Below are 1,035,109 nucleotides of genomic sequence, written 5' to 3' on the forward strand. Positions count from 1 at the left end.
TTTTATTGAATTTTTAGGGAATTATTATTTAAGACTTTTGATACTTTTTGTTAAAAAGTAGAAAAAAAAAGTAGAAAAAAAAACGCTCTATAGTCAGATTTATCCAATTTTTAATGTTACAGTTTATTTTATTAATTAAACAAAATAAAATAATGATAAATTAAGAAAAAACCAACAATTACATTGCAATTTCTTTTTAATCCTTAATTATTTTGTTCAGTTATCTTTGGCTTTCGTTTTCTTATTCGGATCTTTAATGAACAATTTTTCATCTTTGTTATTAATAAAATGAAATTTTCTATAAACCATTGCAGTGAGATGATTCCAATTTTAACCAATGTTAATATACTTGCGCCAAGAAATAATCCTATTGCACCACCAACTGATACTGTAATTGAAAATTTATTTTAAATTAATTTCATTATAATGCCACTCTTCCTGAATAGTTAAATAAATTGTAGTTTTAAACTGCAATTCATTTAGTTGCTGACAATCAGTATTTATTTAATATTGTTCATGTTACAACTCATATTGCAGGCATTTCAGAGTACCTAATTGGAAAATTTTTTTTTTGTTGATCTTATTGAACATACTGTGTGGTATATGAGCAATATTTTAGTGCTAGTATAGTTTTAGTTTTCATTATTTTGTATATAATCTATCTATAATATTAATTATATTTTGTAATTTATTCATTATTTTTTATAAAAAGAGTTGGTGCGGTTTATTTTCTAAAAAAAAACACTAAATCAATATTATCTTACGTTATCGTAAATCTTTAATTTGTGTATGAACAGCATTTAAAATGTTTATTAAAAATTCAATTATTTCTCAATTTATGTATATTCAAAATTTCTACAATATCTCACCATTAAAAAATTTTCCCTGAAATCAAAATCTTTTCAAATGAATGACAAATGAATTAATCAATTAATATATTAAAAAGTTATTTTAGATTTAATTCAAAAATTATAAATTCCTTTTATATCGTCTTATTATTTTAAATTTTATGCAAACATAATAGATAATTATCGATATTTGATTAATTTATTTTAAAATTTTGAGGGAGAATCCAAATAGATTTATTTATTGTGTATTTTATATTATCCTTTTTTAGAATTTATTTTACAAATATATCTAATTATGTTATAATTATTAAAATATGTAGGTTTAATTTTGAATTGAAACAATCAATTAATTAAATAATATTTAAAAATCAAATAATAATTATTTAATAAAATTATATTGTGTCATCGAAATTTAATAAATACACAAATTATATATACAAAGGAAGAGGGAAAATATGTACATAATTCAGGATATAAATAAAGGATATAAATATTTATTAAATTTGTAATAACAAAAACCAAAACAAAAATCAAGAAAATTAATAACATTTTTTTTTTTTTCATTTACAAATAAAATAAAATCAATATTATTATAATGATGATTACATAAATTAGATATTTTAATAATATTCCCGTTCGAAATATATACACACATAATTACATATAATTTTAATATAAGGATATTATAGTAAAAATATAATGTGAATGAAAGGTTACAAATGTGTTAGTGCTTTTATTTTTATTTTCGATTGCAATTTGTTGTTTGCATTGGTGTAATTATGTAATATTTTTGATCGTAAAACAATTTTTTTTGTTATTGTTTTTATTACTCATAAAAATTAAGATAGGAGGAAAAATTTAATTTTATTTTGATCTCCTTATCATCCTTATATAAAACAGCACCCTTGTTAAGCTTACTTATATACAAGAATCAAGGAGAATTGGTAACAATAATTGTATATATTTGTATATATGTATATATATGTTCGATTTGGTTTCCTTTCTTTAGTGTAAAACAAATCAAATATTTTAATTAAGGTATTAATATTCTTAAATGGTATGATAAAGGGAAGTAGGAAAATAAAACATTATAATTTTTGTTTTTAAATTTTTGATAAAATTTATTTTGAAGTCGCGATATGGTATTAGAAATTTGTTTTTCTACATGTAAAAGAAATAATAAAAGAATAACAATAAAACAGAAATTATACCGGTAGTAAATTATTCGGCATAAATTTCATTTGGTTTTAACGGTAGAGAAAACTGTTATATTATAAGCATAGATTTCATTCAATTATATGTAACTAAGGATTTCCCTATCTAAGTAGAAATAGAAGAGACGAATGATAAAGAAGAGTTGAACACAAGGCGTATTGAGTTGTTATCGTTGCACATTATAACATTTTAACACTTTCATTTAAGTTGTCTAATTCTTGGGTGTGAATTTATATCAATCTTATTTTTATAAGTACAAACTGTATAACAGTAAAAATAATTTAGAACGGAACAAGACAGTCAGCTACTTAGATTGTTTGCTTGTCATTGAATAGGGTTCAAGAATTTGTTCAAGAATACTTAGTTTAAACCTATTATGAATCTGTTACGTAACATTAAAAGAGATTTATGAACTTCAATTTTTTCTCTTCTCTTTTGAAATTCGTTCCATTTAAATAGATTTCGAATGCCTTAAAATATTTTGGGATTAAAAAATTTTTTTTGTTGTTTTACAATTTTTTAATGTCAATAAAATTTTATAGCTTTTCAAGCTTTGACGTTAATTATTAAAATAACGTTCAAAGTATTGTTAAATATTTCGTTTACATTTTATGTACTTATATAACAGAAAAACGGAAACAATCGATAATAAAATAAATGTATATAACAATATTATTATATTGGAGTAAAGGAATAGGAAATTTGGATGCTATGTACATATATGTATGTATAAGGTTTACGTTTTGGTCAAGGTCATAAATTTTTTCCTATATATACATTGTTTTCTCTTTACATCTTGTATTTTCTCTTATTGTAATATTAAAAATACGAGTATTTATTATTTTAACTGAATTATAATAATTTTTTTACTTGGTGGTGGTTGTTCTACATAAAATTTTACAATGAAAAATTATTAAAAAATTTAAAAGATATTCACACCATTGCAGGAAAGGACGAACAAAAATACGGTATGAAATCTTTAAATTTATTACTCTTATAAATTATTCACAAAATTTAAATAATACTGATAATGGGAGGTTGATTAAAATTCTGTTGAAGGTTGAGAAAATTATAATAAAAAGATTTGGTTTCCCATTGTTGTTTCGGGTGGAAAAATTAAAATTAATTTGTATACACACACCTACATATATAATACACCTAAAATTCTTTTTATAGTTTCTTTGTTTGTAATTATTCTACCTGATTTTATATTCTGTTATATAAGATTAGATGAATTATAAATAATTTGCGATTTTAATCATCTAATTTATATTAAAATAAAGATAAGTTTTCATTTCAAAATTTTCAAAAGATTTTAGAGTGCAAATCTCATGACTTTTTTGTTATAAATTTATACAGAATTTTTTAATTAGATTAATTAAACAATGAGTTCGTGTGGTGTATTAAATTTAATTGGTAGTAGGGTTTTCACTTTTATAAAAACAAAATTAATTTCCTTTTTTATAAAATAATAAAATATTTAAATTTTGGTTTTTATTACCTAATAAATCCTCAAAACTGAATACAACATCACGTCTCATACGAACTTTTGGTGGTACAATATCCCATCTAAAGCTTGATGATATTTTAGAATTTTCAGTTGTTGTTCCACTCCTAAAAATATTGAATAATCGGTGTATTTTGTCAAATAACAATATTTGTAATAATTTGCTTTACGTTGTACCGATAACAAATGTAATATGTTAAGTTAGGGACGTTAATTTCAAGTTGTCTCAGATATAAAATTTTATTTTCCAAATTTTCTAAAACATTTTTCATGTCTTCTCCAAGAAAATCATAAGCTTTAATCGCCAGCCGTATTAATCTTAATTTTGCTCTAAACCCCGTATTTTTGATACCCATAAGGCTAGTAGGTGCTGCCCTCAAACATAAAAATAAATTTTACATGACTTTGTCATCATTTGAAAAGGAAAAATTCTAGTTATTCACTTTTTATCTCCGTGCGTATGTCAATTGAAGGCCAAAAAACCCAATCCCACTCCATATGTTAAGTTTTTCTAAGAAAACAAAATGCTAGTAAAAGAATAATGATTTGGAAAACCAAAGGCGTATCTGTTAGAAATATTTACGATATTTGACATAAACTTGCTTCGAATCTCCGATATTGTCCCTTAATTTATATAAGGTAAAAGACTACTCTTTGTTATTACTCAAAAAAAAGCTTTTTAGTTAACTTACCAAGGATTTGTTTTTATTGAATGAACTGAATAAACATGTTCCGTACATGTGCTTGGGCATTTACAAATATGAAGTGCCCAAATTGGCCATTTAAAATCTAATAAACATTCAAATCCTGCAGGATTGCATCTTATTCCATCTAATTTTAAAAAAGTTGAATTTTAAATTAAATATATTTGATAATTCGAGAAGAAAGAACAAAATTATTACCCACAAAAGGATAGAAAAATGGTACACAATTACACATTTCAAGTGCCATAACTGCACGGCAACGCGCCAAGCACAATGTTTTACTATAAATCTAAATTTGTAAGTTTTTAAAAGAATTTCATCTAAAAATAAAATTTATTACATTCAATCCTGATGTTGGTTCATCAAAGAAAACACATTTTCTTTGTTCAGGATCTAAGTCTCTAAGGGTTTCACTTGCACTATTTTTTTAAAAAAATATTTTTATATATGCCCAAAGATTTTATGTTTTAATAATATAAGGCACTCACAATGTTTCTGTAACTTTATAGGATGCATAGATTTCATTTGCTTTTATCATTTCGATTGCACCTACTCCAGCATCGCTAGCTGAAACTTCGTATGGGGAATGAACTTCAATCTACAAAAAGAAAAGATTTTTTATTTCTATGAATCCAGGTAGACTAGTTGGAAATTTAAAATAATTTTACTGTTCCAACACTGTCAAAAATATCCATTTTTATAAAGCACTGATGTTTCCCATATTCACATAGTATTGACTTTTCAATGTTCTGAATATTTTTATTGCTGAAGATGAAAAAAAAATTTTTTTTTGAAAGAATTTGGAAAATAAAATTTCAAAAAAAAATTTCTGACAAAATATTCAAATAATACTTATGTGTGTATTTGAAAATTTATTAAAATTTTTGAAAATTAAAACTAGCTATTAAGAAAACTTACTTTTCTGACAACATTTTTGCCATCGGAGCATTTATTGCATAACACATTCCTCGTTCTGTCATCACCCTTATTACATGAACTTTAACATTATTTCGAAATGTTGTTAGATCCTGAAGAAATGATCGATCAATTAATTTTACAATCTCATATAAATTAATATCATCGAAACGTTCATCTTCAGCAAATTTTACTAAATCACCATAATTATATGCTGTAGAATTAACAACAGCATATAAAAATTCTAAGAAATAAGAATAATCATTATCATTAGGTGTTATATTCCATTTCTCTTGTATATAGTCATCAGCTTTCGATATATCCATTTTATCATGATAACATAATGTTAAACCAGGTAAAGTTCCATTCCATGCTCTATAATCACGATCTAAACTCATTACTGTTGGATTATTATAGAAACGATTAATTTGATTTGTAATCATTATATAGGTTGTAACAATAGATCCCATTACTGTTAATAACCAGAAAATTCTGTAAAAAAAATTTAGTGAAATTTTATTTGAGTTAAAATTAATTTTTAGTAGATAGAAAATTTTTTTGTTGTATTTTGAACTTTTATATTTTAAGATATCCTTTTTTTATAATTTTAATTAATAATTTAATTTCCCCCTTGCAGGCGTTTCAAATTTTCAATGATGCGATTGAATATTGTTTTATATTATGCTTCGGAATTTCGCGAGTTAAGTGAAATGATCATTCATTTGCCAAAAAGGGGTTGTTTTACTATATAAGTTACGGTTAGACTGTGGAACTTATTCCTATAATATACAAACCTTTCAAACAAATGCAATTTTTTTTCAAATATTAATTTGATCGATGTAATTTCCGATGCATTTGCAATTATTCGACAAAATTCTAAGATTTTTTCAAAGAAACTTTTAAAAAATGAAAAATTGCTTTTTTTAAATTTATTCATCGTGCTGAAAAAGAGAAATTATTTTTTTAACTAAAGAGACACAATTTTTTAAACTAAATTTTGGATTTAATTTCAAATCAGTTATAGTCTTAAAAATATTTTAATAAACAAAGAAAATTAAAGGAAAAACAAGACCAAAAAACGAAAAAAGAGAAAATTTTGTTAAAATTGATTTCCCATCAAATCATGTGTTTTAGATAAAGATCGCTAAAAGCATTTTTCAAAATAATACAAAAGAGCAAAATATAGAAAGAAAAACAAAAAGAAAAATGTTAAAAGTCTCCCTATTGTTCTGTCCTAATTTAATTTCAATACAATATTCAATAAATTGAATATCCTTGAATATCCTTTGTCAAAAAATTTAAGCTTTTTGTTTTTATTTTTAGAAATCGTACTGTCGTAATCGTATATGGATAAATCTTTCGATTCAGTTTACTTTCTCTATTTTTTTAAGCTTAGAACGGAAAGAAATACGATAAAGAATTTCAGGATTTAAAAAAAAAACAGTATTTTATGCATTGTGAATTTATTCATGAATAAAGTAATAATAAATTCAATTATGGTGTAGCGGATTTATATAGCCGTAATAAACACTAAAATTAATAAAAAACGAGTTTAACTCAATTCGAACTCCAACGTAGTTTTTATTATGAATGTTAAATTTATTATGATTTTTTACTATTGCTTCCAATTTTATCAAACAATCTTTATTAAAAAAAACAATAAAATTTGAATTTTATGAATTTATGACAAATGATATGTGCGATGTACATCTGATATAATTTAATAAAGGATACTCTGAATTTTTAGAAACATTCTAGAACTCTGACTTAACTTGTATAGAATAGTATATGTTGTATTGTGTGCTCCGTATAAAGTGATATGTTTTAGTAAAGTTCACCGTCCTAAATAAAAATAGTAGATTTAGTGCAAACCACTCTAAAAATTTTTATTTAAAGCAATATTTCAAATATTTAAGCTGTATCGTACATAAATTCATAAAAAACAGATGATCATAATCGGGTTAATAGGATTTCCTCTGAAAATTGGATAAAATATAGTCTTTATAACGCTTTTAGTCGGCTTTAATAATATGCTTGAATAACAGAATTTAAACGTTCAAATGTAATGTTTGAACAACAATATTAGGTCTTTCCTCATTACAACTCATTAGCTCATTTACCCGATTATAGCTCATTACCTCACCTAAAACTTTAATATTTATAACTGTACAAACGTACGTTCGCACAAATTTAAAAATAATATATAAATTTGCAACTCTGTTTGTAACCGTTAGACATAACGGTTTAAGAAATATAACTCAAGTGTGGTTTTTGATCAGTGTCAAATTTTGAGTCGATCTACAGCCATAATCCGTCTGAAAGAACTATTTAAGTTCTGTTTACCAAATTTAGGCAAATGAGTTATTCTTGTAGATACCAAAACCTTATCTGAATAGTACGGGTATCAGATTGTTGACACGGTTAGCTTTACCTATATTTTCGTTTTTATTTCGATTTTAATATAGCCAAAGTATAGTAACAGTTTAGATTTGTATACGATAAATATTCAACATATTTAAGTTTACTATTTATTGTTTCTTGTGGAAACTTTTCAAAACTTTTATTACACTAAGGACATAATTCAATTAGACTTATTAATTAGAATTATCTGTTTGGATTGCAAGGTGATCCCATAAACAAAAATAACTTTAATTTTTTCAACCATAGTTAATATTGTTTTATATTATAAATCATGAGCAGTTCAACTATAAATGTAGGTACATAAGTTTAAAACATAGGTTTTAGGGATATAAAGTAGACGTTCTTTGCACATTTCACTACACTTGGTATCTTTCCAATTACTGAAGTTATGTTTACTTTATAATAAATTTCATTTATTTAACAAATAAATTTATTCAGCATTAAGTACAGAATATATTTTCTGATTTGTTTTTTTTTTACCAAATTATTTACCTTACATTAAATTTTAATTAAAAGTTTATTATTTAATATCAGAGAAAAATACAAAAATTCGTATAAATACCAATACACCAAAATATTTATGTACTGTATGTATACACATATACATACATATATGCATAAATATTTTCCCTTGAGACCATATTCAAGGTCATAAAACTAGAAATATTCAATTTAATCTTTTATAATCTAATTTAACCGTTTTCCTAATTTCGGCCAATTAAGAAAATTCTTTTAATAATAATTTTTCACCCCATTACATAATAGGGTGAAAAAAACATTTATATTCTGAAAACACTGAAAATAACACAAATGAATGGTACATTTACCTTATGGTTATTAAAAAGGTAAGAAAAAATAATAAAGAATATTATGAAAAAGTGAAAAAAGAGAAAATAGTGGTGTGAGAGTTGTTAACCTAATAAAAATTATCACATCTTTTAGAGCATATGCTGTAAATTTGTATCGAATTTTTCCTATTTTATTTTTATTTTCGATTTCAGTCTTAATTTTTCCCTCATTTTCATTTTTTCTCTTTTAATTTTTTTTTTTTTTTTTGGAAACTGTTCAACAATAACATCCCTACACAAATACAATTTACAATAGATCTAATGGGAATTTGTGGAATTTTTTTCCTCTCTTTCTCTGGTTATTTTTTTTTTCATTTGTGCTTTACCTCTCTTCTCTTTTCTGGTTTTTTTTTCTTGTTTTTATTAAGTATTTGTAATATGTGTTTACAAGATAAACAAGAATTCACAATAAATTTATTAATATTTACATACATACATACAAATAACATAAAATGCATACACATTTACATTCAATATATTAGTGTACAGAGAGTTAAGGTTTTTGGGTAAAGTCCTTGGGGCAAAATTTGTGATAAACATATTGAAAAAATCAAAAACAAAAAGTAACATAATTGCAAAAAGGAAACAAGAAAAAAAAAATAAATAAAGAAGAAAAAAAAGGGAAATAAAAACTTAATTTCAAAGAATTCATTAAATAGTGGATATAAAAATTGTAATACGCTAATAATATCAATGCCGCCAATATATAACAACAAAAATGTTAAAAAAAAAGAGAGATGAATAAAAGGACAAGTAAACAAAAGAATTTAGGGAAAAAACCATTAACGCTTTTATTAAAGAAACAATCAACTGACTTTCTACTTCTTCAAATATAACAAGGATATGAAAAAAATTTTTTTTTTAATAATAATAAACATTACTTATATACGGTGTAAATTTCGATAAAAAGTTTTTGGGGAGTGAAATACATATACAATATAATTATATATACATATACGAATACACCAAAGAATTTTACGTATTTTGGTGAAAAAAGTAAGGAATATAAAAATTGATAAGCTATATGTAAATGCGGTCTTATTTGATATTTGCTTGTGTATCACTCAAAAGCAAAAATATTGGAATTTTATATTTGAGAAATAATTAAAAGAAAAGGATATAAAAGGGCCGGTAAAATATTTTTATACAGTATACACGCAATCACAGTATTGCCTTAAGAATTTGTAAGTGTTTTCCCAGCCGTACAGCCCTGTTGAAAAATTATCAATAATCGTTATTAATGAAAAATTATGAAAACTTTTATAAAATTTCTTCTATTGCATAAGTTTCTAAAGTGCTGACCAGATAAAAAATTTTTCGAAATTTATAAAGTCTTAGCGAAGTATATAAATGGCGTAGATCTTCTGAATTATTTACAGTACATTCTTGAATATAAATTACATGCTTGAAATTATTCTAAGATTTGATTTTGTTCTTAAAAGCAAAGAAATGTCAAAATAAACGATTGTCGATTTAATTACTGAGATAAAAGATTTTTGTCAAATTAGTCAAATTTATGTAGACGTAAGTTACTGTTCATTGCGTGTTACAATATTACTTGAATAATTAAAACTCGTGGAAGCTTGGCAATATATGAAATCTAATACTCTTTCAGAATATAGAATAGTTAACCAGTGCAATTAACAATTGTTTCAGCACTTCAATATTAAACACTAGATATTCCACTTATTGTAGCAAAGTATGTGTTGTTAATTTCTCGATATACGCTACATTACAAATTTGGATGAAAATTTCTATACAAACCTCCATAAAATAGATTTTCCTTTAATAAAAAATCAAAAGCAGAATTTTTGTATAGAATTAAAAAGTGAACATACAAAATCTCTAACCAAAAATTTTTTTTGGTAAAAATTCAAAAAGTTTTTATAAAAATATTTTTTTTTTGTGTTACCTGGATAATGGCCAGCGCTCCAACAATAATTGAAGTACTGTACGTGCTTATATTCTTGAAAATAATTTTTCTTTTTTGTAAATTCGACAAGGGTGGAAAAATGTTACATTTTCTTGTACTATTGATTGAGTGAGGGTTTAACAAACTTTTGAATTTTTATTTTATTTTTTTTATTTTTTTTTATTATCGTTTTTACTGTAATTCTATAGTGTTTTTTCCCCTTATATATAAGATGAACGATCCTTTCGATAATGAGTTTTTCCTCTTTTTTATGATAGTTACATATTTATGCTTTTATTAATAAAAATTGTGCTATAATTTTAGCACATCCTCTTTAACTGTAAAAAAGTTAAACAGTTTGTGTGCTAATTAATTTATTAGAACATCAGAGACCTCTAAATAAATACGGTAACAAAATAAAATAAAATATCGTATATTTAATACTGTGCAAATAGATACAAACATACTAGCACAAATGTTATCGATATATTTTTTTATACGTTCTCTTTATCCTCATTCGCTTCTTTGATTTTTTTCGTCACTTTTAAAGTAGAAATGTTTGGAATATTCAAACTTGAAGTGTGCAGTAATACGATGTTTATACATAATTCAGGTTATGAGTTGAAGTTATTGAGTGGTGCTATAAATATTATAGTATTACTTCAACTTTAAACTTGTGAATTATTATGGACCTACTAAATTTTTTATAATGGCAATAATTGAGCTTTAAAAATATGCGATGCCAAATTAAATACTAACTGGATTTTTTTAGCAACACAATCTCAATTGCTGAATAAAATTCATTTTGGAAAGCAAAAACCTCCAGTGAATCAAAAAAAAATTTAAAGTTTGTACAACATTCTCTGTTTTAAAACGGAAGTTGCATAAATAAATCAGTTTATGATTTGTAATTGCTGAATTGTTAGCATGTTAAAGGAAAATGATTGATTTTCGTAATTTGCAGCAAACGTCCAAATTTCTTGATCAAATAAAATTAATTTACGATAACGCTTCATATTCTTGATTTTTACGTATACAAAATGGTTTAATTATGACACAATGTGATCTAACTTAAATTACGATAATTAAAATTATTCGAAGCTCAGAACTTATAAATAACTTAAGAACGGACAGCATACGAAAAAGTATTTGAAGTCATTCTACAAAATAGATAGTAAACTCTCATTTTAGAATTTCTTTAATTTTGTTTTTCTATTAAAATTTTGATAATTTATTTTCATTGGGTAGCCATAGAAAACCAACGGTAAAAAGAAAAATACTTCCTTATATAAAGTGAAAAACCAAAAACTTTTATACTAACACACCCATTTTTTATATTGTTTGAAAAGAAAGCGTTTACGATAAAAGAAATATGTGAACTTATGCAAAGCCAAATAGAAACACTGAACAAAAAATTAAATTTTCCAAAGAAATTCTTTACAAATAACAAAAATAATAAAAAAAACCGAAAAATAAAAAGTTCCGTTATAACTTTTAGCGAAAAGGAATTCATTTGTTACCATCAATCAAATAAAACGGCACACCATCAAAGTAAAAGTGCGAACGTTAAGGAAAAAAAAAAAACAAAATCGTAAAATACTTTAGAAATAAAAAAAAAATTTTTTGTTTCATTTTGTTTCTTTAAAACTTAAAATGGGGTTGTAATTTTGTAAGAATTTTTTTATAAGGACTCAAGTTTAAAATTAAAATATTTTTCAAGTTTAAGTACGTAGAGTAAGAAAATTTTAAGAAGAAAAGTTTTTAGCTTTTTTATTTTAATGTTCTAAAGTTATAAGCAATAAAATTTTTTTGGTCATGTAAAGGTGAACGAAAGCCATGTCTGGTTGTTGGCATAATCTTTAGGAATGGCCGAATTAAATCACCCCTTTCAGCTGCTATTTTATAATAATTTTCAATTTATGTTATTTATTAATAGCTTTGCTGTACTAATAGAGCAGATTAATTGCAAGATACCTGAGCGTAACCAATATGTACAAAAGGAGTTGGCAATCTGTGTGACAAAAATATGTAATTGTATTATAACCATAATTTTAGACAACATTTGTACTGTATCTTTTAATCGCAAGGTTGTATAAATGTAATTAATTGGTAAACGTATAAATCTTCATTACTGTTGGCAAATCAATTATTGATCAAAATAATGCGATAGATTTTTGTAAATTTCAAAAATTGTACCAAACTCTTCATAAAAAAATTATTCAGACTACCTGTAGTAAACAGGATGTCGTAAACTTCAAACTTTAATAAAATTTTCTGCTGAGTATAACAGCTCGGTCAATATTAAAATTAATATAGCTATATCAGTAAAATTTCCTTGAACAAAACAAGTTTTAAAAATTCGAGAAGTAAGCTCCTACTGTTGTTACTATTATTGAAATTGCGCTGTATGCTTATTGTGTTTATATCTCAAGTATGGATTCTTCTATAGCTTATTTTCTATAGAGATTATAATAATTGTATTTAGGTTCGTAAGATGTTAATAATTATAGTATAAAAAATTTTTCACGTACACATACTTTTCAGTTCTTCTCCCAAAATAATATATTTTGGTTGAAAAATCTTCATCATATCGAGAAAATGACACAAACATGGTTAATATTATTGTTCATTTTTATTTCAATATTATTGTTATGATATTTCAAAAGTTTTATTTTTGGTTTTATAATGCGTACGAATAGATACAGAACTTGTTATTACCCTACATACATACTTCTTCCGTGTTATCTAAACATAAATATTTATTACGAGTAATGACACCTCCTCATTTCCACTTGTTTTCCTTTTGAAATTAAATTAAAACCTATGGTACAAAAACGATTTTTTTTTGTATTTTATTATTCAAAATTGGAAAATTCATGTTAATTTTATAGGGGGCGTAATAGATCCAATTAAAAGTATACAAAACTTATGAAATTAAAATGAGAGGAGAATATGAGCGTATTAAATAGTAGGTGTAGGTATACAAAACGTGTTCTTGAAGATTTATATTCTTCTTTTTTCTTGTACTTTATTAAATTATAAGATAAAATTAAAATTAGAAATAATGAAATTCAATCCATTGTGTAATTTAAAACTGAGATTTTCTTTTTTTTTTTAATGATGAAAGAAAAGTTTTTATAAATTTATGCTCCTTATTAGCACTTTTTACTTTTCAAACCATAAGCATTTTTCAAGTTTTGTGAATGCATGAAAATGGTGGCCGGCTTCTTCTACCGCGATATACCGTATTTTTCAAAATTTTGATATCGTGTTTCTTGTAGACCCCAGGTTGTAGGAGTCTGAAATTTGAGCAGCTTTTAGACACTAATAAATAGTTCATTTTGTTAAAAAGAATTTTTTTCCACCACCACCAGCTCTCAAATTATCGCCTCACGAAATTTGAAAAATTCGATTTTTTGGCATCTTATATTTCGGGAATCGCAAGCTTTTCAAAAATTGCATAAATGCAGAAAGTTAACGGTAAATTCCATGTCATCAAAAACTATAATTATTTTTCTTAACTCACGCAATAAATTCTTAAATTTTAGCATATTTTTGACGAGACTTTAAAATTTTTTTTTGTTTTATTTCAAACATTGAATACAGTGCTAATCCTAAATGTATGCAATTTTTGAAATTCTTTGGTATATGAATGAAAGTAATTTTAATAGTCTGGAAGGTATACATAGATTGTTTTTAAACGAAATATTTTCACTTTTTGAAAGGAAAATTGCTTCCTTATAAACCATTGGTTTGATCCAACTTTATTTTTTATTGTATTTTCTCCAGATATTGTATTTGGTTTGAAAATATGCGATTTCTGAAAGTTTCCAATAAGAAAATAAAGTTTTAATGCTTTTGATTACTTTCACAATTAACGCTTTGAGAAATAATTTCGATTATATGACCTAATTTTTCTTCTATATTTATCTTTAAGATTACACAATGAAAAAAAAAATGTTCAAATTAGTTAAAAAAATATTGTTTTTTTTTTTTTCGTTTTTTAAATAAAAGTAGAATTTTTTTTTTCGGCGAATTTTTTAATTAAAGTTATATATTTTGATTGAAGTTTTCCAATTATTTTTATTGATGATGATTCAAGTAAATTTAAAAAAAAAAAGTTACAAGGATTATAGGTGAAGTTAAAAAATAAGATAAAAATTCCCTGTAGCAACGTGAAAATTACATATTTGCACCAATTTTGCTGTATTTGTAACTTTGTTTTAAAAAGGCTTTAAAAAATATTGTAAATTCATAATAAGAGTCGATAACACCAAGTTTTATGAACAAATTAGAGTTATTAAATGCGTTTTTGTGTAGAATGAGGTATGAAATTGTGTTAATGAGCACAATATGAGTAGAACCATTATTTTTAATAAAAGGTGGCATCAATATTTCGTTATTGTAAATATTATCGTACATTTTATATTACTATGGTTCAATAAGGCCTGAAAGTTTAAAGTAATCTGTTGAACTGACTATTTGAGTTTTGTGTTTTAGTTAAAGAAAGATCAACTATTTTTTCCCATAGAGAATGAGATTTGCAAAATATGCAATCAAAATATTATTATATTCGTTATGAATTTGAATCAGTATTGAATATGAAGAATTCAACATTTTTACGAATTTACCAATATTGTCTTATTGCTATATACACAACCGGATTTAGATACGAACATTTTTTGTTACATTTTATGTTACAATAATAAAATCTCAGTCCCAACAATTGTAATTGTGTTCTCAAAACTATGATTTCAAAAAAATTCAATTAAATTTTCGAAGTATCATGTCTTGATTTCCAAAATTATGAGAATATCGAACATTAATTTTTTTAATTAAAATTTAGTAAATACTTTATGTAAAAAAATTTTAATGTTAAATTACATGTAAATCTTATAGCGATCGCTAATGTGTGCATTCTTTTTCATTTTTTTAGGTTTTTTATTTTTACCTATAATTTAAAAAATGCAATCCTCGTTGTATGGGCAAATTTGTGGAAAAATTCAAGAATAATAGACTTAAAAAGTTGTAAGATTTCACAAATGAAGTCTCAAGGACTTTTTTCACAAAATCAAAAAATAATACTTTATTCTAAGAATGGAAAGTTCAAAAATTCACAAAAAAAAATTAAAGTCTACGGTATCAAATTTTCTTTCGCAGAAATTTTTTCCTAGTATTTCCAATATAAAGTGAAACAAAAGCGACAGAAATAAGAAAAACAAGAAATATAACTGTAATAAAATGAAAATAAATGTTTTTTTTTTCTACTACCATGCTTTGATTGTTTTTCTTTTGCGGTTTAATATTTTTGCAAAATAATAGAAAAAGTTATAATCGCTTTCATATCATAACAAAACTTAAATTGTTTAAAGAACAAAAAATTCAAATTTACTCTAATAGAAAGAAAAAAATTAAAAAACCTGTAAAATTTATGATTCTATTTGCCATTTTAATTTGAAATTTTGGACAAAGTCGTCAGGAATACAGTCAAATTTGATTATAATAAAAAATTTTTTTTGTCTTATTCAAAAATTTTTAATGTAGATTTTATAGTTGAACTTATTGGGTAAGGATTGTTATGTAAAAATATTAAAGAGAACGAATATGTTGGCGTTGTGTATACTTTTTATTTATTTTCACGTCTCTACTGACCATGTCGTTGGATATAAGAGATTTTGGGCATTTTGTTTTTCTTTCAGTCGGCAAATGTGTTTAAAAGTTTAAAATAGACTGTGAATGATAAAAATTTTTTCAAATTCTTACAATATTTTTTATCTAACCCTACTATTAACCTAATTTATTTAATTTTCTCGAATATGAATGAGAAAAGAAGTATTTTTTTCCAATGCAATCATTGATTTTTTCTTATAATCCTCCTAAATGTTTGCAATTAGATTTACTTATAAATAAAGTTTTATATCAAAAAAAATTTTTTTTCAACGTTTAAAATTTTAAAGTTCTAAAATCGTCAGTTTTCCACTCACAACTTATTAAAATAAAATGAACTACCACTTTACAAAGCAATTGGTTTGTTTATCTGTCTGTATATTTTTAATACAGCAACAGGAAATTGTGCAATATTTTAAGGATTAGCTATTAAGTGTGAATTATAATTAAGTGAATATGAAAAATGAAAGAGTGATTTAACACTTTATAATAAATTTTGCGATAAATGAACTTCTGAATAAAAAAAAAATGCAAATTTTAAAATAAAATGAAAATTAATTTAAATTTTTTTTTTTTTTTGGTGCAACATAAAGAATCGCAGCACAAAAAAAAAACTTTTTTTGATGTGATTTAATGCTTTCGAATTTCAAACTGCAAAATAAATTTATTAAAATTTATTTTTAATGGTGGCTTTTTTCATATTTTTATGCTTTTTCATGAAAAATAATAAATATTTAAATTTTTATTTTTAATATAACAAATTTATGTGATGCCATTATTCACAGAATCATAAGCAAAACATTATTAGAATTTCACGTTATAGCAATTTTTTTTTGTGTAATTTAAATGCCAATATGAAAAACTAACATGTAGATATTTAGATTTGTCCGTGGATCTTATTGATTAAAAAAACTTCATTTATAAAGTTTTTGAAATTGCCAATTACTGATTTAAAGGGCTTAAAAATGAAGTGAATAAAGTTTTGAATATTTATTTTAAAATTAAAAGTTTTTACAATATATTGTACTGGATTAATTTTATATAGAATTGTGCATGTGATGTGAAGAATGGGAACATGAATGAAAATTTACATGTATATAAGAAAACCTAATTGATTTTTCAACAAAAATTTCATGACTCAATTACAGTATACTTTGTCATCAATTACTTATTTATAATTGTCCAGAATTAACCAAAAATCAATGAGCTTTTTCTTTTTGAAACGAATAATTACAACATTTTTTTAATTTGTTAAAGCCATCATAACAAAATTTTTTTATAATAATAATCATTCGTATAATAATTATTAATAATTGTTCAAAAAACTGCCCTCACAAATAACTTTAATTTTTAAATTATTCTTTTATTAAATTTATAATAAACTTAATTAGATTTTCTTCCGGTTCTATCTAAAAACACTATTTATGTCTCAAACAATAACATTAACATATTTAGCTTTGAATACATTCACCAAATTATATTATTATCATAAACTAAAGGATATTGAAAGAATATTTCTTAAAAAACGACAAACTCATTTATGTTATTGTATATTTGAAATAAAGGGAGGACTTGAAAATTTTGATATTATTTTAATGAGGCAATTATGAATAAAATACATACCTTGTGAAAATGATGACCCCTAAGAAATAATTTAATTTTTCTTTGTAAGTTTGTCTGACTCCATCCATATTGTTTTCTATAAGTACACTTTTGTTTCTCATTAATACAATCTTGAATATAATCAATTATTTATAAAAACGTAATAGGGAGGAGTTTAGATTAATAATAGAAAGCGGATACATAATATACACAATGAAAATTTTAATGAAAAGGATAATTATAGTTACAAAAGAAATCAAATTTCATATAAAATATTATGAAAGAAAAGGAAGCTATAATTTTAGAAGCAATAAGCAGAAATATTAAATTCTTTCCCCTTAAAGTGAAATTTTTTGGAATGGGGACTGAGGGTAAAAGTGAGAATTTACAAAAAAATTAAAAATTTAAAAAGTTTTGTTAAGATTCAAAACTTTAGTGGTTTTTCAAATAATTATTTTAATATTGTATTAGAAAGTGAAAATTAGAAAATGTTCTAAAACATTTTTAATAATATTTTAGTGCAAAAGTTAAAAAATTAAATGAATTTTTTATTTGATCAATATTGTATATAAATATATATTGTTTGGCAATAAAATAATTGCGGATTAAATCAAGATGCTACATACTTTTAATCCTTAATAAAAGGACTCTTGCGTATTATTTGAATAAGAGGAAAACTTTTGTAAGCAAAATTATTTAAGGAAATCAGAGTGCGTGAAAATCATAGGTGTGATGTTATATATAAGAGCCTTAAGTAGTTAGATCGAAGCCTAGGGTTTTCTAGTTTCAACTCTGAACTTTTTTTCCGATGAATTTTTCAACTTTTTAAAGCTTTTCAGAGCAATAGTTTTATCTCATTTTCGTAAAAATATTATATATGCTTGAATGTGTAATTTAAACATCGGGAGGAGGTTTTATACCATTTGTTTAAATTGTTTATTTTAAAAGAATTGGACTGGCAGAAAATTTACTTTGGTAAAACTTTGTAATATGCGATATAATAAAAATTTTTAAATTTTAATTATAACCATTATATTTTATGATAGCAATAATAACTTTTTTGAAAAATATAATTTTAATATTGAAATTTACAGATTAAAAAATTAAGATTTCTTAAGATTTTATGAAACTTTAAGAAAAATTTTTAATTTTTATCATATCAGAATATTAAGTTATTAAGAAACAATATTTCTGACAATTTTATATTCTGTACCGGAAGTATTCTGATTTGGTATTATTTTTAGTGAAAAACCATGTTTTAAAAAAACCACGCTTCTCATAATTGTTATTAAAATATATTTTTGCCACTGATATTTGAACTTTCGTTACCTGCTGTTGTATAAACTGCCTCATGTCAATATAATGCCAGATGAGGTAGTCGTAAAAACGATTTTCAAAGATATCCCAATTGGTAGAAGAAATCTTGGACGCCCGAGAAAGAGATGGTTAAACTCCGTTGAAAAAAATTTATTAAAAATAGGAGTGGCTCAAAACACACGGGACGCTCATAACAAATCCGATTCGCATCGTATTGTACTCATACAAAATTTTGAATGAGTGTATATGAATACTTCACCCATATAAAAAATTTACAAAATACAAAGTAATATTTTGGAACTTATTTAATTTTTCATTCAAAATATTCTTTTTTGAGTTTTAATTAAGTTTAAAGTTAAATTCTTACATAAGTTTCAGAATTTATAGCTTCTGTTTGATTTTCATTCCAAAGTAGAAAGTTGATGTTTCAAATAAATGTGAAATTAAATAGAGAAACTTTTGCAATTGTTTTTATTCAAATTCCAAAAAGTTAGTAAAAATTTCTATCTTTAATAATTGAATAATAACTGATACAATCTTTGGTAACCTCTGGAGGCTCTTGACGTAATACAAGGGTCACTATTTATATTTCGGGTCCTGGCAATACTAGTGCTGCCAGGTGCAATCTGACACTTCCATTGGAAAGTTTGACATTTTTTAGGACAACTTCACTCAGAACGTTTTGTCATTCGAGCGCGAATTGTTTTGTTTACAGTGACTTGAAAAATTTATCTCGGTCAAAAAATGGAATTGTCCCGCGAAAATTTTCGTGCGATGATTTTTTACGATTTTCGGCGCGGATTATCGAGACAAGAGTGTCTCGATCAACTTGTTTCGACTTTTGGTGATGAAGCACCATCAAAAACCACTGTAAATCGCTGGTGCCAAGAGTTTGGTTTCGGACGCCGTTCGCTCCAGGATGAATTTCGTGAAGGTCGGCCAATTTCGGTCGTTTTGCCGGAAACCATCGATGCTGTGCGCGAAATGATAATGATGGACCGGCATGTGACATACTGTGAGATTGAGGCATCCTTGGGCATTAGTTCCACCAGCGTACATAAGATATTGCATGAACATCTTGCCGTGAAAAGGGTGTGTTGTCGATGGATCCCAAAAAATTTGACGATTGCACAAAAGAAGGCTCGTGTCGATTGGAGCAAAGAAATGTTGAAAAAATTCAATCGCGGTGCGTCAAAAGACGTTTATAAGATAGTCACAGGTGATGAATCATGGATCTATGCATATGAGCTCGAAACGAAACAGCAATCGACCGTATGGGTGTTCCAAGACGAGCCAAATCCAACAAAAGTTGTTCGTGGAAGAAGCACATCGAAGCAAATGATCGCGTTTTTTTTTTGGTATAACCGGTCATGTGGCCACAGTACCTTTAGTGGAACGTAGGACGGTCAATTCTGAATGGTACACCACCATCTGTTTGCCGAAAGTTTTCGAAGAAATAAGGAAAACAAACAAGCGCCGGCGAATCATTCTTCATCATGACAATGCAAGCTCTCACAAATCAGCTGAAACAATGGACTATTTGAGCACTCAAAATGTCGAATTGATGGGTCATCCGCCGTACAGTCCTGATTTAGCACCCAATGACTTCTTCTTATTCCCTCACATCAAAAAAAAAATGCGTGGACAACGATTTTCAACACCTGAAGAAGCAGTCGATGCGTTCAAAAACCATGTTTTGAAGGTGTCTTAATCGGAGTGGAAAAAGTGTTACGAAAATTGGTTTCAGCGCATGCAAAAGTGTATTGATCTTCATGGGGAATATTTTGAAAAACAATAAAACCATTTCGAATGATAAATGTTTGTTTTTTATTGCTAGACCCGAAATATAAATAGTCACCCTCGTATCATAAAAATTTTTGATAACATACTGAAACATGCACATATCGAATGATGGATTTTAATTGTATTTAAAAATTCTAAAAATATTTATTATTATAAATTCTGAAAAAATATTTTCTTGAGCAATTTCCTTTGGCCTTGAATCAAGTTTTTTGAACTTGAATATTTAGATATTAAAGTATCGTAAACGTCATAATAATGACATCTTATAATTTTCAAAGATTATGACAGCGAAATTGAAATCAAATTTTTCCACAATTTTCCGAAATATTTTCTCATTTATAAATCAAATTAGTTTTTTCATTCAATCCAGCACATTTTTCCTAACAACATTTTATTATTTACGATAAAGAGAAAAGGATTTCTAAAGGATATTTAAGTAGTTAAGCTTATTATGATGAGGCAATAATGAATTTATAAATTATTCAGTTTTATATATTTTTAAAAATAAAATGAAAATTATTGTGAATTGCATTTTGAATATGGTATGCTTTAAAATTATTCACTTTTATTTTTAATTCTTTTGAACGGGGGAAAACTAAAAGAAAGAAAAAGACAATTTAAATATTATAAATTTTTATAAAAAACAGGGGAGCCGCAGATGTTTAATATTATTTCTATTTTAGTACTCGTATAATTAAAATTTTTGTTATTTTATTATCTCTGCATACACTTAACTTTTCTATCAAAAGGCTGATTTAATGATACGAAAACATCCGGAAGAATAAACATTTCACTATTACCAATGTAAATGACAGGTGAGTAATGGCTTTTTCTATAATACAGAATAAATACTTAATATATCCAGTTTTTATAAAGAAAAGGACTATAATTTCTACATACATTGTTAGTTATTCTTTATTTAACACGATATAATATTTTCTTTTCTATATTTTATCAGTTTCATTCAGAATATTTTATTACACATACACACATACATGTGTACGTATAATACAATCTTTTAAACATTATAATTTTAGTTCTTTGTATGGAGGAAAAATGGAAAATGCATTTTATCCTATAGTATGTTTTTATAAATATTAAATGATGTCAGTTTTTTTTTCTCCTTTAGCTTGCAGCTTTATAACACGTTTTGCTATATTTTATTTCTTTACTATCTCTTATAGTGTGTTTATTTATTTTATGAGAGCAATGAAAGAATAGTCCTAACAAAAGGATATATGAAAAGTACATTCTATGCTGCTGCAGAATTTCTACCAACTGTGAATATTAGTTTTATTCAAATTCATTCAGGTTTTGATCAATATTTTCTTTTTTATTTCAATTTTTGTTCTTTATTTTTATTTCCGATTAACTATATGAAATTATCTGATAATAACATATCCTGATGGTGAGAAAAAATTAAAATATATAATAACGTATTCCATTTGAATATAAAATAAAAATTAATTGAAAAAAAATTCACTGAAATTGACTGGGTTGCATATTGCAAAATATTCCACTTAAAAAAAATGATATACAAATGCATTTACTGACTATGACTGAGGAAGTAGAGAACTGAATTTAGCTTCTAATAAAATTGGTATACCAGCTAGTCTAGATGAATTTTATTGAAAAAAATTCTTATAAATAAAAGGCGTAAAGGACGAATAATTTCTAGTCTTTTTTCGAAAATTGTGGTGTTATGGGATAAATTTTTAAACAAGTCACTGTATAAAAGTTGTATGGCTTTTGGCACAGGTTTTTTTTTGTGTCTACTGCAGTCTTTTCAGTATGAGTAATTTTAAGGAAAAAACTTCAATAATAATTCAACAAAAGTTGCCGAAATTTAAGACATATTCTCATTGCTATGTTGCTGCCATGTTATAGGTTAATTTTATGAAGGTTTGTTTCAAAACGAATTCCGGAATTCATATAGATTTTCGAAACACTTTTACTGATATACCCCAATGGCCATAATTGTTCAATATTTTAAAAGCCCTTTTCCGGGGTGTTTTAATGAAAAAAAAAATGCTATAGGAAAATTTTTTTATTAAATATTAATTTAAACTAAAGCTATTAAATTGCAACAAAACATCATTGCGACCCACTACGATTATTCTTTTACTGTCATATTAGTTCCTAATAGAAAAGCTCCTGATTGCTATCTACACAATATATACATACGAGTATTCTCATAAATCGTTCAAAGTATTCTAATTTGTCTTTTTAAATTTAATTCAATTTTTATTATTCGTACGTGTTAATTACAATTTAATTTAATAAAATATTTTATTCAAATGTGCATTATGAGCGCTCAAATGTGTCTGTTTTTGTTATACTAGAACAACTTTTACAAAGGATATGAATGAACATAAAGGATTTTTATTTGGTAGTGTTCTATTACTAATATAGATTTATGAACAAAAAAAAAAATTTGAATATAGTTATCGATGCAATATGAATTCACAACGGATTTGTTTTATACGAGTATTTAATTAGCGAAACTGTAAAATTTAGAAAACTATGAATGCGTACATCCAAAATGCCATCCCATTAAAATTTAAATATAGATTCTAATACCATATTAATCTCAATTCAAAATGAAGTTCTCTTTATATGTGTGACTTGCTTATATTGTTGCAAATTTTTATAGTCAGAGTCACAGTAAAAAGCATGGAAATTTATTAAATTTATTAGTAATTTAGATTTTATTTCAAAAAAAATTTTTTCTTATTGTTTTTGGGCATATATTGGGCAGATCTTGCTAAATACTTTGAAAAATTTATAGGAAGAATTGAACTCTATTATCACATTTTGATAATTTCATCAACCTTTAGAACTTTTAACTAGAATGTTATCATTAACAAGATGGTAAACTATAGAATTTTGATAGAGATTTTGATGCCTAGGCTATAAAAACAAAATCGATAATCTGTCATTTTAGAAAATGGGTCGTTGAAAGAATATTTCTTTTCATTCCTTACTAGTTGTATTCCATGTCCAGCCCTTTCTTTGTAACTTATTATTATTTTATTACTTTATATATTCAAAAGTTCACATTTAGTACTTCACGTCCATTCCTTATTGCTAATACCATACTGCATTGCAATTAGAACATTCTACAAAATTTGTTTATTTAAAAAAAAATGGACATAATTTACGATTTCCTTCAAAATCTCTAATTCAATTTTAATTATAATAAACATTAAAAAAATCAATTTTAAAATTATATTTTAAGTATAAAAAACAGAAACGCTAAAATATTTTATAAAAGTCTAAAAATGTATAATGAAATTCACAAAAATATTTCGACAATTGAATTTTTAAATGCTTTTGAACGTGTTTTGAATAGGAATTCAAAAAAAATAAGGAATGTGAAATGTGAAAAACGCTAATTTGAGAAAAAATTCAAAAAAACTATTTTGAAATTCACATGAACGCGTTCAAAACTTATAATTTAATTTTATATTTAAAATTTTTATTCACATGCCATTTTTTAATTCTTTATAGAAATAGAAAAATATAAAAACATTAAAAATGAATTTGTTTTGAAGGTGAACATTTAGTTAGTTAGTTGTTAGAGAGGGGAGGTAGGACGCTAAACACTGCCAACCAGCACTAGGCCAATTAAAGATGGGCCTTCATCACTCCACAATACACTCTCACAAAGGCGAACATTTAAGGTTTTTACTCTATTACGAGTATAAAGTTCAATTTTAATTGTTTTTTTATTACTATAGCTGAAACAAATTTAAATACAAATTTTAGAGACTTATAAAATATTGCAATTACACAGAAATAAAGATTAACTTGAAGCTTATTTTGATTACATTGAGAATATTAAGGTAAAAAGTCAAGTTTAGTAATAATCTGTTTATATCAATTCCGTGATATCAGGACGAATAGCTGAAAATTGTTGTGAACACCGCCATACCGCCAGAAGGATTTATACTAGAGGTGCCCAACTTTCAGTTTTATAAAGAATTTTTTTTTCTCTCGATAAATCTGCCCGAATTCGGCCATGATTTCAAATAATAAAAAAGAATTTTTTCGATCCGTAGAATAAAAATTATTTTACTAAACAAAAATCATCAACAAAGTGTGTGAGTACAACGTTATATAAAATTTCATTTCCGTCCGAAATAAGAATTGTATAATTAATCGAAAACTATGCGATTTAGAATTTGTAAATTTGCAATGAACAGTTGATGTTGAGCTTTAAAGGAAACAATGATTACCTATGTTAATAAATAATAAGGGGATTAGACAATTAATAAGAAGTATTTTATACACTTTTCATCATTATTTTTTAAATTGAACCTTAAACTGGTATATAAGACAACTTCATACCACTTATAGTTTGGGGTTACTTTAGATGCTTTTATGAATGTTCGTTCAATATTCAAAGTAAATTTTTTTTGAGCAGTTTATGCTGATTTAGAAAATTAAATATTAAAGTGTCTAAAATATATTCAAAGTTTATGGCCAAATTATAAGATTTAATCTTTGATTTATATTTGATTTGATTTCTTTCGAAGTCAGTAACACTTTAAAAAACTTTTTGAATTTTATTACTTTCGAATTTTTCATCAAAATCTTGTTTTTGACCTGATTCTGTTCATTTTGATTAAATCGGGTTGCTTTATGAGTTCATTGATCTTTTAAAATTTATTTAAAAAGAATAGAATAAAATGTTATGAAAACTACAAGGACGAAATAACTGTAAAAGAAAAAGAAACTATATGAATATTCCAATTTAATTTAGAAGGTATGGGAACACGTTTTGAATTTTAAGTTGTTTTCCAAATTGAGATGAATATACATATATGTAGAATACTACAATATACGAGTACATATTATACGTTAAAACTTATTATGGAACATTAAATCAGAAACTTTAAAAGAACTCATAAATGAGATTTTCTTTGTTATTAAAGATAAAATGGTGTTAATAACACCCTTTTTCTCCAAAATTTTGAAAATAGTTTGATGAATAATATTGAATTAAGGATGGGTATATTAAAATAACACATAATGTGTAGGATGTGGTTTCCAAATATTATTAAATCTTGTCATTGTTCGTAAAACCTTTATACATATACATATACATACGTGTATTTTGAGCATTTCAAATATAATAAATAATAAGAACAGAAAAGAAAATACCTTTATTAGCGAAAACTTAGACAGCGTTAATTGAATTTATAAATTTATTTAATAAAAATTGTTTTAAAATATTTTCAACTTAAATGTAATAGATGTGGGTCTACATGAAAGTGATAAAGGTTCACACATCAAAGTTAGGTTAAATAACGATTTTTTTTTGGGTACTCATCACCTGAGAGGAGTCAACACGAAGTCCAAACGAAAATATTTTTAGAGTTTAGAGTCAATACTTATGATATTTCTAGAAGAAATATGCGCTTGAAATTATCAAGATCATGTCTATAATAAAAGAGGATAAAATATTAAGAGTCTTGTACCTAACTCTTATGTTCGATTGTAGTAACTTTCATGTTAATTTCAATACGAACCAAATTTTGGGTATACGTGTAAGATACTAAAATAGTGGCTTCATGTCTTTTCAGAAAATTTAATAACTTTTGCAACAATGCAAATCTCTTTGGCATGGGGATAATTTTTTTTTTTAAAAGTAATCATTTATTGGTTATACACAAATTCTTATAAAATTGGAAAATTAAAGGAAATTTTAAAATATTTTGTGTTGGTAATCTTTTACTCGCAGAATATAAAATGTGAAACTACAACAAAGACTATAGATGGGGGAAGACAATATTTAACTATCGTTTACATTTTTACCGGGAGCATAACAAAAACGCTATACAGCGAAAGTAGATAAAGGATAATTTTTTTCTTTATTTAAATAACATTCTATATTTTGTATAAATGCTTTTGATAGTATACTATTGTTATAACAGTAAATATAGCACTTGATGACAATGAATAAACAGTTATTCTTCTTATTTATTATTTTTAGTATTTATATATAGATACTGTGATAGTAATATATAAAATGTCATTATCAGAGAAGTAAAAATTCTATAGCTCTTTATTGAAATATTGAAGAAATATTTCTCAAGTTATTGTATTGTTAAAGTAGAAAAGAAACGGTTACTTCTTATTATAATGGGGATTAGAAAGTATAGTAAAGCAAAGAAATGCTGTTAATTTGCTAAAGGAAAAAAGTATTATATTGTAATAATAAGAGTATATAAATATATGAAGAAAAAAATATTCAGGACATTGACATCATAATTTTTAATCCCCTTTTGAATAAGAAATGATGATTTTTTAAGGGTTAAAAAAATTGAATGCAATTTAATAGTAAACGATAATGATGATAAAGAAGTGTGGTATTATGGTTATAGTATGCTTGATTCCCAAATTATAAAAAGTAATATTGTTGCTTCTTTACTTTAAAATATTTCGTTATAATATTGGGAATTATTATAGTTGAATAAGAAGAGTCAAGTGAAACTGTCATTGCTATACTGTCTGAATAATTAATGGCGAGGCAGCTGAATTCATTAATTTCGGTTAAATGAGTTAAGTGAAAATATAAATTTTAAATTAATTTAAAAAAATTCAATTTATCATAACTTATTTTATTAATTTCCAAGTCTTATAATTTTCTGCATTCATCGAATTTTTGAAATCTGTAATTATATGACAGAATTCCTTAAGTTACAAAAATCTGAGTTATTATATTTTTGTAGATCAGGAGTAGTTGTGGTTTTATATTATAACAGTGTCTTGTTTAGAAAACTCATTGTGTGAAGTGACAAAAATTATGAGCACAATTTCCAACCTGTTAGAATTATTTTGAAATGTATATTTTTAATTAAATTGAAATTTTTTGGAATTTTGTAACCAGATTTCTAACTACTTATTTAGTATTATATAAGTTAAAATTTTTTACTCAATAATAATCTGGTTATAGATTATTAATTAATATTTTCTATAAAGTTAGAGATAGTCTCATAAAATTTATAAAAAATATTATTTTATAGTTTGAACTGTTAATTAAAATATTTTTAATTATAGATAAAAGAAACAAAATAAAATTTTATTTTAAAATTAAGTGCGTATTAAAAATAGGGGGAAAATAACCAAATAAAAATGATACAATACTGAAAATAATTAATCACCCCTTGTTTGCTTTTCTAAATATGTCCTTTCATTTTATTCATGTGTACATATTTATGATTTTCTAATATTTATGGATAGTATATGAAAGTTTTTCTATTAAAATCCCAAGAAAGGGGGAATATTTCAAGCAAAAATTACTCCTGAACGCAATAAATATGGAAATGTAGTTAAATTATATTTTAAATACCCGTATTTGCGTATAAAGCTTGGGCGTGTGTTATTAAATTTCTATTCTTTTTAGATACAATTTACAGCAGTTTTGTAACAAATTTAAAATGAAGGCTAAATATTTTTTAAAACAGGCGATGGAAACGGTATAATTGTTTCTATTCTGATTTCGGTTTGGAAAATTGTTATTGTTTTTATTCATCTTAATTAAAAGATGCACGTACAGTGGAAAATTTTTTAATATTGTGAGTGATGGTTTGAAATTTTGTTTTTAAAGTAAATTAAGGAATAATTTTAGGGGGAATTGAAATTTAAACATGTCTTAATTGAAGGGGCTTTACTTCAAAAATTAAAATTGCAAAGTTGGTATTGCAATTTGTATTGGAATTTTAGGCGTATTTCTAATTTTCAAGGCAGCCAATTGAGTAAAATTCTATGCGAAAACAAGTTGTTATTGGAATAAACTCAGAGATCTTGCAGGAGAGGTGTGATTTACTAAAAAATGTAAGAGAACGAGTTTCCCTTTAATAATACAAATATACAAACAAGGTATCTTGTGTGTTAAATATTCAATTTTCCTGTTCAAAAATATTTATTATGAATATTTAAAATTACTCTTGAAAATATTTTAATGTTAGCCTCACATTCTACGAGTATATAACTGCTATTTAAATATAAACTAATATCAACAATTTTGAAAAAGGAAAAATAAAATAACATAAAACTTTTTCATAGCCTAAATTAAAATTCAATAATTTTAAAATCAGAAATAAAATATAAAGGATATAAAAAGTAAGAATATTATTTTTCAATAAATATAATTTTCTTTTTTATTATACCTTTTTTTTTTTTAGTGTTGGTGCAACCTTTTAAATAAATCGATTATTATTATTGTTATTTTTATATATATTTAAAATGGTCCTCCAAAATTTTTTTTTATATCACGCCCAAGGATACATTTAATATTATCCTAAAAGTTTTTGGATTTTAATTTGAAATTGTAAAATATAAAAAGAAAATTTAGAAAAAACAACAAAAAATTTTCTTTTTTCATATATGTACGTATACGAATTAAGGATTAGGATTGAATGTGGCATTCAAATACGTTGTAGCGATCCGATTTTTATCCTTATTTTTGTTTCATCGTCGTCATCATTATACCAATATTAAAAGTAACCGTATAACTTTTTGTTTGTATTTTATTTTTATGCCATTATCAACGGTATATGGTGACACATGTAGATATGTATAAGAAAAACAACAACAAAAAAAGAAAATATTCTCTATTGGGATTCTTTTTTTTTTGGAAAATATAAGGAAAATTTCTCAAATATTAAAAGATTTAAGAATTTTATTTTACTACTTTTATTTCATTTATTTAGGATTTCAAAAAAAAAAATGGAGAAATGTTTAGAAAGGAAGTGAATGGAAAAGAAAATTTTTATAGCCATATAAGAAAAATCAGAATAAAATCATAGAAATCTGTGTGAAATGAAAAGGATAGAAATCAGGACAAAATATATGACGTGTGTATTTTATTTTTTATCTCTTTGCAAGTATATAATGGATACATAATGGATTTTATATGTACATATATCTTATAAACATACATACATATTTGCAACACAAAATGACTACATAATGAAGTACATATATGAATGTACGAATGTGTATGCGAATGATTTATACTCTTCATTAAAATAAGTTTCACAAATTAAATTGTTTAAAGTATTCTTAGCCTTCATAGATCTAGAATGTGAAAAACACAATATTATTCAAAACAAAATTTATTTTATATTAAGATTCTAATTTTTTTTTGTGTCCTTAATTCTCTCATGCCTTGTTTCTGTTCGCTTTTATTTTTTTTTTGTACTGTTTTGTTCTTCTTTTAAGTCCTTTCTATAATATGTGCGTTTAATTGTGTGTATTTGATCATGTACAGTTTTATTTTAAACGAAAAGAACAGGGAAAAAATATTAAAGAAAAATCCCAAAAGGTCAGCAAATAAATTTTTAAACAGAATACTGGAATTAGAATTCTAGGTCCATTTAAAAAAAAGTTATTTTTTCTTTTACATATTTTGAATTTATTTGACAGTGATAGTTAAAGATTTACGATTCGCCATTTTTGGGAATTAGAAAAGAATTCGCTGGTTAAATAGCCCAATTTTTGTAATTCAATCTGCTCTTTGATATTTTTGGGTTTCATTACCAAGATTCGAATAATATGAGCTTTTAGCTTTATTGAATTTTTTCTTCGATTTTTTGGCGCTAAAATAGTTTTAAATTGTGGGATTAAAAATTATTTTTTCTGAAAAGAGAATCATGGTTTGACAGTGAACATTTTCGTAAATTTCTTAAAAACTTTGTTATAGATTCAAATCATATTTATGAAACGGTTTGTGTTTATACTCCATCACAATTATATTAACACAAAATTTTTAAAGTGAATTCGGAGTCATAAAATAAAAAATTTCTACATAATCTATGCAAACGACAATGACCGTGATATGATGATCACCTATATAATATATGATAAAACTGTTAGATTTTGTCATAACACTTGACAGCATTCAACCTGAATTTAATTATGATGACTGTAAACTCAATGATACATAGCGAGCAATCATTGTAGATTAAAATTCTAAATTATTTTGTATAAAACTGTGCACAACAGAACAACACTGATTTTTATCACTTCTATATATTTCTACTTCTTGTACCGATGAGAACTATTTTCATGCAGTATTATAACGTTGTAATTTCCTTTGTAACTGAAAGCTACGGCAGGCTAGTTACTTGATATGACACAATATCTATGACACAATGAAATTAGCATATCTATGATAGCATGCACTAGCCCTATTCTACTTCTAGGAGTAAACAAAGGAAAAAAACATTCCTTTGAAACACTTAGAAATGATAATATTCAAACATGTATGTATAAATTTATTCTTACTCAACGTGAAATTCTGAAGCAATTTTAACAAGTCCAAGTGTTCGTTTATTCGAATATCCGTCTTTCTGTCTGCATGTAGTAAATTCATCACAACGATAACCCCAAAAATAGAATTCATATAAGAGCACTAATTTGTCATATTTAGTTTATGATAAAAATCTATATAATTTGAAAGTTATCGTGACACAGGGGTCTTAGAAACTGCAATAAAATTTTGTGAAAGGGTAAATTTACTACTTTTCAAAAATTACACAAGTTACAATACAAATGTCTCGCACAATAAGTGAAATGACAATTTTAATCAAAAAGAATTGACATTGAACGAATTAGTCAGTGCGTAGTGGCTTGTGTAACTTAAAAAACCATTTCAAAATCTCTTATAAATCGTTTGCCTATAATGTAGTGGTTAAATTTAACTAAAAATGTTTTAATAGTACTATTTAAGAAAAAAAGTAGCTAAAAATATACGAATCACTAGTGCATCTCTTATATGACTTCCGAAACCATTCGTATGGGTATCATAGAGTTGACACGGTTAATGTTTACTATTCTGGGAAGATTTTCTGTGCATTTTTAATGTTGTTTTCGTAACAAAAAATCACGTATCTGTTTTTGTTTTTTATCTTTTAGTATGGACACAAACATGTGTAACTACTATCGATTCTATAATGAATATTTAGTTACTCCTCTATACGGACACACATAATCAAACACATAAACGTTTTTAAATTTTTTTTTTGGAATCAGAACATCTCTACAAATACTTTTAATCATAAAACACACGTTATCAATCAATTTGTCAAATGTTGTTATTTAAGCAGCAAAATAAAATCTCATCTCAAAATTGAAAAAAAAAAAAAATGGGAAAAAAAGAAACAATAATGAAAAAAACCCCAATAACAAAAAGGTTGAGTCTTCTATCTTTACGATACACTCATTTATTTTTGGAATTCCAACATCATTCCCATGTCTTTAAACGTAGAGAATTACGTATAGTGTAGAAAAAAGTAAGGGCCAGAAAAAAAAGGTCAGAAAGTAAATAAACTTGACAAGGAAAAAAATGTTTTTCTTTTTTTGTACCCTCCTTACATGTAAGTACGTATGCATAAACATTTACATGAGACATACAAAATTATGTTGGCCTAACTCAATTTTCATGACTTTGTTAAATTGTTATTCAAATTGTTATTATAGAAATTCTATTTTTTTTATTTTTTTCGATGAAGAATGGAAATATTTTCTAATTTATGGAAAGGACGAATTTAAGAAGAAGAAGAATGGAATTTTCATAATAGAATAGGATGGAATCATTTTTTCGTATTATGGATATTTATATTATATAAGTAAATGTATAGCCAATTATATCAAGCAAAGGGAAATAAATTCCCTTTTTTTCGGTTTTATTTTTTTGAAAATTGTTTTTCAGTTCAAAAAATCTGTAGATATATATAACGATGCATAGGATATTATAGTTAGAATTCAGAAAATAAAGGGATGTATGAGGTATAGCCTTGAATATTTTATGAAAGTATAAAATAAAAGTTAAAAATAAAAGTCATTTTGAGTAACATGCGGTAATATTTATAGCCAAATATCTTAAAAATTTGCTGATGATGCTGATGTGGTCATGTGTTCAGTAACACATTATTTTCTTGATTTTTTGTTTTCATTTTGGTGCATGCCTAATGCCAACCATTATTTAGAGTTTTCTTAAAGCAGCCGCGCCCAAATTATATTTTATTTTAAAGATGCGAAATATAAACGGAAGTGAAGGAATGGAAATAAGGAGATAAAAGCTTTGTTGAAACGTCAAATTGAAAAAAAAATTACGAAGATTTCTTTCTATTTTTTTTTTATAATTCATTCCTGCTTTTAAAAGTTAATAAACTGTAGTTTTACTTTTATAATAAAATAATATAAAACTTAAAAACTTTTAGCTATAGATTTTGTTAAAAGAAATTTCAAGGAGTTTAAGGGAAAAATTTTTAAATTTTTGAATCAAATTTTTTTGATATAAAATTTTTAGATCACATGTACAAAGGTTTTTGTTAATGAAAATTGACCCAACTTTTTAGATTCATTGATAGATTAATTATAGAATAAAGTTGGGTCAAACCAATGGTTTGTTTTGTAGCACTTTTCCCTTCAACAAAAGAAAATACTGTTTTTAACCTCGAAGTACTCCTCACAGGCACTGCCAAACTTTGGCGTTGTACTCGAAGTGTGCCTCTCAGGCACCACCAATAATATGCTGCACTAAATTTCAAACTGTTTGAATTCACAGTTAAACTTTAGTTGCAAGTGGTCCGCAGATAAATATGAACATTACAAAATGTTCATATTGTGACAATAATAAAAAAGTTTTAAAAATATATTGCCATTTTCAATTTTATGTAGTTTTTACCTTTAAATAACTGATATATTACATAAGTATATAAAGCCCAAAAGTACAAGCTGCAAAAATCTTTAGCCGAAATAAAGTTCGAGTGTAAAAGGTTAAAAACAATCTACGTATACCTACTACACTATTAACCTTTAGCGCTCCGTCATTTGTACCGTAACTCTGTTTTTACGTGCGTTTCTCATTTTTACGTGCGTTTGCGCAAAAATGTAACGCAAAACCAAAAATTTTTAAAAAATGAATTTCTCGAAAGATTTTGAGAATTTTGAATATTTAAGAACCGCAAAGTACATTGCGCTTCAGTTATTCGCAAATGCGTTGATTTTGGATGGAAACTAGTGAAGAGCGGAATATAAATTGACAAGCGTAATAAAACATTGTCAAAATATTCATTTAATATTTTTTTATAAGAATAAAAAAATTTGCCCCGAAATATATGCAATGTAAAATTTTTTAACTTAAAATATGAAAAATTGTTACATAACTAAACCAAAAACCAATTGAGGATTAGCTCAATTCTAGTTTGATATTTTCAGTTTTATATGCAACATCATAGTTGAATAACATTTATTACTACATTCAATTTTAAGGTTACTTATATAATAAAAGGATATTTATAGCTTGTTTTTTCCATATTTGTTTCATAATTAGCTATCACTTTTCCATATTGAATTTATTTATAGAATAATATAATATTCTATATCACTTTATTATTAGCAATATCAAAATCTTTTACATAAAACAAAATAAATAGAATTTTAGAGTGGAAGCAGATTTACATTATTATTTTAAACTTTAACAAGTAAAAACGTTTCAGTCGGTATGAACCGATTGAATTATACCCTGCACCTTTCATTGTTGTATAGCAATTACTCAAACCTGTGAAACCATTCTATAGAAACTTCACGGATATGTCTGACCTATAGTTGGACACACAACTGCCAAGTTTCATGAATCTAACTTTATTATTTTTCCAAATATCTAAAATTAGCTTTTGCATTTGTATGGGAGCCACTCGAACCTGCCAAGCAATTCCACTAAAACTTCAGAAATATATTTGACCTATAATTGGACACATGACTGCCAAGTTTCATGAATCTGACTTTATTATTTTTCCGAATATAAAAAATTTGCTCTTGGGGTTGTATGGCAGCCACCCGAACCGGTGCAGCTATCCCATTTTAATTTTTAGAGCATGTGTAGAATTTAATTGGACACATGTATACAAAATTTTAAATTTATAACTTTATTAGTTTTCGAAATATTTAAAGTAAACTCTTTGAGTTGTATGGCAGCTACCCGAACCCGTTGTCCGAATTGGTCCAATAACAATAGGGTTCGTCCTTGGCACAAAAGAAGCAACTTGTGAAAGTTTGGTGTCGATTGCATTATTCATTTTTGAGTTATCGTGCGATCGGACGGACGGACGGACAGACAGACGGACATGTCTAAATCAACGCAGAATTTTACGCTGAGCAAGAATATATATATATGTCCATACCGCAGGTGACTCCTTCAAGTAGTTACAAACTCCATACCAAAGTTAATATACCCTTCACGAAGTGCAGGGTATAAAAAATCAATAAATCGAGCACTGTTAGAATATAATACATAATATAGCTACAAATCTATTTTATAAATGTGTAAACGTCATAGTATTAAATAATATAATTACACAATTATGCTTCGTGATAAATAATACGACTAGCTAGTTTTATAAAATTTTAGAATTTCCTTGTTTAAGATTCCAAAGCTTAAATTAAAATTGAGCAAATTTATTAATTAATACATTTACAGAGTTATTTAGCGTCATGTTAATAGAAGTGTGTTTTTGAATTGAACTAATTGTTTTGGGATTTATTGGTTCGTCTTCATTGAAATATTAAGTGAAATTTAGGATAAAATTTCAACTTATTCTTAGTCTAAGATTCATATAGAGAATAACTAATATCTATATATGTATCCAAGTAGCAATAAAATTTTATAGTTATTCATTCTAAAAATTATAGTAGAGGAGAATTTATTTGATTTTGTGACCTCAGCATCACCAAAATATTTTTTCAGCATGACGAAATCGCGAAAAATTTGCCAAATTTCCCATATTTCGACTAAATTTTTGCTAGATATATAGCTAATTTTATTCAGTTATTTCGAATTGTTAAACAATTTATTTTTGTTTTTAAATTTGTAATACTAAAAATACAATATATGTGAGTATATATTACTCATTATTCACTTATATAGTTATAAAAAATTAATAAAATTCAAATATTATTCATCAATCAAATTTCGAAGAGAATTCGAAAACTTAAAACTCTTTTTCTGTTCTGTGTAATATTTTTGACAAACAGATTTCAATATTCATTAAGCCTTCGGGTTAAATTTCAGAAATAAATTTTTGAATTGGTTTACATTTCATTTCATTTCATTCTGTTATCATTGTTTGTTATTTTCGATTACTATTTTAAATGAACGTGAAGGAATTTTATTTTGCAAATATCATAAGTAAAATATTGTTTCCGTCTGTGTCAAGATTTTCAATATACGTTCGTTTTAATGCTAAAATGATTAATTTTATGGTAAAACATTCTGCTTTTTAAAATCCATATGTGCGACGGCATCATATATAGTAATAGCATGTATTTTGGATATGTTTCAGTCATTGGATATTTTGTTGTTACAAAATCGTCATAGATGCAATTGGCACGAAATTTGAGGTTTATGAAGAAACATATACAGTGCAATAATATGCGTAGTGCTTAGACGTAAAATAAGCAATATTTTCAGCAAAAAGGGAATTAAATTACGAAAAATTTTTAATATGCATTAGTATAGCTTTGCTTAAAAATTTACCAAACTTTAATATGGTTTTCACAATTTCATAATATAGATTCTATAGTACTCCGATTAATTTATATCAAGAAGGTTTTAATAAGGAAATACAAAATCATTATTGGCTGATTATTTAAAATGAATCAACATATTGTTAGATATTATTACGAAAAGATAGCCAACAATTTTATATGACTAATTTAGTGTAAGACGATATAATGAAGGTGTCCGGATTACTCAGACTCATGACTCCATAAAATTTAAGTGGAGAACCTAATGGAAGAAGTATTTCAATTATATTATTGACTAGAACTCATGAAAAAATACCATATTTTAAAGAGAACGTCTTCCAAAATATAAAATAAGTTGTTTTGAAATACTTTCCAACGTATTTTAAGTCATGCCCCTGCCCTTATTGTAATGGCCAATCGCAGATTTAATTAAATTATTAATGTTTCCTTTTATAAAATTCATCAAGCCTTATAGTTATCTGGAAAATTTTTTTATTTCATAATTTTCATCTTTATTATCTTTAGATCTCAATATGAATTCAGGCCTAATGTTTACATTACGTAAATAAATATACACTAATGCACGCAGGCAACATACACATAACTTTTTTTTTTATATAATATATACCTTTGGATATTAACATTACAATGGATTCTTATGTTTTTGAATTCAGTGACACAATGACGTTGACATCCATAAGAAACACATTGAACGTGTCCATAAAGGATTTTTATCAATAAAACCTAAAATAAATGTACGTGATCAGAGTCCTGATTTTTCGTTCACATTTTTTTCCCCATCACTATTTCATTTTTATATATCTCTTATTATTCCCGCTATGTTTAGTGAAATGAAATATATGGAATGCATAATGTTGACTGTGGAGTTATAATACTGAAAATGAAAAAAAAAATAGTCTTAATATACCCTCAACTCCATTTAAATATGTAGTTGTATCGTTATCACCTCTAAGCCATGGCAAAAAATTAATTTTTAAAATTTTAAAAGTACATAAAACAATGTTGCACTTCTTGGAATTGCACCACTTTACTGGAATTTTAAAAATTATTAATATTTAATTTTAATATTGATTATTAATAATTAATTGAAAATAATTTCAACCTCTAATTTTGGCCATTTTTGCTATTATTTCAGATCTTATTGCAGAAGAATGAGCACATCACAGAATTATTGTAGTTTTATCGTAATTTTTGGTTTGGTTTTCATAAAAAAATATTAATTCTTAAAGAAATATAAGTTCTGGATTACAAGAGGTTGTAATCACATTTCAAGTTGGTCAAACGAGTCGGGAAAGTTGCGTTTATGCTACTTTTTTATATTTATTTATTTGAGTGAAAAGGTACTGATGTAATGTACATATTTGAAATTTAATAAATATTTTTATTTTTTTAGTTTCGTTGTGACTACATGAATGTGTGCAGGACATTCATGTAGTCACAGAAAAAATTGTTTTTTTTTTTTTTGTTTTATTTATTTTCCTTATATTTATATTAATTTTTATCCTATTTGTATTTTTATGAAAAAAAAGTGGAACAAATACATTTCATTTATTTTAGTTTTTAAAAGCCTCTCACATTTTTAGAGCACACATTTTTGTATCAATTTTAATATAATACAAAAGAGACGGTCAAGTGTATAAATGAAAAAGTAAAATCTATACGCAAGGTAGTAAAGATAATAACTGATTTAGAAGAGTCCATATTTGGCTAGTAAATTAGAAGAGTTAAATAAGTATTAAAGCTACGTAAGTTATCCCGAGGTTAATAAAAAAGCTGCCAGTAAAGTTTAAAGTTTCCTTGTTCACAATATAGCTCAAAGTTTATTTTATGATTGCTTTATATTACTGCTTTAAATTTCAAAAATTCTGTGAAAAGAAAAATTTAAATAGAATCTAAAAGATCTACAAATAAGCAAAACATCATGAAAACTACGTCAAATTTCGTCTCAGAACAGGTACCAAATTGCTTCTACATTCACGAATATTAATCTTGCTTTAAGCGAACATCTTTTGTGATTTTTGGGGAATTGGCATCTAAGACTTCAGAATAGTAAGTAAATTATTAAACTTGTAAAATTTTCCTTTTCCAAAAAGGGAGGTTTCTATTGTCAAAAGTAAAATTTCTAAATCATTTTTTTATATAACGGACAAACTAATTTGTCGATAACAAAAATATTATTTTTTGCTAAAAATTTTCTTTGATAGAAAAGAACAATTGGAAGAGAGATGCTTTGTAGGCAACAGCCATTTCAGGCACGTAAATTTGTTTACGTTTATATTTCTAATTTTATAACTCATAGTTATAGGTATATGTTTTTATTTTGTTGCTTTTTGGTTTAATATAAATGTTAAAAGGACTAGTATTAACTATGATTTCCCCTTCCTCTTTAATACCCAAACTGTCCATTTTGCTTTTCTTTTTTTGTGTAGAAATGATAGAACCATTCATATTTTTACTTTTCTAAATTTAATTTTTGCTTTCATAAAAAAAAGAAAAAAATGTGGCTTGAGATAAAAAATTTTTTACTAATAAATTTGTGATTTTCTAAATTTAGGGTACATTCAGACATAACACAAACATCTACACGTATAAAACATTCGTGTTGTTTGCATAACAAAACTTTTCTGACTTTTCAGTAACGTTTTTATCAATAAAATGTCTACCACAAAAATAAATTTTCAGAAAATTATTGGAAAATAGAAAATTTTATTTTTAGTACAGGAAACATCGTAATCGAAATTGTTGCATTCTACACGTACTACTATAATAAAAAGTCTCATGTACGATAAAATTTCTGTACAGCGAAGCAAATAGTACTGTAAAAACTTCTACAAGAAAAAAAAAATTTAGCATTAAAAATTCTTAAATTTCTAGTTTAAATTTTGTTGAATTTTTTACATCATTTCATCTAACAAACAATTCTTATCACTTGAGCCACACATTATATTGGACACTTTAATTAAGTAGCTCGGTTTGTTGTTTTAAAACCTTTCTACAATGTGCTGAAAATTACATTTGGTTTTATAATAATTCTGACTTTTCAACATTGAAATGATTTATAACATTCGAAGCAATTTTTAAGGAACTAATGAAATTTCAATTACACTTTCGAACCTGGCGTCTGTGAATAAATGCATTAATGCTTTCTAAATAAATAAAGCCAAAACGCCTTAATTGGGCTTAGTAATGAGTTAACGAATAATTTCGGTTGTCGTTCTCTTGTTCTTTTCTTATTGTAAACGTGTGTAACTACTAAATTGGATTGGCTACTTCATACGCATTAACTAGAGACTTAATTTTATAATCTAGTTTTTGGAAACTTTTTAAATTTTTAAAATTTATTTTTATTTAATATATTTTAAAATTTAAAATATCTTTAAATTATTTTATTGATTTCTTATTTTATTCTATTACAGTGCTATATAGTAATTTTGAACTTTACTTTGACCTTTCATTATCTCTTCTTTCATTTTCTCATCTTATTTCTACACAATAATAAAACTGTTTATTCCTTTTTTTTTCTCTTATATTTATCGATTGTATTGCATAAAATATGGGGGGACTTGTAATCGTACCAAATTCTAGAATTTTCAATGGGAATGAAAATTTGTAATGATTTTAATGGGTAGAATTTTCCATGGGACTGAATTTAGTTAAAAACGTAAATATATTTCAGTCTGGCCATTTATCTATATGCTAACCTGCTAGTGTATCGGTCTTATGCTTTAATACTCTGCAATCAAATTTTATTTGAACCGATTTTGATAATTATTTATGCCTGATTTAACTCTGGAGAAGTGATGAATTTATTTACCTTAAGAGTATGGTATAGAGCGCATGGTACCAGTTAAAATATAAGAACTTTTTCAGAATCTTGTGGGATCATTTTGGTTAACTAATAAGAACAGATTTATATTATTGATATTCTTGTAAAAATACACAATATATTGCAGTCGATTATGTGCTGGTCGCATCAAATATTCTATTATGTTTTTGACATGAAAATTTTTAAGATAATTTCAACTTTTAAGTTTTCATTTATTTTTATTTCTTTTACTTTTTATCTTTTCAATTTTGTGTCCTTTAATAAGGATCGTTAACAATTTTATGTATATAGAGTGTTATACACTTTTTTTTTTGAGCAATTAAATAAAACTTTTTTGATTTCTTTTTCATAGTTCTTTTCTACTCTTATTCTATCCCACTGTCTTTTAATTACAAGTCCTAATAATTTAACATTATACACACATACAAACAAGTAAAGGGGATAAAATAATAATACTATACTATTCTGAGTATTTCAATCACTATTACTGTAAGTGAGTTGAATTTCAATTTAATTAAGCTACTTTCAAAAACTACTTTTAACGGTACTTTCAAAGTATATGATAGTTAAGTTTATTTCGACAGTTTCAGAGGCTGCAACAAATAAAATTGAACTAAGAACTAAAAATAGAAAGAAAATTAAATTCAATAAAATGAAGACAAACTTGTTGTCATTAACTATCAATGTACCCAACATCACTTTGCCATAATGATTCTCTAATGAATGTTTCGAAAGTATTATAGAAGATGGAAAAAAATAGATAGAGAAAAAAAAAAGAGAAATAAGTGAAACGAAAAGTTGGAAAAAGGAAATTAAGTGAATTATAGAAAAAGAATTGAGAACATTAAAAACGAAAAATTAAATAAAGAAAAAAAAAAATTTTTTTTTTTATAAATTTCATTTTCAATTGGAAAATTTGAATAAATTTGTCATTGAATCGAATTAAATAGGCCAATAAGTTTTCAATGATTTTAGATATTTTATTTTTGTTTCGTTGTAATTATATAGTGTTCCCTTTATGGTGCCAAGTTCAAAAATTTTACCTTTAAATTTTGCCAAGAATAATTTCATTTTCATTTCTATTAAGTTTTTTCGATAATATTTGGAAAACATTTAAATTTTCATGGAAAATAGATTTAAGAAGTAGAAAAGTGAAAAAAATTTAAATTCAATCAAAATAAGAAATCTGAGAAAAGAAACTTTTTGTTAGTACTTTATAATTTGATTCTAAAGAAATTCTAGTTAAAATTTTGACTTTTTGAATATTTAATGCAAGACTGCGAAGAAATTTTTTATTATTTAGAAGAAATCATTCGCAGTTCTTAATAAAATTTGACGGCTTTGTAAATTTTATTGTTTAATTTTAATTCCAGCTGTTTTTGTTTAAATTCTATGAAGTTAAAAATTCAGATATAAAAAATGAAAATTATTTTTTGTTTTAAATTGTTTGTTGTAATAACAAGAGCTTAGTTTTCTAATTTAAAATTAAGTTTTGATATTTTCGCTAAAATTCAAAAATTCTGAAAAGATAAAAATTCGCTTGAAATTTGAAACGGATAGCAGTAGGCTTTATAGAATCTTTTATATGAATGTATCAATTTTTTCTATTACATTTTAACACATTGTTAAAGAAGAAGTAATCTATGAAGGGATTTTTTGTTTTACGTAACATTGTTTAGCTTTTAAAATTATTTTAATACCTTCAATTAATTGAATACTTTACCAGAAACAAGATGTCCATTCGTAAAATTATTTGGTATAAAGAAAAAATAGAAAAAAAAGAAATTAGTTCTTATTTATTAACGTAAGTTTTGAGTTATAGGTTTTGATTTAATAACAATATCATAAGCGATTATGGCTCGTACAGCTTCTGGTACATCAAATAACGTTTGTCTACTACGACATTACCTAAACATATCATTTTGAAAAATAATTTTGGCGAGTCTAGAAAATTGCTTAGTTGTTTTGTTGTGGTATAATACAACAAATTGGTAACATAGTAACGATAATTACAAAATGATTTCGTATTTTTCAAAAAAAGAGTAGCTCCTTTTTTTGTCGCAAAGCTGCCTAGTCAAACATTACACTGACCGTTAAAATTGTAACCGTAATCAAGAAATTCTTTTTATTCAAGATTGTAACATAGTTTTTTACTTAGATCATTTATGAGTCTGAAGTTCTAGCAATGTTTATACAATAGTAAATTATTTGATTTGTTAGAAGAAAATATTTCCACCTTTTCTCCTTCTCAAGTTATCGCCCACAAATTTCTTAAAATTTCAATTTTGTTCACATCACACATTTCCGAAACTGCAACCTTTACAAAATTACGTTAAAACTATAAAAAAATGGTAAATGTCTTGCCATTAAAAGTGATCTTTATTTATTTCAACTCAATCAATTCAATCTCACTAACGCTTTTTTTTTTAATATTTTTATTCTTACCCCGAAAAATATGCAATATTCTTTAATATAGTTTATTTGAAAGAAGTTTCATATTAATTTGCGTGAGAGTATTTAAGTAACAAATTGTTTTTTTTTAAGAAAGTTTTTTCGTTTGTTTTGATCCTTTATTATCGTAATACGTGAAAATATTAATCAAAGTAAGGCCTCTTTGTTTCTCTCAAGTAAAGTACTCACATGACTTTATATGTAATAATTTATGTACTTCTATATGTATATATGTTTATCTTTTATATATTACAATATTATGTTAGAAATTTTTGAAATCATAAAACTAGTAAATAATATTCTATCGAATTACTTCTTCAATAATAATCATGCAATTCACTCAAATATATGACAAAAAAAAAAGAACGAACGATCACAACGAATATTAAAAAAAAAAATAAAGGAAAAGCGGAAAAAAATTTTTTCAATAACCAACGAATAGAAAATATAAAATTAATCAATGAATAAAATAAAGTTGGGTCAAACCAATGGTTTGTATTGTAGCACTTTTCCATTCAACAAGTGAAAATTCTGTAACAGTCTACGAGTATGTATACCTATCACACTATTAAAATTATTTTCATTCATATACAAAACTATTTCTAGGATTGCATATATTTAGGATGATGCATACATGCAGTCTTTGAAATAAAGCAAAAATTAATATAAAGTGGGGTTAACATAATGCTCGATTTTAAGGATTAATTGTGTGAGTTAAGAAAAATAATTATATTTTTTAATTTCATGGAATTTACCGTTAGCTTTTCGTGTTTATAGAAATTTGAAAACGTTTGCGGTTTCGGAAATATAAGGCGCCAAAAATTCAAATTTTACAAATTTCAAGAGGCGATAACTTGAGAGGGGGTGGAGATGGAAAAAAATTTTCTTCTAACGAAATAAACTATTTGTTAATGTCTATAAGCCACTAAAATTTCAAGCTTCTACAGGCTGGGGTCTAGAAGAAAAATGACATCAAAAATTTGGAAAAAAAGGACTTTAGATAACGGTAAATTTGAACGGCCATTTTGTTTTTCTAAATTTTGACTATAGCATACCGCGCTAGGGGAAGTAAGCCACTGCCTTTCTGCGTTTGCAAAATTTCAAAAATGCTTATGGTTTCATTGCAACAAATAGTTGAAATAGGCCATTTTTGTGGCTTTGGGGGGGTATAACTTCTAAAGGGGGGGAGATAGGTAAAAATTTTGTTCTACAAAAATAAGTTTCTAGTAAAAATCTATGTACGTACAAAATTTCAGCTTTCTATCTTCAAGGGTGTAGAAGTTTTGTAAACAGACACACGGACGGACGGACGGACGGACGGACGGACGGACAGAGTGAAACTAATAAGCACTTTTTTTCAAAATTTTTTTGGAAAAGTGCTAAAAAGGAATAGAATTAAATAGAAAAATAAAAAAAATCAATTTCTTATTTCTTGAACAGGCACATTAATCTATTAACATATTTCTAGCGGCAACTTACAGCATATGCAAACATAAAAATCCAAAAATAAAAACCAAAGACAAACAAAATAAGGAAAGAAAAAAAAAACTATTCATTCTAATAATAAAGTGATTTCATGAAAAAAAAAAAACAAAATAAAAAAAAAAACAAAAATTGAAATAAATAAAAAATTCATTTTCTTTCCTTTTTCAATTTATTTTTACTTTTCTATCAATTTCTTTTCTTCACCTCTCTGTCTCTCTCTCTCTCTCTCTCTCTCAATTATTTCATCTGATAAAATGAAAAATAAAGGAATCAATAAAAAATTTGCTTTTACCATCAGTTTTCAATGAACTTCTTAGAATTATTTTTTTTTGCTCTTTATGTTGTTTTTTTATCTTACTTATTTCATAACATTACAACTCTCACCTCACTTCATCTTTCCTTTAAAAGTACTCAACTTTTATTTCAATATTCTTTCTCTCTCTCTTCATTTATTTCTATTATTTCCAATACCTACCTATCTACAATAATAAAAAGAAATAGAATATAAAAAAAAATTGTGCAGATTTACTATGTTACAGGGTTTTTATTAGAAACCCACCATATTCGAACAGATGTCGCTATTTGAACATCATTGAACATGAATCTTTTATGAGTATTTTATATTTCTTCTTCTTTTCTTAATTTTGTTTTATTCATGATGATGATTATTTTCGCTTCGTGTTTTATAACCGCAAAAATTTATTTTACTTATACAGAAAATAGAACTGTTATGCAATTAATAGAATAACGTGTGAAAAGAAAATATTGAGAGTATTGAGAAATTGGTATGAGTATAAAGTTAATAATGGACGTTAATAAAAATCCTTGTGATGAAAAATATTCTTTGTGAACACATTATTAAAATGGCAATGATTGTTAAAAATAAAAACAAAATTTAGTCATATTTTTAGATCTCTTGACTTTGCGTATTTTGTAACTATATAATTTGGATGTAGATTTAATTAAAACTTATGGTAAAATTGATTTTGAACAATTTGTGTATCAAAGCCTTCCAAATCTCTTCATCCGCATTTCATTAATATAGTTTCTACTCTCAGTGAGAGATTTAGTAAAGTAAAAAGTAAACTATAATTAAATTATTCTAATTTAAAAAAATATGAAAAAAATTGCATACTTTTAGGGCATGTATGACTTGAACACATTATTATTATTATTATTATAAAATTACCTTTACTTTAATATTAAAATTAATAATACTATATCGCCCTCATACATTTCTCAATATCCTTTTACAATTTTATCATATATCATACTTTTAAATTTGAATTTAAAATTATTCAGAAGTAGCTCGTTTTTATCAATTTACATAAAAAATTGAAAATTCTTTAAAATTCTGTACAACCGTGAAAATTACCTCACATTAAATATATATTTTTTAGTATTTAATTATTAGTACTTATGAGAGATATTTTTAAGTAATATTTACCATGCTTACCTTCATTTTATCTGCATAACATATTGTTCTTAATATATTCAAAAAATCGACCAAAATTTTTTGAATGACACTGAACGAAAAGTATATCCATAATATTGCACTCTCAGATCTTCATCTATACATCTAATTTTTTGTTTGAGGATTTATTTATAAAAACTGAAACCTATATATCACGTATATTATAAACTTTTTATAAAAAATTTCATCTTTAATTTTTCGATTTTATCAAGTCCTTATTCTTCTTTTCATTTAAAACAATATGAATCCTTTAAAACCAAAACAAAAAAAACACTACAAAATACATTTTACTAAATTTCATGGGGAAAAAGAAATCTTCTGCCAATCTTATTTTTTCGTTCTTAGACACGAATAGCATCTTTTCTTATAATAAAACAAAATAAACAAATAAAAGAAGAAAAAAAAAACATATTTTCATTTTTCTTATGGAATTGTTTCATTCACATACACATATACATTTTTTTCAATATATATAAACATCTTATGTTACAACTGCTTCTATATAGAAATGTCTCTAAAGATAGTGGAAAAGAACAAAATTATTACGTCTAGAATGTGCAAAAAAATAATAAAAGAATATGGCAAACAGAACAAAAATGAAAAAAAAAAAATGAAATAAAATCACCAAATAAACTTGGCTAAAGTATTAAAAGAGCTGTTCACAACCTTGTCATTGAAATCCTTTTCTCTTATTTTTTCCTTTTGTTTTAGTATCCTTTTTGTTTTAAACATTGTATTTAAAGCCGGAAAGATCTTTTACATTTAATACCACAGCCACCCACTATTTTACATCTATATTTGTATACTTGTATAAATTTTTCAATAAAGGAACTATAGTATACTTGTATATTGAATAAAGGGTAAATATATATACGTATGTATGCAGTCATCATTGAAATATAATATAAATTTAGTCAATATGTCCACCATATTAGCATACCAAAATAAATGAATATATTATCGTATATTTTAAGGAAATAAAGAAGAATAGTATTGCCAGTATTCTTCCTCTTTAATTTTAAAATTTTATTTAAGGAATTCAAATTTTAGCAACCATTATATTTGCGTTTCATAGCTTTTTTGTGTCTGCTGAAGAATTTCTTAAATACTTCATAGTTTTTCTTTACTTTGAAATAGTTCTATGAATTTTCAATTTGTTTAAAGAAAGATCTTAATTGTGTTGACCTCAACAACAAACTAATATTTTACAATAAATTACAATTCAGTAGATTTTTGTCTACTGATATCTGTATAAACGTTATTTTTATATTTAAAATTGTAAAAGGGTTTGCAAGATTAAAATAGACTTGTAGTACTATACTTTTAGTTCACAGTCAGCGTTCTTACTTAATTGAACTGGAAATATTTCAGAAAGAAATAGATTTAATTTTAAGAAATCTACGGCAATAATTCCAATTTTCTGTATTCACGTGCTCCACCCTAACCATTGCCATACATTTGGGATTTGTAGAGATCCAAATAATAGAAGTAACATTTTCCTAACAGAAAAACCATTCTTATATTTCCAAACAATTTAACTTGTGGTTTCTGGTTTACTAGTACAGCAACAAAAAATATGAGAACAGCTTGTAGTTGCAGTATTTTAAATCCTCAAAAACAAGTCTATTACTTTGCAAAAATTAATTTGTTAAACTTTTTCTTTTCAAAAAAAAAAAATTGTAAAACTTTTTTATTTTAATTGTAAATTTTCTCTTTTATACTTTGATATTCAATTGGTAACACGACTATAAGTTATTCTCAATTAAGTTTTCCCTTTTACACAATTTCCAATAATGAAACAAAAAAAAAAAAACCAAAAAAAAAAAACAATAAATTTTGTAAAAATGAACAATAAAAACTTAAAAGCTCAAGTTGTATGGTAGCCTCAATTTATGGTGAATTAACAAAAAATGAATAGGAAATATTTTATGTAAGGATGGAAAGAGAAAGAATTACAAAAATCGTCCAATTGAAAACATTAAGGAACTTAAATAAGAATGTTGTAAAAATTGTTCATTATAAGAATTAATCTCAATGAGAAAGAAAACAAAAGCAAAAAAATAAAGGAAAATGAGAAAAGGGCAAACAGAGACTGAAGAGTTATAAGAGAACAAGGGAAAAAAAACGCATTGAGTTGAAAATAGAAGTTCGAATTGTTGAAAATAATCTCAGCGATAATTTTATTTTTTTCTTGTTTTTTTAGTTTGCGTTTCATTTACTGTTATATGAGCTTTTATTTTATGTTTTGTATTTTATTGGTAACATTATTATTGTTATTATTGTTATTACCACATCAAGGACATAAAACGGAGGGATAAAAGGCTAATGTATTATTTAATTGTATAAAACAAGAAGTTTTTTTTTTCTTTACTCTACACCGCATTCCTTTATTTTTCTAGAGCCTTTTATTATGGGATTCGTGCATTATCTTTTAGTAGAAGTATTAAAAATCTATTCAGTGTTGAATATAGTTATAAGAATTAGAAAAGGGAGAAATTAGCTGGTTTATAGATGGTTGGTATAGATTACATAGATAAATTAATAGAAAATTGTAGAAATAACAACAAAAAATTAGAAAAAAAATATAGAAATGGAATGAGAAAAAGGAAACTACACTTTAATAGTAATAAGTTTTCAACGTTCCTCTATAAAGTGTTAGCGTTGAAAATTCAACAAAGTATGATCACTTCATTGGTGTTATATGTATATGCATTTATTTTATATATTAAAACTGTAATACAGTAATGAACAATTAAAGGATAAAAAATAAAAAAGTAAATGTCTATGATCCTTTTTCCTTTTGCTGTTTTTTTTATATGTACAAGTGGTGCCTTTTGTTCTCAATTTACATGTTTTTTTTTTTTTTTTCTGTATCAAATAAATTATTTTTTAATTGATGTTTGCTAATAATTAAAGTAAATGAATCTAAAAGAAATACGAATAATTGAATTTGTGTTTTAAGATAGTATTTCATCTGTTAGGGTATTTAATTGTATGAATTAGAATTGTGGACGTTGGTTAAGTATTTAAACCTGTAAACCATCATTCCGATCATCATCATAATCATGTCATCAATAATTAAATTACAATTATAATCTTAAGCATTAAAGAAAAATTTTATATTAAATTCATTAAATAAAATTCTGAAAAACTTCAATTTCTATAATTTTCTTTATTCCATTCTATTATTGATTGTAAAACTTTAATTTGGAGAACAAAGAAAAAAGTTTAAATGTTTGTGAAGTTTTATTTAAATGGAAATGATGGAAAAAGGAAATTAATAACAGAAATTTTCTATATTCTTAAATGAGTTCAATTAAAGCCGAATTAAAAACTAATAAATTTGGAATTTGTAAAAGAGCACTTTTCCTGGTGACAAAAAAAAAATATGTTCTTTGTTACAACATTGTTCATTTAATTTCATATTATATAGTATATTAGAAATATTGCATACTTTTGGGATACAGAAACAAAATTAAAAGAAGCCGTCACAAATCGACTGAATTATACGTCCAATAGGGTGTTTTAAAATACTTTATTATATTTTCTGATGTTTACTGTTACTTATTATGGAAATTTGATAAAAATTTTCGTTACTTAAGAATTGTTGACAGAAAAAAACTTTCTTTTAACAAAATGAATCTAAAATCTGCTAACATTTCAGAATCGTGAAGCTGAATACGATATAGAAGGAACAAGTTGACGTTTGTTCGAGTTTGCAAAATTTGACTTTTTAAGACCACAATTTTTAAACGGACAGCTTTGGTTTGCGATAACTTTTTTCTAGAAAAATGAATTTGCACAGAATTTTCATCTTGTTTCTTAAAAGGTGGACGTAAAGAGTTAAAGCAGTTCATTCTTTTTTTCTTTTTTGAATTAGTATAAAGCAAAATATTTTGTATGCATGTTGTTAGATTTTTTTTTAACAATTATTGAGATTCTCTGCTTTTAAATTTCAATAGCATAATTCTTTTCATTTTATTATGGCTTTCAGTTGCAAAAATTTTATGTTAACAGCAATGTTGAATGATAACTCAAATTAAAAGAAAAAAAGTTTTCAATATGAGTTTTTATTCAAAAAAGTTTGAGTTTTTATTCAACTTTGCTACTATTTTATTATTAAAGAATTTAATTTTTTTAACAAATTATTACTTTGTGGTCATCGTTAATACAAACAAAAAAAAAAATATGAAGTAAGAAAAATTAAATTTAATTTACTTTTTATTTTAAGTTGTTACTCGACTTTCAAATATTTTTCTTTTGAAAAAAGTTTTAAATATTTGTATCGAAAACGTATTTAGTAATTAGAATTTTTTATTTTCCTGAAAACTGACTCAAAATAATGAATAATGAATATTGAAATACGAGTTTCTCTAAGTTAAAGAAACGAGACGGTAATGCACTATGACTCAATTTAAGTGGTTTTCTATATTCACTGAATCACTGATGAAAATGGGAACTAATGTTTGTAAAATATAATTTGAATTTAATAGGTAATTTTGTTTAAGAATTAGATACGAGGAAATTGTAATCGTAATATAATCAAACTGTTATCAATGTTATTACCAATTAATTATAATTTAATCTGAAACTCACTCTATTTGACTAGTTAATATACCATTCAGTTATATTATTTCTTATTCTCATTAATTACAAATATTGAACTTCTATTATCTTAATAATATTATTATTCATCTTAATAATATTAAAATGAATTTTTTAATGAGACTTGGCAAGAATTCCCCACATTACGCGTTTTCGAAAACACTTATTTCTAATTTTTTCATACATTTTAAAATAATTATTCATATTTTACATTCTCTAATTTTAAAATTTAGGAGTCTAATTATCTAAATAATTTAAGTAATTCATTGATCATAATTAATTATACACAGAATAGGAAGAACCCAAGTAAAGCTATAAAAGTTATAACATAAAATGCTAAAGAATCTATATTATAATTTCACAAAATTTTAATAAACCACATTTAACACATTTATTAGATTAATTTAATTTTTTGAAACTAAAATAATTTCCAAATAAATTTTATGCCAAATATGTGGCTCACTTTCTTTCAAATATGATTTTTATTGTTCTTTATATAATTTCGAGAATAGATTTTAACCACATAAATTATATAATAATTTTATATAATAATCTAAAACATTTAAATATGAAAGTTATAAAAGTAATTTGTTAAATAAAATTTTTGTAAAATATCTTTAATCCATTTAATATTTCATATTAATTTACTATTTTATTATATTTTTTTGTTGTTCTCATTAAATTATCGTATGCAATGCATTTAATAAATGGTGTTATTTTGGAAAAATATGTTATACATAACAACTAAACATATAATATATAATAATAATATTTGTATTCGCATTAACACATTAATTTTCTCAAAAAAAAGAGCAAAAATTATTCACACAAAGCGAACAAATTTGTTCTTCCTTTTTGTAATAAAATTTTTGCTCCATGTGTATAAATGTAATATGATTGTTATAATTTTACTTTTAAAATATTATACAATTCTATTATCCTTGTGTTAAATATATACCAGTATATATAATAAAAATGTGTTCTAGTGAATGACTATGAACAAAAAACTAGGGTATAGAAATAGAAAAAAAGAAAAAGTTTAAACTGAGTAAAACGGTCTGACCACAATTTCATAGGATCAAAGATTTGAATTTCATGTTTATCACGCAGATTACTCTATACAATTAATCTAAAAATTATGGTTAATTTAAATTTCTAAAATTGTTTTATAAATTGATTATTAGCTGTTGTAAAAGTATCATACTACAATATATTCGGAAAATATGTCCACATATTGTATGCAGACGTTTTTGGGCTCTTTTAGTGGCTCATATGAAAATATTCTGAAACACAACTACGCAATCATTACATAATGAAGGTTTAGTTCTAATAATTTTCTCTTGTTCTCTAATAAAAATTTTAAAAATTTTATTAATATAAAAATTTATTCGATTTTTAAGCCGTGTATGAGAGATTTTTGAGTGGAATTTGCTTTATTGAAATCAGAAATTTTCAACCATCAACCCTGTATTTTGAAATGTATCAAAACTCATCAAAATTTTTCGAGGCGAATTGCCTGCCAACTACCGAAAAAAATTAACGATAAATATTTCTTTTGAAATTATAATCGGCTTGAGAAATTTTGAATATTCTTTTTTAGCCACCGCATATTTTTGTATATAAATATATACAAAATGGAAGCAATTATCTATCCTTTTATACACTCATTATATATTGTTTGCCTTTTTTTTAACTCTTTTATAAAAAATTGTGTACTTGAATTTTTGTATACTAGAAAAAGAATAATAATTTATAATATTTTCTGCAAGGATAACAAAATACAATGAAATAAACAGCTAGAGATGAGTGAATCTCTTTATAGTTTCTAACTATAAAAAAAAATTTTACTCTTTTTTATTGTTGTTTTTCTTTTTTTTGTGCTGTTCATTTTCACGATTTACAAGATAAAAACCTTTACACTATTTTAATATTTGTTTTTTTTTATTTCTGGTTTATTTGCCATTTCATAAACAGAGTACAGCCGTAATGTATTTCTCTCTTATATTATGAAGATGTAGAAAAGGAAAATTTTAAAAAGGATAAATTCAACAGCAAGGATAAAATAAATTATAGTTAAAAAAAATCTATTTTTGTAAAATGACTGTAATTGTAATCACCTCCAGATGTTTTTATTTTTAAAAACGTTACCTAAAAAAAAAGAGGAACAGAAAAATAAGTGGGATTTGATATAAAATGAATAGTTTTAATAATGGTCGTATTTTCTACATAGAGTAACGAAAACACTGTAAATAAGCAGTGGTACAAAAACATTTTAAGATATTGTTAAACGTTCTATGCTATTGTTACTTAGAATCCTCAATTGTAGGTCAATTCATTACTGGTTTTTTTTTCACTTTCAAATATTTATGAGAGCAAAACGGTATTTCTTAAACTTAATTTTAGTTCCAAATATTTACGGTTAATTTTATATCATTACTGAAGCTTATTTAGATTTTCTTAAAGAATATTTCGCCATTTTAAATTAAATTGCTGATGTTATTCGAATTGCATAGCAAAAGGGTGCCCAATTTCAAATATTTGCCTGTTTTCTCAATTTTTTGCTATCAAATCGGGATGAAAATCTTATTAGTGGAAAATAATTGAAATCGGGGTAAAGCACACAATTGCAACAAACTTCCCTTATTTGTGGTAGTTTTACTAAAGTAACATTTAATTATAAAACTATTCAATTTAACTATTAAAAATTCCTTGTTTTCTCTTTATTTCGTTTTTCTTAATTGATTAAAGTATTCACTTTTGTAACAAACTAATTTTTATATTCCCTTGCAACAGAGTGTTTCGCATAAGGTGGCAAGGTATCAAATTTTTTCCTACATACAAATAAATGCTTATAATTTCGGAACTATGTGACATAGAGTAACCAAAGGGGGCTTTTTTCTCAGGCGATTGATTGCTCTTTAATATAAGTCTGAAAATCAATTTGATGTGACACATAGTTTTTAAGATAAAGATCGTCAAAATCAGAAGTTTTTCTTTTTTTTTATTTAAAAACTAAAAATTTTCGGAAATGAGATCTAAAATGTACACCATATAACATTTTCCTCTATCTCTTATAGTTTTGCCAGTAAAATGTGTTAAATGTGGAAAAAAACATGCAAAAAATGCATATTACATTTCATAAAAAGATCAAGAATCAACTCTGAATTATTTGCCACCTTGAGCGAGACTCCCTGTATATAAACTTCTGAATCTATACAATCATTAATGATTAAAATTATTATGAAACATTTGCAAAATACGAGTATAAACTCATTTGCAATAATGATTTTATATAAATGTATTTTTCATCCTTTACTTTCTATACCAAAATCCATCTAGTGTTAAATTAGACTATACTGAAAATTCAACTATTAACTTCAATTGTCAGAAAAAAAAGTAAAACCAAATAATGACCAGAAAGGAAAACTTGTTTACTAAATGATTTTTTAAAACGATTTTAATAGTTATTCTCTTCAAAACTACAACAATTATAATTAGTTGAGTTGTTCACACTAATAGTAGGATCTTCAGGAAGAGACTGTAAGTTAAAAGGGAGATTATTATAATGAGTGAATAAGTAAGTGTAATTAGGGGTGATAAAGTGTATTAATAGCATTAATTATTTAAAAAAATTAGGATTGAAAATTTCCCAGAACATTTTAGTATGCAGATTAAATATTTAAAACTTGGAGAGTTTGCAAAAAAAAATCTGAAAATACTTGAATCGAAATAGATCGAAGAAGATTTTCAATTTTAATGAATCAAGAATTCTTCTTGAAAATAGAAAATCATGACATATACAAGGAAATTTCACAAAGGTGTTCTGTAAATGGCATAGGCAATTATTTCTTTGTTTTCATACTAAATGTAACTACACTAACAACTTTGGTTCTAAACACTAACTGAACACTTGAATTTGCAATGGATATTTATCTTTTATCGTAAACTTTATATTATCTGGTTTTCAATAAAAAATCAATGAATTGTAAATTTTCTAAGTATAGCTCAAATTCACAATACCCAATTATAAAACGATATTTTCAATTTTTATTGTAAAAACCGAAACAAATAACCAAATTATATATATATATATATATACATATATATATTTATATTTTTTGTTATAAAATATTTAAATTGCAAGTAATTTATGGCAGCCTCAGCTTTTTATATACAATTTATAACAATTAAAATCATTGAAATGTAAAAACAGGAAACATGAATACCACTATTATATCTAGATTTTGTTAAAAAATAATAAACCATTTACTACTTATATATAATAAATTTAAATGTAACCAGTTTTTATTGTGGCCTGATAATGATCCAATACATGATACCAGGAAATTTTTAGTTTCTATGTTTACCATTTTTATTCTATATGGTAAGAACGTTATATATACAGGAACGCTAATTTGATTTTGTTTTACCAATAAAATAACAAAGAGACAATCCTGTTATTGGTGTTCGTTGGGTCATCATTTTATAGAAAATTATCTATCATAATATCAATTAATTAAGGTTGCCATACTGTGTTTTTTTTTTAATGAAATGGTATAATAAATATTGTGGATTCAGAAACTAATAACCTGAACTTTTTTGAACTGAACTTTGTATAATCGAGAACTACAAAATTATATTAAAATTGCAATTAAAATTTTTAATTTTCTTACCGAAAATTTTTGAAAATAAAATTCACTAAGATAAAAACTAAGTCCATAGTCAATAATTGGGGAAGTTATGCTTAATTTTCGATACCCGTTTGCTCAAAGAGTATTTTAAATTTGATGTTCCCATCGGAACTTGATTATATTATATTCTTGCTCAGCGTGGAATTCTGAGCTGGTTTAACGATGTCTGCCCATTCGCTTATAAAAACAATTATTCAAAATTAAATACCTCAAATTTTTATAAATGGTTTTGAATGAAAATGTCAAATTCCTTTTCAATTGTGTGTGATTACTGATTGGGCCTACTGTTTGGTTACCTGCAATATAACACTTATTATACTATATTATAATTTCGCATAAACAAGTAAAATAATAGCGCCAATATTTTCGTTACTTCAATAAAATATTAAATCACCCCGCAACTCTTTGAATTATTCTTTCGTGTAGATAATATTACAGAGTTGACATAATCAGCTATACCTTCAATCGTAATGATATTAAGAAGAGAACTATATTAATTTGAGAACTTTTATAATATTTTAAAATAGTTAAAATTTAAATGGCAAATATCTTCCTTAAATTCGCTCAAATTTTCCTAAATTTGCCGCATATCAGTGAAAATCTTACGGTTTTCTTTAAAAATTACCTGACTTTTTTTTCGCTAAATCGGTTCATCTGGTAAGTCTTAATATTTTTGATAATAATAAATTTTTGCAATATTTTTTTTATGTGCTATGCGACTTTTTAATTTATTTTCCATTCATTATGTAATATGCAAATTACGTAGTTTTGTTTGTTAAAATGTTGTTAGACAATTTTGGTTTTACGTTAAAAATATCTATGTATGTATATACCAAATACATCAATACTAATATGCATAAATATAAGCATAAATAAAATTATATAAGTTTATTCACAATAAAAATTGATAGATACTGAAAAGTTTTATTGTACAATGTACATACATATTCATGTATGCAATATCTATATATACATGTACGTACATTACTGCGATAAGGACTTTTATCTCATCATCATTGAATGAAAACTCTATATATAATGAAAATTCTGATGTTGTTTAATGTATTCAAAATAATTTTCAATAGTTAAAATTATTACTAACTTTTGTAATTTGTAAAGAACACAAAACATAAATAAATAATTATATGTATACATATATATACAGTGTGTAAATGAATTATGTATTACATACTATATGTATAAGTACTATGCGCCTTTGTATTTTTGTTGTTTGTAAGGTGAAAAGTTTTCTATGAACTTTGAATGTATGATGTTCCCGCAGTAATTACATTAGAAATAAGAAAAAAACAATAATTTATTTCAGAAAACTTTCAATAGCTTTAACAATATAGAAAGTTCTTCTTTCGTATAGGTAGACGCCATATTATGACTCTGTGTTAGATATGATGGTATTTTTTATAACTTGTGAAATTATAACCGATTACTATAGAAACAAAAAGTATGTATTTTAAATGAGTGTAAATGAGGAGAGAAGAAGAATGTTTATTTTTAGAAAAAAATTTTTCTTTACAGAATTTTAAATTAAAATTTTTTGAAAATTTTGAAAATTTTTCGGAATGTGTGTATAGAATAGAGTAAAAATTATGGTTATTTTAAATAAAATATGCTTAGTCGGTAAATTATGTTGCGTGTAAATTAAGATGAAAGTTTAGATTTATTGTTTTTCGCTTCAGAATTAAATCTCATCTCACACCAGTACAATCTGAATTTTTCGAAAAAGGAAATTCTTTGGTTTCAAACGTATTGAAATGATTTCAAATCCAATCAAATTATTTCAATTTGATTTCAATTTCCAATCAAATGAGACAATGTAAAATTGCTTCTATCACATATTTTTCGTGTGCGTTGGGTTAGCGTCGTTACAATATATTATATTTTCGATATGAGAATACTTTTATTATTGGCAATGAGATTCCTTTAAATATGGAACGTAATATGCTGCTATTGAAGGTTGCATTGAAAAATGTTTTCTATTTCCATTTATTTCGCGGATAGAAAGCTAACCCATGATCTATTTAAAGATTGGGTAAAGAGAATGAGAGGAAAAAATCAGGAAGATTTATGAATTTTTAGTTCATTAAGTTTCAGTAGGTAAGATTAAAAAGTACAAAACTCATTTTAAGTAATTTCAAAAATTTTCAATTCTATTTTATTTGGTAGCTACTATAATATTATAGTTTTATTTATTTTGGCACTCAAGTAACCCATCCATTATATAAATATTAATTATAATTTTAAACAATTTAAAAAAATTTACAGGTTCCATGTAAGACTGAACGTTTTAAATTAGCTCAGAATAAATTATGCACTGTTTATTCTGAAAAATCTCGAAATATCGAAAAATAAAACCGCATAATGCAAAAACACATTATAAAATGCATAAATTATTGTTTGTACTTTTTTAAAATGACATACACATAAAAAAATAAAATCTTGAGAATTTCCGACACTCTCAAATCTTTAGATCCCTAATACATCTCATTATAATAATAATACCCAATAATGTAATAACTGTTCAAAATTCCATTAAAAGAAAATCAGTGTAAAGAAAAATGCATGGATTTTTCTCTTCTTACTGAAACTTCTTATTTTTTTTAATTTTTCTATTTTTTCTACGTTTTTCTTTATTTTTCAATCACGACAGTGCTATAAAAATATTCTATTTTCATTGCATAGACACGTAAAATGCTATTTGCATTACAAAATTTTATTCTAAATAAGACCATAGTATATAATAGCATTAAAAAAAAATGAGTGTCTTTTAATGCCATAAAATCATGTTAAGTGCGATTTTTATTCATGGATAAAAATCTTGAATAAAAGTAATAAAAAATTTAAAAATGTATGTAATTTTTATTTTATTTCATTTGGAAAACAAAATTTACAATTCACAATATCAGCCCTTAAAATCTAAGTAAAAAAAATATCCCTAAATAAATAAAAAAAACCACAGGAGGGTTTCTTTTTCATCAGGTATATGAATACGAATGATAGTTCCGTTCAGTATGTATATTTCGAACCAACATTTAAGGTGATTTTAATGAGAACGATCTAAATTTTAAAATAATTATATTAGAGCGATATTCTGATTTATATAAAATGTAGATATCGAACTAAAATATAGATTTAAGAATTTTAATTGAGTACCTATTCAGAACTAGGCTAAAAAATTACTAACCGCCTGCAAAGCAGGTGAACTCTAGTAATTAAAATTTAAAGTTTCAGAACAACTTTTCTCACTACAACTGTTCAAAGTATAGAGAAATTTTTATTTGTTATTAGGTTTTTTTAAAGAATCTTTTAGGCATATTTAAGCTATGGGATTTTTTTGTAGTAAACTAAGGTTGGAAGACACATTCGAGAATTCGTTATATAAATTAAAATTTACATACCCATTTTCATTAATTTACCAATAATGAGCAGCTCTTCATTCAGTATTTCTCTTGAAACATGACAATTTTCCGATATTGTCCTACTTTTTCTATTTCCATTTTAAAATATTTGGGATTACATCCATTGACAAATTTAAATTTTTCCTTCATATCTGGATACAATGAATTTATTTATTTTTACTGATTTTACATAAAATATATGTATATAGGTATAATACAGAGTACATATAAATAAGAGCAGGAAAAATATCAAATCCCTTGCAACACCAGCCAGTATCAACAAAAATCGATCTCTTCATTGTTGTTCGTTTTCCTTTGGTATTTTCATATTTTTTATTTTTATTTTTTATATAAACAACAACACTCCTTTTCGCCACCCATCTTTTTGTAAATTTCACCCCATTTAACCCATTGAAAAGCAGAAAAAAAAAAATAACAAACAAATTTTTATTTTAAAGAAAAGTGTCAATCAACAATACGATGAAATTGTAGTTTAATAAAGAAAATAAAATAAGAACAACAACAATCCTTGTGCTCAAATACCTAAAAATCCTTTTTCTCACATATTTATTTAAATAATTTTTTTTTTATCTTTGTTCTCTTTCTTTTTTATTGTTATCATTTTTACTTTTTTATTGTAGATTTTAAAGCAGATCCTATGTAAATATTTGCCTACGGATGTATCGTTCACATTACACAGATGTGGGCGACTGTGATTTAAAAAGGTTTGATGTTGGTTTTTTGGTTTTTGTGTGCATGTGTGATTATTTTTTTTTTTATTGTTATCATTTTTTCTTTTTTGTGTTTGTTATTGTTATTGTTTCCTCTTTCAATTCGTTATTTTATTTTAATTTGAAGAGTAAAATAAAATCAAAAAGGACAAATAATAAAATGATACACACAAAAAGGATAACAAAACATAAATAAAAAAACAATAATAGAATAAAAGTAAAAAAAAAAGCAAAAGCAAAAATAACAATAAAAGAATAGGTGAAAAACTCATTTTTATGTGTCAAAAATACCCTGATTTGTTATTTTTTCGGGACTAAACATAAACAAATTCCTTAATGCTAATAGAAATTTAAAACAAAAAAAAATCATAGGGTCTCATAAAAACAAATGGCGATTTTTGATTGTTTGTTTTTTTTTTGTTTCTTAATTTTTAATTTAAATAAATTTTTCATGATTATCTTGTGGAAAATTTTTAAGTCTCACACTGCGTTAAAAAAAATCAAATTAGAAAAATTTGTACAAACAACAAAGTATGGTAAGAGTACTTGTAAAATATTGCGGTAGGGTAAAATTGAAAAGGAACATTTTATTAGAAATTTCTACGAGCACCTGTTCCGCTTACGCTTCACTGCAATCTATGAGTAGCTGCAAGTATTCAAAAATATTTGTAACCTGGTAGCACAACCTTTACAATTTTTGATTTCATGTAGCATTTCAATCGTGTGAGACATCATATTTATTTCTACCAGATAATTTTCGTTCTATGGGACACGCATTATTCTATTAATCGCATAAATTAGTTGCATTCTCAAAGCAATTTTAGGTATGAAATTTTATGAAGGCCATTTCAAATTAAACTGAGATAGAAAGACTCACCAAGGCACTCATATTGAAAAGGTACATAGACTGATAGACTGACATTCCACTAAAAACAATTTTCTTTGCTAATATGGAAAAGCCCATTATATTTAAAAATTTGAGATGCGTGAAATTTGATATGACCATAATCTTCTCTTTATTTTAAATGAAATGTTTATAGAATTCCCTTTTTGCTCATTTTAAACTTTACAACTTAAAAACTATAATAAAAATAAAATTATCGATTTCTAAGAATTTTCTCTAAGAATAAAACAAAGAAAATTGATTATAAAAATAATTAATTAGAAAATAATTGAATTTTAATAAGAAAAAGCAATTATTAATTTCTTTATATAAGAAATTTCAACTTATTCTCATTGTATAATTAATTTTCAATTAAGTCTTTAGATATTTTAATCAGCTAATTTATATCCTATTACAGTGTATACATACATAATTTATATAATTGTTATTTTCAGAGCAAATGTTTCAAGGGCTTTTTATAAAATACTTACATAATAATATTCGAATATATTTTCACTATACAATTATATTCTATTGCATATTCGCAATCACTTTCAATGTTCAAGGAAAACCATTAATGTTAAAATGGAATTAAATTACCATTAAAGGAAAATTCCTTTAATTTAAGATAATAATGAATTGGCTAATAATAATATGTAATTGTGAAACGGATTTTCTTTTACACTTTAAATCCGATATAAGTATACGAAGCTGAATATATGCACATATATATATAGTTTTTAAACAATAATTGCTTCAACTCCTTACACATATGAGAATCTTATGCATAATTTATTTACATGGTTGGTTGATTGGTATTATGAATTATTTCTAAGCGTATATAATTAATGCTTCAATTATTCCACTCTAATACATAATTGACTAAACTTTTAAAATTTTCTTTTTGATATTATTTATATTAGATGTGTAGAGCCAAACAAAGTTCTTTATAAAGTAAATTTTAACTTTTAAATACCATGTGTCTAGGAATAAATAAAAAAGGAAATTATTATGATCGTTTTAATCTTATGTTTATTTATCGGAATGAAAAATTTAATTAATTTCCAAGATGATTTAAAATATTTTTTTGATTTAATAAACCTATGCTTCTTAATACTAATAAATTCGGATCGAACCATTGGTTTACAAAATGGCACACTTTCTCTTAACGAAACCAAAAAAAAATCTACTGTGAAAATAATTTTAATGATGTAATGGCTAATATTATAGAGAATGCAAGCGCCATAAAATCTTCATTAACAATATTGCATACATCTAGGAAAAAAATGAATTAAAAAATTCACGTTTTAATAAATGTTTTAGAAGAAATTTAATTAAGCTGGTAGTCTGAATAAAAGTAGTTGCTTAAATTAAGTTCTATAATTTTTGAGATATCCTCTCTTAATTTTAAAAGCAAATTAGAAAATTTTGGGTTGTTAAGTTAAATAAATTAGGAGAAGAAGAGGTAGAAAAATTCTTCGCTCCAACAAAAGAAACCAATAAAAGCTGTCAAAATATGAGGCGTCTACATAATTACTGCTTGACAAAAATTCAATATTAAAAACTTGCGGTCGATCAAAATGAAAGTTATTTTCAGCGACCAACTTTTATATTGTGACAACTTTTTAGGTTATGATTGTATAAGCAAAAGCTTACCGCACCAACTTTTTTTCCCTCGCTTTTATTTAATTAATAAAAAAATTTGGAAACTTTCATTCACATGAAGAATCCAAATACGAAAGAACTATAGACTGGTAAGTGAAATAGGACGCAGTTCAGTGTTATTAGCACAATTGTCTGAAAAGACAAAGACTTTTTTTCAAGCATGAAAAATTTCTTCTTAGGAAATAAATTTCTCGCCAAAATTAATTTTTATAACAAATTTTAGTTCTTTAATTTAAAAGCTGTATAAAGTTTTTTAAACGAATGGACGACGGACAAAAGGTCATAGTGAAGCAAAATTTCTTTCAATTAGAACTCAATCATATTAATATTGAATGAGATTGTAGGAGATTACTTTTATCCCAGTTTGTTTCATAATTATACATAATTCACATTTCCTTACATATGTCCTTAAAAGTTTCATAAAAATTTTCCTATGTTTAATATGGAAACGTTTATTTCTTTTGTAATGCTCAAATTCTTTGCTATTAATTTTTAAATAATTTTTATACTTAAAAAAGAAATGATTTTTGGAACACATTTAATTTCTAATGAAAATTTTTAAATTGCACAATAATTTATAAATTTGCATACTTTTAGGGATTTCAATTTGCACCTTTTTAAAATTTTAGTTTTAAAAAATTTCTCAATTAAGATTTTTCATATTGCCCCATTTTTTTTTAAGATAATATAAAAATTAAATGTTGAGAAGTTACAATTTGAATCGCAAAATAATGGGGGAGTTTTATAGCCCGATAAAGCACAATGTATTGACATTTTCAAATTGGCTGCTTTTGTTGAAAAATAAGTTTTGTTTTACACACGAGTATAATAGCTTTTTGATATTGCACTAAAGATAAATTGATTTAGGGGCAATATCCTTCACCATTAGAATCATTGAATTCAAAGAATCTGTTTTTGTTTCATTTTATTACAAATTTTGACTAGTTTCTCGTTTAATATGATTATTTCTATACGATATTCATATAATCTTTATTCAAAATTTCAAGATATGCGATTTGCAATACCTTTTTAAAAAACCGAACCAATATTTTTTTATATTAAAATCATTTGCTCAGACTTAAACAGTTAAGTGCATATCAAATTCAATTAAAAACACAAAATTTGTACACACATTTCTTTTCATATAAATTCATTATATACTCGTAGCACATAGAAAAAATTTTCGTTTGGTTTTTATTGTATTTATGAAAGTGAGTAGATTATGGGTGCATGTCAGTGTGAAAATTCTTAGTTTTTCTTTAATATACTCGTATATATAGCTTTATATGTTACAATAATCTATATATATATACGCAAATAAATTTTGAGAAAATTACTTCATAAAATCCTTTCATTATGCATTATATTCATGTAAAAGGATAATTCCAAAGTAATATAGTAAAAAAAAAAAATTAAAGAGAAAAAGAGAGAAATTTTTTTTTCTTCCATCTCTTTTAATCCCTGACAGTAGAATGATAATAATATAAAATGAAGAGATAAATTTGCATAATCTAATGCAGCACTCTATTCTATGTTATGAATGGGCCATATAGTAAGCACTATATTATACTACAATAACACCAGCACACCAGTAAAATACTAAAGTTTGGGTATATGTGTGCATATACAATTTTCAAATGTGTTGTTTTTAATATTTTGTTTTGTTTTGTTTTTTTTTAAAGAAGGATTTTTATTCTTTATCCTTTTTTTTAGCCAAAACAATAGAATGTGTGCCGTCTTTATTATTCTTTTTGGTGAAAAAAAATTTTCTCTTTCTTATTTGTACTGTGTGCACTTTCCATTTAAGAGTGAATCATGTTTTTTGTAAAGTTTTTTATTTTTCATTTTGTTATCCTTAGTTTTTATTTTGTTTTTTGTTGTTTTTTGTTATTACAATAGTTTAGATCGCATTCAATTTATTCCAGTATGATATGAATTGCATCATCATTACCATTAATTCTTAGAGAAACGTCATCAACATTCAAGTTGTGTGTGCTCCACACACAACTTGAATGTTGATGACGATACAAAGTATTTTAATTTTTTTTTGTTTTTGATTTTTTTGTTTTTCTTTTTTGAAAATCAGAATTTATTTATTTTTAAAACAGGGAGTTGAAAGAAAAATATATAAAAAATTGGGTTAATGCTTTTAACATGTTCACTTTCTAAAAAAGAGCTCTTACCAAAAAAAAACAGAAACAAAAAAGAAAATAAAAAATTGAAATGCAAAAAAAAATGAGAGTGAAATTTTTGAAATAAATGGAAAAATATTTTCAATTTGTTTTTTAGGGAAATTTTCGACAGAATTTGTTTTTTTTTTTTTTTTTTTCGGTACTCTTAATATCGTGGCAACTACATAGAACATTTTATTTTTTTTGTTCTTTTTACAAAAAAGAGCTTAGTCTATGTGTCTATTGGCATATAATGGATATTATTATAAGAATATAGAATTGAAATTTTTAATATTTAAAATAAATATGGTTTCTGGAAATCTACATATGTATATATAAAATTTGACATAGAATATACTGATAATGTCTTTGTTATTCTTGAAATTATTGTTAAAGAATTGTAAATATTTATGTTATGTAACAGAATACGAATAAATATTGATATTGTAATTTAAATATTTTTATGGTTTGAAATTATAGTTTCCATTATAATGTAGTATGGAATAAGAAGTTTTTCAGTTTAGATAATTTCTGATTCAAATTGTGCATTATTATTTCAGTTAATCAATTATTAGGGAAGTGAAAGTGATTTCGAATATTTTGCATGGATTACAAAATAATAGTTCCGGAAATATTTAATATAGGTCTATGAGTTTCTAAAATAGAATTGAAACTTGTTTAAAATAACAAGTTGTGTTCTTGTTATAATTTCAACTAGAATTTAAAAATATTTAGTGCTTAAGTTTAATTTTTTAGAACCACCTATAATATTCAATACAAATTTGAATTTATACCAATTCTTCACTGTATATAATATTATATAATAAGATCTTTCATATCTTCATTAATCCGGAACCGACAAATATCCGTTTACCAAGTGTACTTTCAAAATATTCAACGAAATTTTGATATCAATTGGATTTAAAGAACCAGAAACACTCTTCTGTATTTGTTTTTTTAAAATTAAAAAATTCCGAAGAATTTTAAAATATTTTTATATACACACTTAAATAAATAATTATTTTTAAAAGTTTAAAGTTCTAAAATATTAAGGAATTGAAAAATTAAATATTCAGTTTCGATTTTTCTTTACTTTTTCTTTTATTTTTGTTTTAAATATGCGATACGCCTTTGAAATTTAGGTTAAAATTCCCATAAATTTTATTTGCATTTTAAAGTACAAAAATCTTTTTACAAAAAAATTTTAATAGTTAAATCAGATTATCTTAATTATGAATAATTTAGTTAAAAAAAAAAAAACTTTTAATTAGAAACTGAAAAGTATAAACCAATATTTTGAAAAATTATCAACAAACAAAAATTATAATAAGTATTTGAGATAGAAAAGAGTTTAAATATTTTTTTGGTGTTAATTAAATAAAAGGGCTTAAAACTAATTATATAAGCATAAGAATAGAAAATAAAATTGGATCAAAGTTTTAAAGTTAAAAGTTTTAAATGAAATTCTATGTGAAAAAGAATGTGATAAGTTATGACATAAAATTATCAGAAATGAAACAGTAAAATTTAGTATCCTTTATGTTAAAGTATATAAATTGAATATAGTATCGAATCTACTATATATGCAAAATAAATATTTGGAATGGGCGGCGGAAAACAGGGGTACCATTTGAAGCTTAAAAAATAAATCAAATTATAAAATATAAAAATTCTTTCCAATTTTTCCATTACGTGTATTCAAAAAAAAAAAAGTAAGCTAACTTAATAGCATGTACCTTTACATATGTATTTGACATTACTTGAAATTTTTTCATACTGTAAGACAAAAAGCTGAAAATTTAAATCCAGAATTTAATTCTATGACTAGTCTTGCAGTCAGCATGATAAAGTTACAAGAAAGTGATTTATTATGCGTAATGTGCAATTAAATGATAATATTAATTGCTTTGATTGGGCACTGAACAAGTCAGAACCGGGCCTTGTTTAATAACAACATTCTAAAAGAAAATATTTTAAATTAATATTAATTACATCTCGATTATTTTACAATTCTGTCAAGATTTTTTTCCTATTCTAAATTATCATTCAAATAATATTTAACAGAAATTTATTTGTAGTTTCAGTACTACGCCGACATATTTCAATTTGATCGTTGTTCACAATTTCAATTATTTAATAAAATTGATGCATTAGAACACTTAGATTAGAAGACGACAAGTTAGTTTCTTCAAGTTAAAAAACTCATTCCTCTGTATACAATAAATAAAGTTTAAATTGTGTTATTCAATTTTCTCGTTATTCTATGTTAATCATTGTTAAAAATTTATGTACATATATATACATATATACAAGTACATATATATATGAAAACCAATATACTAATAAACACACGCATTTCTTAGTTAAAGTTTCTAAACTTTTTATCCTTATTGGTTTGAGGACATACATAAAAAAATCACAGTGGGAAAATGGACTTTTACGAAACAGAGTATAAATTTTTGTTCCCGTTTAAAATTTAATAAATCCCCAAATCCCCTAACGTAAAACACAATAATGTAAATTAAAAAAAAAATTTTTTTTCATGAAAAATAATTGCTGCCGTTATTAAACTACACAATACTGAAGAGAAGATCTTTTTATTTTTAAAATTGATATTTATACCATTGCAATTTAGCCCTATGCATTTAAACTGAATTAAGAAGAAATAACTTACAACTACGAGTATAGCTGTGTATAAATATTAAAAATAAAGACAATATCCTGTTATTCTTTTGGAATAATAAATAAAATGGAATGAATAAACAAAGGATATTGTTTCGTATTTGTGATCAATACATAAGCCACCTGTTAATAATAGATTTTCATTTTGAAATCATTTCAATTGTTGACCAAGAAGATATAGATTCTGTTGCAATGGTAAAATTCAATCCAATAATATATACAAGTTTGTTGATTTAAGAAAATTAAATTAAAATTAATAAATTTCGTTTAGATTCTAAAAATAAATTTGTTTTGATAAGAAGCTTATATATAGAGAAGCAACTATTTTATTTCTAAGGTTTGTATTTGTTTCATTACTGCAATTACTCACAATATAGATATTAATGTAACTTTAGAACAGTTTATTACTGTTTGTAAAATTTAGTTATATTTAGATTTTTATTTGTAAAAATATTGTAACGAATTGAGACATATTGTCTGTATTTTTCATTATAATATTTGTATTACATATTTATAGCAATAAACGAAAATAGATGCTCGTACAAAAGAATGATTTTAAGTCCTGTATGTTAATCGCCACACTATTCCACACGAATTTCTGCTTCTTATTCGTTTATGGTATATTTCGGCACTGGAATTTCAATAGTTTCCTTAATATACAACCAAGTGACTTGTGAAATTGTTTTGCAGCCGCAATTCGGTATTACCACAAGGAGTCGAAAAATTTTAAGGAATTTTAACACAGCTTTCTTTTGAAGTTATAGGGCAGCTACTGATAAACCACTATCTCAATCACATCCAATTTAAATAAGGTTCCGATATATAATATTATAAAGCATTTGTGGAAATTTGGTCAACTCAGTTCAATTAGTTTTTGAGTTATCGCCGGGACGGACGGATTGACAGATATGGTTAAATCGACTCCGAATTCGACGTTCGAATCAAATATATAAACTTATGTCTATATTACACTACCTAAAACCATTATTTCTTAGCATGACGAATAGTAAGCCAAATTTATAATCCCCTTCGAACATATGTTCGTACAGGTATTAAAATCCAACAGAATTTTCAAGTGAACTGAATTTCTCTTCAATGGAATTTTAAGTTTAGTGATGAAAAAAGTTACTATAGAAATGAATTTCTGATCTAAATTTACGTTATATTGTAATATGTGAATAAGACAATGTCATTGTTTTCAATAGAAAAAAAATATTTAAAACTAAAACAAAAATTGAAAATTGTTGTTAACAATATTGTCAAAATTGAAAATTAACAAAAATTGAAAATTACTTTGGTAAACTTTACACTAACATAAGCAACATATTCTGAAATTTTCATATTTATGAAGGGCATTCAGCTTTTTAAGCAAGTTCAAAGGAACTACAATAAAGAGATTATTAAGAAAAGATTTGAATATAAATTTGCGCATTAATCATTGCAAATTTGGAAGTAAAAAAGCATGAAACAGAAGTCTTCAAATAAATTAACGATCATAAAATCGAGAATTATTAAAATTATTAAAGTATAATATTATTAACAAGAGTATTTCTTAAAAATTTTTAAAATTTTAGTCTTGTTCTTGGACTCTTGTAATAGTAAAATAATTTTTCTCGTCCCTCGCTGCTGTTGTGCTGTGTACATTCAAAAATTTTTTTTATAAAAATTAAAGAAAAAAAAAACACAATATTTTAACTACATTGAAAATTCTTTTAAGATTCCGTTCATGACACTTTCACCCAAGAGATTTTTTTTTTCCTCTTTCAAATTGCATGTTAACAATTTATATGAGTACACAAACATAAAATAATTTTTTACAATTAAAACAAGAATTTTTTTTTCTTTTTTATTTACGTGTAATTTAATTTTCACAATGTAGTCTGCATTATTATATTATTGCAATATAATAAAAAGTCATTTATTCCAGCATAGAATAATTTTCCTTCCGCATTCAGCTATTAACATTACCTTATATATAGTGATATTGTAACCCATTATACAATTTAATGTCGAAAAGAAAGAAATGCTATGGCAGAAACGTACAAGTATATGTACAAAACAGAAAGAAAAAGATAAAATATAATTTTTTTTGCCTTAATAACAAAAATCCTCATTTAATGCAGCAAAAAAACGAAAACAAAAAAGTTCAAAATGAACGCGAATAACAACCAGAATTTCAGTCAGAATGCAATGCAAAAAATAAAAGAGAAAGCATAATTTATAGCTTCAATGATACCAGGAGCATATTTAGCTTCAAGGATAACATAGCAGGAAAATTCACAGTATCAAAAGTAAGTAAGAAACTATGTTAAAAATTTTCTCAAGCAGTTCAAGTATTATAATGAAATTGGTCAAAAGATCACAGCATTTTCCTAATTAAAGAATGTACAAGTCCTACACATATATTTGAAAGATCAGAACAAAATTATTCACAACATTGTGTTTGGCCCGTGCTTTTAATATTAGAGTTCTTAATTTCTACAAGAATTTCTTATGATTTTACAAAGAAAAAATTTCTTAGATTTCTCTGTTATTTGATATGAACTTAGTTATATGTTGTGTACAAAGTATAAGAGATTTCTTGATCGAGTAACGTAAAATATCGGAAAAATGAGTAAACGACCAGTTCCTTTCCCGTTAGTACGCAAAATTTATCAAAATATACAAAGTACGAATTAATGATTTTATGAAACACAAAACATAAGAAAGGTGAAATTCTTGTTTGCGTCTGAATAGCAAATTATATGAAAAGTGTTCAAAATGTGAATTCTTGACAGTGTTAAACGTAAAATACATGAAAGATTCGAATGCTAAGTTTTGGGAATAAAATCTGTACAATTTTTTTCTTCAGCCGTATCATAATCAAATAAATATTGAGAAATTCTAGAATCTGGTGAAATTGATGCTTTATATAAAATGGTGATGACGAAATGGTAAAGTCAACTTTTCCTATTTTATGTAGTTATAAAATGATGCATCCTCATTCCAAATTTTAAGATGAACAAAAATAATCCTTTTTTTTCCTGACACTTTAACATTTACAAAATATCGCGGTGTATTCTTTTTTCTTTTTTAACATTTAATGCAAATTTAGGTCATCATTTTATCTGATCGCATAAACATATAAAAAATAAAGATAACATTCATAAAAAAAAAAAGAAGCGGGTAAAAAATATTGTTAAAGTGAAAAACTGAAAATGTAAGTTATTGTGTTTTTCATTATTTCCCGTTATTGTTTCATTTTTTTCTTTCATACATTCATATATACGGGCAGGCTATTCACTCTTTGTGATTAAATCAAATAATTTATGATTCAAAAAAAAAGTAAAAACAGTGTATATAATGTATGTATGTATGTGACTATATTTACAGTGTGTGTAAAAGGATATAAAAACGCAATATTTAAATTTTTTAAACATAAATAAATTTAGTATGATGTTAAAATGCCGAATTTTGTAAATGTTTGTAAAATTTATTAATAAAACATGCTTTTACAGTCGATATAAATTAATTTAGAATATTTTGTAAAGAAAAATTTCAGATTTGAAATGTTATTTTGCGAAATTTTTTAATTTGAAGCCAGAGAATCCCAATTATGCATTAAATTCTGCTATTGCAATTCATATTTAATCTCCTACTTCATAATAATTCCCATGCCCATTACAATTACCAACACAATGTGTAGTTGTTTGTAATTTTTAAATATAAGGATAACTTTTGAAAATTTCTTCATACAACTGTAGAACAGGTGGATGACGTAATCAAAGGTACGAGTCAAGGCAAAAAAATTTATTCAAAAATTTTTTCTCTGTAATAAATGCAATAACCATTTTTTTTGTTCTTATGATTGTGTGTTTCAAATAGAAGATTGCATGTAGCATCTCAAGTAAACAACACTTAGTAATCGTATTATATAGATTACAGTATAAAGAAATTGGAAGAACAATTCACCGGCAATTTCTTCTTACCTCTGTAGTTGAATTGGTAGAGCGTCTAGAAAGCAGTAAGTCACTGTTTCGAGTCCAAATTGAGGAAGGAAAGTTTTTAATAAATTTTTCTGCTTTGACTCGTTTCTTTGATTAGGTTGTATGTAATTCCCACGCAATCAACAATAATCCTACATCATATTATTATAATAAATTTACAAATTTCATACGTTTCTTGAATTTAATAGAATTTGAATATTTCTAAAAGGTGTAAAATTAGGAGTTATCATTAAAGTATGAGGAAAATTAATTCAAAAGATCTAACTTATCAGATAAATCTTTGCTTAATATGAATTTTCAGAATATAATGATGTTAGATTATTAGCTTAATAGCTATGTATAGCATAAGTTCAAAATAAAAATCTTTATTAAAAACTAAGGTGCTAAGACAAATTTCATAATTACAATCCGAGTGATATTGATAAAAATTCACTATTAATGTAGAATTTACTATGTATAACATCTTACAACAATTTGAAATATATGTATATGTATGTATAATGTACACATAACCCATTACATGTGTTTAACGAATATAGTAATTAATACACGCTATAATATTCAATGTGCATTATAAGATTCAGCACGAATACGTGTTTTTGACGGTTTTCTTTTTTCATAAATTAAATTGCAGCCATCATTATCATCATAATACTATGATGTTACATTAAAAATTTACAATATGTTTTTATTTTCTGGTTTTTCTTATACATATAATTTTTGATTACAACATACAATCCTGAGTATCTGAGGCGGAAAAGTATCTTGATATTATATAACGTTAAAAATAAAAATGGTAAAATTCGTTTTGCCCATACAACTGCAATGAGAAAAAAAAATTCATTTTGTTGCATTTTTCTTTTAGTATAAATAATTTTTTATTTAGTAGTTTTAAAAATCTGATGGGAGTGAAAAACAGAATAAAAAAAAAATTAATTATTAAAAAAATATGTAAAATAAGTTCGCTTGACATCAGGGGCAACTTTTGTAATGCTCTGGACGCTCTTTAATTGTATATGCATTTATATTTTAAACTTATTAATTAATTAATTTTATTTTTATCGTATATTCAAAAAGAAAGGCAGTTTTGTTTTTATATTAAGGCATCTTTATGCAGTTCGTAAATTTTTTAATTGATCACAGCACAAAATCAATTTATTGTGCCAAAAATAACATCTTGGTTGGCTTAATGAAGCACGTGAACATAATGCACTCGAATATTTTTAATAATCATTATTTTATGAAAATTTACTTTTATTGTTCAATTAATTGTAAATTATGTTTTTAAGCATATTTCAAAAATAGAGACAAATTTTTTATTCTTTCCGTCAGTGCTCGTTCATTTATAAAAGTTTTAAATTTTTCTATTAAGATAGAAAACCGAAATTTTATACACAAACGGAGAATGATTAAATAGTGGAAAGAAAATGGTAAAATAGGAGATTACCCTATATTTTAAACGTATTGGTTTAAAATTTTAAGCATGATATTTCTCTTATGGTGTAAGCTTCAAAAGTGCAAAATTTTACAAGCTTTCACACATTTAAAAATTATTTATTATGTTATGGAAGGTTATGTTTTCTATATCCTCCGCACTAAATTATTGCACCTCAAAATTGAAATATTGCGACAATTTCTTTAAAACTGTGCATAAGGTTTATTGAATATAAAAGCCAACACGTATATTCTGTAAGAGCAAATTGTTAATAATGAAAAATTTTAAATGATCCAATTAATCGTATAATTCTCTCAATTCCTTACTGCTTTTACTGCTCCTACTTTTGTAGCCTAATCGTATAAAGAATTTTTCGTTTTTCTAATGGATTAGGTTACTAATTTTTTTCAATTGGATTCAATTATTGCATTTTTTTTTGATTTATCGACTTAACGTCTCACCTTCATAAAACAATCGAAAATTTTATTATACAAATATAAGATATACGATCAGGCTTTATATTTTTTTTTTTCATCCCAAAAATATGCAATATTTATTGTAAAAGGGTAGTCTTGTGATTCCAAATTGCAGTTATAATTTATGTGCCAAAATTATATTCGAAGATTTCGTCATAATAACTAATTTAATATGAATTTTTTTTTTGATGAATTAATTTCAGATATGAGTGCTCCACTCTGTTGAATTATTATAATACACTTAAATATTTTTACACTATAGTGGATTTACGCCACATGATTAGTGTATAGCAGAAATTTTATTAAAAAGAGAATAGAGAAATTACAGTTTTTAGTAGCTTATAGCCTTACAAAATAAATTTAAACAAAAGTTTATCTAATGTAACTACAAAATATAGAATATTATAAAATAATCAATTGATTTACATAATACAACAATGTCGCCTATATATTTAAATAATTGCTTTAAGTTTTATTTTGTATTTTATTTACCATTATAACTGCATTTTAATGTTTATTAATGATTTCTTTATAAACTAAAATAATTTTTATTTCAAATAATATTCATTCTATATATATTTATTTTTTTTATATTCCATTTATTCACATGTCTGTTAACAATTTAGTTTTTATTTTATATACTCTTCATTTTATATACTCACAATAATTTATGTATTTCAATATATACAAAATATGTGTATTTTTGAAATATGTATATATATATATGTGCATGCTGATTATTATATGCTTGTAAGTTATTTATTTACATTAAGGATATTATATGATGTGGAACAAAACCGGAAAATATTATGTTTTTCATCAAGTAACAAAATAAAAATACATATTTAATATATTATAGATATAATTAGTTGAGTCAACTCAAGGATATTTAAATTGTAAGAATAGTCTTTAATTATGAAAACGCCATAGTTAATTTGATAATTTTGGAATTCAAAAAGTAACAAGATATTTGGGAATAAGAAATGGAAATTTCTTCATAAAACTGCGGAAAACAGATGGATAACGTAATCAAAAGAACGAGTGAAGGTAGAGAAATTAAAAAAATGTTCTCCTCGAATTGAACTCGAACCGGTGACATACCATTTTCTAAAGCGTCCACCTATATGTTATACATATGTTTTTTGCAGTTCTATACAAGAAATTTCCATTAGTTATTCTTATAAGAATTACTTTTAATAATAAATATAAACACCTACACGTTATGTATTTGTAATTATTTGTAAAATATTTGGGACTGTTGAACTAAAATTTTTCAATTTGATTATTCATATTTATGTAAAATTAATTATTGACTAATGAAAATCCTTGGACTTACTAAAGGTACTAATTTCAATCTCCTGAATATTACAAGCTAAAATAATTTCATGGTTTACATATACTCGTAAAACTCTCATTCAATTGTTTCTGTTAGAACTTACAAACTCATATTGGACGAATGTATTACATAAATATTACATTATATGTAATTCTATCTTGAGTATTACAAAACGTAAGATAAATTTATAACACTCATATGAAAAAACTACACAATTTATATTTAACAAACTTACATATTATTCGAAAACGGATCATACAAAATACAATATTACATCAGAAGACTACATAAAACTTATTAGACTAGAATTCCTGATAACAAATATCTACATTAATATACATATACATACATATATTAAGGAAGATGTAGTATTTTATTATACGATATCATATAGAAAGAAATGAAAATGAAAATTTATTCTTAAGGAATGAAAATTTATTCGTGTCTTCATCTACAGCTCACAAAATATAATATAATTAAGTATGTATATAAAACGTTCTGTTTAGATTTGAATATATGTATATATATACAGTATCTACATGAAATGGTTTGTATTACTTGTATGTAATATTGTGTCTATAATCTATCAATGTCAACACAAATTAATTGTAGGCCTTATACTAATGCCAAGATATTAATATCCTGTTTGTAAAAAGTTTTTTTTTTCTTCAATAGTTCCTTAAGGTTTTAATTTTTTGTTTTTTTTATTTTTTGTCACAAAATATTTACAGAAATAAAGTACTATAATATAAAAAGCAGAAATACGAAAAAAAAAAACAAAATTTAATTGGGTTTATTTGTGTTTATAACAATATTCAATCTATATACACAAGGATATTACAAAAACACACAAATAGCTATAAATTAAATCTTTTATACAATAAAGAACTTGTAAGGAAATTATGTAAGGAATATTATAGCTAGTGAGTCGTTTTGTTAATGAGTGAGTGACTGATTGTACTAAAAATTATTTTCTTATATTCAATTCAATTTGACTGATGATGTTGTTTATTGTAATAGAAAAAAATAAAAAAACATTTGAGGATTAAAAATTTCAAGGTTCCTTTTTTATGTACAAAACATAAGGCTTGTAATCGCTTACCATTTGCCTTTTTGAAGAAATTTTTCCTTACATAAAAGAAACAAAAAGATAAAAATATTATTAGTTGTTATAATGATTTGTCAATAAAATTATAAAAATATAAAAAAAAATTTTAGTTCTCAGTAGTGTGCCTTTTTCTGAAACATGAAATATTTTTTACGCACTAGTTGAATTGAAAAAAATTGAATAATTTTTTTGAAAAATGGAAAGCCTTGAGAAATAACCGATTTCTCAAGGCTTTCCATTTTTTCCTCAGTGGTTTAGAAATACGGAATAAGGTGGGTAATTGTAGAAAGCAACAATTGTTTTTTATGGCCATGACGACCAAAATCACCAAATTTAATTACTTAATTACGGAAGTTTTTCTGTACGCACAAATTGTCTTAGCACAATATATTTTCAAGCAATGCTGTGATGCCTCATTACTTTACTATTGAAAAATCTAAGATATTTGAAAAATAAATAACCTTCATCATAGTGTACTTTGTGAGCGGTATTTAATATAAACTAAGATTATGTTCTCTTTAGTTAAACGAAAGAGTTGCGAGATAATTTGGAAGAGTGTTTTGCATGTAAATTTTATTTTTCAAAGAAATTAGTAAACTTCTGGGCAGACGTATACTTTCAGGCATTCTATTTATCCTGAAAATAATTAGACACTAAATAGAGAGAACCTTGAATAAATTTTTATTGTAATTTAAATTTTTTTTGTCAAATTTACTAAAGTTGAAAAATTTTAAGATTTTCAATTAATTTCTTTTCTTTAAAAATTTGAATAATTTTCCTCACCTAAATATTATCTTTTGTATATGAAACACCTTGTATTTTATTTAAACTTTAGATTCCAACATAAAGTATTTTATAATTTTTAAGTTATCCATCACTCAAATGAATCAAAAATAAATGAAAAATTTTGTAATCGATATTTATTCAGACAACTTGAATTCTATATTTATATGTACATGTTAAAATTACAAAGGTATTACTATAAACAATAAAACTATATGAAATAATATTTTTAATATGAAAAGGATATTCAAGGATTCTATACTATTTACTCTATATGGAACATAAAATACTAAACGGCTCTAAGGACATATTATTTCTTTTAACAGTTACTTTATTAGATGTATGTATAAGTATGTTATTCTAGTTATATAAATATGAAAAGAACAAACAGATTAAATTTATTTAGATAGAGTTAAAAATGATTTATTTAAGAAAACACATGGGCACTTATTCAATATTTAACTTGTAAAAATCTTCTTAAAAATGACATTTTGTGATTACCAGTGTTTATAGAAAGTGAGAAAATGTTATATTTTGCCTTTCATACATTTATATTCGAATTAAGATTTGTTAGGCAATTTAATAAAGGATAATATATTATTACAAGGATAAACAAAAAAATTTAATAGTGAGGGGAAAAAAACCAATTTGCATCAATTAAAATTAATTTCTTATCAAGTTGAGGCAAACATTTTGGATCAATAAAAATTAAAATCATTTAGCCAATTCAAACAACATAGAGGAATTCACAAATTCCGACAACTAAGCCAAATTTTGTTGAATTTATTCTAAGTAACGGAATTTCTTGTTTGTTGTCTTACAGAACTCAAAACTACTATTTTACATAAAAGAGATTGAAGTGTAATTTTGTCGATAAGTCATTACAGATCAGTATCTTGACTAAAGCGTTCAGGAAAAAATTTAGTAGGACTATTATTTGAAACAATGATTTAAGAAAATGTTCGTGTTATTGATGATTTTTGAGAGGTGCAACACAAAATCAAAATTGTTCCCCAGAAATTATAGCTGTTTCAGAGGTCGTACGGGTAATTGTCTTATTGGCGAACAATCCAGAAGGATGGGCCGCCCTACCAATAATCTCTACTTGTGTTGCTGTAACGAAATGGTGGTAAATCTCCTCTGCTTATATATGGCTTTGGCAGGAAAAAGGCGGCAATACCGTGGGCCATTTTTCTTTTTACCGACTAAGGATTTGGTGAATGTAAATTCCAGGTTCCTTAGCTGGATTCGGAAAAGCTCGGGTTGGTTCTTGTTATGGTGAGGAATTTTGTGAATCCTGCGGTATCACAACGGGCCTTATTGACATATGAGTGCCTCACGATAGGCGAGTCAAACTTTTTTTTTTTTTTTTTAATGTTTTATTTATTTTTTTCTTTTTTTTATAATAGTACAATTCAAAACAAAACTAAAGAATATTTTTTTTATAATTATTAATTTAAATGTGCAATGGCCCAAGAGGCTCTCCCATTTATAAAAATATGTTTTTAAAAGCTAATAATTCATTTTTTGTTAATATATTTAATTTACAAATTTTATGTACAAAATGTTAGAATTCATTGAATTCAGATATTATTTATTTAGTGTTGCTAAAAAGTTTTTATAAAAAAAGCAACTTTTATAATACAGTAGAAACCTGCTCTAGTGAACGCCCGATTTTATGAACTTCCCAGTCGAGTGAACACAAAAATTTTAGCATTGACTGCCTTACACTGTGAACAAAAATTTTTATAAGTGCCCAGTATAGTGAACAAATTTTACAAAACTGTTTTTTTTTTATATTATTCTTTTTATTTTTCTCATTGTAACGGGATTTTTCAAGTTGAATTACAAAAGAGAACATTATTTTGTTTACTTAACATATAAGTCATACATTGTGTTAGGTAATGGCATTCAATAAAAGTGTAATTTCGAGAAAATAAAAGTGTTCAAGTTTTTTTTAAAATGCCAAAAACAAATATTAAAAGAAAACATTTGAATTTAAATGAAAAAATTAAAATTATAAAATCTTTAGAGTCAGGAGTAAGTGTTACAACATTATCTAAGAAATTTGGTATAGCTAAATCAACCGTGTGCGCGATTAATAGCAGAAAACTGAAGTTAAAGAGCCAAATTGGGAAAATGTTCGTTATTAATAAAAGGCAAACTATGAAAAAAGGTGAACTTCCACGGACAGAGGAAAGACTTTACAAGTGGTTAGAGAAACAAAGATCCAAACACATTCCAATTACTGGCTTTATGATCAAAACAAAAGCAAAACAGATTAATTTAAAAATCAGAGAAAAAGATTTAGATTTTAATTTCAGTGATGGATGGTTAAGAAATTTTAAAAAACGTTTTGGAATACGTTTGCTTAAAATTGTAGGTGAAAAACTTTCCAGTCAAATAGAATTAGTGAAACCTTTTAAAAAGATGTTGCTTGAAAAAATGGAAAAAGAAGAACTAACTAAGGATCAGTTATATAATGTTGACGAAACAGGTCTATTTTATAAAAATTTGCCTGAAAAAACTTACGTTTTAAGCTCTGAAAAAAATGCGCCTGGAATTAAAAGTTATAAACAAAGAATAACTGTTCTTCTAGGAACAAATGCGACAGGTTCGCACAAGTTAAAACCTTTAATTATCGGAAAAGCGGCAAATCCAAGGTGTTTTAAAAATTTCCAATTGCCCTTGGAATATAATCATTCAAAAAATGCGTGGATGACGACTGATATTTTTAAAAAATGGTTCCATCATTCGTTTGTTCCACAAGTAAGTAAAATTTTTAAATTGATCTATTGTAGGTAAAATTTCTAAAAATTTATTTTTATAGGTGAAGAAATTTTTAGCTAGTAAGAACATAGCTCAAAAAGCAATTCTTTTATTAGATAACGCTCCTTCACATCCACCAGCAGAGCAGCTTATCAGCGAAGATGGAAAAATATTTGTTTTGTACATGCCACCTAATGTAACACCTCTTATACAGCCCATGGATCAAAACGTGATTAGAATCACTAAACTCAATTACAGAGCTTGTTTGTTAAGTTCTATTTTGTCAACAACAAATAACAGCGATATTATTACCGCAATAAAAAATATTAATCTCAAAGAAGTTGTCATAAATCTTACTGCAGCTTGGAATAAAATTGATAAAGAAATGATACTGAAGTGCTGGAAAAATATTTTAAAGGAAGATGAATTTGATGATGAAGACGAGATTCCTTTGAGTATTTTAATGAGAGATGATTTGGATATTAATGTACGAACTAAAGAATTAGCACTTTTGCTGAATACGGCTGATACGAATGTAAGAAAAATGAATTTATTTAGCCATACATATTTAAAATTTTAATTTTCAATTGCAGGAATATAGTCTTGAAGATATTCAGCGTTGGAATAGAGATGAAATTACCGATAATGAAAACTATTCAGTCTCTTCTGAAGATACTAATTTAACCGAAAATGTGATAGAAACAGTTGAAGCAAAAATTTCTGATTATGAAGCCCTTGAAGCGCTAAATAAGACTATACAATGGGCTGCAGACAACGATATCTTGTTAACCGACCAAGTCACACTTAGAAATATAAGAGAAAATATTGTTTTAAAAATTTCAAATAAAAAAAAAATTCAAAAAAAAGTAACTGAATACTTTTCGAAACAATAAAGCTTTAAAAACTACTTTTTAGTTTAATTTATTTGACATTTAATACAGTGAACAGGTTCAATAGAACGAACAGCCTGTGTTTTTATTATGTTCACTCGAGCAGATTTCTACTGTATAATGTTTAATAATTAAAATAAACTTACCCTAAACTTACATATACTAGAATAAAATTATCTTATACCTAACTTACTCTAATTTCTCCAAAAATATGTTTTATTATAATTAATAAGTTTGTTTAAATTTGGAATATATTTGTCATATTTAAAATATTCATTATTTTCTAAGCTAAGGTTATTTAAATCTAAAGGTATTTTTTTATTTGCTGCATTTCTAATGTAATGGTAAAGTATTGGAATATAATTAGAGCAATTTTCTAAATAATTATTTTCATCTAAAAACAAGAAAGCCTCTGGTGGAATGAAACCAGAACCCAATGTAGATCTTATGTAATCCACGTCAGGAAACCATGCATGGTTTATTAGTGAGTTGTTTGTTATCTGAGTACTTCTTAGAATGTGGTTACGTATCAGTTGTAAGATAAAATTATCTATTCTTATAATATTTGCACTATCATAAAGAGTTTTGTTGGAGTAGTATTGAATATAATTTGACTCAGGCGTTCTGTTCAGACCCGTGCAAGCTCTTAAACAGTTACGCTCAAACAATCTAAATTTTTCCATTGTTGAAGCACTTATGTTAAACCAAATTGGGCAACCATATGTAAGAATAGGTCTAATAAAGCTCATGTAGCAAATAATTTTCACTCTATTACAGAGAACCTTTGAATAGAACAACTTAGCTAAACTCATAAATGCCTTACTAGCTTTAGATAATTGATTCTGACAATGCGTATTAAACTTGTATAAATAGTGGTAATTAACCCCTAAGTATTTGAAGGATTTACAATTTTTTATATAAGTATTATCTGGAGCCTTTAAGAAAACGTTTTTCCAATTCCTTCTAATTTTGTAGTTTGCCTTGTTTGTAGTATTTCTAAAAAGAACGGTTACACACTTATTGTAATTGATTTTTAATTTCCAGTCATTGCAGTATGAGACAACTTTGTCAAACAGTTTTTGCAGCATATATCGTGCAACATTTGGATCGTGATTCACTGAGTAAATTGCTAGGTCATCCGCGAAAGCTATACTGTGATTTAGCCCTAAACTGTTGTTTAGGGAATCCAGTAGTCCGCATGAAAATATATTAAATAAAATGGGTGAGTTTACAGTGCCCTGCTGGAGACCGCTTAAAACTGCAAACTCTTTTGAGTACTTTCCTCTACTGGAAACTACTCTAAAAGTTTTATTGCGAATCATATTGTTTATTAATATGATCAGGTATAAGGGAAAACCATATCTTATTAATTTATATATTAGGCCATCCAACCAAACCGTGTCGAAGGCTTTTTCCAGGTCCACGAAACATGCCGCTACGCATTTCTGATCGTTAATATGCCAACAAATATCAGAAGACAATTTAGTCATTGCATGGATTGTACTATGTCTGTTTCTGAAGCCGAATTGATTCATAGGTATTACATTCCTTCTTTCAGATTCCTCAGTTAGGTATTTATTTATTATTACTTCAAAAACCTTACTTATATTAGGTAAGAGACTTATTGGTCTGAAACTACTAGGATCGGTAGAAATTTTACCCGGTTTCTTTATTGTTACAACCTTTGCTTTTTTCCATATTTCAGGGAAATAACTGAGATTCAGACAGTTGTTAAAAATAATACAATATTTCTCAATTATTGAATCAAGCAGGTTTTTTAATACCAAATTAGGTATTCCGTCAATTCCCGAAGAGATTTTGCCTTTCAGACCAGAAAATATTGATTTTAAGTCCTCTAAAGTTGTGAAGTAATTGTCTTTGTTTTGCAAACTGGAAATTTCATTTGATTTTAATTCGTTATTGAATTCGACTAGTGATATTTCATTGCATTCGTACTCCTGCGTTATTGTATTGAAATTAGAAATCGCAGAGCCAACTTTATTAGCAATCGTAGAATTTCTATAGGCAGTTTCGCGATGTACTAATGACAAATGTGATGCCATAGTATTTAATAAATCATCAGTATTTTCAATTATAAAATTACCACTATGTTTTTCCAATAAATTCAGATTAACACCAGCATTAACTAATATATTAGTATTATCGTTAGGGATAATTAATTTTTTTAAGTTTTCACAATTATATTTTTTATAAATTTTTCTAATTTCAGGAAACATACTTTTACTGTTACTGCTTTTAATATTTTTTATTCTGTTTTTCCAGTAATTACTAATCGACATTTTCAAATTTTCTTTAATCAAAATACTAACATTTTTAAGAAGTGCTTTAGTTCTTATAATTGCTTGATGATTTCTATCTGGAAGATTTTTAAGTAAGGCATATTTTGCAGATAGCAATTGACTTTTATATTTTCTTAATCTACACAAAATGGCATTGGAGTACAAATCGGTACCGTTATTTCCCGGATTGAAAACAGGAATCTCAATTCGAATGGCATTTTGAATTATTTGCTCTATTTTGTTTAAAAACATATCTATTTCGGATTTTGTTAAATTTTTGTTATTAGGTAATTCCCTAATATCATTGTTTAGTAGTACTTGTTTATCTATATTTTTTTTGAATTTGTGCCAATTCACCCTATTGTATAGATAATGATTATGAACTTCTGGAAGTTCAAACAAGAATTTCTCAAAATCTTCGTAGGAGATTTCAGTGTTTATAGCCAAGTGGTCGCTGTCATAAATTAGCGTTTCTAATTTCCCCATAGTAGATGTTTTTAAGTTAAGTCTAGCATCAGCCAGTATCAAGTCCAAAAATGAATTACTTTTAGGAAAAGAAGGTAAATCTGAAGCATATAAAGCCATTCTATATAAAATTTTTTTTTCGTCGAGAAATTTTTTTAAGAATTTTCCACGGGCATTATGTTGTAAATTACCCCAATCTTGATGTTTTGCATTAATATCTCCACAAATCACATAATAATTATTATATTTGTCAAAACCTAAAATTTCAAGCATTCTGCAAAATTCATTTTGAAAAGTTTCGGTATTTCTAAGAGATGCATAAACTGATACAATAAATAGAAAATTATTGTTTTGTATAGGTATTTTTATTGCACAAACCTCCAGACATTGGAACGACGTAAAATTAGAATTATCAATTTGCTCAAATCTTATGTTTTTTTTAACAAGTAAAGCAGTACCACCTCCTATATTAACTGTTGGTCTATCATGTCTAACTATTTCGTAATTTCTTAAAGATAAACGTATATTGGCATCAAGTTTGGTTTCACATAAAGCAACAACATCTGGATTATTTTTAGAAAGAAAGTCAATCAACGAAAATTGTTTTGCAAGCGATCGACATGAATTTACGTTAATAGAATTTAACTTAATATTATGTTTATTTGGAGTTGTTTTAGTCATGGATATTCTCCATAAGAAAATCTACTCTCTCAGAAATTCCATTAACCTTTTTATCTAATTGATTAAAGCGTTCACATAAAGTGGTGAAATTTTGATTTAAACCTGTTAAAATTAACATAACACTCTGTAATGTAATTTCTGGGTTCATTCCAGTAGTAGAGGCAACATTTGTAAATAAATTGCTATTCGTATTATTATTACTTAGATTATTAATATTATTTTTATTATTTGCAGCAACTACATTAGCAAATGATAAATTTGAGTTAACATAGTTCTGTATATTATTTACCTTATTTACAGCTTTTGTAATTTTGTTTTTATGTTGTGTTTGCATTCTCTCCTCTCTTTGAACATAGTTTTGACATTGACGATAAGAAGCAGGGTGACCATATTTATTACATAAAATGCAGAATAATTTATCAGCTGGACTATTCTTAGATAAACTGCAATTAACTGCCAAGTGATTTTGCCCACATTTAACACATCTAGGCTCCATATTACAATTGTAGGCTGAATGGTTAAAACGCTGACATCTAGTGCACTGAGCGATTGGTTTCTTTTTTAATTTTTCCCATTTTACTATTTGATTTTCAAGATGTTTTATGGCAAATATACTTGACACATTGCTGTCGTGTCCCGCTTGCACGATGTATATTGGCAACTTTTTATTTTCAAGAGTTGCTTTTTTTGTGTTCAAACGGAGAACTTTCTTAAAAGTGACATTATCAATTTTTAATTCATTAAGTAATTTTAGTATATCGTCAGGTGCGTAGTCATTATGTAAACCTTTCAGTGTTAGATTAATAGGTTTTTCAGATTTTAGTGTATAAGAAAAACACTCGACGTTAGCTTGTTTTAAAAATTCAAAAATAGTTTTAAAAGTTTCAATATCTTGTGTATATATCGTGTGTCTTCCTTTATTTGTTGATTTTATCAAAAAATTATTTATTTTTAATTGGCCTTTGATTAGTTTTTTTATTGTAGGTAAATCTTCCGATTCAACAATTATAGGTGGAATATTTTTGTTTCTTTTGTTGTTGTTGTTTACATTGTTGCTGGTGTTATTGCTGCTAATGTTGCTGGAATTTGATGTACCTGCTATGTTTTGACAAATTGAATTCGTAAGTGTAGAATTGTTTTCATTATTTCCGGATGTTTTGGTTTGGTTTTTTTTTTTTTCTTTATTTTTCTTTCGTAGGACTTCAACAAAATCCACTTCATTTTCAATGGATAGTTTATCCGAACATAAATTATTTTCACCAAAATCAAGATCCATATCACCAACGCTAGGAACATAGGAGCTGGATGCCTTTTGATTAATATTTTCGTCAGAATTATTCTTTGAAATTAATTCATCAACCTGTTTTTGTAATTTTTGCAACTGCTTTTTTAAAGATGAATTATCTTGCAACAGTTTTTTATTAGCTTGTGCTAATTTTTTCGTTGCATTTTTGGCTGACATTGCGCTCTTAAGGGATGATTTTCTGCTTGTTTTAATACAATCCTTTATATTATTTGGATCATCGTTTTTTTGTGCTGAAACCATGTGGTAAATTACCACCAGCACTACAGAACAACCGATTTTTTATAGTATATAGGAATTTTACACTTATAATGTGCAATCTACAGTGCAAATTATATCAAAGATAGTTCAATTTATTAAGTAACACAATAGTGAATAGTTATTTATTGAATATGACAACTTTTCAATAATAGTAAATGTAATCAAAAATTACACGACTTTCTTCGGTGAGATACCGATCGCGAATCCAGGCGAGTCAAACTAATCTAACCTAATCGATTCAAAAATGATCCTTTAAATTATTCTTCTAATACTAACTAGGAAATTGCAGCTACTAAAATTGTTTTATTATACGTATTCATTGCTATTTTTATGAACTTACCGTCACATCTGCTTTGAAATTTTTCCTATTAAAGCCAGAAAAAATTTTATTCTTGCTACTAAATCTTTGCTAACTATTTGAAAAATTAAATTAAATTTCAATTTAAAACCCATCAACTTAAAAATTTTGGACAATTTCATATGGTTGATACTTACTTACGTGGTTAGTTTTTTTTTTAAATTGAAAAGGAAATCTTCTTTTTTTCACATCTCAGACAACTACATTGAGTAATCCTTTAACATGAAAATAAAAAAAAATTTAATTTAATAAAAAATAATTTTTTTTTGTGTATTTTTAATTTTATTATGTCTGGAATCTTTAAAAGGATTCCAGAAATATCAAACTAACAAATTTTTGTTCTGCAAAAATGCCTCAGACTTATTTTAATCCATGCCATTTTTTTTTTTCTGATTTTTTTTTTCTTTTTATAGTTTTTCTTTATTTACTTTTTCAAATTCACTATCAAATTGTAAAAATTTTTTTTTTCATCTTTAACAGCATTATTATTAACCATGACTCTTTGAAGTTAAAAATGGTAATCCTTAAAAAAAACTTTTAAACAAAAAAAAAAAAATTATTTTTAGAAGCATCATTAAGTAACTTAATGTTCAAAAGGAATCAAAAAAATATAAGTAATCCGATGAAATTAAAAAAATAAAAAGAAAAATGAATGAAAACTGAAAAAGATCACGTTTTAAATGATTTTCTCTGCACAACGCGATTAAAAGCATGTTGGTTAATTTAGAAAACGGGTAAAAATGCAAGGCTTTAGTAGAAATTTTTTCTATTTCACGATTGTGAATTAAAAAAAAATGGTTAATTAACGTGTCCTTCCGGAATGAATTCTCTGACTGATTCCACTGTTTAGAGGATGTTACTAGTAACTAACTAGTAACTAGTTGTGTGATTGATTACCAAGCGAAATGACAAATATGACTAATACAAGTTATTGAAGCTTATTGGAACTGCAAAATTATTTTAAATTTTTGTATATGTATGAATGGTTTTGACATGATTAATATCGCAAAATTCCATTCCGTAGAAGTTCACTGTATTTGACACTGATGTTACATAAAAATTTCTACGCTTTATGGGAAAGTATTAATTACTGTTACTATATTATTAAATTTTGTATGTAATATGACAATGTTACATGCGTCTTTTAAGTAAAAAGCAATAAAATTGCCTATCTTATGGGGCCGGAATCAAATAATTTAACAGACATTTTCTAATTAATGCTAAATATAAAATATGAATGAAATATCCAATGGAAGCTAAGAGAAAACGTTTGAGGGAATCGTGAGTATCCTCGAAAATTCCCGGAAATGTTTTGTAATTGAATTAATTATTTTATGTACTAAAATAATTTTTTTTTGAAATTCCAAAAAATTATAATTTGACACATCAAAAATTAAATGCATCACCTTCCCTGTGTTCATTGAAAATTCAAAATTCGTTTAAATTTAAGAACTAAAATCACTGCTTTGTCAGGTGGGTTCTGTTTGTCAACATACTTATATTTTGAGCTGTTCTTTACTCTTAATTGAACTATTCAAGTAATGCAGTAGCTTTACGCGAATTTTTGTAAAATTATAGTTCGATAGAAAACTTTTTTTTTTTTCAAATATTTTAATAGTTTTTCATCCACGCTCACAACTCATATGAATTATGTTAAAAAATATAAGAATTAAATAATTTTTATGAATGATTCACTTTGCATGTCTGTTAATCATTATTATATACATAACTTTATCATATATATACCTTCATTGCAACATTAATCCTCTTATGATCCCAACGGAGAAAAAATGATTTCTTATGATAAAATCATAATGTCTACTTCTAAAGAACATAAGAATTTTTTTTTTGTTGTGTTTCATTCGCTTAAAATCCATATGCAACCATAAATGCTAATATATACGACGTAACTATATGTGTGTAGGTATATGAGGATGATGTAGAGAAAAAAATAAAAGAAAACGTTACAGTGAACTTTTATAAATGATGAGTTTAAAGTTTTTATTAAAAAGGAAACATTCAACCCAAAACCGGAACATTTTATATAAATTCTGTTTTTTTAAAGTATTTGTCACGGTTGGGAGAAAATATGAATTTTTTTCTTGATAAATTGCACTAATACTAACTGCTTTCTATAAGTAGTTTTCTAGAAAAAAAGCATGTTAGTGTTTTACCCTGTCCTTCCATCCGGCCGTGTGTGTATGTGTTTGCAAAATTTCTGCACCCTTTAAAGTAGAATACCGAAATAGAACAGCATTCTATTTTAAAGGGCTTAGAAATTTTTTTTTTATTGGCTTGTTAAAAATTGAAATGACGAAATGGCCGTTGAAAGTAGGCATCATTTACAAAACCAGCTTTTTCATTCAAATTTGGGTATTGCTTTTCTTATCGACGTTAATTTGGATAAGTTTGAAATTTTAGCAACTTATAGGCACTAAGAAATAATTATCAAATTAAAGTTATAGCCTCATATATTTTTGAAATTGCAAGTTTTTTTCCAAAGTTCTATAAAAGCAAAAAGCTAACTGAAAATACAATGCCTTTTTTATTGGACCATAGTGCTAATATTTTCTTTATATTTTATTTTTCGTCCTAAAAGTATGCAATAATTTTAAAGATTTTTGCATTTTCAAAAAAAGAAACCAGATGTTTTTTTTAACTTTAACTTATTCTCACTTTTTCAAGGGAAAAGAGCTACTTTACAAACCATTGGTTTAATCTCAATTTATTGCTATTAATGTATGTATGTAATTTAAAAAAAAATTTCACTATAGTTGTAATTGCCATATCTACTTTAAAATACGATTTTATGTGAGTATATGTGATGGTTGCATTCATTTTGAAGATATAGAAGAAAAATATGGTTGACTTCAATATTTCCGTTATTATTCTTGACAGATTTCCTAATGTATTTTTTGTGTTTGAAAATATTGTCGTATATGGCATATATTCGTGGTCTTACCCTATTTAAAGGTAAAGAAGGGGTAAAAAAAATATATACATATATGACATTTTCCCCCCTTTTTGAATATTTTAAATATATAATTATGTTTTTTATTTAAATGCATGTTTAATTTAGTTAAAGAAAAACTGACAATATACTTTGATATTAAAAAAAAATACAAATAACAAAGTTTGAGGGTTGTGAAAGGGAAAGAGGAACTTTTTCTTTTGACTATTAAACGGGATGCTATAACAATATAATATTGGTGGAAAAATACTGAAAATTTTGTGGAAACGCATAATTTTATTGAAAATTTAAACCTTATTTTCTTTCAATTAACGAAGAATAAGATAGCAAGCCCAATTTAAAATTAATCTCTGAGTCATAAGACCTAAAAATTAAAATAATGTCTATTGATTCGAAAGTATACACAAAAATTTCCAATTAAAACTTACATAATTTTCAATTTGATTGAAGAACAATTCAATTAATCATAAAATTATAAAATATTTTCTACTCAAATTAATTTTAGACTAGTTAAATCTTGTGAAATAATTAATTTTCTATTTAATTTTCTCTATTCAATTTAAATATTTCATTTAAGATGACGTGTCGTAATTATTTTCTATATTGTATTATAATGAAGACTAGACAAAGAATTATTCAACTGTTTGGAACAGATTTGCCCCATAGTCTGTAAACTGTGAAAGAGAAATCAAGATTCCTTTTTAATACCCAAATTCGTCTCTACGAAATAAAATAAGAAAAAAATAGAAGAAAACATCATAATTTTAGTTGCTTTTTGCTTTTAAACTTTCTATTCTAATCTTTTTTTTTTGATGTGATAGTAAATTACTCGTACTATTACTTGGCAATGGTAATTAGAGCGCAAAAAAAAAAAACCTTAATGATTCTCTAAGGATACAAAGTAATATAATGAGTTCAATTTATATTTATAACCATATACAAGAAATAAAATATAAAGCTATTATTTAGACGCAAAGCTCTAAGGATTTAATATAAAAAAAAAACCAAAATATTATGCCTATATAAATTTATATGTGCCTATACATTTTAATGTATTTTTATATTTATACAGTTATATCTTGATAAGAAGTATCTGGATAACATGGAAATGTTTATTTTTAAAACTCTTTTCATGTTTCCGTGAATTTTCTATTAATAATTCCCCACTAGTGAAGTTTGTCTGGATTAAAGAAGTAAGGAAAAGAAATTTTTAATATATCAGAACAGATAGATAACGTCAGCCGAAAGCAAGAGTTAATGCTTAAAGATTTAAGAGTTAATGCTTAAACCACTGATCGTTGGCTGTCTAGCTTGAGCTTAGTTTTAAGTGCAATCTATTCGACAACATTAATTGTTAATTAAACAATTTCAATTTTAGAACATTACCCATATCACTTCAAATATTTTACAATTATCTCATTCCTTCAAATGTTTTCGTCTTATGGAATTCCACTTGTTCCTATACAACTACTGTATATAATTTAATTAGATTTTATATAAATATTTTACATTAAAATATTAAATAATATGAGTGTGCATTTGAAATTATAACTTGAGAAATGTTTGTTTTTGCATATCTTCACATTTTCATTTCATTAAACAGAACTAAACAATTAAAAACGCCAATATAATATTACACATAAAAAAAGATCTCACTCTACATATAAAATACAGTATAACCTGTACAGCTTTCTTCAACAAAATTTGATGACTCTCTTTTAAAATTTCAATGTTTTATAAGAGTAAAACCAAATAAAATCAATTGTAGACAATAAGTTATTTGAGTTGTGGATACTGTCTACGCATTTATTCAAAAGAGAAACGCAATATTTCAAAAGGTTTTCTGAATAAATAAAAAGGTCAGATCCAACCGACTCACCTTTGCTTTGGCCATGGAAAGTATGAATATGTCAATCGCCTTGTGTTCGCCTGTTATTTTGAAATAATGTTGCGTTTTATATTGGACATGACTGTATTTTACACATTTATTATATAGTCAATAAATTCTAATGAAACGTATACATAAACCATTTATTCAATTAACTTATGCATACATGTATATACACATATTTTATTAATTTGTATAAAAATATTCATATTGCTTAAGTTTTAAATTGCTCATCTTATGGCTTGATATAATTAATAGGCATAAAATGGTTAATGTCTTTTATGCCACATATTATACTTTATATTATAACTATTTATATGCAGGGTGAGTCAGAAAGATATACAACAACATTTATGTATAGTATTGGATAGAGGGTCGAAAATGGGTAAAACTTTTGTTCCGGACTGGGTGCAAAAATTCAAGGGTTTCCGAGTTTCAGGGATTTAACCAAATGCTCACGAAAGTTTTACTTATCCAAGTTTTCTTGATTATATCTTTATATAAAAGATAGGAACTTTAAATGAACAATTTCTGAAAATAAAGAGCTTATAATAAACATGCTCCTTGGTTCTGTATTTTATGTGCCTTCGGAATACCAAACATTCGAACTTTAGGGATAATCAATTTTTTTCCTTGCTTTATTTTTTAAGAAATTTTTTTTTGTAGAATTTTGGCCAGCTGCTAACGCTCTAATTTAAGTTCTCAAGAATTAAAAATTTTTTATGGTACAGAAAATTTAGCACTAAATCTGTTTCTATTTAAAGTCCCAATTTTCCACTATTTTCGATTTTTCTTATTTTAAACGCTGCAATTATCAATTATTTTGTAAAAAATCTGATTTTATTGTTTTTATTGAAATTTAACAAATAATAACAAAATTGAAACGAAAATGTTATACAAACTTTTTAATTGAAGAACAAAAATTGATTTAAAAAAATTTGAAATTTTTGAAAAGAAAAAACAGAATTTTGTATTAGGAAAAACAAAAAAAAATCTAGTAATCAAAAATTTTTTTTCGAAACTTTTCTTGGTAAAGAAAATTAATAGGTTTTTAATTTTTGCCAATTTTTATAAGAAATGGTACCTATATGGTTTGGAATTTTTAAATGCATTTTTCTCAGATTGAGTGCAATTTAAAAATTTGCAAAAAATATTTTCGAAATCTAGACACCATTTGGCATCTGAAGTTATTAAAATTAACCAGCTGGAGCGAATTTTTAAAGACATGCCATACAAATTTTGACATTTATTATAATGGAAAAAAATTTTTTTAATAGGAAAATTTAATTTTTTTTACACAAAATGGAGTTTGTAAATGATATAGCATTAAAATTATGAAGCTAATAAATAATAAATAAATAATTTAATGGGACTATTAAATTTCCAACATATTCCGAAATTTTTATGAGGTTTATGCAACTAAATAGGAATTCAATTAATTTAAGAGAGTAAAGCAATTAATTTGAAATATCCGATTGAATAGAAATAGATTTAAATGAAGAAAAACATAAATTTTTTCAGAATTTAGGTGAATTTTATAGGAAAAGTTGGTGTTTGTTTTGAGAAATTTGTAAAATTTTTGGACAGAGAATTCGTATTTTTACAACTTTTTTGATAAAGGATTATTAAACTGAATTTAATTTTAGTTTTATCAACATCAGGTTTAAATTTAATTGAATTTGTAGCTCATTATATTTGTGATTTTTGTGTTATGTCTTCTGCACCATAAAAAATTTTTAATGTTTGAGGATTTAAATTAAAATTTAAGCACCTGAAAAAAATTCAATAAACAGAAATCTCAAGGATTTAATAAATTTCAAACGAAATTATTCTAGTTAGAAAAAATTGAAAAAATAAAACAAGGGAAAAATTTGATTATCCCTAAAGTTAGAATGCTTAAATTCCGAAAGTACATAAAATGCATAATCTAAAAACATGTTTATTTTAAAATCCTTACTAGCTATTTTAGAAACTGTTTGTTTGAAGCCTCTATTTTTTTTCGGAACGGAAGTTATAATCAAAAAAACTTGAATAAGTAGAAATTTCGTGAAAATTCGTCAAAATTCCTAGAACTCGGAAATTCTTGAGATTTGGCTCCCAGTCCGAAGCAAATGTTTTATCCATTTTCGATCCTCTAACCAATAGTATATGTTTTTGTTTACCTTTCTGAATCACCGTGTAAAATAATTATTTAGTATATAATAACTATTTATGCATGAAATGTATATGATTAATACGAGTACATACATATATGGTTAGACGTATTTGAAATTTTATAGGTTTTCTTAAAAAGAGTGAATTGAAATTAAAAGCATTTATATTGGCTCTTCCTATTACTTTTAATTAAAATATAAATATATGTATGTAAATTTAAAATGAAATAAACGGGATTGTATTTCAAAAGGATATTTTAGTAATTTTATCGTTATATAAGTTATTTGACATATCCACTTTCTCACTCCATATTTTAGAAAAACTTAATGTTAATTATACTTTCAGAATCATTATAAAATTTACTGCTAAGAAGGATCATCAGATAAAAAAATAAAATTTAAATTGTTATACATAAAATGTAACAATATTATTATTTGCTGGATATACCAAATGAATATTTAAATGTAAAATTGAACACGGGGTCTAAACTTTAATTTAAATTAATTAAGAGTTAGGACACCATACAAAATATTGACGTATTTTTAAAAAGTACGTATTTTTTACTGAACCGTATCTATAGTAAACCTTCTTTGCTATTTATGAGTATTAAGAACTACATTTGATTTATTATAAAAAAAAAGTATTGCTAGTCTTATACCAAAATTATTGATGTCTTCTTTTAAAAAATGATTTCATTTTCAATACTGGATTTTATTGTCCCAAAAATTAGAATCTCTTAAAAAATGAATAATAAACAAAATCTCTTTAATATTGGCTGTGTCTGATTTTTTAATTTGTTTATGCACTTGCCTAAGATACATACAATTCAGATTACTCTAATTTAGTGTCTAAAACCATTGATTTTCACATACGTACTTCAGTTTGAAAAACGCAAAATTAAATTTTAAAACTTATGTAATATGATTATGTTGATTTTAATATAAATTTCTAAGACCATCATAAGATTTTAAAAAAACCATTAAATTTTATTACTTTATTTGTGTTTCGATATGTCTTAAATGTTTGCATAAATTTGGTTGAACCCAAAGATCTAAGAAATGTTTACGTTCAGGGCAATAAACAACAATTATAGTAATTTTTTATTGAACTTTAAACTAATAAAATAACCACTTCCAAAATTATTTTATCATTTTATACAAAGTTAATATTTAAGTGTAAAATATAAATTATTTAAGTAAATGTAAAGGAGCAGGTTTCATAAAGAATTCAGTTTAATTAAATTTTAAAGCTCATATTTTACCATGCATGTGCCTCTTTTTTAATTAATTCAGGAATTAAATGAATCAGTGAAAAATCTACCTAAGAAAAATTTTAAAATTTTTGTAATTAGCAGAAAAAAATCTATCAACGTTACTAAAGCTCTTGCAGAGAGCCGGTGATGAAAAAAGAAGAATAAAGAATGTAAAATTAGTTCCTAATAAGACTAGGTTAATTATGAGGCAATATTTTGGGAAATAAGGTATCTTGCTTTGAATTTGTAATCCAAATACTTATTTGTAATCTGTAAGTAGTAAAATGTTAATTTCGAATTTTTCGTATAAAAATTTTTAATATGTGTGATAAAGGGTTTTTGTAATAAGCCCTCGGAATATTCTTGTTGAGCCTTACATATTTAAATCGAAATTATTTTGGGCAACACAATCCAAGAGTACAAGAACATTTTCAATATCAAATTAATTTTAATTTATTATTGAACTTGAGTTATTAAACAATTTTTTTGACCCCGCACATATTCAATTCTAGGATCTGCTTAACAGTCTAATATACTCGCATCTAGAAATTTATTTGAGGTAAGATAAATTTTAACCGAAGAATTCAACACAAAACAACATTCAATTTTAATTCATATAAATATCCCATAGATCATATCCATATTATTGCCATTTTTAAATTTAAACTGTAAGTAAGTCATAGGTTCTGTGTATTAAAATTAACTTCTTAATTTAATTGAATTGAAGAAATTTTAACAATAATTCGATTGATATAAATAGAGGCAAAGTTATTCTATTTCTTCAAATTCCATTCAGAGGTTTCAAACTAAGTTTCATAAGGATTCTTTTCAAAATCAATTTACGCCGCTAATCATTCTATAGAAATCAATCAGGTTAAATTTTTTTCTTAAAGCTCTTTTCTCTTCTTTATTTTAAATTTCCAATTTTAATATCAAATTCATAAGATCAAAAGAAATAAAACTTTTATCGGAAAGAAAGTGAATTTTTCTTTCTGTAAGCCTACAATGTCTATTACTTATTTACTCTTTTTCCTTCAAAAAAAATTGATTGGAAAAAAACTTACAGTGGAAATTGTTTTTTTAACAAACGAGAAACCTCGATTTAAAAATTATCATTTCCGTAGAATTTGAATCGTTTCACAGGATTTTCTTATTTTTTTTTTTATCTGAACTTATCCTTTCTCTTTCCTTCTATTTAACATCATAACAATTTATTTCTACGTTCAGTGTCGAAAATATGAAGCACAAACCAAATCGTTTATTTATTTTTTATTCTATTTTCTTTAAAAAAAATATTGCATAAAAGTTTAAAATTTAAAGAAAAAACTTACGGAGTTTCTCATGTAAACGAAGGGAAAATACAAAAAAAAAAATTTTGTATAAAAAGTAGAACCGGAAGATATTAAAAATTTTCTTGAAATTTCTTTAAAGAAAAGAGCAATTTGGAATGAAAAATATTTTTAAGAACTTTATAAAAATTAAATAGGGAAACCGGACATTATAACAGCACTTTTAACCTCAAATGGTTGCTTTCATTGCCAAAAAAAAATGAAGAAGAAGTAAATTTTTTTTTTCTTTTCTTTTTTTGTGAAAAATTACTCTATTTACCCTCTGATGCACATTTGTAAAATTTCAACACAAATGAAAAAAAAATATGGTAGTCACCAGCAAAATAGTTTATGTGCATCCTCGGCGTGTATAAGGATGTCTTATAAATTTAAGAAAAAAAAATTTCTAAAATTTATAATAACAATACAAATAAAAAAAATTTTTGTAGGAGTTACAAAGTTCCCCCGCTCCCCTCTTCACATAATTTCTCTTAGGGCTCATAATTCTGTTTCTAAGTAATGCGAAAATACATAAAAATTCTTAAAGCGAAAAAGATGCAAAGTTTTCTGAAGGAATTTATTCTATTTCATTTTCTTATCGTTTTTTCCGGAAAATTTGTAATTTTCTTCAGAAAAAATGCAAAAAAAAAAAATATTGAAGTTCAGAAAAATTTTCTTTAATTTTGTTTCGCAAATTTAAAAACTAAATATAAATTTTATAAAAAATTATTTGAGAATTACATAAAAACTTAATGATATTGGGCGAGATTTAATATTTCGGGATAATTATAAGCAATTCCAAAATTATTGGAAGGTTCACATTACACTTAAATAATTGATTAGTATTGAAAAACGAGACACTTGTTACTTGATTTGTTTCATTAGAACTTAAAATTGTCATTGTAGTGAATGAAAACGCTTTAACAAATAGAAACCTTCACTTACTTTAATCATAGGTGAAAGTTATATTTTGACATGAAAACTATCTTGAATGTTCATTCAAAAAGTTTTTTAATTAAGATTTGTTAAGAGTTTTCTTAAGAAGTTTAACTCAAATATTGTAATAAGAAAGCTACCGGTAGTTCTGAGTTATATTCAAAGTTTCAAATTTTTAAAATTTTCTATACATATACTTCTGCAAGGCATGGTGACTCACAATTCTTGAAATGGTAATAAAATGTTTAACATTCCTAATTTTTGGAAAAAATGTTTATCAACTTTATTATGTTTACAATCCACTTTCAAACACTTTTCATTACGCAATGTAGAAACACGAAATTTTCTGCGCAATAAAATAAGATTAAAAGGAAAATATAATTTCCAATTTCAAATTTTTTTCCTCAGCCTCTTTATCTTGAAGTTCTCTAAATTTGTTCAAAAGTAAGCTTGTTGTCATGTCAGTAATATGTTCATAGGAAATTTGAATTGATTTTTTAAATTAAGTGGTATCTTTAAATCGGATTTTTTTAATTTTCGTAGTAATTTTGCTCCTACCCGGAAACTGGAATGTGTCTCGAATATAAGCAATTTTCCAAATTGTACCCTTTACACCAACTACTATAAAAGCAAAAACTGTACCGAGTGTTAGCAATAATATTCTTTCCATATCAAAAAATTTACTTTAACTACATCTTAATTTCCAATGTAATTCCAAATTTAAACTTGCTCCAAACGTTTTTAAGAAGTTCACAGCTTAAAATTTCCCCTTAATTTATGCAAAATTTATTAATTCAGTTTACATCACATATAAGTCTTACCCTCTTTCGTACAAAATTATCGCCTTATTTAATTACAAATTTTGGTTTTATACAAGCGGGTTGAAAACAATTAATTTTTGGAGATTTAAACTTGCAAAATAAATATTGTACGTATAGATTGGAAAGGGTTAAAATAAATTTTTTAATTAATTAAAATTTCATCCCGTTTATTAATTTTAATCAAAGAGAAGAGCAAGGAAATGCATTCATATTGAATTTATGTATGTAAATCAAAAAAATTAATTCAATTTTATAAAAAAATTTAATGTAAAACGATATTATAATGCAAAAGTATGGTAAAATTCAAGGCAAGCTTCGAATTCCATTAAAATAAATTTATTTGTCTTTTTTATTTTAATAACAAATTTAAACATCATTTGATTCTCTAACACATTCCAAATATTTCCCTTTATTTTTTTTTTAAATATCAACAGAGAAATAAAAGACAAGAAAGAGGAAATAAGGAAAACAAGGAGCAACAAGGAACAAAACAAAAAATTTAAACAGGAAAAATATTTTTTATTAAATGTTTTGAAAAACACTCATACTTGGTGTATAAGTACTTACTCACTTCTAAATGTAAAGAAAATGACAGTCGGCCCCAAAAACTATAAACAAGAGTTCTACATTCTCTTTGATGTAAAAATTTCATTATACTTCAGTTGTTTTTTTTGTCCTCTTTTGTTTTGTTTTGCCTGTTTTGTCAAAGTACATACCAATTTTCTTTTATATTTGAAATGAAATAAGAAGGGGTTAAAATATTTTGTTTTGCTGGGTAATAAATTTTTGTGCTTGATTAAAAAGATTTACGCACATCTTTGTGCGTTACGCACATTTTTGTATAAAATTGTACATATTTCTTTTTACAAATACATATACAATAATGTATAACATAATATGGTTAAATGCAACATCATTTTTATAAATTATTACAAAAAAATTCATTGTATCTTCTGCACAAACTTACACAGTAATATTCAACATTCAATTCCTGCTCATACCAATATAAAATATTGAGAGCATAACATGCGAAGTTGCGAGTACATACTTATACAATATAAAATTTGTTGTTTGCCCTCTGGCGGCAATATATGAAAATATGTTAAAGAGTAAGTATAAAAATAAAAATTATAATAATAAAGTATTTTAGAATAAAGTTGATTTGCTGCTTTTTTTTTCTTCAACAATTTTCTTTTATATTTATTTTCAAAATAAATATGAAAAAGCAAAAATAAAATAAAATGTAAATTTTAATAATAAAAATAAATAAAGAGAGAAAAAAAGTTTTGAAAAAGAAAAGTTTCCATCCTTTTATTTTTTTTGCTTTTGCAATACGACGCTCGTATACTTGCTCTTGTATATCTTGTTTAAATAGACAATAAATTTCGCTTATCTTTACCCTATATCAACACATCTCAAAATTAAATAAAAAATAAAAAAAATAAAAATAAATAATTGAAGTGACTTCATACATACTTGTTAGCATTAAAAAGACAATGAAAAATTATAATCGGTCTAAATGATTTCAAAATTTTATTTGAAATTTATTTTTATATTACTAAACAACTCAAATTATTGACTGGTCATTATGCGTAATAAATATTTAGGGGGCTATATTTCCATATTTTTAGGGATTTTTAGTTTTACTCTGTCCGCCCGTGTCTGCGTTTTGGTTAATGGTCAAAAATATTTTAATTTCTAAATTTTGCAACCACGAAAAATTATCGAAAACAGTTTTATTTAACGTTGCAAGGACAAACTGCCCGTTAAAATTTACTGTTATTTAAAACTCGTTTTTCTCAAATTTTTGATATCTTTTTCCTCTTCGAATGTAAGTTGTTAAAATCTGAAATTTTAGCCAATTTTATATGTACTAATAAATTTTTTATCTCGTTAAAATAATTTTTTTTCTACTTTTCACTCTGACTCTTAAGGTTATCGCTATCACGAAAATAGTAACATTTTTGTAAATCCTAGACGTATGCAATAATTTGATATAATTGGTATAAAAAAATTTAAATAAAAGGTGCTTTTTGTTTTAGTTAGAGGACTCTCACTTGTTCCAGAGAAAAAAGCTACTTTCTTCACAAATTGGTTTGATCCGAATTTATTGTGTTTACAAATATAACGCCATCCTGCTGTAATTCCCATTTGATTTGAATAATTTAATAACTGGAGAGAAAATTTTAGAAGTTAATTATTTTAATATATTCAAGGCTAGGTATATTTAATTAGGTGTACTACAATTAATGTTTGGAAATTGCCTTAACTCTGATCGTTTTCAAAAATTTGTTATTTTTTTCTCTTATTATTTAAAGGAGAACTTAAATCTTAAGTTATTTCAAAGAAATTTTAAAAATATTTCCCAAATGTAAATGAAAATGAGTACATATTGTTCATCTTTATAAAATGACAACAACAAAGTAGCTGATATTTTGTAATTTTAAATTTTAAACCTGATTTAAAATTAAAACCAAATGATTTGTGAAATTGGTTCTTAAATTATAACTAAAACTTTGAATTACAGCTAGGAAGCAGCAGACCTGAGCCTAATAATCTCAGAATTTGACATTGCGGAGGATATCCTTATATTTCTACACCTAAGACCCTTATATCTTCATAAATTCATATTTTACACAAAATGGTAGAATATTTGTATAGAAATAAATTATTCTAATTTATTATATCTTGAGGATTGCTTAAAAGACCGAAAATAAATTCTACCATATTTTAAAAACACATAAAATTGAAATCAAAATGAAAAGAAGGTATAGATGGGTAGATAGATGCAATTTTTACTTTTTAATACGATATAAATTAGAAAAATATGGAAAATAGGGAAAAAATAAAACTTTTCCTATGCATAAATAAACTCTATATTTACAATTTTTTCCCGTTATTTTCTAAAATTTTCTCTCATTTTCTTTTTATTTTCTGTTTTGTTTTTTTTTTTTTTTTGAAAATTTTACATATTATTTTTAAGGTAAAACGGATGGTAATAAAATAATAAATTTTTATTACGATTATTAGATTTTTCAATATTTTTTATGTAGTCTAGACAGTGAAAAATTTACCACTTTTTCGGTTATTTTTCCCCTCTAATATATAACATTGTCGTATATGAATGTGTAAAATTTATAATGTATGTTTAAATATAAGTTTTTTTTTTGAAGGTCTATTAGAGATATTTTTCCACTTAAAATAATTGTAATTTATGATGTTCACATAAATATTTACAAAAAAAAATGAATAGTTTATGAACACATAAAGTTTTGTGCAATTGCACGTATAATGTAGAAAATGATTTTTATTACATGCAATTTTAATGTTTCCTTAACACATGTGTAAAAAATAAATTTTGTTAAAATGGATTTTTAAAATAGTTGTGTAAACTATGTGATGTTACGATAATATAAAAATAAAATTTTATGCAATCAACTATAACAAAAGATGAATTATTAAAAATATTATGTGTTGTAATTTTCAAAAGAGTTTGCTCTTTGATGAAATCATTAAGTTTGTTATACCTATTCCTTTTGGTATATGATTAAACTGAAAACATAACTAATTACGTTTCCTATATTGCGTTTCCTATATATAGGATTCATAACTCATTGACTTTGAGCTCTGTTATTACCTGCATTTACCTCCAATTGCATTTACTCTTAAATACATTTTGAAGTTAACTTATAAATATATAGAGCTTTGAACTGTACCCAAATTTTATTTAATTTTGCATATACACATTATTTTTTGTCATAATTTTAGGATAATTTTATTAGTCCTCATACAATAATCTAGAAATTAATATTTTGCAATAATTACCGTAAAATGTCCTTTTCAAAAATTTCGCTATTACGCCGCTGAACAAATCTGTACTAAAATGAAATTATATTTACTTTACGTCCTTACCGAATGAATTGCGTATTTAAAAATTTAAAAATTATATTAATTTCCAAATAATCATAAATAACATACGAATAGTTTTCTGGGTGAATTTCAATTAGCTTTGGAATGAATTTCATAATGAAAGTAAATAATAATTGTTTAAATTATAATTCATAAAGGAAATTTTAAATAGAGATCATACGTTAAATAAAATTTTAATAGAAACTATAAATATTGCTTTCTCACATAATTCAAAATTGTGATTTTTAAGAGAAAAGTAATAGAATAAGTTTCAAATATAAGATTATTCTTAATTATTATTAATAAAATGTAATCATGAATATGTAAACCAAGATATTGATTTCTAAGAAAGAACTATAATGATATTAGTTTCCACGTGTAATAATAATCATTGTTTTATTGAAAACCTTCAATTATTTAACGAGAAACTGGAATCGTGTATGAAAATTTGAAACGGCCATATTCCAAAAATTTTAAATTTATTTGTAGTAATGTAATTTTATATTTAAATAGAACATATAAAATATTGCATTTATATTTTTCATTAAAAACTAAAAACTAAAATTATGTAGAAAAATTAATTTCGTATACCATGGTAATTATACCAACTTTACTATAAATATAAAGCTATTCCAATACAAAATTTAAAACCCAAAGAGAGAAGAAAAAAAGATTTTTAAACTTTGTTTTACCTTTAGCCGAACTAATTAAAATTTACTGCACACAACAAATCATTATAAGAGGATGAAGTTTTCCATTTTTGTTTGCTTCCTTTTAATTCTTAACTTTAAGAAAATTTTTCTCAAATATCCTTCAATTTACTGCATGTGCTTTTTTTTTTACAATACGTAATAAATTTAAATATGAAAAAAACTTTTCATAATATAAAATTATATTTTCAACATTTTATACATGTGTATAAAAAGGATATGAAAATTTAAAATAAGTAAAACATTGAATAAAAATTTCATAAACTTTACACTTTACGTTCTCATATAGATGACGCGCATTCTCCTCTAACACCATCATTATTACATTTATATTTTATGCTTACATAATAAACATTGAACTTATATTAAACAAATTTCCTTCAACGTCAAAATGTCAAAACTTATTTTTACCATTAATTCGATTAAACACCAAAAATATAAGAGTGTAGGGAAGAGGGAAAATCAAAATTCAAAATTATATTTTAAAGAGGAACAGAAAAGAAAAATTTAAAATCAAATTTTAGTTTTCATTTCTCACATTCTTAATATTTTTTAAGTTCTCTCGAACACTGTGTGGAAACATATTTTCAAAATAAGAAGGTGCAAAAATCTTTTATTCCCTTCTATTAATTTCATTTCGCACTTAAAAACGAAAATCTGGGAATTTTAAAATTGTCAATTTCAATTTTAATCAAACTAATAGTTGGTAAAGCTGTTCTTTACCTTTGAACAAGTGTTATACAAAAAAGTGATGTTGTGCAAAAACAAAATTGCATACTTTTAGGAAATAAAAAAATTATAATAGTTGCATTCAGCAGTTGAAATGGTGAGTTAGAATAAATAATTTCAAGTTTTGATCAAAAAAATTTACCTCTAGTATTTTTCGCTCTGCCTGCAATTAAGATTCCCGCAATAAGATCTTCATTAGAAGTTGAAGAAAGAACAAAGTAAAATTAATAAATATTTTTTTACCAATTTTGTTGGAAAAGTCCTAAAAAGTCTTAAAACCTTAAGGGGAATAAATGAAAAATTGTTTTCAAAAATTTTTTAAAATTGTTACACACATCGTTTAAACTTGAGTTTAGTGTAATGTCAGCAACTTTCATTTATTGTGTGCTCGTTAAATGCGTACAATCAGCGAAGTCAAACTCTTTTTAAACTTGGTTAAAAGGAACAAATAATGCAATGAATGATTCATTCAATCAATGAAAAGAGAGAAATAATAAGCAATGAAAAATAATGATCTCCGCATAAAACTTGTATTAGTGAATTTTAAGAGATTATTGATAATTTTTGGTGAAGAACAATACAATGAAACTGTAATATGTATACATGAATTATTCAATAGAAAATTTTCATTTCGTTTAAATAAACAATTTATATTACAAGATTTTCCAAAGTGATTTAGTGGCAGATGGCAATGAAATATTGTTTGCTGTAGCACATTGAAAGTTACAATGAGATTTAAGATAATTTCTCGAGAATTCTCAAAATTTCAATTTTTCAATTAGAATCTCTAATAGTTCAATACACTTTTAAGTGTTATATGTTCAGAGGATTTTATACACACAAATTACATGAAAATGACTCTAAAGACTTACGAAATAATTACCGGGTCTAAAATTCATTTATAATTTTTTTCTATTTTCTTATTATTGCCAGCTTAATATTCCACTTTTTTATTTAATAAAATTAGTGTTTATTAGTGTTTATCTATGTAAAAAAGATCTGTTTGTAACAATTTGCATTTTGAATTTTCAAAATAACTTGTTTCGGACATTTTTTTACAACTCATAAATTACGAGTATACAGAAACCATTAATAAAATGCGACATACTTGTATTTATATGAGATTTTTCGTACCCAAATTATACATAAGAGGAGAAGAAATATTGCTTCCTTTTGACTTCTAAAATTTCAATAAAAGTTTAAGCTGACTTAAATTACAAAAAAGAATGGTACAAAAGAAGTTGTGACAGCATAGGAACCAAAAAAAAAATTAATAGCAAAAAACTTTACTTTTTATTTTTATTTTTTGTGTTTCTCCTTTTCACTTTATTTACAGTCTTTCAATATTTTAGAAGTAAACTTGGAAATTGATTTCGCCGTTATAATAATATACAAAATCCTGTACTGTATGTTTACGTATGTATGTATGTATTGTACTAGTATATAATGACTCCTGAATCACCTTTACCTATAATATTACCATACACATTATTCAAATTTTTGAGGTTTTTAAGTGGAAACTTTATTTATTTTGGTGAAATCCATTTAAGTTTTTTTTGTAAAGGAAACAGATTTTTGATATGGGATGCGGAAAACAAAAATTTTTATTTTTCTTTTCGGTTTGGAAAAAAATTTATTCACGCCAACTTAACTTAGACTTTTTTTGGGGGAAAAAAATATTAGGTGTAAGAATACCTTTTATAGCTTTTCCATTCTAAAATAACAAAAAATAGCAATCTTTTATAATGTTGAGTGAAACTAGAGTAGAATTATTATAAAATTAAAGTTTTTGTTACAAAAAAATAAAATAAAATTTTGTTTTAAAATTTTTTAGATTTTTTTTTACTCTAAAACAAAATTTCTTAAAGACCTTATTGTTGAACAAGTGGGTAAAATATTAAGAACAACGATAAATAAATTATTTCGTAAACAAAACTAAATTGAATAATATTTTTGTCTAAAATAAATCTACTATCTATTCTCTATAGTGTGCTTGTACAGAATGTGATACTTTTTTAAGAACAACACATTATTTGCAACGCAATTTTCTAAATGAGCATGAGAAATAAATTTAAATATCAGTAAAATAAATTGTCTACTTCTCAAATTTTATAGAAAGGATTTATTTTATAGGATTAGAATAGACATGCTTATTACCTGTATTATTTAATTCAAGAGGACTAATTTATTATTAATTGTAAACCCTATTTTTGCCCTACATGCATTTTCAATGATATACTCAATTACTTTGCGTATTTTATTAATAATTTGAATAATTTCCGAAAAATTTCAAAAGTTTTTCATTTTTATTACAAATAAAATTATTAATTAATTTAAATTTCCATATTCAAAAACGAAAGCGAGATTTTCTTCAAGTTGCAGAAATTCTAAATTGCTTTTTGGGTAGATCAGAAAACATTCAATCCAAAGTTAACGGAAAGGTTGTTATTATTTTGTAATTGAACGCATTTTCATTTCTTCTAAACTCTAAATAAATCTAATAGGAAGTAAGTCTAAAGAAAATCCCTTTGAAAATTTTATTTAATTCTAAAGTGGTTCCAAAAAATTTTTTTTAAAAACTTATTTAAAATAAACAAATATTTACAAATAACAAATTTTTTTCCTTGTCAGATTTAAAAAAAAAAAAAAACTTCAATTAAATCAAAATCGCTTTGCGTATACACGCACCTGAGGTATGACTGTTATGAAAAACAAACAACTTTTCGTATTACCTAAAATTATTTAACCGATCAAAATATACGGGAAGAACGAACCCATAATAAAAACAGAAAATCCAATTTAATTACACTCTTTTCAATTATTGGATACAACACGGAAATGAAAAATAAAATAAAGGATAAAACAATAAAATCGAATGCAGATTTTCGTGAATAAAACACCTGGTCCGCATTAAATTAGAAAAAGTTACAAGTTGATATTTTAATTGAGTTTTTTGTTTTTTGTTCTCGTTACACACTTTTTTTTTCCTTTCACTCCAAATTTTTTTAAATCGGAACAATTTTGTACATACTTGTATATTCATAATGTAGGTACAACGCGCATTTTATAGAATAATGTAAATATTATGAAAAATTTTATTTAAAAAGAACAAAAAAGGAAAAAAATCATAACGTTATTTTATTTTTTACGCTGTTCAAACTGTCAGAATTTTAAATTATTTTTTCTGATTTTTTTTTATATTGTAAATTTATTCTTTTGTTTCGAAATTCATTTATTTATTGTTTTTTTTTTATTTCTGAGAGAGTTTTGGAACAGTGAAATTTAAATATGAATTTCTAGAGCGTAATTGATTTTAAGTTTAAATTTTTTCTCTCCCTATCTCCTCCATTATAGCACCATTATTGTAAAATCAATTTTTGTGTTTTTTATTATTCATACAGTGAGGTGAGGCATACCTAAATATGTTATACATTATACATTTAACAGAAAACAGAAAAAATTTTTTAAAATTATAAATGAAGACAATTTTTCTTTGTTATTCTTACGAATACACATTGAGAGTATACAAGGTTTTATATATATGTACAAGAGATTTATATAAAAATTTATATTCATTTGTGAAAAAAAAGTGATGAGTTTATTTTTTAACAATAAATATTAATTTTATTAAATTACTGTCATGTTTTATACCAAACATATGTGGCGCAATTTTATAACCACTACTTTACTCTATATAAAAAAAGCAATATAATGTTTTGATAACAGCATTCCACCACTAACAGACAATATAATACCATAATTATTAAGCGTATTTATAAAAGGAAAAGTAAGAATAAATTTATTAAAATTAAAATTATAAATTACAATATAAAATTGATTTCAAAATTTAAAAAAAAAAAATAGGACCCAAAAGATTTATTTATTGTTCAAAATCTAGACATAAAAATTTAATTATAACATGTTTTAATAATTTTGCTACAGTAATTGAAATTTGGAAAAAAAAATTATATTTCCAAGTTTCTCCATGTATCTGATAATTTGGATATGGCAAATTGGAAATTATAAACCAAATTTGAATTATTAATTACTTGTTCTCAAATATTTTGATACTGGAAGGTCAAGGTGGGAAGCATGGAATTTCAAATAATTGACATTAATTGGAAATGTGCACATTTAATTCTAACATAAATCGTGAATTAAAAGTTAAATATATCCAAAATTTTAAAAATTTTTTTATTGAAATTGAAATTGTCGTCATAAATTAATTAAGGGATAAATTAGCTATATTTACTAAAATATTAAATTTTTACAGCATGTGAATGATTAATTTCCAAAGAACAACAAGTAATGTAGAAATTCAATTTCAATAATAACATGTTGCATATTTTTAGGGGAAAATATTATTATAATTAAAAATAGAATTTGTAATATTAAGTTGGTCTTATGCTGGGTTCATTACTGGTAGAAAGGAACTTCTATTTGAATAGGTATAAAAGAAAGAAACACGATTTTCCAGGAATTCTATTCAGAGTGTTTAATAACTTTGTTAATATTTAAATATTATTGTAAAGTAACGTGTTGTGTTTGTAATAAAACTAGTAAACAAAATTTGCAAATTAAGATTATCTTTTCTCAAAATCAAATAACTTGGCTGTTATCCTATTCTTAACTTTTTTATATGCACATAGCTATATACAAATTACTATAACAATATTATAAAAAATTGCATACTTTCAGGTGTACAATCACTGAAGCAAAATAATAATCATATTGTTTGAAAATAAAACGAGAATAACTTTAAGAATTTCAAACTTTTCAATTACTTTTCTTGTTTAATGAAAATTTTTACTTATTATTATGACCATTATGAAAAAATAATATTATAAATTTTTTTTATAACAATTATTTTTAATTATTTGATTTAACCTTAACGCACCATTTCCGAATTTATTATAAAATATTTCCTGTATAATTTTAATTCTCCTTAAATTCCTCAATTTTCTTTTTCTCTATTATTCTCCAAGAGAAAAAAAGAAAATTCAATTTCTCCGTAATGCCTTACGTATTCAACCACATTCACATACAGAATCCAAAATAAAAAAAAATAATTTTCGTTTTAATGTCCTCATTTTTTTTTCTTCTTCAAATTATACGTTTGCTGTTACCATAGTTCAGTTTCAGATCCTTGTGGTTAAAAGGTATACTATTAAAAAGTCTCTTTTTGTTATTGTAACAAAGAATGTAGGAAAAGAAAAAATAGAAGAATAGTTAAAAAATTAAAACGAATAAAAAAACTTTCATATGGAAATTTTTTTCTTTTAAAAAAAGAATTTTTATTTTTTTTTTTTTGTAGATTTTTTTATTTTACAAAGAGCAAAAAAATTTAAAAGAGAAAAGAAAAAAGATTGCAAACAATAGTAGAAAATTGTAAAATTCAAAATCACTGACCTGAACTTAAATACTTTTGGGTTAAAATGAGAATGTTGACAAACTTGTAATAATGTTACGCACATACACACATCATGTTATTTAAAAAATTATTAAAACAATTATAGATGAAACTATGTACAAGTAGCATTCAAAATAAAACGATTACATTTTCTTTTTACTCATAGTTTATATGTTATTAAGTCAGTAGGAAAACTATGCTATTTTTACTTATGTTTTAAGTTCGTAAATTGCAATGAAATAAAGTTATATACATGTAGGATCTTATATGGATACTAGAAGAAGTAGAAAGTAAATTATGTACGTATGTTTGAAAAAAAAGTTTTCGCTTACATTTAAAATGATTAAACAATTAAAATAGAAATTTCTGTGATGTTTTTTATGTGAAAGGTTTTTTTAGTCTATTATAAAAAAGTATTTAATTGAAGATAATATATCTACATATTGCTGCATGCAAATCAGTCTACATCGGAAGGAAGAAAAGTTAAGAAATGAATTAAATTGTTATGAACTAAATCTAAAATAATATCTAAAAAATTCTTAATAAAAGAAGTGGTGAATTAAGAAAACGAAAAAAATTTTGGGTAAGGGGCTAAAAATATTCTCACGCTCAATGGTTATTTACAACTATCCTATAATTATATTTGAATAAATGGTGAACGATGGCTTTTGTAAATTAAACGTACCTCCATATCCAAAAATTTCTTCACACTTAATTTATTTAATTAGTTTACGTACTAACTTCACAAATTACGATGCACAGCAGAAAGATTTGAGAAATAAATGATTTATGAGGTAGCACTTTTTTCTTGAATAATTGAAAACAGGTATAAAAAATTTGATGATTTGAAAAATGCGTTTTAGATAATGTGATATAAAACATTAATGATGGTAATGTTTCCATATCTGTTTTTTTCTGAAGCCGCACATTGTCCTCAAAATTAAACAAAATTAATTTGTCCCCCCCCCCCCCTCTCCGTCATATCGGTAAAATCGCAAGAAATTATTTCCTGAGATATCTCAAGAGGTTTGTTGAAATCTCTCGGGGTACAATGAAATCTCCAGAACCAACCTGCATAATTCATTAATAATTCATAAATATAATTCATAAATATGAATGAAATTTCATGTATAATTTGGTGCGATTTCAGAAAAACTCCTACCACTTATATAATTCCGGAAGTTCGTGTATTAAACATTGTGTTCAAATCGTATTAGTTAGGCTATTTAATGTGCATTTGTCATTTTGTATAATTAACTTTATATGCAATGTGCAATTACTATATGCTGGAATTTACCATACTAAATTTTTACATTGTTCCTATAAGAATTCTTAGTTCATGTATGAATGAAAATTGTAAAAGTATTACGTAATCTATAATGTTTAAATTAATATACTCCTAAATTTATTTACGATTACAACAAACTTGTGCTAAATTTCTTATTTAACACAAAATATTTATTTTTAAACTATCCCTATACCAAATTAGAATAGCTTTCAGTTAGCAGTTTAGCACAGCAATCTTTTAATTATAGATATCGTATGCATTTTGCTATTTTATTAACGAAATTGTTAAAATGCTTATAAAACGATTAAATTAAATTTTCTCCAGTAAAAAAAATTGTAATTTAATTTTGTCCAACAAATAATTAGAAAACCACATCTGATTCAATTTTCATAACCACACTATACTTTAGTATTTATACCTATAATTATAACATTTTAATAAAGAACGAGCTTCAGTCTTTGATGAAGAAAAAATATTTATATGTGGGAATACTTCTACATATGTATGCGATATAGTTCTTTTTTATTAAATGTAGTAAAAAATATAAAAAAATATGGGGGAGCAACGTGGATAGCTTCTGCACATTGTTCTTCTCTTTTTTCACTTATTTCTATTTTTACATTTTTAACATTTTAACATATTTTATAGACAAAGGTCATAAGGCTATCAACAGAGTAACTTTAAAAAAAAAACACAAACTAATGATAATAAAAGAAGACGAAAATAAAAACAAAAAGAAAATTAAAAGCCTTATATAAAAATAGAAATGAAATATTTAGAATAAATTTCCACTATTCTATAGCAATTGTAAGATATTGCAGTCTAAGTAGCTTCTTAAACAAATACCATATACGGAAAATATTACGAATTTTCTAAGAAGAAAATGAGGTTACGAGTACAATTAACAACAAATTTAGTTTTATAGAAATTGAAGTTTTATAGAAGGTTCAGTTAAAAAAAAAATGTTTAAGACCGAGAAAATCGCGAGGATTAAACAAATATTTTAGAATTTTAATTTGTTTCGGGTACAATGGCAATGAGATTGTCCTTGAAAATACCAGAATTTGAAAATTAGGAATGATATGAAATCAAGCCCATTAACAAATTTCTTACGAAAACATAAAATTGAGTCACATGGGAATTGAATTTTCTTCCTTTGTTTCTGTTCCATAACCTGAAAATTTTTTAATTAAATTCCCTTTTTAATAGCTACAGAAGGCTCACATTACGATTTTTGTCCAAATATTTTTAACTATTGTATAAATTTGTTATTTTAGTGTTATCTAAACTTCTCCTAGATCTATTATGATCTAAACATCAACTTTACAATCCCAACACCTTTTTTAAAAACGAAACTATTCTAAAATATTATAATTATTATTATTATTACAGAGAAGAATTTGTGGAAAAATATTTTATTAAAATTGTATGGTATTAGAACTTTATTAACCCCCCATTGTTGCTCAAATTGACATTTTTACGAGAATATTTTCTATGGAAATGTTAAAATAAGAAAATTTCTTCACACAACACAACCGTATAAATAGTCTGCGTATGTACCCAAATGTAAGTTATACTGTTATACATATATACTGTTATACATTATACAAATAGTACAATGTGTACACACACATACTATTTCGTGTAATAATATTGTAAAAATATTTTTTTAATAGAATACACAAATAGTACGAAGCAGTAAAATATTGTAGGTAAGAAGAAAACTCGGACAAAGCAAAATATTTTGAAATGAAAAACTATATAAAGATCAACAGAGAAAAATTTCTCTGGCCCTGTTTTTTTTTATTTTTATATTTTGTTAAGGAAAAACACAAAAAAGGACAAAATAAGCGCTGGGACGTAAGAACTTTTTATTCATTTAAATTTTTTAGTTTTTAATTTTTTTTCATAATTTTTTTTTTGTTTCCATCTACATAAACATTTTGTTTTCTCCTATTACAAGCTGAAAAAATCCTGATATTGTAAATTTAATAAAAAGTTTGTAAGTCATAATTGAAAATAAATCAAAAATATATTGAAAATTTGATGTATAGGGAAAGAGAATGACTTAGGAACACAAATTATTCGCGAAGGATTCGGTATTTTACTTAATAACAGTATAAGATGACCGATTTAATAATGGCAAGCAAATATATGGCCTAAAGAACCTCTTATTTTTTGTAAAAGAAAAACAACATTGATGGTACGCTTTGTCATTTGTTCAATTAGAGAAGAACTGATTTTTGATATTTTAAAATTTGATTAGGGAAAATCTTACCATTCGTCCGAATTCTGTTCGACTTCTCAAATGTCTGAGCAAAATTTGAGAAATTTGATCACATTTGATGTAATTTTCACGAAAAAAAATTACAAGCAAAAACTTGATCTTATATTTTAAAATATTGTTTGAACATTAAATATAAATCAAGATTTTAGTTAGAGTCTGTTCGCAAACACTCTTCAAGATTGCATTATTTTCATTATATGTCAAATTTCAAATGGATTTTCATTATATAAGCGAAAGTAACAAATACCCATTCAACTTATTGCTTTGTGCTCAGATTAATGTTCTAAATTTCTAAATTTTTAATGTGAAACATAATATTTAACACTTACTCAAATAACAATTTGCGATTATTGAATCCGATTCACAGTCGATTAAAACTAAAACTTCATAGTCACACAAAAATCGAATTAAAATCAACTGTTTAATAACAATTTTCTGTATTTAAGTGTAAAAATTTAGTCATTTGTTTTCATTATAAATATTTTAATATACATAAATCAAATAACTAAGTACAATTAGGTCAATACCTTTGGGAGTAATGTGAGTTTGGTTGAACTCACTTTAACACTCTTATATATGAAAGGATTTGCTGCTAAATAAGAAACATTTGCTATTTTCATTTCACTTTTGAAATTCGTCCTTTTATTTTCAACTCTATATGTATTTATCTCTATTTGCTCTGATGGAATAGACAAAAAACAAAACAAGAGAGAAAAGCAATTCAAAAACAAAAGGAATGTTTTAATATTAAAATTTCTATGCGCATTTTATAGTTTATACATCAGATCGTAAAAGGATCCTTATGTACCTTCCTCCTTCCACTATATTCCATGCATCTTTTATAGTAAAAAAAAAAAACAATAAAGTTTTTTTTTCTGTAATATTGTTTAACTAATGACACAATTTTTAAGTTTAAATCCATCCTGTTTTACTGTTTTTTTTGTTTTTGGTTTTGCTTTTACTATGCTAAATGCAATCATGCCCCCTATTTACATGTCCTTTTTTTTATTCTTCTTCTTTTTTATCTTTTTTGATGTAAACTGGGTGTAGATTTAAGCGTTGATTAAATTTGTGTTTTTTTTTTTTTGTTATGTTTATTAGGACATAAAATTAAAACAAAGAATAAATATATATGAAAAAAAAAGTGTAAAATTTAATATATGCGAACAAATAACATTGTTTTAAACTGGCGACAAAATAAATTACGTACCCAAACGCATACATATGTACATACAATCTTAATTATATAATATAGGGTTGTATGTATATTTGCATTGATTGTATAATATGAGAATATAAAAAAAAGGACATTTGTTACATTAACATTTTAATGAGTTTTTGTATGCGTTATAAAATAAGAGCAAAAAAAAAAACTATATCTTACACTTTTTATTTTTAATCTGTAATAAACGTGGGTATGACACAAAGATTCTTAGATCATACTCGTATCATATAGAGACCGCCAATATAACAAAATAAAATTATATGAGAGCATTTATTTTATTTTATCATCACAAATATTTTTAATAAAAATTCAGGAACGGGAAGCTTTTGTACGTTGCCATGAATGTAGGGTATTAAAGATTTTCATTTTCATATTTAATATACACCGTTAACAATAATAACAAACTGAAATATAGTAAGAATATTGAATTTAATTATCGGTATATTTATTGATTGTCACTGACAATTGAAAAAAATTTAAATTGCCATGTTTTCTTTCCACATAATTTCAGTCAATAAAATCTCAACGACCTTCCGGTGCAATATTGAATTTTTTTATGAAAGAACAAATTTTATTTTGCCGACTTCATTCCCATTCAAACCACTAAACCACTAAACACCCTACCTTTCTTGCGTTTTGTATGAAATGTTTTTCGGTGTGTCAATCTGTCTGTGCAGATCAGTATATTTAATTCGACTGAAAAGATTTTCACCCAAATTGGGGATAAGACCGGTTGATTAATTTTTGGAATATGTCAGATCCCGGGAACTTGATCTTTACTACGGGTCGATTTTACACTTTGACTAGTTTTAAGAAAATAATCAGTGGCAATTCCTGAAATTTTATATATGCGTTTTGTTTGACAGTAAAAGAGACCAACACAATTTTGGAAGAACTCGGGTGTGAACAATTGGAGTTTCACGATCCTTTTCTATTCCTTTGAAATATAATATTTAAATTCGGGATGTTAATATTTAAATTAATTTCAGGCTTCGTAAACTGAACTAGATCTTCGGATAAAATAAAATGAGTCTCTACTAAGAGCCAAACTTACGTTTTTCTAGGTATGTTAACTATAAGCTTCTAGTGTCCTTAAAATTTGGAAAAAGTATTTAATTTCACTTTTCGATGCTTTATAATTTAAAAAACCTCATTGAATTTCCACATTTTTACGCAAAAAATGAATGGAACAACTAAAAAAATTAAAAATTTTTTTTTCTACCCAAATTAGTTTTAGCGCAGTAAAAAAGATTATAAAATGAAAATAATTAAAAAAAAAATAAAAAATATTGCAAGTTAAATACGGGTGCCCCGATTATTATCAACAAAAATCCTCATTAAATTAATATACGAGTAGTAATTACACTAATATTAGAGGATAACATTAAAATATTATATGAGACTTTCAATTATTCTAAAGGTTTACCATTTTGAACTCAACATATTTAAGCAGAAAATTGTTATAATACGAGTATTTTTAATATGGTCATGCATTGCATAATAAATTGTTATTTTAGTAAAATTTTCAAAAATTTTACTTACAAAAAAGTTCAGTTGCATAGGAAATTCTTTAATTTTTAAAATAAATTGGGTAATGCTTGTAAAATGTTAATGCGTGTGTATAGCAAAAATATTTGGTTCAGAAGAACAATATTAAATTAGCTTTTATACTACAAGTGCAGGCTTTGTTTTATAAATTTTAAAAATTATAATGTTAAAATATTTTGTTTTAGAGTTTTGGTTGCATATTTTATAGAAGACAACAGCATAGCAACTACAATCATAGTATTGTATGAAGATTTATCCTTTAATGAATTCAAAATTATTAGATTTATTTTAAACGAGAAAAAAATAGAGTTGACCTTGTCAACTCTGTGATACCCGTACGAATTTGTTATCCTATGTGCGAATAAAGATGCCATAACTGACTATGGGACAGACGATGACTTTAAGTGGCTGTATATTAATTTATGCAAAATTTCAGTACAATGTGTTTTTCAAAATACTGTGTGTGCTAAACTACTGTTGAAGTTGTATGGCAGCTACCAGAAAGAGCCAAGAAATTTTAACCAATTTTATCAAGCACATCGGCCCTACTAATATATTTACTTATGTGAAATTTCAATACCACAGCTTTTATAGTTTCTGAGATATAGCCAAATAACTTTGGAAGTTGTATGACAGCTACCAGAAGGAGCCAAGCAATTTCAACGACTTTTGTCAAACACATTGGCCCTACGAATATATTCGTTTGTGTGAAATTTCAATACCATAGCTTTTATAGTTTTTGAGATATAGCCAAATAACTTTTGAAGTTGTATGGCAGGTACCAGAAGGAGCCAAGCAATTTCAACGACTTTTATGAAATATATTGGCCCTACTAATTTATTCGTTTGTGTGAAATTTCAATACCATAGCTTTTATAGTTTCTGAGTTATAGTCAAATAACTTTTGAACTTGTATGGCAGGTACCAGAAGGAGCCAAGTAATTTCAACGACTTTTATGAGATACATTGGCCCTACTAATATATTCGTTTGTGTGAAATTTCACTACCACAGCTTTTATAGTTTCCGAGATATAGGCAAATAAATTTTGAAGTTGTATGGCAGCTACCCGAACCGGTACCCCGATCATGCCCAATTTAAATAGGGTTCTGGCACTTACTACAATGAATCATTTGTGAAAATTTGGTGAACTTAGCTCAATTAGTTTTTGAGTTATCGTTGGGACGGACGGACGTCAACTCAGAAAATATCGTTGGGAAAGCTAAATCAACTCAGAATTTGACGCTGATCAAAAACATACACTTGAGTCTATATCTAAGACCGTTATTTCTTAGCGTTACAAACGGTAAGGCAAATTTAGTATACCCTTCGAACATACGTTCGTACTTGTATAAAAAGCTGTAGAAGAAATTTCGACTCACCGCTTAAAAGCAAGAGTCTATAAACCGCTGCATAATTATTTGAATCAAATTTTTTACTTTCAAGTGATAAAATTGAAAAAGCCATTACTCTTACCTCACGAAGGAATTTGTAAGAAGTATTAATTAATGCGAAATATAATATTCATTATAGTACTGTAGTACTACTAATTGACACAAAAACTAATTTTCTCTTATAACCTTTCTTTATTTCCATTTAAAAACTTCAAAATTGAAGAGTTAAGCAAAATTTAATCAGAATTCATAGTCACTTCTTAGAGCTATAGAAATTTAACGTGAAATATTTAAAAAACAAAATTGTTGTTCCTTCCTTCCAAACAGTTACATGTAGAATATTTAATATTTTTATTCCACAAATATAATCAATTAATTTTATATAAAATTTTGGTCTCAAATATTTCAATCACTTAATTGATTCCCTTTCTTTCAGTATACGTATATATATATATATTACATATTATATGCAAAACCAAATTTTCATGATAGAATGCGTTAGGGTAATACCTTCTTTCAAAATATTATGATGTAAGTATTTTGTAACAAAAAAAAAAATTTCATTTCAAATTAACTCCCATTTATTTAATTTTGTCAATTCCTCTATAATGACTATATACTTGTATTTGTATATCGCCTGTGACAACTTATATTTCTTATAAATTTTCTCTAAATAGAGTAGATTTCCAAAATTAAGACCATTTTTGCCTCCCTTAGACCATTATGTAAACATACAAATACTTTCAAAATTTTCTTTTTCATTTCCCACCATTCCTTCGATTATTAATATTTTCCAATTCAATTAATCTACATATATAGAACAACATGAATATGTTTATGTTATGTTATATAAATGTTAATGTTAAGGTCTACGTAAAATATATTTGTAATTTGACAACACTATGGTACTCACACACTCATTTTTTTTCTTGTATATGAATTATTATCACTCCTTTTCTGTGTTACTTGCTATACATTAACACTCACTTACCAATCATAGGATTTTTTTTTATTTTTGTTTTTTCTTGGTAAACCTGAAAACTCCCTATATATTTTCTTTGAAAATTTCTTTACAAAATGAAATATTAAAAACAGATGTAACCAAAAAGAGTAATAAATTTTCTTTGAAAACTCTTCTCATTAATTACAATTTTTTCCTTGTTTATTGTGAATATTATTCAAAGTTAGAAGGGGAGAAAATTTTATTTTGTAATTTAATTACATACACAAATATTTCTTTTTATATTATTATGTTTATAATTTAAATACCTATAACACAAGCACGAAAATTTTCATTAATAGAAAACTGTGTGTATACAAATATTACAATGAGATTAAATTCGCGTGATTTCTTAATATTAATTTTGTTTTAAAGGCAAAAAACATAGTGAGTACAATACTAAATTCCTTTTCTCCTTTTATTTTTCCTTTAATCCTTATTGATACACATAAATCTTTGTAATATCGTCTAATATTTTTAGGAATTATTGTTATAGACGAATTATTTGTAAATATTTTATTCACATCATTGTTAACTCCCCTTCCTTTCAAAATATTTTCTAAGAAAATAAAAGAGGCTTTCTTTGAAATATTTATAGTTATATAGATGCCTTGTGAAAGTCGCCTTTTTAACTAAAAAGGGATAAAAAGTTACCAAAAACAAAACCAATTTATTAATAAAAATCAACTATACGATTGCTTTTTAAAGAATTAATGGACATGCAAAAATAATAATACCAAAATACATTTACATACACATAAAAAATTTAACAAAAAAAGAAGAAAATCATTCAATAACATAACAATAAAGTCGTAAAGAAAGAAGTTAATCAAATTGGTACTACTTAAATCGAAAAATACTTTTGAGAATATTGAGAATATAAGGTTAAGTATAATAAAATTGGGTAAAACTAATGGTTTGTAAAGAAGCACTTTTCTCTTCAACAGGTGAAATTATTGCTTTTAAAAAAAAATCCCGTACTACATTATTAAAATATTACTTTCACTCTTATACCAAAGACTTTCAAAGATTGCATATATTCAGGGTTTCAAAATAAAATTTTTTAAGAGGCGTTATGCTCGAATTTAAGGGTTAATTTCGTAAATTACGAAAAATAACTATAGTTTTTATAGAAATTTAGAAAAGTTTACTTACGGCTTCGGAGGTGAAGGTGCCGAAAATTCAAATTTCGAGAGGTACAAATAATTTTCGTCCAAAAAAGTATTTCAGGCTTCTACATATCGCCGTCCAGAGCAAAAGCGATATCAAAATTTTGAAAAAAACTAAAGTTCAACTATTCTATGCCAAGGTAGAAGAAACTAACCACTGCTTTTTTGCGTTTGCAATATTTAAATAGTTTTACAGTGGTGTCGTTACAATAAATAGACATTTAGAAGAGAGATATGTAAACATTTTTTTCTACGGGGATAAAGTTTTGCTAAAAATCTATTTGTGTATAAAATTTCAGCTTTCTATCTTAAAGAGTGTAGCTGTTTTGTTAACATGACGGACGGACAGAGTGAAAATAATAAGCACTTTCTTCAATTTTTTTTTTTTGGAAAAGTGCTAAAAAGAATGAAGAAGAATAGAAAGAAAGAGGATAATAAAGTAACATTGGGGTGGGATTTATTACAATTTTGGTCAAGAAAATTTTATGAACAGCTTGTTCAATACAGCAATACCAATGAGAAGTTTATTTTGATAAAAAGAATTAACACATAAACACATACGAAGTGTATTAATTCATTTATATAATAAGCTTTATTCATATGTACTGTAAAATTACAGTTGTTTCAGTAACAGTCCAACTCTAATAAAGTTCAATTCATATCAGTAAAAATTGATTTCATTTTACTTTATTGTTAAAAGACTTTCTCTTGGACCAAAAAATTGTTGATTTTTAAAGATTCAACCTAATGTTTTCACTTCATATACATTTTATATAAGGTTTTTCTTACATTTATTCATATTTGGTAAAAGATTGAAGGCCAAAGCAGCAGTTTTTACTTTGCATAAGGTACTCCACTGAAAAGTTAAGGGAAAGCTTAAAAAAGAGCACGAAAGCTTAAAAAAGAGCACGATAAATCATACACTACCGTTTTTTAATGCAAATTTTACAATGATTCCTACAATGACTATAATCGCTTTTGAATTAATAAAAATAAATTTGCGGAAGATCAATATATGAATCATTTTCCTATATTATAATTAAAATGTGCTATAATCCAGAAGGAAAAATTATAATAACTTCAAATCTTCAATTATAATCAAATTGATCAAAGAATCTGTACTATTCAACTCGCAATCTTACTGTAACAATAAATAATTCAAAATTAAATAAAAAGTCCTAAAACAAATGAATTTTTAGAAGAAAAAAAAATTCTATGAACTTAAATTGGGTGTGCCAAGAATGCATGATTTCTTCTTATTACAAAATATTAAAATAAATATAAATTCTGAATATTTCCAAATATTTGTGCTCAAATTTTTATAAATGGAACCCTAAAATAAGAATTAGGATTAAAAGGAAAAAAAAGTGTTCTTATTCTTCTAAATTTTGCTCTTGGATAAATTGTTATTTTAAAGTTATTCTTAGTAATAATCCTCATATGATCTGAAATAGTTTCAAATATTTTATTGATAGAGAAAAAATTTTTTTTTATTAAAGTAAAGTTGTCTGCATTTTTGCTTTCTGCACATGTTATATGCACTGGTCTTAAAATATAAATAGTAAGTAGATGTAACCTATTTGGAAATTTATTCGAATTGTAGTCGAAACCTTAAAAAAAAATCGAAAAGTTGATCAAACAAATTATTGGTCTGTAAAATGTTTATTACTCTTTAACAATTTACAAGTCTAGAACTTATATAGCTTTAAGTTCAAAAAATGAAAACTATGGAAAAATTTACAGTTGTAATTTTTTTAGTTTGACATAATTTTGCATAAATTTGGGAGTAACCTTTTAATAATTTCAAAACAAAGTCTAATTGTCTACTTCAAAATTTTTTTAATAATTATTCAGCTAAAGAATAAGGGTATATTTTGGTGAAAGACACAATTGCAGTTACATTCCGTTTTTATTGAAGATCTGCGGAGGATTTAATGCCGGATGAAAAAATTATATTTTCCAAATTTTCATGCATAATGAAATGCTCGGGAGAGAAAGAAAATACAAAAAAAAATTATTTTAGTAAAATAAAACATTTACAGAATCTTATTAACTATTAAAATTTGAGACACTTTAGACATTGCCATGTAAAAATTATTTTAAAAATAACAAAATTATTTTACAAATTAAACAACAAGCTCATGATTAGGGAATCCGAATCCGAATTTCAGAATTCATTGAATTTGTGTTGTTTCACTAAAACTCTGAATAAAATTGAATTTTATTTATTTCAAAATATTTTAAATTTCTTTGCAATAATTTCGGAATCATGTATCAAAATTCCGAATTTCATTTCATATAATTTCGAAAATTCCGGAATTTATGTTATGACAAAAACTGATTTTCCTACTCATGATTAAGATTGATGCCCTAAAGATCATTTTATACAAGAATTGTAATGTTTGGTATTTTTAAACTTGTACAAGTTTATTTGCAATAAAATGTAAATGGGGGTTAAGTCACTCCGATTCTGAAATATGTTACTTCAAATAAAAAATTCAACACAAATATAAAAGGTGTTTAAAATCACATTTAATCATATTTAAAATCTATTTAATTTTAAATACAAAGTTTCCTCCATTTTAATCTTCTACACTAAGCTTACGCCTTACCTTTGAAAAAATGTCGCACTTCAAATATCAAGAATAATTGTATTTTAAATTATGGGAAAATAGAATTTCAATCAAAAGAGCAATAGACCTACAAAATACATAATCACAATTTTTAAATTATTTTTTATTAAATTTAAAGGGAAAGAGGAATTAAAATTGTTTATTAAAAAATAATTTATTTCAAAAATAAAAAAATAATGTTAATTAAATATTTTGTTAAATTGATTTTCAACCACCCCTCAAAATAAAAATTCAAATCTATTGAAATCACAAAGATTCTTAAAAAACGCTTCTATAATTTAATTTTAATGAATCCTTATGTCTATTAATTTAATCATGTTAAAAAAAAATATCATCACTCAAATATCTATTAATTCGAATTAAAAAAAAATGAATAAAAAATCAATAAAAGAGTGAGTGAAAATAAATTTCAACTTACAACACTTTTCTAATTTAAGACATCCTGTTTTATTCCAATTAATTTCAAGTATCATCATAAAGAGTATAAAAAAAATGTGAAAATATTTTCAATTCATAAGTGACTAAGGAGAAAATATAGTCGGTCTGTCACACACCTTCTATAGCAATGAATGCTTAGAGTCTACAATATATTTTCTGCAAGTTGACATCTTCAAATTAGTAAATTTATAAGAAATAATTTAAATGAGGATCTATCTTTGATCTATCTATGATTATCATAATCAAGAGCATATAGGCTTCTGCATGCTAACCCAAAAGAGCAAGCATTCTCTTCTGGATAATTCTAATTCGAATTATCCAGATGAATTAAATCAGAAAAATATGTTCTTTGTTGTGGCAAAAAATCATACAAATCCAGAATATAGTTTAGAAATTAAAGAGAATGATCCCATTGCACTAATTGATTAGTTTTACAATTTTACGATTTTTTCAAATTGAATTTACTCAAAATACGCTTTCCTGACTTAATGCTTTATCTGCTTTTTAACCGACGATATTATCTACATAAACATATTTTAATTATAAATTTTCGGAATGGCTGAAAATATAAAGTAAGCGAACAATATTGAAGTATGTAATTATTATAGTCTATAAAGGATAATTTGAATTTACACTAATTTAAATCCGCTGGAAATTTCAACTATAATAAATTTCAATTTCAAAAACAATTTAATTAACAATACTTAAATATTCATTGTATATTATCGATTAATATTTTTAATAAAAATCAAAAATAAATTTCTTAAAAAACAAATTGACAAATTTTAATTTTTCCTTACAGCACTCCACAATTTTCGCTTCTCCTAAATTTCAACCCTACTAAATATCACTTGAAATAAAAATTTCTTTTTTTTTCAAATAAGTGAAATTCTTACTCTCTTATATACAAATTGCTTTTTTTTTTATGAAATTAATATACGAAATATTAAATAAAATGGCTCTAACACCTGAACTTATAAAATACACAGAACTGCAAATAACAAAAATTTATTCCATCTATATACAGGTACATATATGAATGAAAATTTCCGTACATAAACATAAACTTATATTTGTTATATAAAAACGACAATAATAAAAAAAGCAACAAAATGTTTTAAAATTTTTATAAAATAGAAAAGGAAAACATGAATTAGAGCATGTTAAAGAGTGTACTTTAAAAAGGATATGGCCCCTACAATCATTATTAATACAATAACTTTTATATTATGTACTCGTATACACAAACATTACAAACATATATACATAGTATATTTTATTCATACATAATATTATTTTTTATTTTGTTGCACAAAAATTGTGTATATATTAAAAAAGAAGAAGAAAAAAAGAAAAAAAATTTACACAAAAGAGAAAGCGAACAAGGAAAAATAATGAATAGTTTTTCATTTTTAAATTCTTTTCGAATACAATTTTCCATCAAAATTTTTCATTTATTCCGTTAAGTTACAAACACATGTACGTATACACGAAGCATTAAAATAAGCATCGCTTAAAGGTGAATATTGTTAAAGGTAGGAACGTAGGTGAGCAAAAGTATGTGTACAAACTGAAAAAGTAAACGTAAAATTTAAATGAATTTTTTCGTTTTTATTTTTGTTTGTTTTTTTTTTTTTTGTAAAAATAAAACAGCAACAAAATTGTTAAAAAAAAATGAAATTTAAACCAGAAAAACCACTTGAATTTTTTATTATATTGTTTGTTTTTGTTTTCGTTTTTTTATTTTTATCTGAAATCCTTTTATATATACAAAATTCATCTATGCATGTATGTATGTATAATAAGTACATTAAGAAAAAATGCTGTCTTAATACTGACACAACCATTTTCAAATACTGTTCCCACATATAACATCCTTGCCTCTGCTATCATCAAAAACTAAAAATTGTTTACATTTCACAGGATAAGGAAAAATGTGGCGATCAATTCAGCCGTTAGACTTAAGTTGTGTCGTAGTATTTGTAGTATTTATAAAATTATTTCTCTAAAAAAATTCTTCCCACCCTCTGGAAGAAAATTTTTATCTTCCCACGTCCTTTCAAAATTTAAGGCTCTTCAAAATTCCGGAAATGCCAATTATTGGCAATTTCTTGTTTCGACCACTTCTTTTTTACTCAGCTTCAGAAACGCTTCTTTAAACGACTTTCATTATGCTCTGCGGAAACGTATTACTTTACAACCCAATGATTTGGTCTGAATTCATTACCATAAAAAACCTTTCCGCATGCTATCAATTAAATACTCAGAATGAACCCGACCGATGTTTGTATTATTTTCTAACTTCAATATGAAAACTTTAGTATGTTTTTTCCCAGCAATTTTGCGGTATGGCATGCATTTACACAAAAATACCATTAAAAATACGTAATTAAAAATAATTTTTTAAAACTTTAGAAGATAATTAATCTTAAAATTGTTTGGAACAACTATAAATTTTTATTTGTTTTTGTTTTCTCTCATAAAACTTTTAAGAAGAAGTAAAATATGTTACAAAAATTAGGTAGATGATAGGGTAACACTCTTGATGAAGGTAATAAAGAGAAAAAACTTAAAGCAACATAATAAAGAAAAAGAAAAATAAAAAAAAAAACGGTTAAGAAATGACAAAATATTTGTAAAATTCCTTATTGATGATGACGGTAATGGTGGCGGTGATGGTGCTGAAGATGAGGATGATGTTAGTGTTAATGATCAAAATGATGAATATTCAAAAGGTGCTAAAATATTTCATAAGAACAGAAATTAAGAAAAAAAAAAGCCGCCATTTTTTTTTTCGTCAGCTATACTGGTATACTTATTTTGTACGACTAGATAAAAGATGAACCGAGTTTGATTAATGGCGTTTAAGAAAATTTTTTCACCCTTAAAGAGTAAAGAAAAGAATTCTTAAAGTAAAAATTTAAATTTTTATGCAAATTGTAAAATAATTTTAAAAATTAAATTCGATTTGGTTAATTTTATATTTTTTGTGTTTACTGAGTTTATTTCAACTAATTTCATGAATAAATGGCTGTGTACATATACTCGTACTTATACTTTATATGAGGGTTTTTATTGGTATAAAGATGGTAATAAACACATACTGCGAATGCAAATAATTTTATTTAATATGCTTACTGGAGGTAAAAGTAAAGGTAATGCAAAATTATTTGACAATTTTGGAAAATTATTTTAGTTTGAAAATAATATTCAATTGATATTTTATAAGAATTTCTGATTGTATTACCAAGAGATTTGAAAATCAACTCCAACTGTAGCACTCTCTCGGTTGTAGTGTTTCAAATAATACTTTGACAAATTTATACGACAGGTTGAAAATCAACTCTACCATTAGTACCCTCGGAATTTAGCATTAGTACTCTCGCTTTTTCGAGTTTTACTTTCGCAAGTTCAGATGACTGCGTAGATGGTAATTTTAATTTTTCGCTTAAAACTTTAAAATTTTATAATAATGGCTACAATTTTTCTCAAATTTTATTTATTTAAATATTTATTTTTAATATATTTTAACAAAATTTCGTTCTTTATATTTTACAAACAATTTATTTTATATATGTAACACATTAAATCGATTTTTTATAATTATTTTTATTTATTTTTTAATACTAAAAAAAAAGCAAAGATTCTACTGTATTTTATGTTCTAATTTTTTTAATTGTTTTTCATGTAAAAAAATAGATATAAATTTGTTTTCTGTTTTGTGTTATGATGACGCTGTTCTACATTTTGTTTTCTACAAATGGGTACACAAAATTATCCCGACAAACAATTTTCGATATTGTAATAATAATTTGGATATTGTGTATGTGTGTTAATGGAAGAAATGTGGTCACTTTCATGTTGTATAAAAACAGTTGTTTTAATTTGAGCTTTTTAAATTTTTTTACTAGATTGTCAAAATAATGTTTAAATAATGTTTAAGTATGTAACAAGCAGAGAGTTTATTAAATTTTACATTCAGTGGCATGACCGTCTAAATAAAATTTATAAAAAGCATTCGGAAATTTTGCGAAACACATTAACTTTTTTCTGCCTATTAGAAACGATTTCCAAACAATTTGTAACTTACTACATCTTCGAAAGCTTTTAAAATATAGAATATTGAACATGAAACATTGCAGCGAAAACGTTTTTTTACAATACATGGAGACCAAGGAAGCTCATAAATGTCATTGAAATTTAATAAATAAAATTTTTGAGTTAAACTCACTTTAACAGTCACTCAAATAAAATTCATTTACGATTTTCTCTATTAAGGAGAATTGCTTAATTTGTAAGACTTATAGAATCGATAGCCGTCTTATGTTTATAATTTTATTAATTTACTATATAGAGTAAATTACTATATTTATGATTTTTAATTCTATTTTCACTTAATTGACTCTCATTTCTTGCATTTTTAATTTGCTAAGCAATGTCATCTTAACTCTAATCATTTTATATTAAAATTCACTTTTACATATTATAAGATTTCTTTTGTAATTCCAAGGCCTAAAACAGTTTTTCTTCTATGCCCAAATGGCATTAGGTTTGCTTAGGTTAGGTTAACGTCGCTCCCCCCTCCCTCGAAACGTACACATAAGCCACCCGTTGTACAAAAATGTACCGCAAGATCTCCCCCTTTCCACCCCCTATTCGAAACACCCCGAACTCCTCAACAAATTTCAAAGGATTGGCAAATAATATTAGCAGTATTATATAACATACATAATAATATTTTAAAAAATTCTCTAATAAAATTATAAAATACAAAAATGTTATCCGGGAAATATTACAATAAATTTTAACATTTTAATCCTTTTTCGGGTTCTTTATTTTTCCTTTTGTTTTTTCAACATTTTTATTATAATATATATATGTATATAGAACAGAGTCTGTTACCGATTTCTAGGAAAACTTTTTTAAGTGTTAAACATTTTCTATCTATTTATATGTGTAATTTTATATATAAATGAAAACAAGAGAAAACCTGTGTTGAGCACAGTTGTATTCTTATATTCTTTTTTACATTAAAAACCTTAGGTAATTAGCAAGATTTCCTTAACTTTGATGTAAACTAAGATCCTTATTTTAAAGTTGTTTTCGTTTCTTTTTTCTTTTTTGTTGTTTTTTACCTTAACAATATTTCATGTTCTTCTTACCTCTTTTTTTTTTGTTATCCCTTAATTGTTGTTTTCTTGTACATTTTTTAAATCTTCTAGAAAACATTGTGTATTACTTCATCTACTCCTTGTAAGGACATAATGTTGTTTTTTTTTCTCATTTTATATTTTGCAAGGTTTTTTTTTTGTTTCAGTACTATAACAAAGTGTAAAAAACGATAACAACAACAAATTACAAATATTTTTTTTTGTACGAAAAATTGTAGTATATAAATGTTATGTGTTTATATGTATGCGTATACCTATGTATAAGTTAATATATTACTATAAAATTTTATGTATGAAAGTTTTGTTGTGAAAAGGATGTAAACTATACTAACTTAAAACATTCACACCAACACCATATTTTAATACGGAAAGTGAAAATGATTCGGAAAAAAATATTTTCATTATGACGTGTACAAAGGAGAAAATATAAGGATGTTACAAAAAAAAGGATGACAACAAAAATATTGGTTACACATTTTGTTCTAACGTGATAGAAACAGAGTCCCAGTTACAAATAAAAAAAAAATTTATATTAATTAAATAAGAATGAAAAGAAGCATAGCTGGAAGTAAGAGCAAAGTATTGAAAATGTTAAAGAAACTATGTTAAATTGTTTGAATATTATTTCTAAAACAATAAGGTGCAAATTAACATGATATCACCTTAAAAATAATAAGTTGTGATAATATTTTTAAAGTAAAATTAGTAGCTCATTTTTAAAAAAGTTACTTAAATGAACTGGAAGAGAGATTGAATGGATTAGAAGATCAATTTCAGTGGACGATTTAAAACTAATGATGCAAAGTGAACATTCTTAGTACTCAGTTTTAATAACGTTCATAGTGCATTTAATTTTTTTGTACATAGATTTTAAATTGCGAAGTAGGGGTGACAGTGCACTGTAACCAGCTTAAGAGATAAATTGTGCCCCTCAACTAAGTGTGGGACAAGGCTATATAACACCCCCAAAAGAGATGTGTTTGCCCCCATCGTCACCAACGCTTTGGCGACCTCGTTTCCTTCCACATCCATACGTCCAGGCACCCAGCAAAGTGTGACTAGGCTGCATCTACCCCGGAGCACATTGAGATAGAATTCAGCGCATTCTGACTTTCCGATATGATCAATATTTCTTAATTTTGATTTGTCCTATTTAATTTCAAAGTTGTATCCTAATAACAATCGGTAAATATATATATTTATCAAAAAAGTCAAATAGCATTGTTAAGTTCAAAACTATTTCTTAGTACGTTAAGATTTAGTAAGCATTAATTGCAGACTAATGCGTTAAAGGAACAAATTCAAATTTAATAAAGAATCTCTAAAAATATTCTCTAAATCTTATTAAAAATTCAATGTGCGGTAACAACTAATTAAAAAACAGCGGGCCCAATGTAAATAACCAATAATTATTTCATATGTTGCTGCAATTTTTCAAATACTGCCAAGATTAGGTATTATAAACGGGGATTTTATAATTTAAACAAAAAACGCATCAATTACAATTTTTCGTAGCTCAGTTAATTTTTAAACTGAATAAAGTGTTTTAAGTAAATAAAAACTTTATTTTAATTAGTATACTATAAAATTGAAAAATCTACTAAAAAAAAATTATTTATCTTTTTAGCACTTTTCCAAAAATTTTTTGAAAAAAAGTGCTTATTAGTTTCACTCTGTCCGTCCGTCCGTCCGACCGTCCGTCCGTCCGTCCGTCCGTCCGTCCGTCCGTCCGTCCGTCCGTCCGTCCGTCCGTCCGTCCGTCCGTCCGTCCGTCCGTCTGTCCGTGTGTCTGTTTACAAAACTTCTACATTCTTAAAGATAGAAAGCTGAAATTTAATACGTGCATAGATCTTTACTAGAAACTTATTTTCGTAGAACAAAATTTTTACCTATCTCCCCCCCTCTAGAAGTTATACCCCCCCCAAAGCCACAAAAATGGCCCATTTTAACTATTTGTTGCAATGAAACCATAAGCATTTTTGAAATTTTGCAAACGCAGAAAGGCAGCGGCTGGCTTTCCCTAGCGCGGTATACTATAGTTAAACCTTAGAAAAACAAAATGGCTGCTCAAATTTACCGTTATCTAAAGTCCTTTTTTTCCAAATTTTTGATGTCGTTTTTCTCCTATACCCTAGCCTGCAGAAGCTTGAAATTTTAGGAGCTTTTAGACATTAACAAATAGTTTATTTCGTTAGAAGAAAATTTTTTTCCATCTCTACCCCCTCTCAAGTTATCGCCTCTTGAAATTCGTAAAATTTGAATTTTTGACACCTTATATTTCCGAAACCGCAAGCTTTTTCAAATTTCTATAAACGCAAAAAGCTAACGGTAAATTCCATGACATTAAAAAATATAATTATTTTTCTTAAATCACACAATTAACCCTTAAAATCGAGCATTATGTTAACCCCTCTTTATATTAATTTTTATCTATTTCAAAGACTGCATAAATGGTTCATCCTAAATATATGCAATCCTAGAAATAGTTTCGTTTATGAATGAAAATAATTTTAATAGTGTGGTGGATATACATAGATTTTTAAAAGCAGTATTTTCACTTGTTGAAGGGAAAAGTGCTACAATACAAACCATTGGTTTGACCCAACTTTATTTATAACAAATTTAATTTATACCAAACTCAAAAAAAAAAAGACTTTGTAGGTCAACGAGACTTTACCAAATTAAATTTTTCAAATTTCTATACTTTTCATATCCTTTTTATATTATATTAAAAATTTGTTCTTTTACGAAAATATTTTTAGGTCAAGATTTTTGAACTTTAATTTTACTTTCGTACACAGCTATATAAAATAACTTTTCATATTGCCTTTTAAATACTCGTACTATATATGTGTGTATAAAACTATATGTGAAATTCAAAGGAAAAACTTTTGAATGAAAACTTGTTAAAATAAATAGCCATGGTTTTTGTCTTTTGTCTTTCCTTGTATTCTACTTAAACGCCTACAAACAAATAAAATAATATTCTAAAAAATAATGAAAATAAGAAAAAAAAATATTTAAATGTGTATGCGTGTATGCTTAAGTAACTATGAAGTTTCAAAATGTACTAGAAATGAACAAGCAATATTATATCGTTACTAACAATAGATGTACGTGAAAATAAAATAGAATGAATGCAATGAATGAACACAATGATGAAAACCAGAATTCAAATATGCTTAAAACACTCTAAGTAAGTTATTATATGTAGAGCACATATGAGCATACTGATTTCTCATATACATATACATATTTGGTATTTGAGACGGATATTGTTAGAATAATAAGAAATTTCTGTTGGATTCATATTCCAATTTAATAAATGACTAGTACTTTAAGTAGTAAAAATTATTATAATAAAATGGCAAATAAGTAAATGTGAAAGATGGTATATACGGTGTCGGACTTTCTATAATTTGTAATTATTCTATTCTTTGTTATACAATATTTAAGGAAGAATATACAGACTAAAATCCTGTAGATAAAAATGCAGACTACAACAATTGTAGAGGATTTTTCACAGATTTGACTGAAACTCTCAATTTGGCTGAAAAATTTACGATATTTTGTCGTGTAAAAAAAACAATCATAAAGATCATTTTTGTAAAATCTATTTGTTTACAATTTCTTATAATATCTGAAGAATTCTATTAAAAAGAGGTTAATAATTGATCAAGAAAAAATTTTATTAATAATCGAAATTCTAAATAAGAATAAAATTTAAAATCTCCTTTAATCTAAAGGAACTGTTATACTAATATAACAGGCAATAGCAAATACGAAATATTATGAATAGAAGCGCCAAGATTTATTCAATAAATTACAAATCGTTCTTTTAACATCACAAATACTTTGTTTTAAATTTTTCCTTAAATTTTAATTTAAAATTTAATCTACATACTTATCAGGCCTTAAGATACTAGTTAACTATATTAATATTTTCGTTGTTATAAATTTATGTATAACATTAACAACATATTTTAAAGTTTTCAATTAAAATAAACTTCTAATTATTGCCGCTAACTATGTTGTAATAGAAATTAGGAAGGGCTGTTCTAAATTAACTAATAATAGTCTACAATATATAAGCTGATTATATAAGTAGTTGATTGTCTTAAATATACATAATATGTATTTTACGATATACAAGTATATATTAAAAAACAATTATTATTTTACAGGCAACATTCAAAAAAGTATTTAATGTTCTCAAGATCCCTAAAGAAAAAACCTCGCAATCTTAGAAAACTACATCTTGAAATTGATATTTTGAAATATAAAACCATTATAATTGGGTATAAACCTTAATTGTTTTCTAAAATAAATTTTCAATTTGTAAGACGTTTCGTGAAATATGATAAATTTTTCAATGCTATATGAAAAGAAATCAAATTTGGAACAAATGAATGATTAGGGGTGGAACAGCACATTTTCAATTAAAAACCCTGTTTTTATCAAAGATAAGATTCTGTTTCGTATTATTTTATTGGAATCGTACTAATATGTAATAAATTGTTGCGTATTGGTACCGTTGCGTTGTTTAAAAGGTTTAATTATGAAGAGTACTGATTTGCGTCCACACATGTAAAATTTGATAAAGATTGTAACCTTAAAGATATGAGTTGCAGGAAATTGAAAATTTATTGATTCTAAAAGAAAACAATTTCGGACGGGAAAAATTAAAAATAACGTTTTCTTTTTACAAAATGAATCATTTATTACAATGCTCGAACTTGCTAATATTTAAGACACTTACAGCTTACTATAAGTGAAAAACTACATTAAAAATTTGTTTACACCTTCAGTGTTTTGCAATAGAGGAACAGGTAAAAGGAAGTAGGAATTTTTCTATGTTCGTGATTTCCGTACAATAAGTAATCTAAAATTCGCATTTTCGGGATTTGGCGACTTCATATCTCTTAGAGAAGGTGATATAGGTAACAAATTTTTTCTTAAGAAATAGATATCTCACCATGATAGCTAAATACGTTTATTAAAAGCCACATAGATTTTGCAAAGAAATGGAGAAGTGGACGGATGCACGACCCAGTTTCATAACTTTGTTGGTAACGAGCTAAAAATACATTTAATTTTAAAAATCAAACTAAAAATATTGAGCGATTTAATGATATCAACATTAGGCAAAGTCAAAATCTATCCCCTTTTTTCGAATTTCCTCTGCATCATCTAAGAAGAGAAATCATCATATTTTCATATCACATCTTTTATTTCATTAAGAACTATTCAATTTTCTTATATAATTGCAATAAAAATGTTGAAAAATAACTCAATTTCAAGGCTTAAATAAAATCATTTCACTAATTTGAAAGACAACTGCACTTAATTAAAGAAAATATTGCATAAACAAAAATCTTTCATGTTATATAAAAAAACATTCTAGATTATAATTTGAATTGAGCACCTTGTATGAAATGAAAGTAATATAAATATAAATGACTCACTCATCAAAATATTTCTTGTTCTTCTTCAACATGCACACACAATTCATACATTATACTTTGCAATATTAATAGAAACAAATTTTCTCTTTATACAAAACGTTAAGGAAAAAGTTTATATCGAATTTTTATGGCAGTTCCATTTTTGCAATAAAGTTATACAACATGTGGAATTTATGAGAATGGAAAAGGATTTAATACTTGTTAAGCAATATTTTCTATTTCCTTGTTACAAAAACGAAAATAAAAAAGAAAAGAAATTAAGGAATGAAGAAAAAGAAGAAATAGAAAAGAAGGAAAAAAAAATTTTTTTTTTGTTGATAATAGAAAATTACAGATATAAAAAATATGTGTGACAGGATAATAAAAAAGGATACGAAAAAAAAAAGTATTTATAACTGTATTTCTCTGGTATTTAAGAATTCGTACATATGTAACGAATGCTTTTTCAAATAATTTTCATTTTCCCAAGAAAGGTGACCTTTTTCTTCGAAAATTCCAAAGACAAGAGAATGAAACAAATAAAAAAAAAACAAACGTCAAAGAACTGAAGAAGAAAAAAATTAATTAAAAAAAAAATTTTTTTTTGTGGTCGTGATTTTTGCAATTTTATGTTGTGCTTAACTTTATGTTTCGTAAAACTAAATATTAGAATAAATAGAATGCTTGCTTATTTTGCACACACATATCTGAGTTTGAGCACATTGTAATAGTATGAGAGCAGCTTCTCGTATCACTCACGTATGTTAAGAGAATGGGACGTTATTCTTCTATTTTCTTATCTAAAATTTCAATGAATTGATTTGCTATAAGCATCTCTAGTCTAGTGTCTATTTATTTCAAGAAATTAAATGATGTTTTCAATTTAATTAATTTAAATTTACTTACTTTAAGAGGAGGATAGAAAATAAGAGTCAAAAAGATTGAATTATAAATCATATTTCTCTTCATCTGTAAATAAAACATTTAACCACACCATTTTTGAATAGTTATTAAAGGGATTTTCTGTATCAGACCATTCAAATCTTTTTCAAAAATTTATAAAAACTTTAAACATTGATTTTGTACATGAATTTGCTCTCAATTTCTTTAATAATTGAATTGAGAATATTGTAGAAGTTTTCCAGAATGTAGATTAGGAATAAGAAAGCAAAAAGAAGGAATGAGAAGGATTGTTAAACTGAAAACGAAAGATGAAATTAATTAAACCACGATTGTACCAATTGCAAAGAATTACACTTGTACTATTAAAAATTTTTAAACAAATTTTTTATTCTGTAACTATTAATATTCTGTGCTTTTTTATAAATATATTTAACTTATAGTTATTCACAAATATTAATATATAATATTAACTTTCCCCTATACTGTTAACTTACAACTTCGAAATGACAAAATACATACATGTCTACTTATAAGAACAACTAATGGAAATTTTTTCATACAGTGGCAGAACAGATGAATGACGTAAACAAAGGAACATGTTAAGACAGAAAAATTTATTGAAAAATGTTTCTCCTCGAACTGGACTCGAACGAATGGCATACCGTTTTCTAGACAGAAGCTCTACCAACTGGGCTACAGAGGCATAAAAAAATTACCGACAAATTGTTTTTCACATTGCTTTATACTATTGTGCAGTTGCATGAAGAAATTTCCATTAGTTATTCTTATAAGAATTAATAATAAAGATAAACAACTACACATTGTATTTGTAATTAGTAGTAATATGTGTCTGCTCCTTATATAATATTCATTTCAAGATTACTGCCAAATTATACATAAATTAAATACCCTCCAGCCATTAAGAAAATTTTTACATATTATTTTCATATATTGTACAAAATATTCTTAAAAAAATCCTTCTTTAAACAGATAATATGAAAGGAAATTAGTAGAATTTAAATTTATAATACTAAAGGATAATCATAAAATAAATAAAATGTAAAAGAAAAACAATTCAAATTCATTATCTCCTCATATACATACCCATACATACGAGTACATGACATTTTTCTTAAAAATAAAAAATCCTTCTACACGAAAAACAAGAAACAAAAGTTGATCTACTCGTTAAACAACAAGAAAACAAAACCAAAAAAAAAAATATCAGGAAAATTTTTTTCTACTTTTGATTAAAAAATTTTCTTTTTTTTTTACATCTTTATACACTTATTTACTTTTAACTCCCATTCGGGTCTTATCTAATGTCATGTGTCTTATAATTATTTGCATTATTCTTTAATAAAAATTCACCTAAGTATGTATATGTACAAAAATATTATTAAGGATATTAAAAAGAAAAATTTTTCCTGTTTTTAAGAATTTTCTGTATGTAAAATAGCTAATTTTCTTGGCTTAATATTCATATTGGTATGAGTTTAAAAAAAAAAAACCAAAAACAACAAACAAAAAAAAATCAAAAAAATACGTGTAGAAAAAGAAAGGATTAAGTAATGTGAATCATAAAATTTATTACATATTTTTTGTACACATTAAAAGGATTACGAGAAAAACAACAACAAAATCAAAAATAAACAAAGAACAAAATAAGAAAAAAAAAAGCAAAAAAAGGATATGAAAAAATAATGAAATTTCCTGTATGACAATTAGCAATTTTTAAACTCATACTAAAGAATTTTTTGGAATTTTCTTTTACAATATTTGGAAAGGAAAAGTTTTTCATATTTTCCCTTGTTTTTTTTTCTGTTGCTCAATTGAAAAGGATTCAAAAGAGCAAAACATTCCTTTTAAATATATAAAAAGTGGTAAATAGAAAATATAAATGTACGTATGTATGAATGTAGATTACTATTAAAATATTGATAATACCAGCTATATATTGTAATATATGTAATATATTTTAAGGATATAATTTTCTCTATTATCCTTTAATTTTAATTTTAATATTCAGCCATATATTAAATTCAACATAATATTAAATGTCTAGCCTGAAAAATGTTAATGACATTTTAATTTCCATTAGATGTAATTTTGTTCATTTAGAATTATTTTTATATAGAGAATCCTTTTTTATATTATTTAAAATAAATTATAAATGTAGAAGAATATATGTGTCTATGTGTATGAAGAACAAAAGTAGTTAACAATAATTTTCAAATATTATTTTACAAAAATGACAATTTAAATTATATATGTGTACATGTGCTTATATACATGATTGTATAACAATTTTCTAATTATTTTTTGAAATACCCATAAAATAATGTTGTGGTCATTAATCAATTTAATTTTTAGTTTACAATATATTTTGATAATTTATTTATTATGATTTTGTTTAAATTAGATAAAGTGAAAAGTGTCTTTTTGATTGTTATCATATTTAGAAAGTTTTACAATTTTATTTTTTCACTTGGTTTTATAACAATATTCATTGGAAGTTAAAAATGTTAAAATAAAATTAAAATATCTAATATTTCATATAAGATATTTTGACTTAAATGTAAAGTTCGTAAAGATTAGAGTGTATAAAACCTTGAGTTGAGAAATTGTAGTGCTTGACGAGCTAGAAGCTTGGCTCTTTCCATTAATGTATGGTAAATTTTTGATGGTGCAAGTCTTATAGTCTCGTCTTGAAAACCTTTTACAGGAAAATATTTTTAATGGGACAAAACTTAAATTATTTAAAATTATTAATTTCGGAAATTTCAAGTTATTCTAATTTTATTACACAAACATGTTATGTAGATAGAACATGTATTTTAAAACAGTAATCTTCTCCAAATGTTTATAAAAGCAAGAAACTAATATAAATAAACTGAATATTAATCTTTGATAGCATCCTAAAAGTATAATTATTAAAAGTATTAGCAATATAATTATTATTTGTTACGGACCACCATAATTACAGATGTTGAATTTTCGATGTGAACGCACTTCTACATAGTAGGAACGCCTAAAAAAATATTTCTGGAGAAGTGCCGGTTTTTAGGTTCGTGTGTGCATATGTGTATCTCAAACTCAGCTAGACTGATTTTGAAGGAATTTTATGTGTAAATTTATATGGTTTGCGCCACGGATTGATTAAGTTTTTAGGTATATCAGGCTTTGACTACTAGATCTTTGTATGGACTGAATTTACATTTTTCCGCATATAATTAAGAATATTCAAACAAATTCCTTGAAATTTAATACTTAAATTCGAGGGGTGCTTTAAAGCAATAAACCCATAATATTTTTGGCTAGTGCCGGGCTTATGACTGATTTTACATTTTCCACTATTTTGTGTTTGACGGAAATTCTTGAAATTTAATATCGGAATTTTGTGTATTAAGGAAAATAACTGCTAAACTTTTCAAAATAACAAGAATTCGGGTAGCGCAAAACGAAACTCTACCAATAGACGAATTCACATTTTTCTGGTATACCAACTCACAGCTTATTAGTGTCCTTAAAATTTGAAAAAATTTAGAAGGAAATTTCATAAATTGCTGTAACACATATAAATGCCAAATTTCTCAAATTATTCATGAGTTTTAATGTCAGTTATTCTCATTTTTCTCTTCTAATATTCTCAAATAAAGCTTTGTGTTATACTTAGCAATTTTTATTTTTAAATTCAACAATTACTCTATGTAATTACTGTTATAACAATTGAATACAAAATATAAATTCAAATTAAATAATAAATCAAATATTTAACAATAAAACGAAAAAAAATGTTTAACAATTCTGAGTACAACTGAAGTGCAGGACGTTGAACCTTAATGGTAAAAAGTATAATTGTAAATAAAATTCAATTTAATTTTTTGATATGCGTAAATATAAGTCAATATATTTTCAAATTTTAATTTTATCAAGATTTTTTTTTTTTTACTTTTTTTTTTCAAATTATTATAATTTCAATTTTATTACATTTTAAAACATTTTCTTTTATTACATTTTTTTTTTTGTGTTGGTTTTTATTTTTTTACATCACATTTTTGATTTAAAATTTATTTTCAATTTATTTTTATTATGTGTCTTGTTTTTTCTTTTTTAATATGCTTTTTTTATTTCGTTTTTCTTTTTTACTATTATATTTTTTTTTTAAATTTTCATTATTATTACTATTAATATTTAAACTGAAAAATATACTACAATTACTGTAAGAGCAAAATATATAATATTCAAATAAAAGGTAAATTTTTTATTAATTTTAAATTAAATACTGTTATACAATTATATTGTAAAACATTGAAATGTAATACATAATTTTCATATATAGCTAGAGAGTAAGAGAATATTTTTTAATGAAAATTTACAAAATAATTACAACTTGCATATTTTGAAATATCAGTTGAATTTTTTTCTTTAAATAAAAGCTGGAGAAGGGACGGGGGAGTGAAATATGGAAATATGAAAATTATTTTGGACCCATATAATATTCTTTCATATTAATTTATAAAATATAAAAAAATTTAAAATCTTTTAAATAAATTTAATTTTTACAAAATTTCTCTTTGGGAAACTCAGGTCAATTTTAAAAATAATTTCTTAGAAGCAATTGGAATTTTCGGCAAATCAAATATTGTGAAAAGAGGCCTAAAAGCATGCAGCATTATTGATCATTTCATTGAAATAATGCTGCATACGAAAGTTTCATTGCCATGTAAACACGTAAAACATTTTAATAATTATGTTTAAATTTATGTTGCTTCTATTAAAAGTTTTAAAAATCCAAGACAAATGAAGAAGATAAAATTCACTAAATTCAAAATTTCTTTTCTATTTCAATTCTCCTATTAAAACTCAACTTGTTATATTTGTGTTATATTTATAATACTTAAGAAAATAATCTCTTTGAAAATATTATGTAGCAATATTTTCAGAAATTGAAATAAGTTACATAAATTACACTCAAAAATTAATTTTAATTTTCAAATACGAAATTTAAGAAACGGTTGGAAACCCCGCCGTGGTATTATAATACAAAAATTAAAAGCGATATCACGAAAATTTTAAATATAACAAATATTGTAAGTACTTAAAAAAAAAAAATCTGATGTGGTCAGCACATAACCGACCGCATTGTGTATTGTCTAGTTAAATGAAAGTGTTACAGAATATTATAAAAATGGCTGTTAAATACTTCTTTCCAATTTTTAGGACATTAGTAAGCTTATAGTTAACATACTTAGAAAAATGTAAATTTGGCTCTTAGTAGAGTTTCGCTTTGTGCTACCCGAATTCCCTGAAATGCTCGCCAGTTAGTTTCGGTAACAACCAGAACTCAAATATCAAATTTCAAGAAATTCCATCAATTTGTTCTGTGGATATGGTGAAAAATGTAAAATCGGCCCGCAAATCAGTTCTCGAGCCCTGATCTTTCCAAAAAATTTACATGTTCATTGTTTTAATACGGGGAATTCACATATTAAATTTCAATGAAATCGGTTGATTATTTCTCTTTATATACACAAAAATGTATATTTGGCCCGTAGTAAACGTCTAGTTGCCGATGCCTGATTTCTTCCAAAACATACGAATTTTTGCGGACGGTCGAGCTGAGCTTATATATAAAATTTCAAGTAAATCGGTTGAATATTTTCTTCAAAATGTTCCAAAATGTAAAACAGGCCCGCTAAAAAGTGCAGTTCCCGAGGCCTGATATATACCAAAAGTTGATCGATCCGTGCCATAGTGGAAACAAACTTACATATAAAATTTCATCAAAATCGGTTCAGCCGAACTTGAGATACACGCGTGCACACACAGACCGACAGACCGACAGACCGACAGACCGACAGACCGACAGACCGACAGACCGACAGGTTGCTAAAAATAGTTTATTTACACTTCCCTACTATGGAGAAGTACGTTCCCACCGAAAACTCGATATGCAAAATTTGTTGCCATCACATAACCTACCTATTGTTTACACAATACGGTCGGTAAAAATGTAATTATCTAGCCATTTAATAATTTTCTATTAAATTTATAATAATTTTATTTTCATTTTAAATTTTAAATTTTTTTTATTATTAATTTTTGAAAACCTTCATTTTTTTTTCATTTTTATATATTATATTTAATAGGAAAAATTACTTTGACAAAAATTCATTTTATATTGTATACGAATTCCCATGTAATTATGCTTTCATCATTATAGAATTGCAAGGCCTCAAAATTTTCATGCTAATGTTACTATATCGTAACAATTATTAATGAATAAATGTCATAGATTTTTTCCCTTAATGTACATAAATGCATATATATATATATATATATATATATATATATATATATATATATATAGTTATCTAAATGTGTGTATATAATATATATTTATATATAACTGTTTTGTATAATTGTAGTATATTAATGCATAAATATGCATACTTATATACATAATTATATTGTAATATTACACACATACATAATTATAATATTTTAATATCTACATTAACTTTTTTTTTTGAATTTTTTTATTTTGTTTCAAAAAAAAAAAAAATCTCTTCGCCCTTACTTTTGAATTTATTTTTATTTTATTATATTTTTTTTTAACATATTTTTAATAATTATTAATAAATTTTATTTTACAAACATCATCATTAATTATTATTATTATTGGGTCGTTTTTTTTTTATAATATTATTTTGAATTTATTTTTTGAATTACATTTTAATCCTTTTTTTTTTTAATATTTAAAAATTTACAACAAAGTTAAGATATCGCTAATACAGTTTCCATATTATATTTCATAAATTTTTTATAAATTACAATTTTTATGAACTTTATTTTTTTTTTTAATTAATTTATTTACTTATGTTAATAATATTATATATATATATATATATATATACGTTAATTATTACAAGTTTTACATAGTCATAATATTATAAAGAAGATTATTTTAAAGAAAGATATTTTTATTTAAGTTTATTATTATATATTTTATTTTTATATTTAATTCCTAAATTTTATATATAATTACAAAAATTAATGAAAATATTTTTAGATATTATATAACAATATATACGTTTTTATTTTGTTACTGCATTTTTTCTTAAATATACACAAAAACAAAAGGGATTATTTTTTATTTGTTTGCTTAAATATTTCTTCTATTTATTTATAATAAATTTTAAATATTTTATTTATAATTTTGTTATATTCTATAATGTACACGTAATATTTAAATATAATGAGTTACAACTAATTTCTGGAGGTGTTAAAATTACCACTTTTAAAGATAATCGAGTAAGATTGAGAAGATAATTTCCACGAAATAATTATCTTCCGACGTTGAATGAAGGGAAGCGTTTCTAAGTACCTTAATTTATATATATATAATCATAAATTATAGAACTGCAATTTTTTATAATTAATATTATAATTTTTTGATATATTCGTGCAAGAAGTAAAATTGCAAATCATAAAATACATTTTCCTTCAGTATTAGTAATATTAATTATTACAAAATTTTAAATTTTTCTCTACATTCTGTATATTCAGCTTATATAATACACACATGCACGTTGAAGTAAGAAAATTTTAAAACACAAATTATAAAATTAATTCTTTCATCAATTAATTTTCCAAAGGAGAATAAATTTTCGACATTAAAAATGTTTGTTGGGAAAAAAAACTTTATTTATATCGAGAGTTAAGAGTATCGCGAGTTTGAAATTTATATAATAATTTGTTCGAATAAATTTCGAAAATTACAATAAATAATTTGTTTGAATCAAAATTTTTATTTTGATTTGATAAAATTCTTTGAATTTTCCCATTAATGTTCATATTTCTCTAATTTAATATCCTAAAATTTCCCATAAAATTCCTTAATTTCCCATAAATTTCCCATAAAATTTTGTTCCTATAACTGTGTACAAAAAAAAGAGCAACTAATTCAAAAATTCAAGAACTAATTCAAAATTTCAATCGAGGCATAACATGATTTTTTTTATAAATTAGTACGAAAATATACATTTTAAGAATTTGAAAACAATTACGAGTAATAGAAAATCTTCAATTTCCAATTAAAACAAGCTTTTGAAACATACTCTTATTATTGTAGTTCATCTTGAAAACATTATAAAATCTCTTAAATTTTATTCAATATTCTATTTTCTGGTTTCATTGTAAAAAATTTGTTTTCTCAAAATATTCTTGTCATTGTTACAATCTTAATATTTTAGTTAAATACATATGTATATTAGAAATACAATCACACATCAATATATATATTTTTTTTATATTTAAATACATTTTGTGCATATTTCCTTATTTTGTTATTCACCATATAGTAAAAGAAACAAAACAACTCATGTATATTAGTTTGAGTGTCTTCTCATTTAACAACAAAATATCAAGAATTTTCATTGGCATTCAAAAATAGTAGAGTAGCGTGAGATTTAATTAAAATTTTTTTTTTTCAAATTTCTATTTTTGTATTGTATTTAATATGAGAGATAAATGTTGAAGAGAAGACAGAAGACACTCGAAAACTGAAGAAATAAAACAATAGCAAGTATTTCAATTTTTATTTTTTTTTGCTTTTTGGTTGTTTTTTGTTTTTCGCTTATAAAACAAATGAATGTTACATTTCAATTAAGTTTTCAATTAAATTCCTTGAGAAAGGGTGAAATAAGAATATTTTTAAAGAGAAATATTTTTTTTACTTCTTAAACTTTGTAAGTATGGAAGTATGCATGTATGTGTGTATGTTTCTGAGTTAAGATTTTGCTTTATTTCTCGAATTTACTAAAGCCTAATTCACATTCTTAATGTGAAATTTTTTTTGGATATTTGAAATAATTATAAAAATTTAAATGTAATATCTAGTAAGCATGTGGGCATTATTATCGCTCTATATATAACGCATACGAAGTTTTCTCACCATCTTAATGATTACATCATCTACGAATCTCATCAAATATTTTCATTTCCTTTTAAGTGTAGTTGTGTTGTTCCTCATCCACTATTTATAATATCATTTTTAATGTCATTTATAGTTTACTAAAAATATGCTAGTATAGCAATAACACTTCATTTATGGCACTATGTTTTGTAAATATTTCAAATTACACACTCTATTTTAATCATCCAAATGGATTTCTCATTGTTCGATTCTCAATCTTAATTTTTTTTATAATATCACAAATGTATTTTCGACTTTATCATTCATACTCGTATTCTTTTTGATTTGCATTCTTATACACATTTTATGAAAAGGATTATAAGGATTCGTTTGTATGTATGTGTTTATTTTGTTTATTTATTTTGATTTTCATTTTCGTTTTTTGAATTGTTTATTATGCAACTGTTTATATAAAATAGAACAAAATTAAAACAAAAAAATGTATAAATTTAATTTTCTTGTTTTTCTTTCCAATTCTTTTTTTATTTTAAAATTTTTAAATTAAAGTCAAGATCATTTTAAAGACTCTAAAGAAATGAAGAATAAAATAAAAACCAAATGAATTAAATCTTATAAATCTAGACAATGAATCTTATATTTTTAAATTATATTGAAAATATACAAAAAAGTTTCATAATAATTAAAATGAAAGAAAAATAAATAAATATAAAAATAAAAATAATTTCCTGAAGGCCTTACAAAAATTTTACTGTAGAAATCAAATATTATACTCAAAGTGTACAAGAATTTTTCTTGAAAATGAAATTGTAGCATGATAACTTGTAATTTTTATATTGGTTTAAAAATTTTGTATTGCATTTCTTTTGAAATTTTAGATATGCTTAAAAAATACAATTTCGAACATTTGTTCTTAGTTTTAAAACACTACCAATTCAAAATTTCTTATTATTTAATTATATTCAACATTTATTTCAACATTGGATGTTGCTATCATGTTAACATGGGACAGTGCCTAAAATATCATTGAATTCTAGATGAAATTCAAGCTTCAGCTTCACAACAAAATTTTATAAATTCCTTTTTGTGCTTTTACATTTAGTTATAATTAAAGATTATAGTGATACTAAAAAAACAATAATTATATATAATTGACACGAAGAATCGAAAAGCGAATTAAACACTTTCTTATATTGCTTAACATCGTACTCACAGTGCTCACAATGACAGTGCTACACAATGTACCACAATGAACCACTTTTGTCGAAATTCTTTGAAATTATTTATGCCTACCCAATTATAACAATAATTACGTGCTATAGGCATCCTGTGAAAGTATTTCTACTTTTAAAAGCAAAAATATAAATTAAATGATTTGATTTTTATATTAATTTCAAAATAATAATAGCGGACACCTTTTAAATTAGCACAACAATCTATAAAACTTAAATGAAAGTAAATTAATTCGGTATACATTTAATGTATTCCTTTTGCACACGACACCCAAAATCATAAAAATTTTTTAGCCTAGAAATTTCTTTCTAAAATTTGTATGATTCAATAATAATGGTAAATTTCAAATTATATAACTATGATGTGAATTTTAATTTGCCTTACAAATGCAACATGTTGAAAATTGATTAAAAATATATAATTAATGGAATTTTCGTATCCTTTTCAAATATTCATTAAATGCAAATCAAATAAAATTTCAACTACACGTTATATACAAATAAATAAATTCATTTATATGAATTTTAAAATTTAGAATGCTCAACACTATATTAACCACAAACATTCCTGAAATTGCTACTTTAAAATTCAAAAATTTTCAATTTATATTAAACGATGTAAGCAATAATTTTGTTGTGTTTAGTTACCACGATTTCCATTTATACAATGATGGCTTTATAAACCTATTTCTATAAAAGAAAATGTAATAAGGTTATTGAAATGTGAAAATTACATACATAACATTTATTGGCATCCCATATATTATACGTACGTTTTCTTTGATATTCGAGAAATCAAAATAAAATTTGAAAAGCAATAAAATTGCATGGTTTTCGTACAATCGCACTCTCTTAATCGTTTTATTGTTTTATCAATATAATAAAGTGCGTAAATTGTTTATGCTCGAAATAGTGTTGAAGGGAATATTTTTGAGTTAAAATATAATTTAAAACAACAAAATTTAATTTATGAACTGAGCATACCAATAGAGTGTTAAATGAGATTTTTTGTGCTCATTTTGGCAGTACTTGCATGAAGAACAACAATTAGAGTAAATAAATAATAATTACTCTCTTTAATTCCGCAAAGAATTTGACATATTTGAAGGAGTTAAACGTTTTACGTTCAATACAAAGTGGAATAAAAGCACATATGTATATGAATCTTATTCTTCTTTCAACAAAATTTTTATTGTAATTGATAATTAATTCGGACTGAATATCAATGTGGGTACTTATTTATTACAAATAAATAAGTACCCAATACTTATTTATTACAAATTTCAAGCAAGCAAATTTTTTTTGTTGGAAATGAACTGAAAATAAAAGTACTGGGATCTGTTATATGAATTTGTTATTTGACTTGAAGTCGTTTTGAGCTTGTTGTTTGAATTTAATTTCACGTGTGGTAATAGCCCTACAGACCACAGTTAAAAATTATGTTAATTTCATTTAACATTTTTAAATGAACATTATTTAGCTTTTCAAAAATTTCTGGCAATAATTCAAAGTAGCAGAGTTAATGCATTTGGGGATTTTCCCAGAATTAAATCTTTTCTTAATTCTTATGACTATCAATTCATTAATAATAACAAAATACACAAGCTTGAATCCAAGATTAATTGTCATGATCGAAGAATCCATTAAAATAAATTACCATAATAGTTTGCTTAGAATAATTTAAATGTGTGAAATTCATTTTTTAAATTTTTGAAATCCCTTCCACAGAATAATTTTTCCTTTTCATTTATTTGCACAGAAAGGATGTAACAAATTTTCCAAATTATAATTGTAACTCATAAATTTTGAATATTTTCTTATTAATTATATTTTTTATTATTGATTCAATTATTTATTATTTTGTGTATATTTTGAAAAATTTAAGAGAAATTTATAGTAAAATATTGTTAAGAAAAAACTACAGAAAAAGAAAATTTAATTATGTTTCCTTTCTTCTCTATCCCTTTGAATCCTTTCTGTTCAATAACATTCAAAACATGTTCTTCAATTTTTATTTTTCCATATTTCTTCACATTATTTTCATTTTTTTTTTACATTATTTAGAAAGATTTCTTTAATATTATCGTAATTAAATATAAATTTTAAATAATTTCTAAATTTTTATATTCAAAAGAATATTAAATTTTTGTTTTCCGTTTCGAATTTTTCTTTTGTCCTTTTAATATTTTTCATCAATCTCTTTTAATTTTTAACTTGATTTTAAAATCTTTCATTTTCATTTTTTATTTTTTGACTGTCCAATTATATCACTTTAATAACTAAAACGACTTTGGTTTTTTTTTATCTTTTAAATCTTAGTTTAAGAGTCAATATTACTTTAGATATTAAATGTTAAGGAAGTGTGTATGTATGTAATTTAAACCTCTTCTATTTTGACTTACTTGTTTCTGTTTCTTTCATTGGATTTTTACAGGCCGCCAACATCAGGCTCTCTTATTATAGTTTCTCGTGTTTTTTTTTTTATATATTAACTGTTTGATTTTTTGTATTAATTAATTGTCCGTCAGAGCGGCCCTTTAAAAGCTATACTTCTTCATAACTTCGACATTGTGGAACTGGTCCAGACCAATTACCATCAGGTAAACATCTTGGACGTTCTGGTGGACCAGATGAACTATATTCAACAAAACCAGGCCGGCATTGTACCGATAGAAAATCTCCAGGATCATAATGGAATTTTAATGGTGCTATTAAACCGTTTGGTGGATCACCTGGATATGGACACTGTGATTTACCTATATTTTTTTTAAATAAATAAAAGAATTTATAAATTTACATTGTGTGTATGAAAATTTTTTATGAAATAAATTTATAAAAGTTTTGAATTAAAAATATCAATATAACTTTTAATCCTTTTATTTGCCTAATCAAATAAGGTCAGATTACAGGGTATTTTACCTTAATATTGAAATAGGCGTAAATGAAGATCACATATAGAAAGCATGTAAATGCTTAAATTGAACTTAATTCCAATGTATTTTCTATTGATTATTGGTCTTCCTTTTCTTTTTATTAAAAATTTATAATATAGACAAAGTTTAATACGGGAAATATTTAAAAATGACTTTTTTTATACTCTAAACGAGTGAGTGATTTTGAACTGAATTTTTCTCTTAAATAAATGAGGCAATTACCAACAAAAGAAGGAACAAAAATTACATCCTCACAAATTCCCTTATAAAGAGTCAATAGTATCAAAGAGTACTAGATGAAAAGGTGAGTTCTGAAATAAATCAAAATTAGACAAATTTTCGTGGACTTTTCTTCTACAAATGATGTATACCCTGCCCTTCCTGCACATTTTTCCCTTTAAACCCTTTTCAATAAATGCTCTTTCATATTGGCTAACGTATTTACGATTATTATAAGATTTATTTATTTTTTTATCATTGATTTATAAAAAATAATTTAAATTGTCAATTAAATTTCAAGCAGCAACAAAAATTTTATGTCATAACACAAAAAAAAATTAAATGTGTAAAAACAAATATTTTCAAGTCACAGAAAATCCGGCCCAAAACTATTTTAAACCACAATAAATAATAAAACAAAAATATTTTCTTTTCAATTTTCACATCTTTTCAAATATTAAAAAATAAAATGAAAAAAGAAAAATGAACGAAAAAGTCCTTTATTTTGTAACATTACATTTCTTTCTCCCCCTACATTTATTTTTTTTTTAACAATTTTAACAAGTGACTGGTTTTGTCATCAAAAGGATAACAATGAAGAGAATTCGAATCATTCAAAAATGACCAATCATATAAATCAAAAACAACACAAAAAAAAAAAAAAAATAAAAAAAATTCTTCTTTATTTTTCAATTTCAATCAGCATCAATAACAGGCTCGTGACTAAGTCAATATCAAAAAATAAATAATATAAACGAATTTATTTTATTTTAACACAATGAAAATATTTTTTTTTTTTGAAACGTACAATATAATATTATGTACCTATATACTTACAAAATGGTGGTGGATGAGACCAGAACCCAGTTTCTGTACAAACAATACTTGCTTCACCCACTAATAGATGGCCCTCTGTACAACTGAATGTTACTAAAGCACCAACAGCATAACGACGATGACTTGATGAACCACTTGTACCATCAATACGTCCATTAATCGGTATCAAAGGTTGTGGACATTGAATTGCTTCATTTCATAAGAGAATTTTTTTTTTTTAAAAACAAAAAAGGATAATAATCAATAAATTATGTATTTATATGCGAATATGCGTAAATTTGTATAATATGTATGTTATAAATATAAATGTTAATGATATAAAACAACAAAACTTGAATGTGAACAACACAATGTCGGACTGCATTTATGCATTTCTCAAACTAATTTAATATCTGTTGCATTACTCTCCAGATATAATTATCACAAAAATTTTTTAAATTTCAATATCGTTAGAACATGATATTCTTCGACCTAATTAGGTAGGATAAAGTAAAGCCTTCGACCAGGCTCAGTTTCTAAAACTCGCTCATATGTTTTTAATTCATTTTTCTATAAATAAGCAAAAAGAGTTGGGATGCAAAATTTAAAAATATTTGGTAATTGCTACTTTGCAAAGAGTCAAAAACATAAATGAGGTTCGCAATTTTATGCCAGATTTTTCTAAAATAAAAATCTTTGGTTCCTTTTTTCATCATGTTAATGAATCTTTTGTATGAAATATCTGTCAAAACCCTGTACTTTTATGTTAAATATGGAAAAATTAGAATATTTGTCTCAGCCTATTGAAAGAGTGGATCGAATGGCTAAATTAACAAACTAAACTAAGGTATAAGATTTTGTATAATTGATAATCCGAAGAAACAAGAGCTAAACCAATCGCTTAGATAAACCTACATAATTTCTCTAAAAATAATTTCTTTTTGTTTCTGCGAAAATGAAAAATCCATGTCCAATGAAAAATTTAACTATAAAATTCGATATTACCACAATACCTTCATTATTGTAGGAAGTAGGGCAATGAAAAAGCATTAATGTTAACGGAGTGCAAATGAAAACCACTATGAAATAAAATAATTTCAAATTTATTTATTATAATCAAAAACGGCATTGATCATTGTACTTCAATACTAAAGAGGAAAAAACTGACAAAATATCAAAATCAATTTCGAAAAACGTACATATAAATAAATTTTATCTGGTGATTGAAAAATAATTTTTTTTTCCATAACATTTAAAAGAAAATCAGAAAAATAAAATTGATTCATTGAATAAAGATTAGCAGATAATTCGTTAATTATTAGCAACAAGGTTAAAACTATTAAGTAATTTTAATGCCTTTTTATTTTAAATAAACCCTCAAATTACTAAAAATAAATTTTACGTTACAAAAATCAATTTTAAGCAAACTCTTGTTTATAAATAAAACCCCTTCACCGTTTATAATTGACAAAATAAGGCAATATCATTTGAACTAGGCTTACTGATACAAAAATTTAGAGATCTTCACTTTTAATTTCAGGAATATTTTATTAATAGGACAGATTTTCTTATTATTTCAACGTGAAATTTTAAGAACCAATCAGATTAAATTCCAAAAAATAAAATCATTCCTCTCAAATCAAAATATTCCCTTCCGTTTCCCATTGTCATATTTCACCTTTTGATTTATTAAATTTTAAAGAATTTTAAAAAATAAAGTACCCTGTACTCTGTTGGTTAATTAAAGATTTTTTTTATTCGTCCCCTAAAAATATGCAAAAAATTTTAAATTCTATTTTAAATTCGTGACAAATCCCAAGTGATTTTTTTGTATTTCATAGCATTTTCATTATTTTAATTTAAATAAAATTCATAACAATATTTAAAATTAATTCATAATATTCAGAATTACGTACATATTTAAAATATTCAACTAAATTAGTTTCCATATTTAAGAAAGGAATAAATACAAAATATACAAAATAATCAAAATACTGAAAGATTTAATAAATTCAAAAAAGAAATTTACAAAATGAAAAGCTGATAAAAGCTGAAATTTCCTTGACTTGAAATCATTCTTAATTTTTCTGTATTGAGTTCTTCAGTTTTCATTTTTTGACTCTATCAATATTTTCTTTGAATATCTACTCATAAAAACATAATTGTTTCTGTGATTAGAATTTTGACTATGATTTTAATTATTAAAAACAAAGACTAAAACCAGTAATTTTCATTACTAAAAACAAGGATTAGGTCAATAATAATGGCGTTGCAAGAATTGTAGTAAACTTTCTTAAAATTAAAACAAAGACCAAAGGCATTATAAATTTGTCTTCAAATTTCATTATTGTATTTTTGTTAGCTAATAATAAAAATCATGCTTAAATACGAAATATCAATTGTATAACACCAACCGCATTTTAATATTCAAAATTCTATATTAAACCTTCAATAAATTTTAATATTTCTTTGTTCAGTAATGGAACATTTCTGACTTCGTTAAAAAAAACTAAAATTTTTTTTTTTGTACAACCATTTTTGAATATTAAATGAATGAAAACATTAAAATATTGAAAAGTTACCAAGAGACAAATGAATAAACAGATCTAGAATGAAAAACACAAAATTTGAAATTATTTGAAAAATTTGAATTTAAAATATAAAAAAAAGAGAACAAGGAAAAAAATAACAACAATTTTATTCTTTTCTTCGGTTTTTTTTAAATATTTCAAGGACTCCGGAATTAAAAAATTCAAATAAAAAAGAGAACTTTGTCTACATAATAATATCGAAGGGATTTGAAGCACATTTGTTCAAAATTTAAAACAAAAACCACAAATTCAGACTTTTATTTTTCTACTATTTTCTTTTTTTTTTCTGATTTTCTTGTTTTTCTTCTTTTTTGCCAAATTTTCAATCATTGAAATACTCAAATTCATTTTGTTTGAATGAGTATGTGTAATATGGCCACCAATATTTAAAACACATTCTTTTCTGTTTCCTTTTTTTTCTTTAATGAAATTTTGACTTCATATATCACTACAGTTTCGATTTCACTTTTTATAAACTCTGCAATAATAGAATTTTAAATTGACTTTAATATTTTAGTTAGATGTTTGCGTACTTAAATTGAGAATTTGAGTAATATGTTCAATATGGTTCTTTGAAATTATTTTTTATAAAGCAGTGTCAGACTCTCAATAGCTGAATTATGGCAGATTATTGTTATCGCATGGCGATCATAACAGCCTTAAAAGGTAGCTTAAGCAGAACTCACGTAAATATTCAGGAAAACATTTTTAATGGTTTGATTATTCTTTTCTAAGATTGCACTGACCTGAACAACGGTACAATGGTTATTGCACTATTATCCTTTAATGAAAGGGTCTCGGGTTCAAAACCTAGTAAACATTGAACTTACTAGTAGACTTGTCACCTATCTAGTAAACTTAATGACCCGAAACATGAACTGGTTCATGTTCTACGATATTATGCACTAGAATTATGCTTCTCCCGGTAGCGAAATAGGACAAAAATATAAAAGTATAAAATTACATACACTCGTAATTATTGCAAAAAATTTTAATTCATAAAAAAAAGTTCAATTTCCATAAAAATTTTAAATACTCGTAAAATAAATTTTATTATAATTTATGGGTCGCTCTTAGTCTCAAAATTGAAATATCAATGAACAACCCCCAAACCAATAATTTCTCTCTAATAAGTGTAAAACAAAAAGAACCAAGTTCGATTTTCGCCTAATTGGAAAAACCTTAACCAATTTTATATTCTTCCTTGTCGGCCAATCCTGATTATAATTTTTTTTTTCTAGCTTTTATGTTCAATTCCATTTATTGTTTCATTCTCTTTAATATAAAAAAAAATTGATTTCAATTTGCGGAGAAAAAAACAGGAATATAAAAAGAACCAGCGCATTTTTTTTATTCCAGAACTATACAAAAAATCGACATGAAAATTAGAAAGTTTTCCACAATTTTTCTTTGTTTTCTTTCGGGTTTTTTTTTCATTTCTTTTCATTATTATGTTCTCCTGCTGAGGGCCTTTGTTTTTGTTGATTTTGTCAGAAGTCTAGACAACTGAAATGAAAAAAAAGTGAAAAGGATACCAGCAAAAAACAAAAAGTATAAAAGATGCAAAGTTTTACTTCGTTTGCAGATTGTTTTGGTTTCTGAATTTTTTGAATTCTTATTTTTTCCCGTTTCTCTGTATAGATTCTGGGAGATTTTTTTAAGTCAACATTAACTTCATAATGAAAACAAAATGTAAAAGAAAATTAAAATAAAGAGGAAAAAAACGGAAACCGAATTTCATTATGAGCTTTTATGCAGGACTTTTGTTTGTCTTTTCATTTTAACTGTTTATGCATAAAGTAAGAAATCCTTTTTCTTTTTATAATTTTTTTTTTTTCAGTCATGTAAATTTGAAATGCAAAATTTTTCTCATTTAGAACAAAATGCAAGAAAAACCGAAATTTTTGCATAGAAATTCTTAGTATCCTGTATTGATTGTGGCATTCCGCACTTTTTAAAAGAAACTACAAAATTTTTTATTTATTTTAAATTTAAATGTAATACTGGCGCAAGTGACTTAATTAAAACGAATACGAAAAATTTAAATTATTCAAATGCTTTACTAAATATTTATTGTTAGCCGTTTTGCCATTGTTTGTTTCCGGTGATGTTTTAAAATGAAGGTTTTGCTATTTTGAAAATGATTATTCCAATAAATTTCAATTAACAGTAAGTTGTACAATATAAACCTCGTCGACTTATGGAATTTACAATAAGTAACCGCTTAAATATGATATTTGACAAATAAACTTTAATGGATTTGATAATAGAATTTTATTGAACACAAAAATGCCAAGTGCAAGGAAATTTGTTCGCGAAAAATATTTTTTATTAAAAACAAATTTAAGCAGAGCGCAATAGATAGTTTACGTCAAAGCGCATTGTCGTATCCCAATAATCAATCAACAATGAATTTACAAAGTAAAAGGTATAATTATATTTGTAGCAAAGCTTTTTCTTATACTACAAATTCGATCTTATTAACATTAAACTAGAGACACATTATAATTTAGAATGACGCCTTATTTGGATGTGACATTTCATTTGACTTATTAAAAAATGCTTTTGAGTTTTTAAGATTTGACCATAAATATTATTCTTGAAATTGTATAGCAGGTACACGAATCATTGCAATTCAACCACATCCACTTTAAACAGGGTTCTAATATTTACTGTACCACAAACTATTTATAAGAATTCGGTAAACTTAATTCCATTATTTTGAATTAATGTTGTGACAGATAAGCGAATATAAGGAAACGAAAAATCAACTGACAATTCAACACCAAGAAGAATAATATGCGAAAATGTTACATAAAATTATGCAATTGACTGTTAAATTCTTTCAAATTTTATGCACACTAATAAGCTTTTAGTTACTTAGAAAAATGGTAATTTCGCTCTTAGTAGAGTTTCACTTTAAGCCGTCCGAATTCTCTGAATAGTTTGTCGGTAACTTTCGATAACTCAAAACTGAACTCAAATATTAAATTTCATAGCTCCTTAGATATGGCAAAAAATGTTAAATCGACACATGTAGTTCACTCATACCGACAGACTGGCAAACCGAAATCTTGCTAAATATAATTTATTTACGCTTCTTCGCCATGGAGAAGCCTGTTTCTATCAAAAACTCAATATTCAAAATTTCATGTGCAATGGGATACAATGCAATTTTAACAAGAGCTAAGGATAAAATACTTTATTTTGGTCTGAAATTAATTTAATTCCCCGCCCAAAAATTTATTGATCTTTAAATCGGAAAAAAAATCCATAAACTCTTTACACCAACAATTTTATTACATACACAAATGATATTAATTTCTCTAAAAATCTTCTAAATTTTTAAAATTTAATCCTTTTTTGCATCCAAACTTTTAGAACACCTAAACTATTAATACGTATACATATAATTATTATTCAAATACATAGAAGAAAAAAAGAGATCCTGAAGAGCAAGTAAATTGAAATTCATACAAGCTAAACTTTTACTTTAACTTCATTTAAACACCTGTATATAATAAGTTATTTTATAAATAGTTTTAAAGAATATGATAAGGATATTCAAAGTTTTTTTCTAAAAACAAAACAAAAAAATTTTCAAGGATTTTTTTTTATTATTCTCTGACTACATTTTCGAAGATTATTTTAAAAGTAAATTTTGTCTCAGGGAAAAAGAGAGAAGAAAACTTGTTATTTTGCTTGTAATTTACAATTTTACATTTTTCACATTATTTTCATCCTTTCATCACATCAGATTGGTCATAATTTGTACTTAAGAAAATAATTATTAAAATCTGATTCCAGTACTTAAGTTAAATTTTGTTGGGATCTTTATGTAAATTAGGTTTGTTGTTCTTATTTTTAAGCCAAAAGGTAAATAGATTTAAAATTCCCCCATAGTTAAGTTTCTATAAAAATCTAGATTTGTTCTAATACTTAGCCAAATTTAATTTTACATAAGAAAACAAATTATAGTGTGATTAGAATTATTAATATAGAAGATATTTATGGGATTAGCGTGTTAAGTCTCTAGGTTTTAGTTGTACTCAAATTCAAAGTGATGTTAAACTAACTATCCTGATATTCTGAATTCGATAGACACTTAATTTTCTATTTTCCGACAATAACAATTTTTCTTCTTTGACCCAATCTACATACAAGCATTCTCTCATGTTCCTTAAAATCAAATTAATTCCTTTTTAGCTTTCTAGTTTACTTTTAAATCCATATTATAAAGAAAATATTGCCTAAAGGAATGACAACTTCATTATCAAATCCAAATCAAAAGCATTAAAAATAAATAATAAAAATAATTCAAATAAATTGAAGAGAAAAAAAATTTTTTTTATTGTTGTTGCAAATCCTGTAGAAAAATGTATTTGATTACAGGATTATTTGAGAAAAAAAGTTAGAAATTTCAATTCGGTTACTTTAAGTATTAAAAAGATGGAAAATAGAAAATTAAATTTTCAAAATGAAATTTAAGAGGTAGTTTGTGTATGTGAGGGTGGACAAAATTTTTCAAATTGATTACGAATTCTCTATGTCCATTTGGTATTTTCTTTCATGCAATCACATACAATGAACAAATTTTATTTTATATAAAAAAAAAATTAAAGTTTCAGAAAAGTTTCTGAACAACAATAAAAACTTTCCTTCTTTCTGGAAAGAAATTGAGATATTTAAACTTTTTTTTTTGAACAAATTTTTCTTTTCCCTGTTTTCATTATTGTTATTATTATGGGAAAAAAACAAAATGGAATAATAAAATAAAAAATATTTACCTCTACATCTTGGTACTGGACCGCTCCATATACCAGATGGTTCACATTCTAAACCAGGTGGACCACTTAATTTAAATCCCCATTGACATTTGAAAACTGCCCGGCCCCATGCTGATGTATTTAATTCAGTTAAACTTAAATGCGGATCTTCTAAATATAATGGTGGACATTGTACTGATTGACATGTTGGTGGCGGTGATGACCAATTTCCTGATGCAAGACATGTTGAATTAACAGTTCCTTCAATTCTAAAACCAAGTGGACATCTATATAATGCACGCTGACCCAATTTATTCCCTTCTAAACGTAAATTTAATGGTGGAACTGGTTCTGGTAATGGTGGACATTGTGATGTTGTTACAACAATTGGTATACTATTTGTTAATCCACGCGGTGATGCACATGTAAATGTACCAGAATCTTGATTTTGTATATCCTTAATTGTTAAACGATATTTTGTGCCTTTCTCTTCTGGCACTGTTGACCATCCTATAAGCAGTAAAGCGAAAATTAGATTATTTTTTTTATAATTTCATTTTCTCTTTTAAGAATATTATGAATAGGAATTTTTTTTTTTTTAAATTCAGGACGATGAACTCTTATATATTGTTACTTTTATGTAAATTAAATGAACATGTAAGAATAAAAGGATTTTAATTAAAATGAATATGTTTATGCCAATATGGTTAATGTTGAATAGAAAAAACAACGATAATTAGAATTGGATTATTACATATTCTCTGATGACTGCAGAAATAAATAGAGCATCAATAAATGGAAGATGGAATGGTAGAAAAACTTTAATTAAAATTGCCCTATTTTCATTCATATACTTATAGTAATACTAAGCACAATAATCATATATGAATAGAACAAATCTTAATTCATGATATCAAATGCATTCAATAACAAAAATTGTGCTATATGAAAATTTAACCAATAAACCGTCATCAAAAATGCTTATTGAATTATAGAAGGAGTATTGTCCTTTTGGCCTATATAATTTTTCTCAAATTGGATATATTGTATTCATAAATTTTGAAAATTAAAAAAAATTATTAAACTTACCAAAATTATATTGTTTAAACCATCCAGTCCATGTCCATTCTGGAGTACCACGTCTTCTTGGATACATACAATCTAAATGTATTGTACTACCGGGTAAAACAGCTAAAACACCAGATGGCTCAAATGCACCAGATCCTGTACCAATTTTTATTCTTATCGATGGTGGACTATCATCTGAGAAATTTGTTAATAATGTTGTGGGTACACATGATGGCATCCTTGGTGCCCATAATCCATTTGAGCATAATACACGTGATTCACCAAGTAATTTATATAAACCTAAATCTTTACAACGTGCTTGTAATGAATGACCATGTGGTAGATCCCAGCCAACGTTCTACATATACATATATATACATATATAGATGTATATATATATACGAGTATATATACATATTATGCATAAAAAAGAAGAAAAAAGAGAGAAAACAAACCAAAACGGATATCGAAAACGGAAAACTTGTTTTTTTTTTTAGGATATAAAAAATTTTTAAAGAAAATGGAATTTATGAGAGAAACAAGAACAAAAACACAATAAAATGAAAAAAAAAATTAATAATAAAAAAAAATTTTTTTGTTTTCTTGTTGAAGAATGAAAATGGAAGTGCATGTTATTTTTTCTTACTGACTTGTTTTTTTTTTTTTTTCAAAATTTGTCTTTTTTAAAAACTATATGAAATACAAAAATTTAATAAAAGAAAAAAAAGTCAAACCTAAATATTATTTAAAAAGTAAGAAAGAGAGAAAAAATGAAAAAATTGTTTTACTTTCGAACTGAAAAAAACAAAAGTTCCAACTCTACATAAACAATAAATTTTCACTTAACGAACGTAACTGGTTATAAAAAATATGAGAGAGAGAGAGAAAATGAAACGGAATATTTATGATGATGATAAGTAAAATAAAAAAGATATATAATAAGTGTCAGAGAAAGAGAATAATGGGAGATAAAATAGAATGACAGTAAGATCTCGTGAAAAATGCGATGGATTTATGATTCATTTCGTACACTCACATACACACAGAGAAGATCATAAAAGAGTTTTCGTTGAATATTTGACATGATGAAAATTATTAGTAATTTTATTTAATTGCTTGTATTCGTTAACAAAATTTGTATTGTATTACCGATTCGTTTATTTCATATTAAAATGAAATAGAGATCTAATTTCTTTTCAAAAACATTATCCATGTATAACAGTTTCCATATATTATACTATTTGGAATTCAGGAAACAAATTTGGAATTCAGCCTATTTTAAAAACATTGTAAAATCGCACTTTGCTTACAAAACAAATAGCGCAGAACCGATAAATTTTGTATAGAAAAATTATCGTTACAGACTTATCACTTTAATTTGTCATATAATTTCACTTGATATTGTAGTCCTTTCCGTATAATCTACAAATTCTAGTTTTGTTCAATTCCTAAGCTATAGTGATTTAAATCGACAAGTTGTTTAATTAAAATTTCTACTTCAATTTTCATTCCAACATTTTTATTTCAAAACATTCAAGCATTTGCAACAAGGTTCCCTCCTAAACGATAATAATTACCTACAACTTGCTTATAATAGACTGAATATATAGATTTTGGAATGTTTCTTGAAATATTTCAAAATTTAAGACAAATACAAGGTAGTGGAAGACTGTTATGTTTGCTAAATGAAAATATTTTAAATTTAATTGAAAATTTTAAATGAAAATCATTGAAAAAATAATCAGTTTTAATTTAAATACGAAATTAATTTTAATTAAAATATTCTTGGGAACACACTTGCCGTAATTTCCTCATGTATAGTTATTAAATGAATAATATCAAAATTTAAATTTAAAATATAGATCGTTTAAGCTTCCAATATATTTTTCATTTTCAATTAAAGGAAATTTTCTGAGAATGCGTTCATTAATTTATTTTAATGGGATTTCCAACTTTATATAGCAATTTAAGTGCAATTTCATAATATGCTAACGATATTTTACTGTGTAAATATACAAAATAATAATATCATGGGAATCAAGTGATTTTCATACTATTTTTTTTTACGAATACAATGATAGCAGAATTTTTTTTTGTGAAGGATCAAGGATGTTTCTTTTATATACAATTCTTATTTTACAGCTTTTATATGAATTTTTCTGTTTTAAATAAAATTAATTTTCTTGTGCTCAGATCAAATGAGATGCTAGTGTTATGATGAAGATGATATGCTTTAAATCAGTAAATATAGTATTTTTAAAACGGAAAATGGAAAATGGAAAAAAAAGGATAAAGGACACTAGAGTTTCGTTTCATTCATTTTAAAATTATTAATTTTTTCTTTCTTTTTTTTTTTTGTGGTTGGTTAGTTGGTTGGCTTGGTTGGTCTGTGTTATGTGGATTTTTATTTATACAATATTGTACATATATTTTTCTATTGATATAATGTTATAACATGTATGTATGTATGTATGTATTAATGTTAAAAAATTGTTCAAGGCTATTCCCACAGGCCTGCTGTGCGATAATAAATAAAATATAAAAAGGAAAAATAGCATAATCAGAAAGAAAAAAGAAAAAATACGTAAAATAAAACAAAAATTAAAATAAAGAAAAAGAAAAACAAAAAATGGGAATGGAATTAGCGAAAAGCTTTTTAATGTCAAAATGCAGAATGAACGAAAATGAGGATTAAATGAAAAAGCATCAGGTTTAAATTCTACTGTTGTCTTATATACTTCATCACCACGAATTTTATCATCAATTCCATTACCCCTTGACTTAGTGCTCATTGTATTTTCTAATACTTTTTTAAGTCACTATGGAGTTGAGTTACTGTGAAAATATAAAAAGAACGAAAAATTGTTCGAAGTTCTCTATGTTCATCCCAGATGGAAGATTTTTATTTTTTTTTTGATTTTCCGTTTCTTTTTTTTACGTCAGAATATTTAAAGAATTTAATTTAAAATTTTTGTAAGAAAAATGGAAGGAAAATTTTGTTTTTGCTGTTAAATAATTTTGGACACAGTAAACGACAGGGACTTTGGGTTTCCAACTTTTAATTTATAGATTAATTAATATTCACTGTCAATATTAGGTTAAAATACACAGTGGATTTAAAATTCTTCAATAGTAATTTTTTTTAGAATAGCTTACTTTCTTTAATTTTAATAGTCAATTAAAAAAAAAATATATTTACTAAACATTTTAGAACTAGTTACTTTCACTCCTAGAACTCTTACTGTTACTCTCATAATTAATCAAATGGCTTTAAACTATTTAAAAATTAGTATTGCATTCAGTGTAAAAGACTTTCATATATTGAATATCGCGCATGTTGTACTGAACCGTAACGATTAATATGTATACAAGTTCAAATTGTAATTTGTGAATTTCAAGGAAATAGTGTCCGTGATTTGAAAATTACAGTAATACCGTATTGCTAAACAATTTAATAATTGCAACTAATAAGCAAAATTCGGTATTAATATTAAGATATTAAGCATTAAAATAATTTTGAAGTTAGTGTTGATATACATAAGAGGAACTGAATACCAAACGCTATTAGTATAAGAAGGCCTTTACAACTCTTTAGAAGTTGTAAAATAAAAATTAACTTTTATTCCACATAGTGTTAAAGTTTGAATTAATAATTTCTTCTATTTGAATTAATCATATATAAAAGAATTTTTCCTATTTTCTAGTTATTCTAAAAATTTCAAAAATATTCAAATAGTATTTAAAAAAAAAAAAAACAAATATTCACGAACAAAGCCCCGTTCCTTCACATTCTCTTTAGCGTAATATAAATTTTTCAAAAGAAAAGATTCTCTTCATTGCGTCGGATACAAATCTTTTTAACACTAAAGAGATATTAGAAAATAAATGGAAAAAAGAAAGGCAATGAATATGAGCAGTACAATATAAAACAAAAACAAAATATGTAACATTGCCGCCCGATTCTGAATTGGGATCTGTACTTAATGTGAATTACTGTCACGGGAACAGTTTTAGGTATTTAACTTGTCAAAATACAAAAAAGAAAAGTACAAAATCAGAGAAAAAAAATTTCGAAATTGTTTTTTTTTTTTTCTTTCATATTCATCTGTCGACTTGTCTGTACCCTCTTGCTACATACATATTTTTCCTCCTTTATTTATTTATTTTGATGTTTTCCTATTCACTTTTGGGCAATAATTTTTCTTCGTGATTTCTTTTCAACGTATTCATTACTTGTTTCGTGGAAAAACAAGTTACATGAGAATAAAAAAAAATGGAAAATTAAATATAGACTTTGATTACTGTAAAAGAAAAAAAAAACAATTTTTACGCCATCAAGTTTTCATGTAGGTATGTGCCTATGTACCTATTTCATAAAATTATTTAGATTTCATGAAATACTTAAGCAAAGTGTAAAATGTAACGCTTACGATAAAATGAAAGCAATGGGAATTCATTTAAGCAAAAAAAAATATTAATTTTTCCCTTCTATTTGGAACTTTTCATATGAAACGTACGTATTTCATAGATGATTGCACCTTGCTACTTACACATTGTAGATATATAAGTGTATAAATACAATGTGTGTGTGTTAAACATTGAAAAGAATTGTAAGGCTTTTAATTAGTTTTAAATAAGCCATAATCAATCTCGTGGAGATTTAAAAACTTTCAAAATTTTTTGAATTTTTTGAAATTATCGCAAAAGATCTTAATTATTTTATTTTTGGAAACAAAATTATTTTGAATAAATTTTAAAATAAAAATTTCCAGAAAGAAAAGACATCGCCACTTTTGAATTAATAAAATTGTACTTGAATATCATTGAACTCATTCACTTAGTTTTATAAGAGTTTTAAATATATTTAAGTATTTGAAAGAAGAGCTAAGCGGAATGAATTCCAATGTATTCCAATTTATTGTGATCTATTACCTTATACTCTTTAACAAATCATCAAAAAATTTACCGACAAATCTGCTATTTTGGAAAAAAATTTTTAGTGCTAACGCTTTCATTTACTGTAAATTTAAAATTATTAATATTCTCGAGAGTTCATGGAGAATTTCTTTTATAAAAAGTATATCGTTCTCTTCCATTATAATTTTAATTGTTCTGCCAGGATATATAAAAATTGCTATGCCGACAAACGACCTTCGTCAACGAAATAGCAATAATAACAATATAAATAAAACAAACACAGAAATTTTCCACCAAATTTAATGGATCCTTGTTGGAAGGAATGAAATTAAAATATAAGTTGAAAAAGAAAAAATCACAAAAAAAAAACAAGAAACAAAAAAGAACTCTTTATTTTCACTTTCCTTCACATTTTTTTTTCTTTTTGTTCTTGTTTTCTTCCTTCCTACCATTGTTTAGTCCTCATTGTTTTATATATATATATATTTTTTATTCTGTATCATTTATCCTGACAGGACTTCTCGTGTTTTACTACTTATGACTTTGATAAAAAAAAAAAGAAAATATGAAAAATAAAAAATCCTTTATTTTTTTCTCCTTCTATATAGTTGTCCTTTATGCTTTTAAGAGCATAAAGTTTAATGATTTTTGCTGTTATTTTTATAATTCATAATATTTTTTTGTTAAATCCCCGATATAAGAGATGTAAAACATTAAAGAAAATTAAATATTTTAAAAATTTTCGATAAGTCAAGAGGTGTAATGCAATTGAAAAAAAAATATCAAAAAATATCCAAGCTTTGTTTAAAAACTTATAAACTAAATTTTCATCTTTTAAAGGAGAAAATTGTTAATATCTAATTGTCTGTTCTAAATTGTTAACCATACAAAGCTCTACATTCTCTGCTTTCGAGAATTCCAAGGAAAATTCAAATATTATATCGTCTTCGCTTTAATGTATTAGGAACTCGACACCTATATTTTTTAGTTGGAATTATTGTTCACAGCAATAATTAATATATGTATCTATATAGATATTATAATATAGTTTATGTATGTATGTAATTTAATGTAAATGTACAAGCGAATATGATATTTCGCTAACAATAACATTTAAATTAAAATCTCAATTAAATTTAAGATTTCTCTTTCAAATTTGTATCTCTATATTAATGTTAAATTTCTCAAAAAGAATTGATATTTTTTTGAGCATATGAAATGAGCATTCAAACGGGAAAATTAATGTTATTCGTAATGTTATTATATACTATTACTTTCGCTTCTCTCTCTCCATGTTGGTGATGGGTTCAAAAAAGAATAAATTTCTTCATATACATGTTTATGAGTTAAAATTCATAAAAAAAAAAACAAAAATGTTTTGAGAGGGCGAGAAAGAGACAAATGAGCTCTATAATACTCTAGCGTAAAGCAAGATGAGTTGAATTAAATATTAGACTACAGAAGCAAAACAGTAAGATATTAAATGTAGGTGAAACAGTTCTTTTCTATATATAAAAATGTCTACTAATGTAGGGCAACAAAATAAAAAGGCAAAAAAAAAAAATAAAAATTATAATAGAAATAAGGGAACAAAAGAAAGAAAAAAACAAAAAAAAAATAAGAGCAAACAAATGCTGCTTTAAACTGAAAAAAAAATAATACAAATAAGCTTTTTTCTCGTTCTTTTTATTTTTCTCTCTTAACTCTCCCATATACAACAGCACGATTTTTTTTTTCTTAACGGTAGAATTAGCTTAGAGATTTAATATTAAATATTTTAACGATTTTATTATATTCTTTATTATAATGGTGGTATACTCGCTTATTCACTGTTTTATTATTAAATATTGAATTTTGTTTTTATACAAAGGTGGGTTTAAAAATTTTTTTTTACAAAAAGGAAAAACTTTCTTGTTTCCACTAATTAAATATTTAAATATCCCGGATAATATTTATAAATTCAACATAAAACAGAAAAGAAAAAAAAGTAAAAAGAATTTAAAAAAAAAGGAAAGTTTATTTTTTCCTTTCATAAATATTTAAAAAATATTTATGAATTATTACCTAATTAAATGTTAAAGGGGTTTTTAATATTTAAAATATTTTAATGGTAATTCAAAAATAAGTTAAAAGTTCTTGAAAGATAATGAAATATTAAGTGAACGCTACACGTTAGCGTAACATTTAGAAGGAATTGTAAGAAATCGACGAAAAATTAAAATTTGTCAAATACCGTACAAATAAGCCACAGCAGTAGCCACACGAAATCTTTCTCAAAACTCTTAATTATGATATTGTGGCTTAATAAAGACCGTTAATGAGATAGTAGCTATGCAGCAAGAATGTAGTCAAGATTTATTAACGAGTTTCACTATAATTTTTAAATTACAACTATTTTAATAGAACAAAATCTGATATTTTCGTGTAACTGCTGTCTTTAGTTGATGAAAACTCACTACTATACAATAACAGTTTTTAAAACTTCAATGCAACCTTCGTACATAAAATCTGAAGTCTAATAAGAACGTAATATGATAATTTGTGAACAAATTATTATGAGCTTGAAAGCATTTTAACTTTAATGATAAAAAATTACTGCAAATAACGACATAAGCGGTGATTTACGATTTAAAGTTTTCGTTTTTTTTTTGTATTGCGGCACTGTCATAAAAGTTAAATGATATAAGATTTCATTAATTTTTTTTCTTCTTCTCCAAGAAAGAAAAATAGAAGAGAGAAAAAGAGCAACAAAAATTTTAAATTCAAAAAAAAAAAAATAGAGAAAAGAAATAAAAACAACAAAAAACTGACAAGAATAAATTGAGGTTTTAAACGTTTTCATTTAATGGATGTCTTGTTGCATTAGCGATGCAAAAATTTTCTCACTAATAAAATTTACATAATGGACTGCTTTCTACTAAAAAAAAGCTTACTATAAAAGCTTAATAATATTTGTTGCGCTATTTTGTTTTCTGATCTTAATTGGTAGCGATTTTTTTTTTTTTTTGATATTATGATTTTAAAACGAATATTTTAAACGCTAAAAAAAAAACTAAAATTTGAAATTTATGAAAAAAATTAAATTTTAATAGAGCAAAAGTAAAATGGTAAATAAATTTTTAAAATTGAATTTTGATTAATCGAAAAGAATGTTTGAGCTTCTCTATGTCCTTTTTTTATATGTGTATAATATTATTTTCTATTTATACGTACGACATGAATTTGATTATATTCCAAATATTTTTATATTCCAAAATTATAATTTGTTATTACGAAAATAACAACACTATAGCTGCACAATCAAAATAATTTTAAATAATATTTAAAAGAAATTCATTACATGAAATATAGTCCAAAGTAATATTCGATGCGCCGTATTTTATGCAATATTTATTAAAAGGAAAATTTTTTTTTTATAAATTTTATTAATATTAGCTAGCTATAAAACAATTGAAAAAATTTATTACATTTGTTATTAAGCAAGATTGATCCGTTTCTGAACAGAAAATTCTAATTAAATTATTATACGGAACATAATAATCTTATATTTTTTCTTTAAAGAGATTTGAAGGGTAAGTACCCACATTTTAATTATTTATATTTTATTACTTTAATTATTGTTATTTATTCAAGTATGTTTTTAATATTTACAATGTCATTTTATATTGGCAAAATCAATATTAATAGATTTTAAATTAAATACTAAAAAGTAATTAATTCTTGAAGTGAATTCTAATACCCACAACATCAAACATTTTGTGATAATTAATTTCAATTGCTTGTTTCCAAGAAATATTTTACAGCTGTGGTAATTTAATTAATTCCTGTTTACACATTTTCAATTCGATTCGATTCTAATTCGATTCGAAAATCGCAAATCTATTCTATTTAAACCAAACAAATGCAATTTAATCTAATAGACTGACATTTTCTATATTACTGAAAGTTTTACTAGAATTTTAAGAGGCATTTAAGGCATTAAGGCGAGAAAACAGCTTCACTGAATCAGGAATATAATCATTATCATGAATACAATTTTTACTATAGATAAAAAAAAAAGGAAATAGAAAAATGCTCTTATGATAAATATTTAAAAGAAAATTAAAATAAAGGAAAGCTAACAAATTTCAATAAGAATCAAAAAAACCAAATTTACAAAAAAAAAAAAAAAAAAAACTTTACAATAATTTTGCAAAGAGTATAAACAAATTTTCATAAATTTTTTCTAGACAGGATGAATTTCAAATTTCAATTTTTTTTTTTTTTTTTTTTTTTTTTTGGTCAAAATTAACAATAATAATAGCTCACAATTGGCATAACGTTGGCCTGTATTTTTTTTCTCGTGAATTTTCTCTTGTATGGAACCCATAGTGTGTATAGGGAAACAATATAGAATTAAAAGTTTTTTTTTGGTAGAAATCATAAAAAAAAAATATTTTAAAAAATATTAAAATTTTTTTTTGTTTTTTTTTTTTTTTGCAAAACAAAAATTATAGTAAAGTATAATTATACATACATTATTTTATTTTAATATATTTTGTTTTTTTTTTTTATAATAAAATATTGAAATATTTAAAAAAAGAAAATATTTTTGTATTTTTTTGTATATATATATAAATCATTAAAAATCAAATATATATTTACATATATATGTACATATAAATGTGAATATTATATAATTCATATAATAATTAAATTAATTAAAAAAATTTTTAATTTTTTTTTTTTTTCGTTTCATTTTCAAAAAAAAAAAAGAGAAAACATAAAAATAGAAAAAAAATAAGAAGAAAAATTTTACAATTTATCCTTACCACTGATATATTTCTGTAACTGAGTAGTAGATGCGGTGGTATACGATTAACATGACAACTCTTATACAATGGTTGAAATCGGATATTTCCGTGTTCATCTAGAGCGAAAATAGAAGAAAATATATTAAAAAAGAATGCGAAAAAAGAGTATATAAAAAGAAATTAAACTGACAAGGCACAAAAAAAGAAAAAAAAATTTTTTTTTTATACAACTCTTTTTAATTGATATTTTGTCCTTGGTATAACTATTATAAAAAAAAAAAAGAATTAAAAAACAAAAAATACAATAATGTTACGAGAAAAGTAAATTATGAGATTAATTAGTAAAATAATTACTCCTATTATATAATGACATAATTGCCGTATGAAATGTGAATTATTAAAAAATATGGAGGAATTTTTTTTTTTTTTTCATAATTTTTATGTCACTGCTGTAAAATGTGTAGTCGAATTAAATGAAGGTTTATTACAATGAAATAAATTTATTTTTTTGGCAAATATTTGCAATTATTTTTTTTTTTTTGCATAAAATGAATAGAGCAATTTGCCATACATTTATTTACCTATATAATGAAAAATAATCATTAATTTTTACACTTACACTTGATTTACGAATTCATCGCCTTAATATTATACGAGTATATAATATGAATAAATATATGTATTAAAACTTTTATTCTTAAAATTATATAATACAATTTAATATGCTTGTATTTAAAACGTAGCAGAATAATAAATGGTTCTTTTTTTTTTAAAATTTAATGTAGTTTATAAATAAATTCTGATTTTTGTAATGAATATTTCTGATATAATATTTTTTTTGTTTTGAGATTTTGAGTGAAATATGATTAAATGGAATCGTAAATGCATATAATATATGATATCAAGTGTAATGGAGGCGCTTTTATTTAATTAATTATTAATAAATGAGATTCCATATAATTTATTAATTTCTTTTATTATATTTATATAATAATTTATAAAATAATTACTTACATATTACAGCCATTGAAATTTATTTTATTTTATATATTTTTTTTTTTTTTTGAAAAACGAATATTAAAATTAATAAGCTAAAAAAATGTACTAATAAACTTAATCATAAAATATTTCTAAAATGTAAGTATATAATTATAAACCTATATCATAAATAATTATATATAATAGAAGAAAATTTGAAAATAATTTAATTTTTATTATACATATATGATTTGAATTGCTTTAAAGCTGCCCTTGAGTCAAGATATATATTGTAAATATTTAAATATATATAAAATAAAAATATAAAGTTTACATGGACTATAAAGCAAATATTATTAATTCAGATGATCTCGTATAACTTTAAAATATTTAATGAAATTTAATAAAATTATATTTAATTTCAATTAAATATTATTTTTAAAAGAATTTAAAGTCAAAAATAAAACAAAATTTATAATTAATTAAAAGCATAAAAATTTAAAATGGAAAATCATTAAAAAAATTATTTTTTTTCCTTGTACATATATAAAAATTATGATTTATGTAAGTTAATTGGAATTAATTAGAGCATAATTTTTGCATTTTCAATGCATTAATGCATTAAAATAAATAAATTATTGAAATAATTTTATAAAATAAATTACAGATTATTAAAAATTTAAAAAAAAAAATTATTGAAAATATTAATAAAAAAGAAAAAAGAAATTCTGAAACTTGAACTTTCAGAAAAATATGAAATTTTTATTTAAATTTATTTTTTAAATTTTTAATAGTATATTTTGTCCTTATAGTTCTTATGCATAATATTTTATAATATCTCAGAAGAAATTAAATGGAGGAGAGAATATATTTTTATGGTGTAAATTAAAATATATCTTGAACTTTTTATGAACAAAATATAAGTATAAAAGAAAATATAAAATAAAAATTTACAAAAAGAAATTGCAAAAGATTTCAAGGAAAAATTAAGATCATTTAATTGAAATTAAATTCGCATTGGTTTATGTTGTTGCTCTATAACGTATAAATTTGTCGAACCGGTTCTTGATTTTAATTTTATTGGGTGAAAATTACGAGTTATAAAATCGTCATTATTGCAATTTAAATGAAACAAATTATAAAAGTGTAACATTTTGATATTTTTAATAGGCAAACAAATTCTAAAGTGATTTTTTGAAAAATTTATAACATTTTCATTATAGCGGACCAGAGCTCTTTAAGAAGTTCACTATTCCGTCATAATAAAAACTTTTAAAATTTTCAATAGAAAATAAAAAATTACTAAATAGATCTTACTATTCTTACAAATTATAAACATTAATTTAAAAAAAAAAAAAAATTTAATTTTAATTTTTGAACTTTCAAACTGTACCTAGAACCCATAATAAATCATTTGCATTTTAATATAATGAAGAAAAAAAATTAAAAAAAAAAAAATAATATAAAAAAAAAAACCCCAGAATTCATTTCTATAATTCCCTTTGCAATTATAGTCCTTATAAACTTTTCAAAAAAAAACAAAATAAAACAAAAAAAAAAGAGCAAATATACCCGAGGCTTTGATTTATCACATAAAAGCATTAAAGAAATTAAATTTACCCACATTCATTTTTTTTATGTGATTTTTGAAATAAAATTAATAGACGAGAGAGAAAATAACAAAAAAAAAAAAAAGAAATACAACTCTTCTTAAAAAAATTTATTGACTATTTTTTTAAATATTTTATTATTCAATATTTAAAATGAATATATATATATATGTATATACTCATACTTACATATATGCATACATATACATACCCTCTTCATTTGTAGCACATAATGGTCCAACCCATTTTCCTTTAACACATCTTAATTTACATAATCTTCTATCACCTAGTGGTCCAACTTCACCGGGGAATCGAATTTCAGATACTTCTTGGAAACGTGATTCTTCATCACTTTCTTCTTCATCTTCTTCTTCTTCCGATTCCTCTTCTGGTGTATACTGCCCGAAACCACCATCGCCATCACCATCGTGACCTTTATCTAAAGAACGAAGTGAAAAATTACATAAAAAAAAAAAAAATTAAAATTCAAAAGTTTAAAAGGCAATTTAAAAAATAAGAATTTTATAAATTTTTTTATGTACATGTAAAGTAAATACTTGTTATATATACATATATACAATTATTTATTTTGAATTTTGAAAACGATAAAATGGAAAATATGCCAAAACCAATACAAAAAATTATAAAATCAATTTTATAGAAAATACGAAAGAATTAAATAAATTTTTTGTATCTTCGTTTAATGTACACGTATTTTTTTTTGGAAACACAGTAAAGTCTTTATAATACGAACTTTTGTAATCGCCTTTGTTATGCTTATTGCATGGAATACCTTACACTCAGATTAATACAGATTAGTTGTAACTAAATAATCCGCCAGAATAAGTAAAACTGAACAAGCTAACTCACGGTTGTAGTTGTTATAAAAAATTACTTGTATACGTTACGGTTAGTAAATTTACTTGTATGAAATTTTGACATTGAAGTTTATTTGAAAAACGTCAACGTTTTTCAAGAAATTAGACAAAATAAAATTACATGAGAATTTTCAACTTTATTTCATTTAAATTACAAAATTTTCCGGAGCAATTTAATTATTTGGTGTGCATGTCTTAATAATATAAGAATTCTTATTTCTTTAAATGAAAATCAACATATTATACATTATGTCACTGTACGCAAAAATTCTAGAATTTTTTACAACTCACCAAAAAGTATAATTAGTTCAAATACTCAAATTTTAACTCACAAGTCACAACCACAAATGTTCCATTGTATTTCTTTGTAGTAAACAAGAACAAATATTTTAATATTGGAAGGGAATATACAAAAATTGGCAATCGTACATGAATTTAATTCAAGGACACTTTAGTAAAACCACATAACTGAATTATAACGAAATGAGAAAAAATCATTTATGTTTCCTTATTGCCGTTTTTTGCTTGCTTAACCTCGATACATTTCTTCAATGAATTGCAGAAATTTTCTTAAATTTTTACAGAAATTGAAATTTTCAATGAAATATCAAATCGCGTGCCTATAAGATTTCTGTTATTAGACTATGAATAAATTGGTTTTTAAAAATTTAATTTTTTTTTAATATTTTGAATTTAAAATGAAATTATTTACCAATTTTTTGTCAATAATACACGCATTATACAAAATTTTTCTTCCTTGTATTGATTAATATTAAAAAAAAATATTAACATACTTTCTTGAAAAATAGCGTCATGTGTCCAAAATTATTTAAAAGTTTTTATTAACATATTGTATAAAAAATTTTTTTATAAGACCATTCGTTAAAAGCTCGTTGGTAATCCAAAAATAATTACGTTGCAGTTTTTATAATATAGATGAAATGGAAGATTATAATATTTAAAATTTCTTGCAAATGAATGTTGATAGGATTTGGCCAGCGCAGCTACGCATAACCTATTGGATTTCATAATCACGATATCCAAGGTTTCAAGATGTACTATGATTATATACTTTAGCACATTAGACAATCATTTCTGAATACTAAAAACGTAAACCGATATGATTTACCTCTTCATTTACGATAAATCATCTATACGATCTGGTAGGTAGTGCTTAGCAGTCAAAAAGATGTGTTTGGTGGTCTTGTCACTGGCCCTACCTTGAAAACAAATTTCATCATAAAAGCTTATTTAGGTTACCTTTTAGCCTCCTGATTAAAAATCAATAAAGACTGCTGTAATAGAATTGAACGGAGTAAATCTGGAGAATGTTTTCGGCGTACCTATTCATTCCAGTTCGAAAATATGCTCCTAAATAAGTTGTTTTTTAAAGAAACATTTTTTTTTATTTTTAAAAATTTAAATGTTTTATGCAAAATAAACGAAACCGGCGGACTCTTATTCTTGTTACAAACCAATAATTTATTCCGAATTTCAGTATTTCTCGGCTTGAGGAATTGTTTTAAAAATCGCGACCGTTTAGTTCTATACATCATGATAGATCCGCAAATAAAATTTTAAATTAACCCCAAATCTTTTTTCATCTAATTTAAATTATAACACGAGATCAAATCTTTAATATCTTTTTCTTTAGGTATACAAATGCCAAAAAAGATGGATGGACACTAAAAAAACAAAAATTAAGTCACAAAATTTTTCTTTTTTAATCCTCGAAACTTTTCTTTTCTTGAAAGTTTTCCAAAAAAAAAAAAAAAAAACAAAAATAGGACATAAAATATTATAAAATTTTAAATTTATCAATCAATTTGTCATTTGATCAGATTAAAACTAGGCTAGCAAAATAAAGAACGTATAAGAAAATCGAAATAAAAATTGGTAAAGGATAAAGTATAAATATTCATGTGCACATGAGAATACGTGTTTGTATGGATATATGCGGATATATTATCGGAACTTGTATAAAATACTAAAATTTCGAAACTTTTCCAAACAAAAAGAAAGATGTGATTTAAAATTTTCCATTAGAAAAAAAAATTTTTTTTTAGAAAAATTTATTGAATTTCTTGTAACTTATTTATTATAAATTGTATAAAAAGAGAACCTTAACACCCCGAACGAACATAAAGTAGATTTGCAATTATCCAAAATAGATTTTGGTGCAACTCTAGTTTCGCTTGACCTGAAAAACCCTTAATACTACTCGTTTTTGGGTCATACTGTTTGAAAATCTTGAAATTGCATTTAAAAAATAACGTTAAGATCCTAATTTTTGGTTAATACTGTTTATAACTTTAACAGTATGTAACAGTAGTGATCGTGTAAATTTTGTGAAATAGTAAAATTATTTTTGAAGCTGTTTTGGTGTAGTTCCGCAATTTTAACTTCTTTTACAGATAATAAAATATTGCATATATCTAGGCTTACTAAAAGATCTTCGAATTAAATTATGGCAATTATTGGAAGGAAACTTATCTATCTTATAAAAATTTAAATCAAAATATATTCAAATATTACTCGATGAGGAAATTTTGAGGAGATTCTCGATGTCATTCATATTCATCTATACATATAACGTATATATGTAACTGAACAACAACATTACAACATTAGCAATTTTAAAATTTTCATTTTACATTGCTTTCATTTATATTCTACGGCCCTAAATAACCAATTTATTTAAACATATCCCTGAATAATTTACGAATTTATTAAAAAAATATTTTGTATTCCGATCTTTTCGGTTATAATAAATGTAGGTAATAATATAAAAGAGAAAATTTTCTTGTAAAAAAAAAATTAAATGAAATTTTAAAATTAAAATCCAATGCAAAGCATTTACTTGAACTACAAAAAATATGGTGTCTACATACATATAAAAATTTACATTCGTTTTAAAATTCATATTCATCAGCTAATGTTATTTAATAGATGAAAATTCAGGTTCAAACCCTCTAAATATTTTCACATTAATCCGATTCAGTTGTTGATCCGATCAAAAAGGATTTTGCTTTAAAATGTTCCTTTTTTCTTGCTTCTTTTTTGTTTTCATTATTAAATTTTTCTAAAAATTAGTTGATGAAATTAAAATAATAATAACTGTGGTTATTTTAACATTTTCGAAAATTTACTTCCAACAAATAAACATGGGATTATTAAATAATATATTAAAAAAAGGCCTCTAAAAGTGACCTCATTAATAGCTTTCTATAAGAGACTCTTATAAATAAAAAATTTACAAGAATTTTGGGCAGGGCAGGATTTTTCCAATTTAACAAAACCCTGAAAGCAAAATTGAAACATTCAAACGAAAATTATTGTACACAAGAAGGTCGCTGCAAATTTTCCAAAATTACCAAATTTACACTACAATAAATTAGCATGAAATTTTTAAATTACCTTTTCGAAATTAAAGGATTCCGAAATGAAAATATTTTGTAAATTTTCAAGTCAGTAATACACAAATATGGTTCTAAAAATTCTAAAAAAATTTCAGAATATCTTGCGTTTATATTCTGAAATTTTTTTAACTACATACAATACGATTTGAAATACATCCAAAAATTTCAATGACATGACTGCACTGCTCAGTCAATGCCATATAACAGCTGCCATGTAACTCCACAAGCTTATTTTAGATATTCGGAAAAATAATAAAGTTAGGTTCATAAGATTTGGCAGTCATGTGTCCAATTATAGGTAATATATGTCCTTGCAGTTGACAGGTTCAAGTAACTGTCATACAACCATGAAAGCTAATTCTAAATATTTGAAAAACAAATTTTTATACTCAGATTATTAATGTTTTTACTTGTTTTAATTTTATTCCAATGGCTTTTATGAAATAAGTTTACGAAAATATACGAAAGCGGATAAAGCACTGAGTAATGCTCTTAAAATAAGAGTATTTTTATATATGCTATCATTTAATTTTATTGTGAAAGTAAATTTCGGAATACAGTAAAGTGAGGATGAAATGAAATTTTTCTATTTGAAAGGTTTGATTTTACAAATCAAAGCATAATTTCTTTTAATTTTCTAATATTTTACATACCTACTTGAATAAAGCAAATTTAAAAGTGGAAAATAAATATCTGAAACTCTCGTATACCAATATACTGTTTACGTATTACAAGACCTCTTAATAATAAAACTGTTTGTTATAGTTTATACATAAATAATTCTGTTATATAAAATTCTACACAGAATCACTTTAATATTATGCAAAATTTTTTAATAAATTTGCATATATACTTAAAATATCATTTAAATCGTATAAAATTTCAAAATTTTGTTTTCCAATGAAACAATTATAACAGATCAATTTTCATTTCTTATGTAATATATTCATTATTGTGTCCTTCATCGTCCATTTATATCCAATATGCAAATTTCGATAAATCCTTTTAAGTATCATTGATTTCGATTTTCATTTTCAAATGATATAGGCTATTATTTATTAATATATATATATATATATATATTTATATATATTTATATAAGTATATAATACGAAAATTCATTCTACATAATACAGAGATATTACCAAAAAAAATTGTATTATTGATTGCAGAAAATTGTACTGGCCATGTATAGCATTTTTATAATATTCAGCTACAAATAAATCATATGGAATAAATCTTAGGCAAAAATCGAGTCGCAGTTGTTCTTCAATAAATACCTCACATAATTTACATTCTATGTCTTATAAACTCTACATTAGAAATACTTAAATAAAATAGAAGAGGATGGTTTCACATATTAAAATTTTTTTAGAGAAACTGCAACATTTTAGTTACAAAATTTAAAATAACTACAACTCTTAATTACTAAGTTGGAATATATATGCCTCAGTTTTCGAATATTTAGTGTTAAAAATGGAAAAGAATTGCAAACATTCATTAATTCGAGTGTTTGTTTGAAGGGCATTATAACGCTAAAAAATATCGTGTGAGACATAGATATATAAGGACATATATTTGATTAGTGCCGAATTTTGACATGATTTTGCTATGTTTGTCCGTCCGTTCAACTGTCCTCTTCGGAAATATCTCAAAAACCATTGAACTACACCCTACAGACTAAACAAATTTGCGCAAATAGTCGAAATATAGTAGTTGTGGTATGAATGATAACGAATAATTTCGTTATGTATCGGAAATAACAAAGTTTATCATCTCTTGGAGTTAGGTTCAACTCATGGAATACTGGTACGGGTATCAGAAACTGTATTCTTTCTCGTTTTTATATAAAATACTATGAATGAGTACGTATCTTTTCATTATTTATTAATAAATTACAATATCTAAGCAGCGGGAAACAAAAATTCGCATTAATCGCAAAATGGAACGCAATGGCAAAAACTAGTTGAATTCAATTATAAAACCGAAAAAGATATGATTCGAAAAAATCATTTTACTGTTAAGTGTTAAGTGTTACCCACATAATTTTATTACAAACGGATCAATTCAAATGATAATAGAATTTTATTTACAAAATATGAAATCGATTTCGTATGCGTATACCAAAACAAGTGTATACTAATAGGGATCGCCAATTATATAAATTGATTTTATCTATTTGTTTAAATGATTATCTCAAAGGTATTTCTTTAGACCTATTTAATTATTTACTACTAAACCTCTCAAAAAACAATTTGATCAATTCTAGAATATTTTCATTTTCAATTTAAATGTTTTCTTTCCGTTTTATTTAATAAAAATTTTCGATTCTTTGTTTTTTTTTTATTTTAATAAAATAAATAGTGCCCAAAGGTTTCGAATGAAAAATAATGTTATTTTACTTGAATTAAATTCTCCTAAATCCAATTAACTTATAATATATGAAGTACCCACAAATTTTTTATTAATTTGATAATGGAAATTCGAATTAAAAAAAAATATCTGTACTTCAATTTTATTTTAATATTTATGAATAGTGTAATTTTCAAAGATTTAAGTGATTGGTATGTTTTTTGCCTTTGTATTTTTTAAATAATTGGGTAGAACAGCATTGCGTATAGTAAGGCATTGAGAATTTCCTACGTAATGCATTCATTAGTAGAATTCATAAATTTATAAAGAAAAACAATATTGTTTTTTAGGCAATTAATTTACAATTTGAGCAATTTAATTGTAGAACTCGAGTTAGAACTAAGGTTGCAGCTTTTGTTGCTTATTACAACATTTAACTTAAGTTACATTACAGGTTAAGTTAAGATTGGTTCAAGAACCCATTTTCAATTTTAATTTTTTTGCAAATAAAATTTTAGTATTTTAGATTTTGAGCAGCTTGAAACAATGCTTTAAAATTTTTTTTGGTTACAAATGTGGGGCTGGTACGTATACAAAAAAATTCCGAGAATTATGTTACTTAGTCTTAACTAGTTTTCAAATTCAATACTACTTTATTGAAATTAGTGTAAAATACCTAAATACTTTTATTATTTTATTTTAAATATACTTACAAATATTTGACAACTGATCATTTACTGCAACACTGACATAACTCAAAATTATCAAATTTGAGAAAATTGATAAATTGCCACTTATAATAAAATATAAAATATAGTATTATTTTATATTTTATTATAAGTGGCAATTTTCAAGCTTAAAAAATGGCTTTTTTTGCAAATAAAAATAAATTTTTTAAACGCTTATTTCTGTACAAGTAACTCTGAACTTACACTTATTTAATTAAGACACTGTTTACCGTAAATGAGCGAAATATTTTGCAATTTTACGGTAAACAGCTGTGCAATTTTTCGTCATAGCAAGAAAAATTAAAATTACTTTGAAAATATCAAAACTAATAGTGTTCGCAAATGTTTTTTCTGAAAAATTTTCATTTTTACGTATATTGATAGTTTAAGAGTTGCGACAGTTACATACAAGTTGACTTTGAAATACTGTTTGTCAATAATGACTTAAAATATCATAGTATTTAGGTACGGTATCTGTTCATATATAAAATATAACAGTTCATATATGCCAGTTAAAAATACCTACATATTTTATAATACAGAAATGAAATGAAATTCACATAAACAATATGATTTTATAAATTTCAGTCTAAAATTTCAAAAATTATTGGAGCAAATTAATTAAAATTTTGAAATTGGAAAACAACTGTTACACATAATGTACGTATATATACATATACAATATAGAAATTATTATTTTCATTGATTTTACAATATTCGTATAATAATCTTGTATAATAACAAGTTAATAAATATTGTTTTGTTCAAAAATAAGCTATTGTAAAGTATTTTAATAAATATATTCAAAAGGATTCAAAATTAATTAATAAGCGTACTTATATTTCAATTATTCTATAGAAATATTCACATTTCAAATAAGTGCATTTTAATATTTTGAAGTTTACATGTTTGAATTTTGAAAAATAAAATAATCAAAAACTACAGATTTTATATACGCGTATATAAAATTTTTTTCAATGGAAATATTCAACATATAATTAATCATTTTTATGATGATTTTATAAAATTTAGAATTTTCAAAGGAATACATACATATATATGAGAACCCAAACCAATTCATAAATTTATAGCTAATTCAAATGCAATTCCCGACAATTTTATATTTCATTGAAAAAATTTTTTGTGAAATATTTTATATTGCGAGTATACATATTATGCATTATATAATATCATATCAGTATACTTCATGGACTCCGATAATATGCCCTTATATATGCCAGCGAAACTAAACAAAATGATTTGTCTTTATAACAAACGAGTACAATTGAACCCACTATAAATAAAGTTTTATTGATTTTATCGTGAAAACGCACAATAAAGGAGCATTAACAATCAAATGATTTAAGTTCAACAAGAGTTTACAAATACGAAATCAATGGATTATTAAAAAAAAAATTTCACTATTTTATTTTGATTTTTACAATTGATGTGGGCTTCATTTGTTCATTAATTTGTACTAATAATGAAAATAATATTTAAAGTTTAAAAAAGTGGCTATAAATTAATATTGGAAATATTCCTTAGCAATGCAAGTTCTACAAGAAATTCCAGAAAGTTTTATTCCTTTTTGATATATTTGCCATAAAGTTTTTGAAAAAACTAGCTATAAACATTTAGAAAAGCCTAATTTTGCATTTGCCCTAATGTCAAAACTGATTGTCAATAAATTTTCTCGAAATTATTTGGAGTTTTCATCATTTTCGCAAAATTAATACTATAATCTATATAAATAATTGAAATAATTGCAATTTCAGTGATTTTGACATTTAGCTCCATGCAATGAATGACATTTTCATATTTTAAATGACCTCCCAATTATAATTGGCGCAGTCAATATTCTACAAAGAAAGCAAATCAAAATAAAATAGAATTATTCATATGAAAGCTCCTGTTCTTTAACGAACTCAGAACTCTAAGAATTCATTCATAATCATTATAAGAGAAATTTATTATTCATACAAAATACGAATTCAACAATCTTCCCAACTTCATACATTACTCAATTCTGCATACAATCATATATACATAGATTCGTTATTACATTAAAATGCTGTTTTTAAGGTTTTCCAAACTATTATTGTAACTTTGAACCACAAATTTTTTTCAAGGCAACATTTAACCTCAACCACTAATAATTACAGTATCCATTTAAAAAAAAATTGCCGCATAAACACATAGTTATATACAAAAATTAAAAAAAAAATCCATTAAAAACTTTTAAAAAAGTAAAAATTAACTTTTGTTTTACAACAAATATTAGGAATTTTTATGCTCAAAAAAATGTTTGTAACATTAAAAAACCAAAAAAAACAAAAACAATAACAAAACACTAATTATATTTTTGGAAACCGCATTATACCTATCTACTACAGTAACACATTTAACAAAACAAAATATATCAAAAAAATTAAATTTGTTAAAGCATGTGCAAAAAACATGAAACTTAAATTATTTACAAGCAAGTGTCACAAAAACATTCTTATTTCATAGCAATAGAAAAAAAACAAGGATAAAAAAACTAAAATAGGACAAGTTTTTGCTATATCATCCTTAATATTTCAAACGAAAGCTACAATCGAGCATACATATAAAAAAAGTAGATTGTGTTCAAAATTAAATAAACATTTAAAGCCTAAATCCTAGGTGAGCTACTTTAATTAAACAGCAATTTCCACTGCCAAGTTCAATATTCCTGGATTGCATGATTTTCCTAGACATTTCGGTTTTGTCACAAAGTGGAAACAAGTTTACAATTTTAATAAACTTAATCGGATAATACACGTAAACTGGACTACATATGACAGTGCAAACGCTACTGGAAATAAAAAATTTGAAAAGCAAAATTTGTTTTAAACAACTGCATATAAAAATCTCTAATTAATAGATTTCCTTGTTAGACACAAATTTCTATTAATAAGAATTAAAACTAAATCACACGGAGATTAGTTACTTGAGTGTAACAAAATTTTACAGAACAATGAAAGCAAATAAATAACACACTAGGGGCCCCTGTGGTTTGCTTATAAGCAGCATTGTCTGTTGTAAAAACAGGATTGTGGCAATCAATTTTAAAATAAGTTTAGAAAAATTTGTACATATTATGGCATACATATGCAGGTATATACTTGTATATGCATAAATATCATATTGGTTTGAATACTAATGATAAATAAAAGTAATGGAAATATTTTTAATTTAATAAATTTTAAGATGTAATATGTGTCACTGTTAATTACATAGATATGATTAAAATTCAAATTAAGAATTAGTTAACAATTAAGAACGAAAAATTTCCTTCTAAACAACGTTATCTAGATAAGTACGTAACGTAACGTTATTCGTGTTCTTATATCTCTCACAATTTTTAGTTTTATTTTTTTTAATTCCATTCCATGTTAAATACAACAGCAAAAAATTATTTTACTCTTACTTAACTCATTTAAAATATTTCGCTTCCTTTTGCTTTTTATTTTTGTTTAAGGTAGTAAAGCAAAAAAACAAAAAAAATATTACTACTCTTTTTAGCACTTTTCCAAAAATTTTTTGAAAAAAAGTGCTTATTAGTTTCACTCTGTCCGTCCGTCCGTCCGTCCGTCCGTCCGTCCGTCCGTCCGTCCGTCCGTCCGTCCGTCCGTCTGTCCGTCCGTCCGTCCGTCCGTCCGTCCGTCCGTCCGTCCGTCCGTCCGTCCGTCCGTGTGTCTGTTTACAAAACTTCTACATTCTTAAAGATAGAAAGCTGAAATTTAATACGTACATAGATCTTTACTAGAAACTTATTTTCGTAGAACAAAATTTTTACCTATCTCCCCCCCTCTAGAAGTTATACCCCCCCAAAGCACTAAAAATGGCCTATTTTAACTATTTGTTGCAATGAAACCACAAGCATTTTTGAAATTTTGCAAACGCAGAAAGGCAGTGGCTTGCTTCCCCTATCGCGGTATACTATAGTTAAACTTTAGAAAAACAAAATGGCCGTTCAAATTTACCGTTATCTAAAGTCCTTTTTTTCCAAATTTTTGATGTCGTTTTTCTTCTAGACCCCAGCCTGTAGAAGCCTGAAATTTTAGGGGCTTTTAGACATTAACAAGTAGTTCATTTCGTTAGAAGAAAATTTTTTTCCATCTCCACCCCCTCTCAAGTTATGGCCTCTTGAAATTTGTAAAATTTGCATTTTTGACGCCTTATATTTCTGAAACCGCAAGTTTTTTCAAATTTCTATAAACGCAAAAAGTTAACGGTAAATTCTATGACATTAAAAAATATAATTATTTTTCTTAACTCACACAATTAACCCTTAAAATCGAGGATTATGTTAACCCCTGTTTATATTAAATTTTGCTTTATTTCAAAGACTGCATAAATGGTTCATCCTAAATATATGCAATCCTAGAAATAGTTTCGTTTATAAATGAAAATAATTTTAATAGTGTGGTGGATATACATAGACTGTTTTTAAAAGCAGTACTTTCACCTGTTAAAGGGAAAAGTGCTGCAATACAAACCATTGGTTTGACCCAACTTTATTTTTTATATTTTTTATTTTATTTATTTGAAAAATAATTACATACAAAAATGTTCTAAAAAATTTTATATAGGGTACCAAGTATGAAAACAGAAACTGTAATGTCCTGCTGTGATACCAAAAAAACAAAAACATGGAAAGTATAAAATCATAATAAAAATTTTCTCAGGTATTAAAATTCAATGTCATTTATATTGTTTCCTTGTGTAGTCATCTATATGTATTTACACAATACATACATATATATCCATATATTTAAAATATATCCTTTCATATTGAGTCCTTATTTTGATAATTTTTTAATAGACTTCCGTTTCTCGTTAATGAATCGCCTTTTGTTTCAATATAAAAGCAATATAAAATTGATTATCTAGCTTTTATTTTTAATTTGCTAGAACCTTTTTATTTTTCAATAATTTCAAAAAGAGAATTATATTCCTGGCAGGAATTTTAACGCCCCTATCATTTTTAGCACTTTTCCAAAAAATTTTTGAAAAAAAGTGCTTATTAGTTTCACTCTGTCCGTCCGTCCGTCCGTCCGTCCGTCCGTCCGTCCGTCCGTCCGTCCGTCCGTCCGTCCGTCCGTCTGTCCGTATGTCTGTTTACAAAACTTCTACACCCTTGAAGATAGAAAGCTGAAATTTTGTATGTACATAGAGTTTTACTAGAAACTTATTTTCGTAGAACAAAATTTTTATCTATCTCCCCCCCTTTAGAAATTATACCCCCCCGAAACCCTAAAAATGCCATTCTTTAACTATTTAGTGCAATGAAACCATAAAGATTTTTCAAATTTTGCAAACGCAGAAAGGCAGCGGCTTGCTTCCCCTAGCGGGGTATACTAAAGGTTAACTTTAGAAAAACAAAATGGCCGCTCAAATTTACCGTTATCTAAAGTCCGTTTTTTCCAAATTTTTGATGTCGTTTATTTTCTAGACCCCAACTTGTAGAAGCTTGAAATTTTATGGGCTTTTAGACATTAATAAATAGTTCATTTCGTTGGAAGAAATTTTTTTTCCATCTCCACCCCCTCTCAAGTTATGGCCTCTTGAAATTTGTAAAATTTGCATTTTTGACGCCTTATATTTCTGAAACCGCAAGTTTTTTCAAATTTCTATAAACGCAAAAAGTTAACGGTAAATTCTATGACATTAAAAAATATAATTATTTTTCTTAACTCACACAATTAACCCTTAAAATCGAGGATTATGTTAACCCCTGTTTATATTAAATTTTGCTTTATTTCAAAGACTGCATAAATGGTTCATCCTAAATATATGCAATCCTAGAAATAGTTTCGTTTATAAATGAAAATAATTTTAATAGTGTGGTGGATATACATAGACTGTTTTTAAAAGCAGTACTTTCACCTGTTAAAGGGAAAAGTGCTGCAATACAAACCATTGGTTTGACCCAACTTTATTTTTTATATTTTTTATTTTATTTATTTGAAAAATAATTACATACAAAAATGTTCTAAAAAATTTTATATAGGGTACCAAGTATGAAAACAGAAACTGTAATGTCCTGCTGTGATACCAAAAAAACAAAAACATGGAAAGTATAAAATCATAATAAAAATTTTCTCAGGTATTAAAATTCAATGTCATTTATATTGTTTCCTTGTGTAGTCATCTATATGTATTTACACAATACATACATATATATCCATATATTTAAAATATATCCTTTCATATTGAGTCCTTATTTTGATAATTTTTTAATAGACTTCCGTTTCTCGTTAATGAATCGCCTTTTGTTTCAATATAAAAGCAATATAAAATTGATTATCTAGCTTTTATTTTTAATTTGCTAGAACCTTTTTATTTTTCAATAATTTCAAAAAGAGAATTATATTCCTGGCAGGAATTTTAACGCCCCTATCATTTTTAGCACTTTTCCAAAAAATTTTTGAAAAAAAGTGCTTATTAGTTTCACTCTGTCCGTCCGTCCGTCCGTCCGTCCGTCCGTCCGTCCGTCCGTCCGTCCGTCCGTCCGTCCGTCCGTCTGTCCGTGTGTCTGTTTACAAAACTTCTACACCCTTGAAGATAGAAAGCTGAAATTTTGTATGTACATAGAGTTTTACTAGAAACTTATTTTCGTAGAACAAAATTTTTATCTATCTCCCCCCCTTTAGAAATTATACCCCCCCGAAACCCTAAAAATGCCATTCTTTAACTATTTAGTGCAATGAAACCATAAAGATTTTTCAAATTTTGCAAACGCAGAAAGGCAGTGGCTTGCTTCCCCTAGCGGGGTATACTAAAGGTTAACTTTAGAAAAACAAAATGGCCGCTCAAATTTACCGTTATCTAAAGTCCGTTTTTTCCAAATTTTTGATGTCGTTTATTTTCTAGACCCCAACTTGTAGAAGCTTGAAATTTTATGGGCTTTTAGACATTAACAAATAGTTCATTTCGTTGGAAGAAATTTTTTTTCCATCTCCTTCCCCTCTCAAGTTATTGCCTCTTGAAATTTATAAAATTTGAATTTTTGACACCTTATATTTCCGAAACCGCAAGCTCTTTCAAATTTCTATAAACACAAAAAGCTAACGGTAAATTCCATGACATTAAAAAATATAATTATTTTTCTTAACTCACATAATTAAACCTTAAAATCGAGCATTATGTTAACCCCACTTTATATTAATTTTTGCTTTATTTCAAAGACTGCATAAATCGTTGATCCTAAATATATGCAATCCTAGAAAGAGTTTTGTATATGAATGAAAATAATTCTTAGAATGTGTGATAGGTATACATAGACTGTATTTAAAAGCAGAATTTTCACTTGCTGAAGGGAAAAGTGCTACAATACAAACCATTGGTTTGACCCAACTTTATTTTACTCTCTTTCGCTTTTCGCTTTTCATTTTTTGTTTTTGTTTTACAGTATGTATAATCAATTGAGTAATGTATGTACCCAGTATTCTCTTTTGCTATTTTCATTTCTTTGTTTTTGTTATTTATTAGATTATATGTATACCTGTTCATGAACTGGAAAAATCTTGTAAAATATAATATAGATTGCTAGAATTGACTCGTAAACTATAGATTATCGACTCTCTTTTGTAGAAAAATGCCTTATTGTGTAACATAAAAAAAAAAGGATTTTATACTTGAATAAAATCCTAAAATTTTAAATTATTCTACTGTATAAAACTTAATCCGATTGATATTTGCAAATTTTAAGCACAGTACTAAATTTAAATGTTAATTTAAAGGATATGAACGTTGCTTCATTTCATTTTAAACACAATTTCTATAATAAACAGAGCGGGGTCTTATCGTTTAAAATTTAATAAAAAATTATTTCAATCTCAGCTTTTCTTTTATTAGCACTTTTCCAAAAAATTTTTGAAAAAAAAGTGCTTATTAGTTTCACTCTGTCCGTCCGTCCGTCCGTCCGTCCGTCCGTCCGTCCGTCCGTCCGTCCGTGTGTCTGTTTACAAAACTTCTACACCCTTGAAGATAGAAAGCTGAAATTTTGTACGTACATAGATTTTTACTAGAAACTTATTTTCGTGGAACAAAATTTTTACCTATCTCCCCCCCTTTAGAAGTTATACCCCCACAAAACCCTAAAAATGCCATTCTTTAACTATTTAGTGCAATGAAACCATAAGGATTTTTCAAATTTTGCAAACGCAGAAAGGCAGTGGCTTACTTCCCCTAGCGGGGTATACTAAAGGTTAACTTTAGAAAAACAAAATGGCCGCTCAAATTTACCGTTATCTAAAGTCCGTTTTTTCCAAATTTTTGATGTCGTTTATTTTCTAGACCCCAGCCTGTAGAAGCTTGAAATTTTATGGGCTTTTAGACATTAACAAATAGTTCATTTCGTTAGAAGAAAATTTTTTTCCATCTCCTTCCCCTCTCAAGTTATGGCCTCTTGAAATTTGTAAAATTTGAATTTTTGACACCTTATATTTCCGAAACCGCAAGCTTTTTCAAATTTCTATAAACATAAAAAGCTAACGGTAAATTCCATGAAATTAAAAAATATAATTATTTTTCTTAACTCACATAATTAAACCTTAAAATCGAGCATTATGTTAACCCCTTTTTATATTAATTTTTGCTTTATTTCAAACACTGCATATATGCGTCATCCTAAATATATGCAATTCTAGAAATAGTTTTGTATATGAATGAAAATAATTTTAATAGTTTGATAGGTATACATAGACTGTATTTAAAAGCAGAATTTTCACTTGCTGAAGGGAAAAGTGCTACAATACAAACCATTGGTTTGACCCAACTTTATTTTTGTTAAAATTCTTTGCCAAAAATTAAAATTTCTGCAAGAAGATAATTAATGACATTAGGTGCCATTTTGTTCTTTTATTTTTTTTAATATTAAATTTATAATGAAAAATGGCCCTTATATAGTATTATAAATTTCTAGATTAGTTCAATTATTTTTTCTTTATCATAAGATTTTCATTAAATTTTAAGTCAATTTCAACAAAAATAGCTCATTAGATAATAATTGTATTCGTCATCTTCTACCAATTTCCTGTCATATAAAACGTAAAAAATAACGAAATTGTCTTTTAATTTTCTCAATTATTGTTACACATCATCAGATTTTCCAATAGCATTTCTTCCTCAACTTTATTTTTCATAAAATCTAAAATCTGAAATTGACTTTAATTTTGGCATTTTGATTAAAAAAAGAAATTTCCAAGGTTAACAACAAAATTTTAAGAAAGGAAAGAGAAAATGAAATGAAAAAATTTACAAATAAATAAACAAGAAGCAATAACAATAATAAAACGCCATTAAACTCACAAAAAACCAAAGAAAAATAAACATTATCCTTGTGATTAAAATTTATCCTTAAAGCTGCTCATCAGCAAAATGAACAAAATTTAAACTTAAAATTATTTATAAAGAAAAACAAAAAACAAGAAAATAAAATGTCTCATGAGATAAATCACACTCTTCTATAGCTGGACCGTTTACAGATCAACAATTTATCTATATAAAATACAACAAATACAATATTTTAACAATAACATAAAGTGCCACCCTTATGAATAAAACAAAATACAAAAAACAAAAACTTTTTGTGTTTCTTTCTCTTTTTTTTTTCCTAATAAAAAGCAATAAGAAAACTACCCTTAAGGGTAGTTATAAGCGAGGCGAGAGTGAAAAAAAAGCAAAATGATGGCTTTAACAAACAATCCAATGAATAGAATAGATAAAAAAAAGTGGCATTTAGTCAAATGAATGGAAAAATATTAAGACTGTAGAGATCAGAATGAACAAGCAAAACAATGGGACAGACAACAAGACAAAAAATATAGTAATTTAACGGTATTAAAGCACCGAATTTCTCATTCATAGAAAAAGAAGGCGAATATTAAATTGTATAGATTTCGTCCTACTTTTCATAAGGCACAAGATTATTGTTCCCGAAAATTATATTGTTGTTGTTCATCATGCCGACTCTACACATCATATCACAACTCTTTGCTCGGAGTTCAAAAAGGGTTTAAGAAATTTCATTAGAATGAGGATATCAATTAAAACAAAAACCCGTTTCAGTTGCAATCGTTCACTTTACTGCATAAAAGATAAGAATTACGTACAAACGAGGCCTTTGAGACTTGACCAATTCCTGTCAGTTTGCATAAATCAGCTTTAATGTTAAATATTGTGCCATATACCTCACAGATTTGAATCCAAAAATTTCTTTTTTTCTGTGCAATTTGAATAAATTCTCATCCGCAAAATTTCAAATTTTGTTTATAATATGAGAGCAATAAAATTCCGTACTTTTTTCTTAAACCTAACAGCATTTGGAAAACTTTATTATATTACGAACGTTAAAGCATGTGCATATTAGTAAGGATGAAGGATGACCCAATATTAAATAAAAAAATTAACACGCAGATAAATTTAGTCAAGTCAATTCATACAAAACACAACAACAAATTAACAGTTATGTTCAACATAAAATAAATTCTCCTTTCACTCTCCTTTTTTCGCATTTAAAGATTGTTTCTTTTTCGTAATTTTCCCTTTTTCCTCTTCTTTTTCATTACTCTTATATTTTCTGCGTTCTAACTTCGTCCCTTTTTATTCGTTATTTCTTTACTTGAAGTCTGTAAGTTTCTAACAAGATGAAATTATTGTCATTCATCACTTCAATGAATCGTTATCAAAGAACCAAAAACAACAGGCATACAAGCAAAAGAAAAAAATGATTTTAAGGAGGTGATGATGTAAAAAAAATTGGAAAAAAAAACATTTTATCTTCTTACAAATCTAATGATGTCTAAATAACAAAACGGAAGATTATACAAAAACTTACTCAGAATAAATTACATTCAATTTTATTTCTGTCAACTTAATAATAACATTGACCAATAAGAGTAAGCCAAAACGATTGAATAAAAGTACTCATTTAATATGCAACTGGAAAACAATAGAATAGACGTAGGCATTTCTTTATGACATGTAAATTAATACGTTACACAATAATGAGTAAAAACGTTTCGAATTATACAACAAGTAAAAACGTTTCGAATTATACACTCCACCTTCTCAATCTGAATTTAAAATTTATTTTTGAAATATCTAGAATTCGCTCTAATTGTTGTTTACAAAGTATTCGAACCAGACAAACCACTCTATAGAAACTGCATAGATATGTCTGACCTATAATTGGACACGCAACGGCCAAGTTTCATGAATATAACTTCATTATTTTCTCAAATAATTAAAATTTGCTTTTGGAGTTGTATGGCAGCTACCCTAACCAGTGCAGCCATTCCATTAAAATTTTTCAGAACATATGTAAAGTGTAATTGGAGACATCTGTGCAAAATTTGATATTAATATCTTTATTACTTTTAGAAATATTTAAAAAAATCCTTTGAGTTGTATGGCACCTACTCGAGCCCGTTCTCCGAATTGGTCCAATTATAATAGCAGCCGTCGTTTGCACAAAAGAAACAAACGGACGGACACACGGACATGGCCTAATCAACGCAGAATTTTACGCTGAGCTAGAATATATATATATATATATATATGTCCATATCGGAGAATACTCCTTATCAAAGGTTACAAACTCCATATCAAAGTTAATACACCCTTCACGAAGGTGCAGGGTATAAAAGTAATAGATTTTTTTGGAAATTGAAGAGCGCGACCATATCTGGGAAAATTTTAATAACAAACGCTTTATACATAGAATCTTCTGTACCATTCTTTATCTTTTATCAAAAACTTGGTAAAGGTACTTGAGCGAATAATATTTCTGTAAGTAAAATCATCTATTCTTTTCGATATCAATTAAATACTGTTCCATGCAGTCTTACAGTTAAAAATTTACAATCAGCAGTTCGTAAGAGTAAAATAATTAAAGTAGATTTAAAACATGAAAAATTCCTACTATTACAAAATTGTAACAAAATAAAAAGAAATCCAAACAAATGAGGAAATTATTAAAAATCAATTAAAATGATTGTATTTCCCGTTAATCAAATTAACATTAATTTAAAAACGACCCTTTGAAATATTGCAATTAATTCTTGTTAAAAAAACGAACAAACAAACACAGATACATACAAAGTTTAAGAGACAATTTTCAATTTGAAGTTTGAATTGAATTACAATATTTACTCTACTCTACTCTACATTCACAAATATGCGGTAAATAAAAGAAAAGGAAAAACGAACCGCAGACATACATATAAAATTTTATTACATATTTTTTTGCGATTAATCTGCAATGCACAAATTTTATAATATCCTTAATAATATATTCTTGATATATGAAGGGTGTATAAATCCTTTTTGTATACATAAAGCATTCAAAATTAAATTGAGATTATGGTAAATTTACTTTTAAAAAAATAATTTTTCATAACATGCTATTAAATTCTGCGACGGTTAAATAAATAAATTGCAATTTTAATTAGTTTTTTGAATTAAAGACAAAAATACTTTTGACAAAATTATTTATTGTAGATGGTAACACTCAAAATGTTGTTATAACATTGATTTCTGTGTAAATTCATGATTTCAGCAATTATTTCTGATTTAAGACCCCAAATTCGAATATAATTTGAATTGGTTTTTCCTATAGAATTTTAATTTATCAGGTCAAGTCAAAATTATTTATTTGCTGATGGATTCTTCATTTTCGAATTATAATAAATAATTCTCTTTAAATGGAAAAATTTAAAATTAAATTACACAAAATTTATTCCTATTTATTGCAATTAATAACACTTTAGTATGGGGAAAAAACCAATTCTAAGGATTTACTTGTTTGTTTAAGAACTATTATGGAGAGTATTATATTTAATTTTACATTTCCAAAATTCTTCATTAAATATTTCCTCTAATCAATGTAGATTTATAAAATTCAAATATTCTTTGGATGATTGATACATTCTTTATATTGAAATTATTCTTGGAAAATTCATTCCTCGTATTAAAATATGTTGGTATAATGTGGGTATAAACCACAGAATTGTACACTTGCTGACACTTTTAGAAAATTGCATATTTGCACAGAAAAAAATTCAGTTGAAACTTATACAAACTTTGAAATAAGTCAGATAAAAATCTGTGACCATCGTCTTTGCACATTAAACAAATTAAAATTTGTGCAGCTCTTTCAATTTCAATGAAACGTTACTAAAATTCATACACCAACTTCCACTGATTTATTGTTCAAAATACTTCTGAAAAAAATCTGTCCAATAAATCAAATACATAAAAGAAATTACATTGAAAATTAATTCACCTTTCAATAAATTGTGAGTAAATTTGTGGATAATGAATCCGTATACAAGAAAAAAAAAGTAAAATTCAATTTAATAATAATTTACCAATTATGTTATGCACAGACATTTACATTTTACATAGTATGAATTTAAATATGAATCAATTAAAATAAAATAAATACATAAAAAATAAGTTCGGACCAACCCGATGTTTTAGAAATTAGCACATTTCTCCTTGAGCTAATGAAAGCTCTTTGATTTAAAAAAAAAAAAGAAAACAAGATGTTTTGTTTTTATTTTTCACATTTTCTTTTCACCTTTTCTCTCTTTGTATACTTTGAATTAAAATGAGCTTTAACGTATAGTTGAATTTGACGGTAATTTTGTGAGTTGTACAAAGGGGCATCAATCTAAATTGTCTTATTTCAGCGACTATTTTGTTGAAGGCAAGATTTTTTTATGTCATTTTGGAGCACAAAAAATTGAAGATATAAGTCTCTTTTTTTAAAGTTTATGGAATTCAAATACTGTTTGGGATTCCGGTCTTAAATATTTTATTAAAATATTTTATTAACAGGCGCATAGAAGGGCGAAATGAAATTAATTAGCAAATTTTTTGGTAAATTTTTTTGAAAATATTCTAAAGAGCGACCCAATTCAACAAATTTTTTTTTAAAAAAGGATAAAAATTCAGATTTTTTTTTCATGTTTACAACATCCAAACGGTTGTCAATTATTTTCATAATTATGAACATTATAAACGATACACTTTTGTAATTAACTTGCAAAATAAAATTTAAAAATATAATCAATCGAATTAATGACTTATAAAGTAGCACTTTTCCTTTACAAATTTAAGTTTAGATGTTTAATTTATTATATTACTTAGTTATAAATAATAAAAATAATCTTCTGAAATAATTCTCTTAAGATTATATAAATTTGCATAAATTTGGGGGAAATCTCAAAATTTTCAAATCAAAAATTGGATTGATTGTATTCTTGCGGTAAAAGGATGTTGTCGCTTTTATAGAAGTTTGATGAAGCATACAATTTCTATGAAATGGAAAATTGACACTTTGTAAAATTAAGACTCGGTTCAAATGAAAATAACTTTGAAAATTTGTGAAAAATCAATTTGAGATAAAAATTGTTTTTAGTTTGAAAACTGTGCCTTGTTCAAAATTTTAATTTGTTACTTCAATTATAACCAAAAACTTCATTCCCCAAAGTTGAAAAACGTAGAAATTTTATGAATCGATGGACTGATAGAGTTGCTTTTCAAGTTAATAATTTTTTTCGATCTTTTGGAAAATGTACCAAGAAATAAATTCGTTATTCTATGTTTGGATAATGCAATCGAAACTTAATACCTCAAGGCAACTCTTCATCATAAAATTAATTGATGTGACATTTTGTTTTATATTTTGAAATTCGTGGAAAATATCCATAAATTTTATGATTTATTATATACAATAAAAAATTATTATTCAAAAATGAAAAGACCTTAGCATACTATAGGCTACTTATAGCATATCAGTTGTTCACAAATGTGAACTATCACAGCCAATTTTAAATTTTGGTATTTCAAAATTTCATGTATTTCAGATACTGAAGTATGAATACTTTTAGCAATAATACAATTACTCTAAGGTTTACAAATTCCAGTTGTTTAACTTCGACTGCCTCAATCTTAGTAAAGACTTTTCACATTAACAAGTCAAAATATAGTAAAAAGACTTCTTTTATCTGAAAAATTTGATTTTTCCTGCCCTTTTCAAAATTTTATCTTTTTACTAGTTTAAAAAATAATTTAATGAATGAATTCATTTAATCGTGCGTATATAACAGATTATCATAAAACATAATAAACATAATAATCATAAATTTTTCATTTTTATTGTAAAAATTTAAATAAAAGTTACCAATAAAAAAAGAACATCCCTAATTCTTAAATAAATCTGCCCTGGCATTTGACATTTTTATAAAAATAAATTATTTATTATACTCGTAATTTTAAGCTTATTTTTTTATAGATCTGTGAGATTAATGAATCAAAATATTTCATTGACCTGGTATTCTACATAATTACGTTTTATAGCATTTATGGCAATTTTTATGAAACAAATACACTGAATAATTTAATAATCCATTTGTAATGTTGAGTCTGTCTGTCTCTCAGAGCGATAACGCAAACACTAATAGAATTATAGAACCTTTGTGTTGACACCCAAATTGATATATTTATTTCGTATAACCGACATAGGCGAACAGGAATGAATGCTCTTTAAGAAAATAAATAGGAATCACTTTTATGTGAAAATGTACCAGATGCGTCCCTATCTGACGCAATGAGTTTATTTCGTAAGTCTATTTGCGATTTCAGTTTATAACTCAACATACTTTCAATGTATTTCTGCAAGGTTTCGAAGAAATATACAAGGGACTTCTGTTTTCCTAGCAATGATTTTACTTTTGGGAATTAAAAATCAGAATACCGAACTATAATGATGAAGGAAGATTTAAAATTAAATTTTCGGACGTTAAATATTTTTTATAAAATGTACATACATATTAAAAATATTAAAAAAAAAATTAACTTGATTAATGGTAGTAAGTGGAAACTGCAGAAATATTTCTATCATACTAATAAAAATTGCTAAATTTATTATTTATTAAGGTTGTGTCTAATAATACTGTTGCGAAAAGCTTAATACAGAATTGCAAAACAACATTTTGTAATTAATTCCATTGAAATTTGCTGCAGTTTTACAAATTAAATAGAATATTTTTGAATTGTATGGAAACATTTGTTTTTCGTATGAATTTAAAATTGAGATATTCAATTACCAACTGAAAATAATTCCAATTCCCAGTGAGGTATTTATCTTAAGTTTCTAATTCCTTGAGAGGTTGCAGTTAAGTTTCAAGACGTCCTATGTAGATACTATATTTAAACGGCCCACTTTTGATAAAATTTCGTCCAGAAAACAACACTCTAGTTGAAAACTTGGAAAAATTCTGATTTTTTGATTGAACTTTTTTTTGTTTAAAATTTCCCTTCATTCAAAGTTGTTATAGCATTCATTAATTTGGTAATTCTGAACAAAATTAGAATTTATTCCTTCAGTTTAATTCTGTATTCTTTCTAATACAAATTCTTTTTCTCTATCTGAATAAATTAAATCACATAAAAACAAAAAATTTCAAAATTTTAAAGGATCCAGATGACAAGCCACTAGTCTCAACCCTCGCGATTAAATTTCAATTCAAAAAATCAAAATCGGAAAAATTTTTTTAAAACCTTAATCTAATTTGATAACCAGTTCGCTCCTCACACAACTTTCTCTACTACTTCCAAATTTTTCATTTGGAACTTCATAAATTTTGGTCACATAAATTCTACTACTTCTCTACTCCCAAATTTAATATGAACAAATTTCGAATATAAACCATCAAATTTTAGTATACATACATACATACAATGTATATTCAAAAAAATTTTAATTTATAAATATTTACGAGCATTAAAACTTTTTTTCATATTTCATGAAAATTAAAAATTGCTATCAATTCGAAATCAAAATATTGTCAAAATTTTTTTTTCAATCAGAGTAACATTATGAATAGAAAAATGTAGAAAGAATTAGAATTCAATTAAAATTACAAAATTAATAACAAAATTTTTTGAAAATGAATTAAGTAACGTGAGAAATTTGAAGGAAATTAGCTTAATAACAATCAACTTATGCAAGAAATAAGGAAGAAGTGAAAATTATAAAAGAAATTCGAACTATTTTGATGAATTTGTTAATTGTGAAATGAAACGTACAAACGTACACGAATTCCCAAAAAATGTGGAATTATTTTAGGTTAATACAGAGGATTTTAAATGTTTTTAAAAATTTCAGTTTTGGATAACATGAAATCAATTTGAGAGAACGAATTTGTTGCGAAACGGGCAGAATTTAAACCGAAATTAAAAAAAAATTGGAATAGTATTGATAATTTCAAAAAGATTCAAAGTCAAGAATAATAAATAGGAGCAGTTTCGTCAAAATTTTACAAGACTAGGTGAGACAATTTTGTAAAAATATTAAATTCGTGTTCTTTGAATATCGCCTCTTTGAATTTTTTTTTGTTCTATATAAAAGACTGCATTACATTGATCATCCTAAACGTATGCAATTTTTATAATGTAGTGCATTATTAAAATCTGTAGTGCAGTAGCTAGATTATGTTTTTAGCACTTTTCCAAAAAAATTTTTGAAAAAAGTGCTTATTAGTTTTACTCTGTCCGTCCGTCCGTCCGTCCGTGGACACTTTTTTTGTTTACAAAAGTTCTACACCCTTGAAGATAGAAAGCTGAAATTTCATACGTACATAGATCTTTACTAGAAACTTATTTCCGTAGAACAAAATTTTTACCTATCTCCCCCCCTCTAGAAGTTATACCCCCCCCCAAAACCCTAAAAATGGCCTTTTTTAAATATTTGTTGCAATGAAACCATAAGCATTTTTGAAATTTTTCAAACGCAGAAAGGTAGCGACTTGCTTCCCCTAGCGCGGTATACTATAGTTAAACTTTAGAAAAACAAAATGGCCGTTCAAATTTACTGTTATCTAAAGTTCTTTTTTTCCAAATTTTTGACCTCGTTTTTCTTCTAGACCCCATAATGTAGAACTTCGAAATTTCAGGAGCATTAACAAATAGTTCATTTCGTTAGAAGAAAATTTTTTTCCATCTCCACCCCCTCTCTAGTTATCGCCTCTTGAAATTTGTAAAATTTGAATTTTTGACATCTTATATTTCCGAAACCGCAAGTTTTTTCAAATTTTTATAAACGCAAAAAGCTAACAGTAAATTCCATGAAACTAAAAAATATAATTATTTTTCTTAACTCACAAAATTAACCCTTAAAATCGAGCATTATGTTAACCCCTTTTTATATTAATTTTTGCTTTATTTCAAAGACTGCATATATGCGTCATCCTAAATATAGGCAATCCTAGAAATAGTTTTATATATGAATGAAAATAATTTTAATAGTGTGGTAGATATCCATAGACTGTATTTAAAAGCAGAATTTTCACTTGTTGAAGGGAAAAGTGCTACAATTCAAACCATTGGTTTGACCCAACTTTATTAAAAACATAATTCTCACTTGTTGAAAGAAAAAGCGCTACATTACAAACCATTGCTTTGACCCAACTTTATTAGAATTACTTTCTGCGTTCAATCATATTTCTTCTAGAATTCCATATAAAAAGTATGAAATGCTTACTTGGGTATATTGGGTATACGAAATTAGTTGTATACAAATCAAATCTCTTAAAATGAATCAAGTATGAAGTGTATTTATATGTATATAAATTTTTTTTTTAAATATACATATTACTCAATATTTAGGAGACTAGTGAACATTTCAGATTACTTGAACTTCTGAAAGATATTAAAATTAAACGTTAAAATCGAAAAACTTACTCTAAGAGGGTGTCAACAGAACTAACCTTTCATAAATGAATTAAAATAGATAATACTAGAACCCTATTCATTTAAAACTTAGCGATTTTAAGTAACTTATAATATTTTCTCTTGTATAATTGTGACCATCAAAATAAAAGAAGCGGCTATAAAATTTCATTATCAAAATTACTCATAAATTTTCAAAACCAACATTGAATAATAAATATGTTATTATTCTTGATACTTCACGGTCTTATTCATTTAAAATAACCAAAATTAAATCCAAAAACAAAGAATTTCCAGTTCCATAGTTGAATTAGTTTAACAAACGATAGAAAAAATTAATGAACTCTCGCAAATAAATGACATTATTATTTTCATTTAAACTTGTTCATGAATTCAAAAAACCGTCTAATATGAAGATAAAGGAAACCAAGTTGAAAATTTCTATATAATAAACTTCTATATGTTAACTGTTCCTTGTCTATTTAAACATAACTTTATATAAAGATACTTATATCGCTGTTATATGAAAAAAAAACTTTTCAAACTCGTTAATTATCATCTTGATAACTTTTCAAAGCTTACACTTGTACAAACATCAATTACTATTTTATATTTAAATGAAAAAGAATTCTTCAAAAGTCATTACCATATAAATTTCCAAGTTTAACTTTTCCTTTACTATATTTTCAATTATAATCGTGTATACATTCTATATATAAACAGATGCTGCAATCATAATATCAAGTTTAATTAAAAGGTCAGACATCTTCCTTTTTAATAGTTATATATATCCTTATTATTTTTAAAATAACAAAAGAACCTTGACATTTTCTATTTAAATTCATGATAAAAATGATTTCATTTTGAATAGAAAAAATATTCATTTCGTCTAAAATTCATTTCAATTTTCTGTGGTTATTTGTTTCTTAAATGAAAACCATTCAAATTTTTCATAAAAAAAACAAAATAAAAATTTCAAATCAAAAAACCATATTTACAGAATCATTTCATTTTCTTATTCTTTCGCTTTAGAAATAAAAGGTTTTTCATTTCAAAATCCTTAAGGTAACAAAAGGAAGAAAATAAAATATGCAGCAAAAAATTCAAAATATACTTTATATATTTTGTAATATTATAAAAACTTACCTTTATCACCCTTACGACTAGTACTCTTAGATCCTGAATCACCACCACCTTTCGGCCTACTTAAAGCACCAGTTGTTTTACCAGATTTTCTTTTTACTCTTTGTAAGATTTCTTGTTGCTGTTCATCTGTTAAATTTCCATATAAAATTCCTTCATCATGTTGTCCACCACTACCAACACCATTATCATTACTATTAATACTATTTACCATTTTACCATTACCATCAATATTACTACCATTCATTGTGTCACCATTAATATTACCTTCTGATGTTGTTGTTTGATTAACAACATTTACATCGTTTTCATTTTCAACCGTCATCAATTTACCAACAACGCTGCTACTACCACCACCAATGTTACCATTATTATTTGTTTCATTTATATTACTATTGTATTTTTCAACCACAACAATTTCAGCATCTGCAGGATTAATATAAATATCCTTTTTACCTGAATGAAATTCATTCATTTCCCTTAGGTGTATTTTATCTTTTGATTTTTTCTTATGTTTTTTACCATGATGGTGTTCATGTTTATTATGTTTATTATAATAGTTACTATATTTATCTTGTGGCTCCTCTTCAGCAAATTCAACAGCAGCTTCTTGTTCTGAAATTATTTTATATTGTACATCATCATCATTTGTAACTGCAGCTGTAGCAGCTAAAATAAGTGATGTATCAACACCAGCATTTAATGTTCCAAATGATAATGGCATTTTTTCTATACCAATAATTTGTTGTTGCTGTTCTTGTTGTTGCTGTTCCTGTTCCAATTGTCTATTTTTATAATTTTTTTGTTTGATAATGTCTGCATTGCTGTCAATATAACCATGTCTTTCATTTTTAGTTAATTTATGCAATTTTTTACGAACTTTTTCAGTTAATAATGCTTTATCATTTAATAAATCAGAAATTTCAACATAATAGACTTCTCCAGTTGCTGGTACAAGTTGTTTTTCTAATTCGTAGCTACCGTTACCATTATATTCATCATCGTTATTTATATTGTTACTGCTGGTACTATTACTATTATTATTGTTGTTATTATTGTTATTGTTATTTAATTTTTCTTCAGCATCAATTGTATCACGTTTACTTAATACATGTCTAGAACCTCTCATTTGTCTACTATTTTCATTTTCAATACGACGTCGTCTACCTTTTGAACGACGTTCTTTTCTCTGGCGATCTTCTCTTGCCGTCGATAATGTTGATTCGGATTTAGAGTGCTCTTCTTCATCGTCACCATGATACGGTCCATGTAAACCTGTTGGAGATAATCCACCACCAGGTGGCTCATCAGATTTATATGGATTTGTACCAATATATTTTTCACTAACAGCAGATGAACCTTTATCTGATGCCGTACCGACATTAGATAAATCTATGTCAATTTTTTCAACAGTTTCATCTTCATCGGGTGTTGAAAGATCATTTGGTGAGGTGTTTTGTGTAGTCTCGGGCTGTGAAACAACTTCAGTTGTTGATTCTAATACACGAGGACGGGTGAATCGAATAGCTGGAGCTGGACAACCAGGTGCGGCATCTATGATTTACGGTAAAAAGAAAAAAAAATAAGTAACATATTAATATAAATTTATATTTTAATTTTCTTGTAAAATTTTCTTGTTAAAAATTTTATCAGTAAGCAATTAGTTTAAACTTTTATTGAATTTTATTCAAATACATTCAAAAAGGCTTGCCTTATCTTAAGTTGAAAAGTAAGCAATTTTACTATTGTATAAATAAAATTTATTGCAGACCTCAAAAATACTTATATACAATTTTCTCACAAAAAAGAAACGTTCGTTCATGTGAAAAGTTAAGGTATGACAAAAATATTCCTTAACTTTCTTACGTTGCACAGCATAACTATCTTACAATATCATCTACATAATATTATTTTAAGGATATTTTCACCATTATTAAAATTTATTTTTATTATCCTTTGCAATGGAAATTTGTCACAGAAAACCTCATAATAATTATTTATTCAAAAAGTTTACACTTTATGGAGGATTTTAAGATTTATGATTGTCATTTAATTTTGGTTCATCAAGAGTAGAAAATGTGTTGTCAATATAAAATATTAATACAAAAATTTTAAAATCTATTCTGGTAATGTATGTGTATAGGAATAGGAACAGAAACTTTATGTTTTCTATCATTCGAAAAATTTAATGTCAAAGTTAATTTTTGTTTTTCTTTACTCTATACGATAATAAATTTCAAATTCATTTATAATCATATTACATAATATTTTATAAGTGAATATAAATATGTATATACATTATATACATACATACCATTACAACATAGAAATAAAGCATGAATATGAAAATTTAAATAAAAATTTTCTCTGGTTTTGACATTACCCTGTAAGCAAGTTTTCTTAACATCTGCAATACTATATACGTCATTATGTTTGGATATATCAGTAACATTTTGTAAATACAGTCAGACATTATTTTCGTTGCTTATCCAAATTTTTTTTTTTTTAAAACGAATTCAGTTAAAAGAAGAAATTTTTGATTCTAAATGAGTTTTCTACTGATGAACGTAGTATGACAACAAATTCCGAGTGAAAAAGTGAAAACATCATATAAAACCATGTGTACGGTTGATGAAGAAATTTTGGGTTTCATATATCTTTTATATGGGTTTCTTATATCCGAATCTGACTGTATATACAGAAATAAATAAAATTTTTATTACAATATTACACACTATGCTATATTTTTCGACTTAACTTCTTTATAAAGGATAACACAAATTTTTTTTTTTGCATTTTAGACATTATAACAGTTTCCATGAGAACAATTTACGATATCTGTTTATGGTTAATTTTAAAATAACTTTATTAAGTTAGATAAAAATAATTATATTAAGAATTTGAAGGACAATTTAATTATAAGAATTTGTTATGATATAACGGAAAGAAAGGTAGTAATAATTGTAAATTTTACCGAGAGAGAGTACAATTTTACAGAGAGAGAGTACAATGAATTTATTATGAAATATATTAGGTGAAATCTATTTGAGGTCAGAAATTTCTTATGTAATTTTTCTACCCATATATTATGAAAAATAAGAAAATTAATGTTTCTTGGTAAAACATTAGGCAATGGCTTCCTTTTCAAAATTTTTCTATTTAAATATACGTACAGTTCTTTTGTAAATTCATTTCAAGCGACATTTTATTTTAATTTAAAATAAATTCATAAATTTCTAGAAATAATATATTTTATAAATTCTAAAGAAAAAATTTTAATAAAATTTCTTTCGAAGAATATTCAAAATTTTTTCATGAGAATTCAAAAAATTATTTAGGTGTCTGTACACAATTTTCATATTCATATATATATACTTAAAGGTTATAAAGTCAATTTTGTAAAAATTAGTCATTTTTGCCATTTTAAAAAATTTATTATTCAATTTTTACACATACGTGTACATATATATGGAATCTGTATTTATGTCCTTCCCCGCCCCCCTTTTCTAAAATTATACTATTATATTAAATATATTGTGTATATTTTTTTTATTAATATAAATGTGTTTGTCACATTGTATGTATACATTAATCAAATTTATATGATAATTTGATGTCTAAATAAATTTCAATTAAACTTTATTATACCCTTAGAATATTTACAAATTTATTTACATTTATACATGTATTTAAGTATGTTATGTTGAATTTGAATTTATGTACAATTATGTTTTTGACATTTTCATTTTAATTTGATCATCCTCAATCATATATATATAGCAAGTATATATAGGCATAGATATCATGATATATAAAATATTAGTATCTGAACATAAGTGTATTCATATTTTAAATACATATATAATATATAAATATTAAATGTAGTAATTTATTAAAATTAGAACTGAAAAATACATGTATAAGTATACAAACTATTTCATTATATATATATGCACATATATACAGCAATTTAGTTGAAATTTGAAATTGAATTTAAATATTTATTCATGACAGTTTTTTTTTTTTGGTATATACGATAAAGACAACATATGCATACACATATAACAATTTTTCTATTATTATTATTTTAATTTCCCAAATGCAGTAACATAAAGGGCAAAAAAAAACAGCATCAGAATAGAACAACAGTAAAAACAAAAAAACAAAAAAAAACAGTGATATAAAAGAAAATCCCGTAAAAAAGGATGAACCGTTTTATGATTTATAATTGAATTGTCGCGACTTTTTTTATTTACCTCTATTTATATATGTATGTACAAGCATTTATATCGCATAATTTTAAAATTTGTAATATAAATGTAAATATGTGCAATATTATTTGCATAAATTCTTTTGTCAGCAATAACAACAATAATTGTTTTATTGTAGGTATAAGTTTGTATGCATGTATACCTTGTCTATTTAAATTTATTATATAGTTATTTTATCTAACAAATTGGAATTTACAATATTAGCAGCATAAAATGTTATTTTACAGTAAAAATCCTATTATAAGTAAAATAAAAGATTTTATTATTATTTTAACTTTATTTTACTTTTGTTATACAATAAATTTTTTGTATTTAATTTCAATAAAATATAATAATAGCGAAGCCCGAACACTAATATACTAGAATATAAATGGTGGAAAATATAGAAACTATGCTTTTTGAAATCAAAACAAATAAATAAATTTTGAGTGAATGGTAACTGATTTAATTATACCCTACCACCTTGACAATCTGATTATAAAAATTAGTTTTTGAATTATATAAAATTTACTTTTAGAGTTGTATGTTTTAGACTAGATATTCGAACCAGTATACAGCCATTTTATTACACCTTTGAGGATATTTAAGTATGTTGTAATTAGGAACACTTTCACAAAAAAATTCATTGTTAATATCCTTAATATAAGTTTCGAAATACTCAAAATGATTTCTTTAAATTGTATGGCGGCTATTAGAACTCATTGGTCAATTTTGTCTAATTACAATGGCGGCCGTCCTTGGAACGGAAAATTAGAAAACAAAAAAAGATTTTGAAAGATGTTCAGTGTTTTTTTTTCATTTTAGAGAATTTCGTAAGATTGGAAGAATAGGGAATATATATACATGTTCAGACAGCAGGCGATTCCTTTATGTTTATTTAATATCTTGTTGAACAAGAACTCGTGTAATGAAATTGGAATTCCAAAAAAAATTACTTACATTTTCCTCCTAATTATGAAACAAATTCAATAAAATATCACAAAAAGGAAAATCTCATAAGTACCATAAATAAAAATTGTCACACATTGTTTATTCGATCCATTCCGCACCAACAAAATCTTTGCCATTATACCCACCATTCCCTTACATAATTTTCGCACAAATTGATCACTATCCTAAACTATTACTTAATTAAAACAATATTTTGACTATTTTTCAATTGAAATAATACCTAAAAATTTCCAAATTTTCACTAAAATTTGATATACTTATGCATAATCATTAATATCCTAGATTATTAGATAGATTATAATATAATTTTGTTATACAATAATTTGTATAAAATTGTTTTGTTGATTAAAATTGAAAAATAAAATTCGTTTCTCTTTAGATTTTTGGGTCCTTTTATTAAATTATTGTCTTTCGTAGACATTAATATAGACTTTTCTCCCTATATACGTATATATAACATGTATATATAATATTTGTGTACGAGTTCATCCGTTTTATTTGCAAATTACCACAAAATTGTTATTTACTTTTATGTCTGCGTGGATTTTTTCAATTGTCAGAATCAAAAATACAAAATTAAATCAATAGACTGAAAATAACTGGTCACATAAAAATGTTTAATTAAAATTTTATTTACATTCAGTATATAAATAAATAAAAATTTATATACTAAATTTTTATGTTTATTTAATAAATTAATTGTAGGTATATATTTTATTTTTATTTTTTTACTGTGTATACAAGATGATTCAGAAAGTTAAAATCGGTTAGAGGATCAAAGAAAAATAAATCTTCCGTTGTGGAGTGTGTGCCAAATCACAACGGTTTCTGGAGGCTTACACGCATTTTGAGAATATTTAATTAATTAATTAATTAATTTTTATAATTTTCATTCCAAAAAAGTATATATTGTTGCAAACCTTCCTGAATCACACTCTATATATTTTTTTGCTTCTTCCTAAATTTGCCTTACCGTTTGTAACGCTAAGAAATAATGGTCTCAGATATAGATTCAAGTGTATGTTTTTGATCAGCATTGAATTCTGAGTCGATTTAGCTTTGTCAGTCTGTCCGTCCGTCCGTTCATCCGTCCATCCCAATGATAACTCAAAAAATAATTCTGCTAAGTTCACCAAAATTTCACAAATGATTTGTTATTTAAAGTGCCAGAACGCTATTTAAATTGGATATGATCGGGGTACTGGTTCGGGTAGCGGTATATAACATCAATAGTAGTTTGGCAAACACAGCACTGAAATTTTGCATAAATTAATATGGTAATATGGCAACTTAATGTCATACTCTGTCCCATAGTCAACTATGGCATTTTTATTCGCACATAGAATAACAAATTCGAAGTTTAATTTATATTTGAAAATTGCATATATTAACCAAACTAACTAATTCAAAAACTATTAAAATTAAAATATTCGGTGTTGATTCGGTTTTGATGATCTGAAAAGTTCTCGATGTCTACGTCGTCATAATCCGTATTTCCAGATGACAGGTAAAATAAATATTTTAAAATTCATTCCACTTGAAATTCGAATTCATTCCATTCTGAAGTTGATGAAATCGTTCAATTGTCTGTTTAGACATTATGATACTATCTCCTGTTGAATACTACCTAATATTATCCAAAGTAAGGAGATGTTCGCTACAAATTATATAAAACTGATTGTATATTTAGAATTTTTGGGCAATTATAAGAGAAACTAATTAAATTTTATTAAGCTCAGTCTTGACAATTAAATTTTTTTTTATAAGACAGTTTTCTACTAATCTACTACTTTCGCACATATAAAATTTAATCAAACTTCTATTAAAACGGATTTTACCTTAAATAAATACTTATCACCCCTTTTATAATTAAAATTGTTAAATGAAATTATGTATGTATATTTATGACCTCGATATATTACAATTTATTTTTCATATATACCTCAATATATTAAGTTGAGGTTTGTATTTTATACCACAATTTATGCTTCGATTTTAACTATTAATTAAACATTTTTAATTTATAGAATTTAATATAAATTAATTAATAATTTTAATTTATTGAAATAAATTAAATATTAATTAAAAAAAAATCACGTTTTGATTTACTAAAACAAATTACAATAAAAAGTTCTAACATGTAATATCATTTAATTATTAAAGAATTAGCGATTACGGTGTGGCATTAATTATAAATAATTTATAATCGCATCCAGTCCAACACCATTTTATTTTTTCAATATAAATAATTTTTTTTAAGTGCAATATAAATAATTTTTTTTTGCACAATTTCAAATGACTCTGGTAGCCACAATAGGGTTATCACAGCTACAACTATCAAACATCTAATTTTTGTTACTTAACATTTGCAGTTAAAAATTTACAGAATATTTTTTATTTACAGACCTTACAGCATCGCATACTTTAAGGAAGGTTTGGTAATGGCAAAAAATTTTGGGAAATGTCCATCTCTTGTTATGTTGACCCGTCCGTCTGCTGGCCTGTCGGTCTGTGTGTGTAGGCATGTTTCTAAAGTGCGGCTGAACCGATTTTGATGAAATTTTATATGTGAGTTTGTTTTGACTGTTACCGAAACCTAACCTGTACTTGTCATCGAAAACCACTTTTCATGGAATTCGAATGACACAAAGCAAAATTCTACTACAAGCCAAATTTACACTTTTGTAGTTATGTTAACTAAAAGCTTTCTAACTCCCTTAAAGTTGGAAAATGTGTTTAAAAGGCATTTTCATAATCGTCTATAACACTTTCGCTTAACTAGATATTGTTTTTTCACATTGCAGTTCTTTATGCAATGATCACAACAGATTTTTTTATTACAATTTCCATCGGATGCCTTGACAAGGTGAAATATAGATTACAACAAAGCCTATCCTACTTTCGAATACATTGATTTTGTAAATTTTGTCTGTGTTTTATTTCTACTTACTAAAAACTTCATATATTTTAAACAGATTTTCTTGAATCAAAAGTCAAATATTATTTAGACCGTAAATCTCATAAAATCTTTAATCATATAACCATCATTTCAATTATTTTTCAAAAATTTATTATGAACTTTTCAAAAAACTATAAATATATTCTTATATATACATTAAGAAATTAATATTATTGGCACGTGAGTTCCCATTATTATTTAAGACTATTTGGAGAACGAAATAATCTAAATTTACTAACCGAAAAATTAAATGATTTCCTTATAAGTTATAATTTATTTCTTTTATGACAATTTTTGTTCATTTCTTTTTATTTTACATTTCGAGTTTTATAACCTATATTATTTACTTATTTCAAAAACTACATAATATTTTGAGTGGTGAAAATAACACTCATCTAACAAAATAAAAAAAAAAGAGAAAAAAATGAAAATTCTTAATTTCTTTTTAATACAAAAATAATTCCAAACTTTCATTTCAGCAATAATTTCAAAAAACTTAGATTTTTCTTAAGAAAAAAAAATAAAATTAAGAAAATCTGTGACTACTTTTCATATACAACTTCCAACTATGTTTTAATTTTTTCCTGTTTTTTTTTTTATTCAAAACTTATCCTTGTTTCATTTTCGCTTAATAAACTCATTTCTTTTGAGTTGAAAAATTGTACAAAAAGAGGAAAAAAAACCCTTACTTAAAAAGAAAGAAATGTGAATGGAAAAAGAAAATAATTAATCTTTGAAACTTTTTCATTAATTTATATACATAGTTAAACATACACTAAATACATACACTATACATATTCGCAGTATACTTGTATGCTCTATATAATATTATAACATTATAATATAAGTTTTATAAGCTTTAAATACTAGAATTTTCAACAGAGCATATTCTAGCCGCTATTCAGTTTTACCATTAATGTGTAAACGTAATTAAAAGCCTGGAAAATGTGTGAAAATTTATTAAAACAAGAAAAAAAAAGAGAAAAAATGGCATAATTTGCATGGAATGAATAGAAGTAAAAAAGAACCCTTCATTTTGTAGGTCATCAAAATCAAAAACTATAATTTTTGTTCGAGCAAAAGAAAATACATTTTTTTTTTCATGTAAAAAAAGAATTTTAGTACATTTCTTTCAAAAAAAAAAATATTTTCAATTAAACAATTTTTTTGAATTTATACAGCCGGCAGTCTAATTTAATACCACTAAGCAAATAGTGTTTAAGTACAGCTATACTGTACTATTTTTACACCAATGGAAATTTTTTCTAGAAAAGTGAAAATTTTCATTGAAAATATGGAAAAATTTTTAAAATTTTTCTTTATTTTAATTAACTGAGTTGCTGAATGTATATAATACATTTTTTTATAAAATGGAGCAAACCAATGAAGCAATTCAGAAAGTGCCATTTAACAAATAATTTTCGAAACAATACCGTCTTGTGTGCTAAGATGCACAATTTCACTCTGTCTCTTTGATTTTTAATTGAGTTCCCTGGCCCTAAAGTATGATCTTATGAAAACATTATTGAAGTTAATCAATACCATTAATATGGGAATCGTTCAATTATATCACAGCTTTTATTTCAATAAAAATAAAATCTTTCATAATTCATTTCGAATAATTTCCTTAATTTTGCTTTTTTAATCACATTTTAACTTAGACATAAATTATAAATTTTAAATCATTGTAAAAGATGGTGCTAATTTATAACATTCATTATTTAAATAAACTATACATATTTAATTACTAATGGTTAAACTGAAAAGATTTTAATTCTGACAGTGTTTAAATCATCGAATCCCCCAAAAGTATGCAATTTTCAAATATTAATTAATTTTTCACAATATCAAATTTATTGCCCAAGTTTTTAAAAAATATTCTTTTCCAATACCTTTTATTAACTACTAACACGTTTTCGAACATTATTTTGCAAATATATTATACAAATATACACCAAAGTTATTCATAATATTTAATCTAGTAATATGTAGGTTATCATGTATAAAGTATATAATACAAGAAGTAAATGAATAGGCTAATGGACTTAGAGGTGCTTTACTTGTAACAAAAAAAAAATAAAATAATAAAAGAAATGTATAACATATTTATTAACACTTCAATTAATAAATAGCAAAAAAAAAATTAAAATTATATGAAATATATCTACAAAAACTATAAACATGCAAACACACATAATGTAAATACATATAAGACTTTTAATAAAAGGCAATATATGATGTCAACAAACTTTCAAGTACATAATACAATGATATGTGAATCAAATATCATCTTTGATGCGTAAGTGATGGGTTCCTCCTTTTTTTTCCTCTTTTTGTTTGTTTTTTTTTTATTGTTCTACTTGTTCAGAAAAATGTAACATATACACGATAAGAAAGTTTGATATGTTCGTATATATTTATTTTATTCCAATATAATAAGTATTTACATATGAGTATATGTAAAATGTGTTATACGTTATACAAACATACATTTCCATATAAACACAGATATTTAAACATGTTGGGAATTCTGAAACAAATTATAAATGCTCCAGTAATTTAAATAAATATATGAATAAATTGAAAAAAAAAGGGAAGGAATAAATTTAGTTTTAAAAATAAGATGAGGAAAAAGATGTCTTTCAAAAAAAAATGGAATTTATATGACGGCTTATATTATGATTTTTGATTTGAAATGATATTTGAATAAGAGAAAAAATTCCATGTTAAGGATGTTATAAAACAATCAAGAATGATATTTATATTTCATTATTTTAAATAATTAAAATTTAATATCATATTATTGAGAATTTTCAAATTAAATATTTATATGGCTTTATACGAGTTCACAATGAGTGGCTACTTATGCATGTTTGACATAAATATTGTTTTCCCTCATGTTTTGAAAAGTAGGTTGAAATTGAACAAAATAATTAAACGGAGTATGTACCCATCTAAAATGGTATAAGACAAGGGGACAGGTTAAGTCTAATTTTATTTAACGTATAATATTAAATAAGATCATAGAGAGAGTCAAAGAGACAAATGCCTAATACGAATGGCACACACAAAATAAAAATAATCTGTTACGCAGATGACGTGAATATTATGGGGGAAAATGAAGACAATGCCCAGAGATTCCAATTTGCCTTCCTCAACGCAGCTCAGCCTTATGATATGCAGATTGCTACGGAAAAACAGAATATCTGACAGCGTCTAAAACACCATTAAGGTGCAACTGGTAGTCCATGACAAACCGATTTAGAAAGTAATGTGCTTCAAGTATCTTGGTGTCAATATGAGGTCATACAGAGATTTAAGGTCTGAAATCAGACCTTAAATCTCTGACAGACAAACAAAGTCAGACATAGTTAGTTTCTAAGTGCTTACTTGACACCATTTGGAAAAATTAATATAGATGTGTGACTTTAATGAAGATCTTACGTTTTTTTAAATATAAAGTAAACTATATAAATATAAAGTAGACTAAAATAGGAACCTAAATCAGACTAGAAACCAAATACCGATTTCATCATTTATAACGGTAAAGTAAGCTTCGGTAAGCTTAAGGCGAATCTCAAAAATTGTGTATTCTATTTTCCTAATATGCTTTCGATTCATTTTAGAATTTTTAAAATTCTTTAGATTTATTAAATATTTTTTGTAATAAACATTTTATATCTATCAGTAATTTAATAGCGTGTAATTTCCTAATAACTCATCACCTTTAGCAGTAAAAGCTATTTTAGACAGCTTTTCCATTTATTTTCCTCAAATTGATTTGATCTTTAATGAAAAATAGCTTTCAAAAGAAAACCAACTTAAGTTGGCAAACAATTTCATAAATGGGCAATATTTTCTTTGATCAATTTCGAGAAAAAATTTGTATGGTTATACTTACTTTCGAGTTACAGCCTGTTGGAAAACAGGTATCAGATATTTCCAGCATGTAAATACACGGATGTAACTTCTGAATCACGCAATATATAGTTAGGGAGTCAAATTCTCAAAATATCTTGTGAAATGTTTGGCAATTTTAATTTGAGATAAAATTTGTTTTATTTCTATTGGAAATAATGGAAATATTATTATATATACTTCTTTTCAAAGTTTTAGTATTGTATTGTATTGTAGCTTTAATGTAGTTTCTGAGTTACGATAAAATAATTTTTAAAGGCATGTGGCTGCTGTAAAAACTCGTTAGCGGTATCACATTCAATTCAATATAATTCTAGCATTTATTAAAATCATTTATCATTAAAACCAATTTTTAAGATTTATTAAACTTAGACCAATCAGTTTTTTAGTTATTGCAGGAACAAAAGATAAGATGAGCGAAGAAATAAACCTAAATCGACTTAGAATTAAATGGTGTCAGCCGGAACACAATATTAGTTATCTTAAACCATTTATCTCTCAACGTTACATCTCGTATATTGAATCAAAAACTCGCTCGTATGCTGAAGAGTTTATAAGATCAAATCCAATTTTTTTTTCCATTTTTTCACGGAATCTCTAATTAAGTTAAAGATGAAAAAAAAATTAAAGGATCACGCTTATTCTTTTATAGTCAATAAAAAAATCATTTAATTACACAATGTAATTACATAAGAATATCATTAATATTTTATTATCTATTTATTAAATATTTATTACATTATATGTATATATATATATATATATATTTAATTTAATATAGTAGATGAAAAGAAAACTTCTTACCTGGTTCAACAGTAGTTACTGTATCTGATGTTGTTGTATCACATAAATGTGTTTCTAGGAATGCAATAACATAAAAAATACTTAAAACTAAATTAACTTGTGTACCCATTTCACTTGAATCCTTCTATTAAATATATGTATATATTTAAGTATTAGGTATATATATATATATATATATATATATATATATATATATATATATATATATGTGTGTATATTGGTGTATATTATTCTTAATTTTTTTTTTCTATATGCTTCACTCTATTTTTATAACCTTCTTAATAACGCTCTTTTCTTTTATATTACTTCTATAATATAATATTATTCCTTATTCTTTACACTTCTTTACACTTCTATCATATGTACACTTATTTTCTCCTTTTCTCTTCTTCTTTTTCTTTCTTCAATTATAATATTTTCTATTATTTTCAATTTTTCACTCAATATATATGTACAATATCTATATTGCATATATAATATTTTTGTTATACAAAAAAATAATAATTTTTTCTAATATACACACTTAATCACACGTTTTAGTGCGTTCTATATATGATTTGTTTGTATTATATTAAATTAAATACATATATACCTATTATATATAATATATATAACGGTGTTATATACATTTATACAAATATAATATCATAATTAGTTCATTTGTTTTCTCATCTGTAAAACTTTCATTTTTAGATTATTTTATTCACCAAAGAGCATGAATATAAGTGGCTGTATTTAATATTATATACAAGTAGGTACTCTTTTATAAGGTGCTCCTGGAAATCGACAATCATTTATTCATATACGAGTATATAGGAACTTTAGATTATAATATAGTGAAATAATTTAATTAATACGAGTATTACCAATTTTTTTATAACTAATTTAACAAACAAGAGCTACAGTTTTCTCAAAAAATCGCTTTTTACCACGATTTTTTGTAAAACTATTTTCATATTTTAAAAAAAATTCAAAAGTTAAATTAGATCACCAAAAAAATTAAAAATATTTTCACTCTATCTTATTAATTTCTTATGAAGAAAATCATCATATATTAGGAGCACCTTATATTGTTGTAAAACTACAAATTTATGACGTTGCTAAGAAAAGAAGTTATGAGAAAAAAAACTGTCCTTTTCGTTTATTTGTTTATTTTTTTCTTTCTTTTCCTTTTCGAGATTCCCTTTTCTGTCTTTTTTTGATATTTTTGAGATTTTTTCAGGATATATATCATAATACATAATATTATCTCTTCATTCTTATATTTTGAAACTTTTCATAATATGCAAGTATAAAAATATATACTGTAGTTCAGTTAGAGATTAACTTTTGCTTTTCATATGATTTTTCTAAACTAAACTAATACAAGTACAACGCCATATAACTAAAATCATATAGAGCAAGAACAATGATATAGCAACTAAAGTAGCATCAGTTTGAAGAATAGTAACAAGCATATAGTAATAAAACAAAAAAAAATTTATGGCGATTATATATATAGGAATGGAAGGATGAAAATTATGAAATATAGAGAGAAAAGAAAACTATCTAGCTATATAGTTAAATAAAAATGTAAGGAAATGAAACGAAGCATAATAAAAATTAAAGGAAAAAATAAAGAGAAAAATGTAAAAATTATAAAATAGAATATGGGTGGAAAAAGGACAAAAAAATTGGAGTAAAAGATAAAGAAACAATAAGTCAAGTATGCCATATAGAGAGCGTTCACAATATTAAAACAAGAGACCCAGTTTGATAACAAAATATAGAAAGTTAAAAATAAAAAAAAAAAAACATGAACAAAATATTAAAAAAAATTTTTATATTGTATACAAATACGTGAGTATGTTCGACATTCAAAAATATTGTAAAGCAAATTTCGCAGAGTTTTTCAACATTTTGAAAAATGAAACAATTTTTTTTTTTTGGCATATATTAATTAATAATGTTTCAATATGAAATAATTAGAAATTTTTGTATCTCAAAAAATTTTAATTGTTTATAATATAATTTATTTTTTGAATAAAGATTTTAATTTGCGGCGTCAAGTGGTAGCTAATCTTCATTAGGTATAACATAACTGAATAATAACTGAAAAATCATAGATCCAAGATAGATCTTAAATTTTATTAAATCTATTTCAAATTAATTAATATAAAAAATAAAGATTTTATTACTTTAAAATTTTCATTAATAACAAACTTAATACCGATATCTTGTTCATATCAAGAGATTCAAACGATTTTTAAACAATTATGCAACTGTACAACAAAAAAAAATATTCTTATATATAAAGAATAGAGAATTTTACTTTGACTTGAACTCTATATAAAAATAAATTATTTTGCTAAATATAGATTTTTTTAATCTGAGATTTTCAAACGAAATTTATCTTGTACCGATTTCTTAAAATATGGCTTTGTACACCGTATAATGTTGTAACGAAATATTCATATTCTGCACGCATTTTTACTAACATTAATACATTTTCTAAAACGAAATTTTATAATCCTTTAAAGGTATCTTATTAATTCTTTATAAATCACCCTGTATTTATAGATATTTTTTATATATTATGAAAATCTTTCATAATATTTTTGTTTTTATTGCTTTTTCTATCCCAACGATTTTTCTTTTTTAGTTTTTTTTTTTTTCTTTTTTCAAATGTATTGTGAAGTGATCGCAATCCTTACTTTTATTATTTCTTTCTCCTATTGCTTTTATTTTTTCTGTTTTAAGAAAGGATATTTTCCTTCTTTAAAATTCTTTTTCCCTTTAATTTTTCTTATTTTTAACTTCAATTTCATTACAAATTCAAGTCATATCGTTTCGGTATTATGTGAATGTAAAATCAATAAATAAAATATCCTTTATTTTTACATTACATCTATTGTTATTTTTAATATATAGGATAATACTCACATAGATAGATAAATACATATATGTATATGTATATTTCTATTCTTTGAAATTTTCATACTTTTTAACTTTCTAAATTTAGCATATAAATTTGATACTTAAATATTATTCTATACGGGCCATGTTCTATATATATACATATATTTATGGCTGTAGTGCTGATAAAATATACCTACATTATTGTATATATGTATGTACGTAAATATGTTTATGATATTATAATTTATGAGTGGAGCAACATGTAATTTATTAATCATTCCTTGTATATCCCCATAATATATTTATAATGTGAACGTTTTCCAGTATAAAGGATATATGTACGTGAATTTGTATATGTATATATCATTTAAAATAAATGTTAAATCGAATACAAAATACACATATAGTTATGTATATATACAAAAATTATTAAAAAAATAAAAATTTAAATTTTTTTTTTTGTATTTTTCATGTATATAGCAATAATATTCATTCAAAAAAATTTGTAATGTCTTACATATTATGTGGTACCATAATATTACACCTACACATATAAACCATATATAATTAGATATATATATATATATATAGGGTAAAACGAGAATAAAGAGGATATGGATAATAATTGGTGCTGTTTCTTCAAAATGTAAAATAAAATGTAGAAATATTCGAATGCAAAAGGATAAGAAAAAAATTATAAAAAAAATTTTCATTTTTATTTTTGGTCCTAGCTCTTATAATATAAAATTTGTACATCACAGTCAAGGTTCGTTTAAATGTTCCACTAGAAATTTCATTAAATTGTTTTAAGAAATTTATGATCAAAATGTATAGTTAAACTCATTTAATATTAAAAATTATTATCAAGTATATAGAATTGAATTTTACCAAGTAATTACTAAAAATATATTAGAAAATAAAAGTATTGTTCTAACTTTTTTAAATATTCAAGAAATTTCTTAACTCTTCAACTTTAAATGTACATATAAATTGCAAGAAATTACAAAGGAGTAATTTAAGAACAGCATGAACTTAGCATTTACGCCTGCTTATTTCTAAACGACTTCACTGTAATAAATGAGATTCCACTGGAATTAAATTTGAGTAGTTATACGAGTGTAAACTACACAAGCCAAAAAAAAACTACAAAAATTTGTGTTGAGTAAACTAAAACATAACAAAATTGAAAATTTCCCTGTAAATCGAACGCAATTTAAAGTAATGATATTAAGGAACACAAAAATTACATAATTACAAAAATGAATTCAGCGTAGAATTATAAAATTTAAATATTCGTGAAATTTAGTCCATTATTGCGGGACATAAATTAATCTAAATCAGTTGAAATTAATAACAAATAAATATGACAATAATTTCTTAGAACTAAAACTATTTACAAATGAAATACGAGTCCCTATTGTAAATTTTTGCATATAATCATAAAAAATTGCTCTCAAAATATATCAGCTTAAATCTCAAAAATTTTGTGAATATATGCAATCATTTCTTAGAATATAATATCTAGATGTAGATAACGGTACATATATGTACTCTTTTATTATTATTTACTTGTTTTTATTTATTTTCTCTTAATATTTATCCAAGATATTTTTATATATTAAATGTAAATATAATATATGCACGCTTATTTATTTTCTTTATTTTTACTTTTATATATGTACACTTGTATATCTACATGTTCACATATTATAAATATATATATATTATGTAATAATAAACAGAAGATGTGTGAAAATTATGATGTTATGTAAGTCATGACTTTCATCTTTCTTTACGTTTCTTTTTTTTTTTTTGCTTTTACTGTGCTTATAATTCTGTGATATGTTATACTGCTGTGAAGATTAGCGAGATTATCTGTGAAACATGATTCGAGTAAAAATGCCATTTAAATATCACACTGTTGTATTATTATTATTGTTATTATTATTATTTTTTTTTCCTGTTCTTATTTTTTGTTTCGTCCTTTCTTTGCACTTTATTTCTTTAAATATACATGTTATATGTATAATAAGGCTCAGTCATTATATAAAGTTTGATATATCAAAATATGTATGTATGTATGTATGTAGCTATATATAAAAATAAATTTCTAGATAAATTTTTGATAAATATAATTTTTTCCTTATTTTCATTTTTGTTTTATTTTTTTTTTTTTTTTGATAATAAAAAAATGAAAGATATATACATACATATGTATATATACATATGCAAGTATATTTAAACATGTGTGTACAATTGAATGAAGTGAGATAAAATTAAATAAAAAGTTTTACGGTGTTATCGTAGGTTCTGAATGACAAAAAAAAAGGAAACAGAAAAGTACACATGTTAAAATATAAAAGACAAATTCGACCATACGGTTTGCAAAATATCACATTTCTCTTTAACAATGTCAAATTCTAAAATTTTTATTTGTATATAGAATATGACGCTAAAGGTTTAAGAATTGGAAATAATCTATTGTAATTCTATGAGGTTTATAGACCGAAAACTTATATTTTGAAATCATAGTACAAAAAGAACTTCGTCCTAAAGGAAAACGAAATATTTATCGATATCTATTTAATATAGCCTATTAAAATTTAAGATTTGATTCGATTTCTTTTTATAGGAAAAAAATTAATGTGAAGCCATTATGAAAATAACACTTAAATAAAAGAATTAATTTGGTAAAAATTGTTTTGCTTGTAGTTTTTTATTGGTAGAAGTTTTCTGGCCTTTTACAATTTACAAAATTTTTATGTGATTTGCAAGTACAATAGCTTTACAAAATATAATTTGCATATTTGCATTTTCACAACTAAACTTATAATTTGTAAAAACAGAAAATTATCAAGAGTTTTATTTTGGAAAAAATATATTTTCACTTAGATCCATAAATGGGTCCATACATAGACTTACAAAATTTCATTTTGCTATGTAAAGTGAAGTAAGAGTTCTCAAAAAAACAATTACAGACGGACAGATAGGGCGAAACTTATAAGCAAACATTTTTTCTTTAGAAGAAAATTGTCACATTTTTAGAATGAAAAGAATAAGAAAAATCTCTTAGTATCGCATGATGAACAAATTGAGGAGGTTAAGCAAAATGAAAAAGAAAAGAAAAAAATTTTTAAAATCTGCAAAGATCATTAATGAAAATCATTTTAAAGAGAAAAACGTTTATTTCCACTTATTTTTTTTTTTTGTTTTTTTTTTTTTTATGAAATAAATCCTTGAAATTAAGGATTTAAGTATAATTTGATTTAAAAAGGTATTCAAGTAAAAGGAAAACAATTTTATTTTACAAATCGAAATTGTTTATTGACAAAAATGTAAACAATTTTTTTATTTAAATTTTGCAATTGAATTTAATAAAAAATTCATTAGGTTACCCGAAGAAACAATTTAATGAAATAAAATTAAATTCCTTTTTTTTTGTTAATTGGAAAACTCAAATTGAATGTAATTTAAAATTAATTTTGATGTAGTCACAGTAGCTAATCGAAAAATAATGAAAATAATTTTGCATCTGATAAGAAGTTTTTTGTACACGTGAACCCACCTAGTAATTATTCCTAGTAATTATTGTAAAAATTTTAAATGCCTAAAAGGAAACTTTATTGAATAAATTGATTTTTATTTTGCAAATACTCTTGATTTGGCACACAATGTCTCAGGTGTTTCTGTTTAGTTTACTGATAAAACAATTAATTTACTGATAAAATTTATAAAAATATTGCATATTTTTATGTGATTTAAAATTCAATAATTCAACTAACATCTAAGCTAATAAATTAAGGTGCACCACAAAAATCTGAATTAGATTTTGAAAGTCACAATAAATATTGTGGAATTAATGTATTTCTATGGTGTAACTTGATATATGGAGTGTGAGATTTTTGACGAAAAGATCCAACAGTAATAAAACGGGCTGAAATTCGAGATCGCCTTAAACTAAAGATTTAAAGTACTGTATTATAATTTAATGAACTTTTAAATATTTTCTTATACTTAAGAAAAACTCCAATTCCAATTTAATTTTCACTATTTGGTTTTGAATGATAGTCAAAATAATTTAGTTTAACAATTCCATTCTTATAATATTTTCCATTGAATATTTCGTACATAAAAAATAATTAATAAAAAAAAATCTGACAAGAGTATTTTCTAAGGTCAGTGTTGGAAATCATATTTTGTAGCTAAAGAACCAAAACATATCAAATTCATATTTTTAATTTTTCTATTAGGCGATAAAAATGTTTTCCAAAATGAATAACAGTGAGCAAAAATTATTACATAATTAGCTATTCAATCGACATTTTTTAAATCTATTTCATATTTACTTCAAATTCATAAATATGTTGAACGTTTTTTCAAACCGAGAAATAAATATCAGTTCATCGTAAATTTTGTTCCGGAAAACACTAATGAAATAATTGCATACTTTTAGGGAAATCATTTTTAAAATTTTAATATGCAGCTACGTATGCTTAAATAGCTACTTTTACCTAATTATTCAATTAAAACATGATCGTTCAAATATTTTTAAACGCTTATGTAATTTAAAATTAACTGTTAGTTGCTGATTGAAAAGGAAAACATCTATTCTCAAATTGTTCTAAAAACAACAAAATTATTTTATTTAAAAAATTATTTTTCCTTTAAATTTCTTATGTATATGAAATTCACAATTGTATACGATTAATTTATTATAAAATTTTCAAAAGAAAAAAAAAATATTTTCTGTTTAAAGAAAAAAAAAAAATTCTCTATAATATTTTTTTTTATCAAAGAAAATTATATGGAAAAATTAAAATGAATATTGCTCAAATAATAACGAAAAAATAATTTTTTTTTTTAATTAATTTCCATTTAAAAGCTTCTTATGTCATAGTGTTTCCTTTTTGTTTCCTGTTAATAATTTTTCCTCTTTTCCATATTAAAATTTAATATAATTTTAAAAGATTTTTAGCGTATTTCAAAAATTTAAAATAAAATGGATGTGAATAAAATAACCTTGACATACTGTTATTAAGAACCTCAATTTTTTGTTAAGGTACTTTTCACCTTTAATCTATTAAGATGTATATTTCATATAAATATGAATGTATGTACATGAAATGTTGTAGTAGTAGATAACAGGTGTATATTGTTTTCATGTATTCTATATCTTAATATTTTTGTATACGAGTACCTTTTGTGAAATTTATTCATATATTTTTATTTATTTTAATATTGAGAAATGAAATCATAGGTTTTTCTATCATAATTTATGAATATCTTATATTTTGATTCAATTTTATTATTTCAGGTGATTTTCAATTGAAATTCTAATAAATTTGTATAAAATTCAATTGAAAATAATTTTATATACATATAAATGTATAAATTAAATTTTCTTAGAATTTTCACATGTTCATAATCTTTTCATTTTATTTGCAAAAAAATTTTCTTTCAGTGCGTTTACATTCAAGAATTTTTCTGATTTAGGAAATAAGGTAATATTTGTAAGTAGTTCGATAAACGAGAATTTAACAATTTCAAAATAAAAATTCATTTCATGATTCTTTATTTTAATGAAATTTTTATAGGTCTTGCTAGCACATTATTTCTTAAAATAAAGGATAACAAAATAACAAAACAATTTTCTGTATTTTTATTTTTCTCTTTACCTAATTCTTTGTTTTATAAATTGATTCTTAAGTGTATTAAAAGCAAGAGCCATTTTAAATTTAAAAAGTTGCTTGATTTTTAATTGTCATCTTTAAATTTATGAATACTTAAGGAAAAAAATATTAAACCATACGTTCACCATAATTTCAATTTATGTCAACTAATATTACACGCTCATTTTGTCAAATCTACTTTAGTACCTTTTTAGTTTTCTTCAAAAATGAAATATTTTTACATTCTCTTACATTTAAGTTTCTCTTTAATTAATTTATTTATTTTACAATTTTTTTTAACATTTCTTTGTAACATTTCATAAACCAAGGACTCTCCGGTTCATATATGGAGCAAACTTAAAAAGTTTAGGAAATAATTTAAAAATTCAATGAAAGTAAGTATTTTATACAAAGAATAAACAAAACAAGCAAAAAAAAAAACAAAAAAGAAACGACGATGAAACGGTGCATGCTTATGATTTTTTTCCTGTATATACAATAATATATTTTCAAGGACTTCCAGCATACACAAGTTTAAGAGAAATAAAATAAAAAAAAAATAAAATCTTATGAATAAAATTTCTATACATACACGAATAAGTACCTAATTATCCACTTCCTTTTTATAAAAGCATAGACCAAAATATGTGTACATATATTTGTACATTTAGATTTTATGTGTGCTATTTAAAAATTTTCCTCCTTTGTTGCTCACATGTTTTCTTCTATATCTTTATTTTTAGAACAAAAAAAAAACAAAAACCATTTTCGTAAGCAATTAAATTTTATAATTATATAAAACAAAAAAAAATTGTAAAGGTACACAATTTTATAAACTTATAATCATAATAATTTTATATGTTGCCCTCAGCTTAGATTGAATAACTAATTCACTAGTTACTGTGCAAGTAGATTTAATTAAAAATATTATAATATTAAGTTAATATAAAATTCAATTTCAAACGCATGTAATATTAAATATTCTAATATTGAGTTCGTTTACACCAGAAAACTCAGGAAAATTTTTGTTATAGCAAATGTAACACCTTCATATTATGAAAAAATTTAAGAAATTTTGTAAAGAATATTGGAAACAATATGTGCAATGAACTTATCTGAAACTTATTCTTTAATTTCTACACTAAGCCCGTTTACAACAGCTTAGAATATAATATAGAAAACTGATGAAGAGTGATGACTAAATCATATGATTAAAAATCTTAATATTCTTATTAAGAAATGCATCTGTCATCTACTCTTATGGTTATTAAATAACACAAATTTCATTCAATAGAAATTTGCACAGGCTTTCTAAAGTCTTTGATGTACTGGAACCCGAAGTCATTTATTAATTTTTGTTTGAAAATTCAAATCCAAAATTCAATCTCTTTAACAAATAATTTTTTTAAGTCTTTACCGTAAAAAAATATCGTGAACAAAACCATACTTTAACTAAAATGTTCTTTTTTAAATATTTTTTGATTTATTTTTTAATGTAGTTTTAATAAAATTTTCTTTTGAATGTCAAAAGTTAAAAACAATGAAATTGCAAAATGATCTTGAAATAAATTTAATAACATAAGAGAGAATAAAAAAAGAAAAAACAGAAAACTAAATCTTTATGAAGAATTCTTTAAAATCAAGCAAAGAATTAATTTTTCAATTTTCTTTTGCCAAATAACACAAAATATTTAACTAATTATTATACAAGGAAGGTATAAAAGATTTCAAAGAAGGAAAAAGCATCAAACGTTTCTACTTCTTGTTAAATAATGATGAATTCTAATTACCTAAAATTTATGCATTCATTCTGCCGCTTCAAATTAATTAAATTGAGTTTGTAAATTTTTCTCTTTTCTTCTTATTGCAATTTTAACCGATTTTCACCGAATAACTCGGTATTCGAGGTTATTACTTATCGGAATTATAATTTTTCGTGATGTTAAGGATCATTATATTGGAAAATTCATTATACGTAACATAAAAGCTTGTTCTTCCAAAATGAATCGCATTTTAATTATAGCTAAAATTTGATTAATAAAATTAAATTCTATTTTATTTTAGGTTCAGAATACTTTAATATTCTTTAAACTTATTATGAAAGCAATTTTAATTGAACAAATTCTCAAACAAAAATAAACCTATACAAAAATTGTCAAATTGAATTTCTTATACACTGTATAGAGAATGATGCGCATTCATTATATAAATTATGAAATATAAAATTTTCTTTTCATAAAAATTATATTGAAAAAGTTTCACATAACTTTATAATTTTTAACTGAATTAAAATAAATTATTTAAGAAAAAAAATAAACACTATTTACTTATTTAATTGCACATTCATTCAAATTCAAATAGAAAAATCTAAATTAATATCAAGCGAAAATTTCTAAAATATTATGATTTTTCCTTATTTTTTTCATATAATTTTTGCAATATTATATGAAAAAGTTTTTCAGCACGTGATTAAAATATATTCAAAATTTATGAAAAGCAAATATTTTTTATGAAAATTAGAAAATTATTCAGTAAATTATACATTCGTATGAAATTTTCAAAAAATAAAAAAAAAATAAGAGAGGAAAGTCATTTTTCTTTCCTGATTATTTCTTTTGATGCATAATTGCAGCAGGAAGAACTCGGAGTACAAGAGGTTATACACTAAAATTATCTTGTTATAAATAAATAATAAAATTTATTATATCGTAGTTTTATGGAGTTTGTTATACACAATATCAGATTTATAATTTTAACTTCAGAAACCGATTAACACGGGAAACATTTATATATTTTTACTACAATTGAGAGTGCAAGGACTTTTTTTGGCTTCTCGGGCAATGTTCATCTCACCGAGAGGCTCTTTTAATAGGATGGAAAGAGTATCATCTACATACGCACCATTTGGAAATGAAAAATTGGTGATAAATAAATTTCTAGAAATTAATTTGTCAACTGGACTCCAAAATTGCATTCAAATTTGCACCTCTTATTTCTCTATTATGTACTTCCCATTTCTTTGTGTATACGTGAAATCTCTGATTTATGCCTATAAACTTCTATTATTCACGACATTAGTGACTTATGATAAGCGGTTCCCGAAAAACAGTCCAGAAATTGAATACCTAACACGCCAGAATGCGGTTCTCAAGGAACAGACACAAGTCTTAAAAAACCTTTTTAAAAAATATTAACAGCACATTATATGTGGCTCTCTAAATTTTAATGCTTTTTTATTATTTTTTAACGAAATTTTAAGTTGTAACAAACATAGAAAGACACACACTTTAGTTTAAATAATGTCAATAACAAAAAGAGAGAAAATATGTGCACATTTTTTTTTAACAAATTTTAGTTTCTTAAATTTTCTTTAATTTATCTTTTTAATTTATCTTTTTAATTATCTCTCATACTTTATTATTATAACTTATGTATTTGAAAAATTTTGTATTTTTTTCTTCTTTTTCTCAAATATGAACTTTTCTCAATATTATTCAAATTTATGCCAAATTTATATAAGTAAAATTACGCCTTACGGGTATGCAATTTTTTTTAAATATACAAAAACAAAATTTTGATTAATGTTTTTTTATAAATTTTGAACAAATTAATTTAATAATATTTCCAAATATTTTCTTTGAGTTCTTTTATGCATTTAATATTTTTCTAAAATATCTGCAATTATATAATCCATGTATGTATAGAAAAACTTTAAAAATCATATTTTAAATTCATTTATTTTAATTTCCTTCTTTCAAAAAAAAAAAAGAACAACAAATTTTAACTAAAATTGCATATTATCGAATTTTATTTTTTTTTTATTATAAAATAGAATTATAAATGAATTCTTAATATTTTCATAAAATTTGCAATTTTAATATGTTTGTCTTAAATTCGTTTTTCCTTTTACAAGTCACAATTATCAAATATAGAAAAAATCTTAAAAATTTTTATGCATGAAATAAGAAATTTAAAAAATCAAAAAAAAAATTAATTTATCAATTTGATTTAATAAAAATAAATTCTTGCTTAAAATTATATTTTAAGAAGAAAATTAAAAAAAATATTTTTCTTTTGATATTTTCCAATAAATTGCTTGGCAATAAAGATTTTCTTTACACATATTATTTATGTATAGGAATTTCATTTAAAAAAAAAATAAGATTTTTTTTAATTTATAAATAATAATAGCATAATATTATATTTTAATAATTTTTGGAATTTTAAAACTAACATTTCTTTTTTGAATTTATAATAAAGCAGACATTTACCAACAACAACCAAAATGCATATATCGACATACAATTTTATGTATTTACACAATATTTGTAATAACAATGTTAATTATAGGAAAAATATTAAATAATAGGCAGTGAAAATGTTCAATACTTTAAATTTATTTCACATATGAACAATAAACACCTAAATAAAATATGGAAAAAAGAGACAAATGGAAAAAAAATTGTAAAATATTTTTTCACATATATGTACAAAATATGACAGATTATTCCTATATATGTACATATAAAAAATTAGTACCTATCAAAATTAAAGAAAAGAGAATTTTTTAACAGAAGCAAGCACTTTTGAGAAAAATATTTTGCCGGAAATGACACCCAGATTTAAAATACACATAATAAAACTAACACACGCTTACCAATATAAATTTTTAACTTTTTAATTCATGAAATACATACGAAAAATAAGTCCAATAAAAAAAAATTTGAAATTCCTCCGATTTATCGCGTACGATATAAGCAATTATAAATGCTAATGAAAGCCAGTTTAACGTAGTGATCAATTGCAATTGGTTCAATAGGCTATCTATGACGTTTATCGCAAGTGTTCGACTTAGAAATAATTAACTTATTATAATTTTAAATTTGCTAACCTTTCAAATTATTTACAATTTTATTGAGACGCAGTAAGTTCTTTAAAATATTTCATTTTCAGGGCTATAACGAAATATAATTAGTATTGCTCATCACAAGATCATGTTTTTTAACTTTCTTACTAAAAGTATATATAAGATTTTCAAATTGCCAAGACATCTGGACGAAATAGCGGAATAGCTAGAACAAAATTATAAAAAGCACATTTTTCTAAAATTTTCTGTAAATATCTTTAAAAGTTATTTGCAGTAACTAATTTAAAATGAATTATAAATCGACCTGGAACGTAGTAAAACAAAATGCTCAGACTTCCTAAGCCTAGAATGATTACTCTTAAAAAAATTGACTTTTAAATTTTAAATGAATTGCAATTCCAGTTTTTTCCCTGTTTTAAAATTTTCAAATTAATTTTGGTAAAAGTTCTAAATGTTTTTAACATATGAATAACATTTAGCATATAAGTATACAACAGGAAATAACAAGAGAAAAACTTATTCAAAAATTGACCATTTCATTACTAATTAATTTTAAAATTTTCCATATTAATTTGAAAAAGCAAACTTATTATATTAATTTAAATTAGAAGCATTAAAAAACAAAAACAAACATTACCATAATGTTTTATAATATAATTCTTAAATTGATCGCTAACCGCCCATTAGTTTTAATATTATTGAAAAAGAACAACAGGAAAAAATCATAACAATTTTCTATAAATTCATTTTAAGGATTTGTTATTATTTTTTTTTTGTTTTTCTTATATAATTTCACAAAATCATATAATAGAAATTTCCTTTATGTTCATTTCTCTTCCTTTATCTTTTTCCTCGTGTCTAAAGATAACATCATGAGTATAACATTTATTTATAATCATTATCATCAAGATAACAACATACTATATAATTTTATTATTTCTATATGCCTATGTGTATATTCCTATATATATGAATGTGTACGTCCACGTATGTATGTAAGAATTAATTTAATATACATAAACATCATATAAATTGCGTCGCACCGGAATCCAACCAGAATTTTTACTTTTTTTTTTCATTTAAGAAATGATGGTTGTTAAACAACAGCATTTTTATTTGAATTTCATTATTAATTTTATTAATACTTTTTATACTCTTCAACATTTTGAATAACAACGTAAACAATTTAAATGTTGTCTTAGTATAAAATATAAACAGCGTTGCCCAAATTTACTGCAGTAATTCAGGGTACCGGAAATCGTATAACGTTATCCAAATAAATTATTGAGTTCAAATATCAGAATCCAAATCAAAAAAAAATCAAAAAAAGCTTGTTATTGTCAAGACTTACAAATCAAACATTATTCATGAAATTTGATGAGAATTGAATGGCCTTCAATTTTCTTCGTCAAAGGAAATTCACAGGCTTTTGCATCCAAAGTTTATCGAATTGCAAAATCTATGAGCAATGTGAAAATCAATTAAAATATTCCTATGATCAGCTCCAACTGTAATTCACTTTTCATAATTCCAATCAAAAAGCATTTTTTTTATGTTGAAACTTCCCACAGTTACTCTTCATTCAGACAAATTATCAACATTATCACAATTTTTTTAGATTTCATACTTTATAATGTAATTATTTAGTTGTTACAATTATAAATTCGCCTAATACTTTTATTAGCCGTGTTACAGAATAACGTTATGTTTTGGACTGCATTGCAATGTACAAATGAAATAACAGACCAATTCAATTGCTGTAAATTATAATTTTATTATACACATTTCTTTCTGCTTAGAATTTTTGTTAAATTTTTTTCCCCCCTTCTTCACTCCTAGAAGGAGCATAGGGCTAGTGCATGATATCATGCCCAAGTTTCATAGCATGATAGAGTTAACTAGGTAGGTGACTAGCCTGCCGTTTGTTAAGAAATAGTTTCGGCAAATTTGTACCAATTTCTAATTATCACTTTATAACTTGAGTTCAAAAGTCTATACCAGAATACGTTCACAGATTTTAATCTAATCGTATATGCCAAATTTGAAAATTAAATTAAATATTCGGTGGATATAGAAAATCTGAGAATACATTTTAAAAGAGATTTGAATTAAATTTCTATAGTACCATAAAATTAGTTATGTTAAAATTTCTAACAGGGAAAGGCATGGCATGCTTTTAACTATTTCTTTATGATATTTTATGTTTTATTATTTTTTATATGTTTTTATATATGTATATGCGTATATACTTAATTGTATGCGTTAATTTTATCTATATATTTACATAATATATATATAAAATTATTTCAACAGTCCATTAAATTAGAAATTCAATCCTATTAACAATCAAGCTATTCCAGGAACCTCTATCAAATCTCCCCAACAACTCCTATCCTTTTCTAATACATTTTTATTATGTATTTAGTTTTACTTTTTTTTTCTTTTTTTTTTTTTTTGTTAAGAGTCCATTAAATATAAATGACCTATGACACGACATCTTTTATTTATTCCATCTCAAACAATAAAAACAAGTAGAAGAAAAAGAAATTCAAAAAATATATTTTTGTGTATAAAACAGGTTATAATAATGTTAAAGTAGAAATGAGACGAAAGAAAAAATACAAAGAAAGCAGCAACAAGAAACAGAAGAACAAAAATATCAAAACTAAAAATAAAAGTTTCACTCAACTAAAACGGAGGACGACCAAAAGAATTGAGTATAAAACCATTAAATATATGGTGTATAATAATAAAAACAATAAAAAAAGAAAAAAAAAAACAAAAGCGCCCTTTTAATTTTAACATCCTGAAGAATCACAGAGAGAATATCACATTTCATCATATCACAGTTTTGAATGGTTTTCCCTTTCCACTTTCCTTTTTTTTCATTCTTTTGTTTAGGCATTTTCATTTTTATTAATGTTATTTTAATATAATTTTCACTAAAAATAAGCCGGGGTATTCCGCACTTAACCAATATTTTAAATATTGAAATGTTTAAAAAAAAATTGTTTGGAAATTGAAATTTTATTCATAAGTAAAATCGAATCTTGTAACGACCTTTATAATTTCCAATTCATTTGTTTCCGCCTGGCTATGGGCTTAAGTATTGTACATTTTAGGCTTTAAATTTTGTTTGGAAAACAGTTTCCTTATATGGTGCGCAGCTTTTTTATTTACCCACATGCAAAAGTGTTACCCAAACTAATCCGAGAAATTTCATCATCATTGAATAGTAAGTCAGTGAACTTCTTTTGCCGTCAGTACTTCATTAATTCTTGTTTTAGATTTTTAATATAAAGAACGCTTTAAAACACAAATTTGTGCTGAATAGAATTAGAGCCATAGTATGGTGCTAGAATTAGAGCCTTACATGGTCCCAGATCTAGAAGTGTGACAATTGAAAATTATCAGAAAGGAGGTTACTCTATTATATGATTAAAGCTACGCATACTGCTGAAAATCGGTACATTTTTAGTACACTCATCAACCCCCAGTCGATCAGAATTGAAAAGTAAATATTATCAACAGAAAATTATTGTAAAAGTTCTTAGTTTTACAATAATTTTTTTTTTGTTACTCGTATTCTGATGGTGAAAAAACAAATCTTCACAAAATACAATATAGGTTGTTGAAATAAATCGCGATTATTTTTGGATAAACTGTAAATTACTTCAATTTTCTGAATGCGTGGTTCAAAACTGTACTATAGCCGTATTTTTCATCAAATGGGTTAGAATCTTCTTAATTCAATTTTATTCATTTACTCATTTATTGTTCATTTACTTTTTAAATGATTCTCAACATCATCAACTTATATTGACCACATTTATTCAAATATTTAATAAATTCAAAACTTCCAATAAATTCAAAACTTTTACTCAAATATTTTTTTTCAAATAACCCAATTTTATTGGTCTTTAATAAAAATTGTTAACTTTACATGGAATTCCTGTATAAAAATATTGTCAAATAATTTTAGTTCTGTTTAAAAACATATACACATTTTAATTATGTACATATGATTATGTTTAATATTTTGTTGACATGTCATTTAACTCAGTCCCATTTACTTTTCATAATATTAAACAAAAATAATATTATAATAAAAAACGATATAATAATAATAATATACTTTTAAAAATACTGTTGAAAACTTTTAAGAATGAAAATTATTTTTAACAAACTGACATCATTTATTAAAACAAATATATTTTTATATACATACAAACATACATATGTTTTAATTTATTTCATCAAATTCCAGGACATAAGCTGAATCGAGTTTTTAATAACCATCTTACTGTTATAAGAGCTGTTAATATTTTAAATTAATTAAATGAAAACAAGCTACATTCAAAACAGAATATTAATATCGACAAAATTGCAATTTTATAAAATTGGATGAAAATCGACCATGAACATCAAACGGTTCTGGACTTTATATAATACTTATATACAGTATGAATAACAAAAGAAAATTCTTAACCCTTTCGAACCGCTTTTCAAATACTGTAATTAGCACATGTTTCACATGTTAAATCTAAAATCTTTATATGTGATGAAAAAAATCGCGTTAAAATTTAGTGTGGCGAATCATGTAAAAACGAAATGGTACAACAGAGAATCGATTTTAGGGATATTTGGACTTTACTAGGCGCATATGTGTACCAGCCGTGTGCAAAACGGTTGAAGAATTACTATTGAGCTAAAAATTCAAAATTAAATTAATGAATTTTCATAGTTTGACATGTTGCTAAAATTTGAAGTGCTATACAAAATTTAACCTATTTAATTCGTAAAATTTATATTTTATACGCTGAAATGAGGAAAATATGAAAAACTTCTGTCTTCTAAGCTGATTTTAGATAAAGGGCTTGATTATGGATATCATTTTTTTTACTCGTGAAAAAAGTTATTTCGTTCCTATAACGTAATTTTCAAGCGAAAAGAATTTTTTCGTATTGAACATCTTCTGTTTTTACTCAAATCTATAAAAAATCTAGTCAACATTCATTCACTTTGTTTATGAATTCAATTGGTAAAATATTTTGATGAAAACAGGGTAAAATTTAGTTGAAAAAATTAGTAATCATATTTGAAGAATGAAATATTCAATTAAAAGAACCAAAATTCCAAATTGAAAGTAAATAAGAAAGGTGACTGACTGTAAAGGCGAGATACCCAATTAGGCTGCAACTCAATAGTTTTCAAAGATTATCAACATCATCCAGGAAATGAGATTTTTTTTTTCATTCAATTTGACATTGTAAATTCATTATTAATTTTTAATGCCTATATGTTGTTCCTAATTTTAATAATTTTCGAGAATAAAATTTTAAGTATACAAAAATTGTAACCTTAACATTTTCCTTCATATTGCTGTAAAAAATTCAAAATAATTATTCAAAAAGAATTTAACATAAAAATGAAACCAATATAATTTCCTTTTTCGAAAAAATTTCTTCTAAAACAAAAAAAAAATGAATAGAGGACCTTTTTTCTAATTCGTCTTTTCAAAATGAAACGTAAAAAATATTTTTTTTTTTTTGTAATAAAAATATATTTTAATTCATTTTCATTTTTTTCTAATTTTCTTTTTTATAATTCTTTTATTTAGAATTTTCAAATAATTCTATCATATACACATACATACACACAACTAAGGGAGAGAATTTTTATAAATAAATAAATGAAAAAAAAGAAAGCATCACGTAAACTGTAACTTCCGGCCGGTATGTTATTTTTTTTGTTGTTGTTGTTTTTTTTCATTTTCCATCCCAATATTTTAACAAAAAATTTTATATACAAATAAACACACACACGTATCGTATTAAAATATAGAATCGTATTAAAACTCTTATGAAAATAAAACAAATGATGAAAATTTTGAACGCAACATCAAAATTAAATTTTGTTTTTCATCCCCATTTTCCATTCAATGCTACTTCCCTTCTTTCCCTTCCCATACACTTCCCATTTTCCCCATTTAAATTTAAAACATCTGCTCATCTGATTCTGTTCGTTTGCAAAATTCTGTTCTTCTTGTAAATTCTTTTTTTTGTAAGTTGAAATTACATTTTCTCTTTATTTCTAGTACTTTTACTCTGTTTTTATTTTTCTCGTTTATAAAATATATAAAAATATTTTAACGCAATACTGCCGTTTTTATACTTTAAAATTATCGATTTATTACAAAAAATTTTGTTGTCTCTTTAATTTGCTTTTTTGTTTTTTGTGAGTGTTTGTTTTTTATATTTTTCCTCTTTTGTTTACTCTATACATTTTCAACAAAAAAAAAATAAAATAAAAATTCCAAAAATTTACCAAACTCTCAAAGCATGTATTGCAATTTATCAGGGTCGGGCAACAAATAAGGATGCTGGAGTAAAAATATTTGAACAAGAAAAATGTGTGACAAAAAATTTAGTAATAAACAGAAAATTTTGAAAAGAGGGTAATATGAAAAGTCAAGGAAAATACACATACACATGGACATGCTATTAAAATTTAAATATATTAGGAAAGGATATTTTCTAAAATCATAAATTCAATTGATATCATAAATCATAAAATTGAATTGAAATTTTTTTGCTTGAATGTCAGCTTAACCAACGTTAATTCACACAAAGGATTTAATAAAATGTTACGATTATTAATAAAAAACGGCTATGAAAATCTCTTAAGGATTTTGCTTCGCACAGATAGAAAGCATCACAATATCTACAATGTTACGTTGCAAGTTTTGTATATTCGTTGACTCTTTCATTATTCATACAACATTATGTTTTATTACGCACAAGTTACATAGCTAGTTAAATAGCAAATTTTTCAAAATGCATTTTTTTACATCGATACTAATTTCGAATTACCCTCTTTCGCTAGTATGGGTTGCAGTGACATACGTGCATTAGTTTTCGAAATTAGCGTGGTTAAAATGAGGTCGAAATGAACAAAGAAAGGCTTAGTGCTTTCTTAGAGTGTTTATATTACAAAAATTGACATAGGGGTGAAACACAGTTGGTATTAGCAATTTTAACAATATTGCCCATTTTATACTAAGTGCACGACATTTTGTACAAATTTTATTATTTTTGTTATGTAATAAAAAATTAACTGACCTTTTTTCCCAAATTTTCAAACTTTCAAAACGCTCCCTTGCAAAATTTTAAATTTACTACTGAGTATATCTGTGCCCTTCACAATCGATATGTGAAAATGATTTCTATGCTTCTATAATTTAAAATCTCTTAAATTTTGTTTTGTTCCAACATTATTAATTCCATTTTATAATCATAATCATAATTTACTTGCGTAGTCCTTTCGATCTTTAAAATCGAAAACTAATTTTAAATATCAATTTGAAAATATTTCAAGATTTTTAGTTTATCTTGCTGTCCCTCTATACAAAAAATAACTCGAAACTTCTACAACTAATCGACTTACTCTAACTTACTCCTCAAAACTATTACTATGAATTACTAATAGCACCATATTTGTACCAATTAGGAATAGTAGATTCTTCCCTATCATTTTATAAAATAGAATATTCTCTGTTTAATAAAAACAAAAAATTAATATATAAGTAAAAAATGTATGATCAATTTTTTTTTTGTTAACATTATTTTTTTAGTCTCCCCCATATACTTGTAAAACGTTCTAAGAAAAGAAATAACAGTAATAACAGAATATATTTAGAAAGCAATATTTATTGTACTTAATATCCTTTTTACTGTATTGCTTTTTTACTTTTTCTTTGAACAACAAAAAAAGAAACAAATACAACTGTGGAACCAAAAGCAGTTACGACAGAAATAAAAATCCAACAGGCAAAAAAAACAAAAAAAATAATAAGAAAAAAGAAAATTTAAGGAATTTTTACCTTTAAACTAGTATAAAATTTATTGCCCAGGGAATAAAATGTAATGTACGAGTTATACGTGTGTATATTCTATAAGTACACATAAGTGGTTGATGCATAACCATTTAGACAACATTTTATATAACTAGTTATTATTTTAAAATATATATATATGTAAGTAAATTTCTATGCTTATTACATACAAATACCTGCACATGTGCTTTAAAAGTAAAATACGCTTCATAGCCAAACATTCTATATTACCTTATTTTATATTTTTGAATATGTGTATAAGAAAAATATATATGTACTTGTAAAATAAATTTTGAAAATGATATAAAAGATAGAAAATAGTTTTAAAATTACCTAAAAAGAAATAAAAAAAGGAAGAATCCTTTTTAACAGAAAAACACTAGAACGAGCATATCAACTAAAAGCAAAACTATTTCAAGATTTTATCTATCAAAATTTTTTCCTCTTATTTTATTTTTGTTTTCTACTTCGTTTTTTTTTAAGTGAATTTTATGTTTATCCCAAATATATATATATTATTTGTTTCAAAGGTATGAAAATGCCATTTATATACAAACACAACACCCATTAAATCATGGGACTAATATAAACTTAGAATTTTAGAATTATAAATATAAATTGTAAAATAATTCCGTAAAATAGATTTACTTTTAATAATGTTAAATTTAGGTATACATAATGTTACTCTTGAAGTCCAAATCCTTTATATATAAAATTGATTATTCTGTTATATTAAAATTAAAATGAAAAATGAAGCAAATCATCTAAATTATTTTACATCTTGTATGCAGTATTTCCGAATATAAAGATAATTAAATATAAAATTTCCTGGAATAATTTATCATTTATAAAATGAAAAATTAATATTGGTACAATAGTAAAAATATTAATTCTTGATATTATTTATTCAGCTCAGAGTGTCCTTGCCAGTTGAGAATATGGTTGAATATATTATAAACAATATAAAAAATTTTTATCGGTTCAATGTAATATTAATGAACTTCTAAAATATTTTAACAGAAAATATTAATTTTTGGTCTTTGTTAGTAGCTTTGCAGTTAGGGTTCTAAAATTTCTTAATGAAAAATTGTTTGTATGAGTGTTTGAGTGTCGTTTCTTAGATTATTAACTTTTGATGGATAAGAAAGTAGCTTTAATTTTTGTAATTATAGATTTGAAAAAAATTTGTCTATAAATAAGAAAGGTGACTTAATTTGATCAGTATTAGTTATTGATAAAAATTATAATAAATTATTATAAGATATATAGAATAAAACCCACTGGAAGTCGAATAGAGTGTCTTTCATCTAAATGATCTCTATTCAATTAATAAATGAATTTTGTAGGATATGTTAGAAGTTATTACAGAATTCGACAACATAAATAATTTTTCTAGTACTAAATTCCAAAATTGAACGCTTTAATAAAATATAAAATTTTATTAAACATTTGTCAGTCACGTCCTGCACGTCTTTTTATAGTATTTCTTAGCATTTTGAAATTAATAAACTAAATCAAAATAAGCTTAAAAATATTCTAATATAATTTTTTCTTTTTGTCTATTTCCTTAAAATTTAAATTTAAGTAAAATTAATTTATTTTTCAAGATTAGTGAGTGTAAATGAATAAGTGAAATGACCTATAATTTAATGAAATTTTTAGTCAATATACAAAATGCTTATAAGATTTTTTGTTATACGCAAAGAAATATTAAAATTTTCTTATACAAATTCAAGAAAAAATTTTTTTGAGCAAAATTCCTTGATAAAATAGTTTTATTTCTCAAGAAAGTTTTATTTTTATTTCTTTTTTAGGTGTATTAAAATATTTTTTAAGAATGAAGCGAATATTTTAGCATTTATTCAAATATTCAAGAAGTACATGCAATATAAAATGAAATACTTGTATTAAGGTATAATTATTATACTTATGCACTGTTAAGTAAAGGTTCTTATTTCCTTTTATAAAAGGAGCAAGAATTTATAATAAAGAAATTATTAATTTTTTAGTCAAACAAAACAAAAAAAAAATGTATTTAAAAAAAATGTAAATAAATAATTAAATTCCATTATCAATTAAATTCCATTATAAACAATTGCAAGCTGTTTCCAAACTTTAAAATTCTAAACATTATTTAGATTCAATTGTTTTAATTGAACCGGTCCCAAATACAAATGAATTTTTCATGACGTCTAAATAAATTTTGCTAAAAACGGAAATGCCGTCATTTCATAATAATTAAAATTTAATTTTTCATAAATAATTAAAATTTAAAGGAATTCTGACATCCGAATTTATCCCTATTTTACATACAATATATACATATACTACAATTCTATACCACCATAACAATATCCGTTGTACAATAAAAACCTTGGACGTAAATTTTTCAATGTTAAAAATTCCTCTCGTACGCATAATAATTTTATTTTATTATACAAAAATTTTTGTCATACCAAAATCCTGCAATAGAATATGCAAATATTACTTCCAAGCTACATTACATATACATATATAAACACAGAAGCACGTAAACATGATAATAAAATTTACGCAAAACATACGGAAAACATTGGTTTTTATTTTCTCTTTATGCAAAATTCATAATTTATTAAAAAAAATTTTTATATCTCACATCATTATTATATCTTGATATAATACAATCAAAAATGTAAATTAAAATTTTCAATATAAATATTTAGACCTATGCAAATTAATATTCTAATTTTTTGTTTCATTTTACATATACGATAAATGTTTTAATGTTAATTTACACCAATATGCATTGAATTATGCGAAATTAGAGGATTTTAAATAGAAATCTAAGTTGTCCTTAAAATAAAAATGTTATTTCTAATTTATTTTATTATTTAATAATTCTATAAAAAAAATTTTAAATAAAATTTAATATTATTCGTGATATTATTTTTATTCTATGATTTTAATTTAAAACTCATATTGCTATAACAACCTTTACTCTTTAATATCACAGTTCACTCTTTAAATTTAAGAAAAACCATGACAAAATTGTTGAAAGAGGAATATTCTCTCTCCCTGCATTATCAAGTTCAAGTAAGATAAAAAATAAAAATCACGCAATTATTAAAAAAAATATATTAATTTAGAAAAATTGCATACTTTTAGGCATTTAAAAATAATTTTCTCCAACAAAAGAATACTTTGAAATGGCAAGAAAATTTTAATAATAAAAATTTATTTCAATAAAAAGAAAAAAACAAAATCCAATGAAATATTTTGAAATAAAAAAAGATAAAAATGAAAATACCGAAAGGTTGAATAGGAAGACAATAACAATAACAAAAAAAAAAAAAATAATGAAAAATTGAAAAGGACGAATACTGAAAAATTTAAATTGAAACCTTTTACATTTTTGTATAACTTGTTGTTGTTGCCGTAAAGTGCCGCGAGACTAAAAACGAAAAGAAAATCAGAAAAAAAAATATTTTTTTCTCATCCTCTTCTTTTCTCATACTCTTTGAGTTCAATGGTTTTTATTTTATTTTTTTATTATTATTGTTATTATTATTATCATCATTCCTTACTTTTTTATTTCTTTTTTTTTTTTATATTAGATTTCTTTTCATTTTTTTTCCTCTACTTTTGCTATAGCTTTTATTTTATATCCTCTAAATTTTAAGGATTCAATAAATATTTATTTATTTTTTTTTTCTGAAAATGATTTTCACATTTTTTTTATTCTTTATGACAAAATAATAAAAAAATAAATAAATTTCACTTTCTTTTTAATTATTTTTTTTTTGTTTTTCTTTTTTTTATTGATGTTTTCTTTCTACCTTCAATTTATTTATTGTGTTTTCTATTTTAATTTTCTTTTCACATCCGTGTATTTAAAATTTTAATGTATTGAACACTATAGGAATGCGGAGTGTTGCAATTTTTTATTAGAAAGAAAAACAAAAAACAAAAACAATGTTGTACACAAGTTTTATTTTGTTTTCTTCTTTTTCTTATTAATTTTCAATATGCAAAAGAAAACATTTTCTCTCCTATTTTAGCACACATTAAATTTAAGTTGAATTTTTTTTTTTTCACATTTATTTTACCATTTTCCTTTAGAGATCTTAATACCTTAAAAGACCGGCGATAACTGGAACTCTCTGCAGATGATGAACCATATTTATATGCGGAAAATTTATTTTGTTATATTTTTGTTTTTTTATATTTTGTTTAATTTCCTTATTTTGATTTTTCTTAAAATGATTCTTTCTATTCTGTTTTATGTTTTACTGCATGCAAGTATGTGGAGATGAAAATGATAAAAACAAGAGAAACATAATTTTTTTTTATATTCAATAGACAAATGAAGAGAGAGAGAGAGAGAGAGCGAGAGAAAGATTTGAAGAGTATAAAAGAGATTTTATAAGGATAGCGCATGTCTATTTATTTATAACAGTTTCTTTTTTACACTAAAGTACTATAAGGTCCTCATTTTTTAATATTTAATAAATTTTTGTTGTGAATTCTTTAAATATTTTCTACTTTTGTTATTATACTCTTAATATTATTATACTTTGTTTTGTTTTTTTTTTTTTTAAATTAATGCAACTTTGTTGATAGTTTTTCACATATTTCTTTTGTGGTTTCTTTTAATTTTCGACGTTTTCTCAAATTTACTATTCTTTTTGGTACAGAAAAAATGTTCCTTATTTTATTTAATTAAAATTTAATAATTTTCTGTTTTGTTAATAATAAGTAATCGCATTTAGTTTTTGAGAATTCCTTATTATATTCTTATATATTTGTATTTTAAGAGAAAATGGCACATTATAGTAAATTCAAAGTGAAATATACCTTTGTCATAGTTTAGATCACACGTGTCGTTCCATTAGATTTTCGCAAATCCATGTTTTAAAAGTTCAACGTTCGTTAATAAAAAGTCTTAGTATTTTCAAAGGAACTTATTGAAAATAAATGAATTGCAATTGATTATGCGAATGATGCGTGCATAGTTTCAACAAATATTTTTCACGTGTAGAACGTAAAATATATTTTGCATTATGACATTCTAGCTTCAATTTATTATGATTATTATGAAATGCTCGTCATGATGTCTGTTGATTCACAAAATATAAAAAAATACTTAATCGTATTTTTCACAATTTTTCAAGTGTCATTTAGGTTTTTTTCAAAAATATTTACAAATTACATTGGTTTCACTCGATTTTTCCATGACTGTAATTATTATGAACACAAACAAAATAGAATTAAAGAATTATTTCTATATAATTTTCTCTCTCAAAACAGGATAACAAGTAAAAATTCTCTTAAAATAATTATCATATTAAAACAAAAAGAAAAATGATTTCCCTGTATGAGAATTTTGAGAAATTCTTTGCATAGACGGATAAATGGCAATAATATCTAAGATTAAAAAAATGTTTTGTTTATAGAAAAATTGAAAACACAGTAAATTTATGTCCTTTTTTGAGCATTATTGATATTCAAATAATATTGCTGCACCATTCAAGTTAATTATTAAAAAATTATTGGTTTAGCACATGAAAATATTATGGATGAATAAAATGACAATAATACGGATTTTGGAACAGTTTATTTATGTTATAAAATATTTTACTTAATTTTATTAATCCTGTTAAAATTTACACTATATTCTCTTGTAAAAAAGTGAGATATAAAGATTAATTTTTATAATGTACAATTTGTTCCAAACAAATGTAAATGCAAGTCAAAAGTCGAAAACAATAATGTCCTGATTAAAAATATTATTCGTAATATTATTAAACATCAAGTTTATGGAATAAAGTGATTCAAATCTCAATTTTGGACAGGATAATCTGTACTATACGTCAGATTGTAATTTCAATGCAAATGTTTTACATTGAGCACATCCTCGATCATTGATTTAAATTATATTATGAATAATGAAAGAAAAAGGAAAAACATGTAAATTTTTAAAATTTAATTTTCATTATTGACAAAATATTATTTTTAAAACCAATAATCAGTCTTCTATATATTATGCAAATTACTTAATAATTTAAAATTAACTTACTAATTATAAAATTAATAGTCTATAATCGAGATTCGCAAATTAATCAATCTATGAATAGAACTTGAATGAAAATTTCATGAAAACTAGTTTTGTTATTCATAGTCCTCCATAAATTTGCGAGATTTAATTGAAATATTCAAAAAAATCATTAAAATTTGTAAAGCACAGGGCATAAGAGAGGGCTCAGAAACAATGTTGTCTAACCCTCATTTCTAAAATTTTTGCTTTTTAGAAATGTATATAAAATTAGAACCCAAATTTAATTTTATCGACAAAAAATTGAAATTTTTCTTATATTTCGTATTTTTTTTTTGTCTTAAACCTAAAATTTAATTTTTTCCAGTGTGAAAGTGCCCTTACCCAGATATTGTGGGCAAAAATTTTGCGAGTGAGGGTTAAGTCACTTTGCTTCTGAGCACTTCGAATAAATAATACTGAAGAGCAAGCTCTAAATTAAAATATGATAAATTAATGATTTCTAATATTTTTTACGATATTTGAATATTCTATTAATAGTACATAGTATTTTCTTCATACCACAGAATGAATACTTTTACAAAAATACCATTTAAATTTTAAAAGTAACTACATTGAATATACATATATACACATACATAATTATTTTAAAAATAATGTTCTTTTAATGATATATATATATACAAATATTATAGTATTTTTATATGACTTTCGTAAATTACCCTCATTACAAGAACACTCTTATAAATGACCATCATTTGACAGATATTATTTTATTAAATGGTACTTATATTATAAATATAAAAAAATCCTAATATATTTTATGTATTACTTACGTATATATAAGTATTTACAAACAAATATTCGATATCCGTAAAGGAATAGTTTCCTTAAATAATAAAATGTTAAAAAGGAATTGCCAAAAGATTTTTATATAAAATAAAAAAATAAATATATGAAAAAACAAAGTGAAAATATTTTTATATTCTGAAGACAATGTCATGTGTTCTATTTGAAAAAGTAGAAAAATAAAAATAAAAATAAATAAAAAATAACTTGTAAATGCATTTTATAAAATAAAGTAAAACAGAAATTACTTCAGGTCATTTATCAGCTCAAAAAATACACTTATATTATAACAGTAAGTAAGAATAAGAAAATAAAGAAATTTCTCCTCTATAATGTATAACATTTAAAGCATCACCATAAATTTATAATAATGTGTATTTTATAGTAGCAGCAACAGGATTGAAAGAATAAACGAACCAGATTTCTATAAGTATTTTTCATTGACAGCATACTGAATGCAATTTATACCGGAAGGTATTCTAGAATGTTTTTTATTGCTTATTTTTGTTTTTTTTGCAAAATTTTATAATCTTAAAGTTATTTTGACTGCGGGCGATCTGTTTTTAGAATTTATATAAATTTTTTTTTATGACTCTTATATTTTTTTGTATAAACGTAAAAAAAGGAAATTAATATATAAAACTTTCACAGTTTACTTACAGGATATAGGATGCAGTTTATTTTATTTTATTTGAAAATTTTATTTTTTTTCTTTTCTAAATTCTTCTACCCGTATTTACACATACATACATATTATAGTCATAAAATTTGTGTACATTTTTAGAAATATGATTTTATATGAAATTTTTCAAAAAAAAAAAAAACCCCAGAATACAAAACACTATAAAAGCCATATTTTAAGCGATAAATAAATAAAGGATAGTTGTAATTTTAAGGATTTTTCTCCTATTTTATCTGTTTTTTTATCTTCTACATTTTTTTTTGTTCTTCGTTGTTTTTGTTTTGGATTCCTATGATGTGTTATTTCTATAGAAATTGTGAAAAATATTATTTAAGATTTAGCTATACTTATATAACTTAAATATTATTTACAAAAGGATTTATATGAAAAGTCAAAAAAATTGATGAAATTTTAAATAAAGGATATGCAATAGTTATAGAAAAAGGATTAAAAACATTTAAAATGAATTCTAGTATGTAAACCGCTTAAAATTTTAATTAATATTTTGTTTAAACAAAAAGAATCGCCATTTCTTTTTTTTTCTGAAAAGTAGAAAAAAAAATTTTTTTAAGCACATAATACGAGAACATTAAATATGAAAATCATAAAGTTTTTAAGATATTTAGGAAACCGTTCTATATTTGCAAATATGGAAAAGGTTTTGTTTCTGACACAATATTTAAAAGAATAGATGCGAATAAAATCTAGATATTTCAACTTACTTACTTACTAGTAGAAAACATAAACTGTTACTTAATAAATAGAATGGGGTTCGATCTAAGTACGGTATAAACACGATAAATTGTCTTTCAGAATTATTAAAAAATGTACTCAAATTAGCTGAGATCCCGTTCAAAAATATAATATTATTATAAGAACTATTAAAAAAGTTTTTATTTTTTCGTTTTAGAAAATTTGAATGAATTGTAAAAATTATAAAACAAGGGAAATTATGTGATGGTATGAAATTTTACATGCGAAGTTTTCGGCGGAAATGCATTTTTTCATGCTATATAAACTATTTTTAGAGATGGACGATTTTTATATGGTTTTTATATGATCAAAATGTCTCATCTTAATTAAAATGCAATCTTCTATAAATTAAACAACTACACGTTGTATTAGTAATTCAGTATACTAGTGTAATAGGCACAATACCTATATTTATATAATATATGTTCGTGTGATTGTATGTTTCAAATAGAAGTTTACATGTAGCATCTCAATGTAAACAATACTTAGTAATCATGTGGATTACAGTATAAAGCAATGTAAAGAGCAATTCGTCGGCAACTTCTTCATAGCGGTAGGTCACTAGTTCGAAGTTTCTTAGAAAGCGGTAGGTCACTAGATCGAGTCCAGTTCGAGGAGAAAAATTTTTCAATTTTTCTGCATTTAATTACGTTCCTTTGATTACGTCATCCATCTCTTCTGCACATGTTTGAAGAAATTTCCATTGAGTTAATATTACTAGCATCCCTAAAATTTGAAAAAAGTGACAGTTTGATATTATCTTGTGCAACATTTTTGGTAAACTAGACAATACACCTTGTGATCTATATTAGCTGTTGATCGTTATTTTTTAATATAAAATTTAGATTTTATATTAAAAAGTTAGATTTTTTTAATATAAAATTGTTGGCTTAAAAAAAATCTCCTTGACCTTGAAATTCATATTCAAACTAGCAGTTCTTTTTAAATTATAGGCATTATTTTTGAAACTTTCAGGGGAAATTTAAAATAATGTTGTACTTCATTTGCGAAATTGAGATTCAAAGAAATTCCATGCGTAGTTTAATTGAAAACAAATATTTTTATGTGATACTTTCATTCATTCTGAGACATTACGTTGAAATTAATATTCGTTTTCTAACCCCAATTACTCTAAATACGCATTTTTTCTAATATTAATTTTTATTACCACCGATTTAACATCAAACACAAAATAAAATTTAATTCATCATAATTAGATTTATTTTAATATCATAATTTATAAATACATAATAAATATTATTATCTTATCTTATATTTAATATCTCAATTTCTAGCCTCAAGTTACCAAAAATATACAAACATACAAATATATAAACATTCATACACAGCATTTTTTCATATACATAAAAAGGACAATAAGGATAAAAATACTTAAAAAAAAAATTAAAGAAAAATCTGAAAAGGAAAAATATCAAACCGGGGGCATTAATAAATAGACCATATAATTAATATTTTGCTTAATCATTTTTTATTGAAAAAGATTGATAGTTAAAGTGTCTCTATTATTTTGAAAGATATATAGGATGGGCCAGTTAGAATTATTAATTATTATGAAACCTTTCAATTTAAAAATATTAAAATAATCAAGCAATAAGGAATGGTAAGAGAAAAAAGTTTATTAATTTTTATTTTATATATTGAAACTTTTATTTTTTCCTAGATGATTTAAATTGAAATTATGATATTTTCAGTTCCCAAACCATTGTTTTGTAAAAAATTTCAAAAAACTTTTAATGTTATTTTTCATAACACCAAATTAATTTAATTCAACTTTATTACAAAAAAAAAATCCTTAAGGATTAAAAATCATGTAGGAGAGATAAATTGAAAAAAAAAAATTAATTCAGTTCAAATTAAAGGTTTTTAAAGAAGCATTTTTCCTTTAAGCAAGTTAAAAGACAAAACTTTTTTTCAATGGATAACGTAATCAAATGAAAGAAACAAAGCAGAAAAATTAAAAAAATTTTCTCTTCGAACTGGATTCGGACGAAGTTACTTACAGTTTTCTAGACGGACACTCTACCAACTGAGCTACAGAGATATGAAGAAATTACCACGATATTGCTGTCCACATCGCTTAACAGTAATCTACATGATTATTAAATATTTGCTTACAAGAAATTGCTACAATTCGAGATGCACAATCACCATTAACCTTATAAGAATCAAAACTATTTTCATTAATACATATACAAAAAATTATTGCATACACTTGAATCAAAATTCAGGATGAAAACATGGAAATAAAAATTAAAAGAAGCTTTATTATAATAAGCGAAATCGATTTCTAATTAGACAAGTTACGACTCACATAATTATATTTTGCGACGACAAAATTTTTACTGTTAGCTTTTTGCTTTAATAGAAATTTCGCACATAGAGTGAAACTAAGTTGGAATTAAGTTAATTTTATTGGAAAAGTGGAAATTATTCTTGGTATTTCTTAAATTTAATTTCTATTGAAGCTTCTATTTCATTATCAAACTAGACTCCACGGTTTTACACGATTTAAAATACTTGTTAATTACTAATGTCATACAATTTTTCTACTCTTTGGTTTAAAAATATAATTTTATATAACTTTTCTCTTTTCTATTTGAGAAAATATCTTGATCTAACCAGATGTGTTCTTATGTCAACACAATCTCCAAAATTTAATGTTAAATTTAATATTGGTCCACTCTTTTTCTATTTTCATACGAAAACAAAATTTTTAGAAAAACTTATTACCTTTGCGATAATTAATCATAAGCGTTATCTTTATTAAAAATCTATAATCTTATGAAATACAATACTTTTGTTATATAACATAAACAATAAAAATATCTTGCAAGGATATTAGATTTCATAGACTGTAATAATGATAATCAGAAATTTATTGAAATGAAAATAATAATTTTAAACGATTACAGGAAATTATGAACGAAAAAAATTACATGTTTATTTCGCATGTATAAGAATTTATTAGTGATAACATATGAAGCAGTATAACACTTACAAGAGAGTTTCTTATACAAAATCAATTTTCTAATATCTATTATTGTAGCAAATGAACGGAAATAACAATGGTCAAAAAAAAATATACTCTCCTGCTGAGAGGTGTAAACACATCTCAATTTTTATGATTTTTTTTTTTTATTTCTCTTATATTTTCAAAAATTACGAGATTGATTTAAAAGATTTTTACAACCGAATTTTGTTAACAATACATTAACGATATTTAGCTGTTCTGGAAGAAGATGCCAACGAAGTATGTTCAATTTAAAAAATTTTATAGCAATTGGGATATTATAGAAGTAGGAAATGGCATGCCTACTTTCCTTCTTGCCTACACCACTCGTATTACCGTCTATGTATTTCTTAATAACAATGGAATATTTTAAACAAACGAAAACTTTGGTTTTGGAAGAGTCGAACCTTTTTCTTAAATAGATATTCTTTGATCATAACTAAATTTCGAAATTAACCCAAAAACTGATGATTTTTAATTTTTTCAAAGCAGGTGTTGTGTAACATTTTCATACAAATATTTAAAAAAAAAAATAATTTTTTTTTGATTAAACCTCGTATTTAGAGTGCACTGACCCCAAAATAAATTTTCCAAAACTCTTACTCTTACCAAATATTTCTGCTATTTTGATTCACTCGTTTATTGTTATTTTTTTATTAATGCTAAGAAAAGGTAAAAATTTATCAATACTTTAGAAAAAATAGATCGAAAAAAAAATTAGGTATAGGTAGTGGGTGCATTAAGAATAGAAGGTATATAAGTACAATAAAGATGGAATGAGTCCCACTACCATATGATGAACTGAAGCATTATGAAGTAAATCAACGTGAAAATAAAAATTATACTTGAAGGGAACTCAAACTTATTCTTTAAAAATAAATTGTTTATACAATGAAGGAAAATAAAAAAAAAGGAATGTTTTGGGGAAAGAAAAACAAATTTTCGTTCAATAAAGAGAAATAAAAATTATTTTTCTTGTAATCGCTTTAAAAATAAATCAGCAAGCATCATGTGAAGTATTTCTCTTACTTTTTCTAAATTGTATTACCAAAATTACGAAGGAAAATTAAGTTTTCCTTTAAAAATTTTAACGAAAATTGTTGAAAATGGAAAAAAACACAAAAGAATGCGCCCCCAAGAACATGTTTTTATTGCACATTTGATTTAAGAAAACCTTGAATCCAGCATTTAACAAATTGTTTTGTGTTCCGACTGTATCGCAGTTATTTTAAAGTTTTTGTCTTATGTCTTATGACAAATTGAATTTCGTGTTAATTTTTTTTTAACAATACAAACGTCTAAAAAATTGAATTATTTTCATTGCAAATATTTTTAAAGGATTTGTCTTTTTGATTCTCTTAGTTTCTTAGCAACTCATCGTTTCGATAAAAAATTAATAGAAATAGAATTAAGGATGTGTCACAAACAGTAGTAGAGATATTTTAGTATTTCAAACCTATACTCATACTTTATTAGTAAAGTTGAGAAATAAATAATGTATGCAAAGGTTTTATTGCTCACCACTAAATTCTTTAGGTAAAGCTGTGCATCCTTCTGCTTTAATAAAAACTCAAACACCATGCATAGCATACTTTCACAAATAGTTTTAAGTAACTGCTAAGCTGACACCATTCATTACAATGCGATTTGATAAATTATTATTGCCCAAAAGAAAATTTCTCATATCTGGGAAAACTTATAAAGACTATATACGATGTTCAAATTGTGTATCAAACAAATTGATTTCATTTATGGTATCTGTATAAATTTTTAAAAGTAGAAAATTGGGATGATTAACTTAAATCTTCTATATCTTAATAATTTGCATCCTTCCTTATATTTTTACGGTAATGTTAAATTATTATCATAATCAGCCAAATCAAATCCCATTTAAACGCAATTTTTATTTGCTGTATATACTATCTTAAGATAGAATTGCAAAGAGAATAAATGCAAAACATTGTTAAATTTTTTTTAAAATATCTAATATTTCCATGTTCTTATTATTATACTATTAATATACTTTTTCATAAAGAGTATTAGTAGTAATAGTACATAGATATGTGCCAATGAAACCCATATAGTTTATATATATTATAAATATAAGACGATCTTAAGCAAATTTTCCTCATGTCCTTGAGAAAATTCAATGAATTAACCATTTACTGTAAATTAACCTTTTTTGAATCTTGATTAATTTATAAATAAAATTGCTTATTTTATAAATTGTGTGGTCATTCTAATGAAACAAGATTGTTATAATATACTGGGTCGGTTTGGATTTGCTCGCCCGCCCGGATTTCAAAGCAATTAACAATACGCAAAAAACATTGTACATTGCGAATAATAAATCATATTCTTGTATCTTTATCACACTGAACGCAAAACTAGTTATAGAATTAAAACCTAGGATTAAACTTTCAGCTTTTGTTTTGCAATGTTTGTATACAGGTTCAAGTTAGCAAGATTATGTAAATAAAAATAAAATATTTTTTCGTAATGGAAAAAAATTTTTATTTTTTAAAATTTAGGGTACTTTTTTGTACGAGTTCTCAATGGCGCCTCTGTTCTCCAGCGCTTATTGCTAATGCTTACACTTAATATATGGTAGATCCGGCACTGATAGTATAAAGTGGTATACAAAATAGGTCGTAAATTCTTAGAAGAAATACTGCTTTACGTCCTGCATATTATGAAAATATTGTAATAAAATTTAAAAAAAAAAAACCGACAATAATTTATATAAATTAAAAATTTTATTAAAATTTAAAAGTAATGAATAGAAACCAGAAAAATTTTAACTTTCAAAAAAAAAAAAATATAAAAATAAAAAATCCATTTCATATTTTTATTTATTCATTTAAATTAACAAAATAATTATTTAATGAAATTAATATGAAAAAAAAAATAATGTGCAAGCTTATAACTTTTAAATCAGAGATTATGGATCTTTTATATTCATTAAAAATTACCAAGCTGATATTTTAATTTTACCACTTTTACTATTTTATTTTTTTTTTCATTCTATACAAACCAATCAAATTTTAAAATAGAAAATAAATAAGTTTTATTTTAAATATTAAATAAATATTCTAATTCTATGTACGTATGCATGTACATACGTATGTACGTATATGAAATTGTAATACAAAAAATAAATAAAAAAAATATATATGTATATCAAATTCAGGTCATCCAAAATACCAATGAACAACAAAAACAAAAAAAAAAGTTATTTAAAAAAAAAATTGTTATTTTCCTTGTTTTTTCAACATTATTATTAATTTTATATATCCTTAAATAAATAAATAAATTGAAAATTCCAACACATATGAGCTATTGTTATACAACTAACACATGCTTCTATGCATATATGAATATGAAAAACCCATTATCAACAGTTCCATTATCACACATTCCCTTCCTGTTTTGACCCTTTTACTCTATAGGCATTTTACTCTTGTTAGTTTTTTTTCCATTTTATTTTTTTGTTATTTAATTTTAGACCATTTAATTAAAAACTTTTTTATTGTTAGGATTAACAAAAATAAAAAAAAAGGAGAGAATTGAAGAACTTTTTTTTTTCCTGTTTTTGTTCTTTTTTATTGTAAATACGAACTTTTGTTTTATAATAATTTCATTTTAAATTAAAAAATAATCCCTAATAAATGATTAGCTTTACAAAAAAAAAAAAAAAAAACAAATAATATGTGAAAGAATTCCGGAACTGAGACAGAAGGGCGAATTTCTCTGACTGTCCATATTAAAAATGGAAATGGAATTTCGTTCTGTTTGATTTTATTGCCGATTTTTCATACTATTTTTCGTATTACCAGAAATTGAAGTGATTTGATTACCGAAAGTATTTTAGTTTGCAACTTACTTGTCTTGTACAAAGAATTTGAACAGACCCCTTACACAATAATACGGTTCTCTTAAAATATTATGTTAGCAACCATAAATTCACACATGTAGTTCAATATGTATTTTTTACAGGTTCTAATAAATGTATGTTATCAGGGGCTCTACTATATGTAATTCAATTTTCGTATTTACGAAAATGGAAAGATAGTACCATACAAATTAAATTACAAACGTAACGCTTACCTAATTACATATAGTAAGGTCTCAGATCTTTTAAAAATTAAAATGAAATTACATACTAAACATATTTAATTTTTAAATACATTCAATAATTACGTAAAACGGACTGATTGGACGAATTTATTTGGATGCAAGACGGACTTCATTTTGATTGAGATAATTTTAATTAAAATAACTTACACAATTTAAATTTCAGTTTTCAATCACGAAGTTCTTAGCAGCATTATTCAATTAACTTCAGAGTCAACGACAAAAAGTATAATAACGTAGCTCGCCGAATAATGTTCCAATTATATATTGTATACAATATATAATGTGGTTGTGGGAAGTATACTTCCCACAACCACATATTCTTGCTATTGCTGCTAAAAATTTTAAAATTAAAGTCGAAAGAGTTTCTAACTGCAATTCTAACTAAATTCAAAAATTTTATTCAAAAAATTTGGAATTTTGTAAATTTTTTAACTTACATAATATTATGTATGTGTGCAGCTAGTCTATTACAAAAAATTGTCAATTTGATTAACGATTTCATTATTCTTCTTATAAAACAATGATAATTGTAACATCCAAAATTAGAAATTAAATTGGATGCAAAATAACAAAAACAAAAAATGGGGGTATAAACCTTTTTAATTTTAATTTTATGAAAAAAAAAAGAAGTTGAAAGGTTTAATTTGAACATACTTAAATGGACTTTTGTACACATATGTGTCTAAATATTTGCTTATAAAACAACACACATACATACACTACTTATATTATATGGACTCTTATACATATTATATAATAATAAGCACCTAAAAAAGTTTTTAATTAAAAATTTGGCACTTCATTATCACATCATATAATTAAAAATTTACAATTTTCCTGGGATTATTATATTAAAACTTAACAGTAGCAAATCAAAAGGGAAATTAAAATTTTTAAATACCAGGGCAAAAAAAAAAATAAAAACAAAACTTTCAATGTTTGCGGTTTCACTATTAATCGTCCATATTTATTTTCCCCGGTTTTGAGAAAAAAAACTCATATCATATGAAAAATTATCACAAATAAGTGTACATACTACATATATAAAATACTTCATATGCATGTTCAAAAAGGACATTTTTATGCCATTCAAAAAACCCCAAAAATATGAGAATGAAGTACCATGGAATTAACACTGCATACCGTAAATTTTATAACAGTTGAAAATCGTTCTACAATTTTGTAATATTGAAACCAAATTTTTGCTAAATAGCTTCAATTTTCTTATCAATTTTGAAGAAGGAAGTTAAAATTTTAAAATATAAGTAGAAACTTATTTAAATGTATGCTGAAATATCAACAAATATTCAAAAATTTCCAATTCATCCCATTTGGTTTCATAATATTTAAAAGGAATGAATTCAAATTAAAAACCTCAATCGGGAGAGTAACAACCTAAATAAAAATTCCTATTTGAAATTGTTGGCTTTTCATGAAATAAATGCAAGAATTTTAATTGGTTTGGTCAACACTAAAAAAAAAAAAGGGAACAATCTAAATTCCAATTGAATTTTTACGGAATTCCTTTAATATTTTTGGTCTTCTAAAAATATTCTTTACGTATTCTTAAGAAATAGGAATATTTTTAGAAAATTCTCGTATATTAGTTTAATTTTTTTTTTTCATTTTCATTTCAATTTTCTTTGTTTTTGGAATATTTTGTGCATTTTTCTTTATTATTTTTATTATTATTAATATTGTTCATATAAGAACTAAAATTTAAAGAAAAAATTCATAAAATATTCCAATTTCACTTCCTTTTACTCTTTTTTTCTCACTAAAATTCTTGTTATTATGGTTTTTTTTTTGTTTTAACCTTAGAATGATCAGACTTTTTTGAACCACTTTAATCTCTTGTGGGTTTCTTATGAACCCCACACACTTTTGTTTAAAAAGTTTGAGTCACTCAGTCAAACGGAATTTTGTAAGTAATAAAATATTCCAAAAGTAAAAAAGCGGCTGCAAATGGAAACGAAATTCTATACATTTTAGGTATAAGCACAACGTAAAAATTAGAGCGGTTCAATAGAATCTCAAGACAATTCTAGAATTAATAATGATATCTAATATTCTTATTCTTTTCATTTTTTGCAATAATATAAAATTAAAATAGACTATTAGCATTTTCAAGCGGTATTTATTATTAACTTCGGAAAGAAATTTGATCAAAAACGAAAAAATTAAAATAAATGTTTAAAAATTGGAAAAAGTCATATGAACGCCATATGCTGATAATACCTATTTAGAAATTTTAATAGCAATAACCATATTTACGAAAGTAAACCATATCTATAAAACTCTATACAAAAATTAAGAATTTTTTCAATGAAATGAAAACTCAGTAACCGCTTGTGGCGGAAAATTTTGACTACATCTAAAAAATTCGAACTTTCTTGCAATTTAGCATTTGAATTTTGTCAATCAACAATTAATTTTTTCAGTAAATAATCCAATGACTTGTTCAAGAATACTGAAATGGGAGAAATTCATTAAAATTCTTAAATATTATTCTTAAAATGCACTGTCCCGACGATTATGGAATTTGCACATCCAATTCGTTGTACATATTTCCGGTTTTTGGTACGTATCTAAGTGGGTATGTACTAGTTATCAAATTATAGATTAGATTTAAATATTTGATTAATTTTTGTTATCTTTTCAATTTAAATTTTTTAAATCAATTGATAAAATTAAAATTTATCAAACATATTAAAACAAAATTAATAACTTTGTTAACTATATTTTGAAAATCACACCTGCTTCCTGTGCAGAGGGTTATCATCAGTGAACACTTATTAATAACACATTGAATGCTTAATATGCAAAAGATTTGCTGGAAGTACAGTTCTTTAAAATTATAATATACAAAGCAATATTTCTGTAGGCTAATGAGCATTAAAACGTTGATGAATAAATTTAACTATATTTTCATAATTTAAAATTCAGAGAAAATCCAATTTTGTTCAATAAAATATTTTCTTTATAAAACTGTATATGATCACCTTTCCTATGGTTTTCACACTTTGAAATTTATAAATAAATTTCATATTTTGATAAATTAATAAGAGAATAAATAATAATATGTTCTTAAATCATTTATAATAAAATTGAAACGAAATCTTAAAATTTTCAGTTTAAAAAAAAATTAAAAATTAAAATAAAAGCAAATTCTCATATCAAATTTCCATGATCATATAAAAGTGCATACATAAATAAAATTATAATTGAATTTTCCCAATGCAATATTATTTGGCAAATATTCTGGTACAGTCAGCATTAATATAAGAAATAAAAATTACAATAAAGAAAACTTAAAACTTTAAAATTGCCAAAATTTTTTTAATGTTCAAATTTTGTTAGAATTTGTGATGAAAGTTTCATATCATCTGTCTCTGAAAAACTAAATTTAATAGACTTGGGAAATATGCTGACACCATTTTGGGTGAAAACTCTTATGGATGGCAACCATAGTGACTTCAATATTCAAAATAACATTGATTTTAACATTTACTTGCGAATTTCCTGTTTATATTATTGATTATAATTCCAATATCAAGTTCTGCCATATAGAAAATGTGAAATGAAAATTTTACCAAAAATTACCAGTTATTGAGATGCAAATATAAGACTGCCATATGTCAATTATTATGCGAAAAGTATAAGGTGTAGTGATATTCTCATTATTTACGTAAAGGAGTTCTTAATATACTTAATCACTGCCTAATTTTTGCAAATAATTTCAATTTATATAAGTTAACACCAAAAATGCAAACATTCCATAACTCACGTTGCACTGCCACGTGATCACGCGTAACAAACAAAACATTCCAAAATATTTTCCCACAATAATGTTCACAAGAATGTTGCAATAGGCAAATATGCTTATTTAGCATATTTACGTTATAAATATTAGCACTTAAGATTTAAACATTGTTAATCGTCAGTTAATCGTCAGTTAATCGTCAGTTAATCGTCTGTTAATCATAAAGTAATAACAGTCAGCATAACACCTGCTTATTCTGTTATATAGTGTAATTTAAATACAGAAAAAATAAAAATAAATTAGTATTAAAATTAAATTTGTGTTTTTTTTTATAAAATAACACAGTAATAATATTAATTGGCGCCCAACAAAAGGGGCTCAAGTGTGAAAAGTGAATTTTAAAAAGTTCCTGAAAACAGAAACTATAAATTAAGAAATTAATAAATTAAAATAATAAAACAGTAATTTAAATTACGATAAAAATATAATAAAATTTTTGTATAAAAATAAAATCGTAGTGACCAGAACTTTATAAAAGTTAAACCTACGTAAATTAAAATAAAATTCTAAAGTAATATAAACAAAAATAAAATTAATATAATAATAAACACAATTAAACAAAACTAAACCTACGTAAAACTAAAATAAAAACAAAAAGAAAATTAATAATAATAAATAATAATAAAAATAAGAAAAAAATATTAACAAATCATAAATAAAAAAGTGAGACTAAGTAAGGACAAGAAAAAGCAGCTTTTCACAAGGTGTAAAACTGAAGCAGATAAACGTCGAAGGAACGAGGTCCCGAAGTAGCTCCAGCACAGGAGAGGAAACGGAGTTCTTATACAACATTGATTTGTAACAAGTTCAGCCGCCTTCGCAGCCGAGGTAAACACCAACTTGATGTCACCCACACGATTAACCAATTACACTATATTGTTACTGTAAGTAACCAAATTTTAATTTTTTAGTTATAAGAAAAAAATTAAAAAGAAGTTTTAGAGAAAAAATAAATAAAAGAAATATAAAAAGAAATTTACAAATATAAAAATTTTTATAAAAAATAAAATTTTTTTTCTCATCAATAAAAACGAAGGAGTTAATAAAAATTAAACAAATAAGCTCAAATAAAATTTAGTTTCAAAAAAAAAAAAATTTTAGAAAATTTAGTTCCGAAAAATTTTTATAATAATTAAATCAGAATTTTTAAAATAAGATATTCCAATATAAGCGAAAAAGTGTTACTAAATAAAATCTTTTTGAATATATAAAATTTTCAAAAAAAAAAGAAATGAAAATTATTAAACAAAATCTTTTTCATTAATTAAAATTAAATTAATTAATTAAAATAAAAAAAGAAAAAGAGGAAAAGAAAAAGCAATAAAGTTTATTAAATAAAATATTTTTCATTATATAAAAATTGTTTTTAAAAATAAAATTTATTAAATAAAATCTTTTTATAAAATAAAATTTTTATAAAATATTTATAATATAATTATCGTTATAAAAAAAATTTTTCTATAAACAAACTACAAATAATCTTGTAAACAAGAATAGTTGAGAAAGACCAAAATAGTTTTTAAACAAAAATATTTACATAACCTTTTAATTAAACGGAAATTAAGAAAAATTTAAAATTTACCTTTGCATTACCAAGCTTTGTTTCCTTAGAAAAAATATTTAATTTTTAAAACAAAATGCCAGACGACATAATTCGACCAGCTGTCCTAAACGGAAACGCTGGAAGCACAAATAACTCAAATAACCTAGCAGACCAAATTACGGAGTTAATTTCAAACTATTTTAAATCACAAGACTGCCGACAGATAATACAAGGAATAGTGAATCCTGCACCTGACTCCTATGAGGAGGGTGACCAACCAATAATAGTGGAAAATAACAAAAGCTTTAATTTTCGTGAATTGGACTCTATACCAGACATAGTTAAAACATTAAGAGAATTTTCGGGTAACCCTGGAGAGTTCAGCTCCTGGAAGAAAGGAGTTGATAGAATCTTGACACTTTATGAACCAATACGGGGTTCGCCCAAATACTACGGTATTTTGAGCACAATAAGGAATAAGATTATTGGACAGGCCGACATAATTTTAGAATCATACAACACACCCCTCAATTGGACTAAAATTTCGAAGTGTTTAGCACTTCATTATGCCGACAAACGGGACATAGGTACGCTAGAGTACCAAATGACGACCCTCATACAAGGGAACCAAACGGTCCCTGAATTCTACCAGACCGTATACAAACATTTATCCCTAATACTTAACAAGTTGGCGTGTATGGAAATGTCAGACGATTCCCTTTACAACATGACTAAAGCCTATCGCGAAAAAGCCCTAGACACTTTTGTTAGAGGACTTCGTGGAGATCTCCCAAGGCTTCTTAGTATCAGAGAACCTGCCGATCTTCCACAGGCTTTGCACCTGTGCCTAAAGCTTCAAAATGTGGACTTTAGAACACAGTATGCCAATAACAACCAACAAACGCCTCGTAGGTCAGCTCATCAACCCCATTCCCACCAACCGCATCCAAAAAGATATTTTAATAATAATACACAACAAAGACCATTTTACCCACAACTACTGAATAACCCCCGTCCACAGAATCCTGTGAACAGACAACCTTTTAGTATCCCTAATCCAAAACCGTTTTACCAATACAGGGGCCCGGCGCCAAACTTTCAAAACTTTGGCCCAGGGCCGGTGCCTAAGCCCGCACCGATGGAGGTGGACCCAAGTATCCATACCAGACAGGTTAATTACTCCAATATCCCAGCAGCCCAAAGAAACGCATTCAAAAGGCCATTTCACAATTCCCAACAGACCCATAATCCTCACAAAACACAAAGAATCTATAACACCGAACCGATGATACACGGAGGGCTGAGTCAGCATAATGATTCAACCATAAATGAAGACATAGAACAAACTAACAATCCCAACTTGAATAGTCACAATCTAGATCCTCAACCTAGTACGTCATACGTAAATGAGAATTATGACCAAAATGAGACACAACAATTAGACGATATATATTTTTTAGACTGAAGCGCTCTTCGCTGCCTTATTTCGAATATAAAATTGGCAACGGAGAGACTCTTAAATTCCTAATAGACACCGGATCCAACAAAAATTACATCCAAACTAAACATGTCCGCAACCCAATTCCCAATGAAAAACCATTCCTCGCGAACTCTGTAGGAGGAAGCGTTCAAATTTCCCGCCATTCCTACATCAATATTTTCGGTGACGGAACTGGCAAATTAAAATTCTACATACTTCCCAGCTTGACGACCTTTAACGGTATCGTAGGGAATGACAGTCTGAGGGAACTCAAGGCCGTCATACATACTAACAAAGGCTACATGACAATAAAATCAGGCAAAAAGATTCCACTGCGCGAGCACCTCACGGAGAATGTCAACAATATCAATATCAGGACTTCTCACTTAGACGAAAGCGAGAAAAACAAATTAAACAAGATAATATACGAATGCCCAAATCTTTTTTCGGACCCTGACAGAAGGTTGACCTATACCACCACGGTCAAAGGAGAAATTAGAACAACCTCTGACACACCCGTCTACTCAAGAGCCTACCCATATCCCATGGCCTTGAAGGAAGAAGTCGAGAGACAGGTACAGGAATTACTTGATGAGGGAATCATAAGACCATCAAAATCCCCTTATAATTCGCCGGTTTGGATCGTTCCTAAGAAGGATGACGCCTCTGGTAAGAAGAAGTACAGAATGGTGATAGACTATCGAAAACTCAATTCTATCACAGTACCTGACAAATATCCTATACCCGAAGTTAACGAAGTTCTCTCAAACCTGGGAAAAAACAAATACTTCGCAACTATCGACCTGAAGAGTGGTTTCCACCAAATCCCCCTCAAGTCCTCTGATATAGAAAAAACAGCTTTCTCTATCAACAACGGGAAATTCGAGTTCGTTCGCTTACCCTTTGGACTAAAGAACGCCCCATCGATCTTCCAAAGAGCGCTCGATGATATCTTAAGGGAACACATCGGGAAGCGTTGTTATGTCTACATCGACGACATAATAATCTTTGGTAGGACTCTGGAAGAGCATCTGGACAACTTGAGACTTGTGTTCAAAACTTTGGAAACCGCAAATATGAAGGTCCAATTGGACAAGTGTGAGTTTCTGCAGCCAGAAGTCGAATTCTTGGGTTTCATAGTTGGAACTGAGGGATTACGTCCTAACCCGAAAAAAATTGAAGCAATTACGAATCTGCCTCCGCCTAAAACTCTCAAAGATCTGAGATCCTTTTTAGGTATGTCAGGCTATTATAGGAGATTTATTATGGACTACGCCAAACTCGCAAAACCCCTGACATCCCTTTTACGTGGGGAGGAGGGACGCGTGCCCAAAAACGCCTCAAAAAATTTGCGTATTTATCTTGACAAAAACGCCCTAAATGCTTTCGAGAAATTAAAAAACGCGCTTGTATCGAAAGGAGTCATACTGACACATCCGGATTTTGAAAAACCGTTCGAGTTAACCACCGACGCATCAGACTATGCTATAGGAGCCGTACTGATGCAAAATAATAGGCCCATCACTTTTATATCTCGTACGCTCAATAAAACGGAAGAAAATTACGCGACGAATGAAAAGGAGATGTTAGCCATTATTTGGGCTCTCAACTCGCTAAGAAACTTCTTATACGGTTCAAGATGTGTAAAAATCTACACCGATCACCAGCCTTTAACCTACGCGCTTAGTAGCAAAAACACCAATAGTAAAATGAAGCGCTGGAAAGCAGCATTGGAAGAATACAACTACGAGCTTAAGTATAAGCCCGGAAGGTCCAATGTCGTAGCTGACTCACTTTCGAGATTACCGACCAAAACAGAATTAAACTCCCTTACACCCACAGAACATAGTGCTCATAGCTCCCCCCATAACCTGATCCCTTCCGTCGAAACACCTATAAACGTTTTCAAAAATCAACTAATTTTTAAAATCGGAAATGAAGATTCCTACCAGTTCAAACCACTTTTCTCCTCTCAATATAGAAGACATATCCTCATAAAACCGTCTTATAACGATAGGGAACTTGTAAGAATCCTTAAGAGATACTTAAGCCCTCAAGCAGTTAACGGAATACTTGCCCCCGAAGAAATAATGGGTAAAATACAAAACATCTATCCCCAGCATTTTCGAAGTTATAAGGTTCGATTTAGCTCCACTTTAGTAGAAGACATAGAGATTGAAGAAGAACAGACTGAAACGATCTTCAGAGTTCATAGGAGAGCACATCGAAATGCTTCTGAAAATCGGTTACAAATTATTCGCAAATATTTTTTCCCCAGAATGTCAGCAAAAATCAGGGATATGATAAAACGTTGTTCCATCTGTAAAGAAAATAAATACGAACGCCACCCGAACAAGCAAGAACTTTTCCCTACTCCTATCCCAAATTATCCCGGTCATATCATACACATCGATATTTTTTCGACAGAAAAACATTTAGTTCTTACTGCAATCGACAAGTTTACGAAATTTGCCCAGGCAAAAATAATTCAATCACGTGCGATGGAACACATTAAACGACCCTTACAAGACATACTTTTTTATTTCTGCGTCCCCGAGATAGTTGTCATTGACAACGAAAAATCGCTAAACTCTGCATCCATTACTTCTATGTTAGAAGACGAGTTATTCATAAAAATTTATAAAACGCCGTCCTATAAAAGCGAGGTCAACGGTCAAGTCGAGCGATTTCATTCGACCTTGTCAGAAATTATGAGATGCCTTAAGGCAGAAGGACCGAGACGAACATTCGAGGAATTGCTCGAAAGAGCAGTGAACGAATACAATTATACCATACATTCGACAACCCAAAAGAAACCTATTGAACTTTTCCTTGGACGTACCCCATGCCTTAATCCACAACAGTACGAAGAAGTCCGACGCAACACAATTAACAAGCTTAGAGACAAACAATCTAAAGACCTAAAATACCATAATACAAATAAGAAACGACCTAGGCACTATCAACCTGGTGAAATTATCTACGTAAAACATAATAAAAGAATAGGTTCGAAACTTAGCGCTAGATACGTTAAAGAAACCGTTCAGGAGAATCATAACACTACAGTAACTACTGTATCCGGGAAAACTATCCATAAAACAAATATTCGGAACTAGTAACTTAATTAACGATATCCATTTCAGGTACACCTTTCAATCTGTCTTCTCAGATATTCAGCTCCTAGACTTCACTAACTCGTTATTAGTACCTATCATCACGGGAAAGGCTAAGATACAGACAGGCACGTACAAAATAATACATCTCATAGAACTGGACAGTTACGAAAAAATACTAACCGAAATAGAGTACGTTTACAATACAGACACTGACAGACAGCACTACTTACACCCTTATATTTCCTACGAAATTGACCAAATAAAGAATTTAATCGACAACCTTAAACCACGACAGAACAAAAGATCTTTAGACTTCCTGGGCAGCGCTTGGAAATGGATCGCTGGAGGCCCAGATCACGAGGACCTAATAACAATAAAGGAAACAATGAACAATGTGCTTGAAAATAATAACAAGCAAGTCGTTATAAATAACATTATGACCCAAAGACTAAATAACCTTACTCAGATAAATAATGACATTAGGAAAATATTAAACTCGGAATCAAATATTGGTAATGAAATTATTCTTAGTATAAAATATAAACTTAAAATTTTAAAAGAAGATTTACGTAACATTAATTATGCCATTCATTGGGCAAAACTCGGATTAATAAATTGTTTAATATTATCTCGAAATGAAATAGCAAATATAATTAAAACTTTAAATAAAGAAAACCTGCCCTTTTCAACCGTGGAAGAAGCATTGAACTTCTCCGATATAAAAATTATAACCAATAGCTCAACTATCCTTTACATTATTAATGTTCCTGTAACGTATCAGGAAAATTATGATAAAATTTTGTTAAAACCAATAAAAAGGGACAATAAAAGTATTGTAATCCCATATAATTTTATAATCAAAAATGAAAATAATATTTATGCAATTAAAGAAAACTGTAAAAACGATATTAATAACTTTTCAATTTGTAAAGAAAAAAATTTAATCAATTTATCAAATAATACTTGTATACAAAAAATTTTAAAAAGCCTATTAGCTGATTGCAACATTAGCAATAATCAACACATTAAAACAATAGATGAAATAGCATCGGGAATTATTTTGCTAAATAACTTTAAAGGGAACATTTCAATAAATTCTATTTCTCAAGAACTTAATGGTACTTTTCTGTTAAAATTTCATAACACTGAAATAATAATAGAAGGAAGATCATTCTCTGCCTTCGAAATTTCCAATTTCCATACTCTTCCTGCAGTTTTACAACCCTTACCAAAAGAGAAACAATTAACCAAAGTTTTATCTTTAGAGATGTTAGACGAAATCCATATTAACAACACAAAGTCGTTAAATATTTTAAAAATGGAATCCACTACCAATCGAATAACAATCATGGTCATTCATGGTCAATCATGGTCATCATAGCCATAGGCACAATTGTTCTAATTTTATTAGCAAAGACCCTCTTTTCACGAACCTCCAAAATTGTTATTCAAACAACTCCACCTAAACAAGAACTCGAATCTAAATCTGAAATTGTCGAGGATCATAAAAATGTTCTAGAAACTAAGAAATCAAAATCCACTAAATTTAACGATATTCCCTATTTCTGATGATTGGGGACAATCATATTTAAGCAGGGAGGAGTTAACACCAAAAATGCAAACATTCCATAACTCACGTTGCACTGCCACGTGATCACGCGTAACAAACAAAACATTCCAAAATATTTTCCCACAATAATGTTCACAAGAATGTTGCAATAGGCAAATATGCTTATTTAGCATATTTACGTTATAAATATTAGCACTTAAGATTTAAACATTGTTAATCGTCAGTTAATCGTCAGTTAATCGTCAGTTAATCGTCTGTTAATCATAAAGTAATAACAGTCAGCATAACACCTGCTTATTCTGTTATATAGTGTAATTTAAATACAGAAAAAATAAAAATAAATTAGTATTAAAATTAAATTTGTGTTTTTTTTATAAAATAACACAGTAATAATATTAATTTATATTTTGTAAAATATACAGCACAACACAACACATAACAACTTTCTACTTTACATTATATGGAACAAAATTTATTCTATTCAAAATGTTAATTAAAAATCATTGAGTATTTTGAAGCAGCACAATCATAAGTTTATGTATATGAAAAAATCATCATACAGAACCTGATACAAAACCCTATATACAAAAGAGGAAAAAATTTTTTCATTACTTGAATATTAAAATGAAAATTATAAACTCGTAAATTATAATAGAAAAAAAGAAAGAATATATTATTTAAATTCAAATATAATTTTCTAATATTTTCAAATATTTTGACCTAATTTTATGCTTAAAATGAATTGAATACAGATCAATTTCTAAAATTTTTGAATAATGTAAGCAACATATACATAAATAAATTAATTTAAAACTAACAAGATGCATGATATATATAATATGTATGTTACAAGGATATAAACACCTTAAGAATTTGGTACCTTTAAACGAGCTTGATATATACACGCCCAATATTATTTATGTAGTACGAATATATACTATTGTATTTGTCCTTAAATGTATGTAATATCATTTTTGATATCCTATATAGATCTTCTTAAAATCTACTCCTTTTTCTACATAAAATATAACTTGTATAATAAAAACATTATTTAACTTATATAACAGTTTTCTGAATTAGAAAAATATTTTTCATTTGTTGAGTATAGAACATCAATTTTTATATTTTTATGTATGTATTTTAAGTTACTAGAGACTTACAATCATTAACATTTAAAAAAAGAAAAATAAGGATAAAAATAAGGAAATTTTCATATTATTTTTGTTAGGTCACTGGAGAGTAAAATCATATAATAAATTAAAATTAAATTTCTTTAAATTATTTGTATTTCAAAGCATATAGAATATTGTAAAACTTAAATATTTCAAAATTAAATTTTAACACGATATCAACCGATAACTTTTTACTGTTATTGCATTGCATTCTATTAGGAAACTATTTGCTTTAATCGCAACCGAAATATATTGAGTTTACAGAAGAAATGAATGGATAAAAGCAGTTGAATTAATTTTAGCAAGGTACCGGTTAATTGACTCGTCCATCTTCCAATTCATGGCTGAAACGGTTCTAAACTAATTTTAAATTGAAATTTACGCCTGAATTCGCTTCTCGAATACAATATGAATTAACCAACTTTTACAATAAAATTGATTTTTTTATAGGGTCGTGCATGTTTTATATTTTTTACCTGATCTAATAATGTAATTAACAGATTTTTATAGTTTTATTTCAATTCTGTTTTTTAAAATAAAGATCCATTATTCAGAAAAATTTTTCCCAATTTTAATATTACTTTTTAGTAGACAGAAATGAGATAAGTAAGGTGAGATAATCTCGGTCTTCTATATGTGTTTATACAGTTTTCCAATGACAAAACAGATGGCACATAATTCGAATATATTATAACAGAATTCAGGAATGAACTTAAAAAGCTGATAATACAAATAAACAAATGATAATACCGAGAAAACCAGCTAAGTGCATAAATCAGCTACATTATGTAATTAATATAAATCAATAAGTTTTAATATTTGTATTAGATATTTAATAATATTCATGTCATTGCAAATACATCAAGATTTTAAATAAATCAAGATTTTCCTACACGCCTAATAATTTCAACAATCTTAGTTCCTCAAAGAGTTAAAATATTCTTCATTTTGCTAGATTTCATTAATGAAAGTCATTTTAAAATTATAAAATTATTAAAAAAAAATCATTTATTCTTTCTATAAATTCAATACACACTATTAAATTATAAATTTAATTTTAGATTATCCTAAATTTACTTTTCATTTTTAAAACATCAAAATACCAACAAAGGATATTCGAGTGCACTTCAGAAATGTAATCCCAAAAAAGAAAAAGGAAATCATCATTTTACGTGTTAAAATTTTTTGGTTATATTGAGAATAGAGCGTACACAAATATATATATACATACATATAGATACACAAATCATCTAACCTTAATGTTGAGAAAAATAAAACATGATTTTGTTTTATGAGAGGCGCATTTGCAACTTTGTGTTTTTGAAAATCAAATTAAAATAAATAAAAAACTGTAAAGAAATGGGAATTAAAATTGAGAAATAAAATGTGGTGGTATGCGTACCACTTTCATTATTAAAAGTAATAAAAATTGTGAAGTTCTTGAAAGACTGTACCCAAAAATAAAATAAGGAAATCAAAAAAAAAATTATTATTTTTTTTATAATTCAAAACAGAAGTTTTTCCAAAATATCCTTAATACTCTCTCTCTCTCTCACAAAATATTTTCCTTCAAATATTTTCCCTTTTTTTTTCTTTTAATTCTTATTTTTATTTTTTTTTTTATTATATATTTTAAGGAAAACGACATTGAAAATGAAATTTATTCATAAAAATTAATTCAAAAAATTTCATTCAGTCTGAAATTTTTTTCTATACCCCTGAATTTATTTATTTATTATAGGAAGGAATTCCTTTTATTACAAAAATCACTCATCCACATAATTTTCTAATATGAACACCATTCGCACCTTCCTTCCAAAAAATACAAAAAAAAATCCTTTTGAAATAATTTTAATAGACGTGTAAAAACTATATAAAAATTTTTTTCCTTGTATAAATAAAATTTTGCCTTTAAGAATAATTTTTTTTTAACATTTAAATTGAATTTAATTTTCTTTTTTATTATTGAATTTTTTCACATTGAAAACATGAAAATTTTTGTAAAATTCTATTCCAAAAAATTATATAATAATTATCTATGATTTTTACATAATTTTACAATAATTCTCAAAATGTTACGTCACATTACGCCTACGTCAATTTTTTATAAAATTCTTGAATTTCCTGCAATTGATTTGATAATTTTCTGAATTATTTTAAAGATTTTATGAATTTTTAGAATACAATTTTTGTTTTTTGTTTTTTTGGAAAATTTTAAATTCAAAGAATGTTTTCTGAAAATTTTTCAATATTTTAAGCAAATATTTCTTTCGGAAGGATACTGGTATTCTATTCAATGAGATATAGGATTTAAGTCACATACAAAATTAATATAAATAGAATAAAATATAGATAGAATCTTCTGTTATTTCTCTAATTTAGAATCGGCGAATTTGCTATCACGGTATATCATCTGTTTGAATACTTTTAATTATAAAATTTCTTGTTTTTTGAAAATTTCCATATAATTTTCGTTTTCGAAGCAATTATCACATTTTTTATATATGGTTCTTACCTTTTAGGTATTTCCTACAGGAATTTGTTAATTTTACAATGATTTCTGTTGCGTCGATCATTTTATCATAAAAAGTTTTAGAGTCCAACTTCAGAACAAATGCCTTCAGAAATTCAACAATTCTCATTAATCATTAGACCTACCCGAAAATATATTGCGAGTACATGTATCTCTTAAGAAATTTCTCAGAATTTTGCATTCCAAAATTAAATGAATTGTATCACTGTAATATTATTATGTAATATGGGATAAAATCGTAAAATGTACAATACCACATAATCATTAATGATTAAGATTTAATAAATAAAACATCCATTTAAAATAAAGAAATTGGTAGCGCTTCATGTAAACAATCCCCCTTTCTTAGCTGCGAATAAATTACGTTTTTCTGCGCCTCTTAAAAAATATGCCTAATGCTTAATCTAACCAATAGTTGCCTGGTATATTAATTTGGTTTTTAAAATCGGATTTGGTTTAAAAAATTTTGAGCATTTCTGATTTATTTTATACTTTTTTTAAATATTTATGATGAATCTCAATTTAATTTCCCCAAGTTAATTAATTTTCGAGCATGTTATATAAAAGGAATTCAATGGTTTTGTTATTAAAATCAAAGTGATAATTTAACGCTTATTCTCTACCCGACAATTCTCTAAGAATTCAAAACAAAAAGAAAATTTTTCCTACTTTTAATTTTAAAATTTTATTATTATTTTAAATATTTATCCATAAATTTTATCTAATTAATGAGCTCATTTTAAAGACAACATTAATATTTAAATATCAAAAGTTAAATATTGCCAACTTAAAAATCTTTATTTTATTAAAATGAATAAAGAATACAAAACTCGAAAATAAGAAAATAAGAGAAGAAAAGTAAAAAAATAAAATTTAAAATTGAAGGTATTCAAGGATTTAAGGATATTTTGTATAAAATTTTCTTCACTTAATAGAAATAAATCATAAAAATGAGAACATGTTAATATATTGAATATAGCTATATAATAAAAAAGGACATCATTATTATATGACAAAATATATCTTAAGGGCTTAATAATCCCCATCCTATTCTATTTTTATTTTATCTTATCTCATATCGCAATCTTTTCTCCATTCTATCCGGTCTGACTTCCTTTCTCTCTCTCTCTTTTGTTTGAAATATCTATTTTTCTTTTATTTTTGTTTTGCATTCTTGTTTTCGGTTTTCTTTTTGATTTTTTGTTTGAGAATTTGTTTCATGGTATTTTGATTTTTGGCGGAACCCTTAAAGTTTTGTCTAAATAAATTTTTTAAGGGACCAATATGGAAATTAAAATAATGGAAAGGGATGAGGTTAACCTAAGGAATATATTTTATTTTTGGTTTATTTATATTTTTTGTTATTTTTGTGTTTTCTTAAAATTTTTTAAGAGTGAGAAGGAACTACCAAAATGGATTTTATCTCATTTCTATTCTATTATTTTTTGTTAAATTTTAAAATTTTCTAGATTCAGCCTTTTATATCTATGATGAGTTTAACTTCAAAAATAATTTTATAAGTATCGGTTTTCTCTACAGGATTTTAATATTCTAATTTAAGACAATAGAAATTGAAATTTCAAGAAAAAAAAAAGACAAAATGAGAAATAAATCACAAACTCAGAGCTACTACGAGTGATTTTTAAAAGAAAATGAATTTGTAATATGCGGAAAAGTATATCAGTTTGAGAGAGAGTATTTAAATACAGAGACAAGAATATAAGAAGAGAAGGTTGTGTATAAGATTAAAAAATAAAAATAAACATGAAAAGAGAAACTTCACTTTGGAAATTGGTGAAAAATTTGAAGGTCGATAATGTAGTTCACAAGCATTTGAGCTTTCATAGCATATTTACAGGGGAAGTATTACTTTGTTCAAATAATAATTTTTAAATAAAATTTAATTTTTAATGTCTCTCAGTTCTTATTACAAATAGCCATTTACTAAACTTACATGAGAATTACCAAGTAGAACAAATTCCAGATTCCTTGAAATTAAGGCGCAGTAAAAACAGTATATTTAACACCCGTGAGGAAACAGTTTTCAAGTCTGTTATAATTGAAAGAATTCTCATCAAAACATTAGGAAATTAAGGAAAAATCCGTTTTTTCACACGATTTGAACATTTTTAAATTTTCTTCAATTACTCATTTGTGAAAATAGGAAAATTATCTCGTGGTTTCTATTGACGGCTTGCAACCAGTGAAAGCGATTTTGAATATATATATATATTTTAGATATACCCATATAAAGACCAAGGACGCTATATTAATTAGATATTCAAAGGGGTACAAATGAAATTTTTGTAGTCCTTTTTTTCTCTCTTTAGTCCATAAATTATAAAATGAGAAAAATAAATGTTTACTTCAAGTTATTTGAGATAAATTGGACAGATATGCTAAACAAAAGGATGAAAATATTTTTTAATTTATTTTATGGAGAAATTTTGCTTTTCATTTAATTTCATAATTTATTATTTAATATATAAAATCACTTAATTATTTCATATATATTTGATTGATGTACAGATGAGTCGTTTTAAGAATTCAATTCTCATTTTTTTTTTCTCAATAATAGAGAGGACATAGTGATTATTTTTCGATAGATTCAGTAGATTCTATTAAATATTTTATTTAGAGTATGTTTTTTTATATTGAAAAATGATTTAAACAACACTATACACGAAAAGGCAATAAAATTATCATTACTTAGGTATTTTGAATTTCAGAATTTGTACTTTGAATAAATCTGAAACCTTCAAGACGGTTTTCACTAATAGAAATAATATTTTACTTCAGATATTTCAGAAATAATGGAATTCCAAAAATTTTAATAATTATTATTTCGTTGTACACCCAAACAATTATTCTAGACTCAATGTTGTTATAGATAGCAAACAAATAAATTAATCCAATCTTAAATATTTGGCTACTAAATTTTCTAAAATATTAAATTTATTAAAAGAAAACTCATACAATCATGTAACCGGTCAATCAGGTACGTGTCCAGATTTTGGTAAGTTTTAAGACAAATTATTTAATTTTTCCACAATCTTCCTCGAAATTCTTAAAAATATTTTCAAAAAATACCCAAAATTCACTAAAATATTTTCATAATTTTTTTTAACAAATATTTTCAACAAAATTCTTAAATTTAATTAGGATTGAATAAATCAAATTTTATATTAAACCATTAAATGAAGTTTGAAATAAATGTCGCTGATATTTTACACGATAGAAATGCAAAAGGACATCGAAATCAGAATTATAATTTATATATACTTGTAAATACCTATATAAATATCCTGAAAGACATTATATAAACGTACACGTTTGAGTGTCATATGGCCCTAGAAATATCATCAAAAAGTACTTAAAAACGAAATTGTATATTTTCCCTAGATTATTTCAAAATTTAATTTATACGGCATTTTCTCATCTTAACTTGTATATTTTCGCGCCTAAATTCGTATACAATCATCCACAGGTCATATGTACATGCCTACAAATATTTATTATAAACACAAAATAAATATATAAATATATATATCTGTGGTCAAAAGCCAAAACGACATAACTCGAGATATGTTCAAAATGAGTTATTACCACCATGCTCTTCTCCATATGCAAATCCATATTGTGTCAAATTTTGGTGAAAATCGGTTAAAAAATAAAAGAGATATAAGGCATGGAATTTTAGCACAACTCATTTTGTTGCTTTTTTACAATTGGAATAACCACACAACTCATTAATTTTTTTACATGTTCTTTTATTCCAAATTGAAATTTGACTGGATTTTAATTTTTGTTCAAAAAGAATAACAAGATATCTGACTTATGGATTTATTCCGCGATAGAAGCCCGTTTTGTTCATTACATAATTCGATTTATGTCTTTATTCCAAAATGTGAACTGAGTTTTTTTAAAGCATAGGTTGAGTTGTGTTTTTTTGGCAAAATTAAAAACTATAAATTACGGAACATTACTGTACATATTCGTTTATTCCGAGAGAACTTAAAAAATTTTGAGAAAATTATGTCGACATGTGCATTTATGTCGAATGTAAACAGGTTTCACAGTTGTAAATAAGTTCTTGTGTAAGTAAGTTTGTCAATAAAAAGTGCTTAGTAAATTTGATTTTTACACTTAAATTAACTGAAAAATTTCAATAAAAAAAGGTCATTTTATTATATTAATATTATATATCATCATATCATTAATATTATATATATCATATCATTTTATTATATTATTATATATCAAGTTATATACTGTATTTAAAAAATTGTGTTTAAAATGATTACAAGAGCTCAAAGACTTGTCGAAATGGCTAAGCTAATAGTTAGCAAGGAAAGAATAGGTAAATATAAATAATAGTCTTAATCAATATTTTGATGTTTTTAAAACTTACTCATAGTAAAAAATTTCATTCAATTTGGCTGATAAAAGTACATATGTATGTATGTACGTATTTGTTGTTTTATTTTAACTATAAATAATTGAATTTAATATTCACATTTAATATGCGATTGGTTTGTATCAGAAACTGTTGATTTGTTTACTGTAAACGCTATAAAAATAAGTGAATTTATAATTTAACATGGTGAATATTTGATTAAAATTTTTTGAAAGCTCTATAAAATGCCATAAACTTCTACCATAAAAAATTAAACCAAATACAGTTATCTACCTTCGCAAAAAACAACAGATACGTTATATGTATATGTGCATAATGCTTTTTGAATTATATTATATTATTGAATATTACCATTATATATTAGTTCTTATTAAATTATATGTGCATCTTCTTATTTCAAACTAATTACATTCATAAATACTACCATCAGGAATGTCCAACCAAGAAAATAAAATACATACAAATGATTTAAATGAAGAACTCAAATCAGATTTTAGTTCCGATAATGAAATAGCTGACCCAAACTTTGAAATGCCGTCCGTTTCATCAGATGATAGTTTAAGTTATATGGGTGCGCAAATTGAAAATTCTGTGCAACAGGAGGATAGTTTTCAATTAACCGATACAACAATAAAAAATACGGATGCGCTAAAACCTAATTCAAAAAAAGAAATAAAAAGAAAACGAAATTCTGGAAAGTCCTATATTTCTAAAAAGGGAAAATTAGTTAGTTATCGCAAATTTTTGCCCTTGAGTATTTGCAAAAAACTTTGCATGAAGAGAATTACTCATGATGAACAGAAAAGTTTGTTCGACAAATACTGGGCGTTGAACTCGTATGAAAAGAGAGTTTTGTACATTTCAGGAAATATTGAATTAGCAAGAAAACTATCACAGAAGCTAAACAAATCAGAAGTAAACCCTAAAAACCGAGAAAATACAATTTACTATCATGTTGAAATAAACGGTAATAAAATAAATGTTTGCAAAATATGTTTTATGAAATGTTTTGGAGAATCACCAGGATTTTTAAGAAGTGTAACCAAAAAGAAACTAACTTCAAACTTTACTGAGGGGCGTGGAAAAGCTGTTCCAAAAAATAAACTTGATGAAAATAAAATTAAGAGTATTAAAAATCACATTCTAAGCTTTCCAGCGTACGAAAGTCATTACTCCCGGCGAGATACTGCAAAAAAATATTTAAGCTCAGATTTGTCAATAGCCAAAATGTTTCAACTTTATTGTTCGAACGATGCGAACCCCAAAATTAGCATTACAAAATATGCAGAAATTTTTCATTCCCAAAATTTAAAATTTAAGTCGCCAAAAATAGATACATGCAACAAATGTGATATTTTGAAAGCGAAACTTGATTTTACTGAAAAAAATCTACCTGAATACGAAGTACTTAAACTACAACAAACAGAACACCATATAGAAGCCGATTTAGCGTATAAAACTAAAGAAATAGATAAAAATTTATCTAAATCAAATATAAGTATGAAAACATTTACATTTGATTTACAACAGTGTCTTCCAACACCGTACCTAAACGCAAACGTTTCATATTATAAAAGAAAACTTTTTACATATAACTTAACTATACATGATTGCGAAACAAACGAAGCATTTAACCATATGTGGCATGAGGCGGAAGGTAAAAGGGGAGCAAATGAAATTTCATCCTGTTTATTTTTTAAATTAAATTCTTTAGCTGCAAATGTTAAAATAGACACGTTGATTTTGTATAGTGATTCCTGCGCTGGACAAAACAAAAATTCGTACGTTAGTGCAATGTTTATTTTACTTTTACAAATACATTCACATATCAAAACAATAGAACATAAATTCCTAGTTCCAGGACATAGCCATATGGAAAGTGATGTAGATCATGCAATAATTGAACGAAGAAAGAAAAAGTATTCTGCTCCAATTCATCATCCAAATGAATGGTATCTATTTGTTAGAACTTGTGGTGGCAAAAATCAGTTTCATGTTACTGAAATGGCAGATAAATTTTTTGACTTTGGTAGCTTTTCAAAAAACAAATTTACTTGGAGAAAATTTAATGAAAGTGGTGAAAAATTTGTTTGGCAAAATATTAAGTGGCTTAAATATAGTCAAACAGATCCTTTTAAAATACAATACAAAAATTCCTTAGATGCACTTTTACCTTTCAAAACATTAAATATTTATAAACGTGGTACTAAAAATCTTAGTGTTAATGACATAACACAAGTTACTGAAAGACCAGTTATATCAAATGAAAAAAAAAAAGATTTAGTTTCGTTATTGGACTTAATAGCACCATGTTACCATGACTTTTACAAAAATTTAACAGATGATACTATACCAAATTTGGATCCCGATATAACAGATGACGATGTTTTTCTGGATGAAAACGGAATTGAAAATTAAAAATATTATCATAATAAAATTTGATTATATTGCTAAAATAATGAATTTATTTTTATTAATGTATGTGAAATTACAACTTAATTTTATATAAAGTATGTTATGTTTCCTAAATGAATTGATTAAATATGTTTTTAAGTTCTTTAAATAAAAGATAGTATTTGGAAATTGTTATTTTATGTCTTAAAGTTAAATTTTTTCTAATTTTGATTTTTAATTATTTAATACATAAGACCGGATTACACATACCTGTTATTTTGGAAAAAAAGAATAAGTTTATTTGTATATTTTGAAAATATACATGGCGATTTGGAATAACGACATAACTTAACATGTGTTGGTAAGTTAGATAAAAAGCATTTGGGAAAAATTACATATGTAAAGTTATGTTTAACTTTATCAGCGATTGAAATAAGGGAAGAATTACACAAATTTGTTTTTAGTTCATAACTTCCTTAATATTCAACTTTCAGTCAAGATTTGAGAACTAAAAGATGCCAGGTTATGAGTACTTTTATTGATAAAAGAATTATAACAATAAGTTCATTAACTTTTTTCAGAGTTCAATTCAAAGTTAAAAATTGCTCTACTGAAAAGTAACAAAAAACCACTTATGTCGTTTTTCCTTTTTACCACAGATATATATATATATATATATATTCTTTTCCGCGTCATAATATATATTTGATATTTTAGGCACATACATTTTTAAATACACAAATGTGATGGATATACATAGAATAAGTATTTAATCCATAGAATCTAAGAAAGGTCATGAATTAATCACGCATACAACTAACATCATTATCATTGAAATAACTATTTTTGAACATATTTAAAGTTAAGTTAACCATAACCGGTAAACCATAAACCACAAAATTTTTTTTTACCTTCTTTTAAAATATACTGCTTTCTCTCTCTCTCTCTCTCTCTCTCTCTCTCTCTCTCTCTCTCTCTCTATTTAATATCTAGTATTTTAAGGTATTTATGAACGCAGCAGAAAATGATGGTTAAAGTTATTTTGAGAAAGTTAATGTTTAAAATTTAGTTTATAATGGAAAAATTCTTATAAATACAAAATTCATTGAAAATTCATATTATAACTCCTTATATTATGTACAAAATTTAAAATGAAAGGAGCCTTAAAAAATTCTGTGGTTGAATTTTTATTACACTGGGCATTCATGGTACTCTAAAATATGACAAAAATTGGTTTAAACAGTTTCTTTCCAAGTATAAAAATAGCTTGAAATTTTCTGAAAATCTATCTTTCCTAAGTAGTTCATCAAAAATTTAAAAAAAAAAATTGCTTGGTATGGATTCAGAAATGACCCTGTTATAAAAATCTTTAATACTCGTATTAATTAAGAATGATTCCACGCAATTTAATTTGCACGTAGCAGAAAATTTTAAGAAAAATTTCAAGAAGTAGGCGCGATGTGTTATAAAAAAAATTTTGCCACAGCACTTTGCTCAATATATTTAATATGAGATTTTCATTATCTAATTTTTAAGTACTTTTCTATACCAGTCATAATATTGTAAAGATTTGCCCTACAGCCCTCAGATATTTAAAGTAGCATCAATAAAGAAAAACATTAGTTATTCAACTGTCCTAAGCCTTGTTTAAGAAATATTTTAAAAGAAAAAATTCGAAAATTTTTACATGAATCAAAAACTTTGTCATTAAAACCTAAAAGTGGAATTAGTCCAAGAGAGCTGTGAATATTAATATACACTTAAACATTTACTCGTAAAATACTTGCTTAGTAATATTTTAATAATAGATTAGCTTTGTAATTTTAAGAATTTCAAGAGCATTTCCCGATATTCCAAAATTCAAAATTAAATTATAAAGATGAGTTAAAAGTTAATTAATTGAAATGATAATTGAATTTCAAATTAATATTAAAAATTCGTGATATTTCGAATCGAAATTTCACAAAAGTCTTGAATACCAAAAAATTAAAATTGATAATAAAAATCATAAAAATGAAGAAATTTTTAACCTAAATTTTAGTAAATGAAAAAAAATATTATTATTATTTTTAATAATAAAACAAACATAAAAGTTCTTTTTTCATTTCAAAATTTCTTTTATACTGCATTGACCTATATATATGTACTTTAATGTATCAGTTCCTATTTAAACGATTAAACTCTATAATAGACTTCAACCACATTATGAAATATTTCATTTTCAATTTATCATTTTCATTTTACAGTATTTTTTTCTTCTTATTTTTCCTTCAGTTTTTGCCCTTATTTTAAAATTCTATTATTATTTCATTTTCCTATACCAATGTACATATATATAAAATTTGTACGCTTAAAACAACAAAACAATAAAAGAAGGAAAAAAAACATAATACACGGTTCACAATCTTCATCATTTTCATCATCATGTTCCCTCTCCAATATCATACCACCAATAATATCATTACAAAGTATAGTACTCGTATATAAGGATATTATAAAAAAAATCATGATTTTAATTCATCAACCAGCAACACAATAAACCATAATCACAAAATCCATCATTTTCTTAGAGCCCACCATTGATGATATTCCATTTCCTCTTATTTCCAGTTTCATTTCAATGCTTTTAACCAATGATCAGAGAAGAGAACCCAAAAATACTAGAATAAAGAAACAAAAACAACGAATGTAAAAGGAAACATAAAAAAAATAAAACAAAAGAGAAACATAAGGAAAAACAAGGATAGATGTGTTTTTATGCTTCACATTAACATAATAATTTGTAGATAAATTGAGCTTCGTTGTAAAAAATCATTTTTTTTCCATTATTTAAAAAAAAAAAACAAGGAAATTTTTATAACATTTTCTTTTTTGTTCCTCTTATTTTTTTTTTAAAACAAAGCGCTATGTTAGCACAACATTTATTAAATTTTATTATGGGAGAGCATGAAAAATAATAATAAAATACGATATAAGAAAGAAAGAAACAAAACAAAATCAAAAAAAAAAACCAAAGAGAAAATGATGAAAATTGTAACATAAAAAAGGAAAATTATGATGAGACAAAAAGATAAAATTCAAAATTTATTTAAAAAATTAAGTTGCAAATGAACATGAGTGAGCTTACAATACAAAATGTAAGAGTAAATTGAATGGCACCTGAGAATGATACAGAAACTACCAGTAATTTAATTTATACACAACTAAAACAACGTACTCCAATAGTTTTAAAGTGTATATTGTATTTAGTGTTGCCACTTTGGTTCAAATAAGACAAAGATGACCCATTTTTCTTGTTTAAAATCATTTTGGCTCCATGGCCCATTTCTTTTTGTAATATAAGTTGTATTTGGCCCATTTTCGAAATCTTAATAATTTTTTTCTTTTTTAAAAGTTTTTTATTTTATATTTGATTACAAAAATGTGAGAAACCTTTGAATTTAATTAAAAATTATGTATAATGCTTTTAGTATTATGGAAATTTAATATTACTATATAGGCTATGCCCATTTTAGATTTTGGTTTTACTCGTGAAATACCGAAAATGTGGCAGAAGTCTTCATGTCAACGTTATGTTTTGATTTCTGGTGTAATTTGTATATATAATATGCATGTTTTGTTTAAGACTTCACTTTAAATTTTATGCGAATCCTAAAAGATTTCCAGTCTTTTATAACGTAACCAAGTGTTAAAATTTATTTCATATTTAATATGAAATAGAAGCAAAAATTTGAATTAAATTTGAAGTTAGACTACAAATTTTTTATATTACTTCTAAAACTAAGTGTATTATAAATTTTTGCCCTTTTTGATGAATTTGGCCAATTTTCTTTGAAAATTTCGCCCATAAACTTTTTCGTGAGTGGCAACGCTGTTTGTAATATTTGGGGTTTTATAAGTGGAACGTTATAGAAAATTTTTGAGTCGAATGGCTGTTTAACACCATATTTAAATATGTAAAAACTTATACCCTCTTTGTGTGAGTTCATAAGAAACATTTTCAAGAATTTTCAGATTTTTCTCTAAAAGTTTCAGCTAAACTTGTCACATTCAAAAACGTAAAGTAAATAAAATGTATGACTAACTTTTGTATAAGCGTTTTGGGAAAAACAAGATATACAATATAAAAAAAAACCATTCTCACTCATAAATTACACAAATTTATGATATTCAGTCACCTTCTTCTCACTCGGCGAGTAAAAAACAATTCCCATGGTTAAAGGTCGATTTTCCATTAATTGCCATATTAAAAATACAAAAACCATGTAGATAATAAAGAATTTATATTTCGAATAGTTGATAATTGAAAATTGAAATTCAACCCATTATGCACACAATGCGAGAGGAGCTGCAGACTTTTCTTTTTAAACGACACAATTCATATACTTGCATATACAAAAAAGAAGCCGTAACATGTTTGTTTCAAGAATTATAATCCACATAAATAGTACACACTCGTACCTATTTAAAAAAGTGAAAAAAAATTTTGAATACTGTAAAATCTAGAGTCTAGTACAAAATTTTAATATATAAATAGTATAGGGTAAGGAGGGTATTAAATAAGTAGATTTTATATAGCCGACAAATTCAATCATCAGCATAATAAAATCAACCACTATCCCAAAATTTTTCTCTTTGTTTTTTGCCAGATAAAGGAAAACGAAAAAAAAAAATTTGCCATTTCCATCAAAATTTTCACAGTTTTTCTTTTTTTGCTATTTTATTTAAATAAAAAAAAATTATATAAGATCAAGGTGAGGATATTACCAGGATATACTAAGGATTTTTATTCTTAAAAAACAAAATATTTGAGACGTATTTTCGCAAAACAGAATAAAGAAAACAAAAACGCGGAAATTCTGCGGAAAAAATATTAATGTTTTTTTCTCATTGTCATATAAAATACATGTTATATTTACATTTGTATATGCATATACATTCAATTACAACATATAGGAAGTGCTTGTATAAGGAACATGTATAAGAACTCAAATATTTTCTTATTTATTTTTCATACAACTCATATGAATTTTCTTATAAATATGACACTTGCATACACGCGCATAAGATATAAGAATAAAATAACCGAATGTAATGAAATTTTTACAGAACATTCTTCATCTGAAATATTAAAGTAATTAAAATAGCGTATTCGACTAAAATTAGCCGCAATATCAAACGAGGAACTGTAATTGCATATTTTTATGGTAAAAATTGCAAATATAATAACAAATAATTAAATTCTACACTATGTGAGGATTTAAATTTATCTACCGAATTAATAATAAGGACACTTTTTTTAGAATATTTTTTGATATTACATAAAAATTCGGATTTTCCCAGCTATATTTAAATAGAAAAAATCAAAAATCACAAACTAAAACAATTCCAAGAAATTGTACTATTAATCAGCCTAGTATATGCTAATTTAAAATATTTCCACAATACAAGAAAAATTGAAAAAGTTCCTGCTTTATAAAATTATATTGGTTGTAAGCTAAATAAAAACCAATTTCTCAACACCGAGTTGAACTCGCAAATATATGCTAAAAGCGCATTAAACTACAAAAGAATTTGATTCAAAATTTTTGTGTTTTAAAATAAAATTTTGAAACTTATTTAATTTTTTATGCTTAATGAATAAACTCACCACAATGTCAATTCAGAAAAGAGAAAGCTCATTAGAACAACAAATCTATAAAATTTATCTAAATATTTACACCCTTTCCAATCCAAGCAGTAGGCCAACACATGCAGTCAAATTTAATAAGAAAATTCAGTAATTCTGGCCAGTTTTGGAGGTATCATGTTTGAAAACTATTCCATATACAAAATAAAGTAAAAATTATGTTTAATATTCGCCATTATTTAAAAATTGATGAATTTTTCTCTTTATTATAACTTTCTTTTGTTGTTGCTTTTCCTTTTTTCAATATTTTCATTATATTTTTTTAAGTTCTGTTTTCCTGTTTTTCATTGTTTTTATTGAAACTTCAACTCTCTTTACATATATGTACGAAAAATGTATTTATTGAGATTATTATTCGTATATGTACATACAAAAAAGGATATATAACCATATACAGACACACATAAATGTACAAGGATCTCAATGTATGTACGGAAATATTTATTTTCATGTTTATTGTATTTATTTACAAAAAAAAATTCGTTTACAATCGTCTAAGGTGGAATGTGAACTTCAAGTGGAAATTTTTACCTTCTCATCCTTCTTATTGTAAAGTTTCACGAAAAAAAACTGTATACATAGACGGATCGGATCGCAAGGAAAAAGAAAATGTTTATTTTTTTTTCCTTTAATCCAAAAAATTGAGTGATTCTTTATAAGCCCTATAAGTAGAAAACAACATTTCTTTGGGTGGGAAAAGACGTTCCATAAATATGAGAAAATGAGAAAATAAAACAAAAAAAAAAAGGAAAAATGTTTAAAAATGGTGGAAAAAATGCAAATTTTTTAATTTTTCTTTTTTCCGCTTATTTAAGCGAATTTTGTTTTTCCTCGTTTTTTTTTGTTTTTTTTTTTTGGTGTATACTTGAAAAATTTCGTTTTCGCCGTTTCTTATTTTCTTTTTTGTTGTTTTTGTTGCTTTTCTATTGAATTAGAAATATTTATTTATAAAATTTTCTTTTTCTTTTTTTTTTGCTCTTATAATGCATTGGGAAATATTGAATTTTATAATATTAGATTAAATTTTAAATGAATCAATTTATTATTGAAATTATTTCGGAGAAAATTCAGTTGAAAAAGCGAGAAAGAAAAAGAGAAAATTTTTTTATGGAAAATTTGTTTTTAATAAATTTGCAAAAAACAAAAAAAAAATAATTTCGATAAAATAAATTGTGTATTGTAATTGATTTGAGGTGTTTAAGAAAAGTTTTTGTTCCGTTGAAATACAGAAACCTGTGCAGCTATATCCGATTATTGTTCAAATTTGCAATTATGAGTTTATAATTAAAATTCTTGCAAAGCCTCCATACTATTATACGTATAATTAGTACTTTTATTTATTAATGAATACTATAGATAAATTTTCAATTAATTTCAAGCCATTTTCTTACGCTAAGTAAAAAATTTCTCACATCTTAGTCTTCTTGGTTTTGTTTTACCATGCGTTTATAATTTGACTTTGTAAGAGGAAATCTTACTCTTACTTTCGTCTATATTGTGACAACTTAATTCAGTAGGCTTTGTTACTCTTTACATTATAAATAGTAGATTTAATTAGTTTTATAGTATTCAAAACTATCCAAAACGAACTATCCTCACATATGAAATTCCGAATTTTATTTTTACATTTTCTTATAATATTTCCACACATGTTAATATTAAAATAATGCCACCTGTAATTAATTCTATATTTCTACATTTTAAATTTGCGTTAGCTATATCTTTGATTGGCACGCAAATTATATATGAATTAATAATAGGCATAAATTAAGGCATTTAAAGATCTTAACATTTTACCGAAAAACCATAAAAAGATTGCAAAGATCCGGATCTCAAAATCGAAATTTTGAATATTTTAAACATTGAAGTAGAATTTAAATGTAAATTTTCTTCCTCTTTTAAATAACGAATTTCCAAGAAGAGGTACGAGTACAAGTAAAATTTCAGTTAATACGACGTTTAAATTAGTTCTGTGCAAGACTATTTCGATTTATGTAGAATCTATTTCACATCAACTTTTCTATATTAGCTTTTTACAATTCAAATTTTTTTTTTTATTCTACGAACCTATTAAATCTAATTTTAACTAAATTTTTACCGACCGTATTGTGTAAACAATAGGTAGGTTATGTGATGGCAACAAATTTTGCATATCGAGTTTTCGGTGGGAACGTACTTCTCCATAGTAGGGAAGTGTAAATAAGCTATTTTTAGCAACCTGTCGGTCTGTCGGTCTGTCGGTCTGTCGGTCTGTGTGTGCGCGCGTGTATCTCAAGTTCGGCTGAACCGATTTTGATGAAATTTTATATGTAAGTTTGTTTCCACCATGGCACGGATCGATCAACTTTTGGTATATATCAGGCCTCGGGAACTGCACTTTTTAGCGGGCCTGTTTTACATTTTTGAACATTTTGAAGAAAATATTCAACCGATTTACTTGAAATTTTATATATAAGCTCAGTTCGACCGTCCGCAAAAATTCGTATGTTTTGGAAGAAATCAGGCATCGGCAACTAGACGTTTACTACGGGCCAAATATACATTTTTGTGTATATAAAGAGAAAAAATCAACCGATTTCATTGAAATTTAATATATGAACTCCTCGTATTAAAACAATGAACATATAAATTTTTTGGAAAGATCAGGGCTCGAAAACGGATTTGCGGGCCGATTTTACATTTTTTACCATTTTGAAGAAAGTATTCCACCGATTTACTTGAAATTTCATATATAAGCTTTGCTCGATCATACGCAAAAATTCCTAACTTTTGGAAGAAATCAGGCATCAGCAACTGGGCGTTTACTACGGGCCAAATATACATTTTTGTGTATATAAAGAGAAATAATCAACCGATTTCATTGAAATTTAATATATGAATTCCCCGTATTAAAACAATGAACATATAACTTTTTTGGAAAGATCAGGGCTCGAGAACTGATTTGTGGGCCGATTTTACATTTTTCACCATATCCACAGAACAAATTGATGGAATTTCTTGAAATTTGATATTTGAGTTCTGGTTGTTACCGAAACTAACTGGCGAGCATTTCAGGGAATTCGGGTAGCACAAAGCGAAACTCTACTAAGAGCCAAATTTACATTTTTCTAAGTATGTTAACTATAAGCTTACTAATGTCCTAAAAATTGGAAAGAAGTATTTAACAGACATTTTTATAATATTCTGTAACACTTTCACTTAACTAGGCAATATACAATGCGGTCGGTTATGTGCTGACCACATCAGATTTTTTTCTTTGATTACATTTTTTCCTGCCAAGGGACAATTTTTTTTTTACTTCCCCTGGGAAGCATAGGGCTTCCCCATTTTCTTCCCTATATCCCATTGAACTTTCTCTGTTTTAAGCAAGTCACTCGATTTTTAATCATGCTTTATCGATTTGCTCACAAAATGCTCATATTATTGTTTCGTCTCAGATTGTGGCCTATTCATTTCCATGTTCTTTTTGTTATTTAGGCCCATATATTTTGTTCTTGCCGTGTTGTTATCCATAACTTAAGAATAAATAAAAACTTAAAAATGGTTAAGATTTTAAGTAATTCCAAAAGTAGTTTTATAAATTATTTTCAGACATTGTATGCCAAAGAGAACTGTGGAAAACCACATTAGATTTATCTGAAAATTAAATGCGGATAAAACATTAGCTTTAATCCTTACATTTAAGCTAACCGGAAACGTTGTTTTTTAATGCTACAAAGTGATATTTTATGCCGCGTATGCATTTTTTTCAATAAAATCCTCTTTTAAAAAAAAAAAAAACTATTCAAAAAATAATTTCGAAAATTTCTTTTCATTCATTTTTTATTTTTTTAATAAATATTTAAGCTATAAACAAAAGTCATCTGCAAATGTACTCATAAGTGTTTTTCAAATTTTTTTTTTCTGCAGTAAAATTTTTCCTTCTTTACCTCTTGAGTTTTCATTTTCAAAAATTTCATATAGTATTTGGTTTATTTGGCGTACATATAGATTTGCATACCAATAAATCTACATACAAGCATGTGTGCAATAAACGATTTACATATTTTCAAACACTTATTTAAATTTTGTTGCCAATATTTTGTAGCCTACTTAATATGTTGCCATCTCTTATATAATATTAAGTCTACTAAATATACTACTGAATGTTTTATACCTATGCATTTTATACTATACTATCTACCTTATGTATGGTTCAAGAGATCAAAAAAAAAAAAAAACTCGAAGAAAAATAATAATAAAAGCATATTCCTTATACTACACCGGAGCCTTGTATAGCACAAGTACTAATCGTACATACACATACAAATTTTAATATATTTCGAGTAAAAGAAGCCTAATATTTAACCTCGTATAGAATATGATAGTGAACAAAATGAAAATATGAGAAAGAGGATAATTTTTAAGGGTCTGGAAGCAATAAACAATTTGTATTTTCAAAATAAGTAGATTTTATGCAAGTATACGTAGTTGTACGTACTTTCTGTACTCGTTGTAAACCCACAAAAAAAAATTAAACCTATTTCTTATTAGAAAATCAAATTTTTCATTTCTAAAGTGATTTTTTTTATTGTTTTAAATTGCTTAATTATTCCAAAGATTTTATGAAAGTTTTCATCACTGTCATTGTTTTCATAAAGTCATTAATAAAATTGCAGTATCATTTTGAAAATTCTTATTATAATGCAAAATATTATTGGTTTCTGATCTTGATAGCCTCTTGTTTAAATTATGCTAGTATCTTAGGATCTAAATAAAATTAATTTTCGTTTATAACAATAATTTAAATATTTGTAATTTGGCCCTCTTTATATGGAAATAATAAGAATGACATTCTAGCGTTTTTTTTAATAATAGGGGATAAAGAGTTTGAAATGCGATTCCATAAAGAGACTTAAATTTTACAATTTACAAAAAAAAAGTCCTTTATTTTCAGAAAATTTTAATTAACAACTCAAAAATTCAAATGTTTTCCCAATTTTTTTAATAATTTTTTCAAATTGTTCTCGAGTCATATTTTCGAGGGGATCAATATGAACCCAAAAAGTATGTCACAATTAAAATAATATAATAATTTCAGTATTAATTACAATAACTAAATAGGTCTTGAAAATAACACAGAATTAAAGCATAAAAAATCACATTCCTTTAATTTGAATAGAAAATCTTTTAACTCATAATTTATGTAAAACATTCTAAATGATGAATAAAGTTTCGAATTTCTATAACGCCTTGTGTTACAAAATTTTAAAAATTATGCAATTTTTCAGCATATTCATTTAACATTTCAACTTTTCCATCCTAAATCGGTTACAATCAATTTACAATAAGTTTTTTACTTATTACCAATTCTCAAAACATTTACACGAAAATTATATGGAAAACCCTTATAACTACCGTACTATACACAATATTGTGCTTGTAATACCGAAATGTTCTAAATTCACTATACAATTTTTATTTATCATGCATATTTGTAATTACATATGTATGTGTAACATGTACATTGTAAGTATATCTAAATTTCAAAACAAAAAAAAAAAAAAATTCTCTTCACATGAACAATTTATTTTGAAAACTTTTTCGAAAACTTTTCTTTACACCAAAACTTATTGAATAAAGGAGGAGGAGGATATAATGGCAAAGAAAATCATTTAATATTTCTACAAAGTAATTAAGATAAAGTATAACTATTTTGTTAAGAATTTTTGTTCATTATATAATATGTATATCTGTACCTAAAAATCTATGATACTTACACATTAACTTTATAATTTAGAACAACTTGTATACAAGAATAAACTTTTAATGCAATACAATGCAATTGAAGACTAAATTTATACAATCTCATTGCAATATTGCAAAATTTTTCAATAGAAAAAAAATTTAAAATAGTTTTTTTTTTAACAAAAGAAAATTTATTTCTTTTCATCAACAATTTCAACACTTTCTTCAACCTTTTGATCTTAGAACAAAAGAAGTTTCATATTATGTGAATAAAATCGATAGTTTAAGTGTTTTAGTATTCTAGTTAAGTTTATCAAGGTTACAAATATAGTATATAGTAAAAAATATGGTAAATTTTTAAGATTATACCTGCAGTGTTATAACATATACAAAAATATTATTATGACACAAAAGGATCTTTAAAGGTTAATTAAAGTCATCCAATATTTACCGTATTTTCGATAATTATCATTCGAATTTATGATTATATTGTTTTAGGTAAAATGTGTGCCATAATTTCTGAATATTCAAATATTATGGCATACACATTTCATAAAAAAATTCATTCTCCTGCATATCGAAAATTACAAATTAATGTTCCAATTTTTATAATTGATGATTTTAATAAAATAGCAATAAATTTTTTAATGTTCTAATTTAAAATTTTCCCAAATGTTTAATATTTTTTTTAAATTGAATTATAAAGCAATTAATTAAATTTTTTTTCTGTACTTTTTGTCATAAATTTTTTTAATATAAAATATTATGACACTCAGCTATTTATGCTTTAAATTAGATTCGCTTCAATTATAATTTATATATTAGAATATTAACAGTAAATGAACTGTAACTTAAATAATTTAGGAGGGTCTTAAGATTTAATACGACAGTTTCCATATTCGATTGGGAAATTTACTATAATGGTGCGCTTGTAGCAAGTAAGACCAGTTAAAAAAGCACTCTTCGTATACATATCAGTAATTTAGATGAGTACCATAAAATTAATACAGTCGAAAACTACGTGTATTCCCGTGTATACTAAGTTTCTTCAAAAATGAGTTTAATTTTAATTGTTCAAAATTAACCATTAATATAAATTGAATACTTAAATTAAATTTAATGCATAAATTAAATTTATTATATTATTATATAATGACTTAATAGTTTTTACATTATTTAAACATGACTTAAATTTTTATAATATTTCCCATTGTTTAATAATTAATTCTTTAATTTATAATCGAGCACGAATTCCTGCACAACTTATAACATAATTCTCTCAGTAAAATAGAATCATTAAAACCGTACGAACGTACGTTCTATTTGTTTACTAAATTTGCTTTACCGTTTATAACGCCAAAAAATAATGGTTTGAAATATTATAGACATAAGTGTATTATTTTAATCAACGTCGAATTCTGAGTCGCTTTGACCATGTCTGTCCGTCCGTCCAAGCGATAACACAAAAACTAATTGGGCTAAGCTTACCAAATTTTCATAAATGATTTACAGTAGTAAATATCAAAACCGTATATTTAAATTTTATATGATCGAGGCACTGCTTCGAGTTGCTGCCATACAACTTCAAAATTTATTTAACTATATCTCATCAAATTATCAAAGCTATGGTATTGAAATTGGGCTCAAGCAAATATATTATCGTTAAAATTTCTTGGCTCCCTCTGGTAGCTTCCATACAACTTGAAAAGTTATTTGGTCTTATCTCCGAAATTATTCAGCGCATAGTTTTGAAAATTTACACAAGCTAATATATTTTTAGAGTGGTAATGTTTGATAAAAGTTATTGAAATTTCTCGACTGCCATACAACTTCAAAAGCTGTTTCTTCATAGTCCAGAAACTATATTAAGGCTACAAGGCTGAAATGTTGAACAAAGGAATTTTCTCAATGTAACCATCATTTTCAGTAGAACTCTTTTAGATGTTATGGGTTTATATGGTAGCTACCATTTTTAAATCATTTATTTGCAAGGGTACCATAAAGTTGACACAGTCAACTATATCTACTCTCGTTTTAATTTATGTTTTTGAATTTACGAAAAATAAATTAAAATATTATTTTTATATAAATATTTTTTTTGTAATTTAATATATTTTTCATGTTTAATATTTAAATTTTCCACTATAACATTAATAAATAAATATTTTGTCCTACTATAATTTATAAATTCATAAAATAAATAACCACATTTTCATTTATAAATTTATTTCTCTTGTACTTTCAAACAGAATACAGGCCAAATTCATAATTTATTCTTATATATTTAAAAAATTTTTTTTTATTCCCCAGTGCTATATATCAAGGTCAAATAAGAAAATTTTCCTTTACTATTATTATATGCATGTTATGTACATGAGTTAATAATATTATTAGGTTCTTAAATCACAATTTAAAAATGGAATTATTTATGTTGTATATTAAATGTGAAATTACTCTTTTATTATTAAATTTTACGTAGATATATTTGAAAAATATTTAATTTAAAAATAAGTTGGAAGTAATGGAAACATGGGAAACAACATCAATTCAATATTTATGACCCAAAAAATGGTCAACAATTTTAGTTCATTAAAATAAGAAAAACAAAAATTTCATAAAAAATTCTCTGGTTCACTATATTACGAGGGGGTACTATTTGTAATATATTGCCCAGTAATAAAATTGAAAATATAGACCAATAGTATGAAAACAAAAAAAAAGAGAAAAAAAATATCCTTAATATTGCGTAACAACCTACTTTTTCTGTTTTAAAACCTAGAGATAACCATGTGAAAGAATTAAAGAGAGTAAGACAAAAAATAGACAATATAAAATTCTACAGGATATTTCAAACAGATTGAATAGATTGAATATAGATGAATCTCCATCATCATTATTAGCGTCACAGTCCCAGGTAAGCCTTAGCTTGATTAACAACTCGTCTCCATTGCTCTCAAAAAACCGTTATGTCTTGCCAATCATCTATGCCCATTTTTTTTAAATCGCTTATCACATCATGCCTCCATCTTAACCTCGGCCTTCCAACTTGCCTCTGAGTAAATGGTCTAGCTTCAAAAATTCCTTTTGGACCCCTTGTCAAATCTATACGATGCCGATGTCCCAGCCATCTCAACCTTTGTGATTTAAAATAGTTGACCACATTCTCGTTTTGAATTATGTCCATCAACCCTTGGTTTGATCGTATTTCACACTCATTTTTTTCATTCAATCTCTGATCAAAAATTCTTATTAATATTTTCTTTTCAAAAACTTATTTTTTATTTATCATGTCATACTGTGTTAATGTTCTAGTTTCAGAACTCTAGCTCAATATAGGCCTTAAGATCGTTTTATAAAGCTTAAGGTTACATGATATGCTCTATTTGTAGTTAAAATTTTTTACTTCATATCGTTGTGCATGATATTCCTTTTGAGTTGACTTGTGCGCCAAGGTATAAAAAATTCTCTAACTTTTCGAAATTATAGATCTGTAGTGTAAAGTTTTCTGGACCACTTCTCGATGTCCGGTATCTAGATGTTAACATATATTTTCATAAAAATTGGAGAGCTCCAAAACTAAATAGATTCCAAAAATGTTATATGTTATAGTATTTTAAAAAAAGATATTGTCAACACACCCTGTATTATTCAAAGTAAAAATGTTTTATTTCAGTTTTTTGCATATATATGTACATGCATGTATATATGTAATAAAATCATTATTGAATTTATTAGATCCTTTTAGGAAATTTATTGCAATCCAATAATCCTCTACAGAAGTCATAATGGAAAATTTCTCTTTGCGAATTTTCATCATTTCATTCTATTCTATTTTGCATATTGAAAAATCATTCTGGAATTTTTAGTATATCCGTAAATGAAACTTCAATTCTCAGTTGCATGATGACTAGTGACTATAGTCTATTTTCGTGTACGGAAAAAAAAACTTTGAAAACTTCATTACTATAGAGATCATTCCTATAGAGAGATAAGTTTTTATGGTTTGAAATTGTCACTCATATCGTTCGTTGAGTTCGAATATTCACGACTTGTAAGCTTTACCAATTTAATTTCATAGATGATAAGACCAGGACGCACGCATAACCATTTTGTATGATATAAAAGTTGCAGGCATTATTAATTATTCCATAAAAACCTTTAATTCAAGGAAAAGCTAATTAATAAACGAACAATGCTAATAATTCAAAAAAAACCAAGAGCATATATTCGCCGTACGTCCTACATTGTGATTTTTTATTGGACCAAAATTATGGCATATTAATTTACATAAATTTTTGTGTTGCATAAATTTTTAATTAACTTCGCGGCGAAATAATAATAATTCAAAAACTCACCCAAATCCTGAATAAAAAAACATTAAAAACTATCTAAATATAACTGTGCCATAATTAGCAAATTTATCTTTTATTCATATATCCATACACAGAAAAAAAAACTTTTTAAATACTTTTTTTTTTATTTTATTGAAAAAAGAAAAACTGAAAAAGAGAGGAACAACAACATTCACAAAAACCATTATCCTTATACAGGATCATATTTTAATGGTTTTTAAAGGTAAATTTAACAAATCGAAATTAAGTTGAGTAAATTTACATGTTTCTGAACAACTTATGTTTAACAAGGCCTAATTCCAAGAGAATAACATGAAAATAAGTTAAGTATAAAAATGGGTTTATCATTGGCGTAAAAATTATGTTGATTTTCTCTTGTATAGGAATGAACAACAAAAAAAAATACATTTAAAGGAAAACAAGATAACATTATAAGGTTTTATTCCATGGTACTAAAAGATACATAATTAGAACATAGCCTGAAGCTCTTGACCTAATTTTTGCAATTATAAGGTGTTTTAATTAATCTCAATGGTTTTCTACCAAATGTGTTACGAAAATTGAAAACCATAAACAACTGGGCACAGACTGGGATAGTAAATAACTGAACTTCTCATCAACCCTGGTCTATGGTGAATGACACATCATCTTGTTATACATCACCAACATTTCTGGTCTATAGCTGAAATTTATAATCGAAATTAATGCCCCAACATCAGTCGCCATTTTATAATTAAGATATACATATGATATATCCCTCTAGGTTGTAGTCTTCTTGTCCAATTCAACTTATCATATTCACTCGATTTCTAACACACTCCAAGATACACTACACTTGAAAAAATAATTTATTGAACGCCCCAGCTGAACGCACTTTCAAATAAATACAAATTTATTGTTAGATCAAGATTATTAATTTAAATTATTTGAAAATCTTAAATTTTTGAAAGTAAATTAAAATTTAATGACTTGCATTGTTTTAGACAAGGCAAAAATCTTACCGAATAGCTTATATGTTGAAATAAAAGCAACAAATTTTAATTGTTCAATATTTAAAACAAAAGCTCATGTCTATATAAAGCATTGAACATAAGTATTAGAACAAAGATATTAGAAAATAGAAGAACAGTTCGAAAAATTTGAGAATTCTATGTTAACAAAAGTTGTCCTAAATAAAAAAAAAAGTTTTATTACGGCCGAAATACAGCTTTTGTAACATCTTCTTGAATAAACTTAACTTATTTTATTCCAAACGTATGACAGATAGAAATTCGATATTCGCCCGTAATGAAACTTAATCAAAATACCTAGATCTATTCATTTATAATGAGTTTATAACTCAATTTCATTACATTTTAACAAATCTAAATCTTTCAGGTTCATCTATTCTAAATTATCCTGCCACTTTTAAATACTCTACTAAGTAACTCATATTACTAAGAACTACAAGCTAAGTATCATAAGCTGTTATTTTACCAATAATATTATTCTTTCACACAAGGGAATAACGAGATTCATCATACACCAACCTACATTTCACTTGTATATGTAAAATGTACAAAAATAATCCGTGTGAAGAAAAAATCATGACTATGAATTAAAGGCAACAATGTATGAAAAAAAAATACAAACAAAAAAAAAACAAAAAACAAAGCATACGTATAGGCGCTTTGTGAATTAACCGTGTTCCTTTATTCACATTTTTGGTTAATTTTTTTTTATTGTGTTGGGATTAGGTGGTTTGTTATGATGTTATTTAAATTGTATCTTATGGTTTGACTTTCTTTTTTCTTCATTCTAATTTTTTTTTTGTATTTTAATTTTTCTCTTCCATTTTTTCTCTGGTCTGTTTTATTGTTTATACTACATATATAGAGAACATGCAATAATAAAGACAATAATATGTTCTTTTTCACATATTTATCCTTTTGAATTAAAATTGGGTCCTTTATGAAATGTTTTCTTTTGTCTTGATCCTCTTCTACATTTTGTTCAAATTTCTGTATAGATAAAAGTTTATGTTTTTTTTTTCTAATTGTAATGTAAATTTCAAATTTCCTTTTATATGAATTTGTGTACATCAATATTCACACATACACATACAATATCAATTTAAAACAATAATCCTTTGACAATATAAAGCATGAACAAATTTTTATTCAAAACATAAATAAGCTTTTCGATCGAATAATAGAAATTATATTAAAAAATAAATAAAACCTTAAATAACCGAAATTTACAAGGAATAAAAACAATAAATCTTTTATTCATCCTTTTTCAAAGATTCAAAAGATATTTTATTTTTAATGAGTAGAAATGGTTAAAGTCAAAAGAAAAGTTTCATAACAATATTCTTTTCAATTTGTATTGTAAATATTAATTTTCGGAACAAACATAAATTTTTAAGGAAATAGGACATCCTTTAAACTGAACCAAGATCTAGTAGATGCAAGAAATAATTATAGAATGTATAAGTGTTTGTTTTATATTATGAAAGCTAGATCCAGGTTGAGCATATCTACAGCTTTTGCTTACATTACTCATATTTGTTAATTAGTCAATAATATTTGAAAGAGGAAATCAATATAAATAATATTAATAAAGCTTTCATTCTGAACCCTGTACACCCTACTGAAGGGTATATTTTAACTTTAATATAAAGTCTGTAACCAATTGAAACAGTTGTACACTACGGTATGAATACGTATATATGGGTAAAATTAAGACATGTCCGTCCATCCAATCGCACTATATCTCAAAAACGAATAAACCAAACACCTCCAAACTTTCTGAAATTCTCTTTTGCAAAAAATGTCTGCTGTTGTAATTGAGTCAATTTAAACAGCGGGTACTATCCTAAAAACTTACTTTAAATATTTCAAAAATTAGGTTTTATAATCAGATTGTTAAAGTGTAGGGTATATTAATTTATTTAGTTAAAATTGACTGTAATGTTTTTACTTGAACATATTTTGATTTAAATAAGCTCAAAGCTCTTATAGATTATATTTTTTTCACATATGTATGTATAAGAAAATCAGTCGAATTTTAGTCAGACTTATTATTCAGTGAAAGCGACAATAGTTATTTCTTTCCAAACCATCTCCAAGTAAATCTTTTTCCAAATTTTATCACCATATTTTAATTGTTCTTCTATATATAATGACCTAAAATTTTTCTAATAAAATTCACTTGCTTTTAGAAAATCTGGTGGTCGGGTATTTTATACCCTAAGCCTACCTATTCCAATACAATCTATTGCAGAAGAATTCTTTAACTGGTATTTTTATAATGAAAATTATGAAACCATATTTTGAACTGCAAAAAAAAATTTTTATCCTAAATTCCCTCCTCTTAATATCAAAAAACATTTTTGCCTTTTCCTTTTGTGAACCACAAGCATAATATTTTTGTTTGTCGAATCCTTTATTACCAATGAACCTACATGCATGAAAATAAACAACTAGACTCAAAAATTATTTTAACCTTTTTGAATTCAAAAGCTCACCAAAGAATAGACTTTATTTATAGACTATATTATTATGCTTATACTAAAATCTCAATGAATACTTTGTTTTTTTTTTCTTACAGGTCATCTGTTTTTCATAAAAGACTGGCTAGACATTGTTCTGTTCTACAACAAAAATAACAAAAAGGAAAAAAGGAACGCATATATAACAAAAGACAAAAAGAAACAATTTTTATTCGCTTGAAAAAATAAAGTATTCAAACTACAAGTACAATTTTTTTTAAAAAGTTCAGAATTTTAATATTATATTTTTATTTCAAAAAAAAAAAAATTAATATAAATTCAATATGAAAAAACTGAAAACAAATCGCCTTTTGTTCAACATAATTGCAAAAATAAACTGATAAATAAGTTTAACTTTAAACTTTTATAATTAAGATGAAAAAATTTTCTCCATTAATTTGTACATTTGCAGTATATGCAGGATAAAAATGTTGGTTCAAAGGAATTAAAACAATATTATAAATTTTATAACAAAAGATAAAATAACTAATTTCTGTATTTTGTAATCATGGCCCGCAATTTAAAATTTATTGTATTATTAAAATTATTTTTTCATAAGAGGGGACCTTCTCACCTCGACCCATATGATTTTTTTATGATTAGCGTTCCAGCTACATGAGCATTATTTCCGGGCACTTGTGAAGCTAAGTATTACGTCTACTTGAAGTCGTAAATCCTCCGAAAGTGTCACAGAGCCTCACCTAAAGTACTTGATCCTTATGCAGGCCACAGCTTCATACTCGCATAGCAAATGCTCTGCAATCTCATCCTCTTCCAAGCAGAGAAAACACTACTCACTCTCCACCTCGCCTATCATTTTCAGATGAACTATGGCGAGACAATATCCAGCGAGAGCTACAACCCTCAGCTTCAAGTCTGGACGCTCCCTGAGGGCCCCACAGATTTCTTGGAACTTGCCGTTTCCCGGCATCGACACTACAAGTCGCTCTTAGCCCCACTAATCCTACCATCAATAATCCGTAGAGCTATCGTCTTCGGCACACAAAAACATGATTCTGACCAAGCGTTAATTACTCAAAAATTGTTGTTGTACCAATGAGAACAAATAATATAATATTCTTTAAATATTTTATTATTAATTATAAATTTAGTAAAAAATATATAAGTGTGTCATTACTCAAATACTGAAGATCTTGATAAATTCACAAGGAATAAATTTTAAAATTTCACATTCTATTGTCATAATTTTATATACTTAGATATTTATCTGCTCAATTTGAGAACGTCATAGCATTTTATTTTGATAAGACTTTAAAAATTATTTTTAAATGAACTAGTTTTCAGTATAGATTTGGATTTTAAAACCATATCACAACGACAATATGGAACTGAAGATTTTCTGAACAGAATTTCTAATACATATTATGTCAAATTGAAGACTTAAAGGATGATTATTGCTAAGAACATTGCTATATTTTTAAAAATAACAGCAATATTTGAAACGGAAGCCTCATTAAAATTTCCAAGCACTGATATCGCGAAACTGCAGTAACATTTGTTAAAGTAATTTGCAATTATCTTGAATTTTAGAGTTTGAAAATTACAACCCGATCTCAAAGATCATTTTTATTAAAATTGATTTCAGTTTTCAACCATAAGAACTTCCATTATAAAATTTTTAACCAAATTGCTATAAAATTAAAAATATTGAATAAATAAATTTTAAATATTCAAGATTTGAAATATAAACTTAAGAAAAATTTTTAAACTACAAAATTTCCCAATAAATTTCCTTCTGCATTCAACCTACTCCAATCATTTTTCAATGCATCAATAGTTGAAATAAGTATTCATTTCATAAAATATTCATTAAATCTATAAAAATTCCAATTTCATATATTTGAATTTCGTTTCTTTCATATATTTTCACTTTATATATGGCATATATAATTTTATTTTTCAATATTTCCATTAATTTTCAATTTAAATTATATATATAAAAAAAAGAGAAAATATCTGAAAGTAGTAAAAATGGTTTCTTTCTGACTGATTTTAACTTGTTTATTTTTTATTTTAGTTTTTTTTATGTTGCACCGCAAAACATGCAATTTTCATCCTTTTATAGATATTATTTTCAATCCATCATACTTTTGATTCTACATTCATATTTCCTTTTTTTAACATTAGCTATACTTGTTTATTAGCTGTACACACATACAGATAAGTACCTATACAGATATTAAAATACCACAAACACAGTACAAATATAGCAAAATAACACTTTACTTTTGAAATGAAAGAGAAAAAAAAAATAAGAAAAATAGAATTTTAAAGCGGAAAATAAATAACTTGCCGCATGATACCGGAATGCAATTGATACAATAATTTATTATTTAAGAAAAATGTAAAACAAACAAAAAAAATAAAAAGTAAAGGGAAAAATTGAAATGAAATAAAAATGAGCAATAAAATATCGTCGTATACATTGTAAAAGGAAAGCTAAAAATAAAACCGGAAATGTTGAAAAAGAAAACTAAGAAAAAAGGAAATAATAAAATGTAAAAAAGAAAATTCAAAAATTTAAAAGAGGAAAGGCATTGCTTTAGTAATAATTGCAAAATAAAAAAAAATACAAAAAAAAAATGAAAACTATGAAGAAATTTCCACCTCAAATCACACTGCAGTCTCTACTCTAAATTTTCTCTTTTATATTATTGATGATGTCTTTTTGGATCATCACCTAAAATCAGTATGCAGAAAAATTTAATAAATAAAAATTGAGTACAAAAACAATTCTTAAAGTGTGTTGAAACTATGAGCGAAAATTTATACGATCTATAATTGAATTTATACGATCTATGATTGAACATAACTTGATAATAAAACAAGTTATAAACAACTTTAAAATGTGATCATTTTAGAGAAAGTTGTAAATTAAAAGATTGGCCTGGTATTCATATGTATTGGAAAAGCTGAATATAATTTAATGTGGTCTCACCAATTTGGCATGTAAAATTAAAAACTTAATATTTAAGAAAATGCAAAATGCACAGATTTATTTCGTAACAAATTTTTCCCCCGACAAGCCCAATTTGCCTACATAGAAATGAAATCTTCTGGAAAAGCTTTTAGTCTTTAACTACTGTGCCTGCAATAGGCGGTGTAGGAATTCCTTTGCTGATCCTAGTATTTCATATAACTATTTAATATAGCTACTGTCATATTAAAATATTAAAATTGTAATTAAAACTAACTATTAAATAATTATACAGATATTCTGTTATTAAACGAGATGACAAATTAATTTAACATTCAAAAATCAAATTTTGTTTATTTTTCTTCAAATTATTTTGGTATAGACTACACATATACAAAAGTCTGTCATGTCACATGAAAAACTTATTAAAACCCATTAAAAGTAGAAATTTCTCATGACCTATTAAAATATTTTCATTTATTTTTTCAATTTCTCAACTTTATGAAAAAAAAATTTTTTTCCAAAAAATCAAAAAAATACAAAAACAAGCTAGCTATAGATACAAAAATATAATTAAAAAAACACAACCATTTTTTTTTCAAACCACATTCGGATATTGTAAAATATTGCACAAAAAACAATGGAAACAGGATATTAAATATTTTTTATCTTTCCAGTGATCGTAAAATTATACACATAAATATATATAAATTTTCATGTTATACAGCAAATGTAACTTTGTATTATCAATACAGAACAGTGACGGACACAAATTTTATCATAATGGTTGATTTTTTTATTAAGTATTGCATAATTTTAGGGACAGATAGTAGGATGAATACCAAGTACAACATGAAAAATATTTCATAAAAACTGAGAGTAGCAGTGAAATTGCGGCAAAATGGGATACTCTTCCTAAAATATTATAGAATTTTGTTGTCATTTAGCCGCAATTGTGAAAAAGCTAGAAAGAAATCAATGATAAGAAATAAAAGTTAAAAATTTATTTTTTTGTAATTGCATCCCGAATGTGGTTTAAGTGTGTTTATTGAAAATTCTTTTGCCTATATTTAAAAAAAGTGGTGTATAATTTTTTCCAAGTAGAAAGTGAGATTTACTCTCAAAGGCTGACCGGTGTTCTTTATCTCAACTCAAAATGTTTCTGAGTAAAATTAAAATACACGCCTTTTCTTTTGAGTTTACAGCATTGAGTTGACCAAAACAAATAATTTCAGTAAATATGCTTAATTTTAGTAAAATTATTTAAAAACGTTCTAAAAATTTTAATTTTTAAATGACTTTACATTAATTTCTACAAATCAGGCAATTCCTATATATAGATCTGGCAATATTCTAATTGAAAATTTACTAATGAAAGCCAAATAATGCAAGTAATTTTTTTTTGTGCTTAATACTCCTTCTTGTGTCGTCAAATTCACACTGGATTCTAAATCTTTATAAAAAATTAAAATTCATATTCTATTCTTTGGTTAAAAGTTTCGTTTCACTTTCAATATTAAACACGATAACTCACCACTGTATTTAATTTCATCCATAATTCAATAATTACACCATGTGTACATGCACATATCTGCGGTTTAAAGTATTATTGGAATATAGAGATTATATGTACGCGATTACTACATATAGAGATTTAGCTTTCTGTTTCACAAGTATATTGTCTATATACAAGATATTGAGGTGCGTCTATAGTAAATATTGTTATCGAATATACGAACTTTTCGCAAAATCATTTTAACGTCGCACAAAATGTGGTTACATTGTTTTTGTTGGGTTCATATTTTGTATATACATTTTACATACTTATATGTAAGTATAGTTTTTTTTGTGGTTAAATAAATGAACAAAAAAATAAATTTTAAAAATATGTACACGAAAATAATCGATTTAAAATTTTACAAACAAAAAAAAATATTTACTTAATTTTAATTTAAATGAAACCATAGAAAAATTTCTTAATCAAGTGAAATTTTCAGTTTTTTGTTATTGTTATGGATAATGTGATGCATTATGTAAGCTGCAGTAGTATTAATTAGGTAAATAATTGGAAATTCATTAAAAAATTTCTTTTAAAAATTACGCCTTGTAAAACAAACAAAAAATTTAAAGTACTCGTAGTTTTTTTCAATATTTAGATTTATAAAACAGTTTTTAAGCGCTTAAAAAATAAGAAAAAAGCAATTACGTACAATTTCCAATTAAAATTTTAAAGAAAACCAACAAGGTCTGCAATAGATTTTTAACAAATTAATACATGCCAAATACATTGATTAAAAATATTTTTAATTCATAAATAAGTATTCAAAAGTTTCACATTTTAAAAATTAATTCAAGAGCTAATTTTTATTATGGACTTGAAATATTCTTTACTGTTTTTAAAATAAAATACTTATAGGGCCTGATCGTCTACCTCGCTATTTTACTCTGCAAATGAGAGGAAAGTGTGTAACTGTTATACATTTGTAATTTTCGAGTGAGAAGAATTATTCGGTATTGCGTATCTTATTTTTTTTCTAAAATGCATACAAAATTAATTCACTTTGTTTTTGAAAGTGAGACGACCAGTCAATAATTTGAAAAAAAATACGGAAACTCAATTGAAAAAAATAGGAATCTTATTGCAAAAATTGAAATATCCATTAGAAAAACAAAGCATTCTGATTTGAAAGTTAATAAAAAGTGAGTAAAAAAGTGAGAATACACTTTAATAATTTTGTGAAATATACATGCAATTTCAAGAAAATATAGAGAAGACTTGTTATCCATTAATGAGCACCAAAAACAAAAATTTTAAAAAATTTCTCATTAAAAATGTTTACAACAGGAAATTAGAGAAACTACAGAAATTCAATAAACCATCAAATTTAATATTTCGTTAAACTCAAATGGCAATGTGAACCAAATGACAGACCTACAATTTCTTGTATTATAAGGCCTATTACGGAATCTTAAAAAAATTGCTCTTTAGTATTATTACTATCAAATTAACAATAGTCGAGCCTACCAGATGGGACCATATTTAATATTTTATTACTTATAATTTGATAGCAACGTGTTTCCATAATCTTCCATTAGAAATTTACTTATCCCATTTTACAATAAAAATTTTAGTACCAGTGATCTAATACGCCACGTTGTGTTTTAATGAAGCACTGGATTTTTATTTCCTTGCAAAATATCTAGTAGGTTTGTATTACTTAACAGAGTATATTAAATTATATATATATGTATACATACTTTCACAATTTTAAATTCGTAACAAAACGTTATAAAAATAATGGTTAGGGTAAGTGGTGATAAGATTTTTTTTAATGGTTTTATAACAGTGATTGATGTTATTCGGTTTATATTGACATATATATATAACCTTGAAAATGCTCGCATTGGGATTTTAATAATGACATAATAGTTCTCTTTCTTTTCTATATAATCGTCTTTTTATAATAAATCCTCCCTTTTTATCGACCCCCTAATTGCCTATCGTACACTCCCTTAAAAAAAAAAATGTATTGTAGTTTGAATAGAAAATTTTGTTTTTGTTCTTTTTTATTGGTTTTTTTTATCTTTTGTTAAAGCGATAACAAAGCAAATCGATAAAATTTCTATTTATCTTAAGTAATTTTAGTGAAATTTGAAGATCATGTAATAATATGTAGCTAAATATAGCATTATAAGAAGAAGGATGAATTAAGGAGGATAAAATTGGCTCCTTTTTATAAATGTAGCTTTATATGTAATATACAAGATGGGCATAGAGAAAATATTTTTATTGTTAGCAGCAACCTATACATATTACATTATTTAATATTTGTATGTATTAAAGATTTCGAAGAAATTTTAAATTTCTTCACCACCATACATATATAATTTTAGTATGAGATGGTCGTATTTAGAGATGATAACAAATGAAGCCGTCGTCACGAAATTGTTATACGACATTCTTCTTAGTATTGTTTATTTTTTCGAAATGAACAACAGGTACTAGTATAACATAATTCAAACTATAAATTCATTGATATTGATATTTTAAAATCTATCAGAAATAGAACATTTTTCAATTGGTAATAGAGAAAGAGCGAAATTAAGAGAACATTTTTTGCCAAACAAAAAATTTTCTTAGAAGGATTTTTTCGCTTGTGAATTTTTAAATTTTGTAATTGGATCACCAAAGGAATGAGGGCCGAACGGGTAATTAATAGGCACATGGGCAGAGTGCAATTGATAAGCACATTTTATCAAACTTTTTTTTAATGGAAATATGCTAAAAATTAATTTTTATGATCTTCATAATAGAAACTCTCAGATCAAAAAGCAATGTCGTAAATATTAAGACAAATTACAAAACTCAAAGAACATAAGTAATCATTAAGAAGGTGAACATAAGTAGATGTGAAACAAAGTTTAGTTGAACTCTTTTTTTAACTGTAAAACTGCGATTAAACTTGCTTAACAAAATATGCTAAATACGGGAAAAATTGAAGTGAAGCACCTCTAAATTAAATCAATCGATTAGCATGAATTTCACCTCAATTATAAAAGGAAGGGTTTTTAAATTTGAAATAAACCAATTTAGTCCTTATATTAATAAAAATAAATTGAATGTGACAAAAATCAATACAAATTTTAAAACATAGTAAACTTTTACTTCAGAAATTATTATTAAATTTCACATTTAAAAAATTTTTGAGGTTCAAATGTAGTTTTCAAATTCAAGGAAAATTTTTAAATCTAAAATAAATTTTTCATTATGAGAAAATTTCTCATAAAAGCCACATTTACCTGGACTTTATTTACAAATCTATTTCTTCTTGCAACCGCCGTAGATGAAAAATTTCAAGAAAAATCTGAATTAAAACCACAAAGAATAAAACTGATTACAGATGAAAATTGGAAAAAAATTTTAAAAGGAGAATGGTTACTAGAATTTTATTCTCCAATGTGCAAAAAATGTAAACTATTTGATAATATTTTAATAAAATTACCACAAAACTTTTTCCCAAATCAAATTAATTTTGGAAAAGTTGAAGCAACAAAGTCTATCAAATTACTCGGAAGATTTTTTATTAGAAAAATACCAAAATTATACCATATTAATAATGGTGAATTTCGTTTATATGAGAAAGAATTTAAATATGATGCAATTTTAAAATATTTGCAATTAAAAGAATGGAAAAAAGATAAAACTATTATTGGAATTTTAAATCCTAATTCATTTTTTATGACAATTATTTCATATTTTTTTAATATTTCACATTTTCTTAAAGGGATTCATTTAGAGTTACAAAGAAAATATAATTTACCGTTATGGATTCCATATGTGTATGCAACAATTTTTAGTATAATTTCGTCATGGATTTTAACAAATCTTATTGATTACATATATTACTGGAAAAGTCGAAATTTAAATAATAAATTGAATAAACCTAAAGTTTCGGAATCTAATAATATAAAAGAAGTACCAGTGAAAGAAAAGAATTTAAATGAAATCTTTAAAGAAAATCCCGATAAAATAGAAAGTATTGAACAAAACGATCAGGAAATCGAAGTCTTATATTTGAATGATTTTTTTAATATGATTAATTGCGATATTGAAAATTTAAACGATTCTGAAAATAATGAAAGTAAAGCTTAGTTTCTATAAAAAAAAATTGCTGCTTAGTTTAAGATATGGAAGTAAAATTTAAGAATTTATTTAAACTCACTTTTTTTCAATTTAAACCTAAAGGCGTTTTGTTAAAATCTATAGCATTAAATTACAGAAGAGTAATTGAATAATTTTTTCATTTCAAATTTTAATTTTAGAATAATTACTTAAAATAATAGTCAATCATTTTCGATTATTCAATTCTCTAACAAATTATTAATATAAAACTTGTTCGATATAAATCAAAACTGAAAACTTAAAAAAGGTATAACATATTCGGCCATTAATTTCTGCTAAAAATGAAGCATATGCGAAAATTGCAGCTGTAAACTCTAAAAATACTTTAAAAATATTTTATGTTAGAAAATTATCATAATATCATAAAAAAATGTCTTGCGAACCCGCAAAGGTAACTAGTTTTAAATTTAATTTTGAATTCCAAGTGTATATTTGAATTACCGAAAATCACCTACTATTTACAATGTAACATGATTCGAGCAAATTAGATCATACACTAATGTTAATCTTTATATCTGTACGAACGTATGTTCGAAGGGTATATTAAATTTGCCTTACCGTTTGTAACGCTAAGAAATGACGGTCTTAGATATAGGCTCAAGTGTATGATTTTGATCAGCGTCGAATTCTAAGTTGATTTAGCTTTGTCTGTCCGTCTCTCCGTCCGTCCCAACGATAATTAAAAAAGTAATTGAGCTAAGTTCACCAAATTTTCACAAATGATTTATTGTAGTAAGTGCCAGAATCCTATTTAAATTGGTCATGATCGGGGTACCGGTTCGGGTAGCTGCCATACATTTTCAAAATTTATTTGGCTATATCTCAGAAACTGTAAAAGCTTTGGTATTGAAATTTCAACAAGTGAATATATTAGTATGGCCGATGTGCTTGACAAAAGTCGTTAAAATTGCTTGGCTCCTTCTGGTACCAGCCATACAACTTCAAAAGATATTTGGCTATATCTGAGAAACTATAAAAACTGTGGTATTGAAATTTCACATCACAAGCGAATATATTAGTAGGGCCGATGTGCTTGATAAAATTAATTAAAATTTCTTTGCTCTTTCTGGTAGCTACCATACAACTTCAATAGTAGTTTGGCACACACAGTATTTGGAAGAACACAGTACTGAAATTTTGCATAAATTAATATGGTAATATGGCAACTTAAAGTAATAGTCTGTTCCATAGTATAACAAATTCGTCCGGGTATCCCAGATTTGACGAGGTCAACTCTATTTTTTCTCGTTTATTCTAAATTTAATTAGATTTTAAATGGTTTTTGAAAAAAAGAATAATTTTTGCACCTTAAATGAATTCAATTGATTTAAGTTGAACTCATCAACTCAAATTCATTTTTTTCAAAGTTTCTCAATCATGAAGTAATCAAATGATTTATAAATCATAAAAATTTAAATTAAATTTTCCAAAAATTCTAAATTTGAAAAAAATAATGGAATTTCTTAAAATTTTTAATTTATTTTTCAACATCATAAAGTTTCCACATCAAACTTCAATTACGAATACAAATTTAATTTTCTGCTACAATTTTTAGAGTTAGGTACGTCTTCAGAATGCAATCATGCTTTAAATGATTTTATTTTTTGCCACTATGTACAAAAGACAAAAAATGCTAAAATTTTTAGAAGAAATATATGCAAAATTTAAAAATTTTCAGTAAAAATGAAACAAAAATCATTCAAATTTAAATTAAATTTAAAGAAAATTTAATTCTCATTTTTTTTTTGCACAAATAAAAAGACCAAAATGTCAATGCGAAACGTTTTAAATTTTTAAGCTATAATTTTCTCTTCAAAGATCACACCATAAAATTTAATAATAGTTTCTTAGTGTTTCTCTTTTTTTGAAATTTTTAGTTTTTTTTTTTCATTTTAAAATTTTTCCAATTTTTTAACAATTTTTTGCTTTTTTCATTCTATTTATTATTTTTTTATGTGCTCACGCAAAATATGTGTCCCACTTATAAATAACCATGAATTTAATACCCCCAAAGAGAAATATAGAGAAGAAAAAAAAACAAAAATTTTACACAAAAGTAACAAAAATAAGTAAAAAAATTTCTATTTAGTTTTTTATTATATTTTGTTTCTATTCTTGTTGTTTTTCTTTGATTCAAGGACTTGTCTCCTCTCGTTTTTTTTTAACAATTTCATTCACAAATATTCCATAAACGTTTAGTATCCCGAAAAGAAAGTGTTCATACAAGACTTAAGTGTATAGTATGTATGAATATTTATGTAGATAAATATATTATATTTGTATAAGTGTTGTATGGAGAAGGAATACAGGATCACTTTTCAAAACACAAATCCTAAATATAATATTACAGAGTTGACTGAAGATTAATCAATATACCTGTGATTTGTGAATCTTGTAGAGATCATGAAAATTGGAGAAATTGTGAGAAATTTTTTTTTATTTGATACTTATTGAATTTTGTACGTACTGTGACTTTAATAATTTTTATATTTCAGTTAAATACTTGTATTTTCAATCTGAATTACATTAGTAAATCATTTGTATGTTCGTCAAGATCAATTTGCCTCCAAATTTTAATTTCCATAAATTGATATTTGAGTTCATCATAATGTCTCAACTATTTATAATTATTGTGATGACGATCTTAATTAATCAGAACATAAATCGAAATTTCCAATTCCTCGACATAAATAATGTATGGTGGTGAAGCGATGATTACGATAAAACAACACTTTTCAGCGATAAAAAAACATTAGTTTTAATTCTTGGCATTATTATAGACAATTTGGTATAGTGGTGTTCAAATGTGAGTGCAATGATAAAGTGGACGAAGCCAAGAGAAAAATTCGCCATACGAGTCGAGTATCAAATCATATTCAGAATGATCAATGTACATTTATCATTTATGTTATTATAAATTTTATGAAGATTTTCATGTACAGTGCTAGATTTTCATGCCTAAATTATTGTGGTTACACAATAAGTATAAGACCTTAATTTACTGGTGCGATCATTCTAATGTAAAAGAAATTTGAATTACCAATAACTCGGAATTTGTTATTATCAAAACTATGGAATTTTATTTTGTAATGCAAGGATAGTAAAACCGAAAAAAATCTTTCCAGTTCTATAAGATACACTATACATGTACATATATCAAGATTCATTACAATGAAATTTATATGTTTCAAAACCAAAAAAAAAATTGAACCGGAAAAAATGAACTTTTTACAATGGAATTACAAATTTTAAATAAACTATGAACATAGATTCGATTAAAAATGAATTCGCTCTATGAACACCATTTAAAATTGTACTTATACACATCTGCACATACACGAGAAATATTTTATAGTATACTATGTATATATGTATGTATAGCATGTATTTATGTATTTACTTTTCTGATAAAAAAAAGAAACACAATTTTAAAACTATTGAGAATTCACCGCATTATTATTGACGTATCTGAACATGAACAAGGATTATCTTTTCTGAATCTTGATAGGTCTTTATACAATTCCAAACCTGATATCACTGATTTTGATAGTTTTATCCATATATAAAATATATACACATTCAAGTTAAAAAACAAGTAAAATGCTATAGATTGCAAAATTTAATTTTTAAACACATTCAAAAAAATTGGATTCATACACACATTACATATAAATGCTTACGCAAATTCATTAATTTGAATTTAGATAAAGGGGGATATAACAGTTGCAAGAAATTTCCGTTGCAACTTGAGTGCTTTTGTGATATTAATTAATTTGATAAAAATGAAACCCTTTAAATACCTTTTAATTTTAATTGAAAATCAAATTAAAAAAAACTCAGATGTGATCACTTGATCTGAATGTATTACTTAATTACTGAATGCACTACTTATTTTCCGAATAATATTATTCAGAAAGCACAATAAATCTATTTTAATAATTCTTCACTAAACTAGAAGCAGTGAGTTAGCTTCGACACCAAACAAAATTCAAATATTAAATTTTAAAAAATTTTTTTGATTATTTCCTCAGGTATGGCCCAAAAATTTAAAATGCGACAATTCAGTTTTCCTTTACAATATTTTTATAATAATATATTGTATAAACTTTTACCTTTGTAAATTTTTAATTATTCTACTCGGATTTCAGCGAAAATATTGTTTATTTAATATATTGGCAGACACAAGTATTAAACTTCAAGAATATTATTTGACAAATACAAATTACAGTCGCATAAATGATGGTCGCTTAAGATTTTTGGCAATAGGCCAAGACATTTATCATTATTACTTTTCTTTGACCTTAAATTTAATTTAGATTACTTTTACAATGTAGGTTCTTTAGTAATAAGCCAATTTTTCTCCTTTTTCATTGGCTATTTTAAGAGACAATAAGATCTTTGTCACTTAAACTTTAAAAATTTTCAATTTATCTTTCAAACTCTATATTTGAATATTATACTTGAATATTAATTTTTCTAAATACAAATTCTTAATGTTGAACAATATTATATAAATGCCAATACATACATACATACACACATGTATATGTTTTTTTAAAGAATTTTTCTTCCAAGCGATTTTTTCACTATGGTTCAATTTTAAACTATGTATGTATATTATTATTTTTTCATAACGCTCTTACATAAATATAAAATTTACTAAAATTTTATACTAAATTTGAAAATTTCATTTTAAATATAAACATAACATAAAACAACAAGAAAATATACTTACAAGCACACATATATACATACACACATATTTATTTTTAGTTTTCGTCTTACCTTCAAGTCTAATAACATTTTATTCAGAGCACGTTTCTTTTCTCGAAATTCAATGCTATGTGCTATCTATACACAAGCTAATACAAATAATTACTTAGCTCTACAAGGAAAATTTTTAAAGGAAAATCAAGTCAAATAAAAAGAAAAACAAAAGGCAAAAATTGCAGCAGCATTTTAAGTTGAGTTGAAGAATGAGAAAATAAAAACGAAAATTAAAGGATAAGTGCATCGAAAACGATTTAAAAAAATCTTATGTGTATGTGTGTGTGTGTATTTATGTGATATTGCACATGTTTATAGCAGAAAAGAATTCTAAAAGAATCTTGAAGTAAAAATGGCAACAGCAAGCATATCTCATAAAATGAAAACGAAATTAATAGCATTTTACAATAGAATTGATAACAATAGAATTATTAAAATATTATTTTTCTTTTCTACAATATTTTTGTAAAATTTGCAGTTACCATGTCAAAGAATTGCCAAGCGAATGGAATAGAATTTGCCACCGTATATTTATAATACAAAACAAATACAAAAACCCAAAAAAACAAACACACATACGATCATTTTGTAAAAATTGTTTTATAGACGCGTTTTTAAAAAAAAGAAAAGTAGTTAAAAATGTGAATGAGTTCTTGCACGTCTTGAAATAGAATTCGTGAAAATGCTGTTCCACTATATAAATTTTTTAAAAAAAAAAATTTCTTTCCAAATACTAAAAAAAAAATTTTTTTTTGGAAAATTGTGCAATTTAAAAATTTTATTGAATAACTTTTTTCTATTCTTCATGTTGAATTTTCTATATACACTAATGAATTGAATTATATTTCATTAAATTCGTTAGCGTATAGAACAGAAAACTCAAAATACACAAACGTGCGAATTTGAAAATATTAAATACCTTTTATCCTTTATAAACACACATACATATACATAATATATATATATATATATGGAAGATATTCTTGTTCTAAATTTCTAATTTAACCTATATTTTTGTCATAATAAAGAATTCCTATTCGTTTGCACATTAAATCTTACACAGGTTCTTACTCTTACCTATATAAAATTCTTTAAACACGGAAGTAAAATAAATTAAAAATTTAATTCGATATTAAACTTTAAAAATTTGTAGCATGGAAATGTGTTGACAATTCCGTACCTACAACCAAAACGTCTTAATCACTAAATTTAAACTGATTAATTAATCCAAAAGATTAAGTTTTAAATGATCTTAGCTCTCACATAAAATAGTGAGAGCTAGAAAATCCTCTTGAACCTTTTCGATTTTTTTATTATTTTGATAGGCTTCATCAATTAAACGTTTTATCCATTATCTCAAATGACTGTTAACCCTTTCTTTATATTTTTAAGAGTAAAATTCGAAGAATAGCCCCACAGTTCTTTATTAATTCTTATTGAAATCTTAAGATAATATTGACTTTGATTATAAACACAACAAAATAAAACAAAATATGAATTTTACGAATTCGCCTGCCTTTATAAATATTTGCTTACTTCTTTTTTAAATTTGCCACAAAGAATTTTTAAGAGTAACAACCCTGAATATTGTGTTGAATAGAAGCTGATTCTCCTAACTATAGGCAATATATCAATTAACATTGTGTTGAAAACTACTTATCCAACTTTTGCAATCCGTAATACCAAACCAAATATTAATTTTAAGAAAATTAAAGGAAATTCTTAATTAAGATAAAATAATTGGAACTTTTATTCGCAAAGATTTAAAAAGCCATTCTAACACGATATTTAACTTAAGGCTGAATGCAAACCTTATACATATATGTAATTTTTTTATGGAATATTAGTAATATTTAATTATATGAATACATAAAACAAGAACCTCAATTATAATTTGTTTTTATGAAAAAATGTGTAAAGTTTATCGTTAAAATTTGACGTAAACAATTGAAAAAATGTACAATTACAATAAATTATACTTGTACATACCAGCGTTAATTTTCCTTTGTTAAAACCATTATTTAAAAATTATTTTAAATATTTACATTTGCATATTAAATTAAGAAACGTTAAATAATGCATGAATATAACACATAATTAACACTTTTTACAAAATATATTATTAAATACAAAACTAATTTTAACATTCACTTCTGTTTCAACTCAAAATTTAAAAAGTACTCACAAATTCTTGTTATTATAATTGAAAATAACTCATCTGCTTTATGACGTTCAATATTAATATTACACTCATACTCAAATTGAAGTTTCAAAAAATGACAAGACAAGACAGTATAAATACTTGATTTTATAATTTGGAATAATAAAAATGTGCTGCCAGATGCGAAATTTAAACAAAAAATTTTTGACAAAAATTATAGAGAATTATTTTAAAAGTATTTTTTTATGGTGAAATTAAATTTTTACAGTAAACTAAATTTAATGACAGTAAAATAAATTTTTCAATACTTTTTCACCTCTCTGTTCGTAAATTTAAAATTTTGCATTAAAATTTAAATTGTTCAAATTCTAAAATTCTGGAATACGAATATTCAACATCTTTGCTTTCAACTTTGAAAAACAAACTGAAAATGCTGCCATTGTACAATTTTTTTTTTTTTAAATTAAATACAATGAGTGTTGTCATTTTTTTTGACATTACGTTGAATTGTATGGCGGCCGTCATATTGACAATCAATTCTACCAACATTGTAGAATCAAAAAGGAAAAAAGAAGAAAAATTTTAATAATCATGCTATACTCTTCTATCTTCCGTTGTAGTATTACAAAAGCCAGTTTTTGTTGGCCGTCTATTCTTCCAAGAATCACAAAATAATTTCGTCTATTTTTGTGTCTTAAAATAAATTTTTTTTTTTAATTTTTACGTAAAATATAATTTAATTATTGCTCAAATTTAATAAATAAAAGTTAAGTTTTTAAATTTTACTATTAAAAATTAGTCAATAAATTGTTTATACATGAAATATTAATAACGAAAATTTCGTGAGGAAAAAAAAAAAGATCAAAATTCATCAACTCATAAGAAAAAGAAAAAAGTAACAAAAAAAAAAATTCATATTTCATTCTAATTCAGCCAATGACTTGTGCCAAATGCTTTGGATTTTAATATAAAAAAAAACAAAAACGAAAAGAAAATTAAAAACAAAAACGTGAACTTAATATGAACGTGTTGGGTGTTTAAAATTTCTGTTTTTTGTTTTTCTTTTTTTGGAATGTGGAGCTGTTGTTGGAGCCGCTAACCTCTTTTTTTTCCTACATACTTACATACATATACTTATTGTGTTTCTGTGTTTATAGAAAAAAAGAATATTTTTTTAAAGAATCTAAATAATTTCTATGGCATCTTTAAAAAAAAATGAAATATTTTTGAATTCATAAAATGTTTCAAAATTTTATGAAATTAAATAAAATCATGAATAATATTTAAGATTTGTCAAGTGTAAATTGAAAAATTTTCTAATCATTTATGTTTGAATTTCAAAATAAAAAGAATTTTGATTAAAATTTAATTCCAAATTAAGCCACCATGTTCCAAATATTAAAGTTTTAAAGCAATTTTGCTCAAATGATTTCTGAACTTGTGAATATTAAAAAATTTTCATATGTTGTCTACCATAATTTGATTTAAATTTAAAATTAACGTGAATAAATAAATTATAAGTGTACATACGTCCAAGAAAAAATCAAAAATTGAGATAAAAAACAAACAAAAAAGGAAATTGGAAATTTGCGAAATCTTTTTTTAAAAAAATCATTTTTAATTTTTATTAAATTCAAATTTTAATGTGAATAATCTAAAAATAATCTTTAAAATTAAAAGCAATAAAAATAAAACGAAAAGTCATGAATAAGCAATTTTACGAAAAAAAAAATAAAAATATTTCATGTGTGTTTCATTTATGAATTTAAATAAATTAAGAAAAAAATAAATATATATGTATATATGTGTGTATATACACATGCATGTAGCCGCATAAAATTCTATATATGTAATCTTATAATCCAAAAATAGAATTAAACTCGAGAAAATAAGCGAAGGAAAAAAAATTAATTATACAAAATATCCAAGTAGTTTTTTTTTAAAGTAAGTGAGTGAGTGCATAAATTTAAGGAAATAAAAAAAGAAGAAAAATACCCACGATAATTGAATAAGTACTTAATTGAAAATTATTTTTGTTTTGAATTTGTGTACCTACCTAAGTATACAAATGTATGTACACCCTCTCGATCCTCATTTTTATAGATGTATCTTATCTTAATAAGTAAATGTTATAAGTAGATAGGCAACTATTTACATGATCGTAAATGATTTTATTACTTATACAAAAAGATTTATCGGCAGGCACGGTCTGTTCATAAGATCTGATTTAAATGCAAAAACGCGCATATTAATGCCGATGATTAAAGTAAATAGGTACCTACCTAGGTATATTTGGTTTTCCCAATTAAATTCTTAATGAATATTTTATTTCTTAATATAAAATGTGTTGACAGGTGCATATATGTATTGACTTACATTAAAAAATCAGTAATTTCCAGTTAAGATTTATCCCTTATTCTTTCATAATGTTTAAATAGGTCTGTAAAATCACATATTCTCCATCGTTATTATTGATTCATAAATTTGTTTATAAAATATTCTTGTACTTTCTTAACAAGGAATATTATTGCAAATGTTTAAGTAAATGTACCAATTTCGGAATTAATAAAAAAAAGAAAATTAGCCATATACCTACCATACTAGATTATACCAATAGACCCTACCTAAATCAACTGATCATAATTTTTATCATTTATTAAAATTTAATAATAATTTTTTTTATCAATATCTTATAGCTATTTTAATATCAAAAACAGTGTTTACGTCAGTTCTTATTCATTTGAAATCAAACAAAAAAATAAATAAAACATAAATAATACGATATCTACGATATTATTTTAAACGGAAAATTTGTTTTAAGAAAAAACATAAGAAACGAATTTTTAGTGAGATTCTCTGTAATATTTTGTTGGAATTCCTATTACTTACAAATTTTTTTTTTGGTTTTCAACTTGTTCAGCTAACAACTAAGTCTAGCAAAGAGCTTAAACATTTTAAAGTAAAAAAAAAAAAATAATAATAATAATAATAATAATAATAAGTAACTAAATAACAAAGAAATACAAAATTAAGTATAGCTAAGCTACTATACACAATTGTTGATCTGCTGTTCTGCTGTTCTGCTTTGCTCATTTTATTCTTCACTCAACCTCAACCTCCAAGATTGCAAAATGGCGGATTCCTATTACCAGGTATGTGTATTTTAATATTTAAATAATATATTCATATAAAAATTATATAAATAAGTATGTATATTTATTAAAGAAAAAATATATATATGTATGTATGAAGCTAGGTTGGTATACCTACATATGTACATATGTATAAAAAAATTTAAAAAGATAATTTTCTTATAAAAAGTTTTTAAGTTGTTGTTGTTATTTTCTCGTCATTATTCCAATATTATTTTTGTATTTTTTTTACATAATTTTTCCGTTCTTATGGATCTTGTATTGAATTTCCTGTTTAAGAAAGAAAAGAAGAAAAAAAAAAGACTCAATTTTTATTTTTTTCAATTCTATTGCCGTCAATTCAGCTTCACTAATTTTAGTGTTTCATTTTATACTTTTAACTAAGTTTAGTAAAGCAAGAGTTTTTGTAATTTTTTTTTCTTAAGACTTACTTAAATTGCTTATTATTAGATTGTACTGCTGACTGATCTTTTATTTCAGTTATACTTGAGCATTTTATATATTAATATATGTGTATGTATACCTATTATATTATCTACTTGTAAGTATTGTTGTAACAAGTAGAAAATGAATTTGAATAAAAAAAGAAGAAGCCAAAACAAAAAGAAAAAAAAATAAAACAGAATCTTAGGTGCACCTGTTATTTTTGCCTTTTTAGAAAATGGGCTAATGTAAAATATCTTTTTATGTAGGTATGTACACACGTATATATATATTGAAGAGAAAAAAACTGTTTCTTATTTTTGTTTTTCTCTGTTTACATTTTATTTAATTTAATTCGAGAATTACAACAAATCTACTTACTTATTGCAATTTGCAGTAGTTATGCTTAAAAAATTTTCTCATCTTAAACTTATGTTATGTAAGTATGTAAGTAGATTTCACTTGATTCTGTTTTATTTTTTTGTATTTTACCCTTCATTTAATTTTCATTTATGAATGCTAGAGAATTAAATTAAGAGTACTGGTATAGGTGCAAGTCTTACATTTACTTATACTATGAAAGTAATAGTTTAAGAAGTTTTTGATTTAAAAAAAAATTATGAATTAGAAAATGCAAAAAACAAAAAACCGTAAATGTAAAATGTAAGATAAAAATATTTTTTTAATTTTAATAAGGTTATCAAAGTTCATGTTAATGATTTTAATTTAAAAATTTAGAAAATATAAGAATTTTGATCTAGATTTTAAAATAAGAATATTGTAATTGCATTTTAATATATTAAGTAGGTAGTTAGGTTTACATGAGTGGTGAAGGAGATAACCAGTAGGTACGCCTAGATAAGTAGGATATGTGGCTATGGGGTGCATACAGGGTGATTTACCAAAAAGTCAGGAACCATATACCTTCGGGCAGAAGTGGAAAATGAGTAAAATTTTTGTTCGGAACATAGGGTCAAATCGGAACCGTTTTTTTTTGCTTATAACTTCCGCCTCAAAAAAGGTACAACTGGCTTTAAATAAAAAATAGATGTTATAATTTTACATGTAGAAACGTATTTAATATACATTACCTTTAAGTGATATTTTTCATAAAATTAATTAAATTAAAATTTAATTTTTACCTTATCTACGTAAGAAAATTTTATTTGCAAAATGTAATTATAATTAGCCAGGAGCATATCAAATCGTTTGAGGGTTTTAAGCCAACTAATCTTAACACTAATTTGCAGAATCAGTGAATTGATATAACTTCATGTTAACTCTTAAATTACTCTCAATAGTTTCTTTCATGCTAGTTGCATATTTTCTTAAATTAAAAATTGATTTTAAAATGACCCAAGTGATTGTTACAAAATTATTGCAATTTAAAAATTATTGAAATTTATAATAAAAGTTGCACAACAGTTTTAATAAGTATGACACATAATTAAGTAGTACCTACCAGTTTTGTGTTTTGTACAAAATCGCTCTATTCCAAAATATTTACGTAATATCTAAGTAAGTAAGTAAGTATTAGTAATAAAATGAAAGAAATGGAGAATTATGACGTCTTTATAGAATATTTTAAGAATAAATTTGTATTTCTGTTGAAATAATTCAATTAAATTCAAATTATAGTAATTAAATCAATTTACAAATGTTTTTCTAATTAAAATAAATAAATTCCGATGTTGACATTTAATTATTTTGACTTCTAAGATTGTGTTAATATGTATTAAGTTTTTTTAAGTATTTAGTCATAAGTAACACTTAGACTTTCAGATGAGTAATTTCGTAAGCATACAAGTCCGAAAGAGAAGCGAAAACTATAGCAAATTAAAGAAACTAAAATCAGTAATCATAATACTTTTCTATAAATAAATTTTTCCTCTAAAATCAAATAAAATTTGCCAGAAAAAATAAGATTCTACTTAATTCTTATAACAATTAACTTAAAAATCTCCGTCAGTCGCGAAACATTTTAAATAATAAATTGTCACTTAAATTAACTGTATAGAATTATTATCCAACAAAGACAACAATCATAGCATAAAAGAAGAAAGATAAGCAATTTACTTAACTTAAAATCTTTTTTTAGTCACATGCTGGCTTTATCGCAGCGGTTTTATTACACTTAATTGACAAAAAAGAAAACAAATAAAATAAGTATACTTACGGAGTGAAATTTCTAGTCAATCATGAATACTATAGGTTTCATTTTATAGATAAATAATTGGACTTTTTGTTTTAAATAATGAATTTTCGGGATTTAACGTGTTTGAATTGGCTTGCTCAATTGAAACAGTAATTACAATTTACGCTACTTCTTTTATAATATCATGAAAATTTTAATTAATTTTGGCTTACCTAACAAACAATTATGTTTTTAAGATGTTTAAGAATTTCAAATATTTACTTACTAATTAATTAACATTTTTTATTCAACATTATAAACGGAATTTCAAATTTAACATATCCTTTATTCATACTAATAGCATCATGATGTTTTAATTTGGAAGAAAATCAAATAAGTAATTGTATGTACAATATTTAAGAGTACAAAAATCATAGTTCTTCCTCATTCAAGTATATTCTATACATACTTATTAAAATGAATTACTGCAGTACATATTTAAATGACTAAGTGCTTTTTTAATATTTGTACATAAACTGTCTATGAAGTTGCATGTAAACTACAATTGAATTTTAAGCAATTTAAGTACAAAATTAGTATAAAATTAAGTATAAAATTAGTTATTAAGAAAATAATGTTGCCCATACTGGACAAGAAATATAGTAGTATTAAAAATATAAAGCAATATTAAGGCAGACATTGTTTTTATATGCTTAAAACGATTTATTGAACGCCTAAGTTACAATTTAATTTAAAATAAACTTAACATACTTAAATGATTGCTGTAACATAAATTTAATTTCAAACTATAAAACAAATATGTAAAGAACTGAAGAATTTGATAATGCAAGTAATTGTTTTTAATTACTTACCCAGCAAATTTTTTGGTCAAGCAATTAAATGCTTGCACAGTTATTAACTATTTGACAATGTTCTAATCTATTTCAAAATTCTTTTATTTTAATGTAGTTTCAATTTATTTTATTATGTTCTAAAGATTTTAAGTATTGAAATTCCAATTCTAAGAACATTTCATAAATTCCTTATTCGAATTTTATAATAATTTGATCATAATTTAATATTAGAAATAATTTAAGTTTCTAATGTCAAAGACAAAAATAAAAAATTTATTCAAATAAATTTTTGTTATCTAAAAAATACATAAGGTATGTGTGTGCAAATGTTTACTTATTAAATAATTAAAAAATAATTAACATTACGTTGAATAACTAAAAATATAAATTCTGTATTACTTAACTAATATTTGTTTTATTCTATGAGAATAACTTGACTTTATTGCTAGCAAAGATTTACTCAGTATTTATCTAATTTTTGTTTTACGTCAAAGACTAGTTTATCTTTTTGAAAATTCCTAAGTAATTATTAATAAAAATAAGTAAAATTACTATAAAGAAAAATGTACCGAAGATATAAAAATTGTAAGATTTCTAACTACAAAATATTTCTAAACAGTTCTGTGGCAAGTACCCATTCGAAATTTGAAATAAACAATTTCCAATTAATAAGCATAGATTTTTTAAATCGTGACCTAGTTCATGTGAAATTTGACTTTTGTCTAAATAAAATTTTATTCGAATGTCAGTTTTTCCATTGGTCGATATAAAAGGCTTTTTTACATTTAAATATTTGTTTAACTTATTAAAATATGGTTAATTTATCATTGTTTAGTATAAGTAGCTCAAGTTCCTGCAATTGAACCCTAATAATGATAGTTAAAGCAATGAACTAAGAAATTTTCTGAAAATACAGAGACAGAAAGTGAGTGATTTTGAAATATGGAAAGATTTTTCATTTTAGAGCATATGTTATGAATTACATTACTAATAAACTTACTTACAATACTGAAGTAAGTACATTCCTTAAGATTTAATATTTGAATTCTAATTAGCCTATAACGGGGTTCGCCAAATTATAGGCTAACATTTATTTAGATCTATATCTAAATTATAGGTAACATTTTATTTAGATCTCTTTCAATATATCATCATCGTTGCTATATTCATTAAGTTGTCTATAATGACAATAAAATAGCCAGAAGCTTTTCTAATTATCATTGCCAATTTGTGTATATATACAAACAAACATATGCTAAACAAGTACTTACTTACAATTTAGAATATACTTACTTATATTTATATTGATTTATGTAAGTATATACATACATATATTTATATATGAACATATAAGATATGTATAAGTAAGTATATCAAATATACACATATTATGTACTTATACATATTCTATTTATTCTCTTTAACACGAGAAAAAATTCTTGTTTTCTTAAGTATAATGGGAAAATAAGAGCTTTCCTATTGTTCCAATATTAGTATATATTTTGGGATCATATTTAATTAATCAAAGAAATTCTGGTTTGACACATTTTTATATTATTGTCTGTTTGTTGTGCATAACAAAGTATATATTTAAATACGTACATATTTTATAGCTATGTACATTATAGTAAGAACATATAAGAATTAAAAGGTAGTTGACATTTTTCTTCTGAATTTTTATCATCTTTACTTTCTTATGGGTTTAGATATGTAATATTTCTAGATTCTTTAATATTTAAACAAGTACTTATATAAATTTCTGTTAATTATTTTTTCTATTATCATTATTGTTTGATAATTGATAGTACAGCTATGAGTAGAGATAAGTACTTAGACAGTATTGTTAAATAGAATATTTAAATAAGTATGTAAATGTACCGTCATATACATTCACATTGGTATGACTGGTATGCCTTATTATTATTATAATTTAAACAAACTTCTTTAATAAAAAAAAAAAACAAAAAATGCAAAAATGAGTTTGCAAAAGAATTTTCGCTTTTTTTTTTTTTTTTTTGTAACCAGAAGCTTTATTTTTAGGTGACTTTTTTACCAGGAATTTTGATAAATTAATTAATTAACTATTTGATTAGAGAACTTGTACAGTAATTATTAACGGTTATGCATAACTAATTTTCTATTAATTTGTATTAGATATTTAAGCAAATATTCTTCTATGAATTAAGATTAAATATATTTAAGTGTCATGTTGTTTGCTTTTATGTCAAGTTAAAAATATTGAACAAGTTATTTTGGAAATGAAAAAAAAATTCAGATAAGAGTAAACATAACTAATTAAAAAGTAGTTATACATCAATAATAAACAATATAATAAAGCTGTTGTTCGTTTTTGGTAAAATTATAAAAGAACGAAATTTTCGTACATTAAGTTAAAATTAATTTTCTTATTAATTATTTTACATATATTGTTATGTAAACAAAAGCTGAATAAGTATCTGATCAATATGGGAGAAGCGGGCCAAAGTTGAACACTAGGATAGTTGCCTATCCCTGTCGCACTCTAGGAAATTTGTGCCTCTCCTGGGACTGACCATGCTCAGTCATCCAAATTTGAGGACATTAATGGGCGCTCTCGCTGGACACTGCCTTTCGAGTGGCCACCTGAAAAGGATGGGCAGGGTGGCGGATGAAGTCTGCCGTTTATGCCTGGAGGAGGACGAAACCATGGAGCACTTACTGTGCGTGAGTGCGTGGCGGTTGCTCGCCTGCGACTGAGATGCTTCAAGGGGGCTTTGTGACCCCGGGGAGGATCTCGCAGCTTGATGTGGTTGCCATACTGTGGTTTGTCAGGGGCCTAGGTATAGAGCTAATGTAAGGGGGATGGAAATTACAAAAGATCCTATAGGTCAACGTGAGGGGGCCCTAAGAGCCTCGGTCCCCGAAAAAAAAAAAAAAATTTATCAATATCAAAATGGTAATTTTTCGAGAAAAATAAATGGGGGATTACAATTGAACCGAAACAATTCGAACGAACCGAATTCGAGCTAAAATAAATTCTAAAATCTATTTCATATTATATAAATTGTTTTTTATATATTAAAATAGAATTTGAGTGTAAACCATATTCTACTAAACCGCACCCATATGATTTTGATTAAGTATATAAGTAAGATAATTTTGATTTTGAACAAATAAAAGAATTTTTTAAAAATATTTACAAAAAAAATTTAAGAAATTTTTACTTAATTAATCATATATCAAATATTTACCATAATCAAATTCAGCAAAATCCGAATAAAATTTTTGTAAGTAGTCGTCATATTATTTATGTATGTGTTTTTGGAATTCTCAATTGAATATGTTAATTCCAATAAATAAAGTTTTCGATAATGATAAAATTAGGTTTTTTTTTTTTATTTTAAATTTATTTAAAAAATTTTATGGGTTCTTTAGTATGGCAACATTAAATATATGGCAATATCTCACATATATAAAAACCAGTACAAAATCAAATATTAATTTTCAAATAAAGAAAGTATCCCAACAGACAATTTTGAAATTGAGAAATTACTTAATTATAAAACAACAATTATGCCCTAAACACAATGAGAAGAAAAGCCAGCACTTCAAGCTGCAAAATGTGACAGCTGCAAAAAGTGTAGCTCTTTGGTTATTAAATTGAATCACACAATGAAATTGTTACTTTTTTTAAATTTTGCAGTTGCTACCTGTCACATATTTCACTGATTTTGATAGTATCATTTATTTTAGTTTTTGTTCGAAATTTGAAAAACATAATTTTTTTTAAATGTATCGTGGAATTTTTTTTACGATATAAATAATTGAAATAATAAAAAACAATTCTCTTGATTTTATTTTGAATTTTCATCTTGGTTACTCATAAGTTTATTATTGTATTGTTTGCAGTTGTTGAATTTTGCAGTTTTGAAGTACGGTCCTATTGTGTTTAGGGCATGAATTACGTATAGTAACTTAATAGGGCTGTTAATCTATGTATTAGTACACATAATTTTGTGAATTAATAATTACAAAGAAAAAAATAGTTGGGATTTTGATAAGGGCTAAATGCAAGCGCAAATCCAAAAAATCTAAATCCATTTTTTGAATTGCAAAATAGGCGTGATTATGCCTATATTTATTAGGAAGTTAGAACACGGTTAATCATATAACCAAAAAGTCAAATATTGTATTGAGATTTAATAGAAAGGAATATAAACTTTAATTATAAATCCCAGATTCAGTTACTCACAAATTTTCGGAATGGAAATACTTATAACTTGAAGATATTTTGTGTAAACCCTTTATTCTTGTACTTATTGTTTATTACTGAAGAAATAGAACAAGAAATAAACAATAAGAAAAAACAAACAATAATTCAACTACGTAATTTTTTATTAAATTGAAATTTTTTTTTTACTTTTTTAGGTCAAGTATTGATTTAGAAAAAATTTTGGATTTATACAAGTTTCTACTTATATTAAGATTTCGGATTAAAATAGTTCTTATGTTCTCTTATGAAATTCTAACAAGCGAAATAAATGTTGGTTTATTTTTTGTTCTGATTTTTTAAGAAATTTTCATTTGAATTTTTCAATTACTTGCCTCAAATTTCTATTTAAATAGTTGTCCCAAATCGCTTTTAATTTACATTTAAGTACCGCTCTTAATTTATATTCAAGTAACTAGCATATTATTTTTAGCCATTCCTTTAACATTATCTTATTATTACATAAGAAAGTAGATGACAATATTATTTTATAACCCAATTACATACTAGGTAACTTTCTTATATTTAAAAGATTAAATTTCTTTTATTTTTTTTATAAAACCACATTACAATTTTTACATTATTCATATGCTACCGCTTTTTATCTCTTGGCATGGTAAAAAATAAGAGTGTTTTTGTTGTAATTTATTGCATAATTTTTGATTAAAAGTAAGACATATAAAAACAATGTTGACAGCAAAGTACTCGTACTTAAGTGTAAAATATTGTAACAATTTCTTGTAATCAAATTTTTTTTCCCCCAATTATACCTACGTAAGTACTTATATCTTGTGTGTTTACACAAACTAATTATAATAATATTAGAAAATATAAGAAAGAAAAACGTGTGAACTTAATTTAAGAAAAATCAATACAAATTGAGGATTAATTAATTTTCTTTTTACATTTAAGCATATTTTATTGATTTTATTATTCGAGTTCAGTCTAGAAATTTAATACTTAAGCATACTTAATGGTATTACATAATAAAATAATTAATTTGATAAAGATATTGCACTAAAAAGAAAAAAATAAAATAACCACGGGTAAATAATTAGTAAGTAAGTATTTATTGATTTTTTCAAAATTATTTTTTATAGGCCCTTATGTACATATATTCTCTGTTATCATGTTTACTTAATAAGTTCTATTAACAAAATTAGCATGTAACCGACTCGATATTTTTTTAATATATTCTGAGGCCCTACTATGTAATTCGATTTTGTGAAACGATTTTCGTATTCGGAAAAATGATAAGGTAGCAAGAATCAATTTGTATGGTACTACTTATCTTTCCATTTCTGAACATACGAAAATCAAATGACATAGTAAGACTCCTGTTCTATTAAAATCAGCGTTATAAATCTACCCTTGTTGATCTAAATTTGCGTCATTTAAAAATGTGACTTTACAAAATTGACTAGTTATATCTTGCAAGTACTTTCAATTTCATTTCTTTATTTAATTGCAACATAATTGTAAAATAATAGTACATAAACTGTAGTATAACAGTACAATTCATTTATAGAAGAATAAAAATCAACACACATCTCATTCATAATTCATGATGGAATTGTTAAAAAATTTGAAAAGATTCAACGTTATTGTTATCATTGTTTTAACATAAAACGGAGTGAAAAAAAAATTCCAATACTTAGTAGTTCATGATTAAAAAACTAGATGGTGTTGTATTGTAACAATTGTACTTTTTGCTCTCTCTTTTATTTTCATGTATTCATTTTATTTGTTTAACATTTTTCAAAGAAAAAATTATCATAAAAATTGGACTTTTAATTATATTTTTAACCTAATAGTCCGTAGTTCTAGTCTGTTTAAGTGTATCTAGTTTGTTTAAGTACATAAAATAGAAACCGGTTACTTTTTAATCTCTTTTCGGAGTTGTTTATGAGTATATAAGAAAATGTTTTCTGTCACACATGGCGAAATTGAGTAAGTTATGAATTATGTCAAAAAATTAGGTATAGAATTTTTAGTTGTGACTTTACAAATGAAAAGCAGTTGAAAAATTTGTGACTTATAATTTTGTTTTGTCATTAAAATTCTCACATTCACAATAATCATGACTACTCTTAAAATTTCATACTTGAGTGTAATATTTTTAAAAGAAGTTGTGATAATTTTTAAACAAATTGAGAATCAAAGAGCTAGAGAGATTTAAACAAAGAAGATTGAGAATCATGAGCTAGTCCATTGCAAAATGTGCTTGTTAGCAAGTCTTTTTTTTATTAAACCTTTACTTTTTTTGTTTTCTTTTTGATGTGGACTTAATTTAAAAAAAATTTTTTTAAAACAAGAAAAGATGGGAAAAAAATTTTATTTTGCTTTTTCCCCCCGCAGGAATAGGGTTTTCTATTTTATTAGAAATTTATTTAAGTAGAGAAATGTAGATTAAAAAGCAAAAAGTAAAAAAAAAACAAAAGACGAGTTGTTCTTTAAAACTTAGAGTAACCATCTTTTTCATTTTAAATCATTTATGTACTTATGTAGTTGGAAATTTTTTCGAATAACAAGCTCCCAAAAATCCTACATTTATATTGAAAATAATTTAATATTAAAAAATTTTAAGTTCTTCTAAATTTAGTTTACAACAAAGTGGGATGTGCAATATATGCAATATGTAGTTTACTTTTATGAAATAGAATATTTTCAAAAAGCAAATCTAATGTTATTGAGCTATGTCTGCTTTCGCTTTAATTTTAGTATAGCCAAACATGTATGTGTACTTTAATTTTTGAATTTAAAGCGGCAACACGAATACTATTAAATATTTACTCACATCAAATAAGTATATTGTCCAAGTGTATATACGTATAATTGTATATAAAAACTTTAGAAAAAAAGCACATAATAAATTAGAAAATAAAAATACTTAATGAATAATTACTAAGGTTTCTAAGCACTTTTCTTTTTGTTGGCGCTGTCTGAACAACAATTTTTACAATATAACACATCTATGTAAATAATACAAATATATAAGTAATAGGAGTATAGTGGCAGTAAAAAAATATTTTTAAATTAGTTAATGAAAAATTAATTATGTACCGTTAGTTACGCGTTACCTTACAGTTTTACAATATTTGTTACATAATGTGGAGAATGGATTAAATATGTGTTTTATTTCACTTTTTCCCTCTATCTTCTTAAAAGTATAAGTTTTTATGTAATAAAATATAAAATGGTATATACTATAAAATTAAAATAGTAGATTAAAGGAATGAAGAATGATTAATTTGTAAATAAAAGTAAAAACTATGTAACTGTTATAGCGATCAAATAAAAATGTAATTACATACATTTGTATACATATTTATTTTTATTCAGTTATAGATGTTCTAAGAAAGTATCTGAAATTTAAAATAAGGGCAAATATGGTTGTTTTGTAAAAATGTAGTTAAGGTAAAAATTTAATTGAATTGTGAAACACACAGAAATTTTAATGTCTGTAAGTTTATTTTCTCATAGAATTTAGAGCTAAAATTTAATGCGAAGCAGAGCAAATAGCTATTATAAGTTCTTTTATGAAATTTGATTGTGAAAGTAAATTATTACAGTCGAAAATATTGTTATTACTTGTACTAGTACATTTTGTGTGTACATATATTTATATATGTGAATACATATATAAATATATGTATTCACATATTTTATTATGTAGGACATATTCTTATCTTATCCATTTTATGAAAAAAATAAATGAACAATTAGTTGGATTTGAGTTTTCTCGAACTAGACAAGATAAATTTCATTTATAGTTTCGATTTTAACTTACAAACATTTTCCTTAATTACGACAATTTTATTAATATTAAATTTTAAATTCGTTTTACAATATTGTTAAAGAATTAATATATGTATGAGTAAGTGGCATTATTGGTATTCTTTTTATATTTCCCAGATATAATATCAAAATAACTGCTACATCTCACGAAAGTCAGACAATTTCTCATTTGTATAAAATAAAAAAATGAATAATTTTTGTTAGGAAACTATTATAAAATTTTAATATAATTTTTGTTAATTTATTTTAAATTAAAATAACTATAAAATGTGAATTTTAAATACATTTCCGCTTAATTTCCTGTACAACAAATATTGAAGTTATAGGTGCTAAATACTTAAAAAAAAAAAACATAAAGTTAATATTAACTAATAAGCACTTAAAAATGTATTAAAAATCACAGTTAATGGGTGGTCAAATATTCCAACAAATTACATAACTGCAATGCCTTATCATCACCTTATAATTTGAATTTATTTTTATAAGCAACAACAATAGTAAAAAAAATTTCTATTAGTTTTCATCCAAATATTAATTGTGCTTCATTTGAATAATTGGCATCAAAATTAAGGAAAACAAAAATTCAAAATTCACAATTTAGTTAACGTGTCTATTGTATCTTTATAAATATATTATTATATATGTAAGTGTAAGTGTTAAAATTAATATTTCCCATTACTTCATTAGTTTTATTATGTATTTAAATATTTTGCATGCTATGCATCAATAATTTATTGAGGAAATTCACTCTATTCAGTCTTTTGTGCCTGTGAATTTTAATAATAGTTAATTTCATAAACAAAGAAAAAATAAAATCATTAAAATTTTTGAATCGTTTATAAATTACAACATTAACAGTAACAATTCTTTGTGTTAATGTTGTTTTCACAGCCAAATTGGATAAGATTTAATGTAGTACTTAGACTATATAATATAGAGCAACTATACATATTATGTTAAATCAGAGTTCCATATTTAAATTGAATATGATGAGGAGATTTACCGTCAAGAGACCTATCTTCTTCATGTTCATCAGAAATAGTTTTGGTTCCTGTTCAAATTTACCAATCTATCCGGAGATACTTTCATTATAATTAATTGATATTTGAAGAATTATCAATATTTTTGTTAAATATAAGTACAAATCATAAAATACTGAAAATATTTTAAAATAACTAAATTTTAATTTCTATATTAATGCACGAACATTAACGACAATATTAAATTCAGAAATAGAACGAAAATTCATCTACATACGGAACGACAACACGAAATTGGGTAACATTTTTGGGGAATAACAAATTCTTTGAACTTCTGAATAAATTTAATTCAATTATAAGTTTTGAAATTGATTTGAACTATGTTAAAATATAAAATATGTTTTAATGCTAAAATACTTACAATGCTATCTTTTAAAAAATTTAATGGTTATTTGTCTATTTTTTTCCCCACACAAAGTTGTAAACGAAAAACAACGAAACCTTATTATAAAAGGGTGTGTTTACATTCCACTTATCAGGTAATTTTCACCTTTAATTACAAAAATAGAAAAAATATTTCTTTTCTTTTGAAAAAGATAAAAATAGTAAATAAAGATAAAGTTCTTATCATTCTTATCAAGTTGCGATAAGAATGATAAGAACGAATTTAAGACAAACGATTCACCTGAATAAGTTAAAAAATCAAGTTGTTTTTTGAAATATTTAAAATTGATTATAATAAAATGTGGTTTTCATATATTATAATCAAGGAGTTGACCTTTTCAGAAACTATTTTGCAAAATTGAGAAAGAGCTTATAGAAAAAAATATTATCAGTACATAACCGACCGAAATAACGTATATATTGTCTAGTTTATTGAAAGTGTTACAGAAGACTGTGAAAATGCATTTTAAATACTTTTTTCCAATGTTAATGAAACTAGTAAGCTTTAGTATAGAGTTTCGCTTTGACCCATTCGGATTCCCTAACTTTAGATGCACTGCTGCACACCCAGACGGACAGTGAAACAAACATCGTTCAAACCAAAAATAGTTTATTTACGCTCGATATCCGAAATTTGCTACCATAACATGGCCCACCTTACTTCAATTTCATTTTTCAAGTTAAATTTTTCTGTTAAAAATTATTTTTCAAGTTTAAAATTTCGTTATATTTTTTAGGACGTCCACAATTAAAATTAAATGAAACTCCATTAATAGTCCGCCATGTAAGTCAGAGTTCTAGTGTTCAAAGTGTTGCGTTAAAAATTAATTGTGTGAGAACAATTTTTATATTTCAAAATTCTTACAATAATTTAATAATATTACATACTTATATTAATTATCACATACCTACAAATAATTCCATGCTTTAATTACAAATTATTTTTTAAATCTAAGATCCAATTCCCATACTTACTTAAAGATTATTTTAAATTTAATACAAAAAGCGAACGTATACTTATTTTACTAAAAATAATTTCATTATTATGGCATTACAGTGAATATTAAAATGGTGATTATGTCAACAACATCATCCATAAAACACGCTATGGAATATGTTATTATTATTATATCATAATTCATAATTAATTTATTTACACAACCATCATGAAAAATTTCTTAAATATGATATCACCTCGTTATTCCAAGCAACATAGTGTACATTGTAAAATTACGAGATCATCACTTTATCAGATGACAGGAGAATAATAACAATTTAATATAGGTTCCTCTTTTGTTTTATTATTTTTATTTTTCATTTTTTGTTTTTGTGTAAAAGAATATTTAAAAAAATAAATTTGTCACCTAGTTTGTTTTTATGTAGTTGGTCTTCTCTCGTTATAAAACGAAATATGTATTAGATAACTAATCCAGTAAAGAAAAAGTGTCAAGTAGCAAATAATTTAATTTGGTCAGAAATTTTCCATTCCAGAATGCCATATAGATGCTCTTTAGTTCCATCCATTAAGATTTAATTTTTTTTTTTTCTTATTTAATGTCTTCTTATGTTTTATGTTATTTTTCAATTATTTATTACTTATTTTCGTTCTTATTCTATTGTTCATTTAATAACGTAAAACATAGAAACCTTCAAATACATTATGAATTTACTTAAGTGAATTAAACTTGAAAATTAAGTGTATGTACTTAATATTTTATTTTTAAATAAAATATAACATTTTCACAAATTTCATTTATTTATTGCAATTGATTAAGTTTAGTTAAAAAGTTCAAAATCAAGACTTCCTCTGTACAAAATACTTATGTACTTATTCTCAATTTATTTTTTAAAACATAATCAAATACTTGCACTTATTATAAAATTTGTATATATATATATATATATATATGTACATATACATACTTGAACTTAAGTAAGTACTTGCTAAAGAAAAAATACAGAAATCTGAATGTGAATAAATTTTTGTTTGTTTTTAAAATATTTTGATTTTCTTATAAATTTTATAAAATTCTAATGTGAACAACATATAGCCGATGACATTATTTATTTTCTTTAAAAATAATAATAGACAACAAAATGGTGAAAATTTCATTTATTTACAAAAATGTGAATTTTGTCCAATTTTCCTGAAAAATTTTGTAATTATAGGATTTAAATTTGATTGATTACCTTTTTAGAATTTATTTATGATAGAAACTATAAGATCTACCTCGCGTAAAAATTTACTATTGTAAGCCCCGGTTGATTGGTTTGTTGGTTGACGTAGCCGATGTAGCAAATTCACCGCAACCCAAATAACTCAAATGTGGCCTTTCTAAACCGCCCGAAGGAATCTATCTAAAGTCCGATGTTAATTTTCGATATCTCGTCCTCTTGCGTCTCGAATGTGGGCAAGGTTTTTCGAATCCCCTTAAAATATTTTTGGGTTTCGCTTTTTTTTCGACTACAATTGTGTTATTTCGGAAGAATACAATACCTCTGTTTATTACATTTAATGTAAAAGCTTTAGGAAAAATACAATTGTTTTTATTATTAAATTGTTTTTAAGTCTTACATATAATTTACATTTCCAAACAGTTATATAACAATGGTTAAATAATTGAAATTGGTAAGATAAGTAAACTACGTTTATAATTTGTCCAATTTTCGTCAGTTTTTTGGAAATGTTATTCGGCATGATAACTAATTAAAACAATTTGGATTTGAATTTTTATATTAAGCAAAAATTTAAACTGCATCACTGATAATTTAATAAAATTGACATTTTATTCCTGAACGTTAAAAACTCCTTAGGCCGGGGCTAGTTCAATTTACGTTATGAATTAATATTCTTGAACTAATACTTATTTGTATATTATATTAACTTACAATTTCGCTACACTGCAATCAAATTTATTAATTTCTACAATTTGGAATATTATTGGCAATTATTTGTCGGGGAATTAGCTTACTTTGTTTAAGTTTTTTAAATTAAATTACTACAAATTTTCACATACATTTTATTTTAAAATTAGATTTAACATTTGTTAATTGAAATTACAGTATAACTTAGAAACTCGTCATTTAGCTAATTTCGGCATGGGCAACGCTTAATAAAAATAAAATTAAAATAACATTGAAATATTTTCGCATTTAAGCAATTCGTTTTATATAAGCTGACAATTTTTATATTTGCATGCGTATCGACAGGGTGTTTAACAAAGTAGTGACAAAGTAGAGAGTAAGTAATTTTGTCATATTATTCCAAAATCTATTTACGATATAAATCACACAATTAACACGAACATTTAAAGTAATAGGTTCACCAATCTTAAGATTTCATTTTGTGCACTGTGAATAAGCTATTTGTCATTATGTAATGGAGCTTCTTGGAAACATTCGTTTTAGTATCACAGAGTTGATACGGTCAACTTTATCTTCTCTGGTTACTTTTTTTCATATGTATCGTATTTTATGTACACAAATTATACCAACTAATATGATTATTATATATTTATATTTGTAGATATATGGAAGTGGTCAAGTGGGTAGTAAGAATAAATATGGCAATAAGCAAAATACGAAAAGTTTATATAAAATACTTATAAGTATGTAAAAATAAGAGCAACGAAAATACAAATTAATAAAAATGATAAAAACCAGACATTGTATATGAAAAAAAAAAAACAAAATTGTAAGCATTTTTCTGCGTTCTAATTAAGTTTTTCATTTAAATTTATTTTTGTTTATATTTATTTTTTGGATTTAAAGTTATTTTAATAGGCAAGAATTATGACATTTTGTATTCGTGGGAGAAAGAAAGCTTTAGATGTATATATAAATAAATTTAACACCAACCAACTGTGTTCCATTACTAAAATGATTTTATTATAATTTTAAAATAGCAAAAAAAAATATTTTTTTTAGATATCAAATTTTCGGTTGATTAAAATTTTTGTTTGGAGCTTAACACTCTAAAGTATTCAAATTATGATTAATAAGTAACTGTGATAAATTAAGAATTTCAAGTTTGGCTTAATGTTACAAGTACTAAATTAATTTTGTTTTCCTTTCTTTTTTAATTTGATTCATATGCCCATTTTTGGAAATTATCTTGATAATTTGTTGAATTGTCATATTCGACGACAATTTCAATGAATTTAACTTTTTCCATGTTTTAAAATAAAATGTGTTGGAATTTCTTATAAAATAAAACAGAAATTAAATTTGTAAGCTTAAGTCAAAAAATTTCACATACAGTGCAAGACTAATTTTAGATTTATAGAAAATTTATATAAGACCAGTCGTCAAATTTTAATTCAGTTTAATAATTTTTGTCAGTTTATCGGGCTAATTCCGGTAATATTTAAATCAAAAATTAATTAAATTAATTAAACCTTAGTACTAAATTTTCATAAAAGTAAAAAGGGGTCCAAACGAATGCAGGAAAGGGTGCGGGGTAAGTTTGGGAAATATATGACCGTGTCGTTGAAATTATGCCGAAACTAGTTTGGAAATTGAGTCATAAATGTCAGAGTTTCAAAGTTAATTGATTATATAAGTATTTCAAATTTAATATTTATGCAAGATTTCTTCAATTTTCTATATTTTTTTGAGAGAATTGAATATTCTTAACTCTTACAATAATTCATTAAAAATTTAACCAGGCCAACCCTATAACCTATTGTAATTTGCATTAAAACTCTTTTTTTATTTGACATTACAAGGAATAAATTTTTTTTAACTACTTAATTAAGAACTTATCATCAATTAATTACCAATTTCTCACTGATTAATCAGCAGTTTTTCGAATTGCCAAGCTTACCCACATCAGCGTTGTCAGCGTTTTCCCGAATTTTTTTTACATTTTTGGGTAATTTATTACGATTATTTCAATTAGAATTAAGAAAGCAGATACAAAATTAGTTCTTTCGCTTCTACTTAATTTTAATCTATATATTCACCATTAAAATCAATTTAAAATTAAATAATTTACAATTTATTAAAAATTAATAATTTTCTTACCAAACATATTTTTTTTTAATAAGATAAATTTTATTTGATTTATCATTAAGTACTTACTAAATAGAAAATGGCAATTTTATATTAAATGTTATAGAGCCACATAAAGATTTCTTAAATTTGGCAGAAATATTCGATTTTGTAAATAAATTTTCGTACTTATAAATAAAATATAACCAATTTAATTGTAATCTGAATTTGAAATTAGTTTATGTCATTTTAGACATAATTTATTGAAATTCTATTTCATTTAAGGGAATTTCTATTCATTCAACACAAAATTAATATTGTGGTACAATAAATTTTTAAAATATAATCTTAAAATATTTTAATAAATTAAATTTTTTAATAGATTTTATATAACATAATCGTTTTTAATTAAATAATATAAAAATCCTGCCAATTTCTTCTTAAAATAGTTTACAAAAATCATAAATTCTTAAAAAATAAAAATATTAATTCTTTTAATTGACCTAAATACGAATAAGGCAATCCTATTGTACCAATACTTGTAAAATATGAAATTCAAATAACTCATCTTAGACCATTTTTAGCAATAAAATCTTATGAACTATAACTATACTTAAGTATGCTAAATCAGACGTCTTATTTAAGTAGTTATATTTGGAGAAATAGTAACTCCTTTACTTTATGTGAAAAATTTGAAAAGAACCAAACCTACATATTTTTTATGAAATATACATTTGTTATCTATATTTGTATATAAGATTAAAAAGTGTATGAATGTGTGTAGTAAAATATTCGTCAAAACAAAATTGATTTATTTTTTCAATTCAGTCTGAAAGGTATTTGACATGATTTTGAACTTAAAAATGTCGCGGAATTTAATTCGTCTACAATTTATTAGAGTACAAAAAAAAAAAAGCAAAACTTTTATTTTGTTAATTTTTGGTTTTTTTTTTTGTTCTCGCAAATACAATTGGAATTAAAAGTTTTAATGAATTTTGAATAAGAAGATTTGCATAAATTCACACAAATTTATTGAACTTTAAATTTTCTGAAATATTTTTATTATTGATGTTTTAGGTTTTAGATAGTATATTTTATATTAGAATCTTGTACAGTGAAACTTGTTTAAGTTGACCATCGATAGTTCCAAGCAAAACTGGTCAACATAGGTTATCTTGGAAGGAGGTAAAACTTTTGTGTGATTTTTTTAAAATGTAGGAGTTTTTTGGAATAAAAAATATTTTCATGCCGAATTTATCTAAATTTATTCATGAAAATAAGTATGTATCTAAAATTGGCCACCATAAACAGGTTATTTGTACGAATCTTGTATAGAAATATTTTCGTGCAATCAAAATTTGTGGCAACTTAAACGAGTGGTCTACTTAGAAGCATGGTCAATTTGACAGATATCACTGTATACTTCTTCTTCGCCTCAATATTTCTTATTCACAAAATACAAGATTTATAGCGTGTAGAGATTTTAAAGCTTGAAATGAGAAAAAGAATTAATTTATTTAAATATGGGTTATTTAAATAAGAAAATTAATTCTTATTGGTTTAAAAAGTTTATTGTTTTTTTTTTCTTTTTATATGGTTTTTATGAAATTCTTTAGTTTATATTAGTTATGAATTTTTATATGATTGGTTATTAATTAGGTATTCGAAAAATAAAACATAAATTCTAAGTTTATATAAAAGAGAAGAATTTTAAGTATTCTAAAAATTCTATATGTAAATTTACTTATTGTTTTTTAGAATAATTATCACAGTAAGGGGTGTATTATATTAAATTTTTCTTTTTTTGAATTTTTTATTTATGAATCTTAAATATTTAATTTGAGTGAATCATATTTTATTATACAAATATAAGAAATATAAATTATTGTTCTATTAAAGACAATTGCTATCGTTGTTAGATATAATATAATTTGGAATTAAAGTGTTATACACATAATTTTGTAATAAAAGAAAACAATCGATTTGTTATTACATAATTAAGTATTCAATATTTTTGTATTAGAATTGTCAAATTTAATTAACATAAATTTTCTACCGAGGCTCAAAAATTCTTATAGGAATACAGGAGATCACTTGAAAGAGAATATAAAAGTCACGTACAAGTGTAATAAGACCAATTTTAATTTTGTTGATTTGCTAGTAGTAACATCCCTTAATTTCTTTAAATATATACTCCTTAAGTATATATTTAAGTACAGTCGAGCACGAATATAACCAACACGCCTAAAAGCATGTAAAAATGTAGCACCATTTTTTTCGTTATATATTTCCGTATTATTTTAAAGTATAAAAGCTACGCAGATTGACATGCATAGAAGTAACCATTTCTAATGACACCAAATGAAAGCTTGTTTAAAATTTACTTAATTTCTCACATATTGTGAGAAATTAAATATTTCTTTTTCTAAAAATTAATTCAATTTTTCTATTTGACGCATTTCTACAATATTCTAACAAGTTGACATATGTCAAATCCTCAGTTGGTTTTGCAGATTAAGCGAGAAGAAATAACAACAATTTAGAAAACAAGCCAATAATTTGAGTAATCTTAAGTTCTTTATGTAAAGCTGTAATGAAATACAAGTAAAATAATTTTAAATTCGAGTTTAATTTTAATATAACAATATTCATTTGATTTATAAAAGAATTGTTTAAAGTGAAGTGAGTTGGTCTTCTTCACTTTCTTTTTTAAATCTTCAAAATTTAGTATCGCTTTATAAAAATATAATTAAAGTGAGTCACTGATTTTATGAGCTTTAATGAGCATTAAATAGTTTAAAAATAAATTGTTTTCCAGAATTAAGAGGTTGAATGGAACCAGCATACTAATTAAAATTGTTTTTCTATAGTTTGCACGTCAACACTTTTAAACTCAGCTCAAATACTAACTATTTTATTTTCTTATTTTTTTTTCCTCCAAATTATCTTAACCTCTGTTTAAATTTAATTTTTATGTAAGCATTAAACATTTACTTTGTCATTTAATTTAGTTATGTAGATTTTATTCAAAAATTATATCCGCTTAATTAATTAAATTCGATTCGAAATGCTTAGTTTTATATCGAAAAAAATACTTATTGGTATTCACACCTTATTGTTTACACTCTATTTATTTAATGTATGTGTAATTTTTTTTTTATTTTTGACCACTTAAATGCACGCCAACGCATTTTTAATTTTTAAATTTTAAACTTTAAATATAACAAACTTACATCCAATATGTATGTATTAAATGAACTAGTTTATTCAAAAAGAAAATTTACTTATTTAAATTCTTGGAAACTCCCTTATTTAATCAGTGATTTTCAATAATAAAATTTTTTAATTAAGATACCAAATTTAAGTCATTTTACTTTAGTCATGTCTTAATTTCCTTATATTCTAATATGAAATTTGGAAGATATCATTTTGTTTTCATAAAGCAGTTCACTGTTCTTTCATATATTATACTAAATTATATAAAGGAACATTTAGTTATAAACTAAGTATGTATTTTTAAAGATGTTTTCGTGTAAACTTGTTAATCCCTCATTCTGCTGTTGGTCATAAATCTGAGTTCGGTTTGTATATAGAATAATCTTTCCTGAGAAGCTTCTGGGTGTCGAATTTAAGAAATTCTGCTTAATTTTACAGAAATCATGGTTTAAAATTATGCAAAATTGTGCTTTAACTCTTGCATTTGTACTTTAAACTTTTTTTCGTTTTTAACGCAAACTAATCTTTGGTTTGCATTTTAAATTTATCTTTAAAAGTAAAAGCACAGTAACTGTACTTATAGCAAAAGATTCTTATGCAAAGGGTTTTTTACAAACTAATTTAAGACTTTGATGTCGTTCACTGTCTAGATTTATAAGTAAATGTTGAAAAACACTGCAATTTCGAAATTATTATGCGTAATTTATGAAAAGTTTTTCTCAACACAAAAAAAAACTCCATTTTAAGTCTTTATTACATTATTTATGCTTCAATTTCAATTCTATATAAATAACTTAAATAATATTAGTAATAGTAAAATCTAAATATGTAAAAATAAATTTAAATAAAAAACAAAGAAAAATAAAATACATACTTACATTTTATGCATACAATTTTGCGTTTTATTTACAAGTTTTTAAAAAAAAAAGTCATCCTACAGTTTTGTTGTCAATATTTCGTTTTTCTATAAATTTTTATAATAAAATTAAAAACTTTATTTTTTATTTACATTTCCTATACTTATTTTGTAGTAGATAAATCTTCTATACATACATATTACAATAACACTTTGTTTGTTTACGAAATGTAAACAAACTGGTTTAAAAATAATAGTATAAAATTTTGAATTGACATATGGACTTACTTCATATAATTTGTGACGTATGAAAAATGCAGTGTGTATTGAAAGTTTTATATAACAGTGTAAACTTACTCAGAAATTCTGTTATTGGACTATACGGAATTCATGAAACCAAAGTACATGTTAGAATAAGTGTCCTTACAGTTGTTAATTTACTAGTAACGTGTTTAAAACAAATCCGAAAAAATTTAATAAAATATTATTTAAAGTAATTAGAATGCATCTAGCATCTGGTGCCGATATAAAATAATTTTTTTCAGCAATTTTATATATCTATAAACATTTCGAACAAAAGTTAGATGAAGTCGAGGGACGAAAAAAATTGGATTCCATCATCCAATGCAGGTAGTCAACCCACCTACCCCCCATGTGGTCTTGAAATGTCTTAAGATCCCTATCAGCCTACTGAGACGATATATTTAACCTATCATGATATTGCTTAAAAATATCCAACAGCTGCGAGTAATCTGTAGGAAGACGCTCATCCTCTATGAAAACTTGAAAAACTTGACGCTCATCCTCTGTAAAAACAACCGCATTGTGCTAATTGAGAAGTTTTACATTGTCATAAACCGCTTTTCCTAAAGCAAGATTTATTATGGCAAACTTATATTTAATATGACAGAAAAGTTTTCCGATATCTTATTTTCTGCAAATTAGAATGGTAAACCTTTAAAATCAAATTTGCTAACTTAAGAAATATCAAATATAGCTGTGTGCAATTCAAATCTGTGCAATTGAAACTTTCAGAATTAAAATACTTCACAATTTCAATTTCAACACACGATGTAAAACAATTTCAACGCTTATTTAATAAAAAAAAACACAAACGTTATGGCGAATAAAATGATTTTCAATGTTTTCTAACATTACTTAATTTTTAGTAGTTTACAATAACCGTATAAGTTTGTAATTGTTATGTATGAAGTGTTTTTAATTTAATAATGGTTATAACATTTGCATTAAAAAAAATAGTTTAGGTGAGCATCATTAATGACCTTTAAAAATTCATTTCAAAACTAAAATTCAAAACAAAGTGTTGTGGTGTGTTAGATTTTAAAAATAAAAAATTTTTTTTTAATATTTGTAATATTGTTTTTGTATTACGTGTAATATTAGTAATAATTAAGAATGAACTTACCTTGAAAAATGGTTTTTTTATTTAATGTAAAAGTAAATATTTGTTATGCAAATAATTAAATTAATTAAATTACTCTGTGTACTGATATACTCAATATTGTAGTGTTAATGAAATCCTAATTTTACGTTATTGAAAAATTCATTTACATTAGCTGTTGTTCCTATGTGTACAAGAATATTAAGTGCAAAAATCATAAATTTATGCATATTAAAATGATAAAATACAAATTATTAATTAAATAAACAATTTGCATTAATTATGTATACAATTCCTCTAATTCAAAGTTTATAATAAATTTCTGTTTCCTAAAAAAACAAAATTAATTATTTTTCAGTCACACTAGATTTTCTTTAACTTTGGGGTTCGAAGTACTTTTGTAATAATTTAAACATTCATTAAACTCAATAGAGCTAAACTAAAATCAATAGAGTTAGTATCTAGAATTTAAAGTTTAGCTCAATAAAGCTCAATAGAGCTAAACTTTAAACTTAGAATTTAAAGTTTAGCTCAATAAAGCTCAATAGATCTAAACTTTAAATTGTAGATACTAGAAATAGTTAATCTAGTTTTTATGCCATTATGCATCACATAAATTTTGTGTATTCTGCAAACTTATATAAGAAAATTGCATTAAATGTGACCTTAATTTGAAATGTAAATTACAAGTATACCATAATTCAACAAAATCCAACTCGTCTGTTTTTTAAAACGAAAAAAGTTTTAGTAAAAATTAACATTTACTTACTTTCTTTTACATTTCCTTTTTTTAATATTAAAAAAATTACATTTCTTTAAATTTCTTTTGTGTTCAAATATACCTTAAATTACAGTAACATAAACGCTAATTAAAGCATAAAATGTGTAAGTATACATACTTACCTTTTTATAAATCTTCTTAACTATTTTTCTGTTCCCATATATTTATAACTATTTAATTAAAGTTTTTCGTATTAATTACATACTTATATACTATAGTTGATGTTACTTGAAAAATATCCTTGAAAATCTTAAACAACTATGTAAATAATTAAAAAATATTATCGGTCTTATTAATAATTAGAAAATCACAGTTTGACTTTATGTATTTGAATAGGTAGTCAAAAAATGTTCTATTTTATACATATGAATCGTCACCATTTAACACCAATGTGGCTGAGCTATTTGAACAATCACTTAAATGCTAATTGAGTTAAATTTTGCGGTTGAAATTGAAGTTTGAACGGAATAACGAAAAGAATATGATTAGGAATTTCCTTATTGAAAAAAAGAAAGAAGTACTTAAACTGTTTGTGAAAAAATTATTGGAAAATAATAGAGTCAATTCAGTTAGCAATATGATGACAAAACAGAAAATCTAATATTCTATCAATATGCCGAAATATTAAAATTAAAGCTTAATACTGCATAAGGATAATTGATTAATAATAAGAGTACAACAACACACTACAATAAAATATTAGTAAAACACTTCCGCTTTCCGGTTCATGTTATTAAAATGATAAAAAAACACCACCCACCAATTCTTCGAATATTGAAGCGTCCTCCTATTCGCATTACTCTTTCAATTTGAATTCTGGCAGTAAAACTAAATCACAAACATTTGATTAAAAATAGTTTGCTAATTGAGAAATGGTGGGTAGTGTGCACTAAAATTAAAAATGCATCCAAGGCATATTTTACCCCACTTATTTTTTATTCTTTTACACAGTAGTAAAATTTTAAGTTTCTTTTACCATTTGGCATTTGTTTTTTTCAAATTTTCTTTTTGAATCTGTTCATAAAATCATAATAATTAAGTTCTCATTAAGGATTATTTTTCATTTGTTTTTTAACATTTTTTTAACAGAAAATTTATGAAAATTCATTTTTCATTTTTTTATTTTTTTTTTAAGAATTGCCGACTTGAAAAGGAAATATTTATAGTGAGAGCTTATAAAATCACTTTTATATTATAAAGTGGTTTTTACGCCCTGTTTAATAATTTATAAATTTTGTTTAAATATTTTTTCAATAACAAGAACAGTTGGTTGTTTTTACTTTTACCCTTTAAAATAAGGGAGATATGCTCAATTTATTTTTAAAGTATATTTTATAATTACATTAAAGTTTAGTATAAGGTTCTCTTTTTCCTATGTTTATTGGATTAAGTATGCAATTATTTTATGAATTCTCTCTTTTTATAATTACTTTGGAGTTTGATACATTTATATACATACATACTATGCAATCATTGAAAACAAGAGCAATTTTTGAACTAATTTTGCATTTACAAACTTAATTCTTTAATTTCCTCTTCTTTACGTATAATTATTTTTTCTTAATTTTTAATCATAAAATATTAAAAATTTTTTTTTAAATTTCTATTTTATGTTTTTTTTTTTGCAAGTAATCAAATAAATTTTTTACAAATTATCGTAGAGATGAATTGCATTAAATTTTTATTACTTATTCAAATTTATTACAATCATTTGAAGTCAATTAACGATTGTGTGGTTGGAAAGAAAGTATAGCTTCCGTTAGGATAGCAAAAAAAGAAATGCTTCACAAATATTGTCAGTTATTGAAATTTAGTTTTAAATTTCTTGAGATCTTGGATATTATATTTTTGGTTTTTAGTTTAGTCTTTAGCGAAATTCAAATGAGCCTCATTTAATTTTTAATCAGTTTACTATTTTTCTACAGTATACTATTTTGGGACAACTAATTACTAGTTGAGTTTTGAACGAATACTATACTTAAATAAAATTGTTGCTTTGACTGATCGATACTGTTTTCTATGACCTTTTTATTCATTATGGGTACACATATAATATTAAATTTCATTAAAGTATTGAATTATTTTATTTAAAATCAATTTCTTAGTTTAGTAATAGTCTAGAAGGGTATTATAACAGAATACTTTCTACACTCGGCCAAATTATTTAGAATCCTCTTAATAAATTTTATTCCAAAGCTATAATAAGTCAGAAATGACCGCGGTGGCTCGAGTGGTTCACCTACCCCACTTGGTTCCTTTAAAATCTACAATTGTAATCCAAATTTAACGAAAATAAGAGGTATTAAGTCTAAAATCTATATAAATTTTGAAATTATTAAATTAAAAAGTTCAATTTGCAACGTGTTTGATTTCGTTTGATTTCCTATGTGTAACCGTATATTTTGTATGATGTTGCGAGTCAATGTATATATGCAAGAAATTCGAAATTAATATTCTTAATTAAATTATTTATTCATGAAATAACACTGTACTTTTCATTCCATTTCATTTCTTTTATCTTTATCTCAATTGTTATGCAAAATTTATTAAAAAGTAAATAATATAAAGCTATAAGTTTTTATTTTTAGTTTCTAAGCAATGTGCAACCTATGTATATCAGAAAATGTGTACAATAATACATACAATTTTGATTAGCATTTTTTTCCATCAGAATTGCAATATTTAATATAACACGGCCAATGCTTTTATGATAATTGCCTTTTTTTCCCCAAGATAGAATTTCTGCAATTCATTTTCTATACATATTTTTTTTTATTGCATGCCTCGTGTTAAGATTATTTATATATTAAATTACTTATATAATTTCTCTGCAAATACACGATAAGCGATAGTAAAAAGAAAGAATAAAAACCAAATTAAATGGAAACGTCTTGATAAAATTGAAAATGCAGGAAAAAAAATTACTTATAATACTTATTGTTTTTTTTTTTTGCTATTTGAAGAAATTCAAGAAACAATGATTATAATATGTAGATGGCGCCAAAAGAATCCGTTCTTATTTATTCTTATAATTTCTATACTTAAGTATAGTGCATTTTAAAGAATAAAGTTACTAGTATTTTCAGATTTGCAAGAAATGGGGAGGGAAAAGAACCCCGTCTATATTCTACATGTTTGAATAAGAAATCATAATTTTCAAACAACTATGGTTGCATTTGCAATTGCATTTCTATTGGAAAAATATTAAAATTTAATAATAAATTTTTTAATGGTAAAATTAACGTTTACTTAAAAAACAATTTTTATAATTAAAATTGCATTTGCTTTTCTTATGATTGAAATACTTTTTCGTTATAGTAAGATTATATATACATACATACATTAGTAAGTAGCTCTATGCATTGGTATTAATTTGAACGCTATACAATTAGTAGATTTGATTTCTTTTTATAATTAATTGAACGTAATAAGTACTCAAATGTAAATATAAAACTTCATAGATTTTAATTACTTGGTTAGATTTCATTATAAGCAATATTTGAAAGCCATTTTCGAATCATTCAATTGAAGTTTTATTAAATTTTATAAAAAATTCATTAAATATTGAAATGTTTTTGATTTTCACAGAATTTTATAAGGATTAGTATTCTAGAACAAATAGTTAAACAATATGAGAATGCACGATATTCAATAATATAAAGGGGTTTAGTATGTCAATTTCAAAATAGTGGTAATTGCGAAAATACTTTTAATTTTATTAATAATCAAATAATTAACATAACTTTTATTAATATTAATTTAATAGATCACGTTATATTTGAATCAATTGAATTATTTAGGAAAATTATTGAAGTTGCTACCAAATTATTCTTATTTCATTTATTTTTTTTTTTTTTAAATTAAAAAAAAAAGGATTATTAGTACTTTAAATTGAGATTAATTAAGATTAATATGAACAATTTAGGTTATTGAAATATTGAAATAGAATGTGCCATCGCAGTAAATTGTACAAACTTTATTTGTGAAAGTAAAAGTACACAGAAAAAAAAGAGTAGAACATTTAGCTAAAACAATAGTATAAATCACCTAATGAAATGCTTGATTTTCAGCCTCCTAAACTATTTAGCTACATTGCCTAATTTAAATTAGCTGAATTTACTTTTTAATAATTAGGAAAATTAACCAAATAAATTTGCTGATTTATCTACAATACTAGCTAAAATACCTAAAAATTGGTGATTAGAACTAAGCAAATAGTCGGTTCACCTAATCATTTAGTTGATTTATTTTAAAACCTTTTTGAAATTTAACTAAAGAAATAGGAATTTCACCTAAATAAATAGTTAAAAAATATTCTCAACAATAGATAATATACCTAATTATTTAGTTAGAAAATAGAAAATATAACTATTTTTTAGTTAATTATAATAGGGTTTTTACCTATTATATTAGAAAAAGTATCTAAATAAATTAGGCTCGTTTCTAAATTTATTTAGGTTTAATCCTGAAAATAAAAAGGTACTATAAATTAAAAATTAAGTTTTGTTTCGTTTAATTTTATTTTATCCAATATTTTTTCAGTTAATGTCACATTATGTTAAATGTAAAAACACGAAAGTTTTTCTAAGCAATACTCAACAACAATGATGATGGGTTTTGTATTTTTAAAATTATTGACAAGTTAATATTCCTCCTTTATAACATTGAGTTGTAATTTGATGAACGATGTGTGCTTAAAATATTTTATAAATTTTAATATCGTTAATAAAAATAATATAGAGTAAAAAAAAATTCAAAGTATTGTAATACCGTAAGGTGTAATGCAAAACATCTAAATTTGAAGGTTTCCATTATTTTTTTCGCCACATGTAAGACTTTATGGTTTGTGATTTCAAATATATAATTATTATCTATTTTCAATCTATAAATTAAAAATAATAATTCTTCTAAAAATTTTGAAAAATAAGCGAAAATTTATTTTCAAATTACCTTCATGAATATCTTGTTTTAATAGTAAAAAAAGTAATGAATTTTTCATTGGAAATGATTTCTCGAAGTCCAGTTCAATCTACAATTCAATTGCATATTTTTTGTTGGGAAAAAAATAAAATTAATTGATCATATAAAAACTTACCAAAGAAGCTCCAAAATTGTGTTATTAAAAATTTCTTTCCAATTTCCTAGTGTTAAAAAGCCTTTTCTGCGTATATCAAAAGTCAAGTTCCACTTTTTAATTACGATTTATTCAGGATTAATATTATTTTTGAGCCAAATTACATTGCTTTAAGTTTCAGTCTCCTTTTTCTTAAACTGGGAATTAAAACTTGAAATTAATATTAAAGTTATAATAATTATTATAAAATTTATATAAAATTAAAATTACCTTCAGGCTGCAAATGTAATGATTGACTTTTCAAAACTTCTACATCATACTAGAACTATATCTTCGAAAGTAAGAAGCTGTTTTTATTACTATTAACACGATTATCACTTTTTTTATTTAGTCCCATATGTAAATTTTTTGAATATTATTTTTAATTTTTTTTTAAATAATAATAATTATTTTTAAGTTAATTTCAATCACGAAAAATTTATTTTACAATAATAAAACTATGCTTATTTACTACGCCAATATTCAACATGTACTAATTTCTGTTCAAAAACTTCAAAAATTAGAATACAAAAAAAGTAGCGGTATTTTGAATTTTTTCTTGATAAAACAAGTGTTTTTTTCTAAATTTAGCTAATTTTTTCGATATTTCAACTAGTGTTTTAGTTAATTATTTTTTTAGTAAAATAAAGTGGCTGAATTAACTAAGGTAATAGTTAAAATATCTAGAAAAGTAGTCATTGAAGAAAAAAGTAACGGTATTTATTTCTAAGTAAAACATTTGATCTTTTGATAACTCAACCAATGTTTTCAGTGGTTCAACTAATGTTTTAGTCAATTTTTTGCAATAAAATGAAATAGCTGAATCAACTAAAGTTGTAGTCAAAATATTTAAAAATGTAGTCATTGATTAGGAATTTACATAAAAACTGTAAACTTATTTTTTTGTTTTCTTTTCTAAAATAACTAAATGTTTAGATGAAATATCTAATTAAATTAGTTGAACTTTTTCAACTATTTATTTTAGATAATACATCTAAATGAGTAGACAAATCACCTAATCTTTTAAATATTGCATTCAACTAATTCCAAATAGTTGAGCCAGCTAATAATGAATTTTAAAACAGCTAAAGAAGTTGTCAATACTTCTAATTGTTTATATAAAACACCTAATTTGAAACCAGCTAATTACGATTAGTTGAAAAATCTAATTCATTTTTTTCTGTGTAGTTTTAATTTCTACTTGTGTACGCACTTACGGAAACCTTAATCTTTTAAATATTTTAGTGGTCGTATACTCAATTACCTTATTTCTAAATTTGGTACACATTCTGTAAAAGTTAAAAATAATTAAAATTGATTGCTAATATAAAAATTTCGAAAATTCTTCAATTTCTTTAACTGTACTTGTATTCAAATTGGTGTGTGCACGCAGTCATATTTTCCTTTTAAATTCCTTTTCCTTTTAAATCTGAAATATATGTATAAGATGAACATGTATTCATGCATAAATAGTTAGGCACATATGTATATGAAAAATATAAAAATTTAATTTATATTCAGAAAAATTTAGCCTTTCTAATTATTTCATGATTGTTGTTTCGTCTTCTTCAAAAATTCAATTTCCCAGACTTTTTATTAATTTTTTTTTTTTGAAATTTATTACAACTTTAAAATATTTTTTGAGAAAAATATAAAAAATTCAAATTATTTTTGATTATTTTTTAAAAAATTACAAAATTATGGCATGCATAATATATTTTATTACAAATAGTACCTATTTAATTTATAAGTAGATACTTAGGTACTTGCCATTCATTGATTTCTCTAAATAAAAACAACAAATAAACTCAAGAGATTATTTGCATCTGCAATCTAAGTACCAATTATTTAACATTAAATAAGTATTAAGTATTTGTTGTTTCTTTAAATTTATTATTTATTCTTATTGTAGGTAATTATTATAATTTAGCATAACAATTATTGTTTAAAAAAACAAAAATTAATGGTAGGACAATAAACATAAAAATCTACATTATTTATTAAAATTATTTTATTTTTTTACTCTGTACGGTTTATAGCTATTAATGCTTTCACTATCATTAAAATAATTTATTTTTGTTGTGTGTAAGGTGGAAAAGTAGTTAAAATCATTTATAAAAAATACCTGGTAACAATAATTATTATTGTCCTTTTCTATTTTTAAGTTTATTTTTTGTCATTTAACTCATATCTTAAATAAAAGATTTAATACTTTACTTTCCATTTTGTTTGTTATTTTAATTGTAAAATTAAAATAAATGGGAAATAAAAGTGAAAACAAATGATTTTTGTCTACATTTTGTATATAAGTAAGCAGTAATTTAAAATTTGCTGTGACAGTAATATATTTAAACATTCGTTTCTATATTAAAAGTAACTGTTTTTAGTAACAATAACGAGTGTACTTCGTGTTTCCACCACATTTCATTTACGTATTTAAGTGTAATGAAATTTCATTGACATATTGTATGGAATTGCCAATATTCTTGTAATATCATTGTGGGAAAAAGTCAATTTGTATTAGGGAAATAATAAAAATTATAGTATGTGATTACTGTCATTATTAATTTACTATTGATTATTTTATATGTTGTTTATTGATCATTTTATATGTTTACTTTAGAATTTTTGATTGTAAGTTAGAAAGCTAAGTATGCAAAAATTAATTAACCAATTAAATTAAAAATTAAATAATTTAATTTTGATTTTTTTCATTTACATTTTTCTTTTATTTCTTAAATCAGTTCACAATTTCTTATCATAGTTAATATTTAAATTAATTTATTTTTTGTAAATATTTTAAATATTATTTATAAAACTCCACATGATGCTTAAATTATGTTACCATACGTAATTTACATAAAATCGGTGACGTGGTTTTTATTTACTAACTTGTTTCGGGAAACGCCGTTTTTTTTGTAGCACGCGTCTTCTAGGGAGAATTCGGAGGTCGGTGAAACTTTTCGATGTTCGTCATCACAATACGAATTATGATACAAATGAAACGATTACTAGGATGTTGCGCGCTTCCAATTGTTACTCTAGTTATTCTGATCTTAGTATTGGTAAGGCTGCTCTGAGGTCTTTATTTCCTAGAAATTTAAATTGAGTTTAGAACAATAGGTTAGATCGCAGTAGTATCGTAGTTCAACTCTTTTTTGCTTTTGCAATTTTTCTTTTTCTTTTTTTTTTATTATTTTTCTTTTCCCTTAAAATTAAAGCAAAATTGTTGTGTCTCTACACAAAATAAACTAATGATAGACTAGATGTCACTACACAAACTATACTAATAAACTCTAGCCCTTACTAACTCTCCACTATTTCATTTTCCGTTCTCAGCAAATTATGACAATTTTGATAGGCAATCTGATAGTTCCATTTTGTACATCTAAACAATGATTGTTTTATCTCTTTCGCGCAATATTAATTTAAATTGATGCTTTGTCTAAGCAATTCGTGTGATATATAAAAAATTTTGAGGCATAAATATCTTTACTATAAAAACACTTGAACTTTTCAAATCAACAGCTTGAATAAAAAAACCTTTCGCAAAAAAAGTGCAAAATTTAGAACACAACCTTGCTATTTAAAGTTTAAAAAATGCTTAAAATAAGTACCTATAAAAATTCTTTTATATTGATTAACTACACAAAAATTTATTCATGTCACCAATAATGACATAAATTTGCATAATTACTATCTTACTTGCGTATCCAAAGTACATCACGACAACAAAATTTGTTTTTATAATAATTATTTGAAATAATCTTTTTAATAATCATGACAAGGTTCAGTGATTTAAGAAGTGAAAACTTTCGTTATTATCAAAAGTCATTGATCATTATGACAATAAATATGATGATAATGATTGATTGCAATACAGATGTTAATAGTAAAAAAAAATTTTTTAAATCATTGAAAAAAAAAAAAATAATTTTTATGTAAAACAATTTTTTTCTTCAATTCCCCTAAATTATTATTAAAATTACGAGAGACAGTGATAGAGAGAGAGAGTCAGATTAGAAAGGGATTATAATTATATTCCGTTTGATATTTTGTTAATGACGGAATATAAAACATTTATTTGGCATTAAATATAAAATAATAATTATTGTTATTAGTTTGTAACGCAAGTCTCTACAAAAACTCTATTTTATTGGTCTCACAGAGAGTTTTTTTTTTTTATTTTATAAATTTTCATTAATGATTTTAAATTAGTAATTTCTAAATGTCTGATTTTGTTTTATATTAAGTTTACATGAAGTATTTTTTAAATTTCAATTTGAATTAAACTCAACTCAATTTGAATTACAAGAAAAAAAATATTCGATTCCGACTATTAAAATTTGAAAAATTTGTTTAACGAAAATTATAAGAGCTGAGTCATAGATAACGTAGATATACATAATCGCTTGTACCATATTTATCACAATAAAACAAATCAGTTGAAATTGAAATTTCTTATTGTATTGAAAAATGTAAAAAAATTGGACGGCACATACTAATTACTAACATAGTACTTGTTTGCCCATATAACCCACAAAAATTTCCGGACAGTTGGCTTACAACTTCACATTCACCCAAATATTTGATTTGCATTTCATGAATTTTTCATGTAAACTTAATACTAAATCTTGTATAATCAAAACAAATGGCAATAGTGTTCATATAATACAGAAAAAAACAAAAATAAAGGGTTAAAATTGAAGAATCACTTATAACGTTATTTGTTATTGTTTTTATTATCGTCACAGTAAATTAACAAATTTTATATATGTGTGTATAGAGATGAAAATATAAGTATATTTTGAAGTTTTATTACCAGTTTATATTAACAGTTAATTGTTATTGAGAAGCTGTTTTTTTTTTTTTTTCTTTTTATATTTTTTTTAATTGAAATGATTAGTGTAATATTGGAATGGATTGTCGGATTTTTTTTAATTTTTTACTTTTCTTTCTTTTAATTTAAAAGCAAATTCAAAATTAATAAAACGAGAAAAAGAAAATGCCAAAGCAAACGCAGAATATTGCATAAGTCATGAATTTCTTTAATATGGTATAATAATTTCAATTTTAAATAATTTTATTTCTTCTTCTTCCTCTCTCTTGCTGCGTATTTTTAAAGTTAAATAAGCAGATGATGATGACGAGGAAAATAATTACATTTTTATTATCAAAATGAAGTAATATTCCTAAATAATAAGTATGTGTATTGTTTCTTATTATTATTATTTTTTTTTTTTTGATTAATAATAATAGTCTGAATTAGTTGAATGACTCTTTATATGGATGTACATGCACATATAATTTATATTATATAATTAAGTCATATTGTCTATACAAGTAGGTTATTAAGATATTATTATGTATTTGGAAAGAAACGTGATGTTCCATTCTTAAATTCAAAAATTTTATTGTATTTTATTCTGTGTAATTTGTTGTTTTAATTTTTAACATTTAAAAAAAATATTGAAAGTGCAAGTAAAAATTTGAAGAAAAATAAGTACATATACCTATTACTAATTGAAAAGGGGGTTAACTAACATTTTGACCAAAAATTGAGCTGCTCGGATTGAACATCATTAAAATTCATACATTTTCAACAGTGATTGCTCTTATAGCTAAAAACTTAATAGAAGATGAGATTGACATCCTATGTGCACTACATAGGAGTTAAGTAACAAAAAAATTAATATTTTTACAATTTGTTAATGAAAAACAGTGTTAATATGTAAATGTAAAACCCTATCTGTCTACTTACTGCTTCAATTATATTTGATAATTTTGTTGTAATATGTTCTTTTTGAATTTACAACAAGTTTGATATCAAGCACAGTAAAAATAATAATAAGCTATTTTTTAAAGCCCGATTAATTGTGTTGAACTGTGAATGTTTAAATCGATTGTAATGGAGAGAATTTTAAAAATTTTGACTGATACGACAATAATAGTACAAGTATATCAAAATTAAAATGTAATCATTTGGGTTTTGAATAATTTTGCATGATTGAAAAAAAAAATTGAACTGTTTGGATAATTTGGCTAAATATTAATTTTATTAATTAATTCTAATACAATTTTCAAAAAAAAATTTTGTCCACAAACTTACCTGTGTCAAGGTTCCAACAACATTTTTTGTTTGACTATATTTAATCGTATGCTGCTCTGTTCAATTAAAACTCCACAAAATCAAGGACTATAAAACATGTTTTACTCTTCAAATTTCTAAGTCATGCAAATTTTTTTTTAATAGTATAATAAAATTATATTTTATGCCGCATTAAAATAAAAAATTATATTTCGTTGATAATTTTAATTTTATGTTACTGATTTCCAAAAAAAAATCAACAAAATATTAGATCGGCCTCTTCATTAAAGTCATAAAAATTTTAAACATGTAGCATAAATTTAAAATTTAACATAAAATTTGAAATTTATGTTAAATAAGTTTTTCCACCTACATAATTTATTTCGATATAAAATAAATTTTTTGCTTCATTTCAACGAGCACCTTGTTTATTGTATTTGAATGCTGGGCATTTCATAACTTTAAACAGCTCAAATGTCATATTATTAAGCAATGTTTTTTCTTCAACACAATTTCATTTTGAATAATGGCAATAAAACTTAATATTAAATTTTGTCAAATGCAAACATTCATTGATTAAATTTTGTAATTTTAAATACTTAAATAAGTAGTTAAAATTACTTAAAAACTTATTTAATTAATTTGCAATAGAACACCGAACTTGTAATTTCATCACGCATTTAGTGAAAATTGTTATGATGAGGTTATCTCTGAAACTTTTAATTTAAACTCTTGAATTTTTATTTATCCTTGTAAAATAAATAACTCAAATATTTCCAAATATGTAAGTATGTATTTCTACTAACATGCATATATACATATGTACATATATACGTACGTATTTTCAGTAATGACACCACGAAACGAATGTTGAACGAAAAATATTAATATTTTTTATTATCAAAGTGCAGCCACCTCATTTTTTATTCTCAAAATTATTTATATAATATGCTCATATGTATATATGTATATACAACAAATATAAATAAAATTAAACGTAAACAAATGAATCATGATTGTTACAAACTACTTACTTACCTCAAGCACATACATACCTCAATAACAACAATATCATTTTGAATCCACCATCACCTTTTTGAATCCTACTTGAAATAATCTTTTTGTTTTCCTTCTTATATAAAATATTTAAAGTGTTATACAAACTCATGTGTATGTATTTACCTATTATTTTAATATGTTACCCATCAATATTTACAATATCATATAAAATGGTTTTATATTTGTAATAATTTCCAATGTCAATGTCCGGAAAATTTTTTATTTATATCCCTAACGTAATATGAACATGAACGCATATTTTATGTTATACATAAACACAAAATTTTTTATTGTAGCATGTATGTGCATTTCTATGTATGTGTATAAAATAAATAGCATATTATGGTAATGTCTAACTTATAAAGTAAAATAAGTAAAAGAAAAATGAAATAGAGGAAAAAAGGAAAAGCAAATTTTTTAAGATATGAAAATTTACATAAAAAAAAACATGATCTCAGACCGCTGCTGCTTGCTGCTGCTTTATATTTCAATTCATAAATAAATCTGAGGGAGTGATAACTATTGAACACGAATAATAAAAAATTAAAACAATATATTTGTATAATATGTATAATTATATGTATTCGAATTTTGTACCCCTAAAAGTATACTAATATACTTTGGAAATTGTTTTTTTTTTGCTTTCAAAATTATTCTGAAAAATTAATCATTAAAATGAAAAAATGAATTAACAAATTTGGACCAAAAGTGGTTTTTCTCTGAACCTATTCTAAAATATTGTTCTAACCTACTGATCGTAATTCAATGTTAAACTTTATGTCACTACTTACCATTCTATTGACTTTGCAATTATTACCGATGTAAAGGTGTCAATAATTTCTATTGCAAATGTAAAGGTGTCTTTTACTTGTTTTAGAAAAAAATATCCTAATTGAAATAAAACATAATTTGAAGATAAATAAACATAAATGTAGATGTATAATACATCAATTAAAGGGTGCGATTAATTTGAAATCAAAAATATAAGAACTGCGACAAAACAACATCAGCAGCAAAAGTATCAGTAATAAACAATGGTATGTACTCGTAGTTGTAAAAAAATATGTCGAAAGTGTCTTGAGCGACATCAAATGGCTATACATATACATACATAATATACTTATATTTACATATTTGTATACGTATATACATATACTTGGGTGCTTGTCTCTTTATAGTACCTTTAATATAATTGATGTCAGATATTGAAGTGGTTTTACACTCAATAAACTTTGACTTTCATTATTATTATTTTTATTTTTCTTGTTAATTCTTTATATTATATTATTTTTCCGTTTTGTTACAAAATTTCATTTAAAATTTTGATTTTAATTTTTTGGAATAAATGCTAAAAAAAACAATTTGGAATTAATTAGTTAACATGTATAGCTAGAAAAACGAAACTTTGGCTTTTAGTAGAGTTTCGCTTTGAAAGATCCGAATTCCTTCAAAAGTTGGTTTTGTTAATAATTAGAACTCAAATACTAAATTTGAAGAAATTCCATTAATTATTTCCGTAGATATGGTAAAATTTGTGAAATGAGCCCCTAGTTCGTGTTCCGAGCCCTGATCTTTTCGAAAAAATTTTTAAGTTCGTTGGTTCAACACCCCGAATTTAGATGTTAAATTTCAGGGAAATTGATTGATTATTTTTCTTTATATGCGCAGAAATGTTAAATCGGCCCGTAAAAATGTCCAGCTCCCAAGGCCTGAAAAGTTAATGAAACCATATTATCCTCAAGGTAAACTCATATATAAAATTTCATCAAAATCGCTTCAACCGAGCTTCAGTTAAACGCGTCCACACACAGATCAACAGACCGACAGACAGACCAACCGACTGAATAATATTCTACAATATTTATAGAATGGTAAATTGAAAACTGTAAAATCGCGTTATAAATTTTCCCTCTATCTTTTCAAATATTTGACAGAATTTTTAAAAATTTCAAATGTGCTTAATTAGTTAAACAAAATATAAATTACGCCCTCATATGTTATACAATATTTTTTAAAATGAATATAACTGTAATGCCAAGCTTTTGAAAGTTTTATAGTAGAAACTATATAGTCTTGTTTGCAATTTTTCGTTTTTAAACTGAAGGCATTTTTATCCTTTACAAGTTTACACCGTTTTCGAATCATATGTCTTGTAAGTCAATGAACGTTCTCATAAAAATGCATAGTATTTTAATCATTCATATATACATATATATGTATGTACATTATGTAAAATTATCGTATATATGCATTTACGGAAAACTATGTAATTTGGTTTCAAAAATATCATTTAATGTATAATAAAGTTGCTTGCCCACTTGTTCTATTATGTAGCATCAGCATAATTATCATTACTACTATAACAGTATCTCGACAGTATTTTATCTTATTTCAATAATACATAGTAATAATTTATAATAACACTTAGAAAGTAATAATAACAGTAATAATCATTGATCTAATCGTATCGTCGTAACGTAATACATCATTTCTGATCAAATAAAATGTTTAAAGTATAGAGAGAGAGAGAGAGAAGTGAACAAAATTCAATACAACTATAGACGCATGCGTTGTTCTTCGCTCGGTCATTTCTCTCTTATTATTACCGACCGTATTGTGTAAACAATAGGTAGGTTATGTGATGGCAACAAATTTTGCATATCGAGTTTTCGGTGGGAATGCACTTCTCCATAGTAGGGAAGTGTAAGTAAACTATTTTTAGCAACCTGTCGGTCCGTCGGTCTGTCGGTCTGTGTGTGCACGCGTGTATCTCAAGTTCTGCTGAACCGATTTTGATGAAATTTTATATGTAAGTTTATTTCCACCATTGCACGGATTGATCAACTTTTGGGATATATCAGGCCTCGGGAACTGCACTTTTTAGCGGGCCTGTTTTACATTTTTGAACATTTTGAAGAAAGTATTCAACCGATTTACTTGAAATTTTATATATTAGCTTTGCTCCATCGTCCGCGAAAATTCCTATGTTTTGGAAGAAATCAGGCATCGGCAACTAGGCGTTTACTACGGGCCAAATATTCATTTTTGTGTATAAAAAGAGAAATAACCAACCGATTTCATTGAAATTTAATATATGAATTCCTCGTATCAAAACAATGAACATATCAATTTTTTGGAAAGATCAGGGCTCGAAAACTGATTTGCGGGCCGATTTTACTTTTTTAACCATATCTACGGAACGAATTGATGGGATTTCATGAAATTTGATATTTGAGTTCTGGGCATTACCAAAACTAACTGGTGGGCATTTCAGGGAATTCGGATAGCACAAAACGAAACTGTACTAAGAGCCAAATTTACATTTTTCTAGATATGTTAACTATAAGCTTACAAATGTCCTTAAACTTGGAAAGAAGTACTTAACAGACATTTTTTTAATATTCTGTAACACTTTCACTCAACTAGACAATACACAATGCGGTCGGTTATGTGCTGACCACATCAGATTTTTTTTTTTTTTTGCTGTTGATGTGATTTGCATTCTACGCGGTATTTAATGTACGTGATGAATGAATGTAAGTATTAACGGTTATTCGCGTTTTTTTTTCTTTATTAATTTTCTTTTAGTGTTAGAAAAACGTTAGATATATTTAATAATAAAAAAAAAAATAAAATTATAATAATCAGGAAAAAGTGAATAATTCGATTTGTTTTGAAACCAAGCTGTTATTTTTTTGCATTCTGTAATCTGTCTCTATACATATACATACATACGAGTATTATGTATGTAGCTATATTTTGTTTTTCTTACTTTATTAATCTTAATGATTTTAGTTTAGTTGTGTATTGTAGTGTTTATATTCCTTCTTTCTTTTTTCAATTAATAATATGGTTTTTACATCAATTACGGTGATTGATGTAATTTTCAATTTAATCTTTTTTAATTTGTTTTTGATTTTTTTTTTTGATATTTACTAGGCAACAGACATTTCTTCATGTGTTTTTATTTTCAAAGTTATTAGATAAGTGAATTTTTTCAGGCTTCACCTATTATCTTTGCTCTTATTAGCATTTTTTTCTTGTATATACTTATATATATATATGTATATACATATGTATATATGTATAGTGAAAAATGGAAGGTAAAATTAACTGTTTTTATAAATTATAATATTGTGAAGTTAAATCAAATGACCAAATGATCATAATATGAAATTGAAGAATTAAAAACGAGGAATATTAAATAAGAAATTATTTTCAAAATTTAAATAATAAAATCAAATCGAATTTATGAAAATGAGAACTAACAAAAGCCAGCGAGCATGACATAATTGACATTAATATTTTAATATTTACAACGTTATGGGTTAATTTTTACTCCAACTGAACAAAATGATAGCGTTCTACTTAAAAATATGTAAGAACACAACTCACCCCATTCTCTAAATTAACAATAGTAAAGTATACATATTATATTCAAATTTTAAATCTCCATACTCTGAAATGGCGAATCTGAATTCTAGAATGGAGTTTTTGAACATAAAATGTAGACACAAGCACGAAAAGTGTTTCGATACAGTTCTGTTGTTTTAATTTCAAAATACTGTTAAAAACATTTCGATTTTTTTTATGAAAATATTAGCAAAGTACTATTAGGTATTACAAATTATCAATACAACGTGTAGTTGTTTATAATTTGAAGAATGCCAGTTGGTAAAACGAGCTTAAGGAAAAAAAAATTCATTAAATTTTTTCTGTCTTGAATTGTTCCTTTGATCGGTTATTTTTATATTTAGTATTCTCATAAGTCATAGCATATTTTCATTTAGTACGTAGTAGACAAAGTTCGTATGTACTCTGAGTATTGGATGATTTAATAATAAACACATAATCATTAGTATTAAGTAAGAAATCATCATATTAACGAGCCAATAGTAAGCGAATTTGGGTTCCGTATAACAAATAAAATGTTGTTTCCGTAAAACAATTTCTGCAATATGTAAAGGGATATTTAAAAAATTTAATAATAATTTGATGATTTTTCAAAACTACCTCGTACTTTGCACTTATCGTATGAAAAACAAAGATATACTACATAATGTTATATATACTAAGTTAAGAGTATAGATTCATTAATGACTAAAAGATCTATAAAACAAAAACTATATATATATATATATATATATATATATATATATATATATATATGTATATACATACTTATAAATATAGGAAAACAAAATAAATACATAAATAAAACTGACAAACAGAAAATTTAATTTATGGTGAAACAGGCTGGAAAATTGATTTCGCATTTTTCTTCCACATTGGTTATGTTTGATATCAAAGTTAATGTATCAAATTAAGGGTATTATAGAGCTGGTTTTTCTTTTAAAACATACTCATATTCAAAAGAAAAAATTAGAATGAGTTTCCATGAGTTTTCGATTCATAAAAAATTACTAATGAATTTGAGTAAAATTTATAAATGGCTAAAATTCTAAAAATGCCTTAAATGGCGTTTTAATTTTAAAAAAATCAAAATAAAATTTAGAAAAATGTCAAAATTCTGATGTATACTAAAATTTAAAATTGAACAGTTCGATTGAAAATTGTAAGTTTAACAATATTTTCAACTCAAATGTTCAGATTACAAATGAATTCAAGGTTTCATTTGGGTATTAGAAATAATAATGCCTTAATGTTATACCGAAACAACTAGTTTCATGGCATTTAATGTTTTGGTTTTTTGTTTTATTTTGTTATTTTCTATATAACCAAAGTGGCCATGTTTTCGTTAATAGGTGTATAAATGTACATGTAATGTTTAAGGAAAATAATAGCAAAAAAACAAACAGTATAATAGTTATAATAGTATATAACAATATTTGTAACTTCTGGTTTGATTGGACATTTAGTGAAAGTGAAAATGATTTTCATTACTTTTCATTATAGAAAGATGTATAGAAAAAATTTTGTACTTAAATCTATTAAAATTTTCTTTTATCATATAAAAATTGTCTAAAATATATACAAAATCTCTATAAATGACTGACTAATAATGATAGTAAATTTAATTTTATTATAATTTATTAATAGCCATGCTTATGCTTAGTTTAAACCCTATTGTAAATTTTTATAATTAAGTTCATTCCATATTTGAAAGTCCAAACAGTTCACTAATGTTTTTGAAATTTAGAAGGAAGGTTATAAAGTGTACCTCCAAAAACTATGTACTTATTTTGATTGTGAATAAAGTATAACAGTTTTTTTGCATGTCAATGTGTACATGCAATGTTTCAAGCAAAATTTACAAATTTCACACTATTATATCTTTTATTTTCGAGAGTATCTTTTACTTTATCCTCAGTAATTAAAGTATCCAATTTAAAATTTGACCACCAACTTAGATATAATCAATTTTAATAAAATTAAAATTTATTTTCATTTATAAGACTTTAATCTTTTCGGATTATAAAAGATTACCGTATGAATCCCAAATGGCTTTAAAGAGTTAAAAAAATTTATATTTTTATTTAATTGAATAGTAATTAAAAGCCAAATTGCCATTTATTTAATTGCAATACAAAAAAAAAAAAATAATAAATTTGCAATTAAAAAAAATTATTGTTGAAAAATTGAAAACATTGAAATTAACTTTGTGAAATGTGAAAATCTTTTTGCAATTTTAAAGATTTTCATTTTCCTCTTTCAAAACCACGTTGGCGCTCTTAAACGATTTGATTTCCTTTTCATTCTGTCTCTTTCATTCTTTCCTCTTTTCTGTTTCAATTATTTTGAATTGAAGATCAAAGTTTCTATGTAATTACACTAACATTGTAATGGAAGAAAATTTTCATGTATAATTTTAAATTCATTTTGAAATTTCAATTATTTAGGATTAATTTAAGTTTTATGAAAATAAAAAAATTAAAAATTTTTAATTAATTTATATTTTTTTTCTGTTTTATTTTACAGGTATGTGGAAACTTCTTTTTTAATTTCTCTATAACTAAATTGGACAGTAAGTATAAGAGTGTTATTTTAATATTGTAATATAAAAAATATTTTTATACTAGGTATGTATGGTTGAAATAATTATAATATGAAAATCTAAGGGTTTTTAGAGCGTTAATTAAAATTAAATTGAATTAAGCGTAATTAATAGATTTTTAAATGGCCAAAAAAAACAGCATAAACAATTATGCAAATAGTAAATTACTTCTTAAATGTATAGTAACAGTCTTAAGCTACAAAATTTGAATCGATTGTCATTGTGAATCGATTAAATATTGTGTCAGGGTAAATTGCGATTTCTTTCAATAATTTAAAAGTATTTAACAAAGTCAGTATTTTTCTAATTAACTGCTACATTCCCCCTTCTAAACGTACACAATAACAATGCATAATAGTAAAAATTTCAGTTAAATATCAATTTTTATTATAAACAAAGGAAATGTGCTCTTTTACCAGCCATTAATTTGATCGAAGTTTATTAATTGAACAAAACAATTCCTTTTGTTTTAGAATAAAAATTTAGAATACTTAAATGATTTAAAATTTTTATTAAAAATATTTAAGGAAAAACAAAGTCTATGACCTAAATTTCCTTTAAATTGCTTATGTGCAGAAACGAAAACTGACATATCTAGGCTACAATAATATTGTATTCTTAACATTAAAATTTTAAATATTTGCAATAATTCTAAGAAATTTGTATATAAAAAATAACAACTATAAATTCTTCACTTAATATTCCAATCATTAAAAAAAGAAAAAAAGAATTCGAAATATACCAGTTTACGAGTACACAATAGAATTTCAAACTTGTTAAATATTTAATTATATAGAGTATTGTTATTTAACATACATAAATTTTATAAAATAATAATAATAGTGTGGCACTAAAATTAGTGTTGTCAATGAAAATAAAAGCAGAATTCATTAATAGTGCACATATATGCTGCTGCATAATTAACTGTGCACGAGGCAACGAAGTTTTTTTAATCGAATGGAATGAAATATATTTTTAAGAAATTTAAAAAACTTCCTGAAATTATTTTAAAATTGAAATTAAGTAGTTGATTTAAAAGAATGTGTGTTTGGCGGTTCTTCATAAAGAACATTTAAAGTGAAACTTTCATATAACGAACCATCTAAAACTGAATATTTTATACGTAATATAGAAATCGTTCCCTTAATTGAAAATTAAATTGCAAAATTGTTGATATCACCACAATTGTTGCAATTAAATAAAGATATTCGCTTGGGAGTTTCCCTATATAAAATTTTTACTGATTTTGAATTTTTTAAATTTTTGCATGAGCTAATTGTAATGAGAAAGATTAAATTAAAAAATTAAAAGAATTCAGTTTTCATATTTTAAAAAAAAGTAAAATTTTAGAGTCCAAATCAACTAGGAACTAGGTTCGGACCCCTTAATTATTGAAATTTTTATCATTTAGCTTTTTTAATCGAGAAAATAAAATTAAAAAATTTACATAAAGATTAAAAAATTAATTTACTGTTTAACCAATTACATAGAACAATTATACAGTAAATAAAAATTACAGGTTTTAAAATGAAAGAAAATAAATAAAATACTTCGTCCTAATTTTCTTAAATAGTAGTTTTGAAATTATTTTGCGAATTACAGGGTTAAAGTTTAAATTTAAACGATTCTTCTCTCAAATTATATCAATTTTATCTGAGTAGGTCAGAAGCACCTTTCAACTTTTCTCCTCCTATATTTTTTTTTTATCTTTTATGTTAAAGATTTAGGTAAATTCTAATATAAATATCCAAATAAATAACCAACAAAACAAAAAAAAAGACATAGTGTATAATTTTTAAGTATTTTGTCATGCCTTTATTTAAAATTATAATCTCTTATTTAATTCAACCTAAATTTTTTTTTCCTTAATTTTGTGTTACTATTTTAATAATTTGAACAAATAAATCAGAGATTTAAAGAAGATCTCTTAATTATTTAAAATAGAAAACAAAACAAAAAATATTTTACCCATTCATTTCTTAATTTTTTCATTTCTTAGTTTTTTTTGTGCTTCATCTTTTGTTGATCATCTTAATTTTCTTACTCATAGTTACAAAAAAAAAGAAAAAAATGTGATAAAAAATTTTCTCAGATTTGTTTTACAACTACTATAATTTATTAAAAAACTCACAAAAAAATAGAATTGTCTACTTAAATACTTGTACACCAGTTAAAATTATAGCAGGGGAAAATACGACATTTTTATTATTTAAGAGTTGAAAATTACAAAATATCAAGTCGAAAAACAATACAAAGTTTCCAAAGTTGTTAAAATCGAAAACAATCACTATAAAATAAATAATAGTCTTACATTCCGAATGATTTTTTTTTTTTTTTTCAAATTTTATTTTTGTGTTCAAAAGAAAAATTCTTTTAGTTAAATCAGTGGCCAGAAATTATATGAAAAGGATGAAGTTGTTCCAAATGAGAAATTAAATTACATTTCCGTTACCTGGAATTGAATTTTTCAAACAATTTCGAAAATGGAAAAAATTCCAAATTTTTCTCACGGAGATTATGAAAAATTAATAGCATATCTTGATGTCTGAATTAATAAGCATTTTTTAATATGTAAAATATTGGAAAATTTCTAACCATTTTTAGCAACACTGGTCCATTTTCATTTTAAAATCAAACAATTTATGTGATTTCATTAGTTCTATCTCGAATATCTCTTCAATTCTCCCGAGAACATAATTAAACTTCACGAAATTGCATACTTTAAATTAATGGTTACTTGCATTATTGTGCTAACGCAATGAGACTTTAATGCATGCCATTGCAATTCTTCTCAACTTTTAAAATAGTTCAGTAGAAAAGTAAAACAGAAGAGTGAATTATGAAATTCAATAATTAAAATTATCTTAGAATTTTAAGCAGAATTAAAAAAAATTTAAAAATATTACTTTACAAGATTCGGTGTGTCTATTCGTTTATTTAGAAAACATCAAAATCATTCGAAATAGAAAAATACAAGTTTGAAGAAGATTTCAATGAAAGTGAATTTTTTTAACTAAAAATTCATAATTGTATAAACATCTGAAACTATACAAGAATAATGGGATGAATTTAAATTTTAGTTAGCTTAAATGCTATCTGTTCGACACTACGTTATATATGCCGCATCGAATAAGAAATACAATTAAGTGTTATTATAAATTTTTTAAAATCATATCTGACATCTCCTAAATTTATACTAAATTACATTGTGGTTTGTTACAACTATTATTTGGAGAGTTTAAACTGTAAAGGTTCTCGATTTAAATTGTTAAGCGGAAATGTGTTGTTTTACAAAGCAACAGCAGAATTTCTGATTTTATATTTTGAATATTAAAATAAACATGGTTTACAAAACTGAAATGAAAACAATTATAACGACTGTAAAAAAACCAAAAATTATAACAAAATTTATTCATCGTTTCTAGTCAGTCCTACCTGATATTATTTATGACTCACACTCTCCACTCTCCAATCCAACTAATCTCCCTTCTATACTGTTATAATTTCTTTATTTTATTTTTCTTTCTTTTTCTAGCTTTCTTCTTCTTTCTTATCTTTAAAACTGTTATTTGTCCTAAAATATCGAGCGATCTATTTCAAATTAAGCTAAAAAAACAACAAAAATGAAAAATTATACTTAAAAATGAAATAAAATTTTTTTTTTGATTTAGGAAAAGATATCTATTGTAAATCTAAGATACAAATAAAAAAAAAAAAGAAATTTAGAAAAAAAAACTGAGAAAAACCACTAAGAATTGACAGCTAACTGCCAGCCAAATCAACCTGCTTTTTTTCTACTTTACAATTATTTTTTTCTTTTTATTCTTTTTTAATTCTTTTCTGTTTTTTTTTGTTTTTTGTGTTAAATATAGAAGAATTGAATAATGAATGCTTAATATAAATGAATTTCATTTTTTTAAATATTTTTTCTATCAAAAAATCAAACTCATTTCATCTATCGTACATTTATTATCTTTGATTGTGAAACCATTTTGGTTGTCGGTTCGTTATTAAAAATGCCACTGTCAGAACAAAACAAAAAAAAAAACGATAGAGCAAAGACAGACTGAGCATATAAAGAAAGCAAAGTAAAAAAAAATTTAGCAAGTAAAATCGTACGAGTGTACGAATTCGGGCAGAATTACAAGCCGATATTAATAAAAAATTTCAGAAACGTACAAATATTTGTGCGTTAATGTTTTGCATATGTAATGCATCTACATATATATAAGAGCACAGAATGGAGACAAATATTTAATATTCCAAATTTAGATAAACTGAACTGGCATCGAAATTTTCTTTCTATGAATTTCCTATTGCCATTTAGGAAGAAACTTACTTGAAGACGAATTAAACTTTCGCTCAGAAGCTATTTAGAGGTGACGTCATGCTAAGGTGTTTCTGTCATTCAATTCATTATCTAACTAAGAATCACCTGCTGGGGAAAATCTATCTAGATTTTCTGGGAGTATCGATAACATTGTAACAAACATTTTTCTGAATAAGGCACCTTAAAAATTTTAGTACGGCTTTTTCACAATTGAAAAATCGCTCAATATAGATAGAAATTTAAAATATGTACAGAGTTTTCTTCGCTCCAATTTGGCCTGGAACATGTTTAAAGTACTTGTTTACAAGCACAAGTACCACCTTGACTTCTGTTTATTTAAAATCGTTTTCAAAATTACTGCATCAAGCTTATATGTGCATATATGTACATATGTATGTATATAATTTGCAATTTTGAAATTTTTGAACTTTTAAACTTGAACGTCCGATTTTTTCGAAGTATTTTTATTTATATTGCAATGGCTATATTCTTTATGATTTATCAATTCAAACTAGCTACGATTTTAGAACAGAAATGCAATAAAAAAGACGGAAATATTTCCGGAAGTATTAAATTTTAAAGTTGCTTTGAAAAATGTGTATGTACGTACAATAAGAATCTAAGAAAAGTTTTTATGCTACACATTTCTATACTACTGTTATAAACTTCCACATTTTAAAAAATTTTTAATTGTATTAGAAAACTTCAAAGAGTAGAAATTATTTTTCTTGATTTTTATCACTAGGTGTCGAATATCCCAGGGGATTTCTTTATTCTCTGTTTTTTTTTATTAAAATTTAACTGTATATCTGAACAAATCTATAATTTAGCTTTTTTTGTTGTGTTCTATTCTATGTGGATCACTCATTCACACCATAATAATTTTAAAATGATGTTTTGTTTTTGTATTTCGTGCAGATCCAAATGAAATTTAATTGCGATATGATACGCCATTGTGTATGTGTTTGATGCCTTAAAAAAAGTTAATCAGTATGCCGTTATATGGATAGGATTTTTTTTTTCTTTTTTTCTTTGTCATTTTCTTTTATACTTTTCAACATTTTCTAGTCTTTTCTTTTTCTATCTTAATTTTTATAATCGAAACATTCGAAGCAAAAATATCATTGAATAACACAAGATAAGAGAAACGAGGAAAGACATTGTATTTTGTCTCTCTTGTGTATGTTAGGTTTGCGTCTTCGTTTTCGCACATGCATTTGTTGTCTCTTTTTCTCTATCAAATTATGTTTTTTCTTCTATCTTTTGAAGAACTTTCGCTATATAATTTTTGTTTTTTTTTTTTTTAATTGTTTTAACAGAATTTTTATTATGAAGCACACAACGCGCACAGTATGAATGGAAACATTTTTTTACGGTCAAATTTGTTTATAAAATTTTGTTTATAATCAAAATTTAAGATCTGATTCTTTTTCTAAACAAAAAAAAATATTAGTATAAATAGATTTACATACATACATATATACGTACTTCTACATTTTCTGGCTTGATTTTATCGGCACAGACCAAAACAATAATGGGAAAAAGTCCCGAATACTTATGATGTTCTTAACAAAGTAGCTGCTATTACTGTTGTAAATTTTAAAGCAACATTTTAAAAGTTTATACAAACTTAAGATAAACATTAAATACCGTTGCGATGCGATATTTAATATAAGAAACTCATGAGTTGTTTGTACTCATGAACGGTTTCTTTTAACTCCCTAAATTTCTCGTCTGGTGTTCGACGACCTTTTATATGAAAACTAAAATTCTATAAATTTTTGTTCACATACTTAAAAGATGTAATTTTTTATTCTTTTCTACAAAATTCAGTCGATTTAAGATGTTGCAACTCGGTAAGCACTAGAGAAATTAACAATATGATATTATATGAGAAATTAACAATAAGAAGTTCCGACATTTTTTCGACATTTAGAAATTATTGCTTTGAATTGCAAATTTTGTTGTTTTACGTAATTTTGAACAGTATTGTTACTTGTTCGTAGTTTTTAAGTCGATGTTCGTCAAATTAAGGAGAAAAAGATTATTTCATTATTTAAAACGACAACACTTACTTTACTGAAACTGCAAAAAAATTTTGCCAAGGTGTAATTAGTTATTACCAAAGTTCTTTAACAATTTGATAATATTTCAGAATTTTTAAGAAAAAATTACTTAATCAACGGTAAAAAAAAAAACAATTTCTATACTGTTCCGATTTGAATCAGCCCTAGTGGACTAACATTCAATTAAAATATGAATATCGGTTAAAACAACAATTAAATTCGAAATATTTATTGCAATAGTACAAAAAAATTATACGCATACAAACATACATACATATATACATAATTAAAAAATCGTACATTTTATACAAAGTCAGGTACATACATACATTTTTGTTATAAATGTAGCACATAATTTAAATTATTCAATCCTAACAAAGTACTCCTATGTTTGTACATACTTATGAAAATTTCTAAACGAAAATAAAAACAACAAGCGTTGGTTTCCTAAAAATTTCCATTTCATTATTTGCATATACATACATACATACATATGTTATATACAATATACATACTTACTTAAATTTTCAGAATAGTTTTATATATATGTGTACATACATTATATATATATGTAGTAATTGCACAATATTATTTTCCCTATATACATACATACTTATATACATAAATATAGCAAAACTTCGTTTTCGTAGCACATTCACTTGGTATTTTACTTTCTGCCATTTATCCAGTTCATTTTTCCTTTTCACTAATCTAAAAATATGTTCAAACTTTTCTTCATTTGGGTATGGAACTCTTTAAAAGTTGAGCCCATAATATAATATTGTACATTATGTACATGAACCATATGTGTACATGAATTTGCTTCCCTTTAAACATTAAAAGCAAAAACAAAAAAAAATTTGTTTTATAATGAAAACGCGACACGCGACTGCAGTCCAAAATGAATAAAGAAAGAAAATAAGCGGAAAAAAAACCAAACGGATTTTTTTGTTGTAAATTAAAATATTCGTACATAGTGAAGCGAGAATGGCGCAATTTTAACAGTAATAAAATGTTAAAAGAAGAAAAAATAATTACAATCAAAATAAGTATAGAAATTTTTTCCAACTTGCATTGGTTACACTCTGTGTGTGTATGATTATGTATTCTGAATGTTTAAATATCGCTGTTTATGGTATTTGCATACATACGGCACTATTCTTATACATTAACATAATGTACACGTAACGAAAAACTTTTATATTACGTAGGTATACAAGAAATTAACTACATATAGCAGTACTTAATAGTCTCTGGTATGTTTTTCAAATGAAAACTCAAATAATAATGCACAATCGCGTTAAAAAGCGAGAAAAAAACATCGATAGAAATAAAGTTTTAAAGCAAAACAACAAGAAACAAAATAGTAATAAGAATTGTAACTAAACTGTAAAAAAAAAATGCAAGTATAAGAAATAAAAGAAAACCTAAAGGAATTGAAAGCGAAAATGTGATTTGAAAGCACACATAATTGTACTCGAGTATGTGCAGTTGCAAACTGGAAAAGGAAAATTTAAGAAAATAAATGTTTTACTTTTAATTTAACTACAAAGTTCCTACTAAGTATGTTCACGCAATAGTATGATTTTCCACGATTGAGTTTTCCGAAAAACTTTCTTTGAAAATTAAAAGTTTTTATTTTCTTTTTAAGTTGTTTTAACTGCAATAGAACTATTTTTTGAAATTAAATTCCATAAAGGTTTATCAGAAGAAAACTTAATTTTTGTTTTAGTTGCTAAGAAAACTTTAATAATTCGTAAAGGTCAATTAGTTTTTAAAATAATTTTGAAATTAAATTAGGAATAGTTTTTTTCGTATTTGTATGTGCTTCTTATTTTATTTGTGGTTAATGAAAAGTTTAAACTCTCAAATGCGTTTTTCATTTTTAGAAAATATTCTTAAAATATTAAAAAAGAATTTATTTTTTAGTTTTAGTCTGCCTGTTCTTTCGTCTATGTGATCGAGCGCCTACAATTGGAATAGAAAGCTACAATTTTACACATTCAAAGCCTAAATACCTTTTAAAAAAACCCTTTTTCTTTAAACGAAAATTTTTAACCTCCTACCCTCTAACTAAAAAGTATGGTATTTTAAGAATTATAAAATTCGTGGGACAGGAACTGCAAAAAAAATATTAACTCTGTAAACATATTATTATATAGCGACTTGTATTATTTTTTTCACAGTGCACCAATATAAGCCAATGTTACAATGATAAAATGACGGTTAAAATTAACTTTTATTTTACAAATTTTTTAATTAGCATAAAGGCAACATAAAGACTTCTGCATAAAGGCATTAATTAATAATTTATTTCTTTATAAGAAAATTTTTTAATACCATCTTTCCCTTCCAAGCTAACTGCTTCTTAAAATTCGCAAAACTTAAATTTTTTCGAAATTTTAAGTGACTCCACATTTCTAAAGCGTCAAAAATTAGCTATAAATGCTTATTTTACTATACTTTAATCAAAAAATATAATCCTTACCTAATTATCAATTTAATTCGATCATTAAGTCAAAATACATCTTTTGATAATTTTTCTCCTCATCCTTAAAGTATGCAATACTTAATTATTTTCGTATATTAATGATAAAAGCTAAAATTATATTTTAATATTTTAATTAATTTTAATAAAAGAGTAAATAAGAATAATAAATAGTTACTTGAATGGCAAATATTAAATGCCGGTGAATTTATTTAAATATTGATTCAGATATAAATGGTATTATTATAAGCATTATAAATTCAAAAACGTAAATTGGAAAATTTTACAAATAAAAATGTAAATTCCGGATTTAAAAAATCAATAAAATATTATTATTTACTTATCATCATTAAAAGTTATGAAAATTTCTGTTTATTTAGATTTATTGACCTTAATACCATGTAATAATTTTTATTAAATTCTTTGATAAAACAAAATAGTCCATTATTTTATTGTAAATCGTATTTAATATTAAATTTTCTATTATTGAGTAGGTAATTATATTGCTTAAACAAATAAGCTGTCATTCGTATTTAATTCATTTTTAATATGTAAAATAAAAATCAGTGAAAATTATGAGGTTATAACTCTAGGTTAATAACTAAATTTTACTATAATAAATAAGCAATAATTTTTGTGTTTTAAAAGGCTCTAATCATGTAGGTTATTTGTTTACATTTAGAGTTCATTTCACTTTTATATGCTATGAATGCTGAATAGAATGATAAATTACATTTAAATTGCTATCTAAATAAAAATTTTAATACTTGATATGAGATTCTACAAAATTTCTATGAAATATTTGATATTTACATGAACAGTTAAATTTAGTTTTTCATTTAATGAAACAAAATATGGTATGTAAAATTTAAGCATAAAATAACAATTTTTAGCACTTTTTTTAAAGACTTTAATTTAAATTATTGTGAACCGGCAATTGTGAATTATTCGCTTTGTCTAATTTCTGGTGTTAAACCCGTACACAACAACTTTCGATAATTTTTTTAAACACGGGAAAACTCAAATTGTTAAACTGCAATTAATTTTCGAACTCGGTTTGCGATTTAATTTAGCTATAAAAGTTTTCTGACCTCTTAACCCTTTACTAGTGTATATACTGCAATAATATTATTTTAGATTAGAACATAATTAATTCTATACGTTATACCACTTTGCTGTATATGCGTTGGAAAAAATTATTTACATGGGAGATTACATTTCTTTGCCTATAATCTCTTGGATATAAAAAAAGTTTCTTCTACCTTGTTAGTTTGTATGTGTTTAAAGCAAACACAGTATCCCAGTTTTAACAATAAAATTTTTGAATTATCACACTTATTACACTCACAATTAACATTAAGAATAGTTGTTTCTATAGCTTTTAAAGTGGTAGTGAATTCTTGCGCCCTTATTAAATTTTTAAAAATATTTTAATTCATTTCTAGGATTTCAGTAGAACCGCTTTTAATAAATAGAAATATTAAACGAGAATAACATAAAATTTTTTTTTTAATTTAAAAGCAAAACTGTTTATCTAAATTATTTTCCGCTTTCATTAAAATCACTTGGGTATATTAAAAATCGTAATCGTAAATTGGGGTAATGGTGTATTGACTAATCTTTTTATATATTGATACAAAATAACATCATTAAAATGAAATTTTTCTATATCTAAATTATATTTTTAGCTTCCGATTATAATCTATAAATATAGTTAAGAAATCTATAAGTATTGCCGCTGTGTAGCGAAAGAAAGAGGCATAGTTAATATTCCATGTTTTTTTTTTTTTTTTGCGTCAAAAATAGATTTTGCTTTTTCTTTCTGGTGTTATGATTTTTTTTTCTTGTTTTATTTATTTTATTTTTCTCCATCTTTATTTAATTTTATTTCTCCTTTCTTATAATTTTTAATATCATTCATTTGGATTTTTGTCTTGAATATAAAATTAATATGAATTCGAGAAAAAGTGGAAATTGGATGCTATCGTTGAATAATTTTGACCAAAATAAAAAAAAGAAGAAATTGTTGAGATTTTTCTTGTTTGTTTTTCTTCTCTTTTTTTTTTGTAGATAAAATGATTTTGTATAGAAATTAAAGTAAATAAAAAATTCAAGGCGAATATTCATTCAATAATGAACACACACATACACAAATGTTCACGTAAATGTATAAATACATGCAAACATACAAAGTGATTATCACATTATTGGTTAATTGAACAATAAAGAATGTCATTTGAAGATAGTTTGACAACTTGTGTTGAAAAATGGCTCGGATTTATGAAAATCATGTAAAAAGTTAAATCAAAAAATTAGAATTAAGTACCTAAATTCCATTCGAAACTTTTGTAACAAATTATATCCGAATCATATCCGAATTTATATTCCCATCAAGTGTAAAAATTTATGTGATATCCAAATTTTACTTGAATTTTCAGAGACATTTTTATATCGTAACCACTCTGTATAACCAATTTTAATTCAAAAATTCCTTATATTCATTTTATTTATTTCCAAAATTATTTAGTTTCGTCTCTATATTTTCAGTATGCATTTAATGTATATATATGTATATGTATGTATATACATATTAATCATGTATACCAATATCTATTTGGATGAGTATTGAATTCAAATTTTCCAAATAAAATCAAAAAAAAGGAAAGAAAAATACAAGGAAAAAAGTTCATTTTTCTTTTAAATTTTAGAAGCGTGAAAATTTCCATTTTGAAGTGTTAAATGTACCTTTTCAAGATAAAAAAAAGGAACAAGAAAAAAAAAAAATTAAAAAATTTTCCAAGTTTTTCTTTGAAATTTTTTATCTGCATGTATGTGAATTATATAGCCATGGCTACATGTATGGTAGATTGAGTGTCTGGGGAATGACAAAAATTTACATAAACGTTGTCACAGTTGACAAGGTAAAATACCTTTAATTTCATAGAAATTGACAATTTAATAAAAGTAAAAAAAAAATTTTTGGAATTCAATTTCGATTTTTTTTCTCTTTTGTATTTTTGTGTTTTTTTTTGCGAATATTTTGGTTTTTTTTTTTATATCTATAGAAATAATAAATTATCTTCATTTATATTGCCATTTTTCTTTAGTAACCTAGTAAAAACAATATTAAGGATAGTTACTAGATTGTAGATTTAACTATATGAAATTTTTGCTTGTATATTTGAGGATGTGTTTTAATTTGCAAAAATTTTGTTAAGGACTTCTATGTAAATGAGAATTTTTTAGTAAGTTGCATTGAATGTGCCACGATAAATTATTTTGTAAAAATAAATACTTAAGTAATTAAGTGGTTGGGTTTTGTTCCACTTATTAAAGAACTTGTTAAGGATTTTTATTTTTCGGAAAAAGATATACATAAATTCATGCGCCAGAATGTATAGAGATTCATAAAGCAATCGGAATGAAGATATGAAATATTTTTTGTGCAGGGATAAGAAGTGTAATCGTTTGCCTAGTAAAATTTTAATTTAAAACAAATAAATTTCTAAATGTTATACTGATAATTAAAAATTTTAATTTCAAATATGTCCGACTCTATAGGTTTAAATTTCTGGTTTTGTTCTTCCAATGGGTGAGCAAACAAATGAAATTTTTACAGTTAACTATCTAGTCATTTTACTGTCTTAAATGAATTAATTTTGCAAGTATTTCTCAAAATTTATTCAGTTCGCAATTAATGCATGCAAAGTTGCTCTATATAAGGATACTTAATTATGCCTATTGAATAATCATTGAATTTTAATAATAACCGAATAATTGCATTATAAGTTTTACTATAAACTGTTTTGAGACTCTTTATAAATAAATTATGTTCTTCAATAGCCAGGAAATCGATTATTTCAACTTTTAGCTGTATAAGCGATATTTGCTTGCCAAAGTTTGCGTTACTCATATGACTTAAAATTTTATGCTATTATTCAAAATTTTAAGTTCCTCGCATTTACATTTCCTTTAATATAATTAAAGTTCATATTTAATGGAAAAAGAAAGGCAAAACAAAAAATATTTAGACAAAATCATTATCGTACCAATTAAATCAAAAAAATTAAAATGAAAAATAATAATGATCATTGCAACTTTCTTCTACATACTTAGGTACTTTGGATTTTTTTCTGTTTTCGAAAACATAAAATAAAATACTTTCCCCGAAAAATCCTGAAATAAAAATTTTATGAATATTTTGTTACTTTTCCTTATAAGAAAGAAAAAAATTTGCATTATTTATTCATTTTCCATTTTAATATTTGCATAAAAAATTTGTTAGCAATTGTGGAAATGAAACAAAAAAGAAAAAAGAAAAGTGATAAAACATAAATGAACTGATAAAAAAAGCAAACAAATTACAAAGAAAATAATAGAATCTAGCTTCATTAAATTAAGCATGGGAATGAATGGAAGCATTATGATGAAATGTTATATTGTGTGTGTGTGGTCTCTTAATTCATAATTTAATACACAAAAATTATATTTTACCTAGATTCACACTATTATATTAATTCTTATAAGCACTTTTCCAAAAAAAAAAATTTGAAAAAAGTGCTTGGTAGTTTCACTCAATCTGTCTGTCCATTCGTCCGTAGACATATTTAAACTTCCCGTTGAAGATATAAAGCTGAGTTTCATATGTAAACATAGATCTCGCGAAATTTGTAGAATTTGATTTTGGACCCCTTATATTTCTGAAACAACAAACTTTACCAAATTTCTACAAATGCAGAATCTAACGCCATCATTAACCCTTGAATTTGAGCATTATCTTAACACATCCTTCAATTTTTTTTCCCCTCATCATAAATGTATGCAATATTTCAAACATTTTGGTAAATGAATGAAAGTAGTTTTAATGATTTCGTACATGGATCGTTTTTAAAACCAGTATTTTCACTTGTTAAAAGGGAAAAGTGCTACTTTACAGATTTTGCTTACATTGGCTTGCGCCAACCTTATTTTTTTTAACAATAGCGACGACTACTTTAGCATTGTCCATTCAGAAATTTTTAGTGTTATCAATACCGACTTTTAAAAAAATACTTCATGATTATATGAAAATTCAGTTCTTCTTAACTAGGTTGTTTACCACTGTTGTGAGATTAGTTTTTTATTTCGATTATTATTATTGTTCTGTTAATATTTTTTACTGTTTTTATTAAGCACTTTTATGCAGATAATTTACTGCTTTTTAATAATGTTCATTTTTTAATTCTCCATTTATTTTTCATTTTCATTTCAATTTCATTTTTCCGAAAATCCAAAACTCAAATATCTTTTTTGTTATTTTTTCTATTCGTTTAGTGTGACACTTTTCTATTCAATTTTTTCTAATTTCTGCATATTTATTTTTCACTTTATCTTCTCTTTCTCCTTAATCACCATGATCATCATTAATAACATTCGCTTTTGTGGATTATTTATTACATGTTAAGTTTTTGTTCGAACTTAATTATTTCAGTGCTTTTCTTCATTTATTAATTTTTTGTCTTACACTTCTATTTATTCCGAATGCTGCTCTATTATATTTTCTTGTGTTAACATTTTTTTTTAAATGGAAAACACAAAACTAAAACAGTACTTGCTATATTGTCAATTGGATTAAGGTAATGTCAGAAAAACAAAAAAAAAAATGAAAAAATGTTTCACTTTTCTCCTATAAAATACTTCAATTTTTTTAAACACTTACATTATAACTAAATGCTATTTAACATGTTTTCCATTTTAACAACAATAAATAAGAACATAACAATAACAATAAATTTAACCATAACATAACACTAACAGCAGTGAAAATAATCATAATAATATAAAAATAGAAGAAGAAATATAAAACAAACGAAAAAAACATTTTCTGTTCATTTCTTTTTTCTTTTGTTTTTTGGTTTCAATTCCAAATAACAATAACATAACAGAAGCATTAAGTAAAATAAGTCAGCTAATAAACTAACAATGATTAATGCCACTGCTATACAAAATTAAAATGTTAATTCTTAATAAATTATAACAGTACATAAAAAGAAAAAATGAAAACAAAAATAAAAAGAGAAACAAAATGCGAGCGAACAAACTAAAAAAATTTTGAAACAAAACGCATTTGACTTGACAGTAAAACTTGTCTTGTCAATTATTTGTTTTTTTTTTAATTTTCTTTCGCTCTCATTTTGATGCATGGCAGCTACTGTTATTTGCGTTTGCTACTACTATAATATTTATGTTACTGTCATGGATTATATTACTGTTATGAAAAATAGAAGTTTACGAGAAATTTATTGGCAAATTATTAAATACTACAAGACATCATCGTATTTTATTGTTGATTCTTATGTATATTATGTGTATGGAAGTAATTTGTAGCAATATTAATATTTAATATGATGCTTTCAATATATTAACTGCTATAAATATTCTAAAATTTGAAATTGTAATAATAATAAACAGAAAATAAAATTGAACTTTAAAAAAAATACCCTCCTATCGTAAGCAGCATTATATTTTTCGTTTATCTTGTGCCAATTCAAGAATTAGAGCTCCACCAATTTGTTACCGTTTCAAATAAGGAACTTAAATTTTATCACTTGAGTGACTATTACCAGGCATCCATTTAAATTTAACAGTTATATAAGCAAGTGTATATAATATACATTAATTTTTTTAAATAAATAGTAATACTTACAAATACTTATATACAATAAAATTCTATTGTGTGTCAAAATCGTGCTCCGGAAAACGTCACGGAAAAATTGCATTGTCACTCAAAACCGGCAAACAAGGAATCCATCTTAAAAACCATGAGTTGGAATAACATTACTCAGGTGGCCTCCAATTTTCAAAAATTTTTAAGAGTATTTGTATACTACTCCAACAACAAAATTTTTTGAAGAAAAATGAATAAAGTAATATGGCAATTAGTAATCGTAAAAGCTATGATTAATTATTACAACTGGCAACATTATACTATGAAAATGTCTAAATGATTAAAGAAAACAGGAATCAAAGATAAAAAGATTTGTTGATAAGAAGAAAAAAAAATGATAATAAAAAACAAAAGAGAATGTAAAACAATAATAAAAAAATTTTCACCGATTGCGGCGGGGTTTTACCCTTTTTGTCTAATCTTAAGCTTAACCGTATTAAATGACAAGAGTTATAATGTGCACCATACCATTATCAAGTTAGTAATTGAAATAAAAATGCGAAATAATTTATTTACATTGTTTTGGTTTTTGTATGTTGCTGTCATAGTAGTGTCATGCCAACTCTCAATTTAAATTTTATATATTTATTTTCCTTCCCTTTTTCTTTTCTTCAGTTTTTTTTTGCTTTGTTTTGTCTTTTCTCTCTGTTTCTCTGCTACATTTTTCTTTTCTTTTTATTATGCTGTTATTGTTGTTGTTATTTTATATGTTGTTTATTTTTATTGAGTTGTTTTTATTTTTATTTTTAATTTTTCTCATCAGTCAGTTTTATTAGTCGTGACTGTTCACTAGCGTTTCGTAGCGAGTTTTTAATAAATAAGAAAATTTATAGAAAAAAAATTAATTTTTTTTTCAAGTTGAAGTTTTTTTTTTTTTCTTTTATATTCAATCCGCGGCGCCTAAATACAAGCTTTTCAAAAATTTTGTCAAATGGAAATATAATTAAATTTATATTTTGCGTGGATTTTATTATACTTAAATTTTAATATTCGATTTTATTGTAAAATTTTTATGGTATAAAAGTGAATTTACATATGTTTTTAATATTTTTAATTTAATGTACCCATATTGTATGTTTACATACATGCATACATACATACAAAATTGAGTTAATTTATATTTTATGAATTAAATATTAAAATTTACGACAAAAGCAACAACAACAACAACAAAAAATTAAAATGTGGAAATAAAAAAAAAATAAATTCAGTTAAAAAAATTAAAATTCTTGGCAAAGATGGCAAATGTGAATTTATTACGGAATGAAGTAGTGAAAAAAAGAAGAGTAAAATTAAAATAAATTCACATAAGAAAAAAAAATGGAATTTGTGTCGTGTTACAAATATATCAGCACAGTGTCGTTATCGTGTCAAAATCTTGCAAACTCAAAATAAAAACCAAAAATTGTTTTATTTTAAAAACACACAATTTTTCTTTTAATAAATAAATGCCTTCCTTGCAAATAGGTATAAAAAAAAAATATATTTTTTTTTAAAAAGTACTTGTATTTTTGTTTTGCACGCAAATTAAATATGCGCGTAATGCTATGATTTTAAATTGAGTGCCAAATTTTTACGGTATAGATAATAAAAGAAAAAAAAATTAATTTTTTCTCTTTTTTTTTTATTTTAAATCAAATAAAATATTTCATACAAATTTTGTATACAATATTGAAAAAATATTTTTAAAAGCAAAAAAAATTTCGAAATTTATTTTCGAAATTATTGTGTTATTATTCTTTATTTAAATAAAATGTGGTGAAAATTATTAAGCAAATAAAATACACAATAAGGTTTATTGGAAAGAATTATGTGGTGAATTTAAACAAAAAAATTTTTTTTAAAAATAATAAAATATTAAAATTTATTCTATGGTGAATATTTTTTAAATTCTTTATAAAAATTTTGATTTCACTTTAATACGCGATTGTTATATTTTTCTTTATTAAATATTTTGATAGTTAAATACTCATGGATTTTCGAATTTTTTTTAGAGGTTACTAAATATTTAATTTTTTGTTTACTTATCACAATATGAGTATATAAATATTCTTATATTATTTTGTAAACAATGGCAAAGATTTCTATTTTAAGCTATTGACTTATTCAAAAAATTATTATTTATGTTTTTTGTTTTCTTATTAAGTTTAATCAATAGAATTTTAATATTTTGATTATGATTTTAAATTTTGACTAAAATCAAAATAAATAATAATCGAAATTTGTATAAAAAAAAAAAACGATTTAAAAAGAATTCAGTTAGGTCATCAATAATTTATTCTATTGACTTTGTTTTCGTTTTCGAATTTCTGTATTAAATTCCCTGTTTTAAGTATTGATAAAAAATGAGTATGAAGACGTAAATGAGAAGAAGTATTGAAAATTGTAGGTCTTGTGTAGAGTCATATTTGTAAGAATTTAAAAAAGAAATAACTTTCTTTTGATTGCAAAAGTAATGTAAAGCCGGAAAATATGTCAAATTTCACTTGCGATTTTAATCAGAAAGTAAATAATCTACATGGCAATAACTATATTGTAAACTGAAGTATATAATACTGTATTACGATTTCAAAATCATTTTATATAGAAAAAATCGGAACATCAATTTGGGAAACGGAAATACGCGATTAAATGGTCGAAATTAAATTTTATAACAAAATAGCTTTAAATTTATTCAGTTTACTTGGTCGAATTCTTATTTTCAAATACTTATTTTTGAAAATTTGCAAGAAAAGAGTTTTAGTAATTGATTTTGTGACTGATGTAGAACTTTAATAACTCACTTGAATAACAGAATTTTTAGATATATTTCAAAGCGTTATGTTGGGAAAAAGTTTATTATTTAAGCCACTTTTAAATTGGATAACATTTCTTAGAAAAAATTTTCTAGTATTTATTATTAATTTTTTGAAATATTCTGATTTCTTATAATTTTATTCGTTTTTCGTCTTGTTAAACTTAGAAAAGGGCATATAGGCATAAGGTAAGTGTCCCTATTACTGACATACTTCGCAACAAATTCAACTTTGGCATGAGATATTTTATATGTGGGATACAATAAATGATCGTGTTTTCGATTTTTTGAATAATTTGGATAATTGAGAATAATGTTTTTTATAAAATTATTTAATCAAAATATTTTTTAATTCATAATTTTTCGATTAAAAATGAAAAGCAAAAATGTTCCTAATATTGACATAACCGCAAATGTTTGTGTCTATTACTGACAGTTTGTGTTCCTAATACTGACAATGTAATTTCATATGCTGTAATCTATATTCTATATATGAATAATGGTTAAAATGGTTAAAATGATAATATTAAATAAAAATGGAATAATATTTTAGATTTCTACGGATATTTCATCTTATTTCAAAAAAAATTAAAAATGAATAAAAATATAATTCAAACAAAAATAAAAAACATATTTTTTATTGAATTAAAGGTAAAAATATGTGAAATTCAGCTGATTTGAATTTATTATTACTGTAGAATGTACTTTTGCTAGTAGTCTTAATATGCAACAATGAATAAATAAAAATTTTTAAAAGATATGAAAATCTAATTCGAAATTACATAATGTTTTATAAAGTATTATAAGTAATATTTGCTACAATTGTATTCCTATAAATAATACCTAAAATATGATGTACAATATCACACGAAATTATAAGAAATCAGGTCAATATATTCTAAAGCTGCTAATAAGCCTATTCTAAAGCTGCTTTTTGCTTTAACAAAGACTATTTATGTATTAAGTACGTAACGAAAGCAACCCATTCTCAATTTTTAGAACAACATTTTGGGTTATTAAAAAGGACTACTTTTCTTATTTAAAGAGAACCATTTCCGTTGTGATATTTGTTATGACGTTAACGTTTACAGTAATTTTAAAGCATTTTTTTAGAAACCGAATTGTACTGTTTTATTGACAGTATTGTATACAATATTGATACACAATTTATTAGACGAATATCACTATTAAAAAGGTAAAAAGGTCGTTGTCAGATATAGGTTTTCACAAATGTAATAGATTTTCATTTGACTGAAATAGTTTAAACAATTTTAAAGTATAAAGAATTTATTTTAATTAATTAAAATGAATATCAAAATTAAAACTTTATACTGACATAATTTTGTACATAATATTGACCCTCTTTAGATCGTATTACTGACACCAGTTTTTAAAGGTAAAAAACTCCCAACCTGTAGTAAATTCTTAGTGTCAGAATTCGGACATTAGAAAGAAAATTCAAATTCGATTTTAATTAAATAAATACGAAAATAAAAATTTAAATATTTTAAAAATGACGTAATTTATAAAAATACGGATTTTTGACGTATTACTGACACATATGTCAGTAATAGAAGCATGGTCGAATTTTAGATGTTTCTAATACTGACAGAAATTATTTGTTAAAATTCTTATTTATTTAATGTTTTTACTCCGAATTACTTATAAAATAAGATAAAAAATAATCAAAATATTTAATTTAATATAAATACATATATTTTTAACCCTTGCTTTTTGACTTAAAAGCAATAAAAACAAAATCGGAAAAATTAAGCAAAAAGTATAAGAAATTCTCCAATTCAACCCACCATTGCTATGTCTATGGAAACAAAACTGATTTATGTTCAATATTTTGGAGTTATTTCAAAACTAAATAAAAGGAAGTATTGCGATAATTTGAATTAATCTAGAAATAAAAAAATATATATATGTTGTATAGAGAAAATCTCTTAATAATTATAAAAAACCTCATATATGTCAGTATTACCGCCACTGTCAGTATTAGCTACACTTACCTTATTACAAAAGAAATTACTATAAAAAATTTTGAAGAACTTTACATTTAAAATTCATGTTAAATTTCTTTAAGTGTTCATGCGCACATAAGTAAATTATCTGATTGTACAGTTCGGTACTTGTGCTTAAGATAATTACATTGAAGTAGATTACAAATTTAAAAATTAAAATTAAATTATAAAAATTCGATTGAAAAAATATAGGTATATATGCATGCATTACACTTATAAGTACAATTTTATATAAGTAATTAAACAAAAAAAAACATAATGAACGCTTCAGTACTCAAAACTCAATGCAAATCGTTATAATTATGGACAATTTTGCACTATATCTTTTAAACCTGCTAACTATCTTTTAAACCTGTAGTTATAAGTAATTTGAATATTGTGCAATTTGAATGCTTAAGTATGTCAAAAGTATCGAAATTTGTATTTGATCAATACTTAAGTCTATTGCCATTAGTCTTACTGCATAAGTAATTTAATTTTATTTTATATCTGCTTATATGCTCATACTCACAGATTATATTGTTGATATACACAATTATACACAGGCAAACATAATAAAAAATTCACATACAAATTTAAAATTGTTCTAATTTTTTCCTTTTAATGTCATATTATTTTTTAATTAAACTCCTTATTGCCTTTATACAATTCAAGAATCAAGATATATCTAATATCCGTTCGTTTCGAATAAAACAAAAAAAAACTAATTAAATAAAATTAGTTAAGAAAAAAAAAATTAATTTTTTTAATTTATGTGATTATTTTTTTTTTTATTGATTACATATTTACAATTTTAAGAAACAGTTAATTTATTATACAAAAGTTATTATTATACAAATCCACAAAATTGTAACATGAAGTTCAGAGTCCAGTCCGATAATACTAATCAGAAAAAAAAAAGAGCGAAATATACATACAAGAAAAAAATCAATTTCCGTTGATGTTTTAAAATTTTGTGTTTTTTTTCTGTTTTATGCTTTCGTCTTAATTTAGTACTTATACTTTGTTATACACTCTTTTTTTCATTCAAAGCATAAGCATATTATTAATATTAATGTACATGATCTTAACAAAAACTGGTTGGTTATAAATATACGTATATACATACTACATAAACAGCAGAATATTAAATATATATACTTATAAAAAAATAAAAGGAATATTAGCGAATATATAATTTTAAATGTTTAACGTATATAAACTAAACCATATGTTAAAAAAAAGCAGTATGAAGTTTAAAGACCGGTAGATTTTAATCGAATCTCTGTTCAACCTTTTTTTTTTCTTGTTCTTGTACTTATTGTGATTGTTCTTTTCCTTTTATTATATTTTATAGCATTATTATTATTTCTTCTATATAAGTATATAATATACAAGTAAATGTGGATGCAAAATCAAAATAATTATTATATACACACATCCATATTGAATACATTTATTTACACTAGTTGTCTTGGTCAGTTATTGCTGTTCTTTTACACTATTATAAATAACCGTGTATTTTTCAACAGGAAAATTATATATATGTATATATACATATATATTTGCATGTACACACTGTTCATACCAAACACCTGATATTAAATCTCATGTACATTTACTGTATACTTTGATATATAATAATTATTTTACTATTATTAATGTTTAAATGACTCTATATTCTAATTGATAACTGATTTAATTATAATATGGGTATAGTAAAGCTATGAACAGAGGTATTATTGTGCTCATATGAATATGTATTAGTTTTGTCCGGTTGCATGTAGGTACTTATAAATTGCATAATTTTAATCGGAGTAATAAAAATTTTTCTTATATTAATTGTAAATCTTTATTTGTTATATAGACAATTTTACTTATTTTGATAGTTTATAAATTAAATAAATAATTTGAATTAATTAATTTAATATAAAAATTCTTAATAATATCCTATAATTAGATTAATTCAAATAATTGCTTTTATTTTTAAAAAAATCTATATTATGAATTAGATTTTCATTTTTTTATGCGCGGCATGAACTTCACTGGCGTCGAACTTTGCCTGAACACTCTGTGATGAATGTTACAATAATCGACTCTATTATTTATTAATAAATAATTTTTTTTTGTGAAAACTAATACTAAATTTTTGCAGCTAGTATGCACAATATTGCCAGTTCTGAAAAGACTTTTTAGTAATTTTAAAAATATTAAAATAATAGAACATTTTAATAACATAACTTCTTAGAATCTTTTAAATATGAGAAGTTCTCCTTTTTATATTTTAAATGTTACGAATTATGAAGATGAATTAAAGATGAAATTTAGAAGAAATTCCTCTCAATTTTGATTCTAGATTGAGGCAATGATACACGGCGATCTAAAAGGTACCTCATCTTGATTTAAATGTTTCTTAGGATTCACATTAAATTCTACATCAAATTTGTGAACAAAAATTTTAGTTCAAAACTTTAATACAAAAAACAATTTAAATATTCTGTACGATTACATTTCGATAATATCCTGACTTCCATACAGCAGATTGAGTTTAGAGGAAACTAAATAAAAAAAAATAACAAATAGCTATTTAGTTTCTTTTCTGTAAGTAATTGATTTAAATAATTCAAGGAATGCTAAGCAATTAAACAAACAGTTTCAATATATCAAAAAAAATTTCTTTGAGTATTTTACTATACAAAAATCTTATCAACATAAAAAATTTATTAAATTACTTACATTTTATTTTATGATTATAAAAATTAATCTTCCTAGTTATGTTTAACAACAATTTTACAATCATGGTTTTTACAACATGCACATATATGTATGTATGTATATTCATAAATATCTGATTGATTAAATTTTTACTCTATATTTTAAGAATAAATCTAGAATCTAAAAGATTTTACTTGTTATTAAAGAATTAAATAATTGATTGGGAATTGTCACTTGTTTTGTATGCTGCTGCAATATTGATGTATATTAAGAAGGATGAAATTAAAAAAAAAAAAAAGAAAAATATTTTCATAAGAATTTTCTGATATTTTTTTCATTTCAGAAGAGAAGAAAAATCAGTGCATTTATAACAAGTACTTAAAGAAACAACAAAAAAAAAAGTCATTTTATAGCAAAACGCGGGATAAAATAAGAACCAGATTACTACGTTATTTGTATAGTTTTATGATGTCTAGTTAACGTGTTTTTCTCTTGTCTTTATTTTTTTTTTCTTCTTTACTTATATTGAATTTTTCCCGCATTTAATACTGTAATATTTGCTATGTGGAAACAAGTTTTGTCACAAAACCTATTTAATATATGTGCAAAAACAAAAAACAACGTAAACGTACGTATGTAAGTAAATGCACTATTAAAGTACATGAGTAGTGGAAAAATTCCAAAAGAATAAGAATAAAACAAAAAAATCCCGGTCTTTATTTTATAACGAACTATTCGCTATATTTTTTTTTACGCTGATACTTTTTTGCTTTTGTTTCTTAAATTTGTTTTTAGACTTGTTTTTATATTGTAGTTGACAATTAGTTTATTGTAAAATTAATTTAATAAATTATTTATATTCAGTGGAAAAACAATTTCCTATGCATTTTAAAATAGGTTAAAAATAAATTTTATTCCAGAATTTTTTTTTGAATTCTATAATAACAAGAAAAGCATAAAAGAATAAAGAGCAAATAAGTTAAAAATTTTATAAGAAGAATTTTAAAAGCACATTTTATTTTTTTTTAATGATAATTGAATTTGGCAACACTACAGTGAATTTATTTTTTGAATTGAATTTCATTTAAATGCGAAACTACACTTTGTTATTGCTTAGAATCGAATGTTGTCTTATTATATAACATGTACAACAAATTGTTGTTTAGTTACAGGAGAAAATGAACAATTTTAACAAAATTATGATTTAATTTTAATAATTTTTCTTTTGTATTATACTAATTAATTGCTAGTGATTTAATATTGTTGATTACATATTTTTTAAATAAAAACATCTATAAATTAAGAAATCAAACATCTCTGTACATTAGAACCTAGTTTACCGACAATAGAATTCTGAATCTTAAAAATGCAATTTCGACATTCAGGAAAACATTAAACTTTTTTTAAGGATCAATTCGAAATTGCAACTGTTTGATATCGCACGTTTAGAAATCGCTTAGTAACAACATGAATTTAATTTTAAAATTTTTTAGTGAGAAATTAAATTTAATTCTTTGTACTTATTTCAAATAAAAAAAAAAAATTTAAATTTCAAAATTTATGTACATATATAAGTACTAAGATGTATGTAGCCTATATCTAATTACAAAATTTCAAAAAATTTCAACACTATTACAAATTACAAGCAATTTTTATAAAAAAAATTCTTGGCTAAACAAGTATTTTATCTACATATATAGCTAACGTGTACTAAAAAATTGCTTTAATTTTCTAACCTTGAACTGGCTCTTTTATTTTTTATTATCGTAAACATATATTGTTAATGTCAAATGAAAATCAAATTGATACAAAATTTATACTTATTACAAAATGCTGTTAAAATTAGATTTTTCTCAAATTAAATATAGTTCAATATTATTTGATAAAAATTTTGATAATTTTAACAGAAAATAGATAAAGCGGGACAGCCGCTTTTATAATTGTGAAAACTAATAAACAAAAGAACAAATTGTCGAGAAAACAAAGAAAGAAAAAAAATAAATAAATTATTCAACAGATGATTAATTTACAAAAATAACTGGTTTTTTTTTTATACATTTATTTTGTTTATAAACAAATCTTACAGGACATGCACTCTAAGTAACTTACAAACAAACTTAAATACATACAATATGTACAGGATTTTTATTTTTAGAATTCAGAAAAACGATTAATTAAAGTAAAGCTCGAAAAAAGGCAACTTTTTTTTATTACAAAATGTTTTTATATTTTAATACATACACACTTACTTAATAAATATCTCTGTTAATTAAAATAACATTGGCACTTACATCAGTTATAAATTACCATTTTATTTTTGCTCGTTCGTATCTTAGGTGTTCTTATGAGTTTTGTTTAGACCTTATGGTGGGGTTTTTATCTTATCTTAAAAATTGTTTGCTCTTTAATTATTTTTTTTTGTATTTTTTTACAATTTTTTTAATTTATTTGATTTTTTTTTAATTTTTTGTTACAATGTTGTAAAACGTTTTTTTGGCTAATTTCTTTTATCTATATTTACTTGCTTGCTAACATGATGTAATTGAACATTTATTAGCGTGCAGATGTTAATTTAGATGTTTTAAAAATAAATTTTTCAATTTTTCTATTCTTGTATTTTTTTTTTGTGTTCACTAAAATTATTTTTAGAAAAATATTTATTTAGTTTTTTTTATTTTAAACAAAACTAAAAATAAAATTAAAATACAAAGAACAATTTCATTCTTTCAATATTTTTTTTCTTCTAATTTTTGTTTTTACTTTATTTCCATTTAAAAATTTGTTAATGAAAATAATAATATCGAATTTCTTTTTGGTTTTAATTTAACAAATAAATATTTTCATGTAAAAAAAGGGTGAATTTTTTAATAGAAACAACTTCTAGCAAAAAGAAATCTGTCAAATGCGATAACGTTACCTAATTTCCCCATTTAATTTTGATCAAAAATTTGAGTACCTAAGTGCTTAAATCGAAAATTGAAACAAAATATTATTAATATAATTGAAATTATAAAAAAAAAATCTAATGTGGTCAGCACAAATCCGACTGCAAAGTACATGTTTTGTCTGTAGCAAAAAAGGTTTCACAATATTATGACAATGGCCTTTAAACACTTTTTGTAATTTCAAAAACTGTAGATTCATTGTTACACAGCCAAATAAAATTCACCCAAAAATTGGTCCAGCCGAATTTAAGATGAACGGATGTACGCACAGATCGACAGGCTGAGAGACAGATAGACCGACATCTCACTAAAAATAGTTTATTTAACATTTCCCTACTATGGAGAAGTGCGTTCTCACCAAAAACTCGACTCCCGAAATTTGGTGCCATCACAACCTTCCTTATTGTATGCAATGCCGGTAAAGAAATAGAAATCACAAATTAAAAATTTCTAATTAAATAATCAAAAGAAATACTAACATATAAATGCTTGTTAAGTAAAAGTGTTGACTCTTTCAATAATTTATGAGCCAAATTTAAAAAAAAAAACCAAATCTTTTTAATCCAAAGTTCGTAGCTCATAGTTAAAACAGGACCGAATACAAGCAAATTAAAAAAAATAAATCATGCAGCCAACATAACATTTAAAAATTTAATTCAAAATTCTCTCATTTAGACCAAAATATTTTTAACTAATCAATCATATTATTTTTGATTTTTTACTATTTAAAGTTCTTAAATGTATTCTTTATGTTTATTATAGTGCATTTTTAATACTAAAATTAGCCTCAAAAATAGGACCGCATTTTCATTTTAAATTTCAAGAATAAAATATCAGTGTTAAAATAAATACTCATAATGCGTTTCGAAAATAATTTCATAATGCACTTCAAATGGTTTGATAATAATTGACAAGTTTTAGATATACTTGTAAATTTTACCCTTTTACACGAAGGGACTAAATTTTACACTTATTCACAAATACACACCCACATTTCCGTAATCATTAATGTTCACATATTTTTTTAACCATCAACTTACTCAAGAATTCTATTAAGAAATTTATGTTAAAAAACATGGACATAAGCAATTCTCATTGACACGTACATATACACAATACGCGCAACATTTCTTATTAAAAACAAAATTGGAACTATACTCGTACCATAAGCCACTTTAATTTTTACTTCTTCTTCTTCTTTTTTATTTTAAAGAAAAAAAAATACTTATTTAGTAAACAAAATTTTTTGTAATTTAATCATTTTTTCACTTTATTTTGTTACATAACACACTTATATACTTACCTATACATATTAACATATAACTAAGTATGTAGGTTTACGTATACGCATAAATAACAAAATATATAAATAATAAAATATTTATTAACCCTTTGATTTTTCAATACAATTTTCATTTTTTTAATTAATTTTTGCTTCTTTTTTTGTAATTAAATCCAAAAACGAAAACATAAAAACAAAAATATTTTTAATTTTAATTTAACAATTTTTAAGTCTTTTACGTTTAACTCTGTACAGACAGGTTTTCGGTATACTTACTATAAGGGTGGCCCGAATTTCATTGAACTTTTATTGTTCTAAAAATATACTTTTAAGTTTTAAATTAAGAAATTATAATAAAAACAATAAGTAAGTAAATTTTATAATAAAAGATTCAATCAACAACAGATTTCAGAATTTTAATTTCATTTAACATAATTTTATATTATTTTATTTATTGTATGTAATACGAGTATAAGTATATTATGTGTATTACATTATATAATTCTGTTATACGCCAAAACATAATTAATTTATGTTTAATATGAAAAACTTCATAATTATTTCTACAGATTTTTATTGCGAATGTAAAAAATAAAAACAATAAAATTAAACCTTAATCATTTCGTCCGTTGAACTGGACATGAAATTAATTAGGTTATTTAAGTTTTTTTGAGGTTAGGTTTGTTTTGTTTTTTTTTATTTATATTTTAACTTTTCATTTTGAAATAAATAAAAAATAAAATGAAAGAGATGAAATTCTTAAAATTTTTTTGAAATAAGATGAAAATGAAATAATACGAACAATTTGTTAAAGTAAAACAAAAAAAAAAACAAGAAAATTTAATAACAGTAAAGTTCGAGAGGTTAGGTTTTCAGTTTGACAATTATTATTGCATTAATTATGTGTATATTGCGGTAGTTAGGTACTTTATATGAAAATAAAATAAGAGATGCGATAAGAAACTTGTTTTTATATATTTTCGTATTAATAAATTACTTGAGTATAACGGTTTGTGAAGATTTATGACACAAAATACCATGATAATTTGTAGTTAAAAGCATATTATATAGTGCATAATATAACAATAATTTGTTGGGGTTAAATGAGTGACATTTATTAAATGTATAATTTTTTTTACTATAAAAATTAATTATAATTGCACTTATTGTGTTTAAATTTTAGAAAATTAATTGTAAGTTAAAAAAAAATGCGTATAGCTTATTTAAATTATATTTTTAAAATGTAAACTATTAAGTATGAATCTATATCAAATTTCAGGTCTCATCACTTTTCATTTGTTGATCACTTTAGCTACCAGACAGCCATGTTTCGCTTATTTAGTTTCCAGTAAAGACTTATTTAAATTAAAAATTTTTTCACATTTATTTTTTGTTTTTAAAGATTTTTCAATGATTTAAAAAAAAAAATTCAATTTAAAGAAAAAATAGAATCACTTTTAAGACAAAATATTTCACCCACTATTTTTATGAATCATTAGTAAAGTTCCTTGAATTATTTTAGGAAAAAATGCTTTTAGTTATTTTTTAAAATTTTTGTGTTCTATTATTAAATGTGATAAATAGTTTTAACGCAAACATGTTTTAGCTATTAATTAAAATACGACATAACTATAAGGCATAAAATATTTATTTCGAACACTCTGAACATATTCACTAAATAAATGGTATGGTTCCGTGCCAATCTATAAAACTTTATTTCGCGCATTAAAATTCATTAACTTTAACATTACAACATACTAAAATTCTTCCAAATACATAGTAATTAAAAAGTTCATGTGTACGTAAACACGTTTGTGCGTACTTCTGCCTAAGTATAAGTATAAGCGTGTTACTAGAAATAAATAAAATTATTTCTTCATATTCCGTCTCGGCATTTTCTTATTAATTTTTTTTTTTATTCATATGCTATTAAAAGGATTCGCGTGATTTTTTTTCTTTTCGGAATTATTCCGACATTAAAAAGAAATTTTTGAGAAGATTTTATGATGCCACCTGACATGTTATATTTTTTTAACGTAAATTTATAATATTAAAAGTATTAATTTTTTTTGGCAAATCGAAAACATAATCACTATGATTTGTGAATCGATCGAAATCAAGAATATTTTGCGAAAATATAAAAATATTTTTTTTTCCTAATCAACAAACATTTAAACTGAAAACTATTATTATCAATCAATCAATAATCATTATTCAGAATTTTTATTGAACAGGCATTTTTTTGCGTTGGTAGCGTCGAAAACATCATGTAGCATAGTGTTTAATTGAAATATTGCAATACGCCGTATAAAATTAATGACGCAGAAATTTTTGGCATAAATGTCTAAGTTTACTTATTTTTTTTTTCTTATACACTTGTCCTTCTGTATATTATACAATTATGTATTTAAATTAATATGTATGTAAATATGTAAATTAAAATTATCAACTTACATATACATTAATTTAATGAAATCAAATAAATTATTTTGATTCAAATTTGGGAATGGCAAAACATAAATTCGAATTCACTTGATGCTTTGTAAGGTAGCACATTTCAAGCCTAAATCACTGTTTTTTAAAAATTGGGTTCTATATTTACATAATGTGCATATTATATATATATACAAATACATACATTCATCTTTTAATAATAGCTATCTCATATTATCATAATATGTCATTATCATTACATACAATTAGGATGAGCGAAAAAATTAAAAGAAACTTTGAAAAATTACTCAGAACTCTATTTGAGTCTCTAACTCTATTCGTTTAAGTTTTATTTAGATTTTATTCGGAACAGCGAGTTTAAGACAATTGTGATGGTAATGTTTAATTGTGCTGTTTCGCAGTAGTAGAAACAAGTAGCTATTTTTTTGCATATATTTACGAAATTTAAAATAAGTATGTTTCTGATTTCGTTAAAATAAATTGCCAAAAACTGGCATTATTAAGAATTTGTGGAACAATTACTTTTAGAGTAGGTGAACCAATTAAGAAATAATGTACATAAAATTTCAGATTTTTTTTTTCTTAAAATGTGTAGAAATTTAGTAAAGAGACAAACGAATGGGCAGAGTGAAACTAATAAGAAAATTTTTTAAATTGTGTTAAAATCAAATTGATAACTATATTCAATGGAAAAATTTTATTCTCTTGTAAAATAAATAATTTATTTCAACAACTAAATTTAAACAAATAACTTATTTTAATCACAAATTTTTAATTTTAAAACCGAAGAAACCACAGAGAAAATCGGTTTAAAATTTTCAATTTTTGTAGATTAAAAACCCAAAAAATATTTGTTGAAGCACCACATACATACATATGTACATACAATAATATTTATCTTGTAACTACAATACATGCAAAATTTTTCAAAATTTTTTTATATAATTGCTTTATAATCTTTATTTTTAATTAAAATCTCTAAATATAATCAAATTTACGTACATAAATATCTGCATAGAAGCTATTTTAATCTTTAAATTTAGAAAACTTTGAACTTGAAGCTAATAATTTGTGAAAATACAAAAAGCAAAGAAAGAAGAATTTTTTTCCAATATTCTAATTCAATGTTCTTTTTTGTGAATATGAATGTGTTTGCATACTTATACATACATACATATACATAATATTTTTTATAATTTAGAAGATGTACAATTAAATTTGCAAGTTCTATATATTATTCGTTTTCAAATAGAGATTTTATATTATTCGTTTCCATAGAGATTTTTGAGAAAAATTTTTCAAAATTTTCCAAAAAAAAAATTAATTATTATGTTATGTGTATGCAAGAGTTACCATCGTTTTAATATTAAAGAAAATATTTTTTTCATAAAATTTATGCTGATGGATCGCCAATTTATAGATAAATTGTGTTTCTCAATTCTACATATACAGAAAGTATCTAAACTAAGCGATTTCGTAAGCCCAAATTAGTGTTCTGGAACTCCTCACATTTAAAAAAAGTTTTGCAGTAATTATTTCAAAGAGTTATTTAATAAATTTATAAATTTACATTGTAATTATATTCTTTATTTAAAAATTGGCGAGAAGTTGGACCTTAATTAAAATTTTTGGTGCAGTCATGTGACTATGCGAGTGTTGTGAAATAAAATTTTCCCGAAAAACAATTTTTAGGTATCATTATTAGTGTTTATTTATTCATTCCTTGTGTTTTTCATAACAGTCCTATATATTTTGAATTTAGAATTTACAATAGCAGGTTTTTTTCCAGGCGGTCAAAATCTCAATTTTGTTCTTCTATTTATTGATAATAATTTTTTCTTTGAGTTTGGTTGGCAATTCTATTACACAAACACATATTTTGTATTACAAACACATATACAAAAAATAGCTATCTATAAAAATTATTCGTAAATATTGAATTTTCAATGTTAAGGTTTTGACGACAATTAATAGCTACACACACTTACCACACAAAATAATTTTTTTTTTCTTTACAATTTTAAAATCGAAAATAATTTTTGATTTTCTAATTTAAGATTTACTTAAACAGTCTATTTATATTTGTGATGATGATTTTTTGATGATAATGATGATGATGATGATCATATTGATAGTGTTTAATTGTATGTAGCTTTTGATGAGTTTAAGTAAATTTTTCATTCAAAAAAAATTTTTTACATATTTTTGAAAAAATTTTAGTAAATTCGTTTTGAATTGATTGAATATTTATTTTTTAATAATGAATATTTATTTATTTATTTTTTCCAATAAATTTGTTTGAAAAATTGATTATTTTGAAATTTTTAGCAATTAAGAAGTGATAATCGAATAAAAATTTGAAATAAACAATTTTTTTTTACTTTATTTCTTTTGTTCAATTGTAGTAGCCTTTGATGAAAATTTTATTGTTTATTTATAAAATTTTTGAAATTTACATTTTTAATGTCAAATTTTTAATTTTAATTTTTATGAGAATTTAATTTTATTAACAAACAAAATAACGAATGCAATTATATTGAATTTTTTTTTCTTTTTATATACACCTACTATCGAATAAATTTATTGATGAAATAAAAGTAATTTTTTTGTTATGAATGAGGTGGTGTTGCCAATATTTTGTAAGAGATCACAAGCAATTTAATTATTCAGTATATTCATATGTACGTATGTATGTATGTATGTAGAATGAAGGGTAATTAAGCATTTAAACTGGGAAATGTTTGTTCAGAATTGAATGCTTTACTGATTCGAAAGTAAAGTAAAGTATTATAAAAAATTTGCTTTGTTGAGGTACTTACTGCCAGTGAAATCAGTTCCAAACAAATATAATAAGTAATATTAATTTTCTTAGAGTGTTTCTCGCAAATTCTCAATTGGAATAGTTTTAAACTTTATTTTGTTTCAATGTGTTTCTGATTTCAAAATCTTTTACATACCCTTCCATTGTGATTTTTTAGGAACTTCCATATTTCATAATAGAGCTTCCGATCATAAAATGCAAGACTATGCAAAAAGCTCTTGAAATTTTTATAAGAAATTCAATTTACTTAACCAAATTAATTTTTCTTTGTCATCATATTTCTAAATTTATGCTGTTAAAATTAAAATTATGGCAGTTTCCCAAAAAAAAAAAAAATTGGAAAAAAAAACTGGAAAGTGTAAAATTACTTTTGAATTCTTGCAAAAATTCTTACAATTTAGTCGTTTTCTTGTTTCTGAATTTTTTTTTTTTCGAAAAAAAAAAATTATTCTAAAATGTCATTTGTAATAAATTTCAATTTTAAATATCATGTGTCAAAATTTTATTAGAAAATATTCAACTAAATAATTTTTTTTTGAAAAACTTGAATAATTTGTCAAAATATTAATTTTTTTGTTGTTGAAAATATGGCAATCGGTAGATTAAACTTTCATTTGTTTAACGGCAAGTAAATATAATTTAACAGATTAAAAAAAAATTGTTAAGGACAAAAAAATTAAATAAAATTTTAATTCAGGAATAAAAAATAATCCAAAAATTTAAAACAGAAAACATTTATCATCTAACTTTCATTATAAAACTGTTGACGCCATCTATCAAAATAATTGAAATTAGTCTTGCACGGTTGGGAGCAATAAGTCAGTGAAGAAGTTCACTCACAAATACTCCAAATTCAAAATAAATTCTTGCTTAAATTATGTATTTACTCAAAGAAACCTTATAGGAATTCCTCCAGCCTTTATCAATTTCTACGGAGAATATCTGTAATAGTGGAAGAATATAGCAGTGTTAAGAGTATAACTTTAAAAATAACGCAATCTTCATTGAAATTCCCAAAATATTCAATTACCATTTCAAATTTTAATACAATTCTAAACCGTTTCTAAAGCAATACACTAAAATAATGCTACAAATAACGATGTTATGTTGCATTATCACTGAGAAAAAAAAAATATTTCAAATATCAAATTTCCATCATTTAACACTATAGATAATTCATTAATTCACAAGCACAGCTAAGCGAGTATGTAGTAAGGGTCATTTTATTCGATATAATACCTTGTTTTTTTTTGTTTTAAATATTTCGCGCCAACAAAATAATACTCGTGTATAAGTATTTCAAAATTCTAAGTCAGTTCAAATTGCACAAAAATTGCAAAGCAAAAATATTGAAATCAGAGTAAATACAAAAAGTAAAAAAAAATTTAAAAAAAAAAAGGTGTTTTATTCATGAAATGCAAATCTATGCAAATTTATCGTCATCTCATCATTTATAAATATAGGCAATTTCCATAAACAACGCAATTTTGCTTTTTTTTTTTTAATTTCATTAAATGTGAAAAAAAAAGATTTTCAAATGATGTTTCCAGTGTTTTATTTGGTAAAAAATATCGCCAACACTTCATTCGATCATTATACAATATTTTGTGATTGAACGAGTGTTATATAATTTGTAGCTTTAAAATGTTGAAATGTTATTTAATCAATGAGTGGAATTACTTTATTAATTCACATTTCAATATTCCTAATTTGTAATTTTATAAAGTTATAAATGAAAATTTATGTTCCCACTCCAAAATTGTATTTAATATTTTATACATCTAAAAATAAAAATCACTTAAAATTCAAAGTTTACACAAGTATGATGTGCACAAATTGTTCAAAACTAATTTAGATCAACTTTAATCGATATTTCATATATATACTTTTAAAGCGAATATTATTTCACCTTCTTTCAATCACACTTCTGTTTTCATCTTGAAATATTAAAGCATATAAAAATATTTTTATTAAATTTCTGAACAGTTCAATAAGATTTTTGTTTTTAATCAGTAAACAATAAATGTTAGTAGAAATATGAAGCTAAAGGTTAATATTAAATGAAATGAAATGTATACAACTAATGTAAAATAAGGTTGATTTTAAAAACCTAATCAACACAAGGAGTAAGAATCTTTTACAAAACATTCGCAATACACCATCTTAAAAAGAAACGATGTAACCATACAATTAACAATTAAGAGTATGGTTTAATAATGTAAATTAGTTTCCAAATATTTAGAAGCGAACAAATAGCGAGAAGAATTTCATCGATTTCGAATTACTCGTCGTATTTTCCCATAGAATTTGCTAATGCAACAGGGGAATATTAATGATTCCATACTACAAATTTATAAATATGTAAATATTCCACTAGTTATAACCGTTTCTAATTTCAAAGAGCGCAACTTTATTAAGAGTAGCTTACCCTTATAGACCCGTACGAACACGATACCTGAACTATGTCAATTTAAGACACAACAACTTTAGTCGTACATATTACATTATATAAATTATACTCTTACCCATCTAACAAGGAAACGTAAATTATAATTCTGCAAACTAAGTGTTGTAATTATTCCAATTTTTGTTTAATAATTGGTAGATCGTCCGCCTAGAAAACGGTGATCACTGGTTCGAGTCCAGTTCGAAGAGAACAATTTTTTTAATAATTCTGCCTTGATTCATTCCTTTGATTACATCATCCATCTGTTCTGCAGTTGTATGAAGAAATTTTCATTAGTTATTCTTATAAGAATCAAAAATAAAAATTAAAAATAATCAGACGTTTTATAGGTAATTAGTAAAGAATTAGCAATTAAAAATAAAACAGGTAGCTGGACAAACCAAGTTCCTCTATTCAATAAAAGTAGTCTAACCAACTGTAATACTATAGTATATTAGTCTCGAAAACAAAAGTAATGAACACATTTTTAAAATGTTTTAATTGTACAAATGTACTAAAAGATTTAGCACAATTTTTATGAGGCAGAAATCGCAAAAAATAAACTCTTCGTTCTGTAAAATATTTTTCAAAATATTTAAAATTTTTGAAAGAAAGAATGAAATTGCAATAATTTATAACAATAATTATAAGCAATTCCCAATACGTTATAAAATTTATTTATATAACAGTTAAAATTTATTTCTGTTACTGTTATTTTTTATTATTGCTGTTCAAATTGCGGAAAATTTAACTGTTTATTTTATTGATAATATTTTTATGAAATACTGGCGTTTTATTGTAACTTTCTTCAAATATAAGCACATGAAAACCTCACAGTTTTTTTTTGTTTTCTGCTGACTTTGGGATTAATTTATTCAATTTAGAATTCTTTTTTTTTTTTTTTGTAATTTATTCATTGGTATAAAAATGTTCAATTTTTCTTTTATCCATTGTAATAAATTTGATTTAAAATCTAGTAAAATATTAATAAAAAAAAAATAAAGCAAATTATTTCAAATTTTTTTTTTATTTCTATTTCATTAAAATTTTATTTTTTTTTTATGTTTGTTTGTTTGTTTTCTATTTTTTTTTGCACTTCATTTGCATAAAATTTTAAATTTCCTTTATTTTTTCAATTTGAATAAAAAAAAAAATGAATATTTTGTGATTGTTGTAGATGTTTTGAAAATATTTTCACCTCACTAAACTCAATATATTGGCTGTAATTTTCATTCATCCATCCATCTATCCAAGCAGCCAGTTGTGAATATTAACCAAGAAACAAACAAATGCTATTCTACATTATGTAGGCAAAGAAAACAACAAAACAAATTAGTTTTTTTTTTAATAGTATTAAATGATGGGAATCTTTGTATATAATATAATCTAGGTGAAATTAATTGAAAAGAATTGTGGCGTTTCAAGTATAATACAAACAGAAGTAGCTAGTAAACTTTTCGTTATTTACTTAAACAATTGTTTTTGTCCATCACCCTTCTCATTTGGTAATTGATTTTATATGCAAAGTGTTGGTAGTTTAGTAATTTTTTCCACGTTGCATTGCGCACAAATATGAAAATATGTTTTGATTCTGTAGATTTGATTACGTGAAGTCACAGAGGGTAAATGAAAACACAATCTATAAAACGCAACCGGTTAACACCCAAAATATGGTTTATCTTTAATAACGGTACTGCATCTTTTAAAAATTCGTCGTCTAGAGATGAATTATTAGCATACATTATTGGTTCTGTTGTGATTCTTAATATTAATTTAAGAAAAATCAAAATTTTTAATTCAGTTTTGGAGCCCTTTATTCTTTGAAATATTTATCAAATTTGGATGAATAATCGCCAAGTACTTGATTTTAAAATTACATCAATTAATACGTTTTCATTTAGACTCTAAGTTTTGAATAATTTCAACCTATTTTACTTATATCAAAATTTTAAATGAAAATTATTTTAAGTAATCAAAATATTATATTTAAAAAATATAAATTTATATAAAAAATATTTCTTTATTGAAAATAATTACAGGGTGGCATAAAAAGATTACACTATTTAATTCCGTTTTATTAATTTATTCCACTTAATTTTCATTTTCCAAATTTTTATGTTGATACGAACTACATGTATTTCACTTAAATATTTTACGTGTAATAAAATAAAGGCGTATTAATTTAAAAAAATTTAATTTTCTGCCATCTTGTTTTAAAGTTGTATACGAATCTAAAATAAAAAAAAAAACAAAATTGTTGTACACAATCTGCAATTCATGTTTTTTAATTTTTCAAATTTGATGTCACATATTAATTTCGCTATTAAAAAAATAGATAAATATACCAATTTCATATATGTATGTGTATGTATGTAATATGATTGTACACATTCGAATGTACACGTGAATAAATAAACAAAATTTATAAAGTATGTTGCATTCATTTTTTTTTACACTTTTATTTGTTTATGTACTTCAGTTTGTCTGCATATTATTTAAAAAAAAAAAATAAATGTGTCAGTCAGTCAGTATTCAAACTTTTTTTTTTATACTCTTATTCTTTTTAGTCACATTTGAGTATTCCAACATTTTATTTTGATGTTTACATAAATCGCACACTCAGAATAAAAATGCATATAAAACCGGGATTTAGACGATGATAACGTTAAATTATGTAGACCGCCTTCTACCGACAATTTTAATAAATATGCTAAAAATTTTTTAACTCTGCTGTTCACTTAATTGCGGCCGAATACTGTAAATATCCTAATTAATGTGAGCTTGAATGAAGACTCAATCTAACTCTCTTCAGTATACCGTTATTTCTGAAGGTACGGTGTGAAAGAAATTTTTGGAAAATTTAGAAAAAGAAACAACTTGATTTTTGGAATTAAACAATGTCATCTAAATTCACGTTTTCTTGTTCCATAAAAAAATATTAAGTACTAAAATATTGAAATCAAAAATTTTTAAATTTAAAATTCTAAAATATGTTATTCTGGGGGTGCGATATATGTATACGTCACATTCATTATTTTTTAACGGCTTTGCGATGAATAAAATTTTTTTTTACATTTTTTATTTAATTTTAATTAATTTAGAATTGAATAAATAATCTGATTTGAAAATAATAGTTATGTATGAAGGAGGAAAAAAAAACTGTAAGTATTTAGCATAAATTAAACCGTTATAGAAAAGTGAAAATTGGAATGAAAAAAAATTTTTTTGTTCCTAAGTATTTTTACTTCTGATAAAAGGAATTATTTTATACACTCTTAATCTTAGATATTTTTTTAATAACCAAGTTTGTTTCTTAACAAAAACAAATAATTCACCCAAAATTTCCAAAAACCACAATTGAATCAAAATGTTATATAAATCCTTAAATAAAAATTATTTAATTTTAATAAAGTTTAAAATTAATGGAGAAAAATTTTTAATAAGCGCTTTGAAATTACTTAGGGAACTCTCCAGTCACCTTATCTTGATTTATGCATCTTATTTATAAATATCTATAGAATATGTATACTTGCATATAACCACACATACTGTTTACCTAAATTCAAATATTTCATAAAACAATTGAATTTGCAAAGCACATGGGAATCTATGCGAATATTAATGAATTACGAGAAAAAACAAAGTATTGCCAGATACAAATTGAAAAAAAAATTAATTTTGCTAAAAAAAAAACAAAAATTATGAAAAAAAAATCACATTACTTTTTATATATGTATGAAATTTAAATTTTACATGTCATTGACATTAATTTAACCGGTAAAAGTTGACTAAAACTATACACATTCATATACATATTAGCATATGTATATATATATGTGTATATTGTGTACATGAACTCTTAATTAATTCGATTTATTCAATTTGAAATCAATTTAAAAATAAATTTGAATAATCGATTCTAGTGATTTGATTATGTACAATTTAATAGTTCATTATCATTTTTATAATAATGTATTTGACAATGAACAAAATTTTTATAACGAGAATTTTAAGTTCTGAGAAATTTAAAGCATTGTTAAATATTTAACAGAAAATTTATGTATTAAATGATTCATTGCACAAAGTTTTTTTTAAGTGTAAATTTTGACTTTTTCAAAAAACGCACATGACAGTATTGTAAATTGAAATTTCGAATAAATAAAATGAAATTTTAATCTTTTATTGTGATAGCTTTGCTAATGTAATAATTATGTACTTACACTGAACGAAATCTTTAGTACAATTTCAAAATTTCATATGTATCTACCTATTCTCATATTAATTACAAATTTTTTATTGAAATTGCTAGCAACTTTTAATTTGGTTTTAAGAAAAACTATTTTGTAAAATATAATTTTCAGAATGCAATGAGAGGAATAATTTAATATTATTTTATTTAAGTAAACCATTCAAGTTCATAAAAGTTGAAATCTAATTTTGTTTATTCTGATACTCAGTTTAAATTACATAATATAAAAACAACATCGAAAGAGAGGGAGGTATATACATACATACATAAATCAAGCTTGAAACGAAAATTACAGCATGTTTTTAAACTCGACTGTGGCAATTGTTTTACTAACCACCAAAATTAGTAAATGCGATATGAAAAAACAATTTTCTAGAATATCTCTGAAATTAAATATGACAAATAACAACAAACACAAAACTCACATATTTATTAATATAAAAAAAAATTTGAAGACGTCAATCACCTACGTGATACAGAAAAAACTTCAAACGAATTCGTTGCAAACGTGACAATATTTGGATTAAAAATTAAATAATAAATTGATTTCACATGTTTAAACAAAAAATTTTTGCAAAAAAAAAAAATAAATTAAAAATAAAAAAAAAATTTTTTTATTAACCACAAAAATTTTAAATTCTATTAACCTACATTTTTTTTTTCTCTACATTTTGATTGAAAGCAGAAGTATAACACATTCTTTTGACGAATGTTTTTTTTTTATTATAGTGTTTTAGCGGTATTAAATGAGTTATAGAGAAAAATTTCTCCTATTTAAATATTTTTTTTATATTACTAAAAATTGTATTTTTAATTTTTACGATTCACTCACTCACTAGTCACTATACTCACTACCGGTTTCTCATTTCTTTTGGAAATCTCTTTTCTTGTTTTTTTGTTTTACGAGTATTAACATTTAAGAATGTCACAATATTTAGAGGTCAGCAATTATTATGTTAATTTTATTACATTGTCGACATTTTGATGAAGTAGAAAAAACAACAACGAAATTTAAAACAAAAAAAAAATAATAAGTAATCAAAAATAAAATGAAAAAATTGTTAAATTTGTAGGTTTGCATAAAAGGTTCATGTAAGTTAATCAAATAAAATTATAAATAGTAGTTATATAAAAAAAAACATGTCAAATTTTTGAAATGTCAAAATGCTTAATGTTATGTAGAAATTTAACAAATGTATTATAAAATTAATTGAGTGTTTTAAATGCACACATGCACAATTATTATATTTGTATTTTAACCTCTTATGTACCCTTTTTGTTGCCCTATATAATAGGTTTTAATACTTTATGTTTTGACGAACAGTGTTATGTCATACCAGTAATAGTGATAGATTTTATATAATGTTATACTGTATTATGGTATGTTATGTCATTTCAATTTTATGTAATTTGTTATTAGAAATGACATTTATTATTCCTGAAACTAAACTTTACCTAATCGACGTACAGTTCACACTTCATTCCACATCCTCTTTCCCATAAAATTTTTCTCTCCCTTTTTTATACCCTGCACTTCGTGAAGCGTATATTAACTTTGGTATGGAGTTTGTAACTACTTGAAGGAGTCATCTGGGGTATGGACATATATATATATTCTTGCTCAGCGTAAAATTCTGCGTTGATTTAGACATGTCCGTCCGTCCGTCCGTCCGTCCGATCGCACGATAACTCAAAAACGAACAATGCAATCGACACCAAACTTTCACAAGTTGCTTCTTTTGTGCCAAGGACGAACCCTATTGTTATTGGACCAATTCGGACAACGGGTTCGGGTAGCTGCCATACAACTCAAAGAGTTTATTTTAATTATTTCAAAAACTAATAAAGGTACAAATATAGAATTTTGTATACATGTGTCCAATTATATTCTACATATGCTCTAAAAATTTTAATGAGATAGCTGCACCGGTACGGGTGGCTGCCATACAACTCCAAAAGCAAATTTTTTATATTCGGCAAAATAATAAAGTCAGATTAATGAAACTTGGCAGTTGTGTGTCCAATTATAGGTCAAAGATATTTCTGAAGTTTTGGTGGAATTGCTTGACAGGTTCGAGTGGCTCCCATACAAGTCCAAAAGCTTATTTTAAATATTTGGAAAAGTAATAAAGACAGATTCATGAAACTTGGCAGTTGTGTGTCCAATTATAGGTCAAAAATATTTCTGAAGTTTTGGTGGAATTGCATGACAGGTTCGAGTGGCTCCCATACAAATCCAAAAGCTTATTTTAAATATTCGGCAAAATAATAAAGTCAGATTAATGAAACTTGGCAGTTGTGTGTCCAATTATAGGTCAAAGATATTTCTGAAGTTTTGGTGGAATTGCTTGACAGGTTCGAGTGGCTCCCATACAAGTCCAAAAGCTTATTTTAAATATTTGGAAAAGTAATAAAGACAGATTCATGAAACTTGGCAGTTGTGTGTCCAATTATAGGTCAAAGATATTTCTGAAGTTTTGGTGGAATTGCTTGACAGGTTCGAGTGGCTCCCATACAAGTCCAAAAGCTTATTTTAAATATTTGGAAAAGTAATAAAGTTAGATTCATGAAACTTAGCAGTTGTGTGTCCAATTATAGATCAGATATATTAGCGAAGTTTTAGTGGAATTGCTTGGCAGGTTCGGGTACCTGCCATACAACTCCAAAAGCTAATTTTAAATATTTGGAAAAATAATAAAGTCAGATTCACGAAACTTGGTAGTTGTGTGTTCAGTTATAGATCAGACATATCCGTGAAGTTTCTATAGAATGGTTTCACAGGTTTGAGTAATTGCTATACAACAATGAAAGGTGCAGGGTATAATTCAATCGGTTCATACCGACTGAAACGTTTTTACTTGTTTCTATTTGAATTTATATTTTGTTATCGTAAATAGTAATTTGCATAGATATAAAATAAAATTTTGAAATGAAGTGCAAGGTAAAAGAAAAGGAGCATATCCACTAACAGGTCCTTTAAATTCTGTCCATTTGAAATGAACTTTAGAATCTGTTCTTTATATAGACCTAAAATATATTTTTCTTACAATATTATGTACACAAATTAAAAAACTTTTTCCCCATATTTATATTACTTAGAAAATTTTTGTATACTTTTGTTTCTCAAGCATAATTTTGCCGAATTCTTCCTTTGTTGTTGATGCTACTTTTATTTCAATATTAATATTAACAATTTTTTATTGCCGTTCCACTATTTTTATATGCTTAATATTATTAAAAATTTAAATCAAATAGAATATATTTTATTGTAAACATTCCGATATTAATTTCAAAAGACACAATTAATCTACAATTTAGTAGATCTCAGATAATACTCACATAAACTTGTTAAAAAACTATCGCCTATGAAAACAAATAAGCTTAATTTAAATAATATTTTAATTATAATGGGCACATGGCGCATTTTCACTAATATTAAACACATAAACGGCACTTCTGATCTTTTATAATAAATTCAAAATGTGCAACATAAGCATTTCAAATATTTTATTGTAATATCAATTTCACGTTAATAAAAAAAAAATTTTTTTTTATTTGATATTTTTATTATTTTTTAATAAGAAACAAAAGTTAAAAATTATTACAAAACACCACCATGAATTTCAAAAGAATTAATAAAAAAAATGAATAAAAGGGAAAACGCATTTCATTTCTTAAACATTTTTTCTTTAAAAAGAAAATTCCAAATCATTTTAGATTTTATCTATACTTAGGGATTATAGTATAAGTAATTTGAATATGAGAAGTCAAATACATATGTACAATAAAATGTTAAGAAAGATACAAAAGCCAGAATATGTGATTTCCCCATAAAATTTTCAATTTTCTTTAATATTTTTTTTTTTTGGATTATTTTGTGTTCAGAACATGCTAATTATGCTCGATTTATAATTAATAATTAAGGTTATTAGGACAGAATGTATAAAGATTTAATTACCAATTTTAATATTATATGCTATCAATTTTAAATGGATTCTATGTAAAAAAAAATTTAATATGATTTTCTATTTTATTCTTAAACTCATATATGCGTTTAAAGATGAATTTTGATATTTCTAAATTAGAAATAATTTTTTTTGTTTGCATATTATTCTTCTTTCAAAAGAAATTAATCTTCCGGAGGCATATTTGTGTAAATTAAAATGAAAGGGAGGCGTTCTCAATTAATTCTAGAATTCATTATAATTATTCATAGAATTTTTATATTTTCTGTTTTGTATTTGGTATAAAAATTCAATCAAGATTCAAATATTTTATTAGTCATTAAATTCTAATAATAGTTTGGCACACTTATAAGTTCTATTTGTCTATGATTTTCCCTCTTTTTTAAAAGAAACTATAAAATAAAAAAAAAACATTTTAAAATCATATGCAATTATTTAGAAATTATGTAGAATATTTGATTCAGAATGATTTGAAAAAAAAAATTTATATCCCATTTTTATGTAACATTGCAAGATAAATCAAATGATTTGTGGTTTCGAAATTTCACTGGCGTTCTTAAGTTATTGCTAAATAATACGTTGTTAAATTGTGCAGATACAATTCTTGATCAAGCTATAGTAAAATAAAACGATCTATTGGAATTTTGTAATTGGACATTTTAAGTATTTTCCAAAATTTCTGTTAATTAAAAGTAAATTTTAAATGGAAAAATTGTTTACTTGATTTAGATTTAAAATTGATCAATCTTTTATGCTGTTTGCAAATTATTACAGAAGTTGGATGAAATTATTAGAGTAGTTGGTTTATGAATTTTAAAAATTTGTGTTTCATTCAGAAGACTGTAAAACTTTTCTCGAAAGCAAATGAAATACAATAGAAACTCAAGAAAAATTCGAAAATACTTCCACGCACTTAAATTATAAGTAGCTGCTATGTATGTAAAACATTAATAAATTAGTTTTTGCCAAAATTGTCTATAAAATATTAAAAGAATAATTAAAAAAATTTTTGTGATATTTTTAGTCAAATCTATTTTTGGATCTAATTTTAATATTTTTAAACTTCCCAAATATTTCTTAAGATAATACAATAATGTCATTAGCACATTAGCAAAATACTGGTTTTTTATTCTGTGTTTTTTGTAAATTAAAGCTTCAATCTTAACCTATTTTAAAAATTTTCTTAAAAAAAATTATAATATACTTAAAACTTAAAGAGAGAAAAAAGTTTGCATTTTTGTTTTTAAATTTTTTGTCTTCTATACAGTCGAACTTCGGTTAAATTTTACTATATAACAAAACTAAATAAGTACTAGGATATTCACGATATTCGCAATGGTATAATAACAGAATTTAATAAATTGTTATAATTGCCCAAAAATATTAAGTGTTTAATTTTATTAAGGTTCAAATTAAATTTAATTTAAATCCTTATTCCGACTGGAAGTTTTATAAATTTAATATTTTGTTAATTTAAAGGTCAAGATGATTCATATAGTTTATAAATTTTGTCTAAATGAATACACTTTTCTGGAAATTTTTATAGAATATTATGTACTCTGTTCCTTTTTTTTTAAATTTTCAAAATTGACAAAAAGAAAAAGCGTGATAGACTCGGTTGCAAAATTTTAAAAGGATAAGCCTTTTAAGTTCAAATTACAACTATTTTGCTTATATTATTTAAACTAATCTTCTAATTTATAGTTGAAAAGACAACGTTTGATATATTTTTTAGGATTCCTGATTAACAATTAAAAAGTTACAGAAATATTTTAGTGTAAATTGAAGTGATAAATATGTTATACAAAATCATGTAATATTAAACTTCAGTTAAAACATGCGACACTGTGCAATCAAAAATTTTTCTCAAAATGTATTAGGCGGGATCATTTTGAAAATCCATAAAAAAAATATTTAATAAAGAAAAAATGTAATGGTTTAGTATATCTAGACTCAACTGTTTAATGTTATTTTTAATTTTTTTTTAATTTTAGATTTTTTTTTCATTATTGTTCCTACAGAAAACAAGACAAAAATAAATTAAAAAAAAAATCAAGAAATCTGTCAAACCACATTAAAGAAAATATCAACCTTAACAATGAACTTGCATTTACATAAAATATTTAAAAACAAAAAAATTTAAACAACATTTTAAATTGAACAAAAAACTCTACGTATTCATTAATGGAACACATTTTTAACATAAAACGCAAAGACCAGAAAAAAGTTGTGCAATATTTAAAATCAAAGAAAAAGAAAAAAATAAACAAATTAAAAAATTAAAATATTTAAAACAAAAAAAAAATAAAGAAAGAGAGACAACGGCTGTAAACGATTGATCATTTTTTTTAAATATTCGTGAATATATATATATATATATATATGTATATATATGTATATATAAGCATAAAATGAGCGCCCACGCTCACAAAATCATTGACATCCAAAATGAAAAGAAAACATTTGTTTTTTTTTTTTTTGGATAGTAAAAGTTAATGAAAAATCATAACAACAGCAATAACAGCAACGCAATACACAGCAAACATCGTCAATTTTATATTATAAAGAGTTGAGATAACAATAAATGGCGCAATAATAAAAAAAATAATAAAAAAAATTAAAAATTTTTTTTTTCTTGCTGTGACGCTTTAACCTATTAAATCCCGGCAAAAAAAAAATCATAAATTTAAAAAAGAAAAAACAAAGAAATTATAAATATTTATAACGGTAAAAATTATTCAATATTAATATTTTTTTCAATTTTTTAATTGCAACATATAAAACATACACACAAATATACACATATTCGTGGCAATATTCAACCCGCATAGCAATATTGCTTAATATCAAAAATTTAATTATATTTTTATATACGTGTACACATTATATACATAGTTGTATGTTCAACACCTACAAAAAAATAATTCCCAACATTTTACTAGCACGACATAAAAATAAAAAAAAAATACAAAAATAATCATTTACCTTTATATGGATTTGACAATAATAACAATAATAATAACAATAACAAGAATAATAAGAATAAAAATATGAATTTTATCATGCAATTCTTATTTTGACATTAATGTTATATGTTATGTTATATTTGAATAGTGTAGAGAGACAGATCTGTGCAACTGTGTATATACATACGAGGATATGTATAGTATTTATTTTATTCATTTTATTGATTGTATGATCTGGCGCTCTTTCTCTTTCATTATATTTTTATGTAAATAAAAAGATGATGAGAAAAAAAATCAAAATTTATGGAATTATTTTTAAATATTATTTGTAATTATAATTATATAAGTATTTCGTATATCTATATTATTAAATTTAATACATTTTGAATTTAATAATATTATATATATACTATCTATACATACATAAGTAAAAATAATTATAATTTACATATTTCACTGTTTTTATTGTCATTTTAATTCGAAAAAAAGAATCTACAATATTTACTTATACGTATACATAAATGTGTACACAATAGTAATTATTTTGTTGCATCAAAATGATATTTTATAAATTTCACATTTTGATTGACATTTAAATAATAGTGTTTGTACTTTTATGTGATTATTTTGTGTATTTATATATTGATGCAATTATATATTGCCTTTATGGCAGCAATTTCTTAATAATAAAAATACGAGAGTAAATTGTATAGGTAGACGGGAAAAAAAATTTTTTTTAATAATGATGAATGTTGATCATCTCATAATAAAGTGATGTGCAATAAACCGGAATAATGAAATTTTAATAAAATAATTGAAAATAAAATCAAATATAATTAAAAATCATAATAATAGAAAAAATAAATAAATAATAAAAAGAAAAATAACTGTTTTTTTTCTATAAAAAAAAAAGAAATCATCATGACATCAGTGGCTATGAATATGGTCTTTTTTAAGGATCTTAAAACAAAAATAAAAGGATATATTTTTCATGTATGTATTAATAAAATAAAAATTCATTTTAATAAAATATTTTCATTTATTTTACTTAATTTAAATTAATTACTTTGATGCTAGTAAGTATATAATGTGTATATTAAAATGAAATAAACATAACAGTGCCATGGGCAGTTTCACTTATATATGAAAATTAATTTTATATGTCATTCAAAAGATTTTTACTCTTAAATTAATAAAAATTGAATACTTGTGTTCATAGTTTTTAAAGAAATACTAAAAAAAAAAAAATTGTTTAATTATTACAATATTTTGGAAATAATCCAGTAGGTAATAAAAGTATGATGAGCTTTACGTAACGTACATACTTATATGAACAGTAATTATTATTACTTACGTTAAAATCGGGTATAGTTGTTTATTACATTCGTTGTTATATTGATATGCTGAGTTCAATATTTTTAATTTGCAAATATTCATTACAAAAATTTAATATTTATGTTATTTTACAGGATGTGATACAATTATTATAACAATGTATGTTTTAAGCTCAGTGTAATCAGTGCTTAGTGTAAGCTCAATTATAAAACATATTTATTTTAATATTCTAAATGTTTTATAAGAATACTAACTAGAAATTCTCTGTTTTAAGCGAAAAAATATAACTTAGAAATGAATGCATTATTGAGATAAAGTAGATGAGATAAAGTAGCTAAGATTCCAAAGAATTTTAATATTATTCCACATAATTTCAGGGGTTTTACCTGCGTACTGCATAATACTGATTTGCATGAATAATAATTATTTTATAATATTCAAAAATTTCGCAAAATTTTAAAATATTGGGACTTATTTTGTGAACCGAATGATTAAGTATATATGATATTTATCATAAAAATTTCCAACATTTTATTATGGACACAAATCCTTCAAATTTGAATTGGTTTATGTTTACAACAGTAACAATATTACATATTGGGCTGTGAATAGTGAACTTTTTGCGATAAAGAGCTTGTAGTCATGCACTTGTCTATCATTCTCTACTTATTTCGTTCCTCCGAATAAACCCCCTATTATAACAGTAAACATATTTTACTTATATGAATTTTATTTTATTTTTTTAATGCAAAAACGAAAATTTTATCGTACATAAAAATTTTTTTTTTCTTTGCTGACTCAATTTTATATATTGGTTTATCGGTTTATGAATATTTTCCAATTAATGTATTAAACTAACCATATTCAAAAAAAAGAAAAAATTAAATCTTGTTATTTTATAACAGTCACATACATATTTATTTATATTAACTTATATTATACAAAATATGCAAATGTGTATAAATGTATGAATAAATATAAAAATTAAAACATTTTTATTAAAAAAAAATTCTTTTATTTCTTCATTTTTTATTTGATTTTTCTTTATTTTTATTGAAAATTAATATTTTTCGGATTCATTGGAATTCATTAAAATTAAAAATGTGAATTGAAATTGCTTTTTCATTATAAAAAAAAATCGAAGAAATATTTTTTTCCATTGTAAATTCAAAGAATATAAATTTCATGTCACTAATTTGCAAACTGGAAAATAGTGAAATTAACAGAAATTGAATTTTATGATAAAATCCATTTTGCGTATTTTTATAGTAATTTAATTAATATTAAGTTTTTTAATTGATTGAATTTTAATGGCTATATATAAAAAAATTGTATTTTTTTTTTATTATATGAAGAAGATTTTTTTTTTTTAAAAAAGAAAGTGTAATATGAAGAACTCAATGAATATTTATTTGCTAAAAGCCAATTACAATTTATTATTAAAAAATTGCAATTAATAATTTATCGTAAATTTGGTTTGATTATCTGGTTAAGTTAACTTATTATTATTTAATTTATAACTTTATAATTTAGATTATGACACATCATATATGAATATATGTATGTAGTTGAGATTACAAATATTATAACATTAATAATTCAAATATAACAGGCCAAAAATTTTTAAATAGAATTTAAATTTTCAAATGTATGTACTTAATTTTAAACAAAATGTCAGAGTAATATTGCTTCATCCTTAACTCAAAATGTTCGGAAACAAAAAATTAGATTTTATTTGTTATATGTTTGGTTAAAAAAAAGAGTGTCAAATTTGACGCATGTCTAAAATATTCACATGAACATATAGAACAATTATTCAAAAAAATTAAATTGTTTTACACTTCGGCCCAATTTTTCTTTACAATTAGTTGATCATTTCAGGATCATTAATCACGTCAGGAAACTAAATTATTCTTAACTTTCCTAAATACTTGCTTAAGAATAAAATCTCTGTATCCTCTTTTAAGTTGTTTTTTCTAGTCAAGAATGTTTAATTATCTAAATTTCACTACATATATTCATAAGTACAAAATGTAAATCATGTTATAGTCATTAATGAATCAAACAGAATGTGTTACACCTTCGTCAATATTTTAAACATTAAGAATACGAAGTAATATTTATAAATCGTTAATTAAATTTTATTTAATTTTTGCAAACTGTTAACACACAGTTTTTACACATGATTTGAAGAACTTCATTCTTTGTGGGAATGGTTTCAAAGAACACATATCAAATTTCATTCCCGGCACCTTTAGTCTCTTAAAAAAGTTTTGAAATAAAAATATGTATAATATTTGTTCAATTAACTTCAACAACTTCGAAAATTAAAGCATTCACAAAAAAGGGTATCAGTTAGTTCCTTAAATATGGTAAAAAATATAAAATCGGCCCCATTAATTCATTGTTTTAACACCCTGCATTTATATATTAAATTTCAAGAAAACAGGTTGATTATTTCTCTTTATATGCGCAAAAATGTATATTTGACACGTATTAAACGTTCAGTTGCTGGCACCTGATTTCTTCCAAAAGTTAGGGAAGCATTTATATAAAATTTCATAAGTTAATCTGTTGAATATTTTCTTCAAAATTAAAAACGGCCGACAAGCAACGACATCTTACTAAAAATAGTTTATTTGCGCTTCTCTATCGTGGAGAAGTGTGTTTTGCATCGAAAATTCAATATGTAAAATTTGGTGTAATCCCATAACCTCCCTTATTATATGCAATGCGTTCGGAAAAAAATAGTTTAGCATTTACTAATGATGTAAAAAACTAGACATTAACTAAAAAAGTGAACCTTATAGAGCAAAAAAATTTTAAATTTTGCTCAAATTAACTGTTTTGTTTCACTCTTCTCCTCTCTTTCTCATTGCTTTTTTTTCTCTGTTTCTGTTATTTAATATTTACTTTTCCTCGTTACAACAAAATTAATGAGAGATTTTTTTCAATCCGGAAATTATTAAACTTTCAACTGATATTTAAAATGGATAATCGCACATAACTACATATATTTACAATTTTATATACACAATCACATAACTCTCTATATTCTTTTTTAAGTAGTTGGTGTTACCATAAATTACATTTAACAGAAAATAACAAAGGTTATTTATAGTTCATGTAATCGTTTATCCATCCACAAATAAAAAAAGATAAATTTAATATTGCAATCGAAGCAAAAAATAAAAACAAAACAAAAAAAACAATAATTATTGTCCAGAGACCACTAATATTTGAGATAAAGTGAAAAAAAAACCAATAACAAAAATTTGAGAAAAACTACAAAAAAAAAAAAAACTATAATTCTTCACTCATCAATCCTAACCGAGAGCATTAAGACTTTTAACACAGCATCAAGCATCTCCCGCAGGTGTTATCTAATATTGTAGTTAAAAAGGTACACAGGTGAATATTTGTGTAAATTATGTGGGTATGTGTTTTTCTTTTACCTTATTTTTTCGTCATTTAATCATTAATTTTTGTATAAGTATTTTTCTTTATCGCATTGTTTTTGTTTTGTTGTATAGGATATGCACTAAGAGTAAACTTGCAGATTATAAATCAATAGAGTAGCACATTTACCTTAAACATTTTCTGCCATTCAAACACTTCTTTTATTTTAAAGTATACGTAGTTAATGGTAAATAAATTGTATTATTCTCTTAAGATATTTCTCTCAATAAAATTTATCCTCCTTTTGCATACATTTAGGATGAAAACTTAAATCTTAAGAAGCATTAGTAATTGTAATGATAGAAGTCATCGATTTGTTAGATTAGTTAAGATAAAAAGCGAGATTGTCTTATAAAAGTCATTAAACATCTTTACATTGAGGGGGGTGAGAGGGAAATAAATAAAAACACTCTTCTGAAGAAAGAATATTTTCTTTAAGATTAACTATTGCTCTTATGATGAAAACCGACATATAGATGATGAAAATTGTTAGAAATGCGCTTAAAAACTAAAAGTAATTTTTAAAACGAAAGATAATTTTTTTATTTTTGCTCAGGAATTTTATTTGAAAATTGCTTTATTTCAAGATAAATTTCTTCAAATACTTAATTATCCTGAGTTCAATATTGAATATGAATGTCACTTTTTGTGGTATGTCTACACCATCAGGGTCATTACAAAAAAAAAAATTAAAAAATTGTAAAATTTGAGTGAAAATTACGCACAAGTCCAGTAACTATCCCAATCAAATTTGGTCTCGATTAATTAATTAATTCAAATTTAATGCTTAAATAAAATTTTTCAAATTCTTGTAAGCCGAAATGCAGATTGAAAATTAGATGCTAGCTTTGAGTAGCTTTGGTGCAAAAAATATAATTTTTGTTTCTTAAATTTTTCTTGAAATTTTAAACTTTATAATATTGTTAATTTGGCTAATGAAACTAGTAGATATCTTCAAAAAATATTGATATTTTGTAAAAAAACTTGACTTTACAAATAAAGCTCCTGTCATGTCATACTTTATAGTTAATTCGTATACGTCCCTGACAATACCGTAAAAATACTGTTTTTATAACCGGCTTTTTGTTTAATTTTTGTTTTTATTTCTAATGATTTCTATTTTTCCGATTTTGTAACTTAAAAAAAAAAACCAAAAAAAAAATTAATTGAACCTGCAAAACTTTTTTTTTCACTCATTTCTTTATCTCTTTGGTTATAAATTAACAAGTAGAAAAACAGTTTTTTTTTTGTTTTTTCTTCTACATCTAATCCTGCATTCAATATTGTTTTTGTTGATTTATAGGTAATGAAGCAAAATCATATACATACATATAAAACAACAGCGAGTAAAACAAATTAAAAACAAAGCAAAAAAAAAATTATATAGAAACAAAAGCCCCAACAGGCTAGACACTGTAATTCAGTAAAAAACTTTCTCTTTATTGCAATAAAAACCTAAAAATCATGACTTCTTTTTTTTATGTTGTTGTTGTCGCTGATATTTTTTTTCTGTTTTCCTTTTTTCCCATTAATTTTCTTTATAATCATTTAAGCGATATCAGCATAGCAGCAGCAATGAAAAAAAAATAAAACAAAAATCAACTCCTGTAGCATGCCAGATGAATAATTCATTAAGGAATACAATAGAATTGTAATAAAACTTCTAAAAGAATAAGCATTAAAAGTTTTAATTGTTTGGACAAAGCACTTTGCTAACTTTGCAACCTTACGAAATATCAAATTTTATTGTCTAATAATATTATGTGTATAAAGTTTTTGATTGAACTTTACATTTGAATAGATTATTACATTAGAATAGAAGCCGCAAATTCATTGCGCAGAAAAATTGAGCAGAACATTCTACCCCAAATTATTTTAAATTAAATATTGAGTACAATGTTTAAATTTAATATTGAGTACGACTCTTATTGAGTACAATGTTTGTTTGAATATTATACTCAACTTTACTCTTGAATCTTCTTTTTATCTTTGTTATGTATGAATCTTCAAAAGCTCTGCATAACATATTTTGAACAATATAACAATATTAATTGCTTTATCCTATTTATTAATAAGCTCATGCAAACACATTCATCTTAAATGTAATTAAAATAATGGACTTCTGTAAACATTTGAAGATTTGTCGAACAACTTATTTTCGATGAAGCAGTGAATCCAGATCTATTATTAGACAATTGATTTTGTATCCAAGTTTAAATATGTAGCTTATGCATATTTATCTGAAGTTTTGCTTAAACATATATATTTTTTCCCGAAATTTCAAAAATGTTATTTATTATTAATTTCCACCACCTAAAATAAAAAAAAAATTTTTTTGAACAGTTTAAATCTTAAAATTACAATTAAAATATGTTGAATGGCAACGTAGTACAGTTTTTGTTTGAATAGAAAAGAAAAGACCTTTTAAATAAAAAAAGCGGTTATCTGCCGGTTTTTGAAGGTTATATGTAATATACACGAGTACAACAAAATGTGGTAGTCGAATTACAGAAAAAGAAAATAATAATGAAAATAAAAACAAAAAACGAATAGTCAAAAATTGAGTTATAAATGAATGTGGAATTGAAAATCGAATTCGGAATTGAACTATTGAAAAATCAAGAATGAATAGGATTTTGCTGCTGTTGACTGTGTGATCGCTTTTATTATTTCCAATAATTGGAATTTTTTTTTTTGTTTTTGCCCCTTTTGTTGTTTTTATCGCTTATTCTTTTCACCACGTCCGTACAATATGTAATCCTCTCTTTAACCTTTAATATTTTTTTTTTCCTAGTGTTATTTTCAATACAAAAATGAAAAATATTTGGATGCATTGTACTTATACAATGTGGTCAGCTATTGTTGAGTATTAAAAATTACAAAAGAATTCCAAAGCGAGTTTACAATTACAATACAAGTTCAATAAAACAACAAAAGCATTCAAAAATACCAAATATCACACAGTAAAATACCGTTTCAATATAAATTAGTTTTTTTTTTTAATTTAACTGCAATTTATCTGTTTCCAAAAACAAAAAATTAAAAAATAAAATGGAACAATGCGATTTTATTAAATTCATGAAGCAAAATCAATTTATTATTAATTTAGTTATAAAATTGTAAATGAAATGAAAGTAACCGCGAGTAAGCACATTAATTTCTTTATACTATTTTAAGTTTACTATTTTACTATTACCTTTATTATAGCCAATTTTGAGTGAATCTAGCATACATATTTATCTCGTAATGCGGCTAAGCTTTTAATATAGACATCTGGGTATAAGTATTCACATAACTATTCCAAGCAAGCATTCCAATAATTATGCTATACAAATTTTTTGTATTAATTTGTATTTAAATTTCTTTACTTCTCTATCGATAATTGTAATGGACAATACAAAGATCTTTACCCTTTATGCTTAATTTTCGAATTGGGAGTGTACAAATGACTGTTATACTTAGTATATCTTTATGTAACCTTAAATAATTAAAAAATTACATAATTTAAACTCAATTCAAATAAATTATTTTTAAATCAATAATATTTTAGAACACGAAATTAGAATGTATGTATTTGATTACGTACGGCTAAAGCTATGCAATATTTAAACAATGATGTCATTTGAACATCATTTGAGATTTTCTATGAATAGCATTTCGTCATAACACCAAAATGGCGTTATAGAAATATTGTCAAAAAGAATATTACTTGTTGAGTTCCTCATTAATTATTTCAATAATCCAAAAAAGAAAAGCTTAAAAATATTATCTAAACTATATGTAGGTAATATGTAGCAGCATATGGTTACTTATTTTTATATTTTTCGCAAATGGTTAGCAACTAATTAAGGGATTTGCAAAAAAAAAGCAAAAAAAAATGCTTACTAAATTAATTTTTTTATTCTTTTTCTTTAAAAAGTAAAAGCCAACGTAAATTTTCATATCTGAAACGTCGTCGCGTGTAAAAAGAAAATATCTAAATCAATCGCGATTTATTTTTTGCTTGTCTACCTTAAATTTAGTTCCTAAATTTTTTTTTTTGCTGTTTTTTATTGCTTTTTTCCTTATCGTGCATTTTGTTAATTTTATTTTTTTGTTTTATTTTTAATTTATTAATTTTTTTTAATGTGTGTGTCTAGTAAGCTCTTTAATTATTGCTTGAAAATCAAATTTATTAAATAAAATAAAAAACTAAGTACTTTTTTTTTTATTTTCCTTTAGTATTACGGTTATAAAAAGGTAAGCAACAAAAAAAAAATAAATTTTGGTCGATTTGACGAAAAACTATAAATGTGAAAATTTCGATTCAAATAATTTTCAAACCTAATTTTGTTGCCATATTGAAAAATGTAAAGTTCAATGAACTTTTTAATTGTTGTACTCAATAATGAATTTTTTTTTCCTACTTTATGTATGTATGTAAATAGAAATACATATGTATGTACATATGTATGACTAGCTCCTAAAATCAATACTTAACCTACCTTTTCTTATTAATTTACCTGTATTTTTTTTTTCTCTCTTTTCTTTAAAATTTTTTGGCTTTGCTCTGACTTTTCCCTTCCTTTTATACCATTTTAATAACTCTTTTTTTTTTTTAAGAGAATTTTTTTCTTTGAGTGAATTTTTTTTTTTCATACAGAGAGTGAGAGACAATGATGTATTGTAACTCGTAAGTAGGTGAATATTTTACACATGTGGTCTTTAATTACTTTTATTGATTTTTATTGTAATATAACAGAGTAATCAGTAGTTATATATTTAACCAAAGTTACGTATAAAAGAGTTATACAGTTTAACATTTAAAAGTATATGTAAACGTTTTCACCAGTGCAATGTAAAAACGTGTAATAATGTACGTATGTGAAATAATGACGGATGTTAAAAATTCAACAAAAAATTTTAATTTTAATCTGCAAATTGAAAGTAAAAGTAAAAAAAATTTTTTTTCTGTTATACATAGAAGTGTTCGTAACTTGTTTTTTTTTTCTGCTTTTGATTTTTAATGTAATTTTTTTTTTTATTTTTTAATTGAGTGTTATAATGCAATTTTTTTTCTTTTTAAAAATTTTTTATATAAATTTTAAATAACTGTAATAAAATTAATTAAAATATAATTACAAAAAAAATATATAAAAAATTTTGTGGGAATTTTTGATATTTCCCTTACTTCTTTAATATTTTTTTCCTTTTTTTTTTTGAATTTTAAATTTTGGTATAAAAAATTTGTGAAAAATTGGCAAATAAAAAAAATCTAAATAATTTTAATAGTTGGATACACGCTTAGCTCTCAAGTATTAATGCCAAGATTTGGGTAAATCATTACGGTATACTGTCAATAGGTGGTTTTGTACCGAGTACTGAAATAATGTGACATTAAGTAATGATGTTTGAGGTTAAATTAAAAATTAACTTTAGAATTTGTGATTCGATATTCACCGATTTGACTTCGATTATTTTTCATTATATAGACATAAGTAAAACCTGAGTATTTTTGTCGCTTGTCTGTAAAACAAGTAATCAGTCGGTTAAAAGGTGAACTTTCTATACGTAATAACTTTGTTTTGAATTTTTAAGAACGCAATTTAAATTTTAGACATATTGTTCGAATTCAATTTTCCAATTAATGAATTAGTTTAAATAAAAATACATTAAAAAAGTATTAATATAAATATTCTGAGCCATAAATTCAAATTCAATTTTAATATTTTCTATTCACAGAGCTCATATTATAAAAAAATTTCTTTAATTATTACAAGAATTTCAAGGATAAATTAAATTTTATCAAAAAAAAATCTGTAATAATAAAATACAGGAGCAAGGGATTTGAATTTTAATTACGAATTTCTCCCTATTTCGTTTTTACAGGATGATTATTAAGTCCAGGGTGACTTTCAGTTATCAGTTATAATTGCTACAATTATGAATTTAAAGCCAATTCTTTAAGCCTACTCTTTGTATGGTATAAGATTTCTAATTTTTCATTAATTCATAATATTCTCTAAGTCCAAGAGGTATTTATCTACATTCTTCGCTTTATACTTTTCAATACCTACGATACGTTTATTTATTAGCTTGGAATTTATACGCTTTCTTTGTAGTTCTGCTTAACAAAAAAAGGTCAGCGCCGTCTTATCATGTTTGTAAAAATTTATTTGAAAATTATTGAGTTTATAGTTAAAGTCGCTTAATTGACTTGTTTTTTGTTGTCACCTGATAATTTTTAAAAAGGATTTCAAACCTAATTGAATGTATTGATTATACAAAATGAAAAGGATCAATTACAAAAGTTTGCATTTTTTTTTCACAAGTTTCCGGTTTTCCTGCCGAACAATTTTTTTTTGTTTCTATCTCACATTTGAATCGTTTTTTGTAATAGGATATGAAGTTACCGTTTGAAAGGTATGTAAATATTTTTTGTTAATGTGATTTTTTTTTAAATATCGCGGTATATGTATATTTGTTTTAATTTCCGCCCTTAATCAATGTGAAGAAAAAAAAACAATCTACTAAAAGAATAAAAAAAAAGACAGGAATTTTATATCAACTTTTGACTTATCACGCAGTATACAAGAAAAAAGTCTGTGAACACTGAATATTTTTACGCATAAAATTTACAGGGCAACAAATTTTTTCAAGAGCTCAAATTGAAATTCTGAAAAAAAAAAAAACAAATAATTTAAATGCTTTCATATTTCAGGAAAAAAATTTTTTTTTACAAGAAAATAATTTTTTTCAAGATAAAAAAAAAATTAAAACAAAAGAAGGGACAAAAGAAATAAAATTGTAACTTTTAAAAAAAAATATCAAAACTAAGACTCTTGAGGGTAAATACTCGTACTGATAAGTTCAAAGAACATATGTTAGGTCATGTTGTAACATAAAAAAAAAATTTTTTTTAACCTTGAAATAAAAATTTTGATAAGAATTTTATGCTTGTTTTTTTCGTTATAATTTTATCTAAGTAGGAATTTTTGTATATTTGAAATTTGTCTTTAATGTGATTTACAACGACTGAGTCGTTTGAAAATACTTATGGCAGAAATATTCCAACAATACTTTTAGATATGTTGAAAAATATTCATATAATTTAAATAAAACAGAGAGAAACCTTATTAGTGAAAAGCAATTTGCTATTTCCTTCAAACGAATGAATCATTTATGAGGCATAAAGTTTATACAGAGAACAAAATTTTCGAAGGGCATTTATTGAACGTTCGACAAATTTATATTTGATATTTTGAAGACCATACATAATATGTAGCTCTCCGATTTCGAAGATCTCTGTTACTGCCTTGTTCTAACCAATTTATACCTTCAGATAATGTAATGATCTTGGATTAGTTTTCTAAAAAATTTTTGCTATTGTTAGTATGCAAATCAAATGCATACTAACTATAAATTTATATTCCTAAATACTTAATTCAATAAAATTAGAATTATTTCAATACGAGTTTTGAGTTGATAAAAGAATTTTTCAATTAAGACATTTAAAAAATTTTGTATAATTAAGTAATGTGCATTAATGACTAAAAAGTCTATAAGACGTACAATATTATTTAAAATTTTCATTTTGTGTTCACTGACTCTTGGGCTCATTCGACACTGGTTCTGTTTTTGTCATTATAAATTTGTTGTATACTTGCTATGTAAGGATGCCGTTCAACTTGTAGTAAAATTCTAATATTGTAGTTACATTAATTGAATTTAAGGTTCCGTCTTTCATGGTTTTGATTTCCAAGCTTTCAAATTTTCACTCTATTTGATGTTTTTTATTTTATATTTTTTTTTATTATAAATTTTCTTTTTTATTAATTAAATTACAAAATTACAAAAAATTATAGATTTCCTAAGGTCAAATAGAAAACTAATAAATTCAAATAGATAGGCCCTACTATAGCAACTGTGCATGTTCAAATGACTCATAAAAAAATTGTTCAATGGCTGTAATAATTTACATCGTATGTATATGTATAAATTGCCATACATATTGTTACGTGAACAATATTATTTGTTACTTGATTATAGTTTACAGTTGAAAATCAAATTTGCTGTAAGAATGATGTTCTCAAATATATTTTTGTTCTTCTAAGTTAAAATGTTTTAAGTTGACTAAAAAGGAAATTGAGAAATTACAGTTTTTTTTGTGAATATATATGTGTCAGTTGCTCTAATTCTAATGATATTTACTCTTGCCCCCTAAACTGATAATTGGAACTACATTTTTTATTCTCTTTAACTACTTCTTCAAAATTTTCTTACTGAAAACAAAAATTTCACTTTTTATTAAATTTTTTATTAAAAGCTAAACAACCATTCTACAAATATTTGACGTCAATATAAACAACTATATGTTAATTACTTTGTTAAAAAATTATTATAGATCCAAAGTAACCTTACTCATCTCCAATGGCTAAATTGGTTTTTACTAGTAACTGTTACAGGATATTAGAATACTATCCTCTTATCTTGTTATTGAATTATGTGTATTGAAGTTCAGGCAGCTTTTACTATGTGTAAACAAATAAAAATTTTAATTATTATTTTAACAATAATTAAAATTTTACACATTAAACACCCTGTTTGTAAATTACAACTTTAAAATTTTTTTGTAATTGTATTAGGTACTTATTTGTTTGGTTAATTAATTGATAGAAAAATTTTTACTTTCCTATTGTTACTGTAATTATATACGTATGTACGTGTATACGTACACATTTTACTTTATACAAAAATGTTCAATGAATCATTTTAGTGATTTTATGTTTTCCACTCACAATACTACTGTAATTAGAAGAAAGTGAAATCAATTGTTATTAGACTGCCTTCTCTCTCACTAGATGATTTTATTATGAGACTAGAAGGAAAAAAATAAAATGTTACGTGATAGCATGTAATATTTTCAATTGTTATTGAACATTTTGTTGTCTTCAACAATGTTATAAAGAGTGTATAACAATTAGTTAGAGAAAAATGAGAAGAAAAAAATGCATATATACACATACTACTTAAAGACTTACTTATTTGTTTTATTGCTTCAAGAATTTATTAAAAACAAAAAGATAAAACAAGTTTTTATTGTTTTCAATGCTTGACCACATTTGAATAGCTTTTCATTGAAAATGTTAATATTTGACTTACATTTATAAATTACATGTGTTTCTTTCTATTTTAATATTTATGAGCTTTAAATATTTTATTAATATGTAATTGAAATTGTAAATTAAGTGACTCGATTTCAATATACAAGTACACACTTAAATTTATTTAAAATTTTTTATGTTAATACTTACAAGTACTTGTAATGCTATATGTAGAAATGTCTGCATATATGTCAAGTTTTCAATTAAAATTTCAATTCAATCTTTGATTGTAAACTTGTTTAAGCTGGTAATGAAATGATTAATATATTTATGTAGGAAATGCTATATACATTTAATAATTTTTCGAAACCATACAGTAAAGACTTTAAATATTATAATACACATATGGACTTGTTTCAGCTGAGATGGCTTGCTTAAATTAAAGTAACATTGATTAGTATAAAATTTTTATTAATTTTTAAATAAAAATTTCAATATTGAATTTCTATATTACCAAAATATTTAATTTTATTATTTTCTTTTTCTTTCCAGGTAAGTGTCGTCCACAAAATGTTCAAATTACAAAATAATAGATAATTAATTGATAGAAAACTTCAATTCATAATTAAATTCAGGTAATATCTAATTAAATTTAGAAACAATCAACATTATAAGAAATCATGAATTGGCTGGACTCCGTTGAGGTTATATTATAACTTTTATTTTCACCAAACTGTTTTATGATATCATCTTAAACATCAACGTATTGTAAAACAATAGATTTAATTGCAAATATTTGTTCGCCATGAATAAGATGTTATAAAGTACATTAGGTATTTGCAAATAGAACAAAGATCATTTACAGTTTGAAAAATTTCTCTATCTTAATCTGTAATCGTATACTCGTACCTTTCTTTAAATGTACATACAATACTTAATGTGATTGTTATATTAAGAAAATTATACTTATCCCAAGTCTCACATATTTTCAAGTCACGCATGTGAGTTATTTTAAATGAACGACTTTTTTGTTATCTCCATTATAACTCTCCTAAAATGGGAAAATTATTGAATTTTAAATGTCAGAAATCAATCTTAAACTTTTTGACGAGAAAAAACAGTGTTGATCATGTCAACTCTGCGTGATACCGGTATAAAGTTGTTATCCAATTGGTAGATTTATAATACGCTTCGACAATAAATTCGGTCATAAATAATACGTATACATGCCACATTACTGTAAATTTAACAGTTTCTAAGATATAAAAAAAAAATTATTAAAGTTTTTAGCAGCTATCACTCCGAATCAAGAAATTTTAACTATTTTTTTACTATTGCACATGGTAGTTCCAATAATATATACTTGTTTGTACGAAACATTTGTTTTATAACTTCAATCATTTCTGAGATAATGCCAAATAACTTTTAAAGTTGTAGTCCAGCAGCCAAACCACTGCCTCGGTCAATTACAATTTAAATATAATTTCAGTTTTTTCTATTTAAACTCTTTACTGAAAATTTAGTGAACTTAGCTTAATTAGTTTCTGAGTTATCGTTGGGACGGACAGATGAGCAGACGGACAGTCATGTTTTGAAATTGAATTTATACTGATCAAAAATATACACTTATGTATAGATATAATACTAATATAGGTGTTGTGAACAATAACATATCATAGAATTTGTGTTGGGTAAGTGGTAACACGTCTTACGCAAACTGCTTTATTATACAAATCAAAGTACAACTTTGATTTGTCATTGATTCATTTTGATTCATTTCAAGTCATTGAAAAAATTATTTTGCTAAAATAAAATTTAATATTGAAGATCTAAGATTCTTTTGAAAGTAGAATAATTGAATTGTCCATTATTTCTTGATTTATAGCGTTCATATAAATTTTTTTTTGTGAAAATTTTTCAGATTTTTCAATATTTTCGCATATTGATTGTGCGTGTGCATAACATTTTGAAATAGTTTCAAATTGTAGTGCAATTATTTCAAGATTATTTAAAAATAAAAATTAAATGTTATGTTTTAGTTATCAAACAATTTAATTACCTATACTTTCTTGGGTACATTAAAATAAATGAAATTTTTTAAAATTTTTCATGTTCTTTTCGAAAAGAAAATTTCTTTTTACAATTACATACTAGCTATACGATAAAAAATTTTCGCAATAACATAAAAACCGTGAAAGTATTTTGTAAAAATTTGCATTCAAAATAATTACACTTCAGAAAAAACTTGAGTGTTTTCATTTAAAACATTTATTTTTTCTATAATTACAAGTTTTACTAAAAATTTTATTTGAATTAAATTTTTTAATTATGGTTTTTGTTTTTTCAAGTAATAAAATAATTTTGCTTAAGCAATAAATTTTTTTTAGCCATCTTTATATTGACGTTAAATATGAGCTCTAATTAATTTATTACAGTGGTGAATATTTCGTAATTTCAACAGCAACTTTGAGTTTAAAATGTAATTAATGAAAAAAGAAAAATGTACTCAAAATGTACTTTTTAATTTTTCATATTTCTTTGTGTTATTCAAATTTGCACGTTTGACTATGCAAATTTGTAAGTTTGACTATGCAAATTTTATTCAGCACCTATAATATTTTTATTTTAATTATTATAATTTTTACAAGAAATTTTTTTCTTTTATTTTGAAAAAAAAAATTAAATAAAATAAAAACCACAAAATATAATCGCACAATAAACTTACGCACACATTAATAAAGAAATAAACAACAAAAAGCACAACTGTAATGTGAGTAGCGCTATCATGTCATGATGCAACTTTGTATTGAAAAATAATAATGTACATAATAAACTTATGAGTAATTACTCAAAAAAAAAATAAAAAAAAAATTCACTCATGTGGTTTAACAATAATTTTCTTACAATTACTTTGCAATTTTCTTTATACATAATTCTAATTATCTTAAATTATTAAATAATTTATAATTTAAATTTTTATTCAATTCACATCTACAATATATTGAATCTTTTAACTTAATTATTTGTTATGAAACAGTGTGGTCTCGAAAAAAACTGTTTGTGAGAACACACAATAGAAGAACCTAAAGTAAATTTTTAAATGGAATGATACGTTTTGAATTTAAATGATTTTTTGGGAATATTCGTGCTCTTTGGTTCTGAGGAAAAACTGATAAAAATGTTCGAACTGCATGGCAACTAGAGCCAATTTCATTGCCGTTCTCAGAAAATCTGCATAGGAGAGAACTAGAATATGCCCTGTTTATGCAGACGGTATTTGAAATTTTAATGAAATTGTGAGATTTTTGTATACATACGTTATATAATTTTGTCAGAGTGAGAGAGTATTGTAAGCACGATTTTAATTAATCTCAATTTCATTGCTATTTTATCAGTACTTGTTTTAATACTCCAAACGTCCATGCACAATATATCGTTTACAAAATTCAATATACAATAATTCGTCGTTTTACTGTACCTACATTACACAAATTTTTATTTCAAATTAATAATTTACTTGTGTATATTTCACTTGTTATAAGTATAAAAATAAAAGAAAAAAATTAATCAGTTTAATGCTGGGAAAATTTTTTTCTGTGAATGAAATGTTATTATTAATCCGATTGATTAAATCCACATTTCATTTTCAATTAATTTTAAATTCGAATCAGTGAATCAAGTTACAAATCAATAAATATTTATGAAATGCCATTATTAATCATGGTATACAACACATAATATTAGTGGCAGTTCGGAGTTCCTTAATAATGCCATTTGTGTTTATTATGAATATTTAAATATAAAATTTAAGAAAGTTATGGAATTTTTAAGAAAATAACAGAAAAATTATATTGTTTACTATAAATATTCAATTTTACGTAAAGTCTTCATTCAAAACGAGTATAGAGTTTTATTTTCTAAATAAAAATTTTAAATGAGAATTAAAGACAGATTTTATAGAGCCAATTATACGATACTTGTGCGAAAGCTTACAAAAGTTATATACAAAAAGGGAATTCATTTAGGTATTAATAAGTGCCTGAACTTCTTCGAAGTTGCTTTATCTAAATTAGAGCGTAGCACATAATTACATAAGCTGTTGGAGCAAAATGTAATAAGTTTTTTTTTTAAATTTTTAAAATAAAATTGTATTTAATTTTTTATTTATTTTCTGTTTATTATACCTAATCGCTCACGGCTTCTCCTAAATAAAGTCTTATTATTCGCCATTTTCCCAATTATCTTTGAAGATTACCGAGTTAAATTGGTTTCAAATCAAATATTCTTATTTGAAGTTGTTTGATTCTCTTAAAGGTGTCTTATAATTAAAAAGAAGCAAAAGATACCTAAAGAATATCATATGGAGCCTTGAAAGCTGGAAGTCACGGGTTTGCTTTAGAAATGTTTATATTATCTTAATTGATTTTAGTACTTGTGTATATAGTTTATGTTATAAAACATAAACTATATACTTTTATGTAGCTATATAATGTAATAAATCTTGTTATTAAAACCAAGTTACATAAATTTACAACCTTTTCTGTATAATAATTTCCAAAAGAAATTTTCACATTACAATTTTCTACTTCAAAATTATTATGTATAAATTGTATTTAATTAAAACTGATCACGTTTATTCACTTTAATGAACCTTATAATAATTTCATTAATAATTTCTATTAATTTTATTTCTGATATTTTGTAAGTAACCTCGAAAACTGAATGTTATGGATGTACGATATTTTAACACATTCAATAAATCTTTTTATAGGTTGGCGAAATTTTAAGCCTCTCAAAAATTTTTCTTATACAAATACCTTTACAAATATTATAAGCATGAAAAAAATCAGTTAACTTGGAAAAAATATGTATGAATTCGCATGAGATTAGAAATTAATATTATGCACAAAAAATGTTACATACTCATTGTAATTACTTATACAAAAAAAAACTAACTACCGGATTAATTTTTATTGTGAACAGTAAAAGCCAAAAAATGTTCTAAAAATGGAAGTTTTCAATATAAAATAAATCTCTACTGAAAACAAACGTAGCAACTAAAAAAAAAAAAATTAAAGTAAGTAACACTGACCTCTTGCGCCATTTCTCTTTACCATTAATTAATTATAAAATAATAATATCCGCTTATTGGCGTAACATACAAAAATTTTAAAAATTTTTTCAGATAATCGTCTTCAAAGTCATTCCACCCACCACCTACACATCATTTATATGTACGAGTATATAGATAGTTGATAGTGTCTTGTGTTAATGCGTACACCTTAATTTTTATTTTTTATTATTTTTATCGAATTTTAATATTTACCTTCACCTATACATAGGTGAGTCATTCACTGATGCGGCAGTATATTATCGTATTGTTTTTACTCTTAAGTTAAGTACTTATTCGATAATAGTGAAAGCTGATAATAAAATGAAAATTATATTTGTATTTACATTAAAAAAAAAATTGTATTCTTTTTCGAGAACATGCGGTTTCCTAGGTTGGTGGTAGGTTGATGTCGTTGTAAAAGTCGTCATTATATTGGCGACGGTGACAGTCATTATAAATTGGATTAAAATCACCTTTGAGGTTTTATTATTTTTGTTTTTCTTGTCTTTCAATACTTATTGTTTTTGTATTTTTGTATTTAATTTTAATTTGATTGTGAAAGTAAATAAAAAGGAATAAGTAAGTAAAAAGAATCTTAAAAAGGCAAAGGAAAAAGAATAAAATTTTAAAAGCAATCAACATGAGGTAAATTTTTCCTTATTGACGAGTTCTCCTACAGCTTGCAGGAAATACGAAATATCAACGGCTTATTATTACATTATTAAATAAATTTATTGCCTTATTAGATATGGTAAATTTACCAGTAAATTGCATTCACCAGTAAATTTTCAGCCCGCGAGTTCTTTAGTATTTGATGTTACATATGATGAATGAATTTATTTGTCAATATTTTCGTCAATTACAATATTGTCAATTACAATATTTTCATGTGAACTGCCACAATAAAATTCTACGCCACACTATATTTTCATTTGTCAGATTTTTTGTCGAATACGCCCGTTAATAAAATTCAAAGTTTTTTTGATTAAAAAACTGTAATTGCGTTATTTTGTTTGACGAAAAATTCTGCAAATCTCTGGAATCCACTCGAAACTCATGCGTAAAAAGTATTTAAATTTTCTGCAACCTCACTTATCCCAGTTAGACCTTCTTATTTGAACATTCCCAAATTATCGAGAAAATCAAATTGAAAGGTGAATAGAAAAGCAATTTCAAATGTGCAATTTTAAATTATACTATTCATTAGATGAACATATAGCTATTATAGCAATCGCTTACGCAAATATCTCAACTAACTCAAATATCTGAACAAATAAATAAAATTGTATGCATATATGTACGTAATATTAAATATATATTTAGAATTTTCATTATTTTCGATCAGGTACCAAATACAAGCATTTAAAGAAATAATTGACTTAAAGAAAAAATCTTCATTAAGTTCTTAACTTAATGTGGAATACGCGCAAATAAAATAAATTTTGTAAATTTCTTTAAAAAGCAGCACACCCGTACTTAATTTATTGTATTGTTATATATTAAAGGAAAAAAATATCGGTAATAAGAAGCGAAATATAATTTATTTAATCTTATTAAGATAATCAGTTTATAATTAAATATCAAAACGTTTAATTTGACAACTTAAATTACTAGCACAATTGCAAATATGGTTGTGATGTAATTCTTCATGTATCCATTTTTAAATTAAATTTACCAAATAATTTTTTATACAATTGATTTTATATTATTTTTATCCAATTCGGTTTAATTAAGTATGTAGATGATACAGTAATTACAATATTCACGTTGTAACGCTCTTGTGCCAATATTCAAAATGTGCCATATTCAAAAATGTTAAATGTGCCAATGTCCAATTCCATATTCATTGGGAAATTGATATGTCGAAATTTTCTTTTATAATCAAAATATTCTGATTAATATTTGATTGAACTAAATTTGATATAAAGAAAAAACATAAATTTTTAAAGGATGTATTGGTTAGAAAAAGGACACCAATCAAATTTGTATCCAGTAATTAATTGATTTCAAATATTTCTTACCGTTATTATATTTTTTCATATAAAATATTTCAACAGAAATTATACTAAGCTTAATTTGTGTAAAACATAAATCATAAATTTCGTCAATAAACTTTTCGAAAAAAAAAATATCAAAGTTTCTACTCAAGGATAATTGAAAATTTTTTATATAGAAACAAACACCAACATTATTAAAAGTAATGAAACAAAAAATTTCAATAATTCAAAAATTTTTTTTATTGCTTTTTCTCCGTATTAAGCGTTTTGTTTTTTCTTCTATAATCACTATAAGGTGTGAAAATTTTAGAAATATATATACAGTTGGGGACCGAATTTTTCTAAACAATTGCTAGATTTTCATAATTTTATAAAGTATGTTCAGTTTTTTGATTAGTGGAAATCAAATTAGCCTCTTCACTAACAATAGTTTCTTAGAATAAAAATTTAAACACCTTCAACACTTACGTTAAATAATTTCATAGAAAGATCGTTGTTAAACTGGAAAATGTGTAATATATTAGTGTTACGAGTATATTAGACTACTATGTATAATTAAAATTATTCTTTAAAAATTTGAAAATATTATTTACCTTGCAATGAAAAAGCGGTTTGTATATTAATAGTGTTACCACAATAAATGCTAATACACATGTGTTTTGCAAATATTACTTAAAATCTTCTTCAATATTGTAAAATTGAGACTGAGATTAATAAAGCGATTTTTTCATTTCTTATTATTCCCCTAGGGCAATGTAAGTCTTCAACATAACCTCTGTAACTTTCTCGGTTTTTTGCCAGTCTCTTTATTACTGCCCGTGTTTTATTGCTTAACTCTAATCCTTTCTCCTCTCTTCTTCTCCATTTTGGTCTCCCCAAATTTCTTCGCCCATGGGGATTCCATTCCAGGGTTTGACTGATGTTACTGGGTGCCTTAGCATGTCACTAATAAAAGGATTAAATGACAATTATAGAATTTTTTAAAAATTCTTGCCGTAATCAAATTTCACAGCAAACCAATTGTATTAAACATTTTTCTTTGCCTCTTAACTTCAAGTGCCACAGTATATTGTACAAGTAATAAACATGTCTGTAACGATATAAGTTGGTTTACAAAAATTTCATGTTAACAAATTAATCAAAAAACTTACATAGTTTATTCTTTTTTAACTATTTGAGTGGGTGTGTATATAATAATTATTAAAATAATTCGATAAAATATAAAAAAGAAGAATAAAAAATTAAATTATATCAGCTAATAAAAAGAAAAAACAAAAATGAAACACAGTTGATGTTTTGTAAACGATTAAAACAACAACAACAACAAAATTTTAACTGGATGATAAATTACTTTTTAACTTTAACGAACTTATGGTAACAAAATATATACCGTTAATGGCAAGTGAATAATTTTAAGGTAGGTAAGGTCTGTTTCACTCACTTTATCATCAGACCAAATAAAGAAGAGGCAATACGAACGCAGAAACGAAAAGAAAAGTAGCAAAAATTAAAAAAAACTTTTTATTTCTTTCTATTTTTCACAATTTGTGAAAGGCGGCAGCAAATAGAATAGGCTTATAAAAATTCCGAAATATACGTTCAAGGACGAACCAAAAATAAGCTATACTTATATACCTACTTCTTTCTTATAATTTTTACGCTATTATAGCATTTTTATATTTTATAGAAGTAGAGTGAATTTTTTATTATCGAAAATGGAGAAAACACCATTTCGATTTAATTATTCTTTTGCATGAAAGCGAATTCCTACATATGTACATGCAAACATACATACAGTTCATATGTCTTTTTTTAGAAAATATTACAAATGTTTGTTATATAACTGCTATTTCCATATTATTTACAAGAATTAGGTATGTATGTTGGTAGGTCTGTGATATAATTTTATGAAAAATAAAATATTAAAATTATTTTCTCGTAATATCAAACACAAATTACCATTGGTTAACTGAAATTGGTAAAACAATAGCTATCGTTGATTTACAAGGCTTTAAAATTGCTTTTTGTTAATATTTCAGAAGTGAGAATAATTCATAATTTTCTTATAAGCTCAAGTATAGAATAGAGAAAGAACTCATCAAAAATTCATTGACCGCACTCCACCTTTCGAAACGATAGAACCAATCAGTGATTAAAATATAATGTTCAACATTGTCAGTAATTAGTTTAGAAAAGTTTTCTTACTCACATTTCACAATTCTGTGCAGTAGCATTACCAACCAACTCACAACCAAAAATTGCATTAAATTTATTTGACATGCACATTTCAAATTGAAATTCTCTTTAATTTAATTCATACGTTCTGTCAAATTTTTTCAATGTGTCAACCGAAATGTGGGCCAATTAACGATATACATGTATATCTTGATAAAGAAACTTTAACTTCCGAAATTTTAATAAGCAAATATCGTAAACAAAAATATCGTAGAATTTTGAAATCATCTTCTTAAATTTTTGAATCCTTGGATTTATTCTCAATTTTAAAGTGATCCTAGTTAAAATTAGTGTCGGTCTTCTTATGAATATTTCACTTAAATTCAATTGCTAATATAAACTTCGTTGCATGCATACTAAAAATTTCCGGAATTATTTTGTATAACAATTTCACACCAGCATCTTAAAATTCCTTATTCTTTCTATTTTGCCAATATTTGTTTTTGTTTATAGCATAACGTATTTTATGACTGTTTTTTAGCATTTTTAACTTAAATTTGTCTTTAGACAGCAATAGACTGAAAACTTTTGTAATTTCAGCATTTTATGTATACATATAAATTTTTCTCTGTAGTTTTCTTATTTATATTTATATTTCTTGTTTTTGTTTTTATCGAAAATGTAATAAAATACTTAGAAAAACAGAAAGAAACACTAAGTAGCAAAAAAATATGTCCTTTGCTATGAACTATGTAAATGTATGTAAATTGACAAGATTCTCTGCCAAATGAAATTATAATAAGCAAAAAAAATTGCAAATATCTATATATGTATAAGAATAATTTATGAAGAAGGAGTAATATTTTATTTACAATTTGTAGGAAATAAAAATACAAGCACATTTTAAAGAAAAACTTTAAGATGAAGAATTAATGACGTATACTGAAAATTTTTTGTTTTTACAAACTAACAACTTTGCTAACATGGCTATAAAAGCTTTATTTTTCACGTTATTTTATTCAATGACGGTTTAAATGTAGGGTTTTTTTGTTTTTTTCAGTATCACTGATTCATCTTTAATTTGTTTCAACATTTGTGGTATTTCATAAACATTTTGAAATTAGTGTGATTCGAATTTTTATGAAACTAAATTCAATTTTAGAAGAAGTAATGAACTACTTACTTCAATAGTTTTATCAGTTATATGACAAACACAGTAAATTTCAATAATGTAATAAAAAAATTTATGCAGTTAAAAATTTCTATTTTTCAAATTTCATCAATATGAGCAATAAAAATTTTGAAAAGGAGTAGTACATTTGAAATTCCAAAATATTCTATATGGGGCATAAGAGAATATTTTTTCAACTTTTTTCATAAGTTTAAAATTGAAACCTTTCCAAATGTACTGAAATAAATCACTAGAAATGAATTTTAATTAAGTACTTGCTACTAATTGAATATTTTTTCTCGAAAATTGCATACTTTTAGGGCTTTTTTTTATAATTGTAAACTAAAGTGAATATTTACTTTTATAAAGTGATAATAATTTTTTTTTTGTTTTAAGGCATAAATTTCTTTTTTTTTTATTTAATTAATAAATGATAATAATGTGAAGTTTCGCATGAAACAACAGACATTGTCTGTGATTTTAAAACTTTCTTTAAAAGTTTCTAACATAAATATTAATTTCAAATTGTTTTAATATTTATAATTTAATTTTTCAATATTATTTTGTTTAAAATTAAAACATACATTTTGAATCAACCTAATATCATACTCGTGCTATATCAATAATCATAATAAGAAAAAAAAAATAGATAAAATTTGTTTATCAATTTTACTCATTTCATTAGCACTATCATCGTTATATGTATACGACATTAATTGTGTTAACTTGCTACTATTATAGTACAAAAGGTACATACATACAGTGGGTGACAAGAAAAATACGACAACATACCACATTTACCCAAGAAACTACTGTACATGTACTTGCATATGAGTGTATGTGAAATATTTGATTGATATTCGCTCTTTTACATGAAATTATTACATATATTTTTTGTTAATAATGATGGTAAAACATTTTCTTACTATGGACTTTTGAAATTTGCAAAAAAAATTTACAAGAATCTCAACATACATACAAAATTTCTGCACTTCAACAAATTATTTACTAACTAATGTGACATAAATATATGAGGTGATTAATACACTCATTCAGACAGGAAAGTGTCACAAAAGTTTCTGTGTACAACTTCGTCATAGTTGGTCTTAATTACTCTTAAGCAAAAATTCAAAGATATTCGATAAAATGAAAAAAAGGAGTGTAAAATTGATTATATTTTTTTCTCGAACGCATTGCATACAATAAAGCAGGTTCTGTGATGACACCAACTAATTTTAGTTGTCGATCTGTTGGTCTACCTTTCTGTCAATCTATTTGTCTATCGCTCTATGTGTTTACGCATGTATTTCAAGTTCGACTCAACCGATTTTGATGAAATTTTATATGTGAGTTTATTTCGGCTATGTCACGGATTGATCAATTTTAATGATATGTCAGACATGGGGAATTCGGATGTTTTTGGCGGTCGATTTTACATTTTTGCGCATATTGTAAAGAGAAATAATCAACCGATTTCTTTAAATTTTATATTTAAATTCTTCTTATTAAAACAATGAACATATAAATTTTTTGGAAAGATCAGTGCTTGAAAATTGATCTGCGGGCCGATTTTACATTTTTTATCATATCAACGGAATGAATTGATGGAATTTCTTGAAATTTGATATTTGAGTTCTGATTGTTACCAAAACTAAATAGCCAACATTTCAGGGTATTCGGGTAGCACAAAGCGAAACTCTACTAATAGCCAAATTTACATTTTTTTTAGATATGTTAACTATAAGTTTACTAATGTCCTAAAAATTGTAAAGAAATATTTAAACGCTTTTTTCGAAATCTTTTCTAACACTTTGCGGTCGATTATGTGCTGCTCACATCAAATTTTGTGCTTTATTGCTTACTACAATATTCTTGTTTAGCATTTTGTCATATATAAAAATATGTGCTAGGTATTCATAAAACTTTTGAATTTCCGCAACCCTTTTTAAAACTTTTCTTTTCTTGTGTGCTACCATTCAAATATGTTAAACACGAATATGTATATATTCGCAAAATTGTACAAAATATATATGTATATTTATATATTTCATATATAGAGCAAAAATAAACACACAATATGTATGCATGTGTATTGTCGCGTATAGCGTTATTATTATTATGATTTTGCTACTATTATATTTTCTCTTCTCTTTTTCTTTTTATAAATTTTTTGTCATATTTTTTTTTTTTTGTTTTTTTTAATTCCCATAAAGTATATATTGGCTGGCACACTCATCATATAATATAAAAATATGAATATATTACGTATACATTAATACATACTTACATATATGTATGTATATAAAAATTTTAACTATTATCTTTCTTTCTAAGTAAATATACATTTTTATGTATGTTTGTCACAAAATTTCTGCACATATGTTTATACATACGTATTTATATTTATTATTAATACTTATATATTTGTATAGCAAACAAAAATAGCAAAACGAAAAAAAAAATGCTAGTTATTATCTAAAATAAAAAAAAAAAAATCGATAATAATAATAGCATTTAGTCAGTCATCAGTTTTGGTTTTAAATTTCGCGATTGCGGTCGCTTTTAACTAAATACGCTCTCCGTTTTCTTAATACATTTTTACAATTTTTAACTACTTACAAAAAAAAAAAAATAAAATAAAAAAAATCATCTTTATTCCGGGAGAAAAAAATCTCGTTACATTAATAAAAATGTCGATAACATTAAAATCGCAAAATAGTTTTTCGTTATAATAAAAACAATAGATTACCGATAATACGCCGCTGCCATTGTCGCCGCCACCATCGCTGTCGTTCCGCGGCGTGTATGCGAATATCGTAACTTGCCTAGCGGTTGAAAGTTCGAAATTAAAGTAAAAGTTTTTTTAATTTTAATTTGCAAAAAAAAAACAAAATAAAAAAGTTTTTGCAAATTGTGTAAAAATTAATAAGAATAACAAAAAAAAAAACCGTTAAACAATATTAATATGTGCATACATACATATGCATATTGCTATGTATGTATATTTAATTTGATTTCATTCATAAAAATACACTTAAACAATACAACCCAAACCACAATTGATTAGCACAATTATTATTATATATTTTATAATGCTGTGTAAATTATTCAAAAAATTTAATAATGCTCCGGCACGTTTTGTAAATACATGCATACTTAACTGTTAAAATACGAAAATTTTCTTAAAAATTTTTAATTAATATTCGATATTACCCAATTATCAAGTAATCTTACATCACTTTCAAAATAAAAACTTTACATTTAATATATTTAAGCCGCGAAAAGGCAAATTTTTACTGTTTCCAAACCAAAAGAAATTTTAAAGTTTTGCCTTCTATTATAATAAAATTTTTAAAAAATATTTGTCAGGCTGTTAAAATAATATTAAACGTTTGTTTTCCGAATGACCTACCTTTCAAAATTTGCCAAACATAATTTTTCGTTACTGTATTCCTTAGACACTATAAGCTCCATGGAACTTCTATAAACGTATCTCTTATGTCATTAATAAGCAATATTTCTCCTAAATATATGCAAAATTATATGACATAATAAGAAAATAGAACACTTTCATTACATACTAATACATTAGTAGATACATTTTTAGGTATACATCTATGTACTTACAAATTAAAGCCTTAGGCTGAAGCTATTAAATAGTTTAATTAATTGAACTTTCTGTAATTTCAATATACAATATATTTGAGGATAGCTAATTTTATTTTAAACAAAAAACTTTACGATTTTGTTAATTTATTAAAATAAAAGGAATTTTAATATGTGAAATTTTATGGCAAAAATACTTTTAGCACTACGATTAAAGAATGGTTGGGACGTGTTTAAACAAAAAAAAATAAATATTTAAATAAAGAGAACCATTCTTTTTTGGAAAACGACTCCATTTTATGCTCTTCCATATAAAGTAAAGTAAAAATTATTGTTGATCACAATATTTTAGTGTCAGTTTTACATTTTGTTTCTCTTGTTATAATTAGAAATTTTTAGTTTTCATTTGTTTTAGCAAATGACCGTGATAAAATTTCGATTCTTAAATATTTTATCGTTGAAATATTTTTTTTTTTATAATAATCGATCAATGCTGGGTATAAAATCGATATATGTACTTATGTATAAATAGCACCACATAATAGAAAAAAACTTGAAAAATTTGCGATAACAAAATAGAAAGAAAGAAAAGTAGAAATATAACAGAATTAATAAGTATAACAAAATTTATAAAGTATACAAATTATATTTGTTAATATTTATTAACATTGATATATAGAAGTATGTACATGTATAACACTTTCGTGCGAGTTCTTCTACCATTATACATATACGACATATAAAAATAAATAGTTAAAAAAAATTAAAGAAAATTTTTTTCTTTTCCAATTTTGTCACATTTTTTTAACAGTTGTTCAATTAAAACAATAAATAATGCTTATGTATATATTTGATATAATTTTTATATTCATACATACATACGTATATGCATGACATAAAGACATTTAATATGTAGATTAAAAGTAAATACATATACGTATGTAGGTACCATTATATGGAGTGTTATATAAATAAAAAATGTTACAGTGAAATTCGTTTAGAATGACCTTATCTAAGAAAAATTCAAAGGTAATCAATATTATATAATGCAACTTCGAAGCAGTGTTATCAGAATTTTTTTCTTAAAAACACTTAAATCTCTATCTTAAAATTAAGTTAAAGTAAGTAAAAGTTTTTATGGAAAATAATTTCATGTTTAGAAACAATAAAATTTAAGCAATGCTAATCATAAAGCAAAAATTAAAAGCTTTTAGCTGTTTTTCTTTGAAATGTTATAGAAATTGATATGGTCATAAACGAAAATTAGAATTCCAATTATTCCAAACTTCGCCATAAATTTTGTTAAATAACCAATTTTAAAAATTAACATCTATTATATATGCAACGTAATATTCAAAAATATATAGTAGTTTCCTAAAAATATTAAATATATATGCATATTATATATACAATATATACAATATATATTGATATGAATTAAGACAGTGTTATATTTTATAAGTTTACAAAAATACTTCAAATCTTTTATAAAACTCTTTCTTTTAACTAAAAAAATAAGTATAATAGCATTAAATATAACAGTTGAAATGAAAACAAAAAAATATTTTGAAATAAACAATACCGTATAACAGTTAATTAAGAGTGATGCATGTACATAATGTATATCAATTTTGACAATGATAGTGAATGTGACATCAGTAATACTTTTTTTTATTGTTAGCTACGTCATTTCGACGATGAAAACTGTTCCTGTTTTACATTTACATTCATACATATATACGTAGAAACTGTTATACATATTGCAATTTAAAATATTGTAATATGTATAACAATTATTTATTATTATTTTTAAGTTACAATTTATAAAAAGAATTCAGATCATTCGGTTTCATAGTTTTTTTTTCTGTTATTATTATCATTAATTAATCAGTTTAAAAGGTTGTCGACAAAAAAAAAACAGTACTAGTAGTATACGCCACAGTATGAATAATACGCTACAATTAAAGCGTATGAATTGTATTTTGTATTTAATTTTTTATTTTATTATTATTTTTTTAATACGGTCAACCTAAAACGTTTTTTCATAAAAAATTACATACATATTTAGTTACAATTAATAATAGTGATTGTATCGTCATTGTTAGCGGTTCGATGAAAAACAAATTTTATACGAAATTATTATACTCGAGTATTTTAAGTATTATATTATATAAGTATACACATGTAAATGGTTACTGCCGGAAATAAATTTTAATTAATTAATAAATTAAATAAATTTGAAATAAAATAAAAGAAAATTTGATGATATTTTTTTATAAAAGCAACTACTTATAAAATAATTAAAAAAATATTAAATTTTTTATAAAATTTTTATACTATGACTTTTCATATTTTCTATTTTCGTAAAATTTTTAATGGTTTTTAAAATAGTTTTATAACAGTTTCAATAGTTTCTTTTTTAATTTTTTTAAATTAAATATTTAAATATTATAAATAAAGTTTTACTAATTTCTTATAAAGTGCTATAATTTATTAATATTGGTTCATATGATGAAATTTATTATAGATGTGTTTAAAAAATATTGTATACACAACACATACAAAAGTTATTATCTTTAAAGTTATTTGAGAACTGATAATAGTGTGATAACACAACATTAAAAATTTATGTAAGAAATGAGAAGAGAATAAAAGAGAAAAAAGCGTGTGTCATAAAATATGTTATATTATGTATAGTAGAACTATTATATTATGTTGCTATATACGAGTACTATAGCAATTTTATTGATAACATTTTTAATAACTATTAATAACACCAATAACATTTTTATAATAATTTTGCAATTTAATGATGAAAAATTGTGTTAGAATTTTTTAAGTGCTTAGCTAATTTGTAATTTAATTGGAGATTTTGTATTGGAGTTGTTTTCTTAACCATTTCGTTTTTAGTTTTTAAATTAGTAGTTAGTTAAAATAAATAATATTTGTACAGCAGATTGCAAAACTTCGTATTGTTTTTGATATTGCCGAATTTCAGTTATACATATGTAGAAAAGCCAAATAAGATTCTCGATAAATATTTCTTTATTTCGAAAATGCGCGGTTGCAGCTATAAATTTATGTCATAGAGACACGTAATATTTGGTTCATTTACAATTTTTGCATTCTTTAATTAAAACAATAGAATAATTTTTATTTTGTTTTTAATAAATATTTCCAAATGTTGATAAATTTGTACACATTAAAATTATGCGTTTCATACAAAAGCAAAGCTATACTATTAAGTACTAATTCAAAATTCGAACTTGTCAAATGTTATTTTATTAATGAATGCACTTGTATAAGCATTTTTTTTCCAAGAAGAAAAAAATGTAATAAATTTCTTATCTTATGGAGGCGAGATTAAATGTCAAATGGTTACATACACTTTGATTGTTATCAAAAAATTAGAATACCTTAATTATCATTAAAAATAGCTTATGTTTTTATACAAGGAAATAAATCAAATTTCTATAGTATTATAAAAAAGTTCGCCATAACTGATTATTAATATTTATAGAGGGAAATTAAGTAAATATTTGCATTAACAAATAAAAGAAAAGATTATTACTTATTCAAGTTTATTTTAATTGAAAACTTATGGATTTAATAACACATGTAAATTTAAAATTATTGCACCATATAATTGGTATATAATGGTATTTGTACAAAATTTATGTCAAATTCTGTAATTTTTATAGTTTTAAAATCAGCTGCAATTTTAAATGTATTCGATTTACTAAATTTTAATACTTTAAATCAAATGCCATATAGAATGAGCTTCGATTCTGTTTAAATAAAAAAGTCATTTTTATTCATATGCCTTGTATTTTAACTTAACTCGAATATGCTGTGTTCTTTCAAGTTCTCTTTTACTCCCAATGTTACAATATTAATAACTTTAACAAAAATTCAGGACAGTTTGTGCTTCAATATATATATGTATATACTTGTAGCTATTTGGTACTTCTACTTGTTATTATTTGGCTGATGTTACTCTGCAATTATAAATTATTTTGTCTAATATTAGATTCTTAATAATTTTTCCAAATCAATTAAATTTACAAAAATTATTAAACAAATTTTATTGTTTTATTCCGTAGTTCATTTTAGTTTTGTTGCCACAAATGACAACTTTTTGTTATAATGTGGGTGTTATTTCTATATATGTATACAATAATTGTTAGTCGGTAAATAATCTTTAATCTTTTTTTGGAAAACTTCTTAAAATTCTTTCATAAACCAAAAAATGTAAGGAAAAACAAAATAATAAATTAAAAATGTTTATTTAAATTATCATCAAAATAATTAAATTAAATTGTCAATCTTCAAATCTTTAATCTTTTTAAAATAATTTTGAAGAATTGTCATAAATGTCCACTTATGAATCATAGAGCGTCATCAGCATAATAATAGTACTTTATTATTATAAACAAAATTTTATTTGAAAATTATTATAGGTTTTTAAAAAAAAAATTTATTTTTGATGATTAATTGAATAATAGTAAGGTTATCGTCAATTCATAAGCTCTTATTGTCATAAAATTTTAAATGCAAATTAAAAAAAAAAATTTAAATGAGCAATATTTTGAAGTATATGTACATTTATTTCTGTATATATGTGTATAAATAATTTATGAAACTGAAATGCTTGTAATGAAGTTATATCTACATAGTTTTTCCGGGTGTAGGGGTTTCAGTTCCAAGTGAAATTTTAGTTAAGGATTTATTTTAAGAAAAGTTTTTAACAGGAAATATAACTACTCGTAAATTATTGCACTTATCCTAAAATAAGCGAAGATTTCAAAGTCATTTAATTAATAATAGTCAACTCCTGCAATTTTGGCAGGCTTACATTAAGGTTTAACTGCTCAATCAATTAGCTTATAGTTAATAAAGTGAAGTTATTCGTTCATTGGTCGTGTAAATTCTAATTGTATACATATTATAGCTGCTTTTGGTTTGGAACAATTTTGCAAAAAAATTGTTGCTATATATTTTATTTAATAGTAAACTTCTAGTAATTTATTCATTAAGTAAATTTCCATTATTTTTACTATAAATTATTAATATTTACATACAAAACTTCCAAAATTGACCATTATAAAAAAATTTGGAACATTATTGTTAGCACAAAAGATATCTTAAAAATTATCGCCCTACTTAACCAAAAACAAATTAAAATTTGTGGCATATTTTCGATATTTCTAGCATACCTTAAAAAACTGAGTATATTCTACATGACAACACAAAATATAATATTGTTGCGTTTATTTAAACATGTATACATGTATGCACATACACATATGTATTTTTGTAAAATGTTATAGCACATTCACTTAATATTGTTTTAACCCAATAAATCTGTTTCTTTTTTTTTCAAGAATAGTGTCAATTAAATTTAAAAAAATTGTGTTTTTAATTGAATACGAAAAGAAAACCATAATAAAAATATTAGTTTACTATTGAATCCTGTCAAATTTTATTTTTTATTAATTTAAATAGAAATTTATTAGAAAATTGTATACATATGTATGTATGTATATACAATGTGCAAAAATGTGTTAGAATATGTATGAGAAATCAAAAAAAATATAAAGTGTCAAGTATATAGTTTAATTAATTCACAATATTTCATTGATTCACAATTCTTACATAAGAAATAAATACAAAAATAAAAAATATTGAAAAATTTAAATGGTTGTGTAAATTGTGAAGTATCGAAATCGATTTCGATTTATTTTCGATTTTCGATTTATATTTTCATAATTTTGCATTTTAAAAATCTTAAAAATCGTGAATGAATTCCTGAAAATTCATCGCTTTTTATGGATTGATTGTAAATAAAAATATACCTATAAAAAAATAAATGTAAATAAAAAATAATTTCAAATGAAAGAAAAGATAAAAAATAATAATAAATTTAAAGGTTAAAGAAAATGTTCTTGAAAATTTATTTTAGATTCTCTTTATAGTTTTATTTTTCCTTTTCGCATTTTCCACAATTTAAATATGTTTGTGATAAATATCAATCAATAAATAAGTGCTTTATTAGTTGTTTATATTAATAGAAAATCATTTAAAAATATTGTTAAATAAAAAAAAAATACCTTGCAATGGAATTAAGACGTACAAAATCATTGAAATCTTTACGTATTCGTAAGGTATCAAAAAGTTGTAACGCAAATTTTTTAAGTCGTCGTCGTACAATTTGTTTAAATTGTGTGCATGCAGCTGATTTCATTATACAGGTAAAAAACCAATGAAATTTTATATACATATGTACGTAATAAAATAACTTCTAAATATATATAACTACATACATACAAACGTATACGCAATAGAAAATAAAGAAATAGGAAAGTAGGGTAACACGTTCAGTTATAGTGATATTTTTGAATTTTAAATGAAAACGAAGAAAAATTTATCCAATTTAGAAATTAAAATTCATTTCCTAATGAACACTGTCACAGTGGCTTAAATCATTAATAATTGCAAATCATTAAATAAATGATTAACAATTATTTTGAATATTTTAACACCTAAATAACTTTTCAGGATCATTAATTTACCTTTCAAAATTCAAGTTATTTTAAATATGACGTCTTCCACTTTCGAATAGTATGAAAATTATATAAACACGATATGTTAAAATTGAATGGGTGAACCTAAAAAATCAATTTGTAAAGATTATATGTACTTTATTTGCATATATACAACTATTAAAACATGCACAATGCTTATAATTCATTTTTATGCTTCTCTATTGATTAAAAAGCATAAAATTTCGAAAAGTGTAAGAAAAATTTTTAATTTATTAAAAAGGATACCGAATTTTATTTATCCTTGTTTTATATTATTTATTTGGTAATTAATATTTCAAATACATATAATATATATATATATATATATATATATATAGATGTTGTTATAGAAAACTCGAAAAGAAAAAGGTTAACAAATTGAGAAAAAAAGCCTCTGTTTTAGTACGATGTTTTAAATTTTATTTATTGTTTGTTTTTTCTAAATACAGGAAATTTTCATTTATACAACATGTTTTATAAATTTGAAAAAGGGTGGCGTGTCCAAAGATAAAATTCATAAATAAAAAATTTAATAAAGCATTCACTTGAAAGTTTGATAAAAAAACAGATTGTATAATGTTCATGATGAAAAAGATGGAAGGTACCATATAGGTGGTATTATGAACTTTATTACAACACGATGTACAAAACCAAAAGAAAAACATTTGCGACTCCATAAACTGTATAATTACAAATTCTCACTGAAAATCTAATTCTAGTTGTACCTAGCAAATGTCCTTTCGTTTATTCGTCTGTTTTTAAATTACCAGTTTTTGAAAGGGTTTGATAGTTGAAAAATTGATAGTCAGATCGTATAGATAATCGATAGTCAGACAAAAAAAAATCCAAACAATACGATCATGTGGTACGCCATTAAGAAGCTCTCGAAAATCTTTTGCTGTCACTTTTGTTCCATGAAAAGGTCTCAAAGATCTGTTGAAATTTCGTTCATTGGCTTTTCTAAAAGTTGTTCTTGTAAGAGATGCCAAACTAGGTTCTGGTGAAGAACTTGAGAATGGCATTAAAAAGTACAACTTAATATGCTTTTCTGATATGTTTTAGAAATGATTTGCCGTCAGACAATACGTTTTCTGAAAGTTTCCTGAGAATTACTTAGATTCATTCAAAATTCAATAATTCATAATAAAAATGAAAAACTAAAATCAATTTAATTTTGATTTCTGATTTCATAAAAATTTTTATTTTTGATTTTCATAAAAAACGAGAATTTGGATAAAATAAGTCTATTGCAAATATCAGTAGCACTCCAAATAAATTTATTATTTAAATATTGAATTTATATTCATGCATTTTGTATTTTCATATTCATACATATAAAAAATTTTCGCCACATTTTATTTTTAATTGTTTAAATATTTCATTTTCGATATTGTGTAGGAAACAAAATTGAATTGTATTTATATTTGAATTGCATTTGCAAATTCGTTATTAGAATTTTGAAATTTTTATATTAAAATATTTTATATATTAAATTCCTAAATCTCAAGTGGCACAGAAAATATCGTTAAGTGGAGTTTTGTTTTACTAAGGTGAACTACATACGTTATGCACATCAAGCCTAAGTGATTCGAATTGAATTAAATAAAATTCAGTTCAACATTTATTGAAGTTCCGCAGTACCTACGAATAGTTTATGTGTTTGACGCAGCTACTTGTGTTAAACCTGTTATATTTAAGTAAAAGCTGATGTATAAAATTATTGGTACTATTAAGGGGTCGACATTATTTTTCTATTAAAAAAAATTTATATAAAACCATCTTCTTATTTCACATCAAATTTGGGCAAACTATGTACAACTTACTTTAATAAAATAATTTTAGAAATTTATTGTGGAGAATGTGTAACATGAGAGCGTATATTTCATTATTTAATAAGTGAATAATATTACCCTCTAGTTACTCGGATTCAACATTTCCCCTAAAATGCATTTTTTTTAAATAAACTTTATTTGTCTTATTTTTTTCCTGAAAATTTATTTTAATATAAAAATTTTATTCCTCTATTGTTTTACGAAATGGGACAAAAGAAGAACGTAAAAATTTGCTGTGTGATTTAAACAAATATTTTGTGTGTGACATGAAGTGAGATTTGGGAATTATTTAAAATGGCAGCAATATTTATTTGTTTTTTAATTTATATTCTAGTCTATGGCAATAAAAATAGAAAATCCGTACCATATTTATGTGTGCATTAATTTATTGTCAAGCTTTAGCTTATGAAAATATTTTAATAAATACGCATAAAAAATTCTATTTTATTAGATTAGAACGAAATTATTAAAAATCACAAATCAAATAAAAAAAAAATTTTTTTGAAAATATTCACGCGTTTAGTATATTGAATTTGTTGTGTGCATCTCGAAAGCAAAAATAAAAAGTTTTCGAGTTCTTTATATTTTTTAAGTTCATATTTCATATTTTTCACGGACTTTACCTATAATGCTGTAAGGATTTTTGAATATTCATTAACATGTCATCTAAAAAAATAGCGACTTGTAGAATAATTTAAAAAATTTTACTACTTCCAGCTTCAAAAAATACACTTGCTTGTTTCAGCTTCAACTCTTCAAAGCCACATATTTTTTTTAAATATTTCGAAATTACTTGCACAAATACTTTTATCATTTCATACTTTTATTCATCCTGAATAAATAGCAACTCTTGAATAATCTACAATGTATTAATAACTTGCTATTAGCTACTCACTCTCATTTACTATTTTATCTTTAAATCGAAAAAAAAACCTACTCAGTAAATCATTTCACTTTTCGAAAAGGGAAATTTTTTAAAGTCGTAAATGAATTTAGAAAATTGTCATCTCTATGAAAAAGCATAAACACAGCAAAAACAAAAATATAAAAACAGTTATAATTAGACTTCATTAACATAATTTGATTTCTCCGCCATCATTTGTGTATAAAATATTATTAATAGCAAAATTCAAAGAAATGAAGAAAACTTTATTTAAGATTGTATTTGATAATTTTTATTTTCACTATTATAACGGTAATTACTTGCTCACAACACAATAAATGCAAGCGATAGACCATTTCATTTTTAATTGTACCGTTTTTAATTTTTTCTTTGTTTTGTTTTTGTTACTAATTTTTTTTTTGTCGTTTTTTCTTTGATTTCTGCTAATAAGTGTATGAACTTAAGTATTTTTCTGTCGCTAAAATTTTTCATACTTATGTATACTACATTTAAAAAGATAATAATTAAACTATGTTTGTATGTATGTATGAATTTTTACATTACTTATGTACGTGCACATGCTTATGTACGTGTAATAAATAATACACGATAAAGTACTCATAAAATACTCATATGTATATGTAAGTAGTTAAGTACACTTTGATTAACCTATATGAATGCATGCATCTATGAACATGATGTACAGATGAGAATGGAGAAATTAATGGCTTAATTAAACCAGAATAAATTCTAGCTAACAAATATCCATAAAAGTTCCGAAGCTAAGCAAGTTAAAGCAATGCGGTGTGTGCAACTTTTTTCTCAATTAATATAGACCTATACATAACGGAAATGTATTAGGCTGATGTCAGAATTACCATTTTTCAATAACTGCTGAAAACAAAATGAAAATTTTTCAAAAAATGTAATCATTAAAATAATTCAGAATTTTTTATCCTCCAATACGTGGTCATACATAATTTTCATGTCACAAGTATATTTTGTCAAAGTTTCAGGCAAATCAGTTCAAAGGCTATTGTTTTCTAATCAATTGTACGATTTTCTTGCTCAATTGAGATTGCGATTACTTGAAGCGAAAGTCCCGTTTTGTGATTCAATACTCATTAAAAATTAAGATATTGTGATTGAATACTCATAAATTTTTAAGGGCCTAAGAATATTACTTAACGAATGTTGTATGTAAGTCGGTTAAAAGTTAAAAAAGACTTATTAATCAAAGGTTGTAACGATGAAAGAGTTAGAAAAGTTGTTATAATTAGATAAATAAATCTGTTGCAAAAACTCTTAACAAACTTGCATATGTATCAGTTTTATTCTGAACAACAGCTCATACAGTTCACACACAAATTATCGCAGAACTATAAACAATAATTCTATTATTAAACCCATATTCTCCCAAGAAATTTGAAACTATTCAATTTTTCTCTAATGTAGAACTTGATATTTTATGTGATGACGCGCGTTTGCACATGTTATGTCTCTATTGTTTTCGTGCAAATTTACTATTAACTTATGAAGCTGTAATTTTTCTTTAAATCAAAAATATAACAGTTTATCTAAAAGTTAATAGGTTTAATAATATTGTAACGATGTACTGGGGCATATATGTAAATACATAAATATACAAACACATTCGTAAGACTACTTGGAATATCGACTTTTTATTCTGTAATTTTAATGGTTGCACATAATACATGAACTAACTACATGTGCATAAGTGAAAAAAAAGCAACAATTCAACCAACGCGTTGTTCACTTTTCGAATTGTTTTAATAAAAAGAAAATTCTCTTATAAAAAATTTACCATAGTAATTTTTTCTTTTTTATAAAATTTTCATAAATTTTATAATCGTAGTCGTCTTTTTTATTTTTTCAGTTTAGTTATCTTTCAGAAAAAACAAAATAAGTACAAAAATTATATTTATAAAAAATTAAATGATGTCTCTGCATAAAAATTCGCCTACAATCAGTTTTAATCGACTTGAAAGCGGCAACTTTTACTTCACACACCGAAACCGAACATTCTTTCAAGTTTTTCACATTTTCAGCTTAATTTTATTATTTTTATTATTTGCTCTGAATTTTTTCTATAATATTAATGTTTTGTTTTTTTTTTCTTTTTATATTTGTAGGGCGATTATATAAAACACCCAGTGTTATATGAATTAAGTCACAAATATGGTTTCACAGATAATTTACCAGAGAGTGCATTACCAAATCGTTTAGAAGAAATTAAAGAAGCTATAAGACGTGAAATACGTAAAGAATTAAAAATAAAAGAAGGAGCTGAAAAATTACGTGAAGTAGCAAAAGATCGTCGTTCATTATCAGATGTTGCATCAATTGTTAAAAAAAGTAATACCAAATTAGCTGAATTAAAGTCTGAATTACATGAATTGGAAAGTCAAATTTTATTAACACAAGGAAATACTGTTACAAGTAATAATGGACCTGGTAAGTAATTTATATTGTATATGAATATTTTTTTATATCCTTTTCTTTATTCTTATTGTTTCTCTTAATTATTCAATAATTAAAATTTGGGTGTGTTACAATAAAAAAATTGTTTTAAAAGAAAGTATAAAATGAATATATGAGCATGTATAGCAACATATAGTAGAAAAGAAATCGAAATCTCTTAATGTTTTAGAATTTTGGTAAATCTGATAATTTTTAGCCATAGTATTGATGAGAATTATACTTTTTGTTTAAAATATCTGAATTTTAATTTAAATTTAATTATTAGATTTCGAAAAAAATCATAAAATTTATACGCCTGCTGTACATGTAAGAAAAATTTCAATAATTCAAACTAAACTCGTCTTAATCGAAAATTTGAACGAATTGAGCTCTTGAATTGTATAAGAATTTCACTTTTTTCACTGTAATAATATAACACTTCTTCAATTGCGTTCACATAATTTTGCAATATAACAATTTTAATTGATTTTCAAGGAAAAATGCATGAAAATCATGATATAACAAAAGAATGTATCTATAATTTCCGGAATTAAAAAAAAACAAAATTCCCATTAAACTCAATTAAAAATTATTTATGATATATATTAACATTTAAACATTCTTATCTATTTATACACTTTACATACATTTTATATGACATTTATTACATTTAAAATGCGTATATTTAAACATTTATGCATTTATAAGCTCTAGTTTTTAAGATGTATAACTAAATTTATATCTGATTTTTAAGTTTGAATTCTAAGTTGGAATGGAATTCAAGTTTCTCGGTTAATATAGAAACTGTTTACGGAAATAAAATCGAAACAGAGCTTTGTATACAATTAAATACCATAAAAATATATACACATACATATGTGTTATATACAAAATGATTTGTAAATAAACTAATTTATTTAAAATTTATGCTGACTACTTTGAACATTATGTGTTAACGCAGTGGAGAAACATCTGTATTAAAAAATATTCTGATTATCTTAAATATATTCCACAAATTAATTTAGAATATTTATTTTAAAGACTTTAGAATTTTAATGTATTGATTACTTTTCATGTGTCTCAATTTAATTTGAAACTATTAATTAGACAATAGTAATATTGTCTTCTATCATACAATATTTGTTTCATACATGTATGAGAAACAAGATCTATCAACTATATTTAGAATATTTTTCACATGTTTGTTTTGAGAATTTGAAATATATCATATAGGATCACCAATTACGGTGAAAATGTTAGTGATTACGGAACTAAAATTTGTCCTGAAATTTGGCTAGATGTGCCAGATGTTTTGAACTAGTAATTAAAATTCATTATCATTCTCACGATCAAATTTTCAATTAATATTAAATATAATTTAATAAGTGAAATTTAATCAAAATATTTCCCCACATTGTTATCATTCATGTATATATTTGCTTTCTTTTTAATTAATATTGAGCTAGTTTTTATAAACTTAAAAATAAATATAACATTATAATATATACTTATATTATATGTATATAGAGAATAGGTAGCGCTTCAAGTTTATTATAATTTTGTGTTGGCGTATTTATAATTTCCATATAAAATGTTTGATTGCATTTAAATATTCATGAAGTAATTCATGAAAGATCGAATTGAACATCAATATGAGAGAATATTTCCTGTTTACTCTGTACATACTTATTTAAATATTATAATTAAAACTGTTATATTAAAATATTTAACTCTAGTTTTTTTTCTGCTCACTCATTGTATTTATGTATGTATATGTTGTGAGTGAATAGCAAATATTTATAATTTCGAAAAGTTCTCCCACAATTAATTAAAAGTGAAAATAGATGAACATAATCGAAAAATTCTCATCATTTTTAATTTTTTTGTTTTTAGTTTTACTTTCACCGATTTCAGAAAAAATAATTACATTACCTAATTAACATTAAAATAAAAAGTGAAGTAATTATACCAAAAAATTTTAAATAATTAGAATATAATTTTATTTACTATAAGCAATTATAATTTTATTCTTGAGTTGAACGACATTATTAAAATATTTTCAAGTTTATTTTTATTAGCATTCAAATAGATTCAAAACTATATAAAAGTAATTCTAATAACAATATTGTAACAGTAGCGAAATCTATCATAATTAAGTGATTCATCTTTACTCCAATTTGTACTGACAAATTAAATTTTATTTTCTTTTTAGAAAATTTTTCAAAATTAATCTGATCTAAAAAGTTTAAATATGTGCTGAAATATAATGTACATTAGTTTGTGTGTGCCCTGTGAGTCTTAGATAAAAAAAATAGAGTCAAAGCATCTATGTATGTATATTTACAAATGGGTATCAGATTTTGTTTACCCAACTATGTAGAACAGTAACATTGTAATATCAAAAAATAATTATCATTCAGTTTTCCCTTCTCTTCAACACAATAACAACAACAACAACAATTAAAAACAAATATAGTAGGTGAAAGAAAAGAAATGAAAAGTTTGGAATATGAAATTAATGAATTTTTGATTTTCTTTTTTTTTAAATAATAATAATGATGACAGTACAGTAGTTGTGATGGCATAGCGCTAATGATGATAACAAGTAGGTTTTTTTTTTACATTCACTCGTAATTTTCTTGCTTTATACCTTGAGAATTTTCTAAGTCTCAGTAACTTTACTTTTGCTTTTATTTTTTTATATTGTCTAATTAGTAATTATTATTTAAAGAAAATAATAATAAAAATAAACTTTCTTCTTTTCTTTTCTTAATTTTATATGGGCACAGAATTTGTTTTGACTGATACTGACACTTTATTATAATAGTATTGTAAGAAGATGTGGTACTTTCAGAGTGCATGAATTATTTTACTGATTTCTCGAGTGTTTTATGTTTTATCTATCATTCTTATTATTTGTAATAATATGTAAGCAATTCAGTCCGTCATAAAAGCATATGTGGTTTGGACGTCGAACTCTACTACATGTTTATTAATACACAAATATTTTGAGAAAGAAGAGTATAGTGTCCCCGGAAAATGTAATTTTAACTTATTAAAACAAATTTGTTAAGAATTGTTCTCCTGCGAAAATACATATTATATGTTAATTACTGGCGCCCTTGAGAGAAGTCAAAGCAAAATGACAGTTTTGTTTCTTTGCTGTGTTACTTTTCGTTTGGTCATTAAGTTCACTTAAACTGCATTTTCTAATTCAAGACGTAAACTAGTTAAATCAGTTTTGTCAAACAAAAAACTCATGTTCCTTTCCAAATTTTTTTGAATTATTGCCATCTTATAGGTAAATTAGCTCGAATTATTATTAATGTATTATCAAAATTGTTAGCCGTGATACACAGCAGTAGTTATTTAATTAAATTCATATTTGACTGTGGGTCAATTTTGTAAGCGTACTAAAATTTCAATATTTTGTGATTTCTTTTTTCTCTTATTAAAAACGGATGTAAAATAATATAGAAATATTTGTATACAAGTATATTTTTGAGGATACATAACGTATATATGTATATGTCAAGTGGATACATGTATAAAAGTTATGTCAAGTGTTATCCAAATAAATACTACCTGTTATCATAATTTTTTTCCTTTTCTTTTTTAAGTTATTTTTTTACATTCACCTCTTATATTTAACTTTTTACTTAGTTACCTGTATAAATACCTGTATGATAAAGATATTAGTGAAATTATTATCATGTTTACATTATAATTTTCTTTTTATTTTACTTCTTTCTCTTCAAATCATTTTAATATCATCCTCTTATTCTAATTCTGTTTGTATTTTTCCTTTACATTTTTACACTTTATTAATGAGTGAACTTTTCGTAAGATGTTCTTCTGTTCTACTACTCTCATCATCACTTTACATGATTTGATTTTTATTTTTTCTCTTTTCTGTTTTGCTTATCATTAAGTACACTACATCAGTACATGCTTCCAATAATTTCAGTTTCACTTGCATATACATAAACATGTATGTGTGAATGTAAAATGATGAAAGTGATGTTAAAGTTAATTATCTCACAAAATAATTTAATCACTTTATGTATATATATATTTACACTGTATTTTACTACATAACAGCATTTATACTTCATTTCAACTTTGCTCTTCTTCTAACGTATATTTACTCTCATTCGACTGCTGTTACTTTAAGCTTCTGCTATACCATATACATATGTATTAAGAAAAAAGTGAAAGAACTCATAAGACTCCTAAAAAAGATGAAAACATTTTTGAAAATTCGTTACATTTTTTTTGTTGTATACTTAACTTCTTTCTTTAGTTAGTAACTACCGTGTTTGTTGTTTTTCTCATGATACATCGTGATGATATTTTTAGTATATAGAAAAGAAAAACAACTGAAAACTTTGAAGATAGAAAAATGAAAATCAGTTATTCAAATGAATTTCCCATGTTTATCTGATTTTGTATTTATTTTCATGTTTGACTCTTTTTTCATTTTTCCAAAAATTTTGTTTTAAATATTTAAAATTTTTAATTTCTTAAGAAAACTAAGGGTCGTTATGAGAAATGATTCCTATGTAAAACAGGGTCGAAGAAAATTATTTAAATAATTTATGGGATCTTATTGTCACAAATTTTTTTTTCTAATTTTATTATTTAGCGGGCATATGCATAAAATAGAATCTAAATAGGTTAGTTAGTGGTCATAAAGTAGTATTGAATTATTAAAGAAACCATTATCACTGTAACCCAATAGTAGGGGGTTAGTTGGATAAACGTATAACTTGAAAACGGTTTGAAATTTTTGGAAAACTTCATCAGCAAGTACCCCTGAAGAAATTTTTCATTATCGCGAATTTGAATATCTTTAGCAACTAAATTTAAATTTAATTTTCACGATTCTTTTTGAAGTTATAGCTCTTTTCGTATTAAAAGACATGTTTTTTTTGTAATTTATTAGAGAGCGATAAATTACATCGGCGAAATACTGCGAATATGATTCTTTTTTGAAATTATGTTAGCATAATTTTCTTTTATTCTAAATACAGTGCTTTGTATTTGAGTTTTTATTGCAACTCAAATAAATTGTTCAATAATAAAAAGATTCTTTCCCAACTTTTTGTAATTACGTTCCTCCTCAATAAAATTCAATTGTTTTAAACTGAACCGATCTTAATTTCAGAAAATAAAGCATAGTTCTAGTAACATTTAAAAAGTTCTAAGAGAAATTAAATGTCTACGTTTAAATTGTAATAGTTTGGAGTAAGCAAACTGTTTGCTTGTAACATGGTTATTCTCGCCACAATTATAAGTGTTGCATTTTCTTGCAAATGTATAAAATAAAGTTAATAATATTAGATTTTTGGAATTATTTTCATAAAGTCCTTTTTTTTTGTTAATTTTCTTTTAGGAACATTTTCATTTATACAAAAACGCGGTATTAAACAGTATTCTCTCTGTTATACTACCATGAAATCAAATGTATTCTATAATTAAAAATTATTGTGTTGCAATGATTTTTCTCTATTAACGAGCGCCCGTTTATTTAGAATTTGCGTTAATATTAAATAATAGATTAAATTCGCGTTTGTAGTTCTAACAAAGGTTTGCAATAGCAGTTCGTTTTTCGTAGTTTGTAGTAAGTAGAACTGCAAAAGATCTTGTGACAAATCGGCAGCATACAATTTTTTTCTGCTCAGATAATATTCATAATCTCAATTAGCAGAGTACAGAAACATTATTGAGATTACACTAGCGTTTTTTTGTCGGCAGCGCTATTGTAAATCAACCCTCTAAAAATTTATTTAATAACCTCTTCATTGTTTTCGGTTCTGTGCATAATTTTGTCTTTAATTTATTAGTTCATATAAATTCGAATTTGCTGTAAATAATTTTTCCACGATTTATTTTGCATATCAGAAAAAAAAACACAAAATTCTTGTTCACCTGTAAAGTATATAGAGATACTTTTAACAAACAAATAAAGGGCAAAAAAAAAACTTTTACTTATATTTTATCATTGCTACCGACACTAATCCATTTTTCCGTTTCACCTTGTTTTTAAGAGATAATCTATCTTAGTTAGTAAATGGAAACATTGTATGCAAGCTTAAATAGAAGTTTACATTTTACTCTTTTTTTTTTGTTTTGTTTTGTTTCTTCATTAATTTGGTAGTTTGTAGTTGGTTTGCGAGTACAAGAAGATAGTGAAAACTTTTATGGAAATTTTTAGGTCTTTTTTTTTTCTTCCTTCAAATAATTCAAAGTTACATTTTATGAATAAAACTACAAATAAGTTATTCTTTTCGTGTAGCATGATGAAGAAGATGATGATGAACTAAAAAAATAGTTCCCACGTAGTTATGTAAAAATTGTAGAGGTTTTTGTTTATTTCTTTTTTTAGTTGGTTTAAAACTTTACCCTTTTTTTTCTATTTACAATGAATAAAGTATTGAAATAAAAAAGTTTCATACTTTTTTTAATAGGCGATATGAAGGTGGTTGGTGTAACGTCGTGTATGTAAAGAAATTTTTTTTCTCCTTTAAATAAAACTTTGCTACAATTAGTAAAGTTTGGAGTATTATTGTTTTTTACGTGTTAAAAAATTTTTCTCTCTTTTACATTTTTTTAACTACAGATTTTTCTTTACCAATTTGAAATTTATTAAGTTTACTATTGCACTCTTAAAAGTTTCTGAGCAATTTATATCTTCGCTATTCCAATTTTTTACTTAATAATAATGTTGAAGTAGAAAGGAATTCATTAATCATAAGAGATAAATAAATGAGAAAGAAAGTTTGTGTTTTTAAAAATACGTCAAAAATTAGATCATTTTCAAAAACAAGTACAATTAGTCGAATAGCTGCTTTTAATAGTCACTGTTATTAAAATAAAAAAATTGCAAGGACTATTCTATTATACTTAATTCAAATCAATTCTTCAAATTTGTAAAAATATTTTGCATTTAATAATAATCTAAGATCTCCCAAAAGTATGCAAATTTTAGTATTTCAACAACAATATTGTTAAATACAAGTGAATTATTTAAAAATTATAATTTTGTAATTAAATTTTATTAAATTGAATATTATAGAATTATAGCTATAATATTCTTGCATAATTATTTACTTTGATTAAAAAATCAATAAATTGAATTGAAGATGCTTGCTTTGAAATTAAATTAAAAAAAAAAAAAAATGAATGACCAAATTTCAAATGAAAAATTTCAACTGAGAAAAATGAAATGAGAAAAATTTCCATTTGAAAATTTCAATTTTTTTTTAAATTTCGAGTGTTTGTTTAAATTAAATATGCAATCGTAATCAATTTTAATCATAAATAATATTATTGGTAAATTTTGAAAAGAATAGATTCATTTTTTCATATTTTTTTTGTAATTAATAATTAAAAATTAATAAATTAATTCAAATAATTCTCAAATATGTTCACAAAAGTGCTTCTCAATTACCAAATGAGGTATTTTCAAATAAATTAATTGATTTTTTTTAATGAACTTTACCTATTATACAATAATAATAAAAATTATATTTTTTAATTATGTATTCTATTATACTGCTAATTTCGAAATTAAAAACTTAATACACAGGGTGATTCACCAACAAGTTAGGCGCGGTATACAACCGGGTAGAAGGTCAAAAATGAGTTAAATTTTTGTTCGGAACATGATGTTAAAGCGAAACCGTAAATTTTAAGAACATTTGGCGAAATTTTAACATTAGAAGTGTTTTTGCCTATATATTTTACCCTCTACCCGATAATATATAGCACGTAACTTGTTAGTAAATCTCCCTGTACGGTTGAACTCTATTAATGCATAGATTTCTAAGATCTATGGATTAATTAAAATAGGAAATTATTAATAATGTTATGTGGAGAATTTTGGTGCTTACATTTTATTGTTTTGTAGCTATTTCACTCTCATATTAACTTAACTAACATAAAGTAATATGTTTAATGTGTTATAGCAATAAAATGATACACCCGGTATAAATATGAGAATTCTCTTGTTATCTAACGGTATAATATCATATTCACCACATTAAGGCATCATTTCTCTCGATTATAAAAATTATGTTAGATTTCAAAAATTTACTCAAAGAGTAAAGACTTAAATAAAATTATTGCTTTTTAATGATTTGCTGCTAAGGATACCTACACATATGTTCTTTTACACGTTGAAATTAATTTAAAATGCAATATTTCAGTCATATGATGACTAATAAGTATATCATGCAATATATTGCATGATTTTCATTGCTATAGCAGAATACGAGTATAGCAAATTTTACAGAAAATAAAGAATGTTTTTAAGATTAAAATTAAAAATTCAGAATTGAATAATTTTTCATAGAAAATTTCTAGAATAAAATAAAATGAATGAATAATATTAAATATAATTGTATCAAATAATATCAAGGTATACAATTTAATTTATGGAGAAATAATAATTAATTGTACGAGTAATAATATTCTATTACTTTTATAGGAAATTAATATTTTAATCGTATTATTCAAGAATATTAATTATCAAATAGTCATAATTAATTTTACAATAAATTCATTTTACTATAATTATCATTTTATAATGTTTCGGACTTCTATAAAAGCAAATGAGATATTTTGTAAATTGATTGAATATTTTCACTTAAATTTTTTCAATAGAAAAATTATAATTTTTATGCTCAGTTAATTTTAAATTTATATTTTGTTGCCATAGAACCAAGAAATTTAATATCTTTTTTTAATATCAAACAAATCCGATTATATACAATTTAATATGTACATGAAAATCTTTAAAATTCTTGTATATTAAATTAAATTCGAATTAAAATTTTATAATATTGTGTAAATGTGCATATTATTTAATTTTGAATTTTAATAAATAGTTAACAATTTCTTCCTCATATTTCATATGACACTTGGAATTTATTAAGAAATTCATCATTTCTATATTCTTATTTTATCATATAAGAAATTATCATTTACATACTTTATCTTTTATATCATATGTTCGTAATTGTAGTATTAAACTGATAGGTTTATCGTTTAGAACAGCATTCATTGTGTGCTACTGAAATTGAGAATTTTTAATATTTCAAGAAAGTGTTATACTTATATGATAAAACAATAAATAGATGTAGATATAATATGAATCCTATAATGAGTTTTAGTTTTCGATCAAATAAAATAAAATGAGGCCTCATATTACAGAACTTATCCGGTTTCATAAACGAATTTTGTAAATTTAATTCGGTTTGAGTCCAAAATTAAAATTGAAAGTTAGAGTATTTAAAATTTTAACATTCGACTTACACCATTCTAAGGAAAATGAGTATAAATTGTTTCTTAAACACATTCTTAAACTTATTAACAATGCAATATTTAAATAATTTAAATGAAATGGTTGTTGTTACTAAATGCAGAAGGACGTATACAATATCGAAATTTGATATTCAAAAAAAATTGTGGAAATTTTGTTTAAATTGAATATTAAAAAATTCGAGGCTGAAATTACTTATGCATACAAAAAATTGAATCAATTTTAAAGTTTGAAATCTTTTACTAATTGTTTGATTTATCCTGTTATACAAAATCGCTGTTTACCTATTTATTATATATATATACCGACTAAGAGCACTAAATTATTAAACTACTTAAAGTTCTTTGTACTCTTTCTTTGTACTCTTAGGTATATTCAAATCACTTGTGAAACAATTACTTAAATAATTACTAAATTTTCATTCAAGAAATCGATTTTCACATTTTCAAAATAAAATCAAATTGCCTTCCTTTTTCAAATAATGATGACAAAATTTTTTTAGATAAAAACCTTCTTAAATTTCATACATATATAAATCAGATATTAATCTTACGATTATTACATGTTCCAATGTCTTAACAACTCATTCTCTAACCAATATTCAAATCTTTTAAGTTCATGACATCTAATATGCAAGAATAGAAGAAAAAACTCAATATACTCGATTTATTTTTTTGTTTTTTTTAAATAATCAAACCATGACACATTGATTTCGATTAAAAAAAATATGAACATACAAACGAATTTTGTATGTTAATAAATTTTCATTTTTTTTTTTATTTCCAAGTTAAATCGACTGGAAAATTAAAGAAAGAAAAATACAAACAAAAAAAATAAAGCAAGTCAAAATCCAACAAATCATAGGAAAAATATCGCATTAGATCGCATTTATTTTTTATATTTTATTTCTTGCCTCCTCTTTTGATCCTACTCAAATAATAATATGCTTATATACACTTGTTTAAGTAAATATGTATATATCTTTGTTAAAATTATAATATGTTACGCATAACAAAACAGACAAAATATGCTCTTAAATACGGTATTAAATCAAAATTTAAAATCGCGAAATTTTTAAATTATCTACTTTAATATTAAAAGCGTTGTAAAACAGAAAAGTAAATGTCAGGAGAGACAGAACGAGAAAGAAATAATAAAAACTGAAGATGGGGAGGACGAGAACAACAAGAAATAAAAAACCAAATAAAATAAAATTTTCACGATAAAATTCAAAATAAACATGACCTTGACGTGGAATTAAATAAAATTTACGGATGCATATTTAATGGATATTTGAATAAAATCTGAATTGAAAATTTTTCCAACGTACGAGTATACCTACACAGACAAACACATTTAGCGCTGATGAAAAAGAAAATTAAATTTTTTTTTCGTGTATTTAATTTATTTATATTTTTAAGGCACTTAAAGCGCATCAGCTAACGTAAAAACACGTAAATTGCTTTAGTTAGATCAATAATGGTTTAGCTGTAATATAATTTATATTTTAAATAGATTTATTGTGGTGAATTATAAAATGAAAATGTCGATAATTTCTAGGAATTTCATTAAAACTGCAATGTGGTTTGGCGAGTCTGTTCATAAAAAATTTCCTGCTAGATTAGGCCACTTTACAATTTGAATATATTCAGTGCAATTATTAAATTATATTTAGAGTTGTATACTAGATATTTGAAAAACTGGATCTCGAAGCCAAATTTAAATACGATGCTTCGACACGACCATTTAAAAAAAATCGGAATAAATACGGTAGGTTTTTGAAATATCGATCACTGGTTCAGAATTGCGCAAATTCAAACGAACAAGCTGTACGAGTCATGTATAAAAAATTCAATTTATGCAAGCCCTAAATAACTGATGCAAGCCCTAAATTTAAAAAAAACTATGCATGTAATGAAAGATGCTATATAAATATTCCTTTTTTTTTTTCTTGGGCAAAAATTAAATTTACCTTTTTACGTTACTTAGTCATTGACTTTAAAAAAAATATTTAATATTTTAAAAAGGTCCGCCGGTGAAATTTTAAGTTTTAAAAAATTCTACAGTCAATAACTTGAATTGACCAAAAATTGGAGTTGAATAGTTTTTGCCATACACTGCAATATTTTAATTTATGCACTTACTAGTTTTACATATGTGCGTATGTATAATGTATTTATTATTTGCTTGTGTATATTAAATTCGTTAAATAACAGTTAATGTCAAAATAAATTGTGTTTATTATGCAATTTATTATTGCACTATTGTATAACAGTTTTTATACGATCATAAAATATAATTGAGGTTGAAGTTAAGGCAATTTCTAATTATGGAATTGAATAAAAATTAATTTCAATATTCTTTCAGTGGCACACGTTTCTATTGTTTTTCTATATAGTTATTTGACCAGAATAAAAATAAAAATAAAATTAAAATAAATCAAAAGCAATTTTAATTTCTGATGAATTTCAAATTTTCAATGAAATTTTTTCAAAAACTTTATTCAATATAGAGAAAAATGAATATTGAAAATAATTTTTAAATGATTAATTCTTTTGGAAGTGTGCTTGAATATTTGTGCATAAAAATGTTTATTCAATTGTCTCTCAAGTGTGGTATGTATTTATAAATAAAATTAAAAGTATGAAAAACGAAAAAAAAACTTCAAGATTTTCAATTGAAGCTTTTATTTTTTCTTTTTAATTCTCTGAACCCACAAAAGCCATATTTCTATTATTGTTTTTGTTTTCCGTCTCACTTTTACCTCTTTCTCATTCTCTTTAATTTATACAGTATAACAAATTTTGAATTTTTCATTTTAAACTTTTTAAGTTGAAATATTAAGATTAATGGGGTGAGGTTGATTTAGATATGCTCATAAATTTATATTATTTTTGACATGCGGTCAAAATATATCGCGTAAACAGAACCTCTTATGTTTTTGTACATTTTTAGTTTTTGCATAAAATCTATTGAAATAGATGTGTAGTATGTAGTACTATATGTACATAAGTATATGTATGGTATTTAGTCATAGGACACTTGAAAATTTGCAAAATTTTATTTTGAAACGTAAAATAATTACAGAATAAACTCATTTTATAAAATATGGACTTTGTTTTTGCATATGAATAAAACACATTTGGAGCGAATTTCCTAAGTACATAACTAAAATATGTATATTTTTGTGATATATGTATATATCACAAAAACTTAAGGTGTAGCTAATGACATTTTCAAAATTATTTTTATAGATTTGAAAATCAATTTTTATAGAAGAGAATTGAAATAAGAAAATTAGTGCACCGTTTATATTCTGTAATCGAGCATATCACATAAAGGTCTAAACTGTGCGACATAATCACAATGTTAAATTATATTATTCACATTACAATGTTACATTATATTTTACACCATTGATTGCAAAAAAAAAAAACAAAATGTTAATATCAGTGTTTAGATTATTATGAGCCCGGAATAATCCTTCGAATAAGGCTTGGAATACTAATAAATAGGGCATGAATTAGAAAATAATGTACCTTAGACGTGCTACCTAATTTATTTTTCCTTCATTAACAAAGTAAATAGCTTTCTATAAAAATTTTTTATTGCACCTCATCCCACTTGACGGAGCGAACAACTCTTTCAAAAAATCTCAAAATACTCAGTATATTTCCTCGATTTTGGGACTATTAAAAAAACATCTATCTGAAATATATTCGAAAAAAATAAAATTAGATTAAACGAGAAAAAAAATAGAGTTGACCTTGTCAACTCTGTGATACCCGTACGAATTTGTTATCCTATGTGCGAATAACTAATGTGCCATAATTAACTATGGGGCAGACTATGACTTTAAGTTGCCGTATTACCATATTAATTTATGCAAAATTTCAGTACTATGTGTTTTTCAAAATACTGGTTGTGCCAAACTACTATTGAAGTTGTATGGCAGCTACCAGAAAGAGCCAAGAAATTTTAGCGAATTTTATCAAGCACATCGGCCCTACTAATATATTCACTTGTGTGAAATCTCAATATCACAGCTTTTATAGTTTCTGAGATATAGTCAAATAACTTTTGAAGTTGTGTGGCAGGTACCAGAAGGAGCCAAGTAATTTCAACGACTTTTATGAGACACATTGGCCCTACTAATATATTCGTTTGTGTGAAATTTCAATACCATAGCTTTAATAGTTTCTGAAATATAGTCAAATAACTTTTGAAGTTGTATGGCAGGTACCAGAAGGAGCCAAGTAATTTCAACGACTTTTACGAGACACATCGGCCCTACTAATTTATTCACTTGTGTGAAATCTCAATATCACAGCTTTTATAGTTTCTGAGATATAGCCAAATAACTTTTGAAGTTGTATGGCAGGTACCAGAAGGAGCCAAGTAATTTCAACGACTTTTACGAGACACATCGGCCCTACTAATATATTCGTTTGTGTGAAATTTCAATACCATAGCTTTAATAGTTTCTGAAATATAGCCAAATAATTTTGGAAGTTGTATGGCAGGTACCAAAAGGAGCCAAGTAATTTCAACGACTTTTATGTAACACATTGGCCCTGCTAATATATTCGTTTGTGTGAAATTTCAATACCATAACTTTTATAGTTTCTGAGATATACCCAAATAAATTTTGAAGTTGTATGGCAGCTACCCGAACCGGTACCCCGATCATGTCCAATTTAAATAGGGTTCTGGCACTTACTACAATAAATCATTAGTGAAAATTTGGTGAACTTAGCTCAATTAGTTTTTGAGTTATCGTTCGGACGGACGGACGGACGGACAGACAAAGCTAAATCAACTCAGAATTTGACGCTGATCAAAAACATACACTTGAGTCTATATCTAAGACCGTTATTTCTTAGCGTTACAAACGGTAAGGCAAATTTAGTATACCCTTCGAACATACGTTCGTACGGGTATAAATAGCACTCTTACTACCTATCAAAACCTGAATATTTTAGTAAATTCTAAAATTAATGCTATGTCAAAACATATACTTTACTAAATCTCAAACAATTTAGTAATTTTAATTCAAAAGATTCATAAAATAGTTTTTTGTTCTCATTTTACAATTCACAATAGTATCATAAAATTATCACTTAATTTATAGTGTGTAATTTATATTTTAACATACAATGTACATACTTATTTTCATACTAAGTATACTAATAAATAAAATATAATATTCTAATTACGACATCATACAAAACAAATGAAACTACTGACCCTTTTTTGTTTTACTGTTTTTTTTTTTTTAATTGTGAATCAAAATTGCTAATGAATGTATAACACTTTTAATGTTTAATTCACACGCATAACATTTTTGCAATTTACTATGAGACAGTAACTATGTATATCAGGTTTAGAATAATATACAGTAAATTTCGTTTATTAGACACACTCAAGAGATAGGAAATAATCATTAAACCTGGTTTTCGTTATTACCGGTAATGTAATAAAAATTGTGTATCATTTTCAAGTTAAACATTTGATTATTATTTTGCTCTAGTTTTTGAAAATATTTTAGATGTTAGCTTATTCTTAGAGTTTTAAAATATCCGTTTTCTTTAAAGCAGTAATAGGTTTTCTAATTAAAGAAGCAATAACTATTAAAAATTTTTTATATAGATATTCACTTTAATTTTTTTATGATAATTTACATATCATTAATGTAAAAATAACCTAAATATGTAAATATAAATTATTTAAACAAAAACGCTGATTATTTCCGAATTTCTACTGTACTTATAAACATAAAGAACCAAACAAGAAATAAAAAGTAAATTATATGCCCTTTACTGGGAATTTAATTAACGCATCAGCATTAAATCATTGTGAACTAGAAAAACAAAATACTGTTTTGCAAATGCAAAGTATGTAGGTAAAGTACGTAAATCATTAACTTTTATTACCTTTGTATAATTGGTTAATTAAATTTTTTATTAAATGAAATTATAAAATCTATTATACCAAATCAAATACATAAGATATGAATGCGTTTGAGTATAACAATATTGTAACAATAATTGTTATAGTAACGACAGTAACTATTCAGTAGCTGTCGGTAACATTTGAAATTCTAATAATAGTACATGAAATTTGAAATATTTTTCATTAGTAGGGGAACAGGGAAATAGATCTCCGTTGGGATTTTTCTTATATTATGTTTATGGTACTATAGATTATGATTATATAATTTAAAATGCAATTGATTCAGATATTTTCGTATGATGATTAAAATAGTATTTGAGTTCGTATCATGAGATTTACACACAAAATACAATTATAAATGATGTTCTGCTTAAACATAAATTAAAAGTTATGACAATGTTACAGTCTTTATTGTGTGCAGATTTTAAATATGTGTGTTTAGATGAATTTTAATTTGAAATTGTTTTATTCTTATTTTATTTTAATTATGAGTTCGGTCGAATTAAAAATCATTAAATGAGTGAATTGGAATATCGCTATGCAATCAGAATATCACTATATCAATGCCAGGTGATATGTCGATATTTTTAATTGACTCTCTTTTAATGTTTTATTTTAAGTTTTCTTTAAGTTTTTCAAAAAAGGAAAGCAATTCAATATTGATTAGTATAGTGATTTAATGCAATTTTTACAAAAACAAGCCTAACAGTCTTATATCAGACTATAGAAATTCTGGAATATTTGATTCGCAGGGGATTTAAATTTAAAATCAATTCGAAAACTAAACTGAAAATTATTCGAATCTTTCTTTAATTTTATAAGAATTTTTCTGTATTGGAACTTGAAAAAACAATCCATAATTATTAAATAAATCTTACATTGAAAGTTTAAAAGTAACATAAAGTATCTGTAATCCCATGATGAAAAATAAAACTGAAATTTGCAAAAGTATGTTGTATACTTAAATATTAAATGTTAAAAGCACGAAAAATTGTAATTAATGGCATATTTTTGGGCGTTAAATTATTAATGCTTTTTAAATGAAAATTACACTTGCACATGATAGTAAACAAACATTCCACAATGTTACACTAAACATAAACTTAATTATAAGATGAAGGCTATAATTATACTTACTCTACATGTATATATGCATTCTAGCTTTTAGTATTATTGCGAGTCTGTAAATTGAATTTATTGTTGCTCGTGTATTTCTTGTTTTTTACTGTACGTATGTGTCCTAATAAATATAATTGTGAGAATGACTGAGCATTAATTTTTTTCTTGTTTTTGTTCTCATATCAATTTTCTCATACAATATTGTTGCAATTTAAAAAAAAGTTACTGACATAATACATGAAATTTTTGGATGTTTCAATTTTTTTTTAACTTCATTATTATATTGTTGTAATTTTGAATGAGTCGGGTTTGTTGTATGTACTTATATACAAATAATAATATTATACATACTTATTATGTTTTTTAAGTAAATTGTGTGTGAAAATAAAATAAAAATGACAGTAATTTTATAATAATTGAAAGATGAAATTAAAAAAAAATATTTTTTTTGAGTTGAGTATTGTAATTTTATAAAGTATTTAATTGTTCATTGTGTACTTCACATATATTAATGTAGTTATTGTGTTGTACATGTTAATTATTTGTTTTCTTTATTAAATTTAGTTGAAAAATATAAAAGTTAACAGACAATGTGTGTACATCTATACAGATATTTAAGTAATTCATTCATATATTTGCATATTTACTTGCCAGTTAAGTTAATTGATTTATTTTTTTGAAAATTTTTGTGTTCTATTTGCTGGAATATAACCCTTTAGGTGTATAACATTCACACTCAGCTATACTAGTTTGCGCAATGGAAATTTGCAATATTTAAATATATGAGTTTTAGTCTTGTATACACCTCAATAGTGTTCCATTTACAAATAATATTCTAGCAGAAGTTTGTAGTGCAATATCCCCTTAAAAAGGCCTTGCATTATGACGTTCTTATTCGATTAACTAATAAAACAATTATTATCAGAAATATGGGTATTATCAGCAATTTTAAAATTGTAGTCTTGTTTATAATTATATCTTGTAAAATTTAAATGATCACTTATTAAGTTTAGTATTAATTGTAGACGACGCATTAACATTTTATAGCATCATAGTTAAAGGATTTTAGAATTAATAAAATAACGTGGACTATTAAGAATACACACAATATTATGAAAAATATATTGACTCACTTATCTACAACTGTTAAACACTAACACTAATAACTGTACTAAAAGTATAAGAATTAATAAACTCTGATCTTGTAATGCAAAGTTCAATAATATTAATAATTTTAACAAAGATAGTGAAAACATAAGAAAAACTCAAACGGATACTAAAAAATAATTTTTTTTTATCTCTTTTAGAGAAAGCATTCGTGGGCGTTTTATATTTAGTAATTGGCGGCAATATTTGCTCATGTCTAATATAATGCAAGCAAATTATACTTCATTAGCTTTATGTATTTTTTTATTCAATTTAATTTAAATTATACGAGTTCTTTAGAAATTATTCCTTTGAAATTGCATTGTTTGCATATACAATTGGTCTTACATAATATATACTATTAATATATACTATGATTATATAAAGTAGGGTGAGGGACAACAGAAAAAACAAAAGTTAACATAAAAATTTTTAAGTTGCCGACCAAATTTTATTTATTTTCCCTTTTCTTTTGACATTTTTTTGCAAAACTGCGTAATTGCCAAATTTCTTTTTAAGGACAAATCAGTAATAAATCTTTTAGGGTTGAACATTTGTGATACATTGATTATTATGTCATAAGTTTGCCACCGCTGGGGACTAATAATCATAAAGTTGCTATTTTAAAATTCATTAAATAATTTTTATTTAGTGTCTTATTATAAATAGTCATCAATTTTGGAATTATCATAGTTTGCACTCAGTATATAACAAATTCAATTTTGAATTAAATGGACATCTTCCCTACAATTTTTCATAAAATTCTAAATTTTCAAATTTTGACAATCATTTAAAAACAAACGATTATAAAAAACCGCTCTTTTATATCGTAAAAATTACAAAGGACTAAATTGAAAATCTAGTCTTCTAAAATCTTAAATTTAAAAGCATCTTCTCAAGATACGAGTATAATTTGCGTTAAATTACCTTGCACTAGATGCAAGTATAAAAAATATTATTTTGTACCATAAAACTGCTCATTCATTCATACAGAAACTCATACATATATATACGTTGTGTAGAAAAAAGAGATAAGTACTATATGGGAATGTAATTGTTGAATCTTTTAAATATTGTGACGCTTTATATATTCATTCATTTATTCGTTCATTCGTGTAATAAAAGCTACCAAGTAATTTAGTTAACCAGCTTATTATGTTACTTAACAACATAGATGCTTATCACGTATACATACCTTTGTTTGCACTTTAAATATTATAAGTTAATAAGTAGAGATATTTGTAAAGAATATACCGATAGCACTTGTTTCTGCATCTTATAAAAATAATAATAATACACCAATTACACCTTCATATATTCTATGCAAAATGAGAATTACATACAATATTGTGTTGAGGTTTCATTTCACTCCTTCATTTTCAGAAATACTTTGTATTTTTAAACTTTGTTTACATTTTTTACGCTCATATTCATGCACATATGATTGTGGTTGTAATTATGCTGTTGGCTATAGTGGTAACTGAAATCTCTGCGAAATTTACATATTGGCTGGCTATCAAAAAAAAAAAGATTTTTTGTTTTCATATTTTTTTTTAGTTTTTCTTTTTATTTTTATCTTTTAATTCTCATCTTTAATATTTTTTATATTGTTATTTTTAGTTTTCACTTTATTCTGGTAATCATTGTTGTATTTTTATTAGTGTCGAATTTCGCTTTTCTCCTCCCGCATATTTCCACTCTGAAGTCTATTTGGAAATATTTTGTGATGTCTGTGATTTTTTATAATCAGGTGCTTGTTTTTTTTTTATTGCATTTTATAATTTTTCTTTTATAGTAAGTACAAGCCTTGTTCTTATTCTATTGGTGTTTTAAGCATCAGACACTTGTCGTGTGGCAAGAAATAGCATAAAAGCATCATAAAAGTATTGCATAAAAGATAATTGTTATAGAATAAAAGAGGTAGAAGAGCAAAAAAAAAAAACACAAAATCTGGAAAATCTTAAGACACTTGAAACTTAATTCAGGAAGATTTTTATCTTGTGTACACAAATTTAAATTGCGTGAGCAAGATGAACAGAATCCAGAGTGTTAAAGAAAACAACCAGAAGATGTCCAAAAATATCACATGTTTTTTTTTCATAAAAAAATATGCATTAAAAATTTCATAAAATCTATAAAATTTTATGAGATTTTCTGAAAAAATTCTTTTATCTCGTATACGAAAGAAGAAGAATTCAAGAATTTTTTGAAGAATAATTTACATAATAAATTACAATCACAATCGTCAATAATCAATGACTTCTGTTATTTGCTGCAATTTCTGAAACTATTTCCAATTGATTTTTAGAATTCTATTCATCTGCAGTTCTTAAAATTAAACACAAAGATCTTAAGCGTAGGCAATCAATAACCTTATGTTATTTTCATAGAAATTTAAAAGTTTTCGGTATTCCGTTACATATTCCGAATTCAAAATTTTTCATAATCTACACAGATTCGGTATTTTGTAATCCACCGGACAACAAAGTAGGATCAACAAAACCATCACATTTTTTGATTGATTGATGAAAGGCAGTGTACCTACATTTTGCCATCATTAGTACTGTAAGTAATGATAATACGTAAAGAGACCATGTAATCTAAAATATCATCTTTTCATTGAAACATCTTTTGACGCACTCTGTATACTCGCCATATCCCAGTAACTAAGGTAAGATATCAGCTGTCTTTCCTTTGTTTGGCCATTCTTTTTTTCTTGTTCTAGTTTTTGTTTTTTATTATTCAAAAATTTAAGACATTTTTATGTGAGACGACAAATACTATGATGAAGCAATAGAATTTTTGCAAACTTTTGCAAAAAAAAACAACAAAAACAGAAAAATATGAATAAATAAAAGTGGTTATGATGATGAAAGATGTCTCTTGAACCTGATGCTGCTTCTAGCACTGTTCCACTATTTTGTTGTTGTTAATATTTTTATTATTATTGTTGCTGCTGCTGCTACTGCTACCACTACCTGAAATGTTGACATAAAATTATTATTTGCTTACTTACTGTCTTCTTCTGTTTTGTTGCTGTTGTCATTTTTTTTTCCATTTGTTTTGTTTCCTTTTGTACTCGCTGCTATATTTGCTTTTAAAACTGAATTACCTCTTTTAAGTATGATAATAAAAAATGACTGTGTTTTTTTTTGTTATTTTGTACAAGGATGATGGGTTGAAAAAAAAAACACAAACAAAATAACAATAAGAAAATTTTTAGAATAGCTTAAGTTTTGTTGTTATGCTTTTTATTTTGTAACGCTTATGAGCTGAATTAATACTAGTTTAGTAATAATTTTTTTTTTTACAACTTAATAATAGTTAAGTAAATTAAAATAATAATGAGTAACAAGTTATGACAATTGTAACATTGTTTTTTTTGTAACTGTTTAAACGAAAATTATAACGGGAAAGAATCTGCATTAAAAAAAAACAAAAGAGGTGAATGTCTTGATAAGCCACAATATTGTAAATGCAGAATTTAATTTGGTTCAGTAAATAGAATATAACGGAAATTATTAATTAAAAATGTTATAAATACAGTTTTAATAATTAAAAAATATACCGTTATGCTATTGTAAAATTAAATGAATCAAAGTTTTTGTGTTCGTGTTTACGCATAATGTTTTGGAAATAATTTTATAATTAATACTTACTCATTCATATAATGACACAATCTTTTGTAAAGTGTGATTAAAGTGGTTGTTATCAGAAGCACTCGCATGCATACACTTTACATTGACGAACATTATGACAGACAATATTTATTTTCCACGAAATCAATATGATTTAAATTAAAAGTTTGGTTCGTCGTAAGTGTGAATTGAATTTGGAGGGGATTAAAACTTTTATTTGAAATATGACGGTTGATATCTTTAACATGTTGGTGTTCAATTGATTTTTTGAATTGGCAGCTACGAGAAGCGCAATTTAAGCAAATGCTCTTAAATGTAAATGAAGTAAAACGGGTGGGTTATTAAAACATTTTGCAAGTTCACAAAACTCCAAATGACACGAATTGCTGTAATTAACGTCAGTATGGGCTTATTATGCTAAAAACTTTTATTCTTAAACTTTACAATTAGCTATCAATAATAATAGGTATGTAGCAATGTATGTCTATTCTTTTGAATGAATTTCCATAATAATTAAGAATTACGTATATATACGTGTACTTCTTTTGTAGATTAAAATCTAAACTAAAACATTCTTTTGTAGATTAAATAAGAATATCGTATTTACATTTGTATATCGTACATTAAAACCTGAATTTTATTTTATTACAAAATTATAACTCTATTTCTATTATTCAAAATTTAATATTTTCTACTTAGAACTAGTTCAATCGGGAAAAACACAAATTAAGAATAGAAATAATTCGATATTTTCTAAACTATTCATTTCAAATTTTTTTAGAGAATGTGCAAATTAATTTATTAAAAATATTAGCAAACTTTGAAATTTTTTTTTTTATAAATTAGATTCGAAGTTTGTATTAATTATTAGAAATAATAAAGTATATTAGGCCAAGTGTATTTTAAAATGCTCGAATTAAAAAAAAAAATTTTAAGTTTGTTTCTTGTTCTGCCAACTGCAAAACAATTACAAAAGCACTCATTAAATTTAACTCGTACAAAACATCAACGAAGGCTTAATTTTCTTCTCACATCATTAGACTTTATACTAAGTGTTGTGAAGATTATAAAACAACAATATCTCTATGGATAAATTCTTAAAATAATTCAAAAATTTTAAAGTAATGAACGCAGTAAACACAATAACTCTTTTGCTCTTCACCTCATTTAGCTGACAAAGTGCTTTCTTGCTTAACAGGTACCAGCTGTATACCGTATATTATAGCTTAAATCGTATAACAAGTGTGTTTTACTTACAAAAAGAAGAAATTTGAAAAAAAATAAATCAGTTTTTTGTTTAATTTTTTATTGAGTCATTAAAGAACGTACACAAACATTTATTAAAATTTTACAGATCTAAAAGGTAATAAATGTATTTTAAGTTACTGCAAGAACGTTAAAATAACACAAATTAAATTTATACATTGTTTGTAAGTATGTATGTTATGATCAAATATCGAAGTCTTATTAATGCCAAATAATTTCTTGTTTGATTAAATTATTTGCTAGAAATTAATGTTAGACTGTAGGTATCTACCGAAATTCTGATCTAACATGAACTTGACTTGTTCAGCAATGGAATTTTATTTGCTAAATAAGTTAAACTGGCGTTATATCTGCATTTTTGCAGACACCATTACGTTTTGAATTATGTAGCGCTTTTAAAAATTATAAAATCAAAATTCATATATGTAGATGGAAACCGTTAAGTAATTGCTGCTAAATACCTGAGTTTCTTAAGGTTTCTAGTGTGATAACATAACTAGACATTTCAATTTAATATTTCGATATTTATTTAAGCATCAATTTAATTCGAATTTTAACTCGATCTTTTTCCAAGGCATTAGTGAAAATACAAATTGCTATCTGCTTAACTATCTTAATTTTTAACTTAATATATTTTAGGCAAAAATGTATTGAATTTAACATAATTAAACATAATTTTTCAAAATTTTTATTAAAAATTGTCAATATTTTATAATTAATACTTTCGGTTTTCGACCTTAGCAAGAAAATTTTCCGTCTAATTAAGCAATTTATGTTCATACTATGTTGTACAAATCCACAATTTCAACACACATGAATATTTTAAAATTATTTGAATTCTTCATGAATTTTCAGTAACAAAATCTAATGATACAACAACGACTACTTAATAATTTGTTGTTAGTTGTTATGAATTTCGAGTTAAAAATTTTTAAGTACATAAATTTTCTTTATATTTCAATAGAAAATTTTGTTTAAAGATATGAAAACAAAAAAAAAAGCAAATTAAAATTTTCTTTAGAAAATTTTACTTGCAAAATAATTTACAGAGTAATCAGATTATCGGTAATATATAATTAATTAATTTTTATTGTATAAACAAAATTTATTTTTAAAAACATTCAATAATTGCAGTCATATAGTGTACTTATATGAAATCGTGGTAATTTTAAAAAGTGATAAATAGAAAATTTTAATTTCTCTCAAAATTTTTCTGTCCAAATTGCAATTTTGTTATCATTTTAAGCAGCTTGGCCTTAAAATTCAGTAATTTGTCATTAATTAAAAAAAAAAATGAAGTATTCAAGCATATTGTTAAAGTGTTCGCCATGAGTTTAAAAAATATATTTATTAAACACATGTTATTTCAGTCTTCCACCTTCAGTTACAGCATAATTTTAAAATTTAATTAATTTTTAGTGCACAGGAATTGTACTCTTGTTACTAAAAATCTCTCTGACATAAATTGTGGCAATATTGTGTTATTAACCATATTGAATAAGCGTATTTATATTTTATTAAATAAGTAGTAAGAAAAAGTGGCAGAAATTCAGAAATCAGCAGACCAATCTGATTTTCTTTTCTAAACTAATCTCAAATTTTTAAAGAATTAAAACTTGGCAAAATGATGAAATTGTTTGTGTGATGTTTGGGTTATTTGTGTTCATTAATATAATTGTTTCTTCAGCAACACACCCTCCAAGGTAATCAAAAAATTTTTTTAAAAATATTTACTTACAACAATTTAGTATTCTTCTTAATTCAATTAGATCTCCAATACATTTTTCTTAGGAATTATCGATTTTTATATTTTGATAATTATTCGCTATTAAAATCATATCCGAAATTAATTATTGCATAGCCTGTCTTATGTGTTTATAACAATTCATTTTTTTCTGGTTTGTTTTTCATCCGAAACATTGTAATTACAAAAGTTTCTTTCGAAAATCAATTTCAATACATTTTTCACCTTAACAAATTCAATTCCCTCTCTTCACTCTTTTATAATTGTTCCTTCCTAAATCCTTTATACGAGTATTTCCGTTTCGGACGGAAACTTAAATAAAAATTTTTGAAATGATTTTTGTTTTAATAATCGTGCCATTTAATTTTTCTTTTGCTTTTATTTTTGTTTCTGGGGGGTTCTTTTCTGATTTTGTTTTTGATTTTGATTTTTTTTTGTGTTTAGAAAGGAAGTACTTAATTTTCGTTCTTATTAATCTTTGCGGTAGATTAGTTTCTCTCATTAACTCGTTCAGTATTGTAGATTATTCTTTGATTGTCTCGTAATTAAAATAAAGAAATCCTTACAATATAGTGAGTTCTATAATATCGTTTATATTATTTTATTAAGAATCGGAGTTTTCGAAGTAGAAAATGTTCTAACGTTCCTGGTTTCTTTAAAAAATTTCTTATAACGTAATTATTAAGTTTGGATGTATTTTTCAAGTGATTGACAATTAAAATATTTAAATACATTGTCCACGATTTTAGTTATGAATTTGTGAGTGATATTTATTAGTGATGAAGTCTGAAAATTCTCTAAAGATTTCTTTAAAAGTTCATTAACATTTCTTTTGTCAAAATCATAATACTTTTAAAAATAAGAAAAAAATACAAAAAAAAATAAATTTTATTGCTGTGATGATTTTTTTTTGAATTCTAAATTCATTGTGACAATTTTTTATATTTTTAATAATTTTGGAAATTTAATGACCTGATCCAATAATTTTTTTTATTTGGAAGACGAAATTTATTAATTTAACAAAATTTTGGATTTTTATTTATTCAAATATGGCCATTATAAATAACTTAACTTTTCTTTATTGAATTTTATGAACCAGTTTTGATTGTTTCACATTAAAATTTGTGGTACTAAGTAATAATTGTATAAAAAGAAATATTTTAATTAAAAATAAATGTAAATTGATTATCAGGTGAGTTGTAAGCTGTGTCCATTTATTAATTGTACATTTTTTGTTAGCCATTTTTGAAATTTGAATGCATTTAAAGTTAGTGAACGGTATAGTTTTCCATTTAATAGATAGCAGAATACAATTCACAGCAGAAAACAGAATTATTGAGTTACACAAAATCAGAAACTAAAAAAAATTTGTTGATGTTAGTATGATTTTTTGGTTAATAACATGAAAGGATTAGACATATAGCTGTAAAATATCGAAGATTTTTCTATTTATAACAAGTTATAACAAATTATATAATCATAATCAAATTGTAGACAATGCATTCAAATATAATTCATAAACCAAATTGGTTAAGTTAGAGTTTTCTTATTTTAGTATAGTTATTTGCAATATGGAAGTCAGCTTTACATTTATTTTTACATGAATGTATTATAGAGAATTGTTGCTATAAGCACATTTAAAAGCGTTTACCCTAAATTTTACTACCTAATATTAGTTCAACAAATTTTTATCGTTTATTTCTAAAGGTCTATTTGATTTAATTGGATTATTTAAAGATCTACATAATAATCTTAAAGTAAAACAAAATGAAATTGTAAGCAATTTGCAATAGAACTGTCCTTTCGTTTCAAGTCATTGTTTTTCACTCCTTTAACTGGTGAATCACAATTCACTAATTGACTTATCGGATTGGCTAACTGGCTTAGTCTTTCTATTTTCTTTATGTTTCAAATATAAATTCATAAAAATATAATATTATTACAATTAAGCATTCAATTATACTTATACTATACTCAATTCCTTAACAATAAAATATATAATTATTTTAAATCAGCATGATATCACTTTCAAGTTTTAAAAATTCAATACCATATAAAGGGCTCTAATCTATACTCAAAATATGCATTTACACAATATTTAAACTTTAATTTCCTCATGTTATACAATTAAAGGAAAATAAAAAAAAAATAATGTGCAACTATACAGTAAATTTCCATGTCTTCTTTTTATTTTACTTGCAACGACAATAATCAACTAACTGTTTCGTAGCTGCTCAATGTTATTATTAAATTCTTTTGACACATATATAAATATCACCGCAAAATTACAAACCAACAAAAACTTCTAAACACTGTCAACGCACATTGAAAACATTATTTTCATATAAAAACGTAGTTAATTTACCATAAATAGTATTACCACATCATATTAAAAAAAAAAAACATAGTTTATAACCAAAAATGAAGAAAATAAACGTAATAACAATAAAAGCAACGAGAAAATTCATTAACCATAAAAAGTATTTTTATAATTTAAAATGCAATTTTATTTTTATTATTCGCAACTTAGTAAGTTCAATAATTTCTATAAACATTTCTTTTCCGCATCAAATGATTTTCCACGGAATTTTTTTTTTGCTTTTTGCATTTCTTATTATGTTTTTTTCTCAGAGTTAATATAGACAACTTATATGTATATGCTCAACACATACAAAGAAAATTATGCCAATTACTAATGTTGATGTTTATATTGTCTTATAAAAATTGCAAAAAAAAAAAACAAGAAGAAAAAGGAAAGAAGGAAAAAAAAACTGTCATCATGGAATTTTTCTTACAATTTCACTTTTCCTTTCTTGTCGCTCAGAAAATTAGAAAACAAAAATTAAAAGACTGCATTCAATTTTTAAGTTCGTTGTTCCACATAACTTTAGAGTATTTTTGTTAAATTCACATCAAAACAAAACGTTATTAAAGATTTCTGTATTTTCAATTATTTCTGAAATGGAGAGGAATTTTTAATTGAAAATGTCAATTAATTTTAGCTTAAAAAGATTTGATCGTCCGATTCAAATCAAATCGAAGAGCAGCTATGAAAATCGGCATTGTATCGGCTTTAAGTTACGCACGTGTAGGTATACCCAATTTCATGGTGCCAGTTATGATCTAGTGTCCACATATGTACATTTATGCATAATAACTTTGATTGTGTTCTAAATTTCGATAAAAAACAATCCAATTATTCGGTCAAAACTTTCAAGCTGCTGTTTTATTGAAAAGTTTTCCAAAAATTTGAATGATTTCTTTAGGTCAGTATGCATAATTCCAGAAAAAAATTCCTAGAACTCTACAAAAATTTGTAGAAATTAAATTAAAAAACACATTTAAATGAAATCTTGTTGAAACTTATAGTTTTTAAAATTTTGGTGGAAATAACAACTTCGTACCACAATTCCTATAAAAATATAGAATCAACGAACAACAATATGAAATGAGTACTTTCTTAAATACTTTTACAAATGTACTTTTTTTTAAGAATGTACCGCAAAAATTCATCCCAATCAATTTGCAATTTTCATTCGGATCTACAGCTTATTGCTTGAGTAACTAGAAAATGTGTAACACAAAACTATGTACAGTTGCCGTATCAATCCATAGCCATAGCAATTGAAATTATTCTTCTTATATAATGGTTTTGAGTCACCTGAACAAAATTTAAAATATAACAATACTTTAATTTTAAATAATTCTTTTCTGATATTATAACCAATTTTACAATTTTATTATACTTTCCAAACGAATACATTTTCATAATAATTGATTTTAATCACAATTCCTCCTCTGCCTTAAAGTAATAAACTCGTTCTACTAGTTATTAACAATATTCCTTATCAATTCAATTTTAATCTTAAATAGTCATAAGACAAAATAAAATGTAAAGTATAAGCATTAAAGAGACACTATAAAACAACAGTAAAATAAAATATTTAAAATAATATTTAAATACGTTTGTATATACAATTTCATAGTTGTATTTTCAGTATATGTATAGTAATATTAATATACTTTTATATATGTATGTATAGAAAAATTGCCTTATTGAACCAAAAATTACGCGAAAACAAAATAATTTTAAAAACATCAATATAACGTACAGACAAGCGACGAGACAATCAATTCTACTCAACCAAGACGATATTAATCTCAATATAATTTAAAAAGAGATTTGTTAAGAGATAAGACTCGAGACTCGAGTTTCTACGAGTATATTGTTTTTTTTTGTTTTTCTTTCTAAATTAAATATATTTGTACGTACAAGTACATTGTACTATGGAAGTAATAAGGTTACCAAATTAATTGAAAAAAAAAAAGAATTTGAAAGTTAGACGCTTATTTAAAGGTTTTTATTTTTTACATGAATTTATTTCTGATCTTGAAAGCCGTTTATTTTCTTCTAAGAATTTGATTGAAAACGTCTTTTTCATTCTAAAACTCTCTTGAGTATGTGTATGAATAAATGCGGATAAGAATGCCCAACTTGAGAGCTTTCGTTTAAAATTTCTTCAAGTTTTTTTAAGAGTTTTTCACTGCTCATATTTTTTAAGGTGAATAACAAGCCTGCAAAAGTATTTTGATTTTTCTGATGCCAATATTCTTAGAACTATACTAAATTTTTTATAGTAGTATCATGTTTATGAATTTTACTGCACCGTAATTAAACTTTAATATGGTGTTATGTGCTACGCAATATCTAGGTTTTTTTTAGGTAAAAGTAATAATGAAATAGTTAATTAAGTATTAATTTTTTTTTCAAGATTCTCTTGCCAACCTCTTTACTGTTATTTAAAAGATTTTCACAAATGCAATACTCCAAAAACTTAATATGATAAAATATATTTTTAACACAATTCTCTTATATCTAAACAATTCACATGATTTAAATGTGCTATACTCAAAACAATTTATCTAAATTGCGAAAATTTAACAAATAAGATTGGCAACAATAAATACAACGCAGTTTTCAATATATATCGCGATGTATGTGAGTATATGTGTTTATGAAATGGTCTATAATTTTAACATTAAAACAATTTAATAAAACGACTTATTAAAAATTTTAAAACAGTTGGTAACCTTTTTACATAATATTTTACCTAGTTGATATTTTATTTTCCGATTTCATTTTTTAAACGGAGGGAAATAGTACTTGGATCTATTAAAATATTTTTTGTTTTTATTTTACCGCCTAGTAAGTTTTTACTGGTCATCTTATTCTCATATTTTTTCTTTTTTCAAGTGCAGTAATTTTACTCTATAGCAGCAACTTATTTACAAAAAAGAAAAAAAAGGAAAACTCTTAATTGTCTATCGCTTGAACAATTCAATAAATACATTTTTTTTCTACTGTTTTATCTGTAAATTTTCTTATTATACAATGGAATCAAGGAAAAACAAATCAAAAATGGAAAGAAACTCCTTATTAGGTACTCTCAAGAGAGTTTTATTTTATTGTTAATGCACTGTCTATCGTCCATTTTTTTTATTTCTATAAAAAAATTAAAAAAGTACACAAACATTTATAATAAGAAAAAGAAAATACTTATGTAACGTATATGTTTTGTTTGAAGCTTTTGTATGTGTTATACTACAATCAAACATTATTTTTGAACTTTGCATTTATGCCATTTAAATACATTCACTCATTCATTCACTCATTTATTCATTCATTCAATAACACTTTCATGCTATTCACTTTATAAAATTATTCTATATACATATGGTATAATTGCAATTTCCTATACTTGTGTACTAACTGTTATACGAAGTAGCTTTCATTATATTCAAGGTGGCCAAAAATACTTACTCAATTTAGTTCTTTATCTTCTAATTCTATATTACTAATATATTATTTTACGTAAATACTGTTACAGGTATTTTACGTATTTGCAGGGTAAATATTGTTACTGCTATTTATTTTAAATATATGAAAAATCAAAATAATAGTTCTAAAATAACTCTTTATAACAAATAAAATTTAGAATTAAAATTTTAAATGAATTAATGGTGTAGAAATGAACACTTCCTCTACTTGTATACATAGAGCCCATCGAAGAGTTAAACTGTTGAATCAACACAAAAAATTGTGGTGCTCTTATTTCAAAACTCGCTTATCGGAAAAAAGTATGAATGTGTTTTTAAATAAATAAGTTAATTAAGTGTAAATTGGCTACTCAAAATTTTTTAAGAAAAAATATAATTAATTAAAAATACAAAAATTGTTAAAATTTTTCAAATTCTGAATAGTTTAATCCATTTATCGCTTTCTTAACATTCATCTGCTTTCTATAATAAAAGAGCTGGCAACCCTTCTACATTAATAAAAAATAATAATAATTTTTATTTATTCGTTATTTTTCTTGTTCAATTTTTCCTCTCATTCTTTTTTTTTGCAAATTTTTTATTTTTGATGTAGTCACTTAGGAAATTGCTTGTATTTCTCGCGGTTTGTAGGTGGATAATAAACTACAGAAATGCCACCGACATAGTCATTCTTTAACACTAACTTTTAATATTGAATCTATTTGATTTTAGTGTTGTTTTTATTTCACGTTTATTATTTTTTTTTGTTACTGTTGGGGTTTTAGGTTGATTGGCAGGATATTTTGTACGGCGAGCTATAAAAACTGTATGTGTAGAAATATTCATGTTGTATAGCATATAAATAGCTTTTATATAGTACATTTACCTTGAATGTGAAAGTATCTAATTATTGTGAAATAAAAAAGAAAAAATTTTTTTACTAGATTTTATAAGAGGGTGGTATATTTTAAAGCCTTTTAATTAAATTCGTCATATAATATGAAAATGACATTGAATAATCTAATTTAATATGAAAAATTATTTGATAATGTCGAAAAAATTGCAAAATTTTATTATTTTGTAAATTCAATTTATGGTATTTAAATTGAAGATTGTAATTGTGTTTATTTGGATTTGTTAGAGGTTTGAAACAACGAGGCGTTATTATAATTTGAGAGCTTTTTTTTATAATTGGTAGAAAACGAAATTAATTTTGTATTTGACGTCATTTGTGATTTAAAATATTATATTATTTTCTCGTATGTGTTATACAATATGTACATATTGTATATTTTTGTCACACAGGGTGAGATACAGGGATTTTAAGTAATTTTCACAAAATTTCTACATTCAAAGAAATTTCTCCTTTTTAAAATTGCTACGTTTTTTATGAAAGAGAAAATAGAAAATTCGTGAAAATTCGTTAAAATCCTTGTATTTCGGATACTGTTGTGGTTTGAAACCTAGTTCTGAACAAAAAATTTATTCTAGCACTAATTACTGGATCACCCTGTATGTAATTCAATAATACCATAATGTGCATAATAATATTTTAAATTATTAAGTATTTAATAACAATTATTGCATGAATTTAGAAAGTTTAGCACAAATTTTATCAAACAAAGCTGTAAATATGATATTGAAAGCTCTCTAGTATTTATTTGGATCATGATCAATTAAGTTGATCAAGTTGCGGTTTTCGAACTAATTAGAATCTTAAAGAAACACAGTAAAAATCATTGACTCTATTTTGTTTTTGAAACTTACGTTAAAACTTGGACTTAAAGGTAAAATATTGTTTAATTTTGTTTAATTTTTTCTCTCATATTCCATGCGGAATTTCTGGTCACGATTGCATGTTTTGAAAAAGGTACTATTTTTCAGTTGTTGCTAAAATTTCTCATCATTATTCATTAAATTTGATTTTAATCAAAAATAGTGTTAAATAAATGATGCTAATGAAAGTTTGTTGTTTTCAGAATTGTTTTTTTCTGTGTAAAAATGTTTAGGATGTTTTAATTGAAATGCCATAAATTTTTTATTTAAACACATTTTTTACGCTTTTCCAATATTTTAAACTAAATTATTTATTAATATTTAGACGAACATACTTGAATTTCTATTTAATATATTTATTCAAAAAGTGCCTGAATATTAAAATTAATTTCCTATTTGTTTATTTGTTTTTTTTTTTAGATAACTTATCATCCTCCTTGACAACATCGAATAATCCTGAATCAACAACAAATGATAAATTATTAATGTCATTAGAAAAACAATTAAATATTGAAATGAAAGTTAAAAATGGTGCAGAAAATATGATTCAATCGATATCAAGTGGTCATCACGGACGTGATAAAAAATTATTAGCTGAAGCTCAACAAATGTTAGCTGATTCAAAAGCAAAAATTGAATTTTTACGTTTACGAATATTAAAAGTTAAACAAAATAAAGATCAAATGCATCGTTTATCAGCAGCTGGATCTGATGAAAATGGCGGTGATAATAATCGTCCAGAAAGATTAGAAACATCATTAGAGGATCGTATTGAAGAATTACGGCATAGATTAAGAATTGAAGCAGCTGTTGTTGATGGAGCTAAAAATGTGATAAGAACTTTACAAAGTAATAAAGTTCCTGATAAAAAGGCTCTACAAGAGGTGAGTTTTGTAATTTTTTTTTCTTTAATTTTTTTCATTTAAAAATTTTTAAATTGAATTTTGCTCAATTTTGTTTTTAATCAATGGAAATTTTCGTTTAATTTTATATCGTCGGTTTAAAGTCGTACAAGGAAATCATTGTAAAAGTGAGTGGAAATATTAGTGAATACGAGTAATTTTATAAAATGATGTGATAAACTAGTGAATATATTATTTTGAATCATAGATATGTATAATTCATGAGTAGTGTCTTTACAAAAATAATGTGTAATAAAATAACAAATATAAAGAATGTGCAACTATAAAATCACTTGCTCTTTCTGAAATACTCTAAAACAATAATCTTTGAGATATTATAGGAATGAAATTGTCAAATGTTAAGGTAAAATACTTCTCATAAAACCAAATTTTAACAGGCTGGATGAAACTCAAAATTATACTTAAAAAGCTTATTAAGTGTTCTTAAAATTTCATTGAAAGACCGATGCAAAAGAAATAGATACAAATTTATTGAAAATATAATAATGTATACAATCTTTATACTCATTTACAACCATTAAAAAAAAAAAAACTGTAAAACTTATCAATTACAATTTTCAACTAATTATTTTTTGTCTTGCTGTATAAAATGTAAGAAAAGATAGCAAAGTAGGTACTCGAACTTATTGAAAATGAAAAATTAAAGAAATTTATTTAAAATTTTTGTGAGATCATAATGGGAAAATTTTTGATACTTTATAAAATTTAAGCTTAATTTAAATCACTTAGTCATTACAATCTATTAGATTAAAGTTCCGTTTTCTATTTGTGTACTGTATTACAAAAATTAACAACACTAGCAAAATGGTTTCATCCTTCCTCAGAAACGACAATAAATTTTAATTATAAATTAATTTAGACTAATTTGAACATTTTTAATTTTTCATTCCCCATTCTTTTAAAAATTTTTTATCTGACGATATTTTACTTGATTTCAATTGATCCCAAAAAGTATAAATTTGTCTTAAAGAATAATATATATATGTATATTTGTAGAACCCCGAAAAATAATTTACATTTAATCCATTTCAATTTTTCTTAATCCAACCACTTTTTTATAGGCTGATTTGATTTGAAATCTACACGATCTATATAAAATAAACCATAATTTAATAACAAACTTCATAAAAAGAGAAAAAGAAAATTATCTACGACATACATATGTAAATTTCATGTTCTGGATCAAAAGCAGTCAATGAGTCATAGGAATAAAATTATATTCTATTAAATTATCTAATGAACCTAGAAGATTTGTGAAATTATATAAAATTTTTAGATGTAATAATTTCTCTTTTATTCTAGATCTAGACCAAAATTATTTCTGAATATTTTATAGTGACAATAGAGTAAAAATTCATAATAACTCTTGTAATAAATTTGTTAAATTTATGGGTATTCCGATGAAGACATACAACTGACTGTCAAATAAATTTTAATAGAAAAATTTAATGGAATACTCCACCATGGTTATAAATTTTTTCTAAATAAATTATAAGACAAAAATTTTAAATATTAAGCATTTCAAATTATGGGTACAATTTTTTTATTTTTTTAAATCTATCTACGTAACATATAAGAGACAATTTTTTATTTGAACCCTTTCTAAATTTTATTTCAATAAATCTAATTAAAATTGATAAAACCCACATTTTTTATTTCTGATAATATTCATTATTTATATTTATATAAATATCGAAATTAACTCACCTGTGGTATAATTTGTCTATCGTTTATTCTAAAAATAAATTCATTTGCTCCCATTATTCAGATATTGTATACATAAATATATGTATATAAGTAAGTAATGTATATATAGTAAAATAAATAAAAGAATAATAACCTAATGTGATGATTAGTACCTACATGTTCCTTATGATAAAGTTCGAAAAAATTGCTAACAGTAGACTGCTTGGTACATTTATATTAATATTTATGATAAATTTTAATAAGAGCATACATATTGTATGTTATAAAATATGGTATATATGTTATATATGTACGTAAATAAGCATATAATACAAGAGTATGTGAGTGATGTGAAAAAAAAAATTTTATTTTTAGATCACATTTTTTTTTTTTGCTATAATAATTTTATCTGTTCTATATTGTCGATTGCATACATACTCGTGTAGAATGTTTGCATATATTTGCTAGATGTACTTGTACCTATACATTATATTTAGAACTCATTTATGAGAAGGAGTATTATGAATTTGTAAATTTTATTATTAATAATGGGTGAAAAAAGGATTGAAATGTTTACATAGTAATTGAAAAAATTTTTATTTTTATTTCATAATTAATTAACAGTTTGATTATGTTTTTCACCTTTTTCACTCGTGTTCGTATCAGCATTCTCATTTTTTGAATTAGATATGTCATCTTTTCAATAAAACTACTCATTTTTTCTCAAAATATCAATTGGTTTCAAAAATAAAGTGAATTAATTGCGAAAAAAAAACAAGATACGAAAAAATTATTCTCACTTGAAAATTATATTGTACTCACTCGTTTTCTTCTCACTCGTCGAGAATAACCTACTAAAATAATAATTAATTTATTTGAGCCCTTGCTTAATCAGTTCAACTTTAAGCATAAATTAACAAATTCAATATTTACAACAATTATTGAATAGATTAAACTTATTCAGTAAGACTCAACATAATATTACTAAATTTCTAGTATATAGGTGACGGTTAGACTAAATAATTTTAGGAAATTTTTATTGAACCGCTAACTTTGAACCGCATAATAGAATGAAAAGAGTGACATTTCATAAAATACTGGTGGCTATATGTTACCAAGTAAAATGGTAAACTTAAAACTTATTTTCGAATTAAAACTTAAAAATATAAAAATATCTTATAGTCTGGGCCTCTATTAATGACATGTGCATACTCGTATCATATAAAATAATTTTAGAAGTTTAATAATATTTTTTTATCCTCATTTTTTTTTTCCTTGTCTTTTTATTTTGATTTAATGCGCTCTAATTTCATTCAAGCGTATGATAAATAATAAATTTTTTCAAAATTTTATTTTAAAGACAATTATTGTAAATTTTTATTATGTGTCAGGTGTGTTTTCTGTTTTACTTAAAAATTACAATATATAACATTTTTGTTATTTATAAATACAAACATATGTACATTGTAACTACTAAATTATTCTATATTTTGTATGAAATTTTTCTATCATTAATTCTCAAACTTTAATTTTCAAAAATAATGAAAGAATTGGATTGAATCAAGATAAAATTTAATTTGTACTTAATTTCACTTTCTTAAATCTAGTCAATTTTGCCTTAAATTCGTAAAACATTAAAAGTAATTGACAATTTTTTACTAATATACACCGCCATCCATATTTTAAAAAAGTCAATTCAAAGCTTTTCAAAAGTAATTTATATTTAAAAATTCAATGCTTGACATTAGATCCAACTGGAAGCTCTACTTCAGAACTCAATGGCATTAAGATTAAAAACTAAATTCAAAGGTTAAAATTCATTAACTTTTAATTAATTGTGATCAATTACATGATTCTTTATTCGTTACTAAATCTCTCCGCCAGTGACATCAGCTTTACCTGAATTTGATGTCTTTGATTCTTTAGTGAAGAATTTGGACTGGTGATTTGTCGAATTTCAACTTAAATATTTTTCTTTCGCCTGCGTATATGCAATATTTTTCGATTATAAATTGTATTTATTTTATTCATAATATGTTTGTACATATTTATTAAGATTCCTCCTTGCTTTAAAATGCAAAAAACTAAATCTAAATTTTCCACACAGAAATTAATTATTTTAGTGCAAAAGAATCTTCACTCGCAAAATGACTATTGAGAATCTTTAAAATTTAATTGCAAATTAAAAATATTTTGCCAACGATTAATCGCAACAATTATTTTTTTTTTTTATTTAACAATATTGTGCCGGCAGCGGAATATTCTTTGTTTTCGTAAATTTATAAACAGTGGAAAATGAAAATAAAATTAAAAAAAAAAAAAACAAAAGAAAGAAAAATATTTGATTTTTTGACCTAATTTATTATAGAAAACGTTTCCAAGTTTTTCTTTTTGTTTGTTCTAGCATAGTGATGCTTTGTTTTTCATTCTTCTTATTTGAAAAAATTCACTTTTTATTGCGCGTAACAACAGAATTCCTATATGCACATTACACATTCACACACATATTAGGTCTACATTATAAAAAAATAAATATTAAATAGCTTTATTTGAATTTCTTTTTATTATTATTTTTTTTTTAAATTTATTTTTATACAAATCCCCTTTACAAATTACAAATGAATAATAAAATTTTAAGTGAGTAATGGAATCTATGTCGAAGTTGCTTGCAATTTTAAAACTTTTTTATTAGGTACATATTTTAATTTTTAAATATAGAATTCAAAATTTATGGTTATATGATTACACATATTATATTTTATTGGGGTGACTCCCGCGACCACAAACTATTTTATAATTCAACAATTTTTAGAATTTATTTATAGAATTTTGATCGTAAATTTTAATTAAATATTGTAAAATATTAAAGTTGTTAAAAAAACTATACGGAAATTTTGAATATTTCAAATTAGATTATTGGGTGCTATACTATGGTGTATGTAGAAAATAAGAAAAATGAAATTTCTAGAATAAAATTTACCATGTTTTTTATGTATTTAATATATGAGTTTAGAATTAAGACAGAACAGAAAAAATTGCAGATTATTCTGAGCTTATTTTATTCTATATTAAAATTTTATTTCTTAATTTATTTCGACTATACAGTTACTGTTGAGTGCTATGAGTTCAAAATTTTAAATGTTTAACTAAACTCATCAAATATTTGTATTATAATTTCCTCTTACGTCTAAGTAACTATATGACCCCAAAAATTTCTTAAATTTTCTTATAAATCAAAACTGAAGAAATATGATGCCATTTGCTAGATTCAATAAATGGAAAATAATTTTTCTTGCAAAACCGCAAGATCATATTGCGGTAATTTTATTCAGATGTTTTCCAGGATCTTTTACAGGGTCTGGGATCTAACGGTGGGAACTAAAATATTTTGACCTTTATAACACTTTAATGTTTGTTATTTATATTTAGTAACTTTTTTTAAATTTCTTTTAGAGCTTGTTCTTGGATCAAATGCCTGATAGAGTTAATTTCTAAAAATTTGCTCAAACAAATTTGATGCTCATTATATTTTTGTTAATTTTTTTAGGGATTTCAAATGTTTTCAAAACATAATACCTCACAGGGTTGTTATTTAAATGAAATTACTGAACAAAATTGAAAGAACTCATTAATGGCCAACTCATCTTTCAGATCAAAGATTCCTTAGAGAAAACATAACAAACCCTAAAAGTTCCAATCCGAAAATTCTTTAAGTTAATTCCATAAGCTTTATTAAAATTAAACATAGATTTTTATTCGTACTATATGTATTTATTCATACATATATTTCTATAGGAAATACATAAATTAAAAAATTTCGATACTCGATCTTTTAAACATTATAATATGCATGTATGTAGGGTATTATCCGAAAATCATCTCATTTATTCGTTTCATTTATTTTATTGATCATCGGTGGTATTTTTAAAAAAAGCTTTCAAAATTAATTCAATTCTCTAAAATATAAATTTTTCGTAAAGTTGGCTAAAATCCAATAAAAATAAAATTTCCAACAAAGATTACAAAATCTAAGTAAATAATAAAAAAAAAAAAAACAATAATAAAAATCTTAATAAAGTTCGAAAGAAAAAGAAAACTTCCCAAAGTTATTAACCAAGAATTTCAAAAATAAACTTTTCACAATAATATAGTGGCGAATTCGAACATTTTAAAAGATTTTCAAAAAAAAAAAGAGAAATTGGAGATTTCATGACTATTTTTTTCTTTAGCTTTTATTTTCAAATTTACGTTTAGTTTACAAAAGTTTCTACGTATGTACATATGTATTTTTGCATTAAAAGTGTTTTTTAAGAGTACAATTTTCTAAAACTCAACACACATATGAACGAAATGCTGGACGTGTATAATAAATTAATTTGTACAATGCAAATATGTTGAAAATTTTAAAAATGAAAATAAATAAAAAATAATTTCCTTATTGTGAAACAAGGGGAAATCTTTTTTTAAATACGTGAATATTGTGCTTGTTTTGGAGACTTTTTTTTCAAAAGTTTTCCTTGTTCTTTTTGTATTTGTTAAAGTTGTTTGGTATATGAAAATAAAAAATTGATTGCTCCAATTCTCTCAAGGAATTTGTGAGAAAAAATTTATTGTACTTGTATTGTATATATTTTGTTTCAGCCTAAAAATTGTTGATAAGGCATGGAGAATGAAAATCTCTCCAAAAAAAAAAAATGGTATAAAATAAAATTATACACGATTAAAAGTTTTTGAAAAAATCTTTAATTACCTAGTAAATAACGCAATATAAAATTTTTTCATTTAATTTTGGAGATTTCCTTTAAAAAAAAAACTTTTTAATGACGTAGATAATAAGTTTTTAACAAACAAAAATAAAAATAAATATTTTTTCTCAATTTTGACACAAAAAAAAAAAACAAACTATTTTTTTATTCTTAGTACGGTTTTTCTAAAATTTTTTCAAAATTTTGAGAACAAACGAATAAAAGCCATAAACGAGAGCAGTTGTTTTCGTCGTCGCCGAAACAATTGCTTGTGTGACAACGACCCGACAAATAAATTCGGTCAGTTTTTAATTTTCCTTTACTTAAAACTTATTTAAAATTTATTTGAAAAAAAAAAAATTAATTTTGTTTTTTTCGTAATTGTTGTTGTTTTTTAAATTTTCTAAAAAGAAATTTTTTTTAATTTTTCCTTCAAAAATACAAAAAAAAAAATGTTTATTTTTCATTTTATCAGTCTTTTGTTCTGATGATTTTTTGTTTTTAATTGATCGCGCATACTTCCGAGAAATTTTGTTTTTTTGTTGAGTGCTGCCACTCTAGTACCTTTTGAATAAAATAAGAAATTTGTTTTTTTTTGTTTTTGTTTTGGGTAGGCAATTTTTATTATTTAAAATATTTTAGTGTAGTTTGTGCAATAGTCGGGAAATATGTGAGAAAGCCGCTTTATTATAATTTTCTTGAAAAAACAAAAAAAAATATACAAATCAATAAGAATTTGAATTCAAATAAATTAAAAAAATATAAAAAAAAATGTAAAAGAAAGAAAGGAAATTGTAAAATATTTTGTAATAATTCTTAAATAAATAAAAAAGAAAAACCAATAAGATATAAGAAATTTTAAATTTGTGAAAAAAAGAAAATGGAAAATGAAAGTTTGATCTTTTTCTTGTCTTTTTTGTTTGACGAGTCTTGGAATTGTGAAAAATTGAAATATTTTATGTGAAAATTGCCTCTTGCGTAATTTTTTATTATTATAACGGTGAAAATTTTAAAATTTTTATTTCTATATCTTAAGTGTCATAATATACGCTAAATATTGTTTGAATTTCAACTGGAATAATTTACGGAAAAAGGAAAATTCTTACATTATATTAAAAAATAAAAGGATAATCCGACATTTCTAATCTACACATCTAATTAATATTGCATTTTAAATAGTTTACTTTAAAATTAAATAAAAAAAAAATTTAATTTATTTAAAAAAAATATTTCAAAATTTAAAAAATAAAATTGTTTCATAATTTTTGGATATTTATCAAAAATTATTTCCAAGTATACAACACTATACTGTTATAGTATTCGTATAAATATATTTAGATGTATATACATACATATGTTATATATACATTTAATGTATACTCAATTTGACTATATTTATACATACATACCTATAAATATGTATATATAAATGCGTAATACTTTTCTTTTCGCCGTAATAAACAATTTAATATTTTAATTTATCAAAAGATAAAAATAAAAACTATAATGGTGACAATTTAAAAGAAAATTGTGTTTTAAAAATATTTTAACATACACGCTTATATATACGTATATGTACATATATAAAAAAGCATAAAATTATCAAAATTCAAATTATTAATTAAAAAGTGATTTGTAATAAAATTATTATTTTTAATAAATTTTTGAAAAAAAAAATAATTCTTGTGGACAAAAGCAAATATGTGTGTGTGTGCGTGTTTATGATATAAAGTAGAACTCATTTAATATTAATAAATAATTAAATAAAATTTTATTAAAAACAAAAAAATATCTATGTAAAAGTATGAATGTATTGTGAATGAATAGAAGAGAAAATATCGCAGGTGTAAAAATAGAAATATAGTCGCAAAAAAAAAAAAAAATTAAGTAAAATGAAAACAGAAAAATAAAATTTTATTCAAAATGGACAGTCATTTTGATTTTTCCCTTTTAACTTAGTAAAATGAAATTTGGAAAAAATTAAAATATAAAGGAATAAAATTTCATTTAAAATTTTTAAAAATTTTATTAGAATTAAATTGACATTTTGTTACAAAATATAAAATTATTTATTATTACAGTCAAATTTTTTGTTTTAAAAGATTAAAAGAAGTTTTAAATATTTTCTTTTAATTTAATGCTTCTATACAGGCATTCAAATACAATTACAAATAATAATTATTTTTTCTCCAATAATGGGAACAAAATAATTTTTATTACAACGTCATAATTACCTTTGCAATACGTGAGTCAAATGAGCTTTCTTGGTATTGTGTACATCTTATATAGGATTATACAGGATATTATATTAATTTCAACACTAAAAAAAAAAATAAATTAGATCTAAGGAAATTTCAATATTCCTCAATAACATAAGCAATACTTAATCCTATATAATTCGGTATACACTTCTACATTCTGCCGTGCAAGAGAAAAATGAAATTGACGATAAATTGAACCTGTTTAATTTAAGTACTGTCATACTAATCATGTACCTTATTTGTTATTTGTTATTTCTTGTGACAATTCTTAAAAAACTCCAAATTTCATTGTATATATTTGGTGATCAAGTAAAATTATACTAACTGTATCTACAATGCAATCACCGTATAACATTCAATTTAAATATCAATTAAAAATTTTTTAAATTAGAACTGCGAAATATACTTAAGTTTTTATAAAATTTTAAAAATTTTAATCTCAAGTTGTTTTATTGCTATTAAGAAATTAACTGGAGTTTAATGGTATTTATATATACATACTTATATACATTATGTATTTATGTATGAATATATATAATTTCAAGAAAATGTTTCTAAAGTCTAAAAACTTTTGGTATTCAATAAAATTGTAAACAAATTAAAAAAAAAAAATTTTTTTTATCGCATTCTTGTTTAAAAACTCATCATTTTATTTACAAATTTCAAAAATTCCTTATAAATTCTTAATTTCCCTATATTTTTTAATTCCATAAACCACTTTCATAAATTTATGTGCACATACACACCTAAATTTTTTTATTAAATAATTGAATTTTTATTTAAAATTGTTTGCAAAATGAAAAAAGAAAAAAATACTTAATAAAAGAACATTTGGTGTAAACAACACCTAAATGTATTGTTAAACGATAGGGTTATTTATTATTACCGAGGTAAATTTTTAAAATTTCCAATTCGAAATTATACACGATATGTGTGTGTGTACATAACATATTATACGTTACATAGATAAAATACAAATGAAAAATGAACGTACACACATATTTGTATTTGTACGGATTGGTTTTTTATAGGAAAATAAAAATTTCTAAGAAAAAACAATTAATCTAACAATTTGTTGATATACATACACAATCAAATACATATATATGTGCATACTTAAATGCATCTAGAAACATAAACATACTTAACACTTTCATTCATAGTAAAATTAATAAAAAATTATGTATGAATGTTACGCATTATGTTCTTAGCATTTTGCGGATATTTTTTTTGAGATCTGTGTCTTCTAGGATTCTGAAATTTGGCAAAACTATTCGAATTGTTTTATAAGTCATTGTAATGTGTTTCTAAACTAGATACTAAATTTTAGTTTTGTAAATAATTTGACCTAGGGCCGATTTATTAAAATTTTCTAATAACTTTTTTAATTTTACAAATTAGTATATTTATATTTAAGTAGTGTAACGCTAATATTTTAATTATGTATGTGACGTGAAATATGTTTTGTCGCATTGTCACCTATTTAATTATCCTATGCCTTGGATACGAAATTGAATGCTGGGAAATAGCAGATTACTTATTATCTTTCATTCTTGCCTTAATTTCATTTATTTATTTTTTCTGCTTAAAATTCTGTTACTATTTTCCGAGCTCATACCTTTGTTTTTGAACAAACAAGAATCGCAAGATAAAGAACTGTCACACTTTAAAGCATGACTCCAATTGTGAATCAAAATATGCAATTAAGCATTAATAATTGTGAATTACTGATAATGTATTTATATTTGAAAGAATTCAAGTATGACATAATTTTTTTGGTTTATTTAACACATACCACATTTAATAAATAGGCGTAACTGCAATTTTCTCAAATTTGAAATATTATTTATGTCAAATGCATTTCCATTTAACGCACATTCTCAGAAAGACATATATTTATTATCTTTAACAAAATTATGAATAAAAATCAAATAGCAGCAACACGTTTAACTATATACACATTATTGTCAGTCAATGAAATAACCAAAAAAAGGCATCACTTGACTGTATATGTCTTAATATTACTAAACAACAAAATGAAAAAATATGAACATTTTTTGAGTCAAATTTGAAAAATGTATTTTTCTCGAAAATGGTATTTTGTGGTTACGCCTATTTGTCAGAAGAGGGACGATATATGGTTAAAATAAGATCTAACTTAATAGTGATTTTTTTAAAAAAACTATTAAATTTTGTATTTTAAATTTTATAGAAATGTAGGAACCAAATAAAATTTTTAAATTAAAATTGTCCTTTTATCAGAAGGGCTATTCCAATGAATTACTTTGTATTCATTTATTAAAATTCTATTCTACTTTCTAAAATATTTGTTACTTATGCGTAATTTTCTAAAATGAAAATATTTTCCTTTATTTTCTTTTATTTTCCTTTTGATTTTCCTTAAATCACCACAATTTATTTTCATTTTTATTTATTTGCTCTAAATTAAATAGCTATGGTACACACATATAAAATTTTTATTTCCTACTTGAAATATTCATTAAAATTAAAATTTATTAACAACCAAATAATTAATTTTTTTCTTTTTGTAAACTGTTCTAAATTATACTCAAAAATTATATATAGTAAAGATAGAAATTTTTAACATTAAAATTATAGTATAGGAATACTTTTACAACTCAATTGAGAAATTGTTGATATTTTCATTTTTAAAAATATTTAATTGTAAAAAATTAATTTAATAATAACGTATTAAATGTGTAAAAATATAATTAAATTAGTATAAAAATACAATGTTTATTAAAAGTGAAAAAATTTTAATTAAATATTTATTTTAAAATTTTAAAAAGAAATTGAAAATCTGGGAATTTTTAGAATTTTATTATTTGAGTTTCTTTTCTCTTTTCTTTTGTTGTGTGTGGTATTTCAGTTTCAATTTGTTATTTTTAGTTTAGTAACAACTTAATTTTTTTCTTCTTGTTGCCTATTAATATGAAAATTTGTTATGACGTGGGTAATTCTGTTTTGATATTCTTTATAAAAACTTGATAGCCATTTCGAAACTTAATAGCAAAATTTTTATTTTAGAGTGGAAATTAAATTCAAAGAAAACAAATAGCTAAAACAACTTGAATAAATGAAATTTTGATTTGAAATTAGTAAACTGAAAATTAGTTAATAGATTAAGTGTAAATTTTGTAAATCATTTAGAATAGCACAGTCGTCCCAATAATAAGTTGTTTGTAGTTACGACCACTGCTTTTGAACAATTTCCAAGCATGTACCTTTAGGACAAAACATTCTTGTCAAAAAAAAATCCTATTTAATTTTGATTCGATTAAAATGCCGATTTGAGTAGGTGTCGCATGTCATACATAAATCTACTCGTAATAATAATTTGCTCATATCTTGGAAAATTTAAAAACACAAAATTATTAACTGTTTTAATAACCAGACCGCTACTCTGATAAAATTTCATTATGTTTCTATGTAATTGCAATAATTGACATATAATCACAAATATAATATTCTTGCATCCCAAAACAGATCCAAACTTCATCAAAAATTATTGGAAAAGGAACTTAATGAATCCTTTTGTAAGTTGTCATATAACTTTTGGAAAACATTTGTAGGCGTATGAAAAAGTTGACCTGATTAACTGTACTTTTTCTTGTTGTTCACCAAAATTAATTTTCGTCAATTCGAATATTGCAAGCACCTTAATATGCTAAAATATTTCACGGCTTAAAATTTTATTTAATTGCAACTAATAAAAATATAAGAGCTTAGATAATTATTTTAAATAGCAGGAGGGGGTATATTATTTTTTTTTTATTCGAAATGTAAGCATTATACAATCGTGTTTAACCTTAAATAAATTGTTAAAAAGACCAAAAAAAAAAAATTCTTCATTTAAATAAATGACGTTTTTTATAGTTTGGCATAAACTAAATATACATAGGTCCACATGTACAGTACAATTAATTATATTATTTTTGGGTGGAAGAAAAAATATTTTTGTTCAGAAATAAACTTAGAAAATAATAAATTATTAATTTTCCTTATTCTTGTTTTTATTTATTTCCTTTTCCATTTTCTTTTCTTTATTGTTTTTTTTTTTTTTGAATTTTACAATTTAATAACGAGGATGACCTTACGTACAATGACCGCAGTTGCTGTTGAAAAATAAAATCACTTTTTTTTTTTTTTGCTAAGAATAAATGAAGGAAACAAAGTAGTCAAGTAAGCCAACATGCAAACAAATAAAAGTGTTTAAACCACATGATTTTCGACAGTTAATTTTAAATTGAATTATTTGACGTATTGTACATATTTTGATATTTATTGTTTTCTTTGTTAAATGTACATACATATTTGTATGTATGTTTATAAATTGAACACATTTCATTTTTCGCACTTTTGATTTTCGGGCGATAATTTGAAATGGGAAATCATAAAGTTGGGCTAGTTGTTAAAGAAGCACTTTTCCCTTTAACAAGTGAATGTCGCTTACATTTTTAATTGTACACAATCGCTTAGATTTTTTAATATATATTTTGCCGCAAATTCAAATTTTACCAATTTTGAGCGGTGATGGCTTGAGATGGTATGGGTTGAAAAAAAAATCCCACGAAATAAACTATTTATTAATATATAAAGGCGTTAAAATTTCAGACCCCTAAAACTTATGGTCTAGAGCGAAAACTATATCAAAAATTTGAAAAAAATGCGTTTCAGATACCGACTAATTTCAACTGTCATTTTGCCATTCCCATTTTAAAGTATGCTATGGCGCAGTGGAAAAATGTCACGTACTGCCATTCTGCACTTACAAAATTCAAAAAACATTTATAGTTTCGTTACTATGAATAATCCAAAAGTGGCATTTTTAAGAATTTGAGGGACATAGATAAATTAGGGGTAGAGATAGGTAAAAATTTTGTTCTACGAAAATAGGTTTCTAGTAAAGATCTATTTGTATGTAATTTCAGCTGTCTAAGATTAAAATGTGTAGAAGTTTTCGAAACAGGCCCACGAACGGACGGACAGAGTGATGCTAATAAGCATTTTGTTTTTGAAAAATTTTTTGGAAAAAGGCTAAAAATATGTGCGTACTGTGAATTTTGTGATGAGTCAGTTTGAATTTCGAACTCTTATTATATTTTTGAAAAAAAAAAAATCCAAATCGAATTTTTACGAAAGCGTATTTGAACTTTTAAGAGCATTTTTCTTCTATTTCAAATTTTTTTCTGTCTCCTATAACATTGTTATTGAAATTTGATTTTAGTTTTTACGAATTTTTCGAAAATGAAGGTAATATTTAGTAAATATTAAATAAAACTTCATATTATTGCAATTGATTGATCAAAATTAAAAATTGATGATATTGTTGGTGTAATTAAAATTGCTGATACATGCACATGTAGTTAATTTTACAGTATTTTTTAGAGTATACAAACTATGTGGTTAATGTTTATAAAAAATAATATAAATTTATGTGAAATGTGTAGGCATTGGAAGGTGAAATAATAGTAGGAGTTGATCGGAGAAATGAATTATTTAAATTGTGATTGACATTCACTTTTGTAAATAAAAATGTTCTACAACAATGCGTAGGAATTAAAAAATAAAATCTTGTTTTTCTAAAAAATTAGAAATATTAAAAAAAAATATATGCGAATTTATTTCAAAAAATTTTTTTAAGAAATTTGAAATAGTTTTAATATTTTTTTTTTGTGTATGAAATCAAAATTTTAATTATAAAGCGTGTTAAATTTTAAATTATTGCAAAGTTTTAAAAAAAGATGTACTTGAACTTTTTAAAAAAAAAAATGTCTACAATAGATTCTTGAAATATTTTAAATATAAATTAATCCGAATTCATTGCCATTAGTCATTGTTTCTTGTGTTCGATGACTTTGATCAATAAAAATATTGTGAATTTTCAAAGACAATGTCAATAAGAACTGTCAATATATTTTGTGAATATAGATTGGCATTTAATCAATATTGGACAATTTAAAAAAAATATTTAGAATTGTATTGAAATTTGTTAAAATTAATAAAATATTGTGTGAAAGATTAATAAATACTGAAGTAATATTAAACTTTAACTGTTATCAGAATTATCCTTAAATTAGTGCTAGTTATGTTACACTTTTTACTTTATTAAATAGACATATCGGGCTAATATTTTTGTCCTTTTATGTCCCAGATTCCTGGGTCCTTAAAATTGAGAAAATTATGTGATATTTCGGACATTTATTTACACCAAAATTTAATTTCTAAAGTTATTTTAATTTTTAATAGTTCATAATTTAGGGAAACTTCTACTCTATAGTTTTATAATGCAGATTATTGAAGATAAAGGTAACCAAAGGAACTCCTTCTCTCCGACCACCATGGCCAGTTGTGGCTTATTGTAGCCGTTCCATATCTCATTTATACAAACCCCGCTCCCAAGTTATTACCCGGAGATATCCATTAGGCAGGACGTTCCCGCACTCACACAAACCGTCTGCGTCTCCTGATTACCAGAGAAGGGCAGTCATATAGAATATGTATGGCCGTCTCCTCATCGTCCCTATACACAAAAGAATCTACACAAAAGAGAATCCAATTTACCCAGTTTGTGAAGGAGATATTTTACCGGACAATGCCCAGTTAAGAAAACTTCTGAATCTTGCTCAAAGAACTTCATTAGTTATACGCCTTAATTTTTTCACTTAACTCCTAATTTGTATTTTGAGAAGAATAGTTTGAAGATTACCAACTTACCTAATTTAATAATTTAAAAATTTATGAACTTATTATTCAAAACAACTGTTTTTATAACAACGTGCTTGAACAACATAATTACTTATACTGTTTTGATTGTCTACGTATATATATATGTATATACATAATTATTCACAAGAGTACCTATAACCTCCTTCGTTTGCTTAGCTAAGACAATAAAATTAGTGCATAATATTAAGTTCTATGGTAATTTAATTATGCATTCTAAAGTCAATCAGAATTAATTTTAAATCAATTAATAATTTCGATTTTGTCCAATACTCGTATAAAAATTTTCCACATTCCACAAAAAATTTTAGAACATTTTTTTTTTATTATAAAAAATGCATTTTAAATTTATGTAAAATATTTCAATTTTACATAGCTATTACAAATATATTTTAGTTTACATTAATAAAAATGTTATAAATTTATATTGGAACATTATAAAAAATTTATTGATATTAAAAAAATATTTTGTGAAGGAAAAAGTTATAAAAAAAAATTTTTATGTTTTCTTGTTTAAAATATTTTGATATTAAACGAAAAAATATAAAATTTGTACGCGCCGCGAGTAGTACAAATTTCATCATTTTGTCGAAAATCTTATTTAAAAAACGAAACATTTTAATTTTTCGTATGATTGTATCAAAACTAAGTGCCCACCAACAATTGATGACTAATTTATTAAACATATTAAAATGCACAGAAATTTGAAATGAAATATTTTTATTGAAATTATTTTTTCTTTTATTACTTTCTATGTAATAAAGAGTAAAACACTTAAGAAAAATCCTTTGCTTGTTTTTTTTGTAAGAATAGTGGCTTTTTGTTTTTCTTTAAAAAATGTGGCAAGAATTTTCAATTAATGTAATTTAAAATTAAAAAAAAATTATTCATAAAATTTTAAACAATTCAAATTGCCTTGAAGTTATTCAGGAGAGATATTTTTCAATAAATTCCTTTTAATTATATGGGTATGAGTTCAAGATGAAATTTGCAGTTTGTGGCTATTATTTTTATATATGTATTTGTGAAAAAAACGCATATGCAGAAACAAGAAATCAGGCAAGATTAATAACCATTACACTTTCTGATGTTAAAGAGAAAGTTTACGAAATGTAAAAGCAACTTCTTATTAGGAAGATGAAGTTTCTGTATTTTGAATTAAGAGGTGATGATTGCTATTAGAAATTTCAGCTTTTTGAAAAAAAGATACAATAGTACTTTCAATAATTAATAAATTTCGCATTCTACTTAATTCCACTAATTTAGACTCAATTCTAATTCTTCAATTTGTGATAATCAATTATAACAATCTACAATTTTAAAATATAAAAATATTTTTGCCCATATTGAAAGTTGAAACTGCTGAGTAATTCTTTTATGTAAAAATATACTTAAATAATTTTAAATTAAAAAGCGTACTATGCGTATGTTTTCATAATTATTGTAATAAATCTTTAGAGCTCAATATGTTCAAAATATGAGTGCGTACATTCCAATATGTACAACATAAATTCCAATCATTAATTGAACAACTTTGTTCATTTATAAATTATTGTCATGTCAAAAACAAAAAAAAAATTAATTTATTTTCATATTTTAGAAATTTATTGCTTCTTTTTTTATTTCATTTATCTTTGAATTAAATAAATAAAATTAAATTATTAAGTGACTAAGAGATAAATAATTTGATTTTGAAAAAAAAAATTATGAATTATTCGATTAACATCTTTCTTTTCATTAAATATGAAAATAATTCTTATTTACTTGTTTTATTAAAAAATTAATGTTTCTTATAAATTTGCTATCTTCATTATTTAATAATTTCAAGTATAGAAGCAAATGTTATTGGTAAAAATGAGGTATGAGTTAGAATCTATTTATAACTAAAAAATTTATTGATAAATTTTTGTAATTTTGAATGAATAGTGAAATTTATATTTTAGCAAATTCACTTATTTTTGTACTCATTTAATAATTTTTATTACTCAAATAAAAAAATCTAAAATTTTGCTCTAAATTTCAAATCTTATAGTAAACAAAGTCTTTTGTATACATTGTGTTCTTTCAGGATTATTGTTTATTCTCGTTTTATGTTTCTGTCACATTATCCCCGATATAAACAAATATTTAGTTTATTTTATTTAATAAAACTTCCAATTTATATCAGACATTTACCTCACATTTTTCAATGTAAATAATTTTTAAACGCACTTTATTTCACTCTCTTTAAAGTTTAAAGAATAAACAAGTGTGTATAATTTTGCATATATATAGAAGCTTTATTTTAATTAAAGAGTAAACGGAAATTTTGAAAAGAGAATGTGAAGTGTGTAAAACCACGTTGAAATTGAAAAGTGTATACACAAATATAAATTATTTTTTAAACGCAGAAAAAAAAAATTTTTCAACTCTTACCTTAAGTTTTATAGTAAAAAATAATTTTCAAAATTAAAACTAAGTTTTTCAAAATTTCAATTTCAAAAATTTATTGCAAAATTTTTTATTATTAGTAATGTTTTCCACGCACATATAGTTTTCCATATATTCAGCAGTATTTGGCATTATGTTTGAAATATCATAAATAAAACATTACGAAAACCTCTGAAAAAAGCGTATTGTCAGAGGCCTGACAAAATCATACGTTTTCATTTGTAATTAAATTAACAACTTATACCTGTAGCTTGATATTTTTTTTCTTTGTAGCAAATAAACAAAAGTTTTCGATCATTTTGACATATGATTTTTTATTCGAATACGCCCACTCTGCGAAATATTTCTTATTTTTAATTACTTTTTATATAGGGCAAAAAATTTACACATTTTTTTTTTATGATTTTTATTCTAATTGTCTACTTTTTGAAAAATTTTATAACTCTTACACATTAAAATGTTTAGTTTTCCAACATCGGCCGCTAGGTATTATTGTAAACACTTAAAAATATGTTTAGTTTTTCAACAATGCTAAGCAACCGAATCGCTTATTAATATCTACTTCAAATTATGAGTTTTTTGCATACAATGTTGCGAATAATTAATCATCTGCCAACATCCATTTTGTCAAATTTATTGTGAAATGTCACAATACACTTTTGCATTTTGACAAAAAAAACATATTTTCCTGTAATATTTTCTTCTCATACTCTCTTATTCTTAATTGTTAATTAATATTTTTTAATAAATTAGAAAATTAATAAAAATTTTGAAAAATTTTGTAACAAAATGTTTCTGTATGTGTGTTTTTTTTTATTTTAAATAATTAATAGATTAAAAGATTCCTGAATAAAAAACCAAACAAAGAAGTACGATTATAATAGGATAAGGTAAAATACAAAAAATCCTAATAAAAAAAAAAACAGAAATAAAAACAGACACCTCAAGAATTACTGTAGGTCTTTTTAAAATATATAATTTTATATTTTTTTTTTCTATTTTTAAAATTATATTCCAACAAAACTGTAAAGAAATAAAAAATTATCTTAAACAAAAAAAAAACAAAAAAATCCAATTAGATAATTAAAAATGTGATTAATTAATTTTGAAAACTAAAGTGAAATGAAAATAAAAAAATTATAATAATGGCTAAATTTAATCATTAAGATTATTTAAAACATAAAAACAATAAAATCAACCATCAAAATCATTCCTTATAGTCGGCAAATTTAACCTATATCAACATTTTAAATATATAAAAAAATAAAATAAAAAAAAAAAAAATTTTTAATTTAAATGATCAAAAAAACAAAAACAAACGTATAAAAATACATAAAAAAAATATTTAAAATAAATAGTCTGAAATTATAACGCAACTACATACAAAATAAGAGCACCCTACGCCTAAATTAAAACGTATGGAAATTACATACGCATTCACATATACCAACCAGCAAAATATTTAAAATTAGATCAGATATCATACACAGTTTTGAAAAAAAAAAATTTTTTTTTGGCTAAACAATAATAACAATATGCCTATAAGAAATATTTTCGTATAAAAAATAGAAAAATTTCGTCAGGGAAATCATTTTATTGAGAAAATTAAAATTTTTCAAAAGAAAAAAAAACAAAAAATTAAAAAAAACTCATTGAACCACTTCATTGAATCAAACAAACAGAAATATAATAAGGAAAACTCATCATTACGATCTGACGTACATACATGCACATATATTTTATATTTTGCTGCTATCGTTATACAATGGCAATACACATTCATCTACTAAAAAAATTTTCTCACATTGAGACTTGAGTATGTTTAAAAAAAGAGAAAATCGAAAAGAAAACGAAATATCCCATAACCAAATTTATTATTTGCAGACATAACCAACGGCAATACAAAAAGAAAATTAATGAAAAAATTTGTTGAAAAATAATGGAAATTATATAGAGACTATAGAGAATACAAGTGTAGGTGTTCAAGAGAAAAAAATATCATTTTGGAGACTTTTTGGAGACTTCACATATTATTCGAATGTTTTAGAAAAAAAAAAAAATTTGTTGTTCATCTTAAATTTTTTGAATAAATTATTAAAATTTTCTACATATGAACCAAGATTCTTAATATCGAAGTGTTGATCAGATGAAAATATTACAAGATATTTCCACAATATTATCACCATTTTTTAATATTCATACTTATTACTGATTAAAATAAGTCTGCATGAAAATTTCAAATACTATAAAAATATGACAAATTGTTTGAGCATCATAAACATTATGTTCAGACATTCTTAAATTTCTATTCATTTTTATAAATTTTTTAATTCAACTTAATTATCTATAATAAATTAAATATAAAAAAATAATTCATAATGAGTAATCAAGAAAGTGGTAATGATTCTGATATTGATAATACTGTAGTTGAAAAATTAATTATTAAAAATGATGATGGTAATGATGATGGTGATGATACAAAATCAATACAAATTGAAAGTGATACACAAACAATTGGTTCAACATCAACTGGTATAACACCAATTCCAATAATATCAAATGAAGGTGATGATAATAATAATGATGATAATGATGATAATTTAAGTAGCAACGGTAGTGGTAATGATGGCAGCAATAGTAGTAATAATAGTGGTTCACCAAAATTAACAGCTGAATGGACTGTACATGCTCAATTAACATTTAGAAATAGAAAACCAGGTGAAAAAATTACAAATGTAACAAATAGTACAACAACAACAACAGAGAATAATAATAATAATAATCAAAATAATCCAATAAAAGTTTTTTATAAATGGAGTTCAAATGAATCAAAAGATAATGAAAATCAAGATGATAATTTTGAAAATAGAGAAGATTTAAAGACATCAGAAAATGTATTAAAAGCTACTATAACGGCAATACCAACTGTAACATCAACCGGTTCAACAATAAAAAATACAACTTCAAAAATACCATTATTGGCATCAAAAGATAAAAAACGTCATGGTTCCATAGGAAAGGTACTATATTTTATTTTTATACTTAATTTGAGAAATAAATTTCATTTCACTCGGTTCGAATTCTAAAATAAATGAAATTCCATTCAACATTATTTTGTTTCCAGCAACACAATTGTTGCATATTGAATACGTGCTACAATATTTCTATAATAACAGTGATTCATCGATCCAAATAGATTTATGCTCTGTACACTTGCTATCATAATTTTAATTTTGCATTTTCATTTTCGTTAAAGCTCGTGGCATATGAAAAATTATTTTTATCTTGACACATTTTTCCAATTAATTTTATATATTTTTTTTATATATTATTAAGTCTTTATTGTTATTTTCGGGTGGTCATCTGGAAATATTATTATGAATTAATTTCTTAGACATTTTGACGTCAAAAAGAACTTTACACTCAATTTAATAAAATTAATTTTGTTATCAAGTTTATTTACAAAAACCTCTTCACGGTTAAATAAAATAATTTCATTTTAATCATATTTAATTTCTAGTTAATCCTTTGATGTGCCTTATGTCACATTATTGAAACATAAATTTAGTTGTTAAAGATTTAATTTAAAAAGAAACGCATAGGCACATAATATTTAAAAATAACAACGCGTTTTAAATACAAAAGAGAAAAAGTGACTAATACTATGTTCCTTTTTCGAACTCATAAAAAATTTTATTTAATAATTTTCCGGCCATTTTTAATTTAGGGACAGTCAGAAAGTTTTCGTTCGACAACTACAACAGTCGACTCTGGAAATTGTTCAAATCAATCACCTAGAAAAGCTCCAAAATATGGAACACGATGTAAAAGTACGTGTAACATAATATTATCAGCTGTAGCTGATTTTATACCAACTAAAAATGGTAAAATACCATCAGACTCCGAGCCATTAACATTTAATACTACTACTACATATACTGTATCCCCAGAGCAGGTAATAAAAAATTTGAAATTTATAAAATATTTCATATTCAATTATTATTATAAACTATAATTTAATAATTTAAGGAGGCAAGGGGACCACCTTCGAAAAAACCATCACCACATGAATTTTCATTTAGTAAAATTTGTTCCTTACGTGATGCTTTTTCCCAAACTAGTGATACTGAAACAAAATATTTTCAATCAATTCCATTCCAAACTTATGGCGAAGAGGTAGGAATTGATCCAAATGATAATATTGATGGAAAGAGAAAAAAACAACAGCCATATCAACAGAGACGACATACAGATTCTGTAATGTCGTCACCTAATCATCGCAAAACTTCATCGTTACCTGTCGAGGGGGGAAGCTCGTTTATGGTAATTATTATTATTATTTTTCCCGTTCTATAAAACAAAACATTCTAATTTAATTTTTATTTTTAGCCCTCTTCATTTATATCACCACCACAAACTCATAAATCTCCTTCGCTACCTAAAATTCCTCCATTACCCGCACAAATGCTCCAGAATTTAGCTAATCAAAATGCTTTTGGTTCAGCATTTGAATCTGGAGCAGGATCATCATCAAAATCCGATACCAAGAAACCGCCAAGAACTGTTCATATTGATGTTTATTGTACTGGTTCGGATGAAGAAGAAGATGAAGATGATTTAGATCTATCAATATCATCAGATGAAAATAAACATGATATGGAATCTAATTCCACACCACAAACTGTATTAGACACAGAACAAATGTTACTTAAACATCAACGAGCTGGAAAAACAGATTTACCAAGAAAATTTTTAAATCAACAACAACAATTAAAACAACAGCAAGAAGAGTTGGTTAAACAAAAATCGCCTGGTTTACAGCGAGGAAGAAGTGCAAGTAAAATTAGACCACCACAATTTTTTGCAAATCCTCAAACAGATCCTAAAAATGAAATGTTAATGAATGTTGGACATGCGATAACTAAATCAACTACAGCAGAAGAAGTCAGTGAATCTAAACAATTGTTATTCAAAAAACATATTGGGGATCAAAAAAATAATAAATTAACAGTTCGTAATAATAAACACGTTCATAGGGATCCCAGTGATGATGCTATCAGCTCAAATTATCCAAACTCGTCGCGATCAACAATGCGTGATATGACTTGTAGTAGTATTTCTAGTAAAGCAATGTCTTCTCTTGATATGGAATCATCTTGGAAGGAAACTGAAATTAGCGTAGCTCGTACTGACAGTTTTGATTATGACAATGCTAGTGATCGTATGAGAATTCGAAATATGGAAAAATTATGGAGTGGATCAAGTAATGAACAATCATTTTATCAGCCTGATTTTTATCCCGAAGAATATCACCGTCTAAATTATCGTAGTGTTCAACCATCCCCAGAAACGCCCCCATTTAGAAATATTTCACCACAAAAATCTTTTCTTAGTCCAGCTCGAAGCCCTGATACATCGTTTAGAATTCAAACAAATCAAAAATATAATTTAAGTCCTCAAAGTCATCTATACACTTCTCCACAAAGTCATTCTTATGCGACACCACCACAACAACCATATCCATCACCTGGAGGTCAATTATATACCCAAAATTTACCTAATTATAATGCATCACCACAACCTTATTTAGGACCTATACACCCACCAATTCATACACAACGTCCCATTTCACCTCATCAAACAAGAATTCAACAATTTTTACATGGTTATTCACAACAAACTAATGAACCAATGCAATATGCATGGCAACAACGACAACATTCGATAACACCAGAATATGAATTATTCCCAGAATCTAACACACCAACTAAATATTATGGATTTTCAAATCAAACTATTCCTGAAAGAGATGAACCTATTAACAATAACAATAATAATAATAATGCAAGTACTAAAAACACTAGCCCTAATTTTAAACAATCATCACCAAATCAACAATCATCAGAACAAAAATTCACAACAATGCCACAATATCTTTCACATCAACTTGCTCGAGCTCAACGTTATGGTAGTGAAGATCGTAATCCATTTGATTTTCCAGATAGAAGAGCACGTGTTATGTTTACAGCTGACTATAATAAAAGTGGCAGTGAATCTTCAACTTTACAATCTAATCTATCAGGTTATACAACAGAATATTTGGCAAGAGCAAGACGTTTTGGTAGTGTTGTAACACAAATGCGTAAACCTGGTCATCATGTTGGACCAGCTAAAAATCCTGATTGTGAATGTGAACATTGTAGACGTTGGTTCAATGAACGTTCAGGGTTTCAAAAATCGGGTGAAGGTCGTGGCAGAGCATATTCAATGGGTGACACACCCAAAGGTATCTTTTGGTTGAGAAAAAATCAAAGTTAATTAGAAATTTGCAGAGAGAGACAAAAAAAAATTTGCATTTAAGTGAAAAATAGTAAAAAAAAAAAATGTGTCAGAAAATATGTAGGTCGTTATCACATTTAAAGTAGTAAATAATATTTTTTAAATAGTTAGAAATATGAAAAGGGCGTTAATTTTTTAAATAAAACTCGAAAATATTACAATTAAATTTTTTAAATTTTGAATAATACTAGTAATTGTAAATTCTCTGTGTTTAATTGATTTTTTATGCAATTTATTTTAATGCTTTTAAACAAAAAAAAAACTAACAAGCTGCATTTTTTTTATTTCAAATTTTTGAAGACAAAGAGAAGAATTTTTCCTGTTAAAAAGATTTTTTCTTTTTTGATTTTTGTAGAAGGATTTGTAAAAATGTTAAATGTTTAGATTTTGTATAAAATGTTAATATTTACAATATTTGTAAATTTAGTGTATAAAAAATTCAAATGCTTTTGGAAAATAAAACAAAAAAAAATAAATTAAACTTAAACATGATTTTCAATTTAATTTGGTTTCACATTGCAAAGCCTGGAAACGGAACTGCAACATCAGTTTCCTTTATTATTACAAAAAATTACAGTTTATATGAATAATATGGTTTTATGGGATCTGTTGAATTTGTTCCAAAGACTGTAGAGCATTAAACGAGCCTGACAATAACTGTTTCATATTTACATTGTTGTAAAAGAAGGTAAAGAAATTTGTGCATCTATGAATCTGTGGAGATCAACAAAAATATAAACCCTTTCATATTTGTAGAAGATCTAAATCTATAATCTAAGATTTGATTTAAATCCATTGTAAGTAACTAAAAATGAATTGAGCAAAATTCAATTGAGTAATTATTTAAAATTATCATTATAATTATATTTTTATTATTCAATTAAATAAAATTTTCAATTTGAAAAAAAAATAATATTTAATTTAATTTAAATTAATTACAGGCTCAAAGTAGACTTTCAGAATCATCACGAAAACTTGATTTGTTACGTTTATCATTAGAATTACGTCGTCAAGAATTACCACATGATTCACCAGCAGCTCAACAATTAAAATCAGAATTACAAAGTGTTCAAGCATCATCACCAATACCAGTTACATATACATCATTGCAACCATTTCAAGGTGGTTTCGGTGGTAAACCATATCAAGCTGTATCATCGCTGGGTCGTTGTGCATCTGTTACCGGTAAATTAGAAGTACGTTTAATGGGATGTCAAGATCTATTAGAAGATGTACCTGGACGTTCTAGACGTGATAAAGATAATAATTCATCACCATCCGGTGATTTAAGAAGTTTCGTTAAAGGTGTAACAAGTCGCAGCTCATCAAAAAGTTATAATGTTAAAGATGAAATATCATCAGAAATAATGGCTGTAATTAAATTGGATAATATTACAGTTGCTCAAACATCATGGAAACCATGTTCACAACAGGCATGGGATCAACGTTTTTCAATTGATCTAGATCGATCACGTGAATTAGAAATTGGTGTTTATTGGCGGGATTGGCGTGAATTATGTGCGGTAAAATTTTTACGTTTAGAAGAATTTATTGATGATGTACGACATGGTATGGCATTACAATTAGAACCTCAAGGATTATTATTTGCTGAAATTAAATTTTTAAATCCAATGATATCACAGAAACCAAAATTACAACGTCAACGTATGATATTTAATAAACAGCAAGTAAAGAATATACCAAGAGCTAAACAAATGAATATAAATATAGCAACATGGGGTCGTTTATTAAAGCGTAGTACACCACAACAAAATCAAAATCAAACGCAAATATCAAGAACACCATCATCTGGTGGTACATCAGATACAGAACCTTATACACCAGGTCCAACACCAGTTATATTAAATTTCAGTCAAGGTGATATTGATACTGAAAATACAGAAACACCAGGTGAAAACCCTGATCTCACAACAATGGGTTTAGGTGGTGCTAGACCACTTAGTTTACAAGGTATTACAGCTTTACCACCAGAAACACCACCATCATCTCATTTAAATAAACAAAATAATAATCAACAACAACAACAGCAGCAACAGCAACAACTGCAACAGCAATTACCATCCCCAGTACAAAATGAAAGACAAATATTTGCTGGGCAAAAACCACAAAAGAAAACACCAATGCCATCACCACCTCCGCCACCAGTGATTCCACCACCACAACAACAAATACCTAAAACTGTTCAAGATCAGGAGGTAAGTGAAAATCGATTGCAGTATTTTGGCTTTTATTTTGTTGTTTAATTCTTTTTTTACCGATTTTTTAAAAGAAACATCGCTAATATTTAAAAAAAAAAAATAAAAATCGCGTAATTTGATTGTAGTCGAAAAAATAAGCATTAAAACAAAAACTGCTGATCTCGTGTTTATTTATAATTATTACTTGTTTTTTTTTTTTTTTTTTTGCTATTTAACACTTTGGTTGTGGAAATTTTAATAAAATATTTTTAATGATTTAGGAAACAAATAAAATCAAATAAAATCAAATAAATTAAAATCAAAATTTCATCCATAAAATTCTCAAAAATTTTGGTAGCATGTAGCCTTTATCTGGTATAATTTTTTTTCTAGCTTAAATTGTATTTATTTGATTTCATTGTTTCGTTTAACATTAAAAATATTATTTTTTAATAATAATAGTGTTTTCTAAAAATAAAATATTCATTTTGATTAAAATATTTTAAGATTAACATGTTTAAGGCCTATTGTTCCTCAATAACTTTTGAAATTATTTCACATTCTTACAATATTGAATGCATTTTAAAAATAAAGAGGATTTACCAGAACCTAAATACCAAAAGAAATGCTAATAATGCTCGTATAGTTCTTTAAATTATTACAATTAATCGCGATCATTTAAATTTGTGGATACGGTAACATTAGTCCGGACATGTTAAATTTTAACTTGAAAGATCAAAAAATGAAAAATTATACACCCATTGCACCTTGTTTATTAAGCACGCTTGTATGAAACAAAAAGAAAATTTATTTTTTAAAAATTTTTAAGAATGTAAATTTTTGAAAACATATGTATATGTGTATGTGATTATATAATATGCGCATACACATATACGCATGTATTTTTCATCCTTCTCTAAATGTTCATACATATACATATTTCTTATTCTTTCTTTCTTTCTTTATTATACTTTTAATTTTGCCCAATTCCCTTTTGTTTTTTTTTTTACCGGTGTCCTTACTTGTTCAATGTACGTCGTATGTACTCTTTTATTTTTTTGTATATTTTTTTTTTGTTTTGTTTTTGATTTTGTTTTATTTTTATATGTTATTACCATAAATTAATCGCAGTTACAGAATGCTTTGAGAGAGTTTGATTTTCTTAATCAAATGGATCAAACAACTTTACATTATAATCATTCTTTATCGTCATCGAAATCACAGTTTCAACAACAATTTCAACAACAACAGCAACCATATTCACATCATTTATCTTTTCATCAGCCAAAGTCAACATCAGCAATTTACCAAAATCAATTACAACAGAAGTCACAATTTCAATATCAACCAAAATATGGTGATCATAATTTACAACCACAACAGTCATTTATATATCAACAACAACAAAGGCAACAACAGTTGTATCAACAACAGCAACAACAACAACAGCAGCAACAATTATATTCACCACAGGAACAGATATATGCGAATAGTGATGTAAGTAATATAGGTTATAGAGGATTATATCAACAACATCAACAACAAATACACCAACAACAACAATTACAGCAACAGCAACAACAACAACGTCCAATGTTAACAATACCAATAAATCCTGGTCCTGTTGTATTTCATAGTGGTTCTAATAATATAACACCTAGTCCTATTATTGAAATGCCACCATCACCGTCACCAAGTTTATCACAAATGGTCAATTATCCTGATTATGATGATGATGATGATAATGATGAATGCAATGATGATCGTATTAGTGTTGGTGGCGTTAAAATAATTGATGTTAGTTTGTGTGGTGTAGAGGTCAGATTTAGTGATTGATTTTCTTTGTTTTTTTTTTTGTTTTGTTGAATTTCTGTTTTTTTTTTTTTTAATTTAGTTTTTTTTTTGTCTATATTTTTTCTGTCTCTCGTTTTTTAAATTTCATTATTATGCCTTTTTAATATATATTTGTAAAGCGCTGCAAATTTGTTGTTTATTTTCCTTCCGTTTTGTCGTTTTTTTTTTTTTTTTTTTTTTTTACTAGTCTTATTGACAGGAAAATTCTTTTCTTCATTTTTCCTAAACTCTTAAAATCAAAGGGAAAATTCTTTAATAAATCTTGTTTATTTATATATAAATATATGTATACGTGCGTATACTCGTATGTATGCATATAATATATGTATGTATGTATTTCTAAATCTTTGTAAATATAAAAATTTAATAAAATATGTAAATGTACAGATAACACTTTTCTTGTGAAAAATTTTTCTCTCTTTTTGTTTTTTTTTTTGTTTTAATAAATAATTTTCACAAAATCACCAATTTCTTGCACTAATGACATAACATAATAATTAAGTAAATATTTATGAATTATTATAAAAATGTAAAATATGCAAAAATTGTAAAATAATTGTTCAATTAAAAATTTTTTTTGTTTATAATTCATTTTTCATCCGATTTTCAATGCTTTTGCACTAAAAAACTAAAAATTGCATGTAAACACAAATATAAAATATTTTTATTAAATTTATTTTTTTTTTATGATTTCTAAATAGCTACTTGCAAAATTTAATTATTTAAATCCGAAAATTTTTGAAAAATTTTAGTAGTAACAAACGATGATTTGGTAATTGTAATTAATTTTTGAGGATCATTGACGATCTACGTATGTATAAGAATAAATTGCCCAAGCTATTTTCAAATGTCACAATTATAATTTGTAATTAAAATTACATATTACTCGTATGTTTCATCCTTACAATGGCTTGGAACTTACAATTCCAATTTATAATTCATATTTATAAAAATATGTGAATTTGAATGTCGTCTTGTTTATTGCAATAATTTCATATAATTTCAACTGTTTCTATATACATACATATTAAATTTACAAATAAATTTTACAAATCTTGTTATCTAGATTTTATTGCCTTAAATAATATGTTATTTTATGTTCAATATCAATGGTTAAATAATAATATGTTTAATAAATTTGCAATACAAGCCAATTTCATACATTAATTTTCTTACTTACTATTGAAAAGAATTATTAAAATGTATAGGTAAAAATTCTTTTACCAGTTTGACTTTTATAATTCAAGTAAATCAAGTAGATCCGTTTATTTATTGAGAGAATCTAGTGTATTATTTAGAAAGAAACTGAAAAACCAAAGATTTATTTGAGGTTCCTTTATTCAAAATTTGAAAGCATTACTTTTTTTCTTTTAAACTAAACAAAGAAGACCTAATACAAATTATGTACCTATTTTCTGTTAGGAGGCAACTTATATTCTGTTTTCTAACAAATAATTCATACTTTTAGCTATAAACCTTAAATTTATAATTTGTTATATTGAAAATACTTTAGTAGAAACAAATTTATATTGTTATTATGTTAAAGAAAATAAAATAGAAACAAAACAATTATGTGATCCTTAAAATTAAAGAAGATTTTCATAAAATTTCTATTTTTCCTACTATACGTTATAGTTAAATTTAAGATATTGTTCAAAAATTTCGCAGCCTTAAGTATGAAACAAATTTCTAAAATTTGAAATTATCATGTCTCAGAGAATATAGGAGATAATATATTAACACTTACAAGTTTATGTTTAAAACTGTTTCTTATTGTTGTAAGTAAATTAAAATAATAAAGCAAACTAACTCTTAAATAATTCAATTTAGTACAAGGGTTTGAAAATTATGTTTTTACGTAACCATTTCCGACTCAAATACTCAAATAACAATTTTAATTAGATTTTCAAATTTAAATTCATATTTTCCATTATTTTTTGTGCAAGTTGAGAGTAACAATTTAAATAACAACTTAAAACTCATAATGTGTTAAAATTCTCCCTTTCTTTTTTTACTAAAATTCGTAAACAGTTTCTGAATCAAATGAAAAAAAAATTTTTTTTTTAAACTTTATTATTGTTAACATTTTAGTATTGTTGTATGCAAAGCTTCTATATACACACATGCTTTGAATTTGGTGTTGGTTATATTTTGCTGATGTTCTTGAATGCAATGTCATAATAATTATTTTATACACAATAAAAATTTACACATATTTATGCAGTTGTATAAACATACACATATAAAATTTATACTTCAAAATGGATATAAAAAAAATACTTGTATCGAATATCCTTTTTAAAATAATTATGTATTTAAATGATCTGCAAAGGAAAAAATTCTACCGTGTTGCTTAAAAATTTTATGTTTTATTTAAAAAAAAAAAAAAAAATTTATAAAAAAAAATTGGTTTTCTAATCAAAATTTTAATTTTCAAATTTGTAAAAAATAAAACTCCAAAATTTCTTTTTTGAAATATTTACTAATTTATTTTTTAATAAAATTTTTATATTTTATCAATCAATGTTTTAATAAATATAGATAATATCACAATTTGGAAATTTGGCTGTTAATAATAATCAACAACAGCAACAACAACAACAACAATATGTACCAACATCTCCTATAATACAAGATTCATCTATACCACAACAGTATCAACAACAACAACAACAACCACCATTTACACCGCAACCAATGCAAAGGCAACATATTCCTAATGCAGTTATTCAACAACAACAACAACAGCACCAACAACAACAACAACCAATTTATCAAAATCAATTTGAATTGGTTAATAATTCTGTTGGTTTAATACAACCAAATATTATTCAACAACAGCAGGCACATCAACAACAACAGCAACAACAACAACAACCATTACCAGCTAATCGTAGAGTTGTACAACGTTTACAATATCGTGATTCTGCATATGAATCAAGACGACAATCACAATCAACTGGTAATCTATCAATTGATAATTTCCGTTTATTAAGTGTATTGGGACGTGGTCATTTTGGTAAAGTTATATTATCACAATTAAAAACAAGCAATGAATATTATGCAATAAAAGCATTAAAGAAAGGTGACATTATATCTAGAGATGAAGTTGAATCATTATTAAGTGAAAAAAGAATATTTGAAGTTGCTAACGCAATGAGACATCCATTTTTAGTTAATTTGTATGCATGCTTTCAAACTGAGGTAAGTTAATATATAACATTAAGTATGAATATTATAATTAATAATATATTATACATTAAGTATAATATTATCTAGATGCTTTGATGCAAATGGTCTAGTTTTATTAATGTTAGAAAAGACAAACTTACCTGTTAAATATTTTTGTGTAAAGTGACAAATCTAATTATTTTCTTTTAGGTTGACAATAGGCGATACATTTTGACTATGTTCATCTCAAAAAGGTGTAAAATTCCAAAATTACCAATCCTTTAAACTGAGACAATTAATTTCATCTGAAAATTTGAATTCTTATTTGGAAAAACATAGTTTTAAATTAGTTACTGTAATTCAAAATTGAGCTTGTCAACAATATAAAAAAAATTTAGTTAAATTTCTGTATTACACTAATATAAATGTACTAATTTCAATTACAGGACTACATTTTAAAATTATTTAAAAGTTATTAAATTATAGAATAGTTAACCAATTGAATTTCATGCATATGTATATACTTATACAGAAAAAGATTACATTGGTGCAATTTTCAATCAATATTGCAAATTACATACGAATTCTGTTATACATATTTTTTTTCATATTTTACTACTGCATTATAATTATAGTGAATCATTGAAATCCTTACCGATTCAATAAGAAAATTCATTTTTACATGTCAAGGATAATATTTTCAATTATTTAGATTTTGTATAAGCCTAAGAATACCCATGTAGATACTTTCGATTTTCCATCCTAAATTATTTAGCAAAAACTAAAAAAAAAAAATATTTTAAAGACCTACTCTGCCAACAATTTATATGTATATTGAATTTTCACTCAACCTTCCAATTTCTTGAAAATTTCGGAAACCATCCAATATCTGAAATTGGATTGTCATTTTAAATCGAAATACTTTATTTTTAGAAAATTTTTGAAAAGAAGTAAAATTCAAGTAAACAAGAGAAAATTTTCTATATTCAACATTATTGTTAGCCAAGTTATTGTTTTTTTTAGATACTTTTTTACTTTATTTTGTAACCTTTTGCAATTTTTAAAAATTTTTTAATTTAATCTTCTTGACTCCTTCTTTTTAAAATTTTTACTTATCTTGTAATGTGTGATAGGACCCTTTTGAAATTTTTTTATCTTCACTTGATAACTATTTTCTTGATTTTAAATGCTATTTTGTTATTGTTTTCATCAATTTTACTATTTCAAGCTCCTATCTTATTACAAATGTAATAAATTTCATATCCTTAACTTCTTTAGAAAAAAAATGATTTTAAATATAATAAAACAAAACCGTTTCCGATAATAAGCTCTGCTTGTGAAGCCAGACGCTATCTCTTCAAATAAAATTAGATTTTAATATTTTCTTGTTTACTTTTTTAACAGTACACAGAAATTTTTATTTAGTTAAATTCAATTATTAATAAAAATTAATATTAAATATATATTTTTTTTTATAATTTTAGCAACATGTTTGTTTTGTAATGGAATATGCCGCTGGTGGTGATCTAATGATGCACATCCATACAGATGTATTCTCAGAGCCACGTGCTGTGTTTTATGCTGCATGTGTTGTTTTAGGTTTACAATATTTGCATGAAAACAAAATTATTTATCGTGACTTGAAATTAGATAATCTGTTATTAGATACAGAAGGTAAGAAGGAATCGAAATGAGTTTATTAATTTATTAATTTCTAATTAAAGAGAAAAAAATTTATTGGAGGTAGAGGAGTTTACAGAGGGGAGTTACAGTTCATACAATTTTTATAGGGCAAAATAATATATTGATCTTAAAAATTGTTTATAATTAGATTTAAAATTTTCTAATAATTAAAAAATTTCCAATTAATTATAATATACTATTCGAATAGTCAATCTTTTAACTACTATAAAAATACTGTTCCAACCTTAGAAAATCAATGTATTCAATTACTACAAGTACTTTGCCTAATATTCATTTTGCTCTCATTTAGACTGAAAGGTTGCACAAACTGGTCCAAACAATGCTCTAATGAAACAGTTTCTACTTATTTTTTCGTTCTTTGCTTCCTCTAGAAGCTCGTCACCTCAACTTATTATTTGTTTTTGTTGTGCTAAAGAAATTTACATTAAAAAATAAAATCGTTATATGATTAAAGAAACTCTAATACTAAATTGTTAAATTTCTATAATTAGCAATTTATTTTATGAATTTAAAAAAAATATATAGGAAATGTATATGTCAACGTTGAAATTGAAAACATATTAATAATAAGATGACTCTTCGAAATTTCCAAATCGTAAAAGAAACTGAAAATTTTCTCCAAGATAACGAAACTTTTTATTCTTACATACGAGTACTAATTTAATTTTTCATTTATTTATTTTAGGTTATGTAAAAATCGCTGATTTTGGTTTATGTAAAGAAGGTATGGGCTTTGGTGATCGTACTGGAACATTTTGTGGTACACCAGAATTTTTAGCACCAGAAGTTTTAACTGAAACATCATACACAAGAGCTGTAGATTGGTGGGGATTAGGAGTTTTAATATTTGAAATGCTTGTTGGAGAGGTTAGTTTTTTTTTATTTTTTTTTCTGCATTCTAGATATTTTTGTGCAAAATGGAAAGTATATTAAGAGCATTTTATTTTATAATGTTGACAAAATAATTTCAATCACTTAATTTAATAATATTATTAACTTAATAATTTTTTAATTTTGTGTTTATTTTAGTCTCCATTCCCAGGGGATGATGAAGAAGAAGTTTTTGATTCAATTGTTAATGATGAAGTTAGATATCCAAGATTTTTATCATTAGAAGCAATTGCTATTATGCGAAGGGTAAAATTTTAATAAATTATAAAATAGTCAAATATTATTTGTGATCTTAATTTTTTTAGCTTTTACGAAAAAATCCCGAAAGACGACTTGGTTCATCTGAACGTGATGCAGAAGATGTTAAAAAACAAGCATTCTTTAGAACTATTGCATGGGATGATTTATTATTGCGGAAGGTCCGACCACCATTTGTGCCAACAATTGTAAGTTAACAATAAAATTTAAAATTAATTTCACAAAAATTCAGTAGACTATCATAGTCGCGTAAGTTTTTTAGAACCCTTTTTTTAAAAATCTTATTTCACTGAAGAAATTTTCCTAATTGATGAAAATATTTTTTTTTACCAAACCCAAACATAATTTTTTCAACTATAGAGAAATTTATATTTCGCGTTTTATTATTCACATTCATTATTATTTGTAATTCTAATAAACTTAATCAAGTTATTAAATAAATTTTTATTTCGCAAAAATTTTACTTTGCATTATACAAATCTTTTTTTTATCCAGAATTGTTAGCATTAAAATACCGTAAATAAATCCATCTCTGCTATAATACACTTGTTATATTGTCTATTGTAGTTTTAACATTATTACTCCCAAACTACATACTAGCTTTTTGTTATTATTCCCAAACACATGTTTTATTTTAAGAGAAAGAAAATTATTAATATAATTTCCAATTTCTTCTATGATTTTTAAAATTTTTATTAATAAATTTTTATTTTTATTTTAGCGACATCTTGAGGATGTATCAAATTTCGATGAAGAATTTACCTCTGAAAAACCAGCATTAACACCACCAAAAGAACCGAGACATTTGACTGAAGAAGAGCATATGTTCTTTGCAGATTTTACATATACAGCTGATTGGTGTTGATGTTAATTTATTAGATTATAAAATTTTATTATTAAAATATTGTTTAATTAAATGAATAAAACTACTAAAACCTAAAAGAAATAAAATAAAAAATTCAAACAACTTAAATTCATATTAAAATTACTATTTTTTTTTTTTTTTTTGTGAACTAAATTATATATATTTATAAATAAAAAGAAAGAAAAATAAAAAATTAATATTAAAATTTTTATATTTTAATAAAATATTCACTCATATATAGAATGTATAAAATATAAAAGTTAAAGTAAAAGTTAAGTTAAATTAAATAACTGAGCATTATTATGTAACTGAAACAGCAATTTTCCTATTAATAAAATTTACAAAGAAAAATAATTTGAAACTTAAAACATCAACTGTTTTTTTTTATATGTATATTAAAAGTTAATATATTTATATACGCATATATAAATACATGAATAAAACAAAAAAAAAAACAATTTTTTTCTAAAAAATTAAAAAATTTTTCTAAAATATTTAAAAAAAAAACATTTTATAAACTATTATAAAAAATGAAATTAAATTTAAAAAAATAAAATAAAAACAATTATTATAAAATATTACAAAACTTTTATAAATTAATAAGCAAAAATTTGTTTATATTAAATTTTAAGATATGAAATAATAAATTAAAAATTTTAATATCCTTCTAATTATTATTATTATTATTAATATAATTATTAAAAATAAAAGAAAAATTAAAAAAAAAATTAAAATATTAATTGAAATGTTTTTTAAAAATAGAAAAGAAGTGGGAATGTTAAGAATATATTGAAATTGTTAGAGTTTAAAAAATAACAAAATATGAAGAATGAACTAAAAACAAAAAGTAAAGAAAAATAAAAGAAAAAGAAAATTAATTAATTATTAATTATTATTACCATTTATTATTAAAATATTATAATTAATTTAGTAGAAGAAAAAGAAAAATTTTTATTATATTATTGATTAAAATTTAAACACAGATAAACTACATATTATACACTTTATAAATATATATATATATATATAATATTTATACATTTTCAAAATCTATATATATATATATATATACATGCATAAAATATCGACATAATTATATATATAATACAAATTTATTGTTTTTTTTTTTTTTTTGAGTAGTCTATCTATAGTTAATGTTTTTCATTTTTTTTTTTAAATTGATTTAAAAATGAAATCAATTTACAATTATTAAAAAAAAACAAAAACAAAATAATTAATTATTATTATTAATTTTATATATAACAGCATGCCGTTTTTATTCAAATAAAACTTTATTATTATTATTATTATTATGAACAAATAAATAAAAAAAATTAAATAGTGTTTTATTTTATATACATATTTATAATATCTATTTATATAATATATACATATATCTTACAAATTAATAAAAAATAAAAATCTTAAATTTTTACGTAAATTTTAGGATTAAGCTTAGTCTTCAAAATTTTTTGTACAATTGCAATCACTCCTTTTTTTTTTAATAAATGTCTTACCCTTAGTAGAATGTAGAGAATGTTTTTTATTACCTGCAATGGAATTTATATATGTACATATTATGTATATATGTATGTATTTCAAAGCGCAATAAGCAATTAAAAATAAAATATTACATTTTCTGCTCTTAGAACTGTACGTGAACTAGTAACTTATCTGAATGAAAATTTCTTACAATGTTATAGTTTGAAAAAATAAATAAAATTTTAAGAAAGTTTGTAATTTTTGGCGTATGTGTACAATTAAATGTTTTCTAAACCAAATATATTTAGCTTGGTTTTTTGATTCTTGAAAGTTATTTCACCTGACGGAGTCAACGGAAATTTCTGATAGCAATGGAAACTTATGTTTGGAAATCTCGACAGAGCATTAATTAGCATTATATTGAGCGTTATTTGCCAATTTCATTGATTATTAGCATTTTGAGCATTCAAAATAAAGTTTAGAAAATAAAACAAAAATTTATATCCGCCTATTCATACTCGTATTACCGACCGCATTGCATATAATAAGGGAAATTAAGTGATGGCAATAAATTTTGCACTTCTCTATAGTAGGGAAGTGTAAATAAACTATTTTTAGAGAGAGGTGTCGGTCTGTCTGTGTGTGCACGCGTGTATATCAAGTTCGGCTGAAATGATTTTACTGAAATTTTATATATGTATAAGTTTATTTCCACTACGGCACGGACTGATCAACTTTGGAATATATCAGACCTCGGGAACTGGGCCTTTTAACGAGCCTGTTTTACATTTTTGATCATTTTGAAGAAAATATTCAACTGATTTACTTAAATTTTCATATACATATTAGCTTAATTCGACCGTACGCAAAACCTCCTAACCTTTGGAAGAAATTAGCAACAGGACAGGCCAAATATACATTTTTGCGTATATAAAAAAAAATAATCAAACGAGATCATTGGAATTTAACATTAAAATTCGAGGTGGTAAAACAATGAATTCATAAATTAATTGGATCAGGGCTCGAAAACTGATCTAAAGGCCGATTTAACATTTTTTACCATATCTATGGAACGAATTTATGGAATTTCTTCAAATTTAATAATTTGAGTTCTGGTTATTACAGAAACTAACATTTCAGGGAATTTGGGTAGCACAAAGCGAAACTCTACTAAGAGCCAAATTCACATTTTTATAGGTATATTAACAAAAAACTTATTAGTGTCCTTAAAATTCTGAAAAAGTGTTAAAAACGCATTTTCATAATCTTCTGTAACACTTTCACTCAACTAGGCAATATACATTGCGCCCGGTTACGTGCTGATCATATCAGATTTTTTTTTTAAATTGTAAATTCGAAGGTAATACTAAAACACGTCGTTCTTAACAAACACTTGTATTGAAAATTAAAATGTGAACTCAATTTGGGTAGTTATCTCTACTTTTTCTTCAAACCGAAGAAGTAGTCAAAACTTTGCTTACCATAATCCAAAATTTTTCTTTTATTTCCTCTATTGCTCCTTTCAGATAATATATTGCATTTTATTTATTTGATCAATATAGAATATAAGTTCTAATCGCTGAGTATGTTGTTCAATCATATCAAGAGTTAATCATAATTCATTTTTGAAGACATTTTTATAATAGTTCCGATAATACAAACTCTAAATAATAAAAAACTATGAAAATTATAATGTCAGCTGATAACTTTAGTTAATTGTTTTTATTAGTAACGATTTATAAAATTAAAATTTTGACCTAAAATTTTTTGTTATAATTATTTTATGTGCAAAATTACAAATTTTTATAATGATGGAATTTTGTATTAGAAAATTAGTATTTTGCAATATTTATTAGTATGTTACAAAGATTTACAATCATGATTTTTCTTTTGAGATTAATTTCCTGTGGCCGTAATTAAAAAATGATTTTTATCTGTTTTGTAATACTATAATAATTATAATATTGAACCTTAATTTTATAAGATCAAAAGTACGTAGATAATTTTCTCCTAATCTTATATATTTTACTATATTTTTTTTACAAAATATCTAGTCCGCGACTGTTTCCTCAGCCTTTTTCTCTTCTTTATCTATCCATTTATTTGTTAATTTGTAATACAATACAGTAGAATCAGGGTCACAAATTCCTAAAATGAAACTAAAGAAAGAATTGAAAATTGAATTGAAATTGAAAAATTCTTAAACCAACGAGAAGAAAACTCAATTTCAGACCTTTTTGTATCATCATTACAAAATGTTTCTTGTAATTTTTCGATTTTTAACAAATCAATGGTATCGAAACTTGAAATCGGTAAGTAAATTTCCCATTTATTTCCTACCGGAACAGAAAAGTAAATTTCATCAAAATTTGCATCGTATATTCTTTCAATATTTTCATACTTGCAAACTGGAAATATGTAATATTAAATACTATAACTATATTTTAATTATAATACAATTAAAAGATATATTTACATCATGTAGATATTATTGTAAATTTTTTTGTACCAAATAGGCACCTTATGTACCTACGTACATTTGTTCGTAAACCCACCTACCTTCCTTTAGATTAACAAACAGTCTATATGCTATAGCACATTTCTTTTCGTCACCGCATCCCAGACCATTGAATTCTCTTAACTAAAAAGAAAATTTATGTTGTTATAAAAGTTCTTAAAGAACATGTAAAAGTTAAAACTTAACAAAACTGAAGAAATAAACAAACTTCCAAACTTAGGCTACTTATCACGTATTTATTATAAAACGGAAAATGATTTGGAAAATTTTCACTCACCAATTCTATTGCTTCCATTAGGTTTCTTAATAGCAAAAATTATTACTTTCTATTATGAAAGCATTTTTAAAAATTTAAAAATTTAAAATAAAGTTACAAAATTTGTACTTGTAAACAATAACAAGATGCAAATTTGACATATCTAATCAACTACTGGTTGGTATGGTATGGCTGTAAATGACGTTATCCGAGTGCAATATAAATGACACTAATATAAAACACTCAAATGTCAAAATATTTACTCAATTGTCTTAGTAAGAATCGCGTGGTTTACACTTAATCAGAGTTGGTATGGACAAATTAATTCTAAAAATTTTTTCGCCAGGTAAACAGAAAATGCTGAAATATTTTATCGAATTAGTAATATTTTTGTGTGTATTAAAACTCTCTTGACATTAACTTGCTTATATCGGAGCCGTCAATTTCCATCTGCACTGTAACATTCAGATTTTAAAACTAATTTAAAAGAATGGAATTTTCCGCCTACACTTTCCCATTACAAAGTTTAAAAAATTTCGTCAAGTAAATAATTTGTGAAATTCCGTCAATTAAAATTTTGAAATTTCATTTTATGTAAAAAATTGTATTATGTACTGCAAAATAGACCTTATTTTGATAATATTTATGTTTCATTTTCGACTGTTATCAATCTGCTGTAACTTTTCCATTAGAAATACTTTTCTGATTACGAACAATTTGAAAGTTACTGAATCAAAGCTACGGTTGTCTTGCTTGTTTCATGAGAAGAATATTGTTGTTTAATACAATCATAAATAATATATAAACATAGATTATCAACTGAAATGAATTTATGCGGTCGCCGCGATTTAAAATTATCTGTAAAACTATGTTCAAACTGTAACAAACAACATGATATTCTCACTAAAACACTTTTTATTACGTATATTTGCTATAGTGTGAACCTGGTTTTGCAGATTAAAAACTTTACATGAAAAAAATAATATGTCAAAGCAGAATCTGTTTTAAGGATAACTGACACCTTATACCCAATTCACACTACAATGAATAACATATTATGATAGTGTTTTATATGGAATTTTATATGGAAAGAATTTGTCAAAGTTTAACATGTTTTCCTATTGTGAATGGATAAAATTTTGTATGTTTTCCTCAAATCAAAAAAGGAAATTTTTTAAGGAACTTCAAAAAATTTTTAAAAAAATTTAAATTCATAATAATATTTAGTAAATTGAAATCCAAAAATATTTCACTCGGGTAAAAATATAATATGAATACAAAGTACAAAAACATATTTCTAAAATTTTTAAATAAACAAAATGTCAACCAAAACAAGTTTACTGTCAAATGAAAGCGAAAAAAGTATGTAGTGTGAATCCAATTTTCATGGTAAACGAATTCTCCTGTCGCCTGATTGGAATATTACATGTGAATGATTTTTTTTGGGAATTATTTTCAAATCAAATTTTTTTTTTTTTCAGATATTTGACTTGACTTCAAAAATTGACAACTGTCACTGAGTTATTTCTCAAAATAATTTTTAAAGAAAATGCAAAAATGTGAAATTTTAATAAAAAAAAATGAGTCGCGATAGTAATTTCGCTTAATTCTGGGCGGCCTTCATTGAATTAATTATGTGAGTTGTATTTTATATGAATTCTGCCAATTCACCGCGGAAAATCGCTTTTCTAAGTCCTAGTTTGAACATGGTGTGAAAGAAACTAAAATTAAGTCATAGGCACTTGGTTTTTTTAATTATATGTAGGAAATTTAAATAATTATATATTAACAATTTTATGCAATATCTTATTTATAAAAACAATTTAATAATTCCCGAACAAAGAAAAATATCTTGAAAATAAGATTAACAGAATATTAGATTTATGACTGAAAGAGCAGATAAAGTGTGAATTAATCATAATGAAATTTTTAACTAAATTTAAATAGTGACATACATTACATACACACATATTAGTAATTTGTGTTTCTAAGTATAGACTTGCTATTATAAAACTATGCAGTTCCAAATCACCAATCATGACTAGTTGATTACCAAATACCATGAAGTAATCAGGACATTTTTACCATTTAAATTGTTTCAAAACAAAACCAGCTTATGCATGCATGAACATATGAATGTATGTATGTATGTAATTGCGGTTTAAAAAAACTTCTTGTTTATTTGTTTTAGATTCATTTTCTTCTCTTGAGTTTCTTTTGAAAAAACTGTTAAATTTTGAAGTAAAGAAGCATGAGTCATTCATCCAGTTTGATCATGTACATATGCTATACAGAATACGCAGGTCATATTAATTAAGAGATTCAATATATTTTCCATGTAATCAATGAAGTTTTTTATGTAAGATGACTTAAGTATATTGTTTGACCTAATAAAAACAATAAGGTTCTCAAAATACGCTTAGTTTCATTTTCTAAACATTATTGTAAACAATGTCTTCTACTGAACCGGTAAGCTCCTTTCTCTTTGACATTGATTGATATACTTCCATAAATGAAAAGAAACAATTTACCCGAAAATAAAGTAGAGTTAGGTATTTGTTCATTACCTTCTCTTTAACATATAAAATAAAACTCAAATAAATAGATAAATTCAGAGCAAATTAATGGTTTGTAAAGCAGCACTTTTCGTTTAAATGGTAGTAGGTTTTTTAAAAAATAACCCATACTTACTAAATCCATCCATATTAGGCAATAATATGAATGTGCATATATGTATACGTACATACATCCATGTAGGTGAGGTAGGTATGCGTAAAGCAGGTGTAATTACCGTTATTGGAATATCTTATTGCAATTTTAAATTTAAAAGTTGTAATTTTAACTGTACAGGTACAGGTAATTTTAACTTGTTGCTATTAACATTGATTTGATTTATAAAATAAATTTTTTAAATAACATAGGAACCATAAAAATCAATAAAAAAATATAATTAATAAAAAAAAATATTGGCTATAATTATTTGAAAAATTTCGGTCTTTTCGCTTGTTTGAAATTTTTTTAAAAAAGTTTTAAATTATAATTTATAGTTCAAAAAGAAGAAAAATTACAAAAAAAATGTCATGTGAAAATCTGTTTTATTTTTTTCCATGCATTCTAAATTTACCAAGGGAAAAGCCAGATTATTGTAAGTAGTCTTCATACATAGATAAAATACCATATATCATGTAAGTACACGTACGTACGTTACAATTTCTAATAAAAGTGAAATTAATTATTTTTAGATAATAAATCAAGATATAAAACACCTAAGGAAATATCAGCTGCTAAGAAAGAATCAGAATGCACAAAAAAATTTGTTAGAGAAATTATTTTTAACAAAATTCGGCAAATGAGAATCAATGCAATCCGACGATCAATGATAGAAAGACAAACGTTTCTTGCATCATCAAAGGATTCCGCCGAAATACCAAAAATTCAGGGATCAATGAATTTCAGGAATAATGAAAAATTTACAGAAATTGAGACTAAAAAATTTGAATTAGACAAAAGAGATAGTGAACATTCAAACGGGTAAATTTCAAATATTTTAATAATTTTTGAATGATAGAGCTCATACAAATAGAGTTGTTCTCTTAAGTTACAAGTTAAAACTTGTTTTACAAGTTTACTAAATTTTGTATGTTAAGAAATAAGAATGATCTGAAATCTGAAGTCGAAACTTTACACCTAGAATGCTATAATTTTCTTGCTTAAAAAAAAATTTTTCCTTCGAAAAATACAATTTTTTTAAGAATTTTATTTAGGCTGTGTCGTGTACTGTAAAGTTTCATGTGTGTTACGCAAATTTTATGTAATTTTAGTTTAAATATTTTCTCATTTATTAAACGTAATTGCGTATGTGTACAAAAATCAGTTAAAGAACTCTCTAGACCTTGTTGAGCTACATACTATTCCTTGCTTTAATTTAAATAAATAAAATAAAATATTTATATATAAGTATGTATATATGTACATTTATAAAAAAAATTCGCATTATCCAATATAATAAATTCACTCATTGTATACATCTACATATACAACACATCCATAAATATATATATTTGTAAAATAAAAAAAATTCAATTACTATAGCTTTCATTTCAATAGGTTAATTCGCATGGAAAAATGAATAATGGGAAGCGTGTTGATCTAAATAAAATAAAATGATGAATTTATAGTTAAGTTACACAACTGTAGGATAAGAGTATAGAATAACTTGATAATGTCATTAAAAATTGTACATACTTAAATGCAAGTCATACTAAAAATGATCACTACCTTATAAAAAATAAATAAAAAAGGCAAAGAAACGATGATACTAGGGAGTTTATGTTTCCGGGTTTATGCTTTAATCCCTTTTAATCTGTAAAAAGACAAAATATCGAAAAAAGACTGTTTCAAAAAAATGTAATATTAGTTCTTTATTTGTTTACCGTTTCAATTCATATCAGAAGAAATGGTACTTCTATGGCAGCTTTTCAAATCATTTGTGAAAGAATAGCCAAAATACCAAGAATATATGAGCGGTTGTTTCAATCTTTCATATATGTATTCGGTAAAAAAATGAGATAGGCATAATATTATGAATAAATTGAACTTTACAGACATACGCAATAACATTTAGAAATATACAAATATATTATTTAATAGACAAGTCTGTGATAATAAACTCCTTTAACTAAATCATTATAATCACAATTCATACACAATATTACTGGTCAAGAACTAATGAATAATATATTTTCAATATTATAAATTAATTGTCAAAATTATTATACAATAGCATAAATCTAATGAAGTTACAATTTATAAGTATACTCATTTAATAATAAAAATTTGCAATGACATTGCCATAAAATATTACTCATTGTTTGTATTACAATAATTTTGATAAAATAGCCTTGCTACAACCATATTACTTACTTCACATATTATAACTTCATATTGAGCCCTATTGTTATCATCAAAAAAGGGGAAATAAAAAATAAAAATAAAAATTACATAGTAAAAATAAAATATAATTGTTATCAGAACCAAAATATGTAAAATTTCATACTTTCATTTACTAAGCATGTGTAATCCAAATGGTGTTGCAGTGTAAATTAATGATTTTTTAAAGTCAGTCAACGAATTAAAATTAAAGTTAAAAGGTGGAAAAATAAAAATAAAAATTAATATTTAACTTTATTAATAAATTGATATTTTTGGAATAGTTATTTACTTTTTTTTTTTGGTGCAGTTCAATAAGTTATCAAAATTAAATTTTAAAGGAGATGTTTTGGTTGTGAGTTAATTATTAAAATTATGATGAACAATGAACATTTTTTGAATGAAATTACGTATATTTTGAAATTTAGATATTGTGCACTTGTGAACGCAAAATATATTAACAACTGAATTAATAATAAAATAAATTAATAAAACAAAGTTCAAATGTAATTTGGAAGATACTGAAAAGAGGATCGATATTACAAAAAAGAGAAATTACAAAATCTCCTGAAACCGATTATTAATTTTATTGAATTTAAAATTTTTTGGATATTTTGCTACAATGATCTTATTATAGATAATTTGCACGTATTCGCACATATTCACATTGTCTTCTTAAAAAAAAAATATCTGTGACTTTAAAAACAATTATTTGGTAATGACGAAAGGTTAAACAAAAAATATTTTCCAAAAATGGAATAGTGCAGGTTAATTGAATTTTAATTATTGTATGCGGTATTCTTCAGTTTAATTAAAGGTTTTCTTATACATACATAATTGTCGTTCTTTTTGTTAAAATTCTTGAGTCATTTAAAAGTAAAATAAAATAAGATGCAACCTATTCAAACTTTATTTTTACCAACAATTGAACACTTGTTGACCTTTCGAACTATTTTAATGTAAGCCACAGTGATATTATTTATAAAAATTGTGATCTTTTTGTCTTGAAATTTGCATGTTAGATTGTTTTTGATTCGTTTTTCATTTATATTAAGATTGTTTCCAGATTACTTAAGAGATAGGAACAATATTCCCTAATTTTCATTATATGAGCATGTATAAGCGGATTTCAAATAATATCGTTTTTTTTTATTTAAATTCATACGTGTAGTTGAAAAGTATTCAAAAATAATTTTTTTTACATAATTTTAAATACATAGCTAAATTTTTAATTTTATATATTTGCATATTCAAACCGCTAACTGTAGTAAAACATGTAATAACAATACAATGAACTTCAAGAATTTTCTTTTCCGAAACCTCAATTGTATTTCCAACATAGCTCAACATACATGTATGCAATTGGTTTATTAATATTTTTGAATATTTGTAAACTTTTCCAATGAAATTTTTAATATTTAATTTTTATTAGTCATTAAATGACAATATAGTCGCACATACATGTATAAATATTTTGAAATTCTGTGAACTTTTACAATATAATTAAAACCTTTATGATTCCGATTTGAAAGTAATTAATAAATCAGTCAATATTATTATGTAAGCTAATAAATGAATTCTTAATTTAAAAGAAAATTAAATTCTTTAATATGCCCAAGTTATCTTAATTAGCTAAGGAAATAATCACTAAGTTATATTTATTACCGAAGTACGGTAGGAATGTGTATGTTATCAACATCTTAAATTTTTTGGCAAAAGTAACATCTTAAAATTTAAATCTATTAAAAAATAATTGAACAATACTTTGGAAATTACATTTTTATAAATTAATTATCATTTTGGTAAAATATATGATTAAAATCATTCATGATGATTTTCATCTCATATCCCTAAACCTAAAAATGTTGTTTTTAATATGGTGCAATGAATCAAAATTATTCGAATTTTGAATTTAAGAAATATTAAATTTAATTGTAAAATTTTTCTTTTTTCACATTTTAGCAGCAGAAAATCAGCTTCATCGGGAGGCTATGTAACGACAACAACAACAACCAAAATTGTAACTAGAGTTATACAAGAAGCTTACGAAGAACCTAATATTCATGAAGTTCATGAGGTACACCGTATTCATCAAAATTCTCCAAGCGTTTCAAAAAATGAATTTAGTCATATTACAGGTAATTTGATAATTACAAATACTACATATTTTTAAACTAATAAATAATAATTGATTAAATTTATATATATACATATTACAAATTATATAGATCAAACTGAATTTAAAAGAAAATTTCTAGAAGAAACTAACAAATATAGAAGTAAACATGATGCTCCACCTTTAATTATGAGCAATGAACTTTGTAGTTTTGCTCAAGAATGGGCTAATGTAAATTTTCAATTTTTTTTTTTTTAACTAAAATCCTTTTTTTAAATCTCTATTTTTATATTTGTTGAATATAGCACTTGGCTTATAATGTTAAAGGACTTCAACATCGACCACGATGCCAATATGGTGAAAATTTGTATGCATCTAAAGGTTATCAGGTAGATGGTGGTACAGCAGTTAAAAGTTGGTATGATGAAATCAATAATTATAATTTCAATAAGCCTGGTTTTTCTTCAAAAACTGGACATTTTACACAACTTGTATGGAAAAATACAAAACAAGTTGGTGTTGGAATGGCTACAAAGTGAGTTAAATTAAAATAATATGAAAACTTTTAATTAAATTTATAATAGTTTAACGGTAATGTAATTTTAAATATCTTAAATCCCTTTAGGGATGAAGAAATTTTTATTGTTGCATATTTTGATCCAATTGGTAATAATGAAAATGAATTTAATGAAAATGTTACCAATGCTAATTTCATTGACCTATAGTGTGAAAACAAGAAAAAAAAATATTTTAAATTTTAATTTTAAAATTTTTTTTCTAAATTATTTGTATATATTTTTAATGGATGTGTAATATTTTTTCTTAAATAAATTAATATTGTAGATAAAATTATAATATAAAATTCAATTTTAGCTGGCAAGACTATATTATATATATATAATGATTTCACCTTAAAATACTTCGCCCGAATATATGCAAGATTATCGCAGTAATCATGATACGAAATGTCAATAAAATGTTACTACAAAATATTTTTTATTTTAAGAATATTTGTTAAGGGCTATTTTATTGAAATTTTTATAATAATTTTTCTTATAATTTTAGGAATGGATGGATTTACATTGCTGCAAATTATAGTCCGCCTGGAAATGTTCTTGGTCAATTTCCAGTAAATGTTTTAAGAAAAAGGAACTAATTTAAATAAAATTTCTCGATATTTATCCGTCGCAGTGACAATAGACGGACTTCATTATAATATATATTTAAAATTAGAGATTTTAAATAATAAACTTTTGCTTTATTCATACTTTATATTCCTTAAATACCAAAGTTTTAAATTTTGTAAATTATTTTTTGTATTGTGATAAATAAAATTTTTGTATTTATTTTTATTTTATGCAAGTTTTATATTGCTATTCATTAGTTATATAATTATTTAGAATTAAAATATTGTAATATTGAATGTATACAATGTTATAAAGTATTATTTTTGCAAGTATATATGCATTCCATAATAAAATAAATATTATTATTGAATATCTTTAATATTATTAAGGTCATATTAAATTAGAATTTGTATTGTGAATAATTTGGTTAAAAAACAAACGCCAAACGTATTTGTTTGTAAATTTTATTATTTTTATTTTACCCTCACGAATAACTTCTAAACATAAAGTTTTCCTCACAATCGTGCAGAAATTTTAAAAGAAATACTAAATATCAGTACACAATTAATTTTCTTTCAAATATTAATATTAAAAATATTTCAATCTTTCTCCTATTTAAATTAATTTTTTAATGAATTATTTAAATTAATTCGGTAGAACCAGAGGAAATTATATCACTGCTTTAAGATAGAAATGTCTTATTTTAATTTCTATATTTACGAAATTTTAAGTTAAGTTCGTTTTCTACAAAATAAAATTTATATGGATTTATGAACTACCAAAATTATCACAAAAGGAAAACTCTGAAAATTAAAACAAATTATTAATGTATGTGTATGTATATTTAATTAAAAATATTTTTATAATATTAAAATAAAATGTTAAAGAATAATATTTTAAAATTATTGAAAAAAACAAAATAATCTTGTTGGCGAATGTTTTGGTTTCGGTACATTTTCATTATATTGTCCGATAAAATTTCCTGGTGGATCATAGTTAACAACAACAAAAATATTCGAATTCCTAAAAATATAAAGGAAAAAAGCAATAGTATTATAATAATGAAATGATATTTTTACTTAGGGCTTATTAATACTTAGCCATAAGTTAAATATTTTCTAAAAGTAGAATATTCGACTAATCAAAATTTCAAATGAAGGGTTTGAAATTCTGATTAGTATTTCAAAGAAGTATATCGAAGGACAGACACATTTATAAATCATTATTGTTTTTTATTAATGGTAAATAATTGACTATGGTAAATAATTTACCAATCTATAATATTCTAAATCTATATTAATATAAGTTATAGATATATTAAATTCATACATACACACCTTTGTACATAACCAATACCAATTTCTCTACTATTTTTCCATATCATTTGTGTAAAATGACCACATCCTGATGAAAAACCATCACTACGATCATAATTATATTTTTTGATTTCATTATACCATGTTTGAACAATTGATTTTGGATTGATTTTTGTATCCGTTAATACTAATACATTTTGTCCATATTTAACATTTTTTTGATATTGTAAAATATTTTTTCGTGCTAAATGTTGAGCCCATTCTTGTGCCAATTCACTTAATTTATTATTAATTCTTAGTGGTGGACAATCATGTATATCTCGAAGACGATTATGTTCATCTAAAAATTCTTTTTCAACTAAATTCATTATAGAAATTCGAAAAATATATATATTTTTTTTTTTAGAAAAAAATCTTATTAAAATTAGAAAAAAATTATTTTTAAAATTAATGGTTTGACTTCAAAAACTTGTCTAAAAAAAAAGAACTTTGAACAAATTCAATATTAATTAGATAATAAATATATTTTTTTCTTTCTATTTCTCTATTCCTTATCTAATAAACTTATATAGATAAGGTATAAGAGAGCTTTGAAAATTCAAGTCAATAACATTAGAAATCGCAAAAATTGATAAAAAAATAAATGGGTTTGTTCGTATAGGTACCGAGTAGGTTAAGTTTAAAAAGATTGAAAATGTATAAAATGTGCGTTTGAATTCTACACCTTTTGAGCAACTATTTTTTTTATTTTTATTTTTGAAATTCATATCTCAAAGAAATAAGTTTAGGTATAATGGTAATAGATAACTAATTATCATCAAAAGTGTGCATACGTACACATTATGTATATGTGTATAAAAATATGTGATGTTTATTTAATAGTAAAATTTTTAGCGCAATATCAAAGGGAAATTATGGTATCAATGAATAATAAAAAATAAACGGTTGCGATCAAGGTCAAGTTCTTATGAAAAGAAAATCAAAATTATAATGAAGAAAACTAAAGAGAAAGATGATTTGTTTTGTTTAGCCTGGAAACCAAATTAAAATTGTAACAATGGACAGTAAATATAAGATTGCTTCAATTTTGTTACCCTTTTACATATGCATAATTTTTAGTATTTTAGTAAAAATACTAAAATACTAAAAAATTTCCCAAATCTCTATGAGAAGATATATGATATTTATATTTCAATGATTAAAGTATGCATTCAATTTTCTAACTAGAATATTTAATTCTAAAATTCCTCATTCCAATTCATACCAAATGGCCCGAACATAGTAATATAAACACTTGAAGGGATTATGTTGGAGTCTCTTACATGTCTCTTAATAGCCTTCTCGCACAATTTATATTGAAATTAAAGTACTAGAGAATAGTAATTTCAATTCAAATTCAAATGGTCCACGAAAATGAAGGGGTGAGGCTGTTTTCCTTTATTGTTTTTTTATGAATAAACTCTTTAATGGTACAAAAAGTAAAAAAGAAATTTTGCTCTTGGTTCTGTATTTCTGTTTATTTTCGATGTATGAATCGATGAGTTGGATTTTCTCAAAAAATTTGTAAATTTTAAAAAATTTTTATTCGGAAGATTTGTAAAAGTAGGTTTTAGACAATTTTTATATTGCTAAAGATTATTTTCAAATTTTAAGTTAACTTGACAATTACATCGGACCTTGAAAGCTTAAACCATTTTTAGATTAAACAAAATTCAATAAATTTTCGGTTTTAGAGGATTTTATGTATTCGATTTAAAATTGAAAAATTGCAGTATAGCTTTACTATGCAAGACTAATTTTTTAATAATTACCATAGAGTTTAGGCCCAAAATAGCTTTTAAACCATCATTAATTTTTAATTACACATTGTATAATTTTTTTATCTTCAGTTTACTTTTTATAATCTATATAATTTACAATTTATTACAAGCAAAGGTTTAATTTATTACCTCTATACTATTTACAGATTAAAAAATTTAATCCTTATATAATCAAAGATATTTTATAATATTGTGCTCGCACACAAACAAAAAGATTTTTTTAAGTGCTTTACAATTTTTTATCACTTTCAAATATTTTATCACTTTAATGTATAGGCTATTATTATTAATTCATAAAATTTTGAACCCCGAAATTTTGGAGAATTTTATTTTTAGACCAAATTAATCAGGCTAGGCTACATACACATGTGAATGATGAGATATCGCCAGGAGCCTTTATGATGCTTAATTTTCACTAAAATCATAGCTATGATTTTAACAGTCAAGATATTTTTAAAAATCATTCATACAAATAAAAAATCCCACTATAATTTTCACGATTCATTTCTTATAAGCAACGAATCTTAAACTCGTCAAAGTCTAATAAATTATAACTTGCTATTCGTATATATTTTGCAAATAAAAAATTGTAAATTTTTATTTCTCTTTACAGTCATTATTAAATGATTCATAAAAGGGTTAAGTTTTACAATTGTGTACTTATAGTTTCTTAAACTTTACCAAAAGTATATTAATTAATAAAAAATGGAACGGCTCCTTTGATATCTTTTCTAACAAAAAATATTTACAATAAGTAATAGTGATTGCAAGATGATAAAATTATTTAATGTTGAATCATAAGAATCATAAGGGTGTATTAAATTAGTGATGAGCCATGCATTAATTTTCTAGAACTCAACAAAAAAAAAGTTAGATGTATGTAGTAAACATAATAGAAGCGGTTGTTTTTGTAAAACTTATTAACCAAAAAAGAATTATTAAAATTAACAAAAATTAATTTTGTTAGAGCAAATTTTTTGTTATAATTGATTATTGTATAAGAGAAAAGTATAGTTATGTGTAATTTTGATAAAGCTCGGAAATAAATCAAATAGTATAGTATCGGGTAGCAAAATTCTCCATCATATTAATTAAGTCAGCAATTTTTATAGCAAATATAATTATTTCTTTTACATAATCATTTAATTTCGCAAAACAAAATATATATATACAACTACATAAAATTTATATACATACATGTTATTGTTCCTGCAGAATCCCGTGTGCATATAAAACCTCATGAGAATACAAAATTGTATACACACAAGTGTTTACAGCTCAATAGGTTTCATGTTATAGGAACTACAAGTAAAATCTTGACTCATATTTCTATTTTTAAAATTTTGAATATTTTTAAAAATGTCAAATTTTTTATGTGACAAAACATTGCAGCTTTCCCTAATTTTATTACAGCTAGCGATCCAGTTAACTTAGCTTTAATTTGCTGTATCAGTCATCTTTTTTTCTGAAATTATTTAGGAGTTTTTAAGAAAAACAAAGTACTGCATACAAATCTCTCATTTTTTTCTCAATGACTTAAAAAAATTTACTAAAACTATTTAAAATATTGTGTCTTTCTACTGTTATGCAAATATTCAACTTAGACAAACCAATTTTCTCTTACATTTTTAAATATTAATGATCCGAAGAATTTAATCCGGAGAATATACAGTATAATGTGAGTATTAAAAAGTAGTGAATTTTTCACAGACTATAAATTGTCTATATGTATTCTAAAATTTCGGAATCTGGATATTATTTTTCGAACTAATATAAAAGATTTTTATATTATATTTTCAAAACACCAGTCCATGTTTTTCATGTAATTTATAGTAGCACAATGAAAATATTTTTTTCTCTTACATAGTTATAAATTGTCCATTCATTTTACTTACTGAGTACATACCTGTTTCTTCAGAACAAAATATAATAAAGTTCTAACTAAACACTTAAGTTTCTTATTAGACAGTAATTGATAAGGATTTGTGGTGTTGTAAACAATAACATTGTTAAACATAGTAATAAAGGTGTACTCATATTTAAAAATCATTATTATATTTTAAAAATAGTTTTTGTAATCAAGGAAAAAGAAAAATAAAAAAATAAAAACGTAATGATTTTAGTTCAGAAGCCTTAAAATGTAAGTTAAGATTAGAGAACCCTTGTATAAATAAAAATGTTCAAAAAGGAAAAATATTTTTTAGTCGTTTTTAAAACTTTAAAGTTTATATAAGCATTACAAATTAATTTTAATTACATTTATATTTTTAATAATTAATTGAGAAAGAAATAAAATCTCCAAAATGAATAATTTTGAACAAGAATGTCTTAATGAACATAATAAATATAGAGTTTTACATGGTTGTCCTCCAGTTACTCTAAATAGAGATCTTTGTAATTTTGCAAGTGAATGGGCGCATGTTAGTTGATAATACTGTTGATATTTTATAAAATAAAATTTTTAATAAAATAAATTTTTATTTAAATTTTTTAATTTACAAAAAATTTATTTTTTATTTTTATTTAGTATTTAGCAAGAAATAACATCTTACAACATAGATCAAATTTAGAATATGGTGAAAATATTTATATGTCATCTGGTAGTACAATAAATGGAAAAATACCAGTTGAATATTGGTATAGTGAATCAAAACAATATGCATATGGTGGTAGTAATGGATTTAATTCAAATTGTGGACATTTCACACAAGTTGTATGGAAAAGATGTGAAGAAATTGGAGTTGGTTTTGCAATAAAGTGAGTAATTGTTGGTATTATTTACTAGTAAGATATTAATTAATTTATATTTTTATAGTGGTCCAAGTACTTTTGTTGTAGTAAATTATAATCCACCTGGAAATTTTAGAGGAGAATATTTAGAAAATGTTCCACCACCAGTTGCAGGTGGTAGTGCATGAAAATTTTGTGGAAGTATTTTTTGTGTTTAAATTCGTTTAATTTTTTTTATCTATTAATAAGTTTTTTTTTTAATAAACGCCAAAGAATGCAATCAATTGTATATAATAAATAAAATGTTTTTAAATAAAAATTTAGAGTTTTTGTTAAAATTGTAATTGTACAAAATATTTATATATGTTTACAGTTATAAAAACTTAATAAATAATCTAAAACTGTGGTGAATTAAAATTATTCAAAATAATAAATCTGCATTTCCTTGTCTAAGCTGTTAAATAATATTTAAACGCTTAATAATTTTAATTAATCGGTGCTTAGAGCACAATATCAACCTTAAAATCTAACCAAAAATTTTGCTTACCATTGTATTTCATTAATTTATAAAGTAAAATACGTGAATATTGCTTTTGACCAGCCTAAACATATGCAATTGTAATTTAATATCCACAAAACAGTTTGAAACGCTTTTGTATTTGTGCCAACATCAATTTTTTTTTTTTTAATTTTGTTATAATTTTATACTTTTTTTTAACGTTATACGAAATATATAAATTTGAGTAAGATGGTATGATGTAGTTGCATTCTTAGACTTTAAAATCTAATATATTTGTGTTTAAATTACAATGAGGAGTTGTTATAGGTCATGATTAAACTTATGGGAAGAAACATAAAAGATCCTATATGGATTGTTGTGATACGGAGTAGCATATGTTTCCAAGACTCTCATACCTGAAAAGGTCTTCTTTCAAATACTTATTTCGAACATTCATGTATGTATATGAGCCAAATCCTTGGAAACATAATTATTGATTGCGCGTGCATATAAAAATAATTTTATTGGGGAATTTTTAATATTAATCCAAGTAATTTTGTTTTTCCTCCTTCATTCCTAGGAGGAGCATAGAGCTAGTGCATGATATCATTGCCATGCCTTAGTTTCATTGTGTTATAAAGTTTTAACTAGGTAGGTAGTAAACTAGCCTGCCGTAGTTTTTTTTTCTTTTTAAATTAATTATTTAAGGTTATTAATATTTATTGTTTATTTTTCTTAGTTTTTAATATTGAATATAATTTTGACCTGACCGGGGTTTGAACATGAGAAAGGATCGGTGCCATAACCATCAATGGTCAGATGATAAAGTAAATTAATAATTTGTAAATCCTTCTAAGATTTAGATATTAATTTGATCAAATTCCTTGACTTCAAAAACGCCGTGAAAAGGTAAAACTTACAATGTATCATGTTCCCTTTCATTTACAAGTAGTATAATAATTGCCTGCGGATCCGTATTATAGGTAATCCTCCCGCTATAACGTTTCCACAACTATGATATTTCACTTAAATTATTTTTATTTTTTCATACTGCTTCCTCACTTAACATAGCTTTGTCTTTTCATATTTTTTTTTTGATGCTTATGTCTGGTATTGTGTCACAGAATATAAAAACATTTACGAGAAAAATAACATATCTATACCAAGATTTATAGAGGATCGTTTTTTATCTAAAAGAACGAATGTACCGACAAGATTATGTAATATGTATAATGTACGGGATGTCTCATAATAAAGTGCACTGCTATATGCCATTTCATAGACCCTCCCGAGTGGACAAAACTTGTGTATAGAGACGATGTTCAGGTTCGGTTTCGATTTTTTTTACTTTTTGAAATGTCAAGTTTAGTTTTTAATTAAAAGTCGAAATTTTAAGTGTAAGGCAGGCGCACTAATAAATACAATTTGGAAACCTCAGAGTAAAGGCTTTCTTATGAATATCTACATTAGTTGTAATCTGTTCAAATTTCGGATTCACATGACTTCAAAATTCGAAAAATTTGAAATTTTAATTTTTCATTTTTAAAAAATTTTAATTTTCTAGGTGACGTAACATTGGAGCTTTCCCCAACTTTAGTACAAATGGCAACAATGTCAACTGAATTTCAATTTGGTATATGAGTCATTACGCTATCTGATATAGTTTAGGAGTTATTGAGAAAAAATGAGTATTGTAAATGCTATTTTTTGCCAAATTTTTTTCTTCAATGACTTAGAAAAATATACAACAATCGTTCAAAATGGTGTCTCGGTTCTGTTATGCAAATGTTCAACTTAACAACCGAGTTGCCATTACATTTGCTAAAGACTCAGAGAATATCATATATGGCATCTCTAATTGATATAGCCTTATAAGTTAGTTTTGATATATATACTCATGTATAGTCATTCAATTCTTTGCTATTCAAACTTATTTTATATTATGAAACATCTCACTTACATGGTAAAATGCTACTTTTTTATTTAATTGTAGGGTTTTTTTTTCAAACGACTTTTAACGTAATTATCACTTAATGTAGAAAATTTTCGATCACAAAATATACGTTATATAGGAGAGATTACTGTATAATTCCTTAACTTGTACTCTTTGATTCATATTATAATTTTAATTCTTACAAATTTAGATATTAATATATAAGTATGTGTGTATTTAATTATTTATTTTAAAATTATCAATGAATATTTTCTATTTTTTCATAATATATTAATTATCAAATGGTGAAATACCAGGAATACCTGTAAAATAAAATCCTTATCTATAATATTATAAGGAAATAATCAATAAAATAATTTAATGATAACATTATTTAGCTTTTGTTATAGCACCTATAACACAATATTCCATGTATCGTGTTTATTCATTAACAGAATAGAAAATAATTTTATTAGTAACGATATGAGCTTGCGGTTAAATTGGTTCTCTTAATTTCTTTTTAATTTAATATTAATAATTTTAATAATAATTTAAATTTTAAATAATATTAATTAAAAATTTTTATATAAAAATGAATTTATGGTAAGTTTCTTAATTATTTATTGTGATTTAAAATTAAGAAAAATTTTATAATTATTATGTAGCCTTAATATTGTTCTATAATTATATAAGTGTGTTTGAATTGCATACGACTGTAAATGTACATATAGAATTTATGGAAGATAATTATGTGTTCTACAACTGTATTATGTATCAGACTTTTTTATGATGTCATGCATCAGTTCTATGCTCTCAATTGGGGGGTGAAAAGGACAAATGAGTTATGTGAATTTTTAAGTACTTTAAATAAGTTTTGATTTTAATTGATTTATAGTGGCGGGAGGACTACGTCCAAAAAACGGGAGTAAATTTAAAAGAATTCATATTAAATTTTAATTGATTTACAAATATTTTATATAAATTTATTTTGATAAAAAGTGAAAAATTTTCGAATAATTGTTTTTTCTTAAATAAAATAACAAAATCAAGTGACTTTAATAAAAATTAATATAAAATCAAATAATATAAAAAAAAATTATAAATTTTTAATTCGAATACGTCGAAAGTATTAAATTAAAATATTATTAGTTAAATAATTTAATTATCTTTGCTGCTATTGCTATAAACGTAATAAACTAAAGATAAAATTTTATTAGCAATCATTTATAACTTCTTACTTTAATTTCAACTTTAATTTTTAAAAATTTAAAAAAAAATTTGAAAAAATATTTATAAGATGGCCATAAATTGCTATAAAATAACAACAAAAAAAAATAAATAATAATTCTAAATAATAAATAGCTGGAGGTCTGAAATGTAGAAATGTACATGTGTATATTATATATACATATGTATAGTTTTGGTCAATGTCTTCACCGGCCCGTCCTTTTCAGTGACTGGTAATTCAAAAACGGATTAAATAAAAATTTCACAAATATACAAAAGCTTATCTTATTCAATTTGGAATCCAATAGAAACAATGGTTCGAATGGCTGCCATATACAATTTACCCTACATTACATTTCATATAGTATTATAAAATAACATAAGGTATTATAAAAAAGTAATTCTATTAATTGATTTTTTACATAAAAGCGTTTTAAACACAAAATACTTAAGAATTGATTATGTTATCAAAAATTCTAATGAATTTGTTATTTTTTTTTTGTTTTAATAATCTTAAAGTTTATAATATATGTACGTACATATTAAAAAAATTTCGATATATGTACGTACATATGTATGTATGTATTAATAATAATATTTTATTCCAATAAAGTTTATCGGTACGAGATAATTAAATTTCATGAAAATTTTAAATTATATTTTAAATTATTATGTTTTTGTTTTTTTTTTGTAGCGGTATTTGTTGCTGTTGCAAATCTAAAGATGAAAATCTTGAATCACAATTACCAGATTCAAGAAGAAATTCTGATATAAACAATAAATCACCAAGAGCAACTAATATTACTAGACCAGATATTTTTGTTGATCCAAATGATAGAAATAAACCAATATTTGTTATTAAACCAGACTCAAATTTATCTCATGACAAATCGATCATACAACAGCCGATCATACAAGAACCAATTAAACAACAACCGATCACAGAACAACCGATCATACAACAGCCGATCATACAAGAACCAATTACACAGCAACCAATCACACAACAGCCGATTATTCAGCAACCAATTATTCCGCAACCAATCGAACAACATGCAGTCATACAACAACCGTTCGAACAACAGTCAATCATACAACAAACTAACGTAGAACAGCCAACAAAGAACAATACTTATTTTAGTTCAATAAACAATGAAAGTATTCTTAATGTATCAAGAAATATTACTATTAATAATAGTAGAGTAGGGAATACTTCAGGTAAGTTGTAATCCGTTATAGTTTCAAAATATAGTTCAACTTTAACTTTTGTATTTCAACTTTGTTGTTATTTTCATTTCAACAAAATTTAAGTAAGTTGAATTTAAAATTTATTTTTTAAATTTCGCTATAATTTTTTTTATCAAAGTTTTACTAATCTTTTACAATATCAATAGGTGGCTGTAAAATTGAAATAATAACTTATGAAAATGGTCGAGAAGTTAAAAAACTTATTCAATTACACAATTCGAATGGTTCTTCCGGCCAACATATAAATTTAAATATTCAACGAGGAGGAATAACAATAAATGGTGGTATTGAAAATGAGGGCTTCGAACTAAATGAAATTAGCGATGACGAAGAAATAGAAGAACCGCCTAAACCTATTTTAGAAAAACGTCAGAAATATGAAAATATTTTCAAAAATACGAATAATCAAGATCAAATTGATAACAATAGAAAGGAATACGAAGTTTTAAAAGAAGCTGAAAGTTTGGAACAACAAACTTTAAAAAAATTTGAAGAATTAGAAAAACACAATTTAAAAAGACAAGGAAGCTTAGAAAAAGAATTCCAAAGACTGTTCTTACAAGCATTCGGTGATAAAATAGAAGAATTTAATAAATCAAAGAACAAAAATGTCCAAACATCAGATTTTGTACAGAAAAATCAAAAAGTTGATATTAAACCACCAATAAATAACATTCCCTCTTATGCTGCAACTGTTGATAATATAAAAAATATTCGCTTAAGTTGCTTAGAACTTCATAATAGATTTCGTTATAAACATGGTTGTCCACCATTAAAAGAAAACGATAAATTAAATAAACTTGCCGAAGATTGGGCTAATGTAAGTTAAGAGCCGCAGTAAAAGTTTAAATTCTTTTATTTTTAAATATTTTTTTTTTCAAATTTTTTTTAGTATTTAATGAAAAATAATAAATTGGAGAACGATACTAGTACAGAAGATTATGGACAAAATATATATAGTATTACATCATTTAATGCTCATGTTACAATGGCTGTACAATATTGGTATGATGAAATTAAAAATTACAATTTTAGTAATCCGGATCCAACAGAAATGTCACAAAGGGCTGGTAATTTTTGTCAACTTATATGGAAAGATACTGTTCAATTAGGAACAGGTGTTGCAAAAGTGTAAGAAATTTTTAAAATATTATTGACAAAATTATATAGATTTACTTTCAATATAATTGGTCAGACCACCAGGAAAAATAATAATTTCTTAAAGAGTTTTGTTCCAAATTTAGAATTCGAAATTCTTAGTTAAAAATTGGTTCTCACATTTTTAATATTTTCATATTCTTTGTGTTTTACACTAAATAAAAAAATAATATTATTATTTTCTTTTAATTTTTTCGGTTTACAACAGCGGCGATAAAATGATTGTTGTATGCTTCTATTATCCACCAGGAAATTACAGAGATCAATTTAATAATTACATGATACCGCCATTAGTAAATGAAGATCGTCTTACCAATACTATGATTAAACAACAAATAGAAGAGATTCGTGAGAGTTCATTAAGAATTCATAATCGTCTTCGTACATTACATGGATGTCCTCCTTTAAGAAGATCAATTGAATTAGATGAAATAGCCGAAGAGAAAATAGATGTAATATTTTTTGATTAATATGCATTATTACTAATTAAATTTAATTATTAGTAATTAAATTTTAAATTAAATATTTTTGTTCTTAATATATATATAGTATATAGAAGCAAATAATGGAAAACTACCACCTAAATCATCATCCGAAAATTATTTAGAAAATAGTTTAGAATCAAGTCAACCATTTTATCATATTAATGGAGCTGTATTGTTTTGGTATGATTTAGGTTTTAAAGAATATAATTATGATGGTAAAGAGAATACGAATCGTATATATAGATGTTTTACTGCAATGATATGGCGTGATTCAATTTATTTAGGAACAGCTGTTCGAAGAATGTAAGTCTCTATATATTATTAGAAATGATTTCTATGTACAAATGTTTAAGAAAAACTATTTTTTTCTTTAATTTCTATTGTAGTGGAAACGATATTCGATTTATATGCGTTTATAGTCCGGCTATGATCGAAAATCATATGTATAAAGATTATTTAATACCAAGACCAATAACGGATAAATTATATTTACCACTCGATGATTATCCAGATGAAATGAGATGGAGTAGTTTAAAAGCACATAATATTTTAAGACATTTACATGGCTGTCCACCATTAATAAGTAATCCGAAATTGGATAAATGTGCAGAAGAATGGGCACAGGTTTTTATTTTTTTTTTTTAAATAATAATTATAATTTAAATTTTTTTATAATAATTTTTAATATAGCATTTAGCAATGACTAAACAATTTTATCATCGTCCAAATAATAAATATGGTGAAAATTTATATTGGACAAGTGATAAATATGGACATGTAACATTAGCTGTACAAGATTGGTATGATGAAATAAATTTATATGATTATGAAGCACCAGGATTTAGTAAAGCAACTGGTCATTTTACACAATTAATATGGAAAGATTGTCTTGAGTTGGGAACTGGTATTGCTAGAGGGTAAGATTAATTTAAAATTTATTTATATGAAAAATTTTATATTTTTCATTTGTATATAGGCACGGTCGTTTGTATGTTGTATGCGTATACGATCCTCCAGGAAATTACAAAGATCGATTTAATGATTATTATGTTCCAAGAAGATTGAAACGTTTCCATCATCATTAAGAATATAAATTTTATATTTGATATTTTTCAAAAATGTTAAAATTTTACAATTATGATTATGTAAATATAAAGTTTAATTGAATATATTATTAATTAAGAATATTATTAAATTTATTTTATATAATAAATATTATTTAAATTGAAAATTTTATTTCTTAATTATTTTCAGGCACATTTTGTTTCAAATGAATTAATCACTTACTACTAATCCAGCGGTATTCTGAGTAATTGATATCATAAATTGCAAACTTTTTGCACATACATTATAAATATTACCTTTTAATTTCCTTCAGTAAAGAAAAATACATGATAGCGCACATGAAACTTCTATTTATGTATTCTGCGCTTATATACTCGTTTTATTAGTACAGCTCGACCTTGAATTGCCAAAAATTACGAGGAGCAAATAAAGGTGCATCTTTATTACACATATGTTTGCATATACTGTACGTATATAAATATTTATTTTCATTAGGCGTGTACTACATTATACTCGCATAATTTAATTATACTATATAAAAGTTATCTATTGTATAAAAGTCTTATTTAAATTTAAAAAAAAAAAAAAAAAATTTTTTTTTTTTGCAACAAAACTAAAATTTGGTTTAATCAAAAAATTTACTTTAAAATCTATATAGAATCTTATCTAGTAATTAAAAAAAAAATAAACAAAAATTATTAATCTTATCAATAGTTTGGCGAGATAACATTAATTTTTTTTTCATTTTAAAATCTACCGTTATTAATTAATCAAACATACCAGTTATTATTTTACATTCGGATTTATTAGACGATTTTTTTTCTTATTTTTAAATTTAATTAATTGAACAAAACTGCCAAGTTTTAAAATATGAATTTAAGGTAAATTATTCTTAGCATCTCCGAGTTCCATTTTGTAGCACAGTAATATAATTTTTAAATATAATTCAGCCTCGAAATTTAATGAGACTTGAATTGGGCTTAAACATAAATTTCTAAATTAAATTTAAATATTGTATTACTGCGCGTTATGGAACATATGGTCACATTTTTTAATCTTTAATAAATTTTAGTAGCTTTTGTTGTTGCTGTCAAGCAAAAAATAAAAATTTAAAATTAGAATCAAGACCATCGAATGCAATAAAATCAAATCGATTACGTTTATCTTCAACATCGAATGGAATAACTGTTAATGTTCATCCAACAGAACCTAAAAATGAAAATCCAATTTTCATAAATCGACCAGATACGACGACAACAACAATTATTAGTGAACAGCCAAAATCAACTTCAAAAATTGAAACAAACGAAGATAAAAACAATTATGAATCGAAAGTTAAAGAACAAATGATTAAAAATTTAGAACGTACTCTAGATTGTACAGAAATAAAATATAATAATAACACAAATAAAACAGTTATTAATGAATCACCGGAAATAAATTATTTAGATAAATTGTATGCTGGATGTGATAATTTTGCATATGTTGATGAAATTGACAGTGGCTCCATTGATAATAAATCAAATACAATAATTAATCAAAAAATTCGAAACAAACAAATAAATAATGATGACGTTAACACAAATACTAGTTCAATAAAAAAAATAAATATTGTTAATATTGAGTGTTCTGTCAACACTTATAGTGAAGAAAATGATTGTAAGTAATTATTTTGAATTTTTCTATTTATAATGTTTTCTTTTATTTTAAATTAATTGAATTATCACATGTAATTATAATGAAATATTCACAATAATTGAAGAGTTACTGATATGCAGTTCAGGTCTGTATATTGTTTTTATAATTAAGTGTTCTTTATAAAATAAAACGGGGACTTGAAATAACACAGAACTATATGAATGAAAAAATATCAATTAGAATATAAAACTGGAAAATTTATCGAATTCTGGACTTGAATTTTGAAGTGATTAGCTACGTATAGCACAAATAAATCAAAAATTAATTCTAAAGAATTAGTTTTCTTTTTGAATATTACAATTAAACACCTAGTACTGTTGGATATTTTAAGAATTAAATTCAATAGTTTTTTTAATGCCCTTTTGGTTTATAAATATCGATGATCTATAAAGCAATGATATTCAAACTCATTTTAGCACATATTGTGCATGTAGGATATTTATTTCATAAAACTTATATAATTACTTAAGGCAAATTAAAATTATATAAGAAAAACCTCCCGGAATTCAATTAAATCCAATTAAGTAACTTAATTATTACAAGTTTCCAAATTAAATTCTTATTATTATTAAATTTTAGGTACCTGTCAAATAATTACAACTGTTGAGAATGGCAAAGAGATAAAAACGAAAATAGAGAATTCAACAAGCTGTGAAAAATGTGGAATTCAAAATGATGGTTTTAAAATTGATGAAATAAATAAAAGTGAAAATGGTGAAATAACACCACCTCTAGAAAAAGAACCAAATTTTGATGAACGTCGTAAATTAATGATAGAAAAATCACTTGATAAATTTTTTGAAAATTTCAATACAAAATTACAATCAACTTCAAAAACACATGTTCCAGATGAAGTTGATGCAATTATTGATTCATCAAAATCAGAGGAGAATTCTAAACCAGTAGTGCCATCAAACATTGAAAATATTCGTTTAAGTTGTTTAGAATTACATAATCGATTAAGAGCACAACATGGTTGTCCACCATTAAAACAAAGTAAAGTATTAAATCAACTTGCTGAAGATTGGGCTCACGTAAATTTTTAAAAATTATAAAAAATAAAATTTTTATTTTAGCCTTATTTCATTTTAGAATTTAATTAAAAATAATTGTAAATTATTACATCGTCCAAATAATAAATATGGAGAGAATTTATATTGGACAAATAGTCGTAATGCACACGTTACGATGGCTGTATATACATGGTATGATGAAGTAAAATCATATGATTTTAATAATCCCGATTTTTCAAAAGACACTGGACATTTCACACAACTAATATGGAGAGATACTATTGAATTAGGTACAGCTGTTGTTGTACGGTAAGAATACATGAAGTTTTAAAAGTATCGAAAGAAGTTGTGAGTGTCGAAAAACTAAAATCCGTCACAATCATGTTAATTAATTCTTTAGTATTTAAATTTTTTCAAAACCGTATGTGCAGTTTTCAATATTAAATTTATTCGAGATTTTGTTATCGATACTTTGCAAAATTATTTATAGTTTTACACATTCAGAACAATAAAATTGAATAAACTAAATTTAACTATTTTAGAGGTTCCGACATGATTGTGGTTTGCAACTATAATCCACCTGGAAATTACAGTGGAGAATTTAATGATTATACAGTGCCACAATTAACAGCTGAGGAACAACTTACAAATGATATGATTGAACATTATATTGAAAATATTCGTGAAAGTTCATTAATTACACATAATCGCCTTCGTGCATTACATGGTTGCCCTCCATTACAAAAATCCAATGAACTTGATACAATTGCTGAGAGAATGTTAGAAGTAAGTGCATAATTATGTAAGAAGATTTAATGATTAAATATTATCCTTTCAAATTTTAGCATGTCGAGAGAACTGGAAAAGTTCCAAAATTTCGTAAAAATCAAGATATGGCTGTAAGTTCTACAACATCAAATATTGCATTTATGCATGTTACAAATGCTATACAAAGTTGGTATGATGAAGGTGCATTAACTTATGATTACAATGAACAAGAAGAAAATGATTCTGGTGGCTTTATTCAATTAATTTGGCGTGATACTTTACTATTAGGAACTGCTATGAGAAGAATGTAAAATTCATTTTTTTAAATAACTAAAATTAAAAATAACTCTAATTTTATTCGTATGCAGTGATGAAGAAATTTGGATATTATGTGTTTATAGTCCATCAAGATTACCAAATCATATGTATAATGAATATTTAATACCTAGACCAGTTACAGATAGATTACACAAACCATTAGAAATGTACCCTAAAGAATTAAGACAGAGTTCTTTAACAGCTCATAATCGATTTAGAAGTTTACATAATTGTCCTCCACTAGTACAAAATCCTGAATTAGATAAACTTGCCGAGGAATGGGCAAAAGTATACAAAATTAGAGAATTTTTTTATTATAAAATTTATTTTTATTGCTTGTGGAATTTTTTTTATAGCATTTAGCTGAAATTAATAAACTTTATCATCGTCCAAATAGTAAATATGGTGAAAATTTATATTGGACAAGTGATAAATATGGACATGTAACAATGGCTGTACAAAGTTGGTATGATGAAATGAAATTTTATGATTTCAGTAATCCAAATTTTAGTTCTGAAACGGGTCATTTTACACAATTAATATGGAAAGATTCTATTGAATTGGGAACTGGAATTTCTAGAAGGTAATCTTTGTGAAATATAAAATTATTGTCAAGAAATTTTTTAATTTTTATTTTCAAAAAAAATAGAGGTGACAGTTTATATGTTGTATGCTTATATAATCCACCAGGAAATTATGTAGGAAGATTTAATGAATATTACGTTCCAAGACCAATTGAATTTTAACTATAGAAATTTATTAATGAATTTTAAAAATTTGTAGTTGATTATGTAAAATTTGTAAAACTTCCTATTTTAGTCTAATAAATTTTAGTCTATTTAATAAAATAATTCAATTATTATCAAGTTAATAAACTGATATATAGAAAACTGATAAATAGAATTGGAATTATAGACTGATATTAGAGTTGGCAATTTAAATATGAAATCGACTACCGAAAATTTGATTTTAATACCTTGTACTGCACCATTTTCCTTTCATCATCAAGGTTTTATCTTTTATCATCGGGTTTTAAGCAGTATGAAAAAATTTTATGGGAATAAAATTTAAATATAAAAGGAATTTGTCTCCATATATTTTGTATTTAAATATTCTTATGCTGTTGAGGAAATTTTGCTTTTCTGATCTTCAAATTCTATGATTTGCATATTTTTGGGCGTCGCATATAAAACCTTATTTTCTAGTTGAACAACTGCATTTAATTCTAGTTTTATAAATCAAAATTATTATATTTAATTTTTTCATAACCATACAAGAAAATTTATTCAAAATTGAATTTTATTTAATTGAAATTTTATTTATATATAAGTAATTCCCATTTCTCTAATTCCACTCTAAGTTCAATTTCGAATAATTTCTATTGAAAGACGTACTTTAGACAATTAAAAAATTTTCATTATATTGTTTAATACCTAATTTGCTTCAAGTACTCATTACATAATTGACTTTCATCCTTTTGAAATAAATGATCATCTAGAAATTTTTTGGAAGTACGTAATGATGCATCAATATTACTAATTGGAATTCGATTCATTAAACAATGAATTTCTTTATTCTGACATTCATCATTCGATTTAAATGGTTTATGATAGCTTGAATTGTACGTTGTTATAAAATTATCTTGCTTAAATACTTCTGTTTTACTAAAATTTAAAATATATATTTAAATTATAATTGTAGCTTCATAAATAATCTTAAGTATTTCTTTAGGGCTCTTTATATTTAATAAAATTAATATATTTATTTATATTATATTAATATATTAATTATATTTAATAAAATTTTAAATTTAATATATCATTTTTAAAAATGACTATTTTTTAAACTGCTGGCCATACATTCAAACTCTTATATCTTTTGAAATCATAAATATTTCTAGATCTGCTTTGATATACAGTATAACAAATATGGCATTTTATCCAAATTTCATAAATATATTTTACTAAAATTCACAGAACAAAAATTAAATTTGAACCTGTTTCGTGTCCTCATAATATGACCATCATGCTTGTTTCCATTCTCCAATTTTTCATTTATCGTAGATTTTTGCATAAAAAAATCATTAGTTTGACCCAAAAATTTGTAATGTGATTCTGCTAACTAAATTTAAAGATACAAATTTATTATATGTACGTATAATTCATTTAATTGCTATCTTATATAAAAATTTTGGCTTGGATATTTTCACACATACACATATATTTACACATACTCATGTATAGTATATACATACACACATAATAATTTTATTATTGTAATTTTAATTTACATTCGTTGGAAATTCATTATCCATTGGATAACTTAAGTAATTATTTTGCCAGTCATGAATTTTTACTTCTTTCCTATAAATAGGTTTTATTGTAGTCCAATCTTCATCCATATAATATATGTAATCGAATTTTATAAGAATTTTGTCTAAAATAATTTATTACTAAAAAAATAATATTTATTAAAATAATAAATAAAAATTTTGAAATTTTAAAACTGTCATACAATGTTAGAAAATTTTAAATTTTTAATGATTTGAAATTGAAATGTCGTTTTGTAGAACAAAACCTCGGATCTGCTATGCAAACAATTACATATTAGGGTTTGGAAAGAAGTATGAATTATTTAAGTAGTTAAAATAATAAATTAACAAGTTTCTTATTTAAATATATTGTGACGAAAATTTTTCCGAAACTAGCACACTCATACTTAGAGCCTGTTAAAATATTTTTGTGAATTTTCACCCTAATGTACGAGTATTAATCACTTTTAAATAATTTTGACAAAAGGTACAATACCACTTACATGTATGAAAAAAAATTAAAAATTTTTCAAAAATTTATTTATAAATTTACAAAATAAATCTTACATAATTACAAAAGAAACATAATTGGCAACACCACAATGATTATTTTTATTTCTAGCTAATCGCATATAACCATTTTCACCCCAATCTGTACCCATAGAATTTTTTATAATCCAATAATCTTCAGATAAATTTTTATCTGTACCATAGCCCACAAGTAGCACATAATAATCAATAAAATTTGTACAATTTGGTTCATAATAAATACCATTTTTATATTTATAAAAACTATTTTGTAAATTGATCGCTATTCCAAGCGGTCCAATTGATTTTAATAATTTTTTTAAATGATCTTCATTACCATTTAAATAAAATACTTTCCAATCATTTATTGTGATTTTGGGTAATGATGAATTAAATCTACACCAAAAACGTTCTTCACCTTCATATGGATAATTTAATTCATAATTTATACCATCATTTTTAAAAATATATTCAAAAGAATAGGTTAAATGACCACCAGAGCATCCATTATTACCATATATATAACTGCAATCAATTAAATTTTGTTCCGATAATGATACAGATCGTCCAGTTTTAATATAAACTTGACTTTCTAATACACCAGTTGCAACAAATGCCCAATCTGAACGGCAAAATTCTAATATGTGCAATGAAATAAAAAAAAAAAATATTTAACAGAGATTTTTAAAAATCCTTCTTATTCAAAATTATAAATCAATAAATAAATAGCACCTCTATTTTTGACAATGTTAACAGCTCCATAATCTCTCCAATCAAATTTATCTTCATCCGATATAAAATTTAATGCATTTTGATTAATTTGCGTAATAACAATACCAATTTGAATGAAAAAATTAATTAATCCGTTAATATACATTTTCAAAAAAAAAAATTATATCGTATGTATGTGGGAACGAGAAAAATAAAATCGACCGCTTTTAGCGACTAAAACATTAACACTAATTTTGTTAACTTTCTTTTTAAAATTGTTGGGCGAGGATAATTTGCTTGCTGATGATTCATTCCAAATTCAGAATGATGTGAAATAATTTTTATACCGCGAAGGGTATATTCACTTTGATCAATCATAAAATCCTGCGTTGATTTAGTCATGTCCGTCCGTCTGTCCGAGCGCACGATAACTCAAAAACGAATAATGCAATCAACACCAAACTTTCACAAGTTTGCTGTGAACCCTATTGTAATTAGACCAATTTGGACAAAGGGTTCGGGTAGTTGCCATACAACTCCAAAAGCAAATTTTAAATAGCTAAATAAATAATAAAGTCAGACTTATAAAATTTGGCAGTCGTGTGTACAATTACAGGTCAGATATATTCCTGAAGTTTGGTTGTATAGCTTGACAGGTTCAAGTAGCTGCCATACATGTGCAAAAGCTAATTTTAATTATTTGGAAAAATATTAAAGCCAGATTCATGAAACTTGGCAGTCGTGTGTCCAATTAAAGGTCAGACATATTCGTGAAATTTCTGTAGAATGGTTTCGCAGTTTCTAGCAATTGCAACACAACAATGATAGGTGCTTAGTATAATTCTGTCGGTCTATACCGACTGAAACGTTTTTACTTATTTTTTAAACTGTTTATTCTTGATACCAAATAGTTTATGTTAAGATTTTAATTATTAATTTTTACATAGTCTTTTCATAATATTCGATATGTTGTTTATATTTATGCATGTACAAGTGTATGTAAGAATAATAAATTAAAAAAAAAACAAAATCAATTTTAGTTCTTGCTTTCTCAGTTAAATTCAACTAGGTTTTGAAACAAATACAGTGCGTTGTGAATTGGATGTTTCGCTCAAGTTAAGAATAATTACATAAATAAAAAAAGGAACAGAACTTTGACAACACGTCGCCAGTCTCTTATAAAAAAATTGTAACTTGAAATAATGCGTACAGAAGTTTCGGAAAATTTAAAACGTGGTTTTTAATATGAATTATATTATTTTTGTATTTGTACTCAATTTTGGCCTATAGTTTGAATATTTGCTTAAAATTATTGCATAATTTTGAAGATATATGACAACTATATCGCATAAACTCATATAATTTCAATGAATTTTCTAACAAAAATATAATAGCCAAAATTCATATAGGAAATACCTAAAAAGTCAGTCGCACGTAGATCAAATAGTTATCAAGATATGACCAAATAAGATTTAAAGTTATATGGCAGCTACCAGAAGTATCCATGCAATTTTAATGACTTTTATCAATTATAATAACCCTATTACTATATAAGTTTGCACGAAATTTCAGTACAACAGCTTTAATAATATACTTTTCGCGATATAGTCACATTGAAGTTGTGTAACATGTATCCAAACCACTGCTTCGATTACATTGTGTAATTAAATGGTGTTCTGGCAAAAATATGTTCTTATCTTATGGCAATATCTCAGACCATTATTTCTTAGTGTTAAAAACAGTATGGTAAATTTATAATACCCTTCGAATATACGATCATGGTTAAAATAATTTTAGCATTTCTTCAGAAATCATAAAATAAACATTTTGGTTTTTGAGCATCATTTTAAATATTATTTGAATATAAAAATTTTTAATTACATATATGTATACATATGTAACAAGAAATATAGAAGTATATTCAGAATTATATTTGAAAAATACTCCAAATCTATTGCCGCTATTAAGATTATGTATATATAGTTATAATATAGAAATATGTTGAATTTACAAACATATATATATATGTATGTATAACTAAATTTCTATATATATTATTATATTGGGAAATATATGTATATGTTATGTATATTTTTCATTAATAAGTACATATTGTGTATATATGAATTGTAAACTATTTATACATACATACATTAGAATTGCCTATCAGTTATATAATCATTAGCGCGTAATCTTAATTACGTTTTTTTTAAAATATTTGAAAAATTATATGAAACCAAATTAATGCAACGTTAACAAATTTAAGATTTCATTTGTTGAGTCCGGAACGGATGTTAAAACGTTAGAATTTTTTTTTTGTCAAATAAAAAAAATCAGAATTTCAGAAATTCTGAAATAGTACACAATTTTCCTTTGTATTTGTTATTATAATAAGCAATTTTACAAAATAACAAAATTGATTTTATATGATCTGATACCAAATCTGATCTGATGTACAGTTATTTCAATAAAAACTTAAATTTTGTGATTAGTAATCCGCATAATTTCTTTGTATAATTTTAACCATAACATATTAATTTTGTTTCATTAAAACATCGAACGAGTAATTATCTATTAATGATTTACTTTAATTGCCATTATGCACAGAATTATTATTCACAAACTATATACATACATACATATATACTGAAATATACTTAAACAATAACATACTAAAATATTTTTATAAAAATTTTTAATCGCACATTGTTCCTTTCAAAGCATAGCATTAAATTAGCTTGCAAGTATATACGTGCACTATACTAAAGTATTGACCTTATATACTATATTACGATGCATTTCATTAAATTTCCAACATAAAATTATTGTATCCTTTTTTAAGGACAGAATATGCGAAAATCATTCTATATTATGTATGATATATACATGCATATATATACATGCATACAAATCGATTTGAATTGTTTGAAGTTCATTGACTTAAGGATATTTTATATACATATATAGCTATTTCTTTTTGATATTTCAAAAGAAAATTCAAAGTAAAATATTTTAAAAAAGTAATATTGGACACGAGTTATTTAAAAAAAAAAACAAAAATGCTTTCGTACACAATCTGGATATTAAATATATGTTAATGCACTTATGCATACAAAGCAATTTTATACAATAAGAGTATGTTTGTATATGTATGTAGATAAAGAGAAAAAAAAAACACAATGAACTTTGTTAATGGCTTAACATTTTTATGACATGTTCAACATGAGAAAATTGTTCATTGAGCACTTGAACACGAATCAAATTTTCCTATAATTCACTATGAACAATTAAAAAATTATTCATATACAATATATGTACATATATGTATAGGTGTATATCACTTATGTTACCTACATAAATATAATTATGTATTTATAGTATATAATTATATAAGAAAAGTATATAAATTTTCTTTTTGCTTTACAAGCTTCTATAGTCATTTCTATTTTAATTTATAAAGTTATACTTTAGCAATTAAAGCCATTCAATTCCTATTAAATATGTATACATATATAAAATATATTTGATGCGAGTATTTAAACCATAAACGACCGGACATTTTCATCTTAATCTAGTTGGTTCTCATATAGAGTTTAATAAGAATATAAAACACTAATGAACGAGAAAATAAAACCTTCAAATTAAAATATTTACCATTTAATAATTATTTTCGGAAATCTAGTTTTCTAATTGTATTTAAGAAAGCAATTTCGATTCTCTAAATTCTAGATCGTAAATAATCTCTAAATAAAAGTGTTCTAAAACATAAACTGAAATAGTCAGATTGTATAGCCAGATATTCAAAAAATTAAAAACATAAAAATATTTTAAACAAATGTTTACTTCCGTCTGTTAATCAAATTTGTGCTGATAGAACGATTCTTGTGTCGTTTCATAAGATGATTGCAGTTGCAATATAGCAAATACAAGAAGACTACTTAGTTGAAATCAAATAATTTTAACCCAGATCTTAATAGGATCGAAGATTTAGGAAGAAAATGAAATATAAAATTCTGATATCCAAATAAATGCTGTTTTAAAGTTAACGCTAGTAGAAATGTGGAGTGAAAGAACTCGGGAGTTGTTCGAAGATCGTTTTCCTTTAATCCAAACTCCAACGAATGCATGTTATTCAATATTAAATTCATTGTACGAAATTGCATATTTGGACAGAATTTATTCATTATCACTACTTCATTACTTTTTTGCTATTATAAATTGAAATGAAAAATATTTTATCGTAATTATATTTAAAATTAAAATTGCATTCGAATGAAAACGTTCTTGTATAAATTTTAATATTATTTTATGTTAAGAGTACACCATTAAAAAAGTGTAATTTTTTTATGCTATTTTTATTAAATCTCAATTTTGGGATATAGAGAGGGAAGGGTTCGATATAATTTTTATTGTAATAATAAAAATATTGGTATCTTTATTCCGTCTATCAATTTTTCTTAAATGATCAGTGCAGGCTTGCAAACCAATAAATATTTATGTTAGAATGTAACTGATAAATCTACACAACACTTGTATAACAGATATATATATCCTTATACAATAGTATAACAGATTTCATCCAATATCCTTAAGAGTGATGTACTTAGGGTGCCACACATTTTCGTCGAATTCACAAATTCTATCAACTTAGAGCCCTTCTAATACCGTAATTGTCTGTGAATTACCATTTGTGCTAATGTTTTTTTTTAATTTTAAAATACACGCACATGTGCATAACATTAACGCGAATAAATTTTATATTTGAGAAGTTCATTGTTACTTTTTTAGTCCTTATTTCTAATTGTGCAGTTTTTTACATGTCCATTGTGTATAAACGGACTAAAAACATGTTATTAAATAAATCAATATGCATATATATAGGATAAATATATATAAAATTTTTTACCTAATCAAAAAGCTATTAAATTTCAGTGCCAATGTAATTTTTTTTTACAAAAAAAAATTTAATTTTATGTTTCCATATCCATATACTTTGTTACAAGTAATGAAACCTATTCCTTAAAAAAAATGTCAACTAAATAATATACTTTTATGTACTGCATATTATGTATATCATATTATAAAATAATAACTGTAATATGTAGCTGAACTTCTAATTTACGAAGGCACAAAATGAATATTTACGAATGGTATCGTACCTATATGGTGACAATATTTTATAAATATTCATACATACAATACAAGTGTAACAATTGTTTTACATTTTATATAGATTATAGATGTATGAAGCGTGAAGGATATAATAAGGTAATAAACTATGTACGACTGACATATTCCAACAGTAATGAAAGCAAATATGTTGTGTTTAAATAAAATTTGCACTATTATTAAAAATATCGTATACAATTATACCAAAATATTTAAAGTAAAAGCTTTATTGTTAAAAACTTAAGTGTATGCAATATGTTCGCACACCCCGATGAAAAATTTATTTCTCACTTAATTCTTACTTCTTTTAATTATAACAGAACATTTTGCAATAAATTAATTAATTAAAAGAATTCGGACCCATATCATTAGAATTTGAGTTGCTAATACTATTTCAAAATTTATTTTACTCTAACGTAGGCCATATTCTTTATTGAGAGCAAAACAGCAAATTTTGATGTGAGTATATATTCACGTTCCGTATTATATCTTAAAAATATTTTGCCATGCTTTCTGAATTGTATAAAATGCGTTTTCGAAATGCAAAAAAAACAAATCGTACATCTAAACAAGTTGGGATGTTTTTTGTAAAATTTTGACCTTAGATATTATCAGTATGATGTGTTAATTATAGTATTTAAATTGACATAATTATGATATTTGACTTTTTGCATTGAATTTTGGCGTAAAAAATTGGCAACGTACTGCAAATTTTAAAAAAAAATTTAATAATATTTGTAATATTATTTATAATATCGATTTGAAGAGAAATTTTCAACGTCAAAAAACCGAAATTTGGATTCCGAAATGCAGTTATTGCATTTAATTTTCGATTTGAATTCGCTGTTTGAAGGCTGTTCACAAACTTTTTTTTTGACATTACAGAATACTGACACACTTGTGTACCGATATATACATATGAATGTGCAATTTTTATATATGTACGGCAGTTTAAAGAAAAACCTAAAATTACTACATAATTTTAAAAATTTTTAATAACGGGAACGCCAGTGAAAACAAAGATTTTTTTTTTTTTACTTTTAATTGTTTCCTTTGAAAGTGTACTTACATACATACATTTTATAAAGTGTGGGAGAATCAATATTGTATAAAAAACGCATAAAAAAAGTTAAATTTTGTTAAGGGACAATATTCATAATGTACCCGTATTACATATTCATATACCTACATACATACATATGTATTAAAAGTATAAAGCATGTATGCATACTGGTTTGAAATTTAAATCAAAAGTATGTATGTATGTATGTGCACATATTTAAATACTCTAACTTTTAATATTTTATTTAATCCTTTTTCAGAAATGTTGTCTGTTTTTTATAGGTAGTTAATATTTTATAGAAATTTGGTATATGTTTACGATTGGATTACATATATGAGTATGACTGTAAGTTTGTTCTCGAAAAGGATCACGTAAATAATGTGTATATATACATGTGTATATTAAATAATCCAATTTCACATTGTCTGTTGCCATATTTTTCTAAAGCCAAAAAATAAAGATTTACTATTTATATGTATAGATTCGTATGTACATTTGTATATATGCATGTAAATAGTAAATTGTATTTGGAAAAGCAAAAAAAAAAATTAAGCAAAAATATCTGTAGCAGATTTTTCCGCAAAACTGCTTTGAATATCTTATATCTACCAAATTACATTTGGAATACAAATTATGTATACATTGAATAAAAATGTATTGGTACATGAAATTTTAATACAATTGTATATAAAATGTTACATATATATGTATGTATATATTTTATGTAGAAATGTTATAGAATACAATAGAGTAGTGCAAAAAATATTAAGCTTTCACTTTCGTAAGATTTAATATAATAAATAATATTCATATACATTTATGATGTCTATATTCAACATATGTTTGTGCATGTATGTATACAATTGGTATACATCGCCATATGTATGCTTTCCAAATTTTGAAAGCAGAATCAAACTTTTTCTCGCTGGAGCTACATATTATACATACCCGTATTTTATAAAGTCATATGTGAAAATACATACACATACACATAGATAATTCATTGCAGAATTTAAAGTAACAAACCAAATCATATTCACGTGCAATATAGATATGGATAAATTTGTATGACAGATAACTGTAAATAATAGTATTAATATGTTATTATTGTTGAATAGCAAACCAAATGTTATTTGTGTTGGAACATTTCGTATATAATATTATAGAAACTAAAAAGGATAACATAAAGGGAATAATTATTTCGTACATTATAAGAGTATGCGTACATTTTCAAAATATGAATATAACATGCGTTTTTTCAGTGAAAATGAAAATAGTGTAAATTTTTATATGATTTCTAAATTTCATTCTCGAATAATTAATAAATGTACATTATATTAATATATACATATATATACTTATTTTCTATCTTGATACATAACATTATAATATTATGTATAAATAGTAGAAGTTCATTGTAACAATGAATTTATAAAGAACTGAAATATTTTCGTTCCTGCAATAATTTCTATTATTAATGACAATAGTAAAATTGCAATCAAGGCAGTAAATAATTTACCTTTTGTATGTAAGTGATTTTAGATCAGAAATATTTTGATTGTTGTCCGCTCAAAATTTCTGTTCAAATCTTTTTGGTATGAGACTAGGCTCAATGGCAATTTTACTCTCTTTTCTCTTACTATTAATATTTGAAGAAGATGTACGTATCTACATATGTAGGTTTTATATCGAAATTATGTTTAATCAAATTTTTTATAGAAATTTATCAAAAAATATGCATATATAATGTATTCAGCCCAAACATAAATAATAATAATTATACATACATATACATTTACATTTTTGTTGATTTTACTGTTAAATAATTAATGATAGTGATATAACAATGATAATAAAGAATTACAAAGATTGACCACGTTGAAATTTGGAAATTTCTTTTAATTCAAATAAACTTAATAAATTTTATTATGAATAACAAACTATGGTCATCTTTTAACTTATAGTATGAACTGCTTTCAACAATGTCTTATCAATTGAAAATCAATAAAAATAAATTTGTTAACCATTAAGATATATTGGAATTTAAAAAATTTTATAAGAAAAAGAAAAATATTTTACAATCTCGTGACAATTTTTTTTTTCAAAAATCTAACACTAATGTTATAATAAATTTAAATTTAATCATAATAACACTATTTTATATTGCATAAAAATAAAAGTTAAATTATGTGAATGATTTTTATGAAATAAATTTTATTTTAAAATAATATCGTAATACTTCACATGAAACTTATTTTTGAGCTTGTTTGATCTTCCGAAATAGCTATATGTATGTATATATGTAACTCGAAAGTAATAATTTTTTATAATTAAATTCAAATTTTTCTGCATGGTCGAAACTTAATTGTGCATTAATCATATGATAATGAAGTCCTCCACATACATATGTACATACCTCTTACCTTGCACATATTTACGGTCTTTGTTAAGAATTCAAAACAACCGAATTTTTGCATCCATATTCTACATTTTATTATGACTATACTATGTATACCCATATGTATAACTTATCGGAAATAAGGTATGTACCTATGTATGTATGCATGAATTTTCAACTCACAAATAAAATGTTTACAGTAAACTACATTAGATAACCATTAGATTAGATTCTATAAGTATTTTTAATTTCTGTGAATTTTCAGTTGGCTGCTTTTGAAAATTTCGTTTTTGCGGACTATATTTTAGAGTAACTATTTTGTTTTTTTTCACATAATTTTTAAAAGCACTTATGAAGTGTGTAATATTTTCTATGTGCATACAAATTAACGTAGTATATAGTATATGTTTGTATCTAATGTAAGTAAAGTACACAACTTTGATTTCTTTTACCTGTTTATTTTCTCCGTTAAAAATTTAGAGTTTGCAGACACAGCATCTTCACTTTTCTACAGACAAAACGTCGCATAATTTTCATGAGCTTTAAATAAATTTTTTAAAATAACATAATGTTAACTAACAGATATCTGTTAAGAAAAAATGTTAGCATTTAAATTGACAACGAGTTCACAATAAAAAAGCTTTTAATACATTTTATTATCTTTAAATTCAAGTATATCTACTGCTCCTCTAAACATGTTGATTTATCTACTCCAAATGCGAAGATTTATCTTCAAAATAAAGATTTTTTGGCTATATATTTTGTGAAAAACTTCAGAGTAAGATTTTTAAAATTTTTAAATTTTACATACAAAAATATTTTTTTTTTTTTAATAAAGATTTTTTAATGCTACCAAAGTTTTTCAAAATTGGAATTTTTTGTATCTTTTTCCATATTTTACAAAGTTCACAAAAAAAAATCACTTTGAACAAAAAGTCTATTTAATCGGCAACGCATGGTGATAGAAAATTCTACACCCTACTTTCGTGATAGAAAATTTTTAATGTTCTCGCTGTAATTAATTCTATAATAATCGACTAAGCACAATAATTAAATGCACAATTCAATTTGTTCAATTTAACTTCCATTGAAAATCTTGAACCGTTCGTCAAGATTTTTTTTACATAATCTTCAAAATTAAGATTTTATTTTAAAAAAATTGAAGATTTTTGAGATAATATGTTTGGCAATACTGCGTCTAAACTAAACGAATACAAACTTTATACCACTTTGCATAAAAATGTTCTCCTGATGATGTGAGGTGAATAAATCTGACGCCATTAGGGAACTCAGAAGTTGAGCTTCCATTTTTAAATTCATCTAGAATAGTTCAACGTCAAATCTTTCCCTCTAAAAAACTGTGTTTTTATAATAATAAATTAGTATTTAGCACTTTTGGATTTCGTTTCTGACTTAAATAGACGCTTATCGTGTTTTCTTGAATTATTGTTAGTGACAGTATATGATAACAGTATTAAAATGACAGTATATGATATTGCATTTACATAACAATAGAAAATGTTCACTATGAATGAAGAAGTTTAAATGACATAATTCAATTTAAAAACAAATTTGAAGGAAACGGGGCTGAGTAATTTATAATAATATGTATGTGTGTGGAATAGCACTAAATGAAAACAAGAATAGAAGTTTGTTCTCCTTTACCAAAGCCTGAATGTAATTTTCATTATGATGTTAAAAAAAAAGCCGGTAACGAGTTTTGTTATAATCACTTTGAGTTCTAATTTCTTTTAAGCTTTTTTGCAGGAAAAAATGTGTACATATATTAATGTAAATATCGCTTGGTAAATTCTGACAACTGAGATAAAAGCTCAGGAAAATAAACAAAGAAAGAAGTGAATGTATGTAAAAATAAAAAGAGTAAACGCCATTACTTAAAGGTGACCATTTGGTTTAGAGAAAATTGGTTGTATTTCAAATTGTGTTTTGAAGAACTTTGTAGAAATGCAAACCTTAAGGCTGTTGCAAATAGATTGAATTTTATTACATATGTCAATGATATATTCAATAATGTAAGTATTTACCTTGGAGGTCGAAATTACGTTTTATTTGTACTAGTTGTGTTGGTCGTACAATCGCTTATGAGTTTTAATATTTCATCGGTAGAAAATTCAAATAAAACATGTCAAATTAAATCAATTTGATTGTCTCTTGTATTTCATGTTTTCTTTTGTATAAAAACGATACCTAAATCTTTTACTAGCATTTTTTTACAGGTATGGTTACCACAATTTAAAAACTGACACTTGATATTTGAATTTCGCTTTAAAAATGCATTAAGCTCAATTTTGCCAACAAACGCTCTCTTCTCCAAACAATATTTGTTTACGAATGAGCAACAAAGTAAGAAATGAAAAACCACACAAATAAAAACATTTAATAAAAGCTTTTTTCTTATTTTTTCTCCAGCTTGGAGATTTTACATTTATGTTTGCTTTTCAGATATTCCATAAAACTGTACAAAGTAACATACAAAAATATGTGCATATTTTGTTTCTGTTAATGTTATTTATTAACATTTCTTTTCTGTTAAGTGAAATTTTAAAAGAAGGGAACAAAATAATACAAAAAAAAAACAATAAACTTTTTTCTCTGCTTTGCTGTGCTGTTTACGGTACGGTACTTTTGATTTTATCGCAGTAGCAAAAGGCAAAACAAAGTGAATTTAGAACTTAAATTCAGTTGAATACGAGCGTTTGACATAAAAGGTGTATTTTTACGAACGGTTACGGTAAAATTTGTAGAAAAACAAATTCATAATTAGATTTTATGTTGCTTTGGAAAATAAAATGCTAAACATAGTTTTCTGGCTTTATAAATAAAAAATAATCAACAAGTAACATAAAAATTTAATTAATAATTACTTTTGTACTAATAATACCTAGTAAAATTAAAATATTGAATTACATACTTATGTATGTATGCACATAAATTTTATTATTGTAACGCGACATTTTTTTTCGAAAGTGTGAACTGTGAGTAAATAAATGTATTAAAGAGAATTAAAGTAATTTGTTTTTGTATCCTTAAAAATGTGCCTATATGCTAATTCTAACTGATTCTAAATAATGCAGATTTTTTGAATTTAGAATTTTTTTTTATTATTGGTTTCATGAAGAATTTTAATCTGCAGTGAAAATAAACTTCTAGGGAATACACACTTTAATACAAAGTTTACTAGAACGATTTTTGGATTTTATTGTACGAATATTAAAGTTTTTTTTTAAAGAATTTCACAAAGATGATAACGAAAATTTACTAATTTTTATTTTGAGTAACACAAATATTGTAAAAAATATGTAAAATCTATAAAACTATAAAGTTTTTCCATTGTACTTGCAAAAATTTATATCTACATAAATATTGACTCTAACCTCAACTTTTTTATTGAACCTGGCGTTAGTAAAGTGAAACAGGTTAGCACGATAAAAAAAAATATAAAACATACCTAACTATAGCCACTATTTTGTTTTGGAATGCAAATAAAATTTTGTTTAAAATTAAGCAAAGCAATAAACTAATTAAAATTTTCTAATAAAATATTAGCAATAACTTAAACAATAAGCAATTATATATTAAAATTTTAAATACGAAGTTTTTTTTAAACTAAAAGGGCATAATGGAGGTATGCTGTTTGAAGATGGCATCCAGATGCAAGTAAGTACTCGTACAAATTAAACATTAATTTAAAACAAGTTTCATAAAATTTAATTGTATAAATAAATTTATAGGTAAGAATGCTTTATATTATATTAAATAATAGAGATTACCTACCTACATAACAATATTAAACTTTACTTATTAGTGTGTATTAAACTTCACTTGTTTTGGTTAAAAAAATCTATTGAATCTACCTGCACATATTATTATACATATGTATGTTGGTCTGATAATATAATTTTAAAAGTTGAATTTAATCTAATCTCTAATTAAATTTCAAATGCTTTTTGAGTATTTAATATGTATAAGCGGATATAGGTTAATATATGTCTAAGTACTTACCTACCTACCTAAAATATAAAAAGCTTCTTTATGGTTAGTTTATATTCAGATAAGGAATGAATACTGAAATGAATAAGAAAAAATTAAAGCAGAAAATTCCAGCTGAATATTGTTTTTAAGTGCACTTTAAATTTATTATTTTTAATACTCGTACTTATATAAAAGTAGGTACCTACCTAGTTTCTTTCTTTTTGTTTTTGTAATTTTTCGGCTCCCAAGAGTCTATCTACTAGAAAGGAAAAAGAAAATATTTGTCATGGATTCGAAAGTGCAAGACAAGATTTTTAAATTTATGATCCCTAATAAAAGATGCTAAACTATTTTTTTTTTTCATTTACTTATTTTACTTTTAAAGTTATCTGCTTACCCATGATCAAGAATTTTCTTATACAAAATCTGGATTATATTTTGAGGATAATAAATTTTCAATCAATAAAAATGGTTCCAGAATGTCTAAAGAAAGTTTTTTTTCTGCATTTTCTTAATAAAGTAAATACAATAAATAAAAAGGAGTATGTTACAATAAATGAAATATATGCATACACACCATATGTAAATTGAAAAGTAGATGTGAATTTACTTGTATTATGCATTTATACAGTGCAGTGACATTTTTCAGGAATTTTCAAGAGTAATAAAGCTCCTAGAATTTTTAGATAAGTAAATTTGTATGGGTATGTAGGTAGGTAGGTATTCAAATATTCTGATGTAAATATACTTATGTATTAAATATATATATATATATATATATATATATGAGTAAATGCAATAGATTTTTCAAAACTAATATGAAACAAGAATGAAATCAGCTGTTTTTTTCTCCTTCTTCCTGAGTTTTAATGGAAACTGGAAATACATAGAATGTGATACACGAGATATACATACTGTGTGTTTTAATGAAATGTATCAAAATGCATAGTATGTACTAATATAAATTTAAAAAGTATAATTAAATTTTTATTGCGACTATATTTTACTATATGTATGTATGCATTTACCATATAAGTATTTACACATATGTAGTATATATAAATAATTCGGTTTTTTAAACAAACATTATGCATGTATGTTTATTAAGCAGAATTTTGAATATAATACTTTTTCGTTGTATAACAATCAGAGGGATATGTGTAGAAGAATATACATATATATATATACAAGTGCAAAAATTTGGTACATGTCACATAATTGATCCTATATTTTAACTCAGCTGTTTATAAAAAAAAAGGCGTGAATGAAAAATATTTTATATTTTAAAGAATAATCCGAAATTTGTATATTTTGTTGTAAGTTTAAATTTGTGTACTGTATAATAAATTTGTGAATGAAATATTTATTAATTTTATTTCATGATTTGTTCAATATAGTTGTTGTAGTATTTGAGGAAAAAATTGGAAGTTCCAATTTTATTCAAAAGCGGATATTTTACACAAAATTTTTAGGTAAGCATTAGATTCTTATTAATTAAAACTAATTGTTTTAACCACAATAATTTTATTATTTTTTAAATTTAAAACAAATCACTTTTTTTTCTAAAATTTTCCTTCAATCAACTGCAGGTTATTTTCTAAATTTTATGAAATTTTCCTATTTAAATTGCTGAACTGAAATCATTTCCTTCCTTCATAATATGGATCAAAGTTCATTTAACTAAGTTTGTAAGGGCCTCTAATGTTTATAACAATGTTAATTTATGTTAAATTAATAACTAACTTTAAATAACTGAGTTGTTCGGTTTAATTTAAAAGCAACCAATTCTGATTACTCACTTAAGATATTTAATATTTTTATTTAATTACTGAGCGTTATTTTTAATCTATTTTAATATTTGCATATATTTTTCTTCTGTAGTTAACTAAATTCTGTTTTGGTCAGTTTATTTTTTCCTTTAGATCTAATTTTTTCTTTAATTTAATTGCAGAAATATTTTTTTGTACAAGCAAGCACTTTAAGTACTTACTATAAGTATATTTGAATATAACCTAAGTACATATACATATATAATTATGTAGTTATGTCAGTATTTATATGAAAATGCAAAAAATAAGTAAGATCTTTGTAAAGTTTTCAATTTTCAATTTTATAAAATATGTTATAAAAAAAAACTGATTATGTTGCGGCTTAAATTTTGGTTAACCAAAATTTTTATAAATTTAATTTTGCAATACCCAATTAAAAATACTCAATTCAATATAATTACAATTCCTTATAAAGAATTTAAATTTTAATATCAAATTTCCTTGTATATTTTATTTATTTATTCCTTCTTGTTGCATATTTTTATGAGCCTACTTATGTAAGTACTTATAAATGGTAATTTCATATTTAACTCTTTAATGTTATAGATTCGCATTCATTTATACAATTTATTAACAAAAATTTTTGGGGAAATGACCAAATGCTTAGTGTTTTTAATGTTACTTATTATATAGGGACTATTGAAAAGTAGTTAAGTATAATACTTTTTGTTACTTTGGTTCTACTTGTAAGTGTTGGGTAAAAATACAATTTTATTTTGAAAATTTTATATTTGGTAATTTTAAATTTCAATATAAAGCGGTGGTCAGAAATGTTAATATGTATTTATATTTAACTTTACCAAAAAAATTACAGATTTTTGCAAATGTATGCATATACAAAAAATTTTGTACTTAAATATTATTTTTGCTAAAATTATAAAAGAAAACTTCCGTATAATTTCATTGTCTTGAGGCAATATTCGTAATACTTACTTGCATAATACATAAAAAGTTATAATCTTCACACTTTGCTGGTTTAAATACTTTTTAAAATAACATATCTTTTAACATGATTCAATTAATTTACAAATTGCAATTTGTTTGGAACTTAAAAGAAAAAATTGCCTAAAACCAAAATAGAAACAAATTAATATTGTGAATATATTTACATAATATCGAGTATTTTAGGTAAATATTTTATATATATATATATATTAAGTATATATGTATAGTATACATCTTTTAAATAAGTATATATACATAAGTATGCTAATACATGTTTGAATAAAATTATCGTTACTAACGAGTTAACACTTTAAGTTAGTTAATAAGTTGATAACTACAAAATGTTTTTCTTTTAAAATAATATCTTTGTCTACTTAATTATAATAATTATAGATAATGTTAGCAAGTAAATAAGTATATGCTAAGTATGTGTAAGATGCAAGTTAACAAAGTGAAAATTTAAGATTTGCGATTTAGATTTAATGAACTCAATCAGTTAAATTTCATGCATATACTTAGTGTAAATATAGGTATAAAGACTGCGCTTATACTTGCATGCAACAATAATAACAAAATATAAGTAGGAAAACAATTTTTAAGTACAATGACACTTTCTTTATCAATCAAATACTCAAACAGTGAATCGGTTTTCACAACAGTTTTGAATCTTTAATTTTTTCAATGTTTTTTTCTTATATTTTAGATTTAAATGATTTTTGCTTGTTTTAAACTTGCTCTGGTCTTCAAATACGTTTATAACTTAAAAATAAAAGACAAAAAATTAAAAAAAAAAATTACAATAAACAAACCAGAAAACTTGCTACAAGTTAAATATAAAGAAATCTGACACAAAACATTGAAATAAAAAGTACAAAATGCTTGTAACTAAGCTATAGGAAGAAAAAATCAATAAAATGAGCAAAAAAAAACATTGTTCATGAAATTTTCTTTTAGCTTTAAGAGACTGTTTTTTATGTAATTATAGGAGATTTGCTTAAGGTTTTGGTTACTACTTTAGGTAAGAAAGAAATGAACGAATGGAATCAAAACAGAAAATGAGTAACCAGAAGTCAATGGTATTGAAATTAATGTCTATGACGTAGATGATAATAGTTGTTAGATGTACTAAATAGGTTAAATGAAAGTATAAAATCATTAAATGCAAAAAGAAATGCTATTCGCACATTGTGTGATGTTTGTTATAACTATTTTAAAAGTTCTAAACTTACAATGATTTCTGGTAATTATCTCTTGTCAGATTTTTTTGTGGAATACTCTCCAAAGTGCACTGTTTTCCACTCAATTCTCTTATTTTCCCATTTTGAACTTTAGATTACTTCAAATAAGTTAAGACAATAGGTTGAAAATCTCTGTTCGCCTTTAAGAACCAATATATGTTAGCTACTATAACATTTGGTTCAAAGAAGTCATATAGACCTACATGAAAATTAAATTACAAAAAAAAAAAGAAATTGCATTTCACATAATTCTTTCTGCTTTCTTAAACGATGTAGAACATCCCATATATTTGTAAAAGCATATAAATATACTCCTGAACCGGAAGATATAGGAGTACAATTATCATAGTCTGGTATTCACATTTAAATTATTAAACACAGAGTAACCAGAAAAATAATGTAAGTAAGAGTAGTACTTGTGCTATAAATAAAAAGTTATGTAAATACTTATATGTAGAGTATGTGTACATAAGAGGTAAAATAAAGTTTCGTGTTGTGATTAAAGGGGAACTTCCCATATGTCACATATCTGTATAATTTACATTGTACATATAATTGCATATGTTCTCATACGTTAGAAAAAAAAAAACAAAAAAAAAATGTTTTAAAAAACCTTAATCAAAAATCATTTCTCTTTCATTTCTTTGTCTGATCTGAAAAACCACACAACATGTAGAGTTGTATACGTACGTACGAGTATAGATACTTACTTAAGCACTTTATTAACCGACGACCAAAGACATAATGCGAGATTTTCTTGCAGTATTATTTTTGTTTTGTTGTTTGTGTTTTTAATATTTCTATGCAAAAATGATTTTTTCTTGTACATTGCGCTTGCACTATGCTTACCTATACTTTGCTTAATGTTGAAATTCTTTTTTATGAATGAAAAATTACAGTACTTAAAAAGTGCACAGTGAAAATCAATTTTTTTTTTGAATTTTCATGAGAGCATTATTTGAGAGTAAAAAGTTTCCTACTCTTAGTTGGAGCTGAAAATTTCATTTTTTTGTGTTTGCTTTTTTCTTTGTTTTTTCCTATTGAAAATTATTATGTAAATAAATATAGAGGGAATACTTACTAAAAAGGTAGACAAATCAAAATGTATTTGAAAAAAAGGGGTAGCTTTTAAATGTAAAAATTAAATTAAAAATGTAAGGGTTGATATACAAGAGAAATGGGTAGAAGGAAAGCGAAATTAAATGCATGTAGAATATTCGAATTTAAAAATTCTGATTTTTAATTAGTGTTGTAATTTTAATAACTAAGTACATAACACTAAGGGGTATGAGTGCTTGAGGTAACTATGTAATTAAGTAGTTTGAATATTTTTGTGAATTTTGATTTTAAATTTTACGATTGGCCTTTTTTGTTAGTTTAGAAAACCACTCATGTATAAATACTTATAATTGGTTTTTAAAGAGTGCAATTTGAATTGAAAAAGTTTTTTCTTTTATAATCTGAAACATTATTTTAAATACTTTGTATTTTTTTTTTCTATTCAAACTTTTCAATTTTCAATCAATGAAGTTATTTCAATTTCAATTTCAATTTATTAATTGAATGAATTTGATTTCATTAAAATCATAAAATTATTTGTTAATTGTAAATTTTTTTAAATATTTTTTTCATTGTTCAGAATGTAGAGTGAAATTTTCTATTAAAATTAAGTTTTTTAATTTGTAATGGAATAACCTTAAGAAGCACGTGATTTTAATTTGTCCTTGTATTTTACCTTAAATTTTCAAACACCCAAGATTTTTTTTTATGATTTTCGATCACTTATTTAAATTTAAAGTGCACACATTACAGTCAGCAATTTTTTTTAAATGTTTTAGAAAATTTGGTTGTTTTATAAATAAGTATTTGATTATTATTGTGTAGAGTTTCTACTTACTTATATCAGTGCACACTTACTATAAATTCGGTGATAGCATTTAAATTTACTAGTATGACAGTATTTAAATTTATTACTCGTAATATAAGTAAATCTGTTAATTTTCAAAATTATTTAAGCTCCTTTCAAATAACAGCAAATCCTCTAAGCCGCATACGTAATTTTACATGCATTTTAATTAAAATAAATTATGGAGTTTCAACAAATAATATTATTCATTTTAATCAAGTAAACTTACTTAATAAAAAGTTCAGTATGTATGTTTGCTAGTTACCTTAATACTATAAATGTAATTGAGACCATATTAATGAATTACAATAAAAGCATGTTAAAACATTTGTATAACAGAATTTTGTATTGTTGCATTCCATTTTGGGTATTAAATTTCTCCAAAAATAGAAATATGCAAAAGTTATAGATTATGTCTGATTAGTTTATAATTGTATATGTATAAATAAATAAATAACTATAAGTAAATATTTGTAATTGAAAATTATCATTTTACAAAATAATATTGTAATTTCGGATAAATAAAAATTAAATAAAAATTTAAAAAAAAAAAAATTTAAATTACGAAAATTTGTTTCGCAATACACACAAAGAAACGAACCGATATTTGTCAAAAAAATTTATAATCAATTAATTTAAAAGAAAAATTAAAATTTTCCGATCTAAATATTTTAAAATATTTTGAATGCCGACTCATTAAAAAATTAAAATGAAATTTAAGTATGATAATTTAGAAAAGATTCGGCAGACAAGTGTCGGTAATATTCAAAAAATATTCTAAATGTTTTTGTTGAAATAAGTATTTTAAATTGTTCTAATTAAATAAAAAATAATCAAGAGCCGTATTCAAATACGTAATATTAATTATAATATTGTATTAAATAAGTATAAAAACTGTTAAATAATTATTTGTGACCGCAACTCTTAAATAATGAGAGTCATAATGGTTTCATATTTTCAAATACTTGCCGGCTAAAAATGTCAACACTGCTAAATAAGAATACTGACACGCTAATCTGCAGAATATTAGAATCTTAATATCCAATGGCTGTTTTTAAAAAAATATAACAATTTTTCCAACTTTCCTGTTTATTTCTTTGCATATTTATTAAATTATTTTTAAATTAATTAAATTTTATCGATTCTGTCCATCATTTTTATTGTCTATATATTTTTCTAAGTTATTTGTATACTTACATTTCATCTCTTATAATATTGATGGGTATTAAAAAAATCTCAATTTTCTATCTATGTAGTTATTTTTAGAGCTATAAAAAGTATTCAATTTGTTTTTTAAATCGGAATTCAAATAGAAAAAAAAAAGAAACGAAAACAAAAATCAAAATGTTTTGAATTCATCAATGAAATTTCAATAAAAATTATAATAACTTTCATTTATGGTAAAACTAATTTTAGCAAAAATAATTTTTTAAATCTACTTACTTATATATACAAAATATTCTTTATATTGTAGTTATGAAGAATTTAAATGAATTAAAAATAAACACGTTATTAACATAACAATAGCCGAAATATTTTAGAAATAAATTTTTAATAATGATGATTTCTTTTGGTATTTTTGAATACGTAGCTGATGTATGTGTATGAAACAGAAATAAAATTAAAAATTTATTTAAAATTTTGTGTTTATTTGAAGTCGGAATTATATTCCGGATTCAACTGGAGCGAGACGATTAATTTTGCCCCGTGTTTTTCTAACTATAGTTTATCACTTAAAGATAAAAATTATAAAATTGTTAAAATTAAATTACTTATATTTAGTTAAGCAACAACATTTTCATTGAATATTCTTGAACCTGTTTGAACGACCTTACAAATATTTATACAAGTAGTACTGATAGAACATAGAATAAAAGTATTCTACATTTTGTATTGCTAGTTAATTTTGAGAAACCGTTAGGAATATAAAAAATCTATAACTTTGCTTTTATACCATTATTTTTTATTTTATTTACTAGGTGTAAGTATGTAGTTAGTTAAGAAACAAAAATAAGTACATACTTACATATGTAAAATTCAAATCAAATGAATATTTTGCTTGACAAACACTTCCAATAATGTAATCTGTGCTTCGTTTACTGTATCTTTAACCTTAAGTCTTCAATTCCAATTTAAATAAAGTTGTAATAAGCATATTAGGAACAACTTAAGCTGCATAAAATATTGCTTTAAAATTTTTTAATAAAACTTTGTTTAAATAAATTTGGATCAAATAGTCTGGCGTCATATTGATATAATCATATAAATAAATAATAGTGTAATAAGTACTTAAGTATCCCAGAAACAAGTTACATTCTTAGTGTGTCATTTTTAAAAATAAAAAAAAAAACAATTAACAAATGAATCCATTTCACACCTTTTTCTATAAAATTGTTGCATGAACGTGTTTATATGTGTGTATTCTTTTTTTCCCGTTTATAATATTAATAGAGCATTAAACAAAATAAAACCTATGTATATTTTAGCTCCGAAATTTGACTTATGAAAATATTCGAATGTTGGTGTATGTAAAAGAAATATGTTAGCAGTAGACAGTGGTTAATGGTAGTTGACACACGCTATTATTAGAAAATTTAGTGGTAAATGCCTTATTCGTGGTAATTCAGTGGTAATTGCCTTGTGTTCGACTGTTAATGCTCAACATTTGAATAGAAATTTGCAAGTCTAAGCAATGATTGTTGTGCAAAGTATGATTACGAACTAATAACAACACCTTTATACAAGCTAAAATTGAAAAGGCTGAGTTTTCGTATGCAAAGTTCTTTAATTCATAAGTGTATGAAATTTTTAGGCTTATAAATCAAAGTAGCATGATGGTTACCCTATGGTTGAACTGTATTTACTTTTAATTTTTCATATTTGTTTTCGTTCTAAACTTCTTTTTTTAGAATTAAAATTTTTAGAACAGCAATAGGTAACAATAAAAAGTGGAAAAAATTCGCGATACTTATTGAATTGTTGATCTTTCCTATTAGCTTATTATTATTTATTACTTTATAAAAACCCAAAAAACACGAAAAATATTTTAACAGAAAATAAGTAAAGAAATAAAATATGATTTCTTTATTATTAGCTTAGTATCAACTCGATATTAGTTTTGTGCACCTTTAGCCAAACTATAAACAATTTCATATATGAACGGATCTACTTGCCTGCTACATACTTACAAATAAACTTTCATACATACATATATAAAATTGTTTTTGGTTATTAGTGGGGCTTCATCATGGATTATTGACACATGGTCATGCCATGACGCATAATATTTGTTTTTATTTACTTTTTGTTTTACTCTCCGCTCTTGTTTTGATTACTTGTATACTTTACGTCACTGTATATTTGTACATAGCTGTACTTATATTTTTTAAATACATATTTGTATTAAAATATAAATGTTTCACTAAAAAAAATTGCTTTTATAATTTTTTTTTGATTGATGGATAAAGAGCTCTAGTCAGTTTGAATGAAGTTTCGAATAATACGTACATAGTTACATGTAATTTTTATAAAACACATTGAGAATTCAAATGGAAATTTAAGTTACATGACTTACAATAATACCGTAATAATATACATACATATATAATATGGAGAAAAACTAAAATGAAAAAAAAAAAATTAATAAAAATATTTGAGCTCAGAGGAAATACTTTCAAATATTTTTGGAAAGTGAAATTTGGAAAATTAAGTATTTTAAGAGTTCAATTTTTTCAAATTTGCCGCAAAAAAATTTGTACATGCTTATGAATGTACTTACATATGTACATATGTACGTGTATGCGTATTTCCCTGACAGTTTACAGTTGTACTCAGTTTTCTGTTTTATTTCTAATCACATAATATACTGGGTAAAAATAATTTTAGCAGATATTTGTTGATTATTATTATTGTTAAATAAAAATGACTTCGGTGAAATATTGACAGTTTGAAATTTAGTAAAGGAATTTTGGTTAGAGTGATTGTATTTAAACGTATGAAATAAGTAAGTGTAGTGTTTTTGTTTTAAAATACCGCGCGGTAGTAAAACAATTTTATTAAAAAAAAATCGAATAAGATTTGCATATTTTTTATACTTATTGATTTCTTAACAATTGCCAGCCTGTATTTGCGATGTATAGAAACAAATTTTTATTTTTCTTCTATCATAAATAAAAAGTAATGAAAAATCTGCAGCTTAATACTCTCCACAATATTATTGACAGCAATTCAATAAGACCGATTAAAATTTCATTTTCTTTTATACTTGAATTTATTTATAATTTTCTTTATATACGTACATATATACGAACCAAAGTTAATAATAGTAAAAATAATAATACGCTTAATGGATTATAACCAAAAAACAATATAAGTAATAAATAACACGGCATTGTCTAGTAACTAGAAAAAAGAAAAAAAAAGAAAAAGTTAAAAATTTTAAATTTTAAAATAATGTAGGTTAGGGTATTTCCCACGGGGAATTAATACAGTAGTCTTAAATACTAATTGACAACTCGTAAATAAGCTCTGTGTATAGAAGACTATATGAAAGTATATATACATACATTATTTTAAAGTTTATTTAATTCTTGTCACTTGTATGATATTAAAATTTAAGCGTCTTTGTAACAATTAACATCTTTTTTGGAATTCATTTTCAATAAAGAATTTTTTTAATTAAATTCATAACATTTCAAAATTAAGCTTCTGTATGTTTTCTTTCTTCAAATTTGCATGTCATGTATGTATGTGTGCGCGTCACAAAGCACGGCTTCCATATTTCTATTAACCAAGAATTTGAAAAAATCTGTTTTTTATTTAGTGTTGATAAAACAAAATTAAAATTCAATAATCACTTTACTAATTGACTAAAATATTAAAATTATTTCTCTTTTTATACTTTCTCGATATTTCAATAATGAAAATATAAACATAAGTATGTATATAAAGTTGTGTCGCTTGAAAGTTTCGCGACATTCGAAGATTTATTAAATTGAATTTTTTTTTAAATTTTTTTAATCGAATCTTTGAGTCAACAGGAATTTAAATAAACACTATGGCCATAGTAGATCTAACCAGTATACTTATTTACTTTTCTTTTGTAATTTTTTTTCATAACAAAATTTTTTGGGGAAAATCTTTAAAGCGAATACTTAGTTCAAATTAATAACTTAAATTGTGCTACTGTAATTGTTTACAATATATTTCAATTACAAAATGGTATACTAACTTTAGATTTCTATATAGTCAAAGTAAAGTTTCATTCGAATATTTGACCATTTATGCTTATACGGCTTAAAAATTTGAAGATATTCTAAATTACTAACCAGGTAGTTTAAGTAAACGCTTTCAAGAACCGAGTGTCATCTCATTCTGCATGATCTAAAGAATTGTATTATAAAAATTTAACGTGTTTTTCTGGTAATTAATGTTATTCATGATTTATAATTGAGTCGATTAAATGCTTTAATTAAAAAATTTCAAAATCTACCTACAATGTTACCAAATCGCGAAATTAGTCATAAATCAAACCAGAATTTTTATTTTTATTAGGAATGCTCATTTTATATTAAATTTTAAAAAATGCTTTAAAATAATTAAGAAATATTTTCTTGTTTTTTTTTTCTTAATTGCAAACTTTTGAAAGAAATTCGAATACACATAAGCCATTTATTATTTAAGCGCTATTTATTTAAGTTAGTATTGATATTTTAATTTAATATTCTATAACTTTCGAATTTTAATTTTTTTCTTCATTATGTTGTTTTTTAGAAATGAGGTTTTTGAGTGATTTTTTTTTCAATAAAATTTTGCTGATTATTCACAATAGGAGGTAATATTTTAATTTAAATAGTGAAAGTGCTATTTAGGAAATGATTAAAATTTTTTTAATTCTAAAATATATGCTGCTGTGTTCAGCATATAGTTAATCATTTATACGATTAATCGTTATCAAATGAAATATTATAAATTAGTAATATAAAGTATGAAAGTAAATTTTAGTAGAAATCTATAGAGTTGTTTGGCAAAAAATAAGTAAATATTGTGACCTTTCGACTAAGTAATTTGAGTTAAAAATAAAATGTGTCAAGATTTCATACGAGGCTTCTAATTAATAAATTTCGAACTTAATTAAAATTTGAAAGCCAAGAGGAGTTTGTTGCCATATTGCAATTAATTTTATGTTTAAATTATTCATTATTATTTGTTAAGATTATTAATTACTATTATAAGCGTACTTAGTAGATCTTACTATTACTTAGAATTCCATGTAATTATTGCACAGTTAAGTATATATTTCTTCAGATAGTATTCATAATGTTGTCCGAGTTATATTTGATATTATTCTGTTGAAACTAATTTTTCAATTCTACGAAACTCGGAAATTTTTCAATTAAACTACATTACACAATTTAAACATGCACAAATACAAATATAAATGCAAATCGATTGCATGCATAAAAATATTAAAAATACATTGTTGTATTGTCCTTTTTATTTGTGTGTTTGAGCTCCATTTTATTGTGCAAAATCAATTTTATTGAGTTGAAGGACATAATAGATTTTTTAATTAATTGGATTATGACACCAAGCAGTTTATTTTCACTTGTTAAAGTTTCATATTCAGTCTGATGTCATTGCACGGAAATTATATTATATTTAAAATACAATATTAAGGTTGTCGCATTTTATGAACACTAATAAAGAACATTATTTCCGTATATAAAATGTTTAAAGTAAAAAATACAAAAGCTTTTTACCCTCCTTTAAGTAAAAATAGCACTTGTACATATATATAGTTTTATTGTAATTCTAAATGCCACCAAAAAATCTTATAAGCATAACGTATACCCATTTTCGCATTGGTTCTCATTACTTCCTATTCCTTAAAAGAAAGCCCATATAGTTTTTAAAAAAGTTTCCCATTCTAAAGTAGAATGAGAGCTCGAATTATTCAAGCATATAAACAATTTGATATCAAATGTATATACCGTTAGATTAATCCTACGCCTTGGAATTGAAGAAACTTATGCTTGTCGTTGTATTTTTCGTTTAGAAGCTATGGCAATCCGAACAAAAAATATACTATAAATTAAACGCAATATGGCATCAGTTGTAGTAAAAACGACATTTTCCTTGAAAAATAATGTTTTTTTGTATCCTTTTTTTTTTTGGGCTTTGCAGATTTTAATACAACAATATTGTTATTTAAGAAGATTTTTTAGATTCGAGTCAAAGGAAAATAAATATTCAAAATAATCTCCTTTCTTTGATTCTATTTATTTTATATATCATGCCGCATTAAAATTTTTTTCTTCATTTCACCCCCATTACTCTTTCTATTTTTTCTTTTTCTTGATTTCGTATGAGTGTGTGTGTTTGTGTGTTCCAACTCCAAATGAAATGTTTATATTTTTTGTTCTATAATGTGATAGTACAAGTACAAACAGAAAAGATCAAGTTTCACTAGTATTTATACGATACGATGACACAATGTATTGGTGCGGTAACAATAAATAATCGTAATATTTTACCGGCAAATATTTGTATATAATGAAACATAATGTACATAATAACCGACGTTTTTGTTGTTGCATTAAATAAGATTTTCTTAAGGTTAAGACGAGAAAAAAAAATTCCAAAAATACTTAAACTCGAACGACGCGTTGCGACATTTTTTTTTTTGTTGTTCATGTTAAAAGAACCGGTAAAAAAACTGAGTGTAATTAAAAAAATTATTAAGTATTGCTAATTTATAAATAAAAAAAATCTGGAGAAATATGTACGTATACATATGTATATGTATACGAATTTCAGATACAATACAATTAAGAGTGTACAAACAAAGTGTAATTTATTTTGACAATTTATTTTGACAATTTTCCTTTTGGTTTTACAATTATGTAATTAACACGTGTAAATAATGGAGAAAATATTATTGATCTTTGTTTTTTGTACAATTTGAATTCGTAAATGCTATAATAAATTCAATTACTGCAGACAATTTTTATTTTAAGAGAAAAAAAATTTTTGTCTATTATTGAAATTTAATTTTTATTTAAATAATTTGATATTCAATTATTTTTTTAATTTAAAGTCTAAAACGTAAATTTTTTTGAATCTTGACTACATTTTTTATAGATTTTGGAAAAAAAGAGATACGAATATGAAAAAATTCTTCTTACTAGAAAATTACACGAATATATTATACTTACTCACTTATTTCTCACTCGGCGAGTAAAAATGCGAGGATACATAATCAGGTGTGTAAATAAATTATATTATGAACATTTAATTTATATGAAAAAATGTTATTATTTTTAAATACCTAGCTCAATTTCGTACACTCAGAAAAAAACAAATGTGTATCTCTCAATCAATGCTGAAACATAAATCGAATCAAGTTATTATAAATAAATTGAAATAACTCGTTTCCAATAAGTATGATTTGACTGACTTGATAGTTTATTTTAACACTATCACTGCTTGGCCGGACCATATTTATTTTAAAAAACCCCTAAATCTGACTACATACATACAGCTATGGTCAAAATAATAGGAACACCTAATATTTTTGTTCATAAAATTAATTAAAGTAAAAAAATTTTTTCTTGCAAGTTGAATATGTTTATTTATTGAAAGTAAAGTGTTAAATAAAGTCTTTTTAATTTATTTTTTTAACAAAAAATTTAAAAATTCATATGAATAAAAACATAAAAGAATTTTTCCACTTCTTGCCTTTCAAAGTTTGCATTTTTGTCTTGGACAAAAAAATAGAAACACCTAATTTTAAGCTTAAAAACTAACAAATTTTTGTGACTAAAAGATTTTTTTTCAATTTATTTAATTTTTACGTAGTTAATACTTGGTCGGAAAACCTTGGTTTTGTATAATTTGCCTATATCTTCTTGGTACTGAGTTAATTAGAGCCTGACACCTTCCAACGGGAATGTTGAACCATGCAGCCTTAACTTCTGCCCATAAATAGTCCTTAATTGTTACTTTTTTTTTAGAAACGGCTTCTTGTAGATCCTTCCATAAATTTTCTATTGGATTAAGATCCGACGACTGCGCTGGCCATTCTACTAGCAAAATATTGACTTCATGAAACTATTTTTGTACGTTTCGTGCAGTATGCTTGGGGTCATTATGTTGTCATTATCCAACCATGTTTTACGGTCTTGCGCGTGAACCTGGGGTTTAATTCAGTATTTGGTGGACGTTTAACGAAGGTAGGAACATCTGGCCCAAATAAATTAATTTTTGTTTCGTCCGACCAAAGGATATTGCTCCACTTCTTTACACCCTCTGGCCCACTACACTCCGAATGAGTTTTAGCAAAACTTTTTCTATGTTTAATATTGTTTTTACTGACATAGGGAACTTTTCTAGCTTCGCAACCAAATAAATTATTTTTGTTTAATATTCTGCGTATACCACTCACATTAGCCTGACACTCTTTTAAAATTGCTTTTGAAGATTTGAATGGGTCTTTTTTACATATCAGTACAATTTTTCTGTTCAGTCACTTGTTTACTGCTTTCTTCCTCGTGTTTCAGGACTTTTATTACTTTTTAAAGCGTTAAAAACTAAATTAACTGAACGTTCAATAATTGTGGCAATTTTTTTTAAACTTTTTCCTTGGTCTCTTATGTTGTTAATTATTTATTTTTCCTTAACACTACAATGATTCGACCAACCCATAATTCTACAATATTTTTTCAATTTTTCAAAAAATTAAATTATTTGAATATTATAATTTAAATATTATTCAATATTTGCTTAATTAATTTAAAAAAAATTAGTTTTATTCATAAATAAAGCTACATTCGTCGGATGTTTCTATTATTTTGACCAAGTGAAATAGGGTATTTTTACTTTCAAATGGTGAATTCCCGCAGATTACAGTTTTTTAGTGACAATAAATATATTCATAATAAAGCATAATATAGCAAAATAATTTTGCAAAAGATGGCATTTAATTCGAATATAATTTACAAAAGATATGAAAGAAATTAAAAACGTACATATATTAAGTGTTTCTATTATTTTGACCATAGCTGTATGTGTATATTTGTTTTAAATTTATTTCTACTTAGTTTAAAAACTTTTTCTTTCAGTGTGTGCACTTAAAATGTTACATACCTATTATAAAAATTCTTGATATTTTTTATTACTTTGTGGTACATACCAGAATTTAGTAAAAAAAAAACTACAATAAAATTTGAAACTATAAATAAAAAATTAAAGTGTTGTTTAGTACTGAAAAACATTTATGAAGTGCTAACTAATTTCAATGTGCTTATAATTAAGGTGCCATATTTTTTTCAATTGCCCGCAATTTTCATTCTTAATTCTATTATTTTGACATTTGCTTTTCTATTTTCTTCACAATATTTTCAGTAAATTAAAATTCTTTTTTTTTTTTTTTTTGCTTTGCTCTTTTTCTTTTTTAATTTTGTTTATTATTTTTGTTATGTTTTGTTTTGACTGACATTGGATAATAATGATGAAGTTGGTGTATGGAAGTGGTGTGGTGGGGTGGTGGTGGTGGCGGTATGGTAGGTGATGCGGGCTAAACAATAAATTCAAGGTCACGAAAAACGCGAATATCGCGAATAAGGAAAATAAGAATACAAAAATAAAACAAAACGATGTTAATTTTTTTTTCTGTCTTTTCATTTGTTAGATGTTGTGTTTTCGATACGGCTAAATAAATTATTAATGAAATTTTAAAGAAAACAGAAACAAAAAGTTAAAAACATTACTTAGTTGCTACTTAAATATTTTTTTTTTGCTTTCTGTTGGCATATTTTTTATGTACGCGATTAAATCGAATCGAAAGTAAGTGTATAATTTCGTGCTTTCGAGTAAATTTTTGTAAACATGTATGTATGTATATTATGCTATTATTTTGTTTTAAAAATTTTAAAATCCAATTTAAGTATGTTTTTAATATGGTACAAGGGACAAGGACAGATTTTTATAAGAAATTAAAAATTTTTTTCTTTTTAAATTTTATTTTATTTTTTCACTCATATTATGTACATATACGAACTTACATACATCAATGTTACATATTTACTTTTAATTATGAATAGCTGCATATGACTATGTAATGTAGTGAATGTCATTTCCTTGACAATAACTGTTGTACGAAAAAAAATATTATGATTTTAAATTAAAATGTCAGTCAAATTTTAATGAAAAATATTATTTAATATTTAAGATCTAGGCTAGATATTTGCAATGTGAAAGTTATTCAAATTTAAAAATTTTAATTAAAATAACAAGAAAAAATATTTGTTTTTTTTTTTTTTTAATATGACATCGTTGTTGCTATTAATGTAATTACTTAACGATGTTGTTTAACAAAATTTTGACCTACTTACACTAAGTGATCATGTAAGTAAACATAATAAATATGTATGTACATCCATTGTGAAAAAGAAAAATCAAATTGGACCCTATCTTTGGGCTAAATAATTATAAATGCAAGTTGACAAATATATATCTGGTCAAGATGAGGCATATGTATGTATGTATGTGTATATTTTAATTGGTCGCTTTTATTTTAAATTCTTAACTGATCCGGAAATCAATTTTCTTTTTTATTAAAATATTTTAATGTATGTTGGTACGGCACGTGTATTTTTTCTTAAACTAACCAAATTTCTTCTGTATGTTCCACAATTATTTAACCACATGCCCCATTTACTTAACTTAAATAATTGCCTTAATGCTGAATCAAAAAAAAAAATAAATTACTTAAAAGTTCAACTAAGTGCATTTACTTAACTTGAACTTTTTAAATTAAATCAATATTAAATAATGACAATGAAGCAATTTTAAATATTCTTACTTGACATACTAACATACATACATACATACATACATACATACTTAATTTTCAAACAAAATAAAATTATTGAATGACGTTCAAATTCTTTCTATATTACATTTGTATTTGAGAATGTATGTATGTATATAAGTATATATGTACATGTGCATATGTTAAAGTTTATCGAAAAAATATGAAATTTAATATTAATTAATAAAATTTTAAAAATAATTCCAAGTAAGATTTTGAATAATATGTACGCATATGAAAATTATTATTTGGAAAATATTGAGCTCATTTTGAAAACAATTTTGAAAACAAACGATTTTTAGAATAAAATCAGTTCCGAATTGATTTTGTGACGGAAGGAAGATTATTCAGTATCCGAACTCCTAAATTTGAAAATAAAATTAAAATACCCCGATAATTATAGATTTAATCTGAAAAAATTCTGATGGTGAAAAACGAAATTCAACACTTACGTATGAGAGTTCAACAAATTAATGCCAGTGTCATATTTCTCTTCATCAGAATAAATTTCAATGTTTAGGAAATAATAAAAAATTTTAGACTTATCAACTTTTGCTTTTGTTTTGTTTTGTTTCATTAATGATTGTACTTATTTGAAAATTATGACTAATATGAGTATAAGGACCTTCAGTACTACCTTAATACTTCCTTGATACTACTAAATTACAAGTTTTATCAAATAATTTTGCATATGAACACAAAATTTTTAATATAAATTAAATGGTAGCATATTGTGAAACATGAAATTTTACTTAAAATTTCTAAATTTATGTATGTAAGTACGTCCGTTAAAAAATATATAAAAAAAAGTGAAAATATTAATATTTCCAGTTTTGCAATTCTGTGTTTTTGTGCATATCCCTTTGGGATAATATTTAATCTTTTATCCTGTAGACTGTTATTACTGTAATATGCAGAACAATATTTTATTGAATGAGTTTTTGTTGCCAAAATAATCCTGAATTATGTTTTATTATTGTGTGTTCTTTTTAATTTTCTTTTTTTTAATTTATTCCTGAAATTCTTCATGGAATTGTGAGGCATACTATATGAAGAACAATGTGCAGTAATATTATAAATGTTTACTTATTAGCTAATCTTTTTTTGTATTTAAAACTTTTATTATAACAATGGAGAAGCTCACAATTTTTTAATTTTCAATGTGGAAGAGAGTCAACGTACTGCCATATTTACTTGCTCTAAATTTTTAACATTTAATTTAAAATATTTGGGAAAAATTCCGAAACTTATTCAGTTGTTTTTTTTAATTTTTCTTTTTTCTTAATTTTTAAAATTTTACTTCCGCCAGCATGCAGTATTATTTGAGAGAACAATAAAACTTTTTTTATTACTTATGTAATGTCTAGCCGATGCTTTGAAAATTAATTCCCAAAGTAAAAGTATATCCAAAATGTGGAAAAAAAGGCATATTGTCTTTCTACTCGTATTTTAGAATAAAAGAAGAGAAAAAAGTAAAGATAAAAATTCTATTGTTTTATAAATCTGATGAAAATTTCATCAGATTCAAGTTTTAATAAAAAAAAAAAAACTAATATCCAACACCAATTTCCACTCCATATCTATGTACATATTTGGCATCGGACCATTACTATCATCGTTATTAAACCGAAAACGTGAATATATAAAAAATTGTCTGCAAAACTGACCACATAACCATATGCCAAATTATTTTTTTAATCATGAAGATTTATAGAGTGTGCCGTTGTGCTTTTTTTATTGTTTTTATTATGTTTTTTAATTTATCATGCATACAAATATTTTTTTCATTCCCCTTTTGTTTGTTTTACTATTTTAGCGATTTCTGCATGACAGCAGACAAAATCTAAACATTTCAAATTAAAGAATCATTATTATCCTTTAAAAACGTATAAAATATTTTATGTGTGTAACAATTTTGTGCTATGTAGTGTTGATATGATGGGTGGTTGTGATTTTAATAAAAAGGGTGGTGATACGATAACTTGTCTTCTGTTCTTGTAATTATCTATGCGGCAAGGGTGCCAAATTTTAGATACCCTTTTTTAACTGATCGTATTGTAACCAATAAGGAAGGTATTGTGATTGAACTAAATAAGAAACGACGAGTTTTTAAAAGAAAATATTTTCTCTGAAATAAAGAAACGTAAACTATTTTCATTGAGATATCATAATGTGTGGCCTCACTAATTCCATTTTCATCTGAATCGATTTTATCAAGAGTGTATATGTATCTGTTTTGTTTTGTAGATGTTTTTGAATTATATTTCATCAATTTTTGAATTATAGTTCATCAATTTCAAAATAAATTTCAGAAAGAAATCTAATTACAGAAAGTGAATGTCTGCGTTAAGAACAAAATTTGCATCTTGACGGTTATATATTAATGAGTAAGTTGCTAGTGATCTTTTCGAAATTAATGTGCATTTAAAGGGTATTTATAAACAATTTATGCGTGCCTTCCGTAAAATCAATACTTAAGTCCGAATATATTGAAATTGTTAAATATAATGTTTTTAGAGAAAGAACATATAGCAGATGGTGATGTACTGATCACACCAGATTTCGTTTTGTTTTTATTAAAAGGGAATTATAAATGTGCAAACAAATGATATTCTATATGGGTCTTTCGATTTAATCGTCGTTGCACGTGTGAATACCAATAGTGTGTATTTCATATAAGTATGGTGTATATTGGAGTTCCCTTTATTAAGCATAATATTATAAAATCGTTATATATATATAAACGAAACTATAAAAATTGCAACAAATAGTATTCATTTACAATCATATAAAGGATAATAAGGAAATTATAAGGGTTTTCATTTTATTTGAAAAAATAAAAATAAAACCGTTCTATGTTTCATAATATTTCTCTGTAATAAAATGCATAAGAGGAGGGTGTCTTAAAATACCTTATACGTAAGTATATACTTACACGGATACTTTAATATATATTAATATATATATACGTAAAATTAATAAGAATTTTTACAAAAAGGTACGTTGTCGTTTGAATATGTACAAGGGTATTTGTTATTCTAGTTATACTTGTAAGAAAATTCCTTCACTTACACCACAGTTGTGTCTGAGTATGTTAGAAAAATAAATATAAAAATTTTATCCTGAAAATCCTTTTTAGTTTACTGAGTAAGAAAAATGGAAAAAGACAATGTACCATTTTAATATTTTTAATACTCAAAAGGGCTTTTACATTTTTGTTATCTTTTTTCTACATAATACTTGATAGTTACTTATAGAATCTTCAAAATAAAACTCTGATGCTGGAATTTATATCAAATACAGTGTTCTCCAAGTTGTTATCAAAATTGTCGCAAACTAAAGGTATTATTATAATGTTCTTAAATATATATTTGCAGATTTGAATAGATTGTCTTGTATTAGAATTAAAAAATTCTATAATAAATTATTAAAATTTTTCAAAATACATTTGGATTTTATAGCAAAAAATTGAGTTAGCAGAGAGATCAAGAAAGTTGTCAAGAATCTAAAATTAAAATTAAAAAATAAATTGGAGCCTTTTCGCTAAAAAAACATCAAAATAACTTGTTACACTGGTGAACTTGCTTTCAGATTTCAAATATGTATGTATGTATGTATATTAAAATCGTAATAAAAAGAGCATTTAGTGAGTTTTCTATAATTTGGAATTGATCAACATAATTACTTATTGGGTAAATCTAAACGTCATGCTCATTGCCCTTTTGAAATGAAATTTTTCTAAAAAGTTTTCAATCCAAGTTTGAAATTATTTTGCAAAATTTTAGATTTATGAATTCAGGATGAAATTAAATTTTAAATTCAGCCCCAATTTCATTTTTCACTTAAAAAGCATTTTCTTTTCTATACCATTTAATTTGGGATTTTCTTATATGCCGGTGATGTCAGAAAAATTTTCAGAGACTAAGAATGACCAAAAAATTTGTGAATGCGTGGGGAAATTATGAAAAATTGAATAAAATAAGGAAAGAAAACAATAAAAAAAAAGAACGTATAGGAAAAAGGAAGCGATGATAAGGGAATTCGGAATATAAATAATTTTCCTTTTAAATGTAACGATGTATAGTTGAGGACATTGAAATGTAAAGAAACATACAATGAAATTTAATATGGATTGTTAAATTTTCGTAAAAACAAAAAAACTTGTAATCTGTTTTACCGTTTTGTTAGCAAAATGAAAAATATTTCCCCTTAGGATAAAGTTTTTCTTTGCATGGATAACAGCTCGTTTGGTTTTAAATTTTCACTTAAAATTTTATCTCTGGATCCACGAATGTAGAGCCCATTACCCTAAAATTAGTCGACAATTTTTTTTTGTTATTTCCACTTCAATACGATTATGACGTTTTTATAATTCCTGTGCTTTAACAAGTCATATTTTTTATGTCTTGTCGGGCATTCTTATCCTACAAGCATTTTCCTTTTTCTTATCCTTCAAGCTAATATATGCTCTAAATCTAATGTTGTAACGAATTATCAGAAGCTGCATCATCACACATTCCTACAATTTTTAAATATTAGTTTAAAATACAAGTAAGTTAATGTTGATTTGCAGATATTTTGAAAAACAACCAACTAATACTCGTATTCAAATAAATTGTCCTTAAAATGTTTAAATAAATTGAAATATTTTTATGCTTATTTTATTATTTATAATAGGAGGGTTGTCATTTCTGAAATGGAATTTCATTTTCCTTTTTCTTTTGCTTTTAAATTGATAAGAATTGCTACTTTTTCTTTTCTTCAAATGTCTTTACACTTATACACATGAATATGTATATAGATGTACTCGTACTGTTAAAAGGACAATAAATTAAAATGTCATGAATATAGCATGAAAATATTAAAGAAATAAGGAATTATGGTCTATAAATTTTACCATTAACATAAATTATATTATTGTTTAAATGACAGTGTGTTTGTGTGTGTGTAACAGTTCGTAATGGTGACATATTTTTTAGGAAGCGCTCATTTGTATAGAGCACGAACTTATTATTTTATTTTATAGTATTTTATTTCAATTCTGATGCTATATAGTTTCCATTTAAAACCTTTTTTTTCTTTTTAATTCAATAGTTTGTCATTTATGAGAATTTCTTTGAAAATATTCATGCACTGAAAGTAAATAATATGTATCTATGTACCCATGTATGTACTCGTATGTTGATTTTATGTCAAATAAGGTAAATGAGAAAATAATTTATTTTGTTCAGATAACTTGGCATTCAATTTTCTTATTTATTATTCTAAATGTGTTTTTTTCAACATACTTACATATACATAGAAAAATTCTTCTTTATCTAAATAAAAAATCTGAATTATTTATCTAAGTAAATATAAAATCAGAATCGGAATCAAGATTGAGATTCAAAATTTTAGGAAAATAGAAAAAGGTAAGAGATAGAGAGAGTATTATGTTTGATGAAAAGCAGTATGTGATGTGAAGATTTAGTAGATTTTCAAATGTGATTAACAAATTTTGATTTAGAATAATAAAATACTTTACTATAAAAATAATTAAATGCTTGAAAAATTGTATATAGCCCAGTTTTTAATAAAAAGCAAGAAGCAATTGCTCGTAATAATGAGAATTTAATAGGTCGCAATTTAAAATCAAAAAGAGAGATAAAATAAAAAGCTTCAAAATATAATGTCTTTAAGAATTAGAGTCTGTTATTCGACGTTTTAAAAGCCTATATATTGATAGAGAATTTCAAGGCATATTTTTTTATTCACAGCACAAATGAGATTTATGAGTTCAAATTTTGAAGAGAAATCAAATCGTGATTAGAATTTTAATTATATGATAACAGTAGTAGTTTGTTTCAATTAAAGTAAATTTTTGATTTTTTCTAGTGAAAATTGGAGTTGTGCTGCTTATCGTATTAATACTTCTTAAAATGTTAACTACATTTATCTCTTTTAAACTTCTTTACCATGAAATAAAAATCTGGCTAAAACCATATGGTAAATTAAAATTGATTTTTTGAATTTTTTGTTATTGGAATTGTGTTTTATCTCGTTTCTTAACGATAAACTACTCTAAAATAGGCTTTGAAAATCATATGAAGGGTATTGAAAATAATTTTAAAAAATGATTATAGTTTTCTTAAAAATCGGCCTTCCGCAAATGGGTTAGTAGGGTTAATTCTTCTTGGGTTTTTCATTTCAATCTCGTCAACAATGTTTTAAAATGTGAGCTTTATTTAAGTAAAAATTTTTAGAATACGAACTGTTTTATTATAAGTACTACTGCTAAACTTTTTTCAATTTTCACATCTGTTCAACTACTATTGTCAATATGTAATTATTTTTGAAAAAATACAGCTTTTCTCTTGGATAAAACCAATTCTAGTTGCATATAATCTTCTACGGTTATTTTAAAGGTAGTAGAAATTAATAGCAGATTAATAGCGAATTAAATAGGAAAACAAAATTTTTCTAAAGTAAACCATTTTCTATATCTTCTTCATTATTCATTTATGAATTTTATTTAAGGAAATTCATAAGCTTCTTCCATCATCAGCACTTTCATTTCTTTACTTTCGATTCAACTTTTAAGCAAAAATATACTTAAATTGATTATTAAAGCAAAAAATGGATTTTTTTTTATTTCCAAACATTCCAAAACATTTTCCTTTTCTTTCTCCATGAAAAGTACATTTCATTGTTCCTAACTGTCTGTTTGTTTCCTTTTTTTTTGAGATTCCTTTATTTTTATTATTATTGTTATTATCCTTGAAAATTTCTTTGCCAGTAATGTTTTTGCGTTCTATGTCACAATGAAATAAATAAAAAAAAAAATGACAACAACATGACGTGACTGACTACGTTAAAAAAAATCCTCTGTCTTGTTAGGTTGAAAAACTTTTTTTTTTTAAATAAAAGTTTTTTGAGCTTCAAAAAAAGCGGAAATGCTTAGATACACATTTAAGTATATAATTCTCATTACTCTGAAAATAAAACCATTGAAAATTCTCTTCCATATTTTTCCTGACTCTAATGACACCCGTAGGCTTTTATATTATTATTTTTCATAATTTTTTTTTTTGTAATTCTACATAACTTTAAAAAAGTTTCATTTATAAAACTTTTTCTAAAATGTTTTATAACAGAAGCACAATATGAATACCAAACTTCTTTACCCTTGCTTCTTGTTAATATCCAATAATCGCGCATTCTTATAAAACTTCCCTTAATAACTACATGTACAATTCATTTTCAAGTTCTCTTTACCCTTCAAATCTATTCTTTACGTAACCATTCAAATAGAATTTTTCTGTTTTATTGTATTCGTTATGTTAATTTTAACTCAACACCCCCTAATTCCGTCTCACCCGGTATTAATTTTTAAAATTGTGCATTCTTATAATATTTTTCCGTATTTTTATATAAATATATTATGTATGTATTGAAAGATACCATGGAAATTAAATATAAAACATTTCCAGAAACAAAAATCTACATTAATAAAAAAAAACAGTTATACTTCTACAACTTTTTAGTACATAAACGGTATCCTTTATAATTTTGTTTTATTTTTTGCCACTAAGGGAATTTCTGTTGTTTTTTGTGGGTTCAGTTCACTTAAAAGAATATACACAAGTATATGTATAAGAAGCTCTCTCTAATAAACAGAATTGAAAATTGTTATAAGGCTATAATCACAATAAACATAATTCATATAGGTTTGTGTTAGTGTTCTTATATCTTACATTGTTGCAAATTTTATTACAAGTAAATAAGTGGTTTCTCAGGGCTTTGCGATAATAAAATTTAATGCGGGTCGTTTAATTAAAAAAACAGGAAAAAATAGATATGTAAATATAAGATGTAAAATATAAAATAATTAGACATGTACATAATAAGTTTTAGTAACTATACTGAATCAATAGATAATGCTATCTACAGCTTTAATAATTTTTGGTTGAAAATGAAACCTAGTGAAGATAAAAGAATACGAGAGTGTGTTCTATAGCTTGAAATGCACTATAGAAGGCATTAAAGGAAAAAGAAAGACGTAAATTGTAAGACATTAAATGCAAAATGTTTAAGATGTTAAAATATAAAATGTTACTTTTTAATTGTAAAGCTCTTAAATAAAATTGAGAAAACAAATCAAGTCAAAATCAAAAAAAATTTAAAGACAACAAGATTATAAGTTACTCTAAATCTTTTTAGACTAAATTGGTTCTCGTTTACCTAATTAAGTGTGCTAATTATTTATGTTGAAATTATAGAATCTATCCAAACATTTTCCGTTTTGGTTTTCTTTTTTTTTATTTGAATTTGACTTCGACCTCGATTCCGACTCCAATTTTTGTAAAATTTCAAATTTTTGTTTTATGTACGTACCCTCATAATTTTCTTCAAATTATTTTCATTTGCATTCTATTTGCACTCATATACTTATAACTTTATAGCTTATGCATTATGATAGACTTCCAATTTTGGATTAATTCTTTACATTGATTTTAATGAAGTTTTATTAAATGTTTTAAATCCCTGACGTATAATATACGATAGATACTATGTATTACAATATTTGTATAGTGTTTTTATTATATAATTTTCACCACAGACAAAAAATTTACGACAGGTATGGTATGGTAAATTTTCAATATTGATTTGTTGCCATCCTTTTCTTTTATATTTTTTTTATTATAATTTTTATTATTTGTTATTATTATTATTATTTATTTATTTCACATTATTCAATCATGTCTACCATTTTACCGTATTTGTATGTTTATTCTACAGTTTATTATGTATAAATATACATAAATACATATATGTTTTATATAATATACATTTACATATATATATATATATATATATATATATATATATGTATATACATAGATAATTCAGGACATTTTTATTGATTTTCCTTTTTAGTTTTTTTAGTATAAGTAGAACTTATATTCTAGCTGTTTCTTTTTAATTTTTTTGAATAAGACTGAAACGCAAGCCAAAAGAAGAAAAAATAAAAAAAAGAAGAAAAAAACAACTTTTTAATATTGTTTTTTTTTTTTTGTATTTAGCTTTATTTATTACACAAACACATACATATGTATCTGAATTCAGTTGAATTTCAAAACGTATTCCATACAAAATATTCCATACATACATACATATATATATGCAAATGTTGTATGACAACAAGAAAATGACTCTCGACATTATTTATAAAAGAAAATTTTGTATAGCTGTGCCAGAAAAAATTATAACGTGTGTTAAAAATTGTTTTTTAACAAAAACTGTTATAAAATTGATTTTATTTTTAAAACGCATGTCAAGTGTTCTTTTTTAAATGCACTCATATTTCTATACGCATATTTTATTTTATTTTTCTTTTTTTTATTAATTTTTCACACTTTGCTGAACTTGCAAAGTTTAATTAAATTTATATACATAAATGCACATGGTGCCATTGAATGTCAAAATGGTCTTCAAAACGTTGATAATATTTAGGTAAAGATTCAAATTCAATAATTTTAAATTGTAAATTTGATTTTCAATGTTTGTTGATGCAAATGAGGCCACATAATATAGCATTATACTTATATTCTATTTTTTTGATAATAGTTTTGTACTAAGAGTTGCAAAAGTTAATTTTATTGTGCTAATTGGAATTTTGAATCACAATAGTAATAAACCTTTAGCAGCATAATTACGTGTATAAAATAAATTCGAAATCGAGATAATACAAATACAAGAATTTTCAAGTTTTGGATATTTAAAAACCCTTAATAAGTTAGCTATATTTTATTTTACAAAAAATTTTCGCAACATCTAACTGACAATTATTTCTAAAACATCTTCTCCGATTAAAGAAAACTACAAAACAAATGGTATTCAAGAAGAATATCGGGTTTCTATTAGTACATGTATTCTAAACGCGCATTCTATTAGTACAGGTATTCTATTGTAATGAAATAGCTTGTGTTGTTTTGTTATTCTCTTGGCATATAAGGTGAATAAATTTTTTTATGTAGAAATGCGTGCATATAAAATATATTTTATGATATAAAAATAATTTTAATTTTTAGTTCTTACGACTTCCTTTAACTATTTCTAGTCAGGAAATACATTCATATATATATTTTTTCTGACTGGCAAAATTTCTAGTATTTTATTTGTTTTTGTGTTAGAATGTTTAACATTTTCATTGGTTATAACAGTTGTTGTACTAACATCTTGGTAAGTATATTAAAATGGAAAGAAAAATAAAAATTTCCAAATAAATTGAGAAGCGTAAAAAGAGGTTCCAAAAAAAAAATTATAAAAAAAAGCACAGAAAATTGCATAATAATTTTTAACCCAAACTTTATCTGTAAACATTAAAATAATTATTTAAATTCCAAGGGGAAACATCAAATAAATAGATGCCAATATAGAAAAAGAATATATGTACATACATAGGTATACACAAATATAAATGAATATTTCCCATTAAGTAACATATTTACAGCCTCTAACTGAAAAGCTTAGCAAAAGACATAAGTACCACTATGTTTGTGTATAGCTCGTGCAATCCTTGTTTTTATAATGTTGCATTTGTCGGTTTGATTTTAGCTAAGTATCCTTTCTTATTTAAAGCAGCAAATCTATAAATATATATCTATATCTACTTTCTATAATATGCAAGTTGCAGTAATTTTTTTATTTCTGTCTGTTTTCGATGTCCAGGTATGTACTTATTATTCCTGATTGCAAAATTACAGTAATGGTAATATACAATACTCAATAATTTAGCATTGCAGTAATTTATAATTTTAAAGGCATGTTCCGTAAGAAATTAAAAAATTTTTTATTAAATATTTGTAAAGATTTTTTAAAAAAATGATATGTAAGACGTAAGGACAATTATTTAAAATAGACAAAACCTTAAACGACATTTGCAAGCGATACGATATTATTTAAAATACAAAACTGGTAGCTATACGACTAGGTAATAAGATTAAATTTAAGCATGAATTAAGGCTCAAGGACGTCACTTAGAAATTTTTTGGCCACGGTTGTATACATTTGGCCCTTTCGTTTTTGCTTTTATTAACACAAAATTAGGATTACCCCAATTTAATTTAATTTTTTCTTATTATTATTATTATTTTTGTTAGTATTATAAAACCTTAATTTAATTTAACATTTAAGAGCTTATACGGAATAAAAATTTTTGGTTTTATTTTTTATTATTTTTATCTTTTTATTGGTAGGTATTCACTTTACTGCACATTTAATGTAAGATGGGAAAGTGAGTGGATGGGAAAGCAGTAGTTAGAATTAGAAAATAAAAAATTGCTTAGGTGTATGTATTTCACTTGACTTCATTTCTTTTGTTTTTATATTTTCTTTCTTACGTGCTATTTTAGTTTTTCTTCCCCACAATTACATTGTAGTATTTGTGTAGCATTAACGTTATTAAATTTCAGTTCTTCTTTGGCTTTGCTAACGATTATTTGTTCTTCTTTTTTGTATATACATACATACATACATACATACTTATACTAAACTTCTTTTACTAGTTCAAGGTTATTTTTTTTGTTAAATTTTCATTTTTCTTTTCTTTTAGTGTATTTTTCCATTTATATAATGTGGTTGAGTAGTTGATTTAACAATAGAATTGGAGCAAAAAAAAATTTCAAAAGAGAAAAGCTTAACTAAAATACTCGTATAAATATTGATTTGTAACATAACAGTAATTATTGTTAATTTATATTGTTGTTGCTTCATTCTCCGTCTTAATATTTGATCATTAAATATTTGAATTAAGGATATTTTTTTTCTTGAAAGAAAAATTTTGCGTCTTTTGTTATTCCCAAATGAAACATTTGACTAAATTTTTTTGGTTTATAATATTATGAGTCATAAATTAATTATAAATAAATTGTTAATCCCAAATCAAATTAATAATTCAATATGATATGGGTCAAATATTGTATTATAACACAAATTTATCTAGGATATTTATACATAAATACGAAAATATATTTACAAAATACTACAAAAATAAGACCGAATGACCTTGAAAAATTAATCCATTTTTAAAAACTATATGCGTAACTGTGTGTATAACTTTACAATATATGTACGTATAATATGTATGTACTCATGTGTGTATATTTTTGACGAAACTATTTCAAATATTTATCAGCTGTAAATAATTGTTTATGAAAAGGGTCTGCCAGTATTTATTTTAAAAATTAATTTTAAAAAATGGTGATAAAATGTGAAATTCCAAACTATGAACTTTTGAATTCTTTAATCACCTTAATTATTTTTAATATCCGTAATATTTTCGAGCAAAAAAGTACTGTTAGAAACTGAATTTATATAAAAATTTTATAATAAATTGCAAAATTAAAGAGTGTAATTTTAAAACAACCCATTAATGTCCCATACAATGGCAAACAGCACAATAAAATAAATGCGTATGTTTTATGTTAGTAAAGAGAAATTTTGTAAACAATCAGAGCTTCTGCACTTTCAAATTTAGCCGATCTTGTTTATTACAGTAATTTTAATTTTTATTTAGTATAACACTTAACATTTTAAAATTAAAACGAGAAAAAATAGAGTTGACCGTGTCAACTCTGTGATAGCCGTACGAATTTGTTATCCTAGGTGCCAATAAATATGTTGACCATAGCTGACTATGGGACAGACTATAACCTTTATTTGCCATATTACCATTTTAATTTATGAAAAATTTCAATACTGTGTTTTCAATATTTCCTATGATATGGCCATGGTGCTTTCAATATTTTCTATGATGTGTTTTTGAAGCTGTATGGTAGCTACTCGAACCAGTACCCCGATCATGTCCAATTAAAATAGGGTTCTGGCATTTGCTATAATAAATAAATCGTGGAAATTTGGTGAACTTATCTCAATTACATCTCGGACAGACAGACAGACAGACAAAGCTAAATCGACTCAGAATTCGACGCTGATCAAAAACATACACTTGAGTCTATATCTCAGACCATTATTTGTTAGCGTTACAAACGGTAAGGCAAATTTAGTATACCCTTCGAACGTACGTTCGTATATGGGTATAAAAATAGTTTTCTTGAAGATTGAATGAAAACAAGTAATGTGCAAAACTTTAAAAACGAAACAAAACAGAGACTATATACATATTTTAAAATACTTGAAGATTTCTCTTCTATTTTAAAAATAAAATTATTGAATTCAAATTGATATTCTGTAATCATATTGAAAAACCCATTGTCTTTACTTAAATAAAAATGACGAAGTCTACTGGAAAAAACGAAATTTAATAATTAATTAATTATTGTTGTGCTGAACCTTTTCTTGTTAGTGTCTGAACGGAATTTGAACAGTCTATACGAATTTTTTCTATTCTTTCCTGTTTTTTTTTTTTTTGTTCATTAATTGTGGTTAAACATAATTCACGTGTATAAAAAGGAAAATTATAGAATAATAAAATATAAAATAATTAAAATTGTTGTAAGAATCACGGAATTCTAGTGTAGTTTTTGATGCTTAAAATTTAAATTGAATGAAACCACAATGATCATAGTTAATGAATAAAAATTACAAACTTACTAATTTCGAATAATTATAATACTAATTAAATTTTTCAAGAATTGTATAAGCAATATTACATAACTAAGATAGTGGTTAATAAAATATGTCAAAAATAGAATAAAATTTTAATTTTAATTTTTGTGTTGTTCCAGATGAAAAATTATAATTTATTTGAATGAGCTTAAGAAATTGCGTCTTGATTATGATCATAATAAGTCAAACTAATATGCGAGTATTACAATACGTATACGTGTATGTATTTTCAGGGTTAATAATAAAAAAAAATATTTAATGTGTCACAAGTGTTATTTAATTTGAAAATTTTTTATTGTAATATTGAAAAATTTCTCAATATTTTATCTTATTTGTTATAAAACTCAAAAATTATACAAAAGTTATGATAATTAACCTAGAAGATAAAAAAGTTTGTTTGTTTAAGTTATGTTAGTCTGTTACTAAATCGATGTAAAACAGCGGGAGTACAATAAAAATATTTAATGAATTTACTTTTACATATTTGAGTAGGTAAGTTTTAAAAATGCTTCTTTTATGATTTTGAGGGTGAAAAACAAAAACATTTTTTTATTATTATTAGAATTTTAAATGTTTAATTAATATTTTGTGTCCAGAAAATCTAATTTTTTCATTAATTTGCACAAAATTTATGTAAGCCGAAAAAGTACTTAATACGCTCCCCAATTGACTGGGAAAACCATTGTCATATTAGGGTAATCTTTTAAATTCTCTCATAATTTTTTTCTCATTCTTCGCTTGCAAGCAAAAAACAGTATTGCAATTTTGTGCCTTGAAGCGCTGTTTGTATATATGGAGTTTTTGATGCATGTTCTGACTTATTCTTAACCGAGAGTTATGTCCAGAATTTCTTATTAACTGAAAAAGTTCAATCCACTCTTCTCAACAAACTTAGCCAATACAAATTATAAAAATCTTCAAGAAAATTTTGAACTTATTAAAAAATTCTGTTTGTATTTACTTATACAAAATTTTGTTTTACGAGTACCATTCTGATTCTATTATAAAAATTTTATTAAATTATTTTATTATGGACAATAACACTTAGTATATTAAGTAATACGTATATACGCGTGTTGTATTTATTAGGTTAATAAACTCTGTTATGCCTTAATATGAAACAATTTTTGTTAATTAAAATTTTCCCGTAACGTGATATTTTAATTAAGCTTGTTCAATATAAGTCAATTTCTGTACAAAATTTTTTCTTAAAATTTAAAATGAGTTCTAATGTAACTTGACAAAATATGCGTTTATGCGGAGTCACTTTTATTTGTTTACTATACTTGCTTGTTATACTATATGTAATTAATAAAAGCATATTTTTAACACAAGGCTAGTACGAGTTAATCATTTTGTTTGTAATTTTATCAAATTATAATGATAAGATTAAATTTGAAAAAAATAATTAAGATTTTTCCGAAAATATTAATTTTGTTTTTTAAACTCTTTTAATTATTTAGAAAATAAATTAGAATTACATAAATAATTTTAAATTTTGTTATCATAATCTGCAAGTTAAATGAGTACTTTTTATACTTATAAAACAGTACACACACACATCCTAAAGAACAGCATTGTAATGATAAAAGTCGGCCGGCATAAATGTTATAATAAAAGTGAAATCGATAAAAATAAAATTTGTTTACATTTTTTTTTTTATATTTGACGGCGCCATAATGCTAAAAATATAAGTTACTAGAAAAAAAAGCTTAAAAATTATCTTTTCTATTATTAGATAAAGTAGGGTTTAAAAAATTCATGAATGTATAAGTATGTGTGTAGATGTAGATCATAAATATAAATAAAATTAAGTAGTTTTATATGCTTTGAATATAATTTTATAATATTTTGTATCGCTGTTGGGACTGTTGGAAGCAAACATCAAAATGTCATAAATTATAGCATCCATCATGTGAATTCATGTATGAATGTAAATATAAAATATTTCATTTATACAATAGGGGGATGTACATATGTATTTAAATATTCGTCGCAAATGACGTTGTAATGAAATTGATAAAATTTTGAAATTTTCATGCACAAATAAAAAAAAATCTCAAATTTTGATTTATTCTGATGTTATTTTGCGCAAAAAGTGAGTAACATATTATTTACATACGTTCATTTACATTTGTTAAAATTTTTTGGAAAATATGTTTAAACTGTTTCGGAAAATAAATGTTGCTTTAACTTTAACCATACAATATGATTTTTTTGCTTGTAACACTCAAAAAATATTAAAGGGTAGATTCGACAATTATTTAAATTTTAGTGTATATAAATGCACACATTGTTAGTTATTTTGGTCTTATTATTGTTGTCAATATGATAATTAAATAGTTTTAATTTTACGAGTACAAATCAATTAAGAAATAGCTTACGATGATGAGCGTACAATATCGATAGCTTGTGAAGAAAAGAAAAATTCATAGAGTAATTATTCTGCAATATTTTTGAAAATAAACTTTTGACCATATTGCATTTTTCCTTAGACGTCAATTTAGATGGGCGACCAGAACGGGGCTTAGAGAACTTGTTTCTTTAAAATTATTTATTACTTTTTGTACAGAAGAGTGGCTTTTCTGTAAAATTTTGCCTATTTCTGTAAAATTTTTACCTTCTTTCCTTAAAAATATAATTTTCGTTATCTTACGGAGATTTATTTTACCTTTAACCTCACGTTAAAAATTTTTAAAAAATTTTCAAATGCCAATTTCAAAAATTAGTTTAATGCAGTATTTCTGACTTTAAATCAATGTAATGTAACATTTAGTCCCAAAAAACTCAACTAAGAGTATATTTCTGGGAGCTCTCTTCTGAGAATCAGGTACTGTACGCAGACTTTTTCTGTTCGTTTTCCATATAGAATTTTGTTTTGGTTTATTTTTTTTATTGGTTTTTGTTTGTTAAATGAAATGTTATATTTTGAAATGTTTAATTCTACAAAAATTATTAAAAAAAATTTAAATTTCTAAACAATATAGTTGATCTTTTTTCAATGCAAAATATGTAGGAATGGTCAGTGTACGCAGACTTTTTGTACTAAGTGTACATATTTGAAATGAATAAAGTAGTGATGTATTTTCGCACCTTTTTCTAAAATATCTCCAAATTTCTTAAAATTGGAAGAGATGGCTACCTCAAGTCGATATTAACAATTTATATGTTATCCTTAAAGAAATAAATAAGAATTGGAATGATAACAAGTAGAATGAAAAATTGAAGCTAAATGCTCCGTGGATAAAATTTTATTTTAGTTTCTAAGTGCGTGAGACATTCAAATATGCAAGCATAGAATATGATTATGAAGTCATAATTATTACACAAGAGAGTAAGATTCATTACTAAATTCAATAACAATTAATTTAAAATTATGATCTCAATATTTTAATTTTTATTTATTTATGAGAATTTTTTCTTTAAAATTTTGTTTAAAGTAATTAAATACATTTGTAGGTAATAAATTACAATATTCTACTGAATTACATAATGTCATAAATAATAAATTAGTTTTTTTTTTCTCTATATTTCTTTTATATATGCAAATTTTTTAAGTACATTTTTTAAGTAAAATGCTACGGAAAAAAATTTAAAGAAATGTGACAAATTAAGTGTTTAAATTGAAACAAACAAAATAGCAATATGGTAATCAAAAATAAAACGAAGAAGTAAAAAAAAAATGGGGTGTTCAATTAAATTCAAGGTTATTATGAATTCATCATTTCAGTATAGTTTATATTTACATCACAAATTGCACAACATTAAATAAAAAAAAATTGTTTTCTCTGAAGAAAAATTAAAAAAAAACAATATTGAGAAAAATTCAAAAATATTTACATCATTTTAATAAATTCTTCTCAAACAATAGTGCATTATTGTAAGTTTTAAGAAAAAACAGCAATATTTACATATTTAAATAACTTTATCTATGCAATTTAAAAATAGTATGTATATACATACTTAATTATATAAAAGAATACGATATTTCACCGATTTCATTCATTTTGCAATATTAACTTATGAATAAAACATAAAATTCATCGCATGTAATTAAAAAGCTGTTAAAAAATTTAAATAAGAATAGAAAAAAAATTTTTTTTTTTTGTTTACGGTTTAATTTAAGATAAATCAGTGAAATTTTTAATATTAGTACAAGTAGTTATTGATTTACATAAACAGAAATATGGTAATTATAAATATAGAGAAGCGAAAAGGGAGTTGACGCGATGATTGTGATGTAATTTCTGGACAATTATGGTACAAGTCATCAATTAAATGTAAAAATATATTATTATTATGATTATGTAATTAAAGATGAATATTGCAAAGTGGGAGTATAATTACGTATTATACTTAAGTATGTTAAATTGAATTTTTTGCAATTAGACTTTGATTGCATATAATCTGGATAATCAAGTTTTCAAAATGATATTCTATTAAATATGATTACCTGTTTACGAATAAAGAGTAAGAATATAAACTGAATTTATATTTTTGAAATTCTTCTAGAATTTTAAAATAGTTTAGAAAATCAAATTTAAAGTAAATATCAGGAATAATTTATATCAAATTATTGATGTAACAACTAAAAAGGACGGAAACTATTCAGGACAAAATTGATGAAAATTAATTTTATTATTGCTTGTATATACCAGTATACTTTAGAAATTTATCTCCATAGTCAAAGGTACTGTTAAAATACTACTTATTTTAAAATTTTTAAATCCATTAGAGATCAGTTGTGAGTGACTTGAATAGGTCAATAATTCTTTATTCAATTTAAAGCGGAAACAAAATTCACTCTAAGTTGACCATTTTCTAAGTAGATAGAGAATGGTCAACTTCTCTAAATTAAAAATCTGTTTCTATTTGCTATAATTTTAAAAGTTAATGCAATTTTGTAAGCTCATAATATGCGATTATAAATTTCTTGAGACAGGCTTAATTTTTCATTGAAATTTTCAAGTTCTTTCTTTTTAATTTACTTATTAATAATTTAAAATATAACACTTATTTAAGATAAAATATTTATAATTTATCATTTACTGATTAGATAAAAAAATTATCAGAAGAAAAAATAAAGTTTTGTTTTCATTTCAAATATTTAATATTTTGAATTAGAATTTTTAGTTACTAAATTATGAATTATTAAATTTAAAATCATAATAAATGATTTAGTGAAATTTAAATATTATAATGTATGTACATCTAAGGTCACTATTATTATATATACATATATGTAGTTGCATATACATATATTTGCAACACTAAAAATGGGAAATCTTCTTGATAACCCATAAGCCATTGCATTATTTTATAGCGATTTTACATTAAATGCAAATCAAAGGTAAAAGAAGCCGAATTTAAATGTTCTTTTAAATTAAGATTTATGATTGTTCTTACCTATAAAAAATATTACTTTTCATTTTAAATGTTTATATGTAATGCTAACCCAACATTTATTTTCTTTTTTCTTTCAGGTAAGTTCTTCAACATCATGAAATGAAAATTATAATAATTTTATTAAAAATTATAACCGATGAAAGGTATTAAACGTCACTGTAAATATATGGAATGATAATAACCATATACATTTTTGCATGAGTTAAGTTCTAGTAACAAAGTCGGTAATTAAAAGTACAAATTTTTATATGATATTGCAATTTAAAGCCTCCCCTTTTTAAGTAAATAATTAAATTGTGCAGTGTTTCTACCGGCTATATTCTGCTTTGGGAAAATCATAAAATAAAATTTTTTCCAAATATTTTTTTTACACAAATAGTTGCAATACTAATAGAAACTTATTAAATAAATAATTTGAATGAGTGATTAAAGTGTTTAGTTATATAACTTTGCAATATAAGAGGAAACCATATAAGCATTTGTATATATACTTGTAGAATATTAAATTTTATAAATATCTTAATGAATAACATAATTATCTACTTTGCAAACATACTAAAAACTTAATCAGTTAAAAGGATGTGGAATAATTAAAGTTTAAAAATTGTGAATACCATTAAAACTATTTAAGAACTAAGAAAGTATTTACATATATTTAAGCTTTTGAAATATGATAAGACTTTCCCTTTCATATACAAATTCTACCGTAATTTACCATAAATATTCATGATCTCATACCCTTAAACAACTGATTATTTCATTTTTTTGTAATATTGTGCAAATATTCTATACCTACTCTCTGTATAAGTACGTTTAACTAACTATAAGATGATTATTCTAATCAGTAATTTTGTTATTCAGTATAACATGCATTCATACTAAGTATACGATGTTATTAAATTTCTAAATTTTCTTCTTTTTCTTGTTATTATAAAATTATAAAAAGCTCTGATTTTTCTTATTTTATTTGTACATTTATAATTCCTGTTCAGATATCATTTAACCTTCAGTACATATACGACAATTAAGTTAAAAGCTTTTAATTTCAAAAAGAACCATCATATTGTAAATATTTATATTATAAATGTATACAAGTGCATACAGTGAACTTTCGATTAAATTGAACACACGCACACACTTTATTTACTAAATATTGCATAATGACGTAAGTTCAATATTTTTTGTTAATATACAAAATTTAATTACCTTTATATTCAATTTGATGACCTTATTATTACTCGTATATACCTGATAATGGATTGTTATTAATTAATTGATTTTTATATAGTAAATAGAAACTAAATTTCCTAATGAATGAATATAAAGTGTAAATATTTGCAGATATATTCTAGTAAAGAGTAGTGTAATGAACTGATCAATTGATAAGAATTTTTCGTTTATATAAATTTTTACGGATTTTTATGAAAATCAAGTAAGAAAACAAAGAAGGTTAAGTGAGGAAGTATTTCACATTTCGAAAAAGTGTTGAATTGATCAAAAATTGATTTGGATGAAAATAACACCTTCCTATCTTTGAAATATGTATGTATGTATATACATTGAATAAATTCGAAACAGAGATAAATTAAAAGAAATATTTTAGTTGGAGATTTTGAAGATTGATTTTTTCTTTAACAGGTTCGATTCCAGAAAAGTTTTACAATATTATCATATGGATTTGAATAAATATTTTAAAGTAATATACAAATTAAAAAACGATTACCTTGGAAGATAAAAATTTGAATTTACTTTTCGGTTTTGCATAATAGCGGTTGTGCTGTATTGTATTCCTTCACGTTATTAAGTTTGTTTACTTAAATTATATGCAGCAATTTATTAGATTTTTATACTATAATTACAACTATTTTGATACTTATAACTGTAAATTAATAATGCATGTTATGTAGGTATACGTATACATATTAATTTATATCTATGTATGTACATATTTATATTAATATTGATATGAGTGCAAGATGATACTTAGTTAATAAATAATTAGCAATATACGACAGTATTTATTTAAAACAAATTTATACATTATACCATCTTTTATCAAAATCAAGGTTGGAAGGCTGTTTTGTTCAAGGTTATTTACTTATACTATTACTTATACGTTATGACTAAGAAATTCGTATACTTGACCATGGCATAAAAAAGAAATATATAGGGAAAGGTCATTTTGTGTTTATTGGTTAAATGGATAAAAAAGTCTTTAATTTGAAATTTTCATTTTACAGGAAATTTTTTTATTTACAGAAAAATTTTACACTTTTGTCTATATCATTATAAGATATTTGATTTTACTTATATACAAGAACAAATTCTCTTATTACAATAAATAGACTATCATTATTATCTTGTTAAACACTTCACCTATAAAAAAAATATATGTATAATATATGTCTTATATGTATAAGTACTTATCAACAATGAGCTCTTGTTATTCATTTTAAGATAACATTTAACAGTTTTATTTAAAATACTTAATTGCTTACATATTGCAGAATTTTTCTAAGAAAATTTTCTCGCGTTATTTCATTTCCCAAAAAAAAAAAAGCAGATCACAGGGAGACCAAAAATTTTTTTGTTCTCACTTCGGTAAAATAAATCTATCATTTTTGACTACAGTAATTAAAATTTTAGTTTTGATTTATAAATGATCTTCAATTAAATTTTTTTTTTAAGTAGTCGTGAACTTTCATAAGGTTATCAATATTAACTATTACTGATAAAATTATATTTTCTAGTATAAGTAAATTGTTATTTATATTTATTGTTCGTAAATTAGCAGGAAAATATAGAATTAGACTCAACTTTGGGAAATTACAATTTAAAGTTTATACAGTTTTTGTTTTTTGAAATGTTTAATCATTTGTAAAATCCTGCATAGCAACTCTTCATGAACGTGGTTTATGGATTTGCGGTATTGAGTACTTCAGTTATTTACATGCGTTCGGTTGAAGTTTGTGGCGTTCTATTACAATTTAACATATTGCGATTATAATATTTATTATAATATTGGGAATTCAATTGAGGGTCTATAGACTATTTCTTGTTTTGAAAATTAAAAGCCTTACAACTTGTAAAAATTTACTTTAATAGCAAATTTAATTTAATTTTTTGTTAAATTGCTTATTTCTAAACTAGTTTATATAATCAAATTAAAAAAAAAAAATCTGGTACAAGGAGGAACCTTTACTGTGCGTTTCATAGTAAACAATTTTTTTTTTAATCTCTCTAAACGATTTTATTTCAAAAGAAGAGATGTTATTATGGTTCTTTTGGTTTCTATTCAAAAAAAGTTTCTGCGATTTAACAAAGTTTAAAAACTTTATTCTGTAGAAAAGTTTACAAACTTTTCATATGTCTACAATTCATATGTCTACAATTTTGAAACCATAGTTTTATTGCATTTCCCTCAGTAGCGAGATATATATAAAAATATAAATTTAAAAGGTGTTAAATATATATGTACTATACTTGATGCAGAATTATATATCAAGATTCTAACGTGTGTAAATAATTTAATTAAAAAATATTATTCTTAATATTAAATATTTTAGTTCTTACTTGTTGTGGCACAATTAATTTAATAGTTTGATATTTTTATTAAATTTGATATCATTTTTTAAGAAAATTTTAATTGTTAAATTAAATAAAAAAATCTTTGATTCAAAATTTTTTATTGTCATTTTGTTTAGAATTAATTACTTATCTCTTAATAGTAAAATATCAAATTGTGATTGTTATTTTTACTTATATAACTCAGTTATTCATCAATAAGCTTTTTTAATTTCGAGATTATATTAAAAGCTACTGTAGTAAAAACTACAATAGTTTAATTATATAATTAAATGAAAACTATTGTGTAACACGGTTAGTTAGGCATTTTCTAGAAAATAATATTTTTTAACCACAATAATTTCCCGCAAAACTAATTTAATTTTTCTCTAAATATATAAAAGAATTTTTTATTAATAAATCACGAGAAAATCTAAGCATTTTTTACAATTAATTGTAAAGCAAATTAATTTCATCTCATATTTCAATTACAATTTATTTGTTTTGTATTTTATGAATGGAATTTTCGTGCCTGAATAATTGGAAAATAATTTTGTTTTTATTAATTAAGCTTTTGTAGTATTATTGAATAATTAAAGCAATTATAAGCCTAAATTGTTATATTTATAAAGTTATGTAAGATTTCTGTTCTGTTCTGTTCTATTATATAAGAAATTTTAATTTTAATTTGCAATTTTTAGAAGTACATATACAAAAATTCAAAATTTATTTACTGCTTCGTAAAACTTTTACTCTATTTAATTAAAAATTTTAATTTAAAAATTTTAACATGTAGATTTTAAATATTTGACATAATGCAAGTAATTATATTCGAATTAATATGGTATAGTCGAATATTTCTTTAGAAAAGTAATATGTTTTGTGGCAAAATTTATAATTTTCTTGGCAGTATTAAAAGTGCATATATTATGTAAGCGCTTACTAAATATGTGGCACAATGAAATTGCGATTTGGGACAGAAGATATTCACAGTACCCACTTGTATAATTTAAAGAAGAGGCAATTTTTGTTTTACAGAAAATTTATACATACATATGGCAATATTTCCATAGACAAAAGTAAAATTTCTTTTTTATTTTCTGTTCCAGTTAACTCTTAAAAGGATAGTTAGAAAGCATTACAATTATCTGTCTTTTTACTACTCCTAAGGATAGTATTCTGGAGAAGGTCGGGGGGCAAAGAATCTAATTTGAATTAAAATACAAAAAAAAAAAGAAACAAAAAAAAATTATTTAACACAGAGCCAAAGGCGAAAGTACAAAAAAAATGGAATGAAAAATGGTTCATTCATCACATTTCTGTATTTGTGAGCTCTTTTTTTTGCTAATTAATGCAATTTTCTTTTCTTTTGCTGTCATCCGTTTTTCATTTATATGAGCATAATGTATGTGTGATCGTATTGTGCTTTAGTATGTATGTGTGAATGCGAATTTCAATTTAAGTATGATTCTGGTGACCCAGAATTTTTCTATAATTTTTAACATAATTTTTCTTTGCACAATACATACAATTTTATTTAAATTTACTTTAGAATCACTTTTGTAAATTTTGTGTTTTTTTTTGTAATATTGTGGTGTCCTGCAGTATTTTTTTTTAAAAAGTTTTGCTACTTTTAAAGGAGTTCTAAATTTTAAATTAGTTTTTGTTTTAGAAGCACAAATAATTTTTGTTTTTGAATATTATTTTAAACTATTAATTAAAATAGTTTTATTGTTTTGAGTACGATATAGAAATTTAATAATGTTGAGATTAAAATAATATTCACCATGGGAATATTATTTTTCTAAAATTATGGTTTTGGAATAACTAAACAAATATCTATTAAAGTTTAAATTGAAAAAATTATTTAGAAAGGTTAGACTTAAAAATTCGTGCAAATTAGAAACAAACGAGTCTGTATTTAGCTGTTTCTCATGCCTATTATTTTCTGTATGTCTATCACAGCGTGTATAACGAAATTCCAATAAAAAACCCACAACTTAATCAAAATTATTTAAAATACTCAGTTGCTGTATTTAAACCCAAGCACCTTAAAAACGGCATAGTGATAAAAGTTTCTGTATGACCCGTTTTGAGAAGAAGATAATTTGTGATACTTATACTCTTGTAATATTAGAATATTTTTGGAATATTCTGTAAATACCTATGTAATATTTTGCTAGAGGAAAATATTTTTGTGATAAAAAATACAAGAAAATATTTTTCGTACGTATAAGCAGCGTATACGATGGAAATTTTAATTTTGTTCTAAAAGTTTTCATGCAGTTTTTTAGAAGTTTAGTGACACCAACAAAGTAAATTTTATAAGAAGCTTAATGGAACATATAGGTATTCGAAATATAAACTCAAATATGTAGTTGAAATGTTGCGAGCTCTTCAAATAAATTGTGATATTATACGAATTAATCAAGAAAGCATTTTATATTGCCAATCCATTATAATCCCATTCTTATAAAGGTTTCCAATTCTTATATTAAGTACAAACGTAAAATGAATAAAACTTTTTAAATTAGTTACATTTTTACCAAAAAAAAAAGTATTTCAAAAATTACGGAAATCGTAAATTTATCGCTACATATACAATATATTTTAACCATTATCTATGTGCATATATAGGTATCATATTAACATTACTAATATTCTTTTATATTATTATTATACTGCTGACACTGTATTTTAACGCCTCTTAACTTTAACACTCGTATTTTATACGCGGGTTTATAAAATTTTACAACAGGAAATTTACTTTCTGTTTGTTATTTCGTTTTTTTTTTACAATATTACAAAAAATAAAATGTTTAAGATCATAACAACAGCTTAAATTTTTAACACATCATGCCAACAATATATGCACATACATAGTGTGAATGTCAAGGTGGAAATGACAAATTAAATTCGTATATTATGCATAATGCGAATATAAAAGAGTTTAATATTCAACAAAACGAAAATGTTATGATATATCGCGTTTCCTCATGAGTTACCCATTAACATATAGATACATACTTATATTATGCATTGTAGTTGACAAAGTGTGTACATACATATATATAGATAATATTTTTGTAATTTTTTTTTTTAAATTAAGATATCTTTATCTTAGGAAACTAATCGACTCGCTTTATAATTAAAAATTCTTTTCAGGTTTTCAAGTTTTTAAACATCAATAATACATCACTTTTGAACTTCTATATCAGTAATTTATCATAAAATCAATTACAATGTTAATTTAAAACATGAAAAATTAGCTTTTAATTTGAATCTTTTGTGACATAATGACAGTAAACGATTACTATATGCATTACTTATTTATTACTCGTAATTTTGATCTCTGATATTGATCTACAATATAAGTTAAAATAACTAAGAAAAAATTGTTAGAAATTAATTCTAGTTAACAACTTTATTATCATTTGAATAAAACATTGCTTTAAATCACGTATATGTTACTTAACCTTCTTATATTTTTACTCATTTATTTATCATTTCTTACAATTTAATGCTTAATATTTAAGAAAATTATTGAACCCATAATAGTGTAATTTTCCCGATTACTTGGTATTACGCCACATTATATGATTTTCTAATTTTACATTCTAATTGCTTATTCTAAGTTTCTGTCGCATTTATATAAATCAGGAGTTGTTTCTGTAAGAACAGTTAAATCTGAGAAAAATACTGCTTTCAATCAGTACTTGTGAGATGTTTTGTGGACGTTGTTTAGTTGGCTTCAATCTTGAAATTCTCGCATTACCTTCTTTTAGAAATTTTCTGAAATTATAAAAATTGAGATATTATTAATTTTTATAAGATTGTATAATTAATTCGTAATCAGCAATTTTCGGAAATTTAAGTTTTAATGTAAGAAGTGCATTAACAACTACATATGTACATATAAGTATAAAATAAATGTGGTGTTTTCAAAGCCCGTTTTTACATATTAATTCAGGCTAACAAAATTTACCGTAGTTATATGTATGTAGGTAGTATTTTTTTTATCTCAATATTTTTCAATTTTGGGTTTCAATTATAGGCAAAAGTTAAAGTTTTTACATGTTTCGAATATGATGGCAGCGTTCGTCCAAAAAAATTAAATCAATCTGGGAACTTGATATAAGTATGTACCTTTGTATATAAATAAATTTCTGGCCTGATTTTCTCTTATGGTAATAAGGATCGCCTTAGTTTTTATTTAGATTTTAAAACATATAGGTACAACAAATTCACAATTAATCTTGTGTTAAAATTACAGTTAAATGCGGATCTAAAAATCTAATCACGTTAATTTTACACTACAAATCGAGAAAGTAAAAATAAATTAATAAGCAATTTAAAAATTTGTTCTGTTTTCGAAGAATTAAAACATACAAGTTTGTACATACAACAATATACATATATGTACATATGTACATACATATATGTAAGTATAATATAAAACCGTGGAATTGACAAAAATATAAAAATAGATGACATAAAAAATAGTAAAAAATTTGAAAACAAAAAATACCATAGAGAAAAATGGTTTTGTGTATTTTTTTGTTTTTTTTTTGTATAATGAACATTAAAACACCGTAACAAATTACCTTACAATTAATTTAAATGAATTCACATTTGTTGAACATCTTAAAAAATTAAAGCGAATAAAAAAAAAAAAAGCACACACAAAGCAAATAAAATTTCGTCTAGAAAAATGATGACGGCGTATTTTATTTGATCGAAAAGTGAATAACAAACAAACAATCGACCAACTTTACTTTGATACCAACATGCAATAAAAATTCCTAAAAACTAAAAAAGAAAAACAATATTCAAAAAAATTTTTTTTAATCCAAAAGAACATGAGTAGGCTAGGTACTCTAATGCGATACATAACAGAAAATTATTTATGAATTACGCGGCTGGCTGATTTGAAATGACCATATGATTATGTATAAGAAATAATATCGTCCGTTGTAGTACAGCACATTATTACATACTTGCATTGTATTATACGTATACAAAAACAAAACTGAACCAAAATGGAAAGCTCACTGTACCACTGTGTATAATATAGTAGAAAATTTTAGTATAAAAATGTTTATGATATCCATTGTAATAGTATTACCAGTTGGATTGAAAATTTAAGATATTTGAAAACTTATTAGAAAAATGTAAATTTGGCTCTTAGTACAGTTTCGTTTTGTGCTATCCGAATTCCCTGAAATGCCCACCAGTTAGTTTTGGTAATGCCCAGAACTCAAATATCAAATTTCATGAAATCCCATCAATTCGTTCCGTAGATATGGTGAAAAATGTAAAATCGGCCCGCAAATCAGTTTTCGAGCCCTGATGTTTCCAAAAAATTTATATGTTCATTGTTTTAATACGAGGAATTCATATATTAAATTTCAATGAAATCGGTTGGTTATTTCGCTTTTTATACACAAAAATGAATATTTGGCCCGTAGTAAACGCCTAGTTTCCGATGCCTGATTTCTTCGAAAACATAGGAATTTTTGCGGACGATCGAGCAAAGCTTATATATGAAATTTCAAGTAAATCGGTTGAATGCTTTCTTCAAAATATTCAAAAATTTAAAACAGGCCCGCTAAAAAGTGCAGTTCCCGAGGCCTGATATATCCCAAAAGTTGATCAATCCGTGCCATGGTGGAAATAAACTTACATATAAAATTTCATCAAAATCGGTTCAGTAGAACTTGAGATACACGCGTGCACACACAGACCGACAGACCGACAGGTTGCTAAAAATAGTTTACTTACACTTCCCTACTATGGAGAAGTGCATTCCCACCGAAAACTCGATATGCAAAATTTGTTGCCATCACATAACCTACCTATTGTTTACACAATACGGTCGGTAAAAAGGCAAATATCAAAATATGAAGTTATTTTGATCGAACCTGTTGTAGTTACAATTTTGAACCTATAACAAGTAATTTGAAATGAGATAAACGAAAACGTGAATTGAATTATGTAATTTGATTATCATTGAAATTGTTTACGTTCGTTAAATTTTAATTGATTTCTTGAATTAATTTTCTTGTCGAAATTTTTCATTTATTTTTGGTTGATTTTAGAATTTTTGTTTGACAATATACATATGTATGTATGTATAGCAAAAATGAACATATTTTGTATGGCAAATACGAACTAAGTTTTAAATTCATATATGAAAGTCCTTCATAATCAACAACCAACACTGGTAATACATACTATAGATAGCATTTTAAATGAGGTTCAATTGTGATTTCAAATTCTAACTTGCTCATCTCACAACATCTCATATATTGCAAGCCCTATTTGAATCAAGACAAAAATTTTGTATTTTTTTGAAAAATGCTTATAACAAGCACTCATTTAATCATTGAAAAATCATAAGCACTCTTATTTTCTCTAAAATATTATATTCGTTTATATTTGTTATAACGTAGTTTGGTTATTTATAGACTGTGATTCTAATTTCTGGAGACTGAAACATAATCAATTAAAGTGCTTAATATACTCTTTTTGTTGTAAAGAATTCTAACGTGTTGTGTAATTTAGCTGCAATAAGACATAATAAAATCCATTAGTAAAGTTTAAAACATATTTAAATTTATGATTCAATTATTTTTGTGTGTTGCAAACATATGTATAGCAATTTTATATATACTCGTACAATGAATGACATTCTTTAAAAATTAAAAGTATTCATATAAAGGATTTGAGAAATTATTACAAGAGCCGCCACAAATATTTTAAGATATTGATTCTGGCAACACTTTTCATCTCTATTCTATTTCAATATAAGGTGGTGTGTAGTGTATATTTCTTTCATATAAATTTTTTTTTCTTATTGTGTTAATATTACATTGTCATTATTTATAATCAATAAGCTTAACACTCTTTTTGACTCGAGATGGCTATATCAGCCGTGTAACTAATTCATTTTTAAATTTAAGTATATCAGAATTAATAAAAAAAGTAGAAGAATAAAATGACGACCAGGAACATAGAGGTCGTGTGGGTAGACAAAAACATTAAAAAGAAAACCATAAGCATAGAAAAATTTTAAAATGCAAAGACAAATAATATAACAGCCTAACGTATAAAATGCTCATTGTCAGTCGATAGAATGCCTTGCTTCAAAATTTGTTTGTAGGCATTCATACCAATGCAATCATACAAACACACATACGTATTTTTTATGTATGCAGAGTGTTCAATAAATTATATGACATTTTTATCAATGCCAAACTTTAAGCCTATCGTTCAAGTTTTTTATAAAAGTTTTCATTTTATTTTACATAAACGAAAAATTAAAAAATTTCTTATTTAAAATGTTTGCAATCTATTTACCAATACTTCAAATCCATTAAAATAATGAGCGACAAGTTTAACAATTAAGATATTGAAAGGACCAATAGTATTGTGTTGATAGTTCTATTGTTTCTGTATTCCCTTATTTCTTTTTTTTTGAAATTTAAAAAAATGTTAAACCATTTTATTTAAGTTTTTCTATTTAAATTCAAAAAAGTGATATTTAGTCATGCACAAATAAAAGATTTCTCCTCATTCATAAAATTAATCGCTTAAATGTGATCTCGTTCACATAAAATCTGTTAAAATATTGAATCCTCATTCCACTTATCACTTTTTAACTGAACGACTGAGAAGAAAATGCAACATAATCATGAACATAAAGTACATCTCTTATAACACTGACTCAATAAAAAACACTCTGAGACTCACAGTTTTATAGTTGAAATTTTTAGATTTTTTCATAATATATGGAATTGGCAAATGAGATAAAACAATGAATCCAGCATTAACTTCAAAACCAGGTTACTCGAATGGTTTTTAAGTACTTATTGCGTTTCTTCCTGCATAAATCTTATAAATAAAAGCTGGTATTTTCAGTTTTTAAAATTCAAAAATAGGTGAAAATCATGGCTATTTTCAAAAAGTGCTTCTAGGCTAATGATCTCTGTGACAAGAGTCTTACATGACTTACATGTAAACAAAATTTTGAATAAAATTCTAAAATTAAGATCATTTAATTAGTAAGCCCTCTGTATATGCACAAAATATACTTGCATTTGATGCATTTTTGTGACAAAAATTTATTACTTTTTGTGTAGCCATATATGTACATATATGCACAAACATATCCACACACATGCCGCATGTAAGTGATGCTAAATATTTTCTTGTTAATTCTTTTGTGTTTTATACTATTTCCAGCCGATAAATGCTTAGGTATATAATATATATATATAGATAATGACAGCAGCAACAACGACTAACGATCATGTCATTTATTATTTCAAAAGTTTTTGGGGGTACCGTATTATGTTGTCGTTGTTTTGCATAAAGTAGACACGTTAAAAGGATGTTTCTTTTATTATTTAATATATTTTTTTTTTATTTTAATTTTGGTCTTTTTTTTTTTAATTTTTAAAATTTTTCTATTACATTGTTAATTTTAGCATAACTAATGGCTCTGTTGTTCTTAAAAAGAATTCTGCCGTAAGTTATGATTTTAAGTAAAAATGTTAAACCACACGTTGTACAATACATTTATTTATGTTTTTCGGCTAACAGAAAAAGTTTGTATAGTTGTGCAGTGTTTTGTATTTTTACTATTGTTGAAATTTTGTGTTGTTGTCGTGTGTATTGAAAAAGAACAATGAAAATGATCGCTTTGATGGAAAATTTATGACAAAAAATTTTGAATTTTTATTTTTCTTCTTTAAATTTTTTTTTTCATTTTCATTTTCATTTCTATAATAGCATTGTTGTCAGAGTTTCTTTAGTAGAAAACATTTTTACAATAATATTTATGAAGTCATGAAATATTTGGTTAAAATTCCAAGATTATTTTATTTTTTTTTGTATTAAAAAAAAGTTTTTCAAATTTAAATTATGTAATTTTTGTTTGTACTTATTTGTTTTTTAGTTTCTTTGTTTTTTGTGTCTATTTTTTTTTTTAGAAATTAAGAAATTATATAATGAAAGAAAAAATCATGTAAATATTATACAAGGATGAATAATTGTTATAGACATTATGATTTTGTGGCAAAGCTAAAATTAAATAATTTTTTTCAATTAGTTTCAGTTCATGTACAAATTATTAGAATTGTTTGCATTACATGAATTTTTTGAATATGTACAAACATGCTTTACATATTTAATATGTAAAATAAAATTCTGGAAATTTATAGAGAAAAATACATTTAAATTACAAATTATGAAAGGGAAGACGTAAAAATTGTTGAACTCTTCTAAATTATAAACGCTTGCAAGTGAAGGTTTTTGAAGAAAGAAACAGTAATGAATATCTTAAATTAAAATTTGTTAAATTCAATAGATATCAAGGAAAATAGGTTTGTTTTTCATCGAAAATACATCGTCAGAATAAAGTTTTACTTATAAATTGGGAGACATAACCACGTCAATATAGCGCTTCATTAGTAGTTAAGAGGAATAATTAAATATAATTGTTGCAGTATAGAATTGAGTTTCACATTTTTACATGGTAAATCTAACCTTCAATATTTCAATGTCTAACCATCAATATTTTATATAGGTTTACTCCAAATCCTATCAGCATTCCATTTACAAATTACTCCGAGCTACTCTTGAGTTTAAATAAGATTATATTTTTGTAAAAGGTGTGTGAATTTTGTTGAATACTAAAAAAAATAATTAACTTTTAAATACCTAATTGAAATTTATTTAAAATAATTCTTTATTGACAATATGCTGAGTGTAGCATTTCTATGCACTAAATCAAATATTCAGAAATTCATAAACACTGAGCTCAATTATACATTTCCTAAGTTTGTACTTTCTAAAACTAACTGTTACAAATATAATATTATATATATATATGTACAAATCTATACATATAAGAAATGTACAAATCTATACAAAAGAAACTTACATAGCATATTCACTTTACAGATTAGAATCTTGTACAATAAGATAGTGTGGAAATCATCTGATAGTAATTGAACATGTTTAACTTTTAAAAAGAAAAAAAAATTTATGTTCATTTTCTTAGAAATAATTTAAAGAAATGCTTTTTTCTTTATAGAAAAGAAAAACAAAAACCATTTGGCTATTTTCTTATCTCGTCAAATATCACAAATAAATACATACCTAGTTAGAAAATTTTTCTCAAACAAGCGAATTTGCTAGTAGATCATAAACACTTAAACATTCCATTAGTGATTTCATTATGAGATTATCTTCAATTTAATAGTAAGATTGAGTTTTGAATCCAAATGAATTTAATATATTAGAAAATAAATTACAAAACTCATTATACTCGATTATAAATTACACTAAGTTGTGCACTTACACATTAGCTTTTCACATCTGCATCGTTTAAGATAAAACAAAGAAATTTCGTAAGTAAATAAACCTTAGAGAAAACATTTATTCCTCTAGAACAAATTTTTTTCTATCGCTCCTTTTCCAAATTTTTGACAATGTAAGTTTTTTTACAAATAAATTAAAAGAGATTTGAAAATTCCGTGCACACAAATAGTTCGCAAATTAAGTACTTTTTTAACTTATATTAGAAAATATTATAAACAAATATTAGACGGCTGCTCAAAAATAACCTTTATCTAAATTGGTTTTTCGACAATTTTCGGGGTTATTTTTCTGCTTTCGATTATATTTCATATTTTTTTTTTTTTTTTCCTTTGTTCACTCCTAGAAGGAGCATAGGGCTAGTGCATGATTTCTCATGCACTAGTTTCATAGCGTCATAGGGTTTAACTAGGTAGGTGACTAGCCTGCCGTAGTTTTTATTTATATATTAATTATTTGAGGTTATTAATATTTATTATTTATTTTTCTTAGTTCTTTTTAATATCGAATATTAGGAATATTTGAAAATTACTTGTATAATATTTTTATTAGTATTGTATATTAAGTTATAATAATATTGAATATAATTTTTATAGTGACCTGACCGGGGTTTGAACCCGAGACCCTTCGGTTAAAGGACCGGTGCCATAACCACTGCACCAATGGTCAAATTTCATATTTACTGCTTATTTACTCATAAATTTTTTTCGGCCTCCCGAGCATTTTCTTCTCAAAGTTTAGAAAATGGCGATTTTCGGGTCTGTATTTCTTCAATATTTTAATTTTTAAGTCCTCTCAAACTTAGTTAATCTTAATTAACTTAGTAGCAGGCTAAAACATGGCAGTATCCGTCCCCTCGCCCAAAATTCTACCCTTATACTTTGACTGAATAAATTAGCAAGTCAATTCATTCTATTTACATTAGTTTCAGAAATTCTTTTATTTCTTAAATTAATAAATACAAAATAATTCTGAACTAGATATGAATATTAATTATAAATATAAGAGTGTTTTTTTTTAATACAAAATACAAATAAATTTAATTATTGAAAATGAAGGTTTCACGCATTATTAAAGTTAATATTATAACAATATAAAATAACCATATTGTAATATTTGTAAACTCATTAAGTTTATTTGATTATTCAATTTCATATAGATATTCTCTTATTAATATGATTAAAATAAATAATAATTATTAATTTGAAGTCGAAAAATTTAAATAAATGGCCATGATTTCAATACACTTATGTTTTCTCTCTTTACTTTTTCGTATATAAGTAATAAAATTTTTAATTGTTTATTGAAGGCTAATTTTATTTAAAAGAAAACTCATTCCTTATTATTAATAACAATTTTATAAATTGTATACATACAATTAAATTTGAATAAAAATTCCAAAGATTTTCGTTTTTTTTTTCTCAAAATCCGAAAAAAAACAAACCATTTTATTGCGAGAAAAAAAAAAAGAATAAATTTTTCTTAAAAAATTTTTTTATCTTTTATTTCGAATTATAAGCAATTTTTAGTTTTTTCTTTAACAATTGATTTGCATGTACTTGATATGATTTATTATGTTAATAATGTTGTATTAAAGTCTTTAGGCTCAATAACAAAAAAAAAATGTTATTGTAGAAAAAAAAAACCAAAATGTAGTCAAGATGTAAAAAATAAACACAAATGATTCAAAATGAATCAAAAACTCTTTTATTTTTGAAAAAGATAAGGAACAAATAACGTGAAATAAAGATTTACTTAATGGATAAATATTCGCGAAACCACTTGAGAGTCAACAAGTATAATATAGGAAAGCACCTAACAAAATACAATAAAAATGTAAAGAACAAAAAAAAAAAATTTTTTTTCTTAAAATTTAATTTTTTTATTTTTTGTTTTTTTTTAAACATTTTTATCATGAATTTAATTTGTTTTTACATTTTATTTTTTTATATTTTATGTGTTATGATTTTTTTTTTCATTTTAATAATAGTGCATTTATTTTAATTCATTAACAATAGTAATAATAATAGTAATCATATTTAATGAAATATGTGTTCACGACAAACTGAACTGCATAATAGCAAACTGTTACAAAAAAAAAAAATGGAAAAAAGAATAGTGCTTAGTCATTAAATTTGACATTATGAAACGTGAAGTCAAGGGAAAATTTTAAAGCGTTGTTTAAATTGTCATCTTTTATATGCCATCATTAATATCGGAAAATATTATTAAATCAGCTTTAAATTCCAAATTGTCAATGATGGGATCAGTTTAAAATGGCATTCAGATTTTGTAAAAGCAGTCAAACTTCATACAACTTTCTATAGCTTCCAGGTTCTTTAATTTTGTTATTTTTTTAGTAATTTATAGAAAAACACTTTTATTTCATGTACAGAATATTCCTGAAATTTTGAGTCAATATCAAATTTGACCTTAACAGCTAAATCGTGTATTTCGGTTTTTTACTTACTTTTTATTCACTTTCAAATCAGAATTCTCTGTTTTCCTAATGGATTATTCATTTTTTCAATAAGATTACTTTTCACAATTGGATTTTTTGCATTTTTTTTTCTCAAATTATTGACTGAACTTTAAATAAATTTTGCATACATTTTTGAAAAAAACGAGATATGCGACACGGAATAATTTTTCTCACTCAAAAATTACAAATATATGATAATTACTCACTTTCTTCTCACTTGCGAGTAAAATAACGAGATAGATGATCAGGCTCTAAAAATAACGAATTATCAAAGCCCAAGTTTCACGTAAATTATGATTGAAAAGGAAACGTTGATTTATAAGCACACTTTGTCATATAATCATAAATTAAAAATAGGACACTTGAAGAAAATCAAGTTTCGAAAGGTGTGATTCGAATAAGATTATGAGTACTCGTTATAAGATAAAGCTCATTTAAGCTTATTTTATTTTCTTGCTTCGGAAATCTAATAAATTTTTGGATACATTTGGAAAATGTTTTTCCAAGCTTAAGTAATACAATAGTTATGACCGTGAGCTATGCTGTGAGTTTTCTAATTTAGTGTTCTTATTTGTACACAAATATTTAAATTTGATTTTATTCACTAAAATTCTGCTAAAAATTACTTTATAGCAGTTAAAGTAGAGAACAGACAGTCAAGTTTAATAAATTTGTTTTACAAAACTGTAATTTTTTTGATTTCTATATAGATCTTTGCATCACGACATTGGTATAAGTACAATAAATGCAAAAAAATATTAAAAAGTATATGGTTCCCAATCGAATTTCTAAACATTTTCAAAGTATTCAATAGGGTTACAATTAAACTTTCAACAGTAGAGCAACTATTTTCATTTCGTTTTGTTTTTCTTCTTTTTTATTTTTGTTTCTTACTTTTTATTTTTAAGATGGTATAAAATAGTTTGGCCTGAGGATAAAAATAATCATATAAGCATATTGTTTTATGTATAGCTTAAAGATATTTGGTATAAGGTTGCGATTTTTGTTGAACATTAGATTCATTATCCCGCAGTTATTCACGATGTTGTTTTTCACTTTCAATTGTTATTATTGTACATTCTGTTTTTTTTTTTTTTTCTTTTACTATTATACTTATTACGATATAATAATAGATATAATAGTTAAATATCTTTTATATTAAATGAGGAATAGGTCACCGCCATTTTATGTTGAATAGATTCACCTACAAATTAACTTCATCATTCTGGATATTATTAAAAAATTTAGACTGAAATATCAGGAGGGGATCAAAAGATATTTTAATACCCGTGTGTAAGAAAATTTATGTTGTAATCTATTCAAGCTTTTAAAGTAATTTAAAGATTATCTAATAATCTCATTAATCCATAAATGAAAAATTGTTTAGTACTACTTTACAGTTTAAGTGAAAATTGAGCAAGAAAAAAAAAACGAAAAAAGTGTGACTTTTTCTTTTAAATTTTTTATTTTATTTTAATGAAAATTTTGTAAAGAAAGAAGATTAAGCAATAGCACTTACTAAAATTTCGTTAAAGTAGTTTTAAATCGATTATTTTTGGTGTTAAATTGCTAAATAAGATGTTTTTAGTATTCTGAAGAAGAAAATTAAAAATTTTAATTATTAGCACACTTGTCTTGGGATTGAATTTATTTTCGACAATTTCAAGTATAGTTAGATAATTGCAAATTATTTCGAATTAATAGTAGCAGACTTAAAAGAGATAAAAGACAAGAAGTCTTTTCTCCTTTTTATTTTCCTTTAACTGAATCTCTCAATTTGCCTTGATTATTTAACATTTTTAATTTGATTAAGAAAAATTTTAAGCTTTTGACTCATACAAAGTTCAAAAGGTTGCTGATTATATATCTTTGGTTGTATTTTAGAATACTCAGTACATCCCTTAAATCTACTTTATTTCCTTTTTTGTATTACGTTATTGAACAATGCACGTCAATCTTGTATGTAAATAATACAAAAATACTTGAGAAATATTAAAGAGCCTAAAGGAAATGTCTAAAGTTAGTTGTACTAAAATCTAAAGGTTAAAGATGTGCGAAATGCTTAAGGATATTTTCACATCATTTTTGGGTTAATTGTACTGGATAATAAACCATTCGTCGGGCAGGAAAACAAAGAACTTCAACATTTCCTGTTTCTTTGTACAATTGTTTTTGTTTTCTGATTTTCTAAAATGGAAAACAATGTATCTTCCATATTATAAAAATTTTTATATTTTGCATCATTAATTTATATGTAAAATAATGATGCATTTATTATTAGTGTGCATGTATAGTTATTATATTGCATTTTGATGTTAATAATCATGGGGGATGATTATCATTTGTATCATACCTTAATAATAATTTGAAAAATATTAAGTACTCGTACTTATACTACAAAAAATTCTTTTCCTATACTTTTTTATGAAAATAATGTGAAAATCTTCTTTTGATGATTTTCCACATGTTTATATATGTAGAGCATGTAGCCACGTCTAATTATTTCTTAAATTTTCCACTAGTTTTTGTTCTTTTTTGTGTTAGAATTTTCTTATTTTGGTTCTTTGATGATAAATAGAAAGTTGAGTGAAAGAAAACTATAAGAAATCTTAAAATACACACCTAATTATACTCACCTTTCTTCTTTAATTCCATGTTTTCTGATATTTTTTCCAATTTCTAAATTTAATATACAAGGTGTTTCATTGTAGTAGGTTTGAAAGAGGTTAAATAATATTTCAAATTGTCTGCCAATAGCGATATTCAAAGAAGTAGAAACGTTGCTTTATTTGGTTTGACATTTTACTGGATGACTTGTATTTAAAACATTTTTTTAATTTTCACTAAGAATGGTTTACGAATTACAGATGATACACGATGATCGGAGATTTGCAACTTAGAATATAATCATAATGACTTCAACAAGCAAATGCCTTTGATAGTAAAGAAATCTTAAGAGAATTTGCTTACTACAGTAACATTGTTGCATAAGCGTTTGCCCTAGACAGTTTTAAAAAAAATCCGAACTCCTTCGTTATTTAATATCATTTCTACAACTATTACCACTGAGTTTGATGCACTCTGTATTCTATATTTGAAATTTATACACCTTTATAGTTTAAGGAAGAGATCATCAACTCCTTTCTTATTTATTTATATTTTTATTAGAAAATACCCTCTTAATTTTAGTTATGGTTCTTCTGATGTTGCAGCAATAATTATATGCTCAACATATACATTTGATATGATTTTATGTCTTATTTTAATGTCTTTAAATCTTTCATTACCGGCTTACTGCCTTGTCAGCAATTGAATGCTAGAATATAAAAATAATGAAAAAAAAATGATTTATATATTCGGTAAATTTAGCCAAAAAAAAAATAAACAAAACAAATAGAAAACAAAGTAATTTTACTTTGTAATTGCATATTTAAAAGTGAAAGTGATGATGAGATGGACCAATAAAAAAAGAATCTTATATGAGATAAAAGAAATCGTAATGTAAAAAAAAATTGAATGTGGTCAGCACATAGTCGACTGCAATGTTTATTTTCTGAATAATATTAAAAAATCCCTTAAATTTATTTTTATTGGTTGGGGTAGACAAAAGAGTTGCACAATGATTTGAATATGTCCTTTAAACACATATTTCAAATTTGCTGAAAAGTTGAAGCTTTTCCTTAAAGTATCTCCGAAAATATCAATTTGGTTCTTAAATTTCTGTCATCCGTCTCCTTGAAAAGTTTTCAGTTGGTTTCGTTTACAAGCAGAACTAAAATACTAAATTTCATTAAAATTTAATCAATTAGATCTTAGATGTAGTTAAATATGTAAACTCAGATATTTACAATTTTCCTCAAAGTTGATGCAACTGAACTAGAGATAAAGGAGATGCCAGACAGACTTCTTTTTATAGAAATAGGTTATTAAGGCTAATCTGTTGTGGAGAAGTGAATTTCCACTGTAAATTCGACATGCAAACTTTGATGCAACCACATCATTTCTATTATTACGTTGTAAGCAGTGCGGTTGATAAAAAGAAATGCAAATTCGATAGCTCATAAATTTGTGCTCCAAATATCTATGGATAATCCTTTTCAATTTGCAAAATTGTTAATGATTATTACTGGACAGATGACATGAGCATTTTCCCAAATTCTACTTATGACGATTTATGTTGTAATATTTTGTAGTTAGTAGCATGATGAGTGGTTAATAATGTCATGTCGAAAGATAATAAATTAAAACACAATTTAAATTTTAGGATTTTATCCGCTGACTTTAAAGACAACTAGGCACTGTTTCATATTTAACCGAATTTTTGTTAATAAACAAAAGCGACATAATTGTTTTGTCTTGCTATAACAGAACAATTATGCCGTTTAAAAGATCTGCCCTCTAAAAATTAATTATAAAAGTGCCACACATATAAAAAGAATAATATATTTTGTTGTGTGCAACAACTGAATGACCGAAGCTATTGCATTAATTTCAGAAATCATTTTAAGCATCATTAAAGAATATATTAAAATTTGTCCGTCAACAAGCTACGAAAATAAAAAACCTAAAAAAAAAAAGTAAATTAGAAGAGATTTCAAATTTTTTTTTTATACGCACAGGTACTTGTCTAGTTTTCTACATCATAAAAATATTTTATTTCTAATTATCCCACATTTAATTGAAAGTAAACTCTTAAGGCGTTTTCATGCGTTTTTATACTTGTATAGAGCTAATTATTCTAAATGTACATACTTCATAAGGTTTTTTATTTGGTTGGTCATAGGAAAAGTACATCTGGATTTATGACTTTTGATGTGCAATGAATATTATTAGAACATTTAATATATTATATATGCATTTAATTTGGTCCATATTTATTGTGCATTATGAAAAATTCTTTGAAAATTTTTATGAATATCATAATTTTAATTTATGATATTTTATTAAAGGTGATGCGTCCCCATATATGACTGCATATATAAATAAGTATACTTATATTTATAATATTATGTTATCCAATTACATTATTAATTCATGAAATTTATTAAGACATGTGTAATTTAATGATGTAAAAGATATATATATTTTTTTTTTTTACTTTAATGGGGGCCCATGTCTTTCCATTATGATATTATAATTAATTGGTAGAATTTTTTTATTATATTTTTTAATTAAATTGTTTTTTATTTTATTTTTTATGTCATTTCATATTTTTTTATTATTACAATAATTTTACAGATAATGTTGATTTAGATTTAATTGCCAAAATTGTAATCAAAATAATATTTATGCGCTTAAATAATTTTCATGTACATACATACATATATAGGTATTTTAATTAACATTTATTATTGTTGCAATTTTGGAAAATGTCATAATTTTAAAAAAATATTTTACTTCCTTACTCTTTACATTGTTACATAATTAAATTTTAAAAGGCTATGTAGGTGCTGAAACTTTATGTAATACTAATAAAAATATTTTTTCTTTTAGCAATAAAAAAAGTTAATTGTTATTAAATGTTCGTAATAATTCTGCATTTGATGAGGTCAATTTAATTCAAAGTAGTCTGTTATTAAGTTTTCAAGTAAATAGCCGGAGATACCCTTCAGAGAGTTGAACGTGAGCTTTTCAACACTGAGAAAGTCACGCAGAAATTATCTGCACCTCCTGACAGAGAAAGGGGGACACATTGAATATATATCGCCATCTCCTTGTCGTCCCGACAGAATATACACAAAAAGGAGCCTGATTTGTTCAATTTGTGCAAGTGATGTTACACGGGACAATGCCCAGAAACCAGTAAATACACTGGAAAAAACCAGTAATAGTACAAATCCAATTTCTGTCCACTCCAAGCAGCTCTAATTTACTTTCCCTGAACATGATGAATGGAACAGCTTCGCATCTCACAGTAGCCTCCTATAATGGTAGATATTGACTGTCCATAGAAGAGAACGGGCCGAATGAAAGGAACCTCAGATCCTTTCCGCGCCAACCCGTCGACAATATCGCTGTCCTCGTTATCAAGCCCGTGTTATCAAATTTACAAAGTTCTACTCTTTTAATTGAAATTTATTTAATAACTTGAATTTCTTCAATGAATTTTGTTTATAACACAAAAAATTTGATGAAAATTTATATTATAATTTTTTTAACTGCTTGATAAAATAATTTATTGTATCGCAAACATTTCCTTGTAAATATGTATGTGCATATTAATTGAAAATATGGTATTTTTATTAATTAAATTAATTTCATGGAGAAAGTTTAAAAAAACCAGTAGATGTATAAAATATATGTATGCATATAGTAAAATTTTATTTTGATCGCATAAATCAATTACTTACCTAGTAGTATTGAGAAAGTAAAATTGTATGTAAAAATTTAAACAATAAAAATGTACATAACACTCTAGAGACGTGATCTTAATTTAAAAATTAGAAAAATTAACAAAAACAACAAAACTGAAAAATTAATAAAATGTCAAGAAACAATAATGAAATTTTTCTTCTCTTATTATTTTTTTAAAAAATTCTCTTATAGACAAACTAACAAAGTTAATTTTTAAAATTTTTCCAATTTAATTCTTAAAGGAAATTACAATTCATCTCTTGTTTTATTTTCTTAATAGTTTAATTCTGTTAAAGTTTTTTCATCGTACAATACCATAAATTTCTTTATAATTTTTTTTAAGTATTTTTGGCGGATCAAGTGTGGCTAAAAATTGAAAAATAAAAAATTGTTTGTCTTTTCTTGTTAAGAGAAATGAAATTTATAGGTTTTAAGAGTACAATTGAGGGTCATAAAATTTAGAAGAATACAAAAATAAAACAAAGTTTTTATTTTTTTTATTTTTTAACTTTTCATCATAAATCATAAAAATTTAATTAGTTATGACTTTATTGATATTTTCGGTAAATATAAAAATTTTGTATTTAATTTTTTTTGATATGAAAGAAAGCTGCAAGCTAAAATCACTGTACTTTGAGTCGTTTGTAAATGTCATGTTTTAAATATCAAAGAAAAAATTTGTTATTGGCCCATAAAGCCGTGATTTAAATGGTCACGATTTTAATTTTTTTTTTTGACTTTTTAGGAAATAAAAGTAATAATTTATTTTTAATGAATTATAATTTTTATTTTCATATTTTAAAATTTAAAACATTCTATAAGAAATTTGGATTTTAATTATTTCTCGACAGAAATCCAGATAGTATTGGATTTTTTCTGCACTTTTTCAATTATTTATTCAACATTTATTGTAATTATTACGAAAATTTAACTTTTATGCCTAAAGAACAAGCATGTCAATGGGTATCATTAACATTATAAGCAACTTCTGTTTATTATGGGAATTATTCATCAATTCATTTGTAAAAGAAATAAAATAATATCAAACCGATTATAAATAAAAATTTTTAATTTTTAAATATAAAAATCTAAGTATGCTTTGTGTATGTTCATATAAAATTTTAAATACTTCAAATAAATTAAATTTATTTTGAGAAAAATATATTGAAAGAATAGATGTATTTAATTAATAATTTCTATATCATAATAATTTTTGGAATAAGTGACCAGGTCAAATAAAAATGAACAGTCCATCTATACAAAGCAAATTTTGATTTATAACTTGGAAAGGAATGTGTTGTTCAAATTTTTGTAATTCAAATTTTATGGAAGTTCTATGAATAATTGAAGAAGGTTACCTGAAAATTATTTAACAAAATTTTATGTTATGCATTTTAATCAAAATGCACTAGATCAAGTTCGAAGACCTTCAGCAGAGCAATGGAAATAATTCTTCATTCAAAAGTGATTCAAAATCAGTTCTTTACAATATTAATGAGAACATTTTGGTAGGACAAAAATAAGGAATTCCAGTCTTAAAGAGAAGGAGTCTGTTAATCGAATCTGTGGTAAAGACATTTTAAGGTTTAATTTTTTCTTATAGTTATGGATTTTATTTCAAAATAATTTTGTTTTTATTTGGAATTAATTTAATTTTACATTTATATTTTTAACAAAAAAGAAAATTTCTTTGAAATTTGTTTTAAATAATAATTACGTATATAATCCTATTTTTGTCTTGTTATAAAGAAAAACTCGATCGAAACACGTATTTTTTTAAAATTGTGCATTAAACTTGAATTCAAATGGTATGCATATTTTAATATTTAACGGGAAATTTTTCTAATTATATATGTACATAATTGCAATTACAAAATTAGATGATAACTACAATGAAAATTATAGTTTACAAGAAATCTTGATTGGCAACGATTTGATGATTACAATTTCATATAATAATATTTTACAGATTGCTTAATAATTTTTAATTAAGGGGTGATATTTGAGGTTTTTGAACATAAAGAAAATATATCGTAAGATCAAATTTTAAGTCACTTCTTTGTAAATTTTGGATATAACCCATTACACTTTTAGTAACTTCAAGAACTCCCAAAGATATGTATCCGACAAATATTAAATTTTTTGATCTCGCTGGCTGACTGATGGGTCAAAATCGAACTCAATTAATTGCATAATGCATTTTTAATTATTTTAATTTTTGAATTAGTTGATTTTATAATAATTATTAAAAATTTTAAAGTATTGTTTCCTATTCTCCTCGGGAAAGATCGATATATGAGTTAAACAACTTTAACTAACCGTGCCCAAAATGTCAAAAATGAAATAATAGAAAATAATCCGCTATAATACCTTAAAAATTTAGTTTTTCCGTTGTTCACGCACTCATTTATAAGAATGTTATAAGATTGCCACTTCGTTTGTGATGCCAAAAAAAAAGTTTAAAATATATATGGACAGTAATAAGCATATATTTTTTAATCTGCGTCAAACTCTTAGTAGATTTGACCATGTCTAACGGTCCGTTCCAGAAATAACTAAAAAACTAATCGAGTTGAGTTCAGTTAATTTTCTCAAATGGTTTCTTATAGCAAACGCCAGAACCTTATTTAAATTGCATAAGTTTATGGGGTAACTGGTATATGTTTAAAAAAGTGCTAGTTAGAAACGTAAATGTTATATTCGATAATATTACTATTACTGTTGCTATACAAAATTCAAAATCATTCATTCGTTCGGGTATCACAGAATTGACACGGTTAACTACCAAATCTTGTTTTTTTTCTTGCTGTGATTAATAATAAAATTATCGTTGGAATAATAAATAATTTAATGACAGAGAAATTTTGTTGATAAACTAAATTGTCTTCTTTATAACAATTTAAAATTTTTTCAATTTTAAATTTATACACATGAATAACAATGTCATATTTCTCATGAACGCACTTTTAAAGTGTGACTTCCGTCTCAAGCAATTTTACTCTTGGAAAATTAACCGGATTATTTGAAATTTCGTTTGATTGTATAGTTAGTTTTAATTTCTGAAAAATATGATTTTCTTTGAATAACGTGTCTTAAGTTATCGATTTTGTTTACATTTTAACTGTGACTATGACTTTAATGACTATGAATTCAATTCAGTTAAACGTACAGCTTTGTTACACATACGTGTGACATTTTACTTTCAATACGGTAGTAATTTTTAATAACAGCGCTTAATTTTTAAAAAAAAAAAGCTTGTGACTTTTATTTATAATTATTAGGTGTGAACCGAAAACTACCATTGATAAAATGGAAACTTATAATTGGCCATTTTTAAATTTTGTCGAAATCTAATGTACATAATTGAAACTATATACTGCTTCTTCTGTTTAGATTCATTAGAAAATAGAATCTTTCATAGCAATTTGTGAAATTTTACGAGCACATATAATTTGACATTGAAGTTTAAAAACTACCAAAATTAATCAAATAAAAAATTTTAATTCAAATTTAAGAAGCGTTAATTAATAAAAGAGTACGTCGAGGTTGGTTTAATATAAATGTCAAATATTTTCCAAATTTTTTCAAACAACCAGTGCAGTTTGACGTAAGAAGTATTTTGTGATACATTATGCACCAGCAACAGAGAGTGAAATTTAAATTGTAACAATTTCCATGTAAGCTCGTCAACAATTTCATTGTTCCAAAAAATTGGTTTTTCAACATTTTCCACATTATAAAAAAAATCTGATGTGGTCAGTACATATCCGACCGCAGTGTATATTGTCTAGAGAAGTTCGTCAGTAACTTCAGGTGACAACCAGAATTCAAATATTAAATTTCAAGAAATTCCATCAATTCGTTTCGTATAGATATGGTAAAAAATGTAAATTCGGCCCCCATATCGGTTTCCGAGGCCTAATCTTCCCAAACAATTTATAGATTCACCTCGAATTTAATATTAAATTTCAATGAAATCGGTTGATTATTTCTCTTTTTATACACAAAAATGTATATTTGGCCCGTAGTAAACGTCCAGTTGTTGACACCTGATTTCTTCCAAAAGTTAGGAGCTTTTGCATACTAATTTCACTTGCGTGAAATTGCAAGTAAATCGGTTGAATATTTTCTTCAAAATGATCAAAAATGTAAAACAGGCACGTTAAAAAGTCCAGTTCCCGAGGCCTGATGTATCCTAAAAGTTGATCAATCCGTGCTATAGTCGAAACTTATATATAAAATTTCATCAAACTCGGCTCAGCGGAACTTGAGATAATCGTGCACACACAGACCAACAGACCGATAGGTTGCTAAAAATAGTTTTTTTTACACTTGCCTACTATGGAGAAGTACGTTCCCACCGAACACTGGATATGCAAAATTTGTTGCCATCACATAGCCTACCTTTTTGTATACACAAGGCGGTCGGTAAAAATACTACATGACAGTGAAGATCTTGTTGTTCTTTCTAATATTTACTCAGCTTTATACCAAAATAATAATATATTTTTCTTTTAATCATTGCTTCCTCAATTTGTTTTACATTATAATTCATTTTTTAAAATGGATCCTATAAATAATTTTTGAAATTAACAACAGTCATTCATTTTACTATTCTCAATTTTAGTCAAATTTTTGTTTATTATATTTTAAACTTATTTTTATTATTTTCGACAAGCTGTGACAATAAACTATTTAAACGTGAAGATATTTATTTATCTTCAAGAAACGAGCTTATATAAAGCATACACACGCACTATGTCATATATAATGTATGTATGTATACTTATATAATTCTGTAAATAAATTGACATTTCCATGTAAAAAAAAAAATTTTTTTTTTTTTTAGAAAGAAAACGCTTATCATTGTTTAAAATATTATTTATTAATATATATTATTATTTAAAAATAAAATATTCAAAAGGAAGAGTTGACTTTTTGTTTCAATGCTTTTCCCAAACATTAAGTTTAAAGAACAAAACAAATATAGCAACCCTTGAACAAAAATGTATTAACTCAAAAAATCAATTTCAAAAAAATTGAAAAAAAAAAAATGTTTTCATTTTACTTATAAATTGTAAATATAGTCTTTGACTGTACAAACTTGGAAATTTTCATTTTTTGAGTTATTTAATTTTTGTTTTAGGCGTTCGATATGTACATTTAATATTCATATAAAGAATAGAAAACTATAGATTTTTATATAGAAACATTAGACAAGTGCTTATCGTTTGATTATTAAGAGCATAAACGATGTATTGGGAATAAAACTTTTGCTTTATCTTCTATAGGATATAAATGGGATTTGGAATGAAATTTCTTTTTAGGTTAAGTTTATTAGATTTAGTAAACTAACTATAAAATGTCTATGTATGTTTCACTATATTATGTGTATAAGTATTTATGCTTATGGAAATAATTTTTTATATTTTGATTATTGGATTATTGCAGGCTTACGGAATCATGAAAATTTGATTTTTTTAAATAGCTTCCTATTTTTTTTTTGTTCAGAGATATTCTTAGCAATCTGTCAAGGACGATATCTCATAATAGGCTCTGGGAGGGCTTTTAGAAATGAGAAATCATATTGAATTTAGTCGCTATAGGGTTAAAAAAAGAATTGTTTAAAAAAATGTAATCAATAGAGCTCGTGTAAGAAATGGTAGGAGGTTCGGATAATAAATTTTTAGCGAGGCAATGAAGCCTTGTGGTTCTCAAAAATGTATTTACTCGAACTTAGAAAAGTATTTATATAATCTAATCAGATATTGGTATAATCAAAAACAAGTTAAGCCCATGATGTTTTAAAATCTGATGAAATTTAATATAATACAAGTTATAAAAGTAAATTTATAAGATCTTCAGAATGTCTGCAATGTAGGGCATTTTTCAATAGGATAAGCCCTCAAATATTAGCTTTTTTATATTGTAGTCCGACTGTGAACAATCCAAATCTTATTTTATATAACACTTTTAATTTATGGCAAGTTTCGTAAAATAGGTAGATTACAATGGTTTACAATTAAAAATTAATGATTCCCTGTTCAATTTGAAATTTTTTGCTAAATTCTTGTTTCTATTCAAATCAAAGATTTCTTCTTTAAATAAACAACATCCAATAAAAAGCTGTAATTACATACGTACGTATTTTCATGAATGTAAAGACGAATTTCAATAGTTTCTGAAAAACTATCGCATTTGCTATCTTACAAAACCATTTGCAAATTGCGAATAAAAGATTTTTTTTTTTGCAAATATAAAGTTAAGAAATAAATTGAAACTTTGAATAAATAGAGATGTAAAAAGAAAAATTGTAGTTCAACTGTATAGAATTGTTCAGTATAAGGAAACATTAAAAAAAAGCTTTTAACCCATTTAGCAGAATGTGATTTTTTTTCTTCCTGACAAGAATACTTGCATGTTGGGGGTAATTTTTCATGGACAAAAATCTTTTTTATTTTTAAATTTGTAAGAATTATTTTAAGGCTTTTTACCTTTTTTTTTCTTATTAGATTGTTAAATGCTTTCAAATGCATTCTTAAGAGTAAATAAAAGGAAAACATTTCCATTTTTTTTTTGTGTAGAAAGTAGGACAATTCATTGTGGAATGAATGCTAGTTCAATTATTGCATTGGAAAATTAAAAGAATGAATAAATAAAAATGTAATCATAAGTTAGCTTAACTTTTACCTTAAAGCTGAGAACAATAGAAGTTTTTTTTTGCTTTTTCTATACAGAATGCAATTTAAAGGAGTAATTAGTGTTATAGCTAATCTTAAAATTGAAGAAATTAAAATAATTTCTATATTGTTGTAAATTAATTAGTATATTCTTAATTTTATGAGACCGAGATTCAACATCTAGTCAATTTAGTATTTCCTGCTTCAGTTTTTGCAAATAAATTAGAAATTGAAATTTAAAAAAAGCAAGTTAATAGCCAAGACGAGCTCTTTAGAATAATAATTGTCGCGTTTTGTCACTAATCGTAATTTTTAAAAATATTCTTCTATTGAAAAATGTAACATTAAATTGAAATCTTTGAAATATAACAATTGTTAATACGGTGGTTTCGAAAATGCAGTTCTTAAGGTTAGAGTTGTAAAATTAATAAATTTTTAAAGCTACAAAATAAATATAGAGCTTTGCATTTCTAACCTTAAGAACTGCATTTTCAAAAGCAACCATATTTAAATTATAAATTTAATTATTAAATTTTAATTAATAATCAAATTAAGTTTTTTATTTTGCAATCTAATTTTTTCTGAGCGAGAAGTAAGCTATAAATTTCTACTTCTCCTTGTAGATTGCAATCTTTAGTATTTTGAAATCAAACCCTTGGATGCATACGTATATTTCTTTAAAATAATTTTAATTATTTTCTCTTGTTGACTATTTTCATTTAAATTTAATGTTACGAGTTTAAATAACTAGGTCCTCAAAGTTTGTGGTACGCTGCTTTTTGTTCACTACATGAAAGTTTATTTGGCATCAAACTCCTTTAAGCCAAAAACAACAACAATTATGTAACCTACTTTGTTTTTAAAATAATATTTTTCACTCTATTAACTAAAAATTGGGTACCATTTATGTAAAAACAAATTTATGTACTAAGTATGTTACATAAAAAATATATTTAATAATTTAAATGCTATCCGGGAAATCTTTTTAAATTTTCTTGTTAAGAACTTTTTATCCCATCAATGTGCCATATTTTACCCCCCATATATTTGTATACTTGTGAAAATTCACTTAAAAATCTTTATTTTTCTTTTCATACTCGCTTTTCACTACATTATGTTTGTGATATTAAAAATCCTTTTTCATTTTTACACACAAAAATATAAAATGATTTTGAAGAGAAAAGAAAATCTTTAGTTTTTCTTATATACATACATATACTTATACATTGTTTTTCCTTGCTAGAATTTTCAAGTCAATGACTTTAGTGTGTAGTTTTTTTTAGCAGCAAAATATTGTATGCAAGTGTATATATTTTCGTGACATATATTCTAACAAGAAAAAGAAGAAAAAAATAAATTGCTGTTTTTTCCTGTAAATCTTCTGTTTATAGTTGTTGTGGATAATTTAATCCTTGAACTGATGGTAACGCACGCTTATGCTATTAAAATTTTAAAAATTTTCTAATAATAATAGGTACAAAATAAATGTGGGTGTTTTTTTAAGTGTTTAAATATAGAATATTTGAGTGCAAAACCACAAGAAAGCAAAAATATGAAAAATTAAAACTTGTAATTTTTTAAATTGTTAATAACATGCAAGCATGATAGATGTCGTTTTGATTTTTGGCTTTTGAAATGTTAGAAATCGTTGTGAAGACTTTAAATTTTAAGAAAATGTCCGATTTCCACTGTAACAAAATTGTCAAATCTCTTTTTAGAATTGCTGATAAATTTTAATTGTAATGCAATTAATGGGTTCGTTTTATTCTATAAAACTATGCCTTGCTATTTAAAATTTTATATTGCATCTGTTTCTAAGATGGATTCTGCAAATTTACCCATTCTATTGAACTAAAATATCAAATATGTTTATGATTTTTCACCATATCCTACCTCATATCATAGGTTTTATCATCTTACTAAAAAATTTTATATATTTTCTTATTTTTACTTAGATTCAAATTTCTACTTTGACTAAAATTATATTTAAATATGCAATGTTTTTTTTTTAATTGTTGAACTTTGCAGTTTCTGCAGTTCTAATAGCTTCAGTTTTTAGACGACTCAACAATTTCGTATATGAGAATTTGGTTTTTACACATTTTTACATGTACCATACGTACTTGTTGTTTAATAATCCCATTAATTTCTTTACTCGTTATATTTAAAAAAGTAAACATACACTCATACTTACAGTATATTTAAACGGAAATCCCATTATTATTCATTAATCATTAACATTTTAGTTATGAATGAAATGACCCGATTTATTTTTATTTTCATTTTTTTTTTATATTTACCTTACGTAATTGTTCCTTGTTTGTTTCGTTTTTATAGCGGATTTTATGGGAAACCTTTTAGTTATTTTATTTATAAAAAAAAATTTTAACGATACACGTAGGTACTTTACATACAACATATTCTTTATATATATATATATACATAACCTTTATATACTTGGTAAATAATAATAAAAATAATAATCGTAAAGTTTATTAGAAGTTTTAAGAACAGTGTAAATGTGTAAAGAAAATGTGAAAGGATTTTGATTGAGGAAATTTTCTCTTTTTTTCTTTTGTGAGTTATAATTATTATGTGAATGTTGAAAATAAATATAATATCAAAGTTTATTGAACTTTAAGAATTAAATTTTTAAACAATTTCAAAATTTTGTATTTGCGCGCAACAATAAGATTGCGTAGTAGTCTGTAGCATAATGTTTAAATAATAAATTAAATTTTTTTAGATTCACTAAAATGTGGAATTTGCATACAAAAAATGTGAAATTGTCCAAGAAAATAATTTATAAAATTTTGATGCTGTCACATTCTCATTTCGTGTTTAAGTATTTATTGAAAAATAAGAATGATAACCGTAAAAGTTGATGGTTTTTATGATATTCAATACTGGAGATGTAAAATTAATTATTAACAACATTTAGGGTTTGTTTTACGAAACTTTTTACTTCAATACGAACTCTTTTCTATTTCAAACTACATAGTTCTTACTGACTGAACTTTTAAGTATTTGACAGCGTTTCTTATATTTACATTTTCATTAAGTATGTTGAAATTATTGCTGCCTTTTGCGTTCATTTGAATTAGAAATTGCATTGTTGTATGCGTTCTTAATTAAAGCAGTCGCCAAAAACGTTATTATTGACTGTTTTCCATGTAATCTTATTCAAATTACCAATTCAATTTTCAATAGTGTTTTGTATTTTCTTAAATCAATTCTTCTTCTTAATTTCTAAAAACAAAAATCTAAAATAAACGAGTAATACTTTTTCAAATGCAAAACAAAACTTCAAATATAGCGTTGTTTTACTATGATCGAGTTTAAACTTAAATGCGAATTTATTTATTTTATAACATTATTCATTGCGATTGAATAACCAAGTTTTTAAAATGAAACACTCGCACCTGAATTTACCTTTCAATGTCATATAATCACAGATTTTTATGTGAAGTAAAAAAATAAAGCGAAATAGCTAGCTATGGAGTACTTAGTTCTCTATTGAATAAATTACTCTATATAATTATATTTGAGTTGTAATTTAAAACTTTTACTTTAGCATTTCTTTTATATCAAAAAATTTAGGAGAGTAAATTTACAAAGAAAATAAAAAGAAAACTCATACTTGCCTTTCTCATCTTACCAACCATAGTAATTATTTAATACCGCTCTATAATTATTAAACATTTCTAATCAATTTCATTACTACACGTATGTAATTTAATAAAATTGAACAAAAATATTAACATGTTGACGTTATTAAGAAATTTTATGATCTACATTTTGTGAAATTTTTCAAACGCTACAAAATAATTTTAATTTCATGAAAATTCTCATTTGAGTTCGGTTCTTATAGCCTTAATTATTATATAAGAAAATTGAGTTCTCGGTTCCGGCTGGAAACATAAATTTAATTCAATTTAATGTTATTTAAGATGTCTAAATACAGGAAGGGAAAAGCCGTACAACTACTCTAGTGACACAATTTTCAAGTTGAATATATTTTCAAAAACCGCATTGATTACTTCGAAATTTCATATCAAATATCATAACAGTGTATGAATTTACTTTTTATTCAGATAGGAGTACAATATTTAGGGACGAAGTTGTTAAAGACCTTTTTTAGCTTATTTTTAAATTTATTAAAATGTAATATGGCCTCAACTTTTAAATTTAACTGTGTTAATTGATTGTTTTTTAATATAAAGTATGTAGTTATTATCGCTCGATTAATTTTAACAATTTTTATAGTAAGATCGTTCCGCTTTGCTATTGCTTTTTTTTTTCATTTTCTTCTAATTTTAATATCTTCTATTGATTTTCTAATTATAGGCCAATCATTTGCAAATTACAGTTCAATATTTTCATTTTACTATATGTATGTGGTGAATAGTGGAACTATAAATTAATATTTGGCAACTAGTTCGAACCGAGGTCACATTTGTGCAATTATTTATTATTATCATCATCAATTATCACCATCACTTCATCATAATTTTGTTTTATTATTTTCCTTACAGGGGTTGTAAAATAATTTTCTTATCACATATACAGCAGTTTTTATGATCTAAAAAAATTTTTTTTAAAGTTTAATATTTTCATTTCTGCTATTATAAATCATAATTATCACTAATATTGTTATTTTATAAGCCTTAAACTCAAACTATAACAGGAATATAAAATAATCAGAGTAGTAATAAATTTTATAAATAATCTTAAGTAATGAAAAATGTTTTGAAGGTTATATAAGGCCTTCTTTTATTTTTTTTTAAATATAAACAATATTTTGTCCGATTTCTGAATCCACTGCCATAATGTCGTTCCATACATTCTTGGAATAGTAATGGAATTTATAGATCAGAGGCTCTTAAACTTTTTTCTCTCGTAGATCCCTTGTCGTGTTTTTCAATTTTTGATAGACTTCTGCTACTTCCTTTGATAGATGTAAATTTCTAATAGCAAAGTACACCTATGATGTGAGAAAGTTACATAAAAAACTAATTTAATTAAATTTATATTTTTTCGTAAAACCCTAGCAGATCTTGTCAGCAGGATCCTTGGGGGGTCTATATAGGCATCTTTGGGAATCACTGTTATAGATCTTGATAAACGTAAATTTTATAGGAAATTAATATTTATAACTAGGGCATAAGTTGACCACACCAACTACACAAATTTCTTAAACAGTTGCAAATATTCAACTATCAGAGCGCAATTTGTTCGTATTTATACCTTGAAAATGTAACTCTCAACTTAACTCTCAAGTTGGTAACCTTTCTCGTAAGAAATTCTTGCTTTTGAAGAAAAAATTCTCATAATGACATTAAAATTAACTATGTATAAAATTTTGAAGTTATGCGTGTGCCTTCATTGTATTATTTTTATTATGTACTATTACTAGTATTTAATTGTAATATGATATCTTTACCTTTAGAACGCAAAAAGTAATGATTGTTTACGTTCGTAATTCGCTATACGAGTATACAAATATGTATGTACCTAATATTTAGAAAAATATATAAACATAAATATATATAGAAATGAAAACTAAATTTAAGAATCATGTAGTTAATTATAGCATATTATTGAGTTGTACAAATATTTTGTCACTCTAAATTACTTACAGAGTGATATAGAAAATACATACATATATAAAAGTTTTCAAGAGATTGATAAAATTTTTGGGGGAATTTAATTTATAATTTGTTTTATAAAGATCAAAAATTTTTTTCAGAAATATGTGATACTCGTATTTGGTGTGTTAGAAATTTTGTTAAAAAACTTTAATATTAGAAATTATTGTTGTGCTGTTCTGCTAGTAGAAACGATTTTTCAATCGTTTATTTCCGATTTAATTGTTCGGTTTTCAAATTGTGTTGTATGTTAAAGTGAATCCTGTGCTTAGGAAACTAATGTACATTTGATACAAAAATGAAAAAATTCGATACTCTGTTAAAATTCCTGCATTATACTAAAAAATATAGTGTTAATATATTTTCCGGATTACACTTACTTTTGTATACACATTTTCACTTTTAATATTGTTTAAATCGTGTAATAATAACCTACTTAGAATTTTTTGCGTACTCACATCACAAAAATTTTAACATTACAATTTTTGTGTACTCTATCAAAAAACAATTAATTATAAAATATTAATGAGTATGATATAATAAGGTTATTGAGACATGAAAACAATGAAAAATCTTCAATTAATTTAACGAAAGTGTTAAATAATACATTTTTTTATGAAAATCAAAAAACAATGACTGAGAGATTATTAGCGAAATCAGTAATAATTATTTTTTAAATATTTTGTAATATACGTGCCCTTTAACATGTAAACTCATTACAAATCGGGGTACATGTAATAAAAATAGTATACACTCAAAACTCCTCCTTTTATCGTCACATACAATAAGACAAAAAAAGTGTGTGCTATAAAATATGTGTATATACAATGTACATACGCAAAAAAACGAAAAATTGTAAGTTGTTTATTACTTTTTATGTAGTGTTTTATATACCGCGATATCATCATCATTTTACGCGTGATTCTGTTTTTATCTTTCTTTTACAATTCATAGGAATTTGTGTTGTTTTTTTTCCCCCCCGTTTTTTTAAAAGGTATCGTAATGAATTTAAGTAACTAAGTGTTCGTTGTTAAAGAAAACACTATTGTGAATTGTGATTTGTGCCTTTTATGCTCATAGTTTCTATACAGGTATTGTAGTGGAGTTCATTGCGTGAACATTAAAAACAATTTTCAAAATTTCAAAGGAGCAAAAAAAAAAACAAAATGAAAAGAAACTGTAAAAGCAAAAGTAAAAATTATTTTTGGGACACCTGGATACCGTGTTGATGAAAGTTGCCGCCCTCTTTCAAAAAAAAAGAAATTTTCGTTTCTATATGAAAACCGATTTTGATGGAAATTAATTTTCCTTTCCTGATTACAAAAAATGGTTTCTTGCAATTCAAGTTAGAACTTTGAATAATTTGTTTTTTTTTTTTTCGAAAAATGGCGACAAGTTTTATAAATTTCGAATTGACGAATTGATTGGAAATTGTTATTATTCACCATAAGTTACAATTTCATCAATCTTCGTAATTATGATTTACCTGAGTCTGGCGGATTATTAAGTTGTTTTTTCTACTTAAGTATGTGTCATTTAGTATGACATTTTTTAAATTAAAAGAATTAATAAATTTGATTTTACGAAAAATTACTTATGTATCTGCATTTGAATAACATTTATTTCCAATGAGATCTGACAAAATTTTTGTTCTTTATTGATAGCAATTTCGGTTCAATTACTCTATAAATGATAGCAATTTCATTCCAATTACTCGGACAATTAAAACATATTCAAAACTGATTTCAAGTACTTTTAAATAAGTACATTAATTTTATTGTTTATCATAATTTTGTCAGCATTGCCAGCATTAAAATTGAAAAAATCTAGAAATAAAATTTGTATAAGAATTTTACATATTTTATGAGAAATAAGCAATTGCTGAAATACAAATCCTACTGAAAATTTTTGAATGCCATTATTCAAAATGTAAATCTCATACTTTTTCAACTTAATACAGTTGGTAACCTACAAAAATCTACTGGCATTTATAACGTGTACGAGTATAATATGAAAATTATCTATATACACTTTATAATAATATGAAGCATTTGCGGGAAAATACCACTTTAAAAATGAAATAAAATATTTTTTTTGTATACTCGTATATAGGATAAAAATAACGCGCTTTACTGATAATAGAAAAAAAAACATTTTATGGTGGTTCAACATTCTATTTTTTTTGGCTTTTTGGAGGTTTTATTTTTATTTTTGCCTTTTCCTTGTGAAAATTGTAACACTAATTTGTTGAACTATTTTTTATTTTGTTTTTTCTCTTTAACCTTAATTGTTCTTTACTATATTTGAATTATTATTCATTCACATTTATTTACACAACATTTTCATTTGAAATCATTACACTTTAATTTTTTTTTTCACGAAATTTTGCAAGTTTAGTATTGTTTACTTGTTTTCTAAAAAAAAATATAATTGTATTTTTATCTAAAATAGGTTAAAGAAATATTGAATAATATTTACCAAAAATAGATAAATAAATTCACGTAAATTAATGTAATAAGGTAGTGTAGAGGTTTAGGAAAGTAAGTACGTACCTATTTTATACCACGATTTTACACTATTCAATGTGTTGAAATTTTTACACTTTATTCTACTTAAACCTTCTAATAAAATCACAAAGACAGAGACTAAAACTTGCAGGAAAGTTTTTAATACACTGACCATTGTAATTCGGTGGTATGATTGTATGTTTTTGTGATTTAGGCGTGAACTTTTGTGTATTCAATAAATTAGGGCAGCAATATTTTTTTTGAAAAATAAAGAGTAAAATTCCAAGTGACTGTACTTTTGCAAATCATATGTAAATAAAATTTAAATTCTTTATTCATGTTTACAATTTTATGATTAAAAAGTTATTTTTAAAGGTTTACCCTTTTTGTTTTTAGTTTTTATTTGCTATGTACACAAATTTACACAATAATTAAGAATGTCTAGATTTTTTTATCTTAAATGATAATTTTATTCTTTATCTTTTTAATTAAACTTAAATATTTATCAACAAAAACAAAAACCTATGAGATAAAAGAAAGTTCAATGCGTTTAATGAAAGAACTGTAAAGTTAATGTGATGGAAAAATGTTTGATTAACACTGATCAAATGGCTTTTCTTAAAATTGCATATGGCAAAAAATTGCAATTTTCGTTACCTTTCTAAATAAATTAAAATAAACAAAAACTTGAAAGGATTAAAAATTAAAACCATTTTTCTTCTGCGACACTTCCTAAAAATATTATTTTTTTTTTAAATATTTTGTACAGATTCTATTTCTCTGCTGACTAACTATGGTTTTCAAAAATAAGAATTTCTATGAAACCGAAACACATTTTTTCTAAATTGAGTATATGAATTTAAAAGAGCATGTTTCATATCTTCCGACTGCATAAAAGGCTTTGCTTTTAAAGGACGTACTAGAATAGATAAGTAATTATATATGTTTAGTTATTTCCGAAGAACATTCGGTTTTGTTCTCTTTTGGCTAGTTGTTGTTTATATGTTTGTCAAAAGTCATAATTTTTCGGCAAATATAAGTATGCATACGTACAGCATAGAGTAAAAATAAATTATTTCTTATTAAAAACGAGATAACAACGAAAATAATGTGTTTTTTTCTTTTTTAAATCAACCTTTCGTGTTGATCCAAATACTACTAAACATTGAAAAAATTTCGATCCTTTCTCGTATCAGGGAAATCAGTTCCTTGAATGAAATCAGTTTTAAAAATGCTTTGTAATTAAAACTGATTAATCAATGTTAAAATTAAATTTTTAAAATGAAAAGTGTTATTTTGTCTTCATTTTGAATATAAAAGCCGAATTTGCAATAACATCATTGAATACAACACTGGATCGACCAACGAAATTTTTCCAATTCGATGAACTTATTTTGAAATCTTATATACAGTGAATCATTTGATTCAACAAAATTTGTCGTATCAATTGTTGTTACATCGATTACACAAACTGGATGGATACGGTGTCGACCCCAAAATTATTATATCAATATTATGTAACGCAATTCTGGCATTGCAAGCTTGAGATCATATAAAGTACGGCGTGAGAGAAAGAGACTCTAATTCATTATAGTAATTTTTCATTTACAATAATTGTATACCAAACATATTTTAAACATTTTGGAAATATTAAACGTATAAGCACAGGATATTCAATCTCCTGCAGATATTGATATGTTAAACTATAAGTATGTGTATATTATGTCATCATTATGACATAATATAGTCATATTTTAAACAAATTTACTATTCTAAATGAACGAAATTTACTTAATTAATTAAAATACTATTAAATACAAGTATTATGTTGATATTTCCATATATATAAATTGTAATATTAGTAATACTAAAAAGGAAAAACTAGAATATGATGTATTTAATTACAAAGAAAAAGGAAATTAAATAGAACTACATAATCGAACCGGAATTGAACAATGAGTTTTATAATATGTAAAACTTTTCTATTAATTCAATAGACTTCTAACTTATTTAGTTTTTTTATTTATTAGGAAATCATTTACTTAATTAGCTAGTTAACACGTAGTTTCACCGACCATAGTACACAAACCACATCAAGTGTACATAAAATACATATGCTCATATTCCTTTTAAGTCTTTTTTGGTTGAAGTGAATCAATACCTCATTCTTGTCTTACAATAATTACCAACCATTTTTGATGATCTACATCATCCAATATGTTTCGCGATATATCTGATGGAATAGTTCAATTCTGTTTATTTCAGTTTTTCTTTTTTTTTACAATATTGTTTGGAATTATGTTATGTAGGTGCGAATCACAATGAATTTCAAAAGAAATGGTAAACACGATTTTAAGATTAAATGTTGGTATATAATATGGTTAAACTTGGTAATAATTGTAAACAACAGTAAAGCAATAATTTATTAGTAAAAAAATATATTGTTGTTAGAGTTAAAACTCTGGTTATCTTCAACAATTACAAAATTAAATCAATCAAACCATTTTTATAAATTTTTAGAATAATGTTCCAGATGGTGGAAAACATTTCTAAAATTTAAATTTTATAATATTACAAATAATATTTTATGTGGCGCTTATTCTCTAGATTCACAGGTTAGCAAATAAAAATTGACTTCCTTTCTTAACTAGCATAGCTTCGTTTTTCAAATTTTAATTAAGACATCTCAATTGGGCTTTAAGCTTTTACTGATCTCTTATATTATCTTAAGTATGTATATCTTTCTTCTTTGTTCCGGTTAATGAATAACAAACAAAGTAAAATTACTGATTTTAAAATTAAAAATCGTTTATTATTTTTTGTTTAACTTCGTTCCACATAATTAATTATTGACCATTTACAAAAAAAAAAAAAAAATTAAATAGAAAAAATACAAACGAATGAGCGAAACAAAATTGCAATAACTTTTTTTCTTCCTCTGAATTTTAAACTGTATATACATGGCGCTTTAAAATATAAACATAACATATGAGTTGAAATTTAAATTAATTATCTATTAAATTAAATATACTTACATTAAATTATATAGTATGTGTTTAATTAGATAATTAAAGTTATTTTTCAGTTCAAGGCATTCCAAAAATTGAATTAACTGAAAAAATTTGTTTTAAGTATCTATCTTTTTTAATTCACTACAAATATTTGATATTTACATTTGTGTACCAAATATAACCTAAAAATATTGGAAAAATTAACATGTTTACAGGGTATATCTTCTGATTAAATCATAATAGATTTAGGTAAATTTTCAAGTTGCTTTATTTACTGTGTCATATTATTGTAACAAATTGACAATTAAATATTTGATTAGTACTTAACTTCTGACATCATAATACAATACTAATAGACAATTATTATAACATAGTTTCCTTCAACAAGTATAGTTTTTAACAACAATCTAGTTATGTGTGTATTACATTATTAAAATAACGAATATATTTTAAACATTGCATACTTTTAGGATTAGCAATGCACGCAGTCTTTAAAATAAAACAAAAAAAAAAAATAGTTTAAAAAAGAGTTAACATAATGCTCGAATTTAAGGATTAGTTCCTTGAGTTAAGAAAAATAATTATCTTTTTTAATTGTATGGAAATTACCGTTAGTATCCTGTATTTATAAAAATTTTAAAAAACTTGCAGTTTCACTCATAATGTGCCAAAAATACAAACTTTACAAATTTCAAGAGGTGATAACTTGACAAAGTGTAATGATGGGAAAAATTCTCTTCTAATGAAATCAACTATTTATTAGTATTTAAGAGCTGTTAAAATTTAAGACTCCTACAAATTGACGTCTAGAAGAAGAACTTGAGGTCGGACGTATGAACAGAGTAAAGCTAATAAGCAAATTTTCTCAACATTTTTTTGGAAAAAATGCTAAAAATTGGTATTAGTACTGCATATAATATTCTCTCTTTGTCAAAATAGTGATAAAAATTCGCATCCCGAACAATAAATGTTTTTCATCATAACGAATTTTGTGTTTGAATAGATTAATAAAAATAATTTTTTATTAGTGTGAAAGTACAATGTGTTTGTGTTTATGTGTGCACATTTTAATTTTGTATATACTTTTGTTAATTTATTTTCAATGAAACACTCTGTAAACCAATAATATGTGAATATTAAGTATATTAAGCAATTTATATTAAAAGAATGTGTTAATTAACTGTTAATGTTCATTTTATTTTCTCTTCTTTTGTTGGTTAAATTTTAAAATTTCTTTCTAAGTATATCTTTAATACTTAACCATCTGTGTGTGTGGCTTATAAATCACAAATTTAGCAAATAAAGCACCTATAACTTTCGGTAATTTCTTTTAAACTATTTATTTTAATTTTCTTTTCTTTTATTTTGTTTTGTTCTTTTTAATAAATTCACCATGGTGTCCACAATTTGTGTGGTTTTTTTCTTTATGTTGGTTTTATTTTTTTTTTTGCTTATCGTGGTGAAACTACTAATTAGAAATTCAATGATTTTATAAAAGTGATCGATAGTTGGCAATTAAATAAAAATTATATGGACATTAATGGTGTGTTCGCTATAATAGAAATAAAAAAGAGAGCGCGAATGAATTAAAAGACCTTTTGTGACAAAACGAAATTAAGAAAAAATTTAACAAAAAACAGAAAAAAAACGAAACATTTTCAACTGTCACGTTTTTTTAATTACAAATTATTTTGTTGTGACATTTAATGTGATTATTTTTTGCTTATTTTTTATTTATGTAATTTCATATACTCATAAATTTTAATTTTTTACCATACAAAATATACATTTTTTATATAATTTTCATGATTTAGTAAAATATTTCTAACATTAAAGTTGGTTTTTGTGGTTTTTCATTAAAAAATACAAACCATAGCACACATTAGCAAAAATAAAAAGCAAAAAAAGAAAAAACGGAATAAACTCATAAATTTTTAATTCATTAAATTATAAAAATGCCACCATCAAAACTACATACATACATATACATATTTCTTTAAATGCACTGAAGAAAAATTTATGATGCACCTCTGCAAATCTATGGATTATAATTGTGATTACAAATATATGTATAAGTGTCTGTATATAGGCATATTATAAAAATATCTACATATATGAATGTTTGGATTTTAATTTGTAAATGTTAAAAGTAACAATATTTTAGTCAAATAAGCTGATACCCTACACCAACCGTCTTTCAATCAATTTTAGTGGGTTATTTTCAAATATGTACTAATATGTACGAGTATATGAGCAGCTGGAGTTTCCTTCATTACCTATTTTGAAGAAGAAATAGGACATTTTCAATTTATTTTATTGATTGTTTTGTTTTGTGTGGAATTTTATGTACCTATTTTTTAATTTTTTTTGAAAAATTTCAATAGTCTCACTTTTCCGACGGCTGCCCTTTACTAATAAAATTCCACCTAAAATCACTAGTAAATTTTACAGTACGATATTAAGTTATTTATAAATGAACAAACTATATACTTCTTCGGTTAATCAATAACAGTAGTACGACACACGTTACACTCCTAAATCTTATGAAATTCCTTATATCGCTGATATTAATAAATAGTGAATTGGTGTTCTAGATTAGTATAATTAGTTTATATAGGGTTCTAATAGAGTTTGCTAAATGGTGTTTGACTTATAGAATACAGTTTCTAAGGGAAAATATGTTTCGATAAATTTTTTTACAATTTATGATCTACTACAAAATAATATGAATGCTAAATGCTTTATGTTTAAAATATGCAAAAATATGTAAGGTATAAAATAACCTCAATGCAAAAACTTTGTGTAAATATATAGAATTATGCAAAATGAAAAAAAAATAAAAGCGCCTTAATGGAAAATTATTAAAATATTTTTCTTTTATAATCTTAAAAAGAAGATTAAATTTTTTATCAAATGTGCTTCATTTTATTTATAAGAACAGAAGAAAGCATATTTATACAGGGCAGCATTAATCATAAAATTGTGCATTTAATTTTGCAAATATATACGTATTTCATTTTTTCAGTGAAAATGAAGCGAAGTTAGGACTAAAATCAATTGGGCTTAATCAAAATTTTTTAAAAATAAATTTCAGGTATGCGTCATAAATTTTTATAAGAGCAAATATCTCATCAGGGCCTGTAAATTTAAATTTAATTAGCGTATTAGTATTGATTAGACAAATCGATTATGGTCACTAGTATTAATGCACCAATCATAGCGATCCTTTATATCCTTTTCAAATTCCTATAAAATAAAAAAATTGTAATGCCATTTGATTCTTTCAATACATATGTACATAAATAATTTCTAAAAGAAATCTTCAAATAATGAAACTGTAAAAATTACTCAAAATAAAGTACTTTTTTACGAGTATTAAGTAGAATTAACCATTCGCATCTAGCCGAAGAGTTATTTGTAATTAAGAAATATTTATAAAAATAGGTTGTTTCTTCATGATGAGCTTTAAAAAAAAATTAAATTTACTCTATAAAATAAGTAAATTACAAATTCGCCTCTGTTGAAATAATGCAAAAATTAATTATTAAAGAAAAATTTCAAATCTTTTTCACATAGTTATATGTTCTATTTGGTACTGACATAATCTAAATTCCTTATATCCCAATAAACCAAAAAAAAAACACAAATTTAAAAATTTTAATATTAACATCGCACATTGCAATCTTAAAGACTCGTCAGTCATATTAAAGTGCATTTTAATGTTACCCAAAATATTTATACAATATGTACGACTTGTTACATGTAACTTTAGCGTACTTTCGAGATATCTCTATGCTCATAAGTAATCATGTGTACATAAAACATATCACAAACAAAGAACAAAAATAAGAAACAAAAGTTCTTTTTGAGAAAGAATGAAATTCAAAGAATATTTTATTAAAATTTTCTTGACAACTAAACAAAAAATAAGAAGAAAAAAATCTTAAAACCTCAATGATTTCCAAAAACTAAACAGATAACCAAAAATAAATTATGAATTATGAGCACACCTATATAATAGAACGAACGAATATAATGAGTCAAAATTCAATCACAACATAAATATGCACATATACATAAGCGTTATGTACCTATTATGCATATAGCAGAGTTGAATTAATGCAAACCATTGAATTGTTATGCATGCGTCCACTGAATTGCATCGAACTCAAAAAATACCATAAGAATAAGTCATATTTTTCACAGTAAAGTATGATTGCATAAGAAAATTCATATTGTTGTATGTTTATGATGTAGAACATAGATGCACAACCTAACGTACAAATAATAATAGGCAGATAGATATAAAATTATATAAGCCCATATAACGTAAGGTTATACGAAAAAATAATAAGAATAAAATCATAAATATTGTCTGAAATTGAAATATGTATGTAATATTTATTTTATGATTAAAATGGGCTTGAAATATGGATGCTAAACTTTATAGATTTTGAATTCATAACGCAGACAATACAAAAAAAAAAATTGAAATCCGAAAAAAAAAATTTTTTTTAAAAGGAGAAAAATCCATAAAAGTCACGATTTGATCCCGCGTTTGGATATGCATTTTTAGCATGCAGCGACAAACAGAAAAAGAAACAATTTAAACAAAAATAAATTTTTTCTTCATATTTTTTTTCCCATACTGTTATCATAATAATAATAACATGCTATATAGAGACTTAAAATAAAATTAATTGAATATAAAATAAATATTTGTTGTATACTTATAGATAAGGTGTCTCCTTCAAAATTTTTATATTATTTTTGAAAACTATAGCCGCAATCATGAGTATATACTGTAACTAAGTAAAGTACAATGGAGTTTGGCAAGGATATCGGAAAACGTAAAGCAGTACGACTATATCAACTGTTGAAATTCTACTAAAAGATTTCTTTGAATTAAAAGTACTTACAGTTAGAGAATTAATTTTGATTTCTGAATCATTTACAACCTATGAAGGTGTAGATCCTCCATAAATACTATTAAGTAATGATTTGAAGATTGAAAATGTTACATGTTATAATTAAGTTCCATTATTAAAATTTCAAAAATTGTATATTTCATTAGATTGATTCTACTGCGCTTCAACTATTCACTTTGTGCTTCTTTTCCATTCTTTTATTTTCTAGATTATAATAGATTTCTATATATGTTATTATGTATAACAAGAATTGTATATAAATATTTCAATGAGTCTGCAATATGTCATTTTATTGCATTAGATCTATATACTAAATAAAATGCTGACAGATTTATTATAATGATGTAAAGATATTTTTATTTTGTACAATCAATTTATTTACCTCTATCTGTCTATATTGTTTATTTTATAAATATATATATGTATATATAAGTGTGTATATATAAAAATATTGAATTTCATATATTAAATTGAATCGTTTAAATTTTAAATCAATAAGAATTTTTTGCATTATTTTATTCATAATTTATTTTAATTTAATGTAATCTAAAATTTTAAATCTTTTGCATTACATTCGCACATAGAATTAAATTACTATGACATACATACATATTTGTACGAGTATAAAAATTTTATGTTCTTTTTCTAAATATACTTGCTATATTAAAGCTTATTGAACATTTAGGTACCTACATTGATTAAGATAAAAGTCTCAAGTTTAAAATAAATAAAAATGAAAAGTAAAATGTAAAAGGCTATTGAATTTTTATTGAAAATTTTAAAGTAATTGTTTACATAGATATACAATGACATTTAATTGACATTAATCATGATTTAAAATTTTGTATCATATACGATCTTGTTATCTTATTGTGCCTTTTTCAAAATCACAATTCAACAAGTAACAAGTAGGAATGTCTATTATAAAATTATTTCATGTTGTGTCCATTGATATACATGTAAAATAATATTAGTTATATGTATGTGTGTCTATTGAAATATTATATAGTGTAAATCGTAACATAATATGGTTGACCATGATTGACATTTTGTGCCAATTTTATATGCTATACAAATATATTATTTGAAATTTAGAAAGTTATTTATTGTTTGGTTATTCTAAAAAGAGAATAATATAAAAGTGTGGTCAATGTATAGAACAAACTTAATATAAATTTTGAAATTTTTAATATAACAGTTGCATATGTTGATAATGTCATTGGATATTATGTTTAAAAATTTCTTTTAATCGTTCGGATATACATATGTATATGTATACACATACATACAAACATAAGAGAATTTACATCATTTAATAAAATTGATTGCAATAATTATATTGACTTTAACATGCTGACATTTTGTACATAAAAAATGACATTGTCTGTATTATATTCAATTGTGGAAGAAAATTCTTATTGATAATGTTAGTTAACAGTTACAAGATATTGGTTTACTGGAATAATGTTGAGAAGAATGAAGATTAGAGTATATGAATATAAAGGATTTTTCAATCATATTTTTCAGCTTAATTATAAATTGAACTAATAATAAATATCTTCAGCTTAATAATATCTTCAACTGTTGTAATAGAAATGAGTTAGCTAAGTGTAATATCCGTTTGCATTATGCAATTTTAACTTCTTTATCTCACAAATACAAGTGTTTGTTTGGTTTTGTTTCATTCCAATAATGACAAATTTTATTATTAATACCTTTAGAGAGCTAATCATAATTTATTGTACAGATATTACAGATAAATTTCAGTTTTATATACATAACCTTGCTGAATAAAATTGACAATGATAGACTGATGAGGTGCTTTATATATGGCTCCAAACATCGTTTCAAAGCCGAACAATCGTATTGAAATATTCGATTTTGTATTTCCTTACAGGTTCTTAAATAAATTTATAATTTCTTATATAACTTATTTGAAGTTGAAATAAATAATATTATAATTTCAAATAGACTCGAAAACTACGTATTTATAATGTTAAATATATTAAGAGCAACAATTTATATGATCGTTCATCTTCAAACCATGAACTTTGTAATAATTCTTAAACTATTAGAAAGAGTTCAGAACTGCATTTGTTTCTACACCTTATTGTTTCAAATAAAAAAAAATCTTTCAATAAACACTTAAGAGAATTTTTTTTGCTTCAATTTTAAGCGACGAATAATATTGAATGCACTCGTCGCTTTTGTTTTCCCAACACAAAAATTGACATATCGAAAAAGTGATTTGGTAATTTTTTGTTTAATATTCAACAAAAAATAAAAAAATTTAATATTTTTTTTAAATTACACAAGTCGTCTTCTTCAATTTCGCAAAAATTAAGTGATCGTGTGAAAAAGACAATACGCAAATTTTTTAAATTAATTACTTTGCATTTTTCATCAGGAAAACTGACTAGAACATTTTGTAGAGCATAAAAACCAATACGAAAAAAAAAAACGAAATCAAGCAATATGATTGCGAATGTCATGATAAGATAACAGAGAGAGGGAAAGAGAGAAAAAAAAAAGAATTGTTAATTGCCTGTCAAAATATGAAACTGAAGGCATTAATTATTACTATATGCGTTTTTAAAATTTCAAAAAAAAAAAGTGAAGAATGCACTTATTAAAAAATGCATGCATTTTAATGAGTTAATGTTGAATTACATGTATTTGTGAGGTTGTGTATATTTTTGAAAAAGAAATTTTTAAGATTGTTTTTTCAAAATAATCTGAAACTATTTCTGCGTCCAAGAAAATCTAAAAAGACAGGTTTTTATTCTTATTTTTTTTTGTGTCATTTTCATTTTCCCTTTTTTGGATTTAATCCGTAAGTGTACTTACTTATTTATTTTTATTGCAAAATATTCGATCTTTCTATATTTTGACATTTTGAATTTGTCTTAAATATTTTCTTTTTATTATTTTGGTTGGTTTCTATATAGTGTTGGGCCTACTGTGGTTGTCAGCATTTGGAATAATTCTGTTTGTTTATTAAGATATTTATTTTACAGAGTGGAAAAAGAATTTTCACGCCTAAACTAAAAATTTTGAAAAAAAAAAATAAAGGGAAAAATGTTGTAGTATGAGTCATTCATAAAGAAAAGTAAAAGAGAGCATAACTTGATTGTAGCGCCATTTATTTAAAAATGTTTGTAATATGATGAATTGTGGCATAATTTCATATAGGTATCGAGTGCATATGGGAAATTCGTATGGATATTGTGGGTGATACTTGTAATTTATTTTCCAAAGAATGTGATTGCATAAAGTTGATATATGACTTAATTAAAATTTTATAAAATAATGAGGAATATAAGAAATTCGTAATAATTCCCGAACTCGATTGTTATAATATTTACAAATAGTATTTAACTAAAATACATATGAAATATAATTTTAATATATGTACTTAAAATATATGGAACAGAAATTTATACTTAAAAAGAATTTTAGGTCGAGGGACGAAAAATAAATGGTATGACGCTTTGATTTTTTTGAAGTTTTGTTGTGAATTCGAAAAAGTTCTGGATTAAACAGAAAACATAACAAAGCTAGTGATTAATACTTTTCGCGTACCAGACACAAATTACATGTAGAAAAATACGATAGATACAAAACAACAACACAGACTAAGATAAGCCATTTAAAATAGATGATAAGATTAAAATCGTAAAAGAATTCTGTACCAACTTACCGCTAAACTAAACTCAAAATTTTTCAAAAACCAAAAAACCAATAAATTTGTTCCACTTTTCTCTCTTTAATAAAAAAAAAATAATTTTCTTTCTTTATTTTTGGATAAAATCTTGAACTAATTAAAAATTTATGAAATTTTTAAATTTGAAATAAAAAAAAAATTAACAATTTAATTTCTTTATGCACTATGTATAATATTTCAAAGAATTTTTGTAAATAACTCATCCTTGTTAAAAAAGGAAAACTGTATAGATAGTGTAAGTAATAACAAATTCCAATTTTAATTTTTTTTTTCTTTAATTTTTTAAAACATAAAACGAATTAGAAAGACATAAATCAATTTAATTACTTCATCTAGAATTACAAATTTTTTTTCTCTTATAAAGTACAAAACTTGTAAAAATTGCGACGCATAAAGTAAAAATTTTCTAAATGTAATGCAGATTCACAAAAAAAAAAAACGGATTCGTACTTGCACTTGTTGTTCATCAATCATTTTTTTTTCTCTCAAACTATCTATACATGCCATAATGTGTCTATAGAACATGAATTTTTTAAATTAATTTTTCATAAATTCCATAAACTAAAAAAGATTTACAAAAATTACGTTTACATCCCTTCATTTTCTTGAAAAGAAGAAAAATTCTTTGATATTGAATTCAATGGCATAGAATTGTCATCATTGTCACGTGTACGTTATATACGTCACAAAATAGCAACGAAAATTATTTTTAACATTTACATTGTAAATGCATTTTTTTTTTTAAAAATTAGTATGCTTGTATAGCATTTACTTGAAAATTTGAAAAGACCCTGCAAGAAGCAGTATAAAGTGCCTATAAGAAAATGTGATTTGTAAGTAATTTTTTTGTTGTAAATTATTAGAACTATTTTCTAATGAATAATAAAATTTGATTATGACAACAAATTTCATATACATACTATGTAAGTCCTACTAACAAATAGTATGTGACTTCAATATTTGTATATGAACATACCCATATATAAATCATACGTTACTCTAATGTTAGATTTTTCAATAATAATATTACTTTATTAATTTAGATCACGTAATTCGAATGGCCATTAGATATCTACATAATATACATAATCTACCTTGATTTTGAAAATTTCGAATTTGTTTTTTCTTCGTTTTTAATTATTTTCTTCTATATTTGTAATTTTTGTCATTGTTATAGGTTAACTTCGAAACCTTAAATGAATGTTCATATGGTAATATATATAATTGTGATATCTATAATTACATAGTTTGTGCACATAAGTATAGCAATTGTAAATCAAACTCTATATAATAATGAAAGTCGGCAATTTACAAAAATATAATTGAAAAATTTAAACTTAGTATAGTGAAACATTTACTCTTTTTTCATACTAGAAATTTTTTTTTTTAATTTCATATTAGATTTTAAAATGAGTACAAATTAATATGCAACTCTCATATAATATTTTCATTATAGAGAAGATTTTCTTTTCATATACAAATAGTTTAAGTATAAGGGCTATTCCGGAATTGTTTTAGAAATTTTAATTATGCGAAAGAAAATTTCAATTGTTTTAGTTTTGAAATGAATTTGGAATTATAATTTATTACTTACGTTATGTATAGTTATGTTATATTGATTAGATTTTGAAGATAGTTCAAAAATAAAATTTTATATTAAAAATTAAAATATTATTATTGTAATACACAAGATCATTCAGTATTATTAGGGTGATTATAAGTAAAACAAAAAACTTATGTCACCAATTTTATAATTATTAAAAATGAAATTTTGGTGTTTTCAAAAAATGTTTTTTCGAAATATTAATATTAAATTTGATTATGTCAATTGAGTAACCCTTTATATTTTTATTGAAAACCAAACACATATTTTCGTCGAATTGAAAATCTTTGTAAGTGTGTATGTTATGCAATAATCACCCTTTAATTTTTGAAATTTTTATAACATTAGTTAAAATATTTAAGACTAAATAAGTAGATTCAAAAACTATTTGTAAATTTTATTATAAATAAAACTTTCACTTTTGAGTTACTTTACGTTAGAGAAAAATTTGAAATATTTTATTTTACCATAATGTTGAGTATTGGATTCGTAAAAAAAAAATTCGAGCGTAAATGGCTAACTCAGAGACTGAACTGAGAATAAGTAAAATTTTTCACATATTGGTTTTTAACTTTGATTTTAAGCTAATCGGATCATATTATTTCCTTACTTAATAAACAAAGCCCCAAATTCAAATTTTCCTTAAAACCGATACTCGAAATTGAAAACAAATGCCATTGATTAACTCAATTTCCTTTGAATAACAATTACATAATTTGGATTAAGTTAGAATTTTACGGTCACATCATGATATAGTTAACCATTTTACTTTCACCCGATATGAGTATAAAATTAAATTACATAAAGAAACAGTTAACTTTATTACCATAAAGTTAACTGTTTCCATAAAATAACTTTCAATAAGTTTCATATTCACAATCTTGTCCCTTTTATTGTTCTATATATTCTATTTTATATCTAAACATTTTCTCTATAATAAATGAATAATCTGATTATCTAAGGCTAAAGTGTTAGTAAAATATTTATTATTCTTCTATGTATACAGATTTTGGAATACCAATAAATACAATTATAATATTAACTCCCAAAGTTACTCAAGTACACATTCCAATTTAAAAGACCGTATGTATATGTATGTGTATATAGCAGCAAATGCATAATTAGTTATATACATAAATGCCGTATTGTAAGTTGGTTCTATTGTTTTACTTCTAATAGAAAGGACTCCAATTAAATTCTATTTTTTAATATAAATTAGTTATGTGAAAAGAAAATGTACAATAATAGTGTTAATGAGGTGTAGAAGTGTAAAGAAAAGAAAACAGGTTCTTTTATTTTATGTACACATGTATATAAATATACATAGATGTATGCTAGAAAAGAGAAAAAGATAGAAATGAAGTTATTCTTTGATAATGGATTTTTTTATATAACAGTTATATTGTTCATTATAACTGATTGATTATAGCATTAAGATTGGTAATAGGATTCATTAAAAATGAATCCAGGAAATGGTTACTGCTTTTGTTACTTTTGTTATTTATATTACGTTTATCTAATTTTATAAAATCATTTCTAATTAAAAAAATCTTTTACTACATATAATGAAGCTATAATATTGAAATATTTAATTTGTATTTAATTAGTGTCCATTTAAAAAGGAAACTAAAGAGTTTATTTTTTTAAACAATATTAATAATGAAGGTTTTGTAAACATACTTAATATATTTCATCCCACCCGTAAGAGACGCTTTTGTCAATTTAAATTTTTTTCTTGCTCAAGTTTTCTTACTTCTTGTTTTAAGTGCAAACTTATAAATATTGTTAAATAAAAGAAAATTGTACCTATTTCAAAAATTACCCTTTAATATTACCTTTCGAAGTTGCACCAAAAGATTCATCACCTAAGGTGTTATAAATTAAGCCAAATAATGAGATTTCGGGCGAATTTAAAATTTACTTAACTATTAAGCTTTTCAATTATTCCGTGTTCTGTTTGAAACTTATTCGAAAATGCATTCGTATAACTATGCACATATCGAATATCTATTCAGCGTAGGAGGTTTTTTTTTTTAAATAAATTATACAACATCACTGATTTTAAAATAAGATACTGTTATTGTAATTAAAATAAAAAAAATATTTGAATTAAAATTTTTATTTATTTTATATTATTTGAGAATTAATTTTCGTTTATCACAAATCAATCACATTTAAATTAAATTCTATAAATTATTCAATTAATGTATAACATTAAATCGATTGTTAGGGAAAATTACTATACATATTATGTAAGTACTTATATCAGAAAAATCTTAATTAATCTAGATCGTTTTGTAATCACGACAGATGATTGTTGTGTTATTTAAAAAAAATAATTATTTCTTATATTGTTATGTAAGTGAAAATAAGAGAACATTGTATATTACTGAATACGGTAGTTGTTCGATTGTTAATTGTTTTTGATTGCATATAACCGTAACCTGATTTAATTTGAAATTACAACTTTCTATATGCTTAAAAAATGTCTAATCTATGTTATGTGATCTATAAAACAAAAACATGAAAATGAAATATTAAAATTTTTGTTTTCAATTTTCTAAAATAAAAATATTGAAACCTATTTTAAAAATGTTAAGGATAGCTACTGTTCTCTGCGCAAGATTTAAATAAAATTTGAGAGAAATTTTTAACTAGGTTATTGAAAATATTCGATGGTCCATAGTTAAAAGCTGGTTATAAATATAATATTAATGTAAAATAACAAAATATGTTAAATATATCAAAAAATTACAAGTATGTACTCGTATAATTTTTTTAAATAAATAATTTTTCTATTAAAATCTTGATAAATTTTTTTAATATTTTTTTAATATTCAAATCTAAAATTAAGTCTTATGTTTTCAAATTCAATAAATTCAATAATAGTTGGATTTTAAATGTTGTGCTTCAAATATTGTGTTCCTATATGAATTATGAATTACGTATACTCGTGTATGTATTAAATATAGTATATAATATTATTAGCTAATACTAACTAGTTTAATATGATTTTTTTAAAATTATTGTATTTGAACGCATTATGTATGCTTAATGCATATTGCGTTTAACCACAAAATAACATCAAAATTAATTAATTATTTTATTATTTCATGAATGAATTTGCATATAACTAAGCATAGACACATAAAATGTGCGTTAATATTTATATACGCTCTTTTATCGCCCCGTATATGAAAAATTTAAAAATTTAAAAAAAAAAAAGAATAATAGTTTTTGCTTTGTTACCTCGCCAAAACACAACGCAAAAATATTTAACGCTAAAACAAGCTTATACTCATATTGTATCGGAATTTACCCGAATTGGAGAAGAATATCTATACATACTTATAAGTAATTATGTTTGCTATAGTATTTAATTAATTTAAATGAAATTTCTTGAGCTATTTAAAAAAAACTTAAAATTAAATTCAATTGGAATACTAATTTAACATACTTATTTAATATTCTTGCATACATGAATGTTTTCTTAAAAAATTATGAAATACACAATTCCTCCAAATGTAATCTAACAAAATTACATGCATATAGTTTAAACTTCCTTCCTTTTTAACAAGAAATGTTTTTTACATATATAAATAATTTTTGAAAAATATTTTACGAAATTTATTTTGATATATTTTTCATTTTTATTTTCAATTATTTTTTAAAGGCCCACACGACCAGTATTAATGGATGTAACTCGGATACCAGCGGTCAGTTCATCACATGATTGTGGTTCATTATCACGAGTTGTTATGGTCCGGAAAACTGATCAGCGGTTAATTAACCACAAAAAACCTCAAGGCGTAAGTTTTAATATTTTTATTTTTTTTACATAAATTCTATTAATATTTTAAATTTATTTTACATGGATCATAATAAATATTATTCTAACTCTACTACTTATGTAAAATATATTAAATTTTATAATATATTCTAATAAGCCCATAATTCTGTGGCATTTGAGAATTTTTATATACTTATCCAATAATATAGAAATTTTTATTTTTCTCTATATGCAATATAGTAATATTTAAAATTGTATGATATCAGATTTCATACTGTTTATGAGCTTTCTTCCATACATGGCTATATAATATGCACTTCTACAAAATTATTTTATTATTTATATGCTAAATATTAAATAAATAAATTTCTTAATAATTTTTGAGCGATGGAAATAACAATAAAAATTTTATAAAAATAGTTATTATAATATTAGATTATGATTATACACCAAAATTATTGTTATTATTATTTGGTTATTTTGGTTGATGACGCCTTTTAAAAACCGCCTTAAATGCAAATCAACAATAATTATTGTTAATACAAATCTATTGGATTTCAGTATATGATTGTGGTAAACATTATAAGTGCATACATGTAATATAAAAATGTACCTAAATTCGTACATAAACAATAATTGAGTTGTTGCTGCGTTTTTCCTAAGATTAAAATCGCTAGTCTAGTGAACAATAATGAAATTATATAATAAATTGCTTAAAAAAAAAGTAATGTGTGTTTTTAGAGTTTCTTTGGGTTGAACTTTAATTTTAAAATCTCCTGTATTGTTTTTTTCATAAAAATACCAATTTAATTAACTTTTCAGAGGGTGTGTACAAATTTTTTACAGTTTATATAACATGTACTATAATGACAGACAAGTAAAGCTAAATATTAGGTTAATTACTCAGAAAATTATTTGCAGACATCTAAAACTGCAACTTAAATTTTTTTTAAAGTATTTGAGTAAGTTAAATCAATAAATTTCAATTTCTGCCCGGTAACTTATTCGATACTTTTTAGAAATATTTTTTTAATACTTAATATTTTTTGTTTTTTTGTTCCTTACGAGAAGCTCAAACTTTTCAATATTTTACGCAACTATATCAACAACTTTTGAAAAAACAAAAACTGTTGGGAACTAATTTCAAGACGGAAGATTCTAATTTTATAAAATCTCCGGGATTTTGTAGAACATCCTGATGGCTTTTCAGAATTCCCACCAAACAACTCCCGTTAACTACTTTTTGTTATAAGTCTTTTAAAATGACTGTATAATATGTATGAGTATTGACTTACTAATATAAATATACTTATAAGTTAGTCTACCGACAACGATTAGCTAATAATATATATAAACACACAAAATGGATTTTCCGAAAGAATAATAAATTTTTTGAGTTTTAAGCCTGTTATGGCTAAGTACTTAAACACTCTGTATCTATTTAAATGTATAATTTATGTACACAGATTAAAATATTATGCATTACTAATAAATCCCCGTATTGTTATAGTTATGCAAAATTTAAATCAATTGTAAATTCTAAGTTATGCAAAATTATGTGTGTCTTGTGGTTCTTCTAAAAAAATTTATTTCTCGTTTCTTCTTATTTTTTTTTTTTATTTTTTCAATTACATAGTACATTTTATTATTTTATGGTTATTCTAATGAAAATATATTGTAATATAAGACCTCGTATCAGGAAATATCTTTTTATTTGTTTTTTGTTTTTTTTTTTCTGTTTTATGAATAAGCGCCGTATACCACAGTAATTTAACCCTAGAAATTTGAATTTTTTGACAGCAAACCAGATATTTGTGGCTAACTGTGCTTACATACATTATACGTGTATTAGCTATTTGTGTTTATATTATAAATCTAAGTAAATTTTAAGTGAATATGACGTTTATTTTGAGGGAGTAAATTATAGAATTAAGACAAAAAATATATGAAATTTAAAATTAGCGTATAATAAGCGTAATAATTGAAAAAAATTTTCAATATTATATAATCATAATCGCTTTATTACATGTACATAATATTTACATATATGTAGTTAGTGTATAATATTTCAATTTATTTATTTTTATTTCTACGTACATACATACATATGTATATTGTTTACTTCGATTATAATAATAGCAAAAGTGTTCTATTTTTCTTGAACTACTGAACTTATTGACTCTAATTTTTATATTACTTTATATAACATAACAATATATATACATAAACACAATATTGTATTGGGGCGTTATTGCATTTTTCTATATAGTTTGAGGTTGAATAATAACATTTATTTATATGGGTATATTTTGTTTATTAAAGCTGATTAATTGGTGGTGATGGTGGAAAAATTAATAATTAAATTTTAATTTTTTATTTATTTTTTTTGAAAAATTGCATTATTTTTATTTATTTTGTAATGAATTAGTTTCTAATTTAGAACAATAAATTCTACTCATATATAAAAGGAAAATTTTCAATTATGTAAAAGTATAGAAGAAATGAATGAAAGAAAAAATATGGGTTAAACCGTTTTTGAACACAAAATTAATTAATTATTTAGTATGTAATTGATGTGAAATAATTTAACGGACATTGAATTAATCTAGCGGATATTAATTTTATTTCAACTTACAATTTTTTTTTTCTAAATTCTAAAATGAAAATTAGTTTTTTCTTTTATTTTTTAAATTTGATTGATTTTTACATTATAATTTGAATAAAAATTTTACATAATGATTAAATTTTAACACGTAATAGACACTTCAATAGAATAAAGAATTAAATGTGTTACGCAAGGGCTACAAAGGTGATCCCAGTATTTTAATATTTTTATAAAGTACTTTCGAATATTTATGTGAACAATATGTAACTATTTTTATACATAACTATTGAATTACTTCCTTTTAATGAACATGAGATTATTTGGCTGGCGTAATTAGGATTAGTTCAATTTTATATTTTTCCAAGTTCTGGAATTTTAAAACTAAGCTCTTTTGTAAACTATTTAATTAAAAATCATATTATAAATTAAAATAAAACAATAAAAATTTCACTGTCCTATATTTTTATAAGAGTTTACTAGTTTTATAGTTTTTAGATCATTTTTCCATATACATATTTGGAATAGATTCCAATATATAAATTAATTTTCATGTTTTATAAGCCAATTTTTTGCGTAATGCTTTTGAAAGTAAAAAAACTAGTTTTTATGAAAAAATGTTGGACATATTGTTGACACGCTGCAATTATCTCAAATAACATTTAATTTTTTATTTAGTTATTCTGTAATTAGATTTTGAAATCAAAATTTGAAATGTCCATTCCTTTGATAAACAGTTTAATTTTATAGTTTATGATATTACCTGTACTATAATACTACCTGATGATACATACATATACATACATACGTACGTGTAATTTGTTATGATATCAATTTTACTGTCCCCTGCATAAATAATACGTAATTATAATTAAATAAAGATCTGTATTGATCAAGTAATGGTAAAAAACCATATAATAAAGTACAATAATTTTATTTACAGAACTACATGCGGGATTTAATCTAATTGACCTGTATATGCATAGGGAAAGTAATTCTATTTAAATCTAAATATATTTCGTCTTATTAATTCAAAAATTTCCTCTTCCACAATATTCTCCTGCATAATGTCTTTTCTGATTTATAGAATCTTTATAGAAATGAATAAATTTACATATTTGACCGTGAAACGTTGCATCTTAAAATTTTGGAAATAAAATTTAAACTAAGCACAATTGAAAGTTCTTTTTCTATAAATAAATATATGTTATGTAGTTAAGTGTTAAAAAAAATTCTCAATTTATTTCCAGATTAAAAAAGTGTTACAATGTTAGTGTTAATATAGTTCTTCGAATTTTAAATCCGTTAATAGTTTTGCTTTTACTCCATAAATTTTTAATATAATCTCAGATAAATTTTTGTTTTTCAAAAAATTCCCACTTTAAAAAATCATATAAAAAGTTTAATTATTATAAAATTGCATTTAAAATCCGTTTCAGATTAGATAATCATACTACAACTTTGTTCTTTTTGAGCTTCCACTCCCTAATTTAATTCTCATTCTAGAAAAAAACAACAATAATTAAAAAATGTAAGTGGAAAACCAAAATCATGAATTATAAATCAAGTGAAAGATTCATTGTTACAACTTTATAGAGAATAACAGAATAGAATCGATTGTTTCCACTTTTAAAACAAGTAAAAAAATATAAAAATATTAAAATTTAGAGGTACTGTTCTGACAACAACAACAACAATAATTATAATGAAAATAGAAAAAAAACAATAATTTAATAATAACAGGTAATAAAAATAAATATAATAGTTAAATTATATAAGTAAAATAAAAGTTTTAATTAAATTCAAGCCCGTAAGCATCATCACTTAAAAACGTGTTTATTGTCAGATTGCAATCGGACGTTCTATATTAACAAATTAACGTTATACATATGTATACATACGTACATAGTTATATTTTATACAATATTTTGTTAGTATATTACTTATTACTATTGTTAGTATATAAATATTTCATTTTAAAGTTCATTGGGTGCATCAAAACTATTTTACAAAGAAAACACAAAAAAAAAAAATTAAAAAAAAAATAAGAAAAAAAAAATAGTTCTACCCACATTTTCATTTTTAAATTTTAAATTTTCATTTATTTTTTTTTTTTTATTTTTCCATAGTTTATATACCTATTTTTTATAATAAGCTGTTAAATCTGGAGGCACGATTCTGGAATTTTTTAATATTACCACACAGTATTAAATGATGAATTGATAATAGTTATGATGACCATTTTTTTTTCAGACATTATGCACATATGTATATAATATATGTATATATATATGTATGTATGGAAATATTAAGTGTACTGATGTATATTTTTAGAGAGTTGGAGTTTTGATACATGAAAAATATGATGCCATTTGTGATAATTTAACCTGAGATTACCTGAGCTTGTATCCTAAGCCGACAAAAATGAAGAACGTGGTCCTTATAATCTGTAAACTTAAATTCATTTAATGAAGAATCTTTTTACCTAATGATAGTGAAAATTTCAATTGTATAACATTTTTCGTCATTGTTTTGTATAACAGTTTTCCATGAAATTATGGCGTATTTTCCAAATTTAAATTTTTTTTTTAACAATGTTTAAAGGTCATTGATTCATAACCAATATCTTAAAAGATAAAGAGGGCTTCTAACACTTATCAACATACTGCTATTAAATATTTAAATTATTTTCTAATTCAATTACAGTATTCTTTAAACTGATTTCTATTTCATTTTCCACTTATTCTTTTTTCACCACATCTTCCAATTTTAAGATTTAAAATTACCATTATAATCAGCTTCATCTCTTTCACACTTTTTTTCCAAACTTTTTGATAGCATGTTAATTAACAAAATTCGGATATTGTGGTGAGAATAAACAAAACAGAATATTTTTTTTGACAAAAAAAATAAGAGTATAAAAAAAATTAAGTTCGAAATTATCAATATAAAGTAGGTCAATCTATTCATGCGTATATACAAAGGAATGTATGCATGTGGTATAAATTACCATAGGTACTTGGGATTATAGAAAAGTTTTTAAATTATTAAATATCTTGAAAAAAAAAAACAATCATTGAGTGGGTTGCGGGGCGAATAACGTTCCAGCTATTTATTTTGATTTTTCGGAATATATCTTTCATTCCAAATTGAACTAGTTGTATAATAATATTTTGATGGAAAAGAATTAAGCAAATCTGTAAAAAAACATGGTCTAATTTCAAAATTGAAGCTTAAAGAGCAAAATTTTTTCAAATGTGCAGGAGGCAGTATATGAATTTTAGTTTTATCAGTTGAAACATTATTCGCGGTGTATAATAAATTATAAAAAATTAAATTAATGCTTCTTTCAGTTGCAGTTGTTACATAGGAATATGAAAAGAAGCAATAATAAAAATTGTATAAGACTTTAAAAATATGGGAATATTTTAGGCTTGAAATGAAAATTATTTAGTTACATATTTTACGGGTTACGAGTACTTTTACGGTTAATTCAAAATTTTTTTTTAAACATACTGTTTGAAGCTGAATAATATTGAAAATATTTTCAGTATAATTATGGTATTTTATTTATGATAAAACAAAATGCTGAATTAAATTAAATTGTACCACAGGTGAATCCCACATTTATGTATATGTGAATTTTGCTCATAATGTAAAATTTGGGTTATTTTTGGATTGAAAATGCAAATGTGATTTTTAATACAATTAGAAGTTTAATTGAAATTAAAAAAATGTTTTACTCTCTTCATTTCTTTAGAAAGAGTCGGTGGATTGTAATTAAGTTCCGCTTAAATTTAATTGATTTCAACTGATTGAAACGATTGAAAAGTAAAAAAAAGATTTTAATTAGGAATTTGATTACAATATATTTCTTATTTATATAATTATTTTGTAACTTTTGGATGACCCTTCGTCATTATATTGTAATTCCAGATGATGTAAAGAAGTGTCATTATTAACCAAATCATTTTGGTGCATAAAAGAATGATGAGAGAAAATTGTTTTAATTTTTCTTTTTTGTTTTTTGTGTCTTCTTTTGATATCGTCTTTTATTACACTTACTTTAATTTTTCATTATTAAATGATGAAATGGAAAAATAAGGGAATCAAACGGAAGAAAAGAAAAATTTTTTTTTTAATATGATAGCGGAAGGTAGTAGAACTTGAAAGAGGAAATTGAATATTGTACATATGTATGTATACGTATGTATATTGGTGTGCATACTGGTCATTGTTGCATCAGTTGCGTATCAGAAAAGAAAAGAAATTTTTATTAGATTTTTGCTTGTTTTCTTTTAAATTGAATAAAAAAATATAATGCATAGTCAACCTATGTAAAACATTCACTCTTTTTGTAATTTATTAAATTTCTATTGAAAATATAAAATATGAATGCGTGTGTGGTGTGATAAAACAATTTTTTTTTTATATTGAAAATGAAAAATATTATGTTATTAAAATAATTTATTTAATTAAATAAAGATTATTTTTGATGAAATTTTAAATTAAGTAAATATGAATTAATAATGTAAAATTTTAATATATTTATTATGCTTCCATAAAATCATTATAGAAAATTGTGGGACGTAACATAAAAACTGTAAGGTTTGGTGAAAACATGTAATAAAATAATATTTATAACTTTCGTAAATTTGTATTTTTGACAGTTTGTAAACTATAAATAAAATTTTTTTTATAGTTTACAAGTTGCTGTATGGGTATTTTATTGTAGTTGTTCGCAATATGTAACAATTATACGGACATATATGTACATGTTAAATTTACTGTTCAATTTAAGTTGAAGAAAAAATTTTCATTCATATCTTAATTATTTTAAATTATTGCAGTTCATCAATAATATTATTGCTGTTTGATATTCGTGGTTTTTGTAGTATATTAAGGATCGAAAGAATCAACAACAGATGTGTAATCTATTTTGCAATTATAGAGATTCAATGGTACACCCGAAGCAAGACGATAGAATTCGTTCAGACGAACAAGAAATACCTAGTTACATTTTGCTTTTTCGGCCTCCGTTCTTGAGTTATAATGCATTCAGAGCTGGTACCGAATACCAATAAATTTTGCTTTATTTATACGTTACTAACCTAACATCTAATTTTCTTTACCAAAAAGAAAGATATTTGCCTAACCATTATTTCACTACCATATACATATCTCAAAAATTTTACCAGAGAAAAAATTTCGGGTAATATTTAATTACGAATTCTTAATTGAAATGTTCTATTAGACTGAATGTATTTAGGATTACATTAATAACAAGCTTGTTAATTTCATTATCAAAATTTGTTAATTGCATAAGTTACGCTGGTATGCGTATGCACTCACGTATTTCTATAATGACAAAATAATTTTTATCGTTCTACCTCAACATGAGCATCATACCAATTCGTATCCAAATTATATTTCGAAGGTTTTTTTTTAAAACCAATAATTTTTATTTATTTCAAATTTTTTTTAAATAAAATTTATATATGTATATATTTATATAAATGTATACATTACAATATTTATTTTATTAAACTATTAAAATTCCAAAAGAAAAAATCTTTCATTTTGTAATTTATATGCAATTTTTAATAAAAAATTATGTAATTTTTATGCTAAATTTGGATAATTTCATTTATAAAATATTTTGACCTTTTCGATTAAAAAAGAATTATTATACCTATTTAATTTTAAAATACAATTCACAATGGTTTCAACTGTTCAAAATTTGGTTTACATTAAACTGTTATATTCGAAAAACAAGTTTTACCATTTTGCACGATCATTAATGTTATATAATAGAATTGGTGTTGATATATAAGCAACATTAAGTGAATGTAAAACTAGTTTTGTAAAAATTTGCATAAAATGATTACGTTATTTTTGGAAAATTCTTTAATATAATTTGAAAGTGCAGTTTTAAGAAGTTTTCCCTTATATGTTCAATATAATAATTATTTACATATATTTGAAATCAGTAAAATTAACAAACAAGTACTATTTGCGTTAGAGTAGACCAACTTATATACTGCAATTTTATTTCCAACATTCTGTTAATCGTAAAGTAAAATCTGTACATGGTTCAAACAAGAATTTGGATATAATGAATTTTTGTATTGTTCAAGCGATTTTAATTTTTCTTAATTTTTAAATTTGTATTTTACTAATTGTCACTGAATGTCATGCAATTTTTTCAAAACCGTTTTAGTACAAAAATGAGGGCGACTCCACTATACAAAGTACTTATTCGTTTTTTGTAAAAATTTTTTTGTTCATACAATTTTAATTCCATAATGTTCAACAATTTTGAATCAACTTTTTTCCAAAATTTCTTAATTATTATTTAGAAATGTTCGAATGAAGTAGTTTAAGTAATACATGTAATATATTGATAAGACTACTGAAAAGAATTTTGCCATTTCTTCAAGAAAAGCAGCGATATTTCAAAAAAATAAATTTTTTTACATTTTATTCAAAATTTTTGCATTGATATTTGAAAATTTTTAAGTTTCAAGAATTTTTTTTTCGGTATTGTTTTTTTAAAGCGACAGTACCAAGTACTTCAAAAGACCTAAACTAATTACTACCACCGGCTTATTCTTAGTTAAAAATTATGTTAAATATTAACAATTTAGAAGCGTTGTATTGGATGCATCTCATTGTTGAAATTGCAAATCGTAAATTATTTTTGAAGACCCAAAACATGAACATCAACCAGCATAAAACTCGTTACTTACATTAACAATACTATTAACAAATGATATTTTATTAGCTTTTCAAATATATGGGCCATTTTCGTCATTGTAAAGGTTATGCCATCATCGATTCATTCTATACAATTTAAGACTTTTGTTGGTAATAAAGTTGTACAACCAAATGAAAACTTCAATTACCTACACAGTATAGATTTTGCATTTTGTTTTTAAATATATAAAAATGTTATTATTGAAAGTCATTATAGAAATTATTTTGCCGACCTTTAACCTTTTTTTTAAAACACAAAATAAGTTCATTTTTAAACTGCTATTTCGCGTTTACCGACGTACATGTGAGCCTAGAAACTTGTGTGCATTGTACATCTACATGTGTGTATGTATATGAATGTACATACATATTTAATAATAGAGTTTGTTCATCCTTTTTTCCGCAATTATACATAACTAAAAAAGGAGGGCAATACTAGTTTTTTGTTTCTAAAATTGCACTTCCCATTATTATTAATTATCTTTTAAAGTTTAAAAGTGAAATTTGTACCAGTTACCTATAAATTTTATAATGAAATTACCTGCGGTACCTGCCTCACTATTTTACCGGCAAATATAAAAAAAAATATATGCATAGATAAAACAAATTGCTATTAAGTAAAACCGCTAAATTTTTTCCATTTTATTTAAAAAGTTCAAAACAAAACAAAAAACTAAAAATTTTCTTAGTTTATAAATTTTAAAATTAAAAAAGTTTAACGTTCATATTTAACCTTAAACTTGAATTTGAAAATGAAAATTAGATCAATAAGAACACAACGACGTCAGAAGTGGAAAAAAAAAACACGATGATTCTATAAATTTAAAATGCAAAAATAAAAGAACGCAAATTTTGTTGCAAAAGAGAAAAAAACACCAAAAAATTTTTTTTTATCTTTGAAATTTCACGCTCTGTTGAACTTTTGTTTTTTATTGTTAATTTCTTTTTTGATTTGATTTTTTCATTTTTATCTTACTAATAATAGAATGATTAGTTTATCCGTTATAATAATGTGAACATGCAATATTTTTAATTTGTTTTGATATTTTTATAGGTGTGCTCTTGTATTATGTGAAAAAAGTGGTTTTAATTAGTGACAAGTGGTTCCATTGACAGTAATGTAATTAAGTGATTTTGATCTTATTTCGAAATATGTAATTTCAATCTAATTACACAGTGATTCTGCAGCATTTAATAAAATTCTAGATACAGTCGTAACTCTAATTACATCACTGTAAATTCTAATAAGAACAGGTTACTTACTATAATTTAATCGTTAAAATTTTTAAAAATAAATACAAGGAAATGAAGTTTGAATAAATTTATTAGAAAATTGTTATACAAGTATTTCACAATTGATTTTTATTCTGAAAATATTAATAATTTAAAAATTATACAAATAAATATTTTTTTTTTTATCATCATGAAATTTCTTGGTATCTCAGAAATATAACTTGCATGTTTTACAATAGAAAAAATTGCACTAACAATAAAAAAAAATAAACAAATATTTAGATAAAATTCTACTGATATGAAATTAATGACGTAACATAACAGGTTGTTTAGTATAGATCATATGTTTTTATATATCTGTTATACTGTTTCTTATATTCTCGTAATTATATGTGAACAAGAATAATTATTGTGCAATTATTTACTTGATTTATTATGAATTGCATAATGATTTAATTGATTTTTTATATTAATTTAACATGATCGAATGTCAGGTTTTCTGAAAAGGTCTAATTAATTATTTACGCGTAAGTTATATTACGATTTTCATAAATTTGTTCTCTTACTTTTTATAGCCGTACGAACGTATGTATGTTCGAAGGGTATACTAAATTTGCCTTACCGTTTGTAATGCTAAAAAATAATGGTCGGAGATATAGAGTGTATGGTCAAGTGTATGGTTTTGATTATAGTCGAATTTTGAGTCAATTTAGCTTTGTCTGTCCGTCTGTCAGTTCCAACGATAACTAAAAAACTAATCGAGCTAAGTTCACCAAATTTTCACAAATGATTTATTACAATAAATGACAGAACCCTATTTAAATTGGATATGATCGGGGTACTGGCTTGGGTAGCTGCCATACAACTTCAAAATTTATTTGGCTGTATCTCAGAAACTATAAAAGTTGTGATATTGAAATGTCACGCAAACGAATATATTAGTAGGGCCAATGTGTTTGATAAAAGTCGTTGAAATTGCTTGGCTCTTTCTGGTAGCAGCCATACAAATTCAATAGTATCGTCATATCTTCGAAAACATTAAAAATACTGTACTGAAATTTTTATAAATTGATATGGTAATACGACAACTTGAAGTCATAGTCTGTCTCATAGTTAGCTATGCCATTTTATTCACACGTAGGATAATAAATTCGTACGGGTATCACAGAGCTGATACGGTCAACTCTATTTTTTCTCGTTTTTACTATTTATTTTATGTACACAGTTGAAAAATGCTTCTTAGCGCCTTATTTAGCACAAATTTAAAAAAAAAAATTTAAAAAAAAAATTTGGACCTCTTGAACTGCTTTGCATAATGTATGTACATATATTTGTATGAGTGTGTTTTAATTATCACAATTGAAATGTGGAACGTGTTGCAGAGTCAATGGTTAAATGCATCACCCAAATTAAAAAAATTTAAATTTAATTCACAAACAAAAACAAAAAATCAATAACATTCATGATAATATGAAAATTGTTTTAGAAAGTAAAAAAAATTTTAACTTAAATTTTATATTTTTGACACTTATTTGCCTGTTAATGAGTTGTGTTTGACTTAATATGGGAGATCAAGTGCTTGTAACATCTTGATTTGCAGAGCTGCAAATTCAAAGACCAATAAGATAAGGAGGAATTTACATTTTCATCAAAAATCAAATTTCCTATCATATGAGCGTAAGGTACCATCAGATTTTCAGAAATAATTACTAAATATTAATATTATAAATATATTTTTCATATTTATTACTACTATAAGCTTTTATACGAGTACCATTTATTCTTGTATAAGTAACAAGATTGACTAATTTTACATTCAATTATATTATCAATTAATTGATACGGTTCGTCATTTAATTTACTTTCTTTCAATGTATAAGTACTAATATGAGTATATACGGCTTCTTCTACGTCTTACTTTAAAAGCGAAAACATCTCACCTTGTACATCATGTTCTTTGAAAGTCATATTATGAAATAATCAATTTGCTATGCGATAATTAAAATTTTGCTTTTCTTTTATTGAAATTTGTTACACGTTTTTTTTTTATTGTTTTATATTTCGAGTCTAAAATTAACAAAATGTCAAAAGTGTTGACTTTAGAAGACAAAGTTAAAAAAAAAAATTGATTTTTTTAGAGTGGTGCCAGTGAGTTTAAAAAAAAAAATCTGTCAAATTTAAGTAAGGGGTGGGCAGCGGAACTAAATAAATGTAAAAAAAAAAATTTTCCATTTTTTTTTTTTAATTATTGGGGAAAATTTTCTAAAAATAAAATTCATTTTTCAAAATTACCTGTGAATTTTGATTTTTTTTTTTTTCAAAATTTTAATTACAATAGAAGAAAATCATGACTTTGCATTTTTAAAGGGTTTTTTTTTCGTTTATAGTTGCTTATAGTTTTGCTAGAACTTCAAATAACCATAGTTTTTTTTTTTCATTTTATCGTTGTGTATTTGAACAGATGCTTTCTATATAGTAAATTTACTTTTTATAATAATTTGTTTAAAACTTATTGTTGTATTTTTATTTTTTTTTTGTTTGTCATAAAATTTACTACGATAATTCACTGTGCCACGCCATACATCCGTTAATTTTCGCGATTAATTAAATGTTGTTCAATCAACCTTAAATACTTTATATTTAGAAAAAAATAGGAAAAAATGAAAAACAAATATTGTTATTTATTTTATCTGAGTATGCGTGATGTGATAGAAGAGAATGTAAAAGTAATTTTTTTAAACAAAGTTAAATAAGAAAAAAATTAAATTAAATAGACTACTGATATTGACGAATAGCATGCGCTTAAAAAATACTTTACTGGGTTATTTTCAATAAATTAAATTCATTGTAATGATTTTACAAATTATTTAATTTGTAAAAGTAGAAAAAATTGGTAATTGAAATCAATAAAACAAGCACAATTAAAATTGTTATATTCTGATATAATTTTGCATAAATTTAGGAGACTATTCAGAAAATAATTTTGGAAAAATTTGGAATAAATTTAATTGCTAGTTAATTAAATCAGGAGGTAATAATGGTATATTTTTTGGTACGAGAACAATCACTGTAATATTCTGTAGAGAGTTGACCCTGTCAGAAACTATAAAGGGAATAATATATTTGTTCTCGCGAAATTTCTATGTTATACCTTCAATAATTACTAAAACAATGCCAAATAACTTTTGAAGTTGTATGATATAGCTATCGAAAGCGCTTTTGATATCTCAACAGCTTTTGTCAAAAATAGTAGCCACGTAACCAGATTTGTTTGTGCAACTTATTTTTACCTTGGGTAGTTTCAAAGATATGACCAAATAACTATTGAAATTGTACGGCAGATACAACAAGAAGTCGAGAAATTTCAACAATTTTTATCTTACATAAGAATTTAAAAAATATATTTGTTTGTTCTCTTGAAATTTCATATTATAATTTGGATAATTTCTAAAAATATAGCCAAATAACTTTTAAAGCTGTAAGGCAGTTAAACGAACTAAATACGTTCGTACGGGTAAAATAACAAAAGATCGAATTGAAATAACGATTGATTAAACGAGCCAATTTTTAACAGCCTGACATTTGTTTACAGTGTGCATTGATGGAAGATTCTGCGTTTTCAGAATTGCAAATGACAATTACAAACAAAATTTTCAAATTTTTTTTGATTCGGACACTCAGTTTGTTAAAAAATTGATTTTTTACGAGTTGCAAGAGATTTAAAGAAGAGATATGCTAAACTTTAGCACTCAAGGCAAAAATTGTTTATATAAATAAAAATTTAACATAAAAATTTAATTTTTGTTTTGAAATAATTGCAGAATAACCCATGATCGTCCATAGTACAATACACAAAGCTATCCATATTATTTAATCTTCACTACATTTTATTTTTTTTCTCATAGATACAAAATATTTGCTTGAACTTTAATTATAGTTTAAATATAAAATTATAGTTAATTATTTGCTGTTTTAATTATTGTTATATATAGAAAAATAATTGCATTACTGCTTACATTGCAGTTTCCATATATAATTATAAATTTTTTTTTGTGCTTAGGTATATGTTCATGTATATGAAGGATAAATGAAAAGATCAAATGAATTTATTTTTATGTAATTTATAACGATAAATTAAATGATTAAAGATTATGTAATAATTTTCAACAATTTGTGCTTCTTTACGGTTTAGAATTAATGCGTTTTGTAATTAATTGAGTTTTAAAAATATAAAATTACCGGAAATCATATATAAGTTATTTTCATTTATGTATGTCATCGATAAAAAAGTAATTACTATTTTTTTTTTTTGAAATTTTTAATAACGTGTGAATTAAAGTTGATTAAAGTTGCTATTTTGGTTCTTTCTTGTTAGAATTTTGTATTGCATCAATCTACAATTATTCATATACTGTGAGCATTACGTAGGCTGTTTGTTTAATTACAATACTTAAAGTTGTATGATGTAAGGAAAATTGCATTGAATAAATTTATGATCTCTGTCCATCTTACGTAGTTCAGAGATTTAAAACTTTTAATTTTAAATTAAATTTTCCATTTTAAGAAAATAAAACCATTTAATAAAATTATCTCAAAAAATCTACTTCGATGTGCATATGTACATATATTGTACATATCTGCAACTGTTTTAGAAACATAGAAACGAGGGTATTAACTATCAGAACTAACCTACATATTTAAAAGTTCTAACAACTGTTTACAATTTTCCCGGATGAAAATAATTTAATTTTATAATTAAAAATATCGTTAATTTTACTGATTATTAATTAGATCATTAATTAAGTTTGTACCCTTAAAATTAAATTGGGAATAATCTCTAATCATAAAAAATAATGAAAAACGAAAACAAATCTCCTTTAAAAAGACGCAAAAAAATTTTTACTCATTAAATAAATTTTTATGTTGAATTTTTATTTAAAAAACAAAAAACACAAAACAATAACATTTAATTAAAAAATAAGTACACAAATTTTAAGATATACAGTGGAAAATATATCAGGTATACGTCTTTGCCGGCTTCGAACTTAAAAAATCATATGAATGAATCAATAGTTTTAATCTTACATTCACATTATGTTGTTGCTTTTATGAAAATATTAGGATTTTATGCTTAATTAATGAATTAATGATTGTCCCGATTTTATTTCAACAAAAATTTGGGTTAATCCTGGATCGCATTCCACTAAAATTTTTAAATGCAATGCGCGCTTTACATTACAAGTTTGCTGGGCAGAAATAAAATGACTTAACTGTTTTTCATATTCCGATTTTTGTGACATTTTCAATTTTCGGTATTTTAGTACTGCAGAAAAATTTTAATTGCCTAAAATCTTACACTATTTTTGAGAAAATTAATTAACTAAATTTAATTTAAATTTATTTAAAATATAGATTTAAGTCCTTCATATTCTAAACTCGTTAAAATTTATTTAAATTTGCCTGTTTAAGTTCTAGAATTTTTTTATGATTTTTATTGTATAAAGGGTAATATTTGCTGTTAATTGCGTCTAGAAATATTTTATAAATCAATCATCTATGGTATTGTAATTCTTAAATGAAATTTACTGGTATTGTTTTGATATAAAAAATATCTGAATCACTGTATATTCTCTTTGCATATATGTATATGATTACTTTGTAATAACAACAATTTAAAAGCAAAAAAAATTATAATAATTACATATATCAATATTATGATGAACTCAGATGTGTATTTAAGCTTAAAAATGTTATATGAATATTTTAGTTGTATATAACATTACATATATATATTATAATTGTTAGGTATGTTAAATTGTAAACATTATGCTAAAATATATATATATATATATTCGTGAACTTGAACTGCAAAAATATGAGAAAGTTGAATGTTAACGATTGTTTTATATTGTTATAGTTAAATAGTAGCTTATCATGCACATAAACGTTGTGGTTTGTTTATATAGCAAATTATATCATATACATATGTATATTATACACAAATGTACATACATACATGTAGTAGTTTTTTATGCTTTTTATGCTTTAATGAATTTAGCAGTAAAAATACATAAAAATTTTATTTGAACAAATTAATTTTTAATTTTTTAATTGCTATAACAAATTCTTGCACTTTTGGTCATATATACATTGTGTTTTTCAGAATTTACGTAATATTACCAATATTTTAAATGTTACACCATTCTTAAACTATGCTTTTTAATTCAAAATTAAATAAAAATAAAATAATTTTTTATATAACTTCTTTTTTGAAATGCTGGCTTACTTTGTCAACTTAAGAAATTCTTTTCACCAGGGTTAAATCAGAATTTTGGTAAAAAGATTAAATAGAGATTTAGAATTGGAACATTATTCATTGATGCTTCGATTTTCGATTTGCAAAATTGCATATATATGCACTTATCATGACAGGATGTTTTAAAAAAAATCGGTAATTTCAGATTAAATTTTTCACTTAATACTTGACCACTGTATAAATGAAGAATACAAAATATGTTAAATATCCTTTATAGTTAGCAAAACATTTATTCCCAAATGCATAGTAATGAATAACTGTGAAAAAGTTTTTTAGTAAGTAAATATACAATGGATAATAAACCAAGTAAACCATTTAGCCGGCGTCAAAAATTCCAAAATTATGAATGAATTAATAGTTTTCAATACTAAGACTGTGTATCAGAGACTCTTAAGATACATTATGCATTTAAAAATACCTTCGCAGATGTAGTCATTTGCTATGTATTTTGAGGGATTAAAATATATATGCCATTTTCCATATAGAGAGAAAAAAAATTGTTAATGAAATTTGTATTATTAATAATAATTGAAAAAAAAAAATTAAATTTGAATCGGAAAAATTTTGAAATACTTTCTTCTTTAATTTAACATCAATTTTTTTAATAAGTTGCATGAGTATATGAAGTTGTACCAGCAAATAATTAAAAAGAAATTAACATTAAAAAATTTTAAAATTTTCATTTAAACTGCACCCTCATAACTAAAGTAATTAAAAGAAATACCTTTAAAATATTTGAACAATTTAAGTTGCATTTAATTTAAATTTGGATCAAGAATTTTACTTTGGTTTTACTAAGAATAGGTTTTTTTATAAATATAAGCACGGTAATGATATTTAACTGCATGCAAAATTTTAACCTGCATTCCAAAAGCGTAAAAATATTAATATGGCTATCAATTTTAACTAAATTACTTATTTTTATTATTTTTAAAACCGAAATATTATTACTTAAATTTATATATATATTTACGGAGAGAGATTGTTGTCAGATTTTGTCTTAAAGGCAAATATGCTACCAAACCGATATAACTATGCTATTAAACCGATAAAAGTGTTTTATTTATATGGGCCGGTCAGTTTTTTTGCACATATGAAAAACAAATTATTTTAAAAATAAGCCTACAATAATTGACGCGTTTTAAGCGTTTTTATACTCTACATACTAGTTCTTTTTTGTGCCAAATGAATTCAATTTTAGGAATTGAAATAAAACATTCGGAACGGGATTCTTGTGCCATTCTGGATAATTTGTAAGCGAATCTTTGAAAATTTTGATTCTTACTCGTATATATTACAGTCTGTAGTAGGTGGGCTCGTGTTGGACATTTAAATGATATAATTTTTCACATATACTTGTAACCAGCTTAAATTTTTAATAACAATTGTGAAAAATGAAAAAATCGAAATTTTTGCATATTTTTATTTATAACAATATCTAGGGCTGACTTTTGAAAGACTCTATACAAATATCTATAAAATTTTTGTTAAACGAAAAGTGTATGTATGTTTGCACTTATAAATATTTTTTGCATGCTGTGAATTAAGAATATTTTGTGAATGAATAAATCTAAAAACCAAAAAAAAAATATATTGCAAGGACACAAATAAAATAGGGCATGTTTAAATCATTATGCCGCAGTGCTACTCGTTACTATTATTGATCTATAAATGGTTAACCTTCAGTGTGTTACCATTCACAAGTATGAGTACTAATATTTTATAAAAATTTATATAAAAATTTTATGCAAAATTTGAACTAAATCTATAAATATTTTACATTTTTGACTTTTCAACTACATTTTTTTTATTAAGGTTAAAATAAAAATGAAAAATTTTTTAGTTCAGTCAGTTTTAAATTTCTTCTTTATACTAGTATAACTTCATTATACTCCAAAACTTATTTAACAAAAATAATTTTCAGTTTTATCTTAAAATAAAATTGCAAAAAAAAATTTCATTTTAATGATCTAATTTAAGATAAATCATAAAAAGTTTGCTATCACAATTTTTATTATATATATATATGTATTGAAAATTTTTATATACAGGGTGTGTTATCGATAAGTGTAACACCATCAAATATCTTGTAACACCATTTCACGAAACATTTACTTTACGTATGCTATACAGGATATGTTCGCTATAAATACTCGTAAAAGTTAATCTTAATACAACAAAAATTTTAATAGTGGAATATACAGAAATTTAAGAGTTGTCATGATTAATTTATTTTATTTTAATGTTATTGTTCATTTTTGCGAATTTGGATTGTTACAATTTCGTTCAAGTTGCATGTAAGTTGCAGTTATTAATTTCAAGATTCAAAATTACAGTCGCAAATTGTATAATATGGTTCTAATATAGTGTGGACCATAATATCGTCGGTTAGAAAGCAGAAGGCACAAAGTGCATTTTTTGAGAATTTGAATTACCCACAATGAGTTAAGTCAAAAAAACATAATCTTTCTTGTGGAAAAAATCATATAAATCTAGATTACAGTTTAAAAACTATAGACGCCGATCTAATTGCATTAATTGATTAGCTTTACGATATTTTTTCAAGTTGAATTTAGCCAAAACACAGTTTTCGGATTTAGTGCTTTCTGCTTCTTGGCCGACGATATAACCATATCATTTATGACAACTTCTTTGCAAATTATTTTCGATAATATTACTAACTAACCTAGAAGTTAAATTAAATCTAAACTATCGAATACTATAATAAAATGAGATTGTGTTGAGTTTACGATACATTAAAGAAATATTTAACTATGTAGGTTTACTTGAGATAGTAAAAAAATTTATTACTATTTTTTTATATTTACCTGTTAAATTCTCACTTTTAATATCTATAATATGAAAAATAGAGGTAGTGCCTGACAGCGAATGATTTAAACGCTGAAATATTAAATATTTTTTATTATTAAAACTTTTTATTAAAAATTTAATTCAATTTACAATTTTTTAATAAATGTTTTTTTATTATAAAGGTTTGTTTTTTTGAAAGTTGATAAAGTAGCTTTATTATTATGCCATGTTTAAAATAATGCTGAAATTGCACAAAATTTTCTATCCCATATTTTTCAATTTTTCAAAATTTTTAATTTTGCATTTTATCTGCATGCACATTAAGTATATAAAATTTGAATTTAAATAAATTTTCTGGTATATAGAAAGGTTGCAATTTCCATCACCAATTTCCCATATTCGGTATTTATTCATAAAATATTATAAGTGATACGTCTGTGTTTAATTGGCCAATGATAATTTTATTTAATTTTCAAAATTTATTTTAAATTTTTTTATTGCCTATTTGTGTAATTTAACAATATAACCATAAATTATTACATATAAATATCCTATATGTTCGAAAAAATTCAAATAATTTTAATCAAATTTTTGATAAGCTAAAAATAAATTTCTATATTTTTAATTACTAAAATAATTTTTTTTTTTTATAAATTCCAATCAAAATATGATGCTAAAGATTTGTTGTTGTATATACGTACAAACATATATATTTATGTATATATACATACATTGTGTATAATATTATATAGGTTATCTACTGTTCATTCACATTTTAATTGCTCTAGTCAAAAATTTTAATTAAATTTGTATATAAAAAGATTTATAAGTGAAATGTTGATGTCTAAATAAATTCTTTACAATATTATAAATTAAAATCTTTTCATAAAATATATATATAAAATATATATATAAAATATATATATATATATACATACATACATACATACATAAGTAATAACTATACTTAAACAATAATTTATTAATATGCAAATGAAGATTTGAAGAAATAATAATAATTTCTTCTTTTTCGAAATTTTGTTATTCCGGCATGATGCTATACTCATAACAATGGCGTGTTAAATTAAACACTTAAACACATTATTTAATATTTTGTTAAAAAAATATTTACCGCCTATAATCATATATAATTTATTTATATATTACATTTTAAATTCATATATTTATTTTTATTACACATACTTATATTCGAAAAAAAAAAATATATTAAACAAAACTCTCTTTATATTATGATGATGATGATGATGCTAATAGTCACGCGAAAATATTTGTAATTCACTTAAAATGCACTTCAGATAACAAGTTTCAACTGTTATTGTTGTTATTATTTTGTATTGTTGTTGTTAATGAGTTATAACCAGGTAATTTCGTAAATTTACACTCAGTTTATAACACGGTAAAATTTATTTTCCACATTTACTAATACATAATGTGCAAACATATGTGGTATTCTTCAAAAGGCAAATGTGCTAAGGTTCTTTGCAATTTTTAAAGGTTCAGCATAACGGCTTATGATCAATATAAGTAGCTAATATTTTAAGTACATAATTTTTGTAATAAATATATATGACTAACATTCTTTAATTCGAATAATAAATTATTATATCATATGCTAATTGAAGCCAAAAATATGATTCAACTAAAATATTGTTAAAATTGTTCATTATTTATAGTAAATTAAATTAAATTAAAATAATTTTTGAAATTCTTGAGGCAATTCGAGTGGTTTAGTTATTTGAAAGAAATTCAGAATTAATTTTTGGTAATTTAGTAATTTAATTGAGAGAAAAATTACAAAAGAGAGAAGATAATTTACTTTTCTAAGCTAGCCACTCATGAAAAATTTGTCGAAATTGTTACTGTGCTTAAATTTAAAAGTAAAATACTTACTCGTAGTTATTTTAAAGTAAAAAAATTTAAAGTAAAATCTTACATGTATACTATACGCATATATAGGAAAATTTTAACATAATGTTGACGGAGAAACTTTTGCAATATTTTCAGTATTTTACAACTAAAACAACAATCTAATAAGTAAAAGAATTGTAATATTAAATCCCCAATGTTAAGATAATTATACATAATCTATTACTTAATTTTTAGGACTTGTTACATTTTTATAAATAAAGTTTATATAAAAAATTTTTGAATAGGAGAAAAATTAAAGTTTTTTTCAAAGTGATTTAGAAAAGAAGCTAAATGTGACTAATTATGAAAAAAGTGGACCGTGGAGCTAGAATGATCTTAAACTATAAAAATTGGCCACGTTTGGCTAACAGTAATATTGTATTGAAAAATAACCGTTAAGAATATTAAAAATATTAATGCCTGAAGTTCTAATGAATGTCTGCACATAAAATTCTGTAGAGATATGAAAACTGTTGCCTGCATTTTCTTTTATTTTGAAATTTTAATTGAATTTTCATTTTTTATTTTAGGTTTGATTTGCAGACGTCATGAAACAAGTCCTTACCATTGTACCGGTGTATATATTTTACGTGAAAACCTCTTAAGATACCCTAGAGTTGACAAAACTCGAACTTAATTAAATTTAAAAAAAAAAACAAAAACTTTTCGTTTTTTTCCTTTGTTTCTCTTTTACAATTTATTTTCGTGCAACTTTTAACAAAAATGTCAATAATAATAATGAATAGAAAATTTTCACATTCATTAATTTTAATATGATTAAATGCTTTTCAAACCACAATTTGAATTTTTTTTCTGTGGTAGATTTTTTTATATATACATACATATATGTACTTAGCTTAGCTTGACTTTCGACTTCTAATAATATTTCATTGTACATCAAATTAAAACAAAAATAGAAAAAAAGAAGAAGAAATACATAAAAAAAAGCTTCAAAATTTTAATATTTACAAGTTGAGCGCTCACATATTGGAATCACAATGCATGTTAAAATTTTTAATGATGCATGTAAGTAATTATAGTATAATATATATATGTAAATGTGTATATAAAAATATATTGAAATCATTACCATAAAATGACCACTTAAAAGCAGCTTAAAATATTATGATGTAATATGATTACTCTTTATAATATCGTAAAAAAATTTAAAATATTTACTTGTATATGAATGAACAATTCTATGTATGTACGTGTGTAAGGCAATGCATATACTATTAAAATAAGTGTATAATATTTTAAATAAGAAAAATAAAAATATTTTTTTTTTTTCATATATTTTAAATAAAAATTTAAATTTTATTTATGAGATGCGTTACCGGCCGGTCATACTATAATATAAAAGTGATTTTAATTGGCATTTAAGTGTATTTTGTATATAAGATTATGAATATTAATAGGAAATTGAATTTATTGAATTAAGTGTATATATTTACGATGTGATATTAAGTAATAATAACAATAACAATAATAATTATAATAAATATTTATAATTGACTATTTTGATTATGTTAAAGATACTTGTATATTAAAAGTAATTGGAATTTAAATGAATTCTAGATTAATGATGAAAATAAATTTATTGTTAATTGAATATTACTTATGTACATTATATTGTTAGCTATGTAATAGCTTAGCATATACAAAATATATATACATACATTTAATAGCCCACAAGATCTTTGAGGCGCTTTATTTCATACTTGTTTTGTAGAATGCAACTGTAAACTTTTTGATGGGAATCGCGCAAAACTTCACTATCAGATAATGTTGCTAGTATGGCTATTATGCACTGTTACAATATTGCAAATTGTTGACATTTCTTTTAGTGTTAATAAAATCAACTATTTTTGAATGCCAAAACTTTATATGAGGGGTTCAGAAGCAGGGTGGCGTAAGCCACAATGTGGGTTATGCCACTTTGCTTTTGAAAAATCAGAAAATTTTTACAAAAGCAAAAGTACTTTTGTGAGAAATAAATAGGAAAAAAGCTATTTCGAAACTAGAAAATCATATTACTGATTTTAGAAGATGTACATAACCGATTGCAGCAAAAAAAAATTTTTTTTTTATTTGTGGCTTACACCACTCTGCTTCTGAGACTCTCATATTAGATTTATAACGCTATTGAAAAATATAGAATTATACTAACAGAATTATAGTGGTACCACAGTATAATGTTGAGGAAAAATTTTATATGAAAAATTTTTAAGAAAAGGAAAACATTAACAAAAGTGTCGAAATAATTCGGTACAAAATCGTTTATAGTTTTTCATTGTATAGTTTGATTTTTTTAAACAAATTTATTTTTCAAATATTTTTAAAATAATAAAGTCTATAAGTACCCTCAATTCTACAAAAATGCCTCTTACGAATAAATTTTTGAATTTTATTTTATTTTTTTGCATTAGCAAACACGTTTTTGTTTCATGTGTCACAAAAGTGTGTAATCGATTGTACTATCACCAGTTGTAATCGATAATGAAATTGCAAAGCTTTGAAAAATTATATTTAATGTTTGTATGAATCTTTGAATGCTCTGTGTATTGCAATTGCATCTGACAATATCGATAAAATATTTTAAATAAATAACTAATGTAAAATAAAAGTATTTTAGAACACTTACAATCTTTATAATCACAAAATCTATTCACAATAACATCCCTTGCGAGTGACAACACCACAGCTTCATTCGATTGTACTATACATTTATGATATTACGTGAGTACATATGTATATGAATTTACAAATATAAATTACATTAGAAAAAATATGAACATATCTATATGAGTAGCATGTTTTATATAGGCACACAAAATAATGTCAACATTATTAGTTCGTTTAACTATAATTACAAAATTAAATATTTTGTTATTAAACACGATATTTAGTCATCAATTCTTACGTGCTTATTGAGATTCCTATAAAGTTTTTCTATAGTATATGATTCATTTCTAGTAACAAAAAAAAAAATCTGATGTGGTCAACACATAACTGATCGCAATATATATCGTCTAGTTAAGTGAAAGTGTTACAGAAGTTTATGAATATGGAGTTCTTTAAAATTTTGAGGACGCTAGTAAACTTTTAATTAATATTCCACAAAAAATGTAAATTTGGCTTTTAGAAAAGTTCGACATTTAGTTTCGGTAACAACCACAATTCAAATATTAAATTTCAAGAAATTTCATCGATTAGTTCCGTAGATATGGGTAAAAATGTAAAATCGGTTCATGGTTCGGTGTCCGAGATCTGATACTTCCAATAAATATATAGGTTCATTATTTGTAACATTCCGAGTTTAAAAATTAAAATTTAATAGTATACAATCGAATGAAGCTGAAATAGTTTGATTACATAATTCCCTTTGAATGCGCAAAAATGTAAAATCGGCAATCCGTGACGTAGCCAAAATAAATTCACATATAATATTTTATCAAAATCGGCTCAGCCGAACCTGAGATACGCGTGTATACGCAGACTGATAGAAAGACAGATCGATAGACAGACAGACCGGCATCTTTATTAAAATAATTTGGAGAAACGCGTTCTCACCGAAAACTGGACATCCGAAATTTGATGCCATTACATCACTTTCCTTATTGTATGCGATGAGGTTGGTAAAAAAAAAAAACACATTTGAATGTTATGATGATGTTGAGCAATAACTTTGAAAAATTTTTTAAAAACTTAATTTTGTTTTTCTCCTTACTACAAAAAATTATTTTTTCGGAAAAACGATTTCAATAATAATTGAAAAACAAACAATTTACAATAATCGTTGATTTTTATTTATTTTTAACACTTTAAAAAGTTTCTTTTGGGTTCACTCAATTAATCATGAGTAAGTGTTTTCACTTTGTTTTTGTAATACGCTTAAAGTGTTTGGAGAACTTAAGAAAAACTCTTTGTTAAAAATGTTATTTGAGAATTTATTAATGTGATGATTGTGTCACAAGATTTTTGATATATAGTGATGTTGTTGAAGGAATGAAAGTGAGGATGAAACATAAATAATACATACAATATAAAGTTTTTGGTTTGTACAAATTCTCACGCTTTGCAGATTACGAAAGTGCAAGTGATTGTAAGCACTTTTTTTATACAGTTATCTGAGGCAATATAACTTTTAACATCATAAGAAGGAATATTCCACTTTTAATTTCCGTATCCATTTATTTTTTTTTCTAAAGAGACGAAATCAAACTCATTTTGTAGATTTCTCAGTTTAAAAGTTTATTTCACAGTTTGAAGTAATCAATTTTTGGAAATTATCTGGATTAATTTGACAATTTTTTATAGAAGATGCAATCAGAAACTAGCATGTATTCAATAATTTTTGAAAATTATGTTATACTTAGCACTTTTTAATTTTAATCTGTTTGTCCTTTCATCTATATAGGTTCTTCCTGTTCATTTGTCTTGTTCCATATACCATATTTATGTGGTATTGTTAATAAATTTACAATAACAATTATAAGATATCTAAGCTTAAAATGAAATTGATCTTTACTATATGTTAGCGAAAAAATGTAACTCTAACACTACTTTTGCTAAAGCAATTAAAAGAATAAGATACAATCAGCAATTGGGAACGATCTTCTTTAACAATGAATAAATCTAAAAAGAATCATTACCGAACTGGTATAGCAAAGCAATTTTATCTAGATTGCAATAAAAAATGTTCATGCATTAAGTGGATTTGTATTTAATTAGAGAATTTTATGTAAAAGTGATGTTTTCATAATTTATTTTGGCAAAAGAATTGAGAACAATAAAGTAGAAGAGATTAAAGATAATCCCGTGCTAATCTCTGCAATTAATGATTTCATGATTTATGTTTCTTTTTTCCTTTTTTTTTGTTTGATTTGTTGAAAATGTTTTGCGAAAACATTTTCTGTAATAAATTACAAAATACAACATATGCTCTAGAAAAAAAACTAGATATTTTCAGAATTTTTATTTTAATTTAAAGCAGAATTTTAAAATTTAATTTTGTGTTCTTTTCTTGTTAATTATAGGATCCACAATGTGAAATTGTCACATTTGAAACGATTCAAACGTATAAAGGACATAAACCGGATCGTACAGTTATAACTAAAGAGAGACGTGATTTTAATTCAACATCAGATGTAAGAAAATCACCTAGTGTAGTACGTTTAATGAGACGTAGTGTAACACCACATAGTGAAGGTTTATCATTGGCGGTTTCAACAAATGATGTTAGTTTTCATGAACGTCGTTCAGTTTCATTTAGCGGTAGTAGTAAAATTAATGGTACACAATTAAGTTTAAGACAAAAATCACCATCGCCAGCAAAACGCTCTAGTGGTTTCGGTGAATTTGAAATTGAATGCCTTAAAGCTCATAATGAATTTCGTAGTAAACATGGTTGCCCTCCATTAAAATTAAATTCACGTTTATGTAAATTTGCTGAAGAATGGGCTAAAAATTTAGCAAGTCGTGCTAATCCAACACATCGTAGCAATTCACCATATGGTGAAAATATATTTTGTACATGGAGTTCATCACCAAATGGAATATTTGTTGATGGTAGAGAGCCAGTTGAACATTGGTAATAATAATATTATTAAATTAAATTTTAATATTAATATACACATATTTTTTGTTTTTGAAAAAAGGTATGCAGAAGCTGATCTTCATCCATATGGTAGAGAACCGACTACATTAAGAACTGGTCATTTTACACAAGTTATTTGGAAAGATAGCCGTGAACTAGGTGTTGGACAAGCAAGAAGTAAATCAAATCAAATTGTTGTTGTATGTAATTATGATCCGCCGGGAAATTTTATTGGAAGTTTTACTGAGAATGTTCCTCCAATTGGTGGTTTTCCAATAGCACCAAAAATTGTTATCGATAAAGTACCTGATTCAACTGATACATCATTATCATCAAGTGGTTATAGCGATGAGATGAGCGATTTTGCTCTTAGAATTTTAAAATTTCATAATATGTATAGAAGAAAACATTCAGTGCCAGAACTAAAGTAAAAATATAATTAAATTTTAAAAACAAAATTTCATTTTTGTAAATAAAATCTAAAATTTTCATTTTTTTTTTTTAGATTAAGCATTGATTTATGCAATTTATCACAAGATTGGGCAGAACAATTAGCTAAAGAAGATCGTTTCGCTTATCGACCGAATTGTGATTATGGTGAAAATATTTATTGTTTATGGTCATCAGATCGTAATGCAAAAGCAAATCCTAAAGATGTTTGTAGATCATGGTATGAAGAAAATCGTGATCATAATTATTTAGTTGAACCAAAAGGAATATTTAAAGCTGGCCATTTTACACAAATGATATGGAAATCAACAAAAGAATTAGGTGTTGGTTTAGCCAAAACACGAAAAGGAAAAGTTCTAGTTGTATGCAATTATGATCCAAGAGGAAATATTGTTGGTGATTTTTTAGCAAATGTTCCAAGACCTCATTAAATACTAAATTTTTAAAGAGTAAAAAAAAAAAGATTGATAGAAATGCCTAATACGAATAAGTGTTGAAAAAAAAAAAAAAATAATGAAAATTTTGCCAGTTAAATTTTATAGAAAAGAAATTTAAAATCGAATCGAGTTTTTAGAAATAATATAATGAAAATATTTTCAAAATTAATATTTCATTTTAGGTCATAATTAAAAGAAATTAATTGTAGTTTAAATTAAAACAGAAAAAAAAAATTATAAATATATTAAAAATTAAAATTCTAAATTGAACTGATTGACGATGACAGGATGATGTTAGTTGGAATGCTTTTTTTTTTTTTTTAAATATTATTAAACTTTTGGAAATGTTAATTTTAGGGGAGGCTGCAAATATTTTTTTTTTGTTATATTTTATAATATAAATTTGTTTTTAAATTATTTTAATTGAAGAATAAAATTGTTTACTTATTTTTTTTTTGTTATTTTTATGTTTTTAATAAGATTCACATCATCTTATTTATCAAATCATATTATTTTATATTTATATATAAATATGTACATATTTGTAAACAATTCTAGTCCTTTAAGGATATATATGTAATTTAAATACATATTTCGTGTATATTTATATTTTGTAATGATAATAATTAGAATTTAAGAAAAATATTTCTTCTTTTTTTCTTGTTTTTTAATTTTTTTATTTTATAAGTTTTGATTTAAGATAATAATTGAATCATAATGATAATAATGAAGAGCTCAATGTTAGAAAATTATACTATTTTCATAAATACAAGTTATTTACTAATGAAAAAAAATTTAAATTAAAAGTTAACTACTAAAAAATGGGGGACTATTGAAAAGAATAAGATTTAAGAATTATTTTTAACAGAATTGTTATTCTAAAAAGTAAAAGCTAACAATATTTTAGTTAATTACTAAATAATAGAATTTTAAAATAACAAAATGCTTGTTTGAAACTATAAATAAATATTCAGTTCTTTTTATTTGCGATTTGATTTTTTGTTGAAATATAATTGATAAATTTGATACAACAAAACAAGGTATAAACGACCCTCGAGTTGTAATATTTCTCCAATTAAATCGATTACATTTTGAAATATTTTAACAATTTTTTTAATATTTTATTAATTTTATTATATGTATTTGTGCATTCTAAAATATTTGGCTTAGAACTTTATTGAAATGAGTAGAATTATTTAAATTATTAAGAAAAACAAAATGAAGTGAAAATGTCAGGAAAACATTCCGTCCGTGTTGACTGATATAAATTAGAATAAAATATAAAAAATTGGTTTCTTATTGCTTAAAAATAATTTACTTTTGAAGTAGAAAATAGAAAAATAAAATGTATTTTAATTTTGTACGATTAGTAGTTTTTTTTCAGAATTAGATTTATAATTAAATTTTTGAATTTTTATATATACAAATAGAAGAAATTTAGATAAATTTTTATCAACTCAAGTATGTGTAAAGGGAATCTCAGTTTTTATGTTATTTTGGAATACAATTTTAATTTTCTTAAATTTATTACTTTAGTAAACATCATTATCATATTTTATTCAAGAATAGTCATTTAAAGAATTACAAAACTAAATTTGTTTCATTTACATTCCTTCGAAATTTGTATTATCAATAAAAATTTGAAACTCATTTCATTGTTCAATTGTATTTTAAAAAAAACTTAAGAAATTTCCGTAATAAATAATAATTGCGAGAAAAGAAATTTTTTTTTATAAAGAATTTCCAAAATTACAAATTATTTATAAACCTTTTGAAATAATTTGTTCATATGTATTTAAAATTTATTTTCGAAATAGATGGGTTTAAAACCCGTTTTTTTTAAATAAATCATATATTTGTTAGCTTTTACTTTTATAAAACAAAAAAAAAATTGATGTTCTTTCAATTTTAAATGCCCAAAAAATTTATAATAAAATTAATTTTTCAAAATAAAAAGAAATAAAATAAAATGCTTCTAATTTAATTTGATAGGAAAATGTGAATTTTTAAAAGCATTCAAAAGACATTTTGATTATAACTATTGCAAAAAAATTTGAAAAAAAAGCATTGTTTTTTTTAGACTAGTTTTAATTTAAAGCGCTAACTAATTACAAAACGCACAAATCATATTTTTAATTCAATATAACTATTTAGTATATAAAATTTATATTTAAAATAAACATATTTGAAACTATTTGTATTCTAAATACCAAAAATAAAAATTATAAAATAATTAATTTATAAATTGCATACATATTTTGAAAAATTATTTGAAATTTAATTAAATTTTACGAAATAAAAATTTCTTTTGCATATTTTTTATTCTAATTTTCATAATTAAATATTATTGTATACTTTGGAATAGTAAATAAATATGTATTTAGTATAAGAAATCGTTAATAGCTAATACATATATGCAATATTTATGATTAATTTTGAAATATTGATTCTATTTTGTTTTTTATTATTAATAAATTGTTTATAAAAAAATGCAATACTGTAAAAATAATAATTTTATTAATTCTGTAATATGCCTTAAAATTGAAAGGCTAAGAATATTTTTGTTAATGCGACTACTTTCATAATATATTGTAAAACTTATATTTTGAATCATGCATTATATTGTAATTTATCGACCTTAAACAAGGTATTCCAAATATCTCCACTAACTAAAATATTATATTCTATCAATATTTGAACTTCATGTTTTAAATTTAATAGGCTATATTAATGTTTTAAAGATTTATTTTCTCAAATAGATAAATAATTTTATGAAAAATTTTATTTCGAACTATAAGAAGTAATTTGTTGATTTTTGTAACAATAAAACACTATTTTTTCTTCATTTCATACTTAACATTTTAATTATATATTTAATTTAATTCTTGTACATATTTGGGTTTTGTGCCATCATAATAGTAGATTCAATTGATGAATGAATTTAGATATTTAATTAAAGTGTTAAGTAAAATATGAAAATAATATTTTTCCTTCTGAAATTAAATTATATCTTGAAATTATTTTTAATTTTTCACTATTTATATTAAGTCTATTTTGAAGCCAAATGAATAAATCTGATTTTTAGTTGGTCAGATTTCCCTTTTTTCTTATTTCAATATTTTATTTCTAGTGCGATTCATTTAATAGAAAATATTTATAGTAATAAGATTTTTTGCATTATTTGTAATAAAGGATCAAAGTGCAATTTCCTTTACGTTCAACTTAAATGTATTCTTTTGCATTCACACATTCTTCTTATACATAAAACAATGGTGAAGACTAGAATATTTTGTAAAAATTGTAGAGTTTTGCAAAATGTAAAATAAAATCGACATTATTTAAAATAAAATTAGTATAATTGGAAAAATTTCCATTTTATACAGCATGATTATTTGAAAGCATTTTTAAAATTATTTCATGATATTAGAATAATATTTTTTTCTTTTTTAAATTATTAAATGTACTTTTCCAAAATTCTTAAGTTTTCAGTAGTTTTAGCATTTTGCATTTTATTTGAGAATTAATTTACAATTAATTCTATTTTAATTTGTTTTACATTCGGATAATTTAGAATTTTTAAGGATTAACAAAAAAATTAAAAAACACTTTTTTGAAAAGCAATTTTGAAGGTGCATTTAAAAAAATAGCTTTTATTAAAAAAGAAAACTTGTTAATTTCTATTAGTTAATTAAAATAATAAAAAACAAAAAATATAAGTAATGAAAATTATAAAGATTTTTTTATATAAATTTTTTAACATGAGAAACGAGTGCCCATTTTTTTTGTCTAGAAAATTGAAATTTTTTTTTATTGAATTTATTTTCTATAACATTTTTATATTTAAGATTTGGTGCATAAAAATAAGTAATTAACGATGTCATACCTACTTTTTAAAATAAGTACAATTAATTACATAACTATTATATAACATACATATGTATATGTATCTCTATATATACTTATTAACAATTGAAAATATATTTAAAAACAAAAAAAAATAATTACTTAGCTTTTATTTTATTATGAAATCCCCTTGCACATTTTTTATCGATGCTTCCACATTTAATTTTCAAGATGATCAATCTAGTCTGAAAAAATATAAAACTAATTAATCATAATTTTTAATAAAATATTTTAATTATTTAAACTTTTAAATTACAAAATTAAATGTATTCTCATATATAATTTGCTTATTTCACTTCGAGTCTCGAAAAATAATTCAATTCAAAAAGTCGATGATTGTGTTTCACATTAATTTAGATAGTTTCCAAGGTTTGTGTATATGGTAATGTAATTTTAGCATAAGAAAACAAAATATTTTTTCAAAAATTTCTAAAACTTATATAATTCTAGAATTCTCGATTTTCTTTTTACTTTCAAGAATTTCAATAATTTAACTTATTTTCATACCAAAAAAATTAGACCCAATTTTATGGTTTTTATGTTATGATTTTTATGGTTTGTGAAAAAGATTAATTTCCAAAATGGATTTCGTTAAGTTTTTTTAAAAATATAAAAATAAGATTTAATATAGTCAATCCAAAAACCTTTTATTAATTTAAATAAAAAATATTACACAAAAAAGGGAAATTTATAGTACAATTTTTTTCCGCAAAATTTGAAACCTAAATAAGTATATATTTGAATGAACAAAAAATTTTGAATTGTCATGATTGCTGTCAAAGAGCTCAAATTTTATAATTTGAAAATTTATAAGAAAATTTTTGAATTAAAGCATTTGTGAGCATAATCAAATAAAAAAAAATATTTGGGTAATAATTTAATCGGAAAAAATAAAAACGGCAGACATTTATTAAATTAAATACATTGAATTTTGAACTTGGAGAGTAAAGCATTCGTTTAAGATGTCCAGTAATTTAGGCAAAGCGTTTATTTCTCAACTTTCTAAAGAAACGGATCATAAATCGCTGATTCATATTTGTGAAGAAATGTTTCCAATAATTAAGGAAGTAGCAAAAAATAAAAATGGATTTGAAAAGGCTATGGATTTGTTGTTACATTTGGAAAAATTAACCAGAAACGTAAGTTTTCCTTTTAAAATTAAGTTCAATATAATTTTACATTTATACTAGTATATATGGATGTATATACATATATACGCACATACATATGTTTGTGTATATTATTTTCCAGTTTATGCGGCACATATGTATGTACATGTACCTACCACTCCATACAATAACCATTTGCCAATTTTTACTGTTCAGACTATGTAAGCTGTTAAGAGCTCCTTAAACACAGTTCAAAAACTTATGTTAGAGTTCATTTTGGAATATTAAATCTAATCTGGCTCGGATTTAAAAATCGTGATAATGCAGCCCAAAAATTAATTTATACAAACATACCTACATTACATGTATGTATGTGTGTATGACTGTATATATGTGTATTTATGTATAAATAAAAATATAATTACATTTCTAAATTGTGTATTTAATAGGTGTATGTATTTTTTAGGCTAAACATTATGAATCCAACGCCCAAGTTTTGATTGAGATTGCATCTTTATGTGTTGAAACGAATCATTGGAGAGACTTGAATGATTATCTTGTAATTTTATCAAATCGAAAATCATTTATAGAAAAATCTGTTGTGGCTCTGATAAAACATTGTCTAATGATAATTCGATCAATTAAAATTGAGAAAATTATTCAACTAGAATTAATGAAAGTTTTATATGGCATAACAAAAGGTAAAAATTATTTGGAATTGGAAAGAGCAAAACTTAGTAAAGTAATGGCAGATCACTATGAAGAAGAAAATAATGTTGGTAAAGCTATAGAAATTTTGGAAGATTTAAAATGTGAAACAATATCTAATTTGGATAACAGGGAAAAGGTAACTTGCAAATTATACCTATGAACTTACCTAATGAAATAAATTTTATTTATAATTAATTACTCGGATTTGCATTTTATGAAGTAAGTAAATGAAATAGTTGATTTGAATGTTTGAAATCTTCTTTAATTTAAGATGCATTCGAAAATTAATTATTTAAATTTTTATTACTACTAATACGCAAGGATATATTTAAGTACCTACCTACCTAACCTAATACTTTTGGTTGAATCATAAAACAAACAAAATTAACACTATCTTTAATAATAGTTAATTGTTATTTATTTTCGGGAGTTAAAATGTCATTGTGTAATTATTATTACTTATATTAATAATAATTAGACTTAGTTAAATAATTCTGGAGTTATGCTTATCAATTTTGCCGAATTTTTCATAATAACTTAAGTTCTTTTTCTAAATTTCATTTTTATGAAAGTTTAAATAAAGTTTTGCAAAATAATTTCCGAAAATTAATGAAACTCTCTTGATATTTAACCTTTAATTTTAGATCAAATTTCAGCTACAATTAATACGATTATTTATCGCAAAGGAAAATTATATGAAAGCGCAAAATTTATCAGCGAAAATATCAAAGAAATTTCTTGAAGAATCTGATCAAGAAGATTTAAAATTAGATTATTATAGTTTAAAAATAATTTTAGACTCTAAAGAGAATTTTTTTGTTACAAGTAAACATTATCAGTCTATTTTAAATTGTTATAATGATGATGATCCAATGAAGTTGCATACCTTGACTATGGCAATTTTATATTGCATTTTGGCACCAAATGATTATGAACAAGAGCAATGCATGGAAAATCTTTTAAGAAATAAATTGATGGAAGTAATACCAAAATTAATGTAAAAAAATATTACTTATTTTTCCTTTTTTTTTTTGATAAAAATTTATTTAAGTAGATTATTTTAATTTTCCTTCTTTGAATTGTGCAGGTTATTACTTAAACTTTTTCTGACCAAAGAAATTATTAATTTGAACTCGTTTTTGAGGATATTTAAGAACGACTTGTGTAAATACGAGATATTAAATGAAAAAACTGAAATTGGAAAGCATAATTGGCTTGAAATTAATAATCGTTTAATGGAACATGTAATAAAATTGAGATTTAGAAATGAAGTTATTTAAATAACAAATATTTTTTTATTTTAGAATATATTCGTTATATCATTATATTACGAGCGTATTTATATAAAAAGGATGAGTGAAATTCTTTGCATTACTATAGAAAAATGTGAAAATTTAATTTCTAAATTAATATCTAATGGTCGTATTTTGGCAAAAATCGATCGTTTAACTGGAGTTATTAATTTTAACAAAGTTAAACGAACTGGACAAATATTGAATGATTGGATTTTCAATATAAATGAATTAACGATCAAAGTTAATAATTCATTTCATGATGTGAATAAAATGCAATATTAATCGATGATACAAAAACTGTAATGTTAAAATTTTTGTGTTTTTGGGTTTCTATTGAATTCTTGAATGAAAGATATCTATATTAATTTTGTTTTTATTTTTTTATTGTTTATTAGAAATTATATTGTTACATGTTCAAAAAAAAAATATGTGGTGTTATATAAATATGAATTATTTGAATAAAAAAATATAAATATAATAATTTGGAATGAATGATTCCTTGCTTTAACACAAATGTACGTTTTCTTTAACAAAGTTGAACATTGAATGTTATGGAATTAATCAATTTTAAAATATTTATGTTTCTTTTTGATTTATGTAAATTCTGAATAATTTAATACTTTCTTTATTGTTATCATTACTGATATTAAAAGTCTTGAATATTCCTGTGATATTTTTGGAGCGTTTTTTGAAAATTGATGAAATTTCTTTTATTTCATCGGCCTATTTTTTCTGTTTAAATCTTCTTTGGACCCTCAAATTTGTCGAAGGTAGATATGTTTAGTTTCAGTGTTTTCCAAGGTGGAAAAAATTTTACAATTTAAATAAGAGCTGAGTTTGGTACTTAAAGACTATTGCTCGAATATGAACAATTTTGCATTTAATATGAAAATTTTTTTTTTATAAATGTGGCAAAGATTTAATTTTTTTAAAGTTGAATATAACAGTAAATTGAGTTTTTTTTTGAGAGGTTTTCTTTTTAACCTGTTAGAATTAAATTTTTAAATTGGAAGAACCATATGCAAAAGTTCCCAAACAACAATGATGAAATGAATGCATAATAAAAAATGAATTGTAAATAAGTTCATACTTTTCACTTTGCTTTAGGTAATGAAATCAACAATATTTCACTTCTTCCTTTTTTGGAAAAAAAAACTCCTTTGCAAAATCATCAACATATTTAGGTTTCCATTCCTTTTTTTTTTGTTGCTTTTATTAAATTACAATGACTAGCCATTCAAAAAGTAAATTTAATGTTAGACCTTTTCTTCTGGAGAGAAAATAAACAAGGATTTATTTAACGGTTACCTAAATATTGTACTCAAAAATCACAAAATATAATATATAGGATTTGAAAGCATAATTCTGTTCCCTTTTTTTTTTTATTTTTTTTTGGTTTAGTGGTTTTTCATATGAAAATATATTTTGGTGATTTTTTACGTTTTACAAGGTTTTACATTTTTATGTTCATTCAGACGTGTTAAAATTTTATGTGAATTTATGTTTAATTTCATAATGTATGAGTAATTTTAAAAATTTGCAAGAAAAAATGATTTTCAAATAGAAATTCCTACAAAATATGTGCATACTTTTTTTTTGTAGGATAGATTTATAGAGTGTATATTTTAGGAGAAGATAATATATATCTATAGTACTTGAAAATGGACTCTTATGATTGAAAAAAGCAATTTTTGATATTCAGTTGGAAATATTCATGGATAAAGTTTAAAAGATAAAGATAATTTATTATTATATGTATACATTTTGTTTGATCTTAATGGAGAAATTAAAATCCTTTATTCTATAAATTTTCTGTATATCTTAAAAATCAATGTTTTTTTTTTATAAATTAACAGAAACTATGAATTGTTTCTACTCACATTTAATTTTCTCTAAGAAACTTTTCTCTTTAAACTATTAGAGGATATTTGAATTTATTACCTTTAATTTTCACAGTATAAGATTACTATACGAAAATGATGTATCCGAACATTTGTGTGGGAAAGAAGAGTTTTATTAATTCATTTAATGAAAGATATTTTTTAAAATTAAAATTGAAAAATAAATTTAAAATTACAATTATTCATATTTTATTTTTAAATTTTCCTATATTAAATTGTTCAAAAATATTATATTTTTTATGTAATATTTTTGATTTAATGCAAATTAAAGGCATAAAATTTATATTAATAAGAAGGCTAAAGTTATACTGTATCGTTGAGGAAATAATTTCCATTCATAATCTGTGTAATATAATAAATTTGTATAAATTATGGCTCTATATTTACCTCTAACGAAGAAGTACATAATAAAAATAAAAACAAATTTATAATAAGTTTATAAAATATATATATTTTTGTACTTATATAAGATCCTGCATATTATTTATTACCTTCTAAAATTACATTATAAGAAATCATAAATCATTAAATACCTTCTATGTAATATTTTCATTTCAAATATACTTAAAGAAAAACCTTATATTAAAGAAAATGTACAATATCTTTTATCACGTACTGATCTCACTTACATTTTTATTATTTTTCTTGTAGTTTTGTTTATCAATATGAATATTATAATATAAGCATGAGGAAATATTTATGAACATACTTTTTATGTGAGTGGAAGCAAAAACAAAGTGTTTACATGAATTAAATAATTACTGTTTAATAATTATTGTTTCTCATTTTATTTATAAATTTTTAATATAATTTTAATTGGAATATCTTCCATTTTGTTAAAAGAAATTTAGTATTAGGTAATGTTAATTTTATATATGTATGTAAACTCTATATATTATATTACAATGTCAAGGCTTAAATTCAGTTAACAAAAGTAAAAATATACTCTTCATATTTATTTTACTTGAATTGTAAATGCACATATTGTATAACGTCTGATGATCCTTTATAATTAGAATTTTTATATTATATTATGATTAGGCGAAAAACCAAAAAATAACAATTTTTTGCATTAATATTTTATTTCTTTTATATCGGGGTTAATAAAAAATGTCAAGAGCATAATGTTTTTTTTATTTTTCATAAGCTTATTATTTAAATTCTAAATTTGAATAAATATTGTACAGATTTACACAGTGTGTTTTAAAAATTTTAAAATTTATTTTGTCTTAAAGGTATTGTATTCAATTTTCTACTGTTGAAATATTCAATTAACTAGGAAATATTGGGGTTGGATTTACAAAAATTTAAAGGACTATAAATATTTCCGAAAAATACAAATTTTGGTTCCAGTAAGTCATATTAAAATGTAAAATTATAGCAAAATTTGGATGAGCATAGTAAATATAGTAAAATTAGTTTGAAATTCAGAATCTCAATTTTATTAAATTATTAAATCAATTATTAAATTAATTAATTAATTTTAAATCTTTATGGTATTTTTTAATTTCAGCTATGTAAAATTCTTCTAATTGATACAAAAGTTCTTTCTCAACCACCTTTTTTTTGTAGTACTCTGTTTTTAAATAATTTGTAAGCAAAAAAAAAAGGTCAACTTATTTTGTCCTCATATTATTTGTTCATTTTCCATTTTATTTTTATTTTCTTAAATTTTTGTTACAAATTTAGGACAGTAGAATAGTAGAACACATTACTAGTATACAATTTTAATTTTATCCCAAAAACGTGCGACTATAAATTATTTAATTTTTAATTAGATGATGGAATAACTCAATTTCATCACTTAATATCATCACTCTTATAAAAACAAAAAAAAAAAAAAAGTTAAATGAAAAAATGTCCTTCAGACATTATAATAAAAGTTGTTGTTGTTGGTATTTTTTTTTGGTGAAACAAGATATTTTTACATTTTTTTTTTGACCATAAATTTAATGAAACTTGTATGTATTTTGTTTTAATGTTAATGTATTTTCAAATATATAAATTCTTATATTAGAGGATAGTATGTAGAAGCAGTAGTTTTAGGACTACATATACAGCTGTATTATGTTCACATATACTTATGTTACACACGACAATATATTTTGAAAAATTCATTTTTCTTTATATTAATTTTAAATTTATTTCATATTACACTGTTTTACAGGCAGAGAGAGAGAATACACATAAGAGTTCCTCCTATATGCTATCAATTAATAAAGGTTTTACATAATGTATGCACACACTTCCACATAATGTTTTCTTATTCTTCCTTTTGTACTTAAATATCCTTGACATGATGATAATTCCGTATGGAATATGAGAATATAAATCCCATTTAGAGTTTATATACTCTTATCATTATGTACATACATATTATATAGTTACGAAACAATATAGATTATTTACAGTTTTCTCCTCTTTTCATCAACATCTTTAACTATTAAGATGTAAAAAGCTTAAAGGATCTTCTTCTTTTTCTTGTTCTTATTTTCTTTTTTATTGATTTCTTCGATGAATTTTTTCTGGAATACCTAATATATACATACATGTAACGTACATATAGTTTGTGTTTTTTTTTCTTATTGTCGTCGTTAAAGTTTTTACCTCATCATCATCTATATTTTTATTGTTAAATAAAACCATTATAGAATTAAATAGAAAATATAAAAATTTTTATAAGAAAAATAGAAATGCTTATATTTACAAAGTCTTTAAAATGCTCTTTTAATATTTATAAATAAATATTCACAATTATATAAATATATGTATGCATATATGTATGTATTATATATGGTGTGCTTATATGAAAACCAACAATATTGTTTTAGAACAGAACATTTTGTTTGAAATTTGTTTGTTTATTTGCGGGCATGATACGAGTAAATATTGTATATACTCGTACGTTATATCTTTCTTATTGGTAAATGTTTTGTCTTAATAAAGACGTTAAGGAAATAAGGAAGCAAAGAATAAAAAAAGAAAAATTTTTTTTACTCCTACACTGCAAAACATTCAACAGATGCCATAAATATTACCAGATTACTCGAATTTTGTTTTTCAATAGTAAGTTTTTCAAACAAAATCTATAAAAAAAATTATTTTTGTGTTAAAGCGTTTTAGTTTGAAAATTAGAATATTAAACTTTAGAGTGAGAATAGTAAATTTCAATATCAGAATAGGTAAAGTGAAAATGAAAAAGTTGCGATGATTTTTAATAAATTTTAAAGAAAATTTTTACAGCACATTTTCAAGTTTGCATACGCCTTTAAAAAAAAAACTGACATCAATGTTTACAAAATATAAAAATATGTAATTACTTGTCGTTTCAAACTTGAATAGAGACGATTAACGTTCCGCAATCAACACCATATTACTGAATATAAGATGGAGAAGCCGTGGACAATTGAATAGAGAAAATATTTCAAAAAGATTTCATTTTGTTGAAATGATTGGAAAAAACTGTGGCGTGTTATATTAGAGGAACTTGGTGCTGCATTTCAAGAAAAATTTACTTTTTTATATTAAGAGGTATTACACTTTCACTGACACGTTCAACAACAAGGTCAACAACAGCCACAAAGAAAATTATTAAAATAGTTCCCGCCTTTGCAAAATTTTATTTTTATCATCAAGTATATAAAAATCTTAACAAGTATATAAAAATAAAAAAAATCCATTCGACTGTCAAAATTTTTTTTGATTTATTTATAATATGACCTTCAATATCTCAAAATAAATAAAAATAGGTGTATTATCTGTTTAAAATTAAATAAATTCTCATACTGAAATTTATTATTGTCATATTGAAGTTTAATATTCTAGTTTTAAAACTAAAATGGATAGTTCAAAGAACTACAAAATCATAAACATTCATTTTGTTATCGTCAGATCGTTTTTCAAAAAATAAATTGAGATGCGAATGAAATTTCTTCAATATTTTATAACAATTATAAAAAAAGTTTTCAATTTAAAAGTTTTATTATACGAATAAATGTATAAGTTTTCCACAATTACTTTTGCGATAACGCGATCAATTGAAGACTTGTGAACCTGTCTGATTTTACTTTCAGTTTGGTGTACTTATGTTAGCGCTTATACTTAATTATTTCAAAGTCAATAAAATTTTTGTTATAAAAATAAATTACAATCCTGTAATTACTATAATTTTTAAAATAGAAAAGTTACAAGCGTCCATTAATAATTTTAACATTTTTTCGACATTTGGCAACCTTTTCATTGTACTAATAAAAATTGAGAATCAACTTTTTTAATTTTATGTACGACAGAAGCGTAAGAAATTTAAAGAAATTTGTTCTTTTTGCTTTGTTTGTTTGTTTTGTTTTATGTATAGGTACATATATCCTGTTTCTGCTTTCTTTAGTAAAGTTTCTCAATTTAACAAAGATGTAAAGGAATGCACATTATATTTCCTGGTTTATATAGACAGTAACTTAAGTAAACCAAGAATCTCTAAGGATAATATACATTATTTTATTATATGTATGTACATATACAAACATAAGTATATAAGCATAATATGTATGTGAATTTAAACATTTTGATACATTTTATATGTTAGGTGTACTTTTATACTTACTATAAAAATTATAATTTAAATGGAAAGTGGATTTTTTTTATTAAAGTATTTGTTTACGGTGTAAAATTATTAAGAAAGTGAAAACCTTCTTTCTGGATTATTCTTTTATAATAAATTTAATGTGTAGTGAGAAACGATGGAAAGAAAGCAAGGCTCGGCAAGGGTATATGGCAAGAACAGTAGATTTTTTTACATTTTTCTCTTTTTTCTTTTTGGAATATTGAAAATCTGTTGGATATTACGATCTTTAAAGATTTGATAATTTAATTAACTATAGAATAATAATTAATTCACTTTATTACTAAAATGAACTAAAGTGCTTACGTCTATATGCTCATTCATATACACACTCATACGAACAAATGTATGAAATGTCTTTTACATTTTTGTTTTAAGAGAAGTTCATTAGAAATATTTTCGAATTTTATTTTACTCTTCTTTTTTTATTCTCAGAAATTTTTAAAGAAATTAAAGAGATTATTCTTTGTCTTTTAAGTTTTCTTATGAATTATATGATTTTTGTTTTTGCTTTTTTTATGAATTTTGAAGAATTTAAGAGATTTATAAAAATTTTAGAATCATTTTATAAAATGTTAATTATTTCAGAAGTCAAGTATCATTTGTGACATAAGTAGGTTGTTTTTTTTTTGTTTTATCCTGTTTTTATTACTAATTTTGATTTTTTTTTGAAAATGGAGAGGAACAAGTAGCAGGTATTTATTAATATTTTATATTAAATTTTATTATAGTTTTCATTCAGGATAAAAATTAAATTACATAAATATTTTATATTAAAGTTAAATTTGAACATTTTGAAATTAATTTGTCAGATTGTCTTACGTTTGTTTTTAAATTTCAAAATAAAATTAGTAATTCTAATTAGAGGGATGAAAAATATTTGACAATTAGTTATAATTTTTTATATTATGCTGGTGAATTTAAGTAAAATATAAAAAATATGGAAATATTTCGGAAAATGTTTTAAAAATATTCGAAGAATGTGGAATTTTGTTCTTAAAAAGAAGGTCCTAAATTCCTAATGGATTTGAATGTATCTGATAAGCAAATCAGGTTGAATTATAAAAAACATGATGGGAATACGAGTCGTGAGTCGTAGGTTGCACATAATATGTGTTTAGATATTAGGAGAATATAGAAATCTACAGAGATTATATGAAGGTTCTGCGTAAATAAATATTATTCTTGTATGATATTCTTTGTTGCAATACAAAAGTTGTGCTGGATCCGATTAAAACTTCCGTATTAAAATGAGTCGGTTTTCTAGAAAAATTTTTTCTTACAACATTGTATAAAGTAATGTTATACTTTTGGTTAATATATAAAAGCTGTGCAAAAATGTAGATATTTTGAATACATATTCCCAGGTAAGGAACGCAAGTACAAAATATAATTTTCATAATATTTGCATTATTATTTACAAATATTTATATGATTGACATTGTCTTGAATATTGTTTGACTATTTGAGTCTGTATTTTTATATCATAAATTTTTCATAAAGCATATGAAAAATTTATTAAACTCGTTGAGCCAAAAATGTCTAGAAATTCAATTTTCTTTCTCATAACCCAAAATTTATTAACAATGAGTTTATAATTTTTTGGTCGGAGAACAGTAATCGATTCTGAAAAGCAAATTCACAACAATCGATAAAAAAATTAGTCTATTTTCTAATAGTTGATAAAAATCTGATCAGAGATTTTCAAAAATTGGGGGGCTTTACATTTATAACAAAGTTGTTATCACATAACACTAATATCTATTAAAGATATTGACAATGTAATATCTACAAACTTTGCATCAGCTGCAAATAATTAATTAATTGACATAATTGATAAAAAATTTAATTAATTTATTAATTACTCATACATTTAAGAAAACGTGAATAGTTTCAAAAGAATGTAATGTGAAAGATTAATAAAATTTATATAAAATTTGAAGATTTAAAATTAAGTAAAATTTTTTGCAATATTTGAACACTGTACACCAGAAAACAAACATTTTATTTAAGTTTATAATTATAAAATTAAATCATCCTTATAGTCACTAGCAAATTGTTAGGAATTTACAGTCGTATAATATTTGACTATCAACGAAAACACAAAAATTACAATGTGAAAATTACTTAACAATGGAGTAATCATATAAAATATTATTTGTATAATCATACACTCGTAAATACACGATTTAGAAAAACAATTTATTCAATGACTATAAAGCATTTTAATACCAATAAAAATGCTACTTTTAAAACACTAGTACTAGTAATAAGCATTATCCTTAATAACAAGATTACAATAAGTATTAGGATTTTATTAAATGAAACAAAGTGTATTTCTAAAGTAAATGAGATATACTAACTTTTAAAAAATTATCCTTGACATAATCCTTAAAAACACAATAACAAAAGAAAAGTAACAGATACAAGGCAGAGGGAGAGATAGAGAGAGCAGAAAGTAGAAGTGAAGCGACAGAAGAGCGTAAGAATTGAAATGTCAATTCAAAAGGAAAAATTCATTTCTATTGAAATTGATTTTAACGTATACGTACTCGTTTATACATAAAAATATAGGGACCTACTTATCAATTTCATTTTATTTGGATCAATTTCTTTTTTAAGGATATTATTACAATATAGGATATTTAAAGATGTAAGAACATTCTGGTATAAAGAAGCAAATAAATAGAAATAAGTATATTTTGTATAAAAATAATAAAAGGAACTCGTTTCTGTTATACTGCACAGCATTCAACTTACTTATATATTTTATGATAAATGTATTAAAATTTTTCTTAGTATTCTATTGAGATTTTTAGGCTTTTATATGAGTATATAAAATTTATAGATTTACAATAAAAATAACAAAATGTAATTGTAATTTATTACCAATTATCAATAAAAACAAATAAAAACAGATAATATTTTAGTAAAGATTAAGAAGGGTTCAACACAATTGAGAAAATAAATTCATATTAAGCCTATTATGAAAAAAATTTTAAATAAAATATTTATAAAATATTTCAAGGTTTCGTTTAATTTATTGTTATCAATAGCATATTAGAGAGTTAAGTATAATATCATCTTATTGCGAGTTTTTATTATATCTGGTCATAATATTTTCATAGATAATATGATTATTATGAAGAGTATGCTGCATTAATTCAAATTGTAATAAAAATATAAATAGGTATATTAGATTTTCAGAAAAAAAAATTTTTAAGTAAATTTCGACTTTTTAAAGCTTGAATGTGCGGTGTGAACAAAGCAAATATGTAGAGGCTAGATGCAAAAGTGTGCCTATACTATTTAAAAACAAATTGAGATCGATTCAACAAGCTCATTATACATGCTCTTTATTTCCTTTTATATATGAAGACTGTAATGTTGTTACAAACCTTTGAAATATTATAATGTAAGCTCATTTTAAATTCAAAATTTGCCTATTCCAAAATAATAAATTGTAATTCGAAAAAATAACAAAGCCAGAATCATGAAACTTTGCAGTCTAATGCCCAATTACAGGTCAAATATATGCCTGAAGTTTTTGTTGAATGGTTTGGCAAGTTTGGGTAGCTGCCATATAACAACAACGAAAGTTAATTCGAACTATTTCAGAAACAAATTTTTAAACTCAGATTGTAAAGGTGCAGGGTATAATTCAGTCGGTTTATTCTTGTGTTGGCAAACCAAATTTTTAGGTAAATTGTGTGTTAAAAACTTGTGCGAATATTAATAGAATAATCTGGTTATTTAAACTTGTATACAAATCACACAAGACAAGTCCGCAGCCAAATTATTTTTAGATTTGTTAATTCTACTTTAATCGCTTTTCTCTTGGAATTCTATTGATATGTTCGTATACCGATGTCTTTTTCTGAATCAGTCGATTTATTTGATCTGTTAAAATGCAGAGGTCTTTTATTTTCTAAATTTTCATTATTGTCACACCCGCTTTTTTGTTTTGTTATTATATAGGTAATACTCAACTCAACATTGATGTCGTGACACACTCACTTCATTTAATCTTTAAGCTGGTTATTTTAACTGTAATACTCGTAAATTTGCGATGTGCTTCATTTATCCGTTATAATTTATTCTGTTAAATTTATCACAAGTTCTTGCTTCGTTAAACTTTTACTAAAAAATCTCTATATTTGAAATTAAATTTGCGGTCTGAAACCTGATAATACATTAATAAAATTTTGCTGCATACAAAAGTTGTTCCATGAACCATTTCTGGCGCTTTTTTCTCAGGTACAATTTTATTATTTTTTCTATTTTTAGTTTTACTTTTCATACTTTCCTGCATGACGACTGAACGACACAATGTTTTTCCACGGATTTTCAATTTCTAAAGCGAAATTGACTAACTTATAGTTTTGGAAGTACAACGTTTTTATACAAAAAAATATTAAGAAAGCGAAAATTGAAGGTCACAACGTTATTCGAGCCGCACATTTAATTGTATAGCAGTGTTAAAATAAGTGGAATTTTTTTATTATTAAATTTAATAATTATTCACTTATTCGGTGATTCTTGATAATGAAACCAAATATTTTCATTGCAATGACGTAAATGTTTGATCTATCAGATGAAGAATCAACGTACTTTTCTTAAATAAATGTTCTTTAGTTCCTGAAGGGTAGTTATACAATTTGAAGCATATTCGTGTTTTGTATAATTTTAATTTTAGGTATATTCAATTTAATTAAAGTCAAAAATCATGAAATAAAATTAATAATTAATTAATTAATTAATATTTAATAAATATGACATGTGTTCAGTAATTTAAAAAATCAACACCTTTACACATAAAGGATTGTTGAATGCTTTGATTCTGTGAAAATTTTAATTAAATAATTTGATTTTCATATTTCGAATAAATTATATAATTATTTTTTATTTCATATTTCAATGAAAAATTTTACACAAATTAAGTTATTAAATAAAAAAATGAAAAAATATTAAAAAAATCTGTTTTTTAATTATTGAAGGTGTTCAACTATAACAGTCATTAAAGACGTGTGGATGTGTTTGTAATTATGAAGTATTGATTTATATTAGACCATTGAAATTTTTTTAAATTTAAAATGCATGTAAATAAATATTACAGGGTCGGAATAAAAATTTTTCAGCTTATACATACGTTCTATTTCCCTATACGTTTGTTGTGGCACCTATTTGCATATATAGAGTGCCTGGTCGTGTATCTTGCTATTTTACTCGCCAAGTGAGAAGAATGTGAACCACTGTCATTATTATATGTATAAATGTAACTTTTAAGTGAGAAGAATTATTGTGTATTTCGTTTTTTTCTAAAATGCATGCAAAATTTATTTACTTTGTTATTGAATGTGAGAAGTTCAGTCGATAATGCAAACCGAAGGTAATAAGTTCATACTATGCAAATCAAACTAAATTGATTAATTGTTTGTTAAACATGTAGTTCATTTATTTGTCGTTAAAAAACATTAAATTAACAACTAACAATGAATATGCACAAGTGATGCACATTTGTGGATCAGTTCCTTTTGTGATATTTTAGAACATTATATGTTTTTCTTTCATTTAGTTTTAAGAGCATAGAAGATTGTTGCAATTGAATGATTTTCAATAAAATATTTTCCAATTTTTTTTCTTTAATAAATTGTTTAAGCGCTTTGTGATATCAAAGGTCATTGCGGTCGAATGAATCATTTGTTTTTTGTTTATTTATATCAAATAAAAATTGATAATTTACTTTCTAGTTCAGTGAATTTTGAAAGCTTTATAACAATATATAAGCCTTTTGACTCATGTATTAATTACGGTAATGATGGTAATACAAAATTTGCCTATACATGACGATAAAATATGCAAGGTAATTTTTATAAATAGAAACCGTTGTATATATAAGTGAATTAAGCAATCAAGCACTTTTCATCTTTATTTTAATAATTTAGAAATTAATAGACTTTCCCAAAATATGGTATACTTGATTTCCATGCAAAATGTTGCTTAAAACTATCAACTCGGAAATTTCAAAAATAATTTTTTTTGAAATTTTGAAACAAACTTAATCAAAAAAAAACAAACTGCTCACAAACATTTTAAAAAAATTCATAAATTTACTACATAAATTTTAAAATTAATAATTGTGTTTACAAGAATAACTTCATTTTAGACCTCAGGTTGTAGAAGTCTCAAATTTTAGAAGCATTCAGATACATTGTTAAAATTTAATAAATAGTTCATTTCGTTAGAAGAAAATTTTTTCCCACCTCCACCCCCTCGCAAGTTATCGCCTATTGAAATTTGTAAAATTTGAATTTTTGGCACCTTATAATTACGAAAATGCAAGCTTTTCCAAATTTTTATAAATGCAGAAATCACGCCATTAAAAAATGTAATTATTTTTCTTAACTCACTTAAATAACCCTTAAATGTTCGAGCATTATGTTAACGCTTTAAATTTTTTTTTTGTTTTATTTCAAAGATTGCATGCAGTGTTCAATCTAAAAGTATGCAATTTTTGAAATATATTCGTATGTGATTGAAAGTAATTTTAATAATGTAGTATGTAAATGGGTTGTTTTTAAACGCAGTATTTTCACTTGTTGAGAAAAAGAACTATACTACAAACCATTGGTTTGACTCAAATTTATTGTAGTTACCTTAATCCTATGTGTCACTTAAGAAACTCTTTTCTGAAGTCTTCCCTGATATTTCACCCATACTGGGAAAACAATTCCCTATTTTCATTTTTACAAATTTCTAAAATATAAACCTATATAATTAAATTCAATTAAAAAAAATTGTGTAATAAATTTATGTTAGTAATTAAAGAATAATATTTCATCCAAACTTGTTTTACATGAAACAAAATCATTTTGCTTTTGGTGATTGGTGAACAACATTCGTTTTCAACATATCAAATTCAAATCTAACACGCTAATTAGTCAATTCCCAAAATTTGACATTTTCAAAATTAAGATAGAGCTATAAAATGGAAGAGAATTTTGATGCAATTCAACCAACTCGTTCAATTAACATAGTATTGATGGCACTTGGTGTTTGGACATTTATTAATCGAAAATGGTTTTGGATTTATCGTTTATACACTTACATTTTACATTTGATAGCTTCATTATGTTTCGCTATCATGATGAATATTAATTTAGTGAGTGCTGATAATTTAAAAGATTTTCTTGAATCAATTTTCATGACATTTACATTGAACGCAATGATGGTGAAGATAATCAATGTGGTTTATTATGGAAGAAAAGTTGTTAAATTGATGGAAAATTTTCAAGATGAAAAATTTAAATTAGAAAATGATAAAGAATATAAAATAATAAAAGATAGCCATAAAAGATTTAATCTTTTTAAAAAATTTTATATATTTTTATGTTTGAGTGTGATTTCAACCAGTTACATTAATGGTTTTATATTACATAAGATGCCATATGTATCATGGTTTCCGTTTGATTGGCGTAAAAATGATACTTACTTTTATTATGCTTACATTTATGAAGTAATATCAATGACAATTAATTGTTTAACAAATTTAAATTTAGATTTATTTCAAACATACATTCTATTTCAAACCGGTCTCTATTATGAATTAATTATAATGAGATTAAAGAATATTGGTTATGAACGCGTTGGAATGAATGGTATTCTTATGAAGAATGAAGATGAAGAATTGGCAATGAAAAATTTAATTAAAACAATTAAATCTCATCAATTATTAACAAAGTAATTTATTGATAGCGGCCAAATAATTTTGTATTTGAAATATGGAATTTTTTGTTCTAGAATCTCGAAAGATGTTGAAACTATTGTATCAGCACCAGTTGCAGTACAAAATATATTGAGTGCTGCAGTTATATGCTTAACTGCTTATGAATTGGTTACAGTAAGTATGCAAGAAGTATGGTATACTAAGAAAGTTTACTAATGAATTTTATGTGGTATTTAAAGCATAAGTTTTCTTGTAAATTTGCGATATATAGAACAGGTAGTGACGATATAATTCTAAATATTTGAACAAGTAGTGTTCTTTCTAAATATTTTACATTTCCGATATTTTACATCACTTTGGAGCACAGATAACGGGTAAAAATTTTATTTAGTATTTGTGACATCTTAGAGCTTCAGAATTTTTTAAAAAATTTTCATATTGTTAATACAACGAACGACGCTTATGGTAAAAGAAATTTTCAATGAATCACACTGTATATTGTAATTTTTCTATGGATTCCATGCAAAAAAAGTCAAACAAAATTTAAAAGTTGATTAAAAATGTGTAAATTCAATTAAGTTAGGCAATATTTCAAGTAAATTTACCTCCATTATCCTCGATTCTTCTTCTCATTCCTCGTTAATTCATGTATAATTTTAATCAGTATTGCTTCCCTTAACAAACTCAAACGGAATAAAACTACAATAATGTCCATTAACTCAGAGCTTATGAATGATTTTATATTTTGATTATTTTTGAAATTTATAATTTTTAAAATATAAAATCATTTTGTACGTCAAATAGCAAAATAATAGTTTTATTGTCATTTAAATATCAAATACACAATTTTTTTAATTCAAATATAATTTATATTTGTAGGTTTCTTTGAAGGACAATACATTTGAATTTATATCATTGTTATATTTTTTGGTAACAATGGCATTTCAAATATTTTTACCATGCTTTTATGGTCATGTTATAACTGAAAGGAGTGAATTATTATGTGATGCTATTTATTCATCTAATTGGGTTGATGTATCAGTTAAAATGAAAAAATTCATTTTCATTTATATGGAAAGCTTAAAACGTCCAATTATTATAAAAGCTGGTTCAATTTTCAATGTTGATTTAAGTGTTTTTACAAAGGTATAGAATAATTTTTTGCCAAAAGGATATTTTTTATGTAAGTATATGCAACTAAAATTTTATTTAAATATTCTTTTTCATTGTAGACAATTAACAATTCTTACAGTTTATTTGCTCTTCTAATGAGTTTGGAGAAATAAAATGGAATTATAAAATGAAATTTATGTTACTAAGGTTAACCTTTGTTTTTGGCACTATAATACCGCAATGTAATTAATCAAAAAGGTTTTTGGTTTTGCTGTCGCAAATATACGTAAAGTAAATATTTACAATGATATTTTCTTAAATGTTAAAGTTTAAATTAATTACTGCATCCGTATATTGGATAATAAAATCATTATTGTTTATTATAGATTCTTGTGCAATAAATTAAGTTTAATTAATTCATAATTTTATTAGTATTAAATTTGAAATTGTTTAAAATTTTAAATTGTGTAATCAGCCAAAGATTATGGTTTTTTGTTACTTATAGTTTATTACTCATGTTTCCTGTTTTATTTAACAGAGAAATTTCATTCATAAAGAAAATTTTTACCGTAATTTTGCCAATCTGTATTTCTTTTGAATTAGTGCACGATATATGCAGTTCCAATAGCCACTCTGCGTGACTGTTCATAATTCTTACTTTAAATTCCATAGGAAAATAGTTTTGCTGAAGAAAAAGCATTGAACAGACATCTTGGATATTTAAAATTTCATAGTGCAAATATTTAAAATAGTAAACTTTTTAAAAAGATAGTCATAGCCTATTGCTATTTTTTTTTTTCGTTACTCTCCTTGGGAGCACTAGAATCCTCCACTTGACTTTAGATTCAAGTATCAGTGTTTTATAGGTCATTGGAATTGAATAGGCGGTGGCCAACCTACCGTAGTTTTTTTTCGTACTGAATATTGAACGTCATTGGAGCTGACTAGGCGGTGGCCAACCTACCGTAGTTTTACTTCCTACTAAATATTGAAGGCTATTAATATTCATTGTTTTTGTCGGTGTACAATAATAATTTTACATTAATATTTCATTTTATAATATTTTATATTAAGTTTTATAACAATAAATAATATAATCATTATAGTGATCTGACACTGGATTTAACCTGAGAGTTTTCGGTTAGAGGACCGGTTTCATAACCACTGTTAGATGTTACTAATTTACTCATCAAAATATTTGTACAATTTTACTTATTTTACTCAACAAAATTTATATTTTAAAGAAACTTGTGTATATTACGCCCTCAATTTTTCTCTGGATTCTATCACTAATATTCTGGCAAATTTAATGTTTATATAAAAATAAGACTTGCTGTGTGTAAATTTTGTAGTGTGAAAAATTATGAATAGCACATAATCGGTATTTAAACATGATGTAGAAAGTATATATTTTTTGTTATTTGTTATTAGGCCCACATATGGCTCGTGCTCAGTTATAGATATGCGTTGTAAATTTTAAGATATTTTTTGTTTCATTTCCCTTCAATTAATATTGCAAAATGACTAATTTGAATTATGCTGATTACGATTCAGGAACAAGTTAGGATATATACCATTTATCTATATGCATAACATGAAAATAACATGAAAATAAGTAAATTTTTTTTTACAATATAGTGTCAAATCAGAATCGCTCTCAAGATACAGGAATTTTAAGAATATTTTGCTAAATTTCAACACAGCTGAATTTATGTATAATTAAAAAACTCTTTTGGCGGACATTAAATTAAAAAAAAAAAGCGAATCCACTGAATACCATTGCCTCCTTAAGGTTTTAGATTGTTTTTAGTTCTTCTGTTTTTTGAACTAGTGCTAGAGTCCGGCAAAAATTAATTAAATAAAAACACAGCTCTTAAGTTTTTTTTTTCTTGTATAGGAAATCTCTGACTTTTTTTTTATTAATTTATTTTCTTTTTCTTGTATTTTTATTTTCGTAACATTTTTCTTAACTAGATTAAATAAATTTCAATATTTTTTAAATGACTCTTTTTTTTTTGTTTTTTTCTTTTTTATTTTATTCTTTTTAATTAAATTTAAATGATTTTTATTTTAAGTATAAGATGTGTTGGTGTGTGATGTGTTTCGGGTGTTTTTTGTTTTTTTTTCTATATGTTAAAAATGATTTTTCTTTTTTACATTTAATGTTTTTTCTGAGTGTTTTGTCTGTATATGTTCAAATTTGCTTTGTGATTTATTATTTTTTTCTTTTATTTAATTTTTTTTTACTAAATTTTGTTATTCTATCAAATAAACGTTTTAATCCTAAACATTGTTTCTTTTAATATTAATTACTTGTTTTTTTTTTTATTTAATTATACAGCTTTTATTATTGGTTTTGTTTTTTTAATAAAATTTTTTTGTTTTCTTAAAAATAATTTTTTTTTTCATTAGAATGAAAAGAGGAAAATTAATTTCACCTTTTATTTAATTTTTTTAAATATAAATATGACGGTTTTTTTGTAAAATATAGGAAGTTTGGTTTGTAATTGATCACTTCATTTGTTGAGGATTGAAGGATTTTTATAAAAAATATTTGAATGTTTTGGAATTTCCTTAAAAAGAAATCTGGCACGGCCTATTTATTTTTTGATAATAAATTTGGATTAATAGACAAATGTTAATATAGCAAAATTACTAAAAATCGGTTTACAAAAGTAAAAAATTTTAATTAGTTAAGCATTAATAATTTAATAATTATTTTTAAGGTTTAACGTCTCAATTTAGTCATCATGGAATTTATTGTAAGTGTGTTTTAAATTTATAATTCGCTTGTTTGCTGAAACAATTTGAGAAAATCTAGTTGAAATCGATTTTCTGTTAATATGTCGTACTTCTGTTTTAGCATTATTATTATAAATTATTGTAAGTAAAAATTTTTAAGCTAGACAAGTTGCGTTTTTCCACATTGGTGTATAAGTAACTTAGAAAATGTATATTTTTCTAGTTATATTACTGTTGCAGCGAATGAGCGATTTGATTTAAACACATATTTTATGCTGAATATATAATTGATATAATCAGCATTTGAATTTATAATTTTACGTAAAAAATTTGGGAGAAATTTCAGATTTAACTTTTATATTTTGTTTCGTTCCTTTATGGCGTGATATTTTAAAAAAAACATGTTACATAGTTTTATGCTCTGTAATTTTTACACAAGCTCTGGTTATAAAAGTTTGTTAAAAGATTTTCTTATTCTATCGATTGGTTGGAATTGTGTGTAGGTTTTTGGTAAATAATTAAAATCTTTTGTTCGTATTGTATGTGGTGTTATTACTTTTTTTATAAGGGCTTATGTGTTATTTTAAGTTATTTTAAATGAATAAAATGAATATTAGTAATACTGACTTATTAAAATAAATGGGAGTAATCTTTGTATTTCGGAGTAGTGATTGTAAAACTCTGACTTTTATATTTATACAATAAACCTGCATAATCCTGAAATTAATTATATCCCCTTAATAATATTATGGAAATTGGTAAATATGTTTTTCTTTCGTTTTTTTTTAAGGAACAAATAAAATATATTTTTTTTTTCCTTTATTATTTAATTTTTTTGTGAAGGGTTTCTTTCTTTTTTATTTTATTAAAATACAATTTCACTTGTTTTGTTTGACAATTTTTCAGTTTTTGTGTGTGTATATGTATGTATGCTTATATATGTAACTTTTATTTAAAATGATTTCAAATCAAATTAACGAAATTTAAAATATTTTCTGAATTTTTTTTTATAGCAACAATTATTTTTTATATTATTAATATTCTTTCTGTTTTTATATACAAAAAAATCAATGAGAATAATTTACAAAACTTTTCTTTTTTTTAAATATTTTATTTCTTTTTCTATTTAATTTATAATTTTTTTTCTTTTATTATTTTATAAATTTTTATCTAAGGCCATATTTCGAAATCTTCACATACATAAATTTATAGTGTATAGAAATTATTTTAATAAATTTATTTTTTTTTTTATTTATTTAATCAATTTAATTTATTTTTTTAAATTTTAATTATTTTTTTTATATTTTTTTTAATATAAAAATATTACAGCCTGAAATACAATAGTAGGGATAAAATTTTATTATAAAAAGTTATTATGAACTTAATTTAGGAATAATAATTTTGTTATTGGTGGTAGTATTTGGGATTTAATATTGTAAATAGAAAAGTATTTGGAATACATGGAAAAGATTTTTGAAAATGAATTTTTGACTCATCATAATCTTAAAAAATGATACCAAATCTATCACATAAAGCTAGATGTTGCTAATTGAATAATAAATTTGGATTAATATGCATTTGGTGGAAATGGTTGAGCTATTACCAAATTAATTCAAATTTAATTTAAATTCAATTTCGAAATATTTAACTGCAATTTTCAATTTTACAGATTTACAGTGAGTAAAGTTGTGCGTTGAGAAATTTATGTATAAATAATGTTGTATAAAATATAAATTGACCTTATTATGACGAATCTTGAGAATGATACTGCAATTACTCAAAATTGTTAATTTTTTAACTATAGGCGTGTAGCTGAAAGCGCAAAATATTTCTCTATATTTTGCCCCAAATTACGTAAAACGGTATATTTTAAAAAATTACCGTTTTTATCCGAAATTTTTTAAGTTCAGTTTTCGAATTTCTTTTTTAGAGTTTGTTGCTTGTTAAATTTAATACCGCGATATTTTGCGATATCACCCAAACTCAAAAAATATTTTAATTAAATACCGCGACATATTGAAATAGTAATAATAAATAGTTTTCTTGAATCAGTTGCAGCAACATTTCGATTAATACCAATTTAATGAAAAGAAATTCAGATTTAAACTGCAAAAATTCAAAATATTGCACTCTTACACATAATTAAATAAAATATATTCTTTTTTTTTTATTGAATATAACACTGCAATATTTTGTTTTATTTTCTTTATTTTGCATAACCTTAAAATTAATACCAGTATAAAACAAAATGTTTCGGTCTTTAATTTCCCCTACAAAAATAGCATAAATTTTCAATTTACTTGAAACTTTAGATTTAGAGATGTTTCAATATTATTCCCAAGATGCGATAAGATATGACGAAAAAAAAAGTAAAATTTAGGATAATGTAGAGCAACCGTTGGCAAACTTTTGTGTGAGTATGGGCAACTCGAGTATCTTACATTACCTACTTATAACTGACTTTATTTTGACAAATAATAAATTTTTATGGAATTTTATGTACTTAACGTATAACTATATTTTCTAATGCCATATATATCTATCAGGCCATCAAGCTCAGAGAGCAAATCAAAAATAAATTCCAAATTTATATGGCGTTTAAATGGAACTGGTATCGGAATTTTGTTGTGTAAAGGAAATTGATCAATGTTTTTAGCTCTACTGATTCTACATATTATTTGAAATTTAAAATTTATAATTGTTAGAATTTATGAAATATTCTTAAAAAATTAATATTTTTAAATAATCAAGTAGTTTTAATTTGCAATCTAGTTAAAATGCATAATATAGAACAACAAAAATATTGTATGTATTCCAAAATATTTTTCATGTTATTTTTTTTCGTAAAGGCGTAAAATTTGGGTCTTATTATTCATTTTAAATTATTTTTAAATTTAAATATTTACATATATTTATGAAATAATTAATATAAATAATATATTTTATAGAATATATTTTATAGAATAAAAAATATTTTAATTAAAATTTTCTAGAAATTTTAAGTGTACAAATTGAAAATTTAATAAAAAAATAATAATTTAAGCGTCAATTTCTTTTTATGTTAATTAACTATTCTGTTATAATAAATAATTCTATAATAAAACTGATATTATTATGAATTTAAAATAAAATATATACATACATAATTTATTTTAATATGTTTAATAAATATTAAATATTTTGAAATTTTATTTACATATTTATAATTCAAATTCGAATCTTTCACTTTAATTTACTTTTATATTCTTTTTCTTTAAAATATATTTTGTGTTTTTTTTTTTATAAATTTTAGTAAAGCGTCACAGTATACCAAAGCGTTTGTATTTTTTTTATAATCATTTTTGTATTTATTTATTCATTTTATTTTATTAGATTTTTGTATTAATAGTTTTTTAATTAGTTTGATTCAAATTTAATGTATTTTTTTTTTGGTTTAGATTTTGTGTAAATATGATTTTTTTTTTAATAAATTATTTTCTAACCTAACATATTGCAATTATTTAATTTATTTAATTTTTTTTTATATTATTTTTATTTTTTAGGTTTTGGTATTGGATCTCAAAACAAATTAAAATTTGATGCTATGGAAAGGAGCAACAAAATGTAGATATAGCTAATACAATTAATGTGATCGAAAAAGGAGAAAATTTTTATGTTTGAATTTGACATCGAACCAATAGAAAATCAAACGTTCAATTTAAGTAACTATAATTTTAGTTAAAAGAGAAAAAATTTGTATGTACTTGTGATTGGACTGGAAAATATTTTTGTACATACCAAAATTTTTTAAAATTGCAATAATACAAACGTTATATGGATGATAAGGAGATACCTAAAATTTTGGACTCTTGGATGAAATTTCAAACATAAAAATTATTTTTAATGAAAATTAGAAAAAAAAAATTGCTATAATATTTAGTAATTGGAATCAAATTAAAATACAAACGTTATTAACAAATTCTGGTTGCATTCGGTCCCATATTACTATGACAAAAAATTTATATTCATTCACTTTACAAATTAGTGTTGATTGAATTCTTGAGAAAGTCCTTCTTTTGTTTGTAGTCTGTTAAGAATAAGAAACTTCTGTAGCGTTTTTCATTACGTCTTTGTTGTTTTTAAAATAGGTGTATTAAAATATTCGTTACGTGGAGGGCCATACGCGTACAATAAATTTTTAATTTTTTTTTATAATACTTATGAAGTTAGTTTACACCAAATTTCTTAGATAGTTTTTTATATTCACCTATAAAATTAAAAAATTATTTTTAATGTTTGAAAAAAAAACTTTCTTTAATAAGTCTTAAACTTATTTAACTGTGCAGTTTAAGTTTTTTTATTAGAATATTTTTATGGGGGCGGACGTGCTCTTATTGTAATATTTACTAAAGGAGAAAGGTTTATTGCATAAATTTAATATTAAATTTTTATTAAAATGAAAATTTTTTATTCTGGGTTGTATAATGCTTTCAAAATGTGTTAATATGAAAATTATATTGATTTTAATGATTAATGCTTTACAGCATTAAAATTTTAGATTTTAATTATGTCGATTATTGCAATATTTTTAAAGTGAAATGGATTTTTAAATGGAATTTTAAAAAACAAAGTAAATAATTTTTTGTCACACTTGAAACTTACTGATGAATTATTTGTTTTCATGTTTTTTATAATTTTTATTTATTTGACTTGTATATAAACTAAGTTTTGCAGAGGGTCGATTTGAATAATGTGCTATTATGTTGTTTGCTAAGGTTACAATTTTTATTTCTACTTATGTGAATTTAGTTAAAATATTAAAAAAAAAAATGCAAAATATTTATGTATAAATTTTGAGCGATCACTTCAATTGTATTTTAATATTAAATGAAAATTAAATTTTAAAATTATTAATATTTTTTTTGTATTAATTAAAAAAAATTATCCTTTTTGCATTTAATTTCGTTGTTATTTTGTTATTTTAAATTATTGCCTAAAATGGTGAATTATTGATTGTGAATTTTTATTTATTTTTTATTTATTGTTAAAATAATTTTTTTGTTATAATACAAAAAAGATTTGTTTTAATAATTGTGTTAAATTAAACTATAAATTATTTTATTGATTCAAAATAAATTTTTTTTAGATTTTGTAGAAATTTTTGTAAAAAAAACTATTAATTAAAATTTTTAAGCTCATAAAGATTATTCTAACGATCTATTAAAATAATTATATTACTTTTATATTACAATTTTACACTTTTTTTTTTGCTTTTGAGATTACTTTTCTATATTTGTGTTTTAAACTAATGTTGGAAATTTTAAAGAATTCTAATGGAAAATTAATAGTAACTTATTCATCCATATTTTGTTTAGCATTCCACTGCTTTGACTTGATGGCTTGTTTTTGAAATGTCTTATAATTCTCTAATGAAAATAAATTCCGGAATTGTACAGAAAAACGAAATTCTTTTCAAAAATATCCTGTCACTTCAAGTGATGCGACTAACAGAATATGAGGGACTAAATTTGTTTCTATATACAGATATTATATTAGCAAATGACGGTCATTTTATGGAAGTAACAAAAATATTGACATTCTATGTAAAAAAGAAATTTATATAAGAAAATAGTTATTTTTTAATTGTACTTGTGTTCGGCCGTTTTTGATGTGGAAGAGAAAGCGCATCCCGGCTTTCTTTTATGACTGGAGGACCTGTTGGCGGGGTTTTTAACGCGACTTTTGAGATTTGCCAAGGAGATTAATTTGTTCCGGTTTAGGGTTTATGTGGTGGTTGTTAGGTGTTAATTTGAGTGCCGCCAATTGGCCTTGCTGTTAGCCTAGTGCATGGAATTCGCGTGGGTGAATTCGCCTATTTTTCCTACTAACTACTTCAATTTGTAGAAGAGAAGGCGCGAAATGAAGATTGGAAATTAATGAATTATACAGAATTGCTGAAAAATAAAAATTTTAAAAATACTATTTGTATATGCCTTATGCAATTCGTATTTTCATGGGTGTAATAAAAATATTTTTTATTTAAAACTTTAGCGTTATCGAAAAATGAAAATTTTGAAGTTAAGTTTTCTTAATCTTAAAAAATCTCAATTGTTTTTGAATTTTGAAAAATGATTTATGTTTCATATTATATTCGTAAAAGTTTAACAAAAGCATTGGAAACAAACTATTGGCTAGCTATTAAAATTTCCATTAAATTCTTTAAAAATTTTTCAATACTTAATGATTTTATACTACATATAACATTTAATCATTCTAAAATATTTATTTATATTTGTAATAGAATTTTAAGAAATTTTTTAAAATTAATTTCTGCATTAAAGTTGCAATTGAAACTAAATCCATTGTAATTGCAATTATTTATCAAAAAATTAGATTGTAGTTTTTTTTGTATTTTATTTTTTTTTTGTTCCCAAAACGCATGAATTATTTTATACAAATTTCATTAAAAAATATAAATATTTTTAAATAACAATTTAAGGAATTTTTGTTTGTTAAATCAATAAGTGAGTTGCCAATTTAAAAATAAAATCATGTAAATAAAGTTAGAAATTTTATTTATAACAATTTTTAATGGAATAAGAATAATAAACTATTAGATCGTAAATTGTATTGAAGTTGTGTAGAGAAAAATGTGCATGTTTATTATAATTGAAATTTAACGATAACCAAACACAATATGCACAATTTTACATTAGCTTAGATAATTTTCTATTGCAAATTTAATTATAAAACAAATTAAGAAACTTGTAAATTATAATTTATTAATAATGTTTAGTTAGAATTTAATATTATCGTAAGAATTAACTCTACGATATACATAGCATGTTAAATATTAAATTATAAGTTAATTAAGTCCAAATTGTTGTTAAAGTACTCTTTCTGAATTGAATAGATAATACTTTTAAAGTAAATTAAATTTCATTTAAAATAAAATAAAAAAAAGGCAATTTTAATTATTCTTGTAGTTTGAACATATTTTAATGCAGATATAAGAAAATAATTTTTTTTTTCAAAAATACTATTTATTTATTTATTTGTTTATATTATTTGTTGTGCTATTTAATTTTATGAATAAATAGGCAAAATTATACAATTGCACATATTTAAAATTTGGGATATAAACAAATATACAACATGTTATGTTTGTTTGTATATTGTGTTGAAAAGTAGGATAAATTAAAAAAAATTAAAAGTATTCTTTGAAATTAATTGATTCTTGGTTTTTATTAAAAAACAATAATTGAAATTTAATTTAAAATGGCAACCACAATGAAATTTAAATATAATTTTAAATTGTAATGAATTGTGTTATATTTGTATAAAAAAAAAGCAAACCTCTATTTTTATGTTTTAAAAATTTATTTCGAATTCCTATGTACAATATCATAATAATTTAAAACTAGATTTAATATTTTTTTGTCCAAGTGAAAACTGTTATAATAAACTATTGAATATTATATTGTAAGCTCTGAAAATAAAATAAAATATTGTTACCATAATGTTTGGTAAATCACAAAAATAATTTTAAGTACATATTCAAATATATTAGCCAAGACCGGTTCTTAGCGACCAACATTTTCTTAAATATTTAGACAAAATAAAATTGGACGTAGTTCTTATACATTATTGCAATTGTTTAAATCAAATATGAATTGATTTAATAATATTATAACACACTAGAAATTAACAGCACAAAATACAAGTTGTATAATTATATTTAAATTAATCTGCACAACATGTGCGTTGATAAAACAATATAAAGTTGAATAATATTTAGGTTATTGCTCTTTTATAAATAAGAAATATGAGCTCATTTAAACAAAAAAAAACCTGCCAGTCAAGTTACTAGAGGAAAATTTTTTTAAATATCTAAATTAAGAATTTCAATTCAAATTAATTAAAAATTTCGTAGACTTAGTGCTAATGCCTCATTTCCATTTGTTTTTAAATATTGTAAACATTTTATATGTGCAACTAGCATGTTTTCTTATTTGAAATGTTAGAATTGTTCGAGAACATATAATTATGTTATTAAATTTTGAAAAAGAATCACATTAGAATGAATTACAAACAAATTTTGGAGATCTTTTATAATATACGATTAGGATTTTTAATATTTTTACATTTATTTTTTGGTATTTCATTAAGATTGTTGTAAGATTTTGTTTCACTTGAACATTATATTTTATAAATCTAGTTTTATTCACAATAGAGCTAATTCTAATTTCTCAAAACATTTCTTTATTATATAAATTATATTTTATTCCTATATGTTTATGTATATAATCTTTCTTATTATTTTAACTTTTATATTTAATGTTAAATTTTTGTTTATTAAATTATTTACAATTTATATTTCTAAATTAATAATAACTAAATTACTATGTGTGTATATGTATATATGTATATATACGTTTTCCAGAAACGTATTATGTTATGATTTTCTTTATTATTTGATATATTTTTCTGTTTCATTTTTATTATTATCCTATATGTACATTATTATTATACATATTTAAATTTATTTATAATTAATAAATAAATTAAATATAAAATAAAACGATAATGTTAAACATTAAAGTGATATAAATGAACAATACAAATAAAAAAATAATATTTATTTGTAAAATATTGTGATAAATATTAATTATTTACAATATTCAAGTATATTTCTATATATATACGAGTAATTTATTTTCCATTTTATTGAAAAATTTTTTTTTAGCTTCTTATGAAAATTACGTTTATTATTAAAAATAGGCAATAGAAAAATTAAAAATCAATTAATTAATTTATTCATTAAGCTTTAAATCATTGTGTTTCGTTATCATTTTGTTTTTTTATTCTCCGATTAAATTGGTGAATTTTTCTTGTGATAAAAATTATTTTGCACGCAACAGTTGAAATATTCAGCCCTAATACAATAATATTATGATACAAATTTTTGTGGTGAGTTGTGAACTTTTATGCGGTATTAAAATTTTAAATTGAGAATAATGCATTGTAAGTTAATGGTGGTATATTTGCGATTTTAATGATTTTTCGAATTTGTTTTTTTTATTATTTGTTGACTACTGATTAATTATTAAATGTAAATATTTTTTATTTGATTGGTTTTTTTTAAGTGAAAATATTTTCATTATGTTTTACTATTTTTTTTTTGTTTGGTTTTTTTTTCTGTTATATGTTAATTAAGGTTGTGTCTATTGAATTTTTTAATATCTTGTATTTTGCTTGGGTGATTACTAAATCCATTTATTTTTACTTGATATTGATGAGCGGAGCCTGCGGCCCCACATTAGGTTGTATCATACAATTGTTCCTTGTAGATGTTGTGGTGATGGAGCGGCTGATTGTGATTGTTGTTCCGGTTGATTCAACTGTTGCATTGATGATCCACCCATATCGACTGTATTTATACCTAATGCAGAGCCACCTAATGTACTACCACCTAATGTAGATGGATTAACTCCACCAATACATGGTACTGGTACACCTAATATTGGTGTTGGTTCTTCTGGTGGAGTAACCTTTTTTATATATATGCACATTGTGTATATGAATGTATATAAAGTTTGGAAATTAAGAAAAAAAAAAAAATAAAGAGAAAAAACAAAAAAGGTTTATTTGTGTCAATTGTATAAAATTATTAATTCAATTTTGTAAAATCAAAATAACGTTATTACTCTTCTTGTAACAATTTATAAACCTGTTTAAAATGCACCATATTTAAAATCATTATATATTTTGTTCATCAAAATATTTAAAACATTTAACATGTTTCTAGTTTTGAATGTGCAATAATTACGCATATTTATCATCCGGAATACATGATAATTAATAGAATTTTAATACTTGAAGATAAACTTAAACTGAAGTTAAGTTTTTTTTTTAAATGTTTGTATACAAGCACATATTTTATTAAATTAATGTCGCCGTAAATAATAACGTAATGGCAAACACGTAATGGAAAAAATTTAAAAATATTTTAATATTTTATATGTTTTGCTTTTTTTAGTTTTTAATGACGCCCCTGTTTTACGGCTCTCATTGCAAATGCTTACTTTGCATATATATATATAAGATTCGGCATTGCGTAATATGTATGTTATCTAATCCGATAGAAAAACAACATTTTTTTAATAAAAATAAAATTAACTTACCTCTAATCCTATGCTACCATTTAATGCTATTTTAATTGGATTTGTATGATTTGTTGCTTGCATCAGTGTTGTAAAATGACTGATACCAATTTCCTCTAATGATGATTTTCGACGTCCAGATACACCAACATTTGGTAAGCCCTGTCGTAATGAACTAGATCTTCTTAAAAGGATATCACTATCAATCTGTTAGTTGATTTTTATTAATAATGTTGATCCATTTACATATAGATGTTTGTTGGTTTGTTGATTGGTTGGTTGGTTTGTTAGTTGAATTGTTTTCAATTTTTTTTTTTTTTTGATATGTTTGAAGTTTGTAGGGAAATAAAAAATTAAATAATAAAAAGTAAACCAAGGAACAGAAACAGAAAAAATTTTTAAATTAAAAGTGCAAAGAAGCTAAAGTGAAATTATAATAATAATAATAATTAAATATACAGAGAAAAACATAGAAAATTTAAAACAAAGACAATAAAGTTTTTTCTTTGTTTTAAAGAAAAAATTTGTTAATAATATTGTTAGATAGTATATAAGAATTGTGTTTTTGTTTTAGTTAGTGCAAATTTGTTTTCTTTCAATGTTTTTTGTGGTGTATTTACAGAGTTATTTGAAAGAATTACTTTATTTATAGAAGTTTACCATAAAATAACTTCAAATACTTAGTATAGTTAACAATTATAATGAATACATATTGAAAATATATGGTCAATAAAGAGGGGATTTGGTCAGCACTTTCTTGTAAATTTCTCAATATATTTTGTAAATATATCAGCTTAATTGCACTGCAAGATTAATATCATTGCTCTTAATTTTGAATTTGAAATGCAATTCAATTTTTTGAATTATATAATATTTAAAAGCGGAAAAAAAATTTTTGTCGAAATTCAAAATACAAATGAAAAGATTAAGGAACTTAAGAATGTCCAGTTTTTGTTATTTGAATTTCAATATTTTTAGTTATTATTTGCCCAGAGCCGTTTTAGAGACGATCTAATGAAAAATGGTTAAAAACCGATCTAATGGAAAATAACAAAAAATGAATGGCAGTACTTGTATTCTAATTTCTCCTCAGATAAGAAGACATAACGATTGACATAAGGCGGTTGTATTCAATTATAATGCTTAGGTTAACTATTTAGGTTTCGATTTTTTTTTTAAAATATAGAAGTTATTTTATGGTTCTAGATAATAGAAAAAAAATTTTTTTTATACATACAGTCAAGTCGTAAACAAAATCGTTAAGAAATTTATTTTGATATCCAGCTTAATCATGGTGGTTTTTAACGTGTCACATTTTAACATTTTCTTTTGTTCTATTCTTAAAACTATTATGTAGTTCAAAATATATTTGTTTGGTTGTTTAAATAAAAAACTCAAACTTATTGTTTTCAATTCAAAATGTTTTTTACAGAATTAATATTTTGTGTGTAAATTTAAGGAGTGGGGGGTATTGGTATAAAAAATTTCGAAATTGGAAAATCTTATAAAGTGTAAAATTAAAAATTTGAATGAAAATTGTTTATTTAAAGCTCGATAAAATTCGATAGAATTGGAGGAACTGCACTAAATTTTGATCTTAAGCATATTATGCAATGTTGGAAATTTTTTAAATGGTATCACCTAATTATATCATACAATTGAAAAATATTTCATAGTAAGTAACTATTATATTCAGTATAATCAGTTTGAAAATAGTATAGATTTGTTAAATTAATATTGAGTCCTTTCAATATTGTTTGAAAATCGTTCAAAAGCAATGTGAATTGCTTTGAATTTTTAATGTAGTACAATATTTTATTACAATTCTAACTTATTACAATTCTTCTTTTCAAATATTAATCTCTTATAAAAATTCTACCTATATTAAAAGACCGATTTTAAATATTTTATATAATTATCATTATAAAGTGAACACCAGTCCTATATTAAGTAATTTTATAGAATAAATGTATATTATATAGGACAAATATTTTAATAAACATCTCATAAATTAATCTTTTCAATTCTAGCTATTTTAAATGGTTATTTATTTTCATTAAAATCTTCGTATACTATATAACATAATTTCAATTAATTAATTAATATATGTATATTTATATGGTTATGATATATAATATATAATTTACTTATATAATAACTAACTTGATTTAATAAAAATCCCTTTATTCTTGAACCCAAAAAGGAATATGAATTTGAACTTTTGCTATTATTATAAAGTTTAAACTATGAATTTAAACTGAATACTCCTGTAACTCCACAACCTGTATATAATATAGATATTAAATTGAAAAGAAATATGTATATTGTTAAATAATTTTTTATTTATTTAACTATATGTAAGAAAATATTAAATTTTTAATAATCTTATTTAAATGTTTTGAATGATGCTTTGTTAGTTACCTATATATGAATCTTATTCCATAATTTTAGTATTAGAATTGAAATATTTTTTTTTTTGAATTTTTCTATAACAATATAATATTCTATTAAAAAAAAATTTAAATTTATAAGTAAAATGTAGAAAGTTAATTATTTAAAAAATGCTGATGATATTTTTCTATTTTCTATATTTATTTTATAATTTTAATATATTGTGTAGAAAAGTATGTACTATGCAATAATATATAATATATAGAATGTAGATAATCATGTAAAAATTGAAAATTTAATATGTATAATTAAAAAATTATTGTGGTGATTCGAGAGTGTATATAAAGTATATTATTGTTTATTGTATGAATTTGTATTGTAAATAGCTAGCAATTTGAATTCTAATTAAATAATATATTAATTCGTGTTTAAAGGTGTTCTTATGTATTATATTTGTGTTATATGTACATTATATATAACATGTTAAGTATTATTATGTATTGTATATATGTTTATGAAGTTTTTTCGGTCTTTTATGTTTATGGGATCAGATCTCTACAAATAGTGCATAAAGATATTCTAAAAATTTTATTTATCTATAACGTATGTAAAGGATTATGTATAGATTTTAGTGCAGCTATTCTGCACATATACGTACGTAAGTAAGATAGTAAGTAAATAAAGAATATTGATTAGATTTAGAATTCTATTAGATATTGGCTAGATGGTTAGATTGTAGATAGAAATTTTTTTATTATTAAATGAAATTTGATTTATTCTATTAGACAAGCTATCATTTTAAATAAACAGAAATTATTATTACAATTGTATTAACAGAATTATATTACATAAATTATTGTCGATATTTGAAGTAAAAGTAATTTAAAACCTATAGTTGATTTGTAAAATCAAGGACCCCTCTGACAGTATTTCTTTTGATTTTGATTTAAATTGTTTTTTGAATAAAATTTAAAATAGAAAACTTCGTCTTTAATAGCTTATTCAGATTACAGGAGAATAACAATTTGTAAAATTACATGTTATCTTCGATTAACATGTTAAAGGAAATTGGAGTCAAACTACATAAACTGTTTTCTTTTAACAGTAAACCTGTTTTGAAATATTTTTGGATTTAAATTTACTAAAAAATATTATGAATTTAAATTTTTCCTTGATTTGAGGAAAAGATCCCAAAAATAAATTATTCACAATAGGAAAACATGTTTTATTTTGACAAATTTTTTCCATATTGAATTTGTAGTTAAACACTATGAATAACATGATATTCGAGAATAACATGTTGTTCGTTGTAGTGTTACAACTTAATTGCATACATGTGATAAATATTGTATAATATTATAAATTTTATTGAATTCCTTATAGTGTCTTTGAATATTAATTTTCTAAAGTATTTTTCAGTTTGCTCAGAGAAAAATATCCACAATTTCAATATAATCAAATTATATCGCATTGAATATGCCACTGAATACAAGTTTTTCATTATATAAGAGTCCATTAAAGAGTCTTGTACGTAATGACTGTGCTTTACGATCGTATTACATTATAAAATTATAAATTTGTTACAAAAATGTTTGTTATATTTTTGGACAAGTTTACAGTGTGATTAATAAACACTTATTGTAGGAACACAGACAATATTGTTGGGACATTTATTACAAGTTTTGTTTTTTCAAAAAAAAAACACTAATAATATTTTTTGTTGTCTATAGGAAATTTTTTGCTTACAAAACGATTTAAGTATAAAAGTGTAAATTGTATAACAAAATGATTTTGTTTTTGTTTTTTTTTTTTGAAATTTAACATAAATTCAATATTAAAAACAATTGATTTAAACAGAAATAAAAAAAAAAAATATAATGAATTAATGTAAAAAAAAAATAATGAAAATTTTGAAAATATACAAAAGAATTTTCTTTTTTTTCTGAGACACCAAATAACAACAAGAAGAAATGCTTTTCTTTTGCGTTTCAAATTATTGTAATAATTAATAATTTTGTTTTGGATTTCGTTATGTTTATTTTGGTTTTTCTTTTTATTTTTTTTTTGTACAGGGGAACAACATAAAGTATATAAAAAAAAAACTTGAAAACAAAAATGATAGAAAATATTTGGCCGTACCCTCAATGAATTACTCCTTCCACGTGTTTGACCAACAACAGTAGGGCTGTCGGGTAGAGAAAGAGAATTGGATTTAATTGCGTTTATAGGCGGAGTACCTCTTGGTGTACCATACCCAGCTAATGTTTGTACACTTTGCATTGGATTAATTCCTAAACCGGAACCACGTCTTGAACCTGGTGGTACATTTGCAGCTCCTAAATTAATATTCGAACAAAACGATATGTTTGATTTTCTTCTTGAATTATGACGTTCAAAAGTTTTTTGTGCTGAAAATGGTGAAGGTCTTACTAAATATCTGTAAATAAATAAAAGTAATTGAAGAAAGAAGAAAAACGAGACAAAAAAAAACAAAAACGGGAAGAGAAAAATTTCCAAAGAGAAATAAATAATTAAATTAATTAATTAAAAAAAATATATAATTTTTTTAAATTTAATAAATTTTATGAAATTTCTTTTGTTTTTTTTTCTAGAAAGCCATTCCCAATATTATTCTACACACTAATATCTACTGTCTACAGCATTTTGGATTTTTTGGATTATGTTTTTATGCATCATATGTAAATTTTTGTTTCCATTTTTTTTTTATTTTTTATAAATTTTTGTAACTATGTGTGCTATATGTTTCCATATCTTACATTATATCTCCTTCTTCTAATTTAAGATCACAGCTCGGATTTATGATTACATATGATAAATGATTACGTTTTTCACTGACATCATCATAGTCAATGGTCGGTAAATTTAATGATTCCATGCGACTACGTACTAAATTAGCAACTTCAGCTCTTTCAATTTGCTGTGCATGATTATCACGTGCCTCATCGGCCATATTGATCGAATACTGAAAAAACATTGAAGACTAGTTACGATTAGGATCGTATTTTATTATTTTAATATATTAACTAATTTTCTCTATATATAAATATAACAACAATTGATTATTACTTTTAGAACTTCTTATAATAACAAATGACATAAAAAAAAACATAAATAATAACAAAAACAAAAAAAAAAACTAATACCAAAATAAAAAATCAAATTGTTAATCACTTTACAATAAATTTGCTGTCTATACATATTAGTAAAATCCGATAATTAATTAAATAAGAATAAAAATAAACAAAAAAAAAATCAATAAATCATAAGCTTCCCAAAAAACAAAACTATCGTGCATTGTGATGCATGCCCTTCTAAAAAAGAATTCTCCTTTATCAGTAAATTATATAATAAATAAATTAAATTATTAATTACAATATAAATTAAATTTTAATTGAAAAAATCGTCATCACCAAAATTTTCTCCCAAAATTTGTTTTTTTTTAAGCCACTAATCTATATAACAATAAAATAAATTTTTTTTTAGCATTCCATGTTGATTAAGTAACTGGCTTTTTCTATTTTTTTTTTTTTGTCAAAATGGTTATGTTTAGTAAATAATCTGTTTAACATTGCATATTTATAGGGTTAAGTTATTATAAATTTGTCGCCAATTACAGTTATTTATTAATTTTATATAATATACAAAATAAAAATTTTGTAAGCTACAATGGAATTTATAAAAATTGCCATACAAAAACTGTTTAAAGCGTATTTTGGAATAGAAGACATACAAGAAGTTTCGCACTTACAAGCTGAAAAATATTTGAAGTATAATTTATTAAATTTAAATTTATACTTGAAATAAATCAAATACTTGACGTATATTTTATAAATCTGTAAACTAATTATAAAAATTTTATTTATGTTCATATTTTGTTATTTTGTTTTACAAACGCAAACACTATTAACAGAGGTAACATCCTTAATGTAAAATGTGTCGCGATATACTAATTAATTATCATATTGCGACACATTAATTCATGGTATATATTAACCGGTTTCAGTACATTAACCGATTTTTTCGGGTCGCACTCGCATATCTCGCTTTTTTACTCGTCTATTGAGAGGAAATCTGAGTATCAAGTATGAAAAATATGAAAAGTAAATGTATACAAACATCACTCATCATTCATTTACATTATTTTTAAAAGTGATAGGGTTCAGATAATATTTTGAAGAAAGCTGCGAAAATCTGTCTGAAAACATATAGGAGAATAATATATCAGCTGTACTAAATTAAGATATAATGAATAATTGTTTGTATGTTTTGGCTGTAGATTGAACAAAATTTTTTATATTTACTCATACGCGATATTGAAAATTCCACATAAATAAGAATGAGATCAAGCGGCATTGGAATTAAATGGGATATTTTAAATACAATATTTGTGCAATTGTTAATTTATTAACAAGGTATTATTTCCTTCATACTATAATAAAATTTACTTTATATTATTTAATTCCGTAAATCGCCACTTCAAATTTAAAATATAAAAATTGTATAAATTCACAATATACATAAAGCGTATAAATATAATTGTATGTCCAAAACATATTTAATTCTTAACCAAATATTTACTAATTTTACAGGTATTCGTAAATTATAATACTCGTAGGTATTTTCATAAACACAATACTGCAAAACAATGATATGATACATACGCAATATATTTTTGACAGTTGTATAAAAACTTTTGCTATTAATGAATTCGCAGTATTGTTTTCATGAACCAAAAATGTGGTTTATATTTTCTTCCTTTAATTGACTTTCAATCGGATCAGACTCAGAAATTTTAAAAAAGTAAGTAAAGTCAAACTGCAAAAACTAGTAAAAACAAAAATGGTCAGCTGATTTAACTGCTCTAGCCATGATAATATAAATATTTTAGTGATAGATTAACAATGTTTATGAACAGATTTGATTAGCAACATTTGTTTATGAACACAAATATAGCACAGTTGTCGTTATATATCGCGATATACTGCGATTATGAAAAGGTATATATACTTGAAAATGTTAACCACAAGATGTAAAACGTAGCTAAATTCATATTAAAATATAGCCTTAACATATTTTGATTCACATTTATACTTATTAATTAATGTTCGAATTTTTGAAATAAACATATATTTTTTATTATATATTTAAAACCACACTATTATTTAAAAGTTACCAATGCAGAAGGTATCTGTCTTTAATGCTAGAATCGAAATCAATACAAATATACACAATATTATATATATATAAATATATATATTATATATATATATATTTATATATATACATATATATATATCATAATTTTTAAATTTCATATTTTCCTATATTAGACGAATCATTATAGCCCTATATGATTTAATTAAAATTTTAAATTCAATGTGTATACTATAGAAGTATTGAAGCCATGTAAAATTACATGAAATTTTACATCATTGGGAAAATTGAAATTTAATTTTATTTTTCTATTTAACCAATATTTTCTATTTTGACACTGTTTTTTTTTGGAATACATGTGTGCAATATTCTACATGCATAATTTATAATATATTATGTAATTAACTACAACATTAGATTATTAACTTTATAAATTAATATTAGTGCTTGAAATTTGAATATGGTGGAGGGGGAGAATAAAATTTACATTAAATTTATGGTAAATATTGAATTAAGTTATACTGGTATACATACATATAATATGATGTTTATTATATTTGAGAATATTATTCATAATTAAAAATTTAATTGTATAACATTTTGTAATATAATTAAAGTACATAATGTGTTTAGTTGAATTCAATAAAAGAGTTATATTTTTTAATAAATTTAATTAAAATGGAATTTAAAAAATTAAAATGTTTGATAATAAAAAATGTAGTAATTTTATATTATTTATATAAATGTATAGCAATTTATACGGACTACATTTAAGTGAAATTGTAAAAATTTATAAAAGATAAACTCTCAGCTCCCAATTACTATTATAATATAGAAATTATTTAGTATTACAGTGAAATAATTATTGTGTTATATTATAATATCGTGTATTATGTACAAATTAAATTTTTTTTTTAAATTATATTGAACAATTATTTTAATATTAATATTATAATTTCTAAAATAGATAAATAGAAAGCTTAATAAAATCTTTGTAAAAGGGAAGAATTAAATTTATTGTTATAATTTATTGTTAATATTAATTTACAACTAAAGAATATTATTAAGAAGATTATAATACATTATATATACATATTATATGTATAATGGATTTTGTAATGTTCGAATGTTATGTCAAATTTCGTTTATGTTAAATATTTCTAATTACTGTATATAATGTAAAATTAATGTTATCATATATCATATAAGTGAAGTTGTAAATTTGTAATATATATATATATATATATATATATATATATATATATATATATATATATACATGATTTTATTTAGTATACAGAATGTTATATGTGGAAATTTTCTGAAATCTTAATTATTTCAATATTTTTCAGTTAAAGAAATTACAAAACGATAAGAAAATGTAATTTATACTTAGTAGAATATTTTAAAGTGTTAAAGAAAAGTTTTTGAATTTAAATTATATTTAAATATGCAAAAAAATTAATTTTTGTCTACAGAAGATGTAGGTACTATAAAATACAAATTTTATTTCAAATTATCTCTTATAAATTATTTAATTTTAAATATATAGATAAAAGGTAGATAAATTTTAGTATAGTATATTAATATGGAAAATAAAGAAATTAATTTTCTTATCTCTACAGAATTTTTAATAATTTACGTATAAAGTATGCAGATATAGTTTTATTAAATGTAATAAAAATTTATTTAGTAATACAAAACAAATAGAGAGAGAGATATTGCATGTAAGTATTTAAAAATAGTAAATTTTTATGAATTTAATTATTTTTCCAAAAAAAAAATAATCTATTATTTTTAAGTACAATATACTTTATTGTTATTTCGTTTTAAAGAATCAATAAGATTGAAGTACATTGATGAAGAATAAAGAAAAGAAGTACAAAATAAATATTTCTTATATACTTACTTGGAATTTGATTTGATCGATTCAAACCTAATAATTTAGAGTATCGATATTAATGTCAATATATACGTAGAATAATTCGAATACCATTAAATATTATACGAATAGTTTATATGAAAGATATAAAACATTTTTTTACTAAAAACATTGTTATTAATATTGAATTAAAACAGGTTTAATTTATTAAATCAAATACACAAATTGTTAACAATGTTTAAGGAAAAATGCTCATACACTTGAATCTGAATATCAAATACTATTTTATCATACTAGTTTTGTTAAACATTATAATTATAAATTATTAGGCATTAAATTTTTAAATTTGAATTTAAGTGTTTTTTTTTGTGTATTTCAATAATAAAATATTGTAATTGTGCCTAATATTTAAATATGTGTAAGTAATAACACAAAAAAAAATATCAAAAGTAAGTTTATTACCTTTAAATAAAACTTAAATTAAAAATAATTGTTCAAAGTGATATGGAAAATTTGCATACTTTTAGGGGGAAACAAATTGTTTTTACATATTTCGGTAATTAATTTTGAAAATTGGAGGTATCAGAGTATTAATTAATAAAGGACACTTTAATAACTTTGAAGAACAAAATTTTTTTTAATCAATATTATTTTTAAGATAAAACTATTTTACGAATGGTAAATTTATTAAGTATCGATTAAATGGGGCTTTTTACAATTGATATTATTCTTCGTTTTGTCAAAGCTTATTTTTTCTTTTAAAATTAGTTAAATCGTTAAAGACAAAGTATATGATTTTAACAATTTTTGTTCTTTCATTGTAGGTTAAAGTTTATCTTAAGATGGATGCTATCGTAGAATGAAATTTCAATATTCTCATTGACTTTTAAGTTTTTACGTTCAAAGAAAATTGATTTCATTCATATTGCTTTCAAAAAATTTTTAATAATTTTTATTTTATTAATATTTTTATACAGAATGATTCAGGAATACCTAGAGAAACAATTTTATAGACTTTTGTAATACGATTTTAACCTTCTGGGTCAAAAATGGGTAAAATTTTTGTTATGGACTAGGTGACAAGTCTCAAGGATTTTCAAGTTACAGGGATTTTAACGAATTTGCACGAAATTTCTACTTGCCCAAGCTTTTTTTTTTCTTGTAACATCCCTTCCAGAAAAAATTAAAGTATCATACAAAAATTTTTGAAAGGGCTAGTAAAGGGCTAATCAATATATGTTCCTTTAAAAATTTTAAAATTCAAGTACATTTTAATGAGACTATTGTGATCAAAATTTAATAATAATCGATTTTTACAGCACTTAAAATTAATGAAAGTCCAAAATAGGGATAATTTTTGGAGTTTCTATATTTTATTAGGGCCTTTAAAGTTTTCGATCTTTTTCGATGGGGAAATTATAAGTATTAAATCTTTGGCAAGTAGAAATTTCATGAAAATTCTTTGAGATTCCTGTATCAACGGAAACCGTTTAATTTGACGATTAATTTCGAACAAAAATTCTGCCTATTTTTGATGCTCTAATCAAAACAATGATATATAATATTGCACTCTTTACTGAATCACACCGTATAAAGAAATTTCTAGTATCTATTCTAAAATTCTAGAATTATATAAGTACGTACAACAAAATAAATAAATATGTTATTTTGAATTCTAGGAAATATCAATTGCATTTTTGAGATCAAAAAGTTTTCCTATAAAATTTCTTTCAAAATAAGTTTCTTTAATAAAAATACATACCTTTTTGATTTTAATATGAGAATTTTATCTAAGATTAGGAAAATCTCCTGTGCTAAACACTACACTTATATAGTTTTTATTTGAGGAGTGCAACTTTAAAATTTTATAGTCCAGATTTTTATTCCATGCAAAGAGGAAAAGGAATTTTTAAATAATAAAATTTTCTTGCATTTACAAAGTTACTATTTTTTTCTTAATTTAAATTTTTAATTTAAATTTTGAAAAACTTGCTAAAAGAAAATCACTAAATTAATTTATATAAAGAAAAATCTTTTTCTCTCTATTAATCCTTACCTAAATATTGTAGATATGGATACGTAAATTAAAATAAATGTATACTAGAAATGAGTAAAATGTTGACGACGATCTTTAGAGTTTCTTTAAATAATTTAAGATAATTGTATTGGAATATTTTTGCACTGTCGAATTAATTGTTAAAATATTTTTTAGATTATGTTTAGAAAAAATTGAAAATTCTTTAAAATTTTGGTACCCCATTAGCAGCATTTAATATTGAATTTATTACTTTAGTTCTTAAATCAATGAATGTAGATTCTAACATTACAAATATTAAAAATACTTGCATTATTCGCTCAAAAGAAATAGAGAACTAATTTTAAATATCAAAGACTTAGTAGCAAATTCATTATACCAAAAAGTAAAAACGAGCAAAGTAAAAAATTTGATACAAAGTAAAAAAGAAATTATGAAGAAAAATATTTTATTTTTTAAAGATTCAAGTAGTTCCACATGAGAAAATTTTATTTGTTCTTGTATTTCTTTTACATTACTATATACGTATAAAAGCACTCAAAGGTTATAAGGATATTATTTATGTATATGTATATAGTTTTTATTTGTAAAACTATTTTGTATTATATTGTTAAGTCTTTTGTTGTCGGAAATTTACAAATAACTTTTAAGTAAGCACATAGTACATCCGAATTTCAATGTTATTTAACGTTGAAAACGAAATTTTTAAAATATTTTTTGCACTCTAGAATTTTTTTTTAAGAGTAGAATTTAACAATATTAATGAACAGAATGTAAAATTTGTCATTGAAGTAAATACAACCATGTATTTTATGTTCGGGAATCAGAAATTACGATATTCAATTAATTTTACAGTTTATTTATGAGTAGAAGCTGGGCTTCATTGCTAAGTTTGAGATGAATATATTTTTTCTCAAAGCATTTGAATTTTTATATAATAAGCCAAATTAAATTTGTTAATCAATATTTTGAAAAAAATTTCGGATTTTGAACCAATTAAAAAATATACCTTCATGAGTCTCTCAAAGATGTGAAGCAGGACAAAAGTTAAAACTAGTTAGAAAGAGAAAATTTCGAGTAAGAATCATATAACTTACATATGAGAATACAAAAATTTTAGTAATTTTTGAGCTCTCTACTCTTATTGTGCCGTGCTAAATTTTGTTGCATATTTTTGATATTAAAATAATATGGTGATATTTTATGCAACTCTAGGATAATAGAAAAATGTAATATTGCTGTTCAGCATCGTGTAACACTTTATGAACCTCTTTTCGGATGGAAAAAAAAAACTGTATTTAACAAAAGGTAGACAATATTAAGAATACAATTGCATTTTGTTCTCGTCATACGTGTATTCCTTTAAAAAAAATTTTTTTCCCCCAAAATGTGTACATCTACTTTTTTTTCACAATTCTTGTGTTTTAAATTGAATTTCAATTTTTTTTTTTTTATTCTGTGATTTTTCTTTTGCTTTTGAATACTTACTGATGATCCTTTACGTTCTGAACAACCGCCCAAACATGTTGTAGATTTATGATGTACTGGACGATATGTGACACCACGTAAAGCGTCAGTACTACTATCCTTTGTTGAATCCGGTGTGCCAGCCTCCTCATCGTACTAATTATATATATATATATATATAAAAGCATGCGTTTTGTTTTTTTTTTTTTTGATATTTTTGTTTAGTAAATTTTAAAAAGCAAAAAAGATTTATAAAGTAAATTTTTTTTTTTTTTTGTAAAAGAATGAAAGAAATAAAATAATTTTAATAAGAATGAGATATTCGTAATTAAATTTTGAAAAATATTAAGAAAATTAAAAAAAAATAAAAAAGGCAAAAAAGAAACGATGAAAATTTTTTTTTTAATGTTTTTTTTTTCCTTTTAAGGAAATGATTTTGGGGGTGGGGGGCACAAATAAGGCATGTATTGAAATTTTGAAAAATTTGAATTTTTGTTTAAGGTTTTAGTTAAAAAAAATGACAAACTGTTATATAATTACAAAACAAAACAAAAGAAGAAAATTATAATTAAAAAATTAGACGGAATTCAAAAATGATTTCAAAAAAATTGTTTTTTTTTTTTATAGAATTTATTTAATAATTTTAATATATTTTTTTTAATTTTAAAAGATTTTTGTTTAAAAACTCAAATGGGAATCAAGTATGTGAATGTAGACTTTTAATCCAATTTTTTCAACAAAAACAAAAATAAACAAACGAGAATGTTTGGAATTTAATTTTCTTTTTTTTTGTTGCTGTTTTTTCCATATGGTTTTTTTTTTTTTAAAGTTATTAAATTATGTACAAGTATGTGGTGCATTGATGTGGTGCACAGGGTATTTTAATTACATTTGAGAATATTTTTATTTACATAAAATACAAAATAATAATTTAAAATTATAAAAAAAAAATTATATTTAATAATTTTGATAGAAAAAAGAAAAATGAAAAATAAAAAAAAAAAATTTTAATTTTAAAATACAAGACAAAAAAAGCATGCATTTTTGAATAATAATTATTTACAAATTTAATTTATATATACATACATATATTATGTATTTATATCTAATAATAAATCGAAGTTAATTTTCCATATAAAATTAAGTGTTCACACATACTTCAGGTTTATTTCAATAAATACGAAAAAAATGTTAATTTTTTATCATATTTTTAATAATAAAAGTGTAAGAAGAGAAACAAAATAATGAAATTTGAGAATACCGTTGAGGTAAAAAAATTATAAAGGTTGCCGTTATACATCGATTGTAGTATTTGTACTGCTATATGCGTTAAGCCCATAATTATTTTCAATTGAAAATTTTTGTTGGTTTTAAAAGAAAATTTTTTTAACTTTTCAATTATTTTGAAAATAATTTTCCCAATAGAGAGAACGAAAAATTATTGTGAATAGAAAATTCAAGTTTAATAAATATTTCATGAATTGTTTAACATTAAGGTATCCGGCCTTAATTTTTACATTATTTTTCCATTATTCATTTAACAATCTCCATAGTTTTAATTTATAACAAGAAGACTAAAATTAAAATTCTAAATTCTAATATGAATTTAATGAAGAATTTAAATTCAATCATTAAATTAAAAAGTTATTTAATATTCAATGTTGAAAAAAGCTTTTTGGAAAAAAATATGTTATTTACTTGTGCCGCTATAAAGAATTTTTGATAATTTTTTAAACTTCTATAACTAAGCTACTTGAATGATTGTCCAGAAAGGAAGATAGGTTACCGGTTGGAGTTAAGTTATGATTTTTCAGATATACAGACGCAACAACTCAGTTTTGATTTTACTGCTGCCGAAACTATTTTGTATTTAAAGTAAAATAATTTCGGATTTAGAGGATTTATTAGAGAAAGTTTCTTTTAAATTTTGTTGTTACTTCAATAAAGAATTTAAATTTATATTTCAGTGAACTGTATAAAAAAAAGTTATGGAACAGAAAGAAAGTGTAAAACACTTATGATAATCTTAGAACTTTTACAGCTAAAAAGATTTTTTTTATGCTATTGTCAAATTTGTAGATTTTCAGGTTGTGTCCTTTCTGTTGTCGAAGTTATTTAAATTCTAAGTTAGAAATTCGATCTCATATTGCATTCATTCGAAAACGCCCTTGCATTCATTTATAATATCAATTCATATTTTAATTAATTGTTTCGTTTCTTGAATCCGTTTTACGTACAACCATATATGCAGGCACTTAAAAATTTATAAGAATGAAACACTTAATTTTTATTTTTTAAATTTTTTATAAATACCATTATTAAAGCCTTAATTATACAATTATTTCTACAATCTATTTAATATAGAAACAAAAATGGCTACAATATTATTAATAAATAATATTAATAGAAATAAAAAAGTGTATTAAAAAGTGCTACTAAAAGAGAAAAATAATTATTAAATAAAAATTTTTAAAATAGCATAACACTCATGCGTAGAGAAAAAATTTGTAAAATTTGTAATTTTATTAACGCGTTGTAGTTTGTATTGCAGTAAAAGGAAGTATAAAAATATAGAAAATAATTACATAAATTTTTTATTTCTTTTTCCATATAGTATATAAAACATGCAGGACATTATATTCACACAAATTTTAATGCATATTCAAGTAAAATTCAAAACTTATGCTCATTATTTCAAGTATATATGCAAAGGCATTTCAAATATAAGAAAATGAAAGCAAGCTGAATATGAAATAAAAAATAGAAAAAAATATAGAAAGATATTTGAAGTATAATTTATTATATAGATGCATATATATTTCGATTGAGAAAGCTGACATTTCCATTTTATAAAAATTTTCATTTTTAAATTTTTTATTTCGAAAAAACAAAAAATCCTTTATTAATGAGGCAGTCATTATAATCCGCAAATATATTTTAGATTGCTAAACAATAATTGTGTAACAAAGTTTTGCATTTTTTTTTTTTGTTTTTTTTTTTTTTTTTTAGATATTTATATATATTTACACACACACACATTCATTACGAGCAATTCTTTTCCTATATTTTTGTTAAAGCTTTTCATATAGTATAAAATTTATATTAGTAGTTATTTATTATGAATAAATTAAATAATATTGTGCATATATTCATATAGATTTAAAGAGGCTGAGAGAAAATATTTCTGCAATATATATAGGCAACATTAAAATGGCAAGATTTCTTTAGAATTTTAAAAGATCATTTTAAATATAGGCGACAAATACATAAGATACGTGTATAATAGATTTTTATAGTTTTATTTTTGTTCAATAATATATATTATATATTATTATGTAATATATCAAGTAATAATTTTATATAAATAAATAATTTAATTCAGCTTTTTATATAATATAATATTGTTGGCATTTAATTGACATTTTGTGGTAGGTTTAACAATAATAAGTACGCTTCAACATTTCAAAATAAAATTTAAAAATTTTAAGAATTTCCAAAAAAAAAAAAAAAACAAGTTTTCAATATTTTTCGTATACCCTTTGATTTTTTATTTTGTTGTTTGTTTTTTTCTTTGCATTAGTTTTTACAGTTTTCAGATGTGACGTCATACAAAACATAAACCATTTTTATCACAATATATATAGCAATAAGCTTCTGCTGCTTTTTTTTTTTAAATAACAAAAACTTTTAAAAATAAATAAAAAAAAATCACACATTTTGTTTAATAAAAAAAAATATATGTAAAAATAAAAAATAATTTACAACATTTTTCAATAAAATTTAATCATTAATTTATTAGTGAATGAAATATATAACAGTAAACACTTTTCTTATACGATAACTCTAAAAACAAAACAAAAATTAATAAAATCACAAAAAATTTTTAATCATAAAAATTAAAATTAATAAAAATTATAAATATTAAAAAAAAAAATTAAAGTGGGAGGATGTCTATTTTATTTTATTGCCAATTTACTTTTATATATACGAGTAGATATACTTTATGTGTATAACAAAATAATTTTAACTATAATATAAATAATAACTATATATCATGTAATATAATTTACAATATTGATTAGAAATGTCAGAATCATGGCTATAATAACACGAAAATAAATCGTATCTACAAATTAACACAAATTTGAAATTAGCATAAATTTTTTATATATTTTAATATTGGTCAAATTTAGTATATAGTCTATTTTCTATGTACGTACTATAGAACAACTTAAATTTCTTTCACATTTTTTAAAATTATCAATTTTTTAAAAGTATATTTCGGTGTGCGTCAATAAATACGATGTATAAATCGGCTTTGTATTTCATTAATCTGTTATACTTTGATGCTATACATATATAAGCAGTGCTGGCAAATAGATTAGCTCAAATATCTTAATTCTTTTTTTTAAATTAAATCTTCATTTTGAAGATTCGACAAAAAAAAATTTCACCAACCCTTCGAGATCTTCAATTGATGTTTAAATTGAAAAAAGTAGGGAAGTTGAAATATCACGATTACAATTCGAAATAAATCGGACACCAAAGAGAAAAAATAATAACATGCTCAATGACATATTCAAATATAGAATTAACCGGCAAGCTGTAGCGAAGAAGAATGTATTAAATTGATTTTTTGGTAAAAATATTTTTTTTTTTGAAAGATATGGAAAAAAGTGTAAGTCGCTTTAAAAAACCTTAATATTAAAGATAGAACGTCACTGTTCGTATACTGCTGTATATATGTAAGTCAAATGTTTAAGTACCACTGTACATATACACACCGTTTAGACCTAATAGTACACCCAAATATTTGGAAATTTTAGTACATTTTATTTTAAAATGAATTTGAAATTAAATTTTATTGATATACGGCAAAAACAAAAAAAAAATTATTCAAATAGCCTCAAATATTATGTAGATAATATGCTGGGAATATTATTGAAAAATATCGAAAGTCATTCAAATTAATTTAAAAACTCAATTGAAAATTGTTCTTTATTTTAAAATTTAAAGTATTTTTTGAATAAAACAACAAAAACGAGTATAGTGAAGTGAGTTTTCATTGAAATAATGCGTGGACGGATGAAAATAGTATACTCTTTATACGAGCCCTAATCTGCAAGCAAATAACCATATTTGCATTCACATGACAAAATCGTATAAATTGTAAAAATATTAATTAATTCAAATGTAATCTGACATCTCTAATCAAAAATGATTAACTATTATATATACACTTGAAAAATGGTGGACTTAATATTGTTTCTAATTTATTAGTGTGACATTTAAATTTTTATTCCATCAATTTGAATTTTAATTATAATATTAATTATAGGATGGTATAAAATTTTTTTGTATTTACATTTAGATGAAGTGATTTTTATAATATGTAATAGTGAGTTGAGTATGGTGTTTATAGAAAATATAATTTTACAAAAGATTTATATAATATCAATGTGAATGTGTGTAATTAATACATATAATAATATATATATATATATATTTCGTGGATATATATATAATCATAATGAAGAATGTTATATATGTATATAATATAATGTGTACGTGAGATAAGATGAAAATTAAAGAAAAAATAATAATGAGAGAAAAATTATTAATTAAAAATAAAAACACAAATGAAAAAATAAACAAACAAACAAGAGAATGTTAGAAAAATAATATAAACACCATTTTCTCATTTAATTATAATATATTGAAATTTTTGAAACTAAAATGACAGCTAGAATGGGAAAAGCCATAATGTTTGTATTAAAAAAAACAATACTAATAACAATAATTAAGATTAATACATATATATATATATATATGTATATATTTTAATGTCAAAAAAATTATATACTATATATATACATATATATATATATATATTGTCTTGTTGTTGTTTTATCTTTTATTTTATATAAAATATACAAATGAAAGAGATAGATGAATAATTGAAAAAAAAAAAAAAATAAAATATAGAGACTCACTGCGTGCGTGTGCGTTAATTATCAGAGGGTCCATATTCTTTTTTTTTCATTTATTTATTTATATATGTATTTTATTATTATTTTTGTTTTTGTATATATAATTTATATATAATTTCATATATATATATAAAACTTGTATATGCCTATACATAAATATGCGGCACATACGTATATATAAAATTTAATTATTTAGAGAGAAAAGAAAAACAAATATCATTAATTGTTCTTTAATTTTTTTTTCTTCTAATTAATTAGCGAGCTAGAAAATTAATAATAATTCTGTTTTCTAAAGATTTTGTTAAAAAAAAAATTTTTTTCTGAGTGTATAAAATATTGAATTTTTTTAAAGGGTTCTTATTGTTTTTTTTTTTTGTTATTATTTTTATTTTTTATAATTTTACTAAATTTACTATTTAAATTAATATTGATAACAAGAAAGAATAATTATCATCAGTAATTTTGTAAATAAATTTCTGTTTTTTTTTTTTATATTTGCTAAAAATATTTTAATTTGAAATTAATTAAAATTATGAAATTAATTTCTAATTGTAAATTAATATTATTTATTTTAATTATAGTTTTAATTTTGTTTAAAATTTTTTAATGAAATTTTGAAAATTAAAGAAAAAAAAAAATTTTATCTTTAAAATAAATTTATAAAAATAAAAATTATATTTTGTTAGTAGATAAAAATTTATTATATATTTTATTATTTGTATAGTGACATATGCATATTACATTTTAAGTGAGATCTTATTAATAATATTAATGTGATAGAAATATAATTTATGAATCCAAATATTATGGTAATTAATGCAAATTTATCTAATTTTATAGGTTTCATTAATAATATTGTTATAATATAATCAAAATGTGTTATATATCATGAATTTCGGTCATAAAATCTCATAAATTACGAACTTAGTTACAATGTAGACTTTTGAATGATCACAAATTCTCTTCGGAGAGATTATAAATCACCAATGGCAGCACAATTTTCCAGAATGTTAAAATTAGTATTTTATTTCAAAAGTCAAATGTTGAATTCTATTTGGTTGTTGCTATTTCAGTAAAACGCCCTCAAAAGGGATTTGCATTAGAGGTAGAACAAAATAGAGAATTTTCAACTTTTGAAAAAAATTTAAAACGCTCATTCTCTTAAAATTACTAAAATTTATGATTACTGTGTTCGGAGCACAATTTTAGTAATTCGGAATTGACAATATGATATTCGTAATTTTCCGAATTTAAGGAATACGAAAGAAATTCATAATAGGGCTGAATGTTTCAAAAATTAAATATTAAAATTTCAAAATAATTAAAGCTTATTCAAGATAGTTTAGCTATTTGTATCAAGATATTTGTGTTTTACAGTTATAAGATAAGATTGATATACAGATTTATCCTTCATACGATACCCTTTTGTTATAATGTGATATTTTAGAATTTAGATGTAAATTTCATTATGCTGACGAATTATATTAACGCATGTACATGAAATTAATAAATATGAAATGTCAAGTTTTTCAATATTTTTTCATTAGTATCGCATAACAAATAAATTTAAAAAATGCGATTGTGGATGAAATAGAAAAATTTTAAACGAAAAAAAAAATATAGAATAGACATAGACTTCAATTTTCATTCAGATAATTAAATGCAATAATTAATAACGGTTATATACATTGGTTATTAAATTTATAACATTTTTTAAAAAATTGCATACTTTTAGGGTTTGGTAATTATATACATTGAATAATTATAAAATAGGTAAACACTTTAGTTAGAGCATAGACCAATAAAAAATTCTTAGAAACGTTATCATTTCGAAATATACTTGGACAAAACCGCGATTTTGTAATTTTCAATTTGTCTTCGTATGGTTTATTTATTTTTTGTATTTGCTTGCTTTGGGCTCTTATTAAAATTTGTTTTTTCATGTGGATCCATGAGTTTACATAAGGTTGTTTTTTTATTTTTTTTTCTAAAGTATGTAATATAATCTACAGAAATTCGAAAAGTATATGAGGTTTCCGAATTCGCTAAGATTTTTGGAGTAAATAATTAGTGGTTTCAAATTTTTTGGTTTTTGATCAATAAAGGATTCAAAACTATTTTTGTTAATTAAAATTTTCAAATTATTTCCCTCTGAAATATTGTTAATATTGTTAATAAATATATTTAATATTGATTTTGTAAGTAGTTATTTTCGATAACAAAGTAATTGTGTTTCAATAGAACAAAAGTTAAAAACACTTTTATTACAATAAACAATAAAGATGCAAAATGAATGAGTAAAATTTTTGGAATTGGGCAGGAATTTTCTAATAAAGTGATAAAAATATTAAAATTAAATATTTAAGAAAATAATTTGTAAAATAATTATAGATAAAATATAGAAAGGTTTGATAATCCCAGTAAAACGTAACAAATTATCAATAAGAAAAATCTAAAGAATGAAAATTCCATAAAGATAAATGGGGAAAATATTTTCATATTAATTTTTTAATAATATTATAAATTGCAGATTAATAAAATTTAAAAAAAAAACTGTGGTATAAAAATTCAAAATTTTTAAATGATTTAGAAATTTTTAAAAATGCAGATGTCACTATCTGTTTCATTTAAATATTTACAATGATAATTCTAATATTAAAACGGATATTATTAATCTCATATGTTATTAAGAAAAAATCGGTAAAAGAAAATTTTATAAAGAATTTTATAAAATTATTTAATAATTTTTTGAATCTGTAAATTCCCAGTTAAAATACCTTTGCATATAAAAACTTTTTTTTAATTCTAAATTGAGTTTCTCTTTAATTTAATTTTTGTGCTGAAATCGGGTCAAAAGTGAAAGTTTGGTTTCTTAACTCTGATGTTGTCAAAAAAAAGTTACTTATTAATTTTTTTTACCGTCGAGAGTTGCTATAACAATATTCGAGGAAATTTGTAAATATTTTTTCTATATATATAAATATGAGTTGAAATAAAAATTCAGCCTATAGTAAAAGTTCTGCCATTAGCTCCCGGACGGATCTTATATAGAAATGCTAAAGAAAATCTGTTTCTGAATATTTTCTGTAAAAATTATTAAAAATGTGAAATCGGTTATTAGTAAGCATCAAGTTTTTGAGACATTATTTACTTTAAAATTTCGTCAATCTATGACTAGGTGAATTTTAATTCAAATATAATTCTTTATAAAAATTAGTTTAATATTAAGATACACGCGTGTTCAAATCGATCCGACTGACAGACAAACAAAAAGACCGACAGACAAAAAGACCAACAGACTAACAAACCGACATATATCGGAAAGTTTCTCTTTCACGTAATAAAGAATTTCCGATTGAAATTCGAAATGTGAAATTTGGTGCTATGACATAAACTTTCTTATTATAATGCAATACGGTCGGTAATTTTATAATTAACATTAATTTTTTTGATTCATTGCACATTTAAATAAAAAGTATAAAGTTAATTCGGAAATGTTGCAATTACGTCAAAATTTATTATTTGCTATAATTATGTCAGGGGTTCACTGTAAATTTTTGTCAGTTGCAATATTTTACATTTTCTGTTTATATTTTTTTATAATGGGAGTTTACTGCTTGTTTGTTTCGCATGTTCTCATTGTGATTGTCATTTTTCATTTTATTTCATTCGTTTTTATTTTTTTTTAAATATTTTATTTCACCGATTTTTTAATAAATTTTTTTTTTTAGTATACTAAAATAAATAAATATTTATATAATTTGAGTTTTACTTCTTATAAGTCGGTATATAAATCATTTGTTAAAGCATGTTTTTCGGATTTATATACAGTTTTTATGAAATTCTATAATTATTATAATAATTATAATTAATAATAATAATTAATCTAAAAAGAAATTTTTTGTTTTATTATAATGTGTATTGAAAATTAAATATTCTTTTGGATTATTTAAAAAAAAAAAAATTTTATTTTATATTTAAAAAGTTTATTTTGTATTTTTTTTATTTTATTTTTTTCTTGTCAAATAATAAAACTATAAAATTGGAAAATATAGTATAGTAGATTTAAAAGAAAAAATAAAAAATTTTTATTGTAAAATTCATAAATTGGTACAATAAAATTGTAAAAGAAAATAATTTAAAGGAAAATAAATTAGTAATTAGAGTTTTAAAAATTATTTAAAGAAAGGAAAAGAAAACTAAATTTAAAATTATAATTTTACTTAATTATATAATAATAATTATAAAATATCAAGCATAGAGAGTATATTTATAGAGTTCATAAGAAATAAAGCTAATTTATAATTTTTAATATATAGAATAATAATATAGAAAAAAGAGTATTTGAAAAAAGATATTAGAAAAGAAAATGTTGCAAAATGATTCATTTTTTTTAATTTTTTTATATTTAATAAAATTCTGTTTTAAGTAATAATATTTAAAAATAATATTTTATAAGTGTTTTATTAATAAAGTTTTATTAAAATATTAAAATAAATGTATTGTTTATTTGTGTTTTTAAAATAGCTTTTTGTTTTTTCTTTTAATTAAAATAAATAATGCTTTTTTTTTAATAATATTGTATAAAATATAATTATGTGGGGTATTAAAACACAAAAAAAAAAATTATTTTGAAATAAAATATTGAATAAAAATAATTGGAAAATAAACGACAAGGATCAACATAATGGGATTTAAGACTAATATTAATATTAGGTTTTAAAATTCTTTTCAATTTCGAATACTCGTATAATAAATTTTTAGGGAAAATACAATTTAAATAAATTATATTGAGTATAAAGCACGTATTTCTTGAAGGGATTCAATATTGCCAATATTAAAAATATTGAAATAAATTGAATTGTATTGGAAAGCTTTCAGTGCAGTAAAAGCTGAAAAAAAATCCTGTATATGAAGAAATAATTTATTGTTGTTGTATTCAATGGAATACAACACCATTCGAAATTTTTTCAGATCAACAACCGCAAGTTATTGTAGTAAATTTTATAAAATTATGAGATAATCTTATTTCAAACTATGAAATAAAATTTTCACAGAAAAATTTGAAAATTTATTTTTTTCTAATCTGCAAAAGAAACTACAAATTTTAAATAATAAAAATATAATTGAAAATTTAAATACGAATTTAGCTATAAAGTCTATATTAAGTTTTAAGCAAATTTTTTATTTCTTTTGAAAATTACACTAAGAATCGTGTTCACTTACAGAATTAAGCATAATACAGGAAAAATTTCAAGCATGTCACATATTAGCAAGTGTTATATAAGAGTATAACAGTTTTCTTTTTTCAACGAAGTTATTTGATATACATTAAACATTTAGCTTTGTAGTATATTTTAAAACAATATTACGAACAAAAATATAAACTTATATAAGATTTCCGGGTACATAAAAATAAAAATTAAATATATAAATTTAAATTATATGTGTGTAAGTGAAACAAAAATTTATATTTTAACAAAAAAAATGTGAAATTTTAGAAACAGTGTTGTAATTTCAGTCTATACTATCTATAATATTATAATGGTTAATATTACTACAATTATATTAATACTCGTAATACTACAATTCTATGAAAAATAAATTGTTAGAAAAAATTTGAAAAATATATAAATTTAAAGTGAATTTCTAATAACTACATATTATGAGGATATATTAAATCCGAATGTTAGTAAAGAATAAATTACTACACTATTAAAAATACTTGCAATATTTTTGAACGATACTTGATTACTTTATCAATGATTAATTCTCGCATGTTGTATTGTGTGGGCTATGGGTAATTTATCTTACAAAACTTTAAAGTTTACTACTATTTTATCTTTATTTTTACGAACTATTTATATGGTGAGCGCAGCACGACTTGTGTTTTATTAAACACAATTAATTCTATATTAGATCCTTTACTTAAAGAAAAAAATTTTTTTTCGAATGAAAGTAGTCATAGAAGTAAACTTATTGTAATTTTGAAGGTTTGGGTTTATCTGTTAAACTTATTGTAATACATTTAGCTTCCCTTTGATATTTACTTGAAGAAGTTATATTTTATTTCAGTCAAATTTTGGTAATATGCGCACAGTTCGAATATAACAACAAACAGATTTGTAAGAATTCTATACGCGAATAATAATTATTTAAACTATAAATCGCTTATTTCTTGCAACACTGATGCATCTTAAAATTTGTACATTTGGGAAAATTAAATTTTAAATTTTTGGAGTTTATATACTTTCTGCGATTATAGCCGTATTTTTATCAGTAAGACATAGTTTTAAAACCAGAGAATTAGCGTTTTCCGTAAAAAAATAAATGTTTGGTTCTATATAAATACCTCCGAAATCATATTTTTTGGGTTAGGCTGCTATTGATTGCAAAGGAGCGAATTTGGATTTCATATTGATTTTAGAGAAAATCTGGAAATTTTCGCTAAAAAAATCCAGCAAACTTAAAAAAATTTTGTATTTTGGCTAAGAAATCTGGCAGATCTTTCAAAAATCTCATTTCTTTTTACCCGCTTTTGACTCCTATAGGAGGAGCATAAGGCTAGTGTATGATATCATAGTCATGATATCATAAAATAGTCATGCCCCAGATTCATTGCGTTATAGATTTTTTAACCAGGTAGGTGACAAGCCTGCCGCAGTTTTTTTTATATCAAAAATCTAATAAATCAGATAAATTTGGCAATATGGGAACGATAGTTGTATTATTAGATTAAGTTTTTGAGCTTCTATAAAACTACATAATAAATGGAGCAGTTATGTATGACACGATCTAAATAAAATAATTATTAGCCACAAATAATTTTAAAAATATTCTAAATTTACAATTAATGCTATTTATGTACGTATATGAAAAGAACATTACAACACTGTTCTTTTAAAATAATACAAAATTTTTAAATTAAAAAAAAAAAATATATTTAAAATAAAATAAATAAAATAAATTTAATAATATGGTAATAAGTATATTGTGTACAAAACAAATAAAACCACTCAATACGAATGCAAATTAATTATTTTAAAATTTTATAAAAATTAAGAAAGAAAAAGAAATAAAATAAAGTAAAAATCTAAGGACGAAATGAAGGAAAGAAGAAAGAAATTGTTTTGTTTTTTCCTTAATCCGTAATAATTAAAGGAATTTTTAGTATATGGTGTAGATATAGACAAATAGAGAGAGTAAGAGAGTAGAAGAACATAGAAACATAAAGAGAAATAGAAAAGAATAACAGAGAAATATTAAAAAAGGAAGAAATAATAAATTTGTGTGTAAAAAATTAAAGGCTAGGTTAATGGAAAAAAAATTAAGAGTTTTCATTTTGGTTTTAGGCTTAAATGAATTAAAAAGTAAAAAAAAAATATTGATTTTTGGCATTTTGTTTTTTTTTTTTTAGGCTTTTTCATTTTTAAATTTTTGTAATTAAATTAAATTCTGTGCTTGTATATTTGTAACGCAATTTGTAACGCAATTTTTTTAAAGGTTTTTATGTTTTTAAAAAATAAATTTAGATTTTTATGTTTATTGTTTAAAAATAAAAAAAAAAATATTTAAAAATTTTAAAGTGTTTTTTTTTATATTATTAGTAAAAAAAAGTATGCATTTTTCTTTTCTTTTTTTTTTTTCGATTTTATGCATTTAAATATTTGGAAAAAAAAAAAATTTGTATTATTTTTCTTTATTTTATTTCAATTTAAAAGTGGACTTTTGTTTTTTTTTTTTACTTCGATTTTTATTTTATTTTAATTATTTATTGTATTGTCATTATTGTGGACTCACCGACGGTCGCAATCGCACACAGTGTTTTCCAAAAGCTGAAAATGGTCCCCATTTCTCTACAGGTGAATTACTCACATGAGATGCTTCCGAACTAGATGTATCCTGAGTTCGATATATTCCAATTGGTATTTCACATGTAGTTGAGCAAAGTTTTTGATATAATCTACCGTAAGTTCTAATCCACATGTCATCTTTTGTTATTCGCATCTAAATTTAAAAACAAACAAATATAAAAGAGAATTAATTTTTAATATTTAATTGTTTTAAAAATTCAAAATTTATGTTTTTCTTGTAGATTGTATATAAATCATAATTACATTTAAATATTAATATGCATTTTGAAAATAAAATATTTTACGTAATAATTTTGTATAATATTAAAGAAAAAAATATAATTACCGATGTTAAGAAACCACTACCAGGTGCTTGATCAATACCTAATAATAATCGAACAAATGTTATCACATAATCTTTAACAAAAGCCTGATATAATAATGTGTCAAGCATCGATGCACTAAATACAGCTCCAGCTGCAAATGGTAAACGAAACATGTACGATATATGAGATCCTCGTTCTTTTTCACGCTAAAAATTAAAAAAATTAGTTTTAATTAGATTATTATGGATTTTTTTTTTGTTTTAATATAAATTTTAATTTAAAAAATAAATTAAGCATATAAAAATGTTGAAAAATGTTTTAATAGTGAATTTAAAAAAAAAACTAATTGAATTCAAAATATTCGTCATTTCATTATGAACGTAAAATATTTTTTTTAAATAAAAATAATTAAAAAATATTTCCAATATATTTTGAGTGTTTATAAACAAGACGGAGCCGCATTTTCATTTTTAAGGAGTTTAAAAATGATAAGATTTAAGAGAAATAAAGATTTTATATAAAATCCATAAATTTTACTTATGAATTTTTCATAATGATTTCAGTAGTGTACTAATGATTATTGGTATTGTGTTCAAAAACTTGGACTCTAATTTTAATTCATACTTTATAATGTCGTGACTTAGGATGAAACAAGAAACCTTTGTTCGATTTTTTTTGACTATATGCACTCTAACAAGACGAAAAAGATTCTCAACGATTAAATTTTATAGAATCTCTTAAGCTCCATATAAATCAAAATATTTCAGTTTTCAAACTCAATTAAAGGACTTCGTGCTTGTCCTTTAAAGGCAAAAATTTATTTTGAAAACATTGTTTTCTAGAAATAGCAATATAAATATGCAAAATTTAAATTAAAAATAAGTAAAATTTATTTCATACAAATGTCAAATATTGTTACTTAAAAGATAACTTCTACAATTTAATCGAGATTCAAATTGGCATTTTAAATAATGCTATCGTTGTTAACACCAAATTTAGACTAATTCATTTGATAAAATCTAACAATATTTATATAAATTTCTATGTGGCTGCATGTTCTCACGATAATTGTAGAGTCTATCTCAGAAAGTTGAATAGAAGCGTTCTAGAATGTTTTCGACATGTGCGATGGTAAACACTATGAACAAAATTAGTGTCATATAATTAAAATGTAATTTCACACTTGATAAATATGTGATTTATTAATGCGATAACTTGTATTATAAGTATAAGTATATAAGTGTATATTAAGAGGAAAAATTAGATTATTTAACGAACAGTGCCTCATTAACGTTAATGAAAAGAAATCGGTCATTTCAACACTAATATTTTCATGTACACATATTATAAACTCTCTAGAAGAACGAATAGTTAATAATAGTAAAATAAAGTTGAAATAAATTATAAATAAACTTCCATTCAAAATTAAAATAAGGCCATTTCAATTTATATTTGAATTGATTGATGGCGGCCCTGATTTACTGAAGATAATCAATTGCTTCATTAAATATTTTCCTTATACAATTAATATTAAAATATATATAAGCTCATTTTTGCAATTTGTTTGTATAACAAATAATTTCATAAATTTTATAGAAATGGAAAAAAATGAGATGCAATTTAATCATATAATTTTAAATGGCGAAAAATAAATAAAAAAAATATTTACCTTTTCCATTTTACTTAAATGTAAAGCATATTTATCATGTGCTCTAAATTGCATGAATCTCATATTTGAACTTTGCGATAGTTCAGTTATACTTTTGATACTTGGAAAAAATCTATATTTAAAGAAAATAAGAAAGAAAAAAATGATATCATTAACCTAGACATATAAATTGATACTTTAATATATACACATAATTATATATAACATATGTGCTTATATATACATGTGTTGTTATATGTCTATACATATATATGCATATATGTATAACATTTTATAACAACATTTACTTTTCTTGATTATATCTCATTAATTTATTTGCTAAAAATTTATTTACTTAAACATAGTTTGAACAGCAACGATTGTATTACAATCAGACAATGAATCCTCTTCAGCTGAATTGGATAATTCTTTGTTAACAACTACAACGCTTTCAGCTAATGTTATACCAGCACGTAATAGATCATCAAGGCAATCAATTGATCCTAGCATCCAATAAACCTGCAGAATAAATTTGCAAAAAAAAATTTTTTTTTTCTTTTAATTTGATTATTAAAAAAGAAAAAAAAAGAAGATTATGTTCTTCATTCTGTCCATTTTTACATGCAATAAACTTAAATATGCATGACTGTCTGGGAATATAGGGCATACCGATTTGAAGTATTTACTTTTCTATTCAACATAATTAAACTAATTTATTAAAAATACAACATGATTATTCACAATTTAATTGCTGGCAACATGTTGGGTTTTCAGCACCAATACATTTCTCGAATGCTGTAGGCAAGCGTAAATAAACTAATTTTAGAGGTTAAAGAGATGCCTGTCTGATATATTAACTAAAGATTATTTAAAGATTACTCAAAGATCTTTCATAGAATTTGAAAATAGTATTTAAAGGATATTCTCATAATCTTATGCAACATTTTAACAATGAGGTCAATTTTATACCACTTTATTTGCAACGCTAAGAAAATTTACGTTTAAGATAAGTACACAAGTATGTGTTTTGATTAACGTCGAATTCTTAGTTGATTTGGCCATGTCTGTCCTTCTCTCAGTCCATCTGTTTACCCGATCGTCTTTCCTTCTATCCGCCATAATGATAGCTCAAAAATTCCTTGAACTAGACTAGCCAAATTTTTATTAATTAAAAAGGGTAATTACCAAAATTGCGCTCTTTAATTTTTGTCATATTTCGGAAATTGTAACGCGAACAGTAATAAAATGTACAAACTAATTATGTAATTCAAAACACGTAAAAATAAATGTACAAATAGATGTTCGAAGATTTCATGTATTGTTCATCCTAAATGTATGCAATTTTTGAAATATATTCGTATATTAATGAAATTAACTTTTATAATGTTGTAACTTCATAGATTATTTTTAAAAGCAATTTTTTCACTTGTTGAACATTACAAATCATTGGTTTGACCCTACTTTATTTTTTTTTGGAAAATTTACTTTTAAAATTTTGAATTTGTTGGTTTGTAAATGATTTAATTAGTAATTGATAATGAGTATAAATTCTCAAAAAAAAAAATTGTAAATAATTTGGTTTGTGCGTGCTATCAATTTTGATCTCATTTTGCCTTCATCAAAGTTATATTGGAATGCAAATTTGTAATAATAAAACTGGAAGTGAGATATTTTTATTGGAAAAAGAATAAATGGAATTTTATTCAATTTTCAGTCCATTAATATTAATGTAGAAATAAGAAAAGAATGATATTTCATCTATATTATTTTATTTTTCTTTTCTAAAAATATAAAGTAATGTACTTCTCTTTTTAGAATTACAGATTGTAAATTAAGATATTTTACTGCTATTAATGGTATTGAATGAAAGGTTAATAAACTTTAATAATAGAGTACATTTTGTTTTTTAGAAATGTTTTGATGTTTTTCTTATTCTTAAAATATCTTTGATCTTATTGTCATTTAAAAAATTCAATACAATGAACTTTAAATGTACTTAGCGTCATCAACCGCTGTTATTCACGTAAATCGTTCTTATTCATGTAAATTAATATTTTATGTATGTACAAATTTTAGTGGAGCATTATATGTTTGAAATATATGTACAAATATGACGAATTATAAAGCATTCTAAAGAAAATTTTAGAATTTTTTTCAAGTCACAGATGCTCTATTAATTTTATATTGTTTAATTTATTTAAAAATTTTGATTTGTATGAACATATGTAGGTCCTTTTATGTTAAATATTAATAGACTTTTTATCTCATAAATTGAATTATAGATATATTGTGAATATTATTTATCAATGTTTATGCGGTTATTTATTTCTCAATTCCATTCACAATAATAAATTTATATTTATATACCTCAATTATGAGAAATTGTAATGATTATTAATGATTTCATATTAATTTAGTCTTTCTTCTATGATAAATCTTGCCATATTTTGTAGTATTTTTTCCCTAAATCTTGTAACTACTTGAAAATAAATCTAAGGATACCGTATATATATAAGTATATTAGATACAAGACCCGCTCAAATGCTCTGATTTTTAGCTTTAATAAAATTTTTATAAATAAAATAAATTTGCTTTGATTTGCGGAAATTTTCTTTTACTATTATTTTGTAAACTTTCTTAACATTTGACCGCAAGTCAAAATTTTTCCACATTTGAAATGCATAAAATCATGCCCACTTAAATTTTAGAATTCTATTTCCAATAAATACTTGAATACTGTTATATTTGTATGCATATATACAATACAGGTATATATATAAATAATAATAATAAAAAATAATAAAAGTAAATAGATGTGAAAACATTAAAATTCAATTACAAGAATAAATCATTATTTTCTTGACTTTTTCTGGCTTTTATATTGAATTTTCCTTTATCAAAAAAAAAAACAAAGTGGAATAGAAAATTTTATAAAAGAAAAATTTTTTGTTTGTTTAATTTTTTTTTTTTGTGTGTCTAAATGGATTTCGAAATAATATCAAAAAATGAATGTAAATGATTTTTTTCTTATTTCTTTTAAATTCACTTTAAAAAAGAGAGAACATCTTTAAATTTTCTCCTTCACATATTTTTTATGTTATGTATAACAGTATAAGTATATCTTATGTATAAAAGGCTGACATTTTAAAATATTTTTGATATTTATATAAAATATATAAGGCACACATACACAATCATACACACCTATTATATTCACACTTTTTTTTTAACGTAAAATATTTTATAAATTTACTTACCAATGGAAAATATGAAATAGCGTCTAAAAATGCTACATCGGGTCTTCTCTCTAATAAAAGTATAATTGGATTTAATGAAGTCTTTGATCGAAAATGTGCGCGTAACGGTATTATAAAATTATAAATTCCATTTGAAGCATAATCAGCTGCTAATATAATTGTTTTATTTTGCCATTGATATTCTTTAGCATTTCTATAACTGCAATGTTCACAAACCTGTTAAGAAGTTATAAAATTGCAAAATATATATATTTAAAATATAAGAGTTAAAGATTTTTCGAATATTTGATAATATTCTGAATAAAATTTAATAAATTTATTAAAGATGAAAATGAAAGGAGAGGCATATAAAGAACGTGGGTCAAAAAACGAAATGCCCTATGCTCTTAAAAGCGAAAATAAATGGGAAAAAGTACGAGAATTGAAGATTATTAGGAAGTTTTAATTTATAGTTAATTTTCACTGTTGATTCAATAATTCGTCTGATGCTATGAATTTTTTGATTGTACAACAATATTATCGAATTTGATTACTTTTATTAGCTTAGGTTTCCATATTTTCTACTACAATGCCATAATTTTAATTGTATTTTAAGGTTAATTAATTCAATAAATATTATATAAGTTATTTTGTTATTTTTCCCCAATAAAAAATTTCGTTTTTAAATTAAATTAATTAATAACAAGATGACAAAGTACTTTTTTAAGTAGATTTTTATTCAAAAGCCATAGATAATCTGGTATTAATTAAAATTTCCGGACAATAAAAATAAGTAATTGCACACAAAATATAGGCGGTTAAATTTTTACGCATTCGTGAATTTTAAAAAAAAAATTGTTTTATCAAAATGAAAAAATTTACAAAATAATTAAGAAATTTTCGTGATTTTTTTTAAAATTTAAAATTTTAGAACAATTAATTATTTGGTAAAAAATCTTGGTCTAAAATATATGCTTAATGCACAGTCAAGAGCTCAAATTTCGCCATCATACGAAAAAATTTGTTATATAAAAATTTTATTTATACCGTCATATTTAGTTTTGGTTGTAAAACGCTGCAAATAACAGTTTTTATTATTTATCAAATTTCTTATTAATCAACCAATCTTATAATAATTGCCAGGAATTCTATGTAATTTTATTCATTTTTACGATGGAAAGCCACACAAGAATTGAGAAGTAAAGTGTAATTTCTTAGAATTTGTTCTTTTTTTAAAAAAAATTAATAAAACATAAAAATTGGGGGGAAGGCGGGTTTAAAATAATTTAAAAGATTGTTTTGCTAACATAAAATTTTATCTTTTATTTTAATAAAATAACGAAGGAATAAAAATTTTGAAAATTTTATTATACTTCAACAAATTTTTAGTATAATTCTTTTTCCACTCCATAATGAAAATGTAAAATTATTGAACGGGATTGTAAATCAAATAATTTTGAAGGAAAGATAGGTTAAATTTCTCAGGAATTCGTGTAACATTTATTATAAAACTTTTTTTTCAGAAGAAAAATGCTAAATTTGAAGGGGTATTAAAAAAAGACATGATGTTATAATTTCGTGTAATGTTATATAATAAATAATTAATTTGAGAAAATTTAATTTTATTAAAATATATCAAAGATAATTTATGAGGAGTGAAACTTTAGTATTTGTATTTATTAATCTGATAATGTCCAGCTACAGATTGGAATAAGTTGGAACAAATTGAAATGAAATTCTGAGCAAGAGTGAATCAAAAATTTCTTAACATATTTTATGAATATTTAAAATATTAAATTGTGTAATTTAATAAAATTTAGAAATAAAGATAATTTGATTTTGATTTAATATTGACTATTTTATAGCGCTAATGAACTGTACAATAATGCTGCCGCTTTTTATATTTACCCTCGCAAATAACTATTTGTGGTTCTTCGGAACCTGTAGTTTCTTCTTAAAGTATATTTAATATTTGTGCCTTTTTAATTGATTTTGATTTTAATAGAGACTTAATAGAGATTTTAATATTTGGAAGAGACACCATCAAATTTTTCAGTTATTCTTAGTGTAACTTGTTTAGTATTTAGTATTTGTAATAGTAGTTTTATATTTAACATAAATTTTAATGATTTTTTATTTTAAATTTTGGTTAAATTGTTATTCTAAAAATCTGCAATGATTTTCCCGGTAGATTATATCCCGGTATATGTGTGAGTTATTACCAGTGTTGGGATTTTTGGCCGATTAAATTGTGCTAGATTATGCAAAATATTGCCATTTTATGTCAAATTTCAAAAAACATACGGTAATTTGAAGGAGTATAAATAAAAATACAAACAGTTGACAACCTATAGCCTTGTATTTAACGTACAAGCTATAAATAAGTAAAAAAACGAAGCCTTGCTTTTATTTATTCTTAATATTTAAAGTAAGAAATGAACTTAATAATAATGAACTTACTTGTGCTAATTGTAGACAACATAATGGTTTCTTTTCTTTTAATAAATAACATAATGTTGGGCTAACACCAATAAATGGGGAAACGGGTGGAAATCCTTTGACAATTCTGTAAAAAAATAAATAAGTAAATTGAATTATTAAGAAATTTGAAAAAAAAAAATTAAGTCTTTTTTTTTAGCGATAATTTATTTAGCGTTACTACTTTAAAGAATTAATAAAAAAATATCCTACGTAAAATATAAAACTTTAACGTTCACTATACAACAATTATAAAACATTGTAACAGAAACAAATCCCATTACTGGAATTAACAAAACCATTTTTTTTAAAATAATATTGCATTTAGAAAATTTAAAAAAAAAATTAAACTAAAAAATAAACTCAAAAGCATTTAACCAACATTTATTGACTAGGCTATAATTTCAAAAACCTTTCATCTATTTATAAAAATACAAAAACAAAAAAATTCAACAATTTAAAATTTAATACACAGTGGATGTTAGTATATGTAAGTAAATGTACTAGGGGTACGATCATACGCTGTAATTTGCAGTATGTGTCCATTTCATTTCGGAGAATAAGATTCGTTTCGTAACGCATACTATTCATAATTGATCTTCTATATTTCAAATTAAAGAATATTTTTTGAATGACCATTAGAATATTTTAATAGTTAGCGCAGATTATAAGTTTCATGCAGTTCGAAACATTCCATTTCAGTTGGAGTTCAGAGAAAATTGGGCAATCTACAATTTATACTCGTATTATTAAGATTCTTTTTTATACGTTGCGTTATAATCATTTTACATACCCTATTATTAAAAATACTGAATAATTTGATATAAAGGAAAGCTTTCGGATGTGAAAAGATGCATAAGGTTTTACTCCAAAAAAATATAATTATAGGGAAACGTTAAAATTTTATAAAATTTAAAAATTTTAATAGTAGCAGATATGTTCAACTTTTTGAGGGCTAAGGACCAGAACAAAAATCTGTTCGGAGTACTTCAAAATTGGTATGCATGTCTCGAAAATTCGACAATTCAGTGAATTTAATAGACACTCAAACTATCGTGGAGATTAATTCCAAAAATGTATACAAGTATTTTAGAAAATGTGTTAAAAATGTTTCAGAGACAGATTTTCCAAAGGTCATTTAACTAACTCTTTAGTAAAGCACGGGTTTTAAGGAAATCAAAAATGTGATCGCTAATTCACCGATTAAATTTATTTTAAACGAACGATTAACCCGATATTCAGACCCGTTGCTTTTTTTTTTAAATCACCGAATTCCGCCTGAAGAAAGTTGGTTGCAAATGCCTGATTTAGAGAATTGGAAGGGAAGATTTTGTTTAAAAAATGAAAATATTTAATTATAATTAATGCGATTTTAATATTAAAACCTTTATTATACGGCTGTATACAAGATAATGTACAAGTATATTGGTTGGAAATATGCTAAAAAGGACCTTTTAATTCAATAAAGGCAACAAACATCAAAAGCTTTTAACTTGAAAATTGTTTTTTGAAAATTTAATATGTATAAATAAAATGTTTTATTTTACAAAATATATACACACACACATATATAAATATACATTTATAATAAAATATAAGCTATACCTTTTTTGTTTTTGTTTTACCTTAAAATTTATTTTAAAAATTCATAATTTTGATGAGTTCAAATTTACAAATGTGAGAAAATTATGGTTGGGAGTAAAAGAGTTTTTTTTAATTTTTTGGTTGTTTTTGTAAGTGGTCATCATAAAGGAGATTTTAATTTTCCACTAGTATTTTTATTTATTCTAGTTGGAAAATTCTTTTAATATAATTATTATATTTAAGGATATCTCCGATTAAAAATATTTTTTAGAAAATGTTCAATTAGAAACACCTATTGTAGTCTCTAGGTAGCTCTATACGTACCTAGATAAACATCCTAAAAATTTTTATTGGTTCAGATTTATTTTTAAATTTTGATAAATTCAACAAAAGTTTTAATACCAGTATAGACAGGTTCTGTTCGTATAGTTTTTGAATGTTATAAAATCTAGAAAGAAACTATATTTACTCTTGGTAAGATTTACTCTTGGTTTAATTAGTCTATTAGGAATTTAGGTTTAAATTATGCTTTTATGATGATGAAGAACGCACCAAAACATGTTAAAATTTTAGAACACGAATTTCATGGGGAACACTCTGTCAATTGCTAAATTATTTTCATTTGAAATTACATACACATTCGGAAACTTTGAACCATTCGAAACTTTGATTTATAAAAAAATTAGTTATTAAAAGTTGTATTCAAATCAAAATTATAACCCCTAAAATATATCCTTATAAAAATTGATGGAATCAATAGGGAATTATAATAAATTTTACATTTAAAATTTTGTAAAAATTTAAATTTAAATTATACTGCGAAAATTAAATAGGGGCACTATTTTAAAGTAGTGAAAATGAGGGTTTGAAAAAATATCGAAGAGGAAAATTTTTCTCTAAAATTATAATAAAATTAAAGGATCAAATTTATTTCGGTCTTAAGTATTTTTAAAAATAATTTTTGATGTTCTGCAATTTATACATTCGGGTGTAGAGGGTATTTTTATAAATAAATTCCAAATTCACACATGCTACAAGATGCTTGTATTATTCAATTAAATAGTTTAAGAGATAGATCTAATTTTCATAAATTTTATATTTGTCATTTTAATATTAAGAATTCGGAAAATTGATTTAAATTATTGAGTTCAGTCCCATTTTCTATTTTTTAAAGATCAAATGGTAGATTTTATAATCAAGTTTAAAATAGAAATTTGTTGAATAACTTACCATTTGTGATGAATAAGTTTCTATGAAAAAATTTAAAATTCACAAACATTTTGAAGTAGACCTTAAAGGCTGAGTATTATAGGATATATTTTAAAAAATATGGTATATTGCAGGCTTATAGTCGTTTTTTTTCTTCTGAAATTTCGGCATTTTTTAACATTTTATATGTGAATATTTTATATGTAAATATGTAAATATTTATGAAAATTTATATTAAATTAATCGAAAAATATTTCTTTTCGAAATTCCAATAATTGGTATTCAGATAATTGTAGTTACATAATGTGTTGATGTATTTGTATAATTTAGCAATATTGGCAAAAATATGCGGCGATTATTGTATATATATTGTATATGTGTTACAATGAATCACCGAAATATGAACTTAAAAAGAATATTATTGTTTTAATATAAGTGCTTTGTATATAATACAAAAGGTAAGTGGTTTAATACGAAATTAACAACTAATTATAAGCTTAAAAATAATTTTTGTTATAATACTCTCTACAGAGAAACCAATAATATAACAATAAAGTTTATCTACATTTGTGCGAATCTTTCCAATATTTTTTATTAAATATGAAAAATTTCCATTTATTTTTTCGTTCCAAATACAAAAAAATTTTTAAAAGAATTATTAATCAAACTAATTTGAGTTAATCTTATACAAAATCCTAATCAGTGATGTAGTAAAATAAAAAGCGATATAATTTTTTAAAAGCTTAAGAAGAAGCTTAAAAATTATATTCCCAGTATAACGCTTTTCAATTAACTACACATTTAATATTTAATGGTATGTCCTTTTGAAGAGAAAGCCTGCAAATTATATATTGAAGTGCTAATGGAAATCATGCGATTAACATGTACACATGTAAATAAAATTAAAAAAAAAAAATTGTCAACTAAAATTGAGGATAACATAAACTTTCAATAAATGTACTGGAAATGTCATTCAACAAAATAAAAGAAAAAAAAATGGACCAAAAAAAGCATTTTGAAAAAAAAATTAAATGAATTCAAATCTTCGCAATTAATTAAATGAAGACCTAGAATTTCAAATAATTTCAACGAAAAAATAGCGAATACTTTGCTTTAAGACTAGTAAAAGTTCAATAACAACAATAAAAAGATTTTCTTTCGTCCTTTTCGTAGTAACTTTTACCATTAATATTTTAATTAGAATAATGCCTTTGTAATTTTATTAAAAATAAAAAATAAAAAAATAAAATGAAAACAAGAGGAAAATACAATTATTAACTTTTTGCTTGTGAAAAGCGCACGTTTGTCGTATGTGTGTTTTTATTTTTTTTTTTTACATTTAAATTTCGTTTCATATTGTAAAAATGCAATTTGTGTTTTCAACTCAACATTTAATTACAATTATTACTGGCAATATTATAAACTGAATAATAATAATAGAAAAAAATGCCTTTTAACAATTTAAATTAACAATTAATTTATTTGAATTAACAATTAAATTGTTGAGCTCTGATAATCTTTATTAGTATATTAATTAAAAGCGTTGCTTTAAAATGCATCAACATTTTCAATAACAATAACAATAAAATAAGTTAATGGAATTTTTTTTTTTTTTGTTTAACACCAATATTAAAAAATTTTAAATAAAAAATTGAACGACTTTTGTTTTTTTTTTTTAAAATATTCAATAAATTTTTTTCATAAAGGTTTTTTTTTTACTTCGCAAAATTTTGATTTAATTTTTTTGATATTGAATGTAATAATATTATTAATTAAAACGGCAATAACTTACCGGGAACAATCTGCATGCCATGCAGGGGATTCACATTTACTATTACATTCAATTGGTTTGTAGCATTCACTATTACAACTATTTGGTGATGATGACGAGGACGACGACGACGTGCTAGTTGTTGTTGTTGTAGTAGTTGTAGTTTTAGTTTCATTTGAAGTTGTTAATGAATTTGAAGATTGAATCGCAGTTATTATTGTACGATAATAATTAGGGGGATTTAATTTAGATGAAGTTGTTGTTATAGAATTATAACTAGTTGTTGTATTCGTAAATATTGATGGTGTATATTTTTGTATATTTAAATTTGATTGATTTCTTTCATAATAATTATTACAATTACAATAATTACTATATTTACAATTATCATCTAATATATTAATACATGTTTCTTGGCTACAACAACGACGTGATTCATTTAATACAGAATCATCAGATGAGCTTTTTACAAGTGCATAGGTACGTAAATGTGTTAATAAATTACCACCAAAATATCTAATATCATATATAGTGTTATACATGTTATGTAATTTATATAATATATAAATATAAATATAATATTTATGTATTTACGTATATGCAAGAAAAAAATTTCGATATTACAACAATAATGACATAAAAAAGTTGAAATGAAAAGAAAAAATTTTAAATAAATATGTAAAAAGGGTTTATGATTTTTATATAAGTAAAAGACAAAAAAAAAGAGACAAAAAGGGGAAAAATGAAAAGAAAAAAGAGATAAAAAATACAACATTAAGTTTTTATTTTTTTTTTTATTTCATACTCTTATTTTATTAAAATAATAAATTTAAAAAATTGTACACAAAGTAATTACAATAAATGCAACAATTAGACAAACACTTTTTTAAATTTGGAGGAGCTGTCAAAAGTATGATTATGGGAATATTATCCATGATCTGACAGTAAATCAAATGCTTAAGTAAAATTTGGCTAAAATACAGTTTTAGTGACATATGTCAAATTAATGTCAGTTGAATGATATTTAATGACATTTAAAGTGCGTCATATGGCGTAAAGTGCTATTCGATATAGTCATATATGCGTGCAACGACTCGCTATTAAAAATGGCAAATGTGCTGCAAATTTTACACTTGAAATTCCAATAATCGATTGTATAATAGTTTTGAAATTGATGCAATCAAATAATCTAATATTTGGCCAAGAGAATAGACTGTTTTTTTTTCTGAATTTATTTTATAAAATTATAAGCAGGGGCAGGAATATATGTTCTACGAGTGTTATACGCAGGGATATATGTAAGATGTTATATGAATATAATTTAGCTCAGAAATTTTAATTCCGAAGGGATTGATATTTATTTTTATTATAAACTTTTCTATATTTGGCTTTTAAGAATTCATAATTACTTCACAACTATTAATTTATTAATTACTTTACAATCTAAATTAGTGTGAAATATAAATGTGAAATCACTATTATCTTTGTTTAATATATTCCATTGAAGGCATGTTAATAATTCCCTCTCTTCACTATTTTGTTCAATGTGTTATAAATGATAATATTATGTACGACACCTAATTTTAATATATTTCAATAAAATATCACTCCTTTTCAATTTTCACCATTGTACCATTATTTTGAGGACTAGACATAGTTTATATTTTTCCTCACAACTATATAGCAATAAATTTATTTAATATTAAATATTCAAAAACTAAATATTTTTGAAATTATTGAGTCTGCTAACATAGTTTACATCTGTTACATCCAAATCAATCTATTACATACATTCATATAGCAGTTTATTATACATCTATATTGTATTAAAATTATACTGGTAATATTGTGTGTCAAATTATCGTCTCTTTTTATATTTTCTACATATTTTTTCACTATTATAAATTTCATCACTTCACAAAGAGTATAATTTAAAATATGTTTGAATTTAAATATTTATTTGTATGAAGTTGTATATGTGCACAATTTAGTATATATTTTTGTATATGTATACATACGCAGCCCGGCTTATAAGTTCTAATATATTCATAGGATCAGATAAATAAAGAATTAACGACAATGCGTGTAAATTGAATAAATCTAAACTGAAACTTTAAATTATACTAAAAATATTTATCAGGCTGCTAAGCTCAGAGATTTAATAAAAAACAGTTTTTAAAATCGGAAAAAGTTTTATTCTATTATTTCTGTGAAGGAAATTTTATAATATTCTTGAGACGAATCAAAAGAACTGGAAAAAAAATTAATTGTAAATTTGAATGCATTTGACATTTTCTGTTGGCGGAGTTTTACTAGATTCCAAAGCCGCTTTTGTAATTTGAACCTAATTGTATTCTGATAGGGAAATAGAATTATTATTCAAAAATTAAAGAAAGGAAAAATATCAATCGGAATAATTTATTGCTTTCAGCTTGCTAACGTGATTGATGTATGTGGCATTAATTTAAAGTTTTATATATAAATAAAACAATCTATTCGATTGTAGATCTCTTCGATATGTTGTGGAATGAATTGAATGAATTGAAGGTTTCATTTTGTTCCCATACAATGTGTATAACAGTTTTGAATTGAATTAAATTCTAACACTAGTAATTCATTTGAATCACTAAAATTTTATAAAATATTTTAATAAAAAATCTCCAAGGATGTTATAAACGAGTAAATGTTTTCAATTTATTTGAAAATTTTTTGAACGCACTTTGTATTTTTATGCATATACATTTGTATTTACTTATAATCATATAAAAATATTATTTATGAAGAGCACATGTTTTCACAGTTTTTTAATGCGATTAGAATTATAAATTTTCAGATTACAGATGACAATACACTCTCAAAATGGTACAATACCATAAAAAATTTTATTTATCAGAGAATATAAGATAAAAACTCAATAAAAAAAACAACAATTTTTATTTAACAAAAATCTTTTGTCTTTTAAATCGCATTGTACTCCTATATATATGATTTTTATGTTATCGCTTTGAGCATTTATCAAGAAAAAAAAAATTTTAAGGTTAGTATGTTTTTATGTTCTTGTACCGCGTGCATAATAAAAGCATATTTTTTTTTTTAAAGAGGAGGCTTTAATATTTGAATTCTAAACAATTTTTTAACAAATTTCATCCAATAAAGAATTTCAATAAATTTTTCTTTAGAGGCATACTTTAATAATATTTTTTGTTTTTCTTTTTAAAAGGACATTTTTGTTTATATTGTATGGAGTGATTAAGAATCGACACTATTTTCATTTAAGATTAAATGCAAGTTCAAGTAAATGTATATGTGTAGACAGAATAAAAATTTTGCGTGGTTTGTTATTTTCAATTATACTTCAAAATCATATACATTAAATTTTTCATATGAGCACATACAGATGCATGTGCTGAATGGATTTAATAAATAAAAAATTATGTAAATGGTATTATTGAGTAAAGCAGACATCTTTGTTGTCCTATTCAGCCAGCTATTCTATCAATAATTCTATTAGAAACATAATTTATTATTATATAAATGAAAGTATACGCAGTTATCGAATGTCTGATTGGTTTATAGTGTAAATCAATCAAATTTTCTATTACTTTATACTTTTAAGTCCAATACACTTTACAAACGCATAAAAATTTATAAATTGAATAGAAAAAAGTTGTATATTAAAAATTTTCTAATAATACAAAAATAAAATACTATTATCTAAATACTTGGGGTTGGAAACTGTGTTTTATGTCTCTATATGTGATTTTTGATAAATTTCTAGAAATATAATAAATTTGGATGGTTTGTAATGTAGCAGTTTTCCCTTGAACACAATTTGAAATATTGCTTTTTAAAATAATCTACTATATTATTAAAATTAATTTCATATCATTTTATTGCATACATTTCGGATGAGCAACTTTAATGAAGCATAATGGTCGATTTCGATAGTTAAGTCAGTGAGTTATAAGACAAAATAATTATATTTTCCAATAGCGTGGCATTTACCTTTCGATTTTTGACTTTTATCTCTGACGATTTTTTATTCATTTACTTAGAGTTTTAATTAAAATTTGGGTAAAATTTTATTTTATTGGCAATACTATTAATGTGTTTATTTGTGAAAGTATGTAAAATGGTATTTGCCTTTAAAATACAATGATACTCTACATTTCCGATGATATTTTCCAATGATATAAGATCTTTGATTTCAACCATTTTTTTTTATTTCCTTCCAGCTAATAAAGTTATACTTAAAATTTAAATATGAATTACGATAAGTTTTTAAGGACGATATATAGGAAATGTAATAAATCCTTATTTTTACAACAATATTTATAAATATTGTACAGTATATAGGCTGTTTTTTGGGTAATAAAAAAATATAGGAAATATCTTATAAACAGCAAAAAAAACGGAGAATATAATATCGTTTACTTATTTCTGTGTTAGCCAATTTTAAACAAAATTAGAAAAGAAATATTCTTATTAGCTTTATTTTGCTCCTCCGTTCCTCTGTTTAAAAAAACTTTTCACTCTAGATATGAAAGTTTGAATAAAAGTGAATCTTGGTAAGGAATCTGTTTCCATAAAATAAAGTTGTAACTACTGATAGGGTCGACTCTATTAAAAGTTATCGAAAGCTTAACATAAACTATTAATTCTGGATTTTTTAAATTCCGAAATATGGTCTGAATTTTGTAATAGTTTGTAAACATTAATAAGTGGTTTATTTTTCTGGAATAAAATTTTTTTCTGTTTTCTTGCTTATCTAAGCCATCCTAGTAAGCATAATTTAAATTCCTCACAATTTATATGTTTCCGAAACTGTTACATTCTAAATTTCTTTAAACCCGTAAATATAACAGTAAAATTTTTTTGTCAAAAAATCTAATTTTTCACCTTTTTTCTAATTATTTCTCAAGTTCGAGCATTTTGTTCAAACATTTATACTGTTCTGCTTACTGCCTAAAAATATGCAATATTTATGAGAAACAAGATATTTTATGGCGTATTAAAAAATTTTTTTTTTAATTTTATTAAGGAACCGTGATTATTCACAAACCTTTGGCTTGATTGAAATTTATTTGATTTTTAAATACATCTTTTTATTTATGAATGCATATATCTCATATTTTTTTTTATTATCCTGTAAAATATGTTTTTTTTTATTTAACATTTTCATGGCTGTTATAAGTGTCTTTTCATAATGCTCTTCAATGCATACTTTTTCCAAACCAATAATGATATCACAACAAAGAAATAGAACAAATTAAAGATTCGAGAATTTAAGAAACTTTCGGGCAACATTTATTCTTTCTTCTTTTCTTTATAACATATGTTCGAGTAAAGCTCCTTAAATTTTATTTAAAAAATTATTGTATACCAGTATTATTCTACATACAGATGTTATCATGGCAGCAAGTTTGATGTTATATTTTGTACAAAAAAAGTTTTATTAACAAATGATGTGAAATAATTTCTATTTTGATGACAATATAGTAATTTTAGTTTCTTTATGTTCAAAATATCATAAAGAATTCCAAAGATAATTCAGTTTTTGGGGTCATCGAACAAAAATTACTTGTTTGAAAAAATTTCTTTTATAAAATAAATTTGAACATTGGTATTAAGAAAAATTACTTTTATTCTTCTAAAGAAATCAAATAATGTAAAAACAGGAAAAAAAAATGTTATGGATTGGAGATATGATCGAAATTCATATAGAAGATTTATGTATGAATTGATTTTCTAGTATACAATATTAGAGTATTTTGTTAAAAATTGAAGCTATTATTCTAAATGACTTAATAATGTTTCTCAATTTCGAAAGTACTCGTATATAATCAAAATTAATATTTGATCTTTAAAATTATTTATTTGAAATATTAATAATATTTAGGAATTAAATGAAATTCTTGGAATACTATTAACAAATTGGGTTCATTTACATTCAAATGTGAATATATAGAGGAAATCTCCTTGTTTTACTACAACAGTTTATTTTAAGAATAATTTTGCCTATTGGCTAGAAATTGGCTTGAATATTTTAACAATTTGAATTTAATTCAATTTAACATTTAATTTTTGTACGAATGTTTTTTATATTAATAAAATTGGAGCATATTTTAATATTTTCTTGGAAAATAATTAATTATTATAAAAATTAACTAATAATGGAATATTTTTCAATTAGTTGTAAAGAATTTTTAATTAAAATTTGGAAAATAAATTTAGAAATGTATGTAATTGAAAATTTTAAGTTTTTAAAAATTAATCACGTACTATGAAAATCGGATGTATATCACGTCAGTTAATATAGAAAACATATTGATAAAGGTGCATGACATTTAAAAAGGCAAAATAATTTTAATTTATAATATGAATGTTACGTCAGTTTTGTCTAGAATTTTTTCTTCTTTTCAAAAAATTCAAAGGCATCAAAATATGAAGTTTTAAACAAAGATTTTTGGAAATTCTTTGAAGAAAAAAAGAACGAATTTACTTATACGATATTGTAACGTTTTTAGCATTTTACCAGAATGAAATTGAAAAAAAAAGTGCTCAATACTTTTAATCTGCACGTTTGTCCGTCTTTCTATGGGAATTTTTATAAACAGCTTCAACTCACTTTAAGAAAGAAAACTAAAATTTTGTATACAAATAGATCTTTAATAGAGAAACTTATTTATGTAGAAGGAAATTTTTTCCCTATCTCAAGTTTTTCCTATATCTCTCACCTAAATGTTAGTCCGTCAAATTCCCAAAATTGCCATGTTTTGATTATTAATTCTGTAGAAATTACAAACATTTTGTAAATTTTCAGCCAACCTCTTCTCCCGTAATACAGAATTGCTAAACATTAAATATGTCATGAATGTCAAAATAAACTGTAATTTGTGAAAGTAAGAAATTTTAAGCAACTTTTATTTGCTAATTTATAATTTATTTTCATAGAACAAAATTTGTTTCCACCTCTACTCTTTTTCTAGTTATCGCCTAACGAAATTCGTAAAATTTGAATTTTGAGTGGCTTTTATTCTCTAGATGGCAAAAAAAATACTATACTATCATAAAGTATGTAGAATTATTTATTCTAAATCCTTTACTTAACCGTCTTAATTACTTTACTTAACGTGTGTTTTTGCCCATCCTAAATGTATACAATCTTTGAAATATTTGGTTAAGAATGAAAGTAATTTAATAATGTTGTAGATTTGTTTTAAAAGCAATATTTTTTCCATCTTTTCAAGGGAAATTTGCTAATATACAAGCCAGCATTTTGATTGAGTTTTACTTTCTCTTTTTGATTTGTGCCCACAGGAGATTTACAATGTGTTAATGGATTTCAGAAAAGTTAAAAGAAAGGCATCCAGACAAAAAAATTCTTCGTTTTTTTACTAGAAATTTATGTTTTTAAGGCAAGAAAATATGAAATTTTTTATATAATATTTTTTAAGTCCAGAAAAGTTTTTTTAAATATAAAACAATTTTTTTTGATTTAAAAGTTGTTATTGTTCGAAATTGAATAAGTTGTATAGCTAGTTGATTCTATGTTATTTAAAATTAAATTATTTTAAAACCCTTTGCTTCAGATATTGAAAGTTCTATGACATTTTAATTTTTGATATAATTTTTTTGTTCCTTTCATTGAAACGTTGGTGAAAACGTTGATGAAAACTCTACTAGATTTGCAATTTTACATTAATTAAAATACGACCATTTTCAAAGAAATTCCGGAGTTTAGATAACTTATTTTATTTATAAAAGTTTTGATGCATTTGCTTATAGAATTAGAAAATTCAAGCTTTTACTGATTTGTTGCTAAACATTATAAAGAACACATTTCGTTCTACCATACTCCGTACAAATATTTCTTATAAAGTTCTCATTCTTATTAAAACCGTCTGTGCTTTTTTCTGATAACAAATTTCTAATTTATAAAACGATGATTTCTAATTAGGTTTAGCGATCTTATATTGGATTTCGCATTCACAGAACTAAATTTGTAATCAAAATAAATTTTAAAAATTTGCGGCAACATACAATATTATTTTGGATACACAGAATTAAACCTATATTTTACTATAAGGATACATTTTAATTTTTCTTGGGAAAAGTGGACTCTATATGTTTTAAAAAAATTATATTAACACATACAAAGACACATAATTTTGCAATACAATTATTCTTACAATTATTAATATTAATATTTATGTGCATTTTATTGTAAATTAAACATTTACTTATAAGTAAATTACGAGTATATAGTATTTAAGATGAAAATGTGGAAATATTTTTAAATAAAATTTTATTTTTAATATTTTTTATAAAAATTTAATAATATTCAAAACTATTTTATATAAGAATATAATATGTTAGAGGACCAATAAAAAGTAAAATTAAAAAAATATTTTTCAAAAATTCTATTTTTGTAAATAAATTTCAAAAAAAAAAAAATTAAATTATTTGTTACTATAATCTAACTCAGTTTACTTACGCAATTTTTTCAGAAGGTGACCGCCATGGTACATCATCATCTAATTCATCATCACTTTCATCACCTTCTTCACCATCTTCATTACCAGATATGCTAAACGAAGACGATGTAAACATGTCTGGTACAGGTAATATCGATGGTCTTCGACTTCCTGCAATTAAAATAATTTTAGAATTAAAATATTAACAATACATAAATATGTTGCCCCTAGAGTATATGCAATTTTATAAATAGTATAGTACAATATGGTAAAAAATTAATGCTTTTTAAAATTTTATTTAGAGAAAAGCCTATAAATTGTTTGACTTTACAAATTAATTCTCTTTTTTCACAATATTACCAATATGCTAGAATTTTTGCATAGTTAGAATATTTCAAAATTTTTTTCTATAAGACTTGTAGTATTAATTCTGGTATTTAAATATTTTTGATATGGCAGGCGTACGTATTATAGTTAATTATTAATTAATATTCTCATATTGCTTTTCATATTAACTACATTTAATAATGTGACAAACTAGTGAGCCTGTAGTATATGATTGCCATCATTTTACTCAAATCAATTGAATTTAGAGTTATTGTTATTAAGAATAATAATAATGAGAAAAAATATTAAATGCGATTTTTATTTGGTTGACGTTAGTTTTTACTGAAAACTTACAAACGTTTCTCGTACCCCTTAAATTATCTTCTCGCATCCCCGGGGGTGCCGTAAGCCCGATTGAGAATTACTGATGAAAATTTTTCAAATTGAAAATTTATTTTGATTTTTTTTTTCGTAAATGGCAATGAGGAAGGTCTGTGCCGCTTCATTTTCTATAATTTTTAGGAAACATATTTTTTTTAAAATTTTGAATGAAAACCTTCCTCTTTTTAAAAATCTTTTCAGGTATTTTTAGTTTCAAATGACTTAAAATATAAAAGGATAGTGATAATTTTTATTTTCTTCATATAAACACTATACATTTTTATAAAAACCATAAAAGGAAAATGATAGTTGCTCTCTCTATGCGGTGGCCTTATACAAACCAAGGCAGGGCAGTAATAGAAACAAATAATATTAATATTACAATAGAACTGTCAATTTTATAATTTCAGTCCAACTACAATTCCAATACAATTTAAAATTTATAAAATATAAAACTAACCTCGTCTTTGATTTAATACATCTGGACTTAAAAGATTAGGATTACTTTGTTGTGGTACATCTAAATGATTGCCTGTCGTAACAGTTGCTGCATGTGGCGTTGTGGTTATTGTTGTAGCTGGTGTTGTAGCAGCCGTTGTTGTTAAAGTTGTTTCTTTTAAATTTGTTTTCGAATCAGATACTATCACAGCCGTTGGTTCAGTTGCTAAAAAAATTAAATCGATTTTTTTTTAAATTTTTTATTTTATATAAATAGAAATTTAATTTTTTTTTCTTATTTAATTTTTAAAATAAGCAAAAAGAACATAATAAGAATAAAATTATTTTAATTTATTTTTTTTTATTTATTTATTTAATATTTTATTTTGTAACTACAAAATGGCATATGAAATTTATATTTATTAAAAAAAAAATAAACTATTCATGAAATTAAAAAAAAATCTAGCTATTATTTTGTTTACTTTTTTTTTTTAAATTGAATATCTAATTAAGTTTTACTTAAATAAATAATTAAAATGAAAATTAAACAAAAAAAAATAATTATGCTTCCAAATACCGTAGAACATTTGGTTTTGCTTTATTACAAATTTTTTGAATTTAAAATTCCAAAAACAAATAAAATGTCAATTTTGTCATAAGCTTGGCCATTACTCTAATTTATTTTTTTGCATACTTCTTTGAACTTGTGTTCTTTTATTTTAATATTCAAATAATTAATATTAAATGAAAGGATTTATGAATATTTACTGAGCGCTTGTTTGCTATTTATACATTTTAAGCGAAAATGGTTATTTTTCTTCTATTATGCTTTTTTCTTATTGCACAGCATGTAAAGTAAAGAAAAAAAATCTGAACATTAAATAAGCGAATCGCGGGCTGCTTATAAATCAGACTATAAAATAAATAATTTTGTTGGGAATTTTGTAGTGTTCTTTTTTAAAGCATATTTTATTAATGTTATACACAGAAAGGATATTTTTAATATATGTACATATAATTTTGACTTATTCTAGGGAATAAAGTTAAAAGGCGTACAGAAACCATTTTTGAATGAAAAGGGAAAAAATTATGTATGTAATTATTATGTGAGGCAACAGCATACCTATTTTTTTGCAATATCTTACTATCTTATGTATTACATAATATAATAGATAATAATATGAGAGGTAATCTTCTCTATTTTATTGCTTAATATTAAAAGATAGTAAGATTTACGTTCTACTTGAAATTCAATTTTTTTTAATATTTTTGCATGGAAATTTACAATAATTGTTATGTAATTTGTTACTGTAAGGTTCGAAATTTTTTTCTATATGAAAATGTGTACTACATAGAAGTTCATAAATTTTATAGCACATCCTATTTAATGATTCTAAAGCTAAAATTTTTTAGTGAAATATATTAAAACTAAATAATAATAAACCAAGAGTACAAATTTTATTTAAACCTCAAACCAAGCTATTCATGTAATTTGAATTTTTAAGACTCAAGAATGGTGTGAATAACAAAATTTATTACCTCATGAGAATCTTAGCTTGATTTAATTCAAAATGTAATTATAAGGACAAGTTTTTGTCAATAATAGTGAAAGATTTAATAATTTAAAATTTTATTTTATTTTACAAATAAAATTTTAGGATAATTTTAATAGTTTTGATTAAAATTTCAAAAATTTAAATTAAACTTTAAAATAAAAGTAGTGGAAAGTTTTTTCAATTTTCTGATTCATTAACATTATGTAGCAAATTTTGAATTAGATTATGTACGTATTATAAATTGTATTAATACAAGCTCTAGCAGTGAATTCTAAGTAGTGAAATATTGAAATTCCTGAACAATAACATGTAAGTTGCAAATGAAAAATGTTGGACCTCATTTAAATGGGAAAAGTGAAAACACTTTATGTGTTCATTATTTATATTGAGATGAAAACCAAATTTTGTTATAAAATTTCGAATCTTTACAGTAACAAATTATTGAATGTAATTTTAATATTATATTTAATATTTTTCTATTAAATTGCTTTATTTAAGCTGCAATAGTTATAAGGCATAAATAGCTATGTATGTATAAGTAATAATATAAAAAATTTTTAAGATTATTTTATTACTTGACTTTACAGTTTCTTAAATTACATTTTTTTTTTTGTACATTATTGGATTGACATTTATGCCGTCTTATCATAAAATCTATACTATAAACATGAAAATATCTTATATACATACATACATATATTTTGTGAATATTATAATAGTATAGAACATTATACTTATGTCGGGAAATTAATAAATTTTCAAGTTTTTCTTAATAATAATAAAAGTGTTATTATTGTTAATATAGTTAATCGTTTTATGACACTTAAAATTTCAATAATGTTATAATATTAAAGTTATTATTAATTTTTAATAACTTTAATATTACGCAGTCTTTAAGTAAAATGAAATTATTATTATTTAATATTTTCGAAATTTCTTCTTAACTTTAAAACTATTATCAATTAATAAGAATTTTGAATTAGCAATTGAAAATTTTCAATAGTAACTTTAAAATTTTATGAGCCGGGCTATTAATGAAATTTTTTTTTAAAGAAAATCATTTAAAAGCAACAATATTTGAAATTTGAATTAGCATTGTATATAACATTTTGGTTTAGCATGTTTATATTTATATATTGACATTAAGGCTTGTGTACACATTTGTTATTAACAGCAACTCTGGTGGCAAATATTCTCAATAGATGAGAATCGTAAAGTATTTTGAAAGTTGGAGTTCATTTTCCTCTTTGATTAATATTTATTGTTAATGTTGAAAAAGGTCAATTCAGTAAAATTTCAAATTAAATATTAAGAGTTTGTGTCCCAAATTAGATAATTTTAAAATTATATTAAATTAAAGGTTGTATTAAAGGGGTAGCAATTATAATAACGTAAATTTCTTAAAAAACAATATCATTTTGTAATTTTTGAAAAAAATTTTAACAATTATTTCAAAATTGTATTGCTACCGAAATAAGTCGTATGATTTCGGGACAAAAACAAAATTTTTTATTTGACCTTTAATATTGACCTCAAACTTTTAAATATTTTAATATTATTATTAATATCAAAAAATTATAAAATATTCATTTAAAAAAATGGGTTTTGTTCTTTCGTAGGAATACAGAAAAGTTTTCAACAGACTAAAAAACTTCCTTTGGCGTCATATACATATTATGTAGGTTTAAATGATGATGTCATCACTAATCACATACAATCCCACCGATTACATTCCCTAAGTTTACTGAATTTTCTAAATTTTAAAGTAAAATTTATTCTTTTATATTAGAATTTAAATGTTCTACGTTTTAAGAAGGTTTTGGGTGTTTTTTTGTAATTTACATAATTAATTTAATTAATAAATAATAAGACATTTACATATAGTATATATATATATATATATTTGTAAATATTTTTAAATGTAAATATGCGTGTATTTTATTTATTTTAATGTTTTTGTTAATAATTTATTAATAAATTCGTTAATTATATATATATGTATAATATGTGTGTGTGTATAAATATAAATATTAAATAATGTTAAGAAAAATATTTAGGTATTTAAATTCTACATTACTATATAGGTAATTTTTTAATAATTAATTATTTAATATATATATATGTATAAATGAAAATAATAAAAAATATTAAGGGTTTTAAAATTTCATAATATTATATATGTATATACTTAAATTGGAGACAGTTATGTTGAAAAATTAAAATTTAAGAAAAAAAAACCAAAACTTTTGTACTGATAAGTTTAGATAACGAATTATTTATTTATTTAATTATTTTAAATTACTAAAAAAAATTTAAGAAAAATAAAAAAAAGAAATAAAAATTTACAAAATTTTAAAAATGAAAAAAATTTACAAGAACTATAGTGATATAGGGAATACCTTATACAAAATACACTACTGTACTGAAAAATCCACAAAAGTGTCAACAAAAGAAAAAAAAACTTTGTGGATCGATCCTACAAGGAGAATGGGGGAGAAAAGAAAATTTTTAAAGAAAATAAAAAATATTTTTTTTTTATAGTTTTGCTTGTCATAAAATTTTCTACGAAATTTTTAATTAAATTAAATAAAATTTTTTCTACTTGAAAGATACAAACTTAAAGATTTAAATTGGAAAAAAAAAATTTTTTTTTTGGATGTCTTAAAAACAGAAAGTCTTCAAAGAATTACAAAAATAAAATTTTTTCATATTGTTATTTTTTAAAAAATGATATACAATATGACACACCTGAGTCCAATAAGTTTTGATTATACGTACTATAAGTGTTTATATTTGGATTGTGTTGACCTTTTATAATACAAGGAATGTATTTTAGAATTTATATATAGAAATAGTATAAAAGAAAAGACTAAAACAGACTTGTTGTAGTTTACGATATTGCAACATGCGACCGAATTACAATGCGCCCCTATTTTTTTGAACTATTTTGAACAAGATGAGAAAAAGCAGTTAAAAATTTTGAAATGGCGTGCTCTTTCTGAGCTACTCTCATTATATGATAGTACATTCATGGGAGTAGATTAGACCCATTTCCCCTACATACTCTGTGAAAATACTACATGTTTTGCCAATATGGAATAGTGTTTCAAATATTTTCCCTATTGTGAAATAATAGTCTTATTGCCGATTAATATGTTTCACTTTTTAAAGTAGTTTAATTTTCTCAGTTCTATTGTAGAAGAATTTAAATGAAAGAATTTAACTCACCAAGTGAGTTAAATTCTTTCATTTAAATTCTTCTTTTGATAAATAAGGAAAAGACTCAAAATTTGGATTCACTTATACTTCTTATAAGTGATAAAATTATATGAGAGCAAAAGTTTTATGTAATATTATGTTGAGTTAAATTCAATTTTAGTGTGGACCACTGTTTTTTTTTTGGTTTGCATGTCCATAATAATATATTAGAACTGTTTTAGGAAAGGTCATAGAATGTTATTACATGTTAAGAAGTTTGGTTTTGGACTATTCTGATTCTCTGGTAAAATACCAAAACTGAGCTCAATATCAATATGAATTTGGTTACTCAAAAACTTGAAATCCGTAAACATAATATATAACTTCCCATGTACAGTTTTTGTGTACATTCCTTCCCATATAGAGAACTGTGTTCAGTTCAGCAGTTTTCTTATTCTATATTTTTTTGCATGCTTCGTCTTCAGTAAAGAGTACAGAGTGATTCAGTAAAGAGTGTAATATTATATATCACTGTTTAGTTTATGGTATCAAAAACGAGTAAAATTTGTGATTGAAAATAGTTCCGAAATCTTAACGGTTTTATTAAACATTGAATCTCAATGAACATTGGAAAAATACCAATTCTTTCCATTTTGTATTTTTTTAATTTTGTTTTTGATACCCTAAACAATGATGTTATAATATTGTACTCTTTACAGAATCACCCTATATGTACATATTATAAGAACAATATGATATTGGAGCTTACGTATTTATCGATTATCGATAATAGTAGTTACTAGATTTCTTATGTTACTTACTTAATAAAACAATTATTAAAGAAAATGGTAAAATTTCTCTAAAAAAATAGTTTAGAGGGTAGGCAATGTAGAGAGAATAATTTATATTTATTGCTATTCAAAGAAAATTTCTCTCCATAAATCATATTGAGAGAAAGTTTTCTTTAAATATTTTTTAAAAGTTTGAGAATTACTTTTAAATTAATAAAAATTTAATAATATTATTATTCAAAAATTTTAAAATAAATAGAAGTTTTCTAAAATTAATTAAAATTTTTGTATAATTAACAGATCAGGTGTATGAAAAATAAAAAAAAAACGAAAAATAATTTTATAATCTACTTAATCTTTAACATATTCCAAAAACACAAATAATAAAATTAATAAATTGAGTTTAAAGGGGGTGAAATATATAAGTATAAATACATGTGTATAGATTGTTACAAAGGTACATAAAAAAGTATATATATAAAGTGTAAACATTATGTTGAATCAAAAATACTCTAATGTATTTATAATTTATTATAATACTAATATCTATGTGTTATATGTGTATAATTAGTTAAAATAGTTTATGTGTGGAGTAAATTATCAAAATATTGTTTTGCATTTAATCTATAATTTTTAATTACAACCCCTTAAGCAAAAACAATTTTGCGGAGAAAAAACATGAAATAATTTTATACGAATATTATTTTAAAATTTCACCAACAGGCAAATTGAATTTGAAAAATTTTATCTTGTAATTTTAAAGATGAGTAATTATTTTTGTTCAAAAGAAATTAGAGATGAAAATTCTATTCGTTTGCTAAGCGATAAGTGCACATAATTTTATAAAAATGAAGGGGAATAAAGGAATATTAAAGACTTTAGAATTGGTATATCAAAATAAAGGTTTGTTAATGTTTTCTACTTATATCTAATAACGAATATCAGTAGGAATATACAGGGTGTCTTGTATCAAAGTACACTGCTATAGACTATTATATAGACCCTCATGAGTAAATAAAAATTTTGTAAGGAAACGGTGTTCAAAACTCAACAGGTTAGGAGTTAAAGGGACTTAAAGTAAATTTCGACTGTTTTTATCTTACTTTTTGAAATTTTAAGTATAACTCTTTGCCTGTGTAAAACCGGCAAATTATTTAATATGACTTGCAAAGGTCAGAATAAGGGTTTTGTTATGAATATCTTCATTATTTATAATCTGTTCAAATTTTGGAACCACATGACTTAAAAGTTCGGAAAATTTGAAATTTGAAGGCCTCGTCGTCGTTGTAAGGCGACTTATTAAATACTATTTTATCGGTTGGATGAGCTCCAATGATCAGCGGTTTAACAGGTTGTTGCGCATTCCGTGAAGTTCCCAGATGTCCAAATTTATTGTTTAAAATCATTCTTTTTCTTATTTTCCTGTATTTCTCGCCGGCCTTTATTTCCATTAGTAGTCTATTAAAGTCCTCATCGTTGAAATTTTAAATTTTCATTTTTATAAAAAGTTAATTTTCTGGGTGACGTAACATTGGAGCTTTATAAAATTTTAGCACAGCTGGCAACTTTGTCTATTGACCTTCAATTAGATATATGAGTCATGTTCTTGGTTTAGGAATTATTGAGGAAATTATTGAGTTTCTCTTACATTTGCAAAAACTAATAATCCGAATAATATCATATTGCGTTTTGCAGCGCACTTTGATAGAATACACCTTGTAATTTTGATTTATTTCTAATTAAATTCTCCGTCTTATTTTATATTAACTTTTAATTTAATTAACATTAAGTTTTCATTAAAATTATAGTTTTAATTTATTAACAAATTCTTAATAATTTGGAAAAATTTATTTGTATATAATATTTTGTATTGAAAAGTTTATAGAGTAATGACTTTTAATTAATTTATTATTGATTTAATTTTAAAACTTGCGACGAATGTGTGTAAAAGTAAGAGAATTAAGAAAAATTTAAGATGCGCCGCGATATATGCAAAAAAAGTTTTACAATTAAATGCTACTTAAATTTTATTTTTTAACTCTTCAATTTTTTAACACTCATAAAGTTCCTTAAAGTTCATTTCTTAGGGATCTAGTTCATGTTTCAAACTGTAGAAATAAACGGAAGTAAGCATATGTGAATACTAAACCGAGTATAAACCATATAAGCGACATTTTATGAATTTTATAAAATTATTTATTTTAATTAGCAAATTTTAATTGTACAAATTGTCGCAGACCAATGAATTTTCACAAAAAAGTTGCGCTTAGTCTTGATTTTATTAAAATATAAGAAAGTTTTTTTTGTGCACTTTTCTACAATTTTTTCTTTATATATTTCCCAATCCTTTCTACAATATATACAAAAAAGTATTATAACAATACCAGTTATTATTCTTTAGCTAACTAGTTACTTTCATCATAATGATAGACTCATCATAATCAAATTCTTCTCTATCATTTTTGTAATACAGGGTAAAATGATTGTTAATCTTATTGCAACCAAGACGACTGCTGTAAAAAATACAAGAAACTTGAATTTATTGTATGTAATTTTGTTTTCCTTTTCAAGTTTCTTGTAAAGGAAGAAAGAGTAAAAATAGTAAAATTGTGCAAGAAAAGGATTTACATAATTTTAAGTAGATTTCAAAATTTCAGTATATGGCGACATTTATTGTACTAAATAGTAAAATAAATGTAAGAATAACAAAAAAAATTTAGAAAAGAAAGTCTACAATGAAAAATTATTTGAATTCAAATTGTTGTTTTGCTATACTGGAAATTATTCAAAGAAATTGAAATAATAATATGAATGTCAAAAGGCACTTTTGAAAGGAAAATTTCAAATTTTAATTTATAAAGGAAGATTTCTTAAGTTCACTTATGCATATTATTATGTATGTATATATATATATATATATATATATATATATATATATATATATATATATATACAGTTTTAATAAAAATTTAAAATTTTGTCATCTAATTTTTCAGTTATGAAAATTTTAACATAAGAAGTTATAATATGAAAGGGTTGTCATAACATAAAAAGGTAAGTAAGTATGGGATCAAATTAAAATAAATATTCAAAGATATAAAATTGAAGACTATGTAGATGATGAATCTTGTAATCTTGTAGATTGTGCTAAGAAGATTTCATTATTACTAATTCATCTCTACTTATATAAGAACATTCGTGTATGATTTTTAAAAATGTAAAAATTAAAATATAAAAATATTCAATATTTTAAATATTATTAAGGGTCTAAAGTTAAATTATATATGAAAAGTGTAGGAACTAATTGAAAAAGTAACAGGGTATAGTGTTAAGGATTTAGATTATCTTAAGTTTTTTAATATGAAATAACGATGGCAGCCCATAAATTAATTTTTTTTTTGTTATTATAAAAAAATATTAAATTTATTGCATATCTTAAAAATATTGTTCTAGCTAGATATGTGTGGAAAAAATATTATAGTATGTATATACATAATGTGTGCCACTTATAAAATATTTCTCACTATTTTATTGCCAGATTGTTTAAAAATTTTCTTTCATTAAAATAACAAAAAAAATTATAAGAATTTTAAGCACAGAAGTTCAATAATTAAATTAAACAAAATAAAAAAACATTAACATTTTGTACGAAATATATAGGAAAATTTACGATAAAATTTACGATAATATAAACATGTAAAGTTGTAAGATATGAAATGACAATTATTGTGAAATTAATTTTATGAAATTTTCGAATACATGAAAATTACACTTAAATTTTAAGTGAAAAATAAAGTGGGAAACTTTAAAATTTTGATTTGAGCATCCAAACCAATTGTGACTTTATGATTTGATTTAAAAAATTTAGTAGCAATATGGTTGAGATCATCTATAAGGGATGTATGAGTTTTAAAATGAATAAGATCAATGAAAATTTTAATGTTTCATTGCGTTTTTATGAATTTTGATTGGGTATATGAAAAATGTTTTTTTGTAAATGTTTATTTTTTATATAATTTGTGTACAACACCGGATCGCTGATCGTAGTAGTTTCCGAATTACAAAAGCAAAAATTGGAAAAAGTTTATTTTATTTAGGGTGTTGCCACCTTATAGCATATAATTTCAGGCACAATTCTTTCATCAGTTTCAACAAAAAACTTGTACGGCGGGGGGGGGGGGGGCTTTAGATGTAAATGTATGAAATTTGCACTTTTCGCATGTTTTTTTAACACAGTTAACGCTTTTTACTGGCAAAGCTATGAGAGATAGAAGGTATGTTTTATAAAGAAAATTATCGGTAAACTTATAGCATTTATTGTAGCGCATTGAAAAAAAAATTACATCAAATTTTCGAAAAATTTCGAGTTTTTAAAAAGTACAAAAAAAAAAAATTTGACGAGCTTTATTTCTGAAACTATGGCTTAAATAAAATTGATTGCAAAATCGGAAATAAAGAGCAATAAATCGTCTCCAATTTTTACTTTTTATGTTGCATGGTTTCAAAATTACAAACATTTATTTATATGCAGGAGAAATCTGGTACCTTTTTCTTTCAACACGCTGTAGCTCGAAAACAAGTATTTTTTTTGAAGTTAAGATATGCAATTTCGATTAGATTTTCGTTTATTTAAAATATTCTTTTTTATTGTTAGAGGAATTTTCTACTTTATTTAAATATAGAAAGAGTATATCATTAGACAATTATTGCTTTAGTGGAAAAGAAATTATTTAGTTGATATTTAAATTGAATATTTTACGAGTACTCGTACTATTCTAGTTTAAAAAATATCATTTAAGAATTAACTATTTAAAATAAGGATTTTTTGAATTTAATATTTAAAATTATGATAACTGAATTATTTTTTCTATAGAATTTAATAATACGCATATAATGGTTATTAGGGCAAGCAAATTATAGAATAATATTAATATAAATTAATATAAAATTTATAGTATTATAGTACATAAAATGTTATTATAAATGTTCATGCAGTTCATGAAAACGGAAATGAAAATGAAAAAATTAAAGAAAAAAAAATGAAATAAAGCGATAAATTATGACGTAATGAGGGCAGGAATATTTCCGTGTATAATTTATATAACAAAAATTTTTTATTATACAATATCTTACGAGTATAATGACCTCAAGAATAAAATACTATAATATATATATAAAAATTTTAAATATTATAAAATTTATGTATTTAGTTAAAAATTTAAAAATATTTAAGAATTTATTGTTTAAGAATAATATAAAATATTGAACATTTCATGCAATTTCTGAATGTGTTATTAAAATATTTTAAAATATTTACAAAATTTCAAAAAAAAATTATATAATATTATTTATATACAATCATAATTTTAAGAGAATATTACAAAAATTCATGCTTTCGATATACTCATAATATGTACTTAACTATAAAATAATATGGATAATTTATTATATATATTTATATGTATAAACGATTGAATAATGTATTTTAAATTTAAAAATTTTAATTATTAGAATAGAAAATAGAAAAAAAATAAATTTACATAATGAAATTCTGGTCTTGACATGATTTAAAAAATAGAAAAAAAATCTCTTCTTATCTTTTCTGTTATATTTATTTTTTTATGTTATATAATGATGGTTCCCATTTTATTTTATTATTAGAGATTTGACAAAGATATTAGAAAAAGATATTTGCTTTTTTTATTGGTTTTTTGGCTTCTATACTTTTATTTTTTGTTTTTGTTTATTTTGTAAATCATTTTGAAAAACGAATTTTTAATGACTCTTTTCTTGCTTATATGGAAAAGAAAAATGAGAAAATAAATACCAATATATTTTGAATTAAATTTTAGACATTAAAAAAAGAAAAGCTTCACAACATTGTAAAAAAAAAGTAGAAAAAAGAATTTTATTAGTTTTTTTTTCAGATCAAAATAAAAAGAAAATTTAAAAGAGTACATTTATTGTATAATTGTAAAGGTAGCCGTAGACAGAGAACGTAATGTCTTTTCTGTTTCTAAGATGCATACTCAAGTTTCAGAGAAAAATTTGAATATTTTGATTTTGAAATGTCTCTTAAGAAGTTTCGTTTTTCTAGGGTTGCTATTGAATACAGAAGTCAGCAAGATTATTTCTGTTATTTTTAGTATTTTACATCTCCGTTCTTCTTTGAACAATATCAAATTCCCGGATTTTGTAATCAGGATGAAATTTGAATGAAAATTTTATAAAATTATATTTCAAGTATAATTTGTTGGCTGATTTCTTTTTCCATTCTCTGATATTTTCTAATGTTTTTCAAATATGTGAAAAGAAAATCAGAATAATTTTAAATATATTGTTACCAGGCCAAATCAACATATATACTTTAAAATATTATTAATTTAATCACAAACATTCCCTCTTTTTAAAGGGCTTTTTAAATTTAGTTCGCCCAATGTTATGCAATAATTTTGATCCGAAATTAAATTTAAAATTCTTTTTTCATTTACTTAAATATTTTTTGATAAAATCTCACTATTAAAATAATAGAAAAGAGAACATTCCATAATATTATTAAAAAGAGAGAGAAAAAAAAATTAAACAAATAACAGTAAAATTATTTTAAGAACAAAAATGCAATCAGAGAGAGAGAAAAAACATTAAATTTTTTTTTAAAAGCGTTCAAAGCATAAAAAACCAGTTATGATTTTTAATTTAATTTAGATTTTTTTTTTTTTATATTTAAAGAAAATCACAAAATATTCGAATTTTCTCCAATTTTCAACAACGAAAATAGAAATAAAAACATGTTTTTTTTTTTCAATTTCAACAATAATTTTTGTTTAACACAAAAAAAAAAAAACGAAACTAGAATAAAAGAATTTTGAAAATTATAATTTTTTTTTTTTTGGAATTTTTTTTTTAATTTTTTTTTTTTTTTTAATGTCGGGTGGCACACTCACGCACGAATAATGTTGTTAAATCACTGTCAGATGGTGCTCTTTTGATTGGCGTACCCGGACCAGAATCTATCGGACTAGGGCTGTGGGGCACACGAACACATACAGACGGCACTGGTGCCATTTGTGGATTCACTGTGGTCATGGTGGTGGTGTTGTTGTTTATTGTTGTTCTAACTAAATTTTATATTTTTTTTTGTTTTTTTTTTTTTTTTTAATTTTTTTTGTTTTATATATATATATATTTTTTTTTCAATTTTTGTTTTGTAGTTGTAGTAATTTAAATATGCATATCATATATATATATATATATGTATATATATGTATATATATAAATATATATATTTATATAAAAAGAAGGAAAATAAAAATAAATATATTAAGAAAAATGAGTAAATGAAAAAAAGTTTTGAATTATAAAGAATATTTAAAAAAAAAAAATTTGTTTTGTTGTTATTTTGTTTTTTTTATTTATTTATGATTATTGTTTTTTATATTTTATTTAGTAACTAAAAATAAGGGTGAATTGCATATTACCTAAGTTAAATTAAACAAAAACTAAGTTAAGGATTGCTTAGGGTATGAATTTATTTTATTGTAGATTATTTAAATACAGGTATTTTATTTATTCTCTAACTATTATGGTTCATTAATTTCCAGTAAATATTTCATTTATTATGTATTTATCGTAATTATTAATTTTAATCGGTTTGCAGCTTCAATGGCTTGAGAGCCCTTCGAAGTTTTCAAAATTTAATTTTTTAACGTTATAGAACAAAAGTGATAGAACGAAAGTAATTTTTTGTCTCTTCACACACTATATGATGTTACAAAGTATGAAACCATTATCCACAACTATCTCTTCAACACAATCCTCCAATAAATAATCATGTAAATGAGAATCGCTTTCCTCATGAACATAATTTTCTATGAAAATATTCCAACCTCTTCAGGCGTTAGCGTTGTGTTCAGGTGGATTAATTGAACTTTAATTGTACTGATTATATAAATTGTAATCAATTTAATCGCCTATTTCAAATGTATGTATTATGTATAATAACAAAAGTACTAATTATTTTTTTTCCTTTATTTCAATAAAAAACGGGGAGCTGCACATTCTTAACATAAAAGGAGTATAATATTGTAAAGAGGCGAGGCACATCATATTTATTTTTCATTTTTAATATTGACAATATTGATTAAATATAACAATGGGAGTTCTGACGTTGCCATTCTATTCAAACAATAAATATAGCTCCGGTATTTTGTATAACATATATACACTGATATAATTTATTAATAATAATAATGATTAGAAATTTGTATTTTTTTTACGCAAGATTGCAATATGAAAAAAAAAAGGATTAATATTGCGATTACGACAAGCATCAAATTTTATTTAAAAGAAAATAAAATTATTTTTATAATAAAAGTGTCAGTTATCAAAATGACATTTAAAAAATATTTAGTTTTTTTATTTAGAAATAAAAATATTAATTTTTATTAGTAGAAGAAGCTCATTGTTTCATGAAAAAATTATTCTTGGAAGATTATATGTTTTGCAATTGCCTCATTATTTCAACTCACAATGCAAACACTACTTGCATGTATATATACTCGTATAATATGCGTGATGAAAGTATGTATAATACAAATGGTTCAAGACCAAATTATGTATGTGCTTTATAATTTTCAAAAACCACTATAAAATTTATTTATATACATTCATATTAATTTTTTTTGTTTTAAATTTAAACTAGTGCCATTGATTTCATTCGAAAGTACGTAAAAAATGTATGTATATGGAAGAATGTATATTGACGTCAAAATAATAATACGTCAACAAATATAGAAATACATACGTCAGTAGCAATACTGTGTATAAAACGTCACTATTGTGAATATTGAGACTCCAATTTACTACCATATAAAATCTTGAGAGAAATCAGAAACCTTTTATATTCTCTTATTTTTTATTGCATTGTTTTTGTAAAATTTTTCCATCTGACTGTAGTTAATGTATACTCGTGTAGATATGGACACGTTTTTGATTTTGTTTTTTTGGAATTAAAAGAGAAAAGTGGTGGGCAATAAAATTTTATAATTTTATCTGAAAAATGAAATCTATTGCAAAATTTTACTATACCTTTATACTCGTTTAATGGATTGTTTTTTTCTTAATGTAAAAATAGTGTATAATTTTAAATAAAAAAAATTCTGTGTAATGACCGTCATCACATTTCATTCTTAGAAAATTATTATTATTATTATTGCAAACGTTTATTTGTACATATATGTATATGTATGTAAAGTGAGTTCACGTACCCATTGAATGAATTATGTAAAAAACGTATTCAAGACATTTTAATAATATTATTGGAAATTTTGAGAAAATCATAACAATTTATTGCAAAATATGACGAACTCAAAAAAACATTCTTAGTTGAATGTAATTCCCCATTGTTATTACTATCCAATTTTCGTAATGTGTAAGATTTCAATTATTTTCTCAAAACTTGAAAGAGGAAATTTTTTTGCTAAGAACCGACGTATGGCAAAACGCTATCATTTCAACGTTTTAAGCAGAAATATTTACTGGAATTTTAATTTCATGTGTGTAAATTATTTTTATAGAAAAACGAAATTAAATTTATTTAAATTTATTAGAATTTTATTAAAGTATTGTACTCCTACTTATATGATAATTTTCATGATTTCATCTAAGCTCATTTAAAACACAAAAATTTTATTTATATAAAAATAAAAAAAAAATTATAAAAAAAATAATAAAATTGAAGTGATTTTTTCAGTGAGGAATTTATTTAATTTTTAAAATTTTAGTCTGGGGAAATTTTCACTTCAATTACTCAGATCGCAAAAATTTCATTACTAAATCTTTTTATTAAATTTCACTATAGAATTAAATCCATTAAATCCATAAATACAATAACAATTCTTTAGCAAATATTTGTAAAAATTTTTCTTATTCTTGAATCTATAGGACTTGGTGAGATTCGTGAGAAAATTCAAGATAATATTGCTTAAGAATTAAATGACCAATATAGTCAGAACTTCGAATAATAATTAGAATTAGAAAAAAATATTTTCGAATTACATAAAAACATTGGAAGAAAAATTCCAAATTTTGAAAGGCAAATTTTAAAAATTTTAAAAAGAACAAAAAAAAAATGGAAATTTTTCGACGAATTAAACCAAAAAAATAAATCAAATAGGAAAACTTTGAAAAGAAAAATATGAAAACAAAATTTCAAAATAAAAAAACAAATTTCAACAAACAATTGAAAGAATGAAAGAAAGTAAACTTTTTGTCCTTTTCGTAATTTGAAAAAGGAAAAAGAAAATGAGTAGATTTTCAAAACTTTTACAAAATAATAACAAAAAAAAAAACAAGAAACAAAACAACAACACGAAACATAAAGCAAATAAGAAAAGATCAACAGAAAAAACACTTCGAGTTAAAGGACTTTCACATATTTTGATTAAAAGAAAACCACATTTAAGTGACTTTGTTTTTTCTCTTATTTTCTTATTATACGCCTAAAAAACAAAAATTCTTTTCTTGTTTTTTTTTTTGTATTCCTGCAATTTATAAAATTAAAATTCTTAAGAAAATAATAGAAAAATTTAATGTGTTCAGAATATGCTTTGAGTATATAGAGGAAAACACAAAAAAAAGGATATATTTGGAAGTTTATATTTTATATATTGTTATTGTTTTCTTTTTTCATAAAAAGGATAAAAACAGATTATCATATAAATAATAAATTGTGGTAGCAAATTAAAATTGATTGACGCAAAAAAATAAAAATAAAGAAAACAAAAATTAAAATTTATAAATAAAAATGGGAAATAGAAAAACAAAGAAAAAAAAAATTTCTTGTTTGAATTTTGGATTAAATTTTTTGAATCCTTTTTTCAACATTGACTTGAAATTCAGACATTTATATATATTGATTGTTTAAGTGTATTTGTTGCTTATTTTATATAAAATTACACATACATGAACAAATACAATATGTATTTAATATATGTATATAAAATATAAAATTATTATGTTTCATGGTATAATTATTACTCTGAACAACTAAAATATAACAAATTAATATTGAACAATTAAAATGGAAAAATATTGAAAGGACATAATATTGAATTTAAGAAAAAAAAAACGTAATATTTCAATAACCCAAAAGAGAAAATTGAAATTTAATGACAACGGTGATAAGAGAGTTAAAGAATGTAAAATAGTTCAGACCATCATATTAAAGTAACACAATAACCATAGAGATATGAAAATAAGAAGAGCTGACAATATACAAAACCATATGACGTACAGCAGTCTTCTCTCTATTTTATTTTGTTCTAAAACAACATATTATTTTTCTCTTTTATGTTTGATTGAGAATAAAAGAGAATGACAATTTCTTTTTGTACACTCTTGAAATTCAAAAATTACTAATTTTGCGGAAAAAGTTATAAACATGGAAATCGCTTTTAGTTGGAAGAAATTGGTGATTGAATAAGTAGCATTTTTTGAGGCAAAAATTAAATTCCATAATTAAAAATTATTAATTTTAATGAAAAAACTATTTCGCACCTTAAGAATAATACTGCAACATCTCTAAATTTTTATATAGTTGCGAGTAAATTGAGTTCAAAGTTACGCTATGTTTATATGGACAATTAAATATTAAAATATTTTATTTTTATTCTATTATAAAAAATAAAACGAAATCTTGCGGTCTTTTATACAATAAAACAAGAATATATTTTATTTTAATAAGTGAAAGATTGCAATCTTTTGAATTTTTGCAGTTTAAATCTCAATTTCTGTTAATAAAATTGGAATAAATCAAAATGTTGCTGCAATTAAGACAACCGTGTAAAATATCAATATGTCGTGGTATTAAATTAAAATATTTTTTCAGATATCGCAAAAAATTATGGTATTGAATTTAACAAGAAATACACTCTAAAAAAAATTCGAAAACTGAAAATAGAAAATTTCTAATAAAAGCGATAATTTTATTTATATTTGGAGTAATTTGGGGCAGAATGTAAGGAAATACTTTGCGCTTTGAACAGCATACCTAGTTAAAATATTAACAATTTTGAGATGTTGCGGTGTTATTCTCAAGTAGCGATTTAATTTTGTATGATTTGCTCTACAACTTTATAAGTTGCGCCATTAGTATTATTTTTTACTACGCGCATACTTGATTTGATTTTTAAGAACTCTAGAACTGAACACATAATGGTACAAAATGTTTCTTTTTTAAGTATTTAAAATAGTTAGAAATTTACTTAGGAATTTGTTAACGTCATAGAGAGAATTATAAATAATTTTATTTTAAGAAATTTTTTGTTACCATTGATATTTTTCATTAAAAATATAGTAGGTGTTCTCGTGTCTTCTGAGTATTATTGCAAGTTTTTAAAACTTCAAGGAATATATTTGATGATGTTACTTGAATATCTGGTTCATTTGATAATAATGGTTTTAAAGAAGCGATTATAGTGCTGAATATAAATTAATAAAAGTTCAAAAATTTCACATTTCTCTCTTTGGAATCCATGTAAATTTTAATTTTTACTTCTTATTTTCAATTCCATAATAATTACTTTAATATGATGCTGTAGAACAAAATTAGATAACGATAGGATATGGGTAATTTGTTAAAAATAAATAAATAAATAATACTATAAAATAATAAAAATTATTTTAATACCTAAAATTATTTTATATTCCGGCGATTTTTTATGTGATCTTTAAATAATTTTATTAAATTTTGTATTTAAAATTTGAATGTAAAAGGTTTTGTGGAACAATAATAATAATTCTAAGGATTTTTTCTTCTTCACAAAATAAAAAAAAATTTCTAAATTATACAATAAGTTTTTCTTATTTTTCTTTTATTTTCAGTTTTTTTTTATATTAATATGATTTTAAGTTAAAAATATTTTTTGTTTTTTTACTTTATAATTTGAAAAAAATACTTACTACCATCCTTTGTCGGTTCCGTACTTGAATTCTGATTTTGATTAACGACAAATGCAGAATTCTCTTCTTTTGTTATACTCATATAATAGCATGTATCATCTTTTTTCATGATATGACGTGGCCCCGGATTTAATAATATTGTGTCTTCATAAAATTCTGGTAATTCAGCTGGTCTAACACCAACTAATGCTACACCATATCTATAATTGGTAAAAAATAATTGGAAATTTCATGTATTACAATTTTTACAAAAACAAATTGATTTCTACAATAAATAAATTTAAAGTATTTATCGAATCATCGGAATAGTTTTACCGGAAGAAAGGTTGATATAAAAGCAAATCATTACAATTTTTTAAAATCATACATTTCGTATGAAATCTCTGAATAATAACACTTAAAAACTTTTGCATCAACTCATCGTGACGGAATAATTACTGCACGTGTGTACTATAAATAGAAGATTTTATTTTAAACTCTATAATAACCCTAAGCGAAGAACTTTTTTAAGCAGTTCATATGAAAAATATTTTATTACAATTAATTTAATTTTAACTATAAAAATTAATTTTAAATTTAATTTTCTATTTTAGTTTCTATGTCAAAAGTTGTACAAAATTTGTTTCGAAAATTTATAAAAATAAATTGTTTCAACAAATTTTTTTATGTTCTAAGAAGCATTTAAATCTAAATACCAAGAGAATTTTAACCATTAAACTTATCCTCTGAAAAAATGTTAGGAACAATTCAATTTTAATTAAAAGTTTCTTCTTTTTTTTTTAAATAATTTGTACATTTTTCATATTTTCATTTTAGAATTATGAGTAAATAGCTATTCTTATTTTCGAAATATCAAAGCATACAATTTAGAGTTATGGAAATGCAATGCAAGTAATGGTAATAAATGTGAATTTATATTTTTTTTCTTTTCGTATATAAACTAATAAAATATTCAGAAAGTTATTTCGTTGCTTTTATGACACAATCAAAAATTTTAATTTAAAATAACCATTTTTTCAAATTAAAATTTTTTTGAAATATTATCCAATTATAGAATTAAAATATGAAAATGAACTTCTGGGAATTACTTTGTATTTAAGAGTGTTCCGTTCTGTCATGATTTATAAATTAAAAAATTAATAATTATAAGCATAAAATTTAATAACAGGAAAGAATACTACTGAAACAAAGTTTGAAAATTTGCATTTTATACAATCTAAATCCACGGGGATTAACTTCTTAAATTTTGAGACTGATCTCCAAAATTATAAAATTCTCTATATAATCTAAGTAAGATTTATGTATATGTGTACATAAAAATATGTTTATATAGAATTACAAAATTTTAAAATTAATATAAAATTGGATTAATCATTTTTTTTTAAATGTAAATAAAAATTTACAATTAGATTTTCCATGTCCTTGAAATTTTTGTTATGACAAAATAAGAGATGAGTTCGAAATGAATTGCATACAAAAATATTAGCATGATTTATGTGGAAAAATGATAAAGGATTGGGGATAATTAGAATTTAAAAATGGAAAAAACAGAGTTTAAATGACCTTGTTATTTTCTCCCTCTAATTCTTTTATTTAGTATAGAAATCAATAAATTTTAACGGGTTTTTGTAATAAAAAGAACAAGAGGAGCTCTGAAATATTAATGAATGTGACAAACCCAAATTTATATGCAAATTTTCAATAGTAACATTGAAATTATTTATAACTTTTAGAAACAATGCTTGTGAATTATCATCGGGAAACAATTTAATATTCAATTCTTATTCATATGTGACATAATATTAAAAATCAGAACATTTCCGGAAATATAAATTTTTTTAGCTATTGCATTACAATTTATTATTATAGAAATTTATTTAATTTGAATTTAGTACTTGCGTTTTCCAAAATACTGTCAACATTTTAGAAATCCTGTACCTTTTAAGTTATAAAAGCTATGTATTTTTACAAAATAAGCCTTAGTTTGAAACTATATGGGTGTTGGAAGAAATTCTTAAATAGGGCTGTGTTTAGTTATTGTACATTTTATTTATTTCTCCATAAATAATCTTGTTTGAGTAAAACAGTAAAAGGATACGGGCACCTTTTTCTGTTAATCGGAGCACCTAGGCTCTTAACTTAAATAGAACTGTTGCAAATAACTATACTCTAGAAATAAATTCGAAATTTAGGAATATATTTTTGAGCATATGATATTATTGAACATATATTGATTATACGAACGTTATATTCAATATATTTCCAAGGAACTCGCGCAGCTTCTTCAGTCATGCGTATATTAATTTAAAAGTTCTCTAAATACATAGCAGATTTGTTCTTCTATCTGTTAGTATTAGCAGAAATTGGCGAAATCGCCTTAATTTTAAAAAGTTAACTATTATTTTCCTGTTTTTTTTTATTTTGTCCCTTCCAATATTTTTCAAAAAATAAAGAAAATTTCCAATTTTAAGCTGTTCGTTTCTTTGAAGCTATTTATTTAAATAAATTTCTATAAAGAGGAATTGGTTTAATCTGAAGTGTTTTTATTTCAAAAACTCCGCTAACTGCTTAATTTGACCAATGTTATAACATTTTTTCTCCTTATAGAAATATGCTATAACAATTGTATCATGCTTCAATACTTTACACATATTTTATTCGGCATTAAAATTATTATTCCAACACAAATCCCAACGTCTAAATTTCAAACTATATGATTTCCAGCACTGAATATAATGCATATATTTAATCAGACGTATGAAATTTTAAAATCAAAAAGTTGAAATCTCAGTACATAGTTTAACTTTGGATAATCCTTTCTAAAAAAACTGAAAACTTTCTAGAAATTTGAAAACTAAAAAATCAATTTCCAAATTTTTAGAATTTTTCCAATAAAAAATTCACTAGAATTTCTTTAAATTTTTAAAAAAAATTTTTTTTTTGTTTTTTTTTTTTAATGATACTTACTTTCTATGAGAATGAAAACTAGCATACGTAAAACTTTTTCCTTCATATTCACCAAAAAATCTACTATCACCTAAAACTATATGATATATTTCATTTCCAGAACATTTTCCATAAAGTCGATGCCATTCTTCTGGGGATTGTTGTCCTTCCCTATATATGAATGTGTAGTAAATAAAGAAAGAAAGAATTTATTATATAAAATCAGAAATAAAATTACTACATACATACATGCATGTATTATTCTTGTTTTGTATACATTGACATAAAAAAATATACAAATTTTACTTACTGGCCCCTTGATGTGTGCAATAATAATGTAACAAGTGTACTAGCACCAGGACATGTACAATTATTGGCAAGCAAAGCATATTTAAATTCATCTTCACATACAACATGCTCAGCAAATTTAACATGTAATTTATGTTCCGGTCTAAATATTTGAACATATTGTGGAACATTAGGAGCAAAATCTTTAACAGCCCATGATCTTAATATTGTATGCTCATCAGCTGCAGTCTTATCGGCATAATTACGTGCTGCTAAAATAAAACATGCTTCAGCTTCATTCATTCTAGCTCTAGCTAAATCACCATCTTTTAAACAGGATCCCTTCAGTTATAAGGAAAATAAAATTAAAGTTTTTTTTATTTTTTTCTTAATTTTTAAAAATTTTTGAAATTTAAAAGCTATTTAAGAAACGTTTGAAGGAATTGGATATTTTTAGAGTGTCTACAATTGGTTACTTTCAAAAAATGCATTTATATTTTGTTGTTGTACACTCTGTTAATATTTTGTGAAAATAAAAGAATACAATAACTCACCTGAATATATATTACTCTTTGTGCCCATATAGGAACTTGCAATATCATTCGCATTGTTGTATCCAATTCCATAGGACTTAATAAAACAACATAATAGTCTTGTAAGAGCGGATGTGCATAGAATTCATTTAAAAAGTCCATTATTGTATCCGCATGTAATGTTGTTGAACATACAACAACATGTTTTTCACTTTGTGCTCTATGGGATGAATAACTGCCACCTAATTTTTGTCTTTCCATCCACGTAAAAGCTAATTGTTCAAACTGTAATTGAAATTCAAAAAGGAAAATGTTTTTCCAATAATTGAAAGTTGTAGTGTGTGTATAATAATATGTAAAATAAAAATATTGTTTCTATAGCTTTATATTTAAAGACTTTACAATAGACGATTGCTGGGTTTTATGTGATTTAAATTTTTATTTTTTATATATGGTATCATTTACATCTTGTATTCGTAATTATAAATTTTTAAATTGTTTATTCGCTTGTGTTTTTTCAAATCATATATTCAAATCTAATGGAATAAAGATTAGAGAATTCATTTATACATGCAATATATTAACAAATGTTGCATAGAATTGTTTTTATAAATAAATTAAATATTACACCACATATACAGGGTGAGTCAGAAAGGTATTCAACTACATATACCATTAGTTATAGGGTCAAAAATGGGTAAAGCTTTTGTTCTTAGCTGTTAAAGCTTAAGCAATTATGCATTTTAACAAAAATCTTTGGCTTTTCAGAGTAACTACTGTTATCAAAAATGAAAAGTAGTACACAAAATTAACAAAAATCAAAAATTGTGAAAATTTTTTTTCATTTTACTAAAGGGCCTTTTAAATCTTAACATAAAATGCTTTTTGTGCTATAATTATCTTCTTTACCATAAGGTTTTTTGGAAGTTTGAGGACTTAAATCAACGCTTTAGCAACATTTTCTAAAAAAAGTTTAAAGGTTAAAAAAATTTCATACGAAATAATCAGGTTAGAGAAAACTAAAAAAATAAAAAAAAGGTACATTGTTTTTTCAAAAGTACATTAGAATACTTGTAATGAAAAACTTTGCAGAAATTGAGTGAAAGTTATCTAAAATTCGCTTTCATTTCGTGAAACTCAGGCAAAAGATAATTGCACAAATATCTTTTGGCCGAATCATGACTTTTACATTAGAAAAAATACGTTTTCCTGGATTAATACCTCTCGCAGTACATCAGGAATGGGTTAATATGTGTAATAATTAAATATCAATGATATTAAAAAATTATTGTTTACCTTTAGTTATACTTTAATGTTTCAATTAAATTCAGAATGAAAATTTATAGATTTACACAAAAATTAGTTCAGAGTCTTTTATTATTTCATAAATGGAATGGAAAATGGCGTTGAAGGCATTCATTTTTATTCATATTTTATTATTATTATTTAAAAATAATTTAAATTCTATTTTATTAAATTTTATTTAAATAAATTTAAAAAGTTAATTTCAATAGAAAGTTCTTCAGATGAAAATCCTCTCCTACAACTAAACATTTTTTTTATATATAACAAAAAGAAGGTTCTAATATATGAGAACATTTAAAAATAAAAATGAATTAATTTCTACATAATGGCAAATTTTCATTTAAGGGCAATAACCGCTGTTATACCCATAAATATTTTCCTACAATATTCCCATAATACCTATAAAGCTTATAGAGATACGCTACATTTATTTACAATTGCTATGAAAATAAATTTATATAAAACAGTATTTTATAGGTTTATTTTTTATTTTTATAACATTATAACATTCAACTTATTTTTTCAAATATTATTGAAAAGGGTGTTTATGTGTATTTTATGTTACCGGAAATTAGTGTAATTCAAATGCCGTGTGAAGCAAGTGATACCATAATTACATTGAAAGTGGTGATTTTTATTAAATATTTTAATTTCTGTATATGTAAGTGCAGGACTAGATGCAATAAGAATTTGTAACAATTGCAATCAAAATAGTTATAAGAAATGTTCATTTAAGGTAAAAACAGGTTTTGTCGGTTGCCACCATCTATTTGGCATATTTGTAGTAAATTATTTCAATTGAAGGAATTTTTAACCATCAGTACGGCATTCTTTATAAAACAATGGGATATGTCACGTCAAAACGAATTTTAGTGATATACGTGGGCTTTTTCTTTTATTAATATTAAAATCAGTTTAAAAGTAACGGTGATTGTTTCCATATTGTCCAGATTAGTACTTTCTTAAAATGGTTGGCTTTTTTATGTAAGTTTTAATAGCCCAACATAATAAATTCAATTTTATAGCCTGCACTTTTGTAGTGGGTATATAAACTTTGGTATGGAGTTTGCAGTCATTTAAAGGAGTAGTCTCTGGTATAAACATACATACATGTTCCTGTTCAGCGCAAAAATTTTGCGTTGATTTAAACATGTCTGTCCGTCCGCCCGATAATTTAAAATAGAATAAAGCAAAAAACGCTACAATTTTACAAATCGTTTCTTTTCTGCGAAGGCCGGCTACTCTTTTTCGGGCTAACAATGGGTTCAGACTGCTGCCGTACAACTCTAATAAACTAGTTTAAATATTTCAAAAACTAATAAAGATTTTTATAAGGAATTTTTGTAAGATTGGCAAGGTGCCAGACATAAATTTAGTCGATTTAGACCGACTGAAGCGTCTTATTTATTTTATTTGATTTCACAAATAAAATGTTTCAATCAAAATGTGTATAACATTCGTCTGTTACACACATTTTGATCGTAACATTTGAATTCAGATTGTCAAGAGAAATAAAAAAAAATTCAAAACAAAAAAAAAAATTAATTTCATTTTTTCTTACCTGTGTTGGTAATACTATTAATGCTACACAAATCATTATCACCATATAAAGTTGTGAAGGCCAAATATCAGGAACAAAATCTCCATAACCAACTGTAGAAAATGTTACAACAACATAATATGTACTTTGGAATAAATTTAAATGACGATGTCCAGCCCGCTGGAAATGTTGAATTCCGCATACACTATAAAAAAATTGAAATTTTCACATTTAATATTCAATTAAATTTAACAAAATTCTATATTTTTTTTTAATAAATAAATCATTGGCAATGTAATTTTGTTAGAATTTCGGAAAATACATATTTAGTCTATCTTAGAAAATAAAAGAGAAATCAAGAAATTGGTTTTTAATAATATTACAGAAAAAAATAAACAAATAAATTTATTTTTCACCAAAGACTCGAAAGATTAGATAGATAACATTTTTGCAATTTTATATTATATAATATACTTTAATGTGTACATGTGTACGAAAAAGATGATTTAAACCTTAGGAAATCCCCAAGTTTATAATAGATTTTTTCATTACAAGTCAGCATTTTATTTATGTTTACATACGTACGAATGCTTTTCTATAAACATTTACCAAAAAAAAACATATTACATACGTAAGTACAAGTGTAATGTATAAATTCTTTATTTTTGCCTATATATAGGCGTAATTTTCGTAGCAACATATCGCAATAAGAAAAATAAAATAATAAAATTCTCAATAATGAGAATCTCCTGTCAAGGGAAATATTCATTTTTATTCAGAAGAAGAAAGAACAAAATGAATCCATTTCTCTCTTTTTTTTGATATTTTTTCTTTTGGTTTTGTATCCTTTACCATTATTCTATTTAATAAAGTTTTTGTTCAAGAATTCCAAACCGTATACAAACATGTTTGCAATTCAATTGGCATATCTGAACCAAAATATATTTCTGTATAGCACATAGCACTCACAATATATCAATTTCGTTTATCAAAAGAAAAAAAAAATTAATAATGCTGAAAATCACCTATTTTTTTTACAAAATGTCTACATTGAGCCCATATAGGTATTTTCTTTGTTTGAAAAAAATGTGATCATTGAACTTTTTTTTATTGGTTTAAATGTGTAGGTTGGTTCAATAGGTTTTTCTTTGTTAATGTGTTAATGAAATCGAAATTATATATCTATAAAGAGTTCATTGAATTCATTTTGTTAATGGGTTAAAATTTTTATCAAATTTTATTTTTATTATAAACTTTATAAACATTTCGAAATTTTTAAGGAAACAAAATAATTTTTTCCGATTGAATTTTTATTTCGACCATTTTTTGTTTTTTTTTTGTGAACTTTAAAAACTTTCGTGAAAATTTATTGAATTAATTCAGGGAATTGAGTTTCCATAACCCAAAAGTTCATGTGTATAATTTTAAATATATTGTTTGATATTTAATTAATTGAAAAAATTTGACCTACATTTCGAAATATATTGATAATAAAGTTTTTAAATGATTGTTATTTATCTATTGGGAGAATATAAGAACTTGTACAACAAAATAACATTTTGGCTTGTACAAGAAACTTTTAACGATCCAAAGCATTGTAAGAATAAGTTTGTAAGAAAAATTTTGTAAGAATAAGTTTCTCAGTTCAAATGGGCTGTTATAAATGATTTTTTCTTGATTTTGAGTGACCATCTTGGAACTGTTGAAATTGTGTTGAATTTTGTTAGATTATTGACAAAAACTGGCTTGGTTTTATCCAAAAAACATTGTAAAAAAATTCATTTTTCATATATAAAAATGAATAGCTTTTATTGTACATAATATTATAGTCATTTTGTACTTAATAATATAGTTGTATGAAAACTGTAGTAGACTCACGGCAATAATGTAATGTACAAGAGAAAAAGCTTATTTACACAAATGCAAAAATATGTTCTGTAGGCTGTTTTTTTATATGAACGAATGCCCGATTATTGAAAAGTAAAAAAATTTTGAATGTTTAAAAAATTAAATGTGTGAATGTAAATGTAGATTGTAGAATGAGGCGCGATGATACCCCGCGACCTAAAAGATCTATTGTGCCTTCCTGCCCGCCACGAGCCTAAAGTGCTTTAGAGTTCTACAGCATCACTTGCGACACACGTTTTTGATGAGTCCGAGCAACTTTTCTGGGGAAATATATCAGAACGGCATGGCGAATTTCTCACCGGCAAGGATTCGTCCAAGCTGTCTCTTCTTTTATTGACAACGCTGAACACTCATAGAGAAGGTGCATCGGAGTCTCCTTTCACTCTGAACAGTACCTGTAAGACCTGTCAGTCTCTAAGCCCAATTTGCTTATATGTTTTTTAATGCTGCAGTGTCCCGTCAAAAAAAACCGTGTGAATTTTCACATGATTCCCCAGAAAACCTATCATTGATCTAAAGCGCTTCCAGTTATAATTTAATGTGTATGAGAAAGAGAAAGCGTACGAAAAAATGTATATATATATTGCTTATATCTGTGTCGTATTAATTGAAGACTAATTAAATGAGCATTTGAATTAGTGTCTTAAAGTTTATATGAGATCCCTTTCATTCCATTTTCCGAGATTTTTAATTTATATAATTTTGATTATACTGTATTCAGAATATAAACTCATTTCATACTCTTTTCGTTGTTATAATAATATTATTTTCATTTTTTCCGTTTGCCATAAGATAATAGGAAGCATCCATATCACAATTTACTACCAGCCCATAAAAAAAATATTTATTCACAATATTAAATTTTGTATACATATGAAAAAAACTCTGTATAATTACAAATATTTTATCTTTTCATTTTACTCTTTATTTTACTCTTTATTATTATCTACTTGACAAAAATTTACTTACCTTGTAAACACTAAACATAATAAAGTTGCTGACAATATTGTCAGTTGCTGGGATAAGGCTGACTGAGATTTTTGCATGGCACGATGAAGATCGTTCTATAAGTTTATTTCGTTTCGATTTGAAAATGAAAATAAAATGGAAAAGAATATTATAAGTGACTTTTTTTAATATGAGAAAATATAATACAAAATTTAAGTAGAAATTAAGTAAAAATCTAGAAAAACAAAAAAATATTTTATACAAATATAGTTTCATATAAAAAAGTCTTTTAACACACATCGATAAGTTTAAAGTTGGACAAAATTTAAAGCGTCCATTAAATAATTTTTTTTTTTTCCATTAGAATTATTAAAGTTTTTTCATTTTATTTACGATTTTTTTTTGGTTGAATAAAAATGTAAAACAAAAAAAAAGCTCACACAATAAAAAAAATTTTTTTTTTTCATCTTTTCATTTTTAAATTGAAGCATTCTGCAATTAAAATTTTATTTCTGTATACGTTTAAAAGCGAAAACAGCAAAGACAAAGAGAATTTTTAAGGTGAAAAATAGTGAATCCATTTATTCTTTTTTTTTTCTTATTTCATGCTTTTAATTCATAAAAATATGAAAATTTTTATTAATAATTAAAAACATCATTATTTTTTCATCATTTTTTTTTAAAGAAATTTTTTTTAAATTATTTGGAGCTTAAAAATGGAAATTTTTTAAAAGTTATTGTTATTTTCAGACAGTGTCAATTGTCAGTCAGTTTGAAAAATTTCAAAGTCTCTCATCAGTCAGGCTAATTTTTTTTTACATTGTGTGTTTTATAAAACTTTATTATGAAAACAGTTATTCATAGGCTTAATGTACGACTGCGTAATAAAGAAAATGCAATGGCACAGATGGAAATCGGTTTGAGTTCAACAAAGGTACAACATAGAGTAGATATTCCTATTTTTTAGATCATCAAGAGTGAATTTCGTCATGGTAATATTGAATCAGTTATTGAGCATATAGTTTTAATAGTGAAGTAAACGAAGAATTTTGTGAAAGCAAAATATTTAAACCTGAGACCTTAATATTCAATTCGATTTTCGTGTTTGCGAAATGAAAAGGGGGTACTATAGAAATTTATTGGTACTACCTTATCATTTTTCCGAATTTGAAAATCAAATTACATAGTAAGGCCTCTGGACCATACAATCATGGGTCCAATATTTTTAAACCAATTAAATTTTTCTGACTCACGCTTACATTTCTCCAAATTCTAAATTAACGTATTTAAAATGGTATAAGTATATGAATGATTAAATTTTCTTTTTCATAAAAAATTATAGTGCCCAGTTTTAAAAGAAACATCGTGGACGTAAAGTTATTTTCATTTAATATAAGCCTTTATTGAAATTATTGGAATTATTAATTCCGTAACAGTTATCCTTAATTTAATTTCTTTTATCCTTAAGTAAAACCAAGATTTCATTAATTTTGTAAGGGCTTTGGTTATAATTTATTTAAAATTTCAAAATGGTTTATGTGGCTGTAAACAGTGTGCGGTTAATATTATGTAAAATCAATAAAAACTAATCAACTATCAATATTTTTCATTGATTAATAAAGAATTCCAAATCTAATGAAGTAATATTATTAATTTATCCTTTCAATCTAACTGTATATTTACTTTGGTTTCATTGGTTTTCTAAATTAAATGATTTTCGAAGTCAATTTATAGCAGTATTTTAGTATATGTATGCGGTAAGCCATACAATTTTATAGTTGATTTATAGAAACAATTATTCTTTGGAATTTGTTGGAAAAATATAACAAATATATATTCATTTGAGGAAACTTTCGGCAAACTTTTGGGGTTGAGGACAAATAATGTGTACTATTTGAGCATGAGTATGAGCCTCTCTAGTTTCTTACATTATCTACTTACAAGAAGAAGACACATTTTCAACTGACTAATAATAAATTTGTATGAAATTTTATGTTATTAAAAAATTGACAATTACTTATCTTGGAAGCAGAAAGTTGGGCCGCATTTCGAAGTTGAATGGGCTGCTCTTTGCACACGACTGATTTAATGTAAAACAATTAATATAAGAGAATATTTAGTTCTTACACAATAATTGGAAAAGCAAACTCAGTTTTCTGTTGACTGTTGTTCAGAAATTATAAGATACTCGTATATGATACACACATCACTTTTTAAAATTATTCGAATTAAGTTTTATTTTCAAAAAGCTAATTTACGAAAATTTTAAAATATTGGTTTTGCACGTCGAATATAAAAACCTATATTCTAAAGGCGTAATCCTTTCCACAAGCACTCAGTCAATGCCTTTACTTTAGATTTTATCCAATAATGTTGTAAATAAAATATTGTTTAGAATTTAAATAATTTAGAAGTAGATAAAATTAATATTAAAAAGAATTTGATTTCAAAAAGGCCGAATTAAGTCAATACATCGGACAATTTTGAACCACTACACAGTGCAGGAAAAGAAAACAATAAATACATGCTAACAAAATTCCAAGATCAAAGTCGAAAGCATTATTAATCAAATATTTTAGTTAATCCATTCAATTCTATGTCTAAACTCAATGCCTGAGTTTTATGTTTTACCCTCATGAGTTTTACAATGTTATTGATTAACGTTTGGCTCCTCTAAACAAAATTTTTATAATAACTCATAAAACAAATTCGTTTCAGTATAATCAAGTAAATACTTGAAACTTTTAATAATCTTGTAAACAGAGTAGTCAATTTTTCAAAAGCTAATATATGCTATTATTAGAGGGCTAATATATTTATTAAAGTGTTTTTAAATTGTGAAATTTTCACAAAATGGCAACAACATAATGAGTGCTTAAAGCTATAAAATTCAAAATATTAAATTTCCATTCTATTAAGAAGAAATTTAGCAACTCGTTATCCTTAGTCTAAATTTAATAGCATTTTTTTAATAATATGAAAAAAGCATAAAAGTTCTTTGCATGATAAAAATTTTGTTTACAAGCTTTTGTTTTAGATATTATATAATGTGTATAATAAGTATATAAGAAGGATTAAAAAACTTAAGAAATAATAAAAGAGTGTAAATTTAAGCGAGTAAATTTTTGTTTTTTTTTTTTTTGTTAATTGTTTTAGTTTATTACCTTAATAATCTCAAGTCGTTAGACAATTCAAAGATGAAATGGAAAATTTAGTTATTAATTTTTTCAATCACATTAAATTTTTAATAACTAAAGTGTAAAATGATTCAAGTGCTGTAATGTGAGTGAGAATAATGATTTTGTTAATGTTTTGATTAAGCAACTTATGTATATGAAAATATGAAAGACTTGATAGCAAAATTATTCATAATACTGTTAAATTCAATAATAAGTCAAAATTAAGAGAATAGAATTGTTAACAGATTAATAGTACTTAATATATGAAAATATATACGTAGATCATATAAATGAAATTCAAAAATTATAAGGGAAAAATTTTCAATCAAAATTTAATTTAGGTGTATTTATACGCAGTCAAATGCTCTTCAAAAAATTTATATTTGTATTTAACAATTAAAATTCAAAATTTTCGAACCCATTTTTGCAATTTATCTAATTAATACACATAGTATGTGTAATGTATTCTAGCTTTTAAAATAAAGTTGCACATGGTATATTTAATTATCACATCGTTAATTTTATAGCTGACTTCGGACTGCTTCTACAAATATGATTGTAAGATAACTTGGTTTATTTTACATGATTAATAGTAAATAATCCCTTGTAAATTGTACAGTAAATAATAATTAACTCTTAATGGAGCGATGCATTATACTGCAATTCGAAAATAACTATAGTGTAGTAATGGTATAGTTAATAATAAATTATTTAAGATTTTTTGGTATAATTTCAGATTTTTTTGATGTCAAAATTAAAGTTTAAGCAACAGTTAATTTATACAAAAGACATTATCTATAAGGCAACAATCCATGAGGCACCATTAAGTTTAATATAATTGAAATTTCATGGGCATCAATTATTTGTAAGAGCAATTGACTGCACTAGATTACATAAAATAAGGAGGTTATAAGAAATTATTATGCATTCGAATTTAAATAGAATCAAAATAGAAGTATATAGTAAATTTTTTCGTGCTTAGTGAAAGAAATATGTTTAATGTGCATAAAAATATATAAAATGCATTACTCTTGTATAGTAACCCATTTTTTTCTTGTGTAGTAACCCATTCACTCAAAATATTCCCAGATTCATAGAACAAATTGAATATTTTTGAATGCAAAAATATTTGCATATACAGCACATCTGATAACACTTTTATTAATGTTGGCAATACTTTTCCAACATTTGTTTCAGTAATTATTTAAATTTAAAATAATTTAAAATATTGCATACAGTTAGGCTAAAATATTAATTTTGAAAAATAAATATGATCCTCTCCTACTATTTACTTCGGCTTTCTAAGCATAATTGTAACTTTTTTTTTTAAATTTAAGTCTTTAATCACAATTTAATGCTCAATCGATTTTTAAGAGTCTATAATATATTTTCATCTCTTTTACATTGTATTCATTCAGGTCATTGAATGTCCTTTAACGTACATGCATATATATATATATATATATATATATATATATATATATTTATATATATACAAATAAAATACAAATATACTTGTCTATATAAATCGCACGTCATTTATAATTTGTGGGGTTTAATTTGATTGTCGAGAAACAAAAATAAAAATATTGAATCCCTTTTTTTAAAATCTTTTCTACTTTTTGAGAAAAATAAAAAGGATACAAAAAAATATGTTGTTTTATTTCAATTATACATAGAGAATGTATGCAGTGTGATAGTAAGCACACAAAAAAATATAAAAAGTAATAACAATGTCAATGAATTCTTGTCACATAATTGTTTTTGTCGCTTTTTATACATTTTTAAAGCATACAATATATTTAATATATTCTTTATAGTTTTAGTATTGCATTAAAATCTCATCTCAAAAAGAAATCTTCACAGATCTTTCAACTATTTATAGCGAAAATAGCAATATTTTATTTGCAAAGTTTTTTTTTTTTAAATAAATGATTATTGCCAAAATATTATTACTTTTCTTTCTCTCTGTGAATTGGTCTGTGATGATTAGATCTACTATGTACAGTATAACAATAAGAAATTGAGATGATTTTAAAATTGTAGTGGAAAATATGATTATGTGTAACTAGTTGGGAATTGTTAAGAAAAAGTTATTAAACATGAGTTGTATGTTTGAGTTAGAGCGTATAACAGAATAAAGATAGTTCAATAAAAACTGAGGATAACATGTCTTATGCATCCTACTTACGATTATAAATTTTGTTTAAAAATATTGAAATACACTTTAGTTAGATTTTCAGAATAAACTGAATTTTGGTCCTTAATATGTTCTTCCCATTGTTGTTGTGCATATAAATTCAAATTAAATTTTTGTAAGAGTTTTCCAGTAGTAAATTGCGTTTTTGATTTTTGAAGAATAAATCAATTGATTTTTCGGAAAATTGCCACGAAAATTAATTGACATCTGTTGATCATTTTAAATTAGGTAATCAAAAATATTTACTTTAAATATTTTACGTTATTAACTCTTCAGAATCCGTTGATTAGTTGAGAATGATAAGAAATCATAAGCGTTAATATTATAAGAATATAAAGAATATGAAGAAAATGATTCCTTCCTTAAAAATTTAAATATTGAGAACATTATAGGACTATTGAATGAAATTGATTGTTTTTCGCCTTTATAAAGGACATGTTCTTACAAAAAATTGTTATGTATTGCATTATGGTATTTTCAATGTGAATCAAAAGGTAAAAATTTTAACTGTAACCTACTGCTACTCTATGTACATATACAATGAGTATACCTACACTTAATTTAAAGTTGTGTCAAGAAAAACTAGGTTTTGTTGCGGTATAACAACAATTTTCTACACTCTGCTTCTATTCATTGTATACAAAATTGAAGTACAACTCAAATTCCAATTTTAAATGCATCAGACTTTCCTTTATAAAATCATTATCCTGCTAGTATTTTTTATTTGGTTTGTTTTTTTATTTTACTTATTTTACCCTTAGTTGTGTATATCAATAAATTTTTTAGTTTACATAGAAAAGAAGGAAAACAAAATTTATTTGAAATGACCATAACATAATTTTACAATTTATATTCCTACTATACAAAAGGTACATTTTAAAAGATAAATGAACACATACATATAGGCATATACAATATTATAGATATACATAATATAAACTTAGATATATGGAATAAAAGGAATATTATCTATATCGCTACGGCGAACGTATGTAATAAGTTATATATAAAATTAATATTGATTTTTTTTATGTATATAAATTGTACAAGTTCGAAACTATGTACCATATGTTATATGCAAGGTATCTGTCTGTAAATATACAGTACCTATGTGCATGTAACATAAAAATATAAATAATAAAAAATATTTACATTATGTACAATATTGTTATGCGTTACAATTTTCATGAATACACATATAAATAATTAAATTAGATCTGTGTGAAAATTTATATATAAATTTTAATACTTACGAACATATTTTCTAATGATCTTTTCGCTAGCCAGCAATTTAGAAAAACTGGTATGAAAAGATTCCTTAACGGCGGCCATAATATCTAAGTAAATAAAAATGGGAAAATAACAATAAGAAATAAATTTTATTTATATATAATTATATACAGAGTGTTTTGAAAATGCTGGCAAATAATTTCAGGGATGATTCTTTGATCAATTCCCAGCTAAAAATTGTATGGGAGGGGTGGGGTTTAAATGTGCCCGTTTTGCTGTTTAAACTGTGAGATATAGAGAAAAATGTTATATGGATTAACTTTTAGATCCTATTATTGTAGTGCATCCACGAAAAAGAAAAAACAAAAAAAAATAATAACGCAAATTTTCGAGTATTTTACAATCGTTACAGTTTATTACTTCGAGTTTCGAAGTAATAAACAATCATTTGTATTCAAGAAAAATCTGGTACTTTTTTTTCGGACAGGCTGTACCTCGAAAACTGGTGTATCTACCCCGTCTCACCTCTCTCGCACCAAATTAAGTTTTTTCCTCCAATTAGACCAAAGAATCAACCCTGAAATTATTTGTCACCTTAGTCAAAACATCCTGTACATATGATTTTGTCTAGTTTATATGTATTTTGTAGTATATAAAAAATATTTTGATGTACATAAAAATTGTTATTCGTTCACGGATTGCTATTAATAATTTGTCGCTTTTGAAAATTTAAAGATAATTGTGTTACATAAATTTTGAATATTAAATATTTTTTGAAAATAAGCAATCATCTTATAGTTTCAGAATATTATGTGAGGCTTTAAAATTACAGAAATTTTTAGTATGTCACTTATAAGAGTTTGAAATAATATAGATAAGAAATTTGCGATTAATTTTTAAAACTAATTTTGCTTAAATAAAGAAGTTCTTCCTTTAAATGTAATGAGAATCACACTATGATTAGTTTGTATTTGAAGGAAAATAATTGAAAGAATATTGAACCTTAGATTGTATCAAATTCAAGTTCTTTAGCATTATTAGCATGCTTTTTTTTATATTATTGAAAACTGAGTAAAAAATGTTTCTTTATAAACTTAGAAGCATTGATTTCGAACTTGCTCTTAAACCTGTTTCAATTAACAAACTATGCCCCGTTTTGAACAAATTGAATAACACTTTATATTAAATTGAGTAAAATTTTAAGTAGAAAATTGTGTTTGTAAAACTTTTTCTTTCTATACTTAATTATACGTACATATTATATAATAATTGTGGTTTGTATAATAAATAATATAATGAAAAAATAAAAAATAACTTACCGTAAGAGCAAATGGTATTGTCGTTACTAATTCTAATATAAAATGAAATGATAGTATTTGTTGCCATATATTACCCTATTAAAATAGATAAAAGAAATATGTATATATATATATAAGTATAATATTAACAATGAGAAATAATTTTGTGTCGAAGAATTTTAGAAATTTTCGAAAATAAAAAAAAAATTATTTTAAATTTATTTTCACTTATAATTGGTCTAACAAATTCATTTAATTGACCTAAGGCTATTTTCTTATTTGGGGGCAAATGACCCAATTCAATATCCTTTTAATATTGTTCAAAAGGGTTTAAAACAATAAGAAAAAAAATAATGAGGGTTTCTTGTAAAAATAATATTTTTCTTAAGCATACAAAGACAGGTGTTTTGTAGAATGTACCAAAGTTTTGGGTTTTATTGATTTTAAGTTTATGGGTAAAAGTACTAAATTTTTAATAAGAGTCAATTTTTTTTTCTATTCTTTAATATTTTGAAACTCTTGTTTTTACTCCAAAAAATATGGCTAAACGTTTTGCTTTAAAAAATATTTTCAACTCAATTCTTTCCCCAAATAGTTAGTTATAAATTCAGTGGCCACAAACACAAACTGCCTATCTCGAGTTAAGACAAAAATGAAATATGTGTACAAGAAAATTCTCCGTTTTGCGTTCTATATGTTCACAAATTTTGGTAGTTCTGCGACTGTTGTAACCGCAACACTTGTCAAGTGTGCACATCGCCTAATTCAAAATTATAAATAAATTACAATAATCACCTAAATTTGAATTAAGAACAGTAAACTTCTTATTTATGTTTTCTATATAATCCACTTATTTCGAGGTACATTCTTACTACAAGGCAAAATTAGTGACAAATGTTGTAATATGTATGAATTTTTATAACCGCTTATGTCGAGTTAAGCTTTTATTGCAAGATTAATTTTCAGTTTATTCAAATATACTAACTTGAGATAAATGATTTTTCAATATAACTTAAGTCACCTAAAACCACGTTTGCAACAACAGCTTAAGTCGACATGAATTTGACGGAAATACAAAAGTGATTTTTCACAAATCGCTTAAGTCGGAATGAGTTTTGTGAAATGCTTTTTTATAAACTTATATCTCACTTTTTCCATAATAATGAAGCTACTATTTTAGATCAGATTATGAGCTGATCGCTTGTTTTTAATAATCTTACGTTTAAAAAAAATTTTTGATGTGGTCGGGACATAACCGACCGCAATATGTATTGCTTAGTAAAATAAAAGTATTACAGAATATTTTAAAGGCATTAGTAAGCCTAGTTACCTAGAACATACCTAGAAAAATACAAATTTGGCTCTTAGTAGAGTTTCGCTTTGTGCTACCCGAATTTCTTGAAATGCTCGCCAGTTAGTTTCGGTAACAACCAGAACTCAAATATCAAATTTCAAGAAATTCCGTCAATTTGTTCCGTAGATATGGTAAAAAAAAGTAAAATCGGTTCTCAGATCAGTTTTCGAGCCCTAATCTTTCCAAAAAATTTGATTATTTCAATACGAAGAAATTAAATATTAAACTTCAATGAAAGCGGTTGATTATTTCTATTTATATACGCAAATATATATATTTGGCTCGTAGTAAACGTCCAGTTGCTGACGCTTGATTTCTTCCAAAAGTTAGGAGGTTTCGCGTACCGTCGAAAGAAACGTACACACACAGGCCGACAGGTTGCTAAAAATAGTTTATTTGCACTTCCCCACCATGGCACCGAAAACTTGATATGCAAAATTTGTTGCCATCACATAACCTACCTATTGTATACCTAAAACGGATGGTAAAAATCGGATCAAATAACTATATAACTTTTCTCAAAATTTATTTTTAAATTGAATTAAAGTTTTAAATTAATTTATCTCGAAATCACTTACATAGACTTAAGTTATTTATGCTTGTTGCCACAGAATTGTTTTTAATTATTTATATTAATTACAATATTAATAACAAGAATTTTATTCTGAATTTTTTACACCAAGAGTGGAGAAATTATATAAAAACTGCAATAATGCGGCACTGTTTAGCAACTACAGATCATTTTTTAAAATTATATCGTATTGAAATTTTGTTGACAGGAGGTTTTTACACAAAATATCAAATGGAATAAAATCCTCAAGACTCAGTTTCAATTTTCAAATAGAAATTGATGATTTTTTATTTCCAAAATTTCTAATTAAAATAATTTTTATTCTTGTATTATAACTGAAATTTTTTTAGCTTCATATCCACTAAAATCAACGATATCGCATTTACAGCGAAATAAAAATGTAGTGGCAACGCTTATATAAATATTGTGTGTGTAAATAGCGTTTTTGACAAGAAAAACTAATTAGTTAATTGCCTTCTCTATAATGCCACATTTTTTATTTAATAAGTTTCCATATAGTAGAAAAAAAAAACTTTCAAATTTTAATTAAATTTCTAATTAAACTTTGATTTCAAAATGATTGACTTAACATTTTTTTTTTTTCAAAATTTTCCATAATTTACTGAGATCAAAGAAGAACATAATGTACAACAAGGAATTATGTAAAAATAATAATGAACACACGAGTACAAATACGCTATATGTTAACCTATATATTTCAGAGCTACATATACATGCATGTTATCATAAATATATGGAACCGCTGTGTTGTTATAACGTTAATATTAGAGAGACACATGCTTTATAGTTTAAAGTCATTTTTGGAAATGTTATTTTTTAGATAATTGAATTTACCTAAATTTCAGAATAATTTTATATTCCCTAACATATTTTTTCACGTTTGTAAAAAAGCAGCAAATTTAAATTAGTTTAGGAAAATTTTGTGAAAAAGAGTTTAATGAATGAACTAGCTAATTACATATAAAATTAAAATTTAATTTTAAATAATAAATTTAACCTTTATATAAAGGATTATGGGGAAACTGTTTAGAAATAAAGAGGAACAATTTTTAAATTTCGATTTCTGGATTTAATACGAAAACGTATTTTATTTTAAACATATTAGAAATTGCAGAAATAGAAAGGATTATGCAATATATTTTCCTGAAAATTTTATAATTGAAATACATGAAGGTTCTAGAATTCTCTGTAAATTGATTTTAATTCACGTATTTCAATAGTTTTAGATTCGGGCGAGAATTCTATCATCCCTAGTCCAATTTATTTAGATAATTGAAAATTTTTAATTAATATTCATTGAGTAATTTCATTTGTTAGGACTCAATTTTAATCTTTTGATATTGTCAAATATGCTGTTAAAAAAATATAAAAATAAAAAATTTTATATTTTACCTTATAACCTAGATATGTTAAAAGAAGTGCTTCGGTTAATGAAACTAATGCTAAAATTAATTGTACAGCCCAAAGTACGGTTGGTCGATTAACCCATAATATTGCATCCCAATTAATTATAGGATTTTCCTGAAATGCTTCTTCAGTTAATTTTGCTGATGCTAAAAATTCCGATTTATTATTGGGTGAGCAACCCGAACTATAATGATTTTACAAAATAAAACAAAAAAAATCATATAATAAAAATATAAAATGAATTTCTTTTAAATTTTTCATTGAATTATTTTTTGATTAAATGTCACTATTGCTCTAAATATTAAGATGATTTAAATTATTTACCATGTTGCAAATGTTGGGTTTATATCTGTTATCACACGAACTATGTACAGAACACATGTTAATAATTTAAAAAACAAATCAGCTATTCGTATTCTTAGGCCTAAAAAATTAAAATTATATTGAGGCATTAGGAAATATTGGATAATAAAAAAATATTTTAATAAAAGTTTGAAAAATAAAATTTTTAAAACTTACTTGATCTCTGATTCTTAATGAAATAAAGTTGCAGTCTTTCTTTAAATGTATTTTCATTAACATAGTATTCTACTCGAACTCTGAAATTATAAAAAAAAAAAATTTGTTTTTAAATCAATGACTACTTTTTTATAAAAATCAAAATAATTTTAACAATATGACAATTTTTTCATAATAATTGAAATACAAAAAATTAATTGAAAAAATATTTATCAACATTATAATAAAATTTTTAATAAAAACTTTCGCTCTTAAGAGGCTCTTTGTTATTGGAAATCATTGTAAATTTTATAGGAGATAAAAAAAAATTTCAATCTGTTTTCTTGTTCTTGGAAAAAAATGACCAGTTTTTTTTTTTTATAATTATAAATGAAAATTGGATGCCGTAATCAAACTTAAGGGTAAACTAAATAATAAGTCATCATCAACATGGTAAGGGGGTAATGCTTTGAGAAAAATTTCATCTTGTAGCTTAGTAACAGAAGGAATTGTGACTGCGGATTTCTGTGTTACCCAGTGAGTACCACCATCATGTGGCACACTTATGGGTCAAAGACCAATTTGGGATCAAAAACGCGTGCGTGGTCGTTTGGGCCAAGAATCAAATTCGAATCTATGGTGATTCCGATTTTCCGAGCATGTTTCCGAGCACGTTTTTAAGGCTAAAATGCACGCCATTATACGTGCAATTTAGCCAAGAACGATGATATCGGTGAGAGGATATAATGATTATGTCGCATAGCCGGGCTGACATCGGAACGCTAAATCCATTTTCGGCATCCTCCGAATTGGGTGGGCGCAAGCAAGTCATTCTGTGCTAAGTGTCAGGCTACGTGGACGTGAAAGGAAATAAAGCAGCGGAGGTGCCGACGAGTGTGAAACTAACATAAAATAACACAAAAAAACTCTTTTCAACGTTTTCCTTTCTCTTCTTGATTTTTCTCATCTTTAGCTTCAAAACCTTTGAAAATTTTTAAATTTTTCGATATTGCATACTTTTAGGGAGAAACAAAAAATCTGTTCCATGTTTTCGAAAAGATTCTGTGTTCTATTTGTAAAATGTTAGATGATCTACAATGTTTTCATTTTCAAGGACCTTTAATATAAAAGTAATACGAAAGACTAGTTAATACAGGTATTATGTAGATACTATTTTGGTTTGAGAGCTGATTACATTTTGTGTACAAATTGTAAAAATTGGCAAATAAATTCTAAATTTAACTACTTCATAATTCTTATGTTACAAAGAAATGAATTAAATGTGTAAATATATCAAAATAATTAATTAAAAAATATTTAAAGTTATAAAATTTACTTTTAATATACTTACAAAGTATTGCTATACATAAATTATATGATTGTTAAATAACACATTTCAAGTCGAATCATTAAAATCATTTCAAAATTTTCATTTTCATTAAATATTATTCATTTAATATTCTGATCTCATAAGAACCCAATTTGTAAATTAAACAACCTTTTTTCCAAAAACATTTAAAACAAAAACGAAGTTAAACGAAAATGTAAAAATTATTTTACATTTTTTCGTTTTTAACTTGATATTTTACTCTTCCACAATATTGTCACAATATTGTTCCTCAAACTTTATGAAGTTTACATTATTTTTAAAATTTTTTAATGAAAGATATTGAGGGAAAATATTTAACACGTGAATAGAATAAATTCTTTTATTAAATTTTGGTAAAATTATATGCAAACTATAAAGAAGTGACGCATAATCTAAATGTTTTAAATAAGCAAATAAATGTGTAAATTTTCCTAACTATACGTTGAAGGTGATAAACATAATTAAAAAATGTCCTTAATTTGGATTTAAATTGAATGGTTGTTTCACATTCTAAAGTAAATTGTTATGTGAATTAAGATGTCAAAATTTATTTTAGTCTAACGGTTTTGCTCATTTTACCACACTGATTTTCAATACTACTAATTTCGGAATTCGCATGATTCTCATGGTTTTCAAAAATTTTAAAATTTGAGTAAACCCTTAAACCGCCTCAGGTTTTTGAGACTTAAATAATTCTACAGTAAGTGTTATAATTCTAGAAATCATCTAGAAGCTCTCTGACCAGAAATATTGACGCAATTATTTAAATGAGCAAATTTAGTAAAATTTCATTATTAAAATAATTCACAGGTGAATACGTGATAGAAGGTATTATAAATTTAAATTTATTCAGTATCTCACGAAATATACACATTTATTAAAAAAAAATTATTTTAGAGTTTTTATTTATTTTAATAAAATTTATTAATTTTAGAAATTTAACATGAATTTTTAATGAAAATTCTAATTTTAAACTGCATAATATTATTTATGAGCCAATTTTCATATTTATAAAGAAATTGTATGTGATTTACGAGAAATTTTACTCTTTATGATATTAAAAAGTTTAAATTTTAAAAACAGAGTAGGGTTAAAGATAATGAGAAGATTGAGATTTTTAAATTTTAATAATTCTTTTGAAATTTTATTTAAAATATGCACAATATGTACGTGTAATTCACAAAAAAATGTGAAATATAAATAACTAGTTCAAGTTCGAGCACAGTTCAAAATGCCTATTGTAACAGGTTAATTTAAAATAAGAATCAACTAAAGTATTATTTGCTTCAAGTTAATTTCCATAATGTAAATAGAATGATTTAGACTTTCAACTGTAAATACTAAGACAGTCACGTATTTGACCTATCATAAATTTAAATTTTAACAAAAATGTTTTTTTTTTTTATGTTTTTTATCAATTCAATTTTCTTGTATTAAAAAAATAAAATATTTTTTTGACCCTCATTTTCATATTTCTTTTGTTACAATTACTTTGAAATAAAAATTTCTGAAGCACAGAAAAAAAATTGGTCTTCCAAAAACTTGTTGTGGTTGACAAAATTTCAATACTCGTATCATAGTCTATCAAATATCTTTCAAATGGTCTAATTTTGGTTTTGTTTCAGGTTGACTTCATTTTTCTTTGTGATATTTAAAAATTTACGTAAAGTAATAAGTTTTACTTTTACACTTGGAATACTAATGTAATTATTTTATTTTAATAATGTTTTTTATTAGGTCATGAACTTGTAATATATATAATTCGTTCGTGAAATTAAAAAATATTTGTTAGTTTTGAAAATGGTGAAGTATTTGAAGAATTTAAAAGTACCAAAAATAGAAATAAGTAGGTATGTGCAAATAATGACAGCAATATGATGTTATAAAAGTGTACTTGTGTGAGATTGAGGTATAAACTTTCTAGGTTTCTAATTTCTAATTTCAAAATTCTTAAACAAGTTTTATATCCCTTGCTTATAGCTGTTGAGATTTTGTTTTAAATTGCCCGTCAACATCGAATTCGTTGCAAATATTTTACATACTCGTATTGTGGCAGAAAGATACAAAAATTGACCTATATTGACGTAACACTTAATTCTCAATTGTTTCGAACATTTGATGGATACCCTAATTTTTTTATTTAAGTCCAATTGTAATTTAATACTTTAACAATTTCAGTTACTCACAATAATTATGATCATTTTAGTTTTTTGCAATTTCTGTAAAAACCATATGATGTATTAAAATTGAAATTTATGCCAATATAAGAAAATTCTTTAACATTTTTTTTTTACTTCATTGGCAACTATCAATAAACTTTCATTATACGAGTATAGAAATTATTTCCAAAAAATTAATCGGAAAATGTATTTCATATTTAATAGAAAATTCATAATGATATTCTACTTAAACTCTTATGAATTGTCATCAATAACACTATTTGTATGTAGGTATATAAATAAATATTTTTATAAACACCTTTCCAATAATGAAATCAATAAAAATATTATTATGCATTTGCAATTGACATACTTACTTAATAAAAATTTCCAAATATATAATATACTTTATTGAACTAAATAAATGAATTAGAAATAAAAGTATATTGTGGGTTCTCTTTGACACAAGGATCGATTAAATAGAACTAAAATTTATAAATAATTTAGGAAAAAGCCTAATAAATATATTTTTTTTTCCGAAAATTTGAATAACAAAAATTTGTATACTAAAATATAAATTGGCTTGAAAGAAAAGTTTTGAATACAAAATAGGTTTGAATTATGGTATAGAGTCTGTCAACTATGATGGTTTTGATTCCCCTAAAAAGAAATCCAAATTTCAATATCACAAATTTATTAGGGTAACAAATACTCTATATATATATATATGAAAATTTTTATAGTAGAATTTTATTTGAGGATAATTATATACACAATAGAATTAAACTAATATTGTGAGTGTATGTGTATGAGTATAGTAAGCATGTAATGATATATTATTAATATTCTTATAAATTATACGATTTCTATACTAATTTAATTAAGGATTTTTAGGTATTCGTTTCTATAGGTTCTAAACATATTAAAATTTTCAACATGTGTTTTTTTTCCCGATCCCAATAAAGAAATAACAGAAGAAAATATTGTTATAAATGGAATATAAAGAAATCTTGAAGTAGTTAGAATCTTTACTTTATTATAGTAGAAGTTTTAAAGTCCAGATTTTAGATTTTGAACTACACATTAAAAATAAGTAGGATGAGATAGAATCCGATCATCTATCTCGCTATTTTACTGCGCAAGTAAGAAGAAAGGGAGTAACTATTATATACTATTATATTTCTATATTAATAACTAATATAGGGAATAACTATTATATTTGTATAATAGTTTTTCAAGTGAGATGAATTATTCCGTATCACGTATCTATAATTTGAGAAAAAATGCAAAAATCTAACTGAAAAAATGAGAATAAATAAAAGTGAGATACACGATTAAGCTGTAAAGTTGCCTTGAATTTAAATATAAATAAGAGTAACAAATATAAAAATTATTTGCTAAGAGGTTAGTCTTCACAACTTCAGAAAATACCGTTTTAGTAATAAATGGCGAAGAGGCAAAAAATGAAACTTTTGGGAAACAAGAAACTTTCTCCTTAATAAGTTTAAATTGCTTATGTGTTTTAAGCCCACCTACTGCAATATTTTATACTTACTCATGTACAAAATAATTTTATTTAATAAACCATTTATATAATTACTAACCGGGAAAGTAACGCATACCATATTTATTTTATTTTGGTCACAGAAGCATAGAATATGATTTAAGGAATATGATGGCACTTTTAGGGGGTTGAGTATAGTCAAAAAAGTACACATTATATTCACAATATCTTTAAGTTGACATAAATTATATTATTTTAACGTCTAGAACAGAAAAATTTTCTCTTTATTATTATTATTAGAGTTCTTATAACATTTATATTTAAAATAAAAATTTGGGACAGAGAAAATTGGGCACAAAATATAGTCTGTAAATTTGTAATTGAATAGAGAATCATTTTACAAAAACATAGAAAATCATAGAATATTTTTTATGTAAAAACTTGAAATGGTGTATAATTTTGGGGGGTTTGAATAATTTGTACAACAAAACAATAAATTATTTATGATTTACAATTAAATAGCTTAAGCTACTATTCGCCTGACAAAGAACCATATAGCGTTATTTTTAAATATTTGCGAATAGTTAATATTGTTATAATAGAAATTTCGAAATTATTTAAAAATATTCAATTTGTTTTACGTAAGACAAGAAAGTTTTACTGACTTTAAAAACATATTTTAAAAATTTTTATGTTCTATTGTAACCTTAATTTATCTTAATTTTGAATTTAGATAAAATTCATATGCAAAATTAACACAAACAGTTTTGGGAATTATATTTTTAAATTGTAAGGAACATAATATTCATCTTATGATTTAATTTGTAGAATTTTTACAATTTTTCACAACTCACTCCTCTAATACAACAAATTTCAAAGCTTTCATAAAATGAGCACCTTATAATAACTTCATAACTAAGATAAAAGTTTCAACCATTAAATAGTGATGAAATTTAATTTATTCGCAATTTTTCATTATCGCTTTAATAAGATGTAAATTTTTCCATCATAAAAAATAATAATTTTAATTAATTTAAGGTTACTAAGAAAATGTTTTTATAGCATCTAAGTAGGTATTTTGAGAGTTACCTGAGAAATATTATTTTAATTAGAAAATTAAAATTTTAATAGAATATGTTGAGGAAAGAAATTTAAGATCCTTTTATAAAAATTTCATATTATTTATTAAGTATAGTGTGATAAAGAAAATTTAAACATTAGAATAAGTCTAACTATAAAATTTTTAGTGCTAATTTTGCGTAAGTTTTGATAATGAAGGATATTTAGATAACATTCAAAAATTTAAAGAAATATGAAATTTTCTTGAAAATTCGTGTTGAAATGTAATTAAGAATTCGGATTTTGAATATTTGATTGCTATTATTGTTATTCCAGAAATGAAATTAATGTCCAATTGGATTAACAGGAATGTACTTGGTCTTGTAGGAAAAATTCACCGCCTATTACGATATTTTACTCGGCAAGTGAGAAGAAAGTGAGTAACTATCTTATATTTATAATTTTCGAGTAAGAAGAAAATGTATACAAAATTTAATCTCTTTGTTTTGGAAAGTGAGAGCTTTGGTTGGTAATTTAGTCGAAACAATCTAAAAATACAATTGAAAAAATTAGTAATATTGTTGGAAGGATGAAATATCCATTAGAAACAGCATTCTAATTTGAAAGTAAATGAAAAGTGAGTAAAAAACCGATTAGACTGTTATAAAAATAAGCGCATATTAAAGAGACTCGCATATAAATTCGCTGAGAGATTCATTTTAATCACTCCCATAATCGCATTTCTCTGAAAAAATTATTGAAAAAACCTTATAGTCTGATACCATCGCTTTTATTTCCATTGCAATAAAAGGACATTAGCCATAACTATGCCATTTTTTTAAAGAATTTTTCGGGAAATTTTTTAGTTTTTAAATTTAAAATTCTAATATAATTTAATTTAAAGCTTTTAAATTTTACGAGTATTAAATATGTTAATAAGAAATTTGCCTTTTAAAAATTATAAGTAAATTTTTAAAATAATTTAAAGAACATTAGAAATTTAAGTTTCCTGAAAGATATTATAGCTATATTTGATTTAATAAAACTTTTAAATATTAAATTACGTGCACAATAAGGTATAAGAATGATGGACATTTCAGGTTTCTTTAGTCTACAGTATGTCCTTTAGGGGATTTTCTTTTTTTGTTCTTCACATAAAAAAAAAAATTTTATTTTCAAGAATAAGGGAGAGTAACTTTTAAGTCTCTTAGGCGTATAAATGTACATAATTTTTCCTTTTGTATATGGAAATGGAATATTTCACTATATTACTTATTTATAATATTTAATTTCATATATTTCTATAGCATTTGATCCTTGAAAATATATTACAAAAATCAATCGTGCCTTATAAATTATGCTATTATTCAATTCCAAAACTTTGACATAGAATTTATAGATCTATAATTTTTATGATTTCTCTTTCATCTATTCATAATAGTAGTAATAAAAATATGAATACCGATTGTGAAGATGACAATTTGGGGATATTGTGACGGAAATACACAGGATACTATTAAATTCTAGAGGCAATTTCTTCCTTTTTTTTGTGATTTTATTTTATGAAAAATCATGAGATGAAAGTTATACCTAAAAAAAAAAAAGAAAATTATAAGGGATCATTTCAAAAAAATTAAATTCAAATAATTGTCCTCTTTATAGTTTTCGTAATTTTTTTACTTTGAAGAATTTGTAAAGTAGATTTTTGTTTTGAAGGTCTGCATTAATTGATTCTATGATATTTTACGGTAAAGAATAAAGCAGTCAATTAATACCATCATTGTCATTACAATATTATTGATTTTTTGTACGACCAATTATGTCCATTGGAGAAATTCAATCGTTCATCTTATTCAAAAATTAGAGTACAGGCGAAGAAAGAAAAAAAAAATAAAAGTTTTTCAATTTCATTGTATCTAGAGGAAAATCTTTGACAGATACGATAAACCAGAAAGTAAAAGTTTTGCTTTTGAAAATAAAAAAAAAAAACTTTTACAAATTTTGAAGACTTCGATGAGCATTGGAAATCTCTTAGGAAATCATTAGTTGTCAAATTCTTGTTTCACTATATTTAAGAACACTTTCAATTGGTCTACTTATTATTTTTTTATGGACAATAATTGTAAATTATAAAAATTTAATATTTATTATAATTTTAACTTTTCTTTAAAAATTATAAGTGAAGTTGAACAGCTTTAAATTAACGTAATAAAGATTTGTCTTTAATATCAGTTTAAGTCATTGCATTTTGTAGGTCAGAAATATGGAATTTACCCACTGTTAAATAAATATTTTGGCATTGTTAATTTAGAAAATAAATTCAGCTGAAAATTTTAAAAAACTATTTGAAAAATATTGGAAATTATAGAATCGAATATTTCAGAAATTGCGTTGATCAATCTGATTTAAATATTTTGGAAATTTTGTCCTCAAATATATATACATAATTAATTTGTTATGAAAAAATATTTTTTCTCAAACTTTGGCCTTTTGAATGTAATTTACTTTTCTAAAACGACGCATTTTAAGGAAGTTTTTTTGAAGTTTATAGATTGGAAATTGTAAACTATTGGAAGATGTGGGCAAAGCAATTTACTCCTTCTAGCCACCGCAGTCAGCTATGGCTTATTGTAGCCCTCCCATAGTCCCATATCACTATTACACTACCCCGTTTCCAAATAAATAAATGTCCAAAATATAAAAGTGAAGCGAGCTCCGCAACACTGGGAAAGCCCCATCCAAATATTTTGTACTTCCTGATGGCAAGAGCAGTACAGTCACATACAATATAATATGCGTATGGCTGTCGTCTAATCTTCCGGGTAGAGCCTCCCTTCAAAAGGGAGTCCCATTTGCCCATTTTGTGCTTTAGTAAAGTGAATTCAATTAAAAATTCTTCTGAATTCAAAAACTCAGTTGAAGTTTAGTGAAATGAATTCAAAAATAAAATTTGAAAAGGAACTTAAGGCTCCTTTAATCATTTTTTTTTTTTTTTTTTTTCCTTCTTCACTCCTAGGGGGAGTATAGGGCTAGTGCATGATAATATCTATCATGCCCTAGTTTCTATAGTCATAGAGAGTTAGCTAGGTAGGTGACTAGCCTGCCGTAGTTTTATTTATATTAATTATTTGAGGTTATTAATATTTACTGTTTATTTTTCTTAGTTTTTTAGTATCGAATATTATGAATATTTGAAAATTACTTGTTTAATATTTATTAGTATTGCATATTAAGTTATATAATATTGAATATAATTTTTATAGTGACCTGACCGGGGTTTGAACCCCCTCATTAATCATTAATTCTATTAATTTCCTTCCATTTTTCATATTTATTAATAGAAATGTATTTGATAAAATGCACTTATTTGATTAAAAGTACTTGAACTTGACATTATACTCGTAAAAAATTATAATCGATAAGGTTTTAATATTACTTATTAAATCGTGTACATATGTGGGTGAAATAATGATAAAAATTTATCAACATAATGCACAGCTATGTACTATTCGTATATGTGGGCATTTTTTTAGTAAAGAAATTGAATAATATTAAAATAATTAAATTAAAAAGCTACACTTTGCACTTAAAATAATTTTCTTTAATTTCAATGAAAAGCTACCTTACTCCTCCATCACTCTTTCGATTCCATTTCACAATGAGCGATGTTCTGTAGTCTTAAAATACCCATTCTTCGGATTTCAAACCATTCTGGATTTGCATATTAATTACAATTAAAAAATCAAATTAAAATCAGATAGATAAATTAGTTTTACAAAATAGCAAAATTTTTGGCATACTTTTGGGATGATGAAAATAATTTAAGAAACAATTAAGAATGAAATGGAATCAAAAAGTTAATAGGGTCATTAAAAACTGATAATTATAGTTTCTAACTAAATAGACTTCCGATAAAATCTAAAGTTTGAAAGAAAATTATTTATCGAAAGTTGAAATTTTATTGATTTTGAGACGCGATAACTGAGGAGGAGTGGAAATTATATGTAGAAAATTTTTTTAAACGAAATTAGCAATTATTCAACTCTCAATATTTATTCTCAATATTATAAATGAAAAAAAGTATAAATAATTTGGAAACAAATCGGAATCAAAATGCATAATGGCTATTTTCAAAGGACACATTTCACATTAAAACTTGACATTTACATATCAAAAGTTAAGAAGTTTTATAAATAGAGGCACTTGACTATGGGATACAGCGGTAATAAATAAATTTTACTCCAAATTTGTTAGAAATGCTCTCAAACTTATTCACTTTTTATTATGATATAAAAGTTACTGCGAAAAATATTAGCAATCAATTCTCCATTAAAATTTTTATCTCAAATTTCATGTATCTCTCATACTAGAAGTGTTCTTAGAATTAACTGTGCCAGTTTTGAACATTAATTATGAACCTATATATATTTACTAACTTTTACATTGTTTTGTTGAATAAAATAATTTGTCACGTACAATAATTTTAATTACAAGTTAATGAACAAAATTATTAAGGACATAAACAAAACACAAAATGCGTATTTTTTAAAAGTCACTAAGGATCATAATTATGTATGTCTAAATTTACTGCAATCAATTATAATTTTTTTTTCTTATTTTCCCTTTTAAAAATTAATAAAATTGTTGAAAATTTTAATAACTATGAAAGTTTATTCGTTTATACATACATATACAAAAATTTTTATGTTTTTTAATAAGAGCACAAGGTCGAAAATTTCGTTTTTACATGAATGGTGCCCTGTACAAATTTTATTAATTCGGTTAATTGTTAAATGTAATCCAATTGACGTCAATAAAGTAAACAACCTTAAATTTTATGTAAAATTAATTTAATTATGGGCAATTTTATAAAGTAATAATCACAACATTATTTTTTGTGGAGCAAAAAATCATTTTATGAAAAAAAAACCATAATAAAAAAAAAGAAAAAAAATTTCTATTAAAAATTTTCGTCCTCCTGTTTTACAAACCATGAATTAATGTGGTTTCAGAGGAGGTACTGAGACCGCACCAAATTTCACATATAAAGTTTTCAAAGGTTAAAATTTATTTTCAACAGGATATCAGTGTGTCTGTTTTACGTCAACTCCTACACCTCAGTTTCGGTTGAAATATGGTTTCCTCAAAATTTACATATGAATTTATTTTGAGAGTAGACGGCGAATTACTTCATTTCCAGAGTATATCGGGTATTGCAATTTTCATTTTTTAAGGTAAGACCATAGGCAGCATTTTTTAAAGCAAGACCATAGGTACACAATAGCAAAAAGAAATTTAAATGAATGATGGTAGCGTAGATTTAATACATTTACTACGTAGTTGCTATCTTTATATAGAAAACACACAATACGGTCGATTATGTACTGACCACATCTGCTTTTTTGTGTTATGTGCTTATGTTCTTGATGTAATGACGTTTTGCATGTATGACGCGATATTATTATAACATAATTTTTTGTTTCGGTTTTTAACATGACATATGCATGTCATGTTACATAAAATATGCCACTTGCACGTGAAATTTAAGTATTTTTTCTTCTTTGGATATTTATTTGTAACAGAAAATGCAAATATACAGTGGAACTTGGAAACGCATGCTTTAATATTTTTTGTATATAGAATAATTGAAATTTGATAAGAAAATTTTTCATTGCCATTGAAGTTTTCACTACAGTACTGGCTATTTTAGTTCATTTGTGCATATTACAATTAATTAGATGTCTAGAATTTTAAAAAGTATGAAAAAAAATAAAGGGGAGGACTGAGTCTCATTTATTTCGAACACTCATTATATTGCTTTCCCATATTTACTAAGAATAAGTTATATGAACCTTCCATATTGATTATTTGTACAAATTTTCTTTGAGTAAACCAAGCAGAGCAAAAATTATTGCGAGTATATTAACATTTATCCGCAACCATTTTCAAATATTTACAAATTTAATGCGTAAACACTACGGTAAGTAAAGGAGAATTGTATTGGTAGCGATTTACTTGTATGAAAGAAAATAATTAGAGGCCTGAAAATCCTGGAAATAATTCTAATCGCTACTAAGGAATTGTTACAAATAAAATCGATATTATTTTAAAATTGATATAGCAAACACAAAATTAAATTCACATGTTACCACAATACATTTAATTTAATAAAAATATACTCTTATAATTTTAAAATCATTCTTAATTACTCTAAAATTTTCACAATTTAAAAAGAACCTGTGTCTAATCCAGATTTTTTGAACAAAAAAAATTTCCACAAAATTTATTCGTGTGAATCGAAATCATTATGTTATACAATGACTGACGGTTATAAAATCCAATTATCCTTGATATTCTCAACAATATATTTTTAATTTTGTATAATGAAAATTTGTTTAAGCTTATTAATGTAAGACAAAACCAACATTTGTAAAAAATTGTATCATAAAAATTAAAAACAAAAACAACAATTACATATTTTGTATAAGGTTAGAAAAGTTTCAATTTTAAAATAATTCACCGGTCATAGACTTATTCACATTTGAAATGAAAATAAATGAAATCAAAAAGGTCACCATTTCATTTTTTGCATTTATACAATTATAATTTCATGAAATTAATTTCGAAAAAGTTTCCAGACATATAATTTTTTCATTCTAATTACAATTAGTTTTACGTTATACAAAATCCTTATTTTATAATTTCATTAAAGTTTAAGGCCTCCTGAAATTTTGTATTTTTTATGGTTATTTGAATGCTAATTTAGATTTAATTCTTTCTAAAATGGATACTCTTGTGTTTGTCTTTTGTATAACAGAGAAATATTAATTAATATTGTGAATATTTTCATTTCAGTTTGTTCAAATATTAAAATTTATTAAGATAGATAAAAATATTTTGCCTTTTTTTGTAATTATTATTATTCGCACACTATTAAGATCATTAGGCGCATAATTAACAAATTTGAAAAATACGCCAAAGGATTTTTAAAAGTTAATTAAGCAAAGTTTTCATAAAATTTATGTGAAAAAAATTCATTAAACGAACAGTGACTATATACTAAATTTTCTGGGAAAACTATTTATTATAGTTACCTGCAGGGTTAGAATGAAATTATTCAAGAACGAAAAAATTTTGTAATTTATTTGTATGATTAGAAAAATACTTTTCAGGTCGGTACTATTGTTAATTTCAAAAAGTTTTCTAGAAGAACATGAGTTAAATGAGGTAATAATAGTTTCGAACTGATTTTGAAATTCGTTTTTGATTATTTGAAAGTGAGATATTTGTCCAAATGTTACTTTAATGAGCCGGTGTTGAAAAATAGATTATCCTAAATGTTTTAATTTTTTTAAAGAAAATCTTTGTTTTGAAGATTCGAAAAAAAAAAATTTTAAAAACCCTTTGAGATCTTAAATTGAAGTTCAATTAAAAATAAAGTTGGGTCAAACCAATGGTTTGTATTGTAGCACTTTTCCCTTGAACAAGTGAAAATTCTGCTTTTAAATACAGTCTATGTATATTTATCACACTATTAAAATTATTTCCGTTCATATACAAAGCTATTTCTAGGATTGCATATATTTAGGATGATGCATACATGCAGTCTTTGAAATAAAGCAAAAATTAATATAAAGTGGGGTTAACATAATGCTCGATTTTAAGGTTTAATTGTGTGAGTTAAGAAAAATAATTATATTTTTTAATGTCACGGAATTTATCGTTAGCTTTTTGCTTTTAAAGAAATTTGAAAAAACTTGCGGTTCCGGAAATATAAGGTGTCAAAAATAAATTTTAGAAATTTCAAGAGGCGATAACTTGACAGGGGGTAGAGATGGAAAAAAATTTTCTTCTAACAAAATGAACTATTTATTAATGTCTAAAAGCCCCTAATTTCAAGAATCTACAGGCTGGAGTTTAGAAGAAAAACGAAATCAAAAATTTGGAAAAAGACTTTATATAACGGTAAATTTGAACGGCCATTTTGTTTTTCTAAAGTTTAACTATAGTATACCGCGCTAGGGGAAGCAAGCCGCTGCCTTTCTACGTTTGCAAAATTTCAAAAGTGCTTATGGTTTCATTGCAACAAATACTTAAAAAAGGCCATTTTTAGGGTTTTGGGGGGGTATAACTTCTAGAGGGGGGGGGGATATAGGTAAAAATTTTGTTCTACGAAAATAAGTTTCTAGTAAAGATCTATATACGTACAAAATTTCAGCTTTCTATCTTCAAGGGTGTAGAAGTTTTGTAAACAGACACACGGACAGACTGACAGACGGACGGACGGGACAGAGTGAAACTAATAAGCACTTTTTTTCAAAAATTTTTTTGGAAAAGTGCTAAAAAGAAATGCAAAATTAAAAATTTATTCAAAAATTTTTATAAATTTATATACCGACGAAAACTGTAAGACTATGCTCAACGCAAAAGCAAATAGTTTAAGAATTTTTTCTCTTAGTTTGTACGGACATCGCAGTATTAATTATGAATTCTCATCCTTATTGGAATTAAATCTTAATGAAAGTTAAAAAATTTAAGAGCACATGATTCTATTTCAAAATTTTAATTTCAAAACTTTATGAGTTTGTTCAACAAAATTGAAATTGTGTGGAAATCGTATATATTAGATGTAGTACACCATATTAGTACAATACACTAACATTAGTCGGAGCGTTGTATACTTTTATTAAAAATGGAGTAATTAAATTATTAGCGTTATGTTAGCTATGTATAGAATGTCCATTTTGTTCACGAACCAAACAAAAAAAAAATTTTATTTATTTTGTAATGTCACGATAAAATCGTATTTTATTTTTCCATTTCTAATAGATTTGAATTTTTTATTAGTCGTTAATGAGAAAATTGCAATTATACGTGTATTACAAAAACAAAAAAAAAATACTATTATTTTTGAAGCAATTTAATTACAAAATGAAATGAAATTTACTGATTTCCTTCTAGGATATAGTTTTATTGTTTTCTATGTTTTTGTTTTTTAGCATTTTAGCAGTAGTTGTAGTAAAGTTGGGATTTCCTTTTTTTTTATGTTTCTTTTGACATTGTATTATTGCATTATTGCACGCTATATTTCAAGTAATTTGCACATAGCTATAACAACAAGAACGGGAAATCATGCGAGACAATTAAATCAAAATAGGAAATTATTAGGTAATAAAGGTACGTATGATTCGATAGCATGTCTTTGAAAATAATAACAAAACTATTATCACTACACATGTACGTATGTATTATATAATATACACATTTAGTTGACGAATAATAGCGAAAACATTATTATTTTATTACAGGCATGATAAATACAATTTATAAAAATATATTTGTAATAAAGCGTATCTAAAATTGTATTTGAATTCGTGAAAAAGAAAATTATACAGTAATACAATTGAACCTGGATAAGGAGAATTTTGAGGTATCGAAAATTTTTTTAAACCTATAGAGCTTGCTCGCTTATCCAGTTTTCCGCTTATCCAAGATTTTTTTCAAAATTTTTCCTCTTAAAGAAAAGATTTAAAAACTCAGAAAAGCAAAATAGTACTAAACGTCACGTAAAATTTTTTTTTCGTTTTCTTCTTTTGATATTTTTTATGTTATGCCTGAGTTAAACTGGGCATTTATATTATCACCAAAACTAAAGAGAGAGAAATTTATTTTCACTTTTGTGTATTTTTTTCAGCAATGGGTGCAACCCTGGTACTAATATTCATTTATCAATACTTCCGATATTTTGCTTATTTTGATTTGCTGAATAAAACAAAACTCTAAAGAGGTAGATAGAAGTAAAAATGTACTACACTTAAAGAGATGGAAGTAAAAATGTACTCAAATAATGCGCAAAACTCACAAAATTTTTCGCAATTATAAAGTACATAGGAATTCCTCTTATAGAGGGCGCTTTTGTAAAAAAATTCAAGGGACTGGAAAAATAATTTCATTTAAGCAGGTTGTCCTCATATCTAGGTACCTCTTATCCATATACCGTGTATCCAGGTTCTACGGTTATAAATATTTTTTTTACTTTTAACTGAATTTTTTTTTAAAAAGAACACTCCAAATTTAATTAAGATTTTCAACACAAATGAAATTAACGTAGCCTGTACAAAACTAAATAAATGACCAAAAACATACTAAGAAACATAAAAATGTTATATTTTAAAGTCATTTATCATTCTTACCTTGGTATTTTATCATAAGAGTCCCATGATGTTAAACAATTATATGACGAGTATTTACTTGAACTCGCCATATTACAAAGTAAATTATCCATCGGATAATTGAATAAAAATTAGGAATAAAAAAACCTTTTTGTTTTTTTTTTTTTCTTTTGCCGTCTTTAATATCGAAAATATTAATTACAATATCGTAATTATTATACCTAAATTAGAGATTTATAATATTTACGAACTTAAGTTAAATACAAAGACATTTTATTATTTTTTTCCCAATAAAAATTTTAATAAAATTTATTTTAATCACTCATAATATTGTTATAGAAATTCATTAAACCTTTCAAAATTTTATCATTTTAATTATATTGCAAAATAATATCACCATAATTTTATTAAACTAGCTACAATATTGAAACCATTCTTATATAAAATATAATCTTTTCATATTTTAACATGAGTATTAAATACACGCACACATTCTATATTCGTACCATCACTAATTTCCAAACAAAAAAAACCAACTAATTAATAATTTAGGTGATGAATAATTTAATTAGAAAAATAAATAATGGAAAATTGTAGTGTTTATAACATCATTATCCATTATGGAATCTATTGCTTTACATGCGCTTATAAAGGATTTTTTTTTTGTAGGTTAAGTTCTATCACTATTATTACATTTTGTTATTGTAGTTTGTTTTAATTTTTAGTAAACCAACGCCGTATAGTTTCATTTCAATTGTTTTAAATATTTTCATTATTGCAATTATTACACATATTTTTTTTATTAATCTCGCTGGGATTAAAAATTTATTTATTTTTTTTAAATGTCATCCATGTTATTATTTATGTATGTCATGGCTGTATAATTATGCTGTTAATTATTCATTATGATGTTATACAATAATTTATTATTAGAAAATAATTGTACGTGCAAAATGATTAAAGTGAAAGAATTTTAATATTTTTATTTTTTAGGTTATTTAAAAAATTCAATAATTTTGCTTAATTTTTCTAAACAGTTTCTAATTTAACTAAAAATTTTGAGTTTTAATTTTGATAATTCAGTCAAATTGAGTATAACTTTTCTAACAGAATTAAAATTTAAAATGGTTGTTAATTGTGGCAATTGTGCTAAATGGCAATTAATGTAAAAAAATTTCATGAAAAATTTTGCTATTAAACAATATCAAATAGGATATGTAGTAGCTCTTTAAAAATTCTAATTGATTTTTGAAAGGTAGAAATATAATCATTTCAAAATATTCGGAATTTTCAACTTAAATTTTCATTTCAACCATTCGTACAATAAGATTTTGATTAGAAAAATAATTCAAGTTATCTTTGTTTTTGACTAATCGCATTTGACACAAAATTTTGCATATTTTTAGGGGAAGAATTATTTTACATAATGTATTTCATAGGAAGGGTAATGGTTTTTCTACTATAAATATTTCATTATATTCTTAATATTAATTACATTTTGTCTTCATCTTAAAATTAATTTTAATTTTGATTGTTCCTAATTTTTTTCGAATACGTCACAAAATAGTTAAAATAACAAAAAATTGTTATTTTATATATTCATTTCGACAAGGACAAATTTCGTAGTTGAATAAAATATTTTGTTATACCGATAAATAACAAGAGTTTATTAAATATAAAACAAGATGTCCATTTCTGCAACAGATAAAAATTTATGTTGTCATTTTGGAGAAATGTAGCTTAAAAAAAGAGCGACAAACATGTCAGAAATAATAGCTAATTGCACGATAAACGTGGTACGTGTATTTCGCTTACAATATTTTTATAATAAAAGAAATTTTAAGTTTTCTGCATTTTGAACGATATTTGATAATAATTATGACGATATCACGTCATAATTATGTTTAACAGAAATAATGCTTCCAATAAGATCAGAAACCTATACAAAGTTTAAGTTTTTGATCTTAAATGGTGAAGTTTTAAAATAGATGGGCAGATAGACTGAAAGTTAAAATGAAGTTTGAATGAAAAATAAAAATGAAGTTTTGATATAAACTTTACATTAGAGATTTTGCTGATATTAACAAAAATTTTTGCTTTAATTTCAGTTCAGATAATTAAAACTTTGCTAGAAAATTTAATAGAAAATCTTAAGTTTAAGATTACACGTATGCTCATATCTTTAATACTATTTTTCCCTGATTTTATCGATATTAAACAAAAAATTTTTTAACAAAAATAAATCGTGTACTTGATTAAAAAAGTTTTCTTAACTTTGTCGTTATATATTCTTTTATAATTAAGTCAAACTCATATCATAGCTATAGCGAAATTATTTATACTCTTATTGAGTAATGCAACAAATGTCTGTTCAAAATTTGTGTACTATTTATATGAACTATAATATAATTGGAAGAAATAGTTGAGGTTACTGTTGGAGGATACTATTATTAACAGAGTAATGGAATCAATATCTTTGATTTTCTGTATAATCTAGTTGGCACTGGCATTTAATTTTTTATATTGAAAAATTCTGAACTTTTAAAAATAAATATTAGAAATTAGAATTTGAAGAAACAATAAAATACTTATGATATTCAATTGTTATACAGAAATTTTTTGGTGATTTTAAATATTTTATTAAATATTTTTCATTTAAAAAATTAATAATTACAACACTTTATTTTGCTGATTTACTTTTAAATTTTAAAAAAGGAAACCCGTTGAATTTGTACCAAGAATTGCTGAGCTGCAACAATATTATTAACATTGTATATAAAAATTATAAAGAGTAAAAAAAGAAAGAGAAAAAATAACAAACTGGAAACTTTTGTTTATTTTCTCTTAGAAAGTAAAAACAACAAAACAAATAACATTCATTTAAAGTGAATTAAGAGAAAAAAAAATTATTTACAAAATATTTCAGCTTCCTTAAAATTTCTAAGAATAAAAATAATTTTTGAAACAAAAAAAAAAAAACTCTTAAAAAACATTAAAAAAATAAATAAATAATTGAAAAACTTTTGCAAACAAAATAAAAAGAAAATTTTTTTTTTTGTTTTTTTTGGGGCAAAAAGTTACTAAAAATTAAAGAAAATAATTTGGTTTTTAGGTGGAGAACAAAAAAAATAAAACAAACATTAAAAGTGAAACCGTGAAAATTTCTTTATTTAAAAAAAAAAATTTTTCTTTTCACTTTTTCTTCATTTTTCGAAACTTTTAAAAATTCTAATAAAAAAAAAAAATTTTTTTGAATCCTTTTCCGTTTTTCTTCTTCTTTTTTTGCTCTACGTTTATTTGATGTCGGAAGGTTAATAATTATTTATGTAAATATGAAGGATTTAAAAGGTTGCATTTTCAAAAAACAAAAAAAAAAAAGTTTTTAAGGTGATTAGGAAAAGTTGAACTTTGAAGACGACTGTTAAGTTTTATGATTTAAGAGAAATGTGAAAAAAAATTTTTTTTTTAATTATATAAAAAGATTATGAAAACAAAAGAAAACTTTTCGCTTCCTTTTCTCTTATTGAATAAAATTTGTGTGTGCGTAATCAATCTTTTGATTATAATTAATGATCGTAAATGGAATTATGAATAAAACCATAAAGATTTTTTTTCCAAATTTTTATCGTTTGATGTATAATAATAATATACTGATAATGTAAGTGTTTTAAAGTAGATTTTGTAGTGAATAATTTTCGGAAAATAAGTTAATCATTATAAAAACTCGGAGATAAAATGTAAATCAAAGGAAGAACAATCAGTTTTAATGAATAGTTTCTAAAGATATTCAAATCAAATAGAACAAAATTGAAATTTATAATAATATTATAATTGGTATTGAATACTCTATATAAAGTTCGAACTGTTGAAAGATTTAAACTGAGATTAGTTAAATATGCATTTCAAAATTATACGAGTGATTAATGATGCTAATAATTTATGAATTTAATTTAGGGCTCAGGCAGTCATGCGATTTTTAGTTTAAAAATATTGTTTGATTGTTTATTTGTACTCAATAACTTAAACTCAATAGCTTGAATATAGCTCACATACATGAAACTGTATGATCGCATGCAATTAAGCAATCAAACTGATTGAAATTTTTAGTTAACGCACTTGATTTGAATTGATATAATGGTTTAGTCGGGTAGATGTGCCAGTAACGACTTTACAATCAAGCAGTAATTGTAAAACTTACATGTCTATGTTTGAACCTTTAAATTTAAGTATAGTTAATATTTGTTTGCATGAAATTGTGAATAGTTGAATTATCCTTTTTTATTAAAAATTAACAGACTACATATTTATATAAAATTTCAATCCCTTATCATAGTATCCTTTAAATATTTATTATGAAAATAATAATTCAGAATATTATCGTCATCTACTATTTCATTCATCGCTCTAATATACTCATTTTTGTACATTATCACCGTGCTATTTCCCTTATCGCTATTAAAAAATACTTTAGGTCTAATTCAGAAATATTTAAACTAAAGATGTTATTCTCTATATCTTTGATGATATCCGGTATAGATATGTCAGTTTTTGTTAGTGGTATGGACATTTTTGGACTACAAGCTAAAATTCTTTTAGCTTCCAATGGTAAAGAAACATTGGTATAATTATAAATAAATTTCTCACAAAATCTAATATTAGTTTTCCCATATGATTGAAAAATACAAAACATTAATAAAACAGATAAAACAGCATTAGCGCAACATCATTTTAACCATGATCACACTTTTGATTTCAATGAAACACAAATAGTAGACAGAGAGAAAAATTGGTTTAAGAGCAATATAAGTAAAATGATACACATAGAATTAAACAAAAGCAACATAAATTACAAAACAGATACAAATAATTTAAATTCATTTTACAAATCTGTTATTATGAAATTTCAAAAAATTAAAACAAGCGGTAACCCCAATAGAGCAAACAATAGAAGTAAACAATAAACAGCTGATTTGTGATATTTTTATTTTTATTATAGTTTAAGTTTTGTAAGAGTCTAGTTTTGTTCCATTTACAATTTGTGTTAATTTATTTTATTTATTTATTTATTTATATGTTATTTATTAAGAAGATTAATTGACGATTTTTAAAAATTTTATTAAATTAATTTATGGAAGATATTGAGTTATTAAATTATGTTAAAATCAAATTAAAAATTGTTCAATAACTTAATGTAAGTTTACATAAAAGAAATGTATGACATATTGTAAAAGCATTATTATCATATAAATATTATTTTAGCCCTGATGAAGATTTAAAATTAAATCGAAACGTTGGCGAAAAGTTAAAAGAATATTGTTTTATTTGTCCTACACCAGACTACACAAAAAAATTTTAAATATTGAAATTTTCCTTTTTATATAAAATTTGTTTTAAACTCTTCAAACTATGTCGACTTAAGATTTACTTGCCATTTTAGAATAATTAAAAAAATATCCAAAAATACAAAAGGCATAACATCTTATAGTTCGACTTAAAAAGGTTTGTGTTGTGCAGAATTAGAAAATATGGACTTAACTGAAACAGAAGAGGATAGAGACAGCAGAATCAAGCAGAAATATAGGTCAGGTATCAGGAGTTCAAAAATATCCTACAAGTTAAAACTATTCACAAAGTAAGATATTTGGCCTTGTGGGTAGTTGATGACAAGGCAGAACATCTAATACCTACAAGATGTTCTGCCTTGTTGATACTAGATATTTTGCCTTGTCCACTTAAGTTATTTTGATTTGTGGGTAGCGATTTTATAAAATACACACTTGAAATTTCCAACTCGAAAATTTTTACAAGAATTTTTTAGTTTAGTGAAAAATTTAAGAAGAAAATGGAAAAAACAGAAATTTTTTCTTTTATTTTTTTCGATATTTTTTGATCCTAGATATTTATAATACATATATGTATACCTAATACATTAAACGTGTAAAAAATTATAAAAAAATTTAAGAAAGAAAAATATTGAATAAAAAAGCGTATTCAGCGGTTTTATTTGGTCCTTATACAATAGAAATGTTTCGAATGTTTTTCTTTTATTGAAATTTCGTTTTTATTAGGAAAAAAAATTTTTCGTTTTTTTTTTTTTCATTTCAAAAATTCTCAAGTAAATATTCGATTTTTCACTGCCATTTTTCATGCTTTTCATCTTTTCATGCTTCAAAATAAAATTTTTGGAAATTTTTTTTTTATTTTTTCCGTTTTCGATTTTTCATAAAACGCCTGCTTTACTTTGACGTGAAATCACCATTGGGAATGTGAAGAAAAAAAATTTTTTTTTCAGTTTTTAGAAGTTATTTTGTTTTTATTACCGTTATTATTGTTATTGTGTGTGTTCTTTTAAATAATTGTTATTTTTTACACTTGTTTTTTTTTTATTATTTTTCTTTTGCTAAAATTTATAATGATATTTTTTTTTTCTTATTTATATTTTAATTTTAATGCGTGTATTTTCCACATTTTAAAACACACCTTTATTCTATATAAATTTTTTTTTTGAATATTTTCCTTGTAGGTAAGTAAGGTAGTTAAGGTGACTGTAAGTATGCTGTAATACGAGGAACACAGCGATTTCTTGTTGGTTTTTTTTCTGTTATCGTTTTGTTTTCTCAATATACGCACGTTTCTATTTATATAAAAGGATAATGGTTTAAAGTATATACAGGAACAGGATAAAAGGTATTTTATTTATATTGCTTGTAAAAATGAAAGGTGTATTATAGTAGTAAAGGATAACAAAATTTTATAATGATGTACTTATGTGTGTGTGTGTGTAATTCTGACTTTCATTTATTTGATCGTTTATGGTTGTTGTTGTTGGTTTTTTTTGTTAAAAATTGAGTTTTTCATTGTTGATATTGTTGCTATCCTTTTTTTAATATATTAAACATTTACATTGTACTTATATAACATAGATAATACATATTGTGTGTAGAACGTCTATAATGGCATTGTATACTAAGTGAAGGTGTGTAATTCAGTTTTTGTGTTAATATTTTTTACTTTTATTAATCTTGACATTTAAAATTTATGCATTCATATTTTATAATTTTTTATAAAAATAAACTGGCAGCTTATTTATAAATTTGAAGTTTAACTTTTCTTTTGTATTTATTATTTCTAAGAATAGCATGCTTTTGAGTTTCGAGTAAATAAAAAAAAAAATTGTATTTAGATTACTTATACTACCAAAGTAGTATACTTATTTCAACTTTAAAACCTGTTATAAAAAAGGGTTCTACGATATCTTCTACGATAATTTACTTAATTTATTTAATATGTCAGACAATATTGCATATGATTTAAATGAGAATAAAATAAATTTAAAATTAGCTGTTACTTTTTATTAAATCTTATAGTCTAAAAGGAATGAGCTGCCGAAAATTAAAATATTGGAAATTTTGAGAGATATACCTCGAGGGACGATTGAGAAATATTTATCATTAGCAGCTTGTAGAAGTTGATAGAATTAAGATTGCTACAGCATATCGTCTAGTACTTTCAACAGAAAAACTTGTCACCAGAATTCTCAGGACTTTTTCATCACATAAAGGTTATGAGGTAGAATAGAAATTTTATTTGAAAGTAAGGATTTTTTGTTATGAATTTGTTATTCTAACATCTCGCATTGCTAAATTACTATCGAAGTTGTATGGTAGCTACCAGAAGGAGCCAAGCAATTTCAACAACTCTCATCAAACACATTGGCCCTGCTAATATATTTATTTGTGCGCAATTTTCATATCAAAGCTCATATAGTTCCTAAGATATAGTCAAATAAATTTTGAAGTTGTATGGCAGCTACCCGAACCAGTATCCCGATCATGTCCAATTTAAATAGGGTTCTGGCATTTATAATAATGAACCATTTGTGAAAATTTGGTGAAATTATTTCAATTAGTTTTTGGGTTATCGTTGAGACGGACGGACAAAGCTAAATCAACTCAGAATTCGACGCTGATCAAAATCATACACCTAAGTTTATATCTCAGACCATTATTTCTTAGCGTTACAAACGGTAAGGCAAATTTAGTATACCCTTTAAACATACGTTAGTAGTGGTATAAAAAAGATAAGAAATCATCATCGTCAAATGTAAATCGTAATTAAATTAACAATAATTAATCTGAGTATAACATTTGAATTTAAGATGTGCTTAGCTATGCCAGTACACCGAATTAAATTTTCGTAAGTCTTCAAAATGTTATATGAATTTAGTAATATTAAAAATAATGCATAGTGTCTCAATTTCTATTTGTTGGAGTGCTTTTGTTTTCTACTAACTTTAAGTTTTAAAATTTTATGTAGTTTAAAATTTTTTTTTGTCCTGCAAATTTTTTTTTCAAATTTATTTTCTAGAAATTTTTTTTACGTTCATTTTTATTTCTTTTTCTCCTTTCAGTTGCGATATTCAATCATAAATATTTAATGAACAAAATTTTCTTTTTTCATTTTTATATTTTCCTATATAGGTTTTAAAACAAAGATGCATCAAAATGTATGTATATACATAAAATATTCACGTATACATTCAAGGACGTACAAGTCAAAAGCAAACTGAAGAACAAACAAGAAAGAGGATATACACATATTTGGAATGGTTTCCATATTAGAATTACTACATGTATAACAATGTAAATATTTACATTGTTCTAACTATGTATGTATTCTTGTGTAAAATCTGTTGACTTATAGAGGAAAATTAGCTAAAACGCAAAATATACGAGTATATTTCGTCTGTATAGTTTGAAATATGGTTAAACGGAATCTGTAATAAACAATAGATAGTTTTTTGCTTGTAACCATAGTATTTTAATAATTTTATGTCACATGTATTCTACTCAATGGCGGAGTAACATTATTGTAATACTTTTGATGACAGGAAAACGTGTCATATCCATGAACCTTATAGAAGAAAAACTATTGAAAACCTTAGAAATTTCACAACGATGCGATGAGAAATTGATTTTTTTCCAGTTTTTATTTGTTTCGTAAAAATTTTGTACTCCTGATAATAGAAGGGATCCTTTATTGTAAATTCTATCTCTTTTACTCTCTTCTGTTAAACCTATACGTAATATCGCACCTTGCAAATAATACTGCGAAATCTCTCAATTCAAATAAATTGAGTTCAAAATTACGCTCTTTTTACATGAGAAATTAACAATCGAAACATTTTGTTTTCAAAATTATGCAAAATAAAAAAAATAAAATAAAAGTTTGCCGTCTCTTATTCAATACAAAAAGAATATATTCTTTTATTTTATTTTAATAAATAAAAGATTGCAATCTTTTGAATTTTTGCAGTTTAAATCTCAATTTCGATTCATAAAATTGATAAAATCAAAATGTTGCTGCAACTGATTTGAGAAAACCGTGTACAATTGCAATTTGCCGCGGTATTAAATTAAAATATATATTGAGTTTGGGTGATATCGTAAAATATCGTTTTGTTGAATTAAACAAAAAGCGCATTATAAAAAAAACACCAAAAGTAGAACTCAGATTCATTTGAATGAAACCATGAGGATTACAGTAGAAAGCAATGTGAAGAACATTTCGTCGGCAATTTCTTCATAACTTTATAGCTCAGTTGGTAGAGCGTTCGCCTAAAAAGCGGTAGGTTCGAGTCCAGTTCGAGGAGAAAATTTTTTTAATTTATCTGCCTTTAATTCGTTTCTTTTATTACGTCATCCATCTGTTCTGCAATTGTATGAAGAAATTTCCATTAGGTTAATATTATTAGTGTAATAGACACATTATTTATTAGTTAGACAACTACACGTTGTATTAGTAATGCAATAAATATTTTGCGCTTTCAACTACATGCCTAGTTTAAAAATAAACAATTTTGAGATATTCCGGTATTATTCTCAGTGCGCGATATATTCATAACTGTGATTCCAAATACCATTAAAATTTAAATGTAATGATTTGTAAAATTACACTATAGGGACATTTTTGAACTAAATTTTATTTTGAATTTCCCAAATAAAAATACAACATAAGTTCCATATTGTGCATATAACATTCATTTTATAGCTTTGGGAATTCTAATAAATGTGCCAAATAAAATTTAGTAAAAAAGTAAATATTTTAATAGGCAGAAATTTCAATTTTTAAATATACGTAGCTAGACATTTAAATACTATTTTAATATAAAATGTCAAAGAGTATTTCGAATAAAACAAATATAAAGCGAAATATATTAAAAATATTTGTTTAACAGGGCTTCTCAATCTGGATGAGTCGAAAGCCTCAAGAAAATAGATAAGAATGTTTTATTCAATTTTGTTATGTAAATGTGTGTTATATTAATAATGCATTTTTTTAAATAAAACTACCTTTTTCCACAACCTACAAATTGTTAAGAACGACTGTGCTTAACATTAAAAATTATATTTGTGCTATGAATATGTTTAAAAAAATTTTATTTTATATGGAGAATAAGATTATTTGAATATACCAATATCTACTTAATTTCATAATATTAACATGTGTTAATTATTATTTACATATAATAATGTTAAAGGGTAATTTTGTAATTTTATAATGCTAGAAATTTTAAGAAAATTAACCTACATATGTATGTATGTAATGTGCTACAATAAATATCGTATTAGTTCACTTGAAATTCAACAATAACAATTATAAATTCATTAACATTATAATACTTATTGTGGTAAATTAATAAATAATGAAGAATTATAATGGATGAGGTTATCCTGTCAATTACACTATATGTTCATTATATTAAACAAATGTACATAAACATCGACATTAAATTTTAAAAAGGATAATATTGAATGGTTAATATTTTAATAAATGGAATATTAATGATATGACATGTATGCAATATTGCTAATTTAGAATAATGAAAGTAAAAATTTAAAAATATGTTATCCGTGTTGTTGCAATATGTAATGTAAGGATATTCTTGTTTTCGATCTCTGCCCACTAAATGAAAAATTATTTATGAAATTTAAGATAAGTAGATTCTAAAGAGGGCATTAAGGCTCGCAGTTGTTTCTTGAAAATCTTGTAATTTGCGGCGTTATAGTTCTATAATAATGTTAGAATTTTTGTTGTACAATTTTTGTAATAAAGCGCCACAAAGAACAAGAAGAGCTATTAGAAATAAGGTTTTGTGCAAGGTTAGACATTTTTAGTTATCACATAACGTATAATATATTTATTTTATTTTAAAATGGAAACATTTTCTGATCTAATTTCATTTAATTTTACTTTAAAACCTTTTTAATTTTCAATATGAAAAATGTCAAACCAGTTCCAATTAAATTATTTTTATTCTATTATAAAATTTAATTGAAGCGTAAAAATATTTTCCACCTACTTGAATAGCTAAATCTAAAATATGTCTGTAAAAATTCAAAAAAGAACAAAAAAAACAATAGATAATAAAAATTTAATTAATAAGAGAAGGAAAAAATTTCATAGGGCTGATCACATTTTTAAAAATTAGTTTAAGTGGAAAATTCTTTTGAATTTATTTTATATAATAAAATTATGAAAAAGGTGAGTGTAACCAAGAAAAGAAATATGAATTTTTTTTTTTTGAAATATTTTTGGATTATAACAATTTTCTGTTAAGGGAAAAAGGTGTGTGTGTCTCTTATATTTGAACTTTAAAGAAAATTAAAAACTATATGGAGTTGGGTTTTTTTAAACTATATTCGCTTGGGCTGTTATGTTAAGCATAATGTACAATAAAATTTCTTTCGAATGTATTTGAAACGCGGAAAAGTTGACGAACTAGTTAATAAACTGCGTAGTGCTGAAGCAATTAAAAAGTAGGCAATTCTAAAATCTGAAAAGTTTGTTTTGGAAATTCAATTTTCACAATAATTTATTGTTAAAATTTATGAGATTTGAAGCAAATTGTCAAAGATTTAAAATTAAAATGCGAATTTCCTAGCGTTGAAATTAATTTAAGAACAGCTCTTGCTCTTGACAAAAGCAACTGATAATAAAAATTCTAGATTGTTTTTCCAGTATTACCCAATTTAATTGTACAATTCGTAAAACTAGCTATGTTCATTCCAAACTAAAACTGAATTGTAAAACATTTATTTTGATATTAAAAATATTTTTGTCAAGTTGACACTTGGGAAATTGCAAAGTACGTAAACTAAATAAACCATATTTTAAAAATTTTATTATGATTGACTTTTAACTAAATAAATAAAGTTTTTGTTCTTAAGTGTAAATGACGTCTTTGTATACGTATACAAAAAGTAACATTATTTAAAATTTAATTTCCATTTTAGTTATATTTTGTAGCTTGTTGTAGACAAATTAATTATTCAATATGAAATTCTAAAAATTTCCTCATGCAAACTCTGAGTATATGCAAATACTATGCAAGTGAATGAATGAAATAAAAAAAAAATCGAATATTTTCGCTTGAATTCTAAAGTTTTTTTTTCCCTCTAGTTCATATACATAAAATAGGAGATCTTATATAATAGGTATATAGGAAATTATATTATTTTTAATATATCCTTGTGCTAAATAAGTTTTATACTTTTACGAAATATTCCAAAAGACTTTAGTAGAAATCTAGTAGTTTTTGAATTGTGTAGCAAGTTTTTGTTAAAAATGCATTTATTTTGTATACTTTATGCTTTTACACGGTGATATTTTTATGTACTCGTAATTTATATCAAAAATTTAAATAATTACTTTAAAATCCTTAAAAAGGACATTTTCAGGAATATTTTATCATTAATTTGTATTTACATAATTTAAATTTTCTGTCATTTTACATAAAGAGTCAAGAGAAAGTAAGTATATACTTGTAGATTAAACTGTAAAAAAAGCAACAACAAATAAGCCACTGTATTAGCGCATTATTGTGGTTAAACTTCATTATATATTTGAGGTTTACCAAAGATAATAGAATTTTGGTAAAAAAAGAGAAGTAAAACAAAAATATAAGGAGTTTTGAGAATAAATTTTATGCGGGTCTTTTTGTATTTTTATAAAAAATCTCTTTGTTTTAGGGAAATTTTGTAATAAACTTAATTTAAATTCGATTTCTTTTAAATTGGCTTATATATGAACTTCAACTTTTAAATTTATGAGGTTTCTAAAATTTTTCAAAATAAATTTGACTAACTTTTTATCAGATCAAAAGTTAAGTAGCTAAAAGTTTAAAAGGGAATAATAATTGAAGGGAAATTCCTAAAAAAATTTGAATATTTTTTTCGTGTGTAGAAGTAATACAAGTAACATTTGGATTTTGGCGGCATTTATAATTTTATAATATTACATAAATTAACTATCTAAAAATTAACATGAAAAGCTAGTAAATATCTTCCATTTCAATCACAATTGACATAATTTTAGAAAATACCAACAAAATTCTATTATAGTAATGGAAAAAATACCTGACATTATACAATGTGATTACATGAAGTTTAAAAGATAACCTACTTTTAGTTACAAGTCAGGTTGTATAGAATTTTAGTTACAAGTCAGGTTGTATAGAAAAAATGAATAGAAGAATAATGAGCAATCGCATAATGAGTAAGATATTTTGGTCACTTTAAGAGTTACTCTTAATTTAAATATTCTGTATCCGCATTATTTAAGAAAATTTGGTATGAGAAAACAAAGTTCAGTGAATTTTCTAAATGCAAAAGTACTCGCTATTTTGACATACGCGATAGTAACAAAATTGTATTAATTATTAAATTTATGTTCATTAAGTGAACAATTTTCTTAAATAAGCGTTAAACCCATTAATCACTTAATATTTTCCCTACTCTCTTAAAGTGAATAGTAATGAAACCTTTGATATTTGAAATTAAAATATTTTGAATTACACAATTTTCTTCAAAGAAAACCAAATAGTAAATTCTATGTTTTTTATGGTAATCATTAATTAAAAAGAAAGAATTTTGTTTGCAAAATATTTTTCAATATAAAACAAAAAAACTAAATTGATAAAAAACATTTTTTTTCGCTTCATTTAACATTCATTAGGTTTCCTTTTAACTCAAATCCTCTCGTAACAAAAAATAAAGAATAAATGAATTGAATCGCGTTGCTGCGATTATCATTTTCGAAAAATTTGATTTAATATAGAAACTTTAATTTTCCTTTTACATTTGATTATCCTCTTTTTCCCCCCTCTTTTGCATTCTATATTTTAATTTTGTGTTTGTTTGAAGTTGTGCAAGAAAATGCAAATTAATTCAACTGTATCTATTGAATATAATTAAATTTATTTTAATTTATTTTGAATTTCCAGTGAATTGTGGTAAAATTAAAGTAATGTCTTTAACACAATTGTAAGTTGAAAAAATAATTAGAAATGTAAAAGTTCAACATATTATACCACTTATTCGTCTGTTCAAATAAAGAAAATAGTTTCTCAAAGAAAAATTTGTAACTGAGATCAAAAGAAAAATTCTCTTTTTAGACCTCGTTAATACTGAAAATTTTTCTGTTGTATCTACTTTGTAGTTTAAAATACGTAAAATGAAATTGATTTCCATACTTTTAATTAATGATTTTGAAGGTGTAAGCGTGTTCAGAACTGAGGTTCAATTAGAGTTCGAAACCATGCTTAGGGGGAAATGTAATAAAGAGGTTAAGATTTTTTTGCTTTCTCAATATGTTTAGTTTTTTTAAATAATTTCAAATATGTACAAATTTAGAGAAATTTGTGCAACTTATAAATCATTATTCGAAGCATTCAGAAGTAAAGCCAATTAAAATCTTTTACTGTCACTAACTAATTTTAAAATAATTATTTTAATTTTAGGAATTAAAATAATTTTATAATTGTGTAATGGAAAATTATTTAATATAAAATAATTAGAATTTAATATCAAATCTATATGATAATTTTATAAATTAAAGTAAAATTAAATAATTGATTTTAATTGAATAAATATTATAATATGTTCAATGTATAAGATTTTACAGGACCATATTTTGAATTTCCATGAAAATCAAGTTGAATTCGAAATTATTTTTCTCAATAATTTCATAACATTTATTAATTCTATAGAGAAAACTTAATACTATGGTAATGAATATAAATTTACAAATACTTCATAGGAACTCTGTAACAAAATATGGTAGTGAAATTAAGATTTATGAAGAATAATAAAAACATGTACTTCAAATTTTTAATAAATAATATTGAATTTAATATTAATTTAATTATTGGTGTTATGAAAGAAATCAGAAAGTATAGTAAAAATTTTCCAAGAAGAAAATTATTTAATAAAATTATTTTTTAAAATTAAGAATTTTTTCTGATCATCATGAAAAAACATCTGATGATATACTTTCGTTTTCTTACCGTAGAACGTTCATATCGTAGAATTCTGTTGAACTTTAAATTAGAATAAAATAAAAATATTTCTTTCTGTAAAATAATTTCGATTTTAAATAAATTTGGGGGTACGAAATTTAAGAAATAATTAAAAGTAATTGAGGTATTATAAAATGCACTGTCCTGGTCAGTATAAGGCCACCGCATTAAAAACTTTTTACGAACTGTTTCAATCGCGTCAACTTCGATATAATCCGTATATTTATTCTCAAATTATTTTTTAGTTTGAAAAAAACTATTGTAGAAGTTGGCCTTTTTCGTGGGCTTATAGCATTTTTCTCTTTTAATTTTTAAATATTATAGGAGAAATGTTCAATTAAAGGCATTTTATTGCTCCTTTTTAGGCTCTTCTAACTGAAATCCCAAAAATATTTTTTTGAATAAGAGAAAGAGCAATTGTAATTTGAACTTATACACTTCTAAATGGCAAATGGATGAAGATCGATTAAATTTCAATAAATTATGGGAAATATATTTTAAATAAAATTTATTTGGAATGAAAACTTCCATCTTTTGGCAATTTATGTTTGCAAATATCAATAAGACTCCAAAACTGATTTTTATAAAGATCTTTTTAGGTATTTTTAGACGCAAGTGTCTTAATACACAAAAAAATGGCGAAATTTTCTCTTCCTTCATATAAACACTATACATTTTTTCAAAAACCAAAAAAGGAAAATTGAAGTTGCTCTCTCTATGCGGTGGCCCTATACTTATCAAGATAGTGATAAAATGTATAAAACGATTCTATTAATTTTTTAAATAATTTGGTTTTCTATATAATATTTATATTTTAATATATAATTTATGAATGTGTTATAAAAATAACTGAAACTGGCTGTGAAATAACTAAGTTATATAAATAATATTAAACATGTAACCTCACTTATTACAAAATTTAAAAATTAAAAATAAAAGCAAAACAGTAATGAGGTCGTTTGAGGGTAAATCATCACATTTACTTTTACTTACTCTATATATAAAGTTCTAATAAATGGACTTGCTCCTCATGAAAAAAAAAATAAATATGCATACAATAATTTATCAAAATAATAACAGGAGTAAAATAATTCATTTTTCTCCTTGGTATCCTTAACCGGAAAAATGTAAACAGACAAAGAAAACAAAAATAGAAAGTATAAAACGCAAACAAAATGGAAAATAAAAATGGCAGGCATAAAATATTACGTTACGTCTCATAAATTTCAATTATTCACCTTTCAATTTCTATATTCCATTTCGTTTGCATGGTAATTTTTTATTTTTGATATATACATAGATATTCACACTGGATTATCTAAATATTTACTAAATTTATTTTTGGTACTATAATAGTCGACTAAACAGTAAGTATACTTAGTATTACGGCATAATTATGTAATATATTCAAATATAAGTTAGTTTCTTTTGTTATGGGCGTTGGAACTATGAGAAAATAAATTTAATTAAAAATTATGTTCGGCAGTATATTGTAGCATTAATTTAAATGTAATGTTGTAATATGGGTTAATTTAAAAGCAATAGATCAATACTAAGTTACTCCGGTCCAAATAGAATGCCACATCGTACCCACAGTCTATTAGTATTTCACAGGAGCACAGTGTAAAACTAGCTTTAATTAACGAAATTTCTTGTTCATTTAAAACTTTCGTATGCTTACAAGATTTCTAGCTCCTGTTGTAGATGAGTAGGTAACGTTCGTAAATAATTCTTTTTTCAAATTTTTTTATCTGATCATGCGAAAGAAGCGAATAGCTTCAGATGTTACAAGTAATAATTAAATAATAATTTATTATTATAATTGTTAAACCAGAATAATTGTGTAGTAACTCCATTGAATAAGAAAGAATTTTGACGTGTATTGCCGGAGGCTCATTGGTAGAGTTATTAAAGTGGTATATTAAAAACTAGAAGCTTTTTACTGAATTTTTCAATTACAAACGCTAGGGTTTGTTATTGAGTTATTAGTATTAAAACTTTAATTTGCGAAGTTCTGCATCATAGTTATTTTTAAAGTAGCGTCTGATATTCTTTAAAAGCAGAAATTTTACAATTTATTTGTAAATAGATATTTAAAAATTATCACATTTAATTAAATTGATATTACATAAATTTTTTTCCAAAGCAATTACATGAACAATGTTAGAATGAAAAATCTGTTTTAAATTATTTAGTAAAAGGAAAATACCCAAATTTACTCAATCAAATGTAAAATAAATCAAATGTACAAAATAGAAAAAATAAAATAAAATTTAAAATATCCTGTTGCTATTTTCACTAATACCACTTCATTGTGGTTGTCCATATACACATTTTTGGTATAGTTTCGATGATTTATCATGGACATTCATTTTTGTGGCACAATATGCTTTAAAATTATTCATTTTTGTTTATATAGAATTTCCCTAGTAATTTTTATTCATCATTTCCATGTTATAATTATTATTATTAGTGTTTAAAGCTGATGTGTATAGAAAAAGGAAATTTGTATTAAATAACTAGTTGAAAGTAAACCGGAAAATTGTTATTATCTTTTATGGGGGGATGGAAAAACGAATAATTTTATTTTCACTGTTGAAAATAAGAAACCATGAAAATTAATGATGTCATATATATTTATTTGCTTTTAGGAAAACTTAGTTTTAGCTTTAAAAGTAAATTTAAATTGATAAGGTGTAATTTAAAGGAATGTCCATAAAAATTAATTTATTCTTAAATAAATAATTTCTTTAATAAGAAATTTTATGAAAAATTATAATTTTATGTGGAATGTAAGTAAAAGCGAATTTATTCGAATTAAAGCTGTAAAATTCATTGTTATATAAAGGACTTGCATTTGAGTTTAATATCTATGTTGTTATATGACCAATGATGCTACTCTGTTATGGCGATTCGGCTCGTAAGGGGTCCTCGGCTTCATACTTTCATACCCGGATATTTTACTCGGGTTCATTCTCAGATCACTAAAAAATTTTTACTGAAGGGACATATACCTTCACATCCGTTATAAATACTATAAACTACACATTGACACCTTATATAAGCAAAACTAAAATAATAAGTTTTCACAACTTTAAATATATAATTTCTATAAAGATAAAACTACGGCGAGCTTAACACCCAAATATATCTGAATGGCATATAAAAATAAAGCATGACAGTAAGAGTCAACTGAACTCCATATGTTCCTTAGTGGAATCAGGAAGAAGAAAACTAAATTATTGTTAAGAAAGTTGTTTCTTTTTATAAATTTTCATTAAATTGTTTCAATGCAATCGCAAAATAAGAGATGCAAATTTGAAATTATGTAACACTAATCCCATCTCAAAACTCAAAAGCAGTGTCAAACGGCTACTGGTAACAAAAAATAATTTTTTTTGAGTAAAGTTCTATGAAAAAGGATGTTTTTATAGAATATGAAAAAAAAAAGAATATTATAAAGATTTTTTAACAATAATTTTTTAGACACATTTAACGGGTCTTATACAATTTACATTGTTTGAGGACTTAATTTTAATCATTCAAAAGAATATAGAATTTTAATTACAAAAACTATTAAGGTACAACTGCATCCCACAAATATTCTTTAAATGACAAAAAATTCCGTAATTGCCATTCTATAATATGAAAAAAAGTTTTCTTAAAAATTTTATTTAAGCAGACATTTTAACAAAAACAACTCAATTTTTTATATTACGATGCTCATTTTTATTATTTTTAAGATTTGAACAGCTAGGTACCTTTAGTATTAAAGTAAAGGTGTTGATTTGATTTATGTTTTATTCTTTTTTGTTTTGGTGCAAAGAATTTATCTTTTATAATGAAATGAAATTGTTATGTGACCACGGTTGACGGGTCGGGGTCGTCTTTATTATTTTATACATTGTTTTCAAAGCATTTACATACAAAATATTTCGTAAGAAAATTCTGTTTCCCTTTAATTTTTTTACTTTGTTACTTATTTTCTTTTGAAAAAATTACACCATGTGGATATCACTTTAATTGTACTCGAGAGAATAATAAATTTCTTTAGAAATAGCAAAAAGAATTTCTAAGTTCAAGTATAGTTACATTTCAATTGTAAATCGCCGACATCTTTAATTGTATACAAGTAAAGAAAGCAATGTATAAATTCAAAAATATCCAAAGACGATGTAAAAATTTTCTCTAAAATTCAAGTAGCATGCCAAATTTCTACTATCAATTTGCCATATTCAATTTTTTAGAAACCATTCAATTCAAGAATATTCAGTCAAAGTCTATTTACTTGATCTCTAATCCTATTTATATTACAGGTGCACATATATATATGGGATCAAAATAAGTGAACAAAAAGTTAAAGACCAAAAAATTCCCTTATATTTAAAAATAATAAAATTCATATATAACAAACCATATTGGAACCAAATTTTTGAAGTGAATTAAGGTGCGAAAAATTATTTTTGTTTATGTTATTAAACTTCAGTTTAAGTTAATAATCCCCAACTTTCTATAAACATACACGAAAATAGAAATAACGTCTAGGATTTTATTATTCTAAAAAATATTGTTGTAATTAATCTTATTGAAGTCTGACGTATAATATGTGAACAAAAATAATTTTTTTTTGTTTTTTTACCAAAAATTTTTCCTTAGGTTCAAAGTCCTTTTAAAATTAATTTTATATATATAAATGTAAAGTCTATTATTATATGAGAACAAAAACCCACACAATGCATACAGGTATTTTTTTTATGATCCTAAAATAATTTTTGTTTTTTTTTTTATTTTAAACACATTTTCAAAAAATTATTTCGTATAATGGGTTTTCTTTTATTTTTCTTGTATAAATTAAAAAATCAAAAATTTTATAATAAATTAAATTTCAATTTATGTCTCTTATACTTATGTATTCAAATAATTGTAGTTGTTGTTGCCATAAGAATTTTAACTCTCACAGTTCTCTTATATTTTCTACCTTATTTTCTCTTATGTTTTTAAGTTAATAAGAGAAAAAAGTAGAGTTAACCGTGACAACTCTGTGATGTGACGAATGAATGATTTCAAGTGTTGTGTTGTGGGTTAATTGTCACGCTGTTCCATAATTATTCCTGCAGTTTTATTTGTTTACGCAAAATTTCAACACATCATTGAAATTTCAATAGTTTCCATTATGTAAACGGCCAAACGGCTTTCTAGGTTGTATATGGCAGTTACCATCACAAATCAAGAAATTTCGTCTGGTTCCATTAAATATAAGAACCCTAATAAAATACTGGCTTATGCGAAATTTCAATACTGTAGTTTCTATAGTTTCTTTGATCTAGTTAAATAACTTTGGAAGTTATATGACACCTACTACAAGGAGTCAAAAAATTTCAACAATTTTTATTACACATATTAGCCCCAAATATATATTTTCTTATTTCGAGATTTCTACATCATTGCTTCGATAATTTTTGAAGTATATAACCAAGAAACTTTTGAGCAACTGTTTCGAACACATCCAATTTAAATAGGGCTCTGCAATTTACTATTATAAATCATTTGTGAAATTTCAGTGAGCTTAGGTAAATTAGTTTTTGAATTATTTTTGAATTAGTTGGAACGAACGGACGGGCAAACGTACAAATATGGATAAATCGACATACATACGTTAGCATGGGTACAAAAATTAAAAATATTTGAATAAAATTGTATGAATATCTTAGAGTATTCTAATAATATTTCTTTATGAAAATGTTGAATGCAGAACTATTAAACATGATGAAGAGCAACATATCTAAAAGTGTGAAAAATGTGAAGAAATTGTTGAGAAAAATTGATTTAAACTGTCACTGACATTGTGATAAAAGATCATCATCCTTATATGGTATTTATATAGCTACATACATCAGAATATTGTGACACGGATAATAGAATGATAAAATTTAAAATCAAAGTATAAGTTCACTTTCAATTATTTAGAAATCATCGTACTAAATTATATTATACTTGTATATTTGAATACAGTACGTTTAACTTAAATGAAGACACAAAAAAATTTAGTAGTTAAGAGCATTCAGAGAAGAGGGTGCATGTTTTTTTTAGTGAAACGTTTGAAATGAGCAATTTCTGCCGAAAACAAAATAATTCAACATCTTAAGAGATTTTTATAGAATTCCGAATTATAAGGTTTGGATAAATTCATTTTGTTTTTGTTTTTTCAAGAGTTCAATGACTACATTTTTTAGCTTTAGAATTTAACTAAGTCAGCGACACAGATTGAACATTGTTCATGAACTTTCCTTGACGAGAATTAGATTTCCTTCAATATGTTTTTCCATCAAACGAAATTTGCAGATCTTTACATGTCAAAAAAATCAATGATTAATTTCGGAAGTGTGGTCAATGTTTAACATTTTATAAAATATAAAAAAATTTGCAATATAAAAATAAGTAAATTTATAAAAATTTGCAGACTTTATTCGGGCGCCACTTTATTTGCATTTAACTTTGATTCAGATAATTTAGAATTGAACTTTTAGTTTTAGACTGGTGATTTGAAATAATTAGAAAAGTTTTCTCCGAAACTCCGACTAGCTCCGAAATTTAGGAACTAGTTTTATACTTTATTAATCATTCTGTTGCAAAATAAAATTGGTAATTGGCTTGTAAAATAACTGTAATATTTAAAACGGGTTACAGTTTTATTAGACTACACTTCTTTCGACCACTTATCAAAATATCTGATTTACTGTGATTATGTTTTTGGAAACGTAGTGTACTTTTCTTAAAAATGATCTAAAGAGCTCATTGAACTGATTTTTTTTTTTCAAAACTGTTGTTCATAGCGTGAAAATTTTTCTCAAGTAAATAATCTATGATGTTAGATGAAGAAAAAAGAAATCTAAACAAAATATGCATAGAATAAAGCGAATAATCTTTAGGTAGTGCACACGATATACATACATACATATATGTATATCTATCTAGTTTTATAGACTGAGGAGCAGTAAAGTGTAACTGCGAATACAATGTGGAAAATTACATGCAAATTAAATCATTCAAAAGAAGAAGTAAATGTCAATCAGACGAGATTTTTTTTCGTTTTTCTTTTTCTTTTTGTCTTCTTTTTCTGTAAATTTTTTTTTGCGCTTATTTACTTTTCGTTTCTGTTATTTTGTTATTTGAAAAGAACAAACGAAAAAGAAAAACATTAAAAAAAAAAAATCATGGGAAAAAAAGGACTCAATTTTATAGATTTGTTGAAGGATTTTTATTTACACTCTCTTTTTTTTTCAATTTTAGATTACGCAGAGAAGAAATCTGAATTTAAAATATTTTTCTTCTTTTTTGGTTGTTATTTCAAATAGAAATTTAAATTAGAATTATAAATTTATTCAATTTAATAACACCAACACTTAAAAGAAATAATGGAAATGATTTTCTTTCTATATTAAAAGAGGTAGAGTTAATCGTCAAAGAATGAGAAAATTTAAGGGTGACTAAAGTTCGAGTAAATTGTTGAATTTTTTTTTTTTTTTGTGATAAAAATTTTTTTGATTATTTTAAACAGTGTAGGTGAAAAAGAGTTCGGTTTTCTTATTTTTTTTCATAAAAACTTTTTAATAACAAAAATTCTATGCAATTAAGAGTTTTCAATTGTTCAGAATGAACTTTTTAATTTGAGATCATTAGTCATAATAGAGTTGTAATTTCTGTTTTTTTTTATGATTGACAAAGAAACATAAAAAAAAATGGAGAGAAATTTATTTACACTTTGCTTTTTTTAATTTGCAAATTAAATTTTTTATAAAATAATAAAGGTTTAAATAAATATTTAAATATTTTTTTAAGGAATGCTTTGACCTCATGATTCAATTTGTTTAATGATTACATAAAGAACTGGCATTCTTTTGATGATGTTATAGAAAATTTAAAGTAAAGTTTTAGATGTCAAGGATTTTTTGTGACACAAGAAATTCATTCTTTTACAGGGTTTGTACTAATTCAAGTTGATTGCATATTAAACGCATAGCGAATTTAGCATGTTAAATAGAAGATCGATATAGAATTAAGTGAAAAATTTTGGTAGCAATTTATTGTAATTTTAAACGGATCGAACAAATTTTATAGGAACCATTATATGTGCTCTATTTTTTAGCGCTTTTCCAAAAAAATTAAAAAAAAAAAAATGCTTATAAGTCACTCTGTCTGCCATTCCCTTCGCGAACATTCTTACAAAATTTCTATACCCGCTTGAAGATAGAAAGTTGAAATTTTATGTGTACGTAGATCTTTACTAGAAACTTATTTGCGTAGAAGACAATTTTTCCTTATCTCCCTCCTTCTAAAAGTTACACTACCCAAAAAAAATTCTAAAAATGCCATTTTTTATTTATTGCAGAAACCATAAACATTTTTCTAATTTTGCAAACGTAAAAAAGCAGCGGCTTGCTTCTCCTATTGCGGTATGCTATAGTTAAACTTTAAAAAAACTAAAATCCGTTTTTTTTATATTGTTCATAATGTTTTTCTTCTATATCGCAGAAGGTATAACTCCGGAATTATAACAGATTTTAGGCACTAATAACTGGTTTATTTCTTTAGAACAAAATTTTTTTCCAACCTCCTTCCAAGTTATCGTCTTTTGAAATTTGTAAAATTTGAACTTTTTGCACCTCATATTTCTGAAATAGCAAGCTTTTTCAAATATCTATAAAGGCAGAAAGCCAGCAGTAAAACTCATGAAAGCTAACAGTAAATTTCATGAAAAAATATAATTATTTTTCTTAACTTGGGCAAGTAACCCTTGAATTCGAGCAATATGTTAACGCCTCTGTCAATTTTTTTTTGTTTTATTACGAAGATTACATAGATCGCTCATCCTAAATATATGCAATTTTTGAAATATGCTCGTATGTGCAAAAAAGTAATTTTCACTGCAGTACACAATAGATAGCTAGATTGTTTTTGAAAGCATTATTTTCATTTGCTGAAGGGAAAAGTGCTGCATTATTATTACTAAATCATTACATTAAATTTGTAAGTTATTGACTTCTTAGTATGTTACTTATAACTTAATTTAGTTACACTTGCACATTATTCAAAAAATTGCAAGCTCACTGTTTGGAAAGTGAAAATTAATTTATTTATGTGAAGCAAGTGTATTTACGCAAACCTTTCAATATAATATGTTTGTAATACAGAATATTTCAGCATGATTTACATTATTTGTGTATGTAAAAATTTGTAGCATAAATGTTGTGTAAAATATTATTATACAATATACAATAAAGTGCATGACAAAGTATTAAAAAAGAATAATAAAAATTCTAACTTGTAACGATATAAATTTCTAATAATTATGTAATAAATTTTATAAGTGGAATATGATTAACAAGAGAAAAATGTAATAAATAATTGGTAAGCAAGCAAAATTAAAATCCTTGCTTTTAATTGAATAACTGTTAAATAAGTATACAGAATAAATTAAGTTTTAATTGTGTGGTTATTGAAATTATTGGAAATAATATAAAATTCCTAATAATTTGAAGCATTTCTTAATTCCATTGAGAAATTATCCTGTAGATATTCCAAAATTTAAGCTTAAATTTAATTTTTCCCAAATTAAATTTCGACTTCTTTTTAAAATTCTATGCTGAGTCCTGCTCCTGGAAAAGTAATTTTCTTTCTTTCTCTAACATTCGTTTTAATATTCCAGAATATTTTACAACAGCAATAATAATAATATTTTTATGTTAGACAATAAAAATAGAGAGAAAAAAATGTCAAAGGCAATTAAAGGAAAAAAATGGGATACTGCAAGAGGCATTATTCTGGAACGTGATTATTATCCTGGTTTTATTATACATTGTCCTTGATTATAATAATTTTCGAAGGACAGGTATAATTGCGTCCAAAAAAAATTTGTACATGTACCATAATGAGTGTGTAATATGTAATAATAAACAGCACACCTCAGACACACATAAAAATTATCTCTTGGAAATTAAACAAAACCAAAAGTTCATGTAAATTTTCAGAATAATTTCGTAGAAAGAAAAAAATAAATAAATTAAATATTTCGTGCAACAAAAAAAATATTTTATAGAGTTTATTTATATGTGCTAGTAGTAAATTACTTCCTACATATAATTTTATAACAGCAAGTTACTTTAATATTTTATAATGTGAGACTTTCCCTAATATTATACGTAGGTCACTATTTATATTTCGGGTCTAGCAATAAAAAACAAACATTTATCATTGGAAATGGTTTTATTGTTTTTCAAAATATTCCCCATGAAGATCAATACACTTTTGCATGCGCTGAAACCAATTTTCGTAGCACTTTTTCCACTCCGATTGAGACACCTCCAAAACATGGTTTTTGAACGCATCGACTGCTTCTTCAGGTGTTGAAAATCGTTGTCCACGCATTTTTTTTTTTGATGTGAGGGAATAAGAAGAAGTCATTGGGTGCTAAATCAGGACTGTACGGCGGATGACCCATCAATTCGACATTTTGAGTGCTCAAATAGTCCATTGTTTCAGCTGATTTGTGAGAGCTTGCATTGTCATGATGAAGAATGATTCGCCGGCGCTTGTTTGTTTTCCTTATTTCTTCTAAAACTTTCGGCAAACAGATGGTGGTGTACCATTCAGAATTGACCGTCCTACGTTCCACTAAAGGTACTGTGGCCACATGACCGGTTATACCAAAAAAAAACGCGATCATTTGCTTCGATGTGCTTCTTCCACGAACAACTTTTGTTGGATTTGGCTCGTCTTGGAATACCCATACGGTCGATTGCTGTTTCGTTTCGGGCTCATATGCATAGATCCATGATTCATCACCTGTGACTATCTTATAAACGTCTTTTGACGCACCGCGATTGAATTTTTTCAAAATTTCTTTGCTCCAATCGACACGAGCCTTCTTTTGTGCAATCGTCAAATTTTTTGGGATCCATCGACAACACACCTTTTTCACGGCAAGATGTTCATGCAATATCTTATGTACGCTGTGGGAACTAATGCCCAAGGATGCCTCAATCTCACAGTATGTCACATGCCGGTCCATCATTATCATTTCGCGCACAGCATCGATGGTTTCCGGCAAAACGACCGAAATTGGCCGACCTTCACGAAATTCATCCTGGAGCGAACGGCGTCCGAAACCAAACTCTTGGTACCAGCGATTTACAGTGGTTTTTGATGGTGCTTCATCACCAAAAGTCGAAACAAGTTGATCGAGACACTCTTGTCTCGATAATCCGCGCCGAAAATCGTAAAAAATCATCGCACGAAAATTTTCACGGGACAATTCCATTTTTTGACCGAGATGAATTTTTCAAGTCACTGTAAACAAAACAATTCGCGCTCGAATGACAAAACGTTCTGAGTGAAGTTGTCCTAAAAAATGTCAAACTTTCCAATGGAAGTGTCAGATTGCACCTGGCAGCACTAGTATTGCCAGGACCCGAAATATAAATAGTGACCCTCGTACATGTATTAAAACTATATGTAATAATAGCGTTGTACTAGGTAATGAATACAAATGCAGAAAATAGAGAGAATGTGTATTATGTATATATATATTATATATGTATATATAGAGAGAATTTATAAAACAGTGACAAGCCTTAATGGGTGGTAGAATGTTATTACTTATTACATACATATGTTGTTAAATGAATAACAAAATAGTTTACTTAAAAACAGAGCTCATTAACTCAAAACTAAGTAAATCATTGTTAAAAAAGCTTTTTACAAGAGTTTAAACCCTAGAGACCGTTAATTGACTAATTAAAAGGAGTAAGGTAAAGTAATTCGTACAATTGGATTAACAGAGGAAAAATTGAGCTACATTGAGCTTAGATGAGCAATATAAACACCAGCTCTTCTCTATTTTGCTGCTCTATACTACTCACAAATTGTAACATATTTCAAAAATCTGCTTTTATTATGAATTTTTAAATAAACCACAAACTCTTACTCTGTACTAGTTAGCACATTTGTCCCTCTTCTTGTTTTGTGTATATTAACGCATACTGTTTATTTTAGGTATAAAATGTGGAATCCTTTATTTTACTTCTAAGTACTCTCTTCTGAGCATTAAATTAATTCCTTTAATTTAAAAAGGATCTGCAAGACTGAGAATATCAATTAAATATACCTAAATATGTACATATATATAAACACGATAATGTCCAAAAGTGTCCTTCAGAGAATTGAACAGGATTCGGACACGATATGAACTAGATTTTCTTTTGAGAAAAATTTATATATAAAGTTCAATTTATCTTAATTTTATTTTTTTCCTTTCTGTTAAAAAAAGTGGATATAAACATTTAGTATTTTATCCATTATATCAACTATATTGTTACCAAATAATCATCAAGTTTAATACTATTACTTTTTTAAATGTCAAAATGAGAATCACGTGTCAAATTCAGATGACTCTTTAGATTTTTGTTGAATATTTTTTCAACTCTCTTCATTTCTTAATTAATCAATTGAATTGATTATGGAAAACATTCCATTATTTTAACAATAAAATGAAGAAAACTAAAAGAAGAAATGATAAAGAGATATAAATAGGAAAAAAAAATGTGACAGCAAGGATATTAAATGATTCTAAGTATACAGTTTATTTTATTATTCTTTTAATTCAAAAACAGGAAGAATATTTTTCATACATGTAAGTTTTATTAAAATTGATGGAAAAATTTTTTTATTCGTTTTGGAATATACCGTCTTAGATGGTTTATTCGTTGAGTAGCATCCACCATTATGGATTCTATTAGAATATCTCGTACATAATACGAGTATTTCCTACTTCACATTTTTTATAGAATTTAAGAGTCAATTTAATGGTAAATTCGTATATGGTAAACAAATGTTTGAAATATTCTCATCCTCAAAATTCTAGAACTTTATTTTATACAAAATTGCTTTTACTGAAAAATTGTTGAATTAAATGATTTTCATACCATTATTTAAATTTTTAATATTCGCTGTAATAAAATTAGAAAAAAAATAATAAAATAATTTAATTTATTTTAATATTCAAAGCAGTCTCATCAACTGGGACAGGATTGGCAACCGAAGTTTAAAAAAAATTGTTAAGAAAATCATTTCAATCATTCTAGTAGATCAATATCTCTTTTGACTTCAGTAAAGAAAAATTTTAAATCAGGACTCTAAAAGCGTTTTACGAGCTTTCTTTTTTTTATAAATGGTTCTCCAGTATATTTTTGCTTCCACATTTTAATAAATGCAATCAAATTATAAAAAAAAACAATAAAAAAATCCAAAATTTTATTTTTGTTTTAAAGGACATTTTTTATTACAGATGAAAATTGCTTTTTTTTAAATTAACTTTTAAGATTTTATTGACAATATTATTAAATTTTAAAGAGTTCTTCTGTTGAGTCATTTTAAAAAAATAAAGGATAAGCAAAATTTTTATGTTTTATTATTTTTAGAATATTGATGGCAAACATAATAATCAAAAAAAAAATTTAATTTAAAAAAAAATTTTAATACTTTCCGAAATTCATTAAAAATTCGTTAAAAACCCGACTGCTTGCATACAATAATGGAGGCTATGTCATGAAGGAACTTCTCCATAATAGGGAAGCGCAAATAAAATATTTTTAACGAGATATCAGTTTGTCGGTTTGTCGGTCTCTCTGTTTGTGTGTGCTCGCGTGCATTTTACGTTCAGCTGGACCGATTTTGATAAAATTTTATGTGAGATATGTCATTCCTTACAAACTGGACCATTTTCCGAGCCAATTTTACATTTTTGCATATATAAAGAGAGTTAATTAACCAATTTACTTCAAATTTATTATTAAAATACGGAGATTAAAAATTAAAATATAAAGAGATCAACCTCAACTGCGAGCATATCTTGTGGAATTTCTTGAGAAATTTTCAATAATAAGTCCCAAACTATATTGCCAATTAAGTTAAATATCTTAAGTTCTTTCTTATAAGAGTTTCTGTAAAAACATGAATTTTAGAATTGTGAGATCCTTTTATGTTGTATGGCAATATTGATTCACCATTTTTACCCAGAACATCGAGTATGTGTTTCAGTCTTGTGTTTAAAATAAATTGAAACATGTCACCCAAGGTCAATTCTCGAATGAATCCCGAATACAACAGTAAGATAAAAAATTATTTTAATAATTTATTATTATTATATTACAACGTTACGTTGCTTTTTAAGTAGAAATGTGACGAAATACGCCTTATAACCATCACTCCAAAAATTGATTTAATTTAATTCTAGGATTATTCAGTTTTAATAATCTACTTGAAAATAAGTATAAAATAATTTTCTTCTAGTAATAAAAATTAATTTATTATAGCCCTTACCACAAATAAACGGCAGCAGAATAAATAATACTCGAGAATACATTCAAGTTATACTTGGCTTTTGTTGGTTGTAAATTTATCGTGATAATATTATGAAGTATAAATTACATACTTATCCAAGAAGTACATACTCAATTTTCATCCAAGAAGCTAACTCATTTTAGGAAAATATTGTGAAAGATAATGTCAATGATAATTTTACAATGAGAATTATGTTTGAGGGCCTCAGAAACAAAGTGTTCTAACATCAAAGATTTTTGCCGCAATTATTGGGTTAGGTCACTTTTGCAAGAGATAAAATTAAATTTGGGACCTATTTTTATATATATTTCTAACAAAAAAGCAAAAATTTTGAGAGTGAGAGCTAGAACATTTTGTTTCTGAACACTCGGATTTGTTTCTTTTCTAATTTGTGTTGTGTTTAATATGTGGGGCGGGCATAGTTTAAAATTACATTTCGTTTTATTAAATCTTTTACACAAAAATATTAATTTGATTTACAGTTCAAACCCATTAAGTATCTAAATCTACTTTCGTTTCAGAATATTTTAATTACAAAAGGGCTAATATCCTATTTCATTTCTGAATAGTTATATAAAAGTCTGCTTATAATTTGAAAATACAACTTTCTTTTCTTACAATTAAAGAACTTTTATATACATATGCTCTTTAAAAAAATTTGATTTGTCTCACTTATAATTCGAAAACCTTAAATTCAATAAAGGTTTGTTGAACGTGTGTTTCTTAAGGTATTTCAATACTTTCAATATGCGTACGTATAGTTTTTATAGTTTAAATTCTTCTTTTAAAACTAGTTATCCTTTGTTTTCATATATTAAAAATCACAAAGTTTAACTTTGAACAAAGTAGAAATAAGTTTAAAATAAGTTTCTAATCAAGTCTAGTCAAGGATACTTATTTATTAACTCCTACTATAATATTATAAACTATGTTCATTCACCTATAACAAAGTCTACCGTTTTCATTATAAATTGAACAAAAGATCCAAAATAGCAAAAAAAAAAAATGGAAATGAAAAACAAATTAAAAGAAAGTTAAAATTTTATTAGAAAATCCTTGACATATCCATAAAAGGTGGGATTAATGACAAGTATACGAGCACCAAAATCTAATATAAATTTTTTTTTTCTGTGTTTATTGTTGGATTTATTTTCTGTGTGAAAAATGGTCTCAAAAGCAGTAAATTCAGTAAATTTTGTCCATTCTCCTTTTGGGAGAAAAAAAATGTTTTTTTTGGAGAAAGAGAGAGAGAGAGTTTAATTTTTCTATTTCTCAATTATTATTTTGTTATTCTCTACGATTACGAATTTTGGTAAGGATTTACGAATTTATGGTGAAAAATAGAAGTTTCTCTTTATCTTTACTTTTGTTGTTACTGTCATCTTTAATAACCATTTTTGGTTTATTTTCTATTTTAATTTTTGTTAAAACTCTATGAAAATCATATTGATTTATAAATTGAGAGGAAAAAATAACATTTCTTTTTTTTTTTTGGGTTATGGCACGGGTGAATGATGTAAGGTTAAAAGAAATCACAATAATAAAATTTAAAGGACATTTTTTTTGAAGAAAAATAAACAAAAGAATATTAAAGTAATTTTAAATCATCATTAAGGAAAAGTCTCGCCTATTACGAATTCTAAGAAGGTCTAATCTCTATATTTGTATATTATTTATTATATATTAAGGTCAATAAAAAAAAAAAACAAAAAAAAATTAACAAGAAAAATAATCAGCAAAAATATTTTTTTTTGTTTCCATTTTATTTATTTATTTATTTATTTCTTTTGCGCTTCCAATTATAATTCTTACTATATTTTCAATCAATAAAAATGTCAATAACACTCAAGTGAATTAGTATTTAATACAAGGGTAAAATGAAATTGGTATAGGTTTTATTAAGTTTTTTTTACATAACCCTTACATACATCCATACAAATATTATGTCCTATTCAAAATATATTATTGTGATCACAAATAAATATGGTGGAAATAAAAATATAACTAAGAAGTTATTTGGAAGTAAACAAAATTGGAAAATAAAATTTATGAACATAAAAATTTATTATTAAATTTGTAAAAGTGGAGAGTGTTAAGCAAGTTTAGTAAAAATAATATATTTAAATTATTTGAAGCTTTCGGATTTCATAGCAATTTATTCGGAATCAAAAATAAATTTTCAAGATTCTATAATTCGAGTTACGATTTAGAAAGACTGCTCTGAAAATTGGAGAATAATTAGTTTCCAGATAACGATTAATAATTTGCTAGAATCTATTGAAACTGGTAAAGGGATGATTAAACTGACTTTGAAGAAACTGACAAAGGGATGATTAAACGACGTTCAGACAGAGAAACAAATAAATTTCAAAATTCATTTGAAAATGCGACAAAAGTATATTGTACATGGAAATGGTTTTTGAATACTTGATTAAATTTCAATAATATTTTTATTGCAATATCAAAAATTTTATTCATACATGTTCTTGAATATAAATTTAATTAATTTATAATAAAAGTGTGAAAGTATAAAAAAATAAATAAATTTTTCACATATAATTTCCCGTTGCCAAAAACACGTATAATATAGAGTAGTTAAAGATGAATTTAATGACATTTGAGTTAATTCTGTGATAATTGCATCCCAGTTATAAAATGTTTGATTAAAATTATTCTTATATTTTGGGTGTTGTATGTATAATTGGAATTCACGACTACTTTTCATATAAAATTGCATATTACAGGAAAAATATTTTAAAGAGGTTTCATGAGCGAGAATATTGCAAATGCTTCACAATGAAAATCCAAATTATAATAATACTCACATAATAAAATTTTAATAAGCAAATCTGGAATATTTCTTTAATTTAATTGAAATTCTTGCAATAATTTGTTAAAGTATAACAAATGAATTCGAATCTTTTCTTAATAATTATTTAATTTTTCTTCAGAATTGTTTGTATAGACAATATTATTATTAAAAGTTTTATTAAGAAAAGATTATACAAAAGAGTCAATGAATCTTATATAAATTTAGAAAAATTTTCCGTAATTTAGAAAATTGTCTAATCATAATTTGCTTTTTTCATTCTATTTGTGTATTTTTTTTCTCTTTTGTATGTATAATAAATTTAATTGTTTCTGATGTATTTACTTAAACAATTTGGAAATTTTTCATAAGAATAAATATCCCAAAATTAAGGAAATTATGAATTCATTAAAGATTTTGTTAACATTTCTATATACATATATAAATGGCCTTCTCAAATAAACTTTGTCCTTACTTTGAAAATTTTCATATTGTTTTGTAACAATTTTTTTATTTCTTTATAATTAGGTACATTATTTAAAAAAAAAAAACTTCAATTTTCTTTAATAAATTTCTATTGAATTTATTTATTTATTACTTATGAAAGATAATTATTATACATATAGATATATTAAAATATTTATAAGAATTTCATTTGAACAATATGCGCTAATCAATTCAGTTTATAATTAAAAAGAATTTTCAAATAATCTTAATTATGTCTGCTACTTTTCTTTTACATTTTCTTATTCAATACAAATAAAATTTTCTTTGTAAAAACGGAAGAATTAATTTTTTTTTCTTTTCTTTACTTTTAAGATATTTTTTACTTTAGTTTATTTTGTACGGATGTTACCTTTGTAAAAAGGAAATCTTTCTACCTGAATTTTCAAGATCACATTTTTTTTTGTTTTGTGTAAAAACTGTATAATATAATTAGTACAAAATTAAATGTAAAGCAAATCAGAGATTGGAAACTCAGTAGAATGTTGTCGACTGACTTTATTTATTAGCGAAAATCGAAAAACTAAAATGAATTTGCGATTTATGCAATATTAAATGCAAAGTTTTAGTTAAATGTTTTAGTTAAAGTTTTAGTTAAATAAGTTGGTATACATTGTCGTTTAATATTTACAGATTTATACGAATATTCTTGCATTATCCGAAAAAATTACAGAATTTCGGATAATGCATGAAATAACATTGACTAGCTTAAAACTACATACATACTTTCATTAATATATCTAAATTTATAAAAATTTGCATACATTTAGGATGATAAAAAAAATGTATTGAAAGAAGCATTAACATAAAGGGACAGATTGGGAGAATAAGGACGGAAAGCATTATCTTTTCTAGCGAAATAAATTATTAATTAGTTTCTACAAACCCCTAACACTTTAGACTTCTTTAACTTACGGTTTCATACCGTAATTTTAAAATGTAACCTCTAACTATGGCGTTTTCCATTAGAAAAAGCCAGTTTCTTTGTTTCTGTTGCAAAACTTGAAAAGTGTTTTTGGTTCCCATACAATGAATAATTGAGAACTTTCATTTTTCATTTTTATGTATTTTAAGTATACTTATTTAAAATAATTCTAGTGTATGAATATAAATTCGTGTGTATAACAGTTTAAGCTTTCGTATAAATGTCGAATTGAATTTGTTGAAATCGTGCAAACATTAAACTAAAAAATTTTTAGATATTGCAAAATTTTATTTTTCAAACTGTTATACAGAACATGTTTTATATACTTTAAAAGGACATGTTTGAACGTTTTGTTAATCGTACGCTTATAATTTTGTATGAATACTTTATATTATATCCATTATACAGAAATTTGAAAAATGTGAGATATTTAAGTAATTCTTCTAAATGGAAAGCAAGTGAAATGGAGTAAAAGTAAATTATTATTAATATTGTTATAGAAGCAGAAATTTCACACATTATAAATTTCACTGTCTAATATAACATCAATGATATAAAAATGGTAGTCTACGAACATTCTGAATTATATTGTAGAATTTTCTTAATGCGATTAACGTTAATAAAAGGAATTAAAAGAAATACGGTAAGACTACAAATCAAACGGATTGTAGCAAATTATTTAAATGATTAGGTGTCTCTTGTCAAAGATTCTCTGATTTTGATAAATAAGTAATTGAATGATAAGTATTAGAATAAATTTCACAACAGGAAAACTAGTAGGTCTGTAAATTTTATTTTATGAGAGCCGATCATTTGTTTTTTTTTGGTTGATATAACAATTATATTATATTTTAGTTATCGCTCTATTATTATATAAAATATGCACTCGAGAGCATTTCTTGCAAGGGTCAAATACTTGTAGGAAGCATAAATAATGTAGTATTTCAATATGAAGTAGAAATTTTAATGATACAAAGCAAAATTGAATATTCGTTATACAAACAAAAATTGCATACTTTACGGTACTGTTATTCCATAAAATGTCATCAAATATTACAGAATATAAAAGTATAAAATCCTCGTGTACCACATGTAATCAAACATAAAATTGAGGAAGATGAATTATATTTCATAATTTTTTTTAAAGAATTTTCAAGAAGAATGCATTATTACAATCTGATTTTTTTATATATGTATATTGGGTATTATTATAATATGTATAATAAAAAAATATTTTATATTCGTCCTGTTAATTTACTTTTTGAATTAAACAGTTTAAAATGGAAGTAAATTAAACCGGAGGGATAAAAATGTTTTTGTAATTAAACAAGAAAAGTAAAAACCCTTGTAATAAGAATTACATTTTATGGACCTTTATATATTATGTGTATAGTAAAATTAAAGAAAAACATTTATTGTAGTCAAGAAAAAAAAAATATTTAAAGTCGACAAGTCCTTGGGAATTTTATTTCCACATTATGGAATTACCTTAATAAGGATTAATTTTTATTTATCATAGATCGGTTTATTTTATTTATTTTAATTTTTTTTTGTGCGTAAAGTTTAATGTAAAATTTTTATTGTTCAATTTTGAGGAAAATAAGTTTAATTTTCTTCGTGTTATTAAAATTGTATATGAGTATTCGCTTTTATTTGTTAAAATTATTGTTATACAATTTTTATTTTTATATAAATTATTGCGGACATTATAAAGTTTTATTTTCTTTATCGTAATTTTAAGGTCACTGTAAAATATCCTTAAAAATTAAATTTAATATTACCATACGTTGTTTAAGAATGAGTTGATTAATATATTTTATCTAAAATTCATTAAAATCATTTTTAGCATAATTTTTTCATTAAAAATATTAAAATAGTCCTAAATATAAATATTTTTTATGATGGTGATTAACTCTATTTTTAAAAATATTAAAATTTACAGGAGCTTTTTGTTATATTATAAATTGTTTAATATAAAATAATTTCTAGTAAGCAAATATGATATTGAAACTTTCTACACGATTAAATATCAAATTTTTAATCCAGAAAAATTGAGTTGAATTCGGCATTTTTGCTTAAATGTAGTTCACCTGAAAATTTGAGAGTCTAGTAATAATAAAAATAAAATAAAATAGGAATAATAATAGAAATAAAAAAAAAATATAAATAAGAATATTTGATTAAATTTTGTTTTGAACAAAAACATATCGCAACTTCCGAAATCAAGCTAGGTTTAAAAAACCGTCCGGCTTACAGGGCTTATAACAGCTGATTTTTACAAAAACTGTTAAATAACATGTTAAACCAAAGTACTTCGAATTCGATTTTAGTTCGAGAATATTGTTTTCCAAAAATCAATCTTTAAATGTCATATGACTGAAACGAGTACTTTATGTCTTAAGTTATTTTTTCCTGATTTATATAGTTAAACCAAATATATCTATGTTGGCTTGGCTTTAACAATTTCCTAACACAGTTCTAAAAAATATGTTACACGCATGTTACGCTTTTTCTTACAAAGTTCTGTATTCGTTCAATAAAAATAAGATAAGATTTATTAGAGTGATCAATGGCTTCCCGCGAACTGGTTTATTAAAGCAATTCAGAATTAGAACAAAAGTTAATTCATAATAGGTATAACAAAATGTTAACACAGTTCATGTGTTCAAATTAAAAATTTAAGTACATAGTAATATAATCTACATGTAAATAGGGATGGGTCTCAATCAAAAAAAATTATGTAAATAAACTGTTTAGAAAATTTTATTCATATTAATTAGAAATCAATAAGAAGAAATTTTCAAATATGTCAAAATCTATAATCCAATATTACGAGTACTTGTATAGTGTAACTACAATACATATATAGTTCTTAAAATCAAATACTACATTAATCAATTCCAGAAATGTAATTAGTTAATTACAATTACAATTATGAAAATCACACAATATGCACGTATGTTCATCACGATATTTACTGAATGTGGCTGACAAACTTCACTGTTGATTGCCATAATATGAAATCAATTATTAAAAACTTTTTGTAAAAAGAGTAATGTCGCACATTATTTAATTAAAATTCGTATTAATTACAATTATTATGCTATTGTGTCTTGATTTATATACAAGAAAATAATATTTAAATTATTTTTCTTGCACATAAATCCTATTAAATCTTTGTATACAAGAGTGTAATTGGAGATATTCTTATAAAATTAACAAATAATTAATGAAAATAAAAATATTTGGAGCTGCAATGTAATTAACATTAAGATTTCCATAATGAAATAATTTACTTTACGCATTATTTTAATTGAAGACAATTAATAAATTAAATAAACTGTTGCATAATAGGTTTATTTTGATTGTGACTATTTTTAGATAAAAACTTCACCTTAATATTATTTTATACTTGTTAATCACGAAATTTTATTTAAAAAAAAAAACACACAGTATTTTTAGACGGTTTTTTACTATATTTAAATTTAGAGATTGCAATTATTTTTGAAAATAAAGATTTAACGCGATTTAAGTACGCATACAATAAATTTTTGCGTCGAAATTCACTTTCACTCTAGATTTTGCGAGACTAGAGGGTTTTAAGCTATAATATTAGTTGTTAAAATTCATTTATACGTATGAACGTATTTTTAATCGACCTAGTTTCGAAAATTTCCAACAGTTATTCACAATAGTAATAAAAAATATTTTTTGCGCTTTAATAAAATATTTTTTTTTCGAATTCTTCCTAAATTTTAAATAAATTTATTTTTTTCAATTAAAATTTTTAAATACAAAGCTATAAAATATATTTTTCACTTGCTTTTTGTTAATATTTACGAATTATTTATTAATAAATTTGTAATTTATTTTAATTAAAATTCTCATGCTTCAAAATTCTAATTTATTGGAAATGAATCTTGTTTTTGCGCATTTCTAAAAAATTTTCACTTTAATTTTAAATCAAATTTTCTACTTTAATTTTAAAATTTTTTTAATTATTAACTAAAGTTGTTTTATTAATTTTATTAATTAATTTTTAAAATTAATTAAAATCAATTTAAATTGTATATTTTTTTCAAATTACTGCGCAAATTTAATTTGAGTATTTAAAATTGTACGAAAATTCGCAAAGAGTTTAACAGATGTCGCTTTAATTTTTTCTAATAAATATTCAAATTGAATTTGATTTTTTTTATTTTTATATTTTATACGTTAAAATATTTTATTTTAAATTTGATCCGGTCGATCTAAATTGCATTCAACACGACGACATTTAAATTAAGACTAAAAGGATATTTATTTTAACCGTTATTTGAAATACGAGTGAAAAACTGTTATACAAAATAATTTTTTTCTGCTTCTATTTTCATTCTCTTTCTTTGTTATCAGTTTTGTATTAAAAATTTCGTATAAATATCGGTCTTTTCTTTATTTTTTAAACGAATACTATTTAGAAAAAGCGGTAAAAAATTCTAATATAAAATGTGTATATTTGAATATCAATACAATTACAATATGGAACATATGATATTTTTGAACTACTTATGGTTAAGCTTGCGTATAACTGTACATTTATTAATAATTTGTAAACAATGTCAAAGTTTATGTATTTTGAAATGTACTTTTGTTGATAAACAAAAATAACATGCCGCTTTACAAGTTTTTTTTTTCCTTTGAGTACATATACGTTAGTAAATATTAAAATAACGGTAAATAAAAGTCTGTGTATTGGTTTAAGCTTAACATTTGTGGAGTAGTGAGCACTCATACGCAAAAGAGCTTTTATTTTATAAATTTAAGAGAATATTTTCTCTCTTCTTTTTTGTTTAAATTTAAGAGAAACTTTTGAATTAAAACAAAAGCTTAAAAGTTTAAATAAGCTAAATTAGTTTTAAACTTTTAAAGCACAAGTATAAAGTTGAAACGAACTTTATGAAGAGCTTTTTTTTAGGGGAAATTTCTATTTGGAAATTTTAAAAGGAATTTTTTTAAGTTAAATAACGGTAAATTATGAAATTTCAAATAAAAACGAACTTTAATATTAGAAAAAGTACCAGCTACATAAACTTTCTGGAAAGTGAAATTTCTTGAGAGTAAATATAAGAAAGAGAGTAATAATATTAAAATAGAGAGGAAAATTATGATATAGAATTTTAGTATTTTCTCTCAAGTCTTAGATCAGCTTACGTTTCTTCAATGAAAAGTATTTATTTATGTATGTATAGCTACTGGAAAACATACTTAATTATTTATTTAATATTACAGCACGTAAAAATGAAAAGGAATTTTTTATAACTAGGATTAAGAATCAACCTATATATTGTTGAATATTCAAATATTTTATGGTGGCGATCAAGTTATAAATTACCTGTTGGTGTCACAAAAAGAGAAAATATTTTTTATTTGTGTTGTAAAGAGGGATAAAAGGTTTTTAGAAACAATTTTCGATTTCTTCTTCTGATTATAAAAATACAAAAAAAGAAATACAAAATACTTACTGCTTTTTGTAAAAGGAAAGGATAAATTTGTTTATATATTCTACTGGTTTTTTTTTTTAACTAATAAAAGTGTATTCTATTAAAGTTTATTGTGGAAAGGGAGAGGAAGCAAAAAAAAAAATAATTATATACTGTGTGCGCGTTTTAAATCAAAAGGAAGTCATCAAGGACATAATGCATATATGTATACATTTTTATGGAAATGAAGGAAATAAAAATTTATTTTTCTTCTACACTTTTTCTTTTAACTTCTTCTTGTAATACAAGTTATTTTCATTTTTACATTCATTTATTTATATATATATATGTAGAAGATGAATTTTTTGTATTTTTTTTACTTGTAGTTTTTTTATGTGATGTATTTTTTTGGAAATTTAAGCAATATAAATCTACAGTTCATTTAAAAATTTATTTACCATGCAAAATACTATTAAATACTAAAACAATTTTTTTTAAATTTATGAAATAAGAAAAAATTCTTCATATTCTCACAAATATGAAGAGAAAATAATGAATTTTAAAAAGAGGAAATTTTTAATTGTGAATAAATTCAAATTTTGTGAGCACAAAAGCAAAATGTAAATTGATCAAGTTGTATTAGAATTTATTTAAGAATTTTTTAAATTTTTGTAAATTGATTTTTTAACTTATATAAAAATAATAAATATTTTATAAATCGTCATATGAGAATAACAAATTTGTAACCGTAACAATTTTAAAAATTTCAATTTAATACGCCGTTACATATGCAATTTTTTCATATTTTATAAATTATGGTTTTAATTTTTTTTTCCTTTGTTCATTCCTAGGAGGAGCATAGGGCTAGTACATGAAATCATTCACTAGTTTCATAGCGTCATAGACCTTGAACCAGGTAGGTGACTAACCTGCCCGTAGTTTTTTCTTCATATTAAGTGTTTAATTTTATTAATAATTTACTGTTTATTTTTCTTAGTTTTTTTCAATATCGAATATTATGAATATATGAGAAATACTTGTATAATATTTATAAGTATTGTATATTTAAGTATAAATATTGAATGTGGTTTTATAGTGAAAATTAAAGGACCTTCCGTTAAAGGGCCGGGGCCATAACCACTGTACAAATAATTTTAATTAATTAAATATAATTTTATAATAATTAAATAAATCCTATAAAAATTAGATGATTTCGAAATAAAAAATTTATATAAATTTATTTTTATATAAATTATTGCGGACATTATAAAGTTTTATTTTCTTTATCGTAATTTTAAGGTCACTGTAAAATATCCTTAAAAATTAAATTTAATATTACCATACGTTGTTTAAGAATGAGTTGATTAATATATTTTATCTAAAATTCATTAAAATCATTTTTAGCATAATTTTTTCATTAAAAATATTAAAATAGTCCTAAATATAAATATTTTTTATGATGGTGATTAACTCTATTTTTAAAAATATTAAAATTTACAGGAGCTTTTTGTTATATTATAAATTGTTTAATATAAAATAATTTCTAGTAAGCAAATATGATATTGAAACTTTCTACACGATTAAATATCAAATTTTTAATCCAGAAAAATTGAGTTGAATTCGGCATTTTTGCTTAAATGTAGTTCACCTGAAAATTTGAGAGTCTAGTAATAATAAAAATAAAATAAAATAGGAATAATAATAGAAATAAAAAAAAAATATAAATAAGAATATTTGATTAAATTTTGTTTTGAACAAAAACATATCGCAACTTCCGAAATCAAGCTAGGTTTAAAAAACCGTCCGGCTTACAGGGCTTATAACAGCTGATTTTTACAAAAACTGTTAAATAACATGTTAAACCAAAGTACTTCGAATTCGATTTTAGTTCGAGAATATTGTTTTCCAAAAATCAATCTTTAAATGTCATATGACTGAAACGAGTACTTTATGTCTTAAGTTATTTTTTCCTGATTTATATAGTTAAACCAAATATATCTATGTTGGCTTGGCTTTAACAATTTCCTAACACAGTTCTAAAAAATATGTTACACGCATGTTACGCTTTTTCTTACAAAGTTCTGTATTCGTTCAATAAAAATAAGATAAGATTTATTAGAGTGATCAATGGCTTCCCGCGAACTGGTTTATTAAAGCAATTCAGAATTAGAACAAAAGTTAATTCATAATAGGTATAACAAAATGTTAACACAGTTCATGTGTTCAAATTAAAAATTTAAGTACATAGTAATATAATCTACATGTAAATAGGGATGGGTCTCAATCAAAAAAAATTATGTAAATAAACTGTTTAGAAAATTTTATTCATATTAATTAGAAATCAATAAGAAGAAATTTTCAAATATGTCAAAATCTATAATCCAATATTACGAGTACTTGTATAGTGTAACTACAATACATATATAGTTCTTAAAATCAAATACTACATTAATCAATTCCAGAAATGTAATTAGTTAATTACAATTACAATTATGAAAATCACACAATATGCACGTATGTTCATCACGATATTTACTGAATGTGGCTGACAAACTTCACTGTTGATTGCCATAATATGAAATCAATTATTAAAAACTTTTTGTAAAAAGAGTAATGTCGCACATTATTTAATTAAAATTCGTATTAATTACAATTATTATGCTATTGTGTCTTGATTTATATACAAGAAAATAATATTTAAATTATTTTTCTTGCACATAAATCCTATTAAATCTTTGTATACAAGAGTGTAATTGGAGATATTCTTATAAAATTAACAAATAATTAATGAAAATAAAAATATTTGGAGCTGCAATGTAATTAACATTAAGATTTCCATAATGAAATAATTTACTTTACGCATTATTTTAATTGAAGACAATTAATAAATTAAATAAACTGTTGCATAATAGGTTTATTTTGATTGTGACTATTTTTAGATAAAAACTTCACCTTAATATTATTTTATACTTGTTAATCACGAAATTTTATTTAAAAAAAAAAACACACAGTATTTTTAGACGGTTTTTTACTATATTTAAATTTAGAGATTGCAATTATTTTTGAAAATAAAGATTTAACGCGATTTAAGTACGCATACAATAAATTTTTGCGTCGAAATTCACTTTCACTCTAGATTTTGCGAGACTAGAGGGTTTTAAGCTATAATATTAGTTGTTAAAATTCATTTATACGTATGAACGTATTTTTAATCGACCTAGTTTCGAAAATTTCCAACAGTTATTCACAATAGTAATAAAAAATATTTTTTGCGCTTTAATAAAATATTTTTTTTTCGAATTCTTCCTAAATTTTAAATAAATTTATTTTTTTCAATTAAAATTTTTAAATACAAAGCTATAAAATATATTTTTCACTTGCTTTTTGTTAATATTTACGAATTATTTATTAATAAATTTGTAATTTATTTTAATTAAAATTCTCATGCTTCAAAATTCTAATTTATTGGAAATGAATCTTGTTTTTGCGCATTTCTAAAAAATTTTCACTTTAATTTTAAATCAAATTTTCTACTTTAATTTTAAAATTTTTTTAATTATTAACTAAAGTTGTTTTATTAATTTTATTAATTAATTTTTAAAATTAATTAAAATCAATTTAAATTGTATATTTTTTTCAAATTACTGCGCAAATTTAATTTGAGTATTTAAAATTGTACGAAAATTCGCAAAGAGTTTAACAGATGTCGCTTTAATTTTTTCTAATAAATATTCAAATTGAATTTGATTTTTTTTATTTTTATATTTTATACGTTAAAATATTTTATTTTAAATTTGATCCGGTCGATCTAAATTGCATTCAACACGACGACATTTAAATTAAGACTAAAAGGATATTTATTTTAACCGTTATTTGAAATACGAGTGAAAAACTGTTATACAAAATAATTTTTTTCTGCTTCTATTTTCATTCTCTTTCTTTGTTATCAGTTTTGTATTAAAAATTTCGTATAAATATCGGTCTTTTCTTTATTTTTTAAACGAATACTATTTAGAAAAAGCGGTAAAAAATTCTAATATAAAATGTGTATATTTGAATATCAATACAATTACAATATGGAACATATGATATTTTTGAACTACTTATGGTTAAGCTTGCGTATAACTGTACATTTATTAATAATTTGTAAACAATGTCAAAGTTTATGTATTTTGAAATGTACTTTTGTTGATAAACAAAAATAACATGCCGCTTTACAAGTTTTTTTTTTCCTTTGAGTACATATACGTTAGTAAATATTAAAATAACGGTAAATAAAAGTCTGTGTATTGGTTTAAGCTTAACATTTGTGGAGTAGTGAGCACTCATACGCAAAAGAGCTTTTATTTTATAAATTTAAGAGAATATTTTCTCTCTTCTTTTTTGTTTAAATTTAAGAGAAACTTTTGAATTAAAACAAAAGCTTAAAAGTTTAAATAAGCTAAATTAGTTTTAAACTTTTAAAGCACAAGTATAAAGTTGAAACGAACTTTATGAAGAGCTTTTTTTTAGGGGAAATTTCTATTTGGAAATTTTAAAAGGAATTTTTTTAAGTTAAATAACGGTAAATTATGAAATTTCAAATAAAAACGAACTTTAATATTAGAAAAAGTACCAGCTACATAAACTTTCTGGAAAGTGAAATTTCTTGAGAGTAAATATAAGAAAGAGAGTAATAATATTAAAATAGAGAGGAAAATTATGATATAGAATTTTAGTATTTTCTCTCAAGTCTTAGATCAGCTTACGTTTCTTCAATGAAAAGTATTTATTTATGTATGTATAGCTACTGGAAAACATACTTAATTATTTATTTAATATTACAGCACGTAAAAATGAAAAGGAATTTTTTATAACTAGGATTAAGAATCAACCTATATATTGTTGAATATTCAAATATTTTATGGTGGCGATCAAGTTATAAATTACCTGTTGGTGTCACAAAAAGAGAAAATATTTTTTATTTGTGTTGTAAAGAGGGATAAAAGGTTTTTAGAAACAATTTTCGATTTCTTCTTCTGATTATAAAAATACAAAAAAAGAAATACAAAATACTTACTGCTTTTTGTAAAAGGAAAGGATAAATTTGTTTATATATTCTACTGGTTTTTTTTTTTAACTAATAAAAGTGTATTCTATTAAAGTTTATTGTGGAAAGGGAGAGGAAGCAAAAAAAAAAATAATTATATACTGTGTGCGCGTTTTAAATCAAAAGGAAGTCATCAAGGACATAATGCATATATGTATACATTTTTATGGAAATGAAGGAAATAAAAATTTATTTTTCTTCTACACTTTTTCTTTTAACTTCTTCTTGTAATACAAGTTATTTTCATTTTTACATTCATTTATTTATATATATATATGTAGAAGATGAATTTTTTGTATTTTTTTTACTTGTAGTTTTTTTATGTGATGTATTTTTTTGGAAATTTAAGCAATATAAATCTACAGTTCATTTAAAAATTTATTTACCATGCAAAATACTATTAAATACTAAAACAATTTTTTTTAAATTTATGAAATAAGAAAAAATTCTTCATATTCTCACAAATATGAAGAGAAAATAATGAATTTTAAAAAGAGGAAATTTTTAATTGTGAATAAATTCAAATTTTGTGAGCACAAAAGCAAAATGTAAATTGATCAAGTTGTATTAGAATTTATTTAAGAATTTTTTAAATTTTTGTAAATTGATTTTTTAACTTATATAAAAATAATAAATATTTTATAAATCGTCATATGAGAATAACAAATTTGTAACCGTAACAATTTTAAAAATTTCAATTTAATACGCCGTTACATATGCAATTTTTTCATATTTTATAAATTATGGTTTTAATTTTTTTTTCCTTTGTTCATTCCTAGGAGGAGCATAGGGCTAGTACATGAAATCATTCACTAGTTTCATAGCGTCATAGACCTTGAACCAGGTAGGTGACTAACCTGCCCGTAGTTTTTTCTTCATATTAAGTGTTTAATTTTATTAATAATTTACTGTTTATTTTTCTTAGTTTTTTTCAATATCGAATATTATGAATATATGAGAAATACTTGTATAATATTTATAAGTATTGTATATTTAAGTATAAATATTGAATGTGGTTTTATAGTGAAAATTAAAGGACCTTCCGTTAAAGGGCCGGGGCCATAACCACTGTACAAATAATTTTAATTAATTAAATATAATTTTATAATAATTAAATAAATCCTATAAAAATTAGATGATTTCGAAATAAAAAATTTATATAAACATCCATGAAAATGCTCAATATAATTGCCATTCTGTTGATAATTTCGAAGGAAAATATCCAAAATTAAAGTGTTATTTTAATTTTATAATCCAACTAAAGATTAACACTTACAAAATTTTCTAAGTGAAATTCTTTTTCAGGCAAAAATTAGAAATTATAAATTTCACACTGAATCATTGTTACTTTTATATATTATGCCTTTCATTGAAATTTTGAAAAAAGGGTAGATATCTATATTTCAGAATTTTTAAAGTAAACAGTTAGTGGTGATAAAGTTTCCTGAAGAACAAAATTAAAATTGAAAACAAACTTCTGGATGTCAATTAAAAATAATTAATGGTTAAAATAAAAAAAAAATTAATTAATGAAAACCTACATTGATTTGCTCTTATATATGTTAATTAATGAGAAAACTTCCTATATATAAGTTTCACAAAAACTTTTTACAAAATTTTAATTAAATTGTTCTGCAATAACAAATCAATTTTTGAAACCACATGGAGAAAGTTAAATTTACTACGAATATAACATAGATATAGGGTACATGAATAAATACAGTGTGACATTAAACATCAACTATTATTTTTGAAAAAATGACGGAATAAGTTTAAAAGTATGATCATAGCTAGGAATAAATTATAAGATGTTGTACACATACATTAGCGTACAGCACTTGGGATTTTTAAATGATCACACACTTTTAAACAACATTCGAAAATTAATTTTATAAGATTGCTTTTATGAAAATGGTTTTTTGCATTTAATATTTTGAATCATAATATTTTTTAAAGGTACTCTAGCTCCAAAAACATGATTATAACAAAAAAGTGTGCTTTTGCTGATCAGTTTTAAATGTTTTTATTTTCAGACATGATTTACTTGCTGTTCTCAATGTTTATTCACCTAAGTAAGGGCTGCTCATGAACAAATTGATGGTGGAACAACGATTCCAATTTATGAAAATTAAATGCATTAAGAATGCTTTTGGGCAATTAAAAATGCTATATTATTGAAATATTAAATAAAAATGGTGATTAATTTGAGTTTTCCTTTTCTAAAAGAATATTGAACGTATAATCTGCAATATTTCAACCGATATGTGTAAAAACGTGACCTGAAATTCAGCAATTTTAAAATGGGTACGCAGTCTCGGCAAATATTTTTATAATATCATTTTTAGATATTAAAACAAACCGACCGATTAATTGATTCCCAAAACAAAGTTGGTTTTCTAAAATTTAAAAACGAAATCCTCAAAAAAAAAAAGCACCCATTTTTAACAATAATAACAACAATGTATCGCATATTTTTTTAATAATTTGCAATTATTTTAATATATAGAAAAAAATTTTACTTTGATGTGTAATGACTGTGGGTGTACAACCACCCAGGAAAAAGGAAAAGGTAAAAAACGAGATATTAAATGAGGAGAAAGGAAGACAGAATTGAATTAATTTTATATATGTAAAAGAAATAATTCAATTTTTGCTATGATTACTTTTTATTTCATATTTTATAAGTCCTTAATTCTTTTTTATTAGTCACATACTTACATGTTAGACTAAATAATATAAAAAAAATATTTTATATACGAATGAGTGTTCACTTGTATGAAAATTAAATGTTTTAAAGTCTTATGAAATTTTATTTATTTTTTATTTTTTTTTTTGAGGAGCAAATTGTTTTTTCAAGAAAGGAATTGTGGAGCAGTATTGAATATGCTCGTATAATGTTATTATGTATAAAATGTAGATATACTCGTAATAAATATAATAATGATGCGTGCTATTTACGTATAGATCTATATTCCAATTCAAAAATTTACTTTCCAAAATAATATGAACAAAAGCTTGAAGATACAGACATATTTACTTATGTGAATATTAAAAATTTCAAGGACGATTTTTATATTTTATAATTCAAATAGAAAAAAATTGTTGTTTTTTTTGTTTTAAAATATTTTACTTTAAAATAATTTTTCCAAGCATGAAGGTTATAATTATTTTTTACTAAAATTAAATTTTTTCTTATAAAATAAATCAAGGTTCCTCACAATGTGATATATTTTGGCAAAATAACAATTTCTTTATAAAATTGAGTTACATGCTTAGAAACAAACTTAAAAGATCATTTTTTGCATTACAAAATTATGGCAATTGGCTTCATATTATTTTTAGAACTTTATACCTTTTAAATTTTCTACAAAATCTTTAAAATATTTTTTATAAGTTAACTTTAAAAATTTATTCAAGGGGAAATGGTATGGCCTTTTAAATGGACCACTTCAACTTTTTGTGGATGTTGCAAAATTTAATATGAATTTAAAAGAAATTTAATTTTACCAAAAATTGCTGTTGAATTGTGTTGCTTGTTTTGAATATAATTGTTGGCTGTTTTTAATTTATGGCAATTAATTGACTCCAGGAAGAGAGCACAAGTTTATCAAAATAATAATTTTGTTTAAAATTCTTTTTTGTAAAATTGTTTAGAAAATGTTTTTATACTTACTTGCCTTCTTAAGCTTTGATACTAAAATACAATGAGTGAAAAGATTGTAGAAAAATGATGCTTACCTGAAAATATAAAAAAAATATTTTAAAAATTATTCAAAAGTCGCTCAAAATTGCTCTGCTAAAAAATAATAATAAAAAACTACCAACATAATCATTCGATTTTTCTGTCAAAATTTAATCGGAAAACTTCACTTATATTTGAAGTTACGTAGTTTAAGTAGTTATAAAAATCTTTTGAAGCCGAAGATATTAGCTAATGAAAAATGTATATAAAACAATGTTCGTAACATATTGAAGAGTTTTGTAATTTATTTGTATAGGACATAGCTGTAAGTACCGTTTAAATAAATAAACAAGCATATAATGAACGTGCAAATAAAATTCTATTTGAAATACCATTGAATCTATATAAATTTAATTCCAAGTATCAAAATGTTTTCATTTAATCAAACTTATCTTTGAGGATAATAAGACTCTATCGATGTTTTTAACACAACTTTTCTGAACACAACAAATTCTTTATACACACACGTCAACGCTAGAATTCTAAAAACTTTTGCTCAAAGTAAAAATCAATGAAACCAAAAATATTTCCTGACGGAAGCGGTTATTAAAATATCTTCGTTTATGTGCGGCATAAAAGTGCGAATTCAAAAGATTAACACATGTTCCATTTCTAAAGAATTATCATTAAAAAATTCACAACATAAATTCACTAATAATGATTTGCCTCTCAACTAAGTTCAACTCTACAGAACTAAAATTATCCCAAAAAACTTATAAACTTGTACTTTCTTCTAAAAGCTTTTTATCAAATTTGCAAGTAATTAATATTTACGAGCAGTCATAACTTTAGATTGTTTGAAATAATTAGGAAATCAATTAAATTAAAATGGAATTCAGTTAAAAAATCACATAAGAAATTGTATGTCATTCCTTATTATAATTATAATGATATTTTGAAAAAATATTATTAATATATTATTACAATCTTTGTGCAGCTAAATTATTATACGTTAATTAATAGAAGCTAATTTAATAAATCTTTAATAATCGGTTTAGTCTTTATAGAATTATGTGGTACTCATTTAACATTTCACTAAAAAAATTTTCATAATTAAAAATATTATTTGAAAAATTCTCTCAATATGAAAAGCTTGTATTAAAAGTAAAATATGCACTACATAAGTATATCAAATCAAATGTAATAAATTGAAAAAAATATTAATATAAAACTATAGAAAAAGTTTAGTTGAACATGTCAACTCCTGGATACCTGTGCGAATTTTCCATTCTATAAGCAAATAAATATGCTATAACTAATCATGGCACTGATTGTGGCTGACTTTACGGCGAATTTATAACGCCTTTAGCACGGACAGACATTGTCAAATAGACTCAAAACTCAGCGTTGATCTAAAACATACCTTTATGTCTACATTTCAGACCATTATTTCCAAGCGTTACAAACGGTAACGAAATTTTATAATACACTTTGAACATACTTTCTATAATACGTTAGTATCTATATAAAAATCTACTATAAAAAAAATAGAAACAGCTGATTACGAAAACAAGAAAACAAGGAAAAAAGAGTATGTTTGTCGTTTAACTATGATATACGTTCAGACTAGTTTTTTCTAATAGGAGGGATTATTATCAGCATTATTAAGACTAAGCTTTTGATTGTAAAACTTACTATGACGTTTGCGGATTCCATTAAATGTTATAGTTGTAATAAACACTTGCAAGTTCAAGTGTATGGGCATAAAAATTTTATCGTTATTGTTTATTTGAAATTTATTAAGAAAAAAACTGGTTACTTATAGAACTTTACAAAAAATTTTAAGTTTTTTGCAATAAAGAACAAAGATCATACCGCTTTATAAAATGTTTAAACCTCATATTTTTTTCAGGTTTTTAAATATGGGAGCATTCATTTTTAATTAAAAAAATTTAAAACTACATAAATGAATAAAACAAGTTTTAAAAAGCTTAAGGTTCATGAACTACAAATATAATGCAAGGTAATTTTAAAGTAGGCAAGGTATATTAAAAGATTGAGATGGCGCACATATTGAACATAATATTGATTTTATCTTTAGTATATTGTGCATCATTATGACTTTTATACATGTTTGTATACATATACATGCATACATTTTATAAGTATATATAATTTCTTGCGGATATGGGAGTATTTTGGTAAAAAAAACGCATAGAAACGCAACAATGCTTTCGAAGATTTATGTTGGAATAAAGATGCAAAAACTTGCATAAATTACACTTAAAGAAGATGAAAGATTAATTAAAATATGCATTAACCTTCAAAATATCCACAAATACAATAAAAAAACCATATGAAAAAGTAGAGAAGAAACTTACTAAATCATCAATGTAAAAAGTTGTGAGTTTTTCATTTATATAAAACCACATTATGGGTACACTGGAATCGCAAAAAAATATACAAATTCAATAAGAAGTTTTTTGTACTTAAAATCATTTAAGTAACGTGTTTCATTCTTTAAACAATTATTAATTTTGTACACTCATTCCAATGTAATATATTTATTTGTTTATGAACTAAAAGGTATATTCAGAAGCCTCTAATCTACACGCGCTGTATATAATGAATTAATTAACCACCTAGGGGGTAAATGAAAAATATTTAAATTCATTATCACCAATGACTCTTTCAGTTCTCAAAATTTTTTTTTAACAAAATTTTAATTAATAAAATTTAAAATTTCAGTTTCATTTCAAGTTTCTGTAATTCCAAAAAAAAAAAATCTCTTGCAGAATAACATTAGTAATGACGTTACCCACAATAATAAAAACAATACAACAATTTGCTGTTTTTATAAAAAATCCGGTATCGATTATTTTGGTAGCCAGAATTTAAAAACCACTACATTAATTGTTTGGGACAAGTTTGCAATTTATTTATTTGCGTAGTTATTTTGCATTTCGATATCAAAATCAATAAATCAAACCATTTTAGTTTTATACCAAATTTTTTACAATTAATTTACTCTTAAATTAACATTACAAGAATAATTGTGTTATGTCGACCGAACCTCATAAACGTTTTATTAGACAAATGTTTTTTAGACAACAAGCTACATGTAATTGTTATATTGTTATATGTGTATATCAATTATTGTTACCAATTTATGCGTTCAATTCATTGGGTCATTTCTTTTAAAAAAGTTCGAAATACTTTTTCAAAATGAAAAACGCCTAATACAATTAAAGCATAGTTAGACTTGCTTAACACAATATGTACAAAAGTTTTATACATTTTACAGCTTTCCGAATACAACTTTAGTTAACAATATTATGTACATACATAATACTTACATTTTAGTTTTTCGAGAGGCTTATGAGAGAGGAAAAGAGAATAATATCTACATTTATTAATTTATTATTGATAATCTCTTTGCTCTCTTAATTTCTACACTTTTATGACAAGGTTTGATTTATATTGAAAACAAACAATTAAAATAATTAAATTGCTTTTATAACAAAAAAATTAAAATTTTTTTTTATAATATTTTTAAAACGAATAATATACTGAACGCTTCAATGCGCGATTAAATTGTTTAAAGTAATAAAACGGGAAATTATAAAAGCTTTGGTAGCAGAAAGATAACAAAAATGGTCCAAAAACTTGGTGAACACATACGAGTTTTGGTCAAGGTTATTTTGTGACTTTATTTAAAACGATATAATATTGCATACATACATGCATAAATAAGTATATTTAGGGTATACGATGTGTATTTTTTGTTTGTAATTATTTTGTTTGTAATTATTAATAATTTATTTTAGCCCAGACAAGACCCGAAAATACTTGTTTTTGTCAGTAAGGTGAATTTTAAGTGATTGCTTTCATCTTATTTCAGTCAGACACAAAAAAGTTGACATATTCAAAATATTTCTGCTTTTATAGTAAAACTCAGTAATGCGGACTCTGGTTCAGTCACAACTCACAATTGGTTTGCTCGTAATATCGACTGTAATACAATTTTGAAATTTGGACTGTAATACAATTTGGACTGTAATACTGATCAAATCGGTAATTTGTAAGGGTTAGAATATAAGCGTCTCTTATATTCTAGATTAATGCGAAGATACATGTTAAATATACTCAACGAAAAATTGTGAAATTAAAAATATTTCTGATTTAATTACCTTTCAACGCAAATAAGTAAATATGTATTCACGTGGACTTTGAAACTTAACAGCACTATTTTAGTGTTGGTAAATATTTATATTTTTTACTGTCGTATCGATGAGAGTACATTAAAAATTTCATTAGACTATATGATTGTGTGTGTATAGGAAATTTTATCTTGCTTTATCTACAAGTTTTATGATTTTGAAAACCGCGTAATTGCTGGAGTGAAACTTTTTTGATTTGGTTCAAAATATTACTATTTATCAGTTTTAATGATAATATTTTATTATTATTTATTTATAAAATAAATTTAAATTAGTTTAATTGATTTTAACAGCTACGTTATATCGCTTATATTGAATAAATTATTGTTATATACTTATATAAAAATTATTAATTATTATATAATAAATAATTAATATAATACAATTCCCCATCACAAAATCTAACATGTGCTGAGAAAGTACATAGATTAGCAAGATTAAAGTTCTCAATTAAATGCAACAATGTGAAAACTCACTCATATAAATATAAATTCATAAATATAACATATTGCAGTCTCTTACAGCTATAATTTATTTATTCACTCAATTTTATTATATTTATGATAATATACTAATGTTTTATTTATTTACAATTTATTTGTTTTGACCACCTTCCTATATAAGATTACTGAGATAAGCTTGAATGAGCGCTAACTGAAATTTACAGAATGGTTTAAAAAAATTTGACTACTTATGCAAAAGGACACTGGAACTTGTGTAACGAAGTTCTAAAACTAGAGTATTACTTATTTCTGTATTTACTTATTATGTACGTATTTGCAAATTAATTGTATACCTATAAAGTATTTGAGTAAGACTCACTCATTATTGTTCTTATATATTTCAGATGGAATTCTGTGATTAAATTTAACATGCATTAAGCAGGTTTCTGAAAAAAATACTTGAATTTGTGAAATTAGATTTGATTAAAATACATATTTATTTCCCGCATAAGTCATTCTACCCTAACTAAAGTAGTGATGAATGGACACAAATTAAGAAACGCGCTGCTATCTGACATTTCTAGTTGGTTTATGAATGAATACAGCATTATACAAAGAAAATTATCGCAATTTTATCTAAAATATTAAAACTCACTTTTTGTTTTATAATAGACAATTATACTGGACAATATTGTCATTTCGGCTTAAGTATATGCATTTTGATAATCCATTATATTTCATAATGTCAATCCATAAATTAACTTTGAAAACACTCTGTAGAAAATGTTCTAGATTGAGAATAACAAAGCAATAATAAGAATTTAAAATTTTATAAACTTTTATATAAAACGTTTAAAACGAGTTGCAAAAGCTTTATTTACTTATCACAATTTAAGTACTTTTTTAATCAATATTCTATTTTACTTTTAGTCGTACTTCAACCACTTAAGTGACAAGAATTACTTTTTTTCCATTAACTGAAAATTTACTATAAACAACAAAAAACAACTACATAAAAATTTCTTTCACGAAAATTCAAAATGTTTTTTCTTTTGCTATCAACATTCTTAATATTGTTTATAACATTTTTATATATAGTTGATTATAGATCACGTAAACATGTTGAAAAATTTAAAAATATACCGGAACCACCAAGTATTCGAATCGTAGGTAATATATATCATTTTCTTCATGATGATGTCGCAAGTTTACAACAAATAGTATTAAACTTTTTTGATGAATATGGTGATACCTATAAAATATGGTGCGCTTGGCAATATAGTGTACTGACATGTAGTCCAAAAGTTACTGAAGAAATTTTATCATCAAATAATAGATATATGGAGAAAAATTTTCTATACGATTTATTAAAACCGTGGTTAAATGAAGGACTTCTATTATCCGTTGATCATAAATGGCATAGTAGACGAAAAATTCTAACACCGGCATTTCATTTTAAAATATTAGAAAGTTTTGTACCGGTATTTGAAAGACAAGGTGATATTTTAATTGAAAGAATAAAAAAATTAAATTTAAATGAGGACGATATATTTGATATTCATGAATTAATTGCAATGATAACATTAAATGCTATCGCTGAAACATCAATGGGTATTAAAGTAGACGACGATAATGTTTACACTGAAGCAGTAAAAGCGTAAGTATAAAATAAAAATATGATTAAATACTTTGTCCTTAATTGAATTATTTTGGATTTTAATTTACAGAATGTCTAATACAATAGCAAATAGATTCATAAAACAGCATAGAAGAATTGATTTTCTATGTTTTTTTACGAGAAATGATTTATTGAAGGATTACTATAAATGGTTAAAGATCTTACATAAATATACAGAAAAAACTATTGTAGAACGTAGAGCATTGCTTGAAAATTCTGTAATAGAAAATGGATTCTCGATTGAAAGCTCAGGTAATTTAGTATTAACAAATAGTTTAATATTAATTTATTGAAAGAGTGCGGTACTACTCTAAGGATTACCATATTCAATAAAGATTAATTATAAATAAATTGAAACATTTATGCGAACGTAACCAGTCATATAGGCTAATATTTCGCTCTAGAGTTTTACAAACTAATTATTTTTTTCGCAAAAATTCATTTCCAGATGACAACGAGAACTTGGGTCAAAAGAAACGAATGGTATTTTTAGATGTCCTCTTACAATCAACCATTGATGGGAAACTTCTTACAAATGCAGATATTAGAGAAGAAGTTGATACTTTCATGTTTGAAGGTAAATTAAATAATAAATTAAAAACAATGTCGCTTAGTACTAACCATGTAGATATTTAGGGCATGATACAACATCTGCTGGATTATGTTTTACTTTACATGCAATTTCAAGACATCAAGATATACAGGATAAAATTTTTAATGAAATTATTGAAGTTATTGGAAAAGATAAAAAGAAATCAATTGGTTATCGAGAATTACAAGATTTAAAATATTTAGAACTTGTTATTAAAGAATCATTAAGAATGTATCCCCCAGTTTCAGTTATTGGAAGAAAAATTACAACAGATTCTGTAATAGGTACAATGACAATAATATTTTTGTTTTAAATTAAATGTGTGTAATTAGTTTGTTCTCGATTTTATATTTTTTTTAGATGGAAAATTTTTCCCTAAGGGCACTGAATTAATTTTATATTTAGAGAAATTAATGAGAAATCCAGAAATTTTTCCAGATCCAGATAAATTTATACCGGAGAGGCATTGTTCAAATAATTACACTGAAATAAATCCTTATGCCTATGTTCCATTTAGTGCTGGTCCTAGAAATTGTATTGGACAAAAATATGCAATGTTAGAAATGAAAATGATTATAGTAAAAGTTTTACAAAATTTCGAACTTTTACCAAATGGACCTGATGTTATACCTGTTAATATTATTATATTAAAGTCAACTTCAGGTTTTCATATGGGTTTCCGGGAAAGAAATTATAAATAATTTTTGTTGATTAATTGAAATAATGTTGGAAATTAATTGTAAGTTAGATTAGAATTTTTTGTAGGATTAATAAAATAAGTCGCTATTTGTAAGCGCAAATGATAAATTTATAAAATTTTTTAGTAAATAAATTTGAAATAGCTTTAACAATAATTTATTTAATATTAGAACAAATTAGCTTTCTTTAAAAGAGATTTTTATAAATGTTAAAAATTTTATTTGATTAATATGTAAAAAAAAGAGCAAACAAATTCTTATCAGCAGGTTATTTGGCTGATTTAACAATTTACGATTTATAGGTTAACAGTTCAGCAAATTTCTACCCAGGTTTTTTTTTTACATTATTTTAGATTAAAAATTTGATTTTCGATGAATTTGATAATACTCGTATTTTTACACGGATTCAGTATTTGATTTGATCCTTGGCTATTAGTAATTCGAAGCAATCTCAATTTTATGCGGCTAAATTAATTTTTATTTTGCAATTTTTTATGTTCACCAACTTTCTCTATTTCAATAAAAATTTTTTTCGTGATTATTGAAAAATGTATTATTTTGTACGTTTTTTGATTCATTTGAATTCCAAACAATCTTCTTAAGAGTTTGATTGTGAACCACAATTAAAAATAAGGAACTTGTGTTCACATTTATTCGTCGTATCCAAACTTCGATGGACAATCTTATTTAATTTAGTTTCCATTTTTGCTCATTAAATGAGATTAAGAAAAATTTGGTGAAAATTTATTGATAAAGATAAATTAATATTTTAACATGGCATTCACTTTGTGATCCGAGATGCCGTATTACGATTTTTGAACTCTGAGCACAAATTTACGTATATTGCATTAATATCATTTAAGGACCGTTGTTATTACTGCAATATTGTAACCCAAGCTTTAAGATTACTAATAACATGGAAATTATGAAATTTATCTCATTTGCTTTGAAATAGTATAAATTCTATCAGATTACAATATTTGGAGAGTAACGTAAAATCATGTAATTTACATAAGTTCCTACTACTCATTTACATTTTCAAATGAATATATTAGAATTATACATGTTCTAAAATATATTTAATTAAATAATTAATAAGTTTAGAAAATTGCAAGTAATTTTGAAAAGCTTCTACTTTAATATTATATGCAACGTTTAGAAATTAGCAAGTTAAGAGAAATTATAAATATGGGTGTTTTTAACATACCATATACTTTTTAGTGTGACTTTAACGGTTCAGTGACAATTCAAATAATGTAAATTAGTAAATTTTTTAACTGGAAGTGTTATTAACATAGCATTGTATATTTTGTATGAATATTATAAAAAATTCATTTTCTTAAACTCAACTTATTTTCATAAACTTTATTTAGAATCAGCTTCAATAATTTTTTTAACATTGCGTTAATTTTGTAGTTTAAAATAAGTCAGAAAATACTCCGTTTACAATTCGCAGTGTGGTTTTACAATTGCTGGTATTCTAGGAAGCGAATCATTAAATGGTTTGGTATTTTTATCGTAAAATAATATTGTAGTAAGAAGAAGTTTTTGTTGTAAACATGATTTGCGTCTGTAATATAAAGTTTAATGTATGCGATAATATATTCTGCTATTAGTGATTAACTCCTTACAACAACCCGCAATATCAATCAAAAAAAATTCTATAAAAATCTTAAATTCTTGGAGTTTTTTTGTTACTAAAAATTCAATATTAAAAAGTTCGCATGTTATACAAAAAAATCAACATTTTCTAAAGGAAGAAATAATCCGATAAATTTTTTTCTTTTCAATAAAAACAAAAAAAAAGAAAATAACAATAAAATTCCTTTACGTACAGGTGAAAAGATTTTCAACAATAAAATAATGGATTTTTTTTTTCAATAAATTCCTAACATTAGTAATGAATGCTAAGCGATGTGTAAACTAGTTGATTGTAAATTATATTGTGTAATCGGATATTTAAAAGTAACTTTTTTTTTTGTTGGTTATCAAGGTAAATGATATTATAAACAAATTTGTGTATATTTGTGTGTGTGTGATATCGATAAGGACTAAAATAATATTAAATCGTTATTAGATTTTTATTACTATTATTTTTATTTGATTTTGTTTGTGAAATGAAAGCCCATTATATTTTTATTGCTATTATTATCCCTATTTCATGTATGAAAGCAAAAGATAAAAAAAATTAAGCGAATGCTTTTTCTTATATTTATTTATTTGTGATACAAGGTGTCTGCCTGTATTCAATAATCGTTTATGAATCGTTTAAATAATGCAAAGATTTTTGCATATTGTGGCTACTGGATTTATTAATAGGTTTTTCGATTAAGTTTTCTAAAAGAATAAGTCTTAAAACAGGAATAGTTGTCAAACACCAGATGAGAATATCAAATCCTTTGAGTTTTATAACAAGTCTCTTTAAATTTCTCCAGCTAGACTATAGGTTTTTCCAAATATTTTATTAAATTTTTTGAGAACTAGAATAATTTTTCTAAATAGTTTTTGGAAAATGGCGAAATTTGCTTTTGAATGTGAATGTGTAACTTTTGAAATGGCATACATAGTTACTTCAACCGGAAATGAGTAAAATAAAGCTCTATTTATCTATTATCATTTATATATTTGTACATACCAATTGTATGCATTTACCACTGTAACAGAAATGTAACTGTAACGGAAAATATGTATATACTTATTCTTTCTTAAAAAAGTAAAAAGAATTTTTACTCTCCCGTCCCCATCTCCATCCAAATTTAATTATTAAGATTGCTAGTGTAATCACTTTAAATAGATTTTTTTAAAATTGAAAAAAACAGATGAGGTATTGTTTTATTTTAAAAGCAGATTGTTTTAGTCCTTTAGAAATTTCTTAAACACTATAATACAATACGAAAACTGTATACTGAACCACCTTGTACTTTATATGATGTATTCTTAAGTATTATTGAAATAAATACGTGATTGAATTTATAGGTTTATGAAACGAGAAATTTTTGTGTGTAGTGGACCGCTTTCTTTTGTAAATAATTTTTAATCGATTTTTTTTTAACAAAACTGAAATATTTGAGATTCGTCGTATGTTTTGAACAAAGAAGTTTTTATATAATTTAATATTAAATTTTTGTTTTGTATAGAAACAAAATTTATGTTGCCTCGAAATTTAAACTTAAACCTGAGTGGTGACTAAAAATGAAAATAATGAAAGTTAACAAAAATATTAAAATATTTTCAAAGTCCTTTCTGTTATTAAATTTCGTCGGTTAAAAAGCAGAAAGCACTAAATGCATTTTTTGAGAATTCGGATTTTATAGATGAATTAAATCAGAATAATATAATCTTTGTTGTGGCAAAAAATCATGCAAATCCAGAATGTAGTTTATAAATCCAGAAATTAAAGAGACCAATCTCATTGCACTAATTGATTAGTTTTACAATTTTACGATTTTTTCATATTGACTTTACTCAAAACACAGTTTCCTGACTTAACGCTTTCTGCTTTTTAACCGACGATTTAAAAGTTAAAAGTTCATTTTCTTGATTTATATAAGTATATACGAAATAAAATTCAAACAGAGTTGTAGTTAAAAAAAATTTAAATTTAATTTTAAAATTAAGTAATGGACATGGGAATTTCAATGCCTGAATCTATGATCATTCATTCGATTGGTGTAGCATAAATTTAAAAAAAAAAAAGGAAATTTTCAATTAAGTTTTTCGCTTTTCATCTAAATTGGCCGATATTAAATAATACTCTCAAATTTGATTTGCTCACAAATGACTAAGCTCATCACTTTCTAGAAGGCATTGAATTAATTAAGCATTTTTCACCAGCATTCTTTAAAAAAATAAAAGGAATAATTAAGTGGTTACTCGCTGCCAATATTGATTTTAATTTTTATATTGTATTATACAATAGGAAATTAAAAGAATTATAAGCAAAAATTTCTGCAAGATTAACAATATTATAAAATCAATCGAAGTAACAGAAATATTTAAAATGCAACATTCAAAACACGCGCTGAGAAAATTTATACTCAGAATAACTTTTATTTCTAAAATTCTATATATATAAGATAATCACACCGGAATCACAGAATTTTAAAAAATGAACAAGTGCTTTTTATATAATATGTATAAAAATATAAGGTTTATTTCATGTACATAAAATGGTAGGGATTCATCGGCGGTAATCACAATTTTCAAAATATTTTGTTTACTTGTTGAATTTATTTAGGTTACTTTAAAAAACAAAATCCTTTTTTTATTAAAAACGAAACGGGAAAAAAAAGCGAAAGCAAAAGCAGGACTTGACCTCCAGTATTTTAATATTTAACCAAAATGATTTGCTATTTGTAACGCTCAGATTAACCTTAAGGTAAATATTTAATTTCAAAGAAACAAACAAAAAATAAAATAAAAAGAACCTTGAAATACTAATATTATTTAAATCTTTCTAACCCACAAAAGAAAATGTAAAAATATTAAGTATACGAAATTGTGCTGGAAGGAAGATTTTCGAGTTTAAGTTAATATTGTTCTAAAAATATTTTCACATTAAATTTTTAAATTGTATAGTTTTTCAAAGCAAATACGCAATACCAAAATGGTTCTTCTTTAAAGATGGAAAATATTCTTACATTTCCTACATATTTTCTAAATTTAAATTCAACTATAAAATTAAAATGTTTGAATATTTTGTTTGCAGATAATAAAATTATTGAATTTTTTCTTTTAAAATTACGTACTACTCGTATGTAGCAGAAAATGTTATTAAATAAAATTATAAAATAATTTGAATTAAATTAACATACCTAAGTTATAGAATTATATTATTCGTTATATTATTAAATTCACACTAAAGAAAAATACATCTACATAGTCTATGAACATAACGTGTTATAGCTCTGATAAATTGATTTGAATTTTGGTTACCAGATTTTATAAAACTGCTAGGAAGGAACAGATTAAATTTTCGGAGATTGAATTTAGGCTAACAAAAAATGCCTTGTGGATATACCTTGTGGATTGCAGATTTTTTAAAGGGAACCGAGTGGGGTAGGAAAATCCCCTTGGGTCACCACAGCCATTCGCGACTTATTGCAGCCCAGATATGCCTTGAAAAGAGTTCTTGCGCTTTTGTCAACTAAACGAAAATGAAATGGCATTAAACAATGGAGTTTTCTGCTAAACTGAGTAGAATTTTATAATTTGTCCAAGCACATTATACAACACACAAAAATCTGCATCATATCCTACATTCCAAGAATGTTGAATTTTATAATTTTGGCAAGCAAATGTTTTTTAATAATAATGAAAGAATCGGACTCCACGGTATAACATATTTTTTATGGCAGGTTGGAAACTGTTTTTGGGTATTTAAATATTTCATTTGACAGATTCGGCAAACGAAATTTTAAAGTATTCATTTCATATATTGATTTTGTGCAAATTTTATATATAGATCTATATATGAAATTTGAACTCGAATCAAAGCCACGCATATTTCGTAGTAAATCTTTACTAATTTTAAAATTTTATCGTCAAAATGAAACTAATATAATATTATGCTCATATGTATAAAATATAACACTGTCTGGCAACTCTTTATATTAGCTTCAAACCAATAGTACACAGATATACTGTTAAAATATCTTTTAATAATGATTATCCTTTTTTTTTACAATTTTCATGTACATATAAGTAAATATGTAAATATTTAAATTAAATCAAACAAAATTGTTAATAAAAGGCAATAAAATTTTTACATATATGTATGCGTACATAAATATTTATTAATAATGTTTTTACAAATATGTACACAATAAAGAAGTCAACACATCAGAACAATCTACTTGAATTCTGACTTTTTAGAAAGAAAAATAAAAAAGAAGAGAATGAAAAACCAAAATAAAAATACGATAAGGAAAAACTACCTTTGGAAATTCTTGGAAAGAAAATATTTTACTCGATCCCATTTCACCATATGTACGACTTCATTAAAAATTCAAATAAAATTTGTATAGTAAGATAAAAAAAAAATTTCCTTTTTTTTATTTACTTTACTTTTAGCCTTTCTTTATGTGCCTTATTGTAACAGATCCTTCCTTCCTTCCTTGAATCCGTCTTGTTTAAGTTTTGAAGTGTAGTTTTTCAATACTTTTTTTTCTGGTGTTTTGGTATAGGCTTTAAGTTTTTCTCTTTTTGCCTTAAATACTTTGTTTATTTACTTAGCTTTTTCTTTTTTTCGCTTTCTCTATAGCTAGTAAGTTTTTTATATTTTCTTCAAAACGATAAAAAAATAAAAATGTGGAAAAAACATCGGTTAAAAAGTAACTTAATTTAAATATTATACATTAAAGTGTAATAAATAAATTTTATCCTTTTGTAATATAAGTATGTATTCGTGTATATATTTATGTGTACATAAGTATATTATTGGAATATTAAAATTAAATCTATATAACCAAATAAATAAGATGTTTTGAATACATTCAATATTAAACGTAAATTTTCGTATTTAATTAAAATATGATTTTGGTTTTTGACGCTTATGTAATTGAATTCGATTTTTCGGAGACGTATTTGGATAGAAAATACAAATACTAAAAACATACGTGTTGAATGAGAGCAAAGTATTCATAAGTTTTCTTGTACAATATTGATTGTTAACATAAAATTATGCACCTGCCGTACAACAATGTTTTGAGATATTTTGAAAATTTAGAAAATTTTATGTAAAGCACTACAGTTTTCGCAGTTTCGCACGAACAAGATTTCTCAAAAGTACGCTTTCATTTTTGATAGCGTCCATAACAATACATCATTAATCCTTTAGCTATGTATGACTTTAACTATTATTCCTTTAAAGTTTAAAACCATATGTACTCGTCCTGTTTTATTGTACGCTATGCTTAATCTACTCTACTGAGTTATGCTTTTAGTTAGTAACTTGGGTATACATATGTATATCTATAAATCATGCAATATTTTTAATCTTATTTATATATTATTGGTACTGAAACGGTTAAAATATTCAAGAGTTAAAATTCATATGCAAATACTTTTGTTTTGTCTTCTTTGAATACAGTAATCCCCCTACAACACAGTAGATTCGCTTCGCGTTATGGAAAAACGCGTTTATTTCAAATTAATTACATACATAAATCCAAAAACAGTTTTATTACATGCTGTCGGACCTATCTAACGTTCCACCGACTAGAATATTTGCATTATGTAGGGGAAACACGCGTTATACGAGGGACTGAAATCGCGTAGTATGAAAATGCGTTATAAGAATACCGCGTTATAGAGGGGATTACTGTATTTCATTCCTTTTTCATTTTATGACAAATTTATCTCCTTCCACAATCTTTTTTGTTGGAGTTTTTATGAACAAATGTTTGTTCGAATAATATAAACTACTATATGCCCATAATATAACACTACTGTATACGGGGTGATTTCTCGTGCATGATTTTTGAACAAGGAATTTTCACAATTATTCCTGCGCTGGAGGTGAATTCGAATATCAACAAACAGTTTTGGAGGGTTAAAGAATATCATATTAAAACAATTGACATTTCTCACAAATCCATAACAGGCTAAACAGCTGCTGAAACGAGTGCAATGTGTTGTTCGCAATTTTTTCCTAATAAATAGATCTAAATAAAGCCAGTGTATAGCGTTGATGTCAGGATAACCATTTTCAAGTAGTATAGTTGTTTAAATTTGGTATTTTGAGTAAAAAAACTGAATATTTTTCAAAAAAATGGTATTTTTTGAAAAGTCCATTCAATTTTCTTTCCGACGCGCTGCATCATCATGTATGCCTTGATAATCAGATGGCCTGTATAATGTATGTACATAGGTGCTAACTCAATTTCATGTTATGAATGAATTATTTTAATATTACTTTTTTATTACAGGAAATCCGTCAACTTGGTCTTTGTGATTTGATAAAGATAACAACAACTAAATCATTTTAGTATTGCATATTTTTTAATACGGTTACTTTTGAAATAAGACAAGAATTTTTATGATTTTTTTTTTTGTGAAGTTTTCTGTAACATATGCACATTTATTAACATTTTTATTATAAAAAAATATTTGATATTCAAATAAACATTTATAAGTAAGCACTCAATAATAAAAACATAAAATTTACATAAAAAATTCAATTTGATAATTTTCATCGTAAAAAAAAATAACACACCATAAAGAAAATTTATTTAAGGAGTGAAAAAGGAAAGCAATAGTAAGATTGCGTAATTTTTGGGCTTTAAGTACTTAATAATTCGTAAGGATAACGACAACGTAACACTTATAGAACTGTGATTTTCGTCTAAGAAATTGTTGAAAAAAATTAATTTGTTAAAAATAATGAAATTTCTTATGGGAATCTTTTAGTTAGGAGATAGAAGTCAATGAAGGAATAAAGGTTAAAATTGAATACCTGATTAAATTTTTGTTAAACACCTTTAATCATTCGCCATTTTTCATATTCAAACCCAATATTATCTAATTGAGTCACACAATCAACACAATCTAATTGATGGAGATTTTGTTTAATCGATTAAGTCAAATTTCGATCGGGAATAATTTTTTTAAAACATATTTTTCAGGGCTGACATAGCTTTCGTACTAAAAATTTGTATTTTAAAGTGCAACAAAATTTCGTGAGCAGCTAACGAACGACGTTCATTTCTTTTAAACCGGTAACATCTTGTTTTCGTGTTATAATTTTGGAATAAACAGAAGTATGTATATAACAATTGTAAAATTTTTTTGTTATTGAATAATAATCAAAAAAATAAGTTTTTTTTTTAGGTACCCAGAGAGCATTGTGAATAGTGAATTTTGGCACACTTAATATAAAAGAAAAATTTCTAATTTAGGCTAGTAAAGCGAAATTCATAATATCAGCGGCCACAAGCATACATCGCCTAACTCGAGTTGAAACGAAAATGAGAAATGTTTACCAGCGAATTCTCAGTTTTGAGATTCATATGCTCACAAAATTTGATGGTTCTGCTATTGTTGTAGCCGGAGTAATAGTACATTGTATAGGCAAAAATTTACAAGTAAAAGCATTAAATTTAATTAATCTCGGATTTCAAATAAGAAAAAATTTCCAGCATAGCTTCAGATCTTCAGTTGAACATAAATTTACTGTGAAAATTTGAAAATATGAAAAGCGAATACCAGTTTACTCGAAAAATTTTTATATTCGGCTTGTAATGGAGCATAACTTGAACAAGCAAGATGTTAAATAACAGAATGTTAATAACAGAATTTCTATCTTTCGGTCATTCTTATTCCTTATTTCAATTTCCCAATGAATTTATATCTGTTGTTAGATATTTACGAGGGCAAACTTTAAAAACTTTCTTCATTTATTCAAATTTTAGTTCTTTAAAATATATTGATATTTTTAAAATCAAAAAACAAATCATCGTTGTACAAAAAATAATATGCAGCATGGCGAAAAATATACCTACCTGACCTATGAACTTAACTATATTTGTATGTATAATAATAAATTTTTGAAGGTTATGTAAATTTGGTATGACATTAAAAAAATCACATATGGTCGTAAATTGTTAAATAATTAGATAATTTTTTATTTCTTTTTTTTTTTAATAATATTTCACACGAATTTTCAGTATGGACAAGGATTAAAAAGAAAATTTGTTTAATTACTTTCATATCTATATACAGCGCCAAATCTACAGTATACCCAAACTTAAAAGGCTAAATTAAAAAAAAAAAAATTTCCATTACGTGTCTTCCAGAAAAATTTTTCTTCCTAATTATAGCGAAATTAACTGGATAACATGTACCCATACACAAACATTGCAAAACAAAAAGCTGAAAGTTTAATTCTAGATTCTAATTGTATGACTAATCTTGTATTCAGCATGATAAACTTGTAAGAAAGTGGTTTTATTGTTCATTGCTTTGTGCCACCCATTTGGGAAAGGGCACACGTTTTGGATTCCGCGTAAAGCGTCGAACAAGCCAGAACCGGTCTGCTTATATATGTTTATTCTGCACACATCTATTTTATTATTTTAGTATGATTTAATAATATTACAATAATTATTTAAGTATACATATATTATTTTAATTTTTCAATGTAGCCAATATTTTGAATGCGTGCTATTTATAATAATTTTTTCTTCGCATAATGTACGTATAATATATTGTGTATATTGACAATAATCTATCTTTTCTTAAATATTGTGGGCATTTATTTATATAATAAGCTAAATGAATAAATTGCTTATAGTTAACTCAGCTTCATTGTAAAATTACCTGATGAAGATTGGAGAAAAAATGAAGATTGGAGAACATTAACTTATAATTCGACCATTATAACACCCACAAATTTTTAATTTTGCTAGAAAAATTATTGACTTGAAGAGACTATTATTTTATTAACGGCAGTAAAATTATAAAAATGGTAGTAAACTACGATCTTGAGTAAATGAAATTCTGAGGAAAAAGTGTCAACTTTTTAAAGATACAAGCCCCAAACAAACATCAATATAAATTTTAGAAACTAAGGTGGATGTTTTTAGGTAATTTAGAAAATATCAGTAAAGTTCTTAGTTTTTAAATTATTATTATTAATTTAAGTTGAAGCTAAATTGTATTTAATCGAATTATCGAATTTTATTACGTCATAATTTTGCAAAATTTTTTAACTTCGATCATATTTATTTCCCGTGGGGACTCTCTCAATTTTATGTCATAAGAATAAATATGTCGAATAAAATTCTTTAATATTATTAATTTTGAGCAAATTAATAGCATTAATTGTGTATTTACAAGAACATATACATAACTATTACATATATGCACATACTTATGACTGTTATAATAAATTGGTAAACAAATTACAATTCATATTGAAAATTTCTTTAGAGAATTGAAATTTTTAAGTACCAAAATATTTTAAATTTTATTATCACACGTGATTATTGAGAAAAATTTTATTTCATTTTGAAAAAAAAAACCTCCAAGTGTTATAGATTTAAAAAAAACAACAAGTTCTATAAAGTTAATACTCTCTTAAACTTATTTTTTGACGAAGCATTTATTCAATTATCTGTCAGCTGTGTACTGTTCGCCTATTTATGACATACTTTAATTTTTGTGGTTTTAAACATCATAAATTAGTTGGAATCGAAAAATTTCTTGCAAAATTTCGTTTACACCTCACCTCTTTCCCCATATTTTAAAGCATCATTCTAATTACATACGAAAATAGAACCTATGCATATACATATAACAAGTCATACTCATCTATGTGGGTATAATATCTATCTCTTTGTATTTCTATTATATAAGACCAATTTTAAATTTTATTTCTCTTTTTTGTTGGCCGACATTTTTATGAGTTTAAGTCGTGTCAAAATGGAGTAGAATTCTCATTTGTTATATTATAAAAATTTTTGTACAAAAATAAAATAAAAAACGAAATTGAAAGCGAAAGTAATAAAATTAAATGAACTTTGAAATTAACAACACTTGCACGAAAGGAAATTATTGTAAGTTTTTTTTTTTTTTTGATAAAGCGTTTGTTTAATAACAAAAAGGAGAAGTATGATTTTATTTATTGCATAAGTAGCGGTTTATAGGTTGTTAAATTATGGAGTAGTTTTATTTACAAAGTTGGTAAATGGTGAAATTATAGAATCTACACAGTATTGAGATTTCGCACAAGCAAATATTTTATTAAGCCTCTTATATTTTATAAAACTAATTTGAATTCCTTTATATGTGGTGGAAGCTGCCACACAGCTTTAAAAGTTATTTAATTTTATACTATGGAAACTATTGAAATTACAGTGCGGAAATTTTGTATAAACGAATAATTAAAAAACAAGAAATACAAATGGAACAGCACTCAAAATCATTCATTCGTACAGGTATCACAGAGTTTACACGGTCAACTCTACCTATACTCGTTTTCTGTTATATTTACCGAGTACCAGATTTTGTATAATATTATAAGAGCTTCAATGTAAAGGAATGACTGCATACCATGTGCGATAAATAATTTTTCTCCTTTTAGTTTACGATAAACTATCAAAGGATAAGAAATTGAATTTTATGTCATGAAAGGAAATATTCAGTTATATAAAATAAATCGACTGTTGACTTGTTGAATTATTTATTAGCAATTTTCTGATAATAAAAAATTGACCGTTCAAGAAAATTTGGAAAAGAAAAAAAAAATATTTTTTTTTTTAATGCGAGGATAATAAAAAATTTTTTTAAGCTTTTATTTTTTTACTTTGTGATTTTTATCTTTTTTATTGCTCAATTTAGTGAATTTTTTTTTTCATTTCTTAGATTTATGTCTATATTTAGTACACAGGAGTTTATTGAAATTAAACTACTATTTCTTTGAATTTCAATTGAATTTGGAAACTATTTTAGTCAATCGCATTTTAACAATCATTTTGTAATAAATCTTGTTTTTCCAAATACCCTCATTTCTTTCGCCCAATTATTTTGATTTATTTTAAAATTTGAAAAGTCTTACATGTATTTTTTATTTTAGGAACCTTATTGTTTAATATAATAGATTCTTTTGGTCATTATTTAGATTTTAAAAGGTAATCTTATATTCTCACCTTAATTTGTAGAAGAAATTGAAAAATTGTTAACTTACCTGTAAAGAAATAAAAGAATAAATACAAATTAGTATGTTTACAATGTATTTTTATAATAAAATTTTAAATATTTAATAAGCAAGACTAGTAATAAGGGAAACAGTTTTAAAACTATATTATTACTTCAACTTCTTTGTAAATTAAAGTACAATAAACAGGAATTGTAAATTTTCAAAATAATTTAAGTTAATTAAATTCAATTAAGCTCAAATTGAGTAATTATAGGCAATTACAAAAATGTAGTTTGTGCGAAAATTTGGTTCATCTATAATTTGTAAATTGAATAACAACATTTTTTAATTAATTTATGCAAATCTTCATTTTTATATAAAGGATCGTAATTGAACGTAATTATTATTTATTTAGCATTTTTTGCTAAATGTGAAAACATCATCATTAATTATAAATTTTAAATTCTATAACGCTTCATTTGCAATTTTGTTGCACGTGCATAAGCATGGAAAATATTAATTACTAGGTTGTTTTATATAACTAGATACATGAAATTTCTATGCGTTTCCAAAGGAGATGCTAAAATAGAAAAATGAATTTAATTACACATTCGAATAAAATGTATACATTGGAATAAAAATTGTATATAATATGTATGCATATATGTAGGTATGAGAAGGATAATTAATTGAATTAATTACTGTGACATAGAATTTTCCAGCGAATAATGCATATTTTATGGTTACGTGTAACAATATTTTGTTTTTTTTTTTCAGATCATCCATAATATGATGTTCATACTAAATCGACGAAATTAAAAAGTTTGCGATAAAGCACGTTGCTAAATTGAAGGGGCATATCAATACGAAGGCACCGAAGTTGCTCAACACATCTGGCATCCCTTGACGCCTGACCAGAAACAAACCGTCGGATCATTTTTAGCAATACGAGTATTAGCTACCAGAAGTTGCGTCAGTTAACCAACGGGTGTCTGATGTTATAAAATTTTGTAATAAGCTTTCAATAAAAAAAGTAATGGTTGGCTCTGGGTAGTGAGGTAGAGAAAATATCTTCCCATCAACAAACATTTTGTTATTTATCATAACTCATATGATCATAATTAAAAACTGAAATTAGTATTTTTGTAAAAGTTTTTTTTAAATTTTGTTCTCCCCTAAAAGTATGCAATTAATTAAATTGAATTAAGAGAATAGATAAATTAAAATATTGTTTTATAAAAATAAATTATTTCTAAATCATTTCTTTGCCCTCAGCTTAATTAAAATGCAATTTATTTAGTTATAGTGCAGAAAATGTTCTCAAACATTTTATAATTTTCAAACTAAAATCATTTTCTTCAATTGAATTTCGAGAAAATAATAATAAAAACATAATTAACCAACTTTTCCTTTTCGACAAATTACATGTTTATATTTAAGTACACCAAATTTCATATAAACCGGTTACGGAAATTAGATTAGTAAATATAATCGGAAATATCAAATAAATTGAAAATTTGTGCTAATTCATTCTGTAATTTATATTCGTTTAGTCCTTAAAATTTTGTAATCAATCAAATTGTGTTAATTTTGTTGTAATTATTCTATTAGTACAATTTATAAGCCTGTAATAATTCATTACACTTAAACTAAATGTTAAATTTTATTAATAAAAATTGCATGTTAATAACATATAGGAAATTTCATTTTTGAATTGAACGAACATTAGAAGAAAAGAGTTGAATAAAAGAACTGTTGATTTTATAAATTTCTAACTATGTGAAAGGAAATTTTACCATTTTACCAAAAAAAATAATGAAATAATTAAGTAAATGCTTTAAAGAATGACGTATATATCAATATTGTTCGTACGCAATGTTATTTTCCGATTAAAACAGAGTAGCCAACACGAATATGCGAAATTAATTCAAAAGCATCTTTATTGATTTTTTCTCAAATCAAAAATTTTATTTTAGAAGGCAATAGTCAACGAAAAATATTTTAAATTCCTCCTTGTGGGAAATTTTACATAATAATAATGATAATAGTTAAAAATATTTTGAATATTGGGTTTGTTATTATAAAATTCGACTATAATTTATAAAATTTGAAATTTTTATGTAGCAAGGTGAAAATTTGGAAATTCCGTTACCTTTAGACTAAAATTTAAGCAAATTAAATTGAATTGAAAGCTTTCTAATTAGAGATATTGAAATAAAATCCTCATAAAACACATTCTCCAACATAAAATTTGACAATTTACTTATGAATATGAGAAAAAACATGAAAACTAGGTAATATCTTTTTTTTTATAAAAACTCATCATTATTTTGCAACGAAATTAAGAACTGTTATAAAATACAAAAATATGTTCAACAATAATTCCAAAACAGAAACAAAAAAATAGGGTCCTTTCCATGTAATTTTAAGGTCTCATGTTTTTTTCTTATTTTTTAGGCAAATTATTAAGGTGACAAAATACAATGTAAACGTACAAAAACGTTACAAAAAAAAAATATGAAATAACATCTATAAATATCAAACGAGGTGACATTTTTACCTCCATTAAGAGAGCAATAAAAGTATTCCTGTATAAATGCGTTTTGTTTTTTTCCCGCCTTTCAGTTTATTTATGTTGGTCATTGTTAAAATATTATTACATAATATAATAGGGTTGCTGAGACTATACGCATTTTAAAATTGCAAAAATAAAAATTAAATCAAAAGTTCCTAGAAGAGAAATTTTAAGCCAGTTAAAAACTTTTAAAAATTTGAACTAGTAACATATTTAGTAGGATTTCAGTAGGAAACTATTACTATTAGCACTACGAATAGGCAAACACGTTTTTCGTACTTTTATTTTATTCAAGTGCACTTTATATTAATTTTCGTAATTAAAATGCCAGAATGAATCCGAAATTTATCTTAATATTTCAAGGAATTTCTTAAATCACTACAATTAATTTTGATATACGTTTAGTTAACACACTGAATAAGAGCCATTATAGCCACCTCTTTTTGATACGTCCGATATAAATTGTTTACTTTGCAAAATTTTCAAAAGTTAAAAATAAAATTTTATGACTTTATATAGGCACTTAAATTATATCCTGTTAACATTGAGTAATATTATTAATAGAATAGTGAAGTGTTGTACGTAGTTTTTGTATAACAAACAATAATTATAGTTCCAAACTAAAATTACAAACATAATATATATACCATATGTGTATACCTACGAATATTATTATGTATATTACTTAATATGTTTATTTATTGTAGGTATCTAGAGTAAAGAAAGATGTTAACACAAATGACATTAACCATTAACAAATAATTTGAACAAGACTATTTCATTGTATATTAGAGATATGACATGTTGCATTGTATACGAGCGTATAAACAATATTTAGAAGGACTTTATACGTGACATCATGATTATTATAATAAAAAGAGGAAAATAAAAACAATCTTGACATTTTCAAATGAATTATGGCATCAGAAGGATGTATGTACATACGTAGTACATGTATAGACTTCGGCATTATAATTTTATATACTTATATAAGTTGTAAATCATGTCAAACTCCTGCCTTTATAATATTATATTATAATATACTCGTAAATATATATAATGGAAAATTTTGATAAAGAATCGGGAAGTCTTCACGAAATGGCATTTAGATAGCTCATATTATGATTATAGCAACATGTTTAAACGTTTTTTGTTTTCTTTTATGATTATGTGACAAAATTTTTAATGGGGCAACAACCCATGTAATTCCTAAATAAATTTATTTATTTTTTTTTTCTTTTTGTTTATTTATCGTTGAAAACTGAATGTATTTTGTAAATATACAAGAGGACCTAATATGAAGAAGTATTATTAAAGAAAAATCATAGTGTTAATTTTTATAAATAAAATTTTATGTGATTCTTAATATGATTGAGTCATTTTTCACCTCTAAGCCAATTTTTTCTAAAAGTTTTTGACAAGTATTTTGTTTTCTTTTTCATTCATTGTTGCTAAAAAATTATAAGTTTAACAGTATGTCTTTACAGAAATGCACAGAGAACTTGAATGAAAATATTTAATTCTTAAACTTGTAACGAATGGCCGGACGCGGCGTGTATTAGGTTATTTAATTTCCGTTTTCTAAAATTAAAATTTTTCGTGGTTTTCATTCTTAAACAAATATAATTTTAAAAAAAAAAAGAAAATTTGTATACGAAATTTTAATGGGATTCACGGTTTCCGGAAATTAAATTTTTGTTTGAAAAAATTAAGTAAGTACCTAATGTTATAATTAGATTGCTAAAAAGCACGAAAATAAATTTTGAAGTCTTTTGTCAAAAAATAGAAAAATCGAGTTTGTTTTTCCAGGTTAATATCATTCTACTAAACATAAATGTGAAGAGAAGAAAAAGCTATTGGACAGACAACCTTTTGTAGTCTAAGATAAATGTTTCAATAAAAATAATTACAACGCACAATAACCATTTAAAATGCAACATCTGACATAAGCTTGTCAACAATTAAAAACATAAATTTTTTTCTTTATTTTAATTGGAAATTATTTGAACAATTTTTTCTGTCTATTCAATTCTTGCCCCATTTTAGTTTTTAACCCTAAGTTTTTATTCTTGTTAGGAATACACTGCAAAAAAAGTGAGAATATATACATAATTTAGAAAAAATTCCAATTTTCAATTGTCCAATTCCATTTTAGAAATGAAATCTTTTAAATTTAAAGGTTTAGTTTTTATTTAAGTCTGCAAGATGATATTCAATATTTTGCTATAATATTTAATTCAGTAATACAAAACTATTATTTTTATAACAAATTCAATTCGTACACTCCAAAAAAAATTCAAAATATATTTGCATAAAATAAAACTTACCTTGGTATTTGTAATGCTATTTCATCCAAGCTATCAGATGGACTCATAGGAGTCCTCTCAAAGAGTCTCGATGGCGCTAATGTTAAATGACCAGTTGAATCGCTAACACATCGAAAAACTTTAGCGCCACGTCTCTGACGTTGACGTTCAATACGTTTTTTGCGTTTATTTTCTTCAGCACGCTGAAGATTATGTAACCGGAAGAAAAACATAGACATACTATGACAATGTTAAACAAACAAAACACCCAAAAAAAAAAACATATGCAAAAACCAAATACACCAAAATTCATTTTAAATCCCAAATGTAGAATTGAGTGAAATTTTTATCATCAAATAGCGATGATGCGATTGCATATAAAATTTTCAAATGATGACGATAATCGTTTAAAACAGTAATTTTCAGCAAGGACATGAATTTCATTTTAATTTTTTATTCAATTTATTTAAAATATTCGATTTAATTTTTTACGTTTCGTTTCCATTTTTTTGTTTCATTTTCGTTTTATTTAATTTTTATTATTTTGATGGTTTCAAATTGTATCCAAAGATGAAAAGAAAGTAAAGATATTTTTTTTTATTATTTTGTTACGTTTAATTTCGCGTTTAAAAAAACATTTTCATTTTTTTTTTTATTATTATATATTTTGTTTATTGTGTGCTTTGGTGTGTTTATGTGTAAAATTACAAAGAACAAGTGGCATTTTATTTAAACATAAAAATCTACTTTTTCTTATGATATTGCATATAAGATACACGCATATGTATATACGAATTTCATAAAAAATAAAGATCTACCAAAGAATGTAAGAGTAACAAAACAAAAAATGATGAAATAAAAAATAAAGGTTTCCAGGGTTTAAGAGAATATCTTTTATATTTGCAAAATAAACCAATAAACATAATATTTTTATAAAGAAAAGCATAATATAGTGGCATAGTTCCAATATAAAAGCAAATATGTACAATTTTTAACATTCAACAAAGCCAAAGCATTTTGTGAATAAATGTGGTTAAAAATGTGGTTAAATTTCAAAACAAATGAAATAATGTTTGTATTTAAAATATTGTCATGCATAATGAGCAGTGTAGGCACGTGCTCCAAAAGCTGAAGAAGACATACAATTTTTAGTTTCGCAAATGTTTGAATTCCATAGTTTTATATTCAAGCGTGCACACATGCAACTGTATAATCGCATGCAATTAAGAGCAATCAAACAGTTTGTAATTTTTTACAAACTAATTGCAATTTTCAAATAACAAAATCGACCTAAATTGACGCAATAGTGTTGTTGCAAAGATGTACAAAACTAAAAATTCTGTGTCTACCTGCGCCCTAAATTAAGTGAGAAAATTTTCTTTGGTAATATTAGGACTCGAGCTCATCAGTGTTCATACAGAGTGATTATAAAGACTCATGTTGTCCATTTATATATTTCAAAATTAAAAATTGAACTGTTATATAAAAAATTTGTGATAAATAACAAATAAGATTCCCAAACTGGCTTCTACTTCTATAACCATACATAAAGATGACCAAAATCAAAATACTGGAAAAGAAGTTATTAAAATATTTTCACTTAAGAATTTCGTAACCAATATAACTTATCAATTTCTAAATGTCACCCATATTCTTATATTTGCTTTTTTTAAAAGAAAAGGTCTTCAACTAATCTATGACGTAGTTTTTATCTAAGATACTTTTTGGTAAATATTTTAAAAATAGCAGTAAAAAGAAAAAGAATATAGAATTAACATTTAATCAAAAGAATTCTGAGCAACCATGCAAGACAATATTATTATGTAACATCTTCTTATTTGAACAATTTGAACATAAAATGTTTAAGCAGCACAGTAAATAAATATAAAATGCATTTTGAAACCAAAGCTATTTTCGTTTGATTAGAGCCAAAGAATACAAAAGAAGAAACCAAGAAAACAAAAGAAGAAAACTAAATAAAGTTCAATGGTTGACTACGTTGCTATCAAAATTATATTTTAATTTTTTTCAATATCTAGTTGACGATGGTATTGACGTCATTATTAAGGATTAGAAAAACTTATATTTTAAGATATTTTAGTACATATTAAGAGTCAGACAAAGAAAATACTTAGTAGTAGTTTAAATTTTTTAGCAAAGTGTTATAAATACATTGCCGATGTTCTTAATTAACTATTTCGATTAAATTTTATTATAGAAATCAGCTTACAATGCACTTACTTATAGAATATTAAGAGGTTAGTCATGGGAAAAACAAAAATTTAAGTTCACTTTAAATGGATTATTGGCAATTTGAAATCAAATTTTACTAAGACTGCGGGTAGCTATAGCATGTTTTGCTGATAGCTCAGGATGTTTTCCTTTAAAGAAAGTATTTATTATTCAAAAGAAATGGTTCGATCCGATTTTATTTTTATTTTTTTTCTTAAATATCAAAATGTCTGCGATTTTGCGAATTTATACAAAATTGCAAATTAGAATTAAATGTCTTCAGGCACTCACGAAATTAAAAATTTTTTAATTTCATGTTCATTTAAAAAAAGCAACTTCTTCTAAACCCCAAATCGAAGGAATAATTGTCAAAAAATTTTTAATTTTATTTTACTTACAAGCACTTTAAAAGGAAAGGGTAAATATTTACCCTATTGTTATCATTTTTTTTAATTACTCAATTTATTGGACAGAATATCTTTATTTAAGGAGCTTATATTATTTTGAAAAAAAATGAAATAAAATAAGATCTTTTCAATGAAAATTTTACCTAAACGTATTTATTTTTGGTTTTCTCTTCACTGGAAAGTAATTAATTTCAAATTTCTTTTAATATTATTGTAAATGCATCCCATTCTTATTTTCTTCATTTTCGAAAGGTTAAAGAAAAGAAAAGATTGTTTAAAAAAAAAAAAAAAACAAAACAAATTGTTTTATTTATTTAAATTTAGATATGGTCGACAAATTGTACAAAATTTAAATAATCCTTAAAGGATACTAAGAAAAAATATTTTTTAAATAACCTCATTTTAATATTGAAGGACCATCATTACAATTAATGAGTTGTAATTTTATTATTTTTTTCTTTTATTTTTTTTTTGTGTTTGATTTCTAAGAAATTTCTAAAGTCCTTTTTTCTTTCTTGTCGTTTTGAATAAAATACGAATAGTAATTAGAAATTTATTCTATATAAATTTTATATTTTTCGTTTTTCATTTTTTTTTTATGTATTTAAGGTAAGGAGTAAAAGCTTATTATTAGAGAAATCATTTTAAAGGACAATAATTAATGTACATGTATATGTACATTTTGTAATCGTATCAATAATGGCGAGACAATTAAAAAGAATATAAAAAGGATACAATAAAAAAAAAAATATAGAAAAACATTTATTTAAAATTTGAAAATAAATTTGTATTTTTTGTAATTATTTCAAGGATTACAGAAAAGAAAAACTCAATTAATATTAATTAATTGATCAATAAATTATTTTGTTTTGAATAAATAATATAAACACGTACATACAACTTGGACTCTAAATGCAAAATTTATAACAGTAATTTTAAAATTTTAATTATATTCATAATAAAAAGGTAAGAAAAGGACAACGATATTTTAATTTTTGAATATTTTTATTGGATTTTCAAAAAAGAAAAAATGAATTTATCAAAGATCTATTAAAAGTTTTGAGTTGTACCATATCTTTAAATTCCATTCGATACTTTTGATTTCGATACAAAATTGTATTTATTCGATTGTTAAAAACAGTTGATACGCTATTTTATTCTATTCGTTTATAATTGTAATATATTGAAAAAAAATATTAAGGTTAAAAATATTAAAGCTAAGGTTGAAAAGTATATTAAAATTTAATTGTAGATCATCTGATCCGATCAAAGTTGCTATCCTGTTAGAAAATTTAGAAAATATTGCAAATTTCTGGATATTTTTAAAATATAACTTATAAAGAGGGGCTAAGGATTGAAATTATTAATTTAGTTTAATTTATATTTAAGTTTAACGAAGACCGCTATCCAAGTCCTGAGAAATTAGATAACCATCTCGATAAATTCAAAATACAATGATTAATTGAAATATTTGATTATATTCCGTTATTACAAACTTAAAAAAAATTTCAACCGAATGACGAATGAGTCCTCTAATGCAAACGAATTAGTTCTGTAATAAAACTGCCTTTAACTGAACTGTGTACAAACAAACGCTTTTTGTTTTTTTTTTTGTTAAAAACTATTATCAATAATTTTTTTATCAATAGCGCTAATACAATTGTTCTCAACCTTTTCCAGATAGGGAAGAAGTAGAAATATTTTTTTTGCAATAGTTTACAATCCGAGACGTAATACATATTGCATCATGTTGCTAATATTTGAATTGATTTTGCCGCATCAGAAGAGATTCTGTTTTATCATATTTGAAAACGAGTTATTTTTTTCTTGAACACACAAATACCACGAAACTTTCGTATATTTTTCAGTACAGGGCTGGCAGAACATGTACCCGTAAATTTGAAAAAAAATCAACGGCATCTTTTTAGCATTCTCGCGAGAACCTGATTGGGAAACATGGCATTAGAGGGTTTATTCTATTCACTAATTCAAATACACTGAAACATTTTCCACTAATTTCGATCAGACACTGTTTCATTTTATTATAGAACTAAAGTGGTTGTTCTGTGTTAAGAATTTATGTATACTAATCAAACAAAATTACTTTAAACAATAATAATATCCTTCTCTGATTAATAAAATTTTTCGAATATTTAAAAACTTCAAAAGTGTAAACTCCAACTTTCATTAATCAACTCAATAAAGGTACTGTTATAACAATAATGGTATACCGTTTACTTTCTAATGCCATTAAATTGTATTTATTGCTTCCGAAATTTTTACCATGAAAAATTAATTTTTTAAAGTAATCACGATCTTGGAGTGTTTTTTAAAATATCCTAATTTAATTTTTTTTACACTTAAGAAAATCAATATACTTCCACAATATTTTCTTTCCTTCCTTCCTTAATATTTTCCTTTTTAAATTAAAAATTTGATCCAAGATTGAATCGACATATAATATCTAAAGACCATGTAATTGTAATATTTCTATAAAAATTTACAAAATATGTGTATGTGTAAATACAAAATAAGAATATATACATATTACATATTTTTAAAAATGTTAAATGAAACCTATACCAATAAAAGAAGAAACGTGATTTCCATTAAAATGCAAATATAAAAATGAGTTTAAGATTTTTTTTTGACGTGAAAATTTTAATATTTTTCGAACCATTAAAACCAAAATAAGTAAAGAGAAGGGATAAGGGAGAGGAAAATACTACGTACTTAAATTTTCCGAATTTCGAGAACGTGAGAATACTGAATTGGGAAATTTACAGAATTAATTTTCTTATCTACAAACATTCTACATTTTCATGGAAATGTTTTGAACTTCAACCATTTCTTAGTGTTGGAAGAGATAAATTTTCATATTTTGTTGAAAAATATATACAAAATAATGACGTCATTTTAATATTTGAGTTTAATATAACAACATCACATATTGAACAAAGAAAACATCAGAGGACTTATCTTACGTATATAATATGTAAATTTAATCTTAGTGTTTGTACGAATTTACGAAAATTTATAATTCCCAATGGAAAATTTCGGGTATAAAATGAACTCTTAATGTATAGAGGTGTTCGAAATAAACCTTATTTATAAATTATTTTATGGAATCTAGATATAGGTTATATATTTTTATCTAATATATTTTTCTTTATCAATAATCAACTTCATGTAAGAGTCAAACTCGCACGTATTTTACATGTAATGTGTATAAGTTATTTTAGTTATCGATTGTTCAATAAAATTAATGAATTTTCCCCAAAGATAACAAAATAAATGAGTTGATAAATAATGTTTTCCCCTTAATGTAAGGGTTAATTTTTGCTTAAAGATCATTTCGAATAAAAATATCTGCCATTTCTGACCTTTAAGATTCCGAAAAATAATTAAAAGTGCTAGAATATTGGGTAAGCTGAAATAATGATATTATGTAACTAAATCAGAAAATATGTATACTACATTCTGTGGGGGCGTAATAACGTTAGAAAAACTTTTAAAGTAAATTTCATAATTTCTTAAATTTATTCTCCATTAATTTAAATCAAAAATATTTTCAAATGTAATCAAGATATTGAGACAAAACTTAAATTACGATGAAAAGGAGGAGTGCATATTTAAGTAGAGAAAATACTCTTGTGCTCCTGTTATATTTGTGGGACCGTTAGGAATTTATTCTCAAAGCAATTTATTTCGTAAAATTTGTAAAATTTAAGTTAGAAAAATAGATAATATTAAATAAGAACGTTGAAAATTTCGAATTTATTTGAATATTATAAAAGCTTAAATACTTTGTATAACAATAAACGTACTAGAGTAGTACTTAAAAAACAATTTGGTTATAAAAAAATTTATGTTGTTAAAAAACTTCAATATTTTTTATGTACCATTATTATTATTATTATAGCCAATTATATTTTAAAATAAAAGTAATAAAAAATTTGATTTGAATTTGTTCAAAAGAAGTCATATAAAAAAATATTTTTAGTGTTATGGAAAAACTGTGTATCCAAGGTTATTTGTGCATTTAAAAAAAAAAAAAAAATTTCCGCATTTCTCATTGCACTCGTACATGTAAAGAAAAAATGTTTAAAGTTTTTACTACTTTATAGGCGTTCGGAAATGGATTAAAATTTTAGAAAATTTTATATTATAAAAATTTTTGTCTTTAAGCCATTCTTGGGAAAATTGCCTTAATCAATATTAATGCAATTTCCTCTAAAAATTTTTCTGAGTTCTTAAAAGAAACAATAATTTAAAACAAGTTTTTAATTATTAATCAAAACAAAATTTTGGAAACACCTGCTGTTACAATTTATTTGGCAATATTAAAATAAATGGAGATTCTTCCTACACATGGAAGAAAAAAAAACTTCATAAAATCTTCGTTTTATGACGCACTTCGAACTTTGGTTAATTTTTAAAATGAAGAACCTTTTTAGCCTCATTATCTTATATACTCACATTTTGCTTTGTTTTCAGTTTAATACTAAACCGCTTACACGCTCATACTATGCTTTCACTAAGCACGTATAGCAATAAGTCTACAATGTTAGTAAAAATTTTCACACTATGTGCTACAGTTAAAAATTATTATGATGTAAACTTTTCATACAAACACAAATTTTACTAATTTAAAAAAAAAAATTTATTTAAATATTAAAAAAATAAGGAAAAAATAAAAATATCCTAAAACTAAAAATTTTAACTGAATGAAAAAAAACCTTAAAAATAATCGTTAAAATGGAAAATTAATTTTTCTTTTTTCACTGGTATCCTTTTTCTTCATTGTAAATTTTTATCGTTTTTTCATGGAAAATTAAATTTTTGAATTATTTAATAAAAAGTTATAAAAACAAAACATAAGGATCGTCCACATTTATTTTTTTTTTTTCACATTTAAAGGAAAGACAATTACTGACAATGAAGAGTTTAGGGAAAATATAATGAGGTATACAAGGGTATTAAAAGTCGAGTGCTGATGATGATGACGATAATGAAAATTATATTACCTTAAAGGAAAAGTAAAACTGTTAAATGCAAAAAATGGAAACAAAAAAACTGGAATAAAATTTTTTAAAATTTAATCGAAAAAATTTTCCTTAAAATGAGTATTTTTGCTTTTCTTTTTGTTTTAAATTTTACTTTTAAGTATAAAGGACATTTGACAGGTAATATTATATTAAGTTTAGAAATTTTAAGACAAAAAAGAAAAAATTTTTATCCTTTTTAATGGAAAAATGAAAATATACTATTCGTAAATTTTAAAATTTTAATTTTTTCCAATAACTGAAAAAAAATTTATGACATTCAGTAAGAGAATTTTTAAAGCTTCGGATCAATGAAAATGCTCAATGTAGTGAAAATGTAAAGGTAGTGAAATTTCGAATACGAATTTTTTAAAATTTAAAAAAAATACATAAATATTTTTACTATTCGTTCGAAAAATGAAACTCAAATGTCAAAATTAATTAATTTAAAATAATTCAGAAAAAATTAACGTGATTTAGAAATAAATTTTGTTTTAGAGATATTTAAAGTAGCTTTAAGTCATTTGAAGAACAGATATGTATTCGATAAACAAAATTTCCTTCTTATATTTGAAATTTTAAAAATTTGATATATTCGACATCAAGCATTGCACTAAATTCAACAATTTCAATTAACTTAACCCTTTTGGTTAAGGTAAAAGGAAACGAAAGTCAAGTTTAACGAGTTTTTGGTCACTTTATGAATATATCGGCACGAAGAGGCATTCACAGCTTCTTAATTTCTTAGGACTTATGCAAAAAATTCAAAATTGCTTATTAGTTTCACGCCATCACTCTGTCCGTGGATGTGTTTACTAAACTTTTACACCCTTTAAGATAGAAAGATGAAATTTTGTATATGAAGAAATAAATCTATCTAATGTAAACTATTGGTTTGACCCCACTTTATTTTAAAATAATTTTGTTATATTAAGTTGTACGTTTACATAACAATTTCCCTTTGAAGACAAAATTTTTAAAAATATTGTCATTACATCCTAAAAAAATCATCCTTTTACAAAATATTGGCCATATTGTTTTCATTCAAGTTTAATTTTTGTTGTAGTTTCTTTTCCAGTTTTACCATAATAAACTGTGGCAATTTCTGAAAGCAATCGATATTACACATATGCAAATTACAAATTATGCACATCATGTTTGCAATTTTATTCTTGTGGTCCTGTTAAACTTTTATAAAAATTTTAGTTTTTGTTAAAACTTTAAAATGAATTTCTTGAAAATAAATTAAAAAAAAAAAAAAATTTAATATGCAATTGAGGAGATGAACTTTTTAACTTTTATACAATATTTACATAAAAAAATTGTTGTGACTTATACACTCAATATGCTAATGAATTTGTCAATCTATAAGTGCATTGTGCAGGTAATTGTATTTTTGGTTTCTTCCTGTTTTAAAAAAATACATGTACTTATTTGTATGAAAATATGAAAATTGAGAGGAAACAAAAATTTTCTAAATCTTACTATCACCTATTTTCAGTTTTTCCTTTCGGAAATTAATTCATTGTTCCATGACATCTCATTCGAAAATCACATTTTCTCTTCAATCAAATTTGATTATTCTAATATAGCTACATAATAATATACTATTTAAATATTATTTGGTTACATATATACCTACCTATACCTATTTTTATACCTACATATATACATGTAGGTGTAAAAATATTGTATTGTATTCCAAACAATATATTATTATATTTATTACAAAATTAGAAATAATAAATTTGAGTGTTATATAATAATGTAAAAATTATCAAAAAAAGTTATTTTTGGAAAGTATAGTTACCAATATTATAAACATGACTATAATAAACAACACATTTATGTGTAGATATAGCACACATACTTGTTAGATATAGACTCAATCCATTTTAGAAAAATAACAAGAACTTGAAAATAAAGTAAAGGTAAAAAAATACATGTCTTGTTTAAATAAGAATTCAATAAGGATATTTGAAAATTCTGAAGGTTGAATTTGTAATAAAATATATCCTTGGTCTCAAATTATATTAAAAGTAATTTGGAGAATATTAAGATTAAAATAGAGTATATAATATATACTTAAAGGTAGATATTGTATATGCATGTACTCGGATACTGTTATTTTTATTTTGCTATAATTTTATTTAAAACAGCAAGCGCTCGTGTAATATTTTTTTAATATGGACAAATAAAAAATTTAAAAATATTATTATAAAAAGTTTCGATTTTCTATATTCTTTGGAAGAATTGCACTCATCTCCAATATTACTAATTTAATTCAATTTTTATATAATTCAATTTCGTATATAAATCGATTGCTGTTGTTATTTGAACACCTATACTTATATACATATATTATCTCTGTGGCTCATTATAAAAAAATCTTAAATTTTTTCTTTTCGTCTTTTTGAGTGTTCTTATTAATAGAAATGAAATATAATATTTTCGTCCTTATATTAAAATATTATAAATAAAAATTTCTAAAGTATGGGCTATTATTTTTGTATATGACTAATATTATGAAAGTAATATTTTTCTAAAATCAGGTTGCTAATTACATTGATACATAAGATACAATATTCCTGATCTGATTGATTTTTCGTTGTTATTTTTCATATTATAAAATATAGATCAATTTCAGATGGTTTTTTCGAATGGATCTTGAAATTGTATGGAAAAAGAACGAAATAGGCCGAAAATTGCTTTAGGTTTGATTGTTAATATTTTAAAAGATTTCGGAGATGGTGGTTTCGGAGATTTCGGAGATGGATTAAACGATGGATTACAAAAATGGCTTATTATGAGTATGGGCCACTCGGGTTTCTTACATTAACTAGTTACAAGAAGAAATGAGACATTTTCATCAGACTTTATTGATTGTTTTGTTTAGACAAATAACTAATAAATTAAAATGTATGAAATTTTATGTACCCATTTCTACATTATTATCTATGATTGGGTTCTTAAATATTTTTTTGAAAAAATTTAATAATCGAAATCGATAATTTAATTAGTTTAACTGTAAAAACTGAACATGTTGATGTAACACGGAATTTTTGTATTTCTAATCAACTACTTAAAGTAAGTCAACCATTATTAACTTGCAATCAATAAAAAAATTTAATTTTGTATTAAAATAAAAATTTATTTTCTATTATAATTAATTTAAATCAATTTCAATTATTAAAGTTTTCAAATTACTTTTATAATTATTTAAAAATTATCCTGAATTTATATTGACTTTTTTGTTATTTCAAAATTTTTTTTTCATTAATTAAATTCAATTAGTTTCTATAAAAGTATCGTAATAAATTCTGTATACTTTGTTTCCTCAATATATATGAGTTATTGCATGTATATATGTACATATGCGCATTCTATTTTACAGTATCTGTAGTTAGGATCGCTATTGCAAAAGTTGAAATATGAATTTACTTTGCACTGGAACACACATAATATATACATATTATCATTATATGCTTGTAGTCTTATTGTATGTACATATTTTAGAGAAATGTACAAAATAATGCACAAAAATCATTAAATGATGAAAATTATTAAATGATTTTATAAAGCTAAAAATAAATTATTGAATTCATTGTGGATGATGGTTTTAGTTCATCATGTTCTTGGTTATGAGCATATTAACTTGAGCTTGGAGGATATTATAAATTTAATACATCTGTAACTACAAAACAGAAGTATGAAATAATGTGTATATATTATGTGTGTCTAAGTATTGTTCAGTTTCAGATTCTGAATTCATTCATTCATACGTTTTTTTTGTATTTTTTTTTCATTCTGCAGTTTAGGTATTGACTATATATAAACGTCTTAAGCTAGGCTAACTAGATTTTCACGAATATCATATTATAGACTACTTTAATCGACTATATATTAATGTTGTAATGAAAAGATCTTACATCTTATATAATAAAATATGCAATCCTTTATACTAAAATATAAAATAGTATCTTTAAAACAGCTCTTTATAACTCCTAAAAAGTACGAACATGTATCAAAAAGTTGACAGTTATTAATCACGTAAAATGCAGTTATTTTACATATACTGCTCAGAAGTAATTCAGAATATTATTCTGTATAACGGTTGTTAAAATATTAAATGTAATTTAAAAATAATCCTAAAGTACCAAATTGATTTTTGAAATTTTCTAATAAAATCTTCGTACAAGATACACGAATTTGTCTCTTGTATACGAAGATTTTAATGCTCAAGAGACACGAATTAGTTTGAACGAAACCTAAAGATATTACTAATAGTCTTACATAACCAATAATTTTTTGCTACAGTAACTGTAAAATTCAAAAAGTAAATTTAAATTTATATTTAATATTTTATCATATTATATGAAATTATTTTTAATATTTGCAAATAAATTATGGTATATGTACAAATGTTTATCTATATATTTAAATAGAGACCTAAAATTTGTGTTTCCACATACACACTTTAAGTAAATTCGTAAAGTTTTAACAAAATAAGTTCAAGAGTAGTAAGAGTAAGTATACTTTTAAAAATAACATAATTTATGAATTATAATTTACATTTTTCCATAATACCAATATATGAGAGATTTTAGTTTGTCTCGGACATAGATTACATTAAAAATATTATTCAAATATGTGCAAAATTTGAAATTACAAACTTTTTAAAATATGAATTAAATATTTTTTTGTTTTTGTTCTTAAAAGTGACCCAAATTCTATTGTTTTACCTTTATTTCAGAAATTTACATATTGTATGACTGAAGGAAATTTTTTTCAAAAAAAAAAAAATACATGCATATATTTCAAAAATCTATTATTGTCCTACGGGGAATATTTTAAAATATAAATTTAAGATTATTTAAAAAAAAATTTTATTATTTAATAAAAGGTTCTAATATAAGTAACTTTTGGGATAAATACAAAGATACTCGCAAATAGTCAAATATGAATTTAAAAAAAATAAAATTTAAGTTCATTAATTTTAAAAATTTTTATTTTATATGCGTAAACTAAGATAATATTTTGCAAGCCCATAAGTTCCGAATCTGCTGTTATATTTTGTTTCTCACCACTAATTTGCAGCAATACAAACAGTTTATTGGTACATAAGTTCGAGTTTTTAAAATTACAAAATATTTTAGTAAATCTAAAACCAAAGAGAAAAATTCGGCTCAATATGTCAACTCTCTCTTTAGATTCAAGACTTTTTAGTGACATTATAGCATAACATGTATTTTATACTATACTTATTACTAATTATATAGAAAAGAATAATATATTGTAACATTATTAAAATATAAAATTAAATAAAAATTAATTTTTTATATTTTTTAATTTTTATTAAAATTCAATTAAGCATATATTGTGAAAATATTATAGAAAATATTAATGAAATTAACATAAATATTCAAAAAGGTAAAAGGTTGAAAAAATAATTACTTATATGAGAAAGTTTGTAAAATTTTATTAAAGAAAATTGATTTTATTCTATTCAAATAAAATTTAAGAGTAAAATAGAAAATATAAAAGAAGCTTGAAGACAAAAGAAAAGTGAAATACAATAAAAAGTTTTGAAAATATAATTGTAACTTACAACACCAACAAAAAAGCACCAACATCTTAATATTGCATAGAGCCAGCTGTTTAGATTTTTATACCTAAATATTATAAAGTATAATGATGAAGAAATAATATATACATGCGTTAGTAAACAAGTAAACACACACATATTATGTATGATTGTATATGTACGTATGTGTAATACCTAAGTGAAAAAAATTAATTCTTTTGATTGTTACTGTACAACCCCGAAAACATTTTAGTAACTGTATGCTAAGTAATATTGTTGAAATCCTAGTTTTTAAAATTAGAATCCGAAAATTCTTAGACGAAATACCATATACTGCCGTGAAAGTTAAAAAACCGAAAATCAGGAGTAGTTCGTGCATTATGTACAAATCTCTCTAGTCCATCAGTCTAGACAGATAGGAGGAAGCATAAAAAATTTGTTCTTTACAATATGAATAAAGACATTAAGTTATTTAAGCAGAATTCGAGACTATAATAAATTGTTAATTTTCAACTCCATTATATAGAAATTGTCATTTTAAATGTACTCAAAATAATATGCCATTCGGTCCACTTCCAAGCAATAATAAGATATAATTAAAAATTCCGGATTTTTTTTTGGATTAAATGAATAAGTGAAATTATCTGTTTTTTTTGTTGCTGTTATAGAAACAAAGTTTCAATATTCAAAGTATAATTTATGCCAAAATATAATTGCATGCTTTTGGGCTTGTACACTAACAAATGTGTGTTCACACTCCATGTACTTATATGTAACATATACATAATATCGTCGGTTAAAAAGCAGAAAGCATTAAATCAGGAAACTGTATTTTGAGTAAATTCAATTTGATAAAATCGTAAAATTGTAAAACTAATCAATTAGTGGAATAGGATTGGTCTCTTTAATTTCAGGATTTATAAACAACATTCTGGATTTGCATGATTTTTTGCCACAACAAAGATTAGATTATTCTGATCGAATTCATCTATGAATTCCGAATTCTCAAAAAATGCACTTAGTACTTTCTGCTTTTTAACCGACGATATATTAAAACTAAATAATCCTTTAACATCTACGAGTAAAACTTTTAAAATTATAAACGCACTTAACAAAATTTGTAAACTTCTGAACTGAATAAAATTTTATTTTCGATATACTCTATATTAATTATAGTTTATGTAGATATGTATATTATATGTACATATATTATTTAGGTATATGTAATTATTCAAATAGATGTAGGTACATTTGTAATGTGTATGAATAAACAATAATCTAATTATTATATTTGTTATAAAATTTTATATTGAATTCTGACTTCTTTAGAAATAATAATTAAGTAGAGTAGCTTAATTTTGTTGTAATAATAATGTTTAATTAAAAACATAACATTATTTTCCGACATCTATAGAAACAATTAAAATTGTAGATTTATAAAATCCTTTTATAATTCATATTTATTTGTTCTAAATAATTAAATTATTTGTTCGAAAATTTTGTACGTATGTACATTATGTAAGTTTATAATATGTACGAAGCATCATTTCTATTAAGGCAACATGCAAATTTTCATATGTATAATGCACAAACATATACACATTCGTATTTTTTATATTTAATTATAAATGTTAACTTTTGGCATAATTTTGAGTACCTACTTTACAAGTCTTATAATAATTTGATTTGATTTTAGTCACTTTCATGCATACAATCATAATGAATATTGTGTATTATGTAAAACTAAATCATGTAAGTATTAAGATTAAATTGAATTTGCAAATTGAACAAAGTGTGAGACTTTTATAATTTAATATGAATGATATAATAATTATAACTTTATTTAGATTTAAAATTTGCAATGTTCAATAAAATTATGAATTTGAATTTCTTAAAATTAGGTATCATGTTATTGAAATTTTATTTTATATTCTCTCGTATCAAGTCAATTTAGAATTTTAAATTGAAATAAAATTACTTCATATATTTTGCTCCATATACTTTGTAGGTACTCGTACATAGTTGAGCAACATTTTTAATTTTTAATTGAAAATCAAGGGGGATTTTCATTTAACTTTAAAAATTCTTACTAATTTCAATGCAATTTAATTAGAGCATATAGTTCTTAGAATTAATTAAAAAATAATCTATCGTAGCACTTGTTTTTAGACCTTTGAATATAGAAAATATTATACAGTATTTTTCGGGTCTTATTATTTTAGCAAGCATATAGTTTGTTTGTTGGAAATTTAATGAAAATTTAAATTGAATTCAATTGAAACGAAAATTATCTAATGAACTGTTTAAATGTGGGAGAGGTATATTAGTAATAATTAATTATTAATTATTGTCAATATAGGTTTAAAGAAGTTAGAACAATAAAATTTTCCGTAAGTCGAAAGCGATTTCTGCCAAAACAAATAATGTATATACAATATACATATTTTATAAAGGGCTTTACAAAAATCAAATCGATAAACATAAATATTTTTTTCAAATAATCAGTGCCAATTTATCTGAGCTGTTTAACAATTTATAATAGTAAAACGTATAGTTTTCTGGGACGAAATTGTGGTTAGGATTCTCTATATATTCAAACAAAAAATTTTCTTTTGCAATTCACAACTAAGGTATACATATTCATATTTCAGGGCGAAGAGACTGTGACTAAACAGCATTGCTTTTTTGAGAAATCTTCACTTCACAGTCTTTATTTTAACCTATGCTTGACTTTTGCATTCATTTAAAAAATCGGCGCAAAACCGGATATCTACACATATACATAATAAAAATTTGCATTAATTGGAACTGGACTCTCTGTAAGAAATTCTTAGTAAAATGTCTTATTTACTTACTTATGTATATAAATGATAAATAAGGTTTTGTTAATATTGCAAAGTAAATTCAATGTTCATTTTGCCATTGTTATAATAAAATATGCTAGGCCACTGATTATTTTAATATAGGGTGGTATAATTATACATATCTATATGTTTGAATATTTTTTAATTAAAATTTAATTATTATTTATTATAACATCTAAATTTAGCATATAAGAATAACAAGCAAAAAAAAAAACAAAAAATAAATGAAACATTAATTTTATACCACTTAAACTCTTGTTCTCTTTTATAAACACATACATATATGTACAATAAATAAATAATAATAATTAATATACATATACATATACATATATGTATTATAAATTATATGTTGAATTCATGTTTATTGTTGTTGTTTTTGTTTTCACTTATTTTATAGCAAAACTCTTACGATTTATTTAGGAGCAGACAAGTAGAATAGTACAACATCAATATGTATTGTATTTATATATATATATATATAATTTAGTATATATATATGTATAATAATGTACGATATTTTGTTTTCTCTAGTATGACATAAGTATGTTGAGCATATTATAACATTTTTCTTATGATTTATGTATACACAAACACATACATATACATAGAACAGAGTACATTATATATATTAATTTTTTTCTTTAATTTTGGTGTAGATCAAATTTATTTGAATTTTTTTTTTAATTTCTGTTCTATTTATACAAAATATATGTAAGTATTGCAATTTATTAAAAAGTCGCCATCTTTAAATTTTATTTACCTGAACAATATTTTTATTTCAATACTTAATATACATACATGTTAGTATTTAAATTAAAATTAAATATAATTTGAAAAATAAATTTAATTATTCTATATTATTTTATGTTTTGAATTTAATAATGATGTTTTTATTATTAAAATTTATTTATCATTATTATTATATTTACTAGTTTATTAATTGCTAATTTTGTTTATCATAATTCGATAATTTTTATGTTATGATAAAAATTTTGTTATTTATTATATAATTTATAGTTGCTAATTAAATATTTTGCTAATATTAAAACCAAAAGAAAAAATTCCTTTTTTGATTTTTAATAATTATTATAATTATTTATTTTATATTTCAATGATATTTTAATGCTACTGTATTTTTGTTTTCTAATAATTTTTTTCTGCTAAATAACACACTACACTATTATAAATTCTTTAATTATAATTATGGTACCTATAATCACACTTATAATTTTCTATTTTCCATAATGTTTTTGCATTTTATTGAATTTTTTATATTGATAATATTTATTGACATAAAAAAATATTTTTTTTTTAATATTTATACTACTATGTAATGTATTTTAATTGGATTTCTCTGTAATCTATATTATACATACATATATATCAGGAAAAATACCACTAAGTATACAATAAAATATTTGTGGGAAGATATGCCAAATATTATTATTTGTAATCTAGCCACTTATAATTAGGAACAATATTGTTTTAGACAGGGGACATGGAATATATTCCTTAATTTGAATTTATTCTTCTATTTAGGGTTTATAATGACTATAATAACCAAAAAAGTCAGATGAATTAAAACTGTTTAAATCGTTTGTGTTAATTATGAAAACCAATTGGTTTATCTCCAATATTTTTTTTGTGAATATTGTATTCTACATAGATTATTCAAAATTTTTAAAATTTTATGCACAAATTGCGTTTAAAAATAAATTTTAAAATAATTTTATTTTTAATTATTTACAATAAGATTTCTGTGCCTATACTCCAATTATTATTATTTATAATTATTTTTTATTTGAGGTTATATTTAAAATAATAACAATAACTGAATAACTACGTAAGTGAAATGAAACATATTTTTCGTAACTTTTATGTGTGTTACATGTGAATATTTATTAATTTTTGTGAATTTTTATTACGAGAGTACTTACATATTTTATATAATGTATGTATAAGTGCAGGTTAAAGAATATTAATTAATGTTATGTAGGTATGATTCATAAAATGAGTTTCGACTCACTCATTGTTATACAAATTTTGTTTACGTTGGAAATATTGAGTATAATAATTTATAGCTACAGAACAAAAGCTACAACCGTATAAAAATGTAGCAAAAAATTTATTTATCAATTATTAGTAGTTTTATATTTAAATTTTGTAGTTCACATTCACAATTCACACTCATTTTGCATTATAACTGAGAAAATTTGAGAATATTTTTATTACGTATCATGTTTATACTTATGTAAACACGTATACAACACCGTATATAAAAAGGGATTTTTTTGACTTTCCGAAAATTTCTGTTTTTGTTTTTTTTTTTGTTTGGGAAATTTTATTTACAATTTACAAATCCCTATTAGTTTACTTTCTTTAATCGAAGTCAAATAGCTAAGCTCAATGACAATGACGAAAGTAAAAAAGATGAAGAAAATTGAAAACATTTGTACTCTTAATGCAAAAATTTTTACGGTATTTAGAGAGAGCGGCACAACATATTAAATACTGTGTTATTTGTGAAAAAAAAATTAATCTTACCTTGTGAAAATCAATTAATCTTATGGTTTTTAGAAAACATCCTAACTATTTTTATAAAACTTTATTTGTTATTTTCTCTATATTTAATAACACTTTTCTTTATTTTTTCAATATTTCTGATAAAAATAATTTGTACAGCATAATTATGCATAAGCAAATTTAAGAATTTATTCAACAAATTCGAGATTTACATTTTTAATAATAAGAACAACCGATAATATTACACACAACATTTCTGTATTACATTCAGCATTTGACTAATTTGGTTTTGCTCGTATTCTTGTTTGTGTTTTTAAAAAACCGTTACCACTCAAAATAATATTAATTGGAGTTAAGAATTGGAGAATTAATTATGTTCCGATTATGTTTACATACATAATTATGTATGTATATAAACATGAATTTGAAACAAATATTAAAATAAATGTTATACCTACTCATAAGCTGAAGAAAACATTTTATGTTTCATTTCATTTGTCTCCCGTTTCATATATTTTTCGGTTACGTGCAATAACAAGTTTCTGTTTAATTTTAGTTCAGTTAAATCAGTACTGTTAAAGGCGTTCAATTAAAAAAATGAGTGGAGAGTAACCAATTTAATTTTTAAAAATTTCGAATATTATTGCGTGTATTTTTTTTATAAAATATTCTTTTATTAACAAATTGAACTCGTTATTATTCTAATTATTTGGGTAAGCCATTAATTTATTATAAAATAATTCTATAACACACAAAAGAAAAATAGTTTTGAAAAGTGATCTCACCCGAAACATAATTCCTATAAGTTGCTGAATTAAAGAAACGGGATTCTAAATATAACATTAACATTATAAATTTAAAAATTTTATTATAAAATAAAACTTTAATAATGCAATTTTTTCCACGATTTTGATAAGTAGTAGTATCTCTTTAGGCTGTAAAAGATCATGTTTAAAAATATGCATTGAAATTAGAAAATAAAACGTAATAAATGAATTTAATATTTGTATGCAAAGTCAAAATTTTCAATAACTGTTATATGCATGTAGTTATAAAATGGTATACAAAGTAATCAAAATCATTTTTATAACAATAACATAGTGTTTGACTATAACTATATTTGACAAATGTATATTCATGTACATATGTATGTATGTACATATATTGTTATTTAAAATTCGTAATAATTATGTGATAACAATTTTGTGAGAATTTTTGTGAAATAATTAAAAGGCTAATATAATACTTTACTATATCTAATTACATTGTATAACTATTATGAACTTAATAATTTTTTGTGTGCATAAAATTATCTTTTAATAAATTAATAAAAAAATTTTAATGTGCTATTTTAAAAATCTTAATAATTTTGATTGTTAATTTCAATATTGAAGTGATATATTGTATAACAAAAGAAGTAAGTAACACTTACGCCATATTATATAAAATTTTTTTAAAATTGTTATTATCTGCAAAAATTCAAACTTCATTACTAGCCTATATTTTAACACAAAATTAATATAGAACAACGAATTCAAAATGTTAATTATTACATTTAATTATTTTAATTTTCTGATATAAACTTTGTGCTTATATATTAAAATTATTATTTAGTTTGTATAATAATTTCAGCCTATAACATTTGCGCGCTTGCTTTCCTTTACAGAGTTACTCTTTATTTAATATAAATAAAATATAATTGTACAGCTCTAGGGAAAAAGTACTTAAGTAATTTTTTAGTAGATTTTCAGGAAACAGTTTTTTCTTTATAGCTTTTATATTTTTGATTTAACATGGATAGTTTCTTTTAGAATGTTATTTTAAATTTTGATCATTAATCCTTAAGTCAACTCAGTTATTAAGCTCTAACCCGTAAGTTTTAGGAAGGTTATATTGTTCACTTCAATTTACAAGAAAAGCATAAAAAGTGAGTAAAGTGATAATGCAGGTCGCTAGAGAACAAAAAATCAATGACATTTTTGTAATAAATATTTTTATTAGATTTTTGACAAGTACTTTTTCCCTGAAACCTTAGAATTATTTATTACCTTTTTAGGCTACTACCAACATTTACATATAATATTATACAAAATATTAATATAATATGTTACAAGTAAGTATGTATAGCACATGTATAATATTATATCTTATGTAAATTACATATAAATTTATGTATATAAATAATATACTAAGTACACTATATGATATTTTATTGTTTATTATTAATTATTGTATTCATTTTATGAAAATAATAATATTATTATTGATCCTTCTAGTTACGTGTTAAATAAATTACACACACTTATATAAATATTTGCACATAAATATAAACATCCCTAATTGTTATTAATTATAATATAATTATTATCATTATGTTCAATTCTATATAATAATTTTTTTTTATTTTTTAATATTATTAAATTTTATGAACTTTCTATTAAGAAATAATTGACTTCGTAAATAGGTCTGACACTATAATTATAAAATATTTTCACAAATCATTTTTTTTGCAATTATTTTAATTTTATTATTTTTTAATTTATATTTAAAATTTTAGTATTTTTTCCATTTTGTTTTTGTGTTTGTTCTGTAAAGCTTTTAATCCATTTTTCATGTTCTTGCTAAAATTCTGTTTTCCATTATTATGTTTTCATTTTTTTTTTTTATTAAGTAGGTATATCCTTAATACTGTTATTTAAGTGTAAATTATATCCTTATTGATTTATTTATAATTCATATTTCACATAGGCAGAAATATTTAAAAATTTAAGGTTTTTTTTTTCTCTTTTAATTTTTCTTGTTGAATTTCTAAAAATAAATTTGAAGAATGAGAATTCAGAAAAAAAAATTTTAATAGAACAGTGAAGTAATGCTGAAATTATTCATCAATGTAGATCGTACAAATTGTACGTAGATCATAAAATTAAGGGTTTGTTGAAAAGAGAATTTTATTGTGATGTCTATTAGTTTGTGAGTATGGATGGTTATTTCATTAAAATTATAAAATTTGAAGCAAGTATTTTCTTCGTTCGCCTGAGCTTTTCTGAGCTTAGCTAATTTATAAAAAAATAAATTTTAAATGGCAATAATGAGAAAACTTATTAAATATAATTTTAAACCCTTACTATTGGGCAAAATAGTTTTTAAAATTTCAAATAATTTTCTAAATAAGAAGTTTTTGAAATTTCAAATAGTTTTTGAAAATTCTCATTACAAAAAATTTTAGACAAATTTTATTAACTGGTGAGTTTCTAATTTTTATTTCAATTTGAAGAAAAAAGATAAAACTCTGTGGTGAAAGCATTAAATAATTGGCAAAAAAAAAGAACGAAATTAATTTGAAACAAAATGTCTTTCATTAAAATTTATTTTTTTCGGCGAACTTGTCGTACTTTTTGGATTGCACGACATGAAAATTTAATTTTATATTTTAAAAAGACGACAAATAGTCAAAAAATTTTAAAATATAAGGAGAAATAAAAGCCGGTTTTGTAAAAATTGAATTTTTGCTAAAAGAACCTGTTTATTGCCATAGGAACTTTATTACTTAAACTAAATACTATGAACAGTCAAAACAAAAAATTATTAAAAATTTATTACTGGTTTATAAATTTTGTTACATTTGAACTATTTGGAAAGCTTAAATTATTCAGATTTTATGAATGGGCTAATATTAAAATATAAGAGATGAGTAAAACAAGGTATACCAGAAAAAAGCATTAATGAATTAGGAATTAAACTCTAAAAGAAGATTTCCCGTATATTTTCGTTTATATTCTATGTACAATTTTACTATGCTTCACTGTTATACTTTTTTTTTCCTTCTTTGCTATCTTGTCGCTTTAATTATTTAAACTTACTTTGAAAAAGAAATAAAGTAAAAGATAATGCTAACAGAATCTTTCTAAGCGTGTATCTTATCCATCCTTTGTAGGATGAAATTTATTATTTATGTATTTTTTTTTCAAACTTTTTATTGTTGTTTTTCTAAGTAATTTTTGGTCCTCTTGATTTTTATTATTTTATTATTATTTTTAATTTTAGGTGAAAATTAGAAAATTAATTAAAAAATCTCTTTATTTGTTAAAAACATTCAAGTTTTTAATGCAATTTCATTTGGAGCTTACACTCAGACGAACGGTACGCGTTTATATAGATAAAAAAATAGTGGTATTATAAATGATCGTATTTATAGAGTATAAAAAATTTTTCATTTATATTTTATTTTTACTTTTTAATATTTTATTGTTCAATATTATTTTTAATTTTATTTGGTTTGAAATTTCATAAGAATTGGTACGGCTGTAATTTTTTTTTTTATTAAATTTTGTATATAATTTCTTTTTTTTTTATATTTAATTTTAAAAAATTTAATTGTATTTGTATATAAGTGGTAATAATATTTCTGTTGACATCTTCTGATTTCCTTTTTCCATATATTTATATATATTTATAAGTATATAGTATAAAAAAAAAAATGGGCAAAATTCCCTAGATTTAAGGAAGCGAAGAAAAAGTGTGGTCCTAAAAAAGAAAAAAAAAAAACAAATATAAAAAATATTAAAAATTTCGTTCCTACGTGCAATCACTATGAAACCAGACAAATTTAATAATACGGTGACGAAATTTCCTGATGAAAAATTTTATTAATTTTCTTTAAATGTGAAATAGTACAATGATTTGAGTAGATTTTTCTTATTTAATTTTATTTGATTGCAAAAAAATTTTCATTAGAAAGAAGTTTTTGCACATCAGCAGAAATTAAATCTTTGAAAGGTTTATAAGAGATTTCGTTGCATATTATAATTTTGCTGAAACTCATTTGAAAATCTTCACATTTCACAAAGATTCCTAAATTTTTTCACAGATTAAGATTTCATTATTAAAACACTTCAATAAATACAAATTATTCTAATATTACCCACTGAATAATGTTTCAAATGTATAAATTGTATATTAAATTTTTCCTAAAATTCTATATCGTGCTTGAAACTGAACATTTTATTTTCACTATCGTAAAAAAGTTTTAAGCTACGATTAAAGATTAAACCATTAAAATGGATAATAATAGATCGGTTTTTATGGCAGAAAATATAGTCAAGGTAGTGAATCCTTGATTATTTCTTATACGACCATATTTTGTCATATTCTAAAAATATCAAAAGAAAACTACAAAAATATTTTAATGTTCAAAATTATACGATATTTTTTTTATAATATCAAAATATGAAAAGTAAAAAGAAAAATTTTTTCTGAACAAAAATAATCAAAAAGTTAAAGAAAATTCTTGTTTTCGCTTTTTGTTTTTCCAAAACTGCATAGTATTTTTTATTAAATTTTCCTACTTATTATTACGATTCACCTAACAGCATATTAAACTAAAACTAAATAAACTTTTTCCTATATTTGAAATGAAATTATAAAATTTTTGCCTCATCTTATAATTTCATAAGGAAGAAACTATAAAATTTTGTATCCTGGCAAAAAAAACAATTTTTCTATCTTAGATTTTCATAGTGGCAAGGAAAGCTGTTTGCAATAGGAAAATATCAGACTCCCTCAATAAAGATTTTAAGTTTGATTTTGGTAAATAAAAACATGTCTTTTTCAGAAGAATATTGTATACAAATTCGTTCAAGTTTTAGATGAGATTTGCCTTGGGAAAGCTTATCATATAGACGTTAGCGTCAAGTATTCGTTCCACGCACTCTACATTAAATTCGCTTGAGAAAAGTCAAATTTACAAATGGAGTTTTTGAAATTTTTGTAATATTATTAGGTAGAGAAGTTTCTCAACACTTAATCAGAAAGTTTTGATTTTTTTACATGAGTGTGCAAGATTATTTAAATTTTTAAAAATTATTGAAAAATTATTAAAAAATTTCATCAAAATTTAAAATTGCTTTGAAAAATCAGTGATACTGGTAAGAGAGGACAAGATATACTCTTAAATAATAAGGATGGGTAACAATTTGAGAAACATTTTGAAATAATCTCATACACGTCATATTATTTTATATTTTTGTATATATGATTGTATAATGTAGATACTTTTTCATTTATCAGATCGTTTGAAGCAGTTTTGTTAAACAAATGTGCATACACATTTTGTACACTATAAAATATTGTATTAACGTCCAAAGAATATCCTTCCTATTTCCTTTACGTTTTACTATTTAAATATATAACAAAAATATTGTACATACATATTGTATACGCATAACATAAAATCTAAAAGGAGAAGAAAACTGATGTAACATTATGGTTTTATTTGTATCCTTATTATATCCAGAGGTAAATTATCTAAACTTATTCACTTAAGGAGAGGAAAAAATATAAAAAGGACATGATATGATTTTTTTTTTCCAAACAAATGGCACATACAAAAGTTATAAAACTTAATATATCTACTATTATAATCTATTACTATACACATCTAAGTATATTATATTGTGCAAGGATATTAAATCCGTTCTTTTATTCTTTATTTTTTAAGGAATATTGTTGAAATCTGTGCGCAAAAATATTCTATTTCACTTGAATTGTTCGAAATAAGGATAATAGCAATTTTCTCATTTGGTATACACTTTGATATTAATGGTGAGTCATTCATTATTGAAACTGAGTCAAAGATTTATATTGAGTTAGAGTTAAGAGTCATCTTTTGTTAAATTTTTTTTGTCGTAGAGATTATCTTTAGGCATTAAACAATTTTGTAAAGGATCAGCTGAGTTTTATTTAACAGAACGAACATAAAAATGAGGTTTTTTTTAAAAGATGAATATGTATGAGTATGCGTTACGATATGAATTATATTTTTCATATCAAAGTTAAATCTCTGTTCAGCTTCATATTTTGTTTGAGTTTCTAAAAATAATTCATTGAATTCTGAAATTTTTGAAAAGTATTCAGAAAACGTTGTTATTCAAAATTTTACCCAAATTGATCCTTTTTAGTCGGATTCATATAAGCCAAATTTTCGTAATTTGTATAGAAGATCAACCTACAAGTATATATACAATTTACATAATTTTATACTATAAGACATTCAGTGTTTTATCATTCAGAATACAATAATTTTGAAAAATACTTTAAGATAAGTAAAAGCAAATCTGTTAAAGAATTTAAAATAATCGTATACTATTGAATATTTTGATTTTTCGATTGCAGTAATAGATTCTTCAGAACTGCAGGGGATTTTCGATTTTGCGAGAGGGTAAGTAACATAGTACCCAATAAAAATAGTTTTTATACGAGTAATATTAATAATTTTACTATAAAATTTCAATTCGATCATTATACTATATTTTTATAGCATTATTATAACTATAAACCAAACTGGAATAGCATGGTTTAAGAATATTTCAGTATTTTATACTTTAATATACCATTGAAAATTTATATATATGATTTTATAATAGAAAGATTGCTCATCTCTTCAAAACTCAACTTATTTATAACACGAATTTTAAAATGCTAGACCATCACTCGAGGGAATTATTAAAAGCTAAATAAAATAAAAAAGTGGAAAAAAGAAAAAATTTAAAAATAAAAAAACTTATCACTATTCAGTTGTTCATATATCCTTAAGTTTATTTAATGCTTATTTCTCGATATTCTCCCTTGATACCAGGAGTAAGCAAAATGAATTCTATTTATAATATTTGCGAATTTCCTACTCTATTGTCATAACAATTGCTATATATGTACATTCTATTATTAATTCACTATACAATTTTATCGTTAATAACAGCGAATAAGTGAATGAATTTTTATCCTTTTGCATTTTAGCTTGAATTTTATCTATTGTCACACAACCCAAGTATTTTTCCATTTTGTATAATATTTTTTTTTTATAGAATTTTAATTTGATTATTCAACACATACAAATATCAACGACGGTAATAAAAACGATGAATAAAAAATTGTATTAAGTTGGTAAAAGTAAAAAAAAAATAGACGAAAAACTGTTTGTAAGCTTTTGTTTTAAAAAAATAAAAATAGGGGGTAAATTTGTGGAAAAAATGCAGTTTATTTATGCAACGTATCTACTCATGCATACCACTATATTGTTAAACAGGTAAAAAGTGATATAGCATACAAAAGGAGCAAAAAAATCACGTTTTTCCTTCGTGTTTTTCTTTTCATTTCTTCAAGTTATCAAGTAATTGGATCAAATTGGGAACTTTTTTTTTTTTTGTCGTGTAATTTTATTCCTTGGACGTAACACTAATGAATGAGGTACGGGTGCGAAGATTCAATGTGGTATGTGTCAAAAATATTCAAGTAAATGTAATATAGACACATTTGTAATATAGAACAGTTGGAAATTTGACGAAGTTTAGTAATGAATATTAAGAGGTTTGTTTTTCATTCTTAAATAAATAATGTGTGCCTCTACAAGTATAAAAGTGCCCATATATTCCTAATAAATGTGATCGTAGTAAGAAATGGGATCTTTAGTAAAGTCACACTTCTATTGAAATTATTTCTCCAGTTTGAGAAAGCTGGTTTTTCAGATAATTTAAAAAAAATTAAGAATTGATTGCAAAAAATATTCCGTGAACAAAAAAAATTAAAGTTTCCATATATTGCAAAGAAATATTTTAATAATGTAGTATACTAAATCAAATTTGCAGACATGACTGAGTTTAGTAACTCAGTTCATTAGCATTTGTGTCCATAAATCATTTAACTTGGTCACGCGTTGAATCATTAGCGAATTGACCATTCATTTGAAGGTTGAAAATTAAATAAAGTTTAGGTTTGGATACGTTGATCGAAGGACCAAGTCGAATTGTTGATAGACTGCATATTACTTTAAAATTTTTAAATCAGGAAACTTAGATGGAGGAAAATAAAGAGCGTTGTCAGGTAAAATAATTCAAACGTATGACTCTAAATTTATTTAATTTTATTATTACCTGTTAAATCTGTATTAAAATTAATCTATCAATGGCACAGACCAATAACTTTTTATCATTACTGTGACTTCATTTTCACATTTACATTTTCGACAATTTTGTTTAAAAAAAAATTCATTATGAAAAATCAAAATTCAATTCAATTTTTTCTTTTATGCTTTAAGATTTCCTTAGTTTTGTGAGATTAATTCCTAATACCCTATTCGAGTTTCATTTGGAACAAAGATTGTGACCTGAATTTTTAATAATAATGATTTTTTCTTTGTTAAATGTTGTTGTTTTTATTATTTATCAACTTCAATTGCTTCTTTATTAAATGTCATCTTGAGCAGATACTCATTTGAAAAGAGACAAGGTCATTTAATCATGTGAACCTTGAGAGTTTTTTCTTAATTTTTTCCTTCAGAGGTCTGAATATTAAGGTTTATTTGCAACCCTTTTAATAATATTTTATAAATAAATTAAGAATCTGCTTACTTAAGATGTTTTGAAGTACGTAATATAGGAAATTCATAATAGATTAAAAAGAAAATGTGCAGTAAATTAATGAGAAAGAGAATTCAAATTTTTTTAAGGTGAAAAGATAAGAGGAACATTTTTTGTTAGTTTTTTTTTAAGAAAATTTAATATTCAATTTTAAATTCTGCAAGATAATATTCCGTCTGTCTCGAAATTTGGAAAATAATAAAAGTGATAACAATAAGAATGATAATGAAAAGTTTGAATATCGCTCAACCGCAGTTTAAAACTGATGTCAATTCCAAGCCCTTCAAGTTATGGTAGGATTTGTTATTCATAAATCATAGTTTGTAATATAGGGACTGCATTTTATATTCTACTCTTGGTACATAATTTCATTAGGCAATCTAAAAATGTCATGAGTTGTAACGTTTTCAAAGGCCCTTTTAATAAGTAAGATTATAGAAAATTTGGCAGCTTATACATTTTTGGTACTTATTTTAAATAGACTCGAATTCTTATACTTTTACCCTTATCAACTCACATAAAAAGCTTCAATTGTAAATTCAATTTACAAGATTTTTCTTTTAACTGCACTTAGTTCAGCTTTGATGTACTTATTCCTGTCAAAAATTTCAAATGTCTTACCATCATTATTAAAAAAAAAAATATTTGAATTTTAGTTGAAGATGAAAAAATTAAGAAAAGAGGGAAATCCTTTATACAAAGTTTAACGTTATGTTGAATGTTCATTGCAAAAGAAGCAAAAAAAAAAAAATTGCGATTCAAATATTTTCAACATCTTAACTGGAATTGAATCGTAAATCCTGCATTTCTTTTTTACTTTTTAAAAGTTTGTATTTTCATCTTATTGTTTTTATTGTTTGTTCTACTTTCTTGTATTCCAATAGAAAATTTCGTTATGGTTCAATTTTAAATTTAGTAATAAATTAAATTTTAAAAGAAAATCATTTTCAAATATAAACTTTTTATTTACCATTTAAATTCCCTCATAGGGAAATTATCGATTTTCTCCTTTTTTCATAGTATTTTATATGTATTTGTATTTATGTAGACTTCTTAAGCTTGCATTTAAAATAGAGAGAATTTTACTTTAAAATTGAAAAATTTTTTCTCTAAATTGTACCTAAGGGTTTTCTGTATGAACAAATCCATATATTTAATTTAATATTATTATTTAATTTATACAGGTTATCCCTAATTTATTGGTACGTGAAATAAAAGATTTGCGAATACAATATACAAGATAAGCGTAAATAAGGAATAGAGTTCGAGATGAGAACGACAGTTTTTCCGTGTATGTACTATGCGATGTTGTCAAAGGTGGTGAACAAAAAATTTAAATGAAATTTGAAAAACAAAATAATGAAGATTTAGGTTTAGAATTATCTTGTTTTAGTTAGAGAAGCTGGTATTTTTATTTAGTCATACCGTAGTCGAAACACAACAACTCAAAATTATTTCATTGATTATTCTTATTTCTTTATAATGTTTTGCTATGATGGCGTTGTTCTCGTTACTGTAGGATCTTGCTAAATATTTTTGATTAAACTCTAATCAATGCGTAATAAGATAAACGTTGCCTTAACAAATATTTCAACCATTTTCAAAAAGAAATTTTTACTTCATTTTAAAATTCCAATTAAATGCAATACACTCTGTACTTGTTTTCCCGATTTCAAATATTCATTGTAAAATTTAGAAAGAGATCCTTTTCCTTTTTCATTTCATCGGACCAAAAATCTTAGAAATAGATTTTTTCTTATTCAAATATAAGTTTTTCCTTGCGTATATTTACAAAAATATGTGCTCATTTCAAAATAAGAAAGTTTGGTTGTTATTTCGAAGAATTTATAATAATTTTAACCTTTTTAGTTTTTCGAGGAATTGAAAAGATTTTTTTAAGGATATTTACTTCTAGAAAATATTTTGGTTTTTGATTTTTATTTTTGAAAGAAAACTGAATTCTTGTAGAGATCTTTAAAGTTTAAAATAAACATTTAAAATTCAAATAATTTAAGAAAAACATAGTAACTCTTGTTCATATAAAAGTTGATCTATTAAGGTAATAACTAGAATAAGGCCGAAATTCGAATTTCAAACTCCTAGTAAAATAAAAAAGAAATTTTGGTGACTAAATTGCATTTATGTGAATATTAATTAATTATGAAATTTCGGTTTTCTCTCTTCAAGGGTGTAGTAATTTTGTAAACGGGTCCATGGGAACCAGCAAAAACTTTTTTTAATTTTTTTTTTTTGGAAAATTGCTAAGAATACTAGCTTCTTTTCGCAAATTATTTTATTTACTTTGAAAATTTACTTTGTTTTTGTAATGTTTTTTATCAACTTATTTAAGCTGGAACTCTTAAAGAACATTCAGACAAAACGGAAGGTTGGATTTCACCCCCGACTGTATGAACTTTTTTGAATTAACTATAAACCAACTGAGCTTATATACCCATATCAGTCACTTCTTGCACCTTACCTATGATTTTATCATAAAATTCCATCGAACCATACAATCAAATTTTTTGTAATAACCTTGTAATTGGACTAGCTACATAACCAAACTCTCTGTTAATATAATTAAATTTTAACGTTTGAATAAAAGAGTAAACTTTGTAGATTTTAGGTTAAAAAAACCAGAAGCATTCAAAAGAAACATTAAGGAGAAAAATAATAATTCGAATATTAAAAAATACAAATGAATTCTAAGAAAATTCAGTTTGTATTATGTAGGGTTATCTTAACTCTGCCGATTTAAACAAAAAAATATTCAACAAAAATTATTCAAATTTGATTTTTGAATTATTTTAACATTATGATTCTTTTTATAAAAAAATTATTTTAAGCTTTAATTCACTTTTGATTATAAACACAATATTAATGAACTCAAAAATTTTATTTAAGGATATTTTTATAAGAAAATATTCAGATGTAGTGTTTACTTTGTTGTATTCATTTGTATAGAGTTATAGGCACCTTAAATTAGTTTTTTGAGTTAGAGAAACCTGAGTTCAAGAACTGATTTCGGGAGATATCAGTCAGGCAGTATGAGTAAAATAGTCCTTAACTTGATTTGGTCTAAAGAAATTTTGATTAAATATCCTGTTTAAGGAGGCAATTTATTAGTCAATTTATAAGGCACATCGGAGGCCTGATATTGAAATTCTAGTATGGGCTGACATTATTTTCAATATCATACAAAATTTTGAATGATTTTTGTCCTGATTTCAGACATCGATATTGCAAAACGGACAAGAAGTGTCCCGTCTTTAAGAACAAGATTTTTTATAAATCGGAAAGTGATTTCTGCTTCAATTTAATTGTCCTTTTAAAAATTTTTTGGGAGAAAAATCAATTAATTAAAAATTTGTTGCATAATAAATATAAATTAGACAACTTTTTGTCTTAAATTTATTCTAGCTTGTAAATCTTTAGTAATTCAAATTATTTTGCCGAAAAACAAAAAAGAAATATAAAATACAAAGTGAAAACTAAATCTTAAAAAGATGCCTATAAAGCAGTGAAAGTTGTAAAATTTTTATTAAAGTGTGAAAAATTAGTAAAACAAAAATAAAAATAAAATTTTAAATAGTGCAATAATATCTTGAAAATTCTGTCTAGACGATTACTTGCAACATAAAATGTAGGCCAAGAAGATAAAACATAAAAAAGAAGAGATGAAAAAGAGAGCCACAAAAAAAGTAAACAGATACAATTCAGAATTTCAAAGAATTTTTACTTGATTCAAAAGATTTCTCTTTTAAAATTTTCTACTTCACCTGTTTTTACTACAAGTATAGTACGTGAGTTTTATTTTTGCATTTAAACAAGGTATGGAAAACCTACCGAAAATTCTCTAAAATCACTTAAAAGAATTTGTTTAATTGGCATGAAATATGGGTTCGTTACTAGATTTATTAGAAATCCCTTCATTCCTTCTGAGATGGACATTGTGGGCATACTTTATTGCTGTTAATAATAATTATATTACCCAAATGAATTTACTGTCCTTAATACGTAATAGTATAGGAGTACATACTTGTACGAAAACCAAATTATTGGTGTTTCATATGCTTCAGAACACATTAATTTTGGTTAAGATTCTCATATGCTAATGTGAATATTTTCTAAGTATAATGATGTACCGATGAAATATCATGATTAATATTTTCATATCAATAGAAATTCCGCAAAACAACAAATTTTATAATGCCAACATTATCATCAAAAAATTTTACCCGCAATATTACTATTGTGTCATTTTTAAGTGGTAATAATTTAAAATTTTCAAATGTTTGTTGAAATTGTAATAGAAACTGATATAACACAGATTTGAATACTTCGTAATACTGACGAATAAATAAGGAAAGAAAGTTTACGAAAAGATAAATAAGGATATATAATTACTATAAAAGAGATGGATGACCCATGCATAAATAAAATGGTTAACATCTTCAAATTGCTCATTCTCATCTGTCCTAATTTTATCCTTGTTCCTGTTAGTGACTTGTCGCGTTAAACGCGAGCGCTCTATCAAGTAAGCTTTAAAGTGATCCTAAATCATATGAACGGTTTTCACTCGATCACCCGACCAATATTAAAACACGGAACTCGAAGGCTTGACTTCAAATAAAGTTGAAACCAAACAAATAATTAATCAACCCAACGAATGTCTCTTTTGCAAGGCAATTATTTCTTTATAATTTTGATTAATAATTGCAAAACTATTGAATTATTAATGTATAATGGATGACTTTTCTTTTCAATTTAAGAATCCATTTTACATACAGCTTTATAAAAAATTTTACTTGTAAAAAACTGCAAATTGAATTGTACTCATCCTACTTTAAGAATACTTACAACATTTATCAAGTTTATTAAATTGTATAATGTTCGTAAAAGAGAAAAATTAATTTTTTATTAAATAAACAAAAATGTCTAAGACAATTTAAAATTCATAAAGAAAACAGAAAAATTATAAAGTTAGGTTGATGAAAATTTATTTATAACCTTGCACCTTTCTTTGTATTATACTCGTTATCCTTAAACTTTAGAAAGAAAAAATATTAAAGGATATTTTCTCTGACATTTGAGTGGTGGTGTAAGAATGCAAATTCACCTTCTGGCTTTCTAACCTGCTCGTGAATTTGTAGTTTCTTTTATAAAAATTGTATGTACTCGTATTTTCTTTTTACCAAACTAAATTGCTAAGTTAAAAAAAAACATGACGTGGCGGTGCTGAGGCGCAATTTTTTTTTGTATTTTACATTTAAAATTATTCGTTTTTCAATGTAGTTGAAAGATTTTCAATACAATATTGAAGTGTTAATAAATCTGGATTGGTTCAAGATTTTCTTAAGAGGGATAAATTTTTGTTTTCTAAATAGATTTTAGAATCACTGTTAATAATTTTTTATTGTCATAAAATTTTTATTATGAATAAAAGGTTTATGTGAAACACTCTTACCAAGGATATTAATACTCTTACCAAAATTTATAAAATCCTAATTATTCTCATAAACAATTATAGTAATACCTCATAGTAATACCTCATGAAAATAATGTTAAAATGGATATTTGTAAGAGTGATGGTGTTTTGATTTTTCACTATAAATTTTCATATTGTACAAAAGTTTAAAACTGTTGAAATCTTGTACTGCAACTTTGAATTTAAATTTAAAATACTTATTTATCGAAATTTTATAATTTTCATTGCAAACATGCATTGAAAATTACTAATTTTAAAACATAAACAAACACAAAAACCAATATTGTTTAAAACGTAAAAAGGCCAATAATTTTTATTTAAAATTTATTTTTCATTTAAAAATGTAAAATGTAAAAAATTCAATATTACATATAAAATGTAAAAAACTAACATAATTTTTTTTTAATTTAAAAAACATGGTTCTTTTATATAAAACGTAAATAACTCAATATTGTTTACATAAAATGTAGAAAACTTAATAAAATTTCATATAACACGTAAAAAACTACTATTTTTCATTTAAAATTAAAAAAACACGGTACTTTTATAGTTATATAATAACTCAATATTGTTTACGTAAAATGTAGAAAACTTAATAGTATTTCATAAAAAACGTAAGAAACTAATATTTTTTATTTACAATTTAAATTGTTAAAAAATTGTAAATTGTAAAATTGTTTAAATTGTAAAAAATTTAGTAATTTCATTTAAAATAAAAAAAATCCCGATATATTTCATTTAAATTAAAGTAAATTCTTCCTTTAAAGTTTAACAAAATTTCCATTAAGTAACAATATTATTGAATAGGCATCTACTTATGTATAACAGTTCTGATATTACATTTATAATTTAAATTGTAATAAAAAATGTAAAAACCACAAAGTATTTTGCATCAGCTTAAAAAAATGCTGCGAGTAGAAAAACTGAAAAAGTCGAGTTTCATACTTTTAAATTTTTCTCTCAAATTTGAATTCCTTTCAATTCTTATTGCACAGTCCATCAAAATTAAATAGTATTAAGTATATTAATTTAATTAGAGCCGAAATTGTGGGGAAAAATGAAATCAATATTAATTTTATTTTCAAAGTATATTTGAATTGACAGAAACTTTCCGAATTTGGTTTAAATTTCTAATATTTTAGGCAATATTCTGTCCACTACTTATCAGTGTATCAAAAAACTGAATTTTTTGACTTACTTAGCTTTTGTTTTAAAAACATGCAATTCTGGATTTTTATACATAGTTAAACCGCAAAATAAATTCAATTTTACAAAATTTTTTCTTTTTTCATTAGAAAATCAATGCTGATAAAAAATCATTAATTTTTTGATTGATATTTTTATGAAGAATTTTTTTTTTACAAACATTTTAAATTTTTCGATTTTGTTAATAAATTAAATAATCCATAATTTATTCAAAAATTTTAAATTACAAAAGCACAGGATTTCTTTTATTCACCATTGTTTTTGCGGTATAAAAAATATTAACAGAATTTAAATCATCCCGTTTATTCAAATTTCAATTAAAGTTAAACATGATGAATTTGATATTGAAATAAATTTTGAATGAAATTAAAAATTAGCAAGAATTGGATTAATTGTGAATTGAGGATCTCCAAAAAAAGGTTTAACTATTTAAGCAGATTTATACCAAATCAGTCAATTAATAATTCTTTTCAGCAAAATCCAAATAAAACTTTATAGTTTACATTTTTTATTACAAGCTTCTTAAATTTTGTTGTTCTTCACTGGAAAGGAATAAAGAATAAAGTTCTGGTAACATTAGTATTTGTCAAAATCCTATTAAACCAAAAAAATTCTTTTAAATTCTTTAATAATAAATTAGAATAACTTTGACTTTCAATGCCATACCAGAAACTTAACCTGATTTTCATTAATTTTAATTCTCATAGGGATTTTAGATTTATTAAATAAATAATTTGACTTTAAAACCTGATATAGAAAAAGTTTTGTTTTTCTCAAATTTCTTGTCAAATTTTCTTAAATAAGTTTAAAATTTTTTTTTGTTCCCACATAAACAAAAAATATACTTCAGTTCTTGAAAAAAGGAAACGAGTAGATTTTTAACACAAAATTCAGATCTCATTATAAATTCAAATATACGAGTACTTATTTTATTTATTATAATATAATAGCGTACAAGTCATATATCGTAAATTTTTAAATATGTAGATGACTAGGTGAATAAACGTATTCGATGTAGTCACTCTCTAGTTTTGGCATTTACAATATTTGACATCATTATTATTGTGTTCATTTCACTCGTATATGCATGTGTAAATTTTGTGTATGTTTTATTATTTGTCAAAATATTTTTATTGACAATGTTATGATTTATTTACTCAATCAAATAAGAAAAAAACAAGAAACAATCTCAAAAAATCAACGGAAAAGAGAAGAAAGAGTGTGTTGAGAGAATTTTTCCTTTTTGAATTTTGAAAAATTGATTTTTTTTATAACACACTTTATACCTACTTATGATGAATTTATTGCAAGACATACATACATTTATACTAAACAAGATGTCAAATTGGTGGGGATAATTTTTTTTTTAAGACGATATAAAAATCGTGGGTTTTTCTTTTACATAAAAGAGGAAGAACTGGTTTTGTTCCACTTTGTTTTTTAACAGAAGAAATTTACTTTCAAGTTCAGATAAAATATGTGGAAAAAAAAATCAGGAAAATCATTTTGTAATTGAAGTGTAAAAATGCAAAATATTTTTTTTTCTTCTTTAAATAAATTGATTTTAATATAGACGAAGAGTTGATAACTTCTTTGGTTCTTAAAATTATTTGAGAATTGTTTATCATTCCGAAGTTCGAAAGAATAAGGTATCGTACAGGAAGAATAAGGTTTTAAAAAACTTAATAAAAAGAACTTTTTTTTCTCATCAATTTGTATATAGCCGAAAGAAACTCATATATAAAAATGCATCAATGCAATCGGTTCAGTCGAACTTGAGATACAAGCCGTGCACACGAGGGCAGACAGCCAGATAAAAAGACAGACAGTCAAATAGAAAGACAGATCATTCGCGCTGAAAACTCGTCATCCGAAATCTGGCGCAATTACGTGTCGGTAGTATAATTAATGAAATATAAAACGGTTGCATATATTTAGGCGATTAAATTTACTTATTTAAATGAACATTTTTTTATTTTTATTCTAATTGAATTGATTGAGGGAATGCAATAAACTCCCTATATAATGAACATTCAAAGAGTCTTTATTGACTCCCATTGAGTTTTCAATATAGTTGGCCAAAGTGAAATAATAATTTTTAATTTTAAAACATAATAAATCATAACAAAAAGATCAAAATTAATATTGATAAAAGTATTTACAATTTTCAATTCTGTCTGAAAATTTTTATTATTGTTTCTCATTTTTTTACTTATAAACTTCGAATAATGGTCCCCAGCTGCTACTGTATTATACTAAATTGTTGAATTTGAATTTTACACTATTCCTCCCTTTTGCTTTATTTAAAATGAATTTTTGCAATCAATTTTTTCTTTAATGTTATATTCTATGAAATATGTATGTACGTATACGTTTAAGAATCAGTAATTGTCCTATAGCGTAAATTATTAAAGAGCGAGGTGTTGACATATTTTGAATTTTTCATTTTCCAATCTTTAATTCTTCTTATGTTTCTTTTTTTTCATTTCACATTCTTTATTAACAATTGATTTTTAAATTTTTCATTATTATTTTTATGTCAATAATTTCGAATGAAATGTTAAATTGTTAACATTTTGAACTTGAGCTTTTGAATATATTGTATAAGAATTAGTTTCCATTATATTTTAAGCGAAATTATATGATTTGTGATTTTATATACTGGGTCCTATTAAAATTTTTAAAAATTACTACGAAACAGAACTGAATACTCATTGGATTTTCTTTGTCTTGACGAATACATGTAGATGTGGCATATGAGCCAAAATACTAATCACCAACATTAACTGAAAATTTTCATTGTGGCAGGATTGATCTGTACTCAAAATTTAGTCAAATTGTATGTCTGCCAATGAAGTTCCAATAATTATTATGGATAAAGAAACTGTAGACAAAGTTTTAAATTTTTTTTAGATTAAGCGCACATTAACGCTCTTTATAAAATTTCGTGATGAATAATTAATAAAAATAATTCTAATTTTAAAATCCGAGAAAAGTATGCATTAAAACACACCATTATATATAGGTACCATCCCAAATAGAGCTACGTACCTTACATTTTCTACCGAAAAACAAATTTTCAAAAATTTAACAAATTTTTTTTTAAAGAAATCTTTAAAATATTTAAAAACATTAAAAATTCTTTCTAAATCAATTTTTTTTTTCAGATGAACAGTGATAAATTTTTTAATAGAATTTTTTCAAACAAAAGGTTAGTAATATAAAATAAAAATATTTTTATGTGATTTATTTTTTTTGTATATAAAAGAGAATTGAATAATATTCAATGAATAACAAAAATAAGGTTTAATAAAAGAGTTTTATAACCTTTAAATTACAAATCAATTTTTAACCCAATGTGAATTCAAGCTCTTATTGACATTATAACTGAATTCATAATAGTGAAAAAAGGGAATATAAATAGCATTTTCGTTTTCTATATTGGGTACATGTACACCCAAAATACATATAAATATTAGATGAAAAGAGGTGGATTTTTAAATTTTATTAAAACCTACATTTTCATGTAGTTTTTTTTTATTAAACAATGCTACTGTTTAAAATAAAAATATTAATTTTAACTTTCAACTTTAACTTTTTCCATTTTTCATTCAATAAAGTATTCATAGGAGTTGCCCATCAAAATGGTATAAATCAAAAAAGGTATTTACGTGATTTTATTATTAATTAATCGGAAACCAATTTTAGAAATTTTAAGAGAACATTTTGAATTTTTGATATAAAAATAGGCCATTATTGTGATTTATGTTTCAAATATATGAAAATTGATTAAGAACCGACTGATTAAGTGAAAACATATTAATAAAAATAGCACAGCATATTTGCAATAGTTCTATGAATGTCATAAAATCAAGTTAGCTTCGTTCGAGTACACGAGAAATTACGGATGTCTTTAATAAGCGCATAACATTTAGCACAGAGCCAACGAAATTGGATTGAGAGCGAAATATATTTTAAGATGACCTTCTAACTCGTACACTTTTTAATATTGCATAACAAGCCGAATTTATTAAACTTAACTATTTCCAAAACTTCAGTATCTTAGTCAATATTATCAATTGTGTAAGAGGTTTCATCTTAGTTATACATTGAGTAATTTAAATGTTCAATCGGAAGCTAATTTTAACTTGGGAAAAATCCTAATTCGTTCCTAACTAATCAAAATCGTTTCTAGTTTAAAGTTGAAATGGTATAGACCGATTTTCCAACTTTATATTCATATAACAAGAATAGTTATAATGAATGGCATGACATTGCATCTCTTAATTTAATACATCATTTTAATTTTTAAAGCAAACTACTCATATGAAAATTTTATATTAATTGCATGCTAAAAAAAATTACGCCTATTTCAGGAAATTCGAACTATATTTTAACAAAATCAAGTCATATAATATTAAAATCACTATTGTTTGGTATTAAAAAAAAATTCAAATTTAATGTTCGAACTCAAACTTAATTATTATTGAAATAAAGTATTTTATGATTTAATTTAATTAAAAACACCAATTTCAATTGAACTTTATAAAAATAAAAAATATTATATCGCATACAGTAACTGCTTATAGAGTACGTACTTATAAAAATATGTAAAAACAGATATTAAATGCGATTAATTAAATTTAAATCAGAGATTTTACAAAATGGAATTAAAATATTTTGAATATAATTATTTATGAAATTTTAATTTTATAATAAAATATTAATAATGCAATGATAATCTGACTGAAGTTGGCATATTTTGTATAACACAATTTTAATGTACATTAACAACAAGTGATCACTATACATAATCTATAGTACTGCATAATAATTGTGTATACATATACGTACGCACTAAATCTCTATGTATTAGTCTGGCAAAAAAATATTAAAAAAGTATGGAAATGTTTTGTTCAAACTTATTTTGCAATTAAAGTTTAGTATAGTCACATTTTAAGATTTCTAGAAATTTCACATATGTAGATAAAAATGTAAAATAAACCTCCACATAATTATCCAGTTTCAGGGCTACAATTTTAACCAAAAAATCTGACAATTCACATAATTAATTAATTCAGTGAACAATCATAGATATCAAAGCAAAGAAAATCTCTAATTTTTGGTCTTGATTTCCCTCAAAAACTTTCTCTAATTATTGCATTCATAAACGAACCTGCTTTTGAAATTTCATCAAAGTTCGAAATAAGTTTTCCTCCTTTATCATAAGCAATGTTCCTCGTTAAGATGCATGATTTTTGAATTGTTTATTATGTTCAGTTGCTACTATTACGAGTATAACAAAACTTCAATAAAACTACAAGAATCATAAAGTCATGAATGAATTCAATAATATTGTTCCCAATTTTTAATAGATTTTGTATTATTTTGTAGTATTTGAGTTCTTTACAATTCAACTCTGTTAACATCTATAATAGTTAATTCAGAACATATTCATATACATAATTAATTAATATCTATACATATAAATTTTGATAATTTGAGAAAAAATCCCTATGAAAATAAATTGATGAATATTTTCTGATTACATGTTGTCTAGTTTTGGTAATAAAGAACAAGTAGAGCACAGCACGTATATTATTACAAGAGCCTGAAAATTTATTAATTTTTGTATTAAATTTATTTCTTTTTAAATTTTTGTTGGTAAAAATATAGAATAGAATGGGCGGAATAATTTTAATTGAGGTGATTGTAAAGATAGAATTCGGTTTCAAGTTAGTTTTCCATAATTTATGAAATGGAACCACTTTTAGAAACTACTAAATTTTGAAAAAAATTTATTTTTTTTAGATTCCCAATAAAATGAAGGGTATTTAGTTAAAAATATTAAAATTATGACTTGAGAATTCTCTTTTTAGCATTTTTTCAAACAGAATTGGAAAAAAAGTGCTGATTTTAAGTTCAACTTATTAAGTTTAACCTCCAGATTAAAAATTCAAAGCAAATTTTAAATAAAAAGTTCAGAATTTAAAATAATAAAGTTGGTGATTTTTAATGTTGCACTTTTCCTTTTAACAGGTGAAAGAACTGCTTTAAAAACAATCAATTACATTATTAAAATTAAAAAAATTGCATACATTCAGGATGAATGCCTTTCTTGGCTGGCTCCATGTCATTCATTTTTCTTAGTTCAATCCCAAAATTTATAAAAAACGAATCATTATTAAATGTAACTTTAATACATACCTATATATTTTATTACACAATGATAAATATGTACGTGCCACAAATTACACACCTTATTCTTAGAAAGTTCTTTTCTAAGGAATTTGATTGATACATAAATTTATATTCGAATTAATCTCTTTTAATTTCTCACTGAAAAATTGATATCAAAAACGTAACTTCACCCCGTAATATTATTCAATAGTTTATTTTATATTCGAACTATATACATTATAAATTATGGCACTAATTTGTATGTACATAAGTCATATACAAACCCCTATGTATCTACATAATATTATACTTATGCGATATACTTAAAATATAAAATTAAACGGAGTCCTTAAAATCAAAATCAATTCATCATAATCCTTCCATATTACATGTACAGTTTCCTGTATACATAATATAATAAAAAGTAATTTAATAAAGGATAATACCATAATGTGTTTTACTGACATCGCTGTCATCAAAGTTAATATTATGTTGACTTCGAGACACAAAACAAAAAAAAAAAAAACAAAAAAAAATTCTTGCAAATTGTTCCAAGGATTTTTTAAGTCAAACAAATTTAAATATTTATGCAAAATAATTTTAAATTGAGTGTGTTTTTGAGTTAAAAATGTTGTACGGTATACAATGTAATTTTAATCGACTTTTATGAATGTTTGAAATAATCACATGGAATTCAACAATGTTGAACAAAAGAAACAAAACGGTAATATAGGTGTAGTGGAGAAGAACCTATACTTATATAAGCTGTCGTATAATTTTTCTGTTTACACTGTACAAAATATATTTTATTAGATAGGCTATATGGACATAAAAAATAAAGGTGAAAACATTTTGCGTTTCTATTTTATTTTTCATTATTAAAAGGATGAAAATATCCTTTATATTGATTTTGATTGATGGTATAGAATAGACTTATGAGAATGTTTTTCGAAAGAATCTAAACAAAAATAAGGTCAAATTTAACACTTATCTGTTCTACTATAGGATGTAAGAATATTAAGAATACTAAATATACTATTTAAAAAAAACGATTGGTTATATACTAAAAAAAAACACGCACGTTGTGTTGAATTTGAAAACTTTCTATTCCCATCATGTTTTATTAAATTAGATTTGCACGTCAAATGCTATAGTTGTGTTTGCCAATTACAATGTGATGGTTGCCTATTTTCAGTTAAGGCAAATTATAGCTGCATCACTTTTAGTAAGGCATCAATACTGAGTTCATAAAGTGGCCCGTATTTACCTTCAACTATATCATATATGAGTTCAGGAAACTTATTACGAAAATTATAAGAAGCTCAGTAATGTAGTCTACTGGAGAATTGATTGTACTGAAGAATTGTAACTTTTATGAAGGTTTTTATATGAAACCAGAAAATCGGCATTACTTTACATAAAATACAAAATAATTTTTGAATTTTCAAGTTTTAATATTCTAAACGCTATTACGAATTTGTAATTTATTTTAAAATTTTGTTAATATTTTCTTATGGTACAAGGTTTTTCCATAAGAAATTTACTGGAATACCCGAATCGTTTTTTTTTCCATAAAACTTTATAAATTACCTTAAGGGTTCTGTTTGTATGGTTTTCGTAAATAGGCTTATATCAAAAAAATGTATGTAAATTTGTCTGTACGTATTTCATCTGTTTCCATTAACATTATTTGGTGTCCTTAAAAAGTTTTCTTTAGAAATTGATAAAATTAAACAAAGTTTTTTTTTTTTATTTTTTTTTCATGTTTTATTGTCTATTTTTATTTATTTTATAGGTCGTTTTGGTTACAAATGCGTTACACACAAAAAATTTAACCTAGAAAATAAATTTTTTTTCTAATTTAAAGAGAATGATGACATCCTGTTTACTTTCTCTTGCTGGAACAAATATAAGTAAATTTTGTAAAATGTAAAAATTAAGAAAAAGTGTAATTTTTAAACGGACCTGTTTAAGGATTTGTAATTTTAAGTATACTTATAGTTAAGAATTTATAAAATTACAAAATCTAGAGACTTTATTTAATCCTATATAGTATAGTCTTAAAATCACAATGAAGGCTCATCATCCTATATAATGTGATCCTTTATTGAAATCTATACTGAAAAGATGCAGAACGCAAAACAGTATCGAGGCAGCACCAAATTGAAATTATCTCTTAGATATGAACAGAGTTTATGAAGACTAGCGTATCAGAGTATATTTAATATATTTCTCTGTTTTTTTAACCCTATAATATTCAACTGAAGTAAAAATATTTTAAAATGAATTTTAGTAAGAAATATTGATCAATGCGAAGTAACTATTATTTAAATTTTGTTGCAATAATTACATTTCGGCGAATTTTTCGGTGAATTAAAAATTTTGGAGAGACTATCACCATATATATGTATGTTCATATATATGTACATATACAGTATATTGAATACAACGAACTGATATTGGAATCGAAGTCATACTATTTAAATTATTTTACAAATATTTCCAATAATCATGTACCTTTAGCATGGGTAGAAAATTGAGAAAAATTGCAAAATCTTAAAATAAATTATAAGTAAAGTCAAAATATCTAATTCTGCATCTTATATGAAGAAATAGCCCACTACGCATTTGATGGCAGTTTTCAACAAACGTTAATCTTTCTCTATTAAAATCATTTGAAATTCAACTTAAATAATTTTCGAAAAATTATAATTTTAACTATAAAATATTCACAAAATTAATTATTCAAATAACTAAACACAATTTGATATTTCGCGTTTTAATAGTTTTTAGAAAGTTTTTAGTGTTATAAGTTATAACTGCAGACATTATTGTTGTAGATGAGTCTATATATCGGTATACTGTACACATAATTTAAATTTAATACTTGTATACCTAGAACTCACAAGTATACTTAAGTAAATAAATTATCCCAAAATCTTGTTGTGATTTTATATTATTTATTATTTAAATTTTAAAGATTTTATGTAATCAATACCTTTTATGTGACGAAAACAAAAAGCATACGTTTTCCTTTTTTCATTAAAACAGAAAATAATGCGTAGTCGATTAAACCCATGGTTTGCAAAATAGCACATTTAGCTCTAACAACAAATTAAAGTCTAGGACAAGATTCTACTGAAATTTTGTCGTATAGATAAAAAAAAATATTTATAAAAATCTACTAATTATTAAAATTTGAGACTAATTCGAGTTTCCCGAAAATATCTTTAAAAATTCGGGATAAACTGCTTTGAAATGTTTGATGTGAAGGATCAGTTTGATAATCTGATATTTGCTTTCATTTTCTTATTATAGTAAAAATAAAATTCTATCTTTCTCTTATTACGGAATTTACAAATTATTGTCTACTTTAAGAAACTTCAGGTTGTTTTGCTTTGATTCTTGAGCATTTAAAAAAATTATATCTCGAAGGGAAGATATGCATACGAAAGTATATTCCAGAGAAATAATATTTTTACTTCTATTCATAAAGTGTAAAGAAAATTTAAAATTTCTATTCTGAATTGTGTAGAAAATTGGTCAGACGAACGCATATAACAAAACTAATAGGCCCATTTTTTTTTTAAATTATTTTATAAATTTACCAACAAGACACAAAATGTAATAAAAATTATTTGATAGCTATCAAAAATTTTTATACAATTACGGAAAGCAGAAATATTATTAATGTAAAAGAGGAGCAAAATTTTTGATAATGATTTTGCACATTTTAATGTTGTATAAGGTGGCACAACACCATTTATATAAATTATTTTTCAAGGTTCTTTCAATATTTTCTTCCTTTTTTCTTTGAAAGGAGTCTTTTTTCAATACGCACACTTGTACAATATTATAAGTATATTATATACAAATACATAAACATTAAGTATTTGGAAAAATGTTATCATAAAATTTATTTGAAAATTTAACCAAATTTTTTTTTTATCATTGTTGTTTCTGGATTCAGTAAAATTTTGAATACAAATTCATGCTTTTCATGCCTCTTTGAATTTCCAAATTTAATTATAATCATTTTTTTACGTAAAAAATTTTTTTAAGGTATGTTCAGGTGAAATATCTTTTCTTCTTCTTGGTTTGTTATTCATTTTGTTACTTGATTTTTCCCATAATAAAATTTATAAATTCAATAAATTATTATAAGTATTAAATCAAATATATTTTAAGATAATGTTCAGTTAAATTAAATTGAATTTGTCTTAAAAAGAAGCCGAACATTTTTGTTTTTGTTCTTAAAGTAGTTCTTCAAAAACAATTTATAATTATTAATATTGTTTTTTCCTGTATCAAATTGCATATTAAAAATTTTCGAATAATTCACTGAAAATATTTTACAAATCACTAATTTAATGAGATTTACGCCAAATCGTGTGGTGTAAATCTCATTAAATTATATATAGAGGATATCTCCAAATAATAATCATTTACTTACATAATTGGTAGGGAATACCACTATTGTAATAAAATATATTAAACTTTCGTACTAGACATACAGAAAAAAGGAAGAATTTTCTTATGCTTACTAGAACGAAACAAAAACTTCACGTATTTTTATATGGCAATTAAACAAAGCAATTAATTTGCGCTTCTATTGAATTAAAATAGCTACCAGCTAAGTCAGAATGATTTTAATGATTGTTACAGATTAAAATACTTGAAAATATCGTAATATTTTCTGAACCTGAGTCATTGTGAGTCGATTTTGAAAAAATGTAGAGATTTTTTCAATAACACACTATTTTTTTGAGTTTTTTAAACGGTCATTGTTTACGCTGTTGGCTAATTTTAAATAAAATCTTTAATAAAAAGAATAAAGTTGGGTCAAACCAATGGTTTGTATTGTAGCACTTTTCCCTTCAACAAGTGCAAATACTGCTTTTAAAAACAGTCTATGTATATCCACCACACTATTAAAATTATTTTCATTCATAAACGAAACTATTTCTAGGATTGCATATATTTAGGATAACCGATTTATGCAGTATTTGAAATAGAGCAAAAATTAATATAAAAAGGGGTTAACATAATGCTCGATTTTAAGGGCTAATTGTTTGAGTTAAGAAAAATAATTATATTTTTTAATGTCATGAAATTTACCGTTAGCTTTTTGCGTTTATAGAAATTTTAAACAGCTTGTGGTTTCGGAAATATAAGGTGTCAAAAGTTCAAATTTTACAAATTTCAATTTTCATCTCCTTCCCCTTTTACAAAGGGGATGGAAATGGAAAAAAATTTTCTTCTAACGAAATGAAGCATTAATTAGTGTCTAAAAGGTCCTAAAATATGATGCTTCTACAGGCTGGGGTCTAGAAGAAAAACGACATCAAAAATTTTGAAAAAACGAACTTAAGATAACGGTAAATTTGAACGGCCATTTTGTTTTTCTAAAGTTTAAATATAGTCTATCGCGCTAGGGGAAGCAAGCCACTGCCTTTCTGCGTTTGCAAAATTTGAAAAATGCCTATGGTTTCATTGCACTAAATAGTTAAAAAATGGAATTTTTAGGGTTTCGGGGGGTAAAACTTCTAAAGGGCGGGAGATAGGTAAAAATTTTGTTCTACGGAAACAAGTTTCTAGTAAAGATCTTTGTATGTATTAAATTTCAGTTTTCTATCTTCAAGGGTGTAGAAGTTTTGTAAACAGACACACGGACAGACGGACGAACGGACGGACAGACGCACGGACAGAGTGAAACTAATAAGCCCTTTTTTTCAAAAAATTTTTGGAAAAGTGCTAAAAATGAATTGATAAACAGTCACGATGGTACTAGTACGCATATATTTATTTTTTTGGAAAAACAATTTACATATACAAACTCAAAGGTAAGTTATTAATTTATACGATATTACGATGTTCCTTTCACTTATAATATACACACATAAATTTTTGTGTACATTTTGTATTTGTGTATATTTTTATTTACTGAAATGTAAGAGCCATACTTGTACATATTAATTTTCCACGTGTGTTCAAATTAATTATGTAAAAAGCTTAACATATTATAACGAATATCATTATTGTGTCTTTAACATTGAAAAAAATTCATAGAGTTGTACCATACCTAATACACTTTTTGTTACATAGTATTATGCATAAATGAATTAACAAATTCGTTTGAATTGTGTATGTATATATGAGTGCACACATATAATATCAATTCATTTTAATTTGTATGTAATTACATACACATTATTTATATGCGACTTAAATTTATTAACAAAACATTTTGGTGAAGAAAAGGTACAAAAATAGCGGAATTTTTTTGTGTGCCGTCATCTGCTTAATTTTTCCAAATAAAAATAATCATGCAATAATGTGAGTGTACAATGGTTGTTAAAGTCTTATGTAATTTATGTTACGTGCCTGTTACAAGTGAGACAGAAATATTTTCTGTTTCTATATTAAAATTGCTATTTAAATAACTTGGTGAATTTTACATAAAAATCATTTAAATTTTTTTTTTTATTAAATTTCAAAGAATTAAAGATTTTTATCAAAAAAAAAAAAATCAATAATTTCAAAATAAAATTTCTAAATAATTTTATCGGATGTCCTTGATTGATTTTCGTTTTTTTTATATACAATTAGAATTCATGTTAAAAGCGGTACATAATTTGGAAAATTTTAATAGCTATGATCAAAAATAATTTGTAGCATGTTGCGTTTTTAAACTTTCTAAAATAATTATTACCTACACATATTTTGTACGTCTACATATGTTGGTACATAATTTGATTTATACTGCCTGTATATAAAGTAAAACAAAAAATACATTTATTACAAATTTTTCAAGGTGGTATATAATATGATCACGAAATTATATGAATAGGGGCGCAGACAGTATACAAAGAATGATAAAAATTACGGAGTCGTTTGTAAAAAAAAGGAATAAATTTGAAAAATATTTTGTATAAGTCAAATTAAAGTTCAATATTATTAACGTCTGATTAAATAAAAATATTATTGTTTTTATAGATAATATTATTAAATAATAATAGTGTTGCCATATTACTGAAAAAATCATTTATTTCCATAAAGGACCGGGTATAAATTTTTAAAGAAAAGCACGGGAGAATAAAAAATTTTGCATTAAAATTTTATTTGAAACAATCATTTCTTTGAGATCAACAATCAGAGAGTAAATAATTTTAGAATAAATCCCAGTTTTCTCGGTTTGCAAAACAACAATATTCAAAAACACAATTCTTGTCACATTTATAATGGTTCATTAAAATACGTCATTAATTTACATGTGTAAATTGTATGTACATATTTATATTATTATAATGCCAATATTTGTTTTGAAAAAAAACAAGATGCACTAATCCTTATTTTTAGAACACCAATTCTAACATATTTGAAATTGCAGAACAAAAATTTAATAATGTACAAAGTGTTATTGTCAAATACAAAATACCTACAATAATATTATGGGCATTTATGATTATATAACGTACATACATATATTGAAATTATTTCCTTCAACTTCATGAGGTAAATTTGAAAAGTTGGTATTAATGTCGAAAATGACACAATGTCCGTTGTAATTTATTAAATATTTAAATTGTATGTTTCACCTCTCTCAAATGAAATTTTCATATTCTTAAATCAATTATTTACTAATTTCTAAACTCTTTTGGATTTCAATTATTTACTAATAAACTTATTATGATACTTACCTTAAATAAATAAATAATCTATATATAAGTGAAGTAATTTATTATTTTATTAGCATGCATTAGATGATAGACGCTTTAAAAAAACAACATGACAAGAGGGCCATTAACAAAATACCTTAGAGTTAGACTGGCGTTAATAATTGCGTTCGCGCCTTATAACACTGGTAGTAATTTTAATATTATACTAGGTATAAGACAAGACTATTGAATAAATAAACCATAAGTTATAAATAGTGTTAATAAATAAAATTTTATGAAAAAAGAGCCAATTTTTTATTTATATAACACCATAATGAACTCATACATAAAACTCAAATAAAAATTAAATAATTATATTTTATCCAGGATTTTTAATGGAATATATACACTTCTCACTATATTATAGAGAGGGTCCATTAGCATATAACTTTTAAATAAGCTGTATCATTTTATCATAAGAGCAATACATAATATATTAACGAAATATATAAGGTTGACCATGCCAACTCTTCGATACCCGTATGAATTTCTTATCCTATGTGTGAACAAATATACCGTAGCTGATTTCGAAACAGAATATAACTTTAAGTTTCAAAATTCTTGTACTATTATTTCAATATTTTCCAAGAACTATTGACGTTGTACGGCAGCTGCCACAAATAGTCAAGAAATTTCAATGATTTTTACTACACTTAACAGCTCTAATAATATATTTGCTTCTGCCAAATGCCGCCATAGCTTTTATAATTTCTGGGATATAGGTAAATAAATTTTGAAGTTGTATGGCGGCTACTCGAATCAGTAACTGAATCATATTTCAGTAGGGTTCTGGAATTTACTATTGGAAGTCATTTTGTGACCTCAGCTCAATTAGTTTGTGAGTTATCGTTGGGAAAGATGGACGGCAAAAGCTAAATCGACTCGGAATTTGACGCTGATCAAAAACATACACTCATGTCTATACTATATTACTATACCCTCCGCACATACGTTCATATAGGTATGAAAATAATATGCGGCCAAGCGTAAAGTGAATCAAAAAATTTCTCATATGAAGCACATGGTAAAAACAAACTTTAAAACAAATTTTACCATGTGTTGAAAAAATTATCTTTTGATTAAAGAAAAAATTATAATTGGATTAAAGAAAATTATATAAGAGTAAATAAAATTTACAAACTCATTATGAATTTTTTTAATTTTAGATTTAAATTGAACTACTGTAAAACTTTTATAGTTTAATACGCAAAAAAAGTTTTGTAAAATGAAGGGAACCAAAAAATTTAAATCAAAAATCAAATTACTTTTTCCTCATTACTTTCCTCCCATATTCCTGATCACTGATGCAAACTGATTTATATTTATTATTATTTTTTGCTTTTTGGTATTTTACATGAAATCCTTGACCACAACATAATTACTTTAAGCATAAAAATATTCGGTGTCTATTCATCTTTGGAAAATTAAAAAAAAAATATTTATTTCTGGATTGTTGTCAGAAATTTTATGGAAACTTTTTCATTTTCAATAATATTTTATCACCTTTTTATATAAGTTTGTGAAGTGCAGGCACAACTCACATACAAAACTTTATTTAAAAAGTCAATTAAACTTTATAAAAGAAAAAAATTCTTTTATTTCAATCAAAAGATCGGAAAAAAGTCCTAAAAACAAAATCCTTCAAAAAAAGATAAAACCAAGAAAATATTTTTTTTGTTGATTTTAATCGAAAATTTTGAACGAAATTTCATTACTCTTACCACCGTCAGAATACTTTTGTATTACCTTAGTTCCATGATATCATTAGTTAGAATCATAAATTTTATAAACGAAAGTTATCTGAAACTTAAACTTATGACTTGTAAACAAAAGTAATTTTCAGACACCTTCTTTTCAAAGCCGGTAATAAGTTAAAGATTCTAAACATATTTACGTTTATATTTCGTATAGCCGTTTTATATTGCAAGATTTATATCACATTGAAAATAATTTAGGATTCTTTTAGGCTAATTAACTCATTGTTATTGTATGGGTTTAAAGAGTGTATGGGTTCAGAATTACAGATTTTATTTTCCTATAAATTATTTAAGATATTTTTTCCATAATATTTTATAGGTCGCATACAATGTTAAGAGTTGTTTTTATACGAGTGAAAGTAGAAAATTTATTCGAGCTCCTTCGTTATAGCGTATGTCACAAGAATAGTGTTAACAAATTGTAACAATAAAGTTAGTCACATTTTGTACAGCACTAGAAAATTTTGCTAATCGACAATTTTGTTGGACATTAATTGCTTCCTTGTATCACAACTTTTAAATGTTTTCCACAGAGGTGATAACCAAACAAAACACCCGGTATATATAATATATATATTTTTTTCTATTGCCAAAGAGAGACATGGGCCAGTCATGGCTTATTTTAACCCTTTCATATCCTACTCAAACTACCCCGGTCCTAAGCAAAAACCTGGAAACATCCCTGACGTATAACATGAGATTAAAATCAGTTTTTGATAGGTTCAATACCCGAAAATCGTGTATTGTCAATAAAATCATAATATTAAATTGATCATTTTGAAAAATTTCTTTCATAAGTAAAAAAATAGCCACATAATAAAGAAATTCACCTGCTATAATTTTTACATTCACATTGAGAAGAACAGATTTTTAGCATTTTTATTATAGCTAAGTCGTTTTTAACTTAATTCGCATTCTTACATTCACATCTAGTTGTTTTTTATCAGCATGGTCACCTACAATATCAATCACGTCATCTTTTATAGCATTCCGGCAAAATTGTTCCTTTAATCACATTTCTAACTTTTTATTAGGTTGATATAACAAAAGGCAAAATAACAAAGAGAAAAATATAATAGAAAACGACTAGTAGGAGATAAAAGAAAAATTTATAAAAAAAGAATTATAAAAATGAATATTTTCCCATTTTTCAATTCAAGTCTTATACAAAATTGCTTTTTGTGTACATTGTTTGACAAATTGAAAAGAATTCAAGTTAATAACAGTAAAATTAATATCTTATGAAGTTTTATAAAAATTTTTTATTAATAATAATATTAATGGGTAAGATGTTTATTCTATATGGACAATAGGATCGAGAGTTTTTGCAGTTGTAATAAGAATATGATCCAGTTATACTTTAGTTAATTTAATTTCGAAGTAGCTTGGCTGACTGTTTGATTGAAAGTATTTCTTTAAAATTTCATTTCAGATATTATAAGGTCAAAATGCTGGAGTTCAGTTTATTAAATCAGCAAGAATTTAGTTGGAAAGTTCAAAGATACTTGGGGGATGTAATCTCTTTAAAGTAAATTAAAAGGGAACAGGCAGAAGGAAAAAGTAAAGTCTGTCAGTCATAGATTTTTTGGGATTGCTTTTACATCAAATCTAAACGTGCCCCGGTATCAGATACATGTCATTGTTGGAATAACAAAAAGCTATGATTGCCATACAAATTAGTTCATTTTTAACTTAATATTTAGAGTTTCCGTATATTATTCGCGTATTATTACGAGTATAACAATTAAAAACGTATAGTCATTTGAAGTGTCTTTATGTTTCAGTATGGTATTATGGAATTTATTTAAGTAATCAAAATTAAATTTTGTTTAAAAGAATGCAAAAACTCATTATTCAAAATTCATTTTCAAGAAGATTATCGAATTTGCATTCATTTATAATAATATACATACTTAAATAAGAGACACCTGAGTATTGTAAAAGAAGTTATAATCTTACAAAATTCTTCGAATTGAATAATGTGTTTTTTTCCAAATATTCATTACATTTTTGTCTGATGACTTTTCAATTTATACCATTAGATTTAAGCTATAAAATAAAATATTGTACAGTAAAGACACGGCTAAAATAAGCCAGCATTTTTTAATTGATTTTCACAAAATTAGACGGTCGCAAATCAACTCAAACAAAACAGTCAAAAAATAATGACAATAAATTTATCATAAATGTTGGACGAATACTTACGGAAACTAAGACGTAATGAAATTAATTTGATGTTAATTCCCATATCTTATAGGAATTTTCGGATATATAAAATACGGATAAAAATTATTACAAATTAATTTGCGATTAAACTCACATAAAATGTCAGTGCTATAATGTAAATTGTGTAATGACTATATTCACTGCGTTCTAAAAGGCCAATCGCATCATAGACTTTAATGCTCTCCCTGGGATGCTATCTTATGACCCACAATACTGTATGTCTGCTAGCCAGTTAAGGCTCAAGTAGCTCATTATTTTTTTGATAGTCTACTACTCTTAAGAATCTTAAAAAAATTCATGAGTTTTCTTTAATGGGTTTTACAGAATCTAAAAGACCCTGCCGATCTTTATTTTCAAATTTCTGTGAGGTTTTCTGATCCCGTCTTCAGAAACTTACAAGCTGGTTTTTAATTAAAAATTGTGATTTTTTGAAACATAATATGGTGGATATTTTTAGCGGGATCAATAGTAAGTCAATAATAATGTTTACAGAAAATATTAACATTGCAAACCCATTTCTATATAAGTTCTTTTGATTGTGTTTCAAATAGTAGTTTGCATGTAGCAACTCAATCTAAACAATACTTAGTAATCAAGTGGATTGCAGTATAAAGTAATGTAAAGAACATTTCGTCGGCAATTTCTTCATAGCTGGCTCAGTTGTTAGAGCGTCCACCCAGAAAGCAGTAGATCAATGGTTCGAGTCCAGTTCGAAGAGAAAAATTTTTTAATTTTTCTGCCTTTAACTAGCTCATTTGATTACGTCATCCAACTGTTCTGCAATTGTATGAAGAAATTTCCATTAAGTTAATAACATTGCAAATTAATTTTCATGTAACACTTTAAATACAAAATAAAAAACTAATTAAAATGTTCACCATTACCGAGAGTATAAGATTCCTATATTTAATTAACTTTTTACTAGAATTAATTTTTTTTTAATATGATAATTTTTTTAATTACTTTGCTTTAATATTGAATAATAGACTACTTAATTGCATTTTAAACATCTTTTTTAATATAAATATTTAAAGTTATAAATTTTCTAATCAAAAATGCAATCTTAAAAGTCACCTAACTCACATTCCTTTCTTTATTGTATGAGCAACTTGAATGTTTTATTCCATAACATCACCGTTTCCGAAAGAACTAATTCTTTCGCTGGTATCTGTAGTTTATGTTCTTTGTTATTTATATTTTTTACGTAATTCTTACGAAATTACTGTTCTTGCCATTTTTATTACATTTCATGTTATAAGAAATGAATATTTTCAGTTATATTACTACGATAAACGCTCTTCACTCTCTTTTTATTTGTGTAATATTTTTCGTAAACAGATTTCCCGTACGAACGTATGTTCGAAGGGTATACTAAATTTGCCTTACCGTTTGTAACGTTGAGAAATAACGGTCTTTGATATAGACTCAAGTGTATGTTTTTGATCAGCGTCGAATTCTGAGTTGATTTAGCTTTGTCTGTCCGCGTCCGTTCGTCCGTCCCAACGATAACTCAAAAATTATTGAGCTAAGTTCACCAAATTTTCAGAAAAGATTTACTGTAGTAAGTGCCAGAACCCTATTTAAATTATACATGACCGGGGTACCGGTTCGGGTAGCTGCCATACAACTTCAAAATTTATTTGGCTATATCTCAGAAACTATAAAAGCTGTGGTATTGAAATTTCGCACAAACGAATATATTAGTGAGGCCAATATGTCTGATAAAAGTCGTTGAAATTACTTGGCTCCTTCTGGTACCTGCCATGCAACTTAAAAAGTTATTTGACTATATCTCAGAAACTATAAAAATTGTAATATTGATATTTTACACAAACGAATATATTAGTAGGGCCGATGTGCTTGAAAAAATTCGTTAAAATATTTTGGCTCTTTCTGGTAGCTGCCATATAACTTCAATAGTAGTTTGGCACACACAGTATTTTGAAAAACACTACTGAAATTTTGCATAAATTAATATGGTAATACGGCAACTTAAAGTCATTGTCTGTTCCATAGTCAGTTATGGCTTATTTATTCGCACATAGGATAACCAATTCGTACGGGTATCGCAGAGTTGACAAGGTCAACTCTATTTTTTCTCGTTTTACATATAAAAAATATTAAAGAAAGAAAATTGTGTAAAACAACGTCTTATCAATGATTTTAATTTTTTGTTGTCACATTTAAAGACAAAAATGTGGAAATACCAGCGTTTTGGTGTTCCTTTCATTAGTGATTGTAATTGGTGGACTTTACTGTTCGAGCAGTAGTCAAATAGTTATCGCAATGCTAAGTAAAGCTTGCGTCTGTCAAATTTTCGGCGGAAATGCATTTCTTGAATTACACTACTTTTGTAAGACACTATAATCTAAACACTAGTTTTGTAAATACTTTGATTGGTGTTCACAATTTTAAAGGAAGTTAAATTTGACGAGCTTTTGGCGTTTGAAACTATTCAGACACTTTCAACTTAACGTATATATAGCACGATTAAGATCGATTATAGTGATTGATTTATCACTAAGTATTCAATTTAATTATTTTTAATAAAAAAAATGACCACTTAATAATTTTAAGTATTAAAAGTAGATGACATTTCTATTAAATTATGGCTGAATTTAATTCTTTTTTTTGAATCGATTACGGTCAAACTCGAAGTTATTTTTTTTTTGTTTTTTTTTTTTTTTATTTTACCTTACTCAGGTCAAATTCTATGGAACGGTTACTTAATTAAAAGATAGCAACATTCTTTTAAACTTTTGAAGATCTTTTACGTTTACAATACACTAGTTCCAAATATTACAAGTTATAAATAGCAACAATATAATGTAATTTGAGTGTGTAGTAATAATATAATTCTGTTTATACAATACATATACACAATAATGTGTTCTCTTATACGAAAGAACAGAAATTTTCAAGAGAGAAAAACGAAGATTTCACTTTTTCCTTCATTCCTTTTAATTCCCCAAAGCACAATGGTATACAATTATTTTGAATCTGTGTTATAAATGGGATATAATCTCACATATTTCTACGTTGTTTATGTATGGACATTTAAAATTGAGTTTATTTTAGTACAGGTTAAGGTAATTTTCTTTAATGGTTCGGAAATTGAAGTTGATATAAGTGAACAGTTGAAAATATTCGTAAATATACAAGCGTATATACAATATTATTCAGATGTATTCATATTGTATGTATATTGAGTATGAACGAATATTTTACATATTATTTACGTAATATACTCTTTACATTATTATAGTGTAACCTGATATTATCATGGCGTACTTACAACTACACATATACATATATAAGGAAAAAGTAGTAATGATTTCTTTTTCTGGTCTTTCTTTTACCTATTTTGTGTGTATAATAGCTATGTACATATTTGTTATTGCATATACGTATGGTATAGGTACTCGAAAAATGGTATAAATTTAAAAATAGAAATAATGATGACAAAATTATTTCAACAAGAATTTTTCTTAAAGAACTTACACAAAAAAATATACTCGTAATCTCTTTAAAGTTAATTAAGATATTAAGGATAAAATTTAAATTAGCAAGCATAATTTTGTAATTGGAAAAAATTTTAGGTTTGGGTGTTCAAATTAGTAACTTTTTTTAGTTAACAAGAAGAACAATTTTTTGCTTTTTGAATATTCACATTACTGAATCATTTTAATATTGAATAATATTATGTAAATACATTTTTTTTGTACTTCTGTCACTTAATTTATATTATGGCCGACGTAGTGGAGGCCAACTGAATGGTCGGCCTTCTCATTGGGTATTGCAGGCTGTGCTATCATTTGCACAAATTTGGACAATCTGAGGACCCTTTGTGCAGATTTTGTCATGGGAAAGACGAGACAGCTGAAAATGTTCTCTATTTTTCGGAGGAAATAGCCAGGTTGTGATTGTTTTACTTGGGAGGATATGTGTTCGCGCCCTCGGACATGTGGGAAATGGCGCTTGGACAAATTTATAACTATACCTAAGTTAGGTTTATAGGCGTAGCTGGTGCTTTATAAGTGGTGAGATGTTACAATAAGTCTTTATTTTTTAGGTGGCCTGATCTGAGGTTGATCCCTACCAATCTACAAATATAATCTAATCTATGCCTAACGTATTTTTGTGATTGTAATTCTGAGTTAACTAAAAATTGGAATCAATTTAAAAAGTATTGCATTTTTGTTTCCAAGTTTTAAATGAATGATATCTTATATAAAACTTTGTTAGCTTATCAAATACAAAACAAATTTGTAATATGAATTTTAAGAGACCATAGTCAAAAATACCATATTTAATTGCCATTTTATATTTAATTTCTTAAATCTTTAATGTATGTATTTAGAATAGAAGCTTTCAAATTTTTAATTGAAATCATCTTTTCTTATTAAAATCAATGATCGCTTAAAGGTTTTTGTATTATAATTTTTTCTCTTATTGCTACAGTAGTTATAATTTAATGTAAAATAACCTTATGCAATCACCATTTTGTTAAATTTACAATTAAATTACAAGAATTTCAACTTGATTTTCCTCCTCATTTACAAATTCCACATACACATTCAATTATTTATACAGCAGAACGATAAGATCAAATTGAAAAATAAAAAATTTTTAAAATATTTATTCTATTGCCATTATAGATTTCATTTTTCGAAAATTTATTTAAATTTATTCAAAGAAGCTATTCAAAAAAGTATTGAAAAGAAAAAATAAATTATTAAAAATAACTTGTAATTAAAGAAACCATTCAACTTTCGTACAAGCACCATTTTTAGCGATTTAAGGAGAAATCTCTCTGAAACCATCTTTAAATTTATAAGAAGCGTAATACAAAATGAAGAAAAAAGGTTCAAAATTGTAAATTGAATTTGTTTTTCTTTGCCTTTTATAAGAAGTTCTTATTACACATTTTTTGTTTTTCTATCATTAGTTACTCGGAATAATTAAAGAGAAATTGAAATTCCTTTTAACTTCATAAAAGTTCTTTTGATTTATACAACATATTAAAAGAGAACCATCGAGAAAATTTGAAAATTTTAAATATCTAGTTGTAACAACAAAGTGAATATTCGAAAATTCATGAAAAACTAAAAAACATTTTTGTATTTTGCTTTTTTTTTTTTAAATTAATTTTTAATCAAAAGCATTTCAAGTTTTTCAGTCAATTTGAACTCTGATAACTTAGCTCTACTGAAATCGTATACATGTATACAACATAAAATTCTATATAGCTTAGCTGGTATACACAATGAACTCGAAAATTTTAAAATTTAAAAATTTTTTGTATTTCATAGTTCTCTTTGTTACATTTTATAATATGAACATTTTATATGAACATTTCCTATAACACGATCTTCTTTGAAAAGAATTGTTAAATAATAAAAAAACAAAAAAAAAAAATTGAAAATTCTTAATTAAATAAAAATTTAATTTACAAGGAGTTCAACAGTAGATTTTTGTTACTTTATAAACTAAAGAATTTCCTTATTACATTTCTTTTGGATATAGAAGAGTGTACATATTCTTTTGTATATAGAAGAGTATAAAAGTGTAAAGATTTAATTTAAGATTTTTTTATTGAAATTAAAAATTTGTGTTAATATTTGAGCACAATAATATTGACTCTTACCATATTTTCAATGTAACCAGCTTAAAATTTACTGTTTTAAAAATTTGATGTTTTAAAAGTTATTTTGGGTAACAATAGTCTTGAAAAAGAAATTCTAGCAGGTGAAATATTATTTTTGGAAATTCTTTACTTAATTATTCATTTTAATAAGAACCAATTCGTAAAATTTCTAAGGTTCCATAGCTATTATTTAAAACTCTATTTGATATTCTGCAAAAATTAATAAATTCAATAAATTCATTAATAATTTTTAAAGCATTAAAATTGTTGGTCCCTAAATTTAGCATAATAAATTTGTTTATGACGCACTCGTATTTTTTCTAGATTTTTTTGAAAAAATATCTTTAGGGTTAAATTTTTTAACTCTAATTCTAATAAAAGGTCAATGAAATTAATATTTTAAGAGTCTGAACCAAAAAAAAAAATTTTCAACGCGGTTTTCAACATCGTAATTACTCTCATATTTTTCCCCTATTACAATAAAAGAATAAGTTATTAAAGCATAAGTTATTTTGATTTTTCATATTTTTTCTCTTAAAGTCAACCAAATGCAAATTTCTTTTATAATTATTCTATTCATACAATGAATCAACAAAACATTAAATTAAAAATGTTTCCCCTATAGGTATGCAATTTACAAAATTTAATATTACTTTGATTTTTAGAAATTCAACAAAAACAAACAAGGAAAAAAGTGAAAAATTAACAAACGGGCCACAAAAAAAATTTTTTTTTTGCTACTTTAAGAAATGCAATTTAATTCTATTAAGCAAACTAATTGTTTTTTGTAAAAAAAAGTTTTTTAATTAAAAAAAAAGAAATTCTTGTTTTATTACCGACAATTTATTTTTCAAAACTTTTATATTCGCATAATGTGCTTGTTCTTTACGTTTACTCGAAAATGAATTGCGAATATAAAATTGAAATTTCACCTTTATTTTTCACCTCAACAAACTATTTGAAAAAAAAAGAATATGTGTTTGTGTATAGTACGAGTATTATGCTGTGGCTTTTCTTCAGTCTCTATACTTTTTAATTAAAAACTATACAAATAAATAAATAAATATGTAAAACAGTCTTTAGGCGTTCTCTTCTTTTCTATGTGAATATTTTGAATAATCTATTGCGTATAATATAAAAAAAAATTTTATTTCTTAGCAAACACACATGATATATAATCAAATATGTATGTGTGTTTGTGTAAGTTTATATATGTATTTAGAAAATTTTATTAATGTTTAAGAATAAAGCACGAATTTAGAATCATACATAAAATTTAAAATGATTTTGGGATTTTAACATTAGAATGCTTTTTATTTTACATAGGTGCAGATTTTTTATGTCACTTTTGGGGAAATAATATGTGTATACAATAATGTGGATAGGTTAATCAGCCTTAAAATATTTTATAGCATATTACTTATACTAGTGTATTTTACAAAATATTTCTACATTTCTTTTACATAAATATAGTTTTTTAACAGTTTTGAGAAAAATTTACATTATATTGCTTGCAGCTATATGAAAAATCATAAGGCTTATTATAAATTTTTATGGAATAATAATGTTAAACTTAAGTAGTTTGTTAAAAGAATTTTACTAAATTAACTTAATTTGAATGTTTTAAAAATTAAAATTATAAGCTAATTTAAAATTTTTAATAATCATATTGTGTTAAGTGATTTTATCATAGATTTTTCACTAAAAAGCAACAGGTTTTTTGAAGAAAAAAACATAGCAGCGTAATAATTAGCTTATAAGAACAAAGTATAGAACCTTATTCACCAACTGTATACAATAATCATTTGATTCTGCAAAATAAGAAAATTTTTAAATTAAAATTATTTTATCTTTGGGTGCTGTCAGCTTTGGATCTAACGAAGACGCAAGGTAAGCATTAAAAACATTAAAAAAAAATAAATTTTAAAAATAAAAATTTTTGCAATTTTTCTAGTTCTTACATTACGAAACAAAAAGCTGGAAGTTTAATTCCATGACCAATCTTCTACTCAGCATGATAAAATTACAAGAAAGTGATTTATTATGCGGAAATGTGCAATGTATATTTCATGTTGTTCAGTGCCTCGAAAGTAGGGGAGCACATTGTAGAACCAGGTCTGGATATAGTGTAGAGAATATTAAAATCATCTTAAGATTTCATTAAAATTTTATTAAGAAAATCAAGTGATTTTAGTAAAGATCTTCACCTACTTGTTTATTTTATTGTAGGGTCTTGTAATTTTTTGAAACCTTTGTATTAAAAAATTCTTATTGATGATCTAATAATTTATTATTAATCTTTCATTAGCTTGGAAGTGATCTGCCAGTCAATTTTCCGAAATATCTTTTTCATATTTTTTGGGCATAAAAATTATTTTGTCTTCTTATTACTTGAAATCTTTCAGAAAGCAAAGTGATATAAGCCAATATGTTGATTAGAGCGTTCAAAAATTACAACTATATCCGAGATTCATAAGCAGAGTATGGATTTTTTTCTCATTATTGAAATCCATCGCATATATCTTTTAGAATCGGTAATATTAGAATTTATCCAGTTTCGAAATTGGGTTCCTCTTATTTATTTATCATTAAAATAATTTTTCATTTCTAAAATTTTCTAAAATTATCAAAAAGTAAAAGAGTAAATAAATTTTATTTGAATGTATTTATAACAGAAATTTTTTATTTTCCGACTAATACTATCTAACCCTTAATATCTTGTAACTCAGTATATATCTAAAATTCGTCATAGAATTAAGGTGAAAAACTGGAACAGGATTTTCTCCAATATTCCAAGTGATTACTTTAAGTTAAACTTTTGAGACTTGTTAATCCTTAAAAAGTATAGAACTTGAAAAAGAATTCTTTTTCAGAAAGAAAGAATAAAACAAAAGGGTTATTGCATTAATCATTTCAAGAGTGAGAAGTTAAAAATTTCATTTTGACAAAATTTTTACTTGATTTTACAGCTACCTTTTTTCTTTTATTTTTTGAATCGAATTCAATAAAAATTTTCTCAGTAATATTTTTAACTCTTTTTTTTTTCTCTCTTATTATAACTTACTAGTTTATGCTTTTTTTCTTATATTGTACTCTAAGATTATTATTATTCCGATCTGTTATAATCTATACACTTTTGAAAGTTTTAATTGATAAAGTTGTTTCAGAATTTTATTGAAATGGAATTAGTAGAATGAAGAAAAATTTATAATATTATAAAACTTACTACCATGTTGCTGTAGTTTATTATGAAAATTATTAAGAGAGCACATACTTCAAGAGAATTTATAAGCAGAAAGAAAAATAAGGATAATGAGAGTTATGAGTATATACATAGATCAAATGAGATAAAAAAATGAAAATACTGAAAATTTAGTAGAAAATTTTTTAATATTTAACTTGGAATTCTCAAAGTGCTGGTAATCTTTCGATATACAACAAATAAATAAAAATCAGTAAATTTGTATAGTAAAAAAATTGCTAAAATAGAGTTCGGGTGATAAAAATTCTTGTATTACCAAAATCATGAAGGATTAATGCATAATGTCTTAAACCAGATTAAGTTAAAATTATTTTATTTTTGGATGCTGTCAGCATCATAGTTTGAACTAAGATTAATCAACTAAATAGCCCAAATCTTTAAAGGAGCAAGTATTATAATTGGGTTGATGTGAAAGATAAGTACTCAGTTATAACTCAGACTCTGGGGGTCCCGAAAAGGGGGACTTGGGAATGCCTCTAAGCACGGACAAACTGTTGCTGCGTAATGCGGCAATGAAGCAAGCTTACTGCAGGTGGGAAAATATAACGACATGCCGGGCAACCAGACAATTTTGGCCTAAGCTAGCCCTGCGTTGAGTGGTAAACCTGGTGTTTCTCCTCCGGCGAGGTATCGGAGTTTTCATAGGAGTTGACAGGAGCTGCTGTGATGTAGAGGAGGAGAAGACGGTGGTCGATTTTCTATGATTATAACCAGCTTTGGTATGGGAAAGGCGAAGGTTCCTTAGGTCGCATTTCCTTTTGTGAGTTGTGGACCTGGCGAATGAAAGTTAACAGATATATAATACACTTGCTTCACGTGGGAGGATATGGAAATCCAGCGGTGTTACAACGGACCTAATTGGCCTACGAGTATCCTCGGAAGGCCGCGTCAACCGAAATTTACATTTAAACTTATCATCATTAATTGATTCCTCCTCTTTTTGAAAAGCAAAATTGACAATTTGTTGAAGGTTATTTAAATCAAATTCATTTTATAAGTCCTGATGTCACCAAAAATGATCTTAAAATTGAAATATCATAGCAAATTAGTATATACCTTTTTACAAAATATTTAAAAACTTTCACTTAAAATAAATTTTAAATTCACCTGTGTCTTGATCTTGGACTAATCCGGATTTTCGTAGAAAAAAAAAACAAAACAAAATTTGTTTTTCAAAATTTGATTTTTTTAAATATTCCATAAGTTTAATTTCCCATATGGAAAGTTCGCAAGGGAAAATTTTTTCAAATAAAAAACTGTTAAATAAATTTTAGAATAAGTTTTTAAAGAAATTTACCACCATCATTACCAAGTTGTTGTGTGAAAATAAATTGATTAGTTTAATAGATTTCCCATATCAATTACTATTAAAACAAAAAAAAAAAGTTACTATTATCAAGAGAAATCGATTATGAAAAATATTGTTTTTGAGGAAAATTTTAAATATTTTCACATATTTAGAAAAAAATTATTCAAACTATGACTGTGTATTCGAAACGTACAAGTTAACACCAAAAATGCAAACATTCCATAACTCACGTTGCACTGCCACGTGACCACGCGTAACAAACAAAACATTCCAAAATATTTTCCCACAATAATGTTCACAAGAATGTTGCAATAGGCAAATATGCTTATTTAGCATATTTACGTTATAAATATTAGCACCTAAGATTTAAACATTGTTAATCGTCAGTTAATCGTCTGTTAATCATAAAGTAATAACAGTCAGCATAACATCTTATTATTCTGTTATATAGTGTAATTTAAATACAGAAAAAATAAAAATAAATTAATATTGAAATTAAATTTGTGTTTTTTTTATAAAATAACACAGCAATAATATTAATTGGCGCCCAACAAAAGGGGCTCAAGTGTGAAAAGTGAATTTTAAAAAAGTTCCTGAAAACAGAAGCTATAAATTAAGAAATTAATAAATTAAAATAATAAAACAGTAATTTAAATTATAATAAAAATATAATAAAATTTTTGTATAAAAATAAAATCGTAGTGACCAGAACTTTATAAAAGTTAAACCTACGTAAATTAAAATAAAATTCTAAAGTAATATAAACAAAAATAAAATTAATATAATTACACAATTAAACAAAACTAAACTTACGTAAAACTAAAATAAAAACAAAAAGAAAAGTAAATCTAATCATAAAAAATAATAATAAAAATAAGAAAAAAATATTAACAAATCATAAATAAAAAAGTGAGACTAAGTAAGGACAAGAAAAAGCAACTTTTCACAAGGTGTAAAACTAAAGCAGATAAACGTCGAAGGAACGAGGTCCCGAAGTAGCTCCAGCACAGGAGAGGAAACGGAGTTCTTATACAACATTGATTTGTAACAAGTTCAGCCGCCTTCGCAGCCGAGGTAAACACCAACTTGATGTCACCCACACGATTAACCAATTACACTATATTGTTATTGTAAGTAACCAAATTTTAATTTTTTAGTTATAAGAAAAAAAAAATTAAAAAGAAGTTTTAGAGAAAAAATAAATAAAAGAAATATAAAAAAGAAATTTACAAATATAAAAATTTTTATAAAAAATAAAATTTTTTTCTCATCAATAAAAACGAAGGAGTTAATAAAAATTAAACAAATAAGCTCAAATAAAATTTAGTTTCAAAAAAAAAATCTTAGAAAATTTAGTTCCGAAAAATTTTTATAATAATTAAATCAGAATTTTTAAAATAAGATATTCCAATATAAGCGAAAAAGTGTTACTAAATAAAATCTTTTTGAATATATAAAATTTTCAAAAAAAAAGAAATGAAAATCATTAAACAAAATCTTTTTCATTAATTAAAATTAAATTAATTAATTAAAATAAAAAAAAGAAAAAAGAGGAAAAGAAAAAGCAATAAAGTTTATTAAATAAAATATTTTTCATTATATAAAAATTGTTTTTAAAAATAAAATTTATTAAATAAAATCTTTTTATAAAATAAAATTTTTATAAAATATTTATAATATAATTATCGTTATAAAAAAAATTTTTCTATAAACAAACTACAAATAATCTTGTGAACAAGAATAGTTGAGAAAGACCAAAATAGTTTTTAAACAAAAATATTTACATAACCTTTTAATTAAACGGAAATTAAGAAAAATTTAAAATTTACCTTTGCATTACCAAGCTTTGTTTCCTTAGAAAAATATTTAATTTTTAAAACAAAATGCCAGACGACATAATTCGACCAGCTGTCCTAAACGGAAACGCTGGAAGCACAAATAACTCAAATAACCTAGCAGACCAAATTACGGAGTTAATTTCAAACTATTTTAAATCACAAGACTGCCGACAGATAATACAAGAAATAGTGAATCCTGCACCTGACTCCTATGAGGAGGGTGACCAACCAATAATAATGGAAAATAACAAAAGCTTTAATTTTCGTGAATTGGACTCTATACCAGACATAGTTAAAACATTAAGAGAATTTTCGGGTAACCCTGGAGAGTTCAGCTCCTGGAAGAAAGGAGTTGATAGAATCTTGACACTTTATGAACCAATACGGGGTTCGCCCAAATACTACGGTATTTTGAGCACAATAAGGAATAAGATTATTGGACAGGCCGACATAATTTTAGAATCATACAACACACCCCTCAATTGGACTAAAATTTCGAAGTGTTTAGCACTTCATTATGCCGACAAACGGGACATAGGTACGCTAGAGTACCAAATGACGACCCTCATACAAGGGAACCAAACGGTCCCTGAATTCTACCAGACCGTATACAAACATTTATCCCTAATACTTAACAAATTGGCGTGTATGGAAATGTCAGACGATTCCCTTTACAACATGACTAAAGCCTATCGCGAAAAGGCCCTAGACACTTTTGTTAGAGGACTTCGTGGAGATCTCCCAGGGCTTCTTAGTATCGGAGAACCTGCCGATCTTCCACAGGCTTTGCACCTGTGCCTAAAGCTTCAAAATGTGGACTTTAGAACACAGTATGCCAATAACAACCAACGGACGCCTCGTAGGTCAGCTCATCAACCCCATTCCCACCAACCGCATCCAAAAAGATATTTTAATAATAATACACAACAAAGACCATTTTACCCACAACTACTGAATAACCCCCGTCCACAGAATCCTGTGAACAGACAACCTCTTAGTATCCCTAATCCAAAACCGTTTTACCAATACAGAAGCCCGGCGCCAAACTTTCAAAACTTTGGCCCAGGGCCGGTACCTAAGCCCACGCCGATGGAGGTGGACCCAAGTATCCATACCAGACAGGTTAATTACTCCAATATCCCAGCAGCCCAAAGAAACGCATTCAAAAGGCCATTTCACAATTCCCAACAGACCCATAATCCTCACAAAACACAAAGAATCTATAACACCGAACCGATGATACACGGAGGGCTGAGTCAGCATAATGATTCAACCATAAATGAAGACATAGAACAAACTAACAATCCCAACTTAAATAGTCACAATCTAGATCCTCAACCTAGTACGTCATACGTAAATGAGAATTATGACCAAAATGAGACACAACAATTAGACGATATATATTTTTTAGACTGAAGCGCTCTTCGCTGCCTTATTTCGAATATAGAATTGGCAACGGAGAGACTCTTAAATTCCTAATAGACACCGGATCCAACAAAAATTACATCCAAACTAAACATGTCCGCAACCCAATTCCCAATGAAAAACCATTCCTCGCGAACTCTGTAGGAGGAAGCGTTCAAATTTCCCACCATTCCTACATCAATATTTTCGGTGACGGAACTGGCAAATTAAAATTCTACATACTTCCCAGCTTGACGACTTTTAACGGTATCGTAGGGAGTGACAGTCTGAGGGAACTCAAGGCCGTCATACATACTAACAAAGGCTACATGACAATAAAATCAGACAAAAGGATTCCACTGCGCGAGCACCTCACGGAGAATGTCAACAATATCAATATCAGGACTTCTCACTTAGACGGAAGCGAGAAAAACAAATTAAACAAGATAATATACGAATGCCCAAATCTTTTTTCGGACCCTGACAGAAGATTGACCTATACCACCACGGTCAAAGGAGAAATTAGAACAACCTCTGACACACCCGTCTACTCAAGAGCCTACCCATATCCCATGGCCTTGAAGGAAGAAGTCGAGAGACAGGTACAGGAATTACTTGATGAGGGAATCATAAGACCATCAAAATCCCCTTATAATTCGCCGGTCTGGATCGTTCCTAAGAAGGATGACGCCTCTGGTAAGAAGAAGTACAGAATGGTGATAGACTATCGAAAACTCAATTCTATCACAGTACCTGACAAATATTCTATACCCGAAGTTAACGAAGTTCTCTCAAACCTGGGAAAAAACAAATACTTCACAACTATCGACCTGAAGAGTGGTTTCCACCAAATCCCCCTCAAGTCCTCTGATATAGAAAAAACAGCTTTCTCTATCAACAACGGGAAATTCGAGTTCGTTCGCTTACCCTTTGGACTAAAGAACGCCCCATCGATCTTCCAGAGAGCGCTCGATGATATCTTAAGGGAACACATCGGGAAGCGTTGTTATGTCTACATCGACGACATAATAATCTTTGGTAGGACTCTGGAAGAGCATCTGGACAACTTGAGACTTGTGTTCAAAACTTTGGAAACCGCAAATATGAAGGTCCAATTGGACAAGTGTGAGTTTCTGCAGCCAGAAGTCGAATTCTTGGGTTTCATAGTTGGAACTGAGGGATTACGTCCTAACCCGAAAAAAATTGAAGCAATTACAAATCTGCCTCCGCCTAAAACTCTCAAAGATCTGAGATCCTTTTTAGGTATGTCAGGCTATTATAGGAGATTTATTATGGACTACGCCAAACTCGCAAAACCCCTGACATCCCTTTTACGTGGGGAGGAGGGACGCGTGCCCAAAAACGCCTCAAAAAATTTACGTATTTATCTTGACAAAAACGCCCTAAATGCTTTCGAGAAATTAAAAAATGCGCTTGTATCGAAAGAAGTCATACTGACACATCCGGATTTTGAAAAACCGTTCGAGTTAACCACCGACGCATCAGACTATGCTATAGGAGCCGTACTGATGCAAAATAATAGGCCCATCACTTTTATATCTCGTACGCTCAATAAAACGGAAGAAAATTACGCTACGAATGAAAGGGAGATGTTAGCCATTATTTGGGCTCTCAACTCGCTAAGAAACTTCTTATACGGTTCAAGATGTGTAAAAATCTACACCGATCACCAGCCTTTAACCTACGCGCTTAGTAGCAAAAACACCAATAGTAAAATGAAGCGCTGGAAAGCAGCATTGGAAGAATACAACTACGAGCTTAAGTATAAGCCCGGAAGGTCCAATGTCGTAGCTGACTCACTTTCGAGATTACCGACCAAAACAGAATTAAACTCCCTTACACCCACAGAACATAGTGCCCATAGCTCCCCCCATAACCTGATCCCTTCCGTCGAAACACCTATAAACGTTTTCAAAAATCAACTAATTTTTAAAATCGGAAATGAAGATTCCTACCAGTTCAAACCACTTTTCTCCTCTCAATATAGAAGACATATCCTCATAAAACCGTCTTATAACGATAGGGAACTTGTAAGAATCCTTAAGAGATACTTAAGCCCTCGGGCAGTTAACGGAATACTTGCCCCCGAAGAAATAATGGGTAAAATACAAAACATCTATCCCCAGCATTTTCGAAGTTATAAGGTTCGATTTAGCTCCACTTTAGTAGATGACATAGAGATTGAAGAAGAACAGACTGAAACGATCTTCAGAGTTCATAGGAGAGCACATCGAAATGCTTCTGAAAATCGGTTACAAATTATTCGCAAATATTTTTTCCCCAGAATGTCAGCAAAAATCAAAGATATGATAAAACGTTGTTCCATCTGTAAAGAAAATAAATACGAACGCCACCCGAACAAGCAAGAACTTTTCCCTACTCCTATCCCAAATTATCCCGGTCATATCATACGCATCGATATTTTTTCGACAGAAAAACATTTAGCTCTTACTGCAATCGACAAGTTTACGAAATTTGCCCAGGCAAAAATAATTCAATCACGTGCGATAGAACACATTAAACGACCCTTACAAGACATACTTTTTTATTTCTGCGTCCCCGAGATAGTTGTCATTGACAACGAAAAATCGCTAAACTCTGCATCCATTACTTCTATGTTGGAAGACGAGTTATTCATAAAAATTTACAAAACGCCGTCCTATAAAAGCGAGGTCAACGGTCAAGTCGAGCGATTTCATTCGACCTTGTCAGAAATTATGAGATGCCTTAAGGCAGAAGGACCGAGACGAACATTCGAGGAATTGCTCGAAAGAGCAGTGAACGAATACAATTACGCAATACATTCGACAACCCAAAAGAAACCTATTGAACTTTTCTTTGGACGTACCCCATGCCTTAATCCACAACAGTACGAAGAAGTCCGACGCAACACAATTAACAAACTTAGAGACAAACAACCCAAAGACTAAATGACCTTACTCAGATAAATAATGACATTAGGAAAATATTAAACTCGGAATCAAATATTGGTAATGAAATTATTCTTAGTATAAAATATAAACTTAAAATTTTAAAAGAAGATTTACGTAACATTAATTATGCCATTCATTGGGCAAAACTCGGATTAATAAATTCTTTAATATTATCTCGAAATGAAATAGCAAATATAATTAAAACTTTAAATAAAGAAAACCTGCCCTTTTCAACCGTGGAAGAAGCATTGAACTTCTCCGAAATAAAAATTATAACCAATAGCTCAACTATCCTTTACATTATTAATGTTCCTGTAACGAATCAGGAAAATTATGATAAAATTTTGTTAAAACCAATAAAAAAGAACAATAAAAGTATTGTAATCCCATATAATTTTATAATCAAAAATGAAAATAATATTTATGCAATTAAAGAAAACTGTAAAAACGATATTAATAACTTTTCAATTTGTAAAGAAAAAAATTTAATCAATTTATCAAATAATACTTGTATACCAAAAATATTAAAAAGCCTATTAGCTGATTGCAACATTAGCAATAATCAACACATTAAAACAATAGATGAAATAGCATCGGGAATTATTTTGCTAAATAACTTTAAAGGGAACATTTCAATAAATTCTATTTCTCAAGAACTTAATGGTACTTTTCTGTTAAAATTTCATAACACTGAAATAATAATAGAAGGAAGATCATTCTCTGCCTTCGAAATTTCCAATTTCCATACTCTTCCTGCAGTTTTACAACCCTTACCAAAAGAGAAACAATTAACCAAAGTTTTATCTTTAGAGATGTTAGACGAAATCCATATTAACAATACAAAGTCGTTAAATATTTTAAAAATGGAATCCACTACCAATCGAATAACAATCATGGTCATTATCATAGCCGTAGGCACAATTGTTCTAATTTTATTAGCAAGGACCCTCTTTTCAAGAAACTCCAAAATTGTTATTCAAACAACTCCACCTAAACAAGAATTCGAATCTAAATCTGAAATTGTCGAGGATCATAAAAATGTTCTAGAAACTAAGAAATCAAAATCCACTAAATTTAACGACATTCCCTATTTCTGATGATTGGGGACAATCATATTTAAGCAGGGAGGAGTTAACACCAAAAATGCAAACATTCCATAACTCACGTTGCACTGCCACGTGACCACGCGTAACAAACAAAACATTCCAAAATATTTTCCCACAATAATGTTCACAAGAATGTTGCAATAGGCAAATATGCTTATTTAGCATATTTACGTTATAAATATTAGCACCTAAGATTTAAACATTGTTAATCGTCAGTTAATCGTCTGTTAATCATAAAGTAATAACAGTCAGCATAACATCTTATTATTCTGTTATATAGTGTAATTTAAATACAGAAAAAATAAAAATAAATTAATATTGAAATTAAATTTGTGTTTTTTTTATAAAATAACACAGCAATAATATTAATTTACATTTATGTTTTTAGGGTAGAGACAGGTTGTAAGTGAAAATAATTGATTTTCTGAGGGTATTCAAGATTTAAGATATTCGATTTTGAATTTCAATCAGTTTATGCTGTACATTCTCGATTTCAATTTGCAATTTTATTAGATAACACTATAGATTGTATAATTTAAATTACTTAAATTCCACTCATTTAACAAGAAAATCTTATACCTTCGTGTTTAGAATATTTAGTTTACATAGTCGGAAATTCACTGTAATTTGAAAAATTTAATCTCTCTTCTTCAGAATTGTAAGCATATTTAATATTTTTTTAATTTTTACAGTAAATTAGTTGTTCCTTTATGTATATTGCATTCATATGCCAATAACATTCATAAGGTAATAAATTTTGAAAAGAATTGGGTAAAGCTAAAAGAAACAGAGCTGGTCCACTACTATTTATAAAAGAACATGCTTTATTATAAAATATGTTATAGAATTTAAGCGACTTTAGGGGGATTTACTGTTCATAATTGAAGACGTTAGTTAGTTAGACGTTAATGAAGAAATCTTATAAATGTGATAAGTTTGTACGTAGTACATTAGGGTTTCATTATACTTATGACAACAATTTTTATTTGTTAATTAAAAATTAAAACGTGCTTTTTTTTCTCCTAAAACCTGTGGTATTCATATTTGAGTTTAGAACATTGAGTATTTTTTAAAATAAAATTATTTATAAATTCTTTAAGCCCTATAACGATTCGTAAAATTGATTATCATTGTCAAAATTTAATTTGACATGCACAATAGGAGTTCTCAGAATCAATTATAAAACTTAAAATATTTGACATAGAGTGTCATTATATTTCAATTTTCATTTAATGGAATCTTTTGATGGAAATGTTTTTTTTAACCTTTTTAAAAACGTCGGAATTTATTCCACATTTACATTTACCTATTTGAAATTTTTGGAATAAGAGTAACAGTTTAAATATGCTTTCGAATATTAAAGGTCATATTTTTAGACATTAAAATAATTGAAAATCCCGTGAAATATCGCATGCTTAAAACAGTTTATTACATTCATTTAATACACATTAGATATTGTAGATTTGCAAGACCGCAGCAACAGTGCACCATGACCCCTTTCAAATCCACCCTTCTGGTACACATTTTTGTTTTCTTTATTCCCCTTAGAAACTTTATTTCTATCTATGTCCTTCCCGATTATTCTAGCTCCTTTTGGATTTCTTTTTCTTTGGAGATCCTCTCAAGAGCTTGACGTACATTCGTTATTGGGCGCCTTAGAACGTATCCAATCGATTTCCAGTTTCTTCTTCTTATTTGTGTATGTATTGGCTCTTGTTTCGTCATCACCCATAGATTTTGGTTCATAATTGTTCCCTGGTGCACATTAGTTAGTTTACAATTTTTTCAAGCCTGCGATTTGAACCTGTTACCTTTTCACCACAATTTCCACTTTTGTATACACCATAAATTCATACATTTGAATTCAAAACTATTAATAGGTGTTGGTTGCATTAGTGAGTTTTTTCTTAACTAGAATTTTAACTTGAAGTTTTATAGAAAGCGCGATAATAGAATAAATTAATTGTAATTACTTTAATATCCTTTAATCATCTAATTTATTAAAGAAAAAAAAAGTTAATTTTATTTCTATAATAATCTTTTACTTATTAATTCATTCATTATCTTAGTAATTATATTTTATTCTCTAATTGACTTCATTTTCTTTGATTTCCAGCTTAATCCCTCATATTTTCAGTTTTTACCACTTGATTTTCTTCCATATAAAAAATTGTTTTTCTCTTTGGTTTACGAAATTAAATTTCATTACAATGAAAATCTTTTCTTTTCATACAAAATTATTTTATTTATTCATTTTTTGTTTTTTTTTCCATTTTTTTTTTTTTTTTGGGATGAACTGAAGTTTTTTTTCAAAAAGGAACTAAGAAAATTTGCAAAAAAGAAAATTCTTCTGCATTTTATTTTTATCTGTTACTGAAATCCAATCTGACAGTTTTTAAAGACTTTAATAATACTTTTATAAGGATTTTTCCTTGACGAAAAGATTCTTGAGGAAAAAAGACAAATTATATAAGATGGCAAAATTTATTATAATTTTATTGTTAAAAACCTTTAAGTTTCTTGATTTTTTTACCCCGTATTTTAATGGTCCTTCTTCTTATTCATACAAAATTATTATATAGCTAACTTAGACCTCAATTAATCCTATTGTATTCTATATAATTTTTTTTAATAATTGCTAACATAATTTTATTCGTTTCTCTGATCCTTTTCTTGATTCGTTTGTGGCTGTGTATGTGCTATATGTAAGGATAAATGAATGATAGTAATAAAATATAAACAAGTAAAAACGTTTCAGTCGGTATAAACCGATTGAATTATACCCTGCACCTTTCGTTATTGTGTAGCAATTACTTGAACCTCTAAAATCATTCTATAGAAACTTCACGGACATGTCTGACCTATAATTGGACATACGACTGCCAAGTTTCATGAATCTGACCTTATAATTTTTCCAAATATTTAAAATTAGCTTTTGGAGTTGTATGGTAAGTACCTGAACCTGCCAAGCAGTTCCACCAAACCTTCACAAATATATCTGATCTATAATCGGACAAACAACTGCCAAGTTTCATGAATCTGACTTTATTATTTTTCCAAATATTAAGAATAAGCTTTTAGACTTGTATGGGATCTACTCGAACCTGTTAAGCAATTCCACCAAAACTTCAGAAATATATGTGACCTATAACTCAACATACAACTGCCAAGTTTCATGAATCTGACTTTATTATTTTTCCAAATATGTAAAATAAGCTTTTGGAGTTTTATGGCAAGTACCTGAACCTGTCAAGCAATTCCATCAAAACTTCACAAAAATATCTGATCTATAATCGGACACACAACTGCCAAGTTTCATGAATCTGACTTTATTATTTTTCCAAATATTAAGAATAAGCTTTTAGACTTGCATGGGAGCTACTCGAACCTGTCAAGCAATCGCACCAAAACTTTAGAAATATGTCGGACCTATAATTGGACACACGACTGCCAAGTCTAATGAATTTGACTTTATTATTTTTCCAAATATTTAAAATAAGCTTTTAGACTTGTATGGGAGCTACTCGAACCTGTCGAGCAATTCCACCAAAACTTCAGAAATGTATTTGAGCCATAATTGGACACATGATTGCCAAGTTTCATGAATCTGACTTTATTATTTTTCCAAATATTAAGAATAAGCTTTTAGACTTGCATGGGAGCTACTCGAACCTGTCAAGCAATCGCACCAAAACTTTAGAAATATGTCGGACCTATAATTGGACACACGACTGCCAAGTTTCATGAATCTGACTTTATTATTTTGCCGAATATAAAAAATTTGCTGTTGAAGTTGTATGGCAGCCACCCGAACCAGTGCAGCTATCCCATTATAATTTTCATAGCATGTGTAGAATATAATTGGACGCATGTATACAAAATTTTATATTTATACCTTTATTAGTTTTTGAAATATTTAAAATAAACTCTGTGAGTTGTATGGCAGCTACCCGAACCCGTTGTCCGAATTAGTCTAATAACAATAGGGCTCGTCCTTGGCACAAAAGAAAAAACTTGCGAAAGTTTGGTGTCGATTGCATTATTCGTTTTTGAGTTATCGTGCGATCGGACGGACGGACGGACGGACGGACGGACGGACGGACGGACGGACGGACGGACGGACGGACGGACAGACGGACATGTCTAAATCGACTCAGAATTTTACGCTGAGCAAGAATATATATATATGTCCATACCGCAGATGACTCCTTCAAGTAGTTACAAACTCCATACCAAAGTTAATATACCCTTCACGAAGTGCAGGGTATAAAAATGAAATAAAATGAAAAGAAATCAAAAAGAATATTTGCTATTTGTGAAAACCGAAAACAAAAGTAAACCACATGTTCACATTTCAAATGTCGTGAATTTTAATAATAAATGTTTGAATGTAAAAACAGGAAATTGGTAGTTTGAGTTCGAAAAGTTTAAATGTGAAGAGCACTTAAATAGAACATAAAAAAATATTTTTATTAGAAATTTTGGAAAATTTGGAAAGCGAACAACATAGATTTTGCCATTTTTACGGACCATTATTATTAATTGACATTCATTTCAAAACCTTTAAGCTTTAGAAAATGGAATACAGCAAAACTCGTAAGATTTCACATTAACATGTTTTAAAAATCAAGTAAGAAAAGCTATTTATTATTATCGTAAGTAGGGGATTCAAATGCGAATAATTTAAGATGTAATTAACATCGTCTGATAATCGATCACATCGTTAAGATTCTGATGATCTTTACTGAAATCTGATCTTGGTCATATCGAATTCGTTCCGGACAATTAAGAAAATTTAAAACACGTACCAGTTTTCCTGAAAACTTAATATTTTTTTTTACTGAAGATTCGTACCGTATTCGTGTTTTCACAAGAATTTTTCCAAAATTTTGTCCTAATTACTTTATATACAGAACTCTTTACTATAGAATATTGGTATTGTAAGCTAATGTAATTTTCTCTTCAATAAATTAAAGGCTTTTTGAAGATAAAACTCTAATATTCAATTTTTACAAAACTTTCCTAACTTTTTAATGTGTTAAAAACCCGCATTTGCTTCTTTATACTTACAAATCATACCTAGAAGTTATATGACGTATAATTTATACCTACAAGTTATAAGTAGAGTTGTAAAAATATAACATTAAAGTCTTCTTCTACAATAATTAAGATAGACTCCCAAAATATACAACTGGCATTGTTTTTACATTGTTGTTAACTTTTTAGAAAGAAATTCTTCATAAAAACTAAAACAATAGCTGTAAAAAAAAATGATGAAAACTCATTTTCCTTTTCAACTAATTATGATGAATTTCCTTTCTAACCCCAAATATCTCTGATTTTATTATCATGTGGACAAAAAATAAAAAATTAAATATATTTGTTGTTAAATTTAGAAATTTTTTTTTAGAGATACGAGTATAGATAACTCTAAATATTTAACGTATTCAAGTTCTTCGAGCGTTGATTTTAATTACATCGGTTTAAGAGAACCTACACATATTGATGAAGAAAATAAAATGTCGACTATGTTCATACTGTATTGTGTGTATTAAATGTTAAGGTAACTTAATAAAGAACACAAAGATTTAATGATGATTATAATGATTAATAATGAATTTAAGAAAAAAGTTATTCTAGTAAATTCTAAGATAATGTAGTGGAAAACAATTGATTAAATTACTTGGTTAAATACGACTACTCTAGAAATCTACTAAAATTCTGCGTTTGAGACATGACTGTGCATCAAAGTTAAAATGTAAAGTAATTGGAATCAAATTAAGTTCTATTTTTGTTTCGGGATGCCTCTCTTTTATTTATTTGAATGCCATTTGCTTAGGATTTCCTGTGTAAAGATTTTATTTAAACCTCATCTATAGACTGATATTGTTAAAAAATCGATCAATATTTTATTTTTTTAAAACGACAATTTCTAATGTAAAAAATTCCAATTAAAATTCACAATTAGTTCATAATCAACTTACACTTCTACAAATAAGCATATTACAATTGTTAATTCGAAATAGCTGTGCCTCACAAATTTTTAAAGAAAAACCTTTAAAAACAGATTAACGATTTATACCTTAATTAAATAAAAATTAGTAAATACGTGTATTAATCATTCAGGTGAGCGGCTTTACGAGATGGATGATTTCATTACATCTACACATACATGAACGCCGTTTATACAATAATAATGCTAATCCTATTGTAATAATAGCAATTTCAAAGACAATTTAATTATCTAAATGAGATTTTATAAGTAGATTTGTAAAATTTTTTATTATAGAATTCACGAAATAAAATCAGTGATTTCTGGGTAAGAGGTTTAAATATAAAATGGTGAGTGACAAAGGTTTTATAGTCTTAAATTATTAAAATGATATTGTTATAAATAAAATAAAATATCAAAAATTTAAGAGAATCTAACATATATATAGATACATACACACACAAATATTTTATTAATCATAAAGTTTTCAAAAGTTGAAATTATTGTAATAGACAGGCACGTATAACCTTTAACATTTCAGTTGAATAATTGGATATTAATAGATATAATATTAATTAATCTATTGAAAATTATCTCGAGAATAAAATAGAAATATGATGAACAATATACCTTTATGATAGAAAATTTTCTATTTAAATAATATATTATAATAATTAATTTCGATAAAATGATTGATTGAGGAAATTATTAAAAACATTATTATAAATTATAAGATGAAACCCTAACTGCATATTAATTATATTCTACGATAAAATTTCAAAAAACTTTACGAAAGAAATTCATAAATTGAAAATTGTTTTAAGGAAAAATTGCTTAAACAGGACCAGCATGTCTCAGAATATTTAATTGTTTTTTCACGAAATTTTTCATAATTCCCAAGAGAAATTACTGTAAAGCCTCATTTTCTAAATTCATATGGGCATATTATTTAAGAATATCCCTTTAGTTCTGGTCACTCTTACAATTAAAATCAAAAATAATTTTATTACTATGAAAAATTTAATTTTATGGTAAGAATCTGAATTACAAGGCAATATTTATTACCAATCGTAAACGAAGTATAGGGTATAAGAATATTTTATGCAATTTTGCTATATTAGCGTCCAAACGTTAAAATATTATAATTTTAATAAAGACAAAATTTAATAATATTTTATTACAATCATAAATTATTTACAAATTAAATTGTGGTATTAATACATGCAGAATGAAATTCGGTGAACTGAGTAACATATTGGTTTAATTAATAGTTTTCTAAGAAAAAAAAATTGGAAAACTTTATCGAAAATAAAGTTTAATATAGCTCTACTTTTACTATATACGAGTGGTATTTTTCCAATAACTTTAATTATTAATAAATGGTTGTCGTATATTTAATATATATAACAGTATTGTAATAAACATTCTTAGATAACTTTAATTAGAATTAAGTAAAATTAATGCATTATATTATATACGAAGGGGAAGCAAGTTATTTATTAAATTCACGCAGACAAAATATTATTCCTGACTTAAAATTTTATGAAAAATTTTATGGACTGTGATACTTTTGAAATAATATGATTTAATATGAAAACTGGAATGAGTAAATTGTACATGAGTACTGGGGCAGTCAAGGCCGCTAGAATTTAAACAACTGCATTTGAATCAAGGACCTTAAGTTTTTGCTTTAATTTTATTAAAAAAATATTTGTGTTATTTTTAGAATTGAATAAAATCCCCAGCTTCCTATATTGTTTATATGATCATTAATATTGTATGAATAAACTACAATAGATAAAGGTTTGAATAAGTCTAATCGACTGTATATAGCATTTCGATTTACCATAAATATTCTAGTGGTTAAACTCATGAATGTTTAGATAGACAACCCCTTAAAAAAAGGTCTTACCCCTTTTTACATAAATGCAATTTAATTGAATTAAACAGCAGTTATGCATAACTTAAATTGAAAATAAAATTTAAAGTACATCTTAAAAACATTTTGGATTAAAACATGAAAATATCAGGTTGAGCGAGCATAGAATGTAACAAAGGGTTGAATTTGCAGAAAAAACAATTTAGATGGCTAAAGCTCATTGATTTCTAAAATTTTGTTCTTGATCCAATTGCTTTCCAAGGATTCCCTTATCATTTATTTAGCAATCGGCAATATATCTGCACTAAAAAGTTTTAACAAAATTAAAAAAGCACAAGTCAGTCTTTTCGAATCTTGCACAATTCGGATGGCTGCCATAATTCATTTTTATACAGTTGATCTATAACTGATTCTTAAAAGGCCTCTTGCAACGCTTTTCTAACACATAGTCCAAAAGTACCATCGAGTCGCTACCTATTAAACCAGTTGCGATGGAGGTGTATTATGAAACAATATTTTTTTTACGCATGTACAGTAAGGAATAATTTTAAGAGCGAAATCTCTACTAGTAAAAATAGATTTTTCGCTACCTTGTATTTTATGAATTTGAGCTTTAGGCCCTCAGAATTTGTTTTATTGCAGCTCCACATATTGAAATATACTATGTCTTAAGTTCTCTATTAATTTGTCAATTTTGGACAAATATTTGCCGTAACAACTTCACCATAATATACTCGTACGCTTATTTGGTATATACACATGTTATAAAATATTCTCTATGGAAAAAATTAGTCGTATTAACCAATAGAAAACATGTGTATAGATTTTTTATTTTGTCCTTCTGTACATATTTTTGGTTTTTCTTATTATTTTATCCTCACACGACGCAATCTATATACCAAATGTTACCTAATATTACTAATTAATATTAATATTTAAGACTAAAACCTGGACAAAAACATGTTCATATCTCTACATTACATTATAATATCGATTTACTTTCATTAGAATATTACATATAAGATATCTGTGATAAAAATTCGAAAGACACAAGTTCGAAAAATCTATCGAAATTATGTGAAATCAGTGGATTTAGTATTGCATAGCAGTCGCAATTTGCATTGATGGAATAGGTACCAAAGACTTGTTTTAAAAATTTTGCAAAATATTTTAAATAGTTCCGTTTATGTGTTGTTAGTCGTTTCAATTTTACTGCTTAGGTGTAACTTATTAGTCGTAAAGTAAATTTTAGTTTTTAAATTGCCGAACTGCGGCCATATTATTTTTTCATCATAAATGGTTTAATATTGAAACTTTCGACTTTACAGCTAATAACTTTTTCCTATTAAGGTAGTTAAACATTGCACCTAACATAAATAACTGAAGCATATCGTAAATTTCTAAATGAAAATTTCTAATTTTATTAGAAAAAATTTTGAAACTTATAATTTGATTTCTAGGGGGGTCATTTAGATGGTGAATAAAAATTATATTTTTTATTTATTTTCCTAAATAGCTTTTTTTCCGAATACAAAACGCCTATAAATACTTATAAAAAATGACCATGAATTTTTAATTAATACATACGAACAAACATAAAATATTGGAGTCATGTTAAATTTAGAAAATTAAAGGAAAAAAACAATATGTGGAGAAAGAGATTGATTTTTATCAATATTTTTGTATTTTATTAAAAAAGGCTAACTAATAATTAAGGTGGTCTAATGAAAAATTCGAATTTGGTAAGAATAATATATGTATATAAAATATATTTATGTATATTGTTATTTATTACATTTTAATAAAAATTATACTGCGACACAATATTTCACCGCAAGCATGAAGATAAAGTTTATCCTTATGTAATTAGTGTAACTTTTTTTCTATAAATTGTTTTGCTTTAGTGCCATACGTGTCTTTATTGTAAAAATGTAAATTATTTGGATTTTGATGGTGTTTCTTAAATATTTTAGTAACCGATAAAAGCTTTAACCTTCTTCAAATTTACTCTATGACAGATTTTTATAGTATTTGCTCGTATCTTGATGATCAGTGTACTATACAATACTATACAATATCTAATACTATACAATATAAGCTTAGACTCGCAGTCTTATGTATATATGCATCCAGGGGGACAACGAGATAACATCTAACAAATTCCTGATGCTGATGCACACTTGTGACGCAGCAATGCTATCTTGTGACTCAAATTACAAAATATTCATTTCATTTTCAAAACTGTGTAATTTTGTATTATGTGATAACATTTTTCTATTTAATTGTGAGTTTTTCACAACCTAATTTTTCTATTTATATGGACATACAAACTGTTTACTTAATGGTAAAGCAATAATATTATTGGTGTTATTGGCATTGAAATGCCCATATTTTTTTTAGAATGGGCGCCGCTTTTGAAATAGCAAAAAACCTTTCATCTCCCTTAATTGTTTACGATATTTAGTGTTATATTGAGACAATGAGAAATTTCTTTTAGATCGCAAACTATGTACTTAAGTTTGCACACTCCTAATAATGTACAAAATGTTAAAATATCCTAATTAATTCGAAATTCAATTGAAAATGTTCACATAAATAAAATATTTATATTAATATTCGTAAATAGAAAACTTTAATACTTGATATTTAAACAAAAACCACACAAAATGTTGTCCAATATCAAAAAAAATTTTACAAGAATTAAAATAAACAAATAATTAGAAAATTTACAATAAAATTAAATGTAAAATGCAAGTTTACCCTCTCAATAAATATTTAACTATATACAGAATTTCCGTCAAAACATGAACATGAAATTTACTTTAAATAATTTAATAGAATATAATATTAGAGGCGAAAAGGACATTATCAATATTTTGATTCATAAGAAAAATTTAAAAGGAAATTCAAGGTTACCACGTATGCTTTCCTTTATTTTATTATATTATCCATGAAATCAACCTCACGTATTCCCAAGTTTAAAACCATTAAAAAAAAATTTAATAAAAACAAATAGAGAATCTAAATTATTTCACTTTTAAGGTCAGAAAAACAAAAATTATATTGTAGTTTTTGGGGGTTCTTCATTTCTCAATCCCCCATTTTTGATTTTTGTTTTCATTGTTTAGAAAGTAATAAATTTTTATCAGATAATCTTTAATATATATTTGTATACTCTATATAATTATTGAAAATATATTCTCTCACTCCAAGACGTAAATAATTCCCGATAGGCGTTATATCCAAAATTTCTTTTAAACAAATTAAAATCTAATTTAATATTTATTATGGCTAATAAAATTTATATTCGATTTGTAATATTTAAAGTTAAAGAGATGTGTATAAAAATTTGTGTAAATAAGGTATTAATAGAACACTTTTAAATTTTGTTTTAGTAAAATTAAACTGAAAGTGACCAGGTTATAACTTTGTTTATAATAAATATATTCGTGTTTTATTAGCATAATAGTAGAGAGCAAATAATTTTTCACTTTTACAATTCAAAAAATGTAGGCATTTCATTTAGAAATCATACATTTTCGGATGTCATTTGGAAGTTCCCTATTTTGTGGAAGCCAAAATTAATAATATTAAAATAATAAATTGAATACACTCAACAATTTTCTTACGTAATCTTCTTTGAAATTTTGTGATAAAAGTACTTGTTGCCGTTCTTGAACATTTATTATTCCGCCTCTGTGTGGTTATCTCAAATTCAACGTTATAATTTTCAATTCTCTAAGTTATCATTTTTATAATTGTAGTTTTCATTGAATAAAATACAATAGTAATATTGTAGGAATGAGACTTAAAAAATAAGTGCGATATAAGAAGGAAAAAAATTATTTGTAGACTCTATCTAACTAGAATACGCCTACTTATACGTTGTCAAATAAATTGAAAGAAAGTAATTTTATTTAAATGAACGGTTTTTCGAATTAATCATCAACTGTTGACTTTAAAATATCCTGTTCCACTGAGATATCGGAATTTTCGATAACAATTATAATATTAAATTGCCAACTTTAAACTTTAATTTCAAAATTTTTCTTGTAATAGCGTTAGAATTAGTACTCATTACTTGTTTAAAGAAAGACTATAAAACTTGTGAACAATTTAGTAATGTGCTTATTACAAAAACAGAATTTTGAATACTTACTTAATCATTTTATTTACTAATATTGTTATTTACCCGATTACAATATTTTTAATATCATATGTGATGAGATAATGGGAGGTAATTAATAAAAAATTTAATCGGAATTCTAATAGTAGACAATAATAAAAAACCAATTAGTAAATAAATTAGTAATTTCTATTCATTATAAATTGTAATTTTATGGGTTTTTAGATTATACAATTTAAATTTATTTGATTAGGGTCAGCATTTTTCGTATATATGAGATTGTATGCAGGCTTTTTGTTTCTATATTACATTTCAAGTTCATTAAATTTTGTGTCATTGACTCAAAATTGAGGTTAAATATTACTAACGAAAAAACATATTTTTCGGACATGTATTTGAACTTAAAATGTTTTCAAGAATGTCATTGTCTCGTAATAAGTTGAAGGATCAAAATACTAATGGATTTAATTTAATGAGTTGCATTTATTTTCATTAATTTTAAAAGCATAAATTGATTGATAATGAAAATAATGTGAACTCTTTACAGACAGTAGGTGTAAAAATCCCTAGAGTTTTCGAAAGAGATTTACTCTTTTGTAAATAAGGTGTAATTACAAATTCAAATTGATGAATAAATATTTTTATTAATCTTTTACGGCTATCGAGCCTGCAACTATTGAATTTGTTGATTTGTTAATGTTAGCAGGAAAATCAAAAAACGTGTTTCCTCTTTCAAAGTCTTTAATTCAATGACATAATAATAAGTATAATCGTTTTATATAAAAGTATAAAATTATATGAATGTATAAGTGTATAACAATGAAAGGGTGTGTTCAAAAATTATAGCTTATTTTGTTATACATAAAAATAGAATTAGACAGAGTTTGCACTATTAACACAACCCCCCAAACCTGTCTGCATTCCTAACATTAGTACCAACTTTTGATGTTGAGCTTTCTTCAAAATTTTTGTAAATATATCGGCGATCATATTGTTGGTTGAAATATATTCTAACTTGATAATATTTTGCTGATAAATGTCTCTAACATGATGGTACTTTATTTCTATATGTTTACTTTTTGAATGGTGTACTGCGTTCTTTACTAATTGGATTGCGCTTAAATTATCTCCGTATACAACTATAGGTGGGGTGGCGAAATTTTTGAAGGGAAGATCAATAAATAAATTTTGAAGATACACAGCCTCTTTTGCTGCATTAGACAAGGCAACATATTCAGCTTCTGTACTGCTAAGAGCGACTGATTGTTGTTTTCTGGCTTCCCACACAACTGCGGCACCAGCTAAAATAAATGTGTAACCAGAAAACGATTTTCTATCTTCGCGATTTCCAGCCCAGTCGGCATCAGAGAAACCCACTAATCTTGTTCCTGTTTTTCTATAAACAATTTTATAATTTATTGTTTTATTCAAATACCTCAAAACATGCTTAACAGCCGCAAAATGTTGATTGTGTGGGTTTGTATTAAATTGTGCTAATTTACTTGCTGCATAAGTAATATCTGGTCTGGTAACTATACTCAAGTATAAAAGTGATCCAATCATAGATTGATATAACTTTATGTCGCCTTTGTAACATTTGTCGCAACCAGTACATTTTTCAAGAATTTGTCCAGGATCCAGTGGTGTTGAACAAGATCTTGTTTCTTGCATATTAACTGTTTTTAACAAATTTTTAATAAATTGGGTTTGGTGTAAACTTAAAATTCTTTTAGTTTTATCATATTCAATTTCCATTCCAAGAAAATAATCAATTGGTCCTTTATCAATAATTTCAAATTCTGAACTAATTTTTTTTTTTTCAGATTCTAAAATATTATTATTTTCACATGCTATTAAAATATCATCAACAAATACAGCTAATATCGTAGGTTTTTCATTTTTATTATTTACATACAAACAAGTATCAACTTTACTGCGAGCGTAACCAATTCGTTTTAAAATTTCATCAAGTTTTACGTTCCACTCACGACCAGCCTGTTTCAATCCATAAATACCTTTCTTTAACTTACAGACTTTATTGGGAAAATTTTTGTCCACAAAATACTCTGGTTGAAGCATATACAATTCTTCTTTTAATTCGCCGTTCAAGTATGCCGATATTGCATCCATTTGGTGAACAATTAAATTAAATTCTACTGCTAAAGCTAATAAAATTCTTATTGTAGAATACCGAACAACAGGCGCGAAGGTTTCTTCATAGTCAATACCAAATTTTTGGGAAAAACCCCTAGCAACCAATCTTGATTTATATTTTGCGATTGTACCATTTTTATCCCTTTTAATATTGAAAACCCATTTCGATGATATAGGTTGACGGTCATGAGGTAAGTCTACCAGTTCCCAAGTGTTATTTCTAATTAAATTTTCGTATTCTATTTGCATAGACCTAAGCCATTTTTTACTGTCTGGACGAGTTAATGCTTCTGAAACAGTCAAAGGATTTGTTAATAAAGTTGAATCATATTTAATACAATTAACTGAGCTCTGTAATTTTTTCGGTCTACCTCTTAAACCTGTTCTAATAATTTTTGGTCTGCCAACTTTATGTTTGTTTAATTCAGGATCCAAATTTGCTTTCTTTTCATCAGAACTTTCTAATATATTGCTTATATTTTTTGACATATCTTTAATTTTTTCTTCCATTTCGTCAGAATAAAAAACTTCATTTTCAGTATTTGTTTCTACATTATAGGTTTTATCTTCTAAATGATCGGAATTCGTTGTTTCAAAACTTTCTACTAAAAAATCTACACTCCTTTTGTCAAAATTTTGGCATGTTTTCTCCAAAAATTTTACGTCTCTAGTTGTTATTACTTTTCTATTTTTAGGTTCATACACTCTATATGCTTTTGATTCTGACGAATACCCGACCATGTAACATTCTATACCTTTTGCACTGAACTTGGAACTGCGTTGAGTTTTATCTAACATAAATGCTCGACAACCAAAAATTTTAAAATGTCCTATATAGGGTATCTTTTTATACCACGCTTGATATGGTGTCACATTTCCTAATATTTTTGTCGGACATCTATTTCTAATGTATACAGCAGTATTAACTGCTTCTGCCCACAAAAAATTTGGTAGATCAGAATTTAATAGCATGGATCTAGCCGTTTCGACAATGGTTCTATTAGCTCGCTCTGCGATGCCATTCTGTTGTGGAGTATACGGTACAGTCAATTGCTGTTTAATGCCATTTTCTTTGAGAAACATTTTAAAATTTTCATTTATATATTCTTTCCCATTGTCGCTTCTAAAAGTCTTAATTTTTTCATTAGTTTGATTTTCGACGTACGATTTAAATTCTTTAAAGGCTTTGAAAGCATCGCTTTTCTCTTTCAAAAAATATACAAATATTTTTCTTGAAAAATCATCTACAAATAAAATAAAATATTTATTTCCTCCAAGCGAAACCGTTTTCATCGGGCCGCATATATCACTGTGGATTAGTTCTAAAACTTTTGTGCTTCTATACTTTGAATTTTCAAAAGGAAGTCTAGTTATTTTTGCTTTCATACAAATCTCACATTCGAAATTTAAAGTTTTATTCATATTTAAACCATCCACCATTTTTCTATCAAGTAACATTTCTAAACTACTCTTGTTCAAGTGGCCATATCTCTCATGCCACAATCTATAATTATCTTTTAAACCGTTTTTTAAATTTAATAGTTTGAAATTTGATCTATTTATTTCCAAAATGTATAAACCGTTTTTTAATTCAGCTCTTAAAATTTCCTTTTGAAATTTATTTTTTATAGTAGCAGTTCGAGAATGAAAAAAGGTTGTTAAACCACTTTCAGCTGCTTTTGATATAGAAATAAAATTATTTTGAAGTTCAGGTATAAACAAAACATTCTTTAAAGTTACGTTGTTGTTGCTTTCTTTTATAATTACTTCTCCAATACCGGATGATTTAATAATTTGATTATTTGCTAATTCTATTGTTTCTGTATGTTCAATTAAATTTATAAAAAGAGATTTTTCACTACAAATATGGCTAGTTGAACCACTATCAAAAATCCATGTCGTTCTATTTGAATTAAGTAGTGAACAATTTTTATTTATCATGGCAAAAGAATATGAATTTTTATTGCTTCTATCATTAAATTTTATTTTTTCTCGACAATATTTCGAATAATGTCCACTTTTACCACAAGTATAACACTTTCTATTATTAAAATTTTTGTTTTGGTTATCTTTGAAATTTGCTTTATATTTGACATCATTAGTAAATTTTTGCATATTACCTTTATAGTTTGATTGTTTTATAATGAATGCAGCTTCATCAGATGTTGATATTAATCCGTCTCTTCTAATTCCTTCTTCTAATAACTTGTTTTTTAAATTTTCTGTAGATGGTAAACTTTCTCTCGTTTCAATAGCTACAACAAAATTTTCATAGCTTTTCGGTAAGCTGGACAATAAAATAATAGTCAATAATTCATCCGGTAAAACTAATTCAACATCATTAATTTGCTCTACAATGACAAAGAAACTATTAATATGATAACTTATTTTGGTATTTTCATCCATTTTTAGATTTATTAATTGTTTAAAAAGGTTTACTTTTCTTCCTGGGCCTTTAGGCTGGTGAGTTTCACACAGTTTTTTCCACGCCTGGTTAGAAGTTTTACAGTTTTTGACATGTATGATTTGTGAAGATTTTAAAGTCATCATAATAGTTGCTAGAGCTTTTGCATCTTGTCTGTCCCATATGTCAGCATTTTTTTCATCCCTTACAATATCACCACAAACATAACCCCACTGATCATGAACAACTAATATAGATTTTACCTGAATTTTCCATATTTCGAAGTTTGTTTCATCTAGTTTATCAATCTGGTATAAAGAGGATGATGTTGAACTCATTTTGATGTATTAATACTCCACACAGGTTTCAATCTAATTCTAAAGAGCCACACAGGTTTCACGTTGATCCAACTGTTTTTAAATCTTTAACTATCAAAAGTGATTTTCCATTCCACGCCACTTTTTCCTGGGCCCATAACCTTTGTTAGCAGGAAAATCAAAAAACGTGTTTCCTCTTTCAAAGTCTTTAATTCAATGACATAATAATAAGTATAATCGTTTTATATAAAAGTATAAAATTATATGAATGTATAAGTGTATAACAATGAAAGGGTGTGTTCAAAAATTATAGCTTATTTTGTTATACATAAAAATAGAATTAGACAGAGTTTGCACTATTAACAGTTAATTTTTTGCTTTATCACTGCATATAAAATTAATGCGTATTAATTTATGAATTAGAAGGATAAACAAATAAATGACATATTTTGAGTCATTGACATTACGTATATTTGTAACTACATGTATATTTGTAACTACATAAATTAAGGGTTCGTAAAGAAGTGTTGTTTCCTTTAGCATGTGAATTTACCCGTTTTAAAAAGAAAACTAACGTCTACTTAAATTATTTAAAAATTGTCCCAAAATTATATTGATATATTGCATATTTTTAGGAGAGGCAAAAAAATTTGAGAAAAACATTAAGATAATAGTCGGATTTACCTGTTAATTTTATAAATTAAAAAATAATCATAGGTTATGATGGCAAGACATTTACTGTTAGGTTTTTGTTTTAATAGAAATTTGGACCAGCTATTCATTTCGAAAATAAAAGGGGGAGAAAGTTGAAATATTACTAATTTTGATAGGCAACACCTTAGAAAGCACATGAGTTGGATTTTTTTTTTTAACGAAATAAATAATTTTTCAATGTCTGGCAACTGCTAAAATTTGAAACTCTTCTACAAACACACGGACAGAGTGTTATTATTAATATGGGCTTTTCTTTAATTAGTTAGAAAAAGGCTATAATTTAAACAGAGTTAAAATTAACAATTTTAATTCTATAAAGAGATGGAATTTTTTGCAGAATGTTAATTTCTAATTAGTAATTTAATATTAATTAATAAGTTGACTAATTTTTTTTTGGCAGCAATTTAAACTTCAAAACCCTTCGAAGTGATTATGAGAACTTCATAAAGATATTCTTACGTTTCACTTGCAATTTCAATTTTTGAGCCTAACAAATGAAATGCTAAACTAAAATAAGCTAATTAAAGTGAGTTAAATTAAAAAGATTCAAGTCTTTTATGAGCACGGTCAAATAATGGTGTGAGTATTTGCATTTTTATAATATTTCTTTTTCATAAAACAACTATAAATGAATAGGTTCCAAATAATTAGTTCATACCACCTGTGAAGTCTTAAAATTTTAGTAGTTACTTTTAAAAATTTTTTTTATAAAATTTCGTATGACTGTACTGAAACAAGAAATATATTTTAAATTCAGCAGGCGCACAATGATAACAACCAGTTTCTTTCACCGCGAAACGGTAAAAATTAATACCGCGAAATACTTTAAATGACCGTCGAATTTCTAATTAAATTGCATTAAAATACTTAATTAAATTATACTTATTTAAATCAATTTTTTAAATTTTTCTCTTTCAAACTTATTAGTCTTTGGAAGTTATAAGTAAGGACTTTCTACAATCTTAGTAATAATCAAGAATACTTAAAATACTTAAAATTTGTCTTCAATAAAACACAAAATATTTGACTATAAATTTTTACTTGTTTAATTTTCTCTTCCCATAAATTTTCCTCTTTAATTTCATAAAGCATATTGTCCCTATTTTACTGTATTTGGAGGCGAGAGCGTGTGTTCTATTATAACGTTTGAATAGAAATTTTTGTGTTCAACAAAAAATTTTTTATTTTTCTTCTTATTTTTTTATGGTTTTTTAATCTATTTGAAAACAAAAAAAAAGTTAAAAGTTTTTAAGAGAAAAAAACGTTCATTATATTTTTTTTCTCTATCCAACACATTCATTCATTCAACTCAAAAGTAATTTAATTAGGAGAAAAATAAAAGTGAATTAGAAAATTAACAGAAACAAAAATTTGAAAAGAAAAAAAAAACAAGCAAAAAAAAGGAAACATTGGAACAGAGAGTTTTTCTTTTCATATTTTTCCTATTTGAACTTCTAAAACAAAATATAAAAATAATGAATAAATCTGAAATTTAAGCCCTTTAATTATCTATAATTTTGAGGAAAATGAATTTTTGTTTTTTTTTTTAATAAAAAAGAAGTGTTAAGCATAAAATGTAATTAAGAACATCTTGAGACGTTGCTTTATTACTAAAAATTTTTTGAAAAAATGCTAATTTTAAAATCAAAGTACAAAGTTGTGGGTAAAATGGGGATTTAAATTCCAGAATACATATAGAAAGTATTTCAATAGGTAGTGGATTTGTGGGTGTAAAAAAAATTTTGATGAGAAATAAAGCAATAAATTTTGAGATTTTAAGAAAAATATGAAATTTTACAAAAACCACTTATTACAGAATTAAAATATTTCATGTTTTCTAGAGTTCTATGTCGAGTTTGAATTCGATAAATTAAATATGAGCTTATGTGCATTGTAGAAAGTATTTTTAATATTGAGTGCAATTCAAGTTATTGCTCAAGTTATAGTAAATAAATTATAGAAAATTTTAATTTATTAAAGCAACACTGAAGTAAATTTTTCGTCAACTCAACGCACGGATGGCTCTTATACTTACTCTTTGAAATTTATTTGATTACAGAAGATATTGTAGCAGATAAGGTTACATCTCCGCGCTATAATTCTTCAAAATTAATTATATACGTATATTATTCTTTGAGAATTTTTTTTCTTATAAATTATCGCATTCAAAATGTTCTTTATATCACTCCAATGTCCGTTATTTTCTTTTTTACCAACAAGTCATGTGTCATTTCCCTCCCAGACTAATATCCAACTTCATTTTCCCTAAAATTCATTAATTAATTCTTTTCTATAAAGACATAATTTTCCTCGCAGGAAGAAATGTCAAAAAAAAAGGAAGGATCATTATATTAAGGTTAATTTAAATACCAAATATAAATTTTTTAGGTAGCACTTTTATTCGTACTTAATAAAAACAAATTAAAAAAAAATTCGAATCATCCCTTATTCCGGCATCAAAATTACTTAAGAATAAATTTTACAATAAAAATTTTTGTCTTCAAAAAAAAATTTCCTTTTTTGGTTTTTGAAAATCTTTTCAGAAATAAAAAGAAATGAATAAAATCTTGTAAAATACTTTAAAAAAAAAAAAATATAATAGAATTTTCTTCAACTGTTTCTTCATTTTATTCAAATTTTTATCCTATAAGATTTTCTAATTCAGGATCTCCTTGACACGTGGAAATCCTTCTTGAACCATTAAAAAAATTTTTTTCCGAATCGTTTTTCTTTAAGATTCTTATGAATTTTGTTAATGTAAGAATAATATACGATATGTACATTGGGTACATAAAAGAATTTTTTAATTAAAATTATAAAGAAACCAAAAAATTAATTTTTGATACCTATACATTTTAATAATTATAAAGGATATAGGATTCATAATATATTCTTTAAATATTTTTACCGCCATTGTCTGAACAGATTGTATGGTATTCTAGTATACTACAAAACATTTTAATTTTCTTAAGAGTATTTAAGTCTTAAAGAATATTTTAATATTATCGCGGACTTTAATTATTTTGTAAAAACCAGCATTGTTATTACTAAATTATAAAAATTGTGAATATTGAATTTGGTCGTGCATGACTATAACTTTGTAAATACAACAGTAATTGCGGAAATATGAATAAAATATTTTCGAAAACATGAGAAATGGTTTGTATAATTAAAATTACAATATCTATATTTGATACACTTGGCTTTTTACTTTAATAAATGAAACATGAATAACTAATTTATTGTGTTCTATAAAACAAAATTTCAATTATTTTTCTATACAAATTTGAAGTGGAAAACTATTGCACGAAAACTCAACAAGTAACGCTTAATGAATATTGTGTAATAAAAAAATACGGCAATTAATCCAAAAATATTATTAAAAAAATTGTGTGTAATGTGCTTTCATAATAATTTATGATTCATACAAAAAATATTATTTAATCATTTACAAATTAAAATACAACCATTTTGTAAGTAATTACAGCTACATTTTGTTACATCTGGAAGCATTATTAAAAAATAAACTATAAAAATTATAATCCAAAATCTAGAATTAATTAAATGAAAAAAGAAAACACTACTAAAAATTTTAATTAAATCTAAAAATTAATTCAATTTTTAGCATTTACTATATACAAAGCACCATAATATAGCTGGTAACCAAATATGCCCAACTAAAAACAGACTTTTCTTTCGATTATACAAGTATTAAAAATATTTTTGTAAATTTCAGTATAATTTTGCAATAAACAACACACCTTAAGCAATTTATATAATTTTATGTATTGCCAACGAAAACTCTTTTTTATACTTTTCCAAAGTACGTTCGCCTTTCTGTCCATCCGTGGACCTGTTTACAAAACTTCTACACCCTAGAATATAAAAAGCTGAAATTTTACAAGTAGATAGATCATTATAGAAACTTGTTTCCGTAGATGAAAATTTTTACCTAACTTTTTAAAATTCTGTAAACTGAGGAAAGTTAGTGCTGAGATTCTTATAGCGCAGCACAGCATAACGCTTAACTTTAAAAAAACAAAATGTCCCTTTAAATTAACCGTTATTTAAAACTAATTTCCTTTTTTTTTAATTTTTTATATTGTTTTCCTCAATATGTAATAGAAGTCCGAAATTTTAGCAAAATTTCCACCCCAGTCACGCACCCTATATTTCCAAAATTACAAAAGTAAATTTCATGCTGTCAAAAAATATAATTATTTTTCTTAATTCTCTCGCTTGACCGTTCAATTCAATCAATATGTTAATACTTCTTGAATTTCTTTTTTGTTTTGCTCATCCTAAATGTATGCAATGTTTGATAAAATATTTTCGTACATTAATGAAAGTAGTTTTAATAATGTATTGAAGTATATAGCTAGATTATGTTTTTAAAAGCAGTATTTTCACTTGTCAAAGGAAAAAGTGCTACTTTACAAACCATTGGTTTGACCCAGTTTTGTTATATTTAATCGCTATATTAAAAATATTATCAAAAATATAACAGATGTTTTAAAAAATCATAAAATTAAATTATTTCCATCTCTTTCTATTCAAAAATTAACTTTTAATTAATAACAAAAGTTGAATTTTACATTATTTCAACACAAAATTAATTTAAAAGAAAAAAATTAAACCTATACAATGCGAACTATTTAACAAAACAGAGTCCTGTTTTTTAGGCAAAAAACAAATGTTGTACACATAAATTAATATTTCATTCCACATACCAGTGTAGAATATAGTAAAAGTTTTTTTGTTAAAGAAAAAACTAATTTTCTTACAAAAATAACTTTATATTTTTTCAGAATATAAAAGGTTTATTTGCCAAACACAAATATAAAAGGATAATGACCGAAAGAACAAAATAAATTTCTTATTACAAAATTTTCAATGTTTTCATCGTAAAATAAACATTGAAGAAAAAAAAAAAATACACAAAAAAAAATAATATTTCTTCTATTTCCCTTCCTGTTTTTCTTATTGTTATAAGGATACTTGGCCACAAATTAGTTATTTTTTTAAAAAGCTATGGTAAAGGAAATTATTTATTTTTATATTCAATGTTTTATAAGTGTATAAGTGCTATATGTATGTAGTTATATTTGTTATTGTATTTGTATTATTATAGGTAAATATGAGGTTTAAATGTATTGTTTTAAATTTTTCTATAAAAAAAAAATATTATTATAATAGAATATAGTATAAGAAAAATCAAAATATCCAAATATAAAACTCATATCCTGGCTTATATTGTATTTTAAATGAAAATTCCCTGACTTTGTGGTAAATATATATATAATAATAATAGGCAATACGATAAAGGTTACATAGAAAATCCTCCTACATATTAACCAATTGACTTTAATATTAACATTATTTTCATGATTTGGAAGGCAGATTGAAATAAAAAATTATTCATTCATAGAGACAATACAATAACTATCTACATATACAGGGTGAACACAAAGATATTATTACAACATTTAAAATTAGTTAGAGGATTAAAAATGGGTAAAAATTTGTTCCGGGTTAGGTGCCAAATCTCAAGGATTTTCTAAATTGGGTAAAATTGTGTAAAAAAAATTTTTAAATTTCAAAATTTTTTGTAAAGTTCGGATACTTGGTATTTCAAAAGTGCATAAAATACGTCATCAAGTAATATTGTGTTTTCAAGTAGTTTACTAGCCCTTTCAAAAACTATTTATTTGAAGGTTCCATTTTTTTCGGAAGGGAAGTTGAAAACTTGAGCAAAAACTTAAGCACAAAGTAGAAATTTTGTGAAAATTAAAACCCCTATAACTCGGAAACCGTTAAGATTTCAGACCTATATATAATATATATAAAAAATTTTGTATTATTTTATACAGGGAGTTTCGCATAAGGCGGCACGGCACATAATTTTCCAGCAGAAAAATTGCATGAATGGGAGGTGAGGAGGAATGGTTACTCTATGTCGCATGATTCTAAAATTATATGAATTTATTTATATGCAAAAAAAAAATCCGGTATCTTTTTTTCAACTATAGAATGTTTTGCTGGAAATTTATCAAAGCATCTTACCTGAAATTATTTTATACCTTATGTGAAACACCTTATGTGTAATAAATTTTCTATTATTATTTCATATTCTTTAAACTTTAATAAGTATATAGAAAATATATTTTATAGCAATTCTGAAATTTTTCCTCAGAAGTTTACATGTTAGTTTGAGAATTTTATATTAAGGATAAGAGTTACAAAGAAGTTTATAGGGATTTTAATGTTAAAAAAGTGAATGCTTTAGAAGAGCGAAGAGGATGTAGTAGTTAAGCAATAACAACATTTCTCAAATTTTTTTTTTAAATATTAACTTTTACTGTGCGTAAAAATCAACGTTGCAAAAGGTATACCTATATAGCATGTTACATTTATTGTGAACCTTGCTACCTATGTGTAGCATTATTGTGAATAAAAATCAATATTATAAATTTACTTTCATAATAAATTTAATTTGTAATATAAATAAATATCTTTCTTAAAGGAAATCTGATAAAATTTATTATATCCACTGATACACATATACATATATATTTATGTACAATAAAAAGGAAAGAGGAAACTAATTATTTGAAGAGGAGGAAATTATTTTATAAGGTTAATTTAATAAAATATGGTTAAAGTTCAAGATGTTGTAATTTATATTATACTGCTAGTATTATAGTGTAAATAGATAAATATAATATTTAAAATGTTGGCGTCAACCCATTGACCGAAATACTGCAGAGTCTAAGACGTGATTTGTGATATAGTTAATGTTATTACATAAGGTTATTACATCGTAAATGAGACAGACAACAGTTTGAACGTAATTCAACTTCGTGAATTAAAAATATTGTATAATTGTTTATATAATATTTTTTATTTGTGAACTCTAATGGTATTACTGATTTAATAACTATCAAGTAACATGATTGACTCAAATTAACATGCACATTATTATAAGAGCCCAATTATTTTTAGTTACTACTATAATTAATCGAAGTTTTTAAATTATATTAAATAATTCCATATAAGTGCCCACATTAGAATAGCAAAATATTTTTTAATTCAACGAAAACTCTATTAAATGTATGCACCTACATGATAAACGCATAAAAATTCCTACAAAGGATATTGTAGAACAACAACAATGAAAACTCTTGACTGTTGTCCTTATATGTACGATTTTTACCCACGAGTTGATTAAATAATTTTCAATTGGGCTCAATATTTTTGTTATCTTTGAAATTTTTTAAGAAAAATAACACAGGACATATATTGCATCGGATTCCAGCACAAATCTTTATTTATTGATTATTGTCTTTATTTGCTTGTGTATTCAACTGTAATGGAAGTAATTTTGACTAGAATTTGAATACTATATAGCTATACTGTGTTTTAAATATTTTTACATGGCATTTTAACAAAATTTGAAATAGTTTATTGAGAATTTTGTCACATAATTAATGAATCTTTACAAAAAATTACATTACATTACAGCTTCAAAATCTATTATACGATTTCTATATATATTACATGACGTACATAATAAACTTGAATTCATGAAAATGGAAATTAATGGAATATATTTTCTTACCGGAGGTCAGGAATATCATGAAAAATTTTAAAAGTTTCTCATAATTTTCAATCAATCAAATAATTATACATAGTTTAGCCTGAAAATATGCAAATTTTCAAAAATGTATTTATAATATTTTGTTACTAACCTGCCGTTATAGTTAGCAGTATTCATATTAAATCTTTTTTAAATTCACAATTTTTTCATTAAAGTTTTCCTATACTATAAAAAAGATGTAATCAGATTAACTGTGTGTAAATAATTTTTGCACTTTATTTAAATTTTTCTGAATATTTTTTCTATAAATACCTTTAGAGTGCACATTTTATTAAACATATCAAATTAAAAGGATTAAAAATTTTCCAAGTACAATAATGCAATTAATTATCAGTAATGCACTGATTCAATCGATTTAAATGGCTTATTATTGTGTAACCATATACGCATAATATTTTTTCACATGAATCCTTGTAGATATTAAAAAATTTTTTGATATGTTTTTTTTCACAGGAAATAAGCAAATGAATAAATTAATTATAAGAATAGATAAAATGTCTGATAAAGTATATGTATATATATATATATATACACGTGTATTAAATTAACATTATTTTAAAATTATTGCACAGATTACATACATATAACATTTACATATTGTATGTAACACTGCTTTGATATCAAAGAGAATATAATAGCATTAATTTACAAAAAGATGTAAGAGAATTTCATTTGATTGATGCACACATTACTTACAACTGAAAATCACAAATTCTGAACTGCCACATGCAAATTTGTTTTGCTTTTATGCACAGATGGGTGAAGGAGATTAAAAATATTTCAGAAATTTGTTCCAATTTTGTATATTTTTTTGTTTTTAGCAATGTAACCATACTATTGAAACATTCTTTTATAAAAAAATTTAAATTTTCTTTTTTATTTTTATTTCACTTTCATGCTGTGAACTGATTTTCTTTTTCTTTTTATAATCCTATTGAAATAAATTTAACATGGTCTTTTTTCATCAACCGAATGAATTTTGTCATGTGATATTCTGTTATACGGTATATTTGAATAAAAGAGTTGTTAAAAGAGTCATTTCATATGATTATATTGTACTTTACTCGCATATTTTTAAATTGAAAAATTTGAAAATCTTTTCATACAATTCCAGACAATAATAATAATATTTTAAACTGTGGTTACACTTTCAATTATATTCTTAATAAAAATATTCACAGACTTAGGAGACTTCGGTTTTTAATCCTTATAATTTGTGATTTTTCAGTCGTATAATTTAGAACTAATTTCAAATCATTGCTATTATAATATTATATTATATAAAAACTCTTTATGAATGGATATTAAAATATAACTCAATACAAAGTGTTCTTTTGCTAAAATTAAATCGAGATAATTCAATATGTTAATGTGAAAGTTCTGTTTTTTACTTACATTATTCCCAGAATAAGAATGATTGCTTTTCTTAACCAGATTTTATGCCCCTAGAAAATAATTTTTTCTGCCGTCGATTTAAATTATAATATGAGGGTATTAGAAGCAGAGTGGCGTGTTACGCCACTCTCCTTCTGAGCCCCCCTCATATATGTGTATGCGTTGAAGGGCAACACTAACCATTTTAGTATGATTATTTCGAATGATTTGGAATTTCATTTATTTTTTTTTTAACGTTATCGAAATTAACCTCTTATAACTTAATTTAACATATTTTTGCCTTTAGGACTAAAACACCTCCAATAATTAAATACTCTAGCTTTATAAATTCCCAAAGATGTTTGACAGTTAGATAGATTTCAGTTATTTCCTCGGCTTGCTAAAGAAAAACTTATCAGAATAGTGTTGAGTAAATAAAATGTCTATATAGTAGTATAAAATTCTCACTATTAGTAAGAATAATAAAACCTAATGCTTGGACTGTATTCTAACGGACTTCTATTAGATAAAACCATGAATTGATCTTATGTCTTCAAAATATAATTATGTAAGAATGACCCTGTTTCTCTCCTAGATTTTATATCTGCAACTTTAGCAATTAATAAAATTTTAAAAAAAAATTATAGATTAATATTTTTGCTTTATCAGTTTTGTCTTTCCTAAGACATGCTCGTTCAACAAAAACTTGATAAAATATGAATCGATTAAACTTTGCCCTACTAGTAATGGCATAAGGTAAAAAACTCAAATGTTCATAACATAAGGTTGAAATGATCGTGAAGCAAAAAGTTGCAAGCCATCAGTAAGATACAGAAAAAAAAAAATTTTTTTTTTTTTCGCCCTCAAATATATTGCATATAAGAAGTGCACGAAAACGATTTTGAGTAAATTACAAAATGCTTTTAGATAAATTATTCGGTAGAAAAATTTTTTTTATTAAAACGGACAGAATTTCATAAATTAAATTAATGTCCATTAAATTGAATTTGTGTAAATGCATATACATAAATAGCATACTGTACTCTACCATGTAATTATATATAAACAAAGTTGTGTCTGTGTATGTTGTGCAGGTTTGATTTAAAATTGTGTTATTTTTTTTTATGTATCTACGTATTATGACAACTATTTATTATAAATTTTTTTTTTATGTAACGAAATAAAAAAGTTTTTATAGAAAATATTTTTGATATAAAAAAAATTTAATAGAAAATGAAAACAAGTTTTTTATTAACGTTTGATATTAACTTTGTAACAGGCTGACAAAGTAGTTTTTTTTTTTAATTTATAGTTTTGTATACTCTTAAGTTATCTAATAATATCGTTAAGGAAATAATTTTTTTTTTAAACTTTTACCCTAATTAGATTTTTACATAACAGAAGGCTTGGATGTTTTTCATTTCATGTTTTTGGCATCACTGGACAATATTCTAATTATAATATATTTTGTAACATTTTTGTATTTTAAAAACTGAAACTTATATAATTTGAAAACTTTCTAAATTAATATTTCGATAAGGTTATTAAAATAAATCCCTTTCGAAAAATAATTTGCATTTGAACTACAAACTTGTTGAATTAGAGATATTTGAAATTTATTTCTTGAAAAAGGACCAGGCATAAGTTATTAAAATTTAAAAAAAAATTCCATTTGCATGGTATTTTAGGAGCTTATATTTTGATTAATCTTCACATAAAATATCCTGCTGGAATTCTCTTGGAATTCCTTATATTAATCCACTCAAAATCGACTAATGATCTAATAAATCCTTAAATTGTAATACTGAAAAGCGGTTAAGATCAACTGAAACGTTTTTACTTGTTTGATTTCAACTTATTTTCACAATATTATTGTTGTTCTAAAAGTAGTTGACATGTATAAAACTATAACACAAGAGATGCGAAGGTCTGTACGCATAATTGTGTAAATTTCATTATCGGATTAAGAGGGAAATTAGTAAAAATTTAAAGTTATTTAGCTTTGCAACTAGAAATTAAATGTGAATTTTATGAGATGAAAAAAAATATTCTACTTATTTCGATATTTATTAATTTCTGAGCTTTGGGTAAAAAATTACAAATTCATAACTATAGATTTAAAACTTACATACTTACCGAATTTTTAAATGAAGTCCGAACTATTATAATTTTGTTTAAAGTTAATTTTATTTTTAGAGTTTTACCAAAAATTTTGTAAATAAACTATAACTAGTGTGTATGTTTAACAAAATATACTGTTTGAATTGAAACAGATTTGTGCAAAGAGATCTTAACTAGAAACTTATTTCTATAGAAATCCGTTTTAACGCACCTTAAACCATCTCCCCCCCCCCCCCCCCTAAAATTTATAGCTCCACAAAGTCTTAAAAATTCAATTTTTTAACTATTTATTGTATCGAAACCACAGCCATAATAATTTGTTTTCTTTTACTCATCCTAAATGTATGCAATTTTGCAATTAATAGTAGATTGTTAAAATAGTTTTCTTTTCAATAGAAAAGTGCTAAATTACAGTGGTTTGGTTCAATTTTAATAAAACAACCAACTGCTTATATGGAATTAAAAGTGTCAAAATAAAGTAGTATAAAATGTTTACTCGTTTTATTATTATAGAACACTTAAAATATTAAAATACTCTTTTCGTTTTACATTTAAATATAACCTTATAATCTACAATTCACAGCAGTCTTCAAAGAAATAAAAATAAATGAAAAACAAAACTACTCTGGTTTCTTAAAATATTTTACAATAAAAATAACTGTATAAGCCTCCTATTGAGTTCAAAATTCAAAAGAAAGGAAACTTTTGCCCTTTACGCACTAAATCCAAGAATATCATCCTTAATTCAATTAAATTATAATATACAATATTAAATAATATTGAAGAGAAAATTAAAGAAAATTTTCCAGAAATTAAATATAATACCAATAAATTACTTTTATGTGGAGAAACGTCATCCTTTATACGAACGACGTTAATATAAAATGACAACTATAAGATATTTTTATACTTACAAAATAAAATCCTTGCAAAGCAAATCACAAGAACAAAATATACCTACATTTTGTGTAAGTACATTTGTGTATGTATGTAAGGATAAGTATATAATATGTATATTATGTAAAGGTAAGTAATATTGAAGACAATACCAATCGATTTCAATTTGTGATCAAAATTTATTCAATTTTATTTTTCAATTATATGCTTTTTCTCGAAGAGAAAACCAACAAAAACTTTTCTATACATCCTTTAATTTTTATAAAAATAAATTCACAATTTTTTCATACATACTTATGTACACTTATATTATAATAATGCGTAATTTATATAAATATTACATATACGTTTGCATGTGTGTATTAAGCATTTAATAGGGTTTCATTTCTAAGTATAGAATATTGAATCGAAAATCGAAATTATGTTCTATACTATACTTAGAGTATCACAAATGTTATCGATATTATATAATAAAAATAATTGAAATAATAATATGAAAATTTATTTTTTTTATTTTTACACTCATTTACTTGTTTTTATCAGAATTTCCGTTTTAGATTCGCTTATAAATATTTTATAATTTGCTGAACCAGAAATGGTGACATAATTACAATATTGTCTTAGTTCGATATTGTATTTATTGATTTTATTTTTAGTTTCATCTTATACATAATTGAGTGATTCTTAAAACGATTTAAAGATCTGTATGAGTTTATTTTGCGCTTGATTTAGAAAATTGAGAATTAATATTGAAAATATTTAAAAATTTAATTTAATAATCGGAAATTTTAACAGCGATTCAATAACTTTGTCGCAACAAAAAGATAAAAATAAATTCTTAATAAATCAAGTAAAAAATTTTATAAAATCAAAATGCAAATAATAATAACCACACATCTCTGGACGCAATAATGAAATCTTCTTAATGTGTTTGACATTATATTGAGAATGTAATTAACTTTTTTTGATTTTCTATAGATTTAACTTTTCTCATTATTTGCAAAATGAATTTTTGTCTGCGGTTGTAAGACCGCACCATTGCAATGAATTGATAAAATCTTATATTATAATAGTATATTCACACATTCGAATACATAATTACATGTTATACTTATAAAAGTGAAAAAATTCAAGACCTTTCTAACAAATAATAATAAAAAGTCAGAATGAAAAAACAAAAAGAAAAAATTTTTATCTAGTATACTCGTATACGGTATATTTATAAAATAATATCGATTTTTTGGTTAATTAAAAAGCAGTAGCGTATTATGATGAAGTTTTTTGGGATTTGTTTTGTATTTAGATATTTTTATGTGATTTTAAGACTTGTCGAGTCCGCTAAATTTTGTCACCACTTAAATAAAATACAATTGAATAGATATTTTATCTTGCTATAATTGCCGCAACTTAATTTTAACTTAATTATTATTTGAAATATAGGATAGATTAAGTTAGGTCGAGGCGGCTACCGTAAAATCTGTATGGGGACACATAAGTCAGTATGGCCCATTATGATACCGCCGAATCTACAAAATCTCCCGCCTCCCCGGGAACCAGTCCGAGCTTATCAGAAATCGGTTAAGGCCCTGGCATTTACATTCGTCAGATCCGTAGTGATCCGTAAAAAGCCCATTTTCCATATATTATTGTAATTTCTGTATCCTTTCTTTTTTCTCTTTTGTATCATCTTAGATTCCCTTCTTGATGTAGACTGCAGCAGACACAAGTAACTGCTCATTACAATTTCTGTTCAAACTTTATATAGGTACTCTACTTTTCATATTTCTGGAAAGAAATCCTGCCCACATTCTGTTATTTTTTCTACCTTTTAATTTTTTCTATAATTATTTTCTATGAGTAATTGTATAGATAAAGGACAACATATTATTTGAGTACCATACATTTACGAAATTTTATAAATAAACCCCAAATAGGTATTCATTTTTGCTGTTTGACTTTTTGTTCTTTATTACTTTGGGCTTTATTGTTTTCGTTTTTATGCTAAAATAATCGATTATAACTAATACGTATATGTATGTTTGTACATCGATATGCAAAAAATATAATAATATGTGCTTGATTTTATCTAAAAATAAAATTTTTATGTTATAAATTATAAATAAATCCGAAAAAAAAAATTCTTAAGTAAAGTGAATAAATAATTCGTAAATTACAATTTCTGTTTTTAGATTTCATGAAAATCGATTATTGTTCAAAAATAATTTTAAGTCAGAAACAGCTTAAAGAAACAGTACACGAGAAACAAAATATTTGAATGACAATAGTACACCGTTGTCGAAATATTTGACATTAAGAGACTAGACACAATTACATGCACAAAATGAAAAAAGAAATTTTATTGAAATTTTTATGTTCTCTTGTTTTTTTTTTTTTTAGTGTGATTTTAAATTGAAAAACGTCAAAAAATAATTTTTTAATTTAACATTTTAAGTGTTTTGGATTTATAAAAAGGGAGGAAAAACGAAAAAATGAGAGACTCTGTAAATGAGAATTAAGAGGAGACAGATTAGCAATTCATAGCAATTGATAAGAAATTCAAACCTGACTTTCTGCAAAACCGAAAAATTCTTGTGATTTACGAATTCGCTGCTCATTTTAAAAATTATGTTATAACATTCTTTTGCTAAATTTTTCACAAAATCAATTATTTATGAATTTTGTGAAAAAAAAAACTATTCTTTTCGAAATTTCTCTGAAGAACTGTAGTGAAATTACAAAAATTTTCAAAAAAACAAACACATAGTTTAGTGAAATTTCAATTAATGCAGGTACATGTCCTTTTCAAGGAAAAGTAATAATTTGCTCTACACTTAAGAAATATGAAAATCAAAGTCACGGAACATTTTTAATTTATTCATTGTTAATTAGATATCAAAAGAGAAATACATGTACACTGAATAACATAATTAATTTAGAACTCGGGAAAATCTATATGTACGTTAAATTAGATTCAGTCTTTAAAAAGTTTTTTTCTTTTAATTAATGAAATAAAAAAAAAGAGCATGAATTTTTTTTTATAATATTAAATTCTTTGCATTTAAATTTCAAAATTATTAAATTTTTTTTTGAACAAAGAACTGAAAAATCTCATTTTATTTTATCTCTATTTTAATTTCAAAAATTTCAGTGCAAGATTTTATATAAATAGAACACTAAACAGTTATAGGTACAAGTAGAAATCTAAAGAGTTGCTGCCAATATCGGACATCTTTTGAAACACTGCTAATATAGAAAATTTTAGATTATACTTACAAACTGTATAGCGAAATTTATGATAAAAAGAATAACTTATATAAAGAGAATACGCAAACGTAATAGATAATTCAGTTTTTCAGTTAAAATGAAGTTTTTCAATTCAAAATTTTGTGTTAGAGCAGGTATTACTAGAAAGTTGGTATCTATCATTAATATTGTAATCCACCCATACTATTTATGTACACTATAGCTTGATTTCAATTTGAATGTATTCTTCCAGAGCTTCGTGTATTAAACATACTTTTCATGAAACTTATACAAGTTCTAAAATAAAACGAGAAGACGTACAGTGCTGCCATATATTTTTATAGTTTGTAATACATAATTCAAGACCATGTCAAACAAACTATACAATGACTATTGCTAGGCCGGTATACGGAAATAAATTTTTATATTTTACGAGTTAATGGCAATCATAATTGTAAATTTTCCTTCCTATATTAAATAAATTAATCATGCCTTGCGTAATATACACATTCATGCCTTAATTTTGTTTCACTATTTTCGAAGGTATTTGAACTTAGTTTGATTCGTACTATGGGCTTCTAGTAAATTCTTATACTGTATAAATATCGTAACGGATTCAATTATTGACAATCTGCAAATATAGTAAAAATAATTATTGACATCTCAGTTTCCATGGTATTTTTCGATTATTTGTAATAATTGTTAATCGCAAAAAATTGATTTGACATTTTCTTCACTCATTGTTTATTTAATTATAAATTTTAATTAATTAGCAGTCTGATTAATTAAAATAACTTAAGTGAACAATGTTTTCATTTTAATCACATAAATTCAATTCAAAATTTTCTTTAATATTAAATAAATTACTGGAAATTGAATATTTTGTCCTATGTAATTAAAATATGCAAACGTTCCTTAATGCAACTTTAATTGAACTACAATTTTCAAATTGAAATTGTTTGCATGTTTTAAAATGAGAATTGAATCATGTAAATTTTGAAAAGGGGCAATTTATGGACATTGATAAAATTGGTATAGCACTAAGCTTCTCTACTTAATGCACTAATTTTATTGGAATTTAACAACTAATATTTTAATTATGACATTTTTATTTTTTTTTTTATAGAAAATTCATTACAAATTTATAACACGCCAATATTATTTAAAAAAAAAAATTTAAAGTGCCTTTTTGTGTAATATTTCTTTTTTTTTTTATATATTCATAGAATTTTCACTATGTTATGTGTATGTCAAATGTCACATTAAAATTTATTATAATGGAAAAAATTGATTATTTTAATAGATTCATACTTTGTTATATAATAATATTATGCATAATAAAGACACACACACACACATATATTACTCAATCTAAATTCATACATTTACGTATACGAGTACATACCTGTGTACTAAAACAAAAAAAATTTAGAAAATATTTCTTAAATAAACCTTTAAATATGCAAAAATAACAAAAAAGACAATAAGATAAAAGCGTATATTCTCCATTTTCATCCATTACACATCTTTTCATCATTACTCATGCGAATTTTGCTTTTTAAGTAGATCTTTCTACTTAAACCATTTTTCATTTTGAAAATGAGGATTTTAAGACTTTTATTATTAACAATGAATGAGGTTTTTTAATTATTAATAATATAAATAAAAGTGTTATACTCTTTTAGATAGTGTTTTACAATGTTGATTGTTAATAATTCTAAAGGATTCGTTATATAATTTAAGTGCCATTAAAATCTAAAAATTTTAAATGTGCTTTTGGTTTCAATTTATCAATACAAAAGGTTTATTTTCAAACAAAGAAAAATAATGGCAATTATTAAAAATGGCCTGGGCTTTCAAATTGCAATATACTATTAGGTAAACCGTAGAACTACTATACAATATTTAAGACACCATTTCAAATAGTTGAATGTAAATTTTTTTCAGTCATTATGAGAATAAAAGTGAGAATAAAAGTGGCAAATCTCCCAAACTATAGACCTGAATAGAAAATATAAAATATGAAAATTAAAGCTCAGTTTATACAAGAATTTTAAATGACTAAGATCAGACAAAGGGGTTCAAATGGGAAGTGAAGCGCAATATAAAGCCTCTCCTGCTCAAATTGCCAGCCTCACCTACACGTGGTGAACCCTGTTAACGCAGACGAGGACATGGCGACCCAGCGTCCAGGGGTATAACTGGATCACCCTGATCTTGGGGGTTTAAATTCATGATCTAGCTAGCGTAGGGTTGACAACCCACCTAGTGAAATAAATTGTCATGGAAGAAGACTACATGCCTCGGATAAATTCAAATGGAACAAATGGATACAGACCCTCGGAACGAAATATGGATTACGATTATGAACAACGATTAAAAATACGACTAGGCTCATGGAATATAAGGACTCTATTGCAGCCTGGTAAAATGATGGAAGTCGCTCAGGAACTAGAAAGGTTCAAATTTGACGTAGTTGCGCTGCAAGAAATGAGATTCAAAAATCAAGGCAAAATAGAGAAAAGAAATTTTGATTTGTATTACTCAGGAAAAGATGACAAACAAGGACATGCGGGTGTGGGCTTTTGGGTAAGCAAAAAATTCAAAGATAAGATACTCGGATTCACCCCAATAAATGAACGTATATGTAAAATAAGACTAAAAGGAAAATTCAATAATCTGACTCTAATTAGTGTTTATGCACCCACTGAAGATGACGAAGAAATTAATAAAGATGTTTTTTATAATAAATTAGAAGACGTTTGTGGAAGAGTAAATAAATATGACACCTTAATGATTATGGGGGACCTGAATGCGAAAATTGGTAAAGAAGATTTTCTAGGAAATGTGGCAGGCCGTCATACATTACATGAAGAAACATCACCAAATGGGCTTCGACTTTGCCAATTAGCTGAAAGCACAAATACTTATATTATGAGTACATACTTTAACCACAAGAAAATTCATAAAGGTACGTGGAAAATCCCTGGGACGAGTAATACAAACCAAATTGATCACATCCTGATAAATAAAAGAAGAATATCGTCGTGTGAAGATATTAGAGTATATAGAACACCCAACTGTGATAGTGACCACTACATAACGGTAGTAAAATATAAACATAGAATAAGTAAATGTGGACGAGTGGCTAGAACACGACAAAAGAAATGGGATATTGATAAATTAAAGAATGAAGCCTACAAAGAAAGATATAAATGCGTATTAAATAATTTTATTGAATCTATTGAATCTAATGCAGTTGAAGAAAATGTTGACGAAATGTGGAATAATACCAAAGACGCTATTATACAAGCTACCGAAGATGTTATAGGTGAAAAACAACATAGACGAAATGAAGATTGGTTTGACGCAGATTGCGAGAGAGCTATAAAGGAAAAAAATGATGCGAGAGTTGCATGGATGCAAAGAAAAACTAGAGCGGCACAAAATGAATATAATTCAAAGAGAAAAATAGCTAGTAAAATATGCAGACGAAAAAAGAGAGAGTCAATAAGAAATAGATTCATACAAATACAAAATGACTTCAATGAAAAAGAAACTAAAAGGTTTTATAAAAAGTGTAAACAAGAAAGACGAGCCTTTCAGCCTAAATTGACGAATATAAAAAATAAAAATGGAATAATGTTGTCTGAAGAAATGGAAATATTAAACAGATGGGAAGAATATTTTAAGGACATGCTAAACCCAAATGATGATGACGAAATAAACATAGAACACACAAATAATATACCTGAAGTGCAAGCTCTAAATGAAATTGAAGAACCATCTTATGAAAATATTATTAGCGCAATACAAAAACTTAAAAATAATAAATCATCCGGACAAGATAGTATCACTGCAGAAATTATAAAATCAGCCGATGACACACTATATAGAAGAATATATAAAATTATCATTAAAATATGGAATGATGAACAGATACCCAGTGAATGGAATATTGGTATAATTTTACCAATTCATAAAAAAGGGGCTAAAACGGACTGTTCAAATTATAGAGGAATAACGCTATTAAATACTGCTTATAAGATATTAGCAAAGGTAATTGCCGAAAAATTGACAATCTACGCAGAGCAAATAATCCCAGACTATCAATGCGGTTTCCGGCCAAACAAATCAACCATTGACCAAATATTTAGTATAAGACAAACAATGGAAAAGTGCGCTGAATTTAACATGGACTTGCATATGCTATTTATAGATTTTAAACAAGCTTTTGACTCGGTAAAACGTGGTATAATAGAAAATATTTTTGACGAATTGAGAATACCTAAAAAACTGACGAATTTAATAATGATGACACTGCATAACACAAAAGCAAAAGTTTTGGTACAAAAATCTTGTACAAATATATTTGACATCACATCTGGAGTTAAACAAGGAGACGAAATATCAACCATCATATTTAACCTGACCTTACACTACGCGCTAAGGGACCTACATATCGAAGGTAATATATTTACGAGGCCCTACCAGATTTATGCTTACGCTGATGATATCGCCATAATGTCAAGAAGTAAACGTGATTTAATTGAAATATTTACAAGGCTTGATCAACAGACTCGAAGAATTGGATTGAAAATAAATGAAAATAAAACAAAGTACATGATAGTATCGAGATCAAATACAAGAAGAGTGGCGCAAAATATTACTATTAATGACTACAATTTCGAAGGTGTGAATAATTTTATATATCTGGGTGCACAAATAAATTCAAATAATGATATCCACAAAGACATAAAGCATAAAATATTGACGGCCAATAGAGCATACTATACAATTTCTCATCTATTGGGATCAAGATTACTATCAAGACAATGTAAATTACAGATATATAAAACAATTCTGAGACCAATTCTAAGTTATAGTTCCGAAACTTGGACATTATCACAAAGTGATATAAATGGTCTAAGAGTTTTTGAACGAAAAATGTTGCGAAAAATATTTGGGCCGAAAAGAAACGAAAATGACGAATACGAAATTAGAACGAACCAGGAACTGATGGAATTAATTGGCAATGAGGACATTATTGGATATATAAAATCCCAAAGACTGCGCTGGGCGGGGCACTTATTCAGAATGAACTCTGATAGAGCTCCAAAAAGAATTTATGACGCAAGGCCCCTACTCAACAGATCAAGGGGCAGACCGAGGTTAAGATGGAAAGACGATGTGATAAACGATTTAAACAAATTACAAGTTAACAACCTAATTAACGCAGTAACGGACCGAGCAGAATGGAGGCGGATAGTCAATCAAGCTAAGGCTCACGTCGGGCTTTAAAGCTACTAAAGAAGAAGAAGAAGATCAGACAAAACTGTGGTATTAATGCCAAATAAAAAATTTAAAATATTTTGATTAAACCCTTTTCTGAATTTTCTAAATTATATTATTTTATGCAACTATGTAACACAGGAACGGAGTAACATACTTGTAATTTTAACTTAAAAAAAAACAGTTGGGTATACTTGAAGTCTCGGTGACTCGGAGCTTATTAAAGGGTAAACATTGCTTTCAAAAGTTTTGCTTTTTATAATTTAGAATATAACAATTTGCTCCTTATACTAGAGGTCTATAAAATGGTGTATAGCAGAACAGTAAACCATTCATTCTGTATATGTCCCCTAAAATTATGCAATATGACTTTAGATTATCACTTTTCAAAGCATTTTCTATCAAATTGAAAAAAAAAAAAACTGCTGATATCAGTTCTAAAATAAATTTTTACATTGATTAATTATCTAAAACATTTTCAATTTTATTTAATATTAAATTACCTGAGTCTGATTTTGAGTAGTTCATTTCGCATCCAAACCATTAATAGTTGAAATAAGTGAAAAAATTTTAAATTGTTTCGAAAATGAAAATTTGTCGTGAATGCTATAAAACCAGCACATTCATTTTGAATTTTTACTTCACAAATTGAAATATTAAATTTTTTCAAAAAAAAAAAAGAACATTATGTCTCCGGAATTATGGAACAACTATGAATATGTAAGTCAAATGAAAGATAACTTTGCATCATTTAATTTCACATCGCATTGACCTTATGATAGTGCGATTAGTTTAAAATATTGATTTGATTTTATTAATTTGATTTTAAAAACTTTAACAATTTGAAGGTTCTTTTCGTCTTTTAAGAACATTTTGGGCCAAAGTCATAGAATAATCATACAATTATAATACAATCCTGTATAATCATAAGCTATAGTCTCAGAAAACATGAAGCCATTATTTGGACGTATTCGCTACAAAAACCATTTTTTCATCTTAACTTATTTAGTTAGTACCGAGTGCTAACATGATGAAATTATTGCAAATATTAGACAGCATACATTTATAGCAAATACATTTTTTTTTATAACAATGTAATTTTTTGAAAAACTCAATTCAAATACTAATTTAAAGAAATTTCTTTCTTTACTTTTAATTGATGGTCAGATGGTTAACTAATGTCGTGATTAATACCATCATCATTATGTCATTACACTACTCAATATCCCAACACATGAACGCTCTACATCTATTTAATATTAATATAAGCATTTTAAACTTTGCTCAGGATTAAGGACAAATAAAATTTTACTTCAATTAACAATAATATTAATCACCACCCTATAACGTGTCACTAACTCTAACGATTTGCGTACGAAATCATAAAAAAATTTGAGCAATATTTCTAATGATATAGAGTTAATGGAGATGCCCCTATGGTGTTTTCTAAAAATTAATTAATTGTAAATAAAAGAAAAATGTATAAAAAATATTAATTGTCCCTTGCGAAAAATTAAAAAATTCTTTATATAAACTTAAGACCCTTTTTTAGTGGAAAATTATAAAAAAAATTCAAAGAATTTTCTTTCAAAACCATTCCCCTAAAGACGTTTAATGAAAGACAAGTAATGTAATATGCCTTTTTAATTATCCGATAATTGTTTAATATTTTCTGCTAAATAAATATATTCAGATTTTGATGATTAATATTATAGATTAATGATAACAAAATTTCATCTATATCAAACAGGATATCAAAAAGAACATAGAAAAAACACATACACATTTACATTTTTCTGAAGGGAATAGATTTAAAAAAAAAAAAGGAGAAGAAAAATGTCCTTTGTTTTTTTTTGGCAACAAAAATTTTTTTCTAAGAAATTTAACACAGCAAATTATAATGTAAATCTATATGTATGAATATCGTATTAAAATTAAAATGTAATTAAAATAATAAGATATTTAAAAAATAAAAAACAAAAAAAAATAAAAAATAAGTGATTAAAATTAAAAAGCATCAATGTAACAAAAAAAGGATATTTTTTAATAAAAATTTTTTTTCCAATGAATTCTTGTTTTTTTTTTTTTTGAAAATGTTAATTATGCCACTTTTTGTCTTTTTCAAAAATAATGTTAATTAAAAAATAATTTTCAATGTTTTTAAAATTAATTAACTGAATCACTTTTGATGTCAAATAAAATCCGATTATTTTGATATCAAATAAAAGTAAATTGTTTTTTTTTTTTTTGACAAATAATTTTAAAAGGATTTTGGAAACAAAAAACCAATAATGAAACACTATAATAAAAATTCACTGGATTTTGGTTCTATCTTTATTGTGCTATAAAATTACAAGAAATTACAAGTAAATATTCTCTAAGAGTAAAATTGAAATACGATTGTATATGACCGTATAGTTAAATCGGATATTTTGTGTTTCATAAAAGCAAATTTTTCCTTATGTTCTTCAAGAAACCTTAGGTACCTATATTTTATTTTCATCAATACTATGCTGCATGTAAGGAACATTCGAATAGGCAAAAATGTCTGCTTTTTATTGATATGCGAATCAATTTTCGAATTTAAATTGAATATTCCAGAAAAGCCACCCTAAATCAAACTATAGTTTAATAAGGGCACTAGAGACAACCTTTTTTTTAATTACAGATTTTAATTAAAACTAGCAACAGTAGAAGTAAAATTGGATTAAACCAATGATTTGTAAGGAAGCACTTTTAACCTAACGGTTGAATTAGACAGTTGAGCAAGTGAATTAAGAACAATAATATTTTTTATGGAACAGAATTTACCGTTAGCGTTCTGCATTTTTAAAAATTCGGAAAAGCTTGCAGTTTTAAGATGAAGGCCGGAAATTCAAATTTTTACAAATTTCGAGAGGCGATAATTTGAAAGGAGGTCGAGTTAGAAAAAAATTTCTTTCCAGCAACAGTTTCAGACTCCTACAACTTATCGCCTAAAAAAAAGAGGACGAAAGACAGAACTTAAAAAGTATTTATGGCTTTGTTCGAATTAACAGTCAAAAAATGGCATTTTTACGACTTTGAAGTATTAAAGCTTTTAGAGGGGGAAGAGAAATGTACAAATTTTCTTCTACTTAACAAGTTTCTAGTAAATTTATATATAAAATTTCAGTTTTCTATCTTAAAGCGCGTATATAAACAGACATACGGACAGACCGACGGTCAGACGGGCGGACGTCCAAACGGATAGACTGTTCTAATAAGCTATTTATTCTAAAATAGAATAATTTTTTTTGGAAAAGTGCTTAAAAAAAAATTAATTAAAAATGTCAATCACTTTATATCAATAATCGCAGTCATCAGGATGTAATTATTATTTTTTTTAGTGAAATCGAACTATTATTAAACTGAGCATTCCTAGAATCGTTGCATTTCAAATTATTTCAAGTCATCAGTTTAATTATGTTCGTATTAAGAGCAATAAGTAAGACCGAGTTGTATAAAATTTCACACAAAAATTTAATAGTGCAATATTTCATTATTTAATATTAAATTATTTTTAAATATTGTTTAACTTGTACAGTCTAACCATATATAAGAAATCTCATTATATCACAACTATGATATATGTATATATATAAAAAACCGATATAACAAAGCAGTATTTATGTATTTCAATTAAATAATACTTATATTTTTAAAATAAATCCTTATTAAATTCCAATTCCAATTCCAATCAACGGAGTGATAAAATAATTTATATTTTCTCTATTAAATTCAAAATTATTATTTGATTTATTGTTCGCATATACTTTTCAAATAATTTTATTGGAATTTAAAAAAATTTATTGTTAATGTTTTTTTTATTTGTATTTAATAAACAAAATAATAAATTTATTGTGTAGTACATAATATTTTCCCTTTTTTTGTTATCCTTATTCAATTTCCTTTAACATAACATTTTATTAACATTAAAATTTAAGAGCAACAAAGAATGATTATCGACATTAATAATATTGTTGATTGTATAAAATATTTTAAGCTCAAGAATTATAGCATACTTACAAAATAATGCCTTTGAATTAGAATTCTTGATTTAAGAGAGTTATAAAATCCGTATAAAATATTGAATTTAATGATTTTCTTATTTCCGCTTCTCGATCTCAAATATTTTACATCTTTTTATTCGCAATACTCATAAAGACTTCTAACAGAATTCTAAATGATTTATTTTTTAAAGATACAGAATGCTCATTTAAAGAAGTTCTCTAAATTTAATGGAAAATGGTTCTAGAATCGAGAATATTACGAATAGAATTCCGTAGGAATCTTTACAAATAAATGAAATTCTCGAAAAAATCCTTACTCTAAATATGTTACTCAAATTGTACGATTCACAACATCTTAATCCCTCAACATAAAATATTAGTACAAGGTACATACATCTTGCATAATCACAAACATTTAACACAAATGTATTCTTGTACTTTAATAACAACAAACAACACTTGAAACTGAAGTAATTTTGACATTCAAAATGGCTACTTAAATATTAACTTTCTTTTTTTGTTCTTATCTAAAAATTTTATTACAAAACATTTTCTTTTTTTTCGTTTCAGTTTTTTTTGTTATGAATGAATCGAAAAATGTAATAAAAAGTTAAATTTAATAGCTCATAAGATGCAACTTCAACTTTTTTTTATAACATGGTTGGAAAATTCAAAAAGATATCAGAGAGGGAATACTCACTCAAGTTTCATAAAAGTAAGTGTTACATAATAAAACGCAATCCTCATAAGAATTGAATCGTTTAAAAATTAAAGTATTTTTATGCGAACATTCACGGTTTTAGAATTTTCTTTTTATTGTAAAAAATATGGTAAGTCTTTTAAGTGAAAATCCTTTAAGTAAAAATCTTTGAATGAAAATTTAAGTAAAAGGTTTATGATCGTAAAAATAATGCGGACATTTAGTGAATTATGAGAAAAGTGTAAAATTAATATTAATTTTTTAAATTTGGGGAACATTGACAAATTTTATAGAAAATAATGTTAAAACTTAATTTATAAGTTTTTTTCCAATTTTTCCACTTGGAATACTAGAGAATTATCTAGAATGCATAATACAATAGTTCTAGGTTCAAGCAGTAATTTAAGAACCTATTGGCCATCGTCTGTGTTAATTTGTTTTACTATTAAAATAACGAGGAATCCTGTACTTCTGTCAGATTAAGCTACAACTCAAATTTATTTATTTATGTATAGAAAAAAGGTTGTTTTTCAGAATTTCCCAAAAATGGTCACTGGTACATATAACTGGTACAAATAACTTTTGTCTGGTACATATAACTTGCAAACTCTTCCAAAGACCATGATTGTAGTGAATATATTTCATTATCAAATTATCATTTCTTTTCATTTCAAATTATCATTTTACAATCCAATAATTTTTATTCGAAATATTTGCATTCACGGTTTTATAACATCACTCACTTCAGGAATACTCAAATATTCCAAAATAATTTTGTTTCTATAAAGGAAAAGCACAAAAAAAATTTTTTATTACCCAACAATTTAGACAAAGTCTTTTTTGACATTTTGTGCAACTAACATTTTTTTTTGTGGGATAAAAAACAATTTTTTCACAGATTTTTCCCTATAACTTTATTTTCCTTTAAGGTAAGTATAAAAAAATTGCATTAAAATATCATGTAATTCTCAAAACTGCAACTGACGTAAACTTTGCATACATGCTTGATCACATAGAGATTTATTTTATGAAAATAATTTTTTGAGTAAATAAATTTTATGTCAAATGTATTTTGGTGAGAATAACAAGGTATTGGTAGCAAAATAGGAAATCCACACAACAATAAATTTAATTTATTCTTAGGCTAACATGCATTTTTATACCCTGCACTTCGTGAAGGGTATATTAACTTTGGTATGGAGTTTGTAACTACTTGAAGGAGTCATCTGCGGTATGGACATATATATATATTCTTGCTCAGCGTAAAATTCTGCGTCGATTTAGACATGTCCGTCTGTCCGTCCGTCCGTCCGTCCGTCCGTCCGTCCGTCCGTTCGCACGATAACTCAAAAACGAATAATGCAATCGACACCAAACTTTCACAAGTTTTTTCTTTTGTGCCAAGGACGAGCCCTATTGTTATTGGACTGATTCGGACAACGGGTTCGGGTAGCTGCCATACAACTCAAAGAGTTTATTTTAAATATTTCAAAAACTAATAAAGCTATAAATATAAAACTTTGTATACCTGTGTCCAATTATATTCTACACATGCTCTAAAAATTATAATGGGATAGCTGCACCGGTTCGGGTGGCTGCCATACAGCTCCAACAGCAAATTTTTTATATTCGGCAAAATAATAAAGTCGGATTCATGAAACTTGGCAGTCATGTGTCCAATTATAGGTCAAATATACTTCTGAAGTTTTAGAGGATTTGCTTTACAGGTTCGGGTACCTGCCATACAACTCCAGAAGCTAATTTTAAATATTTGAAAAAATAATAAAGTCAGATTCATGAAACTTGGCAGTTGGATGTCCGATTATAGATCAGATATATTTGTGAAGTTTTAGAGGAATTGCTTGACAGGTTCGGGTACCTGTCATACAACTCCAGAAGCTAATTTTAAATATTTGGAAAAATAATAAAGTCAGATTCATGAAACTTGGCAGTTGTGTGTCCAATTATAGGTCAGACATATTTCTAAAGTTTTAATGGGATTGCTTGACAGGTTCGAGTAGCTCCCATACAAGTCTTAAAGCTTATTCTTAATATTTGGAAAAATAATAAAGTCAGATCCATGAAACTTGGCAGTTGTGTGTCCGATTATAGATCATATATATTTGTGAAGTTTTAGTGGAATTGTTTGACAGGTTCAGGTGCTTGCCATACAACTCCAAAAGCTAATTTTAAATATTTGGAAAAATTATAAAGTCAGATTCATGAAACTTGGCAGTCGGATGTCCAATTATAGGTCAGACATATCCGTGAAGTTTCTATAGAATGACTTCACAGGTTCGAGTAATTGCTACACAATAACGAAAGGTGCAGGGTATTATTCAATCGGTTTATACCGACTGAAACGTTTTTACTTGTTTTTACTTCAATTCAGAACTGTTATAGGTTACTGAATACTAGGAAGGACTAAGTGGAAAAAATCAAACACTTCATCTACAATATAAAGAAGATTGCGCGATCAAATACTATAAACAAGGAAAAATCCCTAAGAAGAGACATCGTATGATCTAATTATGCGCACGTGAAAACAAAATTTTTCAGAATTCATAAAAAAAATCATGAAGTTTTTAATGAAAAAACTCACATTCAATTTCTATTGAAATATAAAAAGCTAAGGCGTCCTGCGTCCATTTAATATTCTTGACTTTCAATGTAATCTAATTACCCTTTTAGAAATACATACGATGCACAATATTTTTAGGTCATCAGTCATAAAAACAAATATAAACTATACGTGTCTTGGCTTAGAATACAATTTGACTATTTGACATTTTGAAATTTTATGGGTAAAAATTGCATCCTTTTGCATTTTCATACTCCGATTGTAGTGATATTTTTGTACTTAAATTCATAATAGAATAATCACCTTTAATTTTTTATTTTTTCTTTTTTTTTCTTTAATAAAACAATGCCCTTTGTCATTATTACGTTGCAATTTTTATTTGTTTTATAAACCCGTTGTATTCTACAATTTATTCACATTTACACAAAGGAGTTCTTATATTTTCACGTATTTTCCAAGGGGATCAATAAGAATATTGACAAAGGAATCGTTAAATTAGAACATTTGAGAACCCTCTCTATTTACGATAATATTGAATTTTATTTTATTCTTGGTAATGTCAGATGACCATTTAAAGTTAAAAGTTAAAGAGTGCATGAAAGTGTATTCATATTGAATCATTATTATTGAAAATGATGAATGGAATTATTAAGACATTTCTTCCGCCTGCGATATACGCATTTTCTGACTCATGTTCAACTATACTATATACGTCAAGAGTAACCATTTAAGAGAGAACCAAAAAAACATACTAGTATCAAAGCATAGGTCTATAAAGGAGCACTTTTCAACAATTATATTAATATTTCCTCCAATTGCATATATTTTTAGAACAAAACCATTAGGAGCATTAACATTGTAAAATTAGAGTGTAATTACACAATTTGGGGCAGTGAAACGGAAACAAAGGAAGCTTTTATTTTTAATAATAATAATTGGAGGGATAATGATTGTAAAGCTGAATTTTTCTCTTGAGCAAGTGAAAATATTTACTATCTTATAAACAATCTACTATTTTATTTAAATTATTTCAACCATATGCCAAATTGTATCAAATTACTGCATGCCGAGAATAGGTAACACATTAATCGAATTCTAGGGTTAAGTTGTAGCTTAAAATAAATATGTAATTAATTTTTTGATTGAATTTTTAGAATTTCGTGAGGCGATAACTTCGGAGGAAATGGAGGCACAAAATTTTCTTCAGCTTTAAAGGCTGTCAATTTTTTTAAGCAGACACAGAGACAGACAGTAAAACTAATAAGCATACTTTTTCATTTCTTCTTTTTTCAAAGTTCAAGTTTCTGTAGCTTACCGTCTAAAAAAAAATTTCATATAAAACCAGTTTCAAATATTTCTGTTTTTGCGGAATTCCACAGTTCTTGTGAACTCTAAACAATAAATTGGCAAAATTTATCATATTTAGAACTTTTAAGAAAAGACAAGAAAGAGAAAATTTTCATTTCTCGAAAAATTTTTCTCGTAAAAGGTTTTTGTATAGAGATGGCGTTCTTAAACGCAAATAGATAAACAAACGAGCTGTCAAAACGGAACTAATAAGTCTTGTTTTCTTGACTTTGTTGTGAATATGCTTAAAAGGAATAAAATCTACTTTGATTTATAAATGTTAAGTTATTTGTAAGTCAAATTTATCATTTTTAATTAATTGATTTCTCAATTGATGTTGTCAAAATGAATTAAAATGTTAAATTGGTTATTCCGTTGTAACACGAAAATATCCAACAAAAAAAAAACATATTACAAAAATCATGAAAATAGGTCAGACTTCACAATATACAGTTATGATTTTAATACATACATATAGAAATAATACCAAATTTGCTAAAAGGATTCAATGTTAATGATGAAAATTAATGGTAATAGCAAGCCATAGAAATGTTTCATGATATTTTATGTGAAGACCAATATTTCGCACACTTTATATGTATAATATAGAAACCATTATTTTTTTTAGGACAAAGCTAGAAATGCTTTAAATAAGTATAGCACAAATATTAATAAATAAGAAAAAACCATAAAATATGTTCAGCTTTAAATGAAAATTCCCAAAATAACATAAAAAACAAATAATGGTTAATAATTAAGACTGCGTTTCTAGTGCTATTAGTTTACAAAATAGATACGATTTGCAATTCGGTAGAAAAAAATATTAGATGAATTTTTTATTTATAGATTTAATCAATTATTTATTCAAATCAGTTATTGTATAATTGGTTATTGAGTCCAGGTTCCCTACAATACAACTAATTTCCCCAAATTAGATTAAATTTTAGATTTTTAAGGGAATTGAGTGGGGCAAAAGGATCTTCCTCGGGCTACCGCAGCCTCTCACGACTTATTGCAGCCTCCCCACGCTCTATCTTATAATATCCTTGTTCCAAATATAAAGCTAGAGATATCTCCAAAGGAGTTGGACAGCAGTTCCCGAACGCTTAGGAAACCATATCCAAAACAATTGCGACGTCCGACAGCCAATACCAACTGTCTGTTGTACAAATGATTTCTTCACCGTCCCCAGATTAATTACCCTAAAGAGCACTTTTCAAAGAGTTAACCAAAATGCTTAGAACAAATTATTTAGATTTTTGGTAAATTTCAGCAATTCAATTTCAATGTTCGTATAAATTTTTTTCATATACAATAATTAATCACATATTTGTCGTTATAGTAATTCTTTGTCGAATAAAAATAATAAGATATTTAGTTATATTAATTGATTAAGATCTATTTCTCTCATTATCTTCTCCCCTTCTTTCTCCAACTCATGTTTTCAGTCTCCTTGTCCGCTAACAAAGTATCTATTATCACTATTGTGATAAATTAATATAATATAACAATGAGCTTGTGTAATACATATAAATTGTGTAACACCCAAAATGAATATAGCTTATACAAAGACAAGGTTGTGAATTGTATTTGTAGCAGTGAGATCTAAAATCAATGAATCACAAATCTTTTGTACAAAAATATTAAAATTTATATTAAATCGAAAACATTTTGTTAAAATCAAATTCATTTTCAAAAATATTAATATTAAATTTAAATTTTTGCACTTTTCTATATTAAATTTGAAGGTACTCTCTTCCCTGGTCTACTTCCCTGATAAATTTAAATATTTTACGGGGATAAAATACCGGAAAAGTCTTCTGCTCATGTGAATTAATGCCCCATATTCTCTACTCACAGGATGTGCGTTGAGGCTCTGCTTGCAAGAGACCCCGTGAAAATATTCTTTTCAATGTTAAATTAATAACAAAGAAGAGTTAAGGGTAACTTAACTGCTAACTTCCTTTTTTTGTTTCATTTAACTATTAGATAAGCATAGTATAATTTTAATTTTAAATTTATTTTAAAAAAACATAAACCAAGACTACTCGTAGAACTCGTACAAGAGAAATTATAACGAATTCTGTTATGGTTAAAATGTATAACATCTCACAATGAGAAAAATTGAATTTTACAAAATTAATAACGTTAACACTAATTGCATTCATAAAATTCTTATGTGCATGTACCACGTTTTCAAAATCAAAATATTAATATTAAATTTTTAGAACAGACTATAAAACCACATCCTTAACATATTGCTATTCTAAAACATATACATGGTTATATTTTATATTATGATATGAAATATAAAAATATTGATAAATAATATTTTATATTAAACGTTCAAGGAAAGAAAATTAAGTACACAACATCAACAACTTGAGTTCTACTCAAGTGATTAAAAATACACCACTTTATTATACCCGTACGAACGTATGTTCGAAGGGTATACTAAATTTGCCTTACCGTTTGTAACGCTAAGAAATAACGGTGTTAGCTATAGACTCAAGTGTATGTTTTTGATCAGCGTCAAATTCTGAGTTGATTTAGCTTTGTCTGTCCGTCCGTCCGTCCGTCCGTCCGTCCGTCCGTCCGAACGATAACTCAAAAACTAATTGAGCTAAGTTCACCAAATTTTCACAAATGATTTATTGTAGTAAGTGCCAGAACCCTATTTAAATTGGACATGATCGGAGTACCGGTTCGGGTAGCTGCCATACAACTTCAAAATTAATTTGGCTATATCTCAGAAACTATAAAAGTTATGGTATTGAAATTTCACACAAACGAATATATTAGTAGGGCCAATGTGTCACATAAAAGTCGTTGAAATTACTTGGCTCCTTCTGGTACCTGCCATACAACTTCAAAAGTTATTTGGTTATATCTCAGAAACTATAAAAGCTGTGATATTGAGATTTCACATAAGTGAATATATTAGTAGGGCCGATGTGTCTCGTAAAAGTCGTTGAAATTACTTGGCTCCTTCTGGTACCTGCCATACAACTTCAAAAGTTATTTGACTATATTTGAGAAACTATTAAAGCTATGGTATTGAAATTTCACACAAACGAATATTTTAGTAGGGCCAATGTGTCTCATAAAAGTCGTTGAAATTACTTGGCTCCTTCTGGTACCTGCCATACAACTCCAAAAGTTATTTGACTATATCTCAGAAACTATAAAAGCTGTGATATTGAGATTTCCCACAAGTGAATATATTAGTAGGGCCGATGTGCTTGATAAAATTCGCAACAATTTCTTGGCTCTTTCTGGTAGCTGCCATACAACATCAATAGTAGTTTGGCACAACCAGTATTTTGAATGACACATAGTACTGAAATTTTGCATAAATTAATATGGTAATATGGCAACTTAAAGTCATAGTCTGCCCCATAGTTAGTTATGGCACATTAGTTATTCGCACATAGGATAACAAATTCGTACGGGTATCACAGAGTTGACAAAGCCAACTCTATTTTTTTTCTCGTTTTACTTAATTATAATAATCTTGAAGCCAACATTTGACATAAATACACTTAAGTAAGATACTTGAATAAAAAATATTTATAGAAAAAAGAAAAAGTAACTAGAATAGCTACGTCATATTTTCTGATTGAATTCATCGCAACTATAATTTAATAATCCTTATAAAAAATATACACTGTCATTCTCACTGTTGTAATTCTTCTTTGTCTATTATATTGTATTATATTATATAAATATAACAAGTAAAGAATATGTATTATCTATGTATTTTAAAACATATTCTTGTCTTCAATGTAATTACTGTTGCTATCAAGGGTTTATACTTTTATTTATACAATACTACTCTTAATATTATTGAAGTAATTGAACGATAAATGTAGTTATTAAAAATGTTACCAATTGAATACGAATTAGAGAAGTTTAAAATGTTAGCGAACTTTTCGTTTAGAAACGTAAACGTAGTATGCATAATAAATTAATATTTTAAAATAAATCAGGGAAATCCTTAAATAATTTGCATTTTTATTGCAATTCTCAAAGAGAAGTTGAATTTTAAAATCCTTCTTATAGTTAAAAAAAAATTCTGATGGGAAATACAATGCATTCTTTTAACTATATTATATTCTCGTTAACCGAAGTGGTACGTTTTGGTGACTGATCAAGAAATCTAATCCGAATAATGGGAAATCAAAAATTATATTATCGTATAGTTACGCCATTATCTTAATAAAATATAATATTCAGATGTACAGAATGTTTTAACGTATCTCCGCCATACGAAAAATTTGTAACATATGTTCCGGAAAATCATAACGACAGTGGTTCGGATTCGGGTTTTTATTGAAAAGTTCTTACATGCCTATTCTTGATCTATCTTGTTTTATAATTCTTCATCTTTCATTTTATTTATAATTTTAAAATAATTGGCAACTCTAAAAATACCATGTATAAAACCATAAAAACGAAATGTATGTGTCTTAATTGCACCTTTACATATTACATTATTTATTATATTATATTGTATGATTAATTTTTCATCTACTGCGTTTATAAATTATAAATTTCTAATAATTTGTTTAAACTAACATATTCTTTTACATAAATACATATATACGTTCATATGTACATGCATACAAAAGGACAACGCTGCGAATAATGCACGTATATACCTAAATGTTTACACTCAATGTTTATAAGTTTCATCTCGTTATTCATATATACATAATATAACTAAATAAATAAAGACAATTACTGTCACGAAATATATACGAAGTAAACAATCATATGAAGAGAACACAGAGAAAAATCTTGCACACCATTCTGTATCTCATGCTTTTATGAGTTTGTATTTGTATATTTTGTGGTATAGGTACTTTTAACAAAAAATAAATATTTGATATCTACGTTTTAATTAATAAAATATTTTTGTATAAAGGTCAAACACAAAGTTATGTGCGACCATTTTGTACAGATAGCAGTACAGATTTTGTACAAAAACCTTCTTTTATCATCACTCTTTGTTTACATTTTTGTTATTTGAAAATTAAATATGAAGGCACAAAAGTGTTATAAAAGAGCTATTAAAATTATTTTGTAAATAAAATTTTCAATTTTTCATTTTCTCTTTGTTTGAGAGTATCGAACCAAAAAAATCACAAAGAAAAAAAAACAACTTTCCTTCTATTTCTATGTTTTTTTGTTTCCTTTTTGCTTTCAAAACATAAACGATAAAATTTTCTTTTACAAACCTTCTAAAAAAAAAAACAATTTTTTTTTAAATACTCACCAAAGGATCTTCTTTTTAACGCTTGTCATCTTTAACACCATTTTTAAAGATTTACTCGCAATGATAGGCAAAGAACAGAAAAAACAAAATTATAAAATAAAATAAAAACGGAAACGGGATTAAAGCAAGTTCTCAGTCACGGGAAACTTTTTTAAATTATTGTATCATTACTGTCATTCGACGTGCACTTATTATTATTCTACTAACTTTTTTAAGGATATTCAGTATAAAATAAGTTAAACCAAAGCATTATTAACTCTTAAAAAAAAACGTTCACCCAAAAAAATATTTATGTAAAAATGAAAGTATGTAGGTATAATAAGCAGGGTGATTCTGTGGTGTTGGTAACTAAAATTTTCTATCATCATTTAAAAAATCGAAAGTGAGTCAACATGGTCGTTATAAGTAAATAAGTAACAAGGAATGTGGGCAAGCAGAATACAAAAGTATGAACTGTTTTTGTTAAATTTTACTGCAATTATGATGATAGCTGCAGGGTAACTTTCTCAACTCTACTATAGAGTTGTTTATTCTACAGCTCTATAAAGACACAACTCCGAAACCACTTTTTTTTCACCACCTCGTCATATATTTCGAAGCCTTAGCCTTAAGGTAATCGGTTGTCTAAAGAATCCTTAAACAAAAGTGGTTAAGCTCTGCGAAAAATTTAGCAATTAGCAAAAAATTTAAATTTTCAAAGCAAAGGCCTAGAAAAGGAGAACAATTTGGAAGAACTGCATTAACATTAATTTATTCTTATCTTGTACAAGTTGAACAAAATCAAATTAAGCTTGATTGGACTGATACGTACATAGAAAGTAAGTTGTAAATAGCATTAAAATATGAGCATTAAAGAGAAAATTATTTTGAAATTTACCTCCAGAAAAGATTTAAATAGTTTATGTGACTCAAAGAATCACTATGTACCGTTTATAATCGTATGCGGACACTTATCGTATCGTATAAAAAATATTGTGTTTTCTCTTAGAACGCCGATATGAGCACGTGTTTTCTAATAATTTTCGTTCTTTTTCTTTGCCTCCGCCATTCATTCAATTTTATTTTTCTGGAATTTTCATTGTTATACTCGTATAAGGAACCAAAAAAAAAAAAGAAAAACATTTTTTTTTAACTGTTATTTTCATGTTTAACAGATTATGGAAATGACTTTTAAATTCTTTTTTGTACAAAAATATTTAATAAACAATTTTAGTACATATTTTGTAATAAAAAAAAATACGGTATACAAAGAAAAGAAAAATATTGTAAACGTCGTAACATTTAGTCAAGGACATCAGAAATTCTTTAAAAAGAAATTTAATTTTTTTATTATGAAAAAAAAATTATGGAATACAGTAGAATCTTGAATAATTTTGTAAAGGAAACTATAAGACAAAATTTGTCTGTTTAATATAGTTAATTTTATAAAAAAAAAAAATGGCGTATGAAAACTTATACGATATTTCAATTAATCACAATTATCCTTTTAATTAATACTGCAATTAATTATCTTTGTTTATTATTTTTATATTAACATTGATTCTAATGAATTGGTTTTGAAGTCTTCGAAGTGAGTTTGTGGTAATTAAGCATCATTTGATAAATTTGTTCATTTTATTAAAAACTTAACCTTTATTCTTCTTTTTCTTGCTATAACCCGAGAAGAAATTAGTAAACTGAAATGAAAATTAATGATAAAGTAAAGAATGCTTGTGTATAGTATTTTATTCAAGGTTTTCGTGAAAGTATTTACATTTTTTTAACATAATATATAATTGGATGGAAACGGAAATTACAAATATCTGCATATTTTTATGTAATTCCTAAGTGGAACAAAATCAGGATGAGAACATTTAAGTTGTAATTTATTTTCTAATTTATTTAATTTTAAACAAGCACAAAAAGTCACTTTCGATTACAATAGCATTAACAGTAAAATGCTCTAGTAAAATTTTTAGTAATATTAGTTAAAATTTTAATAGAACTCATGAAAAAGGTAAAAAAAATATTTTAAAAGCTACGCTAGGGTAAAGAATAAAATATATTTTTGATGCTCAGTTGTTGAATTTCTTACATTTCATTTCATGTGTTGTTGAAAGTTTAAATCAACTATTTCACTCATTTTTTAATCAGGTTTTCTGATTTTCTCTCAATATATCGTTATAACCCAGTCATATTTTAAGAAAATCTAAATACATATACATACATATGTAATACGAAAAAAGCATTATTTTCCCTTAAAAATTTGTACGGTAAAAATACAATGACACTCAATCACTGTATTCTTAAACGAAAAGACATTAGATTTGTATTTTTTGAATATAGAAAGAAAGTTCCTTGTAAATTAATAGGAACAACATAGTACAATTGCTGCATTTAGAAAAAAATGATAAATTTCACCTCCCCAAAAGGGATTAACATCTAAAAGGAAATTTCAACCTATATCAGCAGAGTTACAAAACCGTTCTTTGGAATTTCTCAACCGTTCTTAATTTTGCAGAATTGGAATTCGCTATTAATTTTTTCAAGAGTTTTTTAGTGGCCTTTAAAATTAAAATAGTGTAAAAAAGCTAAATAGTGTAAATTTTTTTGACGAAATTTCGTCAAAATAATTTAATACCTACACGGTAATTTCAAATAATACAAGGTTTTACATTTTATCATCTTGGAAAATCATATTGCCTTTTTATAAAGCTATTCCATATCGCAATACAAAATACTTTTAAGAATAAAAAGTTATATATTAATAACGCTACTGTACTTTGAATTCTAAAATTTAAATTGATCTAAAAATGCAATAATATTTTGAAAAATAGCAAAGTTGCTTTGTATGAATTCGATTTGTATAGGCCTACACAAATTAAGAAATTTTTTGAATAATTAGTGCAAGAACTACTTTCAAGATGCCGCCATCATAATACATTCAAAACTAATATGTTGGAAATTTAACACTTGAACACCATAAAATAATTCATGTTGGTTTTTCTAATTCGCGAGTTCATACATTTCTTTCGGGTCAGAACTCCGTAATCCCGATAATACTTATTCATATAATGTTCTGAGCTGCAATTAAGGTACTTTCGCAATTCAGTTAAATTTTCCTTGTGAACAATTGAATTTCTAAATTTAAATCAATCGAATAGCCGTACAACCTACGTACATTATAATTGTACTAAAATGAAACAACTTGAATAAACCAACACGAATATTCATTTTAATTTATTTATAGCGGAGAAATATATTTTTTTTCACCATAATAAATATATCATGTTGAGTTCCTTCATTTATAATTCAATTAAAATGCTATCAAAAAAGATAATAAGTTGAAGTCCTTTGCAAAAGTAATAAGGATAATATTATTCGATTGTGTTCTATTCCGTTATTTTATGAATAAAATTACAATAGGCTTTATATACTGGCAAAAAATGATGATTTTTTTTCTGTTTTTCTTATTTTTGTTTTTTTTTTATTTCTGCCTTTTGTTTCTGTAACAACTGTCTATTGTTGTAATTTCATTTTGTTTTGTTCGTTTTTTTTCTTTTTATTTCGTTATAAAAATAAATTCCTGTTGGAATATTGTTGACTAACTGAAAAGTTTTTTATTTGAAAGAAAAGTTATATTGTCAAATTGAACTCGGGAGAAAAAAAAAACGATTGTAAATTTTATAACCGCAACCGGAACTGCGATGCTTTACTTTGTAATATTTTTTATGTTTTCCTTCCAAATTTACATGAAATAATTTTAAATTTAACAAAATTGTGAATTGCTTCAGGATCATTTTAAAATTATTTGAACTGAATTCACTAAGAAACTGTAAAAATTTGGTTAATTTTTATTAATTTTTAAAAATAAAAAATTAATCCTTAATTTATGCAAAATTTTGATTATTTGTATAAATAATTATGGTTAATAACATTGAACAAAAGTAATTTTAGTTCTGCAAAGGGAGCAATTATTTTAAAAAATTAAATTTTAAAGCATTTTGCTTGCTAGTACTAAAATGCGTTTAATTCTAATCGTACAAAATTTGGTCTAATATATTACGAGACGCAAAATATTATTTTTGACTAGAGAAAAAAACGGACGCATTTAAACCGCAAATACAGTCAAATACTATTTAAAGGACACCTTGAGATTTTCTTTATTCCTACATGTAAAAGAACTTCATATAATAAGAAACTATAATATAAGAAAAATATAATTTGTTTTTAACCATTTTGTTCCAAAAGATAGAATTTGTTTCATAAGATTACTTTGGTTTACTTATATTTGTCTTTTCCTTTCCTTTCTTTTTCTTTTTGTTATAAAATCCGAAAATTTTTCATTATTCTTTTTTCTCAAGTTTATTTATATATACAAAGGATAAGAAGTGTGAGTGTTGATCATAGAAAGTTTTTATATAAAAGCCATTATACATAATATTTTTCCATCCCAAAAAAAAAGAGGAAAACTTTGTGGTTGAAGATTGTAAACGCAAAGTGTTGTGGCTCGTCTATATATGAGATTAAATTATTTAGAGATTAAAACTTAACTAGATTTAATTATAAAGGTACAGATTTTAATTTTTTTTTTCTTTTCGGGGATATTTTATTTTTTGTCTTAGAGCTCAAAAATTTATCTTAAATTTATCCATATTCAAATTTTCAAATAATTAACCGTACTATACATAGAAGTCAAGTTCATTACAATAACAATATTAGTAATAAAAGGTTTATGAGACCTTAATTTATAAATAGAATCACTTAACTTTAAATTCAGAAATTTTCTAAGGCTATGTAAGCTTAATTTAAAGGAAAAAATATTGCCATATGGTTTTACATAATATTGTAATCAGTTTGTAGTGATGTTACTGTTGCGCCCAAAAGTATTTTGAGGTTTTTCACAATTTTCACAATTTTTAAATTTGAAATATTCTAGAAATATTTTTAAATTTTAAAATATTCGAATTTTTTATTCCTCTCTCTGAAACTTACTTAGGCTTAGCGAAACAAAACAAAATATTGATGGTGCAAATATACTCGTTCTCGAACTACAGTCTGTTGAGAAAAAAAGTACAAGATTTTTCCTACATATAAATATATTCTTATAACTTCGGAGTTATGCGACATAGATTAACCATCATAGATGACGGCTGGTTTCATAGATGATTGATTGTTCTTTATTTTCAGTCTTACAATCAATTTGATTTTAGCCATAGTTTTCGAGATACAGCTCATCAAAGTCAGAATTTTTTTTTTTTTTGAAAGTTTTTTTAGAAAACTCGAAATTTCTCGAAAATTTCTATTATTTTTTCTTTTTTCTTTTGTTTTTTGTTTTCGACAGAATATTTTATAAAACAAAAATGTAGCACGAATATTTTATAAGCCTTTAAACTGAAAACAAAACTATTATTACCGATAAACGCCAAAATTTTCATAAAAATTTATGTTTTTTGTTCAATATGAAAATTTTTTTCTTTTATGGCAAAATCATTTATTTGTTTTAATAAAATTTTAAAAGTTCAAAAATTAATATTATTAATTCTCCGAGGACTTGAGAAAATAAATTCATATTTAATTTTAATTTTTTTTTTTACATTAATGAATTAAAACGCTTCAAGGTACTTATTGTACTGCAAATTATTGTTAAATCAATGCTTTATTTAATTAATAAAATTTTTTTTTATGATATGAACATGTATGAACGTAAATTATATTAATTTTTTAATAAACAAAACAGGAAGAAAGGTTATAAAAACGTTCATTATTCGTTAAACTTAAACACATAAATCTTTAATCTGCTTCCCGAATTGTAGTAAAAAATAAAAATGCAAATGCTTTATTGTATGCAGAAAACGATTTTCTCAAAATTGCAATACAGTATAAAAATTTGTTATAATACACACATACTTTGAACTACAATATCTAGATAGATGGTTAACATAGATGAATGGACAGTTGTACACACAAACACGAATTCTGGGAAAATCAATTTATTTAATTTATAGCGCGCTTAGAAATTTGTTATGACTCTAAAAATAAGAGAAAATTCGGAGAATGGACCAACATAGCTTTCAAGCACTTTCCTAATAGAAGACTGAAATTTCATATTTACTAGAAACTTGTTTAAGAAAAAGAATTTATAGTGTTTTTCTTGTAGACGGTAAGCTTTTACAGATTGATACTCGTAAATCGTTTATTTCGTTAAGAGAAATTTTTGTTTCGTCTCATCCCGTTTCAAGTTATTTCCTAATGAAATTTCTGCAATTTGAATTTCTGGCACCTTATATTTCAAAAACTGCAACCTTTGCCAATTTTCTAATAAACAAAAAATTGAGCATTGCGTTAACACCTTTTCAATTTTATCCTCATCCTAAAAGTATGCAATTTTTTTTAAATATTTTGATATATGAATCAAATTAATTTGAACAATGTAAGGGATTGTTTTTAAAAGCCAGTATTTTCACTTATTAAAGGAAACAGTTCTAGTTTACACAATAAAATAATCAAGGTGTATTTAAAGTGGTTCATACAGAAAAAGGAATGTAAAAATTACAATTTTTTTTCTCACATTACGCAACTAAAATTCTTTTGAAACGCAAGAATATATTAATCATTAACTTCATATTTTAAAAAGAAAGTTTCGTACAATAATTTAAAGCTTGCTGTTTCAGAAAGCTCAATGCAAATTGTCTATAATATACTTTATAAAGTAAAGCAGGTAAACATTTTCAACTTCAATGTTTGCGTTTCTGTACTACGTACCAAAAACAGTATTTTTATAAACATACCGGCATTATGAATTTGAAACTTACTGTTAAATACATTTCAGGCAATCATTTACCAAAATTATTATACGACACCAATATTTTGCCAACCAATATTCCTTTATACATTGTCAACATACGAAAAAATTTAGTAATGTCCTTTAGAGTAACAAAATACAAAGAGAAAACAACGGAATAATGGAAAACAATGAAAAGCAAAGAATCTATTGTTTCTCTTTTAAAGTACGCAATAAAATATAAAAGTCTTTTAAAAATTACATTATAATTGCAAATAATAAAGATTAAAAGTTTATTATACAAGATAAAATGTTGCAGAGGCGCTTTACAAATTAGAATTCACAATATTGTGATAACAATTTTCTTCATAAATAAAATTTAACTAAATAATTTTCTGAACGTTTAATTCAGAAGCAACAGATTCTTGAATTATTTTAACAATTTTATGTCAAAAGAAATTACAAATTTTTTCATTTATAGATCTTATCATAAGAACAATCTTGAAATCTTAATTAGATTGAGAGAAATCTTAAATTTTTTTTCTTAAAAACACGAAGATTTTGAACGAAATAAATTAATAAAATTAAAATGGTCTTTAATTTACAAAATTTCCGAAAATATTTATTTTGTTTAAAGCAATTTTTCTAAAAAACAAAAACCCATCTTCATTTTAAGATTTCTGAACCTATTTAGAGTATAGTAGGCCCGTATGTACCCGTAGCCCATTAAAAAAGTACGATCCTGGTATTCTGGTTCGATTTCGAGACCCCCGGACACAAGCAAAGCAGGTGGATCACCGCGTGCTCCTCCCCCCCTACAGAATCGTTAGTGGGGCAGCCAATCCTCCTGGTATTACATATATGCAAAAATAAAACGGAAGCAATTCAAAGAGCGAATTGTTTCAGAAATATTTACAAAAAGTTTTTCCCTACAATTTTTTTTAAAATATCGAACAAATTCAGATCCACATTTCTCCAACTTATCCAAAGCTTTTCTCCAACTAGTCCCAAACTTTTTATAACACGGCCTTTTTGTTTTTCAACTCTTTTATTTTGAAACTGAAATTTTTTCTAGGAGTAAACAGAAAACTATTTTGGATCCTTCTATTTCAAATTTTGCAATTTGACTTAAAACTAAAAATTTGATTAAATTTATAAATAAAATGCTTCCTGCATGAAAGCATATTCTAAATAATATATAAAAAGCTGTTATAAATTTGGAAAATCATAAAGGATTTACAGAAAATTTTCGCAAAAAAGAACAAATTTCTATTTCAAAATTCAATCACTTTTCTCAATATACTAAAAAAAATTTTTGTATTTATTTGTTGTTTTGATTAATTAGATTACAGAAATAGTTTAAAAATTGAATTAAATTTGCAATTTATCAAAGAAATTAAATTACAAAATTACCATGTAAAAAAAAACTATTTTGAGTTCAAAAGAAAATTACAAAATAAACAAATGGGGAAAATCGCGAAATTTTTAATAAATTTTTTTTTTTAAATTTTTTTAATGCTCAATTAATCTAAATTTATATAAATTTGGATTAAACGAATTTGGCTCATAAAACAGCACATTTTCCCTCCGATAAGTGAAATTATTATTATACATAATTTTTCGAGAATTTTGCATACATTAAGGATGAAAAAATAAATTAAGAGAAGTATTAGAATAAGTGGTACGATGGCCAATTAGGTCAGTTAAAATAAAAAATTATTTTTCTTTTTTAATTATATATTTTTATTTTCCGATAAGTTAAGAAAATTTGGGAAAAACATGTTTAAGGACATCGAAGTTTTAAGGACGAAAATTTAAAACGGAAAGAAGGTAGAAAAAAAGTTTTCTTAAGAAATGCGTAAATCTCAAAGTAAAAGAACCAACTCTCTTTTTTCTCTTTTTGCGGAATTGAATGCTTGTGATTTTAACCAAATGAATTGTAATAAAAAATACCATAACTTTTGAAGAGGGATGCATACATTTTGAGAGGCGTGTAAGAAATAAGTTCTAAACAAAATCGATTTGTGTACAAGCAATTCTTTGCCTTAAAAGGCGTAGGAGTTCCCTGAAACAAAAGGAAAGACTTGCAAACACACAGAGTGGGACTAACAAGCACATTTTTGATTTCGTTGGAAATGTGTTAAAAAATATTTTTTTTGCTTTATTTCTGTATTAAAAAATTATCAGTACAGTAGAAATCTGCTCGAGTGAACATAATAAAAACACAGGCTGTTCGTTCTATTGAACCTGTTCACTGTATTAAATGTCAAATAAATTAAACTAAAAAGTAGTTTTTAAAGCTTTATTGTTTCGAAAAGTATTCAGTTACTTTTTTTTTTGAATTTTTTTTTTATTTGAAATTTTTAAAACAATATTTTCTCTTGTGTGACTTGGTCGGTTAACAAGATATCGTTGTCTGCAGCCCATTGTATAGTCTTATTTAGCGCTTCAAGGGCTTCATAATCAGAAATTTTTGCTTCAACTGTTTCTATCACATTTTCGGTTAAATTAGTAACCGAATTTGGCTTTTTAACTTCAGTTTTCTGCTATTAATCGCGCACACGGTTGATTTAGGTATACCAAATTTCTTAGATAATGTTGTAACACTTACTCCTGACTCTAAAGATTTTATAATTTTAATTTTTTCATTTAAATTCAAATGTTTTCTTTTAATATTTGTTTTCGGCATTTTAAAAAAAACTTGAACACTTTTATTTTATCGAAATTACACTTTAATTGAATGCCATTACCTAACACAGTGTATGACTTATATGTTAAATAAACAAAATAATGCTCTCTTTTGTAATTTAACTTGAAAAATCCCGTTACAATGAGAAAAATAAAAAGAATAATATAAAAAAAAAACAGTTTTGTAAAATTTGTTCACTATACTGGGCACTTATAAAAATTTTTGTTCACAGTGTAAGGCAGTCAATGCTAAAATTTTCGTGTTCACTCGACTGGGAAGTTCACAAAGTCGGGCGTTCACTAGAGCAGATTTCTACTGTATTATAATTTGATCATTGAGCTGGAAATGAATATAGATATAAAAAAATATAAGCAAATTAAAGTGTTGGTTCCTCTTCAAATAATCTGTTATACAAAACACACATGAATCAATATACGAATCAGTGAGCTATTTATCGTTGCTTTTTTTTGGATAATCGGAATTATAATGTCAATTTTCTCTTTAAATTATTTTAAAATTGTTCTCTTTACTAATGTCAATCAATAAAGCAATAATTTTGAAGTTACATGGATTCTTGTTAAGAAACTTTATTTAAACAGCCTTTCAATTTTATTTTAAAAGAAAGACAGTCAAACTTAAAATAAAAAATAAATCCCATCCATTATACAAGCATAATGTTATTTACTTTTAGTCAAACTTCGATATTAATTCTTAAAGATCAAGTTCACAAGTATTTGCAATTTAAATGCAACTCTTTCTTTTATTAAATTCAATGTCTTTTCTTTAACTGAGCAATGATCATTGGCTATACAAATTCCTAAAGATTATCATCTCAATGTGTACATCATTTATACTTTCCTATGCCCTATTAATTCGTTGTCCATAAAACTCCGGTCGTTGTTTAAAAAAAAAAATTAAAATTAACATTCTACAAAAATTATATAGGGTATTATTAGAAAGTTATAAGTCAGAACTGCAATTTTTTATCCGGGAAATTTTCGAAAATTAGCCGTCATATAAGGTTAAAGTTACCAATGAATAAAGTAAATATAGTTCCATGCACAGTATACAGATTTTCTGTAACTGATAACATCTGATTACAGATGGATTTTAATAATTTTAAAAAGAAATTTATCAAGTAGGCAATCATGATCATGGCGGATGCTTTGAAGACGACGAAAATTTTTAAAAAATTGAACAAAATTTTGATATGATAAGTGGAGTGTCAATGGAATGATCCTACTTCCTTCCATCTGACTCCACAGTAAGGCACGTTTAACTCTCACGAATTTTCATTTGCAACCTAAAAATAATATTTGCAAATAAAATTCAAATTTAAAATCATCTTTAAATTTTTTAAACATAAAAAATAGTTGTAAAAACATAGTAATTTAAAAAACAAAATAAACCACAATAATTGAGATGGAAAATTATAACGAAAACTTTTTTATACATCTACTTTTTAGCACTTTTCCAAAAAATTTTTTGAAAAAAGTGCTTATTAGTTTCACTCCGTCCGTCCGTCCGTGGACACTTTTTTTGTTTACAAAACTTCTACACCCTTGAAGATAGAAAGCTTAAATTTTATATGTACATAGATCTTTACTAGAAACTTACTTCCGTAGAACAAAATTTTTACCTATCTCCCCCCCTCTAGAAGTTATACCCCCCCAAAACCCTAAAAATGGCCTTTTTTAACTATTTGTTGCAATGAAACCATAAGCATTTTTGAAATTTTGCAAACGCAGAAAGGCAGCGGCTTGCTTCCTTAGCGCGGTATACTACATTTAAACTTTAGAAAAACAAAATGGCCGTTCAAATTTACCGTTATCTAAAGTCCTTTTTTTCCAAATTTTTGATGTCGTTTTTCTTCTAAACCCCAGACTGTAGAAGCTTGAAATTTTAGGGACTTTTAGACATTGACAAATAGTTCATTTCGTTAGAAGAAAATTTTTTTCCATCTCCACCCCCTCTCAAGTTATCGCCCCTTGAAATTTGTAAAATTTGAATTTTTGACATTTTATATTTCCGAAATCGCACGTTTTTTCAAATTTCTATAAACGCAAAAAGCTAACGGTAAATTCCATGACATTAAAAAATATAATTATTTTCCTTAACTCACACAATTAACCCTTAAAATCGAGCATTATGTTAACCCCTTTTTATATTAATTTTTGCTTTATTTCAAAGACTGCATAAATCGTTCATCCTAAATATATGCAATCCTAGAAAGAGTTTTGTATATGAATGAAAATAATTTTAATAGTGTGATAGGTATACATAGACTGTATTTAAAAGCAGAATTTTCACTTGTTGAAGGGAAAAGTGCTACAATACAAACCTTTGGTTTGACCCAACTTTATTTAAAAATAAAAAAGATTGAATTTTCTTCTCTAAAATTTTAAATTTTTTTTTTTTGTAATTTTTGATTTATTAAAATTTATTTTATAAATTGATATCGAAATTCCAATAAAATGAAATCCATTTTACCAATTCAATATTTGAAAGGATATTTATTTCACAGAATTTTTATTGTTCTGTGGTAAGTAGTTTTTCAAAGTTCTATATGTATAAGTACAATAATGGTTTTGGAATACAAAAATTTATGTTAACAAATCGGAGAAAAATATTGAGTAATAATAAAATTGTAGTAAAATGAAAGAAAGATATGAGCATATTAAAATGCTATAGAAGAAATAAAACCATTATCCTATATTCAAAAAACAAGATATAATAAGGATGTATGTATGTATATAGTTCCTAGTAAACAAAATCTGTCCATATTTATTTATTTTGTTCTACTACTTAGTATATATAAAAAAACCATATAAAATGAAAACTAAAACATAATTTATTTTACCGTATATATACGTACTTAATATCAAAATGAGGTGCTACTGAACCGGAAATTTTTGTAGTATCATAAATAAAATAATGAATTCCAGTTGAAGGAAAAAAATCCTAAATTTTTGTTCTTTTGGTTATTGATTATGGTTTCTATTGGATATTTTTTGATATCACCCTTTAATATAAACTGAAAAATAATTTATTAAACCTAAAGGTTAACCTTGTACGTACGTAAATGAATCAGCATGATTGTAATATTAAAATAAGTTAGAATTTTATTTAAGTGCCTGTTTGGAAAAGTTTTTAACTCAAATATCATGAATAAAAAAAAAAGTTGTGCAAGTTTCTTGAATGAGTTATTGATATTTTAAAACCTGAGATTAAAACTAGTTTTCTCTTGCCGCTATTACTCAAAATAAATAGTAAATAATAATCGATAACATCGAAACATCCTTAGAAAACATATAGAATTAAATTACTATACATGGTCATAATTTTATTTCAAACAAAATAATAGCACAAGTTAGAATTTTCTCTTGGATTAGATTTAAATTCGCTAATATTACATTTCTACCAAATATAGATGTCCCATGTTTAAAAGCTTATTAGGGATATTCCATGTTGTAAAACAATACACGTAGCTATCACTTTTGAAACAATGTCTTCAATTAGAATATTTAGGTTTCATTTATTATAAGCAATTTTAAATACATATATTTTGGGTGTAATTTATAAGCGATAGTTAATTCCAATATTCCTGCGTTCTTGATCCTGATATTTTCCAAATTCTTGTAGTTGATTAATTTATCAAAAATTAATCTTTCGAATGTTTAATAATGCTTTTACATAGTAAACATCTGTAATGTAAATGTTAGTAAACTAAAATTTTAAGCAGTAATTCAAAAAATTTTTAGTTAAAATTGAAAATCTGAAATTGTCTCGTTTTTAAAATTCTCGTAGTTGTTCATAAGGTACGAATAATTGAGCAATCTTTGAATTATTTTGCTAGTAAAGTTATTTATTTCTACCCTATTAACCTAACACATTTTTTCCATATTATGTAAGAGATGTGCTCTTGCGATTCTATTAAAATATGAAATACGTGCCAATAATGTAAGAAATAATAGATTTATGAAAATATGAGCAAAAATCATTAAAAAATTTTGTATATAACATATATGTACATTATAATATATCTTGCACGTTTTATAATCACTCTTAGTAATCATGGAATTGTTAACAACATGAAATTTAAATTAATTTGTTTGAAGTATTTTAGAACAAATAATATGGCTCGCTTTATTTAAAAATACTGGGAACACAACATGAAATTTATTTGGTTATGAATTTATCATCACAAATTTATAAAATTAAGATTTTCCTCCTTCTCCTCTCTTCTCATTCTCTTCATCATCTTAAAATAAATACAATTATTAACGATTGGTTAGACAAGCAAAGTAAACATAATGTTAAGTATTACCATTTTTTTTAGACTATTTGTAAATATTCACAATATTATGTATGTTTATACTTTGGCTATACTATAGGGCCCTTATTGAACTTTAACATTATTAAGAAAGTATAATATTGTATTTTTATTGGTTATGTACGTTACTCGTATTTTAAAAAAAGGAATTTTCACTTGTATAACAAATAGGGGTAATTTATAACGACTTAATTATTGAATTTTTTTTTGTACAATATCCTTTGATATTTGATTTCATATTGTAATACATACAGATACACACATTGATATTACAAGAATATATCTACCTAATATATAAGTGAAAAATTATATTTATTAAAAGATATTTTGAATCAACCATTAGAAAAACAAGAAAAACAAGGAAAATAAATTGAATTCAGTTTATTGAAAATAATGAAAGGATTGCAAAAGGATTTGTTTTTTAAATAATGATGTTACAGAGCTTCTCTTTCGGTACAATAATAATTTCGGCGTCATGTGTAACTTGTATCCTATTTTAAAATGTCGTATGCCTTCTAACTTTCTTATACTAAAAGGTGGCAGCATTAATTTATTTGTGGTCTCTCAAATTCATAAAATATTTTAGGAAGAAGATAGCGTATAGATATAATTTAGAAATGAGTAATTTTGAATGATCGAATAGTTCATAAATTTTTATATTTATAAAAATTTTTGTTCAATAATAAAAATAACGTTGAAAACATCAACTTATTCAACTAGAGAGAACGAGAAAGAGACAAAGAAAATAGGTTAAAACGTCATTAGACGTCACTAGCAAGTCCGGATTGCTAATTGAACAAATTTCTTATAGAATTTTAATTTCTAAATTTCCCCGAAAATGTAATTACAAATTCATAATGAAAATTTTGGACATATGCAAAATTCGGGGTATTCATCCCAAACTTTTGGAAAAGACTCAGTAAGATTCTACAAATAATGTCAAGTAGAATTGATTGGGGACACCTTACAAATATGACCTTGTAATTTATTGTTCTGTTTTTGTAATTTCATGAAAATTATTCGGCAATATCACGTCACGTCCTGAATATTAAGCATTCAAAGTTGTTCATTTCCTGATGGGGGAGCGGATGGAAGAGATATTAAGATTTACTATAAATTCTTGATTTTTTATTAAATTCTATTTTTTTCATTAAAATTTCCATAATATTGGAAATCTCCCTCAATATTCTATAATATTGTAAATCAAAAATTGTACTAAATTATAATCTCAAAATATTTTTCAATTTTACTTTATTCTCTCTTAATGGCATACACCATTCTAATTAACAATTCATTTTTATTGTTCGTCTTTTCAAAAATTATATTCTAAAAATATTTTTATTATGTGACAGAATTTTTATTTCTAATTAACATAAAGTATAAAACTTAAGTATTTTACCGTTTTAGTATTCTAATGTGGTGGAGGTTTTCGTTTACATTCTATACCTTTTTATGTGAATATACAAAGCCAGGCACACTTGTTTAACAATTCACGTATAACAAGGAGTGACCTCAGATGTAAGATGAATAAAAGACAAAGAAAATAATTATTTTTTCAGGTGAAAAATTTTTTTTTAAATTTTTAAAATACGCATACCATGTCACATACATGCATACACACATAGATATTATTTCAAAGTGTTTATGTATATGAGATCCTTTGAAAACTGAGAGAAAAGAAAACATATTATTCTTCTTTTATAATTTCTTGCATTAAAATCTTTGGTTACATACAATCACAATATTGTGGTTTTACATCATTTAATTTTACATGAAATTCTCAGGTACATTTGTATAGATACAGCCATACGTGTATAATAGTATGCAAATTTATATTCCATATAACAATTTTCTTATTTTGTTTCAACATCACTCGTGCATAAAATGCATACGATTGTGTCATATAAAGAGCACTATTTCTCGTTTGCTTTTAACAATACAATGGATTGCATTTAAAATGAAGCAAAAAAAAATAAAAGAATGTATGAGATATTTGGGATATAAAAGTATGGTTTTACATTTTTTTTTTGTGTATGGCTTTGTCATTCATTTAAAAGTGAAATGTCACCGTAAATAACATTTCATTTCAATTAGTGTCATCGTACATAAAAAAACGTGGTTTCAACTTACAATGATAACATTTTTCAGTAACAAAATATTCAAATTTTTTTTTTTAATTTCTAGAAAACTTCAAAAAAAGGAAGAAAAACTAAATTCAATTTAATTCTTAAAGTCATGATTTCTCATTCTTGCATCTGTGCATGTATGCTGTAGACAAGAATTATGTATTCCTTGTATAATGTTATCAGTATAAAGCTAAAGTCATAAGAATAATTGAAAATTAATTGAATAAGTATGCGAAAGATTTTGTTGGAAAGTTGAAAATGTCCTTATAATTGGAATTATTTTTTTAGGAAATACGAAATGTGAGTAATCAAATTTAAAACCTATTTTTCACAATCAATTTTTAAAAGGATATAAAAGTTGTCCTTTTAATGTGAACAAGTAAGTTGGAAAATTAAAAAATTTAAATATACGTAAAATGTACTAGCTATTTTAACCAGTTGAATTTTTTGTTTTGCATTTTAATTGACCATCTTAAAAAGGACGAAATTATTTTAGCTAAATTATTATTGCCATTAGAGAACTTTATGTTTAAAAATATTTGTGTTATTACTTCTCATTTATTTATTATTTAAACCATGCCGAGAAATAATATTAAAAACATTTAGAACAAATACTGCGGCCCCAGAATTCGTGCTAGATTTAACAAATTGTACAAATTTTTACTTATTATTAAAATATTTCCATTTATAATATTCAAAACAGTTTATAAAACTGTTAAATCGTAAAATATTTGTAAGCTATTCTCAAATTCAATGTTGATTATGAAAATATCCAAAAAGCGCAAAACCAGTGCTTTATTAGAAGCACGTATGAGCAGATTTCATTATTGTTGAGAGGAAATAATCTTATAGCTAATCCAAAACGGTGAAATTAAAAAATCAGTCTGTAATTGTGTATAACTACAATTTACTTTTATGCACTTAATATATTCAAAAATCCTTCAACTTTACATTCACAAACTTTTCTGTAAATATTCACCAATTTACATGCGACATTTTCTAAAAGTATTTTTATGTAATTTTTTCCCTCCATTACTCACATTTTCATTTTATTACTTTTAATCGTTATTGCTAATCCCGTAAGAAAACAGACTTCTTTTAAACAAAATCCTTTTATATACTGAAAAATAAAAATTCTCACCATTTTAATATTAAATAATTTTCCATTATTTTTATTATATTCTCGAAGGATATACTTAAATAATTTAGTAGGTATTTTAAGTACAAAACGTTCATAACTATATGAAAATGGATTTGTAATTAAATGACTCAAGTAAGTTGGGTATGCAAAGCAAATTTTTATATTATCAAATTGTGAAAGTACTTTAATTTTTTGTATTTTATTAGCGAAATTGTGCACTTAATATATTTCCTATACTTAATATTTATAAAATAGTATATGATAAAATAAATTGTATTGTAATTTTAGTAATTGAAAAGATTTACAAAACAAATTAGTTTTGAATTCGCTAAAAATTATGACTGTTCCAGTTGAAATATTTTAAGGACATTAAATAAAATTTGGATGCAATGCACAGAATTCAGCTATATTCATTTAATTGTGAGCGTCTTATTGTCCTAAAAAATTAAACTATAGAGTCTGAGCTGCAATAATGTAGAAAATTTTTATGTTTATGGATTTAGACAGTTAAGATATTAACCGACCGAATAATCTAATTTATACAGTCACTCAAATATTATTAACTCTTTCCTAAATTAAAATAATTCAATATTCGCGTTCGGCTGGTAATCCATAAAATTATTTAATTTAATTTTAAATCTTCTTAAAAATTTGTATTAAAAATTTTCACAGTTTTCTCTTGTTTATTTTCTTTTTTTTCCCTTTCTGTTATTTTATACTTTCCATTTAAACCTACAATCAGTCATTTGACCTATAGGGATACCATAATAAAAACAAAAGAGAAGCATAATTTTCTATTTTCACTTCCTTTGGTTATTGCGGAAGGAAATGATAAGATTTTATAAATATTAAAAAATAAAAACCATAGGGGAGGGGGGAATGACATAGAATATCTTCTTTTTTAGCACTTTTCCAAAAAAATTTTTGAAAAAAGTGCTTATTAGTTTCACTCTGTCCGTCCGTCCGTCCGTGGACACTTTTTTTGTTTACAAAACTTCTATGCCCTTGAAGATAGAAAGCTGAAATTTTATATGTACATAGATCTTTACTAGAAACTTACTTCCGTAGAACAAAATTTTTACCTATCTCCCCCCTCTAGAAGTTATACACCCCCAAAGCCACAAAAATGGCCCATTTTAACTATTTGTTGCAATTAAACCATAAGCATTTTTGAAATTTTGCAAACGCAGAAAGGCAGCGTCTTGCTTCCCCTAGCGCGGTATACTATAGTTAAACTTTAGAAAAACAAAATGGCCGTTCAAATTTACAATTATCTAAAGTCCCTTTTTTCCAAATTTTTGAGCTCGTTTTTCTTCTAGACCCCATAATGTAGAGCTTTGAAATTTTAGGGACTTTTAGACATTACCAAATAGTTTATTTCGTTAGAAGAAAATTTTTTTCCATCTCCACCCCCTCTCAAGTTATCGCCCCTTGAAATTTGTAAAATGTGAATTTTTGACACCTTATATTTCCGAAACCGCAAGCTTTTTCAAATTTTTATAAACGCAAAAAGCTAACGGTAAATTCCATGAAATTAAAAAATATAATTATTTTTCTTAACTCATACAATTAACCCTTAAAATCGAGCATTATGTTAACCCCTTTTTATATTAATTTTTGCTTTATTTCAAAGACTGCATATATGAGTCATCCTAAATATATGCAATCCTAGAAATAGTTTCGTATATGAATGAAAACAATTTTTATAGTGTGATAGGTATACATAGACTGTATTTAAAAGCAGAATTTTCACTTGTTGAAGGGAAAAGTGCTACAATACAAACTATTGGTTTGACACAACTTTATTTATTTTTATGCAAATTTATGTTATACTTTATTTTTTGGTTTTACTAAATAACTGATGCAAAGTTACTGACCGGAAAGAAAACTGAAGTAGAAGAGAAATGCATTGTGAACTCTCCATTGAGATCATATCTACATAAAACTAAAATGAATAAATTTATTCTGGCAAATTTGTTGAATTCTATAGAGTGTACAAAATTTTGTAAAAATTAAAAATGTCATTTTGTTTTTTTCTTCTTGGTCAATTTTTTTTAAGTCCTTAAAGTATTTTTTTAAAATTCAACAAAATGAAAAGAATTTTTTTTTTTAATTCTCTTGTTTTATTAGTTTAGATGACGTTTAGCATAAAAATTCAGTTTCTTAATTGACTAGTCTGTTAGTTTTTTGAAACGAATGTACAGGGTTGAAGTTTATTTTTGATTTATAGAGTATGAGGGGGAAAGGATTAAAGTTGAATAATTTTGTTGTTCAAAGTTATTACAAATGATGTCCATTTTTTTTTTCTAATTATAAATTTTGTTTAATGATAATATTTTCTTTATATTTTAAGACCATCTATTATTAATAAATGACCTTAATAAAATTTTTGTGTATATTATAATGGCATACAAAATATTATAAAAAGGACAACGAATATTTCAGTTAATTATTAATAAAAAAGAATTTTAAGCTTTTTCACCCCTCAGAAAACAAGATAACTGACGTATGACATGACATAATGTACAAGAAAATTATAGAGTAGTAATGATAAACTTTTCTCATTGTTTTTTTTTTTGAAATTAATTACGGGGCCTCTTGAATTTTTAATATTTTCCTTTTTTACAACCACATATTTTGTAAATTTCAAAAACTTCAAAATTTTATTAAAAACTAAATAAAATATTTTATTACTAAAAAATTTTCACTTAATTAGCTTTGATTCATTAATTTTTTATCATATTCCCAAACGCAATATGGACAATATTAGAAACCTTTTTTAACCAATCTAAGGTACAGCAAAAAATTTTCGAACAATTGAAATTGTACCAATTAATTTCAATTCAAAATTTTTTATGAACTTCTTGGAAAATTTATCGAGAACTCAAAAAAAATTTTTTTGGTTTCAAAAACCAGATAAATTTTCATAAATTGAAATAAAGAAGCCCAGTTTTGTATAAAAAATGATAATTCGACATCAAAACTTCAACATTTTCCATGTTTCATTGAAAATTTCTATGGAATTCCATTAGAAATTTCATTGATTAAATCAACTAATAAGTTTAGTTGCATCATATGAAAAAAAAGAACCAATAATTTGAATTGAATGATGGAAAATATTTTGATTCAATTTTTGTTATTTTACAAAGTCATAATCCAGGAATTAATAAAACAGGTCCTTGTACAAAGTAATTTCCAAAAAAACAAGGAAAGTAATTTTCATGCTTGATTCAAAAATATTGTTAACCATTCTATTATAATATTTTTTGTATAAACCATCGTTTGAATGAACAAAACTCACCGTTTAACTAACTGTCCATCATTTTGAACCCCAAAATATATGCAATATTTTTCAATATATTAAAAATTTTAAAAAACTATCATTAATTTCGAAAAAAACTTTGGATTTCGTTTAATTGTCGAATAATTTCGAAAAAATTACGTTGCAGCTAGTTAACAATTTTTTATAAAATTTGTAATTTTTTTTCAAGGTACTTACAATAACTAATTCATACTAATATTAGCATAGCAGAAATTTTATTCATAAAAATTCTAAAATTTTTGAGTAGCATCTATGTTTATGTGACAATTTCGGTATTTATCTAATACAATATACGGTTTAATAACAAATCAGTTCCATATATTTGTTTCGAATTTGATTCCGAATAAAATAACAAATTTTAAGAATAATCCTTGGAATATTTTTTTTCTTTCTTTCTAATATTCTGCTCGCTTTAAATCTATCAAAAACTATTTCTATTAAAAACGGATTTTGTATTAAAAAAAACAAGGAAAATATTCTTAAGGATTTTAAAGGAATTATTTTGAAATTTATTCAAATACAAAAAATAAATACAAAATAATACTAAGTGTTTTAAATGAAAAGTATTGAGAAAAAGATTTTCAATTTAATGTTTTATTAATATTTTCTCTTCTTATATACTCTTAAAATGCAAAGAGAATTAATTTAATTGATGTATACAAAATAAATATAGTCTCTGCATATACATGAGAACAATACTCAACAATTAAAAATATTTTTTGAATAACAAGAGAAATGCAAAATAAAGGAATAAAATAGAAAACTTTAAAACAAAGTTAAATAAAATTTATGCAAACAATGTCCTTTGTACATACACGTACAATACATTTACGAATAATTTATTATATATATATATGCATTTTAAAATTTCTTCACATTTATTCGATACAATATAAATAATTTTAATCTTCTGTTATCTATAGATATAATTGAATTCCTTGGATTTAAATATACATATGCAAAAATTATTTTTACATATTAAAATTAAAGAAAAATCACGTACAAATTTAAAATAATATTATTCAACTATATTGTGACCTTATACTCGTATGTAAGCATCATAAAATTAACAAAGTTTGAAACTTACTCATTATTTCTGGGCATGAAGAGTTCTTTTGAATTACCTTGAATATTATAAATAATATTGTCAAAATTAAAATGTTAAAAGAAAAATTTAATATCTTGGAGGACATTTTCACATAGCCTTAAAATTTAACACAAATACATAATATACTGATAAACAGGTGTTGTAATTCAAATAAATTTTGTATATAGTATTTTTATTGAAGATATATCGTTATACTAAAGCATAGTAATCTAAGTATCTCATTAACTTTGTTAATAAAATTATCAACTATCCTGCGCCATTCAACCAAATACTGAATTTTGAATTCTCCAAGGAAAATTAAATTGTTTGAGATAGAAAAAATTATTGAACTATACTACAATTGAAATCCAATACTTTAAATAGAGTGCTCATATGCATCTATAGAGCGCATTAGAATATTAGATGAATGACCATTGTTATACCGTGTGATATAAGCATATCAGAAAATATATAAAAGTATCCCCAATATAAATTTCAATTATTTCAATGTCAGCAGCACAAAAATGTAGTAATTAAATAAATTTAATTAAGTTTTTTTGTTTTACAAAAATAGAAATTGTATGAAAAGTAAATAATAAAAGGTATTTTTTTCTTTTAATATTTTTAAGGAGTGTGTAAAACAATACATAAAAAATTAAAAACTAATTGTATATGAGACAAAGAGTTCATTGACTGGAAAACCTTTATTATTTTTTTAATAAAATTCTAATCAAGTAAGAGGATCAATGTAATTAAAACATTCATGTACTTAATTCAAATTGAAAATATCGGGAAAGAATCGAATAGAATAATAGACTATTATAGAGTAAAACATCCAGGAAAATATGTAAAGTGAAACAAAAATATTCCATGTGCTTTTTAGAGCTTTTACCTAAGATTAGATCACCTATTATAGACATTTTTATTTTCAAATTTCTAATTTTTCTTTTTAGCTTTAACCCACGAGGTCTTACATTGCTATATATCCGAAGTTCTTGACATAAATGCATTCATGAGGTCCCACAACCATTAAAATATCCATAATATCAGACACAATCTGTACATTTGAAATATGTGGTGAGTAAACGATTATTGTGTTATTATTGTTGAATATTTATAAAAAATTTAGGTTTTTCCTGTTTTTAAAATTCAATAAAATATTTAAATTTAAAACAAAAATTCAATACTCAAATTTCTGTTTAATAAAGAAAATATTTAATTAATAATATTAATTAAATATTAATTATAATATTAATTAAAAATATCAATTAAAAACACAAGTCAATACGATTAAATCTGAAAACTTATAAAACGCCATTGTTAGCAAAGTACTGGAACAGTTTGTCTATATCCAACATAATGTTTGTCAAAAGCTTTTAACATTTATTCAAATGCTCTATTGGACGATATTAAAAATTTATAAATTTAATAGTGAATGTATGTACATTTTCAATTTAGCAAATAATTACTGTTATTATTACATTTTAATTATATAGTTTTTGGTATTGAAAACACAGAAATTAAATTTTATTCTCTCATTGTCAGTACAATAACATGCATGCATTATATACAAGTATCTATGTCAATTAATCAAATGTCACAAATGTATGTGTCACATAAAAAATAATTTGCAATTCAAACTCTATATACATATATATAAAATAAAAATTTAAGCTCAATATTACCCAATATTACGTATATAAAAATATTTTCACTTGTATGCAAGTTTGCATTTATTTAAATCTAGCAAAATAAATTCCCCATCCTCCTTCCTTCGTAACCCATTTTTAATTTTTTTTTTTTTTTTTTAATATTATTATTTCATTTTGTACAACAACATTTACTGTTAATTTAATTTTTCATTGCATTTTTATTTTTGTTGTTTTGTTTTTTGTCGTGTTTCACTGTTACTTTATTATTCTCTTGAGAAAACAAGAGTAAAAAAAAAAAATATAATCATTAAAATGAGAAGAAAAAACGCAATAAGAAAATAAAATAAAGTTATTGCTACACGAAAGAGATAATAGTATTAATGAATAACAGTAAAATAAAAAACAAAATAAGAGTGTATAGTGTGACAATGTCATTTTGATTGTGACATTATCTAATGTCATTATAATACATCAACTTTCATAATACTATTATTGCTATTATTGTTATCAAGTTGAAATTGTTCAATCAACATCGTACGTGTTACTTATTCAATATCACGAAATATTTTCTTAATATTTTAATATATAATGTACATGAAAATAATATTATTTACTATAGATACATACATGCCTACATACATACGCGTATCTACATTATATAGCGCTATATACATTTGTATTTTAATTAAGATATTTCTCTCTATATATATATATATACATATATGTATATATAACCTGTTATACGTTGTCATTATTATAAAAGAAAAGTTGTTGACATATAAAATAGTTTGTATTTAATAAGGAAATGTAATTACTAGTAAAGAATGAACATGATCAAATAGATTTTAAGGATTAAAGTAAAAAAGAACTATTAGATAAACACAACACATAACAATTATATACATATAAATGACAAAATATCTTTATGACGTCAGCAAAACTACCTTAGAGAATATTTCTCATTCACTGTAATATTTTTTAATCTATGAAAGTTTTATTTCGAATTTTTCTTCCCATATTTAATAAATAATCTTAAAATACAAAAACAAAAAAAATATTTTCTGAAAATAAAATGTGTCAAGAAGTCCTTTATGCGATTATTTTAAATAATTAAAAGTTTTCTCAACATAATTTAATTTTAAAGGAAAAAATTGGTGTAGGTTTTATCACTAATTTTTGGCAAAAAAAAAAAGAAAGAAATATATATATAAATAGTTTATCCTTGTAGATTTTAATATATATAGAATATTTATGTTAATGTATATGATAACCAAAGCCATAAAAATCTAAAAATATACAAAAAAAAAACATATTTTTTTTTCGGTAGTTTTATTTTATTTTTTCATTTATACTTATTGAAATTTTACACACCATTTACGTACAAATACCCTTTTAATCCTTGAATCCTTACTGAGGCTTTTATAATCGTACTTATTTGTATATATTATATAATATAAGTAAAATTCATAGATACTGTCGTTACACGTGTAAGACATTGAATTTTACACACATTTAGATTTTTATTTTCCTTTTTAATTCTAAAAATATTGCCTACCTTTATTGTCACATGTTTTCTACCTTATGTTCGAGTCTCCCGTCTTCTCATCCAGTAGAATATTTAGTTATAATACAAGTAAGAGTGTACGTGTTTTTAATGTATATATACTTAATATACGAATGTAGTGATAACAGGCAGTATTCTTTTCTACTAAAATTATATTCCTAATTTACATGTCTACTCTTTCTTTTAATATTATTTTTGTTACGGGTAAAAAATTTTGAAAAAAAATATTATGTTCTTAAAATAAAAATATTATATTATTATATACTCATTTCTTTTATTGCTTTTTTATTATTTTAAACCACAATGGGTGGTATAAAGTGGTTTAGTAAAGGGTGTTTATATTGGGTAACCAAATATATTCCATTGAAAATACAATCTATAAAAATTTAAAACACATTATATTGTAATTTATTCCGTTTCGTTTCGGTAGGATTGCCAACAAAATGTTATAACTTGGATACAAAAAAAAGTTTTTACGCATACAAGAAAAATAAATCGCCTAACGATATGCAATTTTTTTAAACTTTGTGTTCTTTGAAATTTACTTTGGTATTAAGAAAGAGCTATTTATGGAAAGATGTTATAAACATGATCAGATTTAACTCCGAAAACCTAAAATATAATTCCGTTTTACTAATTTAAAACTATGTTTGCGATTTCTCTATGAAGACCAAATAAAAATTTACAATTCTTTGTATTATTAGTCGCAGATGCAAACTTACTAGTATAAATAACACACAGGACTGATTATGACCAAGAAATTTTATTTGAAAATTTCAGCAAAAAAAAACTTCTAAAAAAATTGAAAAATCTAGAAAGAATTAGAATATTCATTAACATTCTGACATAAAATATGACTACTATGAAACTACAAATAAATACATAAAAAATTAAAAAAAATCGTAGTTATTTTGAATATTCGAAAATTAAAATTTTAGATAATTTTATAACTGTTCGAAGGTTTAGGTAACTATTCTAATTATATATATTCTACCAATTTATATATTATATTATATTCTTATTCTTGGTCGATATGTCTGCCGTCTATATTAGGGATAGAAAAACTATTTCACTCAAGTTATCCTTAGTGTTACAAATATTTTGTTTTAAACATAAATTTCAGAATTCCATTCTCACTCTTTCATTATAGGTATGAAAGCGAAAAAAGTTTGTAATAATTTTATATTATTCAATTTTAAGCAATAAATATTAAAATAACTGGGTGCCAATATAGCCATCTTTTAACCAGATACCACATGAGAATGATTATATAGATTCATTAAATTTATGCTTTTAAAATCGTTTTTTTGTTCTATTTTATTTTGATTAAGTGTAAAATTCTTTATTTAAAATGGAAATTTTCCTATCCTCTTAATATAATTACATTAGTGCTTGAATTTTTTTCGAAAATTTTAAATCAATTCTTGCTGTTTTATTTAAACTCTTATTTAATTTTCCATATAGTTACTAAGTTAAATTCATGAACAGGGAGGAAATTGTTAAAATAAACTAATTTTTCCATTATTATTACGTTAAATTGTGTTTTTTCACTTAATCAAAAAAAAAATACATAAAATATACAAGACCAATTTGTTTACAAGAATTTGAAGGCTGCAGATGCAATTATTGATTCTTAAATTTTAATATTGTTTAATATGTAAACAACACATAGATTTATTTAAAATTTATGACTAAGTAATTAAGTAATTAGTAAAATTAATATAAATTCAATATTTTTTAAAATATAAGGTTATTTCTTTATTGTTTACCTTAACTAAAAAATATAAGAAAAATATTTTTATTTCACACATGAATGAACTAAATAAAAGAATAAATTAAATAAATACAAAATATTTGCAGCGGTTTTTTGAAATTTTTGAAACAATATTTTAATAATCTTTGCATTTTTGTCGTTTTAGTACAGTATTTATCTTCAAAAATTATCACTAACAAACTGGCACTTTGAAAACACTATCAAATTCTCAATTAATAAGAATTGCTGCAAAAACTTAAGTATATTGTGTTCAATTAATGTAACTTATGTTGCAATATTTGCAAAAATATGTTTAACGATGTGATTCATTTTTACTTCACCGGGATTACTAATATGCAAAATTGCAGCATATAAAGTAGAACCAGTCTACAAAGAACCATAGAAACCCATCATAAATAGAGGCTCCCCAAAAATAAGGCACATTAAAAAACTTATTTCTTCAAAAATAAAGCGTAGCTTTGTATTAGTGACAATGAAAATCGGTACAACATCAATATGTTACCATTTAAAATGTTCGAAAAACAAACTTTTTTATGTATTTGCCTTCAAGGTCATACAACCTATATATCTCAGAATCGTACGATTTTGCATCTGTCCATTATTAAGATTTATGCAAATAAACTGCCATATTATTAAAAAAATCAATAAATAATTACTACCCATCTCGCTCAAGTTTATATCCCGAAAATTATGCAAAATTTCCATTTTCAATCTTCTTTAAACTTCAATGAGCTTCCATAAAAAGGTATCCTTTATTATTTTTTTTTTTTATTATAATTTTTAGGGGGCTTATTTGCTTTGTTATTATTTCTTCTTTTGCACACTTTTTTTTTATCTAAATAGTTTTTAATCAATTATTTCCTAACTGGCAATTTTTTCAACATAAAAGTTCTGACGATCTTTTTTCTGTACCCATTAATTGAAAATTCAATTATCCTAACAAAAACTTTATTACTTCCTGCTATACAAATGCAGTACAGTAATGGGCATAAGACAAATATAACATTTTTTTACGACCACAATTTTTACGACACCTAAATAATTTCTCGCAAATAATCAAAAATTAAATAAAAAAAAATCTGATGTGATCAGCATATAACCGACCGCAATGTTTGTTGTCTAGTTAAGTGAAAGTGTTACAGAATATTACAAAAATATCTGTTAAATACTTCTTTCCAATTTTTAGGACATTAGTAAGCTTATAGTTAACATACCTAGAAAAAAGTAAATTTGGCTCTTAGTTGAGTTTCGCTATGTGCTACCCGAATTCCCTGAAATGCTCGCCAGTTATTTTCGGTAGCAACCAGAACTCAAATATCGAATTTCAAGAAATTCCATAAATTCGTTCCGTAGATATGGTGAAAAATGCAAAATCGGCCCGCAGATCAGTTTTCGAGCCCTGATCTTTCCAAAAAAATTTATATGTTCATTGTTTTAATACGAAGAAAATAAATATTAAATTTCAATGAAATCGCTTGATTATTTTTCTTTATATACGCAAAAAAGTATATTTGGCCCGTAGTAAACGCCCAATTGCTAAGGCCTGATTTTTTCAAAAAGTTAGGAGGTTGCGCGGATGGTCGAGCTGAGCTTATATATAAAATTTCAAGTAAATCGGTTGAATATTTTCTTAAAAATGTTCAAAAATGTAAAACAGGCCCGCTAAAAAGTGCAGTTCCCGAGTCCTGATATATACCAAAAGTTTATCAATCCGTGCCATGGTGGAAACAAACTTACATATAAAATTTTTTACAGCAGAACTTGAGATACACGCGTGCACACACAGACCGACAGACCGACAGGCCGATAGACCGACAGGTTGCTAAAAATAGTTTATTTACACTTCCCTACTATGGAGAAGTGCATTCCCACTGAAAACTCGATATGTAAAATTTGTTGCCATCACATAACCTACCTATTGTTTACACAATACGTTCGGTAAAAATAATTAATTAAATAAGCAGCACCTTATTTTATGTTTTTAAAATTTATCCTCCATTATAAATTCCTGATTTGTGACTAAATTGAATCAACTCAATCAATTCAATCAAAAAATGTGTATGCTATCTAATTAATTCACTTAAAATTTATTAAAATAAAAGTTCCTACAAAATTAATCATTGTACAATTATCAATTCATCTAAATTTTCAATAATTTTTTATCTCTTAAATTAATAAATTTTTTTCTAAAAGTTTTTGAATATAAATTTGTCTGGTTTCAAATCGAATATGATTGCTATTAATATTATTAAAATTGTAATTTTAATTAAATAACAAAAAAAAATAAAACAAAAAGGAAATTAAATCTTACCTTTTAAAGTTTTGTTTTCGTTTTGTTTTTGTTTTTGATTTCAAAACTTTCAATCAATGATAAAGTGCATAATATTATCAGTTTTTACATGTTATTTATTAAATTTAGCAATTTACTTTTCTTAAATACTTTATGTTTATCAATTCATTTTAAAAAATATCCTTGAATTGAAAAAGGATATTTTGTATATGAAAAAGCGAAGAAAAGAAAATTTCATCAAAAAATTTTTTATTTTTCCTTAAACAAATACATATAAAAAATTGTTTTTTTTTTTTTTTTTATTATTTTGTTTTACACAAATACCATTTTAATATACAAAGTATCAATATAATTTCTTTAATTGTTTGATTTTTATATAAATATACATATATGTTTGTAAGTATATATGTATAAAATTAAACTATTCTATTCAGGTTTTTTATACAAAAAAAATAATTGAGAATATTGTAAGAGGAACAAATGCACAATATTTTTTTTATTCAATTATTTTAATTCCAGCACAATTCTTCATTACAGTAAAGCTATGATATTTTTTTTACTTATTTTTTTCTTTCTGAATTTTAAAATACAAATATTTTACATTTGATTATGGAAATTTTTAATTATATTTTAAATATTTAAATTTATTTTTCATTAAAATTTTCTTAATAAGTAGAAAAACAAAACCAAAAATACAGACTTTCTGTTTAAAGCACAAACACGCATACAAAAGTTTATAAATTTTTTTTATAAAAATAAAATTTCCTTTTTTCTCTTCCCTTCTTAAAATTTCATTTTCTTTAATTTACTTATTTATTTTTTAATTTTTGTTCCTCAAAATTTTCAATATTTCTAAATAAATGTTAACTTATTACTTTATAAATATTTGCACAGTATTTTTTTTCTTCCTCTTTTTTTTTTTTTTAATAAATCAATAAAATAAAATTTCAAATTTTTTTTTTCGTATTAATTTTCTTATGAATTTAAAATAACTCCTTTCTTTTTTTCTTTATTTTGTTTTATTTCTTTTTTTAAACAATTCAAATTTTATTCGTAAAAAACTTTTCTAATTATTATTCAATACAATCGTACAAAAATAATGTATGAAAATAAAACCTTAAAGTAAATTTTCAAAAAGAAAAATAAAAAATTGAAATTTTTTAAGTATTTTTAATAATTTTTAACCCTTTCTTTACATTTTATATGAGTAAAATTTTATTAAATTATTAAAGAAAAGCGTACAAAGAAAATTTAAAATTTGGGAATACAATAACCTCGACCAAAATAAATAATGTAAAGTTAATTGACATGCGCTTTTAATTCATAAGTCGCTTCCGTGCAATGTACACGGAATTAAACAATAACTTTTTAAAATTGTGTAAATTATTTATGAAAATAACGCAAAACCAGTGTATAACACAAATAATCGTAAATTTCTTTTCAAAAAAAATTTTCATTTGAATGTCAAACTTGTGTCAAAATTTTAAAGACCAAATATTTTTATTTCACTAAAAATTTCAAATTTTATAATTTTGATTCAAAAATTTCTCACATTTTTTTATTTTATTTCGTGCTAGTTTCATTGTGTTATAAAACTTTTAGTCTCATTATAGTATTAATTATTAAGTTAATTAATAAAAATGAAAGCACAATATTAATAATGTGTAACAAATAAATTTCAATCTACAAACACAACAAATTTCTGCAATATGATTACAATTAAGGTATACTTAAGAAAATATTCACCATTTCAAAATATGAGCACAAAATAATTTTAATTCTTTAATCAAAAAACAGCTATGAGTTTACGAATATAAATGAGTAATAATTATTATAAAAGTTTTATGACTATCAATTTAATAGCTCCCTTAAATATGAACTTGATAAATTTTTAATATTTTCTCTACAACTCTACAACTTTTCGAAATAAGTTGTATAACATTTTTTTTTGTTAAATATTTTCTATACTTAAGTTTTAGCAATCATTGTAACGAAAGGGTTAAAAAAATATTCTGTTGAAAAGAAACAGAAACCAAAAATACTTAAAATATTTTTATGACAAGTTAAACAATTTTACAAAAAAAAAATAATTTTTTTATTTATTAAATTTTAAATAATAAATCAAAATTTGTAAAAGAAATTTTAGTATTTTTTTTTGTTTTTATTTAAGGAATATAGAAACAAACAAATAAATTGTAATAAAAAAAAAATACAATGTAATTTGAATTTTAAATTTTTTTAGAATTTAAAAAAATTTTTAATATTTTATTTATTTTTTTATATATTTTTTTTAAATATAAATCATTTGTTTTTTTTAGCAAACACATTCATTTTATATATACGTACATTCAATAAATAAATTCTGCCATTTACGTCATTTAGCATATTATAACACTAACAAAATTAATAATTTAAAATGACTTAAAAATAAATAAATAAATAAATAAATTAATATTAAAATAAATAAGAAAATGAAAACTCAAAATTAAAATTCAATATTAAACTATTAAAATAACAATATTGACTGTTAATAGAACATTTTTATGTATTATATAATTTACGGCAACATTAGACTAAATTGGAACATTATTGTTAGAAAGTTTAATGATAACAAATTTCTCGTACAAATACATAATAATTATTATATATAATTAAAATATATATGTATAGAAAGTGTAGAATCCAACTTACTGCCTTCTTTAATTATTTATTAATTAAATTAATTTATATATTTAATTATAAGAGAACCCATTTCCAAAGAAACTATTTATTAAATTTTAATTAATGTTATATAAAATTTATGAAATTTAATTTTGAATAAAAAATAAAATATTCCGATCTTTTATATAAAACAACATTAATAATTTCCGATATTCTCACACCAAAATTTTCTTTTGTTTTTTGAGAGATTTTTGAATCTAAATTAAAAAAAATTCACTCCGAGAAAACTAATATACATATAAAATTTTCCATTATTATTAAAAATTAAACCGTTATAATTTTTGTTAATCCCATACTTTGTTTAATCTTTATTTTTATATATTTTTTTTTAATTTTTTTTTATGATAATAAATAATATAAAATTTTGAAATAAAATTTTTTTTTAATATAAAATACTATGCGATGCGTAACTCATGTGAAAACTGCCACGAATAAAAACAAACTGGCGGAGATCGGTATGGAAAAAAAAAAAAAGAAATTATGAATTTCCCAAATGGAAAATCATTTTTATTTGCTTTCTTCTTTTCTTTTTTATTTTTATTTTATTCTTTACAATTTTCCTTCTCATTTTTTTTTTATTTTGTTTACTTTTCTTATTATTTTAGTCGTTTACATTTTAACGGTACTTTTTTTCGCTCTATATTACAATATTTTTTTGTATCTATCAAAATATTTATGTATGCAATTTGTAATTTCAACAATATACACAAATTTTTTGTTTACTCTTGAAAAAATGAAGAGAAAAACTACATGAGGGAAAAAGTAAAATATCAATGAGTTGATAATAGTGTGCTTTCCATGATTTTCATTTTTTTTTTGCCATTTCCTTTTCGTTGAAATTCTTTTAAAAAGCACTGTTATAACAACGCCATCTATCCATAATAATATTATTATCATAAAAGTTTATTGACTTTTGTTCTATGTGCATTGTCGCATCGCTTTCTTCACCTTCATAGTATTTTTGTTGTACACTAATTTTTTTTTTTTTGATATAGAAAAATATCTACTCATTTTTTGAATAAGTTACAGTCAAGCATGAATATACAACGAACGAAAATGAAAATCATTGTTGAGAAAAAGATAAGAGGAAAAAGAAAATTGAAATTGTTGAGATAGGACAAAACAAGAGATATAATATTGTAACATTATGATTATGTATGTTTGTGTGCGTGTGTTTTTTTTTTTGGAAATTACAATATCCAGCTACAAGTTTATCAAGTTTATTACAGATTTAGCTTTCAAGTTTTAAGTTTTCATGTAAACACAAAGAGAATAGATAAATATTTGAGCTTTATTATAATTATTAAGAGAGGAAGTTTTTATCTCAGAATTTTAAGGAGAGAATTTTAAAAACAAATTTATTTTTTCATACCAGTGGATTTCAAAGTCTTACATAGAAAATAAAAATTATAAGGAGTAAGAATTATCTCAATTTTTTCCAGGTTATTTGTGAAATTTTCAAAAAATATTGGAATAAATTTAATTATTAATATTTAAATATTATTTAGATGTTGCATTTCATTATTAAAATAGAAAAAAAAAGAATTATATTATTACTTATAACTACACCTTTTATATATCAATATGAAGATTGATAGGTTTGTAGGTTTCAAGCAAACCGAATGATGCAAGAGGATATATCCTCCCGGCAACCGTAGCCATTCGCGACTTGTTTTAGCTTACCCACGCTCCCGCCTATAATATCCCTGTTTGCAGTATAAAACTGGGCAAGGGAATTAAACAGCAGATGCTGAATGTTTAGAAAACCCTGCCTAAGATAATTGCGACTGCCTGGACAAACTAGTTCCAGGCAGTCGTAAAGCACGTGCATGGCGGATTTTTTTGTTAGATCAATATGAAACTTTATAATATGTTGTTGAGCATTGCAGTCTTATTACTATACCCATAATAAGGATCAGTTGTTAAAGAGCCTTAATCCATCCGATAGAAATTTTAACTTATACAAAATTATTCCAATTTGGAGAGGAAATTATTTCACAACAATATCTTGTATATGATAGCATTAACTTATGATTTTAAGGGACTATCTGTAGACTGTTTTCCAAATTTTGATAGACTACTCTCTTTGACAGATGTAAATTTCTAACAGTAGCAAGGTACACCTGCAACAGTACAAGGTACATGATGTGAGAAAGTTAAACAAAAAACTTATTTAATTAAATTCATATTTTTTCTTAGACCCCTAGCAGGTCTTTATGGACCCCTGTATCCATATAGACCACATTGGGAATCATTGGTCAATACAAAAGTATGAGCAATTTTTGCAAAAAGCTACATATATGGAGTAGTTATGTTT

General features: G+C 24.4%; 16 protein-coding genes and 1 long non-coding RNA gene across 62 annotated transcripts; 11 read left to right on the forward strand and 6 right to left on the reverse strand.

Annotated features, from left to right (window-relative positions):
* Positions 1 to 203: 203 nt before the first annotated feature.
* On the reverse strand, positions 204 to 18,992 carry LOC129610869 (acid-sensing ion channel 5-like). The gene is made up of 9 exons (XM_055523639.1): positions 18,853 to 18,992; positions 5,193 to 5,681; positions 4,943 to 5,039; positions 4,763 to 4,872; positions 4,615 to 4,693; positions 4,473 to 4,563; positions 4,263 to 4,401; positions 3,565 to 3,677; positions 204 to 388 (listed from the first exon to the last, which is right to left on the reverse strand). The coding sequence occupies exons 1-9, from the start codon at positions 18,990 to 18,992 to the stop codon at positions 204 to 206; spliced, it is 1,443 nt and encodes a 480-aa protein (XP_055379614.1).
* Positions 18,993 to 26,793: 7,801 nt separating this feature from the next.
* On the forward strand, positions 26,794 to 79,247 carry LOC129610870 (jerky protein homolog-like). The gene is made up of 7 exons (XM_055523640.1): positions 26,794 to 26,810; positions 27,077 to 27,174; positions 77,554 to 77,734; positions 77,846 to 78,290; positions 78,352 to 78,825; positions 78,884 to 79,074; positions 79,232 to 79,247. Exons 1-7 carry the CDS (start codon positions 26,794 to 26,796, stop codon positions 79,245 to 79,247), a joined length of 1,422 nt encoding a protein of 473 aa, XP_055379615.1.
* A 60,506-nt stretch (positions 79,248 to 139,753) lies between these two features.
* On the reverse strand, positions 139,754 to 231,652 carry LOC129611217 (locomotion-related protein Hikaru genki). Of its 6 annotated transcripts, none has more exons than XM_055524220.1 (11): positions 231,349 to 231,652; positions 231,097 to 231,180; positions 206,206 to 206,877; positions 193,306 to 194,856; positions 166,226 to 166,453; positions 163,443 to 163,542; positions 162,942 to 162,996; positions 153,738 to 154,074; positions 152,670 to 153,158; positions 145,313 to 145,501; positions 139,754 to 144,079 (listed from the first exon to the last, which is right to left on the reverse strand). In XM_055524220.1, exons 3-11 carry the CDS (start codon positions 206,312 to 206,314, stop codon positions 143,868 to 143,870), a joined length of 3,270 nt encoding a protein of 1,089 aa, XP_055380195.1. In that variant the 5' UTR covers positions 206,315 to 206,877; positions 231,097 to 231,180; positions 231,349 to 231,652; the 3' UTR covers positions 139,754 to 143,867. The 6 variants fall into 6 exon arrangements, with proteins under 6 accessions (XP_055380195.1, XP_055380196.1, XP_055380197.1 ...); XM_055524221.1 differs by having other exon boundaries at positions 231,097 to 231,223; XM_055524222.1 differs by lacking the exon at positions 231,097 to 231,180.
* Positions 231,653 to 301,508: 69,856 nt separating this feature from the next.
* On the forward strand, positions 301,509 to 346,511 carry LOC129611123 (uncharacterized). Of its 2 annotated transcripts, none has more exons than XR_008697124.1 (3): positions 301,509 to 301,925; positions 302,610 to 303,065; positions 346,394 to 346,511. It is a non-coding gene; the product is annotated as an uncharacterized LOC129611123 (long non-coding RNA). The 2 variants fall into 2 exon arrangements; XR_008697125.1 differs by having other exon boundaries at positions 301,509 to 301,857.
* Positions 346,512 to 362,814: 16,303 nt separating this feature from the next.
* Positions 362,815 to 500,611, forward strand: LOC129610990 (serine/threonine-protein kinase N). 10 transcript variants are annotated; one of them, XM_055523866.1, is made up of 14 exons: positions 362,815 to 363,526; positions 391,731 to 392,463; positions 393,416 to 393,695; positions 432,094 to 432,415; positions 464,625 to 465,088; positions 490,277 to 491,551; positions 492,665 to 493,030; positions 493,103 to 493,351; positions 495,929 to 496,591; positions 498,043 to 498,232; positions 498,948 to 499,129; positions 499,292 to 499,399; positions 499,459 to 499,599; positions 500,133 to 500,611. In XM_055523866.1, exons 3-14 carry the CDS (start codon positions 393,624 to 393,626, stop codon positions 500,274 to 500,276), a joined length of 4,176 nt encoding a protein of 1,391 aa, XP_055379841.1. In that variant the 5' UTR covers positions 362,815 to 363,526; positions 391,731 to 392,463; positions 393,416 to 393,623; the 3' UTR covers positions 500,277 to 500,611. The 10 variants fall into 10 exon arrangements, with proteins under 10 accessions (XP_055379841.1, XP_055379845.1, XP_055379843.1 ...); XM_055523870.1 differs by having other exon boundaries at positions 393,420 to 393,695; XM_055523868.1 differs by having other exon boundaries at positions 391,758 to 392,463.
* Positions 471,668 to 489,592, forward strand: LOC129610991 (dual specificity protein kinase splA). 10 transcript variants are annotated; one of them, XM_055523878.1, is made up of 6 exons: positions 471,668 to 471,858; positions 483,830 to 483,886; positions 484,028 to 486,016; positions 486,724 to 486,951; positions 487,026 to 487,319; positions 487,386 to 489,592. In XM_055523878.1, exons 3-6 carry the CDS (start codon positions 485,375 to 485,377, stop codon positions 489,312 to 489,314), a joined length of 3,093 nt encoding a protein of 1,030 aa, XP_055379853.1. In that variant the 5' UTR covers positions 471,668 to 471,858; positions 483,830 to 483,886; positions 484,028 to 485,374; the 3' UTR covers positions 489,315 to 489,592. The 10 variants fall into 10 exon arrangements, with proteins under 10 accessions (XP_055379853.1, XP_055379854.1, XP_055379855.1 ...); XM_055523885.1 differs by lacking the exon at positions 471,668 to 471,858 and adding an exon at positions 471,902 to 472,352 and having other exon boundaries at positions 483,830 to 484,812; positions 484,881 to 486,016; XM_055523876.1 differs by lacking the exon at positions 471,668 to 471,858 and adding an exon at positions 471,902 to 472,352.
* A 2,855-nt stretch (positions 500,612 to 503,466) lies between the features above and the next one.
* LOC129611203 (uncharacterized) lies at positions 503,467 to 504,696 on the reverse strand. Of its 2 annotated transcripts, none has more exons than XM_055524195.1 (4): positions 504,554 to 504,696; positions 504,318 to 504,399; positions 503,992 to 504,166; positions 503,467 to 503,906 (listed from the first exon to the last, which is right to left on the reverse strand). In XM_055524195.1, the coding sequence occupies exons 1-4, from the start codon at positions 504,569 to 504,571 to the stop codon at positions 503,897 to 503,899; spliced, it is 285 nt and encodes a 94-aa protein (XP_055380170.1). In that variant the 5' UTR covers positions 504,572 to 504,696; the 3' UTR covers positions 503,467 to 503,896. The 2 variants fall into 2 exon arrangements, with proteins under 2 accessions (XP_055380170.1, XP_055380169.1); XM_055524194.1 differs by having other exon boundaries at positions 503,467 to 503,917.
* A 1,324-nt stretch (positions 504,697 to 506,020) lies between these two features.
* LOC129610871 (uncharacterized) lies at positions 506,021 to 518,912 on the forward strand. The gene is made up of 9 exons (XM_055523641.1): positions 506,021 to 507,677; positions 507,775 to 508,063; positions 511,424 to 511,599; positions 511,690 to 511,808; positions 511,883 to 512,112; positions 512,643 to 512,706; positions 518,129 to 518,260; positions 518,368 to 518,597; positions 518,656 to 518,912. The coding sequence occupies exons 1-9, from the start codon at positions 507,608 to 507,610 to the stop codon at positions 518,756 to 518,758; spliced, it is 1,413 nt and encodes a 470-aa protein (XP_055379616.1). The 5' UTR covers positions 506,021 to 507,607; the 3' UTR covers positions 518,759 to 518,912.
* On the reverse strand, positions 513,507 to 517,980 carry LOC129611256 (Golgi-associated plant pathogenesis-related protein 1-like). Its single transcript, XM_055524316.1, has 2 exons — positions 514,042 to 517,980; positions 513,507 to 513,727 (listed from the first exon to the last, which is right to left on the reverse strand). Exons 1-2 carry the CDS (start codon positions 514,386 to 514,388, stop codon positions 513,607 to 513,609), a joined length of 468 nt encoding a protein of 155 aa, XP_055380291.1. The 5' UTR covers positions 514,389 to 517,980; the 3' UTR covers positions 513,507 to 513,606.
* Positions 518,913 to 521,483: 2,571 nt separating the features above from the next.
* On the forward strand, positions 521,484 to 530,777 carry LOC129610872 (uncharacterized). Its single transcript, XM_055523642.1, has 17 exons — positions 521,484 to 521,605; positions 522,924 to 523,447; positions 523,624 to 524,297; positions 524,370 to 524,608; positions 524,844 to 525,087; positions 525,185 to 525,423; positions 525,507 to 525,744; positions 525,811 to 526,037; positions 526,097 to 526,169; positions 527,283 to 527,844; positions 528,463 to 528,917; positions 528,976 to 529,205; positions 529,439 to 529,682; positions 529,742 to 529,971; positions 530,033 to 530,270; positions 530,339 to 530,565; positions 530,632 to 530,777. The coding sequence occupies exons 1-17, from the start codon at positions 521,595 to 521,597 to the stop codon at positions 530,726 to 530,728; spliced, it is 4,752 nt and encodes a 1,583-aa protein (XP_055379617.1). The 5' UTR covers positions 521,484 to 521,594; the 3' UTR covers positions 530,729 to 530,777.
* Positions 530,778 to 532,856: 2,079 nt separating this feature from the next.
* On the reverse strand, positions 532,857 to 536,972 carry LOC129610873 (cathepsin L-like). The gene is made up of 3 exons (XM_055523643.1): positions 536,957 to 536,972; positions 533,554 to 533,604; positions 532,857 to 533,458 (listed from the first exon to the last, which is right to left on the reverse strand). The coding sequence occupies exons 1-3, from the start codon at positions 536,970 to 536,972 to the stop codon at positions 532,857 to 532,859; spliced, it is 669 nt and encodes a 222-aa protein (XP_055379618.1).
* Positions 536,973 to 544,883: 7,911 nt separating this feature from the next.
* Positions 544,884 to 666,335, forward strand: LOC129610924 (uncharacterized). 2 transcript variants are annotated; one of them, XM_055523746.1, is made up of 5 exons: positions 544,884 to 545,840; positions 637,517 to 637,652; positions 664,320 to 664,873; positions 664,941 to 665,306; positions 665,385 to 666,334. In XM_055523746.1, exons 1-5 carry the CDS (start codon positions 545,803 to 545,805, stop codon positions 665,758 to 665,760), a joined length of 1,470 nt encoding a protein of 489 aa, XP_055379721.1. In that variant the 5' UTR covers positions 544,884 to 545,802; the 3' UTR covers positions 665,761 to 666,334. The 2 variants fall into 2 exon arrangements, with proteins under 2 accessions (XP_055379721.1, XP_055379722.1); XM_055523747.1 differs by lacking the exon at positions 544,884 to 545,840 and adding an exon at positions 577,920 to 578,045 and having other exon boundaries at positions 665,385 to 666,335.
* A 4,296-nt stretch (positions 666,336 to 670,631) lies between these two features.
* LOC129610874 (26S proteasome non-ATPase regulatory subunit 12-like) lies at positions 670,632 to 673,066 on the forward strand. Its single transcript, XM_055523645.1, has 3 exons — positions 670,632 to 670,808; positions 671,245 to 671,625; positions 672,794 to 673,066. The coding sequence occupies exons 1-3, from the start codon at positions 670,632 to 670,634 to the stop codon at positions 673,064 to 673,066; spliced, it is 831 nt and encodes a 276-aa protein (XP_055379620.1).
* Positions 673,067 to 686,291: 13,225 nt separating this feature from the next.
* Positions 686,292 to 688,315, forward strand: LOC129610875 (odorant receptor 94b-like). The gene is made up of 5 exons (XM_055523646.1): positions 686,292 to 686,946; positions 686,983 to 687,043; positions 687,104 to 687,203; positions 687,909 to 688,175; positions 688,262 to 688,315. Exons 1-5 carry the CDS (start codon positions 686,292 to 686,294, stop codon positions 688,313 to 688,315), a joined length of 1,137 nt encoding a protein of 378 aa, XP_055379621.1.
* Positions 688,316 to 692,762: 4,447 nt separating this feature from the next.
* On the reverse strand, positions 692,763 to 899,173 carry LOC129610910 (potassium channel subfamily T member 1). 20 transcript variants are annotated; one of them, XM_055523714.1, is made up of 29 exons: positions 895,605 to 895,712; positions 879,082 to 879,300; positions 789,447 to 789,526; positions 789,252 to 789,351; positions 788,913 to 789,111; positions 785,596 to 785,670; positions 784,300 to 784,383; positions 777,689 to 777,783; positions 774,833 to 775,016; positions 771,988 to 772,251; positions 771,456 to 771,775; positions 771,167 to 771,316; positions 768,200 to 768,399; positions 762,184 to 762,357; positions 749,717 to 749,920; positions 748,569 to 748,719; positions 735,490 to 735,595; positions 733,051 to 733,266; positions 730,149 to 730,312; positions 729,815 to 729,926; positions 728,166 to 728,351; positions 727,767 to 727,973; positions 713,998 to 714,132; positions 706,195 to 706,418; positions 705,672 to 705,854; positions 705,557 to 705,602; positions 701,048 to 701,233; positions 700,150 to 700,414; positions 692,763 to 695,130 (listed from the first exon to the last, which is right to left on the reverse strand). In XM_055523714.1, the coding sequence occupies exons 1-28, from the start codon at positions 895,640 to 895,642 to the stop codon at positions 700,193 to 700,195; spliced, it is 4,524 nt and encodes a 1,507-aa protein (XP_055379689.1). In that variant the 5' UTR covers positions 895,643 to 895,712; the 3' UTR covers positions 692,763 to 695,130; positions 700,150 to 700,192. The 20 variants fall into 20 exon arrangements, 18 of the variants coding, with proteins under 18 accessions (XP_055379689.1, XP_055379695.1, XP_055379687.1 ...); XM_055523720.1 differs by having other exon boundaries at positions 706,195 to 706,400; positions 727,842 to 727,973; positions 895,605 to 895,711; XM_055523712.1 differs by lacking the exon at positions 895,605 to 895,712 and adding an exon at positions 899,151 to 899,173 and having other exon boundaries at positions 705,557 to 705,854.
* On the forward strand, positions 859,505 to 861,689 carry LOC129610913 (cytochrome P450 4d8-like). Its single transcript, XM_055523728.1, has 5 exons — positions 859,505 to 860,231; positions 860,302 to 860,504; positions 860,701 to 860,829; positions 860,889 to 861,128; positions 861,205 to 861,689. The coding sequence occupies exons 1-5, from the start codon at positions 859,615 to 859,617 to the stop codon at positions 861,543 to 861,545; spliced, it is 1,530 nt and encodes a 509-aa protein (XP_055379703.1). The 5' UTR covers positions 859,505 to 859,614; the 3' UTR covers positions 861,546 to 861,689.
* An 85,211-nt stretch (positions 899,174 to 984,384) lies between the features above and the next one.
* On the forward strand, positions 984,385 to 987,402 carry LOC129610878 (uncharacterized). The gene is made up of 3 exons (XM_055523651.1): positions 984,385 to 985,857; positions 986,041 to 986,796; positions 986,950 to 987,402. The coding sequence occupies exons 1-3, from the start codon at positions 984,385 to 984,387 to the stop codon at positions 987,400 to 987,402; spliced, it is 2,682 nt and encodes an 893-aa protein (XP_055379626.1).
* Positions 987,403 to 1,035,109: the final 47,707 nt, after the last annotated feature.

Source organism: Condylostylus longicornis, unplaced genomic scaffold, assembly GCF_029603195.1.
Source record: "Condylostylus longicornis isolate FDR11 unplaced genomic scaffold, ASM2960319v2 ptg000048l, whole genome shotgun sequence".
Lineage (NCBI taxonomy): Eukaryota > Metazoa > Arthropoda > Insecta > Diptera > Dolichopodidae > Condylostylus > Condylostylus longicornis.

What these genes read in the sequence shown, in the direction of transcription:
- LOC129611256 (XM_055524316.1), bottom strand. Translation starts at nt 514,388, where the DNA reads ATGAATTTAGTTGAAAAAGAATTTTTAGATGAACATAATCGTCTTCGA. An exon ending in GGTATTGGTTATGTACAAAG is followed by an intron (nt 513,728 to 514,041) that starts GTGTGTATGTAT and finishes TTATATTTTTAG; the next exon opens with GAATTCGAATATTTTTGTTG.
- LOC129610924 (XM_055523746.1), top strand. Translation starts at nt 545,803, where the DNA reads ATGGAGGTATGCTGTTTGAAGATGGCATCCAGATGCAA. An exon ending in AAGATGGCATCCAGATGCAA is followed by an intron (nt 545,841 to 637,516) that starts GTAAGTACTCGT and finishes TATTTTTTAAAG; the next exon opens with GCCCACACGACCAGTATTAA. An exon ending in AGAGAGCCAGTTGAACATTG is followed by an intron (nt 664,874 to 664,940) that starts GTAATAATAATA and finishes TTTTGAAAAAAG; the next exon opens with GTATGCAGAAGCTGATCTTC.
- LOC129610878 (XM_055523651.1), top strand. Translation starts at nt 984,385, where the DNA reads ATGGAAGAAGACTACATGCCTCGGATAAATTCAAATGGAACAAATGGA. An exon ending in ACACAAATAATATACCTGAA is followed by an intron (nt 985,858 to 986,040) that starts GTGCAAGCTCTA and finishes AATGATGAACAG; the next exon opens with ATACCCAGTGAATGGAATAT. An exon ending in ATGACTACAATTTCGAAGGT is followed by an intron (nt 986,797 to 986,949) that starts GTGAATAATTTT and finishes TGTAAATTACAG; the next exon opens with ATATATAAAACAATTCTGAG.
- LOC129610870 (XM_055523640.1), top strand. An exon ending in TGATTCCCAAATTATAAAAA is followed by an intron (nt 27,175 to 77,553) that starts GTAATATTGTTG and finishes TAAAATCTTTAG; the next exon opens with AGTCAGGAGTAAGTGTTACA. An exon ending in TGAATACGGCTGATACGAAT is followed by an intron (nt 78,826 to 78,883) that starts GTAAGAAAAATG and finishes TTTCAATTGCAG; the next exon opens with GAATATAGTCTTGAAGATAT.
- LOC129610871 (XM_055523641.1), top strand. Translation starts at nt 507,608, where the DNA reads ATGTCATGTGAAAATCTGTTTTATTTTTTTCCATGCATTCTAAATTTA. An exon ending in GATAGTGAACATTCAAACGG is followed by an intron (nt 508,064 to 511,423) that starts GTAAATTTCAAA and finishes TTCACATTTTAG; the next exon opens with CAGCAGAAAATCAGCTTCAT. An exon ending in TTGCTCAAGAATGGGCTAAT is followed by an intron (nt 511,809 to 511,882) that starts GTAAATTTTCAA and finishes TGTTGAATATAG; the next exon opens with CACTTGGCTTATAATGTTAA.
- LOC129610910 (XM_055523709.1), bottom strand. Translation starts at nt 895,642, where the DNA reads ATGTTGTACTATTCTACTTGTCTGCTCCTAAATAAATC. An exon ending in CTATTTCATATTTTCCATTG is followed by an intron (nt 730,313 to 733,050) that starts GTAAGTAAATTT and finishes TTTATTCTGCAG; the next exon opens with GTTTATTGGATGCTAGGATC. An exon ending in ATGGTAGCATAGGATTAGAG is followed by an intron (nt 700,415 to 701,047) that starts GTAAGTTAATTT and finishes TATATAAAAAAG; the next exon opens with GTTACTCCACCAGAAGAACC.
- LOC129610869 (XM_055523639.1), bottom strand. Translation starts at nt 18,992, where the DNA reads ATGAGGCAGTTTATACAACAGCAGGTAACGAAAGTTCAAATATCAGTG. An exon ending in GCAAAAATGTTGTCAGAAAA is followed by an intron (nt 5,040 to 5,192) that starts GTAAGTTTTCTT and finishes TTTCATCTTCAG; the next exon opens with CAATAAAAATATTCAGAACA. An exon ending in TCAATAAAAACAAATCCTTG is followed by an intron (nt 3,678 to 4,262) that starts GTAAGTTAACTA and finishes CAATATTTTTAG; the next exon opens with GAGTGGAACAACAACTGAAA.
- LOC129611217 (XM_055524222.1), bottom strand. Translation starts at nt 206,314, where the DNA reads ATGGGTACACAAGTTAATTTAGTTTTAAGTATTTTTTATGTTATTGCA. An exon ending in TCCAGTACCAAGATGTAGAG is followed by an intron (nt 145,502 to 152,669) that starts GTAAATATTTTT and finishes TATGAAATGAAG; the next exon opens with CAATTCAATGTCCACAACCT. An exon ending in GTCTCATCCACCACCATTTT is followed by an intron (nt 144,080 to 145,312) that starts GTAAGTATATAG and finishes AAAAAAATATAG; the next exon opens with GTAAATCACAGTGTCCATAT.
- LOC129611203 (XM_055524194.1), bottom strand. An exon ending in GTTTGTTAATCTAAAGGAAG is followed by an intron (nt 504,167 to 504,317) that starts GTAGGTGGGTTT and finishes ACATATTTCCAG; the next exon opens with TTTGCAAGTATGAAAATATT. An exon ending in TGTAATGATGATACAAAAAG is followed by an intron (nt 503,918 to 503,991) that starts GTCTGAAATTGA and finishes TTCTTTCTTTAG; the next exon opens with TTTCATTTTAGGAATTTGTG.
- LOC129610874 (XM_055523645.1), top strand. Translation starts at nt 670,632, where the DNA reads ATGTCCAGTAATTTAGGCAAAGCGTTTATTTCTCAACTTTCTAAAGAA. An exon ending in TGGAAAAATTAACCAGAAAC is followed by an intron (nt 670,809 to 671,244) that starts GTAAGTTTTCCT and finishes TGTATTTTTTAG; the next exon opens with GCTAAACATTATGAATCCAA. An exon ending in ATTTGGATAACAGGGAAAAG is followed by an intron (nt 671,626 to 672,793) that starts GTAACTTGCAAA and finishes TTTTTATTTTAG; the next exon opens with AATATATTCGTTATATCATT.
- LOC129610913 (XM_055523728.1), top strand. Translation starts at nt 859,615, where the DNA reads ATGTTTTTTCTTTTGCTATCAACATTCTTAATATTGTTTATAACATTT. An exon ending in ATTCTCGATTGAAAGCTCAG is followed by an intron (nt 860,505 to 860,700) that starts GTAATTTAGTAT and finishes ATTCATTTCCAG; the next exon opens with ATGACAACGAGAACTTGGGT. An exon ending in TGATACTTTCATGTTTGAAG is followed by an intron (nt 860,830 to 860,888) that starts GTAAATTAAATA and finishes GTAGATATTTAG; the next exon opens with GGCATGATACAACATCTGCT.
- LOC129610875 (XM_055523646.1), top strand. Translation starts at nt 686,292, where the DNA reads ATGGAAGAGAATTTTGATGCAATTCAACCAACTCGTTCAATTAACATA. An exon ending in AAAGAATATTGGTTATGAAC is followed by an intron (nt 686,947 to 686,982) that starts GCGTTGGAATGA and finishes TGAAGAATGAAG; the next exon opens with ATGAAGAATTGGCAATGAAA. An exon ending in CTGCTTATGAATTGGTTACA is followed by an intron (nt 687,204 to 687,908) that starts GTAAGTATGCAA and finishes TTATATTTGTAG; the next exon opens with GTTTCTTTGAAGGACAATAC.
- LOC129610991 (XM_055523879.1), top strand. Translation starts at nt 485,375, where the DNA reads ATGAGTAATCAAGAAAGTGGTAATGATTCTGATATTGATAATACTGTA. An exon ending in GTCATGGTTCCATAGGAAAG is followed by an intron (nt 486,017 to 486,723) that starts GTACTATATTTT and finishes TTTTTAATTTAG; the next exon opens with GGACAGTCAGAAAGTTTTCG. An exon ending in ATACTGTATCCCCAGAGCAG is followed by an intron (nt 486,952 to 487,025) that starts GTAATAAAAAAT and finishes TAATAATTTAAG; the next exon opens with GAGGCAAGGGGACCACCTTC.
- LOC129610873 (XM_055523643.1), bottom strand. An exon ending in TAACATTGTCAAAAATAGAG is followed by an intron (nt 533,459 to 533,553) that starts GTGCTATTTATT and finishes TGCACATATTAG; the next exon opens with AATTTTGCCGTTCAGATTGG.
- LOC129610990 (XM_055523864.1), top strand. Translation starts at nt 426,758, where the DNA reads ATGGAATTAAGACGTACAAAATCATTGAAATCTTTACGTATTCGTAAG. An exon ending in ATAAAAAGGCTCTACAAGAG is followed by an intron (nt 465,089 to 490,276) that starts GTGAGTTTTGTA and finishes AATTAATTACAG; the next exon opens with GCTCAAAGTAGACTTTCAGA. An exon ending in AAACTGTTCAAGATCAGGAG is followed by an intron (nt 491,552 to 492,664) that starts GTAAGTGAAAAT and finishes AATTAATCGCAG; the next exon opens with TTACAGAATGCTTTGAGAGA.
- LOC129610872 (XM_055523642.1), top strand. An exon ending in GTGCAGAAGAATGGGCACAG is followed by an intron (nt 525,745 to 525,810) that starts GTTTTTATTTTT and finishes TTTTTAATATAG; the next exon opens with CATTTAGCAATGACTAAACA. An exon ending in TTGCTGAGAGAATGTTAGAA is followed by an intron (nt 529,683 to 529,741) that starts GTAAGTGCATAA and finishes TTCAAATTTTAG; the next exon opens with CATGTCGAGAGAACTGGAAA.